The 910,285-nt window shown below is 62.0% G+C and overlaps 444 protein-coding genes and 13 non-coding genes across 457 annotated transcripts; 217 read left to right on the top strand and 240 right to left on the bottom strand.

Annotated features, from left to right (window-relative positions):
- Positions 1-1,543: 1,543 nt before the first annotated feature.
- Positions 1,544-2,267, bottom strand: MJAP1_002369 (uncharacterized protein; the record flags this gene model as incomplete). The annotated part of the gene is made up of 2 exons (XM_060266306.1): positions 1,544-1,792; positions 1,983-2,267. 2 exons carry the CDS (start codon positions 2,265-2,267, stop codon positions 1,544-1,546), a joined length of 534 nt encoding a protein of 177 aa, XP_060122289.1.
- A 15,480-nt stretch (positions 2,268-17,747) lies between these two features.
- On the bottom strand, positions 17,748-19,412 carry MJAP1_002368 (uncharacterized protein; the record flags this gene model as incomplete). Its single annotated transcript, XM_060266305.1, has 1 exon — positions 17,748-19,412. One exon carries the CDS (start codon positions 19,410-19,412, stop codon positions 17,748-17,750), a length of 1,665 nt encoding a protein of 554 aa, XP_060122288.1.
- A 2,949-nt stretch (positions 19,413-22,361) lies between these two features.
- On the bottom strand, positions 22,362-22,748 carry MJAP1_002367 (uncharacterized protein; the record flags this gene model as incomplete). Its single annotated transcript, XM_060266304.1, has 1 exon — positions 22,362-22,748. The coding sequence occupies one exon, from the start codon at positions 22,746-22,748 to the stop codon at positions 22,362-22,364; it is 387 nt and encodes a 128-aa protein (XP_060122287.1).
- A 156-nt stretch (positions 22,749-22,904) lies between these two features.
- On the top strand, positions 22,905-24,343 carry NPY1 (NAD(+) diphosphatase; the record flags this gene model as incomplete). Its single annotated transcript, XM_060266303.1, has 6 exons — positions 22,905-22,935; positions 22,960-23,036; positions 23,187-23,884; positions 23,908-24,003; positions 24,053-24,238; positions 24,262-24,343. 6 exons carry the CDS (start codon positions 22,905-22,907, stop codon positions 24,341-24,343), a joined length of 1,170 nt encoding a protein of 389 aa, XP_060122286.1.
- Positions 24,344-24,400: 57 nt separating this feature from the next.
- Positions 24,401-25,103, top strand: RSM19 (mitochondrial ribosomal small subunit component; the record flags this gene model as incomplete). The annotated part of the gene is made up of 4 exons (XM_060266302.1): positions 24,401-24,443; positions 24,508-24,610; positions 24,636-24,752; positions 25,067-25,103. 4 exons carry the CDS (start codon positions 24,401-24,403, stop codon positions 25,101-25,103), a joined length of 300 nt encoding a protein of 99 aa, XP_060122285.1.
- Positions 25,104-26,161: 1,058 nt separating this feature from the next.
- Positions 26,162-27,882, bottom strand: POB3 (FACT complex subunit; the record flags this gene model as incomplete). Its single annotated transcript, XM_060266301.1, has 3 exons — positions 26,162-26,295; positions 26,327-27,708; positions 27,731-27,882. 3 exons carry the CDS (start codon positions 27,880-27,882, stop codon positions 26,162-26,164), a joined length of 1,668 nt encoding a protein of 555 aa, XP_060122284.1.
- Positions 27,883-30,088: 2,206 nt separating this feature from the next.
- RPC11 (RNA polymerase III C11 subunit) lies at positions 30,089-30,378 on the bottom strand (the record flags this gene model as incomplete). Its single annotated transcript, XM_060266300.1, has 3 exons — positions 30,089-30,147; positions 30,182-30,253; positions 30,279-30,378. 3 exons carry the CDS (start codon positions 30,376-30,378, stop codon positions 30,089-30,091), a joined length of 231 nt encoding a protein of 76 aa, XP_060122283.1.
- A 206-nt stretch (positions 30,379-30,584) lies between these two features.
- MJAP1_002362 lies at positions 30,585-30,689 on the top strand. The gene has a single exon. It is a non-coding gene; the product is annotated as a tRNA-Phe (tRNA).
- Positions 30,690-30,770: 81 nt separating this feature from the next.
- On the top strand, positions 30,771-30,879 carry MJAP1_002361. The gene has a single exon. It is a non-coding gene; the product is annotated as a tRNA-Phe (tRNA).
- A 730-nt stretch (positions 30,880-31,609) lies between these two features.
- On the bottom strand, positions 31,610-35,355 carry MJAP1_002360 (uncharacterized protein; the record flags this gene model as incomplete). The annotated part of the gene is made up of 11 exons (XM_060266299.1): positions 31,610-31,614; positions 32,049-32,452; positions 32,475-32,501; positions 32,559-32,572; positions 32,596-32,766; positions 32,803-32,812; positions 32,890-34,752; positions 34,775-34,873; positions 34,900-35,015; positions 35,039-35,315; positions 35,339-35,355. The coding sequence occupies 11 exons, from the start codon at positions 35,353-35,355 to the stop codon at positions 31,610-31,612; spliced, it is 3,003 nt and encodes a 1,000-aa protein (XP_060122282.1).
- Positions 35,356-35,509: 154 nt separating this feature from the next.
- On the bottom strand, positions 35,510-38,260 carry RNR1 (ribonucleoside-diphosphate reductase; the record flags this gene model as incomplete). The annotated part of the gene is made up of 5 exons (XM_060266298.1): positions 35,510-37,723; positions 37,747-37,862; positions 37,888-38,074; positions 38,104-38,210; positions 38,239-38,260. 5 exons carry the CDS (start codon positions 38,258-38,260, stop codon positions 35,510-35,512), a joined length of 2,646 nt encoding a protein of 881 aa, XP_060122281.1.
- Positions 38,261-39,226: 966 nt separating this feature from the next.
- Positions 39,227-39,814, bottom strand: MJAP1_002358 (uncharacterized protein; the record flags this gene model as incomplete). Its single annotated transcript, XM_060266297.1, has 3 exons — positions 39,227-39,317; positions 39,358-39,563; positions 39,608-39,814. 3 exons carry the CDS (start codon positions 39,812-39,814, stop codon positions 39,227-39,229), a joined length of 504 nt encoding a protein of 167 aa, XP_060122280.1.
- Positions 39,815-40,363: 549 nt separating this feature from the next.
- MJAP1_002357 lies at positions 40,364-40,467 on the bottom strand. Its single transcript has one exon. It is a non-coding gene; the product is annotated as a tRNA-Val (tRNA).
- A 156-nt stretch (positions 40,468-40,623) lies between these two features.
- On the bottom strand, positions 40,624-41,763 carry RPF2 (rRNA-binding ribosome biosynthesis protein rpf2; the record flags this gene model as incomplete). The annotated part of the gene is made up of 1 exon (XM_060266296.1): positions 40,624-41,763. One exon carries the CDS (start codon positions 41,761-41,763, stop codon positions 40,624-40,626), a length of 1,140 nt encoding a protein of 379 aa, XP_060122279.1.
- An 86-nt stretch (positions 41,764-41,849) lies between these two features.
- PWP1 (rRNA-processing protein) lies at positions 41,850-43,517 on the top strand (the record flags this gene model as incomplete). Its single annotated transcript, XM_060266295.1, has 1 exon — positions 41,850-43,517. One exon carries the CDS (start codon positions 41,850-41,852, stop codon positions 43,515-43,517), a length of 1,668 nt encoding a protein of 555 aa, XP_060122278.1.
- A 37-nt stretch (positions 43,518-43,554) lies between these two features.
- MJAP1_002354 (nicotinamide N-methyltransferase) lies at positions 43,555-44,385 on the top strand (the record flags this gene model as incomplete). The annotated part of the gene is made up of 1 exon (XM_060266294.1): positions 43,555-44,385. The coding sequence occupies one exon, from the start codon at positions 43,555-43,557 to the stop codon at positions 44,383-44,385; it is 831 nt and encodes a 276-aa protein (XP_060122277.1).
- An 82-nt stretch (positions 44,386-44,467) lies between these two features.
- On the bottom strand, positions 44,468-46,201 carry DPB11 (protein kinase activating protein dpb11; the record flags this gene model as incomplete). The annotated part of the gene is made up of 4 exons (XM_060266293.1): positions 44,468-44,477; positions 44,500-45,643; positions 45,666-45,936; positions 45,959-46,201. 4 exons carry the CDS (start codon positions 46,199-46,201, stop codon positions 44,468-44,470), a joined length of 1,668 nt encoding a protein of 555 aa, XP_060122276.1.
- Positions 46,202-46,244: 43 nt separating this feature from the next.
- On the top strand, positions 46,245-47,190 carry MJAP1_002352 (uncharacterized protein; the record flags this gene model as incomplete). Its single annotated transcript, XM_060266292.1, has 2 exons — positions 46,245-46,419; positions 46,442-47,190. The coding sequence occupies 2 exons, from the start codon at positions 46,245-46,247 to the stop codon at positions 47,188-47,190; spliced, it is 924 nt and encodes a 307-aa protein (XP_060122275.1).
- Positions 47,191-47,236: 46 nt separating this feature from the next.
- MJAP1_002351 (uncharacterized protein) lies at positions 47,237-49,132 on the top strand (the record flags this gene model as incomplete). Its single annotated transcript, XM_060266291.1, has 3 exons — positions 47,237-47,289; positions 47,312-47,400; positions 47,424-49,132. 3 exons carry the CDS (start codon positions 47,237-47,239, stop codon positions 49,130-49,132), a joined length of 1,851 nt encoding a protein of 616 aa, XP_060122274.1.
- Positions 49,133-49,191: 59 nt separating this feature from the next.
- On the top strand, positions 49,192-51,331 carry MJAP1_002350 (uncharacterized protein; the record flags this gene model as incomplete). The annotated part of the gene is made up of 4 exons (XM_060266290.1): positions 49,192-49,242; positions 49,266-49,602; positions 49,625-50,132; positions 50,155-51,331. 4 exons carry the CDS (start codon positions 49,192-49,194, stop codon positions 51,329-51,331), a joined length of 2,073 nt encoding a protein of 690 aa, XP_060122273.1.
- Positions 51,332-51,509: 178 nt separating this feature from the next.
- Positions 51,510-51,955, bottom strand: RPL23A (60S ribosomal protein L23A; the record flags this gene model as incomplete). Its single annotated transcript, XM_060266289.1, has 2 exons — positions 51,510-51,557; positions 51,593-51,955. The coding sequence occupies 2 exons, from the start codon at positions 51,953-51,955 to the stop codon at positions 51,510-51,512; spliced, it is 411 nt and encodes a 136-aa protein (XP_060122272.1).
- A 241-nt stretch (positions 51,956-52,196) lies between these two features.
- MJAP1_002348 (GTP cyclohydrolase I) lies at positions 52,197-53,191 on the bottom strand (the record flags this gene model as incomplete). Its single annotated transcript, XM_060266288.1, has 5 exons — positions 52,197-52,496; positions 52,521-52,630; positions 52,668-52,823; positions 52,896-53,109; positions 53,141-53,191. 5 exons carry the CDS (start codon positions 53,189-53,191, stop codon positions 52,197-52,199), a joined length of 831 nt encoding a protein of 276 aa, XP_060122271.1.
- Positions 53,192-53,390: 199 nt separating this feature from the next.
- On the top strand, positions 53,391-53,701 carry MJAP1_002347 (uncharacterized protein; the record flags this gene model as incomplete). The annotated part of the gene is made up of 2 exons (XM_060266287.1): positions 53,391-53,436; positions 53,496-53,701. The coding sequence occupies 2 exons, from the start codon at positions 53,391-53,393 to the stop codon at positions 53,699-53,701; spliced, it is 252 nt and encodes an 83-aa protein (XP_060122270.1).
- An 834-nt stretch (positions 53,702-54,535) lies between these two features.
- CCT6 (T-complex protein 1 subunit zeta) lies at positions 54,536-59,952 on the top strand (the record flags this gene model as incomplete). Its single annotated transcript, XM_060266286.1, has 3 exons — positions 54,536-57,941; positions 57,980-58,154; positions 58,239-59,952. 3 exons carry the CDS (start codon positions 54,536-54,538, stop codon positions 59,950-59,952), a joined length of 5,295 nt encoding a protein of 1,764 aa, XP_060122269.1.
- Positions 59,953-60,014: 62 nt separating this feature from the next.
- Positions 60,015-63,125, top strand: MJAP1_002345 (uncharacterized protein; the record flags this gene model as incomplete). The annotated part of the gene is made up of 1 exon (XM_060266285.1): positions 60,015-63,125. The coding sequence occupies one exon, from the start codon at positions 60,015-60,017 to the stop codon at positions 63,123-63,125; it is 3,111 nt and encodes a 1,036-aa protein (XP_060122268.1).
- Positions 63,126-63,156: 31 nt separating this feature from the next.
- MJAP1_002344 lies at positions 63,157-63,240 on the top strand. Its single transcript has one exon. It is a non-coding gene; the product is annotated as a tRNA-Arg (tRNA).
- A 20-nt stretch (positions 63,241-63,260) lies between these two features.
- Positions 63,261-66,563, bottom strand: MJAP1_002343 (uncharacterized protein; the record flags this gene model as incomplete). Its single annotated transcript, XM_060266284.1, has 1 exon — positions 63,261-66,563. One exon carries the CDS (start codon positions 66,561-66,563, stop codon positions 63,261-63,263), a length of 3,303 nt encoding a protein of 1,100 aa, XP_060122267.1.
- Positions 66,564-66,633: 70 nt separating this feature from the next.
- Positions 66,634-67,105, top strand: MJAP1_002342 (uncharacterized protein; the record flags this gene model as incomplete). The annotated part of the gene is made up of 2 exons (XM_060266283.1): positions 66,634-66,656; positions 66,679-67,105. 2 exons carry the CDS (start codon positions 66,634-66,636, stop codon positions 67,103-67,105), a joined length of 450 nt encoding a protein of 149 aa, XP_060122266.1.
- Positions 67,106-67,122: 17 nt separating this feature from the next.
- MJAP1_002341 (chitin synthase) lies at positions 67,123-69,897 on the bottom strand (the record flags this gene model as incomplete). Its single annotated transcript, XM_060266282.1, has 1 exon — positions 67,123-69,897. One exon carries the CDS (start codon positions 69,895-69,897, stop codon positions 67,123-67,125), a length of 2,775 nt encoding a protein of 924 aa, XP_060122265.1.
- Positions 69,898-69,959: 62 nt separating this feature from the next.
- MJAP1_002340 (uncharacterized protein) lies at positions 69,960-74,177 on the top strand (the record flags this gene model as incomplete). Its single annotated transcript, XM_060266281.1, has 3 exons — positions 69,960-70,089; positions 70,112-73,899; positions 73,923-74,177. The coding sequence occupies 3 exons, from the start codon at positions 69,960-69,962 to the stop codon at positions 74,175-74,177; spliced, it is 4,173 nt and encodes a 1,390-aa protein (XP_060122264.1).
- Positions 74,178-74,511: 334 nt separating this feature from the next.
- Positions 74,512-76,269, top strand: MJAP1_002339 (uncharacterized protein; the record flags this gene model as incomplete). The annotated part of the gene is made up of 1 exon (XM_060266280.1): positions 74,512-76,269. One exon carries the CDS (start codon positions 74,512-74,514, stop codon positions 76,267-76,269), a length of 1,758 nt encoding a protein of 585 aa, XP_060122263.1.
- A 54-nt stretch (positions 76,270-76,323) lies between these two features.
- On the bottom strand, positions 76,324-77,311 carry MJAP1_002338 (uncharacterized protein; the record flags this gene model as incomplete). Its single annotated transcript, XM_060266279.1, has 2 exons — positions 76,324-76,504; positions 76,527-77,311. The coding sequence occupies 2 exons, from the start codon at positions 77,309-77,311 to the stop codon at positions 76,324-76,326; spliced, it is 966 nt and encodes a 321-aa protein (XP_060122262.1).
- Positions 77,312-77,600: 289 nt separating this feature from the next.
- On the bottom strand, positions 77,601-78,387 carry RPL17B (60S ribosomal protein L17B; the record flags this gene model as incomplete). The annotated part of the gene is made up of 3 exons (XM_060266278.1): positions 77,601-78,179; positions 78,313-78,327; positions 78,385-78,387. The coding sequence occupies 3 exons, from the start codon at positions 78,385-78,387 to the stop codon at positions 77,601-77,603; spliced, it is 597 nt and encodes a 198-aa protein (XP_060122261.1).
- A 222-nt stretch (positions 78,388-78,609) lies between these two features.
- On the top strand, positions 78,610-79,032 carry snc1 (synaptobrevin; the record flags this gene model as incomplete). The annotated part of the gene is made up of 1 exon (XM_060266277.1): positions 78,610-79,032. The coding sequence occupies one exon, from the start codon at positions 78,610-78,612 to the stop codon at positions 79,030-79,032; it is 423 nt and encodes a 140-aa protein (XP_060122260.1).
- Positions 79,033-79,174: 142 nt separating this feature from the next.
- KGD1 (oxoglutarate dehydrogenase (succinyl-transferring)) lies at positions 79,175-82,237 on the bottom strand (the record flags this gene model as incomplete). Its single annotated transcript, XM_060266276.1, has 1 exon — positions 79,175-82,237. The coding sequence occupies one exon, from the start codon at positions 82,235-82,237 to the stop codon at positions 79,175-79,177; it is 3,063 nt and encodes a 1,020-aa protein (XP_060122259.1).
- Positions 82,238-82,501: 264 nt separating this feature from the next.
- Positions 82,502-88,846, bottom strand: GDH2 (glutamate dehydrogenase; the record flags this gene model as incomplete). The annotated part of the gene is made up of 4 exons (XM_060266275.1): positions 82,502-84,096; positions 84,119-85,515; positions 85,540-85,625; positions 86,177-88,846. 4 exons carry the CDS (start codon positions 88,844-88,846, stop codon positions 82,502-82,504), a joined length of 5,748 nt encoding a protein of 1,915 aa, XP_060122258.1.
- A 365-nt stretch (positions 88,847-89,211) lies between these two features.
- MJAP1_002333 (uncharacterized protein) lies at positions 89,212-90,795 on the top strand (the record flags this gene model as incomplete). The annotated part of the gene is made up of 1 exon (XM_060266274.1): positions 89,212-90,795. One exon carries the CDS (start codon positions 89,212-89,214, stop codon positions 90,793-90,795), a length of 1,584 nt encoding a protein of 527 aa, XP_060122257.1.
- A 157-nt stretch (positions 90,796-90,952) lies between these two features.
- EAF6 (chromatin modification- protein eaf6) lies at positions 90,953-91,396 on the bottom strand (the record flags this gene model as incomplete). The annotated part of the gene is made up of 1 exon (XM_060266273.1): positions 90,953-91,396. The coding sequence occupies one exon, from the start codon at positions 91,394-91,396 to the stop codon at positions 90,953-90,955; it is 444 nt and encodes a 147-aa protein (XP_060122256.1).
- A 144-nt stretch (positions 91,397-91,540) lies between these two features.
- GUT1 (glycerol kinase) lies at positions 91,541-93,717 on the top strand (the record flags this gene model as incomplete). Its single annotated transcript, XM_060266272.1, has 6 exons — positions 91,541-91,696; positions 91,719-91,993; positions 92,017-92,110; positions 92,133-92,351; positions 92,558-92,576; positions 92,681-93,717. 6 exons carry the CDS (start codon positions 91,541-91,543, stop codon positions 93,715-93,717), a joined length of 1,800 nt encoding a protein of 599 aa, XP_060122255.1.
- Positions 93,718-93,752: 35 nt separating this feature from the next.
- On the top strand, positions 93,753-94,687 carry MJAP1_002330 (uncharacterized protein; the record flags this gene model as incomplete). Its single annotated transcript, XM_060266271.1, has 4 exons — positions 93,753-94,139; positions 94,164-94,346; positions 94,380-94,431; positions 94,662-94,687. 4 exons carry the CDS (start codon positions 93,753-93,755, stop codon positions 94,685-94,687), a joined length of 648 nt encoding a protein of 215 aa, XP_060122254.1.
- Positions 94,688-95,349: 662 nt separating this feature from the next.
- Positions 95,350-99,021, top strand: PMC1 (P-type Ca(2+) transporter; the record flags this gene model as incomplete). The annotated part of the gene is made up of 7 exons (XM_060266270.1): positions 95,350-96,033; positions 96,100-96,540; positions 96,643-97,162; positions 97,217-97,588; positions 97,814-98,215; positions 98,660-98,731; positions 98,975-99,021. The coding sequence occupies 7 exons, from the start codon at positions 95,350-95,352 to the stop codon at positions 99,019-99,021; spliced, it is 2,538 nt and encodes an 845-aa protein (XP_060122253.1).
- A 222-nt stretch (positions 99,022-99,243) lies between these two features.
- Positions 99,244-99,342, bottom strand: MJAP1_002328. The gene has a single exon. It is a non-coding gene; the product is annotated as a tRNA-Val (tRNA).
- Positions 99,343-99,435: 93 nt separating this feature from the next.
- On the top strand, positions 99,436-100,374 carry MJAP1_002327 (uncharacterized protein; the record flags this gene model as incomplete). Its single annotated transcript, XM_060266269.1, has 1 exon — positions 99,436-100,374. One exon carries the CDS (start codon positions 99,436-99,438, stop codon positions 100,372-100,374), a length of 939 nt encoding a protein of 312 aa, XP_060122252.1.
- A 37-nt stretch (positions 100,375-100,411) lies between these two features.
- On the bottom strand, positions 100,412-103,171 carry MJAP1_002326 (uncharacterized protein; the record flags this gene model as incomplete). Its single annotated transcript, XM_060266268.1, has 1 exon — positions 100,412-103,171. One exon carries the CDS (start codon positions 103,169-103,171, stop codon positions 100,412-100,414), a length of 2,760 nt encoding a protein of 919 aa, XP_060122251.1.
- Positions 103,172-103,362: 191 nt separating this feature from the next.
- Positions 103,363-105,752, bottom strand: SRP68 (signal recognition particle subunit srp68; the record flags this gene model as incomplete). The annotated part of the gene is made up of 2 exons (XM_060266267.1): positions 103,363-105,601; positions 105,625-105,752. The coding sequence occupies 2 exons, from the start codon at positions 105,750-105,752 to the stop codon at positions 103,363-103,365; spliced, it is 2,367 nt and encodes a 788-aa protein (XP_060122250.1).
- An 86-nt stretch (positions 105,753-105,838) lies between these two features.
- MJAP1_002324 (uncharacterized protein) lies at positions 105,839-106,588 on the top strand (the record flags this gene model as incomplete). Its single annotated transcript, XM_060266266.1, has 3 exons — positions 105,839-105,899; positions 105,923-105,981; positions 106,004-106,588. The coding sequence occupies 3 exons, from the start codon at positions 105,839-105,841 to the stop codon at positions 106,586-106,588; spliced, it is 705 nt and encodes a 234-aa protein (XP_060122249.1).
- Positions 106,589-106,623: 35 nt separating this feature from the next.
- RSM25 (mitochondrial ribosomal small subunit component) lies at positions 106,624-107,572 on the bottom strand (the record flags this gene model as incomplete). The annotated part of the gene is made up of 2 exons (XM_060266265.1): positions 106,624-107,083; positions 107,106-107,572. 2 exons carry the CDS (start codon positions 107,570-107,572, stop codon positions 106,624-106,626), a joined length of 927 nt encoding a protein of 308 aa, XP_060122248.1.
- A 122-nt stretch (positions 107,573-107,694) lies between these two features.
- Positions 107,695-109,155, bottom strand: MJAP1_002322 (uncharacterized protein; the record flags this gene model as incomplete). Its single annotated transcript, XM_060266264.1, has 1 exon — positions 107,695-109,155. One exon carries the CDS (start codon positions 109,153-109,155, stop codon positions 107,695-107,697), a length of 1,461 nt encoding a protein of 486 aa, XP_060122247.1.
- A 229-nt stretch (positions 109,156-109,384) lies between these two features.
- Positions 109,385-110,450, top strand: MJAP1_002321 (uncharacterized protein; the record flags this gene model as incomplete). Its single annotated transcript, XM_060266263.1, has 2 exons — positions 109,385-109,412; positions 109,447-110,450. The coding sequence occupies 2 exons, from the start codon at positions 109,385-109,387 to the stop codon at positions 110,448-110,450; spliced, it is 1,032 nt and encodes a 343-aa protein (XP_060122246.1).
- Positions 110,451-110,790: 340 nt separating this feature from the next.
- CHS7 (Chitin synthase, class 7) lies at positions 110,791-111,901 on the top strand (the record flags this gene model as incomplete). Its single annotated transcript, XM_060266262.1, has 3 exons — positions 110,791-110,935; positions 110,963-111,147; positions 111,173-111,901. The coding sequence occupies 3 exons, from the start codon at positions 110,791-110,793 to the stop codon at positions 111,899-111,901; spliced, it is 1,059 nt and encodes a 352-aa protein (XP_060122245.1).
- Positions 111,902-112,221: 320 nt separating this feature from the next.
- MJAP1_002319 (uncharacterized protein) lies at positions 112,222-113,301 on the top strand (the record flags this gene model as incomplete). Its single annotated transcript, XM_060266261.1, has 1 exon — positions 112,222-113,301. One exon carries the CDS (start codon positions 112,222-112,224, stop codon positions 113,299-113,301), a length of 1,080 nt encoding a protein of 359 aa, XP_060122244.1.
- A 657-nt stretch (positions 113,302-113,958) lies between these two features.
- MJAP1_002318 (uncharacterized protein) lies at positions 113,959-114,335 on the bottom strand (the record flags this gene model as incomplete). Its single annotated transcript, XM_060266260.1, has 3 exons — positions 113,959-113,976; positions 114,022-114,175; positions 114,313-114,335. The coding sequence occupies 3 exons, from the start codon at positions 114,333-114,335 to the stop codon at positions 113,959-113,961; spliced, it is 195 nt and encodes a 64-aa protein (XP_060122243.1).
- Positions 114,336-114,454: 119 nt separating this feature from the next.
- Positions 114,455-115,753, bottom strand: MJAP1_002317 (uncharacterized protein; the record flags this gene model as incomplete). Its single annotated transcript, XM_060266259.1, has 1 exon — positions 114,455-115,753. The coding sequence occupies one exon, from the start codon at positions 115,751-115,753 to the stop codon at positions 114,455-114,457; it is 1,299 nt and encodes a 432-aa protein (XP_060122242.1).
- A 939-nt stretch (positions 115,754-116,692) lies between these two features.
- On the top strand, positions 116,693-117,943 carry MJAP1_002316 (uncharacterized protein; the record flags this gene model as incomplete). Its single annotated transcript, XM_060266258.1, has 1 exon — positions 116,693-117,943. The coding sequence occupies one exon, from the start codon at positions 116,693-116,695 to the stop codon at positions 117,941-117,943; it is 1,251 nt and encodes a 416-aa protein (XP_060122241.1).
- Positions 117,944-118,177: 234 nt separating this feature from the next.
- On the top strand, positions 118,178-119,654 carry CDC73 (accessory factor associated with RNA polymerase II; the record flags this gene model as incomplete). The annotated part of the gene is made up of 3 exons (XM_060266257.1): positions 118,178-119,396; positions 119,427-119,503; positions 119,550-119,654. The coding sequence occupies 3 exons, from the start codon at positions 118,178-118,180 to the stop codon at positions 119,652-119,654; spliced, it is 1,401 nt and encodes a 466-aa protein (XP_060122240.1).
- Positions 119,655-120,496: 842 nt separating this feature from the next.
- Positions 120,497-121,214, bottom strand: PTH2 (Gluconate transport-inducing protein; the record flags this gene model as incomplete). Its single annotated transcript, XM_060266256.1, has 2 exons — positions 120,497-120,525; positions 120,626-121,214. The coding sequence occupies 2 exons, from the start codon at positions 121,212-121,214 to the stop codon at positions 120,497-120,499; spliced, it is 618 nt and encodes a 205-aa protein (XP_060122239.1).
- A 1,804-nt stretch (positions 121,215-123,018) lies between these two features.
- On the top strand, positions 123,019-123,897 carry MJAP1_002313 (uncharacterized protein; the record flags this gene model as incomplete). The annotated part of the gene is made up of 1 exon (XM_060266255.1): positions 123,019-123,897. The coding sequence occupies one exon, from the start codon at positions 123,019-123,021 to the stop codon at positions 123,895-123,897; it is 879 nt and encodes a 292-aa protein (XP_060122238.1).
- A 255-nt stretch (positions 123,898-124,152) lies between these two features.
- On the top strand, positions 124,153-124,540 carry RSM27 (mitochondral 37S ribosomal protein S27; the record flags this gene model as incomplete). The annotated part of the gene is made up of 2 exons (XM_060266254.1): positions 124,153-124,471; positions 124,500-124,540. The coding sequence occupies 2 exons, from the start codon at positions 124,153-124,155 to the stop codon at positions 124,538-124,540; spliced, it is 360 nt and encodes a 119-aa protein (XP_060122237.1).
- A 54-nt stretch (positions 124,541-124,594) lies between these two features.
- On the bottom strand, positions 124,595-125,821 carry ARO2 (chorismate synthase; the record flags this gene model as incomplete). The annotated part of the gene is made up of 1 exon (XM_060266253.1): positions 124,595-125,821. One exon carries the CDS (start codon positions 125,819-125,821, stop codon positions 124,595-124,597), a length of 1,227 nt encoding a protein of 408 aa, XP_060122236.1.
- A 65-nt stretch (positions 125,822-125,886) lies between these two features.
- Positions 125,887-127,363, bottom strand: GLO3 (ADP-ribosylation factor GTPase activating protein, ER-Golgi transport; the record flags this gene model as incomplete). The annotated part of the gene is made up of 2 exons (XM_060266252.1): positions 125,887-126,200; positions 126,223-127,363. The coding sequence occupies 2 exons, from the start codon at positions 127,361-127,363 to the stop codon at positions 125,887-125,889; spliced, it is 1,455 nt and encodes a 484-aa protein (XP_060122235.1).
- A 270-nt stretch (positions 127,364-127,633) lies between these two features.
- On the top strand, positions 127,634-129,014 carry CDC36 (transcriptional regulator; the record flags this gene model as incomplete). The annotated part of the gene is made up of 2 exons (XM_060266251.1): positions 127,634-127,961; positions 127,996-129,014. The coding sequence occupies 2 exons, from the start codon at positions 127,634-127,636 to the stop codon at positions 129,012-129,014; spliced, it is 1,347 nt and encodes a 448-aa protein (XP_060122234.1).
- A 58-nt stretch (positions 129,015-129,072) lies between these two features.
- On the bottom strand, positions 129,073-129,519 carry MJAP1_002308 (uncharacterized protein; the record flags this gene model as incomplete). Its single annotated transcript, XM_060266250.1, has 1 exon — positions 129,073-129,519. The coding sequence occupies one exon, from the start codon at positions 129,517-129,519 to the stop codon at positions 129,073-129,075; it is 447 nt and encodes a 148-aa protein (XP_060122233.1).
- A 162-nt stretch (positions 129,520-129,681) lies between these two features.
- On the bottom strand, positions 129,682-131,509 carry gad8 (non-specific serine/threonine protein kinase; the record flags this gene model as incomplete). Its single annotated transcript, XM_060266249.1, has 3 exons — positions 129,682-131,011; positions 131,045-131,465; positions 131,488-131,509. 3 exons carry the CDS (start codon positions 131,507-131,509, stop codon positions 129,682-129,684), a joined length of 1,773 nt encoding a protein of 590 aa, XP_060122232.1.
- A 229-nt stretch (positions 131,510-131,738) lies between these two features.
- Positions 131,739-132,297, top strand: RPC19 (RNA polymerase subunit AC19; the record flags this gene model as incomplete). Its single annotated transcript, XM_060266248.1, has 3 exons — positions 131,739-131,791; positions 131,920-131,996; positions 132,131-132,297. 3 exons carry the CDS (start codon positions 131,739-131,741, stop codon positions 132,295-132,297), a joined length of 297 nt encoding a protein of 98 aa, XP_060122231.1.
- Positions 132,298-132,332: 35 nt separating this feature from the next.
- Positions 132,333-135,292, bottom strand: PGM2 (phosphoglucomutase (alpha-D-glucose-1,6-bisphosphate-dependent); the record flags this gene model as incomplete). The annotated part of the gene is made up of 6 exons (XM_060266247.1): positions 132,333-132,352; positions 132,378-132,389; positions 132,413-133,421; positions 133,593-134,209; positions 134,232-135,199; positions 135,222-135,292. The coding sequence occupies 6 exons, from the start codon at positions 135,290-135,292 to the stop codon at positions 132,333-132,335; spliced, it is 2,697 nt and encodes an 898-aa protein (XP_060122230.1).
- A 948-nt stretch (positions 135,293-136,240) lies between these two features.
- SEN34 (tRNA-intron lyase) lies at positions 136,241-137,266 on the bottom strand (the record flags this gene model as incomplete). Its single annotated transcript, XM_060266246.1, has 1 exon — positions 136,241-137,266. The coding sequence occupies one exon, from the start codon at positions 137,264-137,266 to the stop codon at positions 136,241-136,243; it is 1,026 nt and encodes a 341-aa protein (XP_060122229.1).
- Positions 137,267-137,294: 28 nt separating this feature from the next.
- On the bottom strand, positions 137,295-139,951 carry VPS34 (phosphatidylinositol 3-kinase; the record flags this gene model as incomplete). The annotated part of the gene is made up of 4 exons (XM_060266245.1): positions 137,295-139,413; positions 139,508-139,753; positions 139,776-139,862; positions 139,887-139,951. The coding sequence occupies 4 exons, from the start codon at positions 139,949-139,951 to the stop codon at positions 137,295-137,297; spliced, it is 2,517 nt and encodes an 838-aa protein (XP_060122228.1).
- A 156-nt stretch (positions 139,952-140,107) lies between these two features.
- Positions 140,108-141,845, top strand: ALG11 (GDP-Man:Man3GlcNAc2-PP-dolichol alpha-1,2-mannosyltransferase; the record flags this gene model as incomplete). The annotated part of the gene is made up of 2 exons (XM_060266244.1): positions 140,108-140,328; positions 140,351-141,845. 2 exons carry the CDS (start codon positions 140,108-140,110, stop codon positions 141,843-141,845), a joined length of 1,716 nt encoding a protein of 571 aa, XP_060122227.1.
- Positions 141,846-141,893: 48 nt separating this feature from the next.
- MJAP1_002301 (uncharacterized protein) lies at positions 141,894-142,866 on the bottom strand (the record flags this gene model as incomplete). Its single annotated transcript, XM_060266243.1, has 2 exons — positions 141,894-142,540; positions 142,566-142,866. 2 exons carry the CDS (start codon positions 142,864-142,866, stop codon positions 141,894-141,896), a joined length of 948 nt encoding a protein of 315 aa, XP_060122226.1.
- A 244-nt stretch (positions 142,867-143,110) lies between these two features.
- CIR1 (Putative electron transfer flavoprotein subunit) lies at positions 143,111-144,063 on the bottom strand (the record flags this gene model as incomplete). Its single annotated transcript, XM_060266242.1, has 5 exons — positions 143,111-143,164; positions 143,200-143,354; positions 143,391-143,802; positions 143,826-143,962; positions 144,000-144,063. The coding sequence occupies 5 exons, from the start codon at positions 144,061-144,063 to the stop codon at positions 143,111-143,113; spliced, it is 822 nt and encodes a 273-aa protein (XP_060122225.1).
- A 172-nt stretch (positions 144,064-144,235) lies between these two features.
- Positions 144,236-146,461, top strand: MJAP1_002299 (DNA helicase; the record flags this gene model as incomplete). Its single annotated transcript, XM_060266241.1, has 1 exon — positions 144,236-146,461. One exon carries the CDS (start codon positions 144,236-144,238, stop codon positions 146,459-146,461), a length of 2,226 nt encoding a protein of 741 aa, XP_060122224.1.
- Positions 146,462-146,573: 112 nt separating this feature from the next.
- On the bottom strand, positions 146,574-147,257 carry ncs1 (Calcium-binding protein NCS-1; the record flags this gene model as incomplete). Its single annotated transcript, XM_060266240.1, has 4 exons — positions 146,574-146,656; positions 146,679-146,801; positions 146,828-147,105; positions 147,190-147,257. The coding sequence occupies 4 exons, from the start codon at positions 147,255-147,257 to the stop codon at positions 146,574-146,576; spliced, it is 552 nt and encodes a 183-aa protein (XP_060122223.1).
- A 130-nt stretch (positions 147,258-147,387) lies between these two features.
- On the top strand, positions 147,388-148,620 carry TRP4 (anthranilate phosphoribosyltransferase; the record flags this gene model as incomplete). The annotated part of the gene is made up of 1 exon (XM_060266239.1): positions 147,388-148,620. The coding sequence occupies one exon, from the start codon at positions 147,388-147,390 to the stop codon at positions 148,618-148,620; it is 1,233 nt and encodes a 410-aa protein (XP_060122222.1).
- Positions 148,621-148,638: 18 nt separating this feature from the next.
- On the bottom strand, positions 148,639-149,783 carry MJAP1_002296 (uncharacterized protein; the record flags this gene model as incomplete). Its single annotated transcript, XM_060266238.1, has 2 exons — positions 148,639-148,650; positions 148,674-149,783. 2 exons carry the CDS (start codon positions 149,781-149,783, stop codon positions 148,639-148,641), a joined length of 1,122 nt encoding a protein of 373 aa, XP_060122221.1.
- A 163-nt stretch (positions 149,784-149,946) lies between these two features.
- Positions 149,947-154,544, bottom strand: MJAP1_002295 (ABC-type xenobiotic transporter; the record flags this gene model as incomplete). The annotated part of the gene is made up of 2 exons (XM_060266237.1): positions 149,947-154,435; positions 154,519-154,544. The coding sequence occupies 2 exons, from the start codon at positions 154,542-154,544 to the stop codon at positions 149,947-149,949; spliced, it is 4,515 nt and encodes a 1,504-aa protein (XP_060122220.1).
- Positions 154,545-155,094: 550 nt separating this feature from the next.
- ade5 (phosphoribosylglycinamide formyltransferase 1) lies at positions 155,095-157,545 on the bottom strand (the record flags this gene model as incomplete). The annotated part of the gene is made up of 1 exon (XM_060266236.1): positions 155,095-157,545. The coding sequence occupies one exon, from the start codon at positions 157,543-157,545 to the stop codon at positions 155,095-155,097; it is 2,451 nt and encodes an 816-aa protein (XP_060122219.1).
- A 92-nt stretch (positions 157,546-157,637) lies between these two features.
- Positions 157,638-160,004, bottom strand: FZO1 (mitofusin; the record flags this gene model as incomplete). Its single annotated transcript, XM_060266235.1, has 1 exon — positions 157,638-160,004. The coding sequence occupies one exon, from the start codon at positions 160,002-160,004 to the stop codon at positions 157,638-157,640; it is 2,367 nt and encodes a 788-aa protein (XP_060122218.1).
- A 176-nt stretch (positions 160,005-160,180) lies between these two features.
- On the top strand, positions 160,181-162,009 carry MJAP1_002292 (uncharacterized protein; the record flags this gene model as incomplete). Its single annotated transcript, XM_060266234.1, has 4 exons — positions 160,181-160,475; positions 160,701-161,812; positions 161,836-161,896; positions 161,924-162,009. 4 exons carry the CDS (start codon positions 160,181-160,183, stop codon positions 162,007-162,009), a joined length of 1,554 nt encoding a protein of 517 aa, XP_060122217.1.
- Positions 162,010-162,214: 205 nt separating this feature from the next.
- On the bottom strand, positions 162,215-162,811 carry RPL25 (60S ribosomal protein L25; the record flags this gene model as incomplete). Its single annotated transcript, XM_060266233.1, has 3 exons — positions 162,215-162,299; positions 162,351-162,705; positions 162,796-162,811. The coding sequence occupies 3 exons, from the start codon at positions 162,809-162,811 to the stop codon at positions 162,215-162,217; spliced, it is 456 nt and encodes a 151-aa protein (XP_060122216.1).
- Positions 162,812-168,077: 5,266 nt separating this feature from the next.
- MJAP1_002290 (uncharacterized protein) lies at positions 168,078-171,038 on the bottom strand (the record flags this gene model as incomplete). The annotated part of the gene is made up of 3 exons (XM_060266232.1): positions 168,078-170,738; positions 170,819-170,900; positions 171,013-171,038. 3 exons carry the CDS (start codon positions 171,036-171,038, stop codon positions 168,078-168,080), a joined length of 2,769 nt encoding a protein of 922 aa, XP_060122215.1.
- Positions 171,039-171,132: 94 nt separating this feature from the next.
- On the top strand, positions 171,133-172,146 carry MJAP1_002289 (uncharacterized protein; the record flags this gene model as incomplete). The annotated part of the gene is made up of 1 exon (XM_060266231.1): positions 171,133-172,146. One exon carries the CDS (start codon positions 171,133-171,135, stop codon positions 172,144-172,146), a length of 1,014 nt encoding a protein of 337 aa, XP_060122214.1.
- A 25-nt stretch (positions 172,147-172,171) lies between these two features.
- On the bottom strand, positions 172,172-174,457 carry LEU1 (3-isopropylmalate dehydratase; the record flags this gene model as incomplete). The annotated part of the gene is made up of 1 exon (XM_060266230.1): positions 172,172-174,457. One exon carries the CDS (start codon positions 174,455-174,457, stop codon positions 172,172-172,174), a length of 2,286 nt encoding a protein of 761 aa, XP_060122213.1.
- A 186-nt stretch (positions 174,458-174,643) lies between these two features.
- Positions 174,644-175,325, top strand: VMA3 (H(+)-transporting V0 sector ATPase subunit c; the record flags this gene model as incomplete). Its single annotated transcript, XM_060266229.1, has 6 exons — positions 174,644-174,703; positions 174,751-174,778; positions 174,816-174,934; positions 174,970-175,009; positions 175,041-175,285; positions 175,311-175,325. The coding sequence occupies 6 exons, from the start codon at positions 174,644-174,646 to the stop codon at positions 175,323-175,325; spliced, it is 507 nt and encodes a 168-aa protein (XP_060122212.1).
- Positions 175,326-175,513: 188 nt separating this feature from the next.
- MAS1 (mitochondrial processing peptidase) lies at positions 175,514-176,954 on the bottom strand (the record flags this gene model as incomplete). Its single annotated transcript, XM_060266228.1, has 3 exons — positions 175,514-176,667; positions 176,693-176,858; positions 176,910-176,954. 3 exons carry the CDS (start codon positions 176,952-176,954, stop codon positions 175,514-175,516), a joined length of 1,365 nt encoding a protein of 454 aa, XP_060122211.1.
- Positions 176,955-177,266: 312 nt separating this feature from the next.
- On the top strand, positions 177,267-178,184 carry MJAP1_002285 (RING-type E3 ubiquitin transferase; the record flags this gene model as incomplete). The annotated part of the gene is made up of 1 exon (XM_060266227.1): positions 177,267-178,184. One exon carries the CDS (start codon positions 177,267-177,269, stop codon positions 178,182-178,184), a length of 918 nt encoding a protein of 305 aa, XP_060122210.1.
- Positions 178,185-178,197: 13 nt separating this feature from the next.
- On the bottom strand, positions 178,198-178,878 carry MED6 (Mediator of RNA polymerase II transcription subunit 6; the record flags this gene model as incomplete). Its single annotated transcript, XM_060266226.1, has 4 exons — positions 178,198-178,347; positions 178,370-178,455; positions 178,478-178,488; positions 178,589-178,878. 4 exons carry the CDS (start codon positions 178,876-178,878, stop codon positions 178,198-178,200), a joined length of 537 nt encoding a protein of 178 aa, XP_060122209.1.
- Positions 178,879-178,971: 93 nt separating this feature from the next.
- On the top strand, positions 178,972-179,790 carry MJAP1_002283 (uncharacterized protein; the record flags this gene model as incomplete). The annotated part of the gene is made up of 3 exons (XM_060266225.1): positions 178,972-179,065; positions 179,089-179,188; positions 179,211-179,790. The coding sequence occupies 3 exons, from the start codon at positions 178,972-178,974 to the stop codon at positions 179,788-179,790; spliced, it is 774 nt and encodes a 257-aa protein (XP_060122208.1).
- Positions 179,791-179,800: 10 nt separating this feature from the next.
- On the bottom strand, positions 179,801-180,812 carry MJAP1_002282 (uncharacterized protein; the record flags this gene model as incomplete). Its single annotated transcript, XM_060266224.1, has 2 exons — positions 179,801-179,872; positions 179,895-180,812. The coding sequence occupies 2 exons, from the start codon at positions 180,810-180,812 to the stop codon at positions 179,801-179,803; spliced, it is 990 nt and encodes a 329-aa protein (XP_060122207.1).
- An 82-nt stretch (positions 180,813-180,894) lies between these two features.
- On the top strand, positions 180,895-181,447 carry SEC11 (signal peptidase I; the record flags this gene model as incomplete). Its single annotated transcript, XM_060266223.1, has 2 exons — positions 180,895-181,196; positions 181,219-181,447. The coding sequence occupies 2 exons, from the start codon at positions 180,895-180,897 to the stop codon at positions 181,445-181,447; spliced, it is 531 nt and encodes a 176-aa protein (XP_060122206.1).
- Positions 181,448-181,473: 26 nt separating this feature from the next.
- On the bottom strand, positions 181,474-182,793 carry MJAP1_002280 (uncharacterized protein; the record flags this gene model as incomplete). Its single annotated transcript, XM_060266222.1, has 1 exon — positions 181,474-182,793. The coding sequence occupies one exon, from the start codon at positions 182,791-182,793 to the stop codon at positions 181,474-181,476; it is 1,320 nt and encodes a 439-aa protein (XP_060122205.1).
- A 1,343-nt stretch (positions 182,794-184,136) lies between these two features.
- PAP1 (polynucleotide adenylyltransferase) lies at positions 184,137-185,876 on the bottom strand (the record flags this gene model as incomplete). Its single annotated transcript, XM_060266221.1, has 1 exon — positions 184,137-185,876. The coding sequence occupies one exon, from the start codon at positions 185,874-185,876 to the stop codon at positions 184,137-184,139; it is 1,740 nt and encodes a 579-aa protein (XP_060122204.1).
- Positions 185,877-186,192: 316 nt separating this feature from the next.
- MJAP1_002278 (S2P endopeptidase) lies at positions 186,193-187,471 on the top strand (the record flags this gene model as incomplete). The annotated part of the gene is made up of 2 exons (XM_060266220.1): positions 186,193-186,315; positions 186,338-187,471. 2 exons carry the CDS (start codon positions 186,193-186,195, stop codon positions 187,469-187,471), a joined length of 1,257 nt encoding a protein of 418 aa, XP_060122203.1.
- Positions 187,472-187,479: 8 nt separating this feature from the next.
- Positions 187,480-188,848, bottom strand: ENT3 (Epsin-3, clathrin recruitment and traffic between the Golgi and endosome; the record flags this gene model as incomplete). Its single annotated transcript, XM_060266219.1, has 4 exons — positions 187,480-188,345; positions 188,368-188,588; positions 188,645-188,823; positions 188,846-188,848. 4 exons carry the CDS (start codon positions 188,846-188,848, stop codon positions 187,480-187,482), a joined length of 1,269 nt encoding a protein of 422 aa, XP_060122202.1.
- Positions 188,849-188,934: 86 nt separating this feature from the next.
- PUP2 (proteasome endopeptidase complex) lies at positions 188,935-189,709 on the top strand (the record flags this gene model as incomplete). The annotated part of the gene is made up of 2 exons (XM_060266218.1): positions 188,935-188,959; positions 188,982-189,709. The coding sequence occupies 2 exons, from the start codon at positions 188,935-188,937 to the stop codon at positions 189,707-189,709; spliced, it is 753 nt and encodes a 250-aa protein (XP_060122201.1).
- A 64-nt stretch (positions 189,710-189,773) lies between these two features.
- MJAP1_002275 (uncharacterized protein) lies at positions 189,774-193,820 on the top strand (the record flags this gene model as incomplete). Its single annotated transcript, XM_060266217.1, has 1 exon — positions 189,774-193,820. The coding sequence occupies one exon, from the start codon at positions 189,774-189,776 to the stop codon at positions 193,818-193,820; it is 4,047 nt and encodes a 1,348-aa protein (XP_060122200.1).
- Positions 193,821-193,853: 33 nt separating this feature from the next.
- Positions 193,854-197,972, top strand: MJAP1_002274 (uncharacterized protein; the record flags this gene model as incomplete). Its single annotated transcript, XM_060266216.1, has 1 exon — positions 193,854-197,972. The coding sequence occupies one exon, from the start codon at positions 193,854-193,856 to the stop codon at positions 197,970-197,972; it is 4,119 nt and encodes a 1,372-aa protein (XP_060122199.1).
- A 42-nt stretch (positions 197,973-198,014) lies between these two features.
- On the bottom strand, positions 198,015-198,573 carry MJAP1_002273 (uncharacterized protein; the record flags this gene model as incomplete). The annotated part of the gene is made up of 2 exons (XM_060266215.1): positions 198,015-198,069; positions 198,095-198,573. 2 exons carry the CDS (start codon positions 198,571-198,573, stop codon positions 198,015-198,017), a joined length of 534 nt encoding a protein of 177 aa, XP_060122198.1.
- Positions 198,574-198,776: 203 nt separating this feature from the next.
- On the top strand, positions 198,777-200,222 carry GLR1 (glutathione-disulfide reductase; the record flags this gene model as incomplete). The annotated part of the gene is made up of 1 exon (XM_060266214.1): positions 198,777-200,222. One exon carries the CDS (start codon positions 198,777-198,779, stop codon positions 200,220-200,222), a length of 1,446 nt encoding a protein of 481 aa, XP_060122197.1.
- Positions 200,223-202,607, bottom strand: MJAP1_002271 (uncharacterized protein; the record flags this gene model as incomplete). The annotated part of the gene is made up of 3 exons (XM_060266213.1): positions 200,223-201,173; positions 201,362-201,457; positions 201,480-202,607. The coding sequence occupies 3 exons, from the start codon at positions 202,605-202,607 to the stop codon at positions 200,223-200,225; spliced, it is 2,175 nt and encodes a 724-aa protein (XP_060122196.1).
- A 38-nt stretch (positions 202,608-202,645) lies between these two features.
- Positions 202,646-203,467, top strand: CAB5 (dephospho-CoA kinase; the record flags this gene model as incomplete). Its single annotated transcript, XM_060266212.1, has 3 exons — positions 202,646-202,652; positions 202,676-203,069; positions 203,092-203,467. The coding sequence occupies 3 exons, from the start codon at positions 202,646-202,648 to the stop codon at positions 203,465-203,467; spliced, it is 777 nt and encodes a 258-aa protein (XP_060122195.1).
- A 1-nt stretch (position 203,468) lies between these two features.
- Positions 203,469-205,147, bottom strand: MJAP1_002269 (uncharacterized protein; the record flags this gene model as incomplete). The annotated part of the gene is made up of 2 exons (XM_060266211.1): positions 203,469-204,929; positions 204,956-205,147. 2 exons carry the CDS (start codon positions 205,145-205,147, stop codon positions 203,469-203,471), a joined length of 1,653 nt encoding a protein of 550 aa, XP_060122194.1.
- A 69-nt stretch (positions 205,148-205,216) lies between these two features.
- MTQ2 (peptide chain release factor N(5)-glutamine methyltransferase) lies at positions 205,217-205,821 on the top strand (the record flags this gene model as incomplete). Its single annotated transcript, XM_060266210.1, has 3 exons — positions 205,217-205,421; positions 205,444-205,789; positions 205,812-205,821. The coding sequence occupies 3 exons, from the start codon at positions 205,217-205,219 to the stop codon at positions 205,819-205,821; spliced, it is 561 nt and encodes a 186-aa protein (XP_060122193.1).
- Positions 205,822-205,888: 67 nt separating this feature from the next.
- Positions 205,889-207,943, bottom strand: NOC4 (Maturation and nuclear export of 40S ribosomal subunits interacting protein; the record flags this gene model as incomplete). The annotated part of the gene is made up of 1 exon (XM_060266209.1): positions 205,889-207,943. The coding sequence occupies one exon, from the start codon at positions 207,941-207,943 to the stop codon at positions 205,889-205,891; it is 2,055 nt and encodes a 684-aa protein (XP_060122192.1).
- A 657-nt stretch (positions 207,944-208,600) lies between these two features.
- Positions 208,601-209,872, top strand: MJAP1_002266 (uncharacterized protein; the record flags this gene model as incomplete). The annotated part of the gene is made up of 1 exon (XM_060266208.1): positions 208,601-209,872. The coding sequence occupies one exon, from the start codon at positions 208,601-208,603 to the stop codon at positions 209,870-209,872; it is 1,272 nt and encodes a 423-aa protein (XP_060122191.1).
- A 2-nt stretch (positions 209,873-209,874) lies between these two features.
- On the bottom strand, positions 209,875-211,503 carry UTP18 (U3 snoRNP protein; the record flags this gene model as incomplete). Its single annotated transcript, XM_060266207.1, has 1 exon — positions 209,875-211,503. The coding sequence occupies one exon, from the start codon at positions 211,501-211,503 to the stop codon at positions 209,875-209,877; it is 1,629 nt and encodes a 542-aa protein (XP_060122190.1).
- A 61-nt stretch (positions 211,504-211,564) lies between these two features.
- Positions 211,565-213,137, top strand: HEM3 (hydroxymethylbilane synthase; the record flags this gene model as incomplete). The annotated part of the gene is made up of 2 exons (XM_060266206.1): positions 211,565-212,353; positions 212,376-213,137. 2 exons carry the CDS (start codon positions 211,565-211,567, stop codon positions 213,135-213,137), a joined length of 1,551 nt encoding a protein of 516 aa, XP_060122189.1.
- Positions 213,138-213,207: 70 nt separating this feature from the next.
- Positions 213,208-214,925, bottom strand: MJAP1_002263 (uncharacterized protein; the record flags this gene model as incomplete). The annotated part of the gene is made up of 3 exons (XM_060266205.1): positions 213,208-213,237; positions 213,290-213,463; positions 213,486-214,925. 3 exons carry the CDS (start codon positions 214,923-214,925, stop codon positions 213,208-213,210), a joined length of 1,644 nt encoding a protein of 547 aa, XP_060122188.1.
- A 28-nt stretch (positions 214,926-214,953) lies between these two features.
- MJAP1_002262 (non-specific serine/threonine protein kinase) lies at positions 214,954-222,101 on the bottom strand (the record flags this gene model as incomplete). The annotated part of the gene is made up of 3 exons (XM_060266204.1): positions 214,954-215,996; positions 216,019-221,871; positions 221,930-222,101. The coding sequence occupies 3 exons, from the start codon at positions 222,099-222,101 to the stop codon at positions 214,954-214,956; spliced, it is 7,068 nt and encodes a 2,355-aa protein (XP_060122187.1).
- A 29-nt stretch (positions 222,102-222,130) lies between these two features.
- KES1 (Oxysterol binding protein) lies at positions 222,131-223,289 on the bottom strand (the record flags this gene model as incomplete). Its single annotated transcript, XM_060266203.1, has 2 exons — positions 222,131-223,213; positions 223,236-223,289. The coding sequence occupies 2 exons, from the start codon at positions 223,287-223,289 to the stop codon at positions 222,131-222,133; spliced, it is 1,137 nt and encodes a 378-aa protein (XP_060122186.1).
- A 73-nt stretch (positions 223,290-223,362) lies between these two features.
- DIP2 (beta transducin) lies at positions 223,363-226,284 on the top strand (the record flags this gene model as incomplete). The annotated part of the gene is made up of 1 exon (XM_060266202.1): positions 223,363-226,284. The coding sequence occupies one exon, from the start codon at positions 223,363-223,365 to the stop codon at positions 226,282-226,284; it is 2,922 nt and encodes a 973-aa protein (XP_060122185.1).
- An 11-nt stretch (positions 226,285-226,295) lies between these two features.
- On the bottom strand, positions 226,296-227,205 carry MJAP1_002259 (uncharacterized protein; the record flags this gene model as incomplete). Its single annotated transcript, XM_060266201.1, has 3 exons — positions 226,296-227,015; positions 227,038-227,161; positions 227,198-227,205. The coding sequence occupies 3 exons, from the start codon at positions 227,203-227,205 to the stop codon at positions 226,296-226,298; spliced, it is 852 nt and encodes a 283-aa protein (XP_060122184.1).
- Positions 227,206-227,736: 531 nt separating this feature from the next.
- RPS8A (ribosomal protein S8A) lies at positions 227,737-228,360 on the bottom strand (the record flags this gene model as incomplete). The annotated part of the gene is made up of 1 exon (XM_060266200.1): positions 227,737-228,360. One exon carries the CDS (start codon positions 228,358-228,360, stop codon positions 227,737-227,739), a length of 624 nt encoding a protein of 207 aa, XP_060122183.1.
- A 1,725-nt stretch (positions 228,361-230,085) lies between these two features.
- Positions 230,086-232,352, top strand: GYP5 (GTPase-activating protein; the record flags this gene model as incomplete). Its single annotated transcript, XM_060266199.1, has 3 exons — positions 230,086-231,683; positions 231,734-231,914; positions 231,939-232,352. 3 exons carry the CDS (start codon positions 230,086-230,088, stop codon positions 232,350-232,352), a joined length of 2,193 nt encoding a protein of 730 aa, XP_060122182.1.
- Positions 232,353-232,490: 138 nt separating this feature from the next.
- OSH3 (Oxysterol-binding protein 3) lies at positions 232,491-234,600 on the top strand (the record flags this gene model as incomplete). Its single annotated transcript, XM_060266198.1, has 4 exons — positions 232,491-232,560; positions 232,592-232,717; positions 232,749-232,784; positions 232,811-234,600. The coding sequence occupies 4 exons, from the start codon at positions 232,491-232,493 to the stop codon at positions 234,598-234,600; spliced, it is 2,022 nt and encodes a 673-aa protein (XP_060122181.1).
- Positions 234,601-234,710: 110 nt separating this feature from the next.
- Positions 234,711-234,803, top strand: MJAP1_002255. Its single transcript has one exon. It is a non-coding gene; the product is annotated as a tRNA-Arg (tRNA).
- A 156-nt stretch (positions 234,804-234,959) lies between these two features.
- On the bottom strand, positions 234,960-240,185 carry MJAP1_002254 (uncharacterized protein; the record flags this gene model as incomplete). Its single annotated transcript, XM_060266197.1, has 1 exon — positions 234,960-240,185. One exon carries the CDS (start codon positions 240,183-240,185, stop codon positions 234,960-234,962), a length of 5,226 nt encoding a protein of 1,741 aa, XP_060122180.1.
- A 54-nt stretch (positions 240,186-240,239) lies between these two features.
- Positions 240,240-242,302, top strand: EXO84 (exocyst complex component exo84; the record flags this gene model as incomplete). The annotated part of the gene is made up of 3 exons (XM_060266196.1): positions 240,240-242,016; positions 242,039-242,207; positions 242,230-242,302. The coding sequence occupies 3 exons, from the start codon at positions 240,240-240,242 to the stop codon at positions 242,300-242,302; spliced, it is 2,019 nt and encodes a 672-aa protein (XP_060122179.1).
- A 24-nt stretch (positions 242,303-242,326) lies between these two features.
- SYG1 (Xenotropic and polytropic retrovirus receptor 1) lies at positions 242,327-245,074 on the bottom strand (the record flags this gene model as incomplete). The annotated part of the gene is made up of 3 exons (XM_060266195.1): positions 242,327-242,556; positions 242,613-245,041; positions 245,067-245,074. The coding sequence occupies 3 exons, from the start codon at positions 245,072-245,074 to the stop codon at positions 242,327-242,329; spliced, it is 2,667 nt and encodes an 888-aa protein (XP_060122178.1).
- Positions 245,075-245,698: 624 nt separating this feature from the next.
- On the top strand, positions 245,699-246,649 carry MJAP1_002251 (uncharacterized protein; the record flags this gene model as incomplete). The annotated part of the gene is made up of 1 exon (XM_060266194.1): positions 245,699-246,649. The coding sequence occupies one exon, from the start codon at positions 245,699-245,701 to the stop codon at positions 246,647-246,649; it is 951 nt and encodes a 316-aa protein (XP_060122177.1).
- Positions 246,650-246,671: 22 nt separating this feature from the next.
- MJAP1_002250 (uncharacterized protein) lies at positions 246,672-249,354 on the bottom strand (the record flags this gene model as incomplete). The annotated part of the gene is given in 7 exon segments (XM_060266193.1): positions 246,672-246,693; positions 246,713-247,038; positions 247,313-247,939; positions 247,981-248,668; positions 248,691-249,161; positions 249,184-249,251; positions 249,274-249,354. The coding sequence occupies 7 exon segments, from the start codon at positions 249,352-249,354 to the stop codon at positions 246,672-246,674; spliced, it is 2,283 nt and encodes a 760-aa protein (XP_060122176.1).
- A 25-nt stretch (positions 249,355-249,379) lies between these two features.
- MJAP1_002249 (uncharacterized protein) lies at positions 249,380-251,188 on the top strand (the record flags this gene model as incomplete). Its single annotated transcript, XM_060266192.1, has 1 exon — positions 249,380-251,188. One exon carries the CDS (start codon positions 249,380-249,382, stop codon positions 251,186-251,188), a length of 1,809 nt encoding a protein of 602 aa, XP_060122175.1.
- A 7-nt stretch (positions 251,189-251,195) lies between these two features.
- On the bottom strand, positions 251,196-252,418 carry MJAP1_002248 (chitinase; the record flags this gene model as incomplete). The annotated part of the gene is made up of 2 exons (XM_060266191.1): positions 251,196-251,270; positions 251,294-252,418. The coding sequence occupies 2 exons, from the start codon at positions 252,416-252,418 to the stop codon at positions 251,196-251,198; spliced, it is 1,200 nt and encodes a 399-aa protein (XP_060122174.1).
- Positions 252,419-252,530: 112 nt separating this feature from the next.
- On the bottom strand, positions 252,531-256,061 carry MJAP1_002247 (uncharacterized protein; the record flags this gene model as incomplete). The annotated part of the gene is made up of 4 exons (XM_060266190.1): positions 252,531-253,807; positions 253,830-254,144; positions 254,167-255,405; positions 255,428-256,061. 4 exons carry the CDS (start codon positions 256,059-256,061, stop codon positions 252,531-252,533), a joined length of 3,465 nt encoding a protein of 1,154 aa, XP_060122173.1.
- A 56-nt stretch (positions 256,062-256,117) lies between these two features.
- On the top strand, positions 256,118-256,621 carry MJAP1_002246 (uncharacterized protein; the record flags this gene model as incomplete). Its single annotated transcript, XM_060266189.1, has 4 exons — positions 256,118-256,138; positions 256,161-256,233; positions 256,256-256,504; positions 256,527-256,621. 4 exons carry the CDS (start codon positions 256,118-256,120, stop codon positions 256,619-256,621), a joined length of 438 nt encoding a protein of 145 aa, XP_060122172.1.
- A 39-nt stretch (positions 256,622-256,660) lies between these two features.
- Positions 256,661-258,191, top strand: MJAP1_002245 (uncharacterized protein; the record flags this gene model as incomplete). Its single annotated transcript, XM_060266188.1, is given in 4 exon segments — positions 256,661-256,855; positions 256,879-257,083; positions 257,106-258,147; positions 258,161-258,191. 4 exon segments carry the CDS (start codon positions 256,661-256,663, stop codon positions 258,189-258,191), a joined length of 1,473 nt encoding a protein of 490 aa, XP_060122171.1.
- Positions 258,192-258,194: 3 nt separating this feature from the next.
- AKL1 (non-specific serine/threonine protein kinase) lies at positions 258,195-261,097 on the bottom strand (the record flags this gene model as incomplete). The annotated part of the gene is made up of 2 exons (XM_060266187.1): positions 258,195-260,224; positions 260,248-261,097. The coding sequence occupies 2 exons, from the start codon at positions 261,095-261,097 to the stop codon at positions 258,195-258,197; spliced, it is 2,880 nt and encodes a 959-aa protein (XP_060122170.1).
- Positions 261,098-261,160: 63 nt separating this feature from the next.
- On the top strand, positions 261,161-263,749 carry MJAP1_002243 (uncharacterized protein; the record flags this gene model as incomplete). The annotated part of the gene is made up of 1 exon (XM_060266186.1): positions 261,161-263,749. One exon carries the CDS (start codon positions 261,161-261,163, stop codon positions 263,747-263,749), a length of 2,589 nt encoding a protein of 862 aa, XP_060122169.1.
- A 5-nt stretch (positions 263,750-263,754) lies between these two features.
- On the bottom strand, positions 263,755-264,790 carry SLX1 (Slx4p interacting protein; the record flags this gene model as incomplete). Its single annotated transcript, XM_060266185.1, has 2 exons — positions 263,755-263,788; positions 263,829-264,790. 2 exons carry the CDS (start codon positions 264,788-264,790, stop codon positions 263,755-263,757), a joined length of 996 nt encoding a protein of 331 aa, XP_060122168.1.
- Positions 264,791-265,077: 287 nt separating this feature from the next.
- MJAP1_002241 (uncharacterized protein) lies at positions 265,078-266,082 on the top strand (the record flags this gene model as incomplete). The annotated part of the gene is made up of 3 exons (XM_060266184.1): positions 265,078-265,359; positions 265,383-265,993; positions 266,016-266,082. 3 exons carry the CDS (start codon positions 265,078-265,080, stop codon positions 266,080-266,082), a joined length of 960 nt encoding a protein of 319 aa, XP_060122167.1.
- Positions 266,083-266,562: 480 nt separating this feature from the next.
- Positions 266,563-267,558, top strand: oca3 (TPR-like protein; the record flags this gene model as incomplete). Its single annotated transcript, XM_060266183.1, has 4 exons — positions 266,563-266,624; positions 266,647-266,941; positions 266,964-267,344; positions 267,367-267,558. 4 exons carry the CDS (start codon positions 266,563-266,565, stop codon positions 267,556-267,558), a joined length of 930 nt encoding a protein of 309 aa, XP_060122166.1.
- Positions 267,559-268,007: 449 nt separating this feature from the next.
- Positions 268,008-269,058, top strand: GLC7 (protein-serine/threonine phosphatase; the record flags this gene model as incomplete). The annotated part of the gene is made up of 3 exons (XM_060266182.1): positions 268,008-268,068; positions 268,104-268,235; positions 268,259-269,058. The coding sequence occupies 3 exons, from the start codon at positions 268,008-268,010 to the stop codon at positions 269,056-269,058; spliced, it is 993 nt and encodes a 330-aa protein (XP_060122165.1).
- Positions 269,059-269,398: 340 nt separating this feature from the next.
- MJAP1_002238 (uncharacterized protein) lies at positions 269,399-270,118 on the top strand (the record flags this gene model as incomplete). The annotated part of the gene is made up of 3 exons (XM_060266181.1): positions 269,399-269,520; positions 269,547-269,971; positions 269,994-270,118. 3 exons carry the CDS (start codon positions 269,399-269,401, stop codon positions 270,116-270,118), a joined length of 672 nt encoding a protein of 223 aa, XP_060122164.1.
- Positions 270,119-270,186: 68 nt separating this feature from the next.
- On the bottom strand, positions 270,187-271,997 carry CLP1 (polynucleotide 5'-hydroxyl-kinase; the record flags this gene model as incomplete). The annotated part of the gene is made up of 3 exons (XM_060266180.1): positions 270,187-270,747; positions 270,770-270,873; positions 270,896-271,997. The coding sequence occupies 3 exons, from the start codon at positions 271,995-271,997 to the stop codon at positions 270,187-270,189; spliced, it is 1,767 nt and encodes a 588-aa protein (XP_060122163.1).
- Positions 271,998-272,044: 47 nt separating this feature from the next.
- MJAP1_002236 (uncharacterized protein) lies at positions 272,045-273,877 on the top strand (the record flags this gene model as incomplete). The annotated part of the gene is made up of 2 exons (XM_060266179.1): positions 272,045-273,279; positions 273,496-273,877. The coding sequence occupies 2 exons, from the start codon at positions 272,045-272,047 to the stop codon at positions 273,875-273,877; spliced, it is 1,617 nt and encodes a 538-aa protein (XP_060122162.1).
- A 38-nt stretch (positions 273,878-273,915) lies between these two features.
- Positions 273,916-276,094, bottom strand: TKL1 (transketolase; the record flags this gene model as incomplete). The annotated part of the gene is made up of 5 exons (XM_060266178.1): positions 273,916-275,796; positions 275,822-275,855; positions 275,887-275,951; positions 275,982-276,010; positions 276,046-276,094. 5 exons carry the CDS (start codon positions 276,092-276,094, stop codon positions 273,916-273,918), a joined length of 2,058 nt encoding a protein of 685 aa, XP_060122161.1.
- Positions 276,095-276,285: 191 nt separating this feature from the next.
- MJAP1_002234 (2-isopropylmalate synthase) lies at positions 276,286-278,094 on the top strand (the record flags this gene model as incomplete). The annotated part of the gene is made up of 1 exon (XM_060266177.1): positions 276,286-278,094. The coding sequence occupies one exon, from the start codon at positions 276,286-276,288 to the stop codon at positions 278,092-278,094; it is 1,809 nt and encodes a 602-aa protein (XP_060122160.1).
- A 21-nt stretch (positions 278,095-278,115) lies between these two features.
- Positions 278,116-278,607, bottom strand: DERI1 (ribose-5-phosphate isomerase; the record flags this gene model as incomplete). The annotated part of the gene is made up of 1 exon (XM_060266176.1): positions 278,116-278,607. One exon carries the CDS (start codon positions 278,605-278,607, stop codon positions 278,116-278,118), a length of 492 nt encoding a protein of 163 aa, XP_060122159.1.
- Positions 278,608-278,779: 172 nt separating this feature from the next.
- Positions 278,780-279,592, top strand: MJAP1_002232 (uncharacterized protein; the record flags this gene model as incomplete). The annotated part of the gene is made up of 1 exon (XM_060266175.1): positions 278,780-279,592. The coding sequence occupies one exon, from the start codon at positions 278,780-278,782 to the stop codon at positions 279,590-279,592; it is 813 nt and encodes a 270-aa protein (XP_060122158.1).
- On the bottom strand, positions 279,593-281,069 carry MJAP1_002231 (uncharacterized protein; the record flags this gene model as incomplete). The annotated part of the gene is made up of 4 exons (XM_060266174.1): positions 279,593-279,992; positions 280,015-280,541; positions 280,565-280,968; positions 280,991-281,069. The coding sequence occupies 4 exons, from the start codon at positions 281,067-281,069 to the stop codon at positions 279,593-279,595; spliced, it is 1,410 nt and encodes a 469-aa protein (XP_060122157.1).
- A 70-nt stretch (positions 281,070-281,139) lies between these two features.
- Positions 281,140-282,118, top strand: PEX19 (Peroxisome chaperone and import receptor; the record flags this gene model as incomplete). The annotated part of the gene is made up of 2 exons (XM_060266173.1): positions 281,140-281,185; positions 281,208-282,118. 2 exons carry the CDS (start codon positions 281,140-281,142, stop codon positions 282,116-282,118), a joined length of 957 nt encoding a protein of 318 aa, XP_060122156.1.
- Positions 282,119-282,121: 3 nt separating this feature from the next.
- Positions 282,122-283,610, bottom strand: PFA4 (protein S-acyltransferase; the record flags this gene model as incomplete). The annotated part of the gene is made up of 3 exons (XM_060266172.1): positions 282,122-282,594; positions 282,619-283,430; positions 283,453-283,610. The coding sequence occupies 3 exons, from the start codon at positions 283,608-283,610 to the stop codon at positions 282,122-282,124; spliced, it is 1,443 nt and encodes a 480-aa protein (XP_060122155.1).
- Positions 283,611-283,646: 36 nt separating this feature from the next.
- MYO1_2 (class II myosin) lies at positions 283,647-287,641 on the bottom strand (the record flags this gene model as incomplete). Its single annotated transcript, XM_060266171.1, has 2 exons — positions 283,647-287,405; positions 287,429-287,641. 2 exons carry the CDS (start codon positions 287,639-287,641, stop codon positions 283,647-283,649), a joined length of 3,972 nt encoding a protein of 1,323 aa, XP_060122154.1.
- A 62-nt stretch (positions 287,642-287,703) lies between these two features.
- On the top strand, positions 287,704-288,442 carry MJAP1_002227 (lysophospholipase; the record flags this gene model as incomplete). The annotated part of the gene is made up of 2 exons (XM_060266170.1): positions 287,704-287,932; positions 287,955-288,442. The coding sequence occupies 2 exons, from the start codon at positions 287,704-287,706 to the stop codon at positions 288,440-288,442; spliced, it is 717 nt and encodes a 238-aa protein (XP_060122153.1).
- A 32-nt stretch (positions 288,443-288,474) lies between these two features.
- On the bottom strand, positions 288,475-291,831 carry MJAP1_002226 (uncharacterized protein; the record flags this gene model as incomplete). The annotated part of the gene is made up of 1 exon (XM_060266169.1): positions 288,475-291,831. One exon carries the CDS (start codon positions 291,829-291,831, stop codon positions 288,475-288,477), a length of 3,357 nt encoding a protein of 1,118 aa, XP_060122152.1.
- An 802-nt stretch (positions 291,832-292,633) lies between these two features.
- RPL34A (60S ribosomal protein L34A) lies at positions 292,634-293,004 on the bottom strand (the record flags this gene model as incomplete). Its single annotated transcript, XM_060266168.1, has 2 exons — positions 292,634-292,706; positions 292,742-293,004. 2 exons carry the CDS (start codon positions 293,002-293,004, stop codon positions 292,634-292,636), a joined length of 336 nt encoding a protein of 111 aa, XP_060122151.1.
- Positions 293,005-293,281: 277 nt separating this feature from the next.
- On the top strand, positions 293,282-294,112 carry MRPL6 (54S ribosomal protein L6 mitochondrial; the record flags this gene model as incomplete). Its single annotated transcript, XM_060266167.1, has 1 exon — positions 293,282-294,112. The coding sequence occupies one exon, from the start codon at positions 293,282-293,284 to the stop codon at positions 294,110-294,112; it is 831 nt and encodes a 276-aa protein (XP_060122150.1).
- A 61-nt stretch (positions 294,113-294,173) lies between these two features.
- HRD1 (RING-type E3 ubiquitin transferase) lies at positions 294,174-296,171 on the bottom strand (the record flags this gene model as incomplete). Its single annotated transcript, XM_060266166.1, has 1 exon — positions 294,174-296,171. The coding sequence occupies one exon, from the start codon at positions 296,169-296,171 to the stop codon at positions 294,174-294,176; it is 1,998 nt and encodes a 665-aa protein (XP_060122149.1).
- An 85-nt stretch (positions 296,172-296,256) lies between these two features.
- On the top strand, positions 296,257-298,401 carry MJAP1_002222 (NAD(+) kinase; the record flags this gene model as incomplete). Its single annotated transcript, XM_060266165.1, has 4 exons — positions 296,257-296,515; positions 296,538-296,878; positions 296,901-297,095; positions 297,118-298,401. The coding sequence occupies 4 exons, from the start codon at positions 296,257-296,259 to the stop codon at positions 298,399-298,401; spliced, it is 2,079 nt and encodes a 692-aa protein (XP_060122148.1).
- Positions 298,402-298,963: 562 nt separating this feature from the next.
- Positions 298,964-301,460, top strand: MJAP1_002221 (uncharacterized protein; the record flags this gene model as incomplete). The annotated part of the gene is made up of 2 exons (XM_060266164.1): positions 298,964-299,835; positions 300,269-301,460. 2 exons carry the CDS (start codon positions 298,964-298,966, stop codon positions 301,458-301,460), a joined length of 2,064 nt encoding a protein of 687 aa, XP_060122147.1.
- A 15-nt stretch (positions 301,461-301,475) lies between these two features.
- On the bottom strand, positions 301,476-301,940 carry MJAP1_002220 (uncharacterized protein; the record flags this gene model as incomplete). Its single annotated transcript, XM_060266163.1, has 1 exon — positions 301,476-301,940. One exon carries the CDS (start codon positions 301,938-301,940, stop codon positions 301,476-301,478), a length of 465 nt encoding a protein of 154 aa, XP_060122146.1.
- Positions 301,941-301,974: 34 nt separating this feature from the next.
- On the top strand, positions 301,975-304,067 carry MJAP1_002219 (uncharacterized protein; the record flags this gene model as incomplete). Its single annotated transcript, XM_060266162.1, has 3 exons — positions 301,975-302,203; positions 302,226-303,095; positions 303,118-304,067. The coding sequence occupies 3 exons, from the start codon at positions 301,975-301,977 to the stop codon at positions 304,065-304,067; spliced, it is 2,049 nt and encodes a 682-aa protein (XP_060122145.1).
- Positions 304,068-304,167: 100 nt separating this feature from the next.
- On the bottom strand, positions 304,168-305,011 carry MJAP1_002218 (uncharacterized protein; the record flags this gene model as incomplete). The annotated part of the gene is made up of 3 exons (XM_060266161.1): positions 304,168-304,755; positions 304,778-304,894; positions 304,943-305,011. 3 exons carry the CDS (start codon positions 305,009-305,011, stop codon positions 304,168-304,170), a joined length of 774 nt encoding a protein of 257 aa, XP_060122144.1.
- A 255-nt stretch (positions 305,012-305,266) lies between these two features.
- PLP2 (Proteolipid protein 2) lies at positions 305,267-306,118 on the top strand (the record flags this gene model as incomplete). The annotated part of the gene is made up of 4 exons (XM_060266160.1): positions 305,267-305,307; positions 305,335-305,694; positions 305,718-305,935; positions 305,958-306,118. The coding sequence occupies 4 exons, from the start codon at positions 305,267-305,269 to the stop codon at positions 306,116-306,118; spliced, it is 780 nt and encodes a 259-aa protein (XP_060122143.1).
- Positions 306,119-306,269: 151 nt separating this feature from the next.
- MJAP1_002216 (uncharacterized protein) lies at positions 306,270-307,569 on the top strand (the record flags this gene model as incomplete). The annotated part of the gene is made up of 2 exons (XM_060266159.1): positions 306,270-307,328; positions 307,351-307,569. The coding sequence occupies 2 exons, from the start codon at positions 306,270-306,272 to the stop codon at positions 307,567-307,569; spliced, it is 1,278 nt and encodes a 425-aa protein (XP_060122142.1).
- A 13-nt stretch (positions 307,570-307,582) lies between these two features.
- On the bottom strand, positions 307,583-309,499 carry MJAP1_002215 (uncharacterized protein; the record flags this gene model as incomplete). The annotated part of the gene is made up of 1 exon (XM_060266158.1): positions 307,583-309,499. The coding sequence occupies one exon, from the start codon at positions 309,497-309,499 to the stop codon at positions 307,583-307,585; it is 1,917 nt and encodes a 638-aa protein (XP_060122141.1).
- A 29-nt stretch (positions 309,500-309,528) lies between these two features.
- SMI1 (Cell wall assembly regulator) lies at positions 309,529-311,160 on the bottom strand (the record flags this gene model as incomplete). Its single annotated transcript, XM_060266157.1, has 1 exon — positions 309,529-311,160. The coding sequence occupies one exon, from the start codon at positions 311,158-311,160 to the stop codon at positions 309,529-309,531; it is 1,632 nt and encodes a 543-aa protein (XP_060122140.1).
- A 172-nt stretch (positions 311,161-311,332) lies between these two features.
- Positions 311,333-313,573, top strand: CWH41 (mannosyl-oligosaccharide glucosidase; the record flags this gene model as incomplete). Its single annotated transcript, XM_060266156.1, has 1 exon — positions 311,333-313,573. One exon carries the CDS (start codon positions 311,333-311,335, stop codon positions 313,571-313,573), a length of 2,241 nt encoding a protein of 746 aa, XP_060122139.1.
- An 8-nt stretch (positions 313,574-313,581) lies between these two features.
- MJAP1_002212 (uncharacterized protein) lies at positions 313,582-316,295 on the bottom strand (the record flags this gene model as incomplete). Its single annotated transcript, XM_060266155.1, has 4 exons — positions 313,582-313,622; positions 313,679-314,531; positions 314,558-314,573; positions 314,653-316,295. The coding sequence occupies 4 exons, from the start codon at positions 316,293-316,295 to the stop codon at positions 313,582-313,584; spliced, it is 2,553 nt and encodes an 850-aa protein (XP_060122138.1).
- A 201-nt stretch (positions 316,296-316,496) lies between these two features.
- Positions 316,497-317,967, top strand: SOG2 (RAM signaling network component; the record flags this gene model as incomplete). The annotated part of the gene is made up of 2 exons (XM_060266154.1): positions 316,497-317,801; positions 317,824-317,967. The coding sequence occupies 2 exons, from the start codon at positions 316,497-316,499 to the stop codon at positions 317,965-317,967; spliced, it is 1,449 nt and encodes a 482-aa protein (XP_060122137.1).
- Positions 317,968-318,012: 45 nt separating this feature from the next.
- SPT6 (Transcription elongation factor spt6) lies at positions 318,013-322,690 on the top strand (the record flags this gene model as incomplete). The annotated part of the gene is made up of 2 exons (XM_060266153.1): positions 318,013-318,756; positions 318,779-322,690. 2 exons carry the CDS (start codon positions 318,013-318,015, stop codon positions 322,688-322,690), a joined length of 4,656 nt encoding a protein of 1,551 aa, XP_060122136.1.
- A 75-nt stretch (positions 322,691-322,765) lies between these two features.
- On the bottom strand, positions 322,766-325,269 carry set9 ([histone H3]-lysine(4) N-trimethyltransferase; the record flags this gene model as incomplete). The annotated part of the gene is made up of 3 exons (XM_060266152.1): positions 322,766-325,025; positions 325,048-325,197; positions 325,220-325,269. 3 exons carry the CDS (start codon positions 325,267-325,269, stop codon positions 322,766-322,768), a joined length of 2,460 nt encoding a protein of 819 aa, XP_060122135.1.
- Positions 325,270-325,420: 151 nt separating this feature from the next.
- Positions 325,421-326,688, bottom strand: RPT3 (26S proteasome regulatory subunit 6B; the record flags this gene model as incomplete). Its single annotated transcript, XM_060266151.1, has 2 exons — positions 325,421-326,497; positions 326,521-326,688. 2 exons carry the CDS (start codon positions 326,686-326,688, stop codon positions 325,421-325,423), a joined length of 1,245 nt encoding a protein of 414 aa, XP_060122134.1.
- Positions 326,689-327,155: 467 nt separating this feature from the next.
- PRO3 (pyrroline-5-carboxylate reductase) lies at positions 327,156-328,064 on the top strand (the record flags this gene model as incomplete). Its single annotated transcript, XM_060266150.1, has 1 exon — positions 327,156-328,064. The coding sequence occupies one exon, from the start codon at positions 327,156-327,158 to the stop codon at positions 328,062-328,064; it is 909 nt and encodes a 302-aa protein (XP_060122133.1).
- A 5-nt stretch (positions 328,065-328,069) lies between these two features.
- Positions 328,070-329,764, bottom strand: MJAP1_002206 (uncharacterized protein; the record flags this gene model as incomplete). The annotated part of the gene is made up of 1 exon (XM_060266149.1): positions 328,070-329,764. One exon carries the CDS (start codon positions 329,762-329,764, stop codon positions 328,070-328,072), a length of 1,695 nt encoding a protein of 564 aa, XP_060122132.1.
- Positions 329,765-329,813: 49 nt separating this feature from the next.
- On the top strand, positions 329,814-336,347 carry MON2 (Endocytosis and vacuole integrity protein; the record flags this gene model as incomplete). The annotated part of the gene is made up of 3 exons (XM_060266148.1): positions 329,814-334,580; positions 334,724-336,164; positions 336,187-336,347. The coding sequence occupies 3 exons, from the start codon at positions 329,814-329,816 to the stop codon at positions 336,345-336,347; spliced, it is 6,369 nt and encodes a 2,122-aa protein (XP_060122131.1).
- Positions 336,348-336,377: 30 nt separating this feature from the next.
- On the top strand, positions 336,378-336,819 carry MJAP1_002204 (uncharacterized protein; the record flags this gene model as incomplete). The annotated part of the gene is made up of 2 exons (XM_060266147.1): positions 336,378-336,581; positions 336,604-336,819. The coding sequence occupies 2 exons, from the start codon at positions 336,378-336,380 to the stop codon at positions 336,817-336,819; spliced, it is 420 nt and encodes a 139-aa protein (XP_060122130.1).
- Positions 336,820-336,839: 20 nt separating this feature from the next.
- MJAP1_002203 (uncharacterized protein) lies at positions 336,840-339,559 on the bottom strand (the record flags this gene model as incomplete). Its single annotated transcript, XM_060266146.1, has 2 exons — positions 336,840-338,990; positions 339,185-339,559. 2 exons carry the CDS (start codon positions 339,557-339,559, stop codon positions 336,840-336,842), a joined length of 2,526 nt encoding a protein of 841 aa, XP_060122129.1.
- A 323-nt stretch (positions 339,560-339,882) lies between these two features.
- Positions 339,883-341,764, bottom strand: SAR1 (COPII coat GTPase; the record flags this gene model as incomplete). The annotated part of the gene is made up of 10 exons (XM_060266145.1): positions 339,883-339,937; positions 339,974-340,200; positions 340,568-340,693; positions 340,960-341,061; positions 341,099-341,331; positions 341,361-341,426; positions 341,455-341,515; positions 341,554-341,612; positions 341,661-341,679; positions 341,741-341,764. 10 exons carry the CDS (start codon positions 341,762-341,764, stop codon positions 339,883-339,885), a joined length of 972 nt encoding a protein of 323 aa, XP_060122128.1.
- A 282-nt stretch (positions 341,765-342,046) lies between these two features.
- On the bottom strand, positions 342,047-343,310 carry MJAP1_002201 (uncharacterized protein; the record flags this gene model as incomplete). Its single annotated transcript, XM_060266144.1, has 4 exons — positions 342,047-342,564; positions 342,587-342,935; positions 342,964-343,047; positions 343,071-343,310. 4 exons carry the CDS (start codon positions 343,308-343,310, stop codon positions 342,047-342,049), a joined length of 1,191 nt encoding a protein of 396 aa, XP_060122127.1.
- Positions 343,311-343,749: 439 nt separating this feature from the next.
- Positions 343,750-344,754, top strand: MJAP1_002200 (uncharacterized protein; the record flags this gene model as incomplete). Its single annotated transcript, XM_060266143.1, has 1 exon — positions 343,750-344,754. One exon carries the CDS (start codon positions 343,750-343,752, stop codon positions 344,752-344,754), a length of 1,005 nt encoding a protein of 334 aa, XP_060122126.1.
- A 22-nt stretch (positions 344,755-344,776) lies between these two features.
- On the bottom strand, positions 344,777-345,407 carry FCF1 (rRNA-processing protein fcf1; the record flags this gene model as incomplete). The annotated part of the gene is made up of 3 exons (XM_060266142.1): positions 344,777-345,075; positions 345,099-345,310; positions 345,337-345,407. The coding sequence occupies 3 exons, from the start codon at positions 345,405-345,407 to the stop codon at positions 344,777-344,779; spliced, it is 582 nt and encodes a 193-aa protein (XP_060122125.1).
- Positions 345,408-345,870: 463 nt separating this feature from the next.
- SUI1 (Eukaryotic translation initiation factor eIF-1) lies at positions 345,871-346,357 on the bottom strand (the record flags this gene model as incomplete). Its single annotated transcript, XM_060266141.1, has 4 exons — positions 345,871-345,919; positions 345,950-346,082; positions 346,111-346,263; positions 346,330-346,357. The coding sequence occupies 4 exons, from the start codon at positions 346,355-346,357 to the stop codon at positions 345,871-345,873; spliced, it is 363 nt and encodes a 120-aa protein (XP_060122124.1).
- A 104-nt stretch (positions 346,358-346,461) lies between these two features.
- Positions 346,462-347,019, top strand: MJAP1_002197 (uncharacterized protein; the record flags this gene model as incomplete). The annotated part of the gene is made up of 1 exon (XM_060266140.1): positions 346,462-347,019. The coding sequence occupies one exon, from the start codon at positions 346,462-346,464 to the stop codon at positions 347,017-347,019; it is 558 nt and encodes a 185-aa protein (XP_060122123.1).
- A 20-nt stretch (positions 347,020-347,039) lies between these two features.
- On the bottom strand, positions 347,040-348,554 carry MJAP1_002196 (uncharacterized protein; the record flags this gene model as incomplete). The annotated part of the gene is made up of 1 exon (XM_060266139.1): positions 347,040-348,554. One exon carries the CDS (start codon positions 348,552-348,554, stop codon positions 347,040-347,042), a length of 1,515 nt encoding a protein of 504 aa, XP_060122122.1.
- Positions 348,555-348,630: 76 nt separating this feature from the next.
- MJAP1_002195 (uncharacterized protein) lies at positions 348,631-350,220 on the top strand (the record flags this gene model as incomplete). The annotated part of the gene is made up of 1 exon (XM_060266138.1): positions 348,631-350,220. One exon carries the CDS (start codon positions 348,631-348,633, stop codon positions 350,218-350,220), a length of 1,590 nt encoding a protein of 529 aa, XP_060122121.1.
- Positions 350,221-351,795, bottom strand: MJAP1_002194 (uncharacterized protein; the record flags this gene model as incomplete). The annotated part of the gene is made up of 1 exon (XM_060266137.1): positions 350,221-351,795. The coding sequence occupies one exon, from the start codon at positions 351,793-351,795 to the stop codon at positions 350,221-350,223; it is 1,575 nt and encodes a 524-aa protein (XP_060122120.1).
- Positions 351,796-351,975: 180 nt separating this feature from the next.
- MJAP1_002193 (uncharacterized protein) lies at positions 351,976-352,164 on the bottom strand (the record flags this gene model as incomplete). Its single annotated transcript, XM_060266136.1, has 1 exon — positions 351,976-352,164. One exon carries the CDS (start codon positions 352,162-352,164, stop codon positions 351,976-351,978), a length of 189 nt encoding a protein of 62 aa, XP_060122119.1.
- Positions 352,165-352,220: 56 nt separating this feature from the next.
- On the top strand, positions 352,221-354,803 carry NCL1 (multisite-specific tRNA:(cytosine-C(5))-methyltransferase; the record flags this gene model as incomplete). Its single annotated transcript, XM_060266135.1, has 1 exon — positions 352,221-354,803. One exon carries the CDS (start codon positions 352,221-352,223, stop codon positions 354,801-354,803), a length of 2,583 nt encoding a protein of 860 aa, XP_060122118.1.
- A 159-nt stretch (positions 354,804-354,962) lies between these two features.
- MJAP1_002191 lies at positions 354,963-355,044 on the bottom strand. Its single transcript has one exon. It is a non-coding gene; the product is annotated as a tRNA-Gly (tRNA).
- A 252-nt stretch (positions 355,045-355,296) lies between these two features.
- Positions 355,297-357,664, bottom strand: MDJ1 (mdj1 protein precursor; the record flags this gene model as incomplete). The annotated part of the gene is given in 10 exon segments (XM_060266134.1): positions 355,297-355,498; positions 355,521-355,531; positions 355,546-356,544; positions 356,571-356,733; positions 357,041-357,091; positions 357,119-357,162; positions 357,189-357,222; positions 357,252-357,272; positions 357,298-357,351; positions 357,381-357,664. 10 exon segments carry the CDS (start codon positions 357,662-357,664, stop codon positions 355,297-355,299), a joined length of 1,863 nt encoding a protein of 620 aa, XP_060122117.1.
- A 75-nt stretch (positions 357,665-357,739) lies between these two features.
- SLY1 (Vesicle trafficking between the ER and Golgi) lies at positions 357,740-359,870 on the bottom strand (the record flags this gene model as incomplete). The annotated part of the gene is made up of 2 exons (XM_060266133.1): positions 357,740-359,540; positions 359,563-359,870. The coding sequence occupies 2 exons, from the start codon at positions 359,868-359,870 to the stop codon at positions 357,740-357,742; spliced, it is 2,109 nt and encodes a 702-aa protein (XP_060122116.1).
- A 134-nt stretch (positions 359,871-360,004) lies between these two features.
- MJAP1_002188 (palmitoyl-CoA hydrolase) lies at positions 360,005-361,115 on the top strand (the record flags this gene model as incomplete). The annotated part of the gene is made up of 6 exons (XM_060266132.1): positions 360,005-360,109; positions 360,133-360,237; positions 360,264-360,799; positions 360,822-360,945; positions 360,968-361,051; positions 361,074-361,115. 6 exons carry the CDS (start codon positions 360,005-360,007, stop codon positions 361,113-361,115), a joined length of 996 nt encoding a protein of 331 aa, XP_060122115.1.
- A 37-nt stretch (positions 361,116-361,152) lies between these two features.
- Positions 361,153-364,628, top strand: MJAP1_002187 (uncharacterized protein; the record flags this gene model as incomplete). Its single annotated transcript, XM_060266131.1, has 8 exons — positions 361,153-361,212; positions 361,235-361,742; positions 361,790-361,873; positions 361,896-362,050; positions 362,073-362,141; positions 362,164-362,226; positions 362,249-362,428; positions 362,661-364,628. 8 exons carry the CDS (start codon positions 361,153-361,155, stop codon positions 364,626-364,628), a joined length of 3,087 nt encoding a protein of 1,028 aa, XP_060122114.1.
- A 19-nt stretch (positions 364,629-364,647) lies between these two features.
- On the bottom strand, positions 364,648-366,439 carry RPD3 (histone deacetylase; the record flags this gene model as incomplete). The annotated part of the gene is made up of 3 exons (XM_060266130.1): positions 364,648-366,023; positions 366,048-366,165; positions 366,188-366,439. 3 exons carry the CDS (start codon positions 366,437-366,439, stop codon positions 364,648-364,650), a joined length of 1,746 nt encoding a protein of 581 aa, XP_060122113.1.
- A 121-nt stretch (positions 366,440-366,560) lies between these two features.
- VMA7 (H(+)-transporting V1 sector ATPase subunit F) lies at positions 366,561-367,039 on the top strand (the record flags this gene model as incomplete). Its single annotated transcript, XM_060266129.1, has 5 exons — positions 366,561-366,617; positions 366,649-366,732; positions 366,756-366,927; positions 366,959-366,996; positions 367,025-367,039. 5 exons carry the CDS (start codon positions 366,561-366,563, stop codon positions 367,037-367,039), a joined length of 366 nt encoding a protein of 121 aa, XP_060122112.1.
- Positions 367,040-369,013: 1,974 nt separating this feature from the next.
- Positions 369,014-369,406, top strand: MJAP1_002184 (aminoacyl-tRNA hydrolase; the record flags this gene model as incomplete). The annotated part of the gene is made up of 4 exons (XM_060266128.1): positions 369,014-369,057; positions 369,080-369,154; positions 369,180-369,281; positions 369,304-369,406. The coding sequence occupies 4 exons, from the start codon at positions 369,014-369,016 to the stop codon at positions 369,404-369,406; spliced, it is 324 nt and encodes a 107-aa protein (XP_060122111.1).
- A 61-nt stretch (positions 369,407-369,467) lies between these two features.
- DCP2 (5'-(N(7)-methylguanosine 5'-triphospho)-[mRNA] hydrolase) lies at positions 369,468-371,566 on the bottom strand (the record flags this gene model as incomplete). Its single annotated transcript, XM_060266127.1, has 4 exons — positions 369,468-370,853; positions 370,876-371,133; positions 371,156-371,387; positions 371,412-371,566. The coding sequence occupies 4 exons, from the start codon at positions 371,564-371,566 to the stop codon at positions 369,468-369,470; spliced, it is 2,031 nt and encodes a 676-aa protein (XP_060122110.1).
- Positions 371,567-371,641: 75 nt separating this feature from the next.
- BIO2 (biotin synthase) lies at positions 371,642-372,883 on the top strand (the record flags this gene model as incomplete). Its single annotated transcript, XM_060266126.1, has 1 exon — positions 371,642-372,883. One exon carries the CDS (start codon positions 371,642-371,644, stop codon positions 372,881-372,883), a length of 1,242 nt encoding a protein of 413 aa, XP_060122109.1.
- Positions 372,884-373,026: 143 nt separating this feature from the next.
- MJAP1_002181 (uncharacterized protein) lies at positions 373,027-374,682 on the top strand (the record flags this gene model as incomplete). The annotated part of the gene is made up of 1 exon (XM_060266125.1): positions 373,027-374,682. One exon carries the CDS (start codon positions 373,027-373,029, stop codon positions 374,680-374,682), a length of 1,656 nt encoding a protein of 551 aa, XP_060122108.1.
- Positions 374,683-374,692: 10 nt separating this feature from the next.
- Positions 374,693-383,581, bottom strand: MJAP1_002180 (uncharacterized protein; the record flags this gene model as incomplete). Its single annotated transcript, XM_060266124.1, has 1 exon — positions 374,693-383,581. The coding sequence occupies one exon, from the start codon at positions 383,579-383,581 to the stop codon at positions 374,693-374,695; it is 8,889 nt and encodes a 2,962-aa protein (XP_060122107.1).
- Positions 383,582-383,630: 49 nt separating this feature from the next.
- CDC3 (Cell division control protein 3) lies at positions 383,631-384,830 on the bottom strand (the record flags this gene model as incomplete). The annotated part of the gene is made up of 1 exon (XM_060266123.1): positions 383,631-384,830. One exon carries the CDS (start codon positions 384,828-384,830, stop codon positions 383,631-383,633), a length of 1,200 nt encoding a protein of 399 aa, XP_060122106.1.
- An 85-nt stretch (positions 384,831-384,915) lies between these two features.
- On the top strand, positions 384,916-385,677 carry LEA1 (U2 snRNP complex subunit; the record flags this gene model as incomplete). The annotated part of the gene is made up of 1 exon (XM_060266122.1): positions 384,916-385,677. One exon carries the CDS (start codon positions 384,916-384,918, stop codon positions 385,675-385,677), a length of 762 nt encoding a protein of 253 aa, XP_060122105.1.
- A 47-nt stretch (positions 385,678-385,724) lies between these two features.
- Positions 385,725-390,103, top strand: MJAP1_002177 (uncharacterized protein; the record flags this gene model as incomplete). The annotated part of the gene is made up of 3 exons (XM_060266121.1): positions 385,725-389,422; positions 389,445-389,842; positions 389,865-390,103. The coding sequence occupies 3 exons, from the start codon at positions 385,725-385,727 to the stop codon at positions 390,101-390,103; spliced, it is 4,335 nt and encodes a 1,444-aa protein (XP_060122104.1).
- Positions 390,104-390,118: 15 nt separating this feature from the next.
- On the bottom strand, positions 390,119-390,850 carry MJAP1_002176 (uncharacterized protein; the record flags this gene model as incomplete). Its single annotated transcript, XM_060266120.1, has 2 exons — positions 390,119-390,794; positions 390,828-390,850. The coding sequence occupies 2 exons, from the start codon at positions 390,848-390,850 to the stop codon at positions 390,119-390,121; spliced, it is 699 nt and encodes a 232-aa protein (XP_060122103.1).
- A 40-nt stretch (positions 390,851-390,890) lies between these two features.
- On the bottom strand, positions 390,891-392,242 carry HAP2 (Transcriptional activator; the record flags this gene model as incomplete). Its single annotated transcript, XM_060266119.1, has 2 exons — positions 390,891-392,204; positions 392,228-392,242. The coding sequence occupies 2 exons, from the start codon at positions 392,240-392,242 to the stop codon at positions 390,891-390,893; spliced, it is 1,329 nt and encodes a 442-aa protein (XP_060122102.1).
- A 223-nt stretch (positions 392,243-392,465) lies between these two features.
- Positions 392,466-402,167, bottom strand: VPS13 (Vacuolar protein sorting-associated protein 13; the record flags this gene model as incomplete). Its single annotated transcript, XM_060266118.1, has 2 exons — positions 392,466-392,607; positions 392,632-402,167. 2 exons carry the CDS (start codon positions 402,165-402,167, stop codon positions 392,466-392,468), a joined length of 9,678 nt encoding a protein of 3,225 aa, XP_060122101.1.
- A 269-nt stretch (positions 402,168-402,436) lies between these two features.
- MRPL4 (54S ribosomal protein L4 mitochondrial) lies at positions 402,437-403,103 on the bottom strand (the record flags this gene model as incomplete). Its single annotated transcript, XM_060266117.1, has 2 exons — positions 402,437-402,556; positions 402,609-403,103. The coding sequence occupies 2 exons, from the start codon at positions 403,101-403,103 to the stop codon at positions 402,437-402,439; spliced, it is 615 nt and encodes a 204-aa protein (XP_060122100.1).
- Positions 403,104-403,622: 519 nt separating this feature from the next.
- Positions 403,623-405,203, top strand: SMF1 (Manganese transporter smf1; the record flags this gene model as incomplete). Its single annotated transcript, XM_060266116.1, has 1 exon — positions 403,623-405,203. The coding sequence occupies one exon, from the start codon at positions 403,623-403,625 to the stop codon at positions 405,201-405,203; it is 1,581 nt and encodes a 526-aa protein (XP_060122099.1).
- Positions 405,204-406,013: 810 nt separating this feature from the next.
- Positions 406,014-407,599, top strand: MJAP1_002171 (uncharacterized protein; the record flags this gene model as incomplete). Its single annotated transcript, XM_060266115.1, has 3 exons — positions 406,014-406,821; positions 406,882-407,510; positions 407,549-407,599. The coding sequence occupies 3 exons, from the start codon at positions 406,014-406,016 to the stop codon at positions 407,597-407,599; spliced, it is 1,488 nt and encodes a 495-aa protein (XP_060122098.1).
- A 1,289-nt stretch (positions 407,600-408,888) lies between these two features.
- Positions 408,889-417,066, top strand: MJAP1_002170 (Type I Iterative PKS; the record flags this gene model as incomplete). The annotated part of the gene is made up of 1 exon (XM_060266114.1): positions 408,889-417,066. One exon carries the CDS (start codon positions 408,889-408,891, stop codon positions 417,064-417,066), a length of 8,178 nt encoding a protein of 2,725 aa, XP_060122097.1.
- A 219-nt stretch (positions 417,067-417,285) lies between these two features.
- MJAP1_002169 (uncharacterized protein) lies at positions 417,286-422,838 on the top strand (the record flags this gene model as incomplete). The annotated part of the gene is made up of 1 exon (XM_060266113.1): positions 417,286-422,838. The coding sequence occupies one exon, from the start codon at positions 417,286-417,288 to the stop codon at positions 422,836-422,838; it is 5,553 nt and encodes a 1,850-aa protein (XP_060122096.1).
- An 11-nt stretch (positions 422,839-422,849) lies between these two features.
- MJAP1_002168 (uncharacterized protein) lies at positions 422,850-424,134 on the bottom strand (the record flags this gene model as incomplete). Its single annotated transcript, XM_060266112.1, has 3 exons — positions 422,850-423,374; positions 423,534-423,862; positions 423,885-424,134. 3 exons carry the CDS (start codon positions 424,132-424,134, stop codon positions 422,850-422,852), a joined length of 1,104 nt encoding a protein of 367 aa, XP_060122095.1.
- A 41-nt stretch (positions 424,135-424,175) lies between these two features.
- On the top strand, positions 424,176-424,913 carry JAC1 (molecular chaperone; the record flags this gene model as incomplete). Its single annotated transcript, XM_060266111.1, has 1 exon — positions 424,176-424,913. One exon carries the CDS (start codon positions 424,176-424,178, stop codon positions 424,911-424,913), a length of 738 nt encoding a protein of 245 aa, XP_060122094.1.
- Positions 424,914-424,919: 6 nt separating this feature from the next.
- On the bottom strand, positions 424,920-425,993 carry PTC7 (protein-serine/threonine phosphatase; the record flags this gene model as incomplete). Its single annotated transcript, XM_060266110.1, has 1 exon — positions 424,920-425,993. One exon carries the CDS (start codon positions 425,991-425,993, stop codon positions 424,920-424,922), a length of 1,074 nt encoding a protein of 357 aa, XP_060122093.1.
- Positions 425,994-426,161: 168 nt separating this feature from the next.
- On the top strand, positions 426,162-428,138 carry KEL3 (Kelch repeat-containing protein 3; the record flags this gene model as incomplete). The annotated part of the gene is made up of 4 exons (XM_060266109.1): positions 426,162-426,412; positions 426,435-426,565; positions 426,588-427,966; positions 427,989-428,138. 4 exons carry the CDS (start codon positions 426,162-426,164, stop codon positions 428,136-428,138), a joined length of 1,911 nt encoding a protein of 636 aa, XP_060122092.1.
- A 77-nt stretch (positions 428,139-428,215) lies between these two features.
- On the top strand, positions 428,216-429,572 carry MJAP1_002164 (uncharacterized protein; the record flags this gene model as incomplete). Its single annotated transcript, XM_060266108.1, has 5 exons — positions 428,216-428,260; positions 428,340-428,538; positions 428,561-428,669; positions 428,692-429,041; positions 429,064-429,572. The coding sequence occupies 5 exons, from the start codon at positions 428,216-428,218 to the stop codon at positions 429,570-429,572; spliced, it is 1,212 nt and encodes a 403-aa protein (XP_060122091.1).
- A 1-nt stretch (position 429,573) lies between these two features.
- Positions 429,574-430,003, bottom strand: lsm7 (U6 snRNP-associated protein Lsm7; the record flags this gene model as incomplete). The annotated part of the gene is made up of 2 exons (XM_060266107.1): positions 429,574-429,595; positions 429,618-430,003. 2 exons carry the CDS (start codon positions 430,001-430,003, stop codon positions 429,574-429,576), a joined length of 408 nt encoding a protein of 135 aa, XP_060122090.1.
- A 62-nt stretch (positions 430,004-430,065) lies between these two features.
- On the top strand, positions 430,066-433,053 carry YTM1_1 (ribosome biogenesis protein ytm1; the record flags this gene model as incomplete). Its single annotated transcript, XM_060266106.1, has 1 exon — positions 430,066-433,053. One exon carries the CDS (start codon positions 430,066-430,068, stop codon positions 433,051-433,053), a length of 2,988 nt encoding a protein of 995 aa, XP_060122089.1.
- Positions 433,054-433,127: 74 nt separating this feature from the next.
- On the bottom strand, positions 433,128-434,682 carry CDC55 (protein phosphatase 2A regulatory subunit cdc55; the record flags this gene model as incomplete). The annotated part of the gene is made up of 4 exons (XM_060266105.1): positions 433,128-433,693; positions 433,716-433,880; positions 433,903-434,301; positions 434,325-434,682. 4 exons carry the CDS (start codon positions 434,680-434,682, stop codon positions 433,128-433,130), a joined length of 1,488 nt encoding a protein of 495 aa, XP_060122088.1.
- Positions 434,683-435,140: 458 nt separating this feature from the next.
- Positions 435,141-435,887, bottom strand: MJAP1_002160 (uncharacterized protein; the record flags this gene model as incomplete). Its single annotated transcript, XM_060266104.1, has 1 exon — positions 435,141-435,887. One exon carries the CDS (start codon positions 435,885-435,887, stop codon positions 435,141-435,143), a length of 747 nt encoding a protein of 248 aa, XP_060122087.1.
- A 5,052-nt stretch (positions 435,888-440,939) lies between these two features.
- MJAP1_002159 (uncharacterized protein) lies at positions 440,940-442,020 on the top strand (the record flags this gene model as incomplete). Its single annotated transcript, XM_060266103.1, has 2 exons — positions 440,940-441,196; positions 441,222-442,020. 2 exons carry the CDS (start codon positions 440,940-440,942, stop codon positions 442,018-442,020), a joined length of 1,056 nt encoding a protein of 351 aa, XP_060122086.1.
- Positions 442,021-442,087: 67 nt separating this feature from the next.
- On the top strand, positions 442,088-443,855 carry MJAP1_002158 (uncharacterized protein; the record flags this gene model as incomplete). The annotated part of the gene is made up of 2 exons (XM_060266102.1): positions 442,088-443,823; positions 443,849-443,855. 2 exons carry the CDS (start codon positions 442,088-442,090, stop codon positions 443,853-443,855), a joined length of 1,743 nt encoding a protein of 580 aa, XP_060122085.1.
- An 81-nt stretch (positions 443,856-443,936) lies between these two features.
- Positions 443,937-445,454, bottom strand: MJAP1_002157 (uncharacterized protein; the record flags this gene model as incomplete). Its single annotated transcript, XM_060266101.1, has 1 exon — positions 443,937-445,454. One exon carries the CDS (start codon positions 445,452-445,454, stop codon positions 443,937-443,939), a length of 1,518 nt encoding a protein of 505 aa, XP_060122084.1.
- Positions 445,455-445,511: 57 nt separating this feature from the next.
- On the top strand, positions 445,512-447,007 carry PUS1 (tRNA pseudouridine(38-40) synthase; the record flags this gene model as incomplete). The annotated part of the gene is made up of 3 exons (XM_060266100.1): positions 445,512-445,675; positions 445,698-446,834; positions 446,857-447,007. The coding sequence occupies 3 exons, from the start codon at positions 445,512-445,514 to the stop codon at positions 447,005-447,007; spliced, it is 1,452 nt and encodes a 483-aa protein (XP_060122083.1).
- A 1-nt stretch (position 447,008) lies between these two features.
- On the bottom strand, positions 447,009-448,511 carry RTF1 (RNA polymerase-associated protein rtf1; the record flags this gene model as incomplete). The annotated part of the gene is made up of 1 exon (XM_060266099.1): positions 447,009-448,511. The coding sequence occupies one exon, from the start codon at positions 448,509-448,511 to the stop codon at positions 447,009-447,011; it is 1,503 nt and encodes a 500-aa protein (XP_060122082.1).
- An 86-nt stretch (positions 448,512-448,597) lies between these two features.
- ARP2 (Arp2/3 complex subunit, actin nucleation center) lies at positions 448,598-449,804 on the top strand (the record flags this gene model as incomplete). The annotated part of the gene is made up of 2 exons (XM_060266098.1): positions 448,598-448,639; positions 448,662-449,804. 2 exons carry the CDS (start codon positions 448,598-448,600, stop codon positions 449,802-449,804), a joined length of 1,185 nt encoding a protein of 394 aa, XP_060122081.1.
- Positions 449,805-449,899: 95 nt separating this feature from the next.
- MJAP1_002153 (uncharacterized protein) lies at positions 449,900-450,886 on the bottom strand (the record flags this gene model as incomplete). The annotated part of the gene is made up of 1 exon (XM_060266097.1): positions 449,900-450,886. One exon carries the CDS (start codon positions 450,884-450,886, stop codon positions 449,900-449,902), a length of 987 nt encoding a protein of 328 aa, XP_060122080.1.
- A 469-nt stretch (positions 450,887-451,355) lies between these two features.
- On the top strand, positions 451,356-453,948 carry MJAP1_002152 (uncharacterized protein; the record flags this gene model as incomplete). The annotated part of the gene is made up of 4 exons (XM_060266096.1): positions 451,356-452,951; positions 452,975-453,374; positions 453,397-453,588; positions 453,650-453,948. The coding sequence occupies 4 exons, from the start codon at positions 451,356-451,358 to the stop codon at positions 453,946-453,948; spliced, it is 2,487 nt and encodes an 828-aa protein (XP_060122079.1).
- An 18-nt stretch (positions 453,949-453,966) lies between these two features.
- Positions 453,967-454,415, bottom strand: COX6 (Cytochrome c oxidase subunit 6; the record flags this gene model as incomplete). Its single annotated transcript, XM_060266095.1, has 2 exons — positions 453,967-454,292; positions 454,322-454,415. 2 exons carry the CDS (start codon positions 454,413-454,415, stop codon positions 453,967-453,969), a joined length of 420 nt encoding a protein of 139 aa, XP_060122078.1.
- A 77-nt stretch (positions 454,416-454,492) lies between these two features.
- Positions 454,493-458,947, top strand: MJAP1_002150 (RING-type E3 ubiquitin transferase; the record flags this gene model as incomplete). The annotated part of the gene is made up of 1 exon (XM_060266094.1): positions 454,493-458,947. One exon carries the CDS (start codon positions 454,493-454,495, stop codon positions 458,945-458,947), a length of 4,455 nt encoding a protein of 1,484 aa, XP_060122077.1.
- Positions 458,948-460,584: 1,637 nt separating this feature from the next.
- On the bottom strand, positions 460,585-462,439 carry MJAP1_002149 (uncharacterized protein; the record flags this gene model as incomplete). The annotated part of the gene is made up of 2 exons (XM_060266093.1): positions 460,585-460,601; positions 461,605-462,439. 2 exons carry the CDS (start codon positions 462,437-462,439, stop codon positions 460,585-460,587), a joined length of 852 nt encoding a protein of 283 aa, XP_060122076.1.
- Positions 462,440-462,895: 456 nt separating this feature from the next.
- Positions 462,896-463,591, top strand: YPT52 (GTP-binding protein of the rab/ypt; the record flags this gene model as incomplete). Its single annotated transcript, XM_060266092.1, has 3 exons — positions 462,896-462,957; positions 462,990-463,109; positions 463,132-463,591. 3 exons carry the CDS (start codon positions 462,896-462,898, stop codon positions 463,589-463,591), a joined length of 642 nt encoding a protein of 213 aa, XP_060122075.1.
- A 17-nt stretch (positions 463,592-463,608) lies between these two features.
- pan6 (pantoate--beta-alanine ligase (AMP-forming)) lies at positions 463,609-464,653 on the bottom strand (the record flags this gene model as incomplete). Its single annotated transcript, XM_060266091.1, has 2 exons — positions 463,609-464,151; positions 464,174-464,653. The coding sequence occupies 2 exons, from the start codon at positions 464,651-464,653 to the stop codon at positions 463,609-463,611; spliced, it is 1,023 nt and encodes a 340-aa protein (XP_060122074.1).
- A 96-nt stretch (positions 464,654-464,749) lies between these two features.
- Positions 464,750-465,756, top strand: fma1 (methionyl aminopeptidase; the record flags this gene model as incomplete). The annotated part of the gene is made up of 2 exons (XM_060266090.1): positions 464,750-464,884; positions 464,908-465,756. The coding sequence occupies 2 exons, from the start codon at positions 464,750-464,752 to the stop codon at positions 465,754-465,756; spliced, it is 984 nt and encodes a 327-aa protein (XP_060122073.1).
- Positions 465,757-466,137: 381 nt separating this feature from the next.
- TAH18_1 (NAPDH-dependent diflavin reductase) lies at positions 466,138-468,117 on the bottom strand (the record flags this gene model as incomplete). Its single annotated transcript, XM_060266089.1, has 5 exons — positions 466,138-466,282; positions 466,303-466,847; positions 466,870-467,213; positions 467,237-467,912; positions 467,935-468,117. The coding sequence occupies 5 exons, from the start codon at positions 468,115-468,117 to the stop codon at positions 466,138-466,140; spliced, it is 1,893 nt and encodes a 630-aa protein (XP_060122072.1).
- A 75-nt stretch (positions 468,118-468,192) lies between these two features.
- On the bottom strand, positions 468,193-469,593 carry MJAP1_002144 (uncharacterized protein; the record flags this gene model as incomplete). Its single annotated transcript, XM_060266088.1, has 2 exons — positions 468,193-469,214; positions 469,371-469,593. 2 exons carry the CDS (start codon positions 469,591-469,593, stop codon positions 468,193-468,195), a joined length of 1,245 nt encoding a protein of 414 aa, XP_060122071.1.
- A 220-nt stretch (positions 469,594-469,813) lies between these two features.
- PRE9 (proteasome endopeptidase complex) lies at positions 469,814-470,543 on the top strand (the record flags this gene model as incomplete). Its single annotated transcript, XM_060266087.1, has 2 exons — positions 469,814-470,369; positions 470,392-470,543. The coding sequence occupies 2 exons, from the start codon at positions 469,814-469,816 to the stop codon at positions 470,541-470,543; spliced, it is 708 nt and encodes a 235-aa protein (XP_060122070.1).
- Positions 470,544-470,564: 21 nt separating this feature from the next.
- Positions 470,565-470,997, bottom strand: SMD3 (small nuclear ribonucleoprotein Sm D3; the record flags this gene model as incomplete). Its single annotated transcript, XM_060266086.1, has 2 exons — positions 470,565-470,869; positions 470,892-470,997. 2 exons carry the CDS (start codon positions 470,995-470,997, stop codon positions 470,565-470,567), a joined length of 411 nt encoding a protein of 136 aa, XP_060122069.1.
- A 282-nt stretch (positions 470,998-471,279) lies between these two features.
- NHP6 (Non-histone chromosomal protein 6) lies at positions 471,280-471,641 on the top strand (the record flags this gene model as incomplete). Its single annotated transcript, XM_060266085.1, has 4 exons — positions 471,280-471,436; positions 471,462-471,520; positions 471,545-471,607; positions 471,630-471,641. 4 exons carry the CDS (start codon positions 471,280-471,282, stop codon positions 471,639-471,641), a joined length of 291 nt encoding a protein of 96 aa, XP_060122068.1.
- Positions 471,642-471,786: 145 nt separating this feature from the next.
- Positions 471,787-472,834, bottom strand: MJAP1_002140 (uncharacterized protein; the record flags this gene model as incomplete). Its single annotated transcript, XM_060266084.1, has 7 exons — positions 471,787-471,831; positions 471,855-472,020; positions 472,046-472,064; positions 472,088-472,359; positions 472,382-472,530; positions 472,553-472,654; positions 472,682-472,834. 7 exons carry the CDS (start codon positions 472,832-472,834, stop codon positions 471,787-471,789), a joined length of 906 nt encoding a protein of 301 aa, XP_060122067.1.
- A 33-nt stretch (positions 472,835-472,867) lies between these two features.
- On the bottom strand, positions 472,868-475,630 carry MJAP1_002139 (uncharacterized protein; the record flags this gene model as incomplete). Its single annotated transcript, XM_060266083.1, has 1 exon — positions 472,868-475,630. One exon carries the CDS (start codon positions 475,628-475,630, stop codon positions 472,868-472,870), a length of 2,763 nt encoding a protein of 920 aa, XP_060122066.1.
- Positions 475,631-475,730: 100 nt separating this feature from the next.
- Positions 475,731-478,191, top strand: MRD1 (Multiple RNA-binding domain-containing protein 1; the record flags this gene model as incomplete). The annotated part of the gene is made up of 2 exons (XM_060266082.1): positions 475,731-476,567; positions 476,713-478,191. 2 exons carry the CDS (start codon positions 475,731-475,733, stop codon positions 478,189-478,191), a joined length of 2,316 nt encoding a protein of 771 aa, XP_060122065.1.
- A 37-nt stretch (positions 478,192-478,228) lies between these two features.
- MJAP1_002137 (uncharacterized protein) lies at positions 478,229-478,792 on the bottom strand (the record flags this gene model as incomplete). Its single annotated transcript, XM_060266081.1, has 3 exons — positions 478,229-478,318; positions 478,341-478,443; positions 478,569-478,792. 3 exons carry the CDS (start codon positions 478,790-478,792, stop codon positions 478,229-478,231), a joined length of 417 nt encoding a protein of 138 aa, XP_060122064.1.
- A 28-nt stretch (positions 478,793-478,820) lies between these two features.
- On the bottom strand, positions 478,821-480,377 carry RPN3 (26S proteasome non-ATPase regulatory subunit; the record flags this gene model as incomplete). The annotated part of the gene is made up of 1 exon (XM_060266080.1): positions 478,821-480,377. One exon carries the CDS (start codon positions 480,375-480,377, stop codon positions 478,821-478,823), a length of 1,557 nt encoding a protein of 518 aa, XP_060122063.1.
- An 86-nt stretch (positions 480,378-480,463) lies between these two features.
- MJAP1_002135 (uncharacterized protein) lies at positions 480,464-482,194 on the bottom strand (the record flags this gene model as incomplete). Its single annotated transcript, XM_060266079.1, has 1 exon — positions 480,464-482,194. One exon carries the CDS (start codon positions 482,192-482,194, stop codon positions 480,464-480,466), a length of 1,731 nt encoding a protein of 576 aa, XP_060122062.1.
- Positions 482,195-482,745: 551 nt separating this feature from the next.
- On the bottom strand, positions 482,746-483,489 carry MJAP1_002134 (uncharacterized protein; the record flags this gene model as incomplete). The annotated part of the gene is made up of 3 exons (XM_060266078.1): positions 482,746-482,805; positions 482,832-482,995; positions 483,018-483,489. 3 exons carry the CDS (start codon positions 483,487-483,489, stop codon positions 482,746-482,748), a joined length of 696 nt encoding a protein of 231 aa, XP_060122061.1.
- Positions 483,490-483,922: 433 nt separating this feature from the next.
- On the top strand, positions 483,923-484,814 carry PCT1 (choline-phosphate cytidylyltransferase; the record flags this gene model as incomplete). Its single annotated transcript, XM_060266077.1, has 2 exons — positions 483,923-484,338; positions 484,361-484,814. 2 exons carry the CDS (start codon positions 483,923-483,925, stop codon positions 484,812-484,814), a joined length of 870 nt encoding a protein of 289 aa, XP_060122060.1.
- A 35-nt stretch (positions 484,815-484,849) lies between these two features.
- MJAP1_002132 (uncharacterized protein) lies at positions 484,850-485,540 on the bottom strand (the record flags this gene model as incomplete). The annotated part of the gene is made up of 4 exons (XM_060266076.1): positions 484,850-485,212; positions 485,235-485,300; positions 485,323-485,419; positions 485,443-485,540. 4 exons carry the CDS (start codon positions 485,538-485,540, stop codon positions 484,850-484,852), a joined length of 624 nt encoding a protein of 207 aa, XP_060122059.1.
- Positions 485,541-485,649: 109 nt separating this feature from the next.
- On the top strand, positions 485,650-486,079 carry NdufA6 (ndufa6 NADH-ubiquinone oxidoreductase subunit; the record flags this gene model as incomplete). Its single annotated transcript, XM_060266075.1, has 2 exons — positions 485,650-485,754; positions 485,789-486,079. The coding sequence occupies 2 exons, from the start codon at positions 485,650-485,652 to the stop codon at positions 486,077-486,079; spliced, it is 396 nt and encodes a 131-aa protein (XP_060122058.1).
- An 80-nt stretch (positions 486,080-486,159) lies between these two features.
- SIT4 (protein-serine/threonine phosphatase) lies at positions 486,160-487,186 on the bottom strand (the record flags this gene model as incomplete). Its single annotated transcript, XM_060266074.1, has 2 exons — positions 486,160-486,705; positions 486,728-487,186. 2 exons carry the CDS (start codon positions 487,184-487,186, stop codon positions 486,160-486,162), a joined length of 1,005 nt encoding a protein of 334 aa, XP_060122057.1.
- A 384-nt stretch (positions 487,187-487,570) lies between these two features.
- LPD1 (dihydrolipoyl dehydrogenase) lies at positions 487,571-489,726 on the top strand (the record flags this gene model as incomplete). The annotated part of the gene is made up of 4 exons (XM_060266073.1): positions 487,571-487,778; positions 487,801-487,845; positions 487,868-488,016; positions 488,239-489,726. 4 exons carry the CDS (start codon positions 487,571-487,573, stop codon positions 489,724-489,726), a joined length of 1,890 nt encoding a protein of 629 aa, XP_060122056.1.
- Positions 489,727-489,781: 55 nt separating this feature from the next.
- On the top strand, positions 489,782-491,287 carry MJAP1_002128 (uncharacterized protein; the record flags this gene model as incomplete). The annotated part of the gene is made up of 1 exon (XM_060266072.1): positions 489,782-491,287. One exon carries the CDS (start codon positions 489,782-489,784, stop codon positions 491,285-491,287), a length of 1,506 nt encoding a protein of 501 aa, XP_060122055.1.
- Positions 491,288-491,292: 5 nt separating this feature from the next.
- Positions 491,293-493,872, bottom strand: KAR4 (mRNA (2'-O-methyladenosine-N(6)-)-methyltransferase; the record flags this gene model as incomplete). Its single annotated transcript, XM_060266071.1, has 3 exons — positions 491,293-492,918; positions 492,962-493,075; positions 493,330-493,872. 3 exons carry the CDS (start codon positions 493,870-493,872, stop codon positions 491,293-491,295), a joined length of 2,283 nt encoding a protein of 760 aa, XP_060122054.1.
- Positions 493,873-494,016: 144 nt separating this feature from the next.
- Positions 494,017-495,522, top strand: MJAP1_002126 (uncharacterized protein; the record flags this gene model as incomplete). The annotated part of the gene is made up of 1 exon (XM_060266070.1): positions 494,017-495,522. One exon carries the CDS (start codon positions 494,017-494,019, stop codon positions 495,520-495,522), a length of 1,506 nt encoding a protein of 501 aa, XP_060122053.1.
- Positions 495,523-495,537: 15 nt separating this feature from the next.
- Positions 495,538-496,441, bottom strand: MJAP1_002125 (uncharacterized protein; the record flags this gene model as incomplete). The annotated part of the gene is made up of 2 exons (XM_060266069.1): positions 495,538-496,310; positions 496,333-496,441. 2 exons carry the CDS (start codon positions 496,439-496,441, stop codon positions 495,538-495,540), a joined length of 882 nt encoding a protein of 293 aa, XP_060122052.1.
- A 53-nt stretch (positions 496,442-496,494) lies between these two features.
- rpc2 (DNA-directed RNA polymerase) lies at positions 496,495-499,966 on the top strand (the record flags this gene model as incomplete). Its single annotated transcript, XM_060266068.1, has 2 exons — positions 496,495-496,731; positions 496,754-499,966. The coding sequence occupies 2 exons, from the start codon at positions 496,495-496,497 to the stop codon at positions 499,964-499,966; spliced, it is 3,450 nt and encodes a 1,149-aa protein (XP_060122051.1).
- Positions 499,967-500,010: 44 nt separating this feature from the next.
- Positions 500,011-500,433, top strand: MJAP1_002123 (uncharacterized protein; the record flags this gene model as incomplete). Its single annotated transcript, XM_060266067.1, has 1 exon — positions 500,011-500,433. The coding sequence occupies one exon, from the start codon at positions 500,011-500,013 to the stop codon at positions 500,431-500,433; it is 423 nt and encodes a 140-aa protein (XP_060122050.1).
- Positions 500,434-500,978: 545 nt separating this feature from the next.
- Positions 500,979-502,461, bottom strand: MJAP1_002122 (uncharacterized protein; the record flags this gene model as incomplete). Its single annotated transcript, XM_060266066.1, has 3 exons — positions 500,979-501,651; positions 501,856-501,952; positions 502,128-502,461. 3 exons carry the CDS (start codon positions 502,459-502,461, stop codon positions 500,979-500,981), a joined length of 1,104 nt encoding a protein of 367 aa, XP_060122049.1.
- Positions 502,462-502,579: 118 nt separating this feature from the next.
- IFM1 (translation initiation factor IF-2) lies at positions 502,580-505,645 on the top strand (the record flags this gene model as incomplete). The annotated part of the gene is made up of 5 exons (XM_060266065.1): positions 502,580-502,642; positions 502,666-502,742; positions 502,765-502,975; positions 502,998-503,182; positions 503,413-505,645. 5 exons carry the CDS (start codon positions 502,580-502,582, stop codon positions 505,643-505,645), a joined length of 2,769 nt encoding a protein of 922 aa, XP_060122048.1.
- Positions 505,646-507,499, bottom strand: DCR2 (Phosphatase dcr2; the record flags this gene model as incomplete). Its single annotated transcript, XM_060266064.1, has 1 exon — positions 505,646-507,499. One exon carries the CDS (start codon positions 507,497-507,499, stop codon positions 505,646-505,648), a length of 1,854 nt encoding a protein of 617 aa, XP_060122047.1.
- A 71-nt stretch (positions 507,500-507,570) lies between these two features.
- ubc15 (E2 ubiquitin-conjugating enzyme) lies at positions 507,571-508,155 on the top strand (the record flags this gene model as incomplete). The annotated part of the gene is made up of 4 exons (XM_060266063.1): positions 507,571-507,820; positions 507,843-507,877; positions 507,900-507,977; positions 508,000-508,155. 4 exons carry the CDS (start codon positions 507,571-507,573, stop codon positions 508,153-508,155), a joined length of 519 nt encoding a protein of 172 aa, XP_060122046.1.
- Positions 508,156-508,197: 42 nt separating this feature from the next.
- Positions 508,198-509,131, bottom strand: POP2 (CCR4-NOT core DEDD RNase subunit; the record flags this gene model as incomplete). The annotated part of the gene is made up of 2 exons (XM_060266062.1): positions 508,198-509,058; positions 509,084-509,131. 2 exons carry the CDS (start codon positions 509,129-509,131, stop codon positions 508,198-508,200), a joined length of 909 nt encoding a protein of 302 aa, XP_060122045.1.
- Positions 509,132-509,269: 138 nt separating this feature from the next.
- RPN10 (proteasome regulatory particle base subunit rpn10) lies at positions 509,270-510,292 on the top strand (the record flags this gene model as incomplete). Its single annotated transcript, XM_060266061.1, has 1 exon — positions 509,270-510,292. The coding sequence occupies one exon, from the start codon at positions 509,270-509,272 to the stop codon at positions 510,290-510,292; it is 1,023 nt and encodes a 340-aa protein (XP_060122044.1).
- A 308-nt stretch (positions 510,293-510,600) lies between these two features.
- On the bottom strand, positions 510,601-510,747 carry MJAP1_002116b (uncharacterized protein; the record flags this gene model as incomplete). Its single annotated transcript, XM_060266060.1, has 1 exon — positions 510,601-510,747. One exon carries the CDS (start codon positions 510,745-510,747, stop codon positions 510,601-510,603), a length of 147 nt encoding a protein of 48 aa, XP_060122043.1.
- Positions 510,748-511,296: 549 nt separating this feature from the next.
- Positions 511,297-512,499, top strand: STE3 (a-factor receptor; the record flags this gene model as incomplete). The annotated part of the gene is made up of 3 exons (XM_060266059.1): positions 511,297-511,822; positions 511,869-512,358; positions 512,403-512,499. 3 exons carry the CDS (start codon positions 511,297-511,299, stop codon positions 512,497-512,499), a joined length of 1,113 nt encoding a protein of 370 aa, XP_060122042.1.
- A 1,068-nt stretch (positions 512,500-513,567) lies between these two features.
- On the top strand, positions 513,568-513,960 carry SKI6 (Exosome non-catalytic core component; the record flags this gene model as incomplete). Its single annotated transcript, XM_060266058.1, has 1 exon — positions 513,568-513,960. One exon carries the CDS (start codon positions 513,568-513,570, stop codon positions 513,958-513,960), a length of 393 nt encoding a protein of 130 aa, XP_060122041.1.
- Positions 513,961-514,224: 264 nt separating this feature from the next.
- Positions 514,225-515,202, top strand: MJAP1_002115 (glyceraldehyde-3-phosphate dehydrogenase (phosphorylating); the record flags this gene model as incomplete). Its single annotated transcript, XM_060266057.1, has 1 exon — positions 514,225-515,202. The coding sequence occupies one exon, from the start codon at positions 514,225-514,227 to the stop codon at positions 515,200-515,202; it is 978 nt and encodes a 325-aa protein (XP_060122040.1).
- Positions 515,203-515,577: 375 nt separating this feature from the next.
- CDC24 (Guanine nucleotide exchange factor for Cdc42p) lies at positions 515,578-518,487 on the bottom strand (the record flags this gene model as incomplete). The annotated part of the gene is made up of 1 exon (XM_060266056.1): positions 515,578-518,487. The coding sequence occupies one exon, from the start codon at positions 518,485-518,487 to the stop codon at positions 515,578-515,580; it is 2,910 nt and encodes a 969-aa protein (XP_060122039.1).
- Positions 518,488-518,922: 435 nt separating this feature from the next.
- PDI1 (protein disulfide-isomerase) lies at positions 518,923-520,434 on the top strand (the record flags this gene model as incomplete). The annotated part of the gene is made up of 1 exon (XM_060266055.1): positions 518,923-520,434. One exon carries the CDS (start codon positions 518,923-518,925, stop codon positions 520,432-520,434), a length of 1,512 nt encoding a protein of 503 aa, XP_060122038.1.
- Positions 520,435-520,585: 151 nt separating this feature from the next.
- On the bottom strand, positions 520,586-522,493 carry MJAP1_002112 (uncharacterized protein; the record flags this gene model as incomplete). The annotated part of the gene is made up of 1 exon (XM_060266054.1): positions 520,586-522,493. The coding sequence occupies one exon, from the start codon at positions 522,491-522,493 to the stop codon at positions 520,586-520,588; it is 1,908 nt and encodes a 635-aa protein (XP_060122037.1).
- A 20-nt stretch (positions 522,494-522,513) lies between these two features.
- RPN9 (26S proteasome regulatory subunit) lies at positions 522,514-523,665 on the bottom strand (the record flags this gene model as incomplete). Its single annotated transcript, XM_060266053.1, has 1 exon — positions 522,514-523,665. One exon carries the CDS (start codon positions 523,663-523,665, stop codon positions 522,514-522,516), a length of 1,152 nt encoding a protein of 383 aa, XP_060122036.1.
- A 51-nt stretch (positions 523,666-523,716) lies between these two features.
- On the top strand, positions 523,717-524,526 carry MJAP1_002110 (uncharacterized protein; the record flags this gene model as incomplete). The annotated part of the gene is made up of 4 exons (XM_060266052.1): positions 523,717-523,835; positions 523,858-523,898; positions 523,921-524,359; positions 524,382-524,526. The coding sequence occupies 4 exons, from the start codon at positions 523,717-523,719 to the stop codon at positions 524,524-524,526; spliced, it is 744 nt and encodes a 247-aa protein (XP_060122035.1).
- Positions 524,527-524,660: 134 nt separating this feature from the next.
- GPI12 (N-acetylglucosaminylphosphatidylinositol deacetylase) lies at positions 524,661-525,411 on the top strand (the record flags this gene model as incomplete). Its single annotated transcript, XM_060266051.1, has 5 exons — positions 524,661-524,814; positions 524,837-524,936; positions 524,959-525,001; positions 525,073-525,347; positions 525,372-525,411. The coding sequence occupies 5 exons, from the start codon at positions 524,661-524,663 to the stop codon at positions 525,409-525,411; spliced, it is 612 nt and encodes a 203-aa protein (XP_060122034.1).
- A 99-nt stretch (positions 525,412-525,510) lies between these two features.
- SKS1 (Serine/threonine protein kinase) lies at positions 525,511-527,115 on the bottom strand (the record flags this gene model as incomplete). The annotated part of the gene is made up of 1 exon (XM_060266050.1): positions 525,511-527,115. The coding sequence occupies one exon, from the start codon at positions 527,113-527,115 to the stop codon at positions 525,511-525,513; it is 1,605 nt and encodes a 534-aa protein (XP_060122033.1).
- Positions 527,116-527,973: 858 nt separating this feature from the next.
- On the top strand, positions 527,974-529,972 carry MJAP1_002107 (uncharacterized protein; the record flags this gene model as incomplete). The annotated part of the gene is made up of 2 exons (XM_060266049.1): positions 527,974-528,606; positions 528,629-529,972. The coding sequence occupies 2 exons, from the start codon at positions 527,974-527,976 to the stop codon at positions 529,970-529,972; spliced, it is 1,977 nt and encodes a 658-aa protein (XP_060122032.1).
- Positions 529,973-529,986: 14 nt separating this feature from the next.
- On the bottom strand, positions 529,987-530,560 carry RCF1 (Respiratory supercomplex factor 1, mitochondrial; the record flags this gene model as incomplete). The annotated part of the gene is made up of 2 exons (XM_060266048.1): positions 529,987-530,426; positions 530,449-530,560. 2 exons carry the CDS (start codon positions 530,558-530,560, stop codon positions 529,987-529,989), a joined length of 552 nt encoding a protein of 183 aa, XP_060122031.1.
- Positions 530,561-530,581: 21 nt separating this feature from the next.
- Positions 530,582-532,945, bottom strand: SYP1 (Suppressor of Profilin deletion; the record flags this gene model as incomplete). Its single annotated transcript, XM_060266047.1, has 3 exons — positions 530,582-532,784; positions 532,811-532,884; positions 532,907-532,945. The coding sequence occupies 3 exons, from the start codon at positions 532,943-532,945 to the stop codon at positions 530,582-530,584; spliced, it is 2,316 nt and encodes a 771-aa protein (XP_060122030.1).
- A 79-nt stretch (positions 532,946-533,024) lies between these two features.
- Positions 533,025-534,195, top strand: HOG1 (mitogen-activated protein kinase; the record flags this gene model as incomplete). The annotated part of the gene is made up of 3 exons (XM_060266046.1): positions 533,025-533,293; positions 533,352-534,088; positions 534,113-534,195. 3 exons carry the CDS (start codon positions 533,025-533,027, stop codon positions 534,193-534,195), a joined length of 1,089 nt encoding a protein of 362 aa, XP_060122029.1.
- Positions 534,196-534,345: 150 nt separating this feature from the next.
- MID1 (stretch-activated cation channel mid1) lies at positions 534,346-536,439 on the top strand (the record flags this gene model as incomplete). Its single annotated transcript, XM_060266045.1, has 2 exons — positions 534,346-534,428; positions 534,480-536,439. The coding sequence occupies 2 exons, from the start codon at positions 534,346-534,348 to the stop codon at positions 536,437-536,439; spliced, it is 2,043 nt and encodes a 680-aa protein (XP_060122028.1).
- Positions 536,440-536,455: 16 nt separating this feature from the next.
- On the bottom strand, positions 536,456-537,211 carry MJAP1_002102 (uncharacterized protein; the record flags this gene model as incomplete). Its single annotated transcript, XM_060266044.1, has 4 exons — positions 536,456-536,643; positions 536,666-536,886; positions 536,909-537,097; positions 537,120-537,211. The coding sequence occupies 4 exons, from the start codon at positions 537,209-537,211 to the stop codon at positions 536,456-536,458; spliced, it is 690 nt and encodes a 229-aa protein (XP_060122027.1).
- Positions 537,212-537,235: 24 nt separating this feature from the next.
- RFT1 (Oligosaccharide translocation protein rft1) lies at positions 537,236-540,111 on the top strand (the record flags this gene model as incomplete). Its single annotated transcript, XM_060266043.1, has 3 exons — positions 537,236-538,320; positions 538,376-540,037; positions 540,060-540,111. The coding sequence occupies 3 exons, from the start codon at positions 537,236-537,238 to the stop codon at positions 540,109-540,111; spliced, it is 2,799 nt and encodes a 932-aa protein (XP_060122026.1).
- Positions 540,112-540,132: 21 nt separating this feature from the next.
- Positions 540,133-543,900, bottom strand: MJAP1_002100 (uncharacterized protein; the record flags this gene model as incomplete). Its single annotated transcript, XM_060266042.1, has 1 exon — positions 540,133-543,900. One exon carries the CDS (start codon positions 543,898-543,900, stop codon positions 540,133-540,135), a length of 3,768 nt encoding a protein of 1,255 aa, XP_060122025.1.
- Positions 543,901-544,222: 322 nt separating this feature from the next.
- On the top strand, positions 544,223-545,690 carry MJAP1_002099 (uncharacterized protein; the record flags this gene model as incomplete). Its single annotated transcript, XM_060266041.1, has 2 exons — positions 544,223-544,515; positions 544,661-545,690. The coding sequence occupies 2 exons, from the start codon at positions 544,223-544,225 to the stop codon at positions 545,688-545,690; spliced, it is 1,323 nt and encodes a 440-aa protein (XP_060122024.1).
- Positions 545,691-545,949: 259 nt separating this feature from the next.
- MJAP1_002098 lies at positions 545,950-546,059 on the bottom strand. Its single transcript has one exon. It is a non-coding gene; the product is annotated as a tRNA-Ala (tRNA).
- Positions 546,060-546,404: 345 nt separating this feature from the next.
- Positions 546,405-548,351, top strand: MJAP1_002097 (uncharacterized protein; the record flags this gene model as incomplete). Its single annotated transcript, XM_060266040.1, has 1 exon — positions 546,405-548,351. One exon carries the CDS (start codon positions 546,405-546,407, stop codon positions 548,349-548,351), a length of 1,947 nt encoding a protein of 648 aa, XP_060122023.1.
- Positions 548,352-548,682: 331 nt separating this feature from the next.
- Positions 548,683-549,472, top strand: ATG5 (autophagy protein 5; the record flags this gene model as incomplete). The annotated part of the gene is made up of 2 exons (XM_060266039.1): positions 548,683-548,852; positions 548,875-549,472. 2 exons carry the CDS (start codon positions 548,683-548,685, stop codon positions 549,470-549,472), a joined length of 768 nt encoding a protein of 255 aa, XP_060122022.1.
- A 23-nt stretch (positions 549,473-549,495) lies between these two features.
- RPB11 (DNA-directed RNA polymerase II core subunit) lies at positions 549,496-549,957 on the bottom strand (the record flags this gene model as incomplete). The annotated part of the gene is made up of 1 exon (XM_060266038.1): positions 549,496-549,957. One exon carries the CDS (start codon positions 549,955-549,957, stop codon positions 549,496-549,498), a length of 462 nt encoding a protein of 153 aa, XP_060122021.1.
- Positions 549,958-550,255: 298 nt separating this feature from the next.
- Positions 550,256-551,138, top strand: PEX14 (peroxisomal membrane protein pex14; the record flags this gene model as incomplete). The annotated part of the gene is made up of 2 exons (XM_060266037.1): positions 550,256-550,612; positions 550,635-551,138. The coding sequence occupies 2 exons, from the start codon at positions 550,256-550,258 to the stop codon at positions 551,136-551,138; spliced, it is 861 nt and encodes a 286-aa protein (XP_060122020.1).
- A 6-nt stretch (positions 551,139-551,144) lies between these two features.
- On the bottom strand, positions 551,145-553,126 carry VPS45 (vacuolar protein sorting-associated protein 45; the record flags this gene model as incomplete). The annotated part of the gene is made up of 3 exons (XM_060266036.1): positions 551,145-552,796; positions 552,819-553,014; positions 553,037-553,126. The coding sequence occupies 3 exons, from the start codon at positions 553,124-553,126 to the stop codon at positions 551,145-551,147; spliced, it is 1,938 nt and encodes a 645-aa protein (XP_060122019.1).
- A 65-nt stretch (positions 553,127-553,191) lies between these two features.
- On the bottom strand, positions 553,192-554,727 carry MJAP1_002092 (uncharacterized protein; the record flags this gene model as incomplete). Its single annotated transcript, XM_060266035.1, has 1 exon — positions 553,192-554,727. The coding sequence occupies one exon, from the start codon at positions 554,725-554,727 to the stop codon at positions 553,192-553,194; it is 1,536 nt and encodes a 511-aa protein (XP_060122018.1).
- Positions 554,728-554,878: 151 nt separating this feature from the next.
- MJAP1_002091 (uncharacterized protein) lies at positions 554,879-555,921 on the top strand (the record flags this gene model as incomplete). Its single annotated transcript, XM_060266034.1, has 4 exons — positions 554,879-554,897; positions 555,037-555,136; positions 555,159-555,777; positions 555,874-555,921. The coding sequence occupies 4 exons, from the start codon at positions 554,879-554,881 to the stop codon at positions 555,919-555,921; spliced, it is 786 nt and encodes a 261-aa protein (XP_060122017.1).
- A 21-nt stretch (positions 555,922-555,942) lies between these two features.
- On the bottom strand, positions 555,943-559,373 carry MJAP1_002090 (uncharacterized protein; the record flags this gene model as incomplete). Its single annotated transcript, XM_060266033.1, has 2 exons — positions 555,943-558,999; positions 559,023-559,373. The coding sequence occupies 2 exons, from the start codon at positions 559,371-559,373 to the stop codon at positions 555,943-555,945; spliced, it is 3,408 nt and encodes a 1,135-aa protein (XP_060122016.1).
- A 163-nt stretch (positions 559,374-559,536) lies between these two features.
- CTU2 (Cytoplasmic tRNA 2-thiolation protein 2) lies at positions 559,537-561,075 on the top strand (the record flags this gene model as incomplete). The annotated part of the gene is made up of 1 exon (XM_060266032.1): positions 559,537-561,075. The coding sequence occupies one exon, from the start codon at positions 559,537-559,539 to the stop codon at positions 561,073-561,075; it is 1,539 nt and encodes a 512-aa protein (XP_060122015.1).
- A 39-nt stretch (positions 561,076-561,114) lies between these two features.
- PAN3 (PAB-dependent poly(A)-specific ribonuclease subunit 3) lies at positions 561,115-562,926 on the top strand (the record flags this gene model as incomplete). The annotated part of the gene is made up of 1 exon (XM_060266031.1): positions 561,115-562,926. One exon carries the CDS (start codon positions 561,115-561,117, stop codon positions 562,924-562,926), a length of 1,812 nt encoding a protein of 603 aa, XP_060122014.1.
- Positions 562,927-562,966: 40 nt separating this feature from the next.
- MJAP1_002087 (uncharacterized protein) lies at positions 562,967-563,647 on the bottom strand (the record flags this gene model as incomplete). The annotated part of the gene is made up of 3 exons (XM_060266030.1): positions 562,967-563,019; positions 563,058-563,122; positions 563,145-563,647. 3 exons carry the CDS (start codon positions 563,645-563,647, stop codon positions 562,967-562,969), a joined length of 621 nt encoding a protein of 206 aa, XP_060122013.1.
- A 110-nt stretch (positions 563,648-563,757) lies between these two features.
- MJAP1_002086 (RNA uridylyltransferase) lies at positions 563,758-565,564 on the bottom strand (the record flags this gene model as incomplete). The annotated part of the gene is made up of 3 exons (XM_060266029.1): positions 563,758-565,067; positions 565,093-565,430; positions 565,479-565,564. The coding sequence occupies 3 exons, from the start codon at positions 565,562-565,564 to the stop codon at positions 563,758-563,760; spliced, it is 1,734 nt and encodes a 577-aa protein (XP_060122012.1).
- Positions 565,565-565,784: 220 nt separating this feature from the next.
- On the bottom strand, positions 565,785-566,070 carry MJAP1_002085 (uncharacterized protein; the record flags this gene model as incomplete). Its single annotated transcript, XM_060266028.1, has 2 exons — positions 565,785-565,835; positions 565,858-566,070. 2 exons carry the CDS (start codon positions 566,068-566,070, stop codon positions 565,785-565,787), a joined length of 264 nt encoding a protein of 87 aa, XP_060122011.1.
- Positions 566,071-566,126: 56 nt separating this feature from the next.
- MJAP1_002084 (oxalate--CoA ligase) lies at positions 566,127-570,868 on the top strand (the record flags this gene model as incomplete). Its single annotated transcript, XM_060266027.1, has 3 exons — positions 566,127-566,184; positions 566,210-566,684; positions 566,707-570,868. 3 exons carry the CDS (start codon positions 566,127-566,129, stop codon positions 570,866-570,868), a joined length of 4,695 nt encoding a protein of 1,564 aa, XP_060122010.1.
- A 15-nt stretch (positions 570,869-570,883) lies between these two features.
- MJAP1_002083 (uncharacterized protein) lies at positions 570,884-572,362 on the bottom strand (the record flags this gene model as incomplete). Its single annotated transcript, XM_060266026.1, has 1 exon — positions 570,884-572,362. One exon carries the CDS (start codon positions 572,360-572,362, stop codon positions 570,884-570,886), a length of 1,479 nt encoding a protein of 492 aa, XP_060122009.1.
- A 710-nt stretch (positions 572,363-573,072) lies between these two features.
- On the top strand, positions 573,073-575,172 carry DEF1 (RNAPII degradation factor; the record flags this gene model as incomplete). Its single annotated transcript, XM_060266025.1, has 1 exon — positions 573,073-575,172. The coding sequence occupies one exon, from the start codon at positions 573,073-573,075 to the stop codon at positions 575,170-575,172; it is 2,100 nt and encodes a 699-aa protein (XP_060122008.1).
- A 386-nt stretch (positions 575,173-575,558) lies between these two features.
- MJAP1_002081 (uncharacterized protein) lies at positions 575,559-577,487 on the top strand (the record flags this gene model as incomplete). The annotated part of the gene is made up of 1 exon (XM_060266024.1): positions 575,559-577,487. One exon carries the CDS (start codon positions 575,559-575,561, stop codon positions 577,485-577,487), a length of 1,929 nt encoding a protein of 642 aa, XP_060122007.1.
- A 38-nt stretch (positions 577,488-577,525) lies between these two features.
- UBP6 (ubiquitinyl hydrolase 1) lies at positions 577,526-579,151 on the bottom strand (the record flags this gene model as incomplete). The annotated part of the gene is made up of 4 exons (XM_060266023.1): positions 577,526-578,129; positions 578,152-578,807; positions 578,830-579,087; positions 579,110-579,151. 4 exons carry the CDS (start codon positions 579,149-579,151, stop codon positions 577,526-577,528), a joined length of 1,560 nt encoding a protein of 519 aa, XP_060122006.1.
- A 91-nt stretch (positions 579,152-579,242) lies between these two features.
- Positions 579,243-581,323, top strand: NOC2 (Nucleolar Complex 2 protein; the record flags this gene model as incomplete). The annotated part of the gene is made up of 3 exons (XM_060266022.1): positions 579,243-579,287; positions 579,310-579,601; positions 579,624-581,323. The coding sequence occupies 3 exons, from the start codon at positions 579,243-579,245 to the stop codon at positions 581,321-581,323; spliced, it is 2,037 nt and encodes a 678-aa protein (XP_060122005.1).
- Positions 581,324-581,442: 119 nt separating this feature from the next.
- On the bottom strand, positions 581,443-584,022 carry MJAP1_002078 (uncharacterized protein; the record flags this gene model as incomplete). The annotated part of the gene is made up of 3 exons (XM_060266021.1): positions 581,443-581,455; positions 581,517-583,664; positions 583,688-584,022. 3 exons carry the CDS (start codon positions 584,020-584,022, stop codon positions 581,443-581,445), a joined length of 2,496 nt encoding a protein of 831 aa, XP_060122004.1.
- Positions 584,023-584,228: 206 nt separating this feature from the next.
- VIP1 (inositol hexakisphosphate and diphosphoinositol-pentakisphosphate kinase) lies at positions 584,229-586,950 on the top strand (the record flags this gene model as incomplete). The annotated part of the gene is made up of 2 exons (XM_060266020.1): positions 584,229-586,175; positions 586,198-586,950. The coding sequence occupies 2 exons, from the start codon at positions 584,229-584,231 to the stop codon at positions 586,948-586,950; spliced, it is 2,700 nt and encodes an 899-aa protein (XP_060122003.1).
- A 92-nt stretch (positions 586,951-587,042) lies between these two features.
- On the top strand, positions 587,043-588,204 carry MJAP1_002076 (uncharacterized protein; the record flags this gene model as incomplete). Its single annotated transcript, XM_060266019.1, has 2 exons — positions 587,043-587,455; positions 587,478-588,204. 2 exons carry the CDS (start codon positions 587,043-587,045, stop codon positions 588,202-588,204), a joined length of 1,140 nt encoding a protein of 379 aa, XP_060122002.1.
- Positions 588,205-588,258: 54 nt separating this feature from the next.
- Positions 588,259-588,747, bottom strand: MJAP1_002075 (uncharacterized protein; the record flags this gene model as incomplete). Its single annotated transcript, XM_060266018.1, has 3 exons — positions 588,259-588,563; positions 588,586-588,654; positions 588,678-588,747. 3 exons carry the CDS (start codon positions 588,745-588,747, stop codon positions 588,259-588,261), a joined length of 444 nt encoding a protein of 147 aa, XP_060122001.1.
- A 405-nt stretch (positions 588,748-589,152) lies between these two features.
- On the top strand, positions 589,153-589,777 carry ubc8 (E2 ubiquitin-conjugating enzyme; the record flags this gene model as incomplete). Its single annotated transcript, XM_060266017.1, has 2 exons — positions 589,153-589,241; positions 589,264-589,777. 2 exons carry the CDS (start codon positions 589,153-589,155, stop codon positions 589,775-589,777), a joined length of 603 nt encoding a protein of 200 aa, XP_060122000.1.
- Positions 589,778-589,798: 21 nt separating this feature from the next.
- On the bottom strand, positions 589,799-590,856 carry MJAP1_002073 (protein-histidine N-methyltransferase; the record flags this gene model as incomplete). Its single annotated transcript, XM_060266016.1, has 3 exons — positions 589,799-590,290; positions 590,313-590,723; positions 590,746-590,856. 3 exons carry the CDS (start codon positions 590,854-590,856, stop codon positions 589,799-589,801), a joined length of 1,014 nt encoding a protein of 337 aa, XP_060121999.1.
- Positions 590,857-590,876: 20 nt separating this feature from the next.
- On the top strand, positions 590,877-592,017 carry asa1 (Astra associated protein 1 Asa1; the record flags this gene model as incomplete). Its single annotated transcript, XM_060266015.1, has 2 exons — positions 590,877-591,103; positions 591,219-592,017. The coding sequence occupies 2 exons, from the start codon at positions 590,877-590,879 to the stop codon at positions 592,015-592,017; spliced, it is 1,026 nt and encodes a 341-aa protein (XP_060121998.1).
- Positions 592,018-592,055: 38 nt separating this feature from the next.
- On the bottom strand, positions 592,056-595,743 carry MJAP1_002071 (uncharacterized protein; the record flags this gene model as incomplete). Its single annotated transcript, XM_060266014.1, has 4 exons — positions 592,056-592,069; positions 592,102-592,304; positions 592,333-595,570; positions 595,593-595,743. 4 exons carry the CDS (start codon positions 595,741-595,743, stop codon positions 592,056-592,058), a joined length of 3,606 nt encoding a protein of 1,201 aa, XP_060121997.1.
- A 56-nt stretch (positions 595,744-595,799) lies between these two features.
- MJAP1_002070 (uncharacterized protein) lies at positions 595,800-597,297 on the top strand (the record flags this gene model as incomplete). Its single annotated transcript, XM_060266013.1, has 2 exons — positions 595,800-596,178; positions 596,201-597,297. The coding sequence occupies 2 exons, from the start codon at positions 595,800-595,802 to the stop codon at positions 597,295-597,297; spliced, it is 1,476 nt and encodes a 491-aa protein (XP_060121996.1).
- Positions 597,298-598,716, bottom strand: MJAP1_002069 (uncharacterized protein; the record flags this gene model as incomplete). Its single annotated transcript, XM_060266012.1, has 1 exon — positions 597,298-598,716. The coding sequence occupies one exon, from the start codon at positions 598,714-598,716 to the stop codon at positions 597,298-597,300; it is 1,419 nt and encodes a 472-aa protein (XP_060121995.1).
- A 37-nt stretch (positions 598,717-598,753) lies between these two features.
- pli1 (E3 SUMO-protein ligase pli1) lies at positions 598,754-600,297 on the bottom strand (the record flags this gene model as incomplete). The annotated part of the gene is made up of 3 exons (XM_060266011.1): positions 598,754-599,419; positions 599,442-599,988; positions 600,011-600,297. The coding sequence occupies 3 exons, from the start codon at positions 600,295-600,297 to the stop codon at positions 598,754-598,756; spliced, it is 1,500 nt and encodes a 499-aa protein (XP_060121994.1).
- Positions 600,298-600,389: 92 nt separating this feature from the next.
- On the bottom strand, positions 600,390-602,186 carry MGS1 (DNA-dependent ATPase mgs1; the record flags this gene model as incomplete). The annotated part of the gene is made up of 6 exons (XM_060266010.1): positions 600,390-601,052; positions 601,075-601,118; positions 601,143-601,255; positions 601,278-601,430; positions 601,455-601,529; positions 601,555-602,186. 6 exons carry the CDS (start codon positions 602,184-602,186, stop codon positions 600,390-600,392), a joined length of 1,680 nt encoding a protein of 559 aa, XP_060121993.1.
- A 60-nt stretch (positions 602,187-602,246) lies between these two features.
- MJAP1_002066 (uncharacterized protein) lies at positions 602,247-602,829 on the top strand (the record flags this gene model as incomplete). The annotated part of the gene is made up of 2 exons (XM_060266009.1): positions 602,247-602,385; positions 602,408-602,829. 2 exons carry the CDS (start codon positions 602,247-602,249, stop codon positions 602,827-602,829), a joined length of 561 nt encoding a protein of 186 aa, XP_060121992.1.
- A 254-nt stretch (positions 602,830-603,083) lies between these two features.
- Positions 603,084-604,215, bottom strand: SPP1 (COMPASS (complex proteins associated with Set1p) component; the record flags this gene model as incomplete). Its single annotated transcript, XM_060266008.1, has 3 exons — positions 603,084-603,919; positions 603,941-604,063; positions 604,086-604,215. The coding sequence occupies 3 exons, from the start codon at positions 604,213-604,215 to the stop codon at positions 603,084-603,086; spliced, it is 1,089 nt and encodes a 362-aa protein (XP_060121991.1).
- A 20-nt stretch (positions 604,216-604,235) lies between these two features.
- On the top strand, positions 604,236-605,424 carry ENV7 (non-specific serine/threonine protein kinase; the record flags this gene model as incomplete). The annotated part of the gene is made up of 2 exons (XM_060266007.1): positions 604,236-604,954; positions 604,977-605,424. 2 exons carry the CDS (start codon positions 604,236-604,238, stop codon positions 605,422-605,424), a joined length of 1,167 nt encoding a protein of 388 aa, XP_060121990.1.
- Positions 605,425-605,500: 76 nt separating this feature from the next.
- On the bottom strand, positions 605,501-606,321 carry MJAP1_002063 (uncharacterized protein; the record flags this gene model as incomplete). Its single annotated transcript, XM_060266006.1, has 3 exons — positions 605,501-605,529; positions 605,579-606,155; positions 606,181-606,321. The coding sequence occupies 3 exons, from the start codon at positions 606,319-606,321 to the stop codon at positions 605,501-605,503; spliced, it is 747 nt and encodes a 248-aa protein (XP_060121989.1).
- A 306-nt stretch (positions 606,322-606,627) lies between these two features.
- Positions 606,628-607,037, bottom strand: MJAP1_002062 (uncharacterized protein; the record flags this gene model as incomplete). Its single annotated transcript, XM_060266005.1, has 2 exons — positions 606,628-606,909; positions 606,933-607,037. The coding sequence occupies 2 exons, from the start codon at positions 607,035-607,037 to the stop codon at positions 606,628-606,630; spliced, it is 387 nt and encodes a 128-aa protein (XP_060121988.1).
- A 65-nt stretch (positions 607,038-607,102) lies between these two features.
- Positions 607,103-610,135, bottom strand: MJAP1_002061 (uncharacterized protein; the record flags this gene model as incomplete). Its single annotated transcript, XM_060266004.1, has 1 exon — positions 607,103-610,135. The coding sequence occupies one exon, from the start codon at positions 610,133-610,135 to the stop codon at positions 607,103-607,105; it is 3,033 nt and encodes a 1,010-aa protein (XP_060121987.1).
- Positions 610,136-610,510: 375 nt separating this feature from the next.
- MJAP1_002060 (uncharacterized protein) lies at positions 610,511-612,556 on the bottom strand (the record flags this gene model as incomplete). Its single annotated transcript, XM_060266003.1, has 1 exon — positions 610,511-612,556. One exon carries the CDS (start codon positions 612,554-612,556, stop codon positions 610,511-610,513), a length of 2,046 nt encoding a protein of 681 aa, XP_060121986.1.
- Positions 612,557-612,913: 357 nt separating this feature from the next.
- Positions 612,914-613,655, top strand: MJAP1_002059 (uncharacterized protein; the record flags this gene model as incomplete). The annotated part of the gene is made up of 2 exons (XM_060266002.1): positions 612,914-612,968; positions 613,015-613,655. 2 exons carry the CDS (start codon positions 612,914-612,916, stop codon positions 613,653-613,655), a joined length of 696 nt encoding a protein of 231 aa, XP_060121985.1.
- Positions 613,656-613,759: 104 nt separating this feature from the next.
- MJAP1_002058 lies at positions 613,760-613,867 on the top strand. Its single transcript has one exon. It is a non-coding gene; the product is annotated as a tRNA-Leu (tRNA).
- Positions 613,868-614,175: 308 nt separating this feature from the next.
- On the top strand, positions 614,176-615,906 carry MJAP1_002057 (uncharacterized protein; the record flags this gene model as incomplete). Its single annotated transcript, XM_060266001.1, has 1 exon — positions 614,176-615,906. One exon carries the CDS (start codon positions 614,176-614,178, stop codon positions 615,904-615,906), a length of 1,731 nt encoding a protein of 576 aa, XP_060121984.1.
- Positions 615,907-615,965: 59 nt separating this feature from the next.
- Positions 615,966-620,033, bottom strand: MJAP1_002056 (uncharacterized protein; the record flags this gene model as incomplete). Its single annotated transcript, XM_060266000.1, has 1 exon — positions 615,966-620,033. The coding sequence occupies one exon, from the start codon at positions 620,031-620,033 to the stop codon at positions 615,966-615,968; it is 4,068 nt and encodes a 1,355-aa protein (XP_060121983.1).
- A 60-nt stretch (positions 620,034-620,093) lies between these two features.
- Positions 620,094-620,371, top strand: MJAP1_002055 (uncharacterized protein; the record flags this gene model as incomplete). The annotated part of the gene is made up of 2 exons (XM_060265999.1): positions 620,094-620,336; positions 620,366-620,371. 2 exons carry the CDS (start codon positions 620,094-620,096, stop codon positions 620,369-620,371), a joined length of 249 nt encoding a protein of 82 aa, XP_060121982.1.
- Positions 620,372-620,508: 137 nt separating this feature from the next.
- Positions 620,509-621,962, bottom strand: MJAP1_002054 (mannose-1-phosphate guanylyltransferase; the record flags this gene model as incomplete). The annotated part of the gene is made up of 2 exons (XM_060265998.1): positions 620,509-621,837; positions 621,873-621,962. 2 exons carry the CDS (start codon positions 621,960-621,962, stop codon positions 620,509-620,511), a joined length of 1,419 nt encoding a protein of 472 aa, XP_060121981.1.
- A 423-nt stretch (positions 621,963-622,385) lies between these two features.
- Positions 622,386-623,213, bottom strand: MJAP1_002053 (uncharacterized protein; the record flags this gene model as incomplete). The annotated part of the gene is made up of 1 exon (XM_060265997.1): positions 622,386-623,213. The coding sequence occupies one exon, from the start codon at positions 623,211-623,213 to the stop codon at positions 622,386-622,388; it is 828 nt and encodes a 275-aa protein (XP_060121980.1).
- Positions 623,214-623,854: 641 nt separating this feature from the next.
- MET5 (assimilatory sulfite reductase (NADPH)) lies at positions 623,855-628,096 on the bottom strand (the record flags this gene model as incomplete). Its single annotated transcript, XM_060265996.1, has 1 exon — positions 623,855-628,096. One exon carries the CDS (start codon positions 628,094-628,096, stop codon positions 623,855-623,857), a length of 4,242 nt encoding a protein of 1,413 aa, XP_060121979.1.
- Positions 628,097-628,496: 400 nt separating this feature from the next.
- DIS3 (exosome catalytic subunit dis3) lies at positions 628,497-631,493 on the top strand (the record flags this gene model as incomplete). The annotated part of the gene is made up of 1 exon (XM_060265995.1): positions 628,497-631,493. The coding sequence occupies one exon, from the start codon at positions 628,497-628,499 to the stop codon at positions 631,491-631,493; it is 2,997 nt and encodes a 998-aa protein (XP_060121978.1).
- Positions 631,494-631,498: 5 nt separating this feature from the next.
- Positions 631,499-632,161, bottom strand: ndk1_1 (nucleoside-diphosphate kinase; the record flags this gene model as incomplete). The annotated part of the gene is made up of 1 exon (XM_060265994.1): positions 631,499-632,161. The coding sequence occupies one exon, from the start codon at positions 632,159-632,161 to the stop codon at positions 631,499-631,501; it is 663 nt and encodes a 220-aa protein (XP_060121977.1).
- A 78-nt stretch (positions 632,162-632,239) lies between these two features.
- MJAP1_002049 (uncharacterized protein) lies at positions 632,240-633,043 on the top strand (the record flags this gene model as incomplete). The annotated part of the gene is made up of 1 exon (XM_060265993.1): positions 632,240-633,043. The coding sequence occupies one exon, from the start codon at positions 632,240-632,242 to the stop codon at positions 633,041-633,043; it is 804 nt and encodes a 267-aa protein (XP_060121976.1).
- An 8-nt stretch (positions 633,044-633,051) lies between these two features.
- On the bottom strand, positions 633,052-634,499 carry MJAP1_002048 (uncharacterized protein; the record flags this gene model as incomplete). The annotated part of the gene is made up of 2 exons (XM_060265992.1): positions 633,052-634,166; positions 634,190-634,499. 2 exons carry the CDS (start codon positions 634,497-634,499, stop codon positions 633,052-633,054), a joined length of 1,425 nt encoding a protein of 474 aa, XP_060121975.1.
- A 37-nt stretch (positions 634,500-634,536) lies between these two features.
- MJAP1_002047 (uncharacterized protein) lies at positions 634,537-636,600 on the top strand (the record flags this gene model as incomplete). The annotated part of the gene is made up of 1 exon (XM_060265991.1): positions 634,537-636,600. One exon carries the CDS (start codon positions 634,537-634,539, stop codon positions 636,598-636,600), a length of 2,064 nt encoding a protein of 687 aa, XP_060121974.1.
- A 44-nt stretch (positions 636,601-636,644) lies between these two features.
- MJAP1_002046 (uncharacterized protein) lies at positions 636,645-637,529 on the bottom strand (the record flags this gene model as incomplete). Its single annotated transcript, XM_060265990.1, has 3 exons — positions 636,645-636,656; positions 636,677-637,231; positions 637,254-637,529. The coding sequence occupies 3 exons, from the start codon at positions 637,527-637,529 to the stop codon at positions 636,645-636,647; spliced, it is 843 nt and encodes a 280-aa protein (XP_060121973.1).
- A 493-nt stretch (positions 637,530-638,022) lies between these two features.
- MJAP1_002045 (uncharacterized protein) lies at positions 638,023-639,549 on the top strand (the record flags this gene model as incomplete). The annotated part of the gene is made up of 3 exons (XM_060265989.1): positions 638,023-638,107; positions 638,131-638,222; positions 638,245-639,549. The coding sequence occupies 3 exons, from the start codon at positions 638,023-638,025 to the stop codon at positions 639,547-639,549; spliced, it is 1,482 nt and encodes a 493-aa protein (XP_060121972.1).
- A 23-nt stretch (positions 639,550-639,572) lies between these two features.
- On the bottom strand, positions 639,573-641,017 carry RAI1 (decapping endonuclease targeting mRNA; the record flags this gene model as incomplete). The annotated part of the gene is made up of 2 exons (XM_060265988.1): positions 639,573-640,604; positions 640,736-641,017. The coding sequence occupies 2 exons, from the start codon at positions 641,015-641,017 to the stop codon at positions 639,573-639,575; spliced, it is 1,314 nt and encodes a 437-aa protein (XP_060121971.1).
- A 544-nt stretch (positions 641,018-641,561) lies between these two features.
- TEF1 (translation elongation factor EF-1 alpha) lies at positions 641,562-642,944 on the top strand (the record flags this gene model as incomplete). Its single annotated transcript, XM_060265987.1, has 1 exon — positions 641,562-642,944. One exon carries the CDS (start codon positions 641,562-641,564, stop codon positions 642,942-642,944), a length of 1,383 nt encoding a protein of 460 aa, XP_060121970.1.
- A 311-nt stretch (positions 642,945-643,255) lies between these two features.
- MJAP1_002042 (uncharacterized protein) lies at positions 643,256-644,698 on the bottom strand (the record flags this gene model as incomplete). Its single annotated transcript, XM_060265986.1, has 4 exons — positions 643,256-643,488; positions 643,634-644,272; positions 644,295-644,376; positions 644,399-644,698. The coding sequence occupies 4 exons, from the start codon at positions 644,696-644,698 to the stop codon at positions 643,256-643,258; spliced, it is 1,254 nt and encodes a 417-aa protein (XP_060121969.1).
- A 160-nt stretch (positions 644,699-644,858) lies between these two features.
- On the top strand, positions 644,859-645,430 carry UBE2N (E2 ubiquitin-conjugating enzyme; the record flags this gene model as incomplete). Its single annotated transcript, XM_060265985.1, has 6 exons — positions 644,859-644,885; positions 644,922-645,036; positions 645,059-645,154; positions 645,177-645,212; positions 645,236-645,362; positions 645,385-645,430. The coding sequence occupies 6 exons, from the start codon at positions 644,859-644,861 to the stop codon at positions 645,428-645,430; spliced, it is 447 nt and encodes a 148-aa protein (XP_060121968.1).
- A 930-nt stretch (positions 645,431-646,360) lies between these two features.
- On the bottom strand, positions 646,361-647,385 carry MJAP1_002040 (uncharacterized protein; the record flags this gene model as incomplete). The annotated part of the gene is made up of 2 exons (XM_060265984.1): positions 646,361-646,383; positions 646,425-647,385. 2 exons carry the CDS (start codon positions 647,383-647,385, stop codon positions 646,361-646,363), a joined length of 984 nt encoding a protein of 327 aa, XP_060121967.1.
- Positions 647,386-649,054: 1,669 nt separating this feature from the next.
- Positions 649,055-649,764, bottom strand: MJAP1_002039 (uncharacterized protein; the record flags this gene model as incomplete). Its single annotated transcript, XM_060265983.1, has 2 exons — positions 649,055-649,074; positions 649,434-649,764. 2 exons carry the CDS (start codon positions 649,762-649,764, stop codon positions 649,055-649,057), a joined length of 351 nt encoding a protein of 116 aa, XP_060121966.1.
- Positions 649,765-650,509: 745 nt separating this feature from the next.
- Positions 650,510-654,411, top strand: CHO2 (phosphatidylethanolamine N-methyltransferase; the record flags this gene model as incomplete). Its single annotated transcript, XM_060265982.1, has 6 exons — positions 650,510-650,517; positions 650,650-650,752; positions 650,813-650,823; positions 650,864-651,322; positions 651,638-652,070; positions 652,093-654,411. 6 exons carry the CDS (start codon positions 650,510-650,512, stop codon positions 654,409-654,411), a joined length of 3,333 nt encoding a protein of 1,110 aa, XP_060121965.1.
- A 37-nt stretch (positions 654,412-654,448) lies between these two features.
- On the bottom strand, positions 654,449-658,570 carry REV3 (DNA-directed DNA polymerase; the record flags this gene model as incomplete). Its single annotated transcript, XM_060265981.1, has 1 exon — positions 654,449-658,570. The coding sequence occupies one exon, from the start codon at positions 658,568-658,570 to the stop codon at positions 654,449-654,451; it is 4,122 nt and encodes a 1,373-aa protein (XP_060121964.1).
- An 84-nt stretch (positions 658,571-658,654) lies between these two features.
- On the top strand, positions 658,655-660,443 carry paa1 (protein phosphatase regulatory subunit Paa1; the record flags this gene model as incomplete). Its single annotated transcript, XM_060265980.1, has 2 exons — positions 658,655-658,969; positions 658,992-660,443. The coding sequence occupies 2 exons, from the start codon at positions 658,655-658,657 to the stop codon at positions 660,441-660,443; spliced, it is 1,767 nt and encodes a 588-aa protein (XP_060121963.1).
- Positions 660,444-660,534: 91 nt separating this feature from the next.
- MJAP1_002035 (4-nitrophenylphosphatase) lies at positions 660,535-661,431 on the top strand (the record flags this gene model as incomplete). Its single annotated transcript, XM_060265979.1, has 1 exon — positions 660,535-661,431. The coding sequence occupies one exon, from the start codon at positions 660,535-660,537 to the stop codon at positions 661,429-661,431; it is 897 nt and encodes a 298-aa protein (XP_060121962.1).
- Positions 661,432-661,529: 98 nt separating this feature from the next.
- ERV29 (ER-derived vesicles protein erv29) lies at positions 661,530-662,441 on the bottom strand (the record flags this gene model as incomplete). Its single annotated transcript, XM_060265978.1, has 1 exon — positions 661,530-662,441. One exon carries the CDS (start codon positions 662,439-662,441, stop codon positions 661,530-661,532), a length of 912 nt encoding a protein of 303 aa, XP_060121961.1.
- A 112-nt stretch (positions 662,442-662,553) lies between these two features.
- On the bottom strand, positions 662,554-665,154 carry MJAP1_002033 (uncharacterized protein; the record flags this gene model as incomplete). The annotated part of the gene is made up of 3 exons (XM_060265977.1): positions 662,554-663,218; positions 663,296-665,117; positions 665,140-665,154. The coding sequence occupies 3 exons, from the start codon at positions 665,152-665,154 to the stop codon at positions 662,554-662,556; spliced, it is 2,502 nt and encodes an 833-aa protein (XP_060121960.1).
- A 266-nt stretch (positions 665,155-665,420) lies between these two features.
- Positions 665,421-667,265, top strand: MJAP1_002032 (uncharacterized protein; the record flags this gene model as incomplete). Its single annotated transcript, XM_060265976.1, has 1 exon — positions 665,421-667,265. The coding sequence occupies one exon, from the start codon at positions 665,421-665,423 to the stop codon at positions 667,263-667,265; it is 1,845 nt and encodes a 614-aa protein (XP_060121959.1).
- Positions 667,266-667,314: 49 nt separating this feature from the next.
- On the bottom strand, positions 667,315-668,302 carry MJAP1_002031 (uncharacterized protein; the record flags this gene model as incomplete). Its single annotated transcript, XM_060265975.1, has 2 exons — positions 667,315-668,192; positions 668,215-668,302. 2 exons carry the CDS (start codon positions 668,300-668,302, stop codon positions 667,315-667,317), a joined length of 966 nt encoding a protein of 321 aa, XP_060121958.1.
- Positions 668,303-669,094: 792 nt separating this feature from the next.
- On the top strand, positions 669,095-670,529 carry MJAP1_002030 (uncharacterized protein; the record flags this gene model as incomplete). Its single annotated transcript, XM_060265974.1, has 2 exons — positions 669,095-669,157; positions 669,180-670,529. The coding sequence occupies 2 exons, from the start codon at positions 669,095-669,097 to the stop codon at positions 670,527-670,529; spliced, it is 1,413 nt and encodes a 470-aa protein (XP_060121957.1).
- Positions 670,530-670,567: 38 nt separating this feature from the next.
- Positions 670,568-671,684, top strand: MJAP1_002029 (non-specific serine/threonine protein kinase; the record flags this gene model as incomplete). Its single annotated transcript, XM_060265973.1, has 3 exons — positions 670,568-670,623; positions 670,646-671,517; positions 671,653-671,684. 3 exons carry the CDS (start codon positions 670,568-670,570, stop codon positions 671,682-671,684), a joined length of 960 nt encoding a protein of 319 aa, XP_060121956.1.
- A 19-nt stretch (positions 671,685-671,703) lies between these two features.
- On the bottom strand, positions 671,704-673,517 carry MJAP1_002028 (Xaa-Pro aminopeptidase; the record flags this gene model as incomplete). Its single annotated transcript, XM_060265972.1, has 2 exons — positions 671,704-671,956; positions 671,980-673,517. 2 exons carry the CDS (start codon positions 673,515-673,517, stop codon positions 671,704-671,706), a joined length of 1,791 nt encoding a protein of 596 aa, XP_060121955.1.
- An 879-nt stretch (positions 673,518-674,396) lies between these two features.
- On the top strand, positions 674,397-675,990 carry MJAP1_002027 (uncharacterized protein; the record flags this gene model as incomplete). Its single annotated transcript, XM_060265971.1, has 4 exons — positions 674,397-674,440; positions 674,956-674,978; positions 675,039-675,605; positions 675,629-675,990. The coding sequence occupies 4 exons, from the start codon at positions 674,397-674,399 to the stop codon at positions 675,988-675,990; spliced, it is 996 nt and encodes a 331-aa protein (XP_060121954.1).
- Positions 675,991-676,090: 100 nt separating this feature from the next.
- On the top strand, positions 676,091-679,849 carry MJAP1_002026 (uncharacterized protein; the record flags this gene model as incomplete). The annotated part of the gene is made up of 5 exons (XM_060265970.1): positions 676,091-676,132; positions 676,159-676,184; positions 676,208-676,360; positions 676,383-676,495; positions 676,518-679,849. The coding sequence occupies 5 exons, from the start codon at positions 676,091-676,093 to the stop codon at positions 679,847-679,849; spliced, it is 3,666 nt and encodes a 1,221-aa protein (XP_060121953.1).
- An 81-nt stretch (positions 679,850-679,930) lies between these two features.
- MET2 (homoserine O-acetyltransferase) lies at positions 679,931-681,323 on the top strand (the record flags this gene model as incomplete). Its single annotated transcript, XM_060265969.1, has 2 exons — positions 679,931-680,385; positions 680,408-681,323. 2 exons carry the CDS (start codon positions 679,931-679,933, stop codon positions 681,321-681,323), a joined length of 1,371 nt encoding a protein of 456 aa, XP_060121952.1.
- Positions 681,324-681,403: 80 nt separating this feature from the next.
- On the top strand, positions 681,404-681,948 carry MJAP1_002024 (uncharacterized protein; the record flags this gene model as incomplete). Its single annotated transcript, XM_060265968.1, has 2 exons — positions 681,404-681,513; positions 681,537-681,948. 2 exons carry the CDS (start codon positions 681,404-681,406, stop codon positions 681,946-681,948), a joined length of 522 nt encoding a protein of 173 aa, XP_060121951.1.
- A 3-nt stretch (positions 681,949-681,951) lies between these two features.
- Positions 681,952-683,878, bottom strand: MJAP1_002023 (uncharacterized protein; the record flags this gene model as incomplete). The annotated part of the gene is made up of 2 exons (XM_060265967.1): positions 681,952-682,077; positions 682,100-683,878. The coding sequence occupies 2 exons, from the start codon at positions 683,876-683,878 to the stop codon at positions 681,952-681,954; spliced, it is 1,905 nt and encodes a 634-aa protein (XP_060121950.1).
- Positions 683,879-683,909: 31 nt separating this feature from the next.
- VAC8 (Vacuolar protein 8) lies at positions 683,910-686,849 on the top strand (the record flags this gene model as incomplete). The annotated part of the gene is made up of 5 exons (XM_060265966.1): positions 683,910-684,374; positions 684,430-684,992; positions 685,101-685,120; positions 685,142-685,240; positions 685,264-686,849. The coding sequence occupies 5 exons, from the start codon at positions 683,910-683,912 to the stop codon at positions 686,847-686,849; spliced, it is 2,733 nt and encodes a 910-aa protein (XP_060121949.1).
- Positions 686,850-686,900: 51 nt separating this feature from the next.
- COX6A (Cytochrome c oxidase subunit 6A) lies at positions 686,901-687,332 on the bottom strand (the record flags this gene model as incomplete). The annotated part of the gene is made up of 2 exons (XM_060265965.1): positions 686,901-687,151; positions 687,176-687,332. The coding sequence occupies 2 exons, from the start codon at positions 687,330-687,332 to the stop codon at positions 686,901-686,903; spliced, it is 408 nt and encodes a 135-aa protein (XP_060121948.1).
- A 196-nt stretch (positions 687,333-687,528) lies between these two features.
- On the bottom strand, positions 687,529-687,889 carry MJAP1_002020 (uncharacterized protein; the record flags this gene model as incomplete). Its single annotated transcript, XM_060265964.1, has 2 exons — positions 687,529-687,623; positions 687,646-687,889. 2 exons carry the CDS (start codon positions 687,887-687,889, stop codon positions 687,529-687,531), a joined length of 339 nt encoding a protein of 112 aa, XP_060121947.1.
- Positions 687,890-687,939: 50 nt separating this feature from the next.
- On the bottom strand, positions 687,940-689,145 carry MJAP1_002019 (uncharacterized protein; the record flags this gene model as incomplete). Its single annotated transcript, XM_060265963.1, has 1 exon — positions 687,940-689,145. One exon carries the CDS (start codon positions 689,143-689,145, stop codon positions 687,940-687,942), a length of 1,206 nt encoding a protein of 401 aa, XP_060121946.1.
- Positions 689,146-689,292: 147 nt separating this feature from the next.
- Positions 689,293-690,501, bottom strand: MJAP1_002018 (uncharacterized protein; the record flags this gene model as incomplete). The annotated part of the gene is made up of 1 exon (XM_060265962.1): positions 689,293-690,501. One exon carries the CDS (start codon positions 690,499-690,501, stop codon positions 689,293-689,295), a length of 1,209 nt encoding a protein of 402 aa, XP_060121945.1.
- A 632-nt stretch (positions 690,502-691,133) lies between these two features.
- Positions 691,134-693,452, top strand: SEC20 (Protein transport protein sec20; the record flags this gene model as incomplete). The annotated part of the gene is made up of 1 exon (XM_060265961.1): positions 691,134-693,452. One exon carries the CDS (start codon positions 691,134-691,136, stop codon positions 693,450-693,452), a length of 2,319 nt encoding a protein of 772 aa, XP_060121944.1.
- Positions 693,453-693,456: 4 nt separating this feature from the next.
- RGP1 (Golgi membrane exchange factor (Ric1p-Rgp1p) subunit) lies at positions 693,457-695,645 on the bottom strand (the record flags this gene model as incomplete). Its single annotated transcript, XM_060265960.1, has 3 exons — positions 693,457-694,064; positions 694,087-694,488; positions 694,511-695,645. The coding sequence occupies 3 exons, from the start codon at positions 695,643-695,645 to the stop codon at positions 693,457-693,459; spliced, it is 2,145 nt and encodes a 714-aa protein (XP_060121943.1).
- A 34-nt stretch (positions 695,646-695,679) lies between these two features.
- On the top strand, positions 695,680-697,877 carry rfc1 (DNA replication factor C complex subunit Rfc1; the record flags this gene model as incomplete). The annotated part of the gene is made up of 3 exons (XM_060265959.1): positions 695,680-697,616; positions 697,639-697,738; positions 697,761-697,877. 3 exons carry the CDS (start codon positions 695,680-695,682, stop codon positions 697,875-697,877), a joined length of 2,154 nt encoding a protein of 717 aa, XP_060121942.1.
- A 294-nt stretch (positions 697,878-698,171) lies between these two features.
- On the top strand, positions 698,172-700,422 carry MJAP1_002014 (uncharacterized protein; the record flags this gene model as incomplete). Its single annotated transcript, XM_060265958.1, has 2 exons — positions 698,172-698,498; positions 698,521-700,422. 2 exons carry the CDS (start codon positions 698,172-698,174, stop codon positions 700,420-700,422), a joined length of 2,229 nt encoding a protein of 742 aa, XP_060121941.1.
- Positions 700,423-700,534: 112 nt separating this feature from the next.
- On the bottom strand, positions 700,535-702,436 carry TGL1 (sterol esterase; the record flags this gene model as incomplete). Its single annotated transcript, XM_060265957.1, has 1 exon — positions 700,535-702,436. One exon carries the CDS (start codon positions 702,434-702,436, stop codon positions 700,535-700,537), a length of 1,902 nt encoding a protein of 633 aa, XP_060121940.1.
- Positions 702,437-702,562: 126 nt separating this feature from the next.
- MJAP1_002012 (uncharacterized protein) lies at positions 702,563-703,618 on the top strand (the record flags this gene model as incomplete). The annotated part of the gene is made up of 1 exon (XM_060265956.1): positions 702,563-703,618. One exon carries the CDS (start codon positions 702,563-702,565, stop codon positions 703,616-703,618), a length of 1,056 nt encoding a protein of 351 aa, XP_060121939.1.
- Positions 703,619-703,642: 24 nt separating this feature from the next.
- On the bottom strand, positions 703,643-704,548 carry MJAP1_002011 (uncharacterized protein; the record flags this gene model as incomplete). Its single annotated transcript, XM_060265955.1, has 4 exons — positions 703,643-704,291; positions 704,314-704,362; positions 704,454-704,476; positions 704,499-704,548. 4 exons carry the CDS (start codon positions 704,546-704,548, stop codon positions 703,643-703,645), a joined length of 771 nt encoding a protein of 256 aa, XP_060121938.1.
- A 254-nt stretch (positions 704,549-704,802) lies between these two features.
- Positions 704,803-707,436, top strand: MJAP1_002010 (uncharacterized protein; the record flags this gene model as incomplete). The annotated part of the gene is made up of 1 exon (XM_060265954.1): positions 704,803-707,436. The coding sequence occupies one exon, from the start codon at positions 704,803-704,805 to the stop codon at positions 707,434-707,436; it is 2,634 nt and encodes an 877-aa protein (XP_060121937.1).
- MJAP1_002009 (uncharacterized protein) lies at positions 707,437-707,984 on the bottom strand (the record flags this gene model as incomplete). The annotated part of the gene is made up of 3 exons (XM_060265953.1): positions 707,437-707,634; positions 707,657-707,774; positions 707,797-707,984. 3 exons carry the CDS (start codon positions 707,982-707,984, stop codon positions 707,437-707,439), a joined length of 504 nt encoding a protein of 167 aa, XP_060121936.1.
- Positions 707,985-708,156: 172 nt separating this feature from the next.
- On the top strand, positions 708,157-713,715 carry MJAP1_002008 (RING-type E3 ubiquitin transferase; the record flags this gene model as incomplete). The annotated part of the gene is made up of 1 exon (XM_060265952.1): positions 708,157-713,715. One exon carries the CDS (start codon positions 708,157-708,159, stop codon positions 713,713-713,715), a length of 5,559 nt encoding a protein of 1,852 aa, XP_060121935.1.
- Positions 713,716-713,723: 8 nt separating this feature from the next.
- MJAP1_002007 (HECT-type E3 ubiquitin transferase) lies at positions 713,724-715,446 on the bottom strand (the record flags this gene model as incomplete). Its single annotated transcript, XM_060265951.1, has 2 exons — positions 713,724-713,826; positions 713,852-715,446. The coding sequence occupies 2 exons, from the start codon at positions 715,444-715,446 to the stop codon at positions 713,724-713,726; spliced, it is 1,698 nt and encodes a 565-aa protein (XP_060121934.1).
- Positions 715,447-715,695: 249 nt separating this feature from the next.
- Positions 715,696-716,180, top strand: MJAP1_002006 (uncharacterized protein; the record flags this gene model as incomplete). Its single annotated transcript, XM_060265950.1, has 3 exons — positions 715,696-715,719; positions 715,746-716,108; positions 716,133-716,180. 3 exons carry the CDS (start codon positions 715,696-715,698, stop codon positions 716,178-716,180), a joined length of 435 nt encoding a protein of 144 aa, XP_060121933.1.
- Positions 716,181-716,201: 21 nt separating this feature from the next.
- DBF2 (serine/threonine-protein kinase dbf2) lies at positions 716,202-717,998 on the bottom strand (the record flags this gene model as incomplete). Its single annotated transcript, XM_060265949.1, has 1 exon — positions 716,202-717,998. The coding sequence occupies one exon, from the start codon at positions 717,996-717,998 to the stop codon at positions 716,202-716,204; it is 1,797 nt and encodes a 598-aa protein (XP_060121932.1).
- An 89-nt stretch (positions 717,999-718,087) lies between these two features.
- SPC25 (kinetochore-associated Ndc80 complex subunit spc25) lies at positions 718,088-718,823 on the top strand (the record flags this gene model as incomplete). The annotated part of the gene is made up of 2 exons (XM_060265948.1): positions 718,088-718,322; positions 718,345-718,823. The coding sequence occupies 2 exons, from the start codon at positions 718,088-718,090 to the stop codon at positions 718,821-718,823; spliced, it is 714 nt and encodes a 237-aa protein (XP_060121931.1).
- Positions 718,824-718,832: 9 nt separating this feature from the next.
- Positions 718,833-720,890, bottom strand: MJAP1_002003 (uncharacterized protein; the record flags this gene model as incomplete). Its single annotated transcript, XM_060265947.1, has 1 exon — positions 718,833-720,890. One exon carries the CDS (start codon positions 720,888-720,890, stop codon positions 718,833-718,835), a length of 2,058 nt encoding a protein of 685 aa, XP_060121930.1.
- Positions 720,891-721,307: 417 nt separating this feature from the next.
- MJAP1_002002 (uncharacterized protein) lies at positions 721,308-725,887 on the top strand (the record flags this gene model as incomplete). The annotated part of the gene is made up of 7 exons (XM_060265946.1): positions 721,308-721,813; positions 721,837-722,765; positions 723,209-723,824; positions 723,852-724,975; positions 725,014-725,119; positions 725,142-725,248; positions 725,271-725,887. 7 exons carry the CDS (start codon positions 721,308-721,310, stop codon positions 725,885-725,887), a joined length of 4,005 nt encoding a protein of 1,334 aa, XP_060121929.1.
- Positions 725,888-725,890: 3 nt separating this feature from the next.
- On the bottom strand, positions 725,891-729,923 carry ELP1 (Putative elongator complex protein 1; the record flags this gene model as incomplete). The annotated part of the gene is made up of 2 exons (XM_060265945.1): positions 725,891-727,583; positions 727,606-729,923. 2 exons carry the CDS (start codon positions 729,921-729,923, stop codon positions 725,891-725,893), a joined length of 4,011 nt encoding a protein of 1,336 aa, XP_060121928.1.
- Positions 729,924-729,950: 27 nt separating this feature from the next.
- On the bottom strand, positions 729,951-734,130 carry VAS1 (valine--tRNA ligase; the record flags this gene model as incomplete). The annotated part of the gene is made up of 3 exons (XM_060265944.1): positions 729,951-733,142; positions 733,406-734,023; positions 734,050-734,130. The coding sequence occupies 3 exons, from the start codon at positions 734,128-734,130 to the stop codon at positions 729,951-729,953; spliced, it is 3,891 nt and encodes a 1,296-aa protein (XP_060121927.1).
- A 531-nt stretch (positions 734,131-734,661) lies between these two features.
- MJAP1_001999 (uncharacterized protein) lies at positions 734,662-736,305 on the bottom strand (the record flags this gene model as incomplete). Its single annotated transcript, XM_060265943.1, has 1 exon — positions 734,662-736,305. The coding sequence occupies one exon, from the start codon at positions 736,303-736,305 to the stop codon at positions 734,662-734,664; it is 1,644 nt and encodes a 547-aa protein (XP_060121926.1).
- Positions 736,306-736,359: 54 nt separating this feature from the next.
- Positions 736,360-737,729, bottom strand: FPR3 (peptidylprolyl isomerase; the record flags this gene model as incomplete). The annotated part of the gene is made up of 4 exons (XM_060265942.1): positions 736,360-736,508; positions 736,540-736,714; positions 736,776-737,294; positions 737,328-737,729. 4 exons carry the CDS (start codon positions 737,727-737,729, stop codon positions 736,360-736,362), a joined length of 1,245 nt encoding a protein of 414 aa, XP_060121925.1.
- Positions 737,730-737,855: 126 nt separating this feature from the next.
- MJAP1_001997 (uncharacterized protein) lies at positions 737,856-739,389 on the bottom strand (the record flags this gene model as incomplete). Its single annotated transcript, XM_060265941.1, has 2 exons — positions 737,856-737,914; positions 737,961-739,389. 2 exons carry the CDS (start codon positions 739,387-739,389, stop codon positions 737,856-737,858), a joined length of 1,488 nt encoding a protein of 495 aa, XP_060121924.1.
- Positions 739,390-740,084: 695 nt separating this feature from the next.
- MJAP1_001996 (uncharacterized protein) lies at positions 740,085-741,089 on the top strand (the record flags this gene model as incomplete). Its single annotated transcript, XM_060265940.1, has 2 exons — positions 740,085-740,380; positions 740,486-741,089. The coding sequence occupies 2 exons, from the start codon at positions 740,085-740,087 to the stop codon at positions 741,087-741,089; spliced, it is 900 nt and encodes a 299-aa protein (XP_060121923.1).
- A 322-nt stretch (positions 741,090-741,411) lies between these two features.
- MJAP1_001995 (uncharacterized protein) lies at positions 741,412-742,812 on the top strand (the record flags this gene model as incomplete). The annotated part of the gene is made up of 1 exon (XM_060265939.1): positions 741,412-742,812. One exon carries the CDS (start codon positions 741,412-741,414, stop codon positions 742,810-742,812), a length of 1,401 nt encoding a protein of 466 aa, XP_060121922.1.
- A 308-nt stretch (positions 742,813-743,120) lies between these two features.
- On the top strand, positions 743,121-743,757 carry MJAP1_001994 (uncharacterized protein; the record flags this gene model as incomplete). The annotated part of the gene is made up of 2 exons (XM_060265938.1): positions 743,121-743,223; positions 743,249-743,757. The coding sequence occupies 2 exons, from the start codon at positions 743,121-743,123 to the stop codon at positions 743,755-743,757; spliced, it is 612 nt and encodes a 203-aa protein (XP_060121921.1).
- A 261-nt stretch (positions 743,758-744,018) lies between these two features.
- Positions 744,019-747,177, top strand: ned1 (phosphatidate phosphatase; the record flags this gene model as incomplete). Its single annotated transcript, XM_060265937.1, has 3 exons — positions 744,019-744,261; positions 744,284-744,677; positions 744,701-747,177. The coding sequence occupies 3 exons, from the start codon at positions 744,019-744,021 to the stop codon at positions 747,175-747,177; spliced, it is 3,114 nt and encodes a 1,037-aa protein (XP_060121920.1).
- Positions 747,178-747,180: 3 nt separating this feature from the next.
- Positions 747,181-748,833, bottom strand: MJAP1_001992 (uncharacterized protein; the record flags this gene model as incomplete). Its single annotated transcript, XM_060265936.1, has 1 exon — positions 747,181-748,833. The coding sequence occupies one exon, from the start codon at positions 748,831-748,833 to the stop codon at positions 747,181-747,183; it is 1,653 nt and encodes a 550-aa protein (XP_060121919.1).
- Positions 748,834-749,076: 243 nt separating this feature from the next.
- MJAP1_001991 (uncharacterized protein) lies at positions 749,077-749,836 on the bottom strand (the record flags this gene model as incomplete). Its single annotated transcript, XM_060265935.1, has 4 exons — positions 749,077-749,163; positions 749,186-749,282; positions 749,309-749,570; positions 749,593-749,836. The coding sequence occupies 4 exons, from the start codon at positions 749,834-749,836 to the stop codon at positions 749,077-749,079; spliced, it is 690 nt and encodes a 229-aa protein (XP_060121918.1).
- Positions 749,837-749,966: 130 nt separating this feature from the next.
- Positions 749,967-752,606, bottom strand: TSR1 (ribosome biogenesis protein tsr1; the record flags this gene model as incomplete). The annotated part of the gene is made up of 1 exon (XM_060265934.1): positions 749,967-752,606. The coding sequence occupies one exon, from the start codon at positions 752,604-752,606 to the stop codon at positions 749,967-749,969; it is 2,640 nt and encodes an 879-aa protein (XP_060121917.1).
- A 56-nt stretch (positions 752,607-752,662) lies between these two features.
- Positions 752,663-753,632, bottom strand: RPN8 (proteasome regulatory particle subunit; the record flags this gene model as incomplete). The annotated part of the gene is made up of 2 exons (XM_060265933.1): positions 752,663-753,333; positions 753,356-753,632. The coding sequence occupies 2 exons, from the start codon at positions 753,630-753,632 to the stop codon at positions 752,663-752,665; spliced, it is 948 nt and encodes a 315-aa protein (XP_060121916.1).
- Positions 753,633-753,910: 278 nt separating this feature from the next.
- MJAP1_001988 (uncharacterized protein) lies at positions 753,911-755,711 on the top strand (the record flags this gene model as incomplete). Its single annotated transcript, XM_060265932.1, has 4 exons — positions 753,911-753,930; positions 753,987-754,034; positions 754,057-754,128; positions 754,151-755,711. 4 exons carry the CDS (start codon positions 753,911-753,913, stop codon positions 755,709-755,711), a joined length of 1,701 nt encoding a protein of 566 aa, XP_060121915.1.
- A 26-nt stretch (positions 755,712-755,737) lies between these two features.
- PNO1 (pre-rRNA-processing protein pno1) lies at positions 755,738-756,613 on the bottom strand (the record flags this gene model as incomplete). Its single annotated transcript, XM_060265931.1, has 1 exon — positions 755,738-756,613. One exon carries the CDS (start codon positions 756,611-756,613, stop codon positions 755,738-755,740), a length of 876 nt encoding a protein of 291 aa, XP_060121914.1.
- Positions 756,614-756,967: 354 nt separating this feature from the next.
- YOP1 (ER membrane protein DP1/Yop1) lies at positions 756,968-757,769 on the bottom strand (the record flags this gene model as incomplete). The annotated part of the gene is made up of 6 exons (XM_060265930.1): positions 756,968-757,253; positions 757,294-757,392; positions 757,430-757,446; positions 757,487-757,579; positions 757,628-757,639; positions 757,716-757,769. The coding sequence occupies 6 exons, from the start codon at positions 757,767-757,769 to the stop codon at positions 756,968-756,970; spliced, it is 561 nt and encodes a 186-aa protein (XP_060121913.1).
- A 231-nt stretch (positions 757,770-758,000) lies between these two features.
- On the top strand, positions 758,001-758,707 carry mge1 (GrpE, mitochondrial; the record flags this gene model as incomplete). Its single annotated transcript, XM_060265929.1, has 2 exons — positions 758,001-758,228; positions 758,252-758,707. 2 exons carry the CDS (start codon positions 758,001-758,003, stop codon positions 758,705-758,707), a joined length of 684 nt encoding a protein of 227 aa, XP_060121912.1.
- Positions 758,708-759,048: 341 nt separating this feature from the next.
- Positions 759,049-761,060, top strand: PAB1 (Protein phosphatase PP2A regulatory subunit B; the record flags this gene model as incomplete). Its single annotated transcript, XM_060265928.1, is given in 2 exon segments — positions 759,049-760,609; positions 760,627-761,060. The coding sequence occupies 2 exon segments, from the start codon at positions 759,049-759,051 to the stop codon at positions 761,058-761,060; spliced, it is 1,995 nt and encodes a 664-aa protein (XP_060121911.1).
- A 119-nt stretch (positions 761,061-761,179) lies between these two features.
- MJAP1_001983 (uncharacterized protein) lies at positions 761,180-763,712 on the bottom strand (the record flags this gene model as incomplete). The annotated part of the gene is made up of 2 exons (XM_060265927.1): positions 761,180-762,031; positions 762,054-763,712. 2 exons carry the CDS (start codon positions 763,710-763,712, stop codon positions 761,180-761,182), a joined length of 2,511 nt encoding a protein of 836 aa, XP_060121910.1.
- Positions 763,713-763,761: 49 nt separating this feature from the next.
- KEX1 (carboxypeptidase D) lies at positions 763,762-765,571 on the top strand (the record flags this gene model as incomplete). Its single annotated transcript, XM_060265926.1, has 2 exons — positions 763,762-764,101; positions 764,124-765,571. The coding sequence occupies 2 exons, from the start codon at positions 763,762-763,764 to the stop codon at positions 765,569-765,571; spliced, it is 1,788 nt and encodes a 595-aa protein (XP_060121909.1).
- A 45-nt stretch (positions 765,572-765,616) lies between these two features.
- On the bottom strand, positions 765,617-767,860 carry MJAP1_001981 (uncharacterized protein; the record flags this gene model as incomplete). Its single annotated transcript, XM_060265925.1, has 1 exon — positions 765,617-767,860. The coding sequence occupies one exon, from the start codon at positions 767,858-767,860 to the stop codon at positions 765,617-765,619; it is 2,244 nt and encodes a 747-aa protein (XP_060121908.1).
- Positions 767,861-767,948: 88 nt separating this feature from the next.
- On the top strand, positions 767,949-768,740 carry MJAP1_001980 (uncharacterized protein; the record flags this gene model as incomplete). Its single annotated transcript, XM_060265924.1, has 1 exon — positions 767,949-768,740. One exon carries the CDS (start codon positions 767,949-767,951, stop codon positions 768,738-768,740), a length of 792 nt encoding a protein of 263 aa, XP_060121907.1.
- A 15-nt stretch (positions 768,741-768,755) lies between these two features.
- On the bottom strand, positions 768,756-772,467 carry MJAP1_001979 (DNA-directed RNA polymerase; the record flags this gene model as incomplete). Its single annotated transcript, XM_060265923.1, has 2 exons — positions 768,756-772,093; positions 772,116-772,467. The coding sequence occupies 2 exons, from the start codon at positions 772,465-772,467 to the stop codon at positions 768,756-768,758; spliced, it is 3,690 nt and encodes a 1,229-aa protein (XP_060121906.1).
- A 1,601-nt stretch (positions 772,468-774,068) lies between these two features.
- On the top strand, positions 774,069-774,161 carry MJAP1_001978. The gene has a single exon. It is a non-coding gene; the product is annotated as a tRNA-Arg (tRNA).
- Positions 774,162-774,230: 69 nt separating this feature from the next.
- Positions 774,231-774,323, top strand: MJAP1_001977. The gene has a single exon. It is a non-coding gene; the product is annotated as a tRNA-Arg (tRNA).
- Positions 774,324-774,438: 115 nt separating this feature from the next.
- Positions 774,439-775,915, bottom strand: hrf1 (Protein transport protein yif1; the record flags this gene model as incomplete). Its single annotated transcript, XM_060265922.1, has 4 exons — positions 774,439-774,528; positions 774,623-774,933; positions 775,002-775,272; positions 775,295-775,915. The coding sequence occupies 4 exons, from the start codon at positions 775,913-775,915 to the stop codon at positions 774,439-774,441; spliced, it is 1,293 nt and encodes a 430-aa protein (XP_060121905.1).
- Positions 775,916-775,989: 74 nt separating this feature from the next.
- TIF11 (Translation initiation factor 1A) lies at positions 775,990-776,421 on the top strand (the record flags this gene model as incomplete). Its single annotated transcript, XM_060265921.1, has 1 exon — positions 775,990-776,421. One exon carries the CDS (start codon positions 775,990-775,992, stop codon positions 776,419-776,421), a length of 432 nt encoding a protein of 143 aa, XP_060121904.1.
- Positions 776,422-776,472: 51 nt separating this feature from the next.
- MJAP1_001974 (uncharacterized protein) lies at positions 776,473-780,407 on the bottom strand (the record flags this gene model as incomplete). Its single annotated transcript, XM_060265920.1, has 3 exons — positions 776,473-780,255; positions 780,278-780,382; positions 780,405-780,407. 3 exons carry the CDS (start codon positions 780,405-780,407, stop codon positions 776,473-776,475), a joined length of 3,891 nt encoding a protein of 1,296 aa, XP_060121903.1.
- Positions 780,408-780,607: 200 nt separating this feature from the next.
- Positions 780,608-781,796, bottom strand: ALG5 (dolichyl-phosphate beta-glucosyltransferase; the record flags this gene model as incomplete). The annotated part of the gene is made up of 2 exons (XM_060265919.1): positions 780,608-781,741; positions 781,785-781,796. The coding sequence occupies 2 exons, from the start codon at positions 781,794-781,796 to the stop codon at positions 780,608-780,610; spliced, it is 1,146 nt and encodes a 381-aa protein (XP_060121902.1).
- A 209-nt stretch (positions 781,797-782,005) lies between these two features.
- Positions 782,006-782,378, top strand: MJAP1_001972 (uncharacterized protein; the record flags this gene model as incomplete). The annotated part of the gene is given in 3 exon segments (XM_060265918.1): positions 782,006-782,242; positions 782,269-782,326; positions 782,344-782,378. The coding sequence occupies 3 exon segments, from the start codon at positions 782,006-782,008 to the stop codon at positions 782,376-782,378; spliced, it is 330 nt and encodes a 109-aa protein (XP_060121901.1).
- Positions 782,379-782,472: 94 nt separating this feature from the next.
- On the bottom strand, positions 782,473-782,577 carry MJAP1_001971. Its single transcript has one exon. It is a non-coding gene; the product is annotated as a tRNA-Ser (tRNA).
- A 47-nt stretch (positions 782,578-782,624) lies between these two features.
- MJAP1_001970 (uncharacterized protein) lies at positions 782,625-783,464 on the bottom strand (the record flags this gene model as incomplete). The annotated part of the gene is made up of 7 exons (XM_060265917.1): positions 782,625-782,746; positions 782,769-783,036; positions 783,059-783,111; positions 783,134-783,245; positions 783,268-783,272; positions 783,369-783,416; positions 783,440-783,464. 7 exons carry the CDS (start codon positions 783,462-783,464, stop codon positions 782,625-782,627), a joined length of 633 nt encoding a protein of 210 aa, XP_060121900.1.
- Positions 783,465-783,538: 74 nt separating this feature from the next.
- Positions 783,539-784,978, top strand: IPL1 (non-specific serine/threonine protein kinase; the record flags this gene model as incomplete). The annotated part of the gene is made up of 3 exons (XM_060265916.1): positions 783,539-784,727; positions 784,753-784,832; positions 784,856-784,978. The coding sequence occupies 3 exons, from the start codon at positions 783,539-783,541 to the stop codon at positions 784,976-784,978; spliced, it is 1,392 nt and encodes a 463-aa protein (XP_060121899.1).
- Positions 784,979-784,996: 18 nt separating this feature from the next.
- Positions 784,997-787,995, bottom strand: CHS3_2 (chitin synthase; the record flags this gene model as incomplete). Its single annotated transcript, XM_060265915.1, has 2 exons — positions 784,997-786,282; positions 786,309-787,995. 2 exons carry the CDS (start codon positions 787,993-787,995, stop codon positions 784,997-784,999), a joined length of 2,973 nt encoding a protein of 990 aa, XP_060121898.1.
- A 224-nt stretch (positions 787,996-788,219) lies between these two features.
- Positions 788,220-788,716, bottom strand: HTZ1 (histone H2A.Z; the record flags this gene model as incomplete). The annotated part of the gene is made up of 4 exons (XM_060265914.1): positions 788,220-788,275; positions 788,304-788,444; positions 788,467-788,596; positions 788,621-788,716. The coding sequence occupies 4 exons, from the start codon at positions 788,714-788,716 to the stop codon at positions 788,220-788,222; spliced, it is 423 nt and encodes a 140-aa protein (XP_060121897.1).
- Positions 788,717-788,823: 107 nt separating this feature from the next.
- Positions 788,824-794,965, top strand: MJAP1_001966 (uncharacterized protein; the record flags this gene model as incomplete). The annotated part of the gene is made up of 4 exons (XM_060265913.1): positions 788,824-790,695; positions 790,745-791,122; positions 791,246-792,856; positions 793,556-794,965. The coding sequence occupies 4 exons, from the start codon at positions 788,824-788,826 to the stop codon at positions 794,963-794,965; spliced, it is 5,271 nt and encodes a 1,756-aa protein (XP_060121896.1).
- Positions 794,966-795,000: 35 nt separating this feature from the next.
- On the bottom strand, positions 795,001-796,128 carry TOM40 (translocase of outer mitochondrial membrane; the record flags this gene model as incomplete). Its single annotated transcript, XM_060265912.1, has 1 exon — positions 795,001-796,128. One exon carries the CDS (start codon positions 796,126-796,128, stop codon positions 795,001-795,003), a length of 1,128 nt encoding a protein of 375 aa, XP_060121895.1.
- Positions 796,129-796,246: 118 nt separating this feature from the next.
- On the top strand, positions 796,247-798,694 carry BYE1 (Transcription factor bye1; the record flags this gene model as incomplete). Its single annotated transcript, XM_060265911.1, has 1 exon — positions 796,247-798,694. One exon carries the CDS (start codon positions 796,247-796,249, stop codon positions 798,692-798,694), a length of 2,448 nt encoding a protein of 815 aa, XP_060121894.1.
- Positions 798,695-798,838: 144 nt separating this feature from the next.
- MJAP1_001963 (histidine kinase) lies at positions 798,839-802,957 on the top strand (the record flags this gene model as incomplete). The annotated part of the gene is made up of 1 exon (XM_060265910.1): positions 798,839-802,957. One exon carries the CDS (start codon positions 798,839-798,841, stop codon positions 802,955-802,957), a length of 4,119 nt encoding a protein of 1,372 aa, XP_060121893.1.
- Positions 802,958-803,020: 63 nt separating this feature from the next.
- TOP3 (DNA topoisomerase) lies at positions 803,021-808,134 on the bottom strand (the record flags this gene model as incomplete). The annotated part of the gene is made up of 6 exons (XM_060265909.1): positions 803,021-804,723; positions 804,787-805,328; positions 805,797-807,170; positions 807,193-808,007; positions 808,032-808,084; positions 808,107-808,134. The coding sequence occupies 6 exons, from the start codon at positions 808,132-808,134 to the stop codon at positions 803,021-803,023; spliced, it is 4,515 nt and encodes a 1,504-aa protein (XP_060121892.1).
- Positions 808,135-808,167: 33 nt separating this feature from the next.
- Positions 808,168-809,300, bottom strand: MJAP1_001961 (methylated diphthine methylhydrolase; the record flags this gene model as incomplete). The annotated part of the gene is made up of 3 exons (XM_060265908.1): positions 808,168-808,564; positions 808,587-808,674; positions 808,697-809,300. The coding sequence occupies 3 exons, from the start codon at positions 809,298-809,300 to the stop codon at positions 808,168-808,170; spliced, it is 1,089 nt and encodes a 362-aa protein (XP_060121891.1).
- A 128-nt stretch (positions 809,301-809,428) lies between these two features.
- SPO11 (endodeoxyribonuclease) lies at positions 809,429-810,328 on the top strand (the record flags this gene model as incomplete). Its single annotated transcript, XM_060265907.1, has 4 exons — positions 809,429-809,585; positions 809,608-809,674; positions 809,697-810,287; positions 810,325-810,328. The coding sequence occupies 4 exons, from the start codon at positions 809,429-809,431 to the stop codon at positions 810,326-810,328; spliced, it is 819 nt and encodes a 272-aa protein (XP_060121890.1).
- Positions 810,329-810,433: 105 nt separating this feature from the next.
- MJAP1_001959 (uncharacterized protein) lies at positions 810,434-811,336 on the bottom strand (the record flags this gene model as incomplete). The annotated part of the gene is made up of 2 exons (XM_060265906.1): positions 810,434-810,454; positions 810,482-811,336. The coding sequence occupies 2 exons, from the start codon at positions 811,334-811,336 to the stop codon at positions 810,434-810,436; spliced, it is 876 nt and encodes a 291-aa protein (XP_060121889.1).
- Positions 811,337-811,361: 25 nt separating this feature from the next.
- ATM1 (Iron-sulfur clusters transporter atm1, mitochondrial) lies at positions 811,362-813,452 on the bottom strand (the record flags this gene model as incomplete). The annotated part of the gene is made up of 1 exon (XM_060265905.1): positions 811,362-813,452. One exon carries the CDS (start codon positions 813,450-813,452, stop codon positions 811,362-811,364), a length of 2,091 nt encoding a protein of 696 aa, XP_060121888.1.
- Positions 813,453-813,499: 47 nt separating this feature from the next.
- Positions 813,500-815,659, bottom strand: GAT1 (Sodium- and chloride-dependent GABA transporter 1; the record flags this gene model as incomplete). Its single annotated transcript, XM_060265904.1, has 1 exon — positions 813,500-815,659. One exon carries the CDS (start codon positions 815,657-815,659, stop codon positions 813,500-813,502), a length of 2,160 nt encoding a protein of 719 aa, XP_060121887.1.
- A 410-nt stretch (positions 815,660-816,069) lies between these two features.
- ARL1 (Arf GTPase arl1) lies at positions 816,070-816,643 on the top strand (the record flags this gene model as incomplete). Its single annotated transcript, XM_060265903.1, has 2 exons — positions 816,070-816,220; positions 816,243-816,643. 2 exons carry the CDS (start codon positions 816,070-816,072, stop codon positions 816,641-816,643), a joined length of 552 nt encoding a protein of 183 aa, XP_060121886.1.
- An 18-nt stretch (positions 816,644-816,661) lies between these two features.
- MJAP1_001955 (uncharacterized protein) lies at positions 816,662-823,174 on the bottom strand (the record flags this gene model as incomplete). Its single annotated transcript, XM_060265902.1, has 1 exon — positions 816,662-823,174. The coding sequence occupies one exon, from the start codon at positions 823,172-823,174 to the stop codon at positions 816,662-816,664; it is 6,513 nt and encodes a 2,170-aa protein (XP_060121885.1).
- Positions 823,175-823,312: 138 nt separating this feature from the next.
- ERF1 (translation termination factor eRF1) lies at positions 823,313-824,654 on the bottom strand (the record flags this gene model as incomplete). Its single annotated transcript, XM_060265901.1, has 2 exons — positions 823,313-823,461; positions 823,484-824,654. The coding sequence occupies 2 exons, from the start codon at positions 824,652-824,654 to the stop codon at positions 823,313-823,315; spliced, it is 1,320 nt and encodes a 439-aa protein (XP_060121884.1).
- Positions 824,655-824,831: 177 nt separating this feature from the next.
- On the top strand, positions 824,832-825,285 carry MRPL51 (39S ribosomal protein L51, mitochondrial; the record flags this gene model as incomplete). Its single annotated transcript, XM_060265900.1, has 2 exons — positions 824,832-825,075; positions 825,098-825,285. The coding sequence occupies 2 exons, from the start codon at positions 824,832-824,834 to the stop codon at positions 825,283-825,285; spliced, it is 432 nt and encodes a 143-aa protein (XP_060121883.1).
- A 350-nt stretch (positions 825,286-825,635) lies between these two features.
- On the top strand, positions 825,636-830,510 carry MJAP1_001952 (uncharacterized protein; the record flags this gene model as incomplete). The annotated part of the gene is made up of 1 exon (XM_060265899.1): positions 825,636-830,510. The coding sequence occupies one exon, from the start codon at positions 825,636-825,638 to the stop codon at positions 830,508-830,510; it is 4,875 nt and encodes a 1,624-aa protein (XP_060121882.1).
- A 23-nt stretch (positions 830,511-830,533) lies between these two features.
- Positions 830,534-831,374, bottom strand: VMA8 (H(+)-transporting V1 sector ATPase subunit D; the record flags this gene model as incomplete). Its single annotated transcript, XM_060265898.1, has 2 exons — positions 830,534-830,743; positions 830,766-831,374. 2 exons carry the CDS (start codon positions 831,372-831,374, stop codon positions 830,534-830,536), a joined length of 819 nt encoding a protein of 272 aa, XP_060121881.1.
- A 466-nt stretch (positions 831,375-831,840) lies between these two features.
- MJAP1_001950 (uncharacterized protein) lies at positions 831,841-832,233 on the bottom strand (the record flags this gene model as incomplete). Its single annotated transcript, XM_060265897.1, has 3 exons — positions 831,841-831,960; positions 831,987-832,149; positions 832,172-832,233. 3 exons carry the CDS (start codon positions 832,231-832,233, stop codon positions 831,841-831,843), a joined length of 345 nt encoding a protein of 114 aa, XP_060121880.1.
- Positions 832,234-832,591: 358 nt separating this feature from the next.
- Positions 832,592-833,293, top strand: URA6 (UMP/CMP kinase; the record flags this gene model as incomplete). The annotated part of the gene is made up of 3 exons (XM_060265896.1): positions 832,592-832,715; positions 832,738-832,988; positions 833,015-833,293. The coding sequence occupies 3 exons, from the start codon at positions 832,592-832,594 to the stop codon at positions 833,291-833,293; spliced, it is 654 nt and encodes a 217-aa protein (XP_060121879.1).
- A 37-nt stretch (positions 833,294-833,330) lies between these two features.
- On the bottom strand, positions 833,331-833,416 carry MJAP1_001948. Its single transcript has one exon. It is a non-coding gene; the product is annotated as a tRNA-Gln (tRNA).
- A 48-nt stretch (positions 833,417-833,464) lies between these two features.
- Positions 833,465-834,938, bottom strand: BTN1 (battenin CLN3 protein; the record flags this gene model as incomplete). The annotated part of the gene is made up of 6 exons (XM_060265895.1): positions 833,465-833,575; positions 833,598-833,688; positions 833,730-833,938; positions 833,962-834,069; positions 834,092-834,610; positions 834,633-834,938. 6 exons carry the CDS (start codon positions 834,936-834,938, stop codon positions 833,465-833,467), a joined length of 1,344 nt encoding a protein of 447 aa, XP_060121878.1.
- Positions 834,939-835,042: 104 nt separating this feature from the next.
- On the bottom strand, positions 835,043-835,530 carry DID4 (ESCRT-III subunit protein did4; the record flags this gene model as incomplete). The annotated part of the gene is made up of 3 exons (XM_060265894.1): positions 835,043-835,198; positions 835,221-835,451; positions 835,474-835,530. The coding sequence occupies 3 exons, from the start codon at positions 835,528-835,530 to the stop codon at positions 835,043-835,045; spliced, it is 444 nt and encodes a 147-aa protein (XP_060121877.1).
- Positions 835,531-836,015: 485 nt separating this feature from the next.
- MJAP1_001945 (uncharacterized protein) lies at positions 836,016-837,586 on the top strand (the record flags this gene model as incomplete). Its single annotated transcript, XM_060265893.1, has 2 exons — positions 836,016-837,482; positions 837,506-837,586. 2 exons carry the CDS (start codon positions 836,016-836,018, stop codon positions 837,584-837,586), a joined length of 1,548 nt encoding a protein of 515 aa, XP_060121876.1.
- A 479-nt stretch (positions 837,587-838,065) lies between these two features.
- On the top strand, positions 838,066-839,362 carry MJAP1_001944 (mitogen-activated protein kinase kinase; the record flags this gene model as incomplete). The annotated part of the gene is made up of 3 exons (XM_060265892.1): positions 838,066-838,069; positions 838,094-838,554; positions 838,577-839,362. The coding sequence occupies 3 exons, from the start codon at positions 838,066-838,068 to the stop codon at positions 839,360-839,362; spliced, it is 1,251 nt and encodes a 416-aa protein (XP_060121875.1).
- Positions 839,363-839,409: 47 nt separating this feature from the next.
- On the top strand, positions 839,410-840,423 carry CYC3 (holocytochrome-c synthase; the record flags this gene model as incomplete). Its single annotated transcript, XM_060265891.1, has 1 exon — positions 839,410-840,423. The coding sequence occupies one exon, from the start codon at positions 839,410-839,412 to the stop codon at positions 840,421-840,423; it is 1,014 nt and encodes a 337-aa protein (XP_060121874.1).
- Positions 840,424-840,494: 71 nt separating this feature from the next.
- On the top strand, positions 840,495-841,275 carry MJAP1_001942 (uncharacterized protein; the record flags this gene model as incomplete). Its single annotated transcript, XM_060265890.1, has 3 exons — positions 840,495-840,723; positions 840,782-840,971; positions 841,080-841,275. 3 exons carry the CDS (start codon positions 840,495-840,497, stop codon positions 841,273-841,275), a joined length of 615 nt encoding a protein of 204 aa, XP_060121873.1.
- A 3-nt stretch (positions 841,276-841,278) lies between these two features.
- MJAP1_001941 (uncharacterized protein) lies at positions 841,279-842,880 on the bottom strand (the record flags this gene model as incomplete). Its single annotated transcript, XM_060265889.1, has 3 exons — positions 841,279-842,388; positions 842,521-842,666; positions 842,739-842,880. 3 exons carry the CDS (start codon positions 842,878-842,880, stop codon positions 841,279-841,281), a joined length of 1,398 nt encoding a protein of 465 aa, XP_060121872.1.
- A 155-nt stretch (positions 842,881-843,035) lies between these two features.
- Positions 843,036-849,089, bottom strand: MJAP1_001940 (uncharacterized protein; the record flags this gene model as incomplete). Its single annotated transcript, XM_060265888.1, has 4 exons — positions 843,036-848,517; positions 848,540-848,619; positions 848,642-848,983; positions 849,006-849,089. 4 exons carry the CDS (start codon positions 849,087-849,089, stop codon positions 843,036-843,038), a joined length of 5,988 nt encoding a protein of 1,995 aa, XP_060121871.1.
- A 94-nt stretch (positions 849,090-849,183) lies between these two features.
- Positions 849,184-850,759, bottom strand: MJAP1_001939 (uncharacterized protein; the record flags this gene model as incomplete). Its single annotated transcript, XM_060265887.1, has 2 exons — positions 849,184-850,466; positions 850,489-850,759. The coding sequence occupies 2 exons, from the start codon at positions 850,757-850,759 to the stop codon at positions 849,184-849,186; spliced, it is 1,554 nt and encodes a 517-aa protein (XP_060121870.1).
- A 93-nt stretch (positions 850,760-850,852) lies between these two features.
- Positions 850,853-852,268, bottom strand: LYS4_1 (homocitrate synthase; the record flags this gene model as incomplete). Its single annotated transcript, XM_060265886.1, has 2 exons — positions 850,853-852,039; positions 852,073-852,268. 2 exons carry the CDS (start codon positions 852,266-852,268, stop codon positions 850,853-850,855), a joined length of 1,383 nt encoding a protein of 460 aa, XP_060121869.1.
- A 592-nt stretch (positions 852,269-852,860) lies between these two features.
- On the bottom strand, positions 852,861-853,073 carry MJAP1_001937 (uncharacterized protein; the record flags this gene model as incomplete). Its single annotated transcript, XM_060265885.1, has 2 exons — positions 852,861-852,938; positions 852,972-853,073. The coding sequence occupies 2 exons, from the start codon at positions 853,071-853,073 to the stop codon at positions 852,861-852,863; spliced, it is 180 nt and encodes a 59-aa protein (XP_060121868.1).
- Positions 853,074-853,332: 259 nt separating this feature from the next.
- On the top strand, positions 853,333-854,094 carry MJAP1_001936 (uncharacterized protein; the record flags this gene model as incomplete). Its single annotated transcript, XM_060265884.1, has 3 exons — positions 853,333-853,935; positions 853,958-854,034; positions 854,058-854,094. 3 exons carry the CDS (start codon positions 853,333-853,335, stop codon positions 854,092-854,094), a joined length of 717 nt encoding a protein of 238 aa, XP_060121867.1.
- Positions 854,095-854,099: 5 nt separating this feature from the next.
- On the bottom strand, positions 854,100-854,873 carry MJAP1_001935 (uncharacterized protein; the record flags this gene model as incomplete). Its single annotated transcript, XM_060265883.1, has 1 exon — positions 854,100-854,873. The coding sequence occupies one exon, from the start codon at positions 854,871-854,873 to the stop codon at positions 854,100-854,102; it is 774 nt and encodes a 257-aa protein (XP_060121866.1).
- A 112-nt stretch (positions 854,874-854,985) lies between these two features.
- On the top strand, positions 854,986-856,164 carry dus2 (tRNA-dihydrouridine(20) synthase [NAD(P)(+)]; the record flags this gene model as incomplete). The annotated part of the gene is made up of 1 exon (XM_060265882.1): positions 854,986-856,164. The coding sequence occupies one exon, from the start codon at positions 854,986-854,988 to the stop codon at positions 856,162-856,164; it is 1,179 nt and encodes a 392-aa protein (XP_060121865.1).
- A 69-nt stretch (positions 856,165-856,233) lies between these two features.
- Positions 856,234-861,049, top strand: MJAP1_001933 (uncharacterized protein; the record flags this gene model as incomplete). Its single annotated transcript, XM_060265881.1, has 2 exons — positions 856,234-856,668; positions 856,691-861,049. 2 exons carry the CDS (start codon positions 856,234-856,236, stop codon positions 861,047-861,049), a joined length of 4,794 nt encoding a protein of 1,597 aa, XP_060121864.1.
- Positions 861,050-861,077: 28 nt separating this feature from the next.
- MJAP1_001932 (uncharacterized protein) lies at positions 861,078-863,643 on the top strand (the record flags this gene model as incomplete). Its single annotated transcript, XM_060265880.1, has 3 exons — positions 861,078-862,844; positions 862,867-863,145; positions 863,173-863,643. 3 exons carry the CDS (start codon positions 861,078-861,080, stop codon positions 863,641-863,643), a joined length of 2,517 nt encoding a protein of 838 aa, XP_060121863.1.
- Positions 863,644-864,438, bottom strand: MJAP1_001931 (cardiolipin synthase (CMP-forming); the record flags this gene model as incomplete). The annotated part of the gene is made up of 1 exon (XM_060265879.1): positions 863,644-864,438. One exon carries the CDS (start codon positions 864,436-864,438, stop codon positions 863,644-863,646), a length of 795 nt encoding a protein of 264 aa, XP_060121862.1.
- A 79-nt stretch (positions 864,439-864,517) lies between these two features.
- GCD1 (Translation initiation factor eIF-2B subunit gamma) lies at positions 864,518-866,381 on the top strand (the record flags this gene model as incomplete). The annotated part of the gene is made up of 2 exons (XM_060265878.1): positions 864,518-865,906; positions 865,929-866,381. 2 exons carry the CDS (start codon positions 864,518-864,520, stop codon positions 866,379-866,381), a joined length of 1,842 nt encoding a protein of 613 aa, XP_060121861.1.
- Positions 866,382-869,492, bottom strand: NMD2 (mRNA decay protein; the record flags this gene model as incomplete). Its single annotated transcript, XM_060265877.1, has 3 exons — positions 866,382-868,592; positions 868,615-868,842; positions 868,866-869,492. The coding sequence occupies 3 exons, from the start codon at positions 869,490-869,492 to the stop codon at positions 866,382-866,384; spliced, it is 3,066 nt and encodes a 1,021-aa protein (XP_060121860.1).
- A 901-nt stretch (positions 869,493-870,393) lies between these two features.
- Positions 870,394-871,416, top strand: PBP2 (PAB1 binding protein; the record flags this gene model as incomplete). Its single annotated transcript, XM_060265876.1, has 1 exon — positions 870,394-871,416. The coding sequence occupies one exon, from the start codon at positions 870,394-870,396 to the stop codon at positions 871,414-871,416; it is 1,023 nt and encodes a 340-aa protein (XP_060121859.1).
- Positions 871,417-872,654: 1,238 nt separating this feature from the next.
- On the bottom strand, positions 872,655-874,334 carry MJAP1_001927 (uncharacterized protein; the record flags this gene model as incomplete). The annotated part of the gene is made up of 2 exons (XM_060265875.1): positions 872,655-873,997; positions 874,187-874,334. 2 exons carry the CDS (start codon positions 874,332-874,334, stop codon positions 872,655-872,657), a joined length of 1,491 nt encoding a protein of 496 aa, XP_060121858.1.
- Positions 874,335-875,233: 899 nt separating this feature from the next.
- Positions 875,234-877,054, top strand: MJAP1_001926 (uncharacterized protein; the record flags this gene model as incomplete). The annotated part of the gene is made up of 1 exon (XM_060265874.1): positions 875,234-877,054. One exon carries the CDS (start codon positions 875,234-875,236, stop codon positions 877,052-877,054), a length of 1,821 nt encoding a protein of 606 aa, XP_060121857.1.
- A 129-nt stretch (positions 877,055-877,183) lies between these two features.
- MJAP1_001925 (dUTP diphosphatase) lies at positions 877,184-877,680 on the bottom strand (the record flags this gene model as incomplete). The annotated part of the gene is made up of 2 exons (XM_060265873.1): positions 877,184-877,320; positions 877,470-877,680. The coding sequence occupies 2 exons, from the start codon at positions 877,678-877,680 to the stop codon at positions 877,184-877,186; spliced, it is 348 nt and encodes a 115-aa protein (XP_060121856.1).
- Positions 877,681-878,790: 1,110 nt separating this feature from the next.
- CWC27 (peptidylprolyl isomerase) lies at positions 878,791-880,215 on the bottom strand (the record flags this gene model as incomplete). The annotated part of the gene is made up of 4 exons (XM_060265872.1): positions 878,791-878,839; positions 878,885-878,995; positions 879,028-879,848; positions 879,871-880,215. 4 exons carry the CDS (start codon positions 880,213-880,215, stop codon positions 878,791-878,793), a joined length of 1,326 nt encoding a protein of 441 aa, XP_060121855.1.
- Positions 880,216-880,249: 34 nt separating this feature from the next.
- Positions 880,250-883,021, bottom strand: BEM3 (Rho GTPase activating protein; the record flags this gene model as incomplete). The annotated part of the gene is made up of 1 exon (XM_060265871.1): positions 880,250-883,021. One exon carries the CDS (start codon positions 883,019-883,021, stop codon positions 880,250-880,252), a length of 2,772 nt encoding a protein of 923 aa, XP_060121854.1.
- A 122-nt stretch (positions 883,022-883,143) lies between these two features.
- MJAP1_001922 (uncharacterized protein) lies at positions 883,144-884,291 on the top strand (the record flags this gene model as incomplete). Its single annotated transcript, XM_060265870.1, has 2 exons — positions 883,144-884,035; positions 884,059-884,291. 2 exons carry the CDS (start codon positions 883,144-883,146, stop codon positions 884,289-884,291), a joined length of 1,125 nt encoding a protein of 374 aa, XP_060121853.1.
- A 30-nt stretch (positions 884,292-884,321) lies between these two features.
- On the bottom strand, positions 884,322-885,797 carry MJAP1_001921 (uncharacterized protein; the record flags this gene model as incomplete). The annotated part of the gene is made up of 1 exon (XM_060265869.1): positions 884,322-885,797. One exon carries the CDS (start codon positions 885,795-885,797, stop codon positions 884,322-884,324), a length of 1,476 nt encoding a protein of 491 aa, XP_060121852.1.
- An 84-nt stretch (positions 885,798-885,881) lies between these two features.
- On the bottom strand, positions 885,882-889,658 carry PIM1 (endopeptidase La; the record flags this gene model as incomplete). Its single annotated transcript, XM_060265868.1, has 1 exon — positions 885,882-889,658. One exon carries the CDS (start codon positions 889,656-889,658, stop codon positions 885,882-885,884), a length of 3,777 nt encoding a protein of 1,258 aa, XP_060121851.1.
- A 295-nt stretch (positions 889,659-889,953) lies between these two features.
- Positions 889,954-893,243, top strand: POL3 (DNA-directed DNA polymerase; the record flags this gene model as incomplete). Its single annotated transcript, XM_060265867.1, has 7 exons — positions 889,954-889,967; positions 889,990-890,084; positions 890,107-890,172; positions 890,195-890,382; positions 890,405-890,544; positions 890,575-890,689; positions 890,712-893,243. 7 exons carry the CDS (start codon positions 889,954-889,956, stop codon positions 893,241-893,243), a joined length of 3,150 nt encoding a protein of 1,049 aa, XP_060121850.1.
- A 29-nt stretch (positions 893,244-893,272) lies between these two features.
- ROM2 (RHO1 GDP-GTP exchange protein 2) lies at positions 893,273-900,782 on the bottom strand (the record flags this gene model as incomplete). Its single annotated transcript, XM_060265866.1, has 3 exons — positions 893,273-895,314; positions 895,704-896,529; positions 896,895-900,782. The coding sequence occupies 3 exons, from the start codon at positions 900,780-900,782 to the stop codon at positions 893,273-893,275; spliced, it is 6,756 nt and encodes a 2,251-aa protein (XP_060121849.1).
- Positions 900,783-902,394: 1,612 nt separating this feature from the next.
- On the top strand, positions 902,395-904,973 carry MJAP1_001917 (uncharacterized protein; the record flags this gene model as incomplete). The annotated part of the gene is made up of 3 exons (XM_060265865.1): positions 902,395-904,340; positions 904,395-904,826; positions 904,913-904,973. The coding sequence occupies 3 exons, from the start codon at positions 902,395-902,397 to the stop codon at positions 904,971-904,973; spliced, it is 2,439 nt and encodes an 812-aa protein (XP_060121848.1).
- A 293-nt stretch (positions 904,974-905,266) lies between these two features.
- Positions 905,267-906,027, bottom strand: MJAP1_001916 (NAD(P)H-hydrate epimerase; the record flags this gene model as incomplete). The annotated part of the gene is made up of 2 exons (XM_060265864.1): positions 905,267-905,665; positions 905,749-906,027. The coding sequence occupies 2 exons, from the start codon at positions 906,025-906,027 to the stop codon at positions 905,267-905,269; spliced, it is 678 nt and encodes a 225-aa protein (XP_060121847.1).
- A 150-nt stretch (positions 906,028-906,177) lies between these two features.
- MJAP1_001915 (uncharacterized protein) lies at positions 906,178-907,812 on the top strand (the record flags this gene model as incomplete). The annotated part of the gene is made up of 1 exon (XM_060265863.1): positions 906,178-907,812. The coding sequence occupies one exon, from the start codon at positions 906,178-906,180 to the stop codon at positions 907,810-907,812; it is 1,635 nt and encodes a 544-aa protein (XP_060121846.1).
- Positions 907,813-910,285: the final 2,473 nt, after the last annotated feature.

The following is a 910,285-nucleotide window of genomic DNA, read 5'->3' as shown; positions in this document are numbered from 1 at the left end:
TCCTAATCCTAATCCTAATCCTAATCCTAATCCTAATCCTAATCCTAATCCTAATCCTAATCCTAATCCTAATCCTAATCCTAATCCTAATCCTAATCCTAATCCTAATCCTAATCCTAATCCTAATCCTAATCCTAATCCTAATCCTAATCCTAATCCTAATCCTAATCCTAATCCTAATCCTAATCCTAATCCTAATCCTAATCCTAATCCTAATCCTAATCCTAATCCTAATCCTAATCCTAATCCTAATCCTAATCCTAATCCTAATCCTAATCCTAATCCTAATCCTAATCCTAATCCTAATCCTAATCCTAATCCTAATCCTAATCCTAATCCTAATCCTAATCCTAATCCTAATCCTAATCCTAATCCTAATCCTAATCCTAATCCTAATCCTAATCCTAATCCTAATCCTAATCCTAATCCTAATCCTAATCCTAATCCTAATCCTAATCCTAATCCTAATCCTAATCCTAATCCTAATCCTAATCCTAATCCTAATCCTAATCCTAATCCTAATCCTAATCCTAATCCTAATCCTAATCCTAATCCTAATCCTAATCCTAATCCTAATCCTAATCCTAATCCTAATCCTAATCCTAATCCTAATCCTAATCCTAATCCTAATCCTAATCCTAATCCTAATCCTAATCCTAATCCTAATCCTAATCCTAATCCTAACTCATCAGGGCAACCTTTCAAGTTTTAAACCGCTGCACTCATAATACTATCAATACCCATCGGGCTCGATGTTGAATATATGTAGTGATTTCCTGGCTATTGCTTAACATTTCGATTCCGCCTTTAATAGATAGTTATGGTTCTGCTTCTCTACACTGCTATTGTCACTGGTTTTCTGGAGCGGTAATTCACTTCAATAACAATCGTCTGCAACTACCTGGGTATAATGGATACATGCGCTTATATTCGTCCTTTGCTACTTCGTTCTGACTCTAACTTATTCGAGCCTTCCGTTGGTGTGTTTTGTGCATATCCAAGTTATTTGTTTGTTTATTTTGCAAATGAGAAACTAGGTGATATTGATATTTAGAAGTTCTCAGGTACAGTATATGTTCGCTTTTGGCTATGTTGTTCCAACTTACAGATATTGTCCTAATCACTGAACCTGTCAGACCCACCTGATTTGATGGCTTTCTATATACTAAAATTGGCACTATTTTGGTTGATTACATAATTTGTACCTGCTGTAATACAGTCGTAAAATGCTTCCGGTTGGTGTCAGTGATTCAAGTCTACCAGTTCTTCTCCCTGATTGTCGTTCGGTGGTCTAAGTCCAAAAGTGCCAGCATGGAAAGTCATGTTACTCAGACCAGCGTAGAAATATCAACCGATGTAAGAGCTACTGTAGTTTGTTCTACGATGTGTGGTAATGGTGTGTAATGTGCACCATGACCACTCGTTGGTAGAATTCCCTTTCAGAAAGCCTTGGAATGCAAACAATAGTGAAGTATATCACAATTTGTTTCATTCAATGAATCTGAACCCTGTCCCTTGTCTTCATCCCCGGATACTCTCTCCTTCACTGGTACTGGACAGCCAGCGAAACCTTCGTGGCCTTGCCACCCGAGAAAGCAATGGCACCGTGGTTGTCGGTGTGGACAGTCACATGGGCCTGAGGCTTACTAACACCCTTGCCGTTGGTGACAGTAGGGGCCAGAGCAAAGTAGTCGTCCTGCCACGAACCCTTGAGCCACTGGCTGGAAAGCGCGTTACTGCCGCTCCAGGCACAGTCTTCAAGGACTAGACCCTTGGTAGATCCATCCTGCCACTGCTCAAGCGAATAGCACCAGTTGTCAGACACACGAAGCTGGCCAAAGTAAGCGTTCTTCGAAGTGTCCGTGTTGCTGTGACCATCAAAGCCGGTGCAGGACCAGAATGCAGCCCAGGTTTGCTTGTCAGCAGCAGAGAGCAGCTGATTATTGTGTTAGCCCCATGTTCCTTAATTTATTAATACATACAGCATTTCCGTTGTCTGCAGGTGCGCTGCTGTGCGTGTGCACGTTCTGGGGGTCGGCATCGCCGTAGTTACCAAGAATAACAGGGCCTTCAATAACCTTGTGGCACTGAACGTTGCTCTGGGCACTCTTAGCAACGGGAGCCGCCTCAGCAGAGGAGTCGCTGGCGCTCGACTTGGCAGAGCCAGTCTTGGCTGCGGACGAGCTAGCCGAGCCAGACGAGGTTGGGGCTGCTTCAACGAGCATCACAGTAGCGACAAGAGCAAGCAGGATTGCAGTGTACTTCATCTTTGATTGAGGTAGATAACGAGTCTCGAGGGGATAGGTTGGGCCGCATTTATACTTTCTGCTTCCACCATCTCAGGAAGGTTCTGTCTTGGAACCATTACCCCGGAACTCCATAGTCAGGCGTTCTTCCCATGAGCAATGGCTGTCAGCCCCGCATGACAACGGGGTAGTGGGCGTTTAACGCCCTTGCACGAGACCTAATAAGTGGAGGTGGCGTATGGTCGGCGGAGTTCCCTGGGACCGTGCGAAGCAAAAAAGTCGCACGGGCCCCTTGGGTTTCACAGCTTGTAATGGTCAAATGTTATTATTGCAACTGACAATTGCGGATTAAGGGTGCAACGCCACATGCACGGTAAAACGTGGCCTACAGGAGCTTCTTCCGGAACTTGCAAGCAGTGAATTGGGGTACACTTCCTGAATCAGGTTTTGTCACAACTCCCCAGATTGTTCTTGGCAACACCTCTTCGCTTCCAATACCCCTGGGGCTGAAGTCCATATCAGTACTTTGAAAGCCATCAACACGTGCAGCAAAAAAATGCCGTGCGTGCCTAACTTGATCCACAATTAAGATACTGATTAGGTCATTTAGACGCCTACTGAGGCTGCCAGGTTGCACTGACGGAAGATTCGTACTTCGTCATCCTTGAAAGCACCCACGACAGAGTGTAAGACTCCCCGATTGTGGAATAGAACCAAGTCGCCTTCTTCCCAATCATGAGGGTAGACGTATTCCGGGCCAATGGCCGGCCGTTGTAGTTTATAGACAATGTCACGGACCTTCTCCAGATCATCAATGACAGTGCCATCAGCAAGATGGATCTTACAAACAGCAGAGGGGTGAATTTGCAGGGCAGGTCTGCCTGTAGATGGGTTTTTCCATACCATCGGTAAGACTTGAATCTTCTCCTTCTCAACGGGAGGGAGCTCGTCTAGAGAGAGTTCCCGACCCTCAGAATAAAGGCCAAGCCCTGTAGGACGAGACCGACACTTTCCCATCCAGATATAAGGATGAGGCGCATATTCAATCTTTCCAGTGTTGACAAATTCCTTGTCTTCATCGGAGAGCATCTCGTACATTGTCTCGCCGCTGACAAAAGCGGTAGTGCCCAATGGGACCTGGAGCTCATCACCGGTGTCATCGTCATATAGTAGGGTTTGGCGGCGACCCTTTGGCACAGATACAGCCAACAATGTAGTTACTTTAGGAGGGTTGTGACCATACAGCGCAGCATCGATATGCCAACGGTAAAATCGAGTGAAATCAAGATCCTTGTCCTCAGGAATATGGTCTTTGTGAAAGGTCTTATGGTGAGGATGCCTGAGTTGAATATCCTGAAGTCCCTCGAACTCTTTTACAAATCCGTTACCGATTACCTGCACTTGTGGCTGATGGGGGATTGTCTTGAGATCGGGATGAAGGATACTTTTAGCCGAATTTGGGACGTCGGTCCCATGGCCATATGTATCGGAAGCCGGATCAAAATGGCTTGTAAGTAAATACTGAGCTTTTGGAGTTACATGGCCTTGACCCTTAAACAACAATACCTGGTGCTCATACAAGGCGTCGTGAATTGTCTTGAAGTCCTCTTCGGAAAGATGCTCAATGTCTACGCCCTCTACTTTGGCACCAAAATTGATCTTGCTACCCTTTTGAGGATAGAATGGTTTGATAAGAGCAGGCATGGTTAGAGGATGTTAGTCCTTGTCTAACCACCGATTAAATATAGACTATAATTCGGCTAGTTATCAGCAGCAAGCACAGATAACGTACCATTATCAACTTAGTAATCGTTCAGCCCTCGTGCATCTACGCCATAGGACGTATGTTCGAATAATTCCAATGCCCATATTCACATAATCTATTCTATCGTAACTCTTTATTCAAAGGTCCTCCTGTTTGAAGTCTTCTGTGAAGATTTCTGGCTTGGGGGTCGCTGTAGGAGATAAATCTTTCGCTTCAGAATTCTCAGGCTTGGGATCAAGCATAGATTCATATGCATCTCCTTGCGCTCCATAGTTAAACGCGCCAATAAATTCGCGCTTAAAGTCAGATTCATCGACCTCCTTAAAGTGTCTGTTCATTCCAGGAGGAGGCGAAATGTAACAGCAGATGACATAGACCAGTGCAGAAACACCTGTTCCTGTAATCCATGCTAGTTCATACACGTGCATTAATCCAACAGGGACAATAACTTTCGTGTTCACTGTGCTGATAAAACCTGGCGCATTGATGGCAAACCCAGTAATGTAACCAGCGTAAGCCCTCCAGTTGACACCTAATGTGTACCAATACCAACCATCCTTTTTCAAAGAGTAAATGTCGGCAATATTCATGTGGCCACGGCGCACAAGGAAATAGTCAGCCATCATAGGACCAGCGATGCAAGAAAGAAGTACACTAAAGGCACTCAGATAATTGAGGAAAGAAGATGATGAGGTATAGAGTAGCCAAGGGTTCATGCAAATGGCGACAAGAGCTGAAATGTAACCTCCCCTTCGGATATTGATGAACCGAGGACAAAGAGCTGTAAGGTCGCAGCCGGCCGACACAGAGTTTGCAGCGACGTTGGTAAGAAGTTGAACGTAGGTCAAGCCAGCTGAAATAATTGCTAGTCCTGCCCGAGTGGAATGGCTAGGACTTCCATCAAGCATACGGTTCATAATTTCCACGACATCCCAGATTTGTTCGTTGAATTGAACTTCAGCAGATGCGGCAATCACAATGCCAATAAGAGAGGTCACAGCAAATACGAGAGGAAGGGTAATGAGTTGTGGCCAAAGGGCTGCACTGGGACGCTTTGCAGGAGAAGCAAAGTCTGGCGCATTAATGATCAAAGGGAATAAGTTGTTGAAGGACACAGCAATACCTTTCATCATAGTCCAGCCAAGTTCAGATCCAGACATCTGCGAGGGTCTTTGGAACATGGTTCCAGTCCCACCGCGTTGGATTGACCAGCCCATCAAGGCAAATCCAACTGCTGGTCCGACAATAGCCTTTACAGTAAACATGTGTCGAAGCTGGTGCAGAGGAACCCAGATAGTAGGAAGCATCAAAATCCAGTAGATAACATAGCATAAGATAAAGGCCGATGTTGTTTGCGACTCCGGTGACATGATGTTTGGAATGCTGTCAATGGACGGCCAGATGGCTCGCAAGAACACATGTACGCATTCACCGCCCATCCATGCTTGTACGCCTGACCAAATACAAGCCATTCCTGCGCGATTGATAATGGGCCAGTAGCTACCAAATATACCAAACGATGTGCGACAGACAGCGGGAAACTTGATGTTGAATTTGGCTCCCGGACGAGCGTTGAGCACGACATAAGGTGCAACAAGGATATACCCGATCACCACGCAGACAAAAGCTTGCCACCATGAGAGTCCATTGGCAACTAATGCAGATGACATTGTGAATGTATTCAAATTGAAGCCATCGGCAATCCAGAAGTTGGCGAAATTCAAGTGGCCCCATGTCCGTTTTTCAGGTGCGACTGGCAATAGGTCTTCGTTCGCAACTTGCATCTCGGCCGTTGAGAGGCCATCAGGATGGTCTGTTTCCAACTTTTGCACAATTTTCTTCAGATCCATACTGGTAGAAGAAGAGAATGAGCTGTGATGACGAACCGCGCCTAGAAATACATCTATCACTCTTGGCGCTTAGCAGTGGCATCTATAAATGTGGAGATAAGGATCGCTAAATTTGAATGCTTATCTTGGAATTTGCTGAGTCAAACCCTTCCTATCAGTCCGATAAACGCCTAATTCAAAGGAAGACATTGGCGCCCCGCACCCACAGTGTTTCTTGTCTCGGTTCGAACCACCAGAGCAGGAGTCATGTCGACCATCACTTTTCCCTGGAGCGATGTCTCCGAACAGGCCGAAATTCCTATCCCTCAATCGGATGCCCTGCTTCCTGACGCGAAACAGAGGCTATGCGCACTTGCAACACGCATCGCCGAAGATATCAACACGACAAGTCATCATTCAGATTGGATCCCTCGTAATGATAATAAGACAGAAACTCCTGTGCAAGATGTCATTGTGATCGGTGGTGGTCAGGCTGGGCTTGGCGTCGCATTTGCTTTGAAACGAGAGCGTATTGAACGAGTACTTGTTATCGATGCTGGAGACGATCCGTCCCGCGTGGGACCCTGGGATCGATACGCACGAATGCATACCCTGCGCAGCCCTAAGCGTATGAAAGGGATTGAACTTGACGTGCCGAGTCTCCACATTCAACGCTGGTTTGAAGCATGTTATGGTCAAAAGGCTTGGGAAGAAACGGATCTCATTCCTCGCTTAGACTGGAACGACTATCTTGTTTTCTTCCGCTGGGTCACTGGGAGCCAAGTTCGCCACCGATCCTTTGTTCACGCAGTGCACAAACCCACAAGCGAGGATGGTCCGTTCGCTGTGGAGGTGGTTGAAGCTGGCAATCCAGCTTCGCCGTCAGTGACTTTGTATGCTCGCCGCATTGTGTTTGCGCTGGGACTTATTGGAGGTGGTGGGACAAATGTGCCTCCTATGATCAAGAGTCTTCCTCGGTCACGATGGCTTCACACAGAAGAGGAGTTTGAACTTGAATCTCTCGAAGGTAAACGTGTAGCTGTGCTTGGTGGTGGAGCTTCTGGTTTTGACAATGCCGGCGCAGCGCTGGAAGCGGGTGCATCGAAAGCCATTGTCTTTATGCGCCGAAATGAAGTACCAAACAGCAACCCACTCCGATGGATGGAGTTCCCGGGCATGCAAGAGCATTACTATGACTTGAGTGATGCTCAAAAGCTTGAGTTCACGCTATTCAATGGCGGCCTTCCTCAGCCACCAACCCAACATACAATTTGGCGCTGCTTTGCCCAAGAAAACTTTGAGCTTCGCATGGGAGAGCATTTCACCAAGGTCGAAGAAGAGAGAGACGAGCTGGTCATTCAAACTATGGATGACAAGGGCGAACTGCATACGTACCACGCTGATCTTATTATTTCGGCGACAGGATACACTGTTAACCTTGCGTTACGCCCAGAGCTTCAAGAGTTTGTACAAGACATCAAGGTTTGGTCTGAAGCGTACCCTGCTTCTGCGGATACATCTGCTGGACAAAACCCATACTTGGGTTCTGGCTTTGAGTTTACTCCACGCGATGAATCCAAACCTTGGATCCATCGACTACACCACTTTTCCACTGGCGCTCGCACTTCCATGGGCGTAACAGGAAACCAACTTTCTGGTATCTATGGTGGCCTGAAGCGTATGGCTTGGTCCATTTCCACCTCGATCACTCGGGAAAACTGGCCTACACTCATGGATGATTTCCGTGTCTTCAAACACATTGAAATCGCTAATGTTGGACAACACCAGCCCAGAGACCGGCCATATGCAAGTGGTCCTCGTTTTCGTGGTGAGAAAACGGTTATGTAGCCTGTAATGATTAGTCTGTTATGAGCCACGATAGGTGCTAAAACCGAACGGAGACAAGATTAGTGGTACATGGTAGTGCGAGCTGGGATCCACAACCAAAAAGTTCAGTTCGACTTTAGGGTAGAAGTAATCTTCTACACCTTGAGAAGCAAAGTACTTTGTGGTATCAAACATCATCTTGTATAAGCCTTTCTCTAGATGCACGCCCTTAAGATCATTAGTGCGGCCATCGTTATTGGTGGTGCCAGAAGCAATCTCAGCGTTCTCTGCTGAAGAAAGAACGAATGGGATTCCTGCTGCAGGCATCCCTATCCTAGTGTCCAGCACATGTGTGGAGATTGTCATGTTAACGGCACGTTTTGATGGGTGTGTGGGAAGCACACTGGAGGGGCAGTCGTTGTTATCTATGTCCAATATGCACGTCGGACAAATATGCAGCAGTGATAGGTGAGATTAATTCCACGTGCATGGATCTATATGGAGCAATGGGCGCCAGGTTGCGCTCGCTTCGGAAGACTGGTAGCTGGCAGAAGCCAGGGCTTAAATGAGCTTAATCTCCCTCAAGCGCTGCATCAAGAACTCATGAGAAGTCATTGACGTGGTAAAACGACTTGGATTTTCAGGAGTAATACAACAGTCCAAAGGATTGAGTAGTACATCAGGGTTTGGGTGCAAAAAGTAGGGTACCGAGTACCGAGGCTTGCGCGAATTTTCGTTCTTTGGATTCACCACACGGTGCGTCGTAGACGGGTAAACACAATTAGTCAAGCGCTCCAACATGTCTCCAATATTTACAACAATAGCATCACCCTCGGTCGTCACCGGAAGCCATTGTCCATCCTTCGTGAGCACTTCAAGGCCCTCGGCGCTAGCCCCCACCAAAAGCGTAATAAAGTTGATGTCTTCATGTGCACCTGCCCTGACGTTTGGTACATTGTCGTCCTCGATAGGTGGGTAGTGAATAGGCCGCAGAATGGAATTGCCTGAGTCAATCATGTTTTCAAAGAACTCCTCGGGCAGGTTAATGTGGAGCGCCAATGCACGAAGGATCCGTGCACCAAGATGATCAAGCTCTTCATAAATACGATACGCATGTGCTTTGAATTCAGGAGCCTCTTCAGGCCACACGTTTGGTGCCATCACATCAGCGTACTTGGATTCCCTAGGAATCTCACGGCCAATGTGCCAAAATTCTTTCAAGTCTGCATATTTAGAATTTTTGGCCGTTTCGACTTTGAGCGGAGTGTATCCTCGGGCACCTCCTGAGCCTGGGATGTGGTACTTGCGTTTGACATCTTCTGGCAGACTAAAGAATACCTGAAAAGACTCATACGCTTGATCAATGTGCTCCGCAGGGATACCATGTCCACTTATACAGCAGAAACCAAACTCTCGATACGCAGAGCCGATTTCTTGTACAAACGCATCGCGGTCTGTATCATAGCGACGGATATTCAACGTTGGAATTTGTGGCATGGTCGTAGCAAGGAAATAAGCCTCCACACATTTCAACATATACTGGTCCGGGCCCAAGCCTGCACACCGCGCACAGACCTGACAAGCATTGAGACCTGCAATCTTTGGTACTTTGTTTAATATAATTTCGTATAGAAAACCTATACGAGCTATAATACAAATGAAGTCATACAAATAAACCCACTGTCCCACCCTCGCGGTTGTCTCACTCCTGCACGTGGTAGTAAGCCGTAACATGTACACAGTGCTCTTGTCACAATGATGGGATGCTCTGTTAGCAGAATTGAACTGCTCAATACTTTTCCCCAAGTAGCCACCATAATGTTTGCCGCATATTGCGGCAAAGTGTGCACGCTAGTGAAGGCAACCGGCTGCCTATTGTAGCTTCATCTTTTTAGGATTTCGGAAAGAGTATCGTTCGTGATATCGGGTCAATTACGCTTGAGCAATAGTGCATTAGTGTTTCGCTTCAGTGAATGTGCATTGGGTGCGATATTGGTGGTGTGGTCACAATCTAGGCTGTACTTATACACTCTTACAAAACTGTCTATGACTGGAGTACGAGTCAATTATCCGTGATTCATGAGTGCAGGAACCACGTTGACTCAGAAATGACTAGGTAAGAAAGAAATAGATGCCATTCGCTGAAGCGGAAGGAAAACCCACAAATTCTAGCATGGTTATGTGTGATGACTAAGCAGTGCAATTTTTTAATATACATACCCCGCATGCACTTAGAATCATCTGACCCTGCAGCACACATTTCCATACTTCGAGATGAGCTAATCCCCCACAATTTTATACTAGTAGCCCTTGCAGGCAGTAAGGAACTCAGCGCCGTAGATCAAATCCACTCACAATTGCTCGCGATATATAACTGGAACGGATTACTCGAACTTGGTTGCCTTAACATGTTCTCTCACAAAGGCTTGTTCGGGAGCCTCTGGCTGGCTTTGTGCCTCCCCGTGCTGGTCAATGCCCTGATCCTGAACAGAGGAGTGAATGACCCCTTCTATCAACCAGAAGATGGCTGGAAAAATAAGGAGCCGGGTGACATCCTGCGTTGGCGCGAGATCCACCCCAAGTTCATCGGAGGCAACTTTAATGTCGCTTCGGCATACCAACTTCTTTATCGCACAAGCCAAAATACCCCTGATCAGCCCGACCACACAGTCACTACAATCCTCGTCCCTCATAATGCAAAGAAAAATTCTCTCGTTGTTGGTTCTGTCGCTCAAGATGCTAACGGGAAGCAATGTACACCCAGCGCTGGTTACACGTACAATTCGCAAACGAATGTTGTATTTATGTTGGACGAAACATTCTTTCTCCAATACCTTCAAGAAGGTTACACTATGACTATTCCGGACAAGGAGGGTCCTAAGAATGCCTTTGCTGCTGGTCGTATGGAGGGCTACATGACCCTTGATGCGATCCGCGCTACCCTTGCTTTCAGCAAACTGGGCCTAAGCAAAAACACTAAGGTGGCAGGCTATGGCTATTCGGGTGGTTCAATTACTCTCGGATGGGCATCGGCATTGAAGCCTGCCTATGCCCCTGAGCTCAACGTTATTGGATGGGCATATGGTGGAACACCTTCTAATCTATCGGGAACTGTTGAAAAGCTGGATGACACGATTTTCGCAGGACTTGTCGCAGCAGGTATTGCCGGAGTATCTGATGTGTACCCGGAAGTTCAATCCTATTTGAAGAAAGTTTTGACGCCGACTGGAAAGAAAGCGCTTCAGTTCTGCCGTGAGCACTGCCTGGCTGACATTATCTTGAAATTTCCGTTCGAGTCTTTCAAAACCACCAAGTACCAAAACCGGGGCCCGGATGTGTTTAAAAACGCAGCAGTCCAAAAAATGTTTACAGAGCTCACCATGGGGTTGAAATCTCATGAAACACCTGATGCCCCAGTATACATGTATCACGGCCAACAAGATGAAATTATCCCCTATGGTGATGCAATGAAGACCGCCAAGGCATGGTGTCGAAACGGAGCTCAAATACAGTTCATGAGCTATTCTCATCCTGAAATGGGTCACTTCGTTACTGAGATCACTGGTAGTGTGCCAGCGTTCCATTTCATCCGCGACCGCTTCAACAATAAGGAGCTGCCTTCAGGCTGTCATTTCAAGACTAGCGACACGCTTGTATTCAAACCAGAAACCCTTGGAGGAAATGCAGAAGAGATAATCGATGCCATTCTTTCTGTATTTGGCCATCACATTGGCCCTGAAGCGAATGTCCTGGCTGCCAAGAAGACGATCATCAAGAGAGGCAACGACAACACTGTTACGGAATATCAAGCCTCGGAGCAGAACATTGCGTTGGAACGCCATATGGCCAAGCGCAGCAAGACGCTCGTTATTAACAGTAATTGAATATCTGATGCTCAACTCGGTCACTTTGAAAGTTAATCCAGCCTGTCATTACACTAAATCCGCGGAATTTATTTTCGTTGGCTTGCACCTTATAATCGTTGGAGAGTGGCTATTGAGCTGTTCGAACGGACCATGGAAGGCGTAAAAAATCCGATGCAGTACGAAACGATCAATATTCGCAATGTATTTCGGCCTTCTTCGTCAACATCCAATCATCAACTTAGTAGGACTACAATATGGTCTTGATTCTACCTTGTGGTTCCCGACAGTCTTTTCCAACACGAATAGAGGCCCCACCAAGTTTCGATGTATGTGACTTACGTACAACTCTTCCCTTCCTTGATCTAGTTTTTCGTTTCTTTATTAGTTGGTCGGTCCTTTTGTTTCTTATTTTAGAACATCATTGAAATGGTCTGTTATATTCTTTTTTTTTTTGTTGTTTTCTTTCATCGGGAACTTTTTTATGCTGCTGCCGGGCCGCATGCCCTTGGTAGCTTGTGGGCTCTTGTGAGGGGTAGAATGTTTGCCAGACTAACAAGTGCTTCTGCTTCATTGGCATTGTCGTACATTGTGTTTACTTTAAATGCTGAAGAACGCCTGTCTGCAATGTCGCCATATCGGACTTTTGCTAGTATTGCGCTGGTACTTAGACCTCTGTTGAGTAAGCCATTGAAACTAGTCAAGTTTGATATTGGCACATTCAAAATAAACGCAAACAATACTCCTTCATTAATGATGTCTGGAATCGCATTCACTATTGTTTGTGTTTGCATCTACGCTCTTCAAAACGTGAAAATGAAACCAGTCAATGTATTTGGACTACTTTTGACGCACAGAACCGAATTTCAGGTCATCACACTGATCCAGAGGCGAAAGTCCTAGCTTCCAAAAGGCTGTGTAACAACTTCAAATGAAACCCTTTTGAAAACTGGAAGAATGCATGATTGATATATATGTGGTTAACTTTAACAAGTTCAATTTACTCACGAAGGGTGTATTTGACCTATAGTGGACTTGTTTTAGCCCTCTAAAGTAACACATTATTTGACCAAGCCTGAATACTCCGAAGTATAACGAGTATAACTAATTCGGGGTCACACCTTGCCCAACCGTTAACGAAAATGAGGAATAGTATCCCTACGGATCAAAATCAGTGCATCATTGACACTCCTCTAACCGTGCTCTTTTAGAAAACTTCTAGGTCCAAAGTTATCCAAAGTGCTTTCAGATAGTTTGGTTTCTCTCTGTATTTAGAATTCTGTTAAAGTTACTCGCCCAGATATTCCCTTTTGTATACCTATTTAGTTGGAAGATTACTTTTGCTACATCTCTAAAACGTACCCAGGTAAATTACTGTTGAATTCACATTTAGCTACACTTTCTACTTCGAAAGTAATACAAAAATTGTTTCGTAGTACCTCACTGATGAAGCACGTAGACAGAGTCTTGAAGCAATTCTTTGTATCGAATTGCGACACTTAGGGCACGTCTTGATATGGGTTTATGGATAGATCGTTTGCAATGGGAAGCCTATCGCCATCGCCAAGGAAAAAATCTAGCCCGGCCAGAAGCGATGTATCATCTGTGTTCCAACTCGGAACCTCGATAGGAGGAGGTACAGCATCCATAAGCTTGGTGAACTCATCCAAAAACGATAGAGGTGCATTAGAAGACGGTGGCTCGAACTGAGCATCGATTGCGGAATCAATAGTGGAACCCTCTAGCACAGATAATTTAGGGTCTTGTGACGCACAGAAGCGCCGAATAGACTCCAGTAATTTAGAACCGTGAATAGAGACAAATGTCTCTAGGGCTCGGGCATGCCGTTTTTCGAGAAATTCCAGCGCCTTGCGCAAGGTTTTCTTCAAGCGTGAATATTCAGAAGCAGTTGCAGCATCTTGTGTCCAGCTGTCGCCCACTAACGCCAACACGCGATTAAGAACAAAAGCGGCAGAAAGTAAATGCCATTTCATGTAGTGCATGTGCTGATTTGGATTTTCGGCACGTTGCAGTTCTTCCCAAACAGCAACCGTGACACGAGCACCTTCGATACAGGCTTTCAGCGAACGCCGACGGGCAGGATCACGAAGTGCCGACGGAAGATAAGGACTGTGGAGACGAAGCATTCGAAAATGAATCTGTTCCTGTAAGAACAGGCGCTGCAAAGACAGAAAGGGATGTTGAGCATGTATTGCCTGTACTTCATCTGAGAGTTCGGAGAGACCATCAAAACGCAAGTAATTGGGTAAGTTCTCCACTAGTGCGCATAATTGACGATCGATGAGCGCCACATCCTCATAAGCCACATGAAGCGGTTCATGCCTGCTTATTCTCTTGGTTAAGATCACAGAGGTTTGCCGAACAATGTAAGACAGCTCCAAAGAAAGACGCACGAAAGCGTTTGGTGATGGTCGGTTGGGATTCGCCAAGACGGCTTCTGGGATCGCTTCTAGTCGGACCACTTCGTCATCCAATAGTGCCGCCGGTGTTGACGAACAATTAATGTCATCAGGGACAAGGTAAGCGAAATCAACATGCCCAGACGCAAACCAGTCAAAGGTCAAAAGAGTAGCCCATACTTTTCGGCCTAATTCCCTCTTCGGAAGGTCATCTTCTGCAAATATAGACAGCCATGGCATACGACTGACAGGATCTTCTTCAATATAAAGAGGAGATTTATCATTCTTGTGCTTAATGTCCTCAATCGCACTTCCGAGCCGGTTCAATCCCATTAGTTGCGCAAGGCGCGTGGCAGTTGCGTTCCATATCAACCCGAGTGTAACATGTAATGAGTCTAGTGGCTTGCGCTTGAGGATTATGATTGTCTGAAGGGTCCAAAGTGTAGGAGTCAACTGGTAGGTAGACTCGTGAAGGAAGAAGATAGATGACGAGTACAGCTGCTCCGATACCTGGTCGAAACGTTCTTCACTGTCACAATTGGGAAGGAAATGTCTGGAAAGTACTTCACCTTTATGCATTGTATTCAAAACAACGTTGACGACAGCAAATACTAAAGCAAGTAAACCGTAACTCTTTGGATCAGCCCAGAACTTCGACAGAGGCAACGACCCACTCGGTTGATGTACCTGTCCTGTAAGCGACCCAACAATGAAGTTGGGTGTGTCTTCATGATCAGAATTTTGTTTATTCCAACGTGAAAGAGCGATGTTGGTCTTCAACGTTGCATATTCATCTTGGAAGATGACGCTGTTCATGCAACAGAATAGAGGCTCCAGCTCACGTAGATAGAACAATACAATTTCATCCATGTGGTATCCCTCCGGCATTAGCTCAAGATGTGAGGAAATCATTGTCCTCCATTCGTCTGGGTTTGACATGGACAGTTCTGCAAGGTGCTGTTGGGAGCTCGAGACGAGCAGTGACGGGGAGCCCGGGTGAGCAAGGCCCTCTACCGGGCGATGAGTTTCGGGTATTTGAGACTTGAGATTCTCTACTGTTTTCCTTTTTCCTGTATTACAATCATTGCTCGGACTGGCCGCTGGCGAGATGAGCGCATCACGTTCATCGCCCCACCGGCATTGGTGCTGAAGGCCACGCTGGACACAGGACGAGCAGTTGGGTACATTTTTATCGCAGCGGATTTTACGGACACGACATTCAATGCAACTTGCATGTTTGCGCGTCCGACGGACCTTTGTGACTCGCTCCTGGCTTACCTCCCTTTCGCGGGGTGCAGCCATAGCGGAATGCACGAGATCGTGGTAGATCGGGGTCTGCGCCGATCGGGCAGAAGATCGGGCATTGCAGCAATACGGGATCGGGATGGGGAATAAAATTGAGATCGGGTATGAGATAATTATGCTACATTGTGGGAGGCGGGGGCATCGGAATCTGCGTTTGGTCGCCATGCATAGAGAAGCCATCCCCTGTCATCAACAAAAATTCAAGACCAGCCATCAGATTCGGGTCCTCTGTGCCCCAATCTGGTGCGGTAGTTGCTAGTGGCAAAGCGTCACTGAGCTTGGAGAATTCATCCAAAAGTTGCGTAGCTGAATCTTGCGAAGATTCTAGTACGAGATTTGGAATCGTTACTCGTGTATGAGCTTCCGATGAAAAGCTTTCTTGAGGGGAAGCACAGAAACGGCGCAGTGATTCAAGCAAGTTTTGGCCGCAGAACCGTTCAAACGACACGAGCGCCTGCCGCTCTTCGAGAAACCGGACCGCTTTGCGCAGCGTGCTCTTCAGGCGTGAATAATCATGGGTTGGAGCGGTCGCTTGGGACTCTCCAGTATCCATCGATCCAATAATACGGTCAAGAACAATGGCCGCCGAAAGCAAGTGCCATTTCATGTAGTGCATCTGCTGGTTCGGATTCTCAGTCCGCTCCAGCTCTTCCCATACCGCAACGGTAACGCGAGCACCTTCAATGCATGCCATAAGAGAGCGGCGATACTTTAAATCGCGCAGTGCAAGCATCAAGTAAGGACTGTGAAGTCGAAGCATGCGGAAGTGGATTTGTTCTTGCAAAAAGAGTCGCTGTAAGGAAAGATAGGGATGTTGCGTGTGGATAGTCTGCACTTCTTCCGACAGTTCTGAAACACCATCAAAGCGAAAGTAATTGGGAAGTGAATCCAAAAGGTGAATCATTTGTGCATCGATCGTCATAATATCCGCGTAATCCAATGTTAAAGCTTCATGTCTGCTCATCTTTTTAGCAAGAATAGCAGCTGATTGGCGAATACATCGAGCAAGTTCAAACATGACACGTCCAAACACGTTGGGAGAGACCCTGTTTCTGTCCTTCAGCATGGACTTGGGAAGTGACGCAATGCGGACCACCTCCGCGTCCCCCAGCGCGCATGGAGGTGCAGTGCAGTTCACTTCATCGGATACGACGTATGTAAAGTCGATCATCGTGGACTTGAGCCAATCTACCATGACCAAGGTTGACCAGATCTTTCGGCCCAGCTCGCGTTTTGGGAGGTCGTTTTCCGCAAACTCTTTCAACCAAGGCATGCGCTGAAGAATGTCTTCGTCTTGGGAACGGATCGTACGCTCCTTACGTTGAAGTCTCTCAACATCGTCCAAAGCACTTCCAAGTCGACTGAGTCCCATGAGTTGTGCCAATCGAAGAGCCGTTGAGTTCCACAGGCATCCAATAGGGACTCGTAACGTAAACAAAGGTTTCCGCTGCAAAAGGATAATGGACTGCAAAGTCCATAAGGTGGGATTCTCTTGACAGTCGGAGGCATGCAAAAAAAAGGTAGACGAGTCGTAAAGTTTTTCTAGCGTCTGTTGCAGTTGCTCTTCATTGTCGCAGTTGGGAAGCAGGCGACGTCCAATCACGTCCTCTTTGCGTTTGGAGTCGCACGCAGTATGAACCACAACGAAAAGCAGTGCTAATAATCCGTAGTTCTTTGGATCAGTCCAGAAAAGAGAAGATGTTAGACCCTCACTCCGACGGCGTACTTGGCCACTGAGGGAGCCGAGAATGCTCTCCGCAATATCCCCTCGGCGTGGCGGCTCGTACTGTGCTTCGTAAGAAGCGCGCACGAGAGAAATATTGTTCTTAACAAGCGAATATTCTTCATTGAATATAACGCTGTTCATACACGAGATCAATGGTTCAAGTACGCGTAAATAGAAACAGACTAGCTCATTTAGACTCAGGCTGTCCGGGAGATTTCGCAGGTGGGATTCCATGGTATCCAACCAAGCGTCCGGAGCATCAGCATACATATGTGCGAGAGACTCCCCTCGCCAATTGTGGGCATCCGGAAAGGTAGGTAGGCCTGCAATACGCGGCCCTGAGACGGTACTGTCCATCCGTTGAACCAGACACTGCGTTTCAGTTTCGCTCCATGCAGATTTCCACATATTGTTTCTCTGCTTGAATTCAGATGTTTGCTGGGGCGACTGTGCAAGTACGGGACTTTCAAGCGACACTTCCGAGTCTCGCTCGTCGCCCCATCGACACTGGTGCTGGATTCCACGCTGGACGCACGAGGAACAATTAGGCACGTTCCGGTCGCACCGAATCTTACGATTACGGCATTCCAAACAGCTCACATGCTTTCGCATGCGCCGCGCCTTGGTGGGAGGTTCCCCACCGTTTTGCGGAGACGTGTCGGACGACATCGCTGTTGCGCCGGAAAAGGTGGCGCTAAGTGGAGTCGATTACCGTGTACATAAATCCCAATCAAATTTTACCTCCTATCCAACTGTACATCCATTATTAGAAGTGCGGGGTGTTGAGGCTCATAAGCATGAGCAGTCCCGCAATGAGACCAGCGCACGGAAGAGTAAACACCCAACCACCAAAGATCCAGGCCATAGCCTTCCAGTTCAGCGCACCGGCGTCAAGGTTCATAAGAGCAACACCCATAGCAGCACCGGTCAGACACTGCGTCGTCGAGACAGGCAGCGACAGACGCGAAGCAAGCAGTACGGTGATGGCAGCACCAAGCTCAATAGAGAAACCACGAGTAGGCGACATCTTGGTCAGCTTGTTGCCCAGCTGACGGATAATGTGGTAGCCAAAGAACCAGAAACCGATACCGAGCAGAAGACCGGCAACGACAAGCATCCACACGGGAGTGGCCGAGTCCGCGCGCACCGTCATCGTCTTCCACGCATCGTACGCAGCAGCCCAGGGGCCAATTGCGTTCGAGACATCGTTGGAACCGTGCGCGATAGACATGATAATGGCACTGAGCATCTGGGGGTAGGTCCACAAGTGCTCGACCTTGGCATCGTAAGTACGCGCCTTGGAGTGGATCTCCGCGAGCTGATCCTTGCTAAAGTCAACACAGTCAACCGTGACACCGTGGAGCAAGCCGAAGAGCAAGTAGCCCGTCAGGCGGCGGGGGTGGTACCTGGGCAGGTGCCTGTTCGGCGCAAGGAAACGCTCCTCGGGCGTGATCTTTCTCTTGCCCAGGGGCTTGGGCGCAACAACAGTGGCATTGTTCTCAAGATCACCGTCAATGTTCTTCACATCCTGGCCATGGATCGTCTCAGACTCGCTCACAGTGTGGGTCATGGCACTGTCGTCGTCCGCAATGGTACCCGAAGCCTTGGTGTTGGTCCAGAACAGAGGCGGGTCATCACGCAGGAGAAGAGGGCCAAGAATAATGTGGTGGGCACGAATACGCTTGTCGCCCTGGACCAGACGGCGATGGAAGTAGGGCACAAAGAACACATATGAAACGAGGAGGCAGCCGAAGAGCACACCCAAGATGATACCAACGGCCTTACCAGCACCAAACGCTTCAAGCGAAGGGGACGTAGGGGTCTGGACGACAATGAACAGGGCCAGAATCGCACAGGTCATAGAAAGGTAGAGCGGGATCAAGCGCATAGCCCAAGCCATAGAGTTCTGGCGTTCAAGAATACCCCACTTAAGGGTGGCGAAGATAATGGCAGAGAAACCAGCAGCAATCGCAGGAGCAATACCCCACGATGCGGCGGTCTGAGACACGGAACCCTTCTTCCAGCTCCAGGAGATGCTGGCCTGCGAAGCAAAACCAACACCAACGAGAGCACCGATGATCGTTTGAGTAGTCGAAACGGGGAAACCCAAGCGAGTAGCAATAGCAAGCCAGATGGCCGAGCCAGTCTCGGCGCAGGCCATCGCCAGCATAAGGACGCCGGGCCTGCCGTTGAAGCGCTTGATGTCGATGATACCGCTCTTGATGGTCTTGGTAACACGCGAACCCAAAGCCACAGCACCAACAAACTCGGTGATTGCAGCAAGCACACCGACTTGTGGCATGGTCAGAGTGCGCGCGGCAACTGATGTGGCGTACGAATTGGCCACATCGTTGGCACCGTTGCTGAAGGCCGAAACACAGAAGGAGATAGTGATAAGACCAAGAATCCAGTCGTATTTGTTGAGCGCCATTGTGATTTCGGTAGGGGCTAAAGACGAGCAAAAATGGCTCCTTTACATACTTTTCAAATCTGGTAAGATGCGGTGCATTGCCAAGCAATTTTTCAAACCCCTGCGGAACACGATGCGAGGCATGCTCAAAACCCCGTTAGCACAATTGCATTACCGCCAAACGATGAGGGTACTCCACACGTGCCAAGCATCCATGCGGTTTGGGTATCAAGCGACGCAATTATTTTATTGACACACGTCCAATCAATCACGCACGTGTGTAGTTGACTTTTGTTTGGGCTCAGCATTAAATGCAATTCATATGGTTGCCGAGCCAAAAGGCGCCCAACGTAGATTGTGGTTGGCTAACGAATGCCAAGACATTGGAGGATCACTTGTTGCTTCGGTGTAAGGTTCAGATAGCTTAGTCGCAACGTGACGCCCAACTCAGCCATGCTTTTGCGCACGCGATGTTAATGTGAACGTGCGCCCCCCAATACGCCTGCACCAGTCAACTTATTTCTGCAGATTCTTGGCGGGGTATTGGCGTAAATGCAATAGCCATCTCTGGAATATGCACAGTTTCGCAGTATTACACTTTTTTCGCCTTGGCATTCGATCTTAGCATACATGACTTGTTCGATCTCACTATGGAAATAGATAGAGCGCCGATGTGGGAAACGATTTGGCGGGCCAATGCCTCCCCCTGCATTACAATTCGTCCCGTCATTCTCTTTGCGCCATTTTGTTCGCTATAGTATTGGATGATTCAAAACCGTGTATACACAGCCGAGGAAATGGATATCTTCTTCCTACATTCTCTACTATCCCACTTTTTATTTTCGCTTGCGCATCTTGACGCTCAGACCAAGTACGCGGATGTTTAGTCATCACTTTTTTTTGTTTCGCTCGTCATGGCTGGGACTAAACGAAAAGCCGCCCAAGCGACTGATTTTAAAGTGTGTACGCGCATCTCACACAGAAAACAAAGCAGAAGCTTGGAAAGGGCAAACAACTGCAATCCAATGCGACTGATACATCCTTCAAAGCGAAGACTATCGCACTGCCGCAGCAGTCCGTCAGTGTCGATCGCTCGCAAAGTCTCACAACGCGACGAAACCAAACGCTTGCTGATCTTGTGCAAAACTCGCGGCATCATTCACCTGGTATGCGTAAAGATGCAGTGAATGGAATGCTAGAGTTGATCAGCACATACCCCGTTCTGGTAGAGCAAGAAACCCCAACGCTACTCAATACTGTCCTCCCAATCATTGGCGACGATGACCCTCAAGTTCGTTCAGCCGTGGCCACATATTTTGGTGCACTCTCCGAATCCTTGTCACTATCACAGTTCAGTCCCTATATCGCGTCGATTCTCCTCTTTGTGACATCGGCAATGTCCCATATAACGATGCCTGTTCGACTCGATGCTCTTCGGATTCTCGACCTGCTGCTCAAGAAGGCAGGCGCAGCTGTGACACACGGCTGGGAAGGTGCAGTGAACAAAGAAACGCAGATCGGCGATGCGCATGGTCAGCGTGTTCTGCAAGCTTTTTTCGCAATGATCGGCGTTGCTGGAGACGCAGCCGCAGCGCGCCAAGGAGCACCAACAGCCAAGATGGGTAGTACAGCGTCCGTGGAGTTACAGCCAAACGATCGTCTTCGTGTGTTACGTGCCTTGTCGCGCTTCATGGCGGTGGCGACGCACACGGATACTGGCACTGTCTTGCCCCTATGGTGTTTTCAAGCCGCTTTTACTTCCGCCAGTGATCGGGAACATTTTGAGCGTTTGTTTGTCGAGCAAATTGCCACTGCCCTTGTGCCTGATATGCCGTGGATTGAGTCGTCCATGGTCGAATTCGGTGCATTGCCACTAATGAGTGTCACGGATGCCTTGATAGAGGGCGCTTCTGTCCGAGGCGAGGCCTGCGCTCAAATATCAGCGCACGAACGACTTTCTCAGCTTCTCCATGCATCTCTCCTTGCCACTCTCCTTGATTCGATGCCTGCAGCACTTTCGCCCGAAGGGCCATCGAACAATGTCCACTTAGACTTGGTCGCAGAGATCCTGTCTATTTCTGCTGCACTCTGGCGCGAGATCGTGACACAACACATTGCAGCATGTGCTGCACGAGGAGTGCGCACGCCGATTCATGCACTGCCGCAGCTGCAGCAGTTGCTAAGCCATCTGGCGCCGTATTTCCCCGTTACGTTCAGTGGAGACAATACGAGCCTCTTGCGTCTGAATGCAGTGTATTGCGAACTAGTGGCCCTAAGTGCAATTGCGCATACGGAAGAGGAGTCAAAGAAGAAACAGGGCATGCAGCTCGCTCAACATATGGATCGCACACTCGAATACCTCGCAGCTCTGCTTGCTGAAGGAGGCGAGGCATTGACGCCTGAGCTATATCTGTCGCTTATCCCGACACTGTGGCTCTTGCTCTCTTCCCCTCATGCTAAGACCATGATTGAACCATTGCTGCGCCACTACATGGACCTGCCTACCAGCTCCCCTCTAAAACCAATTGCATTTGAGTTTTTGGCGCGCCTTGCGCTGCTGCACACTTATGTGTCCCTCCGTGTGTCGCTGGATGCCGTGCATGCCGCGCGGGACGTATGGCAAGAGTGGCTGATTTCACTCCCCCGCACGCTTTGGGAAGCAGCGACGCATTCCATATCGCGTTCCAAAAGTGCCGAGGTCAAAACACAGAACCACGCATTGGCCACCAACATTTTGCAGTTGTTGCAAGCTGTGCTGGTCCAGTCGGACGGAGTTCTTTTTGAGCGTGCAACGCTTGATGGATTGACTTCTCCCTTGCGTCCCTTCTTTTCGATACAGCACCCTACACGTGGCATGATACCCGGCCCCTACCACCGCCTCCCAGACGCTTCCAAGGCCATGGCCCGTGCATTGGCACACAGAACCGAGCTCGATGTGACACTGTAAATACCTTAAATGATGCCTATATATTAGATGGTATACGTGGCTGGGTCAACGTTCTGCTGAATATCCCAGTGTTCGGCAACCTTTCCGTTCTTGAAATGGAAGCGGTCCACACTCACACGGCGCTTGCCTTGGACACACTCGCCCGAGTTGAGGATCTCGCTGTAGACCCATACCTCGTCGCCCTCGGCCAGGATATGCTTAATTTCCGACTTGAAATTCGGCATGTACGACTTGACAATGTGACCAAAGGTGTTTATCCAGTTCTCACCGCCTTCAAGCGAACGCTCGGCACGATGCGACTTGAAGTCGTCAGTGATAAACTCGCTATGGTTGGTAAAGTCGTGGCCGTTCATCACGCGCTCATAGAAAGCCTTGATAAGAGCCTTGTTTGCTTCAACGTTGCTACTCATGGTATTAGTATGTGTTGGACAACGGAAAACAAGGCGGCATTATATACTGCTTCTCCACGCACTGGCCACGGAGCTAGCTTTCGAACTCCGTTTCCTTAACTCCGCGGAGGAGTTAAGGGTGGCCCATGCTACAGATCGGGCTGTATTTCCGACACGATGGCCAGCCGCTACCCCTCGTTCAAGACAGGTTTGTCGACCATACTGATCTAAGTCAATTATTTCGCCGGCGGAAATCTGAATCGTGCGTCGTGGCTGCGTGAGTCCACCTCGTACCTGAACCAGGCGCTGGTTAAACCCGATACAAAATTTGTGTTGTTCAGCCATGGTGATCCCCTCGTTCGTCGCGATGCACCTAATAATCTTGCTCTCTTTGGATGGAAAGACATTGAAGAGACTATAATGCACACCGTGCGTCCATTCGCACCGAACGCGACCCAGGTGTTTGGACCCAAGACCTACGGCCTAACGAAGCGCAGCGATGCTGACAATGGTCACTGGAGTCGTGTGACACAAAATATCATTGCCCCGGCTCTCTCTCTCATGTACCTTGGTGTATATGAAGATGGCTCACCTTCAAAGACGCTCAAGTACACGGACGATGCGAAAGAACAAGATTATGTTGTTCCTAGTGGCCCGGCGTACTTTGCCGTGTCGCTTTCCTACCGCCCTCCCAACGTCCCCGAGCAAGATGCACTTCCTGGCAGCAAACTGTTGGATGCACTTACTGCCGAGGATGCGCCATACAAAGTTTTCCAAATGCGTACGGTGATCTTGACAGGAGAGTTGGAAAAGGAAGACGCTGCCCTCGCTGCTTACGGTCGTGCAATTTTGGACTGGAGCGAGCGCTACGCATTTTGCTCGGCATGCGGAAGCCAGAACTACTCGGTTTGGGGTGGGCACAAACGTGCGTGTTCGTCTGTGCTCTCCAAGGTCACCGAAGGAAAGCCAGCCTTTGTCAAGGCAGTGCACAGTGCCTCCCCTCTCAAGTCGACATGCCCTTCTGTGGAATCGGTGCAGAACTACAGTTACCCTCGTTCCGACCCTGTCGTGATTGTCGGAATCGTCAGTGCCGATGATGAGCACATCCTGCTTGGCCGCCAAAAGATGTGGCCGAAGGGTCTGTACTCCTGTATTGCGTACGTGATGCTTGCTCACCCAGCGGCTTTGTGGAACCCGGTGAATCCATCGAGGAGTCGGTCCGTCGCGAGGCGATGGAAGAGACTGGTATCGAGACCGACCAAGTCTCCTACTACCGGTACGTGTATCGTCTTACGCAGCTCGCAACCCTGGCCTTTTCCAGCGAGTCTGTTCTTTGGTGCATACGCCTATGCGAAAGATACCAGCACAAATGTGCATCTAGACCAGGATATCGAGCTCGAGGAGGCTTTCTTTGCATCAAAGAAGGACGTTTTGGCAGCCGTCACCGCTTCTGAGCAGAAGCTTGGCTTGAAGAGCAAAGATGCTCCTACGCATAAGGGCGAACGCTATTTGTACGTTCTATTGACTCACGCAGCGTGCCCCCGCCTACGGCCATGGCCCATGTACTGCTTGCCGCTTGGGCGCGCGGAAACGCGCCGGCCAGGGCGAAATTGTAGTGGTACATAAATCCTCGATTTTAGAAGCACGCGGCAAACGTCGCTTTTCGTCGCACCATGTTGAACTCTGCGGTGCTCCTCTCGCGGTCTGCGTGGAAAGGTATGTAGATGGCGCATATCTACTTGGTGTCAATGTATTTTATGGTCATGTACTAACACCTCAGGCCCTTTCTTTGTGCCTTTCCCGAACCTGCAGCAGGCGCTGAAAAACAATACCCCTATCCGTACCAACGCGCGGAGTTGCACGATCCTGCCAAACTTTGTTGGGTACGAGCTAAGGATGTACTAACAGTAGGCTCAAGTTCCTTGTTCACAACGGCAAGCACCACATCCCTGTGTCGGTCACGGAAGAGATGGTTGGTCATAAGCTTGGCGAGTTTGCATCCACACGCAAGCGCTTCAGCTACCGGTATGTGCTGCGACATGATATTTCTAACACTCAGCTTGACCAAGAACAAGTAATCTCACGATACCATACCTTATTGAGGTTGCTTGCGTGGCAGAAGCTGCGAAAAGGAGGTACATGTGTGCACTGAACTTTTCATTTGTGCGCTAATTCCGGCTTTGGGATCTACGCTTTGGTGCAAATGAAGTAAAGGCGCCCCAAGAGAGCATTCAAGAAGAACTGACGTAAAAAGCATCGCCCTCTTGCTTCGTAGCGTCTATGTGTTTAAATATTCTTGACTGCTATCCTTTCTGAAAGAATGGCCTGATAGCTCAGAGGAACGAGTGGCGCTTTCCGGTAGGCACGGTTGTCTAGTAAACTGGCTGGCGCAGGTCCCGGGTTCGACCCCCGGTCGGGTCTCTTTTTTGCTGCGGTTCTGTAAAGTACACAGTGGGTTGCTTCTTTTGCTACAGTGCATTATTGCTTCCAGGCAAATGTGTAGATAGCGTTGCATGCGTCTTGTACAACAGCTTCAGTACCCCGATCTTCTGCTTCGATCAAAGTCAAGTGGGGTACAGGGCCACCATCCGAATCGCGCGAAGTAGTTTCGATCGGGGCACCTTTTTCGACGTCTCCGTTTGCAAACATGCGTGCGTGTGCTTCCAAGTAGGCCGGCCAAACGATCTCGTCAAAGTAAAAAGGAGGGTCAACCCAGACTTCGCCGTCTTCGAGAACATAGTTTGCACGTTCGTCACGGCGTTTTTTGATTAGATGCTTCGAGACTCGCAAGAATAGGCGTACTTGCAAAAGATTGGATACGCGAGTGTCGAAAAAGGTCAAGAACCCTTCAACAATAAGGATATGGACGTGCGAAGCGAGTTGGCCATCACGCGTGACGAGCAAGGGCGAAGTGCGTGGAGCGTGGAATTTGTCACGCCATTGCTTCAGCACAGCAGGAGAGAGTGTGCAGTCATAGTCACTCCTTCGGTACTCGTGGCTTTCAAAATCACTAGGAAGACGAGCGTGTTGACGGAAATATTCAATGACGCCTTCCAAACGTCGGTAATCAGACTGATCGATAAGCGTGCTGACGCGTGGTACGTACCGATCCATGAGGTGTATCCCAGTCGGTGACCTTCCACTTTTCATTCCATGGCATCTGGTCTTTTGGCGGACAAAAGTCGTCCTGGTGCAGAATGTGGACCGAGCGGATGGGATCCGGTTCAGGTGCATCTTGCGCAGGTCGCAAAAGTGCAAGTAAATTTTGCACTACCGTCGTCTTGCCCGAGCTTGTGGGACCCCTGTGTATTAGCAGCGCAAAGCGCGAGACATACCCAACGCCGATCACCAGCACGCCGTCTTGAGACATCGTCGATAAGGGCGAAATCCCCAGAGGCCCGATCCATGCCCGATCTCTTGAGACGCTATGGTGTCTATGTCTTTTGCTTCTTGACCTTGGGCTTCTCGTCCTCGGACGGTGCCGCAAACTCTTCGTCGTCCTCGCCACTGGATGCCTCCGAAGGACTTCCGCCATCGTCGTCGGACTCCTCCTCGAAGTCTTCGTCGTCTGTGTGTCAGTGTTGAACGGGGAAACTTACCTTCTTCGTCGTCGTCATCGTCATCGCCCGGAAGTGGCTTGGCGTCGTCATCATCGCCCAGAAGCTCGTCTACAGCGGTACCCATACCGCTTGCCTCGTCTGCGAGCTCGTTCTTGATGCGGATCTTGCGCTCTGCAAAGAAATTGTTCAGAGAGTCGAACTCCTCGCGGCTGATGGACTGGAAAGTGTGGTCGCCTCCGTGGCGCGTAGCCACACGCAAATCAAATGTCTTGGCCGATGCCACAGCACCACCCACACGGCTAAATACAAGCTGGTGGATATCGCTGTAGGGCACAAGAATCGTCTGCTTCGACACCCAAATCAGGCTCTTGTTCAACGGGTAGAGAGTACCATCGTTGGCCTTGACATTACAACGCACGCTCTCTTGGCCAGTGCTGCTGGTGAAACCAGTGGGAACGTTGACCTTCTGCTGCGAGAGCACACGGAAGAGGTTGGTGACGATGCGGAAGGTTGGCTCTTCGTAGCGCTTTTTCAGTTTGCCTTCGTACTTGGTCTGGATCGTTTCCTCATCAAGGTTGAGCTCAGCATCCATCTCTTCCTCACGAGGGAATTGCAAGACGAGGTAAGGGTAGCGCGTCTGACCTTGGCGGATCGGCGGCTCCAGTGCGATGACAAATAGCACATGGATATCGTCAGGCTTCGGCAGCAAGAAGAGTTGCGTGATGGACGAGTAGAGAATCTTATAGTCGTACGTCTTACCGCGCAACCGCAAGAACTGAGGGAAGAGGTCGATATCGTAGCGGCCACGGGGCGTAAGCACCAGGACCTCCTTGAGGACAAGAATACCGTCGCCAGCCACCTGACCAATATCGGCCTTGGCCTTGATCGCATTGTGGAATGCAGCAGCTGCGCTCTCTTCTTCCTCCTCCTCTTCCTCCTCCTCTTCGTCGCCAGATCCCTTCTCTTCCTCCTCCTTCTCGATCTGGCCCGGAATGTAAAGCCGCATCTCAACCAGCTGGTCCGGACGGTTTTTCTTGGGCCCATTGAACGGAAGACCGCCTGCGTTGGATGACGCACCGGTGTTCTGCTCAGGCTGCTGTTCCTTTGGGTTGAGGAATTCCATGGAGACCTCGGTGCGACCCGCAATGTTGCTGTTGGCAATGTTGGACAGCGGAAGCGAGAACGCAAGCTTATTCCGCACCAGGAACTTCATATCCCTGTCATCCACCTCTGCCGAGCCCCAGTTCCAGCCACGGACAGACACCTCGACGACCTCTAGCTTCTTGTCGTAGCACTCCTGCAAGACCTCGGCAAGGCGCTCTTGATCATCGCGCTGAAAGTTTTCGAACGAGGCAAAGTGGCTCTCCTCATCCTTGTCATCACCCTTCAACTCAATGCGCAGCTGGAAGTTGCGCGCCACACTGCGTGAGTAGGAAAACGTACCGGCACCACGAAAATCCTACAATTTGGTCAGCGGGAATCGTCACCGTGGAACCTTCGTCCAACGGTTTCCATCCCAGACCCGCATTCGAGAAGCGGATCTTGCCGAGAGAGGTACCCGCGCCGTGATAGACGTTGTCGAACTGCGTCGTCATCGCCGCGCAAAGGTAAAGCCCGACGCGTCGCGCGTTTCCATATGCTTAGTCATCTATGGCAAGTACAGGCGCGAGAAGGCGGCGATCGGGGCGCGACAGGTCGGGCATAGCTGCATGGCGCGCGCCTGCGAAGCATGCAGCGCGAGGAGCGCGTGCTGCTGGTTTGCCAGTGTGCCGCGACAGCTATCACATAAAGCAAGACAGCGACACGGCCAGCAGATGATTGTACGATCCTCAGAACAGCAGACGACACACAGCCGCGCCCGTTCCCGATCAAAAGTATCAGGCGATTGGGCCCATAGCGCATCGCGTCGCTCCTGCAGAAGACGCACCAGCGTGAGCTGTGTATGGCGATCCGAGTCGGTGCGTGTGTTGGACAGTTCGGCACGTGCGGATAGAAACGACATCCACGAATCGGAGTTGGGCGGCGTTTCCGGAGGCGTAGCCATCTGACGGTACTCGCTGCGCGTCAACGGAGGTGCGTGATCTGGGCGCAGCATATGCTTCACAAGCACATCTTGGAAAGCGACAAGTGACGTGCTGTTGGACTGTGAATTTTCCGCCAAAGCGACCAGTTCCGCGGCATTCAAGTCGTCATCTCGACTCCAGGTCGAGGGCGAGCGTTGCCGAAGGATCTGCAGATCGCGCCGCCGCCGCAGATGCTCCATCCGCTCATGAGCCCGGATCGCCTGTGTGCGCTGCAAGGACTCGTGCTCGAGACGTGCCATACGCTGAGCTTCGCCAGTGGTCCCATGCCAGATGAGGCGAACATTCCGTGGGATGTTGCGAACAAAGTCAGGAGGCTCCGGCAAATAGTGCGCAAAGTATAGCCCCACTTCGCTAACCATGTGCCACAAGATTTCAAATAACGTTCCGAAAAAGTTCCACATCGCACGCATCTTGTCCACGCCACGTACCACGCCGCCCATTTCCACGCGACTCTGTTCCATTTCCACGCGTACGTCTTTGATCTCTTTTTCGAAGGCATTGATGCCATCGCACTCCATCTTTTCATAGTCTTCGATGCTGTGCTCAATCACGGTGCGGCCATCAGGATAAAGTTCCACATAGGTATGCATCGGTGCATCAAGTGCTTTCAACTCACAAGAAAGACCTGTGAGCTGCGTTGCATGCAAGCAAGCAGAGCCGAGTTTCAATACAGCAAGCGAAAAATCGTCAGTTCGCCGCGGCATGTTGCTGCGATGGAATACCAAACGACGGAAATCAACAGAACCATCGACAAAGTACATTGTCATGGCGTGCAGGAAGAGCGTCAAGAGAATCACGGCAGATATGCACACTTCCATGAGACGGCCGCCGCTGTGGATGATCGGATATTCATCAGTGCACATAGCGGTATACAGGTAATGAATTGACATTACCACGCTCAGCGCCATGGTAAAGAACAGGCGAGACAGAATGGGGGGGTTGCGGCATAGGAAAATGTTCATTCCAAGTAACTCCACCACCTTGCCAATGAGAATCAGGAACACATGAGCATTGGGCTTGAATTCGCGGGCATTCGCGTGAATATACAAAATGAACCCAAACCCGACAAGGTTGAATGTCGAGGGATCCTCGTGGGAAGTCCTGCGTTAGAACGGCGACGTACGCAAGCTCCAGGGAGCGAATCGCAGTACTAATGCACTGCGCTACACAAGCACCAAGGAATGCAAACCAAAGCAGCGACTCATTTTTAGCTGGTTGCGCAGAGGTGGGGATCAGGGGGCGGATGTAGGCCAACCAATTTTGGGCAGAGGCGGTAGACGTATCTTGGACCATGGCTTTCACCAAACCCCAGAGAGAGTAGGAGAGCATAACGATCGCAGGGAGCCGTAACAGCACCCTCTCCAATGATGATATGCGTGCAGGACGCCCATATGGAGTGCACACATGCTGGATGCGATTCGTGACGATAACCTGGATAAGCGCAGCCACCTACCATGACCACCATTGCAACGGCATATCGCGAAAAGAAAAACTGAATTGGGCTATCGGCAAAGAGTCCATATGAATCGGACGAAGAGTCCTGTGATATGGCTCCGCCAGATTGCATCAGATCGGACATGGCGTCGATCCCCTCACTGGCCCATTCGCAAGGGGTAAGAGCGCAACGTCTCAGTGTGGAGGTGGCAACTCCGGGGAAGGCCGTTTTCACAAGCGCGTGGACAGGCTGAGCGGCTATGGAGGGGTATAGAGGCCATCGCTAGTTTTCGCGCCACTGAAAGCCGCACTGCGACTTGGTGCACTTAAAGAAGGTCGTCACTGTGAATTAGCACGCAAGATCGTAAATACGTACTCGGTTCGTCAGCAGACCGAATCTGGAGCTGCATATAGTAGGCACGGCTGTTGTCGCACTTGGGGCACACAGCTTCGGTCAAATGTGATAAACATACCATCTGTGCTGTCGACGTTTTTCCAACTGTCCTCACCGCCCATCACGTCGTCGACCTGCTTGCGCTCGAGACGTATGCGCGAGGTCACTTGGCGGTCCATAGGGAATTCAAATGGACATGTTGGGCATGTCCATTTATTCTCGCCAGTGCTGGATGACGGTAGGACCGTCACCACATTGGCGCAGTTAGGGCAAAAAAGCATACCGCTCGGTGCGCAGGAAAGCAGCGCAAAACCGTCGCGTGCGTACTTTTTTCCTCTCTGAAGCACTTATGTACGCTTACTTTGGCTTTCCTAGTACGTGTATTGCTCCTATAGCTCAGCTGGCAGAGCGCAAGACTGAAGCCTAATTCGCCTTCACTAGGATTCAACAGTCCTTCTTGAGGTCACCTGTTCGAACCAGGTTGGGAGCACTTTTTTGCATCGTTAATACGAGCCACGTGATAGGTTGACTCATTTGTATACGTATAAGGCACAGCCAATTGCACAAGTGCGCTCCTATAGCTCAGCTGGCAGAGCGCAAGACTGAAGTAAGCAAAAATTGCCTTCAATAGGATTCCTCAGTCCTTCTTGAGGTCACCTGTTCGAACCAGGTTGGGAGCATTTTTTTATTTCTTCGTGCTCTGAATAACTTTTTGGCCATCGTCTGGGACGATGTGCATTTTGATTTGGGCTACAGATGACCCAGATTATAGCTTGTATGTATGCAAGGTGGATCTTCTAATGCTAGGATTCTAGCCGACAATCGTGACGAGTTCTTGGCCCGACCTGCTTCACCTGCGCAATGGCGTGACGCGAATGGTGAGCCGAGTGCCGCAGAACAACCGGGCGATATTATGTGCGGATTAGATTCCAAAGCAGGGGGTACCTGGTTCGGAATGACGCGCTCTGGTTCTGTCGCGATCCTGACCAATTTTACCGAGCCTGCCGCGGTCAAAGCTGCGCAAAAGGGCCCATTGCATTCGCGGGGTGAATTGGTCTTTTCCTGGCTCCGCGAGCATGCTAAAACAGCTGCAAAGACGTCTGATATCCAAAGATACCTTGATTATGTCTCTGAGAACAAGTCACAGTTTGGTGGCTTCAACCTGATGTTGGGCTCGATCAGTGATGGCCGTGCGCACATTGGGTACGTCACGAACCGGGGCGACGACAAGTACAGCGGAAAGATCCTCACCCCCTCACAGGGCGCCGGCCCACATGTAAATGCCTTGAGTAACAGCACGCTCTCTACGCCATGGCCAAAGGTCCATCGCGCACAGGCCATGCTGCACGACGTTCTCCAGAAACGACCGTCTATGGAGAATCTGATTGAGGAGACCTTTGGTATATTGAGTTATTCTGCGGGGGTGCCCCGCGTTCAAGAAGATATGCGCAATACCATCTGTGTCGACCCCGTTCCGATGCCCAGCAGCGCTGATCGGTCGCAATTTGCGACGCTGAAAGAGCAAGAAGAGAACAAGGCAAACAAACAACCCACCCCTGTTGGGTGGTACGGCACGCGTACTTCGACTGTTCTGCTCATTACACGTTCCTCACCGCGACGCGCAATTTATGTGGAGCGCGATGTATACCGTCTGCAAGGTGATGCACCTCCGACGCGCATTGATTTTACCCATCCGCAAGAAGGGGAAATGGCATGCAAGCAGTTCCAGCGGCGATATGAATGGACATTATAGGAAGCTAGATAGAAGTACGTTTAACAGTAAGAACAGCGACGCGGCCATCGATGGAAATGTTGTGGTTGATACCTGGCATAAGTTGGGAATACGTACTGCGTTTGCCCTCTGGCAACAGCCCCGTCTTCCATTCGACGGTGGCACGCCAAGCGTGCCCACCAAACGACCCTCCCCGCGTGGCCGCTTCGGCGAGCAAATCGCGTCCCACGTCGTATCCATTCGGGATGATGGTGTGCTGCTCGGCCACCGATTCCTCCTTCGACACGGCCAGGAACCAGGCACCTGTGTTCGCCTCCGTGCCATTCTGCTTCCATACGCGAAAGTGGTTGCCTCCAGCCAAGCTCTCCCAGCACGAGCCCACCCACACACCCGGCGAGCCAGGGAAGAGCAAGCTGCGGTACTCAAACAGTTGCGGCACCCAACCATTGCCGTCGCCCAAGTTCGCATGTTGCAGACCACCAAGATGGATGTGTAGGCATTCAAACGAGAACCCAATTGAACTGCGTAAGACTCGCTGCGTACCGCACATAGTCCAAAAGACCCTGCTCGCTCAAAACGCTTGGGTCGGATTGACCCGAAATGATGGCATTAATAGGTTCACGATACCCATTGCCAACGAGCTGTGTGAGAATAGGTTACATACATCCAACATGCTTCCGTTCCTGTCACTTGGGTTGGCCCAGCCCAGCGACGTGTTATCGCCGGGCCGAGGCTTGGGATCGAGCGATACCTTGTGGTATACTTGATCAGGCTCGTACTTGGTCACCTTGGAAGGGTCGTCCTTCGCAATACGGTGGGCCTCGCCAGCATGAACCTTTGGTATGTCGGGACTCGAGACGTGTGCGCTAACCGCGAGCGCGCTACTCAACCACACGATCCATCTCAGTCGCATTGTTATGGTTTTGGCACGTGGGGTGGTCCAAGCGCGACAAACTACGAAAGCGGCAATTTCGGCGGGCGGGGGGGCGGCGCTGTGGAGAGACGCTGCGACAGGCTGGAGTCGGTGGTGGCCGATGCCGCGTTGCCGAGCATCTTGAGCCCGAACTGCTGCGTACTGGATGCGGATGCAGCAGACGAGCCCGACTCCTGCTGTGCATAGTGGTTATTCAACTTGGTCTTTTCCTCCACGGCGCGCGCCTCCGACTTGGTCAGGTACGGCGAGGTAGCAGGCGGCGAGGTCGCTTCTGCAGTCGGCGTCGTGACCACAGGCGGTGCGACCGTGGGTGCGGGCTCGGCATGGTGTTGAGCAACAGCGTCCTGTGCCTCGTAATACCGACGCATCTGCTGTTTCTCGTCCTCTGCCGACGGCATCGCGATCGGCGCGGCAGCTTTGGCGGACGGAACCGACTGGGCAATCAGCGAAGGTGCAGGCGCCTCGTCCTGTAGCACAATAGTGGGATCATCCTTGTGGAAATCGGCAACCTCGTTGCGTGCGCGCTCGTACAGAGCCGCCTTCTCGTCCGCGGCAGAAGGGTAGTTGAAGGAGGCGCGAGGTGCATTGGAAGCGCCAGACGCGGCCACCGGAGCAGTTGCGGCTGCGGTAATCGGCGCCGCAGCGGGTGCAGCGCTCTCTTCGTCTGCGCCTCGTTGCTCAGGGAACTCGACGCCATTCTGATAGCCGCTCTGGAAATTTTGGGCTTCGGCACGGGCGCGCTCAAAGAGGCGCACCTTTTCGCTCTCTGCCGACATGAATCCCTTCTGAGCAGCCGGGTGGGTAGAAGGCTCCGCGGTAGACGAAGCGACCGGCTGGGCGGCCGACGAAGCCGCCGGAGGCATCTGCGAATATCTCCGGTTGTAGTCCTCTGCAATGAGCTGGGCCGTCGTCGGCACTCGGCTCTGCCGCACCGGCTCGGCAAACGTCGGCGACTCTGCGCCATAGTTGTGCCGAGTGGCCAGCGGCGAGCTCGGGTAGGCCTGTGTCACGCGGCGGGGACTATCCAGAGGCGATCCGCCCTGGAAAGGGAGGACGTCACCCGGGCGTAGCGCGTTGCTGGGCATCTGCATCAGCGCAGTGTGGTTCGCTGCAGAGACTGGGCGGCGTGCATCCGCGTCGAACGAGTTCTGCGTCGGAGAGTTGGGATCGGATTGGAACACCAGCGGCCCCCGTGGCGTAGCCGTGCCAAGGAACGCCGCGTCGTTCTCCAGAGCAGGGATCGAGGACGTCTCGTCGGAGAGCATGCGCTCGTACTGATCAAAGCGGCCCGGCTGGGGATACTCCAGCGGCTCGTTCTCCGCATACACTTGCTGCTGTTGCTGTACCGGTGCGGCTTGCTCCGCTCCCTCCTCGAGACAGAGCGAGGGCACCTTACCGATACGTGCCATCGTTGCCGTGCTCACACTCGATGGGAAGGCCGAAATCTGGAGCTTCAGATGCTCAAACACGATGCGCTCCTTGCCGACTTCGACACCGACGCGCAGCTGGTGCGAGATTTCGATATGTTTGGCCGTGTGCACCGACATGAGCGTGCGCGACTTGGGGATCGTCATCGAAAGGTCGTACATCAAGAACTCGTCCTTGTGGATCTTCTTCCGGACGTTGCGGTTCTTGTGGACGAGAATCTCGGAGCGCTGCTGTGCCGTGCTCGGTGTGCCATCGGCTGCCGTGTCGCCTTTCGCGAACGGAAGATAGGTTACGGTTTGGCGCACAGATGCGCCGACCGTCTTGAGCTTGACCGTCTCGGGTGACTTGCTATACACCACCACTCGTACGTCCAAGGTATCCAGCGCAGCGTATGCCTGTTTGTTCCTGTACAAACGCACACGGAACGGACCCACAGTGTCTTCGTGCTCTTCCGGGACACTGCGTCAGCATCGATACATACTTGTACGCCGGCCACGTCGAGTGCAGCTCGTGTTTCTCGAGGACAATCGTGCGGCGATCGTGCACAACAGTCTTGATCGAAGAACGCTTCAGCAGGCCACTGTATTAGACACGCACACAACGTACCGCTTCACTCGAGCACAAAGCGTCGCGATGAGCGCATAGCTGATCCCGCCATTCTTCTCCAAGCGCAGCGTAGCCGGAAGTTTCTCCGGGATATTCACGCGAAACGGAAAACTCCGCTGGGTGAGTAATGCGCACGTACCGATGGCAGCTGCGCCCATGACTCGCCATCCGTGCGCACACCCTGAGGAGCCACCCACACGTCGATGGGGCCCTGTCCGATTAGCTCAGTCCATGACTCTCCGGATGGCAAGGTCTCCGTCTTGGCCATCTCGACGCGCAGCCAGGCAGCCTCGAGGGGCTTGGAGGACCCCTGAATTTCGATGGTGCCGGATAAGTGCGCGGGCGGCCGCGTCTCGGACGAAGGGATGCCGGGATAGCCCTGCAAAAAGTCCCGATTTGGTGGGGGGCGCAGGACGCTATGTGAGCATAAAATACGCACAGTTTAGGTGGGGACATGATCCAACAGTCGTCGCAGTACAGAGGCCCTTGGGAGCTAAAGCGCGACGTATCCCCGATGCACTCCACTTGGCACAGCCGCAATCGGCCAATGACAGGGCGCCAGGGACACAGGGGCACAACTCAAACGGGAATACAGGCTACGAGCAGGCAACTATCCAGAGCACATCAGGCACGCCTCCTTGTTCTCCAAAGAGCACGCAAGCCTGTCGGCCTCCTCTTGACGGCGCCGCTGGCGCTCGAGGGCCGCCTGGAAACCGGCGTCTTCCGAGTCCTCCGGCGCGCCCTCCTCTGGGCGCTGCGAGCCGGGGCCATCCTGGGTGATGGTGCCGTCGACGCCCAGACGGCCGACGCCGTTCACGACCTCGTTGTATGCTTTGCCCTCCTGCTCCGGCGCCGGCGCCGGCGCCGGGGGAGCAGCCTTGGCGTCCGTAGCAGCGTGCACCTTGGGCTGCGGTGCGGCCTTGGCCTGCGCGGCAGCAGCCGAGGCGTTCTTCTTGGACTCCTTGGCAGCGACAATGTCCTCCTTGCTCACCGTGAACTGAATGGCGTTGGCAGCAGGGCGAGTGCGCAGGTAGTACGTGCCGGTCTTGAGACCCTTCTTCCAGCCGTAGAAGTGCATCGAAGTAAGCTGGCCAAAGGTCGGCGCACTGAGGTGAATGTTGAGACTCTGGCTCTGACAGATGAACGCGCCACGGTCCGCAGCCATGTCGATAATCACCTTTTGGCTAATCTCCCACACCGTCTTGTAGAGCGCCTTGATACGGTCGGGGATACCGGGGACGTTCTGGATCGAACCACCGTGGGCAATGATGCGCTGCTTCATCGCCTCGTTCCAGAGGCCCTGCTCGACAAGCTCGCGGAGCAGCCAGGGGTTCACCACCTGGAACTCACCGGCAAGCACGCGGCGCATGTAAATGTTGTTCGTGTAAGGCTCGAAGCACTCGTTGAAGCCGAGGATCTGACTCGTCGACGCAGTCGGCATCGGCGCGAGGAGCAGCGAGTTGCGCAGACCGTGCTGGGCAATCTTGGCCTTGAGCTCAGCCCAGTCCCAGAGGTCCGTGGGGGTCTTGTTCCACAGGTCGTACTGCAGGATGCCCTGCGAGGCAGGGCTGCCCTCGTAGGTCTCGTACACACCCTGCTCCTTGGCAAGCTCGCACGAGCGCTCCAGGGCAGCGTGGTAGATCGTCTCGAAGATCTGCAGGTTGAGCATGCGCGCCTCGGAGCTGTCAAAGGGATAGCCCATAATCATAAAGGCGTCCGCCAGGCCCTGAACACCGATACCAATCGGGCGGTGGCGCATGTTGGAACGGCGCGCGCTCTCGACGGGGTAGTAGTTGATGTCAATAATGCGGTTCAGGTTCTTGCACACCACCTTGGCCGTCTCGTGCAGGCGGGCAAAGTTGTACTTCTTCGACGAGCCAGTGCCCTCAATAAAGGTAGGCAGGGCAATCGAGGCCAGGTTGCACACGGCGGTCTCATCCGGCGAGCTGTACTCGATAATCTCCGTGCACAGGTTCGACGACTTGATCACACCCACGTTCTTCTGGTTGCTCTTGCGGTTGGCAGCATCCTTGTAGAGAATAAAGGGGGTACCCGTCTCGATCTGCGCCTCAAGGACCGCGTACCAGAGCTTCTGCGCCTTGACCGTACGACGGCCGCGGCCCTCGCGCTCGTAGCGCTCGTAGAGCTCCTCGAACTCCTCGCCGTAGCAGTCCGCGAGGCCAGGGCACTCGGCAGGGCACATCAGCGTCCAGTCACCACCCTGCTCGACACGCTTCATGAACAGATCAGGGACCCATAGGGCGTAGAAAAGGTCGCGCGCACGAACCTCCTCCTTACCGTGGTTCTTGCGGAGGTCAATGAACTCAAAGACGTCCGAGTGCCACGGCTCAAGGTAAATGGCAAACGCACCAGGGCGCTTGTTGCCACCCTGGTCGACATAGCGGGCCGTGTTGTTGTACACACGGAGCATGGGAATGATACCGTTGCTAACACCGTTCGTGCCGGCAATGTACGAACCGGTACCACGGATGCAGTGGATGTTGAGACCGATACCACCGGCCGTCTTGCTAATCATCGCGCACGACTTGAGCGTGTCGTAAATGCCCTCAATCGAGTCGTCCTTCATGCACACCAGGAAGCACGACGACATCTGGGGGTTCGGTGTACCGGCGTTGAAGAGAGTCGGCGAGGCGTGCGTAAAGGCCTTCTCCGACATCATGTTGTAGGTCTCGATCGCGCTCGCAACGTCGGTGCCGTGGATACCGACAGCAACACGCATGAGCATGTGCTGGGGGCGCTCCGCCACCTTGCCGTTGATGCGCAGCAGGTACGAACGCTCCAGCGTCTTGAAACCGAAGAAGTTCTGGGTAAGTAGCAAAAACGTACATAGTGGAAGTCGCGCTCGTAGATGATCGCCGAATCGAGCGTCGTCTTATTGTCCATCACCGCCTTGTAGGTCTCATCCGAGATCATGGGGCTGTGCTTGCTGGTGCGGGGGTTGACTACATGTTAAACTTGGCAACATACCATACTCGTAAAGGTCCTGAACGACCTGGCTGAACGACTTCTTGGTCTCCTTGTGCAGGTTGCTGATCGCAATGCGCGCAGCGAGCACAGCGTAGTCAGGGTGCGTCGTCGTCTTGTACGCGGCCGTCTCGGCGGCGAGGTTGTCGAGCTCAACCGTAGTCACACCCTCGTAGATACCGTCGATAACCTGTATTAGTGTTACGCCACACGACATACCTTGCGGGTGATCTCGATCGGGTCCACATAGTTCATGTCCAGGCCATAGCAAAGCTTCGAGACACGGGCCGTGACCTTGTCGAAGCGGACCTCCTCTTTACGTCCGTCTATTATGAGCATAGAAGGTGTACGTACCTCGTTTGTAGACGAAAATCATTGTAGTGAATCAATACCCAAACCAACAGAGGAGGGTAGAGGACACGGTACGAAGGAAAAGAGGCGCGCGTTTAAAAACCTATCCAAGAAACGCGCCCAAGGAGATCGATCAGTCGCGGTGCGCGTCACAAACAGCGCGTCCTACGCGTCTACCTGCGCGGACTTAAGTGGCGCGTTGATCTCCTGGCGCGTCGGCCCTACTCAGCTGCGAGTAGGCTCTCGGCCGACTTGGCCGCTGCGCGTCCAACAAACGAAACCGCGTCGAGGGGGTAGAGGGGCAATAATGTATTGCGTACCGATTCCAAAGACGCGGACCCAGCTGCAGCCGGAGGCGATCCATCCGATGGGATATCTCTACTGTGGGTACCCACCCCGCGCAAATCCTGCATTCCCTTGCGGTCCAATCGGACGCTTCCGTAAAGCCGTGATGCGGGCCCGTGATCCGGTACGCGACGCGATGAGCGACGCGTCTGCTCCCAAGTCACGCGAGACACGTCCAAACACGGCGCGGGACGTGCGATGGGCCGAGCGGGGCGATCCGCGTGTCTCGCAGGGCGTAGTTTACATTGCGCAAAGTCAGCGGATAGGAAAAGACTGTGGGGCTACCAGGAAACTTTAGAACTACGATGAGCTCGCCAAATGACGTCTAAATAGAACCCTTTATGACTCCCTAGCGTGACAAAGACCGGACTAGCTCCCATTGCCACTACGCGTGGTGCTATGCGCAAGGAAACGAGTGCAAGAAGACCTTGCCACCCCAGAGAGAGGCCCGTATGAAGAAATCACCTTGGGTCTCGAGGGTATGTTTCAACGTTGGACCCAAAGGATGTGCGGGCACAGTCGTATGGGGAGAAAAGGAGTGGGCAGGCAGGGGGTGGGGAAATTAATCAATTAGCAAGGCTCATAGGTGTCGAAACCGTGTTGCAGGCTAGACATCAACGAGTAGTACAAAAGTGCCACAGAACATTTACGCGAAACCGTCGTTCATGCCACGGCCACCGTTGAAGGCCTTGAAGGCCAGGTAGCCAATGACGGCAAGCATGAAGGTGAGCTCAAGCCTAAAGTGTTAGCTTGCTGCACATTGCGTAAAATACGTACCAGCCAATCCAGCCAAAGGCGCAAATGGCACGGAGAGCCGAGCACTGGGGAATGCCCGAGGCGGGGTTGCTGCAGTCGGCGTTGCCAACGGCAGACGAGAGAGCAGCGGAACCAGCGAGCCAGAAGATCCAGGTGAGGATGATAAAGACGGCGTGCGAAGCAATAGACGAGAGGAAACCACCAATACCGGACAGGAAAAGACCGATCTAAACAAGTTAGTATACTGCTCCCAAAACACGGAAATACGTACGTAGACAATCGAGAAGAGGAAGCCCCACCAGCCGGCGAAGATGAGGAAACGGGTGCTGTCGCGGACAAGGTTGTCCTTGGGCTGCTCGTTCGAGTTGAAGCTGGCGACAACGGCCGAGGAGATCACGGCAACGATGAAGGCCAGGAGGGCGAAGATACCGAAGGCGATCGGGTGACCGCGGCGGACTGTAGAGCTAAGATCGACCATGGTATAGGTATGCAAAGGTTACTTGAGTAACGGTGGTGGTAGATACGGTGGTGGTGGACAGATACGTGTCTTGAAGTAGGAAAATCACTTCTTGTCCAGCTGCACAGTGGCAAGTAGTCAGAAACAAACAAGTACCCGATACGTTTCCGGGAATGTAGCCCTGGCCAGATACATCGCTCCCACCGGATTCATACCCCCAATGACCCAATGCGCAACTATGACCTGTTCCGTCCAATGTGTTGTTTACGCCGCATACGGCATGTTGACCGCTAACGCCGGCCACCCAGCTTTCCCGCACACTTCTGAGTTGCACCGTGCAATACGCGTGTTCTTTCCAAAACAAGTAAGTGCGCGTGGGCTTTCGCGCAAAATATATGCACGCGAGCTGCATACGCAGAATTCTACGGCAATACTGCATATAGGGTATTTCGGGCACCCTGCGACGGGAGCTCAGTTTAGGAGATAGGTGGAATTATTTTTATCGATCCGGCAGTAAAAAAAGCAGCGCGCCGACAGTCCCTGTCGTGACAGGGGCGCGCAGCAAAAGAGTGACTTTACCCGGGCTCGAACCGGGGACTTCCACGGTATTATCCGTTTCCACGATTTGTTAACGATTGTTAACGTGGTACTCTAACCAACTGAGTTATAAAGTCATCCTGATGAAAAGGACGCCCCATATTCTTACTTGATTGTGTGGAGAATCGGAATGGACAAAGACGCGTAGAGGGTCCTTGGTACCCCACACATGGTAGTTCGAGCAATGTGCCTTGTTGCTATGGGACAAGCGGGTATAGATGTGTAGAAAAGGACTACTCTTCGTCATCCTCGTCGAACTCCTCGAGGTCCTCCTCGTCGTCGTCGTCAAACTCCACCTCGTCGTCGAACGCAGGGTTGTCGTCCTCCGCGTCAAACTGGGGACCACGAAGACCCTTGACCTTCTTGACGTTGAGCTGGGACAGATCCTGCTTGCCAAGGTGCACACGGCCAACCATGTCACCCATCTCGTCCGTGTCGATGTTCTTGCGCTTGCCCTTGCCCTGGGTGTTCTTCTGCGCGACGGTCTTGGGCCTGCGCAGCGCCTGGGTCATGCGGTCGTTAGCCGGCAGCCTGCGGCGGAGCTCAAAATCGAACGACGGTCCGCTCAGCTCCAGCTCCATGCGCGGCGTCTTGGTGCCCGAAGCAATCATCTTGGCCGTGTACACACGGAAGTTGATCACGCACGGAGGGCAGCGATGCACGGCACTGCCACCCGTGATTTTTTCCGAAATTCCAGCGGCACGGTAGAGACTGGCGAGGTCGTTCTCGTTCTTTTCCTCCGATGGCTTGGTCGAAGATGGAGCGACGCTCACCGAGATCACGTATTCCAGACCGCTGAGCGCAATGTTGTTCGGGTTCAGCTCCTCGCCGCGGTAAAAGTCGAGGAGGAGCGACTTGAGGTGAAGGAACGCACCCGACGGCGCAAGGCCCGCGCCTGCCGCCGTCAGGCGGTCGCCCTCGGCATCCGCCGCAAACTCCGGACCAGAGAAGTGGAAGAGCGGGCGCATTCCGACGCTCGGCTTCGACGTCTTGAACTCCTTCATGCTCTTGGAATCCAGAATACCCATCTCGAGAATGTCGAGCACCTCGCCTTCAAACAGGCGGATCCAGCACAGGTTATCCGGGCGCTTCTTTTGGCTGCTGCCGACGACAAACAGGCTTGCATCGTTCTTCTGTCCCCAGAACTCGATGCTCGATGCGTCCTCGAACGGAAGCACGTCGTTGTGCTTGTTGAACGGAATCGCATCAGGTTTCTTGAGCGAGCTCAGCTCGGCGAGCGCGAGGTTCACCTTTTCCGACGTGCGGTGGCCCTTGACAAAGACAGCCGTTTTCGCATTCTCGTAGTCCTTCGATTCACGCTGGGCGAGCGCGCGCTTCGAGCGCGCGTTTTTCGGCTTGACAGTACGCAGCATGGCAATCGGCAAAGAAGCAACGCCGCTGGAAGATTTTTTCTCGGCCGGCAAAAAAAAGCGGGGCGCTCTCCACTTGTCGAAACGCGATGATTTCGTCGGCGGCGTGGGTTGCGCGCGGTTTTGCCGCGCGGCACCCTCAGAAACATGAGCTAGACGAAGCAGAGCTGGAGCGCGTCAGCCGTCTCACGAATATTGAGCTGAACGATGCGAACCAGCAACTTGCTGCTGCGAAAAAAGCTGATGGCGATGGCTGGGAAGATGTCGGCAGCGACGAGGAGATGGAAGAGGACCAGAATGACGACCCTGAAGACCTGAGTCGGTACCGCCTGGACGAGTACGACGAGGAGCCGAGCCAGAGCATTGCCATGGGTGCGTTGAGCAACATCCGTGGCGTGCAGGCCTTTCGCAGCAACGACGACGATCCCTACATCACCCTGAAAGACGACCCTGCGGACGAGGAGGAAGAGCGCGAGCAGCTCGAGGTCCTCCCGACGGATAACCTTGTGTACGCCGCCAAGACGGAGGACGATGTGTCGATGATTGAGGCGTACCTGTACAATGCCGACGACCAGAATCTCTACGTGCACCACGACCTGCTGCTCCCTGCCTTCCCCTTGCACCTCGAGTGGCTTGATTATGCGCCTGCGCCTGTGCTGGAGGCTAGCGCCGAGCGCCGCCCCGCTGGTACGATGGGCAACTTTGTCGCGGTCGGCACGATGGACCCCGAGATTGAGATCTGGGACATGGACACGATCGAAGGCGTGTATCCCGATGCGGTGCTGGGCCGCAAGGACCTCACCGAACAGCTCAATGCCCCCGCTGGCACTGGCAAGAAGAAGCGCCGTGCGCCCAAGGCGCGCGTGCCGAACCCGACGCACCACGTCGACGCTGTGCTGAGTCTGTCGTGGAATAAGCGTGCGCGCAACTTGCTTGCGTCGGCCTCGGCAGATACCACGGTCAAGATTTGGGATCTCTCGCGCCCGATGGTGGGCGAGTCGTCTGCGGCGCTGCGCTCCTTCGACGGCCATACCGACAAGGTGCAGAGCGTCGCGTGGCAGGTCACGGCGCCCGGTCTGGCGACCGGCAGCGAGAACCCTGCTGTGCTGCTGAGTGCTGGCTATGACAAGACGGTGCGTGTGTTCGACACGCGCATGCCCGACCAGGCGCTCGTCGCCGGTATCCCTGCGGACGTCGAGGCGGTGCGCTGGAACGGCTGGAAGGACCAGAGCTTTTTGGTCGCGCTCGAGACGGGCATTGTGCAAGGATTTGACGCACGCAAGCTTTCGTCGACGCTCACGTCGGACAGTGCGCAGTTTACGCTCGTGGCGCACGATGCGGCGTGCACGACGCTCGACGTTTCGCCGCATATCCCCGGCTGTATCCTCACTGGTGGCACCGACCGCCAGGTGAAGCTCTGGAGCATCGACGACGAGGACGCGGACAAGCCGCGTAGCATCAACCTGGTCACCTCGCGCGACATGGACGTCGGTAAGGTCTTCACCGCGAGCTTCTCGCCGAACGACCCCCTCACGGTCGCCGTCGCGGGCTCTAACGGCAAGCTCCAGATTTGGGACACGCTCTCGAACCCCGGTATGCGCCGTACCTTTGGCGACCGTCTGCGCCGCATGGACCAGTATGCCGACCGTCACCCTGCGCAGGCCGCTCCGGCGCGTCTGGACGAGGGCGAGCGCCCCGACGTGATCCAGCTAGAGGACGACGCGTCGGAGGACGAGGACGAGGACATGGATGCATAGACCTCCACATACGTAATTCTTCCAATCCGCCCATTTTATGGACGAAGTCGATATCTTTGAGGACGCGCTCTTTACCGTCTTTGCGCATCACCAGCCCGCACGTGGCGACCCCGGCTCGGTGGCGCACTATCCCCACGCGGCGCTCCCGGGATGGGTGGGTGAAAAAGGCATTGCGTACCGCATCGCGGATCTCAGCAGCGCCAACACCAAGCTCTTTGCGCACCACCAGTGGGACGCGGGCGTGTACCTCGCCGACCTGCTCGCGGAGGCGCCAGCGTGGGCGGATGCGCGCGGGCGAACCGTCGTGGAGCTCGGTGCGGGCACCGGGCTTCCTGCGCTCGTCGCAGCCGCCATCGGAGCGAAGCGCACGGTGGTGACCGACTACCCCGACAAGGATATTGTCGCGAATCTCGAGCAGAACGCCGCGTGGCTCAAGGGGCGCGCGCCGCACGCGCTCCCGCTCGACGTGCGCGGCCTCGCGTGGGGCGAGGGCCTCGACGTGTTTCTCGACATGTACGGCACCATGGACTGCGTCATTGCGGCCGATGTGCTATGGGTATCTTCGCAGCATGCCGCGCTTCTCGACACGGTATGTGCGCTGCTTGCACGTACGAAAGACGCGCGATTTTTGCTCGCGGCCGGCTTCCACACTGGGCGCCCGGCGATTGCGCGCTTCCTGGACGCGGCCCAGGCGCGGGGCCTCGCGTTCGACGAGGATGCGCCGCACGGCGGCGTGTACGAGCGCAGCATCTTTGGCCAGATCCAGCCGTACACGCACAGCGTGCGGGATGAGCACGGCGAGGAGGACATGGGCGATATCCAGGAGCGGGGGCAGTGGATCGCGGTCGCGAGCTTCCGGTGGGCCTAGCGGCGCGCCTTCTTGGCGGGATGGCCGTCTACCAGCGCCAAGAGGCGCGTCCGTTCTTTGCGCGCGGCGGGGTCGTCGTACATCACATGTGGCTGCTCGTTGGGCTCGGTCCACCACGACTGCGACGACGGGACGTCTTGTTCCGGCTCGGGCGTCGGCTCCGCGTCCGGCGTGTCGCTCGCATCCGGCGGCGGCGGCGGCGGCGGCGGCGGCGGCACGTCGCTCGTTTCGCGGAGCCGCCCTGTACGTAGGACCTTTTGCAGAAATTCATACCCCACGACCGGTACACCCCATGCAGCCGCCTTTTGGGCTTTGACGCCGTGCCTCGCGTCGCCTTCTGCGACGAGGTGCGTCGTACGTGCCCTGCTCATCGCGTCTTCGACCGAGGCGCCGATCGCGTGGATCGCCGCGAGCGCGTGGTGGTACTCGGGCCCCTCGCGGTCGACGCCAGTGAAGCTGAAGCGCACCGCGTCGGCGCCCGGCACCGGCATCGGCGCCCGTGTCGGCTCGCTCGCCACGTACGCCTTGGGATCGACGAGGCGGTCGTAGTGCAGGCACAGCTCGACCCAGTGGTGCGTGACGCATTGGCCCGCCCCCCGGCCCCCCACGAGCGGGCGCACGGTGTACATGGCGTCCTGCTCTGCGACGAGCACGCCGCCTGCGCCGCGGATTGCGCTGGCGACGCGCCGCGTGCGGGCGTCGTCGGCCATCGCGACGTGAAAGGTGCGCTGTGCAAAGAGTTTCGGCGCCTCCTGGCCAAAGCGCTCCGCACGCGTCAGCGCGAGGAGTCCTGTGCGTTTCGGTGCCTGCCCCAGGCCCGGCTCGGTCTGGCTGTGGATGCGGTGGACGAGGCGCGCGAGGTCCTTTTGTGGCGGAGCTGCCGGCGCCGGCGCCGAGATCGTCCGCTCGGCCATCGGGATGCGCGGCGGTGGCTGCGGCCGTGGCGGCCGTGGCGCAAGTGGCGCGCGCGCGTCGTACTCGTCCTCGGGCAGCATCGTTCCCGTGTCGCAGCACTCGTCGATCCACTCGACGTGCACGAGCTTGATAGCGGCTGCGGCGCGGATCGGCGCCGGGAGGGCGTCTGTGGTATAGTGCCGCGCGAGCGCCTGCTGCTCGACGACGCGTGTATAGCTCTTGCGGATGCGGCCGTCATCCGGGCCGCACGCGAGGTGGGTAAGCGATCCGTCGAGCGAGAGGCGCGGCGCGAGCGTGCCGCCCTGCTCGTGGATGCGCTCTGCGAGGCGCGCGCGTGTGGATTCTGGGTGAGGTTGGCCACGTACCGTCTACGCCGCTGAGCGCAATGTGCATGCCTTCGAGCGCGCCGAGGCGCGACTCGTCTGCGAGCTGCGCGATATCGACCGCGTCCTCCCCAGCGAGCCATGCCTCGCGAACGAGGTACAGCCACTCGGGCCGCACAACGTGCATATGAAAGCGCACCGCGCACTTGTACTTTTCTGAGCCCGGCTGACGCGCGACGAGGTGCGTGACTTCGCTCGTGAGATTTTTGTGCACGCGCGCTCCGAGCTGCTCGGCAATGTCGACAAGCTCACGCTGCATGAGAAATGACGCGTACCTTTTCGTCTGTGATCCCGGTAAAGCTCAGTACGACGCCCTGGAGCGGCTTGGACGCGAGAAAGTCCTGCGCGGTATGCGCGCCGCGCGTTGTGCCGTGGTCGCGTGTCGCCTGGAAGTGCGCGTCGTCCTCGGCATCCGCACGCTGCCGCTCGCGCGACGCGGTCGACACAGGCACCGGGCGCAGCTTGACATTGGGGATCTTGGTCGAGCGGTGCGTCCGCTGCAGCCGATTCGTGCTCATGAAGGGGTGGAGGGAATGGAGGCGTGTAGGGTACGCTTAGGCCATGGCGTCTGCCGATGCGGGGCGGGTGCCGCCCAGGGTCGTGCAGCGTGTCGTGCTCGACTACCTTGTGCACCATGGACACCTGAACGCAGCAGTGGCGTTTATGAACGAGGCCGGCTGTGACGGCGACATGCAGCTGTCGACCGCGCAGCGCGAGCATGCGGCGGCGCGCCAACGTACGTCCCCCAACTCACCTAGGCGTCTGCAGCGCGATACACGACGGGCACATTGACGCGGCGCTTGCGCTGTGCGACACGCACTTCCCGGGCGTGCTCCTGGCCCGCCCGACGCCGGACAACCCTGCGCGGCAGCGCTCGTTTCCGCCGCACCCCGTGTCGCTGAATCCGTTCCACCTCTGGCTCAACCTGCACATGCAGCAGTTTGTTGAGCTTGTGCGTAAGCTCTATGCCGAGTATGAGGCGCAGACACAGGCCGCAGGCGAGGACAATGCGACGCTCCAGGCGGCCCTCGCCGAGATCCAGCTCTTGAATGCGCGCGTCCGCACGCTGCCGCAGGAGGAGAGCGACGTGTACGTCGCCCAGATCGATGCGATGGTCGCGCTACTGGCCTATACAACTGCGAGCGACACGCCGTCGCCCGCCATACTCGACCCCGCGCGGCGCACGGCGCTCGCGGCGCAGATCAACTCGGCGATGCTCGCGCACGCGGGCCTCCCGCCGGACTCGGTCCTCTCCTACATTACGCGGCACACTGCCTGCGTCCTGGACGCACTGCACGACGAAAACGTCCAGGTGCCGCGCACCCACCCGATCGTCGCGTTGACCGACACCGAGGCGCGGAACGAAGTGTGGGACGACGCCACGTCGACGCCGAGTCCGCAGCGCACCAACGGCGAAGACGCGGTCCTGCGCACTCCGCGCATGGATGGCGAAGAAGATAGCGTGATTCTCCCGCCGTGGGGCGCCCTCGGCGTCGTCGACTTGTAGATCTTCTAGCGCTCTGACACGTGCTTCTCCACATCCTCTTGCGACGATGGCCGAGATGATGATCCAGCAGCGCGCGCGGCGTGCGACGGCGGGCAACCGGTATGTATTCTAGCTCATGTAGCATGCGCGAACTGCTGGAGCAACAGGAAGTCGAAGGCGACGAAATGTTTGCCGAGGTCGAGGACGACATCGAGTTCGAGGGCGGCGACGGTACGTTTGCTGTGCTGACGCAGATGAGCCGGACATTGTCGACTCTGACTTTGACGGAAACAGCGAGGAAGAGGGGAGCGGGGAGGATGTCGAGGCGGAGCAGACGCTCGAGCGCGAAGAGAAGCGCGAGCGCAAGGCGGCGCGGCCACGCGCCGTGCCGCTGCACGCGATGCGCCCGGCGATGGGGCCCGCGACGGCGGCGGCGCCGCGGCCTGTCGAGCGCAAGCCCCGCCGGCCCTCGCATCCTATTCCTGCGCCGAGCTCGGGGGGGCTGCGCAGCAGCTCGCGCCACTCGACGGTCCAGTCCAAGCTCGAGACACAGACCAAGCTCAAGGAGGCCGAGGAGCGCCGCGCATCAGTGCGCGCGCGCCCGGTCCGCAAGCGCGCCAAGATGCTGACGCAGGACGCGCTCATCTCAGAGGCACTCGAGACGGAAGAGGAGAATATTCAGAGCCTCCAGCGCTTCCTGCAGCAGGAAGAAGATCGCAAGGCGCGGCAGCGGGCATCGGGCAAACGCGATATCAAGGGTCCGTACGTGCGCTGGATTAGCACCGGCCTCTCGCAGAGCGTGTTTGCGATTCGCGCCGAGCAGAAGGAGGCCGAGGCACGGGCGGCTGCCGCAGAGCGCGCGGCCGCCGCGGAACGCGCGGCAAAGGAGCAGCGCGAGCGCGAGGAACGCGCGGCAGAAGAGGAGCGCGCGGCACAGGAAGAGCGCGCGCGCATCCGCGCCGAAAACGGAGAGATGGAGGTCGAGGAAGCCAAGGAAAGCGATGCTGGCGCAGGCGCCGAGCAAGAAGAGGCACAGAAGAAGGACGCCGAGGCGCCCAGAGACGGCGAGGAGGATAGAGTGCGGTCAAGCAACGACGAGCACGCGCCCAGCGCCGAGGAGCCGGGGCGAGGCGCCGAACAGGTGCCCAGCGCCGAGCAAGCCGAGGCCAAGGACGGCGCGGAGGGCGAGGCTAGCTCGTCTGCTGCGCAAGCTGCGCAACGGCCCCCGGATGCGGCGCCCGACACCCTGTCGCCTTCTGAGCGCAGCGACACGCCTGTACAGACCTCGGCGCCGTCGGCGACTCCTGCACCTATTGCATCCTCAGCACCCTCGGCGCCCTCGGCGCCCCCGGTGCCCTCTGCAGCTCCTGCGCCATCGACTACTCCTACACCTTCTGCTACTCCTACACCTACGACGCCTACTCCTCAGCCCTCGCAGCCTGCCCAACCCTCTGCACCTGCCCGCTCCCCACCCACCGCCCCGCCCCCCGCGGGCCCCATCAAGGCTGAGGACGAGCCGGAAAAGTCGCACGACACGCCCGAGCCTCCCCCGGAGACTCCGTCCGAGCCGATTGATACGACGATCACTGCCCGCACGATCCTTTCGCTCTGCAACCTGGACCCCAGCGCGACATGGGCGGACGAGTTCCGGATGCTGCTGGGCGACCACTGTGAGTGGGACCGGCTCCCGATCGTCCCTTCGCGCAACCGCCCCTTTCGCCCCCGGCAGAGCACCTGCGTCATCACCGGGCTTCCTGCGCGCTACCGCGATCCCCGCACTGGCATTGCGTACGCGACGCAGGAAGCCTTTGATACCATCCAGCGTGTGCTGCGTGACGAGTTCCTATGGACGGGCTCTGGCGCGCGCATGCTCCCCCTGTCGTCTGGCTGCTATGCCGGGCGTGTTGAGGACTACGGTGCCGGCGGCATCTTTGCCGAGGCGCGGCGCAGGCGCGACACATAGCTTGATACCCCGGCGTATGCCTGTGCAAAAAATAATTCCCAATTCCCCGTGTTGCGACCATGGCCCAGTCTGAAGGGGAGGCCGGCGGCGACGCGTCGGCGCGGACCAAGGCGTGTATCTAGCGCTTACCCAGTTCTATACCCAGTCATTTACCATATTCACCTCCCTGCAGTCCATTGCCGCGTCGCAGCAGCGCGAGGAGCGTGGCGATGCGGGGTGGATGGACGCCGGCCCGTCGGTGCAGACGATGCAGTACTACCACCGCATCGGCACGCTGTACTGTGACGCGATACATACCTATCTGAACGACCTGGATGCGGAACATCTCGACGAGTCCGAGTATCTCGCGCACGTCCAGTCGCTGCAGACCATCTTCCACCTCGCCCAGGTGCTCTACTTTCCAGAGGACGGCCGTGGGATGGGCGTCATTGGCGAGGAGCTCTTGCACTGGCTGAACGCGCACGACGTCGGTATGTACTCTTTCTTACGCAGCGCCGACCACCGAACAGGGCCAGCAGATCGCGCAGACCTCGCCGTCGCACGACCATCCCGAATTTTGGGACTACCTCTTCCGCTGCGTGCTGCGTGGATTCTACGGCACGGCGGCGACCGTGCTGCAGAGCTATAGCGCGCCCGGCACGCCCAGCACGCTCTATGAAATCGCGAGCGAGACCGCGCAGATCCTCAAGACGCTGCCCCGCTCGACCGGCTACCCCACCGAGCACGCCTTCTTCTCGGCGCACCGGAATTGGCACACCTCGGTACGCGTCTTTCTCTCGGGCATGCAGCGCAAGATGGACAGCGTGCAGAAAGAGCTCGAGGCGAACGGCGCACCGCACCCCGAGGAAGAGCGCCTCGAGCTCGAGGCGCAGTTCCGCTGCCTCCTCGAGCTCCTGTGCGGTGTGCAGGACCGTGTGCTGGAGTTTTCCGAGAACTGGACCGAGGCCGTGTGTGCGTGGGGAACGCTCGTGCAGCCCGCCATGAAGCGCGACGATCTTCCGTACGTACCATTGCTAATTCAGAGACGTCGTGCAGCTCATCACCGACCAACTCCCGGTCGACGGCACGCTCGGCAGCGAGATGGTGCTCGTGTCGCTCATGCGCGGCGAGGTGACCAAGGCCATCAAGCAGTGCATTCCTTACGACGAGTGGCTCGCGACGCACCTGAGCGACTTTTGCCACAAGGCGCAGCTGCTCGATAATAACGAGGCCAAGGGCGAGGACGGCGAGCCGCTCTGCGACTCGATTCTCTTTACCTGGGCGGATCTGCTGCTGAACGAGGAGCGCCTGTGGCGCATGGCCCTCTCGTACCTCGCCGTGATTCATACGCCGGCTGCGCGCTCCAAGATGCGGGGCGTGCTCTTTAGCGTGCCGCTCATGGACGAGGGCCTCGACGCCGACGCGCAGTTTAAGCGCGTCGAAGAGGTGCTTGGCGCGTGCATCGAGTACGGCATGGACGACGAGGTCCGCATCATTTGCAAGCGCCTCGGCCACGAGCTCATGGAGCACAAAAAGTACGGCCTCGCCATTGCCTACAGCGTGCGTGCGCGCGATGCGCGGCAGGTGCGCATGATCGCCGACCAGATGCTCCACGACTATGTCGAGCACGGCCCCGAGGCGTTTATCCGCAGCGTCGACACGATTCCCCGCATGCTCCTCGACAATGCCGAGGCGATCGCGACCGAGGCGGGGCTTACCGCCGAGAATGCACAGCTTGCGACGCCGTTTGCAACCACCTCGAGCATCTTTTCGACCGAGACCTTTGCCCCGCTCGTGTTCCACGTCAAGTACCGCGACTTCCACGAGCTGTACGCGAACAAGGCGACCTGGTCGGAGGCGGCGCAGATCCTCGTCGGCCTGCTCACGAGCGACGTGACGCCCGAGTCTTTTCTGACGGTGCTGCTCGTCGACGCGCTGCCGCTGGTGCAGGCGCCAGAGCTCTACTTCTCGATGCCGGAAACGTACGAGCTGCTGCGCGTCGTCGAAAAGGTCGGCTCCGTGGCCGAGTCGAACGGCACGGACGAGGTGGCTGACTACTACTTTTACTGGCTCGAGCTGCTGCTCAGCCGCAAGGCGGGCGCAGAGGCGAGCAGCTCGGCAGTGCGCCGCAAGCTCGTCCAGGAGCGCATGATGGTCGTGCGCCTCGCCTTGTCCCAGTACCTTTCGCGCATCCTCGTCGAGGGCAGCGAGGGCTGGTGATACTATCTGCCAAACGTAAGCCTGTCGTAGAATGTGCATTTGCATGGTATGAGCACAGCTTGTCTAACTACTCTCTTGGACACTCCTCAGGCGCCGTCGCGGCGCTGAGGAGGTAGTGCGAGCTGTGCAAGCGCAGCAAATAAACGCAAGATATTTTGGGACACCAGCCATGGAAAATTTAAACCACGGTACCGGCGTTGGAGGCAATACGCGGCCAGAGGTCAGCCTGTTGTTAGCACGTCTCTCGCAAATAATACATACGCATTCCTTGGCAACAGGGCCAGTGATGGCCGAGCCCTTCATCTCACCCTTGGGGTTGACAATAACACCAGCGTTGTCCTCAAAGTAGAGGAAGACACCGTCACGACGGCGCCACGGCTTGCGCTGGCGGATAATAACAGCGGCAAGGACCTTCTTACGGAGCTCGGGCTTACCCTTCTTGACGGAAGCCACGAACATGTCACCGGCAGCCGCGGCGGGCAGACGGTTGAGAGCGGCACCCACACCGACGACGGCAATAACGTACAGGTTCTTCGCACCCGAGTTGTCGGCGCAGTTGATCACTGCACCGACCGGGAGACCGAGCGTCATACGGAACTTGTTACCCACAGAAACCTTCGGCATGGTGCCTTCACAACGGTTGGTTGAGGATCAAACCGCTGGGCTTCTCACCCAAGGCGTGGCCCCCCTCTTGGTACTATATAACACGTGACTTAATATCAATGATGACATAATACCCAGACACCTCCACATCTATCCCGATACGAGGAGGGTCGTGCGCACCGCGAGGAACGTAGATGAATACATAGGGGTTACATGAGCAGATCCGAGGCGGTTGACGCCAAGGTCCTAAAAATGATATGATTTAGTGACGGATGAGGCTCAAAAATTCTTCACGCGTCTTTTGGCGGTTGCGGAACACACCGAGCATGCAACTCGTCACGGTGCTTGCGCCTTGCTTCTGCACGCCGCGCATCGCCATGCACATGTGCTCGCACTCCATAACGACAGCAACGCCACGGGGTTTGAGCGCTTCGTCCAGAGCGAGGGCGACCTGGCGCGTAAGGCGCTCCTGCACAGACAACCGCCGAGCAAACGTCTCAGCAATGCGGGCCAGCTTCGAAAGGCCGATGACCATGCGGTTGGGGATGTAGCCGATGTGGATCTTGGGTTAGTCTAGCCAACGTACCTTGCCTGTGAAGGGGACGAGGTGGTGCTCACAGAGGCTGTACACGGGAATATCGCGCACAATCACCATTTCGTCGTGGTCCTCGTCGAAAATTGCGTTGGAGATCACATCTGGCGTGTAAGCATGGCCCTCCTATCGTATACATACCACACAGCTGCTCCTCGTAGCCCCGTGTCATCCACAGCAAGGCACGTGCGTAGCGTTTGGGGGTATCACGAAGTCCATCGCGCTCCGGGTCTTCGCCAAGGCACTCGAGAATCGTCTTGACGGCGCCCGCAAGACGCTCCTCATTTTTGGCCGCCTCTTCGGGCGTTTGACGCAACCGGTTCAGGGTCGACTTGGCTAATAGGTTAATTTCTTGCGCTGAAAACATACCTGGCCAGCCCAGACCATCCTTGTTCATGACCGACTGGATCTTGTCCGACAGCTCTGAAAATCCGCTGATGTTTGTCTTTGCGCCGGTCGGCGTGCCGAGTCCGCCGCCGTGCTGGTGCAGCGATACTTGCGATTCCGACATGGACATGGCCGGCGGCACGGCCGTTGCCGGAGGGTCCGAGTCGTAGCCGTCCTCGGGGTAAACTTCATCCTGCTAGTTAGAACATATATACACAAATCCATACCTCAAGCTGGCGCTTTGTACCGCGCTCAGGCCGAACGCTTTCCGACGCCATATCGCCCCAAGTGTCCTGTGCAACCTTCGCACGCCCTCCACGCGGCCAAGCGCACTCGTGCTCAAGATGACCAAGCATTACCTCACTTGCACGCGAGATAGGGTCAGTACAGATGACAAATTCAGCAAGCGTGATTGGTCTGAGCAGCCCGGCGGGATTAGCGGTTCCGTCTTGGCGAGCCTGAACGTTACCTCTTGCCATGTCGAAGTCCATTACTCTTGACGAACTGAAGCAGCACAACACCGGTACGTATTGCGCCCGAAAGCGCTATTATATCCAAGTCAAGAAGCTAACAAAAAAACAGAGGAGTCGGCCTGGGTTGCCGTCCAGGGCAACGTCTACGACGTGACCGAGTTCATTGACGAGCACCCCGGTGGTCGCAAGATCCTGCTCAAGAACATTGGCTCCGACGCCACCTCGAAGTTCGTGAACTACCACCCTGACTACGTTCTCAAGGAGGTCGCGCCCAAGTTCAAGATCGGCTCGCTCGCTGACGGAGCGAAGCTCTAAGGTCGTCCATGCACTTCACACACCGTCTTGTTAGGTGATGGCGAGCACGGTATTTCTTTTTGCAAAATATAGCGTGTCCGATCGCTTGCCTCGCTGCACGAGACGGGTGGCAACCCTAAGCCAGTGCAGGGCACAGCACCGTAGCATACCACAGTCCCAACCAGGGGTGTTCTGCCTATTATAAATGCGTGCTATTCGCAAAGTGATGCACTATCTACCGCAGTCTATGCTCCTCCCTGTCCTGCTTGTGCGTAGCGGCGACGTTTGCAACAGGACCCTGACCGGACCTTGCGCACTCCACAGACCCTGTTGCGGGGTTCGTCCGAACCGGCCCGATCCTAGTTCCGCACGAGCCGGTGCCACGGTGCGGATGAGTCAGCACCCAGTCGCATTTTTTCGCCCGGCGAGCCCCGCAGGCCCGGGGAACGTGGGTGGCCAGGCGTAATTTGGGAAGGGTGTAAGAAATTTAATTGTCGCAAACTCTGCTCGCGGCGGCTCATCGCGACTTTCGCATAGACCAACCAGTCTTTGGTGAACTGCGCAAACGCGGCAGGCGTGCTGTTGCCTGCGTGACTGTTTGGCTGTCAAGAGTAGTACAGGCTACGAGACGCATCCCCCTGCGCTACGCTTGAGCAAGCAGTCGACACTTTTCTCTTTCAGCCCTCTGCTGCGTGCGAGGGCATACTAACTTTGTGTAACAGGAGTCAAAGTGGACCGGTAATATAGATCATGGCTGATACTATACCCATCGTCCCCGGTGACGAGCACGCACAAGTGCAAAACCATCTTTCGACACCGCAGCAGGCAGAGCACACAAACCCTCCGACTTTGGCGATGCCGCTGTCGAGCGACGCTCTCGACGCTCTCCACGACGTGCACTCGACCGGTGTACTTGCCGCTGGTGCCGAGGCACGGAGCCCGTCGCTGCGGCCTATTTCCGAGATCCCGCCACCGATGGGCACAGCCTCGAACTCGGCGGCGCCGCCCCGCGCAGCGCTCATGCGCCCGCCTGGCGCGGGAGCCGATATTCCGCCCCTGTCGCCACAGGAGCTGGACCTCGGTTATCTGTCGCCCATGATGGCGCCACGCGACGACAAGGCACAGACCGATATGCACCTCCCCGTGCCCGGCGATGCAGCGAGTACTGTGCCCTTTACGCCGCCGCTGGCGCCTTCGTCGATTGACACGCAGCCGCGCCCCGTCTCTCCCCTGCGTCCGGTCGCGGTGCCTGCGAGTGCGCCGGACCCGGCGCGCGATGGCGGCCTGGTCGACCCTGAGCTCATGGGCATGGCGCCTTCGCCGTCCGAGTTCCGTACCACCCCTCATGCCTCGCGTGCGGTGCGCGACCAGGTCACTGCTGCACAGCGTGCCGCGAGTCCCTCGTCGCTGGCGCGCGCTAATACGCTGCCGAGCCAGCGCCCGCCGAGCGTGCACGCCCACCATGGCGCGCCGCCTGCTGGTGCGGACCGGAATACGCAGCATACTGACCTGGCGCGGCATGCGTCTGCGTCGCACCGCCCCCCCGCGGCGCTGGAGCGCAAAGAGAGTTCTGCGTCCCCTTCGCGCGAGGAGCACCGCTTCCGGTGGTCGCTGGGCGACTACATGCTCGGCAAAACGATTGGTGCGGGCAGTATGGGCAAGGTCAAGTACGGTTGCCACAAGACCACGGGCGAGAAGGTTGCTGTAAAGATTATCCCCCGCAACACCTCGGTGAATGCCGTGCAGCACCAGGCGCGCGAGAAGGCGAAGCGCAACGGCACGCCCCTCCCCCGCGACCTGTCCGACGACCCCGAGCTGCAGTCTGCGCTGCAGCGTGCTGCGGCCAAGGACAAGTCGAAAGAGGTGCGCATTATGCGTGAAGGCAGCCTGCAGCTCCTTTTGCGGCACCCTCACATCTGCGGGATGCGGGAGATGATTGTGCACAACAACCACTACTACATGGTCTTTGAGTACATCAACGGAGGCCAGATGCTGGACTATATCATCTCACATGGCCGCCTGCGTGAGCGCAGTGCACGCAACTTTGCGCGCCAGATTGGCAGTGCGCTGCAGTACTGCCACGCGAACAATGTGGTGCACCGCGACCTGAAAATCGAAAACATCCTGATCTCCAAGTCTGGCAACATCAAGATCATCGACTTTGGCCTGTCGAATTTGTACTCGCCCAACTCGCATCTCAACACCTTTTGTGGCTCGCTGTACTTTGCGGCGCCTGAGCTGCTCAACGCACGCGTCTATACCGGCCCTGAGGTGGACGTATGGAGCTTTGGCGTGGTGCTCTACGTGCTGGTCTGTGGCAAAGTGCCGTTTGACGACCAAAACATGCCTGCGCTGCATGCCAAGATCAAGCGCGGGATTGTCGAATACCCCGTATGGCTCAGTGCCGAGTGCAAGCAGCTCCTGTCCCGGATGCTGGTCACTAACCCCCAGCAGCGTGCGACGCTGAGCGAAGTCATGACCCACCCGTGGATGATGAAGGGGTACGACCACGTCGAGTCCCCGCACCTTCCTGCGCGCGTGCCTCTGCGGCCTGGCATGCTGGACATGAGAGTCGTGGAAGGCATGACGGGCTTCGAGTTTGGCTCCGCGTTCGAGATCGAGACGCGGCTGAACGAGGTGCTGCGCAGCGACGCCTACGCCCCGGTGCTTGCGAACTGGGACCGGCAGCACGGCCATGGCAGCAGCCTCGGCCTCGAGCTGCCCATGCGCCAGAACTCGGACGAGAGTGCGTCGAGCGACTCGAGCCGCAGCCGTTTGTCGCGCCAGCTGACGGGCGGCATCAACTTTTACAAGCGCCGCCTCTCGCTCAAGTCGCGCGACGAGGACGAGTCGTCGCGCGCCGACCAGCCGCCCGGGATCAAGGGGCCGCTCGATCCGACGCTCGGCTTCCACCCCCTCATCTCGATCTACTTCTTGGTCCAAGAGAAGATGCATCGCGAAAAGGTCTATGGGCAGATTTCGTTTGCCTCGAGCGACATTGCGCTCGAGACAAGCAGCACGGCACACGTAGCGCTCGGCAACGCCGTCTCCCCGCCGAGCGCCTCGCCCAAGACCGCCTCACCGATCGCTTCGATCCAACCGATGCCGACCTCTGCTGATATACCCCATGAGCCGGTCAAGGTCCCGGAAATGACGCACTCGTCGCATCGCACGACCGATCTCCCGAGCTCGTTCATGGGCCCGGCCCCCCCGCCGCGCGCCGCCGGGCCGCAGACCCCGTCGGCGACCACAAGCGAGCTGCCTACGCCCGTCTTTGAATCGCGCCAAAAGTCGCAGCCGCGGGGCGTGATGCTCGGTATGCCCCGGGCCCGCGCGCACGCCGACGAGCTCGAGTCGAGTCTGCGCGCGAACCTCGCGCAAGGCGACGTGCCTGCGTGGCACAACAAGCACCTGCCGCAGCCGCCCAACGACGGCTCCGGGCGTGCCGTGCCGAGGCGCAGCATGAGCCTGAGCGGATCGGTGCGCAGCAACTCGCCGTCGCAGTCGGCTTATGCCGGGCGGCATTCGCCGATCGCCTCGCCCCTTGGCCTCGGTGGCATGCAGCGTGCGCTCCCGTCGCTGAGCACGATCGCGGCCGAGGACGGCACGGCGCCTGGGCGCATGACGCCGAACTCGACGTCGGCTAACTCGGCGCTCTCTGCACACACAGCGCCCGCGTCGATGCCTGAGCCCGGCCTGTCCCGCCGCTTTGGCTCGATGCTTGGGCGCTTCCCCGCGCAGCAGCGCGTGGCGCCGTCCGATGCGGCGTCGCTGCCGAGTCCGCGGACGCCGCAGAACGAGGCGCCGCTTCCTCCGACGCCGAGCGAGGCCGCGCAAGGCGAAGAAGGTGTCGGCTACGCGTCTGGCGACATGCCCATGTCGCCCGAAGAAGCCATGTCCAAGCCCGTCTTCCTCAAGGGTCTCTTTAGTGTGCACACGACCAGCCGCCGTTCGCGTGCAGTGATCCGGCGCGACCTGATCCGTGTGCTCGAGGAGATGGGCATTCCCCACCGCGAGATCCGCGGCGGATTTGAGTGCGTCTATCAGCCGAGCGTGAATGTCGACGGCGAAGGCGAGTCGCTCTCTGCGACGACGTCGCGCACCACGACGGCCCTCGCGCACACTGCCGAGGCCACGCGCTCGACCGTCTCGACGCCCGGTGGCGATACTGGGAGCGTGGATGTGGGAGAGATGGCGATCCCCGGTGGGTCCCGCGACGTGTCGCTTGTGGCGACGGGCATTGGCGAGGTCGGCATCGACCGTTCGCCCGCGGCGCCGCAGCCGCCGCGGGCGCCCGAGGCCCCCGCGCGGACGCGCCGGGCGGCGAGGCGGACCTTTCTGCGGTCTTTTTCGAGGTGTTTGTCGTGAAAGTTCCACTTCTCCTCGGTATCAACGGTCTGCAGTTCCGGCGCATGTCGGGCAACCCCTGGCAGTACCAGATGCTGGCGAAGCGCATTCTCCACGAGCTCAAATTGTAGTATGGGAACTATGTAAGAAAATAGTGTGGAATTACACAGACGCGTCGCCTTTTTCGCCGCAGCCCGCGGTGCTCTCGAAGGACCATGTCGGCAATTGAGCTGATCAACCCCCGTGCCGAGTCCGTACGGCGGATCCAGGCGCTGCAGGTGAATATCGCCGGCGCCATCGGCCTTGCGCAGGTCGTGCGCTCGAACCTCGGGCCGCGCGGCACGCTCAAGATGCTCGTCGATGGCTCGGGCAACCTGAAGATGACCAAGGATGGCAAGGTGCTTCTGACCGAGATGCAGATCCAGAACCCTACGGCGGCGATGATTGCCCGCACGGCGGTGGCGCAGGACGAGCAGTGCGGCGACGGCACGACGTCGGTCGTGATCCTCGTCGGCGAGCTCCTCAAGCAGGCCGAGCGCTACATCCAGGAAGGCGTGCACTCGCGCGTCATCTCGGAGGGCTTTGACGTGGCCAAGGCGGGTGTGCTCAAGTTCCTCGACGAGTTCAAGCGCACGCTGCCTATGGACCGCTCGACGCTGATCTCGGTGGCGCATACCGCGCTGGCCACCAAGCTCTCGGGCAAGCTCGCCACGCAGCTTGCCGACAGCATTGTGGATGCTGTGCTTGCGATCAAACCGCGCGACCCCGCGACAGAGGCGCCCGCACCCGCGACCGACGGCTCGACCGAGGACGTGGGCCAGTGGAACATCCGCGACCCCATTGACCTGCACATGGTCGAGATCATGAAGATGCAGCACAAGTCCGACACGGACACGCAGCTTGTGCGTGGCCTGGTGATGGACCATGGCGCGCGCCACGCCGACATGCCGAAGCGCGTCAAGAACGCGTTTGTGCTCACCCTCAACGTGAGCCTCGAGTACGAAAAGACCGAGATCAACTCCGGCTTCTTTTACTCGTCCGCCGAGCAGCGCGAGAAGCTCGTCGAATCCGAGCGCCGCTTTGTCGATGCCAAGCTCAAGAAGATCATCGAGCTGAAGAACGAGGTGTGCGACGCGCCGGCGGGCACGCCAGAGAACGAACGCAAGTCGTTTGTCATCTTCAACCAAAAGGGCATTGATCCCATGTCGCTCGACATCCTCGCCAAGAACGGCATTCTGGCGCTGCGCCGCGCCAAGCGCCGCAACATGGAGCGCCTGCAGCTCTGCTGCGGCGGTGTCGCGCAGAACAGCGTCGACGACCTCTCGCCCGAGATCCTCGGCTGGGCCGGCCTCGTGTACGAGCACACGCTCGGCGAGGAAAAGTATACGTTTGTTGAGGACACCAAGGACCCGAAGAGCGTCACGCTGCTCATCAAGGGTCCGAACGCCCACACCATCAACCAGATCCAGGACGCGGTGCGCGACGGTCTGCGTGCAGTCAAGAACGCGGTCGAGGACAAGGCGCTCATCCCGGGCGGCGGCGCGTTCGAGGTCAGCGCCTCGGCCTACCTCCTGGACACGGTGCGCCGCAGCGCCAAGGGACGCGCCAAGCTCGGCGTCGAGGCGTTCGCGCACGCGCTCATGATCGTGCCCAAGACCCTCGCAAGCAACGCAGGTCTCGATATCCAGGACGCGATCGTGGCGCTCCAGGACGAGTGCGCGGACGGCCACACGGTCGGCCTCGACCTGCAGACGGGCGAATGCATGGACCCGATGGTGAACGGCGTCTGGGACAACTACCGCGTGAAGCGGCACATGATCCACTCCAGCGCGGTCATCGCCTCGAATCTCCTTTCCGTAGACGAGATCCTCCGCGCCGGACGCTCCTCGCTCAAGGGCGACGGGCCAGGGCCGGGGCCGATGTAGACGCCTCGGATGACTGCACCTCCACAGCCAACAACTGCTCAATTAAGCTTGGGGCTGCCACAATGAGCACGGCCGCGCCGGCTGCGCCGCCTAGCGCGACCCCATGGAGCTCGCTGCGAAGAGTATCCTATACGCTACCTACTCTTGTGTCGCTGCAGGACGATCCGCGGCACAGGTACCTCGCGGACGGCGACCACAACCACCGCGCGCTGCCCGTGCTGGACCTCGGCCTCGAGCCGCATTCCCGCGCCGGCGGCGCATGCCTGGGGTCGGCGCCGCAGGTGCGCATCCTCGAAGAGGGAGGGGGGGTGCGTCCCGCGCTCCCACGCGAGATGCAGCCGCAGCACATGCGCCCGGTCACCGCCTTGGCCCTGGACACGCAGACGAACGTGCGGAGCTCGCCGCACGGCACGCCCACGACAGGCCTTTTGTACAGTGGTGGCCGCGACGGGCTGGTATGTGTGTGGGAGCTGGGCCTCGGCGGCGCGCCGACACGACCCCACTTTCGCCAGAGCATCCGCGCACACAATAACTGGATCGCCGCGATGCTCCTCTGCAACCAGAGTCAGACGATCGTAACAGGCTCCTCCGATTGCACGATCAAGGCGTGGCGGCCACATGACGAGGGCGGCGGCGATCTCTGTGAACTCGGCACGCACAAGGACTTTGTCAAGGCACTTGCACTTGCGCCGGCTGCCGACTGGATCGTCAGCGCATCACTCGACCGTCAGACTTGCCTCTGGGACTTGCGCGAGGGGAGAAAGGCACCGATGTGGCGCGCAACGGCCCCGGCTGCGATCTATGCCGCGGGATCGAGCCGCAGCGGCGGCGTCATTACTACGGGCGGCGTCGACAAGGTCGTGCGCGGCTGGGATCCACGCATGCGCGATTCGACCTTTGAGCTCGTCGGGCACCAGGACAATGTGCGCACGCTGGCCGTGGCCGCGGATGGCCGGCACGTCTTGTCAGGCTCGGCAGATACGACGCTGCGCCTGTGGGACGTCGCTCAGCAGCGCTGTGTACATACCTTCACGCACCACAACAGCAGTGTGTGGTCCTTGTACACCAGCGACGAGACGCTCGGGACGTTCTACTCGGGCGACCGCGATGGGTATTTGTGCAAGGTCGACTGGGACGCCAAGACGGATCTCAGCGAGGGCGACTGCATCCTGCTCGCCCACGAGCAGTGTGCAGACGCAGGCACAGATACAATGCGTTCTGCCAGCATCCAGAGCATTGTCGCTGACCACGGCCAAAACGTATGGACCTCCAACGTGCTCACGCCGTCGATCCGGCGATGGTCCGACATTCCTTCGCGCACAAACCGCATGCGCGTCTCGGAGATGCACCCGCCCACATTCGAGCACTTGCACGGCGTCGCGCTCGATCACTGCATCAACCTCAAGCCGGGCGATACGTGGAAGGCCTTGTCCGACTCGGGGCTCGCGGAGCTAATCGGCGGCGTCTCGCATTCGCCGACGGCCACACGCTTTGCGCCGAGCGAGGATCTCGTGCAACAGAACATTGCGCATCTTCCGCGTGAAAAGCAGGTGCAGATCATGCGCCAGATTGCCTACGCAAGCTGCGTCGTGGCTGAAGATGCCAAGCCGCTCTTTCCGCAGCCCGAATGCGAAGTGGGCGGACACCCCGGCGCGCTGCGCGCGGTCGTGCTCAACGACCGCATCCACGCTCTCTCGATCGACACGGGCGGCGTCGTCGCACTGTGGAATATCGTGCGTGCCGCGTGCCTGGGCACGTTTGACGTGGACCGCGTCCGGCACGCAGGGACCGTCTTTTCTTTGCAGGCGATGCCGACCGTCGGCGCGCCGGAGCACCCATGGCGGCCCCAGGACACGCCAGGCGATACCCTCGAGCTCGTGCAGAGCTTGATCGAGGGCGACGGTGTCGTTCCACCGTGGTGCTCGCTGGATACGTCCGTCGGCGAGCTTATTGTGCACCTCGACGAAGACAAGGTATGGGGCGCCGAGGCGTACCTGGACGAGATCGCTGCCCTCCCTTTTCCGAACCAACAACGGGGTCCTTGGACCGAAGAGCGCGTGAGTCTGGGCGTGTGCGTGCTCCGTAACCTCTTTGCTCAGGTGAATGCCGCAGAGGCGTCTTTGCGTTCCGCCCACTCGGACGGCGTTCCGCTTTTGGTTCGTGCGCTTACCTCGGGCCGTGCGACGCCCGAATCGTTGCTGCAGATGCCCCTCACCGAGGTGCTCCCGCCCGAGCTCGGGAAGGGCGCCGCGCCAAACGAGACCTTGGAGTCTCTCTTGGCACGGATGACGGCGTTTGCGACCCAGGCACCGGCTGTGCCGATGCAGACGCAAACCAAGGCTGCCTGTGCGAATACAGGACCGCTTGCGAGCATCCTCTTGCACATCCTGCACGCCACACAAGAGCAAGCCCGTACAGACACTACTTCGGCGACCACCAATGGAACGAGTCCTGTGGACGGCGCAGCGTCGCCGACCGGCTTATTCGGCCTGTGGCGTCCCAATGCACCACGCAAAGGCGACAAGGCCGCCGCGGCACAACCGGCGGCCGTGGCCCCCGTCGCCCCTGAAGCACAGCATGTAAAGCAAATCACCCAGCTGCTGCAAGGCGCGCTGCGTCCCCCTCCGCCGACCAAAGGAGCCCCCCACATTCCTTATCCCCCCTCGACGCTGGTCACAATCTCTCATGATCTACGCAGCTCAGAGCATCAGCAGACCGCATACCGTGGGCGTGTAGAGCACATGGCCCGCGATACCCCTCTCTTGGAGCTCTTGGCGCCGTACTGGCTCATGGACCTGCTGCTGAACGGCCGCGCACCCGAGCGCGAGCCGCACCGCTTCAAAGTGGTGCTGGATCCGTGGACCGCACCTCCGAATGATCCCCAAGGTGCAGCATGCCAGCTGCCTGCCGTGCGCCCCATCGATCGGGTCTTGGCGTCTGCGCGCATGGTCCGTGCAGGGCGCGTGACGACATATATCCAAGGGCTCTTGGTGCACGTCGGTACGACGCTCCCCCCCGCGTCGTCGCCACACGAGTCGCCCATCGAGCTGCTGTGCAATGGCATGCTCCTTGACCCCTACACGACGCTCGCGCAGTGCCAGCGGCACTATTGGAAGTCGAGCCAAGACATGGCGCTGCAGTACCGTCTCCGATCACCGCCTTCCGTTTCATAAGGCCAATTCCCGCATGATTTGTGATGGACGTGGGCGCATAGCGGAGTGGTTTACCGCATCGGTTTTCGGTTCTGCTGTTTCCCGAAGGTCATGGGTTCGATCCCCATTGTGCTCTGATTTATCTTTTTCCTCTATTTAGCAAAGCTCCACATAGTTGGCCGGAACCAACAGGCAGTGCGCTCCTTGCGCGATCAACCACCAGTCAGGGTCGGACTGGTCGACAATCTGAAGGATTTCGCCTTCCTCGATCGTCGCCTCCTCGGCGGACGTAGCTTCGTAGTCGTACAAGGCCTTGGCAGCGATCGCCTGATCCATCTCGACGACGTACGCGACGGGAATCAGGGCCTTTTGCTGGGGATTCGCGGCCAGGCTGCCAAACGTCCAGTCGCCTTCGATCTTGGCACCGTTGAGCGCGGGGTGCGCCACAAGCACCTGGTTTGCATCGAACGTGAGCGTCTCGATGCCATCACCCTCGAAGGGGTACACACTGCGCACACGGAACGTGCGCGTCATGTCAAACCCGAGATCGGCGTCGGCCTGCTCCGCGGCGGCGGCTGGCGCATCGGCAGGCGCGTCAGAGAGTGCAGCAGCGGGCGCCTCGCGAGCCTCTGGCACTTCTTCCGCAAAGCCGCCAGGGACAGTATAGGCGTCGTCTTCTGCAGGCACGCCGTGGGTATACGCGGCCTCGGCACTCTCCGGCGGCACCTCGTCGTCGCTCGAATCGGGCTCGGGCAGCGAGGCGGTAGACAAGCCTTTGGGCGGCGACGCGGAGCCGAGCACGGCACCGGCACTCGACGCACCTGACCGGTCGTTGGTCGCAGACTTGCGCAGCGCTTGGCCGCCCCGGATCTGCGACAGCAGCGCGTTGCGGTCACTAGGACCGGCATTGCCGCCAAGAGGTACGGCGGGCGGCGCCTTCGGCGCAGCAGGCGCGGGCGGAGGCGTCGCACTGCTGGGAACAACACCGCTAAAAAGCTGCTGAGCGAGGTGCTGCCGCGTGGCACGCGAACTCAGGCCAGGGCCATCGTCCTCGTCCTCGTCCTCGTCCTCCCAGTCCTCGTCGTGGGAAGGCGGAAGATGGACGCCGCGGCTGGGCGGCGGCACAGCCGATGGGGTGCCACGGTTTGCAGCGGGCAGCGAGCTGGCCGGCTGGGGCGCAGGCGGGGGCGCAGGCGGGGGAGCAGGCGGGGGCGCAGGAGGCGGGGCCTGTACAGGCTCCTCGACCGGCTCCTCGACCGGCTCCGGCGCAGGCTCGGTGCTCTGCTTCCGGAAAAAGGGGTTCGTGCTTGCCTTGGGCTCCTCGGCCGGCGTCGCAGCGGGCGGCGTGGGGGCCGGCGGCGTTGCCACGGGCGGCGTAGGAGCAGGCGGATCGCGGGGCTGCGGAACGCGCGGCGGCGGCGCGGCCCGCGGCGCGGGCGGAGCTGGCGGCTCGAACGCGTCGTCAAACTCATCCTTGGGCTCGGGCGCCTTGGGCTCCGAGGCCTTGGGCACTTCCGTCTCCTTCTTGGCGGCCGAGCGTGCCGGCGGCGGCGGCGGCGCACCACGGCTCGACTTTTGCTCGCGCATACGTGCGCGACGCGCTTCTTCGCGCTCGGCAGCCTCGCGATCGGCTTGTGCAGCGCGCTGCTCCGCTTCGCGCTTCTCGGCCTGGAGACGCTCCTCGACAGAAGTATCGACGGTCGGCGTCGAGGTGCCCGAGCTGATCGGGCCACCGACGCCGAGCATGCGCATACGCTCCTGGACACGGCGCTGAGCCTCGGACCGAATCCACGCATCACGTTCCGCGCCCGTCAGCTTGGGCGGCGGCGCACGAGCAGGCGCCGGGGACTGCGCCGGGGACGAGGCAGCAGGGGTCGCCGGAGCGGACGGAGTCGCCGGCGCGGCAGGGGGTGTCGGCTGCTCGGGTCTCTCGGCCTTGGGCTCTTCGCGGAGGTGCGCGTGCGTGTCGTTGTTGCGCTCGTCGCGGCGGCGTCCCTCTTCGACGCGGCGCTGGTCCTTGCTCGACTGGCGCCGCTCGAGGCGCTTTTCGAGCTGCGGCAGGCGCTCATGCAGAAGTTGCATGAGCGTGCGCTCTGCGCGGCGGCGCTGCTCGCCCGCGTGTACGCCCTCGCGGCGGTTGTAGTACTCGATGTCGTCCTGGAGGCGGCGGATCGAGTACCGCACGTCCTCCATTTCACGGTCGAGTTCGTGGTCCTCTTCGTCGTCCAAGTCCACCTTTTCGAGCATGCGCTGTGTACGCTCGAGCTGGCGCTTCATCTCGCCGAGGTCCTCCGACGCACTCTGGCCGTCGAAGCGCACTTCGCGGCGGTCCAAGTAGCGCGAGCGCGAGCGGTAGCCGGCCGAGTCCGAGTCCGAGTGCTTGTACGCAACCGCGTCGCTGTTCTTGCGCTCTGGCTCGCGCTCCACCGGGTTGCGGTAGAAGGAGCGGGCCTCTGCGTACTTGGTGTCCTTGTTCGAGCCCGGGTCCGGCAGGTTGAGTGCGGTGGCCGAGCGCACGCTCGTGTCCTGCTTCAAGAGGTCCTTCAAAAAGTCCACCGACTCGCTCAGGTCGCGCGACGAGGTGGGAATGAGCTCGCTCGGCAGCTCGTTCGGGACCTCGTTGCCGTTCAGTGCGCGGTAGATGAGCGCCATCGCGACGTGGAACTCGGCGAGGTTGAGCTTGCCGCGGTTTTCCGTGTCGGCGAGGTGCCATACCTGCAGGAGCTTCTCACGGTCGAGGCCGCTCTGGCCAAAGAGCTCGCGTGCGACGTCACCCGAGATGAAACCGGTGCGCTTCGCGTCCCAGGCGCGGAAGATGTTGTCGTACGACTTCTTTTCCTCCTTGGTCAGTGTCCACGGGATCTTGGGCTTGGGCGCGCCCGCCGGTGCACCGGTAGGCTGCTGCGCGCTGAGCGTCTGCAGCTTGGACTGGAATTGGGCGGGCTGCAGACTCGCCTGGTGGAAGTTCATGCTGCTCGGCGCCGGCGCGCCGCTGAATGGCTGCGGCGCCGGAAGGAACTGCTGGTACATGAGGCGCATGCGGGGATCGCTCAGGACACCGGTCATCTGCGGCATCATGCCGGTGCCCTGGGGCATCATGGGCGACATTCCGGTGCCCTGAGGCATCATGGGCGACATGCCCGTGCCTTGCGGCATCATGGGCGACATGCCGGTCATCTGCGGGGGCATCGGGCGCGGCATGCCCGTCATCTGCGGCGGCATTCCGGTCATCTGCGGCGGCATGCCCGTCATTTGCGGCATCGCGCCCATCGGGGGGGGCGGCGGCGCCGGCGGCCGTGCTACAAACGAGGCCTGGGGCTGTGCGCCACTGCTAAAGCCAGGCGCCATCCCGTTCATCGATGTCGGCTGGGGCTGCATAAACCCGCCCGTGTACTGAGGGTTCTGGAAGCCCCCGTAGCTCGGCGGCGCGCCCCCCGGCCATTGGTTCATCGGATACATGGTGGGAGCGTCGAGGCACGACGACGAGGCCCGATGCTCACGTAAGCATTCGGGAGCCCCGTCGTCCTCCATGGTGCAGTATTTGATCGGGCGGTAAGTGGCATGGCTGACGCAGTGTGGCCGACCCGGTGTTTGGTGTGGTGACCGGCGTGGCTGCCTACCTCATCTGGGAGAATGATCCGCGGAATGCTCACGACCATGGCCCCGGCAACCGCCTGGTCGACCTGATCGGACGCAAGCTCGGCTATGCCACGCCCGTGCGCGTCCCGGCGATCGCCCAGGATCTCTCGCTCCCGACGCTGTCTGAGGCCAAGGGTGAGGCCAAAGGTGCCCTTTCCGAGGCTAAGAAGGAGGCCAAGGATGCCTTTTCCGAGGCCCAGAGTGCTGCTTCGAGCGCCCAAGGCGAGGCGCAGGGCGCATATGCGGACGCGAAAGGCGAGGCTAAGGGCCTCCTGTCCAGTCTCCAGAGCACCTTTACCACGGCCAAGAAGGAGGTCAAGCAAGAGGCTGCGGATCTGTCTGCGCAGAGGCGTCTTATCTAGTCATCACTATGTACACGTTAGTGCCGCGGCCAAATGGCCCCGAGCTGGTAGACGATGGATCCGAGGAGCCGGAAAGCGGCTAGTACCGCGACCGAGTAGAACAAGACGCTCATGTAGATGCCATGCACGGACTTGGGCAGCGACGTGATCGCGATCGCCAGCGCGCCGTTGGTCAGCGTCCAGGCGAGCACGACGTTGGTGCGGACCGTGGCATAGTAGTCTTTCTGGTAGGTATCTGGGTCGCGGCGCTTCTTGACGCGCACAGGTTTAGTGGAGAGGACATGGCACGCGTCTTCGTATGCTGCGTTCATGTCCTGCGCCTCGGTCGGCATCGCGACGTCGACCGAATCCGTCAGGGGCCCGTTCGCTGCCGCACCGAGGTCGGCGTTAGGGTTGTCGTCGCCTTTCGTGCCCCACGACACGTCGTGTGTGTTGCAGAAAGCGTAGATATTGATCACATTGATGAAGCTGGGGGAAAGAAGGAGGTACTGAAGAACGCTCGTAAACATATGCCATGGATCCAAAAAGAGGAGCGAGCCGAGGAGCCATACGCCGTAGGTGCTCAGCACCGCGATAAACACATGCACGAACTGGGGATCGTGCAGGAAACTGTCGCCATGATTCGTCGCGAGCGCGTGCATAATGCCGGCGTACGTCAAGTACACGATCGACGCCATCATCACGACCATCAGGAACGCAAAGACAATCATGCTGAGCAGGTAGCCGATCGTGTTGCCGGCCGGTCGATTGCCCATCGCGAGCAGGTAGCAAAAGAGGAGAAAAATAATGTAGATGTAGGAGCAAATCACCACGGGGATATGCGCCCAGGGCAGGTCGGTGACGACCGCCTCGGTGAGGATGCGGAACGCGATGTAGTAGTTCGCCAGCGAGAACCACGAAAAGAGGAGCTGGACGAGCTGGTAAAGCATCTCGACGTGCAGCGCAAACTTGCGCCCGGCCGTGTGCGTCGAGCGGTAGATGTACGAAAACTTGATCACGGAGTGAATCGCGGCAAAGAAGGAGCCGTTCAGCCAGCGACGGCGCTGCGAGATCAGCTCGGGGACCGTGCTGGGCACGTCTGTCTCGGCCTGGGCACGCTTGACGTAGCGCAGGAGCCACGCACTGGAGCGCTTCGTGACGAGCTCCCAGCAGAGGATACGGTCCTCGGCAAGGTACATGTTGCTCGTAAAGATGTCCGAGTGCTCCGTGCCGCCGTGCAGCGTCTCGCCTTTAAAGTAGGAGCACAGCGGCCCGTTGCCCATCTCGTCGTTCTTCAGCGCCTCGTAGCGGTACGCGCTAAAGGCGCCGGGCAGCACACCGATGTACCCGAATGCGCTCTCCATCGGCTTGTCCAACACATTGCTCAGCTTGTACTCAAAGTTTTGCGCACCGACCAGCGGATTCAAGAGCGCGTGCCAGAGCTTGCCTTTCAGCGCCACAATCTCGCCGCACGCACCGCCGACGTTCGCGTCGCGCTCAAACGCCTCCCAGAGGCGGTAGATGCTGCGGTTGCGCGGCTTCGTGCCCACGTCGAGGAGCAGGTAAATGTGCGGCTGGAGCACCGGGCCAAAAGCATTAAAGCACCACCGGTGCGAGTTGATCTTTTTCTGGTTGCGCTCCTTGATGCACAGCACGATCTGGACCGGCACAAGCCCGCGCTCCTTGCTGCGGAAACGCAGCGAACTGTCGACCGAGATCTGCGCGGTGTACTCGTACAGGTGCGCCTCGACACGCTTGCCTTGCACCGAGCTCTTCGCGACGCCTTCCTGGTACACGCCCATGGTCGCCAGCACACTGAGCGTGCGGCTGCTCATCTTGTGGCGACCGTCGGCGACGATGCACACGACAATGTGCTTCCAGCCGTTCGGGCCCCACACCCGTGAGTTGCGCAGCTTGCAGAGGTAGGCAATGTTTTGCATCACCCCGTGCATCGTCCGCGTAAAGAGCAGCTCGTCCTCATTGTACATCGTCAAGACAATCACCAGCTCGGTGGCGCGGGGCGGCTGATACTGCACCGAACGCAGCGAGAAGCCTTCGCGCGCAAAGTTGTCGGGGTCACACGTCACGGCCGTGTAGCGCATGTGCGTAAACTCGGCGCCGTCCTTGATCGGCAGGCGCTCCAAGAGCTTTGGGGGAATCGGGCAGTCGAGCACGAGGTGGCCGCCGTGCAGCGTGACGCGCCGCACTGTGTGGTGCCGCCGCGGCTGGCGCTGCGGAATGCGGCCATAGTGCACGAGCATCGCCTCCTCGCTCCGCTGGTCCACTTCCGGCGGTACGCCTGGCACGACGTCGCTCAGGGGCGGTGCGTCCTCGGGCATGTGCACCTCCGACGTGCTGTACTCGTTCAGCAGGCCAAGCAGCGTCTGGTTCGGATCCTCGTCCGAGTGCGTCGAGCTGATAGCATCCTTGGAGTGCGCCTCGTACGGTACGAGGTACGGCGAGTGCCCGCGGTCGATCCACGGCACCTGCACGGGGGCGAGCTGGAGGTGGTCGGACGACGACGCGTACGGCTGGTCGTCGCTCGTGCCCGCATGGTACATCTCGTACGCATTGTAGTTGGCCCCGTACATGCTGTGCCCACCATCGTCGCTCGCGTACACGCCCTGTCCTGTCATGGACTCGTCGTACGAAGGCAGTGCCTGGTGCTGGAGGTGCGCGTCCACGGCATCGTATGGGTTCATGAGCGCAGGATTGTCATCCTCCTGGACTTGTGGCGCAAACTCAGGCTCGTAGTTCACGACCGGCGTCGGGACAAACTCGCGCGTCGCCGAAAACAGCGGTCGTGCCGGCATCGCGGCCAGAGCGAAATCAACACTGCCCGATGTTGCACTGATCGGGTCGGTGGAGGTTCGTCATGACCGCCGAGGGGCCCATGTCGGTCCCTAGCTCGTTCTGCTACGAGAATGAGCGGAATGTGGTGCGCGAGCGCCACGGCAGTGTGCTTTCGCGTGGTCTCGTGCTGAAAGTGGACCAGCGCCCCAATCGTACGTCGCTTTGCTAACCCAGCCAAAGATGGCGTCGCACCCGGCCTCCGCTTGCAAGGCGCGCCGTGTTTTCGGGCGGCGGATCACGCGCTCGGCGTGTACGGTCTCGCGCAGCCGACGATCCTCGGTGTGCAGACGGTGCTCACACTGCTGCAGTGCCAGCCAGACGCGTCCGAGTCCGAGGATGCGATGCGCTGTATCTGGGTATGCACTCGGGAAGAGCCGGTGATCTATGTCGGCGATCGCCCGTTTGTCTTGCGCGAGGCGCACAAGCCGATCGACTCGCTGAGTCTTAGCGACCGCGCAGAGAACCTCGAGGCGATTGAAAAGCGTCTTAAGCAGGATATCCTGGACGAGGCGAGCCGCTGCAACGGCCTGCTGCTCGTGCACGAGGAGCAAATCGGGAGCCCCGAGCTCATTCCGACGTGGGTCGCCGTGCAGAAAGACGACGTGCGCACCGTGCGCGAGGTGTGGAAGCGTATCCAGGACGACGGGTGGCGCGTGCAGTACCGCCGCCTGCCGATCGCACGCGACCAGCCGCTGGAGCACAACTATCTCGACGCCTATACGCAGGTGATCAAGGAGGTGGACCCGCGGCGGACGTGCTTTGTCGCTAACTGCGGTGCGGGTGTCTCGCGCACGACCTTTGCGATGATTGCGGCGGTGATTGTGCGCCGCCGCCAGCTGATGCTGCTGACGCAGCAGGATCCGTTCGACGAGTCGCCGGAGCGCCCGTCGCCATCCAGCACGCCGTCGGGCACGCCGAGCGAGGCAAGCGCCAAGAACGAAAAGGCGCCGCACGGGCGTCTTGCCCACTCGCTGCGCCGTATGCACGATAGCATGGCACAGAACCAGTCGCTCTTGCGGCTCGTCAACGTGCTCACCGTGAGCCTGTCGATGCGCGACACGCGCACCGCCATTGCGCAGCTTGTCGCCCAGCCGGTGCTTTTGGAATCGCTGCGCCAGGCGAATATGGGTGACTATTCCATCATTTTGCAGCTGTGTGGCCTCCTGGACAATGGGCGCGAGTGCAAGTCGACGGTTGATATGGCGATCGACGCGTGCCAGGACATGATAAATATCCGTGAGTCGATCCTCGAAAACCGCGTGTGCTACTCGACGGTCGCAATGGACGAGCACCAGGCGCAAGCACTGCTGAAGCGCGCAGGCAAGTCGCTCGAAGTGTACTATTTCCTGATCGCGTTTGCGTCCTATGTGCAAGAGAGCCGCACCGCCGTCTTCCAGCACAGCTTTGTCGACTGGCTCAAGCAGCACGCCGAAATCTGGCGGGGGATTCAGCGCATTCGAACGCTGCACCAGCACCTGTCGCTCTTTGAGCCCGTGTCTGATTTGTCGCTGATCAGCAGCGGAGGGGCGGGGCGCCTCGCTCCGCCTTCCGCCGCAGTCTCGGCGCGTTTTGGCGAGGTTGCGGGGCAGGGTGCACAGGTCACTGGCGACGAGTTCTCCGAGTTTGTCGTGCACAACCGCTCCGGCACCGTGCTCCACTCGGGCCTCTTGCTCAAACGCGACGTCTGGCGCGAGTTTGTTGAGCTGGGGCCGGACACGGCGGTCGGCGGCGCGATCAACTTCCGCCGCGTGCCCGAAACCAACGTTTTTGGCACGGGCCAGCCGTCAGTGCAGGGCATTCACCGCCTCCTCGACACGGTCCTGCAGCAGATGCCGTCGCCGACGAGCACTGCGCCGCAGGTAGTGACTTGGATCAACCTGCGTGAGGAGCCACTGGTGTACGTGAGCGGACGGCCGTACTGCCTGCGCCAGCGCGAGCTGTCGCTACGCAACATCAAGGACTATAGCGGCATCACCCCCGACCGCCTCATGCAGCTCGAGGACCGCCTGCGCAAAGACGTCATTGCCGAGCTCGACAACAGCGATGGAAAACTCCTGCTCCACGCCGAGACCGAGGACGGAACGGTGGTGCCGCTCTGGGAGGATGCCAAGCCCGACGAGATTGCCACGGTCCAGAACGTGATGGACGACGTGGCCGACTCGCTCCCCGGCAACATCCAGCTCGTCTTCCGCCGCGTACCGATCACGGCCGAAAAGTCGCTGGACGTCTCCGACGTAATGGACCTGCTGAGCACGGTGCTGGCGCTGTACCAGGACGCGTCGCCGATCATTGTCAACTGCCAGCTTGGCCGGGGCCGCACAACGCTCGTTTCTGTCTTTATTCTGCTCATCGAGCGCTGGATCCAGATCGTGCGCCCCGAGAGCAACCGGCGCCTGCTGCTCCCAGTGCCAGACTCGGCGCCGAACGGCGAGGAGCCGCAGCAGCGCCAGTCATACCACGTCACCAACAGTCTTTTGCGTGTCATTCCCCACGGCCAAGAGGTGAAGCGCGTCGTGGACGACTGCATCGACCAGTGCAGCTCGATCATCAACCTGCGCCGCACTATTGAAGACGCGCGTGTCGCGGCCCAAGAAGCGTCGAGCGACGAGGAGAAGCTGCAGCACATTGCCGACGGTGTGCAGGGCCTGCGCCGCTACTTCCACTTGCTCCTCTTCCAAGCCTACCTCAACTCGGTGAACCCCGAGACGATGGTCAAGCAGACCTTTGAGCGCTTCCTCAAGCGGCAGCCTGTGCTGGCCACCATCAGCAAGGACCTCGACAAGGTGGACATGACGACCATCACGCCGCTGCGCAAGATGGATGTCGGCGACGGCATGGCGCTCAGCGACGAGGTCGAAGAGGTCGTGCAAAACCGCAGCGGCAACGTGCTCAGCGCACAGACCATGCTCAAGTCGGACTTTTTCAGCGGGATTCTCAAGGCGGGTCTGCCGCTGCGTGTGGAAGGCATGCCGAACCTACGGGGCGTCTGCCCGTTAGTGCACCTCGGCGCCGCCACCTCGCCGCTGGGCCCCAGCGATGTGCCGACCGCGCGCGAGACGTGGGGCTGCGGCATGCCGACCGTCGACGGTCTGCGCCGCGGTCTCACGCGCATGGGCGCCGGCGCCGGCGACGAGGCGAGCGTTGTCTGGACAAACCTGCGCGAGGAGCCGGTGCTCTACGTCAACGGCCGCCCTCACGTCCTGCGTCTCGCCGACCAGCCGCTGACCAACGTCGAGGCGACGGGTGTCACGACCGATGTCGTGGAGCGCATCGAGCGCTCGCTCAAGCGCGAGCTAATCGAGGAGGCGCACCAGCGCAATGGCCGTGTCCTGCTCCACGATGAGGTCAAGACCGAGGAAGGTGACTTTGAGATTATTCCCCTCTGGGAGACGGTACGCGACGAAGACGTGCTTACCCCCCGCGAGGTCTACGATCTCGTGCGCCGCGAAGGCTTCCGCGTCGAGTATGCACGCGTCGCCATCACCGACGAGCAAGCGCCTGTCCCCCAGGTCTTTTCGCAGCTCGAGGACCGCGTGCAGCACGCGATCGATACGCGTGCGATGACCGTCTTCAACTGCCAGATGGGCCGTGGTCGTACGACGAGCGGCATGATCATTGCGGCGCTGATTGTGAGCATCAACCAGTACGGCCATGAGTTGCTTACAAGCGAGGTGCAGCTGCGCTTTGCGCAGGGCGACTCGGCGCCGGATAATGCACGCGAGCTGCGTGAAGACGAGCTGCTGATGCAAGGCGAGTACCGCTGCATCCTACAGCTCGTCGGCGTGCTCAGCAACGGCAAGATCGCCAAGTCGCTCACGGACCGCGTCATCGACCGCATGGAGACCATCCAGAACCTGCGCAAAGCCATCAGCCTCATCAAGCTGCGCGCGGACAGTGCGGAGCCCAACTCGCCCAAGCAGCAGCAGCTGCAAGTCGCATTTCACAATTATCTGGGACGCTATGTACGTGATTTCTCTAACACCAGGGATACCTTATTGCTTTTGCGAGCTACCTGCTCGACAAGCTCAACGCACGCAGCAAGAACCTGCACGACGACGACGACGGCGCGTCGAGCGGTGCGCGCACACCGCGCCACCGCCACTCGCTCTCGTCCGCAGATGCAGACCTCTCCATGTCATGGATCAGCGACCGTGGAGACCGCACGTATCCCACCTTCCGCGAATGGCTCGAAAAGCGCCGCGAGATCGGCGCCATTCTCGAGCGCCAGATCCTCGAATAGTTACACGCGGTTTTTCGGATTCTGGGGCGACTGTTGCCAGCGCAGCGATGCCACCTTGTAGCGCTCGCGATGCTCCATATCAGGATGCTCCTCCTTGATCTTGGCGAGCTCGCGCTTCATATACACCTGGAACGGGCTAATCTTGGGCTTCTTCCCAGAGGCCTTCTTGGCAGGCATCGCGTCGCGTGTGGAGTGCCAAAGCGCACGTGGAGCGAAATTAAGCTGGGACCGCAGGTTGCCCCACCAACCTTGCATGACAAATGGAAAGCCGCTCGACATCCCGCATCGCGACTCGCCCTCGGGCGTGCGGGGCGGGACGGAAGTAGAAGCACCGATGGAGCTTATGGGGCTCGACGATGTCGGTGAATTCAGCAGTGCACACGCCTGGCACACGGGTGGCGACTCGTTCCAGGCGCGCTACGCGCCCGGCGCGCCCCGCTCGCCGGAGCGGCGGCGTCCATCGCTTCCTAATCCACTCGAAACGAGTATCGAGTCTCTTTCGAGCGAGGGACTGCGCTCCAACGCGTCGCACACCCCGTCGACGCTCACGTCGCCCGCCGCACAATGGTTGGGGTCACTCAACAGCAGCGTCGGCTCACCAGAGGACCCCGGGCAGGCGTCGAATAGCATGGTGCACCACCTGCGCCGCTCGGCTTCCAACAGGCCGCGCATGCCACCGCGACGGCCCTCGCTGACGCCCAGCTTCACGGGCGCCTCGCTCGATCGTAAGTCGTCGCTGGGGCGCTCCGGGCCCCCGCGGGCGGACGAGGAGGGGTACGTGTTTGGCAAAGAGACCAAGTACCGCGTGGGCCGCGCCATTGGGTTTGGCGAGAGCTCGGTGGTACACCAGGGCTTTGTCGTTGAGTCCGACAATGAAAGCGGTTCGGACGCGAGTATGGATGCCGATCCCCTCCCGCACGTCGCCATCAAGATTGTGCGCCACCGGCAGTGCGATGGAGAAGTGCCCCACCTCTCGGAGCTGAACGTGTGGTCCTCCTTGCCACGGCATCCCCACCTCTTGGCCCTCACCCACTATGAGCGCATCAGCGAGCCGGCTTCATCCGGCGGCGCGGGTCGTATCCTCGACTACCTGGTGATGGACTACAGTCCGTTTGGAAACCTCCTCGAGTTTTTGCGGCGCGAAGGTGCCATTTCTGAGCGCGCAATGCAGTCGTCGTACTCGCGTCACATCCGTGGCACGCCGCTCGGCTCGGCAGACATGCGCAACTCGCACTCGGAAACCTCGAGTTTCTCGGCGTCGGCGCGCGGTGCCTCGGGCGCCATGTCCGGATCGATCAGCAGCATCCTTGCATCGTCCGCGTCGCCCAAGATGGATGCGGCCTCTTCGCTGCGCCCGCTGCGCTCCTTGTCGAGCCAGCGTCGCTCGCGGGGCGTCCCGATCGACGTCGCACGCGACATTCTGCGCCAGCTCGCCTCGGGACTGTACTGTCTGCACAAGGTTGCGTCGGTGGTCCACTGCGATCTGAAGCTGGAAAACATTCTTGCGTTCTTGCCCGAGGACATTCAAGGGGAGGGCACGGGCTCGGCGCTAGCGTGGAAGATTGCTGACTTTGGGCTTGCCGAGCATGCCTCGAGCGAAGTCCCCGCCGAACTCCGTGGGCGCGGCGCGCCGTTGGGCGGCACGCTCGCCTACGCACCGCCCGAGGTGGTGCGCTACATTGACCTGGACATGAACATACCCGATAATATCCCATCGCACGCGCCTCCTTCGCGCGAGGCATTCCACACACCGTTTGCTCGCGACATGTGGTCGCTGGGCTGTATTCTCTATGCCCTTCTCACCGGCAACCTCCCATTTGTCGATGGATTGCACGTCCGGCTGCAACGCAAGATTCTCGCGGGCGAGTACGAAATGCCGGTGCGTTTGCTCACGGGCAAGGAGCGCGTCGCGCTCGACATTGCGTCGGATTTGCCGAGCGAGACACTCGGTTTCCGTGCGGACCCCGAACTGGACACGGACGAGTGCCGGCAACAGGCGCACCAGGTGCTCGTGAGCCTGTTGGAACCCGATCCCCGCCTGCGCTGGGACATTGATGACTTGTGCCAATCGGCATGGCTTGAACTTTATTAACACCACTGTATTTTAGGACACGGATTGTATGTACGTTTCGCATTATGTAGTGTATTACTCGCTTAGGTTGCTCAGGAAGTCGATCACCGCCTCGCACACCTTATCTTGTGCCTCGGAATCGTCCACCTTGTGATTCGCATTAGGGACGAGCAGCGCACGGAGGGGGTCGCCTTCCAGCACGGCTGTGTACCGCTTGATCTGCTCGACCTTGTCCACGGATGGGGGCACATATTCGCTAGGTCAGTCGCGCAACGTACTCTTTTTCGCCGATCAGCATGAGCAGAGGCGCACGCGAGAGCGCCGGGTGCAGCGCCTTGCGGATCTGCTCGTCGCTCAGGTCCTTGCTGAAGAAGTCGTCGTCTCCCCCGGATCCGTTAAGGCTCTGGAAGCGGTACGCCGTAAAGGCCGGCTTGGTAATCGTGTCCGCATTGCCCGGGCCACGGCCGTGCGTCGCAGACGGCTTCGGGGGGATGCCGTCGCGGGGAAGCAGTGCTTGTGCCTGGTCGGTCTGGATCAGCTCTTCGCTCTTCTTGAGCAGCTGGGCTTCTTCCTCGGTCTTGTGCGCCTCAAAGTAGTCATAGTCGGACGCAGGCGCCTGGAGGATGCCGCCGTGCACACGGAGGTTCACATCTCCTCCCTTAGCCGCGCGGCGGTCGGTCGAGAGGAGCTGGACGACGTCTTGGCACCCAGTGGAGTGGCCCATCACGACCACCTTGCCCGAGGCCGGGTGCGTCGCGCGCGTCGTGAGATGCTCGATCAGCTGCGCCGCCTCTTGCGCGTCACCCTCAAGCGATGCCGTACCGAATCCACCGAGGTCCGAGCCCTTGACAGGCTGGACCAGCGCGTAGCCGATCTTGTCCAGCGCACTGGCCAGGCGGGGGAGGTAGGGCACGACGCCGATCGTGTCGGTCAGCCCCGCAAGAAAGACGAGCTTATTCGCGTGGTGTCCATTCGTCTCAAAGTACGGAAGCGAGACCGGCTCGGTCTGGTACAGGGCCAGCGTGCCTTGCAGCGGCGGCGGCGCATTCGTACAGCCGCTCATGGTGTTGGGAACGGACCACCTATCACGTGGCTACAGGACCTTTTCGCCCACCCCGTGGCGTGGTAGAGCAGGCGCAAACAAGAAACAAGGTGATGTGTGATCATTTTAGACGAGATGCAGAGAGTGCATCTCTACTGCGCCTAGCGCTACAGTACTACGGCGTCCAACCGAGACCGCAAAAGTGAAGGCTCCCCAAGCACTTCAGTATGTGTCGCCACTCCATGAAGCGCAACACACCGGGGCATAGCAAGCAAGTCATATGTCATGCACAAAAGTGCGTATCACACACTTAGGCCGACTGCGCCGGGGCAGCACGAATGGCGCGCTGGTTGGCAACGCGCTTCTTGGCGAGCTGGCGCGAGTTCAGGCGAGGACCAGCAGCCGAGACCGCCTTGGGGACCTGCTCGGCAGGCTCCGAAAGGTGGATCTCGATGTGGCACGGGTGGCCCTTGTAGGGGTTAATGCGACCGTGCGCCCGGTAGGTGCGGCGGTAGGTCTTGGGGGCCTGCTGCACCACAATGTTGCGGATGACAACGGCCTCGGTGTCGAGACCCTTGGCGTCAGCGTTCGCCTCAGCGTTCTTCAGCAGGGTGCGGAGGAACTTGACCGACTTGACGGGCCAGCGACCCTGGGTGGTCTTGAACTCCTTCGCCTGGGCGTGGCGGCCGACACCACCGTTGAAGCGGCGGAAGGGAATGATCTGCCTCTTCTCCGCGACGTTGTCGAGGTAGACAAGCGCCTTCTGGAGGTTCATGCCGCTGACAGCGGCAGCAGTCTCGCGCGTGTTCTTGAAGTGCACGCGGAGGTAGGCACCGCGCGAGCGGGCCGTCTTCTCCGTCAGGTTGGTATCGTCAAACGCGTAACGGGCCTGTGTTTGTGTTAGTATACTATTCGCGCGCAACAGGCCGAGTGCTAGCAGGCAGGCGGACATCAACAGTCAAGGTCCTTGGGTCGCTTGCACGTCGTATACGACGCGCGGCGCATCCCATAGTGTGCACAACATATGCACAGTAGTCCTCTCCTATTGCACACGCATGCTGCTAGCACGGAGGCCATGGAATATCAACACTCACCATCCTGGATGTCTGACGAAGATGTCGTAACGATAGGAAACACTGCTCGCAGCCGGCGGCTAGGCGCGAGCGAAGACGCTGCAAACCCAAAAATGTCACGTGCAATATACAGTTCTTCGCTGTCCGCCGTCCCACGTGTGACCACGTGGTCATGCATGGGTGCATCACGCCACAGCGGCGGTGTGGCCGTGCGACCGAACGCCGCGGTCCGGGCGTCCGACAACGATGTCCGAGAACAACAGCCACTACGACCCTTACATTCCGTCTGGCGGCGCCTCGTCCAACCCGACCGGTGGTACCGGTGCGGGCAACTCGCGTACCGCGCAGATCCAGGCCCAGATCGACGAGACGGTCGGTGTGATGCGCGACAACATCAACAAGGTGAACGAGCGAGGCGAGAACCTAAACAGCCTCCAGGACAAGACGGACAACCTCTCGGTGTCTGCGCAAGGATTCCGCCGCGGTGCGAACCGCGTACGCAAGCAAATGTGGTGGAAGGACATGAAGATGCGCATGCTCATCGTGGTGGGCATCATCGCTCTGCTCTGTATCATTATTATTCCTGCAGCGGTCAAGGGAACGGAGCACAAGAGCTCGAACGACAACACCTCCTCGTCGAGCCCTGCTGCGTCGAGCACGCAGGCGTAATGCGTAGTTTAGATTTTGTACATGTAATATTGGGTGTTGGCTTTGCAACAGAGTGGCGTACTGTTCTTCGCAGCGTTTCCGACTATCGACTAGACCAGATTCAATCCCGATTCAATGCGCGCTATAGACTAGCAAGAAACGCTCAGAGCATAGTGTGCTCCGGGTCAAAGGCGCCCTCCAGGTAAGCGTTCAGCTCAGCAATGTGGGCGGCCTTGTGACCGGTCGCGACAGAGCACGACGGGGGGCGCGAGGAGACCAGGAACTCCTTGCCCTTGTGGTGCTCAGTCTGGTTGCACGTCATGCGCAGACGGGGAGCGAGGTAGGGCCAGCCACCGTTGTTGAGCGGCTCCTCCTGTGCGAACATGAGGTCGGCGTTGGGGTACTTGTCCAGCGACGCAACGATCGACTCGTAGTCGAGCGGCGAGAGCTGCTCAATACGCGAGATCGCCACATCGTTGATCTTGTGCTCACGGCGGTAGTTGAGCAGCGCGTAGTAGGCCTGGCCGACCGTCACAATGTGACGGCGGATGTTCTCAGGCGCCACGAGCTCATCCTTGCCCTCGGTGTTGTGGGGCTCAGGGATGTAGCGCTGGAACCCAGTGCCGGGCAGGAAGTCCTTCAGCGGCGAGCGCGCCTCGGGGTGACGAAGGAGCGACTTGCTGAACATGTGGATCAGCGGCTTACGGAATTCGCGGTGCACCTGGCGACGCAGAACGTGGAAGACGTTCGCGGGCGTAGTGCAGTAGACGACAGCCATGTTGGCGTCCTGGTGCTGGCGAGCGAGCTGCTCCTTGGTCGGGAAGCGGTAGGGGTGGTCGTCACAGAGGTCCAGGAAACGCTCGATACGGGCGCTCGAGTGTTCGGGACCCTGGCCGTCGTAACCGTGGGGCAGGTTCATCACGAGACCGGTGCGCTGCACCCACTTGCGCTCACCCGAGACGATGAACTGGTCGATGGTGCATTGGGCGTTGTTGGCAAAGTCACCAAACTGCGCCTCCCACATGGTCAGGTTCTTGGGGTCGACCAGCGAGAAACCAAGCTCGAAGCCGAGCGCACCAAACTCAGAGAGCGACGAATTGCAGATCTGGAAGGTGGCCTGGTCCTTGCCCACGTGCATCAGGGGGACGTACACGTTCTCGTTCTCCTGGTCGTGGAGGACAGCGTGGCGCTGCGAGAAGGTACCACGCTCAACGTCCTGACCCGAGACACGCACCATGAAGTTCTCGAGGGCAAGCGAACCAAAGGCAAGCGCCTCGGCGGTGCTCATGTCGAGGTTCTCGCCGCTCTCGATCGTCTTCAGACGGTTCTTGAGAATACGGGCGAGGTTGCGGTGCACAGTAAAGTCCTCGGGGTAGGTCGAGGCGACGGTACCAATGTGCTTGAGCGTGTCGAGCTCCACACCCGTGTCGTGCTGCTCCAGGACTTTCTCCGCGAGCTCCTTGGGCGAAGGGAAGCCCTCCCAGGCGCTCGAGAGCCACTGGCGCTCCTCGGGCTCGTACGACTTGCTCTTCTCGTAGGCGCTCTCGAGCTCGCTCCAGACCCACTTCTCGTGTTCGTCGACCTCCTCCTTGGGGAAGGTGCCCTCCTTGACGAGCTGGTCGGCGTACTGGTTGAGGGTGGTCTCCTGCTGAGCGATCGCCTCGTACATGCGGGGCTGGGTGAACGAAGGCTGGTCGGTCTCGTTGTGACCGTGGCGACGGTAGCACACGAGGTCGATCACGACGTCCTTCTTGAACTTGGCGCGCCAGTCAGCCGCGAGGTTGCACACAAAGTTGACCGCCTCGACGTCGTCACCGTTCACGTGGAAGATGGGGGCGTCGATGGACTTGGCAATGTCCGAGGGGTAGGGCGTCGAGCGCGAGAAGCGAGGGTCGGTCGTGAAACCGATCTGGTTGTTCACAATGATGTGGATCGTGCCACCGGTGGCAAAATTGGGCAGGTTGTACATGCCCATCGTCTCGTACACGACACCCTGGCCAGCGAACGCGGCATCTCCGTGCATGAGCAGCGCCATGGAGCCGACGTGGTCGTCCGTGTCGTTGCCGAACTCTTGGAGCGCACGCGTCTTGCCGAGCACGACGGGGTCCTCGGCCTCCAGATGCGAGGGGTTGGCGACAAGCGAGAGAGCGACCTTGTGGCCGGACGGCGTGGGGCGCACGTAGTTGGCACCCAGGTGGTACTTGACGTCGCCGCCACCCTCCTCGTTGGTGTTGTCGGCGAACTGGTGAAGGATACCCTCGATCGGGCGGCGAATGACGTTACCGAGCACGTTCAGACGGCCACGGTGGGGCATACCGATGGTGATGTTGCGCACACCGTACTCGACCGAGCGGTCGATCAGCGCCTTGACACCGGGGATGAGCGACTCGCCACCCTCGAGACCAAAGCGCTTCTCGTTGGGGTACTTGGACGAGATGAAGCGCTCAAACGAGTCCGACCAGGTCAGGCGGTCGAGAATCTTGCGCTTCTGGTCCGCGGTATACTTGTAGGGCTCCGGGACCTCGATGCGCTCACGCAGCCAGTCACAGGTCTCGCGGTCGAGGACGTGAACGTACTGCCAGCCAATCGAGCCACAGTAGAGGCGCTCACAGGTGTCGATAATCTCACGGATCGTCATCTTCTTCACACCTTGCTTGACAAAGTTGGGAAGAAGACCGGGACCGAGGAGCATCTCCTTGTCGAGGTCCTTGTCCGTCCAGCCGTAGTACGAGGGCTTCAGCTCGCGCGGCGTCTTGTCCTCGGCCTGCTCGATAATGCGCAGGGGATCGATCCTGGCCATGGTGTGGCCCTGGACCTGGTACGCACGGACGAGCAGTTGGAGCTTCAGGTAGTCGTCAGCGGGGTGGTTGTTGCCCTCCAGGATCGCCGTGCTGCTGGGCATGTTCAGGGTAGTCGGGGGAGGCGTGAAGGACGACTCACTGGGGTATCCTTTCTCGAGGCCCGAGAAGTAGGCATCCCAGCTAGCGTGCACCGAAGTAGGGTCCTCCTTCCAGTGGCGGTACATGACGTCGGCATAGTGCGCGTTCGTCGTGTTGGCGAACGAGTCATTCGGCGAGGGCTGCGAAGGCTTCGCCTGCTGCACTACGGACGCCGTGCTGTGCAGGACACGCGTGCCACGCACCGAGGCGGCAAGCGGCGAGCAACGCACGGAAGCGCGGGCCAGCGTGGCCGCACGGAGCGGCGCTTTGACAATAGGGCGTAACATTGTGAGGGGTGAACGGGAAATGCACACAACCGTATCAACCACGCGAGTTGGTGGATAAGTTCGTGCAGTAACTAGCAAAGACTAGCCACACCAATGCTTCCACACACTGGAAACGAGTAAAGCACGGTGTAGGGGGCCCTACCGTTTGTTTGCCCCAAATCGAGGAACTATGCACAGTGGCGGGAAAAATGTCCACCAATGAACGGTAACGTGTATTGCCAGCTAAGTCCGATCGGGCACATCGGGCCAGGGCACAAGCCCCTTCTACGACGAGTGGAGGAGGGTCTCGATGTGGTTGTAAAAGTCGACGTGGCTCGCGCGCGGTCCCTTGGCGTAGATGAAGCTGGCGGCGACCTGCGCGGCAAACGCACTGCGCAGGTACGACTCGGGGACGTGGTTGATCAGTTCCGCCAAGCCGACCTTGGTGACGAGCGACTCGGGGAAGACGTGCAGCAGAACAACCTTGCGCAGGTTCTCCTGCTTGTACAGACCAGTCGACGCAATCTCCTCCGAGATCGTGTTCAGGGTCGTGGACAGCTCAGTGGAGATGACCGAGCGGAACTTGCCCGTCTCCCCGTGCTCGCGCCAGATGGCCTCGAACTCGGCCTGGGCATTGCGCGCAATGATCTTCTCAATGTCGTGCACGTAGTCCATGTAGAACTTGGTCGGCTCATCGTTGTGGAAGAGCATGTTGTCGATGTACTCGCGGTCCGTAAGACCCAGACCGACCAGGACCTCGAGACTGCTCGACGTCACACCGCCCTTGTTGGCAGACGCGTCGGGATACAGAATCACGCCACGCTTCTCGAGCTCCAGACGCGCCTGGCGAGAAAGGAAGAGGTTCGCGCCTTCCACAATATACTTGTAGTTGCACTTGCCGTCCTGCGTGCACATCTCCTTCACATTACCGATCTGGATCGAGTCGGGACGGCCACCGCAGGGCACAAAGAGGTCCGCCTCGTAGATCAGGTGCGCCTTGTTGCGGAACGCCACACCGTCCGCCACCAGCTCACCCGAGGGCAGCGTGAGGTTGCGGTCCTCCACCAGCACGCGGTAACCACCTTTCGAGAGGTACTCGGCGTTAAAGTGCGAGATCATCTTGCGCTCGCGCGCAAGGCGGCGCAGCTCCTCGCGGTGCAGACCCTTGGGGTCGTACAGCACACCAGAACCGTCAATCACCGCAATCGTCTTATCATTGGAAAGGAGGATCTCGTTCGAGCCGAGGTCACCGTCAGGACCACCGGTCTGGACCTTGGTAATCTCCTCCTCCTTGAGGTTGTGCTTGCGGTAGATGCCCAGCACGTACTGACGGATGGAGCGCGTGGTCATACCAAACTTGTCGTGAGGGATACCACCGAGGGTCGCGGCCGACTTGCCGGTGGTGAACGACTTCCACCAGCTCGCGCCACGCGCACGCGCGTGCTCCGCACCCCAGTCCATGTAGTGCGCCGTGCCTTCGTCGGGGCCAAAGAAGAGGATCTCTTGCTTTCCGATCAGGTCCACGATCTCCTCCTTGACACCAGGCGTGTTGCCCTTGATCAAGAGGTCGAGGATCGCATCGACGTACTTCTCAAACACCAGCTGAGGGTTCGCATCCATGTTGGGCAGGATCGTACCCTTGGCACCGCCCTCAGGAATGTCCTTGTTCTTGAGGTGCTGCGTGTGTGCCAGACCGTAGTTCTCGTCAAAGAGAGTACGCTGGTTGATCGAGTAGTTCTCGCGGTTCCGGCTGCGGATAATGCGGATACCGCCGCGGGCCACGTCGGCGAAACGCACATGGAAACCACGGAACTCGGAGCCGACGACAAAGATGATGCCATAGGGCTTGATCGGGTATTCCGACTCGGGGAGGAACGAGGCTGGGTCAGTAACAATACGTACAGTCCAAGCGGAAGCTCAGGGCAACCTTGGTCGAAGTGTAAAAGTTGGTCTTGCGCACGGACTTGTTGAACGAGAGGAGCGCAAGGAACACCTGGCGCTCGTGAGAGTTGTTGGCCGTCTTGATGATAAAGTCACGCATCTGGTCATCCGAGAGCAATGTCTCGCGCGTGAGACGCTGGTGGCTGAGCGTCGGCGCCAGGTCCTGGTCTTGCTGGCCAGGGTAGTGGATGTTGGCAAAGTGCACATAGAGCAGGCGCACAATGTTGGGGAAGTTCTGGATCACCTCGTAGATCGATTGACGCGTGAAAGTCTCCTCACGCAGACGCAGCTTGATGTCGTTCAGAACAGCAGCCTGGTGCGAGTCCGACTCGTCCAGAATCTTGCGCAGCGCCTCGTATGCCGGGCCCAGACGGTTACAGAAGTGCTGCGCAAAGAGCCAGCCGACATAGGCGTAGGTGGCCTCCTGCACGGCGTGCGTGGCCTCGGCACCCGTCATGAAGAAGGGGTTGTCGGGCAGCACGTAGATGAGCGACACCTCCTTGAGCACCTGGAAAATACTGAGCTCGATTGGGGGCGCCTGAGAGTTAGGCACAGGCTTGAGGTAGATCGAGATGATGCTGATGTCGTTGCTGAACTGCTCGACATACTTGCGCGACGAGTACAGGCCGTAGAAGTGGTAGAGGTCCGAGAGCGCGCTAAAAAAGTTGGACGTGGTACCCATGCGGTAGGCAATCACGATCCGGCGCTCCTGCGTACCGACCACCTCGTACATCTCCATCACGGGACCTTGGCGGCGCAGCGCCTCGTCCATCACGGCCTGGTAGATCTCGAGTGTGTGCTCGCTGACCTTGCTCAAGAAGGTCTTGTCCGAGACCGCGCGGATGTTGCGGTACTCGGGTGAGTTGCGCTCAGGGCGGGGCTGCACAAAATCGCAGCGGTGCAGGAAGTAGCAACGCAGCTGCTCCGGGAAGTGGCTCGATGCAGTGCCCTTCGAACGGTAGGTCTCCAGACGGAAGGCACGGTCCACCGTGGACTGGTTGAGGTACTGCTCGTCGATGATGCGTTCCCACTGGGGACCCGCGCGACGGCTCACACCCGCAGGACTTGAGTGGATGAAGACCGCGCTGTTCTCCGACTTCTTCTGCAGATCGACGTTGAGATAGCCAGTGTGCTTGGTGAACTCGGCAATCTTGGCACCGTACAAGGACAGGATATGATCGGCGATCGTCTCCGCATTCTCCATAGCAAAGTAGGTGTCGTCGATGCCGAGATTCTCGTAGAACCAAGCGACTTCCGACGGCACGAGCTCTTGCGGAATGAAACCGTTAGCCTCGAGAATCTCTTGCACCTTGATTGCCTGGCTTTGCTTGTCGGGGTACACAGTGTCCGTGTAGCCGCTATGGTTAGTCACTCAAACGTACGCCGTGTTCTCCAGCTTATGATCCTCCGGCGTCTCCGTGCCAGAGCCAGGCTGGCCCATCAGCAAATGGCGCTTGTCGCCCATATGCTTCAGTAGCGCCGTAAGATGTTCAGAATCCTTGTCAATCGACATGGTAATTAGAGACAAATCCCGAAGAATTCAGCACAGTGCCTTCAAGGAAAACACCAGCTTGAGAAGAAACTGGGGCGACTAGGCCAATGCAACCGCACAACACGATTCCCGTATGACACACGGGCCATCTGACTTGCCCATAATTTTTGGTCCCTGCACCAGCCAATCAAAGGCCAGGGTCATAGCCAATAAAAGCGGGGAAAACCTGCGATGGGGTGCTCCGCAGCGTGGGGGATGCAGAGAATTGCGCAACTACCCTGTGCTACGAGTACAAGTGGAGAATGAACAACCAGGTCACGCCGCGCTGTGCTTGCGCTTCCTTTCCTTGCGCTTCTTGCCGATCAAGGAACCGAGTGGATTACGTTTCTTGACGTCTTGTTCGATCTTATGTGCCGCTCGGACTTTCCCACGGTCATCTGCACCGCGTGCCTTACCGCGAACCGCCGCAGGCGGTGCAGCGCGCTCGGATTCTTCGATCTGTAGGCGTTAGTAAGATGATTACATACCTTCGCTCGCTTGGCAAGCTTCTCGCGTGACTGGCTCTGACGCAAGACACGCTTACGCACGGTCGTGATGTTCTCAATAGAGAACTCGATACGGAGCATGCCACGGAACTCTGACTTGATGGCCTTCTGACCTTCGTCCTTCAGATCCTGTAGCGTACTCTCGAGACGCTTGATGCGCGTCCGATCTTCAGTAGAAATATCCTTCGTGCCCTTGAGCTTGGCGATATGGGTCTCGAGTTCTTCCTGCCACCACTTGGCAAAGAGGTCGCCGAGGGCCTTATTGCCATTGGCCCAGCGCAGCACTTTGAGTGCGTGCGGGAAGGTGCGCATCTCCAAAAAGCCATAGCCACGCGAACGCCCCTTGCCAGTGAGCGGGTCGACACGCTCGTTCTGGCGCACAATCTTGCTCTGAATGACAAGCGAAGGAGGCGGACGTTTCTTGTCGCCATCGGACTCGCTCTGCTTCACATTTGCACTGACCGTCGTGTCGGCCTTTTCATCCGCATCCAAGTCGTCGCGGTTGCCTGATTTAACTTCATCCGTAAATGCACGCAGCGCGTACAGGGCCATACGCTTCAGCATCTTGTCCGAGACAAAGAGCGGGAGCTGGTGTACCGCCAGACGCGTCTTGGACACGTGCAGCGAGGGGTTTGCACCGAGCTGAGCACGGCGGATCGAGAAACTCTGCATGCGCTTGTCCGCTTCTTTCTCCGACAGCGTCTTGGACAGGGGCGTGTTGGGAAGGGGCACACCTTCGCGGAGGAGCCATGTGTTGCGGGTGTCCTTCTTTTCGCGCGACTTGCGGGCAGCGGTTTCGAGGTGCGATGCATTCTCACGTGTCACTGCACGCACAACGTGCAGGACGCGGCCATGCAGCGTGAAACGCGCAACGAGAGGAGCAGAGGGGTCAGCCGTGATTACCGAGGGGACAGAGAAGGGGTTGACTTTCGGAAGCTTGGAGTCCGTAAGCGAGGAAGCCGCCGTTTCACGCTGAACGAGTTCAGCATCACGCAGCGCTGCATCGGCAGATTCGCGCTTCCAGAAGCACACAAAGCCAGTACCGCGGCTGCGTTTCGTCGCAGGATCCATCGTGATCTTGGCGTAACGCATGGGGCCGAACGAGCGGAAGAGGTCCTTGAGCTCCTGCTCAGTCGCCTGGTAAGGAAGGTTGCGAATGAAAAGGATGGTGCCCGTTTCAGTAGTGGCCATGGTCGGCCGAGCCTTTTCGGGAGCATCTTCGTCCTCGTCTTCGACATTGTCCTCATCCTCATCCTCATCCTCATCCCCATCCTCGTCCTCGTCCTCGTCCTCGTCCTCGTCGTCATTTTCCTCGTCATCCTCGTCATCCTCGTCCTCGTCCTCGTCTTCATCTTCATCTTCATCTTCACGAGTACGCTTCGTAGACGTCGGCGCATCGGCCTCTTCCTCGGCCTCTTCCTCGGCCTCGGGCGCTTCCTCGCCACGCGCAAGCCAATCCTTTTGAGAAAGCGACCAGTCGACGGCCACGGGGCGTGCAGGCTGCGCAGTAGCGTGCACTTTCTCTAGCGCTTCCTTGGCAGTCGTGCGCCCCTTCTTTCCTTGGGCCTTCTTGAGTGCCGCCTGCTCAGCAGCGCCGTGACGGAGCGGCACGCCATTCACCGCCTCCATTGCGCGCGCCGCGTCGTTACGAGATACGAACCAGACGAATGCAAAGCCACGGCCCTTGGTCGGCTTCTTCGACTCCTCTCCCTCGGCACTCTTGGTAGGCACCGTGACATCGTAGATGGCTCCGTAAGGCAAGAAGATCGCACGCAAGTCTTCCAAGGTCACATCGAACGGAAGGTTGCGCACAATCACACGGCTCTCGCGGCTCAATCCATGACCGCCCTTGTTCAGCGACCAGGCATCCCCGTTCATCTTCTCAATCTTTTTCATCATTGACTTGTGCTTTTCGAGGGTATCAGGGCGCATGTGCTGCTCGAGACGCATCGCGCCATCCAAACGCTTCTTGAGGCCCACGCTGAGTTGGGTACCTTTGAACTGGTGCGCGTGCAGTTTCGACACCGCCTCCATTGCATGGTTCGGCGTACGGAAGCGGATGTGAGCAACATCCGTGGACGACGTGCCGTTCTCGACCAAAAATTCAACGTGCTCCACATCGCCAATTTTCCGCGCGCGCTTATAGAGCGTTTCGGTATCCGCTGGTGGCGAGCAGCCAGAGAGGCCCGACACCACAATGGTGCGCACAGCATCCGGATCGCGTTGAGGAAGATTCGAGCGAGAAGACTCGGCCTTCTTCGGTGCGCCGTCAGTGCTGCGCTTTTCAGGGCGGCCCTCTTGGTTCGGCGCCTTGCGGTCGGCCCACTGTAGCTGAATATGGCGACGCCCCCCGTCGATGCTTGCCCCTTGAAGCTTTTCAAAAGCACGCTCTGCATCTGCCGTGTCTGCATAAGTAACGTAGCCCACGCCCTTCGACTGGCGCGACTCGCGGTCAGTCACGATAAATGCGCGGCGGAGGGGACCAATATCGCTGAAAAAAGTGCTCAGATCGGTATTCGTCGCACTGTAAGGCAGGCGCGTTACGAACAACGTGTTACCATGTTGCGCCTTTTCCTTCTCCCCCTTGTACGCCTCGAGCGCAGCAGTGTGAATGCTCTCGTCGCTTTGCGCGTGTGCGTCGCGTTGTTCCATCGCGCACGTCAGCCAACTAGCGCTGCCAAGAACGAAAAAGTTGAACGTAGGGCAAGGTGATTAGTAAACGCTTTGGCGCAGCTTATGCGTTTACCCTGCCCCTGCAGGCCCGTGGAGTAGCTATGTAGCTTCGGCGCGAGTTGATCGGACGAACGTCCTTTTACGAGCCCTTTACAAAAATCCGACCAATCAGTAGAGTGATAACGCATTATCTACATATTTTGCCCGTCATAGTTGATCGCCCTACAGCAACGGGCTGTGTGCGCCGGCGATTTCGCGTATGGGCCACCGGTGCCTGGGTGGTTACGCACTCTACTTAAGTACCCACACGGTTGTATTCGGCTTGCCTCTCGCTACGTTGTAAAATGCTGGGACAAGGAGCGCTGCTGAAACTATTGGCGGCGTTTTCCGTCGCGACTGCCGTAAGCGGTGCTGCGGTTGATGTAAACGGTGCCCTGGACGTGCACGACGTGCCTGTTGACTTGGCCAAGCGCAAGTCCACCTTCAAGGACTCCAAGACCTTGATCCCGGACCCCGGTATTTATCCTGGTCCGGATGGTAAGCATACGTACAAGAAGGGTTGGCCTGAACTCCCTAAGGTTGATGGCGCCAAAATTGATAACGAGACCTTCACGGTCGGCAAGGAGGGTGCTACGATCACCACCTATGTGACCGAGAACTATGATCCCCAGAAGATCAAGCGTGCGGTAATCCAAATCCACGGCGAGTACCGTGATGCCTGGAACCAGTTCACGTACGCGAGTCTCTCCGCTAAGAACGCTACCAAGTTCAGCAAGGAGGTGTCCTTGGACGAGATCGTGGTTGCTGCACCGATGTTCTTCTCCATTGAAGACATTGGTGCCTACCCTGTGGACTCGAACAACATCAGTAACACCAAGACGCTGGTTTGGGACAGGAACGGCTGGGGTGACACGGATGACGCGTACTACCCTGTGTTTGACGCTAAGGGCAATCTTGCGAACCCCAAGTACACGCCTGTTTCGCAGACCACGTCCAAGGGCAGCAGCAAAAGCTCCAAGAGCAAGAGCAAGAGCAAGAGCAAGAGCAAGAGCTCCAAGAGTTCGTCGTCTGGCTCGAACAGTAAGCGTAACGTGATTGGTGTTTCCAACAAGCAGGCTCAGGAGAAGGGACCCCATCTTGCCAGTCTGGATGCCCTGGATGCCTACGTGAACTTCTTTACGGATAAGAACCGTTTCCCCAACATGAAGACGGTCGTTATTGCTGGCTTCAGTATGGGTGGCCAGACGGTGAACCGCTATGTGACGTTCCGTCCTGACAACGAGCAGGACGGTATGGTCAACTTCTGGATCTCAAGCCCTGCTTCGTTCCTGTACCTGAACGATTCGCGCCCTGCGCCGTCGTCCAACTGCTCCGACTTTAACAAGTACAAGTACGGTCTGGATGGTGTGATGCCTGGCTACGTCAACCGTACGGCCAAGTCCAACACACCCGAGGCTATTCGCAACCGCTACCTGTCGCGCAAGGTGTACTACTTTGTGGGTACCGAGGACACGAACACTGGTGACCCCTCGTGCTCGGCCAAGACCCAGGGTGAAAACCACATCGACCGTATGGACAACTGGGTTAACAAGGTGATGCCGTACATGCCCAACAACCCGACGCCGGGTAAGGTGCCGAACACCATCGGTTATGGCCAAATTGACGGTGTACCCCACTTGGCGTCAGCCGTGATTCTGTCGTCGGCCGGTATGCAGACGCTGTTCCTGGACGACTACAATGGTCGCAACACCACCGTCTCAGGCGCCCCTAGCGTCATCAAGGATGGTGGTGACATTGGTCGCAACCCTGTCATCGAACCTGATGCTGATGTGCCGAAGTCGATGGGCTCGGCAGCTGGCCTGTACACTCCTGGCTTTGCTCTCATTTCTGGTGTCGCTCTTTTGGTTGCTGCTGGCAACCTGTGGTGAATCACCTTGTAAATACAGTTGATTGCGATGATAAAGGCCGCGACGCCGTAGAGACCATTAATGTACGATGGACAATCACTATCATAAATTTTTACTAGTATACAAACGACACAAACACGCTAGAAGGTAGCGAGGCAAACACCGCGTCAGCGTGGCGTTACGCCTTGCGCTTCAGTTTATAGCCAGAAGACTGCGTACCGGTGCCGCTGTTCTTGGCATCGTCAGAACGCGAGGCATCTTCTGTGGCCTCGTTCATCTTGAGCGCAAGGCTGCGCTGGTAGGTAGCGCTGCTTGTGCTAAACATACGGTCCTCGTTGGACGCCGTAGCCGATGAGGGCGCCGAACGGGGATTGCCTCCCGACGTTGCACCCGCCTTCATATATGAGTCAAAGCCACGGATCACATTGCCGCCGCTCAGTGCCGTGGTGTTCAAGTAAGAGCCTTCATATAGGTAAATCTGCGATTCCAAGTCGGTAAGATCCTGGTCGGTCTGGCGCTTGCGAGCAAGGCCATCCTTTAGCTGCGTCTTGATTGTATCGTACCGCTCATTCGCCTCGTCGAGCGAACCACGCAGCGCAGGTTCCGAAGCAGGGGCCGGCATCAGCACGGGTGGTCGTGGAGGCAAATAGAAACCGGCGGCGGCGATCGCGACGACTTTCTCCACGCCTCGACGCGCCCGATTCGCAAAGTGGGCGGCGCGTCATACGACCTCGTCTAGCGCTACCGAGACGAGAAAAGAGTAACCATGGACCCATTCCAGGTCCGCATGGAATTCCTGGCGCTGCTGAAGCGCCTCAATGCTAGCGAACAGTCAATCCGAAAAACGGTGGCTTTTGCCCTGCGCTACGCGACGCGGTGTTCGGACGATATCTGGGACTGTGTCATGACAGAGTGTGCCAAAGTAAGTAGCATGGCTGACGCAGGCGCCGTCCAACACGCGCATCAATGTGCTGTTCATGCTCGATGCCTTCCTGGCGGACGATTTCGAGACGAGCCCCGAAGAGGTCGGCGTGTACCGCACGCTTGCTGTGCGCGACCTCCCTGCGATCATCAACATGGTCGTGCCGCCAGATAGTTGGGATGCCGTGCTGAACATTACGAGCACCCGGCAGATCCTCGCATCTTGGGAGTCGAAACGCATTTTTGACCCCCGTCTGCTCAACTCGCTCCAGGAGACGATTGAACAGCGCGCCGCAAGGTAGGTAGCCATACTCATCGCAGCGTGCGTGAACGTGCACAACATGGCGACATGGCCGACATCGCGCGTGTGTCGCGCGCCGACGTCCTACGCCGCGTCGAGGAGGACCGCGAACGCGTACGTATACTTTCTAACCCAGCACAAACGCCTCCGTGAAAACAGCTGGAAGCTGCCCCCTATGTCCTATCTGCACGCGTTTGATCCACCGCGCTCCCACAGCCAGGGTAACGTGGACGTGCCTACAGCGACGCTGGCCCCCAGCGCGCCCGTGGATGCCGTGGCCCTTGAATTTGACCAGCACTGGGAAACGACCAGCGACCTAAATGAGGACGATCTGGACTATATGCGGGAAGAAACTGTGCATTGGTGGGGAAATGGTGCAGAGACGAGCAGCACCGCCACTTCACCTGGAACACAAACTAAAACTATGACACCTACATCGTAGCATACCCTCCCGTATACCCTGCTGTGCCTCGTGGGCATAGCATTACGTCATATCAAATTCGAGGCTTTTTTACGCGACCATCTCGTGCGCGCATGATGACGGACGTGCGACCGCTGCAGCGGCTGACTTCACTGCAGGGTAAGTTAGACGGCGACGCCATACTGACTGCATAGGACACGCAGAGGCGGCGTGGCACCTCGCCTGGAACCCAAAATACCCCTTGCTCGCGTCGTGCTCCACAGATCGCGATGTGCGTCTGCACGCCTATACCTCGCTACCGTCGGGCGTCACGGGTGAGAAGCAGGTGGTCTTCTCGCTGCGTGAAGTGATCCCGACCGGGCACAAGCGCACCGTGCGCCAGGTTGCTTGGGCGCCGTCGGGCGATATCATGGCCACGGCGTCGTTCGACTGCACCGTGGGCATCTGGGAGCGCACGCCACCCGAGGTGCGCGGCGAAGACCCGAACGAGCCGGAGTGGGACTGCTCGGGAACGCTCGAAGGGCACGATAGCGAATGCAAGAGCGTCGCATTCAGCCACAACGGTAGTCTGCTTGCCAGCTGCAGCCGCGACAAGAGCGTATGGATTTGGGAGGTCCAGCCCGACTCGGAGTTTGAGTGCCTTAGCGTGATGATGGAGCACACGCAGGACGTCAAGATGGTGGCCTGGCACCCAAAAGAAGAGATCCTCGCTTCGGCCTCGTACGATGATACCATTAAGCTCTATGTGGACGACCCGTCGGAAGATTGGTTCTGCTACTCGACCCTCAACGGGCACTCGTCGACCGTGTGGTCGATGGCTTTTTCACCGTGCGGACGTTTCCTCGCTTCGGCATCGGACGACAACACGGTGCGCATCTGGCGCCGCTTTACCGCCCAAGAGTGCGAAGCAAACGGCCTGGCGCCCGAAGGCAAGATCCCGGGGCGCGCTGGCGACAAGTGGGTCGAGGTGCAGCGCATCGACGGTCACTTTTCCCGGACGATCTACAGTTTGAGCTGGACGATTGGCGAGCCGGGAGACGCATCGCAGTCCTACGGAAAGCTGGCTGCTGCCGGCGCCGACGGCAAGATCCTCGTCTTTTACATGGGCGAGAGTGCGGAGAAGTTCAAGCCGAGTGTTGTGCTCGGTGCAAGTGTCGAAAACGCGCATGGCGTGTCTGACATTAACTGCATCTCTTGGGCGCCTATCCCACAAAAATCGGAGGACGACACTACGCCCCAGCAGGCACCTACAATGCTTGCCAGCGCAGGCGACGATGGCGAAATCCATATTTGGACATAGCAGTCTCCTTTTCTCCACATTCGTGAATCGTCCCCATGACCGGCGGACCTGCCGCGGTGCACGCCTTGCTGCGGTCGGCGCTCCCGCACGTTCCGAGCAAGGGCTTTAGCCTCGCTGCGATTCGCGTAGCTGTTGAAGAGAGTGTGCTTCTCAAGCAGAAAGCGGGCGAAGAGACCGCGACGCCTACCAACGTCGACCGTGCGTTGGAACGTCTCTTTCCCGGCCCCGACACGGCCCCGACCTCGGGCCCGCGCCGGCTGTTTGCTGCATGGGACCAAGAGGCAGGCACACAGATGGTCTCTGATGCCAAGACCGCTTTTGGCGCCGACCCGAAAAATAACCACGACGCGTTCCAAGGCTCGGTCGAGCTGCTGAGCGACCGCCTTTGCGCGAGTGCCGTGGTGCAGCCGCATTTGCTTCCGGTACGTTCCCACCTCTCATCACAGGCTTTTACTCTCCTCTCGAGCGAGCCGTTGCTGCCGCTCCCGAGCCTCGTCCAGCGCCTCGGCCTCAGCCCACGAACCGTTCCCTTCACCGGCTCGCTGCCGAACCCCGGACCCCTGCTGCAGCGCTATGCAGCGCTTGCTAACCAGGCATGCTTCGCGGCAGGCATGACCGGCCACCACGGAGTACGTTGCAATTATCCACTAACTACGACACAGCCGGAATGGTACTCGCTCCGTGCGCGTCTCGCCACAGCCTACGGCGCTGCAGGTACGTTCGCATGCATAGCCTGCTGACCTCAGAGCTCGCACTGGCCACACAACCCCATATGAGCCTGGAGCAGAGCACAGCTCTGCTGCGGCGGATGGCTGATACCCCTTGTGCCTACGAAAGTACTCGCGAAGCCACCCACAAACTCGGCCAATGGGTGGAATGGGGCGGCCGTGGCTGGCTAGGTACGTATCGCCCGCCCCGTGTACAAAAACTAACCGATGAAATAGGCATCTTCCGTAGCTTCGGCCTCTAATTTGCGTCGGACATAGGGCCTGGGCTGTGCACGCTGCGCCACGCGCCGCTGGCCTCCGCGGGGCTATTTCGGACTACAGTGCCAAGCCACTCAATCACGTGAATAGCCCGCTGAGGCATGCACCAGCGCCGGGGTTATTAACGCCATTCACAAACACAAGTCTCTTGTCGTTCTATGTGCATCGTGACGCCACGCAGGGTATAAACTCTGGTGTCTTAGCGTGTACTCATAGGCTTGACCATTTGGCTAGTCTATTGCGTATGAATACAACATCCAGTGACTCGGCGCCGTACGGGCGCCCAGTCCCTGCGAACAGCGGGGTATTGCCCCCGGTCACGTCTATCGACCTCCAGAATATTGGCTCCGGCTCCGAGTATGGTCAGGTACATCTCGGGGAGCCCATTGTCAATCAAAATGACCCTGCCACACACGATGGCACGGATGCAGATGCAACCGACCTTGCTGCGCATACACCCTCACTGGCTACGGAGGAACCTTACCAGCAGCATCATTTCGCGCACCCGGTGGATGAGTCTCCTGTGAAATCGACCGGATCTGAGAAAGCACCGCGTAGCCATACCCCTGATTTCACCAAGGATCACGAAACGCTCGGGCAACAGGCTCCGTTGAAGCAGGACGAAGAGCCTCCTAAGCTAACCTTCATGCAAAGGGTGTCTACCTTCTTCAAGGGAAACGCTGATGCCCTTGAGCAAGAGCGTATTAATAAGGAGCTTCAGGAGAAGCTCTGGGCAGATCCGGCCCCTTTTCGCTTCAAGCCGGGTCAGCTTTGTTCGCTAATTGACCCCGAAGACTACGAGGCACTGCGCAAAATGGGCGGTGTGAATGGCCTGCTTGCAGGTGTAGGATCCAACCCGGAGTCGGGTATCATGCCCGATACTTCTGCGAAAGACGGAAAGTATGCGGGTACGGTAGCGGACCGCGAGCGCGTGTATGGACGTAATGTCTTGCCTGAGCGCAAGTCCAAGAGTCTTTTGACGCTCATGTGGCTTGCACTGCAAGACAAGATCCTTATTGTACTGATTATTGCAGCAATCGTGTCGCTTGCGCTTGGTTTCTACACGGATTTTGGTCAGGAAGAGCGTGTGCCGTGTCTGAACCCAGATGAAGGTGAAACGGATTGTAAAGCACCCAAGGTCGACTGGGTCGAGGGTGTTGCAATTCTCGTTGCTGTGCTCATTGTCGACCTGGTCGGCTCTTTGAACGACTGGCAAAAAGAACGCCAATTTCGTACCTTGGATGCAAAGAAAGAAGCGCGTGATGTAACCGTCCTCCGCAGCGGTACAAAGCATCAAGTGGATGTGCATGATGTCCTGGTCGGTGACATTGTATCATTTGAACCGGGTGAGGTTCTGGCCTTCGATGGTGTCGTTCTTCGTGGCCATAACATCAAGTGCGATGAGTCCAGCGCTACCGGCGAGTCCGATATGATTTCAAAGCTGCCTTATGATGAATACACAAAGGAGTTGGACAGTGCTACCGGGCCGCTGAAGCACAAGAGCTGCTTTATGATCTCGGGCTCCAAGGTTCTGGAAGGTGTCGGCGAGTTTGCCGTGACGGCTGTAGGACCCATGAGTTTTAACGGCAAGCTCATGATGTCGCTCCGTGAGGAGCCAGAGAACACCCCGCTGCAAACCAAACTGAATCACATGGCAGAGCTTATTGCAAAGCTTGGTACTACCGCCGGTCTGGTCTTGTTCATCGCCTTGATGATTCGTTACTTTGTGCAACTTGGCTACGATAAGGATGATGGGACGCCTACGTTGGATGCAAGCAAGTATGGCCGGAAATTTATCGACATCCTAATCATCTCTGTCACGATTATTGTCGTGGCTGTTCCTGAAGGTTTGCCACTGGCCGTGACACTTGCCCTGGCTTTCGCTACACGTCGCATGTCGAATCGCAACCTCCTTGTACGCATTCTTGGATCCTGTGAGACGATGGCCAATGCTACTTGTGTCTGCACCGACAAGACGGGCACACTTACGCAAAACAAGATGAATGTGGTTGCAGGATGCATTGGATGTGATTTGCATTTCCAAGACAGGATCAAGTTTGAAGTGGATAACTCGGCGCCGTCTGACGACTTGGTTGTCATGGAAGACATGTCTTCTCAGCTTCCCACCTCGGTCCGCAAGCTCCTTACCGACTCTATCTGCATCAATTCCACAGCTTTCATCCCTGACCGGTCTGATCCGGTAGAGGAAGAAGAGAAGCCAGTGGAGAAGCCATGGTATGTCAAGCTCTTTTCGAGCAGTCCCAAGAAGATGCAGGTGGCCGAGTCTGAGTCACCATTTATTGGCTCTAAAACGGAAACGGCTCTTCTCACCATGGTGATCAACTTGAACTGGGGAGACTATGCATCAATTCGTAAGGCAACGCAAGTCGTGCAAATGATTCCATTTGGCTCAAAGCGGAAGTCGATGGGTGTAGTGATCAAGACGGACCATGGCTACCGTTTCCTGCTCAAGGGTGCAAGTGAAGTATTGCTTGGCCTCAGCACTAGGACAGTTGCATTGCACAAACAGGCCGCTGAAGGCGAAATTCCTACGCTTCCGATTGACGACGCTTTGCGCACCAACTTGGAAGATACCATTAAAGGATATGCTTCGCAGTCTTTGCGCACCATCTCCCTGTGCTACCGTGACTTTGAGTCTTGGCCACCGCCTAATGCCCCTACAGAAGAAGGTGAAGTCAAGTACGAGTTCCTCGCTCAAGAAATGACCCTCTTGGGTATTACTGCTATTGAGGATCCGCTTCGTCAAGGTGTGCCTGAAGCTGTTCGTGCCTGTGGGCGTGCTGGTGTACAGGTCAAGATGTGCACGGGCGACAACATCCTCACGGCACGTTCGATTGCGAACCAGTGTGGTATCTTTAAGCCTGGTGGCATCGTTATTGAAGGACCTGCGTTCCGCCAACTTAGCGATGACGAGTTGACTGAAGTCGCCCCTCGGATCCAGGTCCTTGCTCGCTCCAGCCCAGACGACAAGAAGAAGCTAATTGACAAGCTCAAGAGCTTGGGAGAAGTGGTAGCTGTGACGGGCGATGGTACTAATGATGGCCCTGCGCTGAAGGCGGCAAACGTCGGTTTTTCCATGGGAATCGCAGGCTCGGAAGTGGCCAAAGAAGCGAGTGATATCATTCTTTTGGATGATAACTTCTCCAGCATCGTTAATGCGATTATGTGGGGTCGCTGTGTGAATGATGCTGTGCGCAAATTCCTCCAGTTCCAATTCACTGTGAATATTGTTGCAGTCATTGTCACCTTTGTCTCTGCCATCGCCAGCGACAGCGAGAATTCGGTTCTTACCGCTGTGCAACTGCTCTGGTTGAACCTTATTATGGACACACTCGCAGCGCTTGCATTGGCTACGGATCCTGCAGATGAATCTTCGCTGGACCGGAATCCGGATCGTTCTTCTGCTCCACTCGTCACTACAGAAATGTGGAAGCATATTGTGGTGCAATCGATTTACCAGATCATTGTCATCCTGGTCCTTAACTTCGAGGGTGCACACATTCTGCATTATGAACACCAAGAGCCAGGACCTCGGGCTAGGGATCACTTGATCATGGGTGCCCTTATTTTCAACACATTTGTGTGGTGCCAGCTCTTTAACCAAGTAAATGCCCGCCGTTTGGATCGCAAGTTCAATATTTTCCACAACATGCACAAAAACTTGTGGTTTATCTTCATCATTCTCATTGAGATTGGTGCACAGGTCCTCATCATGTTTATTGGCGGCGCCACATTCAGCGTGGTTCGACTCCATGGCCGCGAATGGGGTATTTCGATCATCGCAGGTTTCATCTCCTGGCCCTTGGGTGTCCTGACGCGTTTGTGTCCCACGGAGCCGATTGAGCGCGCGCTCATTAGCTTGAGACTCATGCCAGACCCTAACGCTCTCCCTACACTGTCGCATGAGGCCCGTGATTTTAGACCCGTCCTCCCAGACAACTACTCGGACTGGAACGAGCCTACCGTCGGCCGTCTGGCCAAGGAGCTTGGTGCCTACTCTCGCATTCGTGGCGGGCGGCTGCGTGCAAGCAACTTGGTTCTGAAAAGCAACAAGCGTCTTATGCGTGATCAAGATATTCACCCTCAAAGTCTCTTGGCCATTGTTCCGGCGTTCATTGGTGCTAGTGTAGGCGGTGGCTGGAGACCCGCTGGGTCGCGGTCTGCTTCGCAGCAAAGCGACGTGCAAGGAATGACTACCGCAAAGGCGCTGTTCGACCAAGGAAAACTTCAATTCCACCCAGATACGCCAGAGGACAACCCGTACCTGTCGCAACTGAAAGGTGGATACACCACCTAAATCTATTGTATATATGTTCAGTTGATAATTTTGTACAGACTCCGACCACATTTCCGACACATTTTCCCGCTACTGCACGAGTCTTATATGCCACGACTGCCTTTGCGAGCCAAACATCAAGCTCGTGCCTGCCGAGCTCGATGTAGCGAATGGTGATCTGGCCAATTATGCATAAATGAAGCATCGCCCTCCACCTTAAAATGCCAAGGTTGGGAAAAAGAATAGTCCAACCCGGAATCGAACCGGGATCTTATCCGATCAGCTAGAGTGAACTAGTGAACTGATGTGAAGGATACGTCATAACCGTTAAACTATTGGACTCGCTCCTTGAAAGGCTATACACCATGGGACAATATAACCCCTTTGTGATGAATAACTCCCCAGATTCCTCGATTTCCCCACTTGGTTCGAGCCATGGTGGGCCCAGCGTTACTCTTGGTGTCGGACTGGGACGAGACCATTACCAGTCACGATACATTGTGCCTCATTGCCCCCAAAAAAGATGAGCTTAAACAGGGAACCCGCCCCTTCCAGTACTACGAGGACGAGTACTATAAAGACCAGTCGGATTTCAAGTCGCGCTATGGCGCGGTCGATTCAGAGGCCAAGCTGCTCCGGTACGTGGCGGATGTGGCCCAAGCAGAGCAAGCTACGCTTGATAAAGTGGTGGATGGCGGCCTTTTCAAAGGTACCAAGATCGAGGATCGCCGGACACGCGCGCACCAGGTCCAATTCCGCGAAGGATGGCACACGGTGAAACAGAACGTGAGGGAATTGTGGAAAGATTCTGTTCGATTCCATATCGTGAGTGTCAACTGGTCGCGGCGCTTTATTCTTGATGCACTTTTGCTGCAAGATGGCAAACAACCGTGTGCGTGCCTCGAGACAGACTTGCAAAGTATCTGCTTTGCCGAGATCCATGCGAACGAGATTGAAGAGCACTGTGTCTCCGGCCAATGTACCGGGCGCATTGTTGGCCCATTGGCCGAAGCCAAGCCTATGTTGACCGGGATGGACAAGCGCACAATATTCAACGCGATCAAAGAACAATACACTCCCAACTCTCCCCTGACCATCTATGTAGGTGACGGTCTGCACGATCTGCCCTGCATTCTAGATGCCGACGTCGGTATTCTGATGGGAACAAACCCCCGGTTCTTGGAGAAGCTTGAGAAAGCCGACCTCAAGCAGCGACTCATGACGCCTGTTGCGTGGAAAGAGGCGCTCGTAAAAAGCCAGCCTTGCTGCCCCGCGGGTATTGTACACGTCGAGAGCTGGCACGAGGTCATAGAAGTGATTCAAGCGATGGCCACAACGCTCGAGCAACTCGCGTGCCTGCGGTCCGAGGATTGAAATAGATACCATGTATACAACATTCGAACACTACTCTCTAGTAGATGGGCACCATGAGTTCGTCCAGCGAGGCGAAGAACTCCGCTTGGGTCGGCGAGCTGCCAAACTGCGGCTCCAGCATGTGCGACGCAAGTGCAGCTGCCACATCGTTCACCGAGTCCGAGCCCGAGGCCGAAGCAGCGAGCTGGAAGATGCTGTTGGTGCTGTTGCTGTCGATGGCCAGCTGGACGTCCTTGTCCGGGCTGGCCGACGAGTCCGACTTTTGTGCCGCTCCCGAGTTCTGCCGCCGGTTGCTGTCTTCAGCCAGGAGCAGTTCCAGGAGCTTGAGCGCCACCTTTTGAGAATGCGGGAGCTGCGTGCTGAGCGTAGTGCTCATGCCATTAGCCTCGGTAAGGTAGTTGACAATGAGCGCCATGTCGTCGCGGAGCTGGTGCGCGACGTTCGACGAGCTCTGACCCTTGTTGGTGAGGTCGAGGAGGTGCAGCGTCAGCACCACCGCGGCCTGGAACAAGTGGTGGCGGAAGACCGAGTGCCGCTGAACCGACGAATGGACATTGTCAATCTGCTGGCGACACGAGATGATGGTGCGTGCGGCATCGACAGCGACGCGCGTCGAGTACGCGTACTTTTCTTCTTGATGTCCCCGGCACATGTAGCCACGATGGAGCATCAGCAGCTGGTGGTTCACCGCCTCGAAAACAATCAGGCGGTGCATAGCCAAGTACGGGCGCTGCGACTGCTCCTGGCGCACTTCCGGCATCTGCTCCAGCGTCGGATCCGGGCGCAGATAGACGGGCAGCGACGAAAGCAGGTTGCGGAACTTGGCGTCGTATTCGAGCACGGCCTCGTGAGAGAGTGGTTCGCTGGGTAGCCCACTGCCGCACTCGCTCGCGAGCTCCGCGACCTGGTAGGTGTAGGGCGTGAGGCTGTTGATCGTTGCGCGGCCGTCGGCCTTGACCGGGGGTAGGACATGCGTCTCGCCGTCCGGCAGATCCTCTTCGTCCACGTTCAGCGGATATTGTGTGGAGACGCGCTTCGGGTTGATGAGCGAGGTGCGGTGCACAACCGTGCTGAGAATCATGTCTTGGCTCGCGATCTTGTACCAGAGCCGGCGTGCAGCCTCGCGCACCAGGTGCGAGCGGTCCGGCAAGCTCGTCGCGGTTTGGATCGAAGGGCGGATGAGCGTTTCCGGCTGGCTTGTGTCCGTGTTCGGCACGCCGACCACCGCCGAGAGGCAGACCTGCTTGCTCGCCGGCGACTTGCTCCACTTTTCCTCGTCGTCCTTGGCGGAGCCGAGTGTGTGGTATCCCTGGAGTTCCGCCAGGCGCACAAGCATGGCCATGGTGGTAAAGCAGAGCATGAGCTTGCCCCGCAAAGCATGGTGGTCGATGCAGAAGAGCAGTGTAGCAATGTGGTTCCAGTTGGTCTTGCTCACAAAGTCGTCCATGGCCATCAGCGCCTGCGCCGAGTCGACCCATGCATCGACGAGCGTGCTGATCTGCTCTGGCGCAGTGCAGAAGCCCTGGTCGATGAAGAAGCGCGACTCGGTATACTGTGCTGCAAGACCGAGCAGCACGAGCAGCAAGGCAAGGAACGACAGATCCAGATTCTCCGGAAGGCTCGTATGCATCCCGTTCCAGTTGGCAATCTGCGAGCGGAGGTTGGTCAGCTGCATCTTGACCAGGCGCCAGCTAATGCCATATGACACGTTCTCGTCGACGGTCTGCAGGATTTTGAGCAGGTAGTCCGTCTGCTGGTTGTTCGGCAGCATGTCGAGCGCTGCGCGAATGCGCGCCGGGCTCGAGGCATTGTTCACCTGGAACGTAGCATTATCCAGCAGCGCGTTGACGATGTTCTGACGCGGCACCGCGTCCGAGTCGGACGACGAGCCCGGCATGCTGGCGCCGACCGCGCCGGCGCGCTGCAGTGCCGCCTGATCACTGCTGCCGAGCGAGCCCTGCTGCGAGTGACGCGCAAACATCGCGAGGGCGTCTGCTGCAATGTTCTGCTCGGCCTGCATCTGCGCCATGTGCGAGTTTTCGCCAGCGTGCGACGGGCGATGCTCCTGGACCTTGGAGCGCCAAAAAGCGAGCTCCGACACGATCGCCTGGTCGTTCGGGAGCGACGCACCCTGGCGCTCGGTGTTGACGTCCATCAAGGTCGTGCCAAGCAGGAGCGGGTCGATTTGGCTGCCAGTCGCCGCGGTGTGCATCTCGTGCGAGGCCTGCGAGGAGCCTGCCTGGAGGCGCTCGAGGTGGTTGATGCGGTCGAGCATCGCGCGCGACTCGTTGTCGAGCGCGAGCTCGGCGCCCTGCGCGCCCGCCCACTCGTTCGAGAGATGCAGCGACGAATGACCGCCGTCGGGCTTGGAAAAGGCCAGCGCAGAGTGCGCGTGCATATCCGGGCCCATGGAGATATCCGACGACCACACGCAGCGTTCGGCAGGGATACGGTGCTTCTGGCACTGGCCGCAGTAGGGCTGTTGCCGGTCACACTTGACCTTGCGCTGCTTGCACGGAAAGCACGTGTTGATCTTGCGGCGCTTGGTCGACGGCGGCTTGCCCTGCGGCTCCGGCGCCACCATGCGTTCCCGGGTCGAACCGGGAAGCACGTTGGAGGAGAGCGCATCTACCGAGTGGTAGTGCGGCGCGGTGTGGTCGCCCATCGAGTAGGGCTGCGTGTCCTGCACGCCGGAGGGCAACGCGTGTGCCTGAAGAGAATCAACGTTATCACGGCCCATATGGCTGCTATTCCCGTCCGCAGATACTGCGTGTGACACGTCAGAGAGTATCGCCATCTAGCGCAGTCGCGTCTCGACGCGTGAGGCGTAAGTGTTGCGTTCGGGTGGAGGCGTATCAGTCGGCCGATGGCAACGCGTCCTTTCGGCTCTGCGGACGCGCTCGGTGGTAGTAGCAAACAACGGCCGAGAGCCAAGGCCGAGAGCGGGTAAAAAAAGCACGTGGCCCGCGACGCGTCATGTGGAGGTGACTAGGTGCTACGGAACCAGCCGCCGAGCCACGAGCGGCTGCGGCTCGCCGCGGCGGCGGCGGCCTCTTCTTCCTCGAGCATTGCATTTCCGGGGTCGTATGCGCCAAAGGGCACGGTAGGTTCGTCGGCAGCCTCCTTCGCCGGCTCGGGCGCGGCCGGCGCGGCAGGGGGTGGAGGAAGGTCCTCCTCCACCTCGGCCTCGGCCTCGTCCACCTCCATAGCCCCCTCGGTAGCGCGCGCCTGCTCCAGCGCCAGGGACAGGTCCTCGGGATCGAACGACACGTGGCGCTGGGCCTGGTAGTACAGCGTCTGTCCCGACTTGGTGTCGCGCAGCGACGCGGGCGTGTGGCGCTTGGCCGGCGACTGCACCGCGGCCACGACCTCGGCACGCAGCGCCGCGAGGCGGTCCTGCTGCGCCTGGAGCGCGTCGCTCTTGCCGAGGAGCTGCGGCGCAAAGGCCACGTCCTGGTCCTCCGCGCCGTCGGCGAGCTCAAGCGCTTGCGCCGCCTGGCGGACGTACAGTTCGCCACGCTGCAAGAGCAGCAGCGCCTCGGCGTGCAGCGCGTGCTGGAAAAAGGCGCGTGCGAGGTGCCCCAGGAGCACCGCACTGTAGTAGAAGCGCTTCGCCTCCATGAGACTCGACACGTCCGGCTCGCCTTCGACCATCACCAGTCCGCCAATGGCCAGCAGGGAGCTGTCGACGTTTTCCAAAAGCTTGGCGAGACCCGGCACAATACGGACGCTGCGGCGGTCCGTCTTGGCAGCAGCGATATCGCAGGCGCGCTGTGCAGCAGCCGCACGGCGCTTTTGGGCCAGAGCGCGCGTTCCGCTGCGCCCCGGCTTGCGATGGACGGCCTTGGGCGTGGCGCGCACGCGCTTCGCGCGCGAGCCGGGACCCGCGCGCTTTTGGCTGGGCGGCGGCGTGTGCGACGGGGGCACAGCACTTGCCTGGCGCTCGCGCTTGGCCAGCAGCTGGCGCGCCTTGTCCTCGCGCTTCGCCGCTTTTGCTTGCACCTCGTCGACGAGGCGCATGTTGCGTGCAATGCGCACCGACAGCAAGCGGTACATGAGGAACTCGTGCGCACGGCGCAGGTCCAATCCCGCTGCCTCGTAGCGCGCCGAGTGGCTCTTTTGCAGCGCCTGTGCATTCTCCTCGACCAAGAGACGCACAGCCTCTTCGGCGTCGCTCAGCGCGCCGAGCACGCGGTCGAACGGATCCAGCTCGCCATGGTTGGCGCGCTGCGTGTTGGCCGGGCGCATCGCAGCCGTGGCGCCGCCGCGGCGCTTGGCATTGCGCGCGGCATGCGACAGGCGCGTGCGGGGCGCACGCGGCGCAGACGAGCGCGCACGCGGCGCCTCGTCGCTCGACGCGAGGTAGGCCGCGAGCTGCGCCTCCTCTTCGTTCACGCGCGTAACCGCGTCGTGGAGCTCGAACGAGTGCACGGGAATCGTGTGCTCGCGCCAGTGCAGCTCGAGCGGCGCCGCGTCGTGCGAGCGGCTGCCGTGCGCCTCCTTGAGCTCCTTGGTGAGCTGGGCATAGTGGGGGATCACCGCTTCGCACGTTTCCGGTGTCGCGACGCGCGTGGCGACCGCCGACGTGTCCTGCTCGGTGTCGCCGAGCGAGTAGGCCGCAAAGCGCACCTGCGCGTCGAGCGCATCGAGGAAGCTGCTCGCCAGCGCCTCGTCGCGGCTGGTTGGCGCACACTCGGCGATCGAGGTGAGGAGCTCGCGGGTGACCGAGCAGTGCCTCAGCGTTTCTTCCCAGTGCCCCTTGATAAAGAGCATTGCGCTGCGCACGAGTCCGACGTACGCCGCGCACTGCGCGCGCGCGGCAATGTCGAGGTGCTCCGGGAGCGCGTCGACGAGCGTCTGAAGCTGCTCGGCGTTCTGCACGGCGCGGCGGCCGCGTGCAATGCTGCGGCGGCGCAGGACCGAGCGCGGCGTGTCTGACGTGTCCTGCTGCGCCCATAGCTCCTCGGCAGATGCCCAGCAGTGCTCCGTCTCAAAGAGAAGGAGCTCCAGGGGGCGCACGTCCTGCACCTGGTCGAGGGCGACGGTCTGGCGCACAAACTCGTTGCCCTTTCCTTTCGCCTCCCTGCTCTGCATTTCCGGCGTGACGCGCACACGGCGCTTGCGGCTACGCGTGTTCTTGTGCGCATGCTTGCCGCTCGGCGCGTGCTCGGTGTGCGTCAGGCGCAGTGTCGTGCGGACCCGGTGGGTTTTTTTCGTACAATATTCGCTGGATAAGTCGGGGTGACGTACCGGTAGCGACGCCAGTCCTGTTGGCGCATGCCGTGCTCATTCCGTGCCTCGCTGACGAGCTTCAGCACCGGAAAGGCCACCGTCTCGAGCTCGGGGCGCGGCGAACGCCCATCCACTTGCACCTCCATCGTGGGAGGAAGACTTGTTCGGCCGAAAGCTTCGCAAGCGATCCGTGCGCTTCGTCATGGGTTCCACCTCGTCGGTGCCGCGCAGCATGACGACAAACTGTGTGGCGAAGGACGCGTTGAACACGCCCGTCTTTACGCGTTTGAAGAGTATGTTCACTTTTTTAATATAGACAAGCGCATCGTGCTTGCGAGCGCGAGCCCGCGCCGCACCGAGATCCTGGCGACAGCGGTAGGTGCTTCCACTGACGCAGGGCCTGCATCCGGAAGTCGTTCCGTCGACCTTTAAGGAGGACCTTCCGAAAAGCGAGTTTATTGGCGATGGCGTGTTCGAGTACCCCGTGCACACTGCCTCGTGCAAGGCGCTCGAGGTGTACGAGCGCCTGGTGAACGACTCGCCGGCGAATCCGCCGGACCTGGTGATCGGGGCCGACACGGTCGTGGTGGCCCACGAGCAGATCCTCGAGAAGCCGCTCGACAAGACAGACAACCTGCGCATGCTCGCGGACCTAAGCGGAAACTCGGTGACGGTCATCACCGGCGTCGCGTTTGTGCATCCCATTCTCACCTCCCCCGGCTACAAAGTGCGGTCGCTGTGCGAGCAGACGCGCGTGAAGTTTGCCGATATCCCTGCCGATGTCCTCCAAGCATACGTCGAGCACGGCGAAGGCCACGACCGCGCCGGCGGCTTTGCGATCCAGGGCAAAGGCGCCATGCTCATCAAAGGCATCGAGGGCGACTACAACAATGTGGTTGGTTTCCCCCTCTTTTCGTTCATGGATCTCCTGCACGAGCTCGTCGAGGACGAGGAGCTGGATCTGGAAGGAACTGGCATGTAGACATCGCCCAGCGGCACTATTTTTCTAGGGTATGCTCAGCGCAGCGCACGAGCAATGCCAACAAAGTCGTCCGAGGCAGTCGCGTCCGCCGCCGTCTTGGCACCGCTCGGCGCGGGCGTCTCGTACGCACTCGCCTCGCCGCGGCTCACCTTAGACGCGGCGTGCAGGTAGGCATCGCCGCCAGTGAACTGCGCGTCGATGCGCTTCTTGCGTGCGATCGTGCCCGCGGGCGTCGGTGCATCAGTCACCGGCGCGCCCACGTCTTTTCCTGCGACGGCCGCCCACTTGTCAAGCTCGCGCTGCTCCTTCGCAAAGCCGCGGTCGGTCTCCGAAGGGCCCAGGTCGGCGCCGAGGCTGCGTGCCTCGTAGTTCGCGTAGCGGATGCGGTGCTCACGCTCGGCCTGGATGGCGTGGTATGCAGCAATCGTGCGGCGGTAGGCCTGGGAGAGCGAGAGCGTGCTCTCCTCGCTTGTCCGGATCGTGCACTGGATCACACTGGGTCAGTAAGACAACGTACTCTTCCACCGACGGGTTCATGCGGCTCCAGTGGTGCAGCTCTGGCAGCTCGCCCTCGGGGATCGCGGGCTCGGGATTCGCCTGCAGCACATAGTCCATCTCGACGAGCGTCGCAGCGCGCTTCGCCTCCCACGGGTGGTCGCGGAAGAACTGCCGGCGAATGCGGTCCGCGTCGTAGACGATCGGCTGCGGGCGCAGCGGGGGCAGCTGCGCACGCAGCTTCTTGCGCGAGTTCATGTTCGAGCGGCCCTGCTTCGCATTCGCAGCCTCCAGCACTGACTGGCGCACCTCGCTGCGGAGCGAGCGAGGCAGGTCGCTATCCGGACGCTGGTTCTCTTGGCGCGGCGGGATGATCGCCGGAGGGTGACGCAGCGTCGGCTCGTACCATGCAGGCGGCTTCTTTACATAGCCGCCCTCCAGCAGACGGCTCACGGTCTGGGTGACCTGGATCGGAATCCGGCGCGGCATTCTGAAAAGAAGCAGACGACGGCGCGGCGCTGTACAAAGGCGATTACGGACCTATTAGGTCCCTCTACTAACATGCACTGGAAGAACCTCCACTCTCCGTTGAGGAGCGCTGGAGGGGGCGACTACGACAAGAGGCGGGTGAGGATGCACGCCGGCGTCTTGCTCAGCCGCGAGTAAATGTCGTGGATGTCCGAGTCGGACACATCGCTGATATCAGCAAGGAGATAGGCAATATCCTTGAGCGAGTCGGTCGACTGCTTGTCGACGTTGTGCTTGCCGATGATTTCGTTCACCGCCAGCAGCGCACCGGGCTGGTTGTGGTGGACGTAGCAGATACGGATCGCACGCGCCTCCTGCTCGGTAATAGGACGGAGCGAGACCTCGGGGAAGTTGACAGCACCGATACTGCCGCCAAAGTTGAGGTAGCGGCAGAGCGCATTGCCGACCTCGATACCAATCATGGCCTGCGCCTCTTCGGTGCTGCCACCAATGTGGGGAGTCATGATCACATTCGCCTGCTTCTGCAGCTCCGACGCCCAGGGGTTGAGATCGTTCGTAAACGTGTTCTCGCCGTTCTTCGCGGGCTCACGGGGGTACACGTCGACGGCACAGCCGGCAACGTGCTTCGAACGCAGCGCATCGGTCAGGGCCGAGAGGTCGACGACCGTGCCGCGCGAGTTGTTCAGCAGGTAGGCGCCCTTCTTCATCTGCGACAGCTCCTTGGCGCCAATCATGCCGCGCGTCTCGGGCAGCTCGGGGACGTGGAGCGAGACAAAGTCGGCCGTGCTGAGCAGCTCCTCGAGCGTGTCCGCCTGGCGGGCACTGCCGAGGGGCATGAGGGGGACAATGTCGTAGTAGACCACACGCATGCCCATCGACTCGGCGAGCACCGAGAGCTGCGAGCCAATGTGGCCGTAGCCGACAATGCCGAGCAGCTTGCCACGCAGCTCGTAGCAGCCCTTGGACACCTTGTTCCAGGTGCCGGCACGCATCTCTTGCGCGCGGTCGGTCAGCTGGCGCGACAGGCACACCATCTCACCAATAACGAGCTCTGCGACGGAACGCGAGTTGGCGAACGGCGAGTTGAACACCGCAATGCCGCGCTCGCCAGCAGCCTGGAGATCGACCTGGTTCGTGCCGATGCAGAAGCAGCCGACGACGAGGAGCTTATGCGCGGCAGCAAAGACCTTCTTGGTCAGACGCGTCTTGGAGCGGATACCAATCGCATGGTAGTCGCCAATCTTGGCCACCAGCTCTTCCTCCGACCAGGCGCTGGTGTGGAAGTCGACCTGGAAGCCCTGCTCGCGGAGCATGTTGAGCGCGCCTTGGCTCACATTCTCCAGTAGCAGGATGCGGATCTCCTCGCGGTCGAAAGGCTGCAGGACACGGGGCGCACGAGTGGCACCCGGGATGGAGGTCGCGCGCGCACGTCCATGCGCGGGCGGCGAGGTGCCGTCGATCGGGACGTGCGCAGCAGGCGCAAGCGGCTCGGCCATGGCCTGCATCGATGAGAACGACGTGTACGGAGTAGTCGTCGGCGACGAGGGGGTCACACGCGTAAAGGCCTGGTTCGGTACCGTCATCTTCGCCGTACAGGAAGCCAAACGGATGTTCGCCTCGAGTCACGCTCACAGATGCTGTCACGTGATGTCGCGCCGACACGTGGGTCAACGCGTAGGCCCGAGGCGATCCGGGCGTTGTGCTGTCCACGAGGACGAACCGGTTGTGTGGAACGTTGCCTAGCACCTGTTCAAAAAAAGTGACAAGATGGCTACTCGACGTCGCGCAGTCAAGAAGGGAGTTTCCTTCTGTATGATGGTTGTCGGTGCCAGCGGCACGGGTACGTACCCCGGGTACAACACCACTAACCCCAGGCAAGACCACGTTTGTCAACACCCTGTGTGAGTCGAACGTGATCGAGCACCGTGACGACGACAATGTGCAGAACGCACATGTCGAGCAGGGACTCCAGATCCAGCCTGTGAACCTCGAGATCGAGGCGGAGGGCGCCCGCATCGGCCTGACCATCGTCGACACCCCGGGCTTCGGTGACAGTATCGACAACGAGTACATGTTCCAGGAGATCCTCAGCTTCCTCGAGCGCCAGTACGATGACATCCTTGCGGAGGAGTCGCGCATTCGCCGTAACCCCCGCTTCCGCGACAACCGTGTGCACGCCTTGGTCTACTTCATCGCGCCCACAGGCCACTCGCTCCGCGAGGTGGATATTCAGCTGATGAAGCTGCTGAGCCCTAGGGTGAACGTGATCCCTGTGATCGCCAAGTCGGACTCGTTTGAGCGTGGTGAGCTGCTCGAGTTCCGCAAGCGTGTCATGGAGGACATCGAGCACTACGGTATCCCCATTTACAACTTCCCGTACGATGCGGAGGAGGACCACCCCGACACGATTGCGGAGAACAGCGAGCTGCGCTCCCTGCTTCCTTTCGCCATCGTCAGCTCTGAGGACCAAGTGCAGACGCCGTCGGGTGAGGTGACGCTCGGCCGCGCATACCCCTGGGGCACGGTCGAGGTGGATAACCCCGAGCACTGCGACTTTAGCCGTCTGAAGAGCGCCCTGTTCGGCTCCCACCTCAACGACCTCAAGGAGATTACGCACGACTTTTTGTATGAAAACTACCGTACCGAGCGTCTCTCGCGCGGCATGCCGTCCGAGTACGGCCCGGATGCGTCGCTCCCTAGCGAGGACCTCGTCAACCAGAGCGTGCGTCTCAAGGAGGAGCAGCTCCGCCGGGAGGAGGAGAAGCTCAGGGAGATTGAGCTGCGTGTCCAGCGCGAGATCATGGAGAAGCGGCAGGAGCTCTTGGCCAAGGAGGAGAACCTCCGGGCGCTCGAGAACCGCTTGCACCCCTCGGCTTAGTCTCTTGTCCGTATCCTATAGATGCCACACTTGCTTCCCTTTGTCTGTGCAAGCGCGCGCAGGGTCCAATGGCCTTGGCACGGCCGTGCCAGGCCTTTGCCGTACGTCCGACGCGCTCCAGTGAGGCGCGCCTCCCTGCGCCTGCATACCCCTGGTTATGTCATACATGACAAAACACTACAATGCCCGCGGTAATTTGCCCGAGCTTCTGCATGACATGTTTTCTATGCCTATTAGGTAAGGACATGCCGCGCGTGGCCGCGACACGGCCGGCGGCCTTTCTTGTCCTTGTCTACTCCTCCTTCGTTTAGGCAGCGAGGAGACATACACGTCTAGCAGGATGCCGTTCTCGTTCGGTAACTACAATGGCACCTGTAATTCCATGGCGCTAGTCTCGTGCCCTCTCCTGGGCTCTGAGCTGGGTATCGTACCCGAGTGCTACTCGCGCAATATTGACATCAACAATACGATCATCTTTCAGCCGGGTACGTTGACAAAGACTAACCGTGTAGCTACGTGCATTATCCACATTGCCGCGATCATCATGACTGCCATCATGGTGTGGCATGTGCACTCAAAGTACACCGCCGTGGGCCGGAAAGAGATCGTGTTCTTTTTCTATCTGTACGGTTTCTCTGAGCTGCTTGTCCTGTTCCTCGACTCGGCTGTGATTCCGACGCATACCGGTGCCTACTTGGTATGTTTTAGCTGCTCACATTCAGTGGTTCACCGCCATCTACATTGGCCTGAAAACGTGCATCTTTTGGTGCCTGATGCTCAACGGCTTTGTCGGGTTCCAGTTCGCAGAGGACGGCACGGCACTCTCACTCTGGACCCTGCGCATTTCCACGCTGATTTTCTGGGTGGTGGGCTTTGTGGTGTCCGCCTTTGCTTTCAAGAACCAGCCGCAGGGCTCCCAGGCCGGCGTGTGGTTCTTTGAGTTTATCTTCCCGCTGATCATGGTCCTGATTTACATTGTTTCGCAGGTCATTCTCGTGCTGCGTACGCTGGACGACTTCTGGCCGATTAATGATATTGTCTTTGGCACGCTCGCCTTTGTCTCGGGTCTAATCCTCATGTACGGCTTCAACAACCAGATCTGCGAGCACGTCAAGCACTACATCGACGGCACCTTCTTCGGCGCCCTCTGTATGCTCTTCTCCGTGATGATGGTGTACAAGTACTGGGACTCGATCACCAAGGAGGACCTCGAGTTCAGTGTCGGCTCCAAGCACTCGGCCTGGGACGCCAAGGAGCCCCTCGTCTCGTCCGACTTTGACGGCTCGGTCCAGTCTTACGACGCTGGCCGCAGCCCCGTTTCGTCGCGCGCATTCAGCTCTCGGCCCCCGTCGCCTCCGCGCAAGGAGAGCGGTGCCAGCCAATATACTATCGGCAAGGCCATGCCCCACTCCTTCTCCGATGCCGGCAGTGGACTTCCCCAGCACCGCTAATTACCTTCGCTTGGCCAACGGCCTAAAACCCTTACGCCGAGTCTGTATGTATTCACATGTCTTCATATCACGTTATACCGCTGTAGTCCCAACGATCTCTTGGTCGGCCTAGAGCTGCACGTGGAGGCGTCCCTGGCGCCGTTCGTTCCTTGCGAAAAATTTGCATCTGTGGCTGCGTGCCTCCCATGGCATTGCCGTCCGAGCATCATCGTCTTTCTTCGGTGCAGGCCTCGGTAGGCCCAGAACCTTCTGTGTCGCTTCAGGATGCGAGTGGCCCTGTGCCAAGCGCGCCGGCGCCACAGAAGGACGGACCTGTCCCGATGAGCCTGCCCGCCATCCTCCGGAACCCACGTTTGCGTCATTTGCAACAGCCTCCTCGGCAGCGGCTGAGCCCCAGCGCGGGGCCGGGTGTGGCCAACAATGACCCGCGTGTGGGCAAGCGGCGGATGCGGCGCACCGAAAACAGCCGCTTCGCTTCAAACCCACACACGGTTCGCCCCACCGCTTCAGACTACGAGGTACGGCCCAACTCTGTGCGCTCTACCTTTGAAGTACAGCGCGATGGGAAGTCGACCCGCTTGGAGAAGATCACCGAGTCGTACGTGCCGGACTTTGCTTCGCCACAGCACGACTCGGCGGCGTTCGAAGTGAGCTCGGCAATGAGCGGCCAGTTTACCATCAGCCTGCGAGACGCCCAGCAGTTCTTGCGCGCGCGCCAGTCGACGCAGAACTCGGTCGAGTGCATGACAAGGGCGATGGATGCCGTGTCCTTGTCGGCGCCGAGCACGCTGGGCGTGCCTACAAACCCTGGGACGTTTATCGAGCAACTGATCGCTACCGCCTCGCGCGAGATCTCGACGTGGCTCCAGCAAACCGTGCACTTGCAGAATAGCGAGGGAGGGGGGTCGCGTCGCGAGATTCTCACGCGCCCTTCCTCGTCTGTGCGAGACAGCACGGCAATCTTGGAGCTGCGCCGGACGCCTTCGCTCTTGGTCTGGCATATCGACGACGCATACAACCGCCTGGCTGTACACTGTGTTGCACGTGTGCTCGACTGCCCCAGCTTCTCTCGCGCAGTGCTTTCTGGCGAGAGGGCGCCAGGCAGTGTCGATCGGCATACGTGGATCCTGCACCCGAACCCGTTAGTGCGTGGTAAGCGCGCGCGTCGGGCCATCGCGCAGCGGCCTGTGCACAACCGCACGAGCTCAACGAGCACGGCGGGAAGTGTCACGTCGTCTGCAGTGGGTCCCGATCCGGACGCGCTCCCGCTTACGGCGGGTATCTTGCAGCATTCCGTTGGTGGGCTGAACACGCCTCCCGTGACGGACTATGAGTACACCTCGACCGAGGAGTTTACAGAGAGCGACCGTGGCGAGACCGCCTCAGACGTCGATCCGTAATCTGTGCTTGGGACGTTTCTGGGACGCCGCTTTCGTCTGCCTGTCTTAATAGTATACCTTTATATTGGCAAAAAATTGTCCAATTATGACAAAGCGGGCCCGGCAGGGCGAGGAGACCCACGGCATGCCGAACACGAGCGTCGAAGGAGAAGACTATCTCGGGATCGCAGCTCAAGTAGCAAGGAGGCCCAAGGGTGCAAGGAGGGACCAATGACCAGACAAACTGCTGCGCGGCTCACATACATCCAACCGAATGTACCATGTACCATACTATATCCGTATCCACGCAGTCTTTCAACATCTGACCTCTTGCCCATGCTTATCACGACCAGTCTGAACGAGCAATACACTCTGACGTGCGATGCGTTGCTCCTACATCTTTTCCCGTGCCTCATCCATTCCATAGCAAAAGACCGAGAATGTCCATTGTCGCCACGCGCACTCTCCCCCACACTGACGCACACAGCAACCACAGCATCGCCACCTCAAAACACAACGCAAAACCAAGCAAATGCAGCAACGAAAGATGCACAAGGATCTAACGAATACGGCGTGTCTAAGTGATGGCGTAGGAAGTTCCGACAGAGCCCACATCTAGACGCTCCGTCCCACGTATCGATACACTAGACGTGCATTACACGCGCACAAAGGGTGAGTTTACTCGCTCTTCTTGCCCTGTTTCGTGTTAGCAAATGACCACGCAGCCCCGCGTCAACGTACCACCGCCATGTTGTAGGTGCCGACGGTGATACCGGCAATGCCGGTCCAGAAGAAGCCCAGGAAGATGCCGTAGTACAGCTTCGAGCCGGGGAGGCGCATGTACACCGGGCGGGTGTCAGCCTGGTAGATGCGCTGGCGCGGGAGGATGGTGTTCCTGTTCGGCGGCCCACTGGGCCAAGTGTCAGTATCACTCTTAAAAGAAGCGGAAATCCAGCGCAAGTGGCATTCACGGTATCCTAAACAGAAACACAACACCGCAAACACACGCTTGCGCGGACAAGGTCAACGTACTTCTTGTACACAAGAGGGTCCATTTCGTGTGTATCGGTACTATGCCGAGAGCGCCAATTGCAAATCCAGTCGTACACGGTCAAATTCGGGAGTCGGCCGCCGGGCCACGTGGACCCACGCGGAATTAGGAAACTAAGGGAGCCTATGCCTTGCCCACGTCGAACGCGAAGCGCGAGAGAGAGCCGATGGCGTAATCGTATTGCACGGCGCTCTGAGCAGCGGCGCCAGTGAGGTTGAGTGCTGCAAGCTCGACCCAGTTAGGGTTCTTGAGCACGCCGCGTCCGAGCGTAGCAATGTCAGCGCCGTGCTCCTGCAGCGCCTTCTCGGCGAACAGGCCGCACTTGGTCGGCTCCGCCTCGGTACCGTCCTGGAGCGCACCGACGGAGCTGATTTGCATGCGCTTGAGACCAAGCGACTTAATACCCTGGGCCAGGGGAAGCTGGTATCCAGGCATGGGTTTGAAGCGGTTGTAGCTCACCGTGCCGCCGCTGCTCAGGTCCAGGACGTCGACACCGTCCTGCTCCAGGAGAGGGGCGATCTGCTTCGTGGACTCGAGCGTCCAGCTCTCCTCCGAAGTGTGGTCAACAGCGTCAGTGCCGTTGATGCGGACCCAGAGACCCTTGTCGGGGAACTGCTTACGGATGCGCTGCACAATCGTGCGGAGCAGGCGGGTGCGGTTCTCAAACGAGCCACCGTACTCGTCTGTGCGCTTGTTGGAGAGGGGAGAGTTGAAGCTCGAGATCAGATAGCCGTGGGCAGAGTGGACCTCGATAAAGTCGTACCCGGCACGGAACGCGCGCTGCGCCGACTCCACGAAGGCGTCCTCGATCTGGTGGATCTGCTCGAGGGTAAGCTCCTGGGGAACGATATGCTGGTCGGCAAAGGCAAGCGCCGAAGGGCCAACGACGTCGTTCTCAAAACCGCCCTCGCTCTCCGAAGCGTACGGCTTGTCGTACTCGTGGAAGTCAAACGGCGCGCGCGTCGACGCCTTGCGGCCGGCGTGCGCGAGCTGGATACCAAAGTAGGTCTCCGGGGCGAGCGTCTTGACAGTGGAAACAATGCTGGCATGGGCACCGACGTGCTCCTCCTTCCAGATACCCAGGTCTTGCGGCGAAATGCGGCCCTCGGGCGTGACACCTGAGGCCTCGACCACGATCGAGCCGAAACCACGCAGAGCAAACTGGCCGTGGTGCACAAGGTGGAACGGCGTAGGAAAGCCATCACGCGACGAGTACATGCACATCGGCGCAACACTCGCACGGTTCTTCAGCTTGAAAGTGCCGGAGCCGCGAGGAATCTCGAGCGGCTCAAAAATAAGAGGGCGCTTGGAACCCTCGGGCAGGCGGCGATCCGGGATGATGCCTGTCGGGGCCACAGGGCCGCCCGGCTTGATCAGATAATCGTTAGGGGAAATGTCGAGAAGAGGACGCGACTCAGACATGGTAGGACCGATATGGGAAGGAAGTAAACCGCGCCCCTTTTAAATAGTTGTTCTATGATTTCGAAATTTCGGTGCCTGATGGTCCGCTCGCACTTAATGTCTGACGTGCGCACGGATCGGTCTTAATCCTCGGATTTTGAACGGACCTTTAAGTCCGGGTCTCGGTCGCCTGAAATCACATGATGTGCATGCCTCGCTAGGCACGTCGCCACGCGGGAAAGTCAACATCGCGCGTGGAATTCTCCACACGCACGCCGGCGCGCCGATTCGGACAACCAGGGAGGATTTGGACGAGACGAGCGCGCGCTCGTGATGTATAGTAGAGGCTCGCTCGGCCCACACGAGCAAGGGGCGCCTACTTGTGCACAAAATCTATATCCGCGGAACGACCTGCGTCGTTCTTCGCGCCTATATTATGTCTCGGATGCCATGAAACCCCCTGCCGAATTTCATGAACCGCCCAATGCGGACCACAGTTCGCGCTGGCTCGCCGTCTCGGACGACACGGAAAGATACACGTCGTTTTTTGAGTCCAATGCGCGCCCGCTGGTGCTCAACGGCGAGCTCGTTCGGGGCCAGCCACACAATGTTGACAAGTACGGACAGTCGACGGTGGCAGCTGCTCCCACGCGCTATGTTCGCGAGGCATACGAGCCGATCTACCAGAGGCCCGGGCCTGGAACAGCCACAAGCTCGTCTCCGTCCGACTCTTCGCCGATGTTCTCGGATTTGGGAACGATGGCGAGCCGCTCGCCCGACTCCCACACCGCACACAGGCGCCAGTGGGATCGCCGGAGGATGACGGACGATAGGCAGCAGCCGCGGCCCACCCTGCAAGGACTTGGACTGCAGCTGGAGGGCCGTGAACTCAGTTCCAGCCGCAGTCCGCTGTCGGAATCACCTTATCCTCCTCCGGGCCACCCCCGGGACCCTGCCGAAATGGCCGAGTTCCAGCGCCGGTGCCTCGAGGAAAGCCGGGTCGCGATGCAGCGTGCCCTACAAACTAACACGGCGCATGGACGCAACATGCCGTCGACGTTGGCACCTACGCCGCCGTCCCAGACGTCCACTGCCGTGGACTTTGAAGGGGATCGGCAGTATTATGCACACGGCTCGCCATCGCACGGCGGCCTGGATCGCTGGTATCCCGGAGTGGCGTTTGCCGACGAGGACACGAGTCTTCCTAGCTCTCACGCCGCATCCCTGCGCGGCGAACCCGACATGCTAGTCGCTTCGGCGCACGACGAAAGCCCATTGTATACCACTGTGAATGACCTATGGCAAGCCCCCCATGCGATGCCCTCGTTACGTCCTCTGCGCCTTGTCTCACGCCACTTGAGCGCGGACCGAGCCGCTCCGCCGCGGCAGGTCTCGGCTGCGCATGCGCGTCGCACACCTGCGCCGAGCGCCTTGTCATCACTGCCCAACACCTCTGGCTCGAGCGAAGCGCGGCCGCCGTCGCCTGGCGAACTCCACGGACTGAATATCGAGGTGCCTCACGAGATGGAAATGTCCTCACATCTTCGCCCGCTGCAGCTGCCTGCGCAGCATGGCGTCCAGGTGCACGAACCCGTCCGTCGTATACCCCATACGCACCATACGCCCGAGCTCGGGACGATGCCTCTTCCCGAGCCGGAGCACCTCGTGCCGACGCACCGTGCCGACGATACGATCTCGTCGAGCTCGAGCAAGCCGAGCACGCGCCAGCGTGTTCCCTTTGCCGCACTGCACCCCCCCGTGTCCAAAAAGGCGAAAGCGGATGCGCACCGGCTCTTTTGGTACGGCTTCCTGGGCATGCCCTGGCTGTGGCTCCTGGGTGGCTGGGCGCTGGATGACACTGGGATGCTCTTGGCGCCGTGGTCCGCCCCCTCGTTTGCATCCTACCGCACGGGCCTTCATCCCTACGGCCCTCCCTTTGGCCACTCGCTCTGTGCGCGAAACCGCGCCGCTGGCCTTTCGCCCGACGTCTCGGGCGAGGCGTCTACCGGCGACGGGGTCAAGCACAAAGGGCTGCAGTACCTGCAGGACCGCACGGCTTCCCCCCCGCCCTCACGCTCCTTATTCAAACTACGCCGCTGGGAACACGTCGAGCCATTTGTTCTATACAACCGCATTGCTGCAGCGCTCTCTGCCTTTGCCATCTTTGCCTGCTGGGCTGCAGGCATTTGGGCTGTGGTGGCCCATTTTTAGTTCGCCTACGGCTCAGCCGAATCCCGCCGCATGCTCAGCGCGGCGTGGAGCTGGTGCAGAAAATTCTCCAACTCCTCGCCGGAGCTGCGCGCGGGCTGGTCGTGAGCGCAGTTGCCCACCTTGCCTTCTCGCGCTCTGCTGACGGCCGTAGGCTTCTCTCTTGACGTAGCTTGCAAGGCCTTACATAAGCGATTCCGGGCGTGCGACCGAGCGAGGACGACGATCGCGGCGAGGATGGCGCTGCCGGACCCATTGCTGTGCCTACGTGCGGCGTTGTGCGCCTTTCCTGATGAGCCTCTGAAGCTCGTGCAGCTGCGTTCGAGCAGTGGGGATGTCCTGGAAGATATCGCGCAGGCGGCCGAGGTGGTCGTCCAGCAGACCAGCAACCCTGCGCTGCAGCACGACGAGAACGCCCCAGAGATTGTGTACGCAGCAGATGCTCCTACGCGTGTCCTACGCACGCGCGAAACTGCGTCACAGGGCGATACTCTCTCGCCAGAGGCGTCGCCTGACCTGTTCTTTTCGCTCAAGGCGCTCGTCTTTGCCGTGCAGCAACGCAGCGAGCGTGCCGGCGCGTACCTGCGCAATGCAGGCACAGCGCAAATCGTGCCTCTTCCTGCACTGGAGCGTCCCGCGATCCTCGAGTACTTGCTGGGCAAGCGCGAGGCGTGGGAAGGCGTTGTATCGAGCGACGGACAAGCTCCCTCGGCCACGACACTTGCCGCCGCGCCGGGCGACCAGGCCGAGGCGTCTGGTGCGGGCGCACCTGCACAGAAGCGGGCCTATGTACCGGACGCGGCTGATGCCAAGTTTGTGCGAGACCTGCGCCAAAAGTATGAAGTGGTCTTGCTGGACCGCAACGATGCGCTCTCCGGCTCGCAGTCGCATCTCGGCGAGCTGCATGCGGACACCCCGTCGCCCGCCGCCAACGGTGCTGCTCCTTCGGACGTATTTGGTCTACGTGCGCTGCTCAAACCCCGCCTCGAGAGCGCCAAGCGCCGGGTGAGTGCGCCGGCCAAATCCAACGCGCCGGCCGCACGCCCTGGCGCGCCGTCGAACCAGGCGCGCCGCTCGCGTGCGCAAGATCCCATCATTCTCCTGTCCAACTCACCGACTGCCTTGGTAAACATGTTCAACGTCAAGTCTTTGCTCCAGGACGGTGTGTTTGTTCCGCCCGACGAAGCACGGCGCCAGGCAAATGGCGTGCCCGAACTTGTCGTGACGATTCAGACGCGGTCGGAAGAGGAGGGGTCCGGGTCCACACCCCGCACCTCGCAGCTCTCGCGGCGTATTCTTGTGGTGGACAGCGCCGAGGCAGTGAACCGTCTGGGAAACGGCCCTGCGGGCTCTGGCCAAGATCCGTGGAACAGGGTGATTGCAGTGTTTACTACGGGCCAGACATGGCAGTTCAAAAGTTATCGGTGGAATGATCCCCGCGACCTGTTCAAGAATGGTAGGTTCCTTTCTTGGTGAGCTCACACAGCGATGGGCGTCTACGTCCGGTGGAACAACGAAGCGCCGAATCCGCAGGTGCGCGACTGGAGCGTGACCGATCTTCAGGTATGAAACAGTGTGGAGATGAACAGGGTACTAATCTATCGTACAGGTGGACCGGACGAAGCGACACACGGATAAACAGCTTGTCGCCTTTTTCTGGCGCGCGCTGGACAGCTGGGTACAGCGCAAAAAGCCGCACATGCAGCTCTCGTAGACGCCGCACTGTACCATTATCCAATGCCTCCCCAGACGCCACGGATACGCCGAGCGAGCTGGATGTCTCGCTGCATTACTGTTACCCGCTTGGCATGAATTGCGCAGAGGTTGGCGTCCTCAAACAAATGCACCAAGTAGGCTTCCGCCGCTTCTTGCAGTGCCTGGATGGCCGAGCTCTGCCACCGGAGTCCGACCGCATCGGCGCTCGACGCGTAGTTCGCTTCAATGAACTCATCGGCTACCTCACGCACGAGGCGCGCAAAGGGCGTCTTGGCGATCAACAGGTCAGTCGAGCGCTGGTATTTGCGGATCTCGCGCAAGGCGACCGTCCCTGGCTTATACCGCCGCTTTCGCTCGGGCGCGCGAGGCTCATAGACTTTTGATTAGCATGCATGGTACCTACTTTGCCGTGCCGCCACAGGATAGGGCGCGTACGCGCGCTCCCGTAGCTGCTCCTGCATCGCACCGCGTCGTGTTGTGGTGGCGACGCGCTAGGTTTGGATTTATGCATGGGTTGTGGAGTTATTGGCATCAATGTCTATGGCAGTCACTTTGCCCCGCGGGATACATTGCGCGATCCTATGGCCCTGAATCACACCCGCACGCTCAGTTTTTGCAAAGCATCGCGGTCGGGAGCAGAAACGGGTGTAGGGCGCTGGCGCATCCACGCGGAACTTTTCACATCCCGGGGGAGAAAGGGCATGGGAGATTGGTATGCAGTTCCAGAAGCGGGGTCGGTTCGGAGGCTTACCAGGGCTTCAATGGATTCTTGCTCCATGTCCGAACGACGCGGAATGTATGAGGGGTGACCATTGGGTGAAGGGTGGGCATAACCGCGCGTCATTGCAGGCAGAGGTGGAGGGGGGCCGCTGCGCATCGACATCGCCCCGCGCGGCGTAGGGCCACTGGGCATAACAGTGGGAGGAGGAATTGGTGCATTGTTGTAAGGCGGCATTTGGCTGTAAGCACTGCCTGGATAGTGCAGGTACGTGGGGGCATGGTCGTAACGGTATCGCTTCATGGCCACATCTTCGCCGAGGGCATACGGCATAGGGTATGTCATGTGGCCGTCCATCTCGCGCACATACGGCGGAGACGGTTGCATTGGACGGCGCGGCATGTAGTTAATGTGGGAAATGCGATTCCTCATCGGCATCTCCTCGGCATGTCCTGCCTCACTGTCGCGCTCGCGCTCCGAACTAGAGCGTTTCGTGCCGCGGAAATCCGTGTGAGTGGGCGACAAAGGCATTTTACCGGGTCGGCTCAGCGTCACCGTCTCCGGCAGCTGTTCATTTTCACGGTTGAGTAGCTCGCCAAACTCTTTTTCATCAACATGCACATGCCACGATTCCGGTCCTGTGCCGGTGATCCGAGGGTCCTCGCTCACGCGGCGCAACAGGCCCATTCGTACATCCTGCTTGCGGAAGTAGGAGATGACGTGTAGCTTACGGTTGGAGGCAGTGGTAATACTGAAGGATTGTTTGGTAAGACCGTCGGCCTTGTACAAATTTTGCATTGGGTCTTCTTTGGACGCATCGCCCGACGCCTTTTTGCGCATTTCCAGCTCGCGATACGTCAGGAAGCAGCCACTGACGCGGCTTGCGCTCCAGCAACGTCCATCCGTCCAACGACGCATGCTCGCCTCGCTCTCGTCCCACACGAAAACCGAACCAGAGCGAATTAGCGAAGCACGCTCATCATCGAGAAGACGGCGGGTGATGCGGCGAGGAATGTTGCCCGCCACACTCGAGTGCGGCGAACACGGCATGTCACAGGCAGCTAGCAGCAGTACCGCATCAGCAGGCGACTTAATATAGCCGACATACGATGGCTGCTGCTGCATATTCCCACGCATCGAGTCCGAGTAAGCCGAGTCCGTAGACGGTGCTGGGCTCCATTCGGGGCTGGGGGGAGCACGGCGCGAAAGGCCAGGGAGAACAGGTGGGGTGGCACGGAACTGGCGACCCTCACCCATTACTGGCTGAGTGTGGCTGGTGGGGTGAACAGGCCGGCCGTACACATGATCGTCGTGTTCGTGCTTGGCGGCATCCATGTCATGTAGGGGCGATCGTGACACCGCTTCTGAAACCATGGCGAAGTGGACAGGGAGAAGTAGCAGTAGCTGAAAAACAAAGTTAAGGGCACTTCTGGTTCTAGGTAGCGAGCTTTAGCCAACGGGTCCCTACTGTTTTGCCAATTGCACCCGGGGCTAAGGCTAGGCACGGTAAACTGTCGCGGCGTAACACCGCTTCACCTGTCTTGTTCACATTGCATTGCATTGAACCCACGCTCAATCTAAATCAAACCAGGCACCCATTATGCGACTATTGGCCGATGTTTGGAAATCAACCTACCAGAATCCGTATATTTCGTCCAATGGGGCAATAGGTGCATTGGGCTTTTGTCTCGCTTGTTTGCCTCGCCGTTCTTTGAGTTAAATTGTATGTTTATTCAAAAAACTCAATCGAAACGAAGCGAGTCAAAAGCTTGGCGCGCATAGTACTGGCTGCAGAGTTCCCTGTGGGAACTTTTACTCCTTGGGTTGGTCGGCTATGCGACATCAGGTACTGACATATGACCGCAGCCTATTTGTGCGCGTGTCACATCATGATTGGCCATAAAACCCGTACCACTATATTTTGGGCGAATAAAGCCGTTACAATGAACGATCAACTCTCCGAATTTTGCCCCTAAAAACTGATAGGTCGCTGTAACTTTCCGCTTCGCGTTTTGTCAGCGCCTCTGCGAATAATGCGCACTGCCCTGGAAAAAGTCGTTGATGAGTAAAGATCAGAGTATCTAAGCCTTTCTTTTCTCCGGGGACCAGTGCACTAGGCCGTGTTTTTACCAGGAGTCGTTTTTCCTTGTGGCGGAGTTGGCGCATTCGATCGACACTACTATATTCTCATTTTGTCCAGGCGGCAGGGCCGATGGCTTCATGATTGGTCAATAGCAACCTATGTGTGCATGAGACACACGCTTAGATTGGTTGATTTTAATAGTCCCAGACGCATGTGCACCGATTTACGTTGATCTATTCGTCCAGATACTCTGCCCAGGCCTATCACTATGTCACAATTTAGCCAAGAGCTTGACCACAGTGAGTGTACCTGCGTAGTTGTGCTAAAAACGGTAGACTAGGAGCCTAGGTGCATGCAATCGGCAGATACCGTCTTGGTCCGTTACACGGAAACACTCCGGGCGGGCGCCTCGCCTTCTATCCTCCGTCTTCTTCACTGTTGACCATGCGTGGAGCCGCCAGCGCTTGCCTGCGCGGCACTACAGTTGCTCTTGCAACTCTTGGCGGAGTGTTCTCGGCGCCTCTCTTGGAGAATGCGCAGCCGAATGTTTTGTTGGAGGGCATGAACCGCGGGAACAACCCGAAGCACATGCGCGCGTCCGGCAATGGCTATTGGTTTGAGGCATTCCCTCACAGCAAGGTGCCGACCTCGTCGCTGTTCATTATTATCGTGGCTGCTGGAATTTCGGTCGTGTTTTTGCTGGCCACAATGGTTATGATTGCTCTGAACTCGCTCCGGCAGAGCCGGACCAGCAAGGAGCGTGCTGATGCCATTTCGAAGCTCCGTGTGCTTGGTGTGCGCAGCGAGAAGGATGTGCCGCCGCCGCCTCAGCACGATGAGGAGAACGTCGTTCCTCTAGCTGCCGAGCCGATGCCCGCTCCGGACTCGACTGGTACGCTCCACACCATGCGCTCGGGCTCTGGTATGCCTTCCGACTCGGAGGACGAGCGCGCGGACTCGAAGGAGTCGTACATGCGTCCCTCGGGCACGCAGGAGTCGCTTCCCACGAGCGGCCCGAAGAAGGTCAAGGATGCCAACGAGATTGCAGGTCCTATTGTTCCCGTCCTCCGCAGCGAGGACCCTGGCCTCTCTACCGACGAAGAGGCGGAGACCGAGGAGGAGTCTGAGGAGGAGCCTGAGGAGGATGGCTACGGCGAATACCAGTACAATGGCCCTACCGACAAGGCTCCTGCATACGACATGGAGCCCCCGACGGAGCCCGTCTCGGTCCCTGGTGCTGCTCCTGTGGCGCAGCCCACGGTGACTTTTGCACAGGACACTGTCGCGACGGAGCGTTACGATCTTCCTCCGCCAATCCCTGGCAGCGCCACCGTTGCCAATGAAATTCCCACTGCCCAGGGTCCGGCGAGCACGGAGGCGGCGGTGCCCCACAGCGCCGAGGAGCATAACAGTGCTACGGTTCCTAACTATGTGCCCTAATTACTCTTCTTGATGTGTCCCAATGGGCAATTATGACGATGCAGCAACAACTGGAGCTGCCTTTCGCTATGGCAACCGTTACCGATGCTGATTGTTGTGAAGGACGTCTTCCTTCCTTTCCCAGCGATATCGTAAATAAACTTGTAGTCCAAAGGACTGATGCTGGACGAACCCCGTTTATTCTGGGCCGCGCCTACCTTAAATTCTTTCCTGCGGGTCCGTTCGCGGGGTCCAGGGATCCAATCACGTGACTAGATGAAGAAGGCCGGCGCGACGAGCGAGCGTTTCCTCCTGATGGCAGGTGCTCCGGCAAAGTCGCTTGCTGCGCTGCAGGCGCTGCGCTGCAAGGTGTTTGGCACCACATATAACCCTACTGGCGTACGTACGGGTGCAAAGTACCTGCGCCAGTCACTGGTCGGCGCTGCGATGCTCAAGTACTACCCCCCACAGCTGAACCTCAAGTCGATCCGCGAGGCGGTGCCTGCGATGGGCCGCATGACCTTCCCCGAAGAGATCCAGCGTCTTGCGGACGTGGAGCGCAAGAAGATGCTTGGCAAGGGTCCGCCTAAGAAGGGTACGTTGTTCGACCGACTGACATACAGGCGAGGGCCGTCGTGCGACGATGAAAGGCAAGAAAAAGTAGCGCGTTTCGCGTACATATACCAATCCAGAAAGCGATCTTCTTGTCTGCTACTACTTACACCGAGGGGTGGTTGTGCTTTTTCATGCTGCGCGGCAGTGCGCCGATCGCGGCTGGGTCCAGGACGCTCGCCGCCTTGGACCGCGCGTCTTGTGCGAGGACCGTGTCCATGAGCACGAGCGCAGCCATAGACTCCACGATCGGGATGGCGCGCGGGACGACGCACGGGTCGTGGCGTCCGCGCGTGCTGAGGACGCCCTCCGTGCCGTCGTACTGGGTCGTTTTCTGCTCCTGCGAGATGGTCGCAGGAGGCTTGAAAGCGACGCGGAAGTAGATATGCTCCCCGTTCGAGATACCGCCCTGAATTCCGCCGCTCCAGTTGGTCTTGGTGCCCAGGCTCCCGTCGGGCTTGGTGACGAACGGATCGTTGTGGATGCTGCCCGGCACCTCGGTGCCGCGGAAGCCCGAGCCGATTTCGAAGCCCTTGGTCGCCGGAATGCTCATCATGGCGTGGCCGAGCAGCGCCTCGAGCTTATCGAATGAGGGCTCGCCGAGGCCGACCGGGGTGTTGCGGATCACACAAGTGACCGTGCCGCCGATCGAGTCGTTCTTCGACTTGGCCGCGAGGATGCGCTGGCGCATGCGCTCGGCGACGTCCGCGTCCGGGCAGCGCACGTCCTCCTTGTCGACGCTCTCGCGCGTGACAGTGCTGAGGAGGTTGATAAAGTTCTCGCTCATCGGCAGCTCCGTCTCCTCGTCCTCCTCCGAGGTCTTGGCGATGTACTGCGGCAGGTGCACCTGGCCAACGCCCGAGACGAACGCCACGATCTCGATGCCGTAGGCCTCTTTGAGGTACTTTTCCGCGAGCGCACCTGCGGCAACACGCCCGATGGTCTCGCGCGCGCTGCTGCGACCGCCACCACTGCTAGCCTTGACGTTGTACTTTTCCAGGTAGGTAAAGTCGGCGTGGCTCGGGCGGGGATAAGCGTCGAGCGTCTCGTCGGTGTAGTCGTGCGGGCGCTGGTCCTGGTTGCGCACCATCATTGCCACAGGCGTACCCAGCGTGACGTTGCGCTCCGTGCCCGAAAGGATCTCGACCTTGTCCTTTTCGTCGCGCGGGGTCGTCAGGTTGCTTTGGCCCGGACGCCGGCGCGTGAGCTGCCGCTGGATGTCGACATCCTCCACAGCCAGACCCGGGGGGATGCCATCCACAACACAACCAACTGCCTTGCAGTGCGACTCGCCAAAGGTAGAGACGCGGTAGTACGTGCCAAACGTCGACATCGCTGCACAAGCCAAAGGAGTCACGTCGCTACGGTTTCTTCGTAATTATGGAGGTGTGTACCGCACTACGCCCCGTTGCGGCTCATGTCCTCGAGGTACTGCGAGAGCTTCATCGCGCCGGCGCGGAACGATTCGATGCCCTGCTGCACGTCAGGGTTCGACATAAACTTTTGGTAGTATGCCTTGGCCGACGCCTCGAGCTCGGCAAAGTCGTCGCGCTCCGGCGGCTCGTACCCCTCGTCCTCTTCCTCCTCGCGGCCAAAGTACTGGTTCGAGGAGATGGACGTCTGGCCCTGGAAGTTGGCGAGTCGTGCCTGGGACTCGGAAGAGGCATTCGAGTCGTAGCCCCCGCGCTGGAAGTATTGGTCGGAAGAGATGGCTGCGTGAGTAACGATACGTACACTTTTGCGACGAGAACTGCGTCCGGGCATAGTTGGTCTCTTCGGCCTCGGCGAGGCTCTCCTTCTTGGCCGCCGCCGCCTTTTCGAGCGCCGCCTTGGAGCGGGCCTGCGCAAGGCCCAGGCGCGAGAAGCCCATGCCAAGACGGTCGACACCGGCCTGCTTCGTAGGCCCCGCCTTTTCGATACGCGGCGCAGGCGTGGGCGCGGGCGCAGCGGCCGGCGCTTCGGGCTGGAGCGCGGCCTGGCGCTGCGCCTCATCCTTCGCGGCAGCGTCCGCGGCCTCCTGCGCGTGCCGCGCGGCCTCGGCGGCCTGCGCGGCCTGCGCCTGCTCCTCCTTGACACGGCGCTCGGCCGCGTCAAAGTCAAAGGCGCCCGTCGTGCCCGTTTTGCGCACGCCAAGGCCCAGCTTGCCCGGCTTGGCGCCGAGAGAGGGGCTGTTGGTCGAGCGCACCGCGCCCAGCGCACCCGCGCGGCGCGGCGCGCCTTGGGCCTGGCCACGGAGCGCCGCCGAGGTCACTGGGCGGGGCGCCGGAGCCGGCACAGGCGCCGGCGCAGGGACCGCCGGCTCGACCACGTCTGCGAGCGGCGTCTCGGCGATCGGCGGCGCGGGCACAGCGCCCGCCGAAGCGGCGGGCTGCGCCGGCGCGTCCCACTCGTCGAAAAAGTCCACCTCGTTGCTCTGCGCCGCGCGCGCGCCCAGCTGCGTTACTCCCGGAATGGCAAACGGCGTGCTGAGGCCGAGCCCTGCGGCGTCTTGGAGCGCGCGGCGCTGCAGCTCCTCCTTGTAGAGTGCCGCGACCTGCGATGTGTACTTGACCTTGCCCTCGGTCGACGGCGCGAGGAGCGCGCTGCCGCCGTGTGCCGCAAAGAAGTCGCTCGCCGCGCCGTTTCCGCCGACCTTCATCAGGCGCAGCTGCGGCCAGGACCACGAGTCGAGGTTCGTCGAACGGACAAAGGTGATGTGCACACCCATGTTGCGGTGCACCGACGAGCAGTCCAAGCAGATGTACACGGCGAACGTCGCGCTCGCCCACGTAGGGTTCTTCGCTCCGCAGTCAAAGCACACCTTGTTGGCTTTGTGTGCATTCTTGAAAGACTTGAAGATCTCCGCGATCTCCTCCTTGGCGGGGCCCGTCGCCATCCTCTTGGTGGAACGGTCGAGCAGCGTGCTTGTGTTGTCGTGGGATTTATGCGTAGACCTAACGAGGCCCGAAAAAGGCCAGCGACACGGCGCCGCACTTCGTATTGCCTGCGCCACGACTTGGCTGAGTGATGGCACTGCGCGGATCTGCGCATACCCCCAATACTGGAGCGTCTGTATTGATGAACTCAGGGTAGGTACTGTGGCTAATTCAGGCGTCCTTCTTCGAACAACGCGGGTCCGTCTCTGGGCTTTGGCAGCGCGAGCGCCATGGGCGGCAACCACCCTGGCTTTGCGTCGACCACGTCCAACGCCACGAATCTCGACATGGCAGACTTCCCGGCACTGGTATCGCAAGTTGCGCCCCACTCGTCGGTGAGCTCGGGCGCTGCGCCGAGCAACAGTCTTTTTTCGTCGTATGCGAGCCAGGCAGGGACGGGCGTGTCCAACTCGTCGCTCGGCTCGGGGATGATGGGCATGTTATCGCGCGCCGCGCCGTTCACCCACGACGAGTTTCCTGCACTGAACCGTGGCCATGCGACGGAGCGCAGCGCCGCGGCCGCGGCACACGGCGCTTCGGGCAATGTGCACCCGATGGGTACGTCTATCCTTTTTTCCATTGTCTTACCCAGATCACCCGGCGCCTGCGGCCTGGCAGCAGGAGCAGCAGCAGCAACGGCAAAACCTGGCGCAGGACCTGGCACGGAAACACAACCTGCATGCGCCGCAATCGCCGAGCACGGTGAATGCGCCGCCTTCGGCACAGTCCGCGTGGATGCAGTCGTATGGCGCGCAGCCGCCGCCGGACGCTTTGAGCCGGATAGGCCTTACCCGTCCGAGCGCGGAAAGTGCGATACGCGTGGACGGCCACGCGGATGCCGACGCGCAGGCGCTCGAGCACGATGCACCGGGGCACGCCGCGTACGTGGCGAACCGTGAGGTGGCCAACATGCCCATCCACCAAGTCCTCTCTTCGCCTGCCGACCGGTTCGGCCTTGTGGGCCTCGTGAGCCTGATCAAAACGCAGGATCCCGATATGTCGATGCTGACGATGGGCAACAACCTGCAGACGCTCGGCATGAACCTCGACTCGCTCGACGCGCTCTCGTCGTCGTTTGTTACCCCCTGGTCGCAAGATCCTGCGCTGGCTTCGCTACAGGTAGAGCCTGCGTACCAGCTGCCGAGCTGCTACAATGTCCAGCCGCCGCCGCCAGCGCAGACCAAGATTGCGAGCTTCAGTGACGAGACGCTCTTTTTTATCTTTTACTCGACGCCCCGCGATGTACTGCAAGAAGCTGCGGCGCAGGAACTTTATGCGCGAAACTGGCGCTACCACAAGGGCCTGCACCTCTGGCTGACCAAGGAGCAAAATACGGAGCCGCTGCAAAAGACGCCGACGTACGAGCGCGGAACCTATGTCTTCTTCGACCCAGGCTCTTGGGAGAAGGTCTCGAAAAACTTCGTTCTCATGTACGAAATGCTCGAGGAGAAGCCGTCTGCCCAGTCGATCCTTTCCGGACACCCTGCGACCCCTTCGCAACATCCTGCGGCGGGGGGCAAGGCGGCCTCGATGCCGGCGGCAGCAGCTGCAGCACGGGGCGCAACACAGTCCTCGACTGCGCAGTCGTCGCCTCAGACGTCGTTTGCGTAGCGCAACTCGTAAAGGCTACGAAAAAGAAAACTATGCCACTCTCTATAGTACATCGGGATTAGAGCCGCGCGGCGGCCACGCCTAGCACGGCCGCAAGGGCCAGCAGCGCGTAGTTGACCGTATGCGCCATCGCACCGGCCGTCTGCAGGTTCGCAGGGTCCGGCTGCAGGTTGCTCACACTCGGACCGACCGGCACACCGGCTTTGGCGAGGCTCGACATGATCGCGGGATTCGTCGTCGGATCGAGCGTCGACTGGGGGGCAGTGTAGTTCCAGGTATACGGGTTCGTGGAGAGGTCAGGGCCCACACCAGAAATAGTCATCGGCTTGCCGTTTGTCACAGATTGCAACGTGGTGATCGGCGTGTAGGTCTGCGAGGGGGTAAAGTAGGCGTTTGTCGGCGACTGGATCGGCGTATTTTGCGCTGTGACTTGCATTGTACACAGCATAAACACCGTCGTCATCACGACAAACACGCCCGAAAACCGCCACATGCTCGCCACCATAGTCCTCGCCATCACTCGGGACGCGTGAAAAAAACAGGAGCGTGACGGAAGCGGCCAAAGGGGGGGGTGTGGGGCGACCCCACAAAAAAACGCGTAAAAATAATTGCACATTTCTATGTCCAGGGAGGGGGCCGGTGGCAGCGCGTCGGTGTGACGCGAGGGTTACTGCCATAAACTCTCGCCGCTTGCGCCTTCCGCAGCAGCATTGTAGCTAAAACCGGCGAATTGCTCTTGGTTGGTGGCGCTGATCATATGGCTCTCATCCACGACGCTGTCCAACGCGGGCTCGCTGGTGAACTCGGGGTCAAAGTTGGACGTGTCAAAGGCCGAGGCCACGCCGGGCTTGAAGGGTGGCTGGACCTTTTTGGCAAGGAGCTGGTTCCAGTCGATATGCTTGGTGAAAAATGGATGACTTTTGATATCTGCTGCGCCGTGAGGGCCGTATCCCAGGCGCTGTGATGCATCGCGGTGCAGCAGTCGCGTCAGCAAGTCGCGCGCGTCCGGCTGCACTTCGGGGGGGAAAGTCAGGGGGTTATGAAGAATCTTGCGGTACATCTCGTTCACGTCCTCCGAGTAGAAGGGGGGCAGGCCCGTGAGCATCTCGTAGAGGAGCACGCCGAGCGTCCACCAGTCGACGGATTTGGTATAGCCGTGGCCCAACAGCAGCTCGGGTGCGAGGTACTCGGGCGTGCCGCAAAAGGTATGCGTCGTCTCTTTGTCACCCATATTCAGCTTGCATAGGCCAAAGTCGCACAACGCAATGTGCCCGGTATAGTCCAACAGGATATTTTCCGGCTTCAAGTCACGGTAGATGACGTTGAAGTCGTGCAGATGCTCCAATGCACAAAAGAGCTCGGCGGTGTAGAAGCGCGCACGCGCCTCACTAAAGCGCCCTTCGCGCTGCAGGTGGTGAAAGAGCTCGCCACCATTCACAAACGCCAGTCCAAGGTACAGCTTGTCGGGGCTCTGGAACGAGAACTTAAGCGGCACGATAAAGGGACTGTTTACTTGTGCAAGGACCGTGCGCTCCGCCAGCGTGTGCGTCACTTCCGACCGTGAAATAATATGCGCTTTGCGGATGATCTTGAGGGCATAGATGCGTGCCGTATCGCGTTTCCGCACTTGCATCACCTTGCCGAAACTGCCTTTGCCAATCACCTTGAGGAGCTCAAAGGACTCGATGGAGAGCGTGTGTCCTTGCTGGGGCTTGTAGGCTAGCTGTACATGAATTTCGCCTGTGCCGCCAGAAATGGGGAGCCACGTATCCAATGAACGTGCACTTTCAAACGATGGGACGAGCTTGGCGCTTCCGAGATAAACATCGCTCTCGCCCATCAGGTCCGTCATGGGGTTGCGCCGCGCTCCTTGTTGGTCCTCGGCTTTCGGCGTATAGCTGCGGAAGAGGCCAAGTATGCCAGTGGGTGTAGGTGAGACCACAGCCTCGCCACGCATATACACATGCAGACTCACTTCGGTCTTGCGCGAGACGTCGCTGGGTTAGAGAGGGGTGGGGTGGGTTACGTACAAGTTTGCGGTAAACTGCCACTGCGGCGAGGGAAGATCGCCGCCCGATGCGAGGATCAGCACCTCATTCTTGTCAAACTCCAGCACAACATAGGGCAGGAGTGCCTGCCGCTGCCGTAGCGTGCGCTTCGGCTGCGAAGCATCACCGCCCTGCGCCTTCTTTGCGTCTGTTTGGAGGGTCTTGCCTGATGGGAGTGACAGACCACGCGCAGTGACCACGCTGACCGTTAGCAGATCCGAGTTGGAGCCGCCCACCGCCTTGCGTGGCGCCTCTGGCGAGGTGGGGGTCGAGGGAATGGACGTGGGGTCCCGGCTCCCAGTCCGCTGGTGGCCGGACGCATTGGGCTTCGGTGTCGCGGAGCGGTCGACTGGCAATGTCACAGGTTGTGACCCAAACGAGAAGCTCGAGCTATCGCGTAATTCTGTGTGAGTTGAGCGACGTACTCTTGCCCAGTCGCCAAGACATGACGGCCGGTCCTAAGGGTCCCCACGCGCAGTTGGCTCGCCCGCAACTGGCATGCTTAGTCAGCATCCTTGCGCGTGGGCGCGGTCGGCCGCAAAAAATTGTTTGACGAGCCTACGATGGACGAGCTGGACGCGGCGGCGGTCCGCGGCAAAATTTCGCTCGTAGGTTGCGCTGGCTAATGCAGCTTCCCGGACACGATGTTGGCTTGACCGCGGTCACGTTCTGTATAATGGACGAGGACCACACGCTCGGCAATGCCTTGCGCTATATGCTGATGAAAGAGTACGTTGCGCAGCGACCCCCATGATTATACTATACTTTTTGTCCCGATACACTTGTGTAATGGGGGCTACAAAAATTGGAATTCTTCGTTTATGAGGGGTCGCATTCTGCGAGCAAGCTAACGTTAGCCCGCGCGTCGAATTTTGCGGTTATACGATTCCCCACCCGTCGGAGAGCAAGATCCACATGCGCATCCAGATGTATGGTACGTGTTTCTCCAATCTCTCTCTGGGATGACACCTTTTTCGGTGCCAGAGCTACGGCAATGGAAGGCCTTATTATACGCATATTCCAATTGTTCCTACTGAGATCCCCTTTGCCAGAGCAGGCTAACCACAGAAAACACCACCACCGCCGTCGAGGCGTTCACCGACGCGATCGCGAACCTGGACCATGTCTTTGACACGATCCAGGACCGCTACACCAAGAGCCTGGACTCGGGCGAGGTTCAAAAGGAAGCGGTGCCTCCGCCGTCCATCTCCCGCCGTCCGGAATTCTCTGGATAATTGTACTATAGTCACGAAATCATTCCGGCGATACACTACGAAATCGTCACGACAACTGCGGTGAGCATAACGAGACCTACTCTTGCCCGTGTCTGTGTGAGTGTGGTATACATACTTTTGTTGGCAGCCATCGTGTCGTGCGCCTGGCGAATCTCGTTCCAGTCAAAGGTGTCGTACACCACAAGGCGGGGCGAGCCGACTTCCGTCTTGTCGCGCTGCACACCCTTGGTGATCGCTTGGAGCCCGCCGCTGTGGAAAAAGTCCTGGACCAGCTTCGACTGGTAGTCCAGCGAGCGGCTACGCAGCGTGCTGCCTTCGATGCGCAGGCGCTTGGCCAGAATCGTGCCAAGGTTCACGTCCTTGGCCACAGCGCCGCCCATAAAGCCCTGCATCGTCAGGCGGCCGTCGCGCTTCAGCGATGCAAGGTTGTCGGCAAAGTACGGCGCACCCACAAAGTCCATAATCACGTCGACGCCCTGGTTGTCGGTCGCCTGCATCAGACCCTCCTTCCAGCTGCCGGTCTTGTAGTTGAAGCCGGCCGTCGCTCCGAGGGACTGGCAAAAGGCAATCTTTTCTTCGGAGCCGGCGGTGACGTAGACGTGGCGCGCACCGTGCGCCTTGGCGAGCTGGATCGCGGCGAGACCGACGCCCGAGGCACCCGCGTGCACCAGCAGATCCTCGCCCTTTTGGAGCGAGCCCAGGACATGGAGCGCCTGGAAGGCGGTGAGGAACGCCTCGGGCATGCTCGCCGCCTGGACCCACGAGAGCTCGGTAGGCTTCTTCATGACCATCGGCGCAGGGATACGCACGTAATCGGCGTACGCGCCGCCCGTCGCCAGGCCAAACACCTCGTCGCCGGGCGCAACGGACGAGACCCCCGCACCGACCTCGGCGACGTGCCCGCTAAACTCGACGCCGAGAATCGGGCTCGCGCCCGGCGGAATGGGGTACTTGCCCTCGCGTTGGAGCAAGTCCATGCGGTTCAGTCCAAATGCCTTGACCTTCACAATGACATCGTCTTTGCCACCATTCTGGCCGTCGGCGAGCTGGGGCGTCGGCGCGTCACCAATGTACAGCGCACTCGACGGTCCGACCTTGTCGCGGATGAGCACCGCACGCATCGTCTGCGGCACGGAGGGCATCGTCGCAAACCTACAAACAGAAAGACGAGGAAGGGAAAGTACTCCTACTCGCGCACTGCGCTGTGCCGCTACACGAAACATTCACGCAAGAGGCGGCCCGAGCACGGATGACTAAAAAAGGCGCGATTTACTGGGTCAGTGCGGCGCACGTACTGTAATCACGGTCGGGGCCGAGCGGCCGGTGAGCTGCTCGAGCTGGGCGAGGTTGAGTGCCTCGTCGATGAGCGGCTTCAGGGCCTTCTGTACATCGGCCGTGTACTCAGCAGTGTCATGCGTGTACTTCTCGACGTAAAGGCGGATCGTTGCGCCCGCCGAGCCGGTGCCACTCAGGCGGAAGATGATGCGCGAGCCGTCGTCAAAGAGGACGTACAGGCCTTGGTTTTTGCTGACGCTCTTGTCGATGGGGTCCGTGTACGAGAAGTCGTCAGCATCGGCGACCGTGAAGGGACCGAGCTTGCTGCCCTTGAAGCTCGGCTCGCTGAAGCGCGAGCGCAGCAGGTCCATCACCTTCTTGGCGCCGTCGCTGTCCACCTCCTCGTAGTCGTAGCGCGAGAAGAAGTTGCGGCCATACTTGGCGTAGTGGCCCTGGAGAACGTCGGCGACGCTCGTGCCCGCCTTCTCCTTGTTGGCTGCTGCGAGGATGCTGAGCCAGGCGACCACCGCCCAGAGACCGTCCTTCTCGCGGATGTGGTCCGAGCCGGTGCCGAACGACTCCTCACCGCAGATCGAGAGACGGCCGGCATCCATAAGGTTGCCAAAGAACTTCCAGCCTGGGTTAGCCAAGGTACGTACCCGTCGGCACCTCGAAGAGCTCATAGTTGCGTGCACGCGCCACGCGGTCGATCGCGCCGCTGGTCGGCATCGACCGGGCGAGGCCGTGGATGCCCTTGGCAAAGTAGGGGATCGCCTTCTGCGCCCAGTCGGCAATGATCGCGACGCTGTCGCTGGGGTTGACAAAGGCGCCTTTGCCGAGAATCATGTTGCGGTCGCCGTCACCATCGCTGGCCGCGCCAAACGAGAGGCCCTCGCTCTCGACAGCATCGACGAGCGTCTTGGCGTAGGTGAGGTTGGGGTCGGGGTGACCGCCGCCAAAGTCGGGGAGCGGCACGCAGTTCTGCACCGCCTTGTCGCCGAGGCCAAACTGCTCGACAAACAGCGCCTTGGCGTAGGGGCCGGTCACACCGTGCAGACCGTCGAAGCGCACGCTAAAGTCGCCCGACGACAAAAAACTGCGAATCAAGTCAAAGTCAAAGATCTGGCCGAGGTACTCGACGTAGTCCTTCACCGAATCAATCACCTCGACCTCGAGGTCGCCAAACTGGCTCGTGCCGATCTTAGAGAGGTCCACGTCGTTGCCCTTCACCTCCTTGTACTCGGTGATCTCGGTGGTGCGCTTGTAGATCTGGTTCGTGACCGCCTCGGGCGCCGGACCGCCATTCTCCATGTTGTACTTGATACCAAAGTCCGCGTCGGGGCCACCGGGGTTGTGGCTCGCCGTCAGCAGAATGCCGCCGGTCGCCTTGCGCAGGCGGATGACGTGCGACGCGGCAGGCGTCGAGAGAATGCCGTTCTGGCCAATAATGAGCTTCTTCACACCATTTCCGGCAGAAAGGCGGATAATCTTCTGCACGGCAGGCACGGAAAAGTAGCGGCCATCACCACCGACGACCAGCGTCGCGCCTTGGGCACCGCCCGGGATCGCGTCGAGAATGCACTGCACAAAGTTCTCGGTGTAATGCGCTTGCTCAAAGACTTTCACGCTACATTAGCAGGGTCACATACCGCTTGCGCAGACCCGAAGTACCGGGCTTCTGGCCCTCAAAGGGCTTCGTCGCAACCGTCTCGACTGCCATCGTGTTCCAAAGGGACCCGTGGAAAGTGACACGCATTCCCACGTGGCCGGCCACAGGCGTGCGTTTCCCTGCAGGGCCTGCATGGAGAAGAAGCGCCGCGAGGACGTGGCGCGTGCTCCGGTGGCCGAGTGTAGCTTGCCGGGGCACCCGCACGCGCTGACGTTTGGGTCGATCGCCGAGTTCGAGGCACACTACTATGCCGAGCACGCGTTCCGGTGCTCGGCGCCGGTGCACGGCGGTGCGACGGCTGCTACCACGCTCGCGGCTCGCCGACGTGCCGAAGAGAGCGCGCCGCGTTGTGGGATGACGTTTCCGAGTGCGCATCTGCTTGCGCTGCACGCGGACGAGTGCCACAGCATGCTTACGGCACAGCGCAAGGAGCGGGGGGAAAAGACGGTAGGTCGCGTGGCTCATGTAGTTTGCCTGCTTCGAGCCGCTGTGTGAGCGCATGTTTGCGACGCCCAAGCTCCGGCGGCAGCATCTGATTGCCGCACATCACTACCCACCCGAGTTCTTTTTTAGCATTACGAATCATGGGATCGGGCGGCTCCGTGAGTTGTATGGCGACAGTGCGAGCCTTGTGCGCAAGACGTGGAAGCCGCGAGGGGATACCGAGGGCGACGAGAGGGTGAACAATAAACAAGGGGACACGGACCAAGGGGAAAAGGACGTGGCGGATGCCGACAAGGCGGGACAGGCACAGGAAGCGGTGCTCTTGCCCCGCCCCGAGGCCAGCGCGCCCCGCCAAGGACAACTGCCCACCCCTAGCGATCCAATTCCAACTGCGACCGCACCATCGAAAAAACGCATGCTGGACTCCCCACCTCGGTCGCCATCTCCCGAGCCTGCGCCTCCTACGCCTGCAGCACCGTCGCTGAATGCGATGCTGGAGCAAATGAGCGCACTATCCTTGGTCCCACGCAACGTGCGCCGCGGAAAATAGATACCCTATGTACCAAATCCTGCCCATGCCAAGCTCCAGTACTCGGCATTGCCCCACGGCAGCGCCGGCGTGCTCTCTGTGGCATCATCGTATCCCGCCAGGCGCCGTTCGAGCGCCTCGGCATCGTCGAGAACAATCGTGTTGGCTTGGCACAGCAGATGCGACTTCTTGACCGCCGTGCCGAGACGCCCGGACGCCACGACGTGAAATGCGGCCATCGGCTGCTGCGGCGTCGCGAGCACCGTGGCAGTATAGTGCGAGTGATACCGCAAGGGATCGCCAGGATACACGACAAAGTCGCCGCCGAACCGCAAGCCGGTGCTCAAAAAGAAGCCCTTGCTGTGCAGCGCTTCAAATGCAGCGCACCGCGCACGCTCTTGCAGTGTGCTTGGGTATGTCCATACGCCTGCCACCTGTGCCTCTTGGAGCGTCAGATAGGCGTTCGTGGTGCCGGTGTTCATTTCGGCCGTGGCGGGGTGGTAGGCGGGAAGGTGCGCCGAGGTGCTGTGGGTATGGTGGACGTAGGGCATTTTGGCCAGCACGTCCTGCTCGTTCTCCTCTGGCGTCTCGTCCGGCGCCTGTCCCTTGGCCTGCTTGGCTGCCTGGCGCGCACGGCGGCGCTCAAGTGCGCGTGCATCGCCCGATTCTTGCGTGATGGCCGCCTCCATGCGCTGCCGATGCTCCTCCTGCTGGCGGCGCTGGCGCTCTTTCTGGTCGAGGATCTCTTGTGCCTCGTGCGCGAGGTACTCGGACCGCTCCTCCTCCGTCGGTGCACCATATGCATGCGCATCATCGATCAGCACAGCCGCGCGCCGCCGCAGCAAGAGCACGACCTCCTCTGGCAAGAGGCGCAGCGGCATGCCTAGGAATACATTCTGCTGCGGGATCAACGGGAGCGTTCCGGTGAGCAGACCACACAAATTGTGCTCTGTACGGACGCGCTCTACATCCCTACTCTCCCACAAGAACGGCACGCCGTTCGCCAAGAGGATCGGCACCCGGTCGGGGTACGTCGATCGCAACTGGTCCATGAAGAAATAGTGTGGAGGTATCGGAGGACTACTGCCGGAAGTACTGGGCCATGTTGTGGAGGCGGTCAAACATCGTGGAGAGGTAGGACGTTTCGTTGAGGAGCGCCTCAAAGTGCGCGACGGCTTTTTCTTCCGAGACATCCAACATAAACTTGTCCTGGATCTTTAGCACCGCCTTGTCCGGCTCGGAGCGGATGTCGGGGATGTTGGCGTCGACCATGAGCGACACCAGGTTGAGGATCAGGTTTGCGTTCTTGCGCAGGCACGCGTAGGCGGTATGGCACAGCTTTTTAAAGCGCACATAGTAGACAGACGAAGTGCCGCCCATGGCCTCCACCATCTCCTTGCACACCTTGACTGGCGGCGGGAATGGCTTGGGGTCGCGGCCCAGAATGTAGCCAAAGTCGACGTGGAAAAAGTGGCCGTCGGGTGACAGCAGCAAATTGTCCAGGTGGCGGTCGCCGACGCCAAGAAGATAAGTGATCACACAGTAGCCTGCACAGCTGCGCACAAAGGTATCGAGCACCGAACTCTGGACGTGGTACGTCGCGGGGCTCTCGGGATCCGGGTGGTGCGCCCGCAGGTACTCGAGCAGGCTGCCATTGTACTGCGTCATGATCGTAGCAATGCTCAGGCTTGGGATAAACTGCACCATGCCATCCAAAATGCCGGTTGCAAGCACGCGGTACGGCGTAATCTTCAGGTCCAAGTTCTCGTTGCGGAGCAAACGGTCCATCAACGTAAAGAGCTGGATCACAAGCTGGTCCTGACGCAGGTCGTCGCCGTTCTTGTAGATTATGGTATAGGTCGGCGCATCGCTCGCGTCCTCCGTATCGCTTGTATTGCTTTGTGCATCGGTGTCGCGCGTCTGGAATTCAATGCGGAGCGGGAACAAGTTGCTCTTGAACACGGTGCTGTTCTCGGGGATGGACCGCTTTACGCATACCTGCGGGTCGAGGGGAAGGGACAGCGGTGGCGAATACGTGGAAAGACCCGACTTTTTGTCGGCGAGAATCGCATGCAGCCGATCAATCTTTTTGGGGCGCGCGTCGCGCGAAAGGCGCAGCTCGCGGCACCGCGTCGAGAGCGTCTTGACAAACTGCTCTTGGCGCTCGAGCGTCTCGCGCAGGGGGGCATTCGTCACGACCAACTGCTCGTGGAGCTTCTCGGCGACACGTGTATAGAGCGTGCCAAAACGCGTGTCGTCGCACTCGACCTTGACGTACCAAAAGAACATGGTCCCCAGCACCGCGTTCGATGCGCTGCGCTCACACAGCAGGTCAACCAGCCGCGGCGGCTCGTTCAGCTCCGCACGATCATCGGGATGCAGACCGTGCAGCTGGCGCTGGTGCGTCTGCTCTTTTGCATGGTCCCACGCCGATTCGTCAAACTTGAGCGCTTGGACGAGCTGCAAGAGGTACAAAGCCAGCTCTTCGTCGCCCGCACGCTCCAGCTGGCGCACCGCATAAGCGCGGACGCGCAAGTCGCGAAAGCTCGGTCCGAGCAGCTCGAGCGCATCCGACAGCTCTGGCTCGGCCCACATGGGCAGCAGCACTTCGGTCGCCTGCCGCGCTTCGTACGCGTCGCTCCACACGACCGACTTGAGGAACTTGGTCAGTCCCTTGGAGTAGCGCGTGAGATGGAAACGGAACGACCAAATCAAGTCCATCTCTTGCGAGGTCAGGACGCGGGTCGGGGGGTATAGGAGGATATCGTGCAGCTCGTCACGCACTGTCGCCGTCGGTTTCCGTTCGCGATCGAGGATGTTGGACCGCTGGGAGCGTACGAGGCGGCGGTGCTTTGCCTCGATAATGTTCTCGTTCGTACTTTCCGGGTCGTAAATCGTAAAGAGCGATGCGTCGACGTTGTGGCTCGGCGCGGCAGGTGCCGTTGGGGTCGGCGCGGGCTGCTCCAGTGCGAGTTCCGACTCGGGCTCTGCAAAGACCACCGGCAGCTCGAATGCAGGCATGTCAACCGTGAGCAGTAGCTCGTACGAGTCGTTCACCTCCGCGGCATGCGCGCGCTCAATCACGCGGAACGCAAGCGTGTCGAGCCAATCGACATGCGGCAGTGTACGGCGCTGGTGCTGCTTCAGCAGCTTTTCCAGGCGTCCTGCCTCGGTTTCCTGCTCGTTTTGGTGCGGCGTTCTAGACGGGACATGCGTATCGCCCGCCACGTCGCGCCAGACGTGTAGCCGCTGCTGTCCTCGCCGGAGGGATCTGTGTCAGGAGCGAGACGTACCCCTTTTTTCCAAACAGCGGCAGCACCGTGCCACCTACAATCGACTCGCGCTCTGGCGCAGCGATATCCAGCAGCGTAAAGACGAGCATCGCGCTCTGCGGAAGATCGGCGATGGCGTACGGCATCGTCATCCACTCGTTCCACTCAAATTTTGTCTGGAACGGTTTATAGGAAGTGCGCTGCGCCAGTGCCAGTGGCTTGGAGTCCGCATACAATTGACACACGATACACAACGACGGATATTCCCTGCATTAGCGAGGCGACGCACGCTTGGTTCTTGCCCAGCAGGGCTTTTTCGGGTGAGGCGACAATCGCAGCAGGCGAGTCGCGCTCCAGCGATCCTTCCAGACATGTTCTGAATAAGCCAAAAGACACCTACACTCGAAAAGACACGTTTTCATGCACATCATACGCGGCCACGAACGAGTAAAAATCGCCGTCCATCACAGGCAAGGGCAGCGGCGTCGCCGGGGCCAACCCTCCACATGTAGATACTCCACTTGCCTTGCCGCATGCAGGCCATTAAGCAGCCACGTTTTGATTTTGGCCAAAGAGAATGCGCGCAGAATAAACCAACACTCACCTTCCGCTTCCACGAAAATGAGTTTGGGAGATTGGGTGCCCATCCCCACGCCGTATGATGTGCTCAAGTTCCTGGCGATGCTCACGGGCACGCTGATCGTGTGCAACTACCTGGCTCTGCTTGCCTGGCGTGCTGCGCTGCGCGACACCAACGTGCAGAAGCGCATCCGCATCGTGCAGAAGCTGGGCATCCGCGAGCCTCGCCAGTATATGTTTGTGGGCTTCCTGCACCCCAACTCGTACGTATATTAGCTAACCCAGTAATGCGGGAGGCGGTGGTGAGCGTGTTTTGTACGACGCGATTCGTACGCACCAGCAAAATCCCGACGTGATCTGTGTGGTGTACACCGGCGACATTGATCCCCTCGAGGACGGCCTGACGAAGGAGCTTGTCATTGCCAAGGCCAAGGAGCGCTTCGGCATTGTGCTGCGCCCTGAAGCACTTGCTTTCCTTCCGATCAAGAACCGCTACCTGCTCGACGGCAAGTACTGGTCCCACTTTACTCTGCTGGGCCAGGCGTTTGGCGCGAACCGCGTTGCCTACGAGGCGCTGAGCCAACTTGTTCCTGACGTGTTTATCGATACCATGGGCTACGCATTCACGCTTCCTGCTATCAAGAACTACTCCACAAAGATCCGCGTTGGTACCTACATTCACTACCCCATTGTCAGCACGGACATGCTGCATCGTGTCCGCAGCCGCCAGGCGGGCATTACCAATTCGGCATGGATCGCTGCAAGCCTTCCGTTTAGCATTCTCAAGCTCGTGTACTACCGCATCTTTGCAGTGTTCTACGGCAGTGCGCTGCGCTCTGCCGACGCAATCGCTGTGAACGGAACCTGGACGCACAACCACATCGAGTCGTTGATCCAGACGCGCATGCCCCGCCCTTGGAAGGTGGAGCTGCCCCCGGTGAACATTGTCTACCCCCCCTGCGACACGAACCGCTTTGCAAAGCTCACGCTGGGCAAGCGCCCGGCGCGCTCGATCGTCAGCCTCGCCCAGTTCCGCCCGGAGAAGGACCACACAATGCAGCTGCGTATCGTACACAAGCTCCTTTCGCAGTACCCCGAGCTGAAGTCGTCCAAGGGCGGCAATCGCCCGCTGAAGCTCGTGCTGATCGGCGGCGTGCGCAACGCCGACGACGAAAAGCGCGTGCTGGAGCTCAAGAAGCTTGCCAAGGAGCTTACGATCGAGAGCAACGTCGAGTTCTGTGTCGACGCCCCGCTCGAGACGATCCTCGACAAGTTCAGCAAGGCGAGCATCGGTATCAGCACCATGGTCGACGAACACTTTGGCATTAATGTCGTGGAGTACATGGCTGCTGGTCTCTTGACGCTGTCGCACGCGTCTGCTGGCCCCCTTTTGGACATTGCCGTGAACGTCGACGGAGAGCCGACCGGATTCCACGCCAAGACCTTGCTCGAGTACGTCGACCAGCTGCACAAGCTGGTGACTATGCCAGAGGCCGAGGCGGTACAGATCCGCTCGCGTGCGCGTACGCATGTCCAAAACACATTTAGCGACCAAAGCTTCCAGGAAGCGTGGCGCGTCAAGCTCTGGGACCTGCTTGTTCCCCCGTCGCTCCTCAAGATCAACCAGGAGCTGTTGGAGGAGAAGAAAGCCCAGGTCGTTGCTGCCACGCAGCAAGCGGAGCAGAAGGCCGCGGTGCGGGCAAAGACGGCGGACGAAAACGCCTCGGCGTCGGATGCCAAGGCCGTCGAGTCATTGGTGACGGACAGTGCTACGGAGTAGACACACAGCGGTACAAAATGAAGGGTAGATAGGCCACTATATTCAGATTTAAGAGATCTCGATACCCTTCGGCGCGCCAAAGGCCTGCTTGGTCTGCGCGTAGATGAGGAACTGGCCGCTGACCAGCGCAGCAGTCATCGCAACCCTGGTTCCGAGACCTGCCCAGAGGCCGGTAAATCCAGTCTGGCCCGCGAGCGTGATGAGCTTGGACATAACGGAGCCCGAGCCTCCGCCGCCCTTGTTGACCTTGGAAAGGAGCGTGTCGGCGGGGTGCGAGAGGACAGCAGCAGCGGCACCGGCGACAATACCGCAACCCAGCTGGACCGCAACCTCGCCGGGCTTGCCCCAGCTCTTGATCGTCTCCTTTGCGACGTGCGCGTTGACGTAGTTGTGGCACATTTCGTTCGTGTAGAACTGGCCGATAGAGAAGGGCACCTGCTTGAAGAGGATCGGGACGTAGCCCGCGTAGAAGCCACGCAGGCCCTCCTCGGACCACATACGCGTAATGGCACCAATCAGGCCACGCGCGTAGCCGCGCTCCGACACAAGGCGGATGCGCGCAGCCTCCAGAGGGGTCAGCAGCGTCGTGGCAATCACCTCGGCGGCACTGGCAGAGCCCATGTAGACCAGCTGGCGGTACTCCTTGGCCGCCTCGTAGCTTCCCAGCGCATCAATAGCATGCTTCTTGAAGAATTCTGTCGTGAGCCGTTTCGTACGTACCATAGCCCATGAACTTGGTGCCACCCTGGATCAGGTAGCCCACGGCCGTCGGGCCGAAACCGGTCAGGAGACCACTCGGGCCCTCCTTGGACACGATGTTGCGAGCCATGCTCATCATGTTCTCCTTGCTGCCGGCCGGCTCCAGCTGCAGACGCGTCTTGACCACGTCCACAGGCGTCAGGGCACCGTGCGTAAGCGTGGCACACAGACCACCCGCAGCGAAAAACTGCGCATAGTTCGTCAGGGTGAACTCGGGCGTGAGTGGCGTCGGGGTTGGCACAGAGAGAGGTGACTTGGCCATGGTGGTGAAGATACAGCACCCTTCCTTCGTTTTTCTAGGCCCGATATTGCCAGTGGCCCGTCCTGCATGAGGTGGCCCAAGCGGGCGGGAGCCCGATACGTCCGTTATGCCCGATGTACCGAAGCGGGTCAACGTCGCGCAAAAGCCTTCTAGGACCTGTTCGTCGTCGCGTCCTAGCGCAAGTGCAGGTTGCACAGACTGTACTGTGCTATAGATGCATATAGGACATACTACATAGCAATCCTTAGATGCGGCCAGCCTCCTTGAGCTTGGCAATGAGCTCGTCGACGTTCTCGACCTGGTGTTAGCGCACGCTGCATAAAAAAGACATACCTTGGCACCACCCTCGCGCTTGGGCGGGTCAGCGACCTTGAGGATCTCGCTCCTGGGCTGGATGTCCTTCTCGAGGCCGAGGTCCGAGACCTTGAGCTTCTGCATGGGCTTCTTCTTGGCCTTCATGATGTTGGGCAGCGAAGCGTAGCGAGGCTCTGTTGTGTTAGCAATACATCATCATCAAGACATACCGTTGAGACGCAGGTCGGTGGTCACGACCATGGGGATCTGGCTCTCGACCACAGCGAGACCGCCGTCAACCTCACGGGTGACCTTGACCTTGTCGCCCTTCTCGCCCTTGCCTTCGAGCTCTACCTTCGAGGCGAACGTAGCCTGGGGCCAGTTGAGCAGCCCAGCAAGCATCTGGCCGGTCTGCGAGGCATCGTCGTCGATCGCCTGCTTACCGAGGATCACGAGGCCGACCTCGTCATCGCCCTCGGCCTTGTCGACGATCGTTTTAAGGATCTTGGAGACGCCCAGCGGCTCAAGAGGACCAGGGAGCGACTTATCGGGGATATCCACATGGATCGCATCATCAGCACCCATCGCCAGGGCAGTGCGCAGTACATCCTGCGACTTGGTGGGGCCGGCAGTCACGACAGTCTGGGTCAGTTTGATCAACGTACGATCTTGTTGACAACACCCTTGTGGCGCTCACGCAGACGCACAGCCTCTTCGACAGCAATCTCGTCGAAGGGGTTCATCGAGTGCTGCACGTTGGTGTCCACACCCTTGCCGTCCGAGGCGACACGGATCTTGACAGCTGCGGTCAGTATGTTGTATACTGTGTAAATACGCACCATAGTCAATCGTGCGCTTGATCGGCACAAGCACACGCAGCTGGTTCACAAGAGAAGCACGCATGTTGGTAGGGGTAAGGGAGAAGCAGTGGGTTCGCGGAGTGCCTCGTGGCTCGGCCGCGGAGCAATCCGGGGGGCTCCAATCCCCGGCCCCGTCGCTCCACCGGGCCCATGCGAGATGCGATCACCACGTGGCACTTGCAGCTGACCCTGGCCAAGGCTTGGCTACGGCTTCGATGCAGACGTCTGTGCGCACGCCCAAGGCGCCGGACGCTGCCCAGGTGCAGGCGTGGCTGGCGCGGCAGAAAAAACTTTTGGAGAAGGAGAGAGAAGAGGAGCGCGAGCAGAGTGCTCTTCTCCTGTCCAAATGTGCACCACGACTGCTGGAGAGGAATGGACTTGCGCTGCTAGGCTTGCAGGCCAGCGCCGTGCGCGTAGGCCAAGGAGCCAAGCTGCTCGTCGATCTGGAGCGATCGGCAGCGCTGCATACCCAGACGCAGTTTCCACCACACACGCTGCGCCCTGGTGACGTTGTCGTGATCGAGGACAACGCGGAGGCGAAAAAAGGCAAGAGCAAGGAGGTCCAAGGCGATCGCGGCGTAGTGTTTCGTGTGAACGAGAACCAAATTACCGTTGCACTGGACGACAAACAAGGTGGCGGGAAAGAGCAAGGCGACGATGCGGGCACTGACGTCGCTCTTCCGCCGGTGGTCCGTGTCGTAAAGTTGGTCAACGAAGTGACGTACGATCGCATGGAGCAAACGCTCACGTCCCTCGCCAAGATGCTCGGCTTTGAGAATGGCCAGGGAAGCTTGGAAAGTGCGCCGCCAGTAGTCCGCACCGTCCTGGGCCTCGCCCCCCCGACGTGGTCGCAAGAGAACGTCGACTGGACGCCGCTGAACCCACGCTTTAACGAGACCCAGCGTGCTGCACTCGAGTTTGCACAGCGTACCAACCAAGTGACACTCATTCATGGGCCGCCTGGTACAGGCAAGACGACCGTCATTGCCGAGCTGGTTGTCCAGCTTGCCAAAAAGCACCCCAATGCACGCATCCTGGTCTGTGGCGCAAGCAACTTGGCCGTCGACAATCTCCTGGAGCGCGTCCTTACCACACCTGGCTACAAAGAGGCACTACAAGCTGCTGACGCGCGTGTCACCCGTATAGGTCACCCCGCGCGCGTCTTGGCGAGCCTCAGTGGCGCTACTTTAGACGCACAGACCACGCTGTCGTCCGAAGGCCAGCTCGTGCGCGAGGTTGCGCAAGAGATCGACGATCTCATGTCGACGCTCTCGCCTCAGAGAGGTGCACCGCGTGCAGGCAACAAGAGCGCACGTACTGCACCCCGCCCAAAAGGCGCCGAGCGCCGCAAAATGTGGGAGCAAGTGCGTGAGCTGCGCAAAGAGTACCGGAAGCGCGAGCGTGCCTTGACCGGCACGGTCCTGCACCGTGCACGGATTGTCATGTCGACGTGCCATGGTGCAGGCAGCCGGCAACTGCAAAGTACGCAATTCGACTATGTCGTGATTGACGAGGCGTGTCAGGCGCTCGAGGCGACGTGCTGGACCGCGATTCTCAAACTTACCGAGCACGGACGCCTATTCCTCGCGGGCGACCACTTGCAGCTCCCTCCGACTGTCAAGGCGACTGCGCCTGTGCAAGAAAAGGTCTCGGAGAAAGAAAAAGAGATGGCGCTGCGTCCTCCGGCGAGTCTTGAAACGACTCTCTTTGACCGGCTGCTCGAAATGTATGGCGATGGGTGCAAAGCGCTGCTTAGCATGCAGTACCGCATGAATACCGAGATCATGGCCTTCCCCAACGAGGCGCTGTACGAGTCGCGTCTGACGGCGCACGAAAGCAATGCATCGATTCGGATGCACGACCTCGAGTCTGTGGCGCAGCCGAATGAAGGCGAGGAGGATGATGAACTCTGGACCGCCCCCCTGGTCTTTTATGATACCACTGGCACTGGGATGCTGGAGCGCGTTGCGGATGAGGATGAGAGCCAAGGCTCACTCCTCCAGTCCACGTCGCGCTGCAATGAAAACGAGGCGATGTTGGTAGAGCGCCACATTGCGCTGCTTGTCGAACACGGGGTCCCCTTGTCTTCGATTGCGGTCCTCTCGCCCTATGCGTCGCAAGTGGACCTGCTGAGCACGCAGCTGCGTCGCGTCTATGGCCCTGAGATTGAGGTGGGCACGGTCGATGGCATGCAAGGCCGTGAAAAAGAGGTGGTGATCATCTCTCTGGTGCGTTCCAACGAGGCGCACGAGATTGGGTTTTTGAGCGAAAAGCGCCGCATGAACGTGGCAATGACCCGTGCCAAGCGGCAGCTTGTCGTGGTCGGCGACGCGGACACGATTGTGGGAAGTTCCCAAGATAACTCGGTTTCGCGGACCTATTTGCGTGCATGGATCGAGCATTTGCACTCGAACGCGCTCGTCGAGATGAATCCTACATAGCCGGGACATCGAATTCAATACTAGCGACGGGATATAATACAAGGCCGCATAGCTTGCCCAAAGAAACCAGCACGGGTGAGGACACAAAATCTACAATCCACCCCGATAGCATTTACACAAGCCCATCGTACAAGGAAAGTGCCTGGACGATCGATGGGTCTTGCTTGGAGCCCTCCTTGAACTCCTCGAACGACACTGGGTGAGATAGAATACGTACGCTCCGAGTTTTTGTCGCGATCCATCATACGGAAGATCTTCTCAACGCGCTTCTCCGGAGTGTCCTCGTCTTCCGGCAGCTTGACCATTTGTCCGGTCATCTTGTAGATGGCACGCACAATGGCTGTGTCAGTGGCGCGCGGTACGTACTGAGCATTTCATTGTAGGTGATCGTCCCGTCACCATCGATGTCGTAGAGCTGGAACGCCCAACGCAGCTTCTCGTCCAGGCGACCACGGCTCGTGATGCTCAGCGCACAAATAAACTCCTTGAAGTCGATCGACCCGTTCTTGTTCTCGTCAAAGACGTTGAACACGTATTCTGCCAGAACAGTGGGATCGCCAAAGGGGAAGAACTGCTTGTATATCCGCGCGAATTCCGCCTTGTCCAGCACGCCAGAAGGGCAGTCATTCATGAATCCCTTGTACCTGAAATAAGACAGCGACCACCTACCATTGCTGCAGCTCCTTACGGTCGACTGGTCGGTCAGCATAGGTGTTTATGCCTCATACATACAGTAAGTGTTCTTCTGCAGATCGGACAACTGCTCGGGGGAGAGTTTCGACTGTGCCTTGCCCATGGTCAGCAAATGAACCGCGCCTGGACTCTCGCAGGTCGGGTTGCGCCCCCGCTGGCCAGAAAAGCCGCTTTCGGCCGGGGCGATGACGCGAGTGGAGCGCGGGGGATCGGTCCTGGTCTAACGGTTCACCATGGCGCATACGCTCGCGACCTTTAAGCCGGTGCTTAAGCAGCTCGTGCTGAGCATCTCGCCACCCCCGCCTCCTAGCGGCTCGCTTCGTCCTGCCGGCCCCAAGCTGACAGATGAAGAGCTCGAGACGCTCCTCGCGCACCTGGCCGATGTGGAATTCACGGGGGATGCACAGAACAGTGCCGCGATCGGCGCTGCGCTCACGGCGCTGCGCGTCACTGGGCTCGACATGGCTCCTCGCACTTTGGCTTTTATGCGCGAGACGCTGCTGAAGCTCGCGGCGCCGATGTCGCTCCCCCCCGCACGGCCTTCCGCCGCGTCGTCCTACGGCGGGTTTGTCGACATGGTCGGTACCGGCGGCGACGGCAAGGATACCTTTAATGTCTCTACCACTGCCTCGTTTGTTGCCGCGGGTGTCGAGGGGATGCGCGTGTGCAAGCACGGCGGCCGTGCGTCGTCCTCGACGTCGGGCTCGGCGGAGCTGCTCATTGCGCTGGGCGTGCCGCTGATGGACGTTGCGCCGGCGGATATGGCGCCCTTGCTCGAGTCGCTCGCATGTACATTCCTCTTTGCGCCCAAGTTCCACAGCGCCATGGCGCCGCTTGCGCCGATCCGCGCGTCGCTCGGGTTTCCGACGCTCTTCAACATTCTCGGCCCCTTGATCAACCCCGCACGGCCTGCGCGAGGCGTCTATGGCGTGCACTCGTCGGGCCTTGGCGAGACGTATGCAAACACGCTGCGTCTTGCCGGCATGGAACATGTGTGGGTCGTCTGTGGCCAAGAGGGGCTGGACGAGATCAGTCCGTCGGGCCCCACGGATGTCTGGGAGGTGAAGGACAACCGCGTGGAGTACAAAGTGGTCTCGCCTGCTGATTTCGGCCTGCCCACTCACCCTCTGGAGGATGTGCGGTGCGGTACAGCGGCACAAAATGCCTCGGTCGTCGTGCGCTTCTTTACCGATGCGACGCTGCCTGCCGACGAAAAACTCAAAGAGCCGCTCATTGTCGAACCCGACTCGCCTGCGACGCGCCTCGAGCCGATCCCCGAAGGAGTCAACCTCGGCGCGATCTACGACTACACGCTCATTCAAGCGGCCTCGGTGCTGTACGTTGCCGGCTTTGGCAACGGCAACCTGAAGCAGTGCACCGAGCTCGCGCGCGAATCCATCCGCAGCGGCCACGCCGAGCAGAGCCTCAAGGCCCTGCGGGAAACTATGCTCAACGCTCGTTCCTAATAGCTAGTCATACCCTATCTAAAGTTCGCGCTGCGTTAGTCGTCCCGACGTACCAAAAATCCCGGCTTCTTGACACGGTACTTGTACGGCACACCCTGCTTGAGGCGGTCGGCATCCTCACGCGGCTTGGCGAAGCCGTTGCTGCCCGAGCCGAAACGGGGGCGGCCGCTCGCCTCGCGGCGCGCGCGGTCCAGGCGAATCTTGCGCGCAAGCTCCGTCTCGCCATCAATGTGGTCGACCGGCGCCCGCGCCGCACCGTCCTCGCCATTGGCAAAGACCGGAGGAGCATTCTCATCGCCAAAGTTGCCCTCGGAGAAAATCACATTCTCCTTGGTGGCCTCGACCTTCCGGGGGCCGTTGGGCGTCTTGAAGACGTGCTGCTTCGAGACGAGCTCACGGCCGGCGGCGCCGAGCACATCCTTGGCGTGCTCCTTCTTGGCACGCTCCATCTCCTCCGGGGTGAACTGCTTCTCATACTTGCTCTCGAATTCCTTGCCCTTATTGGCCGCGGCCTCCTTCAGGCGCTCCTCCTCCTGGATAGTCGGCATACCCTCGGCGATACGCTCACGATCCTCCTCCTCGTTCTCAATGTCACGGTGCTTCGCAAAGTGGTCGTAGTCCTCTTCGTGTGTGTAGGCCTCGGCCTTCTGGTCCTCCTCATTCTTGTGGTAGATGGATTCATGGTGCACAAAGAACTCGGATTCCTCGTCGTAGTGGTGGCCAAGCGTATGCTTGCCGTACTCGGGGAAGAGCGGAAGTCCGTTGGGACCGCCCGCGAGGAACTCGGCACGCGTAATCATCGAGTCGTGGTTCTTGTCGAGGCGGCGCAGCACTTCGCGCACAATCTTGTCCGCCTTCTCGTCGTGCACCTCGGCGTTCGGCGAGTGTTTCCGCGACAGCGAGTGGTGCACGCCGTAAATGGCTTCGATCTCGGCACGATCAAGGACACCGTTACGGTCAAAGTCGTGAAGCGCAAAAAAGCTGGCGAGGTCAAAGGCGCCGATGTGGTGCTCGCTCGCCATGTGCTCCTGCATGTAGTTCTCGGTCGTCTGAGGGGCTTTGGGCTCCTTGCCCTTGGCAGGCGCCGCATTGCGCGCCGCCACCGGGGCAACCGCTGCCGCGGCAAGCAGCAGCACCGTTCCTCCCAGCACACTCGTACGCATCGCAAGACAACACGAGATGAACTCTAGTGTGACGTGCCGCTTTGACACGATTGGTTTATTATTGCAAGGCCACGTGGCCATACCTAGCCCCACGCGCTCTGAACCAGGCACCAAGGTCATGGGTCCAAATAATACACTGCGAAAGGAATAACCACACCATACACTATGCAGAGGGATCGAGCGCCTGGAGCATGACCAAGTTGGCATAGATCCCCTTCTTTGCCATCAAGGCCCGATGGTCGCCAGCCTCGGCAACCACTCCGTCTTGGAATGCAAAGATGCGGTCTGCTTGCGCAATCGTCGAGAGACGGTGCGCAATCGAAATCGTCGTGCGACCGCGTGCAGCGCTGTCCAGAGCATGCTGCACAATCTTCTCCGAGTCGGAGTCGAGAGCGGACGTCGCTTCGTCCAGTAGGAGGATCTTGGGGTTGCGCACCAAGGCACGAGCGATAGCAATGCGTTGCTTCTGGCCACCACTCAGCTGTGTGCCCTTGCTGCCGACCTGGGTATCGAAGCCACTCGGAAGCCCCTCGATGAACTCGAGGATGTTGGCCTGTGCAGCGGCCGAGCGGATTTGTTCGTCAGAGACCTCTTCCGGAGGCACCAGAGCGCCAAGGCGCAAGTTGAAGGCAATGGTGCCGTCGTAGAGAGTCGGCTCCTGCGAGACGAGCGCAATGTGCTCGCGCAAGGAGCGCAGGTTGATTGTACGGATGTCGTAACCATCGAGCGTGATACGGCCACTCTCCACGTCGTAGAAACGCTCAATCAGCTGGATCGTAGTCGATTTGCCGCAACCACTGCCGCCGACCAGCGCACAGTGGGTACCGGGAGGGGCGTCGATGTCGACACCACGCAGGACTTTGACGCCGGGCCGTGAGGGATAGCGGAATCGCACATCCTCAAAGCGCAAGTGGCCCTGGCAGTGGTCGAGCACAATACCATCGTCCGATTCCGAGTCGATCTTGGGCTTGTTGTCCAACAGCGTAAAGACCGCCGAGGCAGCCGTACGTGCGTTGGAGATATCCGGCACAAAGTTGAACACGTTACCCGCCTGGATACTGCCAAAGACGACCGCCGTGAAAATGGTGAAGAACTGACCGGTAGAATACTCCGGCGGCTCGGGGTTCGACGGGTTTCCACGGGGGAAGATCAATTTGGAGCCGTACCAGAAACCGAGCGCAATCACAAAGAATGCGGTGCTCTGCGAAAATGCGTAGAAAATATTGCCCCAGAGCGCCGCCTTCTTGGCGACCTGCGACGCACCTTCGAGCGACTCGTGGTACTCCCGCAAGCAGTCGTCCTCACGCGTGAGCGACGCCACAGTCCGGATCGCATTGGCCGACTCGCATGCTTTTTGAGACGAGACCAAATGTGCTTTGCGCACTTGGACGTCTTTCATAACCACCAAGCGCAAGCGCACGAAACCAGCCGAGAGCGTAAAGGGGATGCATGCAATGACCACGAGCGAAAGCTTCCAGCCGTAGATCAACGCAATAATCGCACCGACAATTAGCGTCGAAATCGACTGGACAATCGTGCCCAGCGACACACCGATAAAGCTGTTGATCTTTTGCGTGTTTTCTGCAAGCGAACTCGTCAGCGTACCGCTGCTGTGGCCCTCTTCGTCAAAGTAGGAGACATCGGCACGCATATACGCACGGAACATGCGGCTGCGCAGACGCTGCATCAAGATCGCGGAACCCTGCTGCACGAGCGCCATCTGGAAGACGGTGGCGACCGTCGAAATCAGGGCAATCACGAAAAAGTACAGCGCTTGATTGTTTGCGGTAGAACGCATGTCGCTGCGTGCCGGCTCGGGACACGGCGTGCCGGGCTGTGTAGACGCGACCTGACACTTGCCGTAGTTGGTCAAAGCAAGTCCAAAGAGAATCGCAAAGCTGGGGTAGGTCGCACCCGTGAGAATCGCACACAGCATGCCGGGGACAAAGTAGGGTAGAAGCAGGTCTTTGCCAGTACGGGCGAGGCGCATCATCAGGTATAGCATACCCAGCGGCTTCTCCTTTTCATCCTTGTCAAACTTGCCGTGCCGCAGACCCGACATGCGCAGCACCTGGGAGGCTGCCGAATCGTCGTTGTTCGTCAGGACACTCACGCGCGAGGCCATCGGATTCGAACTGCTGTCCTCCTTTGCGCCAAACTCATAGAACTGGGGCGGTGGCGAGAAGGTGTCGCCGTACTCTGTCAGCGCCGCGCGCGTGTTGTCGCGATTGATCTGCTGCGCAGCAACGAGGTTGGCGTACACGCCGCCAGGCACCTGCAGCAGCTCGTTGTGCTGACCCTGTTCGACAATGACACCCTGCTTCATCACGACAATGTTGTCTGCATTCTTGATCGTGCTGAGACGGTGGGCGATCGTGATGGTCGTGCGGCCGCGCGACGCACGATCAAGCGCTTCCTGCACAATACCTTCCGAGGCAGTGTCCAACGCACTTGTCGCCTCGTCCAGCAAGAGAATCCGAGGATTCTTGACAATCGCACGTGCAATCGAGACACGCTGCTTCTGACCACCACTCAGCAAAGCGGCACGCTCACCGACCTGCGTGTGGTAGCCTTGCGGCAGCTGCGTGATAAAGTCGTGGGCGTTGGCCTGACGAGCAGCCTCGACAATTAGCTTGTCTTTCTGCTCTTCCGGAAGATGCTCGAAAGGCGTGTGAATCAGGCCGTAGGCAATGTTTTCCCACACGGTTGTGGAAAAGAGCGTCGGCTCTTGCGACACCAGACCGATTTGCGTACGTAGCCACTGAATGTTGAGATCGGGGATCGGGACGTCGTCGAGAAAAACCGCGCCTTCGTTCGGGTCATAGAAGCGTTCGACGAGCGAAATGATGGTACTTTTGCCGGATCCCGATGGGCCGACCAAGGCCGTAACCCGTCCCGCTGGAATATCCAGCGAAAAGTCCTTCAGGATCGGCACGTCAGGGCGCGAGGGGTAGGTGAAGTTGACGTTACGCACGGTAATATTGCCGTAGCACTGTGGCGGACGGAGACCTTCCTTGCTCGACGAGTCGATCTTGGATTTGCGGTCGATCGTCTCATACACCTTACCGCCTGCTGCCTGCGCAAAGCTCAAAGCCTGGAGATTCGGCGCGAGCATCGCCATACCAAATGCACCAATCAGTACGGAAAAGATGACGTTCATTACCGTACCGCTCTCGATGTTGCCGCTCGCCACGAGCTTTGAGCCAAAGAAGAAAGCCAGCGCGTAGGCAGAGTACACACAGAAGAAAAAGCCGCCGACACCGATACCGGTAGCAATTGCACGACGGCGGCTTGCGGCTGTCGCGAGACTGTTGCGGCCATCGTACACGGCCGCCAGGTGCTCGTTCATCGCAAAGGCCTTGGCCGTGCGCACGGTCGAGAGCGTTTCTTCGGCGAGCGATGCAGCCTTACCGACAAAGTCCAGCTCAATCTGCTGGTACTTGGCGACAAAAATGTTCATCACAATCGCCGTCAAGACAATGCAAGGGAGAATCGCTGTCATGACCAACGCCAGGCGCCAGTTGCGGATGTATGCGACGAGGAAACCAGTGATAAAGGTGGAAATTAGTGCAATCATCAGCGGAATCTTGTCGCTAATACCGTCCTGGATCAGCTGGATGTCGCTCTGGATGCGGGTCGTGATCTCACCCGCACCCAGGTTGTCAAAGTACGCAATGTCCTGGCGGAGAATCGCACGCAGGTAGTTTTCACGAATGCGCATCGTGATCACTTCACCCGTGTACACCCAGATAGCCATGTACACGTAAATGACGATCCAGGAGCAAATACCAATGATCACAAGGTACAGCGCATCCATATTGATGTTGCGCTCGGTTTGGTGGATGCGGTTCATAAAGTCCTCCACGGTCGTATTTTCATTCATACCCAGGAAAGCCGTCGCCAGGTTACCAAAGAGAATCGTCATGATGGGCTGTGCAGCGCCCGACGCCGCGGCACATACAATGCCCAACAGATTGAGCAGTTTTTCGTTCGGTGTCGCGTACCGGAACAGTGCGCCGGCAGTCACAGGCTTGGGCTTGTTGGGGTCGGCCGGCGCTTTTCCCTTCTTGCCCTTGCTTTTCTTTGCCTTGGTTGGAGCGACGCCTTCTGCGCCCGGGACCGCGCCCGTAGCAGCGACCGCGCCTGCGACCGCGCCCGCCGCATCGCCCGCTGCTTCGTCGCCGACCTTTTCAAGCGGCATATCTGTACTGTGCGGCAAATATTGCGAGCCAAAGGAGTTTTCACGCGGCAGACCCATGTCTGCCGTGTTCCGTTTCATTTCCTTTCCTTCCATGCCCGGCGAGGCGAGGAGGTGCACGACGCCCATGTCGCCCTGCTTGCTCGGCGCCGTCATCGTGAGCCCATTCGATCCAAATCGTCGCGAATGGCCGTACTGCGTCGGCTGAAGCGGATGCGCAAGGTGCGGCGATGTAGGCATGCTCGGCGACATGTTTTGCATGCTGACCGTCGGGCTCATTTCGCCATATTCCGAGACGCCCACAGTGCTCATCGCCGGTTGGGGATAAAGATCCCGCTCATTTTCGTCCCAGTACGTCTCGGCAAAAGCAGGCGCACCAGAGTTGTGCGAGATGAAGCGCCCTTCGTCAAACATAGGCGAGCCGTCCAGGTAGGGATCGTAGACCTGGCTCTGGCTGGAGGTCACAGCCACACCGCGGGGAAGGATAGGCGGTGCATAGGGAGAATTTTCGTTATCATACATGGATCCCGTAGGTACACGCTGGTCGTAAGGTGAGGCGACATGACGAGGGCCAGCGTACGTATCGCGTTCACCACGCGCTAGCTCCGCATCCACGGTGTTGAACGGGGAGGCCAACTTGGGCGGCGCACGGGCGCGCGGGTAGGATGCAGCGGGAGACTGCAGTTGCTGCGGTATGTATGAACCAAACGAGGACTGCTGCGGTGAGTCCGTTGCGCCTGAATCCAGGAGGTTCGTACGCGAAGTGTCGGGCGGGGGTGTGCGCAGCCCCGCCCGAGCGTACGGCTCCTCCTGCATCAGGTCAGGGCGCAAGCGCAGCCCGCGACCCTTGTCTTTCCACGGGCTGGTCATCTATATGCACACAGCAATAGGGGCCGGCCAGAGTACAGGCGGGGAAGGTATCAGGAGTGTCGACAGCTAGTGACCTTGCCGCGGAGGCTTGGCTGAACCTGTCAAGCGCTCAAGCCCCGATGGCGAATTTTCATTAGTGCATGCACGGCCTACCAGGGCTGAAAGTAATCTGCAAAGCGCACAGATTACGTGAGCTTAACTACGCAGGGGTGTTCGTGCCCGACATTCTTCTCTCGTGATTGGCTAAACAGGCGGCGATGGGGACAGCTGCGCCAATTGCTCGCGCGTCTGCGCCGGTGTCTGAGCTTGGAGCGGCAAGGTCGCGTCGCGCGTCGCGTCGCCATCGCCTTGCATATGCGCATCGTCCCAAGGTGCACGTGCTAGGATCCGCAGATCAGAAGGAATAGCAGTAGGGAAGGTCAGGACATGGATCGCGGGGCGCATCGCGGTGCGGCCGCCGCGCGCAGCCTGGGCAGCGTCCGCAACGGCGTCTGCCCTCTGTAGCGCCGCTTTGATTTGGGCGTGTGCACCACGCGCATCCCGGCCAATCAGTACATAGACCTCCAAACCCGCGTCGACCAGCGCGACACGATCCGCGCGCAGCGCCGTTGAGGTGAACGGCACCGCGTCCGAGGCATCGGGGCACACATAGAGGCGCGCGCCACGCTGGGCGCGAGGGAGCGTGCCAAAGTGCCGCCAGTGCCAGCCAGAGGCATAGGGCGCAGCAGGGAACAGGCGCAGCCAGTCGCGCGACGCCGTTGCCTCGTCCATCTCAATGACAGCCGACTTGGTACGTGTTCCTGCAAACTGCACGGCACGCAGGCGCTGCTCCTTGTCGCTGCCTTTGCCGTGCCATACATAGACGCGCGAAGGCGTGCAGGCCACAGCACTAAAAGCCGAACAGAGCGAACGCGTGGTCATAGGCACCTGGTCGACAAAGAGTGCCGCGTCGCTGCCGCGCACAAGGAAGAGCTGCGACGCAGAGGGTTTTGCGCTGCGCACGCCTTGGAAGGTAATGAGAGGGCCGCGGAGAAGGCGCAGGAACGCAGGCGATTCGGCGCCCTGGTGCACGGTTTCGTACGTCTTGCCCAAGGCCTGCTTGGCGGCCGGCGGGAGGGCGGCCGGCGCGCGCACGCCGCGCCACAGGATGGTTTGGTCGCCGCGCTTGGCAACGACCAGGTCGTCCTCATAGACCTGCGGCGCAAAGGTGCTGAGCGGCTCCAGCAGCCCGGAGGGCGCCAGGTACGCGAGGACCGTGTCGGCACTCGCCTCCGGTGCCACCTTGCCGCGGGGCCGCTCGACGGCACTCGTGTCCAACTTCGGCGTGGCAATCGTCTTTTCTGCACGCGGCGTAGGGGGCGCTACTGCCTTGGGTTCGTCCGCGAGCACCTTGGCGGTGGCATTGACAATGAGCTGGTGCTCGACGGCGTGCATGCGCGTCTCGAGCTCATCGAGTGACTCGCCCGCGTGGATGGGCACCTCTTGCACGAGGATCGGCGCACCGCGGTCGACCTCGGCGACAACTTCGTGCACCATGATACCGGTGTGTTTGATCTCGCCTTTCTGGAAGGCTTCGTACGCGCGATCAATGGCATTCGCGCCATCAAACGCGCCAGGCAGCGCAGGATGCAGATTAATGATCGGCACACCTTGCGCGGGGCGCTTGGCAAAGGCAGGTGGCGATGCCAACGACGTCTTGTGCCCAAGGGCACTCAGGAACGTCTCGGAGACGATATGCATAAAGCCGGCCAGGACAATGAGGTCCGGCAGCTTGCCGTCGCCAAGGACGCGCTCGGCCAGCACCAGATCGTAGTCTTCGCGAGTCTTGCCGGGGTTCCGGTTCTGGTAGGTCTTGAGGCTGTGGACATTGGTAGGAATAGGGGGATCGACGTTCTTGGCGCGCTTCAGGCCATACGCTGTCATGCGGTTGGAAATCACACGCACGATCTGGGCGTCGGGGATGGCCGGCGTCGCGCCGCACGTCGCATCAATGATGGCCTGCAAGTTGCTGCCCGAGCCAGAGATGAGCACCACGATTTCTTTGCCGGAAGTGCTCCGCTTTGGGAGAGGCGCAGGCGCATCCTTGGGCGCGTCTTTTGTCATTTCCGGTGTCTGGGTAGCCGGAGTGGCGTCCTGACCAGACTTGGTAGTGGCCTCTGTGTCCTTAGTGGCCTTGGCGTCCTTGGCCGCGTCGTCGGTGGCCTTGGTGTCCTTGGAGGCTTTGGCCTCCTTGGCCTCCTTGGTCTCTTCATTCAGAGGCACATCCTTTTTGGGTTCGGCCGTCTTGGCGTCCGGCGCACGTTTGGGGTCTTTATCGATCGTTTTCTCATCCGTATCCTTCGCACTCTCTGCCTCCTTGGCCTTGGCCTCTTCGGGAAAGAGCTCGCGGTGCCGCTGCTCCATCAGCTTCGCCATGGATCCATCCGGCTTGGCGAGACCCGGGAGCTTCCTGTACTCGGTCTCATCGGCGAGCGCCGCCTCCGGGACCGACGTACGTCCGTTGCCCGCCAGCTGCCCCAGCCGCGGCGCTTTGGCCTTGCCGCCGATGAACGAGGCGAGCGAGACGGGCTCGCCATTTTCGCCCACCTCGGCATGCCCCGTCGGCCCCTTCTCGCCGCCGTACTGCGCCAAGAGTGCCTCGGAGCGCTCCTTGGTCGTCAAAGGCGCCGCCCGCTCGTCCTGCTTTTCGGGCATCGCTGTACGATCCAGGTGCCGAACGGACCACGTGGAGAAAAAAGTGGAGAATCCATTGCTATCGTTACGAACAGGGGAAAAGGGAAGTAAGTCTAAAGCGCCGCCACATCGATCGCCTTCATGACCTGGTCGGAGAGCGCCGAGCTCTTCTCCGAAGTCTCAGTGAACCACTTCAGGGCAAAGGCAGCGACCTTCTCTTGCTGCTCCGCACGCTCGACATCCGAGCGGCGGTGGCCGATCGCCACGCGGAACTTTTCTTGCAAGTCCCAGCTAGCGAGACGGAGGACCTTGCGGGTCTCGCGCGTGACACGCGAAGAATGCATCGTCGCAAACACGTTGGACGAATTGCGGAGCAGAGCCGTGCTGTTGCCAGCGGCACGCACGACCTCGCCGGACATGAGCTCCTGCTGCAGCGAGCGGCCCACGTTGCGGGGCACGGCGTTGGGGAGATCCATGATCACCCACGTCAGCGCACCGGCGCTGACCAGCAGCAGAACAGGTGCAGCCCAGCGGCGCGCAGCGCGGCTACCGAGAATATCGGTAAGACGCACAAACGCCTCAATCGCCGTCTTAATGCCCAGCGAGCGCGAGCCGACGAGCGTCAGCGCGCCGAGACCGATCGACATGGACGGCACCAGGCTCGTCTCTTCCTTCTCGCTCTTGCCCTCGCGGGGAGCAGTCAAGAAGGAGAGGTGATGCTGCACGTCGAACAGGTCGGAAATACGCACAGCAACAATGTCGACGCTCACGCCGAGACCGGCAAAGTGCGTCGAGGACTTCTTGGCAAACATCGCCTCGGGCATAAACACACGCTGAGGGACCTTGATGTCGGAAGGAAGGTGCTCGCTGCCCGCCGCGCCAATCTGGTTCACAGCGGCAGTGGTGGTCTTGCGTGCGGACTCTTCGCACTCCTCGACCGCCGCCTCGACCGAAGTGAGGAGCGCATTGCGCACGTCCTGCGCGTACTCCCACACGTTCCAGAGACCGGGGTAGGCAGGAAGCGACACGGACTCGTGTGCGGAAAGGCCGTGGCCGACCTTGTCGAGGGCCGAGGCGACTTGCGTCTCGGTGTGCTCAGCCACCTGGCCCACGACACGGTCCTCCTCGCTCTCGACCATGCGCTGCGCCTTGAGGGCGTTTGCCTCGCACTCGGCGAGCGCGGGGCGGCTCTTGGCGAGCTGGGCACGCGCCGACTCCACGTCGTCGTTCGCGGCCTTCATGTTGAGCTGGGCGAGGAAGAGAATATCGCCGAGCGCGCGCTCCAAAAAGGTCTGCGCCGGAAGCAGCTTCGACTTGGCACGGCGGCGCAGCACAAAGTCGCGCAGGCTCGTCTCAAGCGACTCGAAGCGCTCGGCCTGCGCCGTCGCGTCGTGCGCGCCTTCGGTCGCCTCGCACATCGCACGCGAGTCGACAAAGTGCACGAGCTCCTGGGCCTCTTCGTATGTGCGAGGGGAGAGCTCGCGGATCTGGTCGAGCACGCGCTTGCGGCACTTGTCCTTGTTCTTGATCTGGTCGTACTTGTTGACCACGACAAAGACGTAGGCCTTGTCGTTGCTGGCGTTCTGCAGGAACTCGCAGGCGCTCAGCGTAAAGTGGTTCTCGGCACTGACGACAAACACCACCACATCGATCTCCTCCTCGCGGGCAAAGAGCGCGGTGGTCTGCACGCTGTCGCGGTTCAGACCGGGACCGTCAATTAGCGCAATGTCCACGGCACCGTTGTGCAAGAGGCTCTCCTCCGAGGCCTGCACGTCGGTGCAGTAGCACTTGAGGACGGGTGCATCGCCCACCTCCTTGTTGTCCTCCTCCTCAAAGATCGCCTCGAGGTCGCCGAGGTCGCGGCGCGTATACGTCGTGGGGTCCGCGGCGTCGTACTTTTGCGCATCGTACACGATGTGCACCTCCTCGCGGCCCTCATTCTCGCGAGTGGCGTCGTGCATCTCGCAAAAGACCATCGTGCACGGCTGCTGGTCCGTCGGCACCATCTTGCGGCGCATCAGGGCATTGACAAAGGTCGACTTGCCGGCGTTCAAGTCACCGGTGACCAAGACCTTGGACTGCGTGTCGCTGATACGCACACGCAGGTTGCGCAGGTGACCGAGCGAGCGGCTCATGCGCTCGTCCAGCAGCTGACCGATCGACGACTTTTCGAGCGAATCGACGAGCGTGCTGGCGTTGCCGGCCGCACCGAGCTTGAGCTCGAGGCGCAGGACCGACAGTGGCGACGACTGCGAGTCAGTGGTAGGGTAGCGCAGAACCCATTGCGCGCGGTTAAACTCGCGCAGCTCAGTCAGGATCGCGTCCGTGGCATCCAGGGACGAGACCAGACTGTCGCGGCTCTGCATAAACGCTTCTTGGTGCATTTCGGGTGTCGCGCACGACTCCGAGGTAGGCACGACCGTGTCCACCTCGGTGCCTTTGCCGATCGACACCTCTTCCTTTGCTTTGGTTGCAAGCATCACAGAAGAACGGCTCTCGTCTCTGGTGGCAACAACGGAGAGCAAAAACGCGACGGGCCGTAGATGCCTAACCGAGCCGAGCCGACTTATTTCCCTTTTGCCCCTATACCACGTGGGACCGAGTGAAAGTGGAGCAGCCCAGCACCGCGTTCTCCGCTGAACCGTGCCCTTTCGCGATGCTGGGACTATTGCGCGTCGCGCGCAATGCGATCTGGCCGCATCCGTTCAAGTTCACGCTGGAGTATGCGGAGGCCAATGATTCGGGTAGCAACCCGATTGTCGACATGATCCGTGCGCACTGCCCGGACTTGTCGGGTGCGAATGCTCCGCCCCAGCCGACGCGGTGGCTCCCGTCGGGACACGCGCAGACCATGTACTCGGCAGTGGGCGACTTTTCCAAGGTTGACGAGGTCGAGTACAAGCGCAAGGTTTTTCTTACGCCGGATGGGGGGACGGTCGCGGTGGATATCGGTAGGTCGCGCTACTTATGCAGCTCCTCCTTCGCTTGCGACGAGAGAGGACCAGGACGGCGCTTCGGTGCCGACCGTGGTCATTCTGCACGGCCTGACGGGTGGATCCTATGAGAGCTAGTGCGTAGCAACGGCTGACCCAGCGTAAGAAACTGTGTCGCGCGCCTCTCCAAGCCCAAGGCAGAGGGGGGTTACGGCTTCCGGTGCGTCGTGGTCAATTCGCGAGGGTGCGCCAACACGCCCGTCACCTCGGCTCAGCTGTACTCTGCGTCAAAGACGGCGGACCTGGAGTCGTCGCTTTTGTTGCTCACCAACATGTTCCCGAGCTCGCCCATGATCGGCATGGGCTTCTCACTGGGTGGCGCAATCCTCTCCAAGTACTTTGGCGAGGTCGGTAAGAAGACTCCATTCATTGGCGGTGTAGCTGTCGGTACTCCGTTTAGTTTGGAGGAGACAAGCATGGCACTCGAATCGTCATACATGAGTCTCGTCTACTCGTACGCCATGGGGCGCAACCTCATGAACCTGCTGCGCCGTCATGTGGACACCTTGTCGCTTTGGCCTGAGTTTTGGGAGCCGCTGGAGACGGTGTTTGGCGAAAAGATCTCGCCCAAGAAGGATGCGCCTGTTGCGGAGCCGGCCAAGGATGGGCCGCCCAAGGGACGCATGCGGTTCGTGGACCATTACGCGGTGCGCCATGTCGGCGGCCTACGGTCGCCCTACGGCGAGTTCCCGCTCGAGTCGGCCCTGGCGTACTACCGACACGCCTCGGCAACGAAATACCTGACAAATATCGCCCGTCCTTTGCTGGCAGTGAACGCAGACGACGACCCTATCGTGCCGGCCCACGCCCTAACGACGCTCCGGAAAGAGCTCAAGTCGAATCCGAACGTGGTCCTGGCGCACACGCAGTGCGGCGGGCACCTCGGCTGGTTCGCTACTTCGGCTGGGACGCGCTGGGTGCACAACCCGGTCAACCAGTACATTTCTGCCTTGTTCGAGCGCTTTGCGGCTCCAGACTGCCCCCACGGTGCTACCGGTTTGGGATCGGGCGGGCCAAGCGCTGCGCGCTGGAAGCAGAGCACCGTCGACAAGCAGAAAGTCAACGTGGAACTGCTGCCGGCAAGTGCACTCCCGAATGTCCTCCCAGGTGTCACTTCCAAGACGCACGAGAAGGAAGACGTGCCGCAAGAGTCCAAAGGCGAGCCGATGCATGCATGGCTCCTCACGCAGATCCTGCAACACCTCCCGCTCGTGCACCCGAAGGATTCGCCGATTCGCCTTGCACAGGAGAACCCGGAGCCGATCGAACAGGGAGAGGTGCTCCGCCTGACACTCGTACGTACCCTGTCTCACCCCAGTACCATGACGCACTCCGCCCAGAAATCGGATACATTGAGCTGCCCGAGGACGTCAACGTCGGTACGTAATCACATTCACTCACTCTAGGCGGCAATGGCTCCTTGATTCAAGGAAGTGCCTCTGGCAAAGAGGGCCTAGCAGAGGGCAGCGGCGCCAAGATTGCCGGATTGTAGAAACGGAATGGATTCTGACTGGGCGTACATAGTGAACGTATGGAAACAATACGCTAGTGATCGCAAACAAGTGCTAGATGCACTATGCACATCAGGTCGTGGCCCAAGGAAAAGAATCATCCACGGCTGTTATGCCTACGTACATCACGAACAGAGACATATACTGTACAGTGACGTCTTTTGGATTGCGCGTCTGAGACACGGCTTAGATGAGACCGATGCGGTTCGACACGTCAAGAGCGTCCTGGTCGGGGGTGAGGCGGATGAAGGCCTTCTTCTTGCCGTCAGGGCTGTAAGGTGTTAGTCCATGCTCTTTCGATTTTTTTTTTAAAAAAACGTACCGGATGAGAGTGTTAACCTTGGCAGCGTCGACGTCGTACGCCTTCTTAAGCGCAAGCTTGATCTGGCGCTTGTTGGCAGTGCGGTCAACAATGAAGACGAGGGTGTTCACCTCCTCGATCTTCTTCATGGCGCTCTCGGTGTTCAGGGGGAACAGGAGCACCTTGTACGCGTCAGTACGGGGCGCGTGGGGAGCGCTCTTGCGAGGGTATTTCGGGCTGCGCGCAAGACGCAGGGTCTTGGGGCGGTGGAACGAGGCCGAGGTGCGGACCTTGCGCACACGCTGTTGGCCCGAGGCGCCCTTCTGGACAACCTTCTTGGCCACGTTGGCCTTCCGCGTGGTCTGGGACTTCTTCTCTGTTTCGTGTTAGTATGCTGATCTAGACGTATAACACGAAGAAGCGCGCCAGTGCATAACATCGACGCACCCTCTTCGTCAAAACTTACCAGTGGCCGGCGACATAGTTGAGGACAGCTCGGTTGTGTGTAGTGACAAAGGGTCGCCGATTCTGACCTGGTATGGCTCCGTAATTTGCAGTGTTTGTCACGTGCATTTCAGACTATCATGTGATCGATACAGTTCTAGGATGTGGTCCGTGCTACGGCGCCTCCACTGGGAGAGACTCGGGTGGAGGCAGTGCGTAGAGGTACACGCACTGAGCGCTGCTCACCGCGAGGGTGGGGAAGCCGCTTGTCCTCGAAGCGGTGGTATCTTCAGGATTGAGGCGCTCTGGCAGCCACAGTAAAGAATGGATCGGTTCAGGGAACACGGTGTGAAGTAGAGCCTGAGAAGGTCGCGGGGACTCGCCTGGATCGCTGGGGTTATAGCTGGGATCCGATTGGTCCAGTGACCAGATGCGGACACGACAATCATCGCCGGCGCATGCCAGCAGCCGGTAATTAGGCTCATAGGCTACACCCTAAGTTGGTAAGATCATTGGCGGATAAACGTACCAGGTCGGTTAGGAAATGGTTCACATGTCCAGAGTACCTGCATAACGGTGCATCCTGAAGACGAGTTGCATCCCCGAGAAGAGCCTGGACAGTCAGCTTTCCATGGTCGTACATACATCTCCATTCGTATAGAGAGCGATAAATTCACACTCATTCACAAATAATATGTGATGCACTGCTCCAGCCGAAACGTACGAGAAGGTGTCTTCGTCAGTCCGTGGCTGAGCCACCAGCTTTGGCTGGCCATTTTGATCCAAGGAGCGGAGACAAAAACGTAACACCTTCCCTGCGCGTAGGCCCACGAGGAGAATGACGCCCTCTTTTGTCTGGGTAAGATTGCTTGGTCGGACCAACATACCCCATCATTTTGTATTGCCAGCGCCAAAACATCGCTGGGCAGGCGGAATACGCACTTTGCCCACGGAACGTTTTCTCTTTGGCGTAGATCTGGCTGAAGTACCGTCACACATTTCCCAATACCTGCATATTAGCCACCATGCAATACGCACCCAATGCAACTAAAGGTCCTTTGCGAAAGTCGGAAGCGGATATTTTGCAAGGAGTTTCGAGGACGGCCATACATCGTAGATCAAGCTCAATATGCTTGCTCATATCAATGTACTTGGCGGAAAATGGAAAGGTACTAGCAGAGGTAGAAACAACACTCAAGCTCCATCTGGATCCCACGCTCGCTTCTCTGGATGTAAGCTGCTCGTACATTCGTACATACATGAGCGCTCCGTACCACGCTGTCATGGAATAAATGGTTGGGTGGTTTTGCGTAGAAATTAGCAAGGACTCCTCGTTATCGCGCGACAGAGACACGGTAGACCGCATAAAATACTCCCCATCGAGCAAACTAGAAGGTGTCCTCGTCAGACTGCAATTTTTTGCGCTGGGTGTGAGAGAATACAATCAGGAGGACGTACAGCAACGTGTCTGAACCCTTCAACACGATCGCACATGGTAACGCATGGCTGGCTCGAGGTACTCCGTAGGGCAGGGGCTTTCGCATCAGTGGACACAAACGTACCAGAAGCGCGGCAATTTCATTCTTGTTTGGAAGCCATGGTGCGAAGTCAATTACACCAACCTGGGAAACTGAACAAGATGCAGCACGAGATAGTCGACTGTACAATAAGTTCACGTTGCTTTAACCATACTAACCTTTTATAATGCCCTGCGTGGGGAGAGCACAATGGCCCACGGCTTGAACTGTATCTAATTGGGCTCATGTTTCTGGCACGCCCAATATAAGACGTGATACCATGGCTCGGAGGTTGCTGCAGCGTAGCACGAGAGGCCTGATGCGATTTTGATGACGTTGAGGCACCATGCTTCTCTTCAAGATCTCTGAAAAAGCGTTTCTTCCTAAGTCATAGTGTAAGAATACGTTTGAATAAGTGTAGTATTGCCAACTTACTCGGGGTCCCATCGAAAACCAGGCAGAGCGAAGGGAGGGGCATCACCCATGCTGGGTGGTCCGTGAGCGAATTGAGTGTTTAGCCAAAATTTTCGGAATTTCTCCGTTTGGCCAATTTGTTTCCGCAGCAGCAAATTCGTTGATGCTATCGTGTAAGCTATATACGGGGATTACCCTTAAAAAGAAACGATGAAACTGGTGCACTGAAACATCGTAGTTATGAAGAAAACAAACAAGGAAATTTTATTTTGACGAGAACAAAAAGCAAAAATGAAAATGATAGCAACCAAGACGTATCAAAGTAATGTTACACATGGAAGAGATCACTGGACGGCCGTTTCCCATGGTTGAGACAAGAAGTTGATGAGCCCAGAACCAAAAGATGAGAAAAAAAAAAACATGTAATGTACATTCCCATGGCCCATTAGCAGATCATTTCGACGTCGAACTCGAAGCAGTCTGGGCCTGGGGAGCGAGAATACGCCTCCTTGCATTTACAAACTGTTGGTAAGGATCCTAGTATGACATTAACGTACCCAATTCGAGATTTGACAAATGTCGAGACCGGTGTATTCGCAAAATTGGCGTTTCTCCTCTTCAGTTGGATAAGGGTGGTCTGCATGCTCTAGAAGCCAAGACTTAAGCATGTCGGTTATGGGTTTAGGTAGTTTTCCACCACGTTTCGGTGGCGCATCGTACACAAGGGTGCCGTCCGAAGTCTTTCCCTTCATCGCTTTGCTCTGCATCACTCGACTTGCATTTGTCTGAACCGGTTGACTAACTGTGATGGGATCTTCCCGCTTGATGGAGCCTGCCTCGCTAATCGCCGAATTTGGTCGCTTTTGCGGCGTATAATCCGCATCTTCAGCCGAACGATATAAATCATCGCGAACGGACTGACCGTACGCAGAAGTGGGGCCATAGTTTCGACTGTCATACACGTAGGGTGAGTTTGAAGGCGAAGCAGAACGGCGCGAAGCACCAAGCGAACTGGGGTATGTATAGCTCTGGGGATGGGCGCGCATCTGTCGGTCTGATGGCCCATAACCAGCGCTGGTATGTCTTGTATAACGCTTTTGCTCGTACTCGTCCTCTGGATATGAAGGCCATCGTTCATCTGAGGGAGGGCAGTGAATGTGGGGATACGCTTCAGGTCGGCTTGAAGGGTATTGCCCGTAGGGAAGATCGGGTCCGTACCTTGACCGAAAATCACGCGGTGGACCCACGGGATAACGAGAAGATTCGTCGCTCAGGTATGCACGATCACTTGCCAAGTGATGAGGTTCAGCACCAGCTGTGCCCATGCGTGGGAGCGAAGAATATTTCAGCGACTCGCTCGGTCGCGCAAGTGGTGGTAAGTGAGTCACATTCATCGTCGTGTCAGAAGGGTATCCCCTCCTTAACACAGGCCCTGATTGTGACCAGGGATCCGAGCGTGCACCGCTATGGGCGATTCGCTCAAGGACGGAATAAGGCAGGAGCTTACGAGGACCAGTCTCCTGGCCGCGAAGTCCCTGCATAGGAGGGAGGTGAGGACGAGTACTCCATGAGTCCTTCCCATGATCTGCAGCATTGTCAAGATCTCGATCTGACACAGATCGATCTGGAATGGATTCGTTGTCATTGTCATGCACGAGGGGCACAGCATGTCCAGATGAAGTAACCGGAGGAAATGATTTCGACTTGTGCAAGTGTGAATGCTCAGGATAAGACGCTCTTGAAGTTAGAGCTCGAGGGGGAGCCAGCGTCCGGTACGAGTCCAAGCTCGAGTAAGCTCGAGGCAGACCTAGAGGTGGCAAGGCATTGTCCGTACCACTTGGGCTCGCACCGCCAACTTCCTGCATGCCGTGATCATTATGAAGAGCGACAGGAGAACGGAAAGGGACAAAATGGCGTCGCGACGGGGTTTCACCAGCCTCTCTCTGGTGGTCCCACATGGGTATCACTAACCCACAAGATCAAGACGTGGGTTCGTTTAGATTGGAACACCAAAAGAGAGACCGGATGAGCTTACCAAGGCAGCCCTAGCTAGTAATAAACCAGTGCGAAAGAGTAGGGGTAAGTGCCAGGTAAATGGTGGTAGATCGCTCAATAAGGGTAAGAGTAGGTTTTATTCATAGGGATGGGATTGTACCCAACCGCGTGTCAACAGAACTTGAGAAGTCCAGCAACGTGGTTGTAGCCAGCGTGCTAACGTCGATGTACTGAGAGCCAATAATAGCCAACACTCAATCGGAAATGACTTGCAGAAATCGGTGGGGTGTCATCAGGTGCAACTGCGCTACGTCGTCTTGGGCTTATTTGATCTGACGATTGGTAACGTAATGAAATCTGGCCAACCATATTCCGCATCGTACAAATGCTGAACGTTCACAACCTACGCAACACAATGTAATTGGTCCAATCACGGGGACAGCATAACTGTACATGCAGGATTAACATTGAAGTTTCATGCATGCGAGCCTATGTCCAGAACATTACGATATTCGACAAGTTAATTGCGGCCCTGACCGGAACACCGCTACCGGAACCAAGGCGGAAATGCTTTCCCTCACCGATTACCATGTGCGCAGCAAAGGCGCAGTCGCAGTTGCCTCATAAGGTAAACTTTTGACAGGAATCGGGTCCAGCGATTAGCAATGACAGCCTATAGTGATGTAGCGGTTTGATGGCTCCAGAACATAGGGCTCGTTAAAGACGTTATTTTGGTTACGTTGCAGCAGAGCAGGGTGGAGTTACTTTGTCATCGTGCGCATTATAGGAATTAAATGAGATCTATGCTCCAAAAAAAGGACTATGAGAATCGATCTGTCTGTGTCTGTCACATCCTAGAATAGAAATTGCATGCGTTATGTAAAGGTGCCCTACCCGGCTCGTGCAGGACACTAAGTGGAAGAGACGCATAGGACGTTCTGTAAACAGAAGTTATTAAGGCAGAGACATGGACAAGTTGTTGTCCGTGCGAGCAACTTGACTCTTCAGATTGACTATCTCGTTTCCCCTTGGTTTGCATTCAGTCCATAGTGACGCAGTAACTTCTTCCACCCTGCGTTGCATTTCACATGCTGAAACCATCATTTGCCTTGTACGCGCATTTGAACCTAAATTATTGGTGACACGGTGTATTCTTGTGAACTGTCAGGGTTAGAGCCACCCACCCGACCACACCGTGCAAACTGATGTCGGTTATATCGGGTATACGGCGCCCGTGCACGCCCATTATATCTCCACACTGTGGAGGGCAAATGGTGCCTAGCTCGAAGCGAGTGCCAAGGTGTCTGCTCCAAAAACGCATCTATTGTGGTATTAAAGGCCCCACGGGCACAACTGGTTCTAACACTGCCATAGCTAATTATAGGCGACGAGCGCTCCTTGTGGGGCGGGCAGTGCGTGGACCGGAAATACGCGAGGCTGGGCGCTCCGACGCAGTGTCTTGAGCAGCGTTGGCATTCGAGGCGGGACGCCGCTGGGCCGGCGCAGTAGGAATAGACGAGCCGCGAGCAATGATCGACTGATTCCGTGCCGGTAATCCCATAGCGTTCGCGCCAGTGGTCTCGGGGGTCGCAGGACCCTTGGTACGCTCCGTACTCGTCGATCCAGGCACACGTGCTGCGCGCGTCGCGGTTGTTGCCATGGAACCCAGGCTCGGGACTGCAGCGCGAGCAGGAAGCTGGCGGCGGACAGGGACGTACGGCTCCTTCTTTTGCGCAACCGTACGTGTCGTCATACGTGCTGCGCGGGGGTCTTGGGTGTTTCCTGGCATAGGGCGGGGCGGGGCAGAGCCCAGGCGCGAGGTAGCTTCACGCGCCGAGGCACGCTTCGGACTAGCACGCATAGCGGGCTGAGGCGCCGGCCGAGTCTGCGGAACCGAGATCTCACGCAAGGGAACTGCCGGTTTAGCCGTTTCGGCAGGTACCTCGCTTGTCTGCACCACTGATTCGCTCGCCGGTGCCGGAGCTGTGGGCGTGCTTTCTTCAGGGGCAACGGCATGAGAAGCTGCCGCTTCCAGATGCGACTCTGTAGGCACATCGTGGGACGTGCTGGGCATCATCTCCTTCGTCTTCCATTGCGTCTGCATGGCGTTTTCGGCCGTCGATTTGACCAAGGCAGGGAGCTCTTCGACGGCGTCGTGCATCGGCTGCTCACGCTCGGACTCCTCTTCATGGGCCGTCATTGCATTCCAGGCGCTTGCCAAGCTCATGTCTTCCTGCGCCGGAGAGGCGCGCACCATGTGCCGGAAATCGGACATGGCCGACTCGGAAGCAATACAAGGCTGTTCAGCGAACATGTGCTTCAAGACATGCATGTCGGGGGTGCTTGCTACCTGCTGCGGCTCTTGAATCGGCGCAGGCGAATTGGGCACATTGTACATCCACGAGGTGTTGGTCAGCGACACATCGGGAACGTGCTGGTGGAAGTCGACTGGCTCCACGTCCATCGGCTCGTAGGACTCGGCTTGCGGCTCCTGATCCGGGTCCTCGGAATCGTAAAACTCGTCGTGCACAGCATCCTCTTCCTTTTCTTCTTCCTCGACCTCGCGACGAGCCTCCGGTGTAAGGGGCTCTTCTTTTTGGTCACTCGATGGCTCCTTTTGATCATTGGGCGATGCTCCATCCTGCTGCCCTTTCGGGGAAAAGAGACCGCGCAGCCACTGCCACGAAGAGCGGTTCTTGAGCCTGGGCGTATTGGCATCCACAGGGTTCGACAAACGCCGCGAAGCCAGCGCACGTTCCTTAGGCTGCTGCGGTGTAAGGAACTGGGAAAGGACAGGCGCACGCTCCTTGCGTTCCGGAGTCTTGGCCGGGCTTGGGTTTTCTTCCGAGTGGGACAGCTCGAGACTCTTTTCGATCTCGTCCGAGTCATCCTCGTCCTCGTCCTCGTCCGAAGAAAATTCGGGGTCGGACGTTACGGTACGCATATAGTCCGACGTCAAGTCCATGTCGCGCGAGCCGGTCGAAGTTCGAGGTGCACGCGATGGCGACCTGTTGAAGCTAGGCACCTCGTCGCGTGTCGGGCGGCGCTCCGACATGGGCAACAGAGGGTACTGAGCACTGCGCTTCAGCAGCGTTGCTGTACGCAGACTAATCTTGCGCGACTTGGACGGCGTCCACTGCAGCGGAGGCGTACGGGGCATATTACGCGGCAGGGTCATCGGAGCACGCATAGGGGAGGCGCGCTGAGGCGTAGTCGGGGCGAAGAGCTCGTCATCAATAGCCGCCTCTTCCAGCGCATCCGCATCCTCGGAATCAGCCTCCTCTTGCGCCGAGGTGGCTTCCTGCACGGGCTCTTGGGGCTGGGGAGCCGGCTGCTCCACCGTATTCGTCTCCTGAGTACTGCGCTCAAGAGGCGAAGGAACATCCAACTGCTTGGACTCGGGCTCCGTCGGGGTCTCAGCAGGGAGCGGCGTCTCGGCAGGGGTCGCTTGCGCCGGTTTATCGGGCTTCTCAGCCGTTGCCTCGGTAGACATCTCGGTGGGTGCCTCTTTGGCTTGAGACAGGGCTTCGGTTTCGCGCTGCGACTCGGCCTGAGGGGCCGCAGGCACTTCCTCTTGTGCCACGGCAATGGGCGACTCGTTCTTCTCCGCTTTGCTAGGCGTCGGCACATGATCCCTCAAGCATGGGGAGCTGTACTTGGCCTTCAGACGAGCACTCTGGCGGCGGGGCGTGATAGGCGATTCTTGTGCAGCAGCACGTCGCCTCCTCGGCGTCGATTTCGGCGTAGGCACCTTTTTGGGCACATCGGCCTGGACTGGGCTGGCCTGTACCTCGCTAGGCTGTACCTCGCTGTCTTTGGCTTCGCTGGGCTGGATCTTGTCGACCTGAGCCTCACTGGCCGGAGCTTCATGAACCTGATCCTCGCTAGCCGGAGCCTCGTGAGCCTGAGCCTCCTTAATCGGAGCCTCATCGGCATGCTTCACTTTCTCGCTCTCCGTGTACGAAAAACTAAGCGTATGCTTGGAGATCTGAAGCTTGTCGCCATGAGCCAAAGCAACCAGGTTCTCGAGCGCATTTGGCTTCAGCAGCGTGCCATTGTGGACGACGCCATTCGTTCCCAGCACATGCAACATAGCCAGAGGTTAGTCGAACAACATACCTTGGCCTCTCCATCAAATTCGATGCGGCAGTGCTCGCGGCTCACATCTTCGAGCAAGAGACGCACGTCATTGGAGAGCGCACTGGGTTATTCTCGCGACGTACCGTCCCAGCGTTGTGGTCTGCTTATGAATTGTGTACGTATGCTTTTCAGCACCGTCTTCTCCCAGGAGCTGGAGCGCTCCATACATGCACACCGTCCCCTGCTCCGAGGCTGCCATCGGCGTCGCAGTGTTGGTCTCGATGCCTCCACGTCGTGTTTGGGCGCACGCGAAGCATCACGTGACAAGAAAAGTGCCCCTCCACGCTTCCATCATGTCGCATGCTTCGCTGTCCCGTGCGGAGCGCAGCTACATCCTGGATGGTCTTTCTTCGGCCACGCCTCAGCGCCAGGATGGTAGGGGCCTTACCGACTTTCGCCCCCTTGAGCTCGAGTCGCCCGCGTCTGTCCAGGCCGACGGCTCAGCGCGTGTCATGCTAGGCAGCACCGAGGTCCTCTGTGGTGTAAAGGCCGAGATCGAAGCATACCAAGCCCCTCGCGTCCTGTGCCAGTCAGGAAAGACGACTCAAGAGTTTTCGCCATGGCTACCCCCCATGCCACGTGTGCAGGCCACCGTGGAGTACTCGCCAGCGCTGCTGCACGAGCACAGTGCCAACGAGCTGAGCATGATTACGTGCACCGTGCAAGACATGCTCAGTGCGTGCTTTGCACTGCATTCCGACCGTTTCGGCCCCCTCTTTGCGCGCCAGTTTATTGTTGTGCCCTATGCCAAGTTCTGGACGCTGCATGTGGACGTCTATGTGCTTTCGTGGAGTGGCGGCAATGTACTCGACGCGCTCTTTGCGGCCGTATCGGCTGCGCTATGGAATACCCGTCTCCCCGAGACCAAAATGCTGTCGATGGACACGGCCAAGGTGCAGCAGGACACTGCCTCGGTCCCCGATGCGACAAGCGACGACCCTGTCGGCATGAAATTTATCACGCGCGGCAAGCGGCATGCGGCCGGGCAGCCTGGAGCGGCGTCGGTTGACTTTGCGCTGGAAGGCGAGTGGGATGAAGGCGTGGCGCTCGATGGCCGCGCGGATGTTCCCGTGTGCATTTCGGTGTACCCCGTCAATGACACGTTTCTGCTGGACCCTACGCTGGAGGAAGAAGGCGCGCTACACACCTGTATTGCGATCCTTGCCTCTGCGAGCGGTCGCCTGTATGGCGTGCGGCAGCGTGGCGATGGTGAAATCACGCTTGCTACGATTAACAAAGCCATCGAAGTGGGCATCTATTACGCGCGGCAACTGGCCAAGACATTGCAAGAACAGTCCAATGCATAGTTTTTGTATCACGATACCTGTCACTCTACCAATCCGTGTTGGCCTTGGCGCGGCGCGCTTCTGCGACGCTCTGCGAGCCAGGGCGGACGACACCGTCGAGCCACGGGGTCGCCTGGCGCTTTTTCTCGAAGGCAGTGATCTCCTTCTCCTTTTGGAGGGTGAGGGCAATGTCGTCCAGACCGTTGAGCAGACAGTGGCGCACAAAGGGCGGGGTCACGAAGCTAAAGGCGGTCTGGCCGTCGGCACAAATCACCTTTTGCTGCTCGAGGTCGACCGCGATCTCCTTGCCGGCCTCGGCGTCCTGCACGACGCGCTTGATCTCCTCGGGCTTGAGGATGACCGGCAGCTGGCCGTTCTTGGTCATGTTGTTCTGGAAAATGTCTGCGAAGCTCTCGGCGATCACGGCACGGATACCAAAGTCGAGCAGCGACCACGGCGCGTGTTCACGCGACGAGCCGCAGCCAAAGTTGGAGCCGGTCACGACGAGGATCTTGGCCTGGTCGTAGGGCTTCTTGTTCAGCACAAAGTCGGCGATCGGCTCGCCGGTCTTCACGTCATAGCGCAGCGGCCAGAAGAGGGCCGAGCCAAGACCCGTGCGCTTGATGGTCTTGAGGAACTGCTTGGGAATAATCAGGTCCGTGTCCACGTTGGAGCGGTCCATCGGCGCGGCGACCCCCTTGACGACCGTAAAGGCGGGCATGCTGCTGCCAATCACCCCGGCCGGTTCGGCCTTGGATGCGACGTCCTTTTGCGGCGCAGTCTCGCTCACGGGCGGCGCGGCGGTCTCAATCTTAAAGTCACCTGCATTGATGAACTGCATCGGGTCCTGGACCTGGATCTCAAAGCTGGGGTTGCCCGCGTCGAAGCCGGAAATCCTGCCGGTAGTGAGCTTGCGCACATCGGTCAGGTAGCCGGTCACGGCCGCAGCCGCGGCCATCGCCGGGCTCATCAGATGCGTACGGCCACCGGCGCCCTGGCGGCCCTCAAAGTTGCGGTTCGACGTCGAAGCGCAGCGCTCGCCCGGCGCCAGCTGGTCGGGGTTCATACCGAGGCACATGGAGCAGCCCGCCTCGCGCCAGTCGAAGCCGGCGGCCTTGAACACCTTGTCGAGACCCTCGGCCTCGGCCTGCTTCTTGACAAGACCCGAGCCAGGCACGAGCATCGCGTGCACATGCTCCGACACCTTGCGGCCCTGCAGGACACGTGCGGCCTCACGCAGGTCCTCGATGCGCGAGTTGGTGCACGAGCCGATAAAGACCTTGTCGACCTTGACCTCCTCCATCGGCGTGTTCGCCTCGAGGCCCATGTACTTCAGCGAGCGCTCCCACTGCGACGCGAGCTCGGGGCTCGGAGCGTTCTTGGGGTCGGGCACCTTGCCCGTGATCGGAACCGTGTCCTGCGGCGAGGTACCCCAGGTGATCGTCGGGGGAATGTCCTTAGCATCGATGCGCACGACCTTGTCGTACACCGCGCCCTCGTCCGAGGCGAGCGAGAGCCAGTACTCCACCGCCTTGTCCCACTCGGCGCCCTTGGGCACGAGCGGGCGGCCCTTGAGGTAGTCAAAGGTGACTTGGTCGGGCGCAATGACACCCGCACGCGCGCCGGCCTCGATGCTCATGTTGCACATGCTCATGCGCGCCTCCATGCTCAGGCTGCGGATGGTCGAGCCGCCAAACTCGAGGACGCAGCCGGTGCCGCCAGCGGTGCCAATAACACCGATGATGTAGAGCATAATGTCCTTGCTGGTCACGCCCTCCGGCACCTCGCCGTTCACCTCGATCAGGAAGTTTTTGGAGCGCTTCTGCAGCAGCGTCTGAGTGGCCAACACGTGCTCTACCTCCGAGGTGCCGATGCCGAACGCGAGCACGCCAAACGCGCCGTGCGTCGAGGTGTGCGAGTCACCACACACGAGCGTGCCGCCCGGCACGGTGAAGCCCTGCTCAGGGCCCACGACGTGAACGATGCCTTGGCGGCTGTCCGTGAGGCCGTAAAAAGTCAGGCCGAATTCCTTGACGTTCTGCTCGAGGGTCATGCACTGCAGACGCGAGTCGGCCTCGTGCACAAAGGTCTCCGTGTCGCGGTATTCCTTGCGGCTGTCCGTCGGGATGTTGTGGTCGACGGTGGCGAGCGTGCAGTCGGTGCGGCGCACCTTGCGCTGGGCGAGGCGCAGTCCCTCGAACGCCTGGGGCGACGTGACCTCGTGCACAAGGTGGCGATCAATGTAGATCAAGCACGTTCCATCCTCCTCCTCTGTGATCAGATGGGAGTCGAAGATTTTCTGGTACAGCGTACGGGGCTTGCTTGCCGACATGTTCTCCAGCGAAGAGCGCTGTGGGGACGTGTTACTGACTCGCCATTTCCAATCCTATGTCACGTGATAATTAGCTCAGCACGCGGCCGAGCGGCCGGCCCGTGGCAACGTGGGCGTGGCGCGACGGGCCAACGGCGCTCCTCTTTGCCTGTGGTGTTCCAGCGAGCTCCGTGACGGTTCTTGAAGATGAGCGACCAGATCAACTTTGAACTTTGCCCCGTCTATGCGCCGTTTTTCGGTGCTATGGTACGTATACATGGCTGCGCGAGTGGGGTGCTAACGCTGCGCGATAGGGTGTGACGGCTGCCATTGTCTTCACTTGTACGTTGGGTCCTTCGCGGTGGTGCTAACGCAACAGGTCTCGGCGCCAGTTACGGTACCGCCAAGTCGGGTGTTGGTATCTCGGCCATGGGTGTCCTGCGCCCTGATCTCCTGATCAAGTGTATCATTCCCGTCGTTATGGCTGGTATCATTGCTGTATGTAATTTTGCTCGTGTTTGTGCTGACACCAGATCTACGGTCTCGTGGTCAGTGTGCTTGTCGCCGGTGACAGTATGTATCTAATGTGTGCGCTGACCGCCAGTCAAGTCGCCCATGTCGCTCTACGCCGGTTTCATCCAGCTCGGTGCGGGTCTCTCGGTCGGCCTCGCCGGTCTTGCTGCCGGCTTCGCAATTGGCATTGTCGGTGATGCTGGTGTGCGCGGTACTGCGCAGCAGCCCCGTCTGTACATTGGTATGATCCTTATCCTCATTTTCGCCGAGGTACTGGGTCTCTACGGGCTGATTGTTGCGCTGATTCTCAACACCCGCGTTTCGGAGGCGCCTAGCGTACGTTGGCTCACAACTCACCCAGTGCATGCTCAAGTAAACCACGCTCATGGGCCGCTGCTTTGGCTTGCTTATATAGCTAGCTTGGTAGCCGACAATGGGGTCGTCCAATCGCACGACGATGCTCAAATGGGAGTTTCCAAACCAGTCCTAGCTCTCGATATCACACGGGACTACAAAGACTACCGACACGGCCGGCGTGTGACTCACTCGCTCCTAGCGATAGGCTTAGTACATCAGTCCGGACATGTCAGCGCGGATACGGTTGTAGTCCAGAAGACCCTCGGTGCGGCCAGTGGCCGCGAGCGCAAAGTCCTTGTCCCACAGGTACTTCTTGGCGACGCGCTGGAGCTCAGCAGGAGTCACGGCGTCGATCGAGGCCTCGATGTCCTGGGGCGTGAAGCGCTTGCCCGTGGTCACGAGCTGGCGACCAATGTCCTCGGCAACGGCGGTGGTGCCGTCGAGGCCAAGCAGAAGCGAGGCCTTGAGCTGCGCCTTGGCGCGCTCGACCTCGGCGGAGCCGAGACCGGTCGAGGCACGCTGCCACTCCTTGAGGGTGAAGTGGACCATGTCATCGAGGTTGACCAGGTTCTCCGAAACCATGTAGATACCCCAGAGACCGGTGTCGGAGTATGAGGTGCTGAAGTGCATGAACGAGTTGGCCAGGTTGTTCGACGAGATGACGTGCGACAGGCGGCTCGACAGGAGCGGCGAGGCACCGAGCGAACGGTCCCAGTTACCAAAGACCGACTGGAGCACGAGCATGGGGAAATAGTCAGGCGACTTCCAGCTGGCACCCTCCACGGCGATCGCCACGTTGACAGTCGACGAGGTATCGTCGCGCACGCGCACCTCCGAGCCGACAAACTCGCTGGGGGTGTACTGGTTCTGGCCCAGGGGGATAGGGGTGGCCGAGGTGGGCAGACCGCTGAAGTGGTGCTCGGCGAGCTTGACGAGCTCGTCGTGGTCCACGCCACCAGCACCGACCAGCACAACACGGTCGGCAGTGTACTTCGACTTGATGTAGTTCGACAGGTCGTCGCGGCTGATCGAGAGGATGTTCTCCTTGGGGCCAAGGATGGTGCGGCCCAGAGCCTGGCCCTGGAAGGCAACCGAGTGCAGGTGGTCAAAGACAACCTCCTCCTGGAGCTTGTCAACCTCCTCCTGCTCGCGGAGGATCACATCACGCTCACGCTCGATGGCGTTCGCCTCCAGCTTCGAGTTCTGGAGGATGTCCGAGATGATGTCCACAGCCTTGCCAACATCGTTCTTGAAGGCCTTGGCGTAGTACACCGTCTGCTCACGCGAAGTGTAAGCGTTCAGGTGAGCACCAATGTTTTCCACCTCGAGCTCAAGCTCCTGCTGCGAGCGCTTGCCAGTGCCTGGTGTGAGCGGCGCGAAACGTACCCTTGAAGGCCATGTGCTCCAAAAAGTGCGCGGTACCGTTGGAGCGCGAGGTCTCCGAGCGCGAACCGGCGTCGATCCAGGCGCCGACCGTGGCAGTCTGGGCACCAGGGGTAGCCTCAGTGGCGACGGTAAGGCCGTTGGGGAGCATAGTCACCTGGGTCAACGGCTGTTGAGGCATTGGTCAGCATGTTTGTTCCGCGCCTCGGGCGGTACGTACCGAGCGAGCGGCGGCCGTGGCCAGGGAGCGGGCCACGCTCGGCATACGGGCGCTCCGCTTCAGAGAGGTTGCCAGAAACAGACGGGCCGACATCACGACGTAGTCCAAGAAGCGGCAATACGGGGCTCTAAGAGTCTCGGGGGAAAGAGAAGAAATTGGCCTGCCAGCCGCGCTGCCCGGCCCAGCGACGGGCAGCGGCCACCAGCCATTTCCAACAAATGCAATTTTGCCCCCTATCTCGCCCCCGGTTTCCACCGATCGGCTGAACCGCGCGAGGCCGATTGCTAAGCAGCGCGTGGCGGCCCATGCGCCTCCACATAGCACGTCCCTCGTTCGGCCATCCGCGCACGGCGCTGGATGAGCGCACGCAGCCAGGCGGACGAGGACCGCGACTGGATTGACCTTGCGCAGGGGAACGATGTGTGGGATATGACATACAGCTCGGATACCGAGTCGTACAGTCCATCGGGGTCGAGCTCGTCGGGAGACGATCCTGTGCTCGACCACCCCAACGACGCGGTGGTCGTCGTAAGCGATGGCGAGGACGACCTCGAGATCCAGCAAGTGCGCAAGCTCAGCGCAGAAGAGATTCGTAGGCAACGCATGGATGCGGCGCGTGCGGCGCTCCGCCGCGCGGCCAATGCTGCACCACGGCCCCCGCCACCGACCAACGCACTGCTGTCGACGTACAAATGCTCCATCTGCCTATGCCCACCAACGAACGTGAGCGTCACGTCATGCGGACACATGTTCTGCGGGGGGTGCCTGTACGATGCACTCTCGATGCAGATGCGCCAGGACGGGCACGAATGGTCCGATACAGACTGGCTGGGTGTCATGGGCGACCCGGCCGCACGAAACGCGCCACGCGGCTCGAACCTCTTTACGCCGTTTGGGAGCAGCGGTGCGCTTGCGTTGGCAAATGCGGCCGGCATCTCGTCGTCACCAGCGCGCGAAATGTTCTCGGAATGGGTTTCGCAGCGCCAGGCGGGCGGCTCACCGGACGAGGCGCCGCCCGAACATGCACCCCCGGCTGTGCCCGCGAGCCGCCTGCGCGCAAATAATGGTACTGGACGCTTGCGGGGACATTGCCCTGTGTGCCGCACGACGATCCAAGGCGGTTTTACCGGCCCTGGCCGCCGTGGCATCCTGGGACTGGACATTATGCTCGGCACACCCGCCGCCGAGCCGCAGCCGTTTGACGTCTCTGTTGACGACCCCTCAAGCGATCACGAGACGATGCAAGAGCCGCGCAAACGCGCTCGTGCACAGTAGAAAAATGTACAGTCTATGATGTTTCTTCTTCCATCTTGTCCGACTCGTTAGGCGCGGCGTCGGCCGTAAGGAAACGGCCAAAGTGGCCGCGGCGGGGATTGAATGCGACGCGGTGCTCGCGCTGCAGATCTAGGGTCGTACGCAAGCCTAGGAGCGAGGATTGCTGGGTAAGTACGGCGACATACAAGGCGCGTAGCCAGAATGGTATACATATCAGGGGCTTGGTAGATACAGTCGTTGATGATATAGTAGGCGGACGTCGCGGGGTCGACTGCATTAGCACCCATACATACCGCGATCCGGGCTGCGGCGGTACCGCTTGTGGATAACAAAGCATGGAGGACGGGCGTGCACCAAGACGAATTCGAGACCAACAAAGCGCCTGTGTCAGCCTAGCAACGTACTTTAGCTCTTCTTGGTGTTTCCGCGCGATCGTTGCCATGAGCTCCGCGCCCGACTGGGGCGTAGTGGCTATCGTTTGTGCGATGAGCGCTGCGCTTTGCATGCGCACATGCTCGTTGTTGCTATGCCGATCGTAGAAAGGCGACGTGCTAAAGTACTCCATTACATTCGACTCATCGAGCACCGATGTGCCTTGCTTCACACCCCCTTTCTGCAGGCCTAGGTAGGCGAGCAACTCGGGGTTCTTCCACTGCACATGCAGCGGATTAAATGCGGGCGCTTCCTGCGCCATGGCCGGAGCTAAGACGGTGGAGGTGCGCCCGATCTTCGGCCACCCATCGGGCGAAAGACGTGTTTGCCGCGTCAGCGTTCGCGTTACGATACCATGGCGAGTACCTCGCGTCGCACCGCCGGCCTGCACGAAGATGTGCTTGCGCAGTACGATGAAAATGACAGCGCTCCTGTGATTGATGAGTCGGGTGCGTACTTCTTCCTAATGTAGAACAACAGCAGGTCATTGACCAGATCCGCCTCGCGAACGAAAAGTCCAACTACTGGTACCGCGCAGCGCTCCTGCTGATTTATGCGCTGGTGGTCGTTCTGTACGTTGTTGCACTAACCTAGTTACCTCACTCCTGTGCCTGCGTACGCTATGGGCAAGCACCCCAAGAGCCACATGACCATCTTTTTGCACCACCACCACACCGTCGGCACGGAGGATGACCTGACCTACCTGCCTGCCTTCCCGATCTACGCCTCGATTGCATCGCTCCTGATCTACCTCATGTTCCTTGCTTCGTACGAGCTCGCGGACCGCCTCAGCCTCGTGGCTCCCCAGGAGTTTGCTTTCCCCCGCCAGCCGCATCCCTTTGGCACTGCGCCGTGGTGGATTGTGCCGGTGCTGCGTGACATTCGCCTTGCTCCATCGAGGAGCGAGCGCAAGAAGGCTGCGGACAAGGCTCCTCAGAAGGCGGAACTCGCCAAGGTGCTGCCGCCCCGCATCGTCTACATTGGCTTCGTGTGGGTGTGCTCGTGGCCCATCCCGCTGATGACCTTTGGCCTCGGCGCGTTTGACGACGCGCTGTGGTGGTCGTTCCCCTTTGCCGCCTTCACCATCCACGTCCTGATCGAGTGGTGGATGTACAAGGCGGACCGCAACACGCTGGGTCTTCAGGGACTCAAGTACAACTACAAGACCGCATAAATCGTAGACATTACCACATCACCTCGAGCTGGTCGCCGTCTTCCAGCTCGTTGTCTTCTACTGACGCGATAGGTGCGAGACGCTGAGTGAGAATTGAAACGTACCTCGCCCTCGAAACTAAGGTAGGCCTTTTGCTGCTCGTTCGGCGCGAGCAGCGACGCATAGGTCTGCACGAAATGGCCCAAGATCGTCGAGAACTTGGTCGTGGGACGGACTTTGACCGGCAGTGGCTCGCCTTTCACGGCACGAAGTAGGAGAGACATTGTATTTTCGGTATCATGCGTCTCCTCGGCGGGCGGCGGCGCCTCAGAGGACTCGTCCGGAACTGCAAGTTCGTCGTCCGAAGAGTCGTCAATCGTGATGACTTGCGTCGTTGGCGGCGCCTCGTCTGCCTCGTCCTGGTCGAGGAGCTCAGTGACCACTGCCTCTTCGTTCCGGCGCTGCCGCTGCGCCTGCATTTCACGCTCACGCGCAATAGCACGCTCACGCAGCTGTTGGGCGTTTGGGCCTTTATAGTAGCGCGCCAAATCGGCATTCAGATCGAGCGACACATCGTCACTCGTAGGCGCCAAATCCAGGTCCTTGTCGGCGTGTCGGACAGTTCCATCGGCGCTCCTCCGCATCACCTTCTCAACGGCCTGACGTGCAAACTCAAGCATCTCTTCGTCTAGCTCGGGCGGCGGCGTGACGCTCACGCTGCGCTCACGCGGAGGAGGCATAGGTGCCGCAGCGTCGGCTTCCTGCGCTGGAGAACCCAATCTATCGTCGCTCGACACACTCTGTGCGACCCACTCGGGCAGCTGCCTGCGCTTCTTCTTGCGGGGGCTGGGGTCCTGGCTCGTAGGCTGAGGCGTGGAGGAGGATGCCACGGCGTCCTCCTCTTCGACCGGCGGTGGCCGCGGCGGGTGGGCCGCGATGAAAAACGCGTCCTCATCCACTAAAGTCTTCGGGTCCGAGCTAGCACCTGATACGCTCGAACTCGATACACCTACCGGCGCCGGCCGGCGCTTCGCGCGCGGCATCGGTCGACTGGCCATGGAGCGAGCAGTGTTGTATTGTGGAGAGCCACGTGGAGCGGTTCGCCTTGCTTCTCACGTCGAGACCATGCTCGGTGCTCTGCTGCAGGATTTGCGCTCGCAGCCCTGGCGGCGCCAAGCCCTCCAGGTAGTGCAGATGCTGCATGTAATTGCCGTTGCACTTGCCGTGTGGAAGGGAATGGCGGTGGTGACCAACACCGAGTCGCCCGTCGTCGTGGTGCTGAGCGGCAGCATGGAGCCGGGCTACTACCGCGGTGACCTGCTCTTCCTGACCAAGACCAGCCGCCCAATCGAGGTGGGTGACGTGACTGTATACCGTGCGCGCAACACCGAGATTCCGATCGTGCATCGCGTTATCGAGACACACAGGTGCGTACCCCGCCTAACGCAGCGCTCCGAAAAGCGGCCAGCTGCTCTTGACCAAGGGCGATAACAATGGCCAGGACGATATCATGCTGTACAATGGTATGCGGTGGCTGCACAGCGACCAGATCGTCGGTCGCGTGATGGGATACCTGCCCTACGTCGGCTACGTCACGCTACTGATGAACGACTTCCCCATGCTGAAATACGTGGTCCTGGGCCTGCTGGGCCTGTCGATGCTCTTTGAACGCGAATAGATTACGTGACAGGAACCCTTATGAACTCAAATCGAACTCGTAGAGCGCGTCCGGCGGTGCGCCGTCGCGGCGGGCGACGACGCGCCGCTCGCATGAACGTGGGGGATCAGATCGGAGTAATTGTAGTAACGCTCGATCACGCCCAACTCCTCGTCACTTTCCGAGCGGGGCGCATCGCGGGGGGGGATAGGCCGCCACGGGGACGTGGCCGCAACAGGGCACGAGCCAAGGAAAGGTGTCGCGACGACATCACACGTTCCAGTGACGCCGGCCGACTCAAAGGCCGTGATGGACGAGCTGTGCGCGTCACCGACATAGAAACTGCTGTTCCGCGGCGCAGGAGGCAGGTCGCACGCAAGCAGCACGGGCGAGTTGGACAGCGCACTAAACGACTTGATCGTGCTGCGCCGCTCGCGTTTCCTCCGCGCGATGCTACGTCGGTGGAAACGCTGCATGAGCCAGATGAAGAAGCCGGCAAGTGCTAGGCCAGCGACGCCGGTAAAACAGCCGACAAGCGCATTGCGTGTCGTGACAGGCACTGGCTGCGGACCATCAGGCGGCAGCGCGGCCGCGTAGGCGTACCCGTCAAACGACGTATCGATCTGCTCCAGGAGCTGGTGCTCGACGCCATCTGCCTGCGCCGGAGCCATCTTGTCCAACGGCGACTGGATAGCATTCTTGAACTCGTCAACTCGAGCATCGGGAATATAAACGAGGTAGAGCGTACGCGACGTGTCATTCACCATGTACTCACGCAGCTCTTTCGTGAACACGCTGCTGGGCGGATCTTCAATACCGGTCGCAATTAGTCGGGGCATGTACGTAAAGATCTGGGCCGTCGTGTCGCGCTGGCGTACGACCCAGGGCCACGGCATCGATGGCTTGAAGAGCACAGCAGTAAGGACCGTGTCGGAATGCTGCACACGCGTCACGTTCTGGGGAATGATCCGCAGGGGATATGAAGACGAGCCGCTGCTCGTGCTCGTGCTCGCGCTGCTCGACGCTCCGCCACTACTCGACACCAAGGTGCTGGACGACGACGATTCTTGGACATTGGCATAGGGCAAGACCAGCGAGCGTGTGTTCACAAACCCATAACTGCTCGATCCACTAATCGACTCGGGTGCCGCAGGGCTTGGCGTCGGTGTACTGAGCGAGGGGCGCCAGGTCGAGAAGGCAGGAGGACTCTGCCAGATGCTCGAGCGAAAGGGCGCACGGTCCGTGCTCCATGCCGGCGAATCCCACACACTCGACGAGCGCTCATAAGTGCTGAGCGGGTTTCGGGTTGAGGTGTACGCTTGGGGGTACCACGAAGTAGGCTCGTAGGAAGTGAGCGTCGCACTCATCCGCACCGTCGATCGGACAGACTCCGAGCTAGGGGGCTCTAGTGTTATTCCTGAAATGACCGAGGGCGAGTGTGCTTCCGAAGTCGGCTCATACGTGCTGCGCTCGGAGCTGGAACGATACGAGCGCGTCGCTGCAGGGCCAATGATGCTCGTACCGGAGGAAGGCAACGTCGTCGATGGGGTAGTGATCACCATCGCCGTATCAGACGCACGAGGCGGCCGGACGCTGCTCGTGGCCGGCGAGCGGAAACTGTTCGAGGGTTCCAGTGGGCGAACTGACTGAGTGTTTGTCCTAGACAGGTGCTCGTTCGATGCAGAACGCGTCTGGGTGTCATCCGATGCCGACGGCGTCTCTATCACTGCCAGGTCGCTTGTGTCGGATGTCTTGGGCCGGCTTTTAGAACGGCGGGGCGTCGTTGTGGGCAAGTTTCGGTCCGACTCGTCTGTATTCTTAGCACTAGAACGTTCATGAGCGCTCGTGTGCCTTGCCGTTGGGCGAGATGTCGTCCTCTCGTCCGCTGGCTCACTTGAAACTTGTGCACTGGAACGCTCACGGTGGCTCGAAGGTGGTGGGGTGTGCTCGTCCGTGCCACCCGGCGGCGCGTGAGAACTCGAGCGAGCTTGAGAAGCAGACTGAATCGATTCTTGCGTTCGATTCGGACGTTCCGATAGCGATTCGTCCGACTCGTGCTCACTCGACGCAGAAGGTGACGTCGTACGCGGCGGAGCCACGCGTGTCGTGCTTGGCATGGACGAGTGCGGCTCATCCGGGGCTGACTTGGCAGAGGCGGCCGCCATAGACGATCGTATGTGTGTCGACTTGTAGGGCTTGTGCGAGCTTTCCAGAGTCGAGCGCGTCTCTGGCGAAGACGAAGAAAGCTTCGGCGTCGGCGGATCCTGGGAGTTGTCCGAGGACTTGGCCGTCTCGCTCTCCCGAGACGACGTCCTGTGTCGCCTACTCGAGGTTGACACCGCATCGGAAGCCGAGCTTGAACTAGCGTTCGAGGCACCGCCCCCCACAATGACCGGTCCTTCCCTGGCGTACGTCCGTGCTCCCAGTGCCTTGCCACTCCTGTACGAAGGCAAGCAAGCAACCGTGTATGCCAAGAGGCCAAGCAAGATTAGCCAACGAAGATGCATGGTGAAGGGAGAAAGCGGCTCTCCCCCTTTCTATACCTCATTGCGCCGTAAACACAGTCATGTCCTGTTCGATGCGCCATCGTGTCGGCTTCCGATCGACGCAGCGCGACACCTCCACTTGGTCAGTGCGCGGCCCCCCAGTTCCATGCGCAACGCTTCCTACCCGCTATCCATGTATAAACCCACTCCATGAGGTGCAAGGGCTACTGTGCTAGCGCAGCAGCCTCGGCCGGGGTGGGGTCGACCGGTACGTCAGCCTTGGCCTTCTTTGCCGTCGAGTCGTCGGCCGCATCCGCGTGCTTGTTCTTGGTGCGCTTCGACGCGACCTTCCGCGGGCGTGTATCTCCATCGAATACATACTCCGGCAGGTTGGTCCCCTTGATATGGCGCACGATAATCCCCATGGCCGACTCGTCGAACTGGTCCCACTGCTTGACCTTTTGCGTAAAGTCGATCGTAGGATACGAAATGTCCAGGCGGCGTGTCGGTCCGTCGGTCGCCTGTCTGGACTCGATCTTGAGGCCGATGTAGAAGGTGGTGGTATAAATGGTACGGCGCCCCTTGTCTGCGTCGAGCTCCTGTACCTCTTCATCCTTCTCCTTCGCGGCCTCGCCCTCGGCCGGAAGGTCCTTGACCTTGGTGCGCTCCGCGACCGCGTCTGGGATGTCGCCGGTGGCGACCTGCCGCACCTCTTCGTCGGTAAAGCAGAGCGACTCTTGGTTGAATCCCTTGACGTAAGGATGCGCACACAGCAATGTAGGCACCAGCTCGAGCTTCATGATGAGCTGGCGCAGGCGCGACTCGACCGTGCCCTGCCATTTGAGCTGCAGGTCGGCCGATCCCGACGAGGCAATAACCTGCAGGTAGTACTTGTATTTGTGGAAAAAGTCGTGCTTTTCAAACAGCTCGGACCACTGCCCCTTGCCCTGGAAGACACGGTCGACAATCTCGGAGCCACGCAGAAACTCTTGCGTCATGACCATCTGCGTCGATTGCGACACGTTGTGCGTCGCGCACATGGACGGGTACGCAGGCGTGATGATCGGCATGCGGTGCAGCCGATCCGTTGGGTACAGCCGTGGGTTCCACACACGCACCGGGAGCGGCCCCTCTTCAATGTTTTTCAGCAAGACTGGCTGGGGCCACTTCCACTGGTGCATAATGATAAAGAAGCGGCTCACGATCGGCCCCGCGCTCTCATTCGGATAGAGCTGGCAGATGCGCGCGACCAGCATGGCCCACGCCACACCACCCAAGAAACCAAGGACGTTGGAGTAGATTGCTCGTCGACTCGCCCACAGCTTGATGCAGCGCAGCGCCATGCGGAATACGTGCACGTCCGGCACGAGACGCAGGATCTCGTCCGTGACACGCGAGCCACCGAGCGAACGCACATCGCGCTCGTCGAGGTTCTTGAGCAAATTGTCGTCCTTCAGCTCGAGCGCGTCGTCGATGCGCGGGAGCGCAATGCGCGAGAAGAGGAAATCGATCGAGATGCCCATAAACTTGGTCTTGATCAGCGGCACGTAGGCCTCTGGCACGCTGGCCAGCTCGGAAATCTCTTCGCGGTCCTTGAGCAGCGCCTCAAAGATGGTAAAAAAGTCCTCGCGCTGGACGTGCTTCGGGGCCACACACAACGTATCGATATCCGAGCCGGGGCCGTGCACACCGAGGCGGTACGAGCCAAACGTAAAGATCTTTCCGCCCGCATTCCGCGCCGCACTCTCTGGCAGTCCATGCGCGATCGACGCGCGGTACACAAACTCTTTCACGATCGCATCGACGCGGCCCAAAACCACCTCGCGCAGCTTGGCTTCCTCGTTCGACTCAAACACATTCTGCGCACGCAGCTCAGCCTCCAGGTTCTTGGAAATCTCGACGTCCTTCTCGGTCGGACCCGCGAGCGAGATGGGCGGCGTCACCCCCAAGTACGGCGTGCTCATCGCTCACGCCAAGGAGCGCGACGCGCTTCGGCCGAAACGTCCGTGCGCACTCCGGATGCCGGCGGCCACAAGCGGGGTGGTGAGCCTGGGGGCGTGGGCCGCGGCGCATGCACTGCGGCGGCATAGGCCATTCGTGGCATGGGTCGAGCGGTGGTGTGAGGCTATACAGTGCGAGGGACAGGCGACACTGTACTCATTTTCGCTCGAGACCGACCGCTTGAATGCAGCGCCTTCGCAATGGCTGCAGCGTGTCGCCGGCGATCGCACGCGCGGCGTGCTGCGCCTTTTCTACAATGCGGGGGTATATGCGGCTGGCATGCTCATGGTGCTCATGGTCTGCATCCTGAGCTTTGTGTCGCTACAGGTATTCCACCGCCTAACGCTGCCGGCCGCGCACCTCGCGAAACGCGACACGTCGCCGACGTGGCTTACTCCGGTCGTACGTCGCGCCGCTCACCCAGATTCCGGGGGTGACAGTGCCGTTCACTATCCTCCTTCCCCTGTTTCTCGTGGTGCTGGCGAGCCAGGCTGTGCACGAGAGCGGGCATGCAATCGCCGCTGCGCTGCACCGCATCAAGCCGCATGCGATGGGTCTTTCGGTCGTCTTTCCCTTTCTTCCGGTAGCGTACGTCGCGCTCCCGGAGATGCACGGGCGGTGCACGAGGCGCGAGCAGCTGCGGATTGTGTCGGCCGGCGTCGCACATAACCTGGGCCTCTTGTTCCTCCTGCGTGTTGCCGTGTTCTTGGGTATCGGGCGGCTTCTTTGGAAGGATGCGCACGGGCTACGCGTCGTGCATTCTGGCGATGCGAATCTCGCACAGTGGATGCCGGTGCACGCAACCATCACCGCGGTAGACGACACGGCGCTCGATGCACTCGGCTCCCGCGAGCGCATCGAGGCTTGGGACGCCTTTCTCCAAGGCGATGGCGTGTCCAAAGACGGGTGGTGCGTAGCAAAGGACGCATGGACGGCGGCGTCGAGCGCATGCTGCCAGGTGCCCCAGCCGGATATGGCTTGCTTTGTGGCACAGGCCTCGGCATGTCTCGACCCTGTCGCCATCTTTTCGAATGCGACGCGGTGCGAAGGCGGATGCAGCGGCGTGTGCGTACGCCCTGCAGCACACGAACTGCTTGGGCGTGTTGCAGTGAAGCAAGGCCCTGCGTCGGAGCTGGTCGTGCTGCGCGGCCCCTTTGATGCGATGCAGCGCAGCATTCAAGTGTCTCCCTCACGGCTGCCTGTGCTTTTGATGATGGTCCTCGGCACGGTCGGCACAAATGCCGCCGATACCATGGCCCTTTTTATTCACTACCTCGAGATCATCGTCGTGATGGTCAATGTCGCCCTCGCCTTTTTTAATATGCTGCCCCTGCCATCCCTGGATGGCGGGGCATACTTGCGTCTGGCCTTGGTCGAGTACTATGCCCAAGACGTCCCCGATACCTATATGCTTGACGCCGACGACGTCGAAGGCGGCGCGGTCGACACGCCGTGGGCACCTCTTGTCCACCGCGTCCTGGCCGTCGCGCAATACACCACGATCGGCCTGATGGTCGTCGCCCTCGGAGGGAGTACGTGGCTCACACTCCGTTCCTAGTATGTAGCCTACAACAGATCAAAAAGGTCTTTCGATTGTCCTCCCGCCGGCTTGGCGCCGGTGTTGGCGCCCCAGACCGAGCTGCTCGTCTGGTCCTTGGCGAGCTGCGCCATGCTCTTCTTGCCCTTGTCGTCGGCCTGCGCTGGCTTTCCACGCGATGTTGCCCACAGATCGTCAAACGTGGCTGCGGTGCTCGGCTTTTGCGCAGGTGTCGGCACCACCGTCGAGCTCGCCGTCCTGGGGCCAGCGGCCGGCGCGGCCGGCGCAGACGGCGCCTTGATCGCCGCGGCGGGCTGCGCGGCAGGCTGCGCGGCGGGCGCATCGTCGTCGAAGAAATCAAACAGGTTGCCCTTGGCGGCGGGCGGCGCAGCTGGCTTGGCCGGCGCCGGCGCAGGCTTCGGGGCCGGGGCGGTGGCCGCTGGTGCGGCCTGGAAGTCGTCAAAGTCGTCCAGGCCGCCGGAAGCGATCGAGGGCGCGGCGGCCGGGGCCGGGGCCGGGGTCGGGGCCGGGGCGCTCGACTCGTCGTCAAAGCTAAACAGGTCGGCGACCGCGGGCTGTGCCGGCTTGGCGCTCGACGTAGCGGCCGGCGTCGAGTGCGTCGCGTGCTCGTCGTCGCCCGCGTCGTACTCGTCGTACTCGGGCTCTGCCGATGCGCCGTACACCGACGAACCGGCCGACGGCATGCTCGGCGCGCCGCCCGCGTAGTACGAGTCGGAGCCAAAGCCGCCGTAGCGGCCGCCGCCGCTGCCCGGCACAAAGTCGGTATTGCCGCCGCCCTGGTACTTGGCCTTGTTGGCGCGCGCTTTGCGCCTCTCTGCGCGGATCAGGTCCACGTCCGAGAGCAGCGTCGCGAGCTCCTTGGCGCGGTTGCGCACTGCATTAGCTTCCCGACCTACCGTTGATGCCCTGGTCCTTGCCGCGCTCGTCAATGTAGTGAAAGTTGCGCAGGATCTTGATGGTCGACAGGTGCGCGCGTGCCTCGTCCACGACGCGCTCCGAGCCGTGCTTCACAATGTACTCGAGGAGCTGGAGCGCCTTGTAAATCTGGCGCCAGTCGTGCGCTTCCTTTTCCATGAACCGACGAAAGATGGTCGGCATGATCTCGTTAAAGTCATGGCTGGGTCAGAAAAGATACAAACTAGTTGTTTGTGCTGCGTTAGTAGAACAACGTACGCCTGCGCGATTTCCTGCATGAGGGTCGAGCTGGCCCCCCACGGGTCGTCGTTGGTTGCCTCGCGCACCTTGGCCTCGATCTCGGAAATGTTCAGCGCATAGTTTTTGGCCTGCGTGTAGAACGACTTGATGTCGTAAAAGGTCAAGTTTGAGATCTTCTGCCCAATCTCCTCCAGGTCCTGCGTCAGGCTATGCACGTACCATGATGGCGCTCGTCAGCCGTGTTGCTGTTGCTGCACGGGCAGCTGACTAAACAGTGATCGGCTCGCGGCCGGTGACGACGCACAACCATGTTTCTGACGCGGTCCGAGTACGGTAGGTAGTAAGGCTAACGCAGACCGTGGCGTGAACACGTTCTCGCCTGAAGGGCGCCTGTTCCAGGTAGAGTATGCACTGGAGGCTATCAAGCTGGGGTCGACCACGGTCGGCATCGCGACGAAAGAAGGTGTCGTGCTCGGCGTGGAGAAGCGCGTCCAGTCGCCGCTCCTCGAGACCAGCTCGATTGAGAAGATCATGGAGATCGATACCCACGTCGGCGCTGCGATGAGTGGGCTTACTGCGGATGCGCGTACCATGATCGACCACGCGCGTGTCACGAGCCAGAACCACAACTTTGTCTACGACGAAGAGATCCGAGTCGAGAGTGTCGCACAGGCCGTGTGTGACCTCGCGCTGCGCTTCGGTGAGAATACGGAGGGCGACGAGGCAATGATGAGCCGGCCGTTTGGCGTGGCGCTCCTCATTGTCGGCATCGACGAAAACGGGCCGCAGCTCTTCCACGCGGACCCGTCGGGGACCTTTGTCCGCTACGAGGCCAAGGCCATCGGCTCGGGCTCCGAGGGTGCACAGGGCGAGCTCCAGGAAAAGTACTCAAAGGACATGTCGCTGCACGACGCGTCGCTCCTCACCCTCCGCGTCCTGAAGCAGGTCATGGAGGAGAAACTCGACGAGCACAACGTGCAGCTCGCAACCGTCACACCGCGCACCGCCAAGGACGGGCGCATGTCGGGCAAGTTTGAAATCCTCGACGAGGCACGGCTCAAGCAGCTCGTCGAGGCCATGTAGGCCCACATAGCCGCACCGCTGGGATGTGGAGGTTCCAGCGCGTCGCTCCCTCGTGGACCCCACCATGGGCGATGCGTCAGAGGGACGCGCGATTCGCGTCACCTACGCGACGCATACCTCGCCGCAGTCTGCGGCATTGCTGAGCCATGTGACAGGACTGCTAAAGCAGCAGTTTCCCCTGCGCAACGTGCACTGGCGGCCGTCGCCCGCCACGCGCTCGCTGCGGCCCCCGGCGACGCGCGCTGCGGGTTCGGTGGCCTTGTCGCCCCATGCGATCCGCACGCTGCAGATGCTTCCTGTAGACCTCGTGCCGTTGCAGAACGTGGTGAATGCGGACCGCCGCAAGCCGGTGCTCGAGCGCACGCCGTGCGTGCACCTGTTCTTTGTCGCCTGCGACGACAACGACGTGTACCGCAGCAAAGTGCGCAACGAAGTGCGAAACTGGATAGCGTCGCTCCCGGCGTGCATGCCACAGGACTTTGCAGGGCTTCGCGTGACGCAGGACGAGGGGCGCGAGGTGCAGGCGTCGATCGAGCCCGAGTTTCTCATCGTGCTCGTGCGCCCGATGCAAGATGCGACGCCGCCCGCGCCGCCAAGCGTGGGGGCTGGGATGCACCCGGCCATGGCACACACCTCATCGTCGGGGGCTTCGGCCGCGTCCAAGGGGGCGATGGGGCGCTTCTACAATATGAACAAGGGAACGGTCCTCGAAAAGCTCAAGGCCGACTTTAACTCGACGACGCACGAGCGCGTTGTGCACCTCGCCAAGCTCCCGGCGGGGGGACAGGTGCCGGCAAACGACCCGGTGATCTGGATCGAGCTCATGGCGCGCATGAAGGAGAACGTCGCCAACACGATAGGCAACCTCGTCGAGCTCCAGGACCGCACCATCACCGCGTACGACCAGATGCACGGCCAGCCAGGCTGGAGCTTTTGCGGCTCGCTCGCACGCACAGAACGGCTCATCGAGACGCTGGAGCGTGTCGAGCTGATGGAGGACAGCCTCGCGCTCTACGACGAGCTCGACCAGCGCCTCGCAGTGGGGCTTGCCGACGGCAGTGCGCACGTCAAGCGCATCGGCGGCACGGATCCGGGAGACGACAGCCTCCTGCTCCTCGGGCCGCTGCGCAAGCCGTATCAGTCGCTGCTCGAGCAAGAGACCATCTCGCTGTTTGACCTGCGCTGCTACCTCTTTGCACAGCGGGCCATGCTCCTCGGCACGCTGGGGCACGTCGTCAAGGTCATGCAGGCGACGCCGGCATTTATCGCGAGCATCGCACAAATGTACGCACAGCACGGCACGCAAGGCCTGCCCCCGTTCTTTGTCGAGGCCTGGTCCTTCTCCGTCTCGCTCGATGCAGTGGAGCAATGCCAGGCGTGGCTCGTCGAGCAGACCGCCGAGGACGATGAGGACGCGGCGAAGCTGCACGCATTCCACGCCGCCAAGGCCGAGCTGCTTGAGCTGGCGATTCGGCAGCTCCTGCGCATCGGCATCCTCGTCGGCCATCTGCCCAACGAAGAGCCGTTCTCACTCGCACTCGCAGGGCGCACGCCGGACGCACAGCCTTCCGACGCGCCCATCACGCGCAAGGAGCTTGCCGAGGCAATGGCGAGCCGCGACGTGTTTGACTCGCAGCTACGCAACCTCATCCACCGCTCGGTCCTGGCCGCCTCGCTCAGCCAGCAGCGGAACAGGCTGTTCCGTCTCAAGTTTGTTCTGAGCTGCCTCGAGCTGCTGCGGGGCTCGTACAACGACGCGTCCAAGCTATTTGACGAGCTCCTGGCGATGGACCGCCTCGCATCGTGGGGGCCGCTGCACAGCGCGCTACTCGCCAAGCACCTCGCATGCCTGCGCCTCCAGCAGCTCGACCACGGGCCGTCGTGGACCGAGGCCAACATCACCGCGCTCCAGGCGGTGTGCGCGACGCGGTGCCTGCCGCATGCGCCGCACCACCTCGATGAAAAGGCGCTACTCGACAAGCTCTGCGCCTCGAGCGAGGCGCTGCAGGCGGACGCGACGCTCGTCGGCTACAATGGCCTTGCCGTTCAGCTCACTGCTTTTCGCGCAGAGCGCCGCGATGACGACGATGGCGCTTGGCTGTCGTGCGACGTCATTTCGCACCTCCCTTTCTCGTTGGAGGTCGCAGACGTCGGTATATGCGTATCCAACTATCAGCAGAACCAGCTGTGGTTCCGCAGCGGCGCCATGACGCTCGAGCCGGGCGTCTCGCATGCCAAGGTGTACTGCCCGATGCCAGCCACGGGATTCTTCCACCTGCAGGCGACGCAGGTTCGCCTAGGCAAGCATGTGCTTTTGGAGCACATTGTGCAGGGCGGCGTGTCGCTTTCGACGCTCGCCGATGCACAACAGCACGAGTACATCCGGCCCCGTGTCTTTTTGCCGGCGGACGGCGACGCGGCGCGCATCGACTCGTCGCCCCAGATGCATGTGCGCTTCGACGCACAGCGCCACGCGGTACTCGAGGTGCACTCGGGCCGCAATGCGCTCCGCGCGTCGCTCGTCCTCGAGCCAGGCCCGGGCGTGCAGTTTGCGCCATACGATCCCGCGACTTACGCCTTGCGCGCCTCGCAAGGCACGCCGTCGCTCACAGAAAAGGAAGGCACGCTGCACCTCTCCGACGTCCCGCCACACACGACGTGCAAAATTGAGCTGCCGCTCGCGACGATCCCGCGTGCTGCGCACTTTGAAATGATTGTCGCGATGCGCTACCATACGTCGCAGAGCCATGCCGACGAGCAGCGCACGCTCATGCGCCGCTTGCAGGTCAGCCTTGCACTGCCCCTCGGCATCCATATCCAGGACCACTTCCGCCTGAGCCAGATCCTCTCGCGCCTCACGCTCGAGGCGAGCCATGGGCACTATGCCCGCACCGCGGCCCCAAGCATCGTCGCGCCGGAGGAGGCCGAACTCAGTGTCCAGGTACCGTCGGCTGGCATGACGGTTCTTGCGCCGAACGAGCCGAGTGCATTCCTCTTGCGCTTCACGCCCAAAGACGGCGTACGTCGCACGGCCAACGCGAAGCCGTTCCGCCTCACTGTGTCGTACCGCAGCCTGCGGGACGAGGCGCTGGCCTCGGTCCTGCACGCCCTCGCGGCGCTCGAGCCAGACTCGGCGCTCTCGGGTGGCGACCTTGTCCTGCTGCACGAGGCGATTGCACACACCGTCGCCGAGTCGATGGACGAGGAAGCGTACGCATGGACCGGACAGCATTCGATCGGCACGTACGACCCCGCGTACTGGCAGCGGCACACGCAACGCTGGGGGTGGCCGCGCGACAGTGCCAAAACTAAGGCGATGCTTGCGCTGATCGAGGCGCTGTACGAACGCATGAAGACGCCAGAGGACGTTGCAGCGCTCGTTCCTCCCTCGGGCGAGGCCGTGCAGGCGCCTAGCGACGCGTCCGAGACGCAGCGGCTCGCTTGGAATGCAGCGCAAGAGCGCCTGCAGTGGCGCACCCTGTCGCTGCCGCTCGAAGTGCCGCTGGTCGATGCCATCGCCGCCGTCACGATGCAGGCGGACTCGACGCGTGTCCTGGTCGGACAGCCCCTCGAAGTGACAATCACGATCCAAGTGTCGCTCTGCTGGGGCGCCGAGAAAAGCGCGGTCGCGGCCAGTGGTGTCGCCACGCATGGAAAGGAAGAAGAAACTCCCAAGACCGACGCTGAGGCTGCGAAAACCGAGGCCAAGGCCCCAGAGGCCGGCGCCGCCGAGCCCGACGCTGCCGAGTCCGACACGCCGACCGACACTTCCTCCGACGCATCCTCTGCGCAGAAACCAAAAGCCCACTTGCAGTACAACATTGCGGGCGACTATGTCCACTGGCTCGTATGGGGCGACAAAAAGGGCACGCTCGTGCTTCCTGCCGACAGCCTCAGCAGCACGCACACGCTCCGTGCGACGCTGCTGCCGGTGCATGCCGGCTCGCTTCTCCTGCCGCGCGTGCGTATCGCACCTGTGGCACCGACCTCTCGTCCTTTCCACTGCGAGACGTACATGACCAACAGCGCTGCGTGCGTCGACGCTGTGGACCCGCTCACGCCGGACACCTACTGGGTCGACCTGCGCCCTAACGAGCGCCTCGCTGTATAGAATCGATCGGGCCCGATCGTAGCATTGTCCACCATGGCACGACACGAGCAGGTTCGGCCGCGGCTCGTCGACCTTGCCGAGGTCGACGACGATGGGCAGGACGCGCTGATGCAGTGGCCTGCGGCCGCCTCTGTCGTCCGCAAACCTCCGCCCCAGGTCGAGAAGAAAGAGGCGAAGCAGGTGCGCTTTGACAGTGCAGGGGCCCACGAAACGGCCGATGCGTCCATGCCTGAGGACGCTCCGCCTGTAGAGAAGCCATACGTGCCGGTGATGGGTGCGATCCGCGAGCGTGCGGATGATAATGCGGGGCATGAGCGGCGTACGGCGCCGCGCACATCGCGCTTCCGCGCCGAGCGCGAAATGGATCGTGCCCTCGACGATGGTCTCGACGAGGACGGCAAGCCCATGTCTGCTTTTCGGCGCTCGCGCCTGCTCAAGTCCAAGGGGCAGAGTGTTGCGAGCCCCGGTAGCTCGGCGAGGCGCGAAGTCGTACAGGAAACGACAGCGCCACCCGCCCAGCCTGACAGTGCACACCCTGCCGCACCCGCCGCTGCGCCCTCCTTTTCCTCTGCTCCATTTGTGCCGGATCCCACGCGCGACCCCGGCGGCGGTGCTCCGCCGGACCAGGTCACGTCGCTCCTCGACTCGGTCGCCGCCGAGAATGCTGAAAAAGTACGGCACATGAGCTACACTAATGTCGAAGAGGAGCTACAGGACGCCATGGCATTCTTTGGCGCGGACGCTCTCGCGAAGCTCAAGGCGCGCCGCGGCATACAAGAGACAGATGAAGGCGGCATGTCAGAGCCGGCGGCGCCTGCTGCGCCTGCCGCGCAAGGGTGGCCTGCGCTCGAGCGGCGCCTCGCTGACGTCGACCTGGAATCTTCGCAGAAGCCTCCGCCTGCGCCCCAGAACGCTTCGGCAGAGGAGCTCGAGGCGTTCCGTGCGAAGTACTTTCCCGACGAGCCGGAAACGGTGAACCCGTCGCTGGCGTGGACCGTGTCCGAAGACACGGCGCCTTCTGCCCCTCAGGTCCGCTTTGACTTTGGCGGCAAGGTGAGCTGGCGCCCTGGCACCGCGCCGTCCACGGACCACACATACCTCGCTGGACTGCACCACCACGGTGCTGAGCAGCATGCGCCGGGGTATACCATTGACGAGCTTCTGCATCTCGTGCAGAGCTCGGTAGCCGCTCAGCGGACCATGGCGCTGCAGGTGCTTGGGCGCATCTTGTCGCTGCACCCCCAGCGCCTCGCCAACGGGCTCGCAGGCGCCACGTTTGGGACACAGGCCGATCCGCTCGTCAACGCTGCGCTCGATGCAGACGGTAGCACACCGCGGGCCAACATTCTCCTGAGCGCACGCTGGCTGCTCAACGACCGCCAGCGCAGTGTGCGCAATGCCGCGATGACGTGCCTTGCGTCGGCACTTGCATCCATCAGCGTCTATGCGCCGAGCGACGCGGTTCGTCTCGGTGCGCTGCCGGTCAGTGCGCCGCCGCGCCTTGACTGGCTCTGGCTCTCAGCGCTGCAGCCCGAAGGGGCATGGACGCCGCGCGAGGCTCCCGGGGCGTACGCAGAGACAGACGCGAGCTACATTGAGCTGGTGCGCCGCGACTGGGCGTCGACGCTGCTGCAGACAGACCTGCTTGCGACGCTCGACTCGCTCGCGGCTGCCCATGCCGCGCTGGACGATGCGGCGATTGGCACACACCAAGCCGCCGACATTGTCGAGACGCGCGCGGCACTCTTGGATATTCTCTTTTTCCTCGTGGTGCATAGCACGGAGGCCGCACAGCGCCTTGCGCAGCACCCCCACGCCGTGCGTCTCATTGCTCAGCTCGGGGGCACGGCGCGGGCATGGCCTCTTGGCGACGTTTCGACGTGGCCGTCGGCGCATGCTCTTGCGCTTATCCTGCGCTCTGTACAGAGCTCAAAGCACACTGCCGAAGAGCTGATGGGCCAAGGCGTGCTTGGCGGCGTGCTGCGCTACCTTGTCCTTCCTCCTATTGGCACACCGGAAGGGCCGGTCCAAGTGCAGGAGCAGATCCTGCTGTTCCTCGCTGTGCGGATTGTAACCTGTCTTGCGCGGTATGGTCTGTGTAGCACGAGCGTCCGGGAGACATGGCCCGCACTCCAGCGCCTCGGTGACTGGGCCGCGACGTCGGAGGAGCGCGCAGCGCCAGCCGTGCTCGAGATGCTCGCTGTGTGGACGCACCTAGCACGCCAAGGGCCGCGACACGGCGACCTTGGCGTGAACTGGCCAGCGGTGCGCGAATGGGTGCGTTGGAGTGTCGCGTGCCTCGCGCAGACACCGGCTGTGGCCAAGACGGCGGCGATTGAGCACATTGCGAGCTGGGCGTATGCCGCACGCGAGCTCGAGCCGGAGCTGCTCGAAATGGACGGAAAAGAGCGCGTTGTGCAGCAGGTGCAAACGCTTTTGCACAACACCAAGGCAACGTTGCCTGTTGCGCTTGCCGCGCTCGAGCATAGCCGCATGCAGCGCGACGCTGCTGGGGCTGCCAAGGCGATTCTGGAGCTAGTGCCGATGGCCAAGCTTGCGGGCGCCGTAGCACAGCTCATGCAAGCGACACCATGGGCATGGACCGACAAGGAGCTATGTGCAGAAGTGCAGCACACGATTCTTGCGTCGCCGCTTATCGATGTGCTCAGCATGCCGATCGTCGGCGTGGACGGCACGTCCGAGGCTGCGCAGGTCGTCGTTCTTGCTGCGTGCATGGAAAGTGTGGGCATGACAGGAGCAGTGGAGGGTGTCGCGACGCAGGACGCCAACGAGGAGGAAGCCTCGGACGCGTCTGCAGCGCCCGTGCCTACTGATACCAGCGATGCGCTTGAGAGCGATGCGCCCCCGAGCCAAAGCGCCTCGCCTGCGATCCCTTCGCTTCTTGCGCTCGTAGCCCTTCCTCCAGAGGAAGGCGCGCTCGCGCACCGCCTCCTTACTACGCTTGTCCAGCGCTGGGACGCACGTATCTGGACGGTCCTTGCGCCGTTCCTCGAGGACCTCTTGCAACGTGCCGGCACGCCGCCTGCCACGTCTTACTCGCTCGTCAAGACGCTGCAGCTCTCTGCGACGATGCCCCCCAGCCTTGCCATTACCCCCCTCCCTGCCGGGCTTCCCGAGTCGGACAGTGTGACAGGGGCGACGCTGTGGCAGGCGTCCTCGTCCGGCCTTCCTCTGCGGCACGACTGGCCCTTTGCGCCGCTTGACGATCTGCTGCACAGCGGCGAGGCGCGCGTCTTTAACCGCGCCGATGGCCTGCCCGCCGACTGGGACTTTAGCGAGGCGGACATTGTAGCGGCGACGTTGCAGCTTGCCGTGCGTGTCGCCCATGCGTCGCTCGGCGCCGCGCTGCCCTCGCTGATGCAAGCCGCGCACGTCTGGCTCGGCGTGATCAAGGTCTTTTTGCTCGAGCAGAACCAGGCGCACTCGGAAAAATACTCTGGCGCGGCGACTGGGCGCGATCTGTACGCGACCAAGCCCGTGCGCCGTCTGCTGCAGACGCTCATGCACCTTGCCGACTGTGCAGCGGCGCAGTGCCCCACTGTCAGTCTCGAGGACGCGGCCGACGCGCTGCGCACTGGCGTGTCGTTCTACCAGCTGTATACGGACCTTATCGGGCTGTACGATGCCGTGTCGCTTGGTGACCCCGTCTTTGCACGCGCGCTTCTCCCACCCCTTGCCATGACCTATGCGGTGGACTACCGGCGCTTGCTGTGGAGCGACTATGCCCACCTCCTCCGGACCATTACGACGCGGGTCGAGGATGCGCCGGTGAGCACTGGTGGCGCCCCCCCGTCGTCCGACAGTGCGGCGCCCGGTGTGGGTGCGCCGCTGTGTATCCCGGTCGAGCGCCGTGTCGCGGGCTATTTGCACCCCCTCGAGACGGACCGCATCGTGCTGGGATGCTATGCGCAGGCGCTGCGCTCTGGCCAGGTGACGCCTCAGCAGCCCCTCTTGTACCGCATTGCGTTGCACCACACGGCCCATGCGCTCTTTGGCACCGGGTCGTATCCTGACCGCGACGCGCTGGGCCGGCTGCTCTTTTCGTCGGATGCGCCGGCGGCCGTGCAAGGCGATCTTGTCCGCTATCTTGGTGCGAGCGACGCGGATGTCGCTCGCTGGGTATCTACGTAGCCTTGTTCTTCCCCTTTTCGCTCGGGCGCTCTTCCGGCGGGTTTACGAGTGCGCCTGCACTCGCCGCAACGTCTTCGACACCGCCGATGCGGCGGGCCTCGGTGACCATTTTGTCGGCGTACAGGAGCTGCTCAAGACGCCCCAGTTTCTTGCGGTCGTGGCGCAGCGCGTGCTTGATATCATCGAGCTTGGCGCGCTGGCGATGCGTCTGGATCGCCGGTGGGTGGCCGCGCAGCGACGAGGAAGGCGGCTCGCCGCTCTCGATCGCGGCCGCAGCCTGCTGCGACGTGGTGAGGCCGAGTGTGTACACGGACGGCTCCGCGCGCAGGCACAGGTCCGTCAGAAAGTCGACCGTCATCTCCTCCAAGACCGAAATCGAGTCCGGTTGGGGATTCGGCACGTCGCCGTAGGCGTACATGAGCAGGCGAAGGTCCTTGTAAAACAGCCCTGGCTGGTGGAACGGCCGGCGTCCACGAGCGGCGATATCCGCGCGGTACGATGTCGGGGCCGCATCCGCCTGTGTCTCGTATCCCCGTGCTTCTGCGTCGTACGGCGTGGTGCGCACGCCACTGTAGCCCCGCATCGGCGTTGTCGGCGGCATGGTAGAAACACGTGGCGCCACGTGCCGATCCGGGGATAACGTCGTCGACGTGGATGCCGTGCGAGTTGCCCCTCTTGCGCCCGTTGCCCGTCCTGTTTGCACGCGGCACTTTTCGAGCGATTTCCAAGCAACCACCTATCCGGCGGTTGGATCAGGTCTCTGTACATCTCGCACCTCGAATTCACACGAGTGCTTCCCGCGCCATGCCTCCGGTAAACCCTCCCAGCGAGTCGCACTACGATCTGATCGTCCTTGGTGGCGGTTCTGGCGGCATGGGCGCCAGCCGTCGTGCGGCGTCCTACGGCAAAAAGGCTGTCGTCATTGAAGAGTCTGGCGTTCTCGGCGGAACGTGTGTCAACGTCGGATGTGTGCCGAAGAAGCTCATGTGGCACGCCGCCGATCTCCAGGAGCACCTCAAGGAGGCGCACGAATACGGCTTCGAGGACGCCGGCAAGTCGTTCAACGTCCCGACGGTCAACTGGAACTACCTCGCAGAGAAGCGCGACGCATACGTGCGCCGCCTCAACGGTATCTACGACCGCAACCTCGAAAAGGACAAGGTCGACTACATCTCTGGCCACGGCAAGCTCCTCGGCCACGGCCGCGTGCGGGTTTCGCCGTCGCCTAACGGTGAGCTCAAACAGGAGATCACCATCTCTGCCGACCACATTGTCATCGCCACCGGCGGCCGGCCGAGCTTGCCGAGCGACAAAGACATTCCGGGCGCGAGCCTCGGTACCGATTCGGACGGCTTCTTTGCGATGCGCGAGCAGCCGAAGCGCGTGCTGGTCGTCGGCGCGGGCTATATTGCCGTCGAGCTGGCGGGCGTGCTCAACGCCCTCGGCTCCGAGACGCACCTCGCGATCCGCCACGACAAGGTTCTCCGTGCGTTCGACCCGATCATTTCGGACACGCTCATGGATGTGATGCACAACACTGGTCTGAAGCTGCACAAGAACACAAACGTGAAGCGTGTCGAGGGTGCCAAGGGCGGCCCGCTCACGGTGCACTTTGACACGGGCAGCTCGATCGAGGTCGACGCGCTGATCTGGGCGATCGGTCGCCACGCCAACACGGCCAACCTCGGGCTAGAGGCGGCCGACGTCAAGACTGACCAGAAGGGCAGCATTGTGGTCGACAAGTACCAAAACTCGAGCGCTGCCAAGATTTATGCGGTGGGCGACATCCAGGGCAAGGCCGAGCTCACGCCGGTGGCCATTGCCGCAGGCCGCCGCCTGTCGAACCGCCTGTTTGGCCCGGAAAAGTTCAAGGACGACCACCTGGACTACACCAACATCCCCACGGCCATCTTTAGCCACCCCGCCGCGGGCACCGTCGGCCTTACCGAGGCCGAGACGCGCGAGAAGTTTGCGGGCGAGAAGATCACCATCTACCGCACGCGCTTCACACCGATGTACTACGGCCTCCTCTCGCACAAGATGCCCGCAGCGTACAAGATCGTGTGTGTCGGCGAGGAACAAAAGGTCGTCGGCGTGCACATGGTCGGCATGGGCTCCGACGAGTCGATCCAGACCGTTGGTATCGCGGTGAAGATGGGCGCGACCAAGCAGGACTTTGACGACACGGTCGCCGTGCACCCGACTAGTGCCGAGGAGCTGGTTACGACCTATGTGCCTGTTCAAGAGTAACTAGAGTTTGCTCTGCGGTGCCACACCCGTAGCCACCACCGAGGTAAGGAATTGGCGGATCGCCGTCCAGTACGTAGGGCCCGCATGGCGAGCCAACGCGCAGTGCATCGCATGCTCCCAGCGGCAGATTTGCACCGGGACATTGTTCAGGCGCACGTCTTCGGGCGCGAGGCCTTCCATGTCGACCACCGGCACATCGCCGGCGTGGCCAGTGATGGCCGCATTCATCTGCGCCGCATGCTTGTAGACGCGGTCAGGAGGAATGAACTGGTCCGCGAGCGTCATCGTATAGAGGCGAGGAGGAATTCGCGCCGGCGCATCGCTCCATGCCCACGTCGCCGGCTCGTTGAACTCGCGCTTGGCCTGCTCGAAAGGGTGCTCTTGGCCGCGCGCCAGCGAGTAGCCGGCAATTCCGTCCATGAGCGCACGGCTGAGCGTACGCGACATCCACTCGCTCGTGCGACCGTACATTGTGCTGGTGTCTGCGGCGACGGTCATGGCATCCGCGAGTGTCTTGCCGCTCAGCACGCCGGGTGAGCACTCCATAATGTGCGCGAGCGGTTGCGGGAGGCGCATAGGGTCCTTGCACCCAAAGTACAGGAGCGTCATGAGCGGAATAAAACCACCGTTTGAAAAGGAGTGGAACAGGACCGTCGGGCGCTCGCCAGGCACCATGCTCCGCGCACGGTCTGAGGCCGAGCGGAGCACTTCGAGCGACGTCTCGGCCTCGGGGCGGTTACCTTCGCGTGTCGTAAAAAAAGCGGACTTGGCGGTGGACAGCTGGATCAGCACCGTCGCATGGGGATACATCTCAGAGTACGGCTTCGCATACTTGTCGACGTGCTTCAGCTGGGCATCCATCCAGCCACACACCATAACCGCACACGGCGCGTGCGGCTGCGGCGGGGCTTGAGAGACGGGGTGCCGCACATATAGCAGCGGGCCAAGCTGCTGTAAAGCACCAGGTTCTGCTGTCGGGTAGTTCATTGTTCGGGTCCCAAACCGTCGGAGGAGGGACAGCATCGGTGCGGGGTTAAACCACGTGGCTATGAATATGGCGTGTAACGGCGTTTCGGCGTTGCCCCGTGCGTCCGGTGCTTGTGCCGAGCGGGCGGCGTGGACGCCGGCGCGTCGGCTACGTCGGGCACCAGATGGTGCGCTGCTTGAGGCGTGCTTCCGTCGAGTGCCCAAGCGAGGAGCTTGCCGTCTTCGCCACCGGTAAAGAGGCGCTGCGTCTGGGTCAGTCGAGGTACCTACATTCGCATCCCATGCAACGCTGCGCACAATGTCGGAATGCGCCTGGCTCGAGGTCTGTGCGCAGGGAAGGCGCGCGTGCAGCGTCCACTGCGCAGATGCGTCGCTCGCGTCGACGTCCACGCTGATGAGCGCCGCGCCGCCTTCTTGGTCGCCGACCATCATGGGAATGCGCACGGTGCCAGCATCGGCCACGATCGGTGTAGGCAGTACGCTCCCGGCGTCTACAACATAGTCGGTAACCCACGGTGGCCGGAAACTCGTAGGAGTGCGCACAGCGACGTCGGATACGATACAGTCAAACTTGTCCGCGTCCCACACGCCGAGCGTCTGCATGTTGCTCACCGCATACACCGGGCCGAGCGCCGTGCGCCGGGGATCGGTGCTGAGTGCCAGGTCCTTTTCGTCCAGATCCACATCGGTGGGGGGCGTCTTGGGCGCGTAGCGGTACGACGGTGCGTGCGTCGCAAAGCCGACGCGCGCAAGACTGCTATCCGTATTTCCCACCGAGATCACAGCATCCTCCTCCTGCGCGATCGTGGTATCAATTGCGCTCACGAGGCCATCCATACCGCCACTCAGGAGGATATTAGGGTGCGCCGCGGCATCGGGGTGAAAAGTCAGCGTCATGATATCGTCCGAGTGCACGTCGCCGTACGTGCACAGCGGCGTCTGTGGATTCCGCATATCCCACAAATCAATCGCGGCATCGGCTCCCACGAGCTCGGTACCTGCGGCAATGTGCGGCCCGTTCGCGGCGACCGACAGGTACGGTGCGCCGCTAGGGCCAGCGAGGCGTACCGCGTCGGCGCTCTGCGAGCGCGCATCCCATAGCGCAATGTAGCCGGCCTGCGACGAGCCCGCCCATGCCGCGGACGCGTACTCGACATTCGCAACACCAGTAATGTTTTCGTCCGCCGGCACAGGAATCGTGCGCATAGGTTGGGCAAGCCGCGCCTTGTCAAAGAGGAGCAGCGCCGGCACGTCGCTCACCGCGAGCAGATGCTGCGGCGAGGCGCTCGGCTGCAGCAGATGCGAGAGGTATGGCTTGCGGTCCCCCCGGCTCACGTATCCGTCCACCGGGCGCACCGGGCACTGGCACGCAGGGTCCACCTGCAGTTGGTCGCCCATGGTGAAAAAAAGGTGGAGGCCGATGCGCTCCCCGCACCATGATCGGTACGTATCCGTGCGCTGACCAGTCGTGGGATTGTCTGGCGGAATTGCCTCGGGCAAGTCGACTGTGTCGCGGCTTTTACAGGGCCACAATGTCCCCGTGGTTGATTTGGACGAGATCGCGAAGGAGGTCGTGCAGCCCGGCACGTCGACGCTCAAGCGGCTCGCACACACCTTTGGCGACGACATCCTGAACGCCGACGGCTCGCTGAACCGCGCCGAGCTCGGCCGCCGCGCATTCGGAAACAAGGAAGAGACAAAGAAGCTGAATGCGATCACGCACACGGCAATCCGGCGCGTCATGGCGTGGCGCCTCGTCAAGCTCTGGCTATTAGGCACGCGCCTTGTTGTCGTCGACACGCCGCTCCTGATCGAGGCGGGCCTGTACAAGTGGTGCTCGCAGACGGTACTGGTGTGGTGGTACGTACTCTTGCTCACGCAGCACGGACAAGCAGCAGCTGCACCGGATGCTCCAGCGCGACGGGCAGAGCAAAGGCCTCACCGAGGAGGACGCGCGCGCGCGTCTCGCCGCACAGCTTCCGCTCGCGTCCAAGCTCGCGTACGCGGACATAGTCATTGACAACTCGAGCGAGGCCGACGGCGCGTCGGAGCTCGTGCGCACCGAGGTCACGACGCTCGTCTCGCGCTGGCGGCTCGAGCAAGCCGAGCCGCTGCACCTCCTCTCGTGGCTGCTCTGCTGGCTCGTGCCTCCAATCGGCCTCATGTGGGGCTACGTGGTGGCGGTGGCGCATGCACGGCGCATCGCCTACCAGCAGGCGGAGCAGCGCTTCGCGGAGAAGGAGGAAAAGGACGTATAGACTATGTAGCGGCATTGCTGCCCCCTCCTTTCGTCGTACTGGGCGCCTTGACGCGCGTCGGGGGAATCGGCATCGAGCCGGGGAACGGGACACGCAAATTCCAGTTGCGCTCGAGGTGCAGCTGGATGTCCTTCACCTCGAGGCGGTCGCCTTTGCGGTGCTTCGCGAGGCGGCACCCAAACGACGTCACGCTCTCGATAAACTCGTCGGCAATCTCCAGGAGCAGGTCCTCGACATCGCCTTCAAGCTGCTCATTGGGGTCGATCTCGCTCACCAGCTCCTGCACCTTGCGCTTGGTCAACAGGCGGTTGTTGCCGCCGGCCGACGCGAGGCCGAGCTGCGAGACATTGCTCGAGCCAAGCACGTCGTTAAGGTTCGACGAAAACGAGTCGCCGTCCAGGCCGAGGTTCAGGCTATCGTCCACACCGGTGCTGTCGCCCGCACCAATCCCAAGCAGATCCTCCCAGTGCTGGCCACCACGCGGCGTGTTGAGCGATTTGCCGTTGCGGCCAAGAGGGTTCGGACGCACGAGCACCGGCGGCGTTCCGGTGACGGGCGTCGTGCCGAGGCCCTGGTTCAGCGTCGGGTGCGGTCCTTGGGCGTTCGGGAACGGCTGCGGCGTCGACGTGTGCTGCGCAATGAGGTTCGCTAGCGCACCGGTCGACGACTGTGGCGCACTGCCGCCCGTAGGCAGCAGCGACGAGGGCTGAGCAATGCCGGTCAGCGGCGTGCTGCTCGACACGTTGACATTTTGCGCATTCGGGCGCATGCCAGTCGCAGTGGCGCCCGACGGGGTCTCGGGCGCATTGCGCTCCGTCGTCGGCGTGTTGGTGCCTTGGACTTCGGCCGCAGCGCTTTTCGGCGTGCCTTTTGCGCCGGACTGCGGCGTGGACGGCACAGCGCCCGGGGTGCTCGCCGCGGGTTTTGTCTGCTGCGCCTGCGGCGGCGGCTGGGACTGCGGCGCAGCGACAGGCTGAGCGGGCGCCGCCTGCTGCTGGGCCTGGGGCTGCTGCTGCTGCTGCTGCTGCTGCTGCTGCAACATCAGCTGGTATTGCTGCTGGTCCTTTGCACGCGCCTGCTCACGTGCAAGCGCTACCTGGCGTGCGAGGTTCATCTGCTTCGTCTTGAGCTCATTGTACAAGTTTTGTTGCTGCTGTTTTTCCTGGGCCGAGATCGATGGGTTCCGCAGCGAAGCCTCGAGGTGCGAGATATTCAGCATGAGCGGCGACATGACCTTGTTGAACTGCTCCATGAGCATCGCCTCGTGGTTTGGCATCTGGGCGTGCTGCCCGAGTCCCTGCATCGGCGGTTTCGGCGCGGCCTGTGCGGCGGGCTGCTGGAGATAGCCGGGCTGCTGCGCCGAGCTGCCCGCCTCATTCGCAAAGCCTTGCTGCATAGGCCGCTGTGCTCCCATCGCCTGTGCACCCTGGCGCTGCTGCTGCTGTCCGAGAATCGCGCGGATCTGGGTGAGTCGGGCGGAGGACGCACCTGCTGCAGCTGCTCGGGGCTCACTTTTCCCTCGCGTGCCGCGTTGACGATCGCCGCGAGCCCTTCCGGGTTATTCGCAAGCAGCGGCTGGAGCCCCTGCATCGTGTTCGGTGGGAGACCCGCTCCCGCAATCCCGCGTCCCTGCATGTTCGGCGGCACGTTGCCGTTGCCTCCCGGACCAGTCGACCCCATCGTGGCGGCGCGACGACCGAAAAACCACGTGACACGCCGAGGAGCGCGTGTGGAGGTTCGCCGCCGACGATGCAGCCGACGCCGGACATTGCGCACGTCCAGCGCGGCGTGTACGCCGATGCGGTGTACGATCCGGCCGAGGACACGTTTGCGCTGATGGATGCATTGGAGGAAGATGCAAAAGAAATAGCGAATGCGACGCTCTGTGTAGAAATCGGGAGCGGAAGTGGCTGCGTCTCGGCATTTGTCGCACAGATGGTGGGGACATCGGCGGGTAGGTAGCGAGGCTAAGGCAGCCTACATATGCACAGACATTAACCGGGTTGCGACAGAGTGCACGGTGGAGACGGCGGCACGAAACAAGGTGTCGCTCGAGCCGGTGCTGACGTCGACGCTCGACGCCCTTCTGCCGCGCACCAGCGGCCAGGTCGACCTTCTCCTGTTCAATCCGCCGTACGTTGTGACGAGCGACGAGGAAGAGTCCGCAGCGCAGGCTCATGCGGCACTGGGCGGCGCGTGGGCGGGTGGCACGTACGGCACGGCGCTGCTCCAGCGCATCCTCGACCAGGGGCTCATCGAGCAGTCTCTCGCGCCGGGCGGCCGCTTGTACCTGGTCGCAATCAAGCAAAACGACCCGGACGGGCTCGTGGCACAGCTGCAAAAGCGCGGCCTAGAAGCCGAGGTGGTCCTCAAAAGGCGTGCAAATCGTGAGCTACTCCATATTCTACGTGCCATTAAGCCCTAGGCCATCGTCCATAGCTCGGCCACCGCATCGTACGACATGGTCGCGCGCCGCGCCTCGTCCAGCTCTTCCTTATCTTGTGTGGGGAAGGCATAGTGCCGCAGGCGCTTACGCGTCTCGCGGCGGATCGCCACGTCGACATTGCCCGACTTGCCGGGCAGCATGGGCGGCACGGCCAGCGTCACGTCCAGCGGCTCGGTCGCAGGCGGCGCACGGCGCTTGGCTTTTTCCTTGTGCTGCAGCGTCTTGCGCGCCTCGTTGTCAAAGAGTGTGCCGTACGTCGTGTCGAGGAACTCTTCCAGGACATAGCGCTGCTGCGTAAAGGGCTCGGCAAGGATGCTCGCAAAGGTCGTCACCGCACCGAGGTAGTGCGTGTCGCCGCCGGCATCGCCGCCACGCTGCTGCTGCGTCTGACTGAGGCGGAATGCGCCAAAGGACGCAATCTCCCACAGCGAGCTCTCCAGCGCGCCCGTGTACAAGGGGTTCGGCTCGCGCGCATCAAATCCGTCCTGCAGACCGCTGGGGCCGACGGCAAGATGGTCGCCCTCCCACTCGCGGTGGATCATCGGCATACAGCTGGGGTGCCGCTTGAGCAGGTTCCACACAAACGGCACAATCTCGACAATCGCCGCAGGCGTCGCACGCAGCGACAGTCGGCTCAGGCGCTTGAGAAACGACGCGATAATCGCAACCGGGAGGTGCGACGAGCCCAGGAACGTGTCGAGCATGCGCATGAAGCGCGAGCGGTACTTGGTATGCATCACCGACGCATCGAGGAGTGCGTACAGGCGAGTGTAAAAGGCGGGGTAGTCGAGATTGTGCGACACAATCAGCGTAAACAGACCATTCAGCGCAAGCAGCGCAGTCGTCCCACGCGCATCCAGACAGTCGACAAGGAAGTCGTGGAGCATATTCGGCTTGGGCAGATGGGGAAGAATCTGTGCATGCAGACGCACGAGCGTGTCGTGCGTCTCGGCGAGGGAAAAGGTGCCACCATGGACGACGGTCGCGCCACTCGCGTCGACGTGCGACGCAGGCAGCAGCAAACTCAGCCACGCAGCGGCAAAAGCCTGGCGCTGCGCAGCAAGGCCGTGCATCGACTCACGTAGCCCCTTGCCCCGCTGGCGCGAGCGACGGCCGTGGCCAGACACAGGTGCACTCGGCTCCTCGTCCATCTCCTCGTCCGTGTCGGAAAACATCGGCGCAGACTCTTCAGCCTCTTTGATCGTCTCGTCGTCGCTTCCTTCGCCGTCCTCGCCAAACTTGGGCTTTGTACTTTTCTTGGCCTTTTTCTTCGGCGGGGCTTTGGCAAGGTGCGGCACAAGGAAGTTGTTGAGGTGCGACTCCTTGGTCGGAATTGCAGTGATGCGTGCCAGCAGCGTGCGCGCGCGCGAGCGGACATGCTGGTTCATTGCGCTCGCATCCGGAATTGCGCGCAGGATGCGGCTCACTTCGCGGCAGAACGAGTAGCGCACATCATCGTAAACCTCGAGGTACGACTCGGCAAGCGCATCAATTACGTCCTCTGCCACGTCGCGGAAAAGTAGCGTGCGGACGAGGAGGCGGAACGGCGACGTCGACCACTTTCCTGTATGCTTACCGGCCTCGTCGGAGGCAAGCGCCTCGGACGCAGCCGACTCGAGTGCCATGCTTACCTCGAGAGCCGCGAGGCGCACCGACGACACGGGCGAGCAGAGAAGTGTCTCGTGCACCAAGTCAATAAAGGTATTCCACTGCTCCTTGAGCCAGCGCGCGACTTGTGCGGCGGGATCAGCACTCGCCTCGCCAAGCGCGAGGCGTCCAGCATCGGTTACATGCGCCACATCCAGCGTTCCGGATGCACAGAGCGCCACAAAGCTCTGCGACACTACACGAACGGCCAGCGTGAGTGCTTTGAGGTGCGACCTGTCTTCGTCGCCGTCGACGAGCTGCTTATGCAGTGAGCGCACAATCTCCTGCAGCTCTACGACCGGGTTTAAATCGGTAGACGCAGCAAGCTGCGCCTGGATGGCCTTGACGCGCTCCAGCGGCGCCTCGCTTGCTCCTCGCTTCATCGCAGACAGAAAAAAAGCCGCTACGCCTCCACCCCTCCACTACCTCCACCACGCATGGTGGCCTGGGCGTGGGCTGTGTTGTGGGTGCTGGCGGTCGCCCGCGCAGCACAGTGCGCGGCGTCGGCTCGCCTCTCGCACGAAGGGCTCTTTATCAATCTTCCACACGCGCCGACTTTGACGCTGTACGTCGACTCTTCGTTTGTCGACAATACAACATTACATATCCATCCACTGCGGGTGCGAACCGCTGCCGAGGTCGCCGAGTGCGTTGCGCCCAATGCGACATCGATCGAGGCATGTGAGGTGCAGGATGTACAAGGAGCCCATGCGAGTGCCTATGTACACCACCTCTCGGCCTCCGATCGGCACCCGGACGGAGGCATTCCTATCGCACCCTTGCAGCACGGCGCACAGCGCGCCGATCCCCTGACCTGGCTCATGGACGAGCGACTAGGGGACAGCCTGCGGAGCGTAGTTCTCACGCTACGCACGCCAAAATACAAGCGCACATGGTGGCTCGGCCACCTGTCCCTTGCGCCAAAACGTCGCGCACGTTGGCCGATTGCAGCGGCTGATACGGCGACGCGCGACGGACTTGTGGTGCGCAACGCACACAACGGCTCATGGGATGGGCGCGCGGTCCGCATCAGTGGAACGATGCAGGACCCATTCCTTCCCCGGTCGCGCTTGCATGCCTACGCACAAAATAGCTCGTGGGCGCGGGGCGTGACGGTGCGGACACGTACCGGCGGCGCTCCCGTCTATCTACGCTCGCCGGTGCGTGGCACGGTCGTATGGAGCGCGGCGTACACCTACGTACGCCCGCCGACCTCCGGTCCGCAGGCCACGCGCAACAATGAGCTGGACTGGTGCGTCATGGTCCGCGACGAGTGGGGCATGGTCTACCAAGTCTTTGGCATCGAGCGCGGCACGGCGCAAGTGCGTGCAGGCGACAGCGTGCAAGCCGGATCAGTGCTTGGAACGGCGCACCGCACGCAGTTGAGCCTCATGCCGTGGAGTCACGCACCGCCGGCCGATCCGCCGAAGCGGTACGAAGAGCAAGGCTTTCTGCCGTACCCGTACCGCTTCCGCCGCCTCGAGGTGCGTGTCGGGCGCATTCCGTGCGATACACCCGGTGCGCCGTGCTTTGACCCCGAAAAGGCGTGGACGTACTACCACCCCCAGCTGGCGCTTGTGCCACGCGAGGCGCCATCCCGTGCGCCGCCCTTTACCGAGCCGCGCCAGGTCTATTTTGCGCCTGCGAGCCGCACGCCGCTCCTCACCCCCCCGCTTGCCTTTCCGCGGCACGCCGCGGCGCACCCAATGCCGCTCTCTGGAGAAGTGGAGATCTTTAGTCCCTTCCAGGCGTTTGAAGAGACGCTGGGCGACGTCGACGACGCCTACGACCCGATTGCGCTCTATGCGCTCGACTGGTCCGCGGCACCCCGCACCTCTCGTGCGTTGTGCACTGCCAAAGACGCATACTGGCGGCGCGCGTTTGAGCACAGCCGCCTAGCGCCGAATACGTCGCTGTGGGCGCACTATGTGCCGACGCTCGTTGTTGCGAGTGCCGGCGGGAATGCGCTGCGTGCGCAGCTCAAGAGCCAGTTTGACGAAAAAGAGCGCGGGCTCGTGTACTGTGCGACGCGCACGTCGCTCGGCCACCTGTCGCTGCAAGGTGCGTGGAACATTACCGCCGAGCCGACGCGTGGCGAGCACCGTGTCGCGGTGCGTGCGCGCGACCTCTACGGCAACACGGCATGCACCGAGACGATTGTGCGTCTCGTCGACCCCACAACGCCGCATCCGAACCCCTGGGTCCCCCGTGCGTGGCACACCTGGGTCCTGCAGACGACGCTCGTCGGCCTTCCTGCCGCCGCCGCGGCTCTGCTGACTGGTATAGCGCGTGGATTATGGATCCTCCTGTAATTCTACACATATGGGCGCAACGAGTAGAGCAGCACCCGTCCGCGGCTGTTGCCGATCGCCATATACTGGCTTTCCGACGAAAAGTCGAGCGTCGTGACGTGGCCGAGCGGCGTGCCGGCCGTCGGCCAATTCGCATAGGTCTGCAGCGTCGGAACGTGCACAACACGCAGCGCGTCCTTCTTGTTGCGCGATGCGAGCGCAAGGAGCTGCGCGTCGTGGCTGTACTGCATCGTGGTGATCGCCGTCGTGAGGTTGCCGAGCGCCTTGCGGGGCGTCAGGCGCACATCGTCCGTCACCGGCGCCTCGGCCGGCGTCGCAAGGAGCGCATCGAGCGTCGAGCTCTGTGTCGCACCCTCATCCGCACCACCGTACACGTTCACCACGCCACTGTTTGATCCGATCGACCAGGTGGACGGGACGAGGGACGAAGCGGGCGATGCCTCGAGGCCTTTGGCGCCAAAGAGGCCCGTATCGTACGCGGTAACCGGGCACGCCCTGCTGCGCATGTCCCATACGTGAACGCGTCCCTCGGTCGAGAGGGTGAGGAGGCGGTACGCATCGCCGGCCGGCGCCCAGGCCATACCGGCCAGAGGCGCGTTCATGCGCAGCTCGCCAATGCGCTGGCCGCCGGTCTGAGCCGCAGCGCCGCCCGCACCCCAGTCGAGCAGATGCACCTGGCCGCGGCGGCCGCCGACAGCGACCATGCGCGACGCTGCGCCCGGCTCAAAGCGAATAAAGCTCAGGTCGCGCTCCGCGCCCGCATCGGCTTCCGTGCCGCCCGCGCTGGACACGACGCGCCCTGCACCGCGCCACGGCGACGAGCAGAGCGTCTTGCCGGAGCGGATATCGTAGGCATACAGGTACGGCCGCGGCCCCGCAATCAGCACCGACGTGCCGGCGGGATTGAACTGGGCCGTCTTGATGGGCATATCGGGAACGTGCAGCGTTTCCAGCAGCGGATTCGTCGTTCCATTCACTTGAAAGAGGCGCACACGGCGGTCGCGCGACGCCGTAAGCAGGACATGCGTCCGCGCGCTCGGGTGGAACTGCACCTGCTCGATTGCAGCCGGCTCGGCGACGCGCCCCTGCATCTCATTGGCATCGCGCAGGCGCTCGACCTCGAGGCGCTCCGGCGAGAGGTGTGCACGGTTCGACTTTTTGGTCACCAGCCCCGACTCGCTCGAGAGCAGGTCGCGGAGAAGCGGCGCGCTCCATGCGCTCGGCTCGCCTTGCGACGCACTGGCCCATGCCGGGCGCGGGTGCATGCGTTCGTACTGTTTCCGCAGACGGCGCTGGTACTCGGCGCCGTTGACGTACTGCTCGTCCGGCGCCGCACGCAGTTTGCGCAGCTTTTTCGTGCCCCGCACGCTGCCGTCGAGCGCGCGTGCGTTCGGGCCTGCGAGCGGCACCATGATCCGCTCGTCGTCCGCGTCGACCCACGCCGCTTCCGGCGCACGCACTTCCGGCTTGGCATCCGCGACGTCCACATCGAGCGCAAAGAGCTCGCTGTCGTCCGCGTCTTCTGCCGTATTGTCAATATCAACGCTCCGCACGGTCTGTGCACCGCCAAAGAGGCGCTGCGACAGCCGCTGCTCCTCAGCCTCCAGGCGTCCGGCGCCGCGCTCGCTCATGACGGGGGACGCAAACACTTTTTTTCGCCACGTGACGTTGCGAAGGAGCGAAGCCACCTCGATGGAACTCCACGCGCCGGACGCGGTGTGCCCTGTGCCGCACGCAGAGTCGCAGCCTTTGCCGCCAGGGCACCCCCCGGTGCTAGAGGCGAAGCCGTCGTCGCTGCAGCCGCCGACCGGCGAGCACTGCATTTTCTTCCGCCAGCCGGAGGAGAAACTAACCGAGGTCGAGGACGTGCCGACGCCGGACGCGGCCGACGTCAACGCCGCGCAGCAGGCCGTTTCGCCGGACTATTTACTGGTGCTCGCGAGCCGCACGAGCGCCTTGGCCGTGTGTCAGGCCGAACATGTGCAGGCGATGCTCGAGGCGCGCTACGGCGAGTCGTCGCCGGTGTTTGCGAATAATGTCCCGAGCGAGCTGCAAACAGATGTGGACGCGATCCGCAGCCGCCTCGCCGAGATCTCGCCGGATCCGTGCGCGCTGCAGCCCTTTTCCTTCCCGGCGCGCACGATGCGCACGGCAGGCGACGTAAACCTCCGTTCGCCGCTCTACGTGATCGGCGGCGAGGGCCGTGCGATCTGGACCAAGGAGCTAGAGGTGGCACTCGCTGCCGGTGGCGTCGATGCGATCGTGCACAGTCTCAAGGACGTGCCGACGACGCTCCCCAAGAACCTCGAGCTCGCGGCGATCCTCGAGCGCGAAGACCCCCGCGATGCGCTCGTCGTCAAGGCCGACCTGCCTTATACGTCCCTGGACGAGATGCCCAAGGGATCGGTGATTGGCACCTCGTCGGTGCGTCGCGTGGCGCTCCTCCGCCGCGCGTATCCCCACCTGATGTTTAGCGATGTGGTACGTCTCCCTACTCACCCAGCGTGGCAATATCCAGACGCGCCTCGCCAAGCTCGACGCCGACCAAGGACCGTACACGGCGCTGGTCCTCGCGGCAGCGGGCCTCAAGCGCATGGACCTCGCCGGGCGCATTACATCCTATCTCACGGCGCCCGTCATGCTCCACGCCGTCGGCCAAGGCTCGCTCGGTGTCGAGGTGCGTACGCCGCAAAACTCGCCGCGCGACGAGCGTGTGCGGCGCCTGATTCAAAGCATCGGCGACTGGCGGGCGACATGGCGGTGCTCGGCAGAGCGCGCGCTGCTGCACCGCATGGAAGGCGGGTGCTCGATTCCCCTGGGTGTCGCCACCTCATTTAGTGATCACAACCAGATCGAGGCGGTGCGCAACGAGCCAAGCGCCACGCCGGCGCAACTCCAGGCGCAGGGCAAGGCGGCCAGTGCGCCGCGCGACATTTCCTTCCGCGTACCCCCGCCAGAGGGCCGCGAGCTTACGCTGCGTGCGGTGATTGTGTCGCTCGACGGCTCGCGCAGCTGCGAGCACGCCGAGACCAAGCTGTGCAAGACGCTCGAGGACGCCGTAGCGCTCGGTATCCAGGTCGCCGACGACCTCGAGCACCGCCAGGGCGCACGCGAGATCCTCGACGAGGTCGAGCACCACCGCCGCCTTGCCGAGCAGGCCGACGAAAAGCGCCGGGCGCAGCCACAAAGCGCGAACCACGCCGCAGAGATCGATCGTCGCGGCGAGCCGCGCACCGACGGCGAGCCCAAGGTGTGGGAAGTCTAACTATCTACATGAAAATAGACCACCTCGGCGAGTAGCACGCCGAGTCCGGCCGCCGCCGCAGGGAATAGGGTCACGAGGCACCAGACAAGGAATTGCCCGGCTCGCACATGGATGCGGTGGTGCGCGAGCGAGTCGCGCCACAGCAGGCCCGCAAGACTCGCGGCAAACGTCCCGCCCAGTGCGCCCATATTGGAGCCAAACGCAACCGAGTACATGCCAGCCTTGATGACCAGCGCGCGCTGTGCCTCACCCAGTGCGCCGGTGAACGCAGGGTTCTGCATGACCTTGGTCAGGAGAATCGTCGCGCCGATATTCGTGCCGCCAAACTGGGTGAGTTGCGATACGTACATTGCACAGGACCATGCTCAGGAACGACATGAAAAATGTCGTGGCCGCCGCGCCGTGTGCACACACGCGCACGACGCCTTTTGCCATAATCGTGACAAAACCGACATGAGAGAGACCTTGCACAAGAATAAACATGCCAAACGCAAACGGCACAAGGTCGAGCGGCAGGCGCCGCAGCGTCGCCGACGTCGCGGGAAAGATGCGGACCATGCGGCGCACCGGCCCTTGCTGCGTCGCGGGCGCAGTGCTTTTGCGGTACGCCCCGATATCCGCAATCAGGTCGCGCAAAAAGCACAGCACTGCACCGGGCACACCGATTTGGTACACTTTGACCTCGCCCATGACGCTCGTACCGATCAACGTGCCGAGCACCGCGAGCATCACGACCGAGCAAAAAATGGCGCCAAACGGATCGGCGAGCAACAGCCGCGGCTGGATATCGGGCGAGTGGATCTTGTGTGGTATAAAGACATAGACTCGCCGATCGTCCGTCACGCTGCCGTTCAAGCGCGCGAGCGCCGTGGTGAAACGCTGCATCGGAATGTGCTCCGCCTTGTCGCTGGGAAGGCGCGTAGTGCGAAAGTAGACCATGAGCGTAGCCAGTGCCACGATCGCCGCGACGAACGAGGGGAGCACCATATAGGCAGTGTACTCGACAAACGACACTTCAAAGCCGCTCGCAATCACAAGGTTGGTCGGATTCGACGAGACGAGCACGGCCGAGGCGACATTCGCGGCCACAAACTGCGCCCAGATCCAGGCACTGGGCGGCGTGATGCCGGCGACGCGCGTAATATACACAAGAAAGGCCGTCCCGCTGAGAATCACAGGATCGTTGCCCAGCACCACACCTGCAATCCACAAGAAAAGATAAAGAAAAATGTAAAGTACACGCCCGTCAAAGGCGGCACGTTGGCACACATGGCACGCCAGGAACCGAAGCAGGCCGGTCGTGTCGAGCGAGATGGCAATGTACGCGAGACTCAGGAACAAGGCAAGCACATCGTAGGGGTACACGGCCGAGTCACCTGCAATACCCTTGCGCACCTCTGCGCCTCCGATACTCGTGGTGGCGAGCAGGAGAAGGACGCCAATGACGGGCGCCGTCGTGTGCGTCAGCGGGAGCCAGATGCGTTTGTTGTCAGCGGTCGACACGCTCGGCGCAGGCTCGCTTCCTAGATCGTCCGAGACGCTTGTCGCGCTGCTAGCCCCCTTTTCGCCACCGACCGACGCCTGGTCGAGCGGGTCGCGCTTCCCTTCGTCCGCCCTGGGGATATCGAGCGCAGTGTACATGCGCAGTGCAAGGCGGCGCAGCGGCCTACTCACCACCATCGGCAACGGGATATACACGGGAAAAATGCATAGGAACGACACAATCGCAAACACCACCACCACCACGATCCCGTGCCCATCCAGCGCTGCGCGTTGCTCGTCCGGCATGGTGGTGTTCGCACGTGCCTCCACTCTACTACAGGTACGGCGCCCAGCCTATGTACATCTGGCCCAGGTGCTGTGTGGAGGTTGCATCGCAGATGAGCATGTGGACGAGGTTCTTGGTCGAGTGCCGCACCTCGTCCGAGATGCCCGGGCGGTGCAACTTTCCATCGAGCTTGTCCGAGACGGACTGCAGGGCCTTGCGTGCTCCGGCAGAAGCGCCCGGCTTGTCGGCGGCCTTCCGCGCGCGGCGATCGGTCGCGACCCACTCACCCAGCGGATCGTGGACCATGGCCTGGAGCACGCTCATTAGCGACTCTTTGTTGTCACGTAGGATGCCCATAGTTATCTCTGCAGTGCGACGGAATGCACCTTCGACGCCCGTCACGCCGAGCGCGTCGACCATGTTTTGTGTCAGCCGGAAAGGCACGCGCTCGGGGATCTCGAACGTCGTGCCTTTCTCAAAGAGACAGTTGAGGTCGACGTGCACCGTGTCGCCCGACCCGGCGTCAAAGAGAATATTGTCACCGTGGCGGTCGCCAAGGCCAAGAACAAAGCCGACCATGGACATGACCGCGGCCGTGCGCGCATACGCGGAGCGCGCACGCAGCCATGCGCCGGGCTCGGGGAACGTCTCGAGGAACCAGGCGTGAAAGACTGGGGGGTATCTAGACAGGATCTTTGTCTCAAAGATCGTGCCGGCATTTTTGGGGTTTGTGCGTGCCTCGTCCATGATAGTTTTGAGGTCGCTTGTGTACAATGGAATGTCGAGCGCGGCGTAGTGCTTCGAGAGGATTTGGCGATAGGCAACCGTGTTGGGCACCCATTCAATAAGACCACACTCTTCGTTGAGGATCAGCACCGCGTACGTCCGGATATAGAGCCGGCGGCGACGCGACTCGGAGCTTGCTTGGAGGAGCTTATTGATCATGGCATCAAACTCCATCAGACGCGCGTCCTTACGTAGATCGTCGCGGGGCTTGCACAAAAAGGGGTATCGTGTGCCGTTGCTCGCGTGCACTACAATCTTGCGTGGCTTTTGCAGCGAGTGCATAATCTCAATGGTATCATCAAAGTCTGGGTTAGTCGCACGACGTACTTTCAATGGTAGGCGCATCGCTGGGGAATGGACGGTGCGCCTGGTCCACGGCATTGTTGGGGGGGAGCGTCACCGTCACGGACGACTGTAGCGGAAGCACGATCGGCGTACTCTGCACGGCCGAAACGAGCGCTGGGAAGTGCTTGTTTAAACTCAACGTCGACTCTTTTCCGACGTGGAACTCGCAGAGGTGCAAAAGCTCCGCAGAGAGCTGCTCGAACGCCTCGACAATCAAAGCCACGTCGCGGTACGCACGCTCAGGCACCGACTTGATGCGCTCGACAATCTGGCCGTACCGTTGCTTGCGCTTGCGGTCCTTGGAGTGCGAGCCAGCGATCAGTGCCCACATGCTCTGCTGAGGGTAGGAGAGGAGCACGGCGACAATGATCTCGAGCACAACCTGCCACACGGCCTCATTCTTGTGCACAATACGCGCCACCAGCTGGGGGAATACTGCAAACCACTGGTAGCGCGCCAGGTGGCGCACCGACTTGCGCATCATCTCGTTGATCTTGTCAAACTGGATCTGCGTCTGCCGCGCCTCTTCTGGCGGCGCATCGCTCTCTGCAAGCTCATTACCAGCATCGAGCCAAATCGTAAGCATGCGGGGGAGCGTGCGGTACAGAAACTTGGTGCCGTTTTGCGCAGACTTCATATAGAAGCGGCATACATTCAGCTGCAGCAGCATTTGGTTGCCGACCGTGCCGCCGCTCGGCGAGTCGTAAAAGTGGCCCAGGTAGTACCACACTTTTTCCGAGTCGGGGTCCAGCGCAGTGCACGTCTTGTAATGCTGGATAATCTCATTGTGCTGGAAACGCGCCGTGTCCTCGACCAGGCGCGCATGCAACAGGTGCGCTCGCGCCAGCGCACGACGGTCGGCCGCGCTCGCCTCGGTCCCGCCCGCACCGACGGCGGCATCGCGAGTCTGCAGCGCGTGCGCGAGCTCTTGCAGAGCAGCTTGCACTTGGTCGTTGTGCGCAAGAAGCTTGGCTTTTTGCACAAACGCGTACGGCGCACCACTCTGCAGCGCTTGAAGCACCGCGCTGTACGCCGTCTGAGCATGGCCCGCACGCCGCGCCGTCTTGGCCGTGAGAATCCAGGCCTGCCCGATCTCGGGCTTTGGCGGCGACTGCGCCGCACATGCAAGAAAGGCCGACCGCCGCACGCTTAGCACCGGCTCGCGCGTACGGAACGAAGGAAGTGTCGCACGGAAACGCGCACCAAGCGACTTGTCGAGCACTGCACGCTCGTCGCCAGCGTGGAATACCATCTCGAGCTCATGTAGCATATGCAGCTGCGTCATGGCATCGTACGCATGTGTGTACGGCACGCGACCGGCACCCACGAGAGGGTGGCCGAGTTGCATGCGCGCGTCGTGCACGGCGAGCCCAAACTGGCTTTTGTCGTTCTCGCGCATCGCCAGCAGTGCACGGGCCATGGCAAGCTCGGGCACACTGTGCGAGTTGGCCGCGAGGCTCTTGACGGCGTCCCAGTCAGCAAGAATGCAGGCGCCTTCGATCTGGAACGAGGCAAACTGCGGCTGCCAATCCGGATGCACGCTGAGCACGCCGCGGATGTGCGTACGGAGTGTGTCGTAGTGGCCAAGCGAGCGCAGGCAGCGCAACAGGCCGAGGTGCAGGTGCGCATCGTTCGGGCGCTGCTGGAGCTCGACCTCCCAGCAGCTCTGTGCGTCGGTCCAGCGGCCGGTACTTTCGTGCTCGCGGATCTGGTGCTCGAGCGAAGGCGCAAACACCTTGGTCGAGATACCTTCCATGCCATCTGGATCGTCGAGCTGTGCATAGATCTCGTGCATCGTCTCGTACAGCTCTTGGAGCTGTGTATCGCTCTGAGGCGCCGTCGCGCGCAGCGAGCGGATCCTATACTCGAAGTTGAGGAGCGAGCGGGGGTAGGCGTGGCACTGTAGCGACGCCTGTGCCGTGAGCTCCTGCGAGATGTTATCCATGACGCTTTGCACGTCGCCCAGCGCTTCCTTGAGGCGGCTGCGCTTGCTGCTCTTGGCATGCACGAGCCGCACGCGACGCATCCAGTGGCCGATGTGGTCCATCAGGTGAAAGACGGTCTGTGTCGTGAGCCGGCGGCGCTCGGCAGAGTACCCAGCGGCCGGCGCGACCTGGTCCGTGAGCACGCAGTGGATCTCGTCTAGCACCGCACCCCGCGCCTCGGCCGTGCCAGAAATGAGCGTGTGCAGGGCGAGGTGGGGAAGCAGGTAACGTGCGATCGTCACGTCATGGTCACGTACGACCGACCGAAAGATGGCAAAGAAGGATGCGACCGTGGGATCGCTCACATTGAGCATGAGCTGCAGCACCCATACCTGGATCCAGTCGCGGAACGACGACGAGTGGCGGTATACCGGCGAGGGGCGTCTCCGCTGCTCAGTAAGCTGTACGACGTATTTCGAGTTGAGCAGCGGCATGAGCGTCGGCAGCATCGCTTCGGGGATGGCCTCCCAGCGGCGGCGCACCTTTTCTGGGACGCTGCGTGCGCCTGCGTCGAGGAGCGTCGGGGTGAAGCCACACACCTTGAGCAGCTCTTGAATAGCGTAGGCCAGCGCGGCCTGGTGCTTGGTATCCGACGTCGCGCGGAATGCCGGCACGATCAGGTCGGTGAGCAGGCGTGTCGCAAATGCCACAGTCTCGTCGCTGTTCTCAAAGTTGCTCAACAGCACAAAGAACGGCTCTTCGAGTGGCATCTCGAGACGGTCAGGATCGACTGCGCCGAGGATGCCGAGGCACTCGAGACACATGGCCTGCACAGCCGCGTCCGGCAGCTCGGCACGCCCGGCGACCGCAAGGAGCACACGCACGCACTCGCCAATGAGTTCGTGAAAGACATTGCCCGACGTCCACGCCTCGACGACTGTGCGGCGCTCGCGCAGGAATGTATGTAGCTCGCGCAGACTCTGCACGCACACGGCCGCATTGTCGTGCGCGACACGCGCGAGAATGTGCCGAAAGTGGTCCTCGTCGATCCACACGCGTCGCGCCGAGCGCAGCTGCCTCGCAATGTCGGGGATATCGTCCTCGATTGCATCGAGGCTCGGGACGTGGTCGATGTATGACTCGAGCTCGGTGCCGTGCATCACGATGGTGTACCGCAAAATGGCATCCGCCACCTTTTTCTCTGCACGTCCGAGGCGCGGCCAGACGGCCAGGAGCGCAGCAGCCGTCTGCCCGACAAAAGGCCCCACGTCCTGGTAGCGTAGGACTTGCACAAAGTCGCGCCAGCTCTCGAGCGTCGCGAGCGCCAGCTCCGGCTCGGCGAGCGTGCTATTGAGACACGCAAGGATCTGCGGTGCGACACGCGCCGCCACCGCGCCGATCAGCTGGACAAGCTCTCCGACGCTGCGAGCGGTAATCGCCTTGCGCGCCATGGCGATTTTGCCGTGCACCGCCGAGAGTTCCTCGTTGATCCAAGTAAGAATCGCAAGGACCTCGTCGCGCAAAAAGCCCTGGAGATCCGTATCCTTCCAGCGGCTTGGCGGCGCCGTGACGACCTGGCGAACATATTCGAGGCCCGCAAGCGCCTGCGGCTTCATTTGCGGATCGCCGAGGCGCGCAACAAGATAGCCCAGGACTTCGTGGAGCCGGCTGCGCAGCAAGCTCGCAATCGTCACTGCGCGCGTGCCAAGCAACGAGAGCAGCGCCTCGAGCGCTGCGTCGCGCACCTCGTCGGGCTGCAGGAAAAAGTGCTCAAAAATGTCCGAGGTCTGGTTGAGACACAGTGCCGGGACCGACTGGCCAACGGCGCTGGCGATCGCCCGCAGCGCCTGGGACGCCTCGTCGCGGCGCCCACTCACCATTTGGTGCACGAGATGGGGAAGCGTGTGCTCGAGCGTCGTGTGCAGAAACGTCTGCTGGCTCATGTTGAGCAGGCGCGCGAGCTCGACGAGTCCGTGCGGCGCAGAGTGCATCGCATCGACAGCAATGGGGCTAATCACGTCCAGGTGCTGGCTCAAGAGCTGAAATGTGGTGCATCGCCGGCGCGCCGCGAGCTGCATCGTCTCGGTATAGGCGAGCGCACGCAGGTAGACATGGGGAAGATAGAGGGACCGCACGAGGGCGGCGGCAACCTCGGTAAAGGTCTCGTCGCGGCGCACGCGGCCGAGGCGCGCCATGGTCAAAATACACGACTCTTGAATGCGTGCGTCTCCCGAGGTAAGAAGCGGGGCCGGAATACGCACGAGGCGTACTAGGACTTCTGCCCAGGGGTCGGGGCGTGCGTCGCGTGGCAGTTGTGCGTACTGCTCGACGACAATACTCAGCAGGCGCCCGGCCGCGAGGCGCACGGCACGGTCGGTGTGCGAGAGGTTCGGCGTGATAATACGTGCGAGGGCGTCCATGTCGAGCGCGGCAATTGTCGATGTAGGCGCGTGTACAGCGAGGCGTGCTAGCATGCCGAGTGTGCCTGCGTCGGACGTCGGCCGGAGTGCTGTCGTGAGTGCCTCGCCGGTACACGCCTCGCCCGGCTGAAGCTCGGCGCAGGAAGCGCAGTGGGCACCCAGCGGGCAGCCCGTCTGGGCCTTGTCCGCCCAGTCCTTGGACGGCGCGGCGCGGCGCGGCGCATCTTCCAGAGCCTCGCCGCTCCCCCGCTTTGTCCCGCGCTGCAGAGCGTGGTGCAGTGCCTCGCATTCCTCGCTCGAGGCCCACGGCGGGGCAAATGCGTGCAGCGCCTGTGCTTCGTCCGGCGGTAGGCGCTCGACGGTGAGCACAATGCACAGCAATGCGAGGCAGCAGCGCCGGAATGCGTTGCGCAGCTCCGGGGGCTCGTCGCTTGCGTCGCCCGAGAGGATATGGGTCACGAGTCGGCCGCGCAAGAGGCGCAGGTCCGACACGATGCTCACCGCCTCGGTGTGCTCGCTGTCGAGGAGGCGGTAGAGCGTGCGAAGCGTATCGCTCAGGCGCTCGCAGCTTTGTGTGTATGTCGCCGCGTACGGCCCTGCGCCCGGCTCAGTGTGAAAGTAGGGATCGTCGACCGGGTGGAACAAGAGCGAGAAGGAGGTCGTCGACAGGCGGAGCGCGTGCAAAAAGCACACCGACGACGGCAGCACCGGCAATGCGGCAATCCACGCGTCGTAGCGCAGCAGTGCGAGGTACGGCGCGGCAATATGAGAGACGCCGTGTGCGCCTGTGCCGGGCCTGAGCTCCGACTCCCACTGCGCGATGAGCACGCGTGCACCCAGTTCGACGAGGTCGTGCAGCGCCGAAGGGAACACTGCTGCGAGTTCCGCAGCGACGCGCACACACAGAAACAAGAGGCACGAGGGGGCGCCTGCCGGCAGCGTCGACAGGGGTAGGACGAGCGGTGCGGCGTCGTCATCGCTCCATACGTACGGCTCTGCACCCATAGGTACGGCGCACGGGGCGACGGCAGGCCCTGGTGCGTACGCCTCGGGCGCTGTGCACGACCCCAGCTCGCTGGAGCTTTGGAGGAGCGCCGGGGAGAGTGCAGGTGCCAAGTCGCCCAGTGCGAGTTCGTGCGCATGTGCAAGGGCCTGGGACGCGCACCGTACTGCGTCAAAGAGCAGGTAGCGCACATGCCCCGGCTGGTGAGCCGATTCCAGGCCGAGGTGCAGTGCGGTGCCGAGGAGCTGCATTGTCGCGGCGACCGCCTTGCTGGTCGCTTCTGCGAGCCATTCTGGGTACTGCTGCGCAGCCGTGTGCAAAGACGAGGCGGCGGCAGCGTGTGCGCTGAGCGCCGCGAGCGCGCCAAGGACGCGCGGCACGAGGTACAGGTCGAGCGTCGTGTGCCGCGCGTCCTCGGCCGGTGCCGGGAGCGTATCGAGTGCGCGTGGTGCTGCCACCAGCATGGTGCACAGCATCTGCACCGCGTCTACGTATCCCAGCCCCCTGCTCTCCGAAAGACGCGCTACGTGAGTGGGGCCACGTACCTTGGACTTGGTCGACGGCGGTCGCCTTTGCCACCGGCTCGATGTATTCTCGCACGAGCCGGCGTGCGGCGATCTGTGTCGCGTACTCCCGCGCATCGCCCCCGAGGTCCGCACGCAGCACACCGCTCTCCTGCAGCCAGGCAGGGAGCGATTCGTGCGGCACTTCGCGCATCTCGACGCGTCGCGGTGGTCTTATGTAATCTACGAAGACGGCGCGCGGACGTAGCTCTCTTGGGTGGCGGGGAGGCCTTTGCACGGCCCGGCGAGGCCCGCGTACTCCGGGTCGGACTCGATGTGCGTGAAGTAGGTGAGCTTGTGCTTGGTACCGTTGGCCTCGCGTTCCTTGCGGATGGCGCGCTGCTCGTTCTCGATGCGCGACTTGTCCTTGCTGGCGAGGTCGTAGTTGCCGGTGCGGATGCCCTCGGCGACCGTCTTCCAGACGCGGCGCGACTCGGTCGGTCCCTGCTTCTCGATCGGGGCGACAGTCACCTCCTCACGGGGCACGGCGTTCGAGTCCCAGAACACCGAGTTGGCCGGCAGGAAGGTGCTCTTCTTGACGTGCGACACGCCCGACCACTCGCCGGCGGCCTCGAGGAGCGACGTCGAGCCCTTGGTCACGTTTGCAGTGAACGAGTGCGCCTTTCCGGAGAAGTAGCCCTTGCCGCTGTAGTTGATCGTAGCCAAAAGGCCGGTCGTGGAGTGGATGTAGGACGTGTCGGTGAGTTCAATGTACGGCGAGCCGTACCACAGGCCGTCGATCGTGAGCGTGGGCAGGGTAATCAGGTAGACCTCCTCGCCTTCCGGGCGCTTCAGGCGCAGGGTCGCATGGCCGACCTGCTGCACATGGATCGAGCGGCCGTTGAAGGAGGTCTTTTGGCCGCTGTGGCCCACGACCGAGACGCCCGCCTTGGCGTTCTCGAGGGCGTACGCGGTGATCGGTGGGTGGTGCGACACCTGCTCAGCAGTGAGCGTCGTCTCGCCACGCTCGCCCGACGCGGGCCACGCGCCGAGGAAGAGCTCGCCGAGGATCGGGTTCAGCGGCTTCTTCTCGGAACCCATCGAGGTATTCCGCGAGGTGTATTGGCCCTTGAGCGTCGCAATGAACCAGCGCAGCACAGCTGCCATGCGCTCCTCCGGCGTCTTGCCCTCGATGATCGCAGTGAGCGTGTCGGGCTGCTCGCCCCAATACGACGGGTACTCGGCCAGGGACACGGGCGAGAGAATGAACGAAGGCGCCGTCATCTTGCTCAGGTCGCCAGAGAAGCTCGCAATCGATTTCAGAAACTGCGTTAGCATGCGCACGTACGCTCATCCAGCCGCCGCGCTGCTCGGCGGGCACCGCATCCATCTTGTCCGTCATGGTAACACTGTCCGACCCGCGACATCCCCGGGTGCTGACTAAGGATTAGTCGTTGCACTTTTTTCCCAACGCCATGGTGCGGTCGTATGAGCGGCACGAGCCGACCGCGGCCTTCTCGCTGGTGTGCTCCAATGCCGCCAACGGAGTGCTGGATGCGGATGGGAAAACGGCATTTCTGCCGGCACTCGAAGACGTGCTGGTGTGGGACATGAAACTCGGCGTGGAGCGGGGGGGGTGGCACGAAGTCGGCTTCCGCATCGCCGTCACCGCCATCGCACGCGCCCCATACCCGAATGCAAACAAATTCGCGGTGGGGTACGCAGATGGATCGATCAGGATCTGGGACCAGAACACGGGGGCCGCTTTGCTCACGTTCAACGGACACCAGCGCGCCGTGACAGCGCTCGCATTTGACCCGGCGGGCGTGCAGCTCGCAAGCGGCAGCCAGGATACCAGCGTGATTGTGTGGGACGTCGTCGCAGAGTCGGGCTTGTTCCGCCTCAAGAGCCACCACGAGGCGATCTCCAGCGTCGGTTTTCTCGCAGACACGGAAAACCTCTCGGGGCCGGCGCCGTACCTCTTGACCACCGCGCGCGACGGACTGCTCAAGCTGTGGGATTTACGGCTGCAGCACTGCGTCGAGACAGTCGTCTCGGGTGACGAGCAGCTGTACAGTCTCGCCATCTCGCGGAATACGGACAACGACGGCGACGCGCTGATCGCGACCGGCGGCAGCAACGGCCAGCTGCGCCTGTGGCTCGCGTCGGGCGACGCGCTGCGCACGGGGCTGCGCGCCGACGAGCGCAAGCGCTTCATCGAGGGACAAGGCACGGCGGAAATGCCGGCGGCACAGCGCGTCGCACAGCTCGCATTTAGCACGTCGACCAACGACAGCCTGCTTGCGGCGCTCAGCGGCGACCGCGCCGTGCACATCTTCCGCGTCCGGACCCTGGACGAGGCCCACAAGAAGCAGCAGCGCAAGATGAAGCGCGCGCGCGAAAAGGCCGAGCGCACCGGCGAGACGGATACGACCAGCGCCCCGCCGGTGACGTGGGCGACGCGCATCGAAAACTACGTCACGATCCGCCCTTCGATCGGCCGCGTGCGCAGCTTCTCGTTCCCGACGGGCGGCGCGCTCGACCCTGCGCAGATCGGCGCGCCAATCCCACTGCTCTGCACGCTGACGACCAACTCGGCAGAAATTCATACCATTCCCGCCATCCCGCGCACCAAGGAAGAGAAGCGCGCGACAGAGGCGCAGATTGCCTGTGCGCTCGAGCTGCCGGGGCACCGCAGCGACGTACGTGCGGTGGCGCTGTCGTCGGACGACTCGCTCCTCGCCTCGGTCTGTGGCACGGGGCAGCTCAAGGTGTGGAACGTACGCACCGGACGCTGCATCCGGACGCTGCCTGTTTCTGCCTACGCGCTGTGTGTCACCTGGCTCCCGGGCGACCGCTACGTGCTCGTAGGATGCAAGGACGGCACGCTGCACTCGTTTGATGTGCCGGCCGGCCTCGCAGTCGAGACCCTCGAGGCACACGAGGGGCCGATCTGGAGCTGCGCCATACACCCCAGCGGCTTGAGCGCGGTGACGTGCAGTGCAGACAAGGACGTCAAGTTTTGGGAGTTTGAAATGACCACGCCCGAGGCGGACGGCGACGAGGTGCAAGGGACGCAGCAGCTCTCGCTCGTGCACACCCGCACGCTCAAGGTCGCCGACGACGTGCTCTGCGCGCGTTTCTCGCCCGACGGCAAGCTCCTCGCGATCTCGCTTCTGGACAACACGGTCAAGGTATTCTATGCAGACTCGCTCAAGTTCTTCCTGAGCCTGTACGGCCACAAGCTTCCGGTGCTTGCGCTGGACATCTCCGACGACTCCAAGCTCTGTGTGACGTGCTCCGCGGACAAGAACGTGAAGATCTGGGGCCTCGACTTTGGCGACTGCCACAAGAGTATCTTTGCCCACGACGACTCGATCATGAACGTCGCCTTTGAGCACGGCCAGCAAGGCGGCGGTCTAATGGGCGGCCGCGAAGGTGCGAGCCACCGCTTCTGGACCGTTGGCAAAGATGCACGCGTCAAGTACTGGGACGGTGACCGCTTTGTCGGCGTCCAGACCCTCCTCGGCCACCACAACGAGGTGTGGGCGCTGGCAACCGGCCGCAACGGCCAGCTAGTCGTCACGGCCGGCGCCGACCGCAGTATCCGTGTGTGGGAAAAGACCGACGAGCCCCTCTTCCTCGAGGAAGAGCGCGAGAAGGAGCTCGAGGCAATGTACGAGTCTGCGGCGCCCACCAACGAGGAACTCGGTATCGGTGAGCTCGCCGAGGGTGACGACGCGCCCAAGCCGCAGGTCGCCGAGGCGAGCGCCGTGTCCAAGGCCACGACCGAGTCGCTGATGGCCGGCGAGCGCGTGCTCGACGCGCTGACCACCGCGGACGAGGACCTGCAGCAGCGTGCGGCCGCCGAAAAGGCAGGGCAGCCCGCGAGTGCGATCCCCATCAACCCCGTGATCCAGGCGGCGTTTGGCGACGCGATCGAAGAGGTGGACACGTACAAGTACGTGCTCAAGGTCGTGGAAAAGGTGCCGCCGACGCACCTCGAAGATGCGCTGCTGGTGCTGCCTTTTGATCGCGTCGTGACCCTGTTGCAGTTTCTCGACGTGTGGGTGACCAAGGAGTGGAACGTGTCGCTCTCGGCACGCATCCTCTTCTTCCTCCTGCGCACGCACCACGCGCAGATCGTGTCGAACCGCGTGATGCGCACCGCGCTGCTGCGGCTGCGCACGCACCTGCGCGACGTGCTCGCGAAGCAAAAGACCATGCTCGGCTTCAACCTTGCGGCCCTGCGCTACCTCAAGCAGCAGGAGGTGGCGAACCGCACCGCCGAGCTCCTCGAGCACAGCGAGGTGCCGATCGACGAGCTGTCCGAGGACGTGATCCGCGAAAAGATCGATGCCAAGGCGCAGCGCAAGCGCAAGTTGGTCGTACGATAAATAGCTACCTACTACAAGGGACATGTGGGCGGAGCGACGTCGTCGGAGCGCACCTGCTCGAAACAGGCGACAAGCCGCGAGATGCCGATATAGCCATGGCACATGGCCCATGCATCGGTCCCCTCTTCCAGCGGCTCGTCGCCGACCGGGCGCATGGCCCGCGCGAGGTTCGGGCGAAAGTCGAGGTAGGACGCGTTCGCCTCCTGCTGCACCGCATGGATAGGCACGCCAAGCGGGAGGAGACGGTCCGCATCCTCGCGGCCCTCTGAAGGCAGGGGATATTGCTGCACATGTTGGCTGTGCCAAATGCGTGTCCAGCACACCTTTGGCGCTTTCAGCGTTTCACAGAGGGGGACATTGATCGAGTAGACCTGGACCTGGGCGTCCTTTGCCCATCCGTCCCATAGCTGTTGCAGAATTGATACACAGTATTTGCATGCAAGCGCCGTCACCTCGGTGCACTCCTCCTTGCTCAGTTTCGGCACATTCTCGCGCGGTTCGAGCGTAGGGGGGTTGGACGCAAAGTGGCCGTAGCTGATTGCCACACCACGCACGCCGCCAAGCGACCCCGCAAGTGCCGCACCGAGCGTCCCCGAGGATACCGAGAACGCCGTGCCGGTATTGCGCCCAAAGTTCGGACCGGAAACCACCAGCGTGGCAGGTGGCGCGTCCGGCGTGCCCAGGAGCGCATTCAGCGTAAAGAGGCCAATATTAGTGCACGTAGAAGGCGTCTGCGTCAGCACAGCAACGTACGCCATCCACCAGGACCCACTCGGCAATTTCGCCACGCGCCGTGTCAATCGGGCGGCGATGGTCGCTCCAGCACTGCTCGGTGCCCGGATGCGACCCCTCAAAATTGCCCTTGAGAGGGTAATAACTGGGTCAGAACAGGTACGTACTACCAGTATCGTACTTTGGCATCGTGGACCGTATAGTTTGTGCCACTCCATGATTTCTCTGCGGTGAGCTAGCCAACCTACGCGAGCTGGGGAGGACGACGCGCACTGACCAGCCATGCGCAACTAGCGCTTCATATAGCTGTAAGACATAAGGCGACGACTACTGTAAGATTTATTGACATACAGGCGATGGTGGGCCGTCGTCATTCGAAATCAGGACCTGCGGCTGTGCCATGGTGACCGCCGTGACGTGCATGCACGCTGGGATCGATTCGGCGCACGAGCCTACCACGTGACTTGGGGCGCGGCGCCGGCGAAAAAGGCACCCGACAGCGGGAGAGCGGTAAAAGGGAGGGAGAGCTATCCTGTTCAAGAGATGGGTCGCAATTTCAGGTTATGGATGCAAAGCTAGATCAAAAGCACCAGGGGAGTACATAATAGGCACAACCATGTATGATTGTACGAGACCGAGCAGACAGAGTCTGCTGGAGGTGCGTTGACCAACATCCCACACTTCCAAGGACCACTTTTTCACGTCGAGACCAAGACACGATTAGGCGTGCTTGGACTTGGCGTTACGGAGGCGACGAGCGTAGAACTCCAGCTCGTTGCCCTCGAGGATGTAACCGTCAGCACGGCCCGACTGGCCGGGGCGGCTCGAGATGACGGCGTAGAGGCGACCGGCACCGAACTGCTGCTCGACGATAGGGTCAACCTTGGCGTCCTTGCGGCGCTCAGCGAGCTTGCGCTCGACGTGCTGGCTCCTCTTGACCTCCTCAGTGGGGGGCTGCACACCGGGCACGCGGCGCTTGGTCACCGGCTGGCCGTAGTGCTTCTCGTACGCCTGGCGGAAAGGAGTAGCGTCAATCTGGATAACGGCACCCTTCACGAGCGTGTTGGTACGGACAAGCTCGTTGTTCGAGGCGTTGTACACCACACCCAGGATACGGGTCTTGGCAGTGATGTTCTCCGAGCCCCAGGCAAAGTTGCCGCTCTCGAGACGGAGAGCACGGGGCTTGATGTTGCCACCACGGACGCGGACGTCGTGGATACGCTTGGCACCAATACGCGTGTTAGCGGGCTGGCGACCCAGCTCAAACTGCCTCTTCTTGCGGTAGTAGGCGCGGCGCGCACCGGTAGCCGACCTCTTGTGACGGGAGTCACGAGTAATACCCATATTGAGCCTGAATGGTTAGCAACTGTAAATGAAAATGATTACCGCGTCGTCGCAGCGCAAAAGCATGAAGCGGAAGCACCATGCTGCGTGCTCGACCGGTCAAGTCGACTCACCTTGACGACGAGTGTTCGTGGGTAAAGGCGCAAGCTGGCGGAAGATTGCTTCCTTCAAGCCCCTGGTAATTCACGTGATGTTGAAACTATAATGTCACGTGGATAAGTCGACGTGGCGTTGAAAATCGGGAGATCGGGATACAAGCGTTCGGTCTATACAAGTTACACGCAGAGGCCCTGCTGCGCCGCGGAGGGCACCGGCGCCGGCTTGTCCAGCCAGGCCGGAACGGCTCCTTCAAGCGCCAGGTCAAGATCCAGGTAGTCGTAAGCAGGGAAAACAGGCGCATCCAACACAGTGGAAGGCGCAACAGCCGCGTCAATGTCCAGTTGACTCGGCGGCGTCGTTACAAAAGAGAGGGCATCAGAGCACTGCGACGCGTGGTCAGGCGTCGGCGCAAAAGAGGACAGGAGGAGGTCCATATCCAGCTCGGTATTCACAGAGGCACCTGGCGAAGCGAGTGCTTCTTCAGTGCCATGTGCAGCCGGTCGGAAGGGATCCGAAGCCGGATCCGAAGGACCCGCCGGTGGGACCCAGAGATCGGAGAGCGAGGGGAACAGGATAGGGCTGGCGACGTCGTACGAGTGGCCGTGGAGATCCCCTGAAGAAGCTTCGCCAGGTACGAGTTGCGCAATGCTGCTGCCATTGGTTGCTGCTTCTGCCGGCAACGTGACGGCGTCCAAGACACCACTGGACTCGAGCTCGATTGATGTGTCTGCACCCGCTGCTGGGCCAAGTCGTGCGGTGCACGACTGGTCGCCTCCGCTGCTGGAAGGCAAGTGCTATCATTCGAGCGAGTTTCCAATGGGCTGTGGGACGCCACCGTGCTCGGCGCTGCATCCGGCGCTGCTCTTGCGTGATCCGTACCAGAGTTAGACTTCTCCGTAGAGAACTCACCCGACATCTTCGTCACGACCTCGGCAAGCTCTGTCAAGTTGCCTCGCACGCCGTGCTCTGGCCCACCTTTTTGGGCCTGGACGAGTTGGACGAGCAACTTTTCAAGCGACTGGACCTTGGAGCCGAGGTCATTCACCTGACTCTCCAAGGCTTTGCGTTCTTGTTGTGCCTCCAGTTCGCGCTTCTCTGATGCCAGCTTCTCGGCCCGAAGCTGTTCAACTTCGAGTTCCAGCTGTTCGACATGTGCCTTTTTCTTCTCGCGCGACACTTGTGCGGAATGACGATTGCGTTGTTGCCTCGCCATCAAGCGCGCCTTCTTCTCTTCGTCGGTGGAGCGCGCCACTTTGGGTGGGGGAGTGCTGAGCTCCTCGCTCCCGGACCGTTTCAGGCCCGGGGGACTGGGCGTGGGTGCCACAGCAGCGGCACGCACAAGTAATGTGGGGTCAATCGCCGTGGATACGGTCGTCATACGTCCAATACAACACAGGCTTCCTCCGCACTCTGTGCGCGCCTCACTGGGCTATATAGGCACTAGGAAAGGCCTGCAACCCGTGGGGTGACGTGGAACGTACGGCGCCACAGCCCCCACGTGTTAGTCACGTGAGCACTGCCGTGCACGACCCCGCACCCCGGAGACTTTGTCCGTAACCTTGTGTGGGAGATTCGCTAGCGTGCTAGCGAGGGATTTCTGCCACACTGTTCCGCTCTATCGCCAAGATGGGTCGCGGTGACCCGAAAGGATCGGGTGCAGATGTGACGCGTGAGGACGGCGCAAGCAAGAAGGCGCCGTCGAAACTCGTGGTCACCGAAGAAGATGAGGCCGAGACCTCGGCCAGCACCGCCGAGACGGAAGGCGACGATTCGACCGAATATACCGACGAGACGGGAAGCAAGCGGACGCAGTCTGACAGCGAGACCGCTAGCTCGGAAGAGGACGATGACGACGAGACCGAGACCGAAAGTGTCGTCACGTCCTCGACCCGGACGGACGACGATGACGACGACGACGACGAAGAAGAAGAAGAGGACGACGATGAAGAGGAAGAGGAAGAAGACGAAGAGGAGGAAGAGGACGACGACGAGGAATCGGATGCCTCCTCGACACACACCACAACGACCGAACGCCGGCCCGCCTCGGTCACCGACGCGGGCCTGTCTTCGGCGGCCATCCGTGAGACGCAAAAGACGGTGCCTGTCCACGACAAGAACGATCCTTTAGATCTCGAGGTGGCCAAGGCACTCGTCGCCTCTGCGCCGCGCTCCGACCCGCTCTCACCGTCGGTCGGTGCCGAGTCCATGCTGGAACCGACGACCTATATTCAGAACCCCTTCTCGGAGCAGTCGCCGCCTAAGCCCGACGTCGAGGGACTGACCAAGAGTGCAGATGCGCTCCATGTGGACAAGTCCAAGCCGCCGCTTGGCGCCCGGCAGATGGCTGCTACGGAGAAAGCTGAGCGCATGAACGACTCGGAATACGACCTGATCCTTGCACGGATGGTCGCACAGAACCGCAAGCTGAACCAGGACCCACGTGCGATGCGCCGCAGCGCGCTGGGTATCGGCAAGCTGCGCCAGAGCTTTGAGCGTCTGCAGCAGCGGAATCAGGCCCGCAGCGAGGCGGAAGCCGAAGGACTCGGCGCGGCGAGTACCGAGTTTGGCGTGGGAACCGTGCTGAAAGAAGACGATCCATCTCATGCACATGAGCTCTCGGACGAGGCCGCGGAAAAGATCGACTGGGAATTCTGGGGCGGCCTTATCAACGACTACAGCACGATCCTGGCCACTTCTCCAATCGAGCTGAGCAAGGCAATCTACTCTGGTATCCCCGCAGCGCTGCGTGGTATGATGTGGCAGCTGCTGAGCAGCAGCAAGGACGAGGATCTCGAGGCGCAGTATGCCAAGTATCTCGCCCTGCCGTGTCCCCACGAGCGTGCGATTCGCCGGGATTTGAACCGCACCTTCCCTGGTCAAGAGTACTTCCAGGATGCACGTGGTGTGGGCCAGGAGCATTTGTACAATGTGGTCAAGGCATATTCGCTATATGATCCCGAGTGTGGGTACTGCCAAGGTATGCAATTCATTGTCGGTCCCCTCTTGCTCAACATGCCGGACGAAGAGGCCTTTAGCACGCTGGTGCGGCTCATGCAGAACTACGACCTGCGTGGCCACTTTATCCCCAATATGCCCTCACTCCAGCTGCGCCTGTACCAGTTCGACCGCCTCGTGGAAGAGACGCAGCCGGTGCTGCACCTGCACTTTGTGCGCCGTGGAATCAAGAGCAGCATGTATGCTAGCCAATGGTTCATGACACGTACGTTTGCATTTCTACTGACCCCAGTCTTGTATGTTTTTTCTCTGACAGCAGTTCGTACCGCTTCCCATTGGAAGTGGTGTATCGCATTCTCGACTCCATTTTCGCCGAAGGCATCGAGGCCATGTTCCGCTTCGCGCTGGCTCTCTTGCAAAAGAACGAGGAGAAGCTACTCACCTTGGATTTTGAAGAATGCCTCAACTTCCTCAAGCTCAACCTTGTGGACGCCTACATGGTACGCCTCTCTCCACTCACCCAGACCCAACCCGAGGAGGACGGAGAGAAGAAGGGCGAGCCGCATGTGCGGACCGGCGAGCTGGTCCGCGATGCGTTTGCCGTCAAGATCTCGCCGCACACCCTTGACACGTTTGCGAACGAATTCTTCGATCAGGCCAAGTCGGCCAACGAGCGCACAATCGAGATGGATGCGCTGCGCATGGTCAATCGCAACTTGCGTCTCAAGGTGCAGGCCCTCGAAGAGGAGCTGAACCAGGTCAGCTCGGAGCACGTGGACCTCATCAAGCGTGTCGTCATGTCCAAACTGTCTCAAGAGGAGATGGCCGAGGAACTCGTCCGCTACAAGGTCATGTACGCCGAAGCCGTCCTCCAAAACGAGGTTTCGGGCGGCCGCCAGCCATCGCCCTCCACCTCCATGTCGGTCGATTCGACGTAGCATCTTATATCCCCATACCCCACGCGGTAGGGCCAGCGGGGCGAATTAAGTAAGCCGATCCAGCCGGTTCCATGTGGCTTGACCGAACGGTTAACCGGGTAATATCTCCCCCAGCGTCCATCGTGTACCTGAACCGAGATGGAGGCAAGCAACTCCCCTGTCCTGCATTCGGGATGGGTCCTTAAGAAGAAGAAGAAGAAGATGCAAGGTATGTACTACGGCGCCCTCAGCTAACGCAGGTTACGCCAAGCGTTGGCTGATCTTGTTCCAGGACGGTACACTGTCCTACGCACTGGCCCCCGAGAAGGAGTCGCGTGGCATTATCGACGTTCCCCACGCCAGTGTCAGCTCGGACATCCGCCATGGTATGTGCATTTTGCGGGAGTACTCACACAGGCACCATCCACGTCGACAGTGGCTCGAACGTCTTCCGTACGTATACCCCGGCTTACCCCAAGATTTCAAAATGTTGAGCGACACCGACTTTGACACCTGGCGTAACAAGATGCGCAAGTTCCTGCACGTTGGCAGCGGCCAGGATGCTAGCGTGAGCGACCTGAAGCCGGCCGTGCACAGCATCGACCGTGCGGATGACATCGTCCGCTCTAGCATCCAGACGCTGACCAATGTCCAGGCGGCGCAGCGTATCCCGGAGGTCGGTGCGGTGATCACTGCCCTGCAGGAGCTCGAGACGGAGCACGCCCAGATCCGCCAGACGCTCTCGCGTCGCGGCGACGGCAGCGTTTCTCGCTCCAGCACCCCAGCGAGTGCCGCGGGTGTGGGCGCGGGCGCTGCCGCGGGCGTTGCGGGCGGTGCCGGTGCGGGACTGCTCGCGAGCTCGGCGACGTCGCAGAGTGGAGCCGATGATGGTGACTTCTACGATGCATACGACGACTTTGATGGCGTCGAGTACCAGATCGAGGAGGACACGGGCCGTGCCGGTGAAGAAAATGACGATGACGACCAAGACGAGGGCGGCGAAGACGACAGCGACAACGAGGAGGGCAATGCTCCGGCGGTCGCTGCCGTGCCGACCGGCGCTTCGCAAGGCAAGGCGGTGACCTATCGCAAGGAGCTGCCTGCCCCGGTGTCGGGCGAGGAAGTGTCGCTCTTCAGCATGCTTAAGAAGAACGTGGGCAAGGACCTGTCGACCATTTCCTTCCCTGTGACCTTCAACTGCCCCTTGTCTCTTCTGCAGGCTGCCGCCGAGGAGTACGAGTACGCTCCTGACCTGCTGGAGCGTGCTGCGACCGCCAAGGACAGTATCGACCGTATCTCGCTGGTTGGTGCGTTTGCCGTCAGTGGATACGCGTCGACGGCCCACCGCTCGAGCCGTAAGCCGTTCAACCCGCTGCTAGGTGAGACGTTCGAGTGCGTGCGCACCGACCGTGACCTCTTCTTTGTTGCGGAGAAGGTTGTGCACCGCCCTCCGATCGTTGCCGCCTACGCGCAAGGCAAGGGCTGGAAGGCGACTTCCTGCGGCACCGTCAAGAACAAGTTCTGGGGCAAGTCGCTCGAGCTCATCTCCGAGGGTTGCAACATTGTCGAGCTGGACAGCGGAGATGTGTACAGTATCAGCAAGCCCAGCTCGTTCATGCGCAATCTCCTGGCGGGCAACAAATACCTGGAGCACGTCGGTGAGATGACCGTTGTCAACCTCAAGACTAACGAGCGTCTCGTGATTCAGTTCAAGGAGTCGTCCATGTTTGGTGGTCCCGCCTCACGCAACCACATCACTGGTACGGTGTATGATGCGAACAACTCGGAAACCGCTTCGATCAAGGGCAAGTGGGACGAGCAGGTCGCTCGCCAGGTCGGCAAGGACCACCTGCAGGTGCTCTGGGAGGCGAATTCCATGCCGCCGAACCCTGACAAGTACTATGGCTTCACTTACTTCGCTTTGTCGCTCAATGAGATCACGCCAGACATCAAGAACGTTCTGCCCCCGACCGACTCGCGTCTGCGTCCCGACCAACGTGCGCTGGAGAACGGCGAGGTGGATGATGCAGAGGCGCTCAAGCACACTCTTGAAAATGAGCAGCGCGAGCGCCGCAAGCAGCTCGAGGAGTCAGGCCAGAGCTACAAGCCGCAGTGGTTCCGCCCTAACTCGAAATCGGGCCCTGACGAGCCCGAGTTTGTGTACGGTGGTCCAGACGGCAAAGAATATCACCAGGAACGCCAAAAGGTCGAACAACAACAAGAAAACTGGAACGTGGACGGCGCCAAGATCTTTGAAGTGAATCAGTGACCGTAGACGAAAAGAGCAGCCATACCAAAATTAAGCGTTCGACAATAGGGTAGAGATATTGTAAGACCTGACCTTCATATATTCTTACAGAGATCCAGTATACAACAACTGGCCGGTTAGCACAATTGGTAGTGTGTCTGACTACGAAGGTCCTACGGACCGAGCACATCAGGAGGTTGCGGGTTCGAGCCCCGTGCTGGTCAATCTTTTTTTCACGCCAAATGTATGCCCTCCACATGAAATTAGCTCAGTTCGAACCCCACATTTACAAACGCTAAGTTTTTTGGCCCACTTGAGGAAAATAGGACCAATTTTCTTGGCTGCGATTTCCATGGCTTGTACACTTATCCCGTTGACAGCTATGACTTAATTACGATGGGTTCAAACAGATCACATAGCAAGCCGTGGTTGATATTGTCCCAGTCGAGCTCGGAGCATGTGTACTCATTGGCGTAGAACGCTTCCGACGCATGCATAAAGAACGGGACGAGTGCCGCCGCGGTATCCGCGCGCGCCGTTTGCAGCATCGGGCGCCGCTTGTGCCCCGGCTCGCAGACATACGGCTCCGGTGTCGCGGTACGGTTATGCTCGATCGCAAGATTGCCAATGGCATCCAACAAAGACTCAGCGAGCCATTCCGGCGGAGGATCGATGGCGTCGGGCGTGTCGGTAATAAGCAGCCACTGGTGGATCTGGAAATCTTCCGTTTGTAGCGTGAGCAAGTAATCCACCAATTTCGACGTGCTAAACAGTAGATGCATCGAGTCCGTGTTGTCCTGCGGCAGCTCCGTCTTGGCCATACCAAAGAGGCGCAACAACTCTGTCAAGATAATCGGCCAGAAACCAGTGAGATGCTGCGATGCAAAGCGGCAGAGGAGCACGCGCATACACAGGTAGATTTCGGCCTGTACGAGCTCCGGTGCATTGGAACGCAGAATGTCGACCACCTTTTCTTGGATTTGAGGAAGCTGCGCCAGGAATACATCACGCCCGCCCGCATAGATCGAGTACGACAAGCGCCGAATGCTCACCGCACGCGCCATCAAGTCGGTCTCGCGCGAGGTGAACAGGTTGTTCGTCGGAGTATTGGAGATGCGACCGATCACATCGACGAGGCGATCGCGCTCGGCCGCATATAGCGCCGCGACCATCTCGGCCCACTGCTTCCCAGTTGCCGGTGATAGCGAAAAGAACTTGGGGTCGAGGATCGTGTCAAGCACCAGCGCACGCCACGTCTTGATCGTGCCCGAGACGCGACACATGCTGCTCAACATCTCGAGCACCAACGGGTCCACGTCCATGGACCGTGCACGCGCACGGAATCCAGGCGCGAGGACATAGTACACGAGACTCGTACAGAGTGCCACCACCCTGTCTGTCTCGATCGCAAAGGTGGTAAACGCAGGCAGCACGGCAGCGCTTATGTAGCTGACGACGTACGCCGGAGCCGGCGCTGCAGTCGTCGTTGCAGTGCTTGCATCCTCCGGGGTATCCATGCCCGACAGTGCGTCACTGTCCTTGGCATTGCGGCGCGCTGCCGAGATATCGAGCGCGCGTGCATAGAGCGAAATCACTTGTTCGCACAGACGCACAAATGTGTCTTGCACGTCACGGCGCGTCCTGCGGTCCTCGTAGGCGCGAGAGAGCGCGAGGGGCGTGCCAACCGTTGTAACAATGCGCAGCGTGTGGTAGATCAGCGCCTTGTTTGCCGCATGATTGCTCGAGATGTTCTTTGCAAGAAGCGAAATCAGCGGCCAGACCTGGACAATGGCCGTCGTGTCGAGGCCGTTGAGGTACTGCTCGAGGAAGCGGAAGAGGACCAGCTCGCCGACCAACGTCCGCGCGGTGCTCTTTTTGCGCTCATTGGTCTGTGCCGTGCGTGAGAGGATCGCGTCACTGAGCGATGAGACAAGCACCTGCGGACTGGACGTGAGGCATTCAAGCAGTGCCACCGTTTCGCGATTGACGATTCGCGTGCGTGCATCGTCCGAGTCTTGGAATGCACGGATCCACCAGTTCTCAATGACCGCCTCCACGGCCGACGTGGTTTGCATGCGGTACAGGCGCTCCAAGCTGGCCGTGCTGCGCTTGTACACGTTCGGCAGGAAGTGCGCATCGAGGCCTTTGGAGATGACCCACGCGTATTCGAGCGTGTGCACGACTTGAGACGCAGTCCGCAGCACCGGCGAAGGATTGACAGCCGGCGTACCGGATGCCGTGTCGCTCGTAAAGACGCTCGAGATGTTGCCGAGGAAGCCAGTCGATGCGGTGAGCTCGAGATCGGCAAGGCGTTCGGCCTCGATCAGCTGCCCGCTCGACATGGCCTGGAGCAGCGCATGCTCAACAACACTGATTAACTGCGCGATCTCGAGCTCGGTAGCAGGCGTGCGCTGCGGATGGACTGTGCGTGCAGGCACAAAAGCCTGGCGCCACTCGGCGTCGCCGCACTGTGCTGCAAGCATGTCGAGTGCTTCGGCAAGCAGCTCGCACACAGCTGCGCACAGCGGGAGCAGGAGCTCATTCACGGAATCGCGCGCAAGCGGCAAAATACGGTGCACAAACTCGGTCCACGCAAAAAACGCCGCATCATTAGGCGTCGACTGCAGACCGCGCTTGATGAGCTCGGTAAAGAGCACACTCGTGTCGTCGTCAAGCGTATCGGACCGCTTCTGCACGACCTCGAGGAGCGTGCGGAGCACAGCGATCTGCGTTGCGCCGTTGCGCCGGTACAAAGCAATGAGCAATATCTCGACGAGGTGGTGCTGCACATCGGTACACCAGGCGCGATCTAACGTGTCTGCAGCGAGGATCTGCTGCAGCAGCGACAGCGCGAGGGCATGCGTCACCTCATTGCCTTCCGCGAGCCAATCCTTGGCAGGCGGTGCGGAGCGCAGGAGGACGACGAGGTGTGCAGTCAAAGCATCAATCGCCATCGCATCGCCACGCGGCATATCGCGCGCCGATGCCACGAGATGGGCACCGCCGACGTCCAGTAAGGACGTAAGCGTGGCAAGGTAGTAGTTCTGTTCGTCCTGATCGAATGGTTCCGCGTAAACATAGGCCTGCAGCGCCTGCTCCGCCACGGTGACTGTCTGCGGCGTGCGCTCGGCGTGGATGCTGAGCAGGCGGTCGAGCACCATGGAAAAGAGCGTGTCATAGGAGCCGAGATAGGTGCGCAGCCACATCGCACAGTCGCTCCGTTCTTGAATGCTGTGCGAGCGTAGCTGATCAAGCACAATGAGCATCGGCGCAGTGAGCTCCTGCGCGTGGCTGGATCCCTCACCGAGGCGCCACAGCGTGCCGAGCGCATGCAGCGCTTCGCCACGCGTTGTGCGCTCCAAAATACGCGAGCACAGAATGCTTGTCGCATAGTCGTTCTGCGACATGCTCTTCACCGCCCAGAACAAATCGGCGGCCTCGGCGTGGTGCGCAAACTCGCTCGGCTGCAGATATGCAAGCAAGGGCAGCAGGGTAGACTCGTACGATTCAAACAGGTCGAAGCGGAACGAGCCCGGCACAGCGTCGCTCAGCGACATCCCCATGGCGACCTTGAGCAGGAGCGCGTACTCGGCAAAAGATGTCGGCTTCGACAGGTGCGCAAACGTTTTCACGTCCCATGCCTGTGCGTCAAAGGCACCGAGGGTCGTAGGCGGCGCCTCATCCGACGACGCGTTCAGCACGCCGCGCGCAGCATCCAGGCGCTCCAGTGTGGCAACCAGCAGCGAGAAGCACCGCGTAGAGATCATACGGCGCTCCTCCTTGCTCCAAGATGACGCGGGGCCGAGCGTGAGGCCGATGCGCAGCAGCGTCTCGACCAGGTGCGTCACTTGACCTTGGTCCTGTAACGTCGCGGCATGATCCAGCGCGCCGCCGTCGACGTACACGTACGTCGCGGCATACCCCAGCGGTTTCTGAACCGACTGTGTGTCCTGGACGTAGACGCGTGGCGGTAGTGCTTCCTGGAGCGTTTCGAGCAGCGCCAGCACGTTGAGCACGAGAGGTGCGCCGATGCGTTTACTCTCAATACCTCTTTGCACCATATCCACTAGGGCGAGGTAAAGAATCGGGAGGTGCACCGCGACCGCATCCTCGTCGTGGTGGTCAAACACCACGAGGATCTCGTGAAAGAGTTGGATGGCCGAGCCACACCGCTTTGCAACATCGCTTGTCTCTTGCTGCAGCTCGTCACGCAGCGCCAAGAACAGCTGCTGGTACAGCACAAAGGTGTCCACAGCCTCAAAGAGCATCTGGGCCGTAGGAAAGAGCTCCGAACTCGGGTTGAGATGGGTATCATGGACAAGTGCATGGAACGCGTCGAGGATAATTGCACGCAGCAGCGGCTGACCGACAGCACTCTTGTCCATGAGCGAGACAAGGATTTTGTACGGCCGCTGGACTGCCGCAGCGTCCGATGGTTTGACCTGCATAGCGGTGCGCAGCGCGCTTGTCGCGTAAGGAAGAGCGTGCTGTACAAAGTAGGCCTGTTGCGTGTCCTCGTCGTCATTTGCGCCCAGGAGCCACGCGTACAAGCGGCGATTCAGACTAATATCACGGCGCAGCACGGCACTAATCGCGGCGTCGATCAGCAGCACACGGTCGCCCGGGGCAACTTCCGAAAAAGCCTGCGAGGCGAGCGGCAGATGGCTCACCAAAAAGTCGAGCGCATTGCGGCGCACAAGCAGAGAATCGTCACCGAGCGTGTGCATGAAGCCACGCACCAAGAGCCCGGGGCGCAGGCTCGTGAGGGGAATGCCTTCGTCCTCGACGATATCGACCGACGTCTCACTCTGATCAATTGAGACCTCCGGATCGGCCTTGGACCCTTTGAGCTTAGGCATGCGTCGCGCAAGATAGTTCAAGGCACTCAGGCGGATTGGCTGCGAAGAGATCAAAACCAGCCACGTTGTCTGCAAAAAGAATTCGCGGCCAACCGACGTCGCGATCTGGTCCAGCAGACCAACGACGCGGTCGAAAAACTCGCCCGACTCTTCCTCGAGGCCAGGTAGCAACGATAGGAGCAATGCACGCGTAACGGGACGCAGGTCTGCGCCGAGCGGCACATAGTACTGATCGAGGAGATGCAGCACGGCTGGGCGCACTGACGTCGCTGCGTTCTGGAAAAAAGGCAGCAAGCCCGGCGTCCACACCGGCAGGTCGCGGCGCAGTCCCTCGACGCCAATCACCGAAAATATGTGGCTGTACACGTCCAGTGCACGCGTATGCACGCCAGACGGCAACGCAGGGTTCAAGCACTGCGACAAGCGCTTCGCCACGATGAGCTTGTGCGGAATTGCATTGAACTTGGGCGCGCTCTGCAGCGTCTTCAATAGACGCGACAAAAACGAGATAAAATCAGCCCATTCGCCCACGTTCTCGAAACGCGACAGGGCCTTGTCGACATTCGTCTGGTGTCGCTTAAAGGTGGCGTCGCTTTGAAGCGCTTTTTCGCTCTGCTCCGCCCACCGCTTCTGCTCATGCTTTGCGGCCGCACTGCGCCATGCATCCGATGTGCTTCCCACATCACTGATGGCCGCGTGCGTCGCAACCTTTCGCGACACGAGCGCGTCCGGATTCCAGCCAGGCATGGAGGCAGCGGGTGTATGCTTAGTCAGCAAAATCGGGGTCGTGCTCTCAACGCCATGTCGCGGTCGCTGCGCTCGCGTCCGACGACGCTGTATGCGAAGGATGAGCATGTGGCTGGCATGTCGATGCCTACGGGCGTACGGAACTACTCGCACCCGCGGCCTATGAAGAAGCCCGTGCCAAATGAGGCGGATGCCGAGGACAAGGTGCGGAATCGTCTGTCGATGCGCTATGCGTCCGGAGCGACGGCCGTCCCTGGCTCGTACTCCGGCAACCTGAGCATGCTTGCGCCGATTGCAGGAGTTCCAGAGGAGGAAGAGGGAGAGCCGGCAGCGGAGCAGGCGCCTCCCGAACCTCTTGCGTACTTGCAGGCGACGCCCGGCAAGACCAATGCGCCGCTGCCTGCGCTGCCGGTCGCCTCGCCAAATGTACCGCCGTCCGAGGCATGGGAAGCCTTTTCGCGCACGCCGCAGGTGGATATGGGCGCGTTTGCACAGGACAATTTCGACGCGCGCGCATTTGTCTCGACGCAGCTGCAGCAGCAGAACGAGACAGGACTGCGTAGCCTCAAGGACACGCTCACCACGGCGCAAAACTCGACACAGAAGCAGCTCAAGACGCAGGTATTCAAGAACTACTCCGAGTTTATTACGATCAGTAAGGAGATTGCGACACTCGAAAACGATATGCTCGAGTTCAAGGACCTCCTTTCGGAATGGAAGCAGCTTCCGCAGCAGCTCCAGATTGACGATCCGATCGGCGACAATGGGCGGCCGTGGGGCGGAGACGTTGTCGCAGGCGCACTCAAAGGCAACCGCAGCTCGCTGGTCGATCTGGAACAAATTTACAAAGCGCAGATTGCAGCGCTGTGGGAAAACATCGAGGGTTCGCAAAAGTTTGTGCCTTACGTGCCTGGACGTCATCTGATTGCGGAAACGAGCCAATTTGTCGAGGTGAATGCGGCGACATACAAACCCAAGCAGGCAGTCGCCCTCTTTTTGCTCGACGATCTCCTGCTGATTGCCGTGCAGCGCAAGCGGCATTACGGCAGCAAGGTCCACCTTGTAGCGGAGCAGTGCTTTGGTCTCTCTGAGATTGTCGTTGTCGATCTCAAAGACGGCAAGGAGCTCAAGAATGCGCTCAAGATCAAACGGGGCAAGGAGGTGTTTGTCTACCGCACAGAAAAGGCCCAGGACAAGCGCGCGCTGCTGAATGCGTTCCGCCGTGTCGGCGAGGACCTAGGCAACAAGATGAAACGCGAGCGCAAGTCGCGCACCGACCCGAAGCGCCCCGAAGCACTCGCCGACTCGATGGACTTTACGCCGGGCGCCATGCCGGGCGACGGCGAAAAGCAGGAGCGGTCTCCCGAGCAGCCCGACCTTGCGCCGTGGCTCAACGGCGTGATTGACGAGCTCGCCGTTCACATTGCTTTGCGCGAGTGGGAAGAAGCCGTGGCGCTCGTCGAGGAGGGTAAGCGTCGACTCGCCAACCGGCCTGTATCCGAAGGGCCGCTCTATCTCCTTGTGGAAAACTTCAACTCGTGCGCCAGTGAGCTGGTGAACGCGATCAGTGCAGAGCTCGTGTCGCCTTATCAGCGCAAGGCGACCGTCGTGCTCGATGCGAGTCTGCTGCTGCGCCTCGACAAAGGCCGCGAGGCACGCGATTTGCTGCTTACGGCGCGCACCGAGCTCCTCCGTCGGCGCACGCGCCAGATCAAGTACGAGGGTGATGTTAGCCTGTACATTTCTGAGCTCGCGATGCTCTACTTTACGCTCATCAAAAACACGGGCGATTGGTACATGACCGCCTTCAAAGACTACAAAATGGCTTCGGGTACGTGTCTCTACTTACGCAGGCTTTGTCCAGTGGGCCTCGGACCAGGTACGCTCCTATGCCGAGACGTTCCGCCGCCAGGTCTATGGCGTGGACCAGGACCCCGGCGTGATCCAGGAGGCGAAGGAGATTACGATGAACTGCGCTCAGATCCTGAACGACGTCGGGCTGCAGCTCACTTTCCTACTCGAGTACGTTCTTTTCCTGACCCAGCGACCTGCTCCGGCCCGACGAAGAAACAGGGCCCGTGCCGTCGCTCACCGTGACCGGCGTCGAGGCGCGGTAGTTGTACATGTAGTCTATCTGTCCATTACGAATCCATCTCGTGCTCCACTTCCTGGGTATTCCGGCGGCGGGCAGCTTGGAGGCCCACGCGTGTACGCTCGAGGGTCTCCTGGGCACGCTCGTCGTTCATGCGCATCATATCCTCCGAGTTGCTCGAACGAATGCTGAATGCACGCAAGTTGAACGAACTCCGCGCATCGTCGTCCATGTCGTTCTCCACCATCTGCGAACGCGAGGTGGGGTAGGGCAAAGGCACTGGGTGAGCAAAGAATACGTACAGTCGCGTACAATTTTGAAGGAATCCGCGTTACCAATGTGTTCGTTCTCGAGACGAATAAAGTTCCATTGCCAGCGGCGCAGCATCTCGAGCAGTGCTGCGAGGAAGGAGCGCAGCTGCAAAGACGCAGGGCCGCCAAACAGATAAATGACCCAAATGAAGCGCAAAAAGACGTTGGAGACAATCGCAAAGTAGTAGATCGGCCATACCTCCTCAAATGCAAGACTTGTGCGAAGCAGCGGGTATTTAGAGTGACGCTGTAGCAAGTTCCAGTCCATAATTAGGTCCCACGAGCTGGTGAAGATGGAGCTGATCGCCGCAAAGACAATCCAGAGCACAAAGTGCTTAGTGCCCTGCGAATTGTGGTGCCGGTAATTAAAGTAGAAAAAGGCATTTAGGATCGATGAGGCGTACTTGCCTGCATTCACCAGATGGATGCGGACCATACCCCGACTGTCTGCGTAACGGCGGAAGCACTGCACGAAACGCAAAAAGGCAGGGATGGCTGTGAGCACCGGGACCCACCATGAGATCGACATGGGACACACGTCAGGCTGATGGAAATGGTGATGGTACTCGCATCCAAGGAACCACAAGTTGCTCATCGAGTACGCGAGCGAATTGAGCTCGTCGCCGAGGAAGAAATCACGGAACTCGACCGAAGCAAAAATGCCGGCGCCAAAGACACGGCAAATACTCTTGACAAACCACCGGCGACTCGAGCTGTGCAACATGGGCAGTGGATTCAGCAAGAGAAGCAAGACAATCACGAGCCAGACCAACGGCCAGGTTGTGGGCGCAATATCGGTCGCATCCGGGCTCGCGAACGACACCCAGAAAAAGATGCTGAGCAGCAGCAAGAAGATCGCCGGCATCTCAAAGTACTGCGTCGGCTCGAGCGCATTGCCGGCATCCCACTCGAAAATAAAGACGGTGTTGATACGCACATGTTGCCACGCCGCGAGATTCAGACCAAAGAGCAGCGCAAAGAGCGTCGGAATAAATTCGGCCGCGTACAGCTGCAGAAGCTGCTTCCACTGCGGCAGCACCGCTTGCGTCTGCGGGTCCAGCGCGTCGCGCAGGCCCTGAATCGTAGCACAGAGCGCAACACCGAGGTATACGCCCGTGCGGAACACACTCTGGTGGTGATTGTGCTCACGCATACCTGGCGGCAGGCTGAACGGCTCGCGCAACACATCGCGCGCCCGCTTACTGTCGCCGTGCTCAAAGTACGACGTAAAGATTTCTTCGGTCGCACGCAGCAGCTTTGGCACCGTCTCGGAGGTGACGAGCGGCGTGGGCATCACACGGCTTGAGTAGTAGAGGTGCAGCGTCTCGACGTTTAGCGTCTTGTCAAACTTTTTCAGGATCTTGGTAAAGCCCGTCCGGTTCAAGATGCGGTAGTTGTTTAGAATCTCGAGAGCACGGTAGTTTTCAATCACCGCCTCCCGTAGCTTCTTGCGCGCGGCTTTGTACCGCACTGGGTCATGTTCAATACGCAGCTGGTTCTCACCAGGGGCCTGGGGGTGCAGCGGGCCGATATTGAGCGCCTGCATGTGCTCGATTGCCTGTGCACGCCGCTTGTCGCCGGCATCGGCCGTGTTGGGCGACGAGGGCGATTTGGCGAGGTGCTGCGCATTAAGGCGCGCACGCTGCAGACCCTCGGCATCCATCTTGACTGGCACCGCGGAAAAGATGCGCGAAAGGCCGCCGTGGTTGACCACTTCGTTTGTCTTGGCTTTGAACTCGCGACGGTGCTCGGCGAGCTCACTGAGCTGTGTAACCAGAGTCGAGAGGCGCTCAATAGCCTCGCGCTCACGCTCCTCGTAAAAGTGCACAATACGCGCCACTTCGTCGTCGAGCGCATAGAAGAACTTGCGCTCCTCAGAGTCAAACAGCTTCTTAATGAGCTTGTGGATGTCAATGTTATCATTATCGCCTTCTTCCGGCACGACCCACGATGTCGGCATGCGGTGACGGCCCAAGTCCTTCACCGTAGGACCGGCATACGCCTCGGGTTCCTCAGACAAGCGGGATTCGCCGTCGAGGACCTTGTTGGTCTTGGTGCCGTCCGCATGCAGCACCGAATGAACGGACGCGGACGAGGGTCCAGGCTGGGGCTCCTCCTCCTCCGGAGCCTCGATATCCGCGGCACCGTGCAGCAGCGAAAGGCCGGTATCCTTCAGACTCACTTCGGGCAGCTCGTCCTCGATGGCGCCCGGCTCAGGGTCCTTGTATTCGGGCGCCCCATTCGAGCCCTTGAATACGCTTGTGCCGCGGCGAATCAGCCGCGCGGCTCTGTTGCGTGCTTGCTCTGGCATATTTGGGAAGCGCATCTGCGAGTTGCGTGCCTGACGCAGCTCATAGTGCTCGTCGACGCGCTTGATGAGCTTCTTTAGCCCACGATAGTTAATGTAGGCTTTGCGCCATTCGTCCACGGCATTCTCCTCCAGATACCGTGCGCTATTGTGAGCATTATTGTACGTACAACTTCATCGTCCGCGGAGGACGCAGTCAAGATGCGCCGTGCCACTGAAATTTTAGTCCACGTGGGCACGTTTCAGGGAAGGGCGGTCGAGCGAGGAAGACGCAGAGGGCACGGCTTGCAATGGGACTGTATGTCGTTGCTATGAGTTATAGATACAGTAAAGCAGAACTGAATCGAGTGATTAACAATTGCCACCTAGCCATGAGCGATCGGATCATGACATGGCAAACCATGTCATGGATGCGCGACACGGATCTCTTCTCCCACATGGGGCAAGCATATGCGTGTCATAATGCAATACACAGCAGCAACCCAGCTACGCCTCCCACCGCATGTCCTAGCACCACAATATAGTTCCTACCTAGAAATGTCCTACAATTTTTCGGCCCTGAGCAGTCATCGTCGAGACTCTGCCCAGATTCCTATACCGTTGCAGTGTTGATCTCGACCCCCACGAGAACCATTGGCCCTCTTGGCACCCTCATCGCAGGAATTAACGATTGGGTGTGGCTGGGAGCTGTCATGTCAGTGTTACCCCCCCACGTACGCTTGCGTTTTTGATCAAAGAACAAAAGCGCGCTGGCCGCGCCTTTCTACCCTTCTCACGTGACGCGAAGACTTGCCTTTTGACCATGCTGCGAGCGATCGGCGTGCGTGCGCAGCTCGCGCAAGGGCTGCGTGCCGTGCTCGGCATGGAGCACACTGCGTCTCTGCATACCACTGCTCCCGTCGAGGAAAGCAAGCGGCGGCGTGCGTCGCGTCTGCGCCGTACTGCAAATTTGGAGCGCCGCGACATCAAGGAGCGCCTCTTTGCGCTGTCGCGCCCCGACCCTGTGCTTGCACACCAGCTGAACGACGAGGGCTATACATACTGGAAGAACTCGGAGCTTGCGCAGCTTATTCTGTCGAAAGAAGAGGTGTGGGGCCTCGCCGAGGACCGCCGTGGCCAGCTCGTGCCTGTCGAGCCCCTGCCGCGCCCCGACGACGCGCAAGTCGACGCGCAGGCCGCCGAGTTTGGCGGCCCCCGCCGCCTGAACTTTGGCCTGGGCGAGGAGGAGCGCCGTACGCTCTTCCAGTCGCTCCCCCGCGTCATGACGGAGGACCGCGTGCTGGACGCGGCGAGCGTGCACGCCGGCCGTGACCAAGGCGCCGATATCCTTGCTGCTGAGCACGCCCAGAGCGAAGAGGAGCAGCAGCAGAGCGCCGCCGCGCTGGCGCGTATCCTGGACCTGCGCAACGCGAGCGGCAAAGGCATCCAGGTGGAAAACACGCGGCGGATTGTGCAGCACTTTGGCGCACGCGAAAATGGCCAAGGGCCCGATACCGGCTCGCCGGAGGTGCAGGCGGCGATCCTCACCTACCGCATCCGCAACCTGGCTGAGCACCTCGGGCAGGCGCGGCACGACCACAGCAACCGGCGTTCGATGGCGAAGCTCGTGCACCAGCGTGCGCGTGTGCTGCGCTACCTCAAGTCGCGCGACCCGATCCGCTACCAAGCCTTCCTGCCCCGGATTGGTGTCGAGGCGCGCGCAGTCGAGGGCGAGGTCATTGTTCCGGGCATGCCCAAGGTAAAGCGTATTTAGACAAACGAGCGAAGCAAAAAGCCTACTTGCCATTGTGCGAGAGCCTTACGGGCGGGGGGATACAGAGCGTTGCTCTCGTCCAGCAAGGCCTGGAGTTGGTCGCAGTGCGCAGGCGCGAGCGCGAGCGGGATATAGGGCACCTCGGGCGTGGTGTGGGTCGTATGGTACAGAATTTTGCACACCACCATGCGCCGCTGGACGTGCATCTCGACCAGCGGCTGGAACGCCCAGAGAAAGAGGCGCGACGCACCTGTGCCCAGCTCCTGGATGAGAAAGTGGTGCACGGCATGGCGCTCGGCCTGCTCGACAAAGTAGTGCGCGAGGATCTGCGCAAAGAGCGCGTCTTGCGGTCTTTCGTTGGGAATCGGGACGATGCTTGGCTGCAGGAGCTGTACGGCGCACGGCGCGTCGTTGGCGATTGCTGCGCCGAGCAGGGCGCCGCACGCGCAGGATACGGGAAAGGATTCACCCTGCGTTAGTCTCGCATCCTACGTGGCCACAGCACGGTGGGGTTCCAACGCTGCGGCGTATTGCGAATGCACAATCTAGGACCCGTAGTATCAGCCAGAGCGTAACGCTGCGCGGGGATGCTGTGCCGCCCCGCTGCCACGGTGGGTATCCGATGCTAGCTTTCTGCTGGTCCACTGACGCCCCGGTACGTACCTCCCAAGGCCCTTGGGCTTTTGTGTTGGCGCACGCTACGCCTACGAGCTGCGTGCTAGCCACCTTGAGCAGGAGTGTTCCCACCCAGATTTCGTCCGCGGCGGGCGTGCGGCTCGGCTCAACGTCGGCGCGCCCTTGCACGACACTGGCATTGAGGCGCTGGTCGCCATGGCACATCCACGCGTCCACGAGCTCCTCCCAGTTTTCTGATGGGAGCGCACGCAACGTCGCCGCGCCCCCAAACGTCGTGAGCGCAGCATGGCACGCGGCGCACCCCAGGCCCAGCACCGGAATATGCTCGGTCGCGAGCACGGCCCACGGAGGGCGCAGCATGCCGCTGTACGGCGCAGACGTGTGTGCACCGAGCGTGACGACCTGCGTATCGCCATGCACCTCGCCTGCGTACTCGCCCGCGACCAGCGGCCAGTCCAAATCGACGTCTATCGCGGCCGTGCCGGCTGCAAGCGACAGGACGACGCCGGTGGGCACCTCGAGGACTCGCGCCACGACCGCGTCTGCACCGGCGTTGCGCACGACCGCCGTCGCACGCGCTATGTTCCGGTGGTACTCAAGCACGGCCGTGAGCGTGCCCGGGCGGGGGCGCTGCACGCTCTGTCCTTCGTCCGACTCACGCGGCCGTTTGCGATCGGTCATGCATGAATTTAGACAAATTCGCCTTCGCCGTGGAGGCGCGCTTCCTCCGCGGCGGCGTCCAGCGCGGCGAGGTCCCAGTCGCCCGGGGTGCCGATTTCTACGAGGAACGACGGCGTGGGGCGTGCATGCCGTGCAAATGCGGCACGTACCGCCTCGAGCTGCGCGTCGGTCGCGGCATGGGAGACCCACGCCTGGAGCGGCACAATCCATAGCTCCCATACGAGCCGCAGCACGGTCGTCGCCTGCTCTGCGAGGCCCGTGCCGGTCGGTGCGAGGGCAAAGAGTGCGTCGATCGCGTGCAGCACATGCAGGATGCGTGTGCGGGGCGCCGAGGAAAGTAGCTCGGCGGCGTCCTCACAGACACGCGCGCAGACCGCCGTGCTGCGGTACAGCGGATAGGTCAGTGCGCGGCGATAGGATGCACGCAGTGTCGCGTCGAGGCCGGGAGACAGGTCCAACGGATCCGTCCAACACACGATCGAGCGCGTGAGCTTGCACACGGTCCACGCAGACTCGGGCGTAGGGTCCTGGAAAGACGTGCGGTCTTCGTACAGGTAGGCAAAGAGGAGCTGCGCGAGAAAGGCCGCGGCGCGTGCAGGCGCCGGCGTGCGTGTCTCTGCAATGTCTTCGCTGCGCTCGGCAAACGAAAGACGCTGCTTCAAGAGGCCCGCGATTTCGCCGTCCAGATCGACCGTGGAATCGCTGTGTGAGCCGCACAACATACAGGTACATGCCCTCGTCCCACTTTTCGCCCTCCATCTTTTCTGCCTGGCACTCGCGCTCAGCGTTAGAAAGCGGCGTGGGGTCGAGGATATCCATATAAGGTATGCGCCCGGCCGCGACCAGCGCGGTATAGGCCGGCGAAGCGAGCGGCTCGCAGAGCAGGCCGACAGGAAACTGGACTGTGGGCGCAGGCGCAGGCGTCGGCGCGGGTACGGGTGCGGGCGCAGAACGAGCACTGTCCTCTTCCTTTTCGAGACGCTGCGCATCGCGCTCGAGTGCCTGCATCTCGGTTTTCGATAGAATCTGGGGTTGGAGACGCTCGAGCCCCTCGAATGTCGTGCCGTGTACCTCTTTTTCCAGGCGCACCACGAGCTCCATGGCCGCCGCATCAAAGCTGCATCCGTCCACAGTATTCGCCGCATCCAGCGAAACCACCACATCGAGGCGTCGGACAGGCGCCGGGAACGTGAGACTGCGTCAGAAGTGCTACGTACGGCAGGTATACAGGGTCCATAAAGCACCCAAACGTCGTTCCTTCGGCCACAGCCCGCGCGGATACCGCCTGAATTAGCTTGTATGCCTACCTTGGTCTCGGCGCACGACACGCGCACCGTCACGCTCGCCGCGTCCTGCTGCAGCCGGTACGCCGGCGTCGTGAGCTGCATCGTGGAGGATTAGTCAGCTACGACCATGGACGAGGAGGCGTTGCGTGCGATGCTGCCGATGGGCTTCGGCAAGCAGGCGCCACGCAAAGGCAAGGCGTCCATCGAAATTGCGCCGGAACCTCAAGAGGAATACGATAGTGCAGAAGAAAGCGACGGGCCTGGCGCGTTTCCGCAGGTGCCGTCGACGCGCCCCGCACCCCAAGCTGCGCCTGTGCCGGAGCTGGAGCCTGAGGCGGAGCCTACGCCCGCGCCCGCACCTGTGCACGAGCTGTCGGACGAGGAGCAAGAGGCGACACGCAAGCGTGCGCGCCACGACCCTGCAGAGCTCGGCGTGGGACGTACGCTCGAGTACGCCGGCCTTCCGTTGGAGCACAATGTCTCCCTAAAGGATCATACCAAGACCATCTCTGCGTTGGCCGTCGATCCCTCTGGCACGCGTGTCGCCACCGGCTCGCACGACTACGAGGTCAAGCTCTGGGACTTTGGCGGTATGACGCAGTCCTTCCGCCCATTCCGCACCTGGGAGCCTGCGGAGAATTATCCGGTGGTCCAGCTCGATTTTTCGCCAATCTCGCGCAACCTGCTCTGTGTGAATGCGACGACACAGCCCCGTGTATACGACTACCAAGGCGACGAGCTCGCCGTGTACCGCAAAGGCGACGTCTTTATGCGCGACATGAAACACACCACCGGGCACGTCACTGAGGCGACGTGTGGCGCGTGGCACCCTACCGATACCAATACCTTTATGACCGGCGGATCTGACAGCACGATCCGTGTCTGGGACATTGACTTTTTGGCGAGTCAAAAGATTGTGATTGTGGTGCGGTCCAAAGAGCGCGGTACCAAGACCAAAGTGACGGCCGCCACTTACACGCCCGATGCGCGTGCGATTGTGGCTGCGTGCCAGGACGGTGCGCTGCACATGTGGTCGACGAGTGGGAGCTATGCGCGCCCGTCTGCAACGGTCGAGCGTGCGCATGCGAACCACGCTGGCGCGTCGGGTCTCGCGGTGGCGTCGGACAGTGTCACGGTCGCATCGCGTGGCATGGATGATACTGTGAAGTTGTGGGACCTGCGCAGCCTCAAGCGCCCAGTCGCGGTGCAGGAGAATGTGCCGTGCAGCAGCGAGCACTGCGAGGTGGTCTTTTCGCCGAACAATGAGCACGTCGTCACCGGCACCGCCGCGATTCCCCGGCAGGCCAAGGCGACCGCAACGCCGGACGACCCGGCCGACCTGCTGAGCGAGTGGGGCCAGCTGGCGGTGTTCTCGGGCAAGGATCTCGCCCAGGAGCTCGTGCATCCCGTGGACCGCTCGAGCGTGACGCGCCTCTGCTGGCAGCCGCGCATCAACCAAGTCCTTGCCGCGACGCGTGCTGGCGCCGTGCATGTATACTATGACGATGAGGCGTCGCAGCTCGGCGCCAAGCTCGGTGTGAAGCGTCGCGACAAGGTCCGTGCGAATCCGTTCGGCATCGAGCAGCTGGCCAACGGCCACGCGCCCGATGTGCCCATCTTTATGCCCGACGACGAGGACGCGGTATTCGAGACGGACGAGCAGCGTATCCACAAGCTGCGCCGCGACCCCGTCAAGACCAAGCTGCCGCAGATGCCGGTGCGTGGCCAGGGCCGTGGCGGACGTATCGGTACCTCGGAGACGACGCATCTCATCAAGGACATGTACCTCGACCAGGCACAGCTGCGTATGCAGGACCCCCGCGAGGCGCTGCTCAAGTATGCCGACAAGGCCGAAAAAGACCCGCGCTGGACCTCGATCTACGCCAAGACGCAGCCCAAGACCATCTATTCCAAAGAGACGGGCGACGAGGAGTAGTTGCTATTTAGCCCTGACGCACGTTTTCAAACGCACTCTCGGGGTAGTGGATGTGGTTCGCACTCGTGTCCAACGGAGAGAGCTGGGTTAGTAAGGGGTACGTACGCGTTCGCGGAAACGGCGCACGAGCGAGCGGTCGCTGTGCGTCGGTACATCGCCGCTCAGCTCCCAGAACATCACGCCGAGAAGGCCATGCTTCTGGATGTACTCGGCCTTGGCGTCTGCCGACGCAGGCGTGTCGTACGAAATGAGCTGGCCCTGGCTGGGGTCAAACGACCAGCCCGCACCCGCACGGGCATCAAAGCTCTCCTGCGCGCCTTGCAGCGGCAGCTCTTTGTAGCTGTACACACCCGCCTCGAGCGAGCCGGGGGCCACGCTGCCGTACGGCTGGCCGGGGCCCTGGGTCTGGTTAAAGCCGCGGCCGTACAGCGGCACACCAAGCACAAGCTTGCTGGGGTGCACGCCAGCCTTGCGGAAGAACTGCACGGCACGGTCCGCCGAGAGATCCGAGCCAAACATGTTCGCCTGGGCATTTGCCTTGCTGTCCCACGAGCCCGAAAAGTCGTAGGCCATCAGGTTCCAAAAGTCGAGCGACTGGTCCATACCACGCACATCGAGCGTCTCCATCTTTTGCGGCGCGCACGGCGCGGCAATCGTAAGAAGGTAGTGTGGCTCCTGCGGCGTAGCACGCGAACCGTATTCGTTGAGCGCCTGGCGCAGCTCACGCAGCAGGTCGACATAGACACGCGCCTCGTCGCGCGATTCAGGGTACTCCCAGTCGATGTCGAGGCCGTCGAGGCCGTTGTCGGCCAGCAGCTTGACGGCCGAATCGACGAAACGACGGCGCTTGTGTCCGTCACCAAGGCCTTTAAAGTTGCCCGAGTACGACCAGCCGCCGATCGAGAGCAGGAGCTTCAGATGGCGATGCTGCTTCTTGGCCTCGAGGAAACGGTGAAAGTTGCCGTAGAGGTTGCCTTCGCCGAGGTCGCGCTCGCCTTCGTGCTTAATCTCCTGGTCTGCCCACGTATCCGAGAGGAACACGGTGCCATCCTCGGCATTGATGTTCGCAAAAGCGTACAGAATATGTGTCAGGTCCGCAACCGGGACGTTGTTCGGCTTGTACCCACGCTGGTAAATCGACCAGTTGGGGAAGTAGCCGACCGATACATGGCCATCGACACTCGACGAGCCACGGTGGGACTTGAACGGGTTGGGGAGGTGGAAGGGCATCAGGGCAGCGAGAACAACACTAAGCGCGAGGTACACGGCCCATCGGCCCATTTGGCGGTCCGAGCGCGGCGTTTCTCACACGTGGCCAATGACGTTACGAGATCTACGGCCACTATCCCCACGGATTCTCCGCGGCCCAGGAGGGCAGGTCGGCGTCGTCTTCGGCGCCTGGGAGGGTATCCGTACGGTCCGTGCGACTGCGTTGGTGCGCCGGCTGGGGAAGCGAGGGGGGTATCGCAAGCGACGGGGGGTCCCATGCATCATCGGCGGTGGGTTCGGAAGCGAACGACATACCACTGAATTGCGAGGCAAGGCGTTTCGCCTCGTCCGACGACAGTCCATAGTGGTTGGCAGCTGCGACGACCGGTGAGAGCGCATTTTTGGGCTTAGAGGGGGCGGCAAGGGTGGCGTCGGCAGGCTCGGTAGGTTCCGGCGCAGGGGCCACCGCAGGCTCGGCAGGAGCGAGCGCCACGGGCTGCGGCGCGGCAGGCGTGGCCGGGACGGGCTCAGTGTGCTCGGCAGATGCGGGCTCGACAGATGCGGGCTCGACAGGGACGGGCTCTGCTTTGGCATCCTCTTTCACGTCGGCAGAGGTAGGCAGAGGCTCTGCAGCAGAATGCTCGGGAGTGGGAGGCTCGGAAATAGTAGGCGTCGCCTTAGCGGGCTCGGTCGAAGCAGTCACCTTTTCGGCAGCCTGCGCAGGCCCTTTCGAAGCATCCACAGCATTGACAGCCTTGGCGGGCTCCGACACAGCCGGAACAGCCTCGGCATTCTTCGCCGGAACTTGGTCCGCAGCCTTGGCCGGCGCCGCTTTGTTGGCCTCCGCTTTCAGCGGCTCGGTAGCACGGGGTGCCTCGCGCTTCACTGGCGACGTAGGCCGCGACTGCACGCTACGCGCATCGGCCACGGCCGGCTGCGGCGCGCCCGACCAGCTCTTGCGCCGCCCATTTTCGGGCTCTTCTTCGTCCTCGTCGTACTCGGTCGTACTCGCCTCGGCGGCGGTCGTCTTGACGGCCGCGCTGAGTGCCGCCGCCGTCTTGTCTTCGCGCGGGTTCTTGCGGAAGAACATGCTCTTTAGCCCACTCATTTTAGACTTGGGTGGTGGCGGCGGCGGCGCCTCAGCCTCAAGGTCAAAGACCACGTCACGCTCCGGCACCTGATCGAGCGACTCGGGCTCGTCAAAGTAGTCCGCGGTCGTCTTGAAGCCAAGCTCGCCGAGAACGAGCGGCGTCAGCGCACGGTACGCCAGGTGACCAGGCACGACATGCGTCACATCCACGTTCTCGATCCCGCAATCAAATTCGATCGGGTGCAGTCCTGCAATAGAGTGCAGGCCGCCCGACGTTGCGCGATGCAGATAGGCAAGGAGCCAATCGGAGCGCGAAAAGGCTGCGTTAGCAAGACGGCGTACCATTCACAAAGCGGCCCGACACGGTCGCGCGCACCTGCTTCCACTCGGCCTCGCGTGCCGACACCGGTGCGCCCATCAGGTACACGTTCTGCACAATGCCGTACGCCTTCTTCTGCGCGAGCTCGCGCAAGGCATAAAAGATCATGCGCGCACCGAGACTGTAGCCGACCAGGGTTACAGGGCGCACGCCGAGCTGGCGGTTCATGAGTACGTCCGCAAGGATAAGGCCTGCGGCACGCGCACGCTCGGTCGCATTCGACCAAGGATTATCGATAATATAGTTGAGTTTCGTGAGCCATAGCGGCCATGCGAGTGCTGGGTCAGAAGAAAAACGTACCACTAAACATGGCACCGGCAACGGTGGCGGCAAGGACCTGCTGCACACCTTGCACCAGCGTCTCGTTCCACAGAATCGACATGGCATTGCCCATCTCGCGCATCATCTCGGGCTCCCACATGATACTGAATGCGTCGCCCATCACCGGATCAATCACACCGAACGGGAGCGTAGGATCGTCTTCGGGACCGCGCAGGAAGCCGGGTACTGTCACGATACAGTTCACACGCTTGTGGTTGTGCATCGGCCGGAACTCAAACGTCTTGACGCTGCGTGTACGGCGGCTCATGCCGCGGCCACCGAGCGCTGCACCGCCGAGCGTGCCGGTGGTCGTAATCGCCGCTGCACCACCGACACCGCCCAGGAACGCAGAGGCGCCACTGATACCCACGCCACCGAGTGCCGCGCCGATGCCTGCACCGATCACAGGCGCGAGAAGACCTGCCGAGAGGCCGATTACCAGGCCGCCACCGACGGTCGCGAGGCCCATCATGACGAGACGCTTGCGCTGCGACGATGCCTCGCGCAGCGCAGCCACGCGGCGATCATCGAGCGTCTGCACATCCTCTTCGATCTCAAGGGCGTCGGTGATCCGCTTTTCAAACTTGGTCAGGTCCATCCACGTAAGGTTGAGCGCGTCGGCGACGCGCTCGAGCAGGACACGCGAGCGTGCGTCATACACGCTGTCGGCAGTGAGCACAAGGAACAGGTCACAAAGCACAGTCCAGCGGATATCGAGCGTAATGGTCTTGGACGACGAGCTGATCTCGGTCGTGACGCCTTCGAGCGTGTTTTGCGAAACGGGAGGCCCCGCCGGCTTTTCCGGCGGATGCAATGCGCCCGAAGGCACCGTCGGCGCAGCGGAATGCGCGTCTGCAAGACCCTCGCGCTCGGCGATCTGCGCGGCCGAGTTGGGGTCGGTCAGGACGGGTTTCTCGGTGGGGCTCGGCGCAGCGGCATCGCCGGAAGCGGCCTGGGCAGGCTCGGAAGCGGCCTGGGCAGGTTCTTTGGCGTCTGCAGGTTGTTCGGGCACGGCAGGCTCCTCCGACGGCTTCGTCTCGCTCGGCGTGTCGGCCGCGCCCTTGGCAGGCGCGCTCTCGGGCTCGGGTGCGCCGCTCGTCTCTTCCTCAGAGCCCGGCACATATCCTGGATTCGGGATCGTGTGTGTCGTAATCAGGCTGCGTGCGAGGTCCGAGGCAAGGATGCCGTGGTGCGCAAGCGAATCAATCATTGCTTGTTCTGTGTGAGATTCGGCACGTACCTGTGACATCAATGTCCAGGTGCTGGTACAGTCGTACCATGACACGCAAAAGCCACTCGCTTGTACTCTTAGACGCCGGCTTTGGCTCGTTTGGCTCGAGGCGCTGTACCTCCCGCACGAGGTCGTGTGCGGTGATGCAGCAAAGGCCGACGTATGCGATTTTCTGTGTCTCGGTGAGGAGCCGCTTGGTCATGGCGAGCTGCGAGATGGGCGCAGCGCTGGGATCTTCGCCCGCGTCCCCGATACGATTCATATCCTCCTGAAAGAGGTATTCTGTGGCGGCATGGAGTTCCTCCTCCTCCTCGTCTTCGTCGAGGCGGAGCTGTGTATACCCCTCGGCGTCGCCCGGCTTCTCGATACTCTCGTCCTCCGGGCGCGTGCGCCAGTCGTATCCACGCACATCGTGCACATCTAGGTGCTGTCCCGCGTGGTTTGTCGTCCCGCCGTACGCGTGCGAGGTCTGGCGGTGGGTCCGCCGCGCGGCGAGCGCGCGCGCTCCCTTTGCCGCGCGTTTCGTCGGCGAAAGCGGGCGGTATGCCCCCTCTTCGCTTTCACTTTCCTCTAGTTCGGTGTCGACATGCTCAATGGGCATCTCCTCCCACTCATCGTCAAAGTCTGCATGGCGCCCAAGCATGCTGCTTGGCCGCCATCTAAGGAGCGCGCCGGTATTATCACGTGACTTCTCCCACCATGCGTGTTGCGCCGGGCGAGGTACGGAGCGTAGCTGACGCAGTTTCTCGCGCGCCTCACGGCGTTGTTTGACGGGGCACAAGAAAAGCACTCGGTGTATGTGACTACGAAAAAGAGTACGTGGTTTCGCTGACGCAGGCGACAGCAGCGCGCTGCTGTTCCGCGCGACCGACGGCCAGAGCGCCGAAAAAAAGAAATACAGCACGGTGGTGCCTCCTACAGAGATCGTCGCGTTCCAGGAAGAATACCTCACACTTATGCGCACGCACCTCGCCAATATGCTCAAGAAGCGCGACAAGGCAAAGGAGCGCCGTGTCGATAAGCTGCTCGTCGCCTCGCGCAAGCGCATCGAGGAGAACGACGGAAAAGTCCGCATTGCCGGCTCCAGTACGTCTCTTGGCTCACACAGAACGTGGCGCAGGACGCCGGAAACGCATGCGCGCGCTGCACCGTGCCCAGCGCCTCCGCACTCAGCGGCGCGCCGCCGGTCACGCGTCTTCGTAGATGACATAATGTGGAGGGTCTGTGCTGCCGTCCCGCACGATGTACGTCCCTCTGGAAGCGCTGCGCCGCCGCGATGTGGTGAACACGGCCGCGACGGTGATGATGCTGCCGGCACTGGGGTCGATGCTGAACCTTGTGAAGGTGACGCTCTCGTCGATCCTGCAGGTTGTGCTCATGTGCGCCGCCGGCTACTACCTGGCCCGCCGGGGCGTGCTTGATAAGAAGACCCAGACGGTACGTCGTTCCGGCTGACGCAGAAATTGAACAAGCTCAACGTGTCGCTTCTTACGCCTGCCCTGCTCTTTTCCAAGGTCGCCTTTTCGCTCACGCCCGAGCGGCTGACGGAGCTCGCCGTCGTGCCGTTCGGCTTCGTGCTTGTGGCGAGTGTCTCGGCGCTGTCGGCCTACATTATGTCGTGGGTGCTGCGCCTGCCCAAGGGCCAGCGCTACTTTGTCGTTGCCTGTACGTTGCAAGACTAATACAGGTGCCATCACGCCGAACTCCAACACGCTGCCCGTCGCGCTGATCCAGTCGCTCGTCGGCTCCGTCCCGGAGCTGCACTGGGTGCGTGACGGATCGGACACGGACACGCCGGACGACATGATGGGCCGTGCACTTACCTACCTCGTCCTCTTCTCTACGCTCGGCACGGTCCTGCGCTGGAGCGTCGGCGCGAACCTCTTGGCCAAGGTCACGACAGAAGTCGCGCCGCCGAGCGACCGCCCGCTGACTGGCTACGCCGACGACGTGACCGACTTTTTGATCGACCAGCGCCACCGCACACAGTTTGCCGAGCGCGCACAGAGCCAGGACTCGCGCGCCGAGGCGTATCATGACGATCCGAACGCCGACGAAAGTACGGACCGCCATGTGCGCTTTGCGCCGGCGCGCGAGTCGCGTCTGCGTGCCGTCCAGCGCTTCATTGGCTCGGCGATCCGCACGGTGCTCGACTTTATGACGGTGCCGCTGTGGGCTGCGCTTGCAAGCTTTGTCGTTGCGCTGATTCCGCCGCTGCAGCGCTTTGTCGTTTCGCTCTCGTCCTTGGTCGGGGTGCTGAAGCAAGCAGGCAGCTGCAGTATTCCTCTGACGATCCTTGTGCTCGGCGCCTACTTTGCGGGCGACAATGCGAGTCCGCCGCCGCCGCCGACGACGACGACGACGGAGCAGGTGACCGAGGAGCCGGAAGAGATCCAGTCGCGCAACCCTACGCCGGACTACTCGTGGCGCACGATCACCGCGGCTACGACTGCCCGCATGATCCTCACGCCGCTCCTGCTGCTCCCGATGCTCACGTATGTCTGCCTCGTGTCGCGCTCCAAGGTGGTCGACGACCCCGTGTTTATCGCCTGCGCCTGTCTCGTGATTGGATCGCCGCCGGCGCTGACCCTGGCGCAGATCACGTCCCAGCGTGGCGATCCCAACAGCAACGTCGAGTACCTGATCAGCGGCACGATCTTTGTGTCCTATATCATTCTGACCGCCCCAACGACCGTCGCACTCGTGATGACGGCACTGGTCATCGACGAGTACCAGGCCAAGTTCATTGTTGCACGTCTCTTTCCCTCCATGATAGCTACATAGTTCGCGACTGCCACCGGTTGATCAGTGCATTGACACCGGCAAATGACTCGCCGCTTTCTTCCTCCTTCTCCTCGTCTTTTGGCTCGGTACGGAAGGCCGCAGCGACAAGCCGGCCTTGGCGGTGCTGCGCATCGGCGGCTTCTTTTTCCCAGGGCTTTTCGGGGCGCACGCCAGAGCTCTGGGCGGGGCGCTTGGTGAGCTTGCGCTGTCCTTCGCGCTGCGCGAGAAGCGCGGCACCGAACTGTGCGTGGGCGGCCGAATGGTCGCTCGAGGGCCTCGGAGAGGGTTTGGGAGAGGGGTCGGGGGAGGGCGAGACCGACTTGGGCGGCGCGGGCTTGGAGGGAGCACGCTTAGGTTCGGGCTCACTTGGCGGCTCAAAAGGCTCGGGGTCGGACTCGAGCGGCTTCTCGGCCTCGGCAGGCTCGGTGGGCTCGTCCAGCGGTATCAAGACATGCTCGTTAGTCTCTTTGGGCGTGTCTTTGGCATGCTCGGGTTCCGTTTCTTTAGGGTCCTCCTTGGGCTGCTCCGTTTCCTTTGCTTCTGCCGCAATCTCGGCCTGCTTTTCATCCTCGGTTTCTAGTACTCCTGATTCTTTCACATCCTTCTCCTCTTCCTCATCCTCAAAGGGAGGCACATACACACCTTTCTGCGCGCCGGCTAGTTCGCGGGGCTCGCTCGCCGGCTTGGGCGACGACGTAGTACTGCGTGGCGCGGCAACAGGTGGTGACTGTACATTCCTGGGCGCTTCAGCGGGCTTGGCCGGCGCACTGCCTTGCTTCTCCGCCTTGTCCTCTCTTCTCTCTGCCTCGACACCGTTGGGTGCCGGCGGCCACTTGGGCTTGGGATGGACAGCAGCCACCTTTTCGGCGGGCTTTGGCGCATCAGACTGGCGCAGCTGTTCCATGCGCGTCTTGACGCTCGGCGCGCCGTCAAGTGCATCGGCATCGCGCGCCTGTGGCGCGGGCGAGACCGGACGCGATGCCGGGCTCGCGTCGATGCCGGGCGACGTCGCTGCGTCGACGTACACCTTGGGCTTGGGCTTCGGCGGCGGCGGCTTGCTCGCGACGTCCCACGTCGACGAACGCTGCGGCGCCATGGCGGGAACCGGCTTGGGCTTGACCGCTGGCTTTTCGACCGCCGGCGGTGACGCAACACGCGGCGCCACCGGCTTGCGTGCAATCTGTGGCTTGGGCTTGGGCTGAGATGGCGCAGGGCGTTCCTCGTCGTCGTCCCAAGCCGGCGCACGCTCAGCCGCGACACTCAGCCCCTCGATACCCAGCAAGTCGCCGACGGCCGGCTCTTTGGTCGGTGTCGGCCCCGGCCCGAGGAGTGCCTCGAGCGCGCGCTCGTGCGCCTCAATCGATGCGAGCTCCTCCTGTTGGGGCGGCTCGGCAGGAAGCGACGTGTCGCCAGCGGTGCGTGCGCTCTCTTCTGCAAGCAGTTCGCTGAGCGAGCGCACCGGCCGCTGTGCCGGCTTGGGCCGCGCGCCGACCGCGTCCTGGAGGTTTTGAATTTGCCCCCGGACGCTGCTGGCATCCGGCATATCGATCGCGATGCTGCCCTGCGCGCCGCTGCCACGCGCGCGGATGCGAAAGAGGTTCATCGGCTCAGCGTCCTCCGGTGCGTCTTCGTCGCTGGAATGCATGTCGACGGCCGTGTGCGCCGGCGTCTCGGTCTTGGCCGCATGTGTGCGATCCGGACGCGCGCGCGGCTTGTACGCGAGCGGCGCTTCTTGGGTGCGGAAGTTGGCGGCCATCGCCTTGACGGTCCCCTTTGGCTTTGCGTTGAGTTCCTCGAGGCTCGGGAAGCGTGCCGATGCCTCGTCAACTTCGCGCGGATCCGGCTTGGGGCTTTCGCGTGCGTCGGTGCGTTCGAGGCGTGCGGCCGTCGCCGGGCGCGGTACGGGGCTTGCGCGTGCCGGCGCCTGGGCCTCGGCGCCCTTGGGGTGCAAGAGGTGCTGGATGCGATCGAGGACTTGGAAGACTGTCGGCCTGCGTTTCGGATCGACCTGGAGCATGGAGCCTGTGTGAGAGACTGTAACGTACTGATCAAAGAGCGCATTGCCGGCGAGTAGGGCGGGTGCGGAGGCATTTCGTATCGCCCCGCGAGGATCGCGGCTGGCCCGCCGTTTGGCCCTTCGAACGGCGTCGTGTAAAAGCATAGTTTGTACAGGAGCACACCCAGTGCCCACACATCTGCGCGCTCGTCAATGACGAGCTCGAGGCGCAGGTCGACCATCTCTGGTGCGCGGTACCAGATCGTAGTGTGCATGTTGAGCTCCTTTTCGAGCTGTTTCTTTTCGTCCGGCGTACGCGCCGGCCTGCGATCGCGCACCTCGAAGCACGAGCCAAAGTCGCACAGCTTGAACTGCGGTGGGCTCGCCTGGCTCATGAGGATGTTTTCAATCTTCAAGTCGCGGTGGACGAGCACCGGGTCCATTGTGTGCATCACATGGACGCCGCGACACACGTCGCGAAAGATGCGCAAAACCTCTCCCTCGTCGAGGCGCTTCTGCAGGCGCGTGTTGAGAAAGTCGATCAGTCCGCCCCCCGCACAGCACTCCATCAGGATAAAGATCTCCCAGCCGTCGCCCTGCAGGTTCGCCGCCGAGGCCTCGACAAAGTGCACGATCGACGTGTGCCCGTGCAGCAATCGATGGTGCGCGACCTCTGCACGCACGGCGGCGAGCGCGTCCTTGTTCCAGATGCACATGTGCTTCAGGACGAGTGTCGCGGTCGTCTCGCCGCTCGGCAGCTGCACCGCCTTGTCGGCCTGTACAAGATAGACATGCGCAAAGCCGCCCTGACTCAGAAAGCGCTGCACCGTCACGACATGCTCGCCAATCTTGACGCGCGTCCCAGGCACAAGCCGCCGCTGCCCCTGGAACGGCGCCATGGCTCCACCTGCATTGGCCATGGTCCGTGTCCAAGCCCGGTGCTGACTCAGCTCTTTTCTTTCATGCCGAAATCGCGCAGGGACTGGAGTGGTTCGCGGCGCGCGCGGCACGATCCGCTGCGTCGCGGCACCACCGCCGTGTCCGAGGTCAAGGCCGAGGTCGTGCCGGTGCTGGAAAAGCTGCCGGGCGGCCCGAGCGACGTGCCGACGGGCGAAAAAGTGTGGGCGCTCGCGTCCATTTCGTCGCTCCTCGAAGAAGAGCACGGCGCACGCAACCGGCGCCTGCTCCTCTCGCGCAACATTGTCGCACGTGTGCTGTACGAATTGGAGCATGATACAAACCTCGAGGTGCGCCGCGAGGCGAGCGGCGCGCTGCGCAACTTGTGCGTCGAGGGCGACAGCGACATTTTCGGCGAGCTCGTCAACAAGGGCGGTCTCGAGATCGTGTTGCAGTGCCTCCGCTGGGCGACCATGGGGCTGCAGAACCAGGAGCGCCAGATGGAGCGCGCCAAGGCACCGGCGCGCGAGGCTCGCGAACGCCTCCTCTCCAAGCCCGTCGAGCAGATGAACCGCAAGGAGCGCCGCCACGCCGCCAAGCTCGCGGCGGGCACCATGCACGAAGGCGCGCTCACCGACAACCCCGAGTTTGCGCCGGACGCCTCGGCCGCCGTCGACGTGCGCGGCTGGGCCGCCGACGCGCCGGCGTCGCTGGCGGCCATGGACCCCCCTGCAGCGCAGTGTCTCGTGGAGATGTGCGAGAGCCTCGTGACGATTCTCGGCTGCATCTGCGAGACGAGCGAGAAGCTGCTGGTGCGTGCGGTGCGCTGGGACTGGCAGCAGTCGCTCCTCGACGATACGCAGCACGCCGAGCGCCAGGCGTTTGCAGGCGACGCACTCGCCGCCTGGCTGTGCGAGGCGGTGAGCCTCGGCGTGCACGGCCTGCAGGCCACTTCGCCCTACTCTGCGGCGCTCGTGTCGTTCGGCACGGCGAGCGCAAATACGCTCTGTGCGCTGTGCGACGACGCCAAGCATGGCCTCGGCCGCGCCGTCGCCGGCCTGCCGACGCACCTCCCGCCAACGAGCAAAAAGGCTCGGCGGCGCGAGCAGGCGCCGGTCGTGCTCCCGACGCCGTCCGAGCTGGGCGCGGCGCGTGCCGAAGGCAGCCGCCGCCTCGCGCTCCTTGCGCAGGCCGTCGCGCTCCTGCCCACCGACGGCGCGGCCGGCGCGAACGCCGCGTCGCTGGCGACGATGGCAAGCGGCGTCCTGTGCAACGTGCAGCGGGCTGCGCACGCGCCAGAAGCGCTGGGGCCGGACGCCGCGCCGATCGTCGTCGCGCAGCACGGGCCGCTCGGCAAGTACATGATCCACGAGGTGCTTGCGCGCCTCACGCACCTCCTCTCCCTGACTGACGCCGAGGCATTTGTCGGTCAGAGCCAAGGCGAGGCGCTGCAGACCTCGGAGCTTGCGCTCGAGATTGTCGCCGAGATGATGAGCGTGCTGGGCCGCGGCGAAGAGGATGTCGAGCAGCTCTCAATCACGCACCTGCCGCTCGACGACGACGACGACGACGATGAAATGGAGCTCATGGAAGAGTTTGACGACGACGCGATGGACGACGAGCCCGAGGCGATTGCGCGTGGCGACGCCGAGCCCCACGCGCTCGACCGCTGGGTCTTTTCCGAGGTGCTCCGGACGCCGCTGCTCGGCGTCCTCTTGCGCCTCGCCGCGCCGAGCGACGCGTCCGAGCGCCAGGACCGCCAAGGCGCGCAGCGCCGCGCCGTCGAGCTGCGCGCGCTCGCGGCGGCGAACAACTTCTTGCTGCGCCTCGCACTCTTTGCGCCCCCTCCGCCGTCGCAGTGGCCGGGCGACGAAGAGACGCTCGAGCGCATCGCGCTGTGGCGCGAGTGGGTCGGCACTGCCTTCCTCGAGGACAGCGACGCGGAGGCGACGCCGGTCGGCAGCGCGCTGCACGAGGCGTGGGCGCATGTTTTCCGTATTGCGGCGCACTGGGCGGCCGTGCCGAGCGTCGTCGACGCCGAGACGCTCGAAGAGGCGCTCCCGTCAGCCATGGCGCCGCCGACCAGTGCCAATGCGGCGCACGACGGCCTGGCGATCGTCGACACGTGCCTCGGGTGCCTCTGGTCGATCGCACGCATCCTCGAGGGCCAGCTGCCGCTGGTGCAGGACCACGCCACGGCGCCGTACATCACCGCGCTCATGGCCGCTTACCAGTCGGCGCGCCTGTCGGCCGTGCGCATCAAGAGCCTCGGCACGTTGGCGGTGCTGGCACGCTCGCAGGCCTACCGCCAGGACGGCGCAGCGTCGCCGCCGGACGCCTACCTCCAGGTGTACGCCCAGCTCGGCGGGTTCTTTGTCGACGCGGCCGCGACGCTTGCACACGGCGACGTGGCGCACGTCGATATTCTCGCGGCGGCCATCAATGCGGTGATGGACACGTACGCGAACGAGCTCGCGCCGTGGGACATTGTCTACAGGCAGGGGCAGCTGCAGGAGAAGCTCGCGCAGCTCGTCGCGCCGGCGGCGGCGCTCGTCAAGCGCATCGACCGCCGTGCCAACGTGCCGCTGTATGCGGCTGCACACGAAAGTGTGCAGAATCTACGTGCGTTCCTCGAGTACCGCGCAAGTGTATAGTTATCCTAGATCCGCACGGCGGAAGACTCGGCGAACGATCTCGGGCCACGGCGCGGCGGGGCCGCGGCAGCACGGACACGACCCGGCGACCGGCAGGCAGAACGTGCGGGGCGTTGGCGTCGACGCGCGAAAGTGCGCGGCGAGGCATGTGAGGTGAAAGACGCTGGTGCAGCGCGTGCCGTCGGCCTGCGCCGAGGGGCACAGCGAAAAGGTGTGGGGCTCGTGCATCTGCACAGGTTCGCTACACACCCCGCACGCATGGTCGGACTGGTGCAGGATTGTCGCAGCGTGGGGGTAGGGGGTATCAGTGATGCGCTCGACGAGCGCGCGCTCGGTATCCGTGCAGGTATCGTCGTCGTGGTGCAAAGGGGAGCGTGTCTTGCGCTTGCGGGGCGGAAGTGTGCGTGCGTCTTTGAGCATGTCCCAGCTCAGGCCGAGCGTCGCGGCGTCGCGTGCGAGCGGCATCGTTTCGTGCCACGCGCCGGGCGGCGGCGTGGTCTTGCGGGGCCGCACTGCCGTGCGTTTCTGTTTCTGCCACGCCGACTCGGTCTCGCTCTCGGGCAGCGGCGGCCAGTCGTCGGCGCCCTGAGCCAGGGGCTGCGTCTCGCCGAGCACGCCGCTAAAGTCGCAGACCACTTCAGGATAGCTGGCTGGCAGCGGCCGCCCCGTCACCCGTCCGTGCGTGTAGAGGTCGGCGTCGCGCTCGTGGTACAGCCACACGCCATAGGCCCACTCGTTGAAAAAGGCGATTTTCAAGTTCCAGAAACAAAATGGCTCGGATGCAAGCAATGCACGCATGACCAGAATGCGCTGCTCTGGCACGCCACTTACGCGCGCCTTGGTGCGCTGCCGCCCCGAGCGACCGACGTACGTCGACTTGCGATCCGGCGGAAAGAGGGGCGCGTCGCTGCGGCCAGAGTACGCCGCGTGCTCGCCGTGCTCGGCATTGCGCAGGTGCCGAGAAACGTGCGGCGACTGCCACGACCATTCAAACTGGAGTGCGGCGATGCGTGACGGGAAATTGTACACCATCACGTCCATGGACCAGGGCCGTGCGAAGCGTGTCATGACCGCGCCTTGTGTGACGAGCCCATTGTGCTGCTTTATGCGCCGTACAGGATCCGGCGTCGAGCCTATATACGTCGTGTTCGCCTTACTCTGCGAGCGCAGCAGATAGCACACGTACAGCGGCGGCGCCGTATGCCGCGACACCGACGAGGCGCCCATGTGTTACGTGTATGGGAACTAAGCCGGTACACTTAAAGTAAGGTTGGGGAAACAAGGCACGCCATAGGGCGTTAGGGCGGGCGCTGCTCCCCACTGCCAGCATGTCCGAAGACTCTCCGAAGCCCATTATTGTCTGGTGCCATCCCCGGTCCTGCTCGACTGCATTTGAACGTGCGTTTTTGCAGCGCAAAGACACGCACATCTTCCACGAGCCGCTCGGAGACCCGTTCTACTTTAGCAAGGACCGTGCGTGCAGGCGGTACTCGGACGAGGAGTGCCGCAAGAGCGAGGCGTACGAAAAGTCCATCGAACAAGTCTCGCTAGGCCTCCTCGAGAGCGCCAACCAACCCAAGGACGAACCCTGCCGCTACATCTTCATCAAGGTACGCCTGCGCACTGACCACAGGACATGGCCCAGTACATCTTTGCCCCTGAGGTCCTGCACGAGCTGCACCCCAGCTCGCGCCTCTTCCCCTCGACGGGCGCGGTGGACAAGGTGAACCCGAAGGAGAACCCGACGGTGCTCCCGACCGCCCTCTTGCAGCGGTTCCAGCACACCTTTCTAATCCGCACGCCGGCCAAGAGCATCCCCAGCTACTACAAGTGCACGCAGGAGCAGGCCGCTGGCTTCTCGTTCTTTGACCCCGCAGAAGCGGGGTACGCGGAGCTGAAGCTGCTCTACGACTGGATCGCCGACCCCACGTCGACCTTCCACACGCCCACCGACGACAAGCGCTACGCGGCGTACGCCGTGCAGAAGCAGGCAATGCCGCCGCCGCTCGTCGATGCCTCAACGCTGCTCGAGAACCCCGGCGCAACGCTCGAGCAGTACTGCAAGGCGCTCGGCGTGCCCTTTACCGAGTCCATGCTCTCGTGGGACCCCGGCGCGGTGGACATCTGGGCCAAGTGGGGCAGCTACCATGCCGCCGCAGAAGACTCCTCAGGCTTCCGCAAGACAAAGGAGGGCCCGCCCAAGGACCTGTCGCAGCAGCCGCAGGTCGTGCAGGACTGTATTACGTACGTTGTACAACTGACACAGCGCGGTGACGCCGACGTACGAGTACCTGCATGACAAGAGCACCATCCGCCTTGGTAGCGCACAATAGCTTGCATGCTATAACCTTATTCAGGCTTGACTCCCAGCTCGCCGTTCTTGAACTGGCGCGACCACTGCGTTAGACAAGAAAAAACCTACCATCTGCGAAGGGATGGGGTGCAGAGGGGCCTGGTGGCGCCACTGCGTTAGCATAATCACGTACCTCGCGGTCGGCACTCAGCGTCCACAGACCATATGCAAGCATGCCGATGCCCGTCGCAGCGACAAAGGTGCTGCTCGCCCAGTTCTTCGGCCTGCGTCAGTTTGCGGTGCCTACCTCGTCCACCAGCCGCCTACAATTAGTTAGGGTACGTACCAGACGGCGACCAGACTTCCTTCGGGTACGGATAACGAGGACCAGCTCCCTGCGGTCAGCCAGGGCTACCCACCATTTTCCAGACAAATACGGTCCTGAGGAGGCAGCGCGGCGGCGACGGACGGGGCCTTCGGCCGAATTCGCCGGGCGGTCGCGTGGAGCGTGCTCAGGCCCATGACGGACGCGAAGCTGATTACGCTGAGCGAGGCGCTCGGCTGGCTCGCGGAGCAGCGGGTGTGCGTAGAGTGACTTATGCAGAACTCCGAAGCGCAATGCCTACGATACCGTGCGCTACGGCGAGTGGATTTTGGACAACAATGAGCTGTCGGCGCTCGGTGACGAACACTGGGCGTTTCTCGAGCAGGTCGGCCTCGCCGCGGCGGAGCTGGGCAAGTACGAGCTTGCGGACTTGTGCTTGTCGCGCCTGTCGACGCGTTTCCCCGACTCGCCGCGAGTCGTGCTCTTTCAAGGAACGGTGCTTGAGTCGAAAGGACTCCTGCGCGAGGCGCAGCACCTGTACGAGACGTTTTTGCGCATCGAGCCTGTGCACATGGTATGTGTTCTTGCTAATGCAGTTGATCAACAAGCGCCGCATTGCTGCGATCCGCGCGCAGCCGGACGGGGTTGCGGATGCGACCGAGGCGCTCGCCGAGTTTGTCGACCACTTCCCCCTCGACCAGGAGTCGTGGCAGGAGCTTGCGTCGCTGTACACGGAGCAGAACAAGTACGCCCAAGCCGCGTATGCCCTGGAAGAGCTGCTGCTCCTGGCGCCGCACAACAGCTACTACCTGCTGCAGTACGCCGAGACGCTGTACACGATGGGCGAGATTGCCAAGGCCTACAAAATATACCTGCGCATCCTCGAGCTGGGCGAGGGCAACATGAAGCCTAAGAGTGGACGTGCATCGGACCGCGTGAGCGGCCCGTGGGTGCGCACACTATGGGGACTCAAGGTGGTACGTATCGAAACTCATGCAGTGCACGACGCAGCTCCTTGCACACTCGGACAAGCGGACCTCGACTGACGGCGAGGTCACCGCAGAAAAGGTCCCGGAAATCGACACGCTGGTCACCCAGCTCATGCTAGAGAATGTCTATGCGCCCGATGCGCAGGACGCTGCGCCTGCGGCAGTGCGTGCCGCGGCGCGGAAAAGTGTAGCGCATGCGTAGTCAATGATCGGGCCTCGGCTAATTTGATCGGGTACGCGGCACGCGGGCAACGAGAATCTTAATTGCAAATCTCTTTTCGGCCGTGCCAGCCAAACAACGGGGCAGCAAAGGAACCCGAGCCGAGAACAAAACCTGCGCCATCGCACCACCTCCGGCTCGAGTCGTTGCGCTCGTGTCGTCTCAGTCGTTGTCACCCAGTGCCTAAGGGACTCAAATAGGATTGCCTGTGCTTGTTCACGGTATTCTACCTATCTGTACTCCCTGACTGGACCTTGCCACTGCGCTCCCCTGCCGTGCTCTGCTGCGTGCCCAACAAATTCTGTACGTATCCTCCGCGCGTGCATGGCGTGTTTTTGCGTGCTATACGCCGTAGACGCGCTGTGTGTGTGTGTAGCGTGTGTGTGGGACGGTACTAACACCGCCAGTTTGGGTAAAACGACCCGCTGAATATGACGGATAACCAATCTGCCGAGGTCGACATAGACAATATCATTGACCGGCTCCTCGAAGGTACGTGGTCTCTATCCACACCATACTAACCGCAGTGCGTGGCTCGCGTCCCGGCAAGCCCGTGCACCTGGAGGAGTACGAGATCAAGTATCTGTGCTTGACAGCGCGTGACATTTTCATCAACCAGCCGATTCTCCTGGAGCTCGAGGCTCCGATTAAGATTTGCGGTACGTGTTTACGCTCACACCAGGTGATATTCACGGCCAGTACTACGATTTGTTGCGTCTGTTTGAATACGGTGGCTTCCCGCCGGAGAGCAACTACCTGTTCCTGGGTGACTACGTGGACCGAGGGAAGCAGAGTCTCGAGACCATCTGCCTGCTGCTCGCGTACAAGATCAAGTACCCGGAGAACTTCTTTATTCTGCGTGGCAACCACGAGTGCGCAAGCATTAACCGCATCTACGGTTTCTACGACGAGTGCAAGCGTCGCTATAACATCAAGCTGTGGAAGACGTTTACGGACTGCTTCAACTGCTTGCCGATCGCTGCTATCATTGACGAAAAGATCTTTACGATGCACGGTGGTCTTTCGCCCGATCTGCAGAGCATGGAGCAGATCCGCCGCGTGATGAGGCCGACGGATGTGCCGGATACCGGTCTTTTGTGCGACCTGCTCTGGTCGGACCCTGACAAGGATATCTCGGGCTGGTCGGAGAACGACCGTGGTGTGTCGTTCACGTTTGGTCCGGACGTCGTGTCGCGGTTCTTGGCAAAACATGATATGGATTTGATCTGCCGTGCTCACCAGGTGGTCGAGGATGGCTACGAGTTCTTTGCGAAGCGGCAACTTGTCACTCTGTTCTCCGCGCCCAACTACTGCGGCGAGTTTGACAATGCTGGTGCAATGATGAGCGTCGACGAGACCTTGCTTTGCTCCTTCCAGATTCTGAAGCCCGCTGAAAAGAAGCAAAAATACGCGTACGGGGGTATCAATATGGGGCGGCCGGTTACGCCGCCCCGTAAGCAGAAGAAGAAGGGCTCTGCGTAACCAGGAAGAATGTATATACCGATCTGCCGCGCTGGAAGCGGGAGCGAGGTGCGCTTTGCTTCTGCCACCCAACTGCAATTCTCCTGGGATGGTTTCTTGCCATGTCCATGCCTGATTCAGGCCACTCTGGGCTGCGGAGAGTTTACATTCCTCTCTCAGCCACCGTAGAGCGTATGCGATAGTCTGCCAGGGCATCCGTTTTCAACACGCCACCCACACGTGGCTCCGCCTTCCCCACGCCCGCGGGCCCGCCCGGGGATGACGTTAAGCCACGTGGAGAAGTTCTCGGCGGAAGGTTCACCCGCACCGGCCAGGCACGGCGAGCCCTTCTTTAGCCACCATGGGAAAGACGGATGAACCCCCTGCGTACGACGCCAAAACGAACAGCCAGCCTCAGTCCTCCGCTAAGAGCGGCGCTGACCGCCCTTTGCCGGACGGTTGGGTGAAGCAGTGGGACAGCAAGTAGGTTACCACACACGCTGACCCAGCTACAACCAGTACTTTTACGTGAACACGCGCGAGACGCCCCCTCGCTCGACTTGGATCCACCCGGAGGACGAGGGCAACAAGTATGCTGCTCCGTCGGGTGCGCCGCCGGGCCAGCACGGCAGCGGTGAGAACCGCAACTATGGCGGTGCTCCTCAGCAGCCGTATCCCCAGCAGATGCCTCCGCCGATGCAGTCCTACCAGCAGCAGCCCATGATGATGCAGCAGCCTATGATGCAGCAGCCCATGATGCAGCAGCCCATGATGGGCGGCGGCGGCGGCGGCTTGTTTAACCGCTTCGGTGGCGGCGGCCTCGGCGGCGGCCTCGGCGGCGGCCGCATGGGCGGCGGCATGGGCGGCATGGGCGCCGGTCTGCTCGGTGGTGGTGCCGGTATGCTCGGTGGTATGGCGCTGATGAACGGCATGGGTACGTTGCACGACTAACGCAGACCACATGGAGCATGACGCGTACCAGGATGGCTACATGCAGGGCCAGATGAACGACGACATGGGCGGTGGTGGTGACATGGGCGGTGGTGACATGGGCGGCGATATGGGCGGCGGTGACTTCTAAGCGCTGTCCATTGCTCATCGTACCTACATCTCCGCTATGCATCCTGCCAATGTAAATTCTGCGCAAGGTCAATAGTTGCTTTTAATCATACGTACGCCAATCAATGCCGTCTTGCTCGGAAGTTTGCCTGGCTTGGGCGAGAGCACCGTCATCTTTTTCCGCGTCGTGTCAATGTCCGACACATGCAGCAGGCCAACGAGGCCCGCGCTGAGGAGCGTGGCCTCGCTCGGCAGCTCGCCTTCGCCGAGCTCCTCGGCATCGCTCGGGAGCTCGATTAGCGCAATGACCGAGTGAAGCAGCGACGAGAGGTCGCTCGACGAGTTCAGGGGGTCAAGCTTGTTCACTTGCAGCTCGCTCACGACGCGCTCCGCGCCGATCGGCAGCGCGGACGACGGCGCAATACGGTCCTGGCCCACTCGGTAGATGCTCAGCAGGTCCAGGGGGATCGTCGACGAGTAGGGGTTAAGCGTCGGCACGCCGCCGAGCGGCTCGGCATGGCCAGGCAGCGCCTCGCTCGCGTGCTCCCCCTCGCCGGCCACCTTGGGAATCGCAGGCTGCATTCCGTAAAAGTACGAGCGGATCTGCAGGTCCTGTAGCTTTTGCTTGTACACTTCATCGACATCAACCGCCTGTGTGAGCATGGATACGTACACCACCCGACTTGGGCACCTTGACGATCTGCACCGGGCTCTGCCCAAAGATCTTGGACAGCTCGAGGTTGAGCTTTTCGTGGCCGAGCACGACAATCATATCGACTGGGTTAGCCGCGAAACCTACCTTTGAATGCACGCGCGCAGTACTGGATGTACGAGTACCGGTTGCGCGAGTCGGCCGTCACCACGCCGGGCATGTCGAGCAGCAGGCCCGACATGCGCGCACGCGTATCTTTCACGAGGCGCTTCTCGACGTGGTACGCAAGCCAGTCGATCACGCGGTGTGTGTGCTGCTCGTTCTCACGCACATTGTGCTTGCCGAGCCAGTGCACAAGGGGCATGACGCTCTCGGCAGTCGACACCGTGGGAGGAAGCGCTCCGGTCGTCTGCGGCGTCACACCGTACGGCAGCGCAGGCGACGGCGATGGGAGGCAGTTGACCGGCGACGGCCGGAGCGGAATTGCACAGAGGCAGCCCGGCACAGGCACTGCGCCTTCGGACGGGTCGAGACCTATAATCATCGGCCACCATCCGGTGATCTCGCTCATGATCTTGGCCTTGTCGGCCTTTTCCTCCGGGGCATCTTCATGGTCGGAAAGTGGTTCGTCGTCCTGCGCCTCTTGCGCGACCCGCTCTGCCTCGGCACCCTCTTCGACGCTCGCGAGAGCAGGCGACCGCATCGCATAGTTCGCCAGGAACTTGACGAGCGACGTCTTGCCCGCGCTTTCCGGTCCCACAATCATCACACGAGGGCCCTGGCCGGCGGCGTGGTAGAGCTCGTTGGACGACGGTCCCTGGCCATCTTCGTAGGATGGCGGCGCGCCCTCGCCCCGCACGTCCTGCTCGCTGAGCGACTTGACGAGCGCCTTGTCGGTACGCAGCTGCTCACGAGCACGGATCCGAGCGCGTTCCAAGTTCAGGTGCAGATTTGCGCCGTACGTGTACACTGGCGACGGCTCGTCGGCCATGTACTCGGTCGATGCCGAGCCAGCAATCTCGACCTCGCCGCCGCCCCACGAAGAGATGGCGGCCTTGGCCTCGTTGCCAAAGGTATACCAGCGCTCCTGGGCCCCGCCGATGAGCGGCGCACCAAACACTTCTGCGTCGCCATAGTGTCCCGAGACCGGATCCGAGACAAAGCGCACAGAGATGGCCTCACCGGCATCCAGCTCGAAGCGGTACTCGGACCGCGGCGGGAGCGGCACGCGCCGCGTCTCGCTCTGCATGTCGACGACAAAGACGAGAATTTCTGTGGAGGTTTCTGGGGCCGACGATGAGTGGGACCAAGCGCAAGGCAGCGTGGCCGGGTGCCTCGGCACCCGAGAAGCGCGCACACCACGGCGCAGATGGAGAAGGTGATCTTGATCTCGAATCGCAAGTCGAGCGGCAAGGCAAGACGCGGCACGGACGCGTAATGACCGAAGGCTACGACTCGGAGGAGTCGGACGACGAAGGCGCCCACAAGCGCAACTGGGCCCAGGAAAAGGACCAGGACGAGGATGACATGTTTGCCGAGGAAGGCGAGAAGAAAAAGGACGAGAGCCAGAAGAAAGAGCCGCGTTTCCTGAAACTCTCCGAGATCGAAGGCCAGGAGTTTGGCGCACGCACGCAGCTTGGCGACGACGACGACGACGACGACGACGACGACGACGAGCAGGACCCCGAGTACGAGCTCGAGCGCGCTCTGCGTGATACGCGGCACCAGGATGCCAATGCAGATGCGGAGCGCACGCCGCCGGGCTCCGACGACGAAGACGCGCCGCGGTCCAAGAAGGGCATGGGCTTCAAGATCGAGCAGTTCAATATGAAGGCAGAGATGGCCGGCGGCCAGTTCGACGAGGACGGCAACTATGTTCGCAACAAGAAGGATCCCTTTGCGCAGAACGACCGGTGGCTCGACGGCAACTACTCCAAGAAACAGATCAAGGCCGCAAACGAAGCGCAGGCACGCCGCGAGCGCGAGGCGAAGGAGAAGGCGGATGCCGACAACGCCGTCTACCCCACGGCGGAGCACGCGATGCGGCCGTTAGCCGAGTGCCTCCAGCCCGGCGAGTCGGTGCTTGATGCGCTGCAACGCATTGGTGTCTCTGCGAAGCGCGAGAAGAAAGAAGGCGCAAAAGGCGACGCCTCGCGCCAGCTCGACCTCATTACGCACCTTACGAGCCTACTCATGTCGACCTTTGGCCAGATGAATATCTACGACGAGATGTACGAGAGCCTCGTTCGCCAGGTGCGGCGCGCAAAGCTCGTTCCAGAGGACTGGGACCCCTCGCGCAAGGTTTCCGAGACGGAAGAAGACGCTGTGCCCCCGCTCGCGCCGTCGTGGGAGTACAAGTGGGCGCCTGCGCACCTTGCCAACGCTGCAAAAGCCTCCAACGCCCCTCCCGAGCCTGATACCAAGGTCTACGGGCCGTTTCCGCTCGCCGACCTGCGCGCATGGGCTGCCCAAGGCTACTTTGGCCCCGACCATAGTCATATTCTCGTCCGCCCCGCCGGGAGCGACGCAGCGTGGCGCGCTTGGGCCGCCGCCGGGCTCCCTTTGTAGCCTCCACTTTTGTCGCCATGTCGTCGGTGTGGAAGACCTTGTCGCGGGTGCTGCGCATCGGGCATGCCCGCTACCTGGTCGGGAAGGACTTGGCAAACAATACCTACTACGAGATGCCGTCGCCTCACGGCTCCATGGACCCTCGCCACACGCGGCGGTACGTATTCAGCCTAACGCAGTGTGATGAAGTGGGCCGTGTGGAAAGCACCGTCGGACTACAACCCCAAAGAAGTCCCCATCCAGTGGGACGCGTGGATGCGGCATACACGCCGCGAGCCTCCCACGATCGAGGAACTAGTCAAGGATCTAGAGCGGCAGCGCATGGTGCAGCACAATGCCCGGGTTCTCGACATGCGTGAGCAGGCGGCGCAGGCGCAGCTTGCCGCGCAGCGCGAGCAAGAGCACGCCAAGGCGCTTGCCGACCAGCACCAGCGCGAGAAGCTGCGTATCGAGCAGAGCCGCGTGCATGCCGAGGACCCCGAGTTGGCGGCGCAGCGTGACGAGGCGAGCAAGGGCGATATTGAGAGTGCGGCGGTGAAGCCTGCGCGGCGCGGTGCATAGACAGACCATACCCAGTCCAATAGCTATCTGTGTGCTACTTAGAACTCGGCCTCGAGCTCGAGGGGCGACACGAGGGGCGTGCCGGCCTTCTTGAAGTGGTCGATCACCTTCTGGGCCTTGGTGGCAACGTCCGTGTCGGTCATCTTGAAGTGCTTGTAGGCGTCCTTGGCCGGGGCCGAGACACCGAACGAGTTGATGCCGTGGTGGACGTGAGCGTACTTGCCCCAGCCAAAGGTGCTGTAGGCCTCGACCGAGAGGATCGGGTGGCCCGAGGGCAGCACCTTCTTGCGGTAGTCGAGCGGCTGCTTGTCAAACACGCTGAAGCACGGGATCGAGACGACACGCGCCTTGACGCCCTGCTCGCCGAGCTTCTTGGCGGCATCGACCGAGATGCTCACCTCCGAGCCGGTCGAGACGATCGTGATCTCGGCGTTGTCCTGCTCGAGGACGACGTAGCCACCGAGCGACGCCTTCTCGATCGAGGAGTTCTCGAGGTGCGGCAGGCCCTGGCGGGTCAGCGCAAGCACCGAGGGGGTGCTGTAGCTCTCGATGGCCACCTTGTAGGCGGCCGACACCTCGTTGCCGTCGGCCGGGCGCCAGAAGTCGAGGTTGGGCACCGCACGGAGCGCCGCGGCAGTCTCGATCGGCTGGTGGGTAGGGCCGTCCTCGCCGAGACCGATCGAGTCGTGGGTCGCAACCCAGATCGTCTGGAACTTGCTCAGAGCCGAGAGACGGACCGAGCCGAGCGCGTACGACACAAAGTTGAGGAAGGTGCCCGAGGTGGGAATGTGCATGCCAAAGGCGTGCATACCGTTCATGATGGCACCCATGGCGTGCTCACGCACACCGTAGCGGACGTAGCGACCAGAGTAGTTACCCAGGTGCGTCGCCGGGGACTGGAAGTCCACCGCGTCGGCCCAGCGGGTGAGGTTCGAGCCGGTAAGGTCGGCAGAGCCGCCCATCATCTCGGGGATCACGCCGCTGAGGCTCTTGAGCACGCCCTCGGACAGCTTGCGCGTCGCGGCCGCATCGTCGGACGGCTTGAAGGTGGGCAGTGCCTTCTCCCAGCCCTCGGGGAGCTTGTGGGCGATGCGGCGCTCAATCTCGGCCTTCTCCTTGCCGTACTTTTGGCCGTAGGCGTCAAAGCGCTTCTGCCACTCGGCGTGCTCCTCGGCGCCGCGCTTGGCGTACGAGGCGTAGGCGTCGGCGACCTCCTTGGGGATGACAAACTTCTCGTCGGGGTTGAAGCCGACCTTCTCCTTGAACTGGCGGATGTCGTCCTCCTTGAGTGGCGAGCCGTGGGTCGAGGCCAGGCCCTGGTTCTGGGAACCGAAACCGATCGTGGTGCGCACACGGATCAGCGTCGGGCGATCCGTGTTCTTGCGCGCCTTGTCGACGGCCTCGTACAGGCCCTTGACATCCTTGTCACCGTCCAGGACGTGGAGCACGTCCCACTCGTACGACAGGAAGCGCTTCTCGACGTCCTCGGTGAAAGAGCAGGCGACGTCACCATCAATGGTGATCTTGTTGTCGTCGTAGATGGCGATCAGGTTGTTGAGGCGCAGGTGGCCAGCGAGCGAGGCCGCCTCGCTCGCAATACCCTCCTGCATACAGCCATCGCCGAGGATGACAAAGGTCTGGCTGTTGAACAGGTCAAAGTCGTCGCGGTTGAAGGTCGCGGCGACGTTCTTCTGGGCAATCGCGATACCGACCGCGTTGGCAAAGCCCTGGCCCAGGGGACCGGTGGTAACTTCGACACCGTCGGTGTGGTTCGCCTCGGGGTGGCCGGGCGTAAGCGAGTTGAGCTGGCGGAAGGACTTGAGGTCATCCATCGACAGCTTGTAGCCCATCATGTGCAGAATGATGTACTGCAGCGCACAGGCGTGGCCGTTCGACAGCACGAAACGATCGCGGTTGACCTGAGGTGAGTGGTGGCTAACGTACCCAGTGCGAGTCCTTGGGGTCGCAACGGATGACGCTGCGGTGTGAGTTTTCCTTTCAACACTTACCGGCTCCAGAGGAGGTGGGCAAGGGGGGCAAGGCCCATGGGCGCACCGGGGTGGCCCGAGTTGGCCTAGGATTAGCACGGGGCGTGGCAACATACCTTAGCAACAACATCCGCCGCGAGGGTACCTGTGGGTTAGCATGAATGTTTTCGTAGTACGTACGGATGGTGGCAACAGCCTTCTCATCGACGTCAGCGAAAGTAAAAGTCATAGTGGCAGTCGAGGTGGAAGAACAAGGGCTAGGGCAGCGGGCTGCACCCCACCCTTCACAGCAGGGTCTCGCCTGGCCCGGGCACGCCACGTGACGGAACGTTCGGCCGCTCAGGGTCTTGCTGAGTCAGCAATTTGCCACGAGGGTGAGTCAGCCAGAGAAGAGTCAGAAGGTAGGCGCTCGCAACGACAATGGATCCAGGGCAGAAGTACAAGCCGTATCAGCCGCTGGAGCTGAAGGACCGGCAATGGCCGTCAAAGGTGCAGCGCACCTCTCCGATTTGGACGTCTGTCGACCTGCGCGACGGTAACCAGGCGCTGGCCAACCCCATGACCGAAGACCAGAAGCTGCTCTTCTTCAAGAAGCTCGTCGAGGTGGGCTTCAAGGAGATCGAGGTGGCATTCCCATCGGCGAGTGACACCGACTTTGGCTTTGTGCGCAAGATCATCGAGTCGGGCATGGTCCCGGACGACGTCTGGATCCAGGTCCTGACGCCGGCGCGCGAGGAACTCATCCGCCGCACCTTTGAGGCGGTCAAGGACGCGAAGCACGTCATTCTCCACATGTACAACGCTTCCTCGCCCCTCTTCCGTGAGGTGGTGTTTGGCAACGACCAGGCCAAGACCACGGACCTGGCCGTGCGCCACACCAAGCTCGTCTCGGAGCTGATGGACCACTACAGCAAGCCAGAGAACGGCGGGACGACCTTCCGCTACGAGTACTCGCCCGAGACCTTTACGCAGACCGAGCCGGACTATGCGATCGAGCTGTGCGAGTCCGTGCGCAAGGCGTGGGGAAAGGCGTCCAAGGACAACAAGATCATCTTTAACCTGCCGGCGACCGTCGAGATTGGGCCGCCCAACCACTACGCCGACATGATCGAGTACTTCTGCCGCAACATTACCAACCGCGAGGAGATCGAGGTGTCGCTGCACCCGCACAACGACCGCGGTTGTGGTATCGCCGCCGCCGAGCTCGGCCTGCTTGCCGGTGGTGACCGTATCGAGGGCTGCCTGTTTGGCAACGGTGAGCGCACCGGCAACGTCGACCTGGTTACGCTCGGCCTAAACCTCTTCTCGCAGGGCGTCCAGCCGGGTCCCCTGGACCTGAGCGACCTCCCGTCGCTGATCGAGGTCGTGACCGGCTGCAACGACCTGCCGGTCCACCCGCGTCACCCTTACGCAGGCGAGCTGGTGATGACCGCCTTTAGCGGCTCGCACCAGGACGCCATTAAGAAAGGCTTCAACGCCCAGGAGAAGCGCAACAAGGCGGGCGACCCTGTCTGGAGCATGCCCTACCTCCCGGTCGACCCCCGCGACCTCGGCCTGACGTACGAGGCGGTGATCCGCGTCAACAGCCAGAGCGGCAAGGGCGGTATCGCCTACCTGCTGAACCAGGGCCTCGGCGTCGAGCTTCCGCGCCGCATGCAGGTGGCGTTCTACCAGGTGATCCAGACGATCGCCGACGAGACCAGCAAGGAGATGTCGACGGACGTCATCACCACGGCGTTCTGCGACACCTACCACCTGCCTCTCCCGGGCAAGGGCAAGAACGAGGGCAAGTTTGCCCTGCGCAACTTTACGCTGTCGGAGGAGGAGTCGCTGGGCGACTCGACCGGAGACCTCTCGACGCCGCGCCTGCGCACTTTCCGTGGCAAGATCGTCCACAACGACAAGACGCACGAGGTGAGCGGCAAGGGCAACGGCCCCATCTCGGCCCTGCTCGACGCGATCGAGAGGGAGTTCAACGTCTCGGCCAATGTGCGCGAGTACAGCGAGCATGCGGTCCGTGCGGACGCCGCGCAGATCGGCAGCAACGCATCGGAGAAGCGTGGTCAGTCGCGCGCGCAGGCCGCCTCGTACGTCGAGCTGGTGCGCGCCGATGACAGCGAGAAGCTCGGTGCGAACAAGGCGCCCGGCTTCTGGGGCGTCGGCATCGACGCAGACATCACCGCCACCAGTCTCAAGGCGGTGCTGAGTGCTATTTCGAACATGTTCTAAACCCTATGTGATAGTTATCTGTTAGACAGCCGCGACTTTCCCGTTGGCGTCGTACGACTTGATGGCATCGACCTTGGGTCCGCTGCCGCTCTGCGGGTCGAAGACGTAGCCCAGCCACTCTCTTGCGAGACGTTTGGCAAGCTCGAGGCCGACCACGCGCTGGCCCATGCACAATATCTGCGCGTCGTTGCTCAGCACACTGCGCTCGACGCTAAAGCTATCGTGCGCGGTCACTGCACGGACGCCGTGCACCTTGTTCGCGCTAATGGCCATGCCGAGGCCCGTGCCGCATATCAGCAGGCCGCGGTCCGCCTCGCCATTCGCGACCATCCGCGCAGCGTGCACCGCAATGTGGGGATACATGGTTTTGTCGCTCGCGTTGTTCACGCCGACGTCGATGACATGGGCGACGCGCTTGTCTTGCTCCATGAGGGCTTTGATGGCGTCTTTGTAGTCAACGCCGGCCTCGTCGGAACCGACGACAATCTTAAGGGGTGACTGGATAGCTGCCATAGTGTTTGGTGGGGTGCTGTGGCAAACACGGCCTGCTTTATAGGGCAGCACTCCCTTCCTCCTGACCCCGCCACCGTACCCAACCCTTTACCCCGCATCATGGGACTTTTCCCGATGACAGCCCGATCTTTTTTAGGGCCGGTTCCCGCCGGGTTCATTTCGGAAGACGACAATGAATAGTGTCCATCTTTCGGACAAGCTCCGCATCTGGACGACACCCTACTGTGAGCAGCTCGGACTTCCGTACTTCCCGAACCATGTGGCTACGGTGATCCGCTCGCTGCTCCTGTGGTACTCTGTCCAGCTGCTGTCGGCCGGCGTCTCGCCGATACTCTTTCCCAAGACGATGCGCGCAATGAGCGCGCGCAAGCGCGTGCAGTGGGACATGCACTTTGTCTCGCTGATCCACTCGTCCATCATTTCGCCGCTTGCGCTCTACTTTTGGCTCAACGTCGACGAGAGCAAGACCGACCTGGTGTGGGGCTACGACTACACCGTCGGCGAGATGTACGCCGTGTCTCTCGGCTACTTTATGTGGGACGTGATCCAGTCGGCGCGCTTCGAGTCCCTGCAGTTTGTGGTGCACGGCGCGCTGGCCATGACGGCGGCGGTCTTTGTCTACCATCCCTTCCTCATGTTTGACGGCCTCGGCATCCTCATCTGGGAGGCCAGCACGCCGTTCCTCAACATTCACTGGTTCTTTGACAAGCTCGGCAAGACGGGATCGCGCGCACAGCTCATTAATGCGTTCTTCCTGCTCGGTACGTACATCTCGGTACGCCTCGTGCTGGGCGTGGTCATCTCGTATCGCCTGATCAGCTCGGTCTGGACGCCGTCGCATCTCCTCGCGCATCCTGTGCCGCTGAGCTACAAGCTCTTTTACACGATCGGCCTTATGGTGCTCAACACGCTCAACTACTATTGGTTCTCCAAGATGGTCAAGGCCGTGCAAAAGCGCTTCGCGCCGAAGGAAAAGGCTACCTAATTACCACGCGTCGCCTTTTTCAGCGGAAATACGGACTAGCTCCGCAATGCGCTGCTCTTCATAGAGCACCTGCTGTACGATGCGTATTGCCTCGGGATCAGTACCCTGTATAGAAGCAAGCATGGCTAGCTTTTGGGCATGGGACGCGTGCAGCGCATTGCATAGCGTGCTGAGTTGCTTGCGCACCGCATCTTCGTTGGCAGACGAGATCGACTCGCGGCCCCCGCGCGTGACGAGGCGCCATACGCGCTCGGCATCGGTGCGTGTACGTGACTCGGGCCGTGCGCCCGGCGTCTTTTGGCGTTTCGCTTCGTCGATCTCCATACAGACCAGGCGCAGCGCCGTGTGTAGGCGGTGCGACGGATGCGCCGGTGCGGGGGAGGGATGGATGGAATAGTCGCTGCGTCAGCCAGAAAACCTACGCCCAGTAACCCTCGCTCTCGAGCAGTTCACGCTTCCACTGCCCCACATCGCCTTGGGTATCCAGCAGAGTGATGATGGCCTCGTCGAGCAGGACGTCATTGTACCGATTCCCGGTATAGTACGCATCGTCGGGATGCAGATCCGCGGGGAGCACGAACCCGTACTCGGCAAGGAGCGTCGTGTTCGCGTGCGCGCCGTACGTAATGCAGACCTCGTCGCCCTTGCGCCAGCCCTGCCGCCCAGCGCGCTCTGGCCGGGGCTGGCTCGGTGCAAGGAGCTCGAGGCCACCACGCACATCGTAGCGCACCTTGCATTCAAGCCACGGCACGGCCGTGTGATTCGCCATATCAAGTAGCGGCGCAAGCGTAAAGTTGTCCGGGTGCTGTGCATACCCCAAGTCCATGTAGACACAGCGCGAGTTGGTGCACATCCAGCCCCATAAAAAGTCGTGCTGGGATATTGTCGGTGCTGTGCCACACATGCCCATCGACGCCCAAATGTCCTGGTACATGGCCTGGGACGTGATCTGCGTCAGCTGGGCGCACCTACCTCGGCGATGTGGTGCCAGTCGCGATCAAAGCGGCTCTTTACTTGGTCTGCGCGGCTGCGTGCAGTATGCGACAGTGATTTTAAAATATCTGTGTTTTCCATGCCGCCCTCGACGGCCCACGTCAGCGGGGCGGTGGGAAATGCGTCCGGCAGCGATACGAGAAAAGGCGCGAGCACGGTATCCGGCCGCCCGCCTGCGCGCCACTGCGCAAGCGCACACGAAATAACCTGGTGTGATGACAGAGGCCCGCCGGCCCCCCGCTTCTCAAATGCATTCTTCCGCGGCGCATTGCCAAGCGCATGGCGCTTGTGCATCGACGAGCAGTTCAGCAGCACGCTCGGCGGCACTTCGAGCACGAGCTCCCCCGGCTCGACGTCCGCCGTGAGCACCAGCCCGCGACCCGCTTCATCAGAAAGGCCACCTACCTGGCACACGGTCCGACACGGCGACCTTGCACGGCGCGCGCGACGCGCCTTGCACGTATGCGTCCAGCGCGTCTTCCATCCTAGGTGGAGGTGGGGAACGCGGGGCCACGTGGATTGGAGAAGAAGCCGGCGGCTCCCTCTCCACCGCAATGTCCCCACCGAAGCCAACGGCGGAAGATTTGGACGACCTGGACGGTAGGTGCTCTAGCTCATTCAGATGTCCTCGACGACTTCCAGCAGAAGCCTGCTTCCGCTGCCCCTCCGTCCGAGAGTGCCGCGCCGAGCACGACCGAGGCCGAGCCGAAGGCCGAGTCGGGCGAGGGCGACGCGGAGGACCCCCTCTCTGATGAATTTGTCAAGGAGTTGACCAAGAACATGGAGTCGTTCATGGCGCAGCTCGGTGGGCAGGCGGGCACCCAGCCCCCCCCTACCGGTGCCGAGTCCGGCCAAGGCAGCCAGGCGGTGGCCGAGGACGAGATGATGAAGCAGTTTGAGCGCATGCTTGCCGGGCAAGGCGCGGGCGACAAGGAGCCAGAGACCAAAAAGGAAGCCCCGAATGCGCCAGCATCCGATGCGAGTTTCCAGGACGTGGTCCAGGCGACAATGGAGAAGCTCCGGCAGTCGAGCGCCGATGCGAGCAACGCGTCGTCGAGCGACGGCAATCCGTTTGCCGGCCTCGGTCTCAACGGCAACGCGGACCTTGCACAGATGCTCGAGGCGCTCGGTGGCGCGGGTGGCGGCGGCGAGATGCCCGAGCTGACGCAGATGCTGAGCTCTATGATGGAGGAGCTGATGAACAAGGAGGTGCTGTACGAGCCCCTGAAGGATATGCACTCGCGCTTCCCTGCCTACTTCAACTCGGAGGCGGGCAAGAAGCTGAGTGAGGAGGAAAAGAGCCGGTATAAGAAGCAAGAGGCGATCATGGGCGAGATTATCGGCCTGTTTGAGGCCAAGGACTACAGCGATAAGGACGCCGCCAAGAAGAAGCAGGTGGGCGACCTAGTGGCCGAGATGCAAGAGCTCGGCTCGCCCCCGCAGGAGCTGCTGGGCGAAATGCCCCCTGAGCTCGCCGGGCTCAATGGTATGCTAGGCGGCGAGGGTGGCGACGACAACTGCAGCATTATGTAGTCGCTACGAGATAGGATCGCCGGTATCGTGCGTGTGCCGCCGGACGAGGTGGCCGAGAGGAATTTCGTCTTCGTCAAAGCTCACGTCGACGATCTTGGGCGAGGACTTTTCCGGGGCCGTGGGCGCCTCGGCGCCGTACTCGAGATAGCTGCCGTACGGCGCATCGCCACTCGACGATTCCTGCGCGGGATCTGCGAGAAACATGCGGCTGTACTGCGGTGGGCGCACCTCGAGGCCCTCGCTGCCGCGGCGCACGCGCACGCGTGGCGAAAAGTCAAACTCCTCGTCCTCGTCCTCGGCACCGGGCGAGCCGTTGAGCGAATGCTGTGCGTGCCGCGCGAGCTCCGCGGCGTTGGACGGCTGCAACGCGGGGTTCAGCTGTTCATCGCCATAGGTAAACGCCGAGTCGGGCAGGTCGTGCCGGCGGCGCTGGCGCGCGCGGGGATCCGGCGGCGGCCACAGGAACTGCACTTCGGCTGGGTGAGAGCATTGCAACGTACGTTCGTCTGCCGAGACAGGGTACAGGAGCCCGTCGTGCACCGGCTTGGAAAACGGCCAGGGCCACAGGAGGATATTCGAGCCAAAGATCTCGGTATAATTGCGCCAGACGCCCACGTCGAAAGGGAACTCGGTAAACGGGATCTGTCCCCGGCGGATCTGCCGCATGACACGATCCAGCTCGTGCGTCTCGATGGTAGTGTTGTTGATCGCAAGCAGGTAGATCTGGTACCACATCATGATGCTCGTGAGCAGGATCGGCGGAATGCCCACGAGGTAGTTCAGCACGAGCATCACGACCTCGGACGTCGACGGGCGCGCAAAGTACCAGTCGGTATTCCACCAGTCGACGACGCGCAGGCACAGCATCGCGAGCAGGTACGTCCCTGCAATGGTCAGCGCCGTAATAAAGCGCATAAAGTGCGCGTGGTTTCCGTTTCCGACGCAGTTTCCGATCCACGGGCAGTGATGGTCCATCCGCAGCACGCACCGCTTGCACTGCTTGCAGTGGTGCGCTCGAGGCGGTTTGAACGCGTTGCACTTGTAGCAGAATCGGCGGTGCTCGGACGAGAGCTCGACGCCGTACTCTGCCATTGCCTCGTCGGGCGTCCAGCGGGGCGGCACGCCGCCCGCGTCGCTCGTCACCGCCTGGTAGTAGGTGATGTACATGTAGGCCACAAGCACGTTGAATATCCCAAGCACGCGCACCAGCTGCTCAAACGAAAACGAGCGCGTCGTGCGGTAGTAGGGCAGCATTATAAAGAACTGCGGCGAGAGATGCAAAAAGACCATGACCAACACGACACCCGTCACCCTGCATGAGCCTCACTACGTACCATAGAATCTCTTTCGGGCTCAGAAGCGAGCGTGGGGGAGGGTGCGTGGGGGTATAATCAAGCTCAATGCCTTCGAGCGGCGCAACCTCCTCGTGCTCGTCCTCACTCTCGGACACATACCCACTCGCCTCTGGACGCGCGGCCGGCGAGGCTTCCATCGTGTTGCTGACTAAGGAGTGCACGGCCCTATGGCGCTACTCGGCTGCGCCCCGCGCGGCATTCTCGGCCTTTTTGCGCGCAAGGACCGCGGCAAAGCCGCCAGGCTCGCCCATGCCGGGCATCACCGCAACAGGCGCCGCGTTCGTGTCGGGCGCGGACCACGACGGGGCCTCGGCGGGCTTCGCGGCAGGCTTCGGCTTCGGCGCGACCGGGGGCTGCCGCGGCTTGACCGGCGGCGCCTCGGGCACTGGCTCGAGGTAGTCGGCAGGCGCCCAGCCAGAAACGCCGTCCTTCTTGACGAGCCACCAGCCGCTCTCTTCTTTCTCTTCCAGGTCGACAATGTCGCCCTGGCGGAGCGGAAGCTCACCTTGCTCAACCGTTGCAAAGTCGTACAAGGCTTTGTAGCGCGGGTTGCGGCTGCGCGACGGCGGTGGCGGCGGCGGAGCACGCGAAGACGCGGCGGGGGCCGCCGAAGCTGTAGGAGCCGCAGGCGCGGCGGGAGCAGCAGGGGCCGCAGGAGCAGCAGCAGCAAACGGCGTCGGCGCAGCAGACGCAAACGGCGTCGGTGCAGCAGAAGCAAGCGGCGTAGGTGCGGCCGGCGCTGTCGGAGCGGCCGGCACAGCAGGCGCAGCAGGCGCGGCCGGTGCAGAAGGCACACTGCGTGATCCAGCGACGGGCGCCATCGCACCCAGCTGCGTCACGGGCGGCGCAAGCCCACCGAGGCCGCCAGCGATGGGCGGCGCGGCACCAGTGCGTGCCGGCGCAGGAGGCGCCGCCGGGGCCGCCGGGGCCGCCGGGGCCGCAGGGGCCGCAGGGGCCGCAGGGGCCGCAGGGGCCGCAGGGGCACTGCCTTGCAGGTACGGCGGCAGGCCGCGTGCAGGCGGAGCAGGCGCCGCCGGTGCGGCCGATGCGGCCGGCGCGGCAGGTACCGACCGCGGTGCTGGGGCAGGCACCGACCGCGGTGCCGGCGCTGACACGGCGCGTGGTGCAGGTGCCGGTGCGCGGCGATCCGTGCTTGGCCCACCCGGGCGCAAGAGCTTGCCCGTCGTCACCGGGCGCACGACGCCCGGCTTCTTCCTCGCCGGTGGCCGCGACACACTGTTGGGCGGCTCGCCCGAGCCGACCGAGACGGTCGAGCTCTTGTAAACGTCGCCCCGCTGGACGCTCTCGTCCTTCTTAAAGGTAACGTGTGCCTTCTTGCGTCCCTTGCGCACGTACTCGAGTTGGTTGGCGATATTTACATGTGTGCTCCCCCGCGTCTGCTGCAGGATCCGCGAGACAAACTCCGTCTTAAAGTCGAGGTGGAGCAGTGGATCGCCCTCCTCGTCGCCGGTGTTGAGGATGACCCAGTCGTCGCGCAGGCCCGACAGACCTGCCGAGCGGATCGACGAGAGGGCGATGCGGCGTTCGCACATGGTCTGCGGCACCTTGTTCACGAGCTGCGTGACGAGGATGTACACCGTGCGCTCCGTCATTACTAGGAAGCGGGGGCTCGGGCGCGACGAGCGGCCGAGTTTCGAGACGAGGAGCTGCGCGCGTGCGCTAAACACGACCGGCTCCTGTGCCGGAATGTTGGCCGCGGCCCGCAGCATGCGCCCCTCGGCGGAGGACCCGTTCAGGTCCAGGTAATCGCCGAGGAACCGGCGCATGCTAATCAGACTAAAGCGGCGGCGCTCCTTGCGCCCCGCCAGCACCTGGTGGCCATAGTCGCGCATGACCAAGAAGTCGTTGCCCTCGCGGCTGCGGCGCCACGCGCGCTGGATGCGGCGCGCACACTCGTGCTTGTAGCGCATGTACGCACGGAACGCGCGCTGGATGCGCATCGCCATGTTATGCCAGTATCGGTCGCGCATCGTCTCGAGCGCAAAGAGCGTCTCGGGATTCTTGATAAAGCCCTTGGTCGCACCCAGCTGCCACTCGTCGCGGGCGATGCCGGTGTCGATAAAGATGCGCTCGCAGCCGCTGCGTGCGTCGCCTTGCCAGGTGTACTCGCCTGCGTACGACGTCGCGGGAGAGAGCAGGTAGAAGCGCTGCACGATCTTTTCAAACGTGTTGCGGTACGCAAAGCCGGCGCGACGCACACGCACATTCTCCTGCAAACCGAGGTACTTGATCTGGTGCAGGATCGCCTGTCCGTCGTACTCGCTCGGGCTCTTGTTCTGGTTCGGCTTGATCGTGCGGATGTACGACGGCTGTGCGCGCATCAAATTCTCCACGAGCAGGTTCGCGCTCGCCTTGATGCGGTCTCCCGCACTCGGTGGGCGCTTCTTGCTGTCTGGGTCCGGACGGTCCGGGAAGAGGCCTTTGAGGAACTGGTTGCCGGACGAGTCGACCAGGTTCAGGATATCCTTGAGGAGCGCATCCTTGTTCTTGTCCGTCATGCCGCTCACGTTGTACATCACGTCGCCGGCATAGTGGCGCACAAGGAACTTGTTGCCGCGCGCCTCAAAGTGCGGGTTCGACGCGAGCATCGAGGTACGCTGCACGAACGAGTTGTCCGCCGCAGCGGGGTCCGCATGCGCCGTCGCCATCGCGTCGTTCAGCGCGGAAAAGATGCCCGGCGGCCGGCGCTCCTCGATCAAATCGCAGACGACCTTGTTGTTAAAGTACTTGATCGGTGTCCACTGGATCTGCTCCTGGGCGTACTCCTCCTGCTCCTTCTTCAGCGTGAGCTCAATGAAGATCTGCTGGAGCTTCTCGTTGACATAGTTGATGCACAGTTGCTCGAACGAGTTATTGTCAAAGATCTCGAAGCCATAAATGTCCAGCACACCAATCACGTTCGCCGCCTGGGTGCGCGCGTTGAGCGAGGTATTGATTCGTGTCACGATCCACTCAAAGAGGTTGTTGTAGATCGCCTTGCTCAGCGCGTCACGCACCGACGCGGCTTGTGTGGGGTTCAGCGGCACTTCGTACACCGAGCCACGGCGGCCGCCGCGCTGCGTCTCCATGATGCGCTGCGTCAGCGCCCGCGTCACGGCGCCCGCATCGACCTCGAGCAGGTACGCGACAAACGAGGGGACGTCGGCGTTGGCGATCTCGGCGTCGCCCTGCTGGTTCTCGGCAAAGGTCACGTTGCCGAGCCACAGGATGGAGGCGAGCATGCGGAAGATGCTCGTCTGTTCCGCCTCGCTCAGGCCAATAATGTTCATCGCATCGCGCGCCGCAGCATAGTCTGCGTGGTCGTCAATACCAGGCACGTCGAGGCACTGGCTGTTGGCCGTGTACGCATAGGCTTCCGGGCCTTGCAGGCCAAACATTTCGCGCTGCTGCGGTGTAGCAGCCTTGGTGAACTGGTAAAAGATGTGAAAGTTGCGCTCGTTGCGGATCTGCCCCACGACGCGCCCTTTTTCCAAGAGATAGTTGGTAATGTTGGCGCCGATCGGCGTGCCGTGCGCATCAAACATGATTTCGAGGTACTTGCCGTGGCGCGACGAGTTGTTGTTGCGCAGCGTCTTGGCACAGCCGAAACTCTCGAGCAGCGGATTCGTCGCGAGGACCATGTCCTTGATTCCCTGGATGCCCGACTGCCCATCGTTTCCACTGACGGCGGCAATGTACTGCATGATACGCTTCGCGGCCTCGGTTTTTCCGGCACCCGACTCGCCGGAAATGATCACGCACTGGTTCTCTTTGTACGCAAGCATGTTGTAGTACGCGCCTTCGGCAATGGCGTACACGTGGGGCGCCATCTCCAGACGGTTCTTGCCGCGGTACGACGCGAGAATCTCGTCCGTGTAGATGCCCAGGTCACGGAAAGGATTGACGGAAATCAGCACGTTTCCAATGTACGTCTGCGTAAGTGAGAGACACGTACGTAGATCTCGGCATTCTCAAAACGCTTGCGGAGGTTGTCGCTGATCGCCTCGTTGCTGATCTGCGTCAGGAGTGTCATGTCCGACACGCCGGCCTGCGGCTTCTTGAAGCCTTCGCGCCAGTCCGCCTTGACGATCCCGCGGTTCGACGGGGGGGCCGCCGGCGCACCCGCACGGCCCGCTTTCTTCGCACCCGCGCGCTTCGAAATGACCATGGTGGCGGTGGGTAGGATCGGGCCGTGCATGCGGGGCCAATGCAGGTGTGTATTGTTACCTCATGGCCGCCGCCCTGAAGACGCTCGTTGTGCCGCCGACTGCCGGCGGCTTCCCTAGTGCTACGGTTTTCCTGATCCATGGACTCGGTGACACGGCGCAGGGATGGGTAGACGTCGCGCGCATGCTTGGCCAGCAGCAGGCGCTGCAGCATGTGCGCTTCGTCCTCCCGACCGCCCCGCTGCAGCCGGTGACGCTCAACATGGGCATGAAGATGACGTCGTGGTTCGACAGTAGGTCCTTATCCTAATACAGTTTATACGCTCACCGACATTGAAAAGGACGAGGACGAGGCAGGCCTCATGCGCAGCACAAGCCTCATCCGCGACCTCGTCAAGCAGGAGATCGACGGCAGCGCGCCGGGCCTCAACGGCCACGGCGTGCCGAGCAACCGCATCGTCGTCGGCGGCTTCTCGCAGGGCGGCGCGATCGCGCTGCTTGCGGGACTTACGTCGCCGTCGCCGATCGCGGGCGTCGTGGCGCTTTCGACGTGGATGCCCCTCCGTGCCAAGATCGAGGCGATGCGCACCAGCCAGGAGCTGTTCCCGGTATTCCAGGCACACGGCACCGCGGACCAGATCGTCAACTATGAGTTCGGCAAGGCGACGCACGAGGGCCTGCGCACCCAGCTCGGCTTCGGCAAGCTTGCCGAGTTTCACGAGTACAAGGGCATGATGCACTCGGCCTGCCCAGAGGAGATCCGCGACCTGGGCCAGTGGCTCGAGCGTGTCGTGCCGATCTGATTCGTAGAAGGTGCAGCTATAACATACATTACTCATAGGGGGAACGTTGACGAGAGGCCCAGCGTCGGCGACGAGGCACGCGTTGCGCCGGGCGTCAGTGTCGTGCGGAAGCCCATGTTCAGCGAGGGGGGCATCTTGAACAGGTCGCTCTCGCGCGCGGGGTCGAGCGACGAACCACTGATGGGGTTCATGCCGCCACTGCCGTAACCGGGGGGGAGGAGCGACGACCAGAAGCTGTTGTCCAGCACACGGTTCACGTCGACACCTTGCGCCTTGGCAAATTGCATCGCGTCCCAGCCAAGTGTCGCATTGAGGTTGTCGTTGGACATTCCGTGCATATCCGACTCCTTGTCGTGGTGCATGTCCAGCGCGGGGTGGGAGTCCATCGGCATGCCCAGGCTCGTGCCCATCGCGCCGTGGTGCAGCTCGCCGAGGTCCGTGCCGGGTTTGGGACGCAGGTCGCTCGTCGCAAGACCCGCCGCAACGGGGTTGACTTGAGTGGGGTTCACCGTCATGTCCGCGCCGCGCATCGACGACGTCGCCGAGTTCTCGCCACGTGCCGCCATCATCTGCTTGATGCGCGCGAGACGCGCCGTCTGGCCGTCCATGTGTGGCTCGTCGTCGCCCGCGCCCTGCGCGTCGGAGCGCGCGCCATCCTCGGTGGCGTGCTTCGCAGTGCCGCCTTCGTGGCGCGACTGCACCAGGCTGCGTAGGAATGAGGCATAGAGCGCGGGCGTGTGCGTCGGATCAACCGCTGCCTCCTCGAGCACCTCGATGGTGTAATTCACCAGAGCAATCACCTCGTCCTCGTTAATGTAGTTCGCAAAGACGGGGCGGATGAGCTTCAGTAAAAAGACACATGCGTAGGCCACCGCGACAAAGGTGGGGTCGGGCGCGTAACGCAGAATCTCGCGCATGCCGTACTTGACCGTGGCAATGATTTCTTTCGCTGCATGCACGCAGCGCACAAGGTACTGCGGCTTGTCGACCGACGCACCGTCCGACGGGCGCTCGAGCGCATACTGCAGGCCGAACGAGTTCAAAACAAGTACCGCATAGTTGTAGCGCAGTGGCGCCTGGCGGGCGATGTAGTACATCGAGCGTGTGGTCATGTCCGCGTCGTCGCCAGGGGGGCCGGCCTCGTGCAGCGCAAGCAGCATCGAAATGCGGATCTTGTCCTCCATGCCGCCCGACAGGTTCATGAGGTTCTGCGGCATCGACGAAAACATGGATTTGTTTCCGCCTTCCTTCTCGCCTTGGCGCCGCGCAAGGGGCGAGGGGGCACGGTCCGACTCGGGGCGGCCGCCCTCGCCCTCCTTGCCGTTCATGGGTGACGACTGTTGAGAGGGCTTGACGTGCTCCATCACAATCGGGCGCCACGCGCGCATCATCGAATCGAGGCCAAGACGGTACCAGTACTGCATCGTCTCGTTCAGCTGCTCGTTGAACGAGGGCAGGATCGCGGGGTAGTCCATGTCCAGGTTCAGACCACTCGGCGTGACCGTCGACGAGTACAAAAAGTCGAGCTGGCGCGTCTGCACACGCAACAGGTCGACCAGTGCACAGATGCCCAGATCCCACGGCCGGCTGTACTTGTGTTTGCACCACTCGGAAGCGTGCCGGATGATCCAGTCTTCGCGAATGCTGTACGGCTTGCCCATCTGCGCACTGAGCGTGCGGTCCACACAGAAGCAAATGTACCACGTCCGCTCGCGGTTCAGGATCTCGCGCTCCTCCTCCTCGCTCAAAGTGCTGCCCGGCGGCGAGGGGCACTTGCGGTGCAGATTCAGGTCCTGCGCCATGCGGATCGCGACGCCGGCAAAGAGCCACGTACGGTCCTCTTCGTAGCGCTCTGCGGGCTGGTTGTAGAGGGTAAGCAGCAAGAAGCCCTGGACGATTTCGGGCGACTTGCTGCCGCGGCTCATCACGTCAAAGGCCGACTTGATCGCCTTGCGCAGGCATAGCACGTAGAGCTCGGGGCGCTTGGTGTAAAACTTGGACGCCACCGAGCATACACAGGTAAAGAGGAAAGGCGAGCGCGAGCACACGAGCGTCGGCGTGTGCCACTCGGGGTCGAGCAAAAAGAGATGCAGCGAGCAATGATGGAAAAAGATGCTAAACAGCTCGAGCGCCTCTTCCGATGTAATCAGGCCTTCGGCCAGGAGCTCAGGGGGGCAATCCGACTCCTTGGCGACGGGATGCAGCGACGCATTCGCGTCCAAACTCGAGTGGAAGTAGGTTTCGTTGGCAAGGCCAAACTGCGGCTTCTCTGACCGCCCGGTCGAGTCGTGCGACGCGTAGCGGTTCATCAAGTCCGGGGGATTGCCCGGAGGCGAATAGTCCTTGGCGACCGTGTCCTGCTCGCGCTCCTTGCCGTTGCCGCTCGCCGGATCTGCCGTGCGCTGGCGCTGCCAGTTCTGCAGACTCGCTTCGGCCAGTAAGCCTAGCGGGTTCAGCGTATTGTCGGGCAGGCAGTTGGTGCGTGCCGAGTCGGGGACGTTGCTGAGCGACGCCTTGTGCTGGTGCGACGACGAAGGATGTGAGTTCGCATTCTGCATCATGACCGTCTGCAGGAGGTCCTTGAGGTGGTGGTCGTCGTTCGGATCAAGCAGCCGCTCGCGCAGATTGTCGTCCATCATGCCCATCTTTTGCATAAAGCTCACCGCTGTCTCGGTAATGTTACGCATCGAAGTTGACTTTTGGTCGAGCCCGTTCGCAGCGACAAAGCGCTGCAGACGCGCAGCAAAGTATTCGGGGTCCGGCTCCTGCGTCTGCGGATTGATTTCGGGCATGGGCGAGAGCGAGGCGGTCGCCCGCTCGTCATTCGGAACCAACATGGGCGATTGGGTCTCGGAAACGCCTTCCGAGCCGGGTATGCCATTCGCCCCACGGGGTTCGTTCATGTTCTGCAGCACGCTGAAGAGCACATTCTCCATCTTCTTAAAGGCCTGCTGCATCGCGGCCGTCTTCCGGCGCTTCTCCGACTTGCGGCCGCGGTGGCTCTCGAGAAAGACACACTCGTGGCCGCTGCGTGCGCATCGCAGGCACGCGCCGCCGTTCTCTGCGCCCTCGCACTTCATCTTGAGGCGGTGGCAGTTGGTGCATGCGCGTGCGCCACGCGTCGACTTCTGCTTGCTTGGCTCGCGCTGCGTGCCGTTGCTCCCGTCGCGATTCGAGTCCAGTGAATCGGCGCGGCGCTTGGAGGCGGTCCCGTGCGCAGCGTCGTGGTCGGTATAAGTAGAATTGTACATGCTGTGAGCCATCTCGCTGCCATTCTCCACGGCCTCTGGGGAGGTCGAGGCAATGTGCACCGAGTCGGACGTGCTTTTCAGGCCGTCGTCGAACAGCATGCTATTATTGTCCGAGTCGAACGACGAGTTCTGGGTCATCCCAAATGGAACAGAATGATGCTCCATGTTCCGTACTTGAAAGCAGAGGGGTGGTCGGTACGCTAGAAAGTACTAGCTCGAACGAGTGGGGTTGCGGATCGCTCGTCGTCCCGTTCCAGTCCCAAGAACCTCGTGCTCGACGCAGAAATACACGGGGGTGATATACACAGTTACACAAACGGGCGTACGCTGCTCAAAAATCACCTGCTCTTGTGTTCACCGTCGTCGCGTGTGGACAGCTTTCCCACGTCCCCTAGCGTATCTTGGCGAATAGTTCGCTCGTTTTCCCAGCGCCACTGCAACACCACGGGGTAAGCCAAAAATACACGCATCTGATTGGCTCCATTCAGAAGAGGCTTACTGGGCCCGGATTTGCCAAGGGGCGCTGAGGCACAGCAAGCGTGGAGTGCCGCGCGGTGCGTGCGCGCAGTCGTAGGCGATCCGGACATGCTCATACAAACGGCAACGAACGGCAGACGCGGAGTGATCCGCTAGCCTTGATCGCAGCATCCGCCCTTGATCGGCCAGGAACGAGCTCGGGACGGTCGAGTCACATTCATGAGCCCCGATTGCTGTGGCTCGGCACGCTGACGAACGAGGCTCAGTCCAGCGCATAGCACCGCGAGCACTCGACAACTACAAAAGTGTACAGGTTCCAAAGATAGGTTCGCGCTATCAAGCACAATTCCCCCTACACAGCGCTACATGCACAGAGCTGTGCCCTCCCGCGTGTGCAGACAATAGGAAGTACAGGGATCATTTTGGAGGTCCATAACAAAGCCGGAAAACATGGTCGTTTCTCTTACTGCTTGGACTGAGCCTTGATGACATTCTTCACAATCTTCGACTCCTCGACAAGGAAGGAGCGGATGACGCTGCGGTTAGAAAAGAGTGTGAAAAGAATACGTACCGAGTGCGAACGCAGTTCGCGCAGCGGCTACCACCGTAGGCGCGCTGGACGGTCTTCTCGCGCTTGCTCAGGGTCGCGTACGCACGGGGGCGCACCGCCTTCACACCGGGGAGAGCGGTGTGGCAGTCACCGCACTTGGGCGAGGTGGGGAGCTTGTTGATGTGAAGGTAACGGATGTCACCGTTGGGGGTCTTGACGACCCGTCGGCGGTTCGACTTGGTGTTGTAGGAGTTGCGCGTGCGCAGAGTGAGCCGCTGAGCCATCTGTCGTGCGTTAGCGTCCGAAAAAAAATAGAGGCCTGCCACACGAAGAGGTAGTGTACATGCCATGTCGTGCACGTACATAGCACGTCCCCCCCTGCGGCAGCAAAAAGACCTACCTTGGTATACAGCAACAAACGTGAGCGTTGGTGAGAACCACAGCGAGGCGCTCGACACCGAAGGAGGCTTTCTTGTTATCACGTGCATGCATACAGTTTTGAATATTTAGTCATCCAAGTGCCACGCGGCACAACGGCCGTGCAGCCTCTCGGCCAGCGCGATGGACGTCTCGCGAAGCATGTGGGCCGCGCTGCAGCCGTGCGCGCGCGCGATGCCGCGCATGCCCAAGGTCCATTCGATGAACATTGTGCGCAGCGCGCACACTCGCAATGAGCCGGTCAAGGTGCCGCCGACGACTACCGTGTCTGTGCTCGACTTTGCGCCGCAGCCTCGGCCTACGCGTCCGCTCTCGGGCCTCTTGCGCAAGGCCAAGACGATGGTCTTTAGCGGCCCGAACGGCGAGGTAATCGTGCCGCTTCACCACTTTGTTCGTGTGAAGTGGGCCACGAACGACGAGACCAAGGAGCGCACGGTCGCTTTTGGCATCGAGGACGAGAAGGCCAAGGTCCAGCGTGGCATCTGGGGCCTGACGCGCGCGCTCACCGCCAACGCCGTCAAGGGCGTCGAGGAAGGCCACGAGGTGCGCCTGCGCCTCGTCGGTGTCGGTTATCGTGCAAGCGTTGAGGCGGATCCGCTGCCCCGCAAGCATCCGCTCCAGGTCGAGCTTGAGCGCGGCCGTGGCCACTGGTACGCGCCGGACCAAAAGAGCACAGAGATCGAGCGCGCTGAGCGCCTCGTCAAGGCCTCGGGTCCGAACGAGCGCCTGCACCTGCGTCTCGGCTTCTCGGACCCGAAATTGATCTCGGTGCCGTATGGGATCAAGGCGACTACGCCGCAGCCTACGACCATTATTCTGCGCAGCGCCAACAAGGAGCTCCTGGGCCAGTTTGCTCAGCAGATCCGCCACCTCCGGAAACCCGAACCGTACAAGGGCAAGGGCATCTTTATTAACGACGAGCAGATCAAGCTCAAGACGCCCAAGAAGAAGTAGACGCTCGGCGCTGCGCACCATACCAAAACTCCGCGCGGAATAGGGAATTCCATAAAATGTACTATGTCTCCTCGCTAGTGCGTGCTTTGCCTTTGTCAGAAGACTGTAGCGCATCGGCCAGCCGCGCGATGGATTGCTGCATCTGGATTTGCGACTCTTGCAAGAGCCGCAGCTGCTCGTGCAGTTGGGTATCGTGAGACGCAGACGCAGGAGGGGAGGTGCCTACCCAGCCCGGAAGCGCATGCGCCGTGTGTGTCGGAGCAAAGTTGGGGACGGTTGCCGGGTCGAACAAGGGAATCAGCATCGGCGCCGCCGGGGGTGCACCGGCAGCCCCAGCCGCGGGCGCGGCGGAGGCAGTAGCAGGCGCCGCGGGCGCAGCGGATCCATGATCGACCTGCTCGGCAGGACCCTGTTCGACAGGCGCCGTGTGCGACGCATCCAAAGTGATCGGTTCACATGCAGGTACGGTGGGCGCCGCAAGGTCGGGGGCCCGACTCGGTGTAGGCACGTCGGCCGCAGGAGCCACATCCTTTTTGGAAAGCGTTCCAAAACGCGCAAGTGTGGCACGGCGCACCGCCTCGCGTGCGTCTTCCGGAGGCCTCGATGGATCCGCTGTGTCAGCCGCACCACTTTGGGGTGCCACACCGTCCGAATCCGTTTCGGCAGTCACCGTCCTACTAGGACCGGCAGCCGGCGCGTGCCCATCGACCGTCCGGGGATCCAGGTGCGGCGAGTCGAGCATAGCACGCGCCGCAGCGCTGGGCGACGCAAACAGTGCCTCGTTCCTCGGCGCCTGACCGGCCGCAGGTCCTGGCGCAGCTGGAAAACGGGTCAGGAGCCCTTGCAGCGTAGCTGGGCCGCGCTGCGGCGCGTCTGCCGGCTCGCCTGCCCCCTCGTCCTGCGCCGGAGCGGCGCCCGCGTGCGCGTGCTCGCCCTGCGTGCCGTGCGGCTCCTCGCGCGGGTCTTCGAGCACATTTCGGCGGCACGTCGGGCAGCTCTGCTGCCGCTCGAGCCACGAGTGCAGGCAGCGGAAGTGGAATGCGTGTCCGCACACGAGCTTCTTGGGGACATTGTTGTCGTCGGTGGTCGTCTCGACGACGACCAGCTCCTCCCGGCAGATGATGCACGTCGGGTCCTGCAGTGCCTGCACTTCTTCTTGCGAGAGTGTCGGGTACCGCGTCTCCATGTCGCGCGTCGCTGCGCGGAAGCGCATCAGCTCGCGCACCTTTTTGAACAGCGAAAAGCCCAGGAACCCAAAGTCGCGCACCGCGCTGAACGGCAGGAAGAAGGTGGCGCGCTTCGCGCCAAAGTAGATAAACAGGCCGTAGCACAGCGGATAGGTAATAAACTTGAGCAGGTCCGAGAACAAGTCGATAAAAAAGAGGTAGCGGCTCTTGGCGTGCCACGGCTCGTCCTGGCGCAGCTCGTAGCACTCGCATGCGTACTTGGCCACGAGCGCGCAGCAGTCGATCAGCGCAAGCACCGAGATGGACGACATGTACACCATAAAGCTGCCCGGCCCAAAGTGCTGCGCCGTGATGAGAAGGGTGAGTGTGCAGAGGGCGACGTCCGTCGCGCCGAGCCACGCAAGCAAGGCAACCATGCGCGTGTGAAAGGCCGGCGGGAGGACCGGCACTTGCCCCATGTGCTCGATGCGTATCCCACACAGGTTGTGGAACAGCTGGGTAAATTTGAGCACCGCAGCCAGCAAGACGTAGCGCAGGTCAAAGTCGATCGGAAACATGGTCAGGGTAAAGGACATGTCAAAGAGCTGGTACCACAGCTGCTCGGCGAACCGCTCCGACTCACTCCGCCGGAGCGGCCCCAGCAGAATGAGCTGCGTGATGCGGCCAGAGAGCAGCAGCACGAAACCGACAAAGTTGAGCAGCACTAGGAAGCATCCGTTGCTGTTCGTAATCCACGCCGCCGCGGCAAAGTAGTCGGGCTGCTCGAGGCCCGCCTTGAGAAGCACAGCGGCGAGCGCAACCGTGCTTGCCGTCCCATAGCACGCAAGCACCGGCGCGCTCACCAGCGCCGACGCATGGACCGCCCGAGGCATCGTGGCAATCGCTAGGACACGGTGTCTCGTGCGCACATAATTGCATATTTCCCCACATCGGGCCTCCTCGAACGATCGTGCGAGCATGTCGGCGGCCCAGCCGGACGAGGATGCGGAGTACACTCCGCAGCAGCCTCCTTCGCTGAATGGCGTGTACGAACGCAGCCGGCAGTCGTTCCACTTGAGCAAGCCTGAGATCACGCAGCAGGATGGCGAGAGCGCCGCTTCGAGCGCCGAGCAGCAGCTCGACGAGGAAGCGGCGGCGTCCGACGGGCGCCTGCGGAGCATTACCAACCAGCTTGCCCAGACGGCGGTGGGTGTGCGCGAGATGAGCAAGCAACTCGGTACGTCGTTTTTCTGACACAGTGCGTGCGCGTGTCCATTCGAATGTCGAGAGCGTATTGATCATTACCAAAGCGCGCGACAACCATTTGGTGAGCCTGACGCGCGAGATGGCGATCTGGCTCATGACGATACCGCGTGAAAACAACGACCGGGGATTGATTGTGTATGTCGACGCGCAGCTGCGGCACTCGAAGCGCTTCGACGTCGCACGCATGCAGGCCGAGCACCCCGAGATCTTTGAGCCGATTAGGCCGCAGCGGCGCATGCCCGAGGGGCGCAATATGGCCGGCGAAGGGCAGCTGCGGTACTGGACCGCAGACCTGTGCTGCTCTGCGCCGCACCTGTTCGACTTTGTGGTGACGGTACGTTGTGCGACTTATGCAGCTCGGCGGCGACGGCACGGTTCTCTTTTGTTCGTGGCTCTTTCAGACCAACGTCCCGCCCGTGATCCCCTTCTCGCTCGGGTCGCTGGGCTTTTTGACGCCGTTCAACTTTGACGAGTACAAGACCTCGCTGGGATCCGCCGTGCAGAATGGCGTGCGGCTGAATATGCGTATGCGCTTCCGCGCTACGGTTTATGTACGTTGCCCAACTGACCCAGCGTGCCATCCCCCCGAGCGACCCCGGTGCGAGCCGGTACCGCCGCAAGGCGATCAAGTCGCGCGACACGGGCGAGATTATTATGCGCAACATTGAAGAGGACGGCTGGCACGCAATTGAAGTCGCGCCGACCGCGCGCGAGGGGCCGGCCGACACGTCCAACACGCGGCCGCACAAGGACAAAGTGGTCCACTGCTTTGGCACGCGCCCGGTCGAGACGTTTGAGATTCTCAACGACCTCGTCGTGGACCGTGGGCCGAGTCCGTTTGTGAGCATGCTCGAGGTGTTTGCGGACAACAACCACCTCACGACCTCGCAGGCCGACGGTCTGTGTATCTCTACACCCACCGGGTCCACCGCCTATTCCCTTTCTGCGGGCGGCTCGTTGGTCCACCCCGAAATCCCTGCGATTCTGATCACCCCCATCTGTCCCCACACGCTATCCTTCCGGCCGATGCTGCTGCCGGACAGCATGGAGCTGCGTATTTCTGTGCCCTACCACTCCCGGAGCAACGCATGGGCGTCGTTCGACGGCCGGGGGCGCATCGAGATCCAGCGCGGCGACCACATCAAGGTCACTGCGTCGCCCTACCCCTTCCCCACGGTCATGCCCGAGGACCAGCCGAGTCCGTGGTTCGACTCGGTTTCGCGCACGCTCAACTGGAACCAGCGTCAAAAGCAAAAGAGTTTCGTGATGGTCGAGGAGAACGTGCCCGCAGCGCGCGGTGCCGAGAACAAGGCGTCGGCGCCGCGGCAGAGCGTCGACCGCATACCGGTCGCCGAGGAAGACGACCGGCGGTCCCCGTCGCCCTCCTCCAGCAGCGACAGCGAGAACGACGTGCCGGAGGATTTTGATATTGACGACCACTCGACGACGGGATCGCGCGTGAATACGTGGGATCAGTCGCTGGCGTCCGGCGCCACGCCGACGTCCAACTCCGCGATCCAGCGCGAGTTCATGTCGGCGGTGCAGCCCATGACGAGCATGTCATCGTCGACCAGCAAAGTCGCAGAAACCCCCGCATCGCTGCCTCCGGATGCTTTTACGCCTGACCGTTTTGGTTCCGCGGGACCCCCTCACGCCCCGAGTCCGCTTAGCCGGCGCCATTTGGCGGCGGTCGATTTCCGTCTACAGGATGCCCTAAAATCGGGGGACACCAAGGCGCAGCCCTCCCCCGATGTGGCAATGGCCCCTACGCATTCTTCCGACAGTCAGTGTCCGCAGGCGATTGTGGTGTACGGCCATGACGACACGGACGACTCGGAGGAGTCCGACGCACCGTAGTTCGTGTTCCGCGCAGGCTTGTGCTCCCTGTGTAAAACTTGAAACGCCGGTTGGCTCGAATAGTGCCTTGCATGCCGATCTGCATGCACCTCGGACCCCGCCAGAAATAACCCAGTCGCACTGCGCGTTTTTTGCGCACGGACCAAATTAGGGCGGCGCCCGCTGGGCTGTGGCGCGGGGGGGCGCGGCGCATCATAATTCCGCGTGCTGTGCAGCGAGTGGCGCCCTTGCCACCGAATCCTGCGCGGGGGTGATTGTCGGTGTATTTTGCGTTGCACATCTCTTTCCGCACATCCACAGGCGATGTTTGTGAAGCAGCACTAAGATGCCTGTGGATCATGCTTCCCGTCACCGGCGGGTCACGTCCTCACCGAGCGGACGCTACTCACGCACACCATCTCACCGTAATGAACTCCCTGGAATCCGCGACTTGTTCGGCGTAGGCATCCTTCCGTCGTCTCCAGACACGTACCTCGCCCGAGATCACCACTCGGATGTCTCCCCGTCGCCCTATTCCCTCTCCTCGTCGGCGCCGCGGATCACCGCAGAGCCGATGGCGGCGATGTCGCCGCACGGCGCTGCACCGCCCCACGGGGGCCAGCGGGGTCTAGGTGGCCATGGCCATGTCTCCCGCTCTGAATCGATCAGTCTCCCTCCCCTGTCGCACTCGCCGGGATCGGCGTGTGCGGCGCTACCGGCGATCCTGCATCGCCTGCGTATGGAAGACGAGCAAGGCGAGCCGCCGCTGCTTGAAGATGCAGCGAACCGCCGCAAGCGCCGCTCGTGGGAGATGCAGACCGAGATCGAGATGCCGCCGCCTCCCTTTATGGTGCGCACTTCAAGCGCGGATCGCTTTGTGCACGGGAAGCCGCCGCTCGGCATGATGCCGCTCAAGACCCTGCGTACGGAACGTACGAAATTTGCGACTTACACCTTTCCGCGGGCGGATATGCGTGAGTCGCGGATCATTGATTCGAGGTACGAGCCTGCCGCGGCGATGAAAGCGCCGCACTCGGAACCTCTGGGGGGCTATTTTCCGCCGACCGATCTCAATGGTTCGGTCGAGCATCCCCACAGCGATCCCCCCCCGCGGCCCATGTCGCGCAGCCACTCCTCCTACTCTATTTCAGCATCGGAAGGATGCCCCCGTACGCCCGGACCCGAGGTTGGGGAACTTCCCCTTCGTCTGGACGAGCCTAGCTCCGCTATGTCTGTGGCCTCTATGCTCGACGCGCCGCCGCTGGTCGATGGCGCGCCCGGCACGTCGCTTCCCAGCATGGGCTCAGCACACTCGCTCAGTGAGTCGCCCGAGCAGAAGGAGTCGATAACGGGCGGCCCCAGCCCCGAGGGGCACCGCGGCCCCACCCCACCCGTCACCCCAAAATGGAACAAGCCCCGCGGCGCCGGCGCCGCGACGACCAACGGAAGCGGCAAGTTCGAATGCAGCTGGTGCGGTAAACGCTTCTCTCGCCCATCAAGTCTGCGCACACACATCCACTCTCACACAGGAGAGAAGCCTTATCGCTGTGACCGCCCTGGATGCGGCCGGTGCTTCAGCGTGCACTCCAACTTGCGCCGCCACCAGAAAAGCCACAGCATGACGAGCTTGCCAGATATTCCGAGCTCGCCAGGGAAGGCTACGTAGCTACGATAGATCTGTCACGAATCCACGACGCGCGAACCCCGTTTGTCCGGCGCAACTCCGCGCAGCTGCATGCTCCTTGCCTGCCAAGCCGCCTGCCGATTTTCGCCGCACGAGGCCGATCGGGCGATGCAGGCTGACGCGCCAATTAAGGGCCACGCCGACGCTCAATGTGTCTTCCCTCACGATGGAGCCGAGAGCGCGTAGAGAGGGGTTGTCTGCGAGAGCGTATGCCACGCCAAACACGTCCCAGTTCATCCGGCGCCAGCAATCAGTATCGGTCGTGACCGCGGGCCAGACCACGACCAAGTCCCGGCCGGGCTCGGAAGTGGTCATCACCCAGCAGGTGACGTCCACCGCGCCGGCCCCGTCGCCCACGCCAATGCCCCCGGTTGAGGAGCAGAAGCACACGCCGGCCGGACCGGTCGCGGGTGGCGTCGTGGGCGGTGTTGTCGGACTTCTCCTGCTCGTCCTGCTCGCCTATCTCTTGCTGCGTCGCATGCGCAACCAGCGCGCGACACGCGCCCTGGACTCGGCCTACGCCGAGGCGGGCATCGGCGGCGGTGGCGTCGACCGCCGTACGCGCATGCGCCCTGCGCAGGCTATCGACGAGCCGTGGAGCCCGGGCGGGATGGCGATGCACGCATCCAACAGCGGCCAGCCCTCGCTGGGCGGCGCCGGCAGCGACCCTTACTTTGCCTCGCCGGTGCACCACCACTACGACGATATGGAGATGGGTGTGCGGCCCAGCATGCAAAAGACGCCGCGCGACTCGACGCAGCACGACCCGGTGGCCTGGCCCGATTTCCAGCCGGGCCCGGCCGCGCGCCAGATGAGCCAGTTCCAGGACGAGGCGCCACTCGCCGACGTCTCTACACACACCAATCTGGCCGCGCCGGCTGTGCATGTATCGCACTACGAAAACATGGATGCAGAAGAACCTGTGCCCACGACGCAAGTGCCTGTAGCGTCCAGTGACGCGTACGCCGCCGCCGCACCCACCGAGATGCTTGGCGAGATTGATACCACTTCGGGCGCGCAGCAGCACGCCGCCGATGCCGACACGTTTGCGACTGCGCCTCCGTCGAGTGCTGCGCCGGCTATTTCCACACAGACCCTCGCCAATGCGCCTGCGCGCGAGTCGCTGCCCCGCCTGAACACGGACTCGCTCTCGCGCAAGGACAGCAACGCGGCCGACCTGCAGTCGCCGTCGTCGGCCTACATGTGGCTGCCGCCCCGGAAGCTCTTTACGGAGAGCACCGAGGAGGAGGCGCCGGAGCCGGGCGCGGCCGCAGCGCCCGCGCGCCCTTCGCTCCTGCGCTCTGAGAGCAACATGCAGGACTCGGCAGAGGAGCAGGAGCTGAGCAACAAGCTGTGGCGTAACAATGGCACGCTCCGGGTCGCGAATGAGTCGTAGAATGTACGTAATTGACTATAACCGCCCGTTGTGCCGACCAAGCTGCTCGCCACTCACCAAAATGCAGGGGCCGGAGTAGACGATGCGACCCTGCACCTCCTCGGGCTGGCTCCGGATCCACTGCACCACCGGACCGTCGGCCGCGCCAGGCTGCAGCCAGAACGCAACGATGCGCTCGTCGCTCATGTGGCCCTTAAGGAGGTCGAGCGTAATTGCAGGCGGCGTGATCACCGACACGGACGTACGCGCCTCGACAGGGTTCGCGGCATAGTCCATCACCTCGCCCAGCTCTTTCACGGCGGGCACACCTTCAATGCTCGACGATTTGGGGTGCACGGGCGTGACGGGCAAATTGTAGTTCTGGTACCAGCGGAATACCTTGTTGCCAAACTTGCTGCGGTCCGCACTCGCGCCGACGACCGCATACTGCGTCGCCTGAAAAAAGCGCTTCAGCGCCTCTTGCTCCGCAGCGGCTGCCATCGTGTTGTGGAGGTGGAGAAAAACGTACGCCACCATGGCCGGAGCGTCGGACCTTGTCGCGCTTGCGCAGGAATACGGCGTGCACGAACGCGAGGCGAGCCCTGTGGCAGCACTGGACGCGATTGCAGATGAATTGCGGAGTAGCAGGCTTCGCACAGAGCTAGGCAAGACGCAGCTGGCGTCGCTCTGCGTCGAAGTACTGACCGACCACGCGACGTCGACGGCGGCGTTGCGTGTGCTCGCCAACTTGTGCATTGACCACGGTAGGTCGCTTGGTTAATACAGAGGCGAATCGCAAACATCTCCTTGAGCTGGGCGCGGTCCCGGCGGTGCTGGGCGCATTGCCAGCAGCCAGCGCATCGCTGACGCAGGCCGACCGTCAAAGGGCCCTCACGGCGCTCGGCGCGCTGCTCAATATTCAGATGGACTATGCGCCTGCAAAGAAAGCGATGCGCGAGGCTCATGTGCCGCCAAGAGTGTGCACCCTTGCGACGTGCCCGGGACTCTATGTGTTCGGCGCATGGATGCGCCAGTCGGGCGACCTGGAAACGTGGGTCGAGCACCAGACACTCGGCGCAACGGCCGCAGAGTGGGGACTGCGGCTGGTGCACGATATCCTCGAGGAGGATGACGAGCAGGTAGACCAGGAATGGATGCCCGACGCAGTCAAGGCGCTCCTGCGCCCTCTGCAGGCGGTCTATGCGGCGTCTGACGCGGTGATTCCCCCAGAGACGGTTGCCACCGCCGCAGACCTCGCTGAAAACGAGCTGAGCATGCTCGAGAGTATCGCTGTGCTGCTGGAACGCGCCGCGCCCTCGTTCGCATCGGCAGTCGTCACGCCGGACGACGAGCCGCTGCGCACCTTCGTCCAGATTGTGACGCACCCGCCGCGCCTCCCTTCCGATTGGAAAGGGCTGCTAGAGGAGGAGGAGCTGCAGCGCACCGAGGCGGTCCTGGCGCAGCTTCCTGCCGGTGCTGCGCATGTCATTGTCGCTGCTGCGGCCGAGGACGCAAACCTCGACAAGCTGTGCCCGTTGCAGGGTGCATCGATCGCCCCCAGCTGGTTCGTTGAGGCCCTGGTCGTGGCGGTGCACTCGTCCGAGGCACCGACCGCCTCGTGTGCGATGCTTGCGCTGGGCAACTTGGCCCGAGATGGTACGTCGACCCACTAACGCAGCGCCGCGCACTGAGGCGCTTGGAAGCACGCCTGGCCTCCTAGATGGGGTGGTGCGCCACCTTGCTGCCGACAATATCCGCCTCGCGCACGCGGCCGTCGGCCTCTTGAAAAACCTGGCGATTCCCGTGCCGAACAAGGCGCCGATCGTCGCTGCGGGCGTAGTGCCGCTGCTCCTTCCCCTCTTGTCGCGCGAGCGCGACATGGTCCAGCCGCTGCAGCACGGCGTTGTCGGCCTGCTGAAGCACCTGGCCAATTCGGTGACTGTGCCGCTCGCCGCGCTCGGCCTGCTTGGCGCCTGGCCGAGCGCCGAGTCACCCCTCGAGGCGCTCGAGGCGCTCCGCATGCGCACCGACCAAGTTTCGCTGCGGTTAGAAATTGCTCGGATCTATGTCTCGCTCATCCGTACGCTGTGGTCCGCGCGGGCGAACGACGTGCCGCGCCTTGCGGCCGACGCCCAAGCGTCCGAGCAGGAGCTGTCTGGGGCCCTTGAAAAGGCCCGGGCGGATCTGCAAACCGAGCCCGTCTTTTCCGCGCTGGTCGATCTGCTGCGTTTTGGGCGAAAATACGCGGTGCTGGTCAGCGACAGCCTCCTTGCGCTGACCTTGGCGAGCAGCACTTCAAAAGCCGCTGCGGAAATCGCGCTGCGATGTGTCACGGTGCACGTCGTTGTGCCTACGGATGTCGGGCAGGACGCGCCCTTTACGTCCGGTGTCGAGGCGCTGGTCTATGTGCTCGAATCGATGCCGCCGCAGGTGGTGGGCAATGCCTGCAGTCTGCTTCAAATTTTGTCGCTCGCCCCCACCAGCGACGATCGCAGAGTCTTGGCGCAGGCCGTGCAGATCCCCCTTGAACAGTGCGAAGCGCGGGTGCAGCAGGACGTGGGCCGGGTGGTGGCGCGTGCACGCGATCTACTTACGCCCAGCGCGGCAGCGTCAGCGCCGTCAACCTAAAATTTTATATAATTGCGTGCATAGCCAAATGAAAAATAGCTATTCACATGAACCAAGACAAAATAGGACGACCGGGGATAGCCCATGCCAGAGCTTGCGATTACTTAGAGGCAGCAAAGCTGGTGGGGAGAGTGGCCTGGGCGCTGGGGCGCTGCTCGAAGCGGCTGAACCAGCCCGAGAGCCAAGGGAGGCGCGAGGCGGTGAACAGGTCGGGGTTGGTCGCCTTGAAGTCGCGGGCGACGGGGAAGAGGAAAACGTCAGCCCAACTGAGGTTGCCGAAGATGAACGGGGGGTTCGAGAGCTTGAGCTGCTCCTGGGTGTTGGCGATCACGCGCTCGAGGAGCACAAAGATCTCCTCAGCAGCCTGGAACGAGTCCAAGAGGGCAGCGGAGATGTCCTCCTTGCTGGCGCCGTTGTTGCGGAGCGCAAAGAAGGGCTTCACGTAGCGGTCCTCGACGATCGGCTGGACGCGGGTCACGATCAGGGCGCTAATCTGGTCAATCTCGACGCGCGAGAGAGCGACATCAGCGTAGTTGCGCTCGTGAGAGCCGATGGGAGGAGGGAAGAGGGTGCGGTGCGAGGGGTCCTCCACGTCCTTCGAGGAGAGGATCTCGTCAAGGTAGCGAGCAATGGCGAGAGTCTCGAACAGCGCAATCCTGTCGCGAGCCGAGTAGATGGCGTTGGGGCGCTGCGTTAGTAGAGGGACGTACGTGGACCAGGACGGGGATGGTGCCGAACGGCGAGAACTCGTAGAGCTCAGCCGACTCAGGCATCGAGGCCTTGTGGATGTACTTAATGTTGAGCTCCTTGAGCGCAATCATGACAGCCTGCACATTGGTCGACTAGGATTAGCAGGCTTGCATAGAGAGACGTACCAGACCAGTGCCGAACAGCTCGATAGTGCCGATGTTCTCGGGGGTGATGATCTTGGCGGGCGCAAACATAGTGAATGAAAAGGTAAGGGTGCCCCTGAAGCGGCCGCAGATTTATTTCCCTGCCGAGCTCTCAACCTTTTCGCGCCACCCGTGCTCAGGGAAACTCTACGCCAAACGAGCTGCCCACGTGTAGGCCTAATTGAGCTCGGGGAACGCACGTGCGCATCACCGGAGCCGATGGCGGAGACGCACGAGCTCTGACTGGCCGCTCGGCCGATCGATCATTCCAATAAGGGGGCCTGCCGCGTGGCCGTGACAACGACGATGGCGCAAGTTGCAGTGGATCCGAACGAAGATACTGAATTGTACGCGCACGGACGTGATTAACCTAGCCATGACGCCCTCCGCGCGCGTGGAATCATCCCTGAGCGTGCGCCGTCACGCGAACCTTCGCCCGAGCTCCCGACCGAGGAAGAGGTGAGGGACGCGGCGCGCAAGCGGGCCACCGTCGAGGACCTCGACGAGGAGCTGGAGGATGCGGACGAGGACGAGGAGCGTATTCTGCTGCAGCTGCGTGCCCAGCGCATGAAGGAGCTGAGTGCGATGCACACGCAGGCGCGCTTCGGCCGCGTCTACCCCATCTCGCGCCCGGACTACACGCGCGAAGTGACTGAGGCGAGCAAGGAGCCCTTGCCGGGCGCGGCGGATGCTGCGGCAGGCACAGGTGTCGTTTGCTTCCTGTACAAGACGGGGTACGTCGACGCAGCTGACCCAGCCTGGACACGTGCCAGCTGCTTGCGGGCTACCTCGACACGCTAGCCGCGAAGCACCCCGCGACGAAGTTTGTGAGCATTGTCGGCGACCAGTGTATTCCGAACTACCCGGACCACAACCTGCCTACGCTGCTGATCTACCGCGCCGGCGAGCTGCGCCGTCAGATCGTCGGACTGCGTCCCGAGATTGGGCTGGACGGGATGAACACCAAGCTCGGCGGTACGTCGTCCGACTGACCCAGACATTGAGCTGCTGCTTACAGCGACCGGCGCCATCGACGCCCCGAAGCCGGGCACGGAGAGCAAGCGCGACCAGGCCGAGGCGGACGAGAACGAGCACAAGAGCATCCGCAACAGCGCGCGTACACAAGAGGAAGAGGACGACGATCTCGACTGGGACTAGCTGATCCACATAGACATACCCTGTTCTGTATACCATGACCCTTGACCGCCCGCCTCGTGCCAGCGCACACTAGGCACAAATTGGGCCAATTTCGATCCGTGGCGCCTCGCACGGGCCTGACGCTTAGGTGAGCAGGAGCGCCTCCACTGCCATGGAGGCAGTCCAGCAAGGGATCGATGCCGTGCGGCAGCGGATCCCCCGCGTCGGTGCGCATGGCAATACGGTCAAGCCGAATGTCAATGTCGAGGCGATCGACAAGCTGATTGCTAGCATCCACGATGCACAACAAAAAGACCCTTCGTCGGACCTGCACGCCCTGCTGGAAGTCGTCAGCACGCGGCTCGACCAGGCCCATGCGGACGTGACCGAGTCCAATCGGCACTACTACGTTGCGCTGAACAAGCTATGGCGTGCGGTCGACAAGAAATTCCCGACATCACTGGACGATATGATCAACCCGAGTCTCTTTGGCAGCGAAAAGTGCACGCAGGCGCTCGATACGGTTGTACTGGACTACCTGCTCCGCGCCGGCCATACGCAGGTTGCCGAGCTCTTTTCGGAAGAGACTGGCGCGCAACTCCCCGAGCCCCAGAAGGCGGCGCTTGCCGAGCTGTGCCGCCTCTTTTCTGCGCTCGAGACCGGGCAGACACAGCCCATTCTTGCGTGGGCGTCGGCGCACGGCGATGCGCTGCGTGCGCGCCACAGTGCGCTGGAGTACTATCTGCTGCGGAACCAGTTCCTCGGGATCGTGCAAGGCGACGTGCACTATGGTGACGACACGATGCATGGCCTTGCTACGGAGCCGACGACGAATGTGCACCTTGCCTTTTTGTATGGCCGCAAGCACTTTGCGCCCTACCTTGCGACGCACCTCGACGAGATCCAGCAGCTCTATGCGTTGCTTTTGTATCTCCCCAAGTTCCCCGTCTCTGCGCGGGGCGTGCCCCTGGACGAAGCGCCGGACACTGGGACGCTGCTGAGCTACGTGCCCGAGCGCTACAAGAACACGCTGTCAGCTCTGCGTATCGACACCCCCGAGCTTGCGGCGCAGTTCCGAGCCGATTTTTGTGCGCTCGCGCATCTTGGGCAGCTGTGCCCCCTCCAAGCCAGTGTCGATGTCGGCGCGAACAATGCACTGGGCCGCATCAACAAGGTGCGGCAAGTGATGAAAGAGCGCGGCAACGAGTGGAGCCAAGCCGACGAGCTTCCGGTACGTCTATCGTCTAACCCAGATCGAGATCCCCCTCCCCCCCGAACTGCAGCTGCACAGCACTTTTCTGTGCCCCGTGAGCAAAGAGACGAGCAGCGACGAGAACCCACCCATGATGATGCCGTGTGGCCATGTGCTCTGTCTCGACAGTCTGACGCACATCGCGCGTGGGAGCCGCGTCAAGTGTCCCTACTGTCCCGCCGAGTCGAATCTCAAGCAAGCGCTGCGTCTTTATCTGTAGGAGCTAGTGTACATTACGAAAAGTTGAGCTGGATGAGGAAGAAGAGCATATTCATCAGGACGTGCAGACTGGTCCAGACGCACGTCGGCACGAGCTCGGGGTAGAGCCGCATTTCCGCGAGACCGACCTGCGCCATGTTGACGCCGTACAAGAGCCAGCAGATGCCCGTCGTGACCCAGATCGAGGCAAACTCCGAGGCCCAGATCACGAGCGAGCCGAGCATTGTGAGTTTGTAGTTGTACGGATCGTCGTCGTCGAACGCAAAGAACGGGTACAGGGGCTGGTTGATGCCAAAGTGCAGGATCGAGAGCCAGCCGAGGAACGCGAGCATCGTGGTGTGCTGCGCAATGTTGCGCAGGTAGAAAAAGAGACTGATCTTTTCCGCATGCTCTTCCCACGGCACCTGCCGCGAGTTGAATCGGTTGAGGAACTTGAGCCACAGCGGCGACATGGTCAGCGGGTACCACAGGCACACCCACGCGGAGCTGAGCAGCTGGATCAGCGCAAACTGGTCAAAGCTGCGCAGGCGCGCAAACAAGTTCCGGTAAAAGATAAAGTACACCATAAAGTAAAAGTAGCGGAAAACGAACAGGAGCGCGCGGCTGCGCACCTTTTCCGCCATGATCCATTGCGTCACCGCGCTGAGGGCCAGCACGGTAAACATCCAGAACGCGACGTAGAGCGTGCCGTCGAGGCCGGTGTGCGGCAGCGTCTCGAGGTACAGGATCGCATAGCCCTGGCCTGCAAGGAGCGTAAGCAGGTTCAGCGCCATGGTCAGCATGAACCAACAAAAGCGGCGGTACGACGCGGGAATGCGCCATCCGTCGCTGGTCGCAAACGGTTTCTGCACATCCGTGAGCATCGGGCGGTAGCGCTGCCGCCCCTTGCGCCGCAGGCCGATGAAGCAGACGCACGCCGGCATGGCCATGGTCGCAAACGCGAGAAACACCCACTCGGTCTTGAGCTGCCACTGCGCCTCGCCGTCGTCTGGCACGCGGATGCGCAGGGGGTTGAAGAGGTGCATCAAGTAGCCGCACACGAGACTTAGCGACCAGAAGAAGGCGTACGAGGTCTTGGCACCCAGCGCCGTCGGCCACCAGTTCAGGCGGTACAGCGTAAAGAGCTGCGTGATAAAGATTAGCGCCACCGCCACGTAGCACCCAAAGTACCAGAACAAGAAGAACCAAAAGTTGGCATTCACCCACGCCTCGTCGGGGTCACCCGTCGTGCCGTCCGTCTCGTCACCGGTGTCGTACGCCTCGCGCTTGGGAAACGGCACGCCGCACCACACGAGCACCAAGAGCACCGGCAGCCAGATGAGCACGAGGTTGCGGCGCACCCAGCTGCCGAGCACCCCGTCGATCGCCGCACTGCTTGGCCGGAACGCGTGCTCCAAGATGCGCCGCGGCTGCATCGACGGCGACGCGGGCACCGGCAGTACGAGGTGCTCGCTCGAGTCGACATCGTGTGCCGCGACATTGCTGCGGTACCCCACCGGGTGCATACGCGTCAGGCGCCCTGTATTCTGCGCATTTGGGTCGCTCGCTATGCGCACGCCCGACGGGCTAAACGCCGGCTGCGGCGCGCCGCCCAGTGCGCCGTACTCGCCGTGCGTGCGCGGCCGCCGCCGCTGGCGCTGGCGCCCAAAGCCCCAGAACACGTTGCCCGACGAAAGCTGCGGCCACCGCCCGTCCAGCGTAAAGCCCAGGCGCTCCGCGAGCGTCTGGCGCTCGCTCCGTTCGGGCTGCGGCGAGGGAAACGGCACCGGCGACGCCTCGCGCCAGTCGAGGCGCGGCAGCTCGTCGTCCTCGTCGCTCGACTCGTCGTCGAGCATCGGATCCCACTCGTGCGCATCGGCCTGCCACCCCACCGGCGTGCCCGGCAGGCTGGGGCCCGCCGCGCCCGGCAAGGACGCATTGGAGCGCGCCATGGAAATGTGGAGGAAAGCATCCGTTTCGTCTATGCCGGAACAACTCCCTCGTCGATCGCGACGATGTGCTCGCTCGGCGCGGTGCGCGGCGTGGAGCGTGGAGAATCTACAATGTGGTCCGGCGGATGTGCGTCGATGAGGCGTGCGGTGCTGCGCATCGCCGCGTTTTCCTCGTCGCTCGCGTCGGCGAGCGTGCGGTTGCGCGAGCCACGCAGGCCGACGACGGCCGGATGATGCGGCACCGGCGAGCCCTCGCGCGCCGCATCGGAGCTCGAGCGAAAGGCAAGCTCGACGGATTCGCCTTGCGGCGCGGCGCCCCGTGGCGGCATGGTGCGGTACGCTGGCGCAAGCGAAAAAGCGGCCATGTCCCGCAGCGCGCCCATACGGCTCGGCGGCTGGGCATCCGCGCGCGCCTGCTCGGTCGCCTCGATTGCGCGCACCTCCTCGATGGTCGGCAGATCGAGCAGGGGCTGCGGCGCCGGGATCGTGCGTGGGCGCGCGGCCTTTTCGCGACGCTCCCGGCGGCGCGGCGAGCCGGTGGGCGACGAGGCAGACGCGCCCGGGTGCTGCGGCAGCGGCATGTCGACCGGCGTCACATGCAGGGGGTCGAGCGGGTCGAGCGACGCGTTGGGCGTCGACGGCGTGCCGAGCGGCGGGGCGTGGGCGTCTGGCCGTGTCGGCGTAGCGAGCGGCTGCGTGCTGCTCTCCGCGTCGGTGCGCTCGGTGGCCATGCCCGCCGCCTCCCAGCGCCGTGTTGCACGGTCCGCCCAGCACTCGAGCACCGGCCAGTTTTTGTATTCGCCGACCAGGAAGAAGCCCGCGCTGGGCTCGCCGGCGCGGTCGGTGCCGCCGCCTTTTGCGCCGCTCGTTCCTCCGGTAAAGTAGCCTTCGTACCCAATCGTATCTTCGTCGCCGTCGCTGTCCTCGGGGCGCTCGAGCTGGAACGAGGTCCCGGCTTCGAGCTCGTCGGCGAGCAGCTGCAAAAACTTGGCCCAGCCGTCCTGGCCGTCGCAGCCGTACAGCACCACCTTGGTATCAAAGTCGCGGCCAAACACAATCACCTGGCCTGCACCGCCGCCGCCGCTCGGCTCGGGCATGAGGTCCACACCGAGGTAATTGCCCATGTGGTCGGTCACCAGCGGGATCCAGCCGGGGCACGAGTACTCGCGGCGCACCCAGCGCTCGGGGCAGCTCTTCATCCGCTTGCGCAGCCCAGGGTTCGCGCCGGACTGTGGATCGTTGTCGACGTACCGCCAAAACTGCCACTCGCGCAGAATCGCATCGGTGGTGAGGAACGGCAGGCCGAAAAAGAGGCCGTCGCTGCACGAGCCGGTCGACTCGACCTCCTGGCCATTGCAGCAGTACAACCACTCGCGCACCGCAAGGGGAAGCGCCTGGCCCAGTCCGGCCTGGAGCGCATCGACCTCCTGCTCGGTCGCGCCCCAGTTCAGGGTATCGCGCAGCTCCTCGTAGCTCGTATCACAGAATCGCAGGATCTGGGTCCATGCACGTATCACCGTGCCGCTTTTGCGCATGTGCGTCGGCAGCGAGTGCGCGTCCGCGCCGCGCTGGGGAAAGACCATCGACGGCAGTGACATGGTTGACAGCGCGCTCGGTTCGGCGCGGTCGTACGGCTGCGCATACGCAGACTCACGCTGCATATCGCGCTGAATATCTTGCCTGTGTCTCGAACTCCCTGGCGCACCGCCGAAGAAGTCGCTCAGCGACGCGAGGAACGAGTTCACCATCACCTTGGTCGCGTTCCAACAAACCCGGCGTTTTGATGCCACGTGGTACGGCACGTGAAGCACCGCCTGCGCACGGGCGACGATCATGTGGAAGGCGGCAGCGGCGCTGGTGCTGGCCGCGGTAGCGGCGGCGGGCGACGTGTCGTGGGGCACGTACCGGCCACAGGTGTACCTGGGCCTGCGGCCGACGCTCCCAGACTCGGTGCTCACCGGCCTTGCGTACTTTTCGACGCGTCACGCGACGGAGCTGCAGCGCATGCGGCACTCGACCGAGGACGACGACGGTGTCCGATTCTATCGATGGACGCACCACGACGGGCGCGCATTCGGTATACAAGAGATTGTGGATGACGGACTGAACTATCGTTTGGAGACGTCGTTTGTCAAGACGGACTATGACGACCACCCGGGCAGCTGGGCCGTGCGGGTGAACGGCACGGTGCTCGACACGACGCAGCCCGCCGAGCTCTCGGTGCTGTACTACGTAGGGCGCGAGTCGGGCGACGCCAAGCTCGGCGCGGTGCAGGGCGACGATGGGCCGATCATCAAGGGCACGCACCCCGCGTTCGGAGCGTTTGCCATGCACACCGCTGCACCCCACGGCGAGCGCACGGGCGACGGCGAGGCACACTACGAAGGCCTGCGTGTGCCGACCCACGAAGTGTGGCGCGCAAAAGATCACCTCACGGGCGCGTTTACCGAGCGCTACCAGGCGCTTGCGTCGCGCGGCGAAAAGATGGCGGAGCTGCCCGCGGCCGACATCTTCCAGCTGGACGACCGCGCGCCGGCGGGCGCGACGCTCTATGCGCTCCAGCGCACCTTTCGCGGCGACTTTGTGATGGACATCTTCTTCGAGTCGGACGCAACGCCCAAGGGCGCGCGCCTCGACTCGGACTCGCTCACGGTCGCGCTGCAGCACCGCCGCGAGGCGTATGAAACCGCGTTCCAGCGCAAGTTTGGGCTGGATGCGTTCGAAAAGGAGGACGTAGACATTGCGCGCGAGCTCACTGCGCAGATCGTCGGCGGCATCGGCTACTTTTCCGGCTCGAGCCTCGTCGACCGCCGCGGATTCGACGACAATGGCCTCGTGCTGCACGAGCCGAGCAAGGCGGAGCCGACGCGCGAGCCGACGCGCGAGCTGCTCACCGCAACGCCGTCGCGCTCCTTCTTTCCCCGCGGCTTTTACTGGGACGAAGGCTTCCACCAGGCGCACATTGGCGCATGGGACCCCGAGCTGTGCATGGACCTCTTTGCTTCCTGGACGTCGCTCATTGACGACGACGGCTGGGTCGGCCGCGAGCAGATTCTCGGCGCAGAAGCCCGCTCGCGTGTCCCGGAAGAGTTCCAGGTGCAGTTCCCCCAGTTTGCGAATCCCCCTGCGCTGATCATGGGCCTCGAGGGCTACCTCGATCGCCTGGACAATGCGGCGGACGTCGGGGGGGTCGGCGGCCAGGCCGCGTACGCGCTCAACACGACGCACGACCTCGCGTCGCTGTACGAGCCATGGCGCAGGCACTACCACTGGTTCCGCCGCACGCAGCGCGGCCAGATCAAGCAATGGGACCGCAGCGCGACGTCGCGCGAGGCGTATCGCTGGCGCGGCCGCTCTGCGACGCATGTCCTGACGAGCGGCCTCGACGACTACCCCCGTGCCGCGACGCCGCACGTCGGCGAGCTGCACCTCGACCTGCACGCGTGGATGGGCGGCTTTGCGCGGGCAATGCGCCGCTTTGCGCAGCACCTCGGCATAGACGACGACGTCGAGGAGTACGAGCGCCACCTCGAGGATATCCAGGCGAATCTCTACGACCTGCACTGGGACGAGGAGCGCCAGATGTTCTGCGACGCGTCCGTCGACGAGGACGACATGCCGTACCTCGAGTGCCACCAAGGCTACGTGAGCCTCTTTCCGCTGCTCATGGAGCTCCTCGAGCCGGACGCGCCCGCGCTCGGCGCGACGCTCGACATGCTCGGCGACGAGGCGCAGCTCTGGTCGCCGCACGGCATCCGCAGCCTCAGCGCCGCGCATCCCATGTACGGCACCGGCGAGGACTACTGGCGCAGTGCGATCTGGATCCCGATCAACTATCTCGTGCTGCGTGCACTGCACGCCTACGCCGCCGTTCCCGGGCCGTACCAGACGCGATCCGGCGAGCTGTACGCTGCGCTCCGCGGAAACTTGATCCGCACCGTCCTAAACGAGTACAAGCGGACGGGGTATACCTGGGAGCAGTACGACGCGGCGACCGGCGCCGGTCGCCGCAACCGCCCCTTTGCTGGATGGACCTCGATGGTGGTCCTCATCATGGCCGAGCAGTATCCGTAGCCTGCTGCTCAAGCCGCGCAAGGCGCGCTTGCAGCGCGGCCAGGTTCGTCTGCGTGACCTCGACATTGGCCGCGAGACTCGCCTCGGCTTCCGACAGCATCGTACGTAGCTCGGCCACGCGGCTCTTTTGCGACCCTTGGGCCTGCTCGATGCTCGCGACGCGCGACGCGGCGTCGGATGCGGACGCGTGCAGCGGCGCAAGCGCTTCGAGGCGCGCGAGCAGCGCAGGCGCCAGCGGAATCAGCGGCTCGATGCGCGTCTGCAGCGCATGCAGCTCGCTTACCTTGGCGAGCGTCTCGCTCGAGACGTCCTCGTGCTGCGCCATGCGTTTGCGGCTCTCGGCCAGCCGCTCGAGCTCGGACGAGGCGAGCTTGGCACGGTGCACGATCGCGTCGAGGTGCCGCGGCTGGGCCAGGAGCTGGATCTGCGACTCGAGACGCGCAAGCGTCGTCGTGAGCGGCACGATATCCTCCGCACCGTCCACCGGCCCGATGCACTGCTCGAGCTCGGCGAGGCGCAGCGCAAGCTCGGACGGGGGCGCGGCGTCGTCCTTGGTCGGGCCCTGCGCCTGTGTCTTGCCCAGCGTGTGGATCAGCGCAACGGTCGCGGGCGCGTCGAGCGGCGGCATGCGGTCCTCGCGCTGCTGCGCCAATCGCTCGATGCGCTCGAGGAGCTGCAGCGCCCCCCGGTGCTCGCTGCGCTCGGGCTCGGCAGCGAGCGCCTCTTCTAACGCACGCGCCTCGTCCTGGAGGCGCAGCAGCCGCGCGAGGGGCGTCTCGGTGCCCTCGTGCACCACCGGCGCGCCCCGCCGAAAGTGCGCTTGGGCGGCCTTGGGATCGAGCGAGGCACGCTCCACCTCGTCGCCCGGCGCCGCGACCTCGTCGTCCGACGCGCTTTCGTACGCGTCTTCTGCGCGTGTCGCACCCGGATTCGATTCGTACACGTCCGGCGCCGTGTCCTGGGTCAGACGCTCAAGCAACACACAATATCGGGCAGTCCACTGTATTTCGACATGATGACCTCCACTAAGGAGGAGGAGCTATGTATAGATAGGGGTATAGATGCACAACGTTGCTCACGCAAAGGGGGGGTACATCGGGTGGTGGGCCGGCACGAACTCGTGCGCAGCGTAGGTAGGCGCGGCATAGCCCACGGCAAGCGCGTCGATATCCGCCGCGTTCCAGCCCATGGGCTGCAGCGCGGCGCGGCGCGGCTCCGGCACAGGCTGCGCCTTGCCCGGGAGCGGCGCGGCGCGCTCCGCATTCTCCTTGGCAAGGTGCGTGTGGCAGGCGTGCACGCGCGCGGCGCCTGCGCGGCACGTCTCCTCCGCCGCGAGGTTCGCGCGGTGGAGCGCCGACTCGGTCGCGTGCCGCGCAAGCAGCTCCTGCGACTTGAACTGGCGCTGGCACAGGAGGCAGATGCGGCGCTGCATGTCGCTAAAGTCGAGCGTACGCAGCGCGCGGTGCGACGGCGTGACGTACTCGACGCTCGCGCGGCGCTCGTCGGGGAGGAAGTAGGTCGTGCCGTTCGCAACGATCGGCGCCAGCGTCTCGCTCGGCAGCGACACCGAGGAGCGCGGCGAGGTGCTCGGCGAAGAGACGGCCGAGGGCGTGGGGGGCACGGCAGCAGCCTCCCACACCTCGAGGCCCAACGCCTCGTCCTCGTAGCGCCACGTCCGGTTCGCGGCATCGGTATAGGTCCACGGCGCGCTCGTGGGGTCGTAGGGGTCCGCCTCTTCAAACACGATGGCGTCCGCAAACGAGGTGCGCACGGCACCTGCGCCGATCGCGACGCCTTGCGGGAAGAGCGCCTGGCTGCGCAGCGCGGCCAGGCAGATGCGCGCTGCGTCCTTGTTGCGGAAGAGGGCCATGGCACGCTGCTGCGACGCGCCCGTCGCGCGGTCGCGCACGAGCATGACCTGCTCGAGGTGTGCGAGCGCATCGGCGAGCTGCTGGCCGCCGTTCGTGGCATAGGCCGGTAGCGTCTGCAGCGCAGCACCGACGTCGGCGGCGCTGGCCTCGGCCCCGAGCTGGGTCACGAGCAGCATCTCGGTCGCGACCGCCGAGGCGTCACGCATGCCCGCATTTTCGTTGCCGACATCGACCTGCGCGTCGTGCTCCGCCTGCTCGTGCTCGCGCGTACGGCGCGCGCGCTGGCGCTTCTGCTGGTCTTTGCAGCCTGGCGCGTTGTGCTGCTCGTAGTAGGACACGCCGCCCTGCGGCCGCTCGCTGCTGCTGTAGTCGATCTTGATGCGCTTGCGGCGCATCTTGTTCTCGGCGGTGCCGCCCGGCGGCAGGCCGAGCCACTGCTCGGGGTTGTTGATAAAGGGGGCATGGATATTCACAAAGCGCTTGGCGTCCTCGAGCGTGTCAAACTTGGCAAAGCCAAAGCCTTTCGACGCGCCCGTGTTGCGGTCGCGGATCACCGTCACGTCCGACGGCGGCGCGGCGAGGCGCGCGTTGGCCGCATCGGCAAGCGCGCTCACCAGCAAGCGCAGCTTGTCCGCGTCGACGTCCGCGTCGAGGCCCAGCAGGATGACGTCGCGCATGGGCTGGGTGCCGCGCGCGCGCATGCTTTTGTCGGTCCAGCGACCCGCACGCTCATCGCGGCTTTCCTTCAGGGGGGGGGAACGCGCACGGGTCGTCGGCGACGGCGTGCGGCGGGGCACATCACTCGGCCCCTTACCCAGGGCACATTGCGGCAAGGCGTGGTCGTCAAACATGAGGGATTTTCAATGGACCCGCCAGGGGTGTTCTTCAAGAGGGGCGTAGCGCATCCCCTCCCCACGGCCGCGCTTCTTGTACGGTTTGCAGAACGCAGCGCATAGAAGTTGGGTCGACGCTCGCTCAACTTTCTCCCTCCACAGTGCATGTCCGTGCAGCTGACTAAAGAGGAAAGGGGCGCGGCGCAGCATGGCTCCGGGATGGACGGTCCGCAGGCGCTGTTGTCGCCGCCGCCGCTGCGGCGGCCAGTTCAGACGCCGTCGAGTGCAGAATCAGGGCGCGGACTGCGGCAGCTGAGCCTACCGACAGTCGGCGCGACGCAGGCCGCGGCGGACGCGGCGGCGGCCGCGCGCCGTGTCGAGTCGCACAGCAGCCCTGCCGGCGATGCGAGCGAGCCGCTCGACGCGCAGCGCACGCGCTACTTTAGGCGCCTCTCGGCGATGCCACCGGTGGTCAACGTGGAGCCGGTGCCTCCCCCGATTTTAAAATTCATGGACGCGGCGCGCGGCGTGCTTTTTGCGCTTTCGCAGATCTACAATGCACTGAAGCAGCATATTTCCGTGTCGAACGACGAGCGGCTCGTTGCGCATTTCCAGCGTGTGCTGAGCCTCGCTGGCATCTCGATGAACATGCTCATCAGCGCACTCGACCGCCTCGACACCGCCACGCAGCTCGGCGTGCCCGAGCCGCCAGTGATCCGCGGCGTGCTCGACGCGTGCAGCGAGAGTGTGCGCACGTTTCGGCGCGCGGTCTCGATGCTGCACGCGCAGCTCCCCCAGCTCGAAGAGAGCGTCGACGTGCGCTTCTCCCGCACCCTCCTGCTGATGCTTTACGGGAGTGTCGCCGAGCTGCGGAACAGCGCTGCGATCATGGCCCCCCACGTCGAAGAGGTCGCGCCGTACCTCGCGCAAGACGCTGCCGAAGAGAGCGACATGCCGTGGCGCACGCGCTCGCGCAGCCGCCCCCCCGCATCCGATGCGTCGTTCGAGACGATGGACACCACGTCCGACTCGGCCTTTTCGCCGGTGACCTCGACGCCTCTTCCCAAGCACCGGACGCTACGCACGAAACCCTCGAGCTCGATGATGCGCTCGCCGGCGTCTCCTGTACATACACGCAAGGCGCTTGCGTCCCCCCGCACGACCGGCACGCCGTCGTCCTCGTCGAGTCTTCCTCAGCTCAAGATGCGTTCGTCGCCGAGCGTGCGCGAAGTGCCTGTGATCGATGTCACACTCCAATCGCTTTTGGAGCAGGTCACGGCACAGGCCGTGCAGGTCTGGACCGACCTGCACGCGCACATTCATACCCACTCGTCCGAGCTCTCGGCCGCGGAAGAGACCAACGCCAAGCGCCTGCGCGACGTCGACGAGATGTGCACCGGCACACTCGACCAGACGCGGCGCCTACAGGCCACGCTCGCATCCCTGCCCGACGACGCGTGGCGCGCACGGCCGCCCTCGCCCGAGTGCCAGCAGCTGTGGGAGGAAGCGAATCACTTTGTTCGCGTACGTCGCTCTACTAATCCAGGCCATTATACATATCTCGACGCTGATCAAGGCTGTCGCTGTACACTACCCCTTCCCGCGCGACCTAATGCGCGCCGTCGGCGAGCTGAACCAGGGCTGCTCCGCCCTCGCCGCGCAGCTCCATAGCAGTGTCCACCGTGTGTAGATCACGTGATAATGACGGTGGTCGCTTCTCTATTTCCATCCCGGGATGGAGGCGGAGGCGAAGGCTTCGTCGCGTGCCGGCGACGCGGAAGAAGATGTGCCTATGAGTGAAGAGGAAGGCGAGAGTCTCATGAAGGACTCTGGCAACCTCGTCGGCATGGATAGCAGCGACGAGGACGAAGACGAGGAGGACGAGGAGGAGCAGCGCCGCGTCGCCGAGGGCTTTATCGTCGACGAGGACGAAGAGGGCGGCGACGCGTCGCATAAGCGCAAGCGCCGCCACCGCAGGCGCGAGGCGGACGATGAGGAGCTCGACGAGGACGATCTCGCGCTCCTCCAGGAAAACCAGGGACCGGTTCCTGGTGTTGGTCCCCACAAACGCGCGCGTCCGGACGGCGAACAAGAGCGCGAGGCGGACCTGGCTCATATCTTTGACGACGAGGAGGACGAGGCGCTTCCTTCGGTCGCGGGTGCGATCCGCGACTCGATGGATCAGGCACGCGGCGACTACGACGACGACGAGCTCGACGACTTTATCGAAGACGACGAGGACGACGAGCTCCAGGGTCTCGACGAGGAGGCGCGCGAAGAGCGCCGACGTGAGCGCCGCGAAGAGCGCCGTCGCGCACGCCTCTCGGGCGCGCGTGTCGACCCGCTCAAGGTCGGCATCGATCCAGAAGCCTGGGACGAGATCCACGATATCTTTGGCAACGGCGAGGACTATGCGTGGGCACTCGGCGAAGAAGAAGAGGAAGAAGAGGCCAAGAAGGGCAAGATGGAGTACAAAGATGTACGTCGCACGACTGACCCAGATCTTTGAGCCCGCACAGATCCAGGAGCGCATGCTTACCGAGGAGGACGACCGCATCAAGCAGGTCGATATGCCAGAGCGCCTGCAGCTCGCGATTCCGGGCGAGGAGGGCTTGCGTCTCCTTGAGCAGCCGCTGAGCGAGGCAGACCTCGACGAGGCGGCCAACTGGGCCGCTCCGCGCATCTCGCCGCGGTGCACCGCCGAGTTTCTGGAAGACGGCGCACACGGCCGACTGCGTGCTGAGTGGCACCGCTGCGTGCGCACCATGCTCGGCTACATGCTGAACGATTATCTCGAGGTGTCGTTCCTTACGCAGCACCGCCTCGACGAGCTGGAGCATACGCAGTTTAATGAGGCGACCCGCAAGCACGATACGACGACGCTGCTGGTGCGCCAGGAGCTCCTCACGCTCAGCACGCTCGGTATCAAGTACAAGCTCTTGCGTGCACGAAAAGACACGCTGCGCCACACCTTTGGCCAGCTCACCACGGCGCTCGGCGAAGAGACCATCGCGCCGGTGCGGCCCTACTTTGACGAGCTCTTGACGCATGCCGCGAGCTTTGAGGAAGTGTCGGACATTAACGAGTGGCTTGCCATGCGCTTTGGCGAGCGTTTCCGCGACGCGACGGCGATCACCGAGGCGGAAGTCACCAAGCCGCTGCTCAAGAAGCCCACCATCGTCTCGGAGTACGAGCGGTTAAAGTCGACACCGGTCGCAATGCTTGCCGTCCGCCTCGGCCTCGACGCGCAGCAGCTCGCCGCCAACGTCGTGGCGGGTGCGCGCACGCACATTCCGGAGGACGCCGCGGTGCCCCCGACCGAGATCGCCGACGAGTACGTCGACGCGTCGCGGGGCGTGTCGTCTGCCGAGCAAGCGCTGCACCTCGCCCGCACGCTCCTCGCGCACGAGCTCGGGAAGGAGCCGCTGCTGCGCCGCGACGTGCGCCAGCTTTTCAAGACCTGTGCGTTGCTCGACGTCGAGCCGACCGAGCGGGGTATGACGCGCATCGACGAGAACCACCCGTACTACAACTTCAAGTTTCTGCGCGCGAAGCCTGTCGCGGCGATTCTGCAAAACGCGTCGCAGTTCCTCCAGATCCTGCACGCAGAGGAGGAGCGCCTCGTGCGCATTACGCTGCGTCTCCCGACGGATGTCGCGAACCGCTTCGAGGAGCGTCTGCAAGAGCAGTACGTGAGCGAAGGCGTGAGCGAGGCGTCGCAGCGCTGGAACGCCGAGCGTGCGGCGGTCGTCGAGGAGGCCTGTGCCTCTTTCCTCCTGCCGCTCGGCCGTCTGTGGACGCGCGAGTGGCTTATGGAAGAGTGCCGCGACGCTCTTTTGCGCCACTGCGAGCAGCAGCTCACCAAGCGCGTCGAGGGCGGCCCCTACCAGAGCGCCGGCATGATCTCGCGGAATGGCGATCCGAACGTCGAGGAGATGGAGCATGTGCCCCGCGTGCTTGCCGTTTCACACGGCATCGGCGATCCCCGCAAGAGCGAGGTGGTGGCCGTCTTTTTGGACGAAGAGTCGCGCTTCCTGGAGCACGCGACCTTTGACACGCTCCGTGCCCCGACGCACGCCCAAGCCGAGGCGCGTGCCGAGGCGCTCGAACGGGGCGAGGCGGTGCCGGAGGATGCGCGCGCCGCTTTCCTTGCACTGCTCAAGCGCCGCCGACCGGACGCGATTGTGGTGAACGGCTTTAGTGCGCGCACCGCCGAGCTCAGGGCGGCCGTGCAAGAGCTCTCCAAGACGGCGCACCACGAGCTCGTCTCCGACGAAGGCCTCCAAGGCATCGCGATCGAGCATGCGCGCGCCGACGTGATCAGTGTCTTTGACGACGTCGCGCGTCTGTACCAGCACAGCAAGCGTGCCGCGTCCGAGTTCCCCGAGCTGAGCGTGCTTGCGCGTTACTGCATCGGCCTCGCGCGCTACGCGCAGTCGCCCGTGAACGAGTTTGCGGCGCTCGGTGACGACCTCGTCGCGGTGCAATTCGATGCGGCGCAGCGTCTGCTGCCCAGCGACCGCCTGCGTACGCACCTGGAGCGTGCGATTGTCATGCTGGTGAACGATATTGGTGTCGACGTGCACGAGGCGGTGTCGAACTCGTACGTACAGCACATGCTGCCGTTTGTCGCCGGTCTCGGCCCCCGCAAGGCGCATGCGCTCGTGCACGCGATCCGCACCAAGCTTCCCGGCGGTGTCGTGAGCCGCGCAAGCATGCTCCAGCACGCGATTCTCTCGTTCAGCGTGTGGAACAACTACTGCTCGTTCCTGCGTCTGGATGCCGACCTGGCGCAAGAGGCCGCGCGCAAGCTGCTGGAAGAGTCGGAGCGCGACGGGCACATGGAGGACGCGCCGCGCGAGCTCGCCGACGTGCTCGACAGCACGCGTATCCACCCCGAGGACTACGACTTCCCTCGCCAGATGGCGCGTGACGCGCTGAACAAGCACGAGGAGGATCTCGAAGGCGAGAACCCCAGCTTGGCGTGCCAGGAGATTATGCAGGACGCGCACCCTGCCGAGAAGCTCGCGACGCTCGACCTGGACAGCTACGCGACGATGCTCTATGAGCGCCGCGGTCTGCGCAAGCGCCTGACGCTCTTCTCCTGCCGCCAGGAGCTGATCCGGCCGTTTGAGGACTGGCGGCCGTCGCAGACCCTGCCGAATACCGAGGAGCTCTTTACGATGTTCACCGGCGAGACGCGCCGTGCGCTCTCGGAAGGCTACGTGGTCCCGGTGAGCGTCGTGCGTGTGGAAGAGGGACGCGATATGGAGGGCTTTGTGCGCGTGCGCCTCGACTCGGGCCTCGAAGGAACGATCGCGGGGCCGGATATCATGCCGGGCTACAACTCGCGCGACGTGCGCCTCCGGCCCATGTTCCGCCCCGGCCAGACGCTCAACGCGGTGGTGATTGCGCTCGACATGCAGGGAATGCGTGCCGAGCTCTCGCTGCGCCCGGAGGCTTTTGAGCATGTGAACCCTGCGCAAAACACCATGCCGGTCGACACGATGTACTTTGACCACGACCGTGCGCAGATGGCGAGCGAGGCGGCGGAAGAGCGCGTGCGCCGCCGCAACCGCAACCGCATCGGCTCGCGTGTGATCGACCACCCCAACTACCACAACTTCAACTCGGTGCAGGCACAAAACTTCCTCGCGACGCAGCCCCGTGGCACGGTGGTGATCCGCCCGAGCTCGCGAGGCATGGACCACCTTGCGGCCACGTGGAAGGTCGACGAAGGCGTGTACCAGCACATTGACGTGCTCGAGCTGGACAAGGAGAACGACCACGCGCTCGGCCGCATTCTGCGTGTCGCCGACATGGGCTCGTACTCGGACCTCGACGACCTGATCGTGAACCACATCCGCCCGATGGCCATGATGGTCGAGATGATGACCAACCACGAAAAGTACAAGGGCGCGAACGAGGAGGAGCTGCACAGCTACCTCACCAACACCTCGCTCGCGAACCCGGCGCGCTCGGTGTACGCGTTCGGCCTCAACACGACGCGCCCGGGCTACTTTGACCTTGCATTCAAGGCAAACGCGGACGCGCCGATCCAGACGTGGCCCGTCAAGGTCCTGCCTGGCGCGTTCAAGCTGGGACACGCGACGCAGCTCGCCGACATGGCGGCGCTCTGCAACGCGTTCAAGACGCAGTACGCCGCCCAGGCCAACGCCGCGGCGCGCGGCGGACGCACGCCGGCCGTGCACGGCGCCGCTACGCCGGGCCACTATGGCTCCCGCACGCCAGGCCACTACGGCCAGACGCCGGCCTATGGCGGTGCGACGCCAGGGCGCTTTGGCGGCGCTACGCCGGGCTACGGCGCGCCACCGCCCATGTACGGCGGGCCGCCCGGCCCCCCGCCGGCCTTCCCAGGCCCCCCGCCGGTAATGCCGGAGCGTAGGTGGTAGAACGCATGGATAAATCGGTCGTGCGACTATGTGCGGCAGCGCCGAATAGTGTACATACGTCGAGGACGTGGATATCTACAGCGAGCGCTCGTCGGGCGCACGCGACGGCGTGCCGTTCACATGCGTCGTCGGCGAGGCACGGCCTGTCAGCGCAGACAAGAGCGAAATGCCGGTGCTGGCCGAGTTGCCGGGCAGGGGACGGCTGATGCTCGACTTGCCGCTGCCCCAACGCAGGTTGCGCCGCGCAGGCTGCCGTGGCGGGCCGTCGGAAGGGAGCGGCGAGGTAGGACGCGAGGTCGACTCGGACTTGATCGTGTTCGGTGTCGAGACGGTCGAGGGCGGCGAGGGCACCGCGCGCTCGGCCTTTTCGGTGTCGAGACGGTCGTGCTCCGGCCTGTCCTGCCGCTCGGGGCGCTCGGGCTCGGGCGGCGGCCTCTCGACCTTGGCCTTGTCGACCTTGGGAGCGTTCGCTGCCTCCTCCTTGGCCCGCTTCTCGCGGCTCTCGCTCGAGGGACGCCCACGCAGCGGGCGCTCTTCGGGTTTGTGCTGCTCGCGCGCCCGCCGCCGTGTGCGCCCTTCGACGCCGCCCGACCAAAACAGGGCGAGATTCGAGACAGAGGTCCGTTCCGGCCCTTTGGTCGCAATCGCCGGCTTTGGCGGTGACACGGGCCGCTCGCGGCGCGAAGCAGGCCGCTCACGCGCCGGCGACGCAGGCTGCTCGCGCTTGGCTGGCTCGGGCGGGCGGCCGTACGTGCCGGATGCGCTGCGTGCGTGCTTCGACGTGCGCTGGCTCGGCGCGGGCGGCAGCGACACCGCACGGCCTGCATCCGGCGGCAGCGACGCCGGCCCCTTTTTCTCGAGGACAGGCGTGGCGCGCTCCGTCTTGATCACAGCCTCGGTCGGGGCCGGGGCCGGCGTGCGGCTCTTGCTCTTGCTTTCGAAACTGGGTGTTGCGCGCTCCGACTTGACCGACATGTCGGACGCCTTGCGCCTGTGGCCGTGCTCGTGCCCGTTGACGCGCCTCGAAGCGATGCGGTCGGAGAGCGACTCGAGGCCAAGGTTGGCCGGGCGCCGCTCGCGCCGCTGGCCGCTCGGCGCGCCCCAGTACGACGCGAGGACGTCGGTACTGGCGTCGTGCCCGAGGATCCTAGGCCCGAGTGTGACGTGGTTATCGTCAAAGCCCTCGTCGCTATCGTCGCTGCGCACCTCAAACTTGCGGCGGCCATGCCGCGTGTCGGACGATGCCGGCCGCTCCTCGTCGCTGTCGAACGAACGCATGGGGCTAAGCTTGACCGGCGACGAGGTTTCCGACGCGGCAGGCGAGTCGAGCGAGAGCGCCTGGCGTTTCGGCGGCCGCTGGCTCTGCGGTGCGCTGCGCTTGAGCGGGCGTACATTACTGTGCGACTCTGCCGGGTTCTCTTTCGGGGACCGCGAGGGCCAGTCGCACTTGTACAGTTTGTAGTGCCGCTCGCAGCGCACGCACTCGTCCGGCGTCCACCAGCGCTCGGGCGCGCGGAATGCCGTCTTGCACGTCAGGCACTCGCATTCCGGCCCTGTCGCATCGGGGTCCAGCGCGTAATTGATCATATCGACCGGCGGGGGCGCCACCGGGAGCGCGGCGCTCGAGCTCGAGGAGCGCAGCGTGCGTTCGTCGCCGCCCTGCCCTGTCGGTGCCGGTTCGGGCTGCTCCTTGTCTGCGGAAAAGAAGCCCCGTCCCAGGCGTTCGCACGTCGCGCACATGCATTCCTTGTTGTTCAGCTCAAAGTAGTTTTCGCCGTAAAACGTAGTAATTTCCTCGTTGCGCTGGATCGGGCGGATACAGCGGATCGTCAGTTGGTGGCCTGAGCGCCGGAACTCGGCGTTCGGCTGGCAGTCGTGATTAATGAAGCGTGCGGGTCCCAGCAAGAGCTGGCTCAGCTTCCTGCTCGACGACCGAATGATGGAAAAGTCGCGCTGCGGCCGTGTGTGTCCGTTGCGCAGGTCGCCCGAGCGCGCGTGGATCGCTTCTTCCCGCAGCGTCTCATCCTCTTCGCGCGAGAGGTCCTTGAGGGCCGCGCGGCAATGCGTGATGATATCGTCGGGCTGAAAGGAGCGCATGGCCAGCACACACAGATCCGTGCGCCCGATGCCGAGACCCGCTGCGCCGGTCGCACGATCGTGTATGCCGCCGAGCGCCTCGAGGCGGCGGAGGCGTGCGGTGTGGTAGCGATGTGTGACTGCATACTCGAACCCCGCATCCGGAAGATAAGCCTGCAGGTAGCGCTGGATATGCGACTCAAACACGCGCATCTGTGCGGGTGATTTGGACTGGGCATGCTTGCGCACCACGGGAATGCTGCATAAGATGTGCGACGTACCGTAGAAAAGCGGCAAGCGCCGCAGGGAGGTCACGCTCCCAAATTACATGTTGACGTACGAGCAGTGAGATTGCATCGCGGTCGAAACGCGCCGCGCGCTGCATCGGGTTCATTTTATGGGTCATGATCGCTGGCTCAAACTCGAGCGTACTGGGTCAGCGGGGCGACGTACTCAAGCAGCATGCATGAGAGCAGATCATCGTCTGCCGGTAGCTCGTCCATCATGGACGCCGGCAGCTCGTTCGTTCTATCCAACCCTCGCTTACGCCTGTCCGGACGCCCGCATCCTCGCTCGGCACGGACGGTAGTTTGGGCCGCGCACGGGGGAGGTCGAACATTATATAAGCACGCAGGCGCCCGTGCCATGCGTGGTCTACTGGTAGAACTCCATACGGCCGTCGTCCGACTTTTTGGCGAGCTGCTTGCACGCCTCGTCAAAGTCGGCGGGCAGCACCACGTAGCGGTTCTTGCGCACCGCCTGCAATCCAGCCGCCTGGCAAACCGCCGCGATCTCGGCGCTGGAGAGCTTGTCGGGGCGGTTCACGTAGTCTTCCAAGTCCACGTCGGGGCTCAAGTTCATCCGGCTGCAGATCGTCTGGAAGATGAGACGCTTCTCGCGGCGGCTCGGCAGGGGGAACTCGATCTTGCGGTCCAGACGGCCGGGACGCAGCAGCGCAGGGTCGAGCGTGTCGGCACGGTTCGTCGCCATGATCACCTTGACGTTGCTGCCTTGGTCGAAACCGTCCATTTGCGTAAGCAGCTCGAGGAGAATACGCTGCACTTCACGGTCCGCGCCAGTCTGCGCGTCGAAACGCTTCGTGGCAATCGCGTCGATCTCGTCAATAAAGATGATCGACGGCGCATTCTCGCGCGCCAGACGGAACACGTCGCGCACCATGCGAGGGCCTTCACCGAGGTATTTCTGCACAAACTCGGAGCCGACGACACGGATGAAGGAGGCGGTGGTGGCGTTCGCCACCGCCTTGACCAGCATCGTCTTACCGGTACCGGGGGGGCCATAGAGCAGCACGCCACGGGGGGGGTCAATACCGATCTGGCGGTACAGGTCGAACTGCACAAGGGGGAGCTCGACCGCCTCGCGGATCTCTTGCTTTTGCACGTCCAGACCACCAATGTCCTGGTAGGTCTCGGTCGGCCGCTCGTTCTGGCCCATCATCACAATGCTCGAGTCGGCCTCGGGGGGGAGGACTTCCACGAGCGAGTTCGAGTGGCGGTGCAGCGCAACACTGCTGCCGGCACGCAGCAGCTCACGGTCGATCGTAGAAAGGATGCGCACCACATAGTTTGACCCGGTCGTCGAGCCGACAATGCCCGTCATCTGGTCGATCGGCTCCAGGAACTGTCCGATGACAAGAGGGACGGACTGGATACGCTTGACTTCCTCTTGCGCGCGCACAAGCTCGCGCTTCAGGTTGCGCTGCTCATCTTTCTGGGTTAGGCAAGGCGACGCACCACATAGTCTTCCATCGTATTCAGGAACTCGAGCTGCTGCTGCAGCTTCTTAAAGTATAGGTAGGCATCGCGGCCGGAGCGCACAGCAGGCTGGCCACCAGTCTGGCCACTCGGCACTTGCGACGTCGAGGCGTGCGCGTCCGCGGGCAGGATACCAATCTCCTCCATCGCACTGGTGGAAGGACGACGCGTGGCGGGGGGAATGGAGGTGGATTTCCTACGAGTGATCGGTTGCGCTCCACCACCGTAGCGGATAGGAAAACGAGCTGAAGAGATAAAGGTCCGGATTCAGAGTCAGGAACAAGCGTCTATACTTTCCCTACAGCTGGACGATGGCTGGTGTGGGCTACGGAAAGACGCGAGAATCTTGCCTCCTACTACCTAAAGGGCCGCGTGGCCTGGCGGGTCGCGTACGTGTACGCCGGAGGGCATATTCCTGTAGCAGCATAGCCTGGATTAGAACCATTCGAGATACAGCCGCGTCATAGGTCGTGCACGAGGCCGTCTTGGCCGCCCTCGTCCCGCGTGCTCATCCTTCGCCGAGCGCCGAGCGCCCTGAAAACGCCCCGCAACCACCCGCATCTTCTTGCTGAGTCATAAAGTTGGCCTGTGTGTTTCCCCACTCCCCGTCCACCATGAGCGGTCAATCGACGATGGCCGTGCTCGGCTGCGGTACCATGGGTACTGCCATTCTCTCCGGCGTGCTTGACTGTCGCGCTAGCCAGAAGGACGGCGACGTAGAGGTCAAGAAGCCCACGAACGATGAGCTGACCGAGGAGGACATTGTGCCTCTCCCGGAGAAGTACATCGCGACGGTCAACCGCATCGAGTCGCAGCGCCGCCTCAAGAAGACGTTCGAAGAGGCGAACTACGACGTCGAGGTTCTGCAGGGATCGAACGTCGAGGCCGTGCAGCGTGCCGACATCGTCCTTCTCGGCTGCAAGCCCCAGATGCTCCCCGTGATCCTCAAGGAGGAGGGCATGCAGGAGGCGCTCAAGGACAAACTCCTCATCAGTATCGCGGCCGGCGTTACCATTGCGCAGATCGAAAAGATGGCGCCGACCGCGCGCGTCGTCCGTGCGATGCCCAACACCCCGAGCAAGATCCGCGAGGGTATGACGGTGGTTTCGCGCCTGCCCAAGAACTCGCCGCCGAGCGACCGTGCGCTGCTGAACACCATCTTTTCGGCGGTGGGCCGCTGCAGCTTCATGGACGAGAAGCACTTTGACGCGTGCACCGCGCTCGCCGGCTCGGGCCCTGCCTTTACGACGCTCTTCCTCGAGGCGATGACCGACGGCGGTGTGATGATGGGCCTGCCCCGCGCCGAGGCGCTCGAGCTCGCTGCGCAGACGATCCAGGGCGCCGCGCGCATGGTGCTGCAGACGGGCCGTCACCCGGCCGCGATCAAGGACTCGGTCACGACGCCGGGTGGATGCACGATCGCCGGCCTGCTCCAGATGGAGGACGGCCGCTTGCGCTCGACGGTCGCGCGCTCGATCCAGACGGCTGCGGAGCACGCTGCAGGTCTCGGCAAAGACAAATAGTATAATTACAACGCACTACGATACAGATCAAACCAGAGCGACGCTTCGCCGCCCGGGGTGCCCGGCAAGGCAAGGGGGTCGTGCAGCAGATTCGCCTCGGCCCAGCAGGCATGCAGGGGCGAGGCGCGGCGCAGGGCGAGGGAGTACATCCACATGCCCAGCCAGATGCCGACAACAAGAAAGACGCCATACGAAAACGAATGCGCCGGGAGAGGAGACGGCCACTTGGACCGCGCGCCGAAAGCAGGCAAGCTTTCGTGCTGCGCAGAATAGGGCACCGAGGGGGGTGCAGAAAAAAGCGGCGCTTGCGACGTAAGGGAAAGCACAGAATTGTGCGCATTAGGGGTAGGGGCATCATGGGGTTCGTTGCTGGGCGCAATTTCCAGCGCATGGTCGCTCGCCTTGGCGTGATCGCTGGCTTTCTGGACCTGATCGCTGGCCTTGTGGAGCTGATCATGCACCTTGTCGACCTGCTCGTGCACAATGTCGGCCTGCTCGTTGACCTTGTCGGCGTGCTCGAGCACGGTATCGGTGTGCTCATTGGCCTGGGCGGCGCCCGCCTCGGGCTCGTGGTCGTCGGCCAGCTCGCTAGGCGCCTCTGCTCCGCTGTCGCCCAGCGTCACTTCGCCAGGTCCACGTTCCCAGCCTTTCGGCAGGGGAGGCGCACTCTGCGCCCGCGCCCGCCTGCCGATACTGGCAAGCTCCATCGCAAGCACCATGGGCGACTCGCATCGACCCGTCTTGAGTGACGCAAGCTCGTTCTCGAGCTCCGCGTGCATCGCCTGGAACGTGTCGTACTCTACACGCAGCCGCTCAGCAGCGACGTGTGCCTGCTCGAGCGTATCGACGGCCTCTTCGAGGCCCGCAATCGCAGCACGCTGCGCTTCGCAGGTCTCTTGCAGAGCATTTGTATTGGCCACGTACGACGCACACTGCTTCTGCAGACGCACAACCTCGTCCTCGTGCGCCTTGGCCTCGCCTTCGAGTGCCGAGGCCAGCGCGACATTCCGCTCGAGGTCCGCCTGCGCACGCCGTGCCTTTTTCGTCTCGGCATGGTGCTTCTCCCGGAGATGCTTGGCGTGCTGCTCGAGTTCGGTGGCCTTGGCATTGTGTATCTGCTCCTGGGCCTGTGCCTCGCGCAGATCGCGCTGAAGCGACGCACACTGGCGCTCGAGCGTGTGCACGACATGGTCCTGCCTCTCCTTCTGTGTCACGACCTCGTCGTGCTCCGCCTGGAGGCGCTCCAGGGCATCGTTGACGTGCGCCAGCTTGCGAATCAGCGCTGACCGCCGCTCGTCACCGCCGGCCGCGCGCACGTCGCGCTCCGACAAGGCGCTGCGCGTTACGCCTGCCGTGCGTAGCGCAAAAGGGCTAGAGTGCTTCACAGGCGTCTCGGGCACCTCGAACTCCCACGTCGTGTCCGGCGAGCTGAGGTCCTGTACAAGGCTGTTGTCCAGCACATTCTCAACGTCTGAGTCGGACTCGTGTGTGTCGAGCGACTTGACCAGGTCGAGAAACGTATCGCACCCAATTTCCAGCGCCGCATTCTCTTTCGAGAACTGCTCGATCTGCGGAGCAAGCGCGGGGGGGATCATGGGCACGCCTACCTCTTTTTCGTACGCACGCAGCACCTCGGGCAGTGCACTGGCCTGCGCCGTAGGGCCGAGCAGCCGCCGCACCAGTCCCTCGTCGCAGGGCATGGAGGGAGCGTAAATCCCAAAAGGCCCATGCGCTCCGCCTCCATTCGCGATGCCGCAGCGGATCGTGTCGGAGCTGCAGGCGCTTGTCGCAGAGACGCGGCGCAAGTACCCCGAGGCACGCAGCGCCGCGGATAGCCTGCTCCAGCGGCTGAACGGGGAGGATGTGGACCGCGTACTGACGTCGCTGCAGCGCGAGCGGGGGACGAACCACGCGTTGGTGCAGCCGATCGTGTTGGCGTGCAAGACGCGTGCGCCCAAGGTTGTGCTAATTGCGCTTGCACTGCTGCAGCGCAGTGTGGTGCTGCACCTCTTGCCTGACGACTCGCTGCCGACGCTCATCGACATGCTGCACCAGCTCCTCGGCTCGGTCGGTCGCACGGATGTTGATGTCCAACTCAAGATCCTGCAGGCGGTGTCTGCGCTGCTGACCGCCTATCCCTGCATCACGTCCAAGCAACTGTCGAGCACGCTCATGCTGTGCTTTTCCTTGTACGAGAATTCGCGCGTGACGGTCGTGAGCTCGACGGCGGCCGCGACGCTCCGGCAGAATATCATGACCGTCTTTGACAAGGTCCACGACGAGGACCGCGTTTTTGACGAGATCAAGGACGGCGGCGAGGACGCCGCGGCTGCCGCGCCGCTCCCGGTGCACACCGCGCAGACGCCCGATGGGCCCGTGACACTGTTTCCCTACTCTGCCGATGCCTACTTTGTGTTGAGCGATCTGTGCGCGCTCGCGAACGGCGAAGCGGCCTCGTTCTTACCGCTAACAACACTCTCGAAGCCGTTTGTGCTGGAGCTGCTCGAGAGTGTCTTGACGAACCACGCACGCTTGTTTGCCGCATCGAGCACGACGCGGCACCCCGAGCTGCTGTACATTCTGCGCAGCGCGACGTGCCCTTTGCTGCTCAAGGCGCTCAGCGAGATGTCGTCCTTCCCGGTAGTGGTGCGCGTCATGCGCCTCATCCTTTTGCTACTGCGCCAGTTTAGCGAGGAGCTCGTGCTGGAAATTGAGATCCTCCTTCGCATGGTCCTCAAGACGACGCAGGGCGAGCGGGGCACCCCGGTCTGGCACCGTGTCCTGGCGCTCGAGGTGGTGCGCAGCTTGTGCGCGGACGGCTATTTTATGCGCCGCCTCTGGCACTGGTACGACGCAGGCGAGGCAGGGCCACAGAATGCGCCACCGGCGCCGCTGTTTGCCGACGTCGTCGGCGCATTGCTCGCCGCGATGCGCGAGGTCAGCTCGCAGCTCGTCCTCGACACGGCACTCGCAGCAGCACGGCAGCAGGTCCCAGAAACGCCGACCACGCCGTCGCTCGACAAGAGCTACAGTCTGTACGACGCAGCCAGCGCTGCCGTGGCCAACGTGCGCAACGCCGCAGAGGGTCTGCTGAGCTCGCGCCCTGAGCCGTTTACGCCGACAAGCGCACCGCCGATCCAACTCCTCGACCAGCTCGACAAGACGGAGGCGCCGCAGGCCGGCACGCCGCCCCTCCCGCATGCGTACCTCGCATTGCTCGTGCTCTGGTCGCATGTCCTCCTCGCGCAGTCGCTCGCACTCTTTGTCCTGCGCCGCTACGCAGAAGTATACGCAAACGCCACGACGGCGCCGCCTGCGATGGAGGCAAAGGACGAGCTGGCAAGTGCCGTCGCCATGCTCCAGGTCTATGCACGCCCCGCGAACGACGCCTTGTCGTTCTTCCTTACCGTGCAAGGGCCGGACTACCTATTCGATCAGACGCTGCTTGCCGTCGTCCACCTCGCCGAGGCGACCGGCGCCTTGGGCCTCGAGAAGGAGCGCGACCGTGTCCTTGCGACGCTCACCGACTTTGCCCTGCCCGGCGCCGCGCTGGGCGGCAAGACGCTCGGCGCACGTAACCTCGCGTGCCAAATCGCCTTGTCGCACACCGCCATCGCCCTCGCAGGGAGCCTCGGGGGACGCTGGCGGTCGGTACTGCAGGCCGTCGCGCAGGCGCTCGCGCTCGCGCCTGGCAGTGGGCAGCAGAGCGTGCCGACGACCGGCGCTGCGCCTGCGCTGCCGACGCCCCCGGGCGCGTTCTCTGCCGAGGTGCTCGGCTACCCTTTGCACTACCTCGCCCCAGAGGGCCTTGAAGGGCCTGCGCTGCGTGCAACGCTCAGCCAGGTGCTTCAGCATGCCATGTGGCTCTCGGACGAGGACTTTGTGCAGTTTGTCGCGGTTCTCGCGTCACTCGGTGCCGATCATGCCCGCGACGCGCAGGACGGCACCGCGCTCGTGATCCTTGCCGAACTCGAGCAAGTCGGCCTGTCGAATACCCCCCGCATCGCCGCGCAGCTGCCTGACGGCGCGTGGCGCGCGAGCGCCGATGCGCTCTTTGCGATCCTCGAAGATACCCACCTCGCGGCCGCGCTGCGCACGCGCGCCGCGTCGGTCCTCGATGGGATCGCGTACAGCGTGCTGCGGGCCGTTCCGAGCTCAGCCCATGGCCGGCAGCGCACGATCCTCGCTGCCGTCGACCGCCAGGCGCGCGCCGACGGACGCACTGCGCCGGTCGACGTTGCGATCCGCAAAGCAGCGATTGATCTCCTGCAGCGCATGCTCGAGAAGAACGCGCACCGGCTGCAGGCCGGCTGGGACGTGGTCTTTGGCATGTGTCGCGCATCTGCCGAGTCGGCGAGCGCGATCAAGGAAGGGGGCACGTCGCCTGTGCCGCTGATCAAGGCCGCGTTTGCGTGTGTCCAGCTGATCTGCTCCGACTACCTCGCGCCGCTGAGCAATGCCGAGCTCGAGCTGTGCATTGCGGCGCTGCCGAGCTTTTGCGTGCAGTCCGATGATACGAACCTCGCACTGGCGGCGAACGGCGTGCTGTGGGACATCACCGCCGATGTACACCGCCGCCAGACGCAGAGCTCGGACGAGAGCATGTCGGCGCTGTGGCTCTTTGTCCTGCACCGCATGCGCGACACGGCGGACGTGCCGCGTGCCGACGTGCGCAATGGTGCGATTGCCAACCTGTTCCAGGTGCTGGTGCAGTACAACAGTTCACTGTACGCCAAGGACTGGGAGCGTGTCTTTTTCGAGATTCTCTTCCCTCTCTATGACGCGATGCACAAGGACCCCGAGTGGGACGAGAGCCAGACGTTGGTACTGCAAGGCACTGCGCGTATCTTGCAGACGATTCTCCCGGCCCTTTCGCAGGACGCCGCCTTCCCCAAGATCTGGGCCATGTTTGTCGAGCGTGTCGAGCAGACCTACGCGGGCGCCTCGTCCAAGGTCGCACAGACTGCGCTCGATGCGCTTCTTGCCGTGCTGCGCACGCCTGTCACCACGCCCGCGCTGCGCAAGGCGTGGCGCGATGCGTGGGAGGCGTGGGTACGCATCGGTGCGGCACAGCGCAGCGACACCTCGCTAACGAACCTCGTATCGATCGTCGCGCTCCTCGAGCCGCTGTACGCGACGCTCGAAGCGAACCTCTCGCAGGACACGCTCCAGTCGCTCTTGCGCACGCTCGAGCGCTGCGTCACGCACGGTATCGCTCACAGCGACGCAACGTCTACCAAGCAGCTCTATGCGCTTGTCAGCGGCGTGCGTAAAGCGCTCGAGCGCCTGCCGAGCCGCGACAATGTGCCTGCGCTCCGCCTCGAGAGCCTCGCGGCGTACGTGCGCTGCGCGCTCGAGGCCGCGGCACAGCCGTCGCTCCCGGGCCCCGTCGCACGCGTGCGCGTGCAGCTCGCCGAGGACCTGCTCATGCACTGGCAGGCGACCTACCAGGCAGAGCCGGCCGACATTGCGCTGTACGACGTGCCGGTCCTGACGATGTTGCATGTGCTGCGCGATCCTCTGCAGCACGACGACCAACGCGCACCGAGCCTTGCGTCGCTCGCACGCGAGATCCTCTATTCCATCGCACACCAAGGCACGTCTGTCGTCGCGCGGTATTCTTCGAAGCAGGCGCCGCTGTACTACGAGCGCCTGTTTGCATGCTTTGAGGATGTGCTTCAGGCGAGCGTCCCGGCTGGCGCACGCCCGGCGCGCGATGCGTACGAGGCGCAGGCCTTTTCGCTCTTGGTTGCGCTCGAGCGCGACGTGCTGCCGGCAGCAGGTGCGGACCCTGCGGCGCACACGGCACTCGGCCGCTTCCTGCCGCAGGCCGTGCGTGCGACGCATTTGTACGAGCGCGGGGTGCGTAGCGCGCCGGATCACGGCTCGCTGCTTCCCATTACGGCAAGCAGTAAAGAGCGATTCGTCTACTGGACCTATGACCTGCTCTTTGCGCTGTGCCGTGCGGACGGCGCTGCGCCCGTCGGCCGCCGCCTGCTTTCCGTACTCGTGCTTCCTGCGCTCCTGTCGCACTGCAGCGATGTGCTGCGCGCCTATGTCGCAGATGGCGCAGTGCGCGGCGGCATTCCGATGCCTCGCGTGCGCATGGAAGAAGTCAACTATGTGCTGCACCAGCTGAGCACGCTGGAACTCGCGCCAGGCACGCTCGATATCGCGCAACGCACGCGCGATCCAGGCACGGCATATGCAGCACTGCAGACCTATACGGCGCCGCCAAAACCCTGGTCGCTGCCCGACGCCGTGCGCCACGCGCAGATCGCGCACCTCTACTTTCTCCACACGGAACTCGACGCGGCGGCGGCGATGCACGTGTCGCCCAGTGCCTTGCCTCAGCAGGCCACGATCGGATCGAGCCTGGCGCCGCTGAGCCCCACGCTCTTTCCGCACGGGACCAAGGAGCTGGTGGCACGGGCGACACGCACGCCGCCCGGGCGCACGACGCCCATGGCACTCGCGCAAAAGACGCAGCAGCAGCGCAGTGCGTGGCTCGCGCAGGTGAGCACGGACCATGTGGAGTGAGACAAAGGAGAGGGGGCAGGGTAGGTTTGGATCTTGCCATGGACGTCCTTGCGTATAGTATAGTAGGCTTGTTGGGAGGTGTTGTAAGCTACGTGGTATGCAAATGTCTCCTGCTCCAGTTGCGCTGGAGCAAGTGGCTCCGTACGGTGCCTGGACCGCTGTGTCCGTCGTTCTGGTACGGCAACCTGTGCGACCTGCTGCGCCGCGACATTGTCCCCGTGTTTTTGGAATGGAGCGCAGAGTATGGTGGTGTGGTGCGTATCTGGGGCACGTTTGGTGAGCCGCGGCTGCTTGTCACGGACCCTGTTGCGGTCGACCACGTCCTGCGCCGCAAGGCCTACTCCTACCCCAAGGTGCGCGTTGTGCAGCGTCTTCTCGCCGGCCTCATGGGCGACGGCATGCTTGTCGCTGAGGGCGATGCACATAAGCGTCAAAAGCGTGCGATCCAGCCTGGTTTCTCGGGCCGCTCGATCCGCAAGCTCGCGCCGATCTTTGACCGGCACGCGCACGCGCTCAGCGACCACCTGCTGCATGTGTCGGGCGATGTGGGCGTCCTTTCCGACATATACAAGCTGATGGGGTGCACGGCACTCGACGCACTTGGATCGGCAGCCTTTCACATCGAGTTTGGCACGCTCGAGAGTGTGCGCAATGACAAGCAAGGGCGTGCACACGCCACGCACCCCCTCACGGCCGCGTTTGAGCACGCGCTAGACATTGCGACACGCACGTCGCTCGCCAAAAACTTGTTCGACGCGTTGACGATGATCTTTCCTGCGCTAGAGATTTTTCCGATCGGCTTCACGTCCTTCCAGTTCCGGAGCGCCTCGCGCGTGCTCTTTCGCGTTGCGGAGCAGATTGTTCGCGAAGCCAAAGCATCGATCCTCGGACCGGACACGGGCCTGTACCGTGCGACGAATGAAGAAGAGCGCCCCGACCTCTTGGCGACTCTGTTGCGTGCCAATACCAATTCCCAGCGCCCTAAAACCGAGAAAACGAGCATATTAGACCGCGCAGTGCTCACAGATGACGAGCTTGTCGCGCAGCTCTCGACCTTTATTTTTGCCGGCCACGAAACCACTGCAACGCAAATGACATGGCTCCTGCTCATGCTTTCCAGGCACCCTTACGTACAGGAAAAGCTGCGCTCTGAGATCCGCGCGACGCGCACGCGTCTCGGCCTCGCTGTACACGGCCAGAGCGGCGCGCGCGACGAGCATCGCGACCTCTCGATGGACGAGCTGGAGGCGCTGCCGTACCTTGACTGGTGCATCCGCGAGTCGCTGCGGCTCCACGGTGCGATCCACACCACTTCTCGCATGGCCGCTGAACGTGACGTGATCCCTGCGCAGGATGGGCGCTGCACGCTTGTGGAAAAAGATACCATTATCATGATCCCCCTCGCCGCCATCTCGCAGGACCCTACGCTCTGGGGCGAAGATGCACACACTTTCCGCCCCGAGCGCTGGGCCGAGCCGATGCCTGGTGCGCAGACATACTCGTCCTACGGCGGCCTCTCGTTTCTGCAGGGGCCGCGTGCATGCATTGGACGACAATTCGGTACGTTTCGCGACTCACGCAGCAATCGCCGAAATGAAATCATTTATTAGCATCCTCATCAACACCCTTCACTTTGAGTCAGACAGCCGCCCGATCGTGGCCAAGCGCTGGATCGTCTCGCGTCCGTACGACGTGCGCACGCGCACCGATGCGTGCCCGCTGCTCGTGCGTCGAGCGCCATAGTCTCCACAGTGGAGGTGTCGTCTTTCCTCGATGTCGCTCCGATTTGCGCTGCCGAGCCTGCGGTCGCCGGCGCTGCGCGCGCCGGTTCTGCGTGCGCCTGCGATGGTGCGCATGTCTTCGAACCGCGCGCCGAGCGGCCCGAACCCCCTGGATGCGCCCACGCTTGCTGCGCTGAAGCAGCGCTGGAAGCAGGCGCGCCTCGCCAAGGACGCCAACACGGCGACGGTGCTTGGTGTACGTCTCTATGCTCACGCAGGGTATCCTCACGGACCTCCAGTACGCTGAAAAGACCAAGGCGCAGGCGAACCAGAAAGCGCCGTCTGTGATCAAGATGCTGCAAAAAGGCATCAAGAAGCGCACCGACGCCGCCAAGGTCTTCCGCAACGCCAAGCCGGAGCCGCGCCCCGATCTGGCCGAGAAGGAGGACAAGGAGATTGCGCTGCTGCAGTCGCTCTTGCCCAAAGAGGAGTAGGTAGCAATCTCTATCATACACTATGTCTTGCCCTCGCACGCGGCCTCCTTGTGATCCGGGAAGGACAGGGGTTCGGGAGCAAAGCTCCATACTCGTACATCGCCATCGTCACTGCCGCTCACGATCTTGTCATCGCCCAGTCCAATGCACGTCACTGCGGCGCGGTGGCCAACAAGCGTGTTTTGGCACTGCGCAGTGTCGCGGTCCCACACCTTGACCGTGCGGTCGTGTGAGGCAGAGACGATGCGGAGCGTATCGACGTCGACGCTCCACACACCTTCGACGTGCCCAAAGAGCGTGCGGAAGCACTGCCCAGTGCGCACGTCCCATAGCTTTAGCGTATTATCCAGGGAGCCCGAGACAAGCACCGGGCGCTTGGCCTTGCACGGCCCTTTGGCGTTTGCGGCGTCCGTCGCGCCATCGGGCTCGTCGTGGCAAAAGATCCCGTCCTCGATGTCGTCCATCGACGCGAAGGCGGGCAGTGGGGGAACAAGGCCTGCTGCGCCGAGGCGCCGCTGCGTCAGGCCGATCGACGAGGGGATGGGACGGGGGCGCGATTCTGCATCCTCCTCGCCGTTCGGCGCGCCGTTCGGCTGGTAGTAGAAACGCTCGGGGAGCGCAGGCGCCGAGGCGTGCACCATCTGCTCGTCCTGCGCATTGCTCGGCGTGTAGCTGCAGCTGGCCGCCGAGCGTGCAGGCGCCGCCTCCGTCTTGCCCGGCGTCGACGCGCCTTCGGTCGGCGGCGTCTCGAGGGGGTCGTCGGGACCGATCGGCGCGTTGCTCGGCAGCGTCGTTGTGCCGCGGCTCAGCTTGCGCACCGATGCATGGTCCATCATGACCAGCTTCAGCGACTGAACTTGGCCGACGTGGCCGCGGTAGACCAGAATGCACTCGCGCGTTTGCAGGTCCCAGAGGCGGATCGTGCCGTCGTCTGACGCAGAAAAGAGGAACATGGGCGGTACCACACCGTCCTCTTTGCGGCCGCGCGGCGCTGGCGCAGACCACAGCTGCACTGCGTTCACCCAGTCGCGATGGCCCCGCAGCGAGTAGCACTCGCCGGTATGAAAGTTCCACACGCGGACGTTGCTGTCGGCACTGCCGCTCGCCAGCACAGAGTCGTTAAAGTTGAGGCTCACAATGCCTTCGGTGTGTCCTTCTAGCGTGCGCAACAGCTCACCAGTACGCCAGTTCCAGATCTTGAGCGTGCGGTCCATCGAGCCGGTAATCAGCTTGACGTCGTCAAACTGCAGGCAGCGCACGCCGCGCGCGTGGCCGCAGAGTGTGCGTAAAAGCTCGCCAGTGCGCAGATTCCACACGCGCACCGTGCGGTCGTAGCTGCCGGTAATCAGCACAGGGTACGGCAGGCGGCTCACTGTCTCGCGGAAGCTCAGCGACATGATACCGTCGGTGTGCCCTTGCAAGAGGCGCACAGAGTGCCGACCACGGCGCCAGTTGCGCTCGATCACGAGTCGCTCGCAGTACACGGCCTTCCACGGCCGCGTCTTGCCGTGTCCCTTGCCGGCGATGCGCTTCGAGCGCTCCGACGTGTCACTATCGCTGTCGAGGCGCTGGCGCTTGGCGGCGTGCTCGTCGGCTGGCGACTGCGAGCGCGAGCCGTACGGCGAGCCGTGGGGCGTCAGGAGCGAGCGACGCTGCAGGGCCGCTGCGTTTGCAGCCGCCGTGACGCTGCGGCGCAAGCTGCCGTCGCCGGACGATGCGGCAGCCTCGCGGTACTCTTCGTCTTGGGCTAGCGAAATGCCCGACGAGCTCAGCGGCTCCTGTTCCTTGCGCGCGCGGCGCTCGGTGAGAAGCGGTAGGCCCCAGCCGCACTTTTCGCACTTGCGCTCAATGTGCTGCTCGCACATGTTGCGCCACAGTAGGTCGTTGTCGGCCAGCGTGCGCCACAGACGGCTGACTTGCGCCGCGCGTCCGAGACTAATCGCATCGAGGTAGCCCAGCACACGCAGCGACACCTCGCGGGGGAATAGGGTGAACGGGTCGATCCGGATCGCCATCGCCAGCTCCGAGGAGAGGAGCGACAGTTGGCTGAAACAGCACATGGTCAAAATGCCCCGCAGAATAATGGCCCTCCGCGAGTGTGGCGAGGAGGAAAAGAGCGACCAGACCGTGTTGACAGCGGTCTGCTCGGCGAGGGAGAGGGTATCAATCGACTGTGGTTAGTATGTGCCGACACTTCTATAGCGATGGCCCGGCTAAGGAAAGGCCAAAGCTTCAAACTGGACGACTCCTTGGATTCATCTAGCACGGGGTAGTTCGACCGCAAGCGGCCGCCACCGACAGCAGGGAGAGTAGACGCCTCGCCCCACTGCGGCAGCCCCTGCCGGAGTCGCCAGCGTGTACGCACCTTTTGCAGTCGCGCCGTCGTATCTTCGTCGGCCATGCGCTGGTGCCGGACACACAGCTTCTCGGAGCGCGACAACAGAGGGGACATGACATCCCCGCACTCGTCCTTCTCGCGCGCAGTGCTCCGCGTCTCGCTGCAGTCGTCATCGCCGACACTGTAGCCATGCAGCTTTAGTGGGCCACTGTTGGCGTCGGTCCCGGGCGCAGACGCAGGATCGACACGATTAGATGAGGCACAGCACGCGTCATCTTTCTTGACACTCTTGCCTTTGTCGTTGGCAGCCTCCGCAGAGGCCTGCTTATGTGCTTCCACGGATGCGTGGTTGATTGTATCTTCCGATGTGGATGGTTTCTCGTACGGCTCCTGCGATACCATACTCGATAAGAGCAGACTTCACACAAGGGGGCGGGGGAAACGTGTGAACGGGACGTGCAGCCAAAAAAAAGTCTCAGTTCATCACACCACTCTGAATGCGTGTACCTTAGTGGCAAGGAACGCAATGGAATCAAGGCAGTGGGAAACTGAGCGGCACGCCACTACGCACGCAACGCCTGCATCGCTGTCGACATGATTACTAATTGTCCACGCGTCTCTTGAGCAGAATGCTTTTTCACACTACAGCAAGTAGCGAGGAGCTGCGCGAAGCGCATATGCCATGAGGCGGAAATACTACAGTACTGGGAAGAGCACGGAGGAACTTAGGCCTTGGCCTCCTCAGCCTTCTTGCCCGACTTGCGCGCAATGAGAGCAGTGCTAATGGTTAGCCATTGTCACGACAGGAGTACATACCGGTCCTTGTCCTCCTTGATCTTGGTGATCACAACGTTAGACGGGTGGATGGGGATCGCAGCAGTAGCACCGTTGGTCTTCTCGCGCTGGAGACGCTCGAGGTGGATGACCCACTTCTTGCGGTAGACCTGGACGACGCGGCCCTCCGAGCCGACCGAGGCACCGCGGACAACAATCACCTCGTCGTCCTTGCGGATGGGGAGCGAGCGGATCTGTAGAGTAAGCTCCTGTTCGAGGGAGGGTGCCGAGTCGTTGGGGTGGATGAGGTGATACGTGTCGAGAAACAAAAAGCAAGCAAGACAGACAAGAACATCAAAAGGGGAGGGCATAGGAGAGGGCGTGTAGGCGACAGTGCTAATGACCAACGAACGGAATACGCATAGTCAAGTACCGTCTGAAGACCCGGCCGGTCATGACATGAACAGTCCGTCGCCGTGTGCATTCGTTTGGTCTCTGTCCGCACACATGCTCGCACTCCCTGTATGTATCCCTTGCACCTGTTCATACGCCATGTCAATCGTTACTGCATTCTGACTTGTCCGTGCATCCGCATCACACCTTCCAGCTTCTCGGCACCTTTGTGAGAATACGTACGCCGTGCTCAGTGCGCAGCTCCTTGTTCAGGGGAGCCGACATAATCTTGCGCCTGATGTGGCCCGGGGCATCAAAGTGGGCCTTACGGTTGACACGACGCGAGGAGCTGACCATGATGATATGTGCCTTGAGACGTTGGTCGTGAAGCACGCTACAAAGATGCGGCCCCAGGAGGGTTCGCCGAATACTAGCATATCACGTGATTATTTCCCAGCAACTATACGACGCCACGGGCCGTATAAGTGTTACGTAGTGTTTTGTCAGCGATAGGCCCGATCACCAGCGTTGGGACTACAGACAAAGGCGCGTGGAAGAAGGCGCGGCTTAGATCTATCGGGGCGAAGCAGAAGCATGGTCAGTACGCGTGTCCCCCGCGGAGCGTCAATACGTACGTAGCTAGAGAGCCACCGGAAGCCCTCACCGTAGCCCTGGCGCATGACAACCGAGCACATGAACACCTCGATGGGGCGGATGTCCTTCAGAGGGACGTTGCCCTGATGTGTTAGAAAAAGTGCGCGTGCGAATACGTACCTTGCCAGTGGTCTGGTACAGACCCAGCGCCTGCCGGAGCTCCTCCTCCGACACGGCACCCGGCGCGTCGATCTTGTTGCCGAGCACAAGGAAAGGCACCTTGTTCAGCTCCTCAATGGCCAGGAGCTGGTCGAGCTCTGCACGGGCTTCGGGGAAACGCTCCTGGTCCTGGGTGTCGACCAGGAACACAATACCGTCGACCTCGGGGAAGTAGTCCTTCCAGAGACGGCGCGCTGGCGTAAGCAATTGTGGGGATACGTACCCTGCTGGTGACCACCGAGATCGTACGTGGTGAACTTGACGAGGCCAATAGCAAGCTCCTCCGAGGCTGCACGGTGAGTATATATAGTACATACTAGGGTGGAGCGTGGGCTGGAGCGTAGCAAGACGGTCGTTCTTGAGCATGTGCAGCAGCGTCTGTTACGTGTTAGTGGGCACGCATCAAGGCTACCTACAGTCTTTCCGGCATTGTCAAGACCAAGGAAAAGAATCTTGGCATTCTTGTGCGTCAGACCTGCACTCGGTTAGTATCATGTTGCGTATGGCACAGGCCAAGACCTACCCAGCTGCGCAAGGATATCCTGTTGGGTGTTAGTATTTCCATCCATGGAAGACTACGAGGTGCCCCGTAAATGTACATACCCAGAACCAGTTGATGATGAACATGGTAGCAGAGTTGAAGGACCAAGAGCAAAGGCGGTAGCGATGGACAGGTGATGCGTCTCCAGAAGGCGGCCGATGCGCCAGGGGTCGGTCCGTGGGCTCTCGGCCGAAAGTGACATACGGTGCCCCGTGCACCATCCGGTGGGGAAGGCCCAAGCGGCGCGGGCAAGCGACGCCGTGACGCCGCACGATCGAAGACGCGCGTCTGTTGAAATCGTGGCCAAGTACGAGATGATAATATCGAAAAATATAGGTATGCACAGCCTACGCTGTGTCTGATAATGTCTACTCGAGCGTGACCCGAAGCGCCTCGGCAGGCGTCGGCTCAAAGTTGTTGACATCAATCCCGCGTTGAAGCAGGGCAGCCTCGGCGCGCGGCGGAACGAGGTGCTTGATCAGGTCTGGCCGCACAGACAGTTCCTCCTGGGTAAAGTTGAACAGATCGGGCATGGGCCGTCCATTAGAGAGGATGACGTCCTCTTCGCGCAGCTCGTCAAAGAAGGGGTGGCAGAGCGCCTCCACTGCCGTTAACCGTGCATGAGGGGTGTATTGCAAAAGGTTGGTGATGAGATCGATAGCATCCGCTGGAGTGCGCGGGCGGAAAATCTTGGAGAAGGGATGCGGGCGGATTTGGGGGAACTTGTGCTCCATGTAGTTCGGGTTCATCGTCTTGATCTGTTCACGCGACGGCGTACCCAGGACCTTGATAATCTCAACGAGCTGGTCGATGCCGCTCTCGCCAGGGAAGAGGGGCAGACCCTGCATCAGCTCGGCCATCACACAGCCAGTGGACCAGATATCTACTGTTAGATGAAAGCAACATACCGATATTCGTAGTGTAGTTCGTCGCGCCAAAGATCAGCTCAGGGGCACGGTAGTAACGCGAGCAGATGTAGCTCACGTTCGGCTCGCCCGGCACCAAGATCTTGGCCGAACCAAAGTCACAGAGCTTCAGCACGCCCGTCCGCGGGTCGAGCAGCAGGTTTTGCGGCTTAATATCACGGTGGCAGATACCGAGCGAGTGGATATACGCCAGACTCCTCAGAATCTGATACATGTACAGCTTTACCAAGAGCATCGGCATCGTCTGCTTCACCTTGGTATAGTGACGAGTAGCACGGTACACGGTTTCCGGTACGTATTCGAGCACCAGATTCAGAAACACTTCGTCTTTCTGTGGTCAGTTGGTGGCGCGTGCATACCTTGTCGCCGTTCGTGTAAAAGTACGCGCGCAAGTCGACCACATTCGGGTGTTTGATCACACGCATAATCTGGAGCTCACGGTTCTGCGTAAGCAAGGTCAACGCACCTTGAAGCGCTTGTCTTGCAGCACTTTCTTAATCGCAATGCTATCGTTGCCCTCAGTGCTGTCGTCCGAGGCAGCCACCTGCTCGCCCTCCTCGGACGCATTGCGCACGAGGCGGGCCTGGAACACAACACCGAAACTGCCGTTGCCGATGATGCGGCAACTGGTATAGGCTAGCTCACGCTGCTCACCAGTCTTGCCATCCGAGGCAAGCACCTTCACGACCTTGTTTGGGTCCTCCATACCTGTCGTGTTAGCCATGGATCCGCGTGGAGACGTACCTTGAAGTTTGGCTCCACTCATGCTGGAGACGCGCTGCTCTAGTTTGGTATAAGGAGCACCGGTTAAGCGTTAAGTGTCGTGTTATGTCCCTAAAGAAAGAAGCGAATAGGGATGCGCGTCTGGTCTCCACGAGTAGGCCGTCACAGGTTCCTACAAAGTAGATCGTTCCCCTCCCGTGCGTCACCCCAGGTTTGTCCACCGGGGCCACCTCGGCCGATAAGGTCAGGCGAGTCACGACACGTGGCCGCTGCGCGGTGGCGGCGGCGCGTGACCAGGCACACCGTGCAGGAGCCACCGCGTGCACGGATTCATGGCGCAAGGACCGTGCCATGCGCACGGATCCGCCTTTCTGCGTAGGACGGCCGAGCCTGGCGGAGTTTCAGCGCCAATATTTTCGCATATGGAGGGGAAATTTCCGCTGCGCCTCCTGACGCCTCACGCGTCGTGCCGAGACGCGACGCTTGGCGCGGCGGCGTACAATGCACTGCCGGTCAAGGGCGTCGGTGTGCTGTTCGTGGTGAGCTTTGGGGGCGGGCTCGTGAGCGGAGATCATATCGATCTGGATGTGGACGTAGGGTCGCATACGCGCCTCTTGCTCCTCACGCAAGGAAGCACAAAAGTCTACTGCGAGCGACGCGGCGGCGACTTCCTGGAGAAGCTGCAGCATGCCAGGCCGTCGCTGCCGGTGTCGGAGCAGTACTTTCGGTACATTGTGCGCCCTCATGCAACGCTTGTCCTGTTGCCCGAGCCCGTGACGTGCTTTGCGCGCTCGCGCTACGTCCAGACGCAACGCATTGACCTGCGGTGCGCACAGACCTCCTCCCTGGTCCTCCTGGATTGGTTCACCTCGGGGCGTTTGCTGATTGATGGACCGAAAGAGAGCACGGATATGCACCGCATCCCCGAGTTCTGGCACTTTTACCTCTACCACAGCCGGAACGAAGTGCGTGTCGACGGCCAAGTGATTGCACGCGACTGCCAGGAGCTTTCACAGGACCTTCCGGAAAAGCTGATACGCGATGTGCCAACGGATCTGTCCCACCGCTGTGCGCCTTATACCTGTTATGCGACGTTGCTGCTCTATGGCCCTGAGGTCGCGACGATCTGCCAAGCGATGGAAGAAGAGTTTGACGCGATCCAGCAGCCGCAGCCGCTGCTGCGCTCCGGGGGTACCACAGGCTCATCGCGTATCGAGCCCCCCCCCGTGCTGTGGAGCGCAAGCTCGCTAAGCGCCAGTGCGCCGATTCCCGGTAGCGATCCCAAAAAAGCGCCCAGTGCACTGCCGGGCCTCATGGTGCGCCTCGCCGGCATCGACACGGAAGAGGTGCGCGACTGGCTCCACAAACGGCTGGGCGCTGTGCGCCACCTTATCGGAGACGACATGTACAGAATAGCGTTGGGGTAATCTATCAATAGGGTACAAAGCGTTACGACGGAGCGCCCTGGTCGGGAAGGCGCTCGATGCGGAACTGCCGACGTGCGATGTACATCAGAGGGATACCAGGCACCTGGCGCACACGGCGGCGCAGCTCGCGATCGCACGTCGCGACGATGTAGCACTTGTGGCTCTTTATCCGCTCGATGATGCAGTCGTCTGCATACGTTCCTTTGTGGCTGCACTCGAGACGCTCGAAGCGGGGGTCACGAGCGACACGCAGTGCGATGCGGTACTTGGGGCCGAGCTTTTCCAGCTCCGAGATGACACAGGTGGTGATGCAGGGAATCGCTGGGTGAGTGGGCGCGACGTACTTTTCGCATAGAGGCAGTCCATCATGCCCTGAATCAGCTCGATCTTGTTCTGCAAGCTAAAGTTGATAAAGTTGGTATCCACGAGAACACGGTAAGGCGGCCCCAGCGCCGAGTTGTGCTGGAAGAACATGGATGAGGCGGCGAGCTCGACATGCTTCTTCTTTTCGTCGGCCTTTTTGGCGTCGGCGACAGCCTTTTCCTGATTGGATTTCCTGGTGTGAGTAGGTAGAAGACGTACAGTCGCGTATCGTTGGGGTTCAGCAGGCGCTTCACCGCGCCAAACTTGCGCACTTGCTTCTGCTTGCCCATGGCGCTGTCCACGCTGCACTCCACTTGCCACTGAGCAAAAAAAGCATTGCACGTGACTGTTCGCGGACCCTGCAGAGGGGGCGCGGAGAGGTCCAAGCAAGGCACAGCTTCGTCGACGTCGTATCCAACTATGTCGTAGGAATGTATGGCAATAGCAAATAGATCGCAGGTACATGGAGCACCACTCCGCCCACCTCGGATACTGAGCGAGGCGATGCGACATTGCCAGCCGAAAACAAAGCGAAGAAGAGCGTCCCGAAATAGTACATGGATGCAAGCTGGGACCCCTGCACCAAGGGATAAGTCCATCCCTATCACACAAGCGGCCATGTGTTCTTCCATGCTGGACTGGACTTGGGAAGTGACAGGATCCCGGCGTTTTGTGGTCCTGCCAGAGGCCGTGCAGCAGCGTAGATCGCTCGTACTGCCGGCCAAGCGAGCGCGGTCGACGCGCATACATTATTTAGAAACCGTGCACCTTGACGTCCTGCTTGGGAATGCCCTCCTCAATCCTGTGGTCAGCCGTAAAAAAAAGAACGTACAGGAACATCGAGATCTTCTGGCGCTGGTCACCCTGAAGCTGGATAACCTGGCCGAGCTCCTCGTCCTCAACGAGCGTGCCGTTGCAAGCAAACTCCTTCTTGAAAGCCTTCAGCAGCTTCTTGGGGTCATACTCTGTCGTCAGAAACATCACGCCACTTACCCTTCGGGAGACCCTGGAGCGTGGTCAGCGTCTTACGACCGTTGCGCTGCTGAATACGGATGTGGACGTAGTTCTGAACCTGGGAAGGCTTCTTCTTCTCTTCCACAATTTCCTCAGCAATGGGTTGGTCTTCGCCAACGTCCGCGAAGGGGTCTGCATATTGGTCAGCAACTGTTCCCGCATCGCAGCATGCTCAACTCGCATTGCCACGATACATACCGTAGCTGGCCAAGTTCTGAATGCTCATAAGCTGTCTGGGGTGTGTTACTGCTTCACTCGGGGAGATGCGAAGACGCTACAAAAGGCGGTGACGACGTCCACTGGTATGTCACGTGACATTCGCTCTCCGCCATGGCGCGACTCGACGGACACAAGCGCAGTGTGGTGAAGCACCGGACGCGCGCGCCGCAAGGCCAGCGTCCCCGCGGTGGATTCTCTGTCGGCGCTACGAATGTGCCGAGCGGTGCATACATCGGCCGCGCAAAGAAGCTCAAGGCGGATCTCATTCATAAAGCCAAGGTCAAAAAAGCCTACAACAAGCTGCTCGAGCGTGAAGGCGCGCCGGCCGAGATGCCCGAGCCGGAAGAGACGCAGGACCTCGGCCGCTTTGCCCCAGAGGACCCTGCTGACGACCTCTTGGAGCAGGTGGAAAAGAAGGACGAGCGGCCACGCGCCACCGCCGAGCGCCCCACGAAGAAAAAGCTGCCCTATTTCCACGCCCCCCCTAAGAAAAAGGAGCCCAAGGCCGAGGGGCCAAAGCGCACGGCCGAGCAGGCCATGCAGGAGCGCGAGGCGCGCCGTGCGCTGTGGAACAAAAAGAGCCCCAGCGCCAAAGGCCGCGCGCGTGGCCAGCCCGATCTTGGCGCGCGGATGGAAGTCATGCTGGACAAGATCCAGCGCAACGCATAGATACCCGTATACATTCTACGTTACGAACCATGTACATCGTAGCGCGCCGTACGGCCGTGGCGCGCAAGGTGCGCATGGAGCTCGTTCAGGCGCGTCGCCTCGGCCTCGAGAGCGTCGATTGAGTTGTGGACGCTCTGCGTGAGGGCGCGGCGCATTTTGCGGTCCATCCCCGGCTCGAGGCGCTTCAGGTCGTCGGCCATCTCGGAGTAGATCTGCCGCTGCCGCACAAAGTCGCGGCAGTGCTGATCAAAGACCTGCTCGAGCACGCTCAGCTCGACAGACGACAGGCGGGGCGCCGGAACCTCGTTCAGGCGGCGCAGCAGCATTTCGGCAGACACCTCGGCCGCCTCGCGCTGCTTGATGCTGGCGCGCGTACGGTCCCTGCGCGTGCGCCGGAAGCTCGGCTCGGCGCCCGGCGCGAGGCCCATCAGGTCGGCGACCATGCGGCAGATTTGCTCGTACCGCTCGTGCGCCGGCGCGAGATCGTCGGCAGGCGCACGGGGTATAGGGTCGTTTGAGGGCACGCGCGGCGCGTACATGCTGTGTTCCTTCTCGTACGGCGGCGTAAGGGGCGCAGCAGGCCGCGTCCCACGCGGGGCATGCGCAGACTGCATCTGCCCCAGCGCGTGCGAGATGCGCGCGAGCTCGTCGTAGAGGCGCGCGATGCTAGCGTCCACGTCGACTGTCTCGGTGGGAGCAGGGCGTGGCGCTTGGTGCTCGGCACGAGGGCTGCGGGGCTCCATCCGGTCAAGACGCGCAGCGAGCTGGTGCACGGCGGACTCGAGGCGCCCCGGCATGCACTGCGCCTCGTGCTCGTAGAACGTGTGCGAGAGTTGCTTGAGCTCGTCTTCTTGCGCACGCAGCGCTCCCTCGAGCCGTGCGACGCGCTCCCCAAGCGTGTCGGCGGCAGCGCCCGAGCCGACCTGCGCGAGCTTCTGCTCCATGTCGTGGATATAGGAGGTGAGCGCACGCAGCTGCTGCTCGACCCAGCGCACGTTTTCCGGGACGTGCGGCGTGCCCTCGTCGCTGTTCACCTTGGTCTCGGCGCTCGAGTGCCGGCTGCTCTGCGGGCTCGGCGCGCGCTTCGGCGGCGTGCGCTTCGGCGGTGCGCGCTTCGGCGGCGCCTCCTCGTCGGCGGCGTCCTCGACGCGAGCGATGCGCGAGATATTCAGGTGCTCTTTTGTGAAGCGGCTGAGCGGCGGGCGCGGATGCCGCGCCTGGCGCTGGCCCTTGCCGCGCGGCGTCGCGAGGAACAGGGTGTGGTTTCCGGTCGACTCGGAAAACATGCGCCCGGCCTGGTCGTCGTCCGACACCTCCGACTCGTCCGAGTACGGCATCGAGCGCCGCAGCTGGAGGCGGCGGGCGTAGTCGCCCCGTGTTGTGCTGTGCTTTAAACTGTTTTCCTGCAAAAACGAGCTGGAGGGGACATGATCCGCAGGCTGGAGGTACATATCAAGCTCTTTCTGGATACTCGCACGCATCCTCTCCTCCTCCGACGCAGGAAGAGAAAGCGACCCCAGCCGCATCGCGGCCATCGTGCGTGTTGCCAAGCGAGACGCGTCGGGCACGCGTAGGTCACGTGCTCGTGCGCACGGTTGCTGCTGGACCGCCATGCCGAAGCCGAGTGTGGCCTTTGTGCACCCCGATCTGGGTATCGGCGGCGCGGAGCGGCTCGTGGTGGATGCTGCCGTGAGTCTTCAGGAGTCCGGGCACAAGGTTTCTGTTATCACGTCTCACTACGATGCCAAGCACGCATTTGAGCCGACGTACGACGGCACACTCCAGGTGGTGCACGCCCAGACGTGCGTCCCCCGTTCCATCTTTCACAAGTTCCACCTACCGATGGCCATGCTGCAGCAACTCTCGCTCGTGTTCCAGGTGTTTTGTGCGGCGCACGGCGCGGCGCTCGCGAAGAACGCCCCGGCGCTGTACGCGGCGCTCAGCAGCGTCCACCCGTCGGATCTCCCGGATGTCTTTATCATTGATCAGCTGCCACTCGCTATTCCATTTTTAAAGCTGCTCTGTGCGCGCCGCGTACTGTACTACTGCCACTTTCCGGATAAGGAGATCAGCGCGTCGCTCGCCCAGCAGCGGGGAACGCAAGGGCTCGCTGCGCTCGTCCGCAGCATGTACCGTCTGCCGCTCGACCTGCTCGAGGAGGTGACGACCGCGTTTGCCGACATAATTGTCGCCAACTCGCAGTTTACCTCGAAGCACTTTCAGCGTACCTTTCCGCGACTGGGCCGCGTGCCTCACGTCGTGTATCCGGGTGTAGACGACAACGCGTACGATGCGATGCACGTCTCGCGTGCCGTGGTCGAGTACGAGGCCAAGGATACCGGCAGCCTCAAAACACAGAACCACACGGTGGTGAGCAAGGTGCTGGGCGTGCGCGATCGGCCGACCTTTGTGTCGATCAACCGCTTCGAGGCTAAGAAGAACGTCGCGCTGGCGGTCGAGGCGTTTGCGCGCCTGCGCCGCGTCTCGGGCGACAAGCAGCTGCGCCTGATCTGTGCGGGAGGCTACGACCGCCGCGTGCAGGACAACATCACGACGCTCGGCGCGCTCCAGGCGCAGGCGACGCGCCTCGGCCTGCCGCACGTCACCGTTTGGTGCAACCAGCCGCAGTACGAGCCGCCGATGTCGCCGCCGTCGGTGAGCGCGGTGCTGAATGCGGCCGTCGTCTTTTTCCCGTCGTTCCCAGGGCCGCTTCTGCACGCGCTTCTCCTGAGCCCCACCGTGTACGGGCTGCTGTACACGCCGACGAACGAGCATTTTGGCATCGTGCCGCTCGAGGCGATGGCATGCGGCGTGCCGGTCATTGCGACGAATACCGGCGGGCCGCTCGAAACCGTCGTCGACGCGGACCTCGACGCGGACGGCGAGCCGCGCGCGCAAGACGCCACCGGTTTCCTGCGCCGCCCTGACCCCGGCGAGTGGGCCGAGTGCTGCTCGACGATCCTCGGCTGGGACACGCCGACGGTGAACCGCATCGCGTCCAACGCCAAGCGCCGCGTGGCCGACGTTTTCTCCGTGCGTGCGATGGGCGCTGCACTGGAAAAGGACGTCGATGCGCTCGGCAAACAGGCAGCCGTGTCGCTGCCGGAGCGTGCGCGTGCGCTGGTCCTTGTGCTCGTCATAGCCGCGCTGCTGGGAGCGGGCATTGCGCTGGTGCTGTATCTGGCGCTGTGCTATTGGTAGCTACATCTCGGTCCATCCCGTCCCCGACTGGCGCTCGCCGGTGACGAGTGTCAGCACAAAGACCAAGAGGTTCGCCGTAAAGCCCATACCGAAACCGCGGAAGAGGTTGCGCAGGCCGCCGAGCGAGCTGTAGACGCGCTCGACCAACGTCTTGGGCACGTCGCTGCGGTGCCGCACGTACGACACGATCGACGTCTCTTCGGTAATGATGCGGTACACCGCGTCAAACACGCCGGAATACGGCGCAGGGCGCGTCTCGACGCACGTCCGCAGGCCGCAGCGCGCGGTGTTCGCGTGGCGCACCGGGGGCAGGCCGCCGACACGCGCGGGGCGCAGTGGCTCGTGGTACTGCAGCTGCAGGCGGCGGCGCACCGTCTCGACCGGGAGCGTGATGCACAGCGAGAGCGTCGACAGGACGAGCTCGGCGAGCGCGTACGACACCGGCACAGAGCTGGGGTCGAGGTGCAGCACGTTCTCAATAAGCAGGGGCGAGCCGAGCGTCAACAGGGGGCGCAGCAGATAGTCCAGCACAGTGGGAACGAGCAGCGTGGGGTGGAAGTAGGTCGTGCGCCATCCCCCCTCTTCGCGGAGGATCGTGCGCAAGGCGGTCAGAGGGCCGGGGTACTTGCGGTGCATCGGGAGCGTCGACTGCGCGACGAGGCGCGTGCGCACCAGGTCGAGCGGCGAGAGCAGCACACCGGTCACCAGGTGCGAGACCATGAGCATCGTCAGCGTCGTCACAGGCTTGGGCGAGAAGGCGATCGGCATCGGGTTCATCGCCGTCGGCGCAAACAGCGAAAAGAAGCCCGAGATCAGTGGCTGGATCGTGTTGGTCGACACGTCGAGCAAAAAGGTGGTGAGCGTGCCTTTCCACAGCGCCATCCAGCCCTCCCTGCTGCGCGCAAGCGTCTTGATCATCTCCCACACGCCGCCTTTCACGACGAGCGGCATGACGTATTCAGGGCGGGCGTCGCCATCGTCGACGCCGCTGCGCATCACGTAGCCCTGGTCGTCAGTCCGACGCGAGCTCGTCTGCTTCTTGTCCGACGCGGGGGCAGACATGTCGCGGAAGTAGGTATCCGGATCCGCGTCGTCGTCCGCCTCAGCATCCGCCTCGTCCCATCCCCGCTCGTCCGACCAGGGGTCCTCTTCCATCTCAATTGGGGGGGGGCGGGGGGCGGCGCCTTTGCCTGAGGCGTGCATCTTCTCCCAGACCTGCTCCTTCGGCACCCATTGCACCTGGAGAAGCAGTTTCCCGACCTCGAACGGCATCGCGAGGCAGGTGCTCGTAAACTGCAGCGCGGCACTCACAGCGAGGCCTTTGACCACAACACCGGCGGACAGGCGCTCGGAACCGCCAAACGACGCCATATCAGGGTCACTCGAGAGGTAGCGGTTCTTCGCCGCATGGGGCAGCGCCATCGACGGCGCACTGTCGACGCCACGCACGGACGCCGATGCCGCCTCGCTGCCCGGCGCGCGCGTCGCATTCAGCATAGGTGCAGTCGCGACAAAGGACAGCTCATCGCGCGGCTGGTGATACGGCCGCAGCCGGTGCGTCTCCGCGGAATCCATCGAGGAGGGAGCGGCTACGGCGTCGCGTGGCGCGTGCGTGACTATCGAGAGGGGCCTACTAGGGTATTGGGTATGTTGGCGGCATGTTACCATGCCCCGGCCGCCGCGCTGCATGCGCATGGCAGCGGCAGACGGAGCTACAGTGAGCACAGGCAGCATGCTCCTAGAGTACATTGCGCGCTAGTCGCGGCTGGCCGAAGCGTGGCGGGTATGGGGAGTGGACGCGTGTGTGGGCTGCGGCGGCGCGCGGGTCTCGCGGCCACGCTCCTCGCCATCGCTGTGCTTTGTCGCTTGCTCGTTCATCGTCTTGCGCATCTCCTCAACGTCCTGCTTCGTGAGCGAGAGCGCGGTCGGCGGCCGACGGATCATGGTCGCGACCAGGAGGAGAGTCACGTGGAGAAAATTTTGGTTCGCATCTCACCAGCATGGGCCGAGGAGGTAGGGGCAAGTTCCGTGGCCGCGGCCGCGGCCGCGGCGGACGCCAGAACCGTGGCGACGGCGAGCGCCATGGCGCATACACCGCTATCGACCAGACGAACCCCAAGTTTGAGTCGTACTACCTGGGCCAAGAGATTCTTCCGCGCGAAGAATGGGACACCTTTTTGGAGACGATGCGCGCGCCGCTCCCTACCACGTTCCGCATCACGTCCGGCAAGCCGACCTCGCGCCAGCTCTTGGATGCGATGCAGAACATTTACCTGCCGTTCCTGAGCAACGTCGAGTTTGAGGGCGAAAAAATCGCGCCGCCCCGCCAGCTCGAATGGTACCCCGAAGGCCTCGGCTGGCACCTCGACGTGCGCAAGAACGTCCTGCGCAAGTCGCCGGAATTCAAGCGCTTCCAGCAGTTCCTCGTGCACGAGACGGACGTCGGCTCGATCTCGCGCCAAGAGGCCGTGTCGATGCTTCCCCCGTTGTTCTTGGACGTGCGCCCAGAGCACCTCGTGCTCGACATGTGCGCCGCGCCGGGCTCCAAGACCGCGCAGCTCATCGAGGCGATCCACTCGCCGGTGACGTCGCAGCCCGACGCGTTCAACCCGATGCCGCTCGGCGCGGTGGTCGCAAACGACTCGGACACGAAGCGCGCACATATGCTCGTGCACCAGGCGCAGCGCCTGCCGTCGCCGAACCTGTGCGTGACGAACCTGGACGCAAGCAACTTGCCAAACGTCCAGGTCTCGTGGAAGGGCGAGGGCGCGACCGACAATGTCATCCAGCGCGAGCTCAAGTACGATAGGATTCTCGCCGACGTCCCGTGCTCGGGCGACGGCACGCTCCGCAAGAACCTCGCGATCTGGAAGGACTGGACAACCGGAAACGGCGTCGGCCTGCACTCGCTCCAGACGCGTATTTTGATTCGCGGCCTCACGCTCCTCCGCGCGGGCGGCCGCCTGGTGTACTCGACCTGCTCGCTGAACCCTATCGAGAACGAGGCGGTGGTCGCCGCAGCGCTGCGCCACTTCAAGGGCGAAGTCGAGCTCGTGGACTGCTCGGACATGCTCCCGGCGCTCAAGCGCCGCCCGGGTATGACCTCGTGGAAGGTCGCGCCGGGCCGCGGCGCGCACCTCTTTGGCAAGGACGCCGAGGACGAGGCTCGGAACGCCAAGGCCGAGGGCGACGAGGCCAAGGACGACGCCGAGGACGAGACAAAGCTGCCGCCTATCCCCTGGGTCGAGTCGCACGAGGCGCTCCAGACGCTCGATCCCGAGCTGGCGGCGCGTGTGGCGCCGAGCCTGTGGCCCCATGGCGACGAGAAGGAGCTGAACATTGAGCACTGTGTGCGTGTGTATCCCCACATGCAAAACACGGGCGGCTTCTTTGTCGCGGCGCTCGTCAAGAAGGAGTCCACGCCGGAGGAGTCCGTGTCGATGGCGCCGGGTATGGTGCGTGCGATGCAGGCCGCGTACTCGGAGGAAATGAGCAACAAGCGCAGCGCCGAGGATGCCTCGGAGCCCGCCGCAAAGCGCGCGCGCTCCGAGGCGGAGCCCGAGGCGGAGGCCGCCGTCGCCGCCGAGCCCGCGACCGCCGAGGCCACGCCCGAGGGCGAAGCTGCCGAGGCGCCTGCCGACAAGCACGTCTCGGACCGCAAGGCGGCCAACCGCAAGCGTTCGCAGCCCGAGGGTGTCGTGATCGGTGCGGGCGGCATGCCGTACCGTGAGGATCCGTTTGCGTACGTCAATCCCCACAATGTCGAGATCCAGTCGTGCATCGAGTGGTTCGGCCTGCACGACTTCCCGGTCGGCAACCTGCTCGTACGCAATGCCGAGCAGGTGCCGCTGCGCAGCATCTACCTCACTTCGAGCTCGGTGCGTGCGATCGTCGCCGGCGGTGGGCCGGGTCAGGGCGTGCACCCCACGCTGAACCCGATCCGTCTGCGCCTGCTCAACTGCGGTGTCAAGGTCTTTGGCCGTCAAGAGTCTGTCTCGAAGGCAACGCAGGCTAGCCAGGCGGCCGAGTCGACGGATGGCACTGCGACGCGCCGTGACAATGTCTCGGCGACGTTGACCTGCCGCTGGCGTGTGGTGTCGGACTCGCTGCACTCGATGCGCCCGTACGTGAGTGACAAGGTGGTGATTCCGGCGACGCTGTCGGACCTTGCCTTCTTTATCAAGCAGTACTACCCCATCCTGGAGTCGGTGCCGGGCTCGGTGGGCGAGCGGATCCGCAACTCGCCAATGGGCAGCTACATCTTGGATATTAACCCCAGTGAGCACGATGGGCACAAGCTCACGGTGCGTCTGTGCTACCCTATTTGGCGCTCGATTGCGTCGGTGAACCTCATGCTCGACAAGCAGGAGAAGAGTGCGCTGTCGTTCCGCCTCTTTGACACGGACCTATCCGACCCCGAGGGCCAGCGCCAGTTCTCGTCGAACCCCCAGGGACGCAAGAACAAGGATAAGATGGTCGAGGAGGCAACCGAGGAGGCGACCGAGGAGGCGACCGAGGAGGCGACCGAGGACACGATCGAGAAGGACGTCGTCCAAGAGGCGGCCGAGGCCGAGACTGCCTAATACGCATAGTGTATCGCTCCAATGAATATCTATTTGTATGGTATGGAAGTGGATCAGGCAGCGTGTGCATCCAAAATAGAGTTTGCCCCCAACCAGGCCCAGTGACCCCCTGGACATGCCCCAAACACAGCCGAGACGCTGGAGCGAAGAGCAAAAAAGTGCGCCAAGGGGGAATCGAACCCCCGGCACAGCTACATCTTTGGGATGGCAAAGCTGTATTTTACCACTAAACCATTGGCGCGCGGTTGAAATGGGGATGTGTAATTTGCATATTTAACCGCCCTGCATGACGAGGCCTCCACGCCGTGCACCCAACCCTGACCAGCCGTTCATAGAAACATCGTTTGGGATATGGGATAGCTACATACAGGGTCACTCTTTGCCAGTGAACCAGTTCCAGGCACGTCCAAACATACGTGCGATTGAGCCTAGAGAAATCAATGTCAATGGCTCTTCGCAACCTGGGACCGCCCAGCGCACCGGGCGGCCCAACTCAGGACGCACCATCGTCTTTGCTCTCCTTGGTCTTGTCATCCGACTCGTTCTTCTTGTCCGAAGCACTTGGTTCAGGCTTCTTCTCGGACTTGTCCTGCTTGTCCGTCTTGGACTTGAGCGCCTCGGTCACAGGACGCGAGACGCCTTCCACGTCGTCCGCAAAGGCCTGCAGCAGCTCCTTTTGCCGCTTGGTAAGCGACCTAGTGTTAGCGTATCGATTACGTGAAACGTACCTCGGTATCGTTACATCGAACTGGACCATCAGGTCACCGTTCGATTCATAGTTCTTGCGTCCGTTCAGGCGAGGCACACCGCGGCCACGGAGCACCATCTCCTCGCCGACCTGCGTGCCAGGAGGAACGCGGACATCCACCTCGCCGTTAAGCGTAGGTACGCGGACTTTTCCACCCAGCACAGCAGTGTAGAAGGGAATTTGTGCCGGGTAAAAGAGGTTGGTGCCCTGGCGGCGCCAGGTGCGGCTCGGCGCGACATTGATGCGAACGTACAGCGAGCCCGGCGGCCCGTCGCCCATCAGCGGCGCATCGCCTGCGCCTTCCTGGCGGATGCGGTAGCCGTCATCAACACCGGCTGGGATGTTGATGGTCATCGAGCGCTTGGCCTTGACGCGGCCCGCGCCGGCACACGAGTTGCATTCGTCGCCTGCAGCGACCTTAGAGCCAGTGCCACTGCACGCAGGGCACGTACTGGCCATCTGGAAACCGCCCTGGATGACAAACGTGCGCGTGCCGGTTCCGTGGCACACCTCGCACGTCGTGCGCTTTGCCTCTGGCTTCAAGCCCGAGCCGGTGCAGGGATCGCAGCGCTCGACCTGGTTCACTGTGACGGTGCGCGTCGTGCCTTTGCACGCCTCTTCGAACGAGATGTTGACCGCGGTATCGATGTCTTCGCCGCGCATGTCGGCGCCGCCGAATCCGCCGCGGGTCGAGCGCGCGCCGCCGCCGCCGAATGCGCCACCAAAAAGCGACTCAAAGATGGACTCGGCGCTGCCTGCCGAGTGGAAGCCGCCAAAGCCCGCGCCACCGAAGCCGCCCGCGCCGAACGGCGAGCCGCCACCGAATGGATTGAAGCCGTGCGCGCCGGGATCCGAGCCATCCGTGGTGCCGAATTGGTCAAAAGCGGTGCGCTTCTTGTCGTCGCTCAGGAGGTCGTAGGCGGCCTGGATGTCGACAAACTTTTCCTTGGCACCTGGCTCTTTATTGGTATCCGGGTGGAACTTTTTCGCAAGCTGGGTCAGTGGGCGTGGCGACGTACCTGGTAGTACGCAGCCTTGATATCCTTGGTGGATGCGTCCTTCTTGACGCCGAGCGTGCCGTAAGGGTCCTTGGGCACGTTTGCGCAGGCGTTGCTCGCGCTGAACAGGCGAATGCTGCTGCGCAGCGCAGACGCACGCTGGGCGGCGAGCGCATCCTTCCGGCTGCGTGTGCGCGCGGGTGGCGCAAGGGTGGTAAGTGCGTGTGCGTTGGCTGGCGTGGGCGCGTGCTGGGATGTAGACGCACGGGGAAGAGCCCTGAGGCTCGCCGACGCCTTCCCAACACTCCCTGTGCTACGTTGGCCGAGTAGGGATCCGGGCATGAAAAAGGAGGGGTACAGCACAAGGGCAGCACCGTTTAAGGCTTTGCGATGGAAATTCCGGTTCGCCTCGGACCACCCTCTGGAAGATTCTTTCTATTGGCAAGGGTCGCTCCGATTTCCCACGTGGCCGATCGGCTCGCGGCCCTTACAATTGGGCCGGCGGCGCGAGCTTCAGGGCGGCGAGGAAGGCCTGCGAATAGCTGCGTCAGTAATGCAACGCGACCTACCGCTCGCATTGGTCAAATACAGTAAAAAAGGCACCGTCGCCGAGCTGGTGTGAGCGTGATTACAACGTACAAAATAAGGATCGTAGATCGTCTGCTTGTCATCGCTGCCATGAGCCTCGCTAAAAGTACGTACAATTCGGAAAAGAGCATGATCCTGGGGTGAGCTACCGAGTACGTACCGTGCCTTGGACCCCTTGGGCTGCATCGACTTGAGGTTCTTGATGTTGTTCGAGCTGGGTAAGCCTCCACGCCGTGCACCTACTCCATGCCAAAGATGTAGTCAAACTTATTAAAGTCGGCCGGCTTGACACCGCGCGCAAGCGAGTTGATCGGGATGTTGTTCTCCTTGCAGATCTTGGTCGTGCGCAGGTCGGGCTCCTCGCCCTCGTGGTAGTCCGCCGTGCCGCACGAGTCGATCACGCCAAACTTGTCCTGGACATGGCTGCGCTTGACGTACTCCGCAAACACCGCCTCTGCCATGGGGCTACGGCAGATGTTGCCGAGGCAGCAGAACAGCACGTTGATCTTCTCGTCAGAACCGGCCATCGTTGTCAGAGGAAGCGCACGGCCTCGCACAGGCCTGCTGACGTAAATGGCTCAATTGGCCCTATTTCGCGCTTTCTACATACGGCCCAAGGCGGCCAAGGAGTGGAGGAAGGCCGCCGGGGTGAGAATCTCGGTGCTGCCGTAGGTGATCTGCTTCGGGCTGCTGGTGCCCGGGGCCACGCCGCCGTTCGCGGCAGCAGATCGCGTGACGTATTCCTGGAGGTTGGCGTACTCGACATGGCCACCTCCGCCGACCACAAACACGATCGCATGCGCAAACGGCTGGCGCGCCTTGGCGCCGCCCGGCGCCATGGCCGTGCCCCGTCCACGTGGCTGCCGCGGGTCGATGTACAAGTAGTCGTCGGTCTCCTGGAGCGCCTGCGCGTTGCTTGCGGCGGGGTCCATGATCGAGGCCACAAGGCGCGTCACGGTAAAGTCCTTTTGCGCCGGCAAAAAGTTCTTGACGCCCGCGACGAGATTCTCGAGGCGCGAGTCCTTGAGGCGGTCCGTGAGGCGGCTGCCCAGCGAGCTGAAGCCCTTGAACAGCTCGCCGCCGCTGCCCGGCATCGGCTGCGGCGCGGTGGCCGCGAGCGAGAAGCGAGTGAGCTCGCGCACCTTTTTCGCGTAGACGAGCGCCGCGAGGTCGGCGCCCTGCTCCCGGAGCACGCTTTCAAACTCCTCGACGTCCTTGGGGGTCAGCGCGGTGCTCGGCGTAGAGAGGTAGTAGATCAAAAAGAGGCGCAGCTTGTCCTCGGGGTTCTGCATCTCGGGGTTTTTGATCGCGTCCATGATGGCGCCTTTCGACTGGCGCGCGATCGCCTCTTCCAGCTGGTAGAGCTCGTCGAGGCCGCGCGTCTTGATGCCCTGGAGAAGCGCCGTCGCGATGTTCATGTGCGCGTCGATCGTCTGCTTGCGTGCGGTGAGCTTCGGCAGAGCGGTGACCGCCGCCTTGAGGTGCGACGCGTTCGACGACGCGTCGAGCTGCCCGACCTCGTCCATGCTGCTGATGCCGGTCGACCGCATGATCTCGTTCGCCTCGGTGCGGTAGCTGTTCAGCTCCGCGTCGATGTCCTCCGCAACATGGGGGAAGGGCAGGTCCGCGTTCTTCGCCCAGAAGTAGTCTTTGGCGTCCAGATCGTAGGAGCGCTTGGCCGCCGTCGGCTTCTCGGGGTCCTGGACCGTGACACGGTTCAGCTTGGTGTCCAGTACGTCGTGCACCAGCGCCTGGTAGGTCCAGGAATGCGCAATCATCGGGACCAGGTCGACGTTGCGGTCCAGCAGCACAAGCACCGGACGGGTATGGTTCCAGGCCGCAGCACCCGCACTTCCGGGCGCAAAGAGGCCGGTCGCACTCCGCGAGCCGGCCGTCTGCTCGCGCAGCTTGGCCTCGAGCTTGCGCGCGACCAGCTCGGCGGCGCTGCCCCGGGGTGCGCGGATGATCGGCACGGTGCCGATCGTCGCAAGCATCGAGAGCAGGCCGCCGGCGATGCGGTCCGTCTCTGCCTCGACCTGCTCCTGGCCCAGACCAGGGTGGTGCAGGCGCTCGTAGGTCGTCGGCACCCGCTCCGGCGCCGCGCCGCGCACCGCCGGCGCCCGCGAGCGGGGAAGGAGCTGGAACAGGCTCGGCTGGAGCACGATAAAGTCGAGGAACTGGTCGTATACTTGGCGCACCTGTGCGCCGTTGCCGCTGCGCGCGACCTGCTGCGCGAACTCGTCCAGGAGCGGCTTGGGCAGTGCCGAGGTAAAGTTTACGTAGGTCGACTCGTACAGACGCGCGCCGACATCCTTGGCGACCCGCGCAATGTTTTCGCTCGTGGGCGAGACAAAGTAAACGGCCGGCACGTCTGGGAGCGCCGGGCGCTCGGAATGCAATTGCCTGGGTCAGCGGTGGGACGTACAGATGGAGCGTCACGCCGTTCTCGCGTAGGTCCTGCACACGCAGCGAAGTAGAAAGAATATCCGTGCTCGTCTGGTCCATCACCAGCACCTTCCACACGGGCGGGGCCTTGGGGAGACTCGTCGCTCCTTCCTCCTCGCCCGTGCTCTTGCTGGGCCCCATGTGCGAAAAGTTGGGGTCGTTAAAGTTCAGGAGCGAGACGAGCGACCGGAACTGTGCATTACGCAGCACACCCGTCGTCTCCTTCGCTCCCGCGCCACTGTATGGCACTGCGCCTGGGGCCGCGCCTGCTGCGCCAGCCGATGCCATCCTCGCGCTCTGGAACGCCGCGCGACGGGTCGGCCACGTGGAGGAGAATCCATTTGTCAGCAGCCGGTGATTGAGCCGGCCGGCCGCGTGGGGAAAAGGTGCCTTGCGGAATTAGCGTAGTGCCAAGACCCATCATGAGCGACAGCGAGGACCTTGCGCCCCAGCAATGGGACCAGCGCCTTCGGGACCTCACAGAAGTGGTGGAGATCGGGCCCCTTCTCTTTGAGAGCATGTCCAACGTAGGTCGACGTGGCTCACCCAGACTTCGTACCGCCCTGTTGCCGGCCGCTCCGTCTTTGGCGGTCTTTTGATCGCGCAGTCGATGAATGCGTCGATCAAGACGGTTCCACCAGAGTTTGAGCTGAATGTGCGTACCTTTTAGGGCTGACGCAGGAAACGCACGGCAAGTTTTTGAGCCCCGGAAAGCTCGAAAAAATCCAGTTCCGCGTCGCGAAGTTGCGTGACGGCCGCTCGTACCTCACGCGCCGCGTGGACGCGTGGCAGGGGGACCGTTTCATTTTTACGGCATCCATGTCCTTCCAGATTCCGGAGCCGAATCAGCCGCAGTACTACGCACCCCCGCCGGTCATCAGCGCTTCCGGCGATTTTAAGCTGATGCACACCGTGCCGGACGGCCACAGCAATATCCCGAAACACGTTCTGCTGCCCGAGATGTGCCCTCCGGGCACGAGCCGTGTCGAATGGGGCCTGAAGAATTTGCCCAAGGACCACGCCATGTATCCGCTGCTGGTAAAGGCCCACAACGACCAGATGTGGCTCCCAGTGGAATTCCGTCCTGCTGTGCCGACCATGTATACCAAGACCGGTGTCATCCAATTCGGCACGACCCTCGCGTACTGGATGCGTTCCAAGGGACCGTGCGAGGGCTCGGACAACTACCAGCGGGCTGCGCTGGGCTTCCACATCGAGTACGTCGCCCCGCTCACACAGCCAATTCCTTCTGGGTAACATGCAGGCGAATATTGACAAGGGAAGAGTGACCATGATGGCGAGCCTCGACCACACCATGTGGTTCCACAACTCGTTCCATATGAACGACTGGCTCTTGATGGTGGTACGTGCACTTACTCACCCAGATCGAAAACCAGTCCGCAAGTAACGGACGTGCTCTTGTTCTCGGCCGCATCTACCGCAGCGACGGCGTGCTTATTGCTACTGCGGTACGTCGCCCTACTCACCCAGATCCAAGAGGGCGTGTTCCGGTACAAAGAATCCAAGCTGTAGTCGTCTTGTGCCCTTTCCGGCACCTCCACATCGTAGCATGGCCGCGCTTCGCACGATCCCTGTCCTGGACAGCGTGCCGAGCTACGAGGTATTTCTCGTATGTAATAGGTCTGATACAGAACGAGTACCTGCTGCCGAATCGCCCGGTACTTTTTCCGGCGGCGCTCGTGCGGGACTGGCCGGCGTATAAGGACCTGGTCCGCGACGGTGCCGTGGATTGGGAGGCCCTTTCCGAGCGCTACGGCGACCACAGCGTGCCGGTCGTCATTGGCGAGGGCGAGGCGGCGAAGCGCGAGGATATGGCGCTGCGTGACGCGGTGCAGCGTATCCAGCACTCGTCCCAGACGGCCTACATCAAGGACTGGCACTTGGTACGCACGGCACGTACCGACGCGCGCGCACGGCAGGCGGACGATACGCTTGCGCGCCGCATGCCATACCGCACCCCGTTTGTCTTTGCCGATGACTGGATGAACAACGTGACGCCGCCGGCCGCGCCGAGCGATGCGTACGCGTATACCCCCGACGCGTGGCTCGTGTCCGACCCCCACACCGACCTCACTAATGACGATTTCCGCTTCTGCTATGCCGGCACCGCACATTCGAGCACGCCGCTGCATCGCGATGGTATGTCGCTTGCCTGACACAGTTTGTACGTCTCGTTCCTCACGCAGATACCTCCTACTCGTGGTCGACCAACATTGCCGGACGCAAGCGCTGGCGCCTCTTTGCACCCGAAGATGCGCCCCTCTTACGCCGTACGTTGCGCGACTTATGCAGGCTTCCCCGACCAGCGCACGTCCGAAATCGCCCCGTCGTTCGCCGAGATGGAGGCGCGGCGTGCCGCCGGGCGCCTAGGGCACTACCGCGACGGGCGCGACGGGTGGCCCGGCTGGGACGACGTGCGCGTGCGCGTCTATACGGTCGAGCAAGAGGTACGATCGCCGACTCACGCAGCCCGGCCAGACGATCTTTGTCCCTTCCAACTGGTACCACGAGGTGGAGAACCTGACCGACTGCCTGAGCGTACGTCGCTCCTCTTACGCAGCTGAACCACAACTGGTGCAACTCGGTGAATATCGTGAGCATGTACAACGCTATGGAGGACGAGGTGCGTCGGTTTTCTGACACAGACCGACGACGTCGCTTCCGCCCTCGACGACGTGCGCGACATGCTGCGCACCTCCAATCCTACCGACTGGGAGCCCGAGTTTGTGCGCCTCGTCCAAGATATTGTCCAGCAGGATGCGGGGTGGGCCTGGGACGGTTTCTGGCACATGGTGCTGCACAACGTCCAGCACCCCTCGTGCGCGGTACGTCGTCCTCCTGACACAGTCGTCTCTCCGTCCTAGTGACGAATGGGTCTACGCGCAGGTCCGCACCATTGCTGCACGCTTTGCGCAGCGACCGGAATCCCCGCACCTTCCGGCTGCGGTCCATGCACGGCTCGGCTTACTGGGCCGCTGTGGAACCGAAAATGAATTAGTCAGCGAAGAGAGAAGAAAGTGACCCGGTCGGAGTGTGTTGTACTTCTCTCTCGCTTAGCTCGGACCGTTTGCTATGAACCCCTCTGCGTTTTCTCACACTGGATACTACCGCCCTGAATCTATTTTGCCGCAAGGCACAAAGAATGGGCGCCCGTACTGGGAGTCACTCGTACCTGATTCGGTGCAGCGGCCGCCGGTGTCGTCGGTCGCCTCGCCCGCCCCGGCTACGCCTTCGTCGCCCTTGCCGGCGATGCTGGGTGCGATGCGCTTAGGCAGCAGCGACTCGATTTCGACCATGCCGTGGTCGCCCGAGAACCAGCAGTGGTTGTACTTGGACCCCAACGGCAATGTCCAAGGACCCTTTCCAGCGACCTCCATGCAGTCGTGGTACGAACAGCAGTACCTCTATATGGATCTGCTGGTGCGCCGCAAAGAAGATCCCCAGTTCCGTCCGCTGTACTCGGTTGTGCAGGAGACCAGCGACTCGGTGACACCGTTCCTGGTTCCACCGCCGCTCGTGCGCAGCACACCGCACACACCGACCTTGCCGACAGGGCGCATCTCGGTGCCGCTGAGTACCGCCGCGACGCCCGAGCCCGAGGCACCGGCGTCGCAGCCCAAGCCTGCATCGCAGCCTGTTGCTACGGCTCCTCCGGATGCCACTCCGTCGAACCTCTCGCCGGAAGATTTGGCAACGACACTGCGCGTCATGAAACAGCTCGAGACCATGCTGCAAGGCAATGGGACATCTGAGGCTCAGATCACGCAGCTGCTCCAAAAGGCGATCGTCGCTGCCATGCCGCATGCGAATGCGGCGGGCATTGACGAGATGCAGAATGCCATGCGCGAGCAGCGTGAGAATGGGGGCTCGACACAAGAGACTGCCAGCACGCCTGCGCCAGACTCTGCACAGGATACCCAGCCCCCGCAAGATACCAAGCCTGCAAAAGAGGCACCCAAGACCGCCAAGGCCCGGCGTGCGGCCAAGGAGGAAGCGGCCAAAGCCGAGGCCAAGGGCCAGCCCAAAGGGGAACCCAAGGGCGAGCCCAAGGACGTGGCGAAAGAGGCGCCTGCCGAGCAGGCGGCGGCACCGGTGCGTGCCAAGCCCGAGGCCAAGTCTGCGCCGTGGGCGTCGCCAGCGCCGCAAAGCACACAGCGTTCACAGACCGCGCCGAGCCTCCGCGAGATTCTCGAGGGCGAAGAGCGCGAGCGTGCCTCGCGTGTCGCCCAAGAAAAGGCGGTGGCTGCCGCGCGCATTGCACAGGAGACTACCGCTGCACCTGCAAGCCCCACGCCGCGCGCTGCATCCGGCGCCGCATGGAGTATACCCAACAAGACCCCTGCGGCCAAGTCCCTGTCCCAGATCCAGCAGGAGGAAAGTGTGATGGCGCAGCATGCCAAGGCTGCACAGCCTCCTCGCCCGACGGGCTACAGCAGCTCGGCAGTGCGTGGCGTGGAAACGGTGCGCCACAACGAGCCCTGGACCAAGGTCGGCCCCCAAGGCAAGGCGATGCCTGTGCCGCCCAAGCCGCAGCCACAGCAACAGCCGCAGCCCAAGGTGCAGAGCCACAAGCCTGCGCCCGCCCCCGTCGTGGCGCCCGCTCCGCCCCCTGTGTCCGCGCCTGCGTCCGACGGCTGGGAGGAAGTGGGCGACGGCTGGGTCACCAAAAAGACCAAGGGCCAAGTGCGCCGCGATGCGCTTAGCCAGATGAACGATAGCATTCCCCGTCCGACCGGTGCGCCGGCGGGGCTCACTGCGCCGCGACGCATGGCGCCGTCCGCGACGCCGCTGCCTCCTTCTACCGAGTTCCTGCGGTACTGCCGCAGCCAACTGGGCGATCTGCGTGCCAACGTCGACGACTTTATCGACATGCTCCTCTCCTTCCCTCTGACGCCCTCGCCCGAGACGGAGGAGATCATTGCCGAGGCCGTCTACGCAAACAGCAGCACGCTCAACGGCCGTCGCTTCGCCGCCGACTTCCTCGCGCGGCGCAAGCAAGACGCATTCCGTGCAGTTGCACTGTGAATAGCTCCATTACTACCATCTACAACGATGGATCCGCGCCCGAGGGGGTATGCGTAGGTTCTTGGGCGGCAGGGGCCGGCGCAGGGACAGCAGCCGGCAAAGACTCTGTGGCGGCCGGCGCCGTGGCCGGAGCGGCCGTCGAGGGCTGCGGAGCCGCGGGAGGCTGCGCCGCCTGCGTTTCTGGGGCCGGCGCGGGGGCCACCGGTGCAGGCGCCGGCGCCGAGGCCTGGGGCGCTTCGTGCACAGGCGCCTCGGGTGCCGGCGCCTTTTGCTCCACGTCGACGTCCATCGCATGCTGCGCGGGCTGCGCGGGCTGCGCGGGCTGTGCGGGCTGCACCGGTTGCGTCTCCTTGTACGAGTGCGTGTTGCGCCGTCCGCCCTCACCCTCGTCTTCCGAGTCGCTCAGATCCGTGTTGCGCTGAATGCGCTTGTCGCGCAGACGCTGGATCTGGCTTGCACGCAGATCGGGATCGTCTCCCTCATCGTCCTCGTCGTCGAGCGCCATATCGTGAGCGAGCCTAGGCTCGACGTGGCCCTGCACGGACGGCGCTGGGGCGAGATGGCGCAGGTTTTCAAACACTTGCTCCTTGACCTTGTTGAGGTACTCGGGCGTGTTGAGGTTTTCCATGTTGCTCGGGCGCACGTCCAGGCGGTAGTCTGGCCCAAAGTACTCGTAGTACTCGTTCACCGGCACGATCGGGTTCAGTTCCTGGCCCGCGGCGAGACCCGTTTCGTAGGCCCACGCACGGCTCACGTTGCGCATCGTGTAGCCGCCGCCGCCAAGGAGGAGGAGCGGCAGGCCGAAGCTCTTGACGAATTCAACACAGCTTGCGTGGCCGCGCATCGAGAGGTTGAAGCAGCCGAGCTTGTCGCCGGAGAGCGAGTCCGAGCCGCACTGGAGCACCACCGCCGAGGGCTGGTACTGCTCCATGATGCGCTGAATCACCGGCTCAAAGACGCTCTTGTACGTCTCGTCCGTGATGCCGTCGCGCAGCGGGAAGTTGCAGGCGTAGTTCTTGCCGTTGCCGTAGCCCGTGTCGCGCAGCTCACCCGTGCCCGGGAAGAACTCGCCGTACTTGTGGAAGGAACAGGTCATCACACGGTCGGTCGTATAGAAGGCCTCCTCGACACCGTCGCCGTGGTGCACGTCGATATCAATATAGAGAACACGAGGATGGTAGCGCAACAGCTCGAGAATGCCCAGCACGATGTCGTTAATGTAGCAGAATCCGCTCGCCTCACCCTTCTTGGCGTGGTGCAGGCCACCGGCCCAGTTCACCGCGATGTCGCACTTGTCGCGCGAAAGTCGCGCGGCGCCTTCCATCGAGCCGCCGGCCGAAATCGAGCAGTACTCAAAGAGGCCGTCAAAGACGGGGCAGTCGTCGCCGACATTGTCTGCGTTAGCCAAAAAAAACATACACTTGGCCTGCTCGCGCACATACGCATCGACATTGTCGGGCGTCACGCGGTGCAAAAAGTCGACATAGTCATCCGTGTGGAACTGCGACATTTCCCGCTTCGTCGCCGGTTTCGCGCGCTGGGTCAGAAAGGCGACTTACAAAGATCTCCATTTTCTTGTACAAGCCATAGTTCATCACAAGCGAATGGCACATGCGGATACGCGTCGGCTTCATGGGATGGCCGGGACCATAGTGGTAGTTGCCAATATCCGAGTCAAAAAAGTAGCACACGCGCGACGGGTTGCTGGCGCCTTTCGCAGTAGGCTGCATCAAAGGCACATCGCCTGAGCCCTGCACCACCGTGCCGGCAGAGCCACCGGCGGCATTCGACGGCAGATAGGTCGCGTTCATCGAGCCCCACTTCGAACCGTCGCGCGACGTCGCTGGCGAAGCCGCGTGGTAGAAGCCACGTGGCGGCCACGAGCGCGGGTCACGGCCGTCGCCCGGTGGGCGGGGCCGATTAAGGTGCACCATGTCGAGCACGCAGCAGGCCGCTGGCCGCTCGCTCATTGCGCTGATTGCGGACGAGGTAAGTGGGGGGCTTGTATCTGACTATGAAGGACTCCACGACGGGTTTCATCCTGTCAGGTATCGGTGACGTGAACAAGGAGGGCAACAAGAACTTCTTTATTGTGGACAACCGCGTAGGTATCGCACGCTGACCCAGACCTCTGTGTCGGACATTGAGGAGGCGTTTTTGGACTTTACCAAGGAGCGCGAGGACATTGCCATTGTGCTCATCAACCAACACATCGCCGATAAGATCCGTCCTCTGGTCGACAAGTACGTGCAGGCTTTCCCTGCGCTGCTCGAGATCCCGAGCAAGGACCACCCGTACGGTACGTCCAGCACTTGAACGAGCTAATCCAGACCCGTCCAAGGATGGCGTCCTGAAACGCGTCCAAAAGGTAGCTAGGGCCCTGGCACTAACAGCAGATGTTCAGCGACTAGCGCATTCGCACGAGGGCTTGCGTACTTTTAAGTACATAGTAAATGTATTGATAACGACTATCAAAATGAGCTAAGAGTACAACTCTTTACAGTCTAAGCAGACATACCACCACGGAGGCGCAGCACCAGGTGCAGCGTCGACTCCTTCTGGATGTTGTAGTCGCTCAGCGTGCGGCCATCCTCGAGCTGCTTGCCGGCAAAGATCAGGCGCTGTTGGTCCGGAGGAATGCCCTCCTTGTCCTGGATCTTGGCCTTGACGTTCTCAATCGTGTCCGAGGACTCGACCTCGAGGGTGATCGTCTTACCCGTAAGAGTCTTGACAAAGACCTGCATACCACCACGCAGACGGAGGACGAGATGCAGCGTCGACTCCTTCTGGATGTTGTAGTCCGACAGAGTACGGCCATCCTCGAGCTGCTTGCCGGCAAAGATCAGGCGCTGTTGGTCCGGAGGAATGCCCTCCTTGTCCTGGATCTTGGCCTTGACGTTCTCAATCGTGTCCGAGGACTCGACCTCGAGGGTGATCGTCTTACCCGTAAGAGTCTTGACAAAGACCTGCATACCACCACGCAGACGGAGGACGAGATGCAGCGTCGACTCCTTCTGGATGTTGTAGTCCGACAGAGTACGGCCATCCTCGAGCTGCTTGCCGGCAAAGATCAGACGCTGTTGGTCCGGAGGAATGCCCTCCTTGTCCTGGATCTTGGCCTTGACGTTCTCAATCGTGTCCGAGGACTCGACCTCGAGCGTGATCGTCTTGCCAGTAAGGGTCTTGACAAAGACCTGCATACCACCACGCAGACGGAGGACGAGATGCAGCGTCGACTCCTTCTGGATGTTGTAGTCCGACAGAGTACGGCCATCCTCGAGCTGCTTGCCGGCAAAGATCAGACGCTGTTGGTCCGGAGGAATGCCCTCCTTGTCCTGGATCTTGGCCTTGACATTCTCAATCGTGTCCGAGGACTCGACCTCGAGCGTGATCGTCTTGCCAGTGAGAGTCTTGACGAACACCTGCATACCACCACGGAGGCGGAGCACCAGGTGCAGCGTCGACTCCTTCTGGATGTTGTAGTCAGAGAGGGTACGGCCATCCTCGAGCTGTTTGCCGGCAAAGATCAGGCGCTGTTGGTCCGGAGGAATGCCCTCCTTGTCCTGGATCTTGGCCTTGACATTCTCAATCGTGTCCGAGGACTCGACCTCAAGGGTGATCGTCTTACCGGTGAGGGTCTTGACGAACACCTGCATACCACCACGGAGGCGCAGCACCAGGTGCAGCGTCGACTCCTTCTGGATGTTGTAGTCGCTCAGCGTGCGGCCATCCTCGAGCTGCTTGCCGGCAAAGATCAGACGCTGTTGGTCCGGAGGAATACCCTCCTTGTCCTGGATCTTGGCCTTGACGTTCTCAATCGTGTCCGAAGACTCGACCTCGAGGGTGATTGTCTTTCCGGTAAGGGTCTTAACAAAGACTTGCATAGTAGTTGTGGTATACAAAAAACAAGTTGTTGGTTGACGGATCCCCGATGTGGCGTTATATACTTTGTCCCCGGTGGCGTTCCGCCCGGGGGAATGTCGGCCGAGCCCGATAGGCACCCTAACCCTGCCACGGCGCCAGGAACGAGCGAAAAATGTGGATTTTCATTTTTCCTTCGCCCGTTACTCCGCCCGTGCTCCGCAAAAAATCGCTTGGCTGGGGTGCCTTGGCAAAAAAAATACGATTTTCCCTGCATAGGATTTTTGCGCTGCGCAGTACCATGGCCGCCATCGCCCTCGGAATATTCCTCGCAGGTACTGCTGCGGGATATTTCGCGCATCACGCGGGCCGATCCCTATGGCCCAAGTCGGAGCCTTTGTCGGATGAGGAGGATGAGGATCTGCAGGACGAAGATTCGGACGAGCATGCCCACCCAACGGAAGAGTGCAAGCTGGTAGGTTTGCTATGCAGCCCCGCTCACGGACCAGGTGTTGGGTGTCCGCATGGACCTAAAGATGGACAAGGGCAAAATTGCAGCCCAGTGCGGGTAGGTGCTCCGACTGACCCAGCCACGCGACGCTAGCTGCCTACAAACTGGCCAAGCGCATCACGCCTCACTATGTACAGACTTGGCAGAAGCTTGGGTACGTCGTCGCCTTGCTGACCAAGCCAAACCAAGATTGCCGTCAAGATTCCCGACGAGCAGCAGCTCATGGCGCTGGCCGACGCGGCCAAGGCGCTCGGCGTGTCCGCCCGTGTGATCCAGGATGCGTACGTATCCCTTCTGACCCAGCGGCCGTACCCAGGTGGACCCCGGCAGCCGCACCGTCATCGGTCTCGGCCCTGCACCGATCTCGGTGATGGACCAGCTCACCCGGCAATTCAAACTGCTGTAACAACAACCTATTCTACAGATACGTCATGGCGACTAGGTTGTCGGGTATGTAGATCCAACGTTCATTTTCCCAATAGGGTCGCCAGCAGCGAGTTGGACGCTGCCTGCGCATCCGGACGTGGGGCGCTGGAAGGCGGCGACGTCGGCGCGTCGTTCGCGGGCTGGCCGCCGGATCCGTTGAGAATCGTCAGCAGGTTGGCCGAGTTGCCGCCGGGCGGTGCACCGCTAAGCTGCGGAGAAAGAGCAGGGTGTTGCGGGGTCGGCGGCGCCTCGGCACGCGGCGGCATCGCGTGGCCCGGCCACGGCGACGAAGACGTGTGCTGCGGCGTGGCAGGCTGCGGCCACGGCGAAGACTGCGCCGGCCGCGGCGGAGGCGCATTCGAGGGCGAGCCCAGCAGCGTGGACAGCAGCGCATGCTGATGCGACTGCGGCGCGTGCTGTGCCGGAGGGCTAAGCGGGCCCGGCGCACTCGGCCACGCCGCGTGGCCCGGCGCTGGGGGCGCAGGCTCCGCGTAGTGTACGGCCGGGCGCTGGAAGTGCGCAGAAGGAGCGTGGGGCGGCTGATGCGGGGCAATCGGCATGTGGGGCATCGGTGGCATGGCCATGGACGACGGTGCGTGGAACGACGGCTGCGGCGGCTGTGGCGCTGCCTGCGGCTGTGGCGCACTGGGCTTGGAGCCGCCCAGCAAGCTCAAGAGGCGGTTGCGCTGCTCGTCGCCCTGGGATGCCTCGGCGCTCCGATCAGGCTGCGACACAGGTTGGGGCGGCATACCCCACGGCGCGTGGGCAGGCGGCGGCGGAGGCTGCAAAGGCGGTTGTGGCTGTTGCGGGGCCTGCTGCTGCTGCTGCTGCTGCGGCTGCCCCCTGGGCATGCCTAGAATCGCATACAGCTGCGCCTGGTGCTCCTGCTGCGAGACGTTGTTTTGCGCCGCCGGCGGCTGCAGCGTCGTCGTCACATTGTGCGAGCCAAGCCCAAACAAGTTCCGAAGCGCGTCTGAGCCGTCGACGCGGTTCTGGCCGGCAGCCGACGGAGGCGCCGGCACGGGCTTGGAGCCGTGCAGGAGGTTGAGCAGGAGCTTGCTCGAGTCCTGCGACGATGCCTGGCTTTTTTCCATCGACGGCCCTGGGCTCTGCGTCGGCTGCGAGGCGTGGATCTGCTTCTGCGCACTCGGCGGCAGCGAAATCAGGCCGGGAACTTGCTGCGGCCGCGGCGCACCAAAGAGCGCGTCGAGGCTTACACTCTCGCCCTGCTCTTGCGCCTTGGGCGGGGGCGCAGCCTTGGGCTGGGGCGGGGGCTTGTGCGGGTGCGTCCGCTTGTTCGCCTGGATCCACTGGCGGAGGCGCGTGACGAACGGCGAGATGAGGAAAAACTTGCCGCCGAGTTCGGCGCTGGGCTTGGCCGCCTTTTTCGCGGTGGGAAGCTCCGAAAGAAGGAACCACTCGATGCGCTGCGTTAGCTTTACGACGTACCGAAATCTCGCGGCGGGTCTGGGTCTCCATCGGGGTGTCTTCCGGCAGGCCCGGGATGATGTACAGGCGCACCTTTTGCTCGCGCATCGTCAGTTCGAGATAGTCGCGGCTGTCGACCGGGAGCAGGTGCGAGGCATCCACACCCGTCTCCTCCTGCACCTCGCGCAGCGCGCAGTCGCGCTCGGGCTCGTGTTGGTTAATCTTTCCCTTGGGAAACGTCCACGAGGCCCCCTTGGACCAGCCCTTGACGAGCACACACTATGTGAGCCACACCACGTACCTTAGTCCAGTCCTTGTTCAGCATAATCGCGCCGCACACCGGCACGCGCGTCTTGTACTCCATAAACTGGCTGTAGGCCCGCTCCAAGCTCTTGGGCCCCTTTTCCATATAGAGCCGGATAAGCGGTACGACGAGCGAGGAGACGTGCAAAAGCTCCTCCGAGAAGCGACGCAGACTCAGCTCGGGCAGCTGGGCGTTGAGCGGGCACAAAAAGTCCAGATAGAACCAGTGTCTAGGTCAGCGCCTCGTCACGTACGCCTGCTCGACCTGGAAGCCAATCCGCTCGATGCTCGCAAGCTCATTCGCAGGCAGATTCACAATGAATCGACAGCTCAAATTCTCTAGCTCTTCGCGTAACGCTTTGGCATTCGAGGGCGTCTCTGCGGCCGCGCCGCCTTTCGACTTCCCCATGCTGGTGTCGGAAGGCCTTCGCACCTCTCGCCACGTGGTATCGGCCGAGGCCGGCCTGGGTCGCTTGTCGCCATGATGCACCGACAAGCGATGGACGCGGTGGGCATGGCGGGCCGTGTGGGCCTGAAGCAGACGATGGCTTCTCGCATGCTGCAGCGCTTCAAGAGTACTGCGGTGGTGGGAGCTATTCCCACGACAAACTACCGCGGCCCTGAGGGGGTGCAGGGTGCGCCGCAATCGCCCGAGGCTTCCCCGCGTCGCGACTGGCAGCGTGCCGAGGTGCAGAAGCTGTTTGACCAGCCGCTGCTGGAGCTTGTGTTCCAAGCGGGAACGGTGCACCGTCAGCACCATGACCCCCGCCGCATCCAGCTGTGCACGCTGATGAATATCAAAGAGGGCGGCTGCTCCGAGGACTGTGCGTACTGCTCGCAGAGCAGCCGATACACGACGCACTCCAAGGCAAGCCAGCTTGAAAAGCTCGACAATGTCATGGTCGAAGCTCGCCGCGCAAAAGAGAACGGAAGCACGCGTTTCTGCATGGGCGCCGCTTGGCGCGAGATTGGCGGCCGGAAGCGCGGCTTCCAGCGCATCCTGGATATGGTCAAGGAGATCCGGGGGATGGGCATGGAGGTCTGCACGACGCTCGGCATGCTCAGTGCCGAACAGGCCAAAATGCTCAAGGACGCGGGTCTCTCTGCCTACAACCACAACCTTGACACGAGCCGCGAGTACTACGGCAAGGTGATCACCTCGCGCACCTACGAGGACCGCCTCGAGACGATTGCCAACGTGCGCGATGCCGGTATTTCCGTGTGCTCCGGCGGCATCCTCGGTCTAGGCGAGGACGAGTCGGACCGTGTCGGCCTGATTTGGGAGATGAGCCGCCTGCCCGAGCACCCGGAGAGCTTCCCTGTGAATGCGCTCGTGGCCATCAAGGGCACGCCGATGGAGGGCCAAGAGCCGGTCAACTTCCAAGAGATGCTGCGTACGATCGCTACGGCGCGTATTGTGCTGCCTACCTCGATCATCCGCCTCGCGGCTGGCCGCCATCTCTTTACCGAGTCGGAGCAGGCGATGGCCTTCCTCGCGGGTGCCAACGCCATCTTTACCGGCCACCGCATGCTTACGACGCCGACCGCGTCCTGGGACGAGGACAAGGCGATGCTCGGCCGGTGGGGCCTCACTGGAATGAAGAGCTTTGAAAGTAAACGCCTCAAACCGCTCGCTCCAGAGGTGCATGCAGACGACGCGGCGGCGCCCGCTGACCCTCACGCGACCGCTGCGCCCCGCCCCGCGACACTCGGCACGAGCATTTGATAGGTGTTGCAGATCCACGTGAAAGCCGACGAACCCCCGATAGTGCATTTTCCCCGATGCGTCCTGTAGGAGTACAGGCACAACGCCAGCGAGCTGACAAAGAAAAAGTTCGCGACGCAGGGGGATCAGGGTTCGTTTGCACCATGCTCTCCCAAGAACCCCCGAAGGCGGTGGCCAAGGTCCTCGTGCTCGCTGTGTGGGGCATTACACCAATTTCATGGACCTACTTTATTCTGTTTATTCTCTACCGTACGCTCCTCGCTGAGAACCTCGCGGACGGCCTCCGCCATGTTGTGCGGGGTACGCTTCCGGTGGCTGCGCGGCGCTTCCCGCGCTTTTCGCGCGCGCTGAGCTCGCGCGGCTGGTTCCTGTATGCGCTGATTGAAGTGCTCTTCTCGCTCTACTATCGCCACCTCGCGGCACGCGTGCAAGTGCCGGGCGTGTCGCACACCGCGACGCGCAACTATGTCGTCAAGGCTATCACGACCGCGCTGTCGGACGGGATGAACAAAGAGGGCACCGACCGCAAGGACTTGTTCAAGGCCAAGACGGGCGCGGAGCAGCTGCCGGAGCCGAACCGCCATCTCGCCTGGGACGATCCCCGCGCCGTCGAGTTCCGCCGCGAAATGAGCGGCTGGTTCATCGGCATCAAGACGGAGAATATCACGAGGCAGGACGTGTACGAGTGGCTTAGCTGGGCGCTCTTTGGCAAGTTCTACAAGCAACTGCAAGAGGAGGACAAGGAGCATGGCGAGGAAAGCGAACACGCGCAGAAGCAGCTCGAGTTCCTCGAAGACGCGACCCGCCTCTTTGCCGCACGCAGCGGCCGCAAAGAATTCCCGGAGCACGTCGAGCTGAGCCCGGAGGAAAAGCGCTCGAAGCGCACCATGCTCCTGTCGCTCGACCCGGTGCGTGTGAGCTCGCGTCCGTTTGGGCTGTACGCAGCAGTGGCCCTCGGCAACGAGCTCGCACGCTTCATCTGGAGCCGGCGCTACGGCATGCAGCGCCTGAAGATCGGCGACGTGTCCTACCTGCTCTACATCCCGTCGGAATGGAGCGCAAGCGCGGCCAAGAAGGGCGAGATGCCGCTCCCGGTCCTTTTCCTGCACGGCCTCGGTATCGGCATGGTGCAGTACGTGGACGTCGTGCGCGGGCTGCTCAACCCCGAGCTCATGCGCCAGCCGCGCCCGGTGCTCATCCCGCTGCAGCCCTGGACATCGGGGGACATCTTGTCGCCGCGCTTCCTGCGCCCTTGGCGCGCTCCGGAGAGTGCCGCGCTGATCCGCGCCATGATCGAGCGCCATGGCTTTGACGAGTGTGGCGTGTCGGTGATGTCGCACAGTATGGGCACGATCCTGCATACCTGGCTGCTGAAGCACATGTCGGACCTGATTCAGCGCTCGATCCTCGTGGACCCGGTGTGCTTCCAGCTCTGGGCGCCGCATCTGTGCTACCGTTTCCTGTACAAAAAGGCAAACACCTTTATCGAGTACGCGCTGCGCTACTTTGTCGCGCGCGAGCTCGGTACCGCGAACGTATTGACCCGCAACTTTGACTGGTCGTCGAATGTGCTGTTTATTGACGACATCCCGAACCACGACAACCCGAATCGGACACGCGTGTACCTCGCCGGCTCCGATACGGTGGTGGACGCGCCAGTCGTCGAGCGCTTCCTTGCGCGCAACGGCATGCGCGACGTGCTCGAGTACCGCAAGGGGCTGCACCACGGCACGTACGTCATGGGGCCGGGCAACGTGCTGCCCCAAATTGTATCTGAACTGGATGCTCCTTTGAAATAATATGTATAGACTACCAACAATAGACCAACGTGCATCGGTTAAAGAGCGCAGGCGACGCAGTCGCCTTGGCGCCGACACCGCCATGGGGGGGGTTCATCGTTAGCACCACGTGCAGATTCGCCATGATCTGCGTCCGGAAAAAGGTCAGCAGCTCGTCTTCCGCCGTGAGCATGAGCCCTTCGCGCTGCGCCGCGTCGCGCAGCGCGGAAAGGAGCGCGGTATGCTCCTCTCCTTCAAACAGCCCAGCGACCTCGGCATTCGCCAGCAGCGTGTTGAGTTTCTCGAGGCGCGCAGGATGCGCGACCTGTCCTTCGTCCATCGTCCAGCACACACGCTCGCCACGCACGCCGACACGCTTGAGGAGCTTGCGCAGGTCCTCGTCAAAGTCCTCGTCGCGGTACGACCGCGCGGTCGGCACACTGTACAGCGACAGGCCACGCAGCCACGCACAGAACTGCGCCACGGTCGTGCGGCCCGAGCCGCTCACGCCGATCAGCAGCAGGTGCCCGCCGGGCTGCTGCAGCACACGGTCGCAGCCGAGCGCCAGGTCAAGCACGGGGTTGTGCAAGACGAGGTGCGTGTCGAGCTCCTCCTCCGAGTAGCCACGCAGACGCGCCTCGGCGTACTGCCGCAGCGGCGCACGCTCGACACTCCGGTAGTCTTTCGAGAGCCAGTCGGAGTAGAGAATGGGACGCGCGAGCACCGTCGCGACATCCAGCGCGGGGAACGCGGCCTTGGCCGCGTCGTCGAGCGCTGCATCGGTCCACTGGCGCTCGCTCTCTTCCACGAGGCGGTCCTGGAAGAGGCGCAGGCCTTCGTACGCCCAGAGACGCACAAGCTCGGGCAGCGCCGCAAGCTCCGTACGGCTCATCGCTTTGTAGATGCCGCGCACCCAGCGCGTGAGCTCGCGTGGGGAGTAGATATAATGCGCCTGCATCTCAGGTGTAAAGCGCTGCTGCGATGCGAGGAAAAAGTCGACCATGGCAGACGTGAGCGCCTCGGCGTAGCCCAGCAAGTTTGGCGTCGCACGCAGCGCGGCGCGGACGAGGGTATGGTAGATCTGGTGCAACGACGGCTTCGTGGGGTAGTCGACCATGATCACAGGGGCGTGGCGCAGGAAGCGCATGCTCAGCGGCGTACGCCCGGGGTCCGTCGGGGGATTGCATGCTCCCACAAACTGGATCCGCTCCAGGGCGACCCAGGTGCGCTCGCGCCAGAAGCCACGCTGCTCGACGAGCTGGCGCAAGAAGCCAATGACATGCTGCGTCGCGTACGCGTCCGGCGCAGGCAAGTTGATCTCGTCGCAGAACACCACGAGGCGGCGTCCGAGCTGGCTCGGCACGAGGCGCGTGCCTGACGGCGTCTTTTGGTACTCGCAGTGCTCCTCGAGCAGCGTGAGCAGCGCTTTCGGCGTCGTCTGGCTGCTCAGGTTCAGCCCGACGAGCGTCACGTCGGCAAGGCGCCGCAACGTCGCATAGAGCACCATCGTCTTGCCCGAACCCGGCGGACCACACAGCAGCACGGGGCGGTGGTCGAGCAGGAAGGCATACAGCAGCGCCTCCTGGCGCACCGTATCGAGCGTCGGAATAACGGCATCGGCGCGTGCCACGGCCGTCGTCTCGACCTCGACGTGCGCCACCTCGTCCGCCCACGCTTTCCAGCGCACCTCGGCGCCAAGCTCAAGGTCGTAGTCAAGTAGCGCGCCATTCGGAACGTCGACGTCTGCGTGCATACGCACGACATCGCTCAGCGACGTACGCACCGCGTGCGGCGCATCGCCTGCGCACGCCCACACAAGCGCAACGCACAGCATGCGCCGGCAATACGCCGTCACCTGGTCCTGGCGCAGGGGAAAGTCGGCGTGGCGCACATTGTACGACAGGACTTGGCGCGCAGCGCGGCGCATCAGCGAAAAGAGCGTCGCAATTGCGCGGCTGTCGTCGAGCGGCATGATGTGGTCGTGTGCGTACGCAGCATCGAGGACCTTGTCCACCAGCGCGCCCGGCACGCAGTACGGGCGGATTGCGTCGGCAGTCCACTGCGGCACGGAAGCGCTCGCTTCGGGGCTTGCAATCGAGACAAACTCCTCGTCGCCTCCCAGCGGCACACGGGCGAGCCCGGCAAGCGCATGTTCCAAGCGCGCCTCGCGGGATACGAGCTCGGCGCCAAAAGCGACCATGCCGCAGCGCGTAATGGTTGCAAGCGTCGCATGCTCCACGCTGTCCACCTCAAACAACAGACGCACGTTCTCGGGGAGGCCGAGGCGCTCACCAGTCGGCAGCGTGAGCATCTGGTTGTCATCGAGGACACTGTTCAAATTCTCGACCCACTCGGGGTCGATATCTCCGTCGAACACAATCCAGTGGCGCTTGTCGCTCTCGCGTCGCATATTCTCGCGGATCTGGCGCAGGATCGAGGTGAACAGGCCGTCGGTCCATTCGCGCGTCGTCGCGTCGAGCGTGCCGTACAGGTGCTCCTTGCTCCACACCTTGGGCTCGAGCGTGTACGCGACGCTTTCGACGCCGTCGGCGCGCGCGAGTGCCTCGCGCAGGACCTGCCATGCCCGCGTTTTGCCCGAGCCAGCCGGACCGACAAGGATCACACCGTGCGAGACAAACTGCATCTGGTACAGCTGCACGACCTTGTCGAGCCAGGCACCGGGCATGAGGTGCTGCTCAGCACAGACGTCGGCGAGATGCTTGTGCAAGGTCTCGAGCGCCGCAGGCTCGTACGCGACGCCAGGGAAGACGTCCTGGACAAGCGCCGTAAGCAGCGGCACATCGTCCTGCGCGAGCTTCGGCGGAAGGATCTCGTGCACACTCTGTACGAGGATGCGCTGCTCGACATCGAGGCGCGTCGTGTCGTTCGGCAACGTCGTACTGCGGCAGAGGGCCGCGGCGCGGCGCAGCACGGCCTTGAGCGCACGCAGGCCAAAGTCGTAGTGCGCCGCACGGCTCAGCTGCTCGCCACAGAGCTGGAAGAGGAGCACCATCTTAGACGCAAGCGCCTGGGCGTGCTGGAAGCCGTGCACCAGCAGCAGTACCTGTACAATGCGGCGCATATCTGGCGCGGTCATCGCGACGCTCCTAAAGAGCTGCGTGAGGTTATCTGGCAGGTGCGAGCGACCGGCGTACGTGGGGTTCATCGTGACAAACACGCCAGTATGCGCATGTACCGTGACCGGCACGCCATTCAGCTCGGCGGTCTGCGCACCGCCAAGCGCCTGCTGGATCGCCTGGATCTGCTGCGAGACGCTCGACAAGACGCGCTCCTCCAGACGGTTGAACTCGTCAAAGCAGCCCCATGCGCCGACACGGCACAAGCCCGCAAAGATGCGCGCCATCGCTTGCCCGTCAAATTGACTGTCACAGTTGAAGACAAGCACGAGACGCCCGAGCTCGTGCGCAAGCGCCTTGACCGTCTCCGTCTTGCCTGTGCCAGCGGGACCGAAAGGCGCACCGCCGCAGCGCGCATGCAGCGCCTGCGTCAGCGTCGTGAAGCACGCGGTAGTGAGCGGCGTGTGCACGAGCCGCTCGCCGGTATCCAGCAGTTCAAAGCCGTACGCAAACGACGTGTGCGCCATTCGCACTGTAGCGCAATCTCCGTCGAGATAGTGCCGAAGCTGGTACTGCCACGCAAACGCGTCCGGGCTGTCGCAGCTGCGCATCGATGGCGCAGAAAGGGTTTCTGACTGGTGCGTGAGCAGCGTAAGGAGCTGCTCGCATGCGCGGCGCACGGCCGCATCCACCTTGGTCACGTTCTCAGCAAGGAACGCGATACGCGCTTCCAGCGGCTGTGCCACCGCTTCGAGCGACGTGCGGGTGGCAAGCGCCGCCTCAACGCGGCGCGTATAGACGATTTGCGAGGCAAGTACGACAAGCTGAGGCGGATACGCACCGAGCCAGGCGACCAGTGCCTCGTCGTCGACGCGCTCCAGCGACGCGACGGCATCGACGAGGCGCGTACGCAGCGTCGCTTGGACGCTCGCTTCGAGCGCGCCGAGCCACTCGTGCACTCCGCTATACTCGTTCACCACAACAGGGCTCTCCAGGGCGAGACGGTCGCCCGAGCGCGTCGCGACGGCTGAAATAGTACCGTTGGCCTCCTCGACGCGATGCAGGCCGGCAAACATCTTGGAAAAGTGCTTGGCGGCCCTTGCGGCATCCTTGCTGTTGCCCAGCATCTCGAGCAGGTCCTCGTCGCCGACAAAGTAGAAGCGGGGGAAGCGTGCGCGCTCGCGCTCGAGGTACTCGCCAAGCGCCGTTTGGATCTTGTGCAGGAGCTCGTCGAGGCGCTCGAGTGCAGACTCGAGGCCGGGCTGCTGCACAACCTCGAGCACGTACGGCGTCTTGTGTACGCGGCGCAGCAGCGCGAGGAACTCGGTGCTGATGCTCTGGAAGCGCCCACTCTCCATCGGGAGCATGTGTCGGATTTCCGGGCTCGCCGAAAAGATGCCATTCAGGTAAACAAACTGGCGCTGGACACGCGCCCAGAGGTCAAAGGTCGTCTGCACGCGCGCGAGGCGCTCCTCCCAGCGCCGTGCCTCTTCTTCAAAGACACGGTAATGCGGCGAGGCGCTCATCGCACGCAGCCCATTGGCGTGTTCGGCTGCGAGCTGGAAGAGGCTGTCAAAGCCGCGGATCAGCATGCACTCGTTGCGGTAATTGATGAGCTCGAGTCCGTAGCCAGTCCATGCCTCGCGCACCTGTTGCAGGTACACGTCCAAAGCATACTCGCCTTGCGCATCGGCAAGCATCGTGCGGATCGTCGCGAGGTTCGCGTGCCAGTCGAGGTCCCATACCTGCCCCAGCGTCTGCGCAGATGGGAGGAAGCGTTTGCCGAGCGCCTTGTACAGCGCGCGCCAGTGCCGCTCTTGGAAAGCGTCGCCATGCAGCTCCTGGAGGAGGGCGACATGTTTCAGCAGGAAGGACAGCTCCTCTTGCACATGCTCGTACGCGGCGTACTGGCGCATGCGGCTCGGCATCGCGCGGCAGGTACGCAGCAGACTTTCGAGGCGCTGGCGCACCTGGCGGCCGTTAACGGCTGCCCACGGCGTCGCACGCACCTCGTCGAGCTGCTGCCAGACGTCGGCGAGCGCGCCCCAGACGCCGTGCAGCTCGTCGCGCTCCTCGGCGAGGACAGTAAGACCTGCGTCGGTGCGTGGTGTGATGCCAAACGCTTCCTGGGCAAGGCCAAGCTGTGCAATTGCGCCCTGGAGCTCGGTAAGGCGCGTCGCAAACGTGTTTAGCGTCTGCAGCGCTTCGGCGACCGGCACCGAGCCGTGTACCGGGCGCTCGTCTGCCCACGCGGTGGTCAGCGCGTCGATCTTGGTGCCAACCGCACGGTCTTCGGCGGAAATCTGGCTGTGGATCGACTCGTGCTCCGCATCGATCAATGCACGCTTCGCAGCAAGCAGCTGCTGCAGCGCAGCGTGCTCGCCGGCGACCTGCTCGGCGTGCAGCCACGCCGAGGGCTGCATACGCTGGCGCTGCAGTGCCGCCTGCCCTGCGTTATACAGATCGAGGGTGGGGGCGACATGCTGCGCCTCGGTCGTGAGGCGCTGCACGAGCGTGATCAGGCCAACGACCTGCGCGGTTGATGCGCCGGCGACGTGCATCGGCTCCAGCGTCCGGCGGCCCTCTGCGAGCGACGTGTGCGCCTCGCGCATCGCCGCCCCGAGTGTGTCCGCATAGTGCTGCAAGAGGCTGCGCTCCCACGCATCGAGCTTTGCCGCGACACGTGCTTGCACCGGCTCTGCATCGACGTCGACCAGCGCAAAAGAGCGGCGCACTGCACGCCCATCGACGAGCGCGCGCGTCTGCCGGAGGCGCTGTGCGACTGCATGCCACGCCTCGAGGTCCGTGCCGAGGTCGGCCGCGACCGTGTCAGGCTCCACGTCCCAGAGGAACTGGAGCTGGAGCCAGGTCGCGGCGTACGCGTCGGCCTCGGTGAGGCGCGTCTCGAGGCGCCCGAGTGGCGCAGTGAGTGCGGCGCTCGGCACACGGCGCAAGAGGGCGCTGTACGTCGCTTTGGACGCGTCCTGCAGCAGGTCGTAGCGGCCTGCATGCGGCCGCGGCACGTCGAGCACCACCGCTAGGATCTCATTCAATACGCTGTACCAGTGGCTGCGCGCATGTGCGAGCGGCGGCTCGAGCGTGAGGCTGGCGCTGGCGAGGCGCACGGAAAGGGTGACTGGCGTGCGCTCTGTACGCGCCGCGAGCGAGGCGTAAAAGTGGTGCAGTTCTGCGACGAGGCGCTGGTGCAGGACCTTTTCCACGCGCTCGTCCAGCGCGGCGACCCACGCGGCGAGGTTGGGGTACGCTGCGAGGCTCAGAGCGTCGATGTGCTCCTGCAATGCAGCCATGTGCGTCGAAAACGCCGCGCGGTCGTACGCGCACGCGTGCATGCGCTCGAGCACGCCCTCGACGTCAGCCGAGGCGGCGGCGAGGCGCTGTGCGTGTCCTTCCAGCACAATGGCAGCGGCCGCGAGCTGCTCGATCAGCGCTACCTGCGTATTTTCGCGCAAGGCATCCGCGCTGGCACTCGCATACACGCTGCTGTACGAGTCGAGAAAACGCTCCCAGCGCGCCTGCATCGCCTGGGCCAGCAATCCGTGCATTTCGGCAATGGCCTGTGCGAGGAGCGGCGCCATGGGTTTTAGGCTTTCCATCTGCGTCTGCACCTTTTCGAGCGTGCGCAGGGCGTGCACGACCGTCAGCGCAAACGGGTAGATGCGCCGCGCGTCGAGTGCGGCACTCACGAGCGCCTGGGGAATCGCCATGCCGAGCATGGTAAGTGCGTGTGCCTCGTCCGCAAAGACAAAGGCCTGCGCGTCGTAGTTGGCCACGAGGCGCAGCTCGCGTGTCGCGCGATCGGCGGCGACGCGCAGCAGCGGCCCGGTGATGTGCGTGCCGCGCCGTGCCGCGTCCTGCGACCAGGCCGCGAGAAGCGGGCGTGTATCGAGCTTGCGAGCAAATGTCGTGCTCTCTGCGTAGATCCGCTGGCCGTCCGCATAGTGTTCCCAGCCCGTGCCGAGCACGTCCTGGACGCGCTGGAGGTATACTTGGAGCTGGCGTTCGATCTCGTTCGCCCACACGATCGCGCCGACAATCTCGGGCTGGTGGCGCAGCTGGGCGGCGAGGTGCGCGTCCGAGCCGCGGAAGCCTGCGCGGAACTTGGCCTGGAGCGCGCTAATATCCGCCTGTACGCTCTGCAGGAGCACCTGCTGGTACTCTTGGACCGCTGCACGGACCTTGGGACGCACAAACAGCCGGTTGCACTGGGCGAGGACGCGCAGCTGCTCGCGGGCGGACTGAGCGTGTGCGAGAAGTGTGCGCAGCTTCTCGATGAGCTGGCTCTCGACGTGCGCGATACGTGCATTGTACTGCGCCTCGGCCGCGGCGAGTGTCTCGGTACCCTTTTCCGACACGTCGAGCGTGTCGACGGCGCGTATTCCGTCGAGGGCCGCGTGCAGCTCGGTGAGGAGCGGCACGTTGGTGCTCGACGACCAAGCGCGGCCGACGTCGGCCATCTCGGCGAGCTCCTCGTGCGCCGCACGGAAGCGCTGGAGGTATTCGAGGCGCGCGCGCAGCGGCGCGTGTGCGGCCGCGACCTTGATCGGGATGAGCTTCTCGCCGCGCTTTCGCGTGAGGTCGCGCGCGAGATAGACGAATTCCTTGACGTGCTCGTCCCATTCCTGGAGGACGTGCAGCGCCTCTTCCAGGACCGCCTTGCAGCCGTCGTATGCGAGGTGCATCGGCGCAAGCGACGCGAGGATGCGGAGCAGCGCGGCAGTCGCCTCGCACCCGATCGCCTCGACAAACGCAAGTGCGCGGGCGACCGGGTACGCGCTCACGCGTAGTTTCTTGGTGAGCGTCGTAAAGATGGCGCGCTGCGCGTCGCTGCACGTCGGCAGTGTCGTCGCTGCGAGGAGCTCGGGCAAGGGAAAGTCGCGCATCAACACATTGTAGCTCTTGACCTTTTCGAGTGCGTCCTTGATGCCGGTGTCTGCGTGAAACGAGACCGTAGCATGGAATCGCTTTGCGGTCGTGAGGATATCGAGGGTGAGCGTGATGCCCGGGGCGTGCAGCTGTCCCTCGAGGTCCTCCAAGGCGTGCTCCATCGCGTTCCAAAAGTGAATTTCCTGCATCGCCGTGCCGCTTGACGCGTCGCGGTCGAGCTTGGTCACCTTCTGGACGGCGCGTACCCACCCGTTCATCTCGGCGTGCAGCTCATTGACGAACTGGTCGTCGGTGAGGAGCGATGTGGGCTCGACAGCGTCGGTTGACACCGGCCGCTTTTCCGCCGCGCACGTCTCGACGGCCGCGCGGATCGCAGGGTGGATCGCAAGGACCACCTGCGGGATCTCGACGCTCTGCTGGAGGTGCCGCAGCGAGAGCTCGAGCTCGGCAAACTTGCGCTTGACCATCGGGATTTCGTCCTCCTTTGCGCGTTTTTCCTGGTCGCGCTCGTGCGACGCGTACGCATCGAACCACGGCGTCATGACGCTGTGCACCACCGTCTCCAGCGCCTCGTACGGCGTCTCGAGGAGCGCGTGCTGCGCCTCTTCCTCCGCCGGGCTCACCAAGGTCACGACGCGCAGCTGGGGCGCGAGCGGCGCCTGCGTGTCGATGTGCGCATGGCGCTTGACCAGCGCCACGCTCGACACCTGCCCCGGCGGCTCGTATGTCGGCCGCCGCGCGAGGCCATACGCGATGTGTCCCTCGCGATAGTATTGGTCTACAAACACCACTGGGAGCGCCGCGTCGGTGCAGAACGCGTCGGCGACCTCGGCGAAGCTCTCCTCGCCCTCTTCATTTTCCAATGGGTGCGCCTCGCCCCCGAGCACCGCCGGCAAAAGCGCGGCGAGGTACGCGCCGAGTGCGGGGTCCGTCGCCATGCGTGGACGCGTCAGGGCAATCGAGCAATTCTACGAATCTACGTGGAGGTTAGCGCAGGCTGTTTTGGATTCGCCGCTTGCGCTCCTCGAGCTCCTGGCGCTGCTGGTCGAGGGCGTTGCGCATCTCGCGGTGCCGCGCGTAGAGCTCCTCTTCGCTCTGCTTGAGCTTCGCCTCCTTCTCGGCGACCTTGCGCTGGAAGACGAGCTTCATCTCGTTCTCCATCTTGGCGAGCTTGGACTCGTGCAGGGCACGGGCCTCGGCCTGTGCTGCGCCGGGGTTCACCTGCTGGAAGACGGAGTCGTCCTGGCTCACGCCGAGCGACAAGAGCTTTTGGGTGCGGTAGCCCTCGTACACCTTGTCGGTGAGCTCGCGCAGGTCTTCCATGTTGGTGCGGATGAGCATCTGGCGCAGCTTGACAAAGTCCGAGTGATGCTCATTGTCCACCTCGATCACGCCCCACGGGTAGGCGCGGCCACGCACCGTGCGACCGTCCGGCGTCTTGACGAGGTCGTTCGAGCCGACAATCGCAAACGGAATCTTGCTCTGAATCTCTTCGATCTCGGCAATGGACTCCTCGTCGTCGTAAGGGCCGATCGGAAGCTGCACCGTCTTGATGTTGTGGAACTCGAGGTCGCGGAGTATCCGCTGCTTGAACCTCTGCACCTCGCTGGGGTCCATCGTGTCCGACTTGGCGATCACCGGGACCACGTTGACACGCTGGTGCAGGCGCGAGAGGAACTCGAGGTCGATTGCGCGCAGCGCGTGGCCGGTCGGCTGGATAAAGTAGAGGAGCGCGTGCACGCGGTTGTCGATAATCTTGCTGCGGTTCACCCTGTTCTCCTGCTCGAGGTACGAGTCGAAGCGCGCCTCGATGGTCTGGACAATCGGCTCCCAAGCATTCTCGTTGTTGACAAAGTCGCCAAAGCCGGGGGTGTCGATGATGTTGAGGCGCAGGCGAACTTCGTTCTCCTCAATGTCAGCACTGATCGTGTCAATTCCAACAGTCTGCGCAGGCTCGCGGCTGGCGAGACGCTCCTCACCACTCGGCACGAGATTCGTGTTAAAGAGCGTGTTGATCAGGGTCGACTTGCCGAGGCCCGTCTCGCCGACCACCATCACGGTGAAGGTGAAGCCCTTGCGGACAGTGCTACGGTGCACCTGATTCGGCAGGTTCGCAAAGCCGACATAGCTAGTCAGTTTCTTGCGCGGGATCGTCGCAGCCGCGGGTTGCGTAGCAGCAGCCATCATCACAGTCCACGCCAGGCAGTGCGCCCGCCGCGGCACGGCGTGCCCCGCGATCACGTGAGCTGCCACGTGGCTTCCTTCGCCTACGATGAAGCTCACCGCGGAGCTGCTCAAGCAGAGCGACTCGGCGCTGAACCCGCTCAAAGAGCGCGAGCTGGACTTGCGTGGACTAAAGATTGTCGTGCTTGAAAACCTCGGTGTGACGCGCGACCAAAACGACGCGCTCGATTTTACCGATAATGAAATCAAGTACGTGGGGAACCTCCCGCGCCTGGTGCGCCTCAAGCACCTGATCCTCTCGAATAACCTCGTGTCGCGCATCGACGAGAATGTCGCGCGGTCTCTGCCGTTTCTGCATACACTTGTGCTGACGAACAACGCGCTCCAGGACCTCCGCCAGGTCGTGCCGCTGCGCAAGCTCCGGCACCTCGAGTACCTCTCGCTCATGGGGAACCCTATCACGCGCGAGAAGCACTACCGCGAGTTTGTGATCTGGCGCGTGCCGAGCGTGCGCGTGCTCGACTACAAACGTGTTACGGACAAGGTGCGTTTTTTCTTTTTTTTATTGACCCAGGAACGCGACCATGCCCGCCGGCTTATGGAGACGCCCGAGGGACGCCCGTCGGAGCTTGCCGTGCGCCTCTCGGGCTCCGATGCACCGGCCGCACCAAGCACCAAGTCGCACTCATTCGAGCCGGGCGCGCCAGTCGCCGGCGCCGCCGGCCGCCTTCTCTCGGCCAAGGAGCGCCAGGCGATCCACGATGCGATTGAAAAGAGCGAGTCGCTCGATGAGATTCGCAAGCTCGAAGAGCGCCTAAAGCTTGGCTACGTCCCCGACGCCGACGCGTAGTGTCCCATACCCCATAGTTGCCACGTGGCACGACGCGTCGACGACCGATGGACGACGCGCTGATCGGCGACTGGTCGGCGGACGCGTGCCGCACGGTCGCGGCGCAGCTCACCGCGGCGCACGACCTCGGAACGCACCGCGATGCAGTGGTCGAGACGATGGTCGCGATGCACCTCGCCGCGTACGCACAAGGCGAGCGGTGCGCACATTTGCACGGCCGTGCGTTTTCGCGGTCGCCGCAGCAGCTCCTCGCGCAGATCCATAGCTTCGGCGCGATCCTCAGCGCGCAGCGCGAGGCGCTCGAGGACCAGCAGCGGTTTCGGCTCGTGGGTCTCGACCGCCTGGCGGATACCGTGACCGAAGTCGAGGCGCTCCAAGCGTCGCTCGGCTCGAAGCGCCAGCGCCTCGAGCAGATGAACGCAGAGGCCAACGAGCGCCTGCAGCGCATGGTGCACAACCAGCAGGCGGCCGAGTCGCAGCGCGAGGCGTCGCTTGCCCTGCGCGCCTCGCTCCAGGAGCAGGAGGCCGACGTCGCACACCAGCGCGACGCGGTCCTGCAGCAGCTCGCCGAGGCCGAGCCTGCGGTGCTCGAGGCCCAGGCGGCCGTGAGCAACATCAAGAAGCCGCACCTGACCGAAGTGCGCTCGATGGCGAATCCCCCTGCGGCAGTCAAGAGCACGATGGAGTCGGTGTGTATTCTGCTCGGCCACCACATTGACGGCTGGAAATCGGTGCAAGGCATCTTGCGGCGCGACGACTTTATCGCGAGCGTCGTGCGCCTCGACACCGAGCAGGCGCTCTCGCGCAGCACCTGCGAACGTTTGCGGCGCGATTACTTGAGCCGCGACGAGTACAATTACGACACGATTCAGCACGCAAGCAAGGCGTGCGGGCCGCTGGCGCTGTGGGTCATGGCCCAGGTGCACTATGCCGAGATCCTCGAGCGCGTCGCACCGCTGCGTGCGCAGGTCGCATCGGTCGAATCGCGCGCGAGCGAGACGAAAGAGAATGCGGCCGCCGCCGCCGCCGCTGTCGCGCAGCTCGAGGAGAGCATTGCGGCGTACAAGGCCGAGTACGCGACGCTCATTAGCGAGATTCAGGCGATGAAGAGCGAGATGGAGCGCGTCGGCCAACGTGTCGAGCGCTCTGTGCGCCTCCTTGCCGGCCTCGAGGCGGAAAAGGCGCGCTGGGAGACGGGGCGTGCCGAGTTTGACGCACACGTCCAGACGCTCGTCGGCGACGTGCTCCTGTGCTCTGCGCTGATTGCCTATGCGGGCTACTTTGACCAGGCGATGCGCGAGACGCTCTGGGAGGAGTGGCAGCGTATGCTGCGCGACGGCGGCATCCCACACCGCCCGGCGCTCAGCGTGCGCGACATGCTCGTCTCGGCAGATACCCAGGCCGCGTGGATCGCACACGGTCTACCCAGCGACGCGTTGGCGATGGACAATGCCGTGATTATGGAGCACTGCACGCGGTACCCCTTGCTGATCGACCCGACGGGCGATGCAGGCACCTACCTCGAGCGCCGCTTTCGCGACGAGAAGCTCGCGTCGGCAAGTTGTCTGGATGCGGGCTTTGTCAAGGTGCTCGAGAGCGCCTTGCGTTTCGGCACGCCGCTCCTCTTGACGGATGCCGAGCACCTCGACCCCGTCCTCTTGCCGGTGCTCAAGCAGGAGCGTCGGCGGACGGGCGGCCGTGTGCTCGTGCGTGTCGCGCAGCAGGACGTCGACTGTGCGCCGACCTTTCGCCTGTTTCTCACGACGCGCGATGCAAATATTGCGCTGCCGCCGCACCTCTTTTGCCGCGTGCAGATGGTCAACTTTACCACGACACGCAAGAGCCTACAGAGCCAGGCGCTCCAGCGTATTCTCCACGCGGAACGCCCCGACGTCGAGGCGCAGCGGACGGACGTCGCACGCGCCCAAGGCGAGTTCCAGCGGCGTCTGCAGCACCTCGAACGTGCGCTCCTTGCGGCACTCAACGATGCCCAAGGCAACTTGCTCGAGAGCGACACCATCGTCGCCACGCTCGAGACGCTCAAAGGCGAGGCGGAGGAAGTGCAGGCCAAGGCTGCGGGTATCGAGCAGGTCGCGAGCCATGTGCAGCACGTCACGCAAGTCTACGAGCCGCTTGCCGAGGCGGCGAGTGCCGTGTACTTTGTGCTGCAGGACATGCAGGTGCTGCAGCCCTACTACCAGTGGGACCTCGGCTTCTTCTGGGCGCTCTTTGACCAGGTGCTTGCGAAAGCGCACGGTGACGCGCCCGATGCGCGCCTCGCCCAGCTCCACGAGACGCTCTTCCAGGACGTGTACCGCGCAACAGCACCGTCGCTGCTCCATGAAGACCACCTCGTGCTCGCCGCGCGCCTGTGCCAGGTCAAGAGCGACGACACGGAGCTCGAGGTGCTCCTGCAGCCGGCGCTCGGCGATGCGCCGTGCGTGCGCCGCATCGACCTCGACCGCACGCAGCACAAAGAAGCATGGGACGCATACAGCGCGCTGCCCGCACCGGAAGCCGACGCCGCGCCGCTCGACGAAGGCGCGGTGCGCCGCGCGATTGCCGTGCGCATCGTGCGGCCCGACCGCGCGGTGCCGGCTATTTCGCGCGGACTCCAAGAGATCCTCGGCGCGCCTCTGCTGGAGGAAGACGCGCCGAGCCTCGCGAGTCTTGCAACAGGCACGCACGCACACACCCCGCTTCTCCTTTGCAGCATGCCCGGCCACGACGCGAGCGGGCGTGTCGAGGCGCTGGCCGCGGCCGAGCGTGTGTCGTGCGCCGAAGTGGCGCTCGGTGCGCCCGAAGCCACCGCGGCTGCGGACCGGGCCCTGGCGACCGCGGCGCGCACCGGGCAGTGGGTGCTCGTAAAGAACGCGCACCTCGCGCTCGCGTGGCTTGCGCAGCTCGTGCCGCGCCTCACTGCGCTGCACCCTCATGCGTCGACGCGTGTGTTTGTGACGTGCGAGCTGAGTACGCGCCTGCCGCCTGCCGCGCTGCGGCATGCCCATGTGCTGATCCACGAGCCGCCTGCCGGGGTCAAGTCGGCGCTGGTCGCGTGCCTGCGTATGCTAGCGCAGCGCACGCAGCCGGCGGGGCCGCAGGAACGCACGCGTCTCTACTTCCTCGTGAGCTATCTACATGCGGTCGCAGTCGAGCGCCGCAGGTACGTCCCGCTCGGATGGACGTCTACGTACGAGTTCCACGACGCCGACTTTTTGGCGGCGCTCGACGTGGTGGATACGTGGACCGCGCATGCGGCCGGCACGAAAGCGCACCTCGACCCTGCACACCTGCCGTGGGACGCAGTGCGTACGCTCCTCAAAGAGTACGTGTACGGCGCCAAGCTCGACCACGCACCAGACCGCGCGATGCTCGACGCGCTCGTCGACCGCCTGTTTGTCCCTGCGGCGTTTGACGACGGATTCGTGCTTGCGCCGGACGACAGCGTGCCGTTGGCCGCGCCGGACGGGACGCGTGTCGAGCAGTTTGTCGCGTGGGCCCAGGCGCTGATGGAGCCGCAGCCCGTCGAGTGGCTGCTGCTCGCGCCTGCGGCCGAGCGCAGCGTCGCGGCGGCGCGTGCGCAGTCGGCCCTCGGCCGCCTCGCCGCGCTGCACCAGGACCAGCGCGAGACGGCCGAGGCGCCGCTCGCCGAGTTTTCCGCGGCGGCCGCGCGGGCGGCCGAGTGGCTCGGCGTGCTCCCTGTGGATGTCGGCCACGGGCGCCCCGAGGACGAAGGACTGGGCTTGTACGTCGCTCTACTTACCCAGCTTTTGGCACCGCGAGCAGTCGCTCGGTGCGGCTCTCTTGCACACTGTCCGCACGCAGCTCCAAGCCGTCTGCGACGCGGTCGACGGTGGAAAGCGCACGAACGAGGCCGCAGCATGCGTCCAGTGCATTGCCCAGGACCGCATCCCGGCGGCGTGGCAGACGTACGCGACGCCGCGCGGCATGGGCCTCGGTGCGTGGATCGTGGACCTAGCTGCGCGCCTGGCACAGGCTGGCACACCCCCTCCCCGTGTCGCGCTGCACCATCTCTTTTCCGCGTCGGCGTACCTCACGGCGACGCGCCAGGCGGCGGCGCGTGCGATGCAGACGAGTCTCGAGCAGCTGCAGCTCGTGGTGCAGCTCGGGCCGCGCAGCGCACCTGGCGTCTATCCGATCCAAGGTGCGTGTCCTTCCTGACCCAGACCTCTTGCTGGACGGAGCCGTGTACGAGCCTGTGGGCTTTGACCTGAATAGCGGCGAGACGAGCGTCGTGTCGCGCTGTGCCCTGCGCTGGGCGCCTGCGGAAGAGGGCGGCGTGCTCCTGCCCGTGTACCTCTACGCGGACCGCGCCGCACTGCTGCTGCACACGCCCGTGCCCATCTCGCCGTCATTTGATGTATCGCTAGCGACGCTGCGTGCCGTCGCACTGCGTGCAGCGTAATGTAGAATAGGGTATCTATGCTGCCTCGATCGAGATGTGCAGCGTGCGCTGCGCCTGCAGATGCGCGAGCGCATCGTGCAACGCGTCTTCGGGCGGTGCATCGAGGGCGAGGTGCAGGTGCTTCAGCGCCGCGCCGCACGCACCGAGGCGCTGCACGAGCGTGACGGCTGCCTGCGGCGCGGCCGCGACGTGCAGCGTGTGCATCCGCCCCAGCATCGCAAAAGTGAGCAAGGTGCCGGACACGTCCATCGCCGCCTCGGTGCTCGGCACGGCGATGCGCAGGCGCCGGGGCTTGGCCCCCCCTTGGAGGCGGTCGGCGGTGCTGCGGCACACGGCCGCGCACGAGGGCACGTCGAGCGCAAGCTCGTCGAGGTTGGGGAGGGCGAGCAACAGGTGCTCCACGCCGAGGGCCGCAGCCTCGGGCAGCCGGACGAGGTGCACGCACCGCACGTAGCCCGCGAGCTCGGGCCGCCGCAGCACCAGCGTATGGCGCAATCGGTGGAGCGCCGAGAGCGATCGGATATACAGAGTATGGTACGCGGCCGGCGCCAGCGCGCGGTAGTGCGTGCGCGATAAGGTGAGGGAGCCGAGGCCATAGTGAGCCTGTGCCTCGGCATCCGGCGCGACGAGCCACGCGAGGATCTCACACTGGATCTCTTTTGGGAATGCGCGATAGTCGATCGTCTTCCGCCTTCTATGGGCCCCGTACAGCGCCCCCGCACACGCAGCGAGGGCGGTAGGGAGCATGGCGCACAGACACTAAGATACAAAAGTACATGCCACGTGGCTACGACGTTTCGTCCGCGGGCGCGTCGGCGCTCGGGGCGGCGGCCTCCTCCTGGGCCTTGCGCGCGGCCTCTTCGTCGTCGCGCTTGCGGATCTCCTCGGTGGTGAGGAAGCGTCCACCCGGTCCGCGCGGACGTCGCATCGCGTGTTTATGACGCGATTCGTGCAAGTAAGGCTTCTTGGCCTCCTCGTCGAGTGCCAGCAAGCCCGAGACCCACTCCTCCGACAAGTCCGCATTGCCGCCGTTCTTTTGGCCTTCGCGCTGCTTGAGCGCAATGAGCCACATCTGGCGGCGCTTTTCTTCCATACGCGCACGCGCAACGCGGCGTTTCAAGATGCGCTGGTACTGCTTCGCGTTCACATAGAGCGGTTCGTCGTCAGAGTTGGGCGCATGCGAACGCAACGGCGTCAAGCCCTTGCTCGGATCCATCGCCTGGTTGCCCTGCGCGAGGCCGGGCATATCCAGGCGGATCCCTTGTGGCTGGCCCATGCTGTTCTGGCGGTAGTACGCCGCAGCATCAGGCATCGCAAAGTGCGCGTTGCGCTGCTGCTCGTCCGGCCCCAAAATCCACGAGGCCAGGTCACCCGACGGCGCACCGCCCTCCTCCGCACCGGGCAGCAGCTCCGACAGGCCGGAAGGGTCGTGCGCACCGTCGACATCGCGGCGGCCCATCCGTGCGTTTGGCGGCGCACCGGGCCCACCACGCACGCCTTGGGGCGCGCCGCGGAAACGTGACAAGAGGTCTGCGTTGGACTCGCCAAACGGCATCGGGCTCGTGCGTCGCCGCTTCGGAAGCGGCGCGCCCCGCGCGCCCCGCGCAGCGGCCTCTTGCTCCATCAGCATTTGACGGTGCGCCTCGTTTCCGCGGCCGTACATGGGCTGCGCCATATTGCGGGCCTGTGCATCGCCCAGAGCGGGGGGATAGCCATGGGCACCGTGCAGCATCTCGGCCTCGTCGTGCGGGCCGTCGTGCGGACCGGCCGAGGCGGGCGACTGGCGTGACGGTGCGCCCCAATTCGCCATGTTGGGCGGACCACGCATAGGAATGCCAGGTGGCAATGCGCCCGGCGGATGCCCGTATGCGTTCACGTCAGGCACGTCGAGCGGCACGGCAAAGGAGCCTGGCGGCTGCTGAATATAGAACGCATCCAGCTGCGGGGCACTGGCGCCCATATCGCCTGCGTCGCCCGAGTGCTGGTTAAGATAGGGTACAAGGTTACCATTAGGGTAGGGGCCACCCTCTCCCCCCTGTGGACCGCGAGCCGGAGGCGACCCAGGCTGCGGATGGTGACCTGGGTAGAAGGTGTGTGCGTTCTGGGTCAGGGCAAAAAACATACCTGGGGATAGTACATAGCGTTTGAGTCGCCTTGGCGCAGGCCAGGGCCACCAAGGATAGACCCCAATGGAAACCCGGATCCCAACGCTGAGGCGGACCCAAGTGCATTACCGCCTTGCGCGTCAGACATCTTCTCTCGATCGCGCACGCGTGGCTGTACGACGGCGTGGCGCAAAGCCCTATTGGTCTTCCCGCGACGCGCTGGTGGCAAGAAACGCACCTACACTATTCACGTGATACTACGCGTGGGCGGTATTGTACTTTTGGACCACGCCCGAGATTTGCTTAAAGAGCCACAGGCGCGTACTCGCTTCCGAAATAGGAAGGAAAGGGCCCATGACACCGCCACGGAGCACGAGCGAAATGCCACTGCTTTCGAGTCTGGGGTTAGCATGGTAGACGTACGAAATCGTAGAAAGGTCGGGCCAAACGACCTCCCACAGCACTTTCAGCTTGGCCGTGCGAATGTAGAGAATACGGTGCTCGGTGAGCATGATCGTCGATCCACCGGCGGGGCCGGGGGTATCAACGTGTGCAATATAATGGTCCTGCATCACGCGGCCCTGGTCCAGATTGTACAGCCACATCTGGCCGAGCGCCTCGCGCTCGGAATAGGGCCGGATAATGCGGTCGCCGGCAATGTAGCGGGGGAGACGCACGCGGTCAATGTCGTTCTGCTCAAAGACCAGCGTCGTGTTTCGCAGACCCTCGGTCACATTGCTCGCCATGTCAAAGAAACCGGCAGCGGGCTTGGTGATCGCACCGACCAAGCCACGGCCAATGCCCTGCACAAAGCCGGATGCGCCATTCTGTTCTGCGCCTTCGAGGGGACGCAGCGCAAGGCCCTCGATACCGCTCGTGACACTCGTAAAGAGCGAGTTCGCACCGGTCGTGATGCCGTACAGAGCATGGCGCGGCTTGTTGCGCATGTGCGTCACGCGCCAGCGGTTCTGGAACTCGCGGTCCATCGTCACGGCGGCGAGACCTTTGGAGATGGAGCCAGTGAGCTTCGACACACTGTCGCTCACACCAAAGACGGTCTTCTTCACAAAATTACTCGCACCACGCGCAATGCCGAAGCCCAACTCGCGGTTGCCGTGCATCACAAGACCATAGTAGGGCTCGTAGAAGATGTCCGCCACGCCGGAGCTCACATTGTTAAAGAGACCGACAGGGTTGCCGAGGAAGTCGGCAGAGCCAAGGATACGGTGCACTTGGAAGAGGAACTCTTGGCCGTAGTGGTACGCAACGCGCTGCTGCAGCACCGACATGGAAACACGCACGTTTTCAATGACGAGCGCATTGAGGCGCACAGGCGCCTCGTTCACATTGCCAAGCGCCATCGTCAACGCATTGAAGATGAAGAGGAAGAGCGTACGCGAACTCTCCGTGTCGTCCACGTCCACACGGTCCGTGGCCATAAACGACAAGTTCAACGCGATGGGCTGCAAATGCAAAATCTCAATGTAGATCTCGTCCTGGCGCACCACCGCGTCTGTCGGCTCGGGGATGTCGTCGGCGTGCTCGATGTACTCGGTCTCGTCCGAGCTGCGCGCAGAAATAGAGCTGCTGAAACGCACAAAGTCGTACACGGCAAACAGGAAGTTTTCGTCGAGCTCCGTCGTAAGCTCCTGAAGGAGGACCGAGGCGTACTTGATGTGCTGCACACCGTGCGTCTCGTCTTTCAGACGGATCACACTGGCTTGCAGCGTGGGGTGCACGTCGAGCTCTTTGCCATCCTTGGGCACGACCGTGGGGTAGAGCACAATCGGGAAGATGCTGCCGTACATCTGGTTGTCGATCTGGATCCACTTGCAGATCACATTCACTGCTGTGGTCACTTGCGACTCAGAGTAGGTCAGCTCAAGGCCACGGAAGGTACAGTACGCAATCTCCACCACCTTGCTCGAGATGAGCGACACACCAACACCAGCAAGCTGGATCTTGAATGCAAAGACAATGGTCGTGTCAACATCCACCGCCTCAAAGCCAGCGTCACGGTTGTCGTTGCGCGCGGCATTCTGCGTGAGCTTAAAGTTGCTCTGCGACTCGGAATAGTCGGAGATGACGAGCGTTTGCGCCTCGCCATCCGCACGCACATCGAGCGAGACAACGCTCGTGCTGCTGCCTTCGGCACTGGGGAAGCGGAAGGGAAGCAGCGAACCGATCTCGAGGATGTTGATCACACGCTCGCGGCCGTTGATCACAAGGCGTATGTACTTGTCGGGGTCCGCAGGGTAGTCCCAGGCGTACTTCATCTTGCTGCGCGGCTTGAGCACGTAGCGCTTCAGCGAGGCATCGGGGCCTTCGTCGCGCTCGACCGCGCGGCGCGAGCGCGCATTGTCGCCGGCCACCGAGCTCTGCATAAACGTCACCGTGTGTTCGGTTTCGTTGCGCAGCAGGAATGGCCACGGGCCGGTAGCGAGACGCACCTGGATAAAGATCACCGGTCCGTTCATCTGCACTTCCACAAGGATCAGGTGCTGTGGCGAACCGGGACGCGCAGCACGCAAAAAGACATTGCCAATGTTGTCGATGCTGAACGGCGCGGTCCACGCGGCCTCCTTGTCGGCGTACTTGAACTTGGCATGCTTGGTCGAGTTCACATGCAGCCAGTGAAGGGGCAGCAGCTTGCCGGGCGCGACCTCAAAGTGCTCGCCACCGACCGACTCGGCGAGCTGGATGGGCTCAGAGAGATAGTTGTGCACCATGTAACGCGGCGTGAGCTTGATCACCTTGGACAGCTTGAACTTGCCCAGACCGTCCTCGACATTGAGACCAAAGTGCGCTTCGCGGTCGCCGTTGGACGACTGGATGGTCACTTCGACTTCCGAACCGATCACGTCAAACGACAGCGGCTTCGACCACACCGAGTCGCCAACGCGCACCACGAAGCGGTTGCGGCGCTCTTGGAAGCGCGACAGGAGGAAGGGCTTGCAGACGGCAGGGCCCGTCGGCTCGTCGCCTTTGCCGACCTCCTGACCGGCGATCTGACGGGTGTGGCCCGCCCAAGGGCGTGCCTTGATCGCCACCGGCAGCTGACTCTGGTTGAGGAAGATGTACGGCGCGTAGATCTGCACCTTGAATGCACCACCCGACTCGGGGAAGGTGTGGTAGTGCAGCCGCAAGTCGAGTTTGAGGTTCGACTTGTCCGCCAGCGACAAGACATGCTCCACCTGGAAGTCGTCGGGGTTGTCCGACGCAATGATTGCAAACTCGCTGGGGGAGTACGGCGAGTTTTCAAGCTCGATGCTCAGCAACAAGAGATGCTCGAGCTGGACGACATGCACGGGCGACACGCCACCCTTGCGCAAGAAGCTCGACCAGTTGTGGTTGAGGTTCTTGTCAAAGAGGCGGTACTGCACGTCGAACGGCAGCAGATTCTCGACTTCGACCGGGGCACGCAGCGCGAGCGTCAACTTGGGGTAGTTGCGCTGCGACGCACTCTTCAAGTCGCGAATCGCAAAGCCTTGGAAGAGGAAGGGCGCCTCGCCCTTGGTCATCGCCGGGCACTCGAACTTGTGCGTCGAGGAGTACATGAGCTCCTGCCAACCGATCGCGTGCGTCGACCAGTTGTAGCCAAAGCCGGGGTCTGGGCGGATGCGCACCTTGGAGTAGTACGCCTCGCAGATCGGCAGCGCATTGTCCGTGCCGGGCGCAATGCGGAGAATCGTCTCGCCCACCTCGCCATCCTCGTTCACGACACCGATTTCGATGGGGATCAGCGCGCGATTGTCCACGCGGAAGGTCGAGCGGAAGGTGATGATCTTGACGTTGTTCTCCAGCGTCACGTCGCACAGCAGGCGGTGGCTCACCTTGTTCAGCTTGGGACGCAGCGTCATGATAAACTCGCCTTCACGGTCGACGTTTACATGGCGCACGCGCTCCCAGGGCATGTCATCAATGTGCACGCCGAGGCGGTTGTACGACACTTCCAGCGGGTTTTCACGCAGCGACTTCCAGTCGCCGAAGACCCACGGAATTTCGCGGCCGTCGTCGATGCGATGCGCACCGGCACGGGTGGCCGGCGCAGAGGCGTCCTGCTCCGACCAGACGCTCAGCTTGTAGCCGGTGCGGTTGCGGATGCGGAAAGGCGCCATGTGCCGCACGTCCTCGCGGAGGTTGTTGTCCTTGTCGAGGAGCTGCAGCATGTTGTTGGTCGTTTCGACCATCGTTGCAGCAACATTCACCTCTAGGCGGCGCTCCGACGAGAGCGTAAAGGTCGAGCTGGGGGGCGCCGTGTGCTTCTCGTAGCGGATATCCAGCACCCATGGCTCGAGCAGTGGCTCCCAGTACGACGACGAAAGATTGAAGTTGTTCAGCCACAGGTTCCACGTCGAGTGAACGCGCAGATCGGCCGACCAATCGATAATGTTGACGTCACACGCGTTCAGACGCAGGTCAAGGATCGGGAGCATGTGCGCTTCGCTGATCAGCATGACTTGCACGCCGGCAATGTGCACGACGAGTTCTTCACGCGTCGCAAGCAGCTGCGCATTCGCATCCGTCTCAACCTCCGCTTCCGGCTCGTCCGAGGCAGGCTCCGTCGATACGTCTTGCGTGATTGTCGAGGCGTGCGTAGCGCCCGCGGTTTGCACCGTCTTGGGCGCCGACTCATCGTTCGACTGTGCCGAGAGTGCAATCGCGTTCGAGGCCACGCTCGAGATCAGCATAATATCCGAGCGCGTGAGGCGCACAAGCAGCGGCTCGACCTCGACCTCGATGCTCGTAATGGGGCCCGAAGCAGTGATGCGCGAGTCCATCGAGAGCGACACGTCGACATTGTTCAGCAGACGCTGACGGTCTTTCGGCGCATTCATGCGCCAGACAAAGATGCCAAGCTGCGTCACGGAAAGGACGAGCACGGTCTGCTTCGAGATGACAACCTGGCGCACCAGCAGCACAATCGCCTCCGAGTCAGCACGCTCTGGCGACGAGAGCAGGATGATGCGAGGCTCGACAATGTTCACACGGAATGCCAACGAGCTGCTCGGCGCCTCTTCAGCCGCAGGCGGCGACGGTGCGCGCGAGCTGCGACGTGTCATTCCAGACGGCGCAACCGTGGCACTCTTGCCGCTGTCGCCGTCGCCGCTCGACTCGCTCTCCATGCCACTCGTCACAAACTGGATCAAGGCAAAGAGAGGGCTCAGCGAAAAGATGAACTTGGGGCTGTCGAGCGTCACGATCGCCAGGGCATCGTTGTTCGGCGACACGGTGTAGTTCAGGATGAACTGCTTGCCGTCGTGCGAGATCGCAGGGATGACCTCGCGGAAGTGCGTCTCACGGCTGGGGCGCGTATCGGTCGCAGAGAACGTCTGTAGACTCAGTTCGGCCTCCAGGCCGGTCGTGGGGTGCTGGTGCATCTTGAGCAACGTCTCGCTCAGCGTGAAGCGGAAAAGCTTGCTCTTCTCGAGCGACTCGGTGGTCGTCGCCGTCTCGTCAAAGAGGTCCAAGTTGACATTGTGCACGGAAAAGTGGCCGTGTACCAGCGTCGGCACGCCGGGCGCAGGCGTAGGCTGCGCCGCCGCTTGGACCTGGGCGGCAGTGGCCTTCTCCTCGGGGCCAGTCAGCATGAGCGGCGCAGCGCCTTCCGGCAGCTCCTGCTCGTCGCTGGGGAGGTTAAAGGCACCCGGCGCCGCGCGCAGCAGACCAAACGCCAGCGCGTACTGCGGCTGCGTCAGCGTCAAGTTGATGTCGGACATTGACGCGGCGAACTGCAGGTGGCGCAGCGAGCGGTCCGTCTCCGACGTCGGCTCCGGCAGCTCTTCTTCGTCGGACGAGGAGTCTGCGTCCGAGTCCTTGTGCAGTGCAGGTGGCTCGGAAGAGTCCTTCGCATCACTCGACTTGGCCTTGGGCGAACTGGACTTGGGCACGTCCTTGTGTGCACTAGACTTGGCCGTGTCTGCTTTCTCCTCGCTCTTGCCCGCGGGGAGCGGGTCGGACTGCGTGACGTTCACATCGATGTGGACATCGTCAAGCATGCGCAAGTCGTTGCTCTTCCCTTCGGTGACGATGCGTGAGTCGAGGCGGATTTCGCGCAGGCCTGCCTCGAGCGACATCTGCAGGCGACGGTCGACCTTCGAAAATGCGTTGTGCACGTACAGCTCACCGAGATGCGCCGTTAGCATATCAAGCTTGCCGACGTCCATCGGCAGCAGGACGATCGGACTCTTGACGAGCATGTCGTACTTGACCTTGCTCTGCGACGCCTGCAGCTGCGACGCCTGTGCCGATGCGGCAGACGATGCGGCATCGTAGACGGCCTTCATCTGTGCAAACCGGCTAAAGAAGGACAGCAGATCACGCACCGCTTCGCTCACAAACACGACCTTGACCGCGCCACAGCGCAGCCAGAGCGAGGTGTCGTAGCCGGGGTACTTGGGGTCATTCTCGTCAAACGTTTCGAGCGCAAAGTCGGCGAGCTCCTCGCCCTCGATCGATAACAGATTCGCAAACTCGGGGCTCGCACGCACACGCTCCTGCTCGTCCTTGAGCGAGAGGGAGCCGAGGCGCGTCGCGACACGCATCGAGTTTTGGCGGAGGAGGATCGCAATATCCGCCGTCGACAGTGTCAGCGTGCTGAGCAGCGAGCCGTCGTCGTTCAGGCGCAGCTGAATAGATGACAGCTTGACTTTGATGCGCAGCTTGTGCTGTGCATCCTCGGTCTTAGCCTCGGGCTCGTGCGTGACGACCGCCTTGCTCTCGGGCGACTCTTCCTTGTTTTTCGGCACAAAGGTAAGCATGATCCAGTCGTACACGGCAAGCACTGTGACGCGCGTGAGCATGAGGTTGATGGTCGAGAGATCGACGAGGATCGACTGGTCAATACCGTCGTACTCCTCGAGGTAGTCGGGCGACTCTTTCGAAACCTGCACGTAGCGTACCGAGACGAGATCGTGTGCATCGACACCCTCGGTCGCGGGCCCTTTGCCGGTAATCGACTCAAGAGAGCGCGACGTGATCATGTGTTGGAACATGGGCGCCTGCTTCACGATCTTGTCGACAAGATCTAGCGACCCGAGGTTGACATCCACCTGAAGCTGGTACGGCAGCACCGACACGCCGAGGCGGAAGTGCTGGAAGACGGCCTCTACCAAGAGCTGGTCGGGCTGCGCGGGATCGAGCGACGATTTGCTGATCGTGCCTTGCACCTTGTCGACAATCAGCGCGAACTCGAATGTCTTTTGCTGCGCGCCGAGCTTGTCGGGCGACCGCACCTCCGACTCGTGGAACTGATCGCCGACGTCTCCGCTCACTGAGCTTGTATCACTCTCGCTGCTGCCGTACTCGTCAAGGACTGCCGCATCTTCTTCGCCACGCAGCTGCTTGGCAAAGCGCTCACGGCGCGCTTGCACAAGGTCAAACGGCGTGTTATCACTGTGGGGTGCCGGTGCGGCGGTTGTCTTCGTGCCTGCATCGTCGAAGTGCGGAATGCTGACATCGATCACCCGCATGAGCGTCTGATACTTGCGGTCCGAGAAGTGGATGTTGAGGTTCGGGAGGTTACCTGTGAGCTTGCACTTGGTCAGGTTCGGCGCGCGGGGCAGAATAGAGCTGTGCAGCGTAAAGGAGAGGTTGATGCGCTCCAAAAGGTGCAGATCGGTGTGCTTTTCGCCCTGGATGCTCTTCATACTCGCGTCGTAGTCGCCGCCCAGGACGAGCTGCGCCGACTCAAGCTTGATAAAGTACCGGTCGTACATCATATCCTCGAGCTGACGATAGTCCTCGTCGGTGTACTGCCGGCTGTGCTTGGCACGGATCGCATTCAGAGCCTGCGGATCGGCCAGGAGCGAACGGACAGCAACGTGGCCGGCATCCAAGACGACATGCTGCGAGTCGCGCGTCGTGACGTCTTCCGGCAAGACAATGATCGGCGCCTGGACATCCAGCGAGACGTCGACCGTCTTGTGGTTCTCGAGGGCATTCTCCAGACCGATACGCGTCTCCTTCCGAATCCCTTCGAGCGTCTCGCTCGCCACGTCGAGCAGCGCGCCAATCAGCTCGAGCTCGCTGTCGGGCGGCTTGAAGAAGCGCATCACTGACTCAACGTACGAGCGGTGATAGATGATCTCCATCGAGCGCATCGTGAGTTTCAGTGCATTGTCCGCACGGCCGTCGAGCGGGTTGTGCTCAAACTGAATGAAAAAGAAGGGATTCGAGGGATCGCTCTCCTTTTGCATCTGGTCTGTGAGCTCCGTCGAGCTGAGCTCGCCTTCGTCCTCGCCCTTGACATGCACGATCTGGGGGTACTTGGAGTGCGCCGAAGTGCCGTCCATGACGCAGAGTGCTCCGAGCGAGGCCGAGACGTCAAAGTTGTTCGCCCGCTGGTTTACCTCGCCCTGGAGCGTGTCAAAGATGAGCGACAAGATGTTGTGCTTTGTCGTGTGGTCACGCAGCTGGAGAAAGCCGCGATTCAGCTTCGCAGTGACGTGCATTTTCACAGCTTCCGGCGGCAGATCGTCGAGCTGCATCAAGAGCGAGGTACCCGTCGTCTCGTCCCATTCAATAGCATCGTACAGCTCTTTCCGCTGCTCGGTGTTGAGCGTCGTGCCTTGGTCCGCTTCCTTGTTTGTATTTTCGCCGCTGGAGCCCCAAATCCAGCCGAACCAGCCGCGCGACGGCGCCGGCTGCGCCTGTGCCTCGCCTGATTCGGCGAGCTGGTCCTTGGCGGGCGCTTTTTCCGCCTCCTTCTGCGCGCGTTCCTTGCGCATCTCGCGGCGCGCAATGGAGCGGTAAAGGCGGATGTCGCGGTACTCGAGTTTGTTCTCGAGGAGCTTGAGCGCATTTGATGCCTCGGACGGCGCTTGGTTGGACTTGGCAGCCGCCTTTCGCTCCTCGACTTCCTTGAACAGCTTGATATACTCTTGGCGAGCGTCGCGACGCTCCTTGAAGTAGTCCCATGTCCATACGCGGCGCTTCTGATGCACCTCGTTGGCAATCGCGCGCGCGGCAAACTTGAATAGCGCCTGGGGCTTGTTCTTCTCAATCTCGGCAGCCGTTGGGCGGAAACTGCGGTACTGCGCCTGGCGCGTGTAGAAATGAAAGAGGTCCACGACGCATAGGCCATCCCTGTACTGTTCGTCGTCGAGCGTGAAACCGATCTGGTCGAACGCGAGCTGGGCGTCCATCGCAGGCTGATCCTTGGTCGCATTGCGGCGCATGATGAGCTTGCCTGCACCCGACACTGGCTCGAGGATGTACTGGTGCTCCGGCACCTGGTCCTTGGTCGGAATCAGAGCATTGAGCTTCTCCTGCAGCTCCTCTGGATTGCTCGTCGAGAGGAACTGCGTATCCGTGTTCCAGTACATCGACAGCGAGTCGAGCCGTGCGAGCTTATGAATCCCAAAAGCGCTGTTCGTCACAAAGGTCGGCTCCCAGTTCTCGTCGGTGGACACCGCCGAGAGTTCGGCAAGCGTGAGACCGATCGAGAAAGGGAACTGGGGATTCGAGATCGAGTCCTCGTAGCGCACATGGATATTGCGCACTGTAATCTGCACGTTGTCCACGATCTTGGTAACGAGCGAAGAAATGAACGACTCGGCCTGCTTGTCGTCGCCTTTGTTGGGCAGGCCCTGGGCGAGTAACTCGGCCTCCTGAAGCTTGGCCTGCTTCAGGGCTTGCGCGCGCTCCTCTTCCTCCTCCTCATCGACCTCAACACTCGTCACGCGCGGCGCAGCGAGCAGCGACACGTTCTCGACAAGGACGCGTACCGGCTTTCCTTTGAGATTGGACCATGGGATATACAGCGTGAGCTGGCCCAAGTAGCCCTCCTTCACGTCGACCGGGAGGCGGAATTTGTCCAGCGCTGTGCGCTTCAGTCGAAGATTCTTGAGCTTTACATCACCGCTCCAGATCCCGACATTGAGTTGGCTGGTATTCAGATTGTCCACATAGGCGGACAAAAAGGTATTCAAGACCGTAGCCAGCACGCCCTCCAACATGGTGGCTAGAGGTGACGTACGTTACGTGCCTTGTATGTCGCAGTAGACTAGCACTCTACACCCAAAGTCGATACAATGTCCCGCGGGTAGAGGGGTGGCGTTCGTCGTTGCGCTCGCACGCACCTGAACCCTGGCGCGTGCGGGGCCGATTTTGGTAGGTCAGGTGACGTGGGTCAGGGAAGCCGCGCAAACCGAGCCAACCCTGATCAGGGCAGGAGCGAGGAACGGTAGGAGGCTGCTGCCTCTGTGATGATGGCTATGGAAGCTTTTTAGGCGGTGGGCCGTGTCTCAAAGAGTTCGCCGTCGTCCTCTTCCGGCTGAGTCTCGCCGTCGAGGCGCGCCTGCTGCTGCGCCTCGATAAGCGCGAGGCGCCGCTCGTTCAACACAAACTTGATGCGAGCCATAGACTTGCGAACCTGCGCTGTTAGCCGTGATACGTACCCTGTGGTGGCGGTGTGACAGGCTTTCGCCGAGCATGCGCGCAGCGCCCTCGGCATTGTGGCGCTTGATTTCCTCCCAGCTCGTCGCGAGGCGGTTGCGCTCAATCGAGAGCACGTACCAGAGGTTGTGCAGGTCCGCGCTGCTTTTCCGGCGTAGCTCCGGCGCGAGCCACGAGCGCGAGGAGAACTCCTTCGAGAGGTCTGCCTCGGTCACTGCCTGGGGTACATGCAGCGTATCGCGCTCGTCAGCGTGCTTGCCTTGCGTGCCTGCACGCGGAACTTCCAGAGGCACACGCTGGAAGAAGCGCATCAGAGGGTGGTCAGGGTATATACGCGCGACTTCAATGGGATCCTTCGGCGTCGGGGTACCAGCCAGCACGTGGGCGCTGGGGATCAGCGTGGGAGGGCGTGGCGCCTGTGCGCGCATCGCACTTGTGCACATTGTGCGCAGCGTGCCGCTTGACGTGCGCATAGAGAAGGCCGCTCCGACGAGCATCGTGGACGACGGTCTTCTTCGCTCGTGAAGACACGTGGGGCCACGTGGGTTTAGAGGGTCGAACAAGCGAGTCGGAAGCTCTCGGGCGACAAGACCCCGATCTGGCGCCGCGGCGCTGCAAGCCCCCTGCGATTCATCGTGCTGAATACCGAGGGTCTAGCCTATTGGATTATGGCACAAGGTGGGGCGCTTTCCCACAACCGAAAGGGTGCTAAGTCGAGTGGCGAACACGTACGATCCGAACAAAGCGGTGGCGGGGGCGAAGATATGCCGCTCGTAGGCCAAGGCAAGGCAAAGCCAACATGGTGGGAGGCTATTAGTACGACGTTGATGCGCCATATGTCGTTCGTTGGCCCTGGCCTAATCGCATCGGTGGCGTACTGCGACCCAGGCAACTGGGCAACGGATATGGAAGCTGGATCGCGATTCGGATACAGTCTGCTTTTTACCGTGCTCCTGTCAGGTCTTTTTGCCGTGTTGCTGCAGGTGCTTTGCTGCCGTCTCGGTACGGTGACGGGCATGGACCTCGCTGTACAGACGCGCCGTCTGGTGCTTGGCCTGCCGCCCAACTCGGCGCCGGCGCCGGACTGGAATGTACCGGGAGTGCGTGCGCGCTACTGGGGCCTGCTTATTCCTCTGTACCTTATTAATGAAGGCGCCATTATCGCTACCGAGCTGGCCGAGCTTATCGGAAGTGCGATCGCGTTGAATCTTCTTTTCCCCAAGCTGCCGCTCTGGGGCGGCGTGCTGGTGACGTCGGCAGATGTCTTCCTTGTCTTGGTCCTGTACCGTCCCAGCATGAGTGTGCGCATCTTTGAGATGCTAATTGGCGTACTTGTCATGATTGTGCTCGCGTGCTTCATCGTGCTCATCGTGCGTGTGGACCCAGACTGGGGCGACGTGTTTTACGGCTACGTGCCTTCGCCCAAGGTCGTCCAGGCCGACAGCTTGTACGTCTCGATCTCGATTCTTGGCGCGACAATCATGCCGCACTCGCTCGTGCTCGGCTCGCACTTTGCGACGATCGACCGCCTACACGGCTACGAAGAGGTCACTTCCTCGGTCGGCTCGGACGATGAGAACGAGGAAGATGAGCCCGAAAGACGCACCGTCACGCGTACGGCCTCGGCCAACTCGATCCCGAGCGCGAATCGCGTGCGCTCGTCGAACTTGTGGCGCACGGCACGCAACCTCTATCGCCGCCTGATTTCCAAGCATATCCAGGTGCCCGAGGTGGTGCAGGACGACTCGCTCCCGCCGCAGCCCGCCTCGTCGCTTCGGCACATCCAGCTGCACCTGAACCACGCGTCGTGGGACATTGCCATCTGCCTTGTCCTCTTTGCGATCACGATCAACAGTGCTATTCTAATCGTCGCGTCGGCCGCCTTTTACTACGGGCATAATCAGGACGGCGACATGGAGGTGGTCGGCGACCTCTTCCAGGCGTTTGACCTGCTCCGCGATACGGTCGGCAAGGTGCCCGCGATCCTCTTTGCGATCGCCCTGCTGACCGCCGGTCAGTCTTCAAGTATCACCGTGACGCTCGCTGGTCAGATCATCTCGGAGGGCTTTATTCACTGGCGCCTCACGCCGTTTATGCGCCGTCTGTTGACGCGTGCGATTGCCGTCATCCCCTCGATGATTGTCGCGTCGATTGCCGGTCGCCACGGCCTGGACACGATGCTGGTCGCATCTCAGGTTGCTCTGTCCATGGCCCTGCCGTTCGTTTCCTTTCCCCTCTTGGTCCTCACCGGATCGCCATGGCGCATGACGCGCGAAGTGGAAAACGACGAGCCGAACACGACCGCGGCTACCGCAGCGCCCACCGACTACGGTTCCACGACGCCGTTTGCGAACGAGGAGCCTAACTCGGAGCGCACAGCGCCGCGCAAGAGTATCCTGTCCTATGCGCGCGAAGTGTACCGTTTTGTCTGGCACCCCAACCGCCGCATGGACTGCGAGGCGCCGGGCCCGACCTATTTCCACGCCTTCCACAACAATCTCTTCACGGCGGTCTTTGCGTGGGCTGTGTTTGGCCTGATTTGTGTGGCGGATGTGTACGTATTGTACTCTACCCTAAAGGACCCCGCCAACGCATAAAATACCCAGCGGCTGTCCCTGCCGTACGTAGCTTTTTTCGCCGATTTCCCCGATCTGAACCAGGCGCGCCAAGCCTGACAAATCGCGTGCGTGCGTTCCAAACACGCGCGCCACGGACGCTAATTCCGCAAATCAGCCAGAATTGCTGTTTCTACCCTTGGCAAAATAGGATTCGTGGTCGACGCGAGCCTGTCTCCCGTGTCGATCCCACTTTGCGCTTAGTTTGAGTGCCGCACAAAGCGTGGCCAACACACCGCCAAAGTGTCTATACCCTCGTCCTACTTTGACTCCCCGGCTAGCCCGGGGGGTCAGTCGCCCTCGGTCCGCCAGCTGGGGAAGACGTCAGCTTCCCGGTTTGACGTGTCGGTTCTGCCTTTGATCCCGTCAGACTGTAACATTGAGGAGCTGCATGGATACTTGCGAGGACCTAGCGCCAGCACGAGTGTCGACGAAACGGATGCGACTTTTCGCAGAAACATCGCCCAGGCTCGCATGCGCGAGTCGCAGTTTGCGATCCGCAACACACCCGTCGGGCCACGGTGGCCGCAGCAATGGCCAAATGTGCGCGCGGCTGCCATGACGCGCTCCTGGAGCTCGCCAATGCTGAACGAAATGAGGCTCCCCGAAGAACCGCCGAGTATACCTGACCTCCCACCTTCGGTGGCATCTACGCCGACGCCGACGCCCCGCGGCCGCACGCGGCGGTCTGGGACGCCCAGAAGCGGGAGGCTCACTGCTGACCAGAGTGCAGACGAAACGGACGATGCTGCGTCCGTCTCGTCTACGCGGCGCCGCACACGCTCCCAGAGCATGTCGCGGGTTTCGATCAAAAAGGCCCTGGAAAAGCTGCGGTCCCCCTCTCAGTCCACGCTTCCGTTGCCCGCCAAGTCGCGCGGCAAGGGGGAGCGCGAAGGCAAAACGCGCAGCAACACGACGGACCCTTTCTTGATCAATTCGCACTCGATGACCTCGCTCGGCCTGCACCGGCCCGAGCATGAGGGCAACCGGTCGATGGGCGACTTGCCGTCGTCCAAAGATGCGCGGTCCGTCACCGACTTGTCGGACTATGGCGACGAGTCTTTCTCGTCGCTGCGCAAGCTCCGCCGCGGCAACAAGGGGCCGCCGTCGATCTCGGGCGTGGGGCACTTACTCTATGGCCAGGACACTGTGCAGTCACCCATGTCCTACGAGGCGTCCGACGGAGACGCGCTGTCGCTGCGCCAACTTCCGATTCAGCGCTCCTCTGTGGTGTCATCCGACCAGAACTCGATGCACGCACCATCGTCGAACGATGGGCTGCGCTCCACGACGCCAGCCATGAGCCCGGTGTCGATGTATGGTAAACCGCTGCCCGGCATTCCCCAGCAGCTAGAGACGGTGCGCTACGGCACGGCTCTTGCTGATATTTCGGGGCCAAACTCGGCAGACACGAGCATGTCGGATCGGCACGACTCGCCGGTGCATTGGAGGAGCCCGGCACCGCCGCTGCCTCGGAGCACGTCGGGTGCGTCGCGCAGCATCGCGTCGCCTACGACCCAGGTGATGATCGCCTCGCCGATGTCGGCGCGGACTGCGTCGCCGTCGGCACAAGCGATGAGCACGGCCGACTCTTTGTCTCGTACGCAGACCCTTTCCCCTGCACCCTCGACTCGCCGTATGTCGCGGCCAGCCTTGGCAGGTCCTCCGCCTCCGTCCTGGCATACGCCATGGTCGCCGGAGCCTGTGCCGGAGCCTGTGCTGGAGCCCATGCCAGCGCCCGTCTCGGAGTCTGTGCCAGAGCCCGTGCCGGAGCCTGTGCCGGAGCCCGTGTCGGAGCCCGTGTCGGAGCATATGGAGCCTCTCCTGGCAAGCTATGAGCGCGAAGCATCTGTACAGGATTCAACGCACACGCGCTCAAACTCCCTGGACGAGCATGCATCGGATGCAGGCCTTCCGTCCGTCACCGCGCAGTTCCTCCAGGATGGATCCAACCTTTCGCATACATCCGCCGGCTCCGAGCGCGTGTCGCACGAGGCGGCGCACCACGAGCCGGAAAGCGAGGAAGCGAATCGCGACGATTCTTTCTCGCAACCTCCGACCCCTATTGTCCGCGAGGGACATACACATTTCGTCCAGCCAGCGTCTGCATCCCCTTCCCATCGTCTCTCTACGGAAGAGCAACACAACTCGCTCATTGTTCAAATCGAAGATGCGTTCCAGCGCATTATGGATATTGCGGTTGTTTCTCAGGCTGCAAACGTTCCTCTTCCCCAGGGTGTTTCTACGTCGTCGAAGCGCATCAACGCCTCTCCTTCGATGCCGCGTCGTGTCGGTCACGCGGCCAACGCGCCTGACGCGCCACGGAGAGTCGCGTCATCGTCGGCAGCCCGCACGCCCCGTCGCCCCTCGCTTCCTGAATCGGCTGCCCCCTCGAGCGAGGAACGACAAGATTTACTCGGTGTCCAACAAGCATCTGGAAGCGCGTCGACTCAGGAGCGCGATGCGCACGGGACTACCTCTCCTGTTACCCAGACGGCTGCGGTCAATGCAAGCCCCACGCGTCCTGAGCTCCATTCGCAATTGGAACAATTTGCCGCGCAGCAAGCGAGCTTGCGAGGAACAATCGAGACGTCCAAGGCAGAAATTTTGGAGCTACGACGCAACATTCGTCAATTCCGCAACGGCCTGCAACAAGACGCGTCTGCAGTCCATGAGGCGCAGCCGACCCTGAGGGCGAATAATGAAGTGGCGCAGGCACACCAGCAAAAACTACGGGAGAGTATTGCCTCTATGGATGATCTTGACCGTCGATTGGCCACAATGCTTCACAAGGAGTCGGACGGGGACGCGCAGCAGTGGCTGCTCCAGAATTCTTCTTCGTCTGGCCGCAGCGGAGATGTATCCCATTTCGATCGGCGACGCACGTCATCGGACGATAATGATGAGATGGAAGCGGATTGGTCGCTCACGGACGAACAACTGCCAGACGCTGGCAGCGCGCCCTGGTATGCGCAGTTACATTCGTCGACGGGGCTGCCAGGTCGCGTGCCCTCTGCATCTGCACCCTAGACAACTGTCAACTCTGCAGCTTTCAATTGCATCGCCGTGCCATTTTAGGTAGTAATGACTTGGCGCAATCAATGCGCCACTTCAAGCCTTGGGGCAAGATTCACCGCCAATGGCTGAAAAGATTGCAAAAATAGCCAATGAGAAATTCATATTCATTAAGTAAGGGGCGTTTTTCTTCGGCCACTCTTCGGCTATGTCATGACATGGATGCGTACGCCCGCAGTGCCGAGGCAATCTGCCAACCAACACATGCATAGTGAAGCGATTCTCGCCCGAGCGGTGCAATGCCCAACGCAGCGGAAGAAAAGGGTGCTGCAGGTGGTCAATTCTGTGTTTGTGCACGAACCTACGCGATTATGCGCTGTCTTTGAGATGCGCTGCGTGAATCGGCGCGGTTAAACGGGGCCTGGGAATACGACTAGACGCAGACTGAATTATCGCTCTACCACAAACCCCATTGCTACCAGGTTGTCTGACAGCTCCGCCACGACTGTCTGACTCCTAGCTCCCCATACTATCCGCTGGTTCGGTTATCCATCTGCCTAGAGCCAAAACTCCCTTGTTGCATTTTGAAGTGAGCGCCACACTTCCTTCGTGCAACACCCTCCTACACACTTCTAAACCTCTTTTGCCAAATATGTCGAACGAATCTCAATCGCAGGACTACCGGCCTCCGAGCATCTCTGTTGTCGGTATTGGTCTCCGTTTGCCCGGTGCAAGGGACAAAAAGGAATACTTCGAGCTTCTCAAAGAAGGCCGATGTGCCATCGGCAAGGTCCCTGCTGACCGTTGGAACGCCGAGAACATGACGCAGGACGGCGGTGTCCCGGGTAAGGTCGTCACTGACCAGGGCGGTTTCGTCGACCCGCACACCGAGATTGACTCGCTTGAGTTTGGTATCTCGCCTGCCGAGGCCAAGCAGCTCGACCCCCATCAACTTGTGCTGGTGGAGTGCGTCTACCAGGCCCTCGAGGACTCGGGTATCAACTACCGTGGTACTAACACGGGTGTGTACGTCACTGGTTCGCCCGATGTGCACAACCTCGGCAAGGACATGTACGACATGGGTCCGTACAGTGCCACTGGTGCGGCCTTCTCGATGCAGGCCAACCGTCTGTCGTACCTGTTCGATCTGCGCGGTCCGTCGATCTACCTCGATACGGCCTGCTCGTCGAGTATCACTTGTCTGCACCTTGCCCGCACCGCCATTCTTCGCGGTGACTGTGACATGGCCGTTGTCGCTGCCGTCAACCTGATTCTGACGCCCGATGCGTCGCTGTCCTTCTCCACCCTCGGAACTCTGTCCAAGACGGGTCTGTGCCACACCTTTGACGCGTCTGCTGATGGTTACGTGCGTGGTGAGGGTTGCACGGTCATTGTCCTGCAGCGCAGCGAGGAGGCCGACCGTCTCGGTAGCCACATCTACTGTGACATCACCGGCTCCTTCATCAATGCCAACGGTAAAGGCAAGAGTATCACGCTCCCCGACGGCCCCAGCCAGAAGGCCGCCACCTATGCCGCCTACAAGGAGGCCAACCGTGACTTTAACGAGACCTGCTACGTTGAGTGCCACGGTACCGGTACCCCTGTCGGTGACCCCATCGAGGCTAACGCTGTCGGCCAGGTCTTCACGCCCGGCCGCTCGGATGACGACTATCTGCGCATTGGTTCGTCGAAGACCAACGTCGGTCACTTGGAGCCTGCCGCTGGTCTTGTCGGTCTGATCAAGAACGCCTATACTCTTGACACGGGTATGCTCATGCCCCACCTGCACTTCAAGGACCCCAGCCCGAAGATCAAGTGGGATGAGTACAAGATCCGCGTGCAGACCGACTTCGAGCCCCTGCCCAAGAACAAGCTGAGCAAGGACGGCAAGTTTGTCGTTTCGCTCTCCTCGTTCGGTTTCGGTGGTGCGAACTCGCACACGGTTATGGAGCGCGTGCCCAGCAAGACCATCGAGGCCGCCACGCCCCTGACTGCCAACGACCCGATGCTCGTTGCTGTCGGTGCGCTGTCGAACCGTGCTGTGACTTCGCTCAGCTCCTCGGTGCAGGAGTTCTGGTCGCAGTCCAAGGACCCCCTCACCGCGTCGCTCCTCGCGCGTACCATGACCGAGCGTGCCCGTGGTAACCCCAACATGGCCTTTGCCGTTGCTTCGCTCAACGAGCCGCTGCAGTTCTGCGACACCACTGCCACCTCGAGCCCCGACTTCAACCCCATCAAGGCGTTTGTCTTCTGTGGTCAGGGTCCCCAGCACGAGGACATGGGTCGCCACTTCTACTCGCGCTTCGAGGCCTTCCGTGAGTCGGTCCACCGCTCGTTCGAGGTGGTGCAGAAGTACCACAGCGGCAGCTTTGTTGACAGCGGTCTCTTCCAGTCGGACAAGGACGCCCACGTCCAGAAGACCGAGTCGGGTGGCTGGACGGTCGAGGCGATCGTCATCTCGATCACCATCTTCCAGATCGCCCTGTTCGACCTTTGGGTCTCGCTCGGCATTGAGCCTGATGTCGTGATGGGTCACTCGGTCGGTGAGATTGCCGCCATGTACGCCTCTGGCGCCTTCTCGCACGAGAAGGCCATCCGCACGGCCATTGCCCGTTCCAACGCCCTTGCCCTTCTCGACAAGGTCGACGGTTCGATGGCTGCTCTCGGCATGAGCCGCGAGGAGGCCCAGAAGGTCCTCGATGAGGTCAAGAAGGAGAACAACACCGACACTGGTCTGTGGGTCTCGGCCTCGAACTCGACCAAGGCCGTTTCGGTCTCGGGTGTGACCAAGATGATCGAGGACGTCGTCAAGAAGTGCGAGGCCCAGGGCATCTTTGCTCGCCAGCTCCGTGTCGGTGGTCCCTACCACTCGGAGATGGTGTCGCCCTGCAAGGACCCCTTCCTGTCGGAGGTGTACCCCCTGGTCGATGCTTCGAAGAACGTGCCCACCCGCCGCTTCATCTCGACTGTGCACGGTAAGATGCACGACGTCGGCCGCTCGCTCGACGCCGAGTACTGCTGGGACAATGTCCGTTGCCCCGTGCTCTTCCGTGAGTCGATCGAGGCTCTCGAGGAGTACCGCAAGGAACAGGACCGTGGTCTGCTGATTGTCGAGATTGCGCCCCACTCGGTGCTTGGCTCGTACATGGACGAGATCACCCGCTCGAATGAGGCTGAGCGCACCACCATCGTGTCGTCGGCCCGCCGCCCCAACTTCAAGAAGGGCGAGACCAAGGAGACCCCTGGTGAGATCACCGAGTTCCTTACCGCCGTCGGTAAGGCCATGCAGGCTGGTGAGCGTAACTTCATTGTGTACAAGCTGTACAGCAACGAGTTCGTTGACCGCCCGCTCGGTATCAACTCGGTTCTCGGCAAGGACCTGCCCGAGTACCCCTTCCTGCCGCTTCCCAAGCGCCAGACCGAGGTCAGCTTCCCCGAGCACATCCGCTGCCGTCCCCCGGGTCCGCCCCTGTGCAGTGAGATGCTCCGCATCAACGCGCAGACGCACAGCTGGACCAAGGGCCACAAGATCCGTGGCACGATCATTTTCCCTGGCGCAGGTTATGCCGAGGCTGCTCTCGAGGCCGGTGCACGTACCATTACCTACATGAAGATCCACCGTGCCTTTGTCATTGAGGAGGAGGGTCAGCCCAAGTACGCCAAGTTCTTGCAGACCGGCATCAACGGTGGCTGGGAGTTCCGCTCCTCGGGTAAGAACGGTGTGAACGACGGTGGTATCATCTTTGACCAACTCCACGCTTCGGGTCAGATGTCGACCGAGAGCACGCCTCTTGGCCCCAACAACATCACCGAGGTCTTTGGTGAGAACTGGATCGACCACTTCGACATCGTCATGGACGGTCAGACCTTCTACGACCGCCTGAAGCCCAACGGTTCGCAGCACACGGCCGCTTTCGGTATGATCAACGAGGTGCGTGGTTCGACCACCCGTGAGGACGACTACCTTGCGTTCGTCGACGTCCTCCCCGACCTCTGGACGAGCCCCGAGTCGAGGGGCATGATCTTCCACCCCGGCCTGCTCGACTCGGCCTTCCTGTGCACGTGGATTCCCGCGCTGCCCTTCGACGGCTCGAAGCTCGGTGTCGACGCTTTCCTGCCGAACATGCTCGACATTCTAACTGTCCGTGCCACGCCTGAGGAGATCCGCAACGCTAAGCAGCTCGTCCTCTACGTGCAGACGCTTATCTCGAACGACCAGAACATCAAGCACAACATTCTGATGTTCGATCGCCAGACGGGCAAGACCCTTGCCTTCCTGCGTGGTCTCGAGTGCACGCGTATTAAGGACACTGTCAAGGAGCGCGAGGCCTACACCGAGTCGTGGGAGCCCCGCGCCTTCGACTCGCGTGCTTCGATCGACGAGCTCTACACCCTGCAGCCCGAACTCTCTGCCTCGTTCGCCAAGGACATCACCGCAAACGACGAGGAGGGCGTCGTTGCCGAGGCCCTCCAGCGCGGCTCCGCCGCCGCTGTGGCCAAGGACGACCTGCAGGACCGCCTCTTTGACCTGCCCGGCGTCTCTGCCGAGGTCTCGGAGAGCCTCGTCAACGCGATCGAGGGTCTCATCTCCTCGTCGCAGGAGCAGGAGCCCCGCCGCGTGTTCCGCCTGGCCGAGGTCTACGGCCGTCGCCGTAAGATCTCGCTGCAGCCCCTCATCGCCTGGGCGCAGAAGCGTGGCATCTACGTGGATCTTGTCCGCCTGAACGTGGCCAACCCGCTGAAGGGCTCGGACGAGTTCTTCACGGGCCCCTACGATGTCCCCGCTGCCATTGACGAGTTCCAGCGCACGATCCCCGCTACGATCGACGTGATCGTTGTCAGCGACGTGCTGCGTACCGCCAGCGACGCCAAGGTCGCTGTCGAGGCGATCAACAACCTTCTTGTCCCTGGCGGTTTCGCGATCTACGACGAGATCAACGCCTCGTCGCCGTTCTCCAAGCTCTTCTACTCGGGCAACGCCCCGTCGCTGGAGAGCTTGGGCCTGACGCCGTTCAAGACGTCGAGCCCGACGCTGAGCCTCGCCTACACTCGTCGCGAGGCCACCGCGTGGCCCGCGGTGCCCAACGTGCCGACCAAGGAAGTGGCGAGCAACGGCCTGTTCCGCAAGGTCAACGACCACGTGCTTGCCTACTACCACAAGCCCGACACCGAATGGGAGGTTGTTGGCGCCGTTAAGGAGGCCTTTGGCGAGAGCCCCATGGGCCAGCTCTGGATCCTTGCCGACGACTCGGTCGACGGTGCGCGTGGTGCCGGTCTCGCTGGTACCATCACCAACGAGATTCCGACGCTCAGGTCGATCTTTGTCGGTTTCCCGCCCGAGTACTCGCGTGCGCAGCGTGACGGTCTCCTCGACATTCTCATCGAGCACGATGCTGAGGGCAGCGTGGAGATCTTCAACATCATCCGCAACAACCGCCTATACGGCCGTCGTCTCGTGAAGCAGGTGCCCATGCACCCCACCGAGTTTGTCGGTCAGGACTGGGTGCTCGAGCTTACCGAGGGTGTCCCCGCCTCGGTCCAGGCCATTGCTCCCCACACGCACACGCCGCCGCCGCTGGCCAAGCACGACGTGCAGGTGCAGACCGACGCTGTTGCGCTCAACTTCAAGAACATTCTCTCGGCCACTGGTCTGCTCCCCGCGACCGACCGTCTGTCCGAGTTTGGTGGTGTTGTGAAGGCCGTCGGCAGCGAGGTCTCCCGTGTCAAGGTCGGTGACCGTGTGATGGGTACTTCGGGTGGTGTCCGTGAGGGTACCATTGCGATTGCTTCCGAGTACGCCATGACCAAGATCCCCGACAACATGAGCAACAAGGAGGCTGCTGCCTACCCTATTGCTTACGGTACGGTCTGGTTCGGTCTTGTGCACCTTGCCCAGATCCGCCCTGGCGAGACGATCCTCATCCACGCCGCTGCCGGTGGTGTTGGTCTGTGTGCGATCCAGATCGCCCAGCGCAAGGGTCTCGAGGTCTTCTGCACGGTGTCGTCGCAGGAGAAGCGCGACTACCTGCACAACAACCTCGGCGTTCCGTACGAGAACATGGCCAACTCGCGCTCCATTGCCGAGTGGCAGCAGGGTGGCCGCGACTGGCTCGCCAAGCGCGGCAAGGACGGCTTCGACGTGGTGCTCAACTCGCTCCAGGGTGCCGCCCTCCAGGCCGGTATCGAGGTGCTTGCCTACCTCGGCCGCTTCGTCGACATTTCGAAGCGTGACCACCTTGCCGGCAACCCGATGTCGATGAGCGGCTTCGCGAAGGCCATCAACTACATCGCCGTCGAGCTTGGTCTGCTTGGTGTGCACGCGCCCAACCGTATGGGTGCTCTGCTCGACGAGATCGCCGAGGAGCACGCGCGCGAGCCCTTCAAGTGCCTGGTCGGCCACGAGTTCACTGGTGCTGAGGGCCTTGTCGACTCGTACAAGCTCATGGAGTCTGGCAAGCACATTGGTAAGATTGTCACCGACCTCTCTGCCGAGTGCAAGCCCGATGCGCGCGTGAAGCTCTGGAACGCGTACAAGATCTACGACCCCAAGAAGACCTACGTGCTGATTGGTGGTTGCGGTGGTCTCGGCCCCCGTCTTACGCAGTTCCTGATGTACCTGGGTGCGCGCAACATTGTGCTCACTGGTCGTCGTGGTCAGATCTCGCGTTCGGACCGTCTCGCTCTCGAGCGTCTGGTGCGTGACCCCAGCTTCCCCGACGTCACCATCAAGGTGATGGCTGCCGATGCGCTCAAGCCCGAGGCGATGCAGGACGTGTTTGACACGGCCAACAGCCTGGGCCCGATCGGTGGTGTCTTCCTCATGTCGGTTGTCCTCCGCGACGACCAGTTCATGCAGATGGACAAGGAGAAGTTTGACACGGTCGTGCAGTCCAAGATTGGTGCCCTGAACGTGATCCGCGATTTGATCGACATCAACAAGCTCGACTTCCTGTTCCTCTTCTCCTCGACCGCGGCGCTGTTCTACAACCCCGGTCAGGCGAACTACAACGCGGCACAGGCCTACTTCAACCGCTTCGCGATGGAGAGCAAGAACGTCATCTCGTACGCCGTGCCTGCCATTTCGGACATTGGTGTGTATGCCCAGATGCGTTCGAAGTCGAACAACGCTGCGCTGAAGATCATGGACGCGCTTGCGTGCAACTCGCGTGAGCTGTGTACGTCGATCGCCCAGTCGATTGGCCGTCTGACCATGGGCGAGACCAACCACGCTGGCTACTTTATCCAGCCCATGGACTGGAAGGTGATGTACGAGATCTCGCCGGCCAACATCTGGTCGATCTCGCACCTGGTCGAGCACTTTGACGACGCCGACAACGACGGCGCCGACGACGATGCGGCTGCTGACCCCGTCGGCACGCTGCTCGGCAAGCTGCTCAACGTCGACATCGAGACGGTGGACGACACCATGTTCCTGTCCACTCTTGGTCTTGACTCGCTCTCGGCCTCGAAGCTGAGCGCGATCCTCATGAGCGAGTTCGGTGCGACGGTCACCCAGCTGCAGCTGCTCGGCCCCGTGTCGGTGGCTGCGCTGCGCCAGATTGTCGCCGATGCGACCGCCGGTGGCGAGGAGGGTGAGGCGCCCAAGGAGGCTGCCGCCCCCGCCAAGAAGGCGGCCGCGGCCCCCGCCAAGGTCAATACCGCTCCTCTTACGACGTTTGACTATGCTGCGGAGGTGGACAAGCTCGACGACCTGCCCAAGACCGTGACGCACCTCGAGGCCTTTGACGCGTCGAAGCTCGAGCCTGGTGTCGCCCAGGAGGTGCTCGTTACCGGTGCCACTGGTTTCCTGGGCAGCAGCGCGCTGGAGGCGGTGCTCGAGGCCTTCCCCAAGGCCCACGTCACTGCGCTTGTCCGCGGCACTCCCGAGGAGGGCATGCAGCGCATCAAGGACATGGCCACGAAGCGCGAGCTCAAGTCGCTCAAGCACCTCAACCGCGTGTCGGCGGTGTCGGGTGACGTGACGGAGCCGCACCTTGGCCTGTCTGACGAGGACTGGACTCGCCTCGCTGCGAGCGTGGACCTGATTGTGCACGCCAGCGGCAAGGCCGACCACCTGATCGGTTACCAGGGCATTGCCCCGGTCAACACCTACTCGACGCGCGAGGTGCTGCGCCTTGCGTCCGAGAAGAAGATCAAGGCTGTGGCGAACATTGGTTCGACCAACATGTGGCTCAGCTTCTCGGCAGAGCCCAAGACGAACGAGGTTGTCCCCGAGAACCTAGACCTGAACACACTCAAGACCGGTCTCTTCAACGGCTACTCGCAGTCCAAGTGGGTTTCGGAGATGCTGTGCAAGCGCATGAACGAGCGTGGTGTGCCCGCAGTGACGGTCCGCCCTGGTGTCCTGGGTGGTAGCGCTTCGTCCAAGTACATCCCCAACCCCGACAGTTTCCTCTGGCGCATGTTCCAAGGCTGCGCCCAGATGGGTCTCGCGCCCGAGTCCAAGAGCGTCTTTACCGAGACGCCCTCTGACTGGTTCTCGGAGATTTTCGGCAAGCTTGTGTCGACCCCCCGCACCTGGCTGAGCAACCACAACGTGTTCCACATCCGCAACGAGGCGCCGCTCGACCCGTCGCAGATCCCTGCGCCGGAAGGCACGACGCCCGCCGAGGTGGTGCCGTACGACGAGTGGGTCGAGGCCTTCCAGAAGGAGGCTTCGAAGCCCGACTCGACCAACCCCCTTGCTCCCCTTCGCGCCTTTGTCGCCAAGGGCGAGTTTGCGCAGCTGCCCCAGTTTGATCACAGCAACACCAAGGAGGTCCTCGGTGAGCAGTGGACGGAGGCCCCTGCCTACCGCTTCCAGCTCTAATCTCTCCCCCCCTTTCCATTTCGTTCGTACTATCCCGGTTTTATGGTAAGGCCCCGGGTTGGCGCTCTGGCGGCCCTGTTACCTGTTTCATTGTACGTATCCCGTAGACGTCTTGTTTGTGGCGAGCAATGCACGTCTTTTTCCCCAATCTATCACGTGAGCCCTTTTCGGGCCCGGCGCGCCGCCGCGCTGCTTTCTGGCGGACGGAGCGCAAGTGCGATGTTCGGCGCGTCGTCCTTTAGTGGCTTCGGCCAGCAAAACCAGCAGGGCACAAACGCTCCTGCGCAGCCGGCAGCGGGGGGGATGTTTGGTCAGACCAGCACCACGCCCGCGTTCGGCTCCTTTGGCCAGACCGCTGCGCCGGCCACGAACGCGTTCGGCGCCAGCCAGCCGAACACCTTTGGACAGGCAGCGAGCACCCCGGCGCAGACGACGCCGTTCGCCTTCGGCCAGTCGGGCACTGCGAGCACCTTTGGGCAGCCCAAGCCTGCGTCGACCTTTGGCGCATTCGGCGCGCCCAGCACGTCGACGCCGGCGCCGGCGACCAACACCTTTGGCTTTGGCGGCGCGACGCAGCCGCAGCCGCAGCAGCCCGCGTTTGGTGCGCAGCCCTCGACCGCGTTCGGCGGCGGGGGCGGCGGGGGCGGCAGCTCGTTCTTTGGCCAGCCGGGCTCCACCGCGCAGCCGGCGTCGTTCGGCGGCTTTGGCGCCGCGCCGCTCGCCGGCCAGGCGGCCGTGCCGGCCGTGACCCAAGGCACGGCGACCACGCCGTACCAGCCTTTCCGCGAAGACAGCAACCAGACTGACCCCAAGACGCACGCCAAGGTCTGGGACGTGCACCAGTCCATTGCCTCGATGCCGGCGTATGCGTCGATGAGCCCCGAAGAGCTGCGCCTGCAAGACTACCGCCAAGGGCGCTCCAAGGGCACCGGTGCGCCGGCTGCGACGCCGGCCGCGAGTGCAACGCCCGCGTTTGGCTTTGGCGCGCAGCCCGCGCAGCCGGCAGCGACGCCGTTTGGCCAGCAACAGCCTCCGTCGACCTTTGGCCAGACGCAGCCCGCGTCCGGCGGCCTCTTTGGCCAGCAGCAGCCCGCGTCGACGTCTGCGTTCGGCGCACAAAACAGCGCGCCGTCGCTCTTTGGAGGCGCCAAGCCCGCGACGAATGCGTTTGGCGCGTCGAACACGGGCTCGTCGCTCTTTGGGCAGAACACGCAGCAACCGAACTCCGGCCTCTTTGGCAGCAGCACGACGCAGCCCGCGCAGCCCGCGCAACCCGCACAGCAGTCTGGCTTCATGTTTGGCCAGAACAACAATGCCGCGGCGCAGCCCTCGACGAGCTTTAGCTTTGGTGCAGGCGCCAACAACAATGCCGCGCAGCAGAACAAGCCCGCGTTTGGCTTTGGCAGCCAGCCGGCCCAGCCCGCGCAGCCCGCGCAGCCCCAGAGCTCGTTCTCGTTCGGGCAAAACACCAACACGCAGCCGAGCGGCGGCCTGTTTGGCAACCAGGCGAGCACGAATAACAACGCCTCGTCGAGCTTCTCCTTTGGCCAGAACAACAACCAGTCCAAGCCGGGCGGCCTCTTTGGCGGCGCCGCGCCCGCCTCGTCGACGCCGTCGTTTGGCGGATTCGGCGCGAATAACAACCAGCCCGCGCAGCAAAACAAGCCCGCCTTCTCGTTCGGCGGCGGCGGCGGCGGCTTTGGGCAGACCAGCAGCACCCCTGCGCCGTCAACGGGTGCGCAGCCGTCGACCTTTGGCAGCAACACTGGCGGCGGCCTGTTTGGCGCGAAGCCCGCGCAGCCCGCGCAGCCGAGCGGCGGCTTTGGCTTTGGGCAAAACGCCTCGCAGCCGTCGCAGCCGTCGACCTTTGGCGCGAACAATGCCTCGTCGGGCGGCGGCCTGTTTGGCGCGAAGCCCGCGCAGCCCGCGCAGCCGAGTGGCGGCCTCTTTGGCCAGAACACGTCGTCGGCGCCGAGCGGCGGCCTCTTTGGCCAGAACAATACCACGCAGCCGAGCGGCGGCCTGTTTGGCGCGTCGTCCACTGCCCCGAAGCCCTCGTTCTCGTTTGGCGGCGCGCAGCCGAGCAGCACCGCGCCAAGCGACGGCCTCTTTGGCCAGAGCCAGCCGGCGCAGCCGAGTGGCGGCCTCTTTGGCCAGAGCCAGCCTGCGCAGCCGAGCGGCGGCCTGTTTGGCACGCAGACCAACACCTTTGGCTCGTCGCTCGCCAAGCCCCTCGGCGCCTCGGCGCCTGCTGCGCCGGCGCCCGCCCCGGCCGCGTCGCCCGCGTCGCTCACGACGAACCCCTACGGAACGGATGCGCTGCTCGCCAACACGCAGCCGAGCGCGGCTGCCCAAGCGCCGCTGCCGTTCAACGTCGCGCCCAAGAGCAAGCCGCCGCTCGTGTCGCCCTTCCGCTCGTCGCCGCGTAACGCGGTGCGTGTGACGCGACTGCGTGGCTCGACGCCGGCGCTGGACGTGTCGCAGGCGCGCGAGCGCACGCCCTTCCGGGAGAGCACGCCCGGCCTTGCGTCGCGGGGTGCGACGCCGGTGCGCTCGAGCAGCATGCTCTTCCGTGGTCCCAGCGATGCCCAGGCGCTCTCGCCGCAGGCCTTTATTCCCCGGTCGACAAGCAAGCGCCTGGTCCTCGACGGGGACGCGACCTTTGCGCGCTCGCCGAGCGTGCGCCGCGAGACGCTCACCGCCACGCCCCGCGCGCGTTTCTCGCCCGCGGTCGAGCGCGCAGCGGATGTGGGCGAGGAGAGCTTGTCGCTCCCGCATCCCGACCTGAGCGTGTCGCGCGTGAGCGAGCCTCCGCGCCCGCGCCAGTCGCTGCCGCGTGCGCCGCAGCACGGCGACTATGTGCTTACGCCCGCGCTCACCGAGCTGCGTAGCATGGACTACGAGGCGCTTGCCTCGCTCGCCGACTTTAGCGTGAAGCGCATCGGCTTTGGTGAGGTCGCGTTCCTCGAGCCGGTCGACCTCGCGTCGCTGCCTGACCTCGCGTGCATCGGCGGAGGCGTCGTGCAGCTGCGCGCAAAAGAGTGCTTTGTGTACCCCCAGGAAGAGGACCTCGAGTCCGAGACGCCGCTCGACGGCCTGCAGCCCGGCTACGTGCCCGTGCCCAAGGCCGCGCTCGGCCACGGCCTCAATGTGCCTGCGCGCGTGAGCCTCGAGGGGTGCTGGCCGCTGGACCGCGCGACGCGCGAGCCGCTCAAGGATCCGTCGCACGCGCGCGTCAAGCAGCACATTACCAAGCTCAAGAACAAAAAAGAGACCGAGTTTGTGTCGTACGAGCCGACGTCTGGCACGTGGACCTTTATCGTGCAGCACTTTTCGCGCTACGGTCTCGACGACTCGGAGAGCGAGAGCGAGGACGAAGTGCCTGCCATGCAGCTCGGCGACGAGCAGCACAGCGAGAGCAACGAGAGCGACTTCCGTGAGGAGGACCTCGAAGACGACGAGGCGGACGTCTGGGTGCCGACGGTCGCACAGCGCCCTCGCTCCGCGACGCCGGGCCGCTTTGGATCGCCCGCGCCGAGCGTCGCGCGTCTTGCGTCGCCCGCGCCGAGCGCGCTCCCTCGCAAAGTGCAAGTAATGCGGGCGAGTTTTTTTGGGCACACGCCTCCGCGCCAGGGACCGGCGGCAGGCGTGAGTAAGAGTCCCAGCTTTATGGCGGACGTCGACGCGGTGGACGCCAAGGCGGATGTTCCAGACGTGGAAGACGTCACGGAAGAGGCCGGCGCGGCCGACGCGGCCGACGTGCCGGACCAGGCGATCGACACGCCGTTTGCCGCGCCGATTCCCGTTGCGCGTGTGCCACTCGCCCAGTCCGTGCTGGACGACGGCCTCTTTTCGCGCGACGCGGGCCTCTCGTTCGGCCGCAGCTTTCGTATCGGCTGCGGGCCCCGCGACGCGCTCGTGCACAACGGCCTGCTGCACCGCACGACCCTGCCGGGCACGTCAGAGGTCGTGCTGGACCGCGTGCGCATCGGCGCCGATCCCGCCGAGGCGGCGCAGCTCGCCGAGGCGCTCCTTGCGCAGCAGCGCAGCGCGTCGACCGTAACGGTGGCGGACGGCGTGCCGTTTGTGCGCCCCAAGCCCGGCACGTCGTTCCAGACGCACGCGCAGCACTATGCTGCGGACGACAAGCGGTACGCCGCGCAGTTCTGGCACCTCGGCAGCGCGCTCTTTGATCCGCTGCGCGACGAGCTGCCGGCGGACGCTGCGCCGTCGCTGCGCGCCAAGGTCGAGCAGCTGCGCCGCAAGAGCGCACTGTCGCAGTGGCTTGCGCGCGCCGCCGCCGCGTCGGTGCAGACCGAGGCGCGTGCGCACCGCGCCGCATCCCGCTCCACCGAGCTGATCTTTGCGCTGCTGTCTGGCTTCCAGGTCGAGCATGCGGCCGACGCGGCGCTCGAGGCGAACGATGTGCGCCTCGCGACGCTCGTCGCGCAGGCCGGCGGCGACGCCGCGAGCAAAGAGTACCTCGCGACACAGCTGAGCGTGTGGCAGACCGAGCAGGTCGTGCCGCTGCTCGAGCCCGCGATGCGCCGCATCTACGAGCTGCTGTGCGGCCACCTCGGCACGGATGCCAAGGTCGCCGCCGGCCTCGACTGGCGCCGCGCACTCGGCCTTCACGTGTGGTACGGCGTGCCGTGGGAGGCGCCGCTCGCGGCGAGTGTGGCATCCTACGAAGCGGCGCTGCGGTCGCTGAGCGACACGCAGCCGCCGCTGCCTGCGTACTACGATGCGGCGAAGCTCGGCGCGCTCAAGCTGCGCGAACTCGCGCAGCGTCCTGGCGTGGAATGGGACGCGATGTACGAGCTGGTGCAGCTGCACGTCGACCCCACCTACCCCCTCGACCACGTGCTGAACGCGCGCAACTTTGGCGCGAGTGCGACCGAGCACACGCTTCCGTGGCACACGTACGTGACGCTCGCGCGTGCGCTCGACGTACGCGACTTTGCCGACGCCGAGCACGGCGCGCGCCTCTCGATTGCCTACGCCGCGCAGATCGAGAGCCAGGGCCTGTGGCACTGGGCCGCGTTTGTCCTCCTGCACATCGAGGAGGCGCACGTGCGCCAGGCTGCGGTGCAGGCGCTGCTCGAGCGCAACGTCGAGCACCTGGCGGAGCACGCGGCGTTCCTCGACACGCTGTGCATTCCCGCGACGTGGCGCGCCGGCGCCGAGGCGATTGCGGCGCACGCGGCGAACAACTACTACCACGAGTACGTGTGCTGGCTGCGTGCCGAGAGCCTGTCGAACGCGCACCAGATTGCCGTGACGCGCCTCGCGCCGGAAGCGTTTGTGCGTGGCGACGCCGGGCTCCTCCTCGACCTGTTCCGTCCGTTTGGCGAGGCGGAGCAGGAGGCGCGCGCCGCCGGCAAGCCATTTACCATCGAAGGGTGGAACACGGCTGGGCGCGTGCTACTCGACTATGCGACGCTGCCCCATATCCTCCCGCCGCTCTTGGCCAAGTCGGAAAAGGGGACGCTCTCCCCGAACGAGCACCATGCGCTGCAGCAGGCGACGCAGCGCACGCACGAGCTCATCGAGGCCGTGCCGGCCTTGTATCCCCCGTCGTCGCCGAATCTCATGACGACTGTCGCCCGCTCCGAGATGCTCGTCGTCCTGCACAACCTCGCGCGGCTCATTGCGTCGCACGCCAGTGCGCCGGAGCCGACGATGCACTGGACGCCGGCGCACCCGCCGGAAGTCGAGCAGCTGCAGGCCGTTGCGTCCGATTTTGGCGCAGCGATGCTGGCAACGTTGTAGAGCGATAGAGACTACAAAGGTATCCAAACAGGGCCGTCGGCGGCCACGACGCCATGCGCGGCGAGGTGCGCGAGCGCGGCGTCTATGTGGGCGAGGGGCACCGCCTTCAAACGGGGGTCGGCGCGGCGCAGGCGGCGGTGCATCTCGGGTGTGGAAAATGGAGCGGACGACACGCCGAGCAGTGCACAGATGTACGCGCCGAGCAGCGCGGGGCACACGACTTGGAAGCGTCGAGGTGTGCCGCGCCGCTCGAGCAGGGCGCCGGTGCGTACGAGCTGGTCGAGGCAGTGCGACAGGAGCTGGTGCTCTTTGTCGGCCAGGGCGTGTTCGGGAAGTGCACGGCCTTGGAGCTTGTGCTGCACAAGCGCATGCGCTGCACGCTGTACCGACGCACTGGTTATCAGGCCGGGGAGGGTAAAGGAGGGAATCAGGTGCCGCGAACGCACCAGGCCAGGGCCGAGCGCGGCGGATGTCTTGGCGGCGAGGTAGTCTTGTAGGAACTCGACCATGGCCCGGGTGGATGACGGAGCGGGGGGCTGGGGGGGCCGAGGGCGTGCCAGCGCGGGTACTAAAGGAGGCGCCATAGCGTCTTTTCCCTGAGCGCTTGGTAGGCCCCCCACTTTCGATCGTGCGCCCGTTTCTCGAAAAGAGGCAGCCGGTGCAGGGCGCATGTCAGCCCTCCCTGCCTCAGTCACCGCCCCCCCGTCGAGCTCTTCAATTACGCCACACTCTTTGGGCATGTCGGGCGCACGGCGATACATGCCGTCGCTCCGCGCAAGCGCCTCGAGCATATGAGCCGGCTCGTGCGTCGGATCGGCGACGACCTCGACGCTCTCCACGTCCATCGACCGAGACCGGTCGCGGCGGTCAAATACGCGCCCCGTCACACGCACAACGTCGCCTACCGCGAGTCTCGGCGCGTCGTGGTGCCCGTCCGCCGGGACATAGCAGCTATAGATCCCCGGCGCCGCCTTTTTTAGCGTCGGCGCGCACTGCACGTCGATCGCGGCCGACCCGTCGTCGACTGCATAAGCCTAGGCACGTACCCGTATACTCTGTCTGTCCCTCTGCCTCGCGCACGGCCACGACCGTCGCGACGACCGTCGCATAGACGCACGGCCACTGGGCGTGCCGGTAGAGCCGCACTGCGCCTGCCTCGAACAGCGCGGGAAACGCGCGCCGGAGTCTCAGCACATCACGGACGCACACCAGCACCGCGTTCTCTTTCTGCGACGCCCACCGGTGCTGGTAGTACGCGGCATGGAGCGTCGGGTCAAACAGCGCCGCCGACGCCATGCATGAGCGTGGAGGAGCTTATTCAGCAGCAAGGGACCACCATGTTGCGAATGCTCGGCGTGGCGCGCCGTGCGGCGGCACGCCCCTCGGTGATGGCCGTGCCTCGGCAATACGCACTTCCTCTCTACAAGGCCTACTCGACCGTTCCCAGCAAAGCGTGTGCGGCGTGTGGCGCGACGAACGATGCGGCGGCGCTGCAGTGTGGCGCGTGCCATGCCCTGCAGCCGGTGCCGAGCGAGGTGGACTACTTTTCGATCCTCGGTGTCCCCCGGTCGTCTGTCCCCGGCAATGGCTGGAAGGTTGACCCGAAAGAGCTCAAAGCGCAGTGGCGCAAGCAGATGGCGGTGACGCATCCCGACCGCCTTGTCGCGCGCCCCGACAAGGAGCAGCAGATCGGCGCGCAGCAGAGCGCGATTGTGAACAAAGCGTACGAGACGCTTGTGCGCCCCCTCGACCGTGCGATCTACCTGCTGGAAATTGCTGGTGCCGGCGATGTCGAGGAAGGCGCCTCGCTCGAGGACCCCGAGCTACTGATGGAGGTGTTGGAGCTCCAAGAGGCGCTGAGCGAGGCCGAGGACCGCGCGACGGTCGAAGAGGTCGGTGTGCAGAACGAAGCGCACCTCACTCGCGTCCTTGGCGAGCTCGATGGGGCGTTTGAGGCTACGCCGCTCGACACCGACCGCATCAAGAACCTCGCGGTGCAGCTGCGCTACTGGACCAACATTGCCAAGGCTGTGCAAGAGTGGCAGCCTGGTCAGCGCGTAGAATTGCATCACTAGCGTACATTACACGACGGTCGCACACACGAGCGCGATGTCGTCTACTTTGCCTCCCGGGTAATGAATGCCGTAGCGGGCCGCCTCGAGCTGGAAGGGCGACACCTTTTCTTCGGTCGACTGGCAGAGCCGTGCGTACTGCATCAGTGTCGATGCGACGATGTTGGTAAAGTCTTGTTTTTCCTCGGCGAGCGTCGAGGGCTGCTTGCGGGTGGCCCAGTGCTCACGGTGCTTGTCCTGCAGCATATCGAGCAGCTGCAGGAGCTCGGGGCGCTGCGGCGCATCGGGCGTCAGCGCCTCTTTTGGCGGGAGCTTGCAGTGCACATTATCCAAGAAGCCGTCAGTCATCAGCAGGACCATGTCGCCCTGCTTCAGCTCCTCTTCGGCGACTTGTGCGTCGCCCGGCTTGTTGCTCAGCGAGCCGGGCTGCCGTAACGCGGCAGGGACCTTGGCAAGCTGGTATGGCGTGTTGAATCCGTACAGCTGCGGCGGCGAGTGCGCCACCACCTCCAGACGGCCGTCGGGACTCGCGGGGTCCGGACGGAGATGCACAAAGCCCGAGTCGCCCAGGTTCGCGCTCTGGATCTTGCCGCGCACCATATCAAGGCGCAGCAGACACGCGGTCGAGCTGCCGGCTTGGATCGATGCGTCGCTGCTCACCTCTTGGAAAGCATGCGCGAGCGCCTCGCTCGGTGGCGGCAACGTCGCCTGCTTTTCGGCATAGAGTGTGGCATAGTAAAGGAGTGCGTTGGAAAAGTGCGAGGGGTCCACACCGGTCTCGGTCCAGCCACCGACACCGTCCGCGACGCCCATCATGACCGTAGCGCAGTCGGGGGTCTTGGTAATCATCAGCGCGTCTTCGCCGGCGTCGCCGCCTTCCAGGAGCGACGCACGCCACTTGCCGAGCTCGCTCTCGGGGTCAATCTTACCGATGAGCTCGCGAGGGTGCTCTTTGCCGTCCTCGTCTTTTTGGTCCTGCTCCCGGGGCTTGGCCGCAAAGGCATAGGCCGTCACGATCTTGGGTTTCAGCGGCTCGGTCGCGGCCGTGTGCGCACTGCGCAACGGCGCGCGCGAGCGCGTCATCGGAACGACAGGACGCATAGGGGCGCTAGGCGCCACCATACGTTTCAGAGTGCCTGCCGTCGCACATGTCGGGCGCCAGGGGCGGGAGCCGCCAATCATCCTCTCGACGAAAAGCGACGGAAGAGTGGAGGAAAAAGTGCGCCGATCCGTGGAGAAGGTTTTTTTTGCATGGGCAAGGCAGCCAAGGGTGCAGGCAAGGCCGCGGCGAAGGCCGCCAAGAAGGCGAAGCAGGAGAAGCTCGCGGAGCGGCGGGCGACGAAGCAGGCCAAGGGCAAAGGAAAGGGCAAGGGCGATATCGACCAGATGGACGAGGACGACCTCGATGCGCTTCTGGAACAGTACCGCACGCAGTGGGAACAGCAGCACGCTGCGGCCGAGGAAAAGGTCGGCGTCGAGCCGACACGCCGCGCCAATGCTACGTACGTCGCACGACTTACCCAGCCTCACGCCATGCCCGCTTGGCAACGATTTGTGGCTGTACGGCGGCGAGTACTTTGACGGCGACTCGTGCGTGTTCTACCAGGACCTATTTCGCTACATTCCGGAAAAAAACGAGTGGCGCTCGTATGCATGTATGTATTCTAGCTGACGCAGGCCATACGCAGCCTGGACCGCGCAGCGCGCATCAAATGGTCGGGTCGCCGGCCAGCGGCGGCCAGCTGTGGTGCTTTGGCGGGGAGTTTGCCGGGACAAAGCAGACCTCGTTCCACCACTACCGCGACCTGTGGGTGTACTCGATTGCGGAGCGTGCATGGGAAAAGGTCGAGACCAAGGTACGGCCGTGCGGGCGCAGCGGTCACCGCATGGCGATGTGGAAGCATTTTATCGTGCTCTTTGGCGGCTTTGTCGACACGGGCATCCGCACGTCGTACCTGCAGGATTTGTGGGTCTTTGATACGCTCGAGTACAAGTGGCACGAAATCAAGCAAAACGACCTGCGCCGGCCCGGCGCGCGCAGCGGATTCTCGTTCCTGCCGACGCCGGAAGGCCTGGTTCTGTATGGCGGCTACTGCAAGAAATACGTCAAGGGGCAACGCACGCAGGGTGTGGCGCTCGAGGATACGTGGATGCTGCACATGGACGAGGACCTGACCAAGATCCAGTGGTCCAAGCGCCGCAAGATTGGGTACGCCCCCAACCCCCCCCGCTCGGGCTGCACCATGGCCTTGTGGGCGAACCGGAGCACTGGCGTGCTCTTTGGCGGCGTCACGGACACGGAGCAGGACGAAGAGTCGATGGACTCGGTTTTTCACAACGCCTTGTACGGCTACCAGCTCGCTGGCAATGGCCGCTGGATCAGTCTTAATCTGCGCAAGCAAAAGAAGAAGAGAAACGACGCGATGGACGTCGACGAAGACGACGACCCTAGGTCGATGCTGCCGCTCGAGCGGTACAATGCGATGCTGGCCGTGCAGCGCAACACCTTGTATATCTATGGCGGGATCTTTGAGAGCGGCGACCGCGAGTACACCCTGGACGACTTTTATACCATCGACCTCTCGAAAATGAACCAGGTCGTTTGCCTCAAAGAGTGCCCGATCGACAAGCTCGAGTGGAAAGAGTCGGACGACGAAGACGACTCCGACTCCGACTCCGACTCCAGCTCCGACGACGACGACGACGACGACGACGAGCCCGAGCCCGAGCCCGAGGAGCAGGAGGGCGTCGAAGAGACCGTCGAGTCGGACGACAACGAACTCATGGAGGTCGCCGATCTCGAGCTCGAGGACATTTCGCCCGAAGAGGCGCAGGCAATCGTCGAGCGCCAGGCGGCGCTCCGCCGCGAAGCGACCGCTTTTATGGGCGTCGCCAAGGACGCAAACCGCACGGAAGAAGACGTCCTTTCAACGCCGCAGCCCGGCGAAGTCCTACAGACGTTCTACCTGCGCACCAAGCACTACTGGGCCTCGCTTGCCCACACCCAGAGCGAGGGCACGTCGCGGGGCAAGCAGCTTCGCCGCGACGGTTTCGACGTACGTATCACGACTAATCCAGCTCGCCGAAAAACGCTTTATGGAATACAAGCCGATCCTCGACGAAATCGAGCGCATCCGCACCGAGGCGGAAGGCGACATTGACGAGGCAGAGGGTGGCATGCCGCGGCGGCCTACTGGGCCCGGCGCCGAGAGCCGCAATCGGCGGTAGCCTCCACATGGACCCCCGTAGTGCTCTATTTATAATCAGCCCGTCCATCGCAGCGAGGCGAGGCGATCGTAGGCGCGATGTCGGACAATGCGCTCCTAGACACGCTGGACCGGATGCCCAAGGTACGTCTCTATACTCATGGGTAGCTCCGGCAGTTTGATGCCTTTCCAAAAGTAGGTCTTTTTTTCCCTGCTGACCCAGACCCAACCCTCGTATGTACGGCGGTCGACACGCGGCGGTGTCGCGACGATTGTGATCGCTGTTGCGATGCTGATTATGATCTGGACCGAGGCCTCGTCCTACTTTATCGGAGAGCACGATGTCGGCTTCAGTGTGGACAGCCACATCAGCAAGCTGCTCCAGATTAATCTTGATATTACCGTGGCTACGCCGTGCAACCGTACGTAACGCTTCTGACGCAGAACTCTCGGTGGACCTGCGCGACGCGAGTGGCGATAGTGTGCACTTTGACGATGCACTGATCGCCAAGGACAACACCGTATTCCGATCGCAGGTCAAGCGCGCGAAGCAGTACGTCCCTCGTCTGACGCAGAAAACGCAAGCAGATGAACAGTCTGAATGCGCTCGACGCGCCCGGCCAAAAAGGCCAGGTCTCGCGCACGAACAAGAAATACTCGCCGCTCGGCCCCCGCGACAAGCACTCGGGCTTTGATCCGACGTGGCCGCTGCTGACGGTCGACAATGCGTGCCGCATCTACGGCAGCATCCTCGCCAAGAAGGTCACGGGCAACTTGCACATTTCTGCACCGTCGCCCTTGTTCATGTTTGGAGCGGCGCCGCGGAACGTCAACATGTCGCACGTCGTGACCGAGCTGAGCTTTGGCACTCACTTCCCCTCGATGGCCGAGCCGCTGGACTCGAGCTCGGAAATCACCGAAGATCGTACGTATATTTGCTTACCCAGCCATGGCCGTGTACCAGTACTTCCTCTCGGTGATCCCCACCATTTACCACAAGTCCAAGACGCACAAGGTGCACACGAACCAGTACAGTGTCTCGGACTACAAGCGCAACCCCAACGGTCCTGCCGCGTTCCCGGGCATCTTTTTCAAGTACGACATCGAGCCGCTCACCATGACCATCCACCGCCGCAGCATGTCGTTTGTGGCGTTCATCGTGCGCCTGACCGGCGTGCTGGGCGGCGTATGGATCTGCACAAACTATGCGCTGCGTGTTTTGCACCGCCTCCTCCTCGTCGTCAAAAAGACGCCGAGCGGCCGCCGGATGCTCGAAACGCTGCACGTCTCCTCTGGCATGGACACGCCTTATGCCCAGTCCCCCGCGCAGCCGCAGGGCCAGTGGGGCGCCTCCTCGGGCATGTACGACAATGCCTACGGCGCGGCGAGCGCGCCCAACTTTGCCATGCGCCCCGATTCGTACGCGACGCAGCGTATGGCTAGCAGTGGATATTAATCTATTCAGGCTGTGCAAAAGGGCTGCGTTAGCAAATAGACATACTTTTCGATCATCTCCATTCCGTCCGAGGGGCTAATCAGCGTCAGCGCAGGGCCGCGCAGCACCGCCAGACCGAGCGTCCGCTTGCTCTTCACGTCGCCCGTCTCGGGGTCGTGCAGCGTTTCTTGCACATCGTCCATCACGAGGTTCATCAGCTGGTCGTATCCTTTGAGGATACCCTCGACCTCACGCCCGCCCGCAAACTTCACGCGGATCTGCTGGTCGACGTACTTGCCGAGGTTCAGAATGGCCTCCTTTTTGGGCTTCTCTTGAGGAGCGGGGGCACCGCCACGATTGTTATGCCCGCCGCGACCGCCGCCACGACCGCCGCGGTTTCCGCCACGTCCGCCACGGTTACCGTGCGCGCTGCTCTGTACTCGATCCGCCATCGTCGTCGTCGACACGCCGGAAATGCTGACTAAGCCACGTGAATGCACGGCCGCTCTCCACGATGGGGACGGAGGACGTGGAGCGCTTCCTCGCCTCGGTCGGCTCGCCGCTCGCTGCGGGCGGCGAGGCGCAAAAGACACTACCTGCAGATGCAGTGCTGCAACTGCTGAATGCACGGATCGAGTCGCTCGCGGCCCCGCTCGAGGCGGCGCCGAAGGCCAAGACCAGCGACAACGTCCCCGGCCTCGAAGAGTACCTCGACGAGGACATGGTCGCTGCGCTGCGTGCGTACGCATCGGCTACGGCACAGTACACACACACATCGGCTGTGGCGAACATGACCAAGCAGCTGTCCGAGGCAATGCAGCACGTCGCCGACGTCCACACGGCCCTCGATGCGCGCGACTGGGAACGCCTGCCGACGCTTCTCCCGCATGCACAGGAGGCGCTCTTGCTGGTCGGCATCGAGGTCGACTTTGTGCACAATGTGCTGCGCGACGTGCCGGGCGACGAAGCGCTCGCGCACTCGGCGACAATACATCGCCTAAAGGAGCACTGCCAGCGTCTCCTTGTCCAGATGCACTCGCAGGTCAACAAGGACTGGGAGCGCGCGGTCCAGGTGCTCGACGCGAGCGGCGATATTGCACTGGCCGTGCAAAACAGTCCGCACGAGGATCCGGAAAGCGCCAACACCCCGAGCCTCTTGGACTTGTGGGAATACGCTCAGGGCATGAACTTGGGTGAGGCCGTCGCCGAACGCATCGCCTCGCTGCTCGAACGCAAGATCGTGCGCCCAATGCTGGGCGATGTAGCGGACTGGCACGCGTCGCAGTCCTCGACCACGGACGATATCTTGACGCAGCTCGTCCTCTCGCATACGCCATCCAAGGATCCGCTCCAGGGCGCGGCCATCCCGGCCCTCGTGCAGGTGCTGGTCTTTCTGCGCGAGACGCTCTTTTTGCCGTCGGCACACGACGGGCCGGCGATCCAGGACGCGCTGCTCGCGCCGACGCTCCAAGTCTTGGTATCCCACTCGCTTGTCCCGAAACTCGTCGCGTCGCTCAAGGCGTACCTGCTCCAGTGCCTACCGACTACAAAAACATCGCTGGAAGCGGCAAAGGAGGCTACAGAAAAGGTTACGCGCCTCGCTCTTCAAGTCCACGACGCACTCGTCGACCATGGGTACGCCCGCGCCTCGACGGACAGCGGATCGATGGTGCGCCGCCCAGGATGGGCGCAGCTCGAGCCACTGACGGACCTCCCGACGTGGGTCGAGCATGTTGGGGGGCTGTGTACGCAGCATATGCTGGGCGGCGTGCTCGACCATGTCCGTGCGGCGATTCTGCGAATGGACGACAAGTCGTGGGACATGATTGACGTCGAACGCCAGGTGCCAGACGAAGGCCCGAATCCCCCGCCGAAGAACCCGTTCAAGGCCGAGCCCAAGCCCAAAGTGCAAGAGGCGAAGCAGGCGCCGCCGCCCAAGATCCCTGAGCCGGTCAAGTCGCCGGTCGTTGCGCCGAAGCCGGCCGTGCCTGCACCGAGCAAGGCCAAGAAGCCGACGCTGGGCGGCGTTAAGAAGCTGGGCGCTACACCACTGCAGACGCCAGCTAAGCCTGCGCCGGCGCCCGCACCGGCACCGGCGCCTGCGCCTACACCTGCCGAGCCTGTTCCAGAGCCAGACGACGACGACTGGGGCTGGGGCGACGACGACTTAGATAATGAGCCGAAACAGCCGTCAACCGATGCACCAAAGGATGCACCCGCCGACGACTGGGACATGGACGATGCCTGGGGCGATGTCGCCAAGGATACCAAGCCATCTGAGGATACTACACCCAGCGGCCCGGACGGCGCTGCCGACGACATGGACGACGACTGGGGCTGGGGTAGCGACGGCGAAGTCGAAAAGATGCTCGACGAGCCCGCGCAGCCGTCCGAGGCGCGGTCGCCCCCTCCGCCCAAGCCCGAAGACAGCTCGTTCGACGCTTGGGACATGCAAGAGCCCGACGTCGAGTCGCCCGAGACTGAGCACATTCCCCTTCCTCCAGAGCCTACGCCTGCCCCGGTGCCTTCCATGAAGTCCGTCTCGATCAAGATTTCGGCGCGGTGCCGCGCTGTCGCGGCGCATGCCGAAGAACAGTTCGGGCTGCTGTCGCATGTAAGCGACCCCCGCCTTCGGCATGCCGTGGCACAGTCGCTCCTGGAATGCTGCCAGCTGTATCGTGCCATGATGCCCGCGGTGCATGCAGCATCACTTCAGCACGTTCCGCTCTTGAGCATGCTCTTTGCGAACGACTGCGACTACCTTGCCGACGAGATGCGCACGTACGCTGACCGTGCCGCGCACCTCCCGGGCCCGGCGGTGAAGAGCGGCCCTCTGTCGCTGGATGCCGCGCTGCAGCACGAGGCGGCTGCCTTGCGGAATGTCGGCAGCCAGTGGCGGCAAGCGCAGCTCGCCCTGCAAACGGCGGCGCTCCACGAGTGCCTGGACCAGGCCGACGGCTTTGCGCGTACCGACGCCGATGCACGCAATGCGACGTGCGAACGTGCCATCGCACAGGTCAGCCACATCCTGCAGCACCTCGTGACAGTATGGCGCCCCGTGCTCTCCCAAGACGTCCTCCTACACCTGCTTGGCGAACTGGTACAGTCCGTTTTTGTGCGTGTCCAGGCGAGTATCGAAGACCTCGAGGATATCTCCGAGGCCGAAAGTACGCGCCTCGCTGCGCTGTGCCGCACGCTGCTCGATGCGCAAACGGCGCTCTTTAGCCAAGCCGCGCAGGTCGATACCGAGGCGGCGGGTGCGCTGGCAGCGACGTCGGTCACGAGCTGGTTCAAGTTCTCCTATCTGCCCGAGCTGCTGACCGGCTCACTGGTGGATATCGAGTTCCTGCTCTTTGACAGCGGTGGCGCGCTGCTGGATTATACACGGGAAGAGATCACGGCGCTGATCCGGGGCCTCTTTGCCGACACACCCAACCGCCGGCGACTGCTGGAGCGGATCCAGCGGGCGCCGTGGGCATCCACGCAAGTAGGGTTGTCGTAGCCTATGGCACACCTCTGGGAGAGGCGCAAGCGCAGCGCCAGTGCTAGATCTGAGAGTACATGAGGGTGGCAAACTCACGCAGGCATGCCTGATGGGTTGTTCGCCGAAAAGATGAACAGATTGTTGGTTGCCGCGATGGCAATCGTCTCCTCCCGGGGGTGGTAGCTGGCGTGCAGAATCTTTTTGTTGAAGTCGATGTTGTTCGGGTTGACCGAGCCAATCCCACCCGCAGACGCGGCCGTGCGACTAGGACCCTTGTTCATCGATGCGAGCTTCTTTGACTTGAACGCGGACTTATCGGCTTGCAGCACCACGCTCGAGTCACGTTCCCAGTCGATCAGGTGGAAGTAGTTGCTGTAGCTTCCGGTGAGCACTGTCGAGCCGGTGGGGCCCCAGTTGCCTTCGAACTTGTCAAAGATGCAGTCGTTTTCGTATAAGTCGCACAGCTTCGGGCGCAGGTAGTCGTGGATAGGGATTGTAGCGAGGGGGCGGCTCTCCATGTTCACATCCCACACTTTCAACGTCAAATAGTCGCGCGACATGATGTACCGACCGTCGTGGCTGAAGCGCACGTCCGAGATGCTGCTAATAATCTCGGAGAAGAACGACTTGGTCGCGGGGTCCTCTTCTTCCTCAAACACTGCGTCAGCAAATTCACGTACACTTGGCATGGCGATCACACAGCGCCGATTCACGCATGTCTGCGAGCTTGATGGTGCCTTTCGAGCTGCTGTACACCAGCTCGTTGCAGTGCGTGGGATGGAACTGCGCAGCAGTAATCACCTCGGTCAGCTCCTCCATATTCACAGGCTTGATATCGACAATGTCTGGGTTAGCATTTCGACGTACTAAAGCTCTTGTCGCTGATACCCAGGTTCCACAGGTTAATGCGGAGATCATCAGCACTGATGTACGTCTCGCCATCCGAGTTGACCGACAGCGAGTTGATGTGGTAGGCATGTGCGTTTGCGTAGATCTTGCGCGGGACCGCAGCAACGATCGTGTCGTGGTACACAAGGCGGGGGAGTCGCAAAAGGCGCGACTGGGCCGCAGAGAGTCTCGGCGTGAGGCCAGCGCCTGGAGCGCCGAGCTTGAGCAGGCTAGGATGCAGCGTGCCGTCGCTCTTGTTCTCGCCCATCGTCTGGCTCGACATGAGCATCGCTGCAGGGTCCTCGCCAGTGGCCAGGCTGCCCTCTGCGACCGCATTCAGGGGCTTATCAAACACTTTCCAGAGCTTGATGGTTTTATCTGCGTTAAGACGTTTCACGTACCATTTGTGCTCAGCAAGAGATGCGCAGCATTCTGCCTCCGGCACCAGCAGATCTGGTTGATTTTCTCTTCAATCTCGAGCGACTTCAGGTAGTCGAACTCGGGCTCGTGCGACTGGAACTCGGTGTGGAAGCGGTACTCGCACCCTTGCTTCTTGCCATTCGCACCATCGTTGCGCTCGAACATCACCACACGACCGCCCTTGTCACCGGTGGCGAGGTAATCGCCAGTCGGATCGAACTCAACGGTCGAGATGATGTCGGCCTCGGTGATGTCGTCGACATCGCCCTTGTCACCAAAGCACTGCGCAAAACGCCAAGGCACGGATGGCGAGCCGGCAGTCGCATTGTCTCGCTCCATGGTTGTGCGCGTTCAAGCGTCCGATCTGTGCAGCGTGCAACAGCCCGTAAGCGCTCGAGGACCGCGTCGCGTCTGCGTAAAGCTAACGCTAAGAGGACGGGGCACCCGCGAAAATCGCACCCGATCACTCACGGCTCCTGACACTGCACGTGACATGGCCCGCACAATGAGCATCGCACACAAGCGAGGCGGAGCACAGACAGCATAATGACACTGGGAAGTGATGCTAATGAAGAGGCTATGAGGATTGCAAGAGGAGGCCAAAGCCTGCAGAGCGAGCAGATCGCCGCCGAGACACGGGAGGGTCGGGAGCCGGATGCGCACGGTCCATGGCTGACAAATAGACACTACCACGTGGCTGTGTCGTGGGGGGTCTGCTGGCGGCCGGTGCCCCGGAAAAGTGGCGGTACTCGGCGTGGAGGGCTTGGGATTGGTGCTCAGGGCGCCGGAACCCTGGGTCAGAAATAGAACATACCGTGTCCTTCACCGGGAAACTCGAGATAGATTACTGCACCGCCATTTTCCTTGATAGCCTCAGCCATACGCCGGCTCTGTTGGGGGGGGACGACCTTGTCTTCGCTGCCTTGGCACAGCAGCACAGGCGTCTTGATACGGCTCGCCGTATAGTAGGGGCTGCGTGCGCGGTAAATATGGGGTATGTCGTCAGAAGTTCCACCAAGCAGATTCTCGATATAGAAATGCTCAAACTTGTGCGAAATGTCGGCAAGTGTCGTAAGGTCACATACGCCATAGGCACTGAACCCCGCACAGAACACGGATGGATAATCGCAGAGTGCACGGAGCACGGTGAGGCCGCCAGACGAACTTCCACTGATACAAATCTTGCTTGCATCGACACGCGCATGTGTAGGAGAGGGAGCGTGGCGTAACACCGCATCGTGTAACTTTTGGTAAGTTTGAATGTACAGCGAAGCGGGGGGACGCAGGTGAGGGAAAACTACGCGCAGCATCTCGCTCTCGGGATGCCCGGGCGTACGTGTAGCAATCGCAGCATAATCCATGATTTGGTAGCGTTGGATCGCTTCCAGCATGAAAAAGTCGAGGATCGTATCGCGGGGAAGAAAGGTGTGCTCTGTGCGTGAAAATTGCGGCACACTGGGTAGGCCACGGTGTGTCTCGAGCTGGACGCCCACATTAGGAATGGCACAGATGGATTCTGTGTGAGTGGGAGCACATACCGGCATAGATGTAAGTGTGAATTCGTACAAAGAGGCAAACGGCGCTGATCGATAGGGCGAGCGCGGGCGCCATCCAATCAAGGCTCAATTGGCGTGCAATAACATAGACCACTGCGCCGAGCGCCAGCGCCGCTCCACCTTCTTGCACGAGGCTCGGAGCGGGGCATGTAAGGAGCATGGTTTGGGCGCCATCAGCACTGCGATCCTCAGTCAGAACCAGTCCATTGAGCTCAGAGAATTTGTTCGATGGCTGATTCGAGCCCTCCCATGGCATCGAGAAGCCACCGAGGTACGCTGCAGCCGCGACGCAATCGCGAACGTCCATATCGCCCCAGTGCGGGCTGAGCCGGCATCGGTACTCGTATCCGTAGCCGGAACTACCTCCATAATTGACAGCGCATACGGCCCAGCCGCGCGAAGTCCAATACAATACAGTGAGGTTGAACGATGCCGATGAACAGCTCGTTGGTCCGCCATGAGCAACCATGCGGCATGGTGGCAGCGTACCTGCTGGTGCCTGAAATTCGGGATTCGTGGGGGGGTATAATAAAGCGTGTGCTGTGCTTGGGTGGCCATTGGGCAGGCGGGTCGGGAACGTAATTGATTCGGGCACGCTCACGTAGGCCTCGGGCACAGCCTCTGCCGCCTCGATCTTCTGCAGAATACGTGTTGGTACTTGAACGGTGTGGGCGTCAAGCACAGGCAGTATTTGGTCCAACCGTATCGCAATGACAGCGGGTGGTGCGTACGGCGAACTTGCAATCGTTACTAGCGTAGTGCTCTGATCGGTATACATGCGCAGCTGCGAATACTGCGAGTAGGCCGTCTCAAGTCGCGTCTTGGCTTTGGATACACGATCCAGCAAAATAAGGGTATCCTTTGCGTCGGCGGTTTCGACATAGACAATGTACTGTGCATCGACAACGACCAATGTTGAATCGTTTAGCGTCCATAGTGGGGGTTGAACATCGATATTTGGTGCGCTGCGAGGGGCGATGTGGCCATTGGATATCAAGCAAAGTTTTGCGTTACGCAAATCAATGCGCGCTTCAAACACGGCACCTCCTTGGGGTCCACTTTGCGTGTAGAGCAAGACCGATGGCTCTGTCCATACCGGTTGCTGTGCAAGATCAGCGCTAATGAGCAGTGGTTGCGAAAGTCGTATTGTATTACCTTCCTCCTCGACGCTTGCAACCCACAGCTGCGACGACCAAAACGGCATTTTGGGATTGTCCCATGTCACGTAGGCGATCATTGTTCCATCCGGAGAGAAGCGTGGATAAGCGTAAAAGTCGTGATTGGCTTCCAGCAGTGACCGCTCCATTTTTTCCGTACTGAGACATACAAGTACGTTGGACACGGGCTTGGTCGCATGATTCTCTTCGATCGCGGCGGCATATAGTCCACTGGGGTGTGCACCAAAGTCGGCGTATCTACGCTTGGTAGAAGGGGCGGCAAGTACCACCCGTCCGGAACCATCACGAGGTATGCGACTTACGCTGTGCTTTCCATCGGCCTGGTGTGCGACAATCGCATCGCCATTCGGGAGCACGCTTAGCGCGCCGCCGCCGTACTCGTGCACAGAGGAGCGAACCGAACCTGGCACGTAGTATTCATGCAGTGCCGTGTCTGTGTTTGTGAATGAGAAAAGGGACGTTTTTCCGTCGTCTGCAGCTCGCGTGATGGTACACCAAACCGTAGATTGCGTACGTATTGCGGCCAATTCACAGAGCACAGACGACTTTTTGGACAATAGATTGGAGTCAATGGGTGACTCCCAAGCACCATAAGGCGCAAGAGTGCGGTATCGCGTTGATTTTGTCATACTTGTATTCGATCGGATGTATTAATACAGGGACCCGCGCCGTGCTGAGAGACGCACAGACCATGCAAGGTCGCCGATGTCGGCGCGACGTGCTCTGGTGGAGGTTCAAGACCTGTGCCCAGGCGCCTAGTTTGCTGACGTAAACTGGCTCGTTTCGAAGGCTATGCAACAGTGTTCATAGGATGTGTTCATAGACAAAGTTAGAGACTTCCTTGGGTGGGTTTCCAGTTTGGTGGTGGGCCAATAAACCCTATGCGGAAGAAGCGTGATCGAGGGATGATCATTTGGACATCTGGGCTACAACACGATGGATCCACCTGTCGCATTAGCAAAAACTGAAACAAACCATGTCAATATGTCCACCGCACTGACCAATGTCATGTATACCGCGAGATTCGTTCAAGAACCTCCCAAAAGTCAAATATTGCGCACGCGGTAAGCACAAGAACAAGAACTGAAGTCAGTAAGAGACGAGTCACGTACATGAATAACAGAACGAATCCAAACAAGCCTCTCGTAATCTGACAAGCTGCTCATTTTTGAGACAAACAATTTGAACTCAGCTCCTGATCCAAATTCAGTCTCATTCCCGATGGTGTCTTGGTGTTGGTCGAAATCGACGATGCCAAATAATTGGCCATTCCATGCACATGCAAACTCAGGGCGGTCTTCTGTCAATTCTCCCTCGAAATCATACATCGACATCATGCCGTCGTCGTCAAATTCCTCGCAAAATGCAATGTCTTTGTCACACTTCGGGTTCAACGTGTGGAATGTGAGTACCCTGCTTAGCTCGGGGATATATCGTCGGTAAAGAGGATCTGTTCTTCCCAATGAGATGATTTTGTATATGAGATCGGCAAAAATGGATTGAGTTAACGAGAGTGTGTCTTCCAATATTTCTTCGAGATGCGCGGACTCGTCCAGTAAAGAATCAGATAAAACTGGGATCCACCCACCCGCGACCAAAGGGCCTGTGCCTTGCCAAAACTCTTCCCTAGAAATGAAAACTGCCTCTTTATAACGATTTAGAGGAACGGGATAGCCATTAGGCAAAGCCAATACTGCTAATCCTGATCGCAAGAGAGGCAATAGCCAAGATTGCCATGCTACTGAAGCGGTGGGCCACAAAGCGATGTAATCTTGGTCAGGCCAAAGAGTGAATAAAGCATACGAAAATGCCCAGATTTGTGACTGTGATATGCTTTGAATAGATTCCTTCCCTTCAATTACGGCCGTCACCAAACGTTTCTCTCCGCAACGTTTGGCCTTGTAACCCCGTTCACTGGGTCGCCGATGCGGGGCTTCCACGCATAAGTGAACATTTTTAGCTGTAAAATCGCTTTCTCTTGGCTTGATAGAATGTAAAGAGATCACATATCTTTGTACGTCCTGGTCCGAAACCGGTGCATATTCAACCTGGAGCTCCAGCTCCGTGTCCATCCCGATCTGCAAGATTTGCTTCCCAGGGTTTACAGGGATGGTGTCATCGCCAAGGTTATAAATTAATGTCGCCACATTGTTTGGCATGCAATAATGGGAAGTCTGGTAGGGTGGCATGCCCGTGTCTAACTTCCGTGCAATGGTGGGTCAGTGCTACAATTCATTTACTAAATTGATGTGGAGGCGTGAACCTTGCGGCTATGATTGTAAAATGAAATGGATGCTATTGTCACTCTAGTCCTCGCTTTTTTCAGGGACCAAGCGGTTCCTCATACCCTCGACATAAGCACGTCCAATCGTGAAGTATTCAAAAAATCGGTTTCTAGGAAACACGACTAGTGCTTCTCGCATATCGCCTGAATTGAGCAACTTGGTGAATTTTGGATACCTACCCTGTCAATATGACCACCAGCTGCAATAAGATGTTCAAGTGCAACTGCGTCATGCGCATCTCTTACTGTGGCAATGCAGCTTATATCTGGAAACAGTAAGAACATCATGTGTATCAGCGACCGGACAGCAATTGGGAAGCGTTGTACATCATGAGCAAACGTGTCTTGAGTGATGATCGAAAACATTGCCCAATCACTTGGAATATTCTCCGCCAAATTCAAACATCCAACGTCATCAAATACTTTGATGTAAGCAAAAGCATTGTTATTAAATGCACAAAACAAAGAGAAGAAGTCCGTGTTGGAAAGCTGATCCTTCCATGATTTGGGAAAAGAGTAGGAATTTGATGAAATTCGTTCCCATTCACTTCGGAAATCCGGTTGTAAGTACCACGTCTCGAGTGACTGGGTATCAAGTTCAGATTGAGGGTCAACAAGCCGGAATATCAAGTTCTGGCCCACTTCAGGAATATACCTTTCATAAAAAGGCACCGAAAGCATCTGGTCACGAAGCTTTATAAATGCACTCGCATCCTTGCATTTTGAAGCGAGATCAGACTCGCTAGGAGGAAAGCAATATAGCAGGAGGTGGTGTGTCAGTTTGTTTGGGAAGAACACTGGTAGTATAGGTGCCCATATCCCCTCTTTTGCACCAGCGCCTTGCCAAAATGCCCGTTTGCGAACCCACAGTATATTTTCTGCGTCGGGATACAGGTCACCGTCTGGACCTTGAAGTACATGATCCTGTGCAGCAAGCCCTGATACAACCATCTGGATTACCCATTCCATGTGTCTCCCTTCCTCAGGCACGACCAAGATGAACGCCAGCTCACCCGGCCACAGCGTGAAGAACACATAGCATAAGGTCCAGATATGATCAAATGTAATTACCTGTGAGCCAAGTTCACCCGTAAGCCACACAAATGCCTGCGTATCGTGCAGTTCAGATTCTTCAATTTCGCCTTCTTCATTCTTATACGGAAGGTAGGGCGGGACGATGCGGAGCCCGACCCCGGGTGCAATCACATCCTCGTCTCCCTTGACTACATGGGGCCATACTAGATGAACTAGCCGATTGTGTTCTTTTCCGTCGTGCGCCACATCCACCTTGAGCTCTGTACCGCGCGGAATGGGCCAATGGTAAGTACCCGACGGTACTTCGGTCGGCCGCTCCATCCTGGATCGTGCCCTTGTTTCAGAGTAAAGCTTGGCGCTTGACCAGCAGCGTATTTCCAAAAATAAATAAAGTTAATTGGCTGGAATGTTTATAGCAGATCCGCATCCTAGAGAACACTCCGAGCTCGTGGCAGGAAAAAGTCGCCGAGAAAGAGAGCAAAAGAACGCTGTGGTTTCCTTCCCCACTCCAGCATCAAGACATACTCTGGTGAATCAGGCAGTATGAGTGGCATGCGTATGATCCCCAGGCATGAGCACCCTGCCCCCACAAGTGGCATGGACGACATGAGCGGCATGAGCATGAGTGACATGAGCGGCATGAGCGGCATGAGCGGCATGAGCGGCATGAGCGGCATGAGCGGCATGAGCGGCATGAGCAGCAGCATGGGTGCGTCGAGCACCGGTATGGGCGACATGGGCGACATGCACGGCATGCACGGCATGGATGGTATGGACGGCTCGTGCGGTATGAGCATGCTGTACGTGTGTTTACGACTAACCCAGCTTTAACTGGAAGGTGGTTGGAACGTGTCTCCTCTCCCCCTCTTGGGTAATTACCGACGAGGCCAAGTTTGCCGGATCGTGTGTCGGCCTTGCATTCTGGGCGATGCTCACCGAGCTAATCCGCCGCTGGGCGCGCGAGTACGACCGCTACATTATGGCTTCGGCGACCCAGTCTCTGCTGGTCGAGAAGGAAAAGTACCCCGAAGAGTTTGCGCAGCAAAACTTCCTCGGCAATCTTGCTGCTGAGCAGAGCCGCCGCGAGGCGACCAAGTCCTCCGGCCTTGGCCGCTACCTCGGCATGGCGTTCAACCCTGCCCATGTGATGAACCCTCAGCCTCTCCGTCTGCGCCCCACGTTGATCCAGCAGGCGATCCGTTCGATTTTGTACGCGATTACCTTTACGAGCGCCTACCTGATCATGCTGGTTGTCATGTCGTACAATGCGTACATCTTCATCTCGGTGATTCTCGGCACGATGATCGGCCACTTTGTCTCGACGTGGGACACGCTCGGCGCGGTCTCCCCCAGTGTGCTCGAGACGAACCAAAACGTGCGCTACATGTCCTCGAACCGCTCGCCTTCCGACGGCACGGTGAACGCGCAGCCCGAGTTTGGCAAGGTCCCTCCCGCGATGTCTGCTGCGCCTACCGCGACACACCTGCCGAGCGAGGGTGAGGCCGCGCGTGTGGACGCTGCGCCCGTCCCTGCAATTGAAACTGCGAACCTCTATACGAATGAGCGTACGGCCGAGGTGAACCAGGTTGGTTCGTCCTACCACAGTCACATGGGTATCTGTTAATAGTCGCGTAATACACCGCTTAGTCCTGGACGCGTCGCTGAGTCAGCAGCGCGCTCTGTTGCGCGCCATGGAGGAGTTGGACGCTGGGACGTCCGGGTGGGCGTTGCTGACGCCTGGCGGTGGCAGCACGCCTGACGGGAGTCATGTATCGATGGATGATGCGCTGCGCCAGTTTTCCGTAGCGTCGAGCGAGGCGCGTCTCGCGTTCCTCGAGGCGCTCCTGCCGCAGTGCAGCGTGCGCGAGCTGTCGCACCTCGAGGCGCTCATTACGCCCCAGCTCAAGGTCGACTTTTTGCAGCGTTTCCCGATGGAAGTCGCGCTGCAGGTGCTGAGCTATATGGACGAGCCGCTCGCGCTGACGCGCGCGGCGGCGGTGAGCAAGACGTGGTACCGCCTCGCGAACGACGAGCACATTTGGGGCACTATGTGCGTGCGCCACGCATACAATACCCAGGCGAAGCTGCGCTGGATGCTTTCTTCGCTGCTCCCCTTGCCGAGCGCGCGCCCCGAGCCGATGGCCGAAGAGCCGCCCCGCCTCGCGCGGCGGCGCTCATTTTTCCAGCTGCTCACGCCCAGCGAAGGCGAAGGGACGTACGCGAACGAGTGCATTTCCTTAAAAGAGTACTTCCAGCTCGCCTACCTTACCGAGCGCAACTGGCTGCACTCCGGACATATGTTAACGCAGTACGCGTCGACGGATCTGGCCGACGCCGATCCCGACCCCAACCGCCGCCTCGCACTGACGTGTTGCGCAATGGACGCCAACTACATTGTGGTCGGTATGACGACGCGCACCGTGTACGTCTTTTCGGCACGCACCGGCGAGCTGATCCGCACGCTCAACGGCCACGAAAGCGGCGTGTGGTGCCTGATGCTCGTGTCCGGCAGCCAGACGACCCCCCCAGCGCTGCCTGGCATCAAAGCCGCGGACGGGATGCTGCGTGCCTTTTGCGACCCCACGCCGAGCGCGCAACTTTCCTTGTCGAACGACGCGCACCACGGCCTGTCGCTTCTCGACGCCGCCGAGGCCGCGCACCTCAGCACGAGCGGGCGCGACGCGGCGATCGGGCGCACGCGCGGCTGGGGCCTGACCGATACGCGCCTCGTCAGCGCGGGCTCCGACCGTTTCCTGCGCGTGTGGAACATGGCGAGCGGCGAGTGCGAGCACGTGTTGCGGGGGCACACGTCGACCATCCGCTGTGTGCAGGTCCTCGAAGGGCGCCCCGTCGCGGTGACAGGCTCGCGCGACGGCACGCTGCGTGTGTGGGACATTGAGCAAGGCCACCTGATGCATGTGCTGGCCGGCCACCAGCACTCGGTGCGGTGCCTCGACACGGCTGGCAACCGCGTCGCGAGCGGGAGCTACGACTTTACGTGTCGCATCTGGGACGTGGACACTGGCAAATGTCTGCACGTCCTCAAAGGGCACCACCTCCAGATCTATGCGATTGCCTTTGACGGGCGGTACGTCGTCGCGGGCAGCAGCGACTCGACGGTGCGTGTGTGGGACGCCGAGAGTGGCGTGTGCCTCGCCGTGTTCCAGGGCTACACGCACGTCGTCGCGCAACTCCAGCTGCACAACGACGTGCTTGCGTCTGGCAGCGGCGATGGCCGCGTGATTGTCTTTTCGCTCAAGACGTTCGAGTGTCTGTACCGGCTGTGTGCGCACGACAGCAGCGTATCGACGCTGCAGATCAACGACAAGTTCCTCGTAACCGGTGGTGCAGACGGCCTCGTGAAGCTATGGGATGCCAAGACCGGCCGCTACCTCCGCCAGCTCTGCGAGCCGTGTGAAACGGTATGGTCCGTCCGCTTTGTGGAGGACAAGTGTGTGATATTATGTACGTCGAAAACGCTCACGCAGGCAAACGCCACGGACGGTGTTCGGTGGAGATTACTTCGTTCCTGCCGCCGGCTTAGCCAAAGTGGAAGCTCGTGCCGCCGTTCGAGTAGCGTGCGCCGGTATCAAAGTTGGCAAAGCCCGGGCCAAAGAGGTCGGCGAGGTTGACACCGTGCATGCCGCCCATGCCGCCCATGCCGCCCATGCCGCCGCCCATACCGCCGCCCATACCGCCCATGCCCATATCCATCTCGTCCATATCGTCGACGCCCGAGTCGTACCTGCGGCGCTGCTGCGGATCGCTGAGCACATTGTACGCCTCGTTGCACAGCTTGAACTTTTCTTCGTCGCCGCCCTTGTCGGGGTGGTGCTTGAGCGATTCTTTGCGGAACGCCTTTTTGATCTCGGGCTCGTTCGCGGTCTTGGACACGCCGAGGATCTTGTAATAGTCCTTCTTCTTGCTGCGCTTTAGGTCGAGCTCGGCCTGGCGCAGCTCGCGGCGCAGCGAGTCGGCTTCGGGCGTGCCGACGCTCTCCTCCATCGCCTTTTTAAAGTCGCGCACTGCATCCTCGTAGTTCTCCTGGCTGAGGTGTGCGCGTGCGCGCGTGCGCAGCGGCTTCGTATAGCCGGGGTCGAGTTCCAGTGCCGTGTCGCAGTCCGCGATGGACGAGGCGTAGTCGCCCGTCTTGGACTTGAGGATCGCGCGGTTCGAGTAGATCACCGCCTTGAACTTTTTCGGCTCCGCGTCGCGCTCCGCGTCCTGGTCGGCGACCTGGAGGATTTCGGCGTACTTGGCGAGCGCCTCCTCCGAGTTGTTCGCCTTGAACGCGGCGTTCGCGGCCTCCTTGAGGGATGCGAGCGCCTTGCACTTGCGCAGGAACTGCTTCACGTCCGCGCGGTCGGGGTCGTTGCGCAGCGCCGCCTGGACCTGGGACACGGCCTTCGCCACGTCGTTGTTCGCCAGCATGACACGCGCACCGAGCAGCAGCGCATCCGTGCTCGTGGGGTCCGCGCGGTACATGTCGGTCGCGACCGAGTGCGCCTGCGAGATCTTGCCGCGCTGCAGGTAGAGTGTCGCGCGCAGCAGCTTCCAGTGCGCCGGGCTCGTCGACTCGGAGAGCTTGGCGATGCGCTGCGCCTGGTCGAGCGCGATCGAGGCGAGCGTCCAGTTCTTTTCTTTGATGTAAGTGTCGAAGCTCGCAAGGTGCTTTTCGATCTCTTGCACCTGCTCGGCGACGTCGCGCGCCTGCGTCTGCTCCGCCGGCGTCGCGCCCGGCGCCTCGGCGGCGGCGCGTGCGCTTTCTGCGGCCGACGACAGCTCGCCGAGGCCGATGTAGCACTTGGCCACACGCGTAAGCGCCTTGGCCGACGGCGCGCCCTGCTTCTGCACCGCAGAGCGTCCGTCGTTGAGCGCATTCTTAAAATCGTTCAAGGCCAAGTACGCCGCACACCGGTTCAACAAAAGGAGCGGTGCGTTCGCACTATCTTGCACGATCGCCTCTGTATATGCCGCAACAGCATCGCGGTAGTTACCCGCTTTAAAGAGCGCATTTCCGCGCTCCTTGGCGGCGTTCGACCCCGCCTCGGAAGACATGCGCGACCTTCGTTTCTACGCGCCGACAAAAGAAGTAGCGTCACGTGGACAATTACCATGGCGAAGCGTGCCGCGGAGGACGGCGCGTCGGGGCAGGAGCCCAAGGTCGCGCGCACGGAGGGCGACGATCCGACACGCGATGCGCAAGGCAGCCGCCTCGCGAAGCGCAAGGTCGCCATCTTTTTCGGCTACTGCGGCTCGGGCTACTCGGGATTGCAAATGTACGTCGCGTTTCTCACCCAGCAACCCCGGCGTGCCAACGATTGAGGGCGATATCTTTGACGCGTTTTGCCGTGCGGGCGCGGTAAGCGAGGAGAATGCCGTGAACCCCAACAAAGTGCAGCTGCAGCGCGCTGCGCGCACCGACCGCGGCGTGCACGCAGCCGGCAACCTACTCACCCTCAAGCTCGTGCTCGAGCCGAGCTCGCTGCCGGAGGGGCAGACGCTCACCGAGTATGTCAATACGCTCCTTCCGCCGCAGGTGCGCATCTGGGGCATGCGGCGCGTGCAGAGCGCGTTCAACGCGCGCACGAGCTGCGACTCGCGCCTGTACGAGTACCTCTTGCCGACCTATGTGTTTCTGCCGCCCAAGCCCTTTTCCTCTATGTGGAAGATGCTGCGCCGGCTGAACGGCGCTGAAGGCGAGAGCGACGTTGCGCCGTGGGACGACCCGGCGGTGCGCGACCTCCCGCTGCTCAACCACCCCTTTTGGAAGGAGCAGGGGTACGAGTCCGACTTCAACGAGGACATGCACGCGAAGCGCAAGTGGCGCATCTCGCAGGACGAGCTCGCGCGCGTGCGCGCGGTCTTTGACGCGTACACCGGCTCGCACAACTTCCACAACTATACCGTCGGCAAAGAGTTTCGCGATCGCAGCGCGCACCGCGTCATGAAAAAGCTGAGCATTTCCGAGCCCAAGATTATCAACGATACCGAGTGGGTCTCGATCAAGTTCCATGGGCAGTCGTTTATGCTGCACCAGATCCGCAAGATGATTGGGCTGCTGGTGCTGATCGGGCGCACCAACGCCCCGGTCTCGCTCATCACCCAGTCGTTTGGGCCGGCGCGCATCCACGTTCCCAAGGCGCCCGGCCTCGGGCTGCTGCTCGTCGAGCCGCACTTTGGGGGGTATAATATCAAGGTTGCGAACAACAACGAGCGCATCGACCGCATGATGGCGCAGCGCACGAGCGCGGGCAAGCCGATCCCCGAGAGCGTCGAAGGCGGCAAGCGCGAGACGGTCGACTTTCACGAGTTCCAGGAGAAGATGGACCAGTTCAAGCAGACGCACGTCTACGACGAGATCCACCGCACCGAGGACGCCACGTCCGAGTTCGCCAAGTGGCTCAACTACCTCGACGTGTTTGTCGGGCCAGATTTGTACGTCTACATGCTCACCCAGCGAGTTCCTCAATCCCGAGGGGCATATTCCCGAGTGTGCGATCCTGCGCCTGGGCGAGCAGCGCCGCGCGCCGGGCGGCCAGCCCAAGGCGCAGGACTCCGACTCCGAGACGGAGGTGGGGGCTACCGATGACCAGGAGCTAGAGGGATAGATTAAAAGTCGCCTAGGTCGATATCGATCGTCGGCACGACCGCCGTGCCGCTCGGCGCAGATGCGAGCGCCGCAGACACCGCGGCCTGGGACACGGGCGCGGCGGCGGCCGTGGGCGCGGGCGCGGCGGCTTGCGCCGCGAGGCGCTTGGCACGCGCCGCGCGGCGCTCCGCCTCCTGGATGCGCTCGCGGTCCTGCCGCCGGTTGCGCTCGTTGATCTGCGCCATGGCGTGCTCGTCGTACCGCACGCCGCTCGCCTGGGGAAGCGACGGCGGGGCACTGCGGCCTGCGCCGCTCGCCTCGGCCGCGGCGCGCAGCTCGCGCTTGCGCACGACAATCTTGCGCACGTCCTCCTCGGTCAGCGGCGTGGCAAGCACTTCCTCGACCGCACGCTGCTTGTCCTGGATCGCCGCGGCGCTGGGAAACTTGGTCGCATTGCCCTTCAGCGCCGCGATCCAGCGCTGCCGCTCCGAGTCGCTGATCGGCTGCGAGCTGACCGGGCGTAGGTCGACACTGTGCTCTTTTCCGTTCCAGTAAAACGAGATGTAGGTGTTGAGGAAACGGCCCGAGTGGTCGTTGCTCACGTCGTAGTACTTTCCGTCGCGCTGCGTCACACTCGTGATCTGGTGGACGCGGTATACGTGCTCCTTACTCCCGTCGGGCCGGTCGCGCATGCCCCACGAGCAGCGGATAAAGCACCCCCGGATCGCCTCGGCGCCCGCCGGGAGGAATACCAAGCGCTCGAGCTCGTCGCGGCCCACGCGGATCGCATTGAGCAGCTCGAGCGACGGCGGCTCGTCCTCCGAGGCGATCAGCACCTCGGACTCGAGCGGCGCGCGCCGCGCCGGCCGGCGCTCTTCGTAGTCCGACTCGCTTTCGTACGCCGAGTCCGAGTCCTCGCGCACGCGGCGGCGGCGCGGCGCGGGCTCGTCGTCGCTCTCGTCCACGCGGCGCGATGCGCCCCGCTGGCGCTCCTGGCGCTTGCGGCGCAGTTCCGAGAGTTTCGACGCTTTGGTCGTCGACGGCCTGCGCGCCGGCGCGTCGGCGTCCGAGTCTGACTCGGCAAACACGTCCTCGTCCTCTGACTCGGCGAACGGATCGTCGAGGTCCTCGAGCTCGCGGCGCGCCATGTCGCGCGAGCGCTTCCGACGTTGCGCGCGCTCCGCCTCGGTCATCTTGCTTTTACGCGACTTGCCCGACGCCGCCTGCTGCGAGCGTACCATCGCGGCGAGCTGCTCGTGCTGATTCTTACGCGAGATCTCATCACGGCGCTGCGCAAGCACCTCTTCGCGCTCCAGCTCGTTCATCGCGAGCAGCTCCTCGCGGTCCTCTTCGTCCTTGTAGATGCCTTCGAGCGGGTACGACATGCCTTTCTCCTCCTCCTCGTCCGAAGAGTCGCCAAGAAGCGTCGAACGGCGCTGCGCGCGCCCCGGCGACGCCGGGGGACTCGACTGCCCCTCGCCAACGAGCGCAATCAGCTCCTCGTCCAGACCGTCTTCCGACATGGCGGCGCGCGTTGAATTGCACGTGGCCCCACGTGGTATGCCCGTGCGGTGCGCCGCGGGCCTTGCTTGTCGCGAGCGGGGTCGAGATGGACGATTCGCGGCCTGTTGTCGTGGACAACGGTACTGGCGTATGTATTTCGACTAACGCAGTTTGTCAAAGTCGGATATGCTGGCTCCAACTTTCCCGAGCACGTCTTTCCGTCGATCGTCGGACGCCCGATTCTGCGCACGGAAGAGCGCGAGTCGATCTCCGCGAGCGGCGTCCAGATCAAGGACCTGATGGTGGGTGACGAGGCCGAGGCGGTGCGCACGTATCTGCAAGTGTCGCAGCCGATGGAGCATGGTGTGGTGAAGGACTTTGAGGATATGCGCCATGTGTGGAACTATACGTTTGACGAAAAGCTGCGCATCGATCCCCGCGGCCGCAAGGTGCTCCTGACCGAGCCGCCGATGAATCCGAAGCGGAACCGCGAGGAGATGTGCAGGATCATGTTTGAAGAGTATGGCTTTGACGGCGTCTATGTCGCGATTCAGGCCGTGCTCACGCTCTACGCCCAGGGTCTCCAGACCGGTGTCGTGGTCGACAGCGGCGACGGTGTAACGCACATTGTGCCGGTGTACGAGGGCTTTGCGATGCCGCACCTCACGCGGCGCCTGGACATTGCCGGCCGCGACGTGACGCGCCACCTCATCAAGCTCCTCTTGCTGCGTGGCTATGCTTTCAACCGCACGGCCGACTTTGAGACCGTGCGCCAGATCAAGGAGAAGTTGTGCTACGTGAGCTACGACTTGAACCTCGACAAGCGGCTCGCGGATGAGACTACGACGCTCGTCGAGAGCTACACGCTCCCGGACGGCCGCGTGATCAAGGTCGGCTCGGAGCGCTTCGAGGCGCCCGAGTGCCTCTTCCAGCCGCACCTCGCGGGCCTCGAGCAGCCGGGCGTTGCGGAAATGCTCTTCCAGACCATCCAGAGTGCCGCGGTGGACGTGCGCGCGGATCTGTACAAGCACATTGTGCTCAGCGGCGGCAGCTCCATGTACCCGGGCCTGCCCAGCCGTCTCGAAAAGGAGATGAAGCAGCTGTATCTCTCACGCGTGCTCCAGGGCGACGGCAGCCGCCTGAACAACTTCAAGATCCGCATCGAGGACCCGCCCAGGAGGAAGCACATGGTCTTCCTCGGCGGCGCGGTGCTCGCGGATATCATGAAGGGCCGCGACAGCTTCTGGATCTCGCGCGAGGAGTGGTACGAGCAGGGGCCGGCGGCGCTCGAGCGCCTCGGACGGAACGCATAGCCAATGTAGAGCAGGCAGCGGGAAATTCGCAGTGCTTTGTACATGTGTGGTGGTCTCTCAAGACAGTTTACAACTCGCTAACGTACACGACCTACTTAATGGCGGAAGTTCTTGGCAATCTCCGACTGCCAGTTGGCCGCACGCTCAAAGCCGTTGCGGTGCGCCTGGAAGTCCTCGACCGCCTGGAAGACCTCGCGCTGAGAGGTCATGACAAACGGCCCGTACTGCACCACGGGGTGGTCCATCGGCTCGCCGGCAATCAGCACATACTGCGCGGGGGCATCGGTGGGGTTCTCGATGCGCACACCGTCCGTGTTGCTCAGCACGAGCTCGGCCTCCTCGGCCGTGTCCGTCTTGCGCGCGGGGTTCGAGAGGACAAGGGTATGGTGAGCGTCGTACAGCTTTTCATTGTCGCCGACCTTCACACTGCCCTTGAGGCCGTACAGGAAGGCGTTCCAGCCGTGGGGGATGTCTTGGAAGATCCAGCCGCCGGGCTGCAGCGTAATGTCCATGTAGTAGCATCCACCGTTCTTGGGCAGGCGCACAGGCGACTCGACGCCGTGGCTCGTGCCAGAGATAACCTTCATCGACCAGCCGTGGCCCTCGGTCTCCTTCGGTTCGGACGACCGGGGGGTCTGCGACGGGATGTTCTTGCCAGAGAACTCCTGGTAGGAGGGGTCGGCGGTCTTGGCCTCGACCGGCAGGTCGATCCAGAGCTGCAGGCCGTGGGGGGTCGGCAGCTTGTTGCCGTGCTCGTCACGGTGCTTGGGCATCTCGGCGTGCATGATACCACGGCCGACCATCATCCACTGCAGGTCGCCGGGGCCGATCGTGCCGCGGTGGCCAGCAAAGTCTTCGTGCTCCATGTTGCCATCCAACATGTAGGTCACCGTCGTCTGGCCACGGTGAGGGTGGTCCGAGAAGCCGGCGCCTTCGCCGACCGTAAACTCATCGAGCATCAAAAAGGGGCTAAAGTTGCGCAGCTGGCGGTTGCCCATGGCGCGGCGCACCTTGGCGCCGACACCTTCGCCTTGCTCAGCAGCGTGCACGGTCTGAACGACCTTGCGAGAGATCTGTTGCATGGTGCGCGTCGTCATATTTTTTGAAATTGTTGCGATGAAGAAGGCCGTGGCCGAAGTGCGCATTTTTATACCTTTCACGTCCACGCCAAAAGTGGCGGCTCGTGCGCACAGTCAGGCGCAGCCGGGGTTACACTTGGAAGAAACACAATTAAGCGGCCTAACAGGTGCAATAGCCAAGTGCACGGGGACAAGCCACGCGGCGTTACGTAAATGAAATACGGCCTACGAGGCCGATTCGCGTGTTCGAAGCGGCCTCGGCCACAAATTTTCCGTGAAGGATTTGCGTCGGACAGACGGCGGGCCTCGTAGGTCGCTTGTCCGTGTCACGCGGCGCCGGGAAGAGGTGGAGGTCTAACACACAACCCGGCCCTACTAGGCTAATTTTCGTGTTAAGCAGGCGGACGGACCCTGCACCGGAAGTTCTACGACGATCGAGATGAGGCGAGGCCAGCAGGTGTCGTGGGCCGATATGGGCGTGATCGCCCAGTCGGTCGCGCGTCTCGGGCAGAGTGTCGTGCTGACACAGCCGCCCCGCGCGGACACTCGCCAGACCGCCGGCCCGTGGCCGACCCAAGGCCCCAAGGACCGGCACACGCCGGTGGCTGAACCGCGGCCGCCGAGCACGCCTTGGCCCTCCAAAGCGCGCGCAAGCGCGCCAAAAAGTGTGCCGAATACCATCCAGATACCAGAGGCTGAGACGCCCGCCACAGCGACAGCACAGGCCGAAGTGGCCGCCGAAAAAGCCGCCGCCGAGCAGGTGGCTGCCGAAAAAGCCGCCGCGCAGCGCGCCGCCGAGGCAGACGCTGCACCCGCGCCAGCCGCGCCGGCTCCCAAGGTCGAATCGCACACTGTCGCCGAGGCGCAGCCGCCACGCCCTGCTGTGCACGAGCGCCCTGTCGCGTCCAGCGCTGTTTCGGACGCCACGGCCCATACCCCCGAGGACGAGTACGATGCGGCGACCGAGGAGCGTGTCGCCCCGCTTCGCGCTGCGCGTGTGCCATCTTCGCGTCTCGGACGTCTCTTGCACTACGGCAGCCTCGGCGCCGGCCTTGCATGGGGCTCTGCCGGTGAATACATGCGCCGTGCGACGTCCGGTTCTTCGGAAACCCCCTCGCCCGTGTTCCTTTCCGAGGCGAATGTCAACCGCTTGGTGGACAAGCTGAGCACGATGCGTGGCGCGGCGCTCAAGCTCGGCCAATTCATGAGCATTCAAGATAGCCACATGCTCCCTCCGCAAGTCGAGGAGGTGATGCTGCGTGTGCAAAACAGTGCGCACTACATGCCTGCGTGGCAGCTCGAGCAGGTCATGCAGGCCGACCTCGGCGATGACTGGCGGACGCACTTTTCCTTGTTCGAGGAGCGTCCGTTTGCCGCTGCCTCGATCGGGCAGGTGCACAGCGCGGTGCTTGCCGATCCCTTCCCTGCGCAGCCGCACATGGCCGGCAAGCGTGTCGCGGTCAAGGTGCAGTTTCCCGGCGTCGCGCAGTCCATTTCCTCAGATTTGTCCAACATCAAGTGGCTGCTGATGGCCTCGGCGCTGCTGCCGAAAGGTCTCTTTTTGGAAAACAGCGTGCGTGTCCTGCAAAAAGAGCTCGAGGAAGAGTGCGACTACACGCGCGAAGCCGAGATGGGCCGCCGCTTTCGTGCGCATGTCGACGCGAGCGCCACAACGCCCGGCGCGCTCCGCCTCGAGGTCCCCGAAGTGGTCGACTCGCTGTGCACGCCACGCGTGCTCACGACCGAGTTTATGCGTGGGCGTCCTCTGACGCACGCCGCGCGCCTCGACCAGGCGACGCGCGACCGCATCGCGCATGCGATCATGGAGCTGAGCCTGCGTGAGCTCTTCGAGTGGCGCTTGATGCAGACCGATCCCAACTGGACCAACTTTTTGTACAGCGAAAAGAACAACAGCATCCAGCTGATCGACTTTGGCGCGTCGCGTCCCTACTCGGCAGAGTTTATGGACATGTGGGTCAGCCTACTGCGCGCCGCCGTGGCCGGCGACCGCGAAGCCTGCGAGAAATGGAGCATTGCGATTGGATACCTGACCGGCGAGGAGTCCGAGGTGCGTTGCCTGGCTAACCACAGAGTATGCGCACCGCGCACCTGGACTCGATGGTCGCTCTTGGCGAGCCGTTCCGCGCGGACGCGCCGGTGCCGTATCCGTTTGCGAACCAAACGATCACCGACCGCGTCCGTGCGCAGATCCCCGTTATGCTGCGCGAGCGCCACCGCCCCCCGCCCCCAGAGACCTACTCGCTGAACAGGAAGCTCAGTGGCGCTTTCCTGCTTTGTGCGCGCCTCGGTGCGAGCGTCGACTGCCGCTCGATGTTTGACCGGGTGACGAGCGACTATGTCTATGCGGGCGGAAGCACGGCCCCCCCGGCCGTGCCGGGCACGCGCCGCAACATGCACAGCATAGCGCGCAGGTTGGCGACGGCGGGCCTGCGTGCCCCCCGCGCGCTGCACACCGTCCCCCACCAGCACCGTGCGTAGCCCGGCTGACCTAGGGATCGGACGCAATATTGGTGATCGCTGGGCCAAGATGGCGCTCAACGACTATGTTGTGCAGCAGGCACAGCACGCCGAGCCCACGCCTCCCAAGCCCAAGTCCCAGCCGACGGCCATGCCCTGGTCTGCCGGCGGTATCCGCACCGAGAGGCCGGGTTCCGTGATGATCCGCGGCGTCGAAGTGCCCATCCGTCCGTCCCCACCTGGCCCCGAGGACTGCTGCATGTCGGGTACGTTGCCTTGCTAACGCAGGCTGTGTCAACTGTGTCTACAATCTCTATGCGGACGATGTCGAGGACTGGAAAGAGGACATCACCAAAGCACGTGCCAAGCTCGAGCACGCCTCGCCCCCTATCACGGTGGACGAGTGGGACACGACCAAGTTTGGCCGTCTCCCCGCACAGGTCGTCGAGCCCGACAAGGAGGCAGCGGCGGAGCGTGCCATTGGCCCCGAGGACCCTGTCCTGAAAGCCTTTATGCACCTCGAGCAGGACATCAAACGCAAGCATCGGCAGTCGCCGAATCAGCGTGAAGCTAATTCCAAGCTATAGTGGTGGTGGCCGCAGTAATTACGACGAGTAGATCTCCTCCTTGAGCGGGACATTGAGCTCCTCACGGACCGACGAGAGGGCGTCCAGGTACTGCTTGTACTGCGAGTCGTTCTCGACCTTGAACTTGAGACCCTCAAAGATGCGAACCGCGAGCGAGAAGTCGTTCACACGCCGGGCGGCGCGGAGGGCGCTCTCGATCACCTCGGGGGAGGGCACAAGGTCGTGCGCAAAGGCATTGTTCAGGCCGCGCTGCGCCTCGAATTGGTCCTCGACACCGTCAAAGAACTTGACAAAGCGCTCGTTGAACTCCTCGAACGACTCGGCATGGTCAGAGTAGGCGCGCACTAACGTCAGAAAAAAAGGGCATACGTACCCTGCACGGCAAGCGGCGCAGCACGCGACATGAGCGCAGCACGCGCACCAGCAGAAGCGGCAGCAACACGGAAAGCGCCAGTGAGAAGAGCCATGGTGGATACGGTGCAAAAAGCCGGGCCGAACCGTCCGCGCCCGCCCGATGTCACGTGCCGATCGACACCTTGTCCTGATGCGCCACGCGTCGGTGCGCGTCGCGGTCGGCGGCGAGGCGCTCGCTACGCGCCTCGCGCTGGAGGCGCCGCGCATCACCAAGCGGCCCCATGGCGCAGTTGCACACGGCACGGGCTTGGTGCAGGTCGCCGCGCAGGGTACGTGCACCGGCCTTGCGCCCGAAGAAGAACGCCTGATCGACGACGCACAGGCCAGCGACAGCGCGCGCGACGCGGCAGGCCTCGAGGGATATAGCAGCTACGTCCAGTTGCGGACAGCAGACGAATGGCAGTCGCGCATGCTGCCAGGCACGCTGGTATCGCCCCAGCACGCCGCATTGGTCGACGTCATGGTGCACGAGACGCGCCTGCTTACGCTCCCGTTGGCACGCACAGAGAGCCATGCGCCGCTCTCGGCATGGATCGTGCAGCTGCTCGAACTGGAGCGCACCGAAATGGTCACAGTCTGTGCGTGGATCGAGTGGACGGACGCTGGGCGATTTTCGCTCACACTCGACGTGTCGCTTCCAGAGGCAGTCCTGGGGCGCCCGCACGCGCCGGATACGACAGATCGCCTGCTCGCGGTCGTCACGGCAATCAATGGCTTGAAGCATGCGCAGACGGCGGCGCCGCAGCCTAGCGACGCAGACCTCGTCTATGCCAGCCTCTGCCGCCGCGAGCTGGACGAGGCGACACGCATGCCGGAAGCGCCACAGCCCCGCGCATTGCACGCACACCTCCTTCCCTTCCAAAAGCGGTCGGTCGCATTCCTGCTCGAGCGCGAAGCGGCGCCGGGCGACCGCAAGCTATTGCAAGGCCTCGGGCCATGGTGGATGCACGTCGATGCCCCGACGCCGCTCTACTTTCACGTCCTCACTGGCGTGCTGACGCTATCGCAGGATTTCGCATCGCACGACGTATGTAGCGCCATGCTGTCGGAGGAGATGGGCCTGGGCAAGACGGTCGAGATCCTGGCGCTGCTGCTGGAACGGCCGGCGCCTCACCGCAATGCCTTGGAGCCGTTCTACGATGTGGCAAACGAGGTGATGGTGCAGCCGGTCGGCACCACGCTCATTGTTGCACCCGAGACGCTGCGGCGTCAATGGCTCGACGAGCTCGCGGCACATGCGCCGTCGCTACGTACCTACTCCTTCCTCGGACACAAGCAGGCCGAGAGCGACGTACGCCGCGCGGGCCACACGTCGTGGACCGAGTGGGCGAAGGAGCTAGACGTGGTCGTCATCTCGTTCGAGACGCTCGCCAAGGAGCTCGCTGTGTCGACCAAGGCGCCCGTGCGGTCGTTACGACGGCCGGCACGCTACGACCGGCCACGCAGCCAACTCGTCCAGCTCGCGTTCTGGCGCGTTGTCATGGACGAGGTCCAGCTCGTGGGTGGCAACGCGGCCAAGACCATTGCCATGGTCCGCCGTGAGGCAAGCATCGCCGTGTCCGGCACGCCGGTGCGCCGCCTCGACGACCTCCGCACCTGTCTTTGGTTCATGGGCTTGATCCGGTCCGCATCGCCCACCAAAGAGTGGCAACGCATCCTGTCGCCGGCGCTTGCGCCGCACCTCGCGCGCGTACTCGAATGGGTCGGCATCCGCCACACCAAGGCGGACGTCGCCCACGAAATGGTGCTGCCGCCGCAGCGCCGCAGTCTCATCCCGGTCGAGTTCACCTACACCGAATCGGCCTTTTACCGCGACGTATACCGCGAGGCGCTCGAGGCGCTCGACATTACGGAGGATGGCGCGCCGCGCTCCGAGACGTGGCAACTCGACACGGGGGCGCTGCGGACGCAGCTCCTCCGCCTGCGGCAAGCATGCACGCATCCGCACGTTGCACTGCGCGCTGGCCACATGCTGGGTGGCGAGTCTGGCGCGACGCACGGCCTCGTAAATCTGCGCAGCATCGACCATGTGCTTACAATGATGCTCGATGGCGCACGGAGCGAGCTGCTGACGCTCCGCCACAATTTTGTGCTTAAGCGCATCTACCGCGCGGCCATTCTGCTCTTTGCGCCGGTGGAAGACCTGCGCACAGCAGCCGTGACGACGCACCCGGACGAGATTGCCTTGCTCGAGTCGCTCGCGACACGCGACCGCCTCGCCCTCGCTCAGCACCAGCTCGAGCTGCTTCTCCCAGAAGTCAATGACCAGCTGGCCAAGCTCGAGAAGGAAATGGACGCAGCGCATGCGCAGGGGCCCTTGTACCAGTTCACCGAGGCGGAACTCGCTGCAGAAGCGGCGTACGAGCGTGCACACAAGCACAGCGACACGCCGTGGTCGGCCGCACCGGATGCGCCGTACGACAAGCTGCGTGCGCGCCAGCAGCACCTCGGTGCGCTCCGCAACCGCATGCGCCATTGGCTGCAGATCCTGCATCGTATCTACCAGTTCTCTGGGCACTGCTTTTACCAAATGGGCGAAGCGCAGCAGGGAAGCAGCGAGGCGCCCGATGCCAAGGCAGAAGGTGCCGTCACCGTCAAGAAAGAAGAGACGGGCCTTCGCGAAAAAGAAGACGCGGCGTACGCAGCCGCCGAGGCCACGCGCCAACGCCTCTTGGCCGATGCGCGCGAATCGGTCGAGCAGTGTGTACGCACCATGCAGCGGCAGCGCACAACGCCACTCGATGAGCTTTCGCCTCGCATCACCATCCATACCCTTGCGGGCCGCAGCGTGCTGGACATGGTCCAGGCGCGGCTCAAGATGCTGCGTGCGCACGCGGCACTGATCGTCGACTGGCGCAACCAAATCATCACGCGCCTCTCCAAACCCGTCAACCGCGAAGTGGACAAGGAGCGCGAAAATGACGACGTCTACGCCGAGAACCTCGACGCACAAATCGAGGCGGAGACGCTCCTGGAAATGTACAGGCCGCTCTTGGCACAGCGCGACGAGCTGCTTAGCGGCCGCATCGCACTCGGTGCGACGGCTCGGCCGCAGCTCTTTGTCGAGTTGGACCGTGCGCTGCGCGTGGTCAAGACGCGTCTTTTTGGTGCTACAGAGGAGGAGGAGGAGGAAAGCGCGCAGCGAGAAGCGCAAAAGCTGCAGCTGGCGCACTTCCAGCGCCTCGATGCGGCACGTAATCAGGTTGCCTTGCATGGCGAGCCGCCGCTGAGCGAGCTTGTAGCGCGTCTGCGCGAGCTGCGAGAGTTGTCGACGCGCGCTGATGAATCGCACCTGCTTGCTTCGGCGCATGCGACTCTGCAAGAGATTCTGCGTACGCAGATGCAGGCAGTGGAGCGTCTGCGCAAAGAGCAAGGTGCCTTTCAAGCGTGTTTCAATGCACGCAGTCTCTACTTTAAGCAAATGCAGGAGCTCTCGGACCAAGTCCAGGACCCCGAGATGCCTGACGGCGCGGTGCCGAGCCTCCTCGCTGCCTTGGCTCAGGAGCGTGCGTGGCGGCAGCGTATCGGCGCCGTCGAAGGCCGCATTCGCTACCTGGTCCACCTCGAGCAGATCCAAGGCGGCAGTGCCGACGACGAGGCGCGGCGTTGCTTTATTTGCACAAACCTCATCGACACGGGTATCCTGACCAATGCCTGCGGTCATCTCTGCTGCCAGTCGTGCTTCTACGCGTGGATGAAGCAAGGCAAGCGCACGTGTCCGATGTGCAAGACGAAACTCGCGCTGAACGACGTGCACCGTGTCGTCTATCGCTCCTCTGTTCCCCAAGGCGAAAGCGAAGGAGGGCACGCGCCCTCCGCATCCCAAGCCTACCGTGTGCTTCCCGATACCCTGCGTTCCGCGATTGAGCGGACTGCCTCGGAAGGACGGTACGGCAGCAAGCTTGATCTCCTTGCCAAGCACCTCGTACATCTGCACCGCACGACCGGCGAAAAAAGCTTGGTATTCTCCTCCTTTTCGCGAGGCCTCGACCTGGTAGCTGAGTCGCTGCGTGCGAATGGCTTGCAGTATGCCCGGCTGGAAGGTGGGGGAAGCAAAAAAGTGGGAGCGACTGTCGAGACTTTTCAGCACTCGCCGCACATCAATATCTTATTGCTGCACAGCGAGGTGCAGTCGGCAGGGCTGAATCTGCTCGCAGCGACACACCTCTTCCTCCTCGAACCCTTGATGAATCATGCCTTGGAACTCCAGGCGATCGGGCGAGTGCATCGCATTGGTCAGACGCGCGCAACGAATGTGTACTGTTACATGGTCAACGATACGGTCGAGCAACGCATTGTAGCACTGGCCACTTCCCGTGCCCAGTGTCTGTACGTCGCGCGGGATGCGGATGCGAATGCGGCTGACGCTATGGATAGTGCCGCGCTCCAGGCACAGCATCTCGAGCACGTCGACGGCGACGTTTCGCGCGAGGCGCGCCGTGGCGACTTGATGGGCTCGACGGATGACCTGCTTGCATGCCTGTTTCAGGAGCATATCCCTGGCGATCCATACGCCGAGAACGAAGCCATGGGCATAGACGAGATGCGCGCACGCCGCATTGCCACATTACAGCCAACCGATTAGTATGTATATGATACATTGGCCCTGCTGCCTCTATGTTCGTGTATCAGAGGAACTGGCGTAAATAAATTCAAGGCAAGACCTTAAGGCAAGACCTTATTGCGATGGCGTAGAACGAGGCTGTGTGTTGTCCCTGCGAGAGCGCGATGCGGATGGGTCCCAAGCGGAGGACGTAGAAAGTGGGAGCGAGTTCGACTTGTCCATGGACATGGAGCCAAACGTTGCACTTGGGTCATTCGGCCCCTGTGTCAGAAAGGGCGAAACTGATTTCGAAAAGGGCGCAGTGAGCACGCCCTGATCGAGGCCCGAGGAAGGAAGCGTACCCCCCTCGAGGGACGACGAGCCAAAGAGCGGATTAGGATTAAGACCATTCATTTCCGACAGTCCCATCCCCAAAATCATGTTGGCTTCGTTCTGGACAGATGAGGTCGAAGCAGTTTCTGAAACAGACTTGCTCATCGTCGACATCGGCGTAGTGATCGGTGCTTGCATGCGAGCTGCCATCTTGGTCATGTCCGAATGATCAACAGCAGGAGACGAAGGAAGCGCTGCGGGAGCAGAGAGAGAACTCATTAGGCCGCCGCCCACGGGGTGAAAGTGAGACTGACTGCTCTCCGTAGTCGTAGAAGGAGCATGGGAGAGGTAGTAGTCTTGGGATAGCGGGGGCATGCTGGTCTGCAAAGGTGGGAATAACGAGACGTTGTTCAACTCCGAACCACGGCCCATGGGATAGTCCTGTGCGGTGACATCCCACGCGCGGTCCACCGAAGAAAACTCGGGCTCATCACGCCCGCCCAGCATTGGGAACGAGTTGGAAGGAAGGTCGCCGTACGTAGCGGAACGCGTCCGCTGCTGTCCGCTCGGCCAAATACCTGCACTCGGTGCCCGATTTCGAGGCGAAGGTGGGGCTAATGAGTCGCGGGGCACTTCCGGTGCGGTTGTCCGATTTAGCACTTGGCCTGGATGCGAGTTGGGGTCGAACCATTCCATAATGTTTGCGCGATCAAACGGCACGGCTGAATCAGACCGAGCCTGGAGCATGACAGGACTAAGCAGTGCCTGGCTGTAAGGAAATCCATAGTCCGCATTGATCGGCGTTCCGTATGTTTGCCAATCGACGTGGGCAGATGACCCGTTGGATGCCGTCTGCATCGACGTATACGCCCCCGATACAGGCACGCCATTCTGGGTCTGGGTCTGATGCTGTACATGGGGGGGTCCGGAAAAGTTCTGTGGAGCAGTTACCGTTGTAGATACCGCTGCCGCTTCTTTGGCTTGAGCTGCCGCCTTGTTCTTGGCCGCATTCTTGCTCTTGGCCTTGCTGCGAGGCTTGTAGCCGGCGCGCGCATATTCTTCCGGAAAGGCATTGCGGAAGCGATCACGAACGTCTGTCGAGCGCCGCTGGTTTTTAAAGGCCGGATCACGGGCAATCAACGCCCAGTGCGACCCGTACAACTTGTAGCCGCGCAGTAATGCGCGATCTTCTTCCTCAGTGAATGGACGTCGTTCCTTCACTTTTCCCTTTTCAAAAATGCTCCGTCCGTCAGGGGCCTTGCCGCGTGATTGATTGCCCCAATGCGTTTTTGCATTGGGATACATCTCATGATAAGAGTCCGGGAAATATGTACGAAAACGATCCTTTAGATCGCCTGGTGTTCTGTCAGAAAAACGAGGCATAAGCTCAGCGTCGGAGAGGATTTGGGTCCAGCTTCCAACGCCATGTTTATTGCAGCCCTCAACCAGGGCTTGCGTCTCATCTTCCGTCCACTTCAGCTTGGCTGGCCGAGAGCCCGAGCTATCGCCGCCTGCCTCCGACGACTCGCTTACGGTCGTGGAAGTCGTCACGCTCATCAAGTCTGTATTATTCAAGCTCTGCTGGCATGCGCAATTTCGCTGAGTGGATTTCGAAGCAGCAACTGGTGGGTGCGAAATCGCACTTGGTAACAACGATATACCAAGAACTAAAGTGCGGACTCTTGAAACACGCAAATCTTGAGCCACCCGGCTATAAAGCTCGATGACGTTGAGGACCCTGAAGACCGGATGCGCGCATAATAAAATCCGATTTCATTGGTCAGAATTTTATTTGAATTTCTCGGGATAACTGTGCAGAAGAGCGAAGGAACTCGTCGTATGTGGCGCTCCGTAGCCAAGGTCCCTGCATATGAGACATGCACAATTAACGAAGATGAATGCAAGATTGACAAACAATTTCGTACCATACCGAATCGGGGTATCGGGGTGGCGTTCTTGCGCAGGGAAGACGCTATGGAATGGTAGGTTAATCTGCACCGCCGGCTTGACGCAAGAGCTCAGCAACGGCCGTGGGAGAAAGGGTCGATGATTGACACGTGTCATCTTTTTCGGCATAACCTCCAGGGTCCTTGTCCCCAGGAATAGGTATTGCGTCAGAGAGCGCAGGTTGCGCTTCGATCGGCGCTTGCTCGCTCGCTGGCGTCTGGGAGGGAGGCGGTGCAGGGTCGCGAGCAGGTGGTTGTTGACTGGCCTGTAAGGAAGCAAGGAGCTGGCGTTAGGAATCATAGAGTGAATACGTACCTGCTGCACTTTCTGAGCCTGTTCCAGCCGCTCCTCGGCAGGGGGTGGTACAGGCTGAGCATGTTGCGTAGAGGGGCTTGCGCCACTCGCCGACCATGGTGAACCAGGCAGGGGCGCAGGCTCCGCAGTGCCGTCGCGCGCGCGCGCCTCGGCCGCGGCCTTGGCCTCGCTGCGGTTCCTCGCGTCGGTCACGAGCGAGACGGTAGCCAAGTCCCAAGCGAATTTCAGCTGCAGCTCGCCCCCCAGGAACGGCGTCTGATTCAGCTGGTCGTGCGCCGCGACGCACGCGCGACTGTCCCAGTACTCAATGAAGCGCGTATTGGCCTTGTCTTTGTACGTCCGGATCTCGCGGATCTCGCCAAAGGGACTAAAGTGGGTACGCATCGCCTCGTCCGTGATGGGCTCGGTGGCATTGCGTACCAAAACAAAAAGGGTCCCCTGGTTCTTTTCGCGGTCGCAGTGCTGCTGCTGATCTTCTTCTTTGGGAAGACTGTAGTGTACATCCAGGATACGCCCGTACATCTTGCGCTGATTCATGTACTCCTTGGCGCGCTCTGCCGCGCGCGTATCAAAGTAGGTGACAAACAGCAAACCACGACGCTGGATCAAATCAAACCATGTCTTGATCGCCCCAAACTCGGCAAACTCCTCTCGGAACTGGTCAACATTCACCTCAAAAGCCACGTTGCGCACAAACAGGGTGCGGCACGGCTTGCTATCTTCAGGCCGGTCCGCGTTGGGGTCCGGCTGATAGACACTCTTGGACGGGCGCGGATGCGCGGGCGTGCGCCGGCCGCGGCCCCCGCGCCGGTCCGGGCGGCGCCGGTCGCCGGGCGGGGACGCCCCATACGGCGGCGTGCCGTTGTACGGCGGCGTGCCGTTGTACGGCGAGCCGGGCATGGGCATACCGAACGGCATGCCCCAAGGCATAGGTGGCATATTACCATACATAGGCTGACCCATTTCTACATTAGTGTCAGTACGCACCTGAAGGATAGGCAGGCATCGGAAACGGAGGGTAGTCTGGCATGCCAAACTGACCGCCGCCCATCGGAGGAAAAGGCATGCCAGGCCATGGGGGATAACTGACAGGATCGGGGGCGCCGTACGGCGCGTAGTTCGCACGCGGATCCGCCGCGGCCGCGGCCGCTGCCGCCGCGGCCGCGCGTCCGCGAGGCAGATGGCGGCCGCTCCCCGGCCCACCGCGGCGACCACCGCGGCCGCCTGGAGCGCCCTCGTACCCTCCGTAAGGATGATGCCGCTTCATGCTCTCCAAGACAAAGGAGACTGCTCTACAACGATGCTGACCGGAAGGCTTTCTCCACGCGAAGCGCAACAAAGAACGGTCGGGGAATTACGCGGGCTTTGCGCCCTTGCCGCTCGCCCCTTGCTGCGATGAGCGGAGTTGTGAGCTTTAAGCTAGTGCTGCTAGGCGAGTCGTCTGTTGGCAAGTCCAGGTAAGCGATTCAGTCCGTGGAGGCTAATGCAGCATTGCGCTGCGCTTTGTCAAGGACCAGTTTGATGATTTCCGCGAGAGCACCATCGGCGCTGCGTTCCTGACGCAGACGGTGCGCCGCGACGACGATACGACGGTCAAGCTCGAGATCTGGTACGTCGCGCCGCTTACGCAGGGACACTGCCGGACAGGAGCGGTACAAGTCGCTTGCGCCGATGTACTATCGCAATGCGCACTGCGCCATTGTGGTGTACGATATCACCGAGGAGGACTCGCTCGAGAACGCCAAGAGCTGGATCCGCGAGCTGCAGCGGCACGCGGATGCGAACATCACCATCGCCTTGGTCGGCAACAAGCTCGACTTGGCCGATGGGCGCCGCGTCATCTCCACCGAGGACGGCGCCAAGTACGCCGAGGCCGAGGGGCTGATGTTTATGGAGACCTCGGCCAAGACCCCCACAAACATCACAGAGCTCTTTGAGGCTGTCGCCAAGAAGCTCCCGCTGGAGCGTGGCATGGGCGCCGCCAAGCGCCCGGCCACGGGTGCCGGCGCCGCGCAGCAGCGTCCTGCAGGCAGCGCGCCGGTGCAGCTGAACAGTGCGCCCCAGGCACGCGAGGATGCATGCACCTGCTAAGTAGCCTTTGTATTCTACTAGTCTAGCGAGAAGCCCAAAAGCAGATTGTCAATAATACGCGTCGCGGGCTTGGCGTCTTTTGCGTCGTTGTGCACCCAAAGCGCACCACTGAGGATCGCGCCGGTGCCCGCGTCCGACGTCAGCTCCTCGAGTGTCGCAGGGTCGTTCAGGCACACGTAGTCGAGCGCGACCTTGGCACGCTTGGCCTCTGCAGGAGTCTGCGCGGCGAGCGCCGCGGCGCCTTGGTCGACCGTGTGGCGCACCGCGGCGAGCGTCGCTTCGATGCGCTCCGAGGCCGGGACGTCTTGCGTGAGGAGCGCTTCCCAGGTGCGCTGGCCGTGCGACAGAGCCTGGTACAGGAGGGGGGCCGCGCCGCGGCCCTCCGTGTCCAGATACGCATTGCGGCTGCTCAGCGCGACCTGGTCCGCTGGGTCGCGCTCGGTGGGGAGCACGCGGACATTCTGGCGCCCGAGGGGGTAGCGGAACAGGAGGTCGTCGACGAGGCGACGCAGCACCATGGCCTGCTGGATATCCTTCTGCCCAAAGTACGCGCGGTCGGGCTGTGTGAGCATAGAGGCGTACCATGACAATGTTGAAGAGCTTCGTGACGACCGTCGCGACGCCGCGGAAAAAGGTGGGGCGCGTCGTACCCTCCATCTGGTGCGAGAGCCCTTTGACCTCGACAAAAGCTCCGATCTGCTTCGCGACTTCCTGTGTGAAGCCGTGGGGGTACATGTCCTTGACGGTCGGCAGCAGGACGACCAGGCGCCCGTCCGCGTTGGCTTTCTGCTGCCGGGCGTGGAGCTTTTCGAGGTCGCCCTCGAGCGTGCGGGGGTAGCTTGACAGGTCCTCGTGCGGCGCAAACTGCGCAGGATTCACAAAGATCGACACGACCGTCATTTCGTTCTCAGCGAGCGACGCATCGACGAGGCCGAGGTGGCCTTCGTGCAGCGCGCCCATCGTCGGCACAAAGCCGACCGTCTGGCGCTGACGCAGCGACTCGTCGCGCCAGGTCCGATAGGACGCAACGTTATCAAAGGTGCGCACAGGTGCGGTATGCATACTCCGTACTCCGCTCATCCAACCGCTGCCCCACACCAAGCGCTGGGCTGCACGGAAGGCTGACATCTACCGCTCTTCCTCCACACGGCGCAAGCGATGAGCGGAATTTTTGATCCGTTTGAAAAGGTGCGCGGCTTCCGCTACTCGGGCGGGGTCGTGGCCGCGTACCCCCTGAGTCCCAAGACCAAGATTCCGCCGTCGATCAAGCGCCCGAACTATGGTCGCGAAGCGGTACGTCGCCCCACTAACGGCAGCTCTTTACCTCGCGCAAAATCAAGGTGAACTCGATCGAGGAGCAGGCGGGCGTGCGCCTTGCCGCGAAGCTCGCGCGCGAGGCATTGGAGGAAGTCGCGGCAAATATCCGGCCGGGTATCACCACTGATGAGCTCGACAAGATCCTTGTGAATGCAGCGATCCAACGCAACTGCTACCCCTCGCCGCTCGGCTACCACGGCTACCCCAAGAGCGTCTGCACCTCGGTGAACGAGGTGATCTGCCACGGCATCCCCGACCAGCGGCCGCTCAAGGACGGCGACCTGCTCAACATTGACGTGACGCTCTTCCACAATGGATTCCACGGCGACCTGAACGCGACTTATCCGGTGGGCGAAAAGGCGGCCAAGGACGAGTCGCTGATGCGTGTCATCCGCACCGCACGCGAGTGCCTCGATGCCGCGATCCAAATTTGTGGGCCGGGCATGCCCTACGCCGAGATTGGCCATGTGATTGCCCCGATTGCAGAGCGCAACGGATGCGCGGTCGTGCGCAACTATACCGGACACGGCATTGGGCGCGTGTTTCACGGACCGCCTACCGTCTTCCACCACCCTACCAAAAAGGCACACGGCATCATGCAGCCGGGCCACATCTTTACGATCGAGCCCATGGTCAACCTGGGCTCGGATTGGCGCGATATGGAATGGCCGGACGACTGGACTATTGCTACGGTCGACGGCGCCTTGTCTGCTGCGGCCGAAGAGACTCTGCTTATTACCGACAACGGCGTCGAGATCCTCACCGCCCAAGGCGGCGCCCGCCGCTTGGACACGACCGAGGCGCGGCAGCGCCAAATGGAGGCGCGCCTCGCACGAGCCGCGACATAGTCACGTGATAGCAGCGGCCGAGGCCGGCCCGACTGGCGACGTTTGCATTTATCATCCACCACCCTTGGTACGTAGCGCCGGCTGACCCAGACAATGCCTGTTGGATCTGTTGCTCCTATCACCGGCAAGCTCCGCAGGAAGTTCTTCTTCGACATCTCGATGGCCCTCGGCGGTGGCACCATCTTCGGCCTCGCCTTCTGGTACGTGCAAAGAAAAAAAACGGCTAACCACAGGTACGGCGTGCACGTTCCCCGCGTGCAGCAGCGTATGTTGACTTGCTTGATTTGCTTACCACAGGTGACGCGTACTACGCCAAGCTCCAGAACAACCAGTAACTGGATAGACAGCTATATGGAATACCATCACTCTGCCTACCGAGTTTTACCAGCACTCTTCCTGCCAGCGGTGTTCGGCCTCGAGTGTCATGAGGTATCGTGCCGCCTGGTCGTCGTCCATCTTTCCGTGCTCTTGGAAAATGTCGAGCATGGCCTGGCGGACTTGTTCGGGCATGCGGCCAGACGAACTGCTGTCAGAAGGAAAACGCACCCAGAGAGGTAGGCAATGCCGCGGCGCTGGCCCAGGATGGACCAGACCTTTTCGCCGTGCTTGCGCAGCACATCTTGCACGTAGATTTTGTTTTCTTGGTCGCGGCTCGCCGCGACGTGCAGCTCGATCAGGGGGGTCGACGAGAGACGCAGCCGCTCGATCGCGTCCGCGACCGAGTCGGCGTCGTTTGCAGCGGACGGGGCCTCGCGCGCAGCGAGTGTCTCCCATTCGTTTCTGAATAAAAAGTCGCACGCGGCGTAGCGGCAGCCGATAATGACCAGGTTGTCGTGTGCAGGGGGCGTGGATGCGATGCGTTCTTGCACAATGGCACGCAGAGGCGCAATGCCCGTGCCAGGGCCGATCGTAATTATAGGTGTCTCTGCGTTCGCAGGGACGAGCAGCGTGCCAGGGACGATGCGCAGGGGGAGACGCACGCCGGTGTCCAGGCGCGTGATCCATGCACTGCAGATGCCTTCGCGCGGCTTTTGCAGACGCGTTTTGTACTTGACCAGCGCAATCGCAAGCTGGATACGGCGACGATAGAGCTGCGTTAGTCGGAGCACGTACAGTAGGGCCGCTCGCGATGCTAAATTGGCGCTCACGGAGCACCGGAAAGACATTCATGACTTGCTCCACGGGCAGCGCAACGCTCGTAAACTCGTACAACACTTCGGCCATTGAGCGGCGTACGCGCTGCGCGTACTCGTACATATCGTCCGTTCCCTCGCCGGGCTGGAGGTATTCTTCGAGCTTCTCACGCTCGCGGTGGTCCGCGGGCGAAAAAGGCGCGATCGCTTCAAAGAAACTCTTGCGGGGTACAGAAAATGGGTCGAGGTGCGCGGTGAGCAGACGGCGGAGCGTCAGACTCCCGTCCTCGTTTTCATGAGCGAGATTAGGGGGAAGGGGGCGGTCTGTTATCAGTAGCGCCACGTACGAGGGTCGGTATTCGTGAGCAAGAGGCGCTGGTCGGCAACGTCGGTCCATCCCAAGCGCTCGAGGAGCTTTTCCACTTCCTCGGGGTCATTTTCCGGCATGAGTGCAACGACGTCGCCTGCACGGTAGGCCGGCAGCGAGGCGTTCTCGTCGAGGTCCAGCTCGAGCAGGCGCACGTCCTGCCAGTGCTCCGCAGCCGTCATGCGCTCGTTCGTGACGAGCGTCGCGTGCAGCGTGGCATGGTCGTGGAATGCGGCGGGCGCCTCTTTTTCGACCTTGGAACGTACGCGCGGAGGAAGCAGCTCCGTGTCGGGAATCGGCTGCATTCCCTCTGGCATCGGCATGTCCTCGTCGAGCCGCGTTTTGAGCTCGTCGAGCCAAGGCAGGAGGATGGTGTCAAAGCCCAAGTAGTGCTGGTCGTCTCCCTCGCCCTCGTCCATCCACGGGTGTGCGCCGAGCTGTTTGAGCCGCGCGTGCAGCATACGTGCGGCCCAGCAGAAGCGCGCGTAGGTCGAGTCGCCCAGTCCGAACGTCGCAAAGGCCAGGTCCGACAGTATATCGCCCGGCAATGTGCTGCGCAGGAGGAAGCGCCAGAACGGACGCGCGGATACAGGAAATTCGCCGTTGCCTGTGGTGGATACGACAAAGATGACGTGCGTCTCGTTGATCAACTCCATCTACATGAGCACGTCGACGTACCTTGTCATAGTCGGCGATGTTGTACAGGCGCACCTGGATGTGCCGCCGGTACGCAATGCGCGCAATGCGCTCGGCGACCTCTTCGGCATTGCCTGTCTCGGTTGCATAGAGGATCGTGAGCTCGCGCCCCTCCTCGTGCGGCGCCTCTGCCACGACCTCGCTGCGGCGCTCCGCCGTGGACATGACAAGGAGGCCGCCTCCACTTGTTCAATTGGAAAAAATGGGTCGATTTCTCGGATCGACGAACTACGAAGCAGCTTACTTAAGGATCTTGCCGTCGGCCCACTCCTTGCCATCGACGGTGGCCTCCCAGGCAAGCATGTCCTCAAAGAACTTCTTGTCCTCGGGCTTGTCGAGGTCGAGGCGGTTGACCGAGTAGCTGTCAATGTCGGGCGCAACGCCGAGCACGGGCTCCCACTCCTGGCCGCGGAGGACGACAACACCAGCAATGACGCTGTCGTTGGCGGTACCAAACACACCGGCAGTACCCATGACGTACTTGCGGGTAGCCTCGAGGCGGGTGAAGAAGCCACCGATCTGGTTCGAGCTCATGAACACCTGAGTGAGCTCGTCGTTGTACTTGAAGTCGAAGCGCCAGACACTCCAGCCCTCCTTGTCAAAGTGCTCGTGGAACCAGGGGATGGCCTCCGAGCGGGTGTCCTTGTTCGAGTAGCACACCTTCCAGTCGTTCATGACGAACGACGACTTGGGCAGGGCATCGAGGGGGTTCTTGGCCGGGGGAGCGGCCTTCGGCTCGTCGTCCTCGTCTTTGCCGGCAGGGGCAGCCGCGGCAGGGGCAGCAGCAGCCTTGGGCTGCTCAGCCTTGGCGGGCTTCTCCTTCTTCGGGGGCACAAACTTGGCGTCCTCCTCGGCGAACTTGGCGTCGAGGGGGATCGCGCCGCCCACCGCGCGCTGGTTCACCACGTTGGTGTAGTAGCGCTGGGTGTGGGGGTACTTGGCGCGCGAGCTGGCACCCAGGAAGCCGGTGAAGAGCGTAAAGAGGGTCGAGGCCAGGGTCAGGTCGGCCGCGGTCAGGCGGTGACCGACGACAAAGGTCTGGCCGGCGAGGTACTTCTCGAGGTAAGCGAGAGCACGGTGGATGGCCTCGGTGTGGTGAGTGTCCACGGCCTTGCTGTACGGGATGTAGCCCTTGTAGAGGACAAAGAGACCAATGGCGTGGTTGGTCAGCTCATCGTCGGTGAACTGGACCCACTGGTCGACCTGGGCAGCGGTCTTGGCGTCCGAGCCGTACAGCTTGGTGTTGTCCGAGAGGCGGGCGACTGTGTGGTCAGCATGCTCTGCAAGATGCGGTGGGCAAGGATCAGGAAAAAATACCACGACGTGCTAGGCGCACAACCCTCGACACAGTAGATTAAGTCAGGGATAACTGAAAATTACGCATCCTTTTCTTGCCTACACCGCATCATTCAACGTACCATACGCAAAGATGGCGCGCGACTCGGTCAGCAGGAAGCCGTCCGGGCCCTCGAAAGCAGGCACCTTGCCGAGCGGGAACTTTTCGCGGAACTCGGGCTTCTGGGTGTCCGCAGGGGCCGAGGTCGGCACGACCTCGACCTCGACGCCGTTGACCTTGGCCGCGGCGACGGTGCGAAGCACGCGGGGCGACTCGCGCTGTCCGTACAGTTTACCAATGCTCATTGTGTGAGGATAGAAAGACCCAGAAAGAAAACCGCCCGTGCTTTTTTGTCGCGCTGCACGCCAGTGCCACGTGTGCGTAATTCCAAGCCGAAGTGATCGACGGCCGCGTAGTCTAGCTGCGTCGGCCGTGCCCAGGCTTTCTTGTGAGATGTCGCGTAGGTACGATTCGAGGACGACAACTTTCTCGCCGGAAGGGCGTCTCTACCAGGTCGAGTATGCGATGGAGGCGATCTCGCACGCGGGCACTGTTCTGGGCATCCTAGCCAAGGACGGTGTCGTGCTCGCGGCGGAGAAGAAGGTCACGAGCAAGCTCCTGGAGCAGGACAAGAGCTCTGAAAAGGTGTTCCAGCTCAGCGGCAACGTCATTGCAGGCGTCGCTGGCCTGACGGCCGATGCGAACTCGCTCGTGAACTACGCGCGGAATGCGGCGCAAAAGTACCTGCTTTCGTACGATGACGAAATCCCTGTCGAGCAGCTCGTGCAGCGCCTGTGCGACATGAAGCAGGGCTACACGCAGTTTGGTGGTCTCCGTCCGTTCGGTGTGTCTTTCCTGTACGCAGGTTACGACCCCCACCACGAGTTCCAGCTGTACCAGTCGGACCCCTCGGGCAACTACTCGGGCTGGAAGGCGATGTGCATCGGCATGAACAACGGCACGGCGACCAGCCTCTTGAAGCAGGAATATAAGGAGGACTTTAGCGTCCAGGACGCACTGGGCCTCGCCGCCCGCGTGTTGAGCAAGACGATGGACACGACGGCGATGGAGAGCGACAAGCGTACGTTGGCCGACTAACGCAGTGGAATTTGCCGTGCTTGTGCGCAACCCCCGGACAGGCGAGCCCCAGCCGCATATCCTCTCGCCGGAAGAGATTGATAGCGTGCTCAAGCGGCAAAAGCTCGCCAAGGTCGACGAGAACGCGACGGGTGACACGATGGCCGTGGATGCATAGCTAAGATAGCTATTCCTTTTGCTACATACGCTCACCGACGGATCGCCGGAGGCCGGGGCGCAGGGCGTCCACGCCGCGATTGCGCTGCGTCAGCAAAAGATACGTACCACGCATAATCGTCGCACGTCCGCGCGCGCTGCCGATACCGCGTCCCTTCATTGCATTCGGGCCAACGCGCTTAAACATGGGGGCCTGCTGGAGCATGTCCGGCACCACCATAAACCGGATCATGTTTCCGCGGATGTATACACTGTCGAGATGCGTCTGCTTGCCATCGCGAGCGGTGACGGTGATCTCTTTCATGGTAATGTTGAAGTTGTCCTCGGCTGGGTGAGCAATACAACATACCATCAAACAGACGACCGCGGTAGCTCGAGCCACCCTTGAGCTCGATCGTAATGACGTGCCCCACGGCCTCGTGGAGCAGCTTCACCGGAATCCCCACCGTTCCCATGGCGACGAGGTTCAGACGCTCGACGAAAAGGCCACGTGACAGCGCACGCGGGTGGGTCGCGCGTGGCGTAAACACATGCGCGGGCCGGGCAAGTGGAGTGCGCGCCGCGCGGGTGGTCTGGGCTCGCGCCGCGCGGAACCGTTCCCTCCGCCAAAACTCCATTGAGAGCGGGGCCTGTGGAAATCAACACTCGCGTGTCATTTCACCCGTGTAGAAAACTTTTTTTCGCGCCATCACTCAACAGTACGTGTATGGGAGGGAGAGACTTATACAGACTGAACAATGCCTAGGGAACCCAAGCAGAAGGTGGCCGCTGGCGGTCGCAAGACCAAGGCCAAGAAGGACCCCGCCGCGCCCAAGCGGCCGCTGAGCGCGTACATGTTCTTCAGCCAGGACTGGCGCGAGCGTGTCAAGGCCGAGAACCCCGAGGCGGGCTTTGGTACGTGGATGCACTAACGCGATAGGCGATGTTGGCCGCCTGCTCGGTACCAAGTGGAAGGAGATGAGCGATGAAGAGAAGAAGGTACGTTGCCTATCTTACAAACAGCCGTACAACGACCTCGCGAACCGTGACAAGGCGCGTGCCGAGGCCGAGAAGGCCGCTTACGCCGTACGTGTACCCGCTCACACAGAACAAGGAATAAGCGTTGGCGCGCATTGCGTGTTTGTCTTTAGTACCGCTATGCCGGGCTGCCCCTATCGCGCTTGCGCAATAGGGCAGCAGCCTGCACACGAGCTCCGTACACGGTCTGTATTTTTCCTTAATTCTCTCGCACCTGGCTTGGATGTCTATTTGCCAAACGTACGATCGAGCAGGTCCATCGTTTGTTCATACTGCGTGAGGGGAGGGGACGTACCACCGTGAACACGATACCACCGCTGAGCATCAGACGCGCCAGACGGGGGGTCGCACCGCGCCAGAACGCGAGGATGCCTTCGTTGCGCAGGATCTTGGCCATGCAGTCAAAGGTGCCGCTGTAGTGCTGGCGCGCCTCGAGACTCTGCATGCGCGTCTTGACCACACTGGGTTAGTTGTTAGTGTACATACTCGAGGGGCATGGTTGCATCTGGGTGAGCAGCGGATACGTACAGACTGTCACAATACCGGCGATCGCGCCGATGCCAAAGGTAATACCACCGGGAAGCGCCTGGCCAGCGCGCGACGAGCCCTGGACAAAGTTGCGCAGCGTCGAGTAGGTACCGAAACGCACGGCACTGTTCGCGCCTTGGCGCAGCATCACCGGCACAAGGCCGCGGTAGATACCGCGCAGGCCCTCGTCCCCGATAATCGCCATCGAGCCGCGCAGCAGGCCGGGGGGGTACTTGGGCACCGCACGCTTCGCATCGTCAATCAGCTTCGTCCTGCGTCAGAAAAGGCACGCACTTGATCGTCTCGCTGGGCGTCACGGCAAAGATCGCCTCGGCCATACCGGCACCGAGACCCGAGAGGAGACTGCGAGGGCCACTCAGCTTGCCGTTTTCATCCTTGAGCAGCGACTTGAAGTGGTCATAGGACAGGAAACGCACGCCGGCCTGCGTCAGCTTGACCACCTACCTTGAGCGCATTGCCGGCCACCAGAGCACCACAGCCACTGTACAGGCCGCTGATACCGTGCTTGGCAACCGTCTCCTTGACAATCACAAGGGGGTTCGGCGGCTGTGTGAGCGAGTCACTTGGACCTACCTTGGCGCCCGCCTTGGTCGCAAACTGCGAGACGGTCTTGGTGTACTCGATCGGATAGGTCGCGAAACCCTCCACGGCACCGGCAAAGGTGCCCGACGCGAGCGAAAAGAGAGGGTTCGTCTTGGCCAACGCGTTGCGCTCCTTGGTCGCCATTTCCAGTACGGTCGGTAGGAGTGGAGGATCTACTTATTCGGCAAGGACCGGCCTATAAGACGCATCCACGCTCTGGATCGTGGAGGTGGAGAGGTCGTCGAGGGGGGCGCTCTGCGACGGGGCCGAGGTGCTCTTGGCATAGTCGCGGCTTGCGCTGTGGGTCTGGTTCGGCGTAGACGCGGCGTGGCGCTTTTCCTGGAGCATGCGCTTCGCCGCCTCGCTCGATACACGCCGCGCGTTCGTCGAGACGGGCTGCAGCGGCTTGCGCTCGGGGCCGCTGCGCTGCGCCAAGAGCTTCCAGTAGGCAGGCGTGTCCTGCGTGCCGCGCTTCAGCATCTGGACCTCTTGTTCTTTGGCGGACAGGGCAAGGGAAAAGTGCAGCGCCTCTTTGGCCACCTGCTCTTTTTGCTTCTCGAGGCGCACCAGCTCGAGGCCGCGGTGCGCCACGTCGTGCTCCAGCTCGCTGATCCGCTTGCGCTGCTGGTGCAGCGCAGCAGTGAGCTCGGCCTCGGCTTCTTGCTTCGCGGTCGAGAGCTTGAGCACTGCATCGGCGCTGTGGTGCACCTGCATCTCGAGCTCGTCGATCCGCGCCTCGAGGCGCGCTTGGAGCTCGGCCATCTCGAGCTCGCGGTCGCGGTGGCTCTCTTGCTCGGCGGTCATCGTCGCCTCGAGCTCGTCGAGGTACTGCTCGAGGTTCGCGAGGTGCTCTTCGCGCTGATCGACTTGTGCGTCCTCGAGCTGGGCACGGAGCGTCTCGACCTCTTCTGCAAGGAACTGCTCGCGCTCGTGCTGCGGCGCGGTCTGCAGCTCGGCAAGCTGCGCACGCAGCGACGCGAGCTCCTCGTGGGGCGCCGCATCCTGCGCGAGCTCCTCACGGACTTGGGCGACGCGCACGTCCGCATCGCGCATGCACGAGTCGCGCGTGAGCTCGATGGCCTGGGCGATGCGCTGCTCCATCTCTTTGCGCGAGACAAGCTCGTCATCGGTGCTTGGCATGGATGCGAGGCGGATCTCGAGATCGCGGCGCTCCATCGCAAGCTGCGCGCGCTCCTCGTCCAGCGCATGCCGCTCGGCCTCGAGGGGGTCGGCGGGCGCGATAGCAAGGGGGCCGTGGCTGGGGAGCACGCGCAGGCGCTCCTCGAGCTCTTCCGAGAGCCTTTGCAGCTCGGCATGCGCATGCGTCGTCGAGTCGGCCTTGTGCTCCATGAGATCGTGCACATGCGCCTCAAACGTCCGCGTCTTTTCCTGCGACTGCGCGAGACTCGCACGCAGCACTTGGTTCAGGCGGTGCGCACGCGCAAGGCGGTGCTGCAGGAAAATGGTCCGCTCCGTATGGGTCCGATCGAGCTGCGCGACCATCTCGAAGAGCTCGCGCGCATCGACATTGCCGAGGCGGTCGATTGCAAAGAGCTTGCTCGAGAGCTCCTCGACGGCAAAGGGGACAAGCGCACCGGCATCGTCCTCGTCCAGCTCCTCTTTGTCGGACAGGTAGCTCAGCTCGTGCATCCCTGGCCAGTTGCCGGGACTCGACGGACTGCGGCGCGACGAGGGGGACTGGGCGGCACTCGCCTCTGTGCGCGGCGTCGCCCACGACGCAAGGCTCGACGCAAAGCTCGAGCTGCCGGGCGTCGCGCGGCTGCGGCGCAGCGACGTGCTCAGCCCCGACGGCGTCTTGGGCGTATGTGCAGCGGGGATCGGCAGCTGCGAGGCGGGGGACTGCGACGAGGACCGCGAGAGGCGCAGCACATTGCGAGGGGGGCGCGGCAACGCATCCTCGGACGTGTCGGCCGCAAGTGGCTCGGCTGCATGCTCCGTGGTCTCGGTTTCTGTAGGCGTCTCGGCAGGGTATCTGGAAATGGCGTCGCGAGCAGGGGCATTTTCAACAGGCTCGGCCACTGTACTGTTTTCGGCTTCGGGCACATTGGCAGGTGCTTTGTCGAGTTCCTCGACAGGCGCCCCGACCGGCGCCTCGGCAGGTCCTTCCGTCTTGTCGGCCACGACAGGTTCGGCCGCTTCGACGACGGCGTCGCCCCCAGCATGAGCATCGGCCTCGTCGGCGTCCTCTTGCACAGGAACACGCACCGTAGCCGACGCGCTGTCGTCCGCACTCGCTTGGCCACGCACCGTCGGAGAAGAGAGCGGCGACGTCGACTCTCTTTGCGACGAACGCAGTGTCTTGGACGGCGACGTAAGCGGCGTCGTCGACTCTGGCTCGCTGGGCTTTTCGTGCTCTTCTGGCACGCTCGGCGCCGCAAACGCAGGTTTGGCAGGCGACGTTGCCGGCGACGTCGACACGGCACGCATCGGCCGCCGCGGTGAGCTCTCTGGCGAGTCCACCTGCGGTGCGGCGGCAATGCGCGGTGCACGCACGGTATTCGGCGCACTCTCGTCGTCCGCACCCTGACTTTGCATCTGGGCACTCGCCTCGTGCCCACGGCCCGGCGTCTGGGGCAGGACGTCGGCTGGGGCCGACACGCTCTGGCGCAGACCCTCGAGGGCGACGCCGACCTCGCGCTTGAGGAAGCTCTCCGAGAAGCTTAGTTCCGAGTTCACGCTCTCATTTCCCATTTCAATCCGCTGTGTCTCGATGCTCGATACGTCCTCGAGCTGCATGCTGGTGCTTTGGTCGCCTTGCTGGCTCGGTGCGACGCTCGAGTGCGATGCCGACAGCATGCTCTCTTCGCCGTCTTCGTATTCACGCGTTCCAAAGCGCACACTACTCCCCGTTCCGGGTGTATGGGGCGTACGCAGGATACTTGGGCCGCTGGGGCGCGGCGTTCGCAGCGCACCCTCCATCCTGGGTGTGGAGAGACGTGTTGCTCGCGACGCGTCGGATCACGTGCTGACCGAAAAAAGTTTGCCGCCCGCTTCGATCTGGCCTGGCCGACGTGCGACGATGTCGCGGCTGATTGTCAAGGGCTTGCCCTCGTACCTTACCGATGTCCGTCTTCGCGAACATTTCGCGGAGAAGGGCTCGGTGACGGATGCGAAGCTGATGAAGCGCCCCGACGGCACCTCGCGTCGGTTTGGCTTTGTCGGCTACCGCAGCGAAGAGGAGGCGGAGGCGGCAAAGGCGTACTTTGACCGCACCTATATCGATACGTCGCGTATCTCGGTGGCGATTGCAAAGCAGATTGGCGATGAAGAGCTGCAGAAGCGCCGTCAGGCGCGTATGGCGAAAGACGAGCCGAAGCCGAAAGAAGAAAAGAAGCGCAAGGCTGAGCCGAGCGCCTCGTCGGGTGCCTCCTTTGAAGAGTTCCTCGCCGTCATGGCACCGAAGCTCAAGCGCAAATCGTGGCAAAACAACGAGGACCTCGAGCAGGTGCCGGAAACCGACGAGCCGGAAAAGAAGACCAAGAAGAAAAAGACGCAAGAAAAGAAGGAGGACGAACCTGCGCCTGCACCCAGCGACGAGGCGGCCGCAAATGAAGAACTCTCGGATCTTGAGTACATGCGCCGGCGTATGCGCCACAAGGTCGCTGGTGGCGAAGAAGAAAAGGCCTTTGTGCAGTCTGATTCCGAAGACGAAGAAGAAGAGGAAGAAGAAGAAGAAGAAGAGGAGCCCGAGGACAATGCGCGTCGCCGTGCGCAGCTTGAAGAGGAGCAGCGCAAGGACGAAGAAAATGTGGATACCATCATGCAATCTGGGCGCCTGTTTGTGCGCAATCTCCCCTTTTCTGCGACAGAAGACGAGCTCGACCAGTTCTTTTCGACATTTGGCGCTGTGCAGCAGGTACGTGACTCACACAGGGCGGGTGCAAGGATGACTTGCAGTATAGGGACAACCGAAGCATTGCTGATGCGGATGCAATACTGGGAAAAGATAGTAGATTTTTCTGAGACACCCGCCCCCCCTCTCCAAGAGCAGCTAACAACAGGTCCATATTCCCCTGGATGCCGAGACCAAGGCATCCAAAGGTCTTGCATTTGTCAAGTACCACGACCCTGCGCATGCGCTACTTGCCTATCGCGGCCGCAATGGCGCCATCTTCCAAGGCCGTCTCGTGCACGTGCTGCCTGCTGTGGACGTGAAGCCCAAGCCCGAGACGCCTGCGACGCTCAAGCAAAAGCGCAGCGCCGCGCAGAAAGCCAATGCCGGCAAAGATTTTAACTGGAGCATGCTGTACATGAACAGCGATGCGGTCGCTGCGTCGATTTCCGACCGGCTCGGCGTGTCCAAGAGCGACATTCTGAACCCCGAAGAGTCAACGACGAGTGCTGCGGTGCGTCTTGCGCTGGCCGAGACGCGCATCATCCAAGAAACAAAAGAGTTCTTTGAGCAGCACGGCATGCGCCTGGAGGCGCTCGAGAACGTGAAAGAGCGCAGCGACGATACCATCCTCGTGAAGAATATTCCCTATGGCACGACCGGCGACGAGATCCGTGCGCTCTTTTCGCGTTTCGGTGACGTTGCGCGTGTCCTGATACCCCCCTCGAACACGATTGCCGTGGTCGAGATGCCGGTTGTCGGCGAGGCGCGTGCCGCCTTCCGTGGCCTGGCGTACAAGCGTTTCAAAGACTCGGTGCTGTACCTCGAAAAAGCCCCTGCCGCGTTCCTCCCCGAGCAAGGGGCGGGCGACAAAGAGACCATCTCTGGTGTGCGTGGCATTGCGGCGCCTGCCTCGAGCCGTTCGCTGCTCACGCCCGAGCAGGAAGGCGATGTGGCTGCGACGCTCTATGTCAAGAACCTGAGCTTTGCGACGACGACCGAGCGCCTTGTCGACGCGTTTCGGGCGATGGACGACTTTGCCTTTGCGCGGGTGCAGACCAAGCCCGATCCGAAGCATGCCGGTGCGCGGCTCAGCATGGGCTATGGCTTTGTCGGCTTTACGTCGCAGGCGAGTGCACAGGCCGCGCAGCGCGCGATGGACGGCTATCTGCTGGATGGCCACACGCTCGCCGTGACGTTTGCCAAGCGTGGCCACGACGCGGACGACGTCAAGCCGCAGCGTGCGCCGAGCGCCAAGATGCTCGTCAAGAACGTGCCGTTCGAGGCGACCAAGAAAGACCTTCGCGAGCTCTTTGGCGCGCATGGCCAGCTCAAGAGCGTGCGTCTCCCGAAGCAAGTCCACGGCCGCACGCGTGGTTTCGGCTTTGTGGAGTTTGTCTCGCGCCGCGAAGCCGAGACGGCGATGGCCGCGCTGAAGCACACGCATTTGCTCGGCCGCCACCTGGTCCTGGAGTGGGCCGGTGCAGAGAGCGAGGACGGTGTCGAGGACCTGCGCGAAAAGACGCGCAAGGCGTACCTCACCGACGCCGAGCGCCACTCGGTCACGGGCCAGCGGCAAAAGATCCGCCTCGGTACAGAGCAGATTGCCGATGCCCTGGCCGCGGCGCAGGGCTCGGACGACGAGTAGTGTAGAGTAGATTATTGTATATGTACGAGAGGCTCGTCTAGCTCGTGTGGCGCATCTCCTCGTCCAAGCTCGGCTTGAGCTCTGGGAACGCCTCGCCGAGCGCCGCGCCGAGTGCGTCGCGATAGGCCTGGATCAGCACAAGAACGTACGCGGATCGATGCGTGTTGGCCGACCGAGTACTGGTTCTCGCTCGCGAGCCGGTTGACAAACGTGCGCGTGTGGCTGTCTGGATTACGCCCTGCGTCGACGAGGCTGGGTCAGCACAAGGACCTACTCCACAGCGTCTTTTGGGAGGAGCGCATGAATATGCCCCCGCATCACGTCTACGTCCGCCAAGCGGCGCACCGTATTATTTCTGTATAAGTCGCCCCACGTACACGCTCTCGCCCAGCTGTGCGCTCGGCTGGACGTCGGCGGCGCGCGTCGCGAGTTCGTACAGCGCGTCGACCACGGCGCGTGTCCGCGTCTCGAGGTCGCGCCGCACAATCTCGTCGATCGGCAGCTGTGCGCGCGGCACCTGTGCCTGCGCTGCGTCGCCCCCCTGCGCGCGCTGCGCCGGGGGCGAGGGCGACGCCGAGGTCGGCGTCACCGGTGCGTCCATGGTGGAGGAAGTGCCACGTGGCTACGGTCTACGGCCAGTCCTCCTCCGAGTCCTCCATGTCGCCGTCGGCGATTTCGTTGGCGAGTTCGCGCTCGCGCTCGCGCGCGGCCGTCGCAGAGGCAAGCTCCGCGCGGTGCGAGTCGAGCGAGTAGCGCATCGCCTTGACACTGTCGTTGTGCAGCTGAATGCAAAAGTGAATGCGCTGCTGCAGCTGCGCCTGGGGCTCGTTGGTCGCGTAGATATCCACGGCCTCGTTCGAGACCATCGTCGCACTGTCGTGCTCGACACGCGCATCAATCACGCCGTCGCGGATCGCCTTGGCAATGACGTACTCCGCGTCCTCCTCCGACTCGAGGTGCAGCTTGCGCGTAATGTCCGCGAGCGAGATGCGCGAGTACGCGAGCGAGATGCGCCGGATACCCGTCTTGATGACGTTGTGGCGCAGACGCAGGATCAGCGAGTAGGTCCTGTCGCGCTGGAACAACGCCTGGTGCTGTTGCAGCGTGGTCTGGAAGAGCGACAGATCACCCACACGCACTGCCTGCACAATCGGCAGGTACGACGCGAGAGCGCGGCGCAGCATGGGGATACGGAACACGGCACGTTCCGGCAGCTCGCCCATCAGCAGCTCGACAATGATCAGGAACTTGTACGCGGTCTGGAGGAAGCCCGCCGCCAGCGTCTTGCTCGACGCGTCCTTTGCACTTGCGCTGTTCACCTGCTGGCCCTGCTGGGGGGCGCGGCGGATCGCCTGCTGCAGATGGGCGTGCGCGTCGGAGTAGTTCAGCTGGACGGCGCGGATGCGGCCGACGTAGTAGTCGTAGCGCGCCACCTGGGGGTTCGACGCGTTCGCGCGGGGGAAGGGCGCACGCGCCACGAGCTTGTCTGCCTGGTCGTACAGGTTTCCGTCGACAATGTAGAGGCGCAGCAAAAGGTTGATCACGGTCGCATTCGTCTCTTCGTCGTGGCGCAGCGACGCGGTGCGCTGCAGGCCAAGGAGCGTATCACGCAGCGCGGCAAGTCCGCCAGCACTCAGCTCGTAGCAGCGACCGAGGTAAAAGACCAACTTGCCACCCAGCAGGTCGAGCGAGCGCCGGTTCTGGCGCAGGACATCGTCGAGCGCCTGCTGGCACAGCTGCGTTGCTTTCGGCACGTCCTTCAGCTGGTCGAGCGTGTAGACAACCGCGAGGAGGCGCAGGTACGCCACCGTCTCGGGCACGGCTTCGGGGCTCAACGACGGTGCGGCCGGCGGCGTCTTTTCCGCCGGAGCGTCCTCGTCCATCGCCTCTTCTTTGGCGGGCGCCTCTTGCTGGTAGGCCGCAGGGAGCAGCCCCAGCAGCGCATCGCGCATACCGGCAGCACTGGCCTCCGGCAGCGACTCTTGCACGACGAGCGCCAGCACATCCGCCTTGTCGTGGAGCTGGCGGCGGACGTAGGGCAGCGACCGCAACACACGGCCGAGGTAGCGCTGCTCGACGTGCAGAACACTACGCTGGATCAGCGCAACATTGTGGCGCAGCAGCGCAAGGTACTGCGCTTTGCTGCTTTCTTCCGGCACGGCCTCGGCCTTGCCGTGGGCAGACATGTCGGACAGGGGCAAGCGGCCGATCGAACGCGCGGCTGATGACTAAACGTGACTTTCGTGACAGGGCTATGGTCGTAACGAGGGTGTTAGGGCGCGGCCTGCAGGCTGCCCAGCGACTCGCGGATTACCAGGTGGACCGAGGTCGTGACGACAATGTCACGCAGCTCCTCGCGCGAGAAGCCGCGGCCGTCCGGACCCAGTCCGCTGTGCCGCAGATCGGGGAGGGGGTTCGGCAACTTCAGCTGGCACACCACCAGCGGGTGGTGGGGCGCCGGCGTCAGCTGGCCGACGGGAATACGTGTAGCATCGTCCAAAACAAGATAACACGTCCAAGGGGCATATTGCATCTCGGCTTCCACATCACTGGATTCCGACGTACGCCGGCCGTACGTCGAGGTTTGGTCGCCGCTCACCTGGCGCTTGCGCTCTGCCACTGGCGTCGTATCGCCGTCGGGGACGAGCGTGCGCGTTGGCGAGCTGCGCGGCGAGCGCGACTCGGAGCGGGGAAGGCCCGTCGTATCGCTTCCGGGCGACGTCGGCACATCGTACTCGCGCACCCACTCAAAGCGCACCAAGATCGTGTGCGGGGGCGGCGGAGGCACGGCGTGACCGGCGCGGTTGTGTACATTAAACTGCTTCCAGATGCGCGCCAGAATGGGGTTCATTTTGCCACCGTGCACAATGTGCACGTGTCCGTTGACGTCTTCGCCTTCGCTGGGGCGGCTCAGGCGCTTGATCTCCCAGCAATACGCCGTCGTCATTTTGCCATTCGCAATCCCCGCGCCGGGGGTCAGCTGGGGCACCGACGGCGTGGAGTGCGCAGGCGCAGAAACGAGGGGCGAATGCGCGGCGTCTTGCGGCTCGTTGAGCCGCAGCGCCTCAAACGTCGGCGCGGTGTTGGTGCGCGTCACGCTGCGGATCGACTGCGTGCGCGTGAGGGTCGGCTGCCCTTCGCCCTCCTTGTTGCCGCGCAAATGATCGCCGAGGCGCCGGATGCGATGGAAAAATTTGTTGCGGAGCACCTTGGAGGGCTCGTCCGGAGACGTGCCGAGCTCCGCTTCGGACGGCGCCGCAGACTCAAAGCTGCGGCGCGGGCCCTCGGCATCGGACACGTTTACGGATGGCACGTTGCTCGGCGACGTGCCCGAGGCCGCGCGCGTCTGGTGCCGGTACACCACTTCTTGGGGCTGGAGCAGCCCAAAGTTGTCGATTTCCACGCCGCGGCGAGTGAACTTCGCCACGTTTTGGTCGGTGCCCGCATCGAGAATGTGCGTCGCACGGATATGGTGAAAGTCGAGGTTGTACAGCGGGATCGCGCGGCGCGCTGTCGCCGTCGAGGAGCTCGCCGAGGCGTCGGAAGCGCCCGAGCGGATCGACGAAATCGAGTTGGAGCGCCCGAGGCCCAGCGACGGCTGCAGACTCGCACCCGAGTTGCTGCGCGAGCGGCTCTCCGAGTGGCCCGAATCACTGTTGGGGTTGGAGCGCACGGTGCGGCTCAACAGCTGGATCTGCAGGTTGTAGGGGTGGTGGTGCTGGCGCTTGAGCGACGGTTGCACGATAATCAGCTCCTCGGGCGGGAACGTGCGCTTCTTGTGCTCCCGCGTGCTCGGCAGCGCATGCGCTGCCTCCTCGCCGGACAGGGGCGGAGTCGTGGGTGCCTCGGGCCCGGAATCGGTTGTGTGGCCCGTCCCGTCCTCGACACCGGGATCCGTTGCGGACGGCTCCGTCTCGGCCACTACGGGCATATCTTGCGCAAGCACCGAAGACTCGGACAAATGCCGGGGCGATTCCGTCTCGAACGGGATCGTCCCTGGCATCTGACTCGTGGGCTGTACCTTGTGGTACGGAAAGGCACAGGGTAGAGTGATCACTTCTGCCATCGCCAAGTATGGCACACGTAGGCCAGCTCAGGACAGAGTGGTGACTAGAAAAAAAGGCGCGGCAGCTGCTTAGTAGCAAACGGGCACGCAGTGCTGATCGTGTTGAGCAGAGCCTTTTGACCGATTCGCGCGAACAAGCTTGGCACTGGCCTTGACCGCGCCACCCGCTCAGGCGCGGAATTAATTCCTTCTGCGCCGCTTGCACCGCGGCCGCCACGGAGATGATTTTGGACAGAGGTGATTGGCTGAACATGCATCGAGCGCGGCCCTGTGCCTATCAGGTCCGGGACTTCCGCGTAGTTAATTCCCCTCTTTTTTATCCAGGGTCCATGCGCGTGGAAACTGTTCGGAGAAGCGCACCGAGTCCACGGAGATGGCGGCGCCCGTCCAGCGTGACTCGCTCGAGGGGCGGAGATAAAAAGCCTCATTTGACTGAGAAAATGAATTCGATGGCGTTCGACACGCACTTTCTACGGACACCGCGGAGCTCATGTTGCCATGTCTGGAAAGGACAGGCCCGCTACGCCGATACCGCGGGGGCCAAAATGCTGTATAGGTTAGACGAGACACGTACCTTGGCGTAGCACATTCGACACCACGTGTTCGGAAGACCGCGGTGCGCGAGGTCTGCAGGGCCGTCCTGCACCTTGCCGGGGTCCAGCGACGTGTTGCACCCGTCGCACCGCAGGCACGCCCGGTGCCACTTGCGGCCGGCCGCCTGCTTTTGCTCTGCAAAATCTGCGTTAGTTTCTGCACGTACACACTGGCTTTTGGCACCGCGCACAGAGCGGCGTGCCGCTGATGATCGGGGCGGACGGCGAGGTGATCGTCGGTGCCTTTTCAAACGAGAGCTCGCTCTGCGCCGCCTCCATACTCCGCTCGCCCAGGCTCTGTCGGCTGAGGGAATTGGGAAGCGACAGGGGATTCGCACTCCCACTCGGCGTCGTGGGCAGCGGGCGGCGGCTTGGCGACGGCGTCGCTGCGTCGGGTGTCGCGCGCGCGAGGCGGCTCGGCGTGTTCGGCTGCGACGAGCCTTCTGATTTCTTCGGCGTGACGTCAACCTTGGGACGGAGCGGCACGGCCGTCCCAAACTTGTCCTTGCCTTGGCCGAGGTGCGTCCGGTGGCAGTTGTTGCAAAAGGGCTCGCCTTCGTGCTCGAGCAGCGACACACTGTCGAGGAGCTTGTTGCATACCACGCATTTTAAGCATTGCTTGTGATATGGCTTAGCCATAGGGCCTAGAACTTGCTCCGCTGCATATACGCGGTCATTGCAGCGCGGACAGCGCGGCGCTTCAACAAAAATGCGGGGGGCCATCGCGCCGCACCGTCGCCTCTCGCAACCAACACACGACATGTGTCACGTGCAAGTCCCTGCGCACGATCCACCTGCACGTGGCTACCCCACGTGGGTATGCACGGAGCGCGCGATGCGGCGCTCCGACCCGCGCCGCACGAGCACAATGCAGAGGCGGAACGCCGGGCAGCCTGGCAGCGCTGCTTCTTCCACCACCGGCCTTGGATCCCGACTCCACGAGTCCACTGCACGCGTTGGTGTTATAAGTTCGAGCCGCGACGCGAGCGAGGTGCGTGCACTGCACTGATAACAGGAGGACAACGACGACGACGTTCGGGAAGCCGAGTTTGCTTTTTCCGATCGCAGCAGAATGGAGCATTCTCTAGAACACAGCCCGGTCACTGCACCGCTCCCGAGCCTGGGCGGGGTGGCCGCGGGGTCGCTGTCGTCCGACGGCGCCGACTCGGACGCCGCTGCGCCGTACGACGGCGACGTGGAGTCGAGCGGGCGCCGTGCGCACCCGGGCCACACGAGCGCGCCGCTGACCCTGCGTGGCCAGCCCACCGATGCGACCTCGCGCTCGTTTGACGTGCTCATGGGCGGCGCCCGGTCCAAGGAGGACGGGCCGCGCATCGCGCCGATCGCCTGTGCCGCCTCCATCCGGCAGTGGGTCCACGCGGCGATCTACTCGCCCGCGCCCGAGCGCCCGTACCGTATCAACCACCCCCCGCAAGATCGCCCTGTCCGTATTTACGCGGACGGCGTGTATGACCTCTTCCACTATGCGTACGTCACTTGACTCATCCAGCCATGCCCTTCAGCTCCGCCAGGCCAAGCTTTCGTTCCCGTCTGTATACCTGATTGTCGGCGTTGTGTCGTCGGAGCTGTGCGAGCAGCACAAAAATCGCCCGATTCTCGAGTCGAGCGAGCGCTACGAAGCACTGCGCAACTGCCGCTGGGTCGACGAGGTGCTCGAAGACGCCCCGTGGGTCGTCGAACAGCCGCTCATTGATAAGCTCGAGATCGACTATGTCGCGCACGACGAGCTCCCGTACGCCATGAACACGGGCGGCCCGGCGGTCGCGAGCGACGACGTGTACGATTGGCTGAAGCGCCAGGGCAAGTTTCTGCCCACGCGACGCACCGAGGGAATCAGCACGAGCGATCTCGTGGCACGCATCGTGACCATGTACCGCGAAGGCGACCTCGACGCTAAGCTCGAAAAGATGGGCGAAAGCGAACTCACGTCCACCTCTTTGTAATGTCATAGACAGGACATGTGCACTTAGTGTGATTTCTACGCGTCGGCTGCAGGCTCCGTGTCCTGCTCCCTCGTGTCCTGCTTTGCGTCCGCGGGCGCATCGCGGGCGTCGGTCATTGCATCGTTTTCTGCGCGCGGGTCGTCGCGCGGGTCATCGTCGCGCGGGTCATCGCGCGGGTCGTCGCGGCCGCGGCGTGCATCCGTGTCGCGGGCTGCCTCGTCCTCGTGGCCCCCGTCCAAGTCCCGGTCGAGGTCACGGGGCGCACGGTCCTCTGGCGAGCGCTCGCGCGGTGCTCGGCTGTCGCGCGGCGGCTCGCGGTCGTACTTCCTCTCGCTGCGGCGCGGCGACGGCGAGCGGCGGCGCGGTCCGCCCGACCGGGCAGGCACCGACGGCTTGGACTGCGTTAGTGCGGCGACGTACCTTGGCGTACTGGACGTCGATCTTGTACGATCCAAACGGAAGGCCATGCAAGTCATGGTATGCGTCCTGCGTCAGTCTAGCGGCATACCTCTGCGTCGCGAATGTCGTCGTACTCCACAAACGCATAGGGTTTGGAGGCGGCGCTTTTGGGGGCGGGAATGTCACAGCGGACCAGCGGCCCGATGCTGCGTCAGAAAAATCAACCTACCGCTCGAAATCCTCTGCGAGCTCACGCGCAGAGATTTTTGGGGGGAACCCCGTCACGTAGAGGGTCCTCGAAGGCACAGGTCGGCGCCCGCTGGCCATGGTCCTTGTCAGCGTCCCTGAACGCTGCACGGTCCTTTTCGGCCACGAGGAGAACACGTGACGTCGGTCTCCGCCCAGCGGCTGGCTGCGCTCTGATTTCCAAGCGATCATGACGACTATCCCGGCGCGCTTGGCCAAGACCAGCCAGGTCTCCCTGTCGCTGGCGCACGCTCAGAGCCGCTCGCGTGCTTTGTACCGCGCCCTCTACCGTGCTGTATGTTTTCTGGCGCGATTGTACTAACTGCTAGGCCCCAGAGATTTGCGCTCTGTACCCGCTCGATGTCCCCCCTGCGATGATCCGCGCCAAGTTCCGCACGATGTTTGAGCGCAACCGCCACATCCGCGACGTTGCCGTACTCGATGTGATGCTTCTCAAGGCCCACCAGGAGTACCAGGAGACGATGAACGCCTGGAAGCAGATGCCGCACATCATGCGGTGGTTCGCCGAGGAGGAGGCGCCCCCCCGGCCCAAGGGCTTCCTGGAAAAGTTCTACGCTACGCGCGACGAGGGCCGTGGTCCTACCCACGAAGGTCTCTAAGCACTGCTTGGTATACAGCCTATGCGGAGGTAGAAATACAACACACTATATACGCAGTGGTTGATGGGTGTCTTGCCTGGTCACAGGAAGTACTGCGACGCGGTGCTGCGCGCAGGGAGCATGCGATCCTGGTCGGGTACCGCATCGAAAATCTTAAAGTGCGACGGACCGAACCGAGACGCATTGTCGTCCTCGTCGGTCTTTTGTGCCTCGCCGGCCTCCTGGGCCTCTTTTGCGGCAGTGTCCACGTCCAGCAGGTCGTCTACCTGGAAGACGGACGCGACGTTTCCGCAGCGGTAGCAGTAGTTGGGGGCCGACCAGACCGTGACGATATTTTTGTCGTGCATCAGCTTGTAGCCTTCCTGGACCAGCTGGTGCGCACGCGCAATGAGCTCGAGGCCATTGAGATGATTAAACTCCTTCGTAACCTGGCGGCCAAAGAGCCAGCCAGCACCGCGGGGGCTCACGCTCCACGTCTCGATATCTTCGGGATCCGACCACATCAGGTCGCAAAACGGACCCTCGTGGGGGACCTCTTGCACGCGCATAATCGTCCGGATCTGGTCCAGGGAACGCAGCTCAGGACTCAGGCCGCCGTGCACACACAGGACACGCCCGTCGATAATCTGGGTTAGCACACGCACGTACCGCCGCAATGTTCAAATAGTCAAACACCTGGCAACAGCTCTTCCACACGGTCGTGCTACCGTATTTTTGCATACACTCGTCGTAAAAACCATAGACCTGCGTGATCTGGCGACTTTCGTGGTTTCCACGCAGGAGCGTGATACGGTGCGGATACCGTGCTTTCAGCGCCATTAGGAGAGAGAAGGTCTCGAGCGAAAAGTAGCCACGGTCGACAAAGTCGCCCATAAAGATGTAGCCCGTCTCGGGCAGGTTGCCGCCGACGCGGAACAGCTCAAGCAGGTCCCAGAACTGGCCGTGGATATCACCACACACCGTCACAGGACTTGACACCGGCTGGATATTGCTTTCTTCCATCATAATGTTGCGCACCTGCTCGCAGAGCGCTTTCATGTCTGCCTCGGGCAGATACTTGCACTCGCGCAGCTGGGCGATCCATGAGTCGGGGTTACCAATCACCATCTTGCTAGATAATCACCCCGAGGGCACACCACACCAGTAGTAGCAGAAATACGCTACTCGCTCGTTGGTCCGCGCGCTTGTCGCTCGCTGCACCGAAATGCACTAGCGGACTCGTACAGGGTCCTCCACGCCGGCGGCTGGGAATAAGAGACGAACCGGCTTCGTGCGGTTTTACCCAACGCTTAATTCCAGATTTGTACGATAGCACGAGGGATCGCGCGCGAGCGCGGCGCGAACGCGCCTGGGTGGGGAGAGTGGTTGGGGAGGGGGATTGCATAGCTACGAGATAGATACACCTACAAAAGGATCCTAGGCCCAGCCTGCCGCCCCCTCGCGCCGTCATCTTGTGGAGGTTGCGTGGTGTACGGGCGCTCTTTTGCGGCCATGCTGCGTCGGACCCTGCCGGTGCTCAAAAAGCCTGACGCGCGGAGCAGCGCGTCTACTCCGGTGCCGCGCGCCCAGCGTATGTCCCGCATCGATCAGGCGCCTACTACGCCTCAGCAGCCGGAAGAGAAACTGCGCCGCCTCGCGCGCAACGTCGACGCGTGGACCGAGAAGCGGAGCGACAAGTCGCTCTGGGAGAGCTGGATGGGTACGTCGACCGACTAAAGCAGCGATCCCCCCCCGCACGCGTATTATCATGGGCCTCGGCGCCGTGGGTAGGTGCTCTGACTAACGCAGCCTTTTCGCTAGGTGGGATCTATGTAGCCGACTGGCTCGAGAAGCAGTACCCCGAGCGTAACCGGCGCGCGGGTGTGGCCGAGAGCAGTGTCTCGCCGCAGCTGCACGGCGGCGAGAACCGCACGCCGCGCCTCTTTTCTATCAGCGTTGTAGACCACAAGCAGTCCTAGATAGGCTATACCACTGCGTCATGCGCCTCCTCGCCGACACGTTGGGGCGCATATGAAATCGGGGAAATAACGCGGCGGGACAGTATTTCCGAGCTGGCCCCGCCGCGCGCCTTTCGACTACGACTTTTCGGACATGCTGGGCTCTGTTCTTTCGCGCCCCCCGCGCCTTGCTGCTCGGGTACGTTTGCTGGCTAACCATAGGCTCTGCAGCAGCCTCTTTCGCTCCCCCGTGTTTCGCCTGCGGTGCGCACGGCCTCGCTCGTTCGTGGGTACGCCTCCGGCTCGGAGCCGTACGACGTTGTGGTGATTGGCGGTGGCCCCGGTGGATACGTCGCTGCGATCAAGGCTGGCCAGCTCGGTCTGAAGACGGCGTGCATTGAGAAGCGTGGCTCGCTCGGTGGCACCTGCCTGAACGTCGGCTGCATTCCCTCCAAGTCGCTGCTGAACAACTCGCACATCTACCACTCGACCAAGCACGACCTGCAGAAGCGCGGTATCGACGTGGAGAACGTCCAGCTCAACCTGCCTACCATGCTCAAGGCCAAGGAGGGCGCCGTGACTGCGCTCACCAAGGGTGTCGAGGGTCTCCTGAAGAAGAACAAGGTCGACTACATCAAGGGCACCGCGTCCTTCGCGTCGCCGACCACCGTCAACGTGCAGCTGCTTGAAGGCGGCGAGCAGGAGGTCGAGGCCAAGAACATCATCATTGCGACCGGCTCCGATGTGGCGCCCTTCCCGGGTGTCGAGATTGACGAGGAGCAGATCATCAGCTCCACTGGCGCCCTCTCGCTGAAGGAGGTGCCCGAGAAGATGATCGTCATCGGTGGCGGTGTCATTGGTCTCGAGATGGGCAGCGTGTGGAGCCGCCTGGGTGCGCAGGTCACCGTCGTCGAGTTCCAGGACGCGATTGGCGGCCCTGGCATTGACGGCGAGGTTGCCAAGCAGTTCAAGCGCATCCTCGAGAAGCAGGGCATCAAGTTCCAGCTCGGCACCAAGGTCTCGTCCGTGACCAAGGAGGACGGCAAGGTGAACCTCAAGGCCGAGACCGTCAAGGACGGCAAGGAGATTGACCTGGACGCCAACGTCGTCCTGCTTTCGATCGGCCGTCGCCCGGTGACCACCGGTCTGAACCTCGAGGCTATCGGTGTCGAGGTCGACAAGAAGGGCCGTGTCGTGGTGGACGACGAGTTCAACACGTCGTGCAAGGGCGTGCGCTGCATCGGCGACGCCACCTTTGGCCCCATGCTTGCGCACAAGGCCGAGGAGGAGGGTATCGCCGCCGTCGAGTTCATCAAGAACGGCTTCGGCCACGTGAACTACGACGCGATTCCCTCGGTGGTGTACACCTACCCCGAGGTCGCCTGGGTCGGCAAGACCGAGGAGGCGCTCAAGGCGGAGGGCGTCGAGTACAAGATCGGCAAGTTCCCCTTCATTGCCAACTCGCGCGCCAAGACCAACGGCGAGACGGATGGCTTTGTCAAGTTCATCGTCGAGAAGGAGACCGACCTGATCCTCGGTGTGCAGATCATCGGCCCCAACGCGGGCGAGATGATCGCCGAGGCCACGCTCGCAATGGAGTACTCTGCCAGCGCCGAGGACGTCGCTCGCACCTGCCACGCGCACCCCACGCTCTCGGAGGCGTTCAAGGAGGCGGCGCTCGACTCCTACGCCAAGCCCATCAACTTTTAGGCCGTAGCCCGATAGCCCGATCGATTCCGCTATGGAGACCCCAGCTCTGCACGCCATGCGAGACGAGGCGCCGCGCTGGTGGATCGGTATCTCGGTCACAATCGCAAGCAATGTGCTGATTTCGCTGGCGCTCAACTGCCAGAAGCTCGCGCATATGCGTCTCGAGGAAGAGGCGCAGGAGTCGGGCACGTCGCCGACGTATCTCGACGTCCCCACAGAGCAAACGCCGCTCGTAGAAGACGCGCCCCGCGCGTCTTATCTGCGCAGCAAACTGTGGTGGACAGGCTTTGGGCTGATGGGGCTGGGCGAGTCGGGCAACTTTTTGTCGTACGGCTTTGCGCCGGCATCGATCGTCGCGCCCCTCGGCGCGGTGTCGCTCCTGTCGAATGTCATCATCGCACCGGCGCTGCTCCACGAATCGGTCCACGGCCTGGACCTGCTCGGGATCCTGCTCGCGATCATGGGCGCTGTTGCGGTCGTGAGCAGCGCAGGGACGTCGGGCAGCGAGCCGCAGGACCCGGAGCACCTGTGGGCGGCGCTGACGCGCCCGACGTTTCTGCTGTACTCGGCGGGGATGGTGTGCCTCGGTATGGCGCTCATGGTGCTGTGCAACACGCACATCGGAAAGCGCTCGATCCTCACGCACGTCGGGGTGTGCGCCGTGTTTGGCGGCTTTACGGTGCTGGCCACCAAAGGCATCTCGTCGTTCCTGGTGCTGACCACGGGCGACAACAGCGCGTGGCTGTTGCACGAGCCGCTTTTCTACGGCCTAGTTGCGGTGCTTGGCGCGACGGCCGTGCTGCAGCTCGCCTACCTGAACCGCGCGCTGCAGTCGTTCGACTCGCGCCACGTCATTCCGACGCAGTTTGTCCTCTTTACCGTCTCGACGATTGTCGGCTCGTCCATTCTTTACCGCGACTTTGCGCACATGTCGCAGGGCCGCATCGTGGTATTCGTCGCTGGCGTGCTCACCACGTTCCTCGGCGTGTTTGTCTTGACCTGCGCCCCGGACACGATCGCCGACGAGGAGAGCGACGCGTCGCCTTTGCCGAGCACCGTCGAGATCGTCGTCGAGGGCGACGCAGAGCAGCCTGCGGCGGAGCACGCGGTGGACACGCCCACGCCCGCGCAGCCGCTTCGGCCCCAGGGGGGGCGCCGGCGCGCGTACACCGCGCCGAGCCTCGACGAAGCACAGCCGATGCAGCGGCCGCACCAGAAGCTCGCAAATATGGCCGCGGCGCTCGTCGAGCAGTCGCAGACCTACTGGCGGGGCAGCCTGCCGATCCCGCGCCGCGCGCGCTCCGCACAGCGCCACGACATGCGCCCGTCGTCGTCGCTGCCGGGCCTCAGCGACGACGAAGGGGCGATGCTGCGCGTTCCTTCGCACGCCTTCCTTGGCATCAGCCCGGGCCGCAACCTGCTTCTGATTCCGAGCCAGGGCTCGCCGGCGCTCCTTCCGCTCGATCTCCCGCCCGAGCTGGCGGTGCGCCGCGGACGTCACCGGCGCCACGGCTCGGCGCTCGCATCCTACTTTACTGCGACCCCGCACGAGTCTTCATAGATACCCTATTTTTCAAGTGCACGCTGGCCTCGGCGCAGGACTTGGGCCTGGGCGCCACTCAGGCGCTCGCTGCCGCTCGGTACGCTGACCGTGGCGCGGCCGCCGGCGCCTTGGCCGAGCAGCGCGCTGCGCGGCGGCTGCGGCTGGTATACCGGCGAGCGGAACGCGTAGGACTGGGGAACGTATGGCGCGGGATGCAAGTACGCATCCATCTGTACAGGCGCCGTGTACCCGTACCCGTACGCATTTTGGTAGTCGTACGGCGGCGCGTAGGCATAGTTGCCGGGTGGATAAGCGTAGCCAGGCATGGGCGGCTGCGCGTAGCCCTGCATGTCGGGAGTATAGCCCGGCAGGCTAGGCGTGTCGGTGTATCCATGCATATCCGGCGTGGAGTAGCTCGGCAGGGCTTGTGCGTAGCCCTGCACGCCTGGCCACGGTGCATAGGGGGCGTCGAATGCATAGCCCGTCGGCGACGCGTATCCGCTGTGGCCGGGCGAGTAGCCCGCTGGGCTCTGGGTGCCGGACGAGTACGCTGGGCTGTGTCCGTAGGGCATGGGCTGGGGGAACACGTTCGACGTGGGGCTCGGCCCAAAAGGGAGGTAGCTGTCTGACTTGGCGTGCTGCATCGGGATGCTCGTCGCGCGCGCCGTGCGCGGCGGCGTTTTTGGGCGGAGATTGTCGCACACCTCCGAGTACGGCAAGAGGTTGGTGCGCATGTGCAGCGGGCACCCCGGGGGATCCGTCGTAAAGTGCGAGCGGTAGACGTGGGAGAGCGGCTCTGCGCCTCTCTTGTCGTCCCACTCGGGGTGCTCCGGCCCCAGCTCGTTGCCGACGGTGAGCCATCCCCGGCGGATGTTGCGGTTCGTGCCAAAGAGCTCGAGGCGGCGCGTGCCGAGGCAAAAGTTCTCGGCGATGGTATACAGTTCGTGGGGTTTCTTGGTCGGCGCGATTGCGCCGCCTCCCGCGAGCGGCTCGCCCGGCCAGAGGATCACGTCTGTGTCCACGTTGCAGTGCACAAAGAACGAGTCTGTGCTGCGCACGACCGTTCCTCGGATGCCCATGAGGCAGTGTTGGACCGAGGTGTGCAGGAGCGATGTCGAGCCGTGGGCCGCGTCGTCCTCGTGGTTCGTCCGGATCCACACCACGTCCTCGCACCGCCGGTACCCCCACTTTGCGAGTACCTCGCGCCCCCGTTCCAGCCCATCGCTTGTCCCACTGCCGACCCAGAGAAAGACGAAGCTATCGCGCGACGCGAGCTGCGGCACGGGCAGCGCCGCGATCTCGTCCCATGTCCAGCACGGCGTGCGCGGCAGACTCGGCTCGTCCCATGCGTAGGACGCGAGCGGCGGATCGAGCACAATCACGTCGTATGTCATCCCCTGGAGCTCGAGCGGGAGCGCGGCAGGGTCGGGCGTCTGCCACGCACGCAGGTCTGTGCACAGGTATGTCGGTGGAATCGAGGCCTGGTCGACGAGCTGCGCCTTGGCCTCGAGGAGGCGGCGCAGCTTTGGATGCTCGCTGAACCGTGTCTCTGGTGCCACATTCTGGACCCACGAGCCCGGGAGCGTGCGCAGGCGCGAGTCGACAAAGTGCTGGTTGTAGTTGTTGTAGAGGATGTCTTCCTCGGCAGACTGGGTCAGCTGCTGGGCAACGTACATGAGCAGGTCCGAGTACCTGGGCCTTGGTGCCGAGCTGTAACGCCTCGAGCACCTTGGACAGGTCTTCCGTCCGGTCGTCCTCCAGCCCGAGCTGGGCCCAGCGGGGATGCCGTGCTGCATAGCCACGCGGCTGTGGGGTGTGCGTTCCTGGCGTCGTTCCTGGTGCGCGAATTTTTGCCCCCGGCCCGTGCTCCTTCTCGCTGACCTTTGTATACCCCCCCTCTCGCAACCTGCGCGCGTGGCGCTGCGCGACGCGCGTCTTCAGCGCGCAGTGCGCCTCGCTCGCGACCGTCATTCGATCCGAGTGGAGGCGTGGGCGGTGCGTCGATTACGGCAGTGAAACTAGGAAACTATGTGCAATTAGTCGCTCTTCTTGTCCGACACGGCAGACTGGGCCTTGGCAAGTTCGTCCGAGAGGCGGTTGTACTCCACCTGCTGCTGCTGGACCTGCTTCTTGAGGGTCTCGACCTCGACCTTGTTCTTGCCCGTGTCCGTCGAGCCTGAGGAGTCGACGGCCGAGGCGAGCTCCTCCTGCGCGTTGATCAGGTCAAGCACGAGGGAGTGCGTGCGTGCGAGGATCATGCTCAGGAACAGCGTGAAGCCGGTGAGGTACACGTTGCGCTGAGCGTAGAACTTCTTGGCGTGGTAGTTCGTCTCGCTGCGGAAGTCGGTGAAGCCCTGGTGCTCCTGCGCCACGTGCGACTCCGACGAGACCTTCATCATGCGCTGGAAGGCGTCGATGAAGAGGACCGCGACGAAGATAAAGGTGATGCGCACGCAGTAGTTGATCTTGGCCACCACGTCGCTCGTCGCGAGGAACTGGAAGAGCTTACGGCGCGCCGAGAACGGCAGCGGCACAATAAGCACCATAAACATCGCCATCTCGAACACGAGGAGCGCAAATACAATCGAGTAGTACAGCGTCATTTTCGCACGGGAGAAGGAGTGGGGATCCGTTTCCCCGTCCTGGCCCCTGCCCGCCTGGTCACGAGACTTGCGCACGGCGCACCGCCAGACGGCATATTTCCACAAACCCGGCGCCGTGCGGCGCCGTGCGCAGCCTCGACGACGATGAGCGACCGGAACCACGCCTCGGCACGGCCTGCGAGCAAGACGCTGCTGAATCTCGGCAATCTGCCGCCGAAGCAGATGAACTTTACGACGGACGGTACGGGCTCGTACCCCCGTACCGCGTCGCGCGTCGACCCGAACAACCCGCCGTGGCCGGCGTACCGCGGGTACCACGAGTACTCCTTTGCGCACGAGACAATGGGCAAGCGTCTGCCGACGATTCTCGGCAACGCTGTGGACGACGTGGTGCGCACGCTCAACGAGGAGTCCGACGAGGAGCGCATTACCGACCTGCTCGGCTGCATCGACCGTATGCACACGCTCATGAGCGAGCTGCAGTCGAACCAGGTGCTGCGTCCCATCATTGACGACGAGGAGGGCGATATTCCGCTGTGGAACAAGGCGATTGCCAAGTACTTCAAGGGCAAGGACTTTATGAACGCGCCGTGGCTCTTTGCCGAGGCGTACAAGTACCGCCGCCTGCACGAGTGCTTCTCCTTGTCGCGCAACTGGCGCGATTACGACGTCTTTTTCCGCCAGAAGTGCGACACCTTTGCGCGTTCAGACAAGGCCGTCTTTGAGCTGTCTACGCGTTTTGCCGTCCCGCACAAGCTCGACGGCGACGCGAAGGACACGGTGCGCAAGATGCTCTTCCTCGAGCTCACGCAAATCTCGCTCTGGGGCAACGCGACGGACCTTTCGCTGCTGATCAACATGACCGAGGAGGACATCAAGAAGATCCAGTCGACCGGTGGCGAGCACCTCGCTGCCACCGAGAAGAACATCCTCGGCAACCACCTCAACCGCCTCTGGGAGCTCGTGGCGAACATGAAGGGCGGCCGCATCGACTTTGTGCTCGACAATGCTGGCTTTGAGCTGTACTGCGACTGCGTCTACGCCGACTGGCTGATCCAGTCGGGCATCGCGCGCGAGGTGCACTTCCACGGCAAGCGCATCCCGTGGTTCGTCTCGGACGTGACGCGCAAGGACTGGAACTGGCTGCTGAACTCGATGACCTACGGCTTCCTCTTCCCCGACTCGACCGACGCCGAGATGCAGTCGCTGCGCGAGCTCGGCAAGCGCTGGAAGCAGTACGTCAAGGAGGGCAAGTGGATCTACGAGCAGCACCCCTTCTGGTGCACCGGCTACACCTTCTGGTCGATCTCGTCCGAGGCGCCGGACCTCTTCCATTACCTGTGCGAGAGCGACATGGTGATCTTCAAGGGCGACCTGAACCACCGCAAGCTCACGTACGACTGCCAGGCGCCGACCAGCACGCCGTTCGACGTGGCAATCGGGCCGCTGGCGAGCGAGGCGGGTGCGCCGCCGGTCGTGTCGCTGCGCACGATCAAGTCGGACGTCGTCGTGGACGTCCCGCTGGAGGTCTCGGAGCGCCTCGACAAGGCCGAGCCGGGCTGGCGTATCTCGGGCAAGTACGCCGTCGTGCTCCTCAGCGACGACGAGCGCCGCAAGGAGAAGGCGAGTGCGCCGCAGGCGTCTTCGTAGTCATAGAACTATGGGTTACACGGTGCGCAGAGGGTCGCGGTCCGCGTCAGAGACGTACACCGTCAGCTCGGGGAGCTGCTCACGAAGGAGCGGCGCAAAGAGCGTCCGGAAAAAGCGGCGCTCAGTGTTGGTGTGGTTCGTGACGATGACCGAGATGCCCTGCGCGTTCGCCGCGAGGATGTCGTGGTGGCCAAGCTCGCCGCTCACCCACACGTCCGCGTCGGTGCTGCTCTTGAGCACCGACGCGCCGCTGCCGGCGCACACGGCCACCTTTTGCACCGGCGTGTCGATGGTCTTGCCGACACCTTCGGCAATCTGCACATGCTCGATGCCAAAGTGGCGCTTCGCCCGCTCGACCAGCGCCGCGAGCGTGCACGGCTCGGGAAGCGTAAAGGCGCGGCCGATGCCTTCGGTCGGCGTCCGGGCATTGGGCGCTTTTTCGCACGGCTCCGCACCAGAGCCGTCGCGCACGCGGCGGTACAGCACATCGTCACTCAGCGCCTCCTTCTCCCACGGGTGTTGCAGGCCGGCGGCGATCCAGTCGTTGATCCCGCCGTCAATCACGTCGAGGGTCGTGTGGGGGCAGTAGATGGAAATGCCCGACGCGATGCACTTGAGGATCGACGACTGCAGCGGATTCGCCATAGTCAGCGAGCGCACCGGCGAAAAGACCACGGGATGGTAAATGATCGCCGTGTTCACGTCCTTCGCGAGGAGCTCCTCGGCGACGGCGGGGGTCAGGTCCACCGCCAGGAACACGCCTTTGGACGCGCGGGGCACGGGAGATTCTGCGTTAGCCAATGTACCTACGCGCAATCAGTCCCACATTGTCCCAGCTGCCGGCGAGGCGCGCCGGCGCAATCAGCTCGAGGAACTCGACGACGCGCCGCAGCGTCGCATTGCTCTGGAGGTGCGCCATGGTCGTGCGCAGTCACGTGCAGAATTTTTCGGTGGCGCTTTGTGGAATCGACGATGCACGGCGGGCGCAGTGCGGCGCACCCCCAAGCCAGCGGCATGGACGCGGTGATTGCCGAGGCGGAGCGCGCAGGCAAGCGTCTGGGCGACCCCGTGAAGACGATCGAGGACAAGTGGATGCTCTTGCCCGCGTTTCTCCAGGTCAAGGGGCTCGTGAAGCAGCACATTGACTCGTTCAACTACTTTGTGGACGTCGACCTGCGCAACATTATCCGCGCGAACGAGCGTGTGACGGTACGTGAAAGCGCTGACGCAGTCCGACATCGACCCCAAGTTTTATCTAAAGTATACCGACATCTCGGTCGGCCGCCCGGAGCGTGCCGATCCCGACGCAATCGACCGCAGCATCACGCCGCACGAGTGCCGCCTACGCGACATTACGTACAGCGCGTTCATCTACGTGGACATTGAGTACACGCGCGGCGGCAAGATTGTGCGCCGCAAGAATGTGCCGATCGGCCGCCTGCCGATCATGCTGCGCAGCAACAAGTGCTGGCTCGCGGGCCAGGACGACGCGGCGCTGGCGCGCATGAACGAGTGCCCGCTCGACCCGGGCGGCTACTTTGTGGTAAAGGGCACGGAAAAGGTGATTCTCGTGCAGGAGCAGCTGTCCAAGAACCGCATCATTGTCGAGGCGGATGCGCGGAAAGGGCTCGTGCAGGCGTCGGTCACCTCGTCGACGCACGAGCGCAAGTCCAAGTCGTACGTCTTGACCAAGCACGGGTTGATCTATGTCAAACACAACTCGCTGCACGAAGACATCCCGATCGTGATCGTCTTTCGCGCCCTCGGCATCCAATCCGACCGCGAAATCCTCCAGCTGACCGCCGGCCAGGACGAGCAGTACGCGGAACTCTTTGCAGTGAACCTGGAAAAGGCCGCCAAGCTCGAGGTCTTTACGCGAAAACAGGCGCTCGACTATATCGGCGCCCGCGTCAAGATCATGCGCCGCGGCGTCGGCCTGCGCCGCTCGCCGGCCGACGAGGCGGTTGAGGTGCTCGCGACGGTCATTATGGCGCACGTTCCAGTGGAAAACTTCGACTTCCGCAACAAGGCGATCTACATTGCGGCAATGGTGCGCCGCGTGCTGGTTTGCATGGTCGACGAAAGCAAGGTCGACGACCGCGACTATGTCGGCAACAAGCGCCTCGAGCTTGCCGGGCAGCTCCTCTCGCTCCTCTTTGAGGACCTGTTCAAAAAGTTCAACCACGATTTAAAGACCAACATCGACAAGGTGCTCAAGAAGCCGAACCGCACCGCCGAGTTTGACGCGTACAACCAGTTCTTTTACCACGGCGACTACATCACCGCGGGCTTTGTGCGTGCGATCTCGACCGGCAACTGGAGCCTGAAGCGTTTCAAGATGGAGCGCGCGGGCGTGACGCACGTCCTTTCGCGCCTGAGCTACATCAGTGCTCTCGGCATGATGACGCGCATTAGCAGCCAGTTTGAAAAGACGCGCAAGGTCTCGGGGCCTCGTGCGCTGCAGTCGAGCCAGTGGGGCGTGCTCTGCCCGTCCGACACGCCCGAAGGCGAGGCGTGCGGTCTTGTCAAGAACCTGGCGCTGATGACGCACATCACGACCGACGTCGACGAGGCGCCGATCGTCAAGATGTGCTACACGCTCGGCCTCGAGGACATCAACCTCCTCACGGGCGCGGAGCTGTATCAGCCCAACATGTTTGTCGTGTACATCAACGGCAACGTGCTCGGCGTGACGCGCTTCCCCCAGCGCTTTGTCGCCCAATTCCGCCGCCTGCGTCGCGCCGGGCACATTTCCGCGTTTGTCGGCATCTACACCAACGCGCACCACCAGACAGTGCACATTGCCTCGGACGGCGGCCGCATCTGCCGCCCGATGATCATTGTGGACCGCGGCCAGCCCCGCGTGAACAGCGCGCACATCAAGGCGCTGCAGGAGAAGCGCATGTCGTTTGACGACTTCCTCACCGCCGGTCTCGTCGAGTACCTGGATGTGAACGAGGAGAACGACAGCAACATTGCGCTCTTTGAGCACAACATCAGCAGCACCACGACCCACCTCGAGATTGAGTGCTTTACGATCCTCGGCGCGGTCGCGGGTCTGATTCCCTATCCCCACCACAACCAGTCGCCGCGCAACACGTACCAGTGTGCGATGGGCAAGCAAGCCATCGGCGCGATTGCGTACAACCAACTCAACCGTATCGACACGCTGCTCTACCTCATGGTCTATCCCCAGCAACCAATGGTCAAGACCAAGACGATCGAGCTGATTGGGTACGACAAGCTTCCGGCCGGCCAGAACGCCATGGTGGCGGTCATGAGCTACTCTGGCTACGATATCGAGGACGCGCTCGTGCTCAACAAGGCGTCGCTCGACCGCGGCTTTGGGCGCTGCCAGGTGATGCGCAAGCAGTCGACGGTCCTGCGCAAGTACGCCAACGGCACCTTTGATCGCCTTGCGGATGCGCCAGTGACCGACAGCGGCGAGCGCATGCGCCGCTTCGAGTGCCTCGAGGCGGACGGCATTGCGGGCGCGGGCGAACGCCTCGAGCCCGGCGACGTGTTTGTCAACAAGCAGATGCCGACGAATGCGAATGACAACAGCGCCGGCACGATGCTCAACACGGCCGTGTCGTACAAGAGTGCGCCGCTCTCGTACAAGGCCCCGGTCGAGGGCTACGTCGACCAGGTGCTCATTTCCGACACCGACTCGGACCAAACGCTGGTCAAGGCGCTGATTCGGCAGACGCGCCGCCCGGAGCTCGGCGACAAGTTCTCCTCGCGCCACGGCCAAAAAGGTGTGTGTGGTTTGATTGTGCCGCAGGCCGACATGCCCTTCACCGACCAAGGCATCTGCCCGGACATTATCATGAACCCGCACGGCTTCCCGTCGCGTATGACGGTCGGCAAGATGATCGAGCTGCTTGCCGGCAAGGCCGGTGTCATTGACGGCTCGTTGCAGTACGGCACGGCCTTTGGCGGGTCCAAGGTCGAGGACATGTCGCGCATCCTCGTCGAAAACGGCTACAACTATGCCGGCAAAGAGTTCCTCACGAGCGGCATGACCGGCGAGCCGATGGAGGCGTACGTGTACTTTGGCCCGATCTACTACCAGAAGCTGAAGCACATGGTCATGGACAAGATGCACGCCCGTGCGCGTGGACCGCGCGCCGTCCTCACCCGTCAGCCGACCGAGGGCCGCTCGCGCGATGGTGGCCTGCGCCTCGGCGAGATGGAGCGCGACTGTCTGATTGGCTACGGCGCCACGCAGCTCCTCCTCGAGCGCCTCATGGTCAGCTCAGACGCGTTTGTGGTGAATGTGTGCGAGGAGTGCGGTCTCCTTGGCTACAACGGCTACTGTGGCTACTGCAAGAGCTCCAAGAACGTCGTCAAGCTCACTGTCCCATACGCAACCAAGCTCTTGTTCCAAGAGCTGATGGCCATGCAGGTCGTCCCCCGTCTCGTGCTCGAAGACGCCGTATAGCCTTATACCCATTTGTCACGTGCCTTCTTTCTTTTCGTCTTGCCATGGGCGCCCAAAGCTCGCGGCCGGTCGAGGCGGCGCCTGCGCCGCCCCGCCGCGAGTTCGACGATCTAGTGAAAGAGGAACTGGCGCTGCAGGCAGCCGCTACGCCTGCAGATGAAATCCCTTCGTGCTTGACGCTCTTTGATAAGTGGCTGTCGTGTTACGCGCTCGGCGTGCAGTTCCGCAACGCCTACCGCTACGGTACCATTGCGGACTGTGCGCCGCGCCGCGAGGACTTCAAGTTTTGCTTGACGCTCCGGCAGCTGGATCCCGAGATGCGCCGGCACGAATGGCTCTTGCGCCGGGCCGAGGAGCGCGCACACCAGCGCAAGGGCTTCCACACCTCGGAAGCGGTGTGGGAGATGCGCCGCGACCCGCTGCTCGATCCGCACTTTGTGGACGAAGCGTATGTGCCGCCGCAATAGGTACGTGCTCCAGGGGGATGGAGGATTCGACTTTTTTCTATACAGTTCTGCTTCCGAACGGAATTTTCCTTGCGGACAACCTATACCAAGCTTACCATTATATGACATCCCCCTCTTTGCATGAACAGGCTAACCTTAGATTGGATACCCATCAGGTACGAACCTCGGGGCAGCCGCGTCCGGGATTAAAACAGTACATCCATTCTTTGAGGAGTGTCGGCGAGGAGCCCAAGGGTCCGTGGCGAGGTAATGCTCTGCTGCGCTTTGGGCGAGACGCTGACTATACTCCAAAGATTCTCTAATCTTCTCGATGAATTTGCGGCTGCCCATCACCGATGAACGTGACTAACACACAGTTGGTACGTGTCTTGCCCATTGGATCATGGGATGATAATACACCATATATTCAAGCATGGTGAGCCCAATGGGTTATGAGCCTCGCTTAAACATGCATGTACGTTATGCATTCACTTACCCAGCACCAACTGATCTCTCTGGCATTTTTTTGAGCAGACTAACACCAGATACCCGCAAATCTATAGAAGCTAGTTTGCATCCTTGACAGAAAGACGGGCGAGTGACGATGCTAATGCGTCGTGGGAGGTTGGCGTCGTTGCACTGGTCGTAGAGGGCTTGGGCTGTAGCTCGCTGGACGGAGCCGTGCTCGTGGGAGATGAGTCGAAGGACTCGGTGTCGCGCTTGTCGGTGGGCTTTGCGCCGTGTTTCTCCTCGTCCGTCTTGGTATCGGTGGTCTCCGCGTCGGCCTTGTCGGCCTTGGCCTCGTCGCGGGCGTCCTTGGGCTCGGCAGCTTTTGCGCCGCGGCTGGCCTTGGCATCCTTGACTGCGTCGCCGGCCTTGGCGTCGCCGGCGCGTGCCTCGCGCTTCTCGTCCACCTTGGCCCCCTTTTCGGGAAAGAGCTCGCGGCCAGCCGCGCCTTTCGCACCCGTGCTGCGCGCGCTCGGCGTGACCGACGCCTCCTTCTTCCACGACGCCGCCTGATCTGCACGCGATTCTCCGTGGTCGCTGCGCGGCGTGCGTGGCGCGCGCGGCGTGTTCTGGCTGTCGTTTGCACGCACGAGATCCGCCAAGCTGCGTGCGCCCCCCCTTGGCCGCGGCGACGCCGCGCTGTCGTCGCGCTGCGCGACGTGCCGGGGCCGGAAGCGTTGCACGTCTTCGGCGGGCGTGTATCCCGGCCGGACCTTGCGTTCCTTGCGTACACTGCGTCAGCCAAGCTACCTACGACCCATCTGCGCGCACGCTCGAAGGCACTACGCGGTCGTCCCCCCCCTCTACAATTCCCGACGGCGCCGCGCGCGGCGTCCTGGGCGGCGTCGTCATGGCGAGCGAGGCGCACCTCCACAGGGCAGTACGTCACAGTAAAGGACTATAAGCTAGCAATTTTGAGGTCGGTGATGACCTTACTTCTTGAGCGCGGCGCCGCCCCGGGGAAGGCGCTCACGGGGAACAAAGCGCTTGCCGCCCTGCGAGCGGACAATGGCGGTGGCGCGGGCAACAGCAGCTGTAATGTTAGTATAACTGTACGATACGCCAGGTCTCGGCAGGCAGCCCAAGCTGCGCGCCTCGTAGAGGCATATCTGACTATTGTAGCATCACAAATACGCCCGGCCCGTCATTGGCATTGCCCATCAGGGGGGTTCTAGCGTGATGCGCCGAGACCTGTGAGTGATACGTACCCTTCCGGAGGTCGGGGCGGTAGCGGTTCTTGGCCACGATGTTGGCGACGGCACCGGCGACGCGGCGGGGGCCACCCTTGACGGTGGTCTCAGCGCGAGCACCCTTAACAGCAAGGGGCGAGGCCTTGGTCTTCTTCGTGACGACGTTCACACCCTTCTTCTCAGCGGGGGCGATGCCGACCGACTTGTCGTTCACGACACCCGAGTACTTGTAGCTGTGGAGAGCAGCGAGGTTGCCGGGCTCGCGCGAGAACACGCGGCCGAGGCCCTTCTGCTTAACGAGGTAGCTGTTCGACTTGCGAACAAGGAGCCACTGGAGATCCTGGGTCGACATCACGTACAAGGTCGGGGGAAGCACCGCTTCGCCGCGGCCTCTTTGTTTTCAGAACTGCATTTGTCACGTGATCGATACTCCACGTGGCACACCGCCGTGGCCCAAGCCCCCGAGCATCATGGCCGCCGCGGGGCCGAGTGTGGAGACGAACGCGCGCGGGATTCCCGCCGCGCCGTTTGTGGTGCGTGTCGAAACTGATGGCAGGAGGATGTCGTGAAGCATCTTGGCAGCGAGGACGCCGAAGTGATGCCGACGCTGCAGACCTTTCAGGAGGCGATCTCGTACGTGACGCGACTCACCCAGCAAGTACAAGTTTATGGAAATGAGCACGGCGCAGCGCCGCAAAGGTCTCGAGCAAAAGATTCCCGATATCACGAGCACACTGAATATGGTCGAGTACCTCAAGAAGCGCAAGGACGACCCCGAGCCGGTCGAGACGACGTTTGAGCTGAACGACACGCTCTACGCACGCGCCAAGCTCGAGCCGGTGGACCGCGTGCACCTCTGGCTGGGTGTATGTACAGAAACTGACACAGGCAAACGTAATGCTCTCGTACGGCATCGACGAGGCAATCGAGCTCTTGACCGAAAAGCTCTCCAACGCCAAGACGAACCTCGCGACGGCGAACGAGGACCTCGGCTTCCTCCGCGACCAGATTACGACTATGGAGGTGAATACGGCGCGTGTTCACAACTGGGACGTGAAGCGGCGGCGCGATCGGTACGTTCCCATGCTAATGTAGCCAAATGCAGCAGGCCCAAGAGGGCGCCAAGAGCACATAGCTTCTAGAAGGAGCACGGACAGGTGCTCATGTGGAGGTTCCGATTTTGTTCTTCCATGTTTCGTGCTGTGTCGAGCCGAGGGGTGCGGCAGGCGTGTGCGCACACGGCGCGCGCGCTCGACGTAGGTGCGCGAGCAAGAGAGCTTGCGCAGTGCTCTCTCCACTCGAGTGCAGCGGCGTGGCGCGGCGAGCAAAGCGGCGCGCGGAACGAGGGGCGCTCCGCCAAGCCAGGGCCGTCGCGCCAACAGCGTGGCCCGCAGCGCCCGGGCCAGGCGCCCGGGCCGCAGCGCAACGGGCCGCAGCGCAAGGGAAAGATCCCGGGGCCCAAGAACTGGGCACGCCCTGATGCGCCGCGCCAGGCCGCGCCCAAGAAGGAGGCCAAGCCCGCAGAGAAGCCCAAAGAGGCGCCGAGGCGCGAGGCACCGAGGCGCGAGACGCCACGCACGCGCGAGGTCTCACTGCCGCGCATGATCAGCGTCGTGAACCTGGCGCGTGTGCTGGGCGTAAACATGCGCATGCTCCAGTTCCGTATGGAGAAAATCGGCCTGACAGACGTCCGGCCGGACCACCTGCTGAAGTACGACGACGCGGAGCTGCTTGCGGCCGAGTACAACGTCGTGACAGTCGCCGACGAGGAGAGCGCATTCGACATTTACCCCCGCGCACCGGTCGACGATGCGACGAAGGCCACGCTTCCCCTTCGCCCGCCGGTCGTGACGATTATGGGCCACGTCGACCACGGCAAGACGACGCTGCTCGACAAGCTGCGTTCCGCCTCGGTCGCACAAGGCGAGGCGGGCGGAATTACCCAGCACATTGGTGCATTCTCCGTCCCGCTCAAGCGCGAGGGCGAAATCTCGACTATTACCTTTTTGGATACGCCCGGCCATGCGGCGTTTTCGCTGATGCGCAGCCGCGGAGCATCCGTCACCGACATTGTCGTGCTTGTCGTGGCCGCGGACGACGGCGTGATGCCGCAGACAAAAGAGGTCATCTCACTGGTGCAAGGCGACGGCGGCCTCAAGGTGCCGCTCGTTGTCGCCATCTCCAAGATTGATATGCCGAATGCGGATGCCCAGCGTGTCAAGTACGACCTGATGGGCGCCGGTGTCGAGATCGAGGAGCTTGGCGGCGACGTGCCGTGCGTCGAGATTAGTGCCAAGAAAGGCCTCGGCCTCGACGCGCTCGAAGAGACCCTCGCTGTCCTCGCCGAGATGGGCGAGCTGCGTGCGGAGCACGACGGGCCGGCCGAGGGCCGCATCCTCGAGAGCAAGGTCGACAAAGGGCGCGGCAACGTCGCTACGGTCCTTGTCCAGCGCGGCACGCTGCGTGCCGGCGATGCACTAATCTGCGGCACGACGTGGGCGCGTGTGCGCCAGCTCATGAAGCCGGACGGATCGTCGACCAAGGCCGTGCTCCCTGGCACACCGGTCCAGGTCGCCGGATGGCGCGAGCTCCCGGCGGCGGGCGACGAGTTTGTCGGCGCGCAAGACGAAGGCGCGTGCAAGCGCGCCGTCGAGAACCGCAAGCGTGTCCTGGAGCAAAAAGCGCTCCTGCACGACGCCGAGCAGATCGACGAGCAGCGCCGCAAGCTCGCTGAAGCCGAGGCGCAGCGCGAAAGGGCCGCATTCGAGGACCGCCAGCGCATGCGCGAGCTGCAAAAGAAGGAGGCAGAGGGCCAACTCAAGCCGGAAGAGCTCGCTGCGGTGATTCAGGCACAGCGCGAGGCCAACACCGTCCCGGACGAGGTCGAAGAAGTGCGCAAAGAGCTGCTCCTGATCCTCAAGGGCGACTTTTCCGGCACGGTCGAGGCGCTGTCTGGCGCGGTGAGCGGCATCGGCAATGCCCAGGCCGGCGTGCGCATCGTGTCGCAGAGCGTCGGCGACCCGACCGAGGGCGACGTGCAGACCGCCCATGCTGTCGGCGGTCAGGTGGTCGGCTTCAATGTCAAGGCGCCCAAGAGCGTGCAGACGACTGCAGCACGACTGCAGCCCCGCGTCAAGGTGCACTGCGACGATGTCATCTACCGCCTGATGGAGCACGTCACGAGCGAGGTGGCGGCGCTCCTTCCGCCCCGCCAGGAGCTGCGTGTGCAGGGCGAGGCGCAGGTCGCCCAGCTCTTCCAGATCAAAGGCTCTGGCGGCAAGGCGGCACGCAACATTGCGGGGTGCCGTGTGACGAATGGTCTCATCAACCGAACCTATGAAGTGCGAGTACTGCGTGGCGAGGACCGCGCCGAGATCTTCCGCGGCAAGCTCGACGCGCTGCGCCAGGTGAAGAAAGATGTACAGGAAATGCGCAAGGGTACCGAATGCGGTATGTCGTTTGAAGGCTTTGACGACGTGCGTGTCGACGATGTGATCCAGTGCTTCACGACCGTAGACGTTCCGCAGACCCTGTAATTATCCCAGGACCGTCTCTTCGACGCGGCCTTGGACATCGTCGCGGCGGTGCCACGTCGTAGTGGTCTGCCCAAAGTCGGTGATGCGATAGACACGCGCGCGGCGCGCAAAGCCCACTTTGCCATAAGCCGCGTAGCTCACACCGCCGCCAAAGCAGATCCACACGCCACGCACGCGGCGGCAGTCCTCGTTGTTGTGCATGTGGCCGTGGACATAGAGGCGCACGCTCGGCGTCTCGGCGTTCCGCTCGGCAAGCATCGCGTCAAAGACACCGCGGCGTGCCTGGCCACCGAGGCGCGCATACCGCTCTTCGCGCACACCGACACGCAGCTCTTTGCCACTCGCATCCGTGTCGACCTTGTCAAAGGCCTCGGGCAAAGGGATGTGCACAAACACAATGCCGGGCGGGCGCTGGGCAGGCGCACGGCGGCTGCGCACCACGGCCGGCGGCTGCGCTTTGGGCTTGTACGGCCACGGGATCGGCACGCGGCTGCGCAGCGCATGTACCATCCACTGTACCTGGTCCGAGTGCACCCAGTCGTAGAGGTACACCTCCCATGGGCGCAGCACCGAGAACGAGGGGTGTGCGCCCGAGTCCAAGCTCCAGAGCGTCAGCAGCTCGGTGTTGTCCGGCGCGGGCGCATGCACGGCGACGTCGTAGTTACCCGCGCCGTGCACGTCGCGCGGGCCTACTTGTGCGAGCGAATAGGGGTACAGCGCGAGCAGCTCCATCTGCTCGCGCCGCGTCAAAAAGCCGCTCTCCGAGTCGTGGTTGCCAAACAGCGGCAGCCACGGGATCTTGCGCCGGACGACGGGGATGAGCCAGCCCGGCATTACGCTGTGCTCGTCCCACGACGTGCCTTGGCCATTGAGCTGGTCGCCGGTAAACACCACCAAGTCCGGCTTCTCCTCGTCGAGCCAGCGCTCGACCAGTGCCAGGGTATCGTTCTGCGACTGGCACCGCGCGACGTCTTCCACGTCGCGGCACGCCAGCTCTTCCACGGAAAAGTGCAGATCGGCGAGCTGCAAAATCTTGAACGAGCCGTCCGCGTGGAAACGCAGCGGAGGCGCACGCGGCGTGCGTTCTACCTTGCGGCGGATAATCAGCGCCGCGCGCGGCGACACCTTGCCGTCCTTGTTGACGACGGGCGGGAGCGTCGCTGCGACGGCAAAGCCCGGCGGCGGCGGATTCGGCCCATACATCATGTCGAGCTCGGTAATGGCGTCCTTGGCGTCCATCTCGGTGCGGAATCGGACCTCGTGCTCCTTTGCCTTGCGGAACGGCGCAGCAGATGGAATCGCGACGCGGTGCCAGCGCCCCGTCTCGGGAAGCGGCGCATCCCTCGGGACGATAGACACCTCGACAATGTGCTCGCCATGGCGCTCGAGCGCGCGGCGGTAAAAGAGGTACGGCGAGCCATACCTGCTCAGCGACTTGCTCGGCCCTCCGCGCCCCGAAGTGCCCCGCCACTCGGCGACGTGCGCGCTTAGCGGGCGCTCGACACGCACCCAGTCGCCGGCCATGTTGTCGCTGCGTGAATGGACAAAGCAGCCGAGCACCGGGTAGCACAGACCCACTGTGATATTGTAGATAGGCAGTATATTCGGTTGCAGCGGTGCAAACGTATGCACGTTGGCCATGCTCTCGACGAGCGCCATGGGATCCTCGTCGATCGGCAGCGAGGCATTGCGCTGCGACTCTCCCCCTACGACCGGGCGGTGCCATGTCTTGCCGAACTGCAGCATCTTGTACGGTTCCTTGGCCATGTGCACATACGATACCAGGATCACTGTCCATGCGACGACCAGCGCAAAGGCCAGCGCCACGCCGGACCACCGCCGGCGAGCCATCATGGTGAGCGCCACGTGCATGCACAGACCACTTTTCACGTGACGCGCCTGCGGCGGCGTGCGCGTCTTTGAGCATGGCGTCCACCGGAGGGAATGCACTGCTGCTGAAGCGCCAGCTCATGGAGCTGCGCAAGAACCCTGTGGATGGGTTTAGTGCGGGCCTCAAAGATGAGAGCAACCTTTTTGAGTGGGAGATTCTGATTATCGGCCCGATGGACACGCTGTACGAAGGCGGCTTCCTCAAGGCCGAGCTCAACTTCCCCCAAGAGTACCCCCTGCTCCCCCCTACGCTCAAGTTCAAAACGCCCATGTGGCACCCCAATAGTGCGTTGCGAGGCTAACTCAGTTTACGAGGACGGCACGCTGTGCATCTCGATTCTGGTACGCTTTCTCCCTAACGCAGCACGCGCCTGGCAAGGACGAGTATGGATACGAGGACGCGAGCGAGCGGTGGCTTCCCGTGCATACGGTCGAGTCGATTGTGCGTATATGACCTAACGCAGCTTGTCTCGGTCATCAGCCTGCTGAGCTCCGACACGCCCAACACCGACTCGCCAGCGAACATTGACGCGGCCAAGCAGGTGCGCGAGGACCTGCCTGGCTACCGTAAAAAGGTCCGTCGCCTGGTGCGCCAGTCCGCCGAGGAGGCGTTCGAGTAGCGTGTCGTAGTGATACAGCGCAGAACGCGCATGCTATAACCTCTATGCGGCCTCTGCAGCACGGCGGCCGGCCGGAACGTGGGAGCTCATCGGCGAATGCAGCGGGGCGCTACTTCCCGGGGTAAGGGGCGTCGGTACGACGGCCTGTGCATGCTGCATGCCCGGCGTCGTGACGCCATGCGCTTGGTACACGATGCTGCCCGATGGCAAAAAGACAGCGCTGGTGGTGTTGGCAAAGCCGTACAGACATCCCAAGTGCTTTTCGTCGTCGATCGACCCATCAAAGAAGCGATCGCGCAGCTTGAAAAAGGTAGAAGCGGTGAGCAGGCTGTCGCTGCCGGCCTGGTGCTGCTGCCCGATGCGGCTTACTTGGAGGTCGTCTGCGACGTCCTGCAGGCCGCCCTTGAGCGTCTTGCACGAGCGCATCAGGTACTTGATATCATAGACGCACGGGAACCACTGGTGCAGCAGCTCAAAGAACTCGTACTCGTGCGAGGGCAGCGGAAGGCACGTCACGAGCTTCAGCAGGTAGCCAAAGTCGTAGCCCGAGTGGAAGGAAATCCACTTGACGTCCTCAAAGAGCGCGAGGCCCGACGTGATCAGCATTTCGCCAAAGTGCTCGTGATCAATGCCAAAGTGAAGATGCCGGTCAAAGTCCAGGCCCGCTTTCGTCAAGAGCTCGAGCGAGTCGGGCGCACACATATCGTTGTTGACATCAAAGTGGAAGTTGAACTGCCAGGTGCACGTATCGGGGGGGAGGTTACCCTGCTCATCGCACACCGTAATACCAATCTGGATCAGACGCAACAGGTCTACATTGCACCGCAGCGTCTGGTAGTGGTAGTCCGTCGAGCCCCGAAAGTTGCCAATGGGCCGTGCGACAATGCCTGGGAACTCGGTATCCTTCCATAAGCTCTACACCACATACCATCGCGACATAGGGGTAGTTCTCAATGGCAGAGCGGAGATACGCCATCTCCTCCTCGAAATTATCCGCCCATACTTCTCTTATCCGTCCCACCATCCTCGCGGTTTGAAGCGCCGCGGCGTGAGTGTCACGTGATGATCACCGCTTGCGCGGCGCGCGAAGCACGGACGGCCAACGACTGCCACGATGCCGCTCGAAGCGACGATGCTGGTGATCGATAACTCGGAGTGGATGCGCAATGGCGACTACCCTCCGACACGCTGGGATGCACAGGCGGATGCCGTCAACATCCTCTTTGATGCGAAGACCAACTCGCACCCGGAAAACATGGTCGGCATCATGACGATGGCCGGCAAGAGCCCCGAGGTCCTTGCGACGCTCACGCAGGACATTGGCAAGATCTTTGCGGGTCTGCACGCCAGCAAGCTCGCTGGGTCGGCGAGCCTTGCGACGGGCATCAACGTCGCCCAGCTCGCCTTGAAGCACCGCCAGAACAAGAATCAGCGCCAGCGCGTGATCGCTTTTGTCGGCTCGCCGGTGGCGGACTCGGAAGAGAGCCTGATCCAGCTGGGCAAGAAACTGAAAAAGAACAATGTTGCTGTGGACATTGTCAGCTTTGGCGAGGACGCACAGAATGAACAGAAGCTCGCCAAGCTCGTCGAAACGGTCAACAGCAGCGACAACAGCCACCTGCTCACGGTACCGGTGGGCACGCAGCTTCTCTCGGATACCCTTATTTCGTCGCCGATTGTCATGGAGGGCGGCGCAGACAACGGCCAGGGCTCCTCTAGCAACGCCGAGTTTGGCGGCGTGGACCCGAACATGGACCCGGAACTGGCCATGGCCCTGCGCATGTCGCTCGAAGAGGAGCAGGCGCGTCAGCGCGCCTCGACACAGACGTCCGAGGGAGCGACAGGATCGCTGGTGCCTACCGAAGCGCCTCCGATCACGGGCACCGCGGGTATGGAGACAGACGCCTCGAACGAGGCCAACAGCGAGCAGGCGCTCTTGGAACAGGCGCTCGCTCTGTCCCAGGGCCAGGGATCCTCGTCCGAGGCTGCGCAGGACTCGAACGATGCGCCTCGCGCTACCGTCGCGGGTGCCAATGAGGGTGACGAGGATGAAGAGATGACTGAAGAGGATGCCATTGCCCGGGCCATTGAGATGAGCTTGATGGAATCGAAGGGCCCCGATGGCGAATCAAAATAAATATACATTCTAGTTGTCATTCTGGTAGCTGTGAACGATGATCCACTATTCTTACTATGCGGAGGCTTTGATATCCTGAATATAATTTCATGTAACTGCTATTCAGTTGCATGTTAACTGAGGGCTGCTAACATAATATTGACCGGTCCTAACAGGAAGTTTTGCGCGCAAATTGTTGTATAACCGGTTCTAACTGTCTACGATCCAAACTTGAATGTTTCTTGGTTCTAAGTAAGAACTCATTTGTAACTTACGAGTGATGCATGGCAAGGTAATTGCGATGCGAGAATTGCATTTGATGGAGGCATTTAGGCAATGACGCAGTAGAAAACACCGTTAGGGCCCGAACCATCATCAATCTCCTGGTTAACAGGAACAGTCTTGGTTTCATTCGACTTGTCGTTAGGCAAGAAGGTGGTGGCCTTGGCAGTGAAAATTTCCTGAACAGAGTCCATATTTAGCAAATGTAGTTGGTGAGGAATACTGGTTACTCGAAGAGTCTATATATATATCTTTTACTACGACCTATGAACAAAATTAATTTAGCATGCTTTGTTACTGAAGTTTGACTGTTCGTCATCATAACGCAGCTCTCATCTGGACAAAGAAAGGATTACATTGACCACCGGCAGTTTCAGTTTACCACATGTGGCTGAAAGATCGACCTCCACATTTTGAACTTCGAGCTCCACACGATCTGTCTTTGTTCTGGCTCCGAGTAAGACAAATGTCGTTCCTGAAGATCGATATTCTTTGACGCAATGCAATGTACACAGGGGGTTTCTTTATTATATACATAGTGCTAGAGAACCTTTGAAAATACTGGTTGTAGTCTATGAACGTGGATCTGCTCGTGGTGTTTTAAGCGCCTAAAATAGGCTCAAAGAATATTCGTGTCGATCTTGGACAAATATAAGATGGCGAGTAAATAGAGTACGTAGTCCTCTTCATAGAAGTTCAATTGAATAAATTTGGATGTCCTGCTAGAACTTAGGAGACCAGATATGCTTTCTTCTTCAATTGCGTTCATATTTATTGCATTCATCACTGTTCCAATGTTACTAATACCATCACCCATCCATTGGAAAGCCAAAAATGCAGGAACAGTTCTAATCATTGGATGGACAACTTTAGGAAACATTACCGATGCAATCTCGGTTATCGTACTATTGAATGCGCAAAGTGTAACTGCTCCTCATTGGTGTGACTTCGCAGCTGCCATGAAATATACCTGGAGGACCGGGTGTTGTACGGGAGGACTCATTTTGCTCCGGCGCTTGACTATAATCGCATCAACTCAGTCTGCAAATAAATCTAAAGACGAAAAGGTAAAAGTGTTCTTGATTGAAATGATATTGGGATTGTTGATTCCTATATTGCAAGTGGTCTTCCATCTAGTGGTACAAGGGCATCGATTGGACGAAATTCAAGACTTTGGCTGCTTTGCACCTATATATCCCAGTGTTGCCTCTGTCTTTCTTGTAATGGTGTACCCAGTTACCATAACAGTGATCTCCGCAATCTATGGTGGTACGTTAACTCTGGTGAACGAGTACTAACGTATCTAAAGCTTTAGCAATTCGCGCTCTTATGGTTCGACGAAAGGAGTTTTACCGCGTACTCAATAATGAAGATACGGGTATTACAAGATCCCACTACTTGCGTCTCATGGCACTTGGTATCATTGATTTAGCCTTATGGCTTCCTATGTCTCTGGCTTTTTTGATCATCGACCTCACAAATCTCAATTTACGGCCCTATGTAAGCTGGAGTCATGTACACTCGGGCTTTAACAAGATTGGATTTGTGTTAATTTCGGAGCTTATGCAACACAGCTATACCGATTATGTTGCTGCCGAACTCTCAAGATGGATTGGACCTGCCATTGCGTTGAATTTCTTCATTTTTTTTGGAGTCAAACCAGAAATCTGGAAATACTACAGTCACCATTTTATGAAATTGCTTTCTGCGATAACGTGTACGACAACAACAAAGCATCAGGAACCAGAGCACCAACAACAAGATTACGTTCCGCCAACATCTACGAACAGCATCAGAAGCTTATGGTACGTTATATGGATAAAGATTTTCACATACTAACTTTTTCTAGTAACACAAAACTCACTGACTCATTGCGAAATTCATTGAGCAGCGCGAGTGAACTGGACATTGAAAAGGCCGAATCACTAGCAAAAGTAACTGAGTGAAAGGGCTAGATCATGTGGTTCAGCAAGAAATGCCACGAGAGCTATTGTGCTTGCGATAGTTTAGTATTACATGTCCACCAGTATTACTGAATGAATCTTCTTGTTAGATATCCGACTAAATCATTCTGTTTTAATGTATGGCAATCGTGTTAGGAAAAAAACGTTTGCGAGCTCCTTCGCATACACATTGCCAGCACATCATTGTTGGCAAAACATATTGACCCTCAACACCCATCTGCCGTCGATTTTAGCAAGCTAAAAGAGGCAGGCTGAGAGGGCTTCGATAGTGCCGTACAGAAAGCATACTGACAAGCGCCGCGCGCGCTTCCACGCAATCCATCCTGAAACGCAATACAAAGCCTCATCCTAACCATACGAGTGAAACGATTCCATTACAGGTTACCAGCGCACTAGGCGGTTCCCTCACGATGGAGAGAGGTAACGAACGCCGAGCGTCGCCGGAGCAAAAAAGTCGCCCATAAATTTAGTCAGCAGGTCGCAGACGTTCGTGACAAAGTGTGTCGTCGTGCACTGTCGGTGGAATGGTAGGTGTCGCCGCCGCGCGTGCTAACGTGATAGTCGCGCATTGAGCTTCTCAGTGCAGGCGGATACCGCATGGACGGTCGCCGTCCGCTCGAACTGCGGTCTATGGAATTCAAGCTTTCGCCGCATACGGCGAGCGGCGCCTCGCTGATCCCTGCGTCGGCGAGTGCCACCGGGCGTCCGGATGGCTCGGCGCAAGTCACGCAAGGACTGTCAAGTGTATGTGTATATGTATATGGCCCCCGTGAGCCCGGTCGCGCTAGCCGTGCTCCGAATGTGCGGCAGGACCGTGCTGGCATTAATGTGGAAATGGCCGTCGCTCCTTGGGGCAGCACAGAGCGGCGGCATCGTGCGCGCAACGATCGGTATGTTGAGTGTTTGCCTGACATATAGGCGCCTCGTCGAATGGGGAAACGCGATCCGGTCGACGTTCGAGTCGGTGGTGCATACGCACCTGTACCCTCGGTCGCAGATTGATATTGTGGTGCATGTGCTCCAGCAAGATGGTGGTACGTGTGTAACGGCATGCTGATCGCAGGTGTTCTCCCCACATCAATTAATGCGTGCACGCTGGCGCTGATGGACGCTGGTATTCCCATGGCCGACTATGTGACGGCTCTTACTTGCGGCCTCTATGGCTCCACGGCGCTCCTGGATCTCAACCTGACCGAGCAGTCAGACCTCCCCTTTGTCACTATGGCGGTCCTGCCCCGTTCTGGCAAGGTCCCTCTGATGCTGCTGGACACTCGTATCCATATGGACCGATTTTCTGCCATGGTCGGCGTCTGTGTGGACGCTACGCAAGTGATCCGGGACGAGATGGATGTTGCTATGCGGTACCGGACGGAAAAACTCGCTCAGGCGATGAGCGGCGCGCGGCAGGGGCCTACGGCCGATGCTATGGCCCAGGACGCATAGCGACGCGGTTCCGCAGCAGCGCGGCGCTCGGACGTAGCCACGTGGCGTAGTCAGGAACATACTGGGTTTGGTTTGCCACGTGCCCTCATTGAGCGTTCGCGCAGAAGGTTGTAGAAGCCCGTAATCCCCCGGGGCTTGGGCCACCCAGGGCCCCACAACGTAAGCATTGTTCCGGTTGGGTGCAGCGGGGCCGGAGGGTCAGGCCGTTAAATACGAGATCCCGGGGTAGCGGCACAGACCGCATCCTTCCCGACTTTCCTCATCATGTCTGTTAACATTGGTATCAACGGTTTTGGCCGCATTGGCCGTATCGTCTTCCGTAACGCTGTCGAGCACAGCGAGGCGAACGTCGTTGCCATCAACGACCCCTTCATTGACCTCGACTACATGGTCTACATGCTCAAGTACGACTCGACCCACGGCCGCTTCAACGGTGAGGTCAGCGCCAAGGACGGCAAGCTCGTTGTCAACGGCAAGAGCATCGCTGTCTTTGCTGAGCGCGACCCCGCGGCCATCCCCTGGAGCAAGGAGGGTGCCGCCTACATTGTCGAGTCGACTGGTGTCTTCACCACCATCGAGAAGGCCTCGGCCCACCTGAAGGGCGGTGCCAAGAAGGTCGTCATCTCGGCCCCCTCGGCTGACGCCCCCATGTACGTGTGCGGTGTGAACCTCGACTCGTACGACCCCTCGCACCAGGTTGTGTCGAACGCCAGCTGCACCACCAACTGCCTGGCTCCCCTTGCCAAGGTCATCCACGACAAGTTCGGCATCGTCGAGGGTCTCATGTCGACCGTCCACGCTACCACTGCCACCCAGAAGACCGTTGACGGTCCCTCGGCCAAGGACTGGCGTGGTGGCCGTACCGCCGCTGACAACATCATCCCCTCGAGCACTGGTGCTGCCAAGGCCGTCGGCAAGGTTATCCCCAGCCTCAACGGCAAGCTCACCGGTATGGCTTTCCGTGTCCCGACCACCGACGTGTCGGTTGTCGACCTGACTGCCCGCCTCGAGAAGGGTGCCTCGTACGACGAGATCAAGGCCGAGGTGAAGCGCGCCTCGGAGAACGAGCTCAAGGGCATCCTCTCGTACACCGAGGACGCTGTTGTCTCGCAGGACTTTGTTGGCAACCCCAACAGCTCCATCTTCGACGCTACGGCCGGTATCCAGCTGAGCCCCAACTTTGTGAAGCTCGTTTCGTGGTACGACAACGAGTGGGGTATGTATATTCCTTCTGTGACATGACTAACACGACAGGTTACTCGCGCCGCTGCATTGACCTCATCACCTTCATGGCCAAGAAGGACGGCTCCGCGTAGGTAAGCACACGCAGCAGGCACGCCCCCTTGGGTGGCGGGCGTGTTTGCGTGCTTCTTTTTGTGAACAACGGCTAACACGATACAGAGGCAACGCTCGGTTATAGCTTCGCGATCGTAGAACAATTATCTAATGGCCGGGGCCCCTCGGAGGACCGGCCACGTGGACGATTTGGCCGTACACACCCCTGGGGTCAGCTCCCTCACCGGGTGGAGGCGGCGTTCGGACGGCGTTCGGACGGCGTTCTGGCGGCGTTCGGGCGCGGGGAAGGAAATCACGTTACGTTGCCGGCAAGAGCCGCGTCTATTTTACAATTACGTCAAGCTGGTTCCGACGCAGCATGCGGCTGTGGTCCAGCGCCATGGCTAGGTCGTCGTCGTCCAGCATAAGTACCTGGTCGCCATCATCATCCAGGTAGTACAAGCGGGGTTTTTCATTCGCCAAGTTGCTCGCGTCACCGGCGCTGGGGCGCGGTGCCGCGAGGCGTTCCTGGACTTGCTCGTAGAGCGCGAGGAAAGACATGGAGTCGGGCATCGCAAACTGGCAGCGGTCCCCACCGCAGGCCAGACGCACTTGCAGAGTCGACCAGGAGGGGTACGGTGAGTTGGGCGTCGACGGCGTCGCAAACGAGTCCATACCCCAGCTAGAGTGGTGCACGATGCTGTTGCCGCTTCCTGCACCGAGGATGCTGCCGCTGGACTCGCTTGTCTTGCGCGCCGTAGGCGATGTATGCAGACTTGAGTAGCCCGTGTGTGTGCGTCCACTCGAATAGGTCGATTCGATCAACCCACCAGACGAGTTGCGCGTCTCTGGCTGGCCCTGGCCCTGGCCGGCCGAAGGTACGGTGGGGAAGTAGGGGTTCCAACCATTCAGCGGCGACGCCGTCGTCGGCGAAATGGCCTCCTCGAGCATCGACGTCGAGGCCGGGCCTGCTGCACGGATCGCAACGCCGTCGGAAGCAGTGCGCTGCATGCCTGCCCCGCTCAGTGCATTGAGGCCGGCGTTGCTCGCGGCACGCGCCGCAGCAAAGCCTGTACGTTGCACTGGGACTGAACTGATATTCATGCCAAGAATGTCCTGCTCCAGCCCATCGGTTGGCATTACGAGGTGGTTGGGTATCGTCTGCTTCATCCGCTGCACGGGTGCCGCACTCGAGCTCCGTCCGAGCACCGGTGCGGCCTGGCGGGGCGAGATGGGGGCAGACGCGACATTGGACGAAGACATCATTCCACGCGTCGTAGCAAGTAGCGGCAATGTCGTAGGTGTATTAGGCTTGGACTGAGTAACCGGGGAGATGGGTGAGGAGTGCAAACTGTTTTGCAACGTCGGATCACCGCGGGGGGGCATGCGTGTCGTGTACGCAGTCCACTCTTCGGCGGTCGGCATCGGGCGCTCGTCCATTACGTACGGGAGTCGACCCTCGTGCATAGCGATCGCGTCTGATTCCGTGTAGGATCGCGTCGGCGGCGCAAACGTCGGTGTGACGCTGGCGGGCGTGTCGGCACCGTCTTCGTCACTCCGCTGGCTTCCCTGGCTCTGGTTGCGCTGCGTCAGGCGGCGCGGCATGCCCAGTTCGTGCGACGGAGTCGAGACGATCGGCGTCGCGACCTGCATAAACGCGCCACGATTAGCACGGCCCGAGTACTGCGTTCCGGCCAGGTTCAAATGTAAGAGCTGCGGTGGCCCCGAGCCTGACGGCGGTCCCGAACCCGGTGTGGGTGTCGTGGCCTGCGACGCGTTTTGCTGTCGGCGCATGGTAAGGTCGTCGAGCAGCTTTTGCAGCGCATTTTGCCAGAGACGGAGCTGTTCGTCGTTCTTGCACTTGAGCGAGAAGGACTCGACTTCGGACTCGCCTCGCCACCACACCTGGAGCGAGTACGTGCCGATCGGGTTGTCTGGGAAACCGCCCGAGCGGCCCACTGCGTTGATGCCCACAATATTATTCATAAAGATCCGGCCCTTGAGCTGGAGCGGGGAGCGAGGATCACGTTTTTGGCTCGTGCCGGACACACTGCCCTGGCGCTGCTGTTTCAAAATCGAGTTGTTCTTGGAACGCCCGCGCGACGAGCTCGAGGACAAGGGATTGACGATCTGCGGACTGCCCAGGTCCTTGCAGCAGAGCAGGATGCGCTCGAAGAGGTATACGTGAAATTCGCGCTCCGAGTCGCCCTTGGACACCAGAAAGATGTCGGTATGTAAAAGGTTGCCAAACGACTTTAGCGTGTGTCCTTTCCAGTCTTCCACACGCAGCTCCAGGTCCTTGACCGCCTGGATATTTTCCTGCAGGCGCGACGTCTCGTTCACCTTGTCCGTGATGCGCCGGATAATAGGCAAGGCGTCTGCCAGCTCATCGTACCACGGCGCCGATGTTGGGGTGCTCTTGAGCAGTTGATCAAGGAGCAAGGGGTATTTACAGATACGCTGGACAGGCTTGATCAAAAACGTAGGCAGCTCATAGGAAGGGTCCAAGTAGCAGGACTGCGCAGCAGGCAGCAGCTTGGCGCGCGACAGGTTGGGTGCCTCGCCATTAATTACGTCGAGTGCCTGGGCATAGTTGGCACAAAATGGTTCGTATACCGAGAAGTCGTCCTCCATGTCGCGGAAGATACCACCGAAGCGCTGGTCCTGTGCAGGCCGCCGTGCATTGTCTTCCACGCAGATCAAGAAGCGACGCTGGACGTCGACGAGCTGGTGCAAGTTGCCGAAAATGAGGTAAATGGTGTCAGAGGAGAGCGTATCAGTCTGGCTCAGCATCATGGCGTAGTTTTGCATGATCTCGAGGTCATGCACGTATTTGCGCTCCGACTCGAGCAGTTCGCGTACGACGTGCATGCGCTGGTCCGATGGTGAGTCGAGATAGTCTGTCTCGCCCCCTGCGCCGTGCGGCGCAATGTCGAGCAAGAGATTCCGATCTGCGAGTAGATCGAGCAACTTGTTCACGGTGCGCACCACACGCACAAAGCCATTGGTGTCGTTGAGATAAAGCTGCGAAACAGTAAAGGTATCGTCTGGGTCCCAGCCGAGCTTTTCCTTGAGTGCGATCAAGAAGCGCATCACGAGCGCTTTGCACGCGTTCGCGTTACTCAAGTTGGCTTCGACGGTGAGGGGAATCTCATTCACTTCTGGCGCGAGCTGGTTGTACAGCTGGCAGAGCGGCGTGCCGAGGCGGAAGCACTGCCAAAGATGCGTCACAGGATCCGAATATGCAGACATCGGTCCGCTTTGCCGCCCGACGCCGATACCATTTCCTGCATAAGGCTCGAGAAATTCTGGCCCAAATCTGGGGACCGTCCAGAGCCGTTCCCGCAATGAAATGCAGCTCTGGTAGAGTCCGGCGCTGGCCGCCGCCTGCTTGTTTGCAAGCGTGTTTGCAGGGATGGGCGCTGTGGGAATTGCACGCCCCACAGCAGCCCCTGTCCCATCCGAAGCGCTGCCCATCATTGCTGCGACCGACTGGGGTAGTGGCGAGGACGACGAGAAGTCACAAAGCGCTTTGATTGGTCAAATGCGCAATGATCGCTGCCAGCGGCCCCGGTGCACGACCCCCGTTCGCTTCAGACCCTTGCGTCATCACGTGCACCACGTGGAGCACTTCCACCGTGGCCTCCACCCGAACCGAGCGCCGTTCCAGCGTAGCGTTCCAACACGATGCGTGGATTCTCCCAGATTGTTGCTGCTGCCACGCTCGCTGCTGTCAGCGTATATGCTTCGGAAGAGAAGTCGGATGTCGTCTCTCTGACGACCTCGGCCTTTGACAAGTGGGTCGCGAACGAGCCCCTGGCCCTGGTCGAGTTCTTCGCCCCATGGTGTGGCCACTGCCAGGCGCTTGCGCCGCACTACGAGTCGGCTGCCACGGAGCTTCTGCCCCAGAACGTGAAGCTCGCCAAGGTCGACTGCACGCAGGAGGAGGCGCTCTGCACCGACCAGGGCGTCAGCGGCTTCCCCACCCTCAAGGTGTTCCGCAACGGTACCCCTTCGCCCTACGCCGGTACCCGCAAGAAGGAGGGCATTGTAAGCTACATGCTCAAGCAGCAGCTCCCTGCTGTTTCTGCCGTTACCCCCGAGAACCTCGAGGACCTGAAGAAGAAGGACCGCTTTGTGGTGGTTGCCTACGTGGACGAGAACGACAAGGCCTCGAACAATGCCGTGAACAAGTTTGGTGAGGAGAACCGTGACTCGTTCGTCACTGGTATCTCGAGCAGCAAGGAGCTTGCTGCGAGCGCCGGTGCCAAGTTCCCGTCACTCGTAGTGTACCGCACCTTTGACGAGCCGCAAGTTGTGCACCAAGCCAAGGGCAAGGCGCTCACCGCCGAGGAGATTGAGGAGTTTGTCACGACCGAGTCGCTCCCGCTCATCGACGAGGTGTCTGCCGAGAACTTTGGCCATTACGCCCAGTCGGGCCTCCCTCTTGCCTACTACTTTGTCGAGCCCGAGTCGAGCACGCGCGAGGAGGAGGTCAAGAAGCTCGCGCAGGTTGCCAAGGACGTCCGCGGCAAGCTCAACATGGTCTGGATCGACGCCGTGAAGTTTGGCAGTCACGCCAAGGCGCTCAACCTCAAGGGTGAGAGCTGGCCCGCGTTTGTCATTCAGGACATGGAGAACGGTGCCAAGTACCCCCTGAACGAGATGGGCAAGGACGTTGTGTCGAATGTCAAGTCGTTCGTGACGCAATTTGCCAACGGCAAGCTCAAGCCGAGCGTGAAGAGCGCGCCGATCCCCGATACGCAGGGCGCCGTGATCGAGGTCGTGGCTGATGAGTTTGACAAGTACGTGTTCGCCGACGACAAGGACGTGCTCCTGGAGCTGTACGCGCCGTGGTGCGGCCACTGCAAGAACCTCGCGCCGACCTACGAGAAGCTCGCGGAGAGCTACGCGGCCAACCCCGAGACGGCCAAGCAGGTGTCCGTCGTCAAGATGGACGGCACTGCGAACGACGTGCCGCCGCACGCCGAGATCACGCTCCAGGGCTTCCCGACCCTGCTCCTGAAGCCCGCGGGCAAGGGCGAGCGCAAGCTCATCCAGTACGAGGGCGACCGCACCCTCGAGTCGCTGGTCGAGTTCATCGCCTCCAAGGGCACGCACAAGGCCTCGCCGGTGCCGACTGGCAGCACCAGCGCCAGCGCCGCGACCGAGTCGACGGCCGCCCACGACGAGCTCTAACGCCATAGACGCACCAAGCACTGAATCTGATATGCATGCATGCATACCGATATGCAGACACTGTATCACGATAAGATCGGATACCTCCACATGGTGGCCCAAGCGCCTCGGGGGGAGATCGGCAGGCACGGAGGGATGCAGGGCTACAAGACTACATGCGGCTCTTGCGGAAGACGCTACGGCGGCCCGCTCCGTGCTCGTCCAGCAGGTGGCGCGCGACATAGGGGTTGACAAGCATGCGCTCGGGGTCGTACGCGGCCTGCACCGCGAGCCAGTCGTCGAGGTGGGGGTAGCGCTCCTTGAGCTCGGCGCGGTACGATGTGTGCGTCTTGGCCCAGTGGGGGCGCCCGTCAAATTGGCGCATCAGCGCCTCGAAGCGCTGGAACAGCACTCGGTAGCTGGTCGGCAGGTCGTACGGCCGGAACTGGATTACACCAATGAAGCACGTTTTGCGGCCGTAGCAGTGGCTCAGCCAGATGCCGTCCGCATCGACAAAGCGCACCTCGACCGGAAAGTGGGGACGCACGCCGTCTTCACGCGCGTGCTCCTCGTCAAGCCAGGTGCGCAGCGCACAGAGCGCCGCGCCGGCGTACTCGTACGGGATGGCGTACTCGTAGGTGTACTGCGGAAAGAGGCAGTCAAAGTTGAATACTTTCGGTGCATCGTCGACGCGCACCGACAGTGCAGAGGACGTCGAGAGCGGCTCAATGCCAGGCACCGGCGGCGCACTTCCGGACTCGCGCGGCTCCGCGGGGGGGCGCGGATGGGTCAGGCGGTACACGGCACGCGCGACGCGCGGAGGAAGCGTGTGGTGGAAGCGCGCACCAAAGAGCAGCGCTTGCGTCAGGTGGTAGTGCACCGCACGGAAGTAGATCGCCTGTGCGGCGCTCTGTGGCTCAGCCGGCTTGTCCGTGCGCCGCGCGCGGCTGATCGTCGCCATCTCGGCCTGGGGAAAGATGAGAAGGCGCACATGCTCTGCAGAGTTGACCAGCTCCTCGATGCGGCGCTGCACACGCTGCGTCTCGACGCCTGTATTCCAGTCCACGGGCTGCACCGGGATTTGGTCGACGGGCGTAAAAGGATAGACCTCGCTAGCGGCCCGTGACTTGGGCGGGGGCACATAGTGCGGGGCTGGCGGCAGTGGCACGCCGGCGGCGAGCAGCACGCCGAGCGCCGCGGGGTTCTTGGTAAAGGTCGAGTACGCCTCGCGCGCGAGGATTTCCGGCTGGAGTGAGAGGCGCGCTGGGGCGGGGCCGAGGAGAAGGTCGAGCGGCGCATCTTCGGTCACCTGCTCGAGACGGAACGCGTGCTCGACCGAGAGCGTGACCGAGACAATGATACCCGTCGCGCCGAGGCCACACAGCGTCGCGTTAAAGAGGTCCGGGCGTTCTGTGCGGCTGCACGTCACGACCGTGGTGCCGTTTGGCAGCGCACACACCAGCTCCATCTGGCGCACGTTTGCCGAGAGCACCGGAAAGTGGATACCCGATCCGTGAGTCGCCGTAGAGATGGCGCCCGCAATGGTCTGCTCGGAAATCGAGCCGAGGTTGTGCATGCCGAGCGGCGGGTCGTGCGCCGCGAGGAGCTTGTTGATCGTTTCGAGGTACGTCCCGCCGAGCACAGTCACAGTGAGCGCGTCTGCATCGACCTGGACGACGCCTTGCAGCTCGTCCATGCGGATGCTCCAGCCGAGCGAAAAAGGCAGGTCGCTCGGGCTGTGCACGCGTCCGATGGCACGCACAGAAATCGGCTCTGTGCCATCACTCCCGCCCCTGCGCGCCAGCTCAAGGATAGCAACGACCTGTTCGACCGAGTTTGGCAAAAAGACCCGGCGCTCGGTATGCGAAAAGGCGCCGTCGTGCGTCGAGGCATCCGAGTGGTACACGCGCCCCCACGTCTGGAAGTGCGCGGCGGATGCCGAGCGCGGCACGGCGATCGGAGCGACGATCGCCTCGAGCGCCGACGTCGAGACGGCCTGCGCAAAGGCAGGGGGCGGGTGTGCGCTCCGTGCGCCGATCCCTGGCGCCGGCGCCTGCCGGTGGTCCACGCTGTGCTTCATGTGGAGGTAAGAGCTATGGGCTACGCGTTCGCAAAGAGTTCCGGCGACTGGGTCTGGACGAACTCGGAGACCTGCTGCACGCGGTCGCACCAGCCCGAGAGGCGCTGCAGGAGCGCATTCGTCTGGCCGTTGTCGAGCACGCGCGGCTGGACCCACGAGATGCGCACGAGCTGCTCCGCCTCGTCGATGTTGCCGCGGATGAGCTGGAGGCAAAGCGCCTTCATCACGAGGTGCTCGACCTCGTCGACCGGGATATGCGTCTCCTTGGCGATCGTCTCGAACGAGAGGGTACGGTCGTCGGTCGAGCGCCTAAAGACGTTTTCGATGAGGGCCATGAGGCAGATCTTTTGGCGCAGGAACGCGACGTTCGTCTCGAGGATCGGCTCCTGGGCGAGACGGGGCAGGAGCGACTCAAAGCGGCCAATGTCGCCCGCATTAAACGCAAAGAGTAGCTCGCTGATCCACTCGTTCTCGGTGCCCTTGAGCGAGGCGAGGATCGGGTGCAGGAGCAGCTCGCCAAAGTGGTAGATCGTATCGCCGAGCAGCGCCGAGATGCCGAGATCGTGCGCGCATTCTACCTGCTCCGCCGCGCTCATCTCCGTCTCGACATTGATGCACGCAAGGAAGAGCAAAAAGTTGCGGTAGTAGTCCGCGTACTCGGCCTTGCTCTTGTAGTAGTTGCCGCTCACGCGGTAGAAACTCGCGTGGACGACGGGCTCGACGGAGCTAAACTCCTCCAGCATCTTGGCGCACTTGTCCATCGCCGTCTTGGTCGCCGCGACATCGCCGAGGAGCAGCTGGAAGTGCGCGGCCTCCATGGCGAGGAGGACGTACGCGTCGCGCACGTCGTTCTTTTCCGACTCGTCGGCGAGCGCGCTCAAAAACTCGTGTGCCTTGGCCGCATCCGAGAACTGGCGCGAGACAATCACGCCAAAGCTCGCGAGCTTCAAGTGGTTGATGTTCTTAGCAAAGGTGCGCACAAAGTTTTCGTACAGGTCGATTTGCTGGGTGCCTTTTTGCGACGCGGGGTGGCGCAGGAACTCATCGATGAGCAAAGTAAGCTGGTACCATAGCCGCTTGCTGTGAAGATCGCGGAACTGTTCGTAGAAAGGCCGCAGCTCGGCGGGCGTCGCCGTGCTGCTCAGCACCCCGTCGAGGTACGTCTCCGCCATCGTCGTGAAAGTGACGCAAGCGCCGATTAGTCATCCTCTTTCCCCACTGCCATGGCGCGTGTTGTGAACGAGGTGTACGAAAAGGTGTTTGGCCGCCCTACGGGCCCGTACGAGATTGCGGGCATTGTCGATTTTGGACAGCCGACGCTGTGGATTGCGGTCGCTTCGATGTACGTACAGGGTCTGACGCAGCCTGTTCAACCCCACGTTCTGGAACGTATTCGCGCAGAATGGTAGGTCGCCCGACTTACGCAGAACACCACAACCGCACGCTGACGCGCCTGCTGGGCAATAGGCCCTATTTGGGATGCTACATCCTCGCGGTGACCATCTTTTCGCTGGGTATCTTGCGCGACCACCTGTACAACAACGCACTGTCCCTCCAGCCGACCTACGCCCCGCTCGAGCACCCGGCGGTGCGCGCGGTGGCGGTCGCGCTGTTTGCGTTCGGCAGCGTGCTCGTCGTGTCGTCTATGTGGGTGCTGGGCGTGACTGGCACCTACCTCGGCGACTACTTTGGCATCCTCATGGACGAGATGGTGACCGGCTTCCCTTTTAATGTCGTGAGTGACCCGATGTACGTCGGCAGCACCGCCAACTTTGTCGCCGTCGCCCTGTGGTACGCCAAGCCCGCCGGTCTCTTGCTGAGCGTCATCGTGTGGGTGACCTATGCGATCGCGCTGCGCTTCGAGGGGTACGTCGCCGAGCTTACCCAGTCCTTTCACCGCCAACATCTACAAGGAGGCGGCCGAGCGCAAGTCGGCGAGTGCCAACACGGCCTCGACGCCGGCCAGGGCCACCGCCTCGTCCTCGGCGCGCGCCTACGGCACGCGCTCGCAGTCCAAGCGCCACGTGCAGTAGCTGTCCCCGCCGTGCCGCACGGAGGGATACGCACCTCCACCATGGACCTCCTCCGGTGCGCCGTGCGCCGTGCGCTGCGCCTCGGCGCCGTGCTGGTCGTAGTGGGTCTTTTCGTAGAATCCCTTTTCTGTGGTATGCTCCTGGATGGTGCGCCGGTGGCTGTGCTTCCGTGGAAGCATGTGCTCGTCGTCACCGCGCACCCCGACGACGAGTGCATGTTTTTCGGCCCGACGCTGCAAGCGCTGTTGGCGCACAACGTGTCCCTTTCGGCCTTGTGCCTCTCGCAAGGTACGCCGCGCGGCTTACACAGGGAATGCCGACGGGCTCGGCGTAAGGAGGCAGGCAGAACTCGTTGCAAGCTACGGGGTGTTGGGCGTGCCGCGGGAAAACGTGACATGCCTCGACGATGCGTACGTCATGCTTCTTACACAGGCTCCTTCAGGATGGCATGACGACCGTATGGGACGCCGATTACGTCGCCCAACGCATTGCCGATCACTTGGCTGTACAGAACGCCGATGCAGTACGTCATTGAAACTTACACAGATCTTGACATTCGATGCACATGGCGTATCGGGCCACCCCAACCACATGGCAGTCCATTTCGGCGCAAGGCGCGTGCAATCGGTCGCAAAGATACCCCGCCTAGACGTTCTTTCCCTGGATACACGCAGCGTCGCGAGCAAGTACACCGGCATCGCCGCCGCGATGTGGGATCGCCTGTGGCCCCAGCGCGGGCTGCAGACGCTCGCGCACCCGATCGAGTATGGGCGCTCGCTCGCGGCGATGCGCGAGCACGCGTCGCAGTTGGTGTGGTTTCGGTATTTGTACGTGCTATTCTCTAGCTACATGCATGTAAATGCGGTATCTATAGATCATTCTTGATCAATTCATCATCTCATCATTAACCGTGCCTGGTCATTACACAATTTTGGGAGGCATGCAAAAAAAAAGCGGCGGACGCTTCCGGTGATCGGCCAAGGCTCACCGCGCAACAATGGGCGGAATCGCCTCACAGGGGCCCGAGCACCATATGCTGCTGGCGTCCATGCTGTCATCGGGGCTGCTGACAGGTGTCAAAGTGAAATCCGTGTCGCTTGCTGATTGCGAAGTCTCGGAATAACCGTCGACCGGCACATCGGGAATAAGAAGATCGGAGTTGGGCTTCGGCTTCGCAGCGAAATGGTCGCCGCTCGACTCGGGCACGGCGCGCGGATGAGGCCGCAGAGACTGGGCCTCGTCGACAGTAGCCAAGTAGAGGTTCATTGCGGTGTCACGCAGCGGCGCACGCTTGGCGCTCTTGGCAGCTTGTTCCTGAACACACCGGTCGTATGCGTCGTCCAGCGACAGCTGCGAGAAGTGCGACGTCCCTGCGTTCGGCACAGCCGACGAATGTGAAGGTGGCGTCAGCGCCTCCGAAATAACGTCGGAAGAGTCCATGTCCTCTTGCGGCACAAGAGAAGCGAGTGCGTCGGACGGAATGCGTGGCGTTGTCTCGACCTGCGCCTTGGACTGGTGGTGGTCCGTAGCGACCATCGGCACCGAGTGGTGACGGTGCCAAAGTTCGAGCGCGGTCGCCTGCAGACGGGGAATGGCATTCACCCATCGCCGCAGGCTGCGGATCGAGCAGCGCGATTCGGAGCGGAACGTAAAAATGCGCTTCAGCACAGCGTTCGTCTCCTCCGAGATCGGCAGGACCTTCTTGATAAAGTCGGGGTCCTTGAGGTATTCGCGGAAGGTCTCGTCCTGGGAGCTGGCCTGCTTCCACGGGTTGCGGCCGCAGATAAGATTGATCAAAATGACGCCCAGCGACCACACATCGTTGGCGGCGGTATTGTAGTGCGAGAGGCGTGCCGACAGGCCACCTTGGCACTCGGGGCCCATGTAGAATGAGCTGCCGCAGCCAAAGTCGTTGCTCCAGCGGTCGCCGGTGGCAAGACCAAAGTCGGCCAGTAGTACCCGGCGTCCGTTCTGCATGCACAGGATGTTCTCTGGCTTGAGATCGCGGTGGTAGATGCCCATGTTGTGACAGTGTTCCACGGCATCCAAGATCTGGTTGAAGACGTCTTTCACCACCACGTCCATAGCAAGGCGGGTGCGGGTATAGGCAGGGTCTTCAGGCATGGGGCGGCCGTCGTTGGCAACCGGGTCGCGCACATAGGGCTCAGGGTCCACGGTGTACTGCATCTTCTCGGTAATCATCGAGAAGAGATCGCCATCCGGGCAGTAGTCCATGATGACATAGACGTTGGGATCATGCGGTTCGTCAATGATGCGATGCAAAGAGACCACGTTCGGGTGGCTGGATGTCATGGTATGCAAGAGTGTCTCGCGGCGCTGGAAAGCGCGCTGGCGATTGTCGAGACCGACCTTGTTAAGGCACTTTACGGCGTAGTAGTCGCCTTGTCCATTGGTCCCTCGCGACGACTCGCCGAGGAACTTGCGTGCGTGTTGAAATGAGGAGACATCCCGTGCAAGATAGACAACGCCATAGGCGCCCAGTCCCAGCACCGAGAGAAGCTCCAGGCGGCCGTCGGCAATCCGTGTCCCAATAAGGTTGCGGTGCTGAGGCGGAGTTACGCTGGTCATAATGGCCAAGCGCTCAGCGAGCGTGTTTGCACGAGGCAGACACTAAAATGAACAGTGAGCAATACCGCGGGATACGGCGTAGGTCGACTGGGGAGCGGTGGTGATCTTTGCCACAAGTGCTAGTAGCTGTCCAAAAAGTCTAGCTCGGGTACGGCAGATATATACATTGAAAGACTTTACCCATGCCAAAAACGTCCACGGGTTAACACCCCTTGGGCGAGCTCAGATGCGCCCTTGTGACGCTCTTTTTTGCCTTAGATGCCCGCCACCCTATATTACTCGGCACTTGGCAAGCCCCCGCGCTGCATTGGTATGCAGACTGGTTAAATCGGGCATAGGGTTTCTCGCTTTCCCTGGGAATTGGCACGACCAAATTGCAACCGGTGACGCAACCCCGGACCCAAGTCCACTATGCGATACTTGCCGCATCTGCCAGCCTCGCGCTTTTCTTGTTCGCGACGTCATTCTTCGCAGCTTTACGTCACTATGCACACCCCCTTGATTCGCCCGCGTGCCGCTCGCTGGCACGTGGAAATAGACTAGTTAGTCAGCATGACAAACGGAACGTCCGTGGCCGTGCTCCCCACGCGCCCCTGCCTAAGACCCCGCAGGATGCGCCGGCTCCTGGGCCGCAAGGCACCGTCCGTGCGAGCAGATTCCGATGAATGGGCGACCCATCCTGTAGATGTGGGTCATGATGACACAGTATATCCATCCTATGGCGAATTCGCACACGAAGCGCCGCGGCGCGAGCGCGAAGCCCGGCATGCCTCGGCGCCGTTCCGCTTCGGCGCACGACGCGAGCGCAGTGGAACGCATCCCCCTCACGACGCGTCGTCCATTCTATTCGCGCCAGATATGAACCTTTCTCAGTGGAAGAACGCTGAAGACGCACAGGCGCGGCGCGCACCGCCCGAGCCCGCGCCGGCGGACGGACAGCGGCAGCGGCAGCGGAGTGCGTCGGACCCCGATGAGGATCCGAATCCCTATCCGGTGTATCCCGTGCCGCGGCGCGAGCACCAGGACGAGCCGCGCACACGCCCACGCGACCGCTCCTCGGGGCTCTTCAAATGGAAACGAGGCGGCCATGCCCTCGACGGCGCACGCCGGCCGCTCGTGGGAGGCGACGAGGAAGAGCTGAGCGAAGAGGGGCTCGTCGCGCGCGAAATCGCCGGGTTCTGCCACGCCAAGGCGCAGGCGGACGACTGGCGCCGGGTGCACGCTCTCGGTGACATGATCCACGCCTCGGAAAGCAACTCGAAAGAGGCGGTGCGCACCCTGCGCCACGAAATGCGCGGCAGCGATACCAATGCACAGCGGCGCGCCGTTCGCGCCTGGGCGCTGTGGTCGCTGTCGTCCGGCGGGACATTTGGCTCGTACGCATGCAATACACAGCTCCTGTCGACGCTCGAAGAGCTGCTCGAGAACCCCTTGACCTTTCGGGAGCTGCGTGAGGACATCCTCGACGTGCTGAGTGCACTGACATTTCGTGTACGTACTATGGCTAACCCAGTCGAAAAGCTCGCAGCGGCTGCGGCCTGTTGCGCGTCTCTGGGCACGCGTGCGTCCCGACGACCGGCCGGCGGCCGGCGCGCCGATGCGCGAAGCGCTCTTTGGAGGAAGCCCCGAGCTCGTGCCGGAAGCGGCCGAGCGGCCGCGCCCCCGCGACGCGCCGCGCGCGATGGAGCGCGCCGACGTGGCCGCGCGGCCAGTGGCCCGCCAGGATCGGCCCGAGCGCCTCGTGCCCCGCCAGGATCTGCCCGAGCGCCTCGTGCCCTGCCCCGAGGTCGCCGAGCGGCCGCGCCCCCACCTCGAGAGTGTCCCTGCGTGGGCCGAGCGTGTGCAGCAAGAGGCGCGCGCGTCGCCCCGTGCCGAGCTGCCGATTCCCCCCCTCGAGGCGCAGCTCGGCGACCTTTCTCTGCGGCGCGCGGCCGAGCGCCCCGCCAAGCCCCGCGAGCGCTTCGAGACGTTTGTGCCGGAAGACGTGCCGCTCAAGAACCCCTTCCTCCCCTCCCAGCCCCCGTCTGCGGCGGATACCTACTCGCCCGAGGAGCCCCTTGAGGCGCGCTCGTCGGTCGAAACGCATCCCTCGCACGAGGCGCCGCCCCTTCCCCAGCGCTCGCCGTGGCGTGATGTCCCACCGCTGCCTGCGGTGGTGCCACCGAGCCTGCCCGAGCGGCGCGAGTCCGCGGTCGATGAAAGCGCCGACGAGCCAGCGCGCGACCCTGCCGAGATCGTCGCGGACATTTACCATTCGTGCCAAGAGGCCCAGGCCAACGCGTCGGTGCTCTCCGAGGCGCTGTCCTACGAAGGCCTCGCCGCGCCCCTCGCCGGCGAGTTTGCCGACAAGGTCCAGGCGTCGCAGGACTACCTCTTGGCGATGCTCCCGTGGGCGACCGAGCACGCCGAGACGCCGCACGCCCCCGAGCTTGCCACCGGGGCCGAGGCGCTGCTCGCCGATGTGCTCGACGCGCTGAGCAATGCTGGCGACGCGCTCGCGCAGCGCGACCGTCTCAGCGACGCGGCCGCGGCGCACACCGAGCCGCCCGCGCCTGCCGTGCGCGTCGACGAGGCGGACGACGTGCCGGACCCCGCGCAGCCGAGCGAAAAAGCGCTCGGCAAGCGCCGCGCGGTCGACAACGAGAGCGTCGCCGGGAGCGCCGAAGGGGGCACCGATGCAAGTGCACCGCTAAGCTCGACCTCGCCCTCGCTCCCCGAAAGCCGCGCGGCGCAGAAGCCGCCGCTGCCGCTGATCCCCGCCCCCCGCACGCCCCCCCACACGGACGACGAACACGTGCCCGGCGAGTGGGTCGCCTCGGAGCCCGACACGGGCAACGAGTCGGAACACACGACATAGGTGTATATACCAAGCTACTGCTGGAACGTGAACGAGCGCTTGTCCTGCCCAAGTTTGGGAAAGACGCGCTTCCGCGGCTCCTCCGGAGGCGCTGTGGCGGCCTTTTCCCGCGCCTCGATCTCCTCCTGGACCATGCGCTGCACCGCCGCATTCTCGCGTTCGTCGCGTGCGTGTGCATCCTGGAAGCGCCGGCGCCACTCGAGGTCGTGCTCGGCGGCGCGGCGCTCCTCCTTCTCCTTGTTCCAGTAGGGCATCGGCGCCGGCGAGCCGTCCGCGTTCGGCGGGGGCACCTGCGCCGTCGGCGGCTTGAAAAAGAAGAGACTCGCCGCTGCCGCCGCGACGGTCAGTGTCTGGAAGATGACACGCCAGCGCAGCGCACGCTGGAACGTCTCGCGGTTCCCGCTCTTGAGCTGACCCGAGGCGTAGATCAGCGCGCCGCACGTCAGCAGCGAACCTGGATAAGCCACGTAGCATACCGATCGGCACCAGGGGGTCCTGCTTCATCTTGCGCCACATTTTCTCTCTGCCCGTCTCCTCTTCCTCAAACACGAGAGGGATGTACCCCTCCTCTTTTCCGTCCGTGCTCATCGCGACGAAGAAACCTCCACACTATGGCTGGGCAAAGTACTTGCCGGCGACCGTCTCCCGGTGGACGCTCGCAAAGACGATGGGGTGCGCGCCTGCGCGTGCCTCGAGGCCCACATCGCTGACGGTATGCGCCGTGAGCTGCCAGGCGACCGACACGGGCTGCGGCGTGCCTTGGGCGGCGACAGGGAAGCGCGCGAGGATCTTGTGCGCCTCGCCGTCGCCCAGCGGGAGCGACGCGGCGCGCTGCCACGCGAGCTGCTGCGCGTCGGGGTCCCAGTCGCCGACCGGCTGGCTGAGCACGCTGCCCACGACCGGCGTCTCGGGCGGGATCGCAACGCTAAAGTACACGCCGCTGAGCGCCGCGTGGGGCGCACGCTCCGCAAGGAGCGACGCGTTGTTCACGCGGTAGGTCACCAGCAGCGAGCTCTGCTGCGCCTCGCAGCGCCACTTGGGCTCAAGCAGGAGAGGGGCGGCGCGTGCGTCGCTTGCACGCAGCTGGTAGCGCAGCGCGACCGTGTCGCTGCCGCTCTTGGCGAGCTCCGCCAGGTCGACTTCGTACAGGTCCGGCGCGCCCACCACCTCGTACACGAGGCCGGGGTGCGCCGCAACCTTTTCGAGCTGGTCCGCGTTGCTGAGCGCGATGCGCGCGCGGCCGCCATCGACGGCGCCGGCCAGAATACTCAGACGCACCTCGCCGACGACCATGACACGCGTCAGCGCACTGCCGACCCACATCACGTTCACGCGCTCAACAATGCGCGCAGACAAGGGCACGGCGTGTGCCACGGGCGACATTTGCGTCGTAGAGATCGTAGCTGGCGAAAAGGCCGAGGCCAGCGGCGGCGCGGGCGCAGGCACCGACGTGGGCGCCGCCGCGGCGGCGGCGATCGGCGGCGGCGACAGGGGGGCGTGCGGCGCCCAGGCCTCTTCGCGGGGCGACGCGCCTTCCAGCAGATCGTAGCTCGTCTTGCGGTACTCGCTGCGGTCGCGCCGGCCCGACGGCGGCGACGGCACGCCGATGCTCGAGTTGCGCAGCTGCATGCGCATGTGCTCCCACGCCGCGGCCTCGTCCTGGTTCGCGTCCGGCAGAGGCACGTCGGAGAACTGCGTCGTGGCGCGGCGCGTCGCGAAGTGCATCCCGGCGTCCGACGGCATCCGAGCGCCGTCCGCTGCGCGGCTGCTCTCGTCGACCGGCTGGCTCGGCTCCCATGGCGACTGCGCGCGGTTGTACGGGGCCTGGTCAAACGCCTGCGGCGAGCCACGCATCTCGCGGCTGAACGGCGACGCGGTCGACTCGCGCGCAAATGGCGCGCTCGGCGGCGCCTCGACCGGGCCCTCGTCGAGGGTCTCTTGCACCGGCGCCATCTCGCTCGCCCGGGGCTGCGAGGTGTGGAAGAGGGCGCTCGGGAGCGGGACAGAGAAGCGCGGCGAGCTCGTCGCCTGGTCCCTGGCTGGCGGCACGATCGGCTCATCGTGCGTGCGGCGGAGCTGCGGCAGCGAGGTGCGGCGCATGCTCGTGCGGCTCGGCATGCGCGGCACTTGGTGCGGCGCCTCGCTCGGCTCGCTCGGCTCGCTCGGCGCGCCGCGCAGCGCGCCGCTGCGGGGCGCGGGGCGCATCTTGTGTGCGAATGCGAGCACCTCGCGCTCCGGATCAAAGGACTGTGCCGTGTGGCCCGTGTTGCGCGCCATGTCGTAGGTCTCCTTCGCGAAGTCGCACTGCACCCGCGCAAGTTGGCGTGCGGCGTCGCGGAGCATCGTGAGGCGCCCGCGGTCCATGCGCTCGTATGCGCCCGCGACCAGCGGCGCATGGCGGTCCCACTGCCCTACTGCACGAGCGAGCGACTGCTGCGTGTTGGTGACCTTGGCCTGTGCGGCGCCGGTTTTCTTGCTGTCAAACTTTTTCTGGTCCTTGGCGAGCTGCGACTCGAGCGCGTTGATTTCCTTCATGATCGGCGCAAGCGTTTCGTCATGGCGCTTGATCTTGGCCCACTCGCCGTGGTTGGGCGCGGCGCGCAGCGGCTCTTCGCAGTCGCGAAGGATGCGGCGCTCCAGCGTGGTGTGGGCGTGTGCGGCCTCGGCGAGCTCGGCGACGAGCCGGTCGTACACCGGCTTGTACTCCACCGGCAGGTAGGTCGTGTCCGAAAGGAAAGAGCGCTTCGTGAGCTTCTGCAGCGAGCGCACGTACGCCTCCTCGGCCTCGCGGCGTGCAGCAAAATAGTCGGCGCTGCGTGAGCAAGAAAAAAAACGTACACCTGTTCGTGGAAAATGCGCGCGTTTTTCGCACGCGTCTGCAACGTCTGCAAGCTCGTGCGTGGATCCGCAGGCTGCGTGAGCAAGAACACCTACCACAAACGCCTCGGCGTACACCTGCACCGCGTCGCTCATCGTCGTCCTCCGCGTCGTGCTTAGTCAAAAAAGCACGTGGCACCGCGCCGGACCGTCGCGCCGTTCCACGACTCGCACGATGGCCGACTTTGCGAAGCTCTCCATTTTCGGCACGGTCTTTGAGGTGACGACGCGCTATGAGAACTTGCAGCCGGTGGGAATGGGTGCCTTCGGCCTCGTGTGCAGTGCAAAAGACAAGTTGACAGACACGTCGGTGGCGATCAAGAAAGTGATGAAGCCCTTTAGCACGCCGGTCCTCGCGAAGCGTACCTATCGCGAACTGAAGCTCCTCAAGAACATCCGGCACGAGAATGTACGTGTGGCGACTTACCCAGATTATCAGCCTGAGTGACATTTTCATCTCGCCTCTCGAGGACCTGTAGGTTATTTTTTGTGGCTCACCCAGTTACTTTGTCACCGAGCTGCTCGGTACCGACCTGCACCGCCTGCTCACCAGCCGCCCGCTGGAGAAGCAGTTTGTGCAGTACTTCCTCTACCAGATTCTGCGCGGCCTCAAGTACGTGCACTCGGCCGGCGTCGTGCACCGCGACCTAAAGCCGAGCAACATCCTGATCAACGAGAACTGCGACTTGAAGATCTGCGACTTTGGTCTCGCGCGTGTGCAGGACCCCCAGATGACCGGATACGTGTCTACGCGCTACTACCGCGCGCCGGAGATTATGCTCACCTGGCAAAAGTACGACGTCGCGGTCGACGTGTGGAGTGCAGGCTGCATCTTCTCCGAGATGCTCGAGGGCAAGCCGCTGTTCCCCGGCAAGGACCATGTGAACCAGTTTTCGATCATCACCGAGCTCCTCGGCACGCCCCCGGACGAGGTGATCCAGACGATCTGCTCGGAAAACACGCTGCGCTTTGTGCAGTCGCTGCCGAAGCGCGAGCGCGTCTCGTTCCGCGAGCGCTTCCCGAATACAGACCCCGAGGCGCTGGATCTGCTCGACAAGATGCTCGTCTTTGACCTGAACAAGCGCATCACGGCCGCGCAATCGCTCGGACACCCCTACCTCGCGCCCTACCACAACCCCGCGGACGAGCCCGAGGCGGACGAGACCTTTGACTGGAGTTTCAACGACGCGGACCTCCCGATCGATACGTGGAAAGTGATGATGTACTCGGAAATTCTCGGTACGTGCCTAGCGACTCACCCAGACTTCCACAATATGGAGGAACCGGGACTGGACACGGGCGCTGTGCCCATGGCCAAGTCCGTGCAGGAGGTTGGCGAGCAGTAGTAATATACGTGTCTGCTCTGGCTGTAGAAGTAATGTACCGCAGCAGGCATCTTTGTGTCCTGTCCACATCACCACACAGCGCACGGTCCACAGCACCGCCCGGCGCCGCGTTGTCCAAACCTCCACCAGGTTTTTTCCCTCGCGCGAGCGATGGTGGACGTGGCGCCGGGGCACATCGCCCTGCTGCTCTATCTCGTGTTATGCTGGAACATGGCATGGGCAGCCAAATCATCGTCCTCGCATTCATCAGGAAACTCGAACTCCTCGTCTGGCTTGCGGACAAGTACACAGAAGGGAGTACATACCCAGATTCCCACGCAGAGCACGGCGTCGTTCGTGAGTGCAAGCACGGGCCTCGCGCCGCTGCCGACGGATGTGCCGGTCGTGGTGGCGGATCCAAAGCCGTACAAGCTCAATGATTCCATGATCGTACGCAGCGACCTCAACATGAACGCAAGCGATGGCCTTTTCTATACCTTCAACACCACGGCCAATACGCCGATTTACATCTCGCTCTCGGTGTGTTCTGGGCCGAGCATTCCGGCGTACAATACAAGCAACTCGACGCTGCTGAACCATCTGGGACGCAATGCAGCAGAGGCACGGCAGTCGACGTTGGTGTCGATGTACGTGTCCGACAAGTGGAACGTACCGCGCCCAGGGCCCGACTCGGGTATCTCGAGCTCCATGACGGGCTTTGCCCAGGGCGGGTGGACGGATGTCCAGCTAAAAAAGGGGTCCAAGGACGGCGTCTGGATCGGCGTGTATCCCCCCGCGGATCCGCGGGGGATCGACGGCACCTACCGCATCCAGCTCTCGGCGTCGACCAAAGCGCAAATGGAGAATGTCGACAACCGGCCCATGCTCTTTTACGACGACTCGGACGTGCACAGCGCGCTGCTTACTTCGTTTAATTATACCTCGCCAGCGCCCAACATTAGTCTGATTGTGCTGCCGACGGACGGAGAGTACTCGCTTTCCTCCATCACCTACTTCAACTCGTCGTTCTGCGCGGTCTTTGACACTTGGAACAAGCTCCAGGATAGTATTAATGCGCTCCAGATCAACAGCAGCGAGACCAGCCGCAACACGATCCAGGTCGTGACGCGGGGCGACGAGTACCGCCGCAAGAAGGGGAACAAGTCCATGTCCTCGTCGCCCGAGCCGAGTCTCAACGACACGGCGGGCCTGCGGCCCCCGGGCTCGAATGCCCGTCGCGGCGTCGCGGACCCGGTGCCGATGTCGGACCTGCTTGCCCGCGGCGTCAATGTGACGAAACGCGACAACGACGATGGCGGCGACGACGCGGACAACGTGCCGGGGCCGCAGGTGCGCAAGCAGTTCCTGGTCAAGACGCTGGATCCAGGGCGCAACTACACCGCGTACCTCGTCTCGTCGCAGAACTCGAGTGGGATCTTGAGCCGCACGCTCTACCCTTCCGTCAAGTTTGTGACCAAGACGAACCGCAACTGCCGCCTGCTGTACAATGTGCCGTTCTGCCCGGAGCTCGCGTACTCGATCCCTTTTAACCCGGAAAACTCGATCGAAGACGCGATGAAGGTGCTCGGCGAGATGATCTCGGCCAACTACGGCAACTTTAGCGCGACGCTCGGCACGTTCCCATGCGACTCGGACGAGTTTGGGATGTACTCGAGTGTCACGACGTGCGCCGACTGCCTGCGTGCCTACCAGAGCTGGCTGTGTGCCGTGGCGATCCCGCGGTGCACCGACATGATCGACCCGGCGGAAAGCGCCGCGAGCCAGGACGGGACGGACCTCGAGGGACTGCCGATGCCGTCCAACACGCAACTCCATCCGTACGTCGTGAACCGTATCGGAAAGAACTCCTCGCGGCAGTCGTACATTGACGAGCTGCTGAGTCCAGGGGACTACGGCGAGCTGCTGCCGTGCCTCTCGACGTGCGAGATGGTGACGCGCTCGTGCCCGCCGCTGCTCAAGTGGAAGTGCCCCAAGTGGACCGTGACGGCGGAGCGCGACTATGGCACGTTTGCCGACGCGGGCACCGACGGCCTCGGCGAGGATCTCAACGGCGGCGCGGGGCCCGAGGGACTGCGGTACGGCGGCGCGCCGTCGCGGTACGTTGCCTACGATGCGTTCGGCCACGTCTACTGCAACGCGATGGACGTCGACCGCCTGCTGCGCCAGGCCAGCAGCGCGGCACGGCCCGCACCGGCCGGCGCACTGCTCGTCGCGGCGCTTGTCGCGTGGAGCATGACTTGGTAGCTATTTACATTGTACATTACCGCCGTTCCTGGCACATGACAAGCACGTTTTCGTCGGGATCAATTACCTTGAACTCCCGCGTGCCCCAAGTGGTGTTCTTTGGACGGCTCTCGATTCGGGCCTGGCCAAAGTTTTCGGGGGGGAAGTAGTCGCACATCGTGAGCGAATACTGCACAAGCTTTGCCGCAATCTCTTGAAAGAGCGCTGGGTGAGAACAGCGACGTACCGTCGGCATCCTGGATCATGATCCACACCGAGCCGGGCATCGGCTCGGACGCCGCACGCAGCAGGAGATGCACACCGTCCGAGCTCGCGACGTACTGCGCAGCATTGCGCTCATTCGCGCGGGGGGGCGGCGCGCGCTGGATGCGCACCTGCCGCGCATCCTTCGCTCCACGCCGCCGAAAGCCCAGGGCTTTGGTATAAAAGGCCAGCGAACGGTCGATTCTGTGTCAGAAAGAGCACGTACGAAGCAACTACAATGCTCGGCATCGCAAAGAACATGGCGCTCGGCGCGCTGCTTGCGGCACGCTCCGACTCGGAATCCGAGTCGCTGTGCGCATGCGCCTGTGCTTTGTTCGGCGCACGCGCCACGCTCCCCGCGGGAAGGATCCCGGGCCGGTGCATGTTGGTCGACTTGGGCCGCGCATCGCTCTCGCTGCATTAGTCGCAATGCGTACCTTGCAATCTCGCGGTACTCGGGCGCCACCACGTCCACCGCACGCAGCTTGAGGCCCGTGCTCCGCCGCGCCGACAACGGCGCCGCCTGCATCGTAGATTAAACCACGTGGCAACCATGCACGGCGAGGCGTGGTGGGCCAACGCGCTGTACCAGCCGCTGCGTGCGACGCTCGGGGCGTGGGAGGAGGCGCACACGCCGCCCCGGCAGTTTCTCGATGCGCTGGAGCTCGTGCCTGTGTTGGTGGACGGCACAGAGGCCGGAGGGGCACGCCGCGCCGCGCGCGAGCCCCGCGTCGTCGGCGTGCCGAGCCATGCATGGCTCGCGCAGCGTGTCGTACTTGCGTACGTGCTGCATGCGCCGTACGCAGAAGCGAGCCCCCCGGCGCGGATGCAGCCGTTCCGTGCGGCGATCGAGCGCCTCTATACGTGGCTGCAGCGGCGCGACGACGAGGGATGGGCGCCGCGGTGGTTGGGAATGTACTCGGAGAGTGCGGTGCACAATGCGCAAGACACACTCTACCACCTGCTTGGTGCGGCACAGTCCATGGCGCATCTCGGCGAGCTCGTGCCGGCCGCCTTGCTGCAGCTGCCCGTCTGCCCCCACAAGCCGCTCGAGGAAAGGCTGGGCGTCGACCGCGCCGCGTACCTCTTGCAGCGCGCATCGCACAGTGCGCTGTCGGTACCCGACCAGCGCTTCCTCCTTGCGCTGCTGCAGCGTAGCAACGCCGTGGACCCCTGCCTTGGGCTCGCGGCGTTTGGCATCGACGACGTCGCACGCGCTGCTGTACATAATACCCATGCCGCGTACGCGTGGACGCTCGTGCTTGGAACATCCGACTTTCCGTGGGAAGCGCTCGGCGAGGCGCTCTCGCAACACGCCCGCGCGGGACTCGGTATGCAGCGGCGTGTGCACGACTTTCTCGCGCAGCTCCTCCAGAGCACGTACTGCTACACTGTACAGACGCAGTGCATGCCTGGCTACCTCGGCCTACGTGCACAGCAGCTCGCCCCCCCTGCCTCGGACGACGAGGCGAGCACCGAAGAGTTTGCGGTCTATGTCGCGCAGCTCATTGAAAAGGGCCTCCTGCCCATCCACGCGAGCCAACGTACGTGGGACGTTGCGCAAAATACAGATACCGCCCACGACACGCTCGACGCACTCGCGGTCGAGTTGCGCAGCCTCGCACTGGCCTACTCCAAGTACGCGTTTGGCGCGCAGCTTTTCTCGGCCCTTACGTCGCTGGCCCGTGCATAGCCACGTGTTTTTTACCATGGCCCTCACGCAAACGCTCGCGTCGGCGCGCGCGCTGCTCCTGCTTCAGGTCGGCGTGCGCCTCGTGACGTTTGTGCTGAACCAGCTCTTGGTGCGCACCACGTCGCCGGCGGTGTTTGGCGCGGCGAACGTGCAGCTCGAGCTCGTGCTGAGCATCGTCCTCGCGCTCGCACGCGACGGCGTCCGGGCGACCGTGATGCGCCGCCGCGACCAGCAGAGCAGTGTACACAACCTCGCGCTCTTGCCGGTGGTCATAGGGAGTGTGTTGGCGGTGAGTGTAGGATGGGGATACGTCGCATACCTCGCACCGGACGCACTGCGGGCGCAGGGCTCGGCCCTGCCCGTGTCCGTCGCGCTGTACTGTCTCGGGGCGATGCTCGAGCTGGTATCGGAGCCGCTGCATACGTATGCGCTCACGCTCGAGGGGTACGTGCGCCTGCGCGTCGCGATGGAGGCCAGCGCCGTGCTCGCGCGCGCAGTCTGTGCAGTGCTCCTCTTGCGGCCGCAGGGCCTTGACTGGCTCGCTAGCGTGTACGCGGCGTGCGTCGGGCACGCGCACACTTCGTGGCTTGCGTGGGCACTAGGCAAAAAGGCGCTAGGTCCTGAAGCGATTGCGCTGGTCGCTTTTTCGCTCAGCCGCGCCGTGTTCGGCGGCGTGCTGCTTCTTACGGCGTGCGTCGGCATTGCGTACATGGACTCGTGGCGCCGCGTCGTGACGACGCTCCTTCCTGCACGGGGCGTACCACTCGACAAGGAGACGCGCGAGCTGGTCGTCGTCACGAGCGGCCAGGCGCTCCTCAAGTTTGTGCTCACCGAAGGCGATAAACTCGCCGTCGCGCGCCTCACCACGCTCGAGGACCAGGGGGGCTACGCGCTCGCAAGCAACTACGGCTCACTCCTCGCACGCACACTATTCCAGCCGATCGAGGAGAGCGCGCGTCTCTACTTTTCCGAGGCGCTCGGCTCCTCGAAAAAAGACGCCGCAGAGGCCCAGGGCAGCGCGGCGCTCCTTAGCGTCCTCTTTCGCCTGCACGCGCTCCTCGGCCTGGGCTTGCTGACGTTTGGGCCGCCGCTCGCGCAGCCATTCTTGATGATCGTCGCGGGGCCGCGGTGGGCGCAGAGTGCATCGGGCGGCGCGTCGCACGCCTCGGCGATCCTCGCGAGCTACTGCTACTACCTGCCGGTGATGGGCATCAACGGCATTGTCGAGGCGTTCCTGCAGTCGACGGCCCCGCCCGCGCTCCTCGCGTGGTACTCGCGGGTGCTCGTCGGATCGAGCGCCGCTTTTGTCGGTGCTTTGGCGCTTGGGCATGGCGCATTCGCGCACTACGGCGCGGCCCTCGAGTCGGTAGGCCTGCGCCAAGAGACCGTGCTGGTCTGGGCGAATATCGTGGGCCTCGCGGTGCGTGCCGTGGTCTGTATGCGGTACGTCGCACAGACCCTTGCGTCGGCCGTCCCACGCCCGAGCCTCGTGGGCTCGCTGCCAGCTGCGAGCATCCTCGGCACGCTCGGCATGTCGGCCGCGACGCTGCGGTACCTTGCTGCGCCGCTTGGCGAGCGCGCGACGTGGTTCGCCCCGAACTCGGCGCTGGTGCCGCTTGCGACGACGATGGGGCTCGGTGTCGCGACAACCTTGCTTCTCTGGTACGTGTCTCTTCTCACCCAGTGTGCTCCTCGAGCGCCGCTCTTTCCTCGACGCGCTGCGGCTCGTGCGATAATGTAGGAATTACAGTATGACGTTACCTATTAAACAAGCTCGAAAGACGCTTGGATGTGCGCCGCAGACCCGGCTGCGAGGCCGAGGGCGTGGGGCGCGTGAGAGACTGCTGCAGCGAGTTCATCGAAATGAGCTGCTGCGTCAAAAAGTCGCCCGTGCCAGGCCGCATGCGCAAAATCTTCATCGCCATATCGGTGTGCGTGTGGTCTTCTTCGGCCTTGATCCGCTTGTGCTTGCGAATCGTGCCGAGCGAGCGCTGGTTCAAAACCGACTTGGACTTGGCGCGGCGCTCCGCGGGCGACTTGGCGAGCCGCGTCTGGAAACCACGCACGCACTCGACCATCAGCTGGTCCGTGGTCTGGTCGTGGAGGAGCAAGTACGAGATGAGCTCGCGGTACTTGGGCCCTTGCAGGATATCCAGCGGCACGCCGTGCGCGACGCCCGTCTCTTCGTCGTACGCATTAAAGTAGGACTTGAGGAACGACAGCCACTTGAATACAATGTCCACCTCCTTGTCCGACAGCTGCCGCATGTCGGAGGGTGCATCCGAGAGCGGGGGGACGAGAATCGACTCGAGCGTCGACAGGACCTCTTTCCAGACACGCGTGAGGACAAACTGCGCCTGGTCCTCGCTGAGCGAGCTCTTGAGCGTGCCGAGCGTCTCTTCAAAGTAGTCGAGAAGCGGCACGATCGCCGCCTCGAGCTCCTGGTCCGAGAGCGTCGCGCTGCGCTTCCGCTCGTCGACTGGCGGAATGAGCGCCGCCGTGCCGTTCGCCTGTGCGACCGCCGAGGCGTACAATGCCTTGACGTTGTCGATGGCACGGTCCAGATTCACGCGGCCGCCGCGCACCAGCGAACGCACGACCGAGCGCGAGAGGAACTGGCGCATAAAGAGCGACATGTGGTCGACCAACACACGCACCATATCCACTTCCGAACGTTTCAGCACACGGAACGCACGGCCAAAGTGGAAGAGGATATCGTCGTGCGCATCTTCCATACTGATACGCACGAGGACTTTGCCGCCGCTTCCGTCGAGCGTGAGCCACACTTCGTGTGCGTTTTGGTCGCGAAAGACGCGCGGGTCGAGCCGCAGCGGCGCGCGCCCATAAATGGTTGGCTCGCTGCCAAAGCGGCGCTGCCACACGGTTGTCGAGACCCACAGGAGCGAAGAGGCGGGAATGTCAAACACCTCGTCCCAGCGTGGCGAGTAAGTATCGTAGATCGTGCGCGTTTTGGCGAGGCGCATGCCACTTTCGTCGCTCAGCGTGACAAACGTGTCGAGGCGATTCGCAAGCTTTTCGCCCTCGTCGCGGCCTGCGTCCAGCAGCTCGGCCTGGACGAGCTTGACGGAAAAGAGGTAGTGCAACGGCGCACGCTCGCTGCCAAGGCCCACGGCCGAGTCATCTCCCTCGTCCTCCGGCAGCGCGTGGAGCTGCTCGGCAACAATCTTCGCCTGGCGGTCCGCGTCCATGCGCTTGTAGAGATCGTCGAGGAGCTTGCGTGCCGCCTCGATATTGTTCAGCTTGACACACGATGCAGGCTGGAAAAGGAAGGGCTGGATCTTTTTCTCGCCTGCAATCGTCTGCTTGGCCTTGGCGACCCACGCGGCCTGCTTCGGAGGGAGCGCGGCCACGTACTCGTTCGCCAGCTGCCCGTCCAGAAAGCCGCCGAGGAGCGGCGCCGGCTCGTCGGGCGCAGGCAGCATCTCAGCCATGAATAGGTCCTCAATCGCGTGGCAGTACTGCTCCATGAGCCGGCTGTACGACTTTGCGAGGATCGTAAAGAAGCACGCCTGCTCGTACTTGTCCGGCCACTGCAGGTTGAGCAGGAACTGCAGCGGCTGCCGCAGCGCGACCGACAGGTCGGTGATCGACGTGCTGTGCTGCGTCTCTTCTCCGTCGGCCGCGGCAAAGCTATCGGCTTGGAGTGCATTCTGGACCCACTTGGACGCCTGCACCTCGGTCAAGGCGAGCCACTGCTCGACGTACGGCGCAAACCAGCGGCGCAGCGGAAAGTGGAGCGGCGTCGGGGCGTTGCTCGCAGCGTACAGTGCCACGAGCGCACGCACGCGCTCAAACAAGCTTAGCGCCTCGTTCACTTCACCGATCTCGTTGGTCTGTATGACCTGCTGCAAAACAGCTTCGCGCATCGATGCGAGGTCGTCGAGATACAACGGCACGAGCTTTTGAATCACGACGTCCACCGGCGACACCGACAGGATCGACGTAGAAAACTTACGGTCCAGCACCTTGACGCGGTCTTGGATCCAAGTGAGGAGCTGCCCAAACGCATCCAAAAAGTTGGTTCCTCCGCCGAGGAGCTCGGCCGTCTTGGACGTATAGTGCTGGATCGCGCTGATGCGCATCGCCTCGTTCAGCTCGTGCAGTTGTTTTGGTGTAGTGTCCTGCTGGCCGAGCGCAGCAAGCAGCACCTGGATGCGCTCCACGAGCTCGATCGTAGGCTGCATCTCGTCCATATTCGCCGCCTCGACCGCCTGGAACTGGGAATAGATGCCACGCAGCAGCGTGTCGGCCAGAGAGTCGAGCGAGCGGCGCATCGCTTGCTGGTCGTGCTTGCGCCACTGCGGCGGCTCCACCTCCTGCACGACCTGCACGACCTGGTCGAGGGCGGAGCCGAGGCACTCGAACGGGATATCGCCGCAGTCGTACCGCGCCTTGACCACGCGCAGGTTCGCCAGCGCGCGGAAGGCACGCGGAATGCGCCACCGCTCCGCAAGCACATCGAGCAGCTGGAGATGAAGCGGCGAGAGGATGCCGAGGGATACTTCTTCGTCCTCGCTCTTTTTCCGTATCGCGTCCAGGTCCACGTCAATGCACCGCTCGAGCACGCGCTGGTAGGCAGCGGTCGTGTCGCTCGGCACAAACGTCAGCTCGCCGTCCTCCTCATTGTCGGCGACGAGCTCGGGCGTGCTTGTGCTTCCGTCGGTCGACTTGCGCGGCATGCGTGCCGCTGTGCTATCGCTTGTGGACGCATTGCTGAGCAGCTCAGGGCGCAGACGGCACATGTCGACCATCAGCTGCGACAGCGCATTGAGCTCGGCGGACCGCCACTTTTTGTACTCGTCGACCGAGACAAAGTCGTCCGGGGCGCCGGGCCACGGCTGCTGTGCGTGGATCCGGTAGACGATGCGCTTCAAGTCGACCATGCCAGCCGCCATGTTGGACATCGGACGGACCGAGTCGACGTCGCGCAGGAGCTGCACGCCTTCCACGTCAAAGAGCTTGCCGACCGCCAAGATCAAGGGCGCTTCCGCCGCCGGCGTGTCGTCTTCCACGGCCTGGTCGGGGCGCGGCGAGCTGCTCGCGCTGGGCGGGCGCGGCAGGCCGCCCGGCGCGCCGAGCAGCGACGCGTACTCGTCGATGCGCTCGTTCAGTTCTTTTGGCACGACTGCCGAGTTGCGCAGTGTCTCGCGCACGATGCGCACAAATACCTGTACTTCTTGCTGCAGCTCCGACTTGCGCTCGTCCTCGTCCACGACGCGCTTCTTGAGCGAGGACTGTGCCGAGTTGAAAAAGAGCAGCAAAAGCTCCTCGACGCTGCGGTTTTCCTTGAGCCGCTTCATGGTCGCTGCATCCATCACGCTGCTGTAGAACGCGCCGATGGTCTGGCGAAACAGAGGCGCACTGCACTGCGCGTCGCGGCCCATGGCGATCTTTTCGAGCCGCTCCATAAGCCGCTTGTGGAACTTGTCGGGCAGGCGCGCGCTGCGTCCCGCGCCACTCACGCGCATGTCGCGCATCTTCTCCGTGACTGCCGTGAGGTTCATGCGCGCACTCTGGCTGCTCTCAGACGAGCGCCGGGGCGCGGGCGGACGCGCAGGGCTCGCACGGGGCGCCTCCGCCTGTGCCGCAGCCTGGCTTATGGAATGCGCCAGGAACGCAGTTTGTAGAGTATATACATACACATCGCCGTCGGTTACACCTCTTCGCTGTGCCCCAGCGGAAGACGTGCTCGGCAGTGACATCGTCGAGCCCCTGCGCACGAGCGCAGCAAGCAACCTGGCACCGCCGGACCTCCGCTTGCTCCACGTGTGGTTTAGTCAGCAACGCCTGCAGCGGCCCGGCGCGCAAAACGGGTTGACAAAGACCATGTCGAACGCAGACGAGGCGGACGATTTGTATGCAGACCTTTACGGCGAGGAGGCCGATACTAGTGTGAAGCCTCCCGCGCAGCCTGTTGCTGCCGACCCGCGTGCTGCGCCTGCGGCGGCGGTGGCTCCCGCGCCGGCAGCGACGGCCGAGGCAGGCGGCTCGTTTATCCCGGGGATGACGGCAGCGGCTCCTCCTGTAGCTCAGCAGCCTACGGTCGAGTCTGCAGAGGAGCGTGCTGCTGCTGCGATGCGCGGTGAGCATGTGGCGCCGCAGGATTTGCCTGATGAAGGGTGAGTGGTAGACAGGGATGCACACGTCAACGATAGACACTAGTCTGTCGTAGCAGATCAGCTTAGCCATACGAGGTAGGCTCTATTGACTATGTCAGGATAGGCGTGTGCACCCAATTTTACAGAATACATACTAACAGGTTAGAAAAATGTTCGTCGGCGGTCTCAACTGGGACACGAGTGAAGAGAGCCTGCGCAAGTACTTTGGCCAGTTTGGGCCGGTGAGCTCGTGCACGGTGATGCGCGACGGCACATCGGGCCGCTCGCGCGGCTTTGCGTTTGTGACGTTCTCGGACCCCAAGTCGGTGAACGCGGTGATGGTCCGCGAGCACTACCTCGACGGCAAGATCATCGACCCGAAGCGCGCCATTCCACGCCCGGAGCAGTCCAAGACCCAAAAGTGCTTCGTCGGCGGCCTGCCCCAGACTGTGACGCAGGACTCGTTCAAGCAGCTCTTCCAACAGTTTGGCCACGTCCTCGACAGCACAGTGATGATGGACAAGGATACCGGCCGCCCGCGTGGATTCGGCTTCGTCACGTTCGAGGACGACGACGGCGTCGAGCGCACGCTCGCCAACCAGCCGCTCATGCTCGACGGCAAGCAGATCGAGGTGAAGCGCGCCCAATCGCGGGGTCAGCCGGCGTCGAGCGCGGCGCCGAACCGCTTCAGCTCGGGCGCAAACGACGCGCCGAGCCGCGGCGGACAGGCGCCGCTGCGCGCGTGGGGCGCGCCGAGCGCGGGCGGCGCCGAGGCGGCCAAGGGCGGCTCCTTCGACCCGCAGGCCATGGCCAAGATGTACCAGCAGATGGGCTGGGGCGGTGCCAACTGGAACCCGCAGATGGTCTGGCAGCAAATGATGTCGGCCTACATGGGTGGCGCCGGGGCCAAGGGCGGCTGGAACCCGGCCGCGATGGGTGGTGCTGCTGCTGGCGGAGCCAACAGCAACCCGGCCGCAGCTTATATGCGCGCGTACAGCGCGGCAGGCGCAGGCAACGCCTCGGGCGGCGACAACAAGTCGCCGGCCGGCGGCGGCTGGGGCAGTCGCGGCGGCAGCAGCGGCCCTTCGAGCGACGACCCGCGTGGACGCTCCTCGCACGGCGGTTCGTCGGGCGGACACCGCGAGCGTTCGCCCGTGCGTGGCTCGCGTAACTACGATGAACGGAGTCGTTTCTAGTATGGCTATGGCTACGAGTTGATGAGAAGCATAGGCACACGCCGCAGCGCGGTTAGAATAGTAGTACCATAAAACAAAATATACATCGCTGGGATTGCCCAAGTCAAACCGACTTTCCCTGGACAATCTGCGGTCGGCATGCACCTCGCGCGACGGGCATTTGTCACTGCATCGGACATGGCGTGACGTGCAGTGTGACCCTGGGCGACAGGTCCAACCCCAAAATCCCGATCCTCTTCATCTAAGCGGAATAAAAAAGTGGACAAGACGGGATTTGAACCCGGGACCTTCTGCTGAATTCGAACACTGAAGCCGATTCAGTCGCAGATTTGATGCGAAGCAGACGTCATACCACTAGACCACATGCCCTTGTAGTTGAAAGAGCTGGCCTGGTGGCCAATTATAATCCTAATGACAATTGCTGCGCAAAACTTGCGCTCCAATCGGCGCGTTGCATGCCTATCACTTTATTATCTGCAGGCAACTGCAGGCGTTTAGAACTCAAATCGAGATTGGTCACATATCGGACAACTTGCGTGCAAATGGCGGAAAGGGGGTTGTGGGCGTTCATTGACAGCAGACCCCGCGCGTCCGCAGCAATATGCGCGTGATGATAACGCGATGATAGTCAAGTTTCGCGAATTCCGAAAAATATAACTGTAGATCCGAAGTTGGTCCGGTCTTTCTTTACCTTCCTCTCATCTCTTCCCCACAATGGTGGTGGAAGCTGCCTACGACCAGGGCTTTATTGCCCAAGGCACTGCCGATCAAGTGAACTATGAACAACACCTCCACGAGGCTGGCAAGGATGAAACCATCCCCGCTGGCCTTAGTCATCTGGGGGACTCTGGGAAGAAGGTCGACGAGGACGTTACGGAATGGCACTTCCCTACCGAGGAGGAGCGCTCGACGCTGCGCCGTGTCCCAGAGAAGATCAACTTCCCTACCTTTGCGATCGGAATTTGCGAGTTTGCTGAGCGTTTCAGTTACTACGGCGCGACGCAGGTGTATAACAACTTTATCCAGTTTAAGCGCCCTGTCATCGACGGCGTCGTCCAGCGCTCTGGCGCCGGTCGCGGTATCGCGCAGCACTCGGGTGCGCTTGCCATGGGCTCGCGTGCTGCGACGGGTCTGATCACATTCAACTCGTTCTGGTGCTACGTTACCCCGCTTGTCGGCGCGTGGCTCGCCGATACGTATTGGGGCCGTTTCAAGACGATCACCTACGGTGTTTTCGTTGCTCAGATCGGCCATATTCTGCTGGTCATTTCTGCGATTCCTGGTGTGCTGGACAACCTCCAGGGTGCCAAGGCTTGCTTTATCATTGCGCTGATTATCATGGGTACGGGCACGGGTGTGTTCAAGGCGAGTTGCCCCGTGCTGGTGGCCGAGCAGATGAAGGTCAAAGAAGAGACGGTTGTGACGCTCAAATCGGGCGAGCGTGTGATTATCGACCCTGCGCTTACGACCGCTCGTGTTTACGTTTGGTACTACCTCATGATCAACCTGGGTTCGCTTGCTGGTCAGCTTGGTATGATCTACGCCGAGATGAACCACGGCTACTGGCTTGCGTACCTGCTCCCCACCCTCGTCTTCTTCCTGCCAGTCCCTGTGCTCTGGTTCGGCCGCAACTACTATGTCAGCACGCCGCCGCAGGGTTCGGTGCTTAGCACTGCCTGCAAGGCGTGGGGCCGTGCGATCAAGGCCAGCTGGAGCTGGAACCCCACCACTTTCATCCGCAACTGCAAGAGCGACCACTTCTGGGACGTTTCGCGTCCCTCTATGGTGCAAGACCAGTCTCCCGACTGGATGATCTACAACGACCGCTGGATCGATGAGCTGAGCCGTGGTATCAAAGCTTGCGCCATCTTCATCTTCTTCCCCTTGTACTGGCTGTGCTACAACCAGCTGACGGGTCCTCTTCTGACCCAGAGCAGCCAGATGAGCCTGAACGGTTCTCCCAGCGAGCTGGTCAGCCAGCTCGACCCCATCTTCATTATTGTTATGTGCCCCCTCTTCAACCTTTTGGTATACCCGATGATCGACCGCTACCGCATCAATTTCACCCCTATTAAGCGCATTACGGTCGGCTTCATTTGCGTGTCGATGTCAATGATCTGGGCTTCGGTCTTGCAGCACTACATTTACCAGACCAACCCTTGCGGCAAGTACGTCGGTGACAGCATTACCCTGAACGGCGTCGACTGCTCAGAGGCGGCCTCGTCTATCAACGTCTGGGTCCAGTCGGGCGCGTACGTGCTCATTGGCTTGAGCGAGATCTTTGCCTCGATCGTCTCGATGGAAATTGCCATGATCATGGCGCCAAAGAATATGCGCTCGATCGTCATGGCTATCGGCTCCTTCACCACCGCCGTCGCTGCTGCTATTGGCGAGGCCTTTGTCGCCCTGTCGGCCAACCCGCTGTTTGTGGTCAACTACGGTGTATTTGCCGGCCTGTCGTTCGTCGGCGGTCTCCTCTTCTGGTTCTTCTTCTACAAGATCGACCGCAAGCAGGACGAGCTCAACCTTATCGGCCAGGAGGGCTACGAGAAGGCCCAGGGCCATGAAACGGGTGGCTTTGTTTCTACGAACGAAAAGAACCCCGAGCCGGCGACAGAGGCGCCTAGTAACGAGAAGGCACCTACTGTCCTCACCCCCTAATCTATTTTGGAGCGGATCTTTCATAGGTAACACACGAAATGGGATTCGAGATATGGTCTATGACGCGTTTAAAGTTTGTGGGCGCAGGGCGTACGCCCTGATTATAGAGCGGTTTGCATCCCTGATAGCAAGCACGTAATGTACCATTTGGGAAAATTGGGTCCATTTCGCCCACACGTCGATGTGGAGGTGAGTGCAGGCGCTGGACGTATGAGCACAGGCAGTACAGCCAAGAGTGATACGCAGACGCGTGTGTGGGAGGGAACGTTGGTACTGCGAATCCAGTTTGCCGATGCACAAAGCATCGTCGGGCGCGATCTGCCCACTCTATATGTATGTTCTCCGACTGACGCAGCTTGCCGCCCCCCGCATGAGCTACTGGCCGATGGTCGCCGATGCACTCCGTAAAGACTGGCTGCCGCGACTGCTGAATGCGTCCGAACTCGCACGCACAAACCCCGACGATTTTTGGTTTACTTATAATGATACGGTGCTGCGATGGTAAGTTCATTTGCTGACGCAGGCGGTGGCCGATCGGGCTTGCGTACGACTTCTGCCATGCACGGACTCTAGCGAGCGACGGCCAGGCGCCGATCCCATGGTCAATTACGGTGCACCTATCGCAGGCCAAGCCGGATACTAAAGCGTCGCTCGACCAGTGCCATGCGTCGTACATGGCGCGACTTAAAGAGGCCGACTATCTCTTGTGGGGAAGCTGCAAACGCACGCTCGAGCTCCCTCGCGAGCAGCAAGATCGGCTGTGGAAGAGTGTATGTGCCCATGAGTGCGACGCCTATAACGATGTAATGCACACGCTCCGAGGCGACTGGCGCGACGATGCGCTTGATCCTAGCGCGGCCGTGTCCGTGCGCCGCCTTCCGCTCAGTTTCTACGTGGCCCCCCATGGCGCGCCCGTCGTCCAAGAGCCCATGCCGCCTATGCACGACGAAAACACGCCTACCACGCTCCGTATGGCGCTCGAGCGCTCCTTTCCCGCCCGCCCCCCCCCGACGGCCCTCTTGCACGGCATTGTTCTGCCGCCCGATACCCCCCTTGCCTATCTTACGCGGTCGATGAGCTACCTGGACGGCTGGCTCCATATCATAGTCATGGACACATAGTGTCCAATGTATAGTATACAAGTCTAGATATCTACATAACCGCCCATGGCAGGGTCGGCTGCGTCCGGTGCCGCATCCGGTGCCGCACCATACGCGTTCCACAGCTGTGCACCGTACGCACCGCCATCCATGCGGCCCGAGTCGGCGCTGAGCCGCACTTCTTTTGCCCAGCCCTGCTTGAGGGTGCCGATGTTGACGATGAGCTTGGTGCATGCCTGCTGGAGGACCTCGGCTGGGGTGAGGCTGCCGTCCGTCTGGATCTTCACCAGGACACGCGGCTCGAGCGGGTGAGGAACCTTGTAGCCACAGAACAGCACACCCGGGAGGGAGAGGACTGCGTGTCGGAGCATGTTGCCCAGGGTATGATCTTCCTTATTAAAGTAAAATGTGGCTGCATTGGGAATACGCATGTCCTCCTGCACCTCGATACGACGCTCCCCCGGCTGGAGGAGGAAAAGGTTGAAACGGTCCGGGGCGTTGGCCATGGTGAGAAACGGGCGTCGAGCCCCAACAGAGAACCACCTAAGGTCAGAATGTTCTTTTGCGAGATGCGGGGGTCCTCATATACCGTTGTAGTTTTGAGAAATCACCGTCACCGTCTTGTCAGACTCAGACAGTGTGAATAAAGAATGTAATCCTCGTACCCCCGCACCGACTTCAACGTACCGGTCGTTGCTGGTGCAGAACTTCTGCGGCGCGCTGCGGCGGGCCATGGGTGCGCACACGTGGCACCACGTGGCTAGGCGCGTTGGCCGCCGGCGGGGTTGGAGGACGACGGACAGCATGGCGGATTCGAATGCGCCTGCGCCGCCTGCGCGGTCGGATGTCTCGACGCCGGCGCGCACCGAGATGATACAGAGTGCAGTATCGTTCCTGGCAGACCCCAAGGTGCAGAGCTCGCCGATTTCGCAGCGTGTGAGCTTCCTGGAATCCAAGGGCCTGACGCCCCAGGAAGTGGACCTGGCGCTTGCGCAGGCCTCGCGGCCACAGAGTCTCGGCTCGGCCCCTCAGTACGCCAGCCCATACCCCATGATGCCTGCGTACCCCCCCGGGCAGCAGTACCGCCGCGATTGGCGCGACTGGTTCATCATGGCCGTCGTTTCAGGCACGATCGGCTATGGTATCTTTGGCCTGGCCCGCGTACGTTTCTCGACTCACCCAGCGATACCTTTACCCCCACATGCAGCCGCCGAACCAAACGGTGCTCGAGGCGGAGCGCGACGAGCTCGCGGCCAAGTACGACGAGGTGGCGTTGCACCTCGAGGAGCTCGATCAGACCACCGAGGCCATCCGCCAGGGCTTGGACGAGCACCAGACTGCGATCGAGAAGAGCGTCGTGGGCGTCAACGAGATGGTCGAACATATCCGCACGCGCGAAGAGTCCCGCGACAAGGATGTCGAAAAAATGAAGGCCGAAGTCGAGGAGATGCGCGAAGAGTTCTCATCGCTCTTGAACCGAGCACGCAAGGGACAGATCGAGGCCTTGACCGACCTGCAGGGCGAGATGAAGTCGCTGCGCACGCTGATGAACTCGCGCGGCGGCCTGGCCGGCTCGTCGTCCTCGACGGCGCCGGCGGCGAACGCCAGCGAAGGCGACAGCGCTCCGGCGCCGGCGCGCCCGGCCGCCAAGGGTATTCCCAGCTGGCAGCTACAGGAAGAGGAGTAGATAGCGCTATGAAAATGGAGCACTATTCATTACACGGCCAAAGAGGCCTGTCGCTAGCTCGCGCGCATTGTTGGCGACGTCACCGAGGCCTTCGCTGATCTCGCGCTGCGGCGCGTTGGCGACGTTGAGCTGCATCGGCCCGAGGCGCAGGTGCAGGCCAGTGTCGCCCGCCGATAGCGGGGGCCGTGTGATGCTCGGCGGCAGGCGCGAGGCGGTATACTGCACCATGTCGAGGAACGAGCGTGCATTGTGCACGGTCGTGCCGCCGAGCAAGAAACGCGAGCCAGGCCACGGCGGCTGCGCCTGTGTCACGCTGCCTTGCGGCGCGCCGTTGAGCAGGGCGACGGTGCGTGCTTCTTCGTAGGTCGTGCCTCCAATCACAAACAAAATCACGTCCTGTGGCCGTGTGGTGTTGCCGTTTGGAAAGACGGTGGCTGGCGCGCCGTCCATCGACGAGGGGTCGACGTTCGCAAAGGGGTAGCTCGACGTGCGCAGGCGCCCCCGCATCAGGTTATCGATCGTCTCGAGGAGGTGCGGCGAGTGCTGCGTATAGACATTCTCGACGCCCTTGAGGCCCTTGAGTGCGCTCTTGCCCCGCGAAAAGAGGTTCTCGTTGGCAAAGAGGTCGTCCTGGCGCTGCTCGGCGCCCGCAAAGTTGAGCATGACGTAGACGAGCACGACATCGGACTCGGGAAGGCCGACTTGGATCAGCTGCCGCGCCACTGCGTCGATCTGGTTGCCGGACCACTTTTGGTAGCGCAGCGCGTAGAGGATCGCGAGGCGCAGCTTGGCGTCGTTTCCTACATTGTTCGAGGCGAGCATCGTCTGGACGTTGCGCAGGTCCGACGAGTGGCTCTCGTTGCTCGCGAGGCTCTGCTCCAACTCGCTGACCTGGAGCAGATCGCGCTCCTCGACCAGGCGACTGAGCTCGCCAAGGAGCGCGACGTGCTTCGACACGTTGCCCCGTTGGCGCTGGAATTCGGGGTACTCTTCGACGAAGCGTTTCATGTCCTGGACGGTCTCGATGGCGGACGTGGACGAGGACCGCGACTGGAACTGCGTGACGTATTGCTTGATCGACGCGCCGAGATCGCCAAAGTTGTCGTACAGATTCGCGGCAAAGAAGGGGTCGTGGTCGACCGACAAGACAATCTCTTCGTGCGCATCTCCTTTGCCCGGCAGCTGCGTACGCCCGTTATGGATGCCGATCAGCTCGTGCACCATCGCCTGGTATGTCCACTGCGTCAAGAGCGGCGTCACGGGGTCGTTTCGGCGGTCCAAAATCAGCAGCAGCGGCGGCACATCGGTGCGCCGAAAGTCAAACAAGCCCGGCTGCCCTTGGGTGGTCTGGTAGACGACATCTTCTGCGAGTTTCTTTGCCAAGGCACTCATGCGCTCGTAGCGCACGACCGGCTTCTTCTTGAGGCTCAGCAGCAGCGCCATGAGCCCCGACGAGTGCCGCTCGAATGCGTCGCTGTCCCACTGCGAGACCGAATTCGACCAAACCGCGTGCGGCGGCATGTCGCAGTTCAGCGAAAAGAGCGACGAGGTGACCGGGACATAGTCTGCAAAGTACTCCTGCACGGTCTGTACGAGCTGGTGCTGGTCGGCCTCAGCGAGCTGCTCGATACTGTTTTTGGGGACGACATTGCTAAAGTCTGGGTGAGCGTGGCGACGTACAGAGCCAGTAGGAGCCGTACTTGGGCTGCTGCAGCTCTTCACACAGTGCCTGGAGGGACGAGCTGCACGGACGCACGAATACGACGCACTGCAGGTGCGCCATGCGCTCGCGCGCGCCATTCGCGAGCTTGTCGGTGAGGTATACTTCGTTCTCGAGCAGTGCGGACTGCGTAAACGAGGCGGAGATGGTAGGCGTCTACATTAGCCAAATCACCTACCGTGTACTGGTCAAGGAGGAGCATCTTCATGCCCTGCACCTCCTTGACCATGCGCTCCATGTACGCCGTGACCGCCTTCCCGACGTCCATCGCGGCGTGGAGATGTGGAGGCGAGCGGGGCGAGCAAGAAAAAGGATAGCAGTACACTATGGTATTTAGTTGGGCATTGCGCACGAGAAGGGGCTTCCGACGTTGCCGGTTGCGTACTGGTCCTTGATCGACACGACCGACGACCACATACCGACAATGCACATGAATGTCGACACACCCAGGATGAAAAAAGCGACGAAGAAACCAAGCAGGTTCCACACGTTCGCCCGGTAGTTGTATTGGTGCCGCCAGACGTAAAACGTCGGGGCAAGCGACAGGAAGAAGGCCCAGAACAGCGAGGCCTCCAGGCCGAGGAACGAGCTGAAGAAGGGAATCACCTCGGCGAGGATGAAGGCGAGCGTCCAGGTGATGAGGTTGATCAGGATCCACGTGCTCCACAGGTACAGAGGCCTTTTGAGGAAGCGGCGGCGCGCGCCGCTGAACACGTTGTGCATCAGCACCTTACCCGTAACCTGGCCACTGGCACAACCGGCGACCATGATGGTGGGCAGACCCAGACCGTAGGAGATTTTGATCATCATGGGCGACAGCGAGCCCAGCGAGGGCGACTTGGTGTACTGGCCCAGATTGTAGTTGATAATGCAGCCGACAATCGTGTAGAGCACCGTGGAGATGCCGACGAGCAGGCCCAGACTCTTGGGGAACTGGCGGCGGTCGTGCATCTCGGCCATGACCGGCAGGTAGGACGGCGTGGCACCGAAACTAACAAACAAGTTCGTCACGGCCATCACGCCATCGAGGAACGTGTGCGGGACCTGCTTTGTTGCGCCGAATGCGAGCATCTTTTTCGGGGGATCGCCCGGGTTCATGTTCTCCGGCCCCGTAACGCCACTGGCGATCATCGCGATGATCACCACGGTAAAGATCGAGGTGAAGGAGATGGCCGCCTGCCATGCGAAGATTTTGTACGAGCGCGGGAGGGTGAAGAGGAACGAAATTGCGGCGAAGCAAGCCACCATTCCGATCATGCACGAGTGCCACCCCAGGTAGTGGAATGCGTAGCCACCCAGCAGTGCGTGGTTTCCCTGCAAGAAGACACCAAAGATGACCTGGATCACCTGGAACATCATGCCGCCGAGCGGCCCAAAGATCAGTTCACCCGCCTGCTGCAGCGAGTGAATGTTGGGGTACATCATCGACAGCTTCCAGTATTGCATGCCCGTGTAGTACGTCAGGGCGCCGAAGAAGAACGTGAGGAGGATAAAAGGTACAACACCAAGCGTAGCGACCACCAGCGGGATACTGAGGATACCCAGGGCAATCGAGTATGCAATCATGTTCCAGAAAGCGCCGATCCAGCCGAGGGTCGAGGGCAGCAGCTCGGTCTCTTCTTCCACATAGTTACCGTTGATCTGCTCGACCACCAGCGAGTCCTCGGTTGTGATCTTGGCCGGGGCGCCCTCGGGCGTCGCGTCGCTCGTCTGGCTATCACCCTCGATCGTGGAAAATTTGATGTCCTTCTGATCCTGCTCATCGAGGAACTTGGCACGCCGTGCGATGGACAGGTCTGTATTCGGAAACAGGTACGAGACCCACGTCCGCGTTTGTCCCTCTGCAGGGCTGGGCTCCAGTCGGTCCATGTTGTGGGAAGGCCACCTGCGTTTTGCGCGAAGATCAATTTCTGCCCTCAGGGAGAGCTGCATTAATTTCAGGCAGACCACGTGGATCTGACGCACGCAAACGTGGGGTATGCGCGCGGCTGCGGAGAAGAAAGCGCAGTTCGCTTGCGCAATGACCCCCGACGTGAAGCGTACGTATTGGACGCTAGAATTAAGGTACTAACGCGTGCAGCGCTCCCTACATATATTCAGCTTGGTGCTGGTGCGTTTGCTGGCGTGGTAGAGCTCGCATGCTTGTATCCACTAGGTGCGTACCTTATCTTGACGCAGACGTGGTGAAAACGCGCCTGCAGCTGCAGCGCAAGGCGGCTGGACCATCGCACTACCGTGGTATCACGGACACGCTCCTTCAGATCGTGCGCAATGAAGGGTACGTCTCCCTGCTTACCCAGGCCCAGCCGGCTGTACCGCGGCATTGCGCCACTGCTCCTGCTCGAGGCGCCGAAGCGCGCGATCAAGTTTGGCGCCAACGATTTCTGGGGAAAGACCTTCCGTGACTTTTTCCAGACGAAGGAAAAGACGCAGAGCCTCTCGCTGCTGACGGGCTGCTTTGCGGGTGCGACCGAGTCGCTGATTGTCGTGCCGTTTGAGCTCGTGAAAATCCGGCTGCAGGACAAGAGTCAGGCGCATCTGTACCACGGCCCTGCGGACGTGGTGCGTGCGATTGTCAAGCAGAGCGGCTGGTCCGGCCTCTATAATGGTATCGGCAGCACAATGATCCGCCACGTTTTGTGGAACGGCGGCTACTTTGCATCCATCTTTAAAATTCAGCAGATGCTCCCGAAAGCGGAGAACCGCAGCGAGGCGATGCGCAACAGCCTCATCTCGGGCACGACTGGCGGCTTTATCGGCACCGTGCTCAACACGCCGGCGGACGTGATCAAGACCCGCATCCAAAACGCAGACCGCGTGCCGGGCGTCGCGCCCAAGTACCGAGGCACCTTTTCGGGGATGCTGCTCATCCTCCGCGAAGAGGGGCCGGCTGCCTTGTACAAAGGTTTTGCACCCAAGGTACGTTTCTATGGGCTTACAAAAAGGTTCTGCGGCTCGCACCCGGCGGAGGTATCTTATTGTTGGTGGTCCAGGTACGTCTCTTCTCTGACCCAGGCCGTGACGGAAGAAGCACGGCGGTTCCTCGGGCCGCCCTACATCTAACACGTGATGCAGTATCGGCGCTTAGCGGCGCACAGGCACGCTACCCCCGAGTTCGATCCGCTCCAAGAGCGCATTATAGAGGAACTTGTAGGACCAGACATTGCCCTTGATCCGACGAATGTCCACGCTGTACAGCCCGTGGAGGGTGGGGATCCGCGTCACCTCGACCGAGAAGCGGATTTCGTGGCCGCCGTCCTGCGACGAGTCGCCATAGAGCGGTGCGGTATTCGGGGCGGCATACGCGGACTCGTCCATAGAGAAGCGGGACAGGCCCGTGTTGGACGACGGCAGGCCGCCGATGCTCATGCGGGACAGGCCGCGCTCCATCTCGTCGTGGCTGAACGAGGCGCGCGGCTGACCGCTCGAGCTCAGCGGACGGCCGCGGCCGAGGCGGGACCAGCGGTTGCGATAAGGATCGTCTTCGCGCGCGCCAGTCAAAAACTGGCGCAGCACGCCGGGGCGCTTGACACGCATGCACTCGATACGGAACTCGGAGTTGCGTGCGCGGCGCATCTCGACGCCCATGCTAAACAGCGCGTCGAACACGTCGCGCATCACATCGTCGGGGTTGCGCGTCGTGAGCGCCGCCTGGTCGACCGCGCCGACGTGCAGCGTAAGGCGGCGGTCGTCGTTCTCGGTGCGCATGGGACGCGGCGCGGTGCGCGCGTCGCCCGCGAGCGAGATCCGGCGGTAGTCCGGCTCGGGGCGCGTGTCGGCCTGCGACGAAAAGCGGCGGTCGCTGCCGCTCGCAAACGTGACTGCCGCGCCGCCTTCGGGGCGCAGCGCGGGCGCAGGCTTGTGCACCGGCTCGGGGCGCCGGCGCATCTCGTCGCGGCCCTCGCGCACGACGGCCAGCGACTGGGGCTGGTGCGTGCCAGAGAGGCGGCGCCACCACGGCACCGAGCGCTTCGGCCGCTCGTCCTTGCGTCCCGTGCGCCCAAACGTGCTCTGCTGCGACGGCGGCCGCTCGATGGTGGTATCCAGCGAGACGCGGCCTGGCGCACTCGGCACCGTGGCCGTCGGCACGCTCAGCGACTCGCCCGGCATGGCCTGCATCGAGAGGGGGCGGGGGCGCTCCGTCTTGGGGCGCGCAACCGGGGGGGCTTGCAGCGACGCACGCTTCTTGGACGGCGACGCGTCTGTGGCGTCCTCACGGGGCGGGGGCTGCTTGCGCGGAATCGTAGACGTCTCGGGCTGCAAGGACACGGGCGCAGCAGGCACCGGGACGCTCGCCTCGGCCTCGGCCTCGGCCTTGCTCGTGGACGACTTGCGGGGCCGCGCCGGCTCGTTGAGGCGCTGGGGGAGGTAGGTCGTGAGGCTCACGGGCGGCTGGCCAAACGACGACAAGACATTCTCGCGCGGCGACGTACGGTCCGCGGACGGAGGAAGCGACGCAAGCATCGTCGGCATTCCCGTATTGAACACGAGGGGCGGCGCCAGGCCGCGCTCGGTAGTGTCGAGGCGGGGCGCAGGCGTCGCGATCGGCGCCGAGGAAGGAGCGAGTGGCGGCGCAGAAGACGAAAACCAGTCGGGCGCGGCCACGGGCGCCGGGGCCGGGGCCGGGGCCGGGGCAGCGTCGACGGTAGCGTCGGCGGTAGCGTCAGCGGCAGCGGGGGCAGTCGGGGTCGCCGAGGCCACCGGAGCCGCCGGAGCCGCCGGAGCCGCCACGACGGGCGGCGCAGCGGTCACTGGGCTCGAGTGCTTCGACTCGTACACGCGTCCCTCGCTCTTATCCACGGCCTCGGCACGCGCGTTTGGTACAGTGTTTGGCACACGCATGTTTTTCTTGGACGAGGCCGAGTTGGACGACGAAACGGGCTCGCCCTCTGGCGTGCGGCGTGCGGACCCCGAGCGCTTGGTGCCGGTCAGCGCAGCAAGGTTGAGCTCGGTGGCGCCGACGCCGCTGCTGAGCACGCGTGCCTTGATGCCGCTCGCCGACGACGGGCGGGACGACGGCTTTGACTCGGCGCGCTGCTCGGTGTCGGCGGTGGCGTGCACCTTGGAAGGCTGCTCGCTCGACTCGGCCGTCTTGCGCTTGGGCGGTGCATCCGGCGGCGGCATGGCAGCGGAAGCGGCTGCGGCGGCGGTGGCGGCGGTGGCGGCGGCGGCTGCTGCCGGAGCGGCGACGGGAGCCGCGTCCTCCTTGGCCTCGTGCGCCACCGGAGCCGGCTGCGCCATCGGCATTGGCTCTGCCATATTGATCGCCGGCGCCGGGTGAATGTCGGTGGCGGTCGGGAGGCTGGGCGACGTCGGCACCGATTCGTCGCGCACCGGCGTCGGCAGGACGTCTGTGTTGGAGCGCGGGATGGCCTTTTCGGCAAACTGCTGTTCGAGCAGCTTCTGCTGGTAGAGCATCTGCTCGCGGTATCCCTGCCGCTTTTGGGCCTGCTGCTCGATCGCCGCACGTTCGAGCTCCTGCACCGAGAACTGGAAGAGGTCGCGGTACGGCGCGAGCCACGGGTGTGCCATGACCTCGTCGAGCGTTGCGCGTTGCATTGGGTCCGGCACGAGCATCCTCAAGAGCAAAGAGCGTGGTTCCGGCCCAATATAGTCCGGAAAAGTGAGCGGTGTAGCCATGATGTACTTGTACAGCAGGTTGATATTGTCCCCGTCTGGGTTCGCCGGGTCGTCGTCAAACGGCAGGTAGCCGGCGAGCATCGCGTAGAGGATCACGCCGCACGACCAGACGTCGACGGCGGCGCCGACGTACAGCCCGTCCTGCACGACGAGCTCCGGCGCAGCGTAGCACGGCGACCCGCAGCTTGTCGCCATCAGATCATTCTCACGTGCGGAAAAGTTGTTGGCAAAGCCAAAGTCGGTGATGATCACGTTGCGGTTGCGGTCGAGCAAGAGGTTCTCGAGCTTGAGGTCGCGGTGGATAATCTTCTTGCGGTGCAGGTACGAGACACCCGAGACGAGCTGTGCAAAGAGGCGGCACGCGTCGCGCTCCTTGAGGCATTTGTGTGCCAGGATATAATCAAAGAGTTCGCCGCCCGCGCCGTACTCGAGCACGATACCAATGTAGCGCTCCGACTCGATCACCTCGTAGAGATGCACAATGTTGGGGTGGCGAAGTTCCTGCGTTAGTTTGCGCGACGTACCTTGAGCACTTGGATTTCGCGTTCCACCTTGCTCATCTTGTTCAGCTCGTCGTGCTCCTCGGCAGCGACGACCTTGTCGCGCTTGATGAGCTTCACGGCGGTCTCCTCGCCCCATGTGCGGTGGACACCGAGCTTGACCTTGCCAAACTCGCCCTCACCGAGCGTCTGCAGAAGCAGATAGTCGCCAAAGTACACCTGGGGCCGCCGGGGGTGCGCAGCAAAGTAGGAGAGCGCCGTCGGCGACGTCACCGGCAGCTGCCCGGGGGCACCGGCACGCGCAGCATCCAGTGCAGTATCCAACGTGCCGCCTGTGGTATTCGCAGGCGCCACTACGGCCTCCGCGGCAGACATGCTCGTGGAAGGGACACAAGAGGCTCGGTGCAAGCGATGCGTGCAGACGCCTTCCACGCGCCTCCCATTTGCGTCGCTGCGCGTCCCTCGCGTGCATTTTACCTAAGCCGGCTTTGTGGACGGATCCGTCGAATGCGCCGCAATCGGGCCCACGTGGCGAAAAATGGTCCTCGACGCGGAGGGGGGGGTGTGCGTGCGGTGCCGGAGCGCGGCGGGGGCCGTGCAGGTGCGCGAGGCGGTCTACTGCGAGAAATGCTATACACGCGTCTTTAACGAAAAGGTCCGCGCGAGTCTCGAGCTGGCGCGCGGCGCGATCCTGCTCCAGAGCGTCGTCGAGCCGTGGGCGAACGAGGAAGACGGGCCGCCGCCGGCGCTCGCCGTCGCGTTCAGCGGCGGCACAGCGTCCTGCGTGCTGCTCCACGCGGTCGCGAGCGCGCTGCAGAGCAACAACCAGCCGTACGTCCCGGCCCGCGCCCCGGAATTCGCCCGGATCGACGTGCTGTTTGTCGAAGGGGAGATGGCCGCAGCCGACGCCCAGGCGCTCGCTGCGCGCATCGCGCCGAATGCGACCTTTGTGCCGCTGTCGCTGGACAGCGTGTATGACCAGGGGAGCGTCGACTGCACGCTCGAGCCGCACGGCGCACGCATCCTCGCCGACGCGCCGCACGCGCGCTCCGCACACGACCTCGCTGCGCTGCTCCACGCGCTGTACCCCGACACGACGCCGCGCACGGGCGTCGCGGCGGCACGCACGCGCGCCGACGACCTGCGCGCGCTTTTCCTGCACCGCGTCCTGCGCACCGCCGCGGCGGAGCGCAAGTGCGCGGCGCTGCTCTACGGCCACAACGCGCCGCGCACCGCCGCGCTCCTCCTCGAGAACCTCGCCAAGGGCGCGGGGCACAAGCTCCCGATCGAGAGCGCGCCGTCGCAGTGGTGGGCGGGCGAACGCGATCTCTTGATCGTGCACCCGCTGCGCACGCACCTCGCCGAGGAGCTCGCTTTTTACGCCAGGGTCCACGGCTTTGGCGACGACGCGCCGCCGCGCGACCTCGCGTACGAGGCGAACGCGGACAAGAGCAGCATCGGTGGCCTGACGCAGTCGCTCGTCGACTCGCTCCAGCACGGCGTGTCGAGCACCGTGAGCACGATCCAAGGCACCGGCGCCAAGCTCGTCTACCGCCCCGACACGCTGTGGCCGACCGAGGCTGCGGCCGACGCGCCGCAGCCCGATACCCCCTATCCCCGCATCGGCGCCAAGGGCGAGGGGCTCGTGCGCCTCGCGCGCGACGCGAACCGCTACGATCCGTACGCCGAGCCGCACATTTGCCCGCTGTGTACCTATCCCGCGCAGCGCGGCGCGGCGCAGTGGCGCGCGGAGCGCTCGGTCACGTCGCGCGACGCGGCGCCGCCGCCGGCGGCGGACGCACTCGACCTGCGCACGCGCCTGTGCTACAGCTGCCTGCAGATCCTCGACGTGCCCGAGTCGCCCGCACGCTCTGCGTGCACCGTGGCGCTGCCCGCGTACGTCCTTGCCGCGACGCGCCCGCACGCGCGCCACACGCGGCCTGCGCGCACGGCCGACACGTCGCCGATGCCGGCGCCGGAGCCCGAGCCTCACGCCCCGGGCGGGCGCCCTACGCACGCCCCACAGCCCGTGTCGCGCGCCGCGATGGCCGCGTCGCTGGCGCCGTACCTCTTGTAGCTAGCCCGAATGTGGAGGTTTCGCCCCCGACTTCCACAGATGTCTGCGCCGGAATGGCGACCGTCGGCGGCGGTGCCGATCACTGCGCCCGGCGCGTCGCGCGCGGACGACGCCAAGAAAGGCACGTCGCTCTCGAACGTTTTGTCGAGTACGAACGCGAAACTCGCCACGATTTCGTTCCAGCCGCGCGGCGCGGCGGGTGCGGAGAGCGCCGCGCCGGCGCCAGCGCAGCTGCGAGCGAACCTCGCCGAGGCGCCCGTGTTTGTGCCCCGCGGTGCGGCGACGCCGCAGGCCGCGTCACCGACGAAAGGGTACGACGAATTTGTACCGCCGACGTACGATCCCTCGTACGATCCCGCCTATGTGCCGTTTGAGCCGAGCGCGTACGAGGCGCCGCGCGAGGACGAGACGCGCGTGCGCCATCCGCTGCAGTACCACCTGTACGCGCCGCCGTTCCCGCATGTGAGCAACTTTCACCCGTCGCACCTCGCGGCCATGACCTTTTTTATGGACGGCGCGATGCAAGAGACGCTGCAGCGCAAGCACGAGGCGCTGTACGCGACGCGCGGCCCGTCCGAGCTCGGCGCGGAGCCGCTGCCGGATACGCTGCACGTCTACCATTCGCTCGTGCCGCTCGAGGCGGGGGGGAGCACGCCGCCCGCCTCGCTGCTCGATCCCCGCTTCGACGGGGCGAAGCACGGCCTGACCGGCGCGAGCGGCGACCCGAGCCGCGTGTTTGGCTACCGCAGCCACCTGTACAAGGCGACGTGCGTGCTGGATGGCAAATGCTACGTGCTGCGGCGCATTGAAGGATTCCGGCTGCAGCACGAGGCGGCGATCACCGCCGTCGAGCGCTGGCGCAAGATCCGGAATCCGTCGATCGTCGCGGTGCGCGAGGCGTTTACGACGCGCGCATTCGGCGATGCGTCGATCGTGTTTGTGTACGACTTCCACCCGCTCGCAACGACACTCTACATGGAACACATGACCGTCAAGCCGCTGCAGCCCGACCGCCGGGGGCGGCTGCAGCCGGCGTCGATGCACGTCCCCGAGCGCGTGCTCTGGAGCTACCTGTGCCAGCTCGGCGCGCTCTTGCGCGTGATCCATACGGCGGGCCTCGCGGCACGGTGCATCGAGCCGAGCAAGGTGCTGCGCACCGCGCAGAACCGCGTCCGGCTGAACGGGTGTGCGGTGTTTGACGTGCTGATGTACCAGGCGCACCCGCCGCCGGACGCACTCCTGCAGCAGCAGCGCGAGGACCTCGTCGCGCTGGGCCGCCTCATGCTGTGCATCGCATGCAACAATGTCGCCGCGGCGCAGAACGCAGACACGAGCCTCGAGACGCTGCGCAAGGGCTACTCGGCGGAGCTGCACGGCCTCGTACGGCGCCTCCTCGAGACGCACGACACGGACGAGCGCCTAAGCGCAGAGACACTCATCACGGCGCTCGCGCCGCACCTCGCCGACGACCTCGGCGCAGGGCTCAACCACGCAGACATGCAAGAGGCGGCACTCTTGCGCGAGCTCGAGAACGCGCGCCTCGTGCGCCTTCTGTGCAAGCTCAACATGGTCAACGAGCGGCCCGAGTACGAGCGCGACGGGCAGTGGAAGGAGACGGGCGACCGCTACGTCCTGAAACTCTTCCGCGACCTCGTCTTTCACGCAGTGGACGAGCAGGGGCACCCGGTCGTGGACCTGAGCCACGTCCTGATGCACCTCAACAAGCTCGATGCTGGCATCGACGAGCGGATCATGCTCACGTCGCGCGACGAACTGAGCTGCCTGGTCGTGTCCTATGCGGAAATTAAGAAATACATCGAGGCGGCCTATGCAGAGCTCGTACGTAGCTAGGTAAATCGCTGCGCCATCTGTGTGGGTTAGTGGGGGGTGTTTAGGGGTAGGACGTACCGAGCGGAGCATGGCCATCGTCGCGTCCTCTTTCGACTGCAGCGCCGCACGCCGCTCGTCTTTTTCGGCCGCACGGTCGGCCTGTCGCTCCTGGGACCGCGTCGAGCGCCGTCCTTCGGCACGGTCGCGCTCAGCGAGTCTGGGTGAGCAAGAGTACGTACGCGTCCTGGAACGAGTTGCCGGTGCCGAGCAGTGCGTCAGTCGACATGCCGTCCGCGACATCGTCGTCGAGCTGGTGGCGCTCGGCCATCGCGCGGTGCGACGCCGCCTTTTCGCGCCGCTTTTCGTGCAGCGCGTCGCGCCCGGTCGCACGGGGCGCCTGCTCCTCGATCCACTCTTTTGTCTCGCGCCGCGCCACACGCCGCTCGGCCTTGGCGGCGCGCTGCGCGGCGTCGTGCGCCTGCTCGCGCTCGTACTGCCGGTCGCCCGCCGTCTTGCGGGGCGGCGATGCGCTCCGCCGGTTGGCCGTTGTGCGGGGCGGCGACGCACTCTTCCGCTCGGCCGCCGGCTTGCGGGGCGGCGACATGCTGCCCCGCCCGGAAAACCAGCGGTGCCGTGTGCGCGGCGCCTCGACGGTCCCGGCATAGTACGCGTCGCGCAGCCGCGCGTCGTTCCAGCGGCGCACAAACCGGCCAAAGTTCCGCCGCGCATCATTACTGGACATTTCATCTAAATATTTGTCGTGCTCTGCGAGCCACGCACGAAACTCGCGCGCGCGCGCATAGTACTCGTCCAACGTGAGCCGCGGCGCGCCGTGCGGCAGCGCCATGGTGGTCAGGCGTCGGGCGACATGCTAAACAGTTCGCCCTCCACTTCCTCCGGCGGCGCGGAGCGCGCGCTGGGCGCGGGGTGGGCCGTGGGGTATGTGGGCGCCGGGGCCGTGTCCGGCGCGTTCTTGGACGGCGTCGAGGGGTAGGACGGAGTGTCCGAGAGTGAGCGCCCGCCGCTTGGGCGGTCGCTCGTGTACGGCAGCGTGGCGTGCGTGCCCGGGACGAGCGGCACGGCGTACGGCGCGGGAATGTAGCCGAGCGGCGCGTCGCCCGGCGCCGTGAGGTTGTGTGTATGCGCGAGGGGCGCGAGCATTGCCGGGGGATACACCTGGCTGCCGAGGCTGCGAGCCATGTCGTCCATTGCCGCGCCGCGGAACGGCTCGTGCCGCTCGCGGAATGCGTTTGGCGCACGGCCCAGCGAGCGTGCGCCTTCGTTGCGCTTGCCGTGAAAGTCGGGCGCGCGTGTAAGCCCGTCTTCGCGCTCCTCGCACAGCTCTGCGAGAAGCTGCGGCGCGCGCGCGGAGCGGTTCGCGAGCAGGCGCCCGGCGCGCATAAACTCGCCGCGGATCGTGTACAGGCCATCCTTGGTGACCGTGCGCGAGACATTGTACCCGTGCTGGAACGGGTCCTCGATGCAGAGGTGCTCGCCGCTCCACCCCCGCGACTCTTTCGAGACGAGGCCCGCCTCGGTGTGCAGCGAGATGGCGTCTTTGGCGTAGTGAAAGTCGCGCGAAAAGTACCGGAAAAAGTCCAGGAGGAGCTCGCCGATGGTCTCGTGGCAGTCGGACGACCACTCTTTTCGCAGCGTCTCGATGTCGTCGTAAAAGTAGATGTTGTGCCCCTCGAGCTCGACCTCGTCCGGGCGCAGCGGGCGCCCAGCGGGGATCCGCTGCAGGTTTGGCAGGACCTGGGGGCGTTTGACGTGTATCAGGAAAAAGAGGGCGAGCAGCGTAAAGCCGTAGGACGAGAGCGTCCCGGTGAAGGGTGAGTTGAGTTTCCGCCGCTTGGTCCACACCTTCAGAAAGAGGACCAAACTGCGGAGGCGCGGCGGGTCGACCATCGCGTACGAGAGCAGGAGACGTGTATTCTCCAGCGCCAGCTGGTTGTCAAAGCCGATATCGCACGCAATGTCGTACGGCACCTCGCCCGAGGCCGGCCGGCTGATTTTGATAATGGGGATGCGCGCTTTCGGCAGGGGGAGGACGTGGAAGTCGGTCTCTTGGCGGATCAGCTCGCCCAGGATCTCTACCAGCTCTGACGGGCTCTTTTGCTCGTGCTCTGCGTCGTGCTGCAGCAGGCAGCACAGGTCCATGTCTGGGTCAGCAGCGCGGCAACCTACCTGATTTCCGCAACGCAAAGCCGTTGGCCATGCTGCCAAAGGCCAAGAGACGCGCACCGGGGCTCACACGCTCCGCAAGGCGCTCGAGCTGCCGCCGCGTCGCCTCCTTGATCCGGTACTCTTCCTCGGTCGGAAGCATCGGCGTGAGGAACTCGACCATGGCCCGCGTCACGTCGGCCGTGTGCCGCTCGTACGTCTGCGGGCCGCCGCCAGGGCCGGCATACGACCGCCCGCGCAGGTGCATCCCGCGCACGGTGGACGTGCCTGCACTGCCCACACGCGCCCCAGGCGGCAGCGCGGGGCCCTCGGCGCTCTCGCGCCCGGGGTACGCGCCAAACCTGGCGGTTCCGTCGCTTGAGTGCGAACGCCGCTTGCACGGCATCGACACGCTTCCGGCAGGCACGCTATCGGTGCTCCGCTGCGACGGCGGCACACTCCCTTGCGCGCTGTCCGCACGCCTCGGCTCGCTCATGGCGTAGCGGCGTAAATGGAGGTGTGTCTTGTGGAGGATCGGAGGTCTACAACGGTCTACCGAGGGCAGCAGGCCGGACACGGCGACACGACGGGCGCCGCTGCGTGTCGCCGGGCGCTGTGCGGCGCGCGCATGCTTGGTGTGAGCTCGCGCAGGCTCGCAGCGTGCGCCGCACATGTCCACCTGCGCCGGACGCGTGGGTATGCTGCGCAGGGCGCTTTTAGGTCTCTTTAAGCTCGGCACGCAGCACATCACGCTGCTCTTTGGACACCTGCGTAAGAAATAGCACATACCTTCCAGAAGCGGTTCTTGCGCGAGACGTACGGCACGAGGCGCACGTTGCTCGGCACGTCGGCCACGCTCAGTCGCTCGACCACGCTCGGTGCGGCGGGCGCAGGCGCCGCACGCTGTGCCGTCTGCGCCGCCTGACGCGCCACCGCCTCGTTCACTCGCAAATTGCCAGGAAGCGCCCGGATCCGCAGCTGCCGCGGCACGCTTCGGAGCATCGTCGCAGGTGAAAAGAAGCGCACGTGACGACTCGGTCTGTGCGCTCTCCACCGCGATGCTGGCGCGGCTGCTCGCGCACTGCGTCGAGCAGATCGCCCTGGACGGCGAGCAGGGTGCGTTTATTTGGGCTCAAGACAGGTTCGGATGTAGAGCGCGTGTTCCAGTTTGTAGCCGAGTGCCTCGCGCGCGCGAATGTCGGCGCGGTCCTCGACGCGCCGTACCGTGCCTATGTTTGGGACGCGCTCCTCGCGCATCCCCACGTCTCGCTCGGCGTCGAGGAGGCGGCGCACGCCAAGAGCGCGAAGCGCACATCGGTGCTAGGAAAGTCGAGCGAGGTGCCGGTGCCGCGCAGAGTGGACAATGCGCCGCTCGCAGAGGCGCAGGCCAAGTACCGCGACGCGCTCCGCGTCCTGGTCGACGCACCGATCGTGCGTGCAAAGCTCACCGGCGCGCGCGACGCGTCGTTCCTGTCCGCCGCCGCGTACCACGTCCTGCAGCACGTCAGCCGCGCGCGCGCGGCGGGCCTCACGGTCGTCGCCCTCGGCGCGGCGACGCACTATGACCAAAAGACGGTCTACTACCTCGTCAAGGCGCTGCTCGAGCGCGATCTTGTGTACGTCTTATGCCTAACGCAGCGCCAAGTTTTCTGCGCCGGAAATGGGGCACGTCTCCAACTACATCGTGTGCAAGGCCTATCTGGCCGACAATCCCCAATGGCGCGCGCAGCAGGACGCACTCGGAGCGGACAGCGACGGGGTGGGCGAGCCGACGTACGTCGACGTCGACCGCCTCGCGATCGAGAAACACGAAAGCGACGACGACGACGAGCCGATGTCGGATATGGCCGTCGCTGGCGACACGGCCCACGAGCACGAGATGCTCGCGTACCCGCTGCTCTCCGACGAGCAGAGCCGCGTGTGGCTGCACTCGCGACAGGACCTCCTTCGCGTACGCCTGTACAAAATGCTGCTGCGCTCGCGCGCCCACATGACGCCGCGGCGCATGCTCGCCCTGCGCCTGGGGCTGCGGCCCGTGCAAGGCAGCAAGCGCGCCTTGATCGCCTTTCTCAACCGGTACATTGCCGCGGGCTACGTCGAGCGCGTGCGCGTGCAAATGAGCGGCGCCTCGCCGCTGTACCTGCGCGCCACGCCACACGGCCTCGCGACCGCGTTTGGGGAGCAGGACGCGGCGGGGGACGCGGCGCAGCACGGCCTTGATGCGTGGCGCATCGAGCGCGAAGCGACCATTGAGCAGCAGCTCATCGCATACATATACGCGGCCGGCAACAAGGGGTGCACGCTGCACGACCTCGCCGAGCATTTTCACGCCTCGACCGACATGAAGCGCATCATTGAACAGATCCTCGCGCGGACGACCGCACCGCCGTACACGCCCTATACCATCTGCGCGCCTTTTGAGCAGGAAGGACGCGAGCGGCGTGTGCGGTACTATGCATTTGCGGGGTTCCAGGCACGGTGCAAGAGCGACGGCGTGGACCTCGCGACGGGCCTCGGCCTCGCCCCCGGCTCGCACGTCCCGATCGCACCGGCGACCGTACCGCCCCGCCTGCCTGGCGAGGCGCTGTTTGCCGACAAGGCCGCGTACCGTGCGGCACTCGACGGGATGCAGCGCCGCGAGCTTGGGTTTTTCCGCGACGTCGAGGGGCCGGTCGCGCTGCACAAGCGCAAGTTTGGCAACGTCGATCCGGCTACCGGCCAGGCCAAGCGTGGCCGGCCACGCAAGGTGCCCAAGGCCGAGCCCGACGAGGCGCCGCCGCCGCCGCCGGCGGTGGCGCCTGCGCCTGCGCCTGCGCTGCCCGAAGTGGTGCCTAGTGCGGCGCCGAGCGCATGGTCGCAGCTGCAGCCGGCCGCGCCGCGTGCCGATGCGCGGCGTACGAACCTGAGCACGTTCCACCGCAGTGCGCTGCTGCTCGATGTCGTCGAGCGGGCCGGAGGTGCGGTCGACGAGCTCGATGTGCCGCGGATGCTGAAAGAACAAGGCACGACGTCGACCGACCTGTCCGACCGCACGACGCGGTCCAAGGTCATCAAGGAAGCCGTCCAGCGTGGGCTCCTGCGCACGACCAAGGTCCAGCGCGAAGTCGGCGACGTGCACCGCCAGCGCACGATCCTCTACGTGCCGACGTTGAGCGACAGTGCGCTGCAGCAGCATGTGCGCGACGTTGTGGAAGGGCACACGGCGCGCGGCACGATCAAGCATGCCGACGTGTCTGCCGCCGACGCCGGCCTCGCTGCCGTGCCGTCGTCTCTGCCGTGGGCGTCGGAGCGCAGCGCTGATGAGCTCCTCGACGACCCGTCGACGCGCGAGGCATTTGCGCGCCTCTCGCACGTCCTGCGCCCCTTTTACGGCTTCTTTCACGGAGCGGCCGTGCGCCTGCGCCTCTTTCACGGCGCGGCGCTCGCGGCGCACGCGGACCCGCTGCTGCTGGACTATTTTTGGACCGCGTGCCCCCTCTGGACGTACGTCGCGCTGGTTCCGGTCAAGCTGCGCACACGCACGGTGGTCAAGGCGGTGCTCGGCGCACAGAGCCGCACGATGCCTGTGCGCGAGCTGCCCGAGCCGGTCGCGCAGCGCCTCGGCCTGCGCCGCATCAAGGCGCACGCCACGCGCTTCCAAAGCTATGCCGAGCAGCTCGTCGCGCTCGGCTGCGCGGCGCGCGACCGCGACGCGTACCGCCTGACGAACCCGACGCTAGGCGATACGACGTACGACGTGCACACGCCCGACGGCTTTGACGCGTACTGGCGCGCGCTCCACGAGACCTATGCGCGGGAAGACGGTCCCGAGGCGCCGCTCGGGATCCTGCACGCGCGCCACGCGTGGCAGGACTCGTTTGTGCTGCGGCGGCCGCAGAAGCTGTTTCTGCGCCGCTTTGTGCAGCATGCGCCTGACGACGCGCTGATCGACCGCCTGGCGCATGCGTGCCTTGCGCCCCGCGACGCGGTCGCCGCGTACTTTGCTGCGCCGCGCGCCGCGCGCCCCGCCGACGTCCTCTCGCACAAGGTCGCGCTCCGGCGCGCGCAGCGCGAGAGCGAGTTTGACGCGATGCTCGCCGCGGAGCAGGCCGAGCACGCGGTGCCCGAGGAGCGCCGCGAGGCCGTTGCGCACCTCATTGCGCAGCACAAGCGACGGTACCTGCACGGGCGCGAGGCGCTCGCGCCTGCCGAGCTGCAGGCGCGGCTGCGCACGACCTTTTCGGCGCGCCCGCCGAGGCGTGTGCGGCGCACGGTGCCGCGCACGCGCAGCGCCATGGCGTGGACGCCCGAGCGCCAGGAGCTGCTGCGCGACGCGTACATTGTCCTGCGCGAGCGGCACCATCATGCGGGCGGCGTGCCCGACTACTCTGCGCTGCTCCAGCTCACGCCCGGCGGGCAGGAGAGTGCGTGGACGACGTGGCGCGTGCGTCTCAAGCAGCTGATGCACTCGCGCACCGAGCAGGTCTCGCTGCGCCTGCTGGAGCGTGCCTGGGCGCCGCTCGTGGCGGCTGCGCGCGCGAGCGGCGCTCTGGACGACCCCCACTTTCCGCACATGACGTCGCTCGATCTCGGCGCGCACGTTGCGTACCTGCGCGCGCACCTCGACAAGGGCGCGGTGCTTGCGGCGCACGCGGACGCGGCGAAGCACGTCACACTGCCGCTGCGCCTCGGCGACGAGGCGGCGCTGTGGGTGCCGCTCGTGCCCCGCACCTCGCTTGCGCTCCCCAGCGAGAACATGCCGATGGTGCACCGCTTGCAGGCGCAGCGTGTGCGGCCTCTGAGCTGGGCGACCTTTTCCAGCACCGAGCACGCGCCGGACGGCGGCGGCTGTGCGCGTGCGGCGGTGCGCATGCTGGTGCACGCCGACGCTGGCGCGGTGCAGCACCTCGCGGCGACGCTCGGCGAGCAGGCGGTCGACGCGGCGATCGCGCAGCTGGTCGCGGAGCGCGTCGTGCGTGTCGCCGGCGAGCGCAACGGGCGTGTGCAGCTCGTCTTTACCGAAGAGTGCATGCGCGCGCTGCAGGAGCCGTACCTGCTCGCGACGATGCGCGACGCGCAACACGCCGCGCGCCGCCTCTTTGAGGCGGGCCGTGCGACGGCGCACCCCGCGGCGACCGACGGGGAGACCGCGGCGTGGATCAGTCTGATGGACGCCGGCGCGGTGCGTGCGACGCTCGATATGGCGCCGCTGCACGAGCTGCGCAAGCGGACGCAGCTCAATGCGCGTACGCTCGACGACGTCGAGACCGAGTGTGCGGTGCATCTCGCGGCCGCGGGCGAGATGCGCGTCCACGCCGAGGTGTCGCCCGTGCCGTGGCCCGCGCCGTGCGGGTCGTTTGCGTGTGCGGACGACCCCCGCGGCGTGCCTGTCGCGAGGCTCGCGCCCGACGAGCTCGCCGCTGCCGACGGCGCGCTGGCGGCGGGCGCCGCGTACGCCGTGGGCTACGACGCCCCCCGGATTGTCGCGGCGGCGCACCTGTCCGCGTGGACACTGCCCGGCGCCGACGGCCGCTTTTTGCCGTGTGCGTGGCGCGACATGGACGGTGCGCTGCGCCACGATGTGTGGGCGCAGCGTGTGCAGCTCGTCCAGAGCTGGGTCACGTCGCGCCCCGGCCTCTCGCTGGCGCACCTTGCGCTGCAGCTGCGCCCCGCCGTCGACCGCCTCGAGCTGCTGGAGCTGGTGCGTGGGCTGCAGCATGCCGGTGTCGTGCGCGTGCGCGCCCCGCACCCCCTTGGCCTTGCGCCCGACGAGGCGACGGCGCTGGACGTCGGCGCGTGTGCGTGGTTTGCCGTAGTGTAACCTTTACTGTACAACCTATTTCTCGAGTGGGCTCGCCTGGTTCGAGCCAAGCGCCGCGATGCTATTTCGTTTCGACGGCGCGTCGTGCGACATGGACGGGATCCGGTAGCGGCCGTCGCTGGGGCCCTCGTCTGCGCGCAGTGTCTGTTCCGGGAACATGGGCCGCCGTGGCGAGACGCTCGCGCTGCGTGTGCGCGTGTCGAGCACCGGCGCGCTCTGTGCGATCCCCGGGCTGGCGAGCGGCGCGCCGGTGCGGCGTGCGCCGAGCGTCTCGCGCTCAAAGTGCATCAGCTCCGCGAGGAAGCCAATGTTGGGCGACGTCGTGGTGCGCCGCTGCGCGACGTGCGCGTACGCCTGCTGGAGTGTCCAGCGGTGTGCATGGATCAGGTACGCCATCACGATCATCGCCGAGCGCGACTTGCCCGCGCGGCAGTGCACGTACGCCGGGCACGAGTAGAGAAATGCGCGGTCCAGGAACGCGCACGCCTCGGCGAGGCGCTGCTGTACGTCCGGCTGCTCGACGACGTCGCGCAGCGGGATGCGCAGGTACTCGCGGAACTGCGTGCGCAGCGCAAGCTCCGGCGCCCCCCCGTCCTCGATCTCGAGCGCGGTGTTGAGGATCGCCCGCACGCCGAGGCGCTGCAGCTGTTGCACGTGATCGTCGTTGGTGATGTTGGAGCCAAAGTAGAGGAAGCCCGGGATGATGGTCGAGACGTTGAACTCGCCCCAGTCCTCTTGGTCGTGGGCGGTATTGAGCAGTTCGGGCGCGGTCGCGCGGCGCGCCGAGAGCGGCGCGGCGCTCACCGGGAGGCCCGTCAGGTCGAGCGGCTTGAGCGAGTGGCGCGGCGCGGCGGACGTCGTCTCGCTGATGCGCGCGGGAATCGGGGGCGTGTCGCGTATGCCCGTGTTGAGGCGCGGGAGGCTCGGCTTGCTCGAGCGGCGTCCCTCGACGGCCGCGTGCGGGAGCGCGAACGGCGTCGGGGCCATCGCCGACATGCGCCCGCCCGGGCTGCGGGGCGGCGACAAGGCGAGTGCCGGCCCGGCGGCCGGGCGCTCGGGCGCGGTCCGTGGCGAGACGGCCTCTTCGGACGGCTGCGGCGCGGTAAAGAACTCGGCGCTGCCCGGAGTCTGGCGCAGGGCGTGGAGCCCCCCCCGGACGTAGTACAGGCCGCGGCGCGCGTCGCGCAGGAGCGGATTCGCCGCGGCGAGCTCTGCGCGGCTCTCCTGGAGCGCCTCGAGGAGCTGGAGGAGCATGCGCCCTGCAAAGCTCGAGCAGTCCTGCCGCTGCGAGGCCGCGCCGGGCGTTTCGCTGTCGGACTCTTCAAAGAGCACGACAATGTCCGTGAACCAATATACATCAAAGAGGGCCTGGAAGTGAGGATGGTGTACGATATCGCGGTGGAGCTGGCGCGTGCGGCGCGCGCGCACCTCGTGGAGGCGGCGCGTGCCCGCGTCCGAGTGGATGTAGGAGGAGAGTGAAAAGTCTTTGGGCATCGCCGTCGGCGACGCCCCCCCCAGGCCGCGGTGCGTGCGCCGGAGGAGGAGCGTGGGCACCTGCAGGTTGATGGACCCCTTGACGTGTCCTGCGCGCGCGCACCCCCCCGCCTCGCTGCCGTACGCGCATCCAGAGAAGGAGTGTGACGGGCGTGTGTCGAGCAAGAGGATCGGCGCGTCGTCGTGCGCGTCAAAGCGCGGCGCATGCCACGGGCTTGCTGGTGTGTATGGCGTCATCGGCTCGGAGGACGTCGCGGATCCCGGCGCGGGCGACTGTGCGCTCACCGCGCCTGCTTCCGAGCACCGTATGCGCTGAAAGAGGGCGTCTCCCCCAATCTCCGACGCGGGCCGTGTCGGCATGGCGCTGTCCATGTGTTTCTTGGTGTCCAGTGCGCCTAGTGGCCGCACTGGGCAGTGCATATCGCGCCGTTCCTCGTGAAGCAGAAAAGGACAAGCCGCAGGCCATCCGCTGCGCGACCGCGCCAAGTAGTTCGTCGTCGGTGCGCCGACGCTGGCAAATCGGGGGATCGGCTCGGCCGAAGTCAAAATCACGTGCCGGGAAGACGGATGCGTGCGGAACGCCACGAGCCGTTTCCATCGCCCTTGATCGACTCAGGGTTCCCTGCAGCGAGTACGACGAGTGCGTGCTTGACGAGCTGCGACATATACTACACGTTTAGGCCTACACTAGTGCCTTTATAATTGATCTGATGTCGACACCGCAGAGTGGCGCCGCACCCCGCCGTGCGCCGAATCCGCGGCGTCGTGCCGCCCCGCGCAACCGCAGCGCGAACTCGGCCGCAGACGACACGGAGCAGGTCAAGGCGCTCCGTGCAAAATACACGAACCAGCTCGGCATGCTCCAGGAGCTCTTTCCGGACTGGTCCGACGAAGACCTCTTGTTCGTGCTCAACGAAAGCGGCGGCGAAGTCGAGACGGCCGTCGGCCGCATCAGCGAGGGCCACGCCGCGCAGTTCGCGTCGGTAAAGACTAAAAAGCAGACCCGCAAGGAGGCTGCCGCGGCTACCGTCGCCGCGCCGGCCGCCCCGGCGCCGGCCGCCGCTCCGCAGGAGCCCGCGGCACCGGCGCGCGCCCGCACCGCCGAGCGCAGCGCCCGTGGCCGTGGCGCACCGACGCAATCTGCCCGCGCGGGCCGCGGCGGTTTCCGTGGCGTCGGCGGCCGCGGCGGCGCGGCGGGCGGCGGCCCGGTCGCGACGACCACCGACACGAAGCCGATCACGACCACTGCACAGGCGTTCAACGTGAGCCAGCCGAGTGCGAATAAGGAGCGTACACAGGAGAAGCCCAAGACGGGCATGAGCTGGGCGCAGGTCGCGCGCCCGGTCGAGCCGAAGCCCGAGCCGCCCGCTGCGGTCGAGAGCGCCGCTGTGCCGAGCGCGCCGGCGCCGCAGTCCGCGCCGGAGCCTGCGATCGACAGCGAGATTACGCAGCCCGCACTCGTGGCGGCCGCCGCGCAGATGGCGGCGCCCGAGGTGCCGGCGTCGGCGCCGGTGCAGGTGCAGCAGGCGCAGCAGCAGGCGCAGCACCAGCACCAGCACCAGCAGCACCAGCAGCACCAGCAGTACCAGCAGCAGCAGCAGGCCCCCCGTGCCCGTGGCCGCGCGCAAAACGCGCCTGTGGTCATGCCTGGTGGTGCCTCGGCGCTCGACCGCCTTGGTGTGCAGTTTGGCTCTCTGAACTTTATGGCGGGCGACGACGGTGAGCCGCTTGCTGCGGACGAGCCCGCGCCCCGTGCCGAGCGTTTCGAAGTGGACGGCAAGCGCGACGAGTCGTCGTTCCAGCAGCCGAACCTCGACGCGTTCAAGAGCAATGCGTTTGGCGGCAACGGTGCGTACGGTCTCGGTGGCCGTCCCCAAGGCTTTGAGCAGGCGGAGGAGCTGCCTGCCACGGCCGCTGCGCAGGCCCCCCCGGCCGGCGCGTTTGCCTCGTCGTCGATCTACAACACCCCCCTCGAGACGCAGCGCAACAACCTGCCGTACGGCAGTGCGAACACGGTCGGCTCTGCTGCGCTGCACCCCGTCCGTGCGGATGAGCGTGCGTCGCCTGTGGCGGCGGCTGCCCCCCCGCCCCCCCCCGCGCTGCCCACGCATCCCGATGCGCAGGCGCAGCAGCCCTTCCCGAACGTGATGCCCTACTACTACCCCTACTACATGCCCAACCAGTTCCAGCACTATGCTTCGCCTGCCGGAGGCTTTGGTCAGTACCAGGTGTACGGCGGGCAGCCGCAGCACCCCTCCAAACCCGAGCAGACGCCGCCTGCGAGCCTTGCGTCGGCCTACTCGCACCACGGTGCGCCTGTCGACACGAGCGCCGTGTACGGCACGCAGACGCCGCCGCCGCACTTCCAGCCGCACAATGCAACCAGCGCATCGTACGACTCGCAAGGCTTTGGCCAGCGCATGCCCAACCTCGGCCACGCGAACAGCGACTTTAAGCTGCAAGGCAACGCCGAGGCGGACGCCGGCGGCCTGCCCGCGCTGACCAACTTTTTGACCGCGGGCCAGACCCCCCAGGGCTCCATCCCCCCCCAGGCCCGCGGCAGCGCGCAAAACAGCACGGCGACCAACTCGAGCCCCCTCGACTACCGCTCCTTTGACGGCAAGTCGCCCGCGGGCGGTGCGAACCGTGCGCAGCCAGCCGCGCAGCCCGGCGCGGCACAGCCTGCGCCGCAGCAGCCGGCTCAGCAGCAGCATCCCGCGTACTACCAGCAGTACGCGGGCAACTTTGGCCACCAAGGCAACGCGTACAACGGCTATTCCTACGGCCGCCAGCAGCCCTACTGGGGATAAGCGTCCGCAGGGTGGTCCCCCTCCCCCTGTGCCATAGCGGAAACCATTGGCTGCATCCTCGTCGCGTGATGGTGTCGTTCGTTTGCCCTACACGTGACTATAGAACCAATCAGCGCGTCCACCGCCGCACGCAGGTGGGCGTTTGATTGGGGGAACGGCGCTGCCCCGCAGGTAGATGTTGTCGGCCGACGCGTCAGCTGGCCGCCGCGCTGGGGTGCGCGGCCGTGCCCTGCGCCGGCCCTTCCATCCTAACGCTCGCGCACCTGCCCTGGAGAACGCGCAACGGCGCGGACTTGGATTCGAGAGCACTTTTTTTTGACGGGAATCGCACCACACTGCCGAACATTTTTCGTCTGCGTGTGGTGTAGAGATTCGCCGCACTTACCATGCCGACCGACCCCGATCCGATGTTGTTTCAGCAAGGGGGGGGACGCGATTTGTACGACACGAGCTTCCCCCCGTCCTCGCCGATGAGCTCGAGCGGGCTGCGTGATCCGTTCCAGTCTCAGCCCGTGTTTTCTGCGCTGGGACTCGACACGATCGGCGGCGAGCCGTCGCTGCACCCCGGCGCCATGCTCTGGCAGGACCTGCGCAGCGAAGCGCACGAGACGAGCGACTCGTGGACCAATGCGTCCTCGGACATGCTCCCGGGCGTGTCCAACCTCAGCCTGAGCACGCCGTCGCAGCGATCGCAGACCATCCACTCGATCTCCTCTGAAGACACGATCGGAGACACAGCCACCGTCCTTTCCCCTACGCGCGAGGCGCAGCAGACGCCCATGACGCCGATCAAGAACGTCTCGCGCGGCGCACAGGGCATGTCGCGCCCCCCCTCGCCCCCGATTTCGTCGCTGGACGACGAAACTCCGATGAAAGCCCCCGACGAGCCTTTTCACGGCGCATTTCTGTACGAGCTCAGCGCCACGCCGCCGAGCATGATGCCCCATGGCGTGCCCCCTATGACGCCACTCACCGAGGCACGGCGCGCGACGATCGACGACCCACGCTCCCTCCAAAACCACAGCGTGCGCACGCACCGCTCGGGGCCGAGCATCTCGTCGTCCTCGGCGATTTCCGCGTCCACGCCCGAGTACGGCTCAGCGCACAGCATCGCCTCGTCACTCGACCTGCGCTCGCCAGGCTTTCCGCACGAAGGCCACGGCGAGCGCATGTCGCCCCACAAGGCGCCCACCCTGCCGTACGGCGCGGAAATGTACGCCGCGATGCAGCACCACCAGGCCCCGCCGTACTACCAGGTGCCCTTTACGCCACAAAGCGCCGCGGCCATCTCGCGACAGGGGCTGCACGGGCCCATCTCGCTAGACGAGCCGTTTGGCACGCCAGAGCAGTTCATGTCCCCGCTGAGCTCGGGGGGGATGCCGCCGTACATGTCGCCGAGCGCCGTGCCGCCGTACATGTCGCCGTTGCACTCGGGCGGCGGCGCGCCGCCGACCATGTCCCCCGGCCTCCTCTTCCAGGAAAGCGGCGCGCCAGGCGGGCCCAAGGTGATGTCGCGCGTCGCCTCGGCGCCGACGCTCCACTCCCCGCTTCCCCACTGGTCCGCTGAGCAGGAGCGGGGGATGTGCACGCCGCTGCAGGAGCCCATGTCCTTCCCGGCGTCGCCCGCCTCGCACTCGGCGCACCTCCCGGTGAACTCGACGGCAATGGCACGCAAGTGCTACACGCCGTACGCCAAGACGACGCCGGCCCTGTACGGCTCGCCGCTGGAAATGGACCCATTTTACGTTCCGGGCGGACTGAGCTCCTCGAAAAGCATGAATGCGATCGGCTCCCCTGTTCCCCTCTCCCCCATGACCCCGTCGGCGAACCGCCGGCGGTCGCGCATGCCCGAGAGCACAAGCATGCCGGGCGAGCAAATGACCTCGCTCCTCGAATACGAGGCCGCACAGAGCGCCGCACGCGCGCGGGGGCGCAATGCTGGGCCGCCGCCGCTCGTCGTGAGCAGCGCGGACAAGCTGCACGTATGCCACTGTGGCCGCCGGTTCAAGCGCATGGAGCACCTCAAGCGCCACAACCGGACGCACACACAGGAGCGGCCACACAAGTGCCCGGTAGAGTCGTGCGGCAAGAGCTTTGGGCGTTCGGATAATCTCGCACAGCACCTCAAGACGCACTACCGACCAGCGGGTCTGGTCAGCCGTGCGTCGGAGGTGGCGCAGCCCGAGCCTGTCGAGCCCGCACGGCCCCGCGACCGGCGGCACGACCCGTACGCTGCCGCTGCCGCCGCCGCTGCCGCCGCGTCGGCGGCGATGGGCGCCCCCCACGATATCAAGCCAGAACCCCAGGGCGTATAGCATTGCATTTCTATACATGTTTCATAGCGTGATCACCACTACGGCAGCGCACGCGCGCGGTACAGGAGAATGTACGCCACCGAGTCCTCGCCACCGCCATAGAGCGTCGAGACCTTGTCCGAGTCGACGACCGATGCCTTGTCGTCGTCAAACTTGTACCACTCGTTCGAGGGCAAGTCGGCGAGGGGGTCGCGCGACTCGTTCTCTTTGCGCACCCACGAGATATAGTGGCCGGCATCGGCAGCGGCGCCTTTGTGCGTCACAATGCCCACCAGCTCGTACAGCCCGCTGGGGTTGCACCCGGTGTCGCTGCGCAGCTCGGGGTCGATCAGCGCCTCGACCTCGTCGTGCTCCTTTGCACGCAGCGCACGCTCCTCTTCGTCGGAAATGGCGCTGCCTTCTTGGCGGGGCGCATCGCTCGGCGCATCGCTCGGCGCATCGCTCGGCGCGTCGCTCGGCGCACGCTGCTCCGTGCCATGCGCCTTGGCACGGCGGCGCACCTTGGCACGCTCCTCGCGCTCTTTGGCTACGGCCTTGCACTTGTGAGACACAGGCGCGAGGCGTTGCTGTAGGTCGGGCGTCGCAAAGGTGCTCGCATCGAGCTCCAGGGGGAACTTGACCTTGCGCATAATCTTGGTTTTTCTGGGTGAGCTCCGGCACGTACTTGTTAATGTCGCGGCGCCAGTAAAAGCGCACAAAGTGCACCGAGAGGTACATGGGCAGGCGCGAGATTCGGCTCTGCTCGTTGTAGATCGCAGTGCGGTTGAGCTGCTCCGAGTGCTTCTCGATCGGCTGCGTGAGGCTCTCGAGAATGCCCGCCGTCATCTCGTTGGTGGTGTTGGAAATGTTGCACTGGAGCACGAGGAAGGGCTCGTTGGCGCTCGTCGCCGCCTCTTGCGGCGCCTCGGGGCACGAGCGCTCGATCGCCATGTGCCCCGTGAGGTACTCGGGCACAAAGCGGTCGCCGCCACCCGGCGTCGCGAGGCAGTTGCCGAGCGCGTTCAGGATGCGCACATACACCTCCTCGGCGTCCTGCTGCGCGTAGCCGCCGCCGCCCTCGGCCATCTCGGCAAACTGCGGCGCGACCTTGCGCAGGACGGTGAGAAAGAGCAGCGGGGGGAAGGCGGCCGGCGCCTTGTTCAGCTCGCGGAACAGGTCGCGCAGCGAGGCGGTCAGGCCCGCCTCGCCGTCGCTCGCGCTCGCGCTACCCGCGTACGCATCGAGCGCGGACTGCAGCTCGGGGATGCAGCGCAGCACCTGCAGCGTCGAGTTCAGGTAGCACGTATTGCCGAGATTCGTGAGACCGACCTTGAGATTCGCCTGCGTCAGCCACACCACGTACCGCCTTGGCCAGGTCCTCGTCCTTCATATCCTCGAGGAACTGCACCGGCTTAGCCGGCGCCTGCGGCAGATCGCCGGCCATACCAAGCACCATGAACTGCTGGCCGACGCGCGCATTGAGCTTGGACAGGTCCGTGTCGTCCTTGAGCAGGCCGCCCTTGACCATGACCTTTTGGCGCTCGATCGGCACGCGCGTCTTTTCGGCGATCGCCTCTTTAAACGAAAGCCCTTGAGCAGAGGTGTCTAGATCGATATCGTACTGCGTCAGGAAAAAGACGTACCACCTGGCCATTGTGCTTCACCTTGACCGGAATCGTGCTCATCTTCGCCATCAAGCCCGTTCGCGCCCCGACGCGTCACGTCGTGCATCTTGCGTCGGCCGAGAAAAAAAAGTCCAGCTTGGGAGCAGCGACGATGGCCAAGGTCACGAAGCGTACCAAGAAGTTTGTCAAGAACCATGTACGTATCCCTACTCACACAGCTTGATAAAACGCTGCAGCAGCGGCGTGAGCACAAGAAAAAGTCGGCGCACGTTCGCGACCGCCACGCGAAGCAGACGCGCCGCCCGGCCGCTGTGGAGGACGGCGAGGAGGACGGCGAGGAGGCGGCGCCCGGCGAAGAGGGCGCGTCGAACGTCGACGAGTTCCTCCGGGGTGGATTTCAAGCGGATATGGGCGATAGCGAGGAGGACGACGACGACGAGGACGCCGCGGCGGCCGACGACGGCGACGACGACGACGACGACCGCCTGGACGACATGGAAGACGTCTCTGGTACGTGCCCATGCTGACCCAGACGCCGAGGAGCACGCGCAGGACCTCGAAAAGCTCAAAGAGACCGACCCCGAGTTTTACAAATACCTGCAGGAGAACGACGAGGACCTGCTCAAGTTCGGCCAGGACGACGACGAGGATGAGCAGGAGGAGGACATGATCGACGATGCTCCAGCCGAGGCCGACGAGGAGGACGAAGAGGCGATCCCGGTGGTGACGCTCGACATGCTGCGCCGCTGGCAGCGCGACCTTGTGCAGCACCACTCGCTGCGTGCGCTGCGCCGCCTCCTGCTCGCCTTCCGCTCGGCGGTGCACACCGGCGACGAGGGCGGCGACTATGCATACCGCATCGACGACGGTGCCGTCTTTTCCAAGCTGCTCATTACCACGCTCAAGTACATGCCCATGGTCGTCGAGCACCATGTCCCCTCGAAACGCGCGCCGGACGGCCGCTTCAAGGTCGCGACGAATACCAAGAAATGGAGCACGCTCGCGCGGCCGATCCGCAGTTACTTCATGAGCGTGATCCAGCTGCTCAAGACGCTTCCGGAGCCGGACATGGTGTATGTCGCCCTCACCGAGTCGGCCAAGATGATTCCGTACATGCACCACGATCGCCGCGTGACGCGCGACTATATCAAGCAGCTGCTGCACCACTGGAGCAGCGGCGAAGACAAGACGCGCCTCGCGGCCTTTTCGTGCCTGCACCTCGCCACCGCCTCGGCCTTTGACGAGGAGATGATCGACTTCTGCCTCAAGGGCGCGTACCACACGCTCGTGCGCAGCACGAGGCAGACGACGCCGCATACCATGCCGAATATTGTCTTGATGAAGAACACGGCGTGCGAGCTCTTTATGCTGCACCCCGATGCGTCGTACCAGCAGGCGTTTGGCTTTATCCGCCAGCTCGCCATCTCGCTGCGCAACTGCCTCAAGATCAAGACCAAGGAGCAGTTCCAGGGCGTGCTCAACTGGCCCTATCTGCACTGCCTCGACTTTTGGTCGCTGGTCCTCGCCAAGGCCTGCAGCGACGAGCGCGAGGAAGAGGGGCCGAGCCACATGCGCCCGCTCATCTACCCGCTCGTGCAGGTCGCGCTCGGCGTCGCGCGCCTCGTGCCCACGTCGCGCTACTTCCCGCTGCGCCTGCACGTCGTGCGCACGATGCTGCGCCTGATGCAGTTCACGCACGTCTACATTCCTGCAGCGCCGCTCATTCTCGAGGTGTTTGAGAGCCCCGAGTTCCAGCGCAAGGCCAAGGGCGCGACGCTCAAGCCGCTCGACCTCGAGACGACGTTCCGCGCGCCGGCCGCCTACGTGCGCACGCGCATCTACGCCGAGCAGCTCGCGGACGAGTTTGCGTTTGTCCTGCTCGAGTTCCTCGCGACGCAGGCGCGCAGCATCGCCTTCCCGGAGCTCGTGATCCCCATCACGGTGCAGCTGCGCCGCGTGCTCAAGACGGGGCACAGCGCGCGCCTCGCCGAGTCCGTGCGCCCGCTCCTGGACAAGGTCGTGCAGAACACGACGTGGATCGAACAGCGCCGCCAGGGCGTCGAGTTCGCGCCGGCGCACCACGTCCACGTCGAGCGCTTCCTCACGGACAAGATCAACGCCAAGGCCGAGGCGCCGCTGCAGAGCGCGCTGCGCCTCGCACGCAAGGTCCGTGCGCAGAAGCAGAAGCTCCTCGAGCAGACGGCACACGTCGTGGGCGATGACGAAGAATAGCTAGGTAGACGTACGGGAGTTGTACTCGGCCAGCGAGAGCTCCATCGCAAGACGCAGATCCGCGTCCTCCGCGTCCTCGTCGGGCGCGTCCAGGTGCCAGATCGGCGACGGGGCCGACGTCACCAGCGCGCTCTGGCCCCGGGCGCTCGCAGGGCGGTCCGTCGCGCGGAGCACCGGAGATTGGTGCGCCCACGCGCCCATCGGCGAGCGCCCAGCACGGTGCTCGGGCAGGGACGAGGGGCGCATGTCCGGCCACTCTTGCGAGCTCCCGAGCTGCAGCGGCGTGCTGCCCAGCGACGAGTGCGCCGACGACGGACTCGTGGCGAGGCGCGCCGACCGCGGCACGGCGACGGTGCGCAGCTTGCTATGCGGGCCACTCGTCTCGTTCGTCGTGCTCGCGCGGGGGCCGGCGTGGTGCAGCGTGTCCCACGCGCGCGACGGCGGCGAGGAAAAGGCCGTGAGCTCAGGCGAGGCGATCGGCGCCGCATCGCTGTCGCCCTCGCTCGCCTCGAGACGCAGCTCGTCATACAGCAGCTCGTAGGACAGCTCGTCGGTCTGCGCCTCTTCGCGCGACAGCATCAGCGCATAGTCCAGCGCCGCCTCGTCGTCCAGCGCGCCTTGGATCGAGGCTTGGGCAGCGTCGCGCCGCGCATGCGTCGCCTGGCGCTCGCGCCGCTCGGCTTGCAAGAGCTCCTGCTCTTCCTGCACCGCGCGATCGAGGTCCATGCGCATGCGCGGCCGCTCGGCGGCACGCGCGCGGCGCGCGGGCACCGCCGCCTTGATTTCCGCGGCGGGCGCCTCGGCGGCAGCGGTCGTGCGCCAGGCCAGGACCTGGGGGCCGATCGCCGCGACAAACAGGTCGTCATCCGCCACAATTTGGTTCACACGGAAGCGCGCGGCATGCTCGGGGCTCAGCTCGCCACTCGCAAGCATGCGCGCAGGCTGCCGCCGTGCCGTGCGCTCGTTAAATACGCGGACGACGTGCCCGGTCAGCGGATCGAGCGCCTTGACCGTCCCGTCCTCACTGCCGGCAAAGAGGAGCGACGGCGTAATGTCGAGCGCGGTGATCGCATTCGTATGGCCCTCGAGCACGAGCGCGGGCGCGGCCTGGGCGTCGCCGACGACCAGCTGCGGCGCGGCACACTGCTGCCACGCGAGCTGGTCCGCCTCCTGGTACGCCTCGCCCGCGTCCCACTCCCAGATGCCGATGCCGCCCGAGGCGGTGCCGGCACAGACAAACTTGTGCTCTTTGAAGCGCGCTGCGCGCATGCGTGCCAGCAGCGCCGCAGGCAGGCGGCCGGTTCGCTCGCGCACGTCAAAGTCGCAGCGGATGCTCGTGATCGGCGAGATGTTCGGCGCACCAAAGACGGTCGTTCGCACCTCGCCGTCGAGGATATCATGCCGCAAAAAGACGCGCGCATTGCGCATATGGACCAGGAACGAAAGACGGCGCTCCTCCTCGACGTACGTATCGAGCACGAGCGCGTCGATGCACGGCGCATCGCTCGGCGCGGCGTGGGCGGGGATGTGCAGGCGCTGCGCCTGCTGGAGCGCGGCGCTTTGCGCGCGATCCGCCTCGCTGAGCGCCTCGTGGCGCGCGCTGCGGCTATTGTACAAGGCAGAGAGCGCTTTGGCCTCGACCTCTGTCCAGACGCACACGGTCCCGGAGCGGCACGCGGCGAGGAGCACGCCGTGCGCAGGCTGGTATACGAGGCAGTCGACGGGCCCGTCGCTCGGCGCATTGGCTTTGCGCTCCGTGTGTGCATGGCCTTTCCAAATCGGAACGTCGTGCTTCGCGTGCCAGATGTACACGGATCCGTCGGCAGCGGCCGTAGCAAAGGTCTGTGCCGCGTCGCCCGCCTGGGAGAGCAGCTGGCGGTGGAGCTCGGTCGAGCGGCTCACGCCATGCGCGCCGCCGTGGCCGGCTGGCGCCGGAAACGCGATCGCAGTCACCGGCGCATTGTGCCCGGCGCGGCGTGCAAACGCGCGATTGCGCACTGTACCGCGTGCACTTTGGCCACGCCAGTCGATCATGGTAAGACTAATATCGCCAGAGCGCTGGCCCCACACAATGCGGCTCGCATGCGCGTCGGTCGCGAGCGCCGTCGTCACCGGCGAGAACTCGACGTTGGGCTGGCCGTTTGGCCCCAGCGACGCGAATCCAGACGCGTCCAAAAAGTCCTTGGCGACCTTGCCCGTGAATGCATTCGAGCGCGATGCGACGCTGAAGCCGTACGACAGCGAAAGAACAAAGCGGCGCGACGCGGACAGTGCCAGCGCATCGAGCGTCGCGATGCGGGGATCCGAGAGAATGGTCGGTGTGCGTGACTTGCGCCAGCGTCTGGGTCAGCCGCGTAAACGTACCGCAACAGAGCGACGCGCGCGGTATATTCTGCCTTCCACGAGCTTGCGTCCAGTCGTCGGAGGGCTGGCGCGACGCGCAGCGACGTGCACGCCGTATCGCCTGCGAGGACGCGCGCCGCGATGCTCTCTTCGCGCTCGTCGAGGCCAAACGCCACGGCAAACGCCGTGCGCCACGTTGTATCCAGCTGGAGGATCGCGTGCCATGTCCGGCACACGCCTGCACACACGCCGAGCGTCTTGGGGTCGAGAAACGCAAAGACGCGCGCTAGTGTCTCGGGCGCGAGGTCGTCCATGGGCCCCGACGCGCGGGGCGCACGGCGGCCTTTGTGTGGCATCGGGTCTGCATCGTCGTAGTAGGTATCAGGGAATTTAGAAGGAGCTAGTAAAGTAAATCTGTCGTTCTTTTCGGGGGAGTTTGGGTCGAGCAGGCGGTTCATACAAGCGACGTTGTCAAGAGCGCCGCCACACGCGACGCGCCACGGCCGAGAACGCACGGGCCGCCTGCGCACTGTCCAGCGGCACGTGCTTGGCTCCGTTCGCCATGCAGCCGATCCGCCTGGGTGTCGCGGCGATGGACCGCAAGGCGCGGTCCAAGCCGATGCAGAACATTCTGAACCGTATTTTGGCGATGGGCAACTTTGAGGTAGTCAACTTTGGCGACAAGATGATCCTCGACGAGGAAATTGATAGCTGGCCGATTGTCGACGTGCTCATCTCCTTCTTCTCGACGGGCTTTCCGCTGGAGAAGGCGATCCGGTACGTCGAGCTGCGGCACCCCGTGTGCGTAAACGACCTGAGCCTCCAGACCGTGCTGTGGGACCGCCGCGCGGTGCTGCAGATCCTGCACGCGGCGGGCGTGCCGACGCCGCGCAGCGTCCACGTGAACCGCGATGGGGGCCCGGAGCTCGCGCCAAAGCTCCTCCAAGACATTCAGGACCGCCTCGGGGTGAACCTGCGCGACTGCGCGGTGCCGAAGCAGTTCGAGATGCGCGACTACGATACGCTGATTGTGGACGGGAAGGAGATTCGCAAGCCGTTTGTGGAAAAGCCAGTCAGCGGCGAGGACCACAACATCCACATCTACTTTCCCAAGGATCGCGGCGGAGGCGGCCGCCGCCTCTTTCGCAAGGTCGGAAACAAGTCGTCCGAGTTTGACGCGGACCTCGTCGAGCCGCGCTCCGACGGCTCGTACATCTACGAGGAGTTCATGGACGTCGACAACGCCGAGGATATCAAGGTCTACACGATTGGCCCCGACTTTGCGCACGCCGAGACGCGCAAGTCGCCCGTCGTCGACGGCCTCGTGAAGCGCAACCCCGACGGCAAAGAGATTCGGTACATCACCGAGCTCTCGCCCGAGGAGCGCGAGATGGCGCGCAACATTAGTCTCTCGTTCAAGCAATTCATCTGTGGCTTTGACCTGCTGCGCGTCAAGGACAAGAGTTACGTGATCGACGTAAACGGCTGGAGCTTTGTGAAGGGAAACGACGCGTACTACGACAAGTGCGCCGAGATCCTCATGGCCTTTTGCCGCAACAGCACGATCGAGCGCCCGATGCGCCGCCCGAGCCAGGTGGTGCAGATGCTCGAAGAGACCTCGTCGTGGGTGCTCAAGGCCAACGTCACCGTCTTCCGTCACGGCGACCGCACACCGAAGCAGAAGCTCAAGCGCTCGTTCAAGGCGGGCGATCCCGCCGCCGCGCCGATCCTCGCGCTGATGCACGGCTGCCGCGAGGAGATCATCCTGCGCCAGCAACTCGAGCTCGTGTCTGACGCGCTCGAGGCCTCGGCGCAGATTCCGGGGGCGAATGTCGACGACCTGCACTTTTTGATCGATGTGATCCAGCGCAAGAAAGACATGCCGGGCACCAAGATCCAGATCAAGCCCTCGTTCAACAAAGAAACGGGCGAGCTGGAAAAGACGCAGCTCATTGTCAAGTGGGGCGGCGAGTTTTCGCACGCGGCCCGGCACCAGGCGCGGGACTACGGCAGCAACATGCGCCGCGACATGCTCATCATGAACAAGGAGGCGTTGAACAACTGCACGGTCTACACCTCGTCCGAGCGCCGCGTCTCGGCGAGCGCCGAGATCTTTGCGGCAGCCTTCCTCAACGGCGACGAGGACGACGGAAACGTCAAGCCGCGCGAAATGGTCGTGCGCAAGGACCTGCTCGACGACTCGAATGCCGCCAAGGACCTCATGGACAAGGTCAAGAAGGAGCTCAAGGCGTGCCTGCGCCCCGACTCGCCGACCGCCGACCAGCGCCCGGACGGCTGGCCGGAAGACCTTCCCCCGCCCGCGCTGATGGGCGGCGAGATCAAGCAGCTGCTTTTGAGCCTGCGCGAGACGATGTACAAGAACTATGCCGCACTGGACGTCGACAAGATCCAGGAGCGCTGGTGCACGCACGAGACCCCGGCGCTCTTCCGCGAGCGCTGGGAGAAGCTGATCCAGGACTTTGAGGACCAGCCGAACGAGCCGTCGCGGGTACGTATACATGCTAACACAGGCGAGTGAACTGTCGGATATGCTGTCGCACGACGGCCTGCACAACCGCGTCTTTTTGGAGCGCATCTTTTCCGACGAGGGCGAGGAGCCGCGCCTGAACCGCCTGCACAACCTGTACCGTATGAGCCTCGCGCTGTTTGACTTTGTGTGCCCCCGCGAGTACGGTATCACGCGCGACGAAAAGGAGCAGATTGGTCTGCTCACCTCGCAGCCCCTGTTGAAGAGCATCATTGGCAACCTCAAAGAGAGCTCGAATGTCAAGGGCCTCTGTGCGCTCTACTTTACCAAGGAGTCGCACGTGCACACGCTCCTCAACCTCATCCTCTCGTCAGATCTGAACGTGATTATGCCGCGTCTGCCGCCGCTGGACTATCTCTCGAGCATTACGTTTGAGGTCTACGAACGCGAGAGCCCCGTGAGCGCCTCGTCGAGCCCCCTGACCATGTCCGCCGCCGAGCCGTCCAAGCCCGAGCGCTCGCTCGTGATCTCGGTGTCGGAGGGTGCGCACAGCTCCGAGGTACTCTTTATCAACCTCGACGCACGCCACGCACTTACGCCATTGCCTAGCCGGCCGCTTACGTCGCACATGGACTTTGACTCGGCGATCGCCAAGCTCTCGACACACTCGCAGAAGCGCCAGGACACCGAGACCGCGCGCGGACAGGTCGAGGGCGCGACCGTCTTCTTTGGCGAGCGCGACGAGGACCAGCGCGTGGTCCCGATTCCCCGCAAGGAGGACGCCGACACCGACTAGCCTGTCCAGTAGCCGCTCCGCGGGGTTAGTATCACGTGCCGATTTGAACACCGACCGCGTCGGCGCGAAGAGTTTCATTATCCGCACACACTATGGGATCCCGAGTGTGTGCCGAGGCGCTCGCGCTACGGATACGGCATACTGCCTTCGCGCCTGTCCGGTATGCACCCATTGCGGTGCGCCCGGCACTGTGCACGCACATCCTCCGCCCGGCGCACGTCACAGGGCTGGGCCTCCATGCCCCCGTGCACCGGCTCCACACGACCCCCCTTCGCTGCGAGGAGCAGCGCCCCGAAGGAAAGGAGGTGAAGCCCGCGGATGAGGCGAAAAAGTCTCCGACGATCCGTGAGCGCATCAGCAACATGTGGTCGACAATCAAGTACCTCTTTCGCTTCTACCTCAACGGTGTGAAGCAGATCTGGCGGAACCGCGAACTGGTGAAGGAGGTCAAGAAAGACTTGGCGGCGACCGGCCGCGATATGACATACGAGGAAGGAATTTTGATGTACGTCGCACTACTGACCCAGCCGTACACATGCTTCAGACATGTACAAACTGCCGCTCTTTTTGCTCATCCTGGTCACGGTGGAAGAGCTGCTTCCGCTGATGGTGATTTATACCCCATTCCTGCTTCCCTCTACCTGCATTCTGCCGAGCCAGCGCCTAAAGATCCGCAAGCGATTCGAGGTGCAGCGCGAGGCCTGCATTAAAGAGCTCAGGGCGATGATCGCCGCACAGCCCCAGCTCGAGCCGCCGTACGACGAGCAGCTCGCTGGCAAGACGCTCTCGCTCCTTCCTCCCGAAGGCGTCAAGAAGCTCATCAACGTCTACAACCTCTCGTCCTGGGGCGGCACTACGCTGATGCGCAGCCGACTCGTGCAGCACATGAAGCGCCTGCGCGAGGACGACGTGCGCCTCGCTACCTCGAGCCTGCTCAACGAGCCCAAGGAAGAGTCGATTGAGCTCCTGGCTGACGCGTGTACCGAGCGCGGCGTCCGTGCCGTGAATGTCAACCTGGACGAAATGGTGCAAAACCTGCGACGATGGCTCGAGTCGACCCAGGTCGAAGTGCAGGTGCCCGACCTGGAGCTCGCCCTGACGCCGGCGCGCATCTTGGAGCTCGGCGCGTCCGAGACGGATCTCGTGGAAGAAATCAAGAAGGACGAGGAGCAGAGCGTCGCAGAGCAGACCAACACCGTGGTGAAGGAGGTCGTGGAACAGGAGAAGCGCAACGAGGGCGAAAAGAAACCATAGTCGCTCTGTACCAACGATTATTGTGCATGCGGCACAAAGTAAGCCTACTTATACTTAGTAGCTATCGCCTTCGGCACCTTCGCCAGAGAAGCCGCACTCTCGCCGGAGGATCGCGGCGCGCTGCTTCTCCCACTTTTCCTTCGCGTCGCTCTCCACGGCGCACGCTTCCAGCAGTTTCGGCACAGCCGCGGGGGGTATGGCAGAGGCGACCGACGCGGGCACCTCGTCTTCCTTTTCGAGGTCGAGCTCGCCGAGGAGCACGACGTTCTCGCCACGGATAATGTACAGACCCTTGGGGATATCGCCGTACCTGTTTCCCAAGTACACACGCTCGATCGTCTCGTGCAGGAGGAGATTGGCTGCGTCAGAAGCACGACCTACCAAACTGGTCGTACGACCGCAGGATGCCGATCAGCTTGCGGCCATCGCGCAGGATAACGATCACTTTTTCTGTCGTGAGAAACCCCACATACTGTCCACACAGTCAACGAGCGCACCCGACGTGGTAAAGGCGATATTCGCCAGAATGTCTTTGGCCTCCATCGTCGTCACAAAAGAACGACGAGGGCCACGGCATCCACCTCCATTAGAGGGCATATCGCCGCATCATCCTGATCTCGCTCGGGATCGCCTCTAGAACGCCCGTTGTCGGTACGGATCACTCTACTTATGTCTATGGTGTAAAATGGGGCCTAGGCTCAGGCTTCGTCGCGAGCACGTCACCCAGGGCCGCGATGGGATGATCGCCAAGTGGAGGTATGCTTAGATCCACGTACCGCCCTGGGCGCGCTTAGCCAATCGGACAGAGGGGCAAGGAGGGTTAGGGGCCCAAGCGCGGGGTGCCGCCGCGGCTATCATCTTAGATTTGGCTGTGCATCCCTTGCTCCTTCTCGATCGTTGCGAGGCCGTTGCACATCAACATTCTTTCCGTGTGTAAGCCCATTGATCATGATGCGTACCGGTGGTACACCACGCGCAGGGACAAATGCCCACCACACGAGTCCCAAGCGCCGTATCGAGATGGACGTGATGAAACTGTATGTCGACGTGCTCACGCAGCCTCATGTCCGACTATGAGATTACCTTGGTGGATGACAATATGCAGGACTTCCATGTGCAGTTCAAAGGACCCTCGGAAAGTATGTGTGGCGTAGAGACTGACGCAGCTCCGTATGAAGACGGCGTGTGGCGTATCCATGTCGAGCTCCCGGAACAATACCCGTACAAGTCGCCCTCGATTGGATTCGTGAACAAGATCTTTCATCCGAACATTGACGAGGTGTCCGGTTCAGTGTGCCTGGACGTCATCAACCAGACATGGTCGCCCATGTTTGACTGTATCAACATCTTTGAATCGTTTTTGCCTCAACTCCTCCGATACCCCAACCCTACGGACCCACTGAACGGCGAGGCGGCCGCATTGCTGATGAACGACCCAGATGCATACGACCGCAAAGTGCGTCAATGCGTCGCGCAGTACGCGAGCAAAACGGCGGGCGCCGCAGCCGATGCGGACGCCGACGAAGAAAATGACGACGCCGAAATGAGCGACGTAGGAAGTATCTCGGATTAATGAGGCAGTGCAGGCACTGCGCTACGGAAAACCGGTGCTCAACACCACACGGCCTACGCCCGACCTGTTCTCTCGCACGGCCGCCGTCCACCCGTGCCTGGCTGCGACCGCATCGCAAAAAGCACGCACGCCGCCGCCGACTCCAAAATAGAGCACCTTGGCAGCGATGAGACACAGCGTGGTCTTTGCGGCGACGCTGGCATTAGAGGTATTGGAGGAGGTCGGCCAGCAAATGTCTTGCAACACACGGCACAAGGGGGAGAGACTGGGGATCGCGTAGACCGTCTCACTGCTCAGCACAATCTCGGCGCGAGACTGGCCGGGGAGCGAGAGGTCAAGCGAGTCCCATGCGCCGGAGAAGAAGCGCAGTTGAATTTGGCGCGCTTGCAGCTCTTGCTCAAACTGCGTCAAGAGGTCGTGGTCGATCTCCAAGTCGCCCGCCTCGACCGACCGGCCGTGACCGGGGCCGCCCGCAGAGAAGAACCAGTTCAGGAGAAGATTGGGATAGACGACCTGCGTTAGGATATACACGTACCAGAGAAAGCACCTCCTCGTTATAGTCGCACAGATCCAGCACCGTCGGGCGGTCCGAGGGCTGCGTAGAAAAGAGCGTGCGGAACAGGAAACACGTTGGCACTGCCGTCCCACAGCCGAGCTCGACAATGTGCCGGCCCGAGGGCCAGCTAGCATCCTCGGCATGGTACGACGGGAGGCGCTCGGCGAGCGTGGCGACCAAGTCGAGCGAGCACTCCCATGTCTTGAGCCCGCCTTCGTACACGCCGGGGATGAGGTCGGTATGCGTATCTGCAACACCTTGCGCACTCTCTTCGTCGTTCAGCAGCTGGAAGCGCACGTCAAACAGATCGCGGCGCGCAAGCCTTAGGAACGACGAGCCGAACGGCACCTCGATCGGCGAGAACGACAGCTTTTCAGGAAGGAGCTCGCGCTGCGTTAGTTTCACAACGTACAAGCTGTGCCGCATTGATTTGCTTTGCTGCCTGCAGAGGAATACCCTGCTCGGGCTCGGCGTCACCGGCGTCCGCCCCGTCGCTCTCGTGAAACCCAAACGTGAAGGCCATGGTTCCTTAACCTCCACATCATGGCCCCTTTATGGGCGGCGCCGGCGCCGTGCTGGGTCGTGCGGCATCATGCCCCGTCGGCGGTGCACTCGGTCGCGTTTGCCAACGCAGGAGCGTACCTCGTTGCTGGCGATGCAAAGGGTCGCGTATCGGTGACGAGCATGACCGACTACCGCCCCCGCCTTTTTTGGGACGCCCACAAAGATACGGTGCTTCGCGCAGACGCGTGGGGCGGCTACCTCGTCACGTACGTCGCATTGCTCACGCAGCCATGGCCGAGATAATTGTGTACGAGCGTGGACACTGCCAGACGAGGCGTCGGCATGGGGAAGCACCCTCGATGCGCCTTCGTTGGCGCTCAGCGTCGAGGTGAACGCGCTCAACTACTGTGCCTACGACATGGCCCTGCGCGATGCCGCCTCGCTCACAGGCTGGCTCGCCGTGCCCCATACCCTCGAGTCGGCATGGATCGATATCTATGCGCTGCCCCAGCGCCGGCGTGTGCGAGACTCGGTAGGGCGGCTCGCGGTGCTCGGCCGCGGCATGGAACGCCCGCCGATCGTGATGGGCGTGCGGCTTACTCTGCTCGGCAGCACGCTGTACCTCGTCGCGGGCTACGAAGACGGAAGCGTCCAAGCCTGGACGATGACGGCCGGCGACGACGGCAGCCTAAGCCCCCCTGAACTCCTCTGGTCGCATCGGCCGCATACCGAATCGGTCATGGCGCTGTGCCTCACGCCGGACGAGCGCACGGTCGTGTCTGTCGGCGCCGACCAGCGCGTCGTGCAGATCGCCCTCGCAGAAAACGCACAGCCTCAAACGACCACGATGCAGCGCCCGGGCCATGCATGTGTCGCCGTCCGATCCGACGCACGGACCATGGCGGTCGGCGGCTGGGACGGCGGCGTGCGCGTCTTTTCGCTGCCAGCCATGGACCTTCTTGCAACGCTCGCATACCACAAAGACGGCGTGAATGGCGTCGCGTATATCCGCCGCGGAAATGTACATACACTCGCGCTGCCTGCCGACGACAGCAGCGACGAAGAGGGGCCGGCGCTGCCCCGCCACCTGCTGGCCGCAGGAAGCAAGGACGGACGCATATCGCTCTGGGACGTGCCCTTTACCAAGGACGATGCTATGCCTGCACTACGAGCACCGTAGAGACGCGCCCGGTAGAAAAGAAAGGCTGGATCGCCACGTTATTGACCGCCGCCTCGCACGCCCAGTCGCCAAGCTGGTAGGCGCCAGCCGAGGTGATCGCGACGTGCGCCGAGAGCGTCTCGGTGTGCCATGGGGCGAGCGTCCCGCGCTGTACCGTGCGCCCGATCCACGGCGCAATTGCCTGTGCCGCTGCAGGGCGGATACTGGCGGGAAGGAGGCGCAGCGTATAGGCCAGAGGCCACGTCGACTCGTTGCGCAAACGAAGCGTGACTGGCGCGAGTTGGACGCTGGGTAAGCTTTTTTATTTGCACGTACCTTTCTCCCTCGTACTTGGCAACCGGCGCATGCACCTCGAGCGAGACCGGCGGGGGAATCGCGGCGAGGGGCGACATGAGCAGACGCTCAATGCGCCGCTGCTGCTCCTGCGTCGTCGCAGCGTACATGGCGCGTGTAGTCGTCGTTGGCCGCGCGAGCGACTCCAGGCGCGCGACGTCACCCGGTACGTCTGCACGCAGGCCAATGTGTGTCCCGTAGAGAAGGAGGCAGCCCTGGGCCGCCGGGCGCGTCCAGTGTACCAACAAGTCGGCCTCGTGCGACTCGAGGAGCAGAAACGCCCGGCGGCGCACGGGCTCGGGCAGGAACTCGTAGTCGTGCTCGAGTGATTTCATGCGCAAGGCGCTGCGCTGCGCGACGTACGCATCGAGCGGCATCGATGCGCCGGCGCCTTGCACTGCAGTGCAGTGCAGATTGAGTGCAGCGGCCTCGACGTCGGCAAAGTCGGAGCGGCCAACAAGCGGCCCGATGGCGCCAAGGGCGTGCGGCAGCGTCGCGTCCGTTGGCGTGGAGGCACGGTCGATGCGCGTTGCCATTGTGCTGCGCTCGCCAGGCGCAAGTGTGAGTGCCTCGGCAGCATGTGCGGCTTTCCATTGCGTGCTGAGCATCGACACGCCCGCAATGGTGACCGCCTCCTCGTCCTCGTTCTGGACGTCGAGGGCGACGAGGTAGGCGAGTGATGCGCCTTGGACCGTGCGCACCGACGTCGAAGCACGCAGCAATGTGCGCACGTCGAGCGAGTGCCGTGCCGAGCACGAAAACGTCTCTCCGTGTGCATTCTGGTATACAAAGAGCCACTCGATTGTCGTCTCGCCCGCGTCAAGGAGCGGCACGGTGCACTGCACTTCGGTGTGCTCCTGCGGCGCAAGCGCCTGCTGGACGCGGTGCGGCGCCGGCGTCGCGAGGGCGGCTGGCACCGGCGTCGTCTCGCCCACAGGCCCACCGGCCGGCCCAAAGCTGGCGTACGGCTCCTTGCAAGCCACCTGGATCTCGGACACGGCCGCACCCTCGCTGCGCACGGCAATACGCAGCGAGATCGACTCGCCGACGTACGCCGTGTGTGGCCCTTCGACGGTAGTCGTCAAGCGCGGCAGGTCTTGGCGGACGTGCACTTGGAGCGTGGTATCGGGCGCATACGTCGGCGTGATGCGCTGCGCCTTGGTTGCTTGCAAGCGCTTGCCGTACTTTTCCATCGCCTGGCGCACCGGCACGCCCTCGAGCCGGTAGTGGATCGCGCAGAGGCCAAAGGTGCCGCACGCAGCGATGCGCACCGGGACGTCGATCGAGCGCGACTCGCGCGGGCCCAGTGCGATGCTCGGCGGGGCGTCGACCGAGACATGTGCGGCATCGAGGGGCTTTGCGGCGTCCGCAAATGCCAGCCTCAGGTCCGAGAGCGTGACAGGGGTATGGAGCGGATTGGTGGCCTGCAGACGCACGGTAATCGCCTCGCCCTCGCCTGCTTGAGAGACGTGCTTCTTATGCAGCGCATGCGCGAGCGACGGATAGAGGTGCGCCCATGCGCCGCTTGGATCGTGCTCAGGCTGGACCGTGCACTCGGCCACGTCCCAGAGCGGCGTCGGGAGCGTGATTTCGTCCTGGGTCTTAGCAAACTCGTACACGTTGACGAGCTGCTCGACATGCGCCTTGTCCTCCTTTTCCGTGCGTGGCGTGGTGTACAGGAGCTTGACCGCGTACTCAAGCGCCGCACCGCCCTGGCCGCTGTTGTGCGCCTGTGCGGCGAGCTTGGTGAGCACGCGATCGGTGATCGCCGGCCAGTGCTCGTCCTCGTAGTATGGCGCGGCGAGCATGTAGCAGCGCAGCGCAAACGCCTTTTGCCCGCACGCGTCAAACTGCTCGGCGCTCTGGAGCATTGTCGCGGCGCTCTTGCGGACGTGGGGGTGGGGCATGCACAGGTACGCAAGCGCCGCGAGCTCGAGCACGACGCCGCGCAGCACCTCGTCGGTAAACGCTGCAGCACGCCGCAGCGCTGCAGCGACCTGTGCACCGTGGTCGAGCGTGCGCTGCACGTCGCTATACAGGAATGTCGCGCGCAGCGCGTACAGACGCCCGGCTGCGTCGAGCAAGTACGCGTCGCACGCCGAGGAGAACAAGAGCGGCACGCCGTCGCTGCTGCCGCTCAGCAGGCGTGCAAGGCACAAGAGCTCGGTGGATGCGCCGACATACGACATAGCCCTGTCCTGCTCGTAGTCGCGGCGGGCCGTGTCGTACATCTCTGCCGCGAGTTTGTAGTCGCAGGTATGCATCGCGAGGTCCGCGAGGCGCCGTGTCTGCGACGCGAGCGCCGTAGCAGGGTAGGTGCCTCTTTCTGCGTCCCATCCGCTGGCCGGGGGCGCAGACGGCGTCGTGGTTCGCGTGCTAAACAGTTTGCGGCCTGCGCCAAGCAGGCGGCCGGTCAGGCCGCGGCGTGAGCTGCCCACCTGCTCGTTGAGCTGCTGGACGGTGCGCTCGAGGTACGGCACGAGGCTCTTGACCACGAGCTCGCGGACGTACGCCTCGATTCGCTGCACGTCGTCCACGCTGAGCGCCGCGCCCGGCGGTGTGCTGGACGGCGGAACGTGGCGCAGGTCCGGCGTATCCCACTCGGCCTGCACGCGCGCCACGACGCTATCCACCGGCTCGGTCGCCGAGTTGATCGTGAGGAGCGCGCACTGCAGCCCATACGTCCTTTTCACCTCGTCCAGGAGCGCCTCGGAGCGGCGTAGGTCCGCGTTTGGCGCGGATGCGTCGTGCAGAACGAGGTACGAGCGCAGGACGTCGCCCTCGACGTGCGGCTGCGACCGGAACACGGAGCTTGTGCTCGACTCTTCGTAGAGCTGCGCAAATGCATTCATCGGGTCCGGATTGCTGGACGAGACGACGAGCAGCATCGCCGTGGGATGCGAGAATCCGTCAAACGCGCAAATGGGGCGGTAGCGGTAGAGGTACGCGGCAATGTCCGCGCACCACGGCGGAATCGACCGCACCTGCTTCTCCCACGCCGCCCGCTCCGGCTCCGGCGGAGGGACGAGCGAGGCGATGGGCTGGTCGCCGTCGAGCTGCTGGGCGTGCGAGCGGAGGTGCGCCTGGACCGTGTCGAGAAAGTGCTCGAGTGCCCCCCTCGCAAACAAATCCTTAGGCACAAGGAACGCGTCCAGCGCGTCGAAGCGCACCGGAAACGAAGCGCGTGTGCGCGCCGCGAGCTGCGAAGTGCGCACGGCGACTGGGTGAGCTCGGCGACGTACTATTCTCGACGCAGCGCTCAAACGGGCGCAATACCTGGGCAATGTGTTGTGCGCCATTCCTCCGCGCGATCTCTCCAACATCCCCGCTGCTCAGCACCGCGATGCGTGGGCACAGCGCGCCGTGCACCGCGCTGTCCGCGTCGAGCGGCATGGTGGAACACGTGGGGCCACGTGGGTGTGGGGCCCCCGGTCAGTCCGTTACCGACCATGGCGCCGGAGCCGATCACGACGGAGAATTTGGCGCTCTTGGAGCAGCGCATGCCCGGCAAGATGGAAGACAGTGGCGAGGCAACGCCACCGGTTTCCCCTCGGTCGGTGCGCAGTGCTGCTTCGCTGTCGCAGCGCGCAAGTGCTTCGATGCAGTCCATGGTCATTGGGTCGATGGTCGCCGTGCACGGCGAGCCGCCGCGGCTGCCGACCGAGAAGCGGAAGCCTGCCTTGTCGCTTACCACAACCTCTGTCAACTTCCGTGGCTTTGTGCAAAAGAGCGGCCCGATGTTCTACTTCCAGGACAATGTCGAGTCGACGCTGATGTGGGACGACTGGCCCTGGACGTTGATGTGGATGGGAATCTGGGCGGTGTTGTGTACGTATCCTAGCTAATCCAGCACTGAATCCTCGCCTGCTGCTCTGTGTGCCGCCTGCGGTGCTCGTGGTGATCATGTGCAACACATACTTTATCCGTTTCCCCCTCACCGAGATCGAGACGGATGCGTCGCCCGGCGACGCGCTGCGTGCCTCGCTGCAAGGCACGACTGTCCTCAACGAGGAGCCGCGGCGCCCGCCGATCGAGCCGAGCCCGGTGCATGAGGGCGAGCTGCGCTACTACCTCAACATGCGCGACATACAGAACATGATGCGGCTTATCATTGACGGTTACGACGACATTGCGCCGATCGTCAAGTACCTCAACTGGTCGGACGTTTCGCGGACGTTGCGCCTGTTGCAAGGCGCGCTCCTCGCGACGGTCGCCATGTACTTTGTGGGCCCGCTGATTCCCCTCCGTCTCACCCTTTTCCTCGTCGGCGAGCTGGCGCTGGTGGCGAATCACCCGTGGGTGAAGCCGACGGTCGCTGGCCTAAAGAAGCACCTGGGCAGCAGCAAAAATGCGCAGAAGCGCGTGCTGCGCCACCGCCGCTTTACGCAGCGCCTTACCGACCTGCTGGACGAGGACCGTTTGCCGGAAGAGGTCTGGTCGCGGGGCTGGCGCGACATGGAGCTGTACGAAAACCAGCGCTTCCGCCCTGGCCTCACCAAGGGCTCGCAAGAGAAGCGGTGGTCCGGCACCGCGCTCCGCCTCAGCGAGCGCCGCCCGTGGACAAAAGGCAGCGACGGCTGGACGCCGCCGGGCGAGGACGACGGGCACGAGCTCGGCAAGTACAAGCTCTCCTTTGCGCTCGAGCCGGGCTGGGAGTGGATCGACGGCGACGACTGGCGCATCGACTGGGGCGGCTCGTGGAGCTCGGTGGGTGTGGACGAGTCGGGCTTTGTCTATACCGACGACTCGTGGCAGAGCCCTGCGCCGTACGCGTACGTCACGGACCCCAACGCCCCCCGCACGCCTGCGACGATGGTCGACGAGGCGGACGAGAGCGACGAGGAGGTCGATGCGCTCGACATTGACATTGTTCCCCCGAAGCACAAGGCCGTCACGCGCCGCCGCCGTTGGCTCCGGCGCGCGGTCAAGGTCACGGAAGAGAAATAGCTACGAATACATCCACGAAGTGCCTTCCTGCTCCACCGGCTGCATGCCCTGCTGCGGTGAGTTGAAGGCGGACGGGAGGCCTTGCATGCCGAGCGTCGGCGTGCCAAAGCCCGGCATCATGGCGCCGTTCGGCAGGACATTGTGGTTCATCGCGACGCCCTGGCCCGGCAGTACCATCGGCTTGTCGGCCTGCATGTTGTATGCGGGGAACTGCGCGTTGGCCTTGCCCGGAAACGGCTGGCCGCCGGGATAGAGGACCGACTTTTGTTTCGGCGCCGGCGCCGGCTTTTCGAGGGGCGACGCGACCTCTTCGGTCTTGCGCCGTTTCGCCTTTGCGCGCCCCTTTTGCGGGGGCGATGCGGCGTCGGGCGAGGCCGCCGACTCGTCCTTCTTCTCCTCTGCTTTGCCCTTGGCCGTCTTTTTCTTCTTGGGCGGCGTCGCCTTGGCCATCTCTGGGACTTTGCCGTTGGGCTGTGCATTGGCGTCCGGCGCGCCGTCGCCCGCGCGCGCCTTGCGCCAGTTGCGCAAAAAGTCCAGGCGCGAAAAGGTGGGCACGAACGATCCGTCGGTCGACCCCAGGTCGGTCGTATTCGCCGGCGCCGGCGTCGTCGCCCAGCCGTCCTTCATCATCGACATGATCTGCTCGCGGCGTGCGTCCTGCGACCGCTCGAGCTCGAGCTCGACCGAGTTGAGCTTGTGGCCGGTCCCTTTTTCGCGGCGGTACCGCTGGAAGCTCGGTGTGTGGGGATAGTAGGCCGGGGGCATCGTGCTGCTCAGCATCAAGTTTGCGATGTGCATCGCGTGGGGATCCGGGGTGAGGCACAGCGGCGGCGCCGTCAGGTTTACGATCGCGGCCTCGACGCGCAGTGCGTCCTCGTCGCTCCAGATCCCCCCCAGCTTGGCGTCCATGGCCTTCAAATCGTTCCACACCCCCTCGACGGTCGGCTGGAGGACGACGCGGTAGATCTCGACGCCGTCCGGCCCCGGATACGTATCTTCAGGCGCGCCCGGGCGTCCGAGTGCGCCCGTCGTCCGGCGCCCGTAGCGCCCGCCGTCGCGGAGGTACATCAGCTCGGTATTGTTCCGGTCCATGCGGCCGTACTCGTTGCGTGCGCTGTTTTCTGCCGCGCTTGCGGTCGGTTTGCGGTGGTCGTGGACCTCGACCATGAGGCACCCCTCAAAGAACGGGACGCCCGCCTGCTCAAACACGTCCACGAGGTCGACCGGCAGCGTCTGGTCCCGGATATAGTGGAGAAAGTCTTTGGTGCGCGACTCAAAAAGGAAGCACCCATCCTGCTTTTCAAAGCGCATAAACTGCGGATGGATATGTACAATGAAGCTTGCGGGGTCCTTGCGGTGGCGCTTCAGGATCTGGCGCACCGTCCGCTGGTAGTTGTACACCGACGCGGACGTCGCCATGGCGTAGGAAGCGAACCTCCACTTTCCGGCAGGGCCGCTATTCGTCGTCGCTATCGAGGGTGAGGTCAATCACGTCCGTCGGCTGCTCAGCAGCGAGCGGCGGGGGAGTCATTGGGTCGCTGCCCAGTACCGGGTCGTGTGATGGCTGCGACGCATCTGGCGCGTCGAGGTCGTCTTCGTCCATCAGGAACTCGGCGAGGCTCTCTGGGTCCAGCGCTGCGTCCTCCTCTGGGCTCGGCGCCGGAGGCAATGTGTGGAGAATGGGCGAGGCGTCGGTGTACTTGCCGTCGGTGGTGTGCCACGTCCCGTCCGACTCGACCATCACCGTGTCGACCTCGGTCGGGACGCGCTGCAGAATGTCCTCCACGTAGCCGTCCATGCGGAGCTGGTCCGAGAGGATGCTCTGGTTGCACACGGGGCACAGCCACTGCGGCGACTGCTCGTTCATCGAGTAGAAGCTCTGCGCGTCAAAGCACTGGATGTGCTCGCAGGTATCGGCACGGCACGGCGTCGCCAAGCGCATGTAGGTCAACGGGCAGGTGAGTTTGAGCGTCGAGGCGCCCGTCACAATGTCCTCGTCCATCGCCTGGCGCTGCATCTTGGCAAGCACCTCTTCCTTGCTGCGGTACTGCCGCTGCTTGAGCTGTGCAGTGAGCTGGTCGGCGCTCGTCACGCGGCACAGCGCAACGACAATGGCATGGCGCTGCGTTAGCCAAAGTACATACGTTCGGGGCGTTGGCATACGCCACTTCGATCCGGTTCAGGTGTGCGGGCTGCAGATAGAGCGAGTTGTTGCGGTTCACGTCGGGGGGCGACACGCGCCCGGGGTGCTTTTTGCTGCCTTTGAGGCTCACGCCCAGCGGCTTGTCGTTCACGCGCGCCTCGCATGTGTAGGGAAACTCGACCGGCGCCGCATGGCGCGTGCTGATCGAGGCCATGTAGTGCTCAAACGTCGTGCAAAAGAGGCGCAGCTGGAATCGTTTGGGGGTATCCTGCAAAAGCTCGCGCAGCTTTTGCGACAGGGTAAAGTTGACATTCACCTGGCGCCGCCCAGAGGGAGGAGGCGCTTCGGGAATCTGCACAATGCTCGAGACAAACTCCAGCACCTCGTAAAAGGGCGACGGGCGGAAGCGCAGCTGGTGCAGCGCCCCGGTATGAGATCGTGGCACAGCGGGCGCAGGCGACGACTCGGCGCTCGGCGCCGCAGAGCCGATTTTCGGCACAACAGGCGACGGCCGCGCCTCGGGCACCCGGCCGTACATGTGGCCGAGTCTGCGTTAGATCAAAGACGTACTGGCTCGCCTGGCGCACATTCGCGAGGCCCCGCATGTAGGCCTGCAGGCCCAGCGGGCCGATGAGCATCGCAAACTCCTGCAGCCGTTTGTGGGTATGACTATTCGCTTCGACCACCTCCAGCAGGCGCGCAGCGAGATCCGACTTGTTGCCCGACAGGCGCACACTCGGCGCGTAGGGCAGCTGCTCGTTGATGAGCCGAATATGGTCCTTCAGCTCGGCAACTTTCAGCGACTTGATAAAGTCCACCACATCATTTACGTCGATATTTTCCATATACGGCATCATGCCGGGCGCGCCGGACGCCATCGCGTCCTCACCGCACACGCCTCGTCCACGGACCGCGCCGGGGATCGTAGGGGGCACGTGAAAAGTGGAGGCTATGAAGGGTGGCCCGGGGCGGGGGGCGCGGCGGCCTCCAGCGCCGCGCGGCCGCGCCACGGCGCGCCGTCGTTGTGCTTGCGCTCCCACTCGTCCAGGAGGTCGAAATCGACGGCGCGCGCGCCGATCTGAAATTGCCGCTGGCACGCATACACGCCGGTGCCAGCCGCGCGCTCCATCACCTGCTCCACCTCGGCCGCGTCGGGGGGCGGGGAGAGGAAGCGCGTCGTGCGCACCTCTGGGGGAAAGAACTCTTGGTGGACGGGGTGTGCAAATGAGGGCTCGTAGCGGTACTCGGCGCCGTAGCCGAGATTTTTCATAAGCGAGGTCGGCGCGTTGCGGATGTGCAGCGGCACCGGATAATTAAACTCGGATTCGACCATGCTCAGTGCCTTTTTCCACGCGCGGTAGGTGCGCGTGGACTTGGGGTGCTCGGCGAGCGTCGCGACGCAGTGCGAGAGGTTGATGCCGCACTCGGGGAGGCCCACCACCTCGCACGCCCGGTAGGTGGCCAGTGCGAGGTTCAGCATCTCGGGCGAGCAGCAGTCTTCGGACGCGCATACAATGAGGCGCCGCGCGATAAACAGGGGGTCGTCGCCCGCGGCGACCATGCGTGCGAGCCAGTAGAGTGCCGCGTCGGGATTTGAGCCACGGATGCTTTTCTGGGTAAGAGGGGCGACGTACGTGCAGCGCGCTAATGGTATCATAGTGTGCATCGCCCGCGCGGTCTGGGTGTGAGCATGGCGACGTACCGTACTTGAGCGCGGTGCGCTTCAGCGCCGCCTTGAGCTGCGCGACGTTGGCTTCGTGCGACGCTTTTTCGTCGCCCGTGACCAAGGCGAGTTCGAGGGCATTGAGCGCGGCGCTGCGTGAGCCTCGCGACGTACCGTGCGTCGCCGTCGGAAATCTGTGCGATCCATTCGAGGAGCGCATCGTCGAGCCACGGCGGGATCGCGTCGCCGTCGTCTTGGACGCGGCCCATCGCCTGCCGCAAGACGAGGATCGTATCGGGAACCGAGAGCTTCGAGAGGACCACGACACTGGATTAGCGTGAAAATACGCACCGCATGCGCGAGAGGAGCGCGCTCTGCAGCCGGAACGAGGGGTTCTCGGTGGTGGCCGCGAGGAGCGTGAGGTGGCTGCGTGAGTTACACGACGGCGTACCCTTTTTCGAGCGCGGGCAGAAACACGTCCTGCTGCGTCCGATTCAGCCGCTGGATCTCGTCGATGAACAGCACGCTGCGCTGGCCGGTGAGCTGGAGGCGGTGCACGGCCTCGTCCATGACCTTTTTCATCTCGACGACCGTCGCGACGGTCGCCGACATTTCCACAAAGCGGTACGGCGCGGCGCTCGGATTTTCGCGCGTGAGTGCGGCGGTCGCCTCGCGCGTAACGAGGCGCGCGAGCGTCGTCTTGCCCGAGCCCGGCGGGCCCCACAGGACCATCGACGGCACTTGGCCGCGGCGCAGGAGCGCCTGCAGCGCGCCTTTTACGACCTCGGCCTGCCCGATATACTCGCCCAGCGACCGCGGCCGCATGCGCTCCGCAAACGGCTTGGACAGCTCGAGCGCGTCGCGGGGCGGCCGTGCGCGTCCCTCGCTGGGGGCAACGTCCGTGCGCGGCGGCAGATCCGCGTCGTTTGCCGTCCGTTTTTCGCCCCGCGCGTCGCTTTTTTTTTCGTCCCTTGCCTCTCCCCCCGCAAGACACTTGTCTAGGTGCTCGTTCAGCACCCCAAACGCGACGCGCCGCTCGCAGTTCGGACACGCGACGCTCTCGTATGATGCCGGCGCCGCCATGGGATCACGTGATAAACGGCCCGCGTCCGGCCGGCGATCGACAGCTTCGCCAGAGACAAGATGAGCGTCAAGCCGGGCGGCAACCTCGCGAGCGAGGACGTGCTCAACAAGAAGCTCGACCTCTGCATTAGCAATGCCATTGTCAAGACCGGCATTGGTTTCAGCGCCGGTGTCGTGCTGTCGGTGCTCCTCCTGAAGCGTACGTTGTTTGGCTGACCCAGGTCGCTCGTGGCCTGTCTGGCTCGGTACCGGTTTCGGTCTCGGTGCCGGGTACACTGACTGTGAGCGCTCCTTCAACCCCGTCTCGGTGCCGGGTGTGCGCCTGATCCCCGGCTCGGCTGCGTCGTCGGTGCCCGACTCGCAGTTTGGCAAGCTCCAGCAGCGCGTCGGCGAGCTCTTTGGCAAGGCCAAGGACGAGGTTGAAGACAACGTGAACCCCGCCGTGGGCGATATCCGGGACACGGCGCAGAAGCGCTTCGCGGAGCTCTCCGAGAAGGGCCGCGACGCGGTGGAGAACCAGGTGCACAACCTGCAGGACGCCGCGCACGACCTCACGGCCAAGTTCCAGGACAAGACCCAGGACCTGCAGGACGCCGTGAAGGACGTCAAGCAGACCGCCGATGACAAGGTGCGCCGCGTCTAACGTGCGGCATTCGTAGTGCTGCGCGTAGCAAACAGGTCTAACGCGGCAGTACGTCGTGCATGCGCCAGCAGAGGAGGTGTGCCTGTCGTGCCGCCTGACGGGCGCCGCGGCGCTGGCGTGCGTCGGTATCGGGGCGCTGAACGAGGCGCACCGCATCGGCACGTTTGCCGCCGCGCGGCGGACGCAGCCCAAGTGGGGCGCGTTCCTCACGCTCGTCGGCCTCGCAAGTCTGGCAGGCAGCGGGGCGCGTCTGGCTATGTAGGGGTATGCTCCAGCAAAGCGCGGACGTGCTGCTCGCGCTCGGCAAGCGCAGATACATAGGACGTCTGCAGCTCACGCGCGACTTCGGCCTCGGCGCCACGCACGATCGACCAGTCGGCATGCCGCTTGCAGCGGCGCTTCGCCGTGCCGCACACGACCGCAGGGCCGTGCGCGTCGCCGGCCAGCGTGCCGTCCAGGGGAATCTCTTCCTGGAGCATCGCGCGGCCCGCCGGCGACGTCGCCCACTGCCACAGCGCCTCGTCGGGCCATGCAAGACGCGCGTCAAAGCCGCAGCGGGGCCCAGCGTCGCGTTTGCCGTCGTCGTCGGCCAGAGGGAGCGTCGACACGCGGTCCTCGGCGAGCTGCAGGAGCTTGGTGCGCACGGCCAGCACGTCGATCATGGTATTCCCTTGGGCTGCGAGCGTGCGGAGGCGCGCAAGCTCGCGCTCCAGCGACGCGTCGCGTCGGGAGGGCAGCGCCGTCGCGTGCGCCAGCGCGTGCTGCCCGCTGCTCGTGCCGGGCGGCACCGCGGGGACGGCGCTCGGCATGGCCATCCCCTTTTGCATGGCGCGGAACCAGGCGTCGAGGGACGCGTCGTCGACCGAGGCGAGCGCAGGACGCGTCCACACGACGACGCCACGCCGCGCGTCACCGCGCTGCACGATCTCTGTGTGAAACTCGGCATTGGGCGGCCGCACGCGGTCCGCACGCGCCTTGACTGTGCGCATCCCGCACGCGTCCGAGCAGTAGCGCGACATGGGCAGGCGCGCGGCGCTCGAGCACCCGTCGGCCTTGCACGCGGCCTTGTACGAGGTGCGTGCGTCCATTTCTGGTGAGCATGACGACGTACTCTTTTCGCACTCGGGGCACACAAACTGGTCGATGAGCTCGACGGCCTCGTCGGCAATGCCGAGGCACGCGGCGTGGTACCACTCGTCGCAAAAGTCGCACGCAATCATCACGCGGTCGTCCTCTGTGTGAGCCGGTGCACCTACCAAACTCTTGGCGGCAGATGCAGTACCGCAGCGGCACCGGCGCCTCCTCGCCCGCATCGAGGCCATGCACCGCGCTCTTCTTGGACGCGTCCGGCGCGTCCGGCGCGTCTTTGCGTTTGCGCTCGTCCATGATGGTGCCTCCACACTACCATGGAAGACCGCTCGCTGGTCCAACACGTGGGCCGTGCTGCAGAGACGGCGCTCGACCTGGTCTATGCGCTGCTGTCTGCGCTCCCGTGCGGGGCGGGTGCGGCGCAGGTGCGCATCAACGGCAATGCGTACGACATTGTCAAGCTGCTCGGCGAGGGCGGCTTTAGTCTCGTGTACCTCGTGCGGGATCCGGCGACCGGGCAGCAGTATGCCTTGAAAAAGATCCGGTGCCAGTACGGCGAGGCATCCGTGCGCGAGGCGCTTGCCGAGGTCGATGCGATGCACCGCTTCCGCGGCCCGAACGTGATCCGTGCGTGCGACGCGGCGGTCGTGCGCGACGACGTGCGTGCGTCGGTCCTCGGCAATATTCCCGCCGGCGACGAGGAGAGCACGCCCGGGCGCGTGGTGTATATCCTCCTGCCGTACTTTGCGAATGGCAACGTCCAGGACGCGATCAACGCGCACGTCATCCACGGCACACGTTTCGACGAAAGGACCATCCTGCAGCTGTTCCTCGGCGCGTGCCGCGGCGTAAAGACGATGCATAGCTACGCGCTCCCTGACGACACGGTCGAGGCGGCGCCGGCCAAGGGCGACACGGACTCGCTGCTCTTTGACGCGGACGAGGCGTACCCCCCTGCGGCGCCGATGCGCGTCCCGAGCGAGGCGCCGGCCGATGCGGCGCGCGTCGCGTACGCGCACCGCGATATCAAGCCTGCGTACGTATTCCTCCTGACCCAGCAATATCATGATTGCCGACGACGGCCGCACGCCGATCCTGATGGACTTTGGCAGCGCGATCCCGGCGAGAGTAGCCATCCAGTCGCGCAAAGAGGCGATTGCGCACCAGGACCTCGCCGCCGAGCGCTCGAGCATGCCCTACCGTGCGCCCGAGCTCTTTGACGTAAAGACGGACGTGGTGCTCGACGAAAAGGTGGACATCTGGGCGCTGGGATGCACGCTCTACGCAATGGCCTACTTGCACTCGCCCTTCGAGACAGCCTCGACGACCGAGCAAGGCGGCTCGCTCGCGCTTGCGGTGACAAACGGCGCGTACAAGTTTCCTACGAACGACACCTACTCGGACGCGCTGCGGGGGCTGATCAAGGAGTGCCTCGTCACGGACCCCACGCGGCGCCCGTCGATTGACGCGCTGATCAGCGCGACCGAGGCGGCGCTGCGCGCCTAGGCCGTCGCCCTCCACGTAGGCAGCATACCGGCGGCAGCGGCGATCGCGCCAAAGAAGCCGACCCACGACTCGGCCATCACGCCGCCCGGCACCGCCCAGTGGACGCTGGGGGGGAGGTAGCCGATGTAGATCCAGAACTGTGTCATGATCGCACTCTTGCGCTCGCGGATCTCGTCCCACATGCGGCGCGTCACTTGCTGGTCTTCCGACAGCGGCGCGCTCGGCTCCGTGCTGCCCTTCACCACACGGGGCTGGGGGTGGCCGCGCGAGCGCTCGAGCGCCTTGGTACGCAGGCGCAGCAGACGGTTGTCCTCGATGAGGTGCACAAACTGCAGCACGATGTACAGGAGCCAGAGGCGCAGCGCATGCTTCCACAGCCAGTTCTGCGCGTCGGTCGAGACGTTGAGCACCTTGTGGTAGCCGAGGTACGCAATCGCCTCCATGGGGCAGTACGCGACCATCGACCAGGCCTGGATACGCTCGATCTGCAGCAGGAGCTTCGTGGGGGGGGGCGTGCGCTCGATCGTGATCAGCCACTGGATCATGGGGAGCAGGCCCCAAATACGGTACAGGATACGCGCATCGCCGATCAGGTCCGCAAGCTTGAGCAGCGGCGCGACACCGCTGGGGGTCTTGCCGACCGTCGACAGGTTCAGACGCGCACGCACGCCTTGAAGAAAGAGCAAGACACCGACCACCGCCTTGGACGAGTATTGCACAGTCATCAGCGACTGGGGTAAGTGGGAGGGGGCATACCTTATCCGTACCGCTCCAGGTGCTCAGGAAACGACCGACATGGTCCAGCGTCTTCGAGGGGGGGACATGGCGAAAGGCACCAAGGACTTCGTCGACCAGCGACCGCTTCTCGGCAGGCGTAGGGACAGCCGGCTTGCTCATGGCGCTAAGGAAGCCGGGGTCGCGTGGGATATGTGCAATTAAGTTGACACATGGGCGCCCAGCGTGGAGAAGAAAGCAATGAGGGAAGAGGGCGTAGGCAGAGCGTGGGAGGGAAGGCGTGCGCAGGAAAGTAGCGTGTAGCGCATACTCGTGGGCGAGCCGTGTGCGTCGCGTGCCTCGCGCGTGCGGCGCCCTTGCTCCTTTTTTGACCCTGCTTTCTCTATTCCCCCCAGCACGCACTCCTTCCTCTGCTCACTAGCTCTACCCACTGTCTCTGCACTGCGCCGTTTTTGGGGTATAGGGTATCTACGGGCGGCCACGCATCTCGTTCTTGACGCGCTGTTCGATGCGCAGGCGCTCGCGCTGCTCAGCCGACATTGCGGCGTCGGCCTTGAGGCGGCGGAGCTGGTCGGCCTCTGCGCCGCCCTCGCCGTGCGTCACCGGCATATCCTTGAATCCGAGACGCTCGAGCAGCGTGAAGCGCTTGCGCGCACTCAGCGGGCGGCATGCCTGTGCCGAGATGCGCTCGCCGATGCGGAGCGTCGAGTCGGGGTCGTGCACGAGGTACTTTTTGTGGCGCACGTACGTCTGTCTTAGCCGGGGCAACATACCTTGAGCAGTTTCGGGTGCATCTTGATCTTTTCGACGGTCATCGTCACGGTCTTGGCCATGACGCCCGCCTTCGTCACGATGCCGGTCAGCACGGTCGCCGGCATATCGAAGCACGAAGTGAAAAAGTCGGGGAAATACAGTTGGGAGTTACGTCCTCCACTATGAAGCATCACGGCCGGCTCGGCCGCTTGACGAGGCCGACGGGCAGCGGGGGAACGCGCGGCGCTGGGACAGGCGCGCGGCCCTCTTTTCGGGGCGCCAGCGAGGGCGACGAGCGTGCCTGGCGAAGGGCACGCGGCGAACCGCTCGGGCGGGGAAGAGGTGGGCGGTTCGACGCGGAGCGCTCTTTCGGACCAGCGGCGCTCGGGCCGCGCGCGTGCATCGGGAGCCCGTTGGCTTCCGGAGCCTGCTTCTCAGGGAGGGGCGGCATGGGCAGAGCGGGCGGCGCTGCCGGCTGCGGCGCCGACCAGCTCGGCACGGGCGCCACGCCCGTGTCGGCCGCCTTGGGTGTATAGTATTCGTCGAGCACGTACTCATTTACATCGTAGTCATCTTGGGTCCGTGGCGGCACCGGCGGAGCAGCCGGGGGGGGGACAGGCATCCCGTTCGGCACCCATGTCTGCGCGTGGGGGTCAAAGTACATGTTGGGTGGGAAGCCCCACGGCATCGGCGGCACCATCCCGTAGGGAGTGTACATTTGCGGCACGAATTGCGGCACGGCACGCACCAGCGTGCCGGTGTGCACGGCGATCGGCGGCGTGCCGCGGCACTGCCGGCGCTCCGTGTCGTCGTACTCGCTCGGACCGCCCTGGCGCTGGTGGCCGTGGCCAATGTCCGCCGGGCGGCTCTGCGCGGAATTGACAATGGCGAGGTACCAAAACATCAAATTGCTGATCACCACCTGCTCCTGCAGCGCACGCCGGGGGTTCGCGAGCTTAAAGTGGCTCAGGCGGTAGAGCGCACGCTCAATGTGCAGGGCAAAACGGGTGTAGGGATATTCCTCCGGGACAATCGGCGGCGGCGTGCCGCCGGTATTGGAAAAGAGTGTACGCGCGCGGTGGCGCAGCGAGTCCTGGGGCTCGTGGCTCTTGCGCTTGCCAAAGAGATTCGCAAGGAACGTGTCTTTTTCTTTGCGCTTCGTAGCGGGGGGAGGCGGAGGGGGGTGCAGCAGCGGCGGCGGCGGCGGCGGCTCCTCTTTGACCTTGCGCCGCTCCTCCTTGTGCCGCTTGCTCTCGTCCTCGTCCTCCTTGGCGAGGCCGAACCACGACAGCCCAAAACCACGCTTGTCACGCGCAGAACGCTCGGTGCGAGGACCAGGCTCGACACGCGCGCCAGGCTCGTGCGCGGCGACCGACTCGGCACGCAGCGAGTCCGTCGACGGGCGCACCGCGCGGGGGGGTTCGGGCACCGCGCGGGGGGGTTCGGGCACCGCGCGCGGTTCGGGCACTGGGCGCGGCTCGGGCACCGCGCGTGGCTCGGCACGCAATGGCTCGGCACGCGGGGGCTCGACACGCGCAGGCTCGACACGCGCAGGCTCGACACGCAGCGGTTCCGGCACTGCACGCGCCTCGGGCACTACACGAGCCTCGGGCACCGCACGCGCCTCGCGCGGCACATCCACACCTGCCCCTTCCAAACTCGGGCGCATCTCTGCACCGGGCGGCACCTCGGGCACCGGCCGCCCGTCCTTGGGCGCTGCGCGCGGCTCAGGCAGCGGCCGTGCCTCGCGTGAGCGGCTATCGCTCCGTGCCATGGGCTCCGGCAGCGGCCGCGACCGCGGGACGTTCTCTTCCGAGTGCCGCGCAGGCTGCACGTCGTCGCGCGGCGCGCTCGGCACCGGCACGCGCTCGAGCGAGTGCCGTTGCGGCGCCTCGTCCGGCAGCTCCGGCAAGACATTCTTTTTCGAGACCTTGGCGCGGACGTCGGCAATGTTTGCGGCGCGCCGCTGCTCCTTGGCCTCGAGCGCGCTGTCGAGGCGAGGCGGGAGTGTATTGCCCCGCCGCGGCTTCTCTGCCGAGTGGGGATGCGGCGGCAGCGGCTCGGCCTGTGCAAACGACTCGGGTTCGTCGACCAGCTGAGGCGGTGCCTGGGGCGTCGCGTCGAGCGAGAGCGCCTCGATCGTCGAGATCATGTTCTCTGGAAAGCGCGGCGGCTCGGGCACTGCGCGCCGCTCCGGGCGCGCGCTTCTCTGCGGCACTGGGCCCTGAGGGCGTGCGAGTTTCATGTTGCGCGAGCTCCGCTGCAGCGCGGGCCCAGTGTGGGACGAGCGCGGCTCGGACTCGGCGCTCTCGGACGAGTGCGTCTGGTGAGTGCCGTTCGAGCTGCGGTCGTCTTCGTAGGCAGGCGCAGCGCGCTCCGGGACTGGGGCGACCGGTGGCGCCTGTGCTGCCCGCTCCATCCGCTGCAGCTCGCGGAGGGTGATTTGGTCCGGCGACAGGTCCCTGCTCGAGAGGCGGTTCCGGGCGCGCTGGTCGTTCGACACGGCGAGCAGGCTGCCCGGCCGTTCGCTCGGTTCCGCGTCCTTGTCTTCCGGCTTGATCTGCTTGCGGAGCGACGAGGTGCGGCGCACGTTCGAGGTCGAGCGGCCGAGGAGGCGGTTCGCGGCGATCGTCGCCTCCCCTTGGGCGTCAGCGGCGCCGTCGAGCGGGGGCGAGAGGGGAGCGCCGCGCGCGGGTATTTGGCTCTTCTCGGCTTCGTGCTGGCTCACATTCCGCTCTGCCTGCTCTTTGAGAAAGGAGCGAAAGTCTGCCGGTGAGATTTCGGGGTGCGCAGCAGCAGGCACCCAAAAGAGGTGGTTCGGGTCGTTTGGCGGCGGATGGGACGACGGGGGGGGTTGGGGCAGTGGCCCTTTTTCGCTCTCGGACGCGGCCTGCGCCTGGCGGGCGTTGCGGCGCGCGAGGTAGCGCGAGCGCTGCGAGGACCCAAAAAGCGGCGCGCGGGCGTGCAGCGACTTTTCGTCGAGCACAAACGCACCCTGGTCCGTCTCGGGAGGCGTCGTCGGGGCCTGATAGGACGAGCTCGCCACACTCGAGGACGACGGGTGCCGGTCGAGGGGCGGGCTTGCATTCGGCAGCAGGCCCGCACCTTGTAGATCGGGGAGGTCGGGATCGAGCACGACACGGTTCACCGACTGCCGTCGCCGTGTGCGCAGCGCCTCGACCTCCCGCTGGAGCTCGAGATCTGTGATCTGGCTATTGGCCATCGTGCGGCTAGCAGCACAGCAATAGCTCAACCTCTCTTCAGTCCAACGGTACTGCAGAAAGAACTATCCACGGCAGCAAGATCGGTCGTCGTCGTCGCACGGCACCAGGCCACACTTTTGTTCGCGCAACGTTGCAGGCGGCCAGCGCGTCCAGCCGCAGCCAACGTGCAGCGCGTGGCGGCTGCAGGCGCTGGTCCCGATTTATTACACACCAATGCGCGGTGCCCGATGAAGAGTGTCGCGCTGAGCCTATCATTGTGCTAAATGACCCTAGACCCTCCACTTCTGACGCAAGGCGCAGCCGTGCGCATGGCGGTGCTGCAGGCGCCAGGCAGGAGGAACTCGCCGGGGTGCGGGGCACCGCGGGCCTAGGGTCTACCTGGCGTGCTTCACGTAGAGCACGCCAGGGTTCGTGGTGCTGTCCACCGTGTAGCCACGCTGGGCGAGCAGGCGGACGATCGCCGGGCGGATCACCGACACATTGTGCCGGCTGTGCACGCCACGCCCAGTGACAATTTCGAGAAAGGTGCGGCTCGAGGACTGCGCCGAGGCACGGTGCACCGTGTGCTCCACCACCGTCAGCGCCTCGTGCACCGAAAGACCATGTAGATCAATACGCTCCGCATACTCGCTCACACCGGTATAGTCCGCACGCCGCTGGTCGACCAGCGCAGAGGCGCCACGCATCTGCCACCGCCGCGCAGCCGCGTCGTACTTGCGCGCCTCTTCGGCATAGACACTCGCCGCGCCACTCAGGCCGGCCATTGCACCGCCACGGTAGCGCCGGGCAGAGGTAGCGGCTTGGCGCAACGCCGCATTGCGCTTGGCACGGAGCTCGTCGGCGCGCTGGCGGCACTCTTCGCTCGTGTAGGACTGGTCCAGGTCCAGACCCGCCGACTCGCTCAGCTCGACACGCTGCGCAGACGCGGGGAAGACGGTCGCAGCTTGGCCGTCCGACAACGCACGCGCGGCAAGCGCTTTGCCAGACAGCGCGGCTGCGGGCTGCGCGGTACGGTCGGCGTACGAAGTGGCCTTGCTGTCGAGCCACCGCGGCGCGCCGCCGACGGCGGGCTTGCGCTTCTGCGTGACGGTGGGGGTATAGGTCGTGGCCGCGGCGCTCTCATCGACCAGCTGCCCGGTAGGGTCGAGGATATCGGGGCGATTGCTCGCACCGGACGCCGCTTGCGCAACGACATCCTGCAGCTGGAGAAGATCGAGCGCCGCAGACTGCTCGCCTTGCGTCGCTGCGAGCACCTCGGCCATCTTGCGGGGGTCGCGGCTGGAAATGCTCGCGAGCGTCTCAACGACCGTAGGGAAGACGGGCGACTCTTGCGCGGCGATGGAAGCGGGCTGCGCGGCGGCATAGGCAATGGCACGGGCCATGGCGACGTGCAGATTCAGCGAAGACTGGTGGAATATGCTTTGGATCTTCGCAAGGGGGACGTCCAGGAGCGACGCAAGCTGCGAAAGCGTCGAGGATGCAAGCAGCCACTGCTGGTCGACGACAAGCTTCTCGTTGCCAGAAACGGCGTCGCGCTCGGCATTCTGCAGACGCCGCGCAAGCTCCTCGTCGTCCAGAAACTCGTCCGCCTCGATCGTCGGCGAGGGCGCTTTCTCGCGCTTGGGCGTAGACACGCCGCGCTTCTCGGCATAGATATGGTGTGCGCTGCGCTGGTCGGTCAGGCTGACCGTCATGGGCTTCTTTCCGGGGAGCTTGCTTTTGGCCTTGCTGCCCTTCTTGGGGCGTGTGCCGGATACGAGTGCGTCCAGATCGAGGCCGCCGCGGGGGATATGCTTGGCTTCGGTGGGCGTGTGTGTGCGACGAGCTTGTTCCTCTTCGTTGAGCAGGCTCTGCGCAAAAAGTGCGTCCTCGCTGAGCATGTCTTCGGCAAGGAGTGCGTCCATCGCGACGTCCACGTCGCCGTGTGCATCGTCCAGCGCTTTCTGTAGCGACTCGGGGGGCTTGTCGGGAAAGGAGTGCACGAGAAAGGCGAGGACATAGTCGTCCACAGCCAGCTCTTCCACGGCCGCGGCGAGGGGTGCATCCGAAATGGCAGCGGGCTCGGGCGCCTGCTCTGGCACAGGCTCGCAGTCTACATCCACAGGCTCTTTCTTGGACGGTCCGTCCTCGGCAGGTTCCTCCATGGCCGTTGCTTCCTCCTGCGCAGGCTCCTCTTGCGCAGGCTCCTCTTGCGCAGGCTCCTCTTGCGCAGGCTCCTCTTTCACAGGATCTTCGGGCCACGCATCACCCTCCTGCTCGGCAGCGTCTTCCATGCGCGTAGCATCGGCGAGCCCCTGCAAAATTTGTGCCAGCTCCTCTTCGTCGCGGTCCGGCTCGCTTGCAATCGCCAGCACAAGACTGGGATCCAGGGGGGGGCAGAACCGCCCCAGGAGCGCATTCGCATCGGCTCCTTCCCCCATTGGCCTGCAGGGTGCGGTCAGCCGCAGTCCCTGCGCCTCCACATTGGGCAAGTGTGGATAAACAGCAACACCCTCCATTAGGGAAATTAGGCGCATTTCTCGTATCCGCCACGGCCAGGAACCATGCCTCGACGTCCCCGGCCAGGTCCTTTACGGGACCGCGGGAGGAGCTTGTCTCGACCATCGTCACAGCCAGAACCCCATCCAGATCATGATAATCAGCAAGAACTGGAGCATCTGCTGACGAACCTCTATACCAGCATACCCCCTCGCCGAGTGTATGCCCCTCGCAAGTCGTACTCGGCCGTCTTTCCACGGCCGCACCTAATTCAGTCTGGGCAGACGACATCGGACATCATGGCGAGGGAGAGTCTCGAAAATATGACAGGCCCCTACTCGATCAAGTTTCCCAGTCCTTCCGCCAAACATGCTGAATGTACGTCTATTTACTCACGCAGCCCTCTCTGCCGAAGACGCCCAGCGTTCGACGTCCCATGTACAGCTCCGGAACAAGAACGCACGCGACGCTCGGAACAGTGTTGCAATGGCATCGATCGACAACGAAATGGCCTTCCAGGAGGAGCGCGTGCGCTGGCGCATGTCGCAGACCTCGGCCACGAACCGCAATTCAACTGGCCGGCCGCTGTCGAAAGAAATTGGACGGCAGTCGCCTCGCGCGCGCCGCTCCAGCGCGCAGGTGTCTCCACGCGCACATCTCGCCGGCACGCATTCGACGCGGCAGGCGGTGATGACTACACACACACAGCGCCTCGCACGAAGCAAGTCGATTCACGCAAGTCCTATGCGGAATTCGTTCTTGTTTTCGGCGATGGAGGCGGCATCGCCTATACCCCCTCGCTCGCGGTCGCCCGAAAATGCCTCGCTCGCACCAATGCCGACGCCATCAATGTGCATGGTGCCTGAGCCGGATCCGGAGCCTGTTCCTACTGGCGGACGCGATCCGTTTGTGGACGCCATCCTCTTTGACGAGCCCTATGCGCACCGACGTCGGCGTGTACAGCGCAATGCTGACGAGTCGTCTATAGCGTTCCATCTACCCACTGGTGCGCGCGACGTTGTCGGCCACCGTGGCGTCTAATTCGTTCATACCCCCCTTCCGTGCTAGACGCTCGGTGTGCCTGGCCTGCTTGACATGCGCGAGGGCTTAAATTGGTAACGCAGCTCGGATCTAGTATATCACCAGGCAAGATGGCCGAGTGGTCTAAGGCGCTGTGTTCAGGCTCTTTCGAGATACCTTGACAACCAAATCGCAGTCTCCCTGAGGCGTGGGTTCGAATCCCACTCTTGTCACATCTTTTTGCGTCGCTTACCAACAACTGGCAATTCTGTAATTTAGTAACACGCAGTTCCGAAAGCATATCGCATGTGACATTACTAAGCGCTGATTCTGTATTCCTGAGATGTGAGTGGTCCCTTTGCTAAATCGGCAGGCCCAGCAGGGGATATGCACTTCCTCGGCATGTCTAGGGTCTCAGCAGGGTTTGCAGTATAAATTCAGCGATTTTCACCCCCTGCCCACTCAACCACAATACCCCCCCCTTTAGCCCAAGCGAGCGGGGATCGACTTTTAATCTTCCAGGGTATACCAGTGGATAAACATGTCCGCACTCAATCAAGGCGACGCGGTGGACGTCGAGCAGCACTTTGCTGTTTCGGAGGAGAAGAAGACCAATGAGGCCAAGGAGGATGTTGCCTACACCGAGCAGCTCGAGATGAAGTCTAGGAATGTTGAGTCCGCTGCGATCGACGAGGTGTATGGGCGCAAGGTGTACATTTTTAACAAGATCATGAACGAGCACATTGGCATGACCTGGTGGCAGTGGGGTCTCCTTGGTGTCTCGGGTGTCGGCTGGCTTATTGATAACGCGTGGCTTCAATTGATTGCCATCATCCTGCCGCAAGTGCAAGTGGAGTTTGGGATTCAGCATCCCGAGTTCATGACAATCGCGCTCTATGCGGGTCTTATCTGCGGTGCTGCTTTCTGGGGTACTGCAGCCGACATTGTCGGTCGTCGCCTGTCGTTTAACGCGACACTGTTTATTGCTGGCGTATTCGGTATTGCCTCGGGAGGTGCGACGAGCTTTGTCGGTCTTGGTGGTCTGCTTGCCGCGCTTGGTTTTGGTCTGGGCGGCAGTCTGCCTGTGGACGGCATGCTCTTCCTCGAGTTCCTTCCTGGTAACCGTCAGTACCTCTTGACCCTTCTCTCGGTCTTTTGGTCGCTGGGTCAGCTCATGTCCTCGCTGATTGGCTGGGGTCTCATTGTGAATTACAACTGTCAAACGGATGGAACTGGAGCCCCGTGCTCCGCCAAGAACAGCCAGGGTTGGATTGCGAACAACGCTGGTTGGCGCTACCTCAACTTTACGATCGGCGCCTTCACGCTGGCCTGTTTCTTCCTGCGTTTTGTCGTGTTCAAGATCCCCGAGAGCCCCAAGTTCCTTCTGTCCAAGGGCCGTGACGAGGAAGCTATCGAGGCCATGAAGAACTTTGCCAAGATGTGCGGCAAGCCTATTCCCGATGACATGCTCACGGTCGGCATTCTCCGCTCGGCTGCTGGCCAGGACGGTGCAATGGATGACACTTCGATCGAAGAGCTTGTTCACGAGCAGCCCAAGGGTATCGTTGGAAGGTGTATGCACCAGATTCGTATGCTCGCTTTCAATGCCCGCTCGGTTCGGTTCACCAAGACTTTGACACACATCAAGCCTCTCTTCTCGAACTTCGCTCTGGGCTACACCACGGCAGTTATCTGGATTCTGTGGGCTCTGATCGGTCTTGCGTATCCCCTGTTCAATTCGTTCATCATTCTGTACCTCCAGGCGGCGAATGGTGATGGAGTGAGCATTTACAACTCTCTCGCCGAGACCTACAGGAACTACGCGTATATCTCTCTATGCGGTGTGCCTGGTAGTCTGATTGCTACCTGGATGGTAACCTTTCCTCGCAGCGGCCGTCGCGGTGCCATGTCGATCGGTACCCTGCTCAGTGGTGTCTTCTTGTTTGGTTTCACTGCGGTGGGAACCAGTGATGGTACGCTCGCATTCAGCTGTGTGACTGCCTTTACGCAAAACATCATGTACGGTGTGCTGTATTGCTACACCCCCGAATCCTTCCCTGCCCCCCTGCGTGGCACGGCCGACGGTATCGCATCGAGTCTCAACCGTCTCACTGGTCTGTTTGCCCCTATCATCAAGATCTACGGCGTCCCCCAAAAGCCCAACCCCACGCAGGCTGCGACGCCGGTGTACGTTGCCGGTGCACTCTACCTGTTCTCTGGTCTTCTGATGCTTACGCTCCGCGTGGAGACCTCTTCGCGTACGGCTCTCTAATCGTTTCGCATCTCAAAATAGAATCGCTTTTTCTTTGCATACCCCGCAATAATACCTATTTATGCACCCTTATACCGCTGGCGCTCCCATTCACTCCATAGCCCCTTGAAGACGACCTGGCCACTTGCATCGAGCATGCCTTTGAGGACAGCGTCGCGTTCGTACTTGCTGACCAAATCGCAGAGCGCAAACAAGCCCGGCTGCAGCTCTTGACGCAGCGGCGTTGCGATCGTCGTTACGCCATGCGTTACACAGCGTACGTAGGCGACCAGGATATAGACCGCATGCTTCGACATGGAGCGCGCGAGCGACTCGGTGGTGCTCGCATGCCCATCGTCTGTGCGCCGCCGCTTGTGCGCGACAATCGTCGCGATGGACGTCGTCTTGGCCGGAATTTCCGCAAAGAGACGGCTCAGCGAGCGCGCCTCGTTGACGCCCAGCGGCGCGGTGGCCTCGTCGAGCCATGCCGGTGTCGCGGCCGCGAGGCGCCGCAGCTGTGCACGGCCGACATTGGTACGCAGGAGGGAGCCGAGGAGCGGCAGGAGCTGGCACAAGACCTCGGCCAGCTGCGGTAAGTACGGGCTCAGCAGGTCCTTGCGCAAACGAATGATGGAGCGTAGCACGCCAACGGCACCCTGGAAGATGGCACTTGCTTCTGGCGACCCTCCCTGCTCTTCCACAGCACTCGGGCCGACCAGCACAGTGAGCAGTGCCAAGATGCGTGGAATGTCGAGCGGGCGCAGGATCAAGGCACGGTAATTGCATACGCGCTCGACCAGCGCCACGGCCGCGGCCGCGAGCTCGGGCGAGCTGCGCACGGTGAGCGGCAGATGGACAAGCAGCGAGGAGAATCGCACACTGGCGATGCGGCTCGTGCCGCTCGGCGCGTGCTGCAAAAGGAGGGCGAGGACAACGAGGAGCGACGCGCGGTCGTGCGCATCGTGCGTTCGCACGAGCGCCGTTTCGAGCGCCTCAAGGGTATCTGCATACGCGTCGCCTTCCATCTGCGTGGCGACCGCGATGAACTGCGCCGTGAGCGACGCCGTGTCTTGGAGTGTCGCGTGCAGCGTCGCAAAGACGATCGCGAGCGTGACGTACGGGCGCCCAGATACCACGGGCCGGAGCGCGACGAGCGCCGCAAAGAGCGCATTTGCAAGCGGCTCAGCCGAGGTACGTTCCGAACGCTGGCACAAAGAGGCGACAGCCGTGACAATCTCGCTCGCATTCTCCGACGCATTAGGGAGCGGCGCGGCGAGAGCGCGCTGCAGACGGACGTGCGCTGCGTACGCACGCAGCTGGAGACTCACGCGGCTCGTATCGGCATCGCCGACGTGCGCGAGGATGTCAGAGAGCGACGGCATCGCATCGTCCAGCGAGATGTCGACACTGAGCGCTACGACGCGCTCGGCGGCATCGTCTGCGAGCCATTCCATGGTCGTCGTCATGACGTGTTGCGCCATTGTCCCGTGCTTGTCGTGGAGCGCGCTGAGCACCGGCAGGATAGAGGCAATGTCCGTCTGGCGGCGCAGCACGGCCTTGACATAGGCCATGCTGTGCTCGACAAACAAAGGCTCCGTGCAAGGCACGCTGCCCAGCGCCTCGAGGTACGACGTAATCGGCATGGGCTCGGGCATCGTGTTGGCCGTCACCGCAAGTGCAGCGAGAAGCTCTTTGAGCCAAGTCCATACGCTGACCGATGCGTTTTGTACGGTCAGCGCCGCATCGAGCCATGCGAGCTTGCCAAAGAGCAACTCGATGCCTGCACGGGCGAGGTAGCCCATCGGCACCGAGGCGAGAAGCTGCACCGAGGCCATGGTAGGCTTCAGGGCCTTTTTCGGCACCTTGGACGGTTCGCTCGTCACGTCGATCCACGCGAGCGCGGCGGTCGCATGGCCCAGCACGGCTGCACGCCAGTGCGGCTGCTCGAGGAACTGAGCATTCCTAAGCGCCATGCGGCTGAGCTCGGCAAGCATGCTCGGCTCGGCGCCGTCGTGCAGCGTATCCTGCAGGAACCGAGCGAGCGCCTCAAACTGCTCGGGCGTCGTACGGTCGAGCACAGCGGCCCAGCGCGTCGTGATCATGCGCCACAAGGCGACGGGGAGGTAGGCAGGACTCGCAAGGCCAAAGATCTGGCCGTCCCACGGTGGACGAGCGCCGGTTGTCGGCATCTGCAAGGCCGGAAGCAGCGGCCCTTGCACGATCGCCTCGAGCTGTGCATTCGCCACGTCGTCCGTCGCATTGTGCGCCTGAGCGGCCTCGGCCGCGCCGAGCAGAGCCCGAAAGATTTCTAGCTGGAGCTCGGGGACCTGGGTCTTGGCAAACAGAGCGCCGATGCGGTCCAATGATGGATACGTCGTGAGTGCTGCCGGCGCCTCGTCGCCAGATGCAAGTGCCGTGCGCAGCGCGCGGCGCAGGAGGACAAAACGCAGGCGGAGGCCCGACGCGAGGACGAGCGGCTGCTTCTCAAGGCCACGCGCGATGCACTGGTCGGCCAGCTGTGCGATCGCGTCGAGGACGCGAGCAAGCTCGGCGGAGGAATGCGCCAATCCGACGCTCTTGACCGCCAGCATCAGCAGGTGCGACGTGCAGAGGAGTGTGCTTTCCTGAGCGGATGCGTCTTGGAGCAGGCCTTCTGTACCCTCCAGGGCCTCTTGAAGCAGCGGCACGACCTGGTTGTGCGACGTTGCGTCCTTGAGCCGTGCTTCCCACACCGACGTCGTCCGCTGGTGAAAGAACGGGCTCTGCACGAGGCCAGGGACGTCGCGCACCTCGCGTACGACGTCGCGTGCACGCGCCATGAGCTGCGGCATCTCGCGCAGCTGCGCATACTGGTCGAGGACATGCACGAGAAAAAGGTGGGCTTCGTCCCACGCGTCGCCCGGCGCGACGCGCGTCGTCGCGACGAGCATAGGCACCAAGACGCCGACCAAGCTCTCACTGTGCACGCGCCACAGCGCCGAGAACGTCGCGAAGCTCACTTGCGCGCTGTCTGCATGCGCCGCGAGGTGGGCAAGGGTATCTGTACAAAGCTGTGCCCACAGCACAGCCCATACTTCGCGGTCGTCGCCACTAGGCTGGTAGAGCGCCAGTGCATCGATTTGTTGAACGAGGGCGAGGCGCGTCGCTGCGGCAGCGTCTGCAAATGTGCCGCCGTGAGCGAGGCCTTGGTGCATCGCCGTGCATACCGGCACAATGTACTGCTCCAGCACGCCCTGGCGCTGCGCGCCCGGCAGCGCACCCGAGTCGCGCCCATACTGCATGGACTGCACCATCTGCGCGAGGAACGACGGAAGCGCACGGAGCACATTGCTAGCCGCCTCGCCCTGGAGGTGGCCGACGAGCGTCGTGGTGAGGGTATCGAGGTTCTCCGGGAGCGTGTGCTTCTCCTTTGCATTCGCGAGCGACTCCGGGCCGAAAAGCGAGCACGCCGAGACTTGCGCGAGGAGCGTTTCGAGCGCAGGGCTCGGCAAGGCAATCGCATGCGTGTACGCCGCGGCATAGGCCGGCAGGGATTCCTGGACAAAGAACTTGGCCGTCTTTTTCGCGTTGGTACCGAGCTCAAGCGCAGGGAGCCAGTACTTGAGCATGCTCTCGAGGACTGCGGTCGTGATCGGCACCTGCTCCGGCCCACAGATGCGAGGGATCGCCTTGAATACGTCGAGAAATGCGGCATTGACCCCGTCAATGTGCCCCGCGCCGTGCCTGCGGATGCTGGCCGGTACGAGGAACTGCAGCGCCGGTGCGGCGGCGTCCCACACTTGCCTGCTGCACGCGCCGAGCACCTGCGTCGCGAGCGGCAGGAACTGGTACTTGCCTGCGAGCGCGTGCAGGTCGCACTTTTCCGCACCGAGGATCTCGGCGAGCAGGGCCCAGTACGCCGGCTCCAGAAAGTACGCTTCCTTGTCCTTGGCGCCCTTGCTGGACTGCACCACTGCCTCGAGGGCGACATCGAGGAGCAGGTCGGTCTTTTTGGGCACGTACAGGCTCTGGTCGTGCCAGGCGGTCCGTAAAATGTCAATCTTGGTTGCCCGTGCGCCGTTCGGGAGCGCGTCCTTTGCGCCGTCCGGGCGCTTGAGCGCCTTGACGAGCTGCTCGGACGTCGTCACGCCCCATGCCCCGAGCGCCATGGCCGCCATGCACAGAAACCGACTTTTTCTGTCACGTGCCGCACCTTTGTCTCGACGACGATGCTCCTTCGTGCGAGTGTTCCGGTGATCCGGCAAGCCGTGGCGTCTGCGCGCCCGATGCCTGCGCTCGCAATGCAGGGTCCTGCTATGCCCCGTGTGCTGACCGCGCAGCCAGTCGCACCCCCCATGGTGCGTGGCATGAAGGTGCGTGCGGCCGTCAAGAAGATGTGCAACTGCTGTGCGATTGTGCGCCGCAAAGGCCGCCTCTATGTGATCTGCAGCAAGAACCCCAAGCACAAGCAGGTATGTGAAAAGTCTAACAGCAGCGCCAGGGATAACGACATGATACCTCCTGACAATGTCGTCCGCGCGTGCGTCCGCCGAGCTGCAAACGCCTCTTCGCTGCGTTGGCCTGCCTCTTTCAACATAGAATATATGAACCTGCCTATCTACGTGTGTGCGCGCACATCAACGATTAGCAAAGGTCGGGGAAGTTCTTCTTGCACTTGCCCACGATCTTCTTGACATCCTGCGAACGCGCACGCGTCGTGATGAGGAGCGCGTCGGGCGTGTCGACGACCACCACGTCGTCCATACCCAGGCACGCGATGCGGCGGCCGGACGCGGGCACCACGATACCGCCGACCTGGCCCTCGGTGATCACGAGCGAGGGGTCGCCGAGCACACGTGCCTCGTTCTTCTCGGCGGGGAGCAGGTCCGAGAGCGAGGCAAAGTCTCCGACGTCGTCCCAACCAAAGGTCGCCGGGACGACAGCGACCTTGCCGACCCTGGACGCGGGCTCCGCGACGGCGTGGTCGATAGCGATCTTGGGGAGCAGCGGCCAGGTCTCGTTGAGCACGAGCTGGCGGCTGGGCGTGTCCCACGCGTCGGCAATGGTGTTGAGGCCGGCGTAGAGCTCCGGCACGTTCTTCTCGAGCAGGGTCAAGAGCGTCTTGGCCTTGACGACGAACATACCACCGTTCCAGCGGTACTCACCGGTGGAGAGGTAGGCGCTCGCGGTGCGCGCATCGGGCTTCTCTTTGAACTCGAGCACCTTGTGCGCGTTGGGCGCGCCTTCCAGCTCGAGGCTCTCGCCGAGCTTGATGTAGCCGAATCCGGTCGAAGGGTACGACGGCGCGATACCGATCGTCACCAAGAAGCCCTCGCGGGCGACGGCGACGGCCTCACGCACAGCGGACTCGAACGCGTCGCGGCCCGACACGATGTGGTCCGCGGCGAAGGAGCCGAGCACCGCGTCGGGGTCGCGGCGCATCAGGACGGCGGCCGCGAGACCGATCGCAGCCATCGACTCCTTCGGCGACGGCTCCGCAAAGACGTTGCCAGGAACGAGCTGAGGAAGCTGCTCCGACACGGCGTCGACGTGCGCATTGCCGGTCACCACCATAAACTTGTCGACACCCGACAGCGGCAGAAGACGGTCAAAGGTGTTTTGAATCAGCGTGCGACCGCGGCCGGTGAGATCCAGCAAGAACTTGGGGCAGCTCTCACGGCTCAGCGGCCAGAGACGCGTGCCCGCACCACCGGCCGGCACCACGACCCAGAGGCCGAGGTTCGGGTCGGTAGCCTTGAGGGATACGGGCGCCTGCTGGGGCGGCACGGTCTGAGCGACCGAAGGCTGCGAAGCGCGGTTCTGCTCCGGCTTCCAGCCGTGCAGCGACGACTGATGCGCGGCGTACGAGGTGCGCTTCGCGGGCGAGATGCTCGGCGAGAAGAGCGACATGGTCGGCGTCGTCGGCGCCTGCTGGAGCTCGAGGGACTCGATACGGTCCGTGACCTTGTGAACCTAGGGTTAGCGCCCAAAAAACACAGCCCACGTACCTCGCGGCGCAGGTCCGAGATGCCCAGGAGGATCTGGTTCAAGACGGCCTGGTCGCCCAGGCCACCTGCTGCACTGTTCTGTGCACTCATCGCTAGAGGAGGGAAGGTGGGAGCCAAGTTTTTTCGAAATGTGCACCGCTTTTAGGAACACACAGATCACCCAAGCGTAGCAATTAGCTCAGACTTGTTGTACTCGGCCCCTTCCTGTACACGCAAACTGATTGGCCAAGAAGCCATCGATCGAACGTATCGGGGCAAAGTAGGACTCGGTGCGATTGCACGTGCCGGATGCCGCACCCGAGCAGTGTCCCTGCTGAACGTGTCGGACGCGACGCGCATCGTCGTCTCTATTTTTTCACAGTTGTGTAGGCCGAATAACATAAAAGGCATAAATAGCTCAACTAGGTATAGACGATGCAACGAATGCAAAAAGAGAAGGTAGAATGTCATGCACGCATGCAGTGGGGAGGGCAAGGCGTTGCAGCGGTGTATCAGGGCGCTTCGCCAACTTATTTAGCTGTACAGGGTCTTGGGCGCAACACCGTTGCGGACCGTGTGGAAGGTGTGGCACTTCGAGGTCGAGCCGGGCTTCTGCGCGGGCGGGGTCGAGGCCTGGCCCTGGTAGAAGGTCGAGCCGTGGTACACACCCGGCCAGTCGCCGTCGGTGCCCTCGCAGTCCTCAAAGGTGCCCTCCTTGTAGCGGCCGGGCTCGTTGAAGTACGAGCCCATCTCGTCGTAGATGTGCGGGCAGTACTCGGTGGCACTGTCGCCCCAGCAGCCACGGATCGAGTACTCGGTAGCGCTCATGAAGTTGTTCCACTCCTTGAGCTGGACCCACTCGCCCTCTTGGCCGGCCTTGCTGCGGGTGAACACGAGACCACCCGCGGGGTTACCGGCGCCGGTGGCACCGTGGGGGTCGAGCTCGCCACCCTCGTCGCCCGACTTGATGTGCATCGAGGTAAAGTCACCGATACCGGTGACCTGGACGAAGCCGTCGGTCTTCACAAAGTAGGCCGACTTGAGGGTGCCGTCGGGGATAAGACGCGTACCGTAGCCCGACTTGACACAGTACGAGACCATGCGCTCCTCCTCGTGGCCGACCGTGTGGTCACCGCCGGACGGCGCCCACAGGCAGAAATCGCGCGCAGAGTTGATAAACACGTTCTGGCACTTGGAGTTCGAGCTCGAGGCACCCCACTGCTTGCAGCTGTTCGAGCCAGCCTGGCCGTCCTCCCAGGTGTCGGGGAGGTGGTTGATGTTAAACGTGGGCTTGTCCGCCGACACGCGCGAGGCGACGAGGGCGGCAGTAACAGCAGCAACGAGCTTCATGGAGCTGAACATGCTGGGAAGATTCAATTTCGGTGCGGAGTAAAGGAAGGAAGGGAGGGTGCGACGCGTAACGAGCGTAAGCGGTATCTAATATAGGGTGGAAAGAAAACAAGGCGGTCTGGGGCGCCGGGACACAATGGAAGCGGTGGACCGTTTGCTGCAACTTCTTTAGATACATGCAATCAACGCCGCTCGATTCCGCGGATTGGCGCGCAGACCGCGGGGCAGCTCATCTTACGCAGAGGGAATTCCGTAACGTGCGCGTTTGTCGCGTCGTTTGTCGTTGGCAACAGGATCTACATGGCCTTGTAGGGCTTCGCTTCTGGCCCGACTTGTTCCAAATAAACAAAAATTTGTGTATAAATGCATTGGCATGCATAATGGTGCATCGCTTTAGATTTGCGTTTATCATTCGACCAAGGAGCTCCGCCGTCCGCAGGAACACTGCAGGTGATATGACAAACGCTACGGTACACGCGCATCCGACGCCCTTGCCCTCGGCGGAAATGTGCTCGTGGGCCGTGCGGGGGAAGCTAAGCGGCGAGCATGCCGCGGCTTGGCGCGTGGGAACAGAGTCTAGCTTGCGGGGCGCCCTCGGTGGTTATGCATATCCCAAATCTGGAGTACCTACAACGACTACAGAGAAACCGAGATTAAGCGCTCTGCGCGATCGCAGAAAGCGGCTTGTCCGCATCGACATTATCCCAGAATGCCGCGCCGTGGGTAGTCTCGGCAATGATACCCGCGCGGATGACCCAGTCGCCGAAGCGCTCACCCTCGAGACGCTCCTTGGCGTAGCGGGGAATGAGCACCTCGAGGATCTCGAGGATCTCCTTCTCGCCGACCGACTCGCGGAACACCTTGTTGAGGCGCTCACCATTGTGGCCACCGCCGAGGAGCATGACATAGGTGCCAGGGGCCTTGCCCACGAACGCGATTTCGCCGATCCACGGACGGGCACAGCCGTTGGGGCAGCCCGTCATGCGCAGCGTGATCTCGTCGTGCTTGAGGCCGCTGGCAAGGTAGATGCGCTCGACCTTGTCCACGAGGCGGAAGATGTAGCGCTCCGACTCGGCCATCGCGAGACCACATGTAGGGAAGGCGACACAGGCGCTGGCGCTCAGGCGCAGACCCGAGTGCTCCCAGTTGTTCATCTTGTATTCCTTCAAGTGCGCCTCGATCTTGGGCTTGTCCGCCTCGTCGATGTCCGACACGATAATGTGCTGGTTCGGCGTCAGGCGGAAGGTGCCCTTGTGGAACTTGGCCAGCTCGCGCAGGCCCGTGCGGAAGGGCAGGCCCGGCTCGTCGATCACACGACCGTTTTCGAGCCAGAGCGTGCAGTGCCACTTGCCGCGGAAGTCTTGCTTCCAGCCGTATTCGTCCGTGTTGTTCACAAAGTTGTACGGGCGGGCCTCCTCGAGCTTGTAGCCGAGGCGGCGCTCGAGCTCCGCACGGAAGTTCTCCGCGCCGCCCCAGTACTTGTCGATGGTGTACTTCAGACGCGCCTGCTTGCGGTTTTGGCGGTTGCCCGTGTCGCGCTGGATGAGCATCACCTCGCGGCACGCCTCGCACACCTGGTCGAGGCGCAGGAAACCGATCACGCTCGCGAGACGGGGGTAGGTCGCCTTCATCGAGTGCGTCACACCCATACCACCACCGATGGCCAGGTTGAAGCCGAGCAGCTTCTTCTTCTGGGGGTCGGCAATGGCAATGAGACCAATGTCGTTCGCAAACACATCGACATCGTTGCGCGGGGGAACCGCAAGCGCGATCTTGAACTTGCGCGGCAGGTAGTACGGGCCGTAGAGCGGCTCGTAGTCCTGCACCGCGCCACCGACCAGGAGCTTGCTCGAGGAGTCGGTGCCCTTGTCGAGCCAGATCTCGTGGTAGGCGTTCATGCGGGGGAGCAGGTAGTTCGAGAGCTTCTTGGAGAACTCGTACATCTGCTCGTGCACCTCGGTGAGGTTGGGGTTCGGAGCGCACATCACGTTACGGTTCACGTCACCACACGCGGCGATCGTGTCAAAGAGACTCTTGTTGATCGACTGCATGGCGCTCTTCAGGTTCTCCTTGAGGATCATGTGGTACTGCACGGTCTGGCGCGTGGTGATCTTGAGCGACTTGATCCCGCCAAAGTCCTCCGTGACGCGGTCGAGCTGCAGCCACTGGTCGGCGGTACACACACCACCCGGCATACGCACACGGATCATGAAGCCGTAGGCGGGCTCGAGGCCGGCCTTTTGGCGCTCCTCGATCGTGTCACGGTCGTACTGCATGTAGGTGCCGTGGAACTTGGTGAGCTGCGTGTCGGTCTCGGCGATGCGGCCGGTCGACTTGTCGGCGAGGCCCTCGACGATCGTGCCACGCAGGTAGTTGCTCGCGATCTTGATGTTCTCGTTGGTGATCGGCTCGGGCTCGGCCTCCTTCACCTCGACGTGGTCCACGCCGAGCGCCTTCCAGAGCTGCGGCTCCCACGCCTTGTAGCCGGTCTGCCAGCCGTCGGCGTCCTGGTCATCACCGAGACCGAGCGAGACGAGGCGCTGCGCACCCAGCTCCGCCAGGCGCTTGTCGAGGTCCTTGGCGGGCTTGTTGTAGAAGTGCGCGTCTTCGGGGCGCGGCCAGTAGTGCGAGTCACCCATACCAAACACACCGAAGCGCGTCTCCTCGTTAAAGGTGCCGGTCGGCAGCTTCGAAAGCGCCTTGAAGGTCAGGCGGCCGTTTTGCGGCGGCTCACCCTGGCCGGCGGTCGAAGTGACGATCACGACGTTCTTCTCGCCGCTCAGATCCTCCAGCGGGAAGTCGTCAAGGGCGAGCGTGCGCACGCCGAGGCCACGCAGCTTGGCACGCAGCGCAAGACGGCGCGCGGCCTTCTCGGCGCCACCCGCGTCCGAGGCAAAGAGCACCAGCAGAGGGGGGCCCTCCATCGAGCCGAGGAGGTTGTCGTAGGCCTCCTTGGCCTTGCGCTGCTGCAGCTCACGCAGCGCGGTGCCCTGCGAGGCCGCGAGGTCGTACGGCAGCTCGGGCTTGGCGCTCGCGAGGAGACTCAGGTGGTTCTGGCGGTCGAGGAACGACTTGAGCTGCTCGCGGATGCGCACGCTGTCCAGGCGGAAGACGTCCGAGTTGCGGCTCTCCGCGCTGGGGTCCCAGCGGTAGAGCGGCCAGTAGCCCGAGTCGACTGCAAGCTTCGTCTCGCGGAGCACGTCGAGCGCCGAGGCGTCAGAGCGGTGGTAGGGGACGTAGGCCAGCACGATCGAGGGGCCGTCGAAACGCTCGGCCTCCATGAGCGCGTGCAGGACCTGGGTGTAGTCCGAGTAGAGCGCAGTGCTCGCAACGTATGTGTTGCCGTAGTTCATTGCGTACAGACCAATGTCTTTCTTGCGCTGGTTCAGCGGCACATTCTCGCGGCCCGAGTAGGGCACCGTATCAAAGATGAGCATGTTCACGTTGCGCTGCGAGGCAATGACGTGGTGCACACCACCCATACCCGCATCGTACGCCCACGCGTCGTTGCCGATAATCCAGCGGCTCAAAGGCTCAAGGTACTTTTCGAGCGCACGGAGCGCGTCCGCCTCGCTCGACTTGGCGCCGCCCAGCGCGGAGCGCACGGCCGCCGCGGCCTCGGGGCGCTTGTTCGCGTCGCACTTGGCGGCGAGCCAGCGCTCAAGCGCCTGTGCGAGGTCCGACGCGACCTTGCCGCCGTCGATCGCAGCGCGCGCAAGCGACGCGAGCTCGTCCTCGCGCTGGACCTGCGCGAGCACCTTGCCGAACGCAAACTCGGGGCTGCTCGCAGCGGGGTCCGCGTCGTCGCTCGGGGGGTTGATCACCGCGAGGCGCTCCTTGAAGAGCTGCTCGAGCATCACGTTGTACGCACGCTCGTGGACGTACTCCTTGCGCTGCACGGCGAGCGTCGTAGGCGCCTCGGTGGCCTGGGTGCCGACGACAAAGCCCGAGGTGCCCTTCTCGAGCGCCTCTTGGAGGCTTGAGGCGGCCGCCGCGGCGTTCTTTGCGTCGACCTGGCCGAGGGTGCCGCTGACGAGCGTCGCCGGGACGTCGCGCTCCGGCACATGCTGGAAGGCGGATGCGACGTCGACAAAGAGCGGCGCGAGGCGCGTGGTGCGCTTCGACGTCGCCTCGAGCACCGCGAGGCGCTCGACTGACGTGGGCACCGCAGCCACCCAGCGCTCCGCAAAGAGGGGGCGCACGACGTGCAGTGAGATGACGGCGACCTGTGCGGCATCCGCAAGTGCCTTGGCGCCCGCGCCGAGCACAATCGCGGCGTCCTTGGCGTCCGTGGTGCCGTACACGTTGTATGCAGGGACGTCGTGCTTAACGATGCTCGAGACGTGCTTGAGCGCGGCGTCGAGCGCCTCTTCGCTCAACTCGACCGACGCGGCGGTCGAGGCGATGGCTGCGCGCAGGGCGTCGCCCGCCACGAGGTCCGCCGCAGAGGTCTCGTCGTCGTACAGGTGGATCACACCCGACGAGGTGCTGGCCGCGAGGTGCTGGGCGACGATCGCATAGTCCTGCGCCTCGGACGCGGTCGACGAGGCGAGGAGCGCAAAGCCGCTCTGGCGCAGCAGGAGCACGTCGGCGTGCTCACCGTGCGTGGCAACGTGGAACACGACCGGCTTCTTGACCAACGAAGGGAGATAAGGAACGAGACGCAGCAGCGACGTCTGGCTGGCGTCGAGCAGCACGCTCACGGGCTTCTCGGGCGCATCGCGCACAATGTTCTGGACGACCGAGCCGACCTCGGTTGCGAGCGTCAGCTGCTCCAAATTCTGGCCGTCGGAGAGGTCCGCGGCATTGTACACGTCACTCGGTCCGACCGATACGACTGTGGGCGCCGTATGGCGCACCACATGCCACACCGCCGAAACAGAAGACACGCTCATTGCCACAACCGTCGTGTGTGGAAGGGTGTAGTCAAAAATCAGCCGACTCTTTCTCCAGACAGCTTCGCCCGGCTTTGAATTGCGTGCCCAAATTTCCAGCCAACAGGCCACCGGGGATTAGCGTGGGACGGCGCCGCGCATCACGCCATGTCACGTGAGCTATCGCGTGGACAACGTCCTATGCATCGCATCGGAGAACGGGGGAGGTAACGATGACACCGGAAATATCGGGGGTTGAGCACAGAGGTAGCGTACTATAGAGGAGCATGTAGCAGAGAACGTGAGAATGTAGCAACAGACGCAAGGTGCAAGGCGCACGGCACAAGCTCAGCGCAGCCCCCGTACCACCACCCCGTCCGCCACAAGTGGAGGCCGAAAATTCGCCTTGGCTACCGCTGCCATGGCGCCGATTTCTATCCAGAAGCGGCCGCGCACGGACGACGAAAAGGCGGCCGCGTACGTCAAGTTTCACCGCAAGACGGCGCGCGGCAAGGTCCTCAAGGTCCTGCGCGAGACCTACCACCGCGATGATATCCCCTGCGGCAGCGTGGCGTGTGCTTTTTGTGGCCCTGCGCTGTACGCCGCCGAAGGCGCCGGCTCTTCCATGCCGACGCGCAAGCCGATGCTCGATACGCGCGGCATTGAGAATACCTATACCGGCGCTCCCCACTATGTGATGATCGATACCAATGTGGTCCTGCACCAGATGGACGTGCTGGAAAACCCGGCCTTTACCAATGTCGTCGTCCTCCAGACGGTGCTCGACGAGGTGCGCAACCGCAGCCTGCCGCTGGCGAACCGCCTGCGTGCGCTCCTCACCGACCCGGACCGCAAGATGTGGCAGTTTTTCAACGACTTTCACGCCGATACCGCGATCGTGCGCGACGCACACGAGACGCCGAATGACCGCAACGACCGTGCGATCCGCCGCGCGGCTGCGTGGTACGCACAGCACCTCCAGACGTCCGACAGCAAGCTCGGCGTGGTGCTCGTGAGCGACGACGTGGACAATGTGCACAAAGCACGCACGGACGGCGTGACGGCGTGCAGCGTCCGCGAGTACATTACCGGCTTCCAGAACGCGGACCAGCTGCAGGACCTCCTTTCGGCGCGCGAGCTCGAAGGCGAGAAGCACCCCGAGCTGCAGCGCAATGCACACGTCTTTGACGAGTACTGGGAGACGTCGCAGCTCGAAGCGGCGTTCCGTGCTGGGTCGCTGCACAAGGGCTTCTTTAATGCGAATGCGTTCAACTACCTCGAAGGCACGGTGCGCACCGAGTCGCTCTCGAAGCCGATCCTCTTGCAAGGGCGCGAAGCTATGAACCGTGCGGTCGACGGCGACGTCGTCTACGTCGCGCTCCTCCCCGAGTCCGAGTGGAAAGGCGCGACGGACGCGGTGCTCGATTCCGACAGCGCGCGGCGCAACGACGATGCGCGCGATAGCGACGACGACGAGGAAGAGCAGGTCGAGGAAGAGACGCTTGCCATCACCGACGATGCCAAGAAGCAGCCGACCGGCCGCGTGGTCGGCGTGGCGCGCCGCAACTGGCGCTCGTACGTCGCGCACATCGACCAGACGTCGGTGAACGAAGGGGCGATCGCCTCGCTTGGGCCACAGACCCTCTTTGCGTCGCCCGTCGACCGCAAGATTCCCCGCATCAAGATCCGTACGCGCCAGGTGAAGGAACTCCTGGGCCAAAAGATTCTGGTGACCATGGACGAGTGGCGCGCCTCGAGCCGCTATCCCGAAGGGCACTTTGTCCGTGCGCTCGGCGCGGCGGAGAGCAAAGAGGCCGAGCAAGAGAGCCTGCTGCTCGAGTACGACGTGCCGTACCGCCCCTTTTCGAAAGCGATCCTCGACTGCCTGCCCGCCGAGGGCGACGACTGGAAGGTGCCGCCGAAGGACGCGGCGAGCCCTGCGTGGCGCGACCGCGAGGACCTTCGTGCGGAAAACATCTGCAGTATTGACCCCCCCGGCTGCCAGGACATTGACGATGCGCTGCACGCCAAGCCCTTGCCGAACGGCAACATCCAGGTCGGCGTGCACATTGCGGACGTGTCCTACTTTGTGCGCCCCGACACGCCGATGGACGCCGAGGCCGCGTCGCGTGGTACGACCGTCTACCTCGTCGACAAGCGCATCGACATGCTCCCCCACCTTCTCGGCACGAACCTGTGCTCCCTGCGTCCGTTTGTCGAGCGCCTTGCGTTTAGCGCGATCTGGGAGATGACGCCCGACGCCGACGTCGTGTCGGTGCGCTTTACCAAGTCGGTGATTGCGAGCAAGGCCGCGTTTACCTACGAAGAGGCACAGAAACGCAAAGACAACAAAAAGCTCGACGACCCCATCACGACGAGTGTGCGCCTGCTCAACGGACTTGCGATCAAGCTCAAGCAGCGGCGTATGGAGGCCGGTGCGCTGAACCTCGCCTCGCCCGAGGTGCGCATCCAGATGGACTCGCGCGAGTCCTCTGGCCCGATCGACGTCGAGCAAAAAGAGATGCACGAGACCAACAGCCTGGTCGAGGAGTTTATGCTTCTTGCGAATACCAGCGTCGCACAGCGCATCTACGAAGCGTACCCCACGACGGCGGTGCTGCGCCGCCACTGCCCCCCGCCGTCGGACAACTTTGACACGCTCAAGGACATTTTGAAAAAGCGGCGGGGCATGGACCTCGACACGTCGAGCTCCGGCGCGCTTGCCGCGTCGCTCGACAAGTGCGTCGACAAGACCGACGCAACGTTCAACACGCTCGTGCGTATCCTTGCGACGCGGTGCATGCTCGCGGCCGAGTACTTTTGTACTGGCAGCGTGGCGCGCAATGCGTTTGGGCATTATGGTCTTGCGATGGGCATGTACACGCACTTTACGTCGCCGATCCGCCGCTATGCGGATGTGCTTGTCCACCGGCAGCTCGCGGCGGCGATCCACTACGAGCCGCTCCCGACGTCGCTCTACTCGAAGCACTATGTCGACGACGTGCTCGCGGTGGTGAACAAGCGCCACCGTGCTGGGCAGCTTGCGGGCCGCGCCTCGGTCGAGTTCTACGTGGGCCTTGCGATCACTGCACGCAATGCCGAGCGTGGGGCGGACGCGACGCAGGTCGGCAAGGGCGACGGGGCGGTGATGCTGCTGCGTGCAGACGCGTATGTCGTGCGCACCTTCCGCAACGGCCTCGCGGTCTTTGTGAACCAATACGGCCTCGAGGGCCTGATCACCTTTAAGCAAGACTGCGACTTTGACGCGGATTCCTACCAGGTGACGATCCCCGCCTCGGTCTCGGGCCTGTCCAAGGACGTGACGCTCGGCATCTTTGACCGCTGCCGCGTGGAGATCGGCGTGGAAAAAGACAAGAGCACAAAGCGTGGCCGCGTCAAGATGGCCTTGGTCCTATAGGCTACTTAGTTGTCGGCCATGATCTGGTTCCAGGCAGCCGGCTCGTAGGCGGCGAGCTCCTTTTCGTCGAACCAGAGGCCGATCTCCTTCGTCGCCGAGTCGAAGCCGTCCGAGGCGTGGATAATGTTCCGGCCGACGCTCACGGCAAACTCGCCGCGGATCGAGCCCTGCTCGGCCTCCAGGGGGTTGGTCGCGCCGACCATGCGGCGGCCCTGGCGGATGACGTCCTTGCCCTCCCAGACCATGGCGATCACCGGGGTGCCCGAGGTGATGTACTTGACCAGCGCGGGGAAGAAGGGCTTGTGCGCGAGGTCCGCGTAGTGCGTCTTGGCGAGCTCCTCCGAAGGGAGCACGGACTTGATCGAGACCAGCTTGTAGCCGCGGGTCTCGAAGCGCTCAATGATCTTGCCAACGATCTGGCGGCTCACGCCGTCCGGCTTAATCATGACAAAGCTGCGCTCGCTCGCCGTGGCGTAGGTGCCGGCAATGCTCGGCTCGGGCGCCTCGAGCTGCACCGAGGGCAGCGCAAAGAGCGACACACCCGCGACGGCGGCGCCGGCAGCGAGCGCAAGCGGCGAGCGCGAGGCACGCATCGCAGGCGCAGCGCGCGTGCTAAACGCACGCGCGGCACCGCGGAGACCAGCAGTCGTAGCAATCTTGGCGAACATCGTAGTCGTAGTAGGGCGGAACATGCACGGTCCCGGGCGCAAACTTCACGTGCGATCGGGATCGGGGATTTTTCCACCATGGCGGAGGAGGACGAGCTGGTGGCCTCGCTGCCGGTGTTCCTGTCGCACTCGCTGAGCGACGGTGCAAAGCTCCAGCTATTTCAATACCCGCTGTACCAGCGCGATAGGCCGCTGCCAGTGCCGGCGTCTGCCGCGCAGCGCGGGCAGACGGTGACCAGCCGCTGGCGGCCCCACACGAACCGCGTCGAGATGGAGCTGCCGCTGGACATGCGCGCGTCGGTGTACGATGGCGAAAAAGGTGCCGAGTACGCAGAGGCGTGCGAGCGCCTCGGCAAGATTCCGGTGCCGGGCGCTGCGCCGCAGGTCAAGCAGGAGCGCCAGGACGGCCCTGTGCGCTTTGACAGCATGCGCCTCGAGAGCGCCAGCGTCCCCAACGCGACCGAGTACCTGGTCGGTACGATGCGTGATGGCGAGCTGCATCTCACGCCTCTGCACGCTGTCCTGCAAATGCGCCCGTCGATGCAGCACGTCGACCTCCTCGGGCAGGCCGAAGAAAACGAGCGGCGCCGCGAGCGTGGCGCGCCGGTCTCGGACGACGAAGGCGAGGCGCGCGAGACGCGCGAAGCACGCGAAACGCGCAAGGCCTCGAGCGTCATTCCACTCAACGTGTCTGTGCGCACCGAAGGGCGCGCCGCGCGCGGCACGGAGCTGTCGCAGCGCGACGCCGAGGCCGAGCGCTGGGTGGACCTGCGCTGGATGGACGCCGACGCGCCCGGCGCGCGCGAGATTGTCGACGACCAACTGCTCGCGCGCTCGCGCGCGCGGCTGTACTGCGATGCAAGCGTAGCCGATTTTCTGTAGGATGTACACTATTTCTCGGGCTCGGTCGGACTGGGCTCGGCGGGCTCGTCGAGGGTTTTGTGTGCCTCGCGCGCCTTGTGCGCCTCGGCCGCGGCTGTTTCGCGGGCTTCGGCCTCTGCCGCGCGCTCCTCGCGGATGGTGCGCCGGAGCTGCTTGATGTCGAGCAGGTGCTTCTTCTTCAGGTCCAGCTCCACCTGGAGCTTGCGCAGGGCCTGCTGGTGGCGGCTCTTGATCAGCGCGTTGAGCGTCGCGTCGATGTCGGTCTGCTTGCGGCGGATCAGCGTCTCGATTTCGCGGCACTCGGCCTCGAGCTGCGACTCGCGCACGCGGCGCTCGGCCTCTTCCTCGCCGTCGTCCTCGTCCTTGTCCGCATCCTGTTCCGCATCCTGTTCCGCGTCCTGCTCTCCGTCCTCCTCCTCGTTCTCGTCGTCGTCCCAGAGGTCCTCGAGGTCCGAGTCGGCGCGGCTGCCCTCGTCGCTCTCCTTGTCATTGTCGCTGTTCGACGCGCTGTCCTCCTCGCCCTCGTCGCCGTGCTCGCGAGCGAGTGCCGCGTCGAGCTCGGCAGCGAGGTCCTGGTCGACGTTCTCGTCGTCGTCCTCGCCATCCATCGCCTGGTGGTCCTCTTCGTCGCCCGAGTCGTGTTGTTGCGACGAGGCGTGCTCGTCGTCTTCGGCGCCGTACTCGTACTTGGTATTCGCAATCTCCTCCTCGATCAAATCCGCCTCGGAGGGGTCGACGTATTCAAACTCGACCCTTTCCGCGCGGCGGTCGTCGTTCAAGAGGTTCTCGACCTCTTTTTCCACCATGTCGATGCCGCGGTTGTGGATGCGCTTGCGGAAGCGGCGCTTGCGCGCCCACTGCATCGGCGGCGTGATGCCGTGGGGGTATATATAGTCGTCGCCGTGGAAGCCGCTCTTGCCGGTCGCGTCGCGCGACGAGGACGCCTCGACGGCCTCGCCCTCGTTCGCCACCGCATGCTCCACCAGGAGCATTTGTGAGATGTCGGCGATCTTGAAAATCTGCTTGTTGTCGAGCGTCTTGTGCGACTCGACGATGCACGGCAAATCCACAATCTTGGCCGAGTACGGCTGGCCGCCAATGTGAAAGATGGCGCGGCGCGAGTCTGTGTCAGCAGCGAAGACGTACCCTTGAACTTGAACCAAGTGTCTGGCAGTGTGCCCCGCTTCTTGATCGTCTTGCGCAGCTCGTCCAGCTCGCCATCCACGCCAGGGCCCTCGGGCAGGCGCAGGATGAGCTGCTCCTCAAACGCCATCCCCTCGCCCGAGTCCTCGTCCTCGCTGTCGAGCTCGCGGTCATAGCCTTGCATGTACGGCTTCGTCTTGGGGCCATCACCTCCGGCCGACGCACCGGCCATGTTCCGCGAAAAGTTGAGCTTCACGCGCGGCTTGCGCATGTGCGGCCGCACCTTGACCTTGGGCTTCGCCTCGTCGCCCATGCTGGAAGTGGGACTCTTTCTCCACATTCGTCGACGAATGCGGCCCAAGACGAAATTCCGGGCGTGCTACGAGCGGCTGTTGGCCGGCGAGCAGCCCTGGGACGCGTCGGATGCGCGCGGCGTGAGCGCCAAGGCGATGGGCAAGGCGAACGCCGCGCCGCGCACGCAGTTCTACATGGACCTGCTGTGCCTCCCGGTGGAGCGCGACGCGGTGCTTGCGCTCGTCGCCCCGGCGGATCTGCTCGACGAGCGCGCGGCGCTTGCGCGCGAAAACATCACGGGGCTCTGGAAAGAGGCGCTGCGCACATTTGCCGAGGACAAGGACGACGAGCTGCGCCGCGCCAACGCGCTCGAGACGCTGCTCGCGCTCGCGTGTGCGCTGCTGCCGAAAGCCTATACCAACTACACGCTCGACGTGATTACGCTGCTGGCCGGCCGCATGTCGGACGCGGACGAAATGTTCTATGCGCTGGTCGCGGCAATCGACGACGCGCTGCGCGAGGCGCCGCAGGGCGGAAGCGCGCTCCAGCCGCACACGGTGCAGCTCGCGCTAGTGTGCATTGCGTACATGGGCAACACGTCGCTCGCGACCTACTTTCTGCACCGCGACCTCTTTTCGAGCGCGATGCACGTCGTCCACACTAATACCTCGGTCGACGTGATTTCCGAGACGGCGCTGCTGGTGAGCCTCTTGTCGACCGCCGGGCAGACGCACGGCGTCGCGAACGCGACGGGCCTCACGCTCGATCCCGTGTCGTCGGCGGTCATGAGCAACGCGGGCTTCCAGCCGTACCACCGCAAGCTGCGCGACTATGCCGACTCGGTCGATATGGCGCGTATTGCGCACGCGCTCTCGGTGCAGTTTGCGCGCACCTTGGACATGTACCGCGCGGCGCCCGAGGCGCGCGCGGCGCCGTCGAGTGCCTGGCTCCTGTGGGGCGCCGCCGAGCAAGACGAGGCGCCGCGGCCGCTGCCGCCGCCCCGCGCGCTCTTCCTTCTGTGCGTCTGGCTGCTGGTGCACACCTCGGACGCGTTTGTGCTCGGGATGCTTGCGCCGCCGACTGGCGAGCCGCTGGTCGTGACCTTCTTTTCGCTCGCGTCCTATGTACTGACGCATGCGTCGAGCAGTGCGCGGGCGTCGACCTATGCGCACACCGTCCTGCAGATCATTGTCGCTTTCCTTGGGCCCGCGGACGGCACGGAGAATGCGGCGGTGCGCGAGCGCCTCCTCTGCGACGAGGTGCAGCGCAACGAGGACGCGGTCGAGCGCGGCAAGGCCGATCCCGGCGTGCTCGTCGACCGCGTGGACTTGTGCCGCCAGAAAGCGAATCCGCTCCCTCTTCCGCCCCAGGACGGGACAAAGCGGCGGCGGCGGCTCGTCGTGCTTGTCCTCGACAATGCTGCGCTCTTTTTCAAGTACAACCGCAGCAAGCGGCTCGACGCGCCGGCGTTTGTCACCGCGCTGACGGCCGTCCAGCGCACCGCGATGCTCTGTGCGCAGCAGCACGTCCTGCTCGAGTACGACTGGCTCGAGCTGTGGCGTGCAATGCTCGGCGTCGCCTCGTTCCTTGCCCAGCGGCACGAGGAGCTGGTCGGGAGCGACGTGCAGCTCGTCGCCACGTCGCTCCTCGAGACGCTTGCAGTGGCGCTCGTGTACTCGGACCGCTTTTTGCAGACGCCTGCCGAGACGCACCTGCTCGTCTACGAGCTGGCTCGCAACGCCGAGGCCCTCCAAAAGGTCGCGGGGCTGCTGCCTCCCCGCCGCGGCAAGGTCAACGTGCACTGGGCGCTCCTCCAGGACATTCTGCACGCGATCGACGCCAAGATCGCCGCGTGGCGCGAGCGGCCGTCGGGCGCGTCGTACTTCTTTTCGCGCACGGCCAACAAGCCGCCGAGCACGCAGACAGTGATGCGCATCATCCAGGAAATGGACCTGAACGCGCTGCTGGGCAACGACGCACCGGCCTGCGCCGCAATCCTCCGCACGGCCCAGAGCCGACCGCGCGACGGACGCCGCGGCGCGCCGTCGTCGGGCACGCCGAGCCCGAGCGCGGCGCTGCTGCGGTGCCTCCAGCAGGATCTGCTGGCACAGCTTAGCTAGGCTTCTTTTCGTCTTGCGTAGGAAAATCGAGCGAAGAGAGCCCGCTAAATTCGGCGCTATCGCCCATGAGGCCCGCAAACTGGCTGTCCTCGCCGGCGTGGTTGCCGAGCGAGGAAAAGTCGAGCCACGATAGGTCCGACATGTTGTCGGCGATCAGCTGGTCGAGGCCGGACGCGTCCGTGCTCGCAGACGCGGGCGCCTCGGGCGCCGCCTCGGCTTTCTTGTCGCCCGCCATGTTCTCCGCAAAGAACATGGACATGATATCCGGCGCATCGCTCCCTTCGACCTTGCGCCGCTTTGTCGGCTGATCGTTCGCGAGCGCATCGCCGCTGCGGCGGGCAGACGTCGGCTCTTCGTCGTCGCTATCGATGGCAATGGCACTCGACGCGTCAGCGCCGGGCGGCGCGTTGGCCGCCGCGGTGGTGCTCGCAAGTTCCGGCAGCGCCGTCATGTTGGGCAGCACCCCAAAGTCGGTGCTCTCCGCATTCTCGCCGCTCCAGTCGAGCGGCATCGCGGAAATTACACGGTACAGCTCGGGATCAAGCTGCGCGAGCGACGAGTCGGGCGCCACGAGCTCGTCCTTGCCGTCCTGTTTTTCGAGTGCACGCTCGAGATGCGCCTGTGCACAGAGCTGGGTCAGCACGACGACGTACGAGGTGATCACGCAGCGCTACTGCATGTTCAAGGTATGACTTGCACACACGCGCAAGGGGGTATAACATCGGCAGCGGCTCGCGCGCGCCTTGGCCCTGGCGCGCGAGCTGCGCACGGAGGTGCAAGAGCCAGCCTGTCTGGCGCACGACATCTTCAAACGACGCCTTCATCCCAGCGGCCTGCGTCTGCGCACGCCCTGCATCGACGCTAAAGCCACGGCGTGCGACCTCGGCAGAGGCCGCGCCGGAAGCTGCGCCGGACGCGTCGTGCGCCATCGCCGAGCAGCGTCTGTGCATCGCCGCGGTACACTTTTGTCACGTGCAAAAGGCCCTACCGCAGCGCGCGCGCAAAAAGCCTCCTTATTGTTTAACGAGCAAGGACGCCATCCTCATGAACTGCCTGCCGATCGTGGCGGAATAGCTCAACATTGGCGTCCGAGATCAAGCGTCCACTCTTTGGCAGGTCTGCTTGCGCTGAAAAGCGCCACGGTAGCAGAACTTGTCACCTGGTGGGCAAACATGATAGAATGTAGAGTGTATTGTATACGTCGGGTATTGTGCTGTGTGCTGCATCGTAGGCACTGCATGCCGTGTGCCGTGTGCTACGTGCGGTCTGCCGCATCTGAGCTAGGGAAGAGGGGGGGTTGGGCGAGCGCCGGCGCTCGCCGCCGTTCGGCGCCGCCCGCAAGCGAGAAACCTCCACAGTTCTCCACCCGTTCGGACTTTTTCCGCTTGGCGTGCGCGATACTCCATTTTGGTCTGGCGCAGGATGGGCGGTTCGCTGGGCAATGAGACGCGCATTTTGATTCTTCTTGCGATTGATACGTTGTTTTTCTTTGTAGAGATTATTAGCGGTACGTGCTCTGTGCTTACGCAGGCTATGCCGTCGGCTCGCTGGCGCTCGTCGCGGACAGTTTCCACATGCTGAACGACGTGATGTCGCTGATCGTCGCGCTGTACGCGGTCCGTGTACGTATTTTTACTGACGCAGCTCGTGAACAAAAACGACAAGCACCCCCTGTTCTCGTACGGCTGGCAGCGTGCCGAGATCCTCGGCGCGCTCTTCAACGGCGTGTTCCTCCTTGCGCTGTGCTTTAGCATCTTTATGGAGGCTCTCGAGCGCTTCGTCAAGGTCCCCGAGGTGTCGAACCCCAAGCTGATTGTGATTGTCGGCTCGCTCGGCCTCACGTCGAACCTGATCGGCCTCTGCCTCTTCCACGGCCACGGCCATCCCCACGCCGGCCACAGCCACGGCCACGAACACGCTCATACGCACGAACACGACGAGGAGAACGCCGGCGCGCACGACCATGGCCACGGCGACGAGGAGGCGGCCGAGGAGCGGATGCAGAACAACATCAACGAACTCGTCAGCCACCCCGCGCGTGCGCGCGCCTTTATCATGAACAAAGCCCAGTCGCTTGGCTACGACTCCTCGTCCAAGAACGGCGAGCAGCAGAGTTTGCTGCGTGGCAAGCAGACTGCGCACTATGGCGCGGCACAAACGCACGACCACGACCACGATCACGACCACGATCACGAGGAAGAGACGTCGGCGGCGGTGCGCCGCCACCGCCAGGCAACGGGCTCGTCGGGCCACTCGCACGAGAACATGAACATGACTGGCGTCTTTTTGCATGTGCTCGGTGACGCGGTCGGCAACGTCGGTGTGATCCTCACCGGCCTCTTTATCTGGTTCACAGACTACTCGTGGCGCTTCTACGTCGACCCCACGATCTCATTGGTGATTGCGATCATCATCTTCCACTCGGCGCTTCCCTTGGTCAAGTCTGCGTCGTTTATCCTGCTCCAGGGCGTGCCGACCTCGGTGTCGCTCGACGGCGTGCGCGAATCGGTGCTCCGCATCGACGGCGTGCTGAGCCTGCACGACCTGCACGTCTGGCAGCTGAACGAGTCCAAGATTGTCGCGAGCCTGCACATCCTCGTCGACTGCTCGAGCGAGCAGACAGCACGCTACATGGAGATTGCGAACCAGGTGCGCCGCGCTCTGCACCTCTGGGGCATCCACTCTTCCACGATCCAGCCCGAGTTTGTGTCGGGCGGTTTGAAGGAGGCCGCGCGCCTCAGCGGCGTCGAGGTCCGCAACAAGACCGACGCGCAAGGACGCCTACTCACCGCCGACGGCAACCTGGTCGAAAACGAGTTGTCGCAGGGCGACCCTGCGTGCCTGCTTGCGTGCGACGGCGAAGAGTGCCGCGACGCAACGTGCTGCCAACTCGCTCCGCCGGGGTCGAGCACGGCCAAGGCCTCGCCGGAGCACCCTCCGTCTACATAGTGTACACAAGTTTGTCAAGACTATCATACAGTGGGCATCGGACTCGTCGCCCAGCGGTAGAACGCCGAGGGGACGAGCCCACATCGGTGCGCGCGGCGGCCGTCGCGCTGCAGCTCGGCAGGCGGCACGTACCGCAGCGTGACCTGCTGGAACGGCGGCTGGAAACTCACGCGGTACACGGGGTAGTCCATCTCTGCGTCCTCAACCGAGGGCAGCGGCAGGTGGCCCAAGAACGACTGGGTCGTGCGATGCACGCGCCAGGGATAGGGGCCACGCACCGCCTCGTTCTGTTTGAGGCTCTGCGCAACATGGAAGCTCCAGCGCTCCATCTCGCGCCCGACCTCTTTGCGCAGCCACTCGAGAACCTGTGCACCAAACGACAGATTGTGGTGCGCATTCCACTGCCCGGGCTTGCCGCGCACCATGCGGGGAAGGTCAGTCGTGCGGTACTGCTCGTGGGAGAGCAGCGTGCCTTTGTGGTCGCGGAAGCCAACGACAATCGACTGGACGCCGAGCAAAAAGGACTGCATGTACATACGCAGCATCTTGACCTGAAGCTTCAGCTGGTCCTGCTCGTTGCGGGGCTGCATGTTGGTCTTTAGCTCGACCACCGTCTCGGGCGCACCATGGTTCGGCGACTCGACACAGTCGACTTCGCCGCCAATCATCACACGGGTATCACCGAGCCGTGTCTTGACAATATGACACCACTGCTCGTTTGTATTCACAGGACCACCCCATCCGTTCGGCGCGGATGGGCCGTCGGGGGTATTGGCCGTACAGAACGACTCAAAGTTGTAGCCATAGTAGGTTGCTTTTTGCAGCTTGCGGGGCTTGGACTGCTGTGCGAGCGCCGCAAGCTGGTGCATGTCGGGCGGCGTCTCTTCGATAATGAGTGTATCGCCAAGCATCATAACATTCAGCTCAAAGCCTTCGCGGAACATGGGCGGCGCCTGGACATGGCATGCCCATGCAGTGCACAGCTTGGTCAGGATACCGCGCCAGGTAATGACGTTGGTGCGTAGCAATTCCGCTTCGAGCGCCTCGGCAGGGACCTGCGCAGCGCCGTGCACTGGAGGCGGAGGCGTCGGCTGCGATGCGCGATGCATAAGCGTATACAAGACCGAGTCGAGTGGATCAGGAACATGCGGCTGCGTTAGAGCCAAATAAACAAACAAATACTCACCTTTTCGTGAAACGACTCAAAGCCATAGTTGAGGTCCGCAGCTGCTCCCGAGCCATTGCCGTGGTTCTGTTGCGTGGGCGGCGCGTGATAGTACCGTTTGGAGCGATCGTCAAAGCACAGCGTCTTGCTTTCATCGTACGAGAACGAGCTCACGAGCGTCGGCTGCTGGATCGACACGGCCTGGGGCGCACCGTCTGGGCGCCGCATTGCCGCGATCGGCGGCGGGACGCCTTGCATCATCGGAGGTGCGCCGTGCGCCATGGGCATGCCCGGCGCGTGCATCGGTCCTGGCGCCCCAAACGGCGCGCCAAAGCCGGGAGGTGGTGCCATTCCATTCCCGGTCCATTGCTGTGCGTAATTTTGTCCCCCTCGCATTCCCTGCGGCGCGAACGGCGCGCCTGAGCGTGTCGGCAGCATCCCCCGTCCGTGCCACGACCAAGTGGAGGAAGCTAGGCGATCCTGTGGAGGCACGTGGACGTCACGCCGAAGATTCACGTGACAATATAGAAGTGCACGGGGTTTTACCCACGCTATTCCATGCCCTATGATTGGCGGGTTTATACTTCTTCTTCGGCGTGCCAGCGCAACACGGGCGATGCTTGCTGCAGGTGATCGCAACCAAGCATCGATCAGGTCCAATCGCGGCGTGGTATTGGTCCCTGAGAAGCAGAAGCGGCCTGTGTCAACGGCCGAAGGGCTGAGAAAATTCGAATGTACAGTGAAAAAAGAAAAATGGCTGCAGGCCACGAGGAGTTGTGAGCCCGTTGAGACTTAAGAACGAAGAGTTTTCACCCACCTTTTTTTCTCACCACATCCATCAGCTACAATGGGAAAGGAGAAGCAGCACGTTAACCTCGTCGTCATCGGTCACGTCGACTCCGGTAAGTCGACCACCACTGGTCACTTGATCTACAAGTGCGGTGGTATCGACAAGCGTACCGTCGAGAAGTTCGAGAAGGAGGCCGCCGAGCTCGGTAAGGGTTCGTTCAAGTACGCCTGGGTTCTTGACAAGCTCAAGGCCGAGCGTGAGCGTGGTATCACCATCGACATTGCGCTCTGGAAGTTCGAGACCCCCAAGTACAACGTCACCGTCATTGACGCCCCCGGTCACCGTGACTTCATCAAGAACATGATCACTGGTACCTCGCAGGCCGACTGCGCCATCCTCATCATTGCCGGTGGTACTGGTGAGTTCGAGGCCGGTATCTCGAAGGACGGTCAGACCCGTGAGCACGCTCTGCTCTCGTTCACCCTCGGTGTGCGTCAGCTGATCGTTGCCGTCAACAAGATGGACACCACCAAGTACTCGGAGGAGCGCTTCCACGAGATTGTCCGTGAGGTGTCGAACTTCATCAAGAAGGTCGGTTACAACCCCAAGGCTGTTGCCTTTGTCCCCATCTCGGGCTGGCACGGTGACAACATGATTGAGCCCACCACCAACATGCCCTGGTACAAGGGATGGGAGAAGGAGACCAAGTCGGGCAAGGCCACCGGTAAGACTCTTCTGGACGCCATTGACGCCATTGAGCCCCCTACCCGCCCCACCGACAAGCCCCTCCGTCTTCCCCTCCAGGACGTGTACAAGATCGGTGGTATCGGCACTGTCCCCGTCGGCCGTGTCGAGACCGGTGTGATCAAGCCCGGTATGGTTGTCACCTTCGCCCCCTCGAACGTGACCACCGAAGTTAAGTCGGTCGAGATGCACCACGAGTCGCTCCCCGAGGGTCTCCCCGGTGACAACGTCGGCTTCAACATCAAGAACGTGTCGGTCAAGGACATTCGCCGTGGTAACGTTGCCTCGGACTCGAAGAACGACCCCGCCCAGGAGGCCGCTTCGTTCAAGGCCCAGGTCATTGTCATGAACCACCCCGGTCAGATCGGTAACGGTTACTCGCCCGTGCTTGACTGCCACACGGCCCACATTGCCTGCCGCTTCAACCACATCCTCGAGAAGATCGACCGTCGCTCGGGTAAGACCATGGAGGAGAACCCCAAGTTCGTCAAGTCGGGTGACGCTGCCATTGTCGAGATGATCCCCACCAAGCCCATGTGCGTTGAGTCCTTCAACACCTACCCCCCGCTTGGTCGTTTCGCCGTCCGTGACATGCGCCAGACTGTCGCTGTCGGTGTCATCAAGAGCGTCGAGAAGACCTCGGGCAAGAGCGGCAAGGTCACCAAGGCCGCCGAGAAGGCTTCCAAGAAGAAGTAAATTGCGACGGCCTAGCTGTCCAAAAATTGCAAGTACACGTTGCTGTGCCGCAAGGCATGGAATGTTTGCTATGATCCGCTCTAGTCAATAGTTGTATTTGCCATCTTCTTCCTGCCCGCTCAAGCCGATGGCGGAGTGTATCGGCCAATTAACTCTTTTCCACCTTAGCTACTTGGGCGAACGGGGAAAGGGACGAGGCACGAACTGGTGTCTGTTCCGTCGGGGAACTTGCCCTTAAGCGAGGCCCTGCTGTTTCGCGACGAGGGCACGACTCGCCGGCAAGTATCGTTTCAGGCAGTACATTACATAGACTACCAATCCTCGTCGCTTTCTTCGTCGTCCGAGCCACCCATGTTGTCTTTGCGTTGGTTCAACGCACTGGCCAGCGCACTGGCCAAGTCGTTGCCGCCCGCTGCCGGCGCAGCCGCCGCGGCACTCGACGAGCCGCTGCCGATCTTGGGGGAAGACGTATCGTGTGTCTCGGTCTTTTTGAGGTCCCTGACACTCTTGCCCTGGATGCTGGCGAGCAGCGCATTGCGTCCTTCTTGGGGTGCAGGAAGCGAGGCCGGCGCAGCGCTCGGCGGCGCAGGCGGCGGTGGGGGCGCACCCCCACCCATTGCAGGAGGCGGGGGCGGGGGCGGGGTGCACCACCGCCCATCGCAGGCGGCGGGGGCGGGGAGGCGGCGCACCCCCACCCACCGACGGCGGAGGCGGAGGCGGCGGCGGCGCGCCGCCCCGTACGGGAGGCGGAGGAACCGGCGGCGGTGCACGTCCAGCCGTCGAGCGCGACGGGACCGGCGGCGGTCCTCCCTTGGCCGCGCGCGTACTCGGCGGAGGCGGCACCGGCGGAGGCGCACCTCCGCCTGCCCCCGACCGCGGCGGGGGCGCAGGAACGCTGCGCGGCGGCCGTGGTCCCGGGGGCGGTGGCACGCTGTCCGAGACGTTGCGCTGGGGAATCGGCGGAGCACTGGGCGCCGGTGAAGGCGGCGGGGGCGTTGCATGCACGGACGGCACCGGCGGAGGAAGGTTGCGCAGCGTCGGAAAGGTTTCTGTCACTGGCGGCGCGAGCCCCGGTGCGTCGCCGTTGGCACGCTGTCCCAAAAAGTCGCGGATGAATCCCTCGTTGTTTTGGATATCGGATTGCGAGACGCCCATGCTTCCGAGCTGATCCACGAGCCCGTTCCACTGGGGCTCATCGGGGACCGGCTGTGTCGGTGTGCTGGTCTTTGCAGCGCGCTTTTCTTCCGAGCTGGAGCTCTTGGACCAGTCGAGCTTGCTGGTGAGCTTTTTCGCGAAGCCAAATCCGGACGAGCTCGAGGATGATTTCGCTGGGTGAGAAAGGCGACGTACCGTATTTTGCGCGGTTGTTGAGTTTCTTGTACAGCTGCGCTGCGCCCGCCTCGTCCGCGTAGCACAATCCGATCATGCATTCCTGGGTGAGAAGAGAGACGTACGTCGCCTGCAAAAGTGTGAAAGTAGGGCTTGTCCTGGTAAAAGTAAAAGTCGTCATACAGCTCGTGGTCCCAAATAACCTTGCCATTGTCCTTGAGGTCCACGACACGGAACCCAAAGTTGCCGTCGGCATCGCGCACGAACGCCAGTGCGCCTTCGATTCCTGTGTAGTACCAACGGTCGGGCGTTGGGTACGTAACGTAGATCCGTGCGAGCGTCGCCGTGATAATCTTGCACGACGACGAGGTCAGCACGGACTTTATGAGCGACTTTTCGCTCGAAGTGAAGGAAGACGAGGGCATCGCGTTCCTTCCCCCCTCGAAGCGCAAGGCAGAGTGCCCAGCGCTCGGCCCGCAGGCACGGCCTCCACACTTGCGGAACTAAACTCGCGTAGTTCCACGATTCGACACTCCCCGCACGGCGCGCCGAACGAATCGGCGGCGCAGACCCTGACGTTGATCCATGTCGCTGCCGAAGCGCATCATCAAGGTAAGCTGCTAGGTTTACGGTGCTCATACATTGCAGGAGACAGAGCGCCTCGTCGCTGATCCGGCGCCGGGCATCCAGGCGACGCCCCATGAGGATAATCTGCGCTATTTTGATGTCGTGATCTCAGGGCCATCGCAGAGTCCGTTTGACGGTGCGTGTCCTGACTGACGCAGGCGGCTCGTTCAAGCTCGAGCTTTTCCTTCCCGAGGACTATCCCATGGCGCCGCCCAAGGTGCGCTTCCTCACCAAGATCTACCACCCGAACATTGGTACGTGCCGCGGCTGACGCAGACAAACTCGGGCGTATCTGCCTCGATATCCTCAAGGGTAGGTGCATTCTATTGACCCAGACAAATGGTCGCCTGCGCTGCAGATCCGCACGGTGCTTCTGTCGATCCAGGCGCTGCTTTCAGCGCCGAATCCTGACGACCCTCTGGCGAACGATGTGGCGGAGCACTACAAGACCAACGAGAAAGGGTATGTGCATCTACTGACGCAGCGCGATCGAGACTAGTCGGCAGTGGACGCAGATGTACGCTGTGTGAACTGGATACATTCAAAAAGTCTGCCGAAATAGGAGGGGCGAGCCGTAGAGCACAGCTACCAACGGGGGTATACATTATGTACGGGCGGTCTTCTGGAGATAATGAATGGGGCGCAAAATACGCGTGGCTTACTGGCAGGGCCAGTCGCTCATGTTGCTGTAGCGGACATTGGGCTTGGGCTCCAATTTAGCATCGAAGGGAGGCATATCATGGGACGGCGCGACGCCCACCGGCGGCAGCTCGCCAGGGAGAACCGCGGGCGACTTGTGCGGTGCATGGAATGCCATCGCATTTCCACCCGGCGCAGGCATGTGCGTATGTACTTGCTGCATAGGCATCATGTTGCCGGGTGTCATCGGGCCGGAATTACTGGTGAAACTGGTGTCAAAAGAAGGTGAAAATCGGACATCGCTCGACGACCCCACGCTCATGCTCATGCTTGGTACGTGCTGGCGGTGCATGGGCGTCTCGGGCATCGCCCAAGCGCCCGGATGCTGCGGGCCGTGTGGATAGACCGAGTAGGAGAAAGGCCACGATACACGGTGATCGCCATCACCGTGTGCTTGCAATGCCATAGAGGTTGGCTGCGGTTGGTCCATGCGGAAGCCCGCCCCTTGCTGCGACTGCAGCACTTGCCAGGCCTCCGGTGTGTTGGGCATATGCGCAGGAGCCGACCGTGTCGGCTTCATGGGCTGCGTCACACCGTGCGGAATGTGCGCTGGTACCGCCGTCGATGCGCTGCGATGCAATTCATGTTCGCTAGGCGAATAAGACAATAGCCCCGAGCGCGACAGCTCCGGGGACTGTGCTAATGGCGCATGGGCAGCGCCGCCCATGGCTGCACCATGGGCCGGCGTCATGGGGGGCGCGTCCGAACGGCCTGACGATGAGGGCGGATGCATCGGCGAGTAGTTGGACAAGTCTGACGCGTCAAAAGGTAAAGCGTGGGCTCGCTGCACATCCACTGGTGGCATAGGGCGCATGTGCACCGCACCCGTCATGGGGTGCGATGGCGAGACCTGCGGAACGGCACGCAGGCCCTGGTGCTGGTCGTACTGCTCGCTCAGTGGCGTCCACGCCATGGATGCACCCGAGCGGTCCGGCGTTTGCTCCGCGGTCGCAGTGTAGCGCCTTCGCTTGCGTTGGGACGCAAGCAGCTTGGCGATCGGCTCGGAGCCCGGCGCGGCCTCGTCGCGAGGCGTGCCTTGAGTGCTTCCTTCGCCCTTTTGTTCGGATACGCACCCCGCGTTGTTGTCCCAGCCATCGAGCGAAGAGACACCGACGGTGATGGGTGTGTCAAGGTCCATTCCTTGGTCGCGAAGCTGCTCCTCTTCACGCGCGATGCGGTAAATGTCCATGAGTAGACTAACGCGCCCCGACTTGATCTGGACGACGACTTCCGCCGTCGCGAGCTGCAGGCGCGCAATACGCGCCTGGTTCGAGCGCAGCATCGCGAGCAGCAGCGCGTGGCGTTCGGGCTTCATCAGGTGGTCGGGCTCCTTGTGTCGGACGTCGGCCGGCCACCAGCTCGGCTTGCCTTCTTCGCCTTTGTTGTAAGGGAAACGCGTCTGCTTTTTGGGTTCGATGACCTTGATCCACTCCTTGGCAATCATTTTGCACATCACTTGCTGGAGCTGCCCAAATCGCATCTCCATAAACGCGGTACGCTCCGCCTCGTTCCGCAGCACCACGACGTGTTGCGGCTGGTGGGCGTTGGCCGCGACGCGGCCCACACTGCCGGCGCGGGGGCGCATCGACTGCACCGGCGTCGACATCTGGGGCACCAGCGGCACGTGGGGCGAGCCAGCGGCGCTCGCGCTGCCTTCGCCAATGCTCTGGGTCTCGTCCGAGATCTCGGAGCGTTTCAAAAGACGCGACCATTCGTCCGTCTGCGGCACCTTATCTGCGCCTCCCGCCAGATTGGACCACGGCTCAAGGAAGGGGTCGTCGGGCATCCCTGGCAGGGAGGGTGTGGCGCCGCCGCTCGGCGACTCTGGCACGTCGTCTAGAAGATCGTCAGTAGTGAGTTGTGTCGGTGGCGCAGCGCGGTGATCAGGGACATTGTCCAGGGCGCGCTGTCGCGCTTCGTCTGCAACCCCACTTTTCATAAACCAATCATCCAGTCTTTCCTGGAAGGCATCGCTCGCGTACGTCTCAACGTCGCCGCGTGCCGACACGAGAAGAATAGCAAATTGGCTGCCATTGATGTAGGCTGCTTTTCCGAGCGCGCGTAGAACTTGGTCTCGCTTGCACTTATAATGGCGATGCTGTTTCGCGGGTGAGCTGTAGGGCTCGACACGAATGGGAATGCGTGGCATGCCTGCCTATGCTCAGTGGCAACACACAGCAGCTGCGTGCAACACACGAAATCCCAAATACAAAGGTTTTTTTTCCTTTGTACAGCCAAGCTGTCCGACGCGACTAGTAGCTCTCCAGCGGTGGTCTGAAAGTACGCGAGTCCTCTTGGTCGGCCCACAATCCAGCGCGCCAGGCCAGCCTTCACATCCCCGTCTCGCCACGTGAAGCTTGCCCAGCAGGCACGCGGGCGCGCGTCGGTTTCAGTGTTGCACTCGGCATCGGCATAAGTCCGCGCCACTCGACTGGCCTATGGCGGCCGCCATCGCGGCATTTCCCTGCCATTTTCCCTGCAAAAGCCACGTGATATGCAGCAGAACAATGCAACACCTGCGGCATCGACGCGTGCCTAGGTGGAGGTCGCGGATGCCCCGCGTCGCATGCCTGTGGGCCTCGGCTCAGTGTGCATCCGCGGAACGCTGGGGAGGGCCTTATTTCCTGACTCGGACAAACGGCACGCATAGCTCACCTTGGGCGGCGGGTGCCGAGACTATTGGGTGGAGCAACGTTGGCTCACTCCGCAGTGGGCCAAGACCGTGGCACTGTGTGGACTCAGGGTGCGCGCGCCCTCGGTCGTCTGTCGTGCACGTCCGCGTCATCATGACCATTATTAAGTAGCCTATAAAAGATAAGAGATGTGCTACGGAGTGTAAGGCCGCTTAGCGAAGATGAAGTGGTACGGCTGGGTCCGCACTGTCCGAGAATTGCTGTGCAGAGGGTGCTTGATACACCGGCCATAGCGAAGATTTGGAGCTTTGGGTATAGGGAGGTCGCATCATCGCATCCATACCAAAGTCTAGGCCAAACATTACATTAGACTGATCGTTCATACCATAGGCCTGCGCTTGCTCCCCGAAATGGGAAACCTTGTCGTTTACCAACACAGGGCCCGTGCACGAGTCATTGCCGCAGCACGCCAGCGCCGCAAGGTCGCCGAGGGGCTCTTGGGACGAGTTCAGGAAGCGACTCGCATCGCTCATTGAACTGCACGCCTCGGGTTCCGGAAGAGGCGGAGGTGAGAGCTGCATCGATGGAGAGCCCGTCGACCAGTCTGTCAGCGACGAAAGAGGAGCACTCGTGGGCAGATCGGCATGCCCGGAGCTGTCAGGCGTGTTTTTGGAAGAAACAGGTTCGGACACGGGCGACGACTGCAGGTCGTCTTGGCCGACACGTTGTCGGGGGTCGTAGCGTGCCCGTTTTCGTATCACGTCCGCACGATAGCGGGCAGGGCGGTGCTCGCGGTGGAGTTTCAGGTACAAACCACACGCATTACACAGCATAGCACCGTGCTCGTCTTTGCGCCATAACGGCGTCACGCGTGTTCCACAATTGGTACAGCTCGTTGCTTCCTGGGTCCGCGAATTCCGATCGCTGCCATTACTGCGCGACGCATTGCAGATTTGCTGGCGCTGCCGCAACAGCAAGGGGCGATGAGTTTTGTGGATTTTCAGGTACAAGCCACACGCATTGCAGAGGAGCAGCGTGTCGTGATTGCGCCTCCAAAGAGGCGTACTGTGTGTCCCACAGTTGCTGCAGGTCGGTATATCCTCGGTGGGCGTACCGGACGATCCAGGCGTTGCGTCAATGGACACGTCCGAGGCACACAACGACGCCTCTGCCTTGGATTGGGTGGGTGTAGAGAGAACACCCTCTTCCAGCTTAGGCTCCGGCTCGGGAGAGAGCGAGTGGCGTTCCGAGGTCTTGGGCTCGGGTGCCGAAATAGACAGGTCCGATTCCAGGTCGTGTGCCGCTGGCGGAATGCCCAGCACGTCATTCAGCAAGCTGTGGCCATTGTCCACGTATGTACAGCCTTCCATGCCACACATTTGGTTCTCGCCAACGGTTGGGAAGAGCTGAAGCATATCTGGCGAGACATGCTGCTCGGGTGGCTGGGCGTTGTTAAAGACGCCAGAGAATTGCCTGGTATCGTGCAAGGTCGACATGCCGGACCAGGGGTGCCCGCTCGTGTCGCCTAGCATAAAGGACGAAGTAGACGTCATGCCCTGATGCATGGGGAGAGCATTGTAGTCGACCGCTGATGGTATCAAACCGGCATCCGATTGTGAGGGGAAGGTCGTACTGGAAGACATGAGTGACGTAGAGAGGGATGCTTGAGCTGCCGCCGTGTTCTGCCTGAGTTGCTTCGTGGCCTGTCGTGTGGCAACAGCATGTACCTTGTTGGCACGATGTCGCTTGTGCCAGAGCCGCCAGGACACATTCTCCAGTCGCTTAGCAGGCTGCAGCGATTCGTGCAAGCGCAAGCATAGGCGAGAATTCTTTACCAACTCCAGTGTATCGCGCTCGTCGGTAAATTGTGAGAAGTTGTCCTAAAAAAAAGTGTTAGCATCCTTGAACAGCAGCACGCCATCACACGTACCCCTTGCACCTGCAAGCTAGGCGCCATATTGCTAGGCGCGTTTGCTCCAACGCTGCGAGAGAGAGCTTAGACCAAGTTCTATCGAGAGACAGAGCACTCAACTAGATAGAACCGTCGCAATTGACGCAAACTTTTGCGAAGTCTGCGCCGAGTTGACGAGTCAATTTTCCCTGGGCAGGACCAAGCTCGGTTTCAGCTATCAGATAATCGCCGCTTGGCAAGTATATCACGTGTCGTTCTAAGCACATGGGCTTTCCGTAATGGCCCGACCGGCTCGCCACGTGGTACCGGCGCTCCTGAAGCCGGGGTAACAGCTCGCTGGATCTTTCTACCCGCACGCATAGACCATGGTTGGGTACGTAAGGGCATTTTTGACGCCCTTTGGAGAATAATGCTGACCATGCTAGAACTCTCGTCCTCACTCGTCACGGCCAGTCCGAATGGAACAAACTGAACCTCGTACGTGCGCGCCCGCTGGGCTGGACAGCCTACTCACCGTGCAGTTCACCGGCTGGAGGGACCCTAGCCTGACCGAGCTGGGTGAGCAGGAGGCCCTCAAGGGTGCCGAGGAGCTCAAGAAGGCTGGTCTCGTACGTATTGTGTGACTGTGAAAGCATGTACTAACACGGCATTGCCTGCCGCGCTTCTAGACTCACTTTGAGTACGTATCTTCTTGCGAGCACCGTACTAACACGTCGCAGCCTCGCCTTCACCTCTGCTCTGCAGCGCGCCCAGAAGACCCTGGGTATCCAGCTCAAGGCCATCGGCCAGGAGAACATCCCGGTCACCCAGGACCAGGCCCTGAACGAGCGCGACTACGGTGAGCTCACCGGCCTCAACAAGGACGACGCTCGTGCCAAGTTCGGTGAGGAGCAGGTGCACACCTGGCGCCGCTCGTACGACATCGTCCCCCCGGGCGGCGAGTCGCTGAAGCTTACTGCTGAGCGTGTGCTTCCCTTCTTTGAGAAGCACATCAAGCCCGCTGTCCAGGAGGGCAAGTCGGTCCTTGTTGCTGCCCACGGCAACTCGCTCCGCGCCGTGATCATGGCTCTCGAGAACATGACCGGTGAGCAGATCGTCAACACGGAGCTCGCGACCGGTGTCCCGATCGTCTACAAGATCGACTCGGACGGCAAGGTCGTCGACAAGCAGATCCTGCAGTAAGCGTCTGCCGCAATTATGTACAAGGATGACGGGCTGTGCTAGTCGTAGTTGAGAATCCTAGACATTGCTGGCATTCGGCGCTTTCGGCATTCCCCACATCCGTAGCGATCCGGCGTAGGTTTATCGCCACGTGGCGAGCTGCAGGGAATACCAGCTCGTCGTGTGGGGGATCTTTTCGCTGGGCGTTGTTCAACCACCTCCGAAGAATCGGTAATGAGTGCGGATAGTACCGCCGTGAACACCCCATCTTCCCTAGAGGGTCTCCGTCAGCGCCAAGGTGCTTCGGAGACCACAACGGGCAACACGACTAGTACTTCGACCCCTACCCCGGCGCAGGAGCCGGAAAAGGCGGGGTCGCAGAAGGGCGCCGTGCTGGGCCGCACGCCTGACGGCCGTCTGTTCCATGTCCAAGAGACGCCGGACATGCTTAGCTCCATCTTCCGTCCGGACCTTCCCAAGACACCGCTGGACTATGTGACGATCGTCTCGCTCACGGTCCAGGTCGTGCTCTTCTTCACCTTGTCGCGGTCGACCGCACGGATCTTTTTTATGCTCTACTTTGCATTTTGGCGTATCTCGTACAACGGCGGACTGGGATACCTGCTGGTCCAGCAGAGCACGACGCGCTGGATCGTCCGCCTGGTGGAGCGCGAGGGCTGGATGGACCCGAAGCGCTCGCCGCGCATCAGTGCGTGGATACAGCAGCAGCTGCAGACCAAGATGGGCAAGCAGTACAAGTTTGAGGTGTGTGGTGCCACTAACGCAGGAAATGCCGATTGAGTACAACACATGGCTCTTATTCCGCTCGATGGTTGACGTGATTCTGTTGAACGACTTTACGGCCTACTTCTTCTTTGGCGTGTCCAACATGCACGGCACGCGTGGTCTCGGCTGGTTCCTGTTTATCGTGCGCTGGGCGACCGGCCTGCTCCTCATCGTGTTCAACATCTGGGTCAAGCTCGATGCGCACCGTGTGGTGAAGGACTACGCCTGGTACTGGGGCGACTGCTTCTTCCTCTGCCTGCAAAACCTCGTGTTCGACGGCGTGTACGAGGTTGCGCCGGATCCGATGTACAGCATTGGCTATGCGGGCTACTACGGCCTGTCGCTGCTCACCGGCAGCTACACGGTGCTCTTTGTGTCGCTTGCTGCACACGCTTCGCAGCTGCTCTTCTTGGTGCTGTTCGAGAACCCCCACATGGAGCGTGTCTATGGTGAGAAGCGCCCGATCGCGGCGCGCGTCTCGCAGAAGAAGGCGGCGATAGACTCGTCGTCGGAAACGCCGGCGTCCTCGGACGGGACGACGCCCTCGCCCGAGACCGTTGCGCACGACCTGCACCACCGCCTCTTCCGCAATGACAACGTCGTCTTTTCACGCCTGGATATGCTGCGTGCTACCGACTTTTTGCTCGTGGTGGCCGTGGTGTATGCTACGCTTCCGTTCCTCTTTTACAATGTGGGCCCCCGCACGCTTGTGGTCTTGCTGTGCACCAATGCACTGGCCTGGCGCATTTACCACTCCTTCGGTCTCGGTGCGGCGCTCAACGCGCAGTCGAGCGACAAGTGGATCGTGCGCCACTTTTTGAAGTTTTACCCCTTTTCCGACGCGCGCGATGCGGTGTACGAGGCGTTTGAGCAGTGGAAGGTCATCTACAACACGAGTCTCGTGATGACGTACTTGTCGTTTGCGATGCTCGCCTTCCGCTGTTACGCGCCGGTTGACCAGGCGTGGCCCGCCGGCACGACGCTGCTCCGCCATGTGCTCGGTGTGCTGCTGATCCTGCTGCACATCTGGAGCGCGCGCTCCTCCTACCACGTCCTGGGTCCATTTGGCTGGCTGTACGGCGACTTTTTCATTGCCGACTACCCCCGCCGTCTGTCGTACACGGGTATCTACCGCTTCCTGAACAACCCCGAACGCAGCATGGGTGGCGCCGCCTTCTTTGGTATGGCGCTCATCAGCGGCAGCCCGCTGGTGACGTGCATTGCGATCCTCTCGCACCTTTCGCACTGGTGGTTCCTGAGCTACGTCGAGGGGCCCCATATGCGCAAGCTGTACGGTGAGGAGGTGCGCGAAGACTCGGGTGTGACGAAGCAGATGAAGAACATTGCGCGTCGCAACGCCTTTCTTTTCCGCAATGCAAACCAGCACCCCAAGGTGCGCGATGTGCAGGAGACGCTGCGCCGCACGCAAGTCCAGGCCAAGAGCGTTGTCGATCAGATCTTCGCGCAGGGCCGCCCGAATGTCGAGCGCTTCGTCGACAACACACAGGCGATTTTCCTGGACCAGCGCAACAAGCTCTTCAACATGCGCACTGGCAACGAGATCCGCACCATCGACCGCTCCAAGTACAGCGTGATGGTCGCCGACTCGCCCAACACGCAGGCCAAGCGCTACCACCTCGGCGAGACGATCTCGGCTCGCTGGACGGCCGCACGCAACCACTCGCGCCGCGACTGGATTGGCATGTACCTGGTCGACTCGCTTGATGCCGAGCCGAGCGGCCGCGAAGAGTCGGGCCTGCTTGTCACGCGTCTCTCGAGCCGTGGCAAGTGGGTCGGTTTGGCCGAGCAGGAGTGGGTCGGCGACGAGCATGCTGGCAAGGAGCGTGGCCCGCTCGGCACGGAAGGCGTCTCGGACGTGAACCAGGAGCTGGACCACGTGGAAGGCATCAGCGTCTTCCGTGGCCCTCGTCTGCCGTGGCGCACGGGCCGTTACGAGCTGCGCTACCACCACGATGGAAGCCACGATGTGCTGGCGCGCAGCGAGCCGTTTGAGATCTACGTCGAGACGCCCAAGGACCCCTACTCCTTCTCGGAGACCTACGCGTCGCTGACCAAGATTGTGCACTTTGCGCTTGCCGACTCGCCTTCGCAGGATACGCCGCCGTACCAGTCCGAGGACCCCGATGACCTGACGCTCTGGAGCCACCTCCAGGTCCAGCATATTGCGACCGGCATCTCGTCTGCCTTCCATGTGGACTTTTCGCCGGAAGTCATTGTGGCCGACGCCAACACCGCCACGCTCGCACGCAACATTGTAGCCGCTCGTCAGCTGATGCGCGGCGATCTGCCCATTTCATGAAGGAGCTACGTGGTATCTCAACTATACCATAGATAATCTACCATACCCATGGATCCTCACTAGGATAATGAACGACATTTTCCAGGACGTGGGCAAGCCGTGCGCTCCGCTCGTGGACCGCCGCGTCGTTCTTGGTACGGGTATAGGACACGGGGCAGTCGAGAGATACACACGGCGGCCGCTCGCACGAGCCATCGTCGGCACAGGACGTGCACAGGGTATGGATCGCGGCCTGCCGCGCCTCGGCTTCGTTCAGTTCCGAGGCGGCACGGTGCAGCGTCTGCTCGGGATTCCGGGTACAGTCCTGGCACAGGTACTGCGCCGTAGCCTGGCCACAGACTGCACAGGTCTCCACGGAGAAGGCGCGCGTCGAGACCACAGTGCGCGACCGCGGCATCTCGTCGACCCATGTCTGCACATCCACGCCGACCAAGTTAAAGATGCGGCTCAGCGCAGGGACGAGCAGCTTGCGGATGTAGTGATCGGCGTAGAGACGCAGACCAGGATCGGAAAGCACCGCACGGGGCGACACAGCGAGGTCGGACAGCTTCGTGTTCGGCAGGCCATGGCGAAGGAGATAGGGTATACGCTCGCCGGAGTGGGGAATGCGCTGGGCATCGTGCAGCAGGTCCCGCGCAGATAATGCAGCACCTGGGGGGAGATTCGGACCACTGTACGATCCCAGTCGTACGGCCTTGGCCGTGACGAGGTGCAGCGGGGAGACGAGGCCCGCGTAGATTTTGGACCACTGCCGCTGGCAGTACTGCTTGACCAGTGTCAGGTCCTGGGTATCAAAGAGGATGCGGACGCATGCCTCTTGCATGCGCTGCAAAGCCACGAATCCGTCGCGGCGGATAATCTCGAGTCCCTTGACGTCCAGCACAGGGCGGAGCTGGCTCGGCGACTCAAACTTGTAGCCGACGTACCGTTTCTTGGCGACCAGTACACAAGGCAGGTAGACCTTTTCAAAGTTGAGCTTGACTGGCTCAGGGTTCATCTTGGTCACCGCCTCGGAGATGGCGCGGCCGATGGCAAACGCCTGCTCTTTGCTTTTTCCGGGGAGCGAGACAAAGAGACTGTCCGTGTCGCCATAGACCACCTCGCCGCCCCACTCCTCCGTCTGCTCGATGAGGTTCATGGCACGCTCGAGCGTCTCGCGTCCGCTCTGTACAATTGCATCGGCAATCTCGACACACGGCATGCGCCCCGAGGCGCTCGCCCCGGTGTATCCGTACGTGACGTTGGCCAGGAGCTTGAGAGATAACTGCTGCGCCTGGTACCGGCGCGCCATGGCCTTGTTTACGCCCGGTGCACGCATTGCCGTACGCACCATGACGCGCGTCTCGAGCACTTCGCGGAGCATGCGGGCAAGCGTACTCTCGCGTACGTTGTGCTTAGCCATCACGATACCGTTCGGAAGAACGTATACGTCGTTCGCGAGGCGGCGCATTGCACCGGGCGGCGGCGCGTGCTCGATGAAACCGAGCTTGTAGGTCCCCTGAAACGGAACCAGTCGCCCGAGGCACGTCGAGTAGCAGATATTATACGCAATCATCATGGAGGGGTACAGCGACTGGAAGTCGAGCACCAGCAGTGGGCTGCGGTAAAAGGCCGACTGGGGCTCGAGCACCAGCGGGACACACTCGGCTGCATTTTGCTGGCCGACCTGCTCGCGGTTCGGCGAGGGGAGCAGATAGCTTTGCAGCTTGGTAATGCGCAGTAGCACCGACTCTACGCGGAACTGCGAGCCCCGTGAGAGGACCGAGAAAAAGTCGATACCGTACATGCGCGCAAACTCGGCGGTGCGAAAGAGCAGCTCAGACTTTTCCAGGAGCTCGAGGGCGAAGCGCACGCGGCGCACCGTGTAAGTCAGCGTGCGGACCACGTCCGAGGCACGCTCGGAACGGAGCCAGGCCGTAAGCGTGGCATGGTCGTAGTGGGGTATACGTCGATGGAGGATGTGGTACACGACATTTTCAAGCGTGTACTGCGTCAGGGCCACCTCGCCTTGCATCATGCGCCAGACATTCAGGACGTGTCGGCCTTGCACGCGCAGCGCCGAGGCATGCGTCACGGTCCACTGGTCGACGGATGCCGACCCCCCCGCTTTGCGGCGCGCCCGCCCCAGCTCGGCCAGCAGGTCATACTCGTAAAAGAGACTGGCGCGCTCCGCGACGTACGCCCATGATTCCCGGTGGACATCGTATGCTGTGAGGATTTCCGGATCGAGCGCACGCACGATGTCCACGAGCATGTTTAGCAGCTCGAGCTCGGTATCGACGTAGTGCACCGTAACCCCAGCGAGGCCGAGACGCCGAGGCGAAGAGACGTACACGAGCCCCGTCTCGTAGATATATGGCTCAGATGCGTCAGGCTCCGCGTCCTGCATCAGGGTATAGACGACAGCCTCGATCGCATCCTGGCGCGCGTCGGGGACAAGGTCGGCGCGCGTCGGCACGATGACTTGGAGCGCGAGCGTTGTCATGTGCTGGCGCCCAATGTCGAGCACTGGCGTGTTGGTCTGCGACTCGGAGATGCGCGGTAGTGGGATTTGCGAGTTGGGAAGCGGGGCAGGCGTCGGCTGTGGTTCGTGGTGTGCGAGCCACGCCTTGACACTTGCTGCGCTCGGCGGCGCGTGTGCGATTTGCCAGTGCGGAATAGGGTGCACTCCCTCCGCGCTGCGCTCACGGCGCTCCGGCCAGTGCTGGAAAAGGGGCATGTGTGCGAGTGTGGATGACGGGATCGTGAACGCTTTGTTGGCGTACTCGCGTGCCAGCGCAGGCACGTCGGATGCCCGCGAAAAGTGGCACGGCGTATATTCCACGTCGGGGAGGCCGAAGAAGGCGAACGAGCGCATGACCTCTTGCTTGGTCGGCGCAGGCGTGCGGTACGCGTACCACCCTTTTTGGGCTTTGTGCGGAGCATGTGGTGTCCTCTTTCGCTTGCGCGGCGCCCGCGGCGGCGGCGCTTCGGTAGGGCTCGGCTCGTGCTCCGAATGCGACGAGGAGCTGAGGAACAAGGAGGTTTCGATCGCGAGCGACTGCGACGGCGCCGTACGCAGCGTCGGCATCTCTTGCGACCCCTGGCTCTGTGCGTGCTGCAGGTCAAAGATCTTGGCCGAGGTGCCCGACGCGTCGGGCGGCGCGACGCGCTCCAATCCGTGGGCGTGAAAGAGCTCCGGGGTTTGGTATGCGTCCAAGACGTACTTTTCCATCCCCCGATCCGGAATTTCCTCCTCTTTGGCGTCCTCCTCGATGCGCGCCGCGAGCTGTGCGGCGTGGCGCTCCGCAGCGACCCACGGTGTATCCGATGGGTCCGTGCGCGGACGAGGGGCGCTGCGTTCCGGCGTCGGCGAGAGGCCGGCGTGCTGCCTGCGCATGCGTTCCTGCGCCCAGAGCCCACGCAAGCTCGGCACGAGCGGCTCGTCTTTGGCTTCTGGCTTGCCGTGTGCCTCGCGCATCGTGCGGCGGTTGGCGATGTGGTGTGCCTCGGCGTCTCCTTCTAGTTCCGAGTAGGTGTCGCGAGGCAGGTCGGTTTTTTGAGCGTGCGGAATCGATTCCTCGTTCCACCCCCCCCTCTCTTCCGGCGGCCAAGGCCCCCGAAAGTAGATTTGGTCGAGTTCCATGTAGTCGCACCCCGACAAGTTGTAGTCGAGCATAAACTGGAGGTGGTACTGCACGTGTGCCTCGATCGGCTGAAACTTGGTCTCCATCACCCGTCCGCTCTCGAGGATGGATGCGAGGCGCATGCGCAGCGCCGGGTCCACGTACGAAATTTTGAGGTAGTAGTGGGGCGTTTCTGTGTACCCATAAAACGGCATCCCCTTGCACAGGTGAATCGCCGCGACGAGCTGCATTTCGCGTGTCGGCTGATTCGCAGCCGCTGCGAATGCGCGGTTCAGCTCGTTCCCCAAGCGCTGGATGTACGGCAGGACGACGTCCGGCACGAGCGCCTGCGTGTACTCCACATAGCAGTACGGATAGACGTTGTGGACGTGGACGCAGCAGCGCTGCCCCCCCCGCGTCGCGCCAAACGCGCGGATCACCGGGACAATCGGAAGCCTCTTTCTCGATGCAAACGCGCTCTCGGCGCGGTCAAAGCGCCCCGGGCGCACCAGCACATAGTCAAAATTCGTCAGGTACAGCCCCCCACCGAGCATGCCGGCGGAGGTGTCACGTGATCTTCAACCGGGTGGCGGCGCAGGTCGCGATCGGCCGCGGACCACCACGAGGGCAGTTGCAAGATGGAAGACGACGAGCAACTGTATCCGATTGCGATCTTGATTGACGAGCTGAAATCAGACGATGTCACACTTCGCCTGAACTCGATTCACCGCATCTCGACGATTGCGCTGGCGCTGGGTCCCGAGCGTGCGCGGGACGAGCTGATCCCCTTCCTGCACGAGTCGCTTGACGACGAGGACGAGGTGCTGCTCGCGCTCGCCGAGGAGCTCGATGCGAACTTTGCCGAGTACCTCGGCGGTGCGCAGTACGCGCACCTGCTCCTGGGCCCGCTGGAGAACCTGGCGACGGTCGAGGAGACGGTCGTGCGCGAAAAGGTACGTTTCTTCGCTGACGCAGGCGTGCGAGTCGATCAACAAGATTGCCAAGATTATGAACGAGAAGCAGGTGCAGGATGCCTATCTCCCCCTGCTGAAGCGCCTGTCGAACGGCGACTGGTTCACGTCGCGGACGAGCGCTGCGTCGCTCTTTGCGTCGGTCTATGACCGTGTGCCGCCTGCGATGCGCGCGGAAGTGCTCGGGATGTTTGCGATGCTGTGCCACGACGACACGCCGATGGTGCGCCGTGCGGTGGCGCGCGATATGAGCGCACTGGTCAAGCACATGTCCAAGGACGTGGTGGTTTCGGATATCCTCCCGCTATACCGCCGCCTCTCGACGGACGAGCAGGACTCGGTGCGCCTGCTTACCGTGCAGGACCTGGTTGCGATCGCCGAAGTCCTCGACAAGAACGAGACGCAGCAGCTCCTTCTGAGCTCGATCCGCAGCGCCTTCCAGGACAAGAGCTGGCGCGTGCGCTACATGGCCGCCGACCACTTTGTCAAGCTCGCGTCGGCGGTGAACGAAAAGGTGGTGCAGGAGGACCTCGTTCCTGCCTACGTTAACCTCATGCGCGACGCGGAGGCCGAGGTGCGCACGGCCGCCGCGAGCCAGACGCCGGGCCTCGCCAAGCTCATGGACCAGCAGACGATCCTCGAGCGCCTGCTCCCGGTCGTCAAGGAGCTCGCGGACGACCCGTCGCAGCATGTGCGTGGTGCGCTCGCCGCGCAGATCAGCGCGCTGGCGCCGCTGCTCGGCAAGGAGGCGACGACCGAGCACCTCCTGCCCCTCTTCCTCCAGCTGCTCAAGGACGAGTTCCCGGATGTGCGGCTGAACATTATCTCGCGTCTGGAGCAGGTGAACGAGGTGATTGGGATCGACCTCTTGTCGCAGTCGCTCCTGCCTGCGATTATGGAGCTCGCCGAAGATAAGCAGTGGCGCGTGCGCCAGGCGATTATTGAAAACATCCCGCTGCTGGCGCACCAGCTCGGTGTGCAATTCTTCAACGAACAGCTGAGCAGCTTGTGTATGAGCTGGCTCGGCGACACCGTCTTTTCCATCCGCGAGGCGGCCACCGTCAATCTCAAGAAGCTCACCGAGGTCTTTGGCGTGGAATGGGCGCGCACCTCCATCATTCCCAAGGTCCTCCAGATGGGCTCGCACCCCAACTACCTGTACCGGATGACGACCATCTTTGCGGTGACGACCATGGCGCCGTCGCTCGATACGGATACGATTGTGACGAGCGTCCTGACCACGATCCTGCCCATGGTGCAGGACCCCGTGCCGAACATCCGCTTCAACGTCGCCAAGGCGTTCGAGGTGCTCTCCACCGAGCTCGAGTCCTCGCCAGAGGGCCAGCGTAACATTAAAGAGAAGATCACGCCTGCGCTCCAGGTGCTGAGCGACGATCGCGACCCGGACGTGCGCTACTATGCGCTGCGCGCACTACAGACCGCTTCGAAAGTATAGATGAATTAGAGCGCAGCTCCGCGGACCTTTTTTTTTGTGGTGGAGGTCGGGCCACGTCGGGGGTAGGAGGGAGCTGGTACCTTTCCTCCTGATGTCCTTCTTGTTTAATCGTGCCCAGAAGGAGAAGGCGAACGAGGGGCCTCGGACGACAGAGGTCATTCTCACCCCTCCGCCCGGCGCCAAGCCGGGGCCGCAGCCGGAGCTGAAAGAGGGCGACGAGGAAAAGCTCCAGGAGCTGCAGCAGCACGTCCTCGACTACATTGCGCAGCACCCCTGCCCCGAGGCGTACCTGCCGTACGAGGAGCAGTGGCTCGCGAACCCCGTGCTGTACAAGCGCTACCTGCGTGCGACGCGTGGCGACCTCAAGGCGTCCAAGCGCCGGATCCTCGACACGCTCGAATGGCGCCGAGACTTTAAGCCGGAGATTATCCCGCCGGACGAGGTTGCGCCGGAGGCGGAGACGGGCAAGCATATCCTCTGTGGCTTTGATCGCGAGGCACGCCCGATCCTCTATCTGCGCCCCGGCCGCGAGAACACCAAGACGAGTCCCCGCCAGATCCGCTACATGGTCTGGAGCTTGGAGCGCGGCATCAACCTCATGCCGCCGGGCCAGGAGACGCTCACGATCGTCGTCGACTTTAACGGGACAAACCTGTCGACCATGCCGTCGCTCGGGACTGCGCGCCACGTCGCGCACATCCTCCAGACGCACTACGTCGAGCGTCTCGGCCGCGCGTTTGTGTGCCATATGCCCAAGTTCATCTCGGCCTTCTTTTCTGCGCTCTCGCCCTTCTTGGACCCGGTGACCAAGGACAAGATCCGCTTCAACTGCCCCGACATGACCGAGTTCATCGAGAGCAATCAGCTTGACGACCAGTTCCCCGGCGGAGCTTATCCTTATCAGTTCGACTTTGACGTCTACTGGAAGGCGCTGGTCGAGCGGTGCGGTATCCAGCCGGACGGCACGCGCAGGGTGCCGTCCGCCTGATCCATTCTTTCTATGCTTGTATCGCATCTCCTCCCAGCTGGATTTATAGCTACATGTACGTGCAAGCACTACATTTCAACGCATGGGCATCCCGACCATTAAGTAACCTTTTTGCGCTCGTCCATCGAGAGCCCACCCGGGCCCATGTTGACCAGCAGCAGCAGGCCACCGACAATGGACAGCGTCTGGAAAAAGTCGTAGCGCAAAAAGTCGCGCTGGGGGTGCGCCGAGTGCACGGTCCAGAAGTTGTTCACCGCGATGTTGAGCACACTCAGCAGCAGCACCAGGAACATGGCGCTCCAGCGCGCCTTGAAGCCGACCGCAACCATGATGCACGCGCCAAAGCCGAGCACCGACACGGCGGCGCGGAAGAAGCTCCACTCACCCTGGAACACGAAGCCGATAAAGAGAAAGATGAGCAGGACACGGCCCGCGAGCTGGAAGTAGATCTTGCGGTCCGTCTCGCTGACGTTCGGCAGGCCTGCAAACAGGTTCTTGCGCTGGTTCGCAAAGGAGTCGGACAGCACCATGAGCAAACCGCCGACCACGGACAGGTTGCGCAGGAAGAAGTTAAAGTCGGTAATCAGGCCGTATCCAAGTCCCTGCAGCACAATCACACCCAGCAGCGATGCGACGCTGATCTCGGGGAAGCGGCGGATGATCACCATGATCGATGCGGCGGTCATCACCAGCACGTTCAGCAAGAGGAAGGCGTGCGTGAGGAAGAGCGGGATGCCGCGGTAGCGGTTCAGATAGGTCGTCTGGTCACCCCACTGCGTCAGAATACGCATGGCGTCCTCCAAAAAGGTCACCACAATCAAGAAGCGGCCGAGCGCAGGGAGGTACGGCTTGATCGGCTGCGACCACGCATCGATCAGGTCCTCGGCCTGCGACGAGTACTCCTTCACATTCTCCATCCACTGTGGCGACGAGGACGGAGGCTGTGAGTAGCGGTATGCATCGTTCGACATGTGCTGCGGCGGCACAAATGCAGAGTGCCCGTACGACATCGTTCAGGAACTACTTCGGGCTCCACGTTGCAGCGTGCATTCTGTTTACGTAGGGACCGGTGCCATGATTATGTAATATGCCCCCGCGCAACGCCGACGTGCGGGGAAGGCACTAGGCGGTAGGGATGCCGGCCCGCTCGTCGTAGCCGAGCGCGAGGTTGAGGTTCTGCAGGCACTGGGTAGCAGCGCCCTTGAGCAGGTTGTCGATCACGCCGACAATCACCACGCGCTCGCCCTCCGACTGGACTTGGAAGCCGCCGACCTTGAAGCCGTGGCGCAGCACAATGTCGCTAATTTCGGGCACGGCGCTCTTGATTTCGACCAACGGCTCCGCGCCGTATTTTTTCTCAAAGAGTTCCTTGACCTGCTTCGCAGTGAGCTTGGACTTGAGGGGGATGCTCGCCGTAGAAATAATACCCTGGAACCACGGAGCGACAGACGGCGTAAAGGCGACCTTCACCTCGCCTTCGCCGAGCGTCGCGAGGTGGTGGCGGGCCTCGCGCTCGTGGATGTGGTCAGTCAATGCGTAGGGACGGACACCGCCGCTCAGCGACTCGGGCGTGATCTTGGGCAGCGTCACGGGACGCTCGCCCGGAGCGCGCTTGCCGGACGACTGCGTTCCGGCGCCGCTGTAGCCCGAGATGCCGAAGACGGTGGGCGCCTGCGCAGGGTCAATAAAAGGAAGGAGCGGCGCAAGAAGCATTTGCGTATTTGTCGCATAGCAGCCAGGGTTCGAAATCAGCTTGGCACTGCGCACCGCCTCGCGGTTGTACAGCTCTGTATTAGCCCATTCATCGTTGCGCGCGCTACAGCAGCCTATGGGGCGCTGTGGCACGGCTAGGCCGCATACGCACCAGGAAGTCCGTACGTCCACTCGGAGTCAAAGCGGTGGTCGGCGCTCAGGTCCACAATCACGCCGTGGCCTTTGGGCTTGCCGGCGCCGCCCTCACGGACAGCGTCCACAAACGGCTTGCACACGCCGTTGGGGAGCGCCATCACATAGGCGTCCGGCGGCGCGACGTCGCCGTGGCCTTTTTCGAGCTTCTTCAGGTCCTCGAGCGAGATGTTGGAGTAGGACACCTCGCCCTTGGTGTACTCCTCAAGGGGGAGGCCCGCGAGCTCGCGAGAGCTGACGTGCGACAGCTCGAGGCTGGGGTGCTCGTTGATGAGCTGCACGAGCGAGCGGCCAGTGTAGCCACGCGCACCGATCAGCGCGACACGCTTCGGCACCGCGCTCGTCGCATAGGTGCGGCGCGTGGCGAGCAGCTCGTGCGCGGCCGTAGCGATCTGCGGGCGCGTGTGCGACGCGGCGAGCGTCGCAAAGCCGCGCGAAGGCGCCACCTTGCGGGCGTTCAGGGGGAGGTAGGCGCGCTCGACGCGGTTGTTGTCTTCGAGGTGACGCATCACCTTTTCGACCTCGCCCACGTCCTGGATGCCGTAGTAAAAGAGGCTGCGGCGGTCGCGCGTGAAGCTGCCGTCGGCGTGCTCAAAGTGCCACGCGCGGTTCTCGTCGTCGGCACGGGCCGTCCAGACGAGGCGCTTGTGGTCCTTGCGGATCATGCTCCAGATGTTGTCGACAATGTTGTTCATCACCGCGTTGCGCGAAGTGACCATGCGCGAAAGAATCGGGACCTCACCCGGGGGGTGCGACACGAACGCGACACACTCCAGCGCCTCATCGCCGTAAATCGTGTACGGGTGGCGCGAGAGCTCGGAGAAGATCTGTGCGACGCTCTTGCGGTTCTCGCGCACGTCATCATCGTGCTCGCGGAGGACGGTGCGCAGACGCTCTGCGCCGATCTCCTCGATCGAGTGGCTCTTGAAGAGCTTGTAGCCGCGGCGGATGAGCGTGCCCGCACCGCTGTCGGTAAAGAGCTCCTTCTGGAGCTGGTCCACCGAGATGATTGCCACGGACGAGGAGCGAGGCAGGTGGTCGAGCAGCTCCTTCATCTCACGCAGCTTGAGCTTGGTGCCGAACTTGACCCACTCCTCCTTCATCAGGCCGTCGTACTCCTCGTCGAGGTTGATCGCCTCGATCAGCTCGCCCGTCTTGCCGTGCACAAGACCGCCCTTTTCGTTGAGGTAGACAATCTTCATCGGCTCGAGCACCTTGGAGAGCTCGCTCGCGGCCACGTCTGCATTCACGTTAAGGATCTGGCCGTCCTCGGTCAAGGCGAGACTCGTGAGGATCGGCAGGCAGCCCGCACGGATCGCGCTCTCGATCGGCTCCTTGTCCACGCGATCAATTTTGCCGACCAAACCGTACTTTTCGCGGTCGAGGTACGAGGCGGTAAAGACGCCAAGGGGAATGGGCCGTGCACGGCTTCCCAGTGACTCGAGCTTCTCGACCAGGCGCTGGTTCTCCTCGAGGAACACGCGGCGGGCGACGCGCAGTGTCGAGGCATCGGTGATGCGGATGCCATCCGAGTAGTCGGGCTCGACACCCTCCTTCTCCAGAATCTCGTTTAGCTGCGGACCGGCGCCGTGCAGGACGACCGGGTAGAGGCCGACGCGGTGCAAAAAGCTTAGACTCAATGCAAGATCGTCGAGCTCATTCGTCAAGATCGCGCCTCCCACCTTGAGCACGGCAAACTTGTTGGCCGTGCTAAAGATGCGCAGGTATCTCTCGACCTCCTTGCGGGATGCGAGCGAGTAAAGCAGGCGCGTGATCGTTTCCTGGGTCAGTGCGCACACGTACACGATCGTCGGCCATTTCACGCAATCCAGCGTTTGCGGAACGCACAGCATGAGATTGGTGCAGGCAGCGTGCGTTTGCGCACGCACGCACGCTCGGGATGCTCCGGCGCAGGGTCCTAGCAAGAACGTTACGCATGACGGTTTCTCGCCAAGCTTCCCCACTGATACGCCGTTATCAATGAGTCAGTTGGGTCACGTGATGCTCGCGTGGCTACCCCAGTGTTGTTTTGGATCACGCTTCGACATTGCGCCTGTGGCGCTGCTGAGGGCCACGCCCGCAGGATGGAAGCTATGCAGATGACACCACCAGGGCACTCGCACGCCGGACTCGGTCTTGGGCGTGCGCCGCCCTTGCGCTCCAACACCACCCCCACCACCGGCTTCGACAGCCTCCAAGAACTCCTCGAACGCGAGGGATACAAGGAGACCCGCATCGTCACTCCGGCGCCGAAAGCGCCGGTGGTGATGTCCATTGACGATGCGGACGAACTACCGGACGAGGGCCAAAAGCCCGACGGATACCCCGACATCCAGGCATGGATGAAAGGCATGATGGCCTCCCAAGCACAGGACACAGCCCACCCTGACGTCCACTACGACCCGCCGCAGCGGCGCGTGCTCAAGAGCAGCAAGAGCGAAGTCGCTCTGCGCTCCATCCCGCGCCGCCGCAGCGTAATCTGGGACGCAAGCCGCGCGTACCGCAGCGGCGTGCCCCCCATGCCCGAGCCCAAAGCAGCGCCGGCCATTCCAGGCGCCGCCTCGCTTTCGTTCCTCGCATCGCCTGCTGCGCCGGTCGTCTCGAAAGAGGATGCAGTGGTACACTGCGACGAGGAGCCGAAAGCTCCCTCGCGCGCGCTACGCCGCTCCAAGAGCCAAGACCTCTTGCAAAAGACTCTGCGGGGACGCAGCAGTACCAAGTCGCTGCGCCCTCAGCCGCCTGTATGTAGCTGTGGCCGTGGCGCTGCGCGCTCGGCGATGCGCTGGCGCAAAGCGGCAGCCAACGTCGAGCCGCGCTACCACGCGCACGACTGCCCGGTGCGTCTGACGTGGGAAGCGTCGACTGACGAACCGGTGCCGCCTGCGCCGCCGACGCTGATGGTGTCGACGCCGCGTGGTGTGAGCGCTCCCAAGCAGCTCGGGTTATCGGAACGCGACTACGAGCCGAGCGACATGCAGCTGCTCTTCCGGCACCTTCCCCAGCCTCGCCTGGATCTCGTGAAGCGCGCGACGATTGCCGGTCTCTATGGCCTTTTCCACGCCCCCGAGACGATTTCGGAGCAGCATCTGCTCGGCCCTCCGAGCCGGCGGCGCTCGCCGCGCAAGCGCGCGCCGCGGACAGTGTCGGTGCCTCATCTGCGTAGCCTCGATGGGCTGCGGACACCCTCGGGCTCACGGCGCCGCGTGCGGAGCGCGTCGGAGCGTATTCACGCGCTCAAAGAGTCGGTCGACGAGCGGACCGCGACCGATGCGGCGCCGCACTCGGAGAAGCAGCCTTATGCGATGCTCTCCAAGTTTGACGACGCCACGCATCCCATGTCACCCGACAAGGAGAACCAAGAGGACGATGTGCTGATGCAGAGTCCGACCATGCAGCGCGCTTTGAGCCGCTCGCGCTCGCGCTCCATCGCAGCGTTCGGCGAGGAGCGCCCGGTGCTTGGCGTTTCGGACGCTGCGCAGCGCAGCGTACTGGGCAGCAATGCGCCTGCGCCGCCTCTGCCGCAGTCGCTTCCGCTCGCGCCCAGCGCGCTGCCCATGGCTTTCCGGGAGCCCAAAAATGCGCCTCAGTTACGCCCCAAGCTCGACGTGCGTAAGCCGAGCAAGACGCGGCCTGCGCCGAGCCACAGCCCGCCAAAACCAAACGTGCTCGGCACACGCACCGGCTTCTCGGACCCGTCCGAGGCGCGCACGCTCCGCCGCGCGCAGTCGAGCAAGGTGCTTCGGCCGCAGCGCAAGCCGTCGACGGCGGCGCTTGGGCTGGGCCTTGCGCTGCCGTCGGGCGGCGCACCAGCGCTCTTCTTTGACAACAAGGTGCACTGCTCGTACAGCTCGGCGAGCAGCTCGGAAGGCATGCCCGAGCACCGCACGCGGCAGAATATCCCGCCCGTGCCGCCGATCCCCAAAGCGTAGGCGCCACGTTAGTGCAGATACCCAGCATGTAGCCATTACGAAATCTATTTCAGCGGATCTGCGCATCGTCCGCAAAGCCGGTCGTGACATCGAGGCCTTGGCGCTCGCGCTCCATCGCCTTGTTGTACTCCTCAACCGCCCGGTCGTAGTCCGAGACGCGGGGCTCGGCGGGGGGCGCACGGGATGCTTGCTGCTGGCTCTGCTGCGCCATCGCCTCTTTCGCACTGCGCTGCCGGATATCTTCCCAGGTGCTCGGCTGGCCGGTACGGTCCTGGCGCAGCTGCGCCCACCGCGTCCCGGGGCCGGTTCCGGCAGGGGCTTCTTGCGCAGGCTCAGCGCTGTCCAGCGACTCGGTCGTCGACCAGTCCTGCGACGCTGCGGGCGGCGCACGCGCAATGGGCGGGCCGGGCGTCCAGGGGCCTCGCGACGGTGCATCCTGCGGCTTGTCGCTCCACGAGCCACGCGCAGGGCCGCTGCCCATCGACGCCCACGGACCGCGCGTCGCGCCGTCGCCGGTCGCTGCCCATGGGCCACGCGCGGGAGGAGCTTGGGCATCGCCCCAGTCGGCACGCGGCGTATTCGTCCACGGCCCGGTGCCATCGCCCGCGTTCTCCGACGAGGCGTCGAATGGCGGAGAGGAGCCAAGAGGGCCGCCCTGGCGGCGGTCCTCCATCTTTTGCTTGAGCACGCCGGCAAGGTGCTGGGGATTCTCGATGCTGCGCATCGCACTGCGGCTCATGCCGATGCCGATGGGAATAAACACCATCGAGCCTGCAAATCCACCAAAGAACGCAAGCGCAAAGGTGCGCAGCGCGCTTGTCGGGCGGTTACGACGGCGAATCGCATAGACGGTGCCGGCGGTGCCAGCAAGGAATCCCACCACACGTGCGCGCCATACGTTGGTGCCGATTTCACGGAGCACCTCGGCTGCGTTAGGAAGAGTGCGTACCTTCTTTCGGTGTGAGCTTGTCTGCGTTGCCGATCCCGGGAGGGGGGGACTGCGGCTCGGCGTCGGGGCTCGGATACGTAGGGTTCATTTTTGGGTGGAAGGGTGCGCACGGTCGCGCTTATTAAGCCCCGCTACGGTGGCGACCGAATTATCTCCGCGGAATTCGAAGCGAGCACCGCGCGCGATCGCGGCGCCGCGGGGGCGCGCGTGGCTTGCGTCGCACTCCGCTGCGGCTCTGCGGGCCGTTGCAGGCGATACAAGACGGTACAAAGGGTCAACAATGTAGCGAATCGTAGATAGATGCCGCGAATGCAAGAAAATAAGGGCGGATCGTCTATCGTCTACGCACGCGCCACGACACGCGCCCGAGACGCGTCGTGCCGCCTATGACCTCTTTGCTGCGGTTTCCCATCAGCACTCGCTACGAGCGATCTCGTACACAAAGAAAACACGCATATCATACTACCTCAACGTGATCGACACGATTGGCTACATAGACTACAAACTTTCTTTTGGTTCCTGCTGCACAACACCCAACCTGACTCGGCCCCCAGACACGGTCCCTTGAACACTGCGGGCCCCGTGCTGATCGTGCATAACCCACACCTGTCAGGTGGAAGCGTGCCAATCCAATAGTGACGTCTTCTGCGCATGCATGCGCCACGAGGCGCCTGGCATTTTCCGGCCGACGCGCTACGCGACGCGGGTTTAATTGCGCGCCGGCCACCTGCAGACTCCTGGCAGACCGCCCCTGCAGCTTCAAGTCCCGCCTGCGTGTCCTCTTGGTGTACGCCACAGACGCGCGCCTTAGTGATAGTCCGACGCGCTGAGCGTCGCATTCAACACGCCACAGAGCAACGCAGCTCCGCCAGCGCCAACCATGGCGGCGGTTCGAATTTCGCAGCCCGAAGCGGACACTTTCGGCACGCCCCGCCTCGTAGAGGTACGTCGCTAGTCTGACCCAGCACGCCCATCGTCTCCGAGAACGCCTAGAAGCCGCCGCATTCCATGCTGGTCTCTCCAACACTGCACGCGATCACCGCGTAGCCAACGAGTACACGCTCGGTACACCTCTCCCGCTCGCCGAACCGCACGCGATCGTGCAGACTGCGCCGCGGACGCCGACCAACAGCCGCAAGCGCAAGGCCGCGTCCGAGACACCGCGCTCGAGCGACCTGTATGAAGGTCTCTTTGGCGCAGACTTTGCGCTCGAGTCGCCCTCCAGGCAAGGCGCCTCGCCCGTCTTTCGAGTATCCTCCATGCCGCCCTCGCCGGTCGCGTCTTCGCCCCGCGCCGCGCCTTCCACGCCCAAGGTGCGCACGCCGGCAAGCGCAGGCGACTGGCTGAACCGTGTCGCGTCGTCCCCGCAGCTCGGCTCGCCGCAGCGCTCGGGCGGTGCGACAAGCGACATGCACAACCACCCGTCGGCTGCTCTGCTACAACATGAGCAGCAGGCCGCGCAGTTCCGCATGCCGTTTAAGCGGCGGCGCATGCGGACGCAGGGCGACGACACCTTCCACTTCCCGTCGCATGGGCACCGCAGCCCTGCGGGCCGCCTGCCGAACGGACACATCGCCTCGTCCCTCGCGCAGAACCTGGGACTCTGCGGCGAGTCGCCGTCACGGCGCATGTTGGCGCCGTCGACGTCGCGTCACGCGCGCTTTGCGTCTACTTCGTCGATCCCGGATCGCCAGTCGCTCGACAGCTACATTCCGGTCCGGGGCTACGATCCTCTGCCGCTTGAAGCGCCGCGCTCGCATCCCCGGCCCATGCGCATGCATCCCGAAATGGAAGCACGTCCTCTGGCCCCGCCGCGGTTTGTGCACGACGTAAAGCACGGTGCGGAGGGCCATGATGTGCCGCATGCGCGTGCCCACGAGGCCGCACTCACACACGACGGTCGGTCGGTGCGCCATGGCAAGATGCCTAGTCCGGAGAAGGCATGGGCAGCGCGAACGGATTTGCGCGGACACCGCCGCAGCATGTCGTACAGCACGCTGGAAACCCCGCTGCCCGTCTCGCACGACCGCAGCGGCAGTATCACGACGCCTCCAGCCGCATCGCCTGCGTACCCTGTTACGCCCAAGTCCCTGGGATCGAGCTTTAGCTATGGCGAGTCCCTCAACATGTCACCGACACCCCAGCCGCGCAGCGCGCGGCGTCGGCAGGACACGCAGGCTCTTACAGCCAGTCTCCCTGCCAAGAGCTCGCGCCATCTGCGCCTCCGTTCTGATGACTTTGGCGCACGGTCCTCGCGCCCGCTCTGGGCGCAGTCCCCGCGCCCGCCGCCTGCCCCGTCGTTCGTACGTATGTAGCCATGAAGTAACGAGTTCCACGTGATTTGTGTTCCACCATGCACGGTGCAGTACGGTATACCAAACAGGCGCGCATCGGGTCAGGGTCGTACGGGTACGTGGACCAACTAATGTAGCGAGGTATTCCGCGGTAGCGATAATACCAATGGCCAGGTTGTCGCGATCAAGGTGGTTGATTTGGAGCTGTCCGGCGAAGAACTGCTCGCAGTGCAGCGCGAAATCGCGGTGCTGAGCCAGGTACATAACCCTTACATCACGGCCTACTATGACAGCTTCTTGCAAGGACCGCAGCTCTCCATTGTAATGGAGTACTGCGCGGGGGGCAGCTGTGCGGATATGCTCGATGCGGGGCTCTTGCGCACCGAGCACATTGCTCCTGTGCTCCGTGGAGTGCTTCACGCGTTGGTATACCTGCACAGCGACAATAAGCTGCACCGTGATATCAAAGCTGCTAATATCCTGCTGTGCCATGACGGCAGCGTCAAGCTTGCCGACTTTGGCGTCGCGGGCCAGCTTACCATGGCGTCACGAAAGGACAGTGCATTTGTCGGCACGCCGTACTGGATGTCGCCGGAAGTCGTGAAGCAGAGTGGATACGATTCCAAGGCGGATATTTGGAGCGTGGGGATCACAGCGATTGAGCTCGCAGAAGGTGATCCGCCTTATGCGAATCTGCACCCGATGAAGGTCTTGCATTTGATCCCTCGGAACCCTCCGCCGACGCTTGGCCCGACCTACCCCAAGCCTCTCCAACAGTTTGTTAATCTGTGCCTTACACGCGATCCTCAGCAGCGTCCCAGCGCTGCCGTGTTGCTAAAGCACAAGCTCATTCGCAGTGCGGCGCCTACATCGACGCTCGCGCCTTTGGTCGCTCGAAGGGTTGCTCAGGCGACCGAAGGCGATGTGTCCCCGGCCAAGTCGGACGTGTATCCCGAGCGCAACACGGGCATGTGGGATTTCGGCACGGTACAGCACCGCGCACGGTTAGGTGCCGTGCCTATGTCGGAACCAGCGGCTGCCCCGGCACCGGTCGCCGAGGCGCAACCGCGTCGCACGGGCGCCTTTTCCTCGCTTCTAGGTCGCGTTTCGACTGCGCTGGGTACGCGAAGTGAAGGACGTACAGCGACAGTCGTGCAACAGGACGTGCCGCGTTGATTTCGATTTCATGATCTACTTACACACGCGCGGTGCATTCTTTTTCGAGCCACTTGAGCGCGCGAGCGTCGCCCTGCTTCTCAAGGATAGGGCGGAGCTTGGTGAGCACCTCATCGTGGTACGAGTTGACCCAAGCGCGCTCGTCACTCGTAAGCAGGCTCGCATCAATGAGCGAGGTTTGGATCGGGCACATGGTGATGTGCTCGAAACGAAGGAATCCTTTGCTCGTCGGCGGCTCCGACACACCCGACGGAAGCAGGTGCGGCTGGACACTGGGTGAGAAAACACGACGTACATAACCAAGTTTTCAATACGAATACCCCATTCACCATCGAGGTAGTAGCCTGGCTCATTGCTGATTACCATACCGGGCTTGAGACCCGTGTCATTAAACGTGAGACGCGTGCCGATGCCCATCGGAGGTTCGTGTACATTCAAAAAGTGGCCAACGCCGTGGCCAGTACCGTGACGGTACTCGAGATGGTCGCGCCAAGCCGGCGCACGCGCCAGGGCATCGATCACATAGCCCGTCGTGTTGTACGGGAAAATCAAGCGATCGATCGCAATGTGTCCCTGGAGCACACGGGTGAAGCAGCGGCGCTGATAGCTAGTGGGGGTGCCAAAGTGCAGCGTACGCGTAACATCCGTGGTACCAAAGGGGAAGTGAGCACCACTGTCGCACAAATACAACGCATCGCGCTCAATGTAGGGGCTGCCCTCTTCGGGTGGCGAGTAATGAATAATGGCACCATTCGGGCCAGTGGACGAGATGGTGGTGAAGCTAAGGCCCTGGAAGTCCTCCTGCTTCTGACGGAATTCGGTAAGCTTGTTGGCTCCCTCGGTCTCTGACACCTTTTCGCCATTGGCAAGTGCCTCCTCGAGCCAGGCAAAGTAGGACGCGAGCGCAGCGCCATCACGAAGGTGCGCCTCCCGGAAACCGTCCAGCTCGACCACGTTCTTCACACTCTTGCTGTCGACCACCAGCGAGCGGTCAACGAGCGTACGTTCCGTACCAAGCGCCTGGAACACAGCGTAAGATGCACGCTTGCCAATTAAGAGCTTCTGGCCAGGCTGCAGCTGTTGTTCCATCGCACGCAAGTCGTTGTAAAACTCGCCATAGGGGCGGAGTACGACACTCGTACCGAGATGCTGGCGAACATCGTCAGTGAGCTGAGCTTCGTTCACATAGAGTACGGTACGGTCGAGCGTTACAATAGCAAAGGTGAAGAACACGGGGTTGTACGGCACGTCGGTGCCGCGCAGGTTGAAAAGCCATGCAACTTCGTCCAGCATCGTAGCCACAAATCCATAGGCTCCTCTTTGCTGCATATCCTTGCGCAGCTCCTGGATCTTCTTGTCAAACGACTTGCCAGTGAGCGAGTCGGGGAGCGATGTGATAGGCTTCTGGGGACGCTCGGGGCGGCCCTCCCACACCGCAGCAACCAGGTTCTCGGGCAGCGCCACGAAGGAGATATCCAAGAGTTGGAGGTCCTCGATCAGCTTTTGCGCCTCTTCCACGCCAATCACCTTGGGGTCGACACCGACGCGCGCCCCGCTCGACAGGGATTGCGTGAGCCATTCTTGCCAAGTAGGGACATCCGGCTCACCCATGCGCATCAGCGTCCAAACACCAGGTTCAAGCTGCTGCGAGGCCTGCAAAAAGTAGCGACCGTCTGTAAAAAGCAGCGCTTCGTTCTGGGTAATCAGGGCACATCCAGCCGAACCATTGAAGCCGGTGACGTAGCCACGCAGGAGATCAGAATCGGCAGGATACTCGCTCGCATGCTCATCCTCCGATGGGACGATGTACGCATCGATATTTTTCTCCTTCATAAGGCTGCGCAATTTCTTTACAATCTCGGCGGTTGGTACCACCCCATTGTTCACAGCGCCCATAGCGGAGACCGAAACAGACGACTTGGTCGCAAGTGTACGATAGGTGCGAGGTACAAAGGGAATGCCAGTCCACGCACGAGTGTTGGACAGACGCAAGTAAGCAGGAGTCAAAGGTACGGTGCCTCGTACTCGCAAGGGGGCAAGCAAACGAAGAGCTCGGCGGCAGCCCAGTGACATAAATCGAGGGATGCTCGCGTGGCAGCTGCACCAAATCGGACCTGCCAGCGCCAACTTCCAGGGCTGACCCAACCATGGGACAATACCCCTACAAAAATGTTAAATTGAAGCATATTCAATTCAATATAGCATTTTATTTATATTATTTCAACATACGCGAGTTCCATTGAACATAAAATAGGTTGTCTAATAATAATCCGACAATTAAAATATATAATTGAATAACTAACTGATATATTTAATTGATACACATAAATATTATTTATTGTTAAACAAACAATATGTATAATATGAATTAAATTTAACAAATATTCATTAAATATTTTATATTGAATCAAATGGCTATCTATGTTGAAATGTTATATACTAGATATTAAATGTGTGGATTGGTTTAGATTTGGAGTATGTTATTATTATAATAATAATAAAATGTTGGAAAATATAGTTATTTAGTTTCCTATTTGTTTTGTTTTGTTTTGTATATAATGTTCTCGTTATGATAATAGTAATTATATGTTATATTAAATAAGTATTGTCTAAATATGCTTTCGTTGAGCCAGTCCTGCTCAGCCTTCTTTTGCTTACGTTGACAAGCAGCAGGGCTCGAAGATTTTGCTTTGCCTCCACCCACATCTGAATATGGCAGAGGGCAACGTACCTGCCGACGTCCCTGAGGCTAGGGTGTTTGTTGGTGATTCCACTGGCCGCCTCAAAACTCTGTATACCAAGTCTCAGAGGTATGAGCAAGTGGATATACCCGGCTGCCGGTATGGTGCTGCTGTAGCATGCCAGGAGCTTGCATACGGTATTCTGACTCTCGTGGATGGATCCAAGTGGCCTGTGGTATGTATTTGAAGGACAATAGCAGGTGACTAACACGGAGTAGATCGCTATGAGCCGCAAAAGTGGTGTTGTGGATGTGATCCTTCCTCCCGGCCGTGAATCTGCGGCTGGCGAGGAGTCTGTGGCCGAACCACATGGTGCTCGGCTGTTGTGTACTATTCGTGAGGACCGCATGCGCGTCGGTGCTGAGCGCTGGGTTGGGCTTAAAATAACTGAAGGGTATGTATTCGCCTTGAATGCAGATGCTGACGTTGAACAGAGGTGTTCTGAGCTGTACTTCTGGTGGCGCGTTCCGTTATACCCCTCTGTCAAGCTTCCATATTCGGGTGACTGAGGATGACGAGTCCCCTGAAAGTGTGACATTTCTGGATAAAGCAAGTGAGGAGCAGCTTGATCAAATTTCTCTCAAATGGAACGTGCGTGCTCCTCTGCACCAAGTGGCTTTTTACCCTGACACGGATGCTCCGCAGTACTTTGCGTACGGTGGTGAACAGGTTCCTCTCTCTGTATGGAGTCTTCCCAAGACGCTGGAAGCGTGTCGCAAAGGCGAAGATCCTGCGCAGCAGGAAACGGGCGAGGACGAGACGAGTGCCGAGATTGTCTCTGGCAAGAAGCGCCGTCCTGCCTCGTCCAATGCAAGTAAGCAGCGTGACCTGTTGTTTGGCGAAATCTGGCGTGCCAAGAACCTCCCCAACGATGCCCTGTCGCTCCCTCGACACCCTCTAATCCGTTCCATCGCCTTTGTGCCTTCGTCGGACGAGACAGAATCCGGTACACTGATGGCCTCTGTGGTCGTGGGCACGAAAGATGGCGTGATCCGCGTTTATGAGCCGGGCAAAAAGAATGCGCGCCACGTACATGAGTGGCAGATCGCTACCAAGAACCAAGGCGCGATCCGCGTTCTTACCCCCTCGCTGAAAGACAACCTCCTGTTTGTGGGTGACTCGGCCCGGAACCTCTATGCGGTGGATTTCAAGGCGGGCCGTGTCTTGTTCCAGTACAAAGGTATGTCTATGCATCTAACCCAGATATCACAGGCACGATTTCCAGTCTGCTGGTTCTCTCCGTGCAGGAGGAAAAGGAGCGGAAAACCTTCCTTCTCGGCGCCTCCCTTGATCGCCTCGTTCGCCTCTTTGATATTGGCACTCCCTACTCCAATGGCCAGCGCCGCCGTGGCAATACACTCTGCTCGTACTTTACGGGTGTCGAGAACGCTATTGCGATGGCTGCCGAGAAGACCTCCTTCACGGTTCATCGCGAGCCTACAGAGGAGGAGGCGGACGAAGAAAACTTGTGGACCAACATGGCGGTCGTCAGCGAGCAGGCTAACAATGATGAGAGTGACGAGGACTCGCACAAAGAGAAGCGCTCCAAGCGCGGCCGTTCGTAGACCCTAGTTGCCCAAGCACTCTGGCTGCTGACAAAATGTGGAGGAAGGCCCTGTGCGCCCGGTCGCAGGTTGCGTCGCGCACAGGACGTGGGGAGGCACGATGGGTGCGAACCGCGCAACAATGCTTGCGCTCTTGGACAAGGTATGTTCCTGAGTGCTTACCGTCAGATGAAGTCTCCCGATGCCGACTTTCGGTAGGTGACTCTGGCTTACGCAGGTATATGGCCTTGAACGATTTGGCTTCGAGCATCTCGCACGAGTCGTTCGTTTATCATCCTATGGATGAGACGGTAGAAGCAGCGACAGTTAAGGAGGTGTTGGAACTGCTGATTGACAAAAATGCAGAGGTAAAGAACCTCGCAGTGAAGACGTACGTCTACGCGCTTACCCAGACTCGGCACGCTGTCGACCCGCGTGCGCGGAGGAAACTTCCATGTGATTATCACGAGCCTTGGCGCGCTTGTGCGCGAGGACGATGAGGAGCGCCGCGACATTGCATCGCTCGGTATGTATCCTAGCTCACACAGCCCTGCGCACGACCATGGACGAGATCGCTGCGGACGCAGCACTGAGTCAAGTCGCTGTGCAGAATCTCGTGCCTGTGCTGGTGGCCCAGGTGCAGTCGTCCAACGTGAGCCAGGCACAGCAGACGAGTGCAATGGATGCGCTTTTGGATGTGCTTGCACATTTCCCCGAGGCCATCGTGCAAGACCCTTCCATGCAGACGTCCGTGCTCGAGACGCTGCTCGGCGTGCTGCACAGCCGTGCTGCACTGACCAAGCGCGCAATCCAGGGACTGGGTATGCTGAGTGTGGAATGCGTGCCTGCTACCTACACCCAGGTTCTCGAGCGTGGCCTGGCCACGCTCCAAGGCGCGCCCCCTGCTGCGACGCGCACGGCCATCCAACTGCTGGGCGTGTTGGCGCGCGAGACGCCTCTGCGCCTGCGCCCTGTAGCCGCTGCGCGTGCGCAGGATGTGCTGCATGTGCTACATGCCGGCACGAACCTCGACCAGGACGACAGGGACGAGTTCCTCGAGTCGTGCCTGCAGACGCTTTCCTCGCTGCTCGTGCACGTCATTACGCCTGGCTCGATGGACTTGCACAACCTCGTCGAGCAGGTGCTTTCCTTGCTCAAGTACGATCCCAATGCAACCGACTACGAAGAGGAGGAAGAAGAGGAGGAGGAAGACGACGACCTTCTCGACGACGACTACTCGGACGACGACGACCTATCCTGGAAAGTACGCCGCGCCTCGGGCAAGCTGCTTGCCGCGCTCTGCACAAACCATCTCGATGCGGTGCGCCCAATGGCCTACACAATTGCCAGTGCACTCGTCGCGCGCTTCAGCGAGCGCGAAGAAAGTGTGCGCTTGGAGGTACTGAGCACATTTGCTCTCCTGCTCCAGCGCCTCGCAGATGGCCCGGAGGTAAGCGGACACAAGCGCAAGCGCGACAATGTCGAGCGTGCGGAGCGCGCCGCGCCTCTTTTGGACCTCTTGCCGCATGCCGTACGCTCCCTCGGCCGCCAGGCCTGCACGGGTTCGCCGGTGACGCAGATTGCGTGCCTCGACACCTTGGCACAGCTCGCCGCCGTGTTTGGCAAGGCCATGGCGCCGCACCGTGAGCCGATTCTCGTTGCCGTGCGCCGCATTCTGTCTGGCAACCGCGAGGCAGTGGCGCATGACCGGAGCCGTGCACTGGCCTGTGTGGCGCTCCTTCGGGAGCTCGCCATGGCCGCGCCCGCCGAGCTAGCAGCCGAGCTTCCTTATGTGGTGCAGGTGTATGCGGATGCGATTGCAGCCAAGCACCACCGCACGGCGCTCGAAGCGCTTCGTGCCTCTGCGACGCTCTCCCAGAACGTGGTGCAGGCGCTTGGCGCACAAGCGGTGGTGTCGCAGCTTGCGCGTCTCTATGATGCTGCGCTTGAGCGCCTGCAGCGCAGCGACTCGGACCAAGCCTTGCGTGAAGCCGCGCTGGGCACGATTGGCACTCTGCTGTGCTCCGCCGGTCCTGAGCTGGGCGCGCGTCTTGAGCCAGGCCTCGACGCTATTCGGACGCGCCTTGCGAATGAGGTGCTGCGTACTGCCTGCCTCTCAGTCGTGTTCGACGTGCTGGCATGCGATACGTTGCGACCGCTTCCTCTCCTGTCGGCCTTTGCACAGAGCCTGTTGGAGCCTCTCCTCAGCCTCGCGTCGGTGCCGGACAGCAACGTGAGTGTGCTAGCCCTGCGGTGCTTGTACAGCACGTTGGCCTTGCTGCGCGAGCATGTCCCCTACGATGGCCGCGTCGCCGTGGTCCAGCTCCTGCGCTCGGTTCCTGTGAGTGCCGAGGCGCCGACCTTGGCACCGCTCCTTGCCCTGGCGGACCTGGTGGTGCGTACAGACCCCACTCAGAGTCGCACGGTGGTCGAGAGTGTGCTCCATGCCGTGCTTCCGCTGCTCGGCTCGCCGACGCTGCCGACGCATACGCTCGACGTCCTCTGTGGGCTGCTTCGTTCGCTCGCAGCCGCCGAGGACAGCCTTGCACCTGCGCTCGTTTCGGCGCTGGAAAACACTTGGGAAGCGCAGTGTGCTGCACCCACGCATGGCTCTCTCACGCCGCTGGCCTTTGCACGGTGTCTCGGCGCGGCGGCCGGCACGTCGGCCGCTCTGCCTGCCATGTTGTCGCGCGTAACGGCGCTGCTTGCGGCACAGGACGCTGCTCCTCAGAGTCTCGGCTACTATACGCTTGGTGTCTTGGGTCAGCAAGGCACGCTGTGTGGCTGGCCCGAAGCTCCGGTCGTCTTTTCCCAGGTGCTAGGCGCGCCCGAGAGCACCGGGCGCGCCTTTGCGCTCGGCGGCATGGTGCTCGGCGATGCTCAGTTCCGTGCGCCGCTTGATGCGCGTCTGGAAGAGGACCTTGTGCCAGCGCTGCGTATCCTGCGTGAAGCGCTTGCCAATGCCAACGACGAGCAGCTCGAAATGCTCACTGCCCACTACTGGCCGCGTCTTACGCTCCATGTCCTGTCGCTGTCGCTGGACGATGCGGGACAGGCCGTGCTTGACGTGCTGTGTGAGTGCATTGCGCGTATGGTCTTTAGCGACCCCCATTCCTGCCTGCAGCAGCTTGAGGAGGAGGTTCATTCGCACACACCCGCTGTCCGTGCCAAGGTGCTGGGCGTCGCCCGCACAGTAGTGACGCTGGACCGTGAGCATGCACTCGATGCGATGCTTGCGCCCCAGCTCTGGCGCATCCTGCAGCTCCTGGGTGATGAGGAGCTGGAAGTGCGCCGTGGCGCCGTCATGGCACTGCACGCAGTGGTGTACAACCGCCCCGAGCTGGTGCAAGAGCAGCTCGGCGCGCTCTTGCCCAAGCTGTATCAGACGACTGTCGTGCGCGAGGACCTGAAGCGCAAGGTGGCTATGGGACCCTTTACAGTGATTACGGACGATGGCCTCGACTTGCGCAAGAATGCGTTCGAGACGCTTTTTACACTGCTCGAGACGTGCTTTGCAGAGATGCAAGTGACCGACGTTTTGCGCTGTGCTGTGCAGGCGCTGCAGGACGACGACAGTGTCAAGCTGCTTGCCTGTCTGATGATTATGCGCATTGCGGATCTTGCTCCTGAGCAGGTTTCCCCCTTCCTCGACGAGATCAGTGCGCCGCTGCGCACGGTTCTCACGCGCAAGATTCGCGACAATGCTACAAAGCAGGAGGTGGAAAAGGCCAACGAGCTCACGCACGCTGCTGTGCGTGTGCTTGCCCACCTTTCGGCAGCCTGTGAGGTGTCTATGTACCCTGACTTTTGCGAGCTGATCGCACAGACGCAGCAGTCGCCCCACGCGCCGCTGCTGGCCAAATTAACGGCCGCCCCATAGAATGGCCCAAGCGTTTTGCTGTAACCCAATCAATTAGCACGTGCGCGAGTTCGACAACCGCTGACTCCTATATTCCACGATATGGCTTCGGCTCCGTTCGAGGTGCCCGGCCCTACGTCGCCGTTTGCGGTGAATGTGGACCAGAGGTACCTGGTTGTCCCCGAGTTCACCTTGGAAAGCGGCGTGCGGCTGACCAATGCCCCTGTCGCCTTCCAAACCTGGGGCAAGCTTGATTCGACTGGCTCGAATGTGATCGTCGTGTGCCACGCTATCTCGGGCAACGTCGTGGCGACCGAGTGGTGGTCATTCTTTGTAGGCCCGGGCCGTGTTCTCGATACCAACAAGTACTTTGTGGTGTGCTGCAATGTGATCGGCTCGCCGTACGGCACGGCCTCGCCAGTGACCCGGCGAGGCGGAGAGGATGTGCAGAACGGCCAGTGGACGTGCGCGAAGCATGTGCGTGCATCCAAAGAGCAGACGGAGATTACCTGGTGGGCGGATGAATTCCCCCACACGACTCTGCGCGACGATGTGCGGTACGTATCCTCGCTTATCCAGCCTTCATAAGCATGTGCTCGACTATGTCGGTGTCCAGCAGATTGCATTGGTCATTGGCGGCTCTATGGGCGGCATGCTCTCGCTCGAGTGGCCGCTGTGCTTCCCTGTGCGCAACCCCGGTTCGGTGGATGCCCTGCCAAACGGCTCCAAGAACGAGCAGCCCTACATCCGCGGCGTCGCGCTTCTCGCGAGCCCTGCACGGCACTCTGCCTGGAGCATTGCCTGGTCCGAGATCCAGCGCGCGTCGATTGCTGCCGATGCGCGCTACAAAGGCGGCCGCTACCTCCTCTCAGACCCCCCAGAGCAGGGATTGGCGTCCGCGCGTATGTGCGCCATGATGACCTACCGCCACCCCGACAGCGTCGACCGGCGCTTCCGGCGCCTGCGCGGCAAGCAGAACCTGAAGCCCGCCGCGGACAAGTCGGGCGAAATTACCAAGCTTGCCGAGAAGAGCGGCACGACGCCTGCTGAGCTGGCCAAGATCGAAGGCCAGCAGAGTCGAGAGATGTTTGCGGTGCAGTCCTACCTGAAATACCAGGGTGAAAAGTTCTTGGAGCGCTTTGATACCAACTGCTACGTGCACCTTACCCACAAGCTCGACGCACACGACGCAGCGCGCGACCGTCACAGTTGGGCGAAGGACTCGGGCTCGGCGGACAGCGACGAGGTCCTCGCCGGCGTGCTCCGGCACCTCGGCACCTCGCCGGTGGGCTGCAAGGTCATTACCTTTTCCATCACCTCGGACCTCGTCTATCCCCCGCCCGACCAGTATTTTATCCACCACAGTGTCCCGGGCTCGCAGCTGCAAGTGGTGGACAGCAGCGAGGGCCACGACGCATTCCTGCTCAACCTTCCTTCCATCGAGAATGCAGTGCGTGCATTCATGCAAAAACTCTCGGCCTCGGCCAAGTTGTAAGCATAGACACAGTTCATCCTGTCTGCATAGGCCGTAGTTCATCCTGCTCGCCTCTTTTCCCCCAGCCTCCACTTTTCACCATGTACTGTCTGCGGTGGTGGCTGCCCGTCTTTCTGCTGCCGCTGCCTGCGGCGCCGCCGCTGTTCTTGTTCCTGTTCATTGCGAGCTACTTGATGCAGACGCGCCCATGGTAGGTCACCTTGCTAACCGCAGCATGTACTGTGGCGTGATCATCGCCCTGCTCTTCCTCACATCGTGCTACTGGCACACGCCTTCGGAGCCGGTGCAGTGGGCCTTGTCGGTGCCGTACGCCGACACACGCATCGGTTTCGGTATGACGCGCGTGCTGCAATGGCTCGGGAAGGTGTCTGCACCGACCGCTGCCCTCGCACCGGATGCGCCGCTGCCGGACAGCGCGCCGTGCGCGTGGTGCTGGACCGATCTGGCGCTGAGCAAAGGACGCAGCCTGTTTGGCCTGATTCCTCGGCCACCGTCGTGCGTAAGCGGCACGACGTGTGCGGCCGTGGCCACCGATACCCCTTCCTCCTCCCACTGGTTCCTCGGCGTGCCGGGGACCAAGCTCGGCTTTGCCCTTGATTGGAGTGTGCTTCTGCCGCAAAAGTAGTAGCTACGCGTTACGAATGTGAAATTGATGAATCGTCTGCTTCGGCACCGCGAGCGTGCGCAAGTGGTCCTTGATCCACTCGGTACGCTGCTCGGGGACGTGCGCAAAAATCCGATAGCGTTTGTCATGCTGGGTCAGTCAGAGCACGTACCTTGAGCACCGCTTCCATCTCGGCAAGATCGACGTGCGACGCCATGTCCAGGACAGACACGCCTTCGGGATCCACGTCCTCGTCCTCCGGTACGGCCGTGTCGCTCGGTGCATCGCCATGTTGCTCCTTCTCCTTGCGGAGCCGGCCCCAGAAATCGACAAACGCATTCTCTTTGAGCATCTCGGTAAACTCGGAACGCGCTTGCGCGTTCCGCCATGCATCCCACGCCTGGAACTCGTGAGAGAGGGTCGTCGTAGGGACCTTGTGCACGCCGGCATCCTCCCCGACAAACCGCTTCAGGCCGGCATTATCAAATTCGTCGTCGTGGCGCACGAGTGCAAGCACGCTGTCTTCGTCCGCGACGAGGCGCTCCATGCCGCGCTCGTCTTGCGTATGCTTTGCAAAGAGCCGCGCAAGCTGGTCACGCCGCTTGTTTTGGATGCGCGAGAGGTGCTCGTCAAAGTAGACACGTTTCATCTCGTCGCTCAGCACGTCGCGCATGTTGTGAGGCGCAAAGCGCTCGTCACGGCTCAGGAGACGCTGCGCATCGTCCCACGCAAGCCAGGGATCACGAACGGCATCCAAGAGCAGCTGCCGGAAGTCGCTCTCGCGCTGCTCGGCCGCGACGTCGTGGCGCGCAGCTCGATTCCGCTCATTCATGCGTGCATTATCGCGGCGTACTTGCTCCTGGCGCTGCTGCAGCGCACGCTCGCGCCTTGCGGCATCGTCGCGCTTGGTCGCAGGGGGCTCGGCGTGTGGCACGGGTGCAGGGGGCTCTGCGTGTGGCACGGGCGCCGGTTCTTGCTTTTCCTCCTCCTTCTCCTCCTCCTTTTCACCACGAATCCACCGAGTAAAGAGCTCGGCACGCCGTGTCGCACTGCCTACCGCATCGTACCGCTTGTCCTGCACAAGCCCGTTTGTCTTCTTTGCCGACGCCCAGATCGTAGCGGCCTGCGCCTTGTCCGGAACGCCATCGGCTCCTTCGCGTTTCCGCACCTCGGCTGGGCTCGGCAGCGTTTCCGAAAGGAGCGCAAGGAACGCAGCATCCGCCTTCTTTGCCAGCGTGCGCTTGATCTCGCTCAGTTCGGCGATCCACGCGTCAAAGATCTGGCGTGCCTCTTTTTCGTCGACGGACGCAAAAGCAGGATCCGAGCCCCACTTGCGCTTGGCGTCGTCAAACGTCGCGCGTGTCGACACTACATTCTTCTTCAGCAGCGAGCGCAGCGCACGCCCCGCGCCCGCATCCGGCGCCTTGGGCGGCGCAGGCTCGGTACGCTTAGCACGCTTTTCCCGTAGACGCAGCTTGCACCATTCATTAAACACCTCTTCGCGGTCGCGTGTGCTGGGCAATGCGCTGTACGCTGGCATGTGCACAAACTTGGGCAGCTCGCGGTCCCATGGCGCCATCGCGTTGACCTCGTGCGCGGTGCCATTCAACGAAGTGAGCATGTTCATAAACAAAGCACGCCCCTCTTCGAACGAGAGTGACGGCGCAGCAGGCATCGCTGCTGGTACGGGCTCCGGCGCAGGCGGCGGCGTCGGCTCGCGCTCTTCCGCTTCAGGCTCCGGCGCGGGCGACGCGACACGCATGCGCTTCGCCTGCGGTTCTTCTTTCGGCTCCATCGCCTCGACCTGCTCGCGAATCTCTTCAGGCACCGTCCATTCCGAGCGCTTCGTCTTTTTCTGTGCGTAGAAAACGTTTCCGTGGGTCGTAGTGACACGCAGCCACCCGTCCGTGCCTGGAATAGGCACCTTTTCCTTGGGCCGCTCCGCTTCCATGGCGGTCGAAAAGTGGAGGTCTCTCTCCAACATGTCGGACAGCGAAGGGGAAATTGGCCCGATGCCGGCGGGCGCTGCGCCGGCCGCGCAGGACGACGGCGTGCAGGCCTTTCGTGAGCGCGAGCAGCGCCAGCGTGAAATGGCCGAGCGCGACGCGCGGCAGCCGCAGAAGAGCGCGCGGCCAGAGTGGATGGTCGAGATGCCCGATACGAGCGGCGGCATTGCCGCGTCGATCCAAGCGAGCGGCGCGCCGCTCCGTGCGCGCGGATTTCACCAAGGGGGACGTGTGCAGCGCTCGGGAGGCGTCGGACCGACCGGCGACACGGAGCAGGCGCGGCGGCTATGGACCGAGACGCCCGAGCAGCGGCGCGAGCGCATTATGAGCGGCGGCGGCGTCGACCTGCCGAACCAGTCGACCGAGGACGAGAGCGAGCGCCTCGCGCGCGAGCGTGCAACCAAGCGCGACTCGGATATTCGCGAAAAGATCAAAAGCATGGTTCGTCGAGTGGCTTATGCAGGATGCATCGCGGAGTGCGAGTTTACTGGACCAGCACCGCCATAAGCGGATGGACGAGCTACGGAGAGACAAAGGAGGAGACCGTGACGAGCGCAGCGTGCGTGACGAGCACAGCGTGCGTGACGAGCACAGCGTGCGTGACGAACGCAGCGAGCGCCGTGACAGACATAAAGAGACGCGCTCGGAGCGCGACGAGCGCCGCGAGCGGCACGATCGGCACCGTGCAGAGCGCCGCGAGCGCGAGCACGACCGGGAGCACCGCCGTCGCGAACACGACCGTGAGCACCGCAGTCGCGAGCACGATCGGGAGCGCCGCAGTCGCGATCGCTCCGACCGGCACCGCTCCGACCGCTCCGACCGTGATCGCCACCACCACCGCCACGCACGCTCCGATACCCGATCACAGTCTCCTCCACGCAAGACACGTGCGCAGCGCGAGGCCGAGGACCTCGAGCGTACTACGACCCCCTATTTCGACAAAGACAAGGTCCTGGGCGCCGGCTCGCGCCTGATGGACGAGCGCGCGCGCGCACGCACCGTCGCCGACGCCGCCGAGCTCACGTCGCGCTTCGCGTCGGGGACCAAAGGCGCGTTTCTGTAGCTCCACATTCTTCCCACTTCGGCCGAAATAGAGACCCGGCCAGGGCACGCTCCGCGCCACGAGAGGTGAGCCTGCCGGCCTTGGAACCCGCGTAGAACAGCCAGTGCGATGGGAAATTTGTGCAGTTGCTGTACGTATTCAATAGTGCTCACGCTAGGTGTGGGGTCGCGCGGTCCGCAGTACGAGCCGCTGCTCCTGGACAATGAGCGCGACGCGGTGGCTGACCTGCTCCAGTACCTCGAGAGTACGTACCACCCCCTGACCCAGATCGTTCCGAGACGGACTTTTTCTCCGGAGAGCCGCTGCGTGCGCTGTCTACGCTTTCGTTTAGCGACAATGTCGACCTGCAGCGTAGTGCCGCGCTCGCCTTTGCCGAGATTACCGAGAAGGAGGTGCGCGAGGTGGGCCGCGAGACGCTCGAGCCCGTCCTCTTTTTGCTGCAGTCGCACGATGTCGAGGTGCAGCGTGCGTCGAGTGCGGCGCTGGGCAACCTCGCCGTGAACTCGGAGAACAAGCTGCTCATCGTCAAGCTCGGCGGCCTCGAGCCGCTGATCCGTCAGATGCTGAGCCCCAACGTGGAAGTGCAGTGCAATGCGGTGGGCTGCATCACGAACCTCGCGACGCACGATGACAACAAGACGAAGATTGCCAAGTCGGGTGCGCTCGTGCCGCTCACGCGCCTCGCCCGCTCCAAGGATATCCGCGTCCAGCGCAACGCTGCCGGTGCGCTGCTCAACATGACGCACAGTGACGAGAACAGGCAGCAGCTCGTGAACGCGGGCGCGATCTCGGTCCTCGTCACGCTGCTGGCCAGCACGGACACGGACGTGCAGTACTACTGCACCACTGCGCTGAGCAACATTGCGGTGGACAGCGTGAACCGCAAGAAGCTTGCGCAGGGCGAGCCGCGTCTTGTCCAGAACCTCATTGGCCTGATGGAGAGCGGCAGCCTCAAGGTGCAGTGCCAGGCGGCGCTCGCGCTGCGCAACCTCGCGAGCGACGAAAAGTACCAGATCGAAATTGTGCGCAGCAACGGCCTTCCGCCGCTGCTCCGCCTCCTGCGCTCGTCCTTCTTGCCGCTGATCCTGTCGGCAGCCGCGTGCGTGCGCAACGTTTCGATCCACCCCCAGAACGAGAGCCCGATCATCGACGCTGGCTTTTTGCACCCGCTCATTGAGCTGCTGAGCCACGAAGAGAACGAGGAGCTGCAGTGCCACGCGATCAGCACGCTGCGTAACCTCGCCGCGAGCAGCGAGCGGAACAAGGCCGCGATCATCGACGCGGGCGCCGTCGAGCGCATCAAGGAGCTCGTGCTCCACGTGCCGCTCAGCGTCCAGTCGGAGATGACCGCCTGCACTGCGGTCCTGGCTCTGTCGGAAGACCTTAAGCCGCAGCTGCTCGACATGGGTATCTGCGAGGTCCTGCTTCCCCTCACCGCTTCGCCCTCGATCGAAGTCCAGGGCAACTCGGCCGCGGCGCTCGGCAACCTGAGCAGCAAGTCGGACGACTACGCGCCGTTCAACGCCGTGTGGGACAAGCCGAACGGCGGCCTGCACGGCTACCTCGTGCGCTTCCTCGAGTCTGACGACACGACCTTCCAGCACATTGCTGTCTGGACGCTCGTCCAGCTCCTCGAGAGCAACAACAGCGAGTTGGAGCAGCGCGTGCGCGATAGCCCTCATATCCTCTCGCTCGTGCGCCAGCTCCAGGCCCACGGCGAGAGCGAGACCGAGGAGGAGGACGCGGAGGAGAGCCAGGCCGAGTCTGCGACGCCCGAGAAGGAGATCGCCGGCCTCTCGCGGCGCATTGAGGAGATTTTGTTCGATACGGGTGACCGCACCCACGATGCATAGTATCACAGACGGGTAACGCTTTCGCTAGTCAGTGGTGAGTCTACGAGGAAACTACATGTCCGGAGCAGGGTAGTTCACCTTGGGGTTGTAGAACAGGGTCTGCTGGCCCCAAGGGTATTTCTTGTTCTTGATGTTCAGGTACTCGTAGTCGGGGCGGGCGGGCAGCTCGCCGTCGTTCTCCTCGAGAACGTGCTCGTGGTGCTTGGCGTGCGCAGCCTCAATCTTGAAGGTGTACACACCAAAGACGATCGCGCCGGGGATCAGCGCGTAAAGGCTGATCTTGCGCCAGAGGTCGGTCGACTCTAGAGGTTAGTGCAGCAACGTACTGGCAGCGTGCTCGTAGGCGTGCTCACGGGCCTCGGTAAAGGCCTTGGCAGCCTCAGTGTTCGCCTTCCACGAGGTCACCGACGAGAGGGAACGACGGCCAGCAGGGGCAGCAGCGCGCGCAAACGCAGCACGGGGGACAACACGCAGCATCGACATGGTCAAAAACGCAGGGAACGGCTATGACAAACGGGCCGCCGGCCATGGCCGAGGTCACGTGCTACGGCGTCAGCCTGCCGGGAGAAGAGGGCCTCAGTGGATCGCGCCGCGGCATCGCATCGTGTACGCATGCAGCGGCGTACGCTCAGGAGTCGCGCGTAAGGATGACAGACATCATCGGCCCATAGTTACATACCTAGGCTTTTTTGTGCATCGCCGCGAGCGCGCGGGTGCGCAGGGTATCAAGATCGGAAGGCTCGTGAGGCGCCTGCGCCTCGTCGTCGTGCGCGCCTGCATTAGCAATGCTACGTACGTTGTTCGCGGAAGCGCCGGCTCTGGTCAAACATGCGCGCGGCACCGGGGGTGAGGTGCTTGAGGCCGTGCCGCGCCTGCCACGCTGCCTCGGTCTCCCCAGGCAGGAGCGCCGTCCAGGCATCTTCTTTCTCTTCGCGCGTCGCACCGTGTGCAGGCGCTGCAGGCGCGAGGTGCGACGCACACCACGCGCGCTTTGCGGGATCCGCAAAGTGCGACGCGTGAAACGTCGCGAATCGCTCCATTCGAAAAGTAGAGCAAATTGGGCGAATTAGGACTAATGGCACGTGGCTATTTACTGCGACTTGTTGTAGTTCGAGTCCATCTCGCCAAGAATCGACTTGAAGTCGTCCTCGGACCAGTTCTTGCCGTAGCCAGCACGCAGACCCTCGCGGATCGAGTCGGCGGTAACTGCGCTGTCGGTCTTGCCGACAATCTCGATCAGCTTGCGGTACCAGTCGGGCATGGCACGCACAAACGGCAGCAGCTTGGTCATCAGAGGCTGCGAAATCGCCTGCGAAAGACCACTGTTCACCGCGCCGACCACGGCCTCGGCGACCTGGACCGGCTCGAGCGTAGGGCTAATGAACGCATTGTCGGTATCCTTCAGGGCATGGCCAAGGAGCGTGCGCACCTTGGTAGGTGTAACGATCGACGTGCGCACGCGGGGGGCCTTGTAAAGAACGCGCAGCTCCGTACGGAGCTCCTCATGGAAAGCGAGCGCGGCGGCCTTGCTCATGCAGTAGCTCGAAAGCATAGGGGGGGTGTAGTACGAGGCCGAGCTGGCGACGGTAACGTAGTGGCCGTGGTTCTGCTGGACCATATGCGGCACAAACTCTTGCGCCATGTGAATGTTGGCGATGGCATTGATCTGCATCGTCTTGAGCACCGACTCGGGCGAAACAGAGAGTACGGGTCCGCCAATCGCAATGCCGGCGCACGAGACCACAAACGACGGCGGCTCGCCAAACGTCTCGATGATCTTCTTGTTCGCAGCCGCAATCGCCTCGCGCTTTGTCACGTCCGTCTTGATCCAGAGGATCGGGGGCGCACCGTTCGTGGCGGCCACATAGGTCGGCGTAGCAATGTCGAGGACGGCAATGCGCGCCTGGTAACGGCGCGAGAGCAACTCGACAATGTCCTTGCCGATACCGGCAGAGCCGCCGGTGATGACCAGCACGTCCTTCTTCCAGTTCGGGGGGTCGGCCTTCGGCACGCCGTTGTTCGCGGCGCGGCGCGAGAGACAGCGCGAGAGCATCTTGAGCGCAATAAAGATCATTGCACGGCCGAACCACTTGTAGCGGTCAAACAGGAGCTCCTTCCAGGCAGCGAACGTGGGGAGATTGCTAATCACATCCTGCACGGACTCTCCGCGGCGGTCGAGGAAGAGCGCAAGGACAGGAAGGATCACCAGGAAAGGAGGGCTGAACGGCACCTTGTCCAGTGCACGGATCACAACATCGATCGTGAACGGCTCGCGGAAGTTTTGAGGTGAAGACATCGTATTCTGGGGTAGAGGATCGGGGCGCACATCTTTTAAGGCGCTCGAGCCTTGTCACTTTCACGTGTACCCGGCTTAGTCAGGGACACGGCGTTCGCGTCAATGACTCGCTGCTTGGTGCGCCAAAAGAAAATAGTGCTCGTCTACTTACGCCGACTTCTTGTTGTAGTTGGTGTCCATCTCACCAAGAATCGCCTTGTAGTCCTCTTCGGACCAGTTCTTGCCGTAGCCCGACTTGAGGCCGAGGGCAATGTTCTCCTCCGTCACAACCTGGTCGGTGTTACCGATCCACTCGACCAGCGCTCGGTACCAGTCGGGCATGGCGCGTACGAAAGGGAGCATCTTGGTGGTCAGAGGCTGCGAAATCGCCTGCGAGAGACCACTGTTGATTGCATCAACGATGGCCGTCGCAACCTGGATCGGCTCGAGGGTGGGGTTGAGGAACTTGTTGTCGTTGTCCTTCAGGACGTGGCCGAGGAGCGTGCGAACCTTGGTAGGCGTAACGACCGATGTACGCACGCGGGGGGCCTTGTAGAGAACGCGCAGCTCCGTACGGAGCTCCTCGTGAAAAGCGAGCGTGGCGGCCTTGCTCATGCAGTAGCTCGACAGGTTGGCAGGGGTAAAGTACGAGGCCGAGCTCGCGACCGTGACGTAGTGGCCGTGGTTTTGCTTGACCATGTTCGGCACAAACTCTTGCGCCATGTGAATGTTGGCAATGGCATTGATCTGGATGGTCTTCATCACCGACTCGGGCGAGATGGTAAGGAGGGGGCCGCCGATCGCAATACCAGCGCACGAGACCACAAACGACGGCGGCTCGCCAAACGTCTCGATGATCTTCTTGTTCGCAGCCGCAATCGCCTCGCGCTTTGTCACATCAGTCTTGATCCAGAGGATCGGGGGGTCGCCTTCCTTCGCAGCGACATATGTGGGCGGAGCAATGTCGAGGACGGCAATGCGCGCCTGGTAACGGCGCGAGAGCAACTCGACAATGTCTTTGCCGATACCGGCAGAGCCGCCAGTGATGACCAGCACGTCCTTCTTCCAGTTCGGGGGGTCGGCCTTCGGCACGCCGTTGTTCGCGGCGCGGCGCGAGAGACAGCGCGAGAGCATCTTGAGCGCAATAAAGATCATTGCACGGCCGAACCACTTGTAGCGGTCAAACAGGAGCTCCTTCCAGGCAGCGAACGTGGGGAGATTGCTAATCACATCCTGCACGGACTCTCCGCGGCGGTCGAGGAAGAGAGCAAGGACAGGAAGGATCACCAGGAAAGGAGGGCTGAACGGCACCTTGTCCAGTGCACGGATGACAGTGTCAACAGAGAACGGCTCGCGGAAGTTGGCAGACGAGGACATAGTGGCTGGTACCGTTCTACTCACTTCGGCATTAATTAAACTATGGGGCCGATATACACGTGCAGTGAACCGGCTGAGTCAGCACAGCGCGTGAATACCGAAGGTGCCCCGTGCGCGGCGTAGTGATGGCGTTCTATACAGGTAGGGATTATGTCGGTAGGGGCAGCGAATCGGTATGGTCCTTGGGAGTGGAAAAGAATTGTCATTGTCCTTCATCGCATCGCCCTCGCCCAGGTGCGTGTGCACCTTGGTAGGCGTAACGATCAACGTGCGCACGTGGGGGGTGTCACTCCATCTTGATCCAGGGAATAGGGGGCGCGCAGTCCTTGGCAGCCATGTAAGTTGGCGGAGCAAGGTCGCGGTCCGCAATGCGCGCCTGATGTCGGCGCGAAAGCACCTCGACAAACGCTTTTCCGATACCGCCCTGTCCGCCAGTAATGACCAGCCCGTCCTTCTTCCAGTTCAGGGGGTAGGCCTTTGGCACGCCATTGTTCGCAGCACGGCGTGCGAAAACGTCGGAAATCACTCTAGCCGCAATAACCAGAATGATCCAGCCAAACCACTTGTATGAAAATTAAGCTTCGGCGCCCTTCCACGTGTCGAGCCAGCTGAGTAAGCGACCCCTTCAGACCATGGCCGAGGTGCTGCCGAGGGACGTGCGCGTGCTGCGCGACCAGGCAGCGCGGCGCGTACGCGACGTACGTGACGTGCAGTTTGCACAGATCTCCCAGTGCCGCACTCCTGCGGAGCTGGCCGAGACCGAGCAGGAACTCCATGCGACGCTCGCCAAGATCGGCGCGCTGGTGCGCCAAGTCGCCGACGAGGCGCCGGACGGCAGTACACCTGCTGAGTGTGCTGCCATTGAGGCCGCCGCGCGCGAAGACCGCAAAACACTCGATGCACTCCGCTTGGAGGCCAGGAAATGCCTGCTGGGCGCCCAGCGCACTGTCCAGGCCGCCGCCGAGAATGCGGCACGCGATGCGCTCCAACTCGGCTCCCAGAATGCCAAGGAGCGCACGAAAAAGGCGTCGGGCGACCGCGCCGAGGCAGCATCCGAGGAAGTGACGTCTGCGCTCCAGCGCACCGTCGCACTGATGTCGACCGAACTCGAAAAGTCGGGCTTTTCTGCTCAGCTTCTCGAAGAGTCCTCGGAAGGACTCGCGCAGATCTCCGAGGCATACCAGTCATTCGGGTCGCTGCTGCGCAACTCGGTCGACCTGATCAAGCAGATGGAGCGCCAAGAGCTCTGGGACCTCGGCGTGCTCGTCGCGTCCCTCTCCTTCTTTGTAGGGTGCATCGCCTACATTCTGTATGTGCGCGTCATCAGCAAAGGCCTCTCGGTCCTGGGCCTCGCATGGCGCGCCACGGGCATTGTGAAGCATATCCCAGGCATGTCGCACTCCGCCGCATCGCTCGCGGCCACGGCGTCGGTCGCGACGGCTATGCGCCGCTCGCCGGCAGAAGCGCCGCGGAAGCGCGTGCACCGTGACGATCCGATCGCCGACGCGACGCGTGGCATGCCGGACACGCCGCTTCCGTCTCCGTCGACGTGGACGCGGCCGCGTGGCGCGATGCGTGGCGTCGACGCCCGGCGGAACGCCGAGGCGTTCCGCGACGCCGAGGCACAAGCCGAGGCCGAGGCGCGTCAGCTGCGCGAGGCGCAGGAAGAAGAGGCGCACCGCCAGCGCGAAGCACAGGAAGACGAGGCACGCCGGGCGGCAATTGCCCAGCGCGAGCAGGCGGAGCTCGAGGCGCGCTTTGCGGAGCTCGAGTCGGATGCGCTGCGCGACTTGCCCGTGCGCACGGCCACGACGGCCGCCTCGCCGCTGGCCAAGAAGCCGCGCAGGAAGATGGGTACGATGGACGTGCCGCAGTCTACGGCACAGACCATCAAGCGTGCGACGCCCGCGCCAGACGAGCCCAGCCGCGTCCTGGCCGGCGAGGCGGAATCGCATACGGATGCCGCGCCGGAAGCGGCGCCGGAGCCTGCACCGGCGCCTGTGCCTGACGTGCCCCAGGAGAGCGTCATGGAGCCTGTGCCGGAGCCGATGCCCGAGGCCGTCTCGCGTGTGGGGTCGGTGGTGCCCGTGACGGGCTCGAGTGGCGCGCAGCAAACAGCGAGTCCAGAGGAGCGCGAGATGCGGACCACGAGTGTGTCTACGGGGGGCGATGCTACCTCGTCTGCCGAGTTCCTCGCCGAGCCCAGTGCGTCGAGCAATGCGGTATCGGCCACGTCGGCAGCGGCGGACGCGGGAGGCAGTGTGTCGAGTACAAAAGGAGAGCCTACGCCCAGTGCTAGTGTCTTGTCGAAGGAGGAGCGTGCCTCTGATCCTGCCAGTGTCGCATCATCGTCGAGTGATGATGCCGAGGCAGCGTCGCGCGGTGCCTCGCATGACGAGGCGGCGTCTCATGATGCCTCGCGAGACGATGCGACGTACAGCGATGCCTCGCGTGACGTGGCCGATGCCACCAGCGCTGCACATGCCCCGCCCTCCTCCAGCGTATTTACGACAAGCGCTGCCAGTGTCGCGCCCTCGTCGAGCGACGTGTCGAGCACGATCCAAGTGCCGAGCACCACGTTGCTCGACGCTACCTCGTCGACCCCCGCCCCTGCCACTTCCCCTCTAACGACCCCCTCCCCTCGTGATGCCCATGTGAGCAAAGCCGCGGCCGCCCTGAGTCTCGCCTCGGCGTCGCTCGAGTCTGCCGCCGCGACGCTCGCGCCCGAAGTGTACAGCGCGGCCTCGGCCAAGCTGCACTCTGCCTCGGTCTCGCTCGACCAGGTGCTTGCCCCCACGACTACCGCCGAGCCCCTGCTCAGCAAGGCCGCGTCCGCGGTCCACGCCCTCGGCCACGCGCCGAGCGCTGTGGGCGACGTGCTCGGCAAAGCGTCGTCGGTCGTGTCGGATGCCTTCGTTCCTACCCCCACGTCGCTTCACGACGAACTGTAAGTAGCTATGCGTACAACTCGATCGGCACCGTCCGGCTCTTGGAGCTATTCGGCAAGACGCCAATCGGCACCGAGCACTCGACAATCTCGAGCTTGGTCGCGACGCGCTTCTCGTCGTCCTGCACGACCCCCGCAAGCGCCGGCGTGCGCTGGAACGCCGTGTGAAAGGCGGCGTACGCGTCGCTCTCGGGCGCCCAGTGCGGCACCGGCGCGATGCCGACCGAGCCCTGATCACTCTGCAGCGCGCTGGTCTGCGTCAAGAGCGACACACGCAGCGTCCACTTGAGCTTCACGCCGCTCGTCGCAAATTCCGGCGTCGCGCCAGAGGGAATCGTGAGCACAATGCTCGTTTGGCGCGTATCGAGCGTCGACTCGTGGTGGGTCGCATAGACCTGGCGCGTCTGCTTTTGCGTGCGCTGGCCGGGAAGCAGCGCGAGACTCGCATCGATCTCCTCGTGCGACTCGAGCGAAGCGGCGAGGCGCACGATGCGCACGCGTGCCCCGGGCAGGTTCATGCGCACCAGCGCCTGCACGGCATCTCCGAGGCGGTAGCGTGCACGAGCGAGGGTCAGCACTGCGGCCACATGCCCGTCCTTGGCGATATCGTACGAAACTGCGTTAGTGCGGCGACGTACCCTTTCCGGCGGTGCGCGCGAGGTCATTGACCGTGTCCATGCACCTGTGCTCCATAGTATCACCGCGTAGCGCCGTCGCCGATGCCGCGTCGCCATCGAGCACCTGCCGCACAAATGCGGCCGTCTTTTCGCGCTCGCTCAGGTCATCTGCATCCGCGTACGCGACCTCGGCTTCGGGCTGCAGCGAGACGATCGGATTCAGCAGGTCGAAACACGCCGCGGCGCCAGACGGGCCGACGTGGTTATAGACACGGATCGGGACATGCAAGAGGCGCGACTGCTGCGTCCCGGGCAGAGCACCATCGATGCGGTTCGTGCCGACAGTCATGTAGTAGTCAAAGTGCGCCGCGTGCCCGTGGAACGACGGCGGAAGGTCGGGCGGAATGCGCAGGCGAAAGGTGACTGCGTCAGCGGAAATACGTACACGACCGCGACTCGCCAGGCGCGAGGACCATGTCGATGCCGAGGATCGTTGGCGGCGTCGAGTATGTCGGCAGTGTCCGCGAAAAGAGCGCACGCGCACGCATATCAGACAGCGTCGAGCCGCTGCGCATGTGCCGCGGCGTATGCGGCGCGCGACTAGCGCCACTCTGCGGCGTGGGCGACCGCGCATACCGAAAGAGGAGCGCGGTGAGCGCGGCAACCGACGGCGTGTGCTCCGCCTTGAGGTCCGTGTCCGAGTAGCCCGTCTCGAACTCGAGCGAGCCGGCCTCGACCTCGGTATCGTACCCCAGCTCGCCGCCGCCGACGAGCCGCGGCGTGTCGCCTGGTGTCGCTGGCGTCTGCGGCGTGCTCGGAGCAAGCTCGCCCCGCGAGAGGCGCAGGCGCAGCTGGTCAAAGTCAGCCGGGCGCACCAGTGCGCGGTCGAGCTCCATGGTCCCGCCAAACTGCGCAAAGGCCCAGATGAGCTTCTCGTGGCCGTCTGGCAGTGCATAGGGGTCCGGGAACAAGGGGCTGGGGTGCAATTTGCGCGCGGGCGGCAGCACATCGGCCTGCTCGCGCGACCAGGACGTGAGCGAGTCGCGCAGGGCCGAGTCGACGCCGGCCGTCTGTCCGACGCCGTAGGTGTCCGGCATCGGCGACTCGGGCACCGGTGGCGGCGCTTCCTCTTCATCCTCCTCCTCCTTTTCCTGCAGCTGAAACGCGCGGCTCAGGTCCTCGACCTGGTGCTCCACGACCGACTTTTGACGCGCGTGGGGATGCGATGCAGGCAGCCGGCTTTTGCGGTCGGGCCACTGCTCGGACCGTGACGCAAACTTGCGGTGCCGCCGGGGTGGCACGCCACGTCCAAGTGTCGTGCCATGCGCGGTGTCTGTTGCAAACCCCACCTTGCCCAGGCGCCCGGCCACCTCGTCGACCTTGGCCTGGCTCGTGCTCGAAAATGCATGCGAGACGACGCGCCGCTGCGCGTACGCCTTGGCGGGATTCGCGCGCCCTTCGTCCACACTCCTCAGCGTATTCGTATTCGTAAAGGTAATCACACACTCCAGCTCCTCGCCCGCAAACACCGAGGGCTGCCGCGGCGTGACGGCCACCACCAGCGCCGACCGCGCTTCCATGCTGGAATGTGGAGGTGGAGCTTGGCGAGGCGCGATGAAACGCGAGGCGCCCGACGGGGATGCCTCCTCGAAGCGCCCCAAGACGGCCCCTGCGTGGCGCGAGGCGGCCGCGCGGCGTGCTGCTGGACCTGCTGCTCCCGGATCGAAGTCGATTCCTGAAGGAAAACCCAACTGCCTGGCCGGCCTGACGCTCGTCTTTACCGGCGAGCTCCAGAGCCTCTCGCGCGACGACGCGGTGGACCTCGCGAAGCGGTACGGCGCCAAGGTTACGACCGCGCCGTCGTCCAAGACGTCGTATGTCGTGCTCGGTGAGAATGCAGGCGCCAAGAAGCTCGAAGTGATCCAGAAGAACAAGCTCAAGACGCTTACCGAGGATGGCTTCCTCGCGCTGATTGCCGAGCGTGGCACCCACGCGCTCGATCCCAAGGTCGTGCAAAAGATGAAGGACGAGGAGAAGAAGATCCAGACCGCCGCCAAAGAGATGGCGCCGCAGACCGACGCGCCGACTGGCCAGCTGTGGACGAACAAGTACGCCCCGCGGCAGCTGAAAGAGCTCGTCGGAAACAAGTCCAACGTCGAGAAGCTCCAGGCGTGGCTGCGCGACTGGCCGCGCTCGCGCCAGTCCAACTTTAAGAAGCCGGGCCCGAACGCGACAAATACCTTTCGTGCGATGCTCATTTCGGGCCCGCCCGGCGTCGGAAAGACCACCGCGGTGCACCTCGTGTGCAAGCTCGAGGGCTACCAGGCGCTGGAGCTCAACGCCAGCGATACCCGCAGCAAGAAGCTGCTGGAGACTGCGCTCGCCGACACCATTTCCAACCGCTCGATCCAGGGCTGGTGCGGCGTCAAGTCCGACCTCCCTGTGTCGGACCGCACCGTGATTATTATGGACGAGGTCGACGGCATGTCGGGCGGCGACCGCGGCGGTGTCGGTGCGATCAATGCGCTGATCCGCAAGACGCAGGTACCGATTATCTGTATCTGCAACGACCGCCGCAACCCCAAGATGCAGCCGCTGTACTCGACGACCTTTAACATGACCTTTGCGAAGCCGACCGTGCAGGCGATCCGCTCGCGCATGCTCTCGATCGCCTTCCGCGAAAAGCTCCAGATTCCCGCCGAGGTGATGGACCAGCTGATCACCGCGGCGCAGAGCGACTTGCGCCTGGTGACCAACATGCTCTCTACGTGGAAGCTCTCGCAGAACGCCATGACCTTTGACGAGAGCAAGCAGTTTGGCGCGGCGAACCAGAAGCCGACGCTCCAGACGCCCTTTTCGCTGTACTCTGAGCTGTCTTCCTCGCAGCGGTTCGGGCCGCTGAACAGGCAGTCGCTCAACGACAAGCTCGACTACTACTTCCAGGACCACTCGATCGTGCCGCTGATGGTCGAGGAAAACTATCTCAAGACGAATCCTGTGCTGGCTCAAAAAGAGCCGAACCCTCCGCTGAAAGACTTGCGCCACCTCGAGCTGCTGTCCAAAGCCTCGCTTTCTATTTCTGACGGCGACATGGTCGACACGCTGATGCACGGCCCCCAGCAGCACTGGTCTCTCATGCCGCTGCACGGCATTACGTCGAGCGTGCGGCCGTGCTCGCTTGTGTACGGCTCGCACGGCGGCTTCCCGTCGTTCCCCGCGTTCCTCGGCCAGAACTCGAAGCGGATGCGCTTGCAGCGCGAGCTCGTTGACGTGCAAACCCGCATGCGCCTCAGGAGCACCGGGACCAAGGACGACGTGCGCCAAAACTACCTCTCGGCGCTCCTGCCAAAGCTGGTCGACCCTCTCTTGGCGCACGCGCAAGAAGGCATTCCCGAGGTGATCGACACGATGGATGCCTACTTTCTCATCCCTGAGGACCGCGAGACGCTCGTCGAGCTCGAGCTCGGCGACGAGCGCCGCGAAGAGCGCCTCAAGAAGCTGCCTGCCGCGGTCAAGTCCGCCTTTACCCGCGCCTACAACGCAGGGAGCCAGTACGTATCCCATCTCACACAGCCCTGTCGCATTCCAGCGCACCGCGAACCTGCCCGCCGCCGCGCAAAAGACCAAGGCGCTCAAAGGCGAAGGGCAGCCGGACAACGAAGAAGCCTATGGTGTACGTATCTACCCTAACCCAGGTCGACGACGAAGCACCCGAGCCTGTCGAGGCCTCGGACGAGGACGAGGACCCGACCAAGGACCGCCTTGTGCGCGCGGCCAAGCCCAAGGGCAAGGCCAAAGCCAAGGCCAAGTAGCAATCGCCGACTCTCCTCCGCAGCTCCGCCGCCGCTTGTGCACGATTGGTCCCTAACGCTGAGTCAGCCTCTCGGCGTGGCGGCGGCCCACCACGTGAGGACGGCCTTTTTCTTCTAGGGTGCCGTGCAGGTGCAAGTCCGTTGCGCTGCATTTTTGCACTTGGTGTACTTGTAGATCGTTGCGGGCGTAGTGGATCGGTCCTCGCAGGCTCTGTATATGGGATTTGCCTGTCTGGACTCCATTCAATACCCGACTGCTTGATCAGTTCCTCCTCAGCTCTCTTTTCCTGCGCAATGGCGCTCCCTCCAAACCCCGCCGCCCCCGCCCTGGGCGCCGCCGCACCCCCCGCGGCTCCGGGTGCGCGCCCTAACGATCGCGCGGACGTGCGTGCAAACGACGAGCCGCGTGTGCCGACGGGAAAGACGCCCGGCCGCGCGCCGCGCCCGACGGCGCCGGTCGCGGCCCCCGGCGCTCCGATCGGCTCCATGTTCAACGAGCGTTTCCTTTTTGACGATGAGATGGAAGCCGCGGACGACTCGACGTTTATGCGCAGGTACAACCTGTCGGGTGACGATGACGAATTCCCTGTGCTTCTCCGCCATGACGAGTTTCCGAGCTCGGTACGCATCTAATCTAACGCAGCTTTCGACCTTTTCCTCCGCGCTGGATCTCGCTCCTTTGTCGCACATGTCCCCTCGGCAGCACCGCGTGCAGCCTGTGTCTGGCAGGAGTGCGGCGCTGTCGCCTTGGCTGCACGCCACCCCGACGGATTTCGCCCGCAGCATCGACGAGTCGGTGAACGAGCTTGCGGCGTCGACCGGATCGCTGTCGGTGCACGATCCCCCTGCGCCGTTCTCGGGCAGTATGCACCCAATGGCCCCAGGCAGTGCTGCATTCCCTGCCCCGGGCGCGGAGCTCTTTGAAAAAGAGTCGCGCGGCAATTTGCCACTGAGCAACGCCTACCCCGGACTCGGTGTGCACCCCACGTCCGGCGCGCCGCTGCCGTTCAACTCGCGCCCTACCTCGCTGCAGGACGCATCGGCGCTCGGTATCCCTCCGATCCTCGGCCAGACGCCGAGCGCCCCGCTGCCGCTCGACACGTCGCCCGGCCGCAGCCCGTTGACGGATGCCGGCGTGGCGCCCGAGACGCAGCGTAACTTCTCTCGCTACCGCAAGGACGAGCGCCGTGGCACCAAGGCCGCCCGTGCCCCCCTCACGCCCGAGACGCCGAGCGAGGAGCAGGGCTTCAAAGGCGTGCGCCGCACCGACCTCGACCTCTCGACGATGCGTCTGGAGGACCTGCGTGGCGAGCTGTCGCAGCTGTGCAAGGACCAGTACGGCTGCCGCTTCCTGCAGAAGAAGCTCGAGGAAGACGTGCCTGCGCAGTGCGACCTGATCTTCTCCGAGACGTTTCCCTACTTTGCGGAGCTGATGACGGATCCTTTTGGTAACTACTTGTGCCAGAAGTTGCTCGAGTACTGCACCGATGCGCAGCGCGACCAGATTGTCGAGGCGATTGCCGCGGACCTCGTCACGATCTCGCTCAATATGCACGGCACGCGCGCGGTGCAAAAGACGATCGACTTCATCTCGACGCCCGCGCAGACGCAGGCGATCATCGCCGCGCTCAGCCGCAACGTCGTGACGCTGATCAAGGACCTCAACGGCAACCATGTGATCCAAAAATGCCTGAACCGTCTCTCTGCCGAGGAGAGCCAGTTTATCTATGACGCTGTCGCGCAGAAGTGCATGGACGTTGCGACGCACCGTCACGGCTGCTGCGTCCTGCAGCGCTGCATCGACCACGCGACCGAGGCGCAGCGCTTCCAGCTCGTCAAGGAAATTACGCGCCACGCCCTGCCGCTCGTCCAGGATCCGTTTGGCAACTACGTGGTGCAGTACGTGCTGGACCTGAACGACCCCCACTTCAGCGAGGCGGTCACCCACCAGTTCCTCGGCAACGTCTGCCTGCTCTCTGCGCAAAAGTTCTCCTCGAACGTCATCGAAAAGTGCATTCGCGTGGCCCAGCCCGGCTCGCGCAAGCTGCTGGTCGAGGAGCTGATCGACGAGACGCGTCTCGAGTCGCTCCTCCGCGACTCGTTTGCGAACTATGTCGTGCAGACCGCGCTGGACTATGCCGAGCCCGTGCAGCGCATGCACCTCGTGAACTGCATCCGCCCGATCTTGCCCGCGATCCGCAACACGCCGTACGGCAAGCGGATCCAGAGCAAGCTGCAGCGCGATGGCCCCGACGCCCAGGCGCCGTACGCGCCGCGTGGTGGCCGTGGCGGCTTCTCTCGCGGCGGCGGCGCGGCGCGCAACTTTCCCGGCGCGGTCGGCGCCGGGCGTGGTGGCCGCGGCGGACGCCGCAAGCAGGAGCCGGTGTATGCAGGCGGGGCTTATGCCGAGGCTGCCCCCCTGTACGCACCCAACGTGCCGCTCTATGCACCGCTGCGCAGTATGAACCTCTCCGAGGCGCCTGCGGAGTATGCGTCGCCTGAAGGCTTTGCGCGCATCGCGCCGCATGGCAAGACGCAATGGTGATCCCAAATGTACTTTACCGCACCGCTTTGCGGTTGTATTTGTTGTATGTTTAGAGCACACAGCCGCGCCCGAGGCGCAAATAGTTTTGTATTTTCCAGGCTTTTCTACGCAACTACATCACTGCCTTGGCCGGCATATCCTCCAGATCCATGGTGCGCACAATGGTATCCTTGATCTTGGGGAAGACGACCTTGTACGCATCGACACCCAATACCATGTCCATATGTTCGAATCCTTGCAGCTCAACAATGTGCACGATCTCGACATTGTTCTCGTAGCGCAAAAGACGCTCGACGAGCGGCTTGCCGACGACGAGGTAGTCGGTCGTACCGTAGACAACCGTCAGAGGAGGGAACTGCTTGGGGAACCACGGGGTATGGACGTTCGGGTCAAAGATACAGCCACGGCCGACGAACGAGCGCATGTAGAAGTAAAGCAGCTCGGAACTCGTCTGGATACCGGTTGACCGGAAAATCTTGGGCTTCAGGCGGTCGATCCAGTTGTGGTCGTGGAAATCGAACAGGTAAGCGAAAATAACATAGGCAAAGTGACCAAAGATGTACGCCGGTGCCACCTGGCGACCAAGCTCGATCGCTGGGAAAAAGTCGCGGACACCAAAGACAAACGACCAGGCAAAGCGCGACGTGAGCAGTTGCATCACACGGAAGGGGAAACGACGCAGCGAGGGACCGGGGAACACCGCAGGGCCGAGCGCGCAAAAGGAGCTCAGCTTGTTGCCCAGACTGGGGTATTTGCCGTTACTCAGCGCAAGGAACATGGAGGCAGTGCCCTGTGAGTGGCCGATGTACGCCAACTGGCTGTAGCCGGTCTGCTGCAGGATGTAGTTCACAACGTCGACCAGGTCCTCGGCCAGCTCCATCATACCCCACGCCCAAAAACGAGGGTCCCAGCGGCCGTACTGGGTGTGGCCTGCGTTGTAGTTCGAGCGGACGTTGGTGCTCCACACATCAAAGCCTTGGTCCACCAACCAGAAACCGAGCGATCGCTCCTCGTTGGTAAAATAAAAGAGCGAGTTACACAGAATACCGTGCTGCACAATCACGGGGTAGCCTCGGCCGCCAGGGCGGCGGGGGTCCGAAATACGGTGCGCCTTGAGGATCCAGCCGCCGCGGGTCGTAATCTCGTACTCTTCGCACTTGTAGCCCCAGTACTCGGCATAGTATTCCACACGGCCACTCAGGCGCTCACCGGTGATGCGGCGCTCAAACTCGAGGTCCGTACGTGCCTTGGGCGGCGACTTGCGGAAGGGGTTAAAGTAGGAGATAAAGGCAAGGTTCGCCACAACAACCAACGCAACACTAGTCAGACCGAACGACGCCATCTGCCTTATCTCGAGATAGAGGCGCTGGAAGATGTTAAAGTTGCCATACTGCCCAACAGGGTGATGGAAAAAGGCGGGGAAGCCGCCCACGTCCTCGTCCTCGCCGGCCGAGGGGTACTCGGGGCGGTACTCATAGTCCAACTCTTTTTGCTTGCTGCCGTAGTAGTTCTCAGCATTGGCACCCTCGGTGTGCGGGCGCTCGATCCTCACATCGCGTTCGTAATGCGCCGGCTCATCGTCATAGTCGGTGGTGTACTGGCGCGTGCCCGGAGCATGGCGCGAAGCCGGTGCATGGCGCGAAGACGGCGCAGCGCCGGCACCGGCGCCGCCGTAGCTCGTTCCGTACTCGCTCTCGGGGTCGTAGGCGCTCGGCGCATCGCTGTAGCGCTCGGCGGCCGACGGCGCGCCGTACTCGCTCTCGTACGGCTCCGCATCATCGAACGCATCCTCGTACTCGCCACTCGGGCGGCCCATCGTCGAGGCCATCTCGCCGCTCGTACGCGGGGCGGGCTCTTCTTCGTCTGCCCAGTGGGCGTGTGTCCCTTCGTGGCCCGCGTTGGACGCGAGACCGGGCACATCATGGAACTCATCGTTCAGGTCATGACTTTCGGTAAAGTCCGTCGCACGCTGATTATAATTGCGTCGCCGGTTCGATACCGGACGGCTCGCCATGGTGGGCCGCGGTCCCCACACAAAAACCTCCTCGCGCGCTGCTACGCGCCGGAATTGTGTGGGGCACGACTATCACGTGAACCATGCATTTCGGCCGAAGTGGCGCGCTGCTTCTCCTGTCCTGGCATGGACGCGCTGCTGTGGCTGCTCTTGGTCGGCTTGGCAGCGCTGTGCACGCTCCCGGCGCTCGCTGCGCTGCGGGCGCGCACGGTGCTCGCGAATAGCGAAACAAGGGTAGTTGGAGGAAAAACGCCGTGCCATACGCTCGATATCGGCGCTGTGGCGCTGTACGACCTCGGCGTTCTCCGCGTGGCACGCGTGCCGCACGACACGGACCGGCGTACGTGGGCGACGTACGTAGGCGCACTGGGCCACTGGTGGCACCTTGCATTTTTCGACACGACTGAGCCACACAGCGCACCGTCCGTCGCATTGGCGCTCGTCGAGGACCGCTCGCAGCACCCTCACCATTCCATTGCGCAGCTACAAGAAGAGCTCGACGCGCTCCGCGCACAGAAAAAATACGACGACCACACGCGCTATGCACTGCGCCGCGACCTGCGCGCACTGGACGACGCGACGCTCGCCGCAGAACATGCCCTCTGCGCCGCACGTACGCGCGCAAAAGAGGCGCGCGATGCGCACGCGCGTGCGCACGCGCGCCTCGAAGAGCGGCGCGCCGCGCTCCTCGAGGCCCAAGAGCGCGTGCACGCCGTGACGGGCGCGGCGGCGCGGCGTGCCTCTATCGCATCCGAATCGCATGCACGACACACGAGCACGGCACGTGCCATGGCTGGACGCGCACGCGAAGTGCGCGAAGAGATCGCGGCACTGAAACGCACGGCAGCAGCGCTGCAGTCGCGCCCGCCGAGCCCGCCGGCGTGGGACGTGGCGAATCTCTTGCCGTCGAGCTTGCTCTCGACGCACGACGAGGACAGCGCGGAGCCTGTACCCCGCAAACCGACAGGGCTTGGCATCGACCCGACACTGAGCGTCCCGCCACTGTGCCACTCGCCACTCTCTTCGGTGTCGTGCACGCCCCCGACGCCGCACGGCTCGCTGGAGGGGAGCGACTATTTGCACGCCGGCTTCCGGCCACGGCGCCTCAACCCGAATGCCAAGACATTTGTCGCGGCACGCCTCGGCGCGCGCGCAAGTCTCGGCGACGTGTCCATGCCGTAGCGTTATATACCCATTATGATTACATTAAAAGAGCTCTGCGGCGCTGGGGCGGCCAGCGTGCGGAGCCGACTCGCGATATGCGTACCGCGGCAGCTGCGCCCGCTTCTCGTCGGGGTGCAGCTCCGTGTCGGTGTATGCCAAGCGCGCTTTTTTGGCGGGGGGGGCGTCGGACGGAGGCACCGGCTCTTCCGCAGCTGGCGGCGGCGGCGGCGGTCCGACCGGCGTCACCACCGGCGGCACAGGCGCAGGTACAGGCGCCGCCTGCGACACAGATGCTTCCGGGGCAGACAGAGGCGCAGGGGGCGCGTCATGGGGCACGGACGGCGCCGGCTCCGGCGCTGGAGCCGGCGCTGCCACCTCGGGTCCCGGCGCAGCGACAGGCGCCTGCGCCTGCACTGTCGTGCTCGGCACGCCGTACATCACAGGTGCGGTCGGCGCGATGCCATTCATGAGCGCCTTGTGTGCCTCGAGCTGTGCGCGGAGCTGCTCAGCCGAGAGAGGCGCGCGATCGATGCGCGGCCGTTTCGGCGCGTGCTGCACCGGCTGCGCGCCCTGCTGCTGCTGTCGCGCGCCCTTGCGCGCCATCCACTCGCGTAGGTCGCCGTCCGGCACGCCGACCATGCCGTAGATCTCGATGTCGAACGAAGCACGTCCAGGCAGCGTATTCTCGAGTCTGCGTCAGAAAAACCACGTACAATCCCGGCTCGGCCTTGTGTACCTGCCCCAGATGCACCGCGAGGCCGCCTGCAGTGTTCAGGCGCCTCGGGCACAGATGGCACTTGAAATGGCGTGCTTTTTGGTGTTGAATCAACACTGCGTTAGTTTGCTATCGTACCCTTTTCATCTTCGAATTCGCGGCTGCGTCAGTCAAGGTACATACTCGCAATACCAGCACCACGCGTCCAGCTGAGGCGCTTTCTTCTTGGCCATCGTCTGGCAGGCGTACAGCGATCGCGTGCCGTCATAGCTCACGTGACACATCTGCACTGCGTTGGAAAATCCCGATGCGGGCCGTTTTCTGATTCGTTGCAATGACGCACCGACGCAAACGGGCTTCAACTATAAAAGTGCGCGTGCAATCGGCACGCGCGCGACCCATTTCCGAACGCGAAGGTACGGCCGCAACCCGGACGATCTTGCAGGTGCGTGGCGTGGAGGAGCCGCTTACCCCAGCCGTCCTAAGAATGGTCGATACTGAACACCAGGCGAGCGTGCCTGCCGATGCACGCCCGACAGAGGTGCCGGCCTCCGCTACCACCGGTGGCGAGGAGCCGGAAGTGCTCGCTCCCCCACACCCCGTGCAGGCACCTTCGGGCGTGTCAGTGCCTGCCTTGGAAACGGCATCGGAGCCGATCAAAACGGACACGACGCTGCCGACTGCACCTGCGGAGATGATGCTGGGAGGCATGCCGCCCGCGAACGTCGGCATTCCCCCCGAGTCGGTGCCTGGCACGACGAGTTCGATTGCGGCGCCGGCCGACGAGGGTACGGGCGAGGTGGAGAAGGCAGAGGAGGCCAGGGCGGAGGTGGCCAGGGCGGAGGTGGCCAAGACGGACGAGGTCGCGACTGAAGCCAAGCCTGACGAGCCCAAGCCTGACGAGCCCAAGCCGGAGGAGCCCAAGCCGGAGGAGCCCAAGCCGGAGGAGCCCAAGCCGGAGGAGCCCAAGCCGGAGGAGCCCAAGCCGGAGGAGCCCAAGCCGGAGGAGCCCAAGCCGGAGGAGCCCAAGCCAGAGGAGCCCAAGCCAGAGGAGCCCAAGCCAGAGGAGCCCAAGCCAGAGGAGCCCAAGGCAGACGCCCCCACGGTAGAGCCTACGCCCTCCGCCGACGCCCCCACAAAAGAGACACCGTCAGCGTCTCAGCCCACGGCCACGGCCACTTCCACTCAGCCTGCAGCGGAGGATGGCCTGACTCATATGGAAATGGCCATGCCGCATGTAAAGTATGCCCAAAACACGATCCGATCGCTCAAGTCGCGACGAGAGGCCGCCGCGTTCTTGCAGCCTGTGGACCCGATCGCGCTCAACATCCCCCATTATACCCAGATCATTACTCACCCCATGGATCTCGGCACGATCGACCAGAAACTGGCGCTGACTGCGTTCCACCTGAAAGGCCCTCCGGGCTCCCAGAACCGCATGTCGGACAAGTTGAAGCAGGCAGTCGACTCTGGCAAGCTTAATATGGAGCAGGACCAGTACAAATACGTGGACGAGTTTGAGCGCGACGTGTTCCTTGTCTTTGACAACTGCAAGCGCTTCAACGGCGCGGAACACATCTTTACGAAGAACGCCGAAGCACTCCGCGGCGTCTTTGAGAAGCAGCGCAAAGGCCTTGCGTCGGCTGTTGCCGTCGCAAACGAGGCGAACGCGAACGAGGCCAAGCGTCGTTCGTCGTCTACGCTGCCGACGATTCGCCGCTCGTCGTCCAACGGCGGCCGCCCCAAGCGCGAGATCCACCCCCCAGCGAACCGCGACTTGCCGTGGACCGAGGAGCACCTGCACCCCGCGTCGAAGCGTGCGATCCTCAACCGCCACGGCAAGAACGGGCAGCTGACGCCGCGCGAGCAGGCGTACTGGTCCAAGGTCATCAACGACGAGCTCAAGTTCTGTGTGCGCGTGATTGACGACCTGCTGAAGCCTGCGCACCAGGATCTGGCGTGGGTCTTTTACGATATCCCCGCCAAGGACTTTGACTGGGCGCCCGCGTACTACGCGACGATCAAGAAGCCGATTGCCCTCACGCCGATCCAGCGCAAGCTCAAGACCGGCGGCTATGCGGACCTCGCTGCGTTTGATGCGGACATGCAGCTGATGTTTAACAACTGTTTCACGTTCAACCCCCCCGACTCGGACGTGTACGTGATGGGTGCGCGCCTCAAGGACGTGTACGAAGGCAAGATGCAAAAGAAGCCCGTACCTCCCCCGCTGGAGCCCGAGGAGGAGATGGATGTCGACGATGACGATGATGAGGACGAGGACCTGGACCCGGAGGATGCGAACGCAGTGCTTGTGCAGCAGCTGCAGCGCCAGATTGCCGAGCTCGAAGGCACCCTCGAGACTTTGGAAAACTCCAAGTCGAAGAACCCTGTGCTAATCACCTCGACGCGCGTCGCGCTGAACTCGGTGCAGGCTGCGCTGGCCGGTGCGATGAGTGTGAGCGGCATGATGGGCAAGAAGGGCAAGAAGCGTTCGAACGCCGACGTCCACGGCTCGGCCAAGAAAGGCAAGAGCAAAGGCGAACCGAAGAAGAAGGCCAAGAAGGCCAGCGGCTCGCCTGCGCCGCGCAAGCGCTCGGCCGGCAGCGACGAGGAGGACGTGCGGACCGTCACCTTTGACCAAAAAGAGGAGCTTGCGGCGAAGATCACCGAGCTCACCGACGAGCGTCTCGAGGGGGCGATCCGCATCCTCAACGAGGACAAGCCCCCTGGCCAGCAGGGCGGTGAGGACGACGAGATCGAGCTCGACATTGACGAGCTGTCGCCCCAGACGCTGTACAAGCTGTACAAGTACGTCGTGCGTCCCAAGAAGAAGAACCAGCCGGAGCTCGGCCCCAACGGCAAGCCGGCGCCCGCTTCGGCCCCGATCGACGGGCGGAAGCGCGGCACGGGCGGCCTGAAAAAGAAGAACCTGGACGAGACGGAGGAGGCGGAGCGCATTGCGCGCCTCCAGCAGCAGCTCCAGCAGTTCAACGACCCCGATCACACGCCGAAGCCCGCGACGCCCGCCGAGGCAGAGGCGAGCAGCAAGCACGACGACCTTGTCCAGTCCGACTCGTCGTCAGGCGAGGAGGAGAGCGACAGCGACAGCGATATGGACTAGCTACGTAGCGACACGCACGTGAAAAGCACACTGTGGCATGGCGGATGCGTCGGCGTGCACGCTCGCCGCGACGCCCAGGCGGCGCAACGCGCCCTGGATAATGCCGGTGGCGTACGCGAGCTGCTGCGCAACATAGACCGGCGCGTCGCGCACGCCCAGTAGCGGCCGAAAGTGGTTGTCCTGGAGGACAAAGACGCCCTGGGTTAGCCAGAGAACCTACGCGGTGATTCGTGCGCAGATTGTCGATCTGCTTGTCCCATACCGTCGTCCATAGCTCCTTGCACACGAATTTTACGCGCTCGAGCGTGTCCTTGGTGCGTGGCCGATCGGTCGCAAGGCTGTGTGAGGCGCATTACGTACCGCTCGACGAGGCACGCGCCGGCATGCGCGCCGACGGCCTCCATACGACTATTCGCCATTTCGGCCTCATCCGCACTCGACAGCGCGGGCGGGACACGCGCGTCGGGGTCGTCGAGGTGCAGCTGCGCGACCATATCGTTGGCGCGTTTCGTCTTGTATGCCGCGCTCTGCGCGAGCGTCGCGGCCATTTCTATCTGGAGCAACGTCGCGCACACACGGTCTACCGCATGCTGTGCACGCGGCGCGCCAACCTGCGCGTGAACGAGCGGCAAGGGCGCCGCACGTCCCCCCAGCACCGTGCCCGGCACCGATGCGTGCATGGTAGTACACGTGGTGCCACGTGCTTCTTTTCCGAACGCCATGAGCGGGGTAGGAGCGGTCGCGGAGCTGCTGCCGCGCATCGCGGCGCTGCCGACGCGCGACGACCTCGAGTCGTACAGGCTTCCCGTGGAGAAGCAGGCGGATGTGCGCCGCAAGCTATACGAGGCGCTCTTTTCCGCTGTTTCGCCCGCGTGGCTCTTTCCTGCGGACCTCGCGCTGACGCCTGCGGCGGCGCTTGCGCTCCTCGCGCAGAGCGAGTGGAGTCTGTCACAGGCTCAGCGGCGTGCGGATGCGATTGCGGCACATGGTGCGAGCGGCGGCGCAGCGGCGCCTGTCGCGGCGCAGCCCGAGTATTCCTCGCATCGCCGCGGGATGGCCTGCGGCCACGTCTTTCGCAAAGGCGAGCCCATTTTCCGATGCCACGACTGCTCGTACGACGATACTTGTGTACAGTGTGCGATGTGCTTCCAGAACTCGATCCACGCGCGCGAACAGCACGACATTGTGTTTAGCGTGGCGGACGAAAACGGCGCGTGCTGCGACTGTGGCGACGAGGAGGCGTGGAAGTGCGATCTGCGCTGCGAGTTCCACAGCATGCATCCCCACACAGAGATCGACGAGGCACCCGAGGCGGATCCGACGCTCGAGAGCCTGCACGCCGGCGTGCCGGAGGACGCACGCACGTCCATTACGGCCTTTTCCGATCTGCTTCTGACGTTTTACCTGCAGGTGATCACCGCCGCCGAGCCGCAGCGTGCGCCCACGCTCGGCCCCGAGCTCGTGGAAGAACTGAAGCGCATGCCGACGCTCGAGCGCCTCTTTGACACAAAAGGGAAAGCAGAAGACGCACCGCAGCCGTTTGCGGCGCTCCTCTGGAACGACGAAAAGCACACCTTTACCGACGTCTCCGACAAGATCATGGACGTGATGCCGTCGCTGAATGCGCACGGCGCACGCGCATTTGCGGAGCAGGTCGACAAGCACGGCCGCGAGGTTCTCGCCATCATGCCCGAGCTGCGTCGCCTGGTGATCATGGCGCGCCGCATCAACATCCAGCGCCTCTTGGTCACGGTTCAGCCGGCATTTGACTACTACGTGCAGGAGGTAGCCGGCGTGGTGCTTGCATTCCTGATGGACCTCGCGAGCTGCTCGCTGTACACGCCGCACGGCGTCGACGGCCGCGCTTTCAAGGTGCTCATCACCACGCTCCTGCTCACGCCTTGGAAGAATAGCGAGTGGGCAGAGGCGCCGACGACCATTGCGCGCGAGTTCTTTGACCCGAGCCGCGTGTGCAAGCTCGACGCGCTCCTCCTCCTCGACACCAAGATGTGGAAAGAGGCGCGTCTCGACGTGCGCCACCTCATCATGGACCTGATTGCGTGCCGTGAGGCCAAGCTCGAGATCGCCGTGCACTTTGCCTACGTTTATCCCCGCATGATCGAGACTTTTATCCTGCACGACCGCGAGCCGGAGCACTCCATCTACCACATGACCGTGCAGCTGTTTAGCGTACCGAGCGTCGCCGCGCGCCTCGTCGTCGAGCACAACTTCATGCACACCCTCCTCCAGGTGCTCCATGCGCTGTTTGTGAACGACAACGAGAGCCGTGTCACGGCGCTCACTCTCCCCTCGCCACCGCCCGCTCGCGGCCAGGCGAACGCGAATGCGCCGATGCTGTCGCAGGCCAAGTGCTACCACGTCTTCCACGACACACGCTACCTGCTCGCGGCGGGCGACGTGAAAAAGAACATTGCGCAGCACGCCACCGCGTTCCTCGCGCCGTGGCTCACCTTCTTTGCGTACTTCCACGGGATCGCGCCGGACACGCGCGCGGCGCACGCGCACGTCGAGTTCGAGAGCGAGCTGTGGTACCAGGTCTTCCACGCGAGCTCGCACCTCGGCCGCCTCGCCAAGATCCTCGGCGAGGCGTTCCAGCACGCGACCAGCGAGCAGCTCAGTGCGGGACTGCAGTTTGCCGCCGACACGATCCTCGCGCACCTCGCGCGCCTCGAGACACTCGACCCGAGCACGCACCCGAGCAGCGCGATGCACACGGTGCGCTTCCCGGCAAGCGACGAGGGAGCGGCCGTGCCGGTCGCCGAGTTTGTCGTGGCACAGGACCCCGTCTCGTTTCACCACCCGATGCATTGGCTCCTGGCCGAGATGCTCAAAAGCGTCGGCGCACACCCCGGCCTCGCGCCGCCGATTAGCGAGGACGCAATGCTAGCACTCCTCGAGCACCCGCTGCGTGTCACGGTCAAGCTCGCACAGATCCGCTGCAACGTGTGGGTGCGCAACGGCTTTGCGATCCGCTCGCAGGCCTACCACTACCGCGACAGCATGTGGATGCGCGACATTATGTACGATCAAGACCTGTTTGTACAGCAGTGCGCGCTCGCATTCGTGTCGCACGACCGCTTCCTCGTCACGCTCCTCGACCGCTTTGACCTCGTGGCGTGGTTCAGCGGAGAGCGCGGGCACGCCCTGTACGACGGAGAGCAGGCGACGTTCATGGCCGAAGAGCTTCTGCTGCTGCTTGTGATGCTTCTTACCGAGATCAGCGTCCCGGCACACTGGCCGATCGAGCAGCAGGTGCGCCGCGAGCTCATCCACTACCTCGTGCTCGGCGCAGGAACTTACTCGGAAGTCACCAAGCAGATTCCCGAGCGCTTCACGGACCACGGGTGCTTTGACCGCGAGCTTGCGCGCGTCGCCAACTTCCGCTCGCCGGACGGCACCAACGACCTCGGCATGTATGAGCTGAAGCCTGAGTACCTCGGCGAGGTCCAGCCCTTCTTCCAGCACTACTCGCGCAACCAGCGCGAGCGCGCAGAAGAGGTGCTCGCCGAACGTCGCGCCAAGACCGGCGATGTGCCCCGCGCGCCCCGGCCTGCGCTCGGCGCACTGGACGGCACACTCTTTGCGCGCCTCGGCGACGTGCTGCACTGCCCCACGTTCCTCCAGATCGTGGCGGGCACGCTGGGCAATGCGACGTACGGCTACGCAGAGCCGCCCGACACGCTGCTCAACGCGGCGCTACACCTGCTCTACGTCGGCGTCGCGGAGCGCGGCGCGGCGTTTGTGCCGCACCTGACGCAGGCGCTCCAAGTGCCGCATGCGGACCACGTCGAGACGCAGAGCCTCGCCGATTTGCTCGCTGCAATGCTCACCGAGTCGCGCCTCTCGGCGTACCACGAAAAGATCCGCGGCCTCTTTGACGCGGCGGCCGCTCTGGACCCTGCGCTCGCCGCCGCCCTGCCGCAGCCGGCCGCGCCGCCGCCTGCGCCGAGCGACGATGCGAAGCGCCAGGCGGCGAAGGAACGCCAGGTGGCCATCATGCAAAAGTTCTCCGACCAGCAAAAGTCGCTCCTTGCCACGCTCGAGGACGAGCTGAGCGACGACGAGGACGGCATGGACGAGACCGTGGACGACTACGGCACATGTATCCTGTGCCAGGAGCGCCTCGACGGCCACCGCTCGTTCGGCACGCTCCTGCACATCCAGGAGAGCCATCTGATGCGCACGACGCCGCCGCGGCAGCAGTCGGCGTTCCAAGAGATTATCGGCATGCCGCTGGATATGGACCGCTCGCAGAACGACGGGCAGCGCACGCGTGGCCACCTGCACCGCTACGAGCAGGCCGATCCGCACAAGCCGCGCATCGCCCTTGGCTACGCCGCCGAGAACCACACGACGGGCTTTGTCGCGGTGACGTGCGGGCACAGCATGCACGTCGCGTGCTTCAACATGTACCTGCAGAGCACCGAGCAGCGCCACGCGATGCAGGTCGCGCGCTCCCACCCCGAGGACCTCTCGCGCCTGGAGTTTATCTGCCCTCTGTGCAAGAGCCTCGGCAACACGCTGCTGCCTGAGCCGGGCGCGAGTGCCATGAGCCGCTCGCCGTTTAGCGAGGTGCCGCTGGGCAAGGTCGTGCCGGATGACCAGGCGCTCACCGAATGGGTGCGCCGCATCAACATTGCCATCCTGAAGAACACGTCGGCGTCGGCGAGTGCGCGCGCCGAGCACCAGGAGCACGACTGCGGCTCGGGCTGCTTTTTGCCGTTCTACGCCCCGGCCTCTGCCACGCCGCACAACCCGGATCTTGGCACGAGCGTGCTGGGGAGCGAAGAGTGCGCCGAGATGCTGCAGCGTACGCGCTCCGTGCTGCAGCTCTTGGCGTACGAAACGAGCTGGGCGCGCTCGCGCGACCGCCGCCAGACGATCCTCGAGTACGCGGGCGATGCGGTGCAAGGCGACGCGATCTACATCCCCGAGCACGTCGTGGGCTACACGCTGGCGCAGCTCGAGATTACACAGCGTGGCGTCACCCCGCCCGGCTCCAACGTCGCTGCGGCGCTGAGCGAGCAGCAGATCAAGCTTGTCCAGTCGCTCCTCGAGACCCTCTCGTCGCTCGCCCATGTCGCGTGCAAGGACGCAAAAGGCGCCGACAGTATGCGCCAAGGCCTCCTCAAGCGCCTCATGCCCCACTGGGCCGGCGAGCACTCGGTGCGCAACCCACTGCTGCTGCGCAACGCGCTCGGCGTCCTGGTCGAGGCGGCGGTGCTCATGCCGCAGCACCTCCTGCACGCCACTGCGCTCCTGTACTATGTGACGCTAGTGCAGACCGTCTTTGGCCTTGCCCAGCCGTCGTTTGCCCACGGCGAGCGCCGCAAGGCGGAGGAAAGCGCAGTAGGCGGTGCCGAGGCCGTGCAAATCTTCCCCCACGCCCGCTGGCTCGTGACGAGCATTGTGAACCTGGTGGGCTACGTGCGCGGCAACATCACGCTCGGGTTCGACCACTGCAGCGACCAGGACCTCGCCAAGCTCCTGTGTGCCTACACGCTTCCGTTCCTGCGCCGCGCCGCGCTCCTGCACCGCATCGTGAGCGGCGCGGTGCCCGAGCCGGCCGAGGGCCCCGAGTATGTACGCCTGCTGCACCAGCTGCGTATCCCCTTGCCTGCGGAAGCGCTGCCGATGCACGCGGCGCCTGCCGGCCTTGTCGCGATGCTTGTCGAGGGCTGGACGAAGCACGCGTACGTCCACCTCTCCCCACTTTTCCGCCCTTTGCCGATCCTTGCAGAGCCGCACGAGGCGCGGACGGCTGTACCGAGCCTGGTGCTTGAGCACCCCCACATTTACGAGTTGCTTCCTCTGCCGCACGACTTTGCGCTCCTGCTGCAGCAGACGCAGACGCGCGTGTGCAAACGCTGCAACACGCTCCCCCCCCTGTGCTCGCTGTGCCTCTTTTGTGGCGAGGTGCTCTGTGAGCAGTCTTTCTGCTGCAGCGACCTCGACGACGAAGGACGTGGCGAGTGCCACCAGCACATGGAGCACTGTGGTGGGCGTCTTGGCGCGCATTTCCGTGTCGGAAGCAATGTAGTGGTGCTGCTTTTCCAGCGCAACGGCTGCTTCACCTCTTCGCCCTACCTCAACACGCACGGCGAAGTAGACCACTCGCTGCTGAAAGCGCGCCCGCAGCGCCTGCACACGCAGCGCTACGACGAGCTGCGCAAGCAGTGGCTTACGCATGGCATCGCCAACATTGTCACACGACGCACCGAAGCCAACGTCTCCAACGGCGGCTGGATCACGTTCTAGTTATACCACTATGCCAGGCCAAAGCCTTCGCCACCCTCGTTCATCGCGAGGAGCAGCTGACTCCGGAGCTTTTCGTAGGAATCGTACTGCGGCAGGTCGAGCTGATTGAAACTGGATGAGTAGACAAAAAACGTACCATGTGTGCGCGACCGGCAAGCGATTCTCGCCAAAGGCCTTGTGGATATTGAAACGCTGCGTGCCATGCACGCCTTGCAGTTGCGCAAAGCCCTCCAGCGGCACCTTGCTTGTCCCGGTGATGAACTGGAGCAGCTTCGCTTTTTGGGTCTGGTCAAAGGAGCGCACCGCGCGCCACCACCACTGGACCATCGAGTCGCTGCTCGAGTAGCCCTGCAGCTCCGTGTGGTTCTTCCACGCGTCCACATCGATGTCGGGCAGGCCGGAGATGAGCAGCTCGAGCTCCTGCTCGGAAAAGATCTGGATCAGGTCGCGGGGAATCACTTCGAGGAAGCCGGTGAGGAATGCGTCGATCTGCTGCTTGATCGAGTTCGTGAGGCGCTGCTCGGTGACCAGGCGCACGTACTCCTCCTTGTTTTCGTTCGTGACAGGAATCGAGGCGCCGTCAGGGCGCAGCTCGACGAGCTGCGTCTCGCCAAAGACCTCTTCCTCCACGGCAAAGGTCAGGTCGAGCACGTCGGTGATGTCGTTGTGCAGCATCCACTCGAGACTGTTGTAGTACTCGGGGTCCACCGCCTCGAGGTCCTTGTAGTCCACGGCGCGCCCCAGGATGTGCTTGTAAAAGCTGCGCGTAAAGTACGCATCGAGCAGGCGCCCATCGTAAATCGCCTTGCCAATCACGCGCCCAATAAACGTAAAGAAGGACAGGTGCAAGTCGTTCACCGAGCTCATGCGGTTCGGCTGGTAGGTCGTGCGGTCCGCCGCGCACGGCTGGAAGAGCGCATAGTCGGGGTTGAACATCTCGCGCGAGAGCACCTGGAACCACTCGCGGGTGACGCCACCCGCGTCGATGCCGTCTTCGTTGTGAAAACGCACATTGAGCTTGCCGTGCTTAATTTCGGGGCCGGAGCGGCGCTGGAAATACTGGAAGCTGTCGTAAAAGACAAACTTGCGCCGCACCGACAGCGACAGCGGGGTATAGTGCTCGCGGCGGCCCTTGTGCAGCTGCTGCGTAAAGTAGTTGCGCTTGTTGTCAAAGTCGAGCACCTTGGAGTTTTTGACCAGCAGTGCAAACGACCCCGACATCAGCGAGGGGTTCTGGCGCACCATCAAATTGAGGATCTTGCGGTGCTGCTCGGTGAATGCGAGAAACTCTTGCTCCATCTGCGCACGGCGTGACGAGGCGGCCGGCTCCGAGAGCGAGCGACCTTCGGCGTCCGCCTGCGCCTTCATCGCGTGGCGCGACACGACCATGAGACTCTCAATGATCGGCAGCAGGACCTGGGCCGAGCTCGGGTCCGCGCGCAGGCGCGCGAGCGACTCGCCGAGCTTCGCCCAGAGCTCGTCAAAGTGGAAGGACTCGTAGACCTTGGCGAGCTGCGCCTCGTTCTGGCTCTTTTCCTCGGCCGTCTTGCTATCGAGTTCCGGCTCATCCTCTGATGCGCCGCTCGATTCGCGCTGCATCGCCGCGCTGCCCTGACGCAGCGCCGAGAGCGGCAGCACAGGCGCGCCGCCCGGCGCCAAAAACGGAAAGGCTTCCATCCCTTCCGGCGGCGCGCTGCCTGACGGCGAGTCGTCGCGCATGCCGCTCAGCATCTCTGCAATCCCGCTCGCAGGGATTGCGACAAATGCAGGTGGGGGGCGAGAAGGGTCTTGTTCACTGCGTCAGTCGCTCGCTCGCACGTACTCGGCCATCGTCGCTCGCTCACGAGCGCGAATGCTGACAAAGCAAACGCCACCTCCACGCGCGGACGTGCGCACCCCACGATTGGATAACGTCAGCACGACCCCCGGGCCCAACCCCCAACCCGGCCCGTGCCCGAAGGTCCGTTTCCTACCTTGACCATGCCTCTCTTCGTGCTCTCGCCTGTATGTGTATATATATACTGACACAGGCCTCGCTCGCCCACTCGGCCCTCTTCGCTGGTTACTACACCTACCTCTCTGGCAACGTGGCCTACCAACGCCTCCAGACCGGTACGCTCACCAACGGTGAGGAGCAGAACGGCACGCCCCTCTCGCGTGCCGTCCGTGTCCACGGCAACTTCTCCGAGTACACCCCCTTTGCCTTCCTGCTCCTGTTCCTTGCTGAGCTGAACGGTGCCCCGACCAAGTGGGTCCACGCCGCCTACGTCACGCTGTTCCTCAGCCGTGTCTCGGCGGGTGTCGGCCTGACCAAGGAGAAGGCGAGCAACGTCTTCCGCAAGTTCGGCTTCATTGGCACGCTCAACGTGATCCTCGGTGCCGGCCTGTACAACGTACGTCTCTCTCTACTAACGCAGTTCGGTCTCGGCTACGAGCCCCTGAAGTCGTTCCTCGGTGTGCAGTAACTAGATCGTAGCACTATGATGCTAAAACATCGTGGACAGTTTAGTCGACGCAGAGCGCTGCGGCACCGGCGGCTGCTGGCCGGACTTGGCCCAGTTCTTGCCAAAGGTGAAGCCGACCCACATGCCGCGGCCGCCGTCTGTCTGGCCGTTCTTGGCCTCCATGGCCTCCACGTGGCGCTGCTTCTCCTGGACCTCTTTGTACTTGGCCATGTCGGCGGGGTCGTCAAAGTTGTCAAAGTACCCCGTGTCATGTTCGGACTCGAGCTGGGGAATAAACGGTGCAGCGATCTCGCGCATCCGCGACAGGTCCATGCCGCGGAAGAAGGGGTGCGCCTGCACATCGATCAGCGCCTGGTAGCGGCGCTCGGGCGTGTTGATCAGGCGGATGATCATGTCCCACGCGGTGTCTGTCAGGTTGAATTGCAGGTCCTCGGGCTTGTCGTAGACTGGGCGCTGGAGCGCCTTGGACCAGTTCTTCAGGTTCGCCCACGTCTCGTCGGGGTGCGCGCCGCTAAACGGCGGGAAGCCACAGAGGAACTCGTAGAGAATGCAGCCGAGCGACCAGTAGTCGACGCTCGTCCCGTACTCGCGGCCGCGCAGGACCTCGGGCGCCATATAGTCGGGCGAGCCGACGACCGAGTCGGCGTACTGCACGTTGTGCGCACGCATCGCCTGGTAGAGCGAGCCGCGCTCGGCGGGCGTGCGGTAGACCATGTCGGTATCCTTCACCTGGTCGAGTCGCCGCTTCAGCGAGTCGATCCGGCCGGGGTTCAGCGCGCCGGCCGCGAGACCAAAGTCGGTCAGCTTGATATGTCCTTGGGCGTCGATCAAGAAGTTCTCTGGCTTCAGGTCGCGGTGGATGTAGCCGAGCTTGTGCAGCTCATTGACCGCCACAAACATCTCGGCAATGTAGAAGCGCGCGTGCTCTTCGCGCAGCACACCACTGTTGTTCAGCAGCGTACGGAAGTCGCCACCCGGCACGTACTCCATCGCGAGGAAGACGTGCGATTCGTCCTGGAAGGCATAGAGCAGACGCACGAGCCACGGCGTGCGCGTCGCAGTAAGGATATCGCGCTCGGTGAGCACATGGCGCACTTCATCCATCTTGATGAGCACGCGCTTGCGCAGGCGCTTCAGCGCACACAGCTGGCCGGTATCGCGCTTGCGGGCCAAAAACACCTCGCCGTAGCCGCCCTGGCCGACCTGCGTGACGATGTGGAACTGCGCGAGGCGCAGCTTGGTGCGGCGGTGCAGCAGGAGCGAGCGCTCCTCGGCAAAGTGCTCCTGCTTCGCGGCCTTGTACTCCTCCTCGCTCACGCGCGAGGCGGCGGCGCGGGAGCGCGTCTGGCGGCCGTTGGCGAGGCTCATCGAGGCGATCGCCTGCTCCATCTGCTGCTCGGGCGACACGTACCCCTTCTCTTGCATTCCGCGCTCGAATTGGTTCAGGCGCTCGCGGCGGTCGGCGAGGTAGCGCAGCGAGTCAAAGTAGTGGTTCAAAAAGTAGATCTGGGCGAGCGTCGCTTTGCGCTGGACCTCGGGCAGCTGCACAACCTCCTTCTCCCAGGGCTGCAGCGCATCGGAAACGTTCTGCGAGCGCCAGCTCGTGCGCGAGAGCGCCGCAGCGCTCGTGTCCGCCGGATCGGCGCGCGCCTCGCGGCGGCCCTTGGGGCTCGCGCTCGGCGTGGAGCTCGTGTTGGCCTGCAGACGGCGCGAAAGCGGCGTCGGCGAGGACGCTGCGCTAGTCACCGCCGACTTGACCGGCGAGACGCCGTCGCGCGGAGCGTTCTCCTTCGTCCCGTCCCGCATACCAGGCAGCATGGTGAGCAACACGAACCCAACGTGTTTGTCTCGTTCTACGCACGTGACACGCGTCCATCACGTGGAGCAACACGAGCGCGCTCCTCCGCATGGACGAGTCGGCGGGCGGGGCACCGCGGCGGGCGGGCCTGGACTTTTCCGCGCTGAACGAGTCTGTGGGCAGGTTTCAAGAGCGCTTTGACGAATATGTACACAGCACCGTGGATCAGATCAAGAGCGACGCCGATACTAAAAAGCACGACCGGAAAACGGCCGAGGCAGAGTCGTCGGATCTTACGCGCGAGTGCGACGCGATCAAGCAGGACCAGAAGCAGCTGTGGGAGAGTACGTCGCTGAGCTAACGCAGCCGTGGCCGCGGAACGCAGGGAAGACACGCATCTGCGCAGCAGCCTGCAGGCGTTCTACACGCAGCAGAAATCGCTCGAGCAGCGCACTGGGGAGTTGGCCGGGGACGTCGCGGATGCGCGGCGCGAATTCGAGGCGCTCGAGACGCGGCGGGCAGAGAAACTCGCCCTGCTCGAGCGCCAGGTGCAGCTCAACCGTCCGGAGCTCGCGGTGCTCGAAAAGTACACGGGCCTCTCGATCACGCCCGCCGAGCGGCGGGGGACGCTCCGCTTTGCGTTTCGCCTCCTCTCGGCCACGACGCCGAACGATGCGTGCTCGCTGGATTTGGACGTGTCGCAGTCGCAGTACACCGCGCCGCAGTACGACGCGCGGCTGAGCAAGGAAACCGTCCAGCGACTGCTCCAATCTCTCAACGACCAGGGCGATCTGCCCGCCTTTTTGTGTGCGCTGCGGCGGGCAATGCAAGCCGTGTGCCAATAGTGTAAATTACTATGAGTCTTCTGCGACGACCTCGGCGCCGTCCGACTCGAGTGCGAGCATCGCCGAGGTGCGGTCGGCTTCCTGCTTCTCGTTGCTCTTTGCCTGCTCATCCAGGCCGGCGGCGGCGCGGTGTGCGGCGCGTGTATCGAAGCCGACGCTGCAGAGCGCGCGGAAGTACGCAAAGCACTTGCGGATGCGCGCCGAGATGTCTGACACGCGCTCAAGCAGCAGCAGGCCGTCGTAAAAGTAGATGTAGTTGCTCCACGACGAGGCGTACGCCTTGATGAGGCCGAACGAGAAGCCATCGTTACGCCAGCGCTCGGCAAGCTTCTTCTCGTCGTTCTGGTGCACCGCAAGAGCGCAGTAACGAGCGGTGATGATAAAGGGGCGGGTAGGACCGTGGGTCGTGTGTAGGTTCGCGTCGAGCGAGCGCAGCAGGTCGTTGATCTTGAGCACCATGAGCATCGCGCGGGGCACGCGACGGAGGAGCTCCATTACATTGAGCAGCATACCCTCTTTCTCCATGACCGTCTTGCGGATGTGCTCCTGCTCGTCCTTCATCATTTTGGAACCGCCGTCGAGGTCGAGGAGCGACGACATGCGCTCGCGGCCCTTGACGCCCTTGGGGTTGTGCGAGTCACTGCCTTCCAGGCCAGAGCGCCCGGTGATTGCGCTCTCCAGCACGGGGTACAGGTCGTCGTCAATGTTGCCGACAAGCTTAGCGTACTTGCGGCGCTCGCGCTGGACCTGCGGCGTGGCATGCGACAGGAGCGAGAGCCAGAAACGCGCATAGTTCGCACGCAGCTCCTCGTCGATCTCAAAGTACAGGCCGTGGTCGAGGAGGACAATCTCAAAGTTTTCGGCGGACCGCGAGTTCTTTTGGCGAGGGCGAATCAGCACGTTGCCACCGTGCGGGTCCGCGTGGAAAAAGCCGTGCATGTAGAGCATCTGCGAAAAGATCTTGGACAGCTCCTGCGAGACGCGATTGCGGTCAATGTTGTGGTCCGCCAGGAACGCAAGGTCGTCCGGACGGCGGCCCTGGATGAATTCCATCGCGAGCACACGGCGGAAGACCCACGGGACGTCGGGGAAGGCGACGCACGTCTTCTTGTACTGGTCAAAGTCCTTCTTGCAGCGCTGCGAGTTGGACGCCTCGTGGCGGAAATCGAGCTCCAGCGGCATATTCTTGTTCATCTCGTCGGCGAGCCACTCGAACGAAAAGTCGGGGAAGACACGCTTCACCCAGTGCACGAGGATCGTGACCATCTTCATGTCCACGTTCGAGAAGCGCTCGACGTTGGGGTGCAGCATCTTGACCGCCAGGATCTGGCCCGTCTCACGGTCGCACGCACGGTGGACCTGCGCAAGGGAAGCAACGCCAATCGGCTTCTCGTCCATCCACGAAAAGGCCTCGTCAAAGGACTTGCCGGTCTCCTCGCGGAAGAGCTCCTCGAGCTCGGGCAGCGGCGTCGGCTCGTTCTGGTCCTGCAGCGGCTTCAGCGTCGTCGTCCACTCGGGGGGGAGGAGGATCACCGACGAGAGGTGCTGGCCCAGCTTGATGTACAAGCCGCCGTTCGTCTGCAGCGCCACAAGGATACGCTGCGCGCAGCGGAGGTGGCACTGGCGCAGCGCCTCGTCCTCGTCCGCCTTCGACGCGTGGTGCTTGTTCAAAATGCGGCGGTAGTCCCAGACACAGAGACCGACGGCCTTGACAATCACCATCGAGCGCGACATCGAAAGGAGCATAAACTGCGCCGTCTGCGAGGCATGCGAGTCGCTCACACCGCGCTTCAGCTCCGTGTAGAGTGATTCCATGCCCGCCCAGCTCAGCATGCTCTTGTCGCTCTCGCGCGTCGGGCCAGCGTCGGCATCCACGGCCGCGTAGTAGAGGTATACGGCGCCACCGAGCACCAGCACCACACCGCCGCCGATCGATGCATAGCGGTAGCCACGGCGGAAGGCGGCGTGCGCATTTGCCGTGCGGTGGGGGTGGGGGACGGCCGGCTCGCTGAAGAGAGTCGTCTCCGGCGCACGGGTGCCGGGCGGGAATCGGGGAGGCGCCGGCATTGCCGGGCCTTTTGGCTCTTCATGTTTGGAGTCCAGGCGTGCAGATGCGGTATACGGCCGCACGCTCCGCGCGACCGCACTGCGCACGCCGCACAGCGACGCTCCGAGGGCCGGACGCATGGGCATCATGCTGCTTCCTGCACGTGGTGTGAAACGAGCGGGATTGACCGACGAAAGTGGATTAGATAAGCTATGACGGTCCGTGCTCAGGGCCTTGGGGTCCGAGGGAAATCCGCCCTAGGCCGATTTCGTGCGACGATGGAAAAGCGACAAGGATCCGTGTCGTCTGTGCATGCAGCCCCGCAGTTGAAGAATGCGCTTGGAGGAGCGAATGAGCCCGCGACTCCGCACGACTTTCCCCCTCCCAACGTCAAGGGCCGCCGTACGTCGGTGAATAGCTTATTGCGTGCCCCAACAATGCTCTCCGAGGCGCTCGAGCAGTGGGAAAACAGCGATGTGGCGCGCGCAAAGTTGTATGATTCGCGTCTCGAGGCGACGTTTGAAGACGGCAAGGAGGAAGAGGAAGAGCAGCAGGACGACCTCGAAAAGACGAGCACCATCCACTCGCTGCCGCCCAAGCCCGTGGACAAGAAACGTGGGGGGCAGGGGCCGGAGCGCGACCCATTCCTTGTGACTTGGGAATCGACCAACTCGGAGAAAGAAAACCCACGAACGTGGTCATACTGGTACAAGGTGCGCGTACTGGCCTTGTATGCCATCTTTGGCGGGGTGGGCCCGTGGGTTAGTTCCATGGTATCCTCCGCCTCGAATATTATTGGCGAGGAGCTACACTTTAAAAGTAGCACCGAGCAAAATTTGATGATTGCCATCTTCCTCTTGGCCTTTGTCTTTGGGCCGCTAATCGCAGCCCCGATCAGCGAAGCGGTGGGGCGCCGCCTCGTCGTGCTCGTATGCAATGTGCTGTACGTGTTTTTGTCTGACGCAGTTTTATTGTCTTTAATATTTCGTGTGCCGTTTCCCAGACATCGACGCAGATGATTGTCCTGCGTTTCTTTACGGGATTCTTTGGCGGTGCCATGATTCCTATTGGCGGCGGGTGCGTCACAGATCTGTTCGAGCCGCACCAGCGTGGCCAGACGATGGCCATGTACTCGATCATGCCCGTGCTGGGACCGTGCCTTGCGCCGGTCGTCAGCGGCTGGATTATCCAGGGGTGGGGCGAAGACAGGTGGCGCTGGATCTTTTGGACGTCGACGTTTTTTGCGGTCGCTGTCCAGGTCACCGGCATGCTGTTTACGCGCGAGTCATATGCGCCTGTCCTGCTCAAGGTCAAGGCAACCAGGCTCCGCAAAGATACCGGCGACCAACGTTACCACACCATCTTTGAAAAGAAAAGCGAGTCGCTGAGCGAAAAGGCACAGCGTATCCTGTTGCGCCCAGTCATTTTCATTACCACCGAGCCGGTCGTGCTCTTTCCGGGGCTGTACATGTCGATCGTTTATGGCTGCTTTTACCTGCTGATCGCTGCGCTTCCGCGCGTCTTTCAGGGAAAATACCAATTTCCGGTCGGCATTGCCTCGATGCACAACCTCGCGCTAGGCGTCGGGCTGATCATCTGCGGCCAGATCGAGGGATACATTATCGACGTCTTGTACCGAAAGATGTGCAAGTGGAAAGGAAATGCGCGCCCAGAATACAAGCTGCCGATGCTCATGGTCCTCGTATTTGTCACGCCTTCTGGCCTGCTGCTGTTTGGATGGACCGCCTTCTACCACAAGATCTGGATTGCGCCTGATATTGGTCTAGCGATGGTAGGCGCGGCACTCGTCGGTACCACGCTCCAGGTGCAGATGTACATGGCCGACCTGATGGGTATTTACTCTGCGTCGGCGATCAGCGCGACTCTCGCGCTCCGTTCGCTTTTTGGTTTTGCGTTCTGTTTAATTGCAGAGCCTTTGTACAATAAACTGGACGTCAACTGGGGCTCCTCTGTCCTTGCCCTTATTTGCGCAATTTTTGGCATTCCGGCACCGTTCTTGTTGTACAGGTTTGGCGCGACTCTGCGCAGGCGAAGCAAGTATTGCATTAAGGATGAAGATTAATGTAAATAACAAACGCTACATCCATTACATTCGAAAACGCATAGACGCCTCAATAGGCCACGAGACAGTTACACCTTCGCTCGCTTCGCGTGTTGTACGGAGCAAAGCCCGGCGGTGTCCGTGATGACTAATATGCAGGTCCGTGCTCTGCCAGGAATTGGATTGATAATGCACTGCACATTCCAGCGACGCCTTCCATGCTTGACCACCGGCGGCCCTCTGGATCTTCCGCACATGCGGCTCCGGCAATTCCAGAGGCACTAGGTGGTGCAGATAATCCTGCGACGCCGCACGAATACCCCCCCACCCACTCCAAGGAGCGGCGGTCGTCCTTCTCGAGCCTGCTGCATGCGCCGTCGTACGTCACCGAGGCGCTAGAGCAGTGGCAAGATAAAGATGCCGCAAGGGGTGCGCTGTACGAGTCCCGGCTGGAGGCTACCTTTGAGGATGACGACAGCGATGAGCAAGAGCTTGAAGAGGACCAGGACCTCGAGCGGAAAAGCACGAGAACTTCGGTGCTGCCAAAACCGGTAGATAAGAAGAAAGGCGGCGAAGGCCCCGAGCGCGACCCCTTCTTGGTGACCTGGGAATCGACCAACTCAGAGCACGAGAACCCACGGACCTGGACGTACTGGTACAAGTTGCGCGTCCTGGCGTTTTTTGCGACCTTTTCTGGTGTGGGTCCCTGGGCCAGTTCGATGGCCTCGCCGGCGTCCGACGCTCTGCACGTATACCTTGGCTTTGATACGAGCGTCGAGCGTAGCCTGGTCATTGGCATCTTTTTGCTGGCATTTGCCATCGGTCCCCTCATCTCCGGTCCGATTAGCGAGACGATCGGGCGCCGGCTGGTCGTGTTGGTGTGCAATGCAATGTACGTCATTTTGTCCGTCTGACGCAGCTTTATCATATTCAACATCGGATGCGCCGTTGCAAAGACACCCGCACAAATGATTGTCCTCCGCTTTTTCGCTGGCTTTTTTAGCGGTGCCATGATTCCCATGGGCGGCGGCTCGATTACCGACATGTTTGAGCCGCATCAGCGTGGCATGGCCATGTCGCTATACTCGATGGTGCCTGTCCTGGGCCCCTGTCTCGGCCCGGTGGTCAGCGGCTGGATCATCCAAGGATGGGGCGAGGACAAGTGGCCCTGGATCTTTTGGACGTCGACGATGGCTGCCGGTCTTATCGAGATCGTCGGCCTCATCTTTACGCGCGAGTCCTATGCCCCGGTCCTGCTCAAATCCAAGGCCCGCAAGCTCCGCAAAGAGACCGGCGACACGCGCTACCACACAATGTTTGAGAAAAAGACCGAGACGCTGAGCGAAAAAATACAGCGCATTTTGCTGCGTCCCGTCATCTTTCTCACGACAGAGCTGTCCGTGCTGCTCCCGGCGATATACCTCTCGATTATTTACGGATGCTTCTACCTGCTGATTGCTTCACTGCCGCGCGTCTTTCAAGGCATATACCAATACCCGACCGGTATCGCGTCGCTGCACAATCTCGCCCTGGGCGTAGGCCTAATTGTCTTTGGCCAGGTCGAAGGCTTCATGATCGACTTTACCTACAAAAAGATGTGCAAGAAACACGGTAATGCACGTCCGGAGTACAAGCTGCCGATGCTCATGGTGACCGTCTTTATTTCGCCCTGCGCGCTCATCCTCTTTGGCTGGACAGCATACTACAAACAGCCATGGATCGCGCCGGATATCGGCCTCGTCATGATGGGCACCTCGGTCATTGCGACCATCCTCCAGGTACAAATGTACATGGCGGACTTAATGGGCATCTACGCCGCCTCGGCCATCAGCGCTACGCTCTCGATGCGCTCGCTGTTTGGCTTTGCATTCTGTCTCATTAACGAGCCGCTCTATTCGACACTCGATGTGAACTGGGGCACGTCGCTCTTGGCGCTGATCTGCGTCATTTTTGGCATCCCCTCGCCTTTTCTTCTGTACAAGTACGGCCCTTATCTCCGCGCCCGGAGCAAGTACTGCATTAAGGACGAACCTCCACTTGCCGGTATCGGTTCCGTGCCGCAATCATGAGCTTCCCCACAGTGTACCTAGGATATGAAAAGCCCGAGTTCTTCAAGCTGCAATGGCTTGCGGAGCATGTGCTGGGTGTCGCATTCGACCGTCCTCCGGTGAACGCCTTCAATGTTGCGTACGTTGCCCGACTGACCCAGGATGTGGACCGAAATGCACCACATCTTCCGCCGCATTCGCATGGACACGGACGTGCGCGCGGTCGTGTTATACTCGGACGGCAAGTGCTTTACCGCGGGTCTCGATCGTAGGTGCCATTACTGACCCAGTGAGCGACAGCGTGCTAAGCGACGCGATGGAAAAGGGAGACGCCGCGCGTGTCGGCATCGTGCTCCGCGAGCTAATCGAGCGCTTCCAGCAGTCGATTTCGTCGATTGAGGAGTGCGAGCGCCCGGTGATCGGCGTGCCGCACGGCCACTGCATCGGCCTCGCGATCGATATCCTCGCGGCGGCCGATATCCGCTACGCGGTCAAGGACGCGAGCTTCTCGATCCGCGAGGCGGCCGTCGGCCTCGCCGCCGACATTGGCACCCTGCAGCGCTTCCCCAAGATTGTTGGAAACGACTCGTGGGTGCGCGAGCTGGCATACACCGCGCGCTTCTTCCCCGCGACCGAGGCCTACCAGATGGGCTTTGTAAGCAAGGTGCTCGACACCAAGGAGGCCGCGATGAAGTCCGCCATTGCCACCGCCTCGTCCATCGCGCAGGTGTCCCCGGTGGCGGTGAACGGCACGAAGCAGTCGCTCATCTACTCGCGCGACCACGGCGTCGGCGAGGGACTGCAGTTTATGCAGTACCTCAACGCCGCCGCGCTCCAGACCGAGGACCTCGGCGTGTCGATGCAGGCGGCCATGACCAAGAGCAAGCCGAAGTTTTCCAAGTTGTAGTAGCTACGGCGCCTGCGGCGTATCCAATAAATGCATCTTCCAGCGTTCGCTCGACACGTCGGGGCGCGACGCGGCCGGCGCACGTGTGGCATGCCGAGAGGCGTACAGCGCCGTGAGCGCCGCGCCGGGCGCCGCTTCGTCGCCGGGCTGGTGCGCGAGGTGTGCGACGGCGGCCACGAGCTCGTGCTCGGCCTGCTGCCTGCGCTGGTCCTGCGCGGTGGCGCGCGCGCCGAGCGCGTCGGCGGCCTGCGTCGCCTTCGCCTCGAGGGCGAGCAGGCGGTGTTGCAGCTTTTGTGCGGCGGCGCGGTGGCTCGTGCCGAGCGCAAGGAGCGCTGGGAGCAGCTGCGCCGTGGTGCGCTGCAGTGCACCGAGGCGCGTCGTGAGCAGCTTGGCGACCGAGTCGAGCAGGTACTTTTCCTCGTAGATGCTGCCTTTCTTGCCCGCATTCTTCTTCTTTTCCTCCTTCTTTTGCTTCGCCTTGGACCGACCGGTGGCGCGCGTGCCGAGGGACAGCGTTGACATGGTTTGTGCGACGCTCGGAGCGGCCGTATAGCGCGTGAACTGCGTGAGCTGCGACATGGTATCGCTCTGCATATCGATGTTCTCGAGCCCGGCGTCATCCATGTAAAACTGCGCGGGCTCCTGGGTCTTTTTCGACTCGAGCTCGCCAAGGCGCGCGACCTGCTGGGCGAGCTGCTCGTCGATCGCATCCGCCTCTTCCATGGCGTTGGACTGCCCTTCGAGCGCCGCAGGGCCGACGTGCGTCTCGATCAGGTCAAAGCGATCGTGCGCCGCAGCGACGCGTGATGCTTCCGCAAGGCACTGCGCGCTGCACAGCAGACTCACGCCTTGCTCGACGTCGTGGACGTGGTCGAGGCAGATGCGCGCCGCGCTCTCGTACTGCTCGCGCGCGCTCAGCTGCTCAATGAGCGCGTGGGCAAGCGCAAGGAGCTCGGGGCGCGGCATGCGCTCCATCAGCGCCGTGCTCAGCGCATCCTGCCACTGGTCGGCCTCACGGAACGCGTCGATGGCCTTGCGCGGCTCTTTGGCGAGGAGGAAGGCGGACGCCGCCTCGCCGGCACGCTGGTGCGCCGCGAGGTAGGTGCCAAACAGGTCGTACACCTGGCGCTGGCGGCCCGTATTCCCTTTCCACGCGTCGAGCGCTTCACGGTACAGCTTGTGCTGGACTGTGTACTCCATCGCCTCGTCCGCGCGGTCGTCGCCGGCGTGCACGAGCGAGTGCAGCGCTTTGGTATGCCGCCCGAGGTGGTCGTCGATGCAAAAGCGCTGGTACGCCTCGGGCGTCTTTGCACGCAGCTCCCTCAAAAACGACACGTATTCGCGGGGGTCTTTTTGCGAGTGCTGCGCAATGAGCAGCGCAAGCTGGAAGTCGTACATGCCGAGCGCGACACGGAAGAGCTGCTCGGCGTTCGCGAGAAAGATGATGTACTTGCACGCCTCGTCGGCCAGCGCAAGGTCCGTGTCTTTGTACCGCAGCAGGACACGCAGGCCGCTCTCGTAGTCGGGCACGTCTTTGCGCAGGTGCGCAGTGAGCACAGAAGAGAGGTAGCGGCGCTCGTCGACCTGCAGCGCGCCGAGAAACGCGTCGCACACCGTATTCACTTTGCCGGCCGTGTCGGCCGCGGGCGATTCGCCCACCATGGGGCGGTACAGCGTCTGTGTCACATCGTCGTTGCTGCGTCAGAAGATCCACGTACCGCATGCTCGAGAGCAGCAAATTAATATGGTCGACATTGTCGACCTGCTTCAGGACCTTGGGAATACTCGCGAGGAACGCCGTGGGGTTGTGGTCGTGCAGGATATTCAGATCGACACGGTGCGCACGCGCAGTGCGCAGCGCCTCGCCGTACTCACTGCGGTCGATCAGGTCGCGGATCACGTCGAGGACCATGGGGCGAGGGCAAATCGTCTCGAGATTGCCGCGCGGCATTTGGAGGACGAGCGACATAGCGCTCGGCACGGCCGTCACAATCGTGCTGCCACGCTCGACACGCCGCCCGAGCTCGAGCGTTTGCACGTCGCCCGAAAGCGCGGCAAGCGGCAGGAAGCGCGCCTCGTGCGTCCACGTCGTCCAGACCACCAGCCGGTTGGTCACGACAAACGACGTCGCATCCTTTGCGAGTGTACGGTTGGGCAGGACCAGCCGCCCGTCGCGCGCCAGGCCAAGGGGCGTGGCGTGCGGCGCGGGAAAGACGACCAATCGCTCGCAAAAGGTCGGCAGCGACGGCAGTGGCGACGAGGTCGCGACATCGACGACGCTGCCGTCGGGGCCGTGCACGACCAGCGCCTTGGTCTCGCGCATGGTCACTAGCCGGCGTGCGCCGCCCGTCGAGAACGCCAGCGTGCCTCGGTCCCCGCCCTGCACCCACTCGGCGCCGTCGGGGCGGAGCAGGCCGATGGTGATCGAGTCCGAGACGGCGAGCGCCACCTGGATCGCGCCGGGCACCACACGCAGCACCGCGATGCGCTCAGGTGCCCACTTGGCACGGCTGCCCAGCACACCGTAGGCAATGCGCCAGACATGCACCTCTTCGCGAAAGAGCACCGCAAGGTAGTCGGTCGTCGCATCGCCCCCAACGGTATCCCACGCAACGTGCACCGGCACCTGCGGCACAAACGGCTCCAGGCGCGGCGTATCCAAAATGCACGCCGCACACATCGGCGGCGGCACATTCTGCAGGCGGAACGGCGTAAGGAGGAGCGCATGGCCGTCGACCACCGCCGCACACGACGCGTCGTGCGGCGGTGTTCCGCTCGATACCACCGTATCTGTGGCATAGACGCGCTTCTCGACGCCGCCTGCATGCACAAGGTAGAGCCACAGCGGTTCTTCGGCGTGCCATTGGAGCGCTCGCAGTCCTTCCAGCTGGATCTCTTGCTTGAGGTACCAGTGGTAGTTCTTGGTCGTCCAGACCTGAACGACAGCGTGTGGCCCACGCACGAGGTGCACTGCAAGCGCACTTCCATCCGCGTTCCACGCGAGCGACTGCACCGCGTGCGGCGTATTCCACGTCGGAAGTGCCTCGCCGTAGGTATTCCCCTTTGGCCCTGCGCCGTGCTCTTCGCGGAGCGAAAACTCGCCGTGGCGCAGTCCGTTCCGCTCAAAAAACACGACATCGTGCCGCCCGTCACGGCCCGGCGCCCACTCGTCGCCGTCCGGCGTCCTGCCCGCGCGCTGCGTCGTGGCAATCACATTGCCGATCGGACGCACGGCGAGGCAGTGCGAAATGCCGCGCACGGACGCGTCCGACGTCGCGCTGAGCACACCCGCGCGCGTGTATACACGCAGGATGCGATGCGCGCCGTACGCGTCGCGCTCCAGCGAGGAGACGACAAAAAAGGCGCCGTCCGATCGCCACGCAACGCGCGGCAGTCCGTCGTCTTCCGGCACTGGCGGCCCCCGCGCGTCGCCCGCGCGCGGCTGTGCAGCAGCGGCCTGCTTGCCCTCGGATCCGTGAAACTGTGTCGCCTTGGAGCCCCACCCGACGTTCACCGGCTGGTCCTCGCCAAAGTCGTCGGTCGACAGAGGCGCTTCGTGGAGTACTTCGAGGTCGCGCGTCATGAGCAAGAGCTTCGCGACACCGTCTGCACCCGGCGCGGTGATGAGGACAAGCACTTCTTCGTCCAAGCTCCAGCGCGCGGCAAGGAGGCCCTGCTCGACGGACCCCACGATCTCTGCTTTGAGTGTATCGAGCAAAAGGTACACGATATCGCCACCTGCTGTAACAAGGCACAGCGCCGGCGCATTCCCTGCGACGTCTCCGCCGTCTGCAAGCATCTGAAACAGGCGGATCTCATCCGCATTGTTGCCAGGGGCGCCGACGACAGCGAGCGAAGCGAGCTCCTCGCACGCGCTCGGCGTCGCGCGGCCAACCGTGAGACGCACGAGCCCCTCGGCACCTCGCTCTGCACTCGCTACATACACTCCGTCAGCCGCCTCGGCGTCCGGCGCAACCGCCTGCCACGGCGCGCCGCCGCCGAGCGCCTCGACGGCGAGCGTCGTCAAATTTCGCATGGTGGAGTACGATCGGTATCGGGCTATTTAATCCCCGCGGAGGTTCTCAAAGTTGGCCTGCGCCTGGAGCAGGGCCTTCTTTTCGGCCTCGAGGTCGTCGAGACGCTGCTGCGTGCTGGTCTTGACGTCCTCGGGCGTCTTGGACCACTCGGGCTTTTGCGTAAGCGCAGAGGTGCGCGAGAGCTGCGTCTCGGTGAGCGTGAGCTTCTTCGCGAGCTTGCTCAGCTCCTGGTCGACGTCGACCAGGCCGCGCACCAGGACGTGCACCTGGATCGTGGCAGAGACCGAGGCGACCACGCAGCCGGGCGGCACGTCGCTAGCCTGGCCAACAACCGACACCGACTCGCAGCCCTTGACAAGCGTGTGCACGACGGAGCGCTGCGTGTCGAGCATCGCACGCGTGCTGTCGACCGCCGTCTCGATAAACACCTGGATCTTGGACGTGAGGCCGTAGTCGGCCGCGAGACCACGTGCGGCGCGCACCGAGGCAAAGGCCTCGTCGAACTCGCTCGCCTCCTTCTCGAAGCTGTGCTCCGCACGCCACTCGGGCAGGCGCGACAGCGCGATCGTCTCGGCGGTCTCTTGCGGGCGCTGGGGCAGGCGGTGCCACAGCTCCTCGGTGACGTACGGCATAAAGGGGTGCAGGAGCTTGAGGCCCGCATCGAGGCACGCGTACAGCGTGTTTTGCGCCGAGGTGCGCACCGCGGGGTCTGCGTCCGCCTCGGTCATGGGCTTGATCGCCTCAATGTACACGTCGCACAGGTCGTACAGCCAGAAGTTGTACACGGCGGCGGTCGCCGACATAAACGTGCGGCCCTCCATGTCGGTGTTGAGCTGCTTCGCAGTCTCGTTGAGGCGGTGCCAGATCCACTTTTCGACGAGCGTCTTCGGCTGGAACGCGTCCTGCGCCTCGAGCGTCAGGGGCGTGAAGCCATCCTGGAGCTTGAGCAGCGCAAAGCGCGTCGCGTTCCACAGCTTGTTGCAGAACTTGCGGTAGCCCTCGACACGCATAATGTCCAGGTTGATGTCGCGGCCCGCGGCGGTGTACGCACAGAGCGTGAAGCGCAGCGCGTCGGTACCGCACTGGGGAATACCCTTGGGGTAGTCCTTCTTCTGGCCGGCGGCGGCCTTGGCAATCTCCTTCTCGTCGAGGTTGCCCTCGCGCAGGCGCGCCTGGAGGCCGTCGAGCGAGATGCCCTGGATCACATCGATCGGGTCGATGACGTTGCCGAGACTCTTGCTCATCTTGCGGCCGTGCGCGTCGCGGACCATCGCGTGGCAGAACACCTCCTTGAACGGCAGCTCCTTGGTGAGGTACACGCCGAGCATGATCATACGCGCGACCCAGAAGAAGAGAATGTCCCAGCCGGTCTCGAGCAGCGAGTTGGGGTAGTAGTACTGCATCTCCTTCGTCTGGTTCGGCCAGCCGAGAATCGAGAAGGGCCACAGGCCGGACGAGTACCACGTGTCGAGCACGTCCTCGTCCTGCTCGAGCGTAAAGGGCTTGCCGGCAGCGAGCTTCTCGCCGCGCTCCTGCGCCTGCTCGAGCGTGCGGCCGACGACCCACCAGCGGCCCTCGCCGCGGTCCTGCTCCTCGCCCTCGATATTGACAAAGTACGCAGGGCAGCGGTGGCCCCACCACAGCTGGCGCGACACACACCAGTCCTGGATGTTGTCCATCCACCGGAAGAACTCGCGCTTGCTCTGCGGTGGCTCGATCGGCATGTCGGCCTTGCGCACCGCTTCGACCGCCGCGTCGGCCAGGGGGCGGCAGTTGACCCACCACTGCGGCTTCATCACCGGCTCGATAACGTCGCCGGAGCGCGAGCAGACGGGCACCGTCATGGGGTTGTCCTTGGTCTCGACATACAGGCCCTTCTCCTTGAGCGCGTCGACGATCGCGCGGCGCGCCGTGAAGCGCTTCACGCCCTTGAAGGAGCCGGCGTTGTGGTTCAACGTGCCGTCGTCGTTCAGAATGTTGATAAACGCGAGGTTGTGGCGCTTGCCCACCTCGTAGTCGTTGGGGTCGTGCGCGGGCGTGATCTTCACCGCACCCGTACCAAACTCCATGTCGACCGCGATCGAGTCGGTCACGACAGGAATCTGGCGGTCGAGGAAGGGGTGCTGCAGCAGCTTGCCGTGCAGGTGCTTGTAGCGCGCATCGTCAGGGTGCACCGCGACGGCCGTGTCACCGAGGATCGTCTCGGGACGCGTCGTGGCGACAATCAGGCGCTCGTCGCTGCCGACAATCTGGTAGGCAAACGAGGTGATCACACCAAACTCGATGCGCTCGTTCGCAGGGTAGCCAGGCACGTTCATCAGCGTGCGGCCGTTCAGCTGCTTCTGGTCCACCTCGAGGTTCGACAGGGTGGTGTTCAGCTGCACACACCAGTTCACCAGGCGGTTCGCACGGTACAGAATACCGTCCTCGTGCATCCGGCAGAAGTTCTCCGTCACCGCACGCGACGGCGACTCGTCCATGGTAAAGACCTCGCGGGAGAAGTCGAACGAGGCACCGAGGCGGCGCATCTGGCTGCCGATACGCTCCTTGTATTCATCCTTCCACGCAAAGACCTTCTCGAGGAAGGCCTCGCGGCCGTAGTCGTAGCGCGATTTGCCTTCGAGGCGCGCGAGGCGCTTCTCGACCACGCTCTGCGTCGAAATACCGGCGTGGTCAAAGCCGGGGTTATACAGCACGCGGTAGCCCTTCATGCGGTAGAAGCGCACGAGCGCGTCCTGGATCGAGATCGTGAGCGCATGGCCAATGTGCAGCGCACCGGTCACATTCGGCGGAGGCAGCGGCACGACAAAGGTGCGCGCAGGGTCGTAGGGGTCCGACTCGCTCGGCTCCTTAGGCGCAAAGAAGCCCTGCTTCTCCCACCACTCGAACCAGGAAGACTCGACGTGCAAGGGGTTGTAGCCGCTCTCCATCGGCGCAGACAGGTCCTTCTTCTCGCCAGGAACGGTGGGGTCGACCCACTGGGGCTCCTCCTTGACCTCCTTCTTGACCTTTTCCTTCTTCGGCGCAGCAGGCGTCACCTTTTCCGACTTTAGCGCATTCTTCGCAGCAGCCTTGGCCTGCTTCTCCGCAAGCTTGGCCGCCTTCTTCTGGGCCGACTTCGAGGGGCCCTCGCTGTCGGCCGGGGGGGCAGCCGGAGGCGTGTTCTGGGGCTCGCTCATAGAAAACCTAGCAATACCAATGTACGCAGTGGGCGTGCGCTGGATCAGTCGAGGAACAGAGGCAATATAGGGGCGTGCACGACTCCACGCCTGCATCCACCAGCCACGTCGTGACTCAAAGAAACGTTCTGCCGCAGCAGATCACGTGAAGCGGTAGGGCCACAACGATACAGAGTACAGGACTACAAGGCGCGGCGCGCCGGTGCGTGGGGGGGTGGGGGGTATGACTACTTCTTGGTCTTGGTAGTCTTCTTCGTAGCAGTCTTCTTGGCAGGGGTCTGTGTTAGTGGCAAGCGACGTACCTTGGCCGTAGACGCCTTCTTGACAACAGGCTTCGTGGCCTTCTTGGCAGCAGGCTTGGTCGCCTTCTTTGCAGCGGGCTTGGCAGCCTTGGCAGCAGGCTTGGCCGCCTTCTTCGCGGTAGACTTGGCAGCCTTGGTGGCGGGCTTCGAGGCCTTCTTGGCCGCGGCCTTGACTGCAGTCTTTTTCGCGGCAGGCTTCGAGGTCGTCTTCTTCGCGGGCGCCTTCTTCGCGGTGGCCTTCGCGGCGGTCTTCTTCGGCGCAGCCTTGGTAGCAGTCTTTTTCACAGCAGGGTTCGTCGCAGTCTTCTTGCCGGCAGTCTTTGCAGGCGCCTTCTTCGCGGGCGCCTTCGTTGCCGCGGGCTTCGCCGCAGTCTTCTTGTCGGTGGCCGCGCGCGCCTTGGCCGCGAGGCGCACCTTGCCGCTCGCGCCCTTGGGGAGCGTAAACACGCCCTTGGACTCGCCACGCGTAACGGCCTGGTTAAAGTGCGAGGTGAACGACGCGAGAGGGATCCTGCCCGTGTCGGGGTGCTTGGCCAGGATAAACTTCTTGATCGTAGGGCGGCCGAGACCGAGACGGGCCTCGAGACCATGCGCAATGATCGCCTCCTTGATCATATCCTAACGCGTGAGTCGAATATACATACTTCGTAGGTCAGGCCCGTGGCCTTCTTGGCGGCGGTCGCCTTCTTGGCGACGCCCTTAGCAGTCGAGGCAGCAGCCGGCATCGTGTTACTTAGGCGGGGGACGTGTCGAACAGAGACGCGTCTAGTGGTGGAGGGAAGCAAGGTAGCTATGCACGGGATCAGGCAAGGTAATTTGTTGTTTTGGGCGCGGGGGTGCGAAAACGACAGAAATTGCTCGCTCGGCGCAAATACCCCCGCCGCTGCAAATTCACGAAGATCGCGGTCTCGTTACGTTGATAAAAATAATGCCACGTTCTATTTGCCAAGCGGGGCTACAGAGGGCGCGTGTGCGCGGGGCACAGGGATCGACGCGTTGGTCGGCAAACAAAATCGCACAGCACGACGTCGTACCGCGCGAAAACACATAGGCACTATGCCATAGACTATGTACTCAGAACACTGCCCAGGCCCCTCGCTCTGTCCCTCGCCACTCGGCTCGCACCAAGGGGGCGCGCGCCGAACACGGCTTGAACCCCCCCGCACCGCGCAGTGGAGGTGTTAATCGAAATCGGGGATGATATTTTCGTCGCCTATGATCGGGCATGATGCCACGCGAGCGCGCACACGCCGCGGCTACGGCGCACGTGCCGCGAGCGCGAGCGAGTGCTGCCCGGCGGTCGCGACGCTGACGATCGACCAGGCGCCCGGCTCGCCCGGCATCGGCACGGCGGTCGGCGTCGACTTGCTCTGGTCGGCGCCCCAGTCGGCCGCCGGCTGTCCCATAGCATCGTCGGACGTCGTGCCCCACGAGTACAGCGTGCCGTCCGCCGCGAGAGCAAACGTAAAGCGTAGACCAGCAGCAATGCCGATAATCTTGGTCTGGCCGTCGTTCGTAGCCGTCTTCGGCGCATAGTCCGGCGCCGCAGGGAAGGGGACATGCTCGGGCGTGCGCAGCGGCGCTGCGCCGCTCGCCGCAGCGGGGTGCGACGCAGGCAGGCCAAGCTTGCCCTCGTCGCCGTCGCCACAGATATACACCTTGCCATTGTCCAGCAGGAACGCCGTATGGAATTCGCCGCCGGCGATCTGCACGACGCGCGCGCCGTCGAGGTGCGTGGGCTCGAGCGCCTTAACACGCGTCGGGCGCGTCACCTTGTCCTTGGTGCTGCCCGTGCCGGTCTGGCCACGGGTGTTGAGGCCCCACGAATACACGCGGCCGTCGGCGTCCACGGCAAAGCTCGCGTTCAAGCCACAGGCAATGTGCACAATGCGCTTCAGCTCCGGGATTACGGCAGGCGTCAGCAGCATGTTCGCCGGGGGATCGCGCTTGGTAAACTGCGCGCGGACGCGGTACAAATTCGCGAAGCGGCCGAGCTGCGAGGTGCTGTTGAGACCCCACGAGTACACGCGGCCGTCGAGCGTGAGCGCCATGACGTGGTTCTCGCCACAGGCGACCTGCGCAAAGCGCTCGTCGGCCAGCGCAGGAAGCGACGTTGGCGACCACTGCTCCTTGGCCGCACCGGGTGCATCGCTGTCGGCAAAGCACACCTTGCCCTCGCCGTCCTTAAAGTGCCCCCAGGCGACGAGCGCGCCGGCCGTGTCTAGCGCAACGCTGCATCCGTCGGACGCGGCGACGCGCGTCGCACGGAAGCGCACCACCTGGCCGTCCGCGCCGGCGACGCCCTTGCCGCTCGGCGAGATGCCGTCGACCGGGCGCAGCACATAGTAGTCGTCCTCCTCCGTCTCGTCCGAGTTGGCGGGATGCGTGCGTCCGAGCGTGCCGTGGTCGTCGCTGCCGCACGACAGGATGCGGCCGTTGGCATCGATGAGAAGTGTGTGCATGCCGCCGGCCGTAATGACCTCGGCGCCGCCCGAGCCAAAGTCGCCTGCGTCGGTCTGCTGCGAGATGCCCTTGTTGCCAAAGGGCTTGCCCTTGGTCAGCTTGTTGATATTGTCGTCGTCCGGGCCGCCGAGCGACAGTTGGCCGGCCTCGCCGGTGCCCCAGACAAAGAGCTTTCGCGCAACGACATCGCCGCTGGTAGGCGTCAAGGCGCCCTGCGTATGGAAAATGGCGCCCATCGTGCGCTCGCCGGCCTTGCCCAGCTCCAGGTCCGACTCGTGGAGCGCAGGCACCGGCGCGGGCGCAGCATTCAGCGTTGTGATCGTCGTGCGCGCGCGCTTCGCCGCGCTCGGCGTGTCCTCGGCGGCGCGCTTGCGCGTGTCCGTGGCGCGCCGTGCGCCACGGCTAGCAGTCGGTCGTGCACTCCCTTTGGGCGGCATGACGGTGAAGAGCACGTGGCTACGGCCGAAAAATCGGGTCACAATGCTACAAATCTACTTGATCTCGAGCAGCTTGACATCAAAGATCAGCGTAGAGTTCGCGGGGATGCCAGGAAGCTTGGTGCGGCCATAGGCCAGGTGAGGAGGGCAAGTCAGGCGGCGCTCACTGCCGACCTGCATACCCTTCACGCCCTGGTCCCAGCCTGTGTGAGACGAGCAGGATGGATTACGTACCCTTGATCACCTCGCCCTTGCCCAGGCGGAAGGAGAAAGGCTTCCCCTTGGTGTTCGAGTCAAAGATGGAACCGTTCTGCAGCTTGCCGACATAGCGCATGCTAACACGCTGGCCAGGCTTCGCCGTAGGACCGGTGCCCGTCTTCTTGTCTTCAATGATCAAACCAGAAGGAAGCTTAGTCTTCAAATTCCAACAACCCGTTAGCCAACATGTAACGGGCCAAAAGATCGCGCACCTTCTCTTCCTCCTCGACCGTGGGGGCAGCCGCGCGCGCAGACTCGTTCTTGAGCTTCTTGTTGAGGCGCTTGCGCTGGCCGCGGCTCAGCTTCGACTCGTCAATGAGCGACGAGTCGGCGTCGAGGTCCGAGGCCGAACGCTTCTTGGAGGGGATCACGATGACCTCGTCATCCTCGTCATCGTCATCCTCGTCCTCGTCCTCGTCCTCGTCCTCCTCGTCCTCGTCATCTTCGTCATCCTCGTCATCGTCCTCGTCATCCTCGTCGTCCTCGTCGTACTCGGGACCGAGGATGGCACGGCGCTCAATCGCGCCCTCGTCATCGTCCTCGTCATCGTCCTCGTCCTCGTCGTCCTCGTCGTCGTAGAGGTTGTCGTAGTCGTAGTCCTCGGGGTCGAGGTTGTTCAGCGAGGCAGGCAGCAGGTAGTTGCCAATGATGTCCACGGGCTCGTCACCCGAGACAGAGAGGCCGACCTCCTCCTCCTCGCAGATCTGGAGGTTGAGGGTCACCTGCTCGACCTGGGTTAGTGGCGTCCAAAAAAGATGACGTACCTTCTCGGGAATGAGCGAGCACACGACGTACGAGTCCTCTTCGGTGAACTCAGGCTCGTCGTCCTCGTCGTCGTCGAGGTCGAGGTCGTCCTCGTCATCCTCGTCGTCCTCGTCATCCTCGTCGTCCTCATCGTCCTCATCCTCGTCATCCTCATCGTCTTCGTCGTCGATGATCTCCGCAATGTCGTCCTCGTCGAACTCCTCGTCATCCTCGTCGTCGTCGTCGATCTCGAGGGGGCTGCCGGCGTAGTGCACACGGAGCACCGTGCGCTTCTTGCCACTCAGCGACTCGGGGTTCGAGTAGCTGACATTCGTGATCTGGATGTCACGGATCGTGTCCAGGTGGTAGATCTCACCGGGAATGAGCTTGAGCGTAAAGAATTCAACAGGGGCAGAGCTCATTATGGAGTATGCGGTAGGGAGGGAACGCCTGACAGCGCACAACCCAAAAGAAATTTTTCGCCCACGCTTACGTGGCACGTGCATGAACGTGCTCAAACCACCTCCACTACGATCGCCGCTTTCGCTTCACGGAAAGTACTCGAACGGGCGCGGCGGGCGCGGAAGGTGGCTCGTGCGCATCGGCGCTCCGCTTGCCCGCCGCCGCGACCGAGGGCGGTGCGGAGGGTAGACTACAGATGTCCCAGATCTCACCGCGCCCGGCAAGCTCGTCGGCCGTGGTGTCCGCACTGGCCTTGCGCCGCATCGCACGGTCCAACGCCTGGTAGAATTGACCGGTGAGCCGCACGGCCTGATCGGCATCCGACCAGTGGCAGGCGTCGCGCAGCAGGTGCTTGAGGACCAGATCCTCGAGCATGGGGTGGGGGAGTGCAAACGGCTGCGCGGGCGGCGTCGTACGGTCCGAAGGCGGGGGGGCGTCAGCCGGCGCACGGGCCGCCTCCTTGCTCTGGCTGACACCCACGACAAACACGCCGACGGCGTTGCCGGACGAGCACTCTTGCCGGAAACCCATGCGCTCCCAAAACGCATCGGCACTCGTACGGTCGAGCGTCTGGCGCTCGGCCATCGCCTCGCGGTGCTCCAGCGAGAGACGCGCGCCGTCCTCGCCGGGCGCTGGCAGCTTGCCAGGCTCGTGCGCCGTCGCGCACATTTCGTTAATAAAGCGCCCTTTAGGGTCGTCGGGGAATATAGGGATCATGGTCGAGAGTGTACGGCGGTGCAGCACGTTGTTGCCGTGCACAGTGCGCTCCTCGCTGGGAGCGGGGTGAAGGGGGAGCGAGGGGAGCGCGTCGGGCGCCTTGCCGGAGCCCAGCGCACTGTAGGGGTGGCCATAGACCCACTGCGCCTCGGAAAGCTTGGACCCGCGCGATCCAGGCGGGTGCTCGGCACCCGGCGCTAGCAGGGGAACGAGGGGGTGCGAGTCGAGACGCGCATAGCCAGGGATCACGTAGTACGCGGAAACCGCGTCGGCCGGATGCGCCTCGCGAACCTGCGCAATACTCTCGCTAAGACACGCCTGCCACCAGCGAATCAATGCGGCGTCCGACAGGACACGCTTCGCTTTGTTGTCGGGCGACGAGGGGAAGAGGTACGCGGCCTGGGCGCGTGCGAGCACATGCACCGAGACATGGCGGATGTGCGGCGACATGCGCCAGTGTGCACGCGACGCAAAGTACGCAATCGTCGCCGCAGTCAGCGCAGTGGTGATGCTGGGGGCGTGGCGGTACGCGTCGGGAAAGTGCGTGCGGCCCGGCAGCACCGTTGGGCCGTAGCCCGTCGAGTCCAGCTTGGATATGTACAAGAGCCCTGCGCCAGCGGCAGGCACTGTGTACACGTATGCCTCGAGTGCGTACATCAGGCGCTCGTCGTCGCCCGCCTTCCAGCTTGCGGTGACCATCACATGCTCCTGCCAGACAGTCGGCGCGTCCGACGCACTCGACGCCTGTCCGTCGCTGGGGTGGATGTGCGCAAGGGGGTACAGCGAGCGCACAGGGCGGGGGTGGCTAAAGGCAGTGTGGATGCGCACATCGCCGCCTTCTTGCAAAGGAAAGGGACGGCGCAGGGCCGACTGGCACGCGGCCAGCAACGTCGCGTCGCTCATCGAGACGCGTCGAATCGGGAAAATCGGCGCTTTTTCTCATGCCGCGCATGCGCCGTCTGCCGTGGGGCACGGCGGCCGGCGTGCGTGCCGCAGCGCGGTACCCAACGTGGGCGAGTCTCGTGTATGGCTTGCTTGTCGACGCCCTCCAGCAGGGTGCCACGCGGATCGAAATCGGGGTCGACCTCGAGGCATGGACGCTGACCTGCCGACAAAATGGAGAAGGGCTTCCCCACGGAATGTGCAGTGTGCACGAAGGCACACTGGCCGACGCCGCAGCACTCGCGCTGCTTGACCTAGACTGGACGGCGGGGGGGAAATCGTACACTCTGCTCCAGCGCGGCGAGCATGTTCTGTATGCCGGCATCGCTCCGCCGCAGCGATCGCGACGCGTAGGATGTGCCATCACCCTTCGCGACCTCTACGCGACGATCCCGGTACGCCGCCGCGTGCTCGAGAGCAGGAAGAAGGCCGAGCTGCGGCGCATGCGCCAGTGCGTCGTCGCAATCGCGCTGTGCCACCCTTCAGTCTCGTTCAGCCTCAACACCAGGTCTTCACGGCTCGTTCATGCGCCGCGCGTGCGAGCGCTTGAGGCACGCGCACGCAGCATAAGCGCCGCTTTTATGCCTTCGAAGCAAATGCACAAAGAGTGCGTCGTCGGCACTTGGCACATTGTCCTAGAAGGGTGCACGGGGACCATGCGCCCGACGCAATCTCAGCAGCACATTTCGCTCAACGGCACGCCCCTTCCGCGCGACCGGGGCGTCCGGAGCACAGTAGCCGCACGCGAGGCACGGCACGCCGACGTGTACCCGTGGCAAGACAGCGCTGCCTACGACCGTATATGGGCGGGCGACCGCTCTCTGCACTCCCACGTCGAGCGCCTCCTCGATCCGCAGCCACGCCGCCCTCCCCACGACCACCTCGCCTACGTGCTGAACGTCAAAATCAAACCGAGTGCCCGTCCGAGCACAGAGCCCGTGCCCCGAAACTGGTACGCGCTCTTTTCGACACTTCTTGGCGAGGTACACGACACACCACGACCCCGGCGGCCTATACCCCCCCATACCAGCCGCTTCTTTACAAATTCGATACCCAGGCCCCGCCCCCCGCCGATGCAGCGCACGCCCGCCACGGCCGAAGCGGCGCCGATGCCGCCTGCAGCTGCCCTGCAATCTGCCCGCGTCGTCGGCCAGGTGGACAAGAAGTACATTGCATGCACATATGGCGATACACCGGCCCTCCTCCTCATCGACCAGCACGCGGCCGACGAGCGCGTCAAACTCGAGCAGCTCGTCACGTCCTATGTCCTTGCGTGCCTCGAGGCGAAAATGGGCGGGGCAAAAACGAACACGCACGTCTGCACAACCCCTCCCACGATTGCAGCGGCCTTTGCGCCTGCGCACCTCCGTGCCATCCGCTTCTGGGGCTTTGACCTAGCCGAAAACGGAGACGCATGGCTCGTGCGCGGCGTGCCCACGGTCCTTGCGCGCCTCGCTACGGATGCCCCGCTTCTGCACCGTGTCCTCGCGGCGTTTTGCGAGCAACCTCCCGGCGACGTTGATACATGGCTCACGAGTGTCGCCCATACGCCCCGCTCCACGTCCAGCGCCCTCTCCGCGCTCCGCCACCTCCCTGCCCTCGCCGTGCACCTGGTGTTGACGCATGTATGCCACAGTGCGATTCGTACGTTGCGCTACTAACACAGGCTTCAACCAGGCCTTGACAAGAGAGCAATGCGAGCGGCTGCTCTCCCAGCTCGCCGCTACCGCGTTTCCCTTTCTCTGTGCGCACGGCCGCCCGTCGGTGGTCTGCATACGCACTCATATGCATGGCCGTGCTGCGCCCGTCCGCTGGCACGCGCTCCTCCACCCATAGTGATCGCCGCTGCACTGCGCACGCTGCTTGGCCTACCCCGGACGCTCATTTAGGCCTCCACTTGGTTTTCTGCAATAATTTTGGCGACCTGCACTCATTTGGCCGACTTGCATAACGACCGACGGGTCATTTTGTCTCTTCACTGTCATGGCGACCCCCGAGGGATCCGTCGCCGGCAAGGCGACGTCTAGGTTGCCAGACTCGTCGCCTACAACCTACAATGAGAATCCGCGCGTGTTTGAAGAGCCCTACTCCTCGGACGAGCCGTGCCGTTTCGAGGGATTCCTGCGGCAAATCAAGCTCAAGCCCATGAAGGCGCGTGATCCGCGCGAAATTCACCGCACCGCAAGCTCGCTCGAGCTGTTCTTTGACCTAGTGTTTGTGATCTCGGTCGGAATTGTAACAAAGGAGTATCTCGACGCGCTGAAACAGGGCGGCGGTCATGCCGCGGCTGGATTTGGCTACTTCTGTATGATCTTTTTTACGATCTGGTGGGCATGGATGAATTACACGTGGTTCGCGACTTCATTCGATACCGACGACTGGCTGTACCGGTTCTTGACCCTAGTCCAAATGGCCGGTGTGCTGGTCCATGCCGCCGGCATTAAACCTGCGTTTGGGCATCAGCCCGAGACGAATGGCGAGATGAGCGAGGAAGCCCACTTTACGAATGGCGACTTTAGGATTGTCGCGATCGGATACGTGATTATGCGCTTCGGTATGGTCTCGCAATGGCTCCGTGCTGCTATTAACGGTGGCCGTGCTGGCCGTGCTGCTTTTTACTATGCGATCCTGATTACCATCGTGCAAGTGCTGTGGATTCTATGGGCCTATGTCTTTCCCAAGCGCCTCGGCGTTGCGATCCCCCTGTTTATTGTGTTTGCCGCCTGTGAATTGCTGATTCCTACCTTTGCTGAGCTGCGTGGCCGGACGACGTGGCACCCCCACCATATTACCGAGCGTTACGGCTGCTTTACGCTAATCCAGCTCGGTGAGAGTATCAACGGTGCCTGTCAAATCATTTCCGAAGCCCTTCAAGGGGTCGAGATCGAAGCCAAGCTTGTGGGTACATTTGTCTTTGCCTTTGCGATCGGTGCGGGTATGTGGTGGATTTATTTCTGGCCGTCGCACCACCACGCGATCCGGTCGTTTAGGGACGCGCTGCGGTACGGATACACGCACTTTATTCTGTTCATGGCCATTGCCGCGTACGCTGCTGGTGTCGAGCTTGTCTCTGCCAAGCTCAAGGAAGGGGAGGAGCTTCGCATTCCCTACTACCAAGCCTCGTTGACCGTGACTGTTCCTGTCGGCGTGTTCCTTCTTGGCATCTGGTGGATCCTAATTCACCGGTGCGCGGTCCCTGTCGTAAAGAGCCTGGTCCCCGCCTCGGCCTTTTTGATGCAGCTGGACGCGGTGATTTTTGAATTCGCCGAGATAAAATTCCCCATGATCCTCACCACCACATTTATTGTCATTAATGTGGTTGCTATGGTGGTGTATAGCCACAAGTGCCCTCTTGAGGTAGAGGAAGAGGAGGACGACGAGTAATTTATAGTGGGAATGTGTATTATACGAGAACGTGCTTGTTCGCTTGTCTTGCGCCGCGCGCTCGCTTGACCCCTAATTTAACCGTTATATACCTGACACGGATACCTACAGACATCTGCGGCCACAGAACCATGAAAGCACCGTATCCCGTCCGATCTGCGAAGTTAAGCATGGTATCGACTAGTTAGTACTGCGGTGGGGGACCACGCGGGAATCCTGGTTGCTGCAGTTCTCTTTTGCCCCCGCACAGACGTCACGTGATACGCCCTTTGGTCTCGGCGCAACCGCGCCCTGTTTTTTTGCCACGGATGGACTTGACCAATCTACGCGAGAGCCTGGAGACGTCTGCCGACCAGCCACACGATGCGCTGCGTCGGACTCACGATGAGAAACTCACTGCCGAGTTTCGAGGTATGTTTTTCCGTGCTTATCGCAGTCGCCGCTTTGCAATTGACCAACCTATACAAAAAAGGCCTGGAAAATACCCACAAATCGTTCCAGTCCGGCTATGCGCAAGCATTGCGCGATACGCTGGAGTATGTGCACCGTCCTGGTGCATCGAGCGTCGACTCGCACGTCGAGCGCTACCTGACTGCGCGTCTCGAGACGCTGCACCACGATAATGACCACGAAGATAATGAGCCGCGCCCCACACCGACCCCCCAACCCATCCGCCGCCTGCCGCGGCACACGACGGACGCTGCAGCCGCTGCACGCGCTGCGCCGTCGCCTACGCGCCCCAGCCGCGGCGAGTCGCGTGCCGGGGCCAAGTCGCGCTCCGACGAGCCTAAGCTCTCGCGCCGCGAACTGCTCGCGGCCGCGAGCGATTCTGACACGCCGCCCTCGGATGCGGATCATGCGCGCACACGTGCCGAACGCCCCCGCAAGCGCCGTCGTAACCTGCAGCGCCGTCGTTCGGATGCGCCTGCGGAGCCTAGCGCGTAACTATACCCAAGAGTAGCTATGAATAGGAGCTTTGCCTACGAAATACCACGCGGTTCCTCGCGTCCAGACGCGCCGCGTACGCCGCGTGCGCCCAGCGTTCGCCCAGCGTTCGCCCCATGCCCACCACGCGCCACTTTTGTCGGCCGCCACGCCGCAAGGGCTGCGCACGTGGTGAGCGGGACATGTGGAGGCGTCAGGGCCGTGCTCGGTGCCCCAGGCTTCTGGCAGCTTTGCTTGCGCGGTCGCTAGAGGGTGGAAGCGATGCAGTATGTGGGCAAGCTTGTGTCCTCTGTGTACAACACCATCACGCCAAACATTAATCCATCGACGCTGAATGGTGCGATCGATGTGATTGTCGTAGAGCGTGAAGTGGACGTCGACGAGAAAGTCACGCATGCCGACGGTACCGAGTCTGTCGAGCGCCGGCGGACCACGGAGCTCGCCGCGTCGCCTTTCCATGTGCGATTCGGAAAGATGAGTGTGCTGCGGCCCGATGAGCGCAAGGTACGTGCTGCTTCTTACGCAGGTGACGCTCCATCTGAACGGCTCCTCGGACCCCTTGCCGTTTGCGATGAAAGTCGGCGAGAACGGCGAGGCGTTCTTTGTGATGAAGATTGACGATGCGGGCGAAGGAGTTCCGGCCGCGCTCGTCACAAGTCCGATTGTCGGACCGACGTCCGAGCCGGTGGACCCCAAGCCGCACGATCTCGAGCCGCTCGACCTCGGCATGTCGCAAGCGGCGCTCGACTCGCCCTCGCCCCCCAGTCCCGCGAAGGACGAGAGCGAGACGCACGGAGGGAACGATGTCGACTCGGAAGAGTACCCCGCGCCGTTCGGTGCCGGGACCGAAGATGTCCCCGCGCACGAGCTCGAGAGCGCGCCGCCGGGCGGCGACACGCCACTGCACGCGAGCAAGCAAGGTGCGTTGTTCCTACTTACGCAGTTGTTATGGACCTGCTCGATATGGACGGCTACAAGGTCACGCAGAACAAGCAGCAACAGGCGATGGACCAAGGCAAGCGCTTTGCCGCCGAGATGCCCCTTTCGCGGCGGCACGGCGGCAACGGCAGCCTCGGCTACGGCGAGCGCCTCGACCGGCAGCAGCCGGTGTGGAAGCGGCAGCTCATTTCCCAGGTCGTCCACCCCACGCACGAGTCGATGCTCAGTGCCGAGGCGCCGACCCGCCACGGCCACTCGCGCCGTGCGAGCGATACGTCGGTGCACATGGCCGATATTGCGGCGGCCGCGAGCGTCTCTGAGCGCCCCCACCTCCCCGTGTCGCTGAGTGACTCGGCGCTGCTGCGCAGCTCGCGGTACATGTACGAGGCCCCTCGCGAGACGTCTGGCGTGCAGGACGATGCGCTGCTTCCTGGCGCCGAGGCGTCGGGCGATGCGCAGCTCGACGATGTTGAGGCGGTCGGCACGCTTGCGTGCTCCGACACGGACCCCTACCTGTTCCAGCTGCAGATGGACTCGAGCACGGTGTACGCATTTGAGCTGTCGCTGTGCAACTTTGCCTCGTTTGAGGATGCGGACGATGCAGAGAAAGCCTACCTCTTTGACGAAGCGCGCGTCTCGTTCCAGCGCTTTTTGGAAGACGACTCGATGATGGACGATGCGCGCCTGTGCATCCGGCACAACGAGTCGTACCACACGTGGGCTTCGGATGCCGAGATGTTTTCGACGCTCCGCATGTACCGCCACATGCTACGGAACGGCGAGCAAAGCGCGGCGGATGCCAAAGAGACGCTGCGTGCACCCGGCAAGCGCAGCGTGTGGGACCGGCTGTGGAGCAGCAAGGCGGAGGTGGACGACGATGCGCCGCCCGCGCCCTTGGCCAAGTCGGCGACGGCGATGGAGCTGAGTGATCCGATGCGCAGTGCGTCGGCGACGCCTCCGCCGAGCGACCCTGTGCCCGAGACCTATGTCAAGACGCTGCGTCTGACGTCGGACCAGCTGAAAGAGCTGGGCCTGCGCAAAGGCGCGAACACGATTACCTTTTCCGTGACGTCGTCCTACTCGGGCGTTGCGACGTGCCGTGCGCGCGTCTTTTTGTGGGACAGTCTGCACCCTGTCGTCGTGTCGGACATTGACGGCACGATTACCAAGTCCGATGCGCTGGGCCACGTCTTTACGCTGATGGGCCGCGACTGGACGCACCTCGGTATCGCAAAGCTCTACCACGACATTGCCAAGAACGGCTACCGCTTCATGTACCTTACGTCGCGCGCCATTGGCCAGGCCGAGATCACGCGCGACTACCTTACGAATATCAACCAGAACAACTTCCGGCTGCCCGACGGCCCGGTGATCATGAGCCCCGACCGGCTGATGGCGAGTCTGCACCGCGAAGTCATCTTGAAAAAGCCCGAGGTGTTCAAGATGGCGTGCCTGCGGGACATTGCACGCCTCTTTGGCGAGGACCCACGCAACGCGCCGTCTGGCGAGACCGGCACACCGTTCTACGCCGGCTTTGGCAACCGCATCACGGACGCGCTGAGCTACCGCAGCGTGAACATCCCCTCGTCGCGCATCTTTACCATTGACTCGAACGGCGAAGTGAAGATGGAGCTGCTCGAGCTCGCAGGCTACAAGTCGTCCTACCCGAACATGACGGACCTCGTCGACCAAATGTTCCCCCCGACCGTCGTGCACAAGCCGCGCGACGCAAAGGCCGCCGCGTATACCGACTTTAACTACTGGCGCCAGGAGGCGGTCGACATTGAGCTGCCGCCCGACGACGAGCTCGTGCCGGCGGTGGTGCAGCCGACGTCGCCCGCGCTGCGTGCGCTGCGCAGCCCCCGGAGCAGCTCGCGCCAGAGTAGCGCGTCGCTCCTCTCGCCCCCCACGCCGGCCGCCGACCAGGAGACAAAGGAGCGCCCGAGCCGCTTCTCGCGCTTTGGCCTCTCCAAGCTGGTCAGCCGCAAAAAGGACAAGGGCGGCGCCGCCTCGCCGCCGCCCGCCTCGCCCGAGTTTGGGCCGCGGTCGCTCGACGCGCACGACCACGCGATGCTGCCCGCGAGCGTGCTCAGCTCGTCGCTCGGCAGTGCACGCGCGCCGTACGAGGCGCGACAGCAGCTGCTCTTTGAGGATCCCGAGTCGCTCGACGACGAGCAGGACGAGGACGACGACGACGACGACGACGGGCGCCTGTCGCCCGCCGCGCGCCGCCGCCGCCGCCGCCGCGGCGAGTCGCGCGCGACGTCGCCGTCGCCCCTCTTTCCGTCGCTGTACGCGTCCGAGGACAGCCGCCGCGATCGCACACGCGCCCAGTCGGAGCCGCCGGAAGAGTACAGCCAGCCGCCGCGCTCGCCGCCGCCGCGCACCGAGCGCACCGAGCGCACCGCGCCGTCGTCGCCCGACACGGACGAGGACCCGCTGCTGGCCTCGGGTGATATCCAATTTGAATGGCGAGGGTAATAGCTACTTGTACATCAGGCCGCCATAGGACAGACTCGCGCGCCGCGGCGCCCCAATACGACGCGTCGCACTCGGCGCAGGCCAGAACTCGTCCTGGTCGGCGTGCGCCGCGACACGCACCGCAACATGCTTCGCATCGCTGCCTCCCCACTGCCGTGCGCCTTGCGCAATACGGCGCCCGTGCACGACCTCTTGCTCGGCTGCACGCGCGGTCGCACGCACGGGCCACTGCGACGCGGGGGTGGTATACTCGTCGTCCGAGTCGCTCAGGTCCCAGTCCGCCCACGCGCGCCCCTCGCGCGGGCGCTGCGGACGCCGGCCAAGCTGGGGGAGCGGCACGACGCTGATGCCACGCGCGTCGGGGCGCCGGGGGAGGTAGGGTTCGGGGATCGGAATGCTCACGCTCGGGTCGGGCTCTGGGCTGAAGCTGCGTGCGAGATCGATCGCACGGACGCGCTCGTGCAGCCTCGCGTCCGTATCGCGTGCCTCGGAGTGGCTGCGCGACGAGCCCGGTGTGCTGCGCGAGCGCGGATGGTCCGGGCTGTGCGGCCGCGAGCGGCCGCGGCCCGCGTCGCCGGGGACGGTGCCCGCGTCGCCGCGCCGCGGCCGCTCGCGGCGGACGTGCGCGAGTGCCTCGGCGCCGAGCGCCTCGACCTCGCTCTCGTGCCGCCGCTGCACCTCTTCGGCCTTGGCGGAGGAGAGGCCCAGCTGCGGCAGTTCGCCGTCGCGCGAGCGTGCGCGCTCGAGCGCGGCAAAGCCCCAGAGCTGCGCCTGGACGTCCTCGCCGACGACGCGCTCGTGGTCCGGGTCGCCGACCTGCCGTGCCTTGATGCGCTCGCCGTCGAGGAGCGTCACCATGCCCGTGCCACCCGGGCGCGTCGCGCGGATCATTTCGCGGCGGCGCATCTTTTCCTCGAGCGTGCGCGGCGGGGGACTCTGGTCGCTCGGCGAGCGTGCGCGGCCGGTGCGCGACAGGCGCCACGACCGCGGGCGGCGCTCGTCGTCCTCGATTCCGAGTCTGGCGCGCTCGATGGAGGAGCGCAGGCCGAGGGCGCCTGTGCTGATGCTGCGCGAAAGGCGCAAGCCGCGTTCGTCGTCATACGACAGCGCGCTTTGCTGCTCGTCTGCCGCCTCGATCTCAATGGTCGGCTGCGGGAGCGGCGCAAAGCGGATGCTGCGCTCGGCCGTCGACGCATGCCGTGTCGCGTCTGCCTGGAGTGCGAGCATCGGCGGCGTGCCGGTGTGCGCCGTGAGGTGCGCCGGCAGCGAGTAGGACCGCACGAGTTCTTTGGACGCCTGCGTCTGTTTCGCGAGCGCCTGTGCGGCGGCCATGCTGCGGCGCGTATTAATGATGGCGTTCAGCGCCGCGAGCTCTTCTGGATCCATCGGCTCTTCGTTCTCGCTCCCCTCGTCGTCGGACACGGCGTTGCGCAGCGGCGACTGGCGGCGCACACGCGTGCTGAGCCACGGCATGCGCAGCGGGTGCCGCCGTGGCAGGCCGGTCAGCACGATACTTCTCCAGCGGGGATTATGGTATAGCTTGATACGCTGGGAGAGCGGGGCGCGGACGCGAACATGCGCCTGGACCGGAGTGCGCCCCCGCCGCTCGATGGGATTCCGCAAAATGGACGGGGGTGCGCTATTTTTTGTCGACATCTCTGCCGTGTGGCCACGTACGCGCGTAGTACGTGGCCCCGATCGGTCAGCAGGACTCGCGCGGCGTGCTTTCCCAGCCATGCCGCATCCCACACGGTGTACGACAAGCGGCGGTGCGGTGCGGGGATCAGTTCATCTAGGCCATGCATCCAGCCAATCATAATCCAGCACACATTCGCGTGCGGAGCGGCGCCCTTGGCGCGGCGCGGGCGCAGAGGAAAAGGACGGTTCATGCTATTGCTACTACTTCACATCAGATGGAATGGCCTCGACCGGCGTCGAGGTTCCCGTGCTTTGCGACGGGAAAATAAGCAGGCGCGAGCGATGCAACTGCGTTAGTCATGCCACGTACGATGGGAAGCTTGGGGAAGAGAACCAGGAGCAGCGCGCCGAGGTTCAGCCAAAAGAGCCACGGGTCATAGTGGGAATAGTGCGTGGAGAGCAGGAACCTGGGTAAGCGTCGCAGGCAACGTACAACCCAATCGGCAGGCTCGTCAGGTACTTTTTCGCAGGCGTGTACTGATAGCCCTGGTCAATTTGCTCCCAGAGCGTCAGGTGGTCGTACGCGCCGCTGTTTTGGTCAAACGGTGTGCCCTTGATTAAATGGAACATGACAAATGAGACGGCCATGTAGCCCAGGTTGATCATCGTCCACCGGATCGAGTCCGAGATACCGGGAATCTCGTTAATCACCATTTTGGCCAGGACAATCAGCACGACGTGAATGACCCAGGCACCTGGATTAGCAGCACTACACACCCTTCATGTTCACCCACTCGGCGTTCGCATTCGGCGAGACCTCCTGGTCAACGACCTGGTCGGGCGTCTCTTGCACCTGCTGCACCATCACAAAACTGCTGCTGCGGCGCCGGTGGTGGCCCCGCTTGCTGTCACGGCGGCCCAGGTCGGAGCGCGTAGTCGAGTTGATCGAGTTTGTGCTGAAATCAGCACTGGTATCTGCCTCGTCATGCGCAGGCGTCACTACGGTCGGCACCGTAGTCATGCTTAAAACACGCTGTATCGACGGAGAAACAGAGCGCCACGCGGCTGCCGCGCCACTGGGCGCCGCGTGACAAAAAAGTAACACGTGCCTACAAGGTTCGCTGCCAAATCGTGTGGGGTATCCGGCCGAACTACGGAGCACGGAGCGGCAGGCCCTGCCGCGAGTCGTGGAAGAGCGTCGACCACCGCGGGTAGACGCGTTTGTAAAGATTCATCAGCACCGTGTCCATCTGGGACAGGGGGCCGTCAAAGTGCGCTTTGTAGTAGCCGTGCGTACCGAGCGACTCTTTGATGTGGCCCGTCCGCCCGAGCTTGGTCCGCAGCGTGATCGGGGCAAAGTAGCGCACGTCGTTCGCGTTGAAAAACATAAAGCGGATCGTCGCCGTGCGCTTGTGTAGCTTGTAGGGGTGGCCAGACAGGATGATGCGCTTCGTGATGATGCGCGTCGGCGCCACATCCAGCACCGAGCCGGCACCGACAAGGTGGGGGGACTGCTCGGCACTCACGCCAATGTCGTCGTAGCCGAACTCTTTGCTCTCGGAGCGCATGCGCAAGAGAACCACGGGGACATTGGCACCGCCAAAGGTCACGGGCGCATAGATACTGCCGACCGCGGCGCCGATGCCGTGGGGGAGGAAACGCTCAAATTTGTACACGTCGTTGCCGCGGCGGCCGACACTGCGCACATGCTGCGAGTAGACGGGGTTCGCATAGTACCGCCGGAAACCCAAGCAGACAAGAAGGGGGTCCTTGCTGCGGACGGGTGCCTCGTACTCGGTGTTGCGCGTAATGGTAAAGTTGACGACACTCTTCTTGTGTTCGTGACGCATGAGGCCAAAGAGCACAAAGGGCACGTCGTCGTTCTTCTTGTCGGCTTGCGCACTGCCGGAAACACGCAGCGCACGCTCGGCGGCTGCAGCAGGCACATCGCGGATCCAGATACAGACTCGGATCCCGGGCGGCACACCTTCGAGCATCGCATCGCTCTCGACACGCTTGCGCGTCTTGCTAAAGTCGTCGAACTGAAAGAGGCGCGCATAGTCCTCGGGAAGGTCCTCATAGGGGTCCCAGTAGCTCGTGTACATGCTCTCCAGGCCACGGTAGCGCGCGAAACGCTGCCGCGCAGGGACCTCCATCGGGGTATCGACCTCGTCGGGGAACTGCGCAAACTGCTGCTCCTCCTTGCTGACTTCACGCTCTTTGCGCTGCTGCGCGCGGTAGGCCTCGAGCGCAGCCTCGTCAAACTCGTCGTCAAAATCTTCTTCTTCTCCCTCTTCCTCCTCGGCCGCGTTCTCGAGGGACGCATGGTCGAGATCCTCGTCCTCGTCGTCGTCCATCTCGTCGTCTTCATCTTCGTTCGCGTCGTCGTCGTCTTCATCCTCGTCGTCGTCGTCGTCCTCATCCTCGACAATCCACGCGGCCTGGTAGCGCTTGCGTGCATTCTCCTCGGTCTTTTGCTTGAGAATCTCACGCGGCGTCGTGCCGGGCGCGGAGGGTGGCAGCTCGGGGACGTCATCCATCGCCTCTTGATTCACCGGCGCATCGGCCATCTCCTCCTCGGTCGGCCACGTCTGCTCGTTCGCCATATAGTCCGGCTCGTTCTGCGAGACGAGCTCGTCGGCCTCATCGCCCCGCTCTTCGAGCACGTCGCCCGGCATGAGCTCTTTCGGTGTCGCACCGTCATCCATCTGCACGTCCTGCGTCACGACGCGCTTCGCATTCGCGGGCGCATACGTGATGCGATCTACCGCATAGTCGCCAAAGTCGGGGATGTGCACGAGTCGGTTCGCACTGAGCGGCGCGCCGCGGATCCAGCCCTGGACCTTGAGCAGCCCCTTTTCCTCATCTTCGGGGACGTACTCGGCCTCTTCGCCGACGCACCACGAGCGAAAGTCGCGCCATGCGACGCGTTTCGGCGCGGTGGTCGCGAGCGTGCGCACCAGCACGCTGCGGCTCGCCGCGTCGTCCATCACCTGGACCTTTTTCACCTCTGGGCAAAAGTACTGCACAAAGCTGAGGAGACTCTTGCGCACGCCCTGCGCATCCTTAGACTGCGTCTGCTTCTTGGCCTTGGCCCACGGCTCGTCGTCGGCCGTGCTCAGCGTAGGCACCGTGGCAATCGCGAGCGGCATGCCCTGGCTCTGGAGCGTGCGCAGGCACAGCTCGCCCCACGACCCCGGTTCGATCGATGTGTTTGCCGAGAGGACCAGCACGACAAAGTCCGCGCAGCGGCACGCGTCCATCGTCGGCAGCAGCGCGCCGTACGGCAGCGGGAGGAACTGGAGCGATTGGCGGAAGCGCGTCGCGTCCAGCTCGCAAAAGGGACGGTGCATCGCCTGCGCCTCTTCGACGCTGCGCCCTGGCACCGGCTTGATACCAAGCGACTCGCCGTCCTTCTCCAGCTCGCGCACGACGCTCCATGGATCGCCGTCCGGCGTGAGGGTGACAATGGCGCAGATGCGCGGCGCGCCCGCCTTGGCGGGGCCACGTCCCGAACTGCGCTGCTCGCCACGCAGGCCGCTGCTGCTAAAGATGCGCGTGCTCTCGAGGATCGCCGCGCGCTTCTGCTGCGAGATCTGCTTCGCCTCGTTGCGGCGGTTGCTCCGCGAGCCCTGCGTGCTGCCCGACGTCTTTAGCGGGTTCGACTTGTGGCCGCGGGCCGTGCCCTCCGTCTTTCCTTTTGACGCGCGCTTCTGCGCGCCCTTGGTGGCGTGCCCCGACTTGAACGGCTTGTTCGCCTGCTTCAGCGTCGGCCTATGCGAATGCCCCATCGTTGCACGAGCAAACTCCGACCAAAAAAAAGTGCTGAGTCAGCATTGCTAGCACGCTATGGCTTCGCCTCGGTCGGCGCCTCCTTCTCGTCGGCCGGTGCGCCGTTCGCGGTGGGCGCGTTGCTTTCGCCTCGCGCCATCTCCAACCGGTTGTCGACCAGGGCATGGAGCGCAATCACCGAGCGGATGAGACTGCTGAGGTATACAATAAGCAGGCGGTCGTTGTTCGCCACACGGAAGCTGCGCACGGTCTCGGGCTTCTCGAGATCGGGGAGGTAGTTGAAGATGTTTTGCAGTTCGTAGATGATCTCGTGGTTCACGGGAAGCTCGCCACGCGTCACTGCTGCGAGGTAGTCGCGGATTTCGATCAGGCGGCGGTGCAGGCCACGCAGCGACGCGAGCTGCGACGAGACACGCTCCGAGAGCGAGCCGACGGCCGTCGTGTCGTGGATATCACGGAGAAGGTGCTCCACACCGACCTCTTCCGACTCCTCGGCCTCGATCGTGGTCGGGACGTGCATAAAGGTCTTTTGCGTCGCCGTGCCGTCGTCCTTGATCTCTTCCACGGCGACGTATGCGTCGGTGGGGATACCCACGTCCTGCTTCCGAGGGTCGATAATCACCATCACGGGGCGGGGCGTGAAACGCTTCATCAGCTCGTTGATCTCCAGATCCGACGAGCGTAGCTTGGGACCGGTATGGTACCATCCAATCATCTTTTCACGCGCTGCGTTAGGAAGGCGACGTACCATTGACCTTTTTAAACATCTCCATCATGCCTTCGATGTAGTCGTGGTCCAAAAACCACGTCTTGGGGTCGCGCTCGTCCTCCTCAAAGGGGATCGCGAAACTGTTGGCCACATTGATCACTTTGCCATTGTCCTGGCCAAGCAGCACGCCGAGGACTCGCTTCCGCGAGCCAATCGATACACGGGACGCATGGTCCGTCACAGACAGGAGCACCAGGGGGTGCACCACGACCGACGTCCCGGCAAGCGAGCTGGTCTCTTCCGACGTCGTAGGCATCGTGGGCTTCGGCAGGCGGCGCGGCGCGCGGCGCCGATCACTAATCACATGACATGTGGAGTGTCCTTCGCGCTTCGGTGCGTGGGCAGGGTGAGCGACGCGGCATCCTCGAGCGGCGCGCGGGGCGTGCGCATGTACAGCCCCGCGCAGGTCGAGAGGGACGAAGAGAGTGTGCAAGAAGTGCCTATGAATTTTCGCGGAGCGCTGGGGCTCGTGGGACGCGCGACAGACCGACGCGTTGCGACGCGTCTTCGGGTACGTCGCGTTACTCACGCAGAATGCGTGCCTCTGGCGACTCGTACATTGCTTGGAAGAGGAGGAGGGGGTGGATGAAGAGGTGCGGGGATTGCTAAGGCGCGCGTACGGTGCGCTGTTTGCCGTGCTCGACGACGAGACCATTCGGTACGTGGCGCGACTGACACAGCGCGTCGCTCTGTACGCTGCTTGCGCTCTTGACCGAGCGGCACCATGTGCGCTCGTACCGCGTGCGAAAAGTGTACGTCACATTGCTCACACAGACGCGCGCTGTACGCGGCCTCGGAACGCGACCAGGCACTCTACGCTTTGCTCGATACTTATGCAGCCTACTGCCCTGCACTGCTCCTGCCCGTCGAGCGCCCTGCTTCGCGTACGAGGAGAGGCGGAGAGGCCGTAGGGCAGAGCACGATCCGGCTCGCCAACTGGGCCCGCACGCTTCCCCGTCTCGTCTTGCCTGACATTGTACCGGGCCTGTGCATCCACGTAGGCGACAGCGCGCAGTCGTGCGTGCCGCGCTTCATGCACCTCGCGATGGTCGCGGGCGTGGGGTGCAAGGACACGTCGCTGGACGACCGCGACGAGGCGATTGGCTCGCGCATCGCCGCCTCGTTGGGCCGCCTCTTGGCCGTGAATCACGTCTACCGGCGCCGGCAGCAGAAACGGCAGCCAAACTCGCCGCAAAAGAGCAAGAAACTCGCACCGGGGGATATTCCCCTCTTTGATCCCGTGGCGAGCGTGATGCTCGACCAGGTCTATGTGCGCTGTGCCCATCTCGGGCACGTCCCAAAAGCCCTGCTATCGTTCCTGGAGCATGTCGTGCACTCGATCGGCGCGGATGCCGTTGCCCACCTTCGCCAGGACGGCGAACCATCGTGGAGGGCATGGGAAGAGGCGTGGCGGCCGACTCTGGTCGCACTTGCACGTATCCTTGCCCTCCTTCCTCCTGTGCCTTGGGATGACGTATTTGCGCCCTTGCTCCGGCCCTTGTCGCACCTCGCTGCGATGGACGGCCTCTCGGACGAGTTCTCCGCGACAATCGTCCAGGGACTCGTCCGCTTGTTGGTGCGCTGGACGCGCCTCGCGCCAGAGAATGCAGTGGCGCGCCACGCGACCGAACGCTTCTTTCCGTGGCTGCTCGAGCTGGAAGAGGCACTGCTCATGGACGGAAACCCGACGCTCCCGATATACCACGCGGCACTCGAGCTGCACACGGCCGCCATCCCGCTGGGCGGCAAGGAGGCGACCAATGCCCTGTACCCATTTCCCTTTTTCTTGCTTGCGTCGCCTCCTGCTTTTGCTGGATCGGTCGCGACGCTGGCCAAGCTGTTTGGCCTGGTCGCCGCACTGCGCCATGGCGTGCAGCACGCCTCGTTGCCGGCGGCGCCTGTGAACGAGATGATCCTTGCGCTGGTCGACCTCGTATGGAGCGGGCGCGCGTACGGCACGCTCCAGCAGCACGGCCTCAAGCTCGACGGCCATCTCGCGATCGATCCACAGACGATCCATGCGTTCAAGGAGGCATGCGACGCACGCCGGATCGTGCCATTTGTCTTGATCGGCTCCCTGTCGCACAGCGCGCTCCTGGCGCCGCTCTTTGAGGTGTACTGCAACGAGGTGCTTCTTCCTTCGGCGACACACCCATTTATCCGCGCGCCGATCACGCCGTCGGCCTTGCGCCCTGCACGCGAGCACGGCCTGCCGCCTCAGCTGCAGTACACCGGCATCCGCGTCGCTTTCTTGCGCTGGCTCGCGGATCGCGGAGCGCCGCAGCTGCTCGCCCTCGTCGAAACGACGGTGCCTTCGCTCAGCAAGGCCTCTTGATATCTCTGTACTATGCTACAATAGCGCTATGCACGCTGCCGCATCCGGGAGCTGATCGTACGCAGCTTGGCATACACCTTGCCCGGCGGACTGCCCATAATCAGTGCCACGATCGAGTCCTTGGCAATGCGGATGTTTTGGAAGGCGCCCAGGATATGGATCTTGGTATCAGCCAAGACGATACGCGTCCGGCTCGCGTTCTCGATCGCAAAGCGCGTGCGGCCATCCTTGCCGGCAATACGGCCAATGGCACGGCTAAGGTGATCGCCGTGCAGCGTCTTGACGTCCTTCATCTCGAACGAGTCGACGTACAGGTCATCAAGACGCAGGAGCGCCAGCGCATCGTCCGCATCAAAGCCCAGCGCGTACGCCTTGACAAAGTCGGCGGCTTTTTGGAGCACACCGAGGTCGTCGGTGTGCTTCGACGTCTTGATCTCGACGCTCCGCGTGCGGGGGTTCATGCGCACCATCAGGTTTGCCTGCTCGACAAGCGGCGTGTAGATCTTCGGCCAGTCGCGCTTCAGGGGCGACATGCGGTGAGGGGGGATCGGAACCTTGCGCAGCTGCGACTTGGCGGCGCTGCCGGCACTCGCTTGGGCCGCCGCCAGCGACGCGGCACTGACGGGCGCAAACTGCAGCGTGTCATCCACATCAGCACCTTGCGGAGCACCGCCCTCGACCGTCACTGTGTCGTCAATCATCAGGTCGTCGTCGTCCGCCGAGGGACCCTGCGCCGAGGCGTCTTCGTCCAGCATCAGCTCGTCGTCCAGATCCTCGTCCGAGTCCTCCTCGCCAAATGGCTTGCGCGTAGGTAGAGTATCCGACTCATTAGGGGTACTGCTCTTCTCCTTCTTCTTGCTGGATGCACGCTTCGCAGGCGCGGGTGCCGCCTGCTTACCCATGATGCACGTCGTGAGCCACCAAAAAAAAAAAGCACGGCATGGATTAGTCAGCCATCGGCCGGCCCGCTGAGGGCCGCGGGGCGGGCGTGCGGGGCAGCATCCGGCGGTGCTACAGCCGTGCGGCGCTGTCGACGTGATCCTAGCGTGTGTGGGCGTATCCAACGCCATTTGACTTGGCAATGTCGTGGCATGCCGCGCCGAGCGGGCGGCATGCGTTCTAGAGCGGCACGGGCTCCACAAACAAGAGGCAATTGAAGCTAGCCAGAAAGGACTCTATGGACTCTTGTTGAACGGTGCGACGAAATTATAGACGGCACGCACACAATCAAAGAGCCGTGGAAACACGTTCAACCCTTACTGGGTGTGGAGACCCTGGGCGCTGAAGCCGCTGGCCGAGGCCGACGAGGTGCCGGTCGACGACGACACCTGCGAGGGGGTCACACCAGCCGAACGAGTGATCGTCAGGAACAGGGGGCGGAGGAGCTTGTGGTAGACAAGCTTAGCACCCTGGGTCTGAGGAAGCACAAGCCAGACGATGGCGAGCGTCTTGAAGGTGTAGTAGAAGGGGAACCAGTAGAGCACGACGCTCACGAACGACTCAATGAAGTTGAAGAAGCCGAACACGACCCAGTAGGTGAGCCTAAGGTTAGTTCGTTTCTTTTGTTTTGTAGAATACATACCACTGGACATCGTCCTGGGGCTGGGGAGTCTCGAGGGCAGCGAGCGAGAAGTAGGTGGGGATCACGAAACCAATGAAGTTGGTCAGGAAGCCCGCGAAGCTAACGGTCAGCACGCACGAAAAATAGGTCAACATACATGTTGAAGAACACAAGCTGCAAGGTGTCAGGAACCGAATCACATGGATGTACGTACGACGGTGAACACGAAGAAGATGCCGACGGCAATGTACGACTTAGGCACAGGAAGCTGCTTGTCGAAGCGGTTCAGCGCCGGGTACTTGGAGAGCTGCGAGGTGTTAGTCTCGGTTCACGGGAGAAAAAAAAAAACACATACCTCCTTGTCGAGCTGTGATAAGGTGGCGTAAACACGACCGTAGGTCAGCATCTGCACAATGATCGGCGGTGGCGCCTGTCTAACCTACCTGAGCGAGGAAGGAGTCAACCTTCTGCTGGATAACCTGAGCCTGGGAAGCCATTTTTTTCAGTTAGTGTCCAAACGGGTGTTGGTCGGTGGTAAGGCCCCCATCGGGACTCGGCAGTATATATTCGCCCGAGCGGCCGCGGTTTGGCGCGGGCCTCCAACACGGGCCTACCAGGCCTGGTAGATGCGCCGCACGGACTCGCCGCAGTGTACCTTTAGTAAGCGATCGACGCTTCTCGATCGATGTTTCGGCGTGGAGGCGGGTGGCACAGGCAAGAAGACTACCATGTCGTTCATCGCTTCGTCGGCTCGTGCTAGTGCCTTTGGCCTACTCGCGCGCCCCCTCCGTGCCCCCACGGCTCTTGCGGCCCCCCGCGCTGCCGTGCGTGCCTACTCTGACAAGGCCGCCGAGCAGGAGGCGCCGAAAGAGGATGCGGAGGCACCGAAGGAGGAGGGCGCCACCGACGCCGAGGCGCAGCTGAAGGAGAAGGAAGAGCGTATTAAGCAGCTCTCTGTACGTCTATAAACTAACCCCAGGACCAAGTGTTGTACGGCAAGGCCGAGCTCCAGAACCTCCAGCGCCGCGCTGCGGAAGAGAAGACGAGCGCCGGCCAGTTTGGCATGTCCAAGCTCGCCAAGGACCTCACGGAGTCGATTGATATTTTGGACATTGCGCTCAAGACCGTGCCCGAGCCCCTGCGGACGCTTAACAAGGACTCTGCGGAGACCGACGCGCACAAGGCGCTCGCCGACTTTTACGACGGTGTCAGCCTCACCCGCAAGAGCTTGCTTGACATGCTCCGGACACACGGCATCACGCAGTTCAACCCTACCGGCGAGGAGTTTGACCCCAAGCTGCACGAGGCGCTGTACCAAGCGCCCATTCCTGGCAAGACCCCTGGCACTGTGCTCGACTGTAGCAAGGTCGGCTACATGATCAAGGACCGCCTTCTGCGCGCCGCGCAGGTCGGTGTCGTGCAGGACACCGCATAGACACCAAAACGTAGCAAACGTCCCCACCCTGGCCCCTGCCTCCACCCACTCCTGCCTGTGCACAGGCGCGCCCTTCGGTTCGTGGGGTGCTGCGTGGCGTACCTTTCACGTGCCACTGCATGCGTCACGTGGCACGCCTTCTTCGGTGAACTGGAAAAAAATGCAGGGCAGCCAGCTGGAGGCGGAGCGGGGGCGATTGGCGGAATGGGCCGCGCCAGGCATTTGTTCGCGTAAAAAAAAAAAGGCGACCTTTGCCTGTCGCCATCGCTCCCGTGGTCGCGTTTGACTAGCTCTCTCACTTTTCTAAAAAAGCCCAAAAAAACCTCCTACACTTCGTCGTGATGTCGTCTGAAGTTGCTTCCTCGCAGCCCGCTGCCACAAACGCGCCCGCCGCTCAGTCTGCCTCTGCTGAGGCGGCTGCCCCCGCCCCCGCTGCTGCCGAGGAGACGAGCAGCAAGGAGCAGACGGAGAAGCCCGCGACTGAGGGTGAGACCAAGCCCGAGGGCGCTGCTGAGGAGAAGAAGGAGTCGAAGCCCAGCAGCCAGCAGGCCAACACCTCGCTGTACGTCGGTGAGCTGGACCAGAATGTGAACGAGGCGGTTCTCTTCGAGATGTTCAACATGATCGGCCCCGTGAGCAGCATCCGTGTGTGCCGTGATGCGGTCACCCGTCGCTCGCTCGGCTACGCCTACGTCAACTTCCTCAACGCTGCCGACAGCGAGCGTGCGCTGGAGCAGCTCAACTACACCCCCATCCGTGGCCGCCCCTGCCGCATCATGTGGTCGCAGCGTGACCCCGGCCTGCGCCGTGCCGGCCAGGGCAACATCTTTATCAAGAACCTGGACGAGGCGATTGACAACAAGGCGCTGCACGACACCTTTGCCGCCTTTGGCCGCATTCTCTCGTGCAAGGTCGCTGCGAACGAGAACGGCTCGCTCGGCTACGGTTTCGTGCACTACGAGACGAACGAGGCTGCGGACGCTGCGATCAAGCACGTCAACGGCATGCTTCTGAACGACAAGAAGGTGTACGTCGCCCACCACATCTCCAAGAAGGACCGCCAGGCGAAGATCGAGGAGGCGCGCGCGCAGTTCACCAACGTCTACGTGAAGAACATTGAGCTCTCGGTCACCCAGGAGGAGTTTGAGAGGCTCTTTGACAACTACGGCGAGATCACCTCGGCCGTGCTCGCCACCGACGAGGAGGGCAAGAGCCGCGGCTTTGGCTTTGTCAACTTTGCCGAGCACGAGCAGGCCGCCAAGGCTGTGGACGACCTCAACGACACCGAGTTCCACGGCCAGAAGCTCTTTTTGGGCCGCGCCCAAAAGAAGGCCGAGCGTGAGGAGGAGCTCCGCCGTGCGTACGAGGCCGCCAAGAACGAGAAGCTCGCCAAGTACCAGGGCGTGAACCTCTACATCAAGAACCTTCCCGAGGAGTTTGACGACGAGCGCCTCCAGGAGGAGTTTGCGCCGTTCGGCACCACCACTTCTGCCAAGGTCATGCGCACTGCCACCGGCGCCTCGCGTGGCTTCGGCTTTGTCTGCTACTCGGCGCCGGAGGAGGCCAACAAGGCCGTCGCCGAGATGAACGGCAAGATGCTCGACAACCGCCCGCTCTACGTGGCGCTTGCCCAGCGCAAGGACGTCCGCCACCAGCAGCTCGCTGCGCAGATGATGCAGCACAACCAGCTGCGCATGCAGCAGCAGCAGGCTGCTGCCGCTGCCGCGGCTGCGCAGATGTACCCCGGCGGCCCGGGCATGTACTACCCCCAGCCCCCGGCCGGTGGCGTTCCGGGCCAGTTCCCGGCGGTGCGTCCCCAGTACGCCCCGGGCATGATTCCCCAGGGCATGCCCCAGGGCATGCCCCCGAACGGCCCCTACCCCCCCGGCCAGTTCCCCAACGGTGGCATGTTCCCCCAGGGCTACCGCCCCCCCGCCCCCAGCGCGGCTCGGGCCCCAACGCGCCTGCGGGTGGCGCCCCGGCGGCGAGCGCTGCCGCGATCGCCGGCCGTGCGCCCGCGCAGCGTGGCGCTGGCGCGGGTGGTGCTGCGCAGCGTAACGCTGCTGCGGCTGCCGCGCCTGCGCAGCCCGAGGTGCTCACCGCTGCTGCGCTTGCCAACGCGTCGCCCGAGGAGCAGAAGCAGATGCTCGGTGAGGCCATCTACCCCAAGATCGCCGCGTCGCAGCCCCAGCTGGCTGGTAAGCTTACGGGTATGATCCTCGAGCTGCCCGTCGGCGAGCTGCTCCACCTCCTCGAGGACGACGAGGCGCTGACCGGCAAGGTGGACGAGGCTCTGAACGTCTTGCGCGAGTACGAGAACCGCGAGGGCGGCGAGGCCGAGGCCAGTGCCTAAAAACGAGGCTTGCCTCGCTCTGCACTCTGTGTATGATGTATAGTAGCATTCTACCGTGCTGGGATGCTGTAGCGAACCTAGCCGTTACGCGTCCGCAGAACACTGCTGTTTCGGCCTATCTACCGCGTCCACGCCAAAATGCCCGCTGCCGATTCGCGCACTTGCGAGTTGGCGTGCGCCTGGCTCAGCAAAAACAGCTCGTACGCCGCTTCGCCGCTGGGCAGGACCCGCGCGCCTTCGGGGATGCTTGCGTATGCATCGTGCTGCCCGTCGCGCACCGACTCGCGGTTGTCGATCAAGGCCTCGAAACGCGAATCCACAATCGCCGTCCGGGCGAGGATGGTGTGGGCGATCTGCAGCGCGCGCAGCGCACCGCCGGTCGGCCACTGCAGCGCGGCCGTGAGCAGGCGCTTGAGGATCGCCGCCGTGCGGTCGATCGTCATGTACACGCTCTGCCGCGAGACCTTGACGAAGCCGATCTCGAGCGCGTGGAAGAGCAGCGCAGACTCGCTCCAGCGGCGCAGGCCCGGCGTCCGGCCGCGGTTCGACGGGGCCTGGGGCGAGGGCGGGAGCACCGCCTCCTCCTCGAAACACGTGCTGAGGCTCAACGGGAGCAGCAGCTGATACAGCGCCACGTAGAAGTCCGCAATATCGATCTCGAGCGCGTCGCCTTGGCCACGCAGCAGTTCCAACGCAGTCACAATCATAAAGAGCGCCGCGCGCATGCCGACGTGCCGCGGCGCCGCACGCAGGTCGTCCGAGTCGACCTCGTTCGCGCGGTCGACGTCCGCCATCGCCTCGAGCAGTTCGGTGCGGAGCACCTTGATCAGGTCACGGAAAAAGTCGAGCGAGACGTGGTGCGCGTAGAGCACAATGCCTTCGAGCGCAGCGGCCAGCAGCTGCTGGGGGATATCGGGTGTCTTGAGGATACGGAAATAGAGCGCAAAGACCAGCTTGAGGGTCTCGGATTGCTGGGTGAGTAGGTGTACGTACGTTGCGCGCGCGCTCCTCGACGTCGACCGCCGCCTCGGCCTCGCGCATCTCGTCCTCGATTTCGCGCAGCTCCTTGTTGCGCTTCGCCTGCTTTTTGCTGACATGCGCCGCGAGGCCTTTGCGCACCGCCTTGGGGTCCGCCCGGCGGCTCTCTGCCGCGGACGTCGGGCGCTTCTTGGGCTTGGGCTTGGCGACGCTCGCCGAGCCCATCGGACCGGTGCGGTGCGACTTGAGCTCGTCGCGCAGGCGCAGGTGCGCAAAGAGATCGAGCACGTTGGCGTGCACCGCGAGCTTCCGCTCACGCACCATGCGGTAGAGGAGCATCACGGCCTCGAGCGACACTTCGCCGTCGGGGTCGTGGCGCAGCAGCTCGACGATCGCATTGTAGCACTGCTCCGAGGCCTCCGTCCAGCCCTTTTTGGACAGCTGCGCAACGACCACCGCAAGCAGGTTCTTGCGGTAGTTAAAGTGCGACGCGCGCGTCAGCAGCGTGCAGAACCCGCGCAAGGCCACCGGGGCGAGGGGCGTCGCGCTCCGGATCTCGGCCTCGCACAGCTCGAGGTACTCGCGGTAGACGCGCACGATGCCCTGCTCCCACTCGCGCCGCCGCGCGACGTCCTGGCTCACCTTTTCCTTCTCTTCTTGCTCGGACAAGGCACGGATGCGGTAGCCGGGCAGGATATCCACAAAGACGGCCAGCAGGGAGAGGAGCGCGAGCTGCCGGATATACACGTGCACCGGAACCATCGGCTTGCCTTGCTCGCCCGGCGGCGCCTCGGCGCGCGTGTTGGCAAAGACGAGGAGGCGCCGCAGCCAGTGCAGACCAAGCTCGGGATCGCCGATAATCTGCGAGGCGAGGTTCGCAATCTGCTCGCGCGCCATCGCGAGCGCCGCCGCGAGCGTGCTGGGGTTGCGCGACTGCGCGTCGGAGATGATGTCGTACGGCGCACGCAGTCCGAACCGCGTCGAGTGCACTGCGGACGTCTGCGGCGCACTCGGGCGCTCGACCTCCTCTTCGCTCTCGTCCGAGTCGCGGAACACGACGCGGCTCGCCTCGGGCTCCGACTCGTCCTCGTCGACCTCCTCAATCTCGCCGTCCTCTGCGCGGACCGGCAGGCGGCGGTTCGCGAGCGCCTCGCGCTGGCGCTCCATCACCTTTTCTTGGCGCTTGTCGCGCTTGGCGGCTTGTTGCAGGTAGGCCTCTTCGAGGTCGCTCGCATTGTCCACGTCGCTGTCGTCCATCTCCTCGAGCTCCGAATCGCTCGCGCCTTCCATGTCTGTGCTCACGTCGCTGAGGCCTTCGGTGTCTGCCTCGGGCTGCAGCGCCTGCAGCGCCTTGCGCTGCTTCTTTTTTTCCTCTGCGAGGCGTGCGCGCTCTTTTCCTTGTGCACCTGCACTCGAAACATCCGGGAGGCGCGCACGCGAGAGGAACTGCAGCGCCTGCACGTCGTCCTCGTCGTCGCTGCCGGCCATATCCTGGGCGTCCTGTGCATATTCCTGGAGCTCGTCCGAGTCCTGCTCGACCTCGGCGCGCGCGCGCTTTGCACTAGCAGGCTCTTTGTGCGAAGCAGCACGCTTCGGCGGCCGCGCAGGCGCACGGCTGCCGCCGCGGCCCCGCGCACCCGCCCCTCCTCGCCCGTTCCCTGCACGGCGGGGCATGGTCGTTGAAAAAAAGTGCCACGTGTTTGTCCTCCACTCCAACGTGAACATGCCGCTGGTGCCCTCGGGCTCGTTCTACGTGGGCCGCCTGCCGGGCCTGCCTCCCGTCGAGAACGGACGCGAGTTCCAGGTGCTTGCGGGCTACCTGCCTGCGCGTGAGGCGGTCGGAAACGGCGCGCCGAAGGATAATGCGCACCTGTACTTTATGCTGCACCGTGCGATGTACAAGCCCAAGCGCCGCAAGCTCGTGATCTGGCTCAACGGCGGCCCGGGGTGCTCGAGCTTTGACGGATCGATGATGGAGATTGGTGCGTGGCGCTTCGAGGGCGACAAGCTCAAGTGGATGCTGCCGGGCGGCAGCTGGAACGAGTACGCGGATGTGCTGTACGGTACGTTGCCCTGCTAATCCAGTCGATCAGCCGGTCGGCACAGGCTTTTCGTATGTAGAGAACCGCGCCTATGCTTCGGATCTGCCGCAGGTCGGCCGCGAGTTTGTCTTTTTCCTCAAAGAGTTTGTCAAGGCGTTTCCGGAATACGCCAGGCAGCAACACAGCGCGCCGGGGCCGGGCGGCGCGGTGGACGTGTACATTGCCGGCGAGAGCTACGCGGGCCAGTACATCCCGTACATTACCCATGCGCTCCTCGAGACGCACGACCGCATGCCGGTGCACCTCGCGGGCATCGCGATCGGAAACGGGTACATGGACCCCAAGTCGCAGGCGGGCAGCGAAGTCGATCTCCTCCTCGAGAATCGCGTGTGGGAGAAGAATGGGCGCGAGCACAAAGAGATCATGCGCCAGGTCGATGCGTGCAACGAGGCACTGAAAAAGCACGCCAAGCCGCGCCTTGCGTACCCCGCGTGCGACGCCATCATGTCGCGCGTGCTCGACATTAGCACGCACAATGTCGACGGCAAGCCGTACTGCATCAACTCGTACGACGTGCGCCTCGTCGACACGTCGCCCGCGTGCGGCATGAACTGGCCGCAGGAGCTCGCGCAGGTGTACACCTACCTGCGCCAAGGCGACGTGCGTACCGCGCTGCACGTCGACAACATGCACAAGCCGGAAGCCTGGGTCGAGTGCAACTCGGCTGTCGGCAGCCCGATCCACGCGCACGCGGCCGACTCGGACGCGTCCGTGACACTCCTGCCGGACATTCTGCAGGCAGGCGTGCAGGTACTGATCTTTGCGGGCGACAAGGACGTGATGTGCAACTATATCGGCCTCAAGCGCATGGTCGACCGCCTGGAGTGGAGCGGCCACAAGGGGCTGGAGAGCGCGGCGCAGGACTGGCGCATCAACGGCGAGCTCGTCGGGACGTGGCAGAGCGACCGCAACCTGACGTACGTGCGTGTGAACAATGCGTCGCACATGGTCGGCTACGACGCGCCGCTGCAGGCGCACGATATGATGCTGCGTTTTATGGACATTGACATGAACCTTGCGTCGGGGACCGCGGCGCTGAATACGTCCACGGTCGGCCTCGACGCACGGATCCTTGTGCCGGACCGTGGCAAGACGCATGTGCCGAGCCACGCTGCGCCGCCGCAGGCCGCGCTCGAGACGCCGAGGCCCAGCGCAAGCACGCCCAAGCAGCAGCCGGCGCCGGGCGCCAAGTTTGACCTGCTCGGCAACCTGTTTGTCATTGCGCTGATCGCGGCGGCCGTCGGCGCGTGCCTGTGGGTGCGCCGCCGGTCGCGCGCTCGCCCGGGGCAGTACCACGCCGTGGGCCAGTACGTGCTCGGCGCCGAAAATGGCCGCGGGCCCCTGCGCTCCCCGCCGCGCTACCCGCCGACGGAGCGCGTAGAGATGGAGCCGTTTGCCCTAGGCGACGAGGACGAGGAGCTGGCCAAGTAGATACCAGAGTAGGACCGTTCGTGAGCCATGCAACTCATTCTACGTCTACACATCGAGCGTCTCGCGCGAGTACAGCGGCACCAGCAGGCTCGCCTCGTGCAGCGCAAGGCGCTTCGACTTGGACTCGGCCTTGGCCGTGCCCTTGCTCTTTTCCGCGAGCGCAAATGCATCGAGCGGCGCGCTGAGGCGCGTCAGCGTCTGCAGCGTGTTGGCGTCGTGCGTCAGCGCACGCGTGCACTCGGCCAGGCACAGGTGTGTCGTGGGATCCGCGAGGAGCTGGGGGAAGTAGGTATCCAGCAAGTCCTCGCCGAACGACACGACCGCGTCGAGCTGCGGCGCACGCACGTCGCTCGTGCGGTAGCGAATCGAGGTGCGCGGCACCGTGCGCACGCTATCCGCCTGGCGCGTCTCGCGGTGCGCATCGAGCGGCGCCTGGAGCTGCGTATGCAACCAGCACCGCACGATATCCAGCAGGATGAGCACATGCTTGTTTTCCACAATGTGCGTACGCAGCGCCATGCGCATCGCCGGCTTCGAGAAAGGCGGCGGGGCGAGGACGTGCTGCAAGACACGCGCGACGGTCGGCGCACCCGCGTCCGACGTCGCGAGGAGCGCGTCCTTGACGATGGCCATCGCGTCCTTCTCCGCGAGGTCGGGGACGTGGCGCAGGACGAGGTAGAGCGTCGTCCAGTCGTGCGTCGCACGCACGCGCGCAACCAGCGCGTCGCTCGGCACCATCGCCGCGCTCACCACGCCGCGCTCCAGGAGGTAGCGCAGCGTGTTCGGCGCGTACACCGCCGCTTCGCCCTTCTTGGCCGCGGGCAGGGCCCAGTCGAGGATGCGCTGCACAAACGGCGTCGGGAGCACTGGCTTGGGCGCCTTGCGCGACGCCTTGACGTTTTCCGCGGCACGCAGGCGCTCGCTCTCGTCGGTGATCAGCTGCGGAAAGAGCGCGTCGAGCTGTGCGACGCGCTCCTGGTCGCCCAGCGCGGCAATCCGTTCGACAAACGCGTCGTACGCCGCGCCGAGCGCCTGGCCGCCGTGCGCCTCCTCGCCGATCCACGGCGCGGTCTGCGCAGCAGTGTGCAGCGCGTGCACAAGCAGGCCCGTATCCGGTACGCTCACCGGCAGCGCCAGCACGCTGCTGCGCACCACGTCGCGGTGCGGCGCGTCGATCAGGACCAGGACGTGCGCGTCGGTCGCATGCGTCGCACACACGCTCGGCACGCCCCGCGAGGGCGTCGCGCTGAGCGACCACTCGACCTGTGCGAGGACCGTGTCGAGGTCAATGTCCCAGATGAGCGCCGTAGCGCGCTCCTTGCCCTTGTCGCCCGGCGGGAGAGCAAGGAGAAGGAGGTGCGACGGCGAGAGAAAGAGGATCTCGGACGTGGTCTTGTCGCCTTCGCGCAGCGGCGCAAGCGTCACGGACCGCGCCTCGGCGACCTGGATACCGCCGCTCTCGAGGGAGGCGTGCGCCGAGACGAGCTCGCCCGAGCGCTGCAGCACGGCAAGCGTCCCTTGGGGCTCCCATGCGGCGCTCGCCACCGCCTCGACCGAAACACGAGGCAAAACCGGGCTCGTGTGCACGCGCAGGCGCGGCGCAGCGGCGTGCACGGCAATCACTGCGAGCTGCAGCGTGTCTTGTGCGCCGACGACGGTCAGCGCGCCAATCACGCCCTCCTCCGGCACGATGCGCGCCGCGGCTGGCGTGTCGAGCATCTGGGTATCGTAGCGCACACGGGCGCATGCGCACTCTTCCTGTGCGCCGACAAGGACCACGGCCTGGTCACGCACCGCGAGCAGCTCGCCGGTGCGCAGGACAAAGAGGCCCTGGACGCGCCCTGCGACGCCGATCGTCTCCTTTTCCGTATCAGTTCCCGGGACGCGGTGCCCCCGCGCATCGAGCGCCTCGGTCAGCGCCCAGACCGTGGTATCCTCGCCGTGCTCGAGGCCGAGGTAGGTCGTGCGGCGCAGCGCCTCGCCCTCGCGCCGCTCGACGACCAGCGGCGGGGTGCACGCACGGTCTGACGGCGCGAGTGTGTAGGTATGCACCGGCGTCTGCGTCTGTACGTCCATGAGCACGATCGCGACGCCCTGCTCGACGCTCGCGACAATTCCCTTGCGCTTTGCCATGCCCGACGAGCGGATGCGCACGACATCGCCGAGCGCGACGTGCGAGGTACGTGTGTTGCTTGCGCGTGTACTGCACAGGCCGCTCACATCTTCCGTGCGGCTGTGCACCGCCAACTGGATCGGCGTCTGCACCAGCGGCGCGGCTTGACTCCCCATCGCTGCACGAACGAAGGACTTTTTTCTTCGGCCGACCACCTTTTGCCACACTTGTGCACGGACAAACATGATGCTTCGTGTAGTTGGAATGCGGCGTGTGGTGCAGCCGCTGCGTGCGATGCGTACGTACAGTGCGCTGGTGAACACGCCGCGCGCGATGCCGCGCGTGCAGATGCGCCGCCCTTTGGCGATGCTGGCGCCACAGCGCCGGACCATGTTCATCCAGACCGAGTCGACGCCGAACGCCGACTCGCTCAAGTTCCTCCCCGGGTGCGAGGTGATGGAGAAGGGCACTGCCGAGTTCCTTGACAAGCGCTCGTCGATGTCCTCGCCGCTCGCCAAGAGCCTCTTTTCGCTGGACGGTGTGACGGGCGTCTTCTACGGCCCCGACTTTATTTCGGTGAACAAGGACTCGGACACGCCGTGGGCCTCGATCAAGCCTGAGATCTACAGCAGCATGATGGAGTTCTTCACGGCCGGCCACGCCCTCTTCCCTGACCCGACGTCGGAACAGCCGGGCTCGGACACGACCATCCTCGACACCGACTCGGAGATTGTCGCAATGATCAAGGAGCTGCTCGATACACGCGTGCGCCCTGCGATCCAGGAAGACGGTGGCGACCTCGAGTACCGCGGCTTTGGCGAGGACTCGGACGGGATCGTCCGCGTGAAGCTCAAGGGCTCGTGCCGCGGTTGCGACTCGTCCACCGTGACGCTCAAGTCGGGCATCGAGCGCATGCTCATGCACTACGTGCCCGAAGTGCAGGGCGTCGAGCAGGTGCTCGACGAGGAGGAGCTCGTGGCCCTCGATGAGCTCTCCAAGCTCGAAAAGCGCCTTGAACAGCAGCGCGAGGAGCGCCAGCGTGGTTTCTCCGAATAGATACACGTGTAGTTACTACGGACCGACTTGGAAGCGGATCTTGAGATTCATCGCCGCGAGCTCCGCCACAAGGTACTTGAGCACGTAGGGCACCGCCACCACGTCCAAGTCGCCCACGCGCCGCAAAACGTTGGCCTTGGGGAGCTGCACCCGGGGGGCGTCGTTGCGCCGCGCGCCTTGCGCCGCCACACGGCACGCACGGCAGTACTCGCCGTTGGGGCCGAGCGGCGTGCGCTGCTCGTCGGTATTTTCAATCGTCTGCACCGCGCCGAGGCCGGGGATCGCAATCGCCGCGTGCTCGTCGTAGCTCAGCGAGATCAGACTGCCACACGTCCGGCACACATAGGCCGTGGTATAGTCGGAGCAGTTCAGCAGACGGTCCTGCAGCAGGAAGGACGTGCCGTGCGCAAGCAGCGCATCGCGCTCCATCTCACCAAAGCGGATACCGCCGGCACGCTTGCGGCCCTTGACGGGCTGGCGCGTGAGCGCGTGCACCGGACCCGTGGTACGCACTTGGAACTTGTCGTTGACCATGTGACGCAGACGCTGGTAGTACACCACACCCAGATAGATGTCCGCACGCAGCTCCTGGCCGGTAATGCCAGAGTACATCGGCTCGTTGCCCATGTAGTTGTAGCCAGCCGCACGCAGCTGCTCGCCAAAGAAGTTGACCGGCGTGTCGTGTTCGTTAAAGGTCCACGGCGTCGCGTCCTGCGAGATGCCGTGCATCGCACCCGCCTTGCCGGCCATGCTCTCGATAAGCATACCGATCGTCATACGCGAGGGGAACGCGTGGGGGTTGATAATCACATCAGGCTGCATGCCGCTCTCGCTAAAGGGCATGTCGACCGCAGGCCACTTTTGCGAACACACACCCTTCTGGCCGTGGCGCGAGGAGAACTTGTCACCAATCACAGGCGAACGGGGGACGCGGAACATGATTTGCACTTTTTGGCACTCACTGTCGCCCGCATCGCTGCCAATCAAGCGCACCGTGTCGACGTAGGCGGCCTCGTCGCCTTTGAAGCGCTTCACGAGCGTACGGCCAGTCGCGTCGTTGTACGCGGCGTACAACGGGCTGCCTTTCGTGAGCAGGTCGCCGACAAACGGAAGACCGTCGACGTCCAGCTGCGTGCGCCGCACATCGTCGCTGCGCACGTCGTCACCAAAGCCAAAGTGCACAGGCAGCGCACCACTCCGCGCCCCGCCACCGACCAAGTCGCGCAGGTTGACAATCTCCGACTTGTACACCGTACCGTAGCCAAAGCCACGCTCGTGCGTGGACTTGTTCAGGATCATGGCATCCTCCATGTCATAACCCGTATAAGAAATGACGGCGACAATGGCATTCGTTCCGTTCGGGAAGTCGTCCATGCCATACTTGTTGTGCAGCGCAGGGCGCACAACGGGCGTCTGGCCGGACTGCAGACGGTACAGCTTGTTGTCCGTACGCCGCGAAATCGCACCAGACGGCGTACCCATCGTCTGCTTACCCATCTGGCACTGGTACATGTTACGCGGACTCTGGTTAAAGTCGGAGAAGGGCGTCAGGTTCGCAATGACACTCAGCACGTTGGTCGGCGTCTGCTCGACGTGCGTCGAGACGCCACGCTGCACCTCTTCGCGGCGGCACGCCACTTCGAGGTAGACCTGCTCAAAGGGGCCAATGTGGTCCACCTTGCCATTGTACAGGTACTGCACAGGACGCAGCATGCGTGCACGGCCAGAAAAGAGGTAGAGACCAGGATACTGGCCGCCGTGCGACGTCGGCACAAAGCCCAGCTCAAGGTCCAGGGGGACCTGCTCGTGCCCTTCCGTCTTCCAGATACGCAGCACGTTGGCCATGTGCTGCGCAAGCGATGGGGGGGCGTAGCCAATAATCGCACCGTCAAGCTGCACAACGACGTGTGTCTTGGGGCTGACGTTCGGCGCAAGGACTTCGGTCATACCGAGCGAGGTGAGCAGCGCGGGGATATGCGAGGCATCGACATCGCGCGTCGTCAACAGACACGAATGCGAAAAGTGGTTCAGCAGACCACACGGGCTACCATCGGGCGTGTGGACGGGGCACAGGAAACCCCACGCCTCGGGAAGCAGCTTACGCACGGTCGTTGTCTTGAGCTCCGCAAAAAAGGCACCACGGTGCACACTGCGGAAATGCGCAAGGTAACGGTAAAAGTTGAGCTTCTCGGCGACAATCGTAAAGCCACCGACTTGCTGCAGGTCAAGACCGCTGGGCGACGAGAGGTTGCCGGTCGCAAGGAAGGACGCAAGGCGCGCACCCACGTCGCCATTCACCTTGGACAGCACACGCTGCATGTAGCGCGCCGAAAAGTCGCACTCTTTTGCCTTCATGCGCACATCGCGCGCAATCACGCTGCGCACGCCGACCAGGTATTCGTCCAGACGCTCGCGGATAATGGCACCGTACAGGAAGCCGGGCATGAGCACCTCTTGGTGCTGTGGCGAGTCGGGGTTGTCGGCACAGCACTCGCCAGCAACAAACGCGTACAGCTTGCGGATCATAAAGATCAGCAGGCGGTACTTGTCGCGGGGGAGGGTGAGGTGAGGCAGCACAAGACGGTTGATCAGGTCCACACCCACTTCCGCGTTCGTCCAGTCCTCGGGCGCACGCATCACCACGCGGAACTTGTCGCCGAGGTAGTCGAGGCACTGCTCACCGGTCCACAGGCGGTACTGCTTGAAGCCGCGGAGCAGCAGCTCGACACGGTCCGTAAGGAAGGTGTTGTCAATGTCCGAGCCGACAATCGACGCAAAGAGCTCCTTGTCGGTAGCACTCACAAGTGCCTTGAGCACCATCACAATCGGGACCATGTATTCTTGCTTTCGCCACGAGAAACGCAGAGTCACACCACCATTCTCGAGGTAGTGCACCGAGTTGGTAACGCTCACCAGATCGTTTTTGCCGACGCAGCGGATCGAGCACGCTTTGCTCGAGTACGAGGGGCCACGGCGCGTGAACGAGGGACGCTCCAGCGCCATCACATGATTCGCTTTCGCAAGGATCAAGAAGCGCATCAGACGCTCGTTACCATTGATAATAAAGTAGCCGCCCATCTCGTTCGGCTCCTCGTGGTGCGCCACGAGCTCGCTCGATTTCATGCCGCGCAGGTTGCAGCGGTTCGAGCCGACCATCACAGGTACAAGGCCCATGTCATGCAGGTCCGACTCGGGCTCGCCGCCGTTCACGCTCCAGTTCACACGCGCAATCAGGCGGCCACGATAGGTCGTCAGGCGGTTGCGGCACTCATCGGGGTAGACGAAGCGGTCGCTTATGTTTTTCGCGCGCGACGGAACCTGAGGGCGGCTCATCATCACATTGTCGATCCACACTGGGTTAGTTGCAAGACGTACTCTCAATGCGATCGCCGCGCTCCGCGTCGATCACGACACGCCGAGGGAGCGTCGGCAGGCTGCGGTTCAGCAGGCCACCAGTCTCCACCTCGACGCTCCTCGCTTCCAGACGGGGGTCATCCATCCACAGAGCGTTGAAGCTCTCAATGTGGGGGCGCGTGATCTCGCGCAGGGCAGGTACATCCTTCGATTCGCTCGAAGGGTTCATGAAACGCCGCTGCATCTCGAGGGTATGGAAAGTATGCGGCTCATTCCACGGAGCGGTCTCATTTCCTTTGTTTGAGATGGGTCCATGCTCGGGCGGGGTGCCCGGGCCGGACGACGAATCCGACGACGGCGACTCGCTTCGCATCCTCACCGTGCAACGGCGCAAAGACCTGGCACGGCCGCTTTTGAAAAAACTTCTTCGGCCGAAATACGCCAGAGTGGAGGAAGCAAGGGGGTTGCAGGTGAGGTCCACCTCCATCGACACCTCCACCTGACGCGTCCGGGAGAAGGACATGCACACGATGCGTCGTTGACACCTGCGAAATAGCACGGATCCTGTTTTTCATGTGGAGCGGATGCGTACAGTAACGGGGAGGGTAGATAGGTCGAGGGAAAAAATACGGAAGCGTCGTCAGACCGCGAACAGAAGAAGAGGGTTGGAGCAACGCAGCGTAAAAGATTCGCTGGGCCACCGGGATAGAGTCAACGTAACGTAGTCTTCCCGTATATAAAGAATCCATCGTGATGATGTGTTTTCCAGAAATTTTGCTGTTACCACAGAAGAAATCTTGGGCGTTCCATTTGGTATAGAGCACGCTTTGGGAAGGCGTTGTTCCTGCTGCACGACCTCGTTAAATTTTTTTAAAATGCCTGTTTTCGACATCCTAACGGGACGCACCAGGCAGACCATTTACCAAGTCAGATTATTGTCTAACTTTTAGAGATGTAAGCTTTTATATTAAAAAGAACCCAAACGTACCCGTCCACATTTTTTTTAGACAGCCTCTAACAATGACATGTAGGATGTACTACTTGTCCACCATTTGCCTCCATTTCAAACCGTTCTGATACTCCACTTGAATAACCTATGGGCGGGATTGACTTGGAGTAAGGGGCTAACAGATTCTGAGCAGAGTGTGAAATGGAAGTAAAAAATTATGACTGCAATGCCTAGTTCATTCTCAACCCTGTCCCAAACTCTGAACGTGAAACATTCGATCAGGCCTCGGATGAGTGTCTCGAGAACCCTGTAGAGAACAAGGATTTCACAGTGTACCCTTGACTATCAAGCTCTCAAATACAATAGTTCATAAACCTCTAAGTTTCTGGGGTCTTCATGGCAGTGTACTTTGACCTATAGCTCTCATGGGTTTCCATGCTGTCGAGGCCATTAATCGGATCTGCACTGCGCTCGTTTTCTATTTTTAAAAAGTGCCCTGTTATTTGAAAGTGGCACTAGCCACAACCCTCCATTTTTTTCTTGCGATTGATCGGAGTTGCTCGTCAATCTTCCCTCGACAATAAATCTGATCCGTGCGCTCCACTTTGAAGTAGTATATGCGGAGTCAGTTTCGTGCGAAGGGTTGGTAGATATCCGACTGGAGAATGGCATGGAAGGATAATGATCAATACACTGTTTGGAGTAACACAGTGCAGTATGCGACAGTAGCTCATTGTGTACATTCCTTAATATTAAAGCAGTTTATGACATGCTCGGTGCATACTTGCACTGCCGTTGATGACGACAAAGTGTAAAGGTTATAGCGTCATCTAGGTTTGCTACGCTAGTCCAGTAAATAGCACACTTCGATCAAGCATTTTTAGATAATTGCAGTCTATGGTGCTTTTGGCTGAAAACCAAATACAGTATTACAAGGAAAAGGGCCAAATTGGCCGAATTTCTCTTGGTTATAAATGATTTCCTTTCCTTTAAGTATGCAAGACTCATCCCAAATCCTAACTACTGGCCGGTTAGCACAATTGGTAGTGTGTCTGACTACGAAAGTCCTCTGGACTGAGCATATCAGGAGGTTGCGGGTTCGAGCCCCGTGCTGGTCATTCTTTTTTTAAACGGCCAAAGTATCCACTTACTTTTATTGGCAATGTTGCCGTTTGGCCAACTAGCCTGGCCGGTTAGCACAATTGGTAGTGTGTCTGACTACGAAAGTCCTCTGGACTGAGCATATCAGGAGGTTGCGGGTTCGAGCCCCGTGCTGGTCACTTTTTTACCCCCCGCTGAGCGGAATTGTCACGGACGAGAATTTTGCGGTTGGCTAGATTTCTTTTGCTCGACACGCTTCGCAGGAGTGCTTCCTATGTACATTGGAGGCAAGGCTTAGTACACGCCCGCAATCAAAAGCCATCCAAATACGATCTGGGACATGGCGATCGCGAACAGGAACTGAATGCGCGTTGCGCGCTGTGCCTGCGTGACCGTCACACTTGAAGGCGACGATGGGTCCGGCAAGACGACATAACGCAGCGAACGGAGCTGGCATTAATAAAAAAAACAAACGTACCAAGAAGAAGGCATTCGCAGCAAACACGTAAAAGAACGTGAGCCAGTACATCCAGCGTCCCAACTGGAGCATTCCCACTGCAAGCACAAGCAGCGTGCCGACAAACTTATAGCCCGAGTATGCCACCAAGTCAAAGATGGTGTGGTCTCCCTGGATGTTGAGCAGGTAGCACCCCAGCTTCACTGCACTGAACTCGATAAAGACGATGGCCAATGCACGCGAGGCGGTGTACCCCAAGTTTTCCGGGTGGAAACGACCGCGCAAGCCGTAGATGACCGACGATACGATCGTGTACGTAACAAAGGCCATGACTGGGTCAGTGGGTGCGACGTACAGGGTATATACATGTCCGGGCTGTTAACGTCTTCCCGCGGCGCACAGAACGAGACCGGCTCCCCCGCTGCCGCGTGCTGAGCGCCGTGCGCGGACAGCGGGCGGTCCGGCGTGCTCATGCCCGCGTACGGAGTCGGCGAGGCGCTCTGGCCCGGGGACATGATGCCCGAGCCGCCGTACGGGGTCGAGTAGCGCAGACGGCGCGACCACGGCTTGTGGCGCCATGGGAACAGGATAATACGCAGCTTGTGCAAGACGTACGAGTTCGACACATTAAAGTAGTGCTTGAGCATCGGCATCGGCAGGAGGTTGCGGAACTGCGTGAGCAAAAATACGTACGTTCTTCTGCATGTACTCCCCACCGACCTGAGCGACGTGGCGGCCGAACTGCATGCCCATCTGCGCCGTGGCGTCGTTCATCATCCCCCCGCCGAGCGGCGCCTGGCCGCCAAAGCCCCACGCGTCGTCCTTGGCATAGTCCTGCTGCGGCATCGCGTACGCGTTCGGATAAGCGTCCGGCGTGCTCGCTCCGTCAAAGTACGGCGCAGTGGTCGACTGGTACATGTTCATGTTCGGCACGACGCTCGCCGTCGAGTTGGAGCGCGAGGGCTGCGGCGGAGCGTAGGCGCTCGCGGCGGCCGTCGCGGCTGCGCGGTGCTGCGGCGTCGCCCCCCCCCGGTTTTGCGGCGTGTACGGGTTGCGCTGCTGCGGGGCATACGCATTCACGGGCGTCGTCCCCCGCGGCGAGCTGATCCGCTGGTAACCCCCCCGTTTCGCGGGCGGCGCACGGGTCTGTGGGGCATAGTGGTTTTGGGCCTGGGGCGTGTAGGGGTTCTGCTCGTCGTGCGCGTAGTCGGCGCGCACCGGAGATCCCGGCACAGGAACCTTGGGGTGCGTCGGAATCGGGTGCTGCAGCGGCGGCGGCGAGCGCGCCGCAAAGCCCGAGCGCTGAGAGTGCATCGCGGTGTTGGCTGGAAGCGAGCCCGAGGGAGTCACTCACGTGACTTTGCCGCAGCAGTCTCTTCCTATCCACGATGCCCAAAGCGAAAGGCAAGGGTGGCAAGAACCGCCGTCGCGGAAAGAACGACGGTGACGACAAGCGTGAGCTGGTTTTCAAGGATGAGAGCCAGGAATACGCCCAGGTCGTGAGGATGCTTGGTAACGGCCGTCTCGAAGCACTGTGCTTTGACGGCGAGAAGCGTCTCGCGCATATTCGCGGCAAGCTGCGCAAGAAGGTGTGGATCAACAACGGTGACATTATCCTCCTATCCCTCCGTGAGTTTGAGGACGGTAAGGCGGATGTCATCCAAAAATACTCGCCCGACGAGGCCCGCTCGCTCAAGCAGTACGGCGAACTGCCCGAGACGACCAAGATCAACGAAGAGGCCCTGGGTGACGATGAGGGCGGCGACGTCGAATTCCAGGAGGTGAGCGACGAGGAGGACGAGGACCTCGACGACCTCTAGTCGACCACTGTAGATGTAGACGCTTCTCAATAGCCTAGGCGAATCATGATGCTACGGCTCGTGCTTCAGATCGGACGCTTCTGCGCTCGGCGCCTCGGCGCCGGGCACGGGCGGCGCGCCGGCGGGCGCTTCGCCCGCGGCAGCGTCCTCGCGCTCCTGCTCGGGTGCGTCCTGCGTGGGCTCGGGCGCATCGATGACTTCACGCCGCGCCGCGAGCCATGCGTGCCAGCGCTTGCTGCGGCTCTGTTCTTGGGAGGCTGCGTGCGCTGCCGCGTCCGTAGCGGGGCGCTTGCGCGCAAACACGTCCTCGGTGCCCTGCACAAAGAAGAGGCGGTAGGTGCGCAAGCAGACGCGGATGTCCAGTCCATTGCGCACAACATACTGCGTACCCTCCTCGTCCGCCGCATCCGGCTGCGCGGGCAAGTTGCGCTTCAAAAGCGGGGCCACCGTCTCGGACGGCAGGCCCTCGGTTGGTGCGTACAGGCAGTACGAGGCAATGTACTGCAGCCAGCGCTGCTCCTCGTCCTTGGGGTCCTCGAGCGTGAGGTCGTCGTGCGACAGAAGCTGGATGTGCATCGACTGGGGAGGAACGCCGTCGCCGGCCGCCTGTAGCGGCACCATCTCGATCCTGTACAGGTGATCGTCGCGGCCGACGACCTGCTCAGCGTCCATACGGCTCGCAATGAGCCGCTTGTACAGCTGCACGTCGCGCGTCTCGCCGCTCGCCTCTTGTGTGCCGCTGCGGATCGCATTCAGCGCCTGGTGCGTCTGGTCAAAGATGCCGAGCAGCTCCTGGCACTTGGCATCAGATGCGATCGTCAGCGCGCCTTTCACAAACGCGTGCACCACCTTGTCGAGGGTCATGGCAGGGTAGCCATGCGTGCCGTACATGAAGCGCACGCTCTCTTCGTAGCCCGCCTGGTCGATCTCGTGGTCAAAGAGACGCGCAATTAGCTCCATCAGCACATCGTAGTACTGCGCGGGGTTCAGCTGCATCACCGCCTGCTCGCTGGGCGGGAGCGCCGCGTCCGCGTCCGGGCGCGGCGCCAGCGACGCGGCAATCGCGCTCACGACGCCGGCAGGGCCCGTCGCCGTGTCTATCAGGCCCAGCTCCGCAGCAAGGGGATTGATCTTGGTCCAGCTCTCGGGCGTGCTCTCGGCCATGTCTTTTGCGGCCTGCTTCAGGCCGGCGAGACGCGCATAGAGCAGCTGCAGCAGACGCACAAAGACATAGATTGTCGTATTCGCAAAGAGGTCGACCACATCGGGGACCTGCGCCGCCTCGCGGTTCGGCAGCGCGGCCGCCGACGTGTTGATGTGCCACGTAGAGGCAGGCGCGCCGCGCTCCTCATCACGCGTACTCGCCTCGGCATTGTTGCGCAGCGCCGCGCGGCGCAAGTCGCCGCCTTTGCGCCCACGTCCGCGGGACACGTCCGACTCGCTCGCCTCCTCGTCGTCCTCCGCAATGCTCTGCTCGTCGTCGTCGTGCTTGCGCGCGACGAGCGTCGCAAACGTCTCGGGGCTCGTGTTGAGCAGGCGCGGCAGCAGCGCACGGAAGGTCGCGTCGACGCGCTCGCGGTCGTGCGCGCTAAAGCCTGACGAGGAGCGGTCCATAAAGTGGACAGAAAGGCGCAGCAGGTCGGCGAGCACCTGGCCGTCGTTCATCTCGTACGCGAGCTGGAAGCGAGGTGCAAGCGCAGGCAGGCTGGGGTCCAGCGCCAGGCGGCGCTGGTGCTGTGCGGTGCGCAGCGTCTCGATCTCGTTGACAAATGCTTTCGTGGTAATGGTTTTCTTGTCCGTGCTCTTGAAGTTGACGCCCTGGTGGTCGAGCGCCTTGTAAAAGTTGCGCGCGTCGACCTCGCGCCAGACCTTGTTCCACTCACGCTGCGCACGCTTCCACTCCTCGTCTTTTTGCTTCAGACGCGCAAGGACCACCGGCACGGCCACGCAGGGGTTGTCGTGCAGCGCGGCAATGACCTCCACGCCGTGGTTCCGCCCATAGACCTTCTTGATGATGCGCTGGTAGATGCTCTTGCTTTGGCCACCCAGCCCGGGTTTCAGGCGGAAGCTCGCGCGCTCCTCGGGGTCCATGATCGCAATGCGCGCGGCGATCGGCTCGAGCAGCGCAATGGTGCGCAAATTCGCCTCGATGTGGTAGTCGTACTCGTGGCGCTCCTCTTCCGAGCGGTACAGCGCATCCTCGTACACGTTCTTCTTGTGCGGATTGAACGACTCGCCCTCGCTCGCCCACGTGGGATGCGACACCCATGCGTCGTTCAGCACCTCCCAGCAGAGGGGGTCGCGGCCCGAGCACGCCAGGTTCACCTCCGAGTCTGGCAGGCGGCGGTAGGACGGGCCGTAGGAACGCTGGTTGCTCAGGTCCACACGCTCGCGTTCGAGCGCAGGCACATTCTCAAGCACCGGCTCCTCGTTCTCGAGCCAGCCGTGCTTGCCCATATCGTATCCACAGAGAGCCTTGAACGCCGACAGCAGCTCGGGCTGGCCGCCCAAAAAGAGCGAGACACGGTCGACGAGCGTCGCAACGTCAATTACATCCTGCGTGTAGAGGTTCAGCAGCTTGAGGAAGTCGAGGTAGGTCGCACGGTCGTCAATGTGCTTCTTGACACGCTCGAAGAATGCCACCTCGTCGATCGACGCCATATGGGGGAGCTGCACCACGTTGCCGCCCATCGCCTGGGGGGGGAGGTAGGGCGGCATCTCGTACATCCCGGGAGGGAGGTAGCCAGGCGCGTCCGGCGGAAGCGCATCGTACGGCGGCACACCGGGCTGCACGGGAGGGTACATCTCGTGCATCTCGCCGGGGGGAACGCCTTGCATGTACGGCGGGCCGCGGGGGATGCTGTCCGTCTTGCCGTGCTTGCTGCGCTTGCTGCGCGACACGGGCTTGCCGGGCGGCACCGGCGCATGCGGCTCGGGCGGCAGAGGGACATCCTCGACGCCGCTCGCACTCCGCTTCTTGCGGCCACCCGGCGCAGGGCCGCTGTGCCGAGGAGGAAGCGGCTCATACGCGGGCATGCTGGGCATCTCGGACTGGGGTCCCATGCCGTTTGTGACGTGGCCCAGCATGCCAAACAGGCCGCCGCCGGGGCCGCCGGTATCCGGGAGGAATTGCTTGAACTCGTCCAAGAGGTCCTGCGCATGGTCAAAGAGGTGCGTCACTTGGCCGTACACCTCGTGAATAGGGCGCTGCTCTTTCTGGTAGGTCTGCAAAATCTCGAGGAACTGCTTGTAGGTGTCTGGGTCGCCTGCAAAGCGCTGCTTGATCTTGTTCACATAGTTGATCGCATGGTTGAATTCCACCGGCGGACGCGCTGCCTCGGGAGGGGCGCGGCCCTGCTCGTACGGCGCAGGAGGAGGATTGTAGCCCATCGGCGCGTTCATCGGCATCGCGCCAGGCGACGGCGCGCGGCCGTTCATCGGCGGAGGGCGCTCGTGCGGCGGCGGACCGCGGCGGGGATCGTACTCCATGCCCTGGGGGGGGAGACCGCCGTATGGGCCCGGGGGGCCGCCGTGATGCCGACTCTTGGCATCGTGGGGGCCGGGCCCATGCGGCAGCGGCGGCGGCGGCGCACCTTCGCCCTTATTCATGCGGCTAATTGCACCCGCAATCCCATGCCCGCCGAGAGTCTGTGTCGTGGTTCCAGACGGGGTGGTGACCGTGATCATATTCGCGTCGTTCTGGTCGACGCTGCATTCGATGCGGTAGCCCGGCGGAAGGAAGGTGTTGAAACCCTGGATCAAGCTCGGCTGACCACGGAACAGGGTCGACACACGTTCAATGACACCAGGAGTGTCGATCGCTTGGCTTTTGAACTGGATTAGTGGGGATACGCACGTCTTTCATGATATCCAGAAAACGGTTGTAGACATCGGGGTGGTCGGTGAACTGCACCTTGACCTGGTCGAGGTACGAGAGTGCATCCCGTACATTGAGAGTCGCCTGCGTAAGATAATCCACGTACCATGGTGCTTTGCGAGTGGGAGCCCGCTCCTCGCTATCCACGCAACGTCTCAGCCGCACAGGCACTGATGCAAGCTGCGAAGTGCCGCGCGCCCGGGGTCAAAGCCCGGTCACGTGATCCCTCCACGCTGCGGCCGAATCTCCACATGTGGAGGCGCGTTGGGCCCTCGGACGGGCGCAGCGGACGCGTCAACGGTTACCTGCCTATAGACTCGACGGCGCGCGCCACCGTCCAAGCGCATAGTTCAGACGTATAATCACCAGATCGCGGCCCATGCGCAGCGAGTCGGTCAGGAGCGAGATCTTGGAGCCGTCAATCTCGGTCCAGTGCACGGCCACCTCGGCGATCGGGAGCGGGAGGCGCAGCAGGGCGTCCTTGCTGCTATCCTGGGGCGAGCGCAGTGCGTGCTGTGCAGCACTTGCACGAGATGCCATCTCTGCGAGCAGGAGGAGCTCCACATCAAAGATCCAGCGGTCGATGTGCGCAAGGGGGAAGATGTGGGCGGCCGTCGCGCGCGAAAACATCTTGAAGCCGCACTGGGTATCCTTGATCTCGGGCTGTTGCGCCAGAGTTGTGACAGTACCATGACTTGTTGCTCGAAGAAACTGGGGAACGACGGCATCCACAGCGTGGTGGTACATCTTTTCAATGCTCGGAGGTCGCATGAGAATCGAAAGAAGGAGGTGGAAGCCGCGCATCAGCAAGTTGCGCAGCATGCTCCGCTTCACGACGGCCTCGGACGTAACAAGGTGCGCGCGCGAGCCGACCACAACGCCATGGCCTTTTTCGGTAAGAATGCGCGTCATCTCACGCGACAAGACGCGCAGGTCGGAAAAGCGCGTCGCGCCGTCGGCATCGGCAAAGAGGATAAAGGCGCCGCGGCTGTGCAGCACGCCATGACGCACCGCTGCACCTTTGCCGCGGTTCGTATGTAACTGCGTGATACGCAGAGAGGCTCCGGTAGGGAGAGAGCGCTCTTTCGCATAGGTCATCGCGACATCGTACGTCGAGTCCTTCGACCCGTCATCCACAAGCAACAGCTCATAGGTAAGGAGCGGACCTGTGAGCGCCGATGCTGCGCCTTCCTTCTCTGATAGCCCCGAAAGCGACTCTTTGCTCGAGCGCACCTGCTCCAGCCACGAAAGCGCCTCATCCAGCATCGTGGGCAGACGCTTCTCTTCGTTGTACATGGGCACAACCACCGAGAGTTGCACCTCCTCGGGCACACTGAGAGTAGGAAGAGGTACAGGCACCTTGTGCTCAGGACTCGTATACATGCGCTCAGCGGCGGTCGTATGCAGCTGCCCAGGACTCATTACAACAAGCGCAAGATAGGGCTACATGAGAAGATCAACATACCACAAGCACTGTGAGGGCTACCGTTATGACCATCACGCGCGCAGGCGCCACGGTAAGGCATGCTAGCGCAATACCAATGATATAGGACCATACAGACCCATCCGATCCAGCAACAACACCACCGCCGCCGCAACACGGAGCGGCCATCGTCGTCGCGCGAACGTTCACAGGGTGCCACGAGGCGTGCGCCCGTGCGTTGTCCCACGTGGCATTGGATAGGAGGGCGTTCCGCACAGACGACCATGAACGCGATTCAGTACAAGTTTCCCCAGGACAGCTGGCAGACGATCCTCCTGCTGGCCTTTTTCCTGTACGTCGACCAGGCCTCGGTCGGTACGCTCGGCTCGCGCATCCGCAACGCTGTGGGTGGTGCGCGTACGCTCGACATCCTTCGCAAGCTCACGGTGTCCGTGCACATTGCCGAGGCGCTCGCTATGCTCGTGGTGAACATCAAGCGTGGCTCGTCGCCCCTTGTCGGCGTACGTTGGAGTGTTGCTAATGTCAGCTCAAGTGGGTCGTCACCACCTTTGTTGTCGGCTTCCCGTCGTGGATTTCGTTCGGTGGTACGTTTGCTATACAGCGCTGACAGCAGCGGTCAACAACGGCATCTGGTAAATTTAATAGACTCAAATGCTTCGCTCTCCGTACAAAATAAAAGAAGCGCGGTCGTGCTCCCCACCCAGGCCCAAAACGGCGGAAAGCAAAAATTCGACAAGAATGAGATTCGAACTCACGCGGGCAGAACCCAATGGCTTACCGACTAAATCGTCGTGCGTTTAGCAGGCCACCGCCTTAACCACTCGGCCATCTTGCCAAACTTTCCTCGGTGGTCAGGTTGTCGCTACATAAGCATAGAGAGGACTACATAAACGAGTCGTCGCTCGCTTCGCCTTCGTCTTCCTCGTCGTTGCCGGTAGCAGCTTTCAGGCGCGCACGGCGCTCTTCAACACGGTGCTGCTCAGCGACGGCTTCTTCGGAGTACACTGGATAAGCATGGAAACGTACAGTGCGAGTAGTCGCGCGCCGCCGCCTCTTCTTGGTACCGGCGCTTAGCTTCGAGCGTCTCTTTTTTCTGAGCATTCGCAAAGTCTTTCTTTTTGCGGCCAAGCGCACGCTCGCGCTCCTGGCGCTCCTCTTCAAAGTCGACCTTGCGCTCGACGCGCGTCTTGTTCAGCCGGTTGACAATCGCGTTCTGGCGCTCTTTGACATAGTAACGCTTCACCAAGCGGTCGTTGAAAAAGGTCACGGCACCGACGGCCATATCACCAGTTTTCTGGATTAGTAGGCTCGCATACCTTGACATTGCTGTGGGGGGTGTAGATGATCGTGATATTATCCTTCTTATTGCCTGCGTAAGCGAAACCACGCACCTTCGATCGAGTTCGCCTTCACCAGCTGCGAACAATCCTGCAAAAGCGGCTCGGGGATCGCAGTCCATTCCATAGACTCGGGCATCCGAAGATACACGTGTGCAGAAGAGAGCTGCGTTAGTCTCGCGACGTACCTTGTCTACGTGGAACCACACATCCTGAATGAGCTTCGGGACCTACCTCTGGGAGACCGTGCCGCAACAGCTCCTCATCTGCGTCAGTTTCGATCACATACTCTCGACCTTGTCGCGTCCCATGTAAATGGTCGCGGGCGGGTCGACCGCTGCGTCAGTCGCTACTACGCACCCGCCGACTGGAAAAAGAGCACCATACCCCTCAGGCGGCTCGTGCGCTCCGTTTTGAGGACAGTCACGTGACACCGCGTCGCGGTGTTGTTCTTGGACCATGTCCGGCTCCGAGACGCCAGGCGGCCTGGAGGCGCGCATGACGTCGATGTCCCTGTCGGGACACGACAAATCCAACACAAATGCATCGAATGGTGCTGGTGGAGCAACGGCACTGACCAACGCGACGTGGCTCGCGGCTCAGCAGCAGAAAGCGGCCCATAAACCCTTTCAGCCTCGTCCTCTCAAGATGGTGGCAAGCATGGATGGCAAGATTGCCCCGCGTGCTCCCTTGACGTCGAAGCATGCTGTTGGAAATGTGCCTGCACCTACTTCGACCGAAAAGAGGGTCGTGCGCACACCCAGCCTGTCCTCGACGCGGCCTCCACCGCGCGAGGAGAAAAAGACGGCGCATGCCGTGCCGCGTACGCACACTCAAGAGCCCCAATTCGACCTCGGACGTTACGATGGTGGTCTTGAGCGTGACGAGAACAAGGGCCGGCGAAATACCTCGGCCAAGACAAGTGGAGACAGCGACACGCTTGCTATGGACTCGTCCATGGACGGCTTGTCTCACCAGCCGACTCGCCAATGGAGCTTGTCGCAGTTTGAGATTGGCCGTCCACTCGGGAAGGGCAAGTTTGGACGTGTATACCTGGCGCGAACCAAGGCCGCGACCTCGTCCAAACTCAACAACCAAGGCTATGTCGTGGCGCTCAAGTGCGTCTACAAGAAGGAGCTCATGGAAAACAAGGTGGATCTGCAGCTGCGTCGCGAGATTGAAATCCAGATGAACCTGCGCCACCCCAACGTCCTGCGTATGTTTGGGTACTTCCACGACCAGGGCCGTATCTTTATGATGCTCGAGTTTGCCGGGCGTGGCGAGCTCTTCAAGATCCTGTCCAAGATCCCCGACCGTCGTTTCGACGAGCGGACCGCGGCACGCTACATTTCTCAAATCGCCGATGCGCTTCAATACCTGCACTCTAAGCACATTATCCACCGCGACATCAAGCCTGAGAACCTCTTGGTCGGTATTCGTGGCGAAGTCAAGATTGCCGACTTTGGATGGAGTGTGCACGCGCCCGGTAACTGCCGCGGCACGCTGTGTGGTACACTGGACTATCTCCCTCCCGAGATGGTGGAAGGCAAGAAACACAGCGGTGCCGTGGATCTCTGGGCCATGGGCGTTCTGACTTATGAGTTTTTGGAAGGGGTTCCGCCCTTTGAGGACCTGAAAGCGGTGCAAAGTGCGTATTTTGTTTTCTGACCCAGCGACATACAAGCGCATTGCATCTGTGGATCTCCATATACCGTCGCACTTTAGCGAGGAAGCCAAGGACCTGGTCCGCTCGGTACGTCACCTTGTCTAACCCAGCTTCTCAAGTACAACCCCGCGGAGCGTCTGCCGCTGTCCAAGGTGCTCCGGCACCCCTGGATTATGCGTCACGATCCCGAAGCGCATATTCGCGCTGCGCGTTTCTGTCCTGAAAAGGTATAGTTTCTATATGCTCGTATCTCAACCATTAATGAACCGCAACATTAAATACAAGGTAGACCCGATGAATCGGATACCACTCATCACCGCCACAAACACAAGAATCACCAGGACGTAAACTCGGGTCCGCGTGTTGCCCTCTTGCGGATTAAATGTCCCGGTGAGCTCTGTATCGAGGATAATTCCGGCCAGGAGCGCATTCGACAGACACCACACCAGCAACACATTGGTGCGGATGTTTTTGTAGTAGTCCAGCTTCTTGGTCGCCTCTTTATCCGCACCGCCAGAGCCCTGGATGACCACGCGGTGCTCGCGAAGATTCATCAGGGCCTCTTCGTAGGTCGTGTCGATGTCTGCCTGTGCCGATGGCAGCGACACTTCAGCCATGCCTTGTCCCGTCGACGTGACCTTGCCGAGGTCCCGTGGCGCGGCCGAGTCACCCTTGGTACCCCAAGAGATGTCGTGCAAGTTGCAGAACGCGTAAATGTTTAGCACGTTGATATAAGTCGGCGTGAAGATAAAGTACTGCAAGCTGCTTGTAATCAGGTGCAGAGGGTCCAATGCAAAGATGGAGGCGACGATGTACACGCCATAGGTCGCTACCAGACTCACCACCATCTGAGCAAAGGTAGAACTGTGGTCGCCTTGGAACAACTTGATAATGCACAAGACGCCAGCCGCCAGCATGTACATGGTCAACAAAGCAAAGATTGCCACAACCGCGGTGTACTTCCAAGTGCTACCCTGGGGCCGATTGCCCAGTGCAAGGATAAAGCACGCGACCAGCGTGCCAACATAAATAAAGTGCAAAACTTCGTTCAGGATGCCAATGCCCTCGAACCCAAACGACTTGTTCTCCAAGCCTTTGGTAAGCACGCGGAAGAAGATGTAAAAGTTAGCAACGCCGAACCAGGCAATGAGCATGTTCAGGAATGAGTAGAACGTGGCAAAGACGAGCGTCATCTTCCGCCAGCCCGAGTGGGCCGTCTTGCTGTACTGGAATGCATGCGTCAAGGAGTACACTGCCGAGAAAAAGGCACCGTTCAGCCAACGCCGACGCTGGCTGATAAATTCGGGCAGTCGGTTCGGCACGTCGGTGACGCCCTGCGCGGAGCTAACGTACTTCATGACCCAGTTTGAGTTGGCCTTGGCCGCGAGCTCAAAGCAGAGAATGCGGTCCTCAGCGAGGTACATGTTGGACGTAAAGACATCGGCGTCTCCACCATGCAGGAACTCGCCCTTGAAGTAGGACGCGAGCGGCCCCTTTCCGGTCACCGGGTCGTCGAGCAAGGCAATGTAGCGATAGGCTGGGTCAGAAGAAGAAAAAACGTACCACTGAATGCGCCTGGCAGCACGGAAATGTAGCCAAACACCGACTCGAGTGTCTTGTCCAGGATATTGCTGATCTTGTACTCAAAGTTTTGCGCTGCAACGAGGGGGTTCAGCAAGCCCAAGCCCAGGCCCGCTTTTCCACCCGTGTCCACAGTGATCTCACCGCAAGCACCCGCGACGTTTGAGTTACGGTCAAAGCTCTTCCAAAGCGAGTAGATCGACTTGTGCTCCGGCTTGGTACCCACGTCCAAGAGGACACAAACGTTCGGCTGAAGAACGCGCGAAAATGCATTGAAGAACCAGCGGTGTGAATTGATCTTCTTCGCGTTCTTTTCCTTCAGGCAGAACAAAATTTGCACCGGGACCATGCCCTTCTCTGCGCCACGGAACTGCGTCTTGGAGTCGAGCGAGAGCTGCGTGGTATATTCGTAGACATGCGCCGTAACTTCCTTGTTGTCGACCATGTTCTTCGCAACGCCTTCCTGGTATACACCCAGCGCCGAGAGGCAGTCGAGCACACGGGGATGGATATTTTTGCGACCGTCGGAAATGATACCGACGACCACCTTGTTCCAGCTGCCATCGCCCCACACGCGGCTCTTGTTACGCGTACAGAGATGCGCAATGTTCTTCATCACACCATGCAGCGTCCTGCAGAACAGGTGCTCGTCCTCATTGTACATCGTCACACCGATAAAAATCTCCGTGTGGCGGTTGTAGATGTTTTGCCTAAGTGTAAAGTTGTTCTGGACAAACTCGTCGGGATCGCAAGTCACTGCTGAGTAGCGCATGTGCGTAAATTCGTCCGTGTCGCGGCGGTTCAAAAATGTTCCGAGCTTGGTCGGTATCGGGCAGTTGAGCACCAGATTTCCGTACGTGAGCGCGACGTTTCGGTTGACATTGTGTCGTCGCTGCTGCCACCCCCGGGGCGGCGCAGGGCCAAAGTGCTGTGTGCTCGATACGAGCGTGCCGCACTCGACTGGCTTCTCCTCATAACCTTCATGGGTCGTGGCCTGAGGGTAGGCCGGCTGCGCTTCGAACATATGGGGCTCGGTGTTGATGTCCACCGACGTGTCGTACATCGGTACCGCTGTGTGTGTCAAGGTGCCGTCGTAGGTTGGCTCCGTGGCATAGGCGCCACCCTTTTCGTCCTCGTACACCAGCTCGTGGCTGTTCCAGCTCGGGGGCGGGTCGCTGCTCCCGTTCGACATGCGCTGGTCGTGCACGGCATATTCATAAGCCGGTGAGCTTTGGGGATAGTGCTCGCGCGGATAGTGTTCGCGCGGATAGTACTCGGGCTGTGCATACTCCCCTTGGGTATACGTGCCCTGGTGATACATGCCCTGGTCGTACGTGCCCTGATCGTACGTGCCCTGGTCGTACGCGTACGTGCCTTGGGCTGCGTACTGGTACGCAGGGTCCACGTATACGCCGAGCTCCTGCGTCGAGGTCCAGCTTTGTGTGGATCCATGTTCGCCCAGCAGTTCCGCCTGGCTCGTTGCCGATAGGTTGTGGGCATGACCGTACACATCGTGCCCACCCTCGGTCAACGTGTAGACCGAGGCGTCGGCAGGCGGCGCATAGGGCTCGTAGCCTCCACTGTGTGGGGTCGTTTCGTGGTTGAGCGCCTCGAGCGTCTGCTCGTATCGGCTCAGCGCATGCTCGTGCGCCCCCGTGGGTTCGTCCATGACGGGGGTACGATATCACTCACCGACGCAAGCGACGCCTTGCAAAAGCAAATGAACTTCCCCCCGCGGTGCCACGCCGAGCGCTGCAGGCGAGATGTTGCATGCTGCATCACCTCCACTGCCACGTGCGCTCTATGTAAACACGCGACGCCGGTCGCGTTCTATCCAACGATTAACCTGGTCTACACGTAGAAACACAATGCGCGTATTTAGAATTATCGCGCCTACTCCGAAGTGGCCGCACCCTTCTTGGTGTTGGTCTTGCCTTGGTTCTTGATCACTAGTGTGAGTTTTCGTAGAATACGTACGCGACTTGTGAATATACGGCAGCACACCACCACCCGCGATCGTCGCGCGAATGAGCGAGTCGAGCTCCTCGTCGCCACGGATAGCAAGCTGCAGGTGGCGCGGGGTAATACGCTTCACACGCAGGTCCTTGGACGCGTTGCCTGTGTGAGACAAGGGACATACCGGCAAGCTCGAGCACCTCGGCAGTGAGGTACTCAAGGATCGCGCTGGTGTACACAGCGGCCTTGGCACCCACACGGATGCTGTTCTGCGAGCGCTTCTTGAGGTGACGGTGGATACGGCCGACAGGGAACTGCTTTAGTTACGCGCGACATACCTGGAGACCAGCACGCACGGACTGCGACACCGGTTTCCGCGCTTCGCTCTTCTGGTTCGTGGTAGGACCGGACTTTCCACCCGTGCCTGCAGCCATGTCGATAATGGTAGTACTGCGCGAACCTGTTGTGGCGCGTCTCGCATCAACACCCGCTCGGCCGATCGCGTAGCGCTGACTAAGCACTCCACTCGGCCACCTTCACCATGAGCCAGGCGGCGCTGCGGGTCCCGCTAGGCTTTGTGCCGCGCGCGCCGCAGGGAAGCGCGCAGGCATGGGAGAGTGTATGGATTGAAAATAAAAGTGATACCGGCGAAAACGGAGTAGAAAACGACGCGTGGGTCGAGGACGGAGACGAGACGGCGCCGCACGCTTCGTGCACGGCTTCCTACTATCTCGCCCAGGCGCCCGGTACGGGGGCGGGTGAGGTCTACATTGCCGTGGGATACTCGGAAGGGACTGTGCGCATGTTTGCTGCGCCGGTAGACAAAAATACACCGCCGGCGCAGGACGACGTGCACGAACGCCCGGTACGACATGCGCACGGCCACCGCCGGTCGTCCCGCACGACGCTCCCGGGCTCGACGTCGCCTTATTCGCCCAGCAGTGCTTCGATTTGGCCGCCTATGAGCGACGTGACACCGTCCGATGCGACGACCAAGACGAGCGCCAGCACGGCGTCGTCCAGCATCTCGCCGTCGTCGCCTACCCACACTAGCGTCTCGGACGGGCCGACACAGTCCATGTCACAAGACGTTGCGCAGTTCACGCCAAAGCACGAAAATGCAGAGGCGCTACTCGAGGCGCAGTACCACGCAACCGCGTCGCCTTGCGTCATTGCGCACTCGGGTGAAGCACGGCAGTCGCACGTCCACGAGCACCATGACGCACCCAAGCACCGCGACCGCCTCCATTCGCTTTGGGAGCGGCGATCGTCGGGGGGAATGAGCGACCCGGCACCGCTCTCGGATAGGCCGAGCGAGGCACCGAGCGTCGAGCCAGTCATTGATACCCATCTCGTACGCGCGCCGCTGCTCGTGCGCTCGCTGTACACCCCGGACGCGTCGCGCGTCACTGCGTTGCTGGTCGACGACCGGCCGAACGATGCCGTGCTTCCGGCGCAGCTTCTCGTCCAGCAGGCTTCGGGACGTGTGACGGCGTGGTCGCTTCCTCTCCTCCAGTTCCTAGGTACCGTGCAGCTGCGTGTGATGCAGCACAGCGCACCGGGCGCCGAGCACGAAGTCCAGTTTGTGTTTGAGCGCCAGGCGACCGAGCTGGGCTCGCAACTCCTGCAGCCGGTCGACGCGTACATGCACATGGCCCGCCTTACGCCATGCGCCGCGCCGACGCTCGTCTTGCATCCTCTTCCAGTACTTGGCAGCAGCGAGCAGGTGCCGCTCTTGACCTGGGCCGAGTACAAAGAGTGGCCGTCGCGCATTTTCGTGCTACGCACCGATCCCGTGCGGAGTACGCTGGCTGTGTGTGCGGTGCTGCATGCTCCCGACGTTTTGCAACGCACGCTCTGCCTCTCGCTCGAAGACAAGCCGCATTTGCTGCTGTATGCTGCGGGCGACGAGCTTGTGCGCGAGACCTACGCGCTCGGCGACTTGACGCAGTTTTGCCAAGGACTGTCGATGCCGGCGCCGCGGCCTGCGCCGAACGGTGCGCCGTCTGGGACCTCGACGCCGGTCCATGCGCCGCCGGGTCGCCTCTCGCTGAAGCACCTCGGTCTGCTACTTCCGGCATGGACTATGCCGAAGCACGAGCCGACGGTGAGCCACGAGAGCAGCCGCGAAGAGATGCTTGCGCCCTTGCCTGATGCTCACAAGAGGCGACTCACGGAGCTTGTTACTACAGCACAGACCGCGCCCGAGACGTCGCAGCGTGCATTGGCCGAGGCTACGGTCCTTGCCGCGGCGGTCGTCGGCTCAACGTGTGCGCTTGCGCTGCATGCGTCCGAATCGGCGCTGCTCTTGGTCGACGGAGAGCTGGAGCAGCCGTATCTGCACCTTCTTCCTAGTCGTCCTATCTCGCTCCTACCCATGGAGCGCACAGGGAGCCTTGGCGTGCTATGCCAGGTACGTGTGCCGACTAACACAGCACCATTACGTGTCTCTCCAGATCCAGCACACGGACCACATCCAATGCACGGCCGAGGTCACCGATGCGCCGCCCAACTCGCTCGCGGTGGCCGCTGCCGGTTCGCTCCTGTCTGTTCCGCTGGCCGACACGAAGCCGGATAGCACGCACACGGCGCCCTCGGCGGTACTTCCGCTGAGCCTGACCAAAGTGATCCTTGCCGAATGTAAGTGTGTCCATGCTAACGCAGCCACTGGCCTAATTTCTATGCCCCTGACGCAACTCTTTAGCGATACGCCGCTGGCGACCGCACAGCCACTGCCGTGGGACGCCCCGCTGACGCTCCTACAGCAGGTTGCCAATCCCCGGACGGGCACGCGCCATATCCTTGGTGGATCCGCCGCGGGCGATATCGCGCTTTGGAACGTAAGCTCTTTGCAGCTCGAAGCTGCATGGAGCTGGTTCGCCTCACCAATCCAGTGCATTGTGCCACTCCTCGGCGTCTCGCCGATATCGCGGTTGTATAGCTGCGTCCTGTGCGTCGCGCAGGACGGCACATCGGCGCTGCTGGCCCTCGACGATCTCCGGCTTGTGCAAATGTTCCCTGGCTGCGGCGCACCACTTGTACAGATTGCAGTGCGAGGCAGCGAGCTGCTGCTGGCGTACGGCGAGCGCCGCGCACGGATCTGGTCGCTTTCCTCGCAAGAGCTTGTGCGGAGCGCCACCGCCGAGCAGCTCTGGATGCTCGTTGCACAGGCCGACGAGGCCGGCGAGGCGTGGCTGCGTCTCCCTGTTCCTCCCGCGCCACGCAGTGCGCCAGGGCGCGTCGACAAAAGTGCACAGAGCGGTATGCTGTCTGCGTGTGGCGCGGTGGCCGAGGGTGCAGTGCCGATCATCTTGGCCGATATTCGAAAAGCACTCGACGTTGCGTGCAAGACGCTGCGTCCCGCACTGGGCGCCAGCTCGCTCTCGTCTGCGCTCGATGCCTACACACGGCACATGCACGACGAAGCGTCCGCCCGCACCGAGGCGCCGCTCGCCGACGAGGCTGCTGCCGCCAAGCTCCTCACGACGCTGCGACCCCTTTTTGCCCTGTTCCTGCCGAGCGACCTAGACCAGGTCTTTGCGCAGCTGCAGGAAAAGACCTGCGAGGCCCAGACGCCTGCGATCGTGTTAGTGCCTGGTGCGCTGGGCTTGCCTGGGTTTGTAAGCGAGGCGGCGGGCGACCAAGCGACGCGGTCCTCGCTTCGCTTCTGCCTGACACCCGAGGCCAGCGCACAACACTTGCTGACGCTCACGACGCTCCTGCTGCTCGCGAGTGCCGTTCCGTCGGTACACCATGCCTGCCGCTCGGTGCTCGATGCACTTCTGACGCCCGCCTTTCTCGCATCGGCCGTCGGGTCCGACGCTTTTGCCCCCCCGAGTCTCGCGGTCCTCGCGCAGTTTATTATGGACGAGAACGAGGTGCTACGTACCGCAGCTGCGCTCCTTTTCCGCGCATACGCTGCTGCAGCGAGCGAAAGCGAGCTCGCGCGGCTCGCTACTGTCTATGCCCCCGTCGCCTACAAGCTAGACGCGGACGAGGCCCCCCATGCCGTGCTGCTGCTCGGCCTTGTGGCGTCTGCGCGCTACGCCTACTTTTCGCCTGCGCTCCTGAAACAGATCTCGGTCGGCGTCGCACAGTACCTCGCGGCGCCTGTCTACCGCCCGGAAGGTGCGCGGCGTGCGTACGTCGCGCTCGAGCTGTGCTGCCACGGCTGCGGCATCTGGCAGCACTATGTCGATGCGATTGCGCTGGTGCGTGGCATCTTTTGCATTGCGACGCAGCCTGAGGAGGCAGCAGCCGGCGACCATGCCCCCGCGATCAAGCTCAGTGGCCTGTCGCTGCGTGGCCTCGCGCGCCGAGCGACGCTGGAGCTAGCTGCCAAGCACAGCGCGCTCTTTATGAGCACGTTGGCGATGGACATCTTGCACGCGACGTCGGTCGAGCAGGGCCAAGTCACGCTGCGCCTTGTCGCCTTTATGATCCGTCAAAAGCCGCTGGTTCTGTACCCCAGTCTCCCCCGGCTTGTGGAAGCCGTGGTCAAATCACTGGACCCCACGGCCGGCGCGATGCGCACGGCGATGGCCAAATCGGCGACGTTGATGATCAACGAACTGGTAAAAACTTATCCCTCTATCGCATTCCATGGCCAGAGCCAGCGACTCGCTGTGGGCACGCACGAAGGCCATGTGGTGCTGTACGATCTCAAGACTGCGACGCGGCTCTATGTACTGGACGGGCATTCGCATCCTGTGACTGCATGCAGCTTCTCTCCGGACGGGCGCAGGTTTCTGTCTATGAGCTTGGAAGATGAATGTGTACTGATTTGGCGCCTGAGCACAGGCCTAATGGACATGCTGGTGCCTAGCGCAATGTCCCGCCTTACTGGCGCGCACAGCCAAGCCTCCGCCGACCGCGTCCTCCACTTCCACTTGGGTGCAACGGGTACGTATGTGGAGGCATTTGTTTTGCTAAACAATGCACAGCTGAATTGTGCCCTGCTGACACTTTAACGGAGGTCTCGTTTGAGTGGCCGAATTCGCGGAGCGTGCGTCTCCGCGTGGGCGAGGCACATGTAAATCTCGGCGTAGTCTAGATATGCGTTGGTTTGTAGGGCTGCACGATTGTGGAGGCGCTGCGTAACCCCATCGAGTCGTTTGGACCTGCAGGCGCAAGCAGGAGTGTTGCAGTGTCACGCGGGGTGTTGTGCATAGTGAAACTGCGCGAGGGCCGCCCGTCCATTATATTACTGAGCGCACACCAAGATCGACCCACCTGTTCGGTCTCCAATGCATCTGCCATTTCTTCCGAGCAAGCCTGTCCTGCCGATCCCGGCGGAGAGCAACCCGCTGCCGGCGATCGTGCCGAAGCTGCCCTCCCTGCTCGATCTTGTCCCGATCAAGTTCCCCAAGTATAATGTCGTGACGCGGTTCGCCCACCAGCTTGGACTCGAGACGGCCGAGTACCCTCCTATTAACCTGAGCATGACGCAGTACTTCGACGAGTCACTCCGCTTTGCGCTAGACGGCGCCGTGCTGGCGACGATCGTCTACATGGTCCACCTGATCACTGCTCGGGCACCACCCGCCGTCCGCCGTGCTGGGGCGTTTGCCGCCTCCGGCGTGCTGCTCACTTGGCCGCTGCTGGTTGGCACGGGCGAGTCGGCCCTGCTCAACTTTATGCGTCCGGCGATCGGTTTCCGTTCGTCGCTGCTGGCCTGGGACATTCTCCAGATCCGCTCCGTGCAAGAGGTCCAGTCGTGGTCGCTCATCGAGTTTGTCGGCTACCTGTGCTTTTTCCCGGTCGAGAAGGAAGTATTGGAGGAGCGTGAGAAGCGGGAAGGCTTCAAGCGCAACGCCCGCCTCCAGTGCCTGAAGCAATTCCCCACGGCTCTCTGCCAGTTGTTCTTTGCTTGCGTCTTTTTGCTCTTTATCCCGCCCCGTGAACATGTGAACGAAATCAGCAATGTCGTGTACTGCCTGTACAGCGTTCTGATGGGCGTCGAGGTCTTTTTGATCCTTTCGTCACTGGGCCTGTTAGTCATGAACCTCTTTGGTCTCGTGGTCGGGATGGAGCAGGAGCCCATGTTCCAGAATCCCTTCTTCACGACGCGCCTCCGCTTCTTCTGGTCGCGCTGGAACCGGGCGATTGCTACGGTGCTCCACCGCGTCATCTTTGGCGGCCGCGAGACCTACAAGACGCTCGAGGAGCGCAAGGCCGAGGAGGCTCGCACGAGGGACAACTCTGGCGCTTCGTCCGCGGTCGACGCCAAGGCGAACACGCTGCGTCAGCGCAAGTCCGGCAGCGTCGCCCCCACGCGCCAGCAGACCAACGCACCGCCCGCGCCCCGCCAGCGGTCGTCGTTTGTGAAAAAGTCGATGCTGGCCCTGTTGACCTTTTTCGTCTCGGGTCTTTTCCACGAGTACCTCATCCTCTTTGCTGCGCCCTACCACTTTGGCTGCGAGACTGCCTTTTTCATGTTCAATGGTCTCGGTACTGTGCTGTCGAGCGGTCTGGAGCGTTTCTTCCCCAAGATCAGCAACAAGATTCCCGGCTGGGTGCGCTACATTGCGATGCTGACCTTTTATGCATCGGTGGGTTACCTCTTCTTTGCCCCGTTCATCGAGGCCAACTTCTTCGCAAACTTCCAGGAACTGCTCTTTGCGGCCCTGCCTAGCGACGTGGCCAAGCCGCGCCCCATGTTTGTATACCTTTTTGGCAAGTAGCGCGTCTATTGCATCATACGACACCGCATTTCTACTTACATCGGGACCGACGGGGGAATCGGCGGGGGCTGCGTCGGGTCGATGGGCTCGGAGCCGCTCTCGATCGAGACACCGAGACCGAACTTGGCATCGCCGTTCAGGTGGTCGATCTCGCCCGAGAAGGTAAAGGCAAACGCGGGCGAAATGCGCGCCTCGTACACCGACGAGAGCTTGCCCAGGCTGTCGATCTGCGCACGGAGCGTCGCCATGCGGAACGAGTAGCGCGCGGCAAGCGAAGCCTGCGCATCACGACGCTGCGGCATCATGATCATCTGCAGATCACCGGCGACATCCACCTGGGGGCTGAGCTGTTGCCAGTAGGTGAACTGGCCGACGCCCTGGGGCTGCCACTGGGCGGTGGCAATCCAGTCGCTCGCCTTGCCGGTAAGCTTGGCCATGTATCCGATGCTCGCCTCCTCAATCTCGGGGCTGGGGCGCTGGTACACGGCCTCGGTTCCGAGCGCAAACTGAGGCGTGAGCGACTGCAGGTAGTTGGCCACATAGATACCCGTGGCGTTCACCGGCGAGGGGTTCAGCGCCTTGATGTTCGCACTGTAGTCCGAGCCCTGCAGGTCGTGCTCCAGCTGGACAAAGGTCTGGCCGCCAGCAGGAGCCAGCTGCGCCTGGACCTTGGAAATGTGGCCCGGCAGCCAGCGCGAGTTGAGGCGCATGGTAACGTTACCGGCGTCATCCAGGCCGGCCTGGTAGAAGCGGTTCTCATCACCGTAGACCGCACCGAAGTTGTACGCATTCTTGCCGGCAGCGCCAAGCGTGAAGGCGTGCGTCACCTGGAAGATCGGGTTCAGGTTCAGCGCCTTGGTCAGGTCGGCACGCGCGCCCTCAAACTGGAAGTTGGTCGTCTGCACGGCCTTCACCTCGTTCTGCATCTTCTCAATCGAACCGGGGCTTGGCAAGTTAAGGCTCTTGCGGATCTGCTGCATGTTGGCGAACGCATCGGCCACCGGGCGCACCACAGGGTCGAACGACGAGAAGTACGACGTGAGCGACGACCACAGCGTCGGCTGCGGCACGACGACAACAGGCTGAACGACTTGCGTCGGTTGAATCGGCTCCGTCGGCGGCTGGGCCGTCATCGGCGGGGCACTCGGGGCAGGGGCGGCCATCGTGTCGTCGATCGCGAAGCCCCGGCGCTCGCCCCGAAGAAGAAAGGGCGTCACGTGATTCGCCACCGCAGCGCCACGCATCGCTCCGACGGACCTCCATAGAGTCGGGCTATAGGATATGGCATCGGATTCTGCGTCGGTACGACGTGGATCGCGTGCGAAGCGGCCCGCACAGCGATTTGAGCCTGAAGCCGGACATGAGCAAAAGCGCGCACGCCCAGAAGGCACGCGCCGCACGACGCGTGCGCAAAAAGAGGAGAGCCCGAGCGAGGACGAGGGGGACAGCGACGATGGCGTCTACTGTCTCTGCCGCAAGCCCAACGACGGCTCGCCGATGATTTGCTGCAGCACATGCGGCGAATGGTTCCACTTTAAGTGTATCGGTCTCTCGAAGAAGGTCGCTGAAGACATTGACGAGTACGAGTGCAAGGAGTGCCAAGACAAGGAAAAGCAAGCGGAGGAAGAGGTGCGCAAGAAAGAGGACAAGGCGGCAGAAGAGGAGGAGTACAACGAGGAAGCAGCGGAGGAGGAAGAAGAAGAAGAAGAAGAAGAAGAAGAAGCACAAGAAGCGGACAGCGAGGCACACGACGGGTCCGAGTCGGAGCCGGAGCCAGCGCCGCGCCGCACACGCGCCGCACCACGCGCGCGGGCGCCGCCCAGGGCGCCGTCCAAGGAGCCTGCACGCGCACGCACTGCCGTCGGTAAAGATCCCGTGCGCTCGCACGTCCTCAAGACCTTTACCGAGATCTTTTCGCCGCTCTTTGCGAGCGCGGGCGAAAAGGATGCGAGCGAGCGCGCGACTGCCTACGCCGAAGAGCTCGAGAGCGAGCTGCACTCGTCGCTCGGCCAGCGCGAAAAAGGACGCCTGTATAAGGAGCGTTTCCGGACCCTCTCTTTCAACCTCAAGGACCATCGGAATACATCGCTGCACGAGCGCATTACGTCCGGCGCGCTCTCTGCGACCGACCTCGCGAAGCTGCCGAACGAGGCGCTCGCGAACGACTCGATCCGCGAAGCAGCTGAAAAGGCGAAGCGCGACGCACTCCAGCAGTCGGTGCTTCGCGAGCAGGCCGACGGACCTGCCCGTAAAATTACCCACAAGGGCGAGATTGATATCGAGCGAGACGACGCCGCGCCGTATGTCGCCCCAGATCCCCGCCCGGAAATGGTCGATCCCGCGCCAGAGGAGCCGTCGCCCGAACCGGTGGCAGAGCGGGCCGCGACGCCCCCGCAGCGCTCGGAGCCGAGCGAGAGCCCTGCGCGCCCTGCCGTCAACTTTGCCGAGGCGTGGAAGGAGGCGACGCCGAAGCAGGACGATATCGTCGACCCGCCGTCGCCGGGCTTTGCGTACGCCGTCGGTGGCGAGACGCCGCCCCCGAACGAGGCGCCTTTCCTTTCCGAGTCGCACGATGCCGACACGGCCCTCGACTCGTTCCTCGACCAGCCCGCCGAGGAAAGCACGACGCCGCCCGGCACGCCCCCGCTGCACACCCCGGCTGGCCGGCGGTCGCAGGACAAGATGCCAGCGCACCCGGTGGTGTGGGACGGCGTCGTGACCATGCCCGAGTATACCTCTGCGTACGTCCACGCGCGGCAGCTCTCCGAGCCTCTGTATGCACCCACCTCTGCCTTGTGGCCGGCGCTCTTTGCCGGTGCCGAGTGCATGGTCGAAGGGCGTCTTCCGAGCAAGGCCGCGATCGACTACCTCCATCAAGTGCGGCAGTCACCCCGCAACGAGATCGTTCTCATGACGCTCGACGCGGGCGGCGCAGCGCCAGCGCCAGAGCGCCACCACGAGGCGGACCCTACGCTGTACGCTTCGCCGTCGCTCGATAAGCTCGTGCGCTACTTTGCCGACAAGCAGCGCTTTGGCGTGCTGGCGCCGGCGCCGGGCATGATGGGCACGCTCGTCAAGGACTTTTACATCGCGCCCCTGCGCGCCACAGACCCAGTCCCGGATTGGCTCTACACGCTGCATCCTACGGGCCTCGGGCCCATGTGGGCCGAGTCGCGCCCGGCCGACATTCTCGTCGCGGTCCTGGTGCTGTTCCGCGCGGCGCTCGAGGAGCGCACCGCACAGGACAGTGCGGCACCTGCGCCACCGAGTTTGCCCGCACCTACGAACGCGTCGGGAAGCACGCCGCCCGTGTCCTTGGACGCGCTCCTGAACGTTAAGCCCGACGCGATCCAAAACCTCCTGTCTACGCTGGGCGGCGCGCCGCGGCCCCCTATGGGCGCGGCACCCCCGGGCATGCCGCCCGCACTCCCGGGTATGCCGCCGATGGGCCCTGGCGTCCCTCCGCCGATGCACGGCATGTCCGGCCCCCCTCCCCCTCGCCCGATGCGACAGTGGGGTTCCGGCGCCCAAAATCCGGCCCCGTCGGGCTGGGAGCCGCCACGGATGCCGCCTGGGCCGCCTGGGCCACCTGGCGCCCCTGGCCCCTTCCCATATGGCGCGCCGATGCCCAACTGGCAGCCATCGCGCGGCGGGTGGTACGGCGGCAACCCCGACCAGGCAGACGCGCGTCGCGGACGCGGCGGAGTTCGTCGCGGCGGGCGCCGATGATCCCCGATTCGTGCCGTGCATGCCGATTTCAGGCATTGATTGGCCCTGTTTCATAGTTCATGCGTTTAATTTGATAATCTTCAAGTCGTCGGCGAACGTGGCGGGAACGTCGTCGGAGCTTGCCTTCTGCGGCGACTGGGTAGCATGGCACCCGTCTCGCCGACCGTCGTGGTTCCGGACCATCACGGGTTGCGCTATTCACCCTATGCATTCCCAGAAGCGTCAAAGCTGACCGCTTCGAATGCAGACGCTTCCTTGGACTATATTGCGGCGCTGCTCGAGACGCTCGTCTACGCAGCGCCTGCGTCGCGCCTCCCAGCGCGGAGCCATCTTGCGCCGAACAGCCAGAGCGACAAAGTGTACCCGATATCGCTTGATTTGCCTGCGCTCGATCCGAATTCCAAAGTCGATGCGATCCAGCAAATGATTGCCTCGCTCACACACAAACTCTGGGACGCGGAGGACCACGTCGACGCGGCGCAGTCGCCTGCGCGCCTGTCGCGCATCCGTACCGAGAGCCGCGAGCTGAGCAACTCGCGCGTTGACCGCCGCAGCCTACCGTACCCCCTGTCCAAGGCGCATCCTTTGAGCTCCGAGTATCCTCTGAGCTTCCCGATGGGCATGGAGAACAACGAGCCGGTGATTCTCTCGTGTCGCTCGCCTACCTCCCATCCACAATCGCCCAAGGACAAAGCAAGCGATGAGAATGTCACGCGCGCTGCAGCCAAGGCAGTCGGCGGCAAGCAGGTCGCGCCAGGCATCGGCGAGGGCGGCTCGCTGCCTACGTCGCCCAGCTACATTGCGAGCGAAATTGACCCAATGGAGATGCTCGAGCGCTTCAACGAAGAGAGCGGCATGAGCGCAGAAGAGGAATTGCATCTCCTCAAGGCACAGGTGCAGGACATTGCACGCGTGTGTAAAGCCGTGGCGCTCGGCGACCTGTCGCAACATATCATGGTGCCTGTGCAGGGGCAGGTCATGGTCGAGCTCAAGGAGATTATCAACCAGATGGTCGACCGTCTGAGCAACTTTGCGAGCGAAGTCACACGTGTCTCGCTCGAAGTCGGTACGCAGGGCAAGCTAGGAGGCCAGGCCGGCGTCGAGGGCGTCGAAGGCACCTGGAAAGAGCTCAAGGACGTCGTCAACCGTCTCGCCGAAAACCTCACGAACCAAGTGCGCGGTGTCGCGCTCGTCACCAAGGCCGTCGCGCGCGGCGATCTCTCTAAAAAGATCGACGTCCAGGCCGACGGCGAGATTCTCGAGCTGAAGGTCACTATCAACGTCATGGTGGACCAGCTGCGCCACTTTGCAAACGAGGTCACCCGTGTCTCGCGCGAGGTCGGCTCGCAGGGTCGCCTGGGTGGCCAGGCGCACGTTCCCGGCGTCCAGGGCGTGTGGAAGGAGCTGACGGACAATGTGAACCGCATGTGTCTGAACCTCACCGAGCAGGTGCGCTCGATCGGTATCGTGACGACCGCCGTCGCCAAGGGTGACCTGACCAAGACGATCGAGATTGAGGCCGAGGGTGAGATGGCGCAGCTCAAGGATACGACGAACAGCATGGTAAGCCAACTGCGTGTGTTTGCCAGTGAAGTCGTGCGTATGTCGATGGAGGTCGGTACCTATGGCCGCCTGGGTGGCCAGGCGCACGTCCCGAACGTCGAGGGTATCTGGAAGGACTTGACCAAGAGCGTCAACAAGATGGCCGACAACCTCACGTCGCAAGTACGCGAGATTGCGCGTGTGACCAAGTGTGTCGCCGAAGGCGTTCTCACCGAATTCATCACGGTCGATGTCAAGGGCGAGATTCTCGAGCTGAAAAACACGGTAAACAACATGGTTCGGCAGCTCAAGACACTCTCAGACGAGATCATTCGTGTGTCCGTCGAAGTAGGCACCGAAGGTCGCCTGGGTGGCCAGGCGAACGTCGCCGACGTCAAGGGGCAGTGGCAGGTGCTCACTGAGCGGGTGAACATGATGGCCAGCAACCTCACGACGCAGGTGCGTTCCATCGCGACGGTCAACACGGCCGTGGCGCGGGGCGACCTGAGCAAGACGATCAACGTCGAGGTCCGCGGAGAGTTCCTCGACCTAAAGCTCACGGTCAACAACATGGTAGAGTCCTTGCGTACGTTCTCGACCGAGGTAACGCGTGTCGCTACCGAGGTCGGCACCGAGGGACGCCTCGGCGGCCGCGCCACTGTGCTCGGCGTCGGCGGCACGTGGAAGGACCTCACCGACTCGGTGAACACCATGGCAGCGAACCTTACGCTGCAGGTGCGTGCCATTGCACACGCCACGACGGCCGTCGCGCGGGGTGACCTCACGCAAAAGGTCACCATCTCGGTCTCGGGTGAGATTCTCGACCTGGTCAACACGATCAACAACATGATTGACCAGCTGTCCTTCTTCGCCTCCGAAGTGACGCGTGTCGCGCGTGAGGTGGGTACCGAAGGTAAGCTGGGTGTGCAGGCCCAAAAGAAGGACATCAAGGGCAAGTGGGCAGAGATCACCGACAATGTCAACATCATGGCCAACAACCTCACGTCGCAGGTGCGTGCCTTTGCCCAGATCACGGCTGCAGCGACCGACGGTGACTTTACGCGCTTCGTCACAGTCGAAGCAAGTGGTGAGATGGACTCGCTCAAGACCAAGATCAACCAGATGGTGTACAGCCTGCGCGACTCGATCCAGAAGAACACGGCTGCGCGTGAAGCCGCCGAGCTAGCCAACCGCTCCAAGTCCGAGTTCCTGGCCAACATGTCGCACGAGATCCGTACGCCGATGAACGGTATCATTGGAATGACCTCGCTCACGCTCGAGACGGACCTGTCGCGCAGCCAGCGTGAGAACCTCGTCACCGTGTCGACGCTCGCGGGCAATCTGCTGGCCATCATCGACGACATTCTGGATATCTCCAAGATCGAGGCGGGCCGCATGAATGTGGAAGAAATCCCCTTCAGCCTGCGCGGCATTGTCTTTTCCGTGCTCAAGACGCTGTCGGTGCGCGCCGCGCAGAAAAAGCTCAACTTGGTGTACGAAGTGGCGCCCGACTGCCCCGACCCGCTCATTGGCGACGCGCTGCGTCTGAAGCAAATCATCACGAACCTCATCGGCAATGCCGTCAAGTTTACCGAGAGCGGCGGACGCGTGGCGCTGCGCTGCAAGGTCAACTGGAGCGACGCAGAAATGACCATGCTCGAGTTCTGCGCGTCGGACTCGGGTATCGGCATTAAGCAAGACAAGCTCGACATGATCTTTGACACCTTCTGCCAGGCGGACGGCTCCACCACGCGCAAGTACGGCGGTACAGGTCTGGGTCTATCGATTTCTCGCCGCCTCGTTAACTTGATGGGTGGTGACATGTGGGTGCGCAGCCACTTTGGCAAGGGCTCCGACTTCTTTTTCACAATGCTAGTCAAGCGCGACAAGTTCTCAAAGGAGCAGCTGTTCGACCGGATGCGTCCGTACCTTGGCCGGCATGTTTTCTTTTTGGATACGGTGCGCGACGAGAGTGGTGTTGCGCAGATGCTCTCGCGGCTGGGCCTGCGTCCGATCCTCTTCCATACGATCGACGAGGCGCTGGCGCGGTCGCAGTCAACGTCGCGCATCGATGCGATTGTCACCGACTCGCTTGCGGTCGTGTCTCAGCTGCGTGCGTCTGAGCAGCTGCGCTACATTCCCATTAACCTAGTCACGCCACATGTCTTATCGCTGAACCTCACCTTCTGTCTGGACTATGGCATTTCTTCTTACATCAATACACCCCTGTCTCTCGAGGATCTGTACTATGCGTTACTCCCCTCCCTCGAGAGTTCAGCTGCGACGCCAAACGAAGGAAACAACGAAATCAGTTACGACATCCTGCTTGCTGAGGACAACTTGGTCAACCAGAAGCTCGCCTGTAAGATTCTCCAAAACCAGGGCCACCATGTCGACGTCGTCGACAATGGCGAGCTGGCCGTGTTTGCTGTCCAAAAGCACCGGTACGACGTTATTCTAATGGATGTGAGCATGCCTGTTATGGGCGGTATCGAGGCGACGATGGCGATCCGCGACTACGAAGACTCGGCGGGCCTGGCCCGCATTCCCATCATTGCCCTTACCGCCCATGCTATGCTGGGCGACAAGGAAAAGTGCCTGCAAGCGGGTATGAATGCCTATGTCAGCAAGCCCATCCGACGCGTAGAGCTGGTCTCGACGCTCACTTCGCTCCTGTCGCACAAGTCGGGCGAGAGCGCGGAAAGCACAGCGAACGCATAAGGGCTAGGTATGCAGCACCTGGCGTGCTATAGTTTTCCATTACGATGAAATCATACAAAAACACTACGCTAGATCCATCTTATGGGCTGGAATATCCATTGAGCAAGGGGTATCCACCGACTGAGCCTGCCCGCCATCCTGTGCGCGCGCCTCGCCCTTTCGAGACTGGGCGAGGGTAAGCGAATTGAAGTTGTGGCTCACCGACGAAGCATCCGACTTGGAATCGCCCTTCGTTTCGGCCAGAGCGTTCCGCAGCCGCACCACCTCCTGGCTCAGCGACTGGAGCGCCGTATCGCGGCGCTCAATACGCCGCTTGAGACGCACGAGGTATTCGTTGCTGTGGCGCAGAAGCAAGACCTTGGCAATCGCACGGTTCGCATCGCGCGCCTGCTCGGGCGTCACCACATAGAGTGGCGGCCGCGCGCCTTCCTGGAGCGGCTCAGCCTCGCCATCGCGAGGACGCTTGGTGGTCTCGGGGTCAAAGCCCTCAGCCAGCTGGTCCTCCGATGAACCGTCCGGGCCCAAGACCGAGCCACACGACACGCTCTCGTCGAGCGTGATGGCAGGCAGCAGGCCACGCAGCTCGTCGAAGCAGTGCTTCAGCGAGTCGCGGCGCTTCTGCTCGGCAGCCTTGTGCGACGTGCGCCGCTGGTCGAGACCGCCATTGCCCACGCGGCGCAAGTTCATCCACGCATTGCGGTCCTCGGACGAGAGGCCGCCCGGGAGAATTGGCTTCGGCTGTGTGCCTTGATAAAACATATTGGGTCGCGGCTGCGACGCATTGATCAGCGCCGAAGCTGCCACCGCATTCACCGCCGCATTATGGGCAGGGAAAGAGCCCATACCCGAAATCTCGTTCGACGGAGCATAACCAAAAGAAGAAAAATTGCCTGGCGACATGGGGTGGTTCGGCACACTGTGCGCATTTTCTCCATTCTGCTCAAGTTGCACCCACTGCTCGGGGTTGGGTTCCTGAGGCGAGGTAGACTGCTGGATGCCCATGATCGTCCCTGGCGTCACGGGCTTGGTCGGCCGCTGCGAAGGCGCCTGGCCTTCCTGGTTGGCGAGGTCGATGGGCGACGGGCTGTTGTCGGCCTCCGGGGCGTCGCTGATGGAGTTGTGGCGCGTGGAGCCCGCCGTCCCGGGGTTCGGAGTGCCTGGCTCGTCGCCGAGACGCGAGCGCGGGCGGCGCGTCAGCGAAGAGCTACGCGTATGCGGCGCCGACCGGGGCGTTACAGCCCCCGTCTGGCCCATCGCCACCAAGGCAGGGGACAGGGCCGGGGACGGCATCGACAAACCGCTTGCCTCTTGCATCGTGCTCGACAAAGTCTCAAGCGCACCGAGTGACGGCGAAGTGCTCGAGTTGCTCGATTCGCGCTTACGGAGGTGCGCCACATTGCTGTTGTTTGCCTGCCACACCGACGTGCTTCCGCTGCCCGGCGCGACTTTGGGGCTCTGCGCGGGCTTCATCAGCGGTGACGGCCGCACCTTGTTGGCCTTGCTTTCGGCTGTCGTGCTGCGGTTGCGGCGCGCAGCATTGGCGCTGCGCTCCGAGGCCGAAGCCGACGTATCGCCGGACATGTTATGCAGTTCACCGTGCGCATAAATGCCACGGTTGTACGCATTCTGCGCATTTCCACCCGGGAACGGAACACGTACATTAGGGTGCGAAGGTGAGGACATGGTCGAGAGCATATCTTGTTGCAAGAAAATCTGGTCGGGGTCCCCCGTGCTGTACATGCCCTGGGATCCTTGGGGCTGGAGCGCTGGCGAAGTAATAGGAGATAGGAAATCATTGGTACTTGCACTGCTGATTGTAGAGAAAACACTTGCTGGTGTAATAGCGGTAGCATCCAGAGGAGGGAAGCCTTTTTGGTGTTGGTATGAGCCGTAGGCATGCGCAGCTTCCATCGGCGCCATACTGCCTTGACGGTTATCTTCTTTCAGTCCATGCTGCTGATGCGCCGCCTCATGGCCGCGGCCTGGCGTCTTGGGCACGTTGGAGTGGTCCGTGTGAAACTCATCCCGGTGGTGATAACCCGTTGGAAGGTCGTTGCGCTGCTCTGGCTGTTGAGATCGCTGGAGCAGTGCATCGACGTCCTGTCCATTATCACGCATTTGCACAAGGCGCTCGTGCAGCATCGACTCGAACTGCGGGTTGGCGAGCTGCTCCGGTCCCAGGCGGTGCTGGTTGAGCAGGTCGCTGGCGTTCAGCATATCCGGGCCCAGGCCCATCGGCAGCTGCGTATTCATATCTTGATGCTGGCCCATACCGCCCAACTGCTTATCATGGCGGATATCGCCCGCATGGACCAGACCGGGATGCGACGCATAAAAGGCGTTTAGATCGTCCATGTGCGACGATTGCAAACTATAATCATGAGGAAATTCGAGGCCCTCCAAGCCAGAAGTAGCACCATCAGTACCTCCGAGACTCATTATTCGTTCTCGACGGCCAGCACTCGCATTCAATCCGTCCCAGTCGCGCCTCGAGCGTGCCCAACGGTGTCGGTCGTGGCTCGCCGCGTTTTGCCGACCGGCGACGAGACTTAAGCTCTCTCGGCCGGATTATGTAATATGTTCCTGGGTCAGGGGCAGGAGCGCGGCACATCGGGGCTTTTTTAGATTCATTGGGACTTACCATGCATTGGCCCAATGACCGGATTGGTGGCACCGGAAGCAGGTGCCTTGCGGCGTACTGCGCACTTGCGAATTACGTCGTCGCTTGGCAGGCCGCGTCGAATCGGTTGCGGGGCGACGCGATCGTGATGCGGGGGGGGGAGCGTCGTCGGCCCACGCAAAAAATGAACATTGCGCTCGGCGGCTCTCTTTCGGGCACGCATAAAAGGCACGGCCGGCATTCGCACCGGATCCGGCCTGGGCACGCTTCGCCGTCAGGTCACAGTGGCACCGGGGGGTATCGGAGGCGACAGGCGCCGTGGGTATAGGATCCGGGTCCGACCGCGCCGAGGCACGTCGGGGGGCGCGTGTCGACGTGTTGCGCCGAGGGGGTGCGTGGGTCGGAGGCGCTTCCGGCACACTTTGCGCTTTCCATAGAAAGAATCCACAGCCTTCTTCACCGTCTTCGGTATTGGCGCACGCCCAATACGGCCGCGCGCTGGCGCCGCGCCCGCTCGTGCGCTCGGCGGCAGTCGATCCACAATGGCACGACACGCCGGGCACGGCAGGTGTGTCGGACGGCGGAGCGGCGTCACCGGGCAAGTCTTGCATCAGGCCCTTGACGCGCTGCGTGATGGTATTGAATCCACGCTGCACCGCGGTATAAATACGACTGTACTCTTCCATGCTCTCTTGCACGGTCGCATCGCGCGTCAGCGTCGCATTCGCAATGTGAGAAAGCTTCACCTCTGTATCGCGACGGAGCATCGGCTGGCACAGGTGCTTGCTCACTTCCATGCTTTTGTATCCCTCGACGAGGCCCATGCCAAGCGTCGAGGGGATCAGGTAGTTTGTCTTGCCTTGCTTGTGCAGCATCACGTACTGGCGATCGATGATCTTGCGAATATGCTCGGCGATCGTTGCGTCGGTACCGATCCCATTCTTGTCCATCAGGTTCACGAGGTCCGCCTCGGTCAAGAGGCTGGGGCGTGTCGTCTCGCCTTGCCGCATCGTACACGACGTCGGACGGAAGGTCTGGCGCTCGGTGTACTCGGGCATAGCCTTGTCTTTCCAGGTCTCGTAGGTAAAGAGCTTCAAATAATTCAACGCAAGCACCACCGTTCCAGACGCGTGGAAGCGCTCGCCGCCGAGCTCAATATGCACCGCCGTCTCGTGGCCGCGTGCGTCGGTGGCACATGAGGCGAGGAAGCGCCGTGTGACATAGTCGTACACCTTCTTTTCGTCCCCAGAGAGCCCGTTGGCATGGGCCGTGGGGTGGATCGGCGGGTGCGCTTTATCGTTCTTGCTCCCATTGCGAGGCCGCTCAAACTGGAGATTGTTGTCCGGCGCAGGCGCCGAGACACTCTCGGACAGCTCGGCGGCGAGCCCGCCCCAGACCGCGTCGCTCGTCTGCTTCGCAACGAGCGCGGCAAAGTCAAAGTCTTTGTCGTACTGGTCCGTCTCGGTACGGGGGTAGGAAAGGAGACCGCGCTGGTACAGCGCCTCGGCCACGTCCAGCACGCGCTTCGGCGCGAGGTGAAAGAGGCGCGACGCGCTTTTCTGCAGTTCGACCGTCGTCAAGGGCGTGGGTTTGCTGCGTGAGACGTTTTACGTACCGCTTCGTCACTGGGCGGTTGACGACCGAGGCGACCGTTGCCTCGCCTGCGTCGGTACAGCGCGCATGCAGTGCCGCGGTTGCGTCCTCGTCAAAGAGGTGCTTGCGCTGCCACGCAAACTCCACCGTCTGGCGGCCCATAGAATGCTTCACGTCGATAGTCCAAAATTTTTCAGGGACAAACGCCTGAACGCGCTTGTAATGCTCGACGACAAACCCGAGCGTCGGAAACTGGCAGGGACCATAGCTGATCACCATCCCATCTAGCTCCGGCAGGCCGCGGCCAAGCGCAGTGGTCTGCAGCCGAGTAAAAGCGGCGCCGGCGCGCAGGTCGATCTGTTGCCGCGCCTCAACGGCGTACGCTGCATTGTAGTCAAGATCCACGGGCGACGTACACGCGCGGTGGATTTGGTTCGCAATTAGTGCGCTAAATCGCGCGCGTTTGACCAGCAGCGACGCGCGGACTTTTTTGCAGTGTTGCTCAATTTCATAGCCAATCTGTTCGCCTTCGCGGTCGCAGTCGGTCCAGATCATGAGCACGTCCGCACGACGTGCCTCGTTCTGCAGGTTCTGCGCGACCTTTTGTGCGTCTTTCGACACGCGCACGATCGTCGGCGCGGTAAAGAGGGCCGACGCGTCGCAGCGCCCCCACTTGAAATCGTCCGGAAAATCGAGCTCCATCATGTGCCCACGCACCGAGGTGACGGTCATCTCAACGGACACCTGCGCGGGGCCGCGTGCAGAGCCGCCGACGACAGCGCGCGGCAGGCGGTACGGAAAGTCGAAATTCCGACAATACTTGTCGCGTCCCTCGCGCTGTGTAAGAAAAAATCGACCTACGTTCGAAAAGGAACCCCCCGACAACATCTGGGCGATGGTCTTGGCGATGGATGCTGCATTAGCGTGGCGACGTACGCTTCTCGGCCACGCACAAGACGCGCATCGCGAACGACGCGCCGTGTTGGTCTTAGCTAAGCTATGCCCACGCCCAGACGTGGAGGGCGGCGTCGTAAAATGAGCAGCTATAGACATAGGACGCGCCGGGCATGTCCGCGCCGCGGAATGCGCCGCGCTCCCAGTCGCATCCGTAGGCGATACTCTCGTGCTGATCAAACTCGCACACGACCTCGATAGGCGCATCGGGCGACCACTCCACGATGCGTACGCCGCCGTGCATGCAGCCGAGCAGCAGCGCATTCTCGTTCGTAGGGTGCCACTTGGCGCGCCAGATGCCGCCGCCGACAGGCGCATCGGCGACAGGGCGGCGGGGGTTGCGTGCGTCAAAGATGCGAATCGTCTCGTCGTAGCTGCCGACCGCCCAGTAGTGCTGCCGCGTGGCATGGCTCTGGATGCTCGTGACGCCGCCGTCAAAGCTGGGTGAGCAAGGCGACGTACCCTTTCTTGCACGTAAAGGTCGGTTCACGGGTGCCGTCGTGGATAGGCGTGCGCAGGTCCCATCCTTTGAGCGCGAGGTCGTCACCGCCTGGGTGAGCAGGGCTACGTACCACTCCATGCGACGTTCGCACCGCTCCAGCAGTCCCATGCTGCTATCCATGCCTCGTAGTCGTGTGCGTGCCACGTCTCGATGCCATGCGGCTCGGCGCGATGCAGGCTCGGCACGGTCGCCAGCGTGCCGTTGCTCTGGCTCACAATCACGCTCGCGTCACTTGCCCCCATTTTCGTGCGGTCCGACCAGTCCAGGCTCAAGCATAGAGCCTTTTCGTCGTTCATGCGCCAGGCAGCTTTCTTGGTAAAGGCGAGGTTCTCGCCCAGCTGGTAGAGGCTCAGGTAACCGGTCGCATCGGCAATGCCCAGCATCCCGTAGCCGTGCTCACCACATGCGCTGTTAGCAAGCGTCCACTTGGCATCGAGAATTGCCTCGCCCTCGATCGCGTCGAGCGTCGTGCACGCCGCAGCTTCTCCGGGGGTCACGCGGTGCAGCTTGCACCGTCCTCGGCGAGAGTACTCGGGGCTCGCCTCGGTCGACTGCGCGGGGTCCTGGTCCACTTGGTAGGTCGACACGGCAAATACATACGGCAGGCAGGGGTGCGACTCGACTGAGTCTGCCGACAGCTCGGTCGATTCATAGTACCGACTTTTCGCCTGCATGACCTCCACAGGAAAGATGTCTGTGCGCAGAGCAGGAGGGGACAGGGATAGGTTGAGCCATGACCGCTCGTGACCGAGGTCCAGACGGCACTCGCGCGAGGACGAAGGAGAAAGAACGCGACGAGGCGATGCGCCGCATCGAACATTTTATCGCGCACTTTGTGCGCAATGCACAGAGCCGGTCGCCGCGTTCCATGACGCTCGGCGCGCCGCGCAGCCGTATGCGTGGCGCATCGGTGCAGTGGCCCTTTCCTGCGCGTCACGCCGACCGTGTACAGCACTGGGGTACGTAGTGTGGCTAAGGTAGCACAGTTTCTGCGTGTGCTGTCCTATATGCATACCGCAGTGCGCTCGGATGCCATCCTCTCGAAACGGTACGCAGCAAGGCTGACGCAGCGAGATCTACTACCGCGATCCTTCGCTGTTTGGGTCGCAGCGCACGGTTGATTCGATGATTGCACGCGCGTGCATGACGCTCAACCTGTCGCGCGCGGCGCTCAGTGTATGTGCGACGCCGCGCAGCGTTGTGTGGGGCCCCATTGGCTTTGGCGGCCAAGCGCAACTTGCCGAGCAGACGATTCCAGACCCCGCCCATGTATCGTCTCTGGTGAGTAGCGCGGAGTGGATCGTTATTGTCGAGAAGCATGCAGTGTACCAGACGCTGCGCACGATCGACTTTTTGGGGCAGGTCGGCGGGCACCTGCCGCCCGGCGCCGTGGTCACTGGAAAGGGATATCCAGACCATGCGACGCGCTGGATGCTTGGCGAGCTTGCGCGGCACGCATCGTCTACGCATCTCTTGTTCTTGGTGGACAGCGACCCCCACGGCGTGGACATCTTTCGCACGTATCAAGACGCGCTGCCCTCGAGCGCCCAGGTGCACTGGAGCGGTCTGCGCGCGCGGCAGTGGCTGCGCCTGCAGATGGCGCATGCCATTCCCACGATGCCGCTTACGCGTGCGGACCGTGCCAAGGCCAAGAGCATGCTGTCAAGCCCCGCGCTCCCCCCCGCGCTTCGGCACGAGCTAGGCGAGACGCTGCATCTCGGCTACAAGTGCGAGCTCGAAGTGCTCTGCACGGCCGCGGACGACCATCCCCAGAGCGGCGCGGCAAGTGGCATCCTCGCCGAGTTTCTCATCTCGCAAATCCGTTCCGCTATATACTCCTGCGGGGGTGATATACATGATACACGGCCAGTGCCACGACCGTTCCAAGGGTCGCACCGGCCACGACATCGGTCGGGTGGTGGCGATAGTCCATTGTGCGGCTGATGGCGACGTATGCTGCCACCAGGACTGGTACAAGCGGAAGCACGATCGTGAATGCGATCGGCGAGAGCGGGTCGCCCGGCGGCACGTCGACCGTGCCCTGCGGCTCGGTGTGCTCGTTGGCGCGCGGCGGGTCCGGCTGCGGCTCGGTCGGCGCGGGAACGTAGGCATACAGTCCTGCAATGCGGTACACGACGCTCGTCAGTGCCGCGCGCACGCACAGCGCGAGGTACACCAAGCCCGCGAACGAGGTGCTCGAATGGCCGCTTGGGAACGAGCGGAAGCCGTCCTTGAGGATCGGCGAGTCGTGTGCTGTCGTGCAGATCGCATCGGTCACGAGCGTGCTGTGGTACTTGCCCTCGTCCCATGCCGGCAGGCGCGGCTGGCACCGGTCGAGCAAGTCGGGACGCGGCCGGCCGACGAGCGACTTGACCAGGTTGGTAATCACGGCGGTGATCGCGAGCGTGAGCAGCAGGCCTAGCGCCGCGGTATTCATGCGCGCAAAGGGCCGCGTGTGCACTGCCGAGAGCACCAGCACGCCGATCAGCGGCACGATCAGGCTAAGGACCAGCAGCAAGACATCCGGCACCCGCTCGTGCAGGGCGTACGGGTGCTGCAGCGAGACGTCCGCGAGCGAGAACTGCTGCCGGAAACCCTCGCTGCCCAGCCCCATAAACTTGGTCGCAATGATCAGGACCAAGAGGGTGACCCAGTCGACGAGCGAGCGCCCGCCGTATGCATGGTTCGCCAGCACGTCGTGCCAAGCCATGATGGAAAGTGCCTGCCTCCACTATCTAGCCACGCGGCGGCTCGCTACGGTGTTCGGCCGCGTCCTCTGCGGCGGTCTCTGCCGCGGCCTGGTCGCTCTGCTCCATGATGCTGGCGATCTGGGCGTTCCAGAGGTCCCAGTACACGCCGTGCTGCTCCAGGAGCGAGGCGTGCGTGCCCTTCTCCGTCACGCTTCCATCGCCGAGCACGAGGATCAAGTCTGCGTCCTCGATGGTGCGCAGGCGGTGTGCGATAAAGATCGAGGTGCGGTGCATGTCGCGCAAGAGGTAGTTGACGTTGCGCATGAGCTCCGTTTCGGTCTGCGAGTCGAGTGCCGAGGTCGCCTCATCGAAAAAGAGGATCTTGGGGTCTTTAAGGAGCATGCGCGCAATGGCCAGGCGCTGCTTCTCGCCGCCCGAGATCATCAGGCCGCGCTCGCCGACGCGCGTCTCGTAGCCATGCGGGAGGCGGCTGATGAACCTGTCGACGTGCGCGAGCTGCGCAACGTGGCGCACCTGGTCGTCCGAGGCCGAGAGCTTGCCGTAGCGCAGGTTCTCCCAAATGGTATCGTTAAAGAGCGGCGTCTCTTGGGGCACGACACCGATCGCCTGGCGCAGGCTCTCGAGCGAGACGTCCTTGATCTCTTGGCCGTCGATGTAAATTTTGCCGCTCTGTGGCTCAAAGAAGCGGAAGAGCAGGCGGAAGATGGTCGACTTGCCGCACCCCGACGGGCCCACGAGCGCCGTCTTGGTCCCCGCCGGGATCGTAAAGGAGCAGTTTTTCAAGATCGGGCGGTCGGGGTAGTAGCCAAACGTCACGTTCTCGAAGCGGATCTCGCCGCGCGGCGCCTCGAGCAGCGGCAGGTGCGCCGTGTCGCTGATCGCTGCCGGCTGGCTCTGCAGCTTGAACATGGCCTCCATATCAATCAAACTCTGGCGCATCTCGCGGTAGACCGAGCCCAGAAAGTTGAGGGGCAGCGAGAGCTGAAAGACGAGCTGGTTGATCATCACCAAATCACCGATCGTCATGGTGCCGTTCGCGACGCCTTGCGCAGCCATCATCATCATGAGCGTAAGCGAGGTCGAGAAGATGGCGTTCTGGCCCGAGTTGAGCGCCGCCAGACTCGTCGCCACACGCACGCTCGCCGTCTCGTAGTTTTGCAAAGAGCGGTCGTACTTGAGCACCTCGTGCTTTTCGTTGTTAAAGTACTTGACCGCCTCAAAATTGAGCAGCGACTCGAGACTGGTGGTCGCGCCGCGCTGGTCAGCCAGGTTCGCCTCGCGGCGGAACTTGGTGCGCCATGCGGTCGTGCGCACGGTGAACCAGGCGTAGGCGAGCATCGTCAACCCGGCGACCGCCGCGTAGGATGGGCCGCACTTGTAGCTCAGAATGCCACACACCAGCGAAATTTCAAGCGCGGTAGGCACGATATGGAACACGATCGAGCTCAAGAGGAACGAAATACCCTTGGTTCCGCGGTCGATCGCACGCGTCAGGCCACCCGTCTGGCGCGACAGGTGCCAGCTCAAGTCGAGCGTGAGGAGATGCGCAAAGACGCTGCGCGCGATCGTGCGGATCGAGCGCTGCGCGACGTTGGCAAAGACCGCGTTGCGCAGCTCCGAAAAGGCCGTCGCGCCGATGCGCGCGAGGCCGTAGCCGATGATCGACGAGCCCGCCACGACCCACAGCGTGTTGGGGTTGGTAAGCGTCAGCGGCTCGGAAAACGTCTCATTCAGCTGGTCGATCACGCCGCGGAAAAAAAAGGGCACCTGCACGTTGAGCAGCTTGCCGGCCAGCAGGAGCGACAGCGCAAGCACCACGCGGAACTTGGTCCCATTGTCATTCTTGGGCCACACATGCTGCAAGAGCTTGCCGAGGATATCCCTGTACCGGATCTCGGGCTCCTCCAGGGGCGGGGGCGCAACATTGCGCGGCTTTTGACCGGCCACCTGTTTCGGCTCGTCGCGCGGCGGCTCGGCGCGGTTCTGAAAGCAACGCACGCTGGCCTGCAGCGGACTCGCACGCAGCGCCCAGCCGATGCATGGTACTCGAGGCACCGGCCGGCTCGCGCTGGCGAGCACCCGCACGCCATAGACACCCGCACGTACGCCGAGCATCGCGGAGACAGGAAAGCCACGTGGGTTGCTATGCTACAGTAAAAGCCCTACCAGCCGCTAAAGTGCGTCGAATCTGCGCGCGCCGGCGCGTTTTCCTGGCGGACCTTGGGTTGTGTGCGTGACGAGGCGCTGCTGCGCCGCTGGGTGGTAGAGTTGCGGCCGCCGTCGCGCGCGCCGGTCGCGCCACTGCGGTTGCGCTTCTTGATCACGTCTGTCTTGAGCGACAGCGGACGCATCACACCGTGCAGGCGCTGGAAGAGGCCACATGCGTTACACAGCGCGTTGCCTTCTGCATCACGGCGCCACAGCGGCGTCTTGGTGGTTTGGCAGTTGGAGCAGACGGTCGGCGTGCCTTCCACGACGCCCACAGGCGACGCGGACGACGCCTGGCTTTGGCTGCCCTTGGGCGGTGCAGGCGGCGGCGACTCGGTGAACGGGCTCGCACGGTCGCTCGAGTCGGCCTGGGAGATGATCGAGTTGCTCGTGTTCATCTCGTTGCCGACCGCGCCCGGGATAGGAGGGGGGTATTGAGGATGCGCGTTGGGCGGCCATGCCTTCCCTTGGCCCATCTCCATCGGGTGGAAAACCGAAGTGTAGTAGGGCTCCTGATTGAACACCATCGACGGCCCCGTCGGCGAGGACAGCGAGTTGAGCTCGAGCGAGCCGGGGCCGAGCGGCGTGGTGTCGCCCATGTTGTAGCCCATCGCGCCGTGCATCTGCGCCGGAGACTCAAAGCCCGCATCGCCAGGGAAGAGGCGCATGTTGGGCTGCGGCTGCGGCTGCTGCGCCAACAGCTGGCTGGGGTCCACGTGTAGGTAGGAGGGCGACATGTTGGTCGCCGCAGACGGCTCGGGCACCTGTGCCCCGGGCTGCATGTACGTCATGTCGGGCATATAGGGCACCTGCGCATTCGGCACATACGTGTTTTGCGGCACATTCACGTCGACCGAGCGGCTGTGGTGCATCACCTGCGGCATCTCGCCCTGGCTCAGCGAGATGGACGCGTCGTGCGTCAAATCCACCGGATCTTGCACGAGATTTTGCGGCGGCGCCGGCATCGTAAAGTCAAACATCATCGAGGGCATATACTGCATGAGGTCCGCCGAAAACAAGGAAGGAATCTCGCGCGACAGACCCGACGCGACGCGCTGGTCGGCCGTCGTAGGCGTACGCAGGCCAAACGGCATGGGCGACGCGTTGCGCAGGCGCTTGCGCCCCTGCGCCCGGTCGCTCGCCTCGTGGATCAGCGAGGAGGTGACGCGGTTGCGTGGGCCGCGCGAGGGGCCGCGCGAGGGGCCGCGCGACTCGCTGCGCTCGCGCACCTTGTGGTCGAACGAGGTCTTGCGCACGAGGCGGGGAAGGAAGCCGTACTCGGGGTGCTGGTTTGCTTCGTGGCTCACATAATCGTCGATGCCGGGCACGCTGTCGAGGTGGTTCGTATGCGGCAGCGACTGGTCGTCACGGTCGCCCGGCAGTTGGGAGCGGCGGCCACTGAGCGCCATCACGTACTGAGCGTGCTGCTCGAGCGGCGTCGAGGCCGTCCACGCGTCGGGGGTAGAATTTTCAAAGAGGTCGTCAAAGGCGGCCTTTTCAAAGGCGTTGATCATACGCTCCTGGGACGCGGAGCGCGTCTGCGGCGAGGCGCCGGCCGTCGCCGCGATGCCGTGCATGCTCGCCTTGGGCGAGGGGGTCTGGAAGGTCGTCACTGGTGCCGAAACCATCTTTTGCGGCGCCGACTGGCCCGGAAGCGCGTCGTACAGGTCCGAGAACAAGTCGGGGTTCGTCAGGCTCGGCAGCGCCGCATCGAATTCACGACCGAGACTCTGTGCAAAGTCCGCATCGAGCGGCGACTGGACCACATCGTCGATCGTGTTTAGTGACGAGGACGCGGCCGCGGGCGCGGGCCAGCCGTACATGCTCCTGTTCCGCGAGTGCGAGCGGAGGAAGGAGTTGCGGTCGACGTCCATGATGCTCAGCGAGCGGGAGCGCGACCGATGCGAGATCACTCGCGGGCCTTCGGTCGCAGTCTGGCGCATCGAAACACCCGCTTCCAGCGGCCGCACAGTCTTGTTGCGCCCGCGGCGCGTATCGCCGTGCGACTCTTCCGGTGGCGTTTCGCGGAGTGGCCCGCCGGGGGCCGACTGGGGGGAGGCTTCGCTCACCGACGCCTGCTCCGCCTCGCGCTGGCGACGGAGCGTGAGCGACATAAGTCGCCATGTCAGGTTCTCCATGCGAGCCGCGTTTGGGAGCTGGTCCCGCTGCTTGGCGTACATGCGCCAGACCTGGGTCGCCAGGGGGTCATTCTTCGCTAGCGTAGCGGGATCGTCGTCTGGTTGAGTCGGTGGGGGGGAACCTCCCACGAGAGAAGCATACATCACGAATCCCAAGTCCTCCGCGCGACGCTACACCAGGACGAGGTGGGAGAGGCAAACCGCTGTCGGCGTACCGCATGCGCGCAGCGCCGGCCATTAGCGTCTTCGCGCAGGATAGACTTCTTACGTAATCTACCTGAGCTCTGGCGCGCGGCGGCAAACGGAGCTGCAGTGTGACGCAGTCCGACAAAGGAATCACGTGAGGTATTATCGCGTCGGCGGTACGCTCCTCGCACGGCGCAGGGATGGGCGTGACGTTCTCGTCGCTGTACGATGCGCTCTGGTTCTGGCGGAGGAGTACGCCGATGCGTATTCTGATGCTGGGGCTGGACAGCGCAGGTAAGACGACTATACTCTACCGCTTGCAGCTGGGAGAGGTGATTTCTACGATTCCCAGTACGTGCACGCACTGACCCAGCGATCGGATTCAACGTCGAGTCGGTCGAGTACAAGAACATCAAGATGCAGGTGTGGGACTTGGGCGGCCAGTCGAGCATCCGGCCGTACTGGCGATGCTACTACGCAGACACCGCCGCAATCATCTACGTGATCGACGCGTCGGACCACGAACGCCTGCCGACGGCCCGGGCAGAGCTCCTGGCGATGCTTGCAGAGGAGGAGCTCGCAGGGTGCAAGCTCCTCGTATACGCCAACAAGCAGGACCTACCGAACGCACTCGACGAGGGCCAGGTCGGCGCGGCGATCGGCCTGAACGAGCTCCGCGACCGCCAGTGGAGCATCTGGCGCTGCTGCGCCAAGGACGGCTCGGGGCTCAGCGAGGGCCTCGATTGGCTTGTCGATGCGCTCCGGAACAAATAATGACGATATAGCATACAGCTAGTCTACGACCACATAGCGCGACTTGATCGGGCGCTTCTTAGCTGCACCAGAGGCGGCACGGGGCGGCGGCGGACCGTCGCCTTTCCGCGACGGAGGGTCCCCGAGACCGGTGGGGGGGCTGGGTCCGTCGGGCTTGTTTTTCTTCGCTCCAGCGGGGGCGCCGGGGGGAGCACCGGGGGGAGCACCAGGGGGGGATCCGGCAGCAGCAGCCGGCGCTTCCTTCTTGGGCGCCGCCTTGGGGGGCGGAGGGAGGCCGGCAGGGCTATTCTTGTCGTCGTCGCCGGCCTTGGGATTGACCCAGCGCTTCTTCTCCTTGTCAAAGTAGAAGGAGGTAGCCTCGCCCAGGTGCGCCTTCTTCGCCTTGCTTTCTTTGTCGCTCGCACCACTGCTGCTGCTTGCGCTGCGACTGCCGAGAATGCGGCCGAGCCACGAGCTCGCAGGCTTTTCGTCTTCCTTCTTTTCGTCCTCTTTCTTCTTTTCGTCCTTTTTCTCCTCTTTCTCCTCGGACTTCTTGTGCGACACGTTGCCAAGACCAAGGTCGTCGTCGTCGGTCGGAGCGCCGCGCGGGGGGACAGAAGGCGTTGAGGGGGCAAGCTCGGGGACGGCCATGGGTGCAATCACACCGTCCTCTTCTTGCACCTCCTCACCAGGGTCCACCTTGTGGAAGAGTGGGGGTGCCGCGGCGGGGGGTTCAGGCTCCTCGGCATCCTGCGCCTCGTCGAACTTGTCGTCATCGTCATCATCGTCGTCCGCGTCGTCGTTCGCAGGCGGAGCACCGGCACTGTAGGGATCTTCGGCTGCAGGCGCACCATAGGGGTCGGACGAGTCGGGCACCGGCCCAGCGTCGGGCTCGCCTGGAGCATACGCGTCTTGGTCACCCTCGGGGTACTCACCCTCGGGGTGCTCGCCTTCGGGGTATTCGCCCTCGGGATACTCGCCTTCCGGGTACTCGCCCTCGGCGTATTCACCCTGGGGGTACTCGCCTTCGGCATATTCGCCTTCGGCATACTCACCCTGCGGGTATTCGCCTTCAGCATATTCGCCCTCTGCGTATTCACCCTGAGGGTACTCGCCTTCGGCATACTCGCCTTCGGCATAATCGCCTTCGACATACTCGCCTTCGGGGTACTCGCCTTCGGGGTACTCGCCCTCGGCATACTCGCCCTCGGCGTACTGGCCTTCAGCATACTCGCCCTCGGCGTACTGGCCTTCAGGGTACTCGCCCTCGGCATACTCGCCTTGCGGGTATTCGCCTTCAGCGTACTCGCCTTCCGCATATCCATCCTGGGGATACTCGTGCTCGGCATATTCACCCTCCGCGTACTCTCCGGCGTATTCGCCCTCGGCATATTCGCCCTCGGCATATTCGCCTCCAGCATACTCGCCCTCGGCATACTCGCCTTCGGCATATTCGCCTTCAGCATACTCGCCGGCATACTGCTCCGCATAAGCCTCTGGCGCATAGCCCTCGCCTTCTGGGTACGCTTCGTCGGCCGCGTACTCGGCCGCCTCACCCTCCGGCTCGGACAGCGCGTCCATGGAGCCTGCAAGGTCGGGTGTAATGGCACTGTAATGCGTAAATGCACCCACTTCCGGCCCGCTCGGCACCGGCGCCTGCTCGCGCGGTGCGTCTTCCTCGCCGGCAATAAACTTGGTCAGCCGCCCCTCGAGTGCACCCCAGACGCCATCGAGCGTCGGGCGCGAGAGTTTGCGGCCCCACGAGTTGCCGTCGGTACCGAGCTGCTGGCCGTGCAGCCTGCTCGAGACCTGGTGCAGTTCCGCAAGAAGCGCGGGGTGATACAGCTGCGCCTTGGTCTGGCGGCCCGCCGTCTCGAGCGCATCGCAGTACTTCTTGGCACGCGGCGCATTACCCAGCTCGTCGTGCACGACAGCAAGGGCAAGCTTGTACGGCGCAAGGGCAGGGATGCCGTTGAAGGCCTCCTGGCCCTTGGGCACCGGCGCAAGCGCAAATGCAAACTCAAGCACCTCGGTCATGAGCAACGCATCGAGGTCGCGCAGCAGCGCAGCGGGCATTGCGTTCGGCTTCGCGCCCAGCAGTGTGAACTGGGGCGAGGCCGCGCACGCGCGGTGCTGGCCGGCAAGGAGGTAGCACACATGCGCGGCCTCCGGCAGGCCCGAGGACATCAGACCGTCGCCGATCGCCTTGAGAACGAATGTGTCCGAGCTCTCGCGCTGGTTGGAAAGGAGTGTCGCGGCCGAGTGGCGCCACTGCGCGTGCTTCGCTTCCGCAGAGAGCGATGCATCGGCGTTCGGCGCAGTGAACAGGTTGGCAATCTGCTCCGGCGTCTGGCGCGTGTACAAGGCGTAGGCAACCTTGACGCTCGTGCGGTCCTTGAGCAGCGCCTTTTCCATGTGGTCGGCGCCATCGAGCTCGTGAGCCATAAACTGGCGCATGACCTCGTCGCGCACGCTTTGGTCGAGGTGCTGCGCAATGGCCATGGCATGCGCCCACATCTTTTCGTGCATCGCAAACTCGACCGCCTGCTGGCTTTGGCCCTGCTGCAGCAAGTTCTGCAGCTCGTCGAGGAACGACTGGCGCAGCTGGTAAGAGCGCAAAGGACGTGTCTTGTTCTGCTGCGGCGTCTGTGCATAGGTCGGCACAGCAAACGCAGAGAACTCGGAGCCTTCGGCCTTGCCTTGCAGCAACGCACAAATCGCGGCGTTGGCATCCTCGCCCAGGCGCCCATCGCGCTCGACGAGCAGTACCAAGAGACGCAGCAGAAGGATCTTGTCCTCGGTGCGGCGCCACTCTTCGACATCGTGGCTGTGCGCCGCAGCGTCGCCTTCGTTGCCTGAGAGGACCGATTTGCGCCGCAGGTAGCCGACACCGCTCGCGGATTCGTCAATCTGCTCTTGGAGGTACTGCACCACAGCCGCCTTCTTCTTTTGAAGAGCGCTTTTTTGCGTCGTCTCGAGGAGGGGGCCGGGGAACTTTTCGAGGTCCAGCGTCGAGAAGTTGCGCGATCCAAGCTGGGGCGCAAGCTTGCGCACACTCACCGAGCGCTGCACACGGGGGGCATCGTAGCCAAATGCATCGCCTTGTGCAGATGCCTTTGGCAGATGGACCACAAGCTTGCCACCGACACCGAACGACACGATGGGGATCGTGGCATTCTTGCGCTCTTCCACAGGGTCCGCCGCACCGTGCGCGCGCGGGATGTCCGCACGGCCACGGGGCTTTCCGCGGCCACGGGGGGCGCCACGGCCGCGTGGGGCCGGCGCACGCGCGGCCTTTGCGGGGGTGTACGAAGGCTCGGGGGCGTACGAAGGCTCGGGGGGGTACGAGGGCGCACCGTAGGGGTCCTGCGATGCAGGCGCACTGTAGGGGTCCTGCGAGGAAGGAGCTCCATAGGGATCCTCAGACCCGGCAGGCGCCGCATAGGGATCCTGCGACGGAGCCGCATAGGGGTTCTGAGCAGCAGGCGCCGCGTAGGGGTCCTCGCCTTGGGGCGCCGCGTAGGGATCGGCGCTGGGCGGCTCGGCCGCGTACGGCCCCTGCGCCGCCTCGTCGGTCTCTTCCGGCCACTCGTCCCAGCCCTCTTCGGCGACGGGCTCCGGCGCAGGGGGGGGCGGCGGGGGCGCCTCAGCACGCTTCGGCGGGCCGCGCTGTTTCGGTCCACGCTCGTCCAGACGCATCTGGCCCATCTGCTGATGCAACGGCTCAGGGCGGCGCGCAGGACCGCGGCTCGGGGCTGCGGCCTTGGGCGGCGACGCAGGCACGGCCTGCGTCTCGCCGAGGCCCCATGCATCGTCGCTCGGCTCACTTACTTGCGCAGCAGGCGCAAGTGCAGGAGGCTCGGCACGCTCAGGCGCGCCGGGGCGGCGCGACGGCATCTTGTCTTCCAGGCGGCGAGGCTCAACAGCCGGAGGACGCTGGGCACGCACAGGCTCGGGCCGGCGCGGCTGCGAAGGCCGGACAGTCTTGGGCGAGTCCTCGTGGAGGCTCTGCGGCGCCGACGGGGCTTCAGGCGCCTTGCGGGGCGCCGACTCGGACGATGCGCCACGCGCACTTGGCGGTCCGCGCGGAGGACCACGCGGGGCCTGGGAAGCCTGCGGCGGGGCCTGGGTAGGCGCAGGGGCCTGAGCGGCCTGAGCAGGCTGTGCAGCGGTCGGCTGGGCCTGCGTCGGGGCTGGCGCCTGAGCGGCCTGAACAGAAGCACGCGGAGGGGCCTGTGGTGTGGGGGGCTGCTGCTGGGGCTGCGTGGGAGGCTGCTGTTGAGGCAGAGGGCCACCACGAGGTGCCGGGCCACGACGATCGGCACGCGCGGGACCCTGCGAAGGAGCGCGCGGCGCACCCTGCGGAGGCCCTTGCGGCGGGCCCTGCGGCGGCGCTGGGGCCGGAGGCTGAGCAGGAGCCTGTGCCTTGGGAGGAGGCTGCGCCTTGGGAGGAGGCTGCGTCTTAGGCGGGCCCTGCGCCTTGGGAGGGGCTTGGGGAGGCTCCTGGGCCTGGGGAAGCGGTTTGGGGGGAGCCTGAGGAGAGGCGCGAGGGGGAGCGTGTGACTGCGGCGCCTGAGGGGCCTGAGGAGGAGCCTGGGGCTGAGCACCCTTGGGGCCACGCGGACCTTTTTGGCTCTGCGGTGGACCCTGAGGAGGTCCCATCGGCGGGACCTGCGGCACACCCTGGCTTTGAGGCGCCATCGGCGGGCTCTTTACAGCAGCATTCTGAGCCTCGCGGCGACCCGGAGGGCCACGCGACGGCGCGGGCGACTCTTGAGCCAGGTCGCGTATGCTGCGGTCGCTCGCCTCACTCGGCACGCGCGGCGAGGGGTTGAAGAGACCCTGCACATGCTGCGGCTTGGTCTGCCTCGAAGGCGGGCCCTGCGAGCGCGGGGGACCACGCGGGGGACCTGCAGCACCCTTGGGCGGCGCAGATGCGGCCGGGGCCGGCTCGGGAATGGGCTCGGGCTCAGGGATTGGCTCGGGAATGTATTCGGGTTCCTTGGGCTGGTACGCTTCCTGCGGCTCGGCAGGGTACTCTTCCTGGCCCTGTTCGGGGTACTCTTGGTCGTACTGGTCCTGGGCATAGTCGGGATACTCGCCCTGGAAGTCGCCTTCAGGAGCGTATTCGCCCTCGGCAGCATATTCGCCCTCGGCGGCATATTCACCCTCGGCAAGGTACTCGCCCTCGGCGGCATATTCGCCTTCGGCAGGGTACTCGCCCTCGGCAGGGTACTCGCCCTCGGCAGGGTACTCGCCCTCGGCAGGGTACTCGCCCTCGGCAGGGTACTCGCCCTCGGCAGGGTACTCGCCCTCGGCAGGGTACTCGCCCTCGGCAGGGTACTCGCCCTCGGCAGGGTACTCGCCCTCGGCAGGGTACTCGCCCTCGGCAGGGTACTCGCCCTCGGCAGGGTACTCACCCTCGGCAGGGTATTCACCCTCGGCAAGGTATTCACTCTCGGCGGCATATTCGCCTTCGGCAGGGTACTCGCCCTCGGCAGGATATTCACCCTCGGCAGGGTATCCACCCTCGGCGTATTCGCCCTGAGCATAGTCGCCCTCGGCGTACTCGCCCTGGTACTCGCCTTGGTACTCGCCCTCTTGTGCATAGTCGCCCTGGGCATATTCACCTTCAGGGTATTCACCCTGGGCATACTCGCCCTCTTGCGCGTATTCGCCTTCAGGGAGGAATTCGCCTTGCTGTGCGTATTCATCTTCGTTGAGAAACTCGCCCTCTGGAGCATACTCGCCCTCTGGAGCATACTCGCCCTCTTGAGCATACTCGCCCTGAGCATATTCGCCCTCTTGGCCGTACTCGCCCTCGGCAGGGTACGGTTCCTGGGCGTATTCGCCTTGCGCATTCTCTCCGCTCCATGCCTGATCGAGCTCGGCATCGTACTGCGACGGATCAAGGAATCCGCCGTCTTGCTGCTCGTACGCATAGCCGTCCTGGCCCTGTTCGTAGCCATACCCGGCTTCGGGGCCTACGGCGACGCCGAGTCCCTGCACGTTTTGCGCATTGCCCTGGTCCTGTCCGTACCAGTCGTACTCCTGCTCGCCCTGGGGCGCGGCCTGGTCGTACTGCCCAAACTGGTCATACTGTGCGTCGTCGACGTATTGCTCGTACTGTGCATCGTCGACAAACTCGCCTTGCGCGGCATAGTCGCCCTGCGCATACTGGTCGTACTGTGCATCGTTTTGAGCATACTGGTCGTCCCACTGCGCGTCCCACTGGCCGTCGTCATACTGGCCCTCGGTTGGCGCTTGGGCGTTCCATGCGTCGTGCGCTTGCTCCGGAATCGCCTGCATCTGGTCCTGGGAAGCCTGTGTCTCGGCAGGCTTGGACTGTACGCCCTCGTCCAGCGCCCCGAGCCACGAAGGCGACTTGGTCATGCCAAATGCATCCGTGCTCGGCGCTTCGCCAAACAGCGACGAAGCCGCGGCGACGCTCGGCTGGGGCTGGTGCCGCGGCGCAGGCTGGTGCCGCGGTGTAGGTCGTGCCGGCTGCGGCGCTGAGCCGCGCGCCGGCGGAGCACGCGGTGCACCCTGCATGCGGTTTCTAGGCGGGGCGGCCATCGTCTCCACGTCGTGCGCTTCCACGTTCCCTCGCCCGAAGCCGTGCGCCTCCACGTGACTTGGCGGTGCCAGCAGAGCTTTTGGCTATGGTGCGGCCCTTGGGCTGGGCCGAAGCTAATCGTCGTCGTCGTCGCTCATGAACTCGCCCTCCTCCTCATCGTACATCGCGAGGTCCTCAAAGGCCACCTTGTAGCGGAGGATACCTCCGATACCACCAAAGCCCTTGCAGAACTGCATGCCCTCTTGCGAGCGATCGGTCACGACTGCGTTAGTAGAGAGACGTACACTCTAGGTTGGTACCGAACTGCTTGTAGTTCTCTGCGATCCACTCCAGCAGCGGTTGGGGCTCCTCAATCGTCTCCATCTCGGTGCCGGTCGCAGAGTCGACGAACCGCGAGCGGTCCTGTTCCTGCTCCTTGTTGAGGAGCAGAACGTGCTCGGACCCGTTCGAGTCGCGCAGGTTGTAGCGCGTGTACTCGAGGTTCTCCCAGACAATGAGCGTCTCTACCGCACCCATCTCGAGCGCGCGGAAGGTGTCGTCGAGGCCGAAGCAGTACTTGCCCGACTCCATAGAGATTTCGTCAAAGTATTTTTGGATGAGGCGCTTCTCTTGGACGAACTTGACGTTCGCAAGCGAGTCCGCCGCAAGCTCAATGGCCTGGTTGAAACCGTTTTCACCACCGTACGACACGTCGACAATCTGGATGATCTTGGGTGCGAGACGGTAGTCAAACATGTCCGACTGGCTCAGCTCCGTCTTGAAGTCGGCGGAACCGGCGAGAACGAGACCGGTGACGTTGCACTTGTTGTCGGTAATAAAGTGCTGCGTCGCAAACTCGGCGACCTTGCGCACGTAGTTGTGACGGGCTTCCTCACGCAGACGCGAGAAACGCAGCGCGGACTGACCACCACGACCGTGCTTCTTGGGCAGGTCCACCGAGAACTTGTGCAGCACCTGGCGCGCGTTACCCGTGACCGTACCGAAGAGCGAGCCGTTACCATCCATAATAATGAAACCAAACCTGGCATCCGACTCGAGCAACTCCGAGAGCGCCTCGGTGTGGAACTTGTTGTCGCAGAGGTAGAGCGAGGTGTTGATCGGCTTGAAAGGCTCAAACGAAAAGTTGACCTTCTTCTCCTTGCCTTCCGGCGTGAGGATCGTGCCACAGTACACCACCAGACCATTGTCGGGCACACGCGTGTAGAGCTTCAAGCGCTGCTGCGTCGAGGTAATCGCGGCAAGAACAGACAGACGGTTGACGCGCGACTTGATGTTGCTCGCGGTACCGTATTCCTGCGTAAGCATGTTGGTGGCCTGCGAGAGCTGCGACTTAGGAGGAAGAATCAGACTGATCATCGACGTGCCGGCACCACGTGCACTGTCGAGGCTCTTGACGAGCTTCTTCACCTTCCAGATCTGGATGTTCGCATCGGCTTCACTGAGTTGTTCAGGCATGTTGAAACTATGCGCCAGCGAGGTGGCGCAGGAAGGTGCGTAGGTCGCAAAGACTTTTTTTGGCCAGGGACCGTGGAGTGCAGAGGCGTCGCCCGCTGCACGAGGGGGCATTTCTTCAATTTTCTTCGAAAAGCCGGCAAATTGATCGCCGATCACGACGAAGGCTTCGACTACGACATGTCTCGCGCGCGCATCGTCCGCAGCGCGCTCTCGACAAAGCCGCAGCCTGGCGGCGGGCTCGGTACTTTTACGCTGCCGTGCCGCAAGATGGTCATTGAATACTGCGAAAAGAGCGCGGCCAGCAAAGGCACGAGGGACTTTTTGCTGAACCAGCTCGCGCCGCTTGCGCGTGCACACCCCTCGGTCGAGTTTGTCGTCCAGCCACGCCCGCAGCGTGCACCGCTCCTGCGTGGATTCTACTGTACGTGCCATAACTAACGCAGTGAACGGCCGCACGAAAGAAATGTCGACGCACAACCTCCCGGCGACGCAGATCGGGCCCAAGGCGCAGCAGATCCTCGACTCGAGCGGCAAGAAGACGCATGGGCTCAAGCGCAACACGGTCGAGTCCTCGAGCGAGTCGGCACGCGGCATTTGGAGTCCGCTGCACGATGATCCCCGCGAACTTTAGTTTGTAGTATACCAAAAGTGCAGCTGCACATGGGCCACGTCACCCAACCAATACACTGTCTCGTAAGTAGGCATTTTGGCGCGGACGCTGCGGCTACCAGCGCGCTTCGCCTTCGCCCTCGCCCTCGCTTCGCCCTCGCTTCGCCCTCGCTTCGCCCTCGCTTCGCCCTCGCTTCGCCCTTCTTTGTCCCCCGCGTATGCCGCCGCCTCATCCCTCGGCCGAAAGGTTATTGCCCAAAACGCAGTGGATGCACGTCGGTGCAACACAACGACCCCAGGTCAGCCGGTGGATCACTCCCGCCTTCGCTCGACCAACCCGCAGCGGCGCAACCACTACAGCGGCGCGGCGGGATGGAGACACTCTTCGGCCGCAAGCGGCGCACACAGAAAGACGATGCGAATGTGCTGCGCGCCGGCCTCGAAGAGGGCCGGACGAGCACCAGCAGCATGCGTGACGTGCCGACCATCTCGCCTGTGCGCGCGTCTGCCATGCAGGGGAAAAGCAGTGGAAATGCGCACGACACGACACTGACCGAGGCGCTTGTCAAGCCGCCGTCCATACGTGCCATTACACCCGGCCTTGCTGCCACGGGAACGCCGCGCGACGCCGGCGCAGCGGCGCTCCGCCGCTCGGTCATGTCGCATCTGCCCGAGGCGCGTGCATCGCGCCCGCCCGATGCAGATGTAGAGCGCATGTTTGCCGACCTCATGGACCGCCGTGACCTGCTGTCGAACGCTGGCACCGCACCGCTCTCGAGCGATGCGCGACAAAACATGATGACATTCAGCGTCGAGAAAAAGTGGACGCTCGTCTACAACGACCTCTTGACCGAGCAGAGCAATGACCGCGAGCGCGAGCGGGCACGCCGTGTATTTCCAACCAGCACACCGAGTGCGCCGGCGCCGCAGTCGACCATGGTCCTGATGCGCAACTCACCAGAGTGGTTCATCAAGAAGTTTATGGACGGCACAGTGACGAGCAAGCATATCGAGTCACTTGCGGTCACACTACGTACGTGCGCCATTGGCTGGCTGCAAAACTTTGTCGAGGCCAAAGGCACGCCGGTCCTCTCGTCCTTCCTCGCCGGGCTGCACTCGCGTGTGCCACCCAGCGGGCAGGACCTAGCGCTGGAGTACGAGGTGCTGAAAGCCTTTCGCTCGCTCTTTAACAGCAAGCCCGGCGCACACGATGCACTGCAGCATCCCAAGTGCATTAGCGGCATCACGCAGTCGCTCGTCTCGACGCAGCTCTCGACACGAAAGCAGGCGTCCGATATCCTCCTCTTTTTGTGCCACTGGGAGAAGCCGGAAGGGCACCGCCTTGTGCTGCAAGGAATCGACGACCTGCGTGCGGTGCACAACCTCCCTGGCCGCTTTGACGGCTGGTTCTCTGCGCTCGAATCTGCGCTCGACGGCCGGGGGCGCATGGGCAGCCTCGTCGGTGCGTCGGACGAGGTGCGGCGGCTGCAGCTCACGAGCATGCCGGAATCAGGCCTGACGGAGTATGTCGCCAACAACATGTTCCTCATCAATGCGATTGTGAACAGCGACATTGTCGACTCGCTCCAGGTGCGTGTTCACCTGCGCAGCCAGATGACGGCGAGCGGCATCGTGCGTATCATGACCAAGATGCGCGCGCTGATGACGCCGGACCTCGATACACAGCTCACCGTGTACGAAAAAGGCGCGGCGGCCGACCAGGAGGAGCTCGTCGAGTCGATGGGCCGCGAAGGCTCTGCGCTCCTCGACCCACACGACCTCTTGCAGGCGGTCCTGAGCCGCGTCCAGGACACGCGTGCGCGCGAGTTTCTGCTCAGCGCACTGCAGCATCTCTTGCTCATCCAGCGCGAAGGGGCCGATTTGGTCCACTCCTACCAGCTGATCGACTCGATGGTGTCGACCGTCGCGATGGACCGCAACGGCGCCGCGACACAGGGCGACCTCGAGTCCCTCCTGGGCACATCGGTTAGCAACGTCCTCGGGCGCTTCGCCGAGCAGGACCTCCTCGAGCGCACGCAGGCTGAGCTGCGCGACGCCCGCGCACAGCTGCAGGCACGCGAAGCCGAGACGACGCGCCTACGCCACGAGCTCGAGGCGTCGCAAGGCGGCCTCGTCGGCCAGCTCCAGAGCCAGCTTGCCGAGGCGCAGCAGGACCTCGCCATGTCGCGCGAAAATGCCTCAGGCCTCCAGCGGGACATGGACGAAATGGAGCGGACGTACGTCGACCGTATTCTTGCCCTCGAACTGGGTCTGCGCGAGTCCAACGCGCTGCTCAAGCAGCACGAAGAGAACGCCAACGCGGCCTTTGCCCAGTTCGACCGCCAGGTGTTGCGCGACTCGCTCGAGCGCCAAGTCGAACGCAGCCGCACGATCCGCAAACTCGTCTCGACGACTGGGCGCCAGGAGCCGCTGCCCCCGCTCGACACGTCGCCGGACCCCGGGCAGGTGCCCCGCTTTACCGGCGCGCCGCCGCTCCCGCCCGTACCGCAGGGACCGCCGACACCGACGCCGCCGACACCGACGCCGCCCCCACGCGCTCCGGAGCGCACGACGCCGACGCAGATGGACCGCAGCATGTCTGCCGACGCGGAGCGCATCGGCAAGGCGGCGCTCGACCTGGACGTGTCCGACAGCAACGAGGGTACCGAGCCGCCTCCGCCGTCCTTTGATGAGCTCGACGAATGGAGCATGCAGGCTGTCTTGGCCTCGGGCATGGCAAAGAATGCGGATTTGCAGTCACGCATGAAAGAGGTCCGTGCGTCGCGTATCCGCCGCCGGAACGACTCGTCCCTGCCGGGCACGCCCGAAAAGGCGGCGCGCATCGAGCAGGACGAGGCACCGACAGATGAGGTACCGATAGACGAGGCACCGGCCAAAGACGCCAAGGAAGACGTCGGCGAGGTTGCACCGCCGCCACCACCGCCGCCGCCTCCTCCGCCACCACCGCCCGGCGGTGTCTCCCCGCCCCCTCCGCCGCCGCCGCCACCGCCGCCGCCTCCTGGCACGGCCGACAGTGGGATTCCGCCGCCGCCGCCGCCACCGCCTGCGCCCGGTGCACCCCCCGCGAATGCATCGCTCATGGCGCAGCTGCGTGCGCGCGTGAGCTCCAAGGGCGAAGGGGAGCCGAAAGACCGCTCGTCGCTGATGGACGTGCGCACGAGCTTTGCGTCTGAGTCACTGGGCCCTGCTGGCCCCGTGCACGCCCCGCCTGCCCCGCCGCTGCACGGCGCAATGCCCGGGAACTTGCGCAAGAGTGTGCTGGACATGGCCAAGGGCCGCATGAAGCAGGTGCAATGGGACAAGCTCTCTGCGGAGCATGCGTCGGCCACCGTCTGGGGCAAGACAGGCGTGGATGAGGAGACGCTCCGCGACCTCTTTCTGCACCAAGGTGTCTTTAATGAAATGGAGGAAGAGTTCAAAGCCAAAGAGGCCTCGAAAAAGGTCGCTGCCGCTGTCAAGAAGGACCAGAAAGAGCTGCAGACGCATCTCAACTATGCGACGCGCCAAGGCATTGAGATGGTGCTCAAGCGCGTCAAGAGCCGCCTTACGGACAGCAAGCAGTGTACGCCCGAGGAGGTTGCGCACCTCATTATCCAATGTGACCCCCAGGTGTGCGACCAAAGCATCCTCACCGAGCTTCTGCGGTACTACCCCGAGTCCGAGACCAAGGGCCGGTTGGGCGAATACAAGAATGCCTCGGACGAGCAGCTGCGTCTGCTGCACCCTGCCGACCGTCTGGTGGTGCTGCTGATGACGGTCCCTCATTTGAAGGACAAGGTCAAGGGCCTGCTGTACATGTCCAAGTATGCCGACACCATCGAGCTGATCCGTACCGGACTCACGCGTATCCGCCGCGGCTCGGAGGCGATGATGAATGCGCCCAAGTTTGCACAGCTCCTCTCGATCGTGCTCATGTTTGGCAACTACCTCAATGCAACCGGTATCAAGGGTGGTGCGTACGGTTTCCGTATCAGCAGCATCAACAAGCTCGTCGATACCAAGGCCGGCGACGGCACGACGCTCTTGCACTTTGTCGAGCGTACTGTCTCGCAGCACTTCCCCGAGCTTGACGGGTTCACCGAGGAGCTCACGGCGGCGACAGAGGCGTGCCGCGTCCAGCTCCTGGACCTCAAGCACGACCTCGCCGAGCTCAAGTCGGGCAACACACAGCACAAGAAGGAGCTCGATCGTCTGCTCGGCGAGCACGAAGAAAACCTCGAGGATCCCTACGCCAAGATCATGCTTCCTTTCCTCCAACAGACGACCAACGAGCTCTCGCGGCTCAACGACCAGATTCAGCACACGGAGCGCGTCTTTTGCGATGCACTGCGCTTCTACGGCGAGGGTCCCGACCCCATCCGCCGCGGCTTTGTCGCGCCCAAGTCCATGCCGACCGAGGAGTTCTTTGGCATCTTTAAAGAGTTCCTCACCGCCTACCGCAAGGTCAAGCAGGACAATGCGGTACGAGCACAGCAGCGCGCCGCTGAGGCCGCGCGCCGCGCCGTCGCCCAGGAGCGCGAGCGCGAGCGCAAGGAGGCCAAGCAGCGCAAAGAGGCCGGTGTCAACGACAATGCCGTGCTCGAGTCGCTCCTTGGCTCGCTGCGGGCGAGCGGCGGGACGCCGATGCGCCAGCGCCGCAGTGCGCGCCGCAACGCGCGCAAGCCCACGGGAGAGCTGCGGCCAGAGGATGCCGAGCCGCTTCCCGAGAGCCCGTCGAGTGTCGCTGCCGTGATGCTTGCCAAGCTCCAGGGCCAGCCGCGCGAGGGGGCCGAGGCCGATGCGCTGCCTGTCGCGCAGGCGACCGCTGCTGCGCGGGCCGACCGCCGCCGCGAGCGCCGCGAGCGCAACAGCGTTCCAGTGCTCAGCGACCTGCCGACGCGCACCAGCAGCCGCGCAGATACCCTATCTAATTCCGGCTCGCCGCCAGCGAGCCCCGTGGAGGACGACAGCGGAGCATTTGACTCGATGGTCGTCGCCGAGCCTTCGTCGCTGGACGAGGACCTGTCGTCCTTCCACTCTACGCTGCCTCATACGCCCGAGCACCTCGTGTCGAGGACGCCAGAGCGGCCGCGCACCGCGGGCACGACGCCCCGGGCGCCCTCGCCCGACTCGTTTTACGAGACACCCGAGCGTCCCTCTCAGCACCGTGGCGATACTGGCTCGCCGTCGAGTACGCACTCGGCAGACGTCCTTGTACCTCCCTATCGCTCCACAGGTTTTGAATAGGCGCATTGTACATTCTGAGGCTACTAGAAGATCACGTCGCTGTCCTTGCCGGCGCTAAGCATGTCGCCCTCGGCCTTCTCGATGACGGACGCTTCCGCACCTTGGATCTCTTCGGTCTCCGGCACGCCCTCGTCCTTGTCCTCGGCGGCGGCCTCGCGCTTCTTCTTGCCTTGCACCTTTTTCAGGCGGAAGAACTCCTCGCGGTCCATCTCATCGAGCTCCGAGACAATGTACTGGGTCAGTCGAAGCACGTACAGCAATCGTGTTCTCGAGCCGGGGAATAATGACGTGCTCAATCGCATTCACACGGCGGTTCGTCAGGCGGATGACCTCGTCGAGGATCACAAACGCCGTCTGCAGACTCGCGAGGTCGACGAGCACACGCAGCGCCTTGGCGTACGTCTCGCGGGCCTTTTGTACCTGCTGGCCACCGCGGCCCAGACCGGTGAGGCTGAACTCTTGCGGCGCGGCCGTCGACTCGCCCTCCTCCGTATCCTTGCTCTGCTCGCTGTTATCGCCCGAGGACTGCACGGCGAACGAGGGGAGCAGCACACCGCTAATGTTCTCCTGGCGTGCGCGCACCTTGAACGTAGCGTTCTTGACGTTCTCACGTACTGCATAGCCAATATCACCCGTCGCATAGCTCACTTCGACCATGCTGAACGCAGCGAGCTGCAGTACCTTGCCCATCTGCTTTTTGGCGTCCTGAATCTTGCCCGTGATCGTGCGGAAACGCTTCGAAAGCGCATCCGCCTTGCGCTTCAGGAGTGAGTGGCCATTCTGTGCGCCTTTCAGACGAAGCTTCGTGTTGCCCAGCGTCTGCCGCGTCGCAAACACGGCCTCTCGCTGTCCCGAGGACGACATCGTCTCCACTGGTCCGACCGCACGCACGCGGCTGACGCAACCCGCGCAGTTCGGCCGAGAGTGCCCGCTTTTTTTGGTGCGCGGCGCGCTGCGCGCACCTTGCGGAAGCAGGCAGGATGGGAAACGGCGCGCGGTAGGTAGCGCGTACTGACGCAGTGCACAACAGAAGCGTGAGCGTAACGCAAAGGCAGCGGGTGGCAAGGATGCCAAGTCGCAGCTCAAGGCCAACGAGGCGGCCAAGAGCGTAATCTGTCAAGTGTGTCGTCAGACCTTCCTGATGACGGTCCGCGAGCCTGCGTACGTCGAGCGACTAATCCAGATTGCAGCAGCATGCTGAGAACAAGCACAGCAAGGTATGCAATACGACTAATTCAGACGATCAAGGAGTGCTTCCCGACCTGGACGCCGGCGGCGTAGGGATATCGTGTGCTTGTAGATCTACAGGACTGAAACGGCGAAATGGGTGTTAGCCAGGACCGATCTTGGGGAGATCATTGATGTCGGTCAGCGTCTCGAGGTACGCGTTGAACGAGTCAACCTTTTCTTTGTGCGACTTGCGCGCCTCTTTGCGTACTTGGTCATGGAGCTGTGTGAGTGAAGAGAGATACGTACCCGCTTCAGACGCACTTCTTCGAATTTTTGCTCTGCCTTGGTTGCCGTACGCGCAGGCGCAGGCATCTGCGAGGCGGGCTTCACCGACGACGTGTCCTTGCCCTTGGAGGGCTCACCGCCTTCCGCACGCACCGCCGCCGAGGTGCTCGACTTTTTCTTTTTTCTACGTTAGCTTTGTAACGTACTTCTTATCATCGCCTTTCAATTTCAACGCCCCTCCGGGTTTGAATGCATACGGCGACGACATCACGCTCTCGCGCCCACCAGAGTGGTCGTGCGGCGTGGAATTGGAGGGGAATTATGTAATGCAGCTGCCCCGGAACGAGGCTGGACCAACACGTCTATGCGTTTTGCGGCTGGTCTGTTTTCCCGTCGCAGCTTCAGTGTTAGTTCTCGTGTACTCGCAGGTGCGCCTCCTAAACGATCTGCGCCAAAGTCCAACGGTCCGAACCCGCTGGTGTTTGTCTTGCTAGGAGCCATTTCTTTCGCTGGCCTCTCCTACGTTACCAAGATCCGCGAAGCCGAATCCCGTGACCCGACTCGCGAGAAACGCATTCCTGCTCCTAACCCACTGATTCCCACTCCGAAGAAAGAAACTGAGTAAAATGTCTACCCCTGAGTACGACGAAAACAAGGTCGTCGTAGTGTTTGTCCTTGGTGGCCCAGGATCGGGCAAGGGCACTCACTGTGCGCGCCTCGTCCGTGACTATGGCTTTGTGCACCTGAGCGGTACGTTTCCGTATACTAACAGTAGCTGGTGATCTGCTCCGTGCAGAACAGGCGCGCCCTGGCTCGCAGTACGGCCAGATGATTGCTGAGTACATCAAGGACGGCAAGATCGTGCCGATGGAGGTCACCATCGGTCTCCTGCGCAACTCGATCCAGGCTGCGCTGGAAGAGAATAAGAAATCGACCAACGAGGGCTGGGGCGAGGGCCGCGGTCGTTTCCTTGTCGACGGCTTCCCCCGCAAGCTTGACCAGTCGTTCAAGTTTGAAGAGACGGTGCGTTCTTTCCATGCTTATTCCAGGTCGTTCGCGCGCAGATGGTGCTGTTCCTGCAGTGCACTGAAGAAGTGATGCTCAAGCGTCTCTTGCACCGTGGCGAGACGAGCGGTCGTACGGACGACAACGCCGAGTCGATCAAGAAGCGTTTCCGCACGTTTGAGGAGACGAGCATGCCGGTCGTTGAGTACCACCGCGAGAAGGGCACCGTCATCGATGTCAACGCGGTCAACCCCGTGGACGAGGTGTATCAGGACATCTGCAAGGCCATGGATGCCAAGTTCCGCCAGATTAACAAGGCATAGACGTACTTAGGCGTGCGTAAACCAAAAACAAAAAAATAGGTCCATCCCGGGTTCGAACCGGGGTCAATGGAATTTTGCGAATCCAATCAAAATCCACTATACTAACCACTATACGAATGGGCCATATCTCCAACACAATTAATACACCGGCCGTTTAAGAACAGCACGCTGTTACACGCGCGTGCACAGATCACGACCTCGCGCCACTTGCGCATCACAGAGCAACACCTGGAAGGGGATGGAGACAATAGACGCCAACAGGATGCCGAAAGAGTCGCCGAGCTGCGTAAGATAGGGGACGTACGCCGACAGATCCGATACGGAACTCGTACTCTTGCCGTTGCAATGCGGTCGGTTGCGCTCCATTGGGCGTTGCGCGATCCGAGCTGCCGATACTGCTCATGACAGAGACACTTGTGTTAGTTGCGCAACGTACTAAGCAGCACCGCCTGCAAGGCCCTCCACGGCAATGAGTACAATGACCAGCGAGCGCGCAATCGACTCGCGGAACCATGCAAAGACACTCTCGGTGGTGAGGAAGAACATGAGCGACCCTTGCACCATCGCAGGCGCCCACAGCCACTTTTTGGGGATCGCAGGCAGTCGAAGTACAGAAGTGTAGGAGCGCGAGAAAAAGACAAACGTCTGCATAAGAAAGGTGGACATACCTGGTATGTGAGCTGGTATAGAGGGTAGTAATCGCGCAGCGTGTGAATCATGGTCGAAAGGAGCCAGTGCTTGCTTGCGTCAGGAACGGGGTACAGGAGAGTAGGTGCCTGCGTTAGTCACAGTACATACGATGCCTTGGTTGATAGTGTACTCTGCAAAGTAGACAGTAACGAGGGGAAGGATATAAGGGATGAACATGGGGCGTAGAAGCTGCATCTTGTACGCAAAGGAGAGGGACTCGGCAGGCTGCTGCCTTGGCTCTTCCACTGCATCATCCTCCCCATTGGTCTCGGGTCCCATGAGCGATTGAGCTGCCTCGTCGCTACTCTGACCCGACCGCCTCGAAGTCGACGACATAGGCGGAGTAGGCAAGAGGCCAAAGAAGGCAATCGCCATCCCAAACGGAAGAAGCGACAGTGCGCCAAGGCCCGTGCGCACGCCCAAAGGACGCACAATCCACCATGCCAAAGCGCCCGCAAGGCCCGCAGCTCCCGTACCACTGGCAAACCAGCCGACGCACTGCGCCGTGACATTGTATGGATAGCGCGTCGTGTATTGCAGGTAGGTGACCTCACCCAGCCCACTCACAAAGCTCGCAAGTGCAATTCCAGAGAGACGCACAATCAACGAACTAAACAACGCCGTGATCTGGGTAAGACGAAGCACGTACCAGCATGCCACTAAACGCGGCCGATACGCACGCCACAACACGGTGGGCATACCAAATCTCGCCTTTTAGAAAGTACGGAAAGATTGCCTTGGCCAGCAATGCCGGTGCAATATTCACAAACGCAAGGAGTCCAGTAGGTACATGCGAAGGAAGCAGCTCAATGGCCGCGGTAAGAATCACGACATAGGGCAAGTTGTTCAGCAGACCGAGAATGAACAAACCCACTGCGCCACCCGCACCCACTGTGCTAAGCGCTTGAGGAGCGGCCTCCTCTCTTTGGATTGTGTATTGCGCCTCGCTGGCCATGTCCCGCAACGGAATGCCTGCCTCCGCTTCACGCGCTTCCATGCACCCAGCGCGTGGATAAGTGGAGTGGCGCTGCACACCTCCATGCATCGGTGATCTACAGCCTATGTCTTGCGGAGGCGATCGAGGCGGTCCTGCAAAGCCGACTCGTCGCTAGCCGCTCCTGGCGCAGTGGCACCGCCGACGCCCTCGCCGATTGCGACGCGCGCCGGGGCGTTGGCCTGTGCCAGTGCTGGTGCGCTGTCGGGGACGTTGCCGAGCTGCGTCAGCATGAAAACGTACCTTTTGGTTGACCGACACGCCAATTTCATCGAGGACTTCCCGTAGAATCGTATCACTCTCTTCGTCTTCACCGATACCCTCGCCCATAGCATCATCTTCGCCCAGTGCGTCTTCCATTGTATCGTTCATCATCTCGTCTTTCATATCCATCGTGCTTGACTCGCGCTCAAATTCTTGCAAAATGCGCTGGACAGACATGATATTCATAGAGCGATTCATCGCACCGAGTGCCTGTATTAGCCAAGTCACATACCTTGGTTGCTCCACGCATCGCCTCAGACATTTGTTGCGAGCTGCGCAGCGTCTGCATGCGTAGCCCCACCGCCTGAAGCTGGGTGCTCATTTGGTAAAACTTGTGTACATTGCGGCGGATCCGCACCAAGTCACGAGCCATCACCTTGCACGCCGCCTGGGTGAGTGTGGGAACCTACCATCTGTCCTTGCCGTGCATTCTTTTTGATATCCGCTACGAGCGTCTTCTCCTGCGCCTCGAGTTTGGTACGCTCGCGATCTAATTCACGCCGTGCGCGCTGTAACGATCGGAGATGTTGACGCAAACGCTCTTGCGGCGTTTGAGAGCGCCCGAAAAGCGCCTCGAGCAATGGCATCTCTCGCGCCCTGGCCACGGATAAGTGGAGTAGCTTGCTTACATTAACGCGCGTGGCAGTGGGTATGGGGCAATAAACTTTTAGTCAATCGCGCCATACACGCTATGTATTGGTCTATCTTCATCAAGCTCGAGCGAGGAGTGGCATGGGTGGGGACTAACGAACCCTACCTACCATTCCCCCAACCATGACGGAAAGTGTGATCTATGAAGGGGATCAGGTGCCTATTTCTGCCGGAATGTACGACGAAATTCCCCAGGACTTGGAGAAAAAGGACAAGTATGGCTTCAGCCGCATTCGCATTGGTCCGCCCATCACGACGGGTATTGTCCCTGTGGACGAAAATGAATCGGCAATCAGCATTGGCGAGCAGATCGAGCAGGAGAAGGAGAATTCCATCAAGTACCGGTCGTGCAGCTGGCAAAAGACGGCCGCTCTCCTCTTCTCGGAGTACATTTGCCTGGCCATCATGTCGTTTCCCTACTCGTACTCCGTCCTGGGTCTCGTGCCCGGCATTATCCTGACTGTGGTTCAGGCTGGATTCGTTTTGTACACCTCGCTGATCGTGTGGGAGTTCTGCCTGCGCCACCCTGAAGTGCGCGACGTGTGTGACATTGGCCAGATGCTCTTTTTCAACTCCAGGATTGCGTGGTGGGGTACGGCGTTCATGTTTATCCTCAACAACACGTTCATCATGGGCCTGCACGTCCTTGTTATTGAGCGTTACTTGAATACCATGACCAATCACCCCTTCTGCACGATCGCATTTGGTGTTATTGGCGCTGCGGTATCCTGGCTGTGCTCGCTGCCGCGCACATTCAGTGCACTGTCGCGTCTGGGCACTGCTTCGGCGGTCTTTACTTTTGTCAGTGTGCTCCTTGCGACCATTTTCGCTGGTATTCAAGACCACCCGGCGGGATACAATCCCGATCCGAACCATGTTACGGCCGCCGGTGTCAAGATGGGTGGCGATCCCACCGTCCTCATCATTCCGGCTGTCGGCACAACGTTTGTGTCGGGTGTGAACGCATTCTTGAACATTGCCTATACGTTCATTGGACAAATTACTCTGCCGAGTTTCATCGCCGAGATGAAGGACCCGTACGAATTCCGCAAGTGTATTTGGGTGGTGACGATCTGTGAGATTATCGTCTTCAGCGTTGTCGGCGCTGTGATTTATGCATACACGGGAACGCAGTACAACACTGCGCCCGCGTTTGGCTCGCTCAGCGACGACGTCCAAAAGAAAATTGCCTTTTCGTTCATGGTCCCGACCCTAATTTTCCTAGGTGTGCTGTACGCCTCGGTGTCGGGTCGTTTTATCATGTTCCGTCTGTTCCAGGGCACGAAGCACCTGACGAGCCACACGATGGTGGGCTGGGCGACCTGGACTGCAATTCTCGCTGTGCTCTGGGTCTTTTCCTTCATTATCGCTGAGATCATTCCGTTCTTCTCGGATTTGCTGTCGCTCATGAGCTCGCTCTTTGATTCCTTCTTCGGATGGATTTTCTGGGGTGTGGCGTACCTCCGCATGCGCCGCGCCGAATACGGCCCGCGCTTCTATGCCGTTCGCGGTATTCGCGGCTGGGTTGGTTTCATTGTAAACATTTTGATCATTGTCGCAGGCCTGTTTTTCCTGGGCCCCGGTACCTACGTACGTGTTTTTACTGACTCCAGGCATCGGTCGAGAGCATTATTTTGGATTACCACGCTGGAAACGTCCGTGGTGTGTTTGACTGCGCAAGCAACGCATTGTAATGAAAACAAAGGGGGGATGTGTGATACATATTCTATGTATAGAAAACAAGCTGATATACAAAGCACAGGTTTTTTTAGGCATGTAAGTGCTTGTGGCGACAAAAAAGGATTAGGAAGGTGCATAAATGCACGGGCCAAGCCAGGTGGTGTCAACATCGCAGCCCTGCGTCCCCTCTCAGTCGAGAAGATCGGTGGTTCTTTTGACCGTGCCCCGCGGGCTATTTACACCCTCTACCTCATCCCCTGCAGAAATGACATAGAGGGCCTGAAATTGTTGGCAGTGCCCGTAATAAGATACTTGCATTCCACATGGTACCACGTGCTGAAAGTCTACGCGCTGATCTCACTGCTCGGGCCGAACCTCCACAACCCCGGCTGGACTCGGCCATCTCGTTGGAGCTGAACGGCGCAGCGCGATGGCGTCGCTAATCCCACCGAAGCGGCCCGCGCGCCCCGGGAGGCCGAAGCTGTCACTTCCTATGAGTACGTTTTTCCATGCTAAACCAGTCTCATCTCCCAACCAGGAGCGTGAACATTCGTGCGAGCGTAACGAGACACGCACCGATGACGCGACCATTATGCCTTTCCGTTCACAGGAGGCGCTGAATGAGAATCCTGGAGACTATATGGACGAACTTCAGCGCGTTGTGCAGCGAATGCATATTCCTGATGACGCTCGTGAGAGCAACGGCGGTCCGAACCGCCTCTCGCTGAGCTCTTTGGAAGCCAGCGACCTGAGTTCGAGCGATACGTCGCCTAACAAGCGTGCATCGTGGAACTCGAACAACTACTTTTGCCATACAGACGCACCGGAAATGCGCACCTCGGCGTCTGAGCCTGGTTACTCGCGTTCTGAGCCGATGGTCCTCGAAGGGAACTTGGAGGTGCTCGAATCGCTGGGCGAAGGCGCGAGTGGCGAGGTCGCCAAAGCGCGTGTTAAGAGCACAGGCCTGATTGTGGCTCGCAAGGTACGTCTTGCTTCTCATCCAGACCATTGCGACGTCGCCCGATCCTACCATCCATCGCCAGCTCCTCCGCGAGCTGAATGTGAACCAAACTTGCCGGAGCGAGTACATTGTGGAGTACTATGGCGCATTCTTTGAGCCGGAGAATGCCACGATTACCATCTGCATGGAGTTCTGTGAGGCGGGTAGTATGGATACGATCTACCGTCGAGTCAAGGCCCGCGGTGGGCGTATCGGAGAAAAAGTGCTCGTGAAGCTCGCTGGATCGATCATCCACGGCCTCGAGTATCTGCACGAGCGGCGCATTATCCACCGTGATGTGAAGCCCTCAAACATCCTCGTCACTCGCTCGGGCTTTGTCAAGCTCTGTGACTTTGGCGTATCTGGCGAGCTGATTGACAGCGTTGCCGGCACCTTTACCGGCACGAGCACTTATATGGCCCCCGAGCGCATCCTCGGCCACCCCTACACTGTTACGTCTGATGTCTGGTCGCTCGGTGTTACGATTCTCGAGCTGGCCATGAACCGCTTCCCGTTTGCCTCGGAAAGCGACGCGCCCCTGGGCCCTATTGAACTAATGACCTACCTTCTCCAAGCCCCCCTGCCGAAACTGGAAGACAATGAGGCTCAAAATATCAAGTGGAGCCGAGCGCTGCGCGACTTCCTCGATCGCTGCCTGGTGCGCGATGGAACTGTACGCCCCCCTCCCCGTGTGCTGATGAATCACCCTGTGGTGAAACGCAGCGAGGCAATCCCCAGCAGCGACATGGCGCGATTCGTAGCCAACGTCTGGAAATGGCCGCCGTCATAGCCACGTGCTTATAAATCCCTGGAAAAGGCGTGGAGGTTCCTTCCGACATGGGCGCCACGCAGTCCCTGCCTAACGGCGAGGGCCGTTTCCGCGCGTATAACAACCAGGATGCTGTCGCAGCAATGCTGAAGCACCACCATGGACTTGCACTTGCTAATACTCCGAGCAGCAGCCGCGCGGCGCAGTGCCCTATCGCCCACGACGGCGGCGCACTGACCCAGGGCGACGGACTCAACCCCCTGAACAACATGCCCGAACTGACCCAGGCGAGGGCTCCTTCGCAGATGGTCGAGCTGTCCAAGGAGAGGACAGTATCTTCCATTCCCCGTGCGCCGAGTTCCGCCGCGCCGGGCGCCGCACCGTACGATGCGCCCGCTCAGTGCCCGATTCCCCACGAAGCGCGCGCTGCGGAGAAGCCCGCTGCGTGCCCTGTGAAGCATGATGGCGCCGATGGTCAAGACCAGCCTGGGCACTGGGAGTACCCCTCGCCGCAGCAGTTCTACAATGCGCTCGTGCGCAAAGGATGGGAGACGCCCGAGGAGAGCATCGACATGATGGTGCTCATCCACAACTTCCTGAACGAGCGCGCATGGCAAGAAGTCGTGGAGTGGGAGAAGCTCGCTGGATCGGACGTCTCCAAGCTGCAACTAGCGCGTTTCCAGGGCCGGCCAGGCACGCTCAGCCCTCGTGCCCGCATCTTTAGCTGGCTCGGCTGGGCGATGCCGGACAAGTTCTCGGCGGAGCCGCCGTTTGACCGCCACGACTGGATTGTGCGTCGTGCGCCTACGGAGGCCAACCCTACGGGCGAGGAAGTGCGCTACGTAATTGACTATTACTCCACGCCCGACGACACGGAAGAAGACGAGGCGAGTTTCAACCTCGACGTGCGCCCCGCGATGGACTCGCTCGAGGCGTTCCGCACGCGCTGGAAAAAGACGTGCGAGGAGTACCACTCGGGTGAACTTCTTGCGCCTTTCCGCACCCCCGACGAAAACGCAGAGGCTGCGCGGGCGGACGCGGACGCCGCCGCGGCAGCTGCTGCCGCTGCCCAGGCCAAATAGTTGCACGTGGCTAGACAAGACTAACTCCGGTGTGGAGCAGAGCGGTTGCGTGCTCTGCGGCCACGACGTGCATGAACGGCGCTGTACCACCGGAGGCCGGAGCGCAGGCCAACGGCTCCGCGCCGCTCGATGCGTGCCTGGATGAAGCAATGGACCTAGCAATGCTGATCGTCGAGCGCGAGGCCAAGGCGCTTCAATACGTCTCCGAGACGCTTCAAAAGTCTCCGGAGAAGAAGGAGCGCTTCCGCCAAGCGCTCGCCCTGGCGCTAGAAAGCACGGGACAGGCTCACGGGGGTCCCAGTGGAAAAATTATTGTCGTTGGTATTGGAAAAAGTGGTACGTATCGGCTCTGATCCAGGTATCATCGCACGAAAGATTGCATCGATGCTCCTATCGCTTGGCACACAGGCCATCTTTTTGCATCCTGCCGACTGCCTGCACGGCGATCTCGGCGCCGTCTTTCCCGGGCATGATGTTGTTCTGGCCCTGTCCTACTCGGGCCAGTCGCACGAGACCGTGTCCTTTCTCGATCTCGAGCCGGTGCGCCGGTGCGTACGCATTGCGATGGCCGGCGATCCAAGCTCTCCTCTCGTCCAGAAAGCAGATGTGTGGCTGGACTGCAGCACTGCACCTCCTCCGCACACTGAAGCGCCCAGCGGAGGGGTATCCGGCGCTCTCGCTGAGGCGTATCCTGCGATCCCTGCGCCGACCAGCAGCACGACGGTTATGCTGGCTCTGGGCGATGCATTTTCCATTGCGTTGACGCGCGCCAAAGGAATCGAAAAAGCAACGTTTAAGCGGAACCACCCTGGAGGCAATCTGGGCATGGTCTTTCGCCAAGAGAAGGAATAACGGCTATGGGTCAGTGCGGTATCCGTTGTACATCTCCGCAGCGGCAGGGAGCGTAGAGTAGCTCATGTATGTACAAAATATGCGCAGCAGCTCGTTGGAGGCTGCCGGAAGCAGCTCTTGGGTGTCGCGGCTCTGTGTCACGGGCTTGACCTCGCCTACGTTCGACAGGAGGATGTGGCGCAGCTGGGAGTTGGGCACATCCTTGACCAGGAGCCAGCGCACACGAAAAAGACCTTTCCAGCGGTGTCCTTCCGCCCAGATCGAGCTGCTCTGGCTGTAGTCCAGACCAGACATCATCTGCGCCACACCGCAAAATCGGCCACTTCCGTTCACGGAGAAGAAGAGGTAGATCGGGCCGATGTGGCCACTGGTCGCCCACGCCTGATCTAGACGCCGGTTGCCCTTTTCCGTGCTCGTCCAGACGCCGTGAACAAGCGACTTTTCCACGTCGACGTCTGTGAAGCTTTTGATGACAAACGAGCGCACAGGTATAGAGAGAGAAGGAGAAGCAGGGGGCATGTAAGAGTAATAGTAGGGCATGTAAGGCGTGTATTCCTGCGCCTGCGCATCCAGCGCACCGGCGGGTGATGCGGGGTGCGAGTTGGTCCGGTCCAGGCCCATTTTCGACGTCGGCGACGTCATAGGAGGATCCGACAGCGACATGCGCGCAAGAGCCGCGACGGGATCCGAACCCCGCCGCTCGTCGCGCTCTGCCGGCGGCTCGTGGAGTGCAAGCGGCGGCCAGAGCGACGACGACGAGCGGATCGACGACGTACGACGCGGCGAGTCGTTCGTCGCCGACTCGGCCAGCTTGCGCGACGGCCAGAGCGACGCGGACGCGGACCGGGCGCCGACTCCGTGGGGAAGGGAATCGTTGAAATCGGTCGTGACTTGCAGCGATGCATTGCGGCGCGATCCTCGCGATAAGCTCTGCGAATGGTCCATGGGCATGCGCTTCGGCGGCGGCCACTGCATGCTCGGTGCCAGCGAGTCTGCCATCCACGTACCGTGATCGAGGCTCGAATGCCGCGATAAGGCGGCGCCGGAGCCGTCGCTTGCCGGCGAGTGCGGCAGGTGCGACGTGGGCGACAGCGGCAAGTGCGACGACGACGGCTTCGACAGTGGCGAGTGCGGCGAGATCGGAGGAGCACGGCCCCCGGATGGACGGCGGGAGAGTATGCCATTTTCCTCCGGCCAGGCAGGTGTCAAGCGATCTGCACGGAGCCGGGCTTCCGCGGCGTGTACCTCCAGTGCCGAATGCGGCGCACTGTGCCGCGGCACGCTAGGAACAGCGGTCGGCCACACCTCGCGCTTATCCGAGACAGAGGGGCGCTGGGGCGACCACGCCTCCTCGTCGCCCCACACATCCGGAGGGAGGCGCTGGTTGCATGCTTCCCCTTCGACTCCCACTCCGTTTTTTTGCGGCCGAAAGTTCGCGCTGGGAAGCGCTGCAAAAGACGCACGCGGGCGGTTCCCCCGCATAAAGAGACGCTGCAGTAGTGCATCGTGCTCCGCCTCGGGGTCCAGTGGCCTGGCACTGGGGCGTCCGTGCGGCGCATCCTCTTTTGGAGTCTTTGGATGTGGCTCAGCTTCTTCGTCCACCATGCTCATCAAAGCGGTATGGGATGGTGTGCGCCACGTGCCGCGGGCGTTGGCGTCGCGGGTGCGATGCGCGCCTTCGCTCATTGCGGTCGTGAAATGCCGGTGGGCGGCGGCGGCACCCCGATCCCGATGACAAAGCCCGATGTAGCCCGATTGTCCTAGTTGTCCGTGCGCATCGCGGCGAAGCGCTGGCGCAGGGCCTCGGTGGAGGCCGCTGGGCGTGCCTCTGTGCGGTCCGCCGCGGGTGCGTCGGTCTCTCTACGGAACTTGGCCTTGAGTTCGGCGAGGCGTGCATCCATTGCTGCGCCAGACTCGGACGGGCGCGCAGAGGGCGTGGGGCGCGGCGCCGGCGCCGGCGCCTTGGCGTCCTCCGCCGCGTGGTTCGCCAGGGCACGCTTGATGTAGCGCTGGAAGATGGGGCCCGTGTTCTGCAAGGAGCGGTCAATGTCGGGCTGCTTGCTGGGGTGGCGCTTCTGGAACTCGTACAGCTCGCGGATCGCAGCACGCGACTGGTCTTTCTGCGAGATCCGGTCAAAGATGCCGCGCAGCTCGACCGTCGCCTCGTCCTCGGCGGGGGGGGCAGCCGCCGGCGGCGACTCGCGCTCGGCCGCGTCGTCCGCGTGGTGGGCCTCCTCCGTGTAGAGGAGGCGCAACAGATAGCGATAGACGTGGCTGCCTTCGGGGTCCGAGAGCGTGTCGAGCATCGTCAGCGCCTCTTCGCCAACCGTATCGATAATTTGCTTCAAAACATTCGTCGCGGTGATCAGGGGGATGTCTTTGAGTGCCGCCTGGCGCTGCGCGCGGTGGCCCCATTCGACGGGGGGGATGGTTTGTAGGAACTCTTCCACTGTGGCCAGGAGCCGCGCGCCGTGGATCTGCTGCGACTGGAGCGCGCCAGGGAGCTTGCGCGCCACCTTCCACAGGCACTTGATGACGAGTTCGGCAAAGCGCGTCGCCCGGTCGAGCGCGTCGCCACGTTGGCTCTCAATGTCCTTGGTCGCATCGGCCAGCACGTGGAAGCATGCGGCATAGACGCTATTGGGGTCACACGTCGACAAGACGCGCAACACAACAGCATTCAGATGCTTCGAGAGAGTCTGCGACGCCTCGTCCGTCTCGACAGACACGTCCATCAAACGGAAGAGGAGCGCACTCAGCACGGCCTCGATCGCGGGCTCTGAAAGGAGGGGGGTGCCATTGGCAAGCTGCTGCGCCTCGAGCATCACTAGGATGGTCTGGAGGACATGCTTTACATAGCGGTGGTGGACCACAACGCCGTCGTCCGTGCGCGACACGGTATTGCCGAGCGCAGTAAGCACACTTTCGGCAAGCGCATCCAGAAGCGTCTGGGGAACAGGATTGATCAGCGCAAGGTGCTCCTGCATCGTCTTGAGCGCTGCAATGCTCTCTTCCGAATCGGCACTGCACACTTGCGCGAGGTCCGACTCGAGCTGGGGGTCGAGCGGCTCGGGCTCGGCAAGGCTGCGGCGGGGCGAGCGCGACGGCGTGGCCAACTCGCTGAGCGAGCGGCGGGGCATACGTGCGACAGGCATGACCGATGGCGTGGACGGCGCACCGAGCGGCTTGACCGGCGTCGGCGGCGCACTGACGTCGGCGGCTTTGGGTGGCACCGCCGCTTTCTCGACCGGCGCCCTCTCGCGCGGAGCGGCGCGGTCGCCCTTGTCAACGACGGCCGTGCGCTTGAGGCGCTCCTCGAGCATCGACTCGTCTTTCGGCGGCAGAGGGCCGACAAGGCGCCAGATCTGGTCGCCTTCGCTCTTGTACGCCTCGGCGAGCACCTGGAGCGCGGCGCTGCGCACCGCCGCGTCGCGGTCGCCAATCACCTGCGCAACGACAGGGAGCGTCTTGCTCGGCGTGCACACCTGCAGCCCGTGCCGCGCAAAGAGGTACTCCATCTCGACGAGCGACTCGGCGCGCGTGCGTGCGTTCTTCGACGCGAGTCCGTGCTCCTGGAGCATCTGCACATGGCGGCTCGGGGGGCACAGCAGCGTAGTGCGGTGCAGAATCTCGCGCACATGCTCGCGGAAGGCTGTCTTGGTGTCACCGATGCGTAGAATGAGCGCGAGGAGGAGCGTTTGGCCCTCTTGCTCGCTCAGGTGGTACTCGGCCTTGATGAGGACGTCGACAAGCGCGGAAAGCACTTCGAAACACTTGAGCGCGACGCTCGTGTTCTTGTCGAGCACGCGCAGGCAGACATACTTGACCAGCAAGTCCGTATTCGCCACGACACTCGCCACCATCTCGTCAGGGACGGGGGGCGCAGTGAGGAACTCGTACAGCGTGCCGAGGCCTTGCAGGTAGTCGCGCTCTGCACTGTGGTCCTTGCTAAAGAGCGCGTCAATCAGCGCAGGCGCACAGCACGATTCCATCTGGTGCTGCAGATGGTCAATCTGGTCCGGGCGCACCGTGCCGTCGCCCGCCAGGAACGGCGCCTGGCGCAACGCCGCCTTTTCGCGAATCACCTTGTACTTGGGATCCGACGTAATAAACGGCGGCGTATCGACGGGCGCCGGCTTGGCCGCCTCGGGTGGCGCTGGGCGGCGCACGCCAGGGGCAGGCGCGCGCAGCGTACGGCTCACGGCCGTCGGCTGCCGCACGCCAGGGCGCGGCGTAGGGCGCGCGGCCGGCTTCGCGGCTGGCGCAGGCGCGGCGGCAGGTGCTTTGGGTGCCGCCTTGGCGCCGCCACCGAGCGTCGCGGCCTGTGCACGCGCCGCATCGACAAGCGGCAGCGCGGTCGATTTGGACGCAGTCTTGAGACCATTGCACTGTTCGACCACGGCCTTGTGGCCAGCGCGTGCGACAAGGAACGGAAGCAGGCCTTGTGCCGACTTACGCACGCCGGGCGTTCGGTCATCCAATGCAACGACAACCGAAGGAAGCAGCGGCGTGAGGTCCGTGCCTGGCGCCGGCGCCTGCTCTTGCATGCGCTCGAGCAGCCATGTAAAGGCATCCTGTCGCAGCGTGGGGTTCGCGCCTTTCCCGTCGAGCACCGGCCCCATTGCCGTGACCATCACAGGAAGGCCGACCTGGCCGTAGATCGCGGTGAGGGACGCCGCAGCAGCAGCACGCACCGGCGCTTTGGCATCGGCCAGTACCTGCGTGATCGGAGGGACAAACAGGCGCGCATGGCTCTCAAAGCCCGCATGCATGCCTTGTGCAAGCTTGGCGGCAATGTCGAGCGCGAGCATGCGTACCATGATGTTGTTGTCCGCGTACCGTGCACGGAGCGGCGCGCTCAGCTCGCCCAACGAGCCCTTGAGGCGAGGATGCGGCTGCAAGGTGCTCTGGATAGTCTCGAGACCTTCTTTGCGCATCTTCCAGTTTGCATCGCCCAGCTGTGCGATTGCGGCGCTGGGCAGCAGCGCGTCGACGTCGACACGCGGCACGAGGCGCTCGAGCTCGGCCTCGTCGGTCTCGCCCCCGACTGGCGCCTCGGCCTCGTCTTCCGCCGCCTCTGCTGGGGCCGCGTCCGGCGCAGCTGTGCCACGTACGGTGCGTGTCGGCGCAGGCGGCGCGCCTGCGTTTGCAATCTCAGCCTCGATGCTGGTGCGCAGTTGGGGGTTGAGGTCGCCGAGCATCGCCTGGAGCGTCGTGCCGACGTACATCGCCAGCGTGCCCATCGCCTTGGTCGCATTCGCGCGCACGGCCGCGTTCGCCGACTTGAGCGAAGTGATGAGGAATCCGACGACGCCTTTGATGTCCACGCCGCTCGTGCCAAAAGCAAGGAGCAGCTGCTCGAGCCAGAGAATCGCCTCGGCCTGCGCCTTGGGCGCCTTGAGCGCGCCGAGTGCGGGCAGGGCGCGGCTCACGACAAATGCCGGCGTGACAATCTCGGCATAGACCAAGAGCGTCTCGCCCGCATTGCCCTTGAGCTTCAGGTCGCCGAGCTTGTCGCACAGCGGGGCAATCGTCAGCGCCGCTGCTGGGCGGTCAAATGACTGGTTCTGCTGCGCAAGCGCCTGCAATCCGCGGTAGATCTCGTTGAGCACCTGAAAGTTGCTCTCTTTCCAGCCGGGGTACTTTCCCAGGAATCGCGCCAGGAGCTCGGCGTCGATCGAGGTGTCGGACGACAGCAGCGTCGTCAGCGTTTGGGCGCCTTCTAGACGCTCTTTCCAGTTGCTGTTGCCGAGCTGCTCGCGGATCTTGTCCGGGACAAGATCGGCAAAGTGTCCTTCGGCGTCTTCTGGCGAGTATTTGAAGCGCACCTTGTCGTCCTTCGGCGCGGCAGCCTTGGCCGGCGCCTTCGCCGGCGCCTTCGCCGGTGCAGGGCGCGAGACCGGGGGGCGGGGCGCAGCGGCAGCGGGCGGCGCAGCAGGAGCCGCACGGGGAGCAGCCGGCGTCACGCGGGGCACCGGTGTCGCACGAGGCGCCGCCGGCGAAGGACGTGCTGCGGCTTGCGTCGGGCGCACCGGCGTGCGTGCCGCAGGAGGAGGCCGACCGCCGGCCGGGCGCGCGGGTGAACGCACCGTAGGCTTGGCAGATGCCGGGGCAGCCTTGGGCGGTGCACGGGCTGCGTGTGCGACTGCGGGTGCGGCGGCGGGTGCGGCTGCTCCTTTCTTTGCCTGAACCGTAGCCGAAGTAGCCTCCTCTTGCACCTTGCCTTTCTTGATATCGTCGAGCGTGTCGAGGTAAGGAAGCATAGGGCGCTCGCCGACGAGTTTGAGCAGCGTTCCGAGACCTGCTGCACCTGCGTCGCGGACGTCGCCAGCGCCGTCCTTCATTGCACCCAGCAGGATCTTGGCAATGGACTTGAGCTCCGGCGGCGTCGGCTGCACAGGCGTCGTCTGGAGGCACCGCACAAGGAAGCGCATCGCCCCCGCCTTCACCGCAGGGTTCTTGTGCGCCGAAACAGCCTCGATCGGCTCGAGGACGTCGCTCAGCGTGCCGCAGTGGAATAGAGCGTCGAGCGTGTTGCTCAGGACCTCGACAGGCCCTGGCTTGCGCTCCTTGAGCTTTTCGAGGAGCGCAGGAAGGACATAGAGATAGCGGCTCGCATCTGTACGCAGGCCCTTGGCAAGCGCCTCGAGGCAGCGGCATGCCTGCATCACGACGTTGATATTCACGTCCTTCACAATGCGGAGCTGGATTGCCTGGACGTACGGCTCGTAGCCGCCGTCCGGCTGCAGACGAATGGACTCGGTGAGTGCCGCATGCAGCGACTCGAGCGCCTCGAGCCGCTCCTGCCATTTGGCCGAGGCGATCAGCTCGAAAAAGTTCTTGGCAAGCTTACGGCTTTGGAGGGCGTCGTGGGCGTCCGCGAGCTCGTACGCGTCGACGGTCGCCGGCGCCGGCGCCGGCTCCGCGTCTTGCGTCACCTCACTCTCCTGTACAGGCGCGGCGTCAGGCGTCTCGTCGCTCGGTGCGGCTTCCGCGGGCTTCTGAGAAAGGAGGAAGCGCGTCGGCTGCCTTGTGCCGGCCTCGGCAAACTTGGCCTCGAGCTCCTTCACCTGGATCTCTTTGAGCTGTGCAAGGGTCGGCGCGAGTGCCGTGCCGAGGTACTGGTGCAGAGCCACGGTAAGCGCCGTGCCCTCTGCACGGACGTTCTTGTCGGCGTGGCTAAAGATGTCTGGAATGCGCTTGACGATCGGCTTGGCGCTCACTTGTGGTGTTCCAAACGCACTGCATTAGTATACAAACGTACCTGACCAGCTCGTGGAGCGCGGCGACGTTTGCCGCCACGACCTTGGGCTGCTTGGACGAGAGGAGCTGCAAGAGGTCCGTCTGGGTCAGCAAAGCAACGCACCGAGATGCCCTCGCACCCATTTTGGTCCTCGTTTTCCGCATAGAGAAGCACGAGGTCCAGGGCGGCCTTCCTCGTGCCGGTGCGCATCGAGCCAAGGCACTTTTCGGCGACCGCCGGCAGGACGTGCTCGCGTGTGCGGCCGGCCTTGCGCCCGCCGTACTGTACAAAGGCGGACACAGCCTCAACACCCTTCTCCTGTGCCGCTGCATTCGAGTCGAGGACCATGGCGCGCAGCGTGTCCGTCTGGCGCGCATACTCGCCGAAAACTGGATCGTCCTCCGACGCTGTGCGCGAAAAGACGCGCGTGAGCTCCTCGTAACCCGACAATCGCGCTTTCCATAGCTGGGTCAGCACAACGACCTACTTTTGAAGAGAGCCTCTCCTCCAGAGACAAGCTCGACAGGTCGTCCCCACCGCCGGAAGGGGCGCTCGCCTCCTCCATAGGCATCGTGGAGGTGGTGTCCTGTTTGGGAGGCGCGTCGCTATGCACGTGACAAAGTGGGCCTACTAGGTGCCGTAGGGCGTGGTATCAGAGAACAACACTAGCGGCCGGCGACGCGCTTTTCGAGCGGCCGGAGGAGAAGGTAGAGGAGGAAGCTGAGAACGAGGCCGACCTCGAATCCGAGGTCGCCGACGTTTTTCGCGAGGGGCCCCGTGTACCAGGTCTGGTCCATGAGAGGAATAACGAGGCCCAGCGACAGAATCGAGGCGCCGAGGGCGGCCGCGCCGGGCGGCAGGAGGCGCCATTGGTTCCAAATTGCGGGGTCGTAGCTGGAAAAACGGGTGCGTCGGATAATGACGTGGTCGGCCGTGACGACGCCGACGTAGAGAGCAGTCCAGTAGGCGATCATGCTGACAAAGTTTGTGAGTGTATCGTAGAAGCTGTCTTTCCCGACAATGGCCAGTGGCAAAATGATCGCGACGGCGACAATAGGAATGACAAAGCGAGGCAGGGCCGTGAGTGGTGGAAACATGGTTTGGCAGCACAGTCCCAGAGAGTAGAGCGTGGCCATCATGTTGCCGACCGCCGAGAGGGCGATCAGCACCGTGAGGAACTTGCCAAAGTTGCCGAGCCTCGTCGACAAAACGAGGTTCACGAGCGGGCCGGGCGACGGGTTTTGGGTCAGTGCATCGCTCCAGGCGGGAATCGTTTGGGCGGATGCGGCAAACGACGCGCCGAGCATCAGGATGGACGTCGAGGACAATGCAAAGGCAAGGAATGTGGCAACAAACAGCTTCCACGACTTGACGCGGCGGTTCAGGTAGAGGCTCATGTCGGACGCCGAAGCCGACCACGACATCTGGAAGCCGGCCAGGACGCAGCCCATGGACAGAATCACGCGCGATCCCGGCGCGGGCTCAGAAGGAAGTGTATGCAGGCCGCCTGGGCCGGTGCCCGCCTCGCCGATCATCACCGCAAAGCTGATCAGCACAGGTAGCCAAAAGAAGCGCTCAATCCAGTGGATCACACGGATGCCACAGAACGAGATGCACAGCGCAATCACCACAATAATCACGATACCGACCGTGGCAGAGAGCGACTGGTGTGGCGAGACTGCCTGGAGCGTCTCGCCTGCGAGAATGGCATTCAGAATCGTGTAGCCAAAGCCGGTCATGGCATTGACGAGCGCCACAATACTTGCACCAAAGTAGCCGAACGAATAGCGGCAGTGCACCATCTGGCGCATGCCGAGGTTCTGGCCAAAGGTGATAAAGTACGCAGGAACAAGGCTGCACGGCACGACAAAGCCCAAGATTACATAGAGCGACGTGCGCAGGCCCATGCCGAGCGTCGGCGCGAGTGTGCCGGTCGAGAAGCTCAGGACTGCGTCAGAAAGGCGACGTACCATTCACATTCGCACTGAACCAAATAAATGCGACCGACAAGAAACTGCGCTGGACCTGCTCCTCCTCCGGCACCGGGTCGATGCTGGTCCACTCCACCACGGCGAATCTCCGCCATGCGCGCTTATTGCCCAAGCGGCGGAACACGCCTTTTGGGCCGCGGTACTCCTCAGGGTCTTCATTAGCATGTATTTGCTCTTCATGGTATAATGAATGCGATTTTTCGTCGCTCGCTGCGACAGACGACGCCGGCGCCGGCATCGTATCAGTCATGGCGCGCCAAAGAGCGCCTCCACGCGCTATCAAGTTTTATTTATCACGTGGAGCCAAGTCGCGATCCGAATCCGTTTTGGTGTCTATGGCAAATTACGCTTCCGCGTTCTCAATCGTCTCCGGCATGTCGGCGTTATGCTGGGCCAGGAGCTTGTCAAAGATCTTGTCATGGCTGACGTCCTGACCGTTCTTGATGGCACGGTGGAAGACGTGGAGAACAGCGTCGACGTCCTCCATGGTCTGGTCCTTGATGTCGGCCATGACCTTGATACGGTTGGTGGCAGCCTTGACCTGGTCGTCGGTGAGCTCGAGACCAAGCTGCTGGGCACGGCTCTTGACCGCGTTCCAGCCAGTAAGACGGTGGCCAATCGAGACGTAGCGGCTCATACCAAAGTCCTCTGGCTTGAGGATCTCGTAGGTGCTGGGGTTGGCCAGAATCGCCTTGGCGTGAATGCCGGCCTTGTGGGTGAAGGCACAGTAGCCAGTCACGGGGTTGTTGAACGGAATCTGGACCTGGACGGCATCCGCAACGAGGTTCTCGACCTCACGGAGGGCCTTGAGGTTGTACTTGCTCATGACATAGTCACGGTCAGCGGCGTACATGCGCGCAATGAAGCCACCGAGCGAGGGGATACCGTTGCGCTCACCGATACCAAGCACCGATGTATCGACGTGCGTCGCACCGGCCTCGAGAGCAGTGTAGGCGTTAGCAATAGCACAGCCCGTGTCGTTGTGGAAGTGGCACTCAATGTCGCACGAGACGACACTGCGCAGGGTGCGGACCAGGTCGTAGACCTGGCGGGGGTTCGCGACACCGACGGTGTCGGCAACACCCACACGGTTCACACCGACCTTATCGACGACCTGGTAGATGCTGAGCAGGTCGACGAGGTCCGAACGGAACGAGTCCTCGGTCGAGAAACGGATCTCGATACCCTTGCTCTTGACAAAGTTGATGACCTCGACGGCAGCCTTGGTAATGTAGGTCATGTCCTTACCGTGTGAGTACTCACGCAGGAACTTGGAGGTACCCATGACGACGTCGACACCGTCGACACCGGTCTCGACGGCAATACGGGCGTCGTCCATGTGGCAACGGATGTGGGTGATAACCTTGGTCTTGAGGCCAAGCTTGCAAATCGCCTCGCAGTCCTTGCGGCTCTGCTCCGAGGCGGCAGGCGACGTGAGCTCAATGCAGTCCACACCGAACTCGTCGAGCGCCTTGGCAATCTTGATCTTGGTCTCGGTGTCGAAGAAGGCGTTGGCGAACTGCTCACCCTCTGATGTTAGCTATACCAAATTAGAATACGCACCACGCAGAGTCGACTCAATAATCTTAAAGTTGGAGACGTTGCTCAGGAAGTCGCTGTAGCGCGAGGCGCCAAACGGCTGCGTGCCGGCCAGAGCCGCGTTCTCCGTCTTGGGCTGCGTAGCCACAGCACTGGAGCTGTCAACAGCAACGTGGGACTCCTTCACCTCCTCGGGAGCCTCGCCGTTAATGCGCTGCATCTTCGAGGGACGTTGGTCACAAGTATCACACATGGTTTCTAGTTGGTAAGAAAGCTTCGAAGAAACGGTCTCCCCGCAAAGATAATGCACGAGTCGGGCCTATTAGGTAGCGAAAATTGCATCAGCGCCGCGCGCCGCCTGAACGGACGAGTCATCGCCGGGGACCGGCTGTAAAGGGCACGTGATCATGACCTTAACGCCGAGCAAGGCCTCTCGCTGCGCCTTGGCATGGCAGGCACGTTTCCAGCGCCGCGATCGCGCTGGCGAGACGAATATGATAGGAATAGGCGCACATAGAGGGCCATGGGGCGTAGGCTGACGACACTGATGAATGTAAAGAATGCGGAAGGGGCACGCTGCAATACCATGCACGGACACACACAGAAACGAGCAGACGCGCACAAAGGCAGGCACGCAATGTCGCAAGTCCTCTGACGAGCAGCGGTTTTCGATCCCACGCTCGCACTTGCACCAATGGCTCGCGCACTTAAAAAAAAAAGAAAGAAAAACACGGAGCACCCCCAAGCACCAAGCAAAGCACGAGGAAAACGGCCACGCACACATTCGCACAACAGATGCAAAGCTAGCGTATCTACTGCTCAGCCTCAGGCTGCGGCGCCTTGCGCAGGAGCGACTGGTCCTTCTTCTTGCCAGTGTAGTCCCACTTGTCCTGTCGTTAGAAAAACCCACGCAGAGTACATACGTTCGTCTGCGAAATCATGTAGAGAGTCGCAGCGGGAACCGTGATACCCCAGAGAAGCAGCAGAGGCGTGTTCTTCGGGGTCCAGCGGAAGCGCTGGTACATCGTGTTGTGCTGCGGTAAGTCGACCGGATCCACGCACCATCTGCTGCCATCTTTCGATCGCAGGGTCGATCTTAATCGAGCCTGATAGGTTAGCACCCTACTCCAGTCGCAGAGTACGTACGGTAATGATGACCACCAGCCATATTGGATTGTGCTCGACGGTGAGAGCCACGGCACGGTGCCGACGGCGGATATGTCAGCAATCGGGGATTTGCGTCTGGGAATTAATTCTCCACCACCACAAAAGGTCAGTGCGACGATGAGCGGGCGGAGAGCGCCTGTGCGCTACGACGACGTCGACGAACAGGGCGGATACGACGCGTCAAGGCCATCTACCTACGATTACGACCGTAGTCGGGGTCCGCGCGACGACCGCGCACCGCCGAGCTCGACGCGGGGCCGCGACCATGACGAACGGACGCGTGAGGGCCACGATGGCTACCGCGGCGGCCGGGGATGGGGCGATGACCGCCGTCGCAGTGACTGGGACGACCGCCGCCGCAGTAACTGGGGCGACCGCCGCCACAGTGACCGTGATGACCGACGCCGTGGTGATTGGGACGATCGCCGTAGAGGCGACTGGGACGACCGCCGTCGCAGCGACTGGCGCGAGCGCAGCCCCGGCAGAGACCGATACCACAAAGACGACCGCCGCGACCGTCAGCCGGATGATCGCAATGATACCCGTGATGCACGCTCGCGCTGGGATAGGCGCGACGACCGCCGCGACCCTGCCCCTGAACCCCGCACGGAGCGCGAGAAGGATGCGCCAAAAGGGCCCGACCCCGACGCAGCTCCCGAAGAGCTCGATGCCGACCAGATTGCAGCCATGATGGGCTTTGGCAACTTTGGCACAAGCAAGGTATGTCGCCGTACTGACGCAGGGAAAACACGTCGAAGATAATGCCGAGGGCTTTGCCGAAGTGCGCAAGGAACGCAGCTGGCGCCAGTACATGAACCGGTACGTTGTTTTCCTAACGGTAGCAAGGGTGGCTTCAATCGGCCGTTGGATAAAGTCTAAGATAGCTACAAACTGTTCATGTCTGCTGCAAGACGGTCGAGCTCGTCGTCGTCTGTGCTCTGTTTGCGAGAGGGGGTGGGTTCGTTGTGCGCCGATGCGGCCAGAGGTGTCGGTGCCTCGGGGCGGTCCACAGGCTCCGGCGCGGGGTCCGATGCCGGAGGCGGCGGCGTCGGCTGGGTATGAAACTCAGGCGCAGCCGTCGGCGGCGGCTCGTTGGTCGGCTCGCTCGTGGGGGATGGGTCTGGCGGCTCCCGTCCCGGCACGTTTACGTGCGCGGCGGGCGTGTCCAGTGGCGCTGCCGACAAAGGCGTCGGTGCGGGCGGCCGCTCTGCAGGTGGCTCTTCTGCAGGCGCAGCCAGCGGGCCCTTAGACTCGGCCACGGCCGGCGGCGGCGCGTCCGATGCTAGACTCGCCCCCCAGCCCTCACGGAGGCCTTTGGAGTGTGCCGGCGTCGGCTCCAGCATCTGGTCAGGGACCCATCCCGGAGCCAAGCGGCGCATACGTTCTTGTGCTTCGCGCTCCTGCGTCACCTTGCGTGTGGCAAGGTACGTCGCCCGCCGGTCCTGCATCTGTGCGACGCTGCGGCTCGAGACGGGCGATGCGCTCGACGCTACGAGCTCTTCTGCTGCAAATGGGTATACGCAGTACGCATCGACGCCTTCAGGAAGCGGGTGCATCTCTCGAGGCCGCGTAATCGGCGGTGGGACCTGGCACTCGGGTGCGAGCACCATTGTAACGTGCTCCATCCAGCGCGCCCCCCCTGCCCCGTTCGCCGACATGGAGTGGGGAAGTGTGGAGGGGTAATTGGCTCTTTTTTTTTGTATGCTGCAAAGAGCCGTGGGCATCCTGGAGTCGATTGGTCGCCGGACGCTCGCCCCCCTCAGTACCAGCATGTCTAGCACCCTAGAAGAAACGCGCGCGGCCAAGAGACGGCATATTGACGTAGGCGAAGGACCCAGTTCCGTGCCGTTGCCACCCCCCAGCGACGCCCGTATGCCCGACTTTCGCAACGGCCTGTTCCTTGCGCCGATGGTGCGCATTGGCTCGCTGCCTACGCGCCTGCTCGCGCTCGAGTACGGCGCAGACCTCGTATGGGGCCCTGAAGTGGTGGACCGTGCGATTATGGGCGCGGAGCGCCGCGTGAACGCTTCGACGGGCGAGGTCGAGTTTATGAAAGACGAGAAGCAGGTCTTTTCGTGCCACCCAGCCGAGCGCGACCGCCTGATCTACCAAGTGGGCTCTGCCACGCCCGAGTACGCTGCCGAGGCCGTGCGTATCGTCACGGAGCACGACGACGTGGCCGGCGTCGACCTCAACTGCGGCTGCCCCAAGCCGTTTTCGACGCTGGGCGGGATGGGCGCGAACCTCTTGTCGACGCCCGACCTACTCTGCTCGATCCTGGTCGCGATGCGCCGCGCGGCGCCGCCGCATGTGAGCGTCACGGCCAAGATCCGGCTGCTTCCTACCCAGGAAGCGACGCTTGCGCTGGTCGAGCAAATCGTGCGCACACGCACCATCCGCGCACTGACCGTGCACTGCCGCACAAAGGTCATGCGGCCGCGCGAGCCGGCGCTGCTCGAGCGCTTGAACGAGATTGTGAAGCACGTCGAAAAGATCGCCGCGGAAACCGGGCAGGACGTGCCGGTGATCTGCAACGGCGACTGCTTCAGCGCCTCGGACGTCGAACGCATCCAGGAGCTTACCGGAGTCTCGTCGCTGATGCTCGCACGCGGCCCCGAAGCGAATCCGTCGTGCTTCCGCTCGCCCCGCAAGTGTGTCGCGCAGGAAATCGCGCCGAAGTGGGTGCGCTATGCGGCCTACTTTGACAACCCTTTTGGGAACACCAAGTACTGCATGACGCAGCTTGCTTTTAATACGGTCGCCGGCATTGGCGGCCAGGAACGCATCTCGGCGCTGAACAAGCGCGAGCTCATTTCCATCCGCTCCGAGCTCAGCCAGAGCCGGACGAACGAGGATATTGCCGCGGCGCTACGCATGGCGTGGCCCGTCGAGAGCGCGGCGCCGCTCATCGACGCTGTTGCGGCACAGGTCAAAAAGGAGCCCCAGTAGATAGTCACCGCAGCCTCGTCCTCCAGCGCGCTTTGCTGCGCTTCTCCACATTTCTTCTGACTCACGACCATGAGCGACGCCGGGGGCAGCAAGGTGCCTTCGTACCACGCGCCGCCACATGACTCGCCTGTGAGTGGTGCGACGATCCATGAGCTGCGGTGCCTCGATGCGCGCATCCAGCTCGGCTTCCACCTCATCCCGCATATTGTGCAGACGCTCCTGACCGAGCTTCCGTCGAGCGCCTATGTGCTGGTCACCGACACGAACCTGAAGCGCCTCGGCGTTGTGGACAAGTTCTTGAGCGCCTTTGAGAGCTACAGTACTACAGGTACGCCTGCACGCGTCCTCGTCTACGAGCTTGCGCCGGGCGAGGAGAGCAAGAGCCGCGAGACGAAAGCGGCTATGGAGGACTGGATGCTCGAGCACCGCCTGACGCGTGACACGATCGTGATGGCGTGCGGCGGCGGTGTGATTGGTGACCTGGTCGGCTTTGTCGCTGCTACGGTACGTACTTATTCTGACGCAGTTCATGCGCGGACTCAAGTTTGTGCAGATTCCTACCACCCTCCTGGCGATGGTCGACTCGGCGGTGGGCGGCAAAACGGCGATCGACCATCCCCACGGAAAGAACCTCATCGGCGCCTTTCACCAGCCGCAGTTTGTGTTTGTCGATGCAGCTTTCCTGCTCACGCTGCCCCCCCGCGAGTTTTCCAACGGCATGGCGGAAGTCGTCAAGACGGCCGCGATCTGGGACGCGGCCGACTTTGTCAAGCTCGAGAATGAGGCCGAGGCGATTCGTGCCGCGGTGCTCGGCGAGGAGGCGCGCAGCGCCGCTGACAATGCAGGCCACACACTCGCGACGCGCTCCGAGGCACAGAGCTTGCTGCTCGACGTGATCCGGGGCAGTATCGGCGTAAAGGCGCACATTGTCAACATCGACGAAAAAGAGACGGGTCTGCGCAACCTCGTCAACTTTGGCCATTCGGTCGGCCACGCAATTGAGGCCGTGCTCACGCCCGAGATTCTGCACGGCGAGTGCGTCTCGATCGGCATGATCCTCGAGGCAGAGATTGCGCGCGTCGAGCACGGCCTGCCGCAGGTCGCGATTGGACGCCTGGTGCGCTGCTGCCAGGCGTACGACCTTCCGGTGTCGCTCAGCGACCCCCGCATCGCATCCCTGCCCAAGGCGCAGGAGCTCAGCGTCGCGCGCCTCCTCGACATTATGCGCGTCGACAAGAAAAACGCGGGGAGCGCAAAGAAGATTGTGCTCCTCTCCAAGATTGGCGGCACGGCCGAGGAGCGTGCGTCGACGGTGTCGGACCCTGTCATTGCGCGCGTGCTCGCGCCGGCCGTAACGGTGCGCCCTGCGCTCCCCCTGCCCATGGCGCAGCACACGACGCTCACTACGCCGGGCTCCAAGTCGATCTCGAACCGTGCGCTGCTTTTGGCCGCGCTGGCGAGCGGCACGACGCGCCTGCGCAACGTGCTCTACTCGGACGACACGCAGGTCATGATGAACGCACTCCGTACGCTGCGCAGCGCCGACTTTTCCTTTGAGGACGGCGGCCAGACGCTCGTCGTCTCGGGCCACGGCGGGCAGGTGCGTGCGCCCGACGTCGACGTGCCGCTGTACCTGCAAAACGCTGGCACCGCCGCGCGCTTCATCACGGCGGTCTGTGCGCTGCTGGCGCCGTCGGGTGCGCCGGCTGCCGTGACGCTGACCGGCAATGCGCGCATGAAGCAGCGCCCGATCGGGCCGCTGGTCGACGCGCTGCGTGCCAACGGCACCGAGATCGCGTACGAAGAGAGCGAGGGGTGCCTCCCGCTGCGCATCCAGGGCCACGGTCTGCGTGGCGGCCGCATGCAGCTTGCGGCAAACGTCTCGTCGCAGTACGTCTCGGCGATTCTGCTCTGTGCGCCGTACGCCACCGAGGAGATCACGCTCGAGCTCGTCGGAGGCAAGGTCATTTCGCAGCCCTACATTGACATGACGATTGCGATGATGGCCACGTTTGGCGTGGCGGTCGAGCGTGTGGCGCAGGACACGTACCGCATTCCCAAGACCGCCTACCGCGCTCCGCCCATGTACGAGGTCGAGAGCGATGCGAGCAGCGCGACCTACCCTCTTGCGCTCGCCGCGATCACCGGCACGCAGTGCACCGTGCCTGCGATCGGCAGCGCGTCGCTGCAAGGCGATGCGCGCTTCGCGACCGACGTGCTGCGCCCGATGGGCTGCGTCGTGGAGCAGACCTCGACCTCGACCACCGTCACGGGCCCTCCGCCCGGCGAGCTGAAGCAGCTCGGCACGATCGACATGGAGCCGATGACCGACGCGTTCATCACCGCGGCTGTCCTCTTTGCGGTCGCACAAGGTGGCTCGACGCGCATTACCGGCGTCGCGAACCAGCGCGTGAAGGAGACGAACCGTATCCGTGCCGTGGTTGATGAGCTCGCCAAGTTTGGCGTGCGCGCCACCGAGCACGACGACGGCGTCGAGGTGTTTGGCACGCTGATCACCGACCTGCACAGCACCGACGTACACTGCTACGACGACCACCGCATCGCGATGGCCTTTAGCATCCTTGCCGCGGTCGCGCCCGCGCCCGGCACGACGCTCCTCGAGAAGCGGTGCGTCGAAAAGACCTGGCCGAGCTGGTGGGACGATCTGCAGCTGCGTCTCGGCGTCGCGGTCAGCGGCGCGCACCTCGACCAGTCGCTGGTCGCCGCGCCGACGCACGCGTCGTCCGCGTCGCCCGAAGCGCTCTCCCCCCTGGCGCTCGGCCTGACGCCGAAAAAGTACGCGTCGGACGCGACGATTGTGTGCATCGGCATGCGTGCGTCGGGCAAGACGCACGTCGGGCGCGCGCTCGCGACGCGCCTCGGCCGCGCGTTTGTCGACGCGGACGAGGTCTTTGCGCAGAAGCACGACCTGCGTGCGTTTGTTGCCGAGCACGGCTGGGCGCGTTTCCGCGAGGAGGAAACTGCGCTGCTTGCGCAGCTGCTCAAGGCGCACCCCACTGGCCACGTCCTCGCGCTCGGAGGCGGGGTCGTCGAGACCGAGGCGAGCCGTGCGCTGCTGCAGTCCTACGCCGCGTCCGGCCCGGTGGTGCACGTTGTGCGCAGCCTCGACGCGATCCTTGCGTTCCTCGCGACGAGTGACCGCCCCGCGTACGGCGAGCCGGTCGAGGACGTGTATGCGCGCCGCCTGCCGTACTACGCGGCCTGCTCGAGCGTCGAGGTGTTCAATGGTCCGAACACGGACACGGTCGAGGTGCTTGTGCGCCAGCTTGCGGCGCCGCTCGGCCTTGCGGTGCCCGTCGACCTGTCGCCCGAGCACGCGTCCTTCTTTTTGTCGCTCACGTTCCCCGACGTAACCGAGGCGCTGCCGACGATCGACGGCTGGACGGCCGGTGCGGACGTGCTCGAGGTGCGTGTCGATTTGCTGGATGCAGCCGGCACGCCGTCGTTTGACTATGTGCGCGAGCAGATTGCGCTGCTCCGTGCGCACACCGACCTTCCTTTGCTGTACACGGTGCGCAGCGTGTCGCAAGGCGGCCGCTTCCCCGAAGCCGAGGACGACCTCTACTTTGCGCTCGTGCGCCTCGGCCTGCGTCTCGGTTGCGAGTACGTCGACGTGGAGATGCACCGCACGCCTGCGCGCCTCGCGGCGGTGCGTGCGCAGCAGGGCCATGCACAGCTCGTCGCCTCGTCGCACGACGTCGCGGGCGCGGTCCCCTGGTCGTCGCCCAAGGCGCTCGCGCTGTACAAGCAAGGCGCGAAGCTCGGCCAGGTGGTCAAGCTCGTGAGCACGGCGCGGTCGATGGCCGACAATGTGCAGCTCGAGACGTTCCGCGCATCGCTCGCGGCGGAGCCTGTGCCGCTCGTTGCCCTCAACATGGGCGCCGCCGGCCAGCTCAGCCGCGTGCTGAACCAGGTGCTGACGCCCGTCACGCACGCCGACCTCCCCGCGAAGGCTGCGCCCGGCCAGCTGACGGTGCAAGAGATCAGCGAGGCGCGCCACCTGCTGGGCATGCTTCCCTCGCGCCAGTTCTACCTATTTGGCACGCCGATCGCGCACTCGCTCTCGCCGCTGATCCACAACACCGGCTTTGGCCTGCTGGGTCTACCGTACACCTACGCGCTGCACGAGTGCGAGACGCTCGACGAGGTCGCCGCGCTTATCCGCGCGCCCGACTTTGGCGGCGCGAGTGTCACGATCCCCCACAAGCTGCGCATCATGCAGCACCTCGACGAGATTGCGCCCGAGGCGCAGATCATCGGCGCGGTGAACACCATCGTCCCGGTCGACCGCGAAGGCAAGGCCGTGCTGCGCGGCGAAAACACCGATTGGCGCGCGATCCACGACCTGGCGCGTGCGCGCCTTGCGCTACCCGCCGGCTGCACCGCGCTCGTGATCGGTGCCGGGGGCTCGGCGCGTGCGGCGCTCTATGCGATGCACACGCTCGGCGCGGCGCAGATTTTACTGGTGAACCGGACCTATGAAAAAGCCGTCGAGCTCGCCGCGTCAGTGCCGGGCGAGTGGCGCGTGCAGGCTGTCGCTACTATGGACGAGGCCGCCGCCGCACAGCCCGCCGTGATCGTGAGCAACGTCCCCGCGGCCGGCACCGCGCTCGTCGAGGGCGAGGCGGACCTCGTGCTCCCTGCGTCGCTCCTGGCGCGCCCCGAGGGCGTCGCGATCGACATGGCGTACAAGCCGGCCGACACACCGCTGCTACAGCTCGCCGCATCTGTCCCGGGCTGGTCGGGCGTCGCAGGTATCCAGATCCTCCTGGAGCAGGCCTACCACCAGTTTGCCCTCTGGACCGGCCGCCGCCCCCCCCGCCTGCCGATCGCCACGCGCGTTCTCGCCGCGTACGCTTCGTAGTCACGTGAACTTCCCGGCTTTCTCCCTGATGTGGTCGGTGGCGCGCGTCGGCCTAGTGAGCCGCGCTCCGCGCCTTGCGCCGCTGGCGTGTGCTGTGCCGCGCCTTGCGCCGCGCGCTGTGGGTGTGTCACGCATCGCGCTTGCCGCGCGCGCGTTTCACGCTTCGCCGCTCGCGTACAATGCGCCGAAACAGGCGCCGGAACCCGGCACGGCGTCGCATATCCTCTCGACGCTGCGCGACATGGCGAACGCGCGGCGCCGTGGTGCGCAGGGTAGTGTCGGTGCGCAGTTTCCCGCGCTGCGCCGCCTGTACACGCTCATGCTGCCCGAATACAAAGGCATGGTGATCGCCATGTCGCTGCTGCTCATCGCGTCGGCTGTCTCGCTGAGTGTGCCATTCACCATCGGCAAGGTGGTCGACTTTTTCTCGTCGCCCGAGGCGAAGCTGCCGCTGGACCTGAGCATGTCGACCGTGGCCATTCTCCTGCTCACCGTCTTTGCGATCGGCGCCGTGGCGCGTGCTTCGTCCAATATTCTGCTCGAGCTGGCCGGCGTGCGCGTGATTCAGCGCATGCGCGAGCGTGCGTTTGGCAGTGCGATCCGCCAGGACGTTGCGTACGCGGACCGCGGCGTGGGCGACACTGTGTCGCGCATCAACATGGACTGCAACATTGTCGGCGAGGCGATCACGACCGATCTTGCCGATGGTCTGCGCTCCGCCGTGACGGTCGTCGCGGCGGGCTCAGCGATGTTTTACATCTCGACCAAGCTCACGCTCGTGATGATGTGTGTCATCCCCCCGGCGGCGCTCGGTGCGGCGTTCTACGGCCGCTTTTTGCGCAACCTGACGAACCGCACGCAAGAGGCCGTCGGTGAAATGACGCGCACCGCCGAGGAGCGCCTGAACCCCCCCGCGTTCCGCACGATCGCCGCCTTTAACACGCAGAAGGCCGAGTCGGCGCGCTTTAATCGGCGCGTCGACGAAATTGTCGCGCTGCAGACCAAGGAGGCGTACGCGGGCGGCATCTTTCACTCCGGCCTCGGCTTTGTCGGCAACTGCGCGATCGTTACGCTGCTCACCTACGGCGGCCACCTCGTGTCGCTCGGGCAGCTGACGGTCGGCGACCTGACGTCGCTACTGATGTACACGGCGTACCTCGGTGGCGGTGTGATGCTCATGACCTCGTTCTTCACGTCGCTCATGAAGGGTGTCGGTGCCGGTGCACGTGTCTTCCAGCTGCTGGACCGCACGCCCGAGATCGAGCTGGGCGTCGGCAAGAAGCTCGAGATTCCGATGGTCGACCGCCGCGGCGGGCACATCCACTTTGACCAGGTCAAGTTCCGCTACCCCTCGCGCCCCGACACCCCGATTCTGAACGGCGTCACGCTCGACATCCAGCCCGGCTCGAGCGTCGCGCTGGTCGGCGGCTCCGGCGCGGGCAAGTCGTCGGTGCACGCGCTGCTCCTCCGCTTCTACGAGCCGACCTCGGGCACGGTCTCGTTCGACGGCCAGGACGTGCGCACGCTCACCCCCGAGTCGCTGCGTGACGCGATGGGCGTCGTGTCGCAGGAGCCGACGCTCTTTGAAGGCACGATTGCGGAAAACATTGCGTACGGCACGCCGCACGCGACGCGCGAGCAGATCGAAAAGGCGGCGCAGTCGGCGAACTGCGTCGAGTTTATCGCCGCGCTGCCGAACGGCTACGACACCAAGATCGGGCCCCGCGAGCTGAGCGGCGGCCAGCGCCAGCGCATCGCCATTGCCCGCGCGCTGGTGCGCGAGCCGACAGTCTTGGTACGTTGCTCAACTAACCCAGCTTCTCGACGAGGCGACCTCGGCGCTGGACTCGGCGTCCGAGCTGCTTGTGAACCAGGCGATCACGTCGATCATCAACGAAGGCCGCGTCACGGTCTGGATCGTCGCACACCGCCTCAGCACGATCCGCGCCGCAGGCACCATCATGCTCCTGCGCGACGGCGAGATTGTCGAGTCGGGCTCGTTCGAGGACCTCGACCAGCCCGGCACCGCATTCCGCGCACTGATGTCGTCGCAGCTGCAGGCCACGGAGCCGACGCATGCCGCGGCACCCCACCATGTGCGTAGCCAGTAGTCGCTGATCCAGGCGACACGTCGGGGTTACCACACCCTTGCGGCTCCGACGGGTGGCGCGAGCGCGCCCCGCCCGGCGGCCCCGCGCACGACGCGCGCAACGCACAGCGCCGCGCGCGCTCTTCGCCACGTCCCCAACGCGGTGTGGAGCGTGGACGCGACGGTGCTTGCGGCGAAGAAAAAGCACGCGCTGCCGCTCAGCTGCGAGGTGCTCGAGCGCCTGCACAAGCTCGCGGCGCTCCCCGTGCCGGACGCTGCGGCACTCGAGCAGACGCGCGCGGAGCTCGAGCCGCTCGTTGCGCTGATCAACAGCATCCGCTCGACCGCGTCGCGCGTGCCGCACATTGAGGAGGTCGCGCTCCTCCCCCGCCGCCCGGCGGCCGAGGCACTCGAAGCACCGCCCGGCACCGAGCCGCTGGACCGTGCCGAGCTGGCGCGCTATGCGCCGCAGCGCTCGCGCAGCGGCTACTATGTTGCTCCGTAGCTACTTGATATGGAGATACCGCACCGCGTGCCGGCTGAATGCATAGTCGAGGCCTGTCCAGGTCGTCGTCGCAGCGACCAGCCACTGCAGCGCATCGCGCGTGCGTGTGACGTGGGGATGCGTCTGCCACTCCTCCGGCAGGCAGGGGTACACGGTGAGTGCCGCGACAAGCACCAGCTGCAGGAAGGTATTGTACTTGCTGATGCGCGTCGGCGTCACCTGCACCGACGGATAGCGGGGGTCCCAGTACCGCGCCCAGGTCCGGGGCTTGGGCAGCGAGCGGAAGCGCAAATAGAACGCGAGGAGCATCAGGTAGACGTCGCGCCCGAGGATCACCGCCGCGAGCGGCCACGGCATTTGGCCGCTCGCGGTGAGCGAGACGACCATGGTCGCCATCAGCAGCTTGTCTGCCGCCGGATCGGCGATACTGCCAAATACCGTGTGCGAGTTGAAGCGGCGCGCAATGTAGCCGTCCAGAAGATCCGTCGTCGCCGCCACGCCGAGCAGGCCAAGCGCCATGTACGGCTGGTGCGTCACGACCGCCCAGCCGATCACCGGGCACATGCCGATGCGCGAGAGGGTCAGCATGTTCGGCACGGTCATCAGGTCCTCGGCAATGCGCGGCTTCTCTTTCGGCGGCGGCGTCTCTTTGGCGTGCTGGGGAGGAACGGTGCCGCGGGTCATGGCGCTGCGCACATCCGTCGCACCGTTCACCTTGACGTCGTCGCGCGCCAGGCCGTCGTCTTTGCGCAGCGGCAAGCACACCGAGAATGGGCGCAGGATCGCCGGGCGCATCGCTACTCGCGACGCGAGGCCAACCTGCACAGGTACTCGCAGCGTCCGCGCAGCTCCGCGCCACGCTGCCCCACAAAGCATGGCGTCGTCGAAAAAGTGGCTGACTAACCACGACGTCGACGAGATGGTGCCGACGCAGGCGCCGCACACCGCGCGCTTCCAGCCGGTGATCTTTAGCGATGCCGGCTCGAACCTATATCCGCTGTGCGACATGCCGTCGGACGCGCTGCCCAAAGCGCTCGTCCCGGTGCTCAACCGCCCGATGATTGCGTTTCCGCTGCAGTGGCTCGTCACGGCCGGCTTCAAGAGCTGCCTGCTGGTCGCTCCGGTCGCCGAGCACGCGGCGCTCGCGGCAGCGCTGCGCACACTGCACCTCCTCCCGCCGAACGTCGATGCGGCGAACGTCGACGCAAACGCCAAGCCGAACGTCGCCGTGACCGTCGGCGTTACGTCGGCGACGCTCCCTGGCGCAGAAAACCTCAACAGCTCGCCCTCCTCGCCCTCGATCACGGTTGAGCTGCTGCCGTTCGGACCCAAGGTCGGCGAGAGCGTGCGCTCGCTCGCACAGCCGTCGGAGAGCGTGACGCGCGTCCGCTGGGGCACGGCCCAGCTCCTGTACTGGCTGGCCGCCACGCGCAAGCTCGAGCTCGACCCTTTGATTATGCCGGTCGACCTGATTGCACCGCAAATGCCGCTCGCATCGCTCCTTGCAACACACCTCGCCGCGACGCCAGAGCCGCCGACGATCTCGTGCCTCTTTTACGAGCGGGGCGCGGGCGAAGGCACCGGCAAGGAACGCGAACGCGACGGACCCGCTAACCTCTTCACCGCATACTCACGCGTCCCGGTGCGCGTCCAGGAGGGGATCCAGGCCGCGACAGACGGCTCGCGGCGCGACATTTCCGTGCACGAGCCGCTGCTCGTGATGGACTCGGACGACGTCAGCGACAAGAACGCGTCGGATCTCGAGGTGCGCATGAGCCTCTTGTGGAAACACCCACACGTCCGCATCAGCACCGCACTGCTCGACTCGTTCGTGTACGTGATGCGCCTCCAGCCCCTGCTGCCTTTGCTCGAAATGCACCCGGAGCTCAACTCAATCACCGGCCAGCTCGTGCCGTTCGTGGTCAAGTGCGGGTGGCAGACGCGCCTCTCGGAAAAGGCGCACTGGATGGTATCGCCTGCCCAGGCCGCAGACGAACCGGCACTGAATGAGCGCAACACGATTCACACACCGTCGCTGCCGCCATGGACGAGCGTCACAGAGGGCATGCCTGCTGCCCCGCAGCTCTACCGCCCACGGGCCGAGATGGTGATTGCGCGCCTGCGGCCCGAGGCGCAGCGGCCCCTCCCGCCCAACGTCCTGCCGAACTCGGAAACGGACAAGAAAGGCGCGAGCGCGCCGAGCGACGAGGCGTTCATCGCGCGTGCGAATACCGTGCCGACCTATTTGGAATGCAACCGTTACGTACGTCGTCCCACTCACCCAGCTTCTTCGCCAGTGCGCCGCTGGCTCGCCCATATTTGGCCAGTACCCTTTGCCGGTCGTCGCAGGAAGCGGCAGCGTGCCGTTTGAGCAGCCCCAGGGGGTGCCGGAGAATGCACCAATCCACCCCAAGGCGCAGTTGTCGATGGACTGCATCGTCGGCGCAGGCACGCGCATCGACGAACGCACCACCATCAAGCACTCGATCCTGGGCCGCAACTGCGTCATTGGTAAAGGCGCACGCATCATGCGCTCCATTCTCATGGACGGCGTGCACGTCGGCGACAATGCCAAGATTGAAAACTGCATTGTCGGCGCGCAATCCTCGATCGGCGACCGCAGTCAGCTCAAGGAGACGGATGTCGGGCCGCAGTACGCTGTGCCGCGCGGTGCAGAGTCCAAGAACGAAAAACTAGTCGCCTACGAAGACTCGGAGGAGGACGAGGAGGACGAGTAGCTAGTCCTGTAGCTCGCGATCCCGGTAGGCCAGTACGTACGCTTTGAGCTGCCGACGCTCCTTGGCCTCTTCCTCGAGCTGCTGCCGGGTGTGCACCGACAGAGCATTGTCCGAGGGAACGTGCACATCCTGGCTCTGCGGCCGGTTGCCACGGCGGGAGAGCAACGAAAAGACCATGTAGTCGCTCGACGCATCGCTCGGCTTGGGCGCTTGCATAAAGCCTTGCTGCGGCAGAGGCGCGGGCATCGCACCGCCGGAACCGGTGCTGCTCTCTGCCATGAGCTGTGCAAGCTCATTGTCCAGCTCGAGCTCCGCCTCACGGTCCTGCGCGGCCTGGCGCTCGCGCTCTTGGGCCTCGATGTCCTCCGCGGACTGCATAGGGGCCTCGGCGTCGCTGCCCCGGCGCCGGCGGCGGGGGCCGTCTTCGTCGTCGGAAAAGCTATCGCTCTCTTCGTCGTCGCTCTCTTCTTTGGCCGTACCCTCGGCAACGGTCTTTAGCAGGCGGCGCTGGTAGAAGGGGAGGATCGTCTCGAACTTGCGCTCGACCGCCTCCTCTTCCTTCTCGCGCCACACGAGCTTGGGGCGCAATGACTCGAGCGTGTGGCGCAGCTGGTACGCCATGTCCGCGGGCAGCGGCTTGGCCTTGCGATGCACATACAGGCGGAACACGACCAGGAACTCGTCCATGCGCCGGCGCGCAAGGCCCGTGTCGAAGCACGCGCCACACGCATCCAGCAGCGTGCACACGAGCCCGATCCGGAAATAGTCCTGTGGGCCGTCCGCAGTACGATCCATGCAAAAGAGCCACAGGTGATCCATAATCACGTTGCTGTTCACCACGCGGTAGTTGTACAGCTCGCCAAGATAGTACACCAAGGCGATGCGCCGCTGGTTCTCTTGGTAGTGATTGTGCTCGAGCCCTTGGTGGATCGCCTCACAGACATGGTCCAGTACAGGGACAAAGAAGTTGGTATGCATGGGGTATAACGCACGCATCATGTGCGCAAGCAAATGGACAAGATGAAACTTGAGCTCCCACGGACGTGTAAAGCGCGCAAAGAGCGACGCACGCACCTCCTCGTCCTCCCAGTCAAGGCGGCGAAGGAGCTGCGTCACGCGGTCAACCGAGTTCTTGGACAGCATTGTACCAAAGAGATGCACAATAAACTGCTGCAGCACCGACTGCTCTTCGCGCTGGATCGCGACACGTGGGGGCGGAATGCACTGGTAGTACGCATTGTCGAGGAGCAGCGCAACACGCGAGTCCATATGGTGCGCACTCCGCTTGCGCTGCACCAGCTGCAGCACGCCGTGCATCCGCTCGGCTGTGGCAGGGGTCCGCACTAGGTACCGACCACAGGTCTCCAAAAAGGTCGCCAGCACCTCGATCGCAGGCGCACTAAAGTCGTCGACAAGCGTCTTGAGACAGAAAAAGATGGTGTGCTCGGCCACGATGCCAAACTTGACCAACTCGCCGAGGAACACAATGTTGCGCGCACGCGCAAGCGCCGTGCCGGTGTCGTTCGAGCGCCGGCGGTGCAGCTGGCGGAACTCGGCATCGAGCCCCGAGAGCAGGCCGCTCGTCACATCGGGCATATATGGATGCACCGTTGCAGCGAGGCGCGCATAGTACGGAAGCAGATCGCGGCGCTCACGGGGCACAGCCAGCAAGCTCTTCACCAGACGCACACGCATCGTGCGCGTGTTGCACAAAGCGAGCTCAACCGCCGCCTCGTCAATCATGGTGCGGCTCGCGAGGCTGGGGAGGCGCGCGAGGAGCGCCTGTACCTGTGCCGGTGCGTTCACCGCGTCGCTCGTCTCGGCGTCGGTATCGGCCGGCGCCGCGCTGCTATCCTTGAGCAGGCTGGCAGGAACAATCTCTTTTAGGTCGCACACGTCCGTGTAAAAGAAGCGCGTCTCCTCGTCCTCCCACGGGCTCTGGCCCGATGCGAGCTCCTGCTCGATCTTGGCGCCCATCTCGGCGAGCGTTGACTTTGCATCGAGGTTCACGCCGAGGCGCGTCCCTTGCATCTTGCTCGCTCCAGCGAGCTCGGGAAGCTTGACCGAAAGGTACTCGGACAGCGTCTTGGCCGCCTCGTTCAGCTTTTCCAGCTCTTTCGACTGGCGGTCAAAGGTCTGCTGGCGGTCCTCAAACACTTCGCCCGAGCGAATGTACGCGTCACGATTCCGCTCTTCCTGCCGCAAAAGACGCTGCATTAGCCAGGATACGTACATCGTGGTCGCGCTGGATGCGCCGTGCGAACGTCGCATAGTACGTCTCAAACAGCTTTCGGAATCGGGCCTTGGCCGTGGGCGATACCAGCGACGTCTGCTCGTCTTTCTCGGCCTCGAAGCTTTCGCCAGCCTCGTGCAGTGGCGCAGGCGCAAGAAGGTGTGCACTGAATGACTTGAGCACATGGACGAGGATGCCGACATTGGCATGATCGCGGTCGGTTGCCAACTGCGTTAGTCGGGGCAACGTACCAAAGTACGCAGGGTGGTATACAGCCAGTCGTGTCCCATCGCCGCCACGGGCTCCACGCCAAGCTCCTGCACACCGGCGCCTGCGAGGCCGGTCAGCGCGAGCTCGGTCGCGCCGCGCACCAATACGCGTTGCCGAGCGATCCGTGTGGACTCGTCTCTTTCGCGCTGCTCCGTCGAGAGCTCCTGCAGCGCGGCTTGGTTAGGGGGTATCAATTGCGCCGCGACGCCCTCACTCAGCGGCACAGTAAACGCCTCGGTGCCGTACCGCCGATGGAGCGCCGAGATTAATTCGATCGCTGCGAGGCGGTCTTTTACCGTCGTGCTTCGCCAAAGCAGCTCCGGCAGGCTAGGCACGAGCTCGTCGAGATACTTGCCGAGGTTGAGTGCGTCTACATCGCGCAGGAGCGCGTCTTTTCCGTCGCCAATATTGCCTTGACGCACGCGTTTGATAAAGGTCGAGTTGCGCTTCAGCGACGAATCCAGCGATGTGGGTGCGGCGCTAGGGCCGCTAGTCCAGATTTCGGCATTCACAGTAAGCAGGTTCAGCCGTAGCCGATCGCGCTCGCTTGCCAGGGATGTATCGCCTCCATGCGCACGGTCCCCAGCCACCGATGCTGCTGTGCTCATGGGCGTGTGGCAGCGCGTGACACGAATCGTGTATTTAGTCAGCGTAGGGGACCAGGTACCAGCGCGTGGCTCCCGGTGCGAGGGGGCGCTGGCGAGCATGAGCGAGCATGAGCGAGGCAGTGTCGCGATGCGTACTATGTACAATATTCCTATTTCGAGACGACCCCATTCCTGCGAGCAATGGGCGCAATAAAACGGTGGTCGTTCTATTCACGGCTCCTGCACTGCCTTTCTAGCCGCCACGCGACGCTCGCGGCCCCTTCAGGGCCTACTCGCGTGAGATATGCCGAACAGCACGCGCTGGCCAATCCCAGGAGGCAATTATTTTTCGGCCGAACCCACTTCTCCCGGGCGCAGCTTGCATAGGCGTTGTGCCGTGGGGTGGTGAACTGCGCCGTTTTCCGCAAAGAGGCGCGTCTTCACCACCATCCCAGCCCTTCCTGGCGCTTCTCTATCGTAGAGCGTTGCTGCCCTACGCACCTAACCTCCCCTCTTTTCCCCATTATCTCTTTGCTCGTGGAAGGTAGGTTACCGCGCGCTCAACGCCACGCGTCAAGCGCGCGCCGCGACAGGATACTGACTCACAGCCTTTGCTCAGCAGTAGCCACCCCACTTCCCCTCTTGATCCGATCCAAATCCAAGATTACTTTTCATTATTCCGTTTTACCCTGACATTATGAGCGTTCACACCACTGGATCTGATCCCTCCTCTGAGCCTTCCTCCGCCGCGCCCGAATTTCAGGGGCGGGTGCACGACATGTCCCAGTCGGAGTCAGCTATCCCTTCCAATACATTCGATGTCACCCTGTCGCCCAGCGAGTCGTCGGCGACGCTCGATGCGGGCGTTGGTTCGGTATTGGGTGGAGAGGGCGCGGCAGGAAGCGCCATCCTTTCTCCCTCTATGGGTGGACACCACGCTGGAAGCGACCATCTGAGCAACTTCCCTACTCAGTCTACCTCCCAACAACCCACATATACCCAGGCTGTTCCTACCCCCATTGTCATTCGTGCCTTGATTATTACGAGCGACGCGAGTATCATCATTGGCAAGCAAGGGCGCCACATCAATGAAATTCGCGAAATGAGCAGTGCGCGCCTGAATATTAGCGAGAGCATTCCCACGAACCCAGAGCGCATCCTGACCGTTTCTGGCGCGTTGGACGCCGTGAGCAAGGCTTTTGGCCTGATTGTCCGCCGCATTACTGATGAGCCCTTTGACGAGCCTTCCCTTCCGGGCTCGCGTGCGGTCACAATCCGCCTCATCATCCCTAATTCGCGCATGGGCTCTGTCATTGGCAAGCAGGGTACCAAGATTAAGGAGATCCAGGAGGCCAGTGGCGCCCGTCTGAACGCGGGCGAGACGATGCTTCCTGGATCCACCGAACGTATCCTGAGTATCACTGGTGTGGCGGACGCTGTGCACATTGCTGTGTACTATGTCGGCACGATCCTCTTGGAGCACCAGGACCGTAACGCAAACAACCTGGCCTACCGCCCGGCCGCCACTACGCGCGCGCTAGGCACGCCGCCTTTCAATGCGCCTGCGCTTGGACCTGCTCCTGCCCCGGTGGCTGCTGCTGCCGCACCTGCTACATACGGCTACACTGCCCCGGGTACTCCCAACGCGCTTGCGTCAACCCTGGCTCCTGGCTCGCAGACACAGCAAATCTTTATCCCGAACGACTTGGTGGGCTGCATCATTGGCAAGGGCGGCCAAAAAATTAACGAGATCCGCCAGCTGAGTGCCAGCCATATCAAGATTATGGAGCGCGGCGCTGGCATCGCTGCTGGTGGCACGGGCTCTGAGCGCCTGGTCACCATCACGGGTCCCCCACCCAACATCCAGATGGCTGTCACGCTCCTCTACCAGCGTCTCGAACAGGAGAAAATCCGCCTGGCGCAGAGTGCCGCCGCAGGATTTTAACTTGCTTTCTATTGAACTTGACCTTCTTTCTTGTACTACCGTCGGTGTTAATGTATTTTTGCTTCCGATTTCCAATATAATCGTAGCCTTACCTCGAACGATCGGCGGCGCTTCCACGCGGCGCGCATCGTGCAGCCTCCCTCTGCACAGGCTGCGCACTAGGGCAAAACTTACGTCTAGCTTACTAAACATACGGCACGGATCGCAGCTCTCCCCGCTTCTGTGCGACACAGCCGGGCTCGCTCTTCATCATCCATCATGCCTCTTACGTAGGTAGCTTGGCTAGAATGGGACACGATACTAACCTATGCATTTTGAATGCTTGCCCAACTGTAGTGGTTCTGACTTCTTCAAGATCATCTTCGCGATCTTCCTGCCCCCTCTGGGTGTGTTCCTGGAGCGCGGTTGCCACCTCGACTTCTGGAGTATGTGATTGTTTTTTTCGCAGGCAAAATTTCGGTTTTGCCTGTGGACACTTGTGGGATTATGCTAACCATTCAGTCAACGTCCTGCTGACCTGTCTTGGTTACCTTCCGGTATGTATTGCCTTTTTCTGTTTTGTGGTCGGATTGCTAACACTGCACAGGGTATCATTCACGCCGTATGTTTTTTTATTCGCGTCCATGAGCACCGTACTAACACATCGCGTTTTTTAAAAAAATTGCGTCTTACTACAGCTGTACGCATTTGTTCCTTTCCGAAATCCGCTCGGGTGGCTCTGTCGGGCAATCGTTGAACACGATACTAACACTAGCGCTACTTACTCACGCCGTTCTTTTTGCTCACTTCTTCAGCTACGTGATGTACGTATAAACCACGCGATGGCGTCTCCACCCCGGACAGGTACTAACCAACAGTGTTACCAAATAATCATGACCACGTGTCGGGAAAATCCTCTGTGCGAGGTCCGATATGCAGGTTCCGTTCCCTGGCTCGATTTTTCTAATTCTGAAATAGCAAATGGTAATAAATCGTTTGTGCATATACAGGGCCCAGGCTTCCGACCTCGGGCTCTTTGGAACTGCATGGACTTCTTCGTACGCGCCAAGACCCTCAGGAACATCTCATTTCAAAGCTCATGATATTGCAGTTTGTAATTTGTCAACGGTCATAGACAAAATTCTCATAGTATGCTATATAGTCGTAATAAGTAACCCCCTCAATTGCGGATCGAGTGCAAAACAAAACGCAACGTTACGGAAAGATCATGTACAGCTGGGCGCAAGACAGAATGCGTATTAAGCGGACGCAATGTAGGGCATCTTGCTAGAGCCCTTAGGGAAGTCAAAGTTGGACAAGTGCATCTCGACAATGTTGGCAGCGGCAGTCGTGCCACCAGCCTGAAGGGCACGGATCTTCCAAGCAAGTGCGGTGTGCTTGAAAGTGCTCTCCTTGTCCTCGAGAATTTTGGCGAGCTTCGTGCTAATGTCCTCAGGGTCAAAGTAGGGCGACTTGTCCGCCCAAAGGCCAATGCCCGAGTGCACAATGTAGGCACCGATATCGTGCGTGTCCACCCACTGCGAAATGCAGAACTGGGGAACGCCATGGTAAATAGCCTCATTGTACGAGTTACCACCACCGTGGTGAACGCAAACAGCCACGGCAGGGTGCTCCAATACAGTCTCAACGTTGGGGATCCACTCTTCGCGGCGGATATAAAGGGGGAGCTTCGCCTCATCCGCGGTGGGAATCGGCTGCGAGGAGTAAGGAAGCTTGGGGACCTTCCAGAGAACCTGAACATCCGGGAAAAGGTCGCGCAAGCGCAAAAGGGCCTGAACAATGTTGTCATAGTCCTTGCGAGAGTAGTAGAAGATGCTGCCCATGTTGATGTATACAACACGCTTGCCGTTCACAAGCGCTTGGTCGAGCCAGGCCTTGACAGGGTCCGTGCGGGTTATAGCCTGTGCGGCAGACATCTCCTTGTCCAGAGACATGTCGACAACAGTAGGGGTCGAAGCAATGGACATGGGGGGCGAGCTCTCCAGAGGCGTCATAGGCGCAGCCATCGAGGGGCCAAGCTGCAACGCCTTCGGGCTGGCCTGCTGCGCAGGAGCCTTGGGCGGGAAGCAAGGTCCCACGAAATAGACAGACTTGTCGTAGGAAGTGGGATGGTAAAAGTCCATGTTGGCGACGTTGAAGGAAATAGTTGCGATTTGCTCCTTAAGCATACCAGGAGTCGGCGTCATGATCGAATCACAAACAATGTCAATCGGCTCGAGACCTAGAACCTTCTCACGGAAGTTGCGACGCGCCTTCGCCCAAGGGTTGAACAAAACAAACTTGAGCCACATAAAAATAAAAGCGATGTTGTGGAAAAAGGTCAAAAGGCCACCCGTGTTGGCACGGCCACCGCTCATGGGCATCGGCGAGTGCCAGAGACCCACATCCTTCGCAACAGCCGAAGCAGCACCAGGGGAAGTCTCAATGAAAGGACGCTTGCTGAGACGGACGCCGTCCACGGCAAAAGGACTAAAGTTGTCCACAATAGGAAGGTCGGGGTCGTACTTCTCAATCAGGTCGCGAATATGGAAAACAAGGTCACGGTACGAGTCCGCTGCCGGAGGCACCAGTTCGGTGAAAACTTTGAGCCAGCCCCAAATGTCACCGGGTGCGGAACGACCGCAAGTGTGGAAACGATCGGGATCACCAGCAGCCTCGGCGGTATAGTCGGCGAGAGCATCACCATCACCAAGGGAATAGAAGACAAGAGGTTGCTTCGACATGTATTCATCGCTGGGAACACACTCCGTCTGAGGAGCACGGCCCATACGGGTCTGAAGCTTCTGCACTTTCCTCAAAACATCTTCCGACGAGAGTAGGACCACCTGGTGACCACGGTTCACCAGTTCTTCAGTGAGCGCCAGAAGAGGGTTGAGTTGCCCAGTGGCAGGATTGCTGATAATGAAAAAACGCTTCATCGTGCGCTTCTGTGGGAAGGAAGTGGTGGAAGAACAGAGTGTGCCAAGAGGCTAAGAGTCCGTGCCTTTTGACTTTCGCCACTCTGCCTATGACACTATCTTGGGCAATTGATTGCGCAGAGAGTACGACGTGCGTCCGCAGTACCTGGCTCCATCGGCAGGCAGATAAAATACGGCTCGCTTACCCATCTGGCCAATCACGTAAATCATTTGGGGCGCAGCGTGCGCATGAGTTACTCAGGGTACAGCCGACATGCACTGCTCGCCTCTGTAAGAAAAATGAAGGTTGCCGCCATGTACGATAGTGATTGGCCTATCGCCAAGATTTGGGCGAGCCACAAGCGACATTGCAGAGATTGGCCAAAATTTTACAGAAATACGCACTCGATTCGTTCTTAAAAACGTGCTGATCTATTACTCTATCGGATAGCAGCATTTTTCTAAATGTATTAGTCAACTTCCGTAATTAGAGTGCTGAGATGACGCGGAGATGACACGGATATACTCTTGCTTAACACGGCCCCAAGCGAACTTTGCCGATGCTCGTGCGTCAGTGAGACTGAGCCCACCCTGGTCCAATCCACTCAAGGTTATTAGTAAATTTTTGATTTTCGAGGGGGTTATGACCGAGAGTTACATAATATAGCACAGTGTATCCAATCCACGGTATTTTCGGCAAGGGGCAATTGCGCGCCTGCCGCCCGCATGCCAGAAATGCTGTTCTCTGAGTGGCTGAGAAAATGTACAAGGAGAATCTACACGGCCCATGAAGTGACACCCAAATTGTAATACGCAGGTTGCAATGGCTGCTCTTTCGTTCATCACACCAGTCGAGGTCTCCTTAGAGAGCTAGCCCCTGACCGCGTGTGTATAGCATCATGTCGGCTGTTGAATCCCCCATGACTCTCGTTCTTCCGGCCATCAAGGTCCTCGGTGCTGTAGTGGCCCTTCTCGTGGGCGTTATCGTGCTCTTCTTGCTCAACCAGATCCTGGGTGCGGTGTACCGTGCTACGATCGGCGAGTGGTTCTCCGCCTGGAAGCACATTCCCAAGGTGAAGACCACGGACCCCTTCTCCCTCTTCTTTGGTGACTTCCGTGCCATCAAGGCCGCCCAGCCTGGTGAACAGCACGTCGAGTGGATGCACAAGCTCGGCCCCATCTACCGCTACCGTCACATGTTCTACGTTCAGCGTGTGCTGCTCGCTGACCCCAAGGCTCTTGTCCACGTCCTGAGCCCTGCCAAGGCGTACCAGTTCCCCAAGCCTGAGTACACCAGTGCTTTCCTCACTGCTGCTCTCGGTGAGGGTCTTGTGTCGATCGAGGGTGATGCTCACCGTCGCCAGCGCAAGATCATTGCACCTGCCTTTGCTCCTAGCGTCGTGAAGGAGTTCTACCCCGTTGTCCACCGCCACGCTAAGCTGCTCACCGACAAGCTCGAAATTATTGTCGGACAGGTCATTGCTCGCCAGCAGGGCAAGCTCCCCAAGGACACGCTCTTTGTCGGTGAAACTCCTCCTGACCGTGACTTCAAGGTGCAGGACCCGAATCACCAGGCTGTGGTGGACACGCTCTTCTGGCTCTCGCGCACGACCCTTGACATCATCGGTGAGATCGGCTTCAGCGCCGACTTTGAGGCCATTGAGAGGGGTAATGACCACCCCCTTGCCAACGCCATGGCTACGCTAATTGGTGCCATTCTTGACATTGAGCTCACGACCGCCATCTATATCATTCTCTCGGAGAAGCCCGGCCTGAAGTGGCTCCGTTACCTGCCCAGCAAGCGTAACAACCGTCTCCGTGAGTCGCAGCAGATTGTGCGTGAACACGCCACCAAGATCATTGCCAAGATGAAGGATGAGATTCTTGCCGAAGCCAAGGACGGTGTCACTTCGGATGTGCTCCGCCCCAAGTCGGTCATCTCGCGCATGGTCCGTGCCAACATGTCGACCGACCTCAAGCCCTCGGAGCGCATGTCGAACGAGGAGCTTATGGGCCAGGTTACCACAGTCATCATTGCCGGTCACGAGACGACTGCCACCCAGAACACCTGGGCTCTTTGGCTGCTTGCCATGAACCAGGACGTCCAGGACAAGCTCCGCAAGGAGCTCCAGGACCAGGCTGCGAAGGAGGCTGCCGAGATTGACATGCTTACCGAGGAGGAGCGTGCCATGTACGAGTACCAGCCCGTGCGCGACGTGAACTCGCTGCCCTACCTCGACAAGGTCGTCAAGGAGTGTGTGCGTATGCTTCCCTCCGTTCCCAGCACTGTCCGTGTTGCACTCAAGGACGAGGTTGTTCCCCTGTCGAAGTCGTACAAGCGCGCTGACGGCAAGGGTACCTACAACTCGATCGTCATCCCCAAGGGCCACGAGCTCTTCATCCCCCTCAACTGCATCCAGTTTTCCAAGGAGATCTGGGGCGAAGATGCGGATGACTTTAACCCCGACCGTTGGGACAACCTTCCTTCGTCGGTCATCAACGCCAAGATGCCCCCGGGTCACACCTTTGCTTTCCTGTCGGGCCCCCGTTCGTGCATTGGTAAGCAGCTTGCCATTCAGGAGACGCAGGTGCTGCTTGCTCACCTGCTCCTCAAGTTCAAGTACGACGTCGTGCCTGGTTGGGACCTAATTCAGCGCCAGCAGGTCGTGCGTCGCGCTTTCGTCGACGGCCAGAAGGAGCACGGCGTGCGCATGCCTCTCATCCTCACGCCGGTCGAGTAAATTTCCCGGTGCAATATCGGGTTTCTTCGTCTTGGCGTTCCGGATTCACTTAACTATCCCCATCTCTGCGTGTAAAAGGTTCAAAGGTCATAGAATTATGGAATATGTCTTCCCCCTATTGGTGTGCCCCTACTGCGACTTGAAGCCGCCGGTGGAGCCAAAGCCGCCGCTGCCACGGTCCGTGTCCTCGAGTGAGTCCACCTCCTCAATCTCCGGCGTGGAGATCTTTTCAATGATCAGCTGCGCGATGCGGTCGCCAGCGTGGACTGTGTTAGAAGGGTGACGTACACTGGAAGTCCTCGGCACCAAAGTTGAACAGCACGACACCAAGTAGACCGCGGTAATCGGCATCTACGACACCAGCACCAGTGTCGATTCCGTGCTTCACAGCTACGTAAGTACACTCGTTACATACCGAGACCACTGCGAGGAGCCACGCGGCCGTAGTGTCCTTCGGGCAGAGCAATCGAGATGCCCGTCTGCACCACGGCACGGCCGCCCTTGGGAATCAGCGCATCCTCACAGGCATACAGGTCGTATCCAGCGGCCTGGTTACTTCCGCGCGTGGGAATTTTGGCCAGGGGGTACGCAGGGTTGCGACGCACAAGAAGGCGAGCCGACGACATGATGGAGAAAGCGAGACGCGTCGCGCGTCATTTACGCGGTCGGCCGAACGCCTTTCTCCACAGTCGCTCCAGTGCGCCATGCGACCCATGCGGCGTAGCCGCAGCGCATGGGTGCTGGAAGCATGTCGTCTTCCAATCCATAGATTGTATAGTGTCCACGCTCCACCCAAGCAGAGAGAAACTCGCGCGTGTTTTCCGCTTCACGCAGCTGGATCGCGACCAAAACGGCAGTATGGTATGGCGCGCAAAAGGCATCCATGGTCGCCAGGAGCGCATCGTGCAAGCCCGGATTATAGACACAGTCGATGCATAGGACCAAGTCGAGGGCCAGGTCTTGATCGCCATCGCTTCTCGACAGTGGTCGGAGAACGTCGCGTACGAGCTGCTTCCGCGAAGCAGGCGAGCCACGCTGCACCTCGAACCAGTCCAGCTCTTCGACGTGGACGTGTGCTGCATCATTTTTGGAAAGTGTAGCGAGGTTCTTTTCAAGGAGGGGTATATTCACCTCGCGGTCGGATGCGATCCATTGCACGGGCGGGGCGTTCGGAGGCGCCCATGCCGTGTTGGTAAAGAGGCATGCGGGAAACGCACCTGTGCCTGCCCCCAGCTCGAGCACAGAGCGGCCCGCAAGCCGGTCGGGAGAAAAAAGAACAGAGGTATCATGCGGGAGAGTGTACATCTGGCGCAAGCAGTGCTCGGCGAGCAAGACGCTCGAGCGCCATACAACGCTGCCAGTGTCGCCCGTCGAGGACCGAAGCGTGGTCGTCTGCGTGAGCCTTGCAGCGTACGTTTTGGTGGATATATACTTCCAACTCGCGCACCCGTTGGCGCTGCTTTACTTGTGTCGGAAGTGCGCCGAGCGCGAAATGAAGCGTCAACAGATCCGACTTGCTGTCGACAAACCCCAGGCCAGAATTCGCGTGCACAGGATTGCGTAGGGTATAGAGCAAAAATACCTGGGTTAGCAGCTAAGCCTACTTCTTCGTCAACGTCTTCAACGCGATGTACATCCTCCTCTACAAACGAAAAGAGGCCGTTCGGCGATACGACAGGGTCGCCCACTGCAGCCATCGTGCACTGTGTGGAGAAATGAAATTGGGCAAATTAACACTACGTCCAGTCGCGGCCCTGGCGCCCTTCGCGCTTGATCTTTTGCTCTCTTGCTCGTGCTGCATGGTCGTGCACAGCAGCTTGTCCACCAAACCCTAGAGATGCGGCCAAATCACTCGTAGTATCGCGCGAGTCGACCACTTCGTAGTCGTGCACCGAGAATTTGTCGCTCGAGCCTGTCAAAGGCATGCCGCCCGAATCGAAGCTGGGTCAGCCAAAAAAAAAAAAAAAACGTACCGGTGCTCGCGCCAATTCTTCCCGTCGTCCTCGTCGTCGCTTGCGCCATACTCACGCATCGACTCCTCTTCTTCCCATACCTCGGTAGGCCGTTGCTTTTCGCGCGCCGGCGCCGCGTCCGCCTTGCGCATATTCTTGCGGAATTCATTGAGCATCGACAGAGTCTGGGACTCGCCCTTTTGAGGCTTCTTTTGGCGGTATTGATCGACCATGGATGCGAGAAAATCGCGTCCTGCTGGCGCCGCACGGGGCTTGGTATCGTGCGCGGCGCTGCGTGCGCCCCGCTGAATGGCTGCCTCTAGTTTTTCCACCTCTTTGGATTTCGGTGCAGCCTGCGGCGGCGACAGAGGTGCGGGTTCCGGTACTGGTTCTGGCGCGGGCGGTGCGGTTTTCGGCGGCTCTTTACGCTGGATCTCCTTCTTGCTGAGCTTCTTGTCGTGCAGCAAATCGTGGCTGCTGATCGGCTTGCGGGCGTTGCGCGGCACCGGCGCCGCCTCTTCCTCTTCGCCAAAGCTGAGCAGCGCCGTGTTCTTCTTTTTCCGCTTTAGCTCGTGTTCCGGCTGTGCGCGTTCCTCAGCGATGCGTTTCCGTGCCGCTGCCTGTGCCTCCTTCTCTTCCCGAGTAATTCGAGGAACAATGTCATGAAAAGGGTTGTGCACGACCTCGACGCGCAAGAGTTTCGGGGGATAAACGGGTCGGTCCGGCACTTCGGTCGACAGTTCAACTTCGGACAAAGCAAGGGCATTGTAAATCGTGGTGCCTGCCACACGACCAAAGATAGTATGCTTGTTCTGCAGCTCTGGCGTCGCGTCGAGCGTAATCTTGGTCAGCGCAATTACGTACAAAAAATTGGCTGTCGTTGGAGTTGCGCATGCCTGTATTGGCCATCGCAACGAGTCCGCGGCGGTTAAAGCGCAGACGCTGGTGCAGCTCATCGGCAAACGGATGGCCGTATACCGACTCACCCCCTGTGCCTGTACCCGTCGGATCGCCGGTCTGGATGCAAAAGCCAGGTACGATGCGGTGCCAAACGCACGTATCGTAGTATCCCTCGAGCGCAAGCGCAATGATATTACGGCATGCCTTGGGCGCCTCTTTCGCCCATAGCTCAATCTCGATCTCGCCCTTGGACGTGTGCAAGAGGATCTTGCCGTCGGTCGGCGGCTCGGTGACGTACAGCGTCGACATCGACGTGCTGAACAACCTCCACCTATTATTCCTGCTACGGAGCGGCGCCTTCGCCCTGGGGCAGGATGGGGCTATGGTGGGTCAAAATAGGGCCCTTGGGGTTCGCCTCGGAGGGAAGTATGATACTCCCATCATACACCGCGTTCAGTGCGGCATCCGACGGTCGCTGTTTATGCTGCGAGCCGAGGCGCGGACTGCGAAAACTCATCGACTGCACGCGGTCGCGAAGCGTGGCCTGTACGCTACCCGATTCCGAGTCAATACGTCCAAAGACGTCGGCATCGGGCGGAGACGAAATGAGGGTATGCTTGAAGATCGTGTCATTGTCGGAAATTAGGGCCAGGAGCAAATTAGTAGGCATCATCAATGTAGGACTCAGAACAATACCGAGGTTGTGCAACGTCATTTTGTTCTTGTCGGACGCTGCACTCACACGGAAAAAGTGGGCGCAGAGGAAGCGCAATAATGAATAGTTCTCGGGGGGGAGGGACGCAACAAGGCGCTGCAAGGCGTGCACGCGCTCGGTCCGCTCCGCGAGCTCGGCGGCATGGGCCATGTCGGAGAGCGCCGAGGCACAGATGTTTTCCGGGAGCGCGCGCAGGTACATCTTAAGCAGGCTGCTGAGGTTGTGCGGGTCGCTGGTGAGCGTGCGGATGCGTGCACCGCTGTCTGCCTCGAGATCCAGGCCGTGGCCCGCGCTGAAGCAGTCGTACAAAGCCTTGACTGCGGATGAGCTGCCGCTGATGCGGTAGATGCCCTCTTCTTCGATGCCACGCGTGTGCTCCAGGTAGTCGACGCAGCGGCGAACCACGGCCGGCACGGCGCTCAGTGTGCCGGTCGCGTCCGCAGGCAGGCCGGACTCTTGCACGGCGATGCGCAGCGGTGCGCCAAACGTCCCGCCTTCCGCTGGCTGGCTCGGCCAGTCCGGCGAGCCGTGGTGTCCGATGCTGAGCAGGCCGTGCCAGAAGCGCCGGCGGTCGTGGCCTGCGGCCATCCCCGGCTGCTCCGGCGTGGCATTCGCGCGAAAAAGGCTCGTGATGCCTTGGCGGTTGCGGTGCTCCAGCGGCCCCGGCGACGTCGACTGGCTCCGCTCTGGGCGCGGCGACGTCGAATGCGACGCAGAGATAAAGTTCGTACGGGGCGTGACCGGCACCTCGGCACTGCGCTGCGGCTCGGGCGTGTTCGCGACGCGCTCGGGCATGTCTGCGTTTGCTTCGTGGGTCTGCTGCAGAAGCGCTTGGAGCCACTCGTTGCACTCTTCGTTGCTCTCCACCGCAAGCAGGATCGACGGTCCGTCCGGCGGGGCGGCGTGTATGGCCAGCATAGCACACCGCGTCGTCGTGTCGCTGCCGGGTGGCGCATCCTCAAACTGGCGCCGAATGCGCGCATCGCCGAGGCGCATCGCCCACGTCGCGTGGTCGGAGCCGGGAACCTGCACCGCCAGCACATGGGGGTACAGCGAGCAGATACGCCACCCCCAGTTGTCGCTGTGTACCATCTTTTGCAAGAGGCATGCCTGGCGCAGGCACGGCCCGAGCGATGGCAGAAAGTCGATTGGCGCGGTGGTGACCAAGTGCGTGCTGAGAAACTGCACGAGCACGTCGTCGTACCACACCGGCAGACGCTGCAAGGCATGCAGGAAGGTATCGATCGCAGCATTCCGCTCCGCGATGCGCCACGGCGTCGGCGCGCGCTCAAAGAGGTCGGCGTCCGGCGTCGCGACAAGCACCGTCGTGTTGTCCACGAGGCCTTGCGCACGCGTGCGCAGACGCTCGCGGAACTGTACCAGGTCTGCATACGACTTCTCGATGAGGTACGGCGGCGGAGGGTCGTCGGGCACCTGGGGGTACACCAGAATGCGGAAGGCGACATGGCCTGGGGTACGCACCCACGAGTGGATCGTGCGTAGGATCGAGTAGCACAGCGGATCGTGCTCGAGCGGCGCCAGACCATAGACGTCTCCGCGCGAGCGCACCAGAGGGCTTGTCGGCCGGAAACCCAACACGCGCACGGTGCTTTGCGGGACGGGTGACGGCACCGTGCGCGTGTTGGTCAGGCCGCTACCTCGTGCCAAGCGGGGCGAGGCGGAGAGCACGGATGTGCGTGCGCTGCGGTCGCGCTGCGGCGATTCGGGCGCGAGCGACGCGCGAACTGCGCGATCGTGTGGCGAGTCCGGCATCACGGTGCGTCCCGAGCGATCGCGCTGCGGCGAGTCCGGGGCGCGGTTAATCGGTGCGCCTGGTGCACTGCTTTTGCGCCAGAGTTTCGGCGAGTGCGTCGGGGCCTGCGGGGGGGGCATGGCGCCAAACACCTCGCGCCTGTGTCCCTCGAGGCCGTCCATGGTGCTGGTGTACGCGGTGTTTGGCGTGGTCGATGCACTGTCCGACTGTTGCTGCGAAGAAGGCGTCTGTGGCAGCGGGATGCTGCTCGCGCTTGCTGGGCTCTTGGTTTGGCTCAAGACACCCGTCTCGCGCACGCTGCGCGTGCTGCGGCGGCGGAGCAGGCGGAAGCGGCTCTGCGGCGGCGGCGACGACGGCGGAATAACGTCGACACCGAGGCCCACTGGCTCGGATCGCTCGGGGGTACCTTCGGTCAACGCCCAGTACGCGTTCGAGAGCGCCAGGTGTTCGCTCACCAGTTCATTGTACTGCAGCAAGAGATAGGGCAATACGGCCGATAGGTCGCTCGTACCTGCATGGGTGAAACAGTCCTGGAGTGTGATCTGCTGCAGCGGAAGTCGTGCAGCGGGTGCCGTGTCACGCAGGTCAGTCCGCGTGCCGCCATCATCTGTGCGATGGTCCTGCATACGCGCAGATGGGGGCCGCCGCGCACGGCAATCCGACGGATCGCCGCAATAGGGTCCGCGGGCGTAACCACGTGGCCCGCGCACGGCCCGGCCGAGCGTGGAGGCTCTTGGTCGCGGCGAGCATGAGCGAGGCCGAGCAGCAAACCGAGCGCGCTGAGGCGCCCAGCGAGGTGCAGAACAACCCTCCTCCCTTGCCTGCGCGGAGAAAGCGCGAGCGCGAGGTGAGTGGGCCTGTGCAGGAAGAGGCGGCCGAAGCCGCGCCTGCGCCTGCCACCACGACGAAAAAGGTGCGTGGAGACGAATCGCAGCCTTCATTTTCCTCGTTTGCCTCATCGGCGAGTCCCTTTGCAGGTGTGAAAGGCAATGAGGAGAAGAAGGAGGAAAAAGAAGAGGAGGTGAAAGAGAAAAAGAGCGACGAGGCCAAGGCAGGCAGCAAGAAGGATGAGAAGGCGACCGATGTGGCCAACGCGGCCGGCGCCGACGTCCCGGCGGTCAGCATGCCTACGTCGACTCCTGCCGCGGCGCCTGCTGTAATGCCTACGACAGAAACACCCGGTGCGTCCGTGTCAAGTGCGTCTACGACGCCCGTCTCTGCACCGATTGCCACACCGATCACTGCGCCTGTCTCTGGGGCGACGGCCGCCCCGATTGCGGCCCCCGTGCCAGGTGGCCCCCAGCTGGGCTTTGGCGCGTTTGCCGCGCGCTCTGCGCCCTTCAAGTCGGCGACTGCACTCTCTGAAAAGGCCGTCGAGGCCGAAAAAGACACCTCGAACTGGACCAAAGCCGAGAAGGAGGAAGCGCTGCAGCCCGACGCGCAGGACATTGTCGTGCGCAAGCGCTCTCTGCGCAGGCCCGATACGGAGCTGACGACCGGCGAAGAGGAGGAAAAGACGATCTACTCGGCGCGTGCCAAGCTCTTTACTATGGCCAAGGACCAGTCGTGGAAAGAGCGCGGGACGGGTGCGATGAAGATCAATCTGCGCACGCACGAAAACGGCACGTCAGCGCGGCTTGGTACGTATTTATGCCTAACACAGTGATGCGCTCCGACGCCGTGCTAAAAGTCATTCTCAACGTCAAACTCTTCCCCGGTATGCAATGCGATTTGGAGCAGGAGCGTTTCATCCGCTTTGTTGCGATGGAGGAGGAAGGGCTGGTGCACTTTGCCATGAAACTCGCGAATGCAAACGAGGCCGCCGCCTTCCTGGAGCAGCTCCAGGAAAACATACCCGTGCGCACCTCCGCCGAGAACACGCAGACCGCATCGTGACCATAGCCTGTCCACCGGGTATCTACAGCTCTACGTGGGCAAATGCAATCTTTTCTCGTCCCCGTCTGCGGTGGAGAGCATGGCAATTGCCGGCGCAAGCTCGGCCTGCGGCTCGCTGCTGGCGCCGGCGTCGCTGGGCTGGGTGTCGACCTTGCGGCGCTCGAGACTCTTGCGGTTCAGACGGTTCAGGCGCTCGTCCTGCTCACGGCTGCGCTCGGCGCTGCGGTCGGTCGTCTTGGTCTCGTCCTCGTCGTGCTCGTGGTCCGTCGCATTACTCGACTTCTCTGTCACGGCCTGGTCGAGACGCATGTGGCGCATGCGCACATTGTTCACGACGTCCGCCTTGCCGCGAGGCAGGCGGGGCAGCTGCAGCTTGTTGTGTGCGACCATGACCGGCACGGACGATTTTTGCACGAGATAGTGGCTCATGCTGCCAAGCACGCCGCGGATCGTCTCGATGCCACGGCTGCCTACAATGACCATCGTCGGCGAGTAAAAGTCGATGAGGTCGAGGAGCATGTGCCGCGCATTGCGGGCGTGCAGCGCCTGGCAGGACACCTTCACGTTGAGGCACGTCCGCTGCAGCAGCACAAACGCTTGGTGCGCGAGGTGCACGGCCGTGTCTTGGCGGATGCGCTGGTGCATCGAGCGGCGCATCGGGTCCTCGTGCTGGTCCTCGAGCGCGTCAAGCTTTGTCTCGGTCTCCATCACAGACACGATCAGCGTCTCGTCGCCGTCGCGCAACACGGTACCCATGGCCCAGTTGATTGCGTACTGCGAGCCCTCGCTGCCGTCGCTCGCAACGACGTACCGCTTCGGCCGCCGCGCAAGGTGCGACCACTCTTTGTAATCGCCGTACTCCATAATCACCGTGCTCCGGTTGCGCTCAAACAGCGGGCCAGTCGTCAGCAGCCGAGGGCGGCCGGGTATCGATACCGGAAGGCCGGACGATGCATACAGCCCGCGTTGGCTTTCGAGCTCCTTCTCGTTGCGGGAAAAGACAATGTTGGGAGCGGTTTGAAACTCGTCCGCAGCTGGGTCGAGCAGGTCCTCGTCCTCGTAGTTGGTCACAGCGGAGCACTCGACCAAATCGCTCTTTCCGCAGCCGAGCGAGTGTGCATTGTACAGTGTGTTGCGCAAGGTATTCACGTCAAAGTCCTCGTTGGGGTCTTCGTCGTCATCGTCACCGCCGTCGTCGGTGAAAAGCACCGACTCGTCATCGGTCGAGTAGGTGCTTGCCGCATCATCGGCATCGGTCATGGCATCTTCGTCGTGCGCCTCGGCATCTTGTGGGGGCATCGGCGACGTGCTACGTGGGGCGTCTTGCGACGCCCGTCGCGCCTCGCCTTCTTCCTCGTCCTCTGTCTCGTGGCGACGAAGCGACAGGGTGCTGCGCCGGCGGCCAAAGCGGCTTAGCGGCGCGAATAGACGCGAGCTCCTGCGGTGCAAATGATCGCTCTCTTCGCCTTCGCCCGGGCCAGATCCATGGCCCGTGAGAAATGACATGGCGGGGCAAGCGACGTTGCCGCGCCGCGGGCGTTTGTCGGCTATCGGGCTGTAGGTCCCGATCTATTCATTCGCGGATCGGCACTATGAGTCCTGCGGCGGTTCGTTCTGGCTCCAGGTCTTGGCCTGTGCGCTCCAGGGGCCCTCGCCAAAGATGATCTCGAGCGCGGACCAGATGTTTGTCACGTAGTGCACGTCCAAGTCGTCAAGCACAGACTTGGGCACGTCCGCCTCGACGCTCGGGCGGTTCGGTGCAGGAAGGATCACCGTCTCGACGCCAGCGCGGTGCGCCGCGAGGAGCTTTTCTTTCAAGCCACCGACGGCGAGCACCATTCCGCGCAGCGACACCTCACCCGTCATGGCGAGCGTCGTGGGGAGGGCGCGGTCGGTCAGCAGGCTGATCAGACTCGTCGCAAACGCGACACCGGCCGAGGGGCCTTCCTTGCCGACGGCGCCTTCGGGCATGTGCAGGTGCACATCGCGGTTCTCAAGGAGCGTCTCTTGCGCCTCCTTGGTGATACCGAGATCGTGCGCGTGCGTCTTGATCCAAGAGAGTGCGATCGAAGCGCTCTCCTTGATCACGTCACCGAGCTTACCGGTGAGCTGCAGGCGGCCCTTACCGGGCATCAGCGTCGTCTCGATCGGCATCAGGCTGCCGGAGCCGTTGCCGAGGTACCCGAGACCGAGCGCAACACCGGCCGGCATCGTGTTCGTGTATAGCCGGTCTTGCTGGTATAGAGGAGGGCCGAGGTACTTTTGCAGACGCTCGGGCGTGATCACGACCGAGACCGAGGCAGGCACCTCCATCGGGCGCCGCGGCTGCGTCGTGACCTTGGGCGCCTCGTCGCCGGCGGCGGGCGCCTCGTTCGGTACCGCGTCCTCACTCGGCTCGGGGAAGACTTCCTCGCCGTGCTCCTTGACGATCTCGAATGCGACCTTGCGGTAGACCTTCTCGAGGAGCTTGCGCAGACCACGCACGCCGCTCTCGCGGGCGTAGCGCTTGATCAGGAAGTCGATCGAGTCGTCCGGCAGCTGGATATCCGTCTGCGAGAGACCCGACGTCTCCTTCGCCTGGGGGGCAAGGTAGTCGCGCGCAATGTGGCGCTTCTCCTCGGCAGTGTACGACGACACTTCAATCACCTCCATACGGTCCAGCAACGGCTGGGGGATCGTGTCGAGGGTGTTGGCCGTGCACACAAACAGCACGCGCGAAAGGTCCACCGGCACGTCGAGGTAGTGGTCCATGAACGACGCGTTCTGTTCGGGGTCGAGCATCTCGAGCAGCGCCGAGCTAGGGTCGCCGTTGTAGCCACGGCCGACCTTGTCGACCTCGTCAATGAGGATCAGGGGGTTCTCGGTGCCAACCTTCTTCAGCGCCTGAATGGCCTTGCCGGGCATGGCACCGACATAGGTGCGGCGGTGTCCCTTGATCTCGGCCACGTCGCTCAGACCACCGACACTGAAGCGGAAGAACTGGCGCTCGAGAGCGCGCGCAATCGACTTGCCGATGGACGTCTTGCCCACACCCGGCGGGCCCACGAGACAGATAATCTTGCCTTGGACCGTGCCACGCAGCTTGCCGATCGCCAAAAACTCGAGGATACGGTCCTTGACGTCGTTCAGGCCATAGTGGTCCTCGTCAAGCACACTCGTAGCGTGCTTGATCGCATAGTTCTCCGGCGAGTGGACGCCCCACGGGATGTTAGTGAGCCACTCGAGGTAGCCGCGCGTCACGTTAAACTCGCTCGCAGCCGGCTCGAGCGTCTGGAGCTTGCTTAGCTCTTCGTCAAAGACCTTGCGCACGCTCTCGGGCATACGCAACTCGTTGGCCTTTTCCTTGAACTTCTCGACCATCTTGTCCTTGCCGTCACTCTCAAGGCCCAGCTCCTTCTTGATACCTTTAAGCTGCTCCATGAGGTAGTACTCGCGCTGGCGCTTTTGGATCTTGTTCTCGACATCCTTGCTGATCTTGCTCTGGAGCTGTGCGTTCATCAGCTCTTTTTTCAGGACAAGCAGCGCTTTCTGCAGACGATCCTCGACGTTCATCGACTGCAGCACGCCTTGCAGCTCGTCGACCTCGCTGCTCGACACGGCGGCGGCAAAGTCGGCGAGCTTCTCGGGCTCCTCAAAGACGTTGCCCGCGCCCTGCGAAATGCTAAAGTTGGCAATCTGGTCGCGGAACAGGGGGTTGAGGTTGGCAATGTCTTTGAAAACGGAAATCAGCTCCGACATCACCGCACGGATGTACTGGTTCGGCTTGCGGTCATACGGCTCCATGGTCAAGTTCGAGACATTCACGAGCGAAACTTCGTAGTTGTGCAAGAACGAGGTCTGGAACGGCGACGAATGCGACGGCATGTCGGGGCCCTTTTCGACGTCGGCATCGTCGATGTGCACGTCGCCCGAGGCGCCGTACGTCTTTTCTGCGGTCGCCTTGGAGGTCACGTCGTGCTTGCCGTCGGGGCGCACCTCATTCTCGAGCTTGTCATGGACTTGCTCGTCGGTCGGCGCTTTGCCATCCTCCGGTTCAACATTCGTGCGCGGCGTCGCCTCCGCATTGCTGTCAGGCACACCCACGGAATCCACAAGCTCCTGCTCGTGCTCGATCGACGAGGGCGCCTGCGTCTTTCCTGCCGTCTTCTTCGGGGTCACGTCGTGTTCGCCGTCGGGGCGCACTTCGTTGTCAAGCTTGTCCTGGACCTCGTGGTCGGCCGGCGCCTTGCTGCCATCGGCCGACTCAACATTCGTGCGCGGCGTCGCCTCTGTATTGTTGTCATTGACGCCCACGGAATCCACAATATCCTGCTCGTGCTCGATCGACGAGGGCGTCTGCGTCTTTCCTGCCGTCTTCTTCGAGGTCACGTCGTGTTTGCCGTCAGGACGCACTTCGTTGTCAAGCTTGTCCTGGACTTGCTCGTCAGTCGGCGCTTTGCCACCCTCCGGTTCAACATTCGTGCGCGGCGTCGCCTCCGCATTGCTGTCAGGCACACCCACGGAATCCACGACATCCTGCTCGTGCTCGATCGATGAGGGCGTCTGCGTCTTTCCTGCCGTCTTCTTCGAGGTCACGTCGTGTTTGCCGTCGGGGCGCACTTCGTTGTCAAGCTTGTCCTCGACCTTTTGGTCGGCAGGCGCCTTGCTGCCATCAGCCGATTCAACATTCGTGCGCGGCGTCGCCTTTGCATTTCCGTCAGAGATGCCCACAGCATCCACGACGTCCTGCTCGTGCTCGATCGAGGAGCGTGCCTGCGGCAGCGGCGTAATCAGCTCATCAATGCGAATGCGGCGGTGGGGATACAACACAGCCGTAATACCCTCCTCTTCATCCTTGCCGTCTTTTGTACCGGTCTGCGCAGGGAAGATGCTCGTGATCTGGGCAAAGACACCAACGCGGTGCACACGGTCGAGGCTCGTAATGACGTCTGAGTCCTCTTCTTCGTCCTTGAGTAAAAAGGCGCCGACGTACGGCTGGCCGCGCTTCATTGCTTCTTTGATCGCAGCACACACCTGTTGGTTCTTGATCACCACAGCCTTGTAGAAGCCGGGGAACAAGGGGCGACGTGTAATTGGCAGCGCAAGTACCTGAGGGTATACAGCCGGCACTGTGTTGCGCGAGACGAGCGACGAGGACGGTGACGGCTTGTCGCCGTTCGAGTCATCATCGCCGTTGCTGTTTCCATTGCCTGCGCTGCTGCCCTCCCGGTGGCTGCCGCCCTGGCTCGAGGCACCGTTGCCGTCGTCCGCCTTGACCTTCTTTTCATTGTTTGGCGCGGCGGAGCGCTCGTTATCAGGCGATCGCTCATCCTCCTCCTCCTCTTCTTCAGGATGTGAACGGTAGGGCGAGTTTTTGTTGCGCGGCATGAGCGCCGCCGCCGATGTCTGCAGATGCGCGGCAGGCGATAGGATGCGGGGCGAGCGTTGGGCCGCCACCGGCGTGCGCAAAGCCGAAAAGAACGGGGAGACCGCAGAAGCTTGCCGAAGCATACGCCCGCCTGGGCCGGAACCCCAGACGCGCTGGAGATGATGTCTTGGAATCATCACCTAGTAGTCGCAAGTGGCAAGAGGGGAGCGATGAGGCGTCGTTCCTTCTAGTCGATCACTTAAGCCACGTGGCAAATGCGTGGAGGCGCGCGACGCGACGCGTCTTTCGCGCACGATGGCGGACGTCGAGTAGGTGCCTGTTCTAACGCAGCGCAAGCAATAAAAAGCGCAAGATCGACACAGAGGCGGGGTCTTTTACGGACACGCTCGCGAGCCTCGCGTCGAACGCGGGAGACGAGAGTTTGGGTACGCCACAAAGCTCACACAGTCGACCCTGCCTTGGCCTGGAAGCGCCCCGCGCTCGAGCCGATCGACGCGAATGTCGACAGCATTGGTATGTTGCTTCGCTAACCCAGTATTTCAACAGATTGATGTCGAGGAACACCAGCTGCCTCACGCCCCGCCGCAAATCCGCATGTACGGCGCGACGAATGAGGGGCATTCGGTCTTGGTTCACGTCCACGGATTCTTGCCCTACTTTTACGTGAATGCTCCTCGCGGATTTACGACGGCTGCGTGCAACGACTTTAAGAACTATCTGAATGTAGGTCTCGCCACTCACACAGACCACTTTTGGCAACGGCGTCGTGGCCGACATTAGCATGGAGAGCAAAAAGAACCTCATGCAGTACTCGGGGCCGGAGGACATTGCTTTCATCAAGATTACGGCGTCGGATCTGCGCAGCTTTCCGCGTGTACGAGATACGTATCAAGCGTGGGGCACGGGCTGACACAGCGTACGGTCGTTTGAGCGTGGCGAGATTTCCTTCCGCGACTTGTTCGTGCCGGGCGACTCGATGGTGTCGTTTGACAATGTCGCCTACACGCTGCGGTTTATGATCGACCATCAGGTACGTGGAGGTACTGACCTAGATCGTCGGCATGAATTGGATCGAGCTCAAGCCGGGGCACTACACAGTGCGCAGCAACAATGCGAGCATTTCGCGCTGCCAAATCGAGATTGACTGCAACCCCGACGCGGTGATCTCTCACGCGCCGACCGGCGAATGGCTCAAGATGGCACCGCTGCGTATCCTGAGTTTCGATATCGAGTGCGCAGGCCGCAAGGGCATCTTTCCGGATCCCAACATCGACCCTGTGATCCAGATCGCGAATATGGTGACGCGCCAGGGCGAATCTACGCCGTTTGTCAAGAATATATTTACGCTGGGCACCTGCTCACACATTATGGGGTGCCATGTGATGTCGTTCGAAGACGAGGTCGAGATGCTTGAAGCGTGGACCGACTTTATCCAGCGCGTCGATCCGGATGTGGTGATCGGATACAACACATCCAACTTCGATTTCCCGTACCTCATGGACCGCGCCAAGGCGCTCAAGGCGTCGGCTTTTCCGTACCTGGGCCGCGAGCGGAATACACGTACCGAGGTCAAGGATACACACTTTTCTTCCAAAGCGTACGGAACCCGTGACTCCAAGAACACGGAGCTGCAAGGTCGTCTGCAACTCGACATGCTACAGGTCATGCAGCGTGACTACAAGCTGCGCAGCTACTCGCTAAACTCGGTCTCGTTCGAGTTCCTCAAGGAGCAGAAGGAGGACGTGCATCACTCGCTCATCACCGAGCTGCAAAACTCGGGGCCTGAGGCGCGCCGCCGCTTGGCTGTGTACTGTCTCAAGGATGCCTACCTTCCCCAGCGCCTGCTCGACAAACTCATGTGCTTCATCAACTACACCGAGATGGCTCGTGTGACCGGTGTGCCGTTCAACTACCTGCTCAGCCGTGGTCAACAAATCAAGGTCGTGTCGCAGCTCTTCCGCAAGGCGCGTGAAGATGGTTATCTCATTCCGACGTACAAGGGCGACGGTGGGGACGAGCAGTACGAGGGTGCGACTGTGCTGGAGCCCAAGCAGGGCTACTACGACAAGCCCGTTGCGACGCTCGACTTTGCATCGCTGTATCCCTCGATCATGATGGCACACAATCTATGCTACACGACACTGCTGGACAAGCGCACCATCGAACGCATGAACCTCAAGCAGGATGAAGACTACATCGTGACGCCGAACAACAACTACTTTGTCAAGTCGTCCGTTCGCAAAGGTCTGCTTCCGACTGTCCTGGAAGCCCTGCTTGCTGCGCGTAAAAAGGCCAAGGCGGACTTGAAGAAGGAGACGGATCCTTTTCGCCGCGCCGTGCTCGATGGTCGTCAGCTCGCGCTCAAGATCAGTGCCAACTCCGTGTACGGTTTCACGGGTGCAACGGTCGGACGCCTACCGTGTCTCGAGATCTCGATGAGCGTCACTGCGTTTGGTCGTCAGATGATTGAAGAGACCAAGCGCCAGGTCGAGTCGCATTACACTGTGGCGAATGGCTATGAGCACAATGCCGTGGTGATTTACGGTGACACGGACTCGGTCATGGTTAAGTTTGGTGTTGCAGAGCTGGAAAAGGCGATGGAGCTCGGCGCAGAGGCTGCCGAGCGTGTGTCGCAGGTCTTTGTGAAGCCGATCCGGCTCGAGTTCGAAAAGGTCTATTTCCCGTACCTTTTGATCAACAAGAAGCGCTACGCCGGCCTGTACTGGACGCAACCCGACAAGTACGACAAGATGGATACCAAGGGTATCGAGACGGTGCGCCGTGACAACTGCCGCCTTGTGCGCACGGTGATTGAGACGTGCCTAAAGAAAATGCTCATCGACCGCGACGTGCAGGGTGCAGAACATTACGCGAAGCAAGTCATTGCGGACCTCTTGCAGAACAAGGTCGACATGTCGATGCTTGTCATTTCTAAGGCGCTGGCCAAAACGGACTATGCAGCCAAACAGGCACATGTCGAACTTGCGGAGCGTATGCGCAAGCGCGATGCCGGCTCGGCGCCGGCGCTCGGTGACCGTGTCGCGTACGTGATTGTCAAAGGCAGCAAAGGCAGTGCCGCTTACGAAAAGTCCGAGGACCCTCTCTACGCACTCGAGCACAACATCCCAATCGATACACGCTACTACCTCGACAACCAGCTGTCGAAGCCCTTGATGCGCATCTTTGAGCCGATCATGGGTTCGCGCGCAAACTCGCTGTTGGCCGGCGAACACACGCGTGTGCTGCAAGTGGCCACCTCAAACGTCGGTGCACTGATGAAATTTGCCGTCAAGACGGTGCAGTGCCTTGGCTGCCGCACGCCGCTCAAGGACCAGAACGCGGCGGTGTGCAAGAACTGCAAGCCGCGCGAAGCCGAGCTGTACTTTGAGAAACTCATGCGTGCGTCGTCGATGGAAGTCGAGTTTAGCCGTCTGTGGACCTGCTGTCAGCGGTGCCAGGGCTCGCTCTCACAGGACGTCCTCTGCTCGAACCAGGACTGCCCTATCTTTTTCAAGCGGAAGCGTGCGCAGAAGGATGCCGAGGATGCGAGTCGTGTGATTCAGCGCTTTGATACAGCGTGGTAATAGTCTACATACCCCTACACTGTGACGATCTATGTCCGCCGCCTCTTGGCCATGCGCTCGCGCGAGCGCTTCATAATCTCCTCGTCCTCGTTGGCATCGAAGGGCGACGCGTCTTCGGCCTCGGGCGCCTGGGCCTGGGCCTGGGCCTTGGTCTTGCGGGGCTGCTTGACGGGCGGCGCGGGCTCCATGAAGCGCTCGGCTTCCGCATCGATCTCGGCTTCCTCGGCCTCCTGGCGGCGCTTGGCGCCCTTGTTGGGCAGCTCGATCTTGAGCTTGCAGACGAAGAAGCCGTCGAGGTTGTGGGCGTGGGGGAAGATGCGGCGGCACAGCGGCATCTTTTCGTCAAACTTCTTGCCACGGAAGGTCTTGAAGCCGTCGCGGCCAAAGTCGATGCCGGTCGGAACGATGCGCACGTTGGGACGCTTGCGCAGCGCGTATTCGACCACCTCCTCGTTCTCTTCGATCGTCACCGAGCAGGTGCTGTACACGACATAGCCGCCCGTCTCCGACTTGGGGCTCACACTGTCAATAGCACAGAGGATGAGCTGCTTCTGGAGCTGCGAAAGAAGGATAAAGTCGCGCTTTGACTTGTTTGTCTTCACACTGGGGTCCTTGCTGATGACACCCGTACCCGAGCACGGCGAGTCGAGCATAACACGGTCAAAGCCGCCCATCACCTTGGGGAACTGGCGTCCGTCGTAGTTGCACACCACCACGTTGCGGCAGCCCATGCGGTGGACGTTGGCCGTAAGACTCTTGATACGCGCCTTGTTGCTGTCATTCGCAAAGACGCAGCCGGTATTTTGCATGAGTGCAGAGAGGTAGGTCACCTTGCCACCGGGCGCACTGGCCATATCCAGCACACGCTCGCCGGGCTGCGGCGCAAGTGCAATGCACGGCAGGAACGACGAGACGGCCTGGAGCATGTAGTCACCGACAAGGTACTCGGGCGTTGCGCCAATCGGCACGGAGCTCTCAAAGACCTGGAGACCGACCTTGCTCCAGGCACCAACAGGCTCCAGACTCACGCCACGGTTGATCAGCTTCTGCGCAAGATCACGGCGGCGCGTACGGAGCGTGTTGGCACGGATCGTGACAGGACGAGGGACCTCGTTCGCCTCGAAGAACTCAATCGCCTCATCGGGCGAGAAGAGCTCGAGGAACATGTTGGTCAAGAACTCATTGTAGCCATAGTAGGTCTGGACGTCCTTGGAGAAACGCTCGAGGTAGTCGGCACGCGAACGACCGGGCTCGCCGAGGCTCGCAAGGTCGCCTAGGATGTTGGCTACCTCGCGGATGCGCATCTGCACGAGCTGGAGGTCCAGAGGCGCACGCTCTTCTTGCTCTTCTTCCTCGACCGTCGGCAGGAGGAAACTGCCGTCGGCGCCGGGAGGAAGCGCCTCGTCGTCGAGCTCTTCATCGTCGTCGTCGTCGTCGTCTTCGTCGTCGTCGTCAAGCTCCTCGCCGTCAAGCTCGACTTCGTCGTCGTCGAACTCATCCTCGGGAAGGTCGTCGAGGGTCTCGTCGACGTCCTCGTCCTCCTCGTGGCCCTCCTCATCATCCTCGCCTTCCTCGAGGCCTTCCTCTTCATCCTCCTCCTCATCAAAGGCCTCTTCTTCCTCATCTTCATCACCCTCCTCGTCTTGCTGTTCCTCATCGTCAAGAGAGTAACCAGAGCTCTTGAGAAGGAGCTCGAGACGCTCCGCCTCCGCACGCAGCTTCTTCTTTTGACGCTCGGTAAGCTTCTTGCCATCCTTGGGCAGGCCAAGCTGGCTAAGGACATTGTCCGCAGAGAAGTTCTCTTCGTGGTCGTGGCCTTCGTGGTCCTGCTCGTCCTCATCCTGCTCGTCGACCTGTTTGTCTTCCTCGCCCTCCTCGCTCTCGTCGTTCTCAACATCGAACTCGTCGACGTCCTCGTCAATATCTTCATCGTCCCACTCGGCATCGTCGTCAAACTCCTCAACAGGAGCCGGGACGGGCTTCGCAGCCTTTTTGCCGCCACGCGTCTCCTTCACCGGCGCCTTGGGCGCCTGGCGAGCCACCGGCTTCGCGGCCGGAGCCGGTGCACTGGCTGGCTTTGCACCTGGCTTTTGCTGCTTCACACCCCTCTTCTCCTGCCTTTGTTTGGGTTCAGCAAACGGCTGAGGCGGGGCCTGCTTGTTCTTCTGACGACGTCCCATGGTGCAGCGAGGGAAGTGGACAATGCCTCGTAAAAAATCTTTGGCGCCACGTGATCGATCGGGCGCCCAAAGCTGTGGAGCGCTGCACAGTGGTGTAGGGTACAATTGTTGTATGGGTGGTGTCTAAGGTACATTCATGGTGCTCAAGTTACATAATCGCAAATAGATCAGAAATGCTCGGAGTGCCGCGATCGCTTGTACTGGTGTTCGTGTTCAAGTCCCTCGTCTGGCATCGCCGTATCCTGTGTGGACACAGCTTTGTCCGTGGCCTCCGCTCCACTAATCTCTTCCTCAGGGGGATCCGGGTACGCGTCTTTTTCCTCGGGTATTCTGTCAAAGGACAGCGGTTCTTCGTCCTCTTCAATGGTATCGGTTTCCTCGAACTGGACCAACCTAAGTCGCTCCGCCCAGCTATCGGCGCGGTCAACGACGTCGCCAATCACCTGGGCAACGTTGCGGATAATGTCGAGCGATTCGACGGCCAAGGTCAGGATTTTTGTAGCAGCCTGCTCGCATCGCGCAGTAGGCAGATAGGCCGGAATAACGCCCTTCTCACTGTCCGTAGGAGTGGCGCGCAAATCGGCTTCAGAGAGATGCAGAGAAGCCAGCTTATTGGACCAGCATTCTGGCAGGCTCAAAATAAACTGGCGTACCAGCTTGCACGCGTAATCCGGCAGCGCATCGCTCGCGTATCGACTGGCCACGGTGATCACCGAGCGAATGATGTTGGTGATATCCGTCTGGATTTGCACAAGCTGCTGCGCGACCGGTCCAACCACCGTGTCGGGGTTCTGGCGCATACTTTCAATAAGCGCCCGGAGCACAGCAATGTGGTGCTCTGTATGCGCAATCGCGTACTGCAGCCAGGAAATGCAATACTTGAGACTCCGCCGGCTTTCGTAACTCACGGCCAAGCTCAGTCCACTCGCTGTTGCGCCCAGCTCTAGCAAGACCGAAGCCCAGCGTGAGTTCGAGATGGGCGCGCGCTGCGCTGTACGATGAGGAGGGCGCCGCGTCACGCTGCTCGGTGTCGGAGGAAGAATAGGAGCCTCGAGCGCAGCCAACTCGTCCGTGTCCATCACCGGTCGGCGCTGATGCGCCTTAGTCTCGGCTGTACTGCGGCCATGCGGGAGCTTGTGTGAATAGGGGGCTGCGTGACCCAGTGGCGCTTTCAAATGTCCCTCTGCGTCGCGTTGTGGATTGGCGGTGCACGGCGCTCCCGCGGGGAGCGATTCTTGCGCACCTGTACGCTCGTCACGCTGTTCTGAAACTGGGCTATGGGCATCGCTCATAGCCCGCTTCCTGCTTGCCGTCATACCGACGCAGCCCCAAGGAAGTCAACGATTAGGGTTGCGTAGCTGACCGGGCAATTCCGAGTTTTGCCGGAAGACTCGTGACTTGATCGGGCCCGATATGTGGAGGCATGCTGCTCGTGCTACGGAGCTGGGGGAATCGCATTATGGAGGCGGACGGAGTATACAGAAGAGTCTCCGACAAATACAATGTGGTTGCGACTAGCAATCACCGACTCAAGCACAGGATTTTGCGGCTTGGGCGAAGAGGCACCCGAAGTCGGCGACTGGATGCCATAAGCGGGAATCGAGGGGCGGGGCATGCCCGGCACGCCGGCCATCGGCGGTGGGGACACGAAGCCTTGAGTGTATGGCGAGTTGGGCACGGGCGAGCCAGAAACCGAGCCGCGGCCAAATTGCGGCGGGACAGACGAAGTCGGGCTGGCAGGCCCAAAGGCCTCGACGGGCGTGGGACTGTACGGCAAGCCCGGCGCGGCAAAGGGCGCCATGGAAGCGTGGCGCCCAGGGAAGACCACCTTGCCCACCTGCGACCGCGCTGCACTGCGGTTCGAGCCAAGCGATGCGTTGATCGAGTCAGCAAAGATGCAATGCAGATTGTGACCGGTAATCACCTGGTGCAGCGCGCCGGTGTCGACGTGGCGCACCTCGACAAAGTTGGGCTCGAATGCCAGCACATAGGGGTGGTGGAGCGCAAAGGAAGTGGGGTTGCCCTCCCAGTTGATGATCCAGTTGCCCTTGGAGCGCCAGCCATTCTTGTTGACATAGAACGCAAATTCGTTGTAGCACAGCAAGAACTCACCGTCGATGCGGTAAATCGCGACCGGCTTTACATTCTCGCGGCGCTGCACAAAGTCGAGCGAAGTGTCGGCGGGGTCGAGCAGGCCCTGCGTGTCGAGTGTCTCGAGGTCCACGATTTCGAAGCCTTTGGTCGTGCCAACGCACAGCTTCGACTTCAAAAAGTGAATCGAGCTCGACTCGGTAGGGATGTAGAACTCCTTGAACACACGAAGCGTGTCCTGGCCACCTTGCAGGAGCTTGCGGAAAGTCGGCTGCTTCTTAAAGCGCACATTCTGCTCGATCGGCTCCAGGGTCTTGATCGTCGAAGAGAGCGGGCCCGACTTGACGACACACACCAGCGTACGGCCCATGCAGACACCGGCACGGAAAAAGGTGGTGTGCGACGAGATGCGGCGCCCGCGCTTCAACGAGCCGACGGGGTCTGCCGAGTCTAGCGCATCCAGTGTGAAAGTGTATACGGACTGCTCGGCAAGCACAATCAGGATCTGGTGCTCTTCGAGCACGTCGACCTGCGTCACGCCAATCAGCGGCAGGACCTTGACCGGAGGCTGGGCACCTGCACGCAGGTCCGAGAGGTACACACCATCGTCTTTGCCGTAGATGATCTGGCGGCCAAAGTCGAATGGCACGGCACAGGTGATGCGATTGCTCGGAATGTCGACCATGGTCGACAGCGGGACAATATCAAAGACAGTGCTGCGGTTGCGCAGCACCTCTTGCCGCGCCTCGATGTGCTCGAACCACTTTTCGCGGCTAACCACCGTGCTCGCCCACAGCGTGAGCGAGTAGCCTTTCTTGCCGAGGCACGTAAAGGTGATTGCGTAGCCCGTTTTGGCGTCCTGCTTGGACGTTGGCTGGCCCGGCGATGGCCCGATGCTCGTCCGCTTGCCGATCGAAGAGCGCGACATGACCGACTTGGTGCGCGTCGCATTGCCTTTGCCGGTGGGCACGTCCTCGTATACCGTGACTTGGAGCAGCTCGAGCGGGATCGGCTTACGGTAGACCTTGAGCAGATCATTCTTGTGCACGATCTTGTGCTTGACCATAAGCAGCGCATGGTCAAAGAGATACAAGTGGATGTCCGCATTGTCGCTTTGCGTCCCGCTGCGCTTCTTGAGCGTGCCTTTAAACACCAGCTCACGCTCATCGTCGCCCAGGCGCAAATCCACTGTCTCTCCCGGCTTGAAAAAGAGCTGCTGGCTGAGCTGCGTTAGCTGCATGCGGTTCTCGCTGCGACCCGTCTCGTGGTTAACACGTGAGAGCAATGCCTTGATCTTTTGAATGACGAGCGGAAGTAGCGTCTTGTCCGGATTCTCGTCGTTGGTATACTTAAGCATCTGCTCAAACAGCAGCGGGTAGCGCGCCAGACGCGTCGTGGGCTTCGTCAGGTATCCGTTCAGCTCGAGCTTGCGTGACTCGGCCTTGCGCTCGGTATCCTCGACAAAGAGAGCAAAGAAGGGATTCGTCGACTTCTCCGTCTCGAGCTTGTGCCGCGCGTACATCTGGTTCGCACCGTACTGCACAAACGGCTCAAACTCGCCGACCATATCCAGGTAGATATCACCAATGCACTCGATCACCGGGCGCTGCTTCTGCCGACGGGTCAGCAGTTCGCTCACGCGGTGATTCACAGCGAGGATGTCCAGGATATTAAAAAAGAGCGTCTTGACAAATGCGGCGCGCTGTCCACGGTTGATAATGTGCTGCGTGCTCAGCGGCTGAATCCAAAAGTCGCGCAGGTATTCGAGATCGTGCACAAAGCCACGCTCAGTGGCAATGATCTCAAAGATGACTTCCTGGCGCTTGCGCTCGCGCTCCGGCACACTCTCATACACCTCCTTCGGCACTGATTCGGCCCAGAGCTGGCTGGAAATGTCCACGGCACTCTCTTGCACCTCGCCTGCGTCGACTACAGGCTGCGGCACCATGTGCACGCGCGCCTGGGGGTCTAGGTGACGAGGGCATGCAATGCTGTAGCACGGCGTGTTCCGCGAGCAGGTCGGGCTGTAGCACGGCGTAAGTAGCGTAAAGACGCCCGTCGGTACACCCGGCGCGCGCTTCGGGGCGCCACTCATGAACCTCTCGTCGTCAAATACGCGGCTGTCGCCCATCTCGGTGGTCATTGTGGTGTCCATGTCGTGCTCGTCATCAGGGGCGAGCTTTGACATGGGCGCCAAATTCGCATTCATTGCCGAATGTGACGAGTCACGGCGCGACGTGACGGAGCGCATGGACGAGCGCGACGAAAGAACCTGCGAGTCAACCAGAGTCGCATCGCTGCCATCGCCCAAAAAGTGGCCCCCTTGGCCATGCTGCCAGCGGAATTGGTATAGCTCCTTGGCCGAGTCGCGCAATCGGTGGTCGTACGTCACATCGTGGAAGAGTTTCTGTGCGTCGAGAGCACGGCCCAGCAGCAGCGCAAGGTTGCGATCCGACGTGCGGATAATCGCCGCAAGGCGGTCCACCGCATGGCGACCGTCAAACGCATCCGAATACGACAGCCCATCCTTGGTTTGTTCGGCTGTATTGATGCTTTGCACAAATGCACGCGCCACCTCGGACAGGAGTGCAGGGTTGGCCACCGTCCGGCTGCGGCGTGCCACCGGGGAAGTGGCACTGTTCAGGTTCGACTGTCCGCTCGGTACGATAATGGGTGCGAGCGACGCACGCGAGCTCTTGCGCGAGATGATCGACGTAGCATCCGGCGGCACCGCCGTGGGCGACGACGCGTTCGACCGCAGCACCGCATCCATACCTGCACCTGTATCGCGCAGCTGCGACAGGGCGACAGGCGTGTCAAATCCAGTGCCATTCGCCGCATAGTTGGTACGAGCTGCACTAGAGAGCGCCTGCATCTTGGGATCGCTCGAAGGGCGCACCCGAACCGGAAGAGAGGCAAACTCGCCGCCGTTCAGCGAGCGCGTGTCATCGCCAAGCTCGGTCGTCGGTGCGGCGCTGTCGTCTGGTGCACCAAAGTCAAAATTCCAGTCGGCAGAAGGCTCGGCGTTCGCCGGGATGGTGAGACGGCCGTCGGTGTGGCCGGGCTGCGATACAAGCGAGGCGGTAGACGATGTTGCCTGTATGCCCATCGAGCTCGACGAGCCACCGCGGCTGCTGTCAGTCATAGATGGAGCAGGCGAACCGCTCGTGCCGATCCCGGGGAAGACCGAGTCCATAAAGTGGCCTTGCTGCATAACGACCGACTTGGGAATCGACGGCGGGGTATCTTGGATCGCCATCAGGCCCATACCTGCAGAGACGGAGCGGATCGGTTCAGCTGCGAGGCCTGCGTCTGCTGAAGCGACCGCCGCGCTCGCATGGCGTGTAATGGGAGGTGGCACAGGCGCCGACGAGTTGCTGACTGAGCCGTACATCCGCGTGCGTGTCACCGGTACCGCCGGCGTCTGTGGCGCCGGAGGATGGCGCGCCGGAGGGGCGTGCGGGCTAACGCTCGCATGGCGGATCGCCTCGCGCGCGCGCGCTGCTCCTGGAAGGGACGGCTGCGACTGAGCTCGGTACGGCTCATAACCAGCAGGTGGGCCATGAGGAGCCGGGTGTGCAGGTGGTGCGCCCATGGGATAGTTCCAGCGCGGATTTTGCATATAGCTGGGACGCACATTCGTGTTCTGATTTGGGGGTAGTGAACCTTGCGCACGGCGCGGCGGCTGCGCAGGCGTGCCGGAGAAGCTCGACTTTGAGCTGAGCGAAGGGCGCCCAAAGATGTCTTCGAACGCGGCCGTGCGCTTGTCCGCCGAGGCGGGCTCGTGTGAACCGTATGGCATCAGGGTCCGTGTCAGGCTATAACACAGACACCTCTCTGCCAGGAACTAGGCTCGACGCGTCAAGCTGCGCTCAGGCGCTCGACTCGGGTGGCAAGAGGTGCGCTGCTTCGCAACTGACGTAGTAACAGTCACAAAAACCACTGTACACGACCAGCTGGTAACGGCTGAGTACGCTGTTGTGGAAAGAGAAAGTGTCCCTCTCACAGACGCGCCACGAACGTCACAATGTGGCCCTGACCAGGATGCAGCCCTGCGCCAATTGTCCCGCTTTCGCATTTTCCCATTTCTCCACCGTCCTGCATTTGGTATATTTGAAATTAAGTTTTAACTGGCCGCCGGCATTGTGGAGCGGCAGGCATCGGCGCAGGGCTGGCACAAAGGGTTCGGAGAGCTTATTCTCTACTGGGAACTACGCAAGTAAGGAGCGCCTGTAAGCTCAGATGCGATAAGTAGTAAGACCACGATAGTGAGACTTCATACGTTGCTTGATCGAGCGGACGAAAATCATTGTTCTAATTTTGACACTGACAGTCCGACAAGAGAACAAACGGATTCTTACCAGTGCACCAGAATAGCGTGCCTCTCGGCTGCGCGACTGCGGCACCAATGTGGAGCCGATCCCCGGTCAACGCGTACCCGATCAGTCAGCACTGCCCTGATTTTAATTGTGTGGAGGCACAGCCGCCGGAAGTGCGTGGAACTGGTGTGCACGGCGCAGCCTGTCTTCCGCCGTCCTGGCGTCGCCGTCGAATTGACGATGGCAACGCCACAAACACAGGACTCCAATGCGTCTAGTGCAATCCTCAATAACCTGTCGGATAGCATTGTACGTTTCCCTCCCTGACCCAGTCCAAGCGCGGCTCTTCTTCAGCTGTGGGTTTGTTCATTGCCATCTTCTTTGGACTTGGCGTGGTGACACTTGGTGTCTTTTTCTTTTTGCGCCCACGGCACAAGGTATGTAGGGCGCCTAACCCAGAATTTATATGCTCCCAAGACGAAATACGCGGGCCGAGGCTATGCGCAGTCTGAGTTTTCTAAGACAACTTTCCGATGGCTGCCTTCAGTGCTGCGCAAGAGCATGCCAGATGTTAAGGCGGCGGCCGGGACTGATGCGACTGTATTCCTATACTTTTTGCACATGGTCCGGTGGTCGCTCACTATTATTGCAGCGCTCACTTGTGTGGTGTTGATCCCTGTGGACTTGTCATACAGCCTGTCCCATGTCAAGACAAATACGCAGCCAGATGCACAGGGCAATACAACCTCCCAACAAAATGACCAGGACTATCTCTTGTATGTCACGATGAACCAGGTCAGCGGGCCGCGCTTGTGGGCACACGTCACCCTCAGCTACCTAGCCACACTGATCGCCTTGACCTTCATCTTTTTGTACTACAGAAAGGTGATTGCGCTGCGCCAAGATTTTTTTACTTCGGTCCAGTACCAGCGCAGCTACTACTCTCGTGCCCTGATGATCACAGATATCCCTCCCCAATACCAAAGTGACAGTGGTCTGCGCGAAGCGCTCACAAGCGCCCACATCCCTTATCCTCTCTCGGAAGTTCAGATCGGCCGCTCTATGAACAATCTCCCTGAGCTTATGCACGAGCAAAAAGAGACAGTCATGAGGCTAGAGTCGTGCCTGAACAAGGTCCTGCGGCACAAACACGCAAAACGGCCGCTGGTTCGTGTGGGCGGGCACATGGAGAATCTCATGGGCGGCGCCAAAGTGGATGCAATCGACTACTACACAGGTGAACTCACAAGCATTCAGCGGGATATCAGCGAGGCACGTTCGGACAAGGTCGAGGGTGAGCCCATGTCGTACGGGTTTGCTTCCTTTGCTGCCATTGCCTACGCACACACGGTGGCCAAGGCACTAAGCAAAAAGCGGGCGCTAGGCATGCGGATCAAGCTTGCTTCATCTCCACGCGACATCCTTTGGCAGAACCTTGTCATGTCGCGGGAGCAACGCCGGAAGAACAAAACACTGGGTCTTGTGTACTACGCCCTTCTATTTTGTGTCAACCTTATTCCCCTCGCTGTCGTTGCATTGATCGCAAACATGAACGCGTTTCGCGATAATCTCACATTCCTTCGCGACTGGCAAGCTAGGAGCCAGCTGTCGTTTGCTGCTGTATCAGGTCTGCTCCCACCCGTTATCTCTATGCTCTTTGCATTGGGCCTGCCCATTATTATGCGGCAGATTGCAATGTACCGCGGCGTGCGTACGCGTGAGTCGCGCGATGCAGCGCTCTGTGGCCAGTATTTTGCCTTTCTTATCCTGACACACTTTTTGATCTTTTCATTAATCAGTGTGATTTTGGACGTGGCAGTGATTCTTATCGTCAAGGTACGCAGACACGAGGCGGCATCCCAAATTCTATCGGAGCTGTGGAAGCCACTGCTTGAACGTATCGCAAAGCGGTTCCAGGGCTTGTCCGGGTACTGGATGACGTGGATTGTCCTGAAAGGGTATATGCAGCTCTTCGAGCTGGCACAGATTTACCGCCTCGTTGTGGTCTGGATTCACAAACACACCGCACTTCGTACGCCGCGTGAGCTTTTCGAGATTGCACGGCCGCCTTTCTTCTTGTACTGGACGTACTATGCCGAGCTGCTATTCCTTGCCGCCATCGGCACTGTCTATGCACCGCTTGCACCGCTTGTCGTCGCATTTGTTGCGGCTGTATTTTGGATGGCATCGGTCGTATACAAGTACCAGTTCCTCTATGTGTACAGGACGAAAAGCGAAACCGGCGGTCGGTTGTGGAGTATCGTCATCAATCGCCTGCTCGTGGTGATTGGGTGCATGCAAATCATTATTGCGATTGTTGTCGGGCTGTACCAATCCTGGGTCGAGGCCGTGTCTTGTATCCCGCCTGTGCTATTCGTAATCGCGTTCCGTGTTTATTGCCACTTTAAGCTTGAGCCCAAGTTCATGTGGTACACCCCGTCGGCGATGGACTTGGCCAGGACTAAGGTGCATGTGCACGACGCCGACCGGCAGAGGCTGATGCGCCAGTTTGGTCACCCTTTCTTACACGAGCCCCTATTGACTCCTATTGTCCACGCCAGCATGATGAACAATCTGTCAGACATCTACGAAGGACCGGTTGAAAGCAGCTCGGTGCTAACTGAACTGGACAGCGAAGGTGTCACTTCGAAAGAAAATGATATCATGCTGGGTGACATCAAACGTGATTCTGTCATCTCGTTGCCGTTCAACCCATCCAGTGACGCGAATCATGAGATGGTTAGTGACCCGTACCAGGCCATGATACACCGTCAATATGCAACGACACCTAATGATACTGACAATGAATTTGACTTCCAGCCACCGGCTCCCTTTGCCAAGCGCCCCTCCAGTATGATGAGTTATGATTCTGGCTTTTCCGCACTTGCAAAGAGCGACGATGTCCCTCCCCTACGCCAAGGCACTTATGAGTATCCTATGCCACAATTCGTGCGCCAGGGATCGGACAATGGGCCACAGTTTGCGTCTGATTTGTACTCGACATCGCCCAAGTCTTCAAGCCAGCATCTACCTTTGATGCCAAGTCAAAGGGACGCTACGGCACAAGGTGCTTTGCAAGCTATACCCAGCTCCCTTATCCCGTCTCGGCCTACTGTGTCACCTCTGCCGCCCACGGCTAGTGCGACCGATTTGATCGCGTATTATTACGAGGACAACCAGAGCCGGGCCTCGCTCGTCAATCTCAGCGAAACACCATACCTGGCGGATGACGCGCCAGTGCGGATTAACCTTTCACCTGAACAAAATTACTCAGAGGCATTCCCTGCGCCCCATGAAGCTGGCACTGGTGCCCAGGTGGATGCTCGGCACGACACAGCCCCTCTCTCGCCGTACCGTCCCCCTTCGGGGCACACTGAGTAAATATCTCACTTGCCGATCTATTGTAGAGACAATGGTTCTAATGATAAGGGTTCTACACATCAAGCGGTTTTGCTCCGGTGATGTCTACTACTTGTGACGTATTAGGATAGGCAGGCAGCTGTAAATCATATTTGGCTGATACCGTAGGGTCAACAAAGCGGCCGCCAAGCCAGTGCTTCTCGCCTGCAAACGAAGCGACACCCATTTTGGGTGCGGTGAGTGACACAAGGACATTGGGCTGGAACGAAGAGGCCAGCTCGGATGTAGATGGGCCTTCATCGACGTTCCACGAAGATGGAATGTCGACCGAGACAATCGGCACAGCGCGCTGTGCCTTTTGAGCGCGAATCATCGCTTCAAGTGCAGAGCGGAACGGCTCGCGCGGCTCACCATGGAAAGAGAACCCGAATATCGAGTCGAGAACGACATCCGTCTCCTTGCTTACCTGCGTCTCAAATGCATTCGTGTCAATGAATGGGACAGAGAGATTACGGAGTTGTTGAACCAATCCCTGAATTAGCTTCAGCCACATACGTCAAATAGAGGGGCCTGTTTTGCCTTGGGGTACCAGATTGTAGGGCTGTACCCAAAGTGGTGCAGATGGCGCGCCGCTACAAGACCATCGCCGCCCTGGTTGCCCGGGCCACAGGCGACCAAGATGCGCTTGTGTTGGGCAGGCGGGTAGCTGTGGAATACAGCCTCTGCGCACGAAAGTCCGGCGAGCTCCATGAGCTGATCAATGCTAAACCCTCCGGCTTCCGACATCAGATCCCGGTCAATCTGCTGTGCAGCCGCGCTTGTCAAAAACCGCATCGCGAGCATAGTGGCGTTGTGGTGGCAGGGTCCAGGTGGTCTGTGCAACGATTATGTAATCATACATGCCCGGATTTGGATGCGGACATAGAGCCCGTTGCTTTGGTCAAGCAGGGACAGGCGCGTTCAGATCGTCACCTCCTATCCACGATGGGCGCTTGTGGCATCTGCTGCTGCGTTTTCGGTCTCCTCAATGCGGTCTTGCTCTATATTTATGAGTGCATTGAGGTGCTGATCTCGTATTTCTTCAGTCCCCTCCCCCCTGTTCCCCGTCCCGAGAACAAGTTTGGTCATGTGGCCGTGATCGGCGCTGGTCTTTCGGGCATTTCCACCGCTTCTCAACTGGTTGCGCAAGGTTTCCAGGTTACAATCTTTGAGGCCGCATCCGAGTCGGGTGGTATCTGGGCTAATGTGAATTCGACGAGTGGTCTTCAGATCAACTCGATGCTGTACCGCTTCCATCCTCTCGTGCACTGGACTTACTGGTATCCCCACCGTGACCAGGTGCTCCAGAACATCCGCAAGATTTGGAATGTTTATGGCCTCAAGAACCGTACCCGCTTCAACACTCGTGTCACCAAGGTCGAGCGTCATTCTTCTTCGACCAAGCTCGAGGGCGAGGAGGGCCATTCGCGCTGGGTGATCAACGGAAATCAGTCCGAGATCTTTGATGGTCTTGTCGTGACGATTGGAACGTGCGGAAAGCCTAAGATGCTCAAGCTTCCGGGTGAAGAGCAGTTCAAGGGCAAGATTGTACACTCGAGCCAGCTGGACAACATCGACTTTGAGGGCAAGAACGTGCTCATTGTTGGTGGTGGTGCTAGTGGTGTCGAGGCTCTGGAGCTGGCTGTGAACAAGGGTGCCAACAAGCCGACCATCCTGGCTCGCAGTGACAAGTGGGTTATTCCGCGCAACTTTGTCGTTGATTGTCTGCTTTCTCTCCAGCCCTTTGGCCGTGAGATGCCATTGTCGTTCGTCCCTGAAATGTTCCTGAAGACGTTCCACTACCGCGAACTTACGGAGAAGATGGCTCCTGTCCAGGGCTTCTACACTGGTACGCCCATCGTCAACAACAAGGTCCTGTCGCTCGTGCGCGAAGGCAAGGCTGATTACGAACGCGGTGACGTGCTAAAGGTCAAAGGCGATGGTATCGAGTGGAATGCTCGCAAGCGTGGTCAGAAGAAGGGCGAGGAAGGCGAGATGCGTTTCAGCGAGGCTGATATCATTGTCATGGCTGGTGGCTTCGAGCGTCCCTCGTTTGACTTCCTGCCCGACTATCTCTTCCCGGAGGGCTACTCTCGTCCTAACATGTACCTGCAGGTGTTCCCGATCAATGACTGGAGTGTTGTGTGCACCAACTCGACTTTCCACGACGCTGTTGGCACCGTCGGCCACTTCCACATTGGCGTATATGCCCGCATTCTTAGTCTGTTTTTGAACGACCCGAAGACACGCCCCAAGCCTCATGACATGCGCCTGTGGGTCGACGTGATTCGCTTCATCAAGGAGAGTGCACCGGGTGGCCAGCTCGAGTTCTTCACCTACATGGAACTGTGCCTTTGGTTCGTGTTATTCCTGTGCAGTCGCTTCGAGCGTCTTCAGTACGTCTTCTACGTTCTGAATGGCTATGGATTCTGGGTCAAGGACCCCAAGACGGACAAGCCCAAGTTCCGCCTCACGCTCAGCAACATCTTCTACCGCCTTCGCCATGGCCTGGTCACGCAACGTGCTGACCTCGTGCTGAATGCGGCCAATGAGTCGAAGGAGGAGGAGAAGGAGGAATAGGATAACACACAGCGCCTTACGCTGATTTGATTTGTAGTAAACTCAGAGCTCCTTCATTAAGACATTGCTTGCATGAGCTTTGAACCAGGGTGAAGGATAGAATGGATGGCAGAGACATGCACTTTGAGAATGCGATGAAATTTAGAGCATTTTACATCGGATAGGATTACTCGGAATGTACAGGGGCCCATATGATGGGAATGCCGGGGTAGAGAATGACACTGTCATAATCCATGACAATGTGATTTATTTTTTTGAAAGGTTGGAGGAGGGTAACACGACCAATTAACATTTAGACAGGTTGTAGGGCCGATTAGCCGGTTGTTTCAAGTGATCACAATAATACCTTAGGTGGACGACGCCTTGGTCGGATCGAGTATGTCCTGGGCGTGCTTTGCGCTAAGGTTGGCGCCCATACGATGCTGCTTTACACTGGCAACAACACGGACACCTGCGCGTAGAGATTCCAGAATCTCTTCGCGACGGTCTTCCTTCAGTAACTCATCCGCCACTTCCTTCCGGGCAAGAGCGGGGTCGCGGTTGCATGCAATAGCAGCAGCCACAGCATCCTGCTCACGCTTGCGGCACATCTTGGCATACAAGAGACCACAGGCGTTGCATAGCGTGCGCGGTCCGGTTGGACCTTTGCGCCATTCAGGCGTGGTAGTTGCTTGACAACCCTGGCACACATGGTTGCCCGAGTGCTTGGAGCGGCCACCCGTCTTACCCGTCTTGGTGAACTTGACCGCTGCAGGTCGAACCGGGGAGCCAGGCGATTCTGAGACACTAAGACGACGTTTGGCGTCAACCGTAGGACTCGAGTCCGAGTACATTTGTTGGGGACTCAAGGATTGCATACGCTCAGTGCGCTGAGGATGGGCGGGCGGCGCAGATCGAGATTCATTGACGGGATCATGGCCGTAGTCCGACCGGCGGAATGGAGGATACGAATGGTGACCATACCCCGAAGGAGACCGGAATTCACCGTACTTCGAATCCAAATAACGCGGCGAAGGGGCACGGGCGTCAGCACCCGGAGCCCTGGAGTGGAAACCCATGCCGTGGTTTGCATGTGCGTAAGCAGGGTCGTAACCATCGGCAGACGGCGAGATTCTTGTTTCGCGAATGCCTTGCCAGCGCAACTCTGGCAGAGGGGCGGGATAGTCGCGGTAGGGACTTGTATCCATCATCCAGTGGGAGCGGACATCACCCCGAGAGTGAATAATAGGCTCACCCAGATGAACCTTGGGCCTGTACGCGAAGTTTTGCAAGTCGTAACTTTCCAAATCCAGGTACCGGGAATTGGCCCTGGGGGGCAGAGGCACTGCATGCACTGCATAGGACTGCTCTCGGCGATCAGAGACTCTCATAGAGCGATCGTAGGGCATGCTTTGGAACCCTGGCCGAGGGTTACGGTGGACGGAGTGGTTGCTGGCATCATGGAGTTCATCTTGGGGAAGGCGTGAGCCTAGTTCGTGCTCCCTTGAAAGCATAGTCGGGTGTTTGTGAAGCACACCACAGGCAAGGTGAGAGTGATCAGCACTACCGTTCGCTTTCGGCGCAATGCTATTGGTCAGTGCAGACTCGCTCTCAGAGCGGGGTAGGGGGTTCGTGCGAGGCGTATCCCTGGCATAGCCATCAAAAGGCATTGCTGACTTGGTAGGGTGGCCCAAATCCGTAAGACTGGCTAGGGGGGGGAGCATAGTTCGCGAAGGAGGGCTGTAGTGCTGCAACTGTGCCCCCGGCCGTGTATTGCTCAAGATCGCCATGCTAGAAGGAATAGGATGCATGGCAACCTCCAACAGGCCCTCGATTCTAGGTCGTGGGTTGAACGCTTGCACGATTTGGAAAGGCCTCAAAAATCAAGAGGCGTACTTCGTTCCAGTTTAGGCGATTTGGATTGCTCGTGCGCCGGATTAAATAGCAACAGAGCAAATCCGATGTTTAATGTCTTGGGAGCGATTGGTACTAAGTACCTAGCGTATAACTTCGCCCAATCCCTGAGAACAGCGTGTATTGAACAATAAAACAAGCTGTGGTTGCTTCAACCCAAGCTGATGGCTCAGGTTCAAATATGACTATTCTCCGGGCTGCCGTGATTAAGCAAACCACACTCTTCCGCTGCGCACCAGATTATGCTCGCGCATGCAATAAATTGTAGGGCAGCCAATCACAGGAGGTCGATGCAATCATGATCGAGCAGCTTTCAGCGCCCATCGGTGCAGTGTCCCTATGAGGGCATCCGCGGAGTTTCTGACAGGCACACAAGTTCCCTGCCATCGCAGTCATCCATTGCGTATAGAATACTCTAATATGACTGGACAGACAATTTGGGGCAGATAATTTCAAGAGAGCGATTGGCGTACTTTTCTTGGCACTGGTAGCAGCTAAGCGAATCCATAGGAATTTTGGCCAATCAGAAACATGGCTGTGTTCGACAGAGAAAGACTAAATTGTAGTTTCCCATATTGCG

The sequence above is a fragment of the Malassezia japonica genome, chromosome 3 (genome assembly GCF_029542785.1).
Source record: "Malassezia japonica chromosome 3, complete sequence".
Classification (NCBI taxonomy): domain Eukaryota; kingdom Fungi; phylum Basidiomycota; class Malasseziomycetes; order Malasseziales; family Malasseziaceae; genus Malassezia; species Malassezia japonica.
Note: the sequence above shows the minus strand (reverse complement) of the source record. Positions and strands in the feature narration are given on the sequence as shown.